Source organism: Struthio camelus, chromosome 6 (genome assembly GCF_040807025.1).
Source record: "Struthio camelus isolate bStrCam1 chromosome 6, bStrCam1.hap1, whole genome shotgun sequence".
NCBI lineage: Eukaryota > Metazoa > Chordata > Aves > Struthioniformes > Struthionidae > Struthio > Struthio camelus.
Genome location: NC_090947.1, coordinates 38,764,315 through 39,764,720, shown reverse-complemented (window position 1 = coordinate 39,764,720; position 1,000,406 = coordinate 38,764,315). Strand labels below are relative to the sequence as shown.

The following is a 1,000,406-nucleotide window of genomic DNA, read 5'->3' as shown; positions in this document are numbered from 1 at the left end:
CGGTGCTGCTCCTGGCACCAGCTGTGAGCACCCTGAGTGCTTCTAACATGGGAGGTCAAGCTCTGAGCATCTGTCCAGAGACGTGGCAACAGCAGCGTTACCTGCTATAGTGAGCTGCATAACAACCACTACTTATTTTCTTGCAAGCTGTTAAAAAAAAAAAAAAAAAGCTTTCTAAGTTTTTCAAGCTGATTTTAACATTTGAGAACATGAGGCCACCTGTTTCAGCATAGTATGAGAACCAAACAGTGAGGAGCTTTCGCTCTATTTTAAGTCAATACTACCTGCACTGTTCTACCAACACTTCTTTGTTTCTGGGGCACTTGCAGCAGTGGAAGGTGATGCCGAGCAGTCCTACACTGCTAACCTAGGATTCCACTGCAGAGTATTTAATGCAGATTTCTTCAGAAGTAAACTAAAGGATTAAAATATTTCAAGATGCTACATTTAAGATGATAAGCAAACCTGTTTAATATAGTACTTGAGAGGTGGATTGGAATTAAATATATCTGACATAAGACTACTTAACGGTAGCATTTCTGACTTCAATCATTAAAGATTTGGATTAGCCAAAGTACTCCGAGAAAACGTGGTGGCTGCTCACCTGAGCTTCCTAGAGGCGATGCCATACAGGCGAATGCTCTGTTCTCAGGGAATGCCTTCTCTTTCACTTTATTCTCCTGTTCGTAAAGCAAATATACCATAAATACAAGACTCGCTGTGTTTTGCCAGAGCCAAGCACAACCTGACTGCTCAAAGTAAAAGCAGCACCACAGATGAATAGTGTGCAGGGCAGTCCAGACTGATTAGGTCAGCCAAGCTCAGTGTGTCAAGACATAAGGGATAGTTGTCATTTTATTTGGCAAAAGGGGTGGAAATAAAAATATATTTGGTATGTAACACATCTTCAAAATAAGCAGAGACCTTTATTTAACACACAAGTATCAAATCGTGTTGCCAGAAGCAGATTAACTGAAGCTTCCAGGAAAAACGGAGTTTGTTTCACTTTGACTTTTATTCCCACTTGAATTAAGCTGCTAATGTTACACCAGCTCATTTGAATTTTTTGAATTGGTTTTGCATAGTATCATTTACTGATGTACTATCTTTAATTACATAACACACACACACACACACTCTCCAACTGTATTATTAATGAAAGTGTTTTTAATTAAATGGCTCTCAGCATAATATTCAGTCATTAATTTCACATGTTCAGGATGTGGAGAGATTCTATTCTTATGGTCTGGGGAAACTTTGTACTTTAGATGAGGGATACATCCAAAGTGATAGTTTTAGAGTGAAGCTGAAAATCATTATGAGCATTGGATTACCCTCTCAGCAGCTGGCACCGCAGTTCTGCTCTAGTGGGTATTAGCTATTCTTCAGCTGGAAGCACTCCTTTCACTCTGCCATGCTTCACTGTTGATAGTTTTCAAATGCCTCTCGCTGGATTCATGTATATTCCACAGCGAATAATATAATCGGTTATCTTTCAGGAACAATTTATATTGGACACTAAGGCTACACCTTCCACAATAAGAAACTCTGCATTCTCCTTTCTTATTATATGATGCCTACCTGCCTCCACTCTTAAACATTCGGCGTGCCTAGAATTGACAAACAGTATCCCTGTTTTTAGAGTTTGGGATTTTTCTGCTCATCCACCAGATGAAGACAGAGATGGACACTAGTACATCATGCAGCCTTTGCTGTAGGCATTCTTATCGTTCACCTGATGCAAAGATCATTAATTATGGCAAAGAGAATAGAGAACATCATTTAAACAACTCAACTTTCAAACTAGAACAAATTTAACATTACCTTATTCAAGGATGGCAAGTAGACCTCTTCTCCATCCCAATCTGGGAAAGATAGCCCACCCAAGGTGTCACAGAATCACAGAATCGTTTAGGTCCTGTACAAGCCTTTCCGTTCTGCAGTATCTGCTGAAGGAATTCATTTTCACCTCGGTGTATGCCCTCTATTTATCAATTAAAAAGAAATCTCTGGTTTTTAAAAGGAGATTCTACAACACCAGGAGGACTTCTAACCTTGGAACTCATTTTTCTGTTTTTCTACAAGGGCTAAAGGAACTTAGGAGTAACTAGGTTGCAAGCTACTACGTGTGTTTGACTTGTGAATTTTGTTGCAAGTGTAGCTATTTTCCCCAAAGGCAAAATAATATGAAACAGTATTCTGGTAGGACTACTTCTAGGACTCACACCCTCCAGTTAGTCTCTTAGTTTCAAGGCATTAAAGTCCTAGCAACACAGTCCCAGACCTTTGTTTTTGAGCACTGAAGTCCTTCCCAAGAAACTGTCCTCCAGTTTCTTAGGCTTAACAGCTTTTCCCCACTGCTAAGTCACATGGCGAGAGGAGAGGGCCCTGCCCTTCCCATTCTCCTGATAGAGTGATGTCCTGGTTTACATCTTACCTGATGCTTCAGCTCCCCCTGTGCCTCAGCTCAACTCCCTGCTGTAATTCCAAAGCTTCCCCACTCTTCTGGGTTTGTTTTTCTGCCATGCTGCTCTATGGCCGCAATCCTCTTTGACCTCAAGGTGCTGCAGCAGGCCCTTCAGGATCTGCTCTTGCAGCCTAACTGGAGCAAGACACCTGCCACAAGCTCTTGCAGCTTCTTTCTCAGCACAGCCAAGCAAAGAAAACCTTCTGAAGGAGAACGAGAGAGACTGAGAACAGTATGAATTAGGATAAATGCTCAAACCCTTCTGTCAGGGAGATGGAATTGGTCTCTGCCTTGAAAACTGAAAGGCCATTAGCTAATAAGGTCACAAATCCTCACCAAAAGTTACATTGAGATTCATCCCAGAATCTAGCGTACTAACTGAGAGAAAAGGCACAGAGGCAGACCACAGCTAACTACGGGCTAACAGCAACAGCACCCAGATTTACAATAGCCTTAGCATCACGTTAAGGACAATTGCCTCTCATGGTTTTTAAAGGGAAGAGGAAAGGAAGAGTGAACATAGCAATGTTTAATGAATTCTGCCGTGCCATAAAGATACTGTACATGGACCTCCAGAGCATTTAAAAATGGGTTTCAGAGAAAAATAACTTGTTTTTCACATGACAAGACTAATTATAATGTGTGCCCACATTCCAAGCATTTCATGTCTACACTAAACATTGCACCATAATGAAGATAATTGAAAGTATGACTTTCATCAATATTTAATTAGCATTTGATGCTAACTCATTATTTTGGTACAATTAATTTGACATCTTGCTGTATGGCCTGCACAGATTTCCTTCCAGAGGGTTGTATTATCAGTGGGACAGTAACACTAGACATGTATACCCTCCCTGAGGCTTCTAGAGGACTATGAAATATGGATAATATGATTGATATTTTAATCTACTTTAGGATATGAAAGCCTAATATTGAAGCTCAAATTAAGCACGTGTATTTGGTTAATGCATTTTGTAATGACAGAAATATTCTACTAAACTAACATTTTCAGAAAATGAATTGTGCCATCATCACACCTGCCTTTTCTCACCGATTCTCCCAGCTTCTGTACACAGTGATAATTCAGTAAACTGAACTAGCAGTGCCTTATTTTAGCAATTGAAAGCTTTAGTAAATAACAATTTTATGATCATTCCCTATAACCATATAGGCTGTTCTACAGAAAAATGGATCTTCAGATGATCCAGAATACTAGATCATTCCTAATGACCTGGAGATATTCTACAAAAGAGTAGATGGATAAAGGATAGTGGATGCAGTGAATGCGTTACAAAGACACTTCCAGTCATTTTGCCAATCAGACCTTTAGAAAGGTCTTTTAGTAGACATAATTCAAAGCACACACATTTCTACACCCTTAGAAAGGTGTTCCTTATCCAGAGGATTCTGTGCACATCAGCAAATGTGGTATTACAATTATGAAGGAAGAGAGGCAAAGAAAGTAGGCTAATAAAGTCTTGACAGAAAAAAGTTGAAAATGCATTGCTTATATTCCCAGATGTTAAATGAAGTGCTTGAATAGATCCAGGAAGTGTTCCATATAAGGATTTTCTGAACTATAAGACTTCCTTGAGGCAATACTGAGCCCATTTCCAGAAATGGAAAAAACCCACTGCCATAGGAGATGCCACTCTTGATAGAGGACAGTAGATAATAGATAGATAGTAGGTAATAGAAGATGGGTGGTAAACAGGATCCTGTGGCAATTTTGTCAGCACTCATGGGGTTTTATTTCAACGTTTTGATTTGTACAGTGATGAGATCTTAATGGATAAAGTTTCAAATCTATATTCCTCTTTAGCCCTGACATTACATGGCTGCGCAGCGTTGCCTCTACTGAGTAGATCATAGCAATTTAGCAAGACTAGCAGTATTTCAACCACCATTGTTAATATTGGAGCTTGCAGGTGAACTTAGCTTATTCTTATAATACGTGGAATAGTTTTGGTTTTGTAGTCAATTAAAAGACAATACCATAGACACATTAAATATTTCAGGACCCCTAGTCCGTACTTTTCATAGAAGGTATAAAGCACTTCACACTCAGCGCTCCACCAATCTGCAAAAGTCAAAGTGTTTTACCATTTTAATTGCAGCAAATTTCAAAAGCCTGCAGGAAACATGGAGACTCTTCAGGCAACACAGTAACTTAGGTATCTGCAGTTTAAAGAAACATCCAGTGTATGCACTTTGATACACATGTGTAGTTGCATATAATCTACCATTTTCAGAAGACAAGGGACAACAGTTGGTGAAAACTGCTGAAAGCGACTGGATTTTCAAAACTGCTGTGCACATTCAAAATTGTTGTTCATTTTAAGTTTGACTAGTTTAAGCATCTTAAAAGTTGGCATTACCCCCAAAGTTTGATATGCTTAACAAAGCTTTAATGAGTGTTGCAAATCATGAACTGGTACTAACAGCTCTAAGTGGGAAGTTTTAAGATCTGCTTTTAAAGCTGTTTTCCTTCACTTTGCACAAGCTCACATAATCCCCTCCAGCTGATTGATTTTCATAATTTTCCTCACTTCTAGGGATATTTTCAATCACTCACTACTAGCATTTTTTAAGGAAAAAATGGTTGTTTCTTTAATGATTTCCAAGTGAAGCCAAATCTAATGAACAGATCCTGTAAGTTCATACTTTTGAAAGCTAGTAAGACAATAAAATTCATGTCTAGCATGCTAATGCAGCAGCATATCTAAAGAAAAACAGGAAAGTAACCACTGTTTAACCAACTGAAAAACTGTTGCTCCACCAGCTTGGCCAATGTTGTTTTTAACATGCAGGCTCTCGCATGTGTTTTGGTTCAAATCCCATTACAGGGCTCCAAAAGGACAAACATCATACTGAAACACAGTTCCTGGGCAAGGACCAAAGAAAAGTTCTTCTTCCTCTCTGAATTCTTCCTTCTGATCTCTAAATGCAGTTAGGATAAATCTGCCCTACACAAAGGCAGAAACAGGCTATTGACCATTGTGCTCGTAACAGAGCCAGAACCTACTTCCTAGTGTCAGTCCTCTTTGCCTTCTTCCTTTCCTGCTGTCACCCAGGAGACTGGCCACAGGGGTAGGAGAAAGAATAAGCAGGAAGGAATATTTGGCCTGAAATAGGAAAAATGTCACATCGCGTTACTTCCAACTCAAACTTGCTGGAAATACTCACCACCCTTGTGCATTCTTGCTTATCAATTAAGTGATGTCTCCTCTGTTTTTAACACTTGCCAAGACAGACAAGAAAAATTCCACAAACCAGCAAGAACAACAAACTCGTAACCACATCATCTTTTCCTGGTTTGCAGGAGACATTCTCACCTATTTATGCACTCTTATGCAAGAATTAAGTGTGAACAACCTCATAATAAATCCTAGACAGACTTCTTTTTTTGTTTACTGTATGCATGCAGTAAGTGTACTTCAGGGAAATTAATTCTAAATGCACAGAGCTAGTGATCAAACCAGTAGCAGCTACAAAATCCAATTATATAGCATGCTGAAGCAGGTTTATATTATGCATTTAGAGAACTGGCTAGAAAAAACAAGCATTTCTACTGGTAGAGAAAAGTACTGACACAAAAGCTGAAGAAGCTGAAGTCTAGAGATACATGATGCATGCTTACCATGAAAACAGCTGTAGTGATCAGTGCTCCAAGACATTTTTTACTACCCCTCTGCTAATTCCTGCTGCCCTGCTGAAGAGCACTGGTGAGGACAGAACATGAATGTCCTTCTTCACTCCACCCTCTGCTTAGCCATTCTACCTTAAACTGCTGACTAAATAGCTTTGACAACCATTTGTGAGGACATTGAACTTCAGCAGATGAGCAGTGAAGCTGCAGCTCTATCCAGACAGCAGGCAGCTCTAGGGGAAATGGCGTTTCCATTATAGATATTTAACCCTGCAGTTATCTGCAGGAATAGAAGGCAGCTCTGTCACTGAGATAAAAGTTTAGCCTTATGAGAGCCATATAATGATTACAAAATTATGCCAGCAGTTATCAATGGTTCTGCGATAGGAATCTCTACATACAACTAAACAAGCAACTTATTTTTATTACTGGTGTGATCTCAGTGACACTGAATGTTTTTGAATCAGCCCAGTTTCTTGGGTTTGTTTGTTTTTAAAGAGTAAAATTAGAAGAAAAACATTCGTGTCAGGAAAATTTCTTTCCATTTTTGTAATTTATGTTAAAACAGAATTAAGGATTATTGTTAGTCTCAGTGGACCACCACCTTCCTCTGAACACTTTTATCAGAGGAATCAGTATGTGCTTAGTTTGCATGCTGAGTCTGTTTAATTCAGTGCAATCAACAAGTCCATAGCCTTCCCTCTCTGCTTGCTTGTGGAATGCAAAGATGATTATTTTTGATTTACGCAGAATAAGACCAACTTGGAAATGCACTTGTTCTTATACAAGGTGGAACATCTTCAACAGATGATTATTCGACAGGAACCTTTTCCTAACTGGACCTTTACCATACCTTGACATTAAACTGAGACTTCCTCTTAATAGAAATCATAAGAAACCATAATTAGACAATCCTACTTCTTACCTCTTCATTTCTTTTTCTAACTGTTTAGACTATCATCTGGCAGCCAGCAAGGGATGGTCACCATTGCACAAAAGTGATATTAAGCATTTACTGGGTAGGTAACTCACCTGGAACTATGCTTTCAGTTCTCACAACTACGCTATTCAGGACTAAAGAATATTTTTACCCCAACACATTTTAAATAGCCTCTATTGCCAATGGTTGTACCATAAGGAAAAAAAAAAAAATCTGTATCTGTATGGAATTCTAAACAAAGAAACTTGCATGAAAGAAAGTGTATTAAAATCCAAGCCAGAAAAACACTGCCTAAGATTCTTCCCCCGCCACCCACACCAAACAGGTCCGCCCACCTGAGATTTCTGGAAAACTGAAAAAGTGAGTTTTTGTGTTATTTGGTGCCTTTACCTCTTCCATGGCATTCAGATCAGTTTATTGGAAAAGTGCAGCCACGTGCTCAGTGTATAATTTGGTTGCTTGGAACCCATCTCAACCCTTCCTAAGATCCATACTAACATTTTTCAGGTCAACTCTTTCAGAAAGCAAGTTTCAATATTCTTCTGGAGTACTTAGATTAACATTTGCATACAATAGTCACAGAAGTAATTGCACGCTGTCCCAGTAGACATCCCATCTACCCAAACAAGTGGCCAGGAAGACTAACATGAAATATTTGTAGATAAAAAAATTAGCTGAGAGTGCAAGCACTCCTTTCTTTGATTAAGTATATGTCTAAATAATTACGCTTTTTTGTAGCCATCCAAAGAGACACTAATTTCAGACATGCAGACTTGCAGTTCTTACAAGCTCCCACACCTCTGACAGATTGATTTCTGCAATTTTCTTAATTCCTGTGGTCATCTCAATCAGCAGCACAGAAATCTCACTGGTTTAGGAGTCCTGAGTCAGTTATAGGCAGGATCCAGCCTTGGTAAAAACCTATAAAAGCTGAAAATATACCACTACCAGTTGACCTAATATAGGTCTGAAACATCTGTCCCTCAGGCTGGAGGTGGGAAAGCTGTGGAGTAGAAGCCACTTTCTTACGAGAAGGTAGGGCAGCTTTATCATCAGCTTCTGATAACGGAACAGAACCAACCCCAGAACAGGATCTAACGTTACCAGTCATTGGTTTGCCTTCTGCAGAGCTGTGTTGCAGGTCCTTTATTACCACAACAATTTCCTTTGCCATTTTAAAGGAAAAATAGGAAACTGCAGAAACATCTATAAGCTTATAATGGACCTGCACTTAGGTATCCAATGTGCCCAGCTTTAACACTATCTGAGGGGAGGGTCTGAAGTATCTGAAGGGAGGGTGCTGAGATGATAGGGCCAGACTCTTCTCCGTGGTGCCCAGCAACAGGACAAGAGGCAACGGGCACAAACTGAAACACAGGAAGGTCCATCTGAACATGAGGAAAAAAAACAAACTTATTTCCTGTGAGGAAACAGGTTGCCCAGAGAGGTGGTGAAGTCTCCTTCCCTGGAGATATTCAAAACCCATCTAGACGCGATCCTGGGAAATACGTTCTAGAGGACCCTGCTTGAGCAGGGGGGTGGGACTGGATGATCTCCAGAGGTGCCTTCCAACCTCAACCATTCTGTGATTCTATCTAGCACTCCACTCCCTAAGACACTTAAATGAAGCGTGTTGAGACAGCCCTTTGTTTAACTATTATCTTCTGGTGCTGAGCTTCTTGATAGCTTAAATGTGACAAGTTGCAACTCTGTGAAAGACGACAAACATTCTGCAGAGGATGCATCATCATTTTTACCTCATGGATCTTAATCTTGTTTTCCTCTATGTTTCCCAGATGCAGAAAAACTCTGGTGATGAAACGGTCTGGAACCAAACAGCAATTTTGGCAATATTAAAAGCTGCATATGAACACATAGTATCACTTCTCAGACTGTAGCACAATACCTTAGCTTCTACAATTTGGTCATGCTCACATCTTTTTTGTTTTTGCAAGGTCCCATCTTGCATGCTATTCGTTATAGCCTGTAGGTGTTTTTCTGCTTTAGTAACTTTAAAGCATCTCCTTTGCACAAAATCCATATTCAGTTGATTGTTCTGCCAAATATTACGCTCTATTTTCTTGAAATTGAATCTTTATTTCCTGCCAATCTATTGTGAAGTTTTATCTTGCTACCCTTTTTCTCATTACTGAGAAAATACTTCTGTCTGAGCTCGGTTCTTTCCGTTGGATGAGCATTTGTATCAGAAGAGGTAAGACCAATTAGGCAGAAACCAAAACTGTTCTTCGGAGTCAAAGGTTAGACATCTTGCAGAGCAGCGTGGAAAGCTTGGGCTCCTAGGCAGACAAGATACAGTAAAAGGAACAGCTTTCAGAATCTCCTGCTACCAAATTTAAACATGAAATTCACACGACATATTTGGGTAACTCTCTCCACCCATGTGCCTCATAAGAGTAGGATAATACTGAATGATAACATCAAGGATGCATACAGAGGCCCTAAAAGTGTCTCTGAAGAACAGAAGCAACCCTACATCAGGATTTATACATATACGTATTATGTCCAATTTATTTCTTACAGAAAAATCGTTATTAAACTCATTCTATCTAGTCTCCCTGCCAACTGATAATACACAATTGAAAATCTGAACTACTCCAACAACCCAAAGAAAAAAAAACAAACCTGGCTTGCCCTCATACACAAATCTGTTTTTCAGAAAGACTGAAGGCTGAATATGCAAATTATAAGAATGTATTAATTATCATTAGTCATTCCTTCACAAACACTAGAACTAATTGAAGAAATAATTTGAGAAAATGGAAGTACATGGCAGAAAGCATTCAGATTCATTAAGTTTCAATTCTCTGGTCTGTCAGCTTGTCAAACATAGATGTTTGCTATTCCAGCATTTGGTAAAACACTTCATATTCTCCTAACAGCAGTTTAACCCTTCTTATAGTTTGCTCTGAAATTAACTAAATCTGACATGATATATTTTCTATTTAAAGGAAGTGTTAAGAGAAAATAAAAGTTGTATCTCCCTTCTTTTAATCAGAGAAACTGAACTTGCCAAAATTCTATTCTGCATCTACCTTTCGTAACTTGACCTTACCCAGAAAAGCCAGTAAACATGCAACAGCTCCAGGTATTGTTTCCTTAACAGCTAAGAACACTTCAGCGTTAACACAGTACCAAAGAGATAGCTCAGAAGCTATTTTATAGGTAAAGGACATCATTACACCTGTGATCAGAATCAAATTCCTAAATCAAATAGCATCGGTCAACTCCAGCTGCCCTTTTTAGCAGCTATGAGGCAGCCCTAGTGACCATACTCTGGGCCTGCTTCTCCACATCCCAGCGCTTACAACAGCTACAGGCAAAAGCGGCAACGAAATTTTAAGTCCACCTATTTATTGCCCTGCGATTCCCTTCCAGGAACAACACATCTGGAAGATATAACAGGAACATAACGCAAAAAAAAATAGCATTTAATTTAAAAAAAAGTAGTGTGGGCTCTACGGAGAAGATCACAACTCTTAATTTGGGGACGTTATAACAATCCTAGCAAGTCTTTGCCAACCACAGGGAGGAGACATTTTAGCTGCACGCTTCAGTAGCGGGTAGTTTGAGAATATCAAGGCCTCAAACTTAACCTAGTTAGGTTATAAAGTTATGCATACATAATACATAAAAATTATTTTTAAATGTTATAGAAAGTTACCAACATAAAACTGAAACATTTAAATATTTTCTTGCCAGTTAGGTCAAAATACTGGATTTGAGACTTCCATGCTTCATGAAAGTCAAACTATTAGAATTTTTTGCATATGCTTCAAAATTTACCTTTAATCAACTGTAACGACTCAGTTATTTACACAGTGAGAGATGTGGGAAGTCAAAAACTAGAACCACTTAAAATGCGGCATAAACTGCCTCCATTCTGATCAGTGGTGCTAAGTTTGATATAGCACAATTTATTTTCTACATGACTATCACTGCCAAACACATGAAACATGCATAAGCTTGGGAAATCACAGATTTTCACTTATAATATACATTCCCTTGATTGAAATACAGTACCTGTATAAAAATATTGTTATGCTCCACAGTCTACTAAGACTGCAAGACAAAAATAGTGTCAGGTAATGCTTTCAAGGAAAGTCAGACCCTCTCTACCTTTACAAGATCACCACATATTGCTACTGCCATTAGTCTCCTTCAAAATACTTTCAGAACTCAAATCTTAGTAGTTACTCTAGAAGACAAGGCCAAGCGAACTCTGCAGAATTATGCCCTCCTCCTCCTCCCCCCACCCCCAAATCACAAGCCGATTTCTGCCATTTACACTTGATTTACGAGTAACCCAATTTTACATATAAAGCATCAATTTCATATACTGTTTTGTAGTTGAAAAAGGATGTCCTTTGCACCATAGATCTAAAATGCTTCATTCAACTGCCGCACTCATTTCTTCCAGCTTCCTCTGAGAGGACAAAGAGCAAGACTTCAAATTAGACAATACAATATGATACTCTAGGCAGGCAGTGTACGATCACTAAAGTTTGGAGACAGAACAGTTAAAAATGGTACAATTTTAACAATAATTTAACAGCAATTAACACTATCTCCTGTATTACCATACAATCACCATGATAAGTGCAAAATAGTTTATGTATAATGCAAATAGTTGTACCACTAGTATAATTTACTTAATAAACATGGCAAGTAAAATTTGCAGTGGAATATAATCGTGTAATACTCTCACTTAAACAATACTTGTAGTAGTAGCCATCTAAAACACCAAAAAATGCCAATATTAAAGGAAACTTTCTTCTGTATAAAACATAGCTAACCTTACTGAAATCTCAATTAAATAAAAACAGTCGTCATTTAGGCAGCATCCCAAAACAAACTGCATTTCTTACTTACATTGCATGACTTCAGAAAGACTAGAGGACAAAAATATATCCTTAAAAAGGAAGAAAAAAAACTTAAGCTTAATATCCCCTTTACATAAAAGTTGGGGCTCATTTCAAGAATTGGGACTTGCATAAATAAAACCAAACCATTCACCGTGCTAACCAATCAAGTTCCCTTCGTTACTGGCACTACTTGTGAAGATGCCCTATGCAGTTTTTGACATAAGCTCCAGGAGGAACTTTAGCTAATTAAGCTGAATTGTTGTGGAATAACTGTACAGGAATATGTTCTGGGCAAACACAGAATTTTGTGTGTCCCTACACATCAAATGGTGAAATTCTATGCTAAGACACCCAAGATAGCGCTGGTAACAGCGGCCGTGTAGCTATGCTTGTTACCCGAGCCACCTTAGGAACAATCGCGGTAGTCAATGGTGCCATATTCTAGCAGAAGCCTGGACATAAGACAGGCATTTGTGTCTGTTCAAACAGCCTGCGCCACTTTTTATACAGGGACTTACCTCGACGTTATCCTTTTCTGGAGTTCTGCTTCCCAAAGTGTCTGCCTCCAAATCCAAGTAGACAGAATAGCATATGAACAGTTCTATGCATTGTCGCAAAATATCTATTAACATATTAAATTCCATGAGCTACCCATACAGATTATTCTCAAACAGCATTTCCCCCATAACAAATGCAAGATTCCCATTGTACGTGGGCACTACAACCTGCACTCACTGACAGGAAAAAAGGAGTTTCCCATGGCAGAGAAAGAAGAGGCATCTCTTGGAAACAGTGAGACCCATGGACAAAGCCTTCATTACCACAGGTCCACCTCCCCTTCCTACGCAGTCCATGCAGGCAGGCGTTTCTCAGGTAGAGAGGTTCTAAGCTATTCACAGCTCTTTATTTAAGAGTGTAAAAACAGAAAAATAACTAAGCTAGTGGAGATCAAAGCAGGACTGCAATTTGATGCTACCCAACAAGATTCCCAAAAGGATAGCAGTATGTTTTACCCTTGGCTGATACACAGTGTTGTTAAAATACCTCTTCCTCAAAAGAGAGCAGTAAAGCCATTTTAAACACATATAGGGGAAAAAAAAAATATACAAGCCACAGGCACATTCTGTATAAGTAACAACTTTATTGTAACTTGATGTGCTGAAACGCAAAAATATTTTCAGCAACAAGGTACAAAAAGTATTTCACCATTAACATCAGCTGATAAAAAAAGGCTGGATGGTTTGATACAACTGTTTACACATCTGAACTCTCTTAATCATTTCCACCCCAAAACAGGTCTAAGTCATTTCACTGGTTTAATTTCTAAAATAGGACTCATTTATGTTAAGCCTTCAAAAACCAGATTACAAATAGGATGAAGTTCATTGCAAAACACTTAAAATGTGAATTCCCTTTAGAAATGTAGTCCATTTACTGTGAGCAGAAGCCAAGATATAAGACTAAGTCAGTGTCTTGCTAGCTAACAGGCTAAGCTTTCTACTAAATATGCTATCAATACCAAACAGAGAGAACAGCTAATAACACTCCATTTGAAAATTACAAAAAAAATTAAAAAAATTAAGATTAGGAATTTCAACCAACTGTAAAAATCTAACAAAATTCAACATCAGTTCAGGCAGCTATATTTCACTTTTCCAATCTACTGTCTTTCATAAAACACAATTTCAAATACTGCACAATGCTTTATTCTCCCAAAAGGGAAACCCTTCAATGAGGATTCAAAAGGAACATCATATCCACATGGGGCTTCTATTGACACTGTGCAGGGGCGAAACAATATTTTAAAAGCATCAGGACCAGAGTAACTTGTACAACTAACTTTCTGTTCATGATTAGTGCATTTTGATGTACACTCAGCTTTTAACAGCAAATATTTTCACATTTTTCACAAGAGATACCATTATTCAACTTATATCTGTGAAGTTCTCCCACATTTCGTTTCGTTTCTACTGCAGTGAAACGGAATTTAGGACGAAAGAATTAACATATGACAGAGCTCAAATCAATATTCCATAACTTTTCTGCCTCAACTGTGCATCAGATAGCATTCTCCTTCAACTTTAAAAACACTTTTAAAAAAAGATCTTATATCCTCTTAAATCTTCCCTTCATTGCAATAGTATCCTAAAAAAGGCACAATGTGTTCATACTTCTGCATGCAGTAAATGGACTAGTAAATAAGGATTATTCCTTGAAGCATCTCCTTAGGAGAGGTTCAAATGGAGGTTCAAACAAATACATAAAAGGCAATAGCGTTTAACAGCAAACTGAGTCCTTATTTTTAGAAAGTCATTCTTAACAAAAAACACTGCACAGTCATACACACGCACGCACACACAGTACACATGCAGGGTTCTCCCCAGAAAAGCCTGGAAGCGGTGGTTCACATGTATCCGAGGGAGTAGTGTTGGCAAGCCAAAACATGGCACCTTCATACATTGTATTCCTATCTTTATATAAAACTAAGAAAAGCCCCCTACGATTTCAGCCTGAAAGAACTGTCCATTGTATTAGATGGTTTCATATTCGCTGCACTTACAACCGACAACTGAGGTTTTGAAGGGCAAGCTCTTGAGATGTGGGCAAGAAAAACAAGCTACTGAATCTGAAGGAGAGGGTTATTACCAGCTATCCCATTCCAGTGAGAACACTGCATGTAGTTAATTAAAGAATAAAGAGGTGAATAATTAGTGCACTCACTTAAGAATACAGCAACTGTTTTACCTTTTTCTTAAGAGCTGATAAAACTTAAAAATATACATAATAAATAAACCCAAATCTAAACAGATCAATTATCATGATTTTCTGTTAGCGTAACATATGGTATACACTGCCTGACTTGAAAAGTGGACACTCTACAACGTAGATAATATTACAGCACAGTGTTTGACATTTTTTGGTACAAAGTGTGCTATTTAAGCTTCTTAAAAAAAAAAAACTTCATAAAATCCTTAAGCTTTCCATTAGATTACTGTATGTTGTCACTTTAGAACAAGCTGAACTGGACAATTATTACAGTATTAAATATTCAAGTCACTTCATAGGTTAGCGCTGCAAGTTTTAACAGTGATGGGTATGAGGATATATAGTCCTAACGCATTACACAGTGCAGCAAAAACATCACTATTTCGGAGGGAACAATTACCTTTATGTCTTATTATGAAGAAAGTTTATGAGACCTTATTTTAGATAAATATTTAAAAATTGATAAAAGGATAAATCTCTGTAAATATATAATTTGATGCCTTATGTACTATTAAAGTTTCTGATTTTACACTTTATCCATAAAGATTTAGTTAGAACGTAAGAAGAAAATGCATTTAGAGGTTATTTTATTCTTAGAAATCGGAGTGGGCATTTTTTCCAATTTGCCTTTGCTAATGGATGACTAGATGCCAAGGTATAAAACTATATTCTCTTTCCTCTAAAAACGTCGTTAGGAGTAATTCAGATGAATTTTAACGAAATGAGGATGGAGAGAGGTTTTAAGATAGTAAACAATCTGAGACTTCTCCTCTCTCCTCCCTGTATAACTTTTTTTTTTCTTAAATAGGTAAACTAAAAATCTTTTTCCAAATATGTTTATAAATTAGGTGAGATCGCCTCCCATTCCCCACTGTTAAACCCAAGTCTTCCCAAAGAACAAACATAGCATATTATCACCATTACAGTAAATTCAATGTAATAACTCAGGAAACATTTAGAGTGTGTACTACTGCAGACTTTTCTTCCCAATCGTAAACAAAGCTATCAAACACTGAGGATGTTGGTATTAAAGCTAAGATTCATATAATAAAGAACTGGCCCATGACAAGCAGTTTACAAATGTTTCATCCTTTTCACATTATGCAGAATTTCAATACCATCCACAATGCTAGTACAATAACCGAAATGCAAGATTGAGCAAGTCTCTGCTTGCAAGTATCATCTGACATTTCAGGGAAATATTCTTCTTGATGTGTAAGTAACTTCCTCAGATGTGAATGGAAGCTGTACACATCGAGATGAGAAAAATCCCCCTCCAAAGTCTTTACCATTCACATGTCTTTTCCAAATAAGCAAAAATATTCCGTTACTTAAATAGGAAAGCTTGCAATAGTCACCTTCAACTGAGTCTTAAAAGACATGCCTTTCTTTTTTGTTATAACAAAACTAAATCCCATGTGGCTGTGGGTATCTTAAAATGTATCTAAAAAGTTAAGCCACAATTACCTGTACCTCATTAATTCATCAAAAGCAAAATATATATGTACCACACAACATACAAAAGTTACACATTAAAAGTGCATATTCAGAATCCATTTGGCCCATTTCTTCAATTTACATTTGGTCATTCTATGCATCCTTTACTTTTCTATGTAACCATACATGTGGGATATATTTTTTCCATCTACAATACTATTATGTCTTCACATTGAACACTTTACTTCTCGTTCAGTTCTGCATTAAATGTAAACTAGTGATGGACCATAAAGAAACACAAGCAAGAGGTTTATTCTGTGTTTCTTTTTACCGTTTGGACAGCTTTGACACACACACAATAAGCATTACAAACTGTAATGAAAATACACTTCTGGGCCAAACCATTGCATATTTGCCCCCGCAATGAAAAATAAATTATGTTCAAAGCAGTATATTGCCATAAATAGCCTGTAGGCATTCTCTGAAGGTAAACAGGCTCTCCCTATATTTAGCACTTGTCTAGGAAACAGTACGTGCCTCCAGTTCAAGTGCTCTCATTGAGAGGCTAGTTAAAACCTTCCAGTTAGCACAGGACCAAACTACAATATTTTTTTTTGAAAATAATGGAAGATCCCTTTCAAAAATTAATCTTCAGTTATCAACTTTACTGCATTATGGAGCTAGTGCAATCCTGCAGAGCCCAGTCAAAAAGACAAGGCACATTAAAAAAAATAATTAAAAAAAAGATACATTAGACTATATGGACTAGAGAGTCATTGCAGATAATTTAAGGCCTTTCAGTGAATTAATCAGTCTAATTTAAAGCTGAGGATTAAACCATAAATTATCCATCTGAAAAGCAAACAATAGGCTTTTTCAGCTTCGGTTCTGTGGACAACGATAACAAAAACTCTTGTTATGGTTTGTGAAAACACCTCTGGGCATGGAGGAGTAGAGTCAATTCAATTTCTCTAAAGTTCATGGAAGATTTCATGACTGTTTTAGCCGTTTGCGTGGAATGCCAAACTGTGGACACTGTGCAGATGCTAGTGCACGAAAGGCCTCTGCTACTAAGTGAGGGTGAGAGTGGATCATGGACTTCCAGCCTGCTGTTTCCATTATGTCTGTTGCTTGGCTGAAAACAGAAGCATTAAGAGTAGTCACACAACTTCATAAATCAAATGCACAAAGCGGAGAAGAGCAGGTAAGGCAGAACAGCAGCTGAGCAACATAAAAGACAACAAGCTTTATAAATGCCAGTAACATGATGCCATTGGAAAAAAGTGGCAAATCTCATTTTGGATATGTTAACATCATCATATGCAGGACAAAACGCACTTATTCTTTTCTTCTTGATACCAGCAAGACCTCAGCTGGAGAATGGAGTTCAATTCTGGGCACCACATAAGACTACCACCAGGAACAAGTGGAAAGAGGAGACTAGAAAACATGATTACAAGAAAACTAGAAGAAAACTGGGGTTACCGTAGTCAAGGGAAAACCAAAGCAAGACATGACAATCTGCATGCACACAGATTTTGTTATAAAGAATATCATGCTCAGTTTGGGGAGAAGGAAGGATGACAAGACAAATCAGCTGAATCTGCAGGAAAAAGTGTTTTAATTTTTATACTAGGAAGAGTTATGAAGGCAGATTAGCTACGCATACTGCGGAACCCTTCCCTAAGAGCTTGCAGTTTAAAGAGTATCAGTGAAGGATACTTTGGGGATATTTGCTCTTGTTTCAGTACAAGATCATGAACTATATTCAGAATAGATGTTAATGGCTTTTCTGGATGTGAACCACTAAAATTTAACTGATATAGAAGCAACAACAGATTTTAGTGAGTATCACACCAACATTCAGCAGGTAAAAATGAGGCATTTTCTCTCTGTCTGTCTCTATATATATGTATTTACTTTTTGTAGAATAACGTAAAATAAAAAGCACAAAAGTCACTGTGCACAAGAATAGTATACCATGTGGGAATGCATACCAGATAGAAAATTAGCATAAAATTATTGTTTGGAACCAACAGTTTTCACATTGATCCCAAACGTCAATTGCCCTGTATTTGCAAGAGCCTTTTATGACAGTCTTATTGTTTCAGGAGCACAGTCAAGCTTATAAGTTAGCAACTGACCCCTAGACTAAATGATCTCTCAAAAAATCCATCCCCAGATTTCTAACAGAAGCCTTTACGATACAAGTCGGTAAGCGTAAGCACCTTGAGAAACAGAATTAAGCCAGGCCCTCTCAAATTGCTTCAGGTAAAGCACCTATAATAAATCAGGGAAATCAAGATGACCAGCATCTTTATTTCCAATTATCCAAGACAGACGTCAACTCAGTAAGTTCCAAATTACTTGAGAAGGACTGCATCAACTAGTCTAAATTGGTATGTACTCTCACTTACTTTTATTACCTATTTTATTGCTTTTTTCTATTCCTCTGCCATCACCCTTCCTTTTCAAGGCATACTCATTAATTAGGCCTGTCAAGACCTCAGATTGTTTAGGGAAAGTACTCTATTTTTAAAGTGCCCGGTATAATACAGACTAACTTTTCTGGAGATTCTGATGGCAAAAAGCAAACACTCTTCCATCTTTTTACCATGTTTCAGACTACCATTCAGACTACTATTGCATGATTCGCACAAGCTGTCCTAAGTACCTGCTGCAGTCGAGACGGGCAGTTTTGCCCTCAGTCTACAGGCTCAGCCACATATTCTCAACCTATTTCTAGTATCAGCATTAGCATTTATACAGCCAGCCAGATCAGAGAGACCTGCCTGACTAGTTGTGTGGCCACAAGAGCACCAGTGCTGGCATGCGGGAAGGTGCACAAGTGTCACCACAGGTGAAAAGAGCAACTGCCCTCCTCTTTGGCAATACTGCAGGCTCAGAACAATCTAAGCAAGTCTTGAAACCACACCTAGGTTGCCACTTCTCCAAACACGCACCTGATTACTGAAGAGAATTGTTTTCTTTATAAAATCTGCTGCCACCTACTCACAGCACTGATATGTCCTCAGATGGGGAACAAAACTAGCTACCATTATCTCACAGCAGAGGGCAGATAACTCCTCATATCCTCTAAAGGAAAAGTCACAATCATAACTAGGGAAGTATCTGCTGAATTTTACTTCACTTACAATCAGCGACTTGACTCAATACTGTGGAAACAGTAATACCTCTTCAAAGTAACACTTCTTAAGATCTGTAATCGATTTATGAGTGTTTGTAGATAATGCAGTGAGGTAGGAAAACTTACTTGCTATTCCAGTTTTTCCCATCTTTACACCCAAGTTGTCTAAGAACACTGCACCTGCAATAGAGAGAACTGTGCAAATATTGAGAAGGTATGCAAAGCATAGACATCAAATATATTTATAGTCTCACAGATGCTACTTGCCTGTTAATAAAATCTATTGCTTGTGCTTTTAACTGTTCAGCGCTGTGCAAATCTGCGAGGATAAGAATGTCAGCAACATTTTCTACCGAGAGGTTACTACAGAGTGCTTCCTCACACATGACCTTCAGCCGTTCCAGTGCATACTGACAAAAGAAAAAACTACACTAATCATTCTTCAAACTTATTCTTTCTACTGTTATCTCTACAGACAGTATTAAAGACAGTTCTAGTCATGAAAACGCCCAGTGTTTCTCAAGCTCAGGACCACTGTTCTTCCAAACAGGTAATTCGAAATACAATGCATTGCATCTAAGAACCCTCAGATAATAAAAAAATGCATTATGTTAGACACAAACTGATTAAGTGTGTTACTGGGAGAACTTTTAATAAAACAAAAACAACTCATTTGGATGTTTTTACTTCTCCCTTACCAAACTGAAGGAATGCTAAGAAAAGGCACAGGTACTTTAGTCAAAGCCCTATCAGATGGACTGATACCTCAAAGCAAGAAGGGGCAAGAAGTTGCACAATGGAAAGTTTCATGAAACTGTACAAGGCAAAATTTATTAGTCTGTTTGAAATCAACTTGTTCTAGGTTCTTTTCCATCTCTGAATATTAGTTTCTCTCATACCCTGACACAGCCTAATAAAAAAAGAGGCAGAATAATTATATCCCCATGATACTATATTTTGCAGAAATAAGCAGTGCTTTTTTGAAAGATGTCATACATTGAACAGTTTCTGTTCAGCTGTATATATTTCTACTGAGATCTTCTCAATCCCATTTAGTTTAGCATTCTTCAGACAGTTTTTAAGTCTGAAAAGAATTCTAGAAGCATAAGTGGCACGCATATATACACACATATATATTTTCTCAAATGGTCACACATACATTTGTATTAGTAACTGTTCCACACAATAAAAAACACCATTGAAAAAAGTCAAATTCTTGGGCCAATTTTTATGTTTCTAGACCTATGCATCTTTACTTCCTTTTTATCATTACATCGCCTCAGGATGCTTCCATTTAGAGTACATAAATATCAGTCAGATCTGTACCTACCAGGTAATAGTGTAATTCCTTTGGTAATATGCAGAATACTCTTTTCTAGATAATTATTTCACATTTAGAAGGAATAGCACAAAGTTTCTAGCAGTTCTTCATTGTCACAATAAGCTACAGGGATCTCCTAGCTCACCACCTTTATTACCTGCTACTGCAGATAATCATACACCTCATATTACTCTCTACATTTATCAATTATTCCCTAAATGAAAGCTAGTATTACTAAAATAACACCATATCTCTCTCCTTCCCACTTGAGTATGCTGAAAATTGTCAAAATGCAATCAGTTTTGGCAATGAAGCAAGGAAAGAACAACAGTGGTAAAGTCACCAAAGTGAGGATATGGACAGTTCAGGAGATTTAAAAAACAAAATAAAGAGAAGCAACAGCAAAAAATCAAAAAAGCAACCCACCATTAAATTGCCAAAAAAAACCCCAAACATTTAATCACTTCTTGAAATTAGCTATTGAGAAGATTTTCATCACTGTGATAGGACTGATTGGGGCCAGCCTCTTCTCACTGGTGCCCAGCAACAGGACGAGAGGCAACGGGCACAAACTGAAACACAGGAAGGTCCGTCTGAACATGAGGAAAAACTTCTTGATTGTGAGGGTGACAGAGCACTGGAACAGGTTGCCCAGAGAGGTGGTGAAGTCTCCCTCCCTGGAGGTACTCAAAACCCACCTGGACGTTATCCTAGGCACCTGCTCTAGAGGACCTTGCTTGAGTAGAGGGGTTGGACTAGATGATCTCCAGAGATTCCTTCCAACCTCAACCATTCTGTGATTCTGAGAACACGCAGTTTCACTACCAGTATTTTAAGGAAACAGTGGCAAGAAATTGCCATACTTTCAGCTAAAGATTCTTAGCCTCCCTTCAGTAGAGTTTTCTTAAGCTACTTTCAGTACTAGAAAAAATAAGCTGGCAACTGCACATAAAGTCTATGAACATTTTTTTATTTTTATTTTTTTAAATAGAAAGGGTTGGCTGCAGAACCAGTGATGGACAGCTATAGAGATGGTAACACCTAAGAACGTTGCTATGGCAGCTTATGTCTTGATTTGGCCATGCCCTAAAGTATAAAGCAAGGTGATAGTAGAAATGTCATAGCTTCTGTAAAGTAAAATCCCAGAAACAACTGAAATATTTCAAGAAAAATTAGATTAAAAAAAAAATCTACAACATTAGGCTATGTGACAAAATTGGAGTGGAAAAGTTTATGATTACACACACTAGAAGAAACATTTTCTGGGCTCTAAGCTACTTAAACATCCTCAGGAAAGGACAACTAAGTGCTCTCTGAGGACGGTCAACTAAAATTTCAACTCAAGCTCTAAAGCAGTGGAGACAGAAAATGGTACTAGGTCAAGTTTAAAAAAAGTTAGAAAAAGTTACAGTATGAAAGGGAATAATCTCACCTTGATGAAGTGCAGTCCACTCATCTCAATAATCAGAGTAGGAAAAACAATGATTTAAAGAGCAGTAAAGATCCCAATACAGAAGAAATGAATGATTACAACTATTCAGTTTGTAGGGAAGACAAAAAAAAAAAGTTTTGAAGTAGCAGTACTTTAGGGAAGTCAGTTATTCGAGTAGTTGTATTAATCCTCTTCAAGAATATAAAGATGTAGGAGACATTTTATTCAAAGACTGATTTTTCAAGCTATATTAGCAGTACTCAATTTCGAAAAAAATTGTATAGTAAATGTAATTAATAGCTCAAATGTTTCTGGTCAAAGAAGATTGACAGACATTTTTTAGCAGGAGAAGGTTTAGAAATCTTTCTATCCTTTCCCATTATTCTGCAATTCTCATGAGCCCCCTGTTTTTCTTTTCATTTAAAGAAATCAAAATATACAGCAATTTTGCAAAAATTTAAGCATGTTCTATAAACAAACAGCAATTCTGAGAATTTAGGAGCTAATTACTTACTTTGTCTGCAGCTGCCAATAAGTTGTCAGCCATTTTTTCAAGGTTTGGTGCTTTTCCTGTGTAAATGAATCTCATCATTTCTTTAAAAACTTCAGGGTCTACATCATTTATTTCTACACGATTCTGATAAAGAAGAAGAATAACCAAAAACCTCTGTAATTTAGCTATAACTTTGAAGTGAAGATATCAGATATCATCTATGTGCACACTACAACTTTTCATTTGCCACCCATCAGACAGAATTCCTTACAAATTTAAGCTAACATTCAACAATATTAAGTAGAAAGCAATCCAGCTCAGTAGTTCTTAAAGTCAGGTAGCAATAAGTTGGAAAAGCTTTGGCAACAAAAACTAACCTGCACATTTTTTTCTAGAAATGTCTGGCTCTGTGTGGAATTTATGGCACAGACTGTACACTAAAAGAATATATATATATGTATATCAAGGCACAGTTTCAGGAATATTTAAAAATGCTGTTAAGTTTTCAATTTGACAGTGATGTGCTTGGAATATTAGACGTCAGAGCACCAGACAGAACAGAGTGAGACATTTTTGGGTCAATTTAGGTTGAATCCACACAGCCTAAGTTTTATTCTTGAAATTCAGAAATATTCTTGAAATCTAGAAAGCAAAGAAACATCTCAATTATGTCATATAGCTGAAGGCGACCTTAATAAAACTGTGGTCTTGCATGTTTGACCCCATGCCCTAACAGTATCCCTACAAGCAAGTAATGCAGTAGGCTATCCAGCACACCGAGACATACATGCTCTGCTTTCCTATGCAGGCACAGTATTTAGGAGCAGGGCTGCACTGGAGATTCATGGCTAACATGACAGCCACCAGCATGGCACATTTCTGAAGGTGTTCCGACCTTTAACTGAGCAACTGTGAAGCTGCTCAGGAACAACAGACATGTCTGGGTTCCTTTAGCTCTAGAAATCCCAAGCAAATGCCTCTAATATTCCAATTCTGCAGAGAGGAAGCGCAGAGAGGAAAAATTCCATGTTTGAAAGAAGTCAGGTGTATTGCAGCCCCATACTCCTCTGATGAATTCATTCAGGCAAGTAACATCACTGCAACCTGCAAGACTTCCAAGCGATGAATATCCATTACAACCCTTTGTGAGCTGACCAATCCCTTGCCTTTCACTCACAGTCATGGATTCTGCCTATAACCCATTTTAGATGTTATTTTTCATGACAGACACGAACAGCGCTGCGGGAGATATCAAGTGTGTAAAAGGAGAAGCAGCTCTCTGGGCTGATTAAATAACTATCCATCCAGAACACTTCTACAAATAAAGTGTTTGAAGAAACTGAATAAAAAGGAGTTCTCCACTTCAGTGCTTAATTTGAGTTATAATTCACATATAGTTTTCTTATTTGCCCCCTAGTTACCATATAAACTTTTCAATACAGGTATAGCAACACCTAAGTAGAATTAATTGGCCTATGCAGGGGCTTAAACTAAAGCAAAAAGGGACATTGTTAGCTACTAACGCCACTGATCTAGCATGTTAGCATAACTGATCTAGGGTACAAAAAAGTTAATCGAAAGAAAAGGCTCTCACAAATCCTCCAGAATCTTTCCCCGTCAGCCCTATCTATCCTTTCTGCACGAGTAAATTCCCACACAATTCACTGGGAAAGAGTTCAGGGAGTAGTACCTCCACTCATTCACCAGACAGTACTCACCTTTATCAATTTACAACGTATCAGGTTTTCTGCAACTCTTCTGCTTCCTCACACTGCATAAATAATTACATGTTAAGTTTTTAGGAAGGCTTACCTTCTTGCTTTCCTCCATTTCATGTTCAAACATTGCATTAAAAACTGGAGATCGTGCTGTAGCAAGAGAATTAAATATTAAATATAATCAAATTTCAAGTTTTTAAGCAATTTTAACAACAAAAATAGCAATATAAAAGTAGAAAGTACCTGCAAGGACAGATTTATGAGCTTTGAATTCTTGTCCTCCTACATAAAAACTGCAATCTGTAAATCTTGTTGTTTCCCAGAGATTCCCTAAATCTTCTGCTAGTCGACATTCAGGTACCTTCAAAGTGTTTGTATTAGACTGTCCTGATATATTTACTGAGTCTTGGACCACGCTTACCTAACAGAAAATCACAGCAAGACAACTCCTTCATAACTGAATGCCAATAAATAATTAAATTACAGCATCTATGGCTAGAAGTTCAACAATTCCTAAGCAAAGCAAAAACGACTGTTTCTGGTATTAGGCCAGAACCCTAAACCAGCGGTTTCAAAAACTAGAATTAGAGTCTGTTTTTTTTTTTTTTTTTTTTTTTTTTTTTTTTACAAAACAAGAGAAAAATCCCTTAAGTAGCATAGAACAAATCAGGTTCTACTTAGAGTGTCAAACATTGTGAATTTACCCAACCCAAACAAAAAGGAAGAGCACAGTACTACATGCCACATGATAAAAAAGCCCAAGTCAGTCTGTCAAGGACAGATATGGTTCTTAGCATACCAACAGGATCCCTAAATAAAAGTTAACGCTATTTCACAGATAAACAAACAGTTCAACACTTCACACGCTTAAGTAAAATAAACTTCTAAATAGACCATCAGAACCATAAGAACACAGGAAAAAATAGTTTCATAGAAGTGAACTACATTTTAGATAGCATGTTATTCTTAACTGTAGGACAAGGTCATATTTAAATCGCAAGATGACAATGCAAGCTAAGTGTAAGTAACATTGCTCATTCATCGTTCCATTTTACTTTGTCCAGATAAGGCAGAAATCATAAGTGATTGCTTCCCAACCAAGATAAAAACCCTTAAGAAATACAAGTCAATGGAATATAAAACATAATAGGTAAGTAACTTTAATAATGAAACGCATGTTCGCAAGATGCAATTTTATAAAAAAAACTAGTTTTAAGGTAACTGTGAATGACGTGCATCTGAAGTGAATATATTGCCGTTATTCCTCACATTCAACTCTTATTACATAATAAGGACAAGTGAACAGAAGAGTAGCATTCTTACTTGCTTTTTTCAGATATCTTTACACATCCTTTTAATTAGTCTGTTGGGGAAAAAGAATAGCTCAGCAGGTTTTATTTTTGTTGTCTGAGAGCACAGGCCTGAGAATAAAAGCTTCCTAAAGAAGAACAGAGAAGAACTACAAGATCTTGATTACTGCACCTCCCAAATACACAAATTAGGATTATATATTGGAAGAAAATACCAAAACTGTTGAGACAGTCTTTTCTTTGATTTCCAGAGGCATAGAATCTGGCATAAAGCAAAAATAGCAAGGCTAAGCTTCACAGATAGTCAGAATAATGCAAACCAAATGCCAGATCAGAAGAGGATGATGATCCAATTAAGACAGCAGCTTGGGGATTTGAATCATTGACTAATTCTGTGTTTCATCCCATGCTACAAAAATTCCAGGTTACAAAAATTCCCTTATATACTTCCACCTTTTAAGAGGAAACAAAAACAAAAAACATACCCGAAAGCACTGCAAAATTTCACTTTCACATTAAGACTACATTTATTACACTTAAAGATCTATAGGGCTACTATGTACTCAGTGACACAGTTTTCACTTAAGCAGAGTGATTTTAGGGAATAACACACAAATGGAGCTTTAGCTTAGCAGAGCTCGTCTTCTCAGATCTGTTCTGCTGCCAATGGAGAGAGTTTCGCTTCTCCACAGACTTCACTTGAGGTTAAGCTCCTGCCCCAAGCTGTCTGCACAGATCCTCTTTCTTTGTTAACTACAGTCAGCACCCAGGAAAGTAACTTGCATATCCTTCACATTTACTTAAGCTGATCTCAGGTGTTCCAAGCTTCTATTACTTTACAGAGACTTCTAATACATAATTGATGGTTGTAAAACCAGAAAAGTTTGCTTTGAGCTATCCTTTTAAGATGTAACCTGAGCAAAATTTTAATTCACATCTTGTATGCCTGAGTGGCCAGTGTGTATTGTCTTACCAGGCAGCTGCCTAGGTAATAACAACTTTTAAAGATTCTAACTGCAAACACTTACAGGGATCTGATATTTCATATCTCACTTGTCCAGATGGGATGCTTAAAATCAAGTTCATTCATTTTTTTTAATTAAATGAATTATTTATTTAAATCAGGTTGAAATTCAATAAAGTTAATCCCACAGAGCTACTGAAAACTCACCTTATGCTAACAATTATAAAACAGTCACTTTTTGCAACATCTAATGCCAAATCCTTACTACTTTAGGCACTTCAGAGTAAACGCCTGTAAAAATTACTCACAAGAATGTGGGTATTTCTTTACTAAATTGCAGGATGATGAGGAGAGGTTAAAACCAATGGCAAAAAACTTAGCTTAAAAAGGAGTAGCAACCTAGCTAGGACTTCGAGGTACTCCACAAGGTCTGATTTACTTTGCTTCTTAGGAAGCTATCCTACGCACAGCTTTGCACTGCATGCATACTTTAGGTGAACAGATCTCGTTTACCTTGTTTACCCTCCTGCTTAAGGGTATATAAGGATGCATAAGCTATGATTTTAACAAATTCAGTGTGTTAAGCAACAGTTAACACTGATAACATAACATTTTCTTGTTTTTGAGTCTGTAGTACTATAACAGTAAAAGATGGTGTAAGTGATACTCCAGACTACTCACTCAGCATAAGTCAACTGAGACCTGTGAAAGCATTCAGTAAGAAAAAAGTCTCTATAAAGAATTTACAATTCTATTAGCGAATAGAAATACTTGCAAGATTTTGGTAATTTAAGATTATATGCAAAGGGAGAACTGGGACCAGAGATCAGTTTGCTTAAAAAAAATAAAATTATGAAGTTGCATTTAATCAAAGGTCACTTGTTAGTGGCAATACTAGACTTTGCAAAGTATTTAACTTAATCCTTCAATTTCCAATCCAAGGTCATACCCAACTGATCTTAAGAGCATTCTGCAATGCAGAAGAAACATCTTTGTATATACTGCCAAGGAAGAACAAACAATCCTCCTGCAGCCCAAGAGGGTAGGAGACCCACCAGCACAGCTGGTGCTCAAGTGACATTTCCTAAATACCTGCTATATATGCTAAAGTTCTTTCAAGTCAAGTCTAATGTTAAAAGTTGTAAGTCAGTCTTCAAACTAGGATATAAGCAGTAAGACAATCACAGGAATTAATGCTCAAATTTAAAAAGGACAAAAACCTTCAGATGCCTGCAGAAATAGATCCTTCAAATAAAATCTGTTATTTCTAATGACAGCTTAATAGCTAGAAAAGCACATCAAAATAAATGAGTTAAAAAGACTGGAGATCCAAATCTTTTTTTAGCTTTAGTCTGAACCAAGCCAGAAGTTACTTTAACATGCACAACTAAACACTGTGCTTCCTTCAACATTTATAGTCAGGGTAGCTCAAACATTTTACATAAGCCACTCACTTAAAACATCAAGAAATTCTTTAGGGAAACAATTTTGTTCAAAGATTAGTGCTGGATTTTAAATAACGATATTTCTCTGTGGAAAAGTCACTATATGCTCAAATTGTACAAACTTGATCTTTAAAGTCATATAAAGCAACATATTTCCAAAACCAAACAATATTTTGAAGGGCTGTTTATTTACATCAATCTACTCAAAAAGGGTAAATTAAAAAAAAACTCATGAGTATCTTCGCAGAACCATAAAACACTTGTTACATCTGATTTTAATCACCTAAACAGTTGTATTCATAACAATTTTATCATGCAGCTACTGGAACTTGTCTAAGTGAAAAATAGATGCACTATATATTTGCACCATCTATTCTCAGGGGCCACATTTCAGTTATTCTTCCTACACAGTATAATGACATAGAATTAAGTTATTATCTTGCCAAGACAATTTTGCACATTTCCTGTAAATACACAGATCAAAGCAAACTTATTAGCAGTTAAAGCATCTATCATCCTCCTAAGCCACTAATCACTCTATAGCAGCAGTGATAACTTGCAAACGTATATCTAACATACACTGTACTTACATTGCATCTTCCTCTGGTTTCCATTTTTAACATGTAGTAAGCATTTTATTGAATTTTAATATGACAATTCATGCTACCAGCAAAACTTATATCAATATAAAGTGACCCATAATACTCCACGAATTGAAATTTATTGCATATTTCTCAATACAAGTTCTCAACCCTAACCAGTCCTTCTACAGAAGATTTGCATTTGTTCAGAAAATGAAGTGCAATATTTACTATGAAAAGAGTGTCCTCAAATATAATGCCATTAAAAGAATACTTTACAGTAGTCTGCTTAAAAATATGCTTGTAAGTATTTTAGAAGTAAAATTCACAAGAATCTTACGGAGATACAAAATTAGGACAGCTGCACAAATTAAAAACTGTTTACTTGAAAAATTTTAAAACCCATAAATTATGATATTACTGCAATACTGATTCTTCCTGATGACTTTTTCCCAATGCAAACAACTTCCTTTTGCTTAGGCAGCGGAGAACAATCCTCTGCTTCCAAATGAAACTTCTTTAAATAAAAGTGACCTTCGTAAAACGGTATTTGTATAGACAGCATGTATCAGCCACCTTTTGCATAAGCAACTTTATAGATGATTCTAATGTAATCCTAGGTGATTCATGGAGAAATCCAACAGTTTACAAGCGATAAACTCAGGCCTGCTTTGCGCTTCTAAACACATGTATCAAAAAAAGGAAATAAAATGCAATGCAAATAATGAGTAAATCTGTATCTTACTATATTTACGGCTTATAGAAAACATAACTTTTACCATACAGTAATGTTTTCAATCAATAAACATCTATATTAGACCAGAAAATATTTTATCTAAAAACTTACCACTTAAAAGCCTATACTCACCTCACAAAACAACGTAAGCTTGTCATCTGGTAAAAGACCATTAGCTTCATCTAGTAAAAAATCTCTTCGAATAAATTTTTTAAAACCCCAGTCCTTGCCTTGCACAAATCTATACGCTCTTTGGCTTTCTGAAAATAATAAAAATAATGAAAAAGATTATGTACAAAGGAAGTTAAATTAAAAAAATTAGCAAATAATAATATCTAAAGAATCTGTACTAAGAAAGCTTAAGCATTAATTCACTAATGAATTAAACATTTAGGTCTTGTGTCTCACATTTTTAGGAAATCCATCACTGATCATGTCCTACTTTTATGTTGTAATAATGTAATTTTATAAAAAAAGACTCAGATCTTAGTGGAGCACAATTTGCAATTCAACCACATGATCTCCTTAGATCTTATATTAGGCACCATTCAGCAAGAGAAAAATTTGTCAATAAACACTTCAAAATGCCACTGTGTCAGAACAGAAACTGTTCACAGGAAAGTACCATTACAATGAATTTCTCATCACAAGCACATTCTGAGAAGACTTCTGCAGTTGTTGGACTATTCTGTTTTGACTTCTTCCTGAAATGGAAAATCCTGTTTCACAGGTTGAAATTATTTTCAAATACAGTGAAAAAGGTAAAACAGAAATAAATGGTTTCAATTAACTAAACTATTTCTTTGACCATAAATAGATATACTTCAGTCGGCTTTTTAGCCATTTGTTGTAATATTTTGGATATCGATCAGATTTGCTATGACCACACAACTGTTTTTCCCCAGTTCTAATGTTCTAAAGCCCACAAAAGGATTCCCAAGGTCATGCTGAAAGAGAGCTACCTTGAGCCCATGTTTTTAAAGAGCTAACAGGATGAAATCTATCTTTTCAAATATCCTTCAATCCTAATAATCAACAACCAATCAATCACTCTTCAAGCTCTATTCTGAACAGTTACACACTTATACATCAGCTTACGTAAGTTTTAAAGTTACTTTACGTGGTATGTCCCCTACAATTTGGTCACTTTTGTTCCACAAGCAGAATCACAGGAAAAAGCATTGCATATTTTTATTTTGAACAAAAATATGGGAAATATCTTCACAAAACTGTCTCCACATAACCCATGTAGAATCAACCACATTTTAAATTATATTTAGGAAAACTGTTTAACAGGAAAAGAGCAAGAATACTTCTTAAATATAATACCAGAGCCTCAGAAAAATTAAGAGCCCTCCAAGACAGGGCTTTTCTTTAATTCCAAAAAAGTAGGTCAAGAAATATATTATGATTATGGATAGGTATTTTAGCCTTCTGGAGAGCAATTCAAAAGTTAACTCAGAAGTTTATAATAAAGTAAAATATTTTTCATGGCATAATCGGTTTGAAAAAGCATTCCTTCTAGAAGTTCTAGAATAAAAAGTATCAAAGTTTAATTTCTCTCCTCTACAGTTAGCCTGGTAGCATCACTGAAATAGCCTTGTCTGCATAACATATTGTTCTGTATAAAATAGATAGTTTTCACTTCCAGCAGCTGGAGAAATGATATTCACCACAGTTTTCCACCAGAAATAGATGATGCAAAATATGTCCTACTGGTTGCGATTACATTTGATGAATACAATGAAGAACAAGTCAGGAACTGACAATGCAGGAGGTCTTTCTATCCCTGTCACCTTATCACATCTTATTCACATTCACAAACACAAAAACCCCAAATCACCTAACAAACACTCATCCCCCACCCCAAAACCACAAACAAGCTACCAAGGCAGGGTACAGAAGTAGAGGCCAACTGAACACCAACTGAATGGCAATATGGGCTTTGAAGGGTGGCAGAACAAAAAGAGAATACTGCTTACGTTCTTAAATCTTAACATCGGGAAAGAAAAATACCACCAGTCATTTTTAAAGATGCTGGGGTTTTTTTTTGGTTTTTTTTGGAATCTGGATTCGCGCATTCCCCTTTTTTTTTTTTTTTAAATCAACTTGTTAAAAACTTGCAACAAATCCCATGACATTGCAAAAGTGAAACTACAAGTTCACATTCAAAAATGTCTTTTCTAGATTCAGCCTAATTCTTAATTCCGCCTTCGGTTGCTACTATCAGTATTAGTCCTCTGAAATCACATGAACAGTAGCAATTTGTAACTGCATACAATTACAGAAATAGAGTAGCATAAAACTGTATATATATTTTTCTTGTTTCTAATAAAATAAGAATGTCAGCTCTTTACTCATTCTATACACGGCTCCTTCATTTGAGACAGCAGTCTACGCACGAATTGCAAGTTAACAAAGGACACCTAGAGTTGGGCATCATTGTAAGGCATAAATGAAAATAGACCATCTCCTGAATCAGAGAGTAAATGGCTGGAAAGCCCAAGAAATAACACTTCTGTTGGTAATGCCCCAAAATTGAAGAGCGTTTATACATCCTGTAGTGCTAAATGCAGGACAGTTGCTGTTGCAGAAACTGAATCCACAATATCTACTCATAGAATTTATGCTTTTTAGCACTTGAAGTACCACTTGGCAAATAATCTTCGCATTCTCAAAAATCAACATCAAATCTATCCTTCACTCAGAACAGCATTATATTCTGAATGGGGAAAGCTCTCGTATCTGTCCTGGGAAATCAGCGTGACTGGGTGCCTCTATGAAGTGCCTTTACATTAACATGCACAGCACCGGGAACAAAGAGGGGGGAATTAGAAGTGTGCATGCAGTTGCAGTGCTACAAACTCATTGGGATCACGGAGATGTGGTGGGATAGCTCACATGACTAGAGCGCCAGATTGGATGGATGAAGACTCTTTAGCAAGGACAAGCCAGGAAGATAAGGAAGGGGAATTGCAGCTCATGTGAGAAAGCAGCTAGAATACAGGGGGTCTGCCCTGGGATAGGCGACGAGCTATTGAGAGCTTATGGGTCAGGATTAGAGGGCAACGATGTCCATGTCAGTCTGTGGTGGGTGTCTGCTACACACTGTCTGATCAAGAAAAAGTAGAGGAGGCCGTCTTCAGACAACTGGAAGACACTTCAGATGTTCATAGGCCCCAGTTCTCACGCGGGACTTTAACCGTGCTGATATCTGCTGGAGAGACAACACGGCACTGTACAAGCAATCTGGGAGACTTCTGGAGGGCATTGATGATAGCTTCCTGATGAGTGACTGAGGAGCCTATGACGAGAGATGTTCAGCTAGATCTCATGCTTACAAAAAAGAACGAACTGGTCAGGGGTTGGGGGCAGCCTTGGCTGCAGTAACCATGAGGTGGTGGGGTTGAGGATCACCTCAATCATTCTGTGATCCTATGATTATTTCAAAACATTCTTTGATTGCATATCACACTTAACTGCATAAATATACATTACTGGACAGGAATATTGTCTCAGGCTAAAAATCAATGATCCACCAAATATGTAAAGGTAGTTTTATTCATGTAAGCTCCAGAACTAGGAGACTTACAAGGACTGAAGGAGTCAACTCCATCAGCAGAAGTGGATGAATACAAAGCAAAGTAAGTATACATATCTGCTTCTCTTCCAAAAGTCTATCCATTTAACTTCTTAAAAATCTTACAATATTTAGATTTACACTCCATTTTGTGGATTTACTTTAAAGACTACAGACAGGCCTAGCTATGCAAGGAGACGGTAGCACAGAAGGATATCTCAAACAAAAATGTTGAGACCCAGTATGCAGACAGAGCAGAGAGAAGTTAGAGACTGGAGGAAAAAAAAAAAAAAAAAAACACACACACACACACTTAAGACAGCTACTCCAAAAAAACAGAACAAAACCCCCTGAAGACTTTAGGCACAGACACTGGAGAACTACAGATTTTCCAACAGATTCTGAACTTGTAACAGAGCAGAACCAGCAAGATCTCAGAAGTCCAAAGAGGAGGAGGGAAGAAAAGCAGACAGATTCTTCTTGTACAGAACTAACAACAGCACAACCTCAACAATGTAATGCTGGTCTGTGAGGTAAATTAGGTTCTCAAATCAGATTGGAGATGCCAGAGTTTAGCATTACGTGCTACCTTGCACTTTGGCAAGCAGACTAAAAACTGCTTCTACGTTCAGCCACTACTCAATGTGCCCACGGAATCTATTACTTTTTTTTCCCCCTCTAATTTCATGTAAAAATGACTCTGCTTCGGGAAATAAGCACCTTTTAAAAAAAGGTATTCACAAATGCCTAAATACCTGAAAGGTGACTATGGATTTATATGTTTATTTTTGAGACTCATAGAAAAGCATACTCGCTCAAGTACAGTTTTAATAAAAGTAAAACCAAACTTACTGAGCCTGAGCCTTTTTGACATCCCACACCTGGCTGAAGGGCACCCTGCATAGGAAGCTTCTTTTCCAAACACACATGCATGGGTAGAGTCATACTTCTATTAGATTATTTCATTTGAATGATTACAATTAGTACTTACATCGTCTGTTTTACTTCAAGGGTCCTCAAAATATTTAGTATTGAAAGAACGTCAGCTGCGAATTACACATTTTCTTGGGAATTTCAGCCTTTCCAAAAAATGTTTCTTATCAAGGCCGTGCTCATAAGATTGAAAATAAGAGCCTTGCTTTTCCAAATCAAGAAGGCAATTAAATTGAATCATCAATTATTTCAGAGTCCTCTAATTCCTTGGGGACATGGTTCATGTTTTAAACTGACTACGTGCAAATCAGACTAAATAAACCAAAACATTGCAAAGGAGTGTCTAAATAAAACATGCATGTTTAACCTGATTAACTATGGAAATCAAATACTTCCTTCAACTGTACTTACCAGAAAGCAAATACATCCCTACTAACAGGGAGCAAGAATAATCTGCTAGAGAAGCCAGGTGGCAAGAATCTGGAGTGATGGCAGTTAGCAATACATTTTGATTTACACTGTTTCAGATAAAATTAACATAGCTCAATGACTAGAAAGGTGTGAAAAATGAATAAGATTTCTTTAATTAAGTTTCCAGAAGGACCCTTAAAACATGCTTTAAGCTTGCCTCAGTGTTAAACTCTGTCCTCGTTTGAGGAAAATTTCAGCACTAGCTTTCTTTGTGTTATTCTTACAAAGCCGCATGCGCTATACTATTTTCAAGTTTCCCTTACCCATTGCTTTTGTTTCTTCTCTTTTAGCATTCAGCAGGGAAAACTTGAATTTTGCTCTGACTTCACTTTTTGGACAACTGACTAAAAGTAAATATAATGACAGGTAGTCTTTGCTTTCATCGTCTAATCCCTTTGGGTTCACTCTCAGGCACCTGAAAAAAACAAAGAAAGCATACATTTTAAAATTGAACTCAGAATAAATTTTGAAATATTTTTATAGGACATGATGACACAAGCTACCAAAATGAATGCTTCCCTGTGACTCTTGAAACTATAAAACTAGAAACACTCATTACTTTAACAAAATCTCAATAAATGCCATCTAATTTTAATATTTGTTCCTCATTTAACTTCACAACTCCGTGAGTCAAAAATAGAATTCCCCCCAAAAACAAAAGCAATTGTGAAAATAAAGACCTTACCACTTCATTTTGTCATTTGGCCCTGATGAAAAGGTAGAACTCTTTAGAACTTCACCCATTTCTTCTCGGCAAAAACTGAAGTTATTAATGGTCCACATGTAGGAAAACTTTACTACTTTAACCTGAACAAGAGACGTACAAAACTTCAATAAAGTTCAACTTACTTGTCAAGCATTAACTATGAGAACTAGTTAGACTGTCAGCACAACTCAAAAGCGTTACAGGAAAAGTTGTTGTTGTTTGTTTTTTAAACGATCACTATGACAAGAAAACAAAGCCACTGGAATTCATGCAAATTACCTGTGTGTAACACCAGCTTTCAGCCACAGGTCCACTGGACATCTCTCCAGGGGGAGGTGGGGTGGGGACCCTGGACATTGCCACTTACTGCAGGTTTATAGTATCAAGATAGCAATCCAGACTTCAGTAATTTTCCTAAAAAAGTAATTCATATGTTCCTTTGGTCACCCTCTTTATGTGCAGAAAAAACAGTTATAATATGATATTCAAATTTCTCTTTATTAAAGGATGTTTTGGAATACTGAAGTTGAAAGGACGCTTGTTTAGACAAGCCAGGAGTCAGACAGTCATTAATAACCACTTGTACTCAAACCACGAGCTGAATCCTCATGCAGTACTTCATAAAAGCAAACGTCTTCAGTAACATTAATTACATTATTTGAATGCTTCCTTTGTCAATTACTACTTTGAACACTCTAGTCATGTCATAACTTTTTTCAGGAACTTTTCCTGAAGTTTTCGAGGGTACCTAGGACCTTGTGAGACTAAAATATTAGTAACAAGTAATTAGTTGTCCACAGAGGTATACTTCAGTTCTGAAGGAACACCCAGCCTTCTGGGAGCAGAAGTTCAAGTAACTCTGGGATTTTGGCAGGGGGAGGGGGGAAGGAAAAGAAATTAAGCTTTATGTACAAGTAGTATTTTCTTCATACATTTTTCACAGTTGCCTTGTATCTTTAATACTGATAGATTTAAATGAAGGGCTATAATAATCACAACCATGTGGTGATTGTCTATTGCAACACGGAGCTGAAAAACAGTTGAAGTGAACTCATCAACTCTGAAGCACTTCCCCATAGTAAACAAATAAGCAATTTTTTTCTAGTTTATCACTTAAGAGATCATTGCAATTTCTCCTATCCATCAGGATTGGAACCACAGGCCCAGATTCGTCACATCTAACTACAGACACATAATTGGTCGGTCTACTTGCACTAGCCCTTGTACCTAACTAACAGAAGAACACCGGCACTTCAGAGGGTGACTCTAAGATTACTGGGCTGACTCTCCTTTACGTATGCTTCGCTGTCTCCTTTAGGGAGTTACCTGACAGAAGCATAGCTTTTCACTTAAGCAGCTCCATTACGTTGCTGAAAAGAAGTGCAATGAACAAGATGAAAGTAACAACTGTTTCTACCATGAATCATTTTCTCTCTGGTACGCAAAGTTTCTTTAAACATATCCTGCTCTCAGTAAAGCAAGATCAGAAGACCACAATCTTCTTGAGTATTGCTTTCTTCACTAAGTAGGCATTTTTGCCTGTGATAAAATAACATTCATTGTATTACTGAAAGCAATTTGATTGCACATCGCTCTAATCATGTCAGATGTCGAGACTCTTCCTCTAGTGACAGACAATACACATAGCACCTTGCTTATATGTATACACTGGTGAGAACACACTAAGACTGCATACAACTCACTCACAACTCGAACAAGTTTATTATTCCTATTGAAAGAAGAATTCTGAGAATCACTATGATCCTCAGTGGATGCTTTTCCTCCTGCCTTTCTGGTACCTTTTCTCATTCACCTGGAATACAAATTAGCTCTTGCACATTAAAGACAGCTGACACAGGAATCACTCTGAATCATGAATATACAGAACCTTAAAAAGTCACATTCTCAGCTTTTATATCAGATGAGGAAGTAGATGCTATGCAATCAAATCTCTACTAACATATCTATTATGACAAGAATGCGGGTTGGGGGGGAAATCATTGAATAGGTCTCCTGCAAGATCTGGATCACCAAGACATTCAAACATAATCAGAAATACATTTCAGCTACCTCTCACAAAAGCAGACTTTTCTTTCTAAATACAATTTATGTCTCTACATAGCAATCTTCAGTACCTAATTAGCTTTTTCAATAGATGGTAACTGGTAACAAAGTAATAATAAATTTAAGATAAAGGAACTTGCTTGCCCTAAACTATTTTTGCTTTTTTTAATTGAATTGCACGTATTGCACAAGCTGTATTACTTTGTTTCAAATCTCTGCACAGAGCCACCAGGAGAAAAACCCAGGGAAGGATAAATGTGAACATCCTTATTTCATAAAGCAAATACACATACTTATGTTACCATGATTTTTGGAAGCACGTCATATTCAGTGGTAACAGCTGAAGCTACAACCCAAATATACGATGGATTTTCTACAGAACCATAACCTGAAAGCATTAAAACAGCTTACCTCAGCCTTACTGAACCCGTCTGCTTTTCCTGAATTCTAAAAACAGAGCAAGGAATGTGCTATATTTCTTCTTGTCACTTCCTTGAGATGCATAGTATCATCTCATTTCTAATCTGTTCCTTCCTCAATTCTTTCAGTCCCTTAGATCAGTGAACTCCTAGGAGCAGTCCAGTAATCCTGAAGGGGCTGCAAGTCTGAGTCATTTACTCTGAAGGGGTTTCTAAACAGAAGGCAGCTGAGATTAACTGCTCTATAGTATTCTCTTTAGGGAGTTTCCAGTGACCGCATGCCACCTACAGATAGTTACCTGCCTCCCCCCGTCTGGCAACTAAATCAGCACAATAAACTGAGAACTTAAGTCTAAGTAAAGGTGGTTAACTGTCACTTACTTATTTTATGGCCAGTAATGACTCAGTTGCCTTGTGTCTGCACCTGTTCTACCTACAGCTTACAGAAAGGTATTTGTACTTCAGAGTGCTTTGACCTGTCACATGGCCTTTATTATTTATTACAGTATCTGACAGAAGCCATGATTGTAAGTACACTTTTCAAATCACTCTGAATAGCTTCAGCTTTTTGTAAAGTTTCTCAGGAGCAGACAACTGACTTACAAATCTGCTTCCCAAAGATTTTGGGAGCTCAGGAATCTCACTTTTCTTTGGTATGGATTTACTAAGCCAATCAGATTCTTAGGTTGAAAATAAACTGGGAGAAGGCAAGAGTTTTGAATAGTTTGGTATCATACTGGGAGCCTGAGCTGAGGAACTTTCTTTTATTATGTATCAAGGCATGTTGATAAAGTAAGGAAGAAATCAACAAGAATCTGAAAAACAGATAATGGTCAAACAGAAGATAAGATACCCTGTTAAGACATACTAAAAGACTGTCATAAAATAGCAGGGAAATAATTTAGAAATACTGCTTACCTTCCCCTTGCTTTACTTAGTCCAGTTAATCAGGATTTGGGAAGGGTGGTAATAGGGTATATTTACCAAAGCTACAAGGTTAATGAAAATGCCTAAACTTCAAAGATACTAAAGTGCACAGGGACTTGGGGAAGGGAAGGATTTTTAGTCAACAGGCTGACACTCAGACCCATAAGCACACTAAATAGGCCACTGTGTGCCTTATCCACTTCTTGCAGCTACGGACAGTTACCAGGGCAAAGGGGAACATGCAAGGAAAAATTAAAGTGCAGGTGAGAAGAAAGATGCATGTGTATGTTAACCCTTTGTTCTATGTGCTATGCTTTGGGGAAAAGACGAAACACTACTTTGAAGAATCTGCTTATGAATCATTGATTAGCCACTGTCATCAGCTCAGACAAAAAGGTTTTCAAGTACCAAACCTTCCCTGCAGCCTGTTAGATCAAACGGTAGGGAACAGCTGGAGCTGCAGTTCACAGACCCAGGCAGAGAATAACTGGGTGGAATTAAATCGATAAAGTGCAGGAAGACTCTTATCTGAAGGATGAAACAACCTACCGTGAAAGGGACAATTTTCATGCTAGTACCTGCACTTATTCCTCTGCATGCTATCAGGAACAAAGCATCGAAGGAGCCAGGACATTATCATATGATACCTCCAAGAGTTTTCAAGGCAGAGTCCTGCCTGTCTGGACTTGGCTTAACAAACCAGTCTACGCGGCCAGTTCGTCAGGTGAAAGTCTCCCTCCAAGTACAAAGTCTCCGACCATCAGAGGAAAAACACATTTACATTCACTGGGAACACTAAGACAAGTTTTAATGGAAGAGGACAAGGAAGTTTCTGGCTTTATAAAGTGGAAGTTTGTGGAGCATTTTGCAAAACAGCATGCCACCTAGCTCCTCACACACTGCTGAGGTTTCCACATCTGGGCTGCCAAATAAGCAAGGTATACAGATAGACACAACAATTGCTATTGAAACTGTAAATAGGACTTGGATATTAAATTTGTGCCTCAAAAGAGCAGCTGAAAGTTACAGTCCAAAGACAGGGCAAGCAGCAGTGCCAGTTAGTAACAATATTTGCCTTGAATAATTTCAGATATCAGAATATCCCTAACTCAACAGTACATGTACGTTTATGGTTTGCATGGGGTGTTTTGTTTTTTGTTTCATTTTAAGTAAATGGATATACCACACTGAATGCCATGGAGCAGTAAGTGATGATTCTATTTCCTTTCTGAGCATTTGTTTTTGTTATACACCACTTTAACATGAATTTCATCAGATGAGTATATATAATCTTGTTTCCTTTCCCAGAAATCATACTCATGAATTATATATGTATTAAAATTATTGCAAAAAAAACCTTTTCAACCTCTTAGGTTTACATAAGAGCATATTTCTACTAAAACGTTCTCACTCTTACGCCTCATATTGCAATTATTTTAAGAGCTTTTTTCACCAAAAAGGTAAAACACATTAACAAAGTACCACATAAATGTAAATACATTAAAGAGGAATTTTCCACTGTCCCAATAATAGATTTTGAAGTTTGAGGGTTTATTTGAAGAATAGTCCTAAGTGTTAACAGGAGCTTCTGCCAGCTCTCACCTCTATGAATAAAAACTCAATACAACAATGACATGCTAGTGTTTCTTTCGTCAGAGTAATAGTCTGATGTCCATATAAGCACGTGTGCATGCTAACGATCACCATGATGCTTTAATCTTTGGATTTCAGTACAGTATCATGGTCACCAGATCAGCAACAGCACTGGCCAAGTAAGTTGCCTTCTACAACATTCCTACATGGTACACCCCCGAAAGACAAATGCAGTCTGCCAGAGCCTAACCCATAGACCAATTCACCATGCAAATAAATGGCTCCTTCCCGCTCCCTCAAAAGCGGAAGGCAAGCATGCTGTGAATGGGCTATGGAGTTCCTGCAGACTCTCTTCTCTCTGCAACTACTTCTTTCAAGGGCTTCAGACTCCAGGATGAAAGCGCTTCCCTCTCAGGCTGGCTGTATTTTGGCCATAGGACTTGCACATCTCATCACACGATGTAACTGAACATGAGCGGGTTGTGCATGGTGTAGGTTTATTCTCAAGTCCTGTCCAGTAACTGAATAATAAAGAAACATTTAACAGCCATGTCAAAGCATACTTCCAAAGCATTAGGGCACAGTTTCCTCAGAAAGTCGCTATGGAGCCTGCCCTATCTGAAACACTGAACCTCTCTAACCAAGAGCAAGTCACTTTAAAAATTTAAGAACTAATGTAAAAGTTGGACAGTAACTTACTGTCTAAGAACAACCAATATTAATATCATTTAGTAGACTCTAAAGGAAAGCCTAATAACACGACTGTTAACAAATCACACATATATGCTTTGTATATTCTGTTTGAATGGTTAACACTCTTTTCCTAAAGGGACTGAACATTTCAAGAAATGCAAAACTTCTATAATTTTTTTTGAAATATCAATCCTTTATCTTTGCCTGAAATTATGTATTTACTAGAAATAAAAAAATTAACCTTCAGGAAGTAATACTTTAATTTAGAAATCAGTGTCTCTACTTGCACAGACAAAAATGTGCTTTTTTTAATCTAAAGTGAAGGAGCCTTCCATATAATAAAAGCAGCTTCTGAAACCCTATTCAAAATAAACAAGTTCCAGCTACAAAGCGATACCAATTTCATTGCCTCTAATTAAACTACCATCAGTGGATATTAACTTTTATTAAGGTTTGTTATTCAAATAATTTTTTCATTTATTGGAGGGGTAAATTGTTGGGAAAAAATATTGATTCGCTTTCAGGGTTATAGTCTACCAGGTCTTCGGTGAGATATAGTACGGATATGGAGCTAAAGACAGAGGAAACAAGTGAACTAAATCAAAACAGTAAGCCTGATGTGAGAGGTGTTTTAAGACCCAAGACTGAGTTACTTTTGCAACAACGCTGCAGTTGAGTCACGAAGCTCTAAGTAACATCAGCTTACGAAAACAAAAGGGTTTTACCCTGAAATACCTGTCTACTGGGCTAAAGATAGTCATGTCACTTCCTCTTTAGCCACAGAACTACTATAACATAGTCTGCGTGTACATATACATTTACATAATGTATACAGATGTGTATACATACACACACAATGTATATAGAGAACTACTATAACAGCCATATATCAGCTGAGTCACACTAGCATGAAACTCCTGTAGCCGATTAAACTGGCTTGAACACTTCTCCAATACACACCAGAGCCATTATCTTTCTTTCTGAATCTTAGAGACTTAAAATATATATATATATAAAAGAAAATGTATATACAAATCTAACTGAAGAGAGAGGTTTACCAATTTCTTCTGATTAAGAGTTTGTCTTGTAAGCCGATTACACTTACAAAAGATTCATAAGATGTTACTAGTCAAAAAAATCTGAACTTGTAAAAGTATGATTGTTTCTTAATTGGAAGGATTTGCATCTCTTCACAACTGATCGTTATGAAAGAACTGCTGCACGTTTCCCATAGTTAAACTAAACTTTCTGCTGGATGACACTCAGCATAACAGACACTTGTAAAAATCTATTAAGCTTAGACAGTTTTCCAGTTTGTTTAGTATATTTGCTTCTCTGAAAATAAACTCAAGGCATTTCTAGATAGTTATTTAAATATTGTTTAATATTTACTGGACTTATCCTTATCTATCACTGAAACATCTAAGTGCACAGAACTACTACACTTAAACCATTGCAGGTTAAACTCCTCCTGAAAAGTTATAAAAACTGTAGGTTGAGCATATGCTACTTTTTAAATTATTTGTAGTACTTCTAATATGCAGTCTTTCCTTTTTTGGACACATGGAAAAGAATAGCAGCCTGGTTATACACGAAAAACCCTATAAAGTCTTACTGAAGTGAGAAAAAAATTTTTTAAACAATATGATATAAAAAAAATGCTTATTTAAATACATGTTTGCACTAGAACCACACAATAGCAACCATAAGCAGAAATACACACAATTCAGCACCTCAACTGTGAGCCAGTTCATAACCCTTTCCATAGTTCCCCCATGAGAAAGACGAATACGCTGGACTGGACTGTGACAGCTGCGGAGCTGCATATACATATCTCTGCCATCCGTGCTCCGGGAACACTAAACTCTAGCAAAGAGACAGGGCAGACAGCTGGGGTCAGAAACCTCTTGAAATAGCTGCAACTAAGACATCAGAGTTTGCATGAGCATCCTCAAGGTAATTCTAACAGAACTCCTACAAGACGCAACTGAGCAAGCACTAAATGCATAACTTCCTGGGAAGATGGAGCTGTAGCTATAACTGCTAACATGGCAGTTAGCAGCTCTAAATTAGCTAGATATAGCCTACCTCATTGCAGGCTAGGACTGAATATTCAATACACCAGTTGTAAAAACTATAGAAGTGAACACTTGTAACTTTCAGGTTTTCCTCCAAATTGTCTTTTCTATCTTAAAATTCAGCTTTATTTTTCAAAGCCTTATCATAGCTGAAAGAGAATTCTGTGCCTAGCAGAACACTGTAACTGTCTAGTTTACAACAGCCAAGCTTATTAATAAAAAAACCCCATAGCATTAGCCTTGCATTATTGTTCTCTAACATAGGAGACTGATAGAGCTCCTTATTAGATAATCTAAGCCATTCCCTGCAGGAGTCATCTAGTTCGTCTCCCTGGAGATGCAATGCAAGACTATTTCTTATAGCGTATTTTGATTTCATTGCCCAGTCTAGTTTTACGGGACCCAAAAGATGGGTATTTCTGCCACTATTCCTCTCAGGAAGCTTTTCTATTCTAATAATCTACTGCTGTTGGATTTTTTTCCCGGTATACAGTCAAAGTGATCTTTCGCCCTCCTTAGCTTCCACTCCATTACTCTTGCTCAAACAAACCACTGGCATGTGAAACTATTAAATGAAGAAAAATATTCTTCAGATACTTAAAGTTACACACAACCAGGAGTTCACCAGATTTGATATGCTAACCTTGACTTTTTTTGCACATAAAACAGAAATATCCAAATTAACCAACAGAAGAAAAGTCTAACAAACGCCCATCTTCAGCAGATTAATAGCAGGCGGCGTTTTGGGGTGAAGTTTTTTTTTTTTTTTTAGGATTTATGAAAAGCATGGATTTATGAAATTTTAGGATTTATGAAAAGCATGGGACTATACCCCCCGAATAGGTGCTTTGGTTTGCTACAGACAAGTTACACAGTGCAACAGCAGTGTAATACTCTCCTCACTGACCCTTGCCAGCTACCTCTTCCAAGTAATTGTTATTGCCTGGAAAATTCGCACCAAAACAGTAACAATTAGTTTCAGCAGCCAAAAGCTTATATTCACAGGTGTTATCAGATGGGGGAATGTTGGGGTTTTTTTGATCACTAATCTGTTTCTTTGTTACCTATTGCAACAAACAGTGGACAAGTTTGTGCACATAGCTGCATTTTCACAGAAAGCTTTGTAAGTAGTACAGTTTATCTAAGACCTATTCCATATCGCTTATCAAATCAGTCACAAAGAACGTCACCCTGCAGAAAATACAACAACTGATATTTATATGCTAGGAAACTGAGTGAAGAAACCTATAGGAAACTTTCAAATTACAAAAGTCAGTTTGTATCAGGGAATCAAACTACACTTGATGCCAGTACAATCAGCCAAATACTCCTGAAACTGAATTAATTTCACAGGACAGGATATTAAATTCAATTCATGACAGCTGATTAGGAGATATCATAGGAAAGATAGGTAGGTCAAAAGGTAGAGTTGCATGTTTACTTGCTATAGATGAATATGGAGTAGGAATTTCTGAAAGCCACAGCAATACAAACGTCTGGTGAAAACCATCAAGACATGCAGAACTTGGCATCTCAGTCTTGGATTGTGGCTAAACAGGTTCACACACACAAAGGGCTAAGAAATAGGAAAAATATTCTATAAGTTCTTACCCTATAGAAACCAGTTTCTAAAGTTCTAAAGTTCCTGTTCTGCTGTTTTAAAGATATCCAGATATTACTTGATTTGTTTACACTTTTGGATTTAACAACAATTCCAAAATAAACCGTTTGAGTCCCATTTTCCACTAGAAAAATAATTCAAACCTTTATAGCTTCTTGCTACTTTTCATCCATACAGCACATAGTCAAATCTGCTCAAGACAGAAGAAATTTTCAATGCATCTCTTTTCTCTTTATAGAGAGACAAGCTAAGTGAACACAGAAGTTATAACCTTTTAAAACAATGGATTGAAGTGACCTATAGTAGGATTCACATCCTCCCTAAGCTTATTTGTTAAAAATTAGTTTATTTGTTAAAAAAAAAGTCTATGGCTTTCACTTCCTGTGGAATCATTTGATGCCTCACAACAAAGACTAATTAGCAAGAACCACTTCTTGCTTTCTTTATGACACTAGGCTCTTCTGGTTTTGTGACTGCTGAAACCGTAGGACTCACTGCTCTTATTTTTAACCTCAAATTGCTTAGCTGAGGGGGAGGGAAGACAATGGAACAAAGAACAGTGCAGCTTATTCCACACTAGGCTTCCCTGCTAGAGATCGATCCTAAAAGAAGGAATTCACCACCTTCTGACTCTTAAAAAAAAAAAAAAAAAAAAACTGTGCAAACTCCTTGAGGTTTAGAATTGATGTCTAAAACTATATTCAAAACAGCAGGAAAAACGTTGTCTTACAAAGTGCCCTCATTATGAAGATGGAAGGGTATAAGGTCTTACAAGGTGCTAAACAGGATAACATGTTTGTCCACCTTTTTTCCAAGAATGGTCTCTTTGCACCATCAGTTCACTCTGCAGGTAGATCATTCTACTGAAGTCTGAAAAATACCAACAAGGCAAACTGTACAAACAGGCTGGTGTCAGCCTATCAGTGGTGGCCTGGCCAATCTGGGCTTGGCTAAGCAGACTATTTTTGCAAGAGCAACAGGGCTGATAAAAGAATGTAAGTTGTATCAAGCTAAATCTGTGCATTTTTTGTGAGCCTCTTCAGCTGCCTTCGAGAGGCTCTTGCTGGTAATATCTTCCACGAAATACTACGTTGTAAGCTACTACTGCAACCAGCTGCCTTACTATCCAAAGTCATGTTTTCAGAAAGCATGCTGCGCAGCCTGAAGAACACACAAACAAGAGCCAGGAACACCTACGTTTGAAGGAGCCAAATACCCCTCCCTGGTTTCTTGTTCTGGAACAGCTGGCCCTACAAAGCCCTCCAATGGCTATGGCAGGTAAACAGGTTTGGTTTAATCTTCAGCAATGTCCAACAAAGCAGACTAAAAGCATTTCCAAGTTTGCCTCAGATGCTGCACCCACTGTAGCAGCTCAATGGATTATCCTTGCAACAAGGAACGTCCACATCAGACATAACCACACCGCAAACCACCCCAAGGAAGCAGTCTCATTAAACATTGAGCAGCATAATGCCTGCAGTGCAGTTACAGAAAGCTGTTTTCAAGAGGAAAAAAGAAAAAAGTAATTTAATATCAGGAAATCAAGAGGAGAGCTAACACTAAGAGATGAACCAGTTCTTTGCATACAAGTCCAAAAACCCTTGTGAAGGCTTAGATACTGTAATTAATCAGTAAATCAGATAAAACACACCTGACAACTGTGATACATTTTTCCTCTTACCACTCAGTGAGCATAACCTCACAGTTGTTAGAGGATATGGCAGATTTCCAAACATGACTTTTGTTTAAATTAGAAATGATGCCCAGCCTGTAAAATAATATTCAGAATTAATGACTACAGAATAAAAGCCTATCCTGTTTGATAAACCTATATAACCAATCATAGCATCTAACTCTGGAGACAAAGTTTGCCATCCGCAAAAATTTGAGCATGCTATTGCGTATGCAGTGTTCCTGCTACTCATATCATGCATGGGGTTTTTTTTGTTTGTTTGTTTTTTAAAGACAGTAACTGCACTTTAGGAGAGAGTTTTTGAGAACGAGGCACCTTTCACCACAAGCAATACAGGCGCCCAGAGAAGCAGAAGCCTCTTATGAAATTTAGTAATATAAATTCAAGTCCTCAAAATTTGTTTACCTTTTGTTTGTCAAAAAATGTGTTCTTTTTTCCTCAGGTCAACTATGCTACCAGTATATCTTTGAAAGTTTTCCAAAACATAACTGCATATTTTCAGTTTCTTATAAACTCTATCACATACTTCTCAACACAATCATACTTCCACTACCGTTTTGAACTTTAGAATTTTATTTGCACATCGGTAACAAAACCAAACTTACTTTAATAGATCTGCAGGGAGATTAAAAACAATCAAAATCAGATTCCATCCATTCTATTCCTTTGGATCCACATGACAAATGCAGTGGCAGACTTAACAATAAGGTTGCATCAACTTACTATAGTGAGTGCAGCAGTACCTTACATTAACCTACAACTACTCAAAGCTGCTACCTAGAGATTTCAGACAATTTGGTTTCTAGGGTAATATTTCCAGAACTACAGCAGTTTGACTCAAGTATTTTTAAAAGTTCTTAAAAAGAATATACGTGGAACTTTCCAAATGCATTTAAAAAAATCTGAAAGAGAAGTACAAGTCTAACTAGGCAAATAATTGCTGCAATTAACTTCACACATATCACAAATATGATACATTTTTAGTTGAAATGGTTAAATTTTGGCCTCTGTTACAAGAGCAGTTCGGTATTTAAATATCAGTGTGACCAGCACATATTACGCTCATAAAAAGGAGGTAAAAAAGTTGAATATTACCATTAAGTTTTGTTCTCAGAAGTTGGAATAAATTGTAGTAAGCATTTGTTCACTAAATTCATTACAAAACAGTTCTACTGATTTTATCTTTAAGAGTTTCTATCACAAACAAACAAGTGACTCTGAAAATGAACTCAGTTACCAAGGATCCCATCTGTTTTAAGATTAAAAAAGCTGCTACTAAAGAATGCCATTTTCTTACTGAGGTATTGCCTACCGATTAAGTAATTCAGAGTCCTGCTGTGATAGATGGTGCAGACAGTAAACAAGTCCCTGCTCTAAAGAACTTTCAGAAGTTATCAGCTAACTAATACAAATCGTTACATCAACACAGTAAGGGCTCAAAGCAAAAAGAGACTTGTATTTAGACTGTATTTCAACTTAAAGCAGTGACTTTTACTTCAACTCTTTCCATTGAAAATGGCCATCCCTCACAAGCTACAGGCAATGCTGATGAAGAACAGATCCATCAACTGGAAACTGATAGGAATAAAGAAAGCCAGGAAAATCATGACTTTGGGGAAAAGTAGTTTTCCAAAGGAAAAAGTCAAAAACGGAACAGCGAACTACAAAGTATGACACCAGAGGAGAAAGTTATATCAGCTATTCCTCAGGCCAGAATGACAGTGTTCTGCATCTGCATGCAATTTCAGTTGTTCAGGAAGCAACAGCTGATGTAACTAACTTCAAACCCTTTTAGACATCGAACTCTAACTCTCCGAACATTTCATATGCAACAAAACAAGCCATTTGAAATAAATCAAGTGCAAGTCATCTCTCTCCATTCCCTTCATCTCAATTCTTAACTCTACTTATGAACTGATTTTGCAAGTCTTCAGCTAGTGACTTCACCAACTGGAGGCGAGCTCTTCTGAGGGAATAAACATTAAACAGTCAGGAAGAAGGAAAAGAAAAAGCTGGGCTCCCGAGTTTCATCAGTGATCCTCTCTTTCCAAAGCACAAGGCAGGCAGGTACAGCAATAAGGGGATCCCCACCCTATGAACTTTGGAAGTTTCCCAACTGCTGGAGACTTTTACCCTACGAGCTCTGCCTATTTCAGGAGCTACCCTGTTACATTCTCCCTGGCACACAGTTATTTTTTCTTCCTATAAAGCTGCAAGTTAAATTACATGAAAGGAGCAAATGTCACATGAATGGAGGTGGATGGAACCGACAGGCTGGTCGGTATTCAATTGATATAGTGCCACTAATTAAAGGCTAAGCAACTCTCTATTCCAAAGCAATCATACAGCAGGAATATAAATCAAACTAGAGCTTTAACTAATGCTGATCAGCTGAGTGTGCAAAGATCTAAAATATACTTGTACTAAACATTTGCAAAGCAAATGCAAATTACCATCTTGGAAGTGTTCACAAAACCCATCCTCTTCATTCTCTATATTCAGCAATAAATCAAGGAAGAGTAAACTAGACATTTCCAATGAGGAAAACAAAGCAAAAAAAAAAGCCAACTCCATTCACTGACAGAAAACCCTCCTAATCACCCATCATTTAACTTTACATGAAGCCCTCGTATAAAAATCACTTAGTCTATCTTTAACCACTGAACAAACATCATGGAAAAGAAACTAGTTTTATTCACTAAAATAAAGGTCAAATTCTCAAAACTGTGAAGCTGGATAACATTTGTGTTACATCCCATATCTTTGATGACTGCTACAGGGGAAAAAAAGTAACCTAATTCAGTAAGTTTGTAGGTGTGCTCTCTCTAGATTTTTCCATGCCAACGAGTTTCTGAATCAGTAGAAGGAGTATCTCACTTCCCATTACATTTCCTAAACGCTATATGCGAACACTGATCAAAAGAACACTGACAGGTATAAGGAATCACTTTGCAAGCATAAGTATAAAGAACACTTAACGCATCTTTATAGCTGACAAAAAAAAATTTTTAAACCAGGTTGCCAAAAACCACATAGGAAAGCTATCAAATGCAGGTTAAAAGGCATGATGAAAGCTGAAGGTTTGTTATTTAAGGTTACTCCAACACTGAACACGCTCAGTCCCTAAGGATCAGGCACACCAGTTAGGAACAGCTAAATTACCAAAAAATGAAATATTTATGCAACATAATACACACACTAGTAACATAGTATACACACTTCTTAAGAAGCCCACTGAACTATGGCAAGCGTCCATCTTCTCTCAGTAAGAACTACTACGGAATCTAAGTTTCCCTTAGGAAAATACCTCCAGTTCTTACACAGTTGCAACAATTCTCTGCTAAGTACAAACTAAAGCAGTGATTTCCTGCTTGAAGTGACAGTTCCAGTATGAGTCCTTTCAAAATGGGTGGGACGAGCGGAAATAGAAACAAGGTGCCATAAGGAGATAAATCTGGAATTTTCCCTCAAGAAAAAAAGCAAGGAAGTACTGTGAATGTGCAGGTATTTTGCAGAGGGAGGAAAGGGAACAATGAGCCAAGGTACGAAAGCCTGTTGGAGAGGACAAGCTAAGAGCTCACTGCACTGGGGCATTACAAAGCCACCGATACAAGGGCCTCCTCTTTTATCCTAAAAACGCAGCACCCAAAACACATATGACAGGAGGCTGACACTTTCCACACCATTCACGTTTTGATCTAGGGTGCAACATTTTGAAGATCAGAGGATTTTATGATTACAAGTGTCAGGTTTTTGCTTTTAATTAGCCTAATGGCCTAATTTAGATTTCCTTATTCTTAAGAACGTTTCATCAAATAAATGGGAAGCAAAATGGGCAAGATGTTGCAGACTTCTGGACAAAAAGAGATAGAAATGTCTATAATGAGCATATAAGCCTGTCATAGAATACTGTCAGAAAAAGAGATCACAAACATCTACTTCTCATCAGTAGAGGAAAAAAAAAAACAAAACAAAAACAGAACGTGATGGGGTAGTTTTTTTAAATTCAAGACACACAGAAGTCCACTTATGAGGACATCCAAGAAACAAGTTCAACAGGACAAACTTCAAACTATAATTGTTCCTAAAGGGGCATAAGATGTAAAGAGAAAAAAGTGAACAGTTATAAGTTAGAGACGTGAAGAGACAGTATGTGAAAGAATGGAAAATCCACATGTGCAGAGAGAAAAACAAAAAAGAATCAGTAAAAAGGGAAGTCAATGAGATCTACGTTCAAATATTCATATTACTGCCCTACCCTCCACTATTTCTCTTCCACTTTAACTTGCGCTGTTAGTAACAAGTGCTGTCATTCTCTCTCCTACATGCTCATTTTTAGATGCTTGTAAAGGCACAAGAATTAGCAGAGAAATAGTGCGGTTAAAAAAAAAAAGGAAGTGAACTAGAGAGAGACAGAGAGAAGTAGTTTTTGTAAGATGTGATTTCAACTGACTGTCCAAAAAAACTGCAATGACTATATTGACAATTAAAGCCTAGTAGCGTTTAAAACGGGAAAAATAGACTGCAAACCACTGAAGTTCAGGTTTGGCAGAAAGCTGCTTCAAGGCAATATAACACCCAAGGATATTTCTGGATATTTCAAATCTCAGGTTTCCAAGAGAGAGCTAGGAGTAGCTTTTGGTGTTGTACCAAACGCTGCCATGTTTGTGTCTCTATATACAAAAGGCATATCATTTAAAAGTGCTTTTCCCTTTCCCAAGCAAATACCCACTTACAGAGAGGAAAAAAACATACTACGCAGCAGAAGCACACCGCAAATCCCTCACAAATGCCTATATTTGTCCTAGTCATATCCCTGAGGAACTAGTTAGAGGAAATCAGGTAAGAAACTTCTAGTTTTGACTGTGACTGCCAAGTTAACTGCATCCCTTTAATAAGTTACTTTTATTACCAGAAATAATTAGCAAAAACAAAAAAATTGATTTTGCCCAAAACAAAATACCTTGATAGTTATGCAAATAGCTCATCTTCAGTACCACTATGATACAAATTATTCTAACCATATGGAATACCTATCAAAATAACTCATCCTGCAAAACCAGTAAGAAAAATAAGGAACGACTAAACTTGATTCTCACATATTGCACTTCATGGCAGAAGGCCATCTTTTTTGTTCAAATACTATTTTAAAAATTCTTAACACCTTTTTTAAAAGGATAATATCTTCACAAAGCAAAGCTGCATTTCTAAGTAAACAGATGTTCTTAGTATACTGCAGTTAGAGAATCATTAAGTCCGCAACACTGCTCATGTTGCTTTGTTTCATTTTTGCTTCTTTCCATTTCTTATGTTTCTTCTCAACTACGATTAGTCTCTAAACAGTCTTAAGATGATGCAAATTTCACTAGACTCCAGGAGATGACATCATCAGGTGAAAAACAGCGTTAGTCAACTTCACTTCCTGACCATGTATAAAATGGTGAACACCGCACAGATGAATCAAACAGTCTTGTAAATGTTATTCACTCACCGCTACAGTTTCACAAGTTTTCCACAACCCAGAAAAGGAAGCCAAAAACAGCTTTTCGCTATGTTAACTTGTTACAGGAGGTTATCGCATCACAGCTTAGAGTCAGAACGGGAGCACAGAAGCAGAAGAAATTCTTTTAAGAGCGCGTTAGCGTCTGTCTCAGCCTTACAACGTAAAGCACACATGCCAGGGCCTGCACCGGCTTGCTCCGTATGAACAGCTCAAGGTATAGATTGCATACGTGGAAATAAAGATCAGTCACGCGGCGTCTCCTGCGTCGCAGGGCTGGGGGAGCGGTTACTCTGGCGACCAGAGACTGCAAGGCCCCAGGAAGGCGCAGACTTCGCTGCTCAGGGGGAATTTTCTAAGAGGGGGCCCACCCTTGCGCAGCTGCGCCCGTCCGCAGCACGAGGCGCGGCCGAGGTCCAAGCCCAGCCCGGAGCCAGCAGCCAACCCCCCTCCCCGGCCACCCGGACCCGCTTCCCCAACGCATCCCCGCGCCGGCGGCCGCGCAGGCCGGGGGCAGCGGGCCCAGCGGGCGGCCCGGCCCGGCCCCGGCGCCGCGGCACGGCCGGGAGGGCGCACAACAAAGGCCTCCCCGCTCTCCGCCCCCCGCCCGGCCCTCACCGGCCGCCGGGCGCGGCCCGCGGGCCCCGGCGCTGCGGGCAGTACGTACCGGAGCGCGGCGCTGGCTGGGCGGCGCGGCAGGGCTCATAGCGCCGCGGCGCAGGGGAGGCGCGGCGCGGCGGATCACCGGTGCCCGGCGGCTGGCGGAAGCGGCGAGGCCGGGCCGCGGCGGAGCCGCATCGCCGCCCGCGCCCCGGGGGGCCGCGCCGAGAGCCCCTGCCGCCCCTCCCCCGCAGCAGGCACCTCCCGGCTCCCGTACCGACCCGCTGCCCGCCGCTCCCGCCGCCGCCGCCGCCGCACTTCCGGGCAGGCAGGGCTCACGCTGCGTCGCGCAGCGCCGCTTCCATCCGGGACCTCGCCCTCGGCCCCGCCCCCTCCGCGGCGCCCGGGGGCGGGGCGCGCGGCCGGCCGTTGGTGGGGGGCGGGGCGGGGCGGGGCGCGCGGCCGGCCGTTGGTGGGGGCGGGGCGGGGCGGGGCGCGCGGCGGGCTGAGGTGGCGGAGGGGTCGGGGAGTTTCGCCTTCGCCCTCAGCTCTCGCCTGGTTCCGGTCGCTCCTGGCGGCGCGGGAGGAGCTTTGTGGGGGGTGGGGGAAGGAGGGGACAAGCGGGTCGGGGCAGGCACTTGGTGTCAAGGGGATGCAGGAGTGAGGGAGTGGCGGGGAAGCGGCTGGGGGGAGGTTGCTGAGGTGCTCCCGGGAAGGCTTGAGGTGAGGACGGGCAGGCAGCGCCGGAGAGGAGGGAGCGCAGAAGGCCTTTGTCGTGTGAGCTTTTAGTGGGGCCGTGAGTGCTTCCGTGAAGCATGTGCCCAGTCATCACCCTTACTTACCAGGCTGGTTCACGTGGAGCTTCTGAGTTTTTCTTGAGATGAAGCTAAACCTGAAAAATACACTCATAAGCTCCAACCGCTAAAAGGCATTCAGACCTCGCTAGAACTTGGCCTGTGTAACTGCCCTGTCCACGCATAGTGTTGAGGTTGGGTACTCGGCATCCTAGCTGATACCACGGATGAACTGCTACTGCACCGCACTGCATGGCATCCGCTGCATGTCTGTCACTGCACAGCTCCCTGACCTGTGTACTTCCATTCCATCCCAAATACATTCAGCATCCAACAGTTTTGAAAGTCATTCTTCTGATGTTTCCCCTAGCACAGGTGGAATTAATTTCTCCCGGTCGTTGACATAGCTTTCTAATCTGTTTCTAGAAATGTGTGGTTGTAAATTTTGTGCACAGTACTGCAGACTTCTTTGTAGAGGGTTGTACATAAAGCTTAAGCAATGTATATTATAATTTTTTCCTAGGGGCCAGGGCTTTAAGGAAAATACCAGCTATGGAGAGAATTAAGAATCTTGCTGACACCTTAATTACCTCCCTCGAGAATGAGCGCTAGGAATACGTATACACAGCATATGCTGTGTAAGGACACCTAAGCTAGCAAAGGTCTCAAAATCAATACAACTGCATTAGTGAGGCATGTTGCCTTGGATAATTCATCCTGCAGGGGAAAAAATGCACTAACAGGTCCATACTGCTCTTTGTTCACTCAAAACTATTTCAAGAACCTGCCTACTGTGCTTTTGGATGACCTAGCATTTTCTGTTTGTTTGGGGTTTTTTTCATACCAGTGCTTGTAGGAAAAAGCTTTAGAGCCACAGGTAGGACTTACTGCATTTAGCTGAAGAGGATGCTTGGAGGAGGACTTGGCTATCACCTTTCATATGACCCATCACTTAAAAGAAAACACAGCATACCTTTGTCAGTTCTATGAGAGATTAGTAGTACATAAGCTGTCAGGATTCTTGATATTGTGAGCTGAATAGTTCAATGCTTAGAGAAGCTACTACAAATAGGAAGTAAAATTTTCCGCTCTTCCAGAAGACAAAACTAAACCTCCTCCAGTGGAAATCAGCCGCGCGTTCCAAGTTGTAACTGACGAATGGGGAGCGGGAATCTTAAGATTTAGATTGATTAATTTAGCACACAGTAAAAGCAGTGGCATAAGTTAAACTCAGTATATTAACTAACTGCCATCTCCTTTAAATCCCATTCTAGAGAATGTCTGCAAGGATAGGTCAATAATAGCAGTTGAGAAGAACACCTACGTATTTGTTAGCAGACAAAGGGTGAGATTACAGCTCAAGAGGTTTTTGGCTGCCAGCAATGTATGCATTCCTTAGGCTACAAAGTTTTAACTCCCTCTCTGATATATAATACTCTTGACATGAGGGCAAATGCAACAGAAGGGCATATAAATGATTGCCAAGTAAACCAGCTAGCACTTTCCAGATCTGGAGTCTCCAGTTGGTTTTAATAGAAGTTGTCTTTATTTTCCTGTCCTTTTCATCCATTGCCCATTCCTATTCTTTGCTATTCCCCTTTAGATTCCTATTTTCAGGTCCTGAGTTTGTTTCTCCTCTCAGAGCTAAATTAAAGTGCACCATATAATACCAGCCTCTTGTGTCACATTAAGGTGATATACTGTCAAGTCAGGATGCCTCAGTATTATTTGCATTAAAGTAGCACTTAGCAGGTCAATTGAGATAAGTGGCCTTTAATGCCAAGCATTTTACAACACATAAGAGACAAACACTGCTCTGAGTTTATAATCTAATTAGACAGGACAGAAAATGGTAGAGAAAAACAAGACAGGGTGAAATGATTAACTGCACTTACAGAACAAAGATTCTGGCAGAGACAACAAGAGAACCAAAGTTTCCTGAATCCCGGGTCAGTGCCCTAGATCATACTTTCCCAAACCGGGCAGCAAGCCACAGGAATATGCATGTGCAAAATACGCTGCTTTCTGGCAGAAACCTATTTTTTTCTACTCTTATTTCTATTTCTCAAAGCTTTTCGTGGAAAGCTGCTATGTTACTTTACCTTCTGAAACGAGATTAAAAAAAAAAAAAAAACACTGCTCCAGACTTCTGTTCCTTGCAGCTTCTGCTGGGAAAGAGCAGTGCTTCCATTGTACTGCACTGGTGCCATCCGTCACTGGAAAGTCCTCATACTCCTCTGTTACAGTCAAATTGGATCACCTCTTGAGGATGGACTTTTTTAAAATCACCGTACCAAATAATTCTTAAGGGTTTCTTTATAGAATAATTTTAATTTGAGAAATGGTTCCAGAAATAATAAAGACTATTAACATACGGTTATAAAAGGATTAATATTCGGGAGGTTTAAAGGGCTCCAATCTGATCAGGCAGTACAGTCCTCTTTCCAGGGTGATCACGTTTCAGGCTTTTGGGGACTTTCGCCCTTAGATAAACCCTTAGGGAAAAAAATGCTGTTTGCCCTATGTTAACTATCAGATTTCTTGTGCTACCATTTGAAAGAGAGGATGTGTTTTAGGGTATGAACCAGATTTCCTCACCTCACCTTACATGGCGTGAGGTGTACTGTCTGAATGCAGCTGCTGTAGTGATGATCTTTACTCTCAGAGCCTTTAAAATAGATTCTTGTCAATATCAGGCATATGAGCGATACCACAGACTTAAGGGGAGTGGTTGTGTATATAGACATACGCTTAAGTTATTTGCAAGATGAAGTTATAAGTGGAGTGAAGTGAAGTTATAAGTATATATTCTCCACCCAATGGGGAACTGCATTTCAAAGGCAAAATTATATATCCTAATTACAGATTCAAACTCTTTGAGAACTTTTTGGTGGAAGCTAGCGTTACACACACGCACACATTGCTGTAATACATTTTCAAGATTCACGAGTAGATTAAATCGTGAAAATCAGCTTTTTAGAAGAAAGTCAAGATGAGAATAATAATTTGATCTCACTTGTTAAGCAAGTTAATATTAATCATTTTTATTAAGTAACTGATGTTAGAAAAATCAACAGCAAACCACCTATGACACTGATAGTATCACATGCTTTCTATTTTCCTGTCTTGTCTGTTGTTCAAAGGAAAGTACTTCCTGGAGAAACTGTGATAACTCCACAGTATCTTATTTTATTTCTACCCAATCTACTTTTAAGAGAGCAAGCAGACAACATTGCAAAAGTACAGTCAAGATGTATGGGTGATTTTGCATTAAGTAAGTGCGAAGCCTGATCTAGCTGAAATGAGTCCCAATTTTATGGACAGTTTTAAAAGTGTACAAAATTTCAGCAGAGAAGTTTTTTAGTCTGTATATAATGTGGCTTGGCAGTAGAAGTAAAAGGAATTTAAAATTCAAGGGTATTAAGGGATTACCCAACTTAGATTGACTTTGCCACCTTAACTTTTTTTATGTTTTGCTTCTAGGTTTTCTTCCCGAAAAGGAAAAAATAAATCATGTTAAGCTGCAACAAACAACTCATTTATTACAAGTTAGTGATACATCTCTAAAATTATTCGGTAATGTCTCAATAGAATAACTCTTCACTTGTAACTTTCAGTATTGAAACCGTCACTCTTCAGTGGAAAATATGTACTAGTTTTGCAGAAAGGTTTTAGCAAACATGGAATTTCTTCTTGGAAAGAAGGGTGAGATTCTGTAAAGAGCCAGTATTGCAGTGGCTATAGCTAAGAGCCTACCAGTGGTGGAAGAGTCAGATTCAAGCCGGTGCTTTGCCTGAGTTTTGATCTCCTTTCCATTAGAGTTTTGATCTCCTGTTGTTCACATCACAGATGAAACCTGAACCACAGAGGTACTGGCTGTTGTGCAGTAGGATTCTTCCCTGTTCAGACTGTTCTGCTTGGTATAAACAAACATTAATTTTAGCAGAGACTTGAACCTGGGTTTTCCAGTCTTTTGCTTAGCTGGGCAGCTGTTCTGTGTGAGCTTCCATTTCTTGTTTCATTAAAAATAAAGAAACATTGTGAAGATTTTCATGCAAAATGTGAAATGGGAAAACTTTTGAGTTTTCTAACTTTCACAAGATGGGCAAATTTTTCCTACACAGTTTTAATCAGCTTTGCAACACATTTTAGTTCAAGGGCAGCTTATACTGTAACAGCATCTGAACTTATTCTCTCTAAGAGAAAGCCTGATGCTTTACAAAAGAAAGTTTAATAAATGGAAGTTATTTTCTCTTATCACGTTCCACTCCCTATGTTTTTCTTTTTGTGTTTGTTATATTCACTGATACATCTTATCTTAAACTAGATAGTAAGGACTTCAAATAGGGTATCATGTCTTCATATAGATATTTCGTCAATGCATGATGGAAGGGATCTCACTGGACACTGCTGCAGCAGTACATGACATTAATTTTTCTGCAGAAGCACCTGCTACAAATCACTGACCGTCTTTTGTTAGCTTCTTAGTATTCTCTAACACATACATTATCACCAATTTCTTATCCAAAAAAATCCCATATTCCTTTCAGTCATCCACCCTTACAAATCTTCCACTTTTCCCCTGCTTTTTCTCCATGCAAATATGTATTGTTGAATTCATTCCTGTTTGCCAGAACTGCACAACTATGACTGAATAACTGTCCCAGGTTCTTTCTACTTTATACTGTCTTCACTGTGGCCTCTCAGAGCCATTGCAATGTCGTTGAGATCACAAATAAGATGGCAAACCTGTGTTATTATTTGGTATGTTCAATAAGACACATCTGTGACAGCTACCACTGCTGCCAAGTTCCTGTTCCCTGCTGCAAATCATGAAATGTTTACAGCTTTTTCAAAGTAAACAACTCTTTCCCCCCAAGCACACGAGTACAATGAAGTTTTTTTTTCACAATGACAAGGGATAGTTAGTTTAAATACAGGAGCTGGTACTGCTGGCTCTGTATATAATTAAGAACAAGAATTAAAACAGCCATTTTGCTTTGTTCAGATTTCTTTAGAAGTTGAGTTTCCTAGGCTATAACTTGAAGCTAAAAACATTCCTGAATGTGGTAGAATTTTTGTAAGATTCTCTAGTGGGAAAGATGATTTTTCTTGTGAGTTTAATATATTCTCTTCAGGTCTTGCTAAAGGGTGAGAAAGCCTCTTTTTAAGTTCTTTGCAAATCAGCATTCCTCTCCTCTCCCAAAGAAAAGGAAAATCAAACTCTGATATTTTTAAATGTGATACTGAGTCTTTTCTCTATTCTCTCCTGCTCCCAAAAAAGCAAACACAACAGGGCCTACCCTTCTAGATGCTTTTTGTTTCAGAAAGCGTGGAGGTTTCTTTTATATACCAGAAAGCAACAACAAAGGACAAATTTTGCTTTGCGGTGGATATTCATAAATTTGATAATGAATCCAAACGTATAGTCTTCATCCTCATTTCAATACATTAGCAAGCAACTTCTAAAACCCCTTTAAAAGTCACTTTCAGATAAGCAAGCACAACCATGAACTTCTGAATTTTATATGGGCTTCAGACATCATAATTTATAAATTCAGATAACAACATCCCAACATCTGAACATAATTCAGCTGGCTCAGAGAGGGTACAAATAGAGTCACAGTAAACTTGATCATTTCATTTGGGGTCATTAAATGAAGATCAGGTTGCTAAGTCACATTTTAAGGGGAAAATCCACATCTCAATCCAAAATGTAAGGAAGACTTAGTATTTTAGAAGTTTTTTGTTTCTGAGATTTCTGTTGTGCTGCTTCTTGAAATGGCCTTTACCCTAGCTGATAAACAAAACCCTTAATTGTACTAGTCATGAGAATAATTCTCAGCATCAATATTCCCAAAATTCTTTTGAGTTTTATAGCAGGACTTAGCTCAGTTTTCTCTTCAGCTAGTAAGAGCCCGAAATTTCTCTGAACTCAGCATTTTACTGGACCAAGCCTTTCTGTGACACTTGCAAACCAAACATTTTTTGCAAAGGTGTTAAATGTGGAGCACTGAATATATAACTTCTAATAGTGACCAAAATAAACCAGCAGTATCATTTTAATATATATCGTTCTATGCCTGTCAAATATACGGGACAGGTAATGGCATATGCATTGATTTTTGTGCAGCTGATATAATTAACGTGGATTTATGAGGTACACATGCAATTGCCTATTTTGTTCAGTTCTGCAGATTTTATAGAAAAAATATACCATTTTCTTGTATTTTGCTCTTTTTTCTTGTGCAAATTTTTGTGTGAAATAATGCATAAAAAAATGGAATTGGGGAGAAATAGGTTATTGTTAAATGGACAGCTCATGTTTTCACTTTTTATGCCAAAATTGACCTCTGTTCATTCAGAAGGTTATGTAACCCTAAAATGAATTGTGTTTTTACCGTGTGTCAAAGAGAACATTTTCGTTTGACCCTAAATTACTTTTTCTTCATCGTTTTTCCTAAAATACAAACTTTCTGCTGGCTGTTTTTTATTCTAACATTTCAGTTTCATCAGCCCCCCCAAAATCTTAATTTACACAGTTTTATTCACCACTGTTAGCTATAATTGATCTGCTCTTTGCACAGTTTCTGAAGTAGTTAAAATGTCAGGGTGAAAGTATCCTCAAAAGAAAGACCATTTAAATGTGTGCGGTACTATTTATGCTAGATAGTAAGCAATATATATAAAAATAGTAATCAAAACAATGTAACCCATGCAGTAAGTATGAATTTTAATTGGAAAATCTTCTACTAACTAGAATGCTTACTGAGTTTTGTAGACAAGATGTGGACTCACTCTATTTCATCTCCAGAAATATTGAAGATTTGTATAACAAGTGAATCACTGTTCAAAATGAGTGCTTATGAAATAAGGGTACATAACATATCCTGACTACCAAAAAAAAATTCAAATACCTTTCAGGATTATCTGAAGGATGCCAATGCAAACCTAAATACAAGCTGAAAGTCCTGGACAGCCCCATTGTGTTTTCTGATAAAATTATGCTTGATATTTGAAATTTTTAGGTGGCTAGCTCTTCTATTTTAAGACAATACAGAGTTCTGTTAAACTGAGATGTCCAGACTTACTGATCTGCATGCTTGAGGAATGACTACTCATAGGCTGAAATTATTATTTTAAAGTGCTACACCTGAAAATGTTGGGTATATGTTTTTAGGAACCTTAAGTTTAAAAAAGTACTTTTGAAAGTTTTAGTAAAGGAGAGTATTTTGAGCCTAAGTTTGCAAGTGACTATTTTATTCCCACATAAACTCTCAAAATAGATAACCTGTACAGATGTAGATGTTATACTAAAGACATATCTTTTAGATGTGAAATGTTTTCCTACAATAAATTGATGGATTTAATTCTCACAGAGATCAAGACTTTGATTTCAAGGAGATTGAATTGAAGCAGAGAATGTTGCTTGATGGAGTTGCATGGAGTTTGATATTTTCAGTACTATGTTCATCTGTTTAGATTTAAGGTATTTTACATAACTGCTTTAAGTTCTGCAGTTCTCAGCACAGATCTTGCACTGTTGATGTATTCTTCTAGGTGTGTTCTCCTTGTTGACAAGCATTTTGTGTCTTAAGACATATTATGATTCATAAGCTGAAGAGCTTCCTCTTAACTGAGATTTGAGAGATCCTATTCCTAAAGCAAGAGCTCAGATGAATAATGGGATATGAGTAGAGTGTATCAGTCAGTGATGGAGATATTCCACCTATGTAGATAGCTTAAAACTATTGGTCAGGAGAAGGTAGATTAAAGCAGACAGTGGATTCCTGAGTTAGATTTTTGCCTGACATAAGAGTTATGTAGTGATAAGATAGTGTTTGTTAGCCTCTGAATCATTTTTAAACACTATAATTGGATGCAAACTTCATTTGAGATTTTAGCTCTCAGCTACTTTACCAAATTTACATAACACAAATGCTGAATGGTGAAGAAAATTGTACAGTAAGCTCTCATTGGCATTATGCTCAGAGAAGGTCAATCAAAATTACACTTTTACCAAAAGGTGGAAGTAGCAATTTTTTTCTGAAACATTCTGTTGACACCATTGCTTTGCAGGGGTATGAGACTTGCAATAATTACGCAACATGACACAGCATATTTGCCTGCAGGTTTCATTGTGTGTTTATTTTTATTAATTAAAAAAGAGTAAATTTTCCATAGTTTTTCTATACACATACTAAAAGCCCAGCTTTTTGCTACTCAGAGTTGAGTTGCTTAATATCTTTTGATATTATATACTCTTTTGATATATACTCTTTCTTGTATACTCAGGCTACTTTACATTGAATACTTCAAGTTTAGAATCTGATCTTCTCATATGGCTGTTTTACACCTGAGTAACTCTACTAATTTCAACAGAATTATTCGCAGTAGTATAACAGCTGGTTCTGGAATAGGCATAGTCAAAAAATAGCAACTGACTGTGGAACAATTGCTACATATTGTATTGAAATTAATAACATGTAAATAATAGTTCCATAATAAGTCTTGGTGATGACGACCAGATAGATATGAGATCCATTTCAGTAATTGCATAATTAAGAACTGGAATGTTATATATCCTTTAAGTTTCAGTATTTCAAGGTATTTTTACAGACACAGAAGGTAGATAACTAAAAAAAACAAAGCAGCAAACTATGTTCATCTGGCATGGCTACCTTGAATTGCCTTCTGAGTGCCAATACAAAACTTAAGATGAAGTACGTTACCTTGAATTCATTGGCACTTCTGGATGAAACTCTAAAAAATGTCTTCAAAGTACACCATGAAAGATCAGATTTGTCATCTGAAACATATGTTTGGTCTCGTGAGTTTTAAGATAATAGAAGACAACAGTAGCAGGTTAAAATGAAGAGATTCAAAGGAAGCCATGATCTCATAAACATAGAATAGCTTGAGGCTATCCAAGGTTCTCTAAGTCATGTCTCACTAATGATAACTTTGAGGTCGTTGATGATTAGTTTATTTTGAGAAGCAAGAAATAAATCAGCAGCAATCCCTGGCCAGAAGGAAACAGAGATCAACTGGCACAATAGATAACTCCAGTTCAATTAATCAAAGTGTCTTTTGAAATACTTTTGATTTGTGGCTTTGGTATCCTGTTGTTCTAGAAATCCGTTGTAATTTTTCAACCAGTACTCTGTGAAGGTGTCTGTGAATTCCATGATATCTGGGAAGAGAATCATTTAGTTTTGGTACTTCAAGCAGTCTGTGCTGGCAGAGTAAGTTTGATCAACCATTAATTTTTTCTACATATTATACTCAGTCTGGCTTCTCTGAAATCTCTTTTGAGGACCTGTGTGTAGGTGGTTAGTTTGCATCAATAGGAGAAAAAGAACATCCCAAAACTTGTTGGAGAAAAATGTCACCTCTACCATTTAAAAGAAAGCATGTCTGTGAAGTATGCTGAAAAGAATTTATGGTGGTATGTTTTGATGGATATAAGGAAACCCTTAAAAGTAGATGCTTTCCTAGGTGTTATTTCGGGTCCTGAGAAAGTTACGTATCATTCCAAGTTAAGAAAAGAAAAAATAAATAGGATCAACTTGCAGAATGCAGGCCAAAGAATTTCATGAGATAGTTCTTGTGTCAAGCTCCATAACTGGTGGCCAAAATCATCTATTGCTAATAAACACAATTTTTGATTCAAAGGTTTCATACAAGGACAAAAACTTTCACATATGCCCATACCTCAGGATTATAGTTTAAGTCAGAGCCTGGAAGAGTGGGGGAAATTTTGTGTTAGTATAACAGTGTTCATCTTTGTCAGAGTATCTGCACAGATGCTGAGGGAAAATAAATCTTTTATCTATAGAAATAAGTTCCCTAAATTTGTCTGAGAAAGTAGAAAGCCTAAAGAAAAACTAAGCTAATGACAAGACTTTTTCAGCAAGTGTACTATACATGCACACACATGCAGATAAAGAACATTTTTAGGCAATAATGGCAAACCATTAATACAGGTGGAAGTTTAGTATCAAGTGAAATTGAAGCTGGTGTCAAAGAATTATAATGTGTTTTATAATGCTTTAATAAAGGTTTGCCCACATTGTTTTAAGGATTGTACACACTGACCTGCAAAAGGCCAACTCTCTAGGATGCAGTTCTATTATAAAGAATCTGTTTCTACCTTTTTTGGAAATATGTAAATCCTCACCTTTCTGATATGGAACAGAAGGAGACATGTAGTCCTATCTGAAGTCGCTATATGGTATCCCTAGCTCCTACCTCGTGAGCTCGGAATTGGCTTCTTTCCGTTCAAGGAAAGACTGTTAGCACTGAGCCCTGCAGTTAATACAGAAGCAACTGTTCTTTTATTCCATCCATACTATCCATTTGTGGTACATTGGCCTTCAAAATACCTCACATGAAATCTCATTCTAGGCAAACTTTAAATAATCATCCTTTCCAAGACTAGTTTTTTTAGCTAATCCCAACTATTAACAGCATGATCTCTTTTCCAATGAAGGGAAAGAATTCTTTGGTACTTGGGGTTATCTCAGTTAACATGCTTTTCACTTGCTTCCCGTAATTCCTTGACTGCTCACATGTACAGAGATAAGTAGTCCTTATCTCATAACTATGTGCACCTTGTCTCAAATCCTTTTACCCAGGCTTGGGGATTTGGCTCTTTTCTACCTAAATGAACAATCACAAGAGGAACTTAAAAAGCAACTAGATTATGAGAGTTCCTCATCAATGGCAAATACCTTTAACTCTTAAAACTGTGAATCGGAGACATTGTATTGCTTTTGGCTTTTTCAAAAAGATAAGTCTCAATACTTTTCCTTGAAATAAATAATATTGACAATAGTGTTTTGCACTTGATTAGCCTCTTTATCAGAGTATATCAACTAAGGAATAAGGATATGCAACATGACCCTCAGAAAAGGTACATGGGAAGAGCGGAAGTGCAAACCCATTTGTGCAAATAAGGGATGTCCCAGAGGACTTGACTCCTGGACTTTGAAGTGTAGAACTGCCAGAAGGGTTTCTGGGATGTTAAAAGAGAAAATTAAACCTGTGCTCTTGATAGGTCACTTTAGTTTATAGCAAAATTGCGGTTATATAATATGACCTGTGGGTTAGTAAGGCCATACTTAGCTCTCCTTAGACCCAGGGCAATCTTAAAACATGTAGAGCAGGCTTCTATACTACTGCTGATCTTTGTGTCTTACCTAAAATAAAGCAATAAGAACAATTTGATTGTAAAGCTTGAGCTGTTACTATTCATCACTCACTAGATGAAATTTGACATCGGTGAGCGGATCATGATACTCACAGTATGGAAGGAGATGTAATTAACAAGACAATAAAGCAACACCTATGAACAGAGACTTAGGCCATCTGGTAACCTGGATTTCCAGACCAAAAAGACCATGCACAGGACCAGAAGCAAGAATGAAATCTTACAGTAAACAGACCTGACCATGAAAATAATGATGCAAAAATGAAGATAAAGTTGGGATTTGGGTTTTTTTTTTTTTCTTTTTACACATTAAGAAACAAGGACATAAAATGAGTGATACTGTTGCTAGGAATAACTCCGGAAATACTGGAACGGGTAATAAAAGTGTCTGATGAGACCTGTGACCTGAGGCAGAATGAGGCTGTAGAGCGGAAAAGATCAAAACATTAATAGCCATTAGTGCAGAAGAAAAACAAAAGTTCAAGGGAAAGGAACCAGGAAACTGAAGAGGCAGACCATCTGAGAAAGCGGACATTGCAGTTCAATGTGTCTGCTAGAGAAAACAGACAAAAGTCAGGAAGAAAAATGCCTAGCCTGCAACTATGACTGAAAGTTGTGTGGACAAAAAAAGCATCCTAGTGCTTGTTCCCTAAAGGAAATGGGAGTTGAAGCATATACAGGCATGTACAGAGGCTTCTAAGCAAGAGAAGAACGTAGTGACAAGATTCTCTCCAAGGTTCTCCATATGCACATATTATCCAGAGCTGGCTGCTATATTTGCTATATTTACTTCTGTTAAACCAGTGACCAGCTGGGCTCTCTCTGGTTTTTGGAGCCATGATCTTATTCCAGCAACACTGATAAGCAACCATCTTACAAAGGAGATATGTGACCAAGAGAACAACTGCAGCGTTTTGAGAGCAGTGGACAACAAACATTCCTCACAGGAAGATATTATTATTGCCTGGATTTTTAACATCTGGCACAGAAAATGCCCTCCCCTCCAAGAAAACTGCCTTCCGAAACAGATGAACAAGCAATCCCGGATGATCCATCAGGCCGACCCACAATAAAAATGTTTCACTTTTTTTCTGAAAGAAAATTACATTATTTCATCTTTTTTTCCAACTTTTCTGTTTCATTTTATGGCAACTTTTTTGTTGTCTAATAAAAAGCCAAAACTAAACAGTTGTATAACATAGAAACAAAATGGTTCGGCTCTTCCAAAATGTGTTGACTCCTCACATTTCCTACTATTGTTTAGACAAACCTAGATAAAATTTGACCTGCAATCACAAATAACTTTGGTTCTATTTAACGCTTTGGCAAATGTGTAAGTATTTGGCCAAGGGAATCAAGAACCATGTGCCACAATAATGAAAAAGCGTGCCTTGATACTGAGTAGGGGGCAGAACTCACTGGTCTGGAATAGGGAACAGATTCCACTTTCCACGTGAGAGAGCTAGGACAAAGTCAGAGTTACAAACCCTCCACAAGAACTGCGGTTGGCAAGTCCTCTGTTTTGGAATGTTTATGAAAACAAAGCCCTGTGCGTGTTACTTTCTCACCTTACAGTTTTACAAACCCCAGTCTCTGTTCTAACAACATCTCACAAGCGACATAATTATAAAAGTAGACTGACAAACATTAATCCTGACAGATTATAAAATGTTCTCGGTTCTATAACGTGGATATAAACTGAATGCTAAGAAGACAGCACACGTTTCTGCACTTGAAAAACTTCCCCCAGAATTTTCTTTCAGGGACAGCTTGAAAAGACAAATTGTACTGGAGTTTTTCAATCTGTCACAGTAGAGAACAGCTTCTGAACTGTAGAGAGATGCTTTCAAATGAATCATATATCATTTTATCTGAGAATTTATAAACCTTTCTAATTTGGTTGGGTTTTTTTTCTCTGTCTTCGCATATCAGAAAAACACCATGCAACTCTAATCCAGTATGTAATAGCAAAACAACTGTACAGATACAAATGAAACGTTGGAGTACCTCATTAGTTCAGTTATGAGTGTTTTTTCATCTTCAAAATTAAAATGTTATTATAGAAGAAGGGAAAAAACATCTATGCTTTAATGGTAACTCTAGGCTGAACATGATGGCCCATAGTATATCAACTTGGAATCAAGGCTCAGTGGATTTCATTAGCTCCAAACTACAGTACAACTGGGCATTTGTTGTCTCTCTTGAGAAGAGAATATGTATAAGACCCTACACAAAAGGTTAGTTTTAATTAAGGCTAAAGAAAATACTACCAACCTCTGACTTAAAATATGTGGGTTTAACCTGGGAGTATTCACTGTTTATGGGAAATCTACCTCAGTGCTCAAGAACTGATAAAATCTAGTCATGCTCTGGCGTGATATGGATGAAATTCAAAGAGAACTCCTTGTTTTCTGAGCTAATGATACAGTATAAACATATCTTCCTTGGTGGCTGCCTGTTCAGTAGTCATCTGTGACCATCTGTAGGGTAGAGCTGTTCTTTCATGTCAGCTACGTTCTAATGTGCTTTCATGGGTGATAGCATTTTCATTTTGGCAGGGTCCTTAAAAATGACCATTTTACAACTCATTTATTTTGTGCTGTGATTCCTCTTGTTGGTAATTACGCTAGCTGTTGTTTTTATTTTCTTTTCCCAGAGGAAGATCCATATATATTATTTTTCAGTTAAGTCCCTCAAAGCATTTTCATTAACTGACTCAGTAAGACTTCCTGTGAGGTAAGTGAATAGCAATATTCTTGTTTTATAAATGAGGAAGCAGAAGAATAAAGGAGGTAAGTGATTCTTCCATGGGAGTGGTGTAGTCAGTGAATAGAAACTAAAGATCTTTCCTGCCAGTTCCGCTGTAACTGATGGAGACCATTGTTCCGCAGGTGACAACCCCACACGCCCACACGAAGCTACCCAAAAGGAGCTTCAGCAGAGAAAAATCAAGCATTCACAAGATATGAAATGGCAAACTAAGACTGCTTATGTAACTTTCAGTTCCAGTTTCTGGGTGCCTGTTCTAGTCTTTATCTTTCCTAACACCCTGTTTTTCCTTCCTACTCGAGTCAGTGTTGAGCATCTTCTTCTTCCACAAGCACAGAGTACTATATTGTTGCCTGATAGCAGTTCAGCTGCAGGAGCCCATCCTATGCCAGAGAGCTACAGCCCACTCACACTAGGTTGTAGTAGGAAAATCTAAACAAATTTGCCTAAAAACTCTGGTTGATGTGAGGTCCTATCATAACCCTTCCCTACTATTCCTTATTTTTCAGCAAATTTCTGAATTGGGTCACTATCCTTGTGGTTTTGCACAGTTAGATAGTATAAATAGTTAGATATGCAATGTATTGAGCCACTTGCAATAGTTTCCTGCAATTTTGTTTCAAAATAGTAGAAGACGATATTTTTGTAATGTTTTGAAAAAGAACAGAATGTAATCTTCTTTCTGTTTCTATTGAAATTTCCAAAAAACATGAGAGAGTTCAAGAAATGGACACATTCCTATAATTCAGCAAATTATAAAAAATACTAAAATGAATTTCTGTTAAAACGAGAGGGGAGAAAGCTTGTAGGGACTTGAGGTAAAAGAAGTGTAGTGAAGTTGTTATGATGGTGTATAACAAAGGAACCTCCCTTTGGGGTGATGTTTTGACAATGCAGTAAATTAGGCTTTTGGACTCCTGATGCCACCTACAAAAATGTCTTGTGCTGCAGTTGCAAATCACCAGTCTTGCATAATCTATGTTCGCTAGTTAAGATACTGTCTGTTTTCAGGCAGCTGGTAGAAAACCACCACAAACATTATCACTGGTCTAGACAATTTAACAGAAGTGTAGACTGCATCCATGACTGATCTGGATCAAATCTGTGTGGCAAAGTGATTTGATAGTGTGCAGATCTGGTGTTAAATGTTTGTGGAGTCACAGCTTGAGTCAGAATGAATAATAATGACAAATCTGAAAAGTTTTCCAATGTTATCATTTCTTTTACCGCGGTAAAAGTCTTATCCAAACTCAGTTCTGGTTCCATTTCCGTTCTGACTCATTCTTTTGGCCTGTCACTGAACAGTTTGTGCAATGTGGCCTTAAGAGATCCTTTAGGCCATCTGGATGGCTGATACCAGGTCTGTTCCCAGTTAGTCTGTTCTTCCTCTTCTGTTCTTGGTCTCGTTCTCACTGTATGTGCTACGCTTGTTCCTTCTGTCTCCAGTCTACAAATCAGACCGTTCCATCTCAAAAACCTGTGTGCCCATTGGCTCCTTATACAAGGGGGTAGGGAGAATCAAATTCCTCATATTGGAAATGGGCAAATAATAAGCCAATACATTGGTAGAGGCATTCTCTGATGGTGTTAGATATTGCTGAGACTTTTTCATCTTCCTGTACTGTTTTGGGGCAGGAGGTGTGCTGCGTCGTGCAGAAAAGCTGCATGAAATGAGTGATTTAAATGCTGACCACATAAACCGGCAAATGGCCTCAGGAGCATGGGAAATGAGTAGACAGTGAAGAAATAACAGGGTTAAAAATATTGCAGGAGGGAATTAGAAGAATTCAGCCCCACCACCTGAACTCAGGTTTCATTTGTGTCCCTCCTGCAGAGTAAATTGGGTAGTCTGCATCTTAAAGCAGAATTGGGGTAAGTAAATCTGAGTTTGGTGTAGATAATGAAAATACTTAAGTTGCCTAAGTATTCTGAATTTGGATAAAGAATTAGTTGTCCTGACACTTAAGAGCAAGCCCAAAAAAGACAGTGCCATACTTAATGGGGTATTGCTATCTAGTACAATCGGAATTCCACTGCCAGTTATTATAAACTGATCTGCTTAACTTATGTCCCCATCCCTTTTTTGATTTTTTTTAATAATATATATTAAAAAAGGCAGTAGAGTCATCAAAGGAGATAAAATTCTGGAAGTCTTTGATATCCAGTTCCACAGTTACTCATACCAGTGTGACTGATGGTTTTACCAATGCCTTTGGCGTGCTGAATACCCTGCCAGTTGGGCAGCCATAAATGTCAATGAATCCTTCTTTACTCCTCCTAATTTCGGGTAACTTTGTTAGATGGCTTGTTTTGCCCTTTTGTGTTTAGCAACAATTTTCCTACTGTCTTATAACTGATTTCTCAGGAACATAAACAGTTCTTGTCAACTATATGTTCACTCACTTTCTCTCTAAAACCCCTTGATAGCTTCATCTTACACAAGCGAGCATTGACACATATTGTCTTCCTATCCCATGACCACAATGTTTATGCTATTTTAGATCTCTCTCAGCAGCTGTCTTCCCTCCTCCTTAACTCTAGCTTTCAGAAGCAGGATGACTTGTTCAAGAACATGTGGAGTGAAGATGTGGAGTATGGTAATTTATAGTCCATATTCAGTTTCAATCTTGTCACTTATTTTCTCTCTCCAGATGTGCTCAGAAGATGGAACGTATATATCTGTGTTTCGTTTTGGAGGAGATTTATAAATTCCAGAGGGTGACCTAACGTACAGTGACATGAAATAAGCTGTGGCAGTTTGAACAAAGGATTTTTTTTAATAAACTAAGCCTATAATTGAAAATTATAATAGAATTATTTGTCACAGGAGGCTCATCAGCATAAAGAATGTCTAGCAAAACTATTGATTAGAAAGGAGAGTTGCTCCAACTCCTATCTAAGACTTCAAGGTCCATTTCCAAGTATCTCAGAAATGTACAGGGACTCACTGTGGCCTCACTGTTGTTCCTGCGGGCTGTGTTCCTCTAGGAGCCCAAAACATTAACTACATGTGCTGTCAAGGAAAAGGACATTCTCAGGGCAGAAAAGCAGACTACCATGACCAAAATCAGAGTTTTAACCCTTCACTAGAATTGTTTTCTGAGATAACATTAAGCAATATATTTAGTAATCTTAGTATCAGTGAAAAGTCCCAGAATAATAAATACTATGGAGAAAAAAAAGGCTTTCTGCAGTATGCCTTCTCTATGTAGAGAGTTAGTGTACTTCATGTCAGGAAAATTTAGTTTGTCATGATAGACAGTCTCCCTCCAGACAGAAAAGACCTATACTGGGGGAAGGATAAGTGGGATAATGCATCTGGGACACCCTCATTCAGTTGCAGATTCCTCAGCCGTATGGAGCCCTTGAAGAGGAAATTTAGGGCAAACAGCCATCTCCAGGGTTGACCTCATGACATTAGCTGTCTTTTGGGTGATTCAGAAAAATGATCCATCCAAAGACAGGGAGTCCAAATCTAAACTCAAACTTTTTACCCTGTTGTATTGTCTAATTGTCCTATATTGTCTAGAACAAAAGGCATATTTTTGCTTTACTTATGTGTTTATACATTTGTATGGGGAAAAAAATGGAGGAAAAGAGTTCTCCGTACTGGCACAGGCACAGAAGCACCAGTGTGCACCTGGTAACAGTGGGATCTACCTCTTGGGTCCTTAACATTATGTCTTAATCTTTATCATCAGGTTGCCATTCAGATTGACATAAAAAGCATTTTCCTGCCAATAGGAACGATTGTATTCACGTGTTTTTTGTATATCTAGAAATATCTGGGCATGTCACTGCAAGCTAGCTATTTCTAAAAAGCCTTCTTTAAAATGTAAGAAGGGAGAGAAATACAGGAGTTGAGATTTTCCCCCACAAAACTGGAGGTATAAATGCATGCAGCTAAGCATTAATAAGTGCCTCTGAATCCACTTTAACCTTTTTAATTTCTTGTTTTCAGCCAGATTAGAATAAGAAGGATGTACATGGAAATAAGAAATTCCCTAGAACTGCACGTCAGCTACAGATCAGACAAAGATTTTAGGAAGCCAGAGGCAGAGTGGAGCCCATAACAGCAGTATAACTTTGGTGGCGTTAGGAACTTACTGCTTTCTGAGCCTTGCCAGAGGTGAGTGACTCCAATATGGGAGCTCTTAAAACAGCATACATGTTTATTGAAAATACACCTAAGAAAAATTCAGTTCCAATGAAGTTGATAAAAGGAACAGAAGTTGCTTAGTGTATGCCTTATTCATCGTAATGTATTGGCACTGCTGCAATAGCAGTTTTCCTTGCATTTTCTATTACAGAAGGTTTGTAATTCAGGCATAAAATTTTACTCTGGGCTGGAACTTGTGTTTTAAAGTCTTAGCCTAAAAGCCTTTCCTTTCATAAAAAAATTTCCATCAGTAAACACACAGCTGACTGGTCTCACCTTTAAGATTTTTAAGGGCATAGACTTCTGAAAATGAATCTCAATAGTCCTGAAGCCTCCTGTCTGTTTTAGAAAATGGTAGAGCTGAGCTGGTCATGGTATTTTGTTAAGCTGACAGCATTGTTTTTGAGAAGTGATGAAACTTTTTTGAGAGAGGCAATTTCAGTTGCTCTTCTTCTACAATGCTTTCCTTGAAATCCAACCCAGACAGGGGGAATCAATCCAGTGTAGTCCATGGCATGGTGGGTCTGTCACATTGTGAGGGAAGCAAGTTGGTTCAAGTTCTTCCTTTGCCTGGTTCAGATCAAGGATTTGAGTCCCTGTCTCAAACGAGACTCTTTGTTATGTTGTTACAGCACTCAATTCATCTGGTCCAACGGTTTTTAAAGTAGAACAATTCCAATAAAAGACACTGAGGAAAGGAAATGAGGATTGACTTTTAACCTAGTTAAAAAAATTCTTTAAGTGGGAACTCTCTTATGCAGCTCTATTTCTGCAGGAATAGTCTGAGTGAAGTTCACAATACGCAGTTTTGATACACATAAATGCTATCAAAAATCAGGGCAGAAACCAGAAGAAATTTAACCCAAAGTGATGTTCCTTACCACCTTTACAACGGACACACTGCAGAATTCTAAACTATAATAAAAACTGTGTCCATGAACGTTATTCTTTTTGTTGGAAAAAGCATAAATCAATTTCCATGAGAAATCATCCGGATTAGGTTCTTTCTAGCCAAGTATGAGGGGACAGGGTTGCTTTATTCCATCACTGATTGTCCTGTGTTCTCCCTATGTCAAGCCTCTGAATATGGCTCTGTTAACAGAATTTTTAATTACATGACTGTAGAAGTGCTTGCCATTGTATTTCCTGCTCCTTAGGTGTATTTGGGAACAGACACTTCTGCCAGAAACAACGGAATAAAAAAATATGTATATATCAGTATGAATGGTTCGTATTTTTCCTGCATATTCATATTGTCATGGGAACTATTTTCCCAGGCTTCCTTTAAGGAAAGCAGTGCTGGAAAACCTAGACAGACAGAAAAATTTTCCTCTGGCTAAACATCCCTAAATCATTAAACATCATCTTAAGAACACACAAAAAGTACATGAAGTAATTCATTTGACTTGTTCCATAAAATAATGCTTCTGCTAACTCTTCTTTCCTTAGCTTCTCTAAAAAAAGATGCTTCCATTTGGAGGCAGAAAAACAAAAGAATCCAGTGAATGGAATAAAAATAAATATCAGCTTTTTAACAGGCAAAAGTAGAGTAACACAAAAGGAAGAAAAACATTTCTCTTTTGTGTTTGTGAGTATTTCATTGTATATTGCTATTAAGGTGAATCCACAACAGTGCTTACTTCTCTCTGTCCAGGAGCCTATACAGGACAGTAGCTGCTCAGTATTTCCAGCTGCTAGGTAGTAACTGCACCCTGTTTAGCACTTTAAGTTCCAGGTGTTCTTTCTCAAGAGACTGCAGGACTGAAAATAAAAACTGTTTGTGCTTTAGAGCTACTGGGCCACCGGTAGTCAGTCAGTGAAGATATGCTAATCTATGCAAGCTGCAAATCTGGCCTGTAAGAGACAGAGGCGTCCATCAATGCAAGAGCACTGTTAAGGAGGTATTTGTACGGGCACCAGATACATTACCTCTGCTTTGTTCCTTGCTCTTTTTCTCTGCATTGAATTCATGGAGCCTTTTTCTTAACTGTTATTCATTACAGCAATCTCCTGAAAAAATACCAGTAATTTAAAGGTTAATAGAGTGCTGATATCACTGTAATTAGAGCAGAGGAAAAACATTTCTTCAATTACTGTTAATGCTTTCTTACTCTTCACCAATAAGATATGGCCCCATCCAAGATGGAAGGTGGGTGTCTAGATCTGTGTGAGCAAGAACTTGTGACAGGGTGATCGGACTAGTGCAGAAGCGATGCCTGAGACACTTGGGAGCATGTTGGAAATTGGTCAGTTTTTCCCCACCTGGGAAAAATAGAAGCCAAAATATCAAGGATGAGTATGTCATAAAAATGTAGTTTATGGAACTGGCTGTCCTGAAAAAATTCATAATACGCAGTTAATCAGAATTCATCTTTGATTTTCACTGCACTACATTATAGATAAACCCTTTATTTTAGGAAGTTTAAATTTTCAGAAACAGAGGGTGATATTGCCACAGCTGTACATACAAAGGGGCCATCTCAGAGACTCCAGCAACAGGGCTGGAAATCAGTCACACCCACACAGTTATTCCTAAAGTGGTTGGTTGGTTGGTGCTACATCTGGTCACATGCACCAGCAGCTTCTACAGGAGTGAGCTAGTACACTGAGGTGCACAAAGAGGTCTCTGTTCTGCTCCATTAAGTGAGCAGTCATATTTTAAAGCTCAGTGGATTAGCTGCAAACAAATGGAGTAGCTGAGCCTGGGAAGCATTCTGTCCTGAGGCTGGGACCCTCTGCCTAAATGATTGGAGAAGGCCCCAGCTGCACCCCTGGGTACCCTGAAGCAGTAAATACCAGTCTTTCCCACTGATTACTATTCCTTCCAGATAATGGGTACAGCTATTTGTATGTGTCCCGCTCAGTAACAGTTCATCAAGAAAAACACATCCTTGCTGCCCTTATTATTTGAAGGGATATAAGGATATGTGAGTTTTCATACACATAGATATCCTGGGCTGTCCTGTGCCCTGCAGGAGGTGGCTGGCCTCCCTCACAGAGCTGAGAGAACAGAGCGTGGTCAGACCTCAGCTGTCTTGCTTTAGGTGCCTAGATTCACTCCCAGTTTAAACTGGAATACTAGGCTGTGTGCCAAATCAGAGGGTTTGCTGGGAGACGGCGGGTGGAGTTTTGTGGTAAAGTGTTAACAGGTTAGATGACCACCGCTGTGTTTGATATATGAATGTATATCAAATCCTTTAATATCTGTAATGACTTTATCTTTCTTAGCTGCACTCTTTTGTACTCTGATAGTTCTGTTTTCTTTCTTTCTTTGGTATACTTTAAAAGAGTCTGGTAAATTGTACGTTTTGACTTCAGGTGCTTTCTTAGGTTTTCTGAGTTTTCACTTTGCATTTTGCTGTCTGCAGTTTGTCTTGTATGGCTGACTTGATTATGATGGAGAGTTCTATATTTTGAATAACTTATATTTTTATACTGATCTTGTTAATCAGTTATACTGTTTTAGTCTAGTCTATTTTTTTCCTTTCTGGATTACAGGTGCTTCTTGTTAGTCAATTGTAATACAGTGAAGTGGTCTCTAAGCTGGGCCTAAAGACTTCAGTATACCTATTCTTGTTTTCTTGTTACTTTTAATGGCTTCCTTCACCTTATTCTTAATTTTTTTTTCTATTCTGCTAATTTTAGAGCATTGTCTTAGTTATAGATCATGGTCTGCAAGATTTATTGTCTAAGGCCTGTGCTCTTGAACAGCTTCCTTGCATCCTGTGGTTCTCTCTGTATTGTTTGTACAAAGCCATAATGTGGACTTCTATTCATTCGCATAAAGTAAAATTTGCACAGTATAGTGTAATTCTGAAATGTACAGAAATACTTTTTTTGATAATTTTTTAATGTAGATGGAACTTAAATTTTATAGCTATACAAATTTCTGCATTTAAAAGAACCTAAACAGAGGTCTTTCTGTCGTAGAAATTGTTTCAAGAAATGTCTTAATGTACAGAAATTGCTTTCCATGTCTGCCCAAATGACTGTTTTAGACACAGGCACCTGAAGTCACCCACTTCTGGGTGACTTACCACTTTGATTTCTCTCAGCACTCAATATATTTTCTTTTCATGCACATGCAAACAAACTATTTTTTTTAGATGTGTGTGTGTGTGTGTGCGTGTGGGCACACAGACAAAAGTTCAAAATAGGAATTTTTTACAACAAAGAAGTGTGTATTCACACACACTTAAGACCTTAAGAAAAAGCTAACCTACAAATAAGTCTTGTTAAGAGATTTTGCTGACTTTAGGGGAGATGCATTTACACAATTTCTAACAAAATCTACATTCTGACAGATACAGAAATCATCAGGCTATCTGGTGCAGTTGTAGGGCACAGTGCAGCATTGTGAAGACATGCTAACATGGTTCTTTAAAGCAATGTAACGCTGTTAGCATTGCACTGTTGTTAGGCTAATTAGCTCTGTCCCGTTTCGCTGGCTTATTCAGTAAGTAGCTCAGGTACCTCTGTGTCATGCAATATTGTACAGCGCAGACATCCCCTAAGAAACTAATCAATGAAGAGTAGAAAAGAAGAATAAAATGTAAAAGAAGCCATTGCTATTTTTATTGTCAAATATTTCCTAAATTCCCTTTGGTAGATCTGTTACGACTTACCTCATAACTTGTATGTGTCACAGTAGAAGTGGATTTTTAAAGAAGAGTTTGCAAAGCAATAGCTGTATATTTCAGTTCAGTGCTGGCATTCCCTAGGGGAGCTTGGAATGAGAGATGGAGCAAGTGGAGGTGAAGGTCAGAAACACTAGAGAGGGCTTAGATGATGTGATAATAGACAGGAGCAGATAACAGTAAGAGCTTCATTGCAAAGGGAACAAGCATGTTAGATTAGGACAAAGATAAATAAGTCTTTGAAACTTCAAATCTTCTCCTTTCCAATTTAACATATGAAAGTGAATTATATCTGAATGCTTATGGGGATCTAAAACTGAAAAATAGCCAAGGTTTTTGCCTGACTTTTTTTCGTTGTTCCTGTAACTCAGTTTTCACTTTGAACCACAAGTGGCAAGCAAAATTTTCATTATGCGATTTGTACATGTTAGAAAGACAAGTTCTCCAGAGATGCCTGTTATGACAGCAAAAAATGGCTTCTTTGTATCGTTGCAGTGAACAGGACTCTCATATGGACTCTTAAAATGTTGTACCAAACTTGTCATAGATGATTTTAATTATTTGGAATTTATTTGCAGATAAAGACTTCTAAGTCAAACATAATACTGAAATTGCATCTTTGAGTGTATATTGCTATAGTGCTTTTAAATAGACTAAAATATTGGGTTTTTTTCTTGATGTCATATCTGTAGTCTGCATGCAATTGTGATGAGAGGTAAAAAATAAGTATCCAGACCTTCATGAGAAAGTCAGACTTAATATAGGCAAAATGGATTAAGAAGAATATAATATCTGAGGACTTAGCATGAGTTTATTATTTCTCATTCTTCTGAGTCTTTGCTTTGCCTGAGCGTGACATGGAGCATGGACCAAATAGGATACACATTTCAAACAGAAATAGGAATTGGAGGAGCCGTATCCCTTTTTCAGATCCAACAGTTTTGGACAATTCAGGTAGTAATTGCACTGGAAAATGAAGGATATTCTGTACATCCGAAACTAACTTGAATCTTCAGAAATCAGATAACTATAATTACTGTAATTTAATGCAAATAATTAATCTAGTACAGTGGAAAGATCACTGCTCAAAAGGTAGTCTCATTCCTCCACTTTTTGGTTCAGTTTCCAGCTTTTATAGCTATCACTTCTGCTTAGACCTCATTAGGCTAAATTAACACTAATAAGCATGTAATGTGGCAAATCTGCTTGACCAGAAATTACTACTCTTCTTCATTCCCTGTTTTCATAGGTGCAGGTCCTAACACTGTGCCTGTTCAACTACACTTTTCCTCAGATCAACCGGGTAACGATCCTGACCTTAGTGGTTTTCTCTTTCTCCGGGGCAAGGCATAGCATAGCAATCAGGTAGGTCAAGTGTGGAGTAGGCTATACCAGAAACTGGAACTGTGTCTTGTTAGACAAGCAGCAGTATTCAGATTGCTATAAACCTGCTATAAAAATTCCCAGCCTTCTCCAAGAGTCTGTATGCATACCTCTGAGGGATGGCTTGCCAGTTAATTGGAGGCTACAGTATTAGTGCCTTAGTGCTCTTATGCCTTGTTGAATCTTTCCTTAACATTCATTTTCCCTCCACTTTTTATTTCTGTTGTCCTCTGCTGCTTGTTTCTCTTACTCCTCTAACCTTACCCTTGTGAAAATGCCGTGACGATATGTAGCTGGGCTTTTCTGTCAAATCCTTGCAAAAAAACACATTCATATCTCTTTCTGATTATGAAATGAAATTTCATTTTAGTTTGGTACAGTATGGAAAACACTGAGCCACTACTGACTGACATGAACTTCTTAGAGGAAAATTTGATATAGATGTAATGCACGTGCTGATTAAAAAACAGCATTTCCTTTTCTGAAATTCACAGCTGATGGCATGGAACTCTCAATGCCATTTAAAACACACTGAAATAGTTCCATAAAAGAAACTGCATGAGCCACCAGATAGCTTTAAAACCAAGAAATGCTCATTATTGCTTCTCTTCTGAACCTGTAAATAACATTTTAACTTCATTTTAAAAGACTATACTGCAAGATTATTTGAGCACAGCTTCATGTTCAGTCTTTATCTACCAGCAAGAGAGAAAATTTGGCCACACAATCTTTGCAGTTTCATGGTGAGTAAGAATAGTAATAGGATAATAGGATTGCTACTGCAATTAAAGGTGACAATTATTTCTTTTAAATTTGCAAATATTTTCAGTAGATACTGGGCATAAACTTACAGCACTGCTATATAATCACTTCAAGAATCTATACTAGTTTTCAAAGGTCAAAGTACTAGCGTAAAACAGGAAAATGAGAGGTAATTACATAGTTTCTGGAATACCTACTGCTATCAACAGCTCTAGTATTATGAGAGGAAAATTGTCAAAATAGGCATAAAGATTCTATGCCTTTTATTGTAATCTGCTATTTATCTTCATAAGCATCTTTTATATGCACATTTATTAAATGCAATAGTCACTACATCTGAAATGATTGTTCTTCCTTTACCTGACACCATATATCCAAGCGCCTAATAAAAAGAACTGTTTTCATTTGTGTCTTTGCACAATAGTTACATAATATTTTTCATGCCTAAAGCTCTTAATAATTTATTAATAATTGTATTAATAATGTACTAAAATACAGGAACATAGTACAAAGGAAAGGAAAATTTAGCAGAAAAACACTAAATAAAATCCTGTTAATAATGCTTCTGCTAAGAAGTGATGCCTTCTATACATTTAAATTGGCACTATTTCCCTTGCAAAAGGACTGCTCTGTTTGGAAGGCTTAGTTTGCTACATTTTGCCTCTTTAGATAGAAAATACTGCTGTGGTAGTATTAATAGTGCAACCGAATGGTTTAATTTCAAGAAGGGACAAGAAGCTTTTTTTGTAATTGGATAAGAGTGTCTTTCCCTGGCTGAAAGTTTAGCTTGTGGCCACTTATAGCCTTTTCTATTTTCAGTTGAAATCTGAATCCTTGTTCTGTATAGGGTGATTGCTTCTTTTTGTTAATATTTCCATAAAATTGAGAGATCAGTTGTTGAATTTGTACTTATGGATCAATGTTAGGCCTTTAAGTTTCTCAGGGATAATAATTCACTTGTATCAAATTCTTAACTGAAAATACCAAAGATGTTCAATAGCTCTACAGGCCCCTTTACATAACTTAGCAGACTAACAGTGATCCATAGACAGCAGTTTGGGGAACTACTGCCTGAAACCATAAAACTATATGAAATGCAAACATCCTTAGTAGGAATTTATATTGCAGCTATGTTATGTTGTTCAGTACGGTAGTATCATGCTGTTTCTTGATCCCGGTTTGAGAGAATTTTCATATCTATAAAATATCAGTAGAAATAGCAAGTACACCCACTGTATTTGAAATAGAATATTTTACTCCACAGCATGACTGTTATACTAAGAAAAAGAGCGAAGAGCTATTTCATATTTTTCTGGGCACCAGTGGATATTTATTTCCATACTTTTCACTACAGGGAAATGATTCTTTCCTACTAGATATGAACTTGTATCTGATTATAACAAAACGTCTATGACTTTTTGTTCCTCGTGTGCTTAGTTATTACACGACCAAGGTTCAGTATATGTCATGAAATCACAGCCTCCTCCTCTCCTCACTTATAATATAGTTAAGAGGGGGCAATTAAGCTGAAGAAATGAATGTGGGTTTCACAAGAAACTGCAGTATCAGTTCATAATCTGATCTCTTATAATTGAAAAATATTTTTATTCAGTGAGCCCAAAAGGTTGCATTAGGTGCGCAGCATGAGTCTATATCTTACTAGAGACTCCTTTTTGGTAGAGATAGCTGCTGTGTAACCATCCATCAGCTTTAAAACAAGGAGAAAAGTGTAAGCCCAGGATCAAAATCCTAGTCAGCAATGTGAATAGCTTCACATTGTTTTTTTAAGGCATGAGGGTTGTAGTTGGTTACATATTTCGTGGATGCAGTGCATAGCTGTATTTTGTCTACAGCACAGCATGAAGTAAGAGAGCTTACTAAAGGAGATAAGTATTATATACATGGACCTGGCTGGACCTTTATTTTAGTAGCAATTATGTGATTAATTTTCCTAGGCAAAAATGTGCAATTTCCCCCAAATGAATTTTAACTTCAGTTTAAGCAATTTCTCAGGTACAGGTTTCCTTTAACCATCAGTTTCATTCTCTTCTTGCGTATGTGGTGGGATGTGTGTGGTTTTTTTCTTCTTCTTCTTCTTTTTTTTTTTTTTAGACACTTGGCTATGTCTGCATTTAACCTTTCTCGAAAATAGATGTGCGAGAAGGCCTTCAGTGAGCTAGCAGAGCTTGCTTTCAAAGCTCAGTGAGTTCCCAGTCTTACAAGCCCTCTGTAAGAATAATTCAAGTCAATAGGGGATTTAAAAGTGAAAGGGGAGAAAAATCAGGTCAGCAAGAAATATGAATAGAATGATTAAATCAGTTGGAAGTGCTATGGTAAAAGACAGAGGATTCCAATTCCAGTTATTATAGATTGGAAGGCTGAGATTCTTAATAGCAAGGAAGTAGAGTATTGCTTGAGAATGGGATTGAATTGGCAAAGTACATCCAATCAGTCCTTCTAATAGAGTGGCTGAATGTGTAATATAACGTGATTAAAGTGTTTGGTCCCTTCACTGCTGTGAATATAGTCCTGTAGAAAAGGTTCATACTACGTTTCCCCTTGTCCAGGGATGATATAGTTAAGTAGAGCAGCATGCATTTGATACTGTGTATTTTTGTGGTTTCTGTTTTAAGTCAATGCTGACAAATAAAATCTGAGCATACCTAGTTCATCATGTCCTGTTTAGGAAGGTCAAGATTTGTTTGCAAATAACACTCTGATATCATGAATTAATATTGATTGTCCACGGTCTTGGTCTGATGGTCAGTGCCAGAGTCCAAATCACCAGTATCTTCCAGGTGAAACTTTGTTATCTTTTAAGTTCTAGCTCTTACGATAGTAATGAGCTGCACTAAAAATGGATACAAACAGGAAGAAAGGCAATTTAGGTATTCTAAGAACAGCTGAAATGAAAATTATAGCTTGTCTTAAAACTTGCATGTAAGAGGAACATTCAGTCTCGCTAAATTATGCTATCATTTGGGTTGTGGCTCATGAGAGGTAGATATTCTTTGGGGGTTTGTCATCTTCTGAGCAGATAAATGTCTTACAGCTGGGATTTTCTTCCTCCAGGCATGTACAAAATTACGAACACAACAGAACCCCAAACTTCACTGGGAAGTGTGGTCGCTACATCAATATAAATATTCAGCAGTAGGAAATGAGACATTTTTTCTCTCTATTGCATTACAGATGCACCCAGCATGATGGCATTTTAATTCTGTTCTTAGGTGGTACAGTATTGTCACCTGTAGAACCTAAATATTAATATGGGAATGTCAGTCTGTAGAATCCCCTTGTTACATGGAGGAAAAGCTGTCTGAAGCAACTGAGGGCACAGAAGCAGCAGAAAAAGCCTGGATTAAAGTTTGATGACAAAGATACGCATATCCTGAAGATCTGACTTGTATCACTGCCATCTGAGACTTCAGAGTGCTGTTCTGCAGAGTGTGAATCTATGACATGCTTGTTACTCCTTCTCATGCCAACTCCCTGTGTGAGCGTGATTTGTGTGTGTGTGCGTATACATACACATATATATATAAATACAAATATAAATATATATATATATATATATATATACATGGACTAAGCTATTTCATCACTACAAGGGGAATGAGTGCAGAGCATCCAGAGATCCAGAAATCTGTAGCCCAGCTTATTGTACGTTAACTTCCTTATGTCAATAGACCCTAGTCAAAATCAAATTAAAGCCTCTATAATTAAGAATGAATGTCTATGGAGAGGTTTAATGCAGTTAAATAAAACTGAGTAAAACATGTTAATTTTCCCATATGTCTCGCTGTAGATGAGCCCTAGATATCCTTGCCACTTTCTTTAACAGCCCTCACAAATACTTAATGAGTCCAGTTTCCTGATTTCTGAGCCGGAACTGGACTCTGCAACCCACGTCAAAGTTTACTGTGGGATTTCTTATTGCTTTGCTTTTTGTAGTTACGGATACTAAGCTTCAAAAATGTGCTTAGCACTGTAAGAAGCCATAAAAATGACACTTCCTATCCCAAGGAGTGTGTAGTCTAACAACAGACAGACAGCGCAAACTGTACTGAGAAACCTGGGGAAGGTACTTCTTAGAGATATTTTTTTTTTTTTAATAATGGTTGGGTGCCTGACAACATTTACATTGACATTGGTTAGTATTCATAGCCTCAAAAAAGATGAGAGTTCATAGAAGGGATTTGGCTTCTCTTTTGCAGATTTTCTTCTACCACATGCAGAGGGATCAGATCATTTTACCACTGATATTATAGCTATACAGGCTGCTCCCTTCCTTTTTTTGGCATATGGTATTTGAGCTTGGTTGTTGATCTGTGCTCCTTACATTTTACACAGTGACTAACAGGCTGCTCACATATGCAGGGGAGTTTACCTACTGCCAAATGTGTTATTATTGTGTAATTACGTGCCAATGCATGTAATTAGTATAGTACTTTGGGCACTTTGTTGCATACTAAGGAAGCTTCCCTGGCCTTACAATGATGTCAGATATTGACAGATATATTATTGTACAAATATGTTATTGTACTAAAAAAACCTTCTCCAAGAAAAATAAGCTGCTTTAGTCTTATGATGTTTAGTAAGTCCTTCAAAGTAAAATTGATATATTTAGGCTCTTGCTTCTTTCTTAGTTATATGGATATGTGTAGGATTAGCAGAGTCGTTAACTACTTCTTTCTCTATTAGTGATCTTCCATCTTTTGGTTAAATGAGTATCCTTTTCTGAAGGGACAATTCTATTATTAGCAAAACTGTCCAAAGTCAAAAGTGAAGAATCCAAGTTTCAAGTGCTGTAACAGTGAAAATTGATAAGGTGTTGATGGGCTCAGTTTGAGACAGGATCCTCATGAGGAAATAATTTGATGTTAGCTTTTAGTGGGAATGAATTTAAGGATGTAGTATCTCAAATTTGTGTCATGCAGTTAAAGTGAACAAGTTTGACTCGAGGCCCAAGATAATTTCCAATGAAGCTGATGAAATCCCTTCATTAGGAATTGGAAGAGGCCTAAGATAAAACAGGAGCGTCTTTGGGCTAAAGCTGATGACTATAACACACTGCCCATTGCTCTAATTCTTCTACCTTGCTTGATGCTTTTGGTTCAGGCGCTTGCCCTTATGTTAGGCTTGATTGATTATTTTAGGCTGGAAGCTGCTGAAAGCTCATTGTTTCACATTGCACACCTGTGAGATAACCGTTCTCAGCACACAGGAGCTGGCTTTTCTAGTTTGATTACTCTAAAGAAAATGGATCTCCCAGTTGGAGTAAAGATGCAGTCTTTTACTAAACTTGATGGGACACATCCAGTCCAGACTCCAGCAAAGGAATATGTTGCTTTTATTATGGTGTCAAATTACAAGATCTATAGCTTTACTCAAATGACAGTAATTAACGGCAGTCATGGTTAGCTCATTATTAGTCTGAGAATATTAACTATCAATTTCTTGTCAGCCTATTTACTGTGAAATAGGCACTAAACACAGATAATGACCAGTTCCTCATGGCCTGATTTGCTTTGCCATTCTCTGCTATGTTATTGCCGTTGCCTTAGGCCTCACCTACACTGGGTGGCTTCCGCTAGAAACACTCTTGCTGTTTTGCAAGAACATCAGTAACTCGGCTGCTTTTGGTTCAGAGAGTCCTCACAGAGACTGATTTTACCTGCAGATGTTATGCCGGGTTGTAAAAGAGTTTTTTGTTGTCTCCTCTATAGTGGCTGAGTAGGAGTTCATTTACAGTGTGCTGTGGGATGCCTCTTTGGGACTGCAAAATCCTTAGGATCAGTTCAATTGGTTCTCTGCACACCACCAAACTTTGTTTCAAAAAGCTGGTATTTATTTTAGACTTTATCAGCTGCTCTTTAAAAGAAGAAAAAAGGTGCCTGTACAGTTACATTTTTTTTGTAGTATGTTCAACCGCACTTGTAATTTCTGACTTAGCTCTTTTTCAGCAGAAATGGCAATTCCTGGAAGGCCTTGTTTCTAGCTACTGAGGTTTAGAAGCAGTCAATTGAAGTTAATTAAAGATGAATGTGTTGTGATGATAAGACATACGGGCAGGGCATTGCCCAGCTCCACTGGTAGCACACCCGTTGCCACAGCTCCACACCCGCTTTGTCTGAAGCAGGGTGGACTACAGGCCAGAGCACTCTTTTTGACCAGACCGTGGCTCCAGCGACAAGTCTCAGCTTGATGTGTTTCATCTCAATGTGCCTGTGAGTATCTCAGCAGAGGTTTGCAGGCTTTGACTTGTTGATTGCTAAAGCTATACCTCTGTTGTTAAGCAGCGCAGACTACATGTCAGATCTGAGCTGGCTGCATTCGTTCCATGGGTTGCACGCTGCTGTACACGTTTGAGCCAAACATTATGAGCCCATTCTCATGAGCGGGTGGCAAAGCTTTGTCAACACCAGCCAAAGAGAAAATACTAATATAATATGGGAACAGAGCTCGTGGCTCAGCTGTACTAGAATGAATCACCAATTCAAGTTCAGTTCTTCATTTTCAAGCTGGCAGGGGCTGTGCGTGCTGATAAGGCAACATATTCAGCTGGTGCAGAAAGTGTCTCCTTTCACCGTATCTCAGCTGGCCTCCAGTGTGAGGGACATGCAACTTCCCATGACTAAACTGATGATTCAGTATGAGAGTTTTGTGGGTTATGATGAAAGGGGAAGTCCAAGACTGTGAGAAAACGCGTTGGCTGCATTGGCTATTGGACAGCTAGCCTCTGAAATTGTTGGTGGCCAAGTGCTGAGATAGACCCAGTGACCATAAAGCAGCTTCTGTGCCCAGAGGAGCAGCCAAACTTTCTGTGTCTGAAACATGTCCATCTTCACCAATAAGTTCCTGTAGTGATTTGCAGAGTCCAAAACTAATTCAGACCCTCTGCTGAATAACTGCCTCCATTAAAAATCTACTTGATAATACGGAGTATGTATGTTTGTGCGTGTGGACTATGCACATGAAAGATACGTGTTTATATGAGAGGAAGTTGTAAGAGTTGCCCTTTTTTAAAGCATTTGCCACTATCAGGATGGAAAAATGAAGAGTGCCGGTTTTACAACATTAAGCTATCAAGCTATTTGCAGGGAAAGAAATTGTGGCATGAATCTATGAAAAGCTGGGAAGTTTAGAAAGGAACGATCCCACGGCTAGCAACAGCAGCTGTGCTGTGACATGCAGAGTGATATGCCAGTTGTCTGATCAATAGGTTTTACTTCTAGGATTATTATTTCTTGGCAGCCGACCTAATATAATTACGTATGTTTTCCCGCAACAAGCAAACACTTTATGTGGTTGAGGAAACAGCTGCACTATACTTAAGAGCTTATTTGCATAAATATGAAAGTATAGTTGTAGAATTCCAAAACTGCATATTGTGCAGGGTTACATGTTAAAGGTGAGGATTATAAATACCTATAATGCCCATTCATTTAAAATGGACAAGTATTTAGCCATCTTGAACATTGAAAGACAGTATGTCATCTGGTTATTTGGAAGTGTGACTGTTTAGTCTAAAAATAACGACTAACATGGCTCTGAAGTAGAGTTGTTTGCATCTTTGCTTATTTTCTATTTTGAGCAGCTCTTTGGAGCTGGAGCAGCATAGGGAAACTTTTAGAAAGGGATACTAAGCCAGATACAATTTACCTAATTTCTTTCAAACTTAAACCAGGCTCTTTGCTTTTAAATTCACAAATAAGCTTCTGAAGTAAGCCTGGTAAAGCTTCTCATGTATGAATTGTATTACTGTTTATCCACAGAAACTAAATCCCAGGTTGCAAGTAATCTGTAGTCTGTTAATACATGACCAGGGTTATTTACCAAGTAGTTCTGCAAGCTGCCTCCAGAAGAGACCAGCGTTTATGCAGCTGTGTGTCAAAAAGAGCAGATAGATTGAAATATGGTGCAGCAAAACTTAAAAGATTTTTTTCAGTTCCCCCATCTGTTTTGCTTGGTGACTACACAAGTGTTTGTGCCACACAAGAGAGAAGGCAATGCAAGGCAGAAATGGAAGGCTGAAAATGAGGAGAAAATGGAGGCCACGTCAGCTTATACTACCCTAAATTATGTGTAGAATTATAGCATCACATTGGGATGGCTGTTGTGAGTTCCTGCCCCATGCAGGGAGAGCTTGGCGGCTCATGTGGAAGCTGTAGCTTTAGTGGTTTTTAGTCCAGTGTTTTAATAGAAGTTTGGCACCAGTGTTGGGTCACCATAAGACAGGAAGGCTGTAAACTGCACACACACCTGCAGTGGGGATAGAAGTCTTTCAGAACGGAGCATCATAGACTACCGGGGCCAGGAATAGAGATTCACGTTGTCACGAGATCAGTGGCCCTGTGTGTTGAAAGTGCGGTCCATACAGTACGGTGCTGACATAGGGAAATGGATCTAACTGAAGCTTTTGGGTGCTATCCCAATAGTAACATGCTATTTTGCTTTCTTATGTGGTTTTGTGCAGATTTGATTGACGTGGTTGGTTTCAGCTGACAGATTCAGTTGTGCAATTTGTTCAACTCTTCATGAAGTAAGAACAGAAGAATGCTCTGAGTGTCCTGACAGCATGATGAGATGAGCGCTAGCTCATCTACTTATGACATTTTAAAATACGTTGCCAGATTTTCCTCCAGTCGTTCATTCTGCCCATCTGCTGGAGGGTATGGTTCTTTCCGGCAGCAGAAAAATCTGCCTTAGAGCCCAGAGGCTGATTTTTTTTTTCCTAAGTCTGTTTTTGTTGACAATTTTAACTTGTATTTGAACTTGGTGCTGAAGCAGCTCAGGAGCATGTACATGATCTGTTAAATGATACTACAGTTATGAGAGGCTGCTGATCTCAAAGGGGAAGTCTTACTCCTGCCCCTTCCTCTTGGATTTCACCCCTCTCTTTCACTAGTCTTTGGAAACAGATTTAACTGTTACCAGGAAAAAAATTACCAGTGATTTTTGCCAAATCAGTGTAAGGTCAGTGGCTGGAGAGCACAATAAGAAGTAGAATAGAAGGAAGAGGAAAAGGGCCCTCTCATTTCAGCAGGGGCAAGCTGTCAAATTAGCGTGTTCAAGGTTCTGAAACGGCGACATGACCCTGCTGTTACCTCCAGCAAGATGGTAACCGAAAGCTGGAGGAAGGAAATATCTAAAGCTCTCAGAGCCATCTTTAACTTTTCTGTCAGTAGCTACTGAATGATTAGCTTGCACTGGCACTTTGGGCCTTGAGAAGATACATTCTTGTCAGCCAGCTAACACGTTCCTGTCACATTGTGAAGAAGGTGTTGGACCTCACGAGAGTACACACTCAGTTTTAAGCAGAGCAAAATGGATCACAGGAATTCTGCATCTGGATGGAGAGTACTATAGTGATAAAATGGCAAGCTCTGGAGGCTAAGGCTGTTTAGTCTGTGTTTCCACAGTGGCTAACACGCTGGAGTCCTGACGTGTGACTGAGGATAAGCTGCAAGCAGGCACAGGTGAGCTCTGCCTGCCCTGTGAACTGCTGGGATACACACTGCTCTGATCTGGAAGCTGTTTAGATGTGCTGAAGTGGACCTGTAAGACTCTCTGAGAAAACTGAGTCTAACTTCTTTGTGTGGAGGCCTAAAAATGGTTGATGAAGCCCATACTGTGTGCAGTGTTTAAGAAGCTTGTAAGTAATCTCCATAAAGTGTTATAAATAATTTCCATAAAAGACAATGTGAAAATGTGGTATATTCATGGTCATGAGACCCAGCTGAAAGGAGAAAATAGAACCTGCTTCATGCGAGCTGCCATTTGCCCTAAGGAAAGGGCAAGGTATATGAGTATAGATTTGGTGGTAAAGCACTCTATGTTATAAAGATAGCTCCCCCTTTCTTTTTCAGAACAGCTAAAGAGATACTTCTGGTTGCGTGCTTGAACCTGAGCAAACAATGTTGTTCTGTTAACAAAAAGTTTAATACTTTGGTGGGTTGTTTTTTTGTTTGTTTTTGTTTGAGAACTTTAACTGTTTGATCACACAACTCATTTTCTTATGACACTGCAAATAAAGGGATTACAGTTGTGGAGGATGGGTTGGTACTTAATCCCACTGAAGTAAATGAATTTTTAATACTGAGATTTAATGGGAGTAGAGTCAGACTTCTAGAGCAATCCAAAGTAAGACTAAAATGCTAGCAGTGTTTTAAAAAGTAGTTGGATGAGGCCATTCTTTCTGCTGAGAGAGCTTATGAGAGGCTGAGTGGTATAGCAAGAGCTGATAGGAAGACTGTAAACTAGTCATTAGGGCAATAAAGAAAATAATATTTCAATATAATGCTTACTGATCATAAATTTTGAGCAGTGAAAATGCTTCACGTTGTCATGCTAATTTTTCCAAGTTTAGTTTGGCAGTTACAATTTGAGATGAGTCATATAGGTATTGCCTTATATTTATTAACTCTGTGATTTATTTTTATTTTAAAAGCTTGAACATGGAATATGCTTTCTTTGGAGGCAAAAGTGGCTTAGGACATTCATAGCCTGCCTGTTACTTCTAAGCACAGCAACCAGAGAGTTGCAACAAGGGAGGAAATGCATGAGATGGAGGGTATTAGGAGCTTTTAAAACTATCTGTGCTACTAAAAATGAGAAAACCGATGTGGATCTGCATCCTTACTCTCATCAGTTCTGAGGCATGCCCTCCCACCCAGGTGTTTTTTACTGCCTTCTTTGTGCCAGAAGTGATGCTCAGAAAGACAATTCATCTAAAATTTACCCTGGCAAAAAAAAAAAAAAAGCTTCAGGTGCGATGGAGATGGTCCCTTGGCATGCAAGTGCATGATGAGCAAACTTGTTTGCTCAAAACACTGGTGATGCCTCGGAAACTGCAGTCTGATGAGATAATAAATCTGGAGTCTCTAACTCCTTCCTTGGATCCAAAGTGACCCTCACTCATAATGCAAATCACTTATCCTGTGTGAACTTGCTCTTCTGGTACAAATTTGTTAAAGAAAACATTGACCTGTCAACTCTCTACCAGCAGGCTTCAGGCTAGATCAGATGTCGTCTCTTACCCAACGCTGCGTGAAGCTGGCCTAAAAGATTAAAGCTAACATAAACTCTCTAATGTATCAATTTGGCAGAAATACAGCCGTGTGCCTACATGTGATCCAGAGCAGACTTGTCCCGCTGGGTGATGAGGGAGAGCTCAGAGCTGATGCTAATTTATGATGGAAAAAAGACCCAGGCTGCTCTTTGCATGGACAAAAGCCTCATCCTCTGTAGCTATGTCAGCAGAGCCTCCTAGTGGAGATGCAGCATATACCAGCAGCAGGAGTTTCTCTGCCATCTGCGTGGCTCACACAGATTAAAATAAAAATGCTTGCTCTCAACTTATCTGTATCCACAACGGCCCACACAGTCATGCTTGGAAAGGGAAGGTGGGGCAGAGGGTTTATCGTTGTGTCCTTAACATTGTGGGAAGCATATACAAAGCTTCCTGATCCTTATTTGCGTGGCTTGATATTTATATACCTTCAGGACCTGATATAATTTCAGAATGAAAAGGATTCCTTGAACTTAGCTGTATTTTGCTTGGATGCTTGTCTGGGAGCAATACTTCCTGCACGTCTCAGTGAGGTGGCATGTTGATTTCCAGTGTTGAGGAGGTAGGTTGGTGAATGCTGAAAAATCCCTGGTTTAGAAATTACAGAGATGAGTTGGAAACCTGCAAAAGGGTCCAGGCTTGGTTTTGGAGGGCATTTTGTAGCAGATAAACTGAAACCAGTGGGAAGTGATACTGAACTAAAACAAGACCTACTCTAGGAAGGTGAAAGACTAATAAGAAAGATGGAAAGAGATAGGGAATTAAAGGAAAGAGAGCAAATGGTAAATATGAATTGAAATCATATGTATGAAGGTATGTGTATGAAATGGCATTACTTAATATAAAGCCTGTAAGTAATGTAGACAAATGTGCATATAACAAGGAAAGATGAGTGAAGTAGTAGCAATTCTCTTGTTGCTCAGGAAGGGGAGCAGAAATCTGTATGTGTATTCAAAAGGCGTTAATCTATTCAATATGCCTCCTGGGTACTCTTACAGCTCTTACAAGCTGCAAGAAAGTGTAGCTGGCTTCAGAAGAGGATGCTTGTGCTTTTCAGATGATCTTGCTGAGACGAATAAACAAATAGGACTGGGAGTATGGAAATGATAGGTGAGGAGGGTTTTTTGAAATTTAAACAAGTGTATTACTCAGTATGGAAAGATTGTTTCTGAGAATTGATAGAACCCTGCAGACTTGCTATAAAGATTGGTTATATATGAAAGAATGATGCCTTGTGTGAGAACTGAAGCTGAAAAGAGGCACACTGGGTTAAAGTGAGGTTGAGAATGCAACAGGATTGTGTCTTGTTCTCCAACTTATTTGAAACTTTCAAGCATAAGCTTCTTACTGGAAGCCACTTACTGGAAGAAGACATGCTAAAGATTACCAGCCTGAAGGTATTAGGGTATGCAAGGAATTAGGAATGGTAATTAGCATGACCTCATACATAAATAATCATTTAATCATATAGCTGATTTCTGAAGCCCTAACGGTGTGCTGTCAGTATAGAAAATACAAGAAGAAAATCTCTTAAAGTGGGCAATGTCTTTAATCTAAGAACCTATAATGGAAGGAAAGCTTTAAAAAAAAAAAAAAGGCAAACATTATCAGATTCCATAAGAAGACAGCAGAGTTGAAGAAGAGATGTGAGCCTGTAGGCTGGTTCCAGATTTTGCAATTGTGGGTTTTTAATGGCAAACTCCTAAGTAGAATAGACCTGTGTTTTGGTGGTGCTGGAAAATATCAGCTCCCACTAGACCAGTATATTTTTGGTACCTTTCCAGGTCAGGTGATTTCTAATTACGTTCCAAAATATGAATGTAAAATGCTAAAGTTTAGATATATTTCTGTTTGAAAAGTTGAGTTGTATCTATACAAATTATTTAAAGTGTCTGTTTTCTAGTATTCTTGTTTGTTACTCTGTTTGCTGAAATGTCATCAATTTTCTGGTTAGCCTCAGTTCTGGCAGTGTTTCCGCAGCCAAATATAAACTGCATAACATCTCTGTGGTGTAAGATGTGTAATAACTGGCAATTCACTATGCATTTTCACAATAACTATTCATAGCTCTAGCATTTGCAACTTGATAGCCTATTTTAACAATATTGTTAAAAAGGTTCTCAAATAAAGAAATCTAACTGAGCAATCATAGTGAATTTACATAATGTATGACAAGTACATTTAATTTTTAATTTAAATGTAACTCCAATTGATGTATCTCTGAAATCATTAATGGAAAAACAATGAAAAGTCATGCATACAATTAATTGTGAACAGGAAACTATTTTTAGTCTCTGTTTGCTATTATCATGAGAGTCTTGCAGAAAACATAATTTTGTTTCTCTATAGGATTGGGTCCTAAGTTCTTGGTGTAGGTTTCTGCAGAGAGAGATATTTCTAAAAGGGCAGTGCATATCCAGTGAAGACAAGAATTTCGTGAAAAACTGTAACACTTGATTAAAAATTTAGATTTTGCTTTTTAATGTCTAAATTGCCTCAATTACACAGGATGCAGTTGACAGTAGAAGAGTTAAGCTACGAAGTACTGAGTAAAACACAGAAATTTTTAAAGTGTTAGGAAATAATTTAGTGGAGGCATAAAAAGTGTTTTCTTTTTTCTTTCTTTTTCTTTTCTCCCTTTTTTTTTTTTTTTTTTTTTTTGAGGGTGATAGTAAGCGAAGTGGCTTTGGATTTTTTAAATAAAAAACAAGGCATGCCCAAACACATTCTCACACTACCCTGTGGGCAGTCATAATTAAATGAATGAAGTTAGCTAGAAATAAAATGATATATTTTGGGCCAAATCTAGCAATAATAATTTCAGAATTTGTTTCCATAAGGTTTTTGCTATCTTCTAATGCTTGCTTATTACTGGGAGGCCACCAGGAGGTTTTGTAACAATTCAATACATTTTGTTTCAGAACTCAAACCATTAAGGTCTGCTTAACACTGTACGTGAATTCCCCTGAGTTTCCCTGCAGGATAGTAAGCTATTTGAAGAGTGTACACTGAGCTTCTGTTCTATAGAGGTCTTTTTTTCTCAGGACATTATTTGTGTGTTGAAATGTGACTTCTTTATAGTTCTCCATTGTTTGCTGAATTTTCCAGTTAGTGTCCACATTAGCTGAAGGCTGTGAGAATTCTCTGTGAATTACAATATCATATTGAACTGCAGCAGTTATGAAGGTGCAGTGTCAGAAGTTCCAAAGTGCTTTTCCCAAATACACATCTGCTATTGCATTAATTTTAAGATTTGATATAAAACTTGAAACAGATGTTTTCTCTGAGTTTTTCTAATCCGTGTTTTTCACTCTCCTCTCTTTTTATTTGAGGATCAATAAAATATATGGTGCCCTGAGGGTACATTTGTTTGTGTTACAGAACATCTCATGAACTGTCATTTCCAAGCTGCTGGACTGTAAAGCCAAACTGAGTAGATTCTCTAGTTTTCTTTCTAAATGTCACTGATTTAATTTCTTCCCCCTCCCTTTTTTTTAATATCTTGACAACTAGACTTCTCTTTGTAAGTGTCTCTTCATTCATTTGGTATTTCAGCGTAGCTTATAATTTTCTACATAAAGACTGAAAAACTGTACTCCTCTCCCTCCTCCCGGAAAGAGAAATCTTATAATATGATTTAGGATATTAGAAGGCGGGCTATTGAAATAAATGAACAAAGGTGTTGGATTACCTTGAATGTGATCAGTGACCTGTGAATGACTCCAAAAACAATCACATCTGCTCACTGATCACTGCTTTGACTCAGTGGGCACTGGGGTCAGAGTCTGCATAATGTAGCAGGAAAAAGTCTCTGCATTCCTTTGGGATGTGACAGGACCACCACTCTAATAACCCAGTAGAAGCTGGATGATTGTATAGTCCTCACTACCCAAAAAACAGCTGGAAGAGACTGAGGTGAGGGACACTCAGCTCTGTCTGATCGCATGGAAGCTTTCTCCTCCAGGATAACTGAAGCACCTAAATGGACAGTGGAGGGATCCTTAAAAGAGGCCATCAGCAGTAAGTCTCTGGTAATTCTGCAGCCCAGTTTAGACAAGTCACTCAAAAGGATTCCTAAAGCAGATATTTAAAGATGTCCCACCTTCCTCTTCAGAAGCATATCATGATCATGCAAGTGGTCTTTGTCCTCTATGGCCTTCTCAGGTTGAGGTTTCCATTTGTTTAAGGTTAGTCCTCTGGGCTGGTCATGACTTTTGCTGGAAAGCCGCTTCTCTATGAACAGGGTGATTGTGGAAACAGTTGATATACTCTTTTCCTGTAGTACCTGGACTTGAATACATAGCGTATTCAAAGATAGCCGTCTTTGACTCTGAAGTTTGCTGCTGAGTTCGATGCAGCTGGGTCTTGGACTGTAATGTTAACCCTATACATAGAAAGCTGTAGACAACCTTTGATATTGCAGTTTTAAATGTAATTTGATATTCAGCTTTAAATTTAAAAAGCTGAAATTATTATTACAATTAAATTATTTGCATTTTGTACTCGGACTTAACCAGTACTGTTTTATAATATCTAAAAATCATATATTTGCTATATTCATAATACTTATCTATCACTGAACTTGAAACCCCAAATAGTTCTGGGGTTCTGTAAGTTCAGAAATTATCTGAGATATTGAAACAAACAGAATTAACTCTGAACTCAAAGTAATTTCTGTGTAAATGAGATAAAACTACTTTAGGATATGCAATTTTTAAAAGAATTCTAAGTCTTGCAGCAATGTTAAAAATGCAGCCAGTTTCATGTTCCTGCTGGCAAGTTTTTGACCTCAATGTTTTAATCAGATGGAGAAACTTTTCTGAGACATGGTGTCTGAAACAGTCTTCTTTCACATGTTTGTTGCAGTGTAACAACCCAAGACTGTGTATGAAGGGAGCAAGGTGAGCCAGAAAATTGCCTTGAGGAAAAGACGTAGAACAACCAAATTAATAAGCTAGATGGAAAATCAGCTATTGATTTGAGTGGGTCTGGCTTTGGACATAGGTAAATAGCTGCCTGGGGCAGCAAAATCACAGCTGTAACCTGGAGAAATGGATCTTGCTCCAGGCCTTCCTTGGATTGGCTAAACAGTGGTGGTAGAACAAGTCCTCTGGGCAAATTCCTCCTTGACTAGCTCTGGATACTAAAATTGAATGACCTTTTTAGTCCCGAAACCAGGCAGCCAATGAGCTACTGTGACTGAGATCTGCATTTCTTTACAGTAGTCTCCTCTGCTGGAGGGAGACTGGGAAGGGAAGGAGCCCTGGAGCAGGAATGTTCACTCATCTTCACCTGCTCTTCTAAGAATCCCACAGCAAGCTTACAAAGGCTAGCTTGTGTATTGATTTTGAACCTACTTAGAGAAGTTATAAACTGGGAAACAACCTTGTTCCAAAACAAACTATGTATGCTACCTCCTGTCTTATCTTTGTCTTTTACAGTCTGATTACTTGTTCTAGCTAAGACCTGAAAGAAATGCCTGTTCTTTACAATTTTCAGTGTTAAGGAAAGACTTGATACTACACAGAAACCTTACCGAAGATAAATATCTTACGATATGAAAACATAAAACTCTTGGCAACTGTTAGTAAGCATCCTATTTTGCAATGACTTCGAAAAGGATTTTTAGCCAGGATCTGTATTGTTGCAGACTTATTTTTTGCAGCTAGGCAGAGAACTTTTTCCAATAAACTGCTTCTCTCTGTTAATGTCTCTAGTCTCATCCTGTGACTGAATCCAATGGTAGTACAAGTCATAATTTAAAATTGCTTTTTCTTTAAGTGAGGAATGTAATAAGCTCACATCAAAGTTGTTCTTTCCTCTATCTATTTTGACTCTCAGAGATGAGTCAGAGGACACCCACACATATACTTAAATCAGATCCTCTGTTGTGAATGGTTTTGGACCATCTATTAGAAACAAAGACTCCACAAAGGAGGCTGACAGACTAGCCAGATATCTGATTAGGCATGAAATAATTTCAATGGCTAATCAAAGAAGTGAATCCTTACTTGATTACATTACAGTTTTGTATCAGCTAATCATGAAACCAGAAAATACACTAATTGATGCTGGTTTCTTACAGCACCTGTTCACAGGTACAATTGCTGTAATTTAGGAAGAAGGAGGGAGAGGGCAGCACTAATTTCCTAATCAAGAGCTGAGACATGTAGCAAGCTCTAATATTCTTAATGCAATAAGTTGTCTTTCTCTAGAAGGAAATGGGATTCTTTTCCAGTTCTTGGGGGTAAGTTAGCAGTTGGGATCACTCCCCAGCATCCCAGAGGGCACGTTTTTCACACTTGTTTGTTGTTCTCCAGGAAACCCTCAATAGCAGACTGAAATAAAAGACAGGCCCTGATCCTGAAAGGCAGATTCTATGCTAACAGGAAGATAACCTTCTGTTACTGTATATCCGCATAGTTTCACTAGCATCAGAGGAGCTACACTGAGTTTAGGCTTTAGTATGCATTGGGCTGAAACTGTTGCAAACAGAGCACAATACTTATAGAAATGGCTTTAAAACATCTGCCAATCAGTACTGTCCAGTTCTTTGAAGAACTCTTAGTTTGTTGCTGCTTACCTACACAGGATCTCCAAAGTCTAAGTAGAGAAAATAGAGAGACCAAGGGCAGCTGGATTGGTGGTATTAAGGCACATTCAATCAACTGCATGCATTTTAATAGCTCTTGCAAAAGTGGAGCAGGAGATTCTGTGCTGTGTAAATCAGTGTAAAGCCATTGAAATTGGTGGAACTGTGCTGTTTTATACAGACTGAAGATAGTCCCCAAGTTCTTCAGCAACTGCTGTTTTAAATAGTTGCTTTTGATCTCTCTTTTAAAACACTAAGTCACCAGATAGACTGCGTTTGAATTATCAGTACTGATCAATATATGAAATATAAGAAAAATCTCATTCCTAAACACCACTCAGCTATATGTCCCTTATTGGCTTAAAATGCATTCATCTTGAATCTTTCTTTAACTTTTCATACAAACTCATAAGTTGTAGCAAAATAAATAGTCTTTGAAAAGGTAAACACAGATAAACACTTCATTAAAAAGATGGGGTGTTGCTATGTGTCATTTCACTGCTCATATAATATGTGTGGGTCTAAAAATAAAAAATATAAAGGCACCATCTGAAGTGCCTAAAGTTATCTGAGGTTAAAAACTGCGTTGTTAGAATCGCATCTGGTGTTGTGCTTATCCTACCTCCAGGCTTAAAAGAAGGGAGTAAAGGGCCCTTCCTGCAGAACACTGAGCGCTTTATCAGAGGTGCTACGTAAACTTCTGACTTATTTTAGTGGCATTAGAGGATGTCTGGTATCTCAAAGCAGGTGCTTGGCATTTCTTAGGATATCTGCGTTAGTGAGTAGAATAGCTGTGTTCATAATCACAAGCATTTTTTGGTCATTTGTGATGTGAGATAGAGGTTAGGAATGTATGGTAAATTTTTACTTTAAAAGATGTAATGCTGTTCTGTAAAAATTTCGGCAGTCTAAAAAGGAAGGTATTTTTTTTCATGTAATCAACTCATGACCTTGCCTTCATTATTCCCTGCCTACTTTAAACTTTTTCAGTTTGGTCTTTTCCCTCTTTTTCTTGCCTGTGTACCTGAGGTACTGCCTGCTGTGCTGTGCAATTCACTGGTTCTCACAGTCATGCTTCTAGTCTTGCATGCCATGCTCCTTCACAGCTCTTCTCCCTGTCAGTTTGTTTCTGGATGTCTCTTATCATGATGATCTGACCATCATGCTAGTACTAATCATTTCATTTCTTCCAGAACTGCTTTTCCGTCATCTATACCAGCATTCGCTCTGTTCAAATTCCTCTCCTCCACTTCTTTTGTGAGGAAGTGAAGAAATCATTTCCGAGCTTGCTTTCATAGAGATTGTTAAAAAAGCAGAGAAAGGAAAGGAATAGGGAGACTGGCAGATATCGCTAGCTTGTCTATCTTCTCTCTGCTTTATCTTTTCACACGTTAACAGAAAAACAAGAAGCAACAGGAGAAGGAAATGATTGCTAGTTACAGGTTCAAAAGGACATGATGTCCATGAGCACCCTCAGCTGCATACTTGCTCCTTGCAGAGAATATAATCCACTGGCATGATGACTGAGTAATTTGTTTTACATAGTACCTAGCAAATGCAGTCATGGACCAGAACCCCCTGTGCTAGCTGCTATGTGAACTAAAAATAAAAAAATAAAGAAAAACTAAAAGACTATCACCACTCTCAGAGCTTACATTCAAAGTATAAGACAGGAAACAACAGATGGAGATGGACAGATGGTGATGTGCAAAGAAACTACTGAACAGTTGATAGGCATGAAGGCAAATGGTATCAGCATACCAGCTGCCTAACATTTGTCCATTGTAGATGTCAAGCCAAGGAGTATAATTTTAAGAATAGTTTTAAGGATAATGGCATTGCTCTACTATGGATGGTTAGGGAAAAACCACCCCAAGTGGAGGTGGCTTGCCTAGACAGTGAAGGCAGGAGTTGTCATTTCCAGTGAGAGATAGGCCATGAAGGGCATGAAAATGAGAACAAGTATCTTACAATGAATGAGGCCAAGAAGTGAGACTTGCAAAGGGATGAAAAAGTGGGGGATTCCAGCATGAGAGCAAGAAGCAGGAAGACTTATGTAGATACAAAAGCGGCAAGACTTATGTTTGCAGGACCAAGAAATTGTTGAAATAATTGCTGCAAGCTAAAATTCTGCATGAGTTTTAGCATGTTAGAAAGAAAAAGCTGTTTTGCAGTTCTTATACAGAAAGAATCAGCAAGACTTTGACATATCTTAGGCTTCCCTTCCCAGCTCAGGGCTGATATTTCCTGCATTTCAGTGACAGGCAAAAAAAAATCACGGGGGTCAAGAAAAGGAGTAGCAGAGTCATGTCTAGTGGAGTAAGGAGGCTATTAGAAAGATTTTAGTCATACTTAGTGTAAGATAATAGCTATACATTTGTGAGGAGATATCAGAAAGGCCAAGATATTGTTGTGAGCTGGAAGAGACACGTATGAGCTAGGGAGATGGATTTCTGTGCTACCTGGATATAAAAGAAATATAAAGATATGAAGTTCATGTATAGAAATGATTTTAATTTGGGCTCACATATGTAATTATCCAGAGAAAAGAAAAAGGGACCAAGATTAGGGAGAGTTAGGGGAACTCTTACAGGGAGTTGGAGTCCTCAGGAGAAGGATCCTTTAAAGGACATATTGAGGGGACAGAAGACAGTGAAGGATGTTGGTAGAGGACAAGATTTCATGAAATGTGATACAGACAGCTATGCCGCAGACAGCTAAGAAGTCAGGAAGTTCTCTTGATAGTTAAATGACTCCATTGGGAGAACTTGCTCTTACACAGATGATGTGGGTTGGTTTTTTCTTTTTTTTATTCTCTGTGATATTTTTCTTTTTTTATGAGAGAGACTGAGTAGTGACTAGTCCATTTAACTGCAGCTGCTCACCCTTCTCAGAGGTGTTTTGAGACTGGAATAGATTAAGGATTTAAACACAGGTGATAGCAACTTTGCTTAGAATAAGAAGAAATGTAATATTTATAACACAAGCCTGTTGGCCTTTGGGTGGTTAAGTGTTCATAAAATTCAGTGCTGCATAATGTGAAGTAATGTAGCCAATTACCAAAAGAATAAGCATAAAGATTACAGTCTAAATAGGAAGACAACATGGAATTCATATTAAGAAATGAACCTAGAAGGGACTGTAGATAATAGAGGAAACCATTAGCACTATTTCCTGGCAACAGTAACAGAAAGGAAAAAACAAACATGTTTCTGAAATATAGCTCTAGTACTGTGGAGTATAAAGCTGCAGAAATTATTCTGGCATGCTACTAATCTCATTAGAAAACAGTGCTCAGTTTTAGCCACTTCATTACAGGAAGGCATTGAAAAGGTGCAGCAGAGGGTAATCCAAAATGATTTTTTTAACTAAGACGCAATTTATGAGGAAAGTTTGATCATATTTGTCCTCTATGGCTAACAAAAGGAAGATTAAGGGGAATTCTTGTGCAAGCATGCCAGATCCTGAACAAATGGGTGTGGATCAAAGCTAAAATACAGTAGCCATGTTATAAGTAAATTTAAAACAAAAAGTCTTGGATTAATGTTAAGAAAGAAGCAAACCTATCAGGTATTCAAGCAGATTTTCAAGTAGAGAGCGCCAGAGCTTTACACAAATGGTAGAAATGGAAATAACTTTAAATCAGCCCACCTGAAAAATAGAAATGGTTAAGGAATTGATTATAAATATGTGGAAGAGATTATTAAAATTCTTCATCTTATTTTTTTTGAGAGGAATAAATACTGAACAAAGTCTTAATTCTTAAACTCACTACATATTGATGAAGAACCTCCCATAAAACAGGCAAATACAAACAGATCTCTGTCAGCTGAGCACTTCAGATTGCAATTGCTTGGAGGCAGAGTTTTGCTTTGAGCTACCAGCCACCTAAAAAACTGATCAGTCTCTCAAACGAGAGAATAATACATAAAACCTCCAACAAAACATCAGGCTATATGTACATTTCAGCTGTGGGGAGGTTTCCAGTATAAGCAGCTGGATTTCCTTGTGTGGATTGGTCTTTTAAAAATAAATCCGATTAGAGCCTAGAAGAAAAGCTCCAATAGGGAAAACCATCCAGAATACTGAACCTGAAGACCAAAATCAATTTAAGTATACATGGCGCTTTTGATCACCTAGCTGTCATTTCTTCAGTTTTTCCCCTCAGATAATACTGCACTTTTAGGCCTGTACAAATACCTTCAGCAGACTAGAGGTATTAGGTTTTGTTTGTTCCTAGCCCTGCACTTTTCTCAGTTTACGTTCTCTGTTGATTTACAGTGAGCCTGAGCATGCTCCCATGACAACAAGGGGAGAGAACCTGTATGCATGAGCACTTCTTCGACAGAGAAGAACGACGCAGCTGCATCCACACCGCTGTTTTGCCTTTTCCCTCAATCCCGTTCAGAGCTTTGTTTCTGATTAAGTGATTTTGGTGGTGGAGAGGGAAAGGGGGTATGAGAAGGTGTAGAAGAATGGCAGAGGCAGTGATGTATACCACCTCAGAGTTTCTAAGGAAATGCAGTCAGCCAGACTTCTCTCTCTTCCTTCAGCAAATGGGAAAGTTAGTTCTCTTTTCTTCTTGCCAAAGGTATTGTTAGGTAAATCTAGTAATATACTGGAGACCCTAGGATGCTACTGTGCAACGATGACAGAAAAGCCTATCATACTAACTAATGTTAGGAGAGATGACAAAAGAATGTTTTGAGTAAAATTTGTAAAGAAGATTTTTAAAGGACAGATGATGTTTGGGTAGAAGAGCCTCAGAGTATTCTAGGTCTCAATATAGTGAGCTGGTATCAAAGGTCTACATTCTGATGTACCTTCACTAAGGTAAGTTTAGAGTAACTGTAAGGAAATCAAAAGAATTACCCTGTCCTGAATTCATGTGAGAAGAGTTCTCACATGAGAACTACTCGCACTAATTTTGTTAACTCTTACTGACATGATTTATCCCGTTCATTCGATGGGACAGATAAGCCTCATGAATAGAGACTTAGGCCAATAGACTTCCTTAAATGCTTTCAAGCTTTTCCTCTCAAGTCAGTGACAGTTTTGTTTGAATTACTGACCCTATTATTTAGTCTGTTGGTTTAATTACACCTAAAAAACCCAGATTTTGGCACTCATATTAAAAACATAGTAGAATGTGCAGTTGTTACTCAGTCCCTGGACACTGAAACATTGAACTGTACCGCATGCAGTCAGCATTTTGCAGTCAGCCACAAATGAAGTGAAACTGAGTGGACAAGAATGTTTGAAGTGCTTACATAAAGGTCTTCATAGCAATCTCATGGACATGGACGCCTGTTGCCATTTATTTTATTGGTAATAGGAAAGACGATTTGTTCTGAAAAACAGGATAGAGTTGTTTAAGATTAAAAGTGTCAATTTCTCTTCATGGAAAAAAAATATTGTGTAGGTATTTGGAGCTTCATGTCTGGGTTTTTTCCTGGTTGTCTGGATTTAGACAGTAAGCTTTCCAGAACAAGGACAGATCAACTGCTAGGAGGGAATCCAGAGCTCATATCCACAAAGTATGAATTTAAATGAAACTAGAGGTGTCAATACTTTTGTAGCTCTAGATTCTAGTGCATGGTGGACACAACTGTGAATATTGTTTTTGTAAAAAAATTTTAAAAACTATAAACTTGTTTATAACTTATTTACTGCTGTTGGTAGCTGTGAAGACTAGAGTCTTTTATAGATGCCTACTTGCAAATGAAATACAATATTCCAGCATTTGTCTTCCACTCAGCCCTGAAGGGCTGCCTTCCTTTCTTCTCTTCTTTGTTGACACTGCCAAGAATTGGACCATTTACACTGATGCTTTTATTTACTCAAAGTGGCTGTATTTCCCAGCCAAATTCTGTCAACAAGCAGACAAATTAGAATCCTGCTACGTAGTCAAGCTTCTTTCTCTTCTTGGCAGACATTTTGTCTGGAGGAAGATCCAAGGTGCAAGCATGTAAGCTATACATCCTCTGTGTCCCAGAGATCCACCAGTGAATCAGCCCGTTGTACCTGAGGGTTACAAGGACTAGGCTACCGCAGTTTGCCTTCTGCTTGGGATTGCAATCTTGACAGAAAGTTTTAGCTCAGCACTGATACAGTCTTTGTGATGTTGGGCAAGTTGTGTGAACTATTCAGTGTGGTTATCTATCAGATGCGTGTAGTGACAATACCTACATCACATATTTTTCTTAAGCATACTCTATTTTTTTGCTTGCAATCTGAGTTACAGGAAAACATCTTTGATGTATTAGGGGGAGCTTGTTACAAAATAATTGTAATGCACTTTGTACTCTTAATGTTATAACATTTTTATGTTTTCCATGTCCCATAGCAGCCTTAGGTAGGATATAGGCTGCTTAATGAAATGTGAAATATACACTAAAACTATTTTTTCCCACACGGTAATGTAATAAGATGTTACATTACTCACAGGTCCAATTTTAAATTTAAATATTACTTCATTTAATTTTACTTTACAATCAGGTAATTTAACGAGAGAGAATCAAAACAATATGCTGTAATTACATTTAGAAATTATTTCTTCTGTCCTTCAGGAGTGTTCCTTCTATTTAAGATATTGAAATGTGGTATCTAAATATAAAGCGCAGTAACATCTGGTTCTAATTGCTAGTTTAAATACTATAGACATCTTCAGGTTTTCATCCTTTAGAAAGGAGGTTTTTAGTAGGATGTTCTGAGTCAAAGGTTATAAGAAAATTCATACCTCTAAAAATAACTAGTATCCCACATGTATTCTAGAGCTGAACAATTTCTTACATAAAAGGTTTCGCTTACTGAAGTATAGTTGCTTTAACTTATTTTATTCGGAAATAAGAACCAGTCTGAAAGCCTGTCAGATGATGTGCTGTTCATTAGTGCACACAAGCATAGTATAGGTTAGTTGATATCAAGACCCCAAAATTGTTACTTCCTCCTCAAGATCTCACAGATTTTCAGCACAAAACCATTGTGTTTCCAGAATGATGTATTGGCAGGTTTCTATTTAATTGCACTTTGTTAATTATTTTCCCAACAAAAGAAGCCTGTCAAATATATTAGCACTGATGCTAGAGTGACTTTTCATAAAAACAACAGGTACAGCTGAGGACAAGAATCAGTTGTCCTACTGCTTCTCGCTTTTGTGTATTTTCTTACTGAAATTTCTTCATATGTTTTACAATAAACTGTGTAGAAAGAACTGTATGAAACTGCTTCACCCCTTGTGTGAACAGTATCATATGAGAAAAGCGTATGTTAATTGTTACTGGGTCACAATAGTGTTACTTTGTCTAGTGCAGTGAATTGTACAAGCTTGTCATTCTCAATTAATTAGGATTCCTCAAAGATCACAGGTAAGCAGACAAGAAACCTCTACTGCCACCCATTTTGTGTGTTGTCAAGGCCCTGAGTGTACTAACAGACTTCAATGGCCCTAACCAGCTTCACCAGGGGCCTCCACCCAGCCTCTGCCCATGGCCCAGGAGTCTGTTTCAAAGCAGTCCGGGGCTGCCAGTCCCTGCCCAAGCCATGCTGTAGATGTGCCTGCCTCCAGCCCTGCCTCTGGCCTTGCTTCCTGGATGGCCATTGGACCTATGCTTCATCCTAGCTCGTTTCCTAGATGTACATGTCAGATGTACTTTATAGCTTGTCCCTAGCCCTGTCTTTGGCCCTATCTCCTGGATGGACTTTGGACCCATGTCATAGCCTTATCTCCAGTCCTGTTCCTAGCTCTGTGTCCTTTTATCCCCAACGGGGCTCCTTGGATGGACCCTTGACATGGTTCATGGCTTTCTTTGCCTGGGACCGTTGATGGACTTTAATACCAGCACCTGGCTCTCCCACTGTGTTATGGCCTGGTGGGACTCCTCCTGGGTGGGTGAGGGCACTGCCTGTGCTGGAGTTGCCCTCCAAGCTGTCCTTCCCTTAGGCAGCAGGTGTCCCTTGCTGCTCCATGACAACTGTAGCAAATCCAGAGGATTGTGTCACTGATATCTGAACCACTAAGACTACAAGAACGGCTATCTTCAACAGGAAAAAAGGTCCAGCCAACTCCATATCTAGTCATTAACCACTGCTGATAATGGATACTAATGAAAGAACATAGCAATGGGGCAAGACTAAATTGACATTTATTATGGTCTACAGCTAAGGTGATGACTAGGAGCCGCTAATTTTGTCTATCTATCCCTCAACCCAAGTAATCTATCTAATCCCTTTTTTAACATGGAGGTCCACAGATTAACTTCATTGTGGTAGCATCTTCAGTTTTATGAATCTGGTAACTGCTAGTTTCATCTGATGTCCACTAGATCTTATGCTGGAAGACAAATGTGGCAATCATTCCTTTCTCAGTTGAAACTGCTCCTTTTTTTTCTCCTCGCTCTTCTGGAGCAGAACCTAGTTGCCCTGTCTCTTCTTTTATACTAGATTCATACTGCCTAATCACACTGACTACAAAGGTGCTTCAGATTTGGATTTTAATCCAAAAAAGAATAGAAGCAAATGCTTCTAGAAGGATTACCCCTCCCTCCTCATTTTGGGAATTCTTAAAATAGAATGAATCCCATGTATGTAATGACTTTCCCTCCTTTTATTGTAAGAAGACTTGGTTTTATAAAGTGGGTTTATGTTTTGCTCTGAAGGAATTAAGTTTCATGGTCATCCTGACCTTTCCAAGGAATGAGTTAGCTTGCTTCTCATCTGTTTAGCCACCTGTATAAAAGAACTATGAATTCAATCTCTTTGAGCCCACATGACCTAAAAAGGATTCATTGTTCCAGTCAGTAATGTTTATTAGTATTCCTGAAAAAATCTCCTCCCTCTCCATCCCACTGACCCCAGGCCACCTTCATGCAAACCTGCATTTCATTTATTGTCAAAAATTCTGAGAAACAAATCTAAGAAAAACAAGTCCTATCCGGATCTGTCTCTGGTCTGTTCCATGCTTTTTCCACACTTAGGTACAAAGTTGAATTTGGAAACTACAGGGAATCATCAAATGCAGTTGTAGTACCTCTCGCACCAAAGAGTCATCAGCTGATCAAGGGCCAGAAAATACTTCAGCCCTGGTGAGAAAATGTATGCAGTGATCCAGATTCTACATGCATTTTGGCTCATTGGTCTTAGACACTGTGAGATTTACTCCTCTTCTACTATGGAAAACCATTCCAAGCATATCTGGCAGTAGCTGTGTTTAAGCTTTTTTCCTTTTCATAGCCAAGATGCACCATCTGACATCTACAGATTGATCATTCAGGAGAAAAGCTTGTCCTATCCAACATGAAAATTCTGACAAGAGGTATTATTTGTGATTAAAAAAAAACGAAAACAAAACTCAGCCTCCTACACAGTGGAGGGGGTAGTACCTTCAGCCTTCTAACAGCAAATCGCTCTCTTAGAAACTAACCAACCAACACAAATTAGTTCCTGTGCTGTACTGATAGCTACATGATCAGTCTGAATCATGGAAGAGCAGCAGACGTTTAATCATCTATACCTACAGTCAAACGTCTGCAGTCAAAAGAAATAGGCCTGCTGTCATACCTCCTTTAGAGATCCCTTGCACTGGGAATGAAGAGTCCGACCAATTACTATGGACCGTCTTTCGTGCTTTCACTTTTATTTTAGAAAGAGAGATGAGTCTTAGCTACATACAGGATCTTTGTGTTTTACCACAGTTCAGAAGGAGAAGCAGAGGAGAGGATGTAAATTTGGGATGAAATCTTAGCTCTGAAGTCAGGGGGAGTTTAGCTGTTAGCTTCAAGAGAGCAAAAGGTATTTTAGCACTGACTCCATGTTTGTACCCAGAGCACTAAAGCAGCAAGGGAACACTTTGCAGGTTGGAATTTTTAAAGAGATCTAGGTGTGTCTAATCCATGAGAAATCAGACTCATTTTCCCAAATGGAGGGTGGTGGGGTCCAAGGCAGGGTTGTCCTTTTTTTGTTTCATTAGACTCGACAAGACTTTCCTAAGGCAGTCTGTTATGAATGAAGCCCCCTGTTTTTGAATGGCAGAGTAGGTGTGTTCACTTATGAAGGCCTCATGGGATTTGCCCAGGCATGTTTGATGGCTCTTGCTAGACAACTGCAAATGCTGAGCTTGAAATATTCCCTACTAATCTCTAATCAGATGGCCAAGTGTAACTGTGGAGTCTTCATTCAAATTCAGGTACCTGAAGCTTGCCATTGCTAGGTACCTAACAGACTGGCCTGCTGGAGATGTTGAATTTTGTGGAGATGAAGTATGCGCTATGCCTCATGCCCAGCTCATGTTCCATTTTGGGACAAATGGCTTTAAGATGATGCACAGATCCTAAGTGCAGGTGAAGGTCAAGCTCAGCAGTGTGTTAGCACAGCAAGGCTGAAGGCTTGGAAGCAGCAAATTCATCTTAGCCAATGTGCAAACTGAGAAACAGAGCAGTTCTTAGGTAAACTGCCTATGTAAGGTTCGCCTGGAATGTCATTTGGGAAACATCTGATCTTTTCCTACTGTCTGCAAGAGGGGCTTGCAGATGGTTATAGCTTTGTAATGATGTCTGCAGATCGACTGGTTGTAGTGGCATTGCTGCTGATTATTAGGAAGTCTCTGTAGGAGTCTGTAATTTTACTGAGCTTTAATATAACAGCAGATAAACTACAGACATCCAAGGAGAGAGCTTATAAGGGAATGAGAGGAATTTGCATGTCTTATGTAGCCACTGTTCAGTGGTTCATATTAGAAGTTTCCAAAGGCTGTTACTTTTGAGCCTAAGTACCTTAGGAAAACTTCAATGCTGGTGAGGATCCTTTCTGTTTTCAGGCTTCAGAGTAAAACCTGGTTTGTCAAACAAGTTAGAAAAAACTTCTTTTGCTTCCACTCATAATCTAATAAGACATAAAAAGGTGTATGATAGGTAGTTTTACATCTCCATCTGAAATGCACAATTACGGCCATAGTCAGAAGCAGGGCTGAGATGCATAGATAAACCTTCTGTTCCAGTAGAGTGAGCCATTTCTCTTGTGTGGTCATCTAAATTCAGAGAGAGATGATGACTGTTTTTTAGGAGATACGAATATGTTATGCTTTCTGCCTCGCTAAATTTCATGGGGAAGCTGATAAATGATACATTTTTCTTGCCATGCTATTTCTAATAAGATAAAAGACTACTTTGAAGAACAACTAAGAAAATAAATTACAGGTAGCAATTAATAACTCAAAAATCACATCACTCCAGTTTTCAACTGTTCAGCCACCTGTTCCTATGTTTATTTTTAAATGCATATTAATTTTAAATGTAATTATTTAGACAGTAGTACTCCCATGATTATTAATTATCTAACAATCATTCACACTAAATGTGCGTCTCTTCTTTTTTAATTTTAATGCGTGATGTGTTATGGTCTGCTGATACTATACTGCTTCAATCATGTTTTTTACTACCTCTGCACAGGGAATATAGATCATTGCTTCATTGGATCCTGGAAAGGTCTGTCTGTTACGATTGCTGAAAATTGGTATACAGAGTGGAAAATAGGACTGTGTATTTCAAAACAGTAATTTTAGTCACCAAGGCTATAGTAATGAATGCTGGTAGTTTGAATGCTCTGATAAAGATAGCATCACTGCTGAAGGATACACAAATCATCAGGTATTCCTGATTCCATGCAGTGGAAGGAAGGAAGCAGCAAGCTTAGCTGAGAAAAGTGGAGAAAATCCTGAACTGAAGGCCTAGGTGGATTTAGAACACTAAAAACTCGACACCAATAAAATTAAATAGTTAAACCCCATTAAAGCCCCTGAAATCTAAGCCTACACATAACTTTTAAGTGTACAAATATTTTCTTGGATTGGTTTCTTTGTGCATAAATGACGTTAGAATCCAACTGAAAAGTCTTAAATTTACACTTAATTGCTCATTTTCTTCCTGCTGTCTTGCCTGCCTTTGTGTGCTATTATTTCAGTTCTTTATATGATCCACTGTGTGTTCTTGACACCCAGGTCTCTGTGAAGACCTACATAGCCACCATTCGGGAAGCTATTTCAGCATGTTTTGAAGTGCATTCTCTCAACAGTCACTCAAGCACTCAAGTGTAATTTTTAGCAAATGCTTCTGTCTCGTTGAACTCAGTGCAACTTTAAGCACAAGATTAAGTTAAGCAATATTGGTTAATATTTTCTTGAAATGGTGTCTTAGGTTGTGGGTACCTGTATTCTGGAAGTTACAGTTTTGTGGTTTACCACTTCTGGTGCCTGGTGGTTTCCCATCCCATTTGCTGCTCTTTACTATCATCCCTAACAAAGCTGTTTGTGTGCATTTTCTTGATCTAGTTTAAGTCCAAAGGACCTGAGCTTGCTAAACACTTTAAATGCTCATTAATTCACTTGCTTTGATTGAAATTAAGGCAGTAAAGTTTTTTTAAAGTGTTTAAATGTACATATTTGAAATGAGAAATTGGTTTATATTGCTCAAATTAGAAGCTGATGAATAGTTTTTCTCAATTTTTTTCAATTGTATTTCTGCATCAGGAAGGATGTTCTAGCAATGAATATGTTCTATATTTTCAAGCAAGAGGCTCAGAAGAAGGTGACCTCTGACAGGAAGGCTGGGATCAGTAACCTGCACAGCCTCACCTGGAGAAGATTGTAGGTTCACAACTTCAGAGTGTTCTGCCTTGCAAAGAGTGACAAGACACTTTAATATTTACTCAAAGAGTAGGTCGGTGTATTTTGGAACTGCAAGTGGATCTATATTTTATATTTCAAAAAGGTTGGGAGACTTTTGTCTGGCTAATTTCCAGAGAGCTGTGGCACGTGCAGGTCCAGATGTGGCTTTTGCAAGCTTCCCTACAAACAGAAGACATGCTTGGATATAAAGACTTCAATATAATTAAGATTTGAGTACCACGTGACCTTTTTTGCTGTGAGGAGGTTTGTTCAGCTCCTTTGAATAGGTCAAGATTTAAATAAAGCTTTTCATGTTATTTCATATATTTGACTTCCCACAACTTGTGTTCCAAAGAAAAATCTTTCAAACTGAATTGTTCAAGTGTAGTATCTTCTGTATCAAATTCATTTGAAGCTTCTGTTACCCTGGAAGCTGACTGAAATGTGGGTCAAGTCTGACATCAAGTGGTCAGATGCATTGTATTCCCAATGGGACTATTAATGTAGTGCAATTCTTTGTATCTTAAGAAGAAGAACCTCCCCCTCCACATTTTCTCTCCATGTCTTTTCTTCTATTAACATTATTTCTTAACACACTTCCTACTTCAGTTTCCAGGAAGATTATGGATTGTCATTGTTGACAGATACATGAAGAATCACATTAGTCCTGCATTAGCTGTTGCAGCTGCTGAATCTGTCAACAGAATGATGGGATCATGTAAATAAAGTCTTCATGACATGGCAGTGCAGACAAGACCTTTACACACTCTGCTTTGTTTTCCAATAAACTCTAACATGATCTATGTCTTTTTACAAACACTCCTAGCTCTTGAGACACCAAGTCCACCATCTGTGCGCAGATTTTAAGGCTTATCAATAACAGCAAGAGTACTTAACACTTGTGCAGTGCTTCCTGTCATTGAAACACTTTGCAAACACTAATTCATTCATTTTGGTTGTTGCACTCTGAAGAAATTTAGTGGGATTATTAATTCCATGTTACAGGAGAGGGAGTGGGGAGAGAGAGAGAGACAGAGTTTAAATGTTTGATCTAAACTCAGTGACAAACCTGAGACCTGAGGTTTTCCTAGCTGTGTGTCTCAGGCTCAGTCCTCCGGCATACAGAGATGCTAACTTCATGTTCTAATAGCATTTGTACCCATGTTGACCTCAGGAGTAGGTGGGGAATACCAGGGTCATGACTGGATCCCTGGAGCTGCCTTCCTCCAGGGTGGGGAGTTATCCTTCAGCAGCTAGAGGGAATCATTTCATTTCCCTTCACAGTGACCAGGAGACTTTAGCCTGTTCAGACAACAAATTATGGGTCATAAGCTTTATAAGATAATCTTTTTATCAGCACAAATGATCCATTTTTTCGCTGTAACGCTTGTGTATTTACATACCCTCTGCTTAAAAAAAAACAGTACAAAGATCAGCATTTATGCATACCTTATAACTGATGGAGTCAGCAATGCAAACATAAATTTCTCCCATAAATGCCACAGCTTGATAAGGTAAGACATCATGTTTGTACTTCCAGGCCTCTGAGCTAGCTATTAACAGATGGATACCATTGTTTAAATTTATCTCAGGGGTGAAGCCGTTCACTTCAGTATCTTCCCTTCTGAGGCAAATTTGGCTTTTTAGTCTGGAGCAGTAGTTTCACAAAGACCTTAAGCTGGCATAAACCAGTAGTGTTGCCAAATAATATATAGTCCTTCCTCTGATTCAGCATGACTGTTTTTGCAGCTCCACGGTGAACTGGATTGGGGAATTGTTACGACAAAAATAATAACCATGATCTCTGCACGTCTAATTCATAATCTCAGCTGTTTTCTAGAGATACATGCTAATTTAACTCAGTGGGTAACGTTCTTATCCTCTATAAGCAGAGCTCCTTTGCTTGAGCTGTGTTTTTTATGATAAACGATACTCTTTCTGTGAGGTAAATGATCATGGTTCATGTTCCCAATACCTTGTCTGTTTGAGCAGCCCAGATCATTGAGGAGAACAAAAACACAGGATTAAAAATCCTCTAACTGGCTTACTTGGAAATAGTTCAGAGATAAAGTGAGCTACATGATTTGGCTCTATGTTTAAAAAACAAAAATGATCTTGACTGGAAAGTTCAACGCTGTAACTTTTAACTGTTAACTGTTAACTTTTAACTCCTGTAACTGTTTAAACAGGCTCTGTTTTAATGTATTTGGATATGTTTTAACTGCCATCAGTCTAATTTTGAGTTCACTGTCTTTAGTCTTCTATAATTTCAGTGCCTAGATAAAATAGTGGTGAACCTACTAAGTAGTTGCATGCCTACTTCTGCATATATTATAATGGATTGTTCCTACTAAAAATTAAATTACTACAATAACTGTTATAATTTAAGAATAGTTTCTCTTTAAGTATTTAGTGTGTAATTTGTACTAAATCATGCTATAATTGAAGGGGAAATGTGGGTCTGCTGCTGAATGGGGCGGGTGCCCTGGTAACAAAGGATATAGAGAAGGCAGAGTTATTGAATGCCTTCTTTGCTTCAGTCTTCACTGCTAAGGCCAGTCCTCAGGAATTCCAGACCTTGGAGACAAGAGAGGAAGGCTGGAGAAAGGAAGACTCTCCCTTGGTGGAGGAGGTTCAGGTTAGAGATCTTTTGTCCAAACTTGACATCCATAAATCCATGGGCCCCGATGGGATGCACCCACGAGTGCTGAGGGAGCTGGCGGATGTTATCGCTAGGCCACTCTCCATCATCTTGGAAAGGGCCTGGAGATCAGGAGAGGTGCCTGAGGACTGGAAGAAAGCCAATGTCACCCCAGTCTTCCAAAAGGGCAAGAAGGAGGAGCCAGGGAACTACAGGCCTGTCAGCCTCACCTCCATCCCGGGAAAGGTGATGGAACAGCTCCTCCTGGAGGTCCTCACTAAGCATCTGGAGGACAAGAAGGTGATCAGGAGTAGTCAGCATGGATTCACCAAAGGGGAATCGTGCTTGACCAACCTGACAGCCTTCTATGATGCAATGACTGGCTGGGTAGATGAGGGCAGAGCAGTGGATGTTGTCTACCTGGACTTCTCCAAGGCTTTTGACACTGTCTCCCATCACATCCTCGTAGGTAACCTCAGGAAGTGTGGGCTGGATGAGTGGACGGTGAGGTGGATTGAGAACTGGCTGGATGGCCGAGCTCAGAGGGTTGTGGTGAATGGCACAGAGTCAAGTTGGAGGCCTGTGGCTAGTGGTGTCCCCCAGGGCTCAGTCCTGGGTCCAGTCTTGTTCAATGTATTCATCAGTGACCTGGAGGAAGGGACAGAGTGCACCCTCAGCAAGTTTGCTGATGATACTAAACTGGGGGGAGAGGCTAACACACCAGAAGACTGTGCTGCCATTCAGAGGGACCTGGACAGGCTGGAGAGGTGGGCGGAGAGGAACCTCATGAAGTTCAACAAAGGCAAGTGCAAGGTCCTGCCCCTGGGGAGGAATAACCCCATGCAGCAGGACAGGCTGGGGGTTGACCTGCTGGAAAGTAGCTCTGCAGAGAAGGACCTGGGAGTGCTGGTGGACAACAAGTTAAGCATGAGTCAGCAATGTGCCCCTTGTGGCCAAGAAGGCCAATGGGATCCTGGGGTGCATTAGGCAGAGTGTTGCCAGCAGGTGGAGGGAGGTGATCCTGCCCCTCTCCTCAGCCCTGGTGAGGCCTCCCCTGGAGTACTGTGTCCAGTTCTGGGCTCCCCAGTACAAGAGAGACATGGCCCTACTGGAGAGAGTCCAGCGGAGGGCTACCAAGATGATTAGAGGGCTGGAGCACCTCTCCTATGAAGAAAGACTGCAAGAGCTGGGCCTGTTCAGCCTGGAGAAGAGAAGACTGAGAGGCGATCTCATCAATGTGTACAAGTATCTGAAGGGGGAGTGTCAAGAGGATGAGGCCAGCCTCTTCTCCGTGGTGCCCAGCAACAGGACAAGAGGCAATGGGCACAAACTGAACCACAGGAAGTTCCATCTGAACCTGAGAAAAAACTTCTTCACTGTGAGGGTGACAGAGCATTGGAACAGGTTGCCCAGAGAGGTGGTGGAGTCTCCTTCCTTGGAGATATTCAAAACCCGTCTGGATGTGATCCTGGGCAATATGCTTTAGAGGTCCCTGCTTGAGCAGGGAGGTTGGACTAGATGATCTCCAGAGGTCCCTTCCAACCTAAACGATTCTGTGATTCTGTGATTCTGCGATTCTGCGATTCTGCGATTCTGTGAAGTCCCAAATCATGCTATCACTTGTCACAATGCCAGTTCAGGGATCCATTGTATAAGATCCATATAACACTAAGAAGATGGCAGTCTTTGCTCCAAGGAACCTGCATTTTAAAAAAGATATGAAGGAAAGAGGATTCAAGCAAATGACTACAGAAGACGGATGTCAAACAACTCTTGAAACATATTTGCAGATCACTCTCCAAGTTATAAGCCACATGGGGCATGAAATATCATGGCTGCAGATTCAGTTCTTGCTAAAAATAAGCCTATTATCTTTGTTTTAGGTGTTTATTATGGCCATCTATTTCTAATAAAATATTTCTACTGAGTCATGCAGTAGGCGTTGTTAACCAGATACGGAATTCTTCTATGCAGAAAAGCTTAGCCACTCTATTGAACTGTACTGTGGAGCATTTTTAAAGAACATTTTTGGAAAGCAGCTATTGATCTAGACTGATGGGTGCACTGAGGTTCACCAAAGAAAATAAATTCAGTGGCCAAATGGCAGAGTTGTGTGGCTCAAGCTGCATCTTGCAGGCTTTGAAAGGAGTTTTGGCCAGAGTTCACAACTGTAGAGTTTACTGTAGCTCATACAAAATGTGCAGTAATTTTAGACAAATCTGGGTATTTTTATACTGAACAGACTATTCAGCATAAGTGTATGCATTTTTTAGCAAAACAAATCATTCTCTTGTTTAAAAACAAAAACTCCACGACATATGTTGCATAACTATACTTACCATTCTTTATTTTGAAGTCATACACAAATGGTTTGTTCTGCTCTGATTAGCTTATTAGTTGATGCTGGATCTGAAAGGCAGTTTTGGGGCATTGTCTGTCAACTTAGTGGAAATTAGGACAGTGAGTACCTTCAATAGTCTTTGCTCATTAAACCATATCTCTGCAGATGTTCAGTGTTTTAGCAGTTCCTTAGTTGTTCTGAAGCATTCTTGCTTTTTCAGCTAATGAGAAATGTGTGACTTTGTATACTGTTTACAGAGTCATTTATTAAAGATGCAAAAGAGGTAGGCTTGTTGCTCAAAAGACTGACACCTTTCATCTGAATATATTATACCCATCAGTGCTAATATACATTTACATGTCCTCCGAGAGAAAGATGAGTGTATTAAAGCTATCTATAGAAATTTTTGCCTTCAGGAGAGCCCTATGAGCATGTTCTTCCAAACTAAGAAATCGTTACTCCCATGGGGGATTAGCCAACTGTGCTTCTGATGTGAATAAGGGTTCATATGTTCCCACTGCCAGCTTTTAACTTAAATTTCTGTAGGTATTTACTAAAGTTAGTGTATCCTGTATCTGCAGACAACTACTGAAAGGGTGGGTTATGGCTCCTGGCTTAAACCACTGATATTTTTGAGTCAGAACTTCTAACTGAATGGCAAACTACATGCTATTGAAAATGAAAATCTTTCTGTTAGTGGTGAAGTCAACAGATATTTATCACTGACACTGTGCTGTTGTCACTAACAGACACTGTATTTAATTAGATGCTGTATTTAATACAGATGCTGTATTTAAGTAGAAATGAATGCAAAGGCAGTTCTGTGTGTTTGGAGTACTGATTGGAGTAAAGGACTAGACTGGGGAAGACAAATGAGTGCTTTAATTAATTAGCTAGGGAAATGTACTATATTTGGGGTTTTTTTGGCGAGCTTTTTGTTGACTTGATCAGCAAGGTGCTAGTGCTCAGTCCTTAAGAATAGTTTCTTCTTCACATCATACCCATCATTAGCCAACAGGATGGATAGCAAAGTGATGGTGTAGTTGATATCCCCTTGTTTTGCTTGTGCTTCTAACTAGATATTCATTATGCGTCTAACAGTATTTTACTGGGATTCTTGATCTCATTCTAAGCTCCAGCTTGGTGGGTTTTGCTTTAGTGACTTCCAGTTTGATTAGAAATTTGCATATTTGTAGGAAGTGTTGTCCTTGCTGGATGATTTAATGTGAAAATGCTTTTGAAATTCGGAAGTCCGATTTTCGTCAGCATTGTCCATTTTGACCCTCTGTTATTATGAAAGTATAGCTAATAACCAAAAAGAGAAGGGAAAAAAAGAATTCCTTTGAAATGCATAAAATTAGCCGTTTATAAAAGGAAAGGTCATTTTATCTTGCTGCATACTGTTGTGTGTTCTCTGTACTTACATATAACAGAATGCAATGAAAATTAAGATAATGCCACAATGAGTAAAAGTGTTAGCTGATGGTAATAAAATTAATCATTGGGACAATATATGCTTTATGGAATCATAAAATAGACATAGGTTGATAGTACAAAGAAAGGGGGCAGCTTCAGAAGTTCAGTATATTAAAAATGATAGTATCTCAGATATGGCAATTACACTAGCCATCAATCTTCAATAGTTTGTGAAGAATACAGCTAAAATGCAGTGAAGCTTTATAAGATTTGTGATCACAGAGTGTAAAATATAACAGATGCTACAATATTTAGATGCCTGCTGGCATTTACTTTTACCCTACACAGCTCATTTCAGTTATATGAAAATTTTATGTGCTCTGTAACCTCACTGAAATAGAAACATATTTGTAACAAAACAACAACCGAACAGAACATTTTCAAGATATACACTGATCTGTTTAATAAGATAAAAATGGAGAAAATTGACAGTTAGATTAAATTATTATTCATTTATTATTAAATTACTACTAATACAGGAACTTTAATACATGTGATTGCTTCTAATCTGTACTCTTTATCAGATATGTATCTCTTAGAGAAACCATGACACTTCTTGTTCCATAGATGGAGAAGTCTTATGGGACATGATCACTGGAAATCAGAGCTAATGAGATGAGACAAGGCAAGAAAGTTGTTATAGTTTACTGTTCCTTTCAACTGGGAGGCACAAGGGACAGCTTTCTTTGTAAAAAAGTGAATCTTATATAATAGCTGTCAAGGTTGTTGCATCTCTTGCGAATCTAAAGATTACTGAAGAATTGTGAAATCATGGCCTAGATATACTTGCTAATTGATATTATCTTTTGGAAGGATGCCCAGAAGCACTTCTCAGTATCAAACTAAGTCGCCATGCTTTTGCTCTTGTAGACCACTGTGTTTCATTGCATCATGTCTTGAAGTTATTTGCCTTTTACTGGTTTCCCTTGGGACTACTCTATTGCAAACATTTAATACTTGAGTATATCCAAGGTAATTCTGGTAATCACTGGACTTGTTATACTAAAAAGGAAGTGAATTAATGTCAAAGACATTCTTTCTAACTTGAAAAATACTTTCAAGGCTTGACCTTGTAGATATCTGACACGGTATTTGATCAGGAGGAAGAATTCACTCAACCCAGGCTTTCCAAATGGACACCAAGATTTGTTAAAGCATTTCAAGTGGCAATTTGTCCATATGGCTGTTGGCGTGGTTCCTTTTCAGTTTTAGGTTTCATGAACTGGTTTCCCATGTGGTTACCTGGCAAGTCTACAAGTGTTGGACTTGTAGGAAACCACAAGACTCCGGCTGTTTTTCAGGGAGGAAATATAACGCTTAGAGCCCTTTTCAAAAAGGCACAGTAACTCCTATGTAACTGTAAGTTACTTCTTTTTATTATCATACATTAATATTGGAAAAGTCTGACTCTGACTAAGGTTTGTGTCTGACATTTTTCTTGTTCCGAAAATTTTATCTTTCACCACCTCTGGTCACAAAATTCAGGCTATATGTATTTTATCTTTTATAGCAGCATACCATTTCTGCTCCCTGTTTACGGATCAGACCCCTTGACAAACATGGAACTAAACTATTTTTCTTCCTCTAATAGCCCATAATTTTTTATTATAGAAGGAAGCATGTCACTTTGAGCTAGACAATTGGAAAGAAGAGACACTTGGTCCTTGGAAGATATTTCTCCCGTAAGCTTGAGTTCCTTGAGCTTTAAATAACCACTTCAAACGCTCTTCCCCATAATTCTCCTCATGTGCAAGTTTAGGGTAGTTTGCTGAGGGCCTTGACTCTTGATAATACCTATAAAAACTGAGCTACACTACTGCTACAGTCATCCAAGCTGGGTGTTCTGTGACTCAAAACTGTATATTGAGGTGATGTTGCAGAAGTGGTTAAAAGCAATTTTGTAATCAAACTTACTGTCTCACCTGCTGTATATATGCAAAGAGCACAAGCATTTAGCCACAGCATAGCATCTGACTGTTTTGACGCAAAGCAAACAAACAGCTATTTTCTAGCCTCAACAAACGCGCTGGGAAGTTAGCAAGCAGTAGCATTTTGTGCTCTGCAAAATAAAGCAAATTATATCCAGACTAAGGACATAAGATATATCAGTTTGCCTTGGACGTGACTTAATTAAGTTGGTTCTGTAAATGTGGGACAATATTGGACAGCCTATTCATCACAGTAATTTTGAAATATAATCTCAGTTTATTTGGAAATTCAAGTAATTAACAGTTGTTTTTGGTTATTATATTTTTATCATCGTCTTGTCATTGAAATTGATGAAATCTTTGATGTAAATAAGCAAACACTAAAGAAAGCAAATCAGTTCAGGGAACCTTGATTTGTAATATTTCTTGCTGAATTAAAAGTATTTTCAAAGTTCAGACCGTTATATTAACTATAGCAGTTACATAAAAATATTATTTACAACAGCCAGAGAATCAAAGTCAATATCTGAACTCATGCTATCTCATCTAGAGTATGAAAAACACAATTATGCACAGAGATATAACCTATGTCAGGGTTGTCAAATGTCACTCACTCATCTCTGGTGACTGCATTATGTTTGACGGCTGCGGTACACCTGGTAAGAGCAGGAACAGTTTTACTCGCAGTTTCTAGAGGCCACCATGGCTTCAGGCTGATGAGATGTCATCTCTGCCCTTCCTTTGGTTGCTGTTCCATCCAAGTGGTGATTTGCCCAGGTGGTCCTGGCAGCAGCAGCAGATGGCATGGCAGGTGGTGGTCAGAGGAGCTGGAGAAGCATTTTGATATTCTTCCCACGTGCCCCAATTCCTTCATGAGAGCCTTGTCCTGTGAAGGTGAAGAAGAACTTGACTACTTCCCTTCAAAATGATCCCAGCTCTGGCAGAGCATTGCCTTCCAGAAAGCAAGTAGTGCCCCTGTTATCTCAACTCATCTACCTCCTGCCTTCTTAAGTGCCTAACAGCACTTAACTCAGTCAACATATCAGCTTCCTTACTGCAACAAGCTATGACTATGGGTCTCATTGCCACCTGTTTTTAGGATTTCTCAGGCTGATAAGTCTTGTGTCCATCTCTCTAGTCCTTGGGCATCTCCCAGTTCCCCACTCCAGCCCCAAAGCCTCAGGAGATCTCTTCACCTAGCCATTTGCCTAATCTCTGCAAACCACTTGTTAATGAATTAGGTGACGCGTTGCGTTTGCTTGAGGAAGAGGTGAGTGACTGTTTTTAGTGTGCGAGTCATCCCTAATAATCCCCTACATGTCAGCAATGGAGCTGCATAGTGCGAGGTAACTACTCCAGGAAAGTTTCAGCTGTGGGGGAGCTAACAGTTTGTAGCATCCTGATTCTACATCCATCAGTTTGATTTACTGTGCATCTTTCCATTGACTTCAGTGGTTTTATATGAGGCCTTTTTTCAGATAATATGCTGGAGTAAATCTGTTACTCAGAGATCACGTCCCAAGAGGCAAAGCTTGCCCTGCTTCACATTCCATGTCAAATCTGTTCTGAATCCGTTCATTATTAATAATAAACTTCAAATTCTGATCACAGGGTTCCTGAGGTAAAATCAGTGGTATCTGCGTGATTTAAATCAAACCTTCTCTTGCAGGTTTGAGTTCTAAAGATTTTATCAGTGCAATTTCCCTGTTCAGCTGGGCAAGCTATTGCATAATTAGAGGTAAGAGCCAAGAACTTTAGAAGCACATGAGGTCTAACTAACCTTTGCTAATGAAGAGTATCATACAAACAGTGTTTGATTTTTATGTGTATCTGATGCTATGACTGAGCATGATATAGTTGCTGAGTGTTTCACGGTGACTTCTGTGGTGGTATAAGCCGTTTTTACTGAGTGTGGCTATGAAAAATATTGCACAGGTGCAGGGGAAAACAGGTTCTCTTTGCTGAATAGCAACAATCCTGCCTTCTCTTTAAATTGACTCAAGCTTTCCCACTAGGAAAACTACGAAAATGAAAAATACTTCCTGTGCAAAGCAGCAGCATCACGGAGATTGTTGCTTCTAGTCTGTTCCTTGTGAGGTTGCCTATGTCCTGCCAAGTGCAAGGCAATGGAACTGGTCAATGGAAGTTACCAATCATTCCTCAAAGTCAATTTTATCCCAAAGTCTCTGAGAAAAATTATGAACCTCCTGTGTTTGCCATTGCTCAAAACCAGCTCTCTGCTGATTCTATTCCAATAATTTTTAAACTTTATAACCTGCATTATTTTTGTATAATTCTTTTTAAAGCTTTTCAAAGAAGGCATAAGGACTAATGCAACTCTCTGCCTTCAGTGGCATTCCTCTGGACTTGGTCTGATGTGAAAGCGCAGCCTTTGCCTCTTGTCTGCTTCTTTCAGTGTAGTTTGCACTGTAAGACTATTCTTTGTTTCTTCATCAAATGTCTAGTATTTTTGGTCACCCCGACAATTTTCATTCTGCATTTAGCAGGCAGTTAAGGGATCACCCAGAGTTGAAAATTTGTTTTTAAGAATTCCATAGATGTTGAGGGATGAAGCGAGGGTCCATCTGCTAATAACCCTACTTGTATTTCTTATTTAATTTATTTTTTTCTGTATTACTTCACTTGAATTCTTGCTAGGGATGTACATTTTTTGTCCACGTTTTAATTCCCTTACCCTTTCCATATGTGGGTGTATGTTTTCTCTCATGTGTTTTCACACAAATGAACAAACTAAATTTTATTTTGGCCTATCTCATGTTTTCTTCCCGGGATTTTTCTATCAAATAAACTCGCTGGGAAAGGTGACTGTAGAAACAATACATTTTACATCTTGTCTACACATGAAATACGGACTGCTTTGGTTGTCCAAAATGAATAAAGGACTATAACTTTTCCTACAAGTTTACCTGTAGTTATACTAGTCTAAATGTATGTGCATAAACAGCTGTAAGTTTAATTGTCTTTGAAAAAGGAAATAGGTTTTGGTTAATAATCAATCCCTTTCAAGTTTTGCTTCAAATAAAGAGGCTTTTGCCCTGACCTGTCTGTCCTACTGTTTGTGGGAGCTGGGGTTTATTTGTTTCAACTTTTATGTTTTTATCAGCTTGACCACTAGTGAATCAATACAGTTTCGTTGGTATTAACAGCCTCTAACAACAGTAATATAGTAGACAGTGTGCCCGCTTCTCAGCGCCTGCAGTTCGTTGCTAGATACATTAAGTTAAACAGTTTTTCAGATGACAGTGTGCTGGGCAATTGCTTTGCATATTGACCATTCAAAGATTTTCGGTAGTGGATTTAAATAGAAAAGAGTCCCTAAGTGTTTAGTACTTTACTGGTGAATATAAGAAGAGGAAGGCTGTTACTTTTCATTAGTTGCATAAAGGGCAGTGAAGTCCTGAGAGGTTTTAATCTGTTGGAATGGAATGTGCTTAGAAGGCATGAGGAGATTTTGATACTGGGAGGCAAGTTAAGATGCTTGTAAGGTTGGGCTGTGTTAATGCCAATGATTTTGATAAGATTGCAAAGAGTATCCCCATGAGTCCAAAGGTGTTCGTAAAATCATTGTTACTCTGATATTGCAGATATACATGAGTTAATGTGTAAACTGAAAGTATAAGGTATGCCAAGCATATTGCACATATACATCAGTGTGATGGCTTGAATTATCAGAAAGCTCTGAGGCTTTCCCCAGGATGATATCTTTCAGCGTTTGTTGGTAAGATGGTATTGACACAGGCCAAGGAAACTATAGTAATAGAGTTGCTGGCAAGGTGTTTTTTTGTTTGACTGTTTCAGAAGATTGTGAAGTGATTCAGGTTGGAAGGGGTCTCAGGAGACCTCCAGTCCAACTTCCTGCTCAAAGTAAGGTCAGCTCTGAGATCAGACAAGGCTGCTCATGGCTCTTCGCGGTTGGATAAAGCCCTTTCTCCAGGCAGAGCCAGCTCTGCTCCCTCAGTCTCCCCTCACAGGCCAGGTGCTCCAACTCCTGACAGTCTTGGGGGCTCTTCAATAAGCTTGCTCCAGTTTACTGTACTGGGAGTCCAAAACTGGTCACTGTATTTCGATGTGGTCTAACAAGCGCTGAGCAGAGGATAATGATCATTTCTGTTGATCTCCTGGCTGTGCTTCTGCTGGTATGGCCCAGGGTGCTGTTGGCCTTCTTTGCTGCCCGTGTTCATTTTGCTGTTGACCACAAACCCTGGAGCATTTTCTGCAGTGCTGCTTCCCAGCTGGGCATTTTTCTGTTGAAAAAAATGTCTTCCCTGTGGAGTATAAGCTCTTTTGTAGAAGAAAAATCTCTATATTAAAATCTGTTAGAATGTCTAATACAGTGGGTCCTAGTCTACTAGAAATGATAATCTGAGTTTAGGGAAAAGAAAGTGAATTAACAGCCAAGCACTAACTGTGAGAGGTATATTTCCTTTGCTCTGAGAGATCTGCCAGAGACGAGCAGTTGTGGAGATTTGAGAGTAATCAGTGTAGGTGCTCTACAAAACATACTTTTTGTTTTCATCAGTGTAGCACCATCTAGGTTATACAGAGGAACCCACTCCCCTTGCTGTCAGTCACAGTATATCATTGCCTGTCCTGTGCAACAGTGTCAAATGTTGTGATATGCAGCAATGGTATGAGCAGCTAAGGCTGGCTGATATTTTATTAGCCATCAGTAAGAAGTTGTTTTGTTTGTGAAATCAGAAGACAAAATACAAGAAGACTTAAAAACTATTTGACTGATTTAGAACTGAGTGCTAAAAAAGGAGGGCCATTGTTGCTGTACACAACAAACAGAACTAATAAATGTGGGGAAATAGATTCATTATCTGCACTAGGCAGTCTCCAAACTCAAGGTTCTTGCTGAAATGCTGAGTCAACACTAGGAAGCTTTATTTCTTTGCATGAGATGTTTTCTTTGTAGCTTGAGATGTAGACAGTAGCCAGAACTGGTCTTCAGATGAGGTTCTGGAGAAGTATCTGGTCTGTAAGAGTGGCTAGCCTCCGGCCACACACTGAAAATTGACCTTGTGTGGGAGGATAGCTACATCTACAGATGTGCTCCTTGGACATGTTCTAAGCTTTTCTGATTGCTGATAGAAAAATAAGTTTCAATTCAGGCCCAGGTATTAATGAACAAGCAGATAAGGAGAAATGACAGAGTTTCTAACAAATATCATTATTCAGCCAGCTATAGTATGATTCTTTTTTCAATTTTCAGGAGAGAATCCATTTAGTTAAAGAAGACTGGTTAGATTAGTTCTGCTTGTTGTGCATCATCAGTGGAACTGTTGAAGGAGAGCCACCTACTGAGCAGTCCACTTTATGCGTGGAGATACATAACCCTCAATCACCCCACACAACTGTCCCTACAGCAGTGCTATAGGCAGGGCAGTTTGTCACGACTAAGTAACGAACAGTCAGAAGACCTCACTCTGACTTGCTCAACCATAGGTATATGTGTAATATCAGCAGGCTGAAGAATCCAGTCAGATTTAATTATATTAATGTATTTTATTAAACCTTTCCAGTGGTCCTAAAATGGCTTGATATTTTTCCTGATGACTTGAAATGCAAAACATGCTTGCTTGAAATTTGAGGAAGTTTATGTATATATTCATATATATACATAAGTTTATGTAAGGACCTAGATATGCCTTCTATGTTTCAATTTAGGTCTTGGAAAATAGCAGAAAAACATTTCTTTTGGTTTTAATTAAAATTTATATTCCTTTTCTAGCTACTTCTGAGGAAAATAGTAATTTTATGTTAATTGGGCTTGTTCATGGAAACAGTAGTCTAAAAATCTTGGAGAAAGAAGAACTTTAAGCTCTAACTGTAAAAATGTATGTTGGCATTCCAGACAGGACAGTGCTGCAGATAGGTGGAAATGTAAGAACCGCCAGGGACCTGTGTGCCCTCAGCCATGTTAGGAGACCTGTGCTACAGCCTCAACATGCAAAGCAGCCTGGCCAAACCAATTATTACATACAAAGTTTTTTCTTCAGCCTCTCTTTTGTGTAAGAGAATGCATTTCTGTACTGTCTCATAGCGTCTTTGTGCTCAAAAGAAACAATCCAGCCAAGAAAAGAAGAGGCCAAAGTAAGTGTATACATTTGCTATGAATGCCTTAATCTTGCTTTATGAATCTTTTGTTCACATTTGGAGTATTTTCTCAGTTCTAATAGACCTAAGTAGTTCTGAAAGCTGTACTCTCACATGCTGCCTAGGTAGTAGTTCAGTAGCAGACTTGTGTGCTGCTGAGAAAATAGTTGTTAAGAAATCATATAGCAACCACTGCTGATCCCCAAAGGGGATTGCTTCTCCCACTAGCTATTATCTAAATTGGATATTTTCTGGAAAGATGACCTGAATGAATAAAATAATGCTAGCAACACTGGTGTGCTCAGGGTTCAAAGATTCTGATTCCTCTATTTTAATGCTAGTATAAAGCCACTGAACTCAGTAGGGTTATTCTGGGTTTAAATGTAAGCCCCGGAGCCTAAAGCACTAGGGGGAAAAGAAGCTGTCTGCTCCCATTTGAACTAGGAGGAAGGCCATGGAGCTATTTTATTTACATAAGCTGTCCACCAGATGGAGAGAAAACCTGGAGGGTACAAGGAAAGGACTAGGAAAGCCCCCATCTCCTCCTGAAATGTAGAGCTCTGAAAAGTCTCCATTTCATAAAAGTGTTTACCTCACTTCTTCCCGTAGCACCTTAGGAGTCACTATGCACATTTCAGAATTGTTTGCTTAGTGGGAATAAACTGTGAAAGACAGGAATGGCATTTGAGACCAAATGCACTGAATCCTCTTGATGTGGATTTTATTCAATGGAAACCATGCACCACTGGGACTGTGAGAGGACTGTTTTGAATTAGAAGGTCTTATTGACTGGAAAGAGCAGCAGCAGAGTTAGGCCCTACCATTTAGCTAATACATACCTTGAAATCATTAGAGATTTCAGCTTCGTTATAGTGTGGAGGGTGAGAGCAGGCCTAGATTGGGAGAAGCTCCCCAAGGAGGGGTTACATCAGACCCTGCACTGGGAGGTAGCAGATGGCAGAGGGTGGAGGAAGGGATGTTTGTCTATTGGATATTGTCATTTCAGAGGATGGTATGGGGTCAACATATTCCTTACAGCACCAGTTTTTATTCATGTAGATATAGTCTTTCTGTGTATGCCAAAGCTGATTTTTTCCACCTTTTCTAAATATAGTTTCCCCTGTTTCATATTACCAGTCTTGGTATTTGTGTGGGGTTATGCTGCCTCTGGAGGGCACCAAGGACAGCTAATCAGTGATCTTGGCTATTTTGAGTGAGTTTGAACCTGCCACATTTGTTGGCTTTAAGAAGGACCTGTGGCTTTTTCCTACCACACACCTGGCAGAGGAGTCCTAAAATCATGAAGAAGGTGGAAGGTCAGTGCCCTCTGCTGCCTGGTACAAGGCTGCTGGAGGGGTGCAGTCACTGCTATTAAAATCAAAGAACTATGCTGGGGAAGAAAAGGCGGAGTTCAGACCGGTGAGCTTAAAAGGCTTTGTGGAAGTTTTGCACGTCATCCCTGGAGACTGCGCAAGGCTAAGTTAGCAGTGGAAGCAAAACTGGATTTTGCCTTCCTGAGAATGTGGCCAGTATCACAACATCCACTCTAAGGAGTTCTTCTTGCCTTCCCAGGACAAAGTGATGCGAAGGGCAGGGATCTCCTTTTCTCCAGCCAGTGAGTTCAGCAGGGACCCTGCTAATTACTGCTGCTAAGAAGCCAAATACTGCAAAAGCCACCCCCCTCTCACTGCCCCCGGCTCTTAAGGCAGAAAGTTCAGGCATATTTGGGGATGCTTTTCCCCCGACAATGTGGACAAATTGTTGTGGAACGTAGCTAGGGAGATGCAGAGATTGCCCCCCGCCTTGATGAGTCAAGGCTCATCATTCAGACAAGCTGGGGAGGATGAAGGCACCTGAACTAGATGCCTGCAGAGCTCCAGTTCTGATGCTTCAGTCTCATGGTACAGAGGCTGTGAGTTTAGGACTCAGGGTAACAGCTGCCTGACCACATTTTCCTCGCTCTTGCTCCTGTGGTGACTTCAGCAGAGGTCAGCAGAGAATTTGGTATGTGATACAAATGCGGGTGTTTATAAAATTCTGATTCTTAAACATTAGGGATTTTTTAATTTATATTCTTTTTTATTTTCATCAAGTCATCTGTCTGGGATCTCTCTTGCTGGAAATAAGTAAGATGAAGAATTTCATCTAATACACCATTTAAATTCCATAAACAAGACAGAAATCTAGTAGCAGGCAAGGAATATATATTGCAGCTATAAAGCTTCTCTGAAAGAATTGCAGCAGCAGCTAGGGAAAGCAGCTAAGTGTTACAAAGTAACATTTACAGGCCTAGGTTTTCTTGGTTTTCATTTAATAATGACACTACATTAATATGATTATATTGTGAAGAGGAAACACTACGGAAACTTTTTGTTCTCAGTTGTTACTCTTTCTCTCTAGCAGTACTGTTACATTGAAGAGACAGAAGGAAGGAGGGCAACTGATACTGCATCTGGTTTTTAAAGGAACAGGGAAAAGTCAGGAAGTTCCTTGGTAGAAAACAGAATAAAGCATGTGTTGGGAGGTCATGGTGCTAATGTAAAATAATTCAATGTTGTGTTCAAACTCTACAACCCTTTTCCGAAGCAGAAGCAGATAGGAAAAAAATACTAAAAATATAATAATTGTAAAGAAATTAACGTTTAATTGAATCACAAAATATGAGTCTGATACTGATTTTAAATGCCTTGCTCCAAGCGAAGTCACACTTTAGCAGTAGCTACCAGAAGGATTTGACTTTTTTTCAAGGTCTTGGTGCATATTGTATTAATTGTTGTATGCTAGCAGAGAGAAACAAGAGAAGGAGGTGAAGCTAATCCGTGTGAAAGGACTTCTTCCCTGTGATTCCCTGCTTGCCTGCCTGCCTACTGGCGGTTTCATGCTTAATCCATTGATTCCTTTTTTACTTCTCCATAGTTTGCAGTACAGAGTTGGAGGCGAGGGCTGCTGCTTTATCTGAGAAGCAATATTTCATCCTCTGTATCACTTCCCAATGTACAGAGCTTGGAAAAGTGGTGATTTCTCATTTCATTTCCAGCATAATTTACTATGCTGGAGGAATTGTTCTGTCAACTTCCGCTGAAAGCAGTATGTGCATACCACTTTGTTTCGGGATTAGACTTTCATGTTTCACATCTAGGCTTGTCTTGATCCTATGTCCTCTCTCAAATAAGGTAAATGCACATTAAATTTCCAAAATAATTGTAGCTCCTGGTCACCTCATTTTGTAGATTTCCAAAGGTGCTATGACTTACTATTTTCCAGAAAATAATTTAATTATAGTGTGACATAACAGGTATCTGTGCAAATCCACAGGTGTACCTATGTTGGAAATCACTGGAATATATCACCTACACAACAGTTTCTCACTTTCCCCCTACAACAAATACAGTACTCCTTCTTAAAAATACTGATTGCTAAAGATAATAGTAACTGGTATGATACATGTATTGATGCTATATAACATGTATCTGTGTTAAAGTAAGATAAATGTAGACTGCATTAAGGTGGCATGCTTCGTAGTTGGTAGGAGGATGTATCTCAGAAAGACTTGTACAATAAGTGGTTAAAGAAACTCTGAGTTCCAAGATTGCTGTGGGTTTGTAGTAGTGGCTGATGGATGGAATGGTGTTGAAATCTTGCAAATTTATCATTTAATTGCCTGAAGACCAGCTAAACAGAAGTCCTTTAAGAATCAGAAATGATGCTCATCAAAACTTTCCTGTATAAGCAACGTACCGAAACCTGTGTGTGTGTACTGTGTATATGATGTATTTGTCAGCGCCTCTCTTTAGCTACTGATATCCTCTATTTAAAGGAAGAGCAGTGCTTTGGTGCCAGGAGTCTATTTTATTTTTAACTGGTTTTAGTCCCCTTTCATTTCCCCCCACCTCCCTTCCAGCAGCTGGATGTTTATACGAAGATATGTAATTGTTTTGGCTTAAACCAGGTTTTGTGTAATAAGCTGGGCTTAGGATCCTTGTTAAAACCAAGTAAACTGCCAAATTATATATATTTATGATAATAAGATTTTCATCCGCAAGCCCCCTTACCGCAAACTGAACACTTAAGAATCAAGTCGGCAGTACTGCAAAGTGTGACATTCAGTGAAGCCCTGTGCATGCTATATTCAAGGCAGCAAGTGGTAGCTGTTAAATCTAGGATCAGTATTTCAGATCATTTGAATCATTCTTTACGGCTAAGAAGGCAGAGTTACATAATAAACATAAAATAGCAGAATAAGAAGAAAATAGTTCAACAAAGGGGTATTTTATTACTGCTGCAGCTTATATACCAGCAAATACTATAGAATATGGCTCAAGTAATCACTTGGCTCAGAGTATAGCTGTTGAACACTGACCGCGTCTTTGAAACTTGATTTAGTACCTACATTGACACCCCACATGCCCCTAAAGGGGAAGATGTGCATTTCTTCAGTGCCTGATAGTTGACATATTTCAGTGGATTTTGTGATGTTTTCCCGTCCATGGAAGCCCAGTCCTTATGCCAGAATATGTCCTTTTCAGCCCAAGCACTCCAAGCCTCCAGGAGTCTGCTCCCTGTCCATCCTCTTCAGGAAAGCTTTCCAGGTAAGAGTGGGAGTGAGGGCTGGGAACCCGCCATCAGAATTGTTTTCCAGGAGACAATTCTCTTTCCATAAAATAAAAACATCCCAGCTGAAAGTAAAAGAGAGTGTTCCTGATCCATCCTCTCTGTTGGACGGGTAGCACATGCAGGCTTCATGATTTCTTGGCACTGTCAGAGCCTGTCGGGAAATTTCTGTTACTGGGGCACAGGGGACTAACCCAGGACTAACGTGTTCCCTGACCTTAGAGTATTCTGGGAAGCTTAGACTTTCTGGTTCATTGCGGGGGTTTCAAAGCGTTTACAGGCTCTTGAGAATGCTTAGTAACGCTGAAACGTAATGGGGTTTTGACGGTTGCAAAATGAAAGTGTAATATCTTCATTTCTTGTATTTTTTCCCCCAAATTTATTTAGAAAGAAATGTTCTCAATTTCCAGTCTCTGGCTATCTGTAATCTAGACCATCACTATTCTCCCATCTGTTTTATATAGACACCATAACCTTCTGTCATTATACCTTTAACACCTGGAAGTGGTTGTTCAAGCCCAGATACGAGAAGTTGTACCTTTAAAAAATCTGGCTTTCTGTGCCCTAGTCACTTCCGAAGACAGGACAGAGCCATTTAGCACAACAGGGCTCCCAAAAGTGAGGAAGATTATCTTTAAAAATCTATCTCAAATCCCAACTTGATCAAACCACTTTTCTGTTAGCGCTACATCTCTTCTGGGTCAATTATCCTGTGCAGACGGGTATGAACCTAATCTTTAGATTTTCACATGAAAATAAAACAAATACTTTCAAGTCACCTATTGCCTAGAGACCTCAGTCTTAGGGATAATCTCACTATAGAAACTGCCTGATGAACCGCTATTGATTTTATAATGTCTGTGGCAGAGGGGCTAATCTTTAACTACTTGGAAATCACTTGGCTCGATCTCTCAGGATTTTGGTAGCTGTTAGGGTCTCCTGTGGTGGGATTTGTGTGTCAGGATGTAGGGGACACACACTAAGGCTTCCACATAGCCTGGTGTCACCCATTTTGCAATGAGGGTGAGTCAGATATCTGTGTGGAGGAAGATGTGCGGTGCCTCTCACTTCTCTGCCTCACACAAAATGAGTTGATGCTTGTCCCTCCCGGAGCCTCTGGAGGCAGGTTCATGGCAGAGAAATTTCTCATGCGTTGCCAAAGTCGTAGTAATGTGTTTTCTGCAACGGTCCCATCTGCTTGAGCCTTAATTAACATATTGCCTTTCTGTTAGTGCTTGCGTTGTTTGTACCGAAATGGCTGTTGATTTTAAGCATGTATAGTACTTGTCTACTCATCTAAGACTTTGTGAGGATTCTCCCAGTTCTGCTATATAATAAATACCACACCTGAGGGGCACTGAAGACAGCGTTCAGCTTTCTTCTCCCAGTTATGTATGGGTAACCACTACCACGAGCATGGCAAATACTCTGACCCATCTGTCTCAAGTACAGACACACAACAGCAGAAGACACACTGAATACCCGGAGCATTACAGGCTTCTTGATGTCCCTGTTTGTTGCATGGGAACACTAGTCCCTCTTTAGCCATTACAGAAGCCTGATAAAGCAATTTAAAATTAGATATTCTTACAAGGATGAAGTAAGTTTGTAGTAAGCACAGCGTCACCCCGTTTGGTATGCCAGCAGTTTGTTGTAACATTGTCCTTTTCGCTTTCCTTGTAAACTGGTGTAATGTAGCCTACATTATTACAAGGAATGTCTGTTTGCTTGATGACACATAATTAAGAACAGGATTCATTGCTGGTGGGCTTTGGCCTTTTCTATCACTGGCTGTGATTTGTAAAAGATGTCCCAGTCCAATGCAAAACTGCCATTTGTAACATTTAGAAAACCGGATTGGAACCTGTGTTTCCTATATGTGAAAAAACAAAATAACACACACATTGCTTTTTATTTGCAGAAGATGGAGGAATGGCCACATAAACGGCGTATCTTAACAGCCAGAAACCTCCTGTTTGTGCATGTGCATTGGGGAGGCATAGAGTTTGGTTTGAGAGGGAGCATTCCCTTCCTAAGCTACGTGGTTTTGCACTTCTAGATGTATGCTGCTGCTACTCTCTGTGTGGTTTTTGTGTGGTCAGTGTGGTTTATGAGTCCCAAACGGGGCTATGAAGTCAGCCCTTGACCAAGCGACATCACCCTGCCCACATGGCATTCCCTGGGCCCTGGCCTGTGAGCTGTTCAGATGCTGTTGCAGTAAATACATTGAGGGCACTTTGGTAAATGGATCATGAGGCAGTAACCAATTTGCTGTAGTAATACATATACTATTTAAACAACATTTTGAGTGGTCTATTAGCTGTAAAATTAAATTGAAGAGTGCAATTAAAAGCATAAACCTATAAAAAAAAAAGTTATACTTTATTGCTTTAAAACTAGAACTGACCGCTTGGAACAGTATGTGTCGGCCACATCTCTTGCTTTTTATTGAGCCTGGAGTAATTTTAAAAATATTTAATTAGGATTAAACGTGATAGACTCTTGCCATTAAATAAAGTGAAACAAATATGATGCAACATGGTTACTAGCTTTGCACTGGTGTGAATGCTGAAATATGTAAGAAGTTTCACCTGGGATACTGTTGTGCCAGGTATTCATATTTTGAAAAGGTTTTGAAGCACCTCCTTAAAAATAATGCAAGTTGTCAGGTGCCCAGCAGCTCATGAAATAAAGGACTGAGTCCAAATTATTTCAGCTATATTTTTTTAATAGATTGCTGTTGTCTTTTACACAGATTTTCAGTGACTAAACTAATACTTGTTAACCAGACTGTTATTATGAACCATTTGGCTGAATAAACTCAAAGATACTTTGAATAATACATTAAATATGAATATATTTACCACGACTATGCTATAATTTATGCAGAGTAGAAGTAAGATCTTTTAAGTTTACTGGATGAGAACTACTTTTATCTCTGCATTAACTACTCTTAAACGTAATTTCATCTGAACGCTTAATCTAAATTGACTGTCTTCTGAGGTGATTATATTGCTTAGGTTTTTTTTTTTCCCCAATTGGACCATGCATTTCCCAGCAGCTTATTTTGCTGATATTTGATCTGTGGTGATACAGATCATATACAAGCTGGCTTGTTGTTTTTAATGAACTGGATGTGTTGTATAATAGAATTGCTAGGTTTGTGTTAAATTACAGCTTTGGGACTCATTATTGTGAAATGTTATCTGCTTTGAACTGGCTTATTTTATCACAAAGAAAGAAATTGAATTTGCTTAAGATGGCAAATGCAGCAATGGATGGGTTCGTAGGTAGGTGTTTTGGGGCACCCTGTTGAGCTGATATATATTTTATCTGATCTAATTCACATTCTGCCCAGAAGATGCCTACACGCACACATACGTCAGAGTCCATCTAAAAAAGCCTGAAGCAAACAACAACAACAATAAGTTGTTAAATGGTTAATTGCTGGGATAGCTACAGGTCTTTAGCCATAGGTCTTTGACCATCTCAACTGTAAATTCATGAGATCCTTTCCTTAGGACATTTTGTTCCAGTTTTCAGTAATGTTCATGAAGAAGCTAATGATGCATCTCTTTTTGAGCATATTTAGCTTTTGCATGCAAATTTTTTCAGCACATAGACAGAGTCAGTTATTAGGCATTAAAGTGTTTGCATCATGGTCCAAGTGCATGTATCAGGATAAATTGTGTAAAAGCCAAAAAATTATATTTCCTTTGACAAGTGCAGTCTTAGAAGAGGAAGCCTCTTTGTGCCATTTTTCGTGATTTTTTTTTGCTTTGAAAAACATGATGAGCTTTCAGGCCTATTGCAATGATAATGTATGGTGTATGCGAAAATTAAATAATACTATTTACTGAAAAAATTTCAGCTACTTTGGTTGACAATGTATGAAAACACTGCTGTGCATTGACAGAAGCTATAGACAAATGATGAACATTTCTTCTACCTGAATGATTTAAATTAGTGAAAAGGGGGTTCAATTTAGAAAGGATTATAGGAAAGTGCTGAAGGAATGTAAATTGGTTATAAATTGGTGGCATGCACTTTCATTTGGCTTCTCCTTAGCTGCCTGTTGCAACAACACCAGCTTCTATAAATGTATTAGACTCAAAGGAACAAATTCTGCGGCGATGTAAGTTAGTAAGAGAGTAACTTAGATGTATTTACACCCACTCTTTCAGCCTGTAGCAGAGTCTAAAGCAGTTTATGGAGTGGTGCCCAAAAAGGGAGGAAACCGTATCATAAAGCAGGGGGGAGGCTGGCTCTCTTCACTGATATAGCTTCCAGTCTTGAGACCGCACCAGCTTGCACGAAGAGCGATTCAGCCTCAGGGGCTATCACTCCTGTGCTTTTCACAGGCAACAAATTCACGTCCTTAAGGGCAGAAACTTGAGGCCCTCTACAAAGCCAGAGTAAAGGGTAATGGTGCAGGGAAAGTGCCTGGAGCTGAAAGGCATGGAGCCAGCAGCAGCCACGACCTGGAGACGGAGCCCTGCCAGCAGTCGCCACAACCATGGTGCTCACTCTGCCCACATGAGCTTTGGCCCTTGAAATGCCGGGTGGAGAAAGGTCCCCCTGAGAGCGCCTTGGTGGTTTTTTGCTGCCCAGCAGGGACGGCCATCCCCCAGGGCTCGCGTGTGTACATGAACCCTGCCGAGGTGTCCCCTTGGCCACCCAGCGCACAGTTTAGGGCACCAGCGCTTTGCAGGGACATCGTGCTGTGCAGGGAACGATGTGCACTCCCTGGCTTACTTGGTGCTGTACATACACACCTACCCACAGCACGTGTCCTGGCCTCTATTAGCACTGCCTCTGCTATTTCAACTTTTACACAGAGGCATTTGAATCACTGTGGTTAAAGTCATAGTATCTTAATAAATTATGTTTTTGTGGTAGCTGTGGCGACTGAGATCTAAAATATAACGCTTAGATGGTTCTTCGCAATGCGGTAGAATACCCTCCCTACAAAATAAAGCAAATATGCAACAATATATATTTTTCATTCAGCTTAGCAACCCTTTTTAAATGGGTTTCAAAACCCTTTCTAAACTTTCTGTGATCCAGCATCACCTGCAGTAGAAGAGGCAGAAACACTAGCTATTTGCTGCCTGCGTATCTTAATACTTAGGGTGGATTGTAATGCTGAAGCTGACACTGGATGTAGTTAGTTTGCTTTTCTTGAAATAACCTTTAAATTATCCATCCCTTAAAGAGATTTTTATTTTTTGCATGCTGATGAGTACTCTGTGCCATTCATATCCAGTATGCTGTTTTACATCTTCTCTCACCTCTTCTTGGCCACCATTATTCAATAGCCAGTATATACCATGCAATCTGAATTTTTTTACTTACTTTGCTTTCCTTTCTTAAGGAAGTTCCAATTTTTGCATGACCTTGCTTCTAGAGGCCTTGATTTACATTACATTAACAGCTTTATAGAGTGACTTTATAGTTTAGTTTGCTTTATTGCTGAAAAACAGAACAGTTTTACTGATAGAATTTACTATTCATTTTTTCCCAATTGTTTTTGGCATATGTTCATGTTTTGGATTTCACATCACTGTTACTAGCAATTAGCTTGCTTCCTTTATTTTTCTTTAATAGAAGATGAGCATGTGGTATTTTTATTTAGCAGAGACTGAGTAGATATGAGGTATCTCTTACAATGGGGAGAATACTGTAGGCGTGATTAATAGCATCATCAGTGTAACGTAATTTAGTTAGCAGGACTTATACAACTGATAAAGTGTCATGCACTTCCACTAAACTGAAATCTAAGTGAACTGTATTTCAGGTTTTATATCCTAATTTCTGTCTTCTGTAAAGATATTACTGTAAGATTCATACAAGTGTCTTTATAGTCTCACACGGTAAGCAGTGAAAGTTAAATCAATTTTTTTTTCATGAAGCATAGTTTGTCTGCATAAAAAATAAGTAATTATAATTCTGATAAAGGAGTAAATTAGTTCACCAAATACATTCATTGCAGACTGAAATTGTGCCTAGAATGGATCTTTTCTAGAATGAAAAGAAGTTTACTTTAAAGTAAAGAAGTCTGCCCAGACACGAAGCCTTCAGACGGAGTTGTTTTGCCCAGTGTGTAGCACTGTGGGGCCTCAGCCTTAGTGCGAGCCTTTACCAGCTACAGAAGTAGAACAGCAAGTAAAAAGAGCCTCCACTAAATTACTCATTCTCATTACAGGGCACATCTTAGCCCTCCAAGCAGGGTGCAGGTCCTGAAATATTTCTGCTGCATATTAATTAGGGAAGAGTGAACTGAAACGTAAAATACAACAACCGTCGCTTCAGCACTTCTTTGTAACTTGCCTCTCTGACCTGCTTTGGTTCAACTGAATAAACTGACTGCTCCCTCGTTTCTGGGTTTGGACTGAGGGGCCCCCTGTACAGCGGTGGAGGCGGACCTGGCTCCTCACTTCGTGCAATCAAGCCGCACAGGCAGAAATACCGGTGCTTCATTTATTCTTGCTGCTGTTTATGTCCTTTGGGCAGTGTCACTGGCTTTAGGCTAAGTCCTTGTACTCTTTTATTTCCTGTACTACTAAGGTAGAGAACAGGCTAAGTAGCTAGCTGGTAAGTACCTAGTTTTGACTTAAGAGATTGATTCACAGAAGTAACACTACATAGACCCAAGTACTAATGTAGGATATTATCTAATCATTTTTGTACAGAAAAAGCTCTGTAAAATCTATGGTTCATACTATTTCATCAGCCTTCTACTGAGAAATGGAATGGGCTTAAAATTAAGATCCCCTTACATACAGGAAGTCATAATGAAGGGTATGGCTCATAAATTCCAATTGTTAAATTGTCTCAGTGGGGAAGGTGACTTGGCATTCCCATATATTAAGTATTTAAAATCCACATTCAACAATAATGGTAGAGAGTTTAATTATCAGCTTATTTTAAGACTCAGATACATGAGGGACATTTCCACTCATCTTTATGTGAGCCGTAAGCCTTTGACCGAAGATTTCTTCTGCCTCCCAAGACTCAAATTCTAAATATATTTTTTTTATTGGGTGCCTATTTGTAAAAAGTACACCGTATGGATGCACTTAGTCTAAAAAAATTGAACCAAGCCACATAAAAAGAAGGCAAGTAACCCTGGTTTAATAATTTTTAAAACGTTCACATTTACATAGAATTTCTTCACAAAATATGAGCACGGTACATATAAGGCCTTTTGAGAGAATTAATGGAGGCCACTCAATGACCATGAGGCAAAGCAGACAGTAGTTTTGCTCCCTCAGAGGAGGAAATAGCACAAGGTGGGTGTGAAAGAAGGGAATGTTTGCCTTTCCACTCTGACATACAGCAACTTTTGGTGGTGCCTCAAAGCTCAGCAGATTAAAGATGGCAACATCCATAACTGAGCAAATGTTGCAGTTGCCTGTTATTCACCACAAAACTGATGTCTTTGATATTTATCTGTGCTGTCCAGGACTGAAAGTCCTACATAAAACAGAAAGTCTGTGGCTTTCTCTAGGTTTGGAAAGCACCTATCACATCGTGGGTGCTGGTGTAATATAAATAAATAGTAATGACAATAATAATAGCATAGCATTGCAGAAAGTGATATTGTGTTTGTAACCACTCCTGAAACAGAGGTAGTGAGTGATGACCCTGTTTAGCCAGACTGCTGATGCAGGAATACAGAAACTGGAAAGATATCAACCAGCCTGATTTAAGACTTGGAGAGAGTACAGAGCTGTGAGATTGATAGTACAGAAAGGAATCTTTTGGTTGAGGTCCATGGCCCGCATCAGAGCTTTTGGGATTGATAGCACGCAGCACTATCAATCTCACAGCTGCAAATGGGGCGACTATTCTCCATGAAGAATGGGCCGTATTAAATACCCTGACATCCACTAGATTGAGAACTGCAAAATGACTAAGGAAGAGTACATGTTTGTAGAGATAATACAGTGCTGATTCTTCATATAGTTTGTTGTTCAGCAGAACAGCCTGAGTGGCTATTCGAAGCTCTGCTCCTAGAAGCTGCAAGTCATGCTGGAAACAATAATAAGGACAATAAAAAATGCACAGAAGGTAGGGAATACATAAGGGAGAGTGGCTACTTTAAAAAAAAAAAAAGAAAATATTTGTATAGAAAAGAAGCAGTGCAGCTTCTTGTGATCTGCTGACTTTTTTTCTTTTTCACTGGATATTTTGAATACTATGTCCTGGCCATTTTCATGCTGCATCTTCTTCTCAGAAACTGGTGCTTCTAACTCCCTACGTTTTTGTATCTTGTGCTCTGATTCTCCTGGTGTCATGAGGCTCATGCACCTAAAAGCTACGTCTGATTTAGGTAGACATGTTTTCCTGCAGGTGAATGAAATTATCTGCACAAATTTGCTTACATTTATTATTAATGGATTTATTTAATGTAGCCGTATATTGTCCTTCGGCGAGCCTATGTGTTCCTACTATCGCATGAGAAAAGTATACTTTACTTATCCTAACGTTTCAAGGGATGTGGAAATCTCTTTCTTTCCTGTGTGCATGCAATTGCCTAAGCAAACACTGCTGCTCACAGTACTACCAGTTATATTGCTAAATGATTGTAAGTACCTCATGTGTGAAACGATCCACGTAGTAGTGATGCACAGACAAAGCCGTTAAAGGACATAGCCTGAGCAATAAGGACTGTTGTTGCCTTCCAATACTGGAGACATGTACGCATAGCAGAGAGCCACCCCTGAAATTTGGTGGCGATTTGCTCCTGTAAAAGTTTACAATTTACCACTGTTTAGTAGCTCAGCATAAAATTAGGGAGGAAGTATCAAATTCTTGTCAAACAAATTGTTTTTTTCTAAAAGTTTTTTCAGAGCCCTGTGAAAACCTGACTTCTAGCTAAATGTATCTTCTGAAGTGTCTGAAGGCACATAGAAATGTTTATACTATGCAAGGTGTAGCCAGCTGACCTTGCTGGAGGCAATTCCCAACTTTGAATAATGTGTTACCTGATCTCAAGGCTGGTGTGTAAGACTATTTCATTTCACCCATTTTAATACTTTTTAGCTTATCTGCCTAGTTTTGGCCAGTTTCTTGAATCTTGTTTTAGAAATCTATGGAAACATTTATAATCTAGATTTGTTGAGCTCAACTTTAATGTCATGACTCTTCTCTTAAACCCTTATGGTAGATCTGATGGCCTTAAACATCATGGTGCAACTCACTCGGGGAAACTTTTCATTTCCAGGGGTTCAGGGCAGCACTACAACAAAAGGATGATAAGCTATAAAGACTATATTTTTTTCTGCCAAATCAGTATTTCCAGCATCAGTGATAAGAATTCTAGATCACACTAAATAAATTGGTTAGGTTTGTTTATTGTGTTTGTTATTGTTTAGGTTTGCTGTACATAAGCTGAATTTTGTTAGGAAAAATATTATTACAAGTAATCAATGTTAAATGTGTGTTTTTTGTGAAGGAAACTGAATGGTCGTTATAGGCTTGCTTACTGTAATATACTGCCAAAAAACAAAGTACAATCAAATGTAATTTTGAGAGTGCAAGAGTCCCTGAAATACTCATGACTGTCGCTGGCAATAAGGCCAAAGTATCTGGGGATGGCTAAGCGCTGACCTACCAGTTCAATAAGAAATATAAACTGTTGATTTCCTGGTCATTAATAAAGGCATAGAAATAATAGTTTAAAATTATTAGAAAACATTTCCTAATAGCCCAAAAGGTACTTTGAAGCCAAAGGTGAACAATGAAGTCAGCTGCAGTACTCTTGGTGATTGTGTGTCACAAATTCAGACTTTATAATGAATATTGGAGTGAGCCTTGTGCTGAAATACAAATGTTATATTAGTGTCGGATTGTGACAGATTGAAATAACAGACCCATGCAGAGGAAAGCTGTAGTTAGCATCAGCAGAATATGCCCCTTAATTATAAGCTGAATCTCCAAGTAGTCATGCTAACATCAACTGAGTGCATAAAGGAAAAGCCCACTGTGTACAGTATAGCTCATTTGGGAAGACATCTATATTATGGGACCTGCCAGTGACAAATGAACTTCAGTCCAGGTAAATGAATAAAGCATAAAAACAAAAGCTATTCATAAGCTGGAAAATGTGCTGATATCTAGACAAATAAAGCAATCTGGGAATTTATTCATTAAAATAATCCCTAAAGTATTCATCCCAGTGTGTACTGGCAGTGAAAAACAAATCAAGTAGTGGAATGAATTGAATTACTAGTCCTACACAGTATAAATCAAAAGGTGATCAAGGCATTTTTATTGCTCCATTTGGTAGAGTTGGCCGTTATCGAGACCACTGTTTATAATACCATTCACATCAAAGTAGGAAAGCTATAATTGCTAGAGAAAGTAGATCACAAAACAACCTGAAACAAGGAGAGGGTTAATCTTATCTTCATTAGCAGAGAAGAATAGAATAATCATTCAAGTTAACTACAGGAAAAGGGAAAAGATTAAAAAAAAGAATTGAGTTTATTCTATCATCTTCTGATTCAGGGAATGAAATTTGCTATTGAAAGCAGATGAGGAAAATGAAAAGCCAAGAGGAAGTTCAGACAAAATTCCACACCTAAATGCACACTTAATAATATGTGTTATCCCAATCAGTTTTCATGTGTGTCCACAAAATATCAAAGAAAGGGATACCCACTGGAGGAACCTATATTGGTAGCTAGGCAGCGATGTACAAGTATAGCTTTGACTCCAATGTGACTATTATTAAACAGCTCATTTTCTTCACATCTCAGACACCAACAACGATACTGCAAGAGTTATGAATGAAAGAAACTAGGACAGAATAACTTGTGAATGTAATGCTGATCATATCTTTAATTCAAAATTCTGCTTTTGCCTTTTGGGTTTCCTTATAGCAGTACCCAACTTTGAACCATGTGCTTGCACAGACCTAGAAATTAGAGGTGGTTGAGCGTGGTTCTGCCCATGGGGACTAACGGGTGCTAAGCTTCCCTGGTGGACATGCTCTCTGCTGCAGTTTTCACTACTTATAACTCTGGAGGTCACACGATAATAAAAAAAAAGAAGGCGGCTCAGTAAATAGCTGAGAAGGCCAGCACAGAAAGGGTTAAGGACAAAGCAAGTCACCTCGCTAAATATCACCTGGTAGGGACAAATCCGGATAGCTCCTGGAGAGGTTAATTGCAGCTGTCAAGCTGGCTGAGGATCTTACAGCATCAGCAGCACAGTGGATAACAGGAATCTGGTGCTCCCTCGCAAGGTCAATTAGGTACACAGCGACCCTATCTGTACCACCATCAAACCTCGTTATCTGAAATGGTCTCGGTAGAAGGGTGCTCACACAGCTGGCCAGCGAGAGAGGGGGAGACTGTGCTGGAATGAGAGGAAGCCTACAGAAGGATTTAAGAGACTTTGCGGTATAATTATTCTGCAACGTGTTTTTATAAGCCTAACTTTACAGGCACAGCCCCTGTCTTTGCATTCATGTCACTGGTTTGCTATTCCTTGGTTGTAGACAATGTAGACTATAATACTTCAAGACCCATTCACTTTTTTGTTTATTTGTAAACTGGTTCTTTGGCTCTTCCTTAAATCAGTCTTAAGGCATCCCCTTTTTTGTTTTTTTCCTGTTTTGCCCTTGCACGCATGGGAGGACTGGCTGTATAGTTAACTGGTTGTAACTTGCCTCAGGACTGCTGCGTTTGCACTTCCTTAAGTTATAATCTCAGGTTTAGGAACCTGTGGAATAAAATAGCTCATCAAAATGTACAAACGGAAAATAGAAAATTACCCTCCTTTCCACTTCATCGAGTGAATTGAAATCTGTGGAGTTTCCAGTTATCGAGTTTTCTCTTTTAAGTAAACATTTGGCTTACAGAGGTCTGTTAGCATTGGAATGAATTTTAAAGATGTTTCCACTGAGTATAGTTAAATATGCTAGAAACTCAATGAATTGTATTGTCCTATGCCAGGCATGGAATAAAAGGAAAGAGTGTCAGAGTGAAGAGACCTCCTTAAAGATCAGCAATAAAATTTGTTGTTCCTCACTGTATTTAGCCATGTTCAGGAGATGTAAAATGAAAGGTCTGATTGTTGGTTAAAATTAAAACGTTGAAGCGCTACTAGAAGATTTCAGGTAATATAGCTACACAAGAATATATCACAATTCTGGCAGCAACCTGATAATTAAAGTTTTGTCTCAAGTGTGAAACCTCTTGCATATAATAGGATACTGGGACTTCTGTAGTTGAAATGATAAATGGAAGCAAACATTGTCATTCCTTATCTGTAGACACGTAGGTAAAGGAACCAGCATTAAAGCTCAATTCAGTGTATTGCTTTGTATTCTCAGAACTAACATCTGGGTTTTTTTGCATCGATAAACACATTAATCAGAAGGAGGAATATAAAAAACATTATTCAATGATCCAATACAATGGTATGTTATGAAGCTGGTAATGAACAAAAATTGATAGATGAATGAGAACAGTGGTATCAGATAAAAAACATAGCCGTGCAATACACTGGTTAAGGGGTTTGAATGAGTTTCAGAGTTTAAGTATGACTCATTACAGATTCTAGGGATACTTTTATAGCACAAAATAAGACAAATTATCACATTTAAATGTTATTTCTCATTGTAAAGGTGTTACTGTCCTCTTTTTACGTACTTAGCTCACTTTATTTCATACCTATTCTTCCTATGAATCTTCATTCCACATAAACTGGTAAGTTGTTGTCAGAAGTTTTTGATTTTTTTTCCTAATATTTATCAAAATTCTTGTTTACCTAATTTTAAAAATAATTCAAATTTTAGTGAAAATAGAATGGCATCAAGAAACCAGAATGCTTTTGATTAAAATGAAGAAATATTTCGTTTCCAATTTGCATTTTTTTTCCCACAGAAATGTCCATGCTAAATGCATGTGGTCAAGCTGTGCAGCAGGCTTGGATGATATTGTGCTAGGAAATGTATGTGTTCTTAGTCAGACTTGGATCTTGGTGGTTTTCCGTGTGTTCATCTGCCTGCTGTTAAACAGCGATGTTTTAGTCTGCTCCTCTGGAAACCAAGGCCTATGCAACCACACTGTTTCTGTGCTAACCTGCTAAAAATTTTTGAACACGTTGGCCAGCCAAAGTTGACAAAAGAATAAGTGATTATTCCTAGACATTTCATGAAAATAGGGAGACCCAATCAGTCTGAAAAAGCACTTGTCTGTGGGACACTGGAACGCTTAAAGAGGATCATAAAATTTTCACAGTCGTAAAAAGAGTTTCTGATTAACCACGATATGAAAATCCACACACAACCAGACTTCCTGAGCTCTGATGATTATGGCGCATTTGGTGTACACAAAGTACTATATTAGCTTTTTCTTTGTATTTATCTATATGCATATCTAACAGTGTATTTGCATTCAAACATACAAAAAAGACAGTGGTGTGCTAGGGGGGATAAAATATGTCCCACAAAGATATACTCCTATTCTAAAATCTTCCTTGTTAGCGTGGAAGGGTACTTCAGCACCACCAGCCCTGCATTTTCTAATTTGTTTTCCATGATCTGAGTTAAAATATCAACAAAACCCTGTTTAAATCAGACTATCTCACTTTGATTTAAACTAAAGACACTGATCTAGTTTCTCCAGTTTCTATAAAATCTGAAAAAGCATTTAAATACATAATTTTAAATTATGACAAGTGTTTGTTAAAGATGAATTATTAGACTACCGGAACATAAGCTCTCTTGGTAAATTTTGTTAACAACACATTTCCCTAGCACTATACTTCTGAAAAGCTGATGCAATGCATTTGTGTTTCCTAGAAAAATCAAATGGAAAGTTTCTATTTTCATTGCAACTCCATTGATGTCAATGGACTTTCTTTTGATTTATTTGAGCATAAGTGAAATCAGAGAGGACCCTGTAGAGTATGTTATAGTTTATACAAAAAGGATTTATTGCAAGGACTCATCAAAAGAATTTTTCAAAATTTATAGAACTGTTTACTGACTATAGCTGACCTTCAGAATTGCTACTCAATATTCACTCTGAGGACTGCTCTGTATATTTAACCAAAACCTCAGTTTAGAAAGGCTGTCCAGTACATTTTTACCTGGTGTCTATGTTTTTCTCCCAGTTTCAATAAAAGACAGAAATTAATAGCTAGAGAATATGCAGCTTTTCCAATTAGAAATGACAATAAGAAGTCCAGCAGTTCTTGATGAATAGTCTTATTTTATGCCTTTAAATGTCCACCAGACCCAACAGACTGCATTGGGCAGTATTTTACTCCTTCCTGTTTCCGTGATGTGTCTTCATGGTCATCATGTTTCCAAGGGTTTGTTCTGACTAGGTTTATTACAGTATATTAGATAATGTTAGTTTATGTACCAGTTGTGTGATTAAGGTCTACACCTCCTTGTATGTGCAGGAAAATACTTGTTTTTATTAGGAAAAAAGTTCCCTTTAGCCACATGCTTGTCAGGTTATGGTACTGCCATGCTTTTGTAGGGTAGAAACGTGCTTTGAAAAAATGTCAGAACGCTAACGCTAATCCTTTTCAACGATGCATTTTTACAGCCTAATCAAGATAAACCCCGGGAGGGAAGGAGAGGTTTGTGAGATGGATCTGTGCCCCGTGTGGTTTTTCAAATGGATTAGAAGTCCATTTTATTAACAGTGTGCAGTGTAGTATGAAATAAACCTGAAAGCATATGGTTTTGCCCTGCCTGGGAGCCATAGGCTGAAGTTCTGCTGCGATTTTCACACTCCCAAACTCCCTCTGCCAGGAAGCGTCAATGGTGCATGGTTTCCCAGGGCCAGGCACCTTGCTCTCGCCTCTGCCGCCAAAGCGTTGGGCAGACACAGCCTTACATGTCCATGGGTGAAGAGCACCAGCGCTTCCCAAAGGCAGGTCCTGTGCCATTTCCAGATGTGGCTATAGGTAGCAGGACTTGCGGCCGCACATGGACCTCTGAGGTGTTTAGTTTTCAGGCAGCATTTTCAGCTCGAATAGCTATTACCGATCTCTTTTGGAAAAAAACAACAGGCTCACTTGGCTACCTGTCATTCTACAAGTCTGCCTCAGTGACTACTGTGGATAGTCCTTAGGTGAGGTGTGCTATTTATTTGTAAATTAAATTTTATTACAGGAAAATTTTCATGCACTTTCTTCCCCATTATCAGAATAGCTTTCTCTCTTGAAGGAAAAACAGAGCTTGATCCCAAGACCTGCAAGTGAATCTGCAAGATAAAGGTAAGTTGTGGTTGATCTGCCAGAGTCCTGGGACAATTTCCAGTATTCATCCTTTTTTGTGAACCCCTGCTGTCTGGAATAGGACGGATAGGTTTTGCTCTCTTTAAAGTGAAGCGCCCTAGTTTGGCTCTTCACAATGGGCAGCCAACACCAAGGGGCAAGGGGAACACGAACGGGGGTATCCATTCAGGCAGGTTATGCAGAACGTTCTTACCGGTGTCACAAAACGAGCACGCGAGTTCCTCAGGCGCATCATGTGAAAGATCCCACACAGTTCCCTGGAATTCGGTTACATTTCTTAACACTTTTTCCAAGCGCTTCAAAATGTTTAAAGTTAAATCAGTTTCAGCTGCTCTGTCAGGAATTCAGTAAGCACTGCAACCACTGAAGCAATTAAAAAAATTGCACAGAAGGTAATTAAAAGCCTTACTGGTTCTTGCTATTAGACTGACATTTTAAATGCCTCTGGATGTTTTATTGTGCCAATAACCTATTTCCCTAGTCTCAAAGAGAAATACAACTGACATCAGTAAATTACTAAAATATTCTACAGGTATGGTAACGTTCCAGCTAGAAATCTATATTCAATCACCATGGTTTTTTGTTCTGTGCAGTCCTTGTTGCATACCTTAATGAAACAGTGGTTATGTGTTAATGGGTGCTAGAGCTTAGTCTCCTATTCTCGTTCCCTATAGTCAGCTCTGTAATATTTGTGTTACTTGCACACAAAGAGATGTATTCTGGTTTTCATGAGCGTGCAGGACGGAGGGAGTTAGGCACAGATTTTCTTCTTCAGTGTGCAAATGAATTACTGTTACTCACCACCAAAAGGAAGTTGTGGGGAATTTGCATGACACAGAAGAGAACGGGAGGCTGCCTGAAGTTATTCAGCAAATTAGTTTGGGTAAGGTGAATAAAATCCAGCTCTCCTGACCTGTTTTTCCCCCCGCTTTTAAACTTGTTTTATTTAGTAGATCCTACTGGAACATAAAATCAAATCAGGTTTCAAGTATTCTACATTTAGCTGTAAAGCATACAGAAGACTATAGCAAACTGCATTGCGTTATAGATGGCATAATGTCTTAATGATAAAGATTGACAGGAATTATTCCGACACACAAGCATCAGGAGCAGAATTATGGATGAGCTTTCAACTCTTACTGTATTTCTTCTCTTCTGGGTGGTTGATTCCTTAGCCTGAATGTAATGTAAACAGGAGTATTTCAGAAGGAATTTCAGCAATAAACAAATACACGTCTGTTTCTGTGATCTGTGAGAAAGCGTGCATAGGCTAGCTTACATTGGCCTCTGCGGTGTCTTTTGATTCAGGTCTTGCTGATCAATGCTACATGTCCATACAGTTTGCATCAACGAGAATGTAAAACAGCAAAACTCTCTTGGCACTAATCTCTGAAGCCAAATCTAATTCTCTTTTTTAATGAGGCATTGGATTATTCCATACAGTGAGATCCCTGTCAGTTTGCAGCATAGCACTGTGCATGCTGTTATGCCACTAGAGATAAACAATCAGTAAGACTGATCAGGCAGGCAATTAGTTAAATGAATCTTAGCAGAAAAAAAAAATGCACTGCTGAAGATGAAATAGACATTTTCATAAAGTTACATAATGAAAGTATATATTGTGTAAATACAGTGACTGATGCTTTAATTACTGGAGAGTTAGCTTTTGCTTACATGATTTATTTTCTAGAGCTGCAATGGGAGGAAGGTCTAGGGATCAGAAGATACGTGGTCAGTTCCCCCACTTTGCCACAGATTTGACCTTGAGCCATTTAGGTTTTCCTCCTTGTCTCAGCCCCTTTCCCTTATTATAGAAGCAGAAATAATGGTGTTATCCAACATTATGCTGCTCCATTGAGATGTTCTGAGAATAGCTACATTTAGAAAATACTTTTTAAATATTATGGTTATTGGGGACCTTATTAGTAAATAAAATTAGATAAAGTTACAAATATTTACTAATAAAATACTACACAAGAGAAACAATAGTACTGAAATTATGGTAGGAATGTATTTTTACCAGATCTATAAGATTTTTAAAAGTAATTATCTCAGGCTCAAGGCATTACTGATAGCTCTTTAAAAGCCCAGTCTAGGTGCAAAGGCAAATCCTCTGCACACTTCACCGTGCATAGGTCATAATTCACTAATCCTGCAACATCTCTATTCTGCCAGGGGCACCTCCTCAAGGCAAGGGATGGTCCTTCTTCTCAAGGGAACAGGCACGGAGCTAGTTACTCCTGTGAGAAACATGGGGCAGGCAGCTACTGTGGTGGCCATCCTCTCCAAGGAAAGATCCAGGCTAGATGTCTGTGAGAGCTGTCCCTGTAGATGTAAGCAAGAGGCAGCAGGCAGGTCACTGTGGGTATATAACACTCCTTAATTGGCTGTGTAGTGTATACAAATTTCAGGGAACAATGGTGTCCATGTAGTAAACAGTCTTAAAAGAAGACATGCCAAAACCCAACCACATCCTCCCTACCCTTACCCATCCTACCCGCACCTACCATCATCTTCATGAGCACCTTAACAAAATACTCAGGAACTGCTTGCTCTTACACCTTGGAAATGGTTCATGTACTGCTGATATATGTACCACTGTTTAATAATCCCCATCAAGATCTTATACCAAGAAGACAGCAGCAATCCAAGCACTTTGGTCAATTAGACTCGGTCTGTTGTTCTTTAAGCCAGTGGGTGCCTATTGAGTTTAAAGGACATCAGATCAGGCATTTGATCACCAGGTTCCTATGTCCTGGTTTAACTTTCATTGCTTAAGGCTATGGGATGAGATATATTGATTTCTGCATTTGCTTATGTTCTGACCAACACATTGTTTTCTCTGGGTTTATTTATACTCAAAGTAGTTCACAGCTGCTTTACAGAACCACTTTTAAAAATCCGTTTGTCACAAAAATCTCACCAACTATCAAGATTTCTTTAAAAAAAACTATCCTTGCCCTCTACTCAGATTAGATGTGTATTGAGTTGGAGACAGTGAGAAGTCTGAACTCTCAGTCCATCAATGAACCTGTGGAGTTTGAAGCTGATAGTAGCCAAACTGAAAAAAAAAGTAGTGACTTTGCTCCCATCTTTTTAACGAGACAGAGAGAAGTCCCTCTAGCAAAATCCTTGAAAATGGACTTCCAAGCTCTGTCGTCTTTTCATATAGAAAAGATGACTTTGAAAAATAGGGGTTTCTTTTGAGCTTTGTACCAAGGAAGAGTAGCATATCTGAAGAAGTCACTGCCCAGCTGCTGGTAACAGCTCGTGTTGCCAGAAGTTATTTTCCCTTCAGCCTGCTGGCTGAGCTGCTCGTGTGATTGCTCCAAATGAATCATTTAGCATGGGCAGCTTCAATAATAAGGGATTCTCATCAAGCAGGTGGGACAGCACAGTTGGATCCAGAAGAGAACATGTGTCTGCAGCTTAAAGGACTATGGTTTTACAGGGAGCAGAATCCAAAGCTCTAAAATAGGTTTGTCTGTCAAATGTGTAACATGAAAGTCTGATGTAATTTCAGATTTTTGTTATCACTCATTAAGTCAGCCTGCAAAACTACCTCATGGCTTTACAAGTCAACTCTTTCTAGCTGCTGCTGCTGAAACCTTTTATACTATCACACCATGAGTTAGTCCCATTAAACTGATATGATACTTATCCACTGCTGGCAAAGGGATTCCTTGATAAGGCTATGCAATAATCACTAGGAAGAAGTAGATACTGCTGCAGGCATTTTTCTCTTCTTTTCAATTAAGAAATCTTCCTTTGGCTGCCCTGCTGACACCCTGAAGGTGCTGTGTGTTTCCCTGTGATTTCTGTTCCTCTGCAATCTTAGGAATCCACGGAAACAAACAGCAAGATTCTGGCAGTCTCAGGAACCTTGAAAGAATTGCTCTAAAATTTAAAGAACATTTTAATTAGGAAACAAACGTAGAGATGGTTAACTTTAATTGAGTAATGGTCTAAAAGTGTGTGAATTAAAAACTCAGCTGTTTAGGTAGAATTGTGAAGTTGTGAGCTAATTTACTGACATGCAATGTAATTTGTGGTTAAGGTTATCTGTAATATCTAACCTTTTAGTAAATGCCAGCTGCATAATGACTGTCAGTTTTCTCTCCTCAGATATTACATTGCAGAAGGTTCTGTCTGACCATTAGAATCTATTTAATAAGACTCTAATGGGAAATGACCAGTATCTGAATATTACAGATTAAAAGTGACAATGCTAATTGACTGCAGAGGTATCTACATGAAGAGAGACCAGAAAAATCATTTAAGTAGAAATGAAATTGGACTGATTTGATATTTGAAGAAGCATTACATTCCTCTTATGTTCGGCAGCGGAAATTAATTGCTTCGTGTGTCATAGAGAATAGGTTTCTACCTATTTCTACATCGGTGGGTGAAGATTGGTGGGGAATGAAGAACACTAACTTGGGAGGTTTAGAAGTACATATCAGCTTACTAAAATTACAAGTATATGGGAAGGTTTGCATTTTATATATATAATTTTTATGGTGAGGAATTAAATAGCATTTTGTATATGCAGTAGAAATCAAACTGTACAAAACGATAATTTGTGCGTATTTGGGTTTGTAAGCAAAACAAATGGGGAGCACAACCACATTTTTGCTCTGAAGATGTGAAAAGTATTCAGTTTTGTCTTAGATAGCTTTTCAAAAAGCATTTTACAAATAAATGAAATGAGAAAATAGTCAATCACAATTATATTTTATGAAGACTAATTGTTAAGAATCATAACTTAATAGGAAAATGATCATATATGGCATATACTTAGCTCTAAAATGGTTCAAAATCATTTGGTATCAAATAAATGCACGTACTTCATTTCTGTGTAGTTCACTGTGCACAAATCTTGATTTTAGGTTCAGTCAAATGGGTTGAAGAAAGAAGTGATTCTATATGATTTTTTACAGGTTTAAGAAGGGAATCAGGCACATCATTGCACTGTTTTCTAACAACCTGTTATATGCACAGAGGAAGCAACATTTTCCTATTTAGACGCATGAAAAAGTCATGCTAAAATTTTTTTGGAAAGTGAGTATTAGGTATCTTTTAAAAATCTCAAGCTACTGAGATAAATGTTCTTCCAGCATGATTCTATGCTCTTCAAAATACTGTGTGCAAATAACTTCAAAGATATGGAAGAGGCTTAGGGGTTCCTTATAAGACCCCCTTAACCGAATTCACCTTAGGAAAAGAGAAAGGTTTTGTGTATTACAGCAGCAAGTGAGTCACCTTGCCAGTTTTTATTTTACTTCATATAAAAAGAGTGTTTCAATTCTCTCTGTTTTTAAAACTTACATGAACAAAACGAAAATTGCCAATGAATTCAATACAAAGTCCGTTGAGATAATACAGAATACAGTTATGTGCGTGCTTAACCTCAGCATGTGAGTAATTCTGTTGAAGTCAGAGGAACATGTGGCATAGTTCAAATTAAATGGAGCTATGTGTCTTTGAAAAATTTGTGCTGAAATATGCGCTGCCTTTTACTACCGTATCCCCAGCTCATATCTAAGAACGTATGCAATTTACTCTGTGAAACGTTCTGCCAATTTGAGGAAGGAAATAAATGCGGGAAACAGAAAATAATAATACTAAATTCTTTAAAATACTGTGATTGTGTGTTATTGTACAATTTTCAGATTAAGTTTCAGGTAATGTATTTTTAAGGTAACAGTTATTGTGTTCTGCTTATAGAATGCACAGGATTAGGGATAAATGAATAAAACTGGTTTTACAGTTCAGAATACAAACTACATTTACGTTCATACAAGAATTGATAGATCATTCATATAGTTGTTGCAATGTAAAATAAGAATGCACAATTACTTGCACAGCATGGAGTTGGGAAACATACCAAAATAATCAACATGAAAGTGAGCTGCAAATGTGTTGCACTTAATATATGGCCTAATTCTTCCTTCATGTTAGCTTTAGGCCAATATAGCTATTGCAATATAAATAAAACTACAAAAACAGTTTTACTGAATTCAGTGCAGCTGGTCCTTAGATAAGTGAAAATGTTTAGGCTTTCGTTCTGTTGTTTTCAGTTTGAAATAAAATATACACTGTATTCCCTGCCTTTGATTTTCTGTAATTAAAATGAATCTGTGGAGCGCTGAAGAAAACAGTGTGTGAATATTTACATAAATACTGTAACTTTGGTTAAATTTGATCATAATGGCCTTTGAGGTCTTACTGTTCCACAAACTCAAAGGTTTTTGAAGCTGGTCTGCATAACTCAGTCAAACATAGATATCATATAACTGCATATTTATATTTGTTATTCAACATCCATATTTGAACTCATGTCTTTGCATTCAGCTCACTAGTAACTTGGCTTAGTGCTCTTAAGGCTTAAATACCAAACACCAGTGTTGGACTTTTCATAACTAATCTATAAACTGCCACTTGCTCATTTTTGATATTGGGATGATTATTTTTGGAACCTGGCTAGATTAACAAGTAATTGGATTGATTTGTGTTCTGAAATGTTCATGTCATGAAATGTTCTGCAAAGGTCAAAATTGACGATGTTTTATAGTCAAGTAAAGTACCAATTTCCTAGTAGCTAACTTAGTGAATGAAGTACTTTCATTTTCTCTCTGCAAGTACTGTATGGATATTATATAGCTACTTTACCATCTCCTTTAATTCTGGCATGAATTAGGGGTGACTGGCATGCATCGGGTGACAGGACCATCTGCTTCACATATGATTTGGAGACGACATTTATTTCCTGCTCCTGTGGGCTGGGATAGCTCTGTGAGGTCTGGCTTATTGGAGCAACATCAGGACCCTGATGCTTTTAGTCAGGTAAGCTTTTCCCCCGCTGTACAAGCTCACCAGCTCTTTGGTGGGCTAGTTCAGCTGTGCTGATGCCAAGGGCTCCTCATAGCCTGGTCCTCTGGAGAGCACTGTCACTGATTCTGGGTCACTCTGAACAGGTCTCTCAAATAGTCCGGTGGGGCCATCCTTTGATCTTCCTTCTTAGAAATGACCCCCATAGCACTATTGCCTGCCACCAGATCACTGGTCGGGACAAACTCCAATTTACTATCTGAGACCAGATGATGAGGCACAATAGACCCAATCCTGTTGCCTGCTGGAATCACATACATCTTCTTGTGCATCTGGGTATCAGCTGGGAAAGACAACCATCCTCTGCCCAAAACACACCTATAGACAAACCAGTAGTTGATTACTGGAGATGACCTCCTTCTCTTTCTCAGTTAAAGCAGAGATACGGCTTTTTATGTTTTCTCCTTGATAATGGAGCAGAAGGGAGAGAAGAGGATGAATCCCAAAGTAAGAAAAGCTACTATTTCTAAGGATTACCACTATGTAGAGGAATATGTGGTGGCACAGACCTGCACAGATAGCCCCAGCAGACAGCATGCAGTCATTTTTAATACCAAAGGATACAAAAATGAAAATAGTTCTGTTATTTTTTTTTCTTTTGTACTTTATTTTTCTCAGTTTATATAGAAAAAAATACATGTATCCGTTAAAACATGCTTTACTTTTTACTTTTTGAAATGTCAATATTGTGCCAGAATCATTTTTAACCTAACTGCAGAATCAGTCATTGTCAATAGATATAAAAATGGCTTCCATTTTTTTTTTCTTTCCAACAACTTACCATTTTGACATGTAAAGAAGAGTCATTTTGTAAATTTCTAAACTTTTACAAAGGTAAGAAATGGCAAAATAATAACAACATTTGTCTTCTGTCAGGAAATATTGACACGGTATTACTATAGCAAAATTGGTTTGTGTTGTGAAGTGTGTCTTGTAGATAAATCAGATCTGAGACTTTAAGCTAACTGAATTGTACTTTAGTAGTGATGTATATAAAAATATCAAAACACATGGTACTGAATTTTTTTTTAAACGAGAGCTAGATAAGAGCACTTCAGTTTGCAAAAAGCATTTCCTGCTCTTCATCTGCCTTCACCTTTTTTTACATTTTACTCTAATGTATTTCAGTATGTCATAAGCAGATAGTGCTCATCTCAGCCTCATATACAAACAAGCAGTGGTGAGCTAACTTACATACAAGTTTACAGAAATATGCCTTTTCTTAGTCAGATTAAATAGATATCATCTAGCATTTTAGGATAAACAAGTTTATTTTTCAATATAATTAAAACATGGGTGAGACACAGGTAGCTAAAATGACTTTGTGACCAAAAAAATCTTAATAGGTTTATATTGACTAAGACATGCTCTTAATCAAACTCTGCAGTGAATACTTCTGCCTTATTTCTACGATTTTGTGAGGACTTACAGAAGATTTGGAAAGTGCTACTCCTTGTGGTCATGCCTTACTAATAGTTGTTAAGATGACATCTGGCTGAACATCTTCTTGCCTCAGGGTGTCTTCAGTACCATCATAGGAGGTGCTAGGCCACTTTGCCAAACGCACGGTTTGAACTGGTTTCTTCATGCCTTGCTCTGCAGAACACCAGTGGTTTTCCCCCATGAACTTGAGAGAAACAGCAGCAAACAATTAGCAGTTCTTTAATACTAGAAAATATCCATCTGCTGCTGGCACAACTGTTTGTCAACATATAAATAGCTACACCACCAACAAATGAAGCAATTTTCTGCATCTGGCCTCTGCTTCCTTTCCTCCCTGTGCAAGTGGCATTTACAGTTGGGTAAAAGCAATTAATCTAGTTGCAAAAATGTCAGTTCTTGCCACATTATCTTAAAAGGAATAATTTCAGCCACCAAATGGAAACATGGAGATTCTTTGAAATTGTTTGCCCTTTTTTTGGCATTGGACTATACTTCCACACTCAAATGGGGGTAAAGGACACATCTGATGGGCTGTGCTTAATTTTGCATTGTGTAATTAGTTACCCGCTGGAGTTTCTCACAGCTTTTCTATTCATTTGTAAAAGGGCTAATCCTAACTAAGAGACAAACTAGTCATTCTGTGACCAGTGGAACTTATGAAGCTTCGTTTCCTGTGGCTCTCTCCCATGCGGTTTCTCTAGTGTCTAACAGCTTGGCTGAGTTCACGCTGCAGGTTCTCCCACAGCAAGATATCCAAATTAGTTCTCTTTCATTCGGCTTTCTGCTTTCACAGACCATGTAGGAATATAATTTAGATTTAATATAATGTGGGAATAGAAATTTCATTTCTTTTAAAAAAAACACATTAAAACATGGGTGTTTTCAGGGCAGCCATGAAACTGAATTTTACTTTTTTTCCAACTAGCTAATGATTGTAAGTGCTATCATCTGTGTAATGGACAAAGTGGTAAGTTCGTGCTTGCTCTTATTTGTTAAATTTGGCTTCCTGAAACACTGCAATATCTTTGAGAATTTGGAAAAGAAAGGACTTTATCATCATTTCTCAGATATCAACATACGGTAATGTGAAAATTTTCACTTTTTTCTAGGACAACCGTTGTTAAGAAGAGAGAAGATGATGTGATATTTTAAGTGTTTTCTGTAGAGCACACTTGGAATTTCTAAATAAAACCACTCTCAAGACTTGGAATTGTTCACATCTTAAGCAGGTAAGGCAGACATCAAAGCCAGATCCCCTCCCCAGAAGTTCAGATTGGCTTGTGTTCCTATCAGGGAAGGCATGAGCTGACTTATTTATTTTCATCTGTCATCAGCCCTTCCTTCCATAATTCTGTTTAATTGCATTAGCATGGAAGTAACAACTGTTCTGAGTGTTTGCAGAATGCCAAATCAATGAACTTCAGCCGTGAGGCCTATAATCTAATCAATATACAAGATAGTAAATGACTGGTAAGTCTGGTTTAGTAAGTTCAGTATTTGCTCCATTTTCCTCTCTTGGAAAATTTGAGTTGGTGGTTTTTAATCCTCTGCAGTAGAATTGTGAGTCTAATTTCAGTTAGTTTTATCCAGAGAAACTTCATGGTTCCTTTTTTCTCTGTGATCACAATGAGTTTGGGGGAATAGGCAGAGTGAGTGCCTTTGTTATGACTCATCTTTTAATGTACTTATTAAACATACCCATACCAGTGATATATTGATGAAAACTTACAGATGTAAAAATGAAAAGCCTCCAAGGCTTTTCTCAGATACCACTCCAGTTTGAGCTTAAAATATGACAGCTGTTATTGCATAAATGTTGACAGATCCTAGGTGGCCTAACTCTGATCTTGTACTAATTTTATTCAGTTTCAAATCCTCTGATTAAGGTGGTTTCTGCATTTTAAATTGGTGCTCCTAAGACTTGTTCTGCTCTTAAGAATTCAATGCTCGCATAAGGCAATTTGGTAACTGAACATGTTTTGCAAGTTGCTTTCTTATGTGATGGTAACAGAAATGCTTAGGACTGTGAAGAAAGTGTTAAGATTGGACAGAAGGGATACAGGTTCTTGTCTTTTACAAATGGACCTTGTCATCGTTACTAGATCTTCGCAGGCATCTATGTTCATTAGCAAACTCTTTGATAATACAAGAAAGTAAACATGATCTCTGGGGCTGGATGCTTTCTCCTATAGCTTGCAAGCAAGCTGGGCTCCTGCTGTTTGCAGAGGGACTGTGTGCTCCTAACCCAGCCTCTTCGCAGGTCACCGTTCCCTACTGAGGACATGAGTAGCTGGGAGAGAAGGGAGGAAAAAGCCATTGCTTGCTCCTGCTGAGCCAGGCCTGCCAGCTGGACAGGTCGAATGCCCATGCAAGCCGTCTGAAATCCACAGGAGGGAACACCCAGGGCTTGGGGGGGTCATTTAAATAAAATGACTATTTACCAGTGCTGCTGGGGAATAAAGACTATCATGTGCCCTTAGCAAGAAACAGAAAGTCCTAGCAACTGCCTGTCTGCACACGTTCCCAGCCTACCTCCAGGACTGCGTGGCCTGTTACGTTTGCTGTTGTAGCAGTTTGGTCCTTTTCACCAAAAGAAAGGTGACCAGCCACAGTGCAGACACGCTGCTGGCAAGTATGATTTAAGCTCCCTGCACAGCTCTCCTCCTTGACCTGCAGATCTGCTGCTGGTCTGTTCCTAGGCCTCTGGCAGAGAGGCTGCCGGCCACATGAGTTGCAAGCTAACATTTGGGGACGCGTCCACAAATGGCAAGACGGAGACTTCTGAATGAACTTCCACGTGGCCTGAGAATGAGAGTCTCCAAAGGTGAAATTCCTAGCGTGCAGGCCTGCGATGCCTTGGCTCTCAAAGTTGGCAGGTAGTCTCTGTAATCAGTATAAATTTGTCAGGAACTATAATGCTAGCTTGGGATCCCTTAAATTAAGGAAGTGTTTGGATCCAGTTTGACTCATTATTAAAAGAAGGACTACAATCTAAAAATTTTAGATCCAGATCATGTTTGTATACCAGAGTTCAAATATGTTGGCTTTCTCCTAATCATAAATTCGTCACGTCATGCAGGTTACTTCTTAATTTATGGCAATTCGCTTCAGAAGACAGGTGCTTGTCACACCCTTAGCATAACAGCAGTTCAGGAGCTTTTACCTGCTTAAATAGTGTATTGAAAAAATATTTGTCTGTTCATATTTACCTACTAGACTAGATATTAATGCAGAAGATTTTATCAGGAAATCTTAATTTTTGGTCTCATAACTTCAGTGATAGTTGAAAGGTATTAACAGCAATACATCTACATACATACAGCAGTAAATCACCAAACATTCCTCAGTAAGCTATTAGCAATTGTTGCTTTAAGCCTGAACAAGAAGAAATGAAGACAATTCACTTTATTTTCATCTTGTAGGCAAGCAGGTGTTAGCATTCATGTTGCCAGGTTTGTGCTCCTTCTATCTACAGTGTCACTTACAGAGTTTGGAGAACCAAAAGATGTTTCATCCTCCTAGAGTATGATGCCATGAAAATTTCTCTGAGAAAGATTTGAAATGAAAGTTTTCTCTCATGTGCAGAGGATACCAGGTTTGGCTGTCGGAGTAAACACATTGTTAGAATGTAAAACCAGAATGGTCATCTCTCTAGGTTCCTTAGAAAAAGGAAGAATTTGAAGTGATTTTTCACTACATTTTTCTGAAATAAGTGTTGCTCTTCCATTAAGATATCTATTAAGACTTATCAGAGAAGAGGTCATGCACAGACTCACAAGCATGTGAGGACAAACTTTTGGATTAAGAAACATGCATTTGATACATCCAGGTGCAAGAGCAGACAAGAACTCAGATAGGAAGTTCAAGCTACATCTTTAGAGAATTTCTTCCCATACTTGCAGCCCTTCCTGCTACCTGGTAGATGCATCAGTGAATCTAGAAGGCAGTCAGGTACTACAAGATTGGTTGAAATTTTCCAGTTGTTTCAGATGAGCTGGTATGAAACGGAAAACCTTTTGTGTTCTTTTAAATAGAAGAAATCTAATTTGGCACGCAAACAATTACAGAAGAAATGCAAACTCTGTGGAGCTTAGTTACACAGTAGGTTTAAATTCGGTGTGAGTGAGAAGTTTGAGAATTATGAACTACTCAAGACTAGATAGATTCAAAGCAGCTGCAGCAGACTAAAGAAAGCCACAAGAGCTTATGATCACAGTGTGATATGCTGCAGCCCATCAGAGGGGCTGGGAGCCCCTGCTCCGAGAGCCTGTCCTCCGGCCAGCTCCAGCACAGTCGCTGCCTCCTTTGGGCTGGTGCAATGACGTTATGGTGTTCGTTCCAGGAGCTTGTAATTTAAACATCACAACATGGTGATAGCATGGATATTTTTGGTTTTTCAGTGGGCCTGATTCTAAAGCGGTAGCCGTTTCCACCAGAGTAAAGTGGGAGCAATCACATTACTCCTCGTCATTCACTGTGCAGTTAAACTTGAATCTCATTCATCAGAGTGAAAGGTCCCTGATCCTTTGAATAATCCATATAACACTGTGGAGTTTTAGTTCTCTTTACCCACAAGAGAAACTTGGAGTCAGGTCCACATAATGGGAGATTCAGGGTTTAATCCCACTGGAGAGATCAGGTGTTGAATGAGATAAGTACAAGATGTGAGATGAATGAGTTAAACTGCTGGAAAGGCTTTCCTTACCAGGAAGGCAGGCTGGGACTCTTCAGCTTGGAAATAAAATGAGGGCGGGGGGGGGGGGGGGGGATATGACAGAAACTTATAAAATCAAGAGTGGCAGGGAAAGTGTGAGCACGGCGGACTTTCCATTCCCTTTTCCAAAACAAGAGGTGGGGAGTATTAAACAAAGCTACATGGCAGCAGGTTTAAAACAAAAGGAGGTTTTTCATCAGTCATATTATTAAATTATGGCGCTGCATGGCGGAGGAGGCTGTGGATGCGAAGTGTTCACATGTTTCCAAAGGGAGACTAGACAAACTCATGGCAGAGACATCTGTTGAGGGCTAGGGAACGCACAGAGATCCCTTTTTTGCATAGGAAGTCCGTGAACTGCAAATCGTTGCAGGCTGCAAGCATGTTCAAGGGGAATATACTGATATTCCTGTCTGTACAATAAGCTTCACAGAGGATGCCTGCAGTTTCCCCAGGCTGCTGCCAGAGACAGAGTAATGAGCTATAATGGACGTTTGATCTGAGCAGCGCAGCTGTCTTTGTATGGATGAGGGACTGAGGAGGGTGTTATCTCCTCCCCTTTTCCGTGCGGATCTGGAGCTGGACCATGAGGCTTGTGCTGAGTCCTCCTCTGGGACCAGGTTTCTGCAGGGGAATACTGAAGCCAAAAATCCTTTGGGAAATACCCTGGGGAGAGGTGCCGCGCTCTGGGGCAGTGTGAAGACTCATTTGCTTTTATAGTGCTCACAAGTAAAACTTGCACATGTTTGCACATCTCACGTCAGCAGCAGAAGTGCTTGCGGACCTAGGAAACCTTCAGTGCTAGGCAACAAGTTTAGACTCGGATACCTAAATCTTTTTATAGATATAACCCTAAGCAACTCTTCAAGATCACCCTAAAATGCCATAGTAAAAGATGATGACTGAAATCTTTCTTCCCTCTGGGACCATTGTACTCTTACGATTATTGGTATACGGTTTCAATTTTTAAAAGTTTCAACAGCATTTAGAAAATTAGGTTTATCTTTTGGCAATGCTTGTTTTTTTTTATTTTTGAAATTACTAGCATATATAAAGTCTGGTTACTGTAAACCTAAAAAACACAAGGCTTGAAAGACATTCTTTGTCAGATCATGGTAAGAACAACCTTGATGTGGTTTGCCAAGCTCTGAATTATAATGTATGTCATCAGTAATGTAAGCTGTTGTAATTTACTTCTGACATTAAGATCTTGCTTTTGGGCATATAGTTGCAAATGTATCCTATTCACTTTCTTACTTTCTAAATGCCCTTCATGTTTCAGTAAGACAATCCAATCAAAACTAAAGACCAAATGCACTGTAAAACAAACCAAGCATACAAACAATTCTTAAGCATTCCTGTTATACTTAGTTTGCTTGCCCAAGGCTTCTAAACTTCTTAAGCTATATAATCGCGAAGCATACAAAACTTTTCAAAGAAAACATTTGTACCATATATTTTCTATGTTGCTCAGATAGGAGTTTGTAAAAAGAGAATCAGGTATATAAGAATTTATCATAAATCTAACTGGCATAGTGTAAAACTCACCAGTACCGAATATCCTCTTTCAAAAACGTTTCTTTCTGATTTGTCTATGCTAAAATTTAGAGTAAAAAGTCTTATGATGACTGCACATCAGAGGGCACCAGTTGTGCTAAGTGATATGCAACCTCTGATGAAAAAAGTCCCCCATGTGTAGAAATACTTTAATTTAATGATAGCCATAAAGCTGATTTTTACAACTGTAAAAGTCACTGGTTCTCAGTCTTTAGCCATAGGCTGAAACACGTATTCTGCATATGTTTTCCATCAGAATTCTTCATGTTCTGTCCATAAGGGTAAAATTTGTGTTTTCTTGTCTTTACTCACCCCTTAGTACGTAGCATACAATTTTTTTTTTTTGGTCAACGATCCAGGAGGGGCAGTTACAACCCTGTAGCAGGTGTTTGATCTTAACAAAAATTTGACCATTAAGCCACCGCCCAGCGATGCTGGGGCTGTAGCTCCTTTGAGGTGTTGTGGTAATGTTGATGCACTGTCCCTGGTTTGGAGCTGCCTGTCTGAGTTTGCAGAGTATGTGAAGCAATTGAATTGCTCCATTCATTTAATCTGGCAACCGAAGCTACCACTGGGGATGTTTGTAGCCCTAATATTAATGACCTCCTAGCTGAGCATGGGGGGCAGTAGAAGGAGCAGCGCCGCCTGCCCCCTCGCCTAGGTGGAGCCCCCCGATTTCCACGGGAGCTTCTGTGACACGGCAGAAGCAGCTCTGGAAACCCGGGGGGGCCTCAGGGATATTCTGAATATATCTCGTCCCTGATGAGAACTACCCTGGAGGTGCTCACGCCACCGTAGCCGTGATTAATCTGCTGTGCGCCGTGCTGTCTCGCTCCAGCATCTCCAGGACTAGCCTGGAGGAGGGCCTTCAAGGGAGACGTGGACATGTGCTTGTAAAACCTCTCTAAACCTAAAAAACAGCTGAAAGAAAAGGGTCATGTACTAACAGTCTTATTACCAGTGGATGGGGACTGAAGCAAGTACAGGCATCCTAACCGACTTCCCCGGTTTGGGGTTTAAAGTGATAAAGAAGTGGATTAGATTTTCACTGTGTGATAGCTATCTTCCTGCCTTCCTCAGCTGCAAATAATTAAATGAGTTTCAGTAAGCATGACATAAGATCAGATCCCAAGAGCTTGTGCCAAAGAGCACTTATAAGGCATGAATTAAATAAAGGTTGAAGTACTTTTAACCAATCAGCTGATTTCTTGCAGAGAGACAGGAGCTTCTTCATTTAGGAACGTGACATTTTGTTCGAGTTCTGCTGAACAGAATAGATCACACCAGTTAGCTCGGTAATGAAGAAGTGATGGTGGTATTTGCACTTGACTCAAACGTCAGCATAAATTCTGTTCTTCATGCAGATCAGTGTGACTTCCCCGAAATAAAGCATATTTCAGCTTCATTAACCAATTTAAGATCTAAAACGAAATGAGATAAATTTAGTTTAAATCCATCGCAACTGGGCTGACTTTAAGAATTAGCTTCTCTCGGCTCGTAAGGATACCGCCAGTAGCCGTTCCTGGAAGGTGATCTGTTCTGAGCTTTTTAATGTGCCTGGCTAGCCACAAATTTTAATTGTAAATATTCAGACCAGATACATGGACTGCTGCCTTCTGAATATTACTGGCACCACTGAAGGACCTCGTAGTATTCCTGCCTTAGATTTTCAGGCAATAATTAAAGTTTAATGTAATAAAAGGTTACATTTACCACTTAGTCAACAGAACAAGAATAATAAGCACATTTTTAAAATAGTTACTGGCCTTTAGAATATTCTTTATTTCAAACTGTAAATTCCAGTTGTGTTCATACTGAAAAAGTAAAATTGTGTTAAAATAGTATCACTTTTCAACACGATGGCCACCCAAAATGGATGACTGAGAAATAAAAGTTGTAATTAAAACCTTGAAAGGAGGTTCTGTCTCCTGTTATTTGTTGTGAGAGCTGCATCATAGTTCTCAAGGCTCAGCCTGTTGGGATTAGCAAAATAGGTGTAGTTTCTTTATAAATTAATTAATTTTCTCTCAGTATGAGTATAGCCGAGGGTAATACTCAAAATAACCTGCTTCTAAGGGGTCACCTCTATGTGACACCCCTGTATTGGTGTCATCAAAATTAATAGGAAAACTTGCCTTAAGCTTAATTGGTATTTTAATGCCTACATTTTTAAATTACTTGAACACTTTCTTAATTAAACTGGAACATTAAAAATCAAACTGCTTTTTATTTTATGCCGTTTTCTTAATATTAAAATATTTCAAAGATAATTGCAATCCATACAGAAGGTTTCTTTTTTTAAAAAAAATCTTGTGCTCAATACTAGATGTTAATTATAAGAAAGAAACAACTTGGAAAAAAAAAATTTGTAATGGGTAGTACAAAGGCCAGCAGTGATTTCACCAGAATGATCGAGCATAGCAATTGCTTCCCAGCTGTTTAGATCATAATCTCATTGCGGATTGGTATTGGTTTCACTGACTATATCTTTAATATCTACATGGACAGATGTTGTTGTGGTTGTTAAGACATTTTAGGAAACTTGCATCTTCCATCACCATTGTCACAAGCTAAAGGTCCAGAGACCTTAAGCTGATGGTTCAAACTCATCTTGCCAAAGAAACAGAGCAAAGAAATATATCTGTTTGTCTTACTGGTCGTTTTAAAGAAAATGAAGTGAATTATGATATTTTTCAATGTCAATAAAGTTATTTTTCCCTCAGCCTGAAATGTTTGTAGGGCTTTATTTAATGGATAACTTCTGGCATCTTTCTCATCTATGGACCATTTATTGTTGAGATATATTTTAACATCTAGCCTGTTCTCGCCTCCTCGCTCACCATCCTGAAACAAACCATATTCGGCAAATAAACCATATACTTTTGTTCCCTGAACAGTATTACCGCTAAGGATGGAAATGTGTTATTGAGTTTAAATTAGTGTTCCGATTCATTAAACGTTTTCAAGCTGTTTGTCCATGTTTGTTAGAAACAAAATCCTAACCAACTGCAGTAAAAAGACCTTTGACCCTCCCATATAAGCGCGCCTAAGACACCTCAGATTTCACCTCGCCTTACCCGGAGGAGCTGCAGGAGCTCAAAGGAGAACTGGGAAGTGGAAGAAAAGCTGTTTGGAAGCAGCAGCTTCGGAAGGGGGACCTGCACCCACAAGCAACCAGAGGAGAGGAGGTCCGGCGGGCCGTGCTGTTAACCCCACCGATCCTCGTCCTGCTGATGTCCAGCCCAGCACGGGGGCCCTGGTGGGTCCAGGCTGCAGGACCCTCAGCAGTCCCAATGGTCAAAAGCTTCTCAATAACTTCGCCACCAGAGGGAAAGGATGCTCAGGTATGCTCACATGCTAGTCAAACACACAGCGAAACTATTATAACTAGAAGTGATTTAGTGTCTCCTGGTTGTTTTAAATTGGAACGCTTTTTTTTTTCAGTTACACCGGGTGCAGAGTGACTCTGCTTAAATATGTGGTTTACCAGTTTTATATCAGCCTAAGCGTCACCAGAAACAGGTCCTGGTTTTTCCCTACTGCTCTGAGCAGCGCACTGGCACCTGTATTATCCATCCTCACCTCCTCCCTCATGGTCTGCAGCCACCTACGGCTGGTGGTGAGGGGTTGATTCCCTTCAGCTAAGGGATGTCACCAGCTATATTTTTTCACTGCTGGTGACAGAGAAGATCGGTTGGATTGGGTGCCTTCCTGGGAACAGCACTCCTATATACAAAGGGATTGTGCCGGCATTTTGGGGAATAGGCACTTATTCAGCATTATGGACTCCTGTGGGCTGCAGATGCCCATGGCCACCCCATGGGTAGTGGAAGAAGAGGTCACAAGGCATCGTTAAGTCTCAGCTAGTTTCACCTAAAAGCAGCTGTACGCAGCGGAGCAGATCTCAGCATAGCGCAGCTCTTTGTACCACTAGTGGCATCCGCTGGGCTGGTCCCACAGCTGCATCTGTACGCGTGGGGGCGAGAGCGGCAATAAGATCAGCCGGGTGACGGCTACGGTGCTGCGCTGCAAGCTCGCCTGCGTGTCTTGGGGTCCCTCACTGAGGCACCACAAACACCACAGGGGCTTGCAGTAGAGTACTGGCCCCTGTGAGGTTTGCCAGTCTTTTCTTCTGAGCATGTTATATTTAAACTTAGTAATTGCTTAAAGAAAAATATGTTGTTAATGTGAATTAAATAACTGGAGCATTCCTTTTTGCATTATGAGTTTCTTTTTTATTTTTTTTAATTTTCAGTTCTAAGGTCCCAACATCAGAAGTACAAGAGAGGACTTCAAATTAAGTCGGCTGTTTGGGAGATGATTGAGCACTGAAACCATACACGCTCGTTGTGTTTCCAGGTAAGGAACACTCTTCGGAGAAATTTGCAATATTCCGTTTTTAAAATGGATACAAAATGAGATTTCCTGCATCTGTCTAGTTCAGATCTATGTGCATCTTTTCACTTCTAAACCTGCTTTTTTGCATCATTGCTAAGACAGCCGCCCTCATGAACCTTTTCCTGGGAAAAGCAGCAAAAAAGGCAGAACGGAAGGAGAGACAGGGCAAAGGTAGTTCTTTAGCGCTTGCCCAGGCTTTGACTTCTGAGCAGCGCTGATGCTTTCCCCAGGAGAAACTCGAGCAGTTGATTACATGCTCTGCAGCCCACGTAACTCACAGGCCCTCTCACCGCAACCAAAACGCTGCCTCCGTGGTGGCCATCACCCTGCTAACGTGCAGCCTCCTCCCATTACGCGCACCCCTGCCGCGACGGAGCAGTGCGATGTCTGCTGCACCGATCCCCGCTGGAGAAATCCTCGTGGCGTCTCCTCCGGGCCCAAAGGCCCCCGAGCGGGGCCGCTGGTCTGCCCCGGCGAGGTTACGTCTGCCGCGGCGCCTTGCTCCTCCTCCATGGGTGGAAATGGAGGAAATTCTGCTGCATCTGCTACACTGGTTGAGGCAGCGATGTTTCACTCGCTGGTTCTTACTGCTGCTTTTTTCCTGTTCTTTACCCAGCAAAATAACACTGGCAGCTGGAGTGCTCCAAACTGGCCTCTCTTTTCCTCCCAATTAATTATGCAGCTGAGTCTGTGGTCTTTGATGTTGTTGCTGTGAACACTGATAAAACTTGAGGAGCTTTAGAGCATGAAAATTGCTGCAACCATTTCTTCTAGTTGTTTGTGTGTCAATACCCTATTGAGGCAGCAATTATCTTAAGCATTTCTTGCAAGTCATTGCAAAATAAAAGAAAAACTTCTTCTTACCAATCTCCTTTATAAGAGAGTTTCACAGGATCCCCCTTCAGATGCACATTCAGATTTATTTCCCGGCTTTTACGGCATTCCTGGAATTACAACTCAGAATGCTTTTACCTTTGTTTCAAGTGCTGGTGAGATACCCTACTAACTTTACTATGTAGGAGAGAAGGGAATGTCTGCCTCAAAACGTTTCTGACCAAGCATAGCGTGGTGTTACTGACAGCCTTGAGCATTTTGCATGATATTGTGCCTTTTTGCATTTGTAATAACATGGCTCCTTAACGCCGAGAACAGGAAAATAAGCTTCTGAGTTTGAAAAAGCCTCAAGAGTGAACCCAGAGGAAGAAAGCAAAAGAAGTATAAAATCGAGGAGGGGAGGCAGAATTAACATTCTCCTCACACGCTCACTTCCTTCGCTAATCACAATGCAGGCATTATCAGTGAACACTGCATCTTTGCATTATTTCCAAGTTTCCCCTATTGTCAGTCATTGTGACAAAGTGCAGGACAATCTGACACAATGATGAATCACTCCAGACATTGAGTTTTCACATAGCTGTCAGATGATCTCAGTAGGCTGTGTCACCTGAAAATGCCACCAGACTAAAACCGTGTTGTACTTTAGAACAAAAGCAGAGTTTGGTATAAACTCCATTCATTCAAGACATAAATATGGGAGTATAGGAGCCTGATTTAGATTTCTCTTACCAGTAAATCTCTGGCTTTTCAGCGGTGTGAGTGAAATCAGAGTTAGGGTGCCAGATTTATTAAAATATCTTGCATGCAAAACAGGAAGATGTGTTCGTCTAGTTTTCAAATTCCTGCATCTAAGAATTTGTACTATACCTGTTTCTTAAAATACTCGGTTCAAGGTGCAATGCCTAGAAAGTTATAGAGCATTTTAACCTAACAGTTTCAGTTACGTATATAAGAATAGTTTCTTTCAGTTTCTTTTTCCTGCATGCCAAAGATATCTAGCAGGCTTTTTATTTTCTCTCTGAATCAGGTAAGATTTAACAGTACTGATAACTGATTGATATATAGTCAAATGCAAATATGCTTATTTAAGTGCATGACTTGCCTTCATGTGTGTTTGCTTCTTGGTGCTGTTTTTAAGTCCAGCCCATAAGAACACTGCTCTCTCCCACATTATTATTCACAAAGGCAGCTTTCTGGGTTATTTCTGTTCCTGCACAATATTCATGATAGCAATTTGATACCTTAGCAGTTTCAAGGTTATCAAGTGATTGAAAATCCTACTGCTTACTTCAAGGTGTAACATATAAACTGTACTGCCATCCATTCTGGTAATATAATAGTTTTTCTTAATGCCTTTCATGAGCTGCTGATTTAAAGTGTAAGCTAACTTCAGAAAGGGCTTATCAGTTCCAGACTTTGGCAGTACTGCTCAGCTGTGGACTGCAGTCCCCTGAGTTTGTGTCGCTGTATGTACCACTTAAACAAGCAATATTTAATCTCTTTCAGAGATATTGATACAGCAGCTCCAGAATAAAGACTTTAAACTACAGTGGTAATGAGAAACAAAGAAGTCATATTTATCTCCCGCGTTGAAGTGCAAATGCCCATTTGATATGAATCTCGTGAGCAAGAATTGCATATCGTAGATCCTGGGGGTTGACTTTATACGAAGGAGCAGCTACCGAGGCATACGATACAGTACGGTTTGCTAACGATGAACAAATAAACGTCACAGAATGCTTAACGAGGACACTGAAGAAAGGCCCATCATTTCTCAACCTGTTTTTGAGGCTCCCAGTCACCCACTGAATTTTGGCTTTGGATGCAGTTTGGTGGTTTCTGATTGGTGGATAGCATTGCCTGACTGAGTTTACGTGGTGGCATCTGGTTAAGTAACAGATGTCTGTGCCACTAAGGTGCTATGTTCTCACTTTTTATATAGAGAGAAATTGCTTCTAAAAGAGTTTTTATTGTCTTTATGCAAATTAAAATACAAAATTCCTCTCCTTAAAGGATCCTCATTATAACAAGAATCTTAAGTAATCATAAATACATATGCAGCCTCATAAAACCTTTTGCTCTTTGTATATCAAGGAAGTTCCTTATGCACTGCCAATTGTGCATGAAATTAGTTCTTATTTTAACTACCGGTATGAAGATACTAGCTTTTATTCAGTGAAGCCCCACCGGATTTCTAAACAAATAGTGCAGAATAGTTGTTTGTGCCAAAGTATTTCAAGGAGGAAATTTTGCATTCTGTTTCTTACACAGTGTTGAAGAGGAAAATAGAGCTCTATTTATTCCCTAGAAGCCCAGTAAAAGAAATACATATTTTTTTATCTTTCCTTTGCCAGTCTGCTTTGGTAGGCAGATGTGTGACATCTTCAAGGATTCATTTTTTTTTCAAACAAGGAATGAAATCTATGAGGGAACCATGCCTAGAATATGATACTTACCCAGAGATGCCAACCCATGTAGGGCTGAGCGTTAGGGTACCTGAGTCCTTAGGTGCCTGGTTTGTCTCATGTAATGTTGCATGTGATGTGACTCACCCTGCACTAGCTTGCCAGGCTCTTTTATCTGTTTACAGTGGCAGAGAGGGACAAAGAACTTTTTCCCTTTGTGTTACCTACATGTGGACTAAGGCAGATGACGAATACTGTGCTTTGTAGCACAGCACCTTAAGAAAGGAAAAAAAGAAGGAAGGCAAAGATAGGCTGTGGCCCCAACCCATTTTGCATTACCCTAGGGAGTGAGACCAGATCCTGAGGCAGGAGAGACTGTAGCGTGACAGGATGTATTGGCATTTTCTCTTAGGGGCTGCATAGTTGAGGGGAACAGCCCTGGAGCTGGGCAGAGTAAGCTACCCCTGATGAATCAGGGAAGAAAACTAGGCTAATTAATAGCAGCCTAGTGCCATTTCAGCAACTGGGCTCAAAGTCTTCGCTTACGCCTGAGCTTCTACCTTTTCTTCCTAGCCCTTTGCAGAAAAATGGGTGGGATTCGATGGACAGCAAAAGAAAAGCTACCCGTCGCCTCACCACCACCCAGGCGGAACAAGTTGCCCCACAAGGACCTGTAAGGTCGACAGCAGCCACTGGTCTTGCCACCCCTTGGCGCAGCACGGTCAACAGCAACCACCGACCTTGTCGCCCCTCGGCGCGACACCGCCTGAGCGCCCAGCCCAGCCCAGCCCAGCAGACCCAGCCCTGCTGGCCACTGGCCTGCTACTGGAGCAAACTGGGCCTGTGGATGGGGCGTAGGTGGGTCAAGCTTGGGGCAAGGGTCTTCTCGAGCTTCCTAACTACTGCTAAGGACAGGGGGAGGTTGGCTTCATCCTTCATCTGTTACTTAGTTCCTTACGAGCAAATCCACACAACCCCTTGTGCGCTTTATATTTCTTACAAGCTTTTCTTAAGTAAAGGGAACACTTGTCTTTCATGCAGCCGAAATGTGAATCCTTATGTCCATGGAAAAGTTTTCCCCAAAGATTCTTGATTAAAAGGTTATGCTTTAGTATCACTTTAAACAGCATCCATAGAATTAAAGACCATTTATAGTTTCAACTCTTTTCCAGAGAAGGTCCCTGCAAATATTATTACAATGCTCTGTAACAATGAGCAGCTTGAAGACTGGGACCATGGCCACAGCAGGGGAAATGTGTGTATCCATGTACCCTCTATTCGGTTCTTTGTGTTTAATGCTCACTGAAGTTAAGGAAAACTTGAAAGAAATGGCTAAATTCTTGCAGCCTAGATCAAGTCAGGTCTCTTCATTTAGGCTATGGTTGTTTTTGTCCTCTTAGAGTATTTTGTAATGAGGAAAAATAAATCCAAACAAGAAGAGGAAAACAGAAATGTGGTTCTCAATTTTTCCCACTTTTGGGATAAGATACTTTAGAAATCAGAAGCCAAAAACTGTTCAGTGTATCAATGGGCAAACCCAATTTTAGACAGATATTTCTGATATGACCTTTTCTAACAGTATTTCTTAACATATCTGCCTAGTAGCCTAAGAAAGGAGGTAGTGGATGTGCAGTGTATTATTAACCTGGTGGCAACAACATTAATAATACAGAAAGTGCTTTATCCTACCACTAGCACTCACATCTGTTTCACAAACGTTACCAAGATAATCACACTCTTCCTGCATCTGCTTTGCTTTAGCTCACACAGAAAATTCAAGGGCAATGCACCCCCTAAGTTAATTCTAAAAACATGCCTCAAACACAACAAAAAGTGCTTGGTGTGTATTTTGACTCAATGTACTACATCAAAACAACCAAATAAGCTATAAATATTTTGGATTAAGTCATCGTGCAGATGATTTTTGAAAGTTGAGTCAAACAGAGCAAAGACAATAAACATAACATAGGATTTTCTTAATAAAAATAGAATGTCTGTTGTTCGTGAAAAACCAACAAGAGGTCACACGTCTGAAGGAAGCCTTGAATAGTCACTGAAGCTACGCTTGTTGCGTGCTGCGTACATCGAGTCCTGGTTTTGCCTTTGAATGAGTAAGGGACCATTCGTATCAGCAGCTTCTGTAAGGTATTTTGATCAAAAGCAATATAAAATATAAAAGAGGAGCAAATAAAAATGATGATAATTTGACCAACTCCTTAAGTTCTTCAGACAGAAGAGACGACTCTGAATCCCTTCTGAAGTAAAACCAGTTTGTGTGTAGCAGGTGAACGTTTATACATTCAGAAACTCAAGCTGGCAGACGGGCAGTTTTTTCTCATCTCGCAAAGCTGAAATACAGAACTAGGTGTTTGAAAGTGAAGGCAACAGAAAAGAAACAGTGAAAACGTGTAAGTTTGTCTTCAGTAGGAAATTTATTTAGGACTATGTAAAGTGATCTGTGTGTTACCTTCTCTTTAAACTAGTAAATACACCCAAACCTACAGCACCAAACTGGCTTAAAGAGAGTCCTTGCTTTATCTTAGGAAATCACGTCAAGTGAAGGGTATTTGTCCCAAGGTTAAGAATTACTTAAAAAATAAAAACACATGTTGCGTTTGATCGCTCTCTCCTGCCCACATTGTACCACAACAATACCACTGACTTTGGGGGAGTGATTTCTAATTTAGCCCAGGATAAGTGTGAGTCGATTCATGCCTGTTTCATTTTTCGTCTGCTCCTGCTTGTTCAAGGCACTGATACTCTGCTTTCCTGTCCTTCTGTCTCTATCAGTGTCCTTTTGCTTTGTTATCTTCCTATATATTTTTTAACTAAAGATTTTTATAACATTACAGTTACTGTAATTCCTCACAGAAAGGCAATAGAATTCCACCGGTAATTAATCATTTAAATTAAATGAGATATGTGACAGGAAAACTTTGAGCATGCTTAGTGGTATTTAGGTGTTAGCCAACCGTAATCAGGTCTGGGGCTGTCAGTGTCACTCGCGCAAGTTCTCCAGGCCCGACTTGACCAAGGAGCGTGGCCAGGACAAAAGGATCAAGTTTTCTGCAGTTTATAGGAAAAAAGATTTTAAAATGTCTTGCTGAAACATGCACACGAAACACTGCCCTGTCATTGGGAATAATAGGGAACAAATTGATACAGTCATTAGGGAACTGAAAATGAGAAGTGCAGGAAACAGCAATTAAGCAATTTCAAGCCTAAATCATAACAGCGTGAGAGAAAATCCCCAGGTGCCTTCACAGCCTTTCAAATAATCACTGGTTAATTTTTGCCAGGAAAAAAAAAACAGAAAGAAAAAAAAAAGCAAAATCAATGAGTATATTCAGGAAAACACAGTACTACAAAATCAAATTAAGCAAGAAGAAATTCCCGGCGGAGAAAAGAGGAAAGGACATACGAGAGCAGCACCGTCCTGCTGTGCCACGCCGCGCCGTGCCACGCCGTGCCGAGGAAACGGGGTTTGCTGGGAGGAGCAGGGCAGCAGCCCGAGGGCATCCCGCCTGCGCCTGTGCAGCCCGGGGGCCCGCTTGCACCGCCCCGCCTCGACGTCCTCCCCGGGGACGTGCTCCCTTTTAGATGGTGCGTGTCTGTAAGTGCTACTGCGGTGGTGGAGGCTCTTCTCCAGCAGGAGAAGTTGGGGAAGCAGAGGAGACCCACCTGCAAGGGGGCTGCGGTGTGCCGCTGGCCCCGGCCAGCTCACAGCAGGGTTAAGCCCCAGGGACTTGATTCCCTGATCTTGAAACTTGCTCGCCACCCTCAAAAGGCAGCTGGAGAGCCCGAGCAGCCTGAGCCGCCCGCGCTCACCCAGCCACAACAGCTTGGAAGCCCAGGAAGGTGTCCCAAGCTGAAACCTCGTCAGTACTGCCACCACTCGCACCGAACTTGTGTGTGTGACTTCACATTTCAGTTGTCATAAGCAATATTCTTTGACTGTCTGGTCCCCTAAATCCATGCTGTTGCCTGGATTTACTCTTGTAAGCAGTTGTGTGAGGGAGATTGCCTAGTTGCCTTTGCTAAATTCTCCAGGATAGTTTAGCATGGAAGCTCTGTCTCCCTGATGACAAAACAGTACCGTGGTTGAACAGGCTTGACTGATTTTGCTTTTTTTTCCTTTTGCTTTTTTTGTTTTGTGAGTAGAACTCATAACGCATAACATATGTTTAAGCTTTCCTGAGCATATCCTCAGTCACTGCCAACCCACGTTGTCCGTGTGTATATTGAGGGTTTTGTTCTGATATCTTGAATGTGTTTCCAAACCAACACCGTGATTTTCCAAAGCATGAGTCTGACTGGGGGTTAGGCTCCACAAATACCTGATATCGGTTGACACAAATTCCAGCACATCCACAGAATAACAGTTATCCCTTTCAAGAGCTTTGTGTATTCCCACAACGCATCATGTTTCTGGGAAAAGCTGGGTCTGCAGACATGTGCAGACCATCTGGGCAGCATACATGCAGGAGGGCCCACGCTTTCTGAAGGCACCAAGCCCATTACACATGTGTGTGCTTTTCTGCATCTAATGTGAGATATGCCTTGCCAGAAATGTGTCATCTCAGGACCAGTAAAACCTTGACGCAGAGCACGTCTGGAGCACATGTTTATCTTTAACAGCATAAGCAGAAAGTCATGGGAATCATTAAAAAAGATTGAACTAAACAAGGAACAACAAACTATTTGAAGTCCCACATCTTAGCTCCAGGTAGTGCAATCATCTGAATATCTGTTTCTTCCCATTTGCATGATTAATTGACATCTTGTTAATTGCTCATTAGGGACACTGCAAATCAGTGCAGAACAAAATAAACAGCAGAGAAGACGGTCTCTAACTGTGAATGATACTGGAAGCAAAATGGGGTTAAAAAAAAAACATTTAAGAAGTCAATCTGTGTTGTGGGCAAGGTAAACTAGAAAATGAAAACCTTATAAACCGCTGCTGGTAAGTGTATGCAGCAGCTTGTGCAATACTCACGGTACTGCTCTGACGTTGATGAATTCCAGCCTGTGTATTGTGTCTGACCAGTGATCTGAATCCCAAGAAGTATTTACAAAAAAAGTATTTCCTTAAAAAGGTATTCATGCTTTCTTATTATTAGTCCAATGGAGTGTACTTCTTCCTTACTTTATACAGTTTTTTGAATACTCAGGTTTATATATGAATAAGATTTCAAGTTATGTTGGGAAATGCCCTATCCTAGTGACGATGACTCTGCTGTACAGTTCTTACATGTAGGTGTAAATGATCCGTACAGAGCAGGTATACGTAATCTATAAAGTGTGCAGGTAGCCGTGATGCAGGCAGAAAGCCAGCAGTGATTCGGCATACAGAAACCCCAGACTACAGCCTCTTCTAAAAGGTCCCCAGTCCCCTCCTCCCTGAGTCCATCAGCAGATGCCCGTGACTTCAGAAGGGGTGCTCACCCGATGGAGAGGGAAGTACCTGAGGAAGGGGCTTTTGCTGGACTATGGTTGCTAAACAAATCATTAAACTGATATTGTTGATTCTGCAGCTAATTGCCACGGGCAAACCAGCCTGAGATACTCAGCTGGAAGGAACTGGCGATGGACCAGGGTTACTTCACTTCGCGATGCTGCTGTGGCTCCCAGATGCTATGGCAGTAGAAGTGGAATAGAAATATAGAAGTAGTAAATAATAATAATAAGGAAGGAAGGGATATCACTAACACACTCTGTTCGTACAATAGGCCTAAAACTGTGTTACTATTATTGCCAAAGTAAGAGCACCAAAGATGTTAGCATAAACCCCGTGCAATGCTTTGAGCACGTGTGTGTAAAAGACTGCAACTGAGGAGCCGATAACTGCAGCTCTTCCTAACTGTGCCTCGGAAGAGTTTAATGACCTGCGGGCGCTCGTAAAAAATACAAGGGGCCCACAGCTCCTGGCACAAAGGCCTGGCAGGGTTGCGCTCTGAGTCGGTCTGTGGAGAAGACAACGGTGTTGCGCTTGCAGACTGCGGTGTTCCCCTCGGGCACGGGGGGCCGTCGGAGGTGCTCAGCGCTTTGCAGCCTCCTGGAGGAGTTTTCTCCCCGCGGGAGCGCGGCTCCCACAGCCCTCGCAAAGGGGTCGGGCTCAGAAGGGGTCGGCGACGCTTGCGCCTTCCTGCCTGCAGCACCTGGCCAGGAGAGGTAACGCCACGTGATGCTTTCTTGCATTGAGCAGCAGTGATGTTACTAGCTTTTTTTTCTCTGTTGCAGCCTAGCAATTCCAGTGGGAATTCTGGGCTAAATGGCATTTTCTTTCCATGCACCACAGAGTAATTTAATTTGTTTTCCTTCCTGCTTGCTTTGTATTGCTGCAGCAGAAGGGACAACGGCTGATAGAGGGAGAAAGCAGGAGAGCTGCAGAAGTGATTTTTTTTGTTTTATTTATGGCGACACTGTGTAGCAAAATATAAAAATAGATCTCAGTGCTGACAGTTTTGTTGCTTCTTGATCTCAGGCTGGCACTTCGGAGCTTGTTTCCCCACCGCCTGTGAGGTGCTGTGCCTGAGCGGGGAGAGACGGTGAAGGGTCAAATCCGACGAACAGGACGACTCTCAGGAAAGCCAAGATAAAAACAAAGCACCCAACAATTTACAGTTTATTTCTCTTGGAGGAGAAACCTAGGGCTAAATCTTGCTCTCCTGTGACTGAAGTCAAAGGAACAAGTCCTGTGAATGACGAGAGAGAAGACTGGGAAAGAAACATAGCCAAATCCTCCCAAAGGAGAATATTGAGAAATATCATTGTAGTTGCAAACAAAAATGTCTGGCTTCCGTTATGTCTGTTCCCACATAATAGCCTATTTGCCAGCGAGGTGAGCAAGAAATCATGTATGTGACTTTTTGTTCAGATAAAAACTTTCTAAGAAGACAATGAACTTGGCCTGAACAACCAGGAAAGTATCAGTGCTGGTGACCAGCCATGTGAAAACACAAAGCCAAAGTAGTTGAATGCAAACTAAGCAAGCATTGACGTTGCTTTGTCCATGTTCCTCTTCTCCCCAAGCACAGAGTCAGTGATATCAGTAACCTTCCTTTTAAAATCCTCTCTTAAAAATGCACCTCTTATTGACTCTACTGCTTAGCTATACATCTTATTCATTAGAAGAGAAAAAAATTTTTTTAGGAAGGTAAGCAAACATTTCCAAACACCTTGTGGAGGAGGAATGGTAGAAGGAGAGTGAGAACAATCAAATGACAAAGAAGACAGAGGACAGTCATTACTTCTTTCTGAACTCAGGGGAGGTGCTCACGAGCCACAGAAAGCAAGAACATATAGGTTTCTCTTCAAACAGGGTCAACAATATTTAACTGCAGTAATATGTCAGCCTTGCATTTATTTTTTTATTGCGCACTGCTGCAGCAAGCAGCTTCAACACCCATTTTCATTAATACTGCAGGTGCAATGCAAGTATTGCCACACTTGGCTAAACTTTTGATGTCCTCGAGGGACTGCACAGGAAATGACTTTGATGGATCACAGTTGCACTTGAAACAGAGCTAGGAAAGATTAGCGTGTCTTGGGCACAGAGATTCCACACACCTGATTTCTTTCTTCTGATGAGATAATTTTTCTAATTAACCTCGGTAACATTTCTCAGATACACCAGCCTATCCACACATAGATGGCAATATACTTTCAAATGGACTTTTCTTTTACTTGTGTTTGCTAGTTTTGAATACAGAATTTTAACACTTTAATTGCTGACTGAATCATTTAAGAATGTAAGGATGAACCTCTTTAATACATGCAGAAATTGCTCCAAAGAGCCTTTGACAGATATTCGTACTTTGCTAGGTAACACTTGTTAGTCCATGTTGACTAAAAAAGGAAAGCAGTAAGAACTTTCTAAAGCAACCTTACTGGACCAGGTGCAAATTTCTCTTTATTAGTCTGTGATGCTTATCAAGGACACTAGGACAAGTCAATGACACTGTCCTTTTCTGAACATGAAAGTCAACAAATGTTTTCCAAACCATGGCAGTATTTGAAGAATACGTCTCCATTTAAGGATCAGCTGTGCCACTAACATAAAAAGATGCCCTGAATCATCTTGAAGAACATTTTCGCCACTGAGCAGATTGCATAGAAGTAGGTATCTTCACATCCACACACTTAGGTTTTATGCCTGTATACGGGCTATAACTTACCACCCATACGTACTTAGCCAAGCTCCAGAAATATGTTAACACAGCTAAAATCCACGCATGAAATCTCCTGGCAATTGTATACATTTAAGTTCTTGGGCCTGAGCTCTGCTTCTTTGGAAATGTTCAGTGCATGACCTTGGTCCTTCACATCTTCCTATTTAGGAATAGGAAGGAGAGTCTCGTAATCATGCTGAATGCACTTGAAGGTCATTCTAGAAGCAAAATGAGCTGTTCCCCCAGCTCTTACCCACTCTATTCAGTCTGGGGATTATTTAAGTTCCTGGTGCTGCCTCCAGAAGTTTTTCAAGGTTCTGCTGAGTTCCACCATCCCTTGCCTGGTGTTACATCAACAAATGATTTTCTGCTACTTAGAGTCAAATCTGAAAAAGCAGTTCTCCACTTCCCAAATGGAACCGTAACCTTGGACAAAGGACCAATAACTCCTTGGTGATCCTGTTACAACGGCCTTTGGACCTGTCGAGGGCGAGCAGAGGACTGAGGTGAATGCTGCTCTGAAAGGCTTTCCCAGGGTGCTGGCTGGAGGTCATGTTTTTCTCTGATACGTGAATGATGCTAAAGCTTGCTGAGGGTGTAGTACAAAAATAATCTCACACAGTATCTAGACTTATATGCAATAAATGTGAATTTATTCCTAACTGTTGATCATATTTAGGAGTCTCCGACTATAGTGTTTCCTAGGAAGCTGTGTTTGAAAGGAGTCATGGCATCGTTTCATAAACCTCCATAGAAGCAGAGTAACTCAGAAACTGAAATATATGCAAAAGCCTGCAACTGTTTTCCTCAAGAGCTAGCATTTTAGATATAGGGAGAAGACCTACCAGAATATTTGGCACCAACTAGACAGAATTTAAGGAGGGGGCAAGGGTATACATGACTTTTCTGCTCACTGATATCAGATTTCTAAGATCTTATAAGTTTTCCAGATATACTTTGGTGGGTGTTTTGGTTCATTTTGTTTATTTCTGAAGCATGCAGTCTTTCTACCTCGTCAGCCTTTGCCATAACTTTTAAAGGACACAGGCAGAGAAAGAACAGATGGAAATAATGATAATTGCTTACAGTGAACATTGCAAGAAATACACAATGCCTGTAAGGTCTCATCCAAAGTTAATGGAAAGACTATCAATCTATTGTACTTATATTGCTTCCATTACCATAGGATCTGAGCACCTCAGCATCTTTTAGGTATTTATCCTCAGAAGTGTATGAGGTAGGGAGCATATTTATCCCCATTTAATTGAAGCAGAGAAAGACTTTTTGTGCTCCCCAAGGTCACACACTGATGGAGCAGGAATTTGAGGGTAGGTGCTTCAAGTCATTTGGTTACCTAGATCATAACCAAATCCCCAGCCCACGTGACCTGAATTTGATGGGGTCTGGTCCAGCTCACCCCAGCAGGCATCAGTCATTTTTAATTCCTAACACTTCAAGCTACGTGTGGAATATATTATAAAGTGTGATGACCAAGTGAAATGTGACAGCTCTTTAACCATCTCACGTGCTTCAGTATATCAAAAGTTGGTTCTAAGGAAGTTAATATCAAAAAATTATAAAGGTAGTATGAATCGTACCAAAATCATACAAAGGAATCGTAGCTCACCTAAAAAAGTCGTGCCAACCTACCTCTCAAATTAAATACCTGTTAATTACTGAACAGGATTTGAACAGAAAACTACTGACAAAGAGGCTTTACTAACCATCAGTAACATCACCTGTGCCAATAATCAGCACTGATCTAAAGAAATGGGACCTGAGAGATCATCTCAGGGATATCTCAGGCCCTGTTTCACGGCCCCAAGCACCTGGTCCTACCGAATCTGTCTCATCTCTTTTGATCCACCCACCGCGTTGCTGCTTTAGCTTGCTCTTGCCTTTAGCCAGGACACTCCTAAGGACTGTTCTTCCCATTCTGCACATTTAAGCATGCATAAAATCTTGTGCCTTGACCTCCTCGACACCGTTGCCCTACTGCTCCCCACTACGATGCTCCGCTGCAAAGGGTGACATGCAGTCGGCTTTCCCCCGGGCATGCGTGGGGCAGGATCCCCCCAAGCACTGAGCAGCCAGGGAACTCCTCCACCACCCGCACTGCACACCCTGCTCTCAAATACACAGGTGCCTGCTATAACATTCCCTGATAAAGGCAACTGTGCACAGCAACTTAGGATACAGGGGCCTGGGCCGTGATGAGGACCGCAGTGTTTCAAACAATGTGTTTGGGCTCATCATAGCCGAAGGTCTCATTCTCTTAGTGCAATCAATAGTTTATTCATGCGCTAAGTGGTAGCTCTCACCTGCTATGTTTTGCTTCTGGATGGGGAAGAAAGCGGTGTATAGTTTCTGTGACAAGCAAGCCTGCAGCAAATTGAGTGTCACTTGTGCCCGTGAAAGCGATTATTTCTGAAATAGGGGGAAAAGAGCATTGGGTCTAAAAAGAAACACAGTATTTCAAATAATATAGGGGAAGGAAACTTGATTTGGGGGCTAAAAACTTGGGCGATTGTTTTATTTTTGAAGAAATAAAACCAGGAATAGCATAGGGAGCATTCATCAAATGTCTATCTGCTCATCTAGTATGTGCTTAGTATACGAACACTGTGGTTTTGGGGCATCACATACATAGACATTAAGTTAAAGTAAATGTGTACTATATACAATACTCACGTAATTTCCAAGAACTATATGAAGACAGTATGAAAGACTTAGCTGTAAGGACTGAAATAGTAAGGAGAATTAAGAAAGCATAGTTAAAGAACATAAAAAGAACATCCGAGAAGATGAACCTTCTGATAGGATTTTAACTGCCTATGGGATTCAAGGGCTTTAATCAACAAAAGCAGCTTATTCCATCAATGCTGTGAGCAATAACAGAAAAGGCACCATCAGAGTACAACATTGTAGAAACCAATTTATTTAGTTTAGAAAAAACGTTAAGAGAAGTCTGAGACTCCTCCCTCGATCTGGTGACCATCTGGATGGATTTTGCCTGGAAAGCTTGTCTTGAACTTGCAGCAGACAAACATTTATTCATATGGTGGGAAACAAAAAATAGAAGCAATGCACCAGAACTGGAATAGCTGCCCCTGCATATATTTACCTAGTGCATGAAAAATGTGCCCTTCGTTTCTGAGACATTATCTTTAGCTCTCTTGCAAAGGACTCTTTAACCATCCTACACAGCATTATGTTGGTGAAAAGACGTTTATCTTTTCCATGCAGAACATTTCATTTCTATAACATACATTTTCATTCAAGGTCCATTACCGGAGGACCAGCGCAGCATTAGAGGCACTGAGGGTTAGTTTTATGCCACCTAATCAGATATTAGTCACCCCAAAAGACTTTCAGCTAAAGGTAGCTGCTATATCTCCAGGAGCCTGGCATCGCCTGCAGCCCGACACTGCCTGCCCTGGCACATGGCTGGGGGATTTCTGGTGCATTTTGCTGTAGCCGTAGCCCTGGCAGCCGGCAGAGCCTCCCCGCCACCGGCCCTTGGCCGAGGCCAGAGCCCGACCCCTTCCAAGCTGGCTGCCGCGCTGACCAACCAAAACCCATTAGCTGGGTTTGGGGCACTCTCCAAGACCTATTAAGAGGGATAGACATTAAAATCCATAATGGGGAGAATTAATGCAAAGAGGCAGAAATGTTTATTTTCCTTCACCTTTATGATTAGCTGTTAAGGACTCGGGTAGCACTATTTTGGATGGACCCTGGACAACTCTGTGTTGCAATATATTAACTCACACACTCATTTGAAGAGTGGGCAGTTAAGGAGATGAATGCTCCCTGTTTCGAGCAATTTAACGTCAGTGGCTATTTCTTTGCTAACTGAAATATCTGATATCCTTCAATAAAAAAAAAACAGTGACTGCTAAAATTATCTATCAAACCCAGACAGCAACTAAACTTTTGTGCTCTTCAGAATTGATAGTTAGGATTTACCAGACCTCTGAACCTGTTTTTCCCCCCAAACAGCCACTTCCCATATCACCTAATGCACAAAGGTAGGAGAAACATTGTACTTCACATTTCATGTTTTCACAGCTCGAATAAAGTGTAAATGACATTTTCCATAAGGTTAGTTAACACGATCCTCTGTCTCACAGGTTTATAATTTACAGACATAAGGGGAATGGGTCAGCACATTTATGTGAATCAGCATTTGGGGTGAAATGTTAGAATATTTCAGAAGTAGGTGTTACATGCTGTGCACAGCGGACACCGAAGAATTCTACGGTGGTTCTTGCCTGTTTGTGCACATCAGTATTCGTACAAGCACATTGCCTTACTCACATCAAGTAGTCCAAAATTATTCTGCAAGTGTACATTTTGACAGCGTAACATGCACTTTCACAAGCTTAGGTACAGGTATAAGCAAAATTACGGCAGCAGGTTTTAATTCCAAGATGAAACACTTTTTCCTCATGCCAATTTCAATATTTTATTTGAAATTTACCTTGAAACAAACAACAAAGAATCCAGAGTTAAAATGAATGGCAGAGGTTCCAAAAAAAAAGTATATGTTTTAAAATCCTTTTAATTCCAGCAAAATCTTTCTGAAAATTTTAAAGCAGATTGAGGGCACCTATGCAGTCACATATCACCTTCTCGCCAGCACTGCAGAGCCTGAGAGCTGAATTATTAGGAAAGCTCTTTTGCTGGATCTCAGACAAATTACTTTAATGTGCCAAAATTGATTTGGCATGAAATCATCAATAGACCCTCCAGAATACTAACAGCATTAAAGGCAGAGGCCAGGATTGTCAAACTTGCTTGGCTAAAGTTAGGCTTATAAATTAGTAGTTAGGCATCCAAATTAAAGTCTTCTACTTCCCAGCGCTCTGAGTGTTGGCTGATTTGACTGAAGAGACTTTCAGCGAGCGACATGACTATAGGTGGGTCTTGGGGATCCTAGCAGAAGAGGTAGACTTTACCTAATGGTTTTGTTTCTGAGCTCAAATCTTTATCTACAGGCCTCAGATGGTCTAGGTAAGCACTCCAGGTAGTGGTCCAGTCATGGTATGTGGTCAGTGGCGCAGAGTCAAGTTGGAGGCCTGTAGCTAGTGGTGTCCCCCAGGGGTCAGTCTTGGGTCCAGTCTTGTTCAATGTATTCATCAGTGACCTGGAGGAAGGGACAGAGTGCACCCTCAGCAAGTTTGCTGATGATACTAAACTGGGGGGAGTGGCTGACACAGCAGAAGACTGTGCTGCCATTGAGAGGGACCTGGACAGGCTGGAGAGGTGGGCGGAGAGGAACCTCATGAAGTTCAACAAAGGCAAGTGCAAGGTCCTGCCCCTGGGGAGGAATAATCCCATGCAGCAGGACAGGCTGGGGGTTGACCTGCTGGAAAGTAGCTCTGCAGAGAAGGACCTGGGAGTGCTGGTGGACAAGTTAAACATGAGCCAGCAGTGTGCCCTTGTGGCCAAGAAGGCCAATGGTCTCCTGGGGTGCATTAGGCAGAGTGTTGCCAGCAGGTCGAGGGAGGTGATCCTGCCTCTCTACTCAGCCCTGCTGAGGCCTCCCCTGGAGTACTGTGTCCAATTCTGGGCTCCCCAGTACAGGAGAGACATGGCCCTACTGGAGAGAGTCCAGCGGAGGGACTGGAGCATCTCTCCTCTGAAGAAAGGGTAAGAGAGCTGGGCCTGTTTAGCCTGGAGAAGAGAAGACTGAGAGGGGACCTCATCAATGTGTACAAGTATCTGAAGGGGAGGGGGTGTCAAGAGGATGAGGCCAATCTCTTCTCATTGGTGCCCAGCAACAGGACAAGAGGCAATGGGCACAAACTGAAACACAGGAAGATCCGTCTGAACATGAGGAAAAACTTCTTCACTGTGAGGGTGACAGAGCATTGGAACTGGTTGCCCAGAGAGGTAGTGGAGTCTCCTTCACTGGAGATATTCAAAACCCGCCTGGATGCGATCCTGAGAAATATGCTTTAGAGGTCCCTGCTTGAGCAGGGGGGTTGGACTAGACGACCTCCAGAGGTCCCTTCCAACCTAAACCATCCTGTGATTCTGTGGTATATTTTTAGAGTGTTTCTGTTTAACAAAGCCACAGATCTTGACTTTGAACCACACCTCTTTCTTTTCTGGCCCCGTCCAGTTCTCTGAGTGGGGAACTGGGAAGGGAGATCACCAATCTCTTCTCCTAGCTCAAGTTTTAATCCCATCATGGCCTTGGGTGAAACCATCTCTCGGCTTCTGCTTTCTCATCGGTAAGACAGCAATGGCAGTGCTCAGTGTCCATGTACGCTGTAGACATCTCTGATTTTATTCAGCTACTTTCTGTCCTGATTTGCTGTAGGAACTTCGGTATGAAAATGTAGAGCAATTTTCTCCTATAGGCTAGTTCATAAAATAGTAGGGAATTTAAGAGTGCAAATCAGCACTTGGGCCAGGTGCTCAGGCAAAAACGCACATACATGCTATCTCTGCAACGTTTAGGGACTGGTGTTTGGGTGACATATATCTGCTTTCCTTAACTTCAAACAATTCAAAAGAATTTCCATCAGTGGAAATATGTTAGTTCACTCCAGCTGAAGTCCAGGCAGTAGCAACATTTCCTAAAATGATAGGGAAAAGTACAGTACAGGAGGAGATTTGCAGCCAAGCAACAACTCAAGGGAACTAAAACTGTCTTAGCTGATTAACAGAAATGAAAGCTGTTCAGAAACAAATCTGAGTATGAATTTGGAGCACAAGAATTAATTGAGAGGGGGATTCTCTTTGTACTCCTTTTAGTAGGTCAGACAGTTTATCCACTAAGATGCCTTTGAAGCTACCAGCAAAAAAAGGCATCACTGGAAAGATGAAACGTACCAGAGAGTCAAGACATCTGTTTGTCCTAAAACCTGCTATTCTGAGTGAATTAGTTGTGAAGTGGATACTACAAGCCTAAGCAAAAGAAGCTCCCTTAACCTTATCAAGGAGAGGGTAGAGAAAGGGTTATCTGTGGCAAGCAGTCACCTGAGGGTAATATGGAGACCTCGTTAGTGCAAGAACACAGGTGTAATTCGGGGAGGCCGAAGCAGCAAGCCTGAATTTCTGCTTCATTCATGCAGTTGGGCTACGTTGCTACACTGACTGCAGAAGACTCCAAAGGAAGGAAGGCAAACTCTGAGCAAGGTATTTTTTAACAGTACAAATTTAATGGTTTTGTGGGGTAAGTGAAAGTTAAAGTAAGATCATGAAGTCTTAATAGATGTCTATTCACATAAATGTGTATTCAGTGGGAGGGTTATCATCGATTTTAATGGGCTTTGGATAACAAGAAAAGAAACAAATATCAGTGCAGGAATTGATCAGTGGCATATAGGAAAAAAGGCTGCAGGTCCTACTTAACTCCCTGGGAGGAAGAGATTTCACTGAAAAAACACACAAAAAAGCATTTGGAAAAAAAGAAGCTCAGATTCAGAGCAAAGTAAATGAAGTGTTTGTTTTTTCTAGCCTTTGGCTGCCTGAAGATATTGACAGTATAAAAAAAATTCACATCTTACAGCAGCCTGTTTTCAATGCAGAAAGACAACATGGGATGCTGGTGCTGGAGAGAATAGGAATGAAAGAGGTATTAAGATCTCACAGTCTTGCTCCCCTTCACTGGAGGAGAGTTGTGGCAGATTATGCCACTGTCAGCCTGCAGCAGGCAGCCTCTCAGCTAAGGAATTGCTCATCCTCCACTGGTGACAAACAAGCTATTAGAAACAGAAAAAAAAAAAAAGGAAGCAGTTGCAAAATATGGCATGTTTGGGGAAGTAAGCTGTGAAAACAATACTTGCTTTGCCCATATTTTTCTGTACCTATAGCTCCAAAACCAATAAAAGAGGCATTTTGTCATGACGCCGTATTATGTTGTATTTATTATTTTTTCCAACCTAAAGTGCTTTGTGTGTGAGATTAAAAAGCTGCAAGTCTCAGGCCATCTGGCCAACCAAATGGATTTAGTGTACAGGATCACTGCCAGATGTATGCCAGTTGTAAGTTTAATTTTGAACATATAAAGTGCCTGGGGCTCTGTGTCTGTTATTCAGAGGAAATCATGTTCCAGTTTTCCAAATGAATCTAGATAGAGTTTGAAACTAGGTGTATGGTCTTCTCTCCTTCACATGGTTTAAGGGCATAATTTTTGCTTTGCATAAGCAAAAAATGGTTATGAGAGGCTTTCACATATATCTGACATGTTATGTATGTTTGGTCACCTCTGCCCGATCTTAAGGAGCAGTAGGAAGCACAGTGATAAGTTTTTTTTTTTAAGGGACTTCAATGAAATTGTTTAATTGAAAGATAAAACTTCAAGAGTACTTCAAAGACGTACATGTGCACTTATATTTATTTATGATCAACTTAGAGAATAAATGTTTTCAAGTATATAATAACGTATAAGCTGTTAAGAGTGATATTTCATTGATTTGATTTAATTTAAATGACGAACTAATGGAAGATGTGATATATTTTTAGCTTTTCATACTGCAAGAAAGATAAAGTGCATTTAGTTTTTTATTTTGCAAATCTTCTCATGTAAGGAGGTCTGCAGCACACCTGAGATAGATACCGTGAAAATGAGGAAGCGTATGAGCATGGGTAGCTCTGGGCAGTGTAAATTGGTCAAGAGCATTTTGTTCAAAAGGCACCAGTTGAAATCTAGAATAGTGCAGGATTTGGGTGAAACTGCTGCTGTGGAAAACAGGGAAAGCATGAGATAATCATAGCTGTGGATTAGATGGAGGATCCCAGCAGAAGGATTTTCTTCTCATGAGGCTTGTCAGCCCCTGGAGTTATGTCCCGGAGCTCGACAGGAACAATGGGAAGTTGTCACCACCCAGGGAAGGAAAATCCACACCAGGTCATCGCGGGCACCCACTGCTGCCGCAGTCTTCCCCCTTGACTCATGAAGAGTGCCAAGTGGTGATTTGGGGTCTGGCCCTCCTGCCCAATGAACTGGTGCCCACATCAGAGTCATCAACATATTTCTCTGCAAAGGCTGAATGACTTTCTCCTAACCTGCTTGGAGGCCCCATGAGTCAGAGATGAATGGTTTGGAAAGGAAAGAAACACTCGTTTGTCAGGGCTGAGCCTGCCTAGGAGAAGAGTGAGGAAGGAGGTGGTAAGAGCAAGCTGTACAGCCACAGCCAAGGGTTCCTGAAGCATCGCTCAGTGCCCCTGGACAGGCAACAGCGTGTGGGACTAGCCTTTGATTGGATTTGGCAATCTCTGTTGCAGTCAAGCTGAAGTATATGTAGCCTAAATATTTGGAGAGTGGTGGTAATTGCTAATGCTACCGCCATGAAGCAGAGCCTCCGATAGGAATTTCTTTGAAAAATGTCTCTAGAAAACGAATCTCAGTCTTCCAAAACAAAGGCTGTATTAGCCTTGAAGTCAGTAGATCTGACTGCATTCTTGCTCCAGTAGTTATAGCAGAAGCTTTTCTTGGCAGCTCAGAGAAAGCCGCGTCTGTGGGAGGGCGAGGGTGGTGAGCAGCGGGCTGCAAGGCCCCGCAAGATTTACCGAGCTTCCAAGAGCACCAATGCCCTGTTTCCAAGTGACCGAGGGCTGATGTACGGTTCCTCACTGTAGCCGCGTATGTCCTTGAGTTTTGTTGTTTGACAGAAAGCTGTACAACGCTCGTGGTTTCCGCTAGTCTTTTGGAGCAAACTGCAAAGTAGTGACCCAAAAGGATCAAAACCAACACAGATGTTTGTATAAACCCTTGTGAACTAAAACTCCAGTGCTTGATGCAGCTTGCTATCTGCCTTTCTGAAATCCAGGAGTGAAGGGAAGAGGGAGAGCACTGAGTTGGTGAACTGACTCAGAGGGAGAGCCCGGAGAACAGGCAACAGTGTTAAGCAGGGAAGAGAAATTAAAACAGGAGAAAAAGTGAGGCCACAGCGCTGGGCTGGACTGCCTCACACGTAGAAGTGAACGGTACGGGGCAAGTGAAATAAGATGAGAACAAGTTTCACAGCAAGTAACTCCAGCATACAGCTGTCCAACAAGGACCAGGGCAAGGGTCAGGAGACGCTGCCTGCTGTAGCTACCCCAATCTTCTTACAATAGGAAATTTTACAGCTCAGATAGGACGTACACAAGGTGTCTGCACCCCTGGCTCATTGAGGAAACCGTAAGGGTGTTAATGACTCCAGTTAAAACTGTGACAGCCTGCAGGAGCACAAATCTTAGGACTTGTAGAAATTCACTGCAGTGGCTTTTTTCTGCTGTCTTGGGCTCGTTTTTCCGGTAGAAAGCCATGGAGTGGCAACTTTTTAAAACAAATACCCTGTTTGCATTGATGTATAAAGACATTTTAAAGTGACATCTGCTCTTCTCCCTCACCCTCCTGCAAAACCAGAGTTCACACAATAAATCCATTCCCATTGCAAGCTGCAGCATTGCCCGACTGCCAGGTGGTCTCACGCCTCCAGAAGAAGGTGCAGTAGAGCTGCAGAGGGGAAACCGCTCTGAAAAATAGCTTCTCGCTATGCATGTCTGCAGCAGAGGGCAAATGTTGGTATTTGACAGTTTTGAGACAGAGGCCTGGCGGATACTTTTTCCTCATTTGAATTCACTTCACTTGTTGTCTGCTTCTGTTGGGTAGGTGCACAGTACTGTTGTTCGTGTGTAAGGAAAATACCATGAGAATAGGAAGAGACCAGTGAAAAGGGCTCAAGTAGTTTTGGGTGCACCTTTCCAATGAAGAGACATAAAAGAAAAGCTAGCACTATAATTCGGAATTTACTGTACTCTTGACATTCATTTTTTCCTGTGATATTAGCCATTTTTTTTCCTTCTGCAAATTCATTCGGGGGTGGAAATCAGGGAAATTAAACGAATAGTGGATTTCATATAAGTAAGGAACAGCAAATTGAGCAAAAGGAGGATTATGAAGACTAAATCTTTTGTTCAAAGAGTGATTAAAAAGCATTAAGTTGGATGAAGTCAATCTAGAGCTTAACTGCATGAACCTTCTGCCCCGTTTTTCTTCCATTTGGTTTTACACATATTAAGAATTGCAGGGAGTGGGAAAGATCGCTTTAGGACCTCTGAGGCTGGGGCTTTTTAAAAACCATAGTTGAGCAAAATCAGTCAGACAGAAGCTGTGCAGCAATGTGAATCAGCCCAGTTGGCTATGTCCAATAATATTTCCTGATACAGCGCTCAAGCAATTCATACTGTAATGTATATGCCAGGGGGATTCCACCAGGCAAGGAAATTCTAGTTTTTGTGGCCTGTGCTCCCTATGGCTTCACTGAAAACACTTGCACTGTCCAAGGACAAATACAGCTACAGTTCACTGCTGATATAAAGAGGTATCAGGGTAACTGCTATTTGCTTTGCATTCAGAAAGTATTTTTCTTTTTCTTCCCTGGCCTTAGATTAACTCTGCACGAGTTGAGGGCATCCAGTTCTCTTTCTTAAAGAAAACTAAACTATGTTTAGATGAGCGCACCTCATTTGCAGCAAAGAGCCATAGAATGAAGTAGGAGTTATCAACGGATGTTATATCGTAGACTTGTACATACACCAAAAGGGATTAAAAACAAAAAATAGACAAGTTTCTGCACTCTGTTTGTGCCCAGTGCTTGAAAAGCTCTCCGCTTTTTTCCAGACTGTGATTACATAGACAGATCGAGGTTGGAGGACAGAGTGCAGCTTTAAACATATATGAAGTTGGAATATTGATTTTTTCAGAACTTTTCTGTATGTACTGAATTTACTGTCTTCCTCTGTTTAGATTGTGATTTCAAATGAAATTCTAGTTTAGGTTAGAACTAATTGTTAATGTTAAAATCACCTTTCTCCAGCTGTTTCCCATCATGGTCTCTCTGGTTGTACGTTTTCTAATCCTGCTACTTCCTCCCGCCTTGGTTTGATGGCATTGCCTTGATCTCAAACTTCTTTTTCTTTCAGTCAGAAATATATTTGATTTCATTATGAAAATGGTAATTTCAGTCTTTACTTCCCAGGAATACTGTCCTTCGACAGCAGTTGACGTCCTGGAGGTCTGTGTGGAATGAAAGCTGATAAGGGAGCAACACAGAACTCCACCACATTACACCAGCTGTAGGAGCACTGAATACTTGATACTGAGTTGTACCAAACAAAAAAAAATTGCTCTCAAGCCTTTTATTCTCCTTGGATCTTATCTTCCCACTTAATTCGCATTTCTCTTTGTAACAAAGACCAAAAGGAGGAGCTTTGCCCGAAAGCACTTGAACAGAGATTGGAGAAAAGCAGTTTTCCTTCTAACAGTTGTCTTTGACATTTCATCATTTTTTTTCCTCATTCTGTGACAGGGTGAAAGTGGGATTTTTGGAAAACAGGAGACTTCCTTCTCACCTAGAGATAGTTAATAAATAGCCCACTGGCTAGGGCACTTATCTAGGGTAGAAGACACTGAGTACCTGCTCTGTCTCACCAGAGACTGAGCTCAGCTCTTGTACCATGCCAAAAGCCCTCCAGTACAGGTCCTGGGTGTGTGTTCTCCTTCATCACCCCTCTTCTTTCTGTTTGACTTTTCTCACCTCTACCAGAAATCACTAATGTTGCCATGAAAATTTGTCATTTTGCTTGCTCAGCCTCCTAACACAAAGCTCCGACTGTTCTAGGCAGGAAGGAAAACTGGAAACTGAACCAAGGCTTGAGCTGAAGAGTTCTAATAATTTGGCTAGCTCCAACCATCAAGCTCCAACCATTTTTATTTATATGGGCATTTTTTTCTTGTACACTGACTTATTATAAAGTCATAATGTCCTCTCGGAACTGCTTTTCCAAAGGGTGACGCTATATAAATCACGAAAACCAGACATGGAAAATATCTAGTAGGTCTCCAGGTCTAACCTTCTGCCCAGAGAAGATTGTTCCCTGCAGAATATTCCCTAGTGGTCTGCTGTAGCAAAACAGCAAAGAGATGCTTCATCTACAAAACAGCTCTACACCTACATATAGTCCTGCAGAACTCATTATCTTTAGTTATGGAGAAAAGACTTTACACCTCTGTTACACAATAAGGTCTCCTGTCTACAGTGTCCCAGATGAGTTTGTCAGCAGCATACGTGCCCCCAAAGCCACAGGGTTGAAAGCTGATATGCATTTGCAGCTTGATAATTAAACTGGAAACCTACCATATTCACCTCTTCCAGAATATATTGATAACCAAACAGCAACCACTTCGTTACTCCCTAACGAATTAGCAGTACAGGAAAATGCTCCTGTGCATTTAAAGCAGAGAAGGAGCATTTCATTACCAAATCCTCTCCCTTTTTGCCGGGAGCTACCAAACAATAAAACGGAATGGAAAGATACAGCTTGTGGCATCTGTCGGTGCAAATAGCCTTTGGTTCAACCTGGGCTGTTATAAATATTATATTAGAAGTATTAGCGAGACCAGATTGGATTGCAGCAGGTCCAGGATGATGCAGCCCTAAGGCTGGTAATAAAGCTAGAAGGATTGAAACGGTTTGGCATAGGAGCCTTCTGCTTTGCATAGCGCAAGAAGTGAAGGGGAAAGAGAGAAATCTTTCGCCTTTTATTCAGCCCTCGCGTGGAGCGCATCTCTTTAGAAAAACAGCTTCTGCTGCCTTTCCACAGGCTAGCTATTTATAAATCCTACAGGCAGGGAGCGCACCTGGACCGATGCAGTAACGCGGACAGTACCAGCGACACTGCACTCTCAAAATCTATTTAATTATCCTAGTCAATTTTTTTAGTGTTTTTTCTGGTCTTGTTTCTCCACATTTAACAATGTTTTCCTCACTATTGAATGAGGGCTCAGTCAGCTCTTTGGGCTCAGCCAGGTTCAACCTGCTGCAGGCGTCATGGACAAACCTGGTACATCAGCGAGGGCCAGATTTTAAAGGCGTTTAGGTAGCGAAAGATGAAAAAATAGGCATCTATCTCCTCTTGGTTTCTCACAGCTAACAGCTCCTGAAACTGCCATTTTGTGCTCTCAGCCTTAGACACCTAAACCATTTTAAAAATCTGGTTCAAGTTGCTGTGTCTTGGTTTCCCATCTGCACCTTGTAGAGAAAATTACTGCTCTAACTGGAGCTTTTGTGAGGAGCTAAAAAACTTCTGATGGAGGCCATATGAATGCCTTAGATAAAGAGGGAAAATTAATTACGGAGGTTTAGATTCTGACACCTTCAAGCGAACAAAGTCAGGGAGTGCGAATATAGTTCATTTTCCTTCCCGTTACTGCAATTTTAAGTGTTACTTGTAAACAAAAGTTATTCAGAAGAAAGTCTGATTTTTAAGTTCACACTGTTACTTAAAAAACAAAACAAAAACCAAACCAGAAAACTTCTAACATTCTTCCTCCAGCAAAAAGAAAATAAAGCAAGTAAAAATCATTGAAGAGGTGGACATTTCCAAACCATTAAATAAATCCTCTACCTTGGTGTGCACAGGAGATTAGAGAAGACAGATGCCAAAAAGAGGCCTAGAATATATTTCCCTAGAGGCACAAGAAGATATTGAGGGAAATCACAATCATTCTATGACATGTGATTAAGAAATTAGGATTTTTTTTCCATTTTAAGAATGCAACAGATTGGATGGGAACCACCTGAGAAAGCTGAAGGCAAGAGGAGCAGAGAGAAATCATTCTAATCAATACTTTTGAAGTATAGGCTTGTATCATTTGCTCTACAGCATTTTTAGCACAGCAGAAACACTCATACAGAGGAGAATAGCTTTGATCGTGTTGTGCAGAAGGCTATTATATAACGAGATATGTATTTAATTGCACTGTGTTTGCTCTCTGGAAGGACTTTCCTTCAGTCTTGAACTGGAGATAGATCTGAATTCTCGTGCACTCAACACAAAAAGGCACTTGCAGTTTTCTGCTTAAGGATGCGCACAGCCTCTTTGCACAATTTTGAAACAGGGGCTGTGAATGGGAAGTCAAGGAGCCGCATTATTATTAGTTTCCACCTGAGGGTAAAAAGAAATGTGCTGCCTGACCTTAGATGGATCAGAAACATGGGCTATCAAGCAAACGGCAGTAAAATATCCCTGACTGCTCTGCCGCTGTTAACCACTTCTGCCATTGAGACTGCCTTACAAAATACACCAGGGTTAAACTCCAGTTTCAACACTATAACCTCCACGTGACAGGACAAGACAACCATTCACCCTACGCTTTGCTGCCAACACCACCCCGAGGCTGTCCACCTTTTCCATCTCCATTGCTGACCCTGCTGGGATGGTCAGTCTACTGGCCTAAAGCGGCCGGCTGCAGCTCTCTTAATTGCAACCCGTCTTGGTGCCTGCAAATCAGCAGCTCCAGATGCACTGACTTGCACATCTGTAAGAGCAGACAGGGTCCTGTCTTCTGAGGGGACATGAATTTACTGCTCTGTACCTGGAGATACCTACTACACTTACCTGCTGAGAGCGCTGCTGGCCTGCACCCTACACAGCTGTCACCTCCCAAGCAAGGCTGTGGATAAAGTGCCCAGGACCTCAGCACCATCCTCCTGGGTGATGTGCAGTGCCAGGCCAACAGGTCCGGCTGTGCGGCCTCTTGTCAGCCCCTCACCGCAGATAGCTGCAATTTGGGGCAGTACTTGTGCTCCTCACACGGTGTGAAGCACAGACATTCCCATCCCTTCTCTGACTTTTTTTCACGCTAGACCGTAATTTCTGCTTTGGCTCTCTTCCTAATGACTGTATTATTAGCTCTATTTTCATCTGTTCTCAGCTGTTTAGTTTGTATAGACTTATTTTGGCTGCTCTACATGCAACAAATTAAGTAGCTGAATCAAGTCCATAAATGCTAAAAGAGAAAGCACGTCTAGTAGCAGTCTGTCTGACCAACACCATTTTAACCCTCGCGTGCACCGTTGCTCTCTGCCCACGCCAGGCATCTCAACCACTGTCCTGCTCCGTTTTCGAGCATACAGTGGCTCAGCTATGAGCAGAGTGGCCATATGGCTTGAGGCAGCTGGGCCAGACGAGTCTCCATTCGTAAAACCTGCTCTGCACTTTCTGAGACACAGAAGGTGTTTAATACGTTATGTGTCACTTTATAGGCTATTGCAGTCTTAATTACAAAATCGAAAATGGTGCACAAAAGCTATTCTCCTGAATGTGCTCACCACAGGAGCAGAATTTTCTGTTTTCCTCCATCAGAGTATTTTTCCATTTGCATTCAAGACATTTGAGCGAAGCGGCTGACAGTGTCCGCCGTTCAAGGTGGTTTGTCCCACCATTCGTGATCTAGCTGTTGACCCCCCTACCAGTGCTGTAGCTTTTAAGTGTAAGGGGCCCCAGTTAATGGCAATGTGAATAGCAAAGGGGTATGAGAGGTCTGTGGGTTTATAGAGGGGAGAAGGTCCTGCGTGACTCTGTCTGTCATTTAGATTATGACAGGGAGGGAGTCATCTTCAGTTCACTTCTCATGGACCTATCTGGATTACGGTAAGGCCTCAGCTACGTATACTTATGCCCAAAATATTGACCTTGAGAGCTCTCGCTGTGAGCAATGGCAGGAGTGAGCCCTGCTGTCTGAAACCGCGAAGGAGCTCTGCTTCCCCCCAGCCAGAGAACAGCTAAAACAGGCGTTTCTGCCTGCGCAGTGCAACTTTGCTCCAAATTGCTTGTACGGAGGGAAGGAACTGAGAAACAGGAACGGGCCACTCACCTCCTGCTTTTCTGGGAGTAAAGACTTCTCAAAGACCCTGTTTCCGTCTACCTCAATGGAAATGCGTGGGGAAGCAGGCAGGGGGAAGAAGGTTATTAGGAGCATTCCCTAACAGCAAACAAAACAGAAGCACCTCCTCGACTAGAGAAATGCAGAGAGCGGCCACGTGGACAGAAGCAGAAATGCATGATCTGCATTCAGGCCTTTTTCTCGTCCCGCTAAATAAAACTGAAATCTGAAAGCTGAAATAGAGCTGTTGTAAATGGTGGTGGCTCAGGGCAAGGCGAGGGAGCGTTTCCCAGGGAGCTGGAGGTTTGGGAACAGGAAGGGGCCTGGGTTATGGGAGGGACAATAAAATCTTTGCTAGGGAAGAGTCTTTTAACAATTTTTCAATCACAGTTCTCCCCTAACAGCCAATCTGTCATTGTAGCGAGCAATAACCCACTTCTTGGCATAAAGAAGTCTATGGAAACTGCACGCTGTTTTTAATGTTGAACAGCACAAAATCAGTCAGAAGTGGCTGGTCCAGATCAATTTTAGAAGACCTCTACAAAAAAAAAGGAGAAAGTAGGACTGTTTCCATTAGCCTTAGAAACCTCATCAAAAACAGGTCAGTGTTTGTAAACAACCATATATTCCAATGAACTTATTAACAATCCTATCCTCACTCATTCCTCCTCCCTCGGTAAGAGCACACTGTTTTGTCGCAGTTAGGGGTGTATGTTGAGCTTTATTCCGTCCTTTCTTTTCACCGACGGGCAAGCGCACGCCGTATGTCCTCTGGGGATCACCTGGGCAGAGCAAGCTCTGCGCTGTGGCAGCCCCGTCACTTCCCACCCGGAGCCGAGCTGTCCCCGGGGCGGGAATTTCCAGGAGGGGCAGAAACCGCAACACGGCCCAATTCACCCAAACGATCCCAAAAGGCCACGTTCAAGGGCTGCCCGGTAGATGAGAAAGTGCCGGCTGATTTTGATGGGCTTTATGCCATTTGCCGAGGTTAACGCAGCACGGCGTGAAGTGCCCTTGTTTTGCCCTTGTTTTGCTCAGATAGGGGGAAGCGTGGCACTTTCTGCAAGTTGGGATCTGCCAACAAGTTATTCTTTTACGTCTTAAAAAGCAAAACTAAATCGAGCAAAGTTAGGACCAGCTCTGACGGCAGCTCGGTGTGAGTCAAGAGGCTTTTTTCAAATTTTGCAGGTTCCCTCCAGGACTCCAGCTAAATGAAGTCAAGGCAGGGTTTGTAATGCACAATTTAATCAGTGAATTTGTAGATCTTAAAAGATGTGCTTAATTTAATATTGTTTCTAATGGCTATTGTCTTCATGCTTGCCTGTTTCCCTGGTGTTTTTCCCTTTTGTAATTACCTGAATGGGCATTTCCAGGTGCACTGCATACATTAGCAAGCACTTTCATTTTACTAACAGATTAGGTACTTTTTGTCTTTAGTTCTTCATTGCTCTCATATTTACTTTATAAAGGGTCCTGATTCTTCTAAGGGAAAGGAATTAACATTTCCCACACATTTCTGCCTCATTTTTCTCTTCTACCTCATGCTGACCGTTGAAAACAGAAGAGTTAAAAAGCTTGCTGATCAGAGTTCAGCAAGACCACACTTAAATCATCTGAGCAAAGCAAAAGTGCAAGCGGCCACTTAGGGGTGGGGGGGTGTTGGATATGGTCCTCGAAGCCTATCCTCATCCCTTGCTGGGATGGTTAGCGCTTGTTGAACATAAAACCACTCCCCTAGCCATCAGGGTATTTTTAACTCTGTGTTGCCCATTTCCTACACCCTATTACTGTCCCTTGGCTTTAACATGTGCTTTTCCACTCCTTGGCCCCTGCAGCGCGCAGCCGGGGGAGGCCAGGGAGGTAGGAGATCACCCTGGTCCGGCAGCCCCTGGCTGACACACCAACGCCGTGGCAGGGTTTCGGCTGGAGCTGACACCCTCTCATCCCACAGCTCAGCAGGACTCATTACGGACGCACAACATCCCTCTACGGCATGCTCGTCCAACTTTCAGATTAGCTGTTTATTAGCGTTATTGCAAATACTGCTCTTCATCTCCCATTAAATGGTACTGCCGCCACTGCAGTCTTACACGAAGCCTGTAAGGAAGCGCTCGTTTCACTAAATTGCGCAGCAAATGTCAAACTTCCTCTGTATTATTGGCTGTACATCTTACCTCCTCTTTATTAGGACTTCATATCTTGAGGGTGCCCTAAGACTATGGTGTGTAGATTTTTTTTTTAAAACCAGTGTCATTTCTCTGTTTAAAGGAACATTTAATTAAACTGGATTCATTGCTTTCATGGGGCAAGTTAAATGAAAACTAAATAGATGGCATATGATTACATATTATTAGGAAGAGTGACTGCTCTAGAGACCAAACGCTTTTAACACAGCATTAGGCTGAATTCATTTCATATGCACAGGTTAGCTCTGGCCTATAAGGAGAACATATTTTGAGAAGATCAGCAGAATGGTTATGGGCACTAAACAGCTTTTAACAAAATGCGTGTTTCAGAAAAGAAACCATTTCTAAGCTAGATTTAAATATGCTAATGCAAGCAATCAAAGTTTTGCACTGATCCTAGGTAACCTTTTTAAAATCAGCACTTTTATAGTATCAGATGAATGCAAATGGTAAGATCGGCTTTATTTATTGTTTGACTAGCTATAAATGAACAGAGGGCTACAATAAGTATAAAAATAAAATTGGAAGTAATTTGTAGGCTTGAGTCATTGGATCACATCGTGACTTTTTTATGGTTTCTAGGAATGTAAAGGATGAATCATAATTAAAAACTCGGTTACTCACATTCTGGGAGCCGGGACAGGTTTGGTTATACGTCCCTGCGCGGCACTGGGACGCTCTCCGGGACGCTCTCCAGGACCTGGCGTTTGCCCAGGGCAGCACAGTGGTCTGCAAGACCAAAAAGCATCGCACCCCCTCCCCTGGCCCTCCCATGCAGCTTCCCGGTCTGTTGGTTTACATATTATTTCTATTACAACCACAGCAGTGACAAGCTCCAGCTCAAGCTTTCTTCCAAAACCACACAAGGACACTGCATCGCCCTTCCCTGCCTTCCAAGCAAGTGTGCACTGCTAGACCTCGCCCTTCGGAGGTTTAGCGCTCAGCCTTAGGGTCATGCTTGAAAAGCATGAGAGGCTTGAAACTTTACATCTAAACCTGGAATTACCTGTTTCTTTCTGTAAAGTAACTTAACTCTGCCGGGCAGGTTTGAACTGCAAAGCGCTGCCGTGCTACACCTCCCGGTATCAATAATTAGGATAGCATTTGGCAGATATGCAACAATATTTGCCAGGATAACAAGGCCAGATACGGCTTTGCACCTCTATTTAGGTCAGTGAGAGCCCTGGGAGTATAAAGAGTTCAGAAATATGCGCCGACAAAAAAAGAGGAAGAGACATTCCTATTTTAAGGTTATTTTAATTGGTTTTCATAACATTTGAAAGGAAATTCTTCCCTGGGAGTGCCGCTTCCCCCGCTACTGCTTCTTCTAGGAAGGCCTCAGGATCTCAGCCTTTCCTGTACCGCAGCACAGATGCAGCACCACTTTTCGCCTCTTGTAGGTCCCCTTTCTGACCGATTTCTCTTATTTTTCTCAGCATGTCTGATATTCTTTCTGCCTTTTTCAATTGCAAAAGAAACCGGATACTCTTATGCATTGCTAGCACAAGCATGCAGCCGTATATATGTCAGCAACCAAATCGCAGTGCCTCTTCTTTTTTTATCTAAAAACCAAACAGAAAGAAAGAACTCTGTCTTGGAGAAATGCTGCCTTCCAAATGGAAGGGCAGTTGCCCAGAGATCGAGTAGTAATTGCTGGGCTTTGAAACAGGCTCCTAAGCCGAGACCACTAATGTGCCGGGACGTAATTAGCCAGCGCTGGAAGGGCTGGTGGGGGCAGATGGGAACGGAGAAGGCAGCGCTTGTCGTGATCCTGGCTTTTGTACTCGCTGGCCCGGGAATCCAGAGCGATGCCTGACGAGCGAGCTTCCACCTCAAAAAGCCGCTTGAGCAGCAAGCCGTGACATCTGCCTTCCCTGGTTTTGTTACGAGGTGGCTTGACTCTATAAATCACGCCAGAATGAGATTTCCCTTAATAATGTGTGTGATAAATTTGTCCGCTCCGACCTGGGTGGGGTGAGGGGGTGGTGAAGAGCCTCGTGACCACGGCGAAGCCTTCAGTGACCCACGCGGGCTGCCAGGCCGTGGCCGGATGGCTCCCGGAGGGCTGGCCCCGAGGGCGAGCAGCTCAGCCTGGCCACCCCAGGTCCAGCTGCAAGATGGGAAACCTGCATTTCTCCAGCCAGGGGCTCCTGCCTCGCGGCCAACCTGCAGCTCCTACCCGAGCGCGAGTGCTGCCTGCAAGCACGGCCTCCGAACCGCCGCGGCTGAGGGAAAGGAGTAGCTGGGAACCAGCTTTCAGGAACCAGAAACACTGAAAAATGTTACAGTGCATTTGTGGCATAACCGCAGAGGAAATCACAACTTCTGTACTGCTTCCCAGCCTCTTTGTGCTGCAAAACCTTGTCAAACTACAAGCTTTTCCTGCATTTTTTTTAAGCCTCGTGCCCTGACGTCCCTCTGCCGTCCCATATTATCACCTGGCGCCAGCCATGCAGCGCTATGGAGAAGTGTTAACAACAGCCCGGCAGGCAATATTTGCATATTTACGACAGTAATTTGCCTTCTGCTATGACAGTGACTAACGTCTGTCCGAGCAGCAGTTCACTTGCCTCATTTCGGGAAAGATTTCAAACCTGGTAATAGCTTCCGATGGAAATACTTTGTGACTTCTGACTCTCAAGCCTCCTTGCAGTTCATTTGCCAGAAAGCTGTAATTTCAAGCAGTCTTAACATCCATCCTCACATCACAGAGCCCGAGAGAGCCTGTTGCATATACATGAAAAACAAAAAGCCTTTTACTCAGAATTTGCTTGGAAGTGTCGTACTAACGCACCGCTGTTCGTCTCTGCCCCGTGACTAAATATGGGACGTCACAGGTCTCGCGCCCGTGGACTATGCAAGCCTAATGCTTGCCAATCATTATTAGGAATGATGAATGAAATTAAGGTAGAAGAAGTTTAGATCATAAAATGGAAAACAATTTGCTGGGATGTGTTATATACTATCTCTAGTCATTTCAGCCTGGCCTAAAACAAGCTTTAAATGGTTGGACTATCATGACTGTTTATTTACTGACAAGGCAGGAAGAGACCAAATTTGTGGAAACAGCTCTTTCTGATTGCTATTAAAGTGCTTTGAGGACAAGCAGTGACCAAGGCTGCTCTGCAGCTGAGGGCTCCCACGCCAGGGGGACTGCAGCTCGAGGTCTAGCAGGTAGCAAGAGGTCCTGACAGACCTCAGCACTGTGCTCAGGTAGCTTCCTGCACCTCTTTTGCTATGGCGTTCTCCACCTCACCCAAGTTTGCTGGAAGGGGCGGTTGGAGGCTTAACGGCCTCGTTAAAACCGTGGCCCTACTTTGTACGTTCAGTCCTTATAAATTCATAGGAAGAGCTCTGCTGGGTTAGAGCAAGGATCCATTTAACTCAGCAGTCTTTCTCCAGCTGTGGTCACAGCTGGGGACTTAGGGATGAGCATCTAACAGACACAGGGTGAGCATGTGTGATAGCTTGTACGAGGCAAGTGTGTGTGATAGCCTGCCCAAATATTCATCCGAGTGTTTCAGCCCAGGGACTTCCCGCACTGGATGAGGTGCTGAATGTGGCTCTTAAGGCACATTTGAAATCAGAGGCTTGGATTCTTCAGCACACAATCTGCAATCACTGCTCCAAATTGCTTGTGGTCCTCTTCTCAATAATGATCATTCCTCCATATAAATAAAAAAAAAGAGCCTATTTACTTATTTGTTTAGGTGTGCCTAAAAACAACCAACCAAGACAAGGGTTCAATTGCGCTCGATGCTACAAAAGCAACCAGCAATTCCCAAAGAGCTTTTAAAGTAAGGAAGTGATAATTTAGTTCTTCTAGGACAACTAGTCACTGTGAATCTTCACAACTTATTTCTATGCAGACCTGAGATGTTTGTTCTGCTTTTATTCTGTTTTGTTTGCTAAGTGTCGCTTTGTAACTTCAATCCCAGCTAGAGTAGATGTGCAAATACCTCCGGATTCATCCATGCACTCCTAACCAGCAATTTCTTTTTGAACTGGGAATATGACAAGCCAGGCACTGCTCATTATTTAAAATATCAGCTCCACAGTGGCCGGGATGGCAGCGGCACCTTTCCTATTAGAAAGCACCAATGCAAACCCTTAACATAAAGGCATATTACCGACGTCCTCTTATTACACGGTGCTCATAGGCATGCCCAAACCCATCATTTTTGGAGCAGTTCCACTGCCGAGCTTCGTTTGGTGCACTCCGAAGCAGTTTGTTCACAGCAAGTCATGCTCGCTATTTGAATGTGACATGAAGCCTGATAGAAAAATCCCTGATCGATTATAGCAGCAGGACAGAGAGATATGAGAGGGAAGGGGTGCAGGAGAACAGATATCCATCACTGTGCTGCGACAAGCCTGAAGGTAGCTAGTGATATGACCGAATTTGAAGGCAGCGTAGCACGTCTTTCTGCTGTGTGCAGGTAAACGCTCTGAGCAGCAGCCAGTTTGTCTTACAGACAGACCGATTTGGTATGAAAAGTGGATTTTGAAGTATGGATTTTGTTGGAAGTGGACAAAATAAACTATAGTATTGTTACCTTGAAAACAGTGTAGCATGTAATGATTGTTTGTACCTGTTTCACAGCTGCTTGCTACAGTTATTTTTTAGCTCCCACAGTTTTTTTATATTAACGATTTTAAAATGATTGAATATGAAACGTATGGCAGCACTTTATATTGAGTAATGAAATACCAGAGATGATCAACAAACTCTTTAATGTCAAGTTAGCTTTTTCCTCGTTGTTGGACAAGATCAGGCTTCAAAGCAAATTAAAAATGTGAGGCCAAATTCCGACTGCAAGGCAGGCAGTAGAAGGCCTCCTGTCAGACTCGATAAAAATAGGAGTAAATTTTCAATGCTAGTTCAGTCCATCCAATTCACTTATCTATCTGTCTTTATCTAATCTAATATATAGTCATGAGACAAATTACAGAAGCGTATGATAAATTGCGTTGCTATTCATTTTTGGCAAGATCACCTATATGCTGGCCACTAATTCATCTCCGCCAGGATTCATGCTAACGTTCCTTGAAACAGGCTCCAAAATGGTTTTTTGTTTTTTTTTTCTAAGAAAACAAAGAAATGAAATCTGCTGGCAAATATTCTCTTCACCCTCACCAAAAGGCAAGACAAGATTGCCACCTCTGTGGAATCACGCTGATATAAAACCATCAAAATGTATTTCGAGCATTAATAGTCTCAAAGATACCAGGTCCTTACATTGTATTTAGGTGGTAAACTATGATACAGATATGTTTAGGGATTTCAAAGAGTGGTTAATTTGGTTCTTTTGGCCTTGCTGATGCAGGGAAAGCTTTGCCATTGATTTCAGTGGGCTCAGGCTTCACCCTGCAATATTTAGAAATAGTTGAGGCATAAATGGTTACGTCCATCTAATTAGATGCACTGCTACAGGCACTTGAGAAATATGATAGACAGATGCATTCAGCTAGATAGATATCCCCTGGTGTAGCAAGCCGAAGTTAATTATGGAGTTAAACTGTGAAAGATTTGACCTGATGTCATTTATATCTTGAATCATAATTAACACTTAAAGTTCAACTCTATGGCAATTTTCTTTTAATAACACTTAAAACCTATACAGAGCTCAAAGAATTGCATAGAAGTGATGAAGGATGACTTGAGTGGATACCAGAATTTCAGCTTTAGTAATTAAGCTTCAAAACACCTTTGCAAGGCATATGGGTAACATCATCACGCTTTAGTTTCTCCTCTGAAGAGAGGCAGAGTTTGCCCAATGCCTCACTGACGTCCATGGCACCGGGAGATAAGGAGTCAGGATTTTTCGACTGCTAAACCAGTGAGCACTCGGCTCATCCCTGCTCCCATCTTTTTGTCTCATTATAGTTTTAAATTCTACCAAAATCTTTAGAAAAATTACAGACAAATTGCTTGTCAAATGGCCTGCTTTTTCCAATTAGAAGCTATGGAAGTGCAGAAGAAAATATCTGCCATGAGTTTAGCTTCTGCTTCTAAGGTTTTAATGTGGATGAAATATGAATCGCATTGGGGGAGGAAACACACTCTCGGACTGAGACCTTGTAAGTCGAGCTTCAGCTCATTGCAGGTTTTTATGGTCACGTTGTAACTCCCTGAAAATGGGGGTTTAAAATGGAAGTGCTGACAAAACTTTTAAACTACAACAGTGGAAATGGCGCCGCAATAATTTATAATCTCCAGGCAGCTCTTGGATTTATTATCACAGTGACAAATGCACTGTCATTGTTAATAGGATATTTCCCAGCAAGGACTTCTTGTTATGCAAGCCAGGTTCACTATGTCATGCAGCATGATAGCAATAAAGTCTACAAGAATTTGTAATGAACTTCAATTACTAATAGATTATGGTTAATGGGAAATATGTGCAGTAAAGATATGGGTTTTTATATGCGCCTTCTGGTACTCTACAAGGCAATGATTTATGCTACAATTTATGTTAACATTCTCCTCGACAAAAAAAGCTGAAATTGGTGGAAAGCCACTTCATCCATAACAAATATTTAAAATAATTTTGCACATCATGTAAATGAAGATGTAAAATTAGATATTAATCCATTTCATTTTAGCGTTTATATTTTTATTAAAACTGAAGACTTTGCCCTACCGTGTAATGACATTAAAAAAAAAAAATCATAGGCTGCGAGCGTGAATTACGTCGATGCAGGAGCAGCGACGGCACCTGAGACGTAAGTGCACTTTGTTCAATTTGCGGCTGTAATTAGCAGAGCAGTGAGAATATTTTTATATGTATGATTTCAAGCAGCAGTCCTGAAGCTGCTCTGGACGAGCACATTTATTGCGGCAGGGAGGCGTGTGAAGACGGGGTCCTACCACGAGGGGGTGTTGGGTGGAAGCAACCTCTCCCTTCCCCGCTATTGCTCCCTCAAATGCCACCCCTCCAAAGCCAGCCGCATCCACAGCCACTCGGCTATTCCCGTCCCCGTGTAGCAAACCCCCTGTGGGATTTACCTCCGGAAACAACCACCTGACGCAGCAGCAGAGCCGGGAGCTCGTGCTGATATATCACAGAGAGCCGGGCCTGGGTATTTGTCGCATATTTTGCAAGAGTTTCTCCTTCTCCTCCCTTCCTCTGGGCTTTTTCCCCTGCACTTGTAGTATAGTCCATTTATTCCGGGTTTATGAACCTGTGAAATGAACAAAAAAGGATGCCTACCAATTTAAACAAAATCCCTGTTTAGGACCATCTCTGATGAGCGGGGCATATAGAGGCAACGCTAAGTATTGCATCTACGCACGGTTACGCTCCCGTGAAATGTTTGCACCTCACTTCTGAAGCACATACTTAGCAAGAAAGGGACATCCATGCACAAAATACCCATGAGATTGCTCTTGGTATGTTTTTCACCCCGCTAGCCCAACACCCGTATTGTTTGGATCGGTTTTATGCCAGTTAGAAACCCAGGGACCTCCTCGCACGCTCCACACGGCCGGAGGAAAACTCTGCTGGTCAAGGTAAGATGGACTTTTTCAGAGGAAAGCAATTAATGCGGCGCGGGAAGAGCACAGGTCAGCTGGGAATCGCTGCGGACACCCGGGTCCCCAGGCGGGCTGGGCTAGGCAAACCCGCTCTGAACGGTGGCACCTTGCTGGGTGACTCAGGGCCACATGCGCATGAGACTCTGTTTCTCCAGGCTGCTAGGAAGTTTTTAGAGAGATTTACAAAACACTCCTTCAGTTTTTATGGCCAAATGAGCATAAAATTGTCCTTCCTCCACACTCATTTCCTGCTAAATGATATTCACAGGACTTACTTCTTGGAAATGTGTGTTACCAATTTAAAATTAAAAGTAATCTTTCCCCTAACAGTGCTCATCTGACATAGTTTTCCCCCAGCCCCTAACAGAAGTAGCTACATAGAATGGAGTTTACCAGATTTCTTTCCCATTTTTTTCAGTGAAATTCTCCTCAGAACTCAACCCAACGGCAGAGAACGGCCTGCATGGCTCTGGTTTCGGGTAAGGTGTTTCCTCCTCCAGCCTGGGGTGGAAGCGCCTCTTCCGCAGTGAATTCTGCTTTTCCGTGCAGCTCCGTGCAGCACCACCACCTGCCCAGCAAGCACCCCCTCTCCCCGGGGCCTCTTCCACTTTCTGATTAAATAGGGTATTTCTTATGGCATTTCTGCGACTCTCAAGGATATATCACTTTCAACAAGGTTGATGTGACAACATGCAGAGATCCCTTCCTTCCCAAGTGCCATTTGGGGGGGGGGGGGGGGGTTGCCGACAGCGCAGAAGATCTATGAAAATAGTTGTGCCTTTAATTCATTTTTCATTAGAAGCGCATGCAACAAGCTGTCCGAACGAAAGATTTTCTCTCTTTCCCTCTTTGGCATGTCAGAAAATATTGAGGTCTTCTAATGCAGGACTCCGTACATGGCACTTTATAAAAGTGGCAATAGATTTCACTCTGCTCAGCAGCTGAGAAATATTGTGGAAATGTCCTAAAGTACACTGGGATTAATATTTGATCACTACGAGAAGTACGTGTTTCAAATAATTCACCTTAAAATGAATATAAACAGCTGTTAGTGCCCCTCTCATCTCAAATCTTTAATAATCTAAATGTATACACAAAAATAAAACATTATTTCTTGCAGCTGAAGCATTACATAAAGTAAAATATTTCAACGCTGAATCAAATTCTTTCAATGGTAGAAATCACACCTGTCTCCCTGGATAAACTGAGTATTCAGCCTATTAAATTCACTCAAGCAACTATATTGTATTCCACTAAGCACTGTGCCTTGCATACAGCGTAACAGTTCTTAAAAGCATAAAATCATTTAGCAAAACAAATGCATCAACTGCTCAACTGGAGACAGTTGCACAGGGAGAGGAGATTTAGGAGAAAGATCATGAGGCTCCTTCGGCCGGGAATCACAGTGAAGCATGAAGACGTGCTCCAGAGCAGGAACGTCTCCCTGGCCACAGAAAACAAGGTTCAAAGTAGTTTTCTCTTGCTGAAGGTCTCTTACTATACATAGGACAGATTTACCTGATGCTACTCCACTGAAAATGAAATAAATCCCACTGAAAACCATCAGTTTGGTTCCTGAATTTATTTTAACATCTTTCACATTACAAAGTTGACAAGCCGTATGTGGCCCTTGCTACAAGGCTATTTAGAGGCCGGCACCAGAATTTTGCATGTTTAATTAAAAATACAAGATAAGCCCTGGGTAACAGCAATAACTCGTTCCTAATAATGGTTTGTAGCAGGATCTGTTAGCAAAGTCCACCTCGCCAATGCAGCTGGTGCCACTCCTGCACCATGACCATCTCAGAGCACCTCCCTTCTGCAGCCCCGGGACACTGCAGATGCAATGCCATAAAAATAAAGTGAAAACACCGGACCAGGGAAGCAGTGCTGTTAAATGGCATTAACTGCAGAGACAGACGCAGGCAACTGCCACGCTTTCTCAAGACGTGCGGCTACTTTCACAGTAGCTAGAGGTACGATATTTCAAAATCACCACAAGTTGAAGAAATCTAGTTGAGCAACCATCCAAACAGTTGGCTGTTCGGAGCCCCAGGTTTTGCAAGCTGCACTGAGAAACTGTAAATTGCATATTTGCTCTGCGGAGAGTTTTTAACTGATGACGATAACATTGCATGCAGGCCATTATTATTTCTTATGCATCAGTCACAGGATATGGACTGGTTTCTGCACTGCTTTAGTCGATGGTCCAAGTTATACCTATCTTGATTATCCGTACAATAAAGCACTGTTTAGTAAGTTCTGCATGCATAGATTAGTACAGAATTAATCACGTATTAAAAGCTCACCTATAACAGCAGACATTAATACTGATTTCTTAACAGGCTCCAGAAGGTATTCATCCATCCTGAAGTAAACTAAATCATTCATAAAGCAAGAAAATTTCTGACTTATTTCAGCTGTTAGCAGTTTGTGTCTGACTTTGCTTTTGGATGAAGAAAAGAGATAAAGTTAATTCATGGCTCTATCACTATTACACTCAGATTGTTGTTAAAAAGCACCTTTCCATCTCTTTCTTCGCTGCATTCAGGCTTTCTTAATTCTTCCATTATTTGCTGTTTCAGTTCAGGAGGAGCAGTTTTAGAAAACTCACAAGTTTCTGTCAAAAAATCCAGCAACAGCTCCCCATCTGTGTTCCCCTCCGTGAAACAGCTGGTTATATCCATGTGGGACGGGAGCTCGTAAAGCTGGTGCTTCAGCCCTGCTGAGTTGAGGATCGCTTCGATGTCAGCAGAGGTAATGTAAAAGCAAAGATCGTTTAGAGGTAAGTGAGACCCATACTTCTTCCACAGTGTTTCCCAGCCACTGGCTCCTAACGGAGAAATTGTAAGGAAAACGTTCAGGAATAAGGACAAAAACCTGTTTGAAGAAACTGTTAGTCATCTATTTCTTAAAGCGATTGTGGTCCTCACTGTGAGCTGAGCCTCCCTAAAGTTCGGATACATGTTCGGGAGAAGGGACCAAAGATGTCTGCCTTGCTGCCTTCCCGTCTTGGGGTGGGGAGTGCTGGAGCAGACAGACATGCTCCCTTCCCCTGAGCTCCCATCAAGCCCCCAGCAGAGGCCAGGGCAGCTCAGGGCATTCACTCCTCACCCCTTCCAGTCCCAACACGGCCCACCCCTCTTCCTCATGCAAAAAGTGATGGCAAAGGCCTATATTGCTTGAAGACGTCCACCTATAGCTATTCAATAGCTATTCAATGGCATCTTCTGTATTTAAGTTGTTCCTTGGGCTTCGGCTGAGAATTTGGAAGACCAAACCCTCTCTTATTCTTTCATCTAGGTATTTTGTGGTGAATTAGCATGTTCACTTCATTGAAATACTTATTACCTCTCTGCTACATGAAACATATAGGGGGCTATAGAGCTCCTCGTGACTCCGGGACGTGAGGTGGGACCTTGCCCTGACTTCAAGGCTCAGGGAGAAGACAGCGAGCTTTACTCACCCATCCCCGATAGCGAATGTGACACTCGCCCACGTCGGACCGAAGCTGAGGGTGGTCACACACCACCACCCCACAATGCGGGGCTGTGACTCAGCGCTGCTGCTGTAAATCACTTATAAAAGGATGGCCCAGAATGACTGGATGGGTTGAAAATAACTTCAAGCCTAATGAGCATCTACTGAGGGTTGTGACTATAAATCTCCATAACTGCTAAAACCAGTTGCTCGTCGGTTTTGCAAATGGTTTATCTGCAGACAGTTATTTATGGTCAAATAAGCAGTTTGGTGTTCAGAAAAGGGACTACAGTATTTTCTTTCGCCTGGTGGAAACCAAACGCAGAGCACTAATTGCAGGAAATGTGCTGGTGTCAGTGTTGTGTGACTCTGTGCCATTTCTGAGCTGAGCAATTATACACTACCTGAACGAAGCATTATTATAATAGCTCTCAATAGGCTCAGCATATGGCGCTACTTTTGTTTTCAAGATGATCTAAACAGATTTTTTTTTAATGTGTTAGAAACAACACTGCGTAGCTCTTGCAACTTTCCCGGTCCCGTGACAGGTACGGAGCAGGAGGAATCGCAGCCAACAATGACTGACCAAGTGCTTTCCTATTAATCCTGTTCCCAGACTGATTTTTCATTAACACATCCTAATGTGTTTGTGTTGGCGATGACATTACCTTCATTTTTTTGAAATGAGCTTTGTTTGGCTTATCTTTCAGGACCTCTTTTTGTTTCAGCACTCATTTTCACATCAGCTGCTTCTCTTCTCCCTTCTCTGCACTCTTCTTCCCCTCAAGGTTTTTCCCCTTCCTTTGCTCTCTACTATTCTGAGCTCTGCTTCTCTTTTCCACTTTCTCGTTGGCCCCAGAGGCCAGATTTGCAAAATCTGCACCCATTGCCACGCACTGGTGTTTCCATCAGTCCTAGGTCTAAACGTCGAAGAGTTAAACATGGTCGCACAAGCGTGGCAAACTGCATGTTGCAGCGCTCGAGAGAAGAAAGAGAAGGAATGGGAAAACACAGCCCCACCTGGCCCAGAGAGAACTTCAGGTATTTTTCTGAAGTTCAAAATTTTAATCAAAAGAAATTTGAATAGATGTGTGTCCCTTCTGTATTTAAACTTCATGAACATCCAACAGTTAAGGAATTGGAGGAGCTTCCACTACCTATACTCGGGTTATCAGCAATAGCCTGATATTATGATCCATGCTTACGCAGCCAAAGAGCAAGAACTGTAACTCAGATCATTTAAAATATGGATTTTTTGTAGTTAACTGCTTGCAAACACTTTCAAACAAGACCATTGTGTAAAAAAATATTTAGTATGAATTCAGTGTAGAGAAAAGTTGCTTCTCTGCAGACAGCTCACGAACACAAAAAAAGGAACATCGTCAAATACATTATATTTTGCAGATATGGCCAAATTCAATAAAAACTTAGCATAAACCTCTGAACAAATAACACTTACTATCTCCCCCAAAACTATCAGATGTGACTGTTTACTAAAATTCCCATGGCTGAAGTGAGGCAAATTAAAGGCTTTCTAGAGTCACACTAGATTCCACCACTACAGTATCTTTAGCATATCTTGCCTAGAGTGTTAAAAGATCTCAGTTTGTTCTGCTCCTACAGCTCCCTGCTGCATTGACCATACAGCATCTCTTGCAGCTCTGAAACAGCCTAAGAATGGGGTTTTCCACATAAAAGGATGATATTAAGGAAACGGGCAGTTCGTGAAGAAAATGAACCATATGTGCTGCAACACCTGCTGTATGGCACGACTGAGCCCCAGCGTAGCCGTTTGCTTAATGCTGCAAGTCTCCAGGAGCTGCGTAATGTGGTGCTGGCTTCTGTAAACGCTTTTAGATAAACTAGCTTTAGCAGAGGCTAAAGGACCTCCTGCGAGCGCCATCAGCAGGACGAAGCCTCTCGGCAGATTTAAACGGGTATAGATGAACAGACACCATTTGTTACCCAGCCAGTTCACATAACCTCTCTCTATGATGAAGTAACTCAGGATATTTTAAATAAAAATAAATGCTAGCTTACAGCTGGCCTGCGTTGAAATGATGTACGCTCATGGGAACCTCCAAAATCTTCATCAGCTCTTGCCAGACTGAATGGCATGCATGGCCTTACCTGACACCAGGATGATGAGGAGCTTCGCCTGTGCCTCCAAGAGCCGGTGGAAATACCGGATGGTAGCCGGGATGTCTTTCACATAGTACAGCATCTGGAAAGAGCAGAAACGCTTGCAGATACATGATCCCAGGCAGCGGGTTTCTCTGAGGATTCGATGCAAACCCAGGGGAGACCACCGCCACAGGGTGGCCATGGGGTGCATGTGGTCTACAGAGCAAGCTCACATTCCTTTCTTAATCTGAGATGAAAAAACATGCCTTTCTTAGCCGTGAGTAGAAGGCTTGTAATGGCTTCAGTAAACTTAGCAATGCAAAGGAGAGGACAAGGAGCTTTGAGAACACTAGTTAAAATGTATTTTTAGTTGACTGCCACCCACAGCCTGGTTAATAGGACTACTGTGCTCAAAGCTGCTTTACTGTAACTCGTCTTTCATTTTTGCAGATCACTTAAACTGAAGTGCTTTAAATTACAGAAATAAATGCACCTTTCTTCCCCTGAAAGTGGATAATGAGGTCACATACTTCACGCATATTTTTAAGAGCCAAATCTTTGACAACATTTACTTTGCAGAGGCTTTTACCTGAACCATATGAATGAAGTCCCATTTTTTAGAGTCTTTTTCTGCATTCATTCGACTTTCATATTCATAAGCTGTCTCCTTGTGCCAGGTAAACTTTATGTTCTCGAGGTTTGATGTCTTCGCTACACGCTCTAAAATATGGGAGAAGACAGTGCAGAGTTATCTCAATTGCAAATATGAGATCCATTTCCATTCAGAATTGTAATATGTCCAAAAGTTATATATAAATCGGAAGTTTTGGTATCACTTCAATGTAGCAATAGAAAATTTAAAATATCGAGCCTGTATTTCACTAGGTGGCTGTCCAGATTGTTGTAGGATGAAGACTTAAGAGGGCATGATGGTGCTTACATCAGGATTTGAGTTTGGCAGTGAGCATAAAATTCCCCATTCCTCTCCACGACCATGAGATCCTCAAAGCCTGGGCATCTGAGGCCAAGGCCCGGCTTATTAGCGCGAGCAGACAGTTAGACCCAGGGCCAAGCAGTCTCCAATTGCACGTGTGCTTGCATCGCAGTTGCGATTTCCGAAAAGAAAGGCCATGGCAGCAACGGCAGTGTAAGGGCCTTCTGCCACCTCTCGAGTCTTTGGCTCTTCCTGGGGCTGCCACTAAAGCTGCACTGCAAATGAACCCAGGCCATTAGTTTGCAAGCAGGTTATTAACAAGCCGGTGGGGTCAATGGTCTGGCCCCACAGGGAGCTGCAGGGGTCATTGGAGGGACTGGTGCCCCACAGCTGGGTGTGCAAGGACCAGCTGGTAGCAGGACTCAGCAGGCTGACATCCCCGTTTCTGCCCTAATTTAGGCTCCTCAATGGGAGAAGGGTTGATGGCCTCTTTGCTTAGGACTTGCCAAAGCAATGTAGGCTGCTGTGCAAAATCTACAGAGCTGAGCAGAAGCTCAGCCACAGCAATGGGTTTTCTGCAGACAGGCAGAATAAATATGAAAGCTGCAGTGTGGGTCAAAGGGGCTGCGTTTTGGAGAGAAGAACAATTAGAAACCCGAGAAGGGCTGGGAGAGCAAACAGCTCCTTCTGGGAGCACATCTCTGGGCAGGTGGGAGAGGAAAGGAGCTTCATGCGGTGAGTGCAGACCCCGTCCCTTGACATTTGGTTTCCACTGTGTTCAGTTAAGTGAGGTTCTTCAAAACTCCGCAGTTCTGGCCAACTGCTTCTGGTAAAAGGGATAATAGTGTGAATAGACTGAAGACTGCCACAGGGAGTAGGGCACAGCATGTTTTCAAACGTCAGTACAATGCACATCCAGCACTTGAGTGTGAGGAGATGGAAAGACTGGAGAAGAAGATTTCAAGAACAAGATATACTGAGGGTCCTGATTCATCCTGGCATTTCTTCACTTTTGTGGGAGTGAAAGTGAGGGATAATTTTGTATTTAAGGGCATGCTGCATGCTAATGTCCATCTGCTGGCATATGGAGCTCATCTCAGCGCGCTCTTGCTCACCGCTCTGGATTGCTCCAGGACAAAGCTAGCCCTGATGTGATTCCTCTGCTTCAGTGGAGTTACATAAATTTAAAACTTAAATGGCCCAAAGGCAGCCTGAGTCTTAGCTACAGAACACATGTTCAAAAAAACATGATTTGCTGAGACCAGTGCCTTTATACCACTAATCACAACGTTTCTCTCTTTAGGCTCTGATTATGATATATTCCTATAGGATAGATGAGGAATAGCCCATCAGTGCTTATCTCCTTTATTTTACAGCTGGAAATGGGCTACCACTTCTGGCTATTGCTGCTGTTACTCTGTTTGCTTCCAATCATCAGTCACTGGCCCCTGTGCTTGCAGTTCAGATTTAATGGCTATTTTAAACTCAGGCTTCATTCAGCTGCAGATCATATCCTCATCACAAATAAGATGCCACAATCTGGGTCCATCTAATTGCTCAGCAGCGTGCAAAGAGACGCGAGGAAGAGAACCAAACCACTCACCAGCATGGGCTTTTAAAGTCGAACACACCTTAACAGATGTGAAAAGTTCCCCTTAATTTTACCCTCAATTCCAGGCAGATTTTTGCCTGGGGGAAGAGCCACTCCTGTGGCCTTGACTTGCAGCGCAGTTTGACCAAACGTAATCGTGCTGTGCCATGCAGGCAACTGCAGAGCTGCTCATCTGCCATGCAGCCGAAATACAGGCCATGGCCATCAAGAGACATGTTCATCTGGACACACACCAGGAATCAAGGAAACTCAAAGCTTGGCCACAGGACTTACGGCTGTGGAGAGCCTCTGTCATAACAGACATCCTAAGAGAAAGCTCCAATTGTCGTCATGGCAAAGCCCCAGAAAAAACGCTTTGCTAGTAAGCTTGGCTTACCCTAGCCAAGGAGAAAATAGCTGGTTAGGCAGAAAATTTAACTACCAAGTCCTCAGAGGCACAGCTAATGTTTCCAACTCTCCCAGGAAAATCTTAGGGCTCAAAAACCTCATTAATGATACCCACTGGGGACATGATTAATTACCAAATAAGAAGGTTTAAAGAAGGAAATGTAGAAGAGTATTTCATCTTTATTTTAAGGACATAATAAGGACAACATTTTACACTTTCTCTAACTTTCTACTGGGGAAAAAAAAAATCACCAAAATAGGATAGTGCAGCCAACAAATTGGCAGTAGACTGTGAAACCACTGGGAACTTTCAGCAGAAATCCAGTCTCACATAGCACACGGTCCGCAGCACAGACAGGATGGAAAAGGTAGTTGGAAGTGCCCGAGCTGCCAGGACAAACCTAACACACGCTCCATGGCTCATCCTCTGCCGTCTGCGGCTGGAGCAGCGTAAAAGCAGGGCAGCTCACACCGGGGATCTGTGACAGGGCCGCTGGGATGGCAGTGGTTGCTCGTGAACGCCCTTTGGGCTCCCCTCTCTGTTTGGCTTGTTAAGAGATCGGAACCACATAACACAGAGGCAGTTAGCAAAAAACACCTGAGAGTTCATAGTGTGGTGGTATTTCCTATGGTCGGGGCCATTTCCAGTGCTGCTGAAGACATTCATCCATGACTGGCACATTTTTCCAGCAGATATCTCTATACAAGGCTATAACTACCTGCTGGGTAATGCCTAGTGGATGCGAAACCCATCCTAAACCAGCAAAGTAATCAAACTGGGGATAGATATTATTTAATGCTCACTTTGTGAGGCAACTTGACCAAAGCACTAATGCTAACTGCTGCTCCTCCTTGGAAAATCCTATCATTTTCTTAATGAATGTCACTCAGAGCATCAGGCTTGTGGAAGGAAACACGGTCTAAGCCACGGAGCACAGGAACAGAGCAAAAGTCTTTTCAAACCATATTGCAATCTTTTTCATGTTTTCTAATTCTAAGGATGGTAACTAGCTTAGTGTAACACCGTGTATTACATTTACTTATGTAATATTTGGAAACAATTTTTAAAATAGGCAGATGAGAATTACTGTGAAACACTAAATTTGCAGCTTTCCCTTTAACCGTGTTCCAGGATCCTGATTCAGGGCAACTTAAAGGAGAAAAACAGTTTGCAGTGTGGAGAGTTTACTTTATTACCATAAAACCACACATCAGTTCCCACGTTGCTTAGCTTTCAAAATCTAACCGCGTAGCGATTTAGGGTGGCATGCCTGCACAGGACAAGACAGACTCCTCTGCCCAGACTGTTAAAGTCTTTTGTCAAACCATATTTTGCATATTTAGACATCGCAAAAAAATCTGTCTAGTCCCAAGTGTTCCCAGGCAGAGGTCTCTGCAGAGCAAGGGACCACGATTTTAATGAGAAAGTGAATATTGTTGAAAAGTCAGCAACAGCCAAAAAAGATAAATTACACAGAATGACTTTTTCAATTTTTTAGAGCGAATTCAGACAAGAAAGCCTTTGAATGGCAGATCATCCAGTATTTAGCTCTTTATAATGTATTTAATGCATTTAATGCAAACGCAATGTATCTAGCATAAAAATACCTTTGTAGCTGAAGATTTGCTCAGCACTTGGCTCTATCACCTCGTTGTTGATGGTGACCCCTGGGTACCTGGCTTGCACTTTTGAGAGCATCAGCAGGTCAATCTCACCTGGGGAGAAAGGCAGCATCACGCACAAGAGCAAAGCAAAGTGCAGGCAGTTATACCCAGCAGCAGGTCCCAGGCTTGAAGATTGATGCTTGCCATTTATGTATAGAAAACGTACCACACGGGGAATGGCGTTGCCACTAGGGATATAGCTCTAGCGTTTGAGAAAATAAATATCGGTCCCAGCAATCTTCATTCTTTGGACACGGCCTAACCTCTTGGGTTACACGCGCAATTTGTGGTTATTTAATCCCCTGTTATAGAATACCCCACAACGGACTGTATTTTCTGCCTATGCTTCTCTCCATTTACCACCAGGAGGCTTGGGGAGACGATGCTCCTTGGGCACCAGTCCAGGGACAATATCTGAGAGGCTTCACTAGCTTTCTCAGGGCTCGCTTCTGCTCAATGCGCTTGAATAAATACGCGCGGTGAGCGCTTTTGTACCCGTGGGAGCTGCACTGAGGCAGGCGAGGGTCTGACAACAGCTGGAGGACCCCTCTGGGGTGAGGAAACATCGCTATGGTGCTCGGGCTCATCTTCTTCCCCTCCCACAGCCTTGCTGCCGGATTTTGGAGTGAGCCTTCACTGCGTCTGCACCACCCCTGCTGTCGCTCATGATCCTTCCTGCACCTGGGCTCCCACTAGCAGAAGGTACGTCCACTTTACAGGAGATTTGAGGCACGAAAGGACTCATTCAAGACAATATTGGTGATTAAAGCCATAAGGTGAGTACTGCAGCTCAACCCACCAAATGTCTCAACCCACCCTCCCCTCCGTGGCTCCTTTTTGGTGTGATAAGGTCTCTGTCTGCTTCTGACCCTATGTGGGCCACCACAACTCGAAAGCCCAATGGATTCACCTTTTCCTAAATGCCTCTGTGCCAACAGGCCCTAAGAAGGAAACAGGAAAAGTGAGGATGGGTTTGATCTCCTCGGACTCACGTGTCTTTTTTTTTAAGCCACTGGTAAGACCAAAGTTTACACGGCAGCTGTCTAAGCATGCTCTTTCAAGGAAGGGAAACTGCACCTCTGAAGTAGCATGAATAGCCCTGGTTTTGCTGTCACTACTAACCTTGCATTTTATTGAAACTCAGAGCAAAGCATGTTGTTAGTAGGCTGCCACGGTGAAATCTGGGAACACAGAATTTTTAATTAACTACTACTACAATAATTTTGTTTTTTTTTTTTTAACCAACTTTCTGTAAAATGTATTAGTCCTTTGAAAAGGTCCCAATTAAAAAACATTTTGAAATTCACATTTCCTTATGCTGATAGGTCAATTTATTCCATTCCCTTCTTCTGTGGCCAAACCACTCTTGTATTGTTTTTAACCAAAAGAAAAACTTTGATTCATAATTTAATCCACAGCCTTAATTGACTTCAGATAGCTCTTTTATATGCAAACAAGTGTCCTGAGGCATTTTACAGTCAAATCTGTGGCAGCTTGCATTATCAACAATTTGGCAATTAGGCTATTGGAATTATTTAAACTTTCCAACACAATTACCTTTTAAAGGCTACCACTATGTTCACCATTAAGTTTCTAATTAAACATTTTACGTAACGGGATGGTTTATAGCACAGTTGCTACTTTATAGCAGCGTTGATGACTTTTATGGCTTTTAAAGGTACAGAAAGTGGTGCGCCGGAGCGTGAACTTAATCAGGCGCAGGCTGTAGGCGAAGGCAGCCTCCTCGGATGGGCTGGGGTAATGGGACACAAATGCGCCAGTAAACGATTATCTCCTGCTGCGGAAAAAGTGCAGAAGAGGTGGACGAGGGAAAAAGCAGCCCTTTCTTTCGGTGCTGCCTCCCCGTACGGAGGCGCGCGGATGAGCTTTATGTGGCCTCCGAAAAGCTAAGGGTTCCCACCCGCCTTTGAATGAGAAATTTTTCAGTGACTTTGCTCTCATCCCCCACCAAGGCCTCGCAGCGGTGACTTGCAGAGGTCGGGAGCAGCTCCAGACGGGCCTGCGTGCTCCCTGTGCACCGTGCTCTAGAGGGCCCTGCTTGAGCAGGGGGGTTGGGCTAGATGATCTCCAGAGGTGCCTGCCAACCTCGGCCGTTCTGTGATTCTTAGCGCTCTCCAAGCTGAGGAGGAGCTGTTGTGGCTTGTTTTCTTTTCATTTCCATGGCAAAATGAGCTTTGTTACTTTATTGATTCAATATCCATCACGCTAAGCTGGAGCGTCTCTGATTAGAGAGTTGAATACCTCACTAATAGAGTAAAATATTCCTGTTAAAAACAATATTTTTTTTCTGGCAGAAGAATGGTTTCCCTTGTTTGGAAAGAAATGTTCCCACTGTGGCGCACTGTCTATTTTATAACCAATACTCTGCATTTACATACAGCTATTTTTACTTATAAGGAAAGATCGACAAAGCTGAGATTAGTCTTCAGAGATGGCATGACTACTGCATTTAAATTAAATTAACTCTTCATATAAAATTGAAGTTCAATGACTTAATGGGCAGAGCAGAATTAGAAAACAGAGTTTTTAATTAAGGGGGAACTTAGCAAGAATCTCCTGGAAAGAAGCCACTTTTCAGGGTATCAGTGTTGTTTTTCACCTAGCTGACTTCAGATAAGAGACTCAGTGCATCTCTCCCGCCAATATAGATGCCAGTGGGATCTGGTCAGGAGACAGACGTCTAGTTGGAAAATACGTGGACTACCAACCCTGGACAACCCCGACACAGCTCCACCACCACAGCCACATGCCAGCGGTGAGAAATCAGGGGAAATTACATGCAGGCAAGGTTGGAGGTGTCCCCGTCTCTGATATAGCCCCCTCTTGGCAAGTGACACGTTGGAAATGTCCGTGTGCGTACGCCTGGAGCGTTATCACAGACACTGGTGCATTGGGAACGGCAGCTGCAGAAGGGGCCTGTGCAGCGACCGCGGTCAGTGATGGCTCCCAGGCAAAACCAAGGTCAGCAGCGGCTGCCATACAGCAGCGGGCAAGGGCTATCAGTGAAGGGAATCTGCCAAATCAGCAAGTAGTTATGGGGACAGTAATTGGAATAAAAGTAAAAATTAATTTACTATTCTGAGGAACCTAAGACATAATGACTTTTTGCATAGAAACACAATGGACCTGTTCAAGAAAGACTGAAGCTGACTTTTCAGAAAAGGTGTATTGCTCACCCCAATCCTTTCTGTGACTTGGAATCCTCTACTCTTTGAAAAAAGGTAAAAGTATGTCAATATTGAAGTTCATAGCATACCTGCACCACCACCGACACTTAGAATATTGATTGTAGACTTCCCATTTCCAATACTGCAAAATATTATTTATAAATTTTAGGATAGCTACCCAGGAGACAGGGTTACATACATTGGGGGAAGTATCAGAGATCCTACAGAGATTAAAACCGACAGGACAAAATTAAATCCAATATGTATATGTGGATGTAGATCTACGCTTGTGAGCTGGCAGGCAGCATCAGATGCAGGACTCTGCTGTTCAGAGATTTCTGATCTCCAGTGATTATTTTGGCAACTCATAGAGGAGACCTTCTTTTATTAAAAGTACACACAAGCAGAAGCAACTACATTTTCTTCATTGCAGTGCTTAGAGGTGCACATATCTCCATGTACACAAATATATAGGTGTTTTATCATGTGCATTTGCACCTGGATTGCATTTGGCTTAGTTTTAACTTTAAATTGTGGGGAACTGAAGGTGCATATACCCAGGGTGATGGAAGCAAGCAAAGCACAGGGGAAAAAGGCAGCGTTACAGGGCAACGGTCAGGAGAAAAGCAAACACTCAGCCAAAGGACAAGTGGTGACTGACACAAGCTGCTGCAAGGGAAATTCCACTGGGTTTAAGGAAAATATTATTTACAGTGAGGGTGGTCGAGCCCTTGCACCAGGGCCTGGTGAGGCTGTAGCACCTCCATCCTTGGAGACATTCAAAACTCAACCATATGCAGCCAATCAGCCTGCTTTCTGCCCAAATCAGCAGCATTGCTCCAGACGCATCTCCAAAAATTTGCAAAGAAAAACCCCTTTGTCAGAACAATTGCAGTCATCTGCACTCAGTCTGTGGAGATGACCAGTGGCTTAACAATTATTATTTCACCCCAGCTGCCTGCTGTCCTTGTCAGTCTGCAAAGGGAGTGGTTCGGTGCAAAACGTACAAGGCACATAAAGCAATAGCGGTATTCAAACACAAAACACAATGGAAAACTAGAGGGAGCCTAAATATCACCTGAAATACTACTTTTAAAAAAAGATGGCTTGAATCAAGTTTAATGATAAAATGTGATATTGCTTACTGCATTTTTCATATGTTTGAGTTTATCCAGGATAAGCAACATTTGCATGCAAAGAAACAATTAAATCTTATCTGCTCCCTGCTAGCAGCCTCCATCACCAATAGCCAGCACTTTTCGGCAGCAAAACGTGATCTCCGAGCAGGGCACTGTCAGTGCTCGGCAGCGGGGAGGACAGCGGGGAAAGCAATCTGCAAGCCCAGGCAAAGCGATCTGCCAGCCCAGGCGTGAGCTCTATCCATCACTCCTGCAGCAGCACATCACCGGTTTGGCTTTTTGGACAAAACGCCCGAGGTGGTTACCTGGATATTACACCGGGCAGCTGCTGCTCGATGAATTCCTGCATGCACTGGTGCTCGGTTGAGTTCTTCAGGAAGATGCGGAAAGACTCAACATATCTGCCGTGGTTGGTGATCAAGCTCTTCATGGCAGACGCCATCGCAGGTGCATGGAAGAAGAGGACTGCTCAGCTCTTCCCTTATCGCTGCTTTGAGACCTAGCAAAGAAATAACAAATAACAGGCGGAGAAGTGCTAAAGGTTTCAAACGTCTTGTAAACGACATGCCTGCCTTGAATTCGGCGTTGGCTGGACGCCAACAAAGGGGTTGTAAAAGTCACCGGTAAGCGGTCGCCCTGGATTTTGCTCCCCGTCCTTGGCCTGCCGCTTCATGTTGGAAAGCGTTACACAACTCCGTGACAGAAGCCGCAGATGAGGTTTGAGTAGCAAACAGCAATATAGCATCTTTAATCTCCACGGAGGATGTACCAGCTTTTTTTAACTATGATGACACAGGGTTCTGTTAAAATCCAGGAAAGAGTCTTCAGATGGTTCTTAAATAGAAAGAAATCTGCCCTGTTCCCTGAAGGCGTAGAGAGGTTTGAAAGACTTGGCCTGGATGAGAAGGCAGCGCGATACACATCTCCAGAGACACTCGCAGGTGTCTCCACCCAGCTTTCAGTCTTTTGATGTTCTGAAAGGGGATTCTGATAGTGGGGTGAAAACAATAAAAACCTTGTAAATACACTCTTTATTTTGCTGGTTCTTCTGAAGATAATGGTATGATTCCCATGGGCAAAGCACGTAAACGACTGGAACCGATGTAGTTTTAAGCCCGGCTTACACATAGAGGAACAGGAACAGGGGAGACAACATATGACATGGAAATATCGGCCAGTTTTCAGCAGGAAGGACTGCAGTGGCATCCAAGACACATCTACCACACATTCACTAGGTTTCTATTCTTGGGTCGATGTTGGTTAGAAAAAAAGAAAAGCCTTTTTAAAGAGTTAATGTCCCGTGACACAGAAGAAAAGGCACAAGCAAAAGAATCTTGAGAAGTCACATGGTCCATCAACCCCCTCCAAACTTATTTCTGACAGATGTTTATCTAACTAGTTCTTTAAAACCTCCAGTAACGGAGAGGGTGCAATTTCTGCAACCAATTCATTCCAATGACTCACATTGCAAAATTTTCTGATATTAGGCCTAAATTCCCCTCACTGCAATTTAACTCCATTACTTCTTGTCCTCAATGACAGGAAAAACGGAGGAATCCTCCGTCTCCTCACAGGTCCCCCTGTTTGAAGACCATACCAGTTCTCCCCACTGACTTCTTCTACCGGCTCACCGTCTCCTCTGGTTCTCCCTCAGAAGTTATGGTCTGTGGACTTCTGACTGTTATTATTGCTCTCTCTGGACTTTCTCAAACCCCTTCTGCTCCAAGCGCAGAAGCTGAGGACCAGCGACTCCATCCAGGCAAGGCGGCGCCAGCTCGGAGCACGGCAGGCGGATAGCTTCACCCGCCCTGCCAGGACTACATGCTCCTACGAGGCTCGCCTGTGCTCTCCAGGGTGACTCTGATCAGTGCCTTCAGCTCGTGATCCCATAACCCCTAGGTCCTTTCAAAGATCTACTGCCTAACTAGTCATTTCCCATGTCATGTTTGTATGATTGATTATTCTTTCCGGAGAGTAGAGTTTGGCTTTTGTCCTGATTGAATTACAAGCCACGGGTTTTTGGGCTGGATTTTTTTCAGGCTATTTATCTAATCTTTCGCAATCCCTTTGAACTACAGTTCTGTCCTCCAGACTCCTTCCAGTCCCTCCCACCCTGGTGCCAGCTGCACATTTAATAATAAAAGTCTGTTCCACTACACAAACCATGAATGGGGACACAAAACAGTACTAGGCTCAGGTTCGTGCCTGTCATGGCCTTCCTTTGTGATAGCAAACTATTGGTAACTTCTTTCTGACTACCATTTGCAACCAGTTTTCCACCCATCCAACAGTGGTTGCATCAAGGTCTTCCTTGCTTGTTTAGGACAACGTCATACGAGACTGTGCTGAAGAGTCTCCATATATGATTTAACGTCTCTACCGAATATTACATCCCCGGGTGCTGCTCGGCCTCGGAGCAACAACAGCTCCTTGCCCAGATCGCCTCTGTGGAAGCCCGTCCACCTCCACTTTCCTTGCAGCCACTAAATAAACTTGGAGAAGGCTGAAGAAATCGGAGGGCAAGACCTGGACCGTCTCCCCCCAGGCACCGCCGAGGCGGACGTCCCGGGAGCTGCCTGACGCGGGGAGACAACACGGCTCCAGTTGTTGCTGCACGGCGCTGCTTTAACGAGCCTGGTTTCGTTAGATAAGAGGGGTAATCTCACCTGCGCATTAGCAAGACAGACTAACAAATTGCAGCTAAATCGACTCTATTATGCAGACGAGCATCCCTCAGGCTGGCGGCGCAGTATCTGTTTCGTGCACCCCACTGAAATTTGCAGCTAATGTGCACGGGGGAAAACAAAAAACAAACAAAAAAATGAAACCCAAAGTCCAGCGCTGGGCATCACAAAAGCCGCGCGAGCTGCATACCTGGCCGCGCGGGCGGACGCCAGCCCTCGGACCGACACACTGACAGCTGCTTTCTCGGTTCGGGTGGCCAGCCTTCACGTCCCGAGCGAAGTCCCAGTTAATCTAGGGGAACCAGAAATAGTGTTTTTTTCGGAGACAGCCAGAAGGTGAACCCCCAGGGAACGAAGGGCGTCCGGCGAACCCACCCGGCAAAGCGAGTGGTATAGCCCGTGTTTGCCCATTCCCCCGCTCCCTGCAACACCTTGCTCTCTAAGTGGATAAAGAGGCGTTGTCGTTTGCCGTTAAAATAGCTCGCCGCCTTCAGTCTTTAAGGAATATTTTATGGTTAATATGAGGAGATTTAGCTAATCAAGCTTTTTATGGAACGCCTTCCGCTTCCTGTGAATTAATTTGCCCATACCCCGCGCTTGGCTTTCTCTAATAAAGAACAGCTGAAATTCATTTTCGCGTTAGGTGCAGTTCAAGGGATTGGACTCATTTATTTCATTACACTTTTGGCTGTTCGAATTTGTCTCATTTATTTCACGACGCGTTTTGCTGTTGGAACGGCAGCCAGCGCTCTTGAGAAGGCAGGAAATCATTTTCCGAGGGCGGCTGCCGCTCCTGGCTCACCGCTGAAACTTTCGGGTAACGGCCCTGGCGGGAGCCCGCTGCCTGCCGCGCTCGTCCAAAATCGGCGCCTAACTCCCCGAGCCGATTTCGGACTTTCTGGAGCCCGATTCTTCTCTGCTTACGCTCCCGTTGCTCGCACCCCTCCCGGTTTAGACCGCCGCGCTAGCCGAATTTAAACCTGGGGCAAACACGATTTGAAAACCGGCTCCGGCTCTGTGCAAACTATTTGTGCCAACCTGCCCCGTGAGCGAGCTGCGAAAACGAAGCGAGCATGCCTTCAGCTGTGAGCGCCCTGCAGCCGGCAGCCTTCCTTTGCGAGGGTTTTCCCGAAATCTCGTCTGCTGCTGCCGCTGCTGCTGCCGCTGCTGCCGCTGCCGCTCTCGTACTCACGCGGGTGAGCCTGCGGCCGGCCGGGTCCCCCGTCCCGCGAGCATCCGCGCGTGGGCGCCGGGCCAGCGGCGGCTGCTCCGATCCCACCCCCGGGGCGGGCGGCAGGCGGACGGGGAGTTTTCGGGTGCGAGAAAGAAGGCGGCAGGAGCAAGCTCGAACGGCAGCGCTGCACCTCGCCGCCGGGAAAAAGGAGAGCGGCCGCCCCGGAGAGGCAGCAGCGCCCTCCCCGCACGTCCTCCCTAGCCCACAGGCATTTCTAGGCGTTGCAACGCTGTTTCTGCGCCCCGAGGCGCACGTGACCCCCGGCGCCGACGTGCCGCTGGCCCTTACCCAGCGCGAAATAAAACCCTGCCGGCGGTGCGTAAGAAACGTGACTCCTGACAAAGCGAAAATAGTCGGCTCGGCGTGTGGCACGCAGCAGTTTGCGGTATTATTTAGTTTCCCTGCAGAAACCTATTGTCACAGATTAGTTCTTTTGTTGGCGGTAGCAGCGATTTTGCTTATCCCTGGCTCCCAAGGGCTTAAGCAAGGGGAGGCGTTTTCCAAATCGCTTGTGCCCTTCACAGCCTTGTTGTTACTAGTTTCACCGCAGGGAAGACACAAATGCAGGAAAAAAGTATTGACCAATGTCTGTTATCGCACTGTGCTTTGGCGTTCGTTGCACCCATAAAGTAACAATTCATTGTCCCTTCATGTTTAGTGAAAGATTAAAAGTCAAGTTAATTTTTTTCCCTGCACTGCTGACTTTCAGGAGCAGAGAGGAACGCACAGTTCACACTGTGAAAACCATATACAACAATACCGGTAATTTTTAACAATCATACTTTAAAAGACACAGTTGCAGCAAAAAGGGCTGTAATTTAACATTTAGCCTGGTTACCAAAATAAAGACTGCACGTGAGCTACCAAAATTGTTCAGCAAGAGCGGCTACGGTGGTGTGGAAAGACAACACCCGCTGCAGTTTTCCCCCACACGGACAACATCGTCTTCAAAATGCTTTCACTGAACGCGCTGCAGGAAAGGGCTGTGCACGAGCGAGCGGAAAAATGCCGCGGTGGGAGCGTTCGTGCATCTCCTGCTGCGCCCTGGTCGAAGAGGGAAGCAAAGAGCCACCCGGGAGAGCAGAGCCGGTCCAGACCCGTTTGACAAGTCCGGATAGACAACGGGAACTTGATTCGCCGCAGACGTCGGCGCCAGGTCTGGAAACTCAAATAATTACTAGCAGAGCTGTGCAAGCCTGTTTTGGGGGGGGAAAAAAAAAAAGCATCTGGCCCTTAGTTTTCTCCCCCCGCAACCTGCTAAAAATGAAAGTTTTCCAAGCGCCAGTTGCTGTTTAATAGACAAGCCTAAGTTTAGAGAGCCAAAAATAAAACAATACGGGCATCTGGTGCTTTGTGTGTGTGATGCAAGCAAAGGAAGCTGCTTTTTTCCCGCAATTCCCTCCGCGCCAGCCCTGCGAGGCCGAAGCCGTCACCGCTGCCAGGGCGCTGCCGGCCGGCCAGGCCCACCACCCCGCGCGGGACCTCAGCATCACCCTGCCTTTTTCCACCTCCCTGCGCTACTTCAGCCTGAGCACGAGTCCGGAGTCACTTGGCCGACAGGGACATGCCGCGGTTTTGGGAGCAGGACACGTGAGTACCAGGGAGGTCCACCTCCAGGTCTGGCAAGGAGCCGAGTTAGCTAGCACCTCGGGCCCCTCGGGCTGGGAACAGTCAACATCTGCCAGTGCCGTGGCCTGGGCTTTGCAAGAGCGACCGCAACTCGAGCCCGGCCCCGGGCTTCAAAGCGCTCGTGGACGGACCAAACATCGGTGGCCGGAGCTCGGCGAGTTTCTCGGGCTTACCTCTGGAGCTGATGTGATCTCCTTCAGCTGGTGCGATGCAAGCTGGACGTTGCTTAATGTCGAAAGACTTATTTCTGCCGTCTTCTACTAAAGCACGCTGATGTGAGCTGAAGTTGATAACGAGATGGCCGTGTTAAGCTAGTATAAAAAAAAAAAAAATCTCATTTTACGGCACAACTGAACTGTCAGTGCCACAGAGCAGACAGGTTATTGCTCGCGCTCCGCCGAGGTTGCTTTTTATTAAAATGGAAATGGCCATTTCCGCTGTCGTCTCCCCGCTGCGGTCCATTCGTGCGGGAAGTCCGGCGCCAGGCTTGGCCAGTAGCTGCTGGGCCAAGCAACTGCTAAAAATTACTAAATAAAGCCATTGGTTAGGCAAAGCAGGCAGCAACCCTGGCTGGCGCCGCGGTAGGGGAGCAGCGCTTGGCGCGCGGCCGAGGGGGAAGGCAGGGGTGAAGTCTTGGTCGGCGGCCGCCCGCGCGGCGTTGGGGTGCACCACGACGTTGGGGTGGGTTCTGCAGAAGGGGCTCTGGGCTCGGCCGGCCTGGCCCCGACGTCGGGCGACGCGCTGCCCGCGGCTGCGCCCAGGGAATTGCACGCGCCAGTTTTCGCGTGGATTTTTTTTTTTAAATTATTTTTTTCTCCTCAAACCCAACGCGGCGTTGGACCTCTCCCTGCTTGCTAGGCGGGCAGACGTGCAGGCCTGTTGTCGCGAGGAACGGATCACGATTTCTACAAACGCGCGCCTTAGTTGAAGTAATTTCGCCTTTTTTTTTTTTCCTTTTCTTTATTTTTTGGAACTTAATAGAGTCAAAGATTGTTTGCGAAATACCTCCTTGTGGAGCACTCTGAACTTCTGGCTGGTAATTAGTGAAACAAATCAGGGCTCAGTTCCCAGCCTGAAAGTCATAATTTTTATGGAGTAGTTCAATTAGCAATTTGAAACTGCAATTCTTAATTAAATTAATTGCAGAAGGAAATTCAAGTTTGAAAATGTCGGTAAGGGAGGTCATGGGTGCGTTCGTGTTTGGAGGCGCTAAAGGAGTACACCTACCGACCCTGAGGAACGCGCTTTATCAAAAAGCCGGTAGAAAGCGATGGGGCTGGAAACGAGCCCAAGCAGCCAGCTCCTGCTGGGCAAAGCCCCGAGGATCAGACGCGGGAGCCCCGACCTCCTGCTGCAGCTGAACTGTAAGCAGCACGCTCCCCCCGCTCCCCGGGACGTTGATCTCTGCCAGGAAACTCGTTTCGGCGCTGGAGCGCGTGAAGGGCTCGGCAGAGACCTGGCTCACGTTCCCTGTGTCGCAGAGGAGCCGAATTACACCAGGGAAGAGCAACCGGCATTTTGCAATGCAAAAACCATTCGTTATAGGAGAGTCCTTTTCGGGGCGTGTTACCCGCACACGGGAATACATCTCCCTTTCCAAGGTGCAGCGACAGGAGGGCAGCTGTTTCGAACCAACACGCGCCACACAAGCTATAAATGGGAAAGACCATCTTCAACAGATTTTTCCAGAGCCTGTCACAGGAGACAACGCACGGTACCACGTAACTCAGTGGAGCTTCAGACCCGCGTTGCCTGGGAGCAACACGATGATGATGGCACAAAGTGCTTGAGACAGAGAAGTCATGGAGCTCTTAATACTTGCTTATACTTTAAATCATTTTCGTTTGTAACAGCTGTGGTCTATTATTTATTCCGAAGCAGCTTTCCGGTCAGAAGAACATTGCCTTCCCAATATCTATCCAACATCGACTTGCAGTCTGCACTTCATTATTAATTTCCCCTTATCTCCTCACCTAATTGTTCCCTAATGAGCTTGTGCAGCGAATGGGGCATTTCAAACCATCACCGGAGAGGAGCATTGCTTTCTCCTAGCCCGTATTTCGGGAGTTGTCAGCCGTCCGCGGGAGCGTTGCACTGACGTCGGCTGTCACTTTGAGGCTGACATTTTAATGCAGGAAGTACAGCTGCGCCGGTTTAACAGCGCTGCTTCCTTCGCGGCATTATTTTGACAACTGAATACTCCGCTTGTGTCTCCTCGGCGTGTTTTACATTCCTCCTAGATCTCCCTGCTTGAAGTGTTAATATTTTCATGCCATTCATCTCTCTTCCAGTGGGAACTTATGATAAGCTTTGGAAATGGCTTATATGCACGTCCTTCTGATTATAGTAGCCTTCTGATTATAGAGCCACTCCTCTCATAGGCAAAATCGTGGCATTAAGATCACTATAAAATCATGTCTTAGGAACATTTCAGATATTTATAAGCCTTCACTTGGGCTGAAATGTAACTGACCTAGTAAAGAATATCCTTTTCACAAAATTTGTTGAATTATTTAAGTTTATGGGATACTGAGTCCGGGTAGCAGCTCTGCCAGTACCAGATACAGGGGCAGCACAGCCACGGGCTATCACCACGGTCTAGAGCACACTCGCTGTTTTGGACAGTAACTTACTGTGGCAGCCTGTGCATGGACTATCATCTCACATGATCCATATGTCTTAAGAGAGTTTTTGCTTCCTGGGACAGAAGATGGCATCGGGCAAGTGGGACTGCCTGCTTGGCTCTTACCCAGGAAGCCGACCCATATCAACAACCTTTTTTTTTTAAAAAAAACAAGAAGAGCTGGTATTTGTCCCATCTGCCAACTTTAGTGCTTAATCTTTCTTACTTAATCAACGTTAGTGCTTAAAATCTTAAGTTTTCTCATAGCTTACCAAGAAAAACAGATTTGACAGCGGCGGGCCACGCGCTGGTGTTTACCCAGGCTGCCCGCGCGGGAAGCCTGGTCTAACAAGAGCAGACTTTCCCAGGGGAACCCGACGGCCCCCCGACCTCCCTCCGCCTTGGGACACAGACGCAAGGAGAAGTTCAGCCTTGCTGTTGCTGTTTCAGTCGCTCTTCTTTCAGGCCTGACAATGGGTCAAAAGTGGAGGGAAAATTAAAAAAAAACCGATCGAAAGCCTCCCCTGCCAGGAGCGCCGTGCTGCAAGCAGCAGCTCTGCGTTTCAGCCCCCGCCTTGGCCGCAGCGCGCCTTGCCGCTGTTGCACGGTGGTGGCAACGGAGCGCAAAACCAGCTCGTGGTTTTTTAGTGAGTAACCGCACGCACGGAGTTGGAAAGAAGAAGAGACGATGCAAGCACTGACGGGAGGAGGTGCCAGGGCCACCGACGCCGTGCCAGCCCCGTCCCCGCGGCCCGCCACGAGATTAACAGTGATCTCATACTTCCCCCCTCCACGCTGTAACTTGGTTTTTAGAATGGCCACGCTCTACTTTCTACTACATTTTACCCTACAATTTAAGCATATTAATATCAGAACTCAGCTTAACCACCTAGTGCCATAAAAGAACTTGCAAATGTGGGATTTCTCAGCGAAATATCACCACGAAAACATCGCTTCCTTTCTACCGCTTGCCAGTGCTAGGCACCTGAATCATCCCAGAGCCCTCAAAATAGTACTATAACATTGCTAAAGTGAAGATGAGGCAGAGCTTTTCATGGATAGTGCCCTATATATTTTTTTTTAATTAAGTTACACTCAAATTGGAGCCAACAGGAGCTTTATTTTGCAAGCTCCTCCTTGCAAAGTTCATTCACCTTTGAGCAATGTATGCAGAAAGGGCAGTCTTAAAACTTTCCTTGAGGGAAAAAAACTGTTGATTCCTTTCCCCCCGCCATGAAAGGTCATTCCCAAAGAAATGACTGTAATTTCCTCAAACCCGCCGGTCCCCACCATGCATTTTTTGAATCCCTTCCCCTGCCAAAGCCTAGGTAATTGGCATTCTCCGGATGTGATGGGTCTCCCATCCTTTTCACTCGCCTTTGTTATCTATCGCAAGGTTTCCTGCTCTCTCTTCCCTTTCTGCCCTGGAGGCAGACAACTGTTGCTTGTAATAAATTTTTTTTTCACACCATTTCTATCTCTCCCCTCAATCTGGGCTGTGCCATTGTAGGCAGTTTCCATGTGAGACAGCTTCTTTCAAGCCTCATATCCTCCTGCAAGAGCCTGACGCATCTGTCTCGGCCGGCTCAGTCTCCTTTGTGCACACTTGATATTGCAAGTTATTTAAACTCATAGCTATTTTCCTGATTAAATAAGCTGAGGACCAGTTCCTTGAAAGGTATCATGTTTTTATTGGAAAGCTACATTGCAGGCTTGTTATTTTGATTCCTATTCACCTCTCATCCTCTCACAGACAAAGGCGTCTAAGTTTCTTTATATACATGTATTCACTCTTCTATGCAGCAGGAATCCTCTTTGCGATCTCTGCTCTTAAGTAACGCTCCCCTGTGGATCATATTCATCGTGTCCTACTCATTTTTGATTTTGTCTCTGCTCTGACAAGCAAAAGTGAAGTCAATGAGGACAGAAGAAAAAGTGAGTAAAAGGCTTCCCTGCCTCAGGTACCAGATCTTCCCAGCTCTGATGACCCGGCTCGTAGGGCACAGCAGACTTCTCCTTTCTTATAGACTGATTTTTACCTTGGGTAAAATTAATGGTATTTTGAAACCACCTTAAAGTTCCCTCATATTTCAGTCAACTCAATTATGACTGTCACTGCGATATAGTATTAGAAAGGCAAATTCTTCAGTGGGAATAGAGTTCTAGCTCTGTCTTTCAGACTCTGTGGGGGCCTGGAGGAAGGGCATTGGGGAACATCTTTCAATTAGGGAAGACTCCAGAAGTTATGTAAGGATAGGTATGATGGATGAAAATGCAAGGAAAACCAAAACTCAGAAGTACAGGAGTTATGTCATAGATAGCTGAAAAATACAGCGTTCTGCTGTTATCAACGGATTTCACTAGCTGCCTGGTTCACAGGCCAGAAGAGGGAGATCTGGATCCTGTTGGCTTTTCCTAATTATAGGACGGTTTCTTAAGTTACGCAGAGGGGTTAAAGCTTCAGTCTCCTGCCTCCATGCCTGCAAATGCACAGCTGTCCATCTCCACACTTTCCAGAGACAAACGCCTGCACATCCACAGAATAAGTCAATGGCCACGTGCAAAATCATCAAGACAGCTGGGAATTTGTTTTAATTATTACTTTAACCCGCAAACAGCATGCTCTGATCTGACATCCCGCTACAGTCGTTTTCTGTTAAGGCGCAATGCCTTGTCTGCACTGGATACGCACCAGTTCTCCGGTAAGAACTCCACAAAGGACACCATTACTTTGGGGGTGTCTACACTGGCAGGTACAATCATGCCTATCAATTAACAAATTAAAGCAGAGCATGAAGTGTAAACTAGACTGATCCCCAGTGTCTACAAAAAAAATACATGGCATCACGTTACAACAAGTTACAACTTGACAGGAGGAGCTGGTGCATTCATCATCAGCGGATGCTTCAGCTTCTCCCACGCTCCTTCCCCACGCTATTTCCTATCCTTGGAAATGCAATATCAGGAAAGTTCTCCTAGATCTCTTCACTTCTGACAATATATAGGTAGCAAGTTTTATAAGAATGTGTCTGATTCAGCTAGGCACAGATTTTATCCCTCCTCTGCCTAAATTTTCCAAAGAGCACATTAAGCACAGGGGGAGAGCACTCTGGGCAAAAGAGAAAGAATATCAGTGTACATGGCTAGCACAGTAAAGGAAAACATAGGGAAAAATGTACGGAAATGTTTTGTAAAAAGGAGCACCAGAACACAATCACAACCATGCACTCCACTCTACAATGTCTGGGACTGGACTCAAACTGGTTGAGACTGAGTCAAAACTCAAAATTCCCCCAGAATAGTTGAAAACAAATCACCACCACACAGTGCACAGCAGAAGAGCAACAGGGCAGATAACAGCTAAGGTAAAAGCAAGGGGACTTCCAGGCCTTACTGCAGCACCACACGGTCACCTGGAGCAAACTCTTTTGATTTTCTTGCATTTCTGTTTACCCGCCCGGACAATGGGACACAATGTGCCTTTTGTCTTCACACTTGGCAGTTTAGGCAGCAGCAGAAGTGCCAAGACTTTGTGGGGGCTTCAGGTGTCCCTGTAATCACAGCTGAGAGACCCCTGCATAGCGTACAACTTCTACAGACAGTATTTTCCCAGCTCCTGTCTTTGGGATGTATAGGTAAAATACTTCCGTTGGCTCTAACTGGTTGTAGAACAGGCCCTCATTTCCAGGTTACAGTGGCCTATTCTGGGCAGAATGAGTTGTCTAAGAGTTATCCCCTTTGTATCATCAGGAAGAAAAAAGCAAGCTGAACAACAGCAGTAAAAGTAGAGGAAGATAGGAGTCAAATGTAGGGGCAGGGTGTACACATAAATACTTTTAAAAGTTACTAGATAAATTCATAGATAAAGGTCCATCAGGGCTAGGAATACACCAATACCTATAGATGCAGGCTGTGGCTCAGAGGAGTCCCTAAATTACTGGTAGCTGGGAGGGTGTGTGAAAGAAACAGCCCAAACATTTGTCCTGTTAGTACAAACTTTGGCTAGCTGTTAGCTTCTCACATGCTTTTTGTTGCTGTTGTTTCTCAGCAATTAGGAGAAAAGCTGCAACTGCAGCACAAATAGTTCCCTGTAGGGTAAAACACTAATTCAGACAGAAAATAACAACAGCAATTGGCAGCTTTGGAAGATTTGGCTCTTCACCGAGTTGCGTTTCTTCTAAAACCGGCCCTTACCACAGTGCCAAGAGCAGACGGCCCCCGCGGGTGCAAAGCCTGCGCTGACTGGGTGCCAGGAGAACTGGCTGCTGCCTCCAGCTCCCCATTCCCAACTATTCCCTTGGTAACTGCTATTTTCTCCTTCCACTCTCCTTGCTCTACTTCTCTCCTCGCCTGTGAGTTAGTTTTCACAAAGGAAGACATAGGGTCATAATCTACAGAAGGGTATCTAGATAGTTTAGGTGGGCCTTCAGTAGGACTTGAATACCCAATTGCCACCTAGGGGCCCTGTTGCCGTAGTCCAGGACCCCAGGGCCCACAGGAGTTAAGATGAAGTTAAATCGCTATTGACCTAAATGTGTTTTGGAGTCATCTCTATTCGAAGACAAAACTTTCACCGAGCTCCTCCAAGTCCTAACGTGTAGGAGATGTTTTCAGTTGCCCACTCAAGATGAAAGAGCCAGTTTTGATGGAGGCCAGCCTCAGCCAGTAACAAAGCCCAGTCATGACCATCCTCTTTCACCATATTTTTCTCAGTGGCTCAAAGCTGAGGGATTTGGGGGGAGGAGGAGGAGGAGTTACAGACCACCCAGGCATCTCCTGCTCAGTGGCAAAACCGCCAGGTGTCTCCTGGAAGTTCTTTCTGAAATATATAATTCAAGTACTTTGTTCTATTTTAGTAGCTTTTCTTTGGCTGGAATGAAGGCTTGATGCCCAGGTTATAAATACATGTAGCACAACAGACATCTGGGATCCTTTTGTTAAGTTATAAGCTCGTTCTGAAAAACAGCAGAAACAATTTCCTCTATTGCATATTAGTGCCTGAAGATGGCCTGTTGAAGAACACCTAGTAACGGAGCAGGCAAAAGCGAGGCCCTGCTCTGCATTTCTTAACCAAAGGGTCCTTCCTTGCAAGCTGGTGCTGGGGGCCCTTCTCCTCCCTGGCCAGCCCTGCTGCTGGCACGAGCTCTGCACCCGCCGCCGCCGGCTGTGCTCACGTGTGGTCTTGCTGTCGACTGAAGCATAACACCCTCCTCCCAGAGGAAACGACCGCCAGCCTGGCCAGAAAACAAGAATTCCATTTTGTGAAACGTTCGGGTTCATCCCACTGTGGCTTAATGGCCTTTTGTTTTGCATTTTTTGTGCAAAAATGAGGGAGTGTTAGGCAGAAAGAAATGCACTGCAGATAAGCATATAAACCAAGGATTAAGTCATCCGCTGGGGAAACAAGAACCTCTACATCAAATCTCTGATTTATTCTAGGAATGGGGCTTCTGTTAATCACCTATTTTTTGGTTCATTGGCCTAGTTGTATTTTGGGATGAATACACCATTTTGTCACATCAGAAATGGAACATTAATAGCAATGTACTGTTAATTTGGAGGATGCTTATACCCACTGAAAAGAAATAAATGATGCTATAATTAATGTTGAAAAATAATTCAGTCAAACCTTGGAAGATTTACAGAAGGCAGAAATGCAATGCAAATTTCCTTGCTTGAAATATTCATAAGTGATTTCATGAGTCATTACAGTTACTCTGTAAACAGTGTTTTAAGTAGCCAGTGCTTTGCTCTCCATTTCTTGCTCTTTCTCCTATGGGCTGGTAAGTTTTATAGTCTTCTGCCATGTCTGCTAGGTCCACAGCCATGCCTGGCTGCAGTCCAAACCCAGCTCTCCCTGTGTCTAAGGCAAGGTTCATGATTTTGCTTTGGGGACCACCACCACAACATGCGCGCGCAGCATCCTTATTTACTGCAGCAAAATCCTTCTTTGGACCAAACCCTACAGCAGCTGCTTGGCCAGTATCACCAGGTGCTGTTGCAAGAGACTGTGTCCTAGAAAATGCTTTTCACACAAAAGGGGTGAGCTGCAAATCAGACCGCAGAGCAAGTCCCACCTCTCTGCTGATTGCCCGTCAGAGAGGGCCGGCAGCTCCAGTTAGAAGAGCAAATAAAGCCTGGAGCGCAAGAGCAACACACAGCCCCACAGGGCTATCACAGGCCTTGCAGAGGCCCCAGCAGCCCCAGCTCACCTGGAGATGCTCTCATGTCTCCTGGAGCAGTGACACCTACAGGGACAAGCAGCAAAGGGGTAGAAACACAGACGGACTTGTTGAAGGTCATCTCACTGGCCAGACCGGCAGCAACCCCTGACTCCCACATCAACCCCTCTAGCTTCTGCATAGGCCTCCCTTTTTTAGAGACATGAAATCACCTGCAGGTCTTTGTTAAAGGGGAATTACAAGCTTAAAGAGCTTCATCTTGGCTCCACACAGAGGCAAAAAGGGGGTCTGGGCAGCCCAGGGTGGCAGGGAGCAAATTCCTGTTGACAGCAGTAAGTGAAGGGCTCTTTCCTAACTCCGCGGATTACGTTGGTCTGCTTTTGTGCATGGATGGCCAAGGCTTTCACACGCAGTTTTAGCTACTGCCTTTCTGCTGTTGTGACCAGAATGTCCCCCGCTGTGCTGGGGGGGAACACAGCACCCTCTGAAGATACAGCCTCTTCAAAGAACCCTTCAAAAACCATACACCAAAGCCCCAGCACTTTTACAGTGCATATACGGACCCTAAAAGTGGCTTCATATAAAACTTTGGAGCTATTTTTTTCAAGATAGAGATTCTGATAGCCTGTGAACAAGACATAAAAGCTGGGAAGCTGAATTTTCTTTGTTGTTGCTTTTGGCCTTGGTTTTATGCTTTATTCTTTCTTTGATCTTTGATTCACCCTGCCAGGTTTACCGATAGAAGAAACCTATCAGATGTCATAGCGGTGACTGCTTAATTTTCCTGAAGTTAATGGAGAGAAAGTCCCTAATCACACGTGTCCTTCTGTAACTTTTTAGCTTTCATGATGAAGTAGGAGAAAGCATTATGGCACTTATGGGTATTGATTATTTAAACTAATGGACTGTGACTGATTGAATCTATTGCCACAGCGAGGGGGTTCTGCGTTGTTTTCCTTTTATGAGCTCAATAGGAAATATCTCCCAAACTCCAGGGCAAAGAGGCTGGGTGAATTAGAGTGCACCCAATTCCCGGCTGCTCCGGTGATGCCAGGAGGAGTCTCTTCATCCCTAGGCTGCATGGCAATGGGCAGCAGAAAGAAACCTTCAATGTGTAATGTTGGCTTCTTGGCACATTTACTGGAGTTTCTTATCTTAACAGATCTGCCTGCAATGATGCTGCGTGCCAATGAGACAAGGGGACCTCTGTATAGAAGTATCACCCAAGTGCCCCAGTTAAAGCCTGTGAGATTGCCCAGTGCCTGAGCAGAACGGGGTGAAGATCCCTACAGTCCTGCCAACCGCAGCTTTGGACAAGGCTTTCCTTAACTCTCATGGGTTGCAGGGAATTTTGCATTATTTTGGGAGGGCTGGGGAGGGGAGGGAAGCGAATCTGACTCTGGGAGAAATGGAGGAGTCACAGCCCTGGCCCCAGCAATGTGTCCTCACAGCCCTCGCGGCTCCCTCCGAACACACCGCTCCGCACCCGGCCCTGCCTCTGCGGCCACGGGCTTCTCCCAGACACCCGCCACCCACAGCAAACTGGGCGTCTGTTCTGTGCTGTGGATGGGTATCCCCTGGAGACGAAGATAAGGCAGTCGGATGTAGTCAGGATACGAAAGCCAAATGTCTGGACGCAAAAGGTTGCTGTGTTAATCCTCTGTCTAGCTCCTATACTTTTAATTTGTGGTCTCATGAGGGTTTTTAAAGGGAATGTCTTGCCAAATTGCATTAAAATTTAAGAAGTCGGAAGCGTTAGCAAACACAGAAATATGTGAGACATTGCAAATGTCTGAGAGGTCATTCAGCAGGAGCTTGTTCATCAAACGAACTTCCGCGCTGGGTTCCCTTAGACCAGTAGACCAGCTACCTTAGACCAGTCCAACAAAGATATCTTTTGTGCAATTTCAGATTCAGACACAACTGGGTAGCTGGTGCTTAAGGCCAAGCTGACCAGGCTTACCGTTACACCTAAATTCTCTTGCCGTTACCAGGATACGCCAAGTTCAACGTTCAAATTACTTGCTCTTCTCTGTAAGATTCCTATCTTGGCATTGTAAGAAATAACACGTAGCAGAAATATGGCTAAGATAAAGATGCAGCCAGAATTTAGCTTCTTTTGAACCTCCTCGAGGGCAAGGGGGGAGAGGTGTGACACTCCTGAGATTTGACATCAGGACAAGAGGCAATGGGCAGAAACTGAAACACAGGAAGTTCCATCTAAACCTGAGAAAAAACTTCTTTCCTGTGAGGGTGAGAGATATTCAAAACCTGTCTGGAGGTGATCCTGGGAAATATGCTCTAGAGGACCCTACTTGAGCAGGGATGTTGGACTAGATGATCTCCAGAGGTCCCTTCCAACCTAAACCATTCTGTGTGATTCTGTGTGATTTCCCTCAACCCAAATCAAAGACAGCCAAAGACAGTTTTTTGGTTCCAGTGAGCAAAAGAGATTTTTTTCCAATGGACTGGATTCACAAACCAGGTAAAAGTAAACATCAGGCAAGAAATGGCTGTATAAACTGTTGAGGAATAGTATTTATGCACATGGAGTGCTAGCCCTGATATGCCAGAAGAGCTGTTTGGGAAAGCTAAAGATTATTGAAAAAATGTTTCAGAATTTTGGAAGACACATTGTAAGCTGTAATAAGGAAAAAAGGCTAACATCCTAGTGAACAGTTGTGATATGCAGTTTATATTGATACCTTGCAAATCTTATAGGTCTTCTGGTGTATTTGACCAGACACAATTTTAATGGCTGACAACCATAAACACTGACTTCCCGCACTAAAAACCCCAAATGACTCTAGTGTTTCAAAATCTATTTAGAAATGGCACATTCAGACAAGAAAAGTCACCATCACTTACCTGCCTAACGTTGGTGTGATTTGAAGCATCAGAAACGTGAATGATCCTCCCCCTTTTCTCCCCCATGCTGGTAGCCTCCCTACAAGGTGGCACGTGCCCTCCTGCCCCAGGTGACACGTTGAGAGCCATGCAGCTCCTCTGCGATCTCTTCTCCATCACTGAGATCCGGGCTCGTCTGCCCACCAGCACAGTCCCAGACAGGAGGACTCGCTCACCTCCTCTTCGGCATGGCCAGTCCCGTTCCTTCGCAGCTGACTCCAGTTATATGAGGTGCCCAGAGAGGTTGTGGAGTCTCCATCCTTGGAGATATTCAAAACTTATCTGGACAGGGTCCTGGGTAACCTGCTCTAGGTGATCCTGCCTAGGCAGGGGGGGTTGAACTAGATCTCCAGAGGTCCCTTCCAATCCCAACTGTTCTGTGAGTCTGTGAAGGACACAAGTCTCCCGCAGGGCTGGAGTCAGGCCAGCACCCTGCAGACATCCCAGCTATCCTCAGGATACCCGTGGGGGTACAGTTAGGAGGGACATGCAGCAAAGAAAGCCAGGGCAGAGCGCAGCCTAGGAGAAGGCCACGTGCCCCATCTCCTGGCAGGCACGTGGCAGGTCGCAAGCTCGACTCTGAAGGAGATGCTGTAGCACAGAGACACAATTTACGGTCCTTTCTTTGTGATAAAACATGAGAGAGAGTCAAAAACAGTCTTTACAACATTTTTGCCATTCTTTTTCAGTGGGAAACGAACTGTGGTTTTCCATCAGTAGGGCAACGCTGACCTCTGCTGCCTAAAAGTAAAAACGACAAAGGAAATGACTAGCTGCTCGCTTTGGACGAGCACATGTAAAGCCAAGGAAGTGTAATATTACTTCCTTGTAAACCGGGACTCCCGCACTAGCCCCAATGCGAGTTCTTGGACAGGGGTGCTCAGTCCCCGAGCTAACGTGAGAGAAAAACGCTCCTTACAGGAGTGCTGTTGAGCGGCTGGTAGTCAGGGAAGCGCCTATGAACCTGTTCTAAGTTTTGCTCCACTGGTTGGGAAAGTGGCTGAGAGAAAGTGTCACAGAGTCACAGAGAAGTGGCATTTCAACTTGTTCAAGCAGAAACGTGATTTTCTGGACCCTGTACTCCAGGATGTCAGACAAAGATCACTAAGATGCCTTGTTGTGACAACTTTAACATAGTTCGTATTTAGAAAAGGTCAGCACTTCAAAATCAGTGTCAAATGTAATTATAAAAATACAGGTTATTCTTCTTAAAAATGCTTCACATCAAGCAATAAATAGCCTAGAAAGGAGAAGTATCAGGCTAGGAGGAATTTCTTAGGGCAGTTCCTCAAGGGTCAGGCATATTGTTGAATATTTCCATTAAAGCTCTTGGCATAAAAATGAAGAGTATGGCAATAAAAAAGTGCTAATGACACAAACCTGGGGGGCACCTTCAATACAGAGCAGCGCTGGGTTATGACATTTAAAGTATTGGGAGAGCTGAAAACATTAGCGAGAGATCAATTGGAGAAAGCGTAAGGTGGTGAACGAGGAAGCTCCTTGGCTGGAGACCGGATCCTGAGATCCAGACCCCTACTCAGGTTATTCCTGCTGCAGTCCTACAGGTTTCCCTGAGTTCACTGCTAAGGTTGCAACACACTTCACCCGACAGTGTCATGCCTGTTGCGCTTGTGCTATTCTCTGCCTTCTGCTGCTACAGATGCTTTGCTGAAGCTGCCATGCACGGACTGACTGCATGTGCTTCCGCCAAGGGCTCAGGGGCAAAAGTGAACAGCAGCAGCATGCTCCTGGTCTCCTTGAGGGGTTAGCAGAGCTCCAGTGATGCTCTGTTGATTCCCAGGCACTCGGCTCCCCCATGGTCTCAGTTCCCATCCTGCAGCCCTCAGCTACAGACACTTTTCTGGTTTGAAAATAGAGTAACATGGGTTAGATGTTCCTCCTAGTTCCATCCACATTCAGATTCACAGATTTTGACATCTCTTGGAGGAGGAAGAGAAGAGCGAAAGGTTCAGTGGGACTGAAACTGGAGCAATTGCATTTACAAACCAATTGCTTCTGGTATCCACACAGAGTATGTTATTGCTGCTATTCTGCAGCTGTGCAAACAGCAACAGAGACAAGTAATACGACCGACGCACATATGGAAAAGGGACTCACAAAAAGCTCCCGACTCCTGTTCTCTGCACGCTGGCAAAACCAGCCGCGCTTCCCCCAAAGTGCACCATGGCTGAAGCCTGTGCTGCTGCTAATCAGGGAGAGAATTACGTGTGTTTGTGGTCAAGGTGGCCTATTCTGGGACATATATTTTCTAGTCATTGTCACGAGGGCTAATTTATCTTTGGTAATTAGTTTCAGTGCCTTAGAGCAGTGAGGCGCAAATAAGCACTTAACACTGATGTATCACAGCACTTGCCTTGATGAATGAATAGCACTGGTGTTGGCTGGTGCTGATGCATCAGTGTCTTCTACAGTCAGGGGAATCGCTCAGACATTAGCCCAGTCATGAGCCAAAAAACACGTTTAAGCTTTTAAAGTCAAACTCAGGGAATAAGTCTTCTCTGACTTGCTTGTGCTCTGGAAGATGGCGACAGCATTTCCCTCCTCCTGCTCCAAGACACACATCCAAAGTGCTCCCCAAGGGGAAATAACTCTTTGCTGAGAGACCCTTTTTCAGGATGAGAAGCCCATTTTCAGCCCACAGCGCACTCTTTCAGGTGAGCACGTTAGCGCCAACAGTCAGTGCAAAGCTCCTGTTACCCCAACGCTTTGCTGCTCGGCTTTCATCTGTCCCGTGGAGGCATTGCTGCCTGGTGCTGGGGACAGGCCAGCCTCGGCGCTGGTGCTGCTCTGAGGGGTTGTGCCTCCCAGCCCGGATGCCGACAGCTTTGCAGATCGCCAGCAGCACCCCTAGATTTAGTCACGGATTAGCACAAGCTGCCTGATGCAGATTTGCCATCACTGATGCCTCTCCCATTGAGAATCACTTCATCTCCAGTTCTTCAATCTCTTCAGCCTGCCCTATGCAGTGTCAACATGCAACATCCTCTTTCTTCATCAGATACATTTGTTCCCCTCGGTCATGTTTTGTTGCTACTCACAAGCTTCATCCTAATCCAAAATACTAGGGACCCATGCCTTAACCAGGGCAAATGTCCATATCCCGAAACATCGGCACTGATTTACACTAGCGGAAGAGATAGTGCCCTGAGATTAGCTTTTCTGATGACTTTTTGTCATGTCAAAGAGAAATGCAGAAGCTTAAAGATGAGGGAAACCGGAAATGTCCTTTGCTCTTTTGAACATCGTGATTACTGAGGCTCGGGTTTTAGATGGAAGCCTGGAGAGGTCAGAAGTGAGGAACTGCTATCACTCTTTACTGTGGTTTGTATGGACGCTGACACCAGGAGTCCCATCCTTCAGCGACATCTGAAGAAGGCCATGGTCTTCCCAAAACCATGTAGAAACCCCTGACAGGAGGTCTCCTTCACAACTTTCAGGGCCATAGCTTGCCCTAATTAACCAGTTGCCAGGTATGATTTCGTGGCAAAACCAAACCAAACTTGAGGTGCTAAAATGTAGTGTGCTAAGAGAAATGATCCAGGGATAAGAAAACAGTCAGCCTCAAAGAAATTGCATTTAACTCTATGCATCTCTCTTCACACACCTGAAAACTGGGTATACGGACAGTCACAAGTGTGTAATTGGCATTGAAAAAGTACCCTGAGCCGTAATATGCTGCAGCACAACCTAAGCACTAGTTTTCAAGCAATTACATGTGACTACATGTTTTCTTTTCAGATGCAAGAACTCAGTACCAAAAAGAGCAGGTCTTGTTCCTAGTGAAGGCAAGAGCAGAATGGTTGCTGGAGACAGAAACTGGCACAGCCAGCCCCAAGTCCTGGAAGAACTGGCACGTAATATCACACACACAGGAGGAAGGACCTGCAATAAATCTGTCAGTTCAGGAGTACTGCTATGGGATTGCAGGCTAAAAAAATGTGACCCAGGAAACATAAGGCCTGATAGTCTGACCTCAATTGCGTGGCTGGCCTCAGAGCAAATTCTACAGGAAACTTTAATGGCAGAGGCAGAAGTGGAAAACAGGGAGTAATGACCCATGGGATTCCCAGGTGTGACACAGGCCATGTCACACAAGCTCTTCTTTGGGAAGATTATTCATCTATTTATTTATTTAGAGGGAAAAAGATGCCACAGTCCTAATCTTTCCTGTCTTTAAATAAGCACTGGATAAGGTGCCACATGGGGATTAATTTTTTCAACAGGAGAACGTCTGAAGACTACGATGCAGTTGAGCAAATGGTGAAAGGGAAGATACTAGCTGTTTTTTTGAAAAGGGAACCGTCAGACTGGAGAAAATCTGTTAGGAGAATATCTTTGGACAGAACACCTATAATGATTTGATTTCTGTCCAAACAGGACAGAAACATGAAAGCTGTTGACGACCAAAAGCTGGGGACTATTGCCCGTGCCCACAGGCATAGCAATGCCATACCAAAGGAAACAGATGATTTTGAAGACTTTAGTAGCAGAATCCACTGACAATTCATTGCAACGCCTGCAAAGGCCACTAATGGAAGTACGCGCTCTAACCTGGAAGTCATCAGATGGAAACGCCATGGGAGAAAAGACACGGTGTTTTACCCCAGAGTAACTAAGGATGCAGAACTGAGGTAGGGTGGTGATGTCTGGCAAAAATGAGCAGGATAAATATATTTCTGTTACAGGGAGAACTATATTAAAATGCTTACTGAAAAGAATAGACTTGATAGTTGCTAACCTACATAGAACAGAAGCAGAAATTAAAAAAAAATATGTTATTCTGCACACTACAGTGGACTTCAAAATACCTGTTAGTCTAGTAATGAATTACAGACAGCAAAATCTGTTATACTTAGTATAGTTTTTTACTTGATTAAATATGTTATTACTATTTGGTAGGAAAGTGCTTTAGTCTATGCTACCTAATTATTTCTTTTCAAAAGCTGTGCGTTAATCTTTATAACTGTGAAATTAAAAACAGGCATAAAGTCTCTGATTGAGAGAGTCTTCCAGAGTGCAGTAAGAAATTTGACCTCAAGGCCCCTCACCTGGATACAGTGGCTCTTGTGCAACCATAACTAGCAACATGCAATTTAAAAACCTCTCCATCCTGCACAGGGGCTGGGAAGGATCAGCTGCTTGCAGTGTTCAAAAATGATCCCAGCTCTTGGGTGGAGGTAGGAAAGTGGGCTGCACAAATTCAAAGTGACTGATCTGACCATGACCTCAAAAATGTGCAGCTAGTGGGAAAGTAGTTTCTCCCCAGCCATTAGCTCCTTTGTCCTCATTAAATATTTTTTCTTTTGCTGGTTAGACTGCAGATTTAGAAGACTCATAGTTTCTATTCACGATCGTGTTACTGGAGTGCTTTATAGCAGTGGACAAGTTGCAAAGGCCCACATTTTAAATGTGGATATTTCATGTTATCAACTTCAGTCCAAATTTTCAGGGTTTTTTCTTTTTCTGGCTGCAAAATAACTCTGTGAAAATCTGACCACTAGTACAAGTTCCTAACATAGATGTTGGAGTTAGGTAGCTAATTTTAGGTACCCTCATTTGAAGATGTTCTTACGCTTTTGGCTACCTAGAGCCAATTCTAACTGCAGTTAAAGAGTAGCTCCCAGTTTTACAAAAGATCAGGTTTGTATCTCTAGCTGACACATCCTCTATGACTGAAAAAAATTTCTTGTCGTTCCTACTGACCTTTCTCCTCCCTCTGGATTTGTTTGAATCTGCCATACTCTGCCTCATTTGAGCTTCCACACTTTTTTTTTTCTCTCCGGCACTTTCTTTCTCGGGCCTTCCAGCGCACAGTGCTGTAATACAAAATGCCACAGTTGGACTTCCAAGACTAGGTCAGAAATTCACAATTAGACAAAGTCAGTGGAGGGTCTAGTGAACCGATGAATAAAACATGCTTCAATAAGAGAATCTTTGTACGCATGAAGGATGATTATAACGTAGTTTGGCTGGGAAAAGGCTTCTTTCCTCAGCTGAAATTTCTCAGAGCCAGAAGAGCATTTTTGCACTACTATTACCAAAATAACCATCAAGGTCTTCAGCAAAGTAGCTATCCACCTAGGATGTACGGGTTATCAAATAAAACTGCATTTCCAAGGATTGCAAACATGGAATTTTTTCAGCTGCAAATTCAAAGAGAAACTTATGCCTAGGAGCCTCATTATCTTTCAGAGTTATCAAAGAACAGAAAGCATCAAGAGATAGTATGATAGCGGATCTGGTTAAACAACGTAAATCACTTTTTTCTGACAAGTCAAATATCAAAACAAATTCACTTCAGGAACTTTCACATCCGTTTTCACCAGATTTCTCACAAGACTTTTATTGGCATGAATGATCACAGGATGCAAACTTCACGCTGAAAGTGCTCTGCCCACCTCCAAAGAGTAAGTTTATGAGGAAGAACTAATTGGGAGAAGAAATTCTTTTCTTCGAGAGGTCTTTTTCTTGTTAACATTTAATAATGTCCGCTCCGTTCAAACTGACTCTGGAGCGCAACTTTCCACTGTCACTCTGAACAGGCTAAACAGCAGCCTCTCGTGTCAACTATTTTTATGTCCATTGTAGAGAAACAACTGCCCTTTACTCAGTGATCAAAGGGAAACATATGCCACAGCAGAGGACAGAAAATGAGGTACGAGGGGTTCAAAGGACACATTATTCCTGCTGACGTGACCTGCTTTTGCTCGGTGAACTTATCTGCAGGAGCATCTTAGCTCGGCCACGTGGGGTAGGACTGAGCCGCATGCGGGGCTTTGTGCCGGGGCTCTGCGGCAGCTGAGGCGAGCGGCTGCCTTTAACAAAGAGCTTGAGTCACTTTGGGGGCAATGTAAAGGCCCTCTGCACATCCATCACCGAATAATAGCCTGGAGGAGATGCATGAAATCACTTTTATTTTTTAGAAGCATTTAAAAGCATTGCATCCTGTTGATGTCATCCGACACCATCTGCATTTAGGATCGGGAAGATTTAGAGCATTTGCATTTATTGTTAGAGGAAAAAACCATAGAAACTTTGCAGCTCTTTGCAGCAAAAAAGGAAGGATTTGGTGCCAGCGCTGTATTTCTGCTTGTTGGACAACTGGTCCTGTGAAATTCAGAACCGGTTGAGGGTTGGGTCTGACAAGTTTTTGCATGATTGACATTGCTAAGTCCTTGTTCTGTATTTGTCTAAGCATTTTAAAGGGTGGTTCACCTGCATCATGACGGCAGCATCACCTAAGGGTTTGTAGAAATTATAATTTCCTTTTCTTACAGCTAAAGAGACGATTGAAATGAGAAATACTTTAGGAAGAAAATATAACAATTTTAAATAACTCAAGATTTTCTATTGCTGTTTAGGATGCTGCATTTTGTATGAGCTTTGAACTGTGTAATTAGAACAGGAGAAACTGCTTTCTTTAAGGTTTTCTCATTGTTTTTTTTCTAAATCTTGTTTTTCCATCTTTAATAACTCGCCCCAAATTCTTGCCTCTCGATAGGCGGCGACAGTGAGCCCACGCCGTGGCACGTCTGGGGACGAGTTGTGCCTCCTGCCCAAAAAGGGGGATGTGTGCCATGCTCCCATACGGGCTCTTTTGAGAATCATCTCTCCATGCCACATGGAAATATTAGCAGCAGGGTATGTTTCCATTTTTACATGATGAAAGTCTGAAGTGGATATTGTAGGAAAAGAGGAAGCAATTCTGGAAGTAAACCACTGAAAAAGCTTGCAGGATGGATGGAGCAGTGTCTCCCCTGCCTCTCTGAGGTGCATCCCTCAACCTCAGCACCCGAGAAGGTTCATCCCAGCCTGAGTTTGAGTTATGTGCGAATTGCGAAGGTGACGGGGTTCTTGCTGGGTGGATGAGCTGAGGAAATTTCAGCTTGAGAAAGACCATTTCTTTGCAAAGTGAGAGACCGTGAGCAGGAGAAGAGCCGTCAGCCTGCTCTGCATTCTGCCCCAGGCGCTGCGAGAGCTCAAGAAGCAATTAATAACGTCAGACCCTTTTACACTTTTAGAGAAGTTATTTATTATTACTATTGTATTGGCACGACACTTATCACCTCAGTAATATAGCCTCTCACTTACAGTAATGGATCTAGCCTCATAACCTGCCTGCAAGGCAAGGAAGATTTTAAAGGTGGAAAATTTAGGCCCAGCAAGATTAAGTGATTATGGCATGACTGGGGGAGCTTGCGGTAGGGCTGCATGCAAAATGCAAGCCTCTCGGGAGCAGGTACAGCACTTAATTACAAAAATGAACTGCCCTTTGCACACTCAGATTTAAATGCTTCTCTGTCAGTGAGAAAAAAAGACATCCAGCTGGGAAGTTTTAATTTAAGAGCAGGTACTTTCTGATATTATTTCTAGCCTGATTTTGGAAACAGAAGATGACAGACCCCCGGGAGTCAGGACGCAGGTGAACGTTAATGGCATAAAGGTCCCCTGACCAAACCCAAATCCCTTGGAGGCAACTCTACGAACAGCAGCACCGGCACTGCCGAGCCGGCTCTCCCTTTTGTACCCTTTTGCTCCAGAGCAACTTCACTCTGATATAAAATTATGGTGCATTCTGGAAAAATGTTATGAGCAGCCATTTCTTGACAGCAGACAACACAACGATCCTGTCTTGCCAACTGTTAACTGTCAGCTGAAAACATCCTTGGTGTCACAGTGATGGGCACACAGGTTTCTCCCCAGAGGATTAAAAAGTGTAAAGACATAATCTTTTTCTCTCTCTATTCCCACGTCATGCATTAGGGACCATGTCTGCCACGCTGGTGGATGCTGTGGCCAATGCAGGTTTTATTTCTCCTCCTTGCTGATTTAGTTACTCCTCCTGCTCTTACCATCCAGGGGCACCAAGCGAGTGACTAACCTGTGGCAAAGCAGGTGTCACCTGCTTCGCAGCAGCCCGAAGCCAAGTATGCCAAGCGGGGTCGAAAGAGTTGTCATGTCTGAGGAGGCCAGATGGCTCTCAGGTCAGAAGAAATGAAAAGAAGATATTTTTCCACCAAGATGGACAGAGATTGTCGAGAGGCACTCGAAAATGAATGCGTTAGTTACCCACCTTTGCAGAGCGTGCCTGGAGCCAGGCGGTGCAGGTGAGGGGTTGCCCCAGTGGTGGTTTAGCACCCGTCATCAGGGTGGAGGTGTGCTCCTGGCCCCTTAGCCGTGCTGGGAGGATACGGCAGGCGTCAGCACCGGGGAGGGTGAGCACGGCTTGGTCCCCATGTCCCACAGGAAAGGGATATTGGGCGTCCGATGGCATTGCTGCAGCGGTTACAAAATGCAGCGAAGGACAGGAACTTATAACAGCACATCTAACTGAACAGCGGAGCTCACTGCTGAAAGATGATACCTGATACAAACAGATGCAGAGGGTAATGAGATAAATTAGTGGGGAAAGGCAAGTGTTGAACATAATTATCTGGACGCTGGCTTTGGTGCAGGAGATCCCTAGCCAGCAGGTTGCCAGCAGGCAGGGATAAACAGGGGAAGAATGAGAGAGAAATGTGCTAGGAGAAAGACTATTTTCCGTAGTCTCTATTTCTTTCCTTATTTCCCTAGCCAAGTGGGCTAGATGGACTTTTTCTGGACAAAGTAGACTTTTTGGCCAAGCCAGTGTAAAATCTCATATATTCTTACATTTTTTCAAAGACTGTAGCGACATACATAAACATGACTCCAGTACCAGTATAAATGCTAATTATGTTCAAAAGCAATTAGTTGCCGGATGATGAAAGTGCTAGATCTATTTAAATTCCCACCTGAACCTGCACAAATCTGGGAAGCGCATTTGCTAAAGGGAGGCTGCTCCCCTCGTGTGACCCGAAGCGCAGCTCACCCATATTCAGGAGAAAGCAAGAAGTTTAGTCTCCCTTTAATTCCCTTACATGGTTTACATTACTACACGCTATATTAGTGTCCTTAGTTAACATTTCAAAAGCATCAAGGACATTAATAAACATTACGTACTGGCTCAGGAATAATTTATAGAAAATGCAGTGAAGGTACGTTCTGGCAGTGCTTGCTGTTTTAAGGCATTTGTAATCGGGTGACGCACTCCCAGTAAAACACCTACACGACCACAGGTCATTTGTTTCGTGTCACCTGAGGCCCTGAAGCAAAAATGCTGCGTTACATTTGGCGGTAATTCCTGGGGAGCCCGCTCTGGCCGAGGTGCAAGCCCCCCACCCTGTCCACCAAGCCTGGCAGGAAGGTGGTTATCCCAACTCCAGCAGCCTTGGGATAACACCGTAGAGGGGGAGGGATGCACTGCTGGAAAAGTGAGTTGGGAAGGATGAGACCTCAGAGGGAAAGCCTAAGAATCAAAAAAAGCTTAGGAAGGACATGTAGGCTGAAATTTATATTTTTGTCATTACTATTTTTAATCATATAGGAAAACAAGTCCCATCCCTTGGGGGTAAGTTTGAGTGAATAATTTTTACACTGAGGGTTATTCACAGTTCAATTGTTTCATTCTCCAGCGGTAATTATTTCTGCTTTGAGTTAGATCATATGAGTCACATGAGGATTTCTTTTCCTTCCAAAATGGTTAACTGATATTTAAAATCGGAGAATAACCCACAGTCAATAGTGAAGAAGGTCTACATGCTAAATATGCTCAATCTGTAGAATTTTTGTCTGATATTTTCCCCAAACACCTGCCGATTTTTCCAAATAACAAATGACATGCCCTGCCAAAGTGTGACAAACCAAAGTCAACCTTTATCTGTATGAAAACATCTGCAAATGAAGTTTCTTAGACTGTTCATCACTATAAAGTATATTAGCACTTCTTCCAGAAATAATAAAATCAAAACATTTACCCTCTGGATGATCACTTAGCTACCTTATAAATTAAAACCACTCTGAGTTATGAAAGCATTACAAAGTGCTCATAAAAGCAAGGGGCTCAGTCTTGTCATATTGAAGTCAGTGGCAAAATGCCCATTGGGTTGAAACATAAAGCAAACACTGCCACCAGAGCAATGAGCTGTAATCTCTTCTTTAATCCATAGTATCAGCTGTTGACAGATACACACCGAGTGATTAATAGGATGCTAAAAAATGTTAACAAAGCAGTAGGGACTTAGAGGCTGTTATGGAAATTTCTTTATCCTGTTTCTGCATTCACCAGAGATACCCTCATTACAACGTATGACAAAACATACGTTTTCTCTCCAAACTTGCTAGCAGGTCTAAGTGACGGTGTCATCAGACTATCGGGAACCGACGAGTGGAAATGAAGCTACGGCTATGCTTTTTCCTGCTCCTTCCCATAGAGTAGCAAAACGCTCCACTGGGATCCAACCATCTTACATTTTCTACAAACACTCTTCACAACCGAAAGCTTTCCAGCCATAGCTTGTACTCTTCAAACATTTTTCTTAGACGGATTTTTTTGCTGCTGCTCAAACAAGAAATTAAAGGAGACCAGGGGCTGAACAATACATTTCCTGCATCTTGCAGCAGCTGCTGCCTTAGCTAAAACCAGTGGCCTTAAATAATTCAGGATCTCTCTTCTGAGTGCCTCGGCTGTAACCCCAAGTCCCAGACCAGGCTGAGTATACGAACGCATTCATATTAGTAGGCTGAGCTGTGAGTTTATTTTTATTATTATCATTATTATTATTGAACGTATTGCAAGGATTATTTGCAGTGATAAGAGCTTTTTAAGTGACAGGAAAGTACTTAATATTGGTGGCAGAAGAAGGAAAGACATTTGCTTGCGTTGAGCCGTAATAGCTGAGGGAGGAGGCGTGTGACTTTTAGGCACTTCCCAGAAGAATCAGAGCGGCTGGCAGACGAGCTAGAAGCAGAGGGAGTCACCGTTTTTCACCTGTCCGGACCTCTAGGGTGCTTGCTCTCCTGCCAGCACATTTATCAGTTCCACCCCACTGGCGTCATACCAAAAGAGTGTGATTTCCAGGCTTTTACTTGCTTGTCTCCAGCCAGCTTGGCCACAGGGCAGAGTGAACAAGCCATGGTCCACAGATATCTTTGGAGACCTAACAAGAACTCTTACAACCTTGTGAGATTTTAGTAGGTAGCTGTCAATGCTTGAGTAACTGCAAGGAGGGATGGCTAATGATAAAAGTAGTTCTAGCCTCCAATAAGGTTGTTCTCAGTCTGCAGGATCAGACAAATAATCTTAAAAAAAAAAACCCTGTTATTTAAAAAGAAGGACGATAACTACCTTTTTCGAGTTACAACCAGAGACAGAAGGTTACTCTTCCTATGAAGGTCTTTACAAGCTTCAGGAAGGTCAGTGTGACCCTACTGCCAACACACAGAGGTACAACTGGCAGCTTCAGGGAGCTGGTCTTCACTGACAACTCTGCTGGATGCAAAGCGCATGGTCAAGGTTCATGTTTTGGGTCGTCAGACCAACTCCATCAAAAGACACTACATGTCACGCTCACCGTTACTCCCATGCTTGCCACCACAAGGACCCCTGAGAAAGATTAGTCCCACAGGAAATGCAAGTTTGCACCCAGCAAGGCCTCTCCCAACTTAGTATTTCTGAGGAAGAAATTCTAACACACAGATAGTTTCAGGGCAGCTGGAAGGCTATTCGGGGGGCATAAGCACGCCCTTAATTTTCCTGGGAAATCCTCTGGGATTTCCTAAGTATAAGCCTGTGGGAACTGTGCTGCCACATCTAGCTCCTGCCTGACATTTCTTTACCAGAGTGAGTGGGAGAGACAGCTCTGCAGGGCTTTATCACCCAACAGGCCTCCAGAGCTAGCACCACAAATCCAAAGACTGCAGGCAAAGCTTAGTGTTTTAAAGAACACTACTTAATAGGGCTCCTATATGGCTCATGACCTTTGAAGATTTCACCTGAGCGCCATGCATTTATTTGACGCGTTTATCCAAAGCTTTTCTACATCCCGGATACAAGCCTTGACAGATTTCTGCAGGCAAAGATCTAAGAAAATAAAATGTTCAGCGTCTATATGTTTATGTTTTGCTCCCTGATTGAGGTTAGCTTTAATCTTTTCAGTACACACTGCAGTATTTTACTGAGCTTGTTACTTCATGGGATTATCCAGAAATAAGCTAGGACATTTTCCAGTGCCTACTCCACCTTCCTCCCTGGTAATGTTCACGGGCAGGGAAGGCCTAACATTTATTGTAGCGGCAAAGCGTTTAGCCCCGTCGATTGAATACCGGCCCAATAAAAAGCAAACTATCCTTCCCCCATATGATAAAGAAAGAGCAGCTTTCTGTAAGTCCTTTAAGAGGGCTGTAATACTCAATCAAGAGTAACGCCATGCCATTGGAAGGGATGAACTACTAACTTGAAATAAGGGTAAAATCTGCAACTATTTGATTTAAAAATACTGCAGTTTGGGTTTTGTAGCCTCCAAGGCATTATTTCTATTCCATCATAAACAAGAGAGGTTACCACATGGTTATTCACAAATGTGTTCACTTCAGGCTGTGTGGGAACAGGCTGTCACGCTAATGGGCACGGTCCTGGAGATCACCTCCGGGCGCCAAGGACCTGCTCCTTGCTACCAGCAGTGTGAGAAACAGCCAAGAAACTCATAGCTCAACAGGTCTCATCCTGCCCTGACACCGGGAAGGCTAATTCAACGCTGAAGCCAAAGCACCCCATGCTCCTGAGCCTCCTCTTCCTCGCCTTCCTCGCCCCACTCGGCCCCGGCTCCATGTCAGCAGGCTGCAAACGGGCATTTGAGGAGCAGCTGAAGTGCAGCACTTCAGCCTTTGAGAGAAGAAACACTCTGGAGTGGATTATAGGTGGCCCTTGTTGGCATCCGTGTGGTGCAGTCGTGACTTTTTACGCACGGGAGCCCAGCACCAGCCTGAGCCGAGGAGGTAACGCCACGGTGGAAGAAAGCCTGGCTTCCCAGCAGCTGAAATCAAGCTGCTATGACCCAGCACAGACAGCTGAATAAAGGCAGCACGGCGTAAGCCTGCCCGGCTACGTGCCTGTTTTCCTTCTGCTCAGCCTCCGAGTGTTTGCAGAGGCAGATGGGATCTGCTGGCCGCTGCAGCCCTCTCGTGGCCGCCCAAACCCGACTGCGCTCCCGCACGCCGGACCCGGCGGCAGAGGAGGCGCGCTGCCCGCACCCGAATTCTGTGGGGGACGACAGCGTGTTTTAAAAAAAGCACATCCGAGAGTTAATAAATAACATACTAATGCAAGAATAAATGTATAAATAAATATAATGGACAAAGTAACACTTAGAATACCATTTCTTCCAGGTGTGCACATACAGTCTCTGTTAAATGACCTGCTTTCCGAGAATCGAAAATAAAATTACAGCTCAAGCATTAAACACTGGGTTTTTTAATGGGGTGCACTGTTTCATCTCCCTCGGTTGCCACTGACCAGGATGTCAAGTGTCACTCACTGGGTTGGCTGCTTTGAAGTGCTCCTTTTCCTTTGAGCGCACATGCATTGATTTGCAGCGGCGTGGGTAAATTATGTGATCGCTAATTCTGTTAAATAGCTGCTTCCTGGAAGCGTGTCTCTCCGGCCAGGAAACTCCGAAGTGGGGGTGAAAACCTGCTGGCTGTTTTGGTTGGAGGAGATGTTAGGGAACTTGGACTGTACCCAGCGTCTGTAAAGACTAACAGGTGGAACATTATTGTGAGGTCCTTTGGAGCTTGAAAACTGAGCCTGATGTTTGATATATTTTGGGTTTCCTTTCAATCTACAAGAGAAAGGGGGATAGAGAGAGAGCAAGATCGAGAGATCACTAATGTATTGAAATAAATCATGGGAATTATTCATGGCAGAAGAGGGCTCCATGGGAGTAGCAATGAGAGACCTTCCTCTAGCCCAGCCTTATATTCCCTTCCTAGGGCTGGGAGTAAGTGTATAGAATAACAAATAATATGGATTGTGTATAGTTATAGGGTGCTCTGAAAAAGGTTGTCAAGTTTTGATTTATGTTTCTTAGATTGGTAGCAAAGAAAAAGCCAAACCAATAGTACTTGCAGGTGAGGCTGCTGCAGTCCTTCCAGAGAAAAGATGCTACGCTACAGTTTTCCCTCTGCTTTCCCCTTTCTTAATGCTACAGTTTCAGGGAAAGTTCTGCAGGAAATAAGGCTGCATTTCAAAAGGATGCAAGATGAAAAAAAAAAAAACAAACCCCAAACCCAAAGCCCAGGGTTGAGCCACCACAACTCTGTGAGCTGCCGTTACCTTTTTGGGTGACATCATTTCACCCTCCAGCAATAACTTCACACAGACAGACGGACGGACGTGGAGAGGGCTGGTTTTAACAGGACCGCCTGGACTTCAAGCAATGGTGACATTCCATTTTTTGAAAGAAAACGTGGTGAGTTCATGATGCTGGAACAAATTTAAGGTTTAAGGGTGCACAAGGCTGCTCCGGCACCTCATCCCCTCGAGTGGGGCAGGAATTGCGGACAGACGGACGGCCGTAGCAGCATGGCACTGCCTGCAGGTAGCAGTAGCATCTTTTTTCCCCGGCAAATAGCCACACTGCTGCTGCTGAGCTGCATAAGCAGGTTAATACAGAGCGGGTCGCAGGGCCCGAACTTGTTAGCATTTTACCCTAATTTGGAAAGAGGAACCTCAGCCAAGCGCCGTGTGGCTGAACCAGCCAGTGATCAAGCAGCAGAGGGGAAAAAAAAAAAATCCCTTTTGTGCCCTCCAGCTGGCACTGGGTAGTAACGCGTGTTGCTTTAAAGGTTAAGGCTGGTCTGCTTGCTTGTAAATTAGCAAGCTTGATGTGCAGTTATTAAAAAATTCAGCCTGAAATGTTTGGTCTTAGTGTTGACTGCAACCTCCTTCCTAGATGAGCAGGTGAAAACCATTGTAGCACAGGCTGGTTCCTTTAGGATATCCATTCTCATTAGCCATGTTCTGTATTAAATTTTCAGTTAATTCTAGTTCTTCCGAGGCCAAAACCTTGTCTTTCTCACTTAAAATAAATTCCTAGTATTTCCATAAAAGGATATTTTGCATTTCTCTATTTTTAAATAAATAACCTTTTCACTCTTTCCCTTTCCCCACAGTTACAGAACAAGCTGGGAATTTCTTGGTTTAAAACTGCTTTTATTTTATATGGAGAAAACCAGTAGTAAGAAAGTAACAAAATTAATACCTGCCTGAAAGAGCACAGGGTAAGCATCGCCCTGGAGCCTCCTAATTCTGCAGACAGAAGGGGGGGGTCTGCAGCCCCCTCCCAGGCCTTTCTGCCTCCCCCAGGACTAGCTGCAAAGCGACCGTAGGCACCAAGCCATAGAGACATGCCTTTGGAAATGTAAACATGCTGTATACAGAGAGAGAATTGGAAATCCCAGTGTCAAAACCACCAACAGTACCTATACCATTAAAAAGATCTCCCTGTAGGCTTTTAGTTAAGCGTAGCTCTTTCTTCTGAGAAGCTACACTACTCCCTGGACAGCCATGTGGTGGACCAAGACTTCCCCAGTCAGTATGTAGCGTTTGCCTATGATACACAGTTGGGTGGTGCAAGCTCATGTCATGGGCTCCTGCAGGAAACGCTCAAGGCTAGCCCAGACCTTGCCGATCTCCTGAGACCAGACTAAATATCTGGGGTGAAGTCTTGGCTCCATTGGCCTCACTGGGGCAAAGAGCTCATCCACAGCATTGAGCCTGGTTGCGTCAATCCCAGCTGTGAGTAGGAGGCTGAAAGCTGAACCCATTTTTCTCGCTGCCCCCCTTCTCAAATTTTGTGAGTTGCTTCCTTTCTACACTACTCCCCGCTAGGGCAGAGCACTGACCCTACACCCACCCCTGTGTGTCCTCTGCAGCTGGCCCAGGCATTAGGACTCAACTACGATCATACTCAGGTTGTTGTTGAAGATGATCCTCCCGTCCTTCCTGCTGCTGCATTCGGGCTGGCAGAGGGCCTCTTGGAGACCCTTCTTCAGGTCCAGGGGTGCAGTGCCCAAGAAGTTTTTTGTCCCTGTTAGGAAATCCATCATGAGGCCTCCAACCGGATCCCCCTCAATAAAGCACTCTGTGATGTCCCAGCCAGACGAGAACTCATAAACTTGGTATTCAACCCCAATTCTCTTCAAAATATCTTCGATGTCCTTGGAGGTAATGTAGTGGCCGCTGTCCGTTAAAGGCAAGCAGTGTCTGTACTTCTTCCACAAGGTGGCCCATCCACTACCATCTGTCAGACATGGCACGAGGAAAGGTTAGTTTTGCAAAGCCAAGCCAATCAAATACCAGCTAATGCAAGTACTGCATTAGTTTGAAATGCTCCTGCAAATGCTCCACTGGCACAGACCTTGCCAGGAGTAGGAGAAGAGCTTTCCCCTCACTTAGATCCACTTGTACACGGCACTGCCTGGACAGGAATAAAATTGGGATGTCTCTCAACACTCCTCCCAGACTTCTCCCAGCTATTTAAATGTGGCTGCTCGGAAGGGAAGACGCACCAATACAGGCTGTCACGGCACTCAGCTTGTCTTTGGACATTGCTTACATCACCATGAACACGTCCCGACTCTCTTTTTTGGCATCTAACAGGAGCATGCGCAGAGGCAAGCAGGAGAGTGCCCCAGTAGACACTGAAACGTAACAGCAATTCAAGTGACAACTGCTCGGTTGTCCTGGGGTCCTGCTGCTTGCCGCAGGGGCCCAGCAGTGGCTGACTCCTGCTGCCATTGAAGTCAGTGATAAAATCTTTGTTGTCTTCAAAAAGAGCAGGATTAAGCCTCACTCATTAATAATCACACTTCTTTCTAGCCATTAATTTCACAATAGGAGGCCACTGTGAGGTAAGTGGCAATACGACCACGTCATATCCAGGAAAGCAAGAACACACAGGTTATGCATACGTAGTCCCATCAGACACTGGTATCCAAGAGATTAAGCACAAGATTGCATGTTCCCTACAAAATACAGTGTGTATTTTGTTTGATTACTATAGAATAAGTGCTACTTAAATCCCAAGACAAAATATTTGCGGTTCTTATCCTTGAAAACTCTTTAAAAAAAAAAAACAACAATGAAGCAAAAATCTTACCTGATAAAATTATGATCAGGAGTTTACCATGATGGTCTAGGCAACTGTGGAAAAACTTGATTGTATTAGGAATATTTTCCACACGGTACAGCATCTGGAAGCGACAGGGTTACATGTAGCCATTATTCCACCTCTAGACAGCGACAGGCCTTCAAAGGCCTTCTTTCTCTACCTATCTGTGTTGTTTTAAAATACTTCCCCTAACCCAAACAAAAAGATTAACTCATATTAACAAAGCCTTAACTCATATGGAGAAACCAAAGAACTCGGAGAAGAAAAGTGAAAGACTAAGAGAAGGTGTTATCAAACTGACGACCAGCAACAGAAAGCTGCAGTTGAACTCAGTGAAGTATCTTTCTTCTGTCTGGAAAAGACACTTTCTGTATACACAGAGATGCTGTATCAACATCTAAGTGTTGATAAACAGGCAGCGGGGGGTGGGGAGGAGGCATGTCTAGCATAGTGTCCACCATACCCACTGGGTCCTTTACAGCAGAGCTGCTACCCAGGAGCCACTTCCCGGTCAGTCCTGAGGCATGGGCTTATTCCACCCACAGGAAGACAAACTCTTCACTTTTCCATATCAAACCTTGGGAGGTTCTTGTTGGCTTAGTGCACGGGTTGAGAGGTCCCCCTGGATTGAGCACTGTCAGGTCTCAGCGAGACCATCAGCTCCAGCATCACCTGCCCATCTGCTGTGTCACCCTGCCGATGGAGGGCACCCAATGACATGGATCCCAGTGTCAGCCTCTGGGCTACTCTGCTAATCATCAGCCCCAAGCTGGATGTTGAGCTATTGATTGCTACCCTCTCAGTCCAGCAAACTTTGCAGTTACAAGACACGTACATCCTTTCAACTCAGCAGTGTTTTTAAGGCAAGATCTTCACTATGTTTGCTGACTTCCCTGCTAACCTTATTCATGGTGCGTGGAAAAGGCCTGATGGTTTGTAACTGCCCTGATGTATCAAAGAGAATTATCAAAATGAGTTCCTAATGAATTGTAAGTTCATATTCTCCCGGCATCTCTTCAGAAAGCAGCAGTAATTTGCCATTTGTTCTTACACTGATGGCACCCAAATGCCTACAAGATATACGGGAAGCCCTGAGGTCCCTGCTTGAGAAGGTGAGTCCAGCGGTCCTGCTAAGCCATTTCTCCATTAAGAGGCAACTACAGCGTGAGAAATGGTGTCTGGATGGGCAGGTTCAGAGCTAAGCACTGGCCCTGGCAGGCAAAGAGCTTATCACCCAGACCTTCGGCACCGGCTCTTTGATGAGGCCGCTCTGGCTTAGCATGGAGACAGGAGCGTCCTCTGGCATCTGCCTGCTTCCCTTTGATGCTCTTTCGTGTGCGTACAGTGACGACCTGATGATAGGCTCTTGCTGAAGATAATTTTTCCCTGCTCCTTTGTCTTTGCAGACAGGGACAAAAGCAGGGCTCCAGCAAAGGTCCAGGTGCGCAACCACAAGGGAAGGCAGAAGTGCTAAAAGTCAAGGATGCACTAAAAACCAGTTCTGGAGAGCTCCCAGAGAGTTAAGTTGTAATCCAGCTAAACACAGTCTGCAGTTCTGGTTTTCCCCCTGCATGTGTCTTTGCAGCCTGCAGGGCACAAGTTGCTGCCTCTGAATGAGGAGGGTTCATATAAGAGGGGACGCCTTTGGTTTCTGCCTCATTTCTGTAACTGGTCTTTATCACCACAAGCATTTCTAAGCTGTGCCTGGGCCATGGACAGGTCAGATTACTTCTAGACCTTGGAGAAGTCGCACAGGGACAAAGCAGGGCTTTGGGACTGCCCTTGGGACTTGCAAGTTAGTCCTTGACCGAGTGGCCAAACCCCTTAAATATTTTCCAGTTTTGAAAATCAGCTGTTATGAAATGAAAGCAAGATAAAATAATTGCCACTTAAGGAAGTGAATAACAGACTTTTAAAAAACATAACAGACACATACAACATTAGCTTCATCAGGGACACAGCAGCATAATTTCTGACCCCAAAATGGATACAAATTTCACTAACCTTTCCCATTAGTGCTATCCAAACTAGTCCAATTAAAACAAAAACTCTGAGTTTTTTGCAAAGGCAAAGGATGGTTGTCGGCCCCTGCGTGGCCTAGGGCTGCCTGGTGTCACCAGGCAATCTGTGCTCCTGGCCGGCTGCCGGATCTGGGCTCCCCTGGTGCTGCAGCAAGGTCAGCCTCGCTGCCACATTGTGGAAACAGCCATGACTTCCACACTCACCTCTCCGCCCGGCCTCAGCCCCACTGAGTTTGGTGCTTGCACAGCTGCGAGAGCAATAACCACTCACTGCAGAGCTGCGTGCAGCTCTGGTCTCTCCAGCTTGAAGCACGTAGCAGAAACAAAGGGAATGTTTAAAGCTAATCCTGCCATATTACTAATGTTAGTAAAATATTACTGTTGCTAAAGGTAGTCCTGCATTACCTGAATCATATGGATGAAGTCAAACTTCTTATGTGCGCTCTTCTCTTTCACCTGTTGTTCGTACTCAGAGGAAGTGAGCTGGTGCCAAATAAAAGAGACATTCTGGAGATCGGGAGCTTGATTAACCAACTCTGTTTGAAAAGCAGAAGAAGAACAGGAATTTCACAAACCAACAAGAAAACCTCTTCATTCAGATTGGCAGTCCTCACTGTATTCCAGGCACACGTGGGTGCCCCAGGGTGCCTCACCTTTGTACACTGCCACGTGCTGTGGGTTGGGCTCTATGATTTCTGTGTTAATGAAGACCCCCGGGTGTTCAGCCTGCAGGATCCGGATCATTTTCAAATCCTGTTCACCTGTTCAATAAACATAAATTCACTACTTTAAAAACTACTGGAATGGAGTTAGGAGGACACACATGGTAGCACATCTTCCATTTCTGCTGCTAGGAGATCCTCAGAGCAGAAGTGATACCCTTTGTACCTTGAGACTTGTATGGTGGCATCTAAGACAGAAATAGTCTTATCATCATATCTTGCTGCTCAGCCTAACATAACATGGAAAATATGTTTACAGATAAGACTAAGAACAAGGAGGAGATAAGCAACAGCGTGGAAAACTCATAGTGCCAATACTCATTTGAGTGGTAAGGCAAACAGATCCAAATAATCAAAGATTAATCTGGTTTTAACCAGAAAGCGTTAGTCTTCTCATTACTTCTGATTAAATTGGAAGAACTTTATTCATCCTACAGTTGGAGGCTCCCTAAGGTGTTTGTAACCAGGTCTGGGGATTTGATGGGTGGGAATCATTGCGTGGTATGTGGTCTTTCTTCCTTGGGGCTATGATCCACATCATAGTCTCAGCTCTCAGCATCTACTAACCAGTAGTTACGGTGGGGTCTAAAAATAGTCCTACCCTGGAAAATATCACTTAGAGATACTGAAGCTTCTATATCCTTTCAGCTGACGTAATAGCTATGAGAAAAGTAGACTTCGTTGGCCAGTGTTGCAATAAATAGATTCAAGGAGGAAAATATCAGCTGGGGCAGTGCTCCACCAAAGTCCAAGGACGGACAGGGCTTTGAAATTGGAGAAAAACTCACAGGACCATTCAGGATTGCAGCTGCCTCAGGGCAGGGGGCAAACTGCCCCGGGCTGGTGAAAGGCACAAGGAAAGAGGTTGCAGCAACCTCAATTGAAGGCTAGCAGACAGACTGACATGGGAATTGTTCAGGGAGAGATGGCCAGCTAGAAAATACCTTCCTTTTGCATCCAGGAGAGCCTATGAGTTCCTGCTCTGAAACATGGGATTTTACCATGTGCTTTTGCTAACACTCTGGTGAGGATCATGCCAGGGCCAGGTGGCCGGGGGCTGCTGGTGCAGTGGTAGCATGGCACAAAAGAAAAAAAGGCCTAGGAGATACAGTAAAAAGGACCTGCCCATGACCCTCTCTGGGGCTGGCCGTGATCCTAGCAGGCTGCTGCGCTGGCCCAACCCCGCTGCACGCTGGCAGACAGGGTGCCAGGGTGCCTGGGGAAATCCCATCTGCTCCTCAGCAGCACAGCAGCCGGCTGCTGTTGACGCTTCAAAACCCCTTTAGAAATGTCGGCGAGCAGCCAGCTGTGACCCATCAGCGCTACCCGATACATCAAGGCGCGCAGGAAACAAGAGTGAAACTCCACCGCAAATAGCAGCCCTGTATTTACATGAATTTGCAGCTGAGAAACTTGTGCCAACTGCGGGAAAGCATCGGGCGAATGAGAAAAGGTGAGCTGGATGTGAGGCAGGTCACTAGTCCCCATTGATATTTTAGTTCACTAAACTCATTTTGGGGTGGGGCTCTATGAAATCAGATTCCAAGCATGAAAAGGTCAGGAATCATATATAACTTTTCACTCAACACCCAACTAATTCACTCCTGCCCCTGACTGCAGAAGTTCAGCTATTCCCATCTTGGGCACCGCTGGGGCAGTGGGGGCTGACTAGCTACCTGGGAAAGGGAAAGCTTAACTTTTTTACCTTTCCTCCAAAGCCTTTCTGAAGGGGATGCCAGAAAAAATGGGGACGACATAAAAAGTTCTATTTTCTTAGATCAGACAGAATTTCTGGTTTTTATTACTTATTTCTGGTTTATATTAGTTAATGCAAATGGGGTATAAATTGAGAACCGAAAGATTTTTTTTTCCTCCTCCTTTTCTCAGATGCTCCAATGTATTCCCAGCTGGAGAAAACAATTCAGTGCTATTTTTCTTTTACTTGGGAAAGCAAGGAAACAAGTGAGAAACATATTACTTTCACTTGAAAATATTAACACTCATAATTCAGTTGAAAATACTTTTAAAACCAAAAGCCTACTCTGACAAATCAAACCACTGCTTCTTTTTTCTGCTTTTTATTTTCTCCCTCCCAATGTCCTAGGAGAAAAGTTGGATGTTTCACTACATTTTTTTTTAACAAATGCATTGAAAGCAGCTTTAAAATCATTGCTTCCAAGAGATTGTCTCTCTCTGGAGGAAAATATCATTTGCAATTAAACCCCACTGATCACTGGAGAAAAAAAAAAAAAGGCAGTTAAAAAGAAGCACATCTTGCAAAAGCTGCCCAGGCCCCATGCGAGTGTTTCTGGCCTCCTCACCACATTTTGCTTGCCTGGAGCTCAAGAGCATAGCCCAGCCTTGGCCTCTAGGATGGCAATGAAAACAAGAGGTACCTTCAGGTGGGATAGTCCAGGATAGGACCTTTGGGTGGAACAAATCTTACTTCCCCTGGCGCAGGCGCCTGCTTTTGGGCATATAAAGTTAGGTGAGAGTCATCAAGAGACAGAGCCTAAGCTAAGATCATCAGATTGACCTCGCTTGGACCCACGCTGACCCACGCCGGAGAAGCGGGTGTGGCAGGGAAGGGACCATCGCTCTCGCCCTGGCTCGGCACCCCTGCTTGGCATTTCTCGGCTCCAGCAGGAATTTCGGTTGTTAACACCCAAATAGTTCTCGCCATTGCTCAAAACCTCAGCAGTGCCTGCTGCTAAACTGGAGCCACCTCAGTGTTGTCACGCTCTTACCTGTGCCGCTGCCAACTCCCAGGACATTTAATGTGGACTTCCCATCACCCAGGCTGAAATTACAAGTAGACACAATGTGTTACTTAACTGTACTATTTCATACAATTTTACACTTTAATTCTATTATCTGTGATGTCATATATACCTAGAGATCTAACTGAGATTTGTCGCGTATATCAGGTTAGAAATTTGAGCCTCTCTTCAGAGCTATAACAGTGTGGCGTGGCCAGGCCTGACACTAGTAGAGTCATATTTCAAAGTACAGTCCTACAGGGAAGTACAGTATGCATCCGAATATAGTATTGCCCTTGCCCTGCCAGATAACTTTCTCCAAGCTATGGCTGGTGCGTGCTGGCCTCGTGTTATTCTCGGGGACACTGCAGCAGTGATTCGATAAGAGGGAAGAAGGTGATAAATCCTGGAAGGAGTGAGCTACTCAGGGAAGGAGCCTTGGCCCCGATGCTGATCAGAGGCTAGAGTTTCCTGGCTCCATTTTTTCCTCTGTGGAAAATACATTAACATGAAAAATTACTCAGGCTTGAAAGGGCTTTCCTGTGGCTTTGAATTTAGAGTGTTTTAAAACTATCTGGAGCCATCCAGGCCTAATGTATTACATCTGTACTTCCCAAACGTGGTTTATCATTTGATACTTAAGCAATGCAAATCAACTTAGAATAGAAATAAGGAGGCCTTAAGGGACTGAGAAAGCTAAGAATTAGTCACTAGAAGAGAATTAGAGATGTGTTACTGATGTGTGATGAAGTCCCAAAAGCAGGAAGAGAGCACAAGAGAGAGATTTCTTTTGAAAAAGCTTTAACCCTTGGAAAATCAGCTAATGAAGGGAGATGGACATGAAAATGAGGTCTTGATTCTTTCCCTAATAACAGCTGAGAAGCAGCACAGTGTATTAATTGAAATGTATTCCGAAGTCGTTAAACAGAACTTCTCTTAAGGGATGTTCCCTTAAGTCCCCTTAAGGGACTTAAAACTGAAACGCATTAAAAGTTTATTCATTCCCCTAGAAATCCTTAAACAGGCTCTCTGATCCTTACACGCGAGTTTCCCGCTCAGCATCACGCTGGCTTTTCCACTTTTGCGGAGGTGCTCCTTACCCAGCCATGATGTGGGGCATTTCTTGCTTATTGAACTCCTCCATGCACTGGTGCTCCGTAGAATGATCCAAAAACGACTTGAAGGCCTCCACATACTCCTCGGCCGTTAGACTTCTCATGGAAGGGACCACGTATAGCTCTTGAGAAATAAATACAAATTGTGCATTGGCAGCTCCAAGGCAAATGCAGAGTTCAAGCACTTATTGCATGTAAGAAACCCACCTCAGGAAGACGTGTGTCCCCGGAGCCTCATGTGTCCTGCGAATACCCCACAGCCTCTTCACACCACACAGTTGGAAAATTGTTCTTAAATGCACTTTGACATCAGCGTATTTGTCAAGGTACATAGCTGACTACTTTCTACAAGTCCCCTCGTGGAAAATGGCACCCAAATTTCCTGAAGTGGCCGTGCTGAGGGCACTTGGTTTGCAGAAAGGCCAAGGGGGAGCCAGAACATTTCAGCTGGAGGGGGAGGCTCCTTCGGGACAAAGCGCTGTGCTGAGTCTCCCTGCCTCCAGGTTCAGCCCTGGCTCAGCTGTGGGCTCCCTGCCCTTCTGCAAATGAATATATGAGCCATTTCAGGGCAAACGGAATTTGATGCCAAAAGAGCCTGGTGTGGTCCAGGATGCTCCTCTCCCACGAGAGTTGAGCCAACGTCACGCAGACGCTGCGAGAAGCAGGCTTTTAGTAGGAAAGTAGAAGTAGTGCCAGCCTGGACACGTGTGATTGACATTGAACAGGAACTGTCCAGAAGGAAAAGAAATCAGCTTTTACTCCTAAACGAAACGAGGATGAAGGACAGAACTCAGCAGAACATCTTCATCCTCCTTTTTATTTTATTAGGAGCTGCTTATTTAACATCTGCATTTACCTTGCTGTAGCTCATAAGAAAATTTTGTATTAGGACGCCAAAAAAAAAGTATGCCTCACACAGGATTGTGCAATCTTAAACGGATGCATGCCTAAGGTCTCTCCAAAACCACAAGTCATAAACAACTGTGTTTTCTGCTACATGTGAATGGAGATCCTTCATCCAGCCTTCAGGGTCCTCACAGGAGCCTGAAACAGTCTCCACTTCCATGGATACGGAGGTAAATATTTCAAAATCTATCCTCAACACTTTGAAGGTATACCCTAAAATAAACCTGAAATCACCTGGATTGCCATTAATGTAGCATGCTGTTTCATCCTTTTTTTTTTTTTTTAACACAACCTGTAACTCTTATTCCAACAGAATTAAGACATATTTATAGTGATAGCGAGCTGAGTGGACACTTTATTTTAATCTCTCTCTTTTTTTAATTTCTCCCAAATACCTGAATTATCGTGAGGAGCCGTCAGAATCTCTGCTTCAAAGTTCATGCTGTGGAATCTATTCCTGTAAGGAAAGCATAGCGCTTCAGTTATCCGAAGAACCCGTAGGCTTTTTGAAGTGGCACTGAGAATGGAGAATAAAAGGAAGATACTCCAGGACAAATTTTCCTCACTCAATAATCAATATTATTTGTGTTCTTTTACTATAAGAAAATCAAAACTTCTGGGTTAGCTGATCGTCCATAAACGTCAACAGAGGACTTTCCACCTGCACCAATATTTGCCTGAGGTGCATCATGGAAGCTTTTTCCCCCTCTGAGGAATCCTTAACTGGTCAATAGTAGTGAAAGGCATCAGACTAAATGACATTACATACTTTGCGAAACCTTCACTCATGAGTGGAGCAGAAGAAATAGCAGAGAGGTTAGGAAAAGGCTAGAGTGAGCTTCAGCACTTGAATTGCTAAAAGATCTGCTTGGCCCAGCGTCCCAGGGTCCATTTGCTTTATTTTGTTTTAACGTCAGTTTTCCCTGGCTGAAAATAATCATGTCGGGTAATTTATAAAACTCACAGGACTGAAAGGGCAATAGGTAAAAAAGTCAGTTGCCCAAGAATGAAATGTTTTAATTCTTAGTTTAGGTCTTTTTGTAAAGACTTCCAGCAATGAATTCACATCTTCATTTTAATTTGACAACGTATCTCATGTGTAAAATACGGATAAGGAGCCACTAGCAAAAGGAAGGTATGAAATGAAATAGGAGCAAGAGCCTCATCTCTGTAAAGTAAAGGTTGGGGTGAGGCTACCTATATAGGGGAACTAGTCATCTTCTACAAAACTGCATTTCAACATCTACAGGCACAGCAAGACTTACAGGTGATGTTCCTGTATTACCTAAGTACCAACGAGTTGCTGGTCCTAAGCCCTGACGTGAGAAACTGCTTCGTGACAAGCAGCACGGCACAGCAGCTCGCGGCCCCGTTTTCCCCCTGCCAGGGAACAAATTTCTGGTGGGAGCAAGAAACAAGCCAAGAAGCGGAAAGGAAAAAGGCAGGTCTTGTCCCAGGGCTTTGAGCTATACTCATCACGACTGTGATAACAGGCAGCAGGGAAGCGGCCACAGGTTCAAATAACACATTACTTAGGTTAGTAATGGCAAGAGAAGACTAAGGTGCCCCAGAAGTACTCGGAGGAGCTAGGGTGCTGCCAGAAGCCTGCACGAACAAGTGACTCATCTGAAACCCCTGCAAAAATCAGATCAGAAGAGCTTTTCTGACTCTCAAGAGGTATATCAGCGATTTCGGTTCCACCATCTTGACCTCAAATCTCTGGGAAAATGCTGAATTTCAGCAGCACTAAGCCTGAACTCAGCCTCTTGTTATGAGCTCCAATTTGGCTGCAGACCAAGCCCTCAAATTTCCACTCGGCTCTCTGACCTCTTCCTTCTCTGAATGTCAAAACAGAGGACTATTTCATGCTCTCGGTTGGGCAAACTGAGCAAGGTGGTTTTCGGAATAAATCTTCCACGTAAATGCTGCGAGGCAGCGCCGTTGTCCCTGCTCAGAGCAACAGTCTCATCAGCAGGGAGTCCGAGGGATGCGGACTCCATTTCTGACCGGTCAAATGCTTCCAGCTGTCCCAGGAGAGTTGCCAGGCGGCCTGGACAGCCTGTACAGCGCAAGCATTCGCCAGCGTGAAGGAGGCCAAGTTAACTCTTCCACCGAGACTCGTGGCATTTCTCCCCCGGCAGGGTTTCTAAGATTAACTCTGGTTGCTAGGAAGGTGGGACAGGCTTCCTTATCACTGGGGATAAATGGTCATGCTCTAAAATCTGGCTGAAAATCTAGCCCAGATCTGAAAATCAGCTTTAACTCTTCCATTGTCTTTGGGCTGGTATTGTTTGTCCCCAACCTGGGGCTGGGCCACCCACACCAAAACGGAGCATTGGAGCCACCTTGCTCTCTTGGGCAGCAGCACAATTCGGATCATAAAGGTGCAAGTTGCCTCCTAGCCCTGCCTTGTCAGAGGCTGAACCGAGCCCTGACACGTAAGTCTGGTATCTCTTTTCTTAGCTGCGCTTCCCGCCGTGACCAGGACGCCACGTCCTGCGCGCCGGTGGTCAACCCGGCTGCGCGATGCCGCTTCCCGCGGCAGTGCGCGGCTCCGAACTCCATCCCCGCGCAGGGGCGACAGCGGGAGGCGCGAGACCTTGCACCAGCCAAGCGCTTACGAGGAAAACTCCTCGTCCCTCCCACGCGCCCTCCGCAGACACCATTTCCAAGCCCAGCCCTGCCCGCCTCCAGCTGTTTGGACAACTCCACGCACGAAGCGAAACCTCTGCCCGCTCCTAACCCGAGCAAGTCGCGGGTTTAGGGGGACAGAGGCAAGTCACTGCGCCGCCTCAAGTGACACAACGCCTTTAAGACTGTTGGGAAAAAGCCGCTAAATTGGAGGTGTGCTAAATTGGACGTAAAATCAGGCTTCTAATTTTTTGAAGCCGGCGGGGAAACGCTGCCGAGGTCGGCTCACCTTTTGCTGCCGGGGGCCGGCTCCATGCTGGAGGCGGCGCCGCGCTCGCTCCCGCTGCCGGGGCCGGGCTGGGGGCTCCCTCGCGGGCTCGCGGCCGCCCCGGGGGCTCGGCGGCGCCCGGGGACAGCATACCCCGGGCTCGGCGCCGCTGACCGCTAGCCACCCGCCGGGCGCTTAAGTTAGCGTTCCCACCTGTTCTCCTACCGTACGTCAGCTCTTTAGCCTACTGGCGCGCTTTCGGTGACCTCCCGCGTTTGAGCAGGGTTTTACGAGCACCTGTCACGACCGCCCGGGTTGCTCGAGCGATGGAAAGAAACCTGAGCCGCGCTGGCGAAGGGCGCTGGTAATAAAATAGGGGGAAAAAAAAGAAAAAAGGCTCACCGTAAAGCTCGCCCGGGCGGAGGCGGGCTTGCTTCATCACGCAAGCGACCTTACTTCAGTCAGATCTGACTTTCAGATGGATTTAAGTTATCTTCACCGCAAGACAGAGCTGGGGCAGCGCGTTAAGTTAGCGAGGACCCCGCCGCGGATCTTAACCGAAACGTTCAAACCGCAGATGAGGAAAGAGCAGAGCTCCTTTGCCAGCTGTAAAACACAGGTCCGGACCCCCGGGTCCTGTTTGACCACCTGGGCGGTGCTTTAGGGCCCCAGGGACCCAGGGAAAGCCGCGGCCTACGAGCCAGCAGGCGCCCGCAGGGGTAGATGAAGGAGAAACCCCGGCAGGAGCCGCCTCCCCCCTCCCGTCGAGCAGCGTTTCGGCGGGGAGCCGGGGCGCCGCGCTCCCGGAGGGGAAGCCGTACCTTCCTGGCGCGACGGGAGCGAGAGTCGTGGCGGCCGACGGCACGGGGCCGAAGCGGCGGCGCTCGCCTCCCCGCGGCCCGGCCGGCTCCCTGCTGCCCCGCGGCGCCCGGGTCTCCTTTTATCGACGGCAGAAATCGCCCGGCGGCCCCGGGGAAACCTCCCCGCGCGTCCACGGGAGGCCGACGCGCTGCCCCCCGCCTTCCCCGGCTCCGCTGAGGAGCGCGCCGCGACGGACGGAGCCCCTTTATCCCGCAACAAGGGCGTTTGTTCTCGCGGCCCGGAGAACAATAGCGCATTGTACGGCGGGGATTTGAGAGGTGGTGGCTTTGGGGGATGTACCCTTTGCACGCTGTGCTTTTGGCGCTGCTGGCAAGCTCCCGACTAAATCCTTGCTAAACCGTACTTTTCCCGCAAATGCAACAGGCCGGCGTCCGAGCTCAGCCGCACCGCTATGAGGCCTGCAGGAAGAGGATGGATAAAGCCGGAGCAGGTATGGCAGCGCTGCAAAGCAAAACAGCTGTGGTCTTCTGCAAACGCTGGAGCCGCAGCAGTCGGGTTTGGCGGGGCCCCGTCCTGCAGAAATAGGTCGCTCGCTTTTCCCACGGGCGAGCCCGCCTGCTGCTGGGTATCAACGCCCCCCTCTCCACGGCCTGCGCGAACGAGTCCTGCGCCTGCACCTCCGGGCGTGAACGTCAGGTTATTGGGAAACATATAAACGGCGTGCCCGAACATTTCGATCTGCATCACCACAATTTTTCACGCAACCAGGCCTGTAAAATTTCATCGCTTATCTGCACCTTCAGGCACAAAGAAGCGATGTCTGCTGCTAGCTGCTGCTCCTGTTTTGATTTTTTTTTTTTTGAGTTGTATTGAGTTAAAAAATAATAATTTGGCCATTTCACTTGGGCATGAACACAGAATTTCAATGAATTTATCTTCTAACGTACTCCACCGATCAGCATTGTTATTAAGAACATCCTAGCCCTAATTAGCACAACTGGTCAAGGTTCATGTAATCTAACTTTGATTCTGTCTTGAGTAGAGTTCATTTCTTCTGTACCAGCATCCGTTTTTAATGAATCATTTAGTCATCTTTTACTTAGTTAGTCATTTAGTTAATCGTTTAGTCACTCTCACTTTTCTAGACAAAACTTTTACCAAATAAACGGCAGTTTCTGTATTCTCCTGAGGGAAATACTTGGTGCAAAACCATCCATCTGCATTAGGGAAGTTCTGATAGACAGGCAGGTCACCAGCAATTTTGCAGCATTCATTTTCCTGATAGTTAAAGACAAGAATATTTCTCATCAAGGAATAAATTTTGTTTCGCATTAATCCTATTAAAAGTACAGCAGATCCCGGGGAGCACTAGATCTCAGTGCTTAAGCAATTGCATTTGTTTTTTATATGTGTATACATGATTTTTACTATAAGAAAAACAATGTGATTTCTGGTAAATGCTGAAAAGCAAAAACCGGTGTATAAGTGGTGAGAGGCAATTCTCAAAATCCGGCTGGTTTGAGGAGCACAGACCTGGAGCACCAAATCATCTCAATCACGCGTTTCAGGCAGCTCCCCGAACACGACCTAAAACTGTCCCATGTAGTAGGTTATATCTACCGTGTCCCCGGGAAAGTGTCCCTGCCCTTTATTACCCCCATGGCAAAGGGCTGCCCCGAGCCGACAACAGCCGCATCTCCAAACAGTCAGAAAAGAGGCAACAGCAGTAAAATCAGTTACGGGGGCGGCCGGCGGCGTGAGGGCGCTCAGGGCTATAGGTGCCCTTGGAGAGGCCACAGCTCTTGAACCAGGACAACTACGACCAGTATTTGGATTTATGCTGCCAGAAGCAGGTGCCCACGAGCTCCTCGCTGGCCCATGACACCGGCGGGCATGCAGCGCCCAGGTGCCACGGTCCTGCTGGTTATGGAGGCAAAAACTGCATGTTTTCAGGACAGAGATCATTGCAAGTATACACAAGCAGCATATAGTCATTAATGTTGCCAATTAGATGTCCTTCCTGAAGCGAAGGACCAGAAGTGAAATTCTGCGTGCTAACCTGCACTTAAATCGAGCTGTAAAACCCTCCGCTTTGCCCCTAGACAGCATATGCTTAGCTAAACTAAAATTTCTTCTAAAATTGGTGGATTGTTTCCTTTCCATTTGCTGGGTGCTCTGCCGGCTCTTCACGCACAGCGTTTGTACCGCGTGGACAGCATGCAGGTTGCTCTCCAGCGCCGTGGGAGGTGGTCCTGCTGGACCGCAGCAGCTGTTGGCCGTCCGGCGCGCCCGGCCCTTCGCACCGCAGACCGAGCGGAGCAGGGAAGTGACTCCGAAAGCCCGAAAACTTTCCAAGTAACGTTTCTAAAAAGCTGAATCCTTTGCAGCTCTTCGGCGGAAACGCAGCAAATCGAGGCGCTCTGACTCAGCCCGGCGTTTCTAAGCCAGGGGCGTGAAACGCGGGTTCAGCCCCGTGCCCGTCCGAGCCCAGCGGCGGAGTAGCGAGCGTTGCCCAAACTGAAGAGCCCACAGACGCTGGCTATATTTAACTAAATGTGAACTAGCTTTTACGCGGTCTGCGCACTAGATGGTGTTGCAAGGACGCGTTTGTGCTGCTGCCCTTCCGCCTGGATCCCCGCTCAGTCCCGCTGGAGCTGGCCCTTGCTGCTAACCTGGGCTGCTGCCCTCGTTGCTTTTTCGGGGCTGGCAGAGGTCGCTCTGAAACGGACCGCTCGCTGCCTTTTCCTCCCCTCAGCAGCAGACCTGGGGCAGCAGCTACGGTGTGATCGCGGCGTGCCAAATATCGTTGTCCGCCCCGGGACTCATCACGCGGCCGGGCGAGGGACATGGCTCTCCGTTTGCAGATTAGCTTTCCTTATGGGCTGCAGAAAGGAAAAGTACTTTATGTTGAACAGCACGGGGGAAAAAAGGTATTGAGCAAAGCGGTCATCCCTGGGAACGGCCGTACTTCGGAACAATAACCGGGGAAAAAAAGCCAGGAGGTTTCCCTCAGGCTCAGCAGTTAAATCTCCCGGCAATTTTTTTTCTTCCCGCTGCAAAATCAGTATTTCTCCTAGGAATAAGAAAAGAAAATAAATCAGAAAGACCGGTTCGGCAGAGGAGCAGGCAGGGTCAGCCCCGAGCCGTAGGGTGCAAGCAGCGCGGCGATGCACGTGAGACGGCGGCGGTGGCGTGGGAAGGCGCACGGAGGCGGCCGTGCTCGGGGAGCAGGGTGCCAGGGGGGTCTCCACGCATGCTCCGGTTTCCCGGCCCCTCTCCTAGCATATTTTTAAAGGTAAATTTCTGGCTTTTGGAGGTCCCTGGAGTTCTGGAGGGCCCAGCATGTGCCCCAGGCAGAAGATCCTTTGAAAGAAGTCCAAAAATGGGTTTATTTAAGAGCAATTTCATGAAAGTTTTCCATGATAGGCAGGGGAAGTGAGGGAGGAAACTCAGGGTGTCTCAGCCAGGATAACTAATACCTTAGGAGTAGCTGGTGCCTCTGAGATGTCGGAGAAATAAAGGCTTGGATAAAGCCTGAAAGCAAAATGATCTTATATCACAAGGATAAATCCAGAAAACTGGGAGAACCATTCAATATTTAGGTGGTGAAACATCTTTCTTAAGCTATAAGCTTTAAGCATTTTGCTAATGCCATCAGTTCATGGAAATCCACTTTTTAAGAACAGGGCGGGGGGACAATCGTTTCGTATTTTAAATTGCACCTCCAAGAATTGCTAGAAATTGATAATTAGATTTCATTAAAGATAAACAGAAGTGCCTTTTTTTTTTCCTGAGCGAGATGGTTGAAGGGCTACAGAGGAGAAAAATAAACAAGCACTGAGATGGCAATAATTTCCATTTTCCCTGTGCTCTTTTGAATGCCAGATACTGCAAGCAGCTCTCCTTTAGAGGCTGCATACAATTCCCACCCAAGGTGTCTGCGGTATCTAGAGCACTGCAGGCTCAGTGAGTTTTTTCTTCTATTTTTTCCCCGCTGCTTAGTAGTCTCCTCATGGTGACAACAAAACGTCTGTTTTCCAGGAAACCATTTGAGCTTTATGGATTAGCCACGGTAGGCACTTGCAGACTTCCATAAAGCACGCTGACACGCTCCCTGGTGTATTACTAACTTGACTGAAAAATTGATCAAAACTGATAGAGTTACAGGGCCCGGAGTCCCTTTGCAATCTGCCTTTGCGCTGCTCCGCTCCAATGGAGCCAGCAGAGCTGCGACGAGCAAAAACACTTGCTTGGAGATCAAAAACAACACCTTAATATTGCTTTTGGTTTTGCACCTTTTGCCCAACTAGCGCCTGCGCCAGGCTACTTCAAGGGTCGTGCAGGTGCTCCCCCGTCCTGCGTCTACCCTGAGCCTGGTTTGGCCATGGGTGAAAATCCAGCAGGGTTAGCCCAACGATTTCCTAGTCTTTGGGAAGGCAGCCAGGCACTGCATGTGTCGCCCCTCTGCAAACAGTAGTCAGTGTCCTTCAGCATCGCCTCCTCCTTCTGCTTCTTATTTACGCTGTGGTTTTTGCTGGAATTCCAAGCGAAGGCTGCATCGGGGAATAGCAAAGCCAGTACCTCATTTAAAGAGTTTCCAAATGAGCTGGCAGGTGACATACAAAAGGTATTAAGAGAATCGACAAGGGACCCGGAGTGGAAGAGCTAACAGAGAGGATGCAGCGCTCCCTGCCTGTCCCAACGCTAAACACGCTATCACATCCCGAATCCTTTCTACCACGCATTAAAGCAGCAGCTGCTCCTGTGCAAAGTAGTAACGCTGCCCTGGCTGTCCAAACCAGTTCAATAACGCTGATCAATAAACATGCAAAGATTAAAGCAATGGCATGTTACTGCATGCAGGAAAAGACACACTATGATAAAAAGTAATATTAAAAAAAAAAAAGCCTATACCCAGCAAGTTTCTTTGTGCTGCCTTCCTTGAATTGCACACTGCCAAGGGGAAAATGACAGCTATGGAAAGCCGCACTGAGGCGCTAACGGCCTGTTTCTCAGCTCTTCACATTGATGATACAGTTTATAGCCTCCCACAATGTTATTTAAACATGCCTTTGAAATGAGTTCAAAATGTTATTATCATATATTTTTATTAGCCCCCAAAAGGTACGACGATGACAAGCGTCAGGACAGGGAGCAAATGGAGTTAATTTTAGGATGTTATATTGCATGTGGATGGATAGTGCCATACAGGCTATTGGAGAAAGCATAACAAATGGGATTATTTTTACCACAAACACCCAGCACAAGCCATCTGCCGTCACCTCAGAAAACGCTGCACGTTTTCCAGTTCCGTCGGCTACGTGCCATTTTAACACATCAAAGTTTTCTTTATTTTACCTGAACGCATACGATAATAAGAAGATGACCTACAGGCTCCGGACACCTGCCTTTTCCCCCAGCTACAAACCATTTCTGCCAGGCTCGTCCCCAGATCCAGCACCCCAGACCTTCACAACAGCCCCGGCCAGTGGAGGGGCAGGATCAGCCCCAGCGCAGAGAAGAGGTGCTGCCCCAGAGACTTATCCTTCCAGATACAGCCGCTGTTGAAACCTTCACTGCAGAAACCCTAATTATTACTGTAGGTAAGTCCTCTGGGGCCATCCAGGTAGCGACAGGACCTGATGGTCCACCATCTCCTTCCTTGCTCTTCCACGTGGCCACAGAAGCTCACTGCCTTCCCCCGACCACTTCTTCTAACGACTTACCCCAGAAATATAAGGGTCAGGCCCTCTGAGCTGGTGACGTGATCCATAGCCCCACACAGGCTCCAGGGGTCACAAAGCACCCAGCCTTGAAAGAATCTCCGTAAACTGGGTGCAGCAAGGCTGTTTACAGCCTACTTCAAAAAACGCTGCAAATTTAAAAAATTAAAGCAGCTCCAGTATGACTCCACCACGTCATCGCTCTAAGGTTAGCCCAGTGCTCAGCGGGGCGTGCTGCTGAGGCTCGCCTCGTCTCCAACAAGCCCGGCGCACGGCGCACTCACCTTGGCTGGTGTCACCACCCTTGTTTTCCCATCCACACTGTCATCTTCCCATCCATACAGTCCCTGTCCGTGCAGTCCCCATCCACGCTGTCATCTTCCCATCCATGCAGTCCCCATCCATGCTGTCGATCCCTGATTTACTCCTCCATAGCGGCCCTGTGTTTTAAAGCCAATGCCAGTTACCAATTACATGGACAGCTTTTCCAAGAGATGCATCCTAAATGTAAGTAACATCTTGGGCTCTGCTGGAAGTACCACCTACATTTCAACGCTTCCAGCCGTGCACTGGAGTAAAGTGCCCTGTTCAGCTCCCACATGCACGGACGGGGCCAAAACTTATCCCAAAGTTCATAGCAGACCAAACCCAATGCCTTATTTTTCATCTCGTTAGCTTATTAAATAACAAATTCATGATGAGCTTTCCCAAAGCAGTGAAAACACTTTTGATCTTGATTCCTAGCATCAGCTATAGAAAGGGAATTAAAATTCAGGCTTCATTACCAACACTTTAATTATTCAGTGTTACCAAGTTGTCACCGGGCCTTTAATTATTTTTCAGTTTATACCTAATTTCCTGCACTATGAGTGTTCTGGTGATGTTAAGATAGATCTGCAACTGTAATGGGAAATGCCCAAGTCCTTTATGATGCTGAGCATTGGAAGCGACAACTTTAATAAAATCCACTAGGCTCCCAGGCCATGAACTGTCATCAATATAGTGCTCATCTGCAGTTGGCACACTACTTAATTATGTTCTTTTGGTACCAATAAAAACTTAATAATGTATTCAAAATGAGTAAACAGGATATAGCAGTGCTTGTGCTTTTGCCTCCACTGAAAGACTGGGATAAGACCGTGAAATTCATCTGTCAGGCCTTCTTAGCAGTGGACTTGGCCTTTCAGACAACAGCATGACACAGTCAAAGCTGTTTATCTATAAGATATGAGTGCTCACGGTATTGCTAGTATTCTGGAGACGTAGCAAAGCTTTCGCATGTGATAAGTACCATCTACCCATACAGTTTCCACTGCTTACATACGTCATTTCTTTTAACACACTAGGCAATTTTGACTGAGCAAAATGTTACACAAAGATGATACCTTGAAGCCGATAGAGAAACCCTGGCAATCCTCACCAGGCCTTGGTCTGGGGAGATTTGCAAAGTTTCAAGCAATTTGCGATGGGATTGCTACGCACACTGCTGCTTTGCAGCACTGGGGAGCCCTGAGGAGCTCTTCCGGCTGGTGTGAACTGACCAACCAAGGACCTGTGCAGAAAGACATGAAGACGTTTTCTCCTCTTTTGCCCTCAGAAGACTGCTCTTCAGCAGAGCCTGGTCTCTGATGTGCAGGCAATGTTGACCAGACCCCTGAGACAGTTCGTCCCAGACTTCCCAGGGCCACTTCCAGCCACAGCTCCTGTCTGTCCCATGCCCAGACAGGGCAAACTGGTTTGAAGTGGAACAGGCACCCAAGAGGACCATATATCATGTCCAAGCTTCATGCACAGATGCCACCAACGCTGTGCGAGTCAACTGCCCTAGAGGCAAGCTGAGTGGAGGTTTTCGTGCCTTGCTCTTTGATACTGCTCATGGTGAAAACCCACTTAACTAGGGAAAAAAGAACTGAGTGGAAGACCTGCCAAAATACCCTCACTACCATGATCTGAGAGCGACCAGGAAGAACCAGCATTTTTTCAGCACGATTCCTGTGGCGGGCTGCGTGCAGAGGTCCCAAATAACATGAAGCACGTGCCAAGCTCGACCTGGGATGGCAGCATTGTCTTCCCACCGCATGGTCACGTGGCAAACAAACAGCTGCATAACAGTGCCTGCCTTTAACTCTGACAGGTATCCTAGGAGCCAGGAGGGCCTCTAGGCCCCCTTTGAGGGTTTTTTAGGGGTAACTTTTTAAATTAGTAACAGTGCAATTGCAAGGGGTTGAAATCTCAGCTCTCTTGAGGGCAGAGGTAGCTTTGCCATTGATTTGAAGGACATTAGGGTTGGCCCCAGTGAGTCTGGACATGTCGCAATAAAAGCTGCTGCCATTTTCTGTAATTTCTATATTTCTGGCACTGAGGTATGGCATCAGAAAAGCAGGGAACTCCTGTGAGCTGAAAGGCAATGGCAATGCTGCATATTGATTTTTTGATGATCGTTTCCAGGACTCCACAGTGTCTCACACACAACGTGCTTTGGGAAGCTGAGCCGTAGCAGTAGTAAAGATCAAATGTCTTGGCAAGGGTATTGTAAACGGCAGAGCCCGGCGACAGCTCCGGGAAGCAGAGGGTGCGTGTTCCCGCTGGGGAAGCCCATGCTATTGGCAGGGCAAAGGGAAAGTGTCTTTCTTGCTCGGATAATCAATGCGGTGAAGAAAGCAGGAAAGCAAACAGACGTAGAAGAGGGACACACCAGTACTACTCGTCGTAGCACAAGCTACCAGCAGGAGCTAGCCCGGACACTGCAGGGTTCATCGCTTCATTTCCATGGTCTAAAAGCCCTCTGATGTATCTCATGACTTTCTGTCTGAAAAACCTCCAAGCCTTGAACCCTTCCAGGCTGCTTTGCACAACGCGCCTTCCCCTGCTGCCCTGCCCTTGCCTCCCTCCAAGGCTGCTCGGAAACCCCCATCTCAGTCATTTCTCTAGACAAAACGCAGAGAAGGGGGAAAAGCCCATCGTCCACCGCACATAAACTTGGTCCTGACTTCTGCCTCCCGCTGCTGTGAAGTAGCCGGAGCCGCTGGGCGCGTTGCAGCAAGAAGCGCAAGGTGAGCCTTGAGGAGCCAGCGGCTGCGGACAGATGCCTCCCCGTCCCGCAGACATTTCCTGCTGCAGCGAGGCCACAAGCCTGCGCAACGCTCCTGGCGGCCACCTACCCTCTGTCTGCCAGCTGACGCTGAAACACGTTGTCTGGTTACCACCGTGAATTTTTTTTTTTCTTACAATATAATGATGCTCCTTGCCCAGAATTAATTAGAGGAGGTATGAAATAACCTTTCTTGCCAGCACCTTTTGCAAGCAATTTTTTTCATGTTTAAGATTCATACCCGTGTTAAATTATTAGTCCTGATCTGCCGGAGAGGCGGAAGCAAGGTTTGCTAACACTTTAGGGAAGTGCTGAACATCGTTGCCTGTTTCATACGGATCTTTCTGCTAATTGACTTACTACCGCACATACTTGGGAGTATATTTGCTTCCCTGCGAGGACTGCGGTATTATGGAGATGTGCCTTTTTCCATGCCAATCTACAGCTCTGCCTGGCAGCTTGACTCACAACTCGTTTCCTAGGAAAAAAAAAAAAGAAAAAAGAAAAAAGAAAAAAGAAAAAAATAACCACGCCACCCAGATGTGGATGATTAGTGACTGAGCCAGAACTAACTTCTCAGAAAATTGTACTTATTGCAGGACAAATTGAGTCAGCTATGGCAGAAGCTAGAATAATTGCCTGGGGGACCACAGGGCTTGCGCAGCGGTTAACGCGTTATTTGTGGCGTCTTGGCGCCAGGCTGGAAACAGCAGGCGAAGTGGCAGCGAGCAAGGTGCAAAGCCCCGCATGGCAGCAGCAATTTGTGCAGGTAAAGACTTACTGCCATCGCGGCAAGGTTGCAAAACACCCCTACAGACGCTTGCAGGTGGGATAGTAAGGGGAAGGAAGTGTTTTACCACAGTGCTTTAGTCTTACGGCGAGATGCATGAATTCCCTGTTCCTACAGTCGCCGGTTTGAGTGCAATCCATGCTCCACGGCACGGGGATAAACCTTTTTACTGCTCTAAATGCCCACAGCCGGAAGGGATGGAGGTTTTTTTTGCACACCCGCTCAGGGGGACCACACTTTAGCTCCCCGCCCCACGCCGTTTTCCACCCGTCACGCCGACCTGCGCAATTGAATTTGTGCATAAACCCCCCAGGGGAGGCAGCGTCCGCCCAGCACCTGCGAGGAGCGGTCGCCCCTGAGGCGCGAGCTGGCACACGCTGCATGCATGGTGCGTCCCTACCATTTCATTTAAGTCCTGGCAGGTCCGGGGAAATCAGCAAAGCGCGAACCTTCTTTTTTTTTTTTTTTTTTTTTTGTTAACACTAAAAATGTTGTTGTGGTTAATATGCACATAGGTCTTGATATTTCCATTAGCTCAGTCAGATCTAGAGCTGGTTAATACTTGCATGGAGACGTGTGCTTCCCTAGAGGCGGCGTGGGGCCGCGGCAGCCGGGGCAGCCACGCTTGCTGCCAACGCTGGTTGGGCACCTCTTGTCCCCAGGAAAGGCTGGGGACAGATATTTTTTACTTCTGCTGAGAACATGTGTTAGTTAAAATAATCGCCAAGTAGATTTATGCTAGTTGTGCCGTGCCATTATTCAGTTATTTTTGCCTAGGCAAGCGATACTTAATCTGGTCGCCCAGCTCGTACTTATAGGTAAAGTCCAGATGTAATCATTTTTCTGTTCTCTGTTAAGAGAGACACGGCACTCCTGGAGAGAGTCCAGCGGAGGGCTACCAAGATGATTAGAGGGCTGGAGCACCTCTCCTATGAAGAAAGACTGCAAGAGCTGGGCCTGTTCAGCCTGGAGAAGAGAAGATTGAGAGGCGATCTCATCAACGTGTACAAGTATCTGAAGGGGGAGTGTCAAGAGGATGAGGCCAGCCTCTTCTCCGTGGTGCCCAGCGACAGGACAAGAGGCAATGGGCAGAAACTGAACCACAGGAAGGTCCATCTGAAGCTGAGGAAAAACTTCTTCACTGTGAGGGTGACAGAGCATTGGAACAGGTTGCCCAGAGAGGTGGTGGAGTCTCCTTCGCTGGAGATATTCAAAAGCCGTCTGGATGTGATCCTGAGCAATGTGCTCTAGAGGCCCCTGCTTGAGCAGGGGGTTGGACTAGACGACCTCCAGAGGTCCCTTCCAACCTCAACCATTCTGTGATTCTGTGATTCTCTGAAAATAAGTATTCTGCGCATGAAAAAAGGGGTCCTCCTACAGGAAGGGGGTCTGACTCAGCAGAGGCGGCCCGCGTTGGCCTTGCGCCCCGCGAGCACTGCCGCTTGCAGCAGCGCCAGGCAGCACATGGCCCAGAAACAAACACAGCGTGACATCAGGGACTACCACCTTCAGGCAAACACCCATCGTCGAAAAATATCATGAATCCAGTCTGCCTCACACCACACAAATACCTACACATTCGTAGGCCTGGCACGGCGAGGCCACCGCGGCCGGCCGCTGTCCCCGCGGAAGGGCAGCCCCGTCTTCAGTGACGCAGCGGCACCGACCTGCCTTTCCCCTTTGGGGGGGGGAATGCAAAATGCGGCGAAAGGAGTGCAAATGACGTGAGGAAACGCGTCTATGAGGCGAGCGCCAAGACGGCTCCAGGAGCCAGCGCGAGGCAGCAAGCAGCCACAGCAAGAGCCTCGCTGCACCTTCTCCTCCCGCAAACCCTCAGGGGCATCGGCTGGACGTCCGAGCTTGCGGCGCAGCTCAACGCCTTCAGCCTGCGCAGCGCCGCTGAGTCTTACGCCGGATTTATTTCGTTTTAGCCTGGAAGGCAAAACGTGAAAAGTTTCACATGTTCGGGGCGGGGGGGGGAAGAGAGCGGTGGGAGACGAAGTGAATATGAAACGCAGCGCTCGGGTCAGCCGTAACGCTAAGCGCTGCCGCGCGCCCTAGCCGGCTCTTCCTGCTGCAGGCGGCCGCAGGGAGGGCAGCTGAAGGTGCCCCCAAGGACGGGAAAGCCTGCGTCTCAGCGAGGGCGCCGGGCGGGACGAGCGACCGGACGGATCAAAGCTGAGCGAAGGTGACGCTCCCCGGACTGTCCGCTGCGCGCCAGCCTAAGGAAGGAATTGATTTCACCTCCCGCGAACGATTCCTGTAAAGGTCCCTCAGCCGGGACGCCCTCGGCCCTAAAGAGCTCTCGGGGCCATTCGCAAAATTGGTCCTTTGAGGAAGCAAATTCAGCAACCAGCCCCGCAGCCCTGGTTGGACGCGGCCGCCGCTGTGGTTTTCTCCTCGCGCGGAGTGGAGCCGTCGGGTCACAGCGCCCTGCTTCGTTTCCATTCAAGCAGCTATTTAATATTCATCATGTTATAGGGGGACATTTTTATGTCGGGGAAAACACAAGTGCTCTCATAAAATGACTCAAGGGCGATAAAGCATAAATTGTCTTTAAACCCGTCAAAAGGGCTCTGAAGTCACAAACAAGGCATAAAATAATATGGAGCCAGAAAGTGCTTTTCCCTTATTAGGTTTATCAAAGTAAAGCTAGTCTGGCAAGCCGGTTCTATCAAGCAAATGGATGCGGGGAAAAAAAGGAAATGAAAATTCTGATTCGTATTCATTGTCTCAGTGTCAGCAAGGGAAGAAAAAAGCTTCACCCTAAATTCTTTACTTTGGAAAGCTGAGCTGAAGTTTTACAGACAAAGTAATCAAAGCTGATGAAGAAGCAAAAGAAAATCAAAGATAATTAATAGAAACAAAGAAAGCCAGAGAAGAGGCCAAAGTGTCTACTATTCAAAAATAAAAAGTAAAAAAAGGGCAGCACAGAACATGCTTGACTGCACCAAGCAACGGCTTTAGGCATGGTCAGAATTTCAATAGGGAGATTTTTTTTTCCTAAAGCTCCCAGCACTGCCCCAGCTATCGCTGTTTCTGTCCCTGGCCCGCTGCTAATACACACAGGACCCACCTCGTCCCCGATGGTGTCATCGGCCAAGGAGCCTGTCTTGAAACAGGCTACAGATTTTTTTTTAGCATCTGTCTATATTAGGCATTAACAGTCCTACCTGCAGCGCCAGAGAAGTGACACCCACGACCTCCCGGCACCTTGAGACAGAGCTGGGCTATTACCCCTAGTGCAGGGGTAACGCACAGGGGTGAACCGGGTGCTGAGATTCGTGCCTCGCGCAGCAGAAGCCTACGGCAGAAGACAACATATACGTGTCACTAAGTTGGGGAGGATCTTACGGTCCACGCGGGTGGGGATGCGTGTGTTTAGCATCCCTGCCACCTTAATATTCTTCTTTGTAAGACCGCAGAAGCACAAACGAGTCCTGAGCATGTCACACGTGCCTTGGGCGAGACCTGGCAGGGAGCTTGTGCTAGCGAGAGCTCCGGGTCCCTGCTCCGTGCCGCGCTCGGCGCGTCTGCTCCCTCTAGGGTTACCAGCGCTCTTGATTTCATTCCACATGTCACACCGTCGGGGCTTTTCCCACTAACATCCTGGGTTCATATGATCACGCAGCTTTCCGGCTTTTGAAGTTGCATTCCTCCTGGTTGTCAAAGCTATAGAAATAGGATGATGAAGAGTAAAAGCTCTACTATTGTATGGAAAAATACTCAAAATTGTATTATTTGGGAGACTTGCCCCTAATGATTTGGGAGTAGGATTACTCACAAGTCTTTTCGATTTCTGCGATATGAAATCAAGGCTATGAGAAGTGGGAACGGCGAAGGGGATCCATCGGTCTCACCTTAGAGAGGGTCGATTCATTTCTTGACAGTGCTCTTCCATTATATTAAAAATACTACATAACTTTGCAAAAATCAAAGGTTTTTTGTTTTTTGACAGAAATAATGCACATTGTCTATACAGGAGTGACACAGGCAGAGGAATTCATCCTATCAGCCTCTCTGCAGCCTGGTCAGTGCCATGGACAGATCTGCGCTTCTCTCCGTCACGTCTGGCTTGGGTCCCGTGAGCTCATCAATACAGATTTTGTGGACAAAACTGGATAGAGAGTGGAAAATTATGCCAGCCACTATTCCTGAAGAAAACACAGGATTACTGAAGAGCATTTCCTGTAAACATACTCTCTTTTCTCAGAAGAGGACAACGGTTTCAACAACAAATTGAGTAAAAAAACTGATTTGGCATGAAGTGAATAAAACAGGAAATATTTCCAGTTACTACTTTGCAGTAATAGAGACTACATTTACAAATAATAGATGCGGACCTGCCGTATCACAGAAAGCAACAGAGTGACAAACAACTGTGATGCCACACATCTGCATTATGGCTTTTGGTCTTAATTCAGATTTTAACAGGCTCCGTTAGCTGATTGCATTAAGTGCATGAATCTGGTATTTGCTGTCAGTCTCTAGCGCAGAAGAGCTAGCACACTCATAGCGCTGCACAGCCATGAGAAACCAGGGCAAACTTCATTGCTGTGGTCAAGAGAGAGCATGGGATGGAGCCGCCCCATCCCGTACAGCTAAAGGAGAGGCATGGGGCCCTTAAGGAGAAAGACAAACGGCTCAGGTTGCTCTGATACAACTTGTTTCTGCTCTGACATTTTCTAGGTCTGGCAGTGGGAGCAACGCAGAGACGGTTCACCAGTTCAGACCCACAGGCCGCGTTTTAGCAAATCGCTCTCTTACACCTCAGAACAAACTGCTGAACGACAGCAAGGAGAACCCAGGTAGCCACTGGTGTTTTAGCTACGCAACAACTTCCACAAGCTCTGCTTATTACAGAAGCAATAAAACCTGTCATAGAAGAGCTTCTTCTCCAAAAATCCTACTTTGGATTAGATGACAAGGCTTTTGAGTCATCAGAGGAAACAATTAGAAAGATCCACTTTCCAGAGGAAAACCATCGATGTCTCTTTGGACTGTCTGCATGATATTTTCTCAAAGCATGAAAGATGATAGATTAGTTTTAAGCCTCTACTGCGTCCAGTCATTGAAATGATCTGCTATTTCTGCCCTCAGGTAGACCCCAACTACTCCACCTAAATGAATTTGGATATGCTTGGTCTACCCAACACATGCAAGCCAACAAGCTTAACGCTGCTGCGGAGCACACTTCTTATGGCACGCGCAGGATCTCTCACAGGTCTGCGTTATCACAGCAATTGACGTGTTCTTCTCCAATTCCATCACTGAATTACTTTGACTGGGAATGCGAAAACCAAAACCAAATTGTGTGATTGAATCACTTTGTTACATGAGGTGTGTCGAGATTAATGAATTCGTATCTGCAAAGTGTGCTCAAGTTGGGCAGCTCTAAGGAAGCAACAGATAAAAAGCTACAAAGGATCTGATCATCTCCAAGTGAAGTCAATAGGTATGGACTTTGGATCAGACATATCCCCTCTTCAAGCAGGGTTTTGCCTGATGCTACAGTAGTGTCAGATGAGAGACATTGTCTGCAATTTAATGCCTGCTAAATGCAAGGTTCAGAACTGGGTTAACAAAAAGCTAGTTGCACTGGAGAAGAAAAGTCACATCGTTCCTAGCTCTAATCCTGCCGATGCGCAGATACTTGCACACCACTATCACGCGACTGCAATCCCAGGGCAATGGCAGCTGCATGTAAAAAGAGTCACTAGGCTGCATCCATTCCTGATAACTCCTGCAGAAAAGCTCCTTGAAGTCTGGTCACATAGGGCATTTTGTAGAAGCCAGACCACCCCCCCCCCCCAAAAAAAAAAAAAAAACCCACTGCCTCAGCCTCAAAATTAATGCTTGGTGTTCCACTTCATTTGCTTACTGCTGAAAGATTCTTCACTGTCATTACGTTTGAAGAGCTTTTGTCCAAATGTCATATTGGCATCAAACAACGACAATATTCATAACATGCAGGTGAACTTTCATAAAGCAGAGGAGAAAATTAACATTCTTCTGTATCAGAGGAAATTGAATCTGATTTTTCATTCTATCAAAACATCTCTTCACAGATAGGATAAATCCCATGAATTGCTTTAACCCACGTATCTGTCTAGAGTCCGTTCTATACACTATTATAACAAAGCATATAATCAAAGCAAATGAACATAATTACCAGTGAGTGCAAATATGGGGTTTGGGGATTCTTTTCTGAGACATTTCATATGTGACCAATGAATGTTGTTTACATTTAAAAATAAAAACTAACTATATTAGACTGGAAGATAAAAGGGTATATATTAAAAATTCATGCAGAAAGCATCCTGCAGCTATGATTACCATTATAACTATTCATGCAAATCTATTATTTTCTCCCCAAGTGTAAATGTAACCAGATTACAAAGTGTGGCCAAATAATAAAGCATTTCAAGGGACAGTGGAGTCCTGTGCTATTAGATTTTGCAGCGAGATTTTTCTTTCATTTACCCCTGCCAAGAAGGAACAAGCAAAGACTACAGGCAGTTCCATTTATTTAATAATAGTTTGGGCAAATTCCTTCCGTTTTGTTTACTGCATGAAGTTCAGTGAGCAAATGCTTTAAGACACGCTTTACCCGTTTGTATAATTGAAGCAGGACAGACCCTTGGTTATACCAGCATATGTACAATTACTCTCGTTGTTCTAGTCTTAGTTATCCACAGGGGTTAGACAGACTTCTTAAAGACAACTTCACAGCCATAAAACCTTCCAGACCAGTAAAAATGCCCAAACACATCACATCGCCCATCAATACAGTTACAACGGGGCAGGGTGACTACTGCGAGCTGGGCGATTTCCCTCTCTGGCTGACAGAGCAGATTAGGCAAAACCAGAATGAATTACATGAGACTTCTTCACTTTTCATGCCTGACCAAAGCAGGCGGCCTGACCCATCGTACGTGTTGCAAGTCAAGTCAGATCACATCACAACAGCCTAACGGCAGGGCCCATTGCACAAGTAGTGCCAGCAGCTAAATGACAGTAACAGAGCCACTCGTCAGCTGGTGGCTCGAGGAATCAAATAATACGTGCATATTGATGGCAGATAAACCTTCATACAGATAATATAAATCAAGTGCCTGTCCAGGACAGGTATGCATCACAGCTGTAAAATTTGGCACTTAATTCTTTTAAATTACATTTTAAACCAGCCAGAATCTTAATCTGTCTTGAGGCAAGTTAATATATCAGGTATCCTGATCCATGCTTTCACGGATCATGTTATATTGTTTCCTTTCTGCATTACTACTTCCCAATTGAAAACAACCCCTGACATTGCATTTAAACTACATTTCTCCTTCCATTCATAAGGGAAAATTAAGCTACACGTTAGAAAAAACAATTATTTCAAGAAACCAGCTATGCTATGTTAGCAGCAAATGAGCTGACCTCTAACGACAACTTCACACTTACCAGGACTAACCCAAGATGGAAGTGCTCAGCCAATTTTTTTTTTTACAAGAAAGAGAACGTTTTCTTCATGAAACTGGCCAGGAATGAAGGTGCACTTGAGCAAAGAGAATTATGCCATTAGGCTATCCTTGCAGACATACCAGTACGGGCACAAACGACTTCACAGGTCTTTATCTCCCTTGTCTCGTAGGAAGTTTCACAGCAGTCTGTTACCAGGGCAAAGAAAACTACAGTCCTTGCTCTAGACTGTAGTGTCCAGAGTTAAACTGCTCAGTGACGCTTCTTGACTAACCACGGAGGAAGGGAGAGGAGTACGGCTGGAGTCCTGTCCTACTAACCTCAACGGCAAGCTCCCCACCACTTCAGACGATTTCTCCAGGAGAAACGGAGTTTGATTGTACATGCCTCATATAAAAGCCCAGATGTTCCAAGCGTTTAGTCGCAAAGATATGCATAGACGTGGTACCTGTGCATGCAAATACCCTATTTAAGAGCATAATTGAAATAACTGCAGGAATTACGAAGGCACGCAACACTTCAGTACTCCTTGGTAATTTGCTTTCCAGCATCCTACTTCAGCTGGTGCTATTCTGCTTCACTGTTGTGTGCTATGGAAGTCTTTAAATGGAGGAGAGAGAATCCCGCAGAGGACAGATCTCAAAGGCTTTCAAAGAGTTGCATGTTTCACAGCTATAATATAGAAGCAGGAAACATCTGGCAGTGGACTTTGAAATCAATAGTGTTGATGCTAAACAATGTGACACGGTTAAGTATCACCACATTTTGTTTGGTTATTAACTACCAAAACAGATTGCCAGGACATTTATCAAACTCTTCACCATTAGATGCTTTTAAACACACTCAGATAAACATCTTAACAGGATGGCCTAGTTAGGGGTGTAGGAATTACCTTGCTGAATCAGACCAAGATCTCCTTCCTAACTTCAGCAGCGGTCACCACTAGCTACTTGGGCATAAAGTTTAGGAAGCACTGAGTAGGCAAGATTAGGGATTAATCCTTCTTTCATGTCATGACTCATTCCAGATTCTGAAAGGCAGGAATCCACTCTGTGCTTTAACAAAGTGCTTTAAGGGCTGTGTATCCTTTCAGCACGTTTATCCGGGGCTCTTACAAGTAGCAATATTCTCGGTACCTGTCTAAATATCCAATTCCTTTTTCTGAATTATGTTACATTCTCAGCCTCATTGATCCTGCGGGGCCACAAGCTCCTCAGTTCAATTTCGCAGCTTAATTCAATCCCACGTTATTGAATATCTGCAATTACATTGTGAAATTTTCATGAACGAGCATTTCTGGTTCTAAATTATGAAGTTTTGCAGTACTCTGTTACATATTAACATTCTCATATAAATAATTATCTATCCCACCTCATGTAAAACACAGTGTATATTATATGTACATACAAAGGTGTTACATATATATATATCTATATACATGAAGCTCTTCAATATTATCAGCAACAATTGCCCCCTGCAGAAATTGCCATTTTGCAAGCAGTGACTTGAGCCATGTCTCTCAAACAACCATCAGGTCTTCATTTGAAACATACCCCCTGAATACATATTGGGGCTATCCCTACTCAGGACAGAGCAACATTTCAGACTGAAACACTCCCACCGATACTGCTCAGTCAGGATTAAAAATAAGGTAATGCAGCAACCTTGTATAAATCAGTGCACTTCAGTGGTTCTCTGAGACGAGCGATGCTGTCAGTTTTGGGAAGAGGAAAGTGTCGCAGTTTGGACTGTAACTTACACCGGTATCGAGGGCAACGACCACAGGTTGCAACTGTCATTTGTTATTATTATTACACCAACTTTCCCATGCCAATGCCTTTTGGAACAGCTTACAATTGAGTTTATTTCTTCATTATTCATAGAGAAATTCTCCTCACATCATATCCCACAGAAGAAAAAAAATATAGTAAGATCTGGCAATAGTCTTAATAACACTGGGCTGTTATTCCCCTTGCACCTCTTAGTCTATGGGCATTACTCAAAGGTTCAGCACAGGGCACTGTTAAAAACGAGATTTAGGTCCCCAGCGTTACTGAGAAACACTGGCTCCTGCTTTTAACCCCATAAGCAGTTCTGGCTCGAAGGGAGAAAGTCGGGCTAGCAGAATATTTGCAATGGGAAAGCGGGTTCGCAACGATTTTCCCTCTCAGGTGTATCGATGTGGGAAGAGGAAAGCGCATGCTCCCCTCCCGGCCTGGCCTCGCTGCCGCGGGAGGAGCTCTGGGCCGCCCGGGAGAAAGGAGTCTTCCCTACCACACCATCCTTCTTCACGGAAACGCCACCATTCCAGTACCTTTACAGAGTTTGGAAGAGCAACGTTAACAACACAGACAGGGCGTTTTCTGGCCCGAGCGTAGTCTTCTCTCATCGGGATCCGCTCCGGAGAAACTGCAAATGGAGAGAGACTACACAGACCGCTTTGCTTGGGAATAATCCTTTTCCTTCCTTCTTTCTAACTACTGGAATAAGAAGTAATATTGAGCTAAAAATAAGACCCAACATTCTCCAGATCTGCAATTATTTTCTCAACTTCTGCTTGCCTACAGTATTTCTTTTACTAATCACTACAGCACAACATACCCCAGAACTGCTTGAGAACAGGGTCCAACTTCAGACACAGTAAAACACTAATAATTAATATTGTTTACACACATTTAATTCAATATACCAGAAGCAATATTCTCACTCTCCTTAGCATTTTATTTGCTTATAAATACAAGTCAATACCACAAGATGGCACTTTCTTACTTGCAACACATACTATTATAAACACTTATCCTCTTCAAATATTGCCAGATGTTTATAATACGTAGCTTTTCAGTGGTTCTGAACCATTTAAAAAAGCAAGACCTTCTACAAACAGTATTTGTGTTAGATGTATATTAAATGAGGTCAGGTAATTAAATTTGAAAAAAGAATTTATAAATATTTCAGATAAGAAAATTTAAATACAAAAGCAGACTTTGTATTAATTGAACTGAATAACAATTTAAACTGGTCATAATGTATCTACATGGTTTAATTTAATTTAAAATACTTTTTAAACAATCAAGTCCCCTAGCCATTCATCAAAACACCTATCTATCTACTCAACTCTTTAAAAAATATTTTCAGTTAAGAAACCACCTACGCTTTTCCACAACAATCCTTATTCTGTCTTATAGGTGGAAATGAGGCAAAATTATATTCCAGACTAGAAAAGAGGATAAGAAGCAACAAACTTTAAAAAAAACAGATAATTTCAGACACTTCAACTCATTCTTCTTTGCGTTTCTCAAAATGCACGATCCAGTTTTAAAGTCCTTTGAACAAAATGTAAACACTAGAAAACTCATTGTTGAAATATGTGAAGAATACAGAACCCTGCACTAATATAGTGCATAATGATGCTGTGTCAAACTTGTCATTTACAGTAAATGTCACATTTTCCTCAGGATTGTCATGCCTTTAATTTTTTTCTTTTTAGTAACGCCTTTTCACGTCTCTAGATTTTCTTATTTTGTTATTCCCGTTGCTCTACGGGAAGGGATATGTTTTCCCGTCCGTTCAGAAAAGTTTCACAGGATCCAAATCCTTCAAGTCCTTGACTCTCTCTTCTTCTTTTTTTTTTTTTTTTTTTTAAAGAGGTGGCAAAGTTCGACGCTTGCAATATTTCTGTTCTGCCCGGTATATTACACATCAGGAGATTCCTCAAAAAAACTGAGAAGTCTGAGAGTTACAAAAAGGAAAGCAGTTAAGGCAGGAGATGTCTACATTTGGACTTCTTTTCTTCTGTTACATGTCAACGTCTCCGTCGTAGGCTAAGGTGAGAGGCTTCTGTTGTGGAGGAGGGCTTTGATGCTGTTTTGTTTTTTTGCTGCAAGGAAAATAAAAGCACTTCAGGAAATAAAAAAAAATGCAAACTGTAATAGCGTGTGAAGCTTAAAAACATCAAAAAAAAGGTAACTCCCCATGCTGGCTATTTCATTTTGCAGTTTTGTGACACTGCTGAAGACTGGACCCTTGGGAGCACTATACAGCAGCACAGAGCTACGCCTGTGCTGCTAAATGTGCAGGATGGGTGCACTGCCTGCCCAGAAAGGGCAGGTCAGCCTACAGCCAGCTGCGCTCTTAATCTGCAAGATGAAATAAAGCACAAATCTCCAGTTTGCCATCTCAGATGACAAAGCAAGCAACATCTCATGTACAAATGGAGACACCAACCATCTGCAACTGGGATATGCTCATTTCATCCTCGCCACTGCACTGAAGCAGCAATCACGAAACGGTTGCGACTCTCCAGTTTTCAGCTCATATTTGGTAGAGGTTTGAACAGTCTAGACTGTTGTAATTTCTGGAGCTCATACCAGCTCCATGGGCTTCAGGGACAGTTGGGGGCACTGCAGGACACACAGATGCTCATGCTTCGTATCTTCCAAGACAGAGCTTCTTCAATAGTTAAACCAGAAAAGTGCGATGTCAGCTGTACGAAACCACAGCCCTACCCCTCCCTAGTGGTGACTGCTGCTCTGGAGGAAGGCCAACATCTCTCCCAGCAGTAAAACACACAGGCATGTGGGTTTAGACCAGGGGTCCAGGACATCCAGTTTCCTACTGCTAATTATGGCTAGAAAGAGAAGCTTTAGAAAGATGGCATGTTTCCTCCTAACAGTCTTACAGCAAAAAACTACCTAGGGATTTCTTGAGCTGGAGCCTACATCCAGGAAATCACAGCTAACATCAGCGCCCTCATCTCCTGGGACCTGCTACGCCATCTGTGAATCCAGTTCTCTTTCTGGCCTTCCCAGTACCTGACAGCGGTATATATTTTTTCAATTTTACTTTATCTTTTTTGAAGTGGCTACAATAAAAAGCCCTTTCTAATCCTAGTAGAAGTCTGAATAAATGTAAGTTCCTGTTGATAACCAAAAAAATAATTCTTTCCTAAATAGACACAAATGTAGCCTATACCGCCACCGTACTTCTTCAAGATCATGTCAGTTAGCATTTACAATTTTGAGAGTTTTAAATTATTCTGAGGTAGGGGCTAAACGATGGTAGTTAAATCATCCAAGTTCAATTCTTCCTTAAGACCTCAAAGATTAAATCTCTGCAACAGAGGGCTTTGACTGTGCTATGTCTTGGATCATCTAGATAAAATCAAACAAAGGGCGAAATACATGCAGAACTCACCACATAAGGTAGGATGTAAAAATCATGAAAACGATGATGAGGAAACCACCAGCTGATACTCCATATACCCAGATCTTCGGTCTACCATCTGTTGGAGGATGAGAAAAAAGGATAGAGGGAGAAAAGGAAAGATAAGCTTTATGTTAAAATACACGAATTCTTAAGAGGATAAATAAAGAAAAAGCACACAAGCAAAACTGATGCTACTGTTGATGGGAAACACAGCAAGGACTGCCTGCAAATAATCCATAAAGAGTATGTTTTTGATAGAAAATATTTCCCTGCAATCTTTTTCAAGACAGAATTTTAACTTTGGTAAAGTTTCTAGACTTTCCTCATGAAAACTCAGAAGGGACTCTGCAGGCCAGTGCTCCAAAACAGAATTCCTCCATAACCTCCCCTCTGGCCGAGCTCCCGCAGCTCAGGACAGGGAGCCCGCGCTTGCCACGCAGTGCAGCCAGGTTGTTCACCCCGGAAAAGAGCAGGGCGCAAGGCAACGGCAGCGCATCTGCTCGCGGGTCACGAAAGCTGCTCTGGCAAATGCGTGTCAGCGGTGAGCTGACCCAGACGGAAACGCCGGTACACCTAATAGGCTCAGCCTAAAGAAAGGGAGACTGGGAAGGGACGTGATTGTTCCCTGCAAATGCCTGCGGGTCACTAGGGGTAAACGCCAGAGCGAACAAGCTACTTAGAGCTGAAAAAAACACTTGGACAAGTACAAATGGAAATGAATTCGGCTTAGAATAAAAACAAAAATATGCTTTGTAATAATAAGAGGGATGAAGTTGTGCAACAGTTTTCTAGTCAGACCGCGGGAGCAGGAAACACTAAGTTTTAAGAGGGCGTCAGATAAGGCTCTTGACAGGGCTGCTGGATTTGTCTGCAGGGGCAGGAGGACGGACCTGCGACCCGTGCAAGAACCCTCCCACACACATGGTTCAGCTTGAGCGTGTTGGCACTTTCCTTCTGAGAGGCAAGTTTTGAAATATATTGTGTTGACAGTTTTTGAATTAAAAGCTTTGCGTTAATAATCGTTTAAAAAAATCAGCATTTCTGCTTCTTGTCCAAATCTGGATGTATAGAATCCCTTGTAGATAGAAACTATGATTTATTTTTTTCCATGCGGTGTTATTCATGTCAACAAAGTCATTAATACCTCCTGGGGGCAGAAACATGAACCCACTCTGGGCCCACGGAAAGGATTCTGACAGAAGCCGTACCAGACTCACCCCCGCGCGTGTGGAGCTGTTGCACAAGACAGTCACCGAGCCTACTTCACATTTTATGTTTGAGTGATGAGGGAAACAAATCTAACCAGATCCTATCCCTACTGTTTTTTTCCAGGCTCTGTGGAAAGGCTGAGCATCTCTCACAGAGTTTCTCCTCTCCTCAGGACACCAGCAGCAAGTGAGATGAGCTCAGTGTGTTATATCTGGTTTTGGTGCTAACATCGGGGTACGAATTTTGTGGCTTTCTCACCCAGAGATGGCCACAAAACACCTAGCAGTCCTGCAAAGGGCATTTCCCAGCAAGAAAAAGGTATCCCTCCATGTCTCCAAGGCAGAGATGCTCTCCATCCCCAATATAAAGGCATTGGACCATGCCATCCTACATTTTAGCAATACTGTTTAAATTGCCTCTCAACTTGAGAAAGTGTTTGTACCTGAACTCTGGCCCCTCAGAGCACGGTACAGAGAGGAAAAACACAGCCTGATTTGAAATCAGTTCTGTGCACTCCTGCAGAACATTTAAAAGAACAAAAACATCAGCCTCATTAAATTGGTATAAAATCTGCATTCCAATCTGTAACTAGGAAGGGAAATCACAAATTAAGTGGACAAAGGTATATATACTTTCCCCGACAGATGTAAGTCCTTACAAGTACACAGGTGTCAATGTGTACCACACACTGACCACAGTGTGTCACCTATCATACCGAAGGGTGTTATAAATGCCATCTATACAGGAAGGTTCACCATAGACTAGCTATCAAGACCATAATTGGTGGCTCCCTGGCTCTGCTAGCGATAAGTATTGCAACTCCCCAAATTAGCAAGCCTGAGGGCCTTGTTTTAGGGGAGCAACTACAAATTTTGTCATAAAGCTAGACAAAGAAGGGGAACAATCTTCTGAAGCGCGCTAGCCTTGAGCTGCGGTCTGAAGGACACATATAGGAGCAGACTGAAGAGCTATCTACAGGGCTCCATGGGGTTGCTTAGCAGACACATACCTTGTTTATTGCTTTGCCATGTATTGTTTCTGCAACATTTCTGCCCTAAAATGAAATCATACTGTGCTTTGTAAAAGCTCCTTAGTCCCTCTTTCTCTCTCCTTGCCCTGAGGGAGAACCTGCTCTGAGACGCTGCACCGAAGCCAAGCTTTCAGGGCTGCAGCCTCGAACGCTGATTTGAAGAGAGAGGGATGTAGCATCCACCTACTCCTCTCTCCCTTTTTCTAACCCCGCAAAGGTATCAGCTGAAGACGGGACACCTAAGTTAGACAGTCTACAGACACTGACAAAAAGGCAATTAACCCCAAACCTGTGACCCGAGCTGCTGGTGAACTACGCAGGCTTTTAGATGATGAGTTTGATCTAAACTCAGCCAACTTTAAAAGCCTTTGGACCAAGCTCTATTAGCTCTGCGACTGTCAACGCAAAGGGTAACTACCGTATGCAAATCAAATATGTAAATGTAACATTCAAAGCGTGATCACATATATTAGGCAGAATTCTGGCCCCCTGAATACCGTAGCGGAATTTTTCATTACATGTTTTCTAAAATCCCATGTTCATTATAAACTAATAGGAAACAACCACAATGTCACATTGTACAGTACAGGGAAGGTGGCACTGGGAGGACTTTAGAACATGGGGAGAATTAATGCATTTTGACATACCCGACCCTTTTGTTTACCATTTTGAAGTTCCATTCCTATTTTAGACATTTATTTTGAATAAATTAATGTTGCAAAGATGGTTTCAAAATGAGAACAACTCACATAAAAATAACAAAACTGCAAGCGTGTGAAAAGTGGGGAAGAAAAATACAGTGAGAGCAGAAGATCAAACAGGTATGTTTGCTTCTGTAGATTTCTCTTCCCCAAGTTTTACCCAACCTCACTCAACTGGTTAGGTTATTGTTCAAGATTACTTGGCTACGTTACCCGAGTAGAAAGTAACTAACTGGTAATCAGATACTATAGCTATGGCTCCAGTGCAGTATGCCAGTTTAGGCACATCCAGTACACCAATTCAAACTGGGAAGCGTTTTATGACACTAGAGTAAAAGAGATCAGTTTAAGACTCGCTGTTTGGGTACCGTAGCTTGTCTGTTTCGGGGAAGGGTGGATGGCTTTTTTTTTTCTTTTTAATGTCTAACTTCAACACTTTAACCTCTTCAACTGTCTATGCATTTTTTACCCTATTTTTTCATATACTTTTGAAATACAGTAAGAAAAAAAAAAACATTTCTTCTTTTATGAAATCTTAACATGCACTTTTGCTCTGAGTCTTCTGAAGTGCTAGCGATCAATGTCTTTCCTGGTCCAAACACAACGTTCGTAGAAACATCATCAGATAATAATAGTAAGTATCCCCCCCAAAATCACATGCAAGAATGCTTTTGCAAAATATTCTTGCTTCATTTTGTCTCTGCTGTCTTTCAAGTTAAGAGATTATGATTATTCTATATAGCCACAAAGGAAAGAAAGATGACACACCAGTTAGCAATTGTGAGACTGCTCTGCAGCTCCCAGACACAATCTCTGATGTTATGATCTACAAAGCATGTATCTTTCTTCTACAGAAATGTTGTAAAGAAAATTTATTCCATTCATATTTAAGTTTTTCACCTGGATTAAAAGGTTGAATAGACCATCCTTTGAAAATGTCATGCATTTTTGAGTTGACAGGTTTATTTTTTCCAGCAATGGTCTTAACATCAGCTTTCTTATCTTCTAAACCTGGTACCTTCATGCAGTAATCCAGGAAACCATTTGATCTCATTATTTCTGTATATCCTCGCTCACAACCGCAGACTCCTCTCTAGAGGACAAAAGGGAATTCAACATTAAACTAAATATTATCCTCTTGCAGAACAGTGCAAATTGCAGGTAAACTATGAAGTAACTGCAAGCTACATTCTGCATACATAATCAGCAACTTAACCTCCACCAAACCAAACAAGCCAGAAACCGGTCCCTGCAACTCCATTTCAGACCAAAAGGACTGAAGGTATATAGTGCATTAGTTGAGAGAAAGTCAGTAGTTACAGAGAAGACCAACATGGAACCATTTTCATGCATTTTCATCCTAGCAGGCTTAATAACAGGCATCTGTGGCTTGAGCCACAACCACTCTTGTCAATAAGAATTTTACCATTGACCATGCTAGGCATTAGATAAAATTAAGAAAGAAATAGTCTGACTCCAGACCCAAAACCTCTGTTCCAAAGTGTTTCCATTCCAGTATTTCAGAGGACTACCTGAAACGAAGCACTGTCTTTATGATCAAATACCCATTGCCCAGTATCAGACTAGGCAGTTTTTTTCTAGAGGTTTCTTAGAAGTCTGTGGCTCACTAAGTAGATACTCGATTTTCTGGATGTCAGCCTTAATAGAGCTTTCTTAGGTTGTCTTTCTTTGCCAATTATCTTAGAATTACAACACCTGTCTGAGGGCCTGATACCTTTTGTTATGATCCAAAAAAGCGATTGATTTACATTATCTGTGATCAGAAGTTAACGCCTGACCTCAGCATTTTGCCACAACCTCCTCAGTTTGTTGGTAGATGATCCTGAGCTTTTGAGAGGCTTTGAGCAGAAGATGGAATCTCAGGAGGCTTTACAGATAATAAATGCCGGTTTATCCATCACTTCTATATCCCTGCAGGCTCTCAGCACTCTCACAGCAACCCTCACAGCCATACTCAATTGCCCATGAGCTCGCTTCCAACGTGTACTTCCTCCCACGAGATATCCAGTTGACGCCGAGAGCCGTGGAAGTTATTTTCAGAAGCAAGCAACTACTCCCCAATGGCAACCTGGCTAGCCGAAGGGGTTTGAGTTTTATACTCTGTCACAGTAATGACACAGAGACTAGCAATAAGCCGTTTTGAGAAGTTTTTGCTCTGGCGTGCAGTACTGTAGGAAGTGCCCTTTGTGAACATCTGTGCCTTGTGTTTGCTTGGCGGCAAGGCAGAGACAACAGCTTAAGGCTTCAGCACGTTTTGCAGATGCTCAACATTTCAGCAAACGAGGTCTCTTCCAGTTTTACTTTAGGAGGTAGCGTGGGGATGGTGGGATCATGCTACCACAGCTTCCTCATGGGCACTGGGGCTTTCTGTGTCCGTGGAGGAGAGAGAAGGGAAATATGCTTTTATCTTTTCTCACACCTCACTTGATGTGTGACAGAACAATAGATCTGAATGAAAATTAAACTAAGAGGTTCCAAAACCCCTCTACAAAAACAAAACTAAACTCACAACACCATATAGATACACCATCACTTCTTTGTGCAGGTTTGTGAAGGTCTCCTTTCAGACTGAAATTCCTGCAACTTCCTCAAGGTGGTGTCGTGCACACACTAAACTATCTTCTGAAGTCCTAAAAACGCACTTACGATACAGAAGATAATTCAACAGATTTTGCAGTGTTAATTCCTCAAGCATATTCTGCAGCAACAATTTACCTGTGTGCAATAGGAGAATGGTTTCCTACACGCTGGACTGCAATGCTGAATTTCAGCTGGTTTGGTCTGAAGAGAACACCCTCCTGTAAAAGAAATTACTGAGCACTTTAAAGGGTATGTTTTATAATGTTTCTGACTTGGATTGCTATAGTGTATTACTTGTTTGCTTGTTTCATATAGTTAAACACTAGTCTATTGAGCTCACTAGCATAATATCTGTAGGCATGACGTTAATTAATTTGCCTTAACAAGGCAGGGAATTATTATCATATCCATCTTACAGGCAGGGAATTATTATCATATCCATCTTACTAATGGAGAATGGAGATACCCAGAATTAGGAAATTTGCCACAGGCGACATAGGAAGTTGAGGACAGAATCAGGAATTAGATGCAGATCATCTGCATCTCCACTAATGTCTTATTTACATCAGAAGACATAATCCACACTAACACCTTAGCTTGTCCTCATTTGAGGAAGTCTGTGCTTCTATAGGCATAAAAAAAACGTTAATACATTCTTAATTATTCAGCAACCCTTGCACAAGAATTTGTACGTTACTGTAACAAGTCATTATAAATAGAAGTAGCATGTGCAAGCCCTATTGCCTTTGCCAAGAAGTCACGGAGCTTCAAAGTGCTGACCATGAATTTCACTTTTCATTGTGTACAGGAAGACTTTGTAGGTCACAGGAACAGCAGGAATCTCACAGTTTGAACTTCGAGTGATTTGAGATTCCTGTGCATGGAATAGAAGAAGAGTTAAAGAACCTGTGCTTTCCACCCTGCATGCGATTTTCTCCTCCTGTCTCTATAGCTCCAGAAAGGTTGCACTATCAACTGTACAAGCCAGCCCAGGCAGGCCTTTTAGTATGTGCGCACCCGCTTTTCCCTGTGACCAACCAAACAATAGGGGTAACTCCCCCCCCAACTGCTCTCATTTAACGACATGTGCGACACTGACCTGATAAGAAGGTTGGTGAATTCCTACTTGTCTTTCCTACATACAAATCTAAACTGATATTCTGAAAGGCCCCAGGAAAGCACTCCAACTGTCCTTCGAGCAACTGATTCCAAGAAAAAAATAAAATAGGATGAAGACGTTTTATTCAGAATTGTGCGTGGCAGTTTTTGGCTATACCTGTGACGTTTATCCCATCTGAGCGCTGACACCACACTGTGCGTTCATTTCCTCGCCAAAGGCTGGTTTTCCACAGATAGCTATAACACTTCCCTCCTACAATGTAAAGACATCAGGACCAGTTAGTCTTCGCATTGCAACACAATCAAAACAAATTCTCAAATGGGAGAGAGCGGAAGTGTGGCAACGCTACCTGAGCAAGGCCGCGTTTCCATGACTTGCCCAGAGCAGCTCTCTCGGTTCTCAAAAGCCTGAACTATGAACGCCCTTGATCGAGACTGGCGACCCGTTGTCTCAAAGCTCCTGCCACCAATGCACGTGAGCTCACATGAGCTCCACTCTGACCACTCCGTCAGGTGGCAATCACCTACACATTGAATGAACGGGTTATGAGAAGGAACCAGCCATAAAGGATAAAAGGACAGTCTAAACATATATCAGCTTTAACAGTGAAATACCACCAGTTTATCACCCGATGATAGCCATTATTCAGATTTTCTGCTTCATACAGTATCTTATCTTCCCAAGAAAGAAAGACTTTTTCAAGCAATCCAGAAGCATCAGACAGAACATTAGCTGGTCTGCTAAATTACATGCTCTTAGCGCTGTCTCTGATAGTGCTGAGAGCTGGGAGCGCTCCCTAAACCGAGACTGCAGCACAATTCTCCATATCGTCTGACCGCAGCCTTACGCAGGCTATGAGTTTGAACAACAGAGGCCTGAGCATAACTCTGACTTTTGTAACTTAACGTAAAACAAACAGTAAATAACAGCTGGTCAACCAGTATGAGCTACAATTCTTGAGCTAGAGAGGCATCTGTGTCTCAAAAAGCCATCCCAGGCAGGAATCTGCTGCGACTTCCCAAAGACTTTACCTGGGCAAGGCACAGAACAGGGTAATTGCAGCACACTCTCTTCCGATGGTAGCTCACCGCAGAAAGCATTTTCCACTGGTTTGGAAGTAACAGAAACAGACGCATCATGCGCTACACACGTGAGGCTGCGGACTTGGAAGCCCTCTCCACACTGTCCACCCTATAAAACGACAGAAGGGAACAGAGACACGCGCTGCTGACAAAGGCCCATCACAGAAGGAAACATGGTTGATTTCACCTGAAAATACTTCAAAGACATAAGTCTGGTCCCTGGGCTGGACAGTCCTCCAGGTATGCCAGGTCACTGGAGGACAGACGCAGATCTCTGGGCACGCCTCTACTGAAGCAGAGACCCAGGGGCACTGCCAGGTTCCTCTCCCTGTGCCAGCAGAGCTGTCCTAACCAAAGCAGGAGGACAGCACACAAGTGTTTTCCTTTCTCTGCCTAGGAGGTCCAGGAAGAACTGAGTAGCTGAGGAGATGAGGCAGAGCTCTGGCAGGAGCTTTCTGTGCAGCGGTGCTGTTCCACATGGTCTTGGCTACTGGCTTTGCCTCAGGGAGCTGATCAGACGCTATACGTGGATGAGAATTACTGTACTTAGCTCTAACACACTTGTGCTCCGCGGTTCAAAGTGGAACAGGTCATAGCTCTGAGGCAGCATAAGAACCGTTTGGAATAGGTAACGAAAGAAAACATAATACTGAAATGAACTAGCTGGAACGATTCAAATATGCAGGACTTGAAGCCTGCGCCTAGCACATGGCATGGATGGAAAGGACAAGGGAAGAGCATTGCTTCAGGACAGCTGTTCCTTTCCCATATGGCAAAGCTTGGAAGCTCCTAGGAGAAGCGGAGGGTACAAAAAATGATGAATATCTTGGAGGAGATCACTGTCTTGGGGGTTGGCCCTTCACACCTTTGATTAGAGGTAATGAATTTACTGATTCTTAAGATGCGCCCAGCTAACTGAAAACAGAAATTCTCAGCTACTCCAAAGAAGCCAAGGGCAGAGCCTGGCCACAAAGAATGGACATTTCCAATCACCTCCTTTGATGGTACAGCCCAGTATAAGTGTTTGAACGGTGTAAATGTGCAACAGCAAAAATTCTTCAGCGCTTTTAATTCGACTGCAAGGACTGCCATCCGCTAGGGTGTACGTGTAATTTCTTAATTGTGCAGACAGTTATTGATTCTGAAGCGGACAGAGATCACCAATTCATTGCACATACTCTACTGAATTGTCTTCCAACATTAGCCACGGTCTGTTAGCACTGAATCAACTTTGAACAGGCAATAGAAGGCCACTCTTCAGCACAGTCTTGAAAGGTTTACTGCTATACCAAAATACTTGCTAAAAAAAGACTTCCTTTACTGGAAAACCAATATCGTTTGGCTAAACCGATGATCAAGGACTTGAGGATGCTGTAAGAACTGAAGGACCAAGGCTATCTTTAAAGGCTGGAACTGTTTCATCCAATTCTGAAAAATCGAGTTGCAATGATGGTTGAGGTGCACACCTCAAACCTGTGTAACACTTCATGCTCGTGCATCCTAAGCTTTGTGGAAATGGCACTTTACAAAATTCAGTAAATAAAACTCAAGAAGAAAGGTGAAACACTGCCTTTATATTACTGAGGGAAGTGCTACTTGGATCGCTTGGCAGTAGATTTCTTTAAAATAATGGACTTCATCTGCAGAGCTGAATGGCTCCCTACCAAGCACATTTATTCACCAGTATGTTTGATAGCAGAAAGCTCAAGAATGGTTCTCCTATATATATATGGTACCTTTTTCATTTTCTGCATTCCTCCTTTTGCTGCCACACAATGAAATGGAAACAGGAGCCTAACTAGTTGTATTCAAAGCTGTTGCTAATCAAAAGTGTCTAAGAGAAGTATTAGTGCAGATTTACTATAGGCAGCTAGATTTTCAAGTTTTCAACGCCATGTTTCACTTTAGTCAGTACGTAACTTACAGTTCTAAATTACTGTTTCACAGCCGAAACCTCTATTGCAGGCTCAGATTAATGGTGTGTGAATAACTCATGCAGCTGTCAATTGGGTTAGAGTTCTTAGAAATTGCTGGTGGAAACAGAATATGATGTGGAGAAAATTCTCAGGGGAAATGGGCACTAATCAAACTGTAATGTATTTCTGACTCAAATAAACGGCTCATAGAATGACTGAAGATTACCAGAAAGGACAAAAAAAGTCTTTAAAAATACATGTATTCTTTTACAAATAACATATATAGCTATACATATCTATAAACTTACATAAATATGTAAATAGTTATAAAATATATAAATACAAGTAGTAGTTACAAACAAAACATTTTATTTTGGTATGGTAGTCTCCACTACAAAAAGCCATGCAATGATGCTTCAAGGCATCACTCTCCATTCTTCTACCATGCAATACTGGAAATACACTCATATTTTCCTATGTTTAGAATAAGAAATAAATAGAAACCGTGGCATCTCAATTACAATTCAAAAGGTAAACGTTAGCTTTTGAACGGTGCCTTCCATTTACTCGCTTTCATTCAAGACCAACAACGTGTTTTTGCAATTAACAGAACCCAATGATACACTTAAAAGATGCAACGTCGTCCTGTCATTTACAGATGAATACGACACTGGCTTTTTCAGTACATCTGGCAAGGTCATAAGCAATGCAGGAGCACTGTATTAACTTTCATATCTTAAAAATTATTCATGTCCCCAAAATTATACATTTGAGGATCTAATTAATAGGTGTGGAATCAGTGGAAGTTTCCTACAGTAATGACACAACGAGGATGCAGTGAATAGCTCCTAATCAGAGGAGAACGGCCAAGTGGATTAGCAAATATACAGAACTCTGGGGATCAAATCTGTATTGTAAATGTCCTTCCTTGGTAGATGTGATGATCTGAGGTTTGCACGGAACCAGGATTTTTCTCTCGCGTCATGAGCTCCTTGCAGGAAATCTGCGGGGCTCTGACTTCCAGCAGGCAGGCACGACTTCCCTCCCTTCAGCTGCACAAATTCCTGCACTAACCCTTTCGAGCTGCTAGAGAGTCTGGGGATCCTGCGCATGTTTGGGGTACCCTCCAGTCTACCCACACGCAGCCTCCCTCTGCAAGCTCCCCTGGCTCCACAGGGCCACCAGGAAAGCAAGAAGGTTGAGCCAGCAACACTCAGGGCTTTTAGTTGTTAGTGTGGAGACAGAAGAGATGCAATTAAACAAATACAAGTGTAAACTGGCATGGTGTTTTGACAACCAGAAATGTATTTAATTTGCTAACATGCTGATATATGACAGCATCTACATGAACCCTCTCTTACTTCGCCCTCTCCAATGCATTACCAGCCACATATAATACGCTAATAACAGAACAGATAACAGTCCTAATGAGATGCTTTGCCCGGACACGCCTGTAAGAAGAGTCTTCTCTTTTCAGCTTTTACTGGGTTTTGTGCATGCTCACAGTCATTTTACATAAGGAGTCTATTGGGCAATGCCAGTCTCATCACATACTGATTCTCATGGTGATGAGTACTGAATTACACAAAAATTATTAATGAGAAGGCATTACATGATCATATTTAGGGGACAGCTTTTAAAACACTTCAGAAAGGAAGTGTTCGTAGCCTGGGAATTGTAGGTAGCTAGTGCTTGGTAATGTCTAGCTACTTGGCTTATATTCCTTTAACAGAAAGATTATGAACACATACTGCTAATTTTAACTGCTTTTTTTTTTTTTTCCTCCTAACCAGGGGAAAACACATAAACTCCGGTGGGAAAATGATTCACGTAATGTATCCCTTTAAGATTAGCTGTCTTCCAAGTTCTGTATCCCCTTGAATGAAGCACAGATGCAGCACCCTCCGCTGAAGGTGTGCCCGTGATATGTGCAATTTCATGGATAGCTGCGCACTGATTTACATACTGCGAAAATCAGCAATACAAAACACTTAGCAAGCTCTATTCCTAAACATACAAACACCTCTAATTATTCACGTGAAGTCAACTTAACATAAAATGGTCCTTCTACAATTAAGAAATACATTCTCAGTTATCTCATAATACAAGGAAGAAATATTTCAGCCTTATAATTAGGTGTCCTGTATAATATATTACTATAGGAGGACATTTTCATAATATGTATTTTGGTTCTACCATGGGATGCATTTATTTTATTTAAGAAATTACCCTTGAAAACAGGACTTCTGAGAGCTTTCTTTAGAAAGTAAGCTTAAGCTTCTTTCCCAGAAAAGCACAGGAATAAATCACCCTATATTTATGAACTGCATTTAATTCCTAAGTACCTCATTAAAGAGAGCTGGACATGAAAAAAATGGCTCCTCTCCAAAAAACAAAGCCAAGGGTAGAGAAACTACAACACAGTAATTTAAGAGGAGAAGCAAGCTGTATCACACAGAGCGTGCAGGATGAGATCCGGGTTAGAGCAGGCTATGATTACTTGCTTTGGGTTGAAATTTAGCCGGCTTCTGGACGTACACATTTTTATTATGCAAGATGCGTTATTCAGCTAGAATATGCTAGAGTGTTAAAAGAATTACTATGGAAGCTGAATTATCGGCTATGTTATTTCATACAGTTGAAGGTCTTCTCCCTACTGTCTAGCAGAATTTGCTTGCCTTAGCTGGACAAAATGCCAGTTGAGGATGTTCTACATAAATAAATAACGTATGCAGTACATACACAGATCATATTCACATCCTCAGTTGTTATTCAGCATAGGAACAGAGAAAGAAAGGTGGCTTTAATTGCTTCTCTGATCTTGGACTGTCCAAAGATCATAGCAGTCCAGATTTCATTTATAAACACCCAAAAGACATTCTAGGTATCTATGATGCCACCAGCAGCATTCTGTGCAGGTTTAAGACGATCTCCTGCATCTACTACCTTGCCTCCATCGAGGAGCTGAGTAGGTACTCAAGAGGCCACACCATGCTAGAGGGCAGGCCACAAAAGACAAGGGATGTTTCTTTATGTGCATTATCGGCCTTGATTTTCCATACTCTGCAACGTGGAGAAGCAGCCACAGATCCCCACGGAGGTTTCGTACCCTGGGATCAGAGAGGGAATTTTTCCACTAAGCCACATTTCTCTCACCTGCATCTCTGCAAAGATGGCTTTATGCAGACCGAGTGGATTTCAGTCTGCCCAAGAAACTTCAGTGTAAGAGATTCATGTCCCCTTAATCTGGCTTACTAATATATTTGAACATATGAAACACAACCTAACAGATAAGGAGAGGAGAAAAATTGTAAAAGAAAAAAAAAAATCAATTAAAGCTTGATGCAACTCAAGGGTAGTGAGAAAATGAAGACTCCAGCGCTGACAAAGCAGAGGTGTAGAGAGTGTGTGCAGCACATGGCAATTTATTCTAGCCATTTTTAGATCATTAAAAAGATAGCCACACTTAGGAGAAAGTAGAAATCAGCATTTCATACCATAACTTACACTATTGTACTTAACACCTTGTAGGGAGAGACCTGCTATAGAGCACTTTAAAAAAAAAAAAAGGAAGAGGAAAAAAAAAACCACAAAATTCTCCTGAAAACTAGCCTATCTATTTTTGTGTTAGAGTTATTTTATATAATTAAATTATAGGTCGCCATGGCTATGCTCACTCAAGCACATTTACTCCGTAAATCTCCTTTAATACCTCTATAACCTCACAGTACTAGAGCCCATATTGTTATAAATAGTTTTTGATGGCTGGAAGATTATGTGAACAGGTTTGCCATTCTTGAACTTTCCCTGCTTTAACATGGATCTTATCAGCGCTTTCAATGACCAAAAAAAAATCCAGCTCAAACCTCCAAACAGCAGCCTAAATCATTTCTCTCATATTACCACGGTTTTTATTGTTAACATCAACTCCCAGCATTGCTGGGAGCACTAAGCGAGCGTTAGAGAAAGCCGTACCTCCACCTTGCACGGAGACCACTCTCCCAGAGCCCAGCGGTAGCACGGCTTGACGGGACAGTGTCGGTACTGGGAGAGCTGAGCAGGACACGGTCTTCCTCCGCCCTGCGCCTGCAGCACAACGGCGCGCGAACGGACCGCTTGGCCTGTGCCGAGAGAGAAGACACGAGAAGATGAGCAAGGTGATGCTTTTCTTTTTATTTCCTCTCCTTTCCCTGACGCATCTCTGCAGCTTCCCCACCGGCGCTCTCCTCCCTCGCCATTCTCTGCGGCTCCATCTCCTCTGTAATCTTCTTTCCCCTCTGGTGTTTTTTTTACAGCCCTGCTCTCTCTTCGGCCTCAAACTCCCCTCCTCCGGACCGTCAACCTCCCAACAGAGGACAAGCAGTTGGGGCTGGCGCTCAGCTAAGGTCCCAGTCCTCGGAAAGACCTGTCTGTGCAGACCCCAGCGCGCGCCGGCACCGTGGCCGGCCCACGAAACGCCAGCAGGCTCTCGGACAGAAGTGAGGCAGCTGTTTTTAACGGAGACTCTGATTTGTGACACAGCATGATCGTAGCTGTGGTGCACTCCCCTGCTGAACGCGCTGGGTGCCCCCCCTCCCCCCCCTTTTTTTTTTTTTAAATACTGGCAGCTGTGGAAAGATTTTTATGGGCAGAAGCTTGTCGTTTTATGTCTGTGAATTAGCAACAGTTTACAAAAAAGCAGTTAAAAGTAGTTTGGCTTTTCTTTAATTAACACCATATATAAGTTCCATCTCTTTTTATAGAGACTTGCTGCATTGCTGACAAATCTATAGTGCTGCTACAATATCCCATACATGAAGCTTATCAACAGAAATAAAGGCAGATTTTGTGATGAGTAGTTACGTGGGCTTATCGTTATTACTAGTTCATTTTTTCCACCAGTAAAAAGCTGTTCAGAAAGTAATTTTTCAGGAAAGCTATTTGGATAATATGGATGCAATTGCTAAATCTCCCATCCTGTGGTTCAGTCATTGATATTTTTTAAACAGTTTTGTGTATTTTCCAAATATAAGCTATTTGTTTATGCAACACATTTAAATACTTGACTAAATCCTGATTATTAAATATGACAAGAAAATAACAGCATCATTTCTAACATTATACATTCAATATGTTTCCACAGATTTTTAACAAATGAAATTTTCTTTTTATGACCAATTATGTGCATCTAATTTGAAAATTGCAAGTACTCTAATGGCTATTACCGTCCATAACCACTTCTACAATTTCCATTAAAATCCTATTTATTATTCGTGAAAACTTCTTCAGCTACTGAATGGAAAAAGCAATTATGTTGCTACTTCTGAAATAATAAAGCTGAATACATTCATTAAAGTTACAGCAATTCCATTTTCTTCTCCTTTGCTGTCCATTTAAGTCCAGGAATGTTTTCTCTCAAAATGTTTCAATTAGTATCCCAACTACAATTAAAAAGAAGAGCAGAAAAAAAGCCTTATGCAGTGCGATGCGCAAGATCGTGCTAGGGATAAAATTTCTGCTTTGACTTTCAACAGACACGGACGTGAGGGGCAGTTAAAAAAAATAAATAAAGTTAAATTGAAAAAAGGGTCTCAGTCGTAGAGCAGGCACGTGCAACAAGACCGATGCAAGCCCTAATTGCCAGCTCCCTGGAAGGGAAAGCGATGACGTACGGCGCCGAAGTGCTGCCGTTTGCACCGCGCTCGCTTAGCCAGTCTTGAGCGGAGGCGAGTCAGTCCAAGCGCTGGGAGCAAACCCTCCGCGAACACGCCGAGACCCTCCTGACGGCTGTTTATGTAGGCACTTTTTAAACACAGCTACAGTACAGCTGATTTAAGGTACTTTTCTAGCAACCGCCCTCACAGATGGCTACATAACGTGACTCCAAAAAAAAAAACACTCTGGCACATAAAAGTTACGAGCAGACTCACCTGAAAAAGCTACTGATAGCTAACTTGGCATGGCCTCTTACCTTCGCAACGCTATTCTCTCACTCTGACCCACTTAATTCTATTTTTAAACCCATTTAAACCCATTGGAAGACTTCTTTCTCTCCCGACTGTAATCCCCCGGACCTGGGGAGTTGGCAACAGAAGCGAGGATAAAAGCTCGTGCCCACGCCACGGCGCGCTCAGCCGTCACAGAACCGGATGCCTTACGGGGCCGAGAAGATCCTACCGGCTGCGAGCAAAGGAAAAGCAGCAGCTCCCGCGGTCGGCCAGGAGCCAGCGCAAGGGAGAGCTCCTACCCCGCTGCCGCCAGCCGCGGCGATCCCGTCGCGCGGCACCCCGTGGGAAAGCGGGCACGCTCCCGGCCTCTGCTGCTGCGCGCAGCCGGGCGCCTCACCGCTCTCGGGTCTGCTGGGGAGAGCAACGCGAGGAGCAACTTCAATTTGCCGTGCCAAAAAAAAAAAAAAAAAACACCACAGGTTAGGTATTCACATATAGCTTTCTAAATTCTAAGGAAGGATGAGCGATGGAAGAGGCACCTTGAAAAACTGCGCAAAGCCTGCAGCTGTGGGCGTTAGAGACCCTGCAGGGATGGCAGGGGAGGTCCTGGCACCCCCAGTTCACCTCCGAGCCGGGCAGGGGGCCGAGCGCCCCCAATGTCCCTTCCAGGCTGCTGCAGGAAAGGAAATCTTTTTCATTTAAAAGGTTTTATTTCATTAGGAGAGACTTAAAACCCTTAGGTGTTCATCAAGCTACCTAAACTAGAGAAATCGTTTCCCTTTTATTCATCCTGTTTAACATCTTTCTAGCAAAGCATAAATGCAAAGGTCATTGCTTGGAAAACACTATTTTCCTTTTCGGAGGAATTAACAACTGTGTTTTCCTTCATGTTTTATTTTCCAACAGTTAGTTATCCAAACCATTTAAATTCACTGCATTTACGATGGAAAGCTGGTGTTTGACCCATTTTTCTAGCACCCCTCTTGCTACGCTGTGAATAAATCATTAAAGTAGGAAGGGCAGTGCAAGAGATTTCACTGAAAAGGCCGTTTTCCTTGGGTACAATCACTGCAGTGCATCGCTTAAAGCTCCAGTTTTTTCCCCCTCATACCTTAATTGTTATCTTGGTGCTCCGTCATGACTCAAGTAGCCGAAAAACTCCACTTCTCTCTATTTATTATTAATATCTATGAAGGCTAGAATTTCACTACGTCTGAAATTTCAGCTTGCTTCCTTTACCAACTCTGGAATAGATAAAGCATTTCTTAACGAACCAGCCACATTTCTGTTTCATCCACTCTGCAGAGTTAAATGATATGAAAATTAAGACGGAAAGCATGCTGAAAATTGAGAGTGTGAAGTTTTCCTTCGTATCCTCAATTTTCTCAGTACTTTCAAAGGAGAAAAAGACACTGGACTTGTTAATGCTGTTAACGGTCACTGAAAACCTGTTTGGGATCAGAAGCTAAAATTTCATCTCAAAAGCACAGGGTCATATTTTCAGATCAGAAAGACAGTATTTTTAACTGAAAAATTTCCTGCCATTCTTTGTATTTTATCCTCGCAAAGCAATGCTACACAGCTGAAACCAAGACGATTAAAATTTCTGCTAGGGTTAATCCCAGTCTAAATTACCGACGTGTTTAATCTGTTTAATGAGCGCGATCAGAGCCTATAAAATGCAAACCGACTACGCAAACACGAGACCAGAGCAGAGACCACGTTCCTTAAACGCAACGTAGATCAGGCTAGGTCAGGTCAAAAGCAACAGGGACTGGCAAACGCTGTTTGCCAGAGACAATCCTTAACAAGCGCCGTTCCAGTAAATTTGATTCAGGCCTTTAGAGCATCATCCATTAAGATGGTATTATAAATCTCTTCATAACGGTACAGCAGCAACTATGAGGAACTCTAATATATAAAGCAATGCCAGCCTCGAGCACTAAGTAGCATCCAGAACAGGCACTGCCCATAGCTACAAGCTACACACCTCCGTAGGCTCAGGAAAGAGAGATCTACTTGACTCATCATCAGTTATAAAAAAATCAATATGTTCCCCTTTGGCTGCTGTGTACCAGAACCATATTAGATGTCAGCGCCGCATACACAGTAGCACCACATCATGTTTTGATGCAGCGTTCCATAAAATAAAACCTGAGCAAAAAAAAAAAAAATGATACCAGCCATTAAAATATATCATAGCAAACCAAGTTACTGGAAGCGATGGCCAGAATAAAAACGTTAAGAAACTCAGAAATAAAAGTGTTAGCTATGTTGCTCAAGAAACAGATGAAAGCATAAATCGAGCAACAGTAAATTTTGATCTCAATGATATTTAAATTACGTTTCTCTTTGAAGTCATTTACGGCACTTCAGCAGGCCCTCCACACACTCTCCAGGAAAAGCCTGAGAAGCAGAATCTTATTTTGAGTGAAGAGGGAAAAGAGTGGAGCCAGTAGCAGCACATGCAAATGATTCACTGTGAATTATTCCTGAGGACTGAGCATTTATGTCCTACATTTTAGCTTTATCAAGCAGTGTGCAATTATTTATTTGGCAAAGGAAAGCAGAATCAGTGTTTAACTACAGCCTATTCCCACAGCTTCCTTATTGTCATCCTTTGTTTTTCTATCTCTAATTTGAGGCTTAATCCTATTCTCACAAATGACAATGAAAAACTTGTGTTGATTTTCTAGGCATTGCAAGCGCTGAAGATGCGGGCAGGGAACCCTCACTGTATTTAACTGTGAAATATCACCTGTGGATGCATATATAATGTCTTCTTTATTAATATTATCATTAAGTGGCATTTTTAACCAAGTGGAACACCATAACGAAACTAAATTGAAAGTGTCTCCATTTCTGCGGTGGGAAAGGCACAAAGGCCACGGCTGCACGACAGGGTAGGTAGGTGCCTCAGTCAGCGGTGTTTGAAATCAATGCAACTCCACGCTTGATGCTTGCCGCAGCAAAACTCAGCTCAGCATCGGGGCTGCAGTAACATAAACCACATTCAGAATAACGTGGGGAACAAACTGACACAAAGTACTTTTTGTATCACTGATATTCCTAACTATTCCTACTCTGGGATGAGATTCGGAAGACTCTTGGTTAAGCTACTCAGATGACTGAGAAGAACCTAACAAAGTTCAGCTTCCTCACGACCCGGTGTCTAAGTCAGCTCTTGCAGGTTCTTAGCTGACGCAGGTTCATCAACTGGTGTCTCCAGCTTTTGAAATGACGCAAAGTTATGGCTTGAATCATACAAGCCTGTTCGCTAACTGGTAGCGTAACAGCTTTGTGCTCTTGGTGGACCAGAAGGTGACTCAAACTGAGCTGTGTTTGGGCTCGACTATGCGGTTCGAGTAGCCTTAACAAGTTTTGGGACCTACAACAAGGACGTTCACAGAAAAGCTGAGGTCTGCTCTGGCAGAGCGCTTTTTGTTTTCAGTCGGCTCTGGACTCTGCAGAAATCCGACTCTGACTTAGGAGACCAAGTTAGTGTTTACTCCTGAAATTACTCCTGAAATGGGGAACCATCAGCTCTTCAATCAGTTTTTAGGATTTGCATGAACATTTTGAGGGTTGGGAGCAGAAAGTGAGGCATGCCTTGACTTAAGTAGTAGTACATCGCTTTGCAGACTATACGGTGTAAGAGCTCAGGATGGAAAAACCTTCAGCCATTACATAGCATGAGCTAGTCACTGCTCCACTGGATAACCCGCTAGCACGCTAAAAGCCACCAAGAAGCCACAACCTGCTTTTGCAGGTGTAGATCGAGCAAATGACTTAACTCTTCGAAAAGTAATACGAGTCCATTTAGCAACATGAATATATTTTTCCTTCAAAATCTCTTCTGAAGTGTCTAATATTTGGAATTAATCGTATTCTTAGTGTATTGTTGGTAAAACAGTGCTATGAATTACTCATTTATGTCACTGGAAGCTATTTTAATAAGAGTGCTAAAAACTCATCAGAAAAAAGAACCCCACTAATCCAAATATTAAGCTTTTTCTGTAACACGCTTTGATCTCCGAAATCCATCTGAAGGGATTGCACTGTAGAAGTTAAGAACTTTTTTTCTTTTTGACCTTAAGTGAATTTGATTAAGATTCAAGAGCCACAATATGTACTCCAAAGATTAGCTTATGTCTAAATCACATCAGAAACTTGGGAAATAATGTCACAGGCCTATTTTGAATAAAATCTACAATGCATTTCCTTGTTTCTAAACTCAGGGGTCTTTTAAAATCACATCAAATTAAATAGGGTCCTTTTTGTATGCTGGTAAGCATTACTGACTATAAAAAGCCTTGCTGAAGTTACTGGAATAATACAAACACTCAGCGAGCTGTGGTTACAAGATGAAGACAGAGGCATACACTCATACAATGAACAATATTCTTAACTTTTTTTCTTCAACATAATTATCTTACTAAAAGTAACTCTGCATAAAGGATCTTTAGTTATTATCTATTTACTTTTAAGTATCCTGTAACTCTCATCAGCTTTTCTGATAAATCAGTACAAATTCTCCCCATATCTCAGGGTTAATTTTTCCTGTGACTGAATTCTCCAACTTTGAAGTTTATTAATAAAGTAATACTTCAGGCCTTTGTCTACTTGTTTCCTAAACTGCATTCTTCATTTTGAGGTAATTTGAAAAATAGCCTGTTTTGTTAAAAAAGGAAAAAAAAAAAAAGACCCCACCCAACACTTCAGAAAAACCTCTTGGACTGCTGAAATACTTGACTTTCCAAAGATCATTTTTGAAGGGTTTACCATATATCAAAGCAACACTTCCGCTTTTTAAATGTGCTCAGAAAGGTATGCTGCTCTTCCACCTTTTTTTTTGTTAGGATTTGCGTAAGTACGTGTAGGATGGGAACTAAGGTGGGAGCGCCTGTTTGGGGGGCCACGTCCAAGGCACAGAGCGAAAGGGTGGCCAGAGGCGAGGTGCGGACTCACCGCCAGCGCCGCAGGTGTGCGAGCACTGCGACCAGGCGGACCACGGCGAGAGCCGGCAGTCCACGACGCATGCCACGAGGCACTCGGCGCTCATCTTCACGGGCTTTTCCAAGTTGAGCTACGAGAAAACAAAAAATTTAAATACAAGTAGCAACTCCGGCAAGACTCCAGTGTTGCCACTTGCAGGGAATTTTCCACAGGATATAATCAGTAAAATGGTTGATCGTTTTGAAGATTTTTACATCTAAAAGTCCCCTCAGTGTTCGGGTCTCACCTTGAGAGCACTATTCATAAACTTCTGATGGGTCAAAATCTCCCGGCACTGGCTTTGCCGGTGCCACTTGGACAACAGAGGACCTGTAAGCACCACGTGCCAGGTGCCTTACCCTCATACTAAAAATCACCGCTTTGAGTAGGGGAGCACTGGGGCACGTTAATATGCTGGAGCTCTTTTTGTTCCTTTAAGTGACCCGATTCCTGCAATTCCAGTAATAAAGACAATTTGTCTGCGACTCATAGTGTCTTGATGCTCTTCAGAAGACATCAGTTTTCTAGAAATGAAAGTATTCTTTAAACCTTTCCCTGCCGTATTTCTCGGCTTCACCTGCTCACAGTGATGCGTATGCACTGGTTTCCCATCGCTGCGCACACAGCTCAAAAGGCGCCTCCTAACTCCTTGCCCACAGGTCGCGTTCGCACTGAGCTGGCACGTACTCCAGTCTGGAAACGCAAAGCAAAAGGATTTAGTCCAACAGGTCATAGCTAGAACTCAGTTTCACATCTATCCTCAGCGTGCTAGTTATCTCTTCCTTACGTGGCACTTCACCACGTAAGCTTGCATCAAACCTGCGAACAAAACACACAAAAGCAAGTTACTTTAAAAAAATAAATAAATAAAAAAGAGCAGGTCTCAGATAAGAAATTCATGGCTTCGCACTCAGATATCCTGTAACGAAACTAACACATCAGACTGCGTAGAAAACTGTTAAACGCTGATAAAGTGTATCAGTTAAATCCAGTTGGCGCATGTACAAGACTGCATTGTCTGAAAAAAAAAATTTCACTTTGATTAAGTAGCTATGGAAGTTTCTGAAGAGTAACACTATTTTAATCTTGTTCTTGTCTCAAAGTAAAGCTTTCAATTATTTCAAACTAAGCTTTAACACTTACAAAAGTAGTATTTCTAGTAGAAAAAAAAAGTGTCTTATTACTTGTCCAAAATTAGGATGTTCAGAATACAACTAAAAAAAATGCCTGGAAACCATTAAAATGAACAAAAATCCTATCAAAAACAGCTAAAATTCCTAGATACCACCAACAAATAGGAAGTTTATGAAAGGAAAACAATACTTTGTGTCTTCTACCTCTGTCAGACACGAACACATAAACTTCATTTCTGAAACACGATGAAAAAAAAGAGACATCATGATGCTATTTGAAATAAAAGTCCAAGAAACAGACTGACTCCGTTTCTATGCAGACACATATGTTAATACTTTCTCCTGCTCTGGTCTCCCTTTCCCACTCATCCCCACATTCATCTTAGATCTTAGTTTCTGTTTTGCTCATTTATCTGAACTAGTTAAAGAAAAAATGGTTTTCCCTGTTTTTTCTGGTTTGTTTGAAACAGAGCTAATTGTTTTTAATTAAGGTTCTGAAGAACGTGCTCTCAAAATATCCATGGCCATCCACACAACTTATGTTGCCTGCAAATCACACTTTTGTTGGCAATATTCACTGCACTGGAATCATATGGAACTTTTAACTGGAACTTATAAGTGTAACTATATAACAACAACATAATGGAGTAAATAATTCTGCTGATAAGCCACTGAAAATAATAGAGTGGAAATAAAATAAATTAAGTTGGGGGTCTATCTGTAATGACAACTTTAATAAAGTCGCGCATTTATCTACAAATCTGTAAAAACGTAGGCCTGTAATTAACTTCAGCGAAATCACTGATGTTTCAACGTAACTCTTCAAACATCAAGGCTGCAACAAACACCATAAGCAAATAAAACTCAATATGTAACTGGTGAAAGTCAGCGTCTTTTATACATAGGTATTTGGAAAAGTAAAAGTAAATTTGCAATTTAATATCACTTAGCAAGAAGTGCCACTTTGGAAGTCTTCCTGCTAAGTCCATATAGGACAGTTATACCTACCTGTTAGGTTATATTGATATTGGAAGCAATTTTGATTCAGAATACACGGCTTCATTTGTGACTCTTCAGGGCAGGGTTTTGTCGTGACCGAAGACCGTAGCACTCGTCGGGTTCGTAACTGCATAACGCTCGGGTCACAGACCTAGAAAAGCGACGGACTGTATGAGAGACCTTAGTGAATAATACAGACGTGGACGGGCTGGGGGTGTTACGTTCACATCTACTGTGAGGATTATATTTCTGTTCTAAAGCTATTTAGAACGTACGAAGGACGTACGTCTTGCGAGGTGGGACAGAGCAGACGATTAGTATTTGCGCACACGTTCTCCCGAGTCAAAAATAAAATCTCTACCCACATACCAGTACCAGCCTAAGTACCTTGGTTTAAATATTTAGTATCACGTGGGAAAAAAATCTTTAATAGCAGGACCATCTGAATCATTATAAAGCAATAACGATAGGACCATTATTCACAAGCTGAAAACGTTCTGAAGATTCTGGGCACTACTAACGTGTTCCTAAGCAGTAGCGGATCTTATAGCAAATCTTCCATTTACAGGACGGACGTTTGCTGTCCAGCTACGATGCTGTCGACAGGACAGCGGCACTCTTCAAAGCGCGTGCTACAGTACGTGCCGAGGTCAGACCGCGCACGGAAACCAGGATTTGCTTGTTCGCGTTTTCACGTGAAAGCGAACCAACGGAGGGAGGCCCCTCCGCCTTCCCTCCAGAGCTCTAAAGATTAAATGCTCGTGACACAGGACAGGGCTAATTGGGGGTGAAGAGCATGAAAGATAGCTGTTGTGTCTCATTAAACGCAATCACAGAAAAGCCTAAATAAGCTTATTCTGAAGCCGACGTCATCAAGCGAGTACAGAACAGCTGCTGAAGCCGCAAGGCTGGGCTAGGAAGAGGGGTCCAAGGGGACCCACGGAAACGCAGCGCGGTTCCCGCAGCCCAGGCCAGCGGGAACGCACGAGCGGTCCCAGAAAACCTGATGGAAAAAAACCCTTACTCAGAGTAGTTTACTGAACAAAACGACCCGTTTAACTCCTAACGGTTTCTCATTAGGACCGAAGATTTCTCAAGAACAGCAGGAGAGCCCAGAATACACTGCAAGCAGAGATAAGTTATTTTCATAAATGCTTGGAAATTTAAAATGTGGTTTTTCTATAGAGCATTTTAATGTAAAAGTTAACTAACAATTTAAAAAAGCAGATGCACTAACATGCAACTGCTTGCAAACATTAAACTCTGCATGGGCGAAAGTATGGATAATTCCTTTACTGTGAATATTAAAAAGAAATGTCATGGCATTACAGCATAAATCTAGATCTCAGACTGCTGTAAACCGGATTAGTTGCACAGATAATAGTATAACTAAACAGAATAAATATCAGTACAAGCAGGAAGAGATCTGGTCCAGTCTTAAAACTAAGCTGGCAAGGCCTATTTTCCTTAGGCTTATGCTACGTGTCGGGCATTCTGTTATGTTCTTATTGCCGATACATCGCTTGTCAAATCGTTTTAAATGGCAATCTTATTCAAATTGCCATGGTCAGCTAAAATAACCAATTATTCTTAATCATCTGAAATTTACACCTATGCTAAGTGTTTACCAATAGTTTACTACCTTTTTGGCCACTAATCTGATTGCTCATCCTCACAATGAAGATTAATAACTTAAATGATTTGCTAATTAAAAAAAAAAAAAAAAAAAAAAGTATCTCAGTAGCTACTCCTTACTCCTAATTACTGTTTTTCTACATTATGTTACCAAAGGGGGGAGGAAAAAAAAAAAATCAATACAATAAATGCTGTGAAAGAAGTAGCTCTGAAATATCTGCTCTTGCTTCCTTCAAAATAAGGACCTGTAGCCAGAAAATACGCATCATTTGTAGATAAGCGACTTCTTTTAATAGAACAGTATGCCCCCCCCCGCCTAACACGCACCCTGCTGTGCTCGATTACAGGGTATTGATGCAACTCTGCGCAGCACACGTACACCCTGTCCTGCAGCCACCCAGATCTACTGGGCAGCAGCACTATTTTCCCTCTCTGATGTCTTCCTAGTGGGGAGCAGAACAGCGAAAGGGCCGTGATTCAAACGTGTCAAAGCATATCTCATGCTCACCAGTGAGCAAATGAATGACGGGTCTACCGCCAAGTCTGAAGCTGCCGTTCAGACCGCGCTGATGAGCCATGTTGTTCAGAAGTCAGTTTATACCATAAGCAACCCACTTTTCCTGGGTTTGAATAATAAAGACTCTCTGTAGGAAAAGTGTTCATTTAATCAAGCTGAGGACGGGGGGAACACACAAGAATTCAAAGTCTGCAAACTGTAACTAATATCCTGTAATGTTATTTGTTGAATTTCTCTTTACGTCAATTGAGAAGTCAATTTAGTTTTATAATTGATTTTCTGGCCTTACTCTTTCAAGTTAACTATGTAAAAAATTGAGCCAAATATATATGGAACTGAATAAGCAGCAGGAGGGAATGACTTGCAAAGCAAAAGATGAAAGCTAGGATTTTCAAAGGAGCAAGAGGGAGCCGAGGATCCAACTGCCATGGCATCTCGATGGGCTTGGGTGCACAATTCCTGTAGGATCCTTCAAAAACTTCAGCCCAGAAGAATTAAATATTTGCTCTGTGGTAAAAATGAGGAATGGCTTAACAGACTTTAAATAGCTGGGAGATGTGAACAGCAGAAGTTAAAAAAAGGAGGATTATTTCCAGTGGGGGGTTACAGAGTGTATTAGCAAGGAATACAGAAGAAAAGGGTGCAAGATGCATGTCAGTCAGAAGATACCACGTCACCATTATCATCACTGCTATCACTAATAACTGTATGGATCCAGTCCTGAATTTGGATCTTAAAAAAAAAATAATCAACACTGATGGTAAGTTACATTTTTTAGGAGGTAGGACAGAAACAACGTTATCAGCAATACTACAGAAAAGGAAGCAAAAGAAAGGAAAAGAGGATGATCTGAGTAAAGTAAGCAATTAGCACAGAACTAACTAAGATCTGGACAAGACTACAGAAGCTGCAGGTTCTGAATATTCTTGCAAATGAAGAAAGTGATATAAAGCTGTCACCTACTGCTGATCTTCCAAGAGAACTGAAGTTCTGTTCAAGTAATTCTTGCTTAACTTGGAGATTATGAGAGTTTACTACCTGCTTAGCAAGTGGAAAACCTTTGTCTAACTTCCGCCTCTAATCAGGATAACTGGAACCCACCTCCTACACCATCCAGGCTATAAACAGATCTCAGACGTACAGATGAAAGAAGGGAGATGGATATGGATTCTGACTGGTCACAGACACAAGAGAGAGAGCAACACCTGAGAGACGGGGGGTAACCGATGCACAGAAGTAGAAGTTCAGAGGCCTGGAGAACTTTAAGCGAAGCCTTAACTTTCAAGGTTAGACACAAACTAAATTTGACGTTTAAGTTTTAAAGTCTAAGCTGCTGGCTGGATTTAGCCCAAGATTCTTGCTCGATAATTGTAATCAACGGAGCGTATAATTTAGGCACAAGCTTCCTCTGATATCGGTGATAAAGATGGGATTAATTTCTATCTTGAAAGAATAACAAGGACCCAACTCAGGACCCAAACTAATATCCTACAGCATAAAGATATCACACATAGACACAATAAGATTCTTCCCAAGTATAACTATACTGTTGCAGCCTACTTTGTTATATTAAGCCTCACTATTTCTATTATCCTTTTCCATCGAGTGTGAAAAAAGTTGAGCTAGAGCCAGGAATCTATAGACTAAATTATATAAACCACTACAGAAAAAGATATTCTGAAGCAACAAGAGGTACACAGCATGTTCAGAGAGGAATGAATCAAAGGTTTTCCCAAAGGGCCATTCACTTCAGATGTTACTAAAGCTATCATCTCGTTTCTATGGAGGAATTCTTGGCACTGTAACTACCGCATCTTTAATGTTTTTTTTAGCCAATCATTTAGCCACTACTTGTCACTATTTTAAGTGAACACAAAAGTGAGGGATATAAACATACACAAAGAACGTACCCAGCTTTTTCTCCAGACAGTAAGAGAACAGACAAAGCACAGAAAGTTTGCTCTGGAATAGAAGGGTATTAAGTAAAACAAAATTGTAAAGGTTATAAATGCTAAGTTCCTGAATAACAGTCATTAACATATTACACACTAATATATACTATTCGACCTTCTTTATGATTGACTTAAAATGTTACCCATTGATCGAGGCTTTCATATGCATCATAATTGTACAGCACAAAAGTCACAATCCATTAGACAGCCCTTTAAGCTGTCTAATTTATCAAATAGCTCCTATAATGCATACCGCACTATAAATAGCTAGCCACATCACACTTAACAGGCCATTCATAATGAAGCATACCACCTTAAACTAAGGTAAATGCATCTGCAGTAACAGGTTTAAGTAGTTTTAACAGTGCAATGAACCATTATAATATTATTCATGCAGATGTAAGCGTTTTGTAACAAATGCAAGCAGTCTTTTAAAATGAAAATGCATTTGCCTACATTTTCTTTTTGAGAGGCATCAAAGTTCTGAAACCTTACCTGCATCCACTGTAACAGTTATTTTTCTAAAATTATCATTAATGAAGACAAATAAAAATAGAACCAGGAATCTAAGAAATACAGCAGATACTAACTTTTTGATAAGGCCACACCAAAAAAAAAAAAAAAAAATCAAGTCACAAATATGTGAAAGCAGCAGTGTACATTTTTCTAAAAACATCCTGGACCAGTCTCATGTTTCACTTGAGCAAGTTATTCCTTGGGCTAGAAATATAACTCCGTACCAGTTTAATTCTTTAATCTAGTCTCTACGCTACAGGTCCCATGCCAAACCTATGTATAGCATGACGAAGACTTCAGTAACGCATGCAGGGAGCCACAAAGTCCACAAACGAGCACACAACTTCTTTCCCAGATGGCTGCAGAGAGGAAAGCATTTCCAAACACTAACAACTCAGGCTCACGCCTAAGACAAAAGGCGCAACCAGAAACCTCCAAGTCACCTGCGTTGCCTAGTCCCGCTTTGAACACAATCAGTTATTTACATCCTACGCGCACACAGCAGGTTCAAGAGCATAACAACTCAACTGCTGCAACTCCTCAGTGGTGCATGTTGCTATTGATCCATGTGGAAAATGCTCCCTGCAACAGGGACAGCTGTTCTCACTCATTGGATATGTAACTCTGAATAATTAACTAATTTCAGACCTCTTACAATTAGCTACTAGAAATGCCAGCAGCTGAGGCAAACACGGAGGCCACTCAGATCTGATACCAAGGCTATGACTGTTACCCACACGATAGCAAGAGAGCTAACAAAATAAATTTGAGATAATTATTTCAGGGACTTGTAGCACAACTTGCATATTAACTCATTTTAAGCATGCTTTGATGAATTCAATTGAAGTCAATTAATTACATTTCCAAGTCAGATGAATACAAAGTCAAGACACTGCAGGTAGTGCATGTTATTCGATCGCTGAATATTTAACAGAGATGACAGGATTTCAGTTTCCAGGTTGTTTAGTTGGTTCTTTGAGCAATCAAGTGATGATGTCTGGCTAAACACACTACTGTAGCTGGAACGCATATGAAATCTCTGAAGTAAAATGCAAGTTGATCTAATTTTCTCATGATTTTTTCTCTAACTAGCAAGCTTAAAACAGTTATTTCAAATAGCTTTAAAGCCTGGATACTTAAGCTACATGGATGTTACTTAGCTACAAAGAAGAAAACTTTATGAGCCAAAAAATCATCTGCAATCAGAGGAAAACCATTTGAATTTACTTCTTACAACAGAGACTGAGAGAATAATAGGGAAGCTTTAAGTCAGTAATTATGAGCTTCTTGAATGCAATAAAGAGACAGAACCTCAAAAAGTAACCTTCAGGTATTACACTTCAGGCAGATGCATGTCTCGATCACAATAAAGTACATTTAGAGAAAATATTAAAATTCATCTTTATGCAATTTTGTATTAAAATATATCTTTGTGTGTATCTCCCTATAATCAAAATGCAAAAACTGCAATTCAGTTGGAAAATATATAGAAAGGAATTCTGAAAGTATCTGAAACTTAAAAAGAAGACTCTGGAAAGACGAATTTGTTTAAAAGCAAAAGGGAAACGCAGCCAAAAACAGTAAAAGAAACATTATAAATGATGCATATTTGTGCAGAAAGAAGTATTGAAGAAAATATTTCCTATTGACAAAGCACTGGCCACCCCTTATGACTTATTGATTTCAGTAAGATTCCAGATCATTTACAATCCTGAATGTTGAATATTCAATTGGAAAGAGCATTGTTACAAGATAAAATTGAATAATACCCTAAAAAGCATCCAAAATGCAATGACATATCGACAAAGGGTAAACTGAATAATCTGAAAGGCTTTTTTATGTTTGGCTGCTAAGACTTTGGTTTTCTGCTATCAGGATGTATTTATTATGAACGCTATCAAATACAAACAGAACACCAAAGCGCCTGGAAAGGAACCCTCATATGACCAAAATCCTAGGCAAATATATCAAATGAAAGAGCTACTTAGTCAAAGATGATGCTGAAATTGTGGTTGCTTGTTTCTTATGAACAAGAATTTATCAAGTTTTGTAAATCCTCTTTATGTCAAGTAAGCCAGAAGCGACTAGAGATAGGGGAAGATTTCCCAGAACGTTCTCTGCTGGTCTGCCTTACAAGAGGGCTGTCACTAAGAGAGTGACAACTATTTTGATATGATATGTAAATGTGCTTGAAAGAGAGCAATCGGGAGGAAGGGTTTTCTTTTTTCTTCTTGGTATAATGTGACCCTTCCAAATTTTCAGGTTACTTGGGGAAGTGACAGGAGTCATATTTACAAAATGGACATTTTGTTCCAGTTTGCCTATACGGAGGAGTATAGCAGCTACTGCACAAAATTCCCTCAAACAAAATTAAACAGGCAGTCCTACTGAACGAGAGGGTCTACGAATGCAAACTGATCGCTGCGCTTTTGGATAATTGACTTCATCGACTCTGCTCACTCCACTGACTCGTCGGATTAGTTGGCGGCCATTCTCCGTGACCACCTTTCCCAGCAGCCACTCAGGAGGCTGAGGGTGGCATTAATTGTCCTAGTGGGCGTAATTGCTCACTCCTGGCCACCATCCTTTCTCTCAATCCCTGCTCCATCACATCGGGACACACGCACAGAACAAACACAGTCCGCCTTTGTGGTAGGGTCGCTCTGCTCCTCCAGCAAATCCAGCGCTCACGCTAGATTTAGTACGTGCGTGCAGCCTGGGAGGGACGGTGCCCCGTGCTCCTCTCTTAAAACTGAAGGAACACAAACAGCCCAGCCCATGTAGCTGTAAAAGCCAGACAGCACTGCTGTCAACTCTTCAAAGAGGGGCTTTTATTTTCTATTAAACCTAAAGCTGTTTATTGTTTAGTGTTGGGACAGAACTATTTAAACACATGCTCTAGCAGCACACAGCCATCTCAGTTTCCCAACAAAGTGCTGTAGAACAGCTTGTGAAAACATATTGTTCAGTTAATTGCATTGGCATGCAGACGCCCTAACATTTATGAATTAACAACTACGGTGGCAAAAAGGATGCGCAAGGAAGCACAGGGACTGTGGCACTCGGCACTGCAACCGCCAAGAGTCTAACGGAGCGCCGCCCACAACATTTTAGACATCCCTTTTGTGCATCTGTGGGCCCTGGAGATCTCACCACAGCCAAAAAGGAGTCTTCTGGCAAAAACTCAGGATGTCTTAGGGATACCAGGATGCTTAAAGGGTTAGGCAGTGCTTCCTGACCAGCTGACTGCCGCTAAGGCACCTGAAAAACACCTGGTGGCCTTGAGGGTATCAGCATTAGCTTGCTGCATGCAAAATGAAGAAAATCTATTTCTGAAAAAGAGTTAGTGGCAAAGAAACAGTCCTAACCGTCCTACTGCTGTGGGACTCTGAAAGGTATCCAAGCATTCATACTGGTTTCAGGAGTGTTATACTTCATCAAAACTAGGCTGCTCAGGAGGAGGTAAATACAGGAAATGAAATGCGAGATTTTATTTGACATGTTCTTACTGAATATATTGATATGCTGCACAAAATATTATGGAAGGAAATTATCTGTGTCAGCAATAGTATAAATTCCTGTCCAAGAGCCATTCAGATTTCTGACAATGGGCTTTTAACATAGAGGCAATGAATATATGTTCATCACTTAAATACATCAAGCTAGTGTATTATAAAACCCCTTACATTAAACCTGGCAACTATTTCAACAGTGATCAGAGAGAAACAATAGACTTTAAATTACACGCTTTGAGGCCTGAGAATTTTCACCAGACAGAATCTGCAGCTTCTCTCCATCTTGAACACTTAGAAAAATACTGGGCATTTGGCAGTGGCTTGCATCCCTGCATAATTCACAGTGTTTTGAGTATTTTTTGACAGGAGAAATTGTTTGAGTAATTTGCTGCCATGTCCTTCTGTTGTTGTTGCCCCAAATCTGCCTTCAAGGTTTTTAGGAGGAGATGCTGGACAAAAATACTGTCTTTTGAGAAGGGAGAGCAGTCATTCTCTCAGGCCTGAGACCCATCTAAAAGAGTGACAACACCATGGTTTACCAGGAGGTTGTTATAGGAGTTGTGCGTCCTTGACAGAGCACTCCCTTGGGAGTATTCCTTAACACGGACATCCTTTACCGTAACTAAAATACCGATGCTTTCATCCGTTGTACTACCTTGGGTTCTTTCTTGCAGACTACATGGAAGGATGAGTAAAATCAACTGTCACAGTAATAGCAATGTGTATTACTAATTAATTTTTTATAGCTCATTCTTTGGAGCTGTTGAAAGATCAAACTCTCCAGATTCAACCATGCTGGCCGTAGAATCCATTAAGCTTGAATTCCCTTGGAAAATCATTTACTTTGTTGTTTGAATATACCTGTATTATAAAGTGGTTCGAGGGCAGCAAGAAGAAAGAAGCATGAGAAACATCCCCCCAGGAAATGCAAGGTGAGCTCACCTGTGGACACTTGCTCCACTGTCCCCAGTCAGACACTGCACACTCGCTGGGGCAATACAAGCTACACTTCTGAATTTCTTCTGGGATTTCAGATCGGTTACACAGGGCACTGGGTACAGTCTCGCCTTCAGGTTCCTCGGTGATGCTTACGCACCTATGCAGAAAACAGAATTTTTCACGTGATGGTCATCAGCTTATTATAGAAGTGATGAAGACCAACAGGTCTGCCCAACTCCAAGTCAGACACTACATATAAAACATTAGTTCTATGCAGTACAACCGGTCAAAATACGGAATTAATCACGTTAAAAATGCAAACGATTATACATACGATGTACACTTTTGTTACTCAGTTATTCAAGAAATATTTAAACAAATTCTTCAAGCTTTATACCGCATGCTTTTTGTCTCAACTGGATAGCAGCAGATGAGTGAACAGCAAATGGCAACCAGCAGGAAGAACATTCGTGTTCCTGCTAGCAACATCACAACATTTGGAAATAACTCAGTATTTCCTTATGCCTGGCAAATGAATACTTACTAATAATGTCACTCCAGTGAATGCAGTGCAAGTATCTGCGGGAACACTAGCAAATCAGAGGGCGAGGGTTGCTGCGCAGGAGGCTTTTTGTGTAACATGGCATTTAGGTGGAAGAATTCTAATTTAGACATCATGCCTTCTTCCTCAAAGAAGTCTCGATCATAACACAAGGCTGCATCTCCGAGCTGCTTTTCCTGTAAACCTTTTCACATAAAGGCATTCCTCTTTTCGTTTGAAATACATCGGACTCAACAACATACTGTCACTTGGCCAGTTACTTCTTCTTTACATAAACACGTTTTAGCTCTTTTTAATTTGAAGTAACTGTGCTTTTGTCTTCACGTACCTGACTTTTCTCGTTTGTATTCCTTCTCCACAGTGGAGGGAATTTTGTTCGCTGTTGATTTTGCACGGAGACCACGCTTCTACTACCCAAGCATACTGATTGCACTCGCTGTAACATGGGACTGCTTCATACACCTGCCAGGGAAAAGAATCAAAACTATTCATTTGAACGACCCAGGTTAGCATCTCCACAGAAACGCCTCACACAAACCAGAAAAGAGTACAGTGAAAAACAGCCTGGCTTATGTTCCTTATGCTAAGAGCGCTGTAATATCTTCAAGTTCATTTATGCATTATTGACTTGCCAAGGATTTTCTAAGTGTATAATAAACAGTGGTATGCATGCAGCATCTCTGGAAACAGAATAAATAACAGCTATTTTTTAAAGGCAGAACAAAATTCCATTACAATTTCATTTGCTCAGACTGCTCACACAATAATCTATCACGTACCCTTCGCCAGGATTGGATGTATTGAATCCTTTGATGTTCCGGAAGGTACAAACTTAAAATTAGTAGTCATTTACCTTTGCTTTTAACATATTCATTTAAGTCATTTACTGTAAAGGAAGGGAATTTTATGCATCCTACAAATTTCACTTTTATATCCAAAACCTATAAATGCTTTTTCCCTGGAAGTGACTTATCTCTAACCTATCTCCCAGGCAAACAGCATTGTATATTCACCTGAACTATAGTATCTATGTAGAGAGAAAAACATAGCCCAAAGCTCGCTAAGCATTTTTAAAAGGTGACAGATATTGAAGCCGTTAGAAGCAACACCCTGCGAAATGTTACATTAGCAAATTTTTATGCTTAAACTAATGAATCCATTGGTAGCTTTGTTGCAGAAATGAGTAAGTTTTCTATTTTGAATCCAGTTTATTATCTGCAGAAGCCGATTTGAAGATACAATGCTCTCTACTGCTTTTTACCAAGCGCAATGGCGCTGCACTGAAAAAAATACGCAGGGCACCTCGGAGAGCGCTCGTCCGCACACCAACATCTTCCTGGCCTCGGCAGCGGCTCTGCTGGGGGCAGAGGGACGGCAGCGTGGGCGAAGGGGACAAGCCATTATCAATAAAGCACACGATTAAAACCAGGAGCCAGCTGAAGAAGCAAAAAACCCCAGACCCTTACGCTGCCGATCAAGGGCGGCAGAACACAAAAGCGGCATCGCGGTTGGACGGCCGGGACAGTTATGGTTTTCCCAGGAGTAAGCTCTTCTCAGGCACAAACCCTTTCTCGGGGCCTGCGCACCAAGACCGTGAGAACATGCGGAACTTCTCAGGACTAACGCGGCAGGGAGGAAAGCCGCGCAGCCCTAACCCGCGATGCGGGAATCCCCCCGCACAACGCCGGCGGCGTCGCACCGCCGCGGAGAGGGGCGAGCCTGGCTTCCGGCCTTCGCTGCGCCCGCCAAGACCCTACTGCCCATCACGGGGTCAACACGACCTGGATGATTTCTGCACACCGAGGCACCGGGCTGTGCGCCTAACTGTACGATGCGCAGGTATCTACATAATATATAAATAGGGCCTAAGTTTCCCCGATCGAGTGGCCCCACTCAGGAGCTGTGCAGCCAAGCTCACTAGTATTACACAGGGGCAAAGAGAGAAAGGACCTTCTTTTTTAGCTAATGGTCCCTAAACACACCCAGAGGATGGACTGAAATACACATTTGTTAGTGTTTCCTTGCTCTGCAGCAAAAAAAAAAAAAAAAAAAAAAACCCTACTCTGCCTCTACTCCCCAACAAAATACAGTGCCCTGTATAGGAGACACTTAGTTCAGGGCGCTCGGGGGGTGGGAAACGGCTGCTTTGGAGCTGATCGGATCCTCCCTTGTCCCTTAATCTAACTAGCAACCCTTCCTCGGGGTTAGAAGAAATAGCTGCGAAGCATGCAATGTCACGAGCACCCGCTGCACCGGCTCCAGGACTCCCGCTGCAGGCAGGAGCCAGTAATGTTGGCTCCGTGCTTGCGTAAGCCCAAGAAGCTGGAAATCCTGGCTCGTTTCCTAATGATCTCCCATTGCTCTTTGCTAAAATCTGGGCAATCTGTAGACCCACACCGTAGGGAGGCACGCGTCCAGGTGCAGAGAGCACTAATATCAGGCATTTACCACCACTGAGTTTCGGTGGTCAAAGCATTGTGCGGGGTCTACTTAGCGGGATACCTTTCCGCGCCAGAAAGCAGGCAGGATTTGGGGAGGGATACAGTGCCAACGAACTAAAATCTAGCAGAGAAAATGTGCGAGGGCAAAACAGAGACCATGTCCACAAGCAATTACACAAATGCAAGTGAAGTGGAGTAACACCTCAAACGCTCTCTGTCTGAGGCAGGCAGGGTAGCAATAATACAGCTCCTCATATAGCATTCATATTCCACTGCCTAATCGTGCAAAGCCAGTATTACATGGGGAACTTCACTAGCTGACCTACCTGCTGCCTTAGGCAAGGTGTAGAGGGCATGCCAGCCTGGAAGATGGCACGCAGCAGCAGCAGCAGCGCGACTTTCGTGGTACTTTACTAACAGGCTCAAACCCTGCCGTTCCTGCTCAGTGTGCCTTCCACTGTGAGCGTACCAGAGCAATATTATACTACTAGCTTGGTCATCATTTAGAAATTGGTCATGATTCCCCGGTTATACTAGCAGTCAAAAAAACAGAAAGATAATTGTTACGAATGAGCCTGTTTTGCAAAGCTATTCTGCTGGCATCACTCACTACACATCGTTTTTCTGGACAACCTCTCACCTCTGCCCAGTTTTAAGACCAAGCAATGCCACCTCTGCCACTACTTTCAAGACACCAGAATAGTGTCAATAACTACCACGTGTCACTAGGACGGGCAGTTTCCTCTAGCGCAAATACTGGTAAGCTCTGCCTGAAAAGGGAGTCTGACACAGATGCAGAATTTCCATCAGGGAAAGCCTATGTGGATGTGCATTTTTCATCTGTTTAGAAGCGGTGAATATAATTTGTGACTCTGTTTTTGCCTTTAAAAAATCTGGTGATCTGGCACACGTTCCTCTCTTCCACTGCACAGCGTTTGCCTCCCACTTCTCTCTCCTGGCTAGCCATCGTTTGTTTCCAATGAGTTCTTGTTCCTCTTTTTTATAAAGCCTTCAAGCCTTTCATTCCTATCTTTTGCCAACAGCTGTGTTGTTTAAGAAGGTCAAACAGATGATGTTCTTGGTTTGGCATTTTCAATGGATTTTAGCTCAGCCTTGCTGTTCTTTGGGTACCTCTGAGCAGGGGGAGCTGGGAGTGCTTCCCCTCTCCTAGGTCCGCAGCAGTGCCCTGGCCGGACGTGGATACGTGCTGGAGCATGCCGTGGTGTCTGCACTCCTCACCCAAGCCAGGGAACCGCAGGTCTGAGACGGGAGAGGGCTGCGATGGACGCCCTGCCCTGATGGGCAAAGTGGAAAGTCCTAAGCCGCAGGTCAGACCCTCACCCCGTATCCTCCCGGCGCAGTCCCCGCTGCACGCCGCCTGCCCGCTCCCCGCAGCAGAGACCGAAGCCTCTCATCCAGCTTTGCCAGTTCTCATCCCAAGCACAAACTACACAAAGACAATAGCTCCTTTGAAAGTAACCTGCTTGATGCTCAGCACTCCCTAAACGTCTTCATTGACAGCGTATTTACAAAATCCTTCAGATCACGCCATCCAACGCAAGCTAAAGATGATGATGGCTGGTTAGCAGGCCCTGGTACAGTGCCTCTGCACTGTGCAGGAGGGAGGAATGTGCTGTAAACTCATGATGCCTGATCTCTGTGGAGCTGCAGACCTTCATGCCTCAGGAGGCCAGCCTGGCCCTACTCCTTGCTCGACTTAGCGCCTCATCTGTAATACTTTCAAGAAATAAACACAATCAAGATATTTTAGCATCTCAGAAAATCAGCTGCTTTCCTTAATTTTCATGTACATTCACATGCTGTTTCTTGGGCTAGATGATGCAAGATACCATGAATACGCCAAAGGGGTGACATCCTGCCTGACTTAACCATTGGGAGTTTTACCACTGACTTCCACGAGACCACTGTATCACTCCTGGTCTTTGTAGCTCACATGGAAAGACTGCAAATTTTCCGAAAATACTAATAATATTTTGAAGAATGAAGAAAGGACAAAGAATTAACTTTAGACTGGAACAAAAAGTGCTTTTTTGAACTGAGATGAAAATATCCTGAATTCGAACCACAATTAATCTGGAGTATATTCATGTCTGAATCCTAAAATCAGGTTGAAGGGTCCAGTCCTAAATAAAAGAAAGAAAGACAAAAGCTGTTTTTTAAGAGACAAACCTGCTACAGGTTTGTCCTAAAAAAGCAGCCAGTGCACTCCGATGCCGATCACTCCAATGCAAACCCGGAGTCCTTGCTAAAGTACCTTCATGTTAACAGGTACTTAAACAAGATATGCAAACTGTAATCCACTTATTTTCTCTTTAATAGCCAACACTTACATTTTAGTGAAACTGTCCAAGAACTAGAAAGCTTTCATGCAATTTACAATATTCTGTAATTTATTTATTTACATGTAGCTCAGGAACAACACTAACCTTCCAGAAGACATGTAACAAGTGCACTTGCTCAACCGATCTGACTCATTAGAAGAAATTCATAGCTATGCTCCAGGTAAGTCTGGGTTTTCTGAGGAGCACCTGCACTTAAACTAGAACTGCGGGTGTTCAACACTTCTGAAAATCACAGTGACTTCATATTTCAGTGAACATCAAGATTTATTGTCCCTCAAGGTAAATATTGACTCTAGCTTCCCCTCAGTCGATATTTTAGCTTTCAAGTCAGTAAATCTTGGTGTTCACCTCAACTAAAGTCAATATCTGCTTATTATTTTAGAAGAACCAAACAGATCACTGTAGCAGTTGACTGAGACCCTGAGGACAACCTCTGTGCTATTCATTTCTAATAAAAATGGGCTAAATTCATTCCTAACATAAGTTCATTTCACATCTCTGCTCTTATACTAAGGTTATATTAGACTGAATACTTTGAAACAACCAGAACCAAAGAAATCACAACCTATTTTTAAACTATGGAGACCACCACAAATAACTCAAAAACACTGTATATGCCAAAAAGAGAGCTGTTTTGCCCTGATTTGCAAAGATGCTTGTTGGAAAAGAGATTCAAGCTTAGATACTAAACACTCCTACTGAGACTTGCCCGCAGTTTGTTCACTTCTAATGCTTCTGCACACCTACTTTCATCCTTCTTGCACATCTGGACTTCAAGAGGGGGCAGCGGTGTGATCTCACTGTGCAAAAATAGCCCTCTCCTCCTCTCACAGCTTACGTCCGTGACTTTTTGAAAGCTGGACTACAGCCAGCATTTCCCTTGTAAGCAGGCTGATACGACTGGATCTAGAGCACACCACGAAATACAGCTGCACTCATGTTTGTCCATCGCAGGTGTGGGAGATGCACAGTGAGGATCTGGTTACACCATGACTACCTGCAGGTTTGCCTTCTATGCTGACTCCATCCAGCTAGTCCAAATCTCTTTCTCGGTTGATAGGTGCTGTTCTACTCGTCTATTAGTTGAATAATTCTTGTAATGCTCTACCTAATACTGCATTTGCATTCCATTTAATCCAACACATGTATTTTCTGATACTAAGTTTCTTGCATTTAATTCTTTAAAACTGCATTCAAAATGGAGTACTTACTTTGGTAATTACGTAAGCACATGTTTAATTGATTTGGTGGAACTAAGCACGCATTTAAAAGCTTCACAAAATTTACTATGTATCTGAAGGACAAGTACTTCTATACGAAAAAATACTGCATCACAGAAATAACCTCATTAAAATTTCAACATTAAATAACGCTCTTTAAAATAAACTTGATTTTATTTCATTGTAGTTTATGTATTGATCACAATTGCTAGAGAAAGGCTAACTGCTCATCAGTGTTAAAACTGATTGAATAATTAATTTTCAGGCAATTTGGGTTTTGCAAGCACTTGTTTCAGTGACGAATACTTTTTTTTTTTTTTTAAGGTATTTGGACTCTAGTCACCAAAGTTATAAGATACTGTTTTAGAATGATTTACGGTACAAAATTCTGAACAGATCAGCCTGTGATAGATTTGTGAAAATACTGGAACTCCTGGATTTTTTCATGCCTCTAGCAGCTAATATAATTGCACAAATCTTACTGAAACAAACTCAGCACTTTTAGTTTCCGTTTATACCTGAATCAAAAGAGGTTACTATTTTTGACCTCCTTTGTGTTAAGGGAAAAAGAAAATCAATTACAACTTTGATAAGGTTATGAAAGCCTGATTCACTGGTTCAGAGAAAACCTACAACAGGCTAAAACCTCCCAGCTGAGAAAAAGATGGGATCAATTTTATTCTAATGTCTAAGTACGAAATATGTATTGAGAGTCAGGGCAACAATTGTTCCTACCGTAACACAGAAGGGCACAAATATCCCTGCCCAATCTCTGCCCGCTGGGCTGTACGGAAGCCCAGAAACGCAGAACAAGACACTTCCTAATCACTCTGAATGACTAGCCATGGTGGCAGCTTTCAAAAACATTGCCAAAAAAGAAAGCTCTTCTGTGAGTAGGAAGGGTAAAAACAACTACAAATCCTCTGAAGTTTCCCCAGCTCTTCATTATCTATTTATAACCCAACCCTCAAAACAGTTCAACTTTCATTCTAATTTACACATGAGAAAATTTAAAGACAAAGAATTAAGCAATTTATTAAAGGCTGGAGAGGGAGCCCTCAGGGAGCAGGGTACTGAATGAGGAAATACCCTCTATTTCTCGCACTAACGCAATGACATCTCAGCTTAAAATCAGATACTGAAAAGTTTAGACAAAGACATTTCAGGATGATGCCATCAGAAAAGAAAGCAGATCTACTGCTGCAGTATAAAATTTTGGTGTCACAATGCGAAAACAGAGAAGAGGAGAAATTAGGAAAGCAACAGTATATCCTTGATACAAAGACACCAGGACGCTCAACATCGCCTCACCACGTTCTTTAGATGCTTTTACCATAGCTAGTCTTTTTGTTGGACTTTAAAAGCACTGGTCTCCTAGTAAATCTCTTATTTTCTTCTAATGGATAGTTAAACATGCAAAGACAGATACCTGTGTTTTTCACATTCATATACGCAATGAATGGAAAATGTCTTGTTTAAAAAGTTAATTGAAGTGAGCTCTGCAGAACCACAGCCATTCCAGCCAACACTTACAGAGCTAACGTGCTGCTCAGTACGGTTTATTAATTCACGTTTACTAGTGCTGCATCCCTTCATTTTCTGTAAATTTGGTGCAGGCATTAAAAATACCGAGTTGTAATATGGTAAAGCGCGAGCACTCTTTCCTGGAGATTAAAGTAAGTAGTCAGTGTGATTAAATATGAAAAAACACGGTGAAAATATTCTCTAAGTGATTGTTCATTTCAGTAACTTCCACCTCCCTAACTAGGGGCAGAAGCTAGAGGCCTTAAGGTGCGTTGGCCGCCGCGGGAAGGAGCGGTGCAGGCTCCCGCGGGACGCGGCAGCAGAGCCGGCACCTCCGCACCCGCCTCCCAAAGGTCTGCCCGGTCCGGCCAGCACGCCGCAGCCCCGTGGCACATCAGCGCAGAGCTTCTGGGCTGATGCCGCTGATGCCGTTTGACCTTACTGTAGGATACAGGCAGGTCTGAAAATAGCATTGGGTTTGGTACTTATTGCATGACTACAAAGACAGTAAATGAGAAGACTGGTAAACAAAAACCTGCACCCGAGGGTTTATCCTAACTATATTCCTCAACCTTTCAGGACTTGAGCACAGATATCTCCCAGATACCAGGTATTCCCATCTGAAATATTTAAGCAGGACAATTTTAGAATTATACTAAGAAATGGAAATTTTAAAGTGTGAATCAGGGAGATGCTCATAAAATTACAAATCAACAGTTCCTATGGCTTGGTTTGTTGTTTTCTTTTTCCAATTATGTTGCTTCGCTATCAGGAAAATATCGACTCTAGACCACAGATATGTTCAAATACCATTTTACTGTGTTGTCAAATATGCAGGTCTAAACGAAGGCAGCACGTCATTAGCGAGAGCTCTGGTGAGCTGATTCCAGAAGCTCTAGATACTGTAGCTGCTGCTTTCTCCCCGACACAGAGCAAAGCAAGCATAGCAAATTTAAGCTGATATAAATAAATCAATGTCCTGTTTTTGAAACAGTACATTTTGCTGAAGCTGAAGGATAGTTCAGGAGTAACAAATGAATGTAGCACCTCTCTGGATGCATCTGTTATGCAGTAATAATGTTGGATCTAGTTTTAAGGAGAGGAGGGGGGAAAAAGCTGATTGATGAACATCGAAGTCCTTTTTTACTAAATGAGAACAATAAGATGAAGACAGATTGCAACACCAACCTGAGCCTTTGTAGATGTCCATGTTAGCAGGGCATGACAAGCAGAAAGGAAAGAAAATTATATATTCATTAGTTGAGCTGCTGTACGATAATATTGAGAAGAAAGCAGAAACTCTGCCTAAAATAAAATTGCTACAATGTAAGGCTGTATTCAGCTCCTGGATTTCCCCATCTTTCAGAAGAAGAAGCCCTCTGAGTAGAAACCAGACATATATTCATGAGTGAATGAAAAGCATGACTATGCTGAAGAATGAAGCGGAGTTCATTCAGCTATCCTCTGGATTTCATGAGAGTATCTCAAGATCAAAGCCTTAAGAGAAAAAAAAAATCTATGAAGCTTAACTTGAAATCTGGTAAGAAACCCCACAATTATGGAATATCAATCACAACAGATATTAAAGGCTTTTAGACACTTAAATCTTAATTGGGTGGCAGTATCTTTTGAGAAGCCTGTAGATTAAGTGCAGCATATATGTCAGGCAGAACAGAGCCAGCTGTGCTTTGTCAGGGGGAACCCCATCTCCATGAATACTAATCAATAACGCAAAATAGATTTCATTAAGGAGAAATAATTAAATGATAAAAATTCAGTAACGTGGGCATATAGTCCATGCACGTCCTACAGAAAAGCAGCGGAGGCAGTTTACACCAGAAATCTCCCAGGGTCCATCAGCGGTGCAGTAGCCGCACTAGTTAAGTCTGTATCACACTGCCCTACAGCCTGGAGGAAGTCTCCCTGAAACAGCAGGCCAAAGTGAACAATACAAAATCACCTTTTGTTAACCCAGCCTGGGCGGCCCGTTGTCCCCACTTCACTCATCCGAATGATGCTCAAAATGAAACATGCGTGCAGATATACCCTCACGGCTCAGAGCTGACTGAGCCCCTGAGAAACACGAGCGACCCACCGGCGCGTCCCTCGGTGACCTGGCCACCGCGTCATCCCGCTGCGCAGCAAGCCTATTCTCCTAAACCAAATAATAGCTTTTGGGGAGGTCAAAACTCTGCTCCACTGGGATATGAGCAAGTGATTACTCGATCCAAAAGCCAAGGCATCTGTCACATGAAATGAAATAAATGCTGGTACTAAACGCAAACAGTCCCAAGGAAGCACTTTCTTTGTAGACATCTATACAATAGGCAATCTAAAGAAAAGACAATCACAGCTTACTGCTAAGTTAAAAATGATGCCTCAGAGACACAGTTTTAGCCTTAGTCTTTCTTTTAAAAGAGATTTTAAACTGTCTCAAGGTCTAAAAAGTAAAAATTAATATTTTGCCAGGTTATTTTCACGCCTTTAATGAGAACGAATTACAGTGTTGCAGAACAGTCATACTTTTGTCCTTATATAGTGTGATCTTTGACTGACACAATGTTTCCATATGAGATTTAAAACTGGTTTGCTGAAAGGAATAATTTGATTGATAGCACTAAAGTTGAGAAACAGAATAGACTGGTAAGTGACAGACAGTTGAAGTTAGATGCTTTTGGAAATACACGTCCATGTGACTATGTCAAAGGCTTGAAGCCAAGAGAGCTGCAAACTGCTCTTGGGGCTTCCTGCATTCACAGCAAGAAACGCTCAGCAAGAAACGCTCCTGTTTTAGGTTGCAAAAGCAGGAATAGAAATGGAAGCCAACTTGCAGCCTTAATTGTTACATTAGTAGGGGATTGTCATTCACCCCGAAACGCACTTAGCAGCAGGTCTGATTCCTCCTCAGCCACGAGAGAGAGACGGAAAGCTGCAACCTCGCTCATGCCGAGAGCAGGCCAGACGCCAATCAAGGCGTGATAGCGCGTACAGCTCTGGAGCCAGGAATCATCAGCCACAGCCTGATTATTAACTGGAGTTGCAAAATCTCTCTTAGAAGAGCCGGTTACTCCAGAAGCCAGCATATTTGACAGTCTGTTGCATAGTGTATTTATGATAACTGTCTTACTGCCAAGACAGGCAGATGTTCATACTGCATTTGGCAGTGACTTAAGCAATTTCCTTTTCATAATTACAGGTAATGCAGACCTCCTAGCATCACTGGTGAGAAGCCACCCTCCTGACAAGCTAACTGAATTCAGGTTTCTGAACAGACCGACTCAGACCAAACAGATTTGCAGGTAGCTGTAATCTCACTGCTGCAGTTTTAGAAATTCTGAAGCTTTGATTGATTGCTCTTGTAGGTAGATTCAGACAGAGAAGATTGAAGCCCAAGAGCCCAGTTTTCTTTATGAAACGCATACGTTCTAGAAAAGCAACGCGCTACAGAGAGAAACTCTGCTTCTATGCGAGACTGCTCCCTAGCAAGCATGCTCGTAATTAATAAATGGAGAGCTCCCTTGCGCCAAAGGTTAAGTTCTACTGGGAATCAATGGAAAGGCTTCTGCTGACTTCTACTCTTCTGGACCATCCTCTAGCAAGCAAGGAATATCTGAAAATTTAGAAGTATATCTGAAGTTTAAAAAGAAAAAAACTTCAAGTATCATTCTTGTTGAACTTTTGCTGCAGTAGCTATTTATTTAAAATGTACATCAATGGTGTCTGTAAATATTGCTGGTCATTCAGAAGCAATATAAATAACAAATAGATCTTTTTGGATTAAATCTAACCAGGAAAGACTGCCTAACTGCAAATATACATAAGCCCATGCTCTGGGAACACCAGCCACCACAGCATATTTATGTTTACCTTGTGATCTTGAGGAGTTTTTGAACGTCTGAATATGGGGACCCTACTAGAATACAAAATTCCCTATTTGTTGGTGTACCTGTGGGTTATGTATCCAGTAATGATATAGCCACCAGCCTGCCAAAGCCCTGCTCTGTAATGATGGAAATTTAGGGAGGCTACGTCAGGGCACGAGTGATGCAGCACTTCTTACACCTCTGCTGCTCCCCCAAGCACTATTTTTGCACATTTGTGCTTCTGGAAGTAACATAGAGAAGAAGGCTATCTCCCAAAACAGGACGTAAAAGGAGAAAGTAGAAGGTAAATGCATATCAAAATTATACAACAATACCGCGCTTGGCAGCGTGTCTTCCACGCAAATCCCTCCACTTAAACCTTTTAGAGAATTAAATAATGCAACAGAGCAAATAGGACGTGGTATAAATAAGAGGAAACAGCAGTTTAAGGACAATGCAAACTGTCTAAAGGAAAGCATTCACTCAGAAAGCCAGTAGCAGAGGGAGAGGAAAAAAATTAAAAGGCAGAGACCAGAAAGAGAAGTTTCAAGGGAGATCTGAAAGAAACCACAGAGCCAAAGAAATAAGGGAAACACTGTTGCTTGCCACAGGAACTACACAGAAAAGGCCTCACACTAAAAGTAGTCAACTTACAGAACGGTACGAAATGAAAGATCGCCAAAGCAGTGAAGGGAAAGAAAGGCAAGACAAAATCTGTATGATGGGCAGCACCGGCTTGCAAAGTTTGGCCAACAAGGAGGGCAAATTTGGACAGAATCTTGAAATAACTACTGGGTAAAGGGCGCTATTTAAAAACGATGGCGAGAGTATCGTGTGGGAAGACGATGTGCATCCTTCAAACGATGCACTGTAAGAGAGCTGGGACTTACGGAGAACACGTTCAGAGGAAAGGGGAGAAAGTATCCACTGAACTGCAAAGCAGTCAGATAAAATTTCATTCTTTGAAAAAATATTTTAATATAGAAATTATCTATAAGCAGTTGAAAAATAATAAGGAGACCAGTAACAGGCCATACGGATTTTTCAAGAGCAAACTGTGTCAAAACATTCTGACGTTCTTCTATAACAGGATAACAGATGCTGTGGATAGGGATGAAATGGTAGGTATTACGTTGACTTGAGTAAGTTTTTTGACACTAACTCTCAGGCTAACGAAATATGGTCTGGATAAATCTAATATGTGGTGAGTGCAAAATACGTTGGGTGAGTACAAAGTCATACTCAGAAAGTAGTTAAAAGCGTAAAACGGGCAAGTAACCTCATGCATGGCTCTACAGAGCTTAAATTTCTGAATCCAGTCATATGCCATATTTTTGTTAATATTAGGCTGACGGATGGAAAATGATTCACACTGAATCTGCAGCTGCTACCAAGGTAGGAGGGACAGTGAGGCAACTGGAGAACAGGAAGATAATTCAATATGATTTTTACAAATTGGAGAAATGTACTGAAAAAAATGGACTGAAATTTAATACAGAGAAGAACAGAACCAACAGTGCAAACAAAGGGTGGGAGACAACTGGCTTCTCAGCAGTTCCAGCGCCCAGCATCTAGAAACTGTAAAGAATCATAAAGTAGACATGACTCAGGAATATCATGATGTTGTAAAAAAAGACAAACCTACAGTTTGTAAAACACTGAAATCGCACGTCAGCTATGGGTACCAGGTTCAGATATAGGCTCTGAGCTTTAAAAAAAAAATCTGAAGGATTTGAACCCGCTGAGAGTCAACAGACGACAGGAAGATTAGGAAGATGGGAAGCAAAGTGCCTCAGTGAGTCGTGGAATTCCCACTGTTGCTTTCTCAGAAAGGAAAGCATCAGCTGCTCAGGAGCAGCCGCTGCGATGGGCAAAAAGCCGATCGTGGCCTGAGGCACTCCTACCCAGGCTTCTGATCTCATGACACCAGCAATTTACTGCAGCCCCAAGCAAAATCATGAAAAAGCTGGTGAGGGATGCAATCAGTAAACATTTAAAACATCAGAATAATTACCAACAATCTATACGATGGCAGGTCTGTCAACGAAGCACGGTATCACTGTCAGATAAAACAGCAACTCTGCCATATCACTCCAGATGCAGAGTAGCAGAAAAATACCTCAGCTAGCTCTAAAGAGATCTTCCCAGGCCTTGAAACAATCTATCATCTGCAGCATCACTGAGCTCTGCGCTGGCTAATTGACTCCTTCCTTGAATAAACCACAGGCTGCAGGGCTGCACTGTGAAATCTGTGCCTCTCTCCTACCTGACACAGAAGCAGGGCAGTGGGATTAACATTACATTAAATATTAATAGCACTATTATAACTCTGTCTACAGGTCTTGTTCCTCATTTAAAAAATAACAGTGATAATGACAGAGTGGTTAAAGGAAACTCAGAAAAATATTTCAAGGCATGAAAAACTGGTCTTACAATAGCAAACTAAAAAGCCTTACCTTTTTAGTTCGGATGAGAGGTGCTGAAGAGGAGACTCAATCACTTTTGGGAATGTATAGAGAAAATTTCTCTTACATGTCTCTTTAAGCTATCAGCTGAAGACACATGTTCCCAATGCTGGAAGCCGTAGTTAGACAATTTTTTATTACAGATATCTAAAAATAGGTATATTTTAATCATGAAGGCAATTATTTACTGGATAAGCTCATATAGGGTAAATTCTCCATCAGCTTAAGTGTAGAGGTGGGGTGCCTTTCTACAAATCTCCTCCAACTCAACAGGTAGCTAGAGATTTGACTACAAAGTCAGTAGCTTACATTATACAAGAGGTCAAAGCAGATTATTGTCACGGTCTGCTTCTGGTCTTGGAAACCATGAATCCCTAACTCCACAGAAGACTCCTAAATCAGGTATTAATCATTAAGGGAGCACCACATTTATTAACCCATGCTACCTATCTTGAATATAAACTGTACATTAAAGTCAAAAGGAGGAACTATGTCTGTGTGGATTTTACATGCATTTTAAGAGGTTGTCAACAAACCACTTCTACATTATAGATCAGCAGTGTATTGGAGTTCTGCCACTCCATATATCACCTCATAAACCCCGAGTCCGCAAAGAAGACGGTACTTTCTCTGCTGCGTTATCTCCAGCTACTAAATTGTGACCAAGACAGGAGCTGGAATTGAGCAGACATGATAAACTTTCTAGCTAGATCAGGATGTTACCAGTAGCATGCAGGCTGGAGAAAGAAAACAGATAAGCAATGATAAAAGTAAAACAAATGCTCTCTCAGCTGCATCTGTTTACCAATGACTACTTCCATTTCTCTGATGTAACTTTGGAGCGGGTAAAATGGACAGCATGCTTGGAAAACATTAAGTTGGACCTCCCTGCGCCTGGATAAAGGTTTCCAGGTCTTTTCTTTGCCTCTCACCGAGCCACGTGCTCCCGCTGTCCTTCACTGTTACCACCACCTCCTCACCCAGCCAGGCATCACTGTTCATCCTGAGGGTCAGACACCTGCCATAGGTTTGCAATATATGAACATATGGAAATTACTAAGCATAAACACGGGTTGATTTATAGAAAAGACAAAAGAGAGGAAAACAGAGAAGAACTGTACCTGAGTTTGAGAAAAGAAGGGCAAGTATTCACTGTGCAGAAAAACATTTCATGTGAAAACCAGAGAAAGGAGAAAGGCGCTAACAAGGAATACTGCCAGTGAAACAGAAAGCGGTAAAGGAAAGGAAAACACAAAGAAAAACCGTAGCAGAAGAGGCTTACTGTGTTTTACAAATGCTTGACAAGGCATGATACAAAGCCCACTATGGATGAGGCCGGGCAGAAGCACGCCAAGAGCCGGCGCTGCAGTTGCTCTGCGGTAGAAGACACGCGGCGCCCCGCTGGGCTCCACCCCAGCCTTTCCTTTGTGGCTTTGGTAAGTCCGGGAAGAGCTTCCCAACCACACGAGACAATTCCTACCTGCGATGAGATTGTGAAACAGATCACAACACGCCGAAAATAGGAACTATGAAAAAGGCGAACGTTTTTATACTTACCTCCTGTCAGCTTAATACTGACTTTAGCACCGTCTTTCGCGCTAAGCGTGAGCAACAGGCGACACTCCCACAGTTACTTTAAGCTTACTATACAGAGTCATTTTTGGAAATCATTTGCTTTCAACGAACTACACAGGCACTGGAGTCAAGCTTCATCAGCTTTATATCCCTACCTCTCGCAGGGCAGCCGCGTGCGAGCTCCAGCCACGTGCACTTCCACGTTGCTTTTGGCCCGACGACAACAGCAGACTGCTATGCAAACAAACCATCCATTTCAGTGTATGCCGAATGGGAAACAATCTGCGGCATTTCACTGCCTTTTCATTTAGGCTGATAAATAACCAGGAGATGAAGACCTGACAGCAAGTTAAGTAATTGCTCACTGCAAGTTTCATTTAAAAATACTTAAGTGTGGCATTAAATCCCTTTCAGTGTTTATCATATAGGCATCAGACAGTTTGCAAATAACATTTTTAATGGCCAGATGTTGACATAGCTAGGCTGTGGAGAAGGATAGACTTATACCACATTTTTTAAGATGGGTATGGAGAAACAGCCGTGTTAGAGAACTGAAAAATCCACTGCATTTGGTAGGAATAATAATTTAAAAAAAATTTCTAATTATCTCAGTTGGTATGATAGAATAATCACGCTACCTTCCGTTACCTTCTCTTATATCAACAAAAATCATCAGAGAGGAAAAGTGCCAAACAAACTCCCTCTTGTGCACTGCAGAGATGGGGGGAAAAAAAAAAAACAAACCCAAATGATCAACACTGATATATGTGCTTGTATCTATTTAGATACAGAAACGTTACTCTTCATAAAATCAAAAGACATTACAAACAGGAGGAAAATGCAAGCCTGAGGCAATGCATTTTCCTTTTTAAACACTGTGAATAACGCCTATCGAGGACAACGCCTGACTTTTTAGCTCTGGTGAACACTGGACGCCAATGAACCTAAATCAGTTCAGACTTATCCCAGTGACAGCAGGATCAGATCCAGACCCCCAGACTCCCCTGCTGACTCCCTACACCGGAGCCTTGACTAGTCCATGCGGGCGCATGGCAGCCACGGGATGCGAGCTTGCAGATGAAGACGCTGCCTTATTTGGGGCAATCGCAGCAGTCTATTTCTCAGGGACATTTTCTTTCATCCTCATGAGAAATGTCTCTTAGGGGACTTTTCCGCCTTCCTCTCGTATTTCAGAAAACATATGGCAGTGCTGAACAAAACCTCTTTTGTTTTATGGTTTCATTACACGGTACTACATGAGTGGGAAAGGGAGGTCAGCAAAATCAGGCTCCGGATATTTATAATACACAAACCGCCAGCAGTCTTCCAAACCACGCAATTTATGCATCACTGCTCCTGCCGGGTGTCCCTGTGCACAGGGACGGATGGCAGCGGAGCCGGCCGTGGCCGTGCACTGCCATCCGGGCAGGCCTGAATGAGCGTCCCCGAGCGTAGCTTTGCCATACAAAAGGAAAGGGGATTTTCCTTCTTCGGCTCACACAAAGAAAATGATTAAGGCTGCACCTGAATGCCGCGGCGTGACAACAAAGCAACTAAAGAAAGCCCCTTATCAGGCGGCAGGGAGGAAGGAGAGGGTTTTGCACAGCGCGCGGAGGACAATGGCGGCTTCCCTACCGCTGGCACCCAAGCTTTCCTCCTCATCAGCCGGGCAGAGAAGCCACCCGCAAAATACGCTGCTGGGGTAAAGCTTTCAGGGTTGTCTCAGCAGCTCAGGAGCCTAAGTCCCTTTCACAGCGTGCTTGAACCAGGCTCTTCACGTCATTCTGGCATCTAAAAGGCTTTACAAAGCACCCAACGCTGGCCCGCTGCCGGCTGCTGCGGTGCGTGCAATCGCTTCAGCCCTCGCTCTGCCGAGAGACGGCACCTTCGCCCACGAGGTGGCAATCCGAGTTTAAGGCCAGAAGTAACTCGAAGGCCTCAGCGCGGATGAGAGAGCATGAGGAACCAAGGCACCAAAGAGCCAGCCTGAGAGAAAGCACCTCCATTCTCCTGAGCGCCTCTCCAAAAATGCTTCTTCGCCCCTACTAAAAAATTACCATCTTAAGTTTTTTTCTGCTCCCAGCATCAGCAAGAGGTGTCGCCAGTGGGAGAACCGGGGCGGCGAAGATGCCAACAGGTGCCGCTAGGCTAATGGCTACGCTTGTAAGTCCTCCTGAGAACGAGATTAGGTGCCACAGTGGGTAAATACCCCTCTCCTTGGGGAAGGATTATGGGAGACTTGAAGAAAAGCAGGTTAGAGCAGATACTGAAAGACCACCCCTGTGGTCTCTAGCAAAGGCGTATGTAATGGGAGCTCTGAAACAGGGAGAACAAACCAGGACAGAGCGAGATAAGCTTATCTGTGCTGTGCGCAGTAATACACACAGTCAGACTTATTTACAGCATACCTACTTGTAACAACTGACATTTTTAACAATTCTAATGATAAGAATGCATGTTTTTGTGGGGAATTAGCCCCCCCGGACTGAATGCTTACACGAGGTTATCCTTCTCATTCCTCTCAAAGCAGTCTGAGAGCTAAACATTCTGACTTTCTCTGCTGTATTTTCATTTCTGGATTGTTTTCTTCTTAAAATTCCATTTAAATCCGCTGTGGGTGAAGCTATCTCCACCGCGGGCAGCCAGGCAGAACAAACACGTACCCGGGGATAAGTTACGGGACATTAGCCTGTACTCGGAGTAGCTGAGAAGTGAAAGCAGCAGAGCTGAGTCCACGCCACGCAGCACGGCAGCCGAGACGCAGAGGGCTTCACCGACGCGGCCCGGCCGCCTCCACGGCCCGGCCGAAGCTCTGCAGATGGCATTGCATTACGCCGCAAACGTGCCAACTTGCTCAGAGATAGTTTAACGATCTCTGCAGGAAGCCACGTTGCAAAGCCCAGATGCAGCCATAGTGGGTGGAGGTAAACACATTTTCGCTCAGACTCACGGTCTCACTCAGGCTGGCATGTAAGAGACACCGAGACACTCTTAAGGGGGAATTAGTCTATGCCTGTTTCAATAGCTCTTTTAGTCTGGAAAGGGCACTGGTGCGTAGGTTGATTAGCTAGGAAGATATTTCCTTATAGTCAGGCTACATCTTCCCGTTTTTAATTCCACCCCATAACTCCTAGCTACCCCCTGGGTCCCATCCCATCCCATCACCACTGTCTTTCTTTGATATTTACACCCTTTCTGTGTTCGTGAACCATCATGAGCCCCCACAGACGCTGCTTAGCCACAGAAGCCTTTTCACACCAGGGCTTAGCTCTTTCTACTCCCCTCGCAGGAGGCGCAGAGCAGCTGGACAATACCGCTAGCATTAAACACAGCACGTGTTGCCGTTCGGCACAGATTGGCTGCGTAACAGCACTCCACTCAAGCTTGTGAAGCTTAACGTGGGGACACAAAAGATTACCCAGACTTTGATGGAGAATGGGAACATGCCATCAAGCCAGAACATTACTTTCTCTCTGAACTGCATGTTCATTTGACAATTCAGTTTTATATCCACATACTGAACTTGTTTACACTTAGCTCTGCCCAGGAGCCTAGGATAGTTCTATAGATTAGAAACTGCAAAGAACCCCTGAACCGATTCACGAGATTAAGTTCACTATTTCCCTTCCATTGGACTGGCACCTGTTTCTAGGATGTTCCCCTTTCCTTTTAACTCGCTCTTTACCCATTCTTTTAGTCCACTGTAGCTCCTCAAAGCTAAGAGAGAAACTGGCAACATAAAATGTTTACATTTTCCCACAAACTCTAAGCATGTATCTCAATATCAGGTAGCTGTTTTTTATTCTATTCTCAAATAAACCTAAGAAGATTAGACCAGTCGGCTTCACTCAGAACCTTGCAGGTTATCACCCGCAACGTAACGGCCACCTTGTACACGTCCCTTATCTCCCTCCAACTTTTCCTGGTTTTGAATGTTCCTGATTACATGATAAGAGTCTGAAAAATAGCCAGGGTCTTCCAATATTTTTTGCTGTTTCACAAAAATACACTCCTTTTCTTCTCCCTCATCTTCTTCAATGCACTACTTGGCACAATGACATGAAAACATGCATTGCAATTGGGTTTGACATACATGGGCTGATTCTCCAGCAGCATTTGATCCGTCAGCACACAATTCGTGGTGGTGGAATTCAGCAGCGTGGAGACAGGGACACTGCCAAGGGTTCCTGGGAGCCCGAAGACAGGCAGAGATTAACCTTTATCATCTGGCCTAACTCTCTGCAGACTGCAGTACATTTCTCTGTACAGATAAGATTATGAAATATGCACATTAAGAATAATTTTAGGCTAAAATGCTAGTGCCTCAAGGCACCTCAAGAACTTTAATTCTACTTTCAGAGGCGACTAGATAGTGGGACTGAACGTCAGTAGGACTTAACCCCTGCAGATATCTTCGTGCCATGAACACTGCTACCCTCACTGCGTTATCACATCTTTTTTCTTCATCAGGAAGGTCAGCTTGCTGCTAGATATTTTATTAGTGGCCAAATCTTTATTCAAAGCTTACAACTTTGTAGGTATACAGCACAAAAGTCCTTACAAGAGAAATATGTCAAACAGTTGGCCTTTAGTTCAGTGGGAGGTAACATCTGAAAGCTGGTACAATGACAGGAGGCAGGGAAATTATGACTGCCTCCGGCCAACGAAACCCAACATGTAGACTGCTGAGATCAGCCCGCGGAGGCCCCAATCGCCTTCTCAGGGGCAGCAGAGCTGTCAGATATTGATCCACATCAGTAGACAAGGAGCCAGAGAGCTGAATCGCCAATTCAGCCCAGGATCTCTGGGGACTGAATTACTTAGTTGGTTCAACAGGTAAGCTTCAGTCTTTAGATTGTCTGATTCCACTCAGCCACTTCCCATAATATGTATGTATTTCTTTCTATAATTGTGCCATCTTTACCCCACTTTCCCAGTGAAACTGAATACTCTCTCTTATGCTTTATTCCAACGGTCATATGCTGGATTTTGGATGACTGTTCTGTCTTAGAGAAATATACAGTTTTCCATTCTTCCCAACAGGAAAATCTAATAAATACACAGTTTAGAATCACAAATACTAGAGTAATACATTCTTGGGCAACACCTATCTAACTATCCAATCAGTTTAATACAGTATTAGTTTCCGTATAATACAGTCTTATTTTCAGTTACTTACAGGGCTTTCATCAGGTTACTTGGGATATTATTTCAGTGTGTGTAGATATTCTTCCTGAATAGTCAGCCTAGAATACCTCTGAAAGCAGAGCTGAAAAACTTCTTGGTTTATCTGATGTTTTAAACGTCAGTACAATTTCCGAAAAGTACAAGAATAACACAGATGAAAAGAATCACTCCAATTTACACTTCAGTGTTCATTCTGAATGAGTTTTAAGATATCCTTTGAGGGCAAAAATTTTTAGGCCTACGTTTCAAGAAATGTAGTTTTGAGTTTGGGTGCTTGAGCTCCTGTAGGAATAGTTTAAGATATGACCATCTATAAGCTACTCGATGCTGCTCTCTCAGGTTCAGCTGATTGCCTTTAGCTCCTAGTCGTGGGGCTCAAGGTGGTTTGCAGAAACCCTTTCTTAGTTTGTGTTGCATGTAGCAGCGTATATACGGTTAGCTGCTATATCCCACAGAAGAGCAGAGCTAGCAGCTGAGGGATGGCGGATCTATAAACCCTAGCCCATGGCAGCAAGAGTTGCCCAAGTACACACACGGATAAACATGGGGAATACTTACTGACAGAAAATATTTCGTAAGCTTCTGTCTCCTCATGGAGTTAATCCTACGTACAGCTGAGATGCTCCGTATGCTTGGGTAACTGGGGTTCAAAACGCAAACATCATGAAAGACCAAAAGTGTCAGGTGACTGAAAACTAGACAGTCATGTCAGATATGTCACTAAAATGCTGCAAGTCATATAACTTTGGAGGCAGAAGGAAAAGGATCAAAGCTAAACCTGGCACAAGGGCTAAGCCCTTTCTTCTCGATTTTCACTGTGGGAACCGAAATCTTGGAGGAGCTAGCAATCACTAATTAGACTGAGACATTATTTGTTTGCAACTGATAATTTACCATCTTGAGTGGACTTTTGCCTATACAGTCCTTGAAGAGACACCTACACTAAGCTCTGCTAATTGGTCAGAGATAAGTACTGCCATCAGAAATGTGCTCAAGTAGGCATTTCCTTATCAAGCCTATCAGAATGCCAGCTAGAAGTTTAGCCCTTAGAGATTTAAAAAAAAAAAAAAAAGGGAAAAAAAGTGAAAGGCATTTATGAGTTTGACAGGATTTTACTGTAAAGGTTAAGGAAAAAGATGATGGTGCAGGGGAGACGCACAAGAGAACAACTGATTGCTGCAAATTCCATACAATTATATTGGGGTCAGCTACCGGTGAGCCACTTGGCTAAGATTTAGCACTGAACTAAAGTAAGGCACGGATTTCCCAGACATAACTCTGACATATTTTAACATAGAAGAGAATGGTAGAACTATATTTGGATGCCTCTACGAGGAGTCTTCCCAGAATGCAATTTCCTGCAGATTTTCTGTGAAGAATGCATTCAGACGTATTCAAATGAAGTTAAGTCTTCATTTGCAAAGTTTTTTAAGATAACCATACTGACAGCTGCATTTGAGTGTGAAAACTTTTCTGCCACAAAAATCTCTCAAAAATATTCCAGACCCACTAATATAAAAGATAAGAAAATACAGCTGCTCCTATTAACAGTAAGACATTTGGCCAGCAAAGGCAGCACTATACATGCTCAAAAAAGCCTAATTTAAATGGTTTGAAAAAATATATTTTTGGCCACAAATATGGCCAAAACCTTTAATCTAGTGATCCACTGATCTCTTTGTGAATGACAATTTAAGGTGAGTCCTCTCCCAGATGAAATTTAAAATAACTCTGATAGGAGTAAAGATATCTGTCATCTCAGCACCTTGAATTCTCAGATGATCCAACCTCATAAAGGAAACTATGGTATGTTCACTCTGGGGTATTTAGATACATAGATTTTCCACCACAGCAAACGGAAAACACAATCTGTTCTTAGCATCCCGCTTTTCTAGTTTGTCACCATTAGGAAACTTGCATATTTCTTTGCACAGCAAACATTTTGCACACAGAAGGCGTGCAATTACTCTTAATAGTACTCAGTCACGCATGCAGTCAAGGCATAAAGGTGTTTCACAAAAAATAATGTTCATTGGGACATCTAGACACAGTAGACTCTTTAAAAGCTTTCTTCTGAGCAATAAGGTATTAATTGATTTTTCCACAAAAATTCACCGAAACTATTCTGTAACTCTCCCGGACTTTAGTAATACCTACTCATTCCGGTTTTAACCATCTGAGACACTGATGGAGGACATATCCTTATGGAAGTGTTCACTGCATTTCAAAACAGTAATAAACATATATAAAAGGTTCATGCATTAATGCAAGAAATTGCATTGCAGAGATCAAGCCACCTTTGCAAGAGAAGGAGCATGCAGTCCAAGTTCTTCACAAAATCAGTTTAATGCTGAGCTGCAATTTCATTTTCCTGAAAATAATGAAACGGGGTGAAAAAAACACCCCGAATCATGATTAAAAAGAACAGAAAAGAATATTTACCAGATGTTCAGGCTTTTCACCTACCCTTTACTCTTCCTGATGTCTGACACTTTCTTTCACTTTAAAAGTGCATTAATAAGGTCACGGATCATAACAAGAAAACATGGGGAATTAAACCCCTCCAATTCAGGCTTCTAATTAGGGTCTGCTATAGGCATCTCCCTTGCTTCCATTGCCGGCAAAGGGATATTAGCCTTCCAACTATAAAGTGCTGAGTTAGTCGTTTCAGTTAGAAGGCTAATGGGAATAATTGTTTAATTAGAGGTGGGGTCTCTAGGTTCCTGACAAAATGGGAAACACCACGCCAGCAGGCTGAGGAGGGTCATCAATCATCTCTATTTAGCTTTATTTATGGTCAATGAAGGAGGAGGGGAGCAGAAAGAAGGAATGATGGCTGAAGAAGAACCTACTGACTGGAGGAAAGGAACGCTTACTACTCGCGGCATATCAAAACAGGGACGTGATCAGCTAAAACCATTAGTAAAAATGACATTAAAAGGACAGTAACTATTAACTAACACTCCTACAGATGTGCAACAATGGCAAGAGTGCAACTGCTGGAAAAGGCTGGGAGGACAACATACTGAACAGAATATAACGAAAAGAGCTTACCAAAATCAGGACTCTCATGAAATGTTAGACTAATGTCCACTGGCAGCAAGCACAGCAAAGGGATGGTGTGCACCACCAAAGGGAAGGTTGCACCTTAAGATGGTGTTCGAGAGAAGATAAGGTAATGCTTTAAGGAACGTCAAGGGGAAATTTCTTCCTCGCACAGGAGGTAGCGTGGGCTACCGTGCAAGGCGGAGGAGAAGCAAGTAATTGGGTGGCTTCGGCTGAGCTGACAGGTGGCCCACGGAGGAGATGCGGTGTCTTAGCAACCTGGCGGACCCACGAGCAACACCAGGGCGGGCAGAGAAGGTAGGCAAGGACAAGCTCAGTGATCTGCTACAGCCGAGATGAGGCAGAGCTGGTGGGGCTGGGTGGGAGAGCGATCATTCCTGCGAGAGGCTGTCACATACGAAAAATGCTTTTAGACAAATTGCCAAGCCCCTCACCATGAGTTCAGCGAGTACAGCGACTGCAGAGACGCTTCCCTGCGCCTTACGGCAGCCCTGCACAACATCTGGGGGAATGCTTTCCAAGGAAAGGTTTTCGGTCAAGCTCTTTCAACTCTTACATAGCGTACAAAATCACAATGGACTATTTTTTTCCCTTATATGATGAAGAGGAAAGCAACAGAATTACAAGCTGAGCAGAAGAAACTAACTACTGCATACAAGGTTGTCACTCGCAAGGCAGAAGAAGGGGAAAAAATATGCAAACATTTTTTGCTTCTGCTGAGCATCAGCCAAATTTGCAGAGCTGGTGCCTGCTCTCATTTTTATTGGTTTTCTGTAATTCCACTAGAAAATCAGTCCTGACTTTCAACAGTGTGAGATATTGCAGAATCAGAGCTAAAATATTTTAATGTCATGAGGATAACGATTAGAAATCTTTGAGGAACTTTGTACGCTGCACAGGTACATCTCAGATTACAGACTTGAATTTGGACTTGTTTTCTGATTTTGAGGCTCTTATTTACTTATTTTGGTACATATTCTACTGTACCTTTTACTGCAGGTATTGAACTACTCCTCAAATGATCCCTAGTCTTTCAGCTTTGAATTATTTATGGAAGGCTTTTTTTTTTTTTTAAATTAAAGTTCCTAAAACTTGCTGCCAAGGACTTTGAAAGTTAAGGATTTGATTTTAAGCTACCAAAAAAAAAAAAAAAGTGTTCAAAACTATGTTGGGATCCTGTTTTTTTCTCTTCAATACCAAAGTGCAATTATATCTTTGTAATAGTTATATTGAATAATAAAGACAGCGATTATCATGGGGCATTTGAAATATCTGAACGTTAAAAAAACCTAAATGCACTAATCGTAATTCCTCTGCCACATTAAAATATCACACGAGAGGAGCAGGAGCTACATTACAGCAAAAAGCAATAGTCGTTAATCAGTATTTAAAATAAGACTGTTGCCAAATTATCTCTTAGGCTTAATTTCCTTGAGCAGTACCATCTCACAGAAAGAAATCTGGAGTATAACCTGATATATTACTGTTCTTCAAGAGATTATTCCAGCACTGGCAATCGTTCACCTGCACTAGCTGGCCCCCCTAACAGTGCTAGAACCTCTCCTCCAGCTTACAGGGGAGAACTGCAGATGTACCAATGTCAAATTAAATACCCATCTGCCTTCAGAGCCAGCCCAAGGCTGTTCAGTAATGTAGGCAAAACTGAATGAGTTATTTTGCCCTCCCTCTACAGGCTGCAAAATTAAATTTGGTGGCAGTAGCAGAGCTGGATCAGAGAGGGCACAGAGGACTGACAGCAGTCAGCACGACCTTCACAAGGCAAGGGTGAAAGGAGGGGCAAGAAGTGTATTTTAGAGGCCACAGATTTGGGGCAGCTGAAGGGAGGGAGCTTAGGTGCCTCTATGCCCAGGGGATCCCTATTCTGACTCCTTCTTGAGCCTCTACTCCCTGACCCTCCCGCAATACCTTCTTGGTCTCCTGGCTGCTGGCACGTCATTGATGAAAAGAAGAGGTGGAGTTTTCCACCTACTGGTGGTGATGACTTTCTTTACTCCTTCCTCCTTGCAGCCACAAAAATTTCTCTGCAGAAATATTTCCATCTGCAAAGGCAGAAGATGTGGGTGTCTCCCTGCTAGAGCACACTCCAGCATGGGGACATCACCAGTGGACAGAAGCTGCCATCCAGAATTGCTGTCCCAGGCTGGTCAGACAGGCAAGAGTATGTGTCCTATAATGGTCCGTGCCAATGCCGTCCAGCCGGATAGTATTAGTGGGATGAATGTGATCCATAGGCTGCTAGTTGAAGAACGCTGCACTACGTATCGTCAAAATGCATTACTTCTGTCAGAGAGCGTTACTGATCACGCTTGATGTTCAAAGAAGGAACAAATACATGGTCTCTAATCCAAAGGTGTTACATACTATATTAATATTACGCATACGGCCAAAGAACGAATATGAAGGAATAAGAGGTAGCTGTCTCTTTGCTATGCCTTTCACAAGTTTGCTTCCTTCCCTTATCCTCCTTTCTATGGGGCACCAGAGAGCTCTCTCTTCACTGCTCTGCTTTTCTTTCTTCCTATTTTGTCTGTAGTTAATTTTATCTTCCCCATGGCTTCAACTTCCCTTTAAAATGAGCACTTACACTGTCATGTCTAAAGTGTTCCTCTCCACCTAACACGTTATTTCAGTCCATCTCTCGCTTCAGTTGTCCCCACTTCGTCCTGTCCGTGATACCAATGTGGAGCGTTCACGTCTGAACTTCTCTCATACTTTCTCCTCTAGGCTGCCCCCCTGGAATACTTAACTGAGATGAACATGAAAAATCATTCCCCTTCCTAGCTTTTCGAACTTTCTCATGATCTACTTTTGCTGTAACCCTCGCCTCTCTCTCCTAAAATCAGCCAGCCGTGATGCCTAGGTTGTATCACTCTTGCTAATAGTGGCTGCTATTTGTTTTACTTGCTCTTTTAAAAAACGACCTTGCTAAAAGATAGTCATTATGCATACTGTTAACATTTATGACCAAACGATCTCATTACTACTACCCTATTCATTGCTCTTTGATCCTCTCCTATTGTCTTTACATTTGGTTTGATACTGTTAGGCAACCGCTTCTGGGGGTGGGGAGGGAATTCTGTCTTGTATGTATATGCAGCAACTAGCTCAGTGAAGGCATTACCATAAAACTGATAAGAAATAATGCTAAGAGCTAGTTCCCCTACTTTAATCCATTTACCCTACTGTGCCTTCCAGTAGTCAAAATGAAGATATGTCTGTGAGAACCAGCAAAGAATCAAATTTACATACTGCAATAAGACATGAAATAGCTACAACTGCAATTGCTTAAGGATAATTTAGCCTATTATCCCCTCCGTGTTATGTTGATGGTTTAGTGACAAGTAAAAATGTGTCTGGGCGATTGGTAATAGTTGATACATTAAAAAAATGTATTTTATGTGACAAAGAGAAGAAAGCCTCAGTAATTTAGAAGAGGCATGAGGAGTAAAAGGAATTGCAAATTAAAAAGAAAAAAAAAATGCAGTTGTTTAGGGGTTTTGGATACTTGTGATATTTGTATTGAGACCAAAACAACGTTTCTTTTAATAAAGCTGTCACCATCACATATCATATAAACGGCCACTTTTCATCCCAAAGCACCACACAAACAGTGAACCGGATCCGGCAGTCTTTAGTCTTCATGCTCATTAGTCCCTTACCTAAATGGATCTGATCTGATCAGATCGTCTCATCTGTTGCTTAGGTGGAGATCTGAACGCATTTTATCAAGGTCTGGATAAATCTCTTAGCTTTACAGAATAATTTGGTGCCTCTGGAATACTCAGTACAAGCACTATTACAATATGTAGGTTCCTCCTTGTAACTGATGGGACATATTCCTCTAAACTACACTTCCACCTGCTCAGAGCTGCCCATAGCAATGGTATGCTATTTTATTTCTTTAGTAACAATTAAAGAAGAAATAAGACTTACGGAGCACCTTTAAGGTGAGGAACAAAAGAAACATAACCTTTAGGCAACACATCTATAGCTTATAAAGCACCTTCATTTCACGGGCTCGCCTACTGCAAACCAGTTATCCAGTCGGGAATACTCTCTTTAGGAATGCTACCGCTATTTAGAAGTAAAGCCCTTACTAAATGGCATAGATAGTATTTAGCATGAGTGTCCTTACTGCAGCCCATCACCACACCAAATCACCAGCTTTTGTAATGCACGTCTGAGGGAAGAGACCCAGGGAGAAACGGATGTGCAGGTTGGACCACCACCACTTCAGCAGCAGCTAATTTGTCCTTGGAGCGCACTCAGGACACGCAGATGGGGCAGGCAGAACAGAGACACTTCCACTGATGTTGGCCAGTTTGTACTACTCGGTGGTCACACACTCCCAAACGAGGCTGTCGAGCTTGACCTTTCCAGGTTCAGCAGTTTGGGGGATAAAGGGGCAGGGTGGGAGTAGGGGAAAAGACAATGGTATTTTACAACAGAAAAAAGGATTGTTCCTAGATTGGCACTATTTATAAATGAAGACATTTTAGCAAACTGTTTTGTCTTTTTTTTTTTTTCTGAAATATCTTTGAATTCACAGCTAGCATCCCCAAAGCAGAAAATTTTCAGAGAACAAATAGGAAAAAATAACGGCTGATAGTTCTTATCAAACTTTTATATGATATGTGTTATAAAGCTTTATATATTTGTATTTACTTGCTATAAACTGTAGTCAGTAATAACACCAATGCCATTAACTTGTAAAGTTTATGTTTCCATAGTACCTACAATAAATTTTTTCTTTTATTCTCTTTATCTATGACTTCCTGGCCAGTATCATGCCAGTATCATCTTATGTATTTTTCATGTGAACTGACATTCATAGATTTCATTTAATTACAAGATGTGAAAACATCACTCATCAAACACCAATTGCTAATATCTTTGCCCTTACACACAATGATATATGCAGCTGAATTCTCAAACGTGTGTTTAATTTAAGGTTAAATAGTGGCAAGGTTGAATGCAGTAAACAGATCCCTCTGCAAATGAATGCCTGACAGAGAAGACAGACACGAGGATATATAGAGAGGTGTTAACGTTTTACTGGTGGAAATTTTGGATGATGCCATTAACTCTGCAGGTCATCCCAATGAACACCAGCAAATCATACAAAGCCCAAGCCTCTTCTCTTGATCTCTGCCAAAAAAGAGGGGGAAGGAAGGGAAAGGCTGTGACTGCTCCGGGATTCTTTTCGTCACCTCACAGAAATTGCAGCGCACCTGACTCTTGAGGAGTCCGTCTCAACAGGCCTTCGAGGAAGCAAAAGACTCCTCCAAAATGACTGAAAAGTAAAATGATAGCTGATTTCCAGCTGCTGCAGAGGTGGCAGTTCCTTGGCCAAAGGGCAACACCAAACACCAGGAAGACGACGACACCTTCAGCTGCTGCAAAGTGAACCCAAATCTACATTTGAATGGTATTTAAGTCATTTGAGTATCTGATATGGATGTTTCCTTCAAACTGACTATGGGAGCTTCCTTCTGAATTTATGAGGCTTGTAACAAGAGTGTTTAGGACAATCGTAGTAAGTAGTATATTTTATACTTTCAGTCTGGGGCGTCCTTTCATTTTCTTCTCTGATATTTCTCTGTGTATATCCATGTACATCATACACATCCTAATTTAAGATTGATATTAAAATACTGCTTTGTTGTTTTACTGAAAAATCTAAACTCTCCGTGCAAGTTACAATTCATGTACTAGGAAATAAATACAAACATTTGTATTTATTGAAGAACAGCACAAACACAGCCTGTAAGGCTTTAAATAAAGATGACGCTTAGCTGGCTTGAGTTTCTTCTTTCAGAGACATAAATCAGGAGGGACTTACCTGAAGTAAAGGAGCTTCACCAGAGTGAGAGGTAAACAATACTCAGTAAATTAAACTGTGGATGAAGATTATCAAAATTAGGCTGAAATTATCTGGGGACCAGATATTAACATCGGTTCCATTGTGACGATGCTGGCTGGCAACACGCTGTAGACCTCCAGAGTTGAATTTTAATAGGAATGAAGATCTCTGTAGGGCTATTAGAGCGAAATTTGCTTACTAACAAGACTTTAATTTCCCTTTGATAGGTTAGAGAGCAAACGCTGCAACTAATAATGTTAGATCCAGACGTTCCTAAAAACAATAGCTAATAGGTTAATTCAACAGCTGAAGCAAGAAGGTGGTGCTATTCTAGAATTTTTTGATAAATAAGAGGAACAAATGGACTGCTTCTAAAAATAAACTTAGAGTATGCAATTACATGCTGATTTTTTCTAACTTAAACACAAGTATTAAGAGAAGTTCATATAATCCTTAGAAAAGGCAGGCTGGCATTTTCCATCACAGCTCTTGGTTTCAGAAGGGCAACTTCTATAAAGTGAGGGAACTAGTTAGGGAAGGCAACTACCAGAGATGTTGAAGGATGTGGCTAAGGATGAAGAGTGAAGTCAAAGATGGCAATACTTACAGTGACCCTATCTTAAGTAAGAACAAGAAACTGAGTGGTGGTGCATCCAGGCCTCACTAATCAAAGAGACAAACAGAAAGAAAAGGTCTAGCAAGGATAGCACAAGAGTTCACATGGGATAGGAGAAAGGCCTGAGCACCAAAGAAAAGCTCCTTCTCAAAGCTTAGGAAGGTAACTGAGGAGGAAAGCAGAGGAGGCGGAGCAACAGCTACTGAAACCAAGTAAAGTGAGTGGCTTCAGAAGATGTAAAAACAAGCAACAAAAGACTCTTCAGCTACATAAAGAGATAATCTGCAAAGCAGTGAAGCTATTTCACAGAGGCTGGAGTACAGATTAAAAACAGTACATAACCCCGAATTCCATGAATACACGGCTCAATTTTCATTACAGTCAATGATATTAACCACATAGAAACTATCACAATTGAGAGGAACACATATCTCGAGAAACAAATTGTTAGAAAGTCAAGAAACAAATCATTTCCATCCCAAATAGTGAGAAGAACTGAAATAGGAAAACTCAAGTGGCGCAGCAAATTTAAATAAATCTAGCTAGACAAGAATGACATCCTACAATCAGAAATAATAGGTGTCTTATCTATATTTAAAGAAAGAAAAAATTATCAGAGCAACCAAAAGTCCTTTCTTCTAACCTCACCAGTAGCAACACTTTAGAAAAATTTTAAGGAAAGAATAACCAAAGTCAGAGAAGCTAAGTGAATATGGGGAAAATACAACAAGGGTTTAATACAGGTAAGGCATAGAGGACTCATCTGACATCTTGTTTAGAGAAGAAAACTGATTTTCTGGACAAAGGAAGTGAAACAGATCTCAGTTGTCTGATTTCAGTAAAGCCTTAATACAGTGTCACCTGGGAAGTCTGTTAAATTGAAGAAGATGGGGATTAGTAAAAAAATTTAAACTGGCATGGAACTGTTAGAGACAGGACAGTAAGAGTAATATTAAAGGCTGGGGGAGCTTAGCATCACTTCTGAAGGACTGGTCTTAGAACTAGTCTTGTTTAATATTTCATCAAACATACTGGCAAACAATTGTCCTGTTTCAGTTTACTGAAGACAAACAGCTAAATGACATCTTTATATGGAGAGGAGTGGGACAGTAGGAAGACAGAACTGGAGATTTGCAGACTGGAGTAACAGAAGGAGGTTGCAACTCGCCAATACAGAATGCAGGTCACCTGTCTGGGGACTGCAAACAAAACAAAGCTGCCATGCTCCGCAAGGGCAGCCGGGGGAAGCTGCGGAGAGGAATCGCAAGATGAAAGAGTATGTGATGTGGCTGCTGAATACAGGAAGACGCAATCCAAGAAGGTATCAGGTGTTAGCAATTCCACAGAAGATAGGACGGAGCTATCGTTGTTTTACCAAGCCCTGCAATGACCTCCCTGGCGTACTGTGTACAGATCTGGCCGCAAGCCACTCTGGAAACCAGAAACAAATACAGAAGACACTAACTAGGAGGGCTGCAAGAACAAAGATCCCATCTTGCACGGAGAGGCTAAAAGGCTTTGATACATCTAGCAATCTGCCAGCTGAGGGATGGCTCTCCCGTGATTAGAGAATAGAGCTGTTTTCTCCCTATAAAGTCTGCAGGGCAGCAAAACAGCAGGCAGCAGAGCTTTTGGTACTAATGGAAACTCAGCAAACACAAGACGGAAAAAAACTGCCCGTCGAGTCTGGAAATGACAAGGTTTCTAAACAAGAGAGGTTGAAACTGCTTTTTCAGTGAAATAACGCAGACAATCTGCCTAATGTCAAAGTAGAGTTTAATAAATTTTTAACTGACCAGAACAGTTGCATGCACTTTCTGTGGACTACGCCTGAGAACTCAGTTCAGTGCCCTATGAAAGCACCCCAAGCATTTCGCAGGCGAACCTGGAATACTCGAATGTAATATTTTAATATAACCCCCCTGCACTTAACTCCCTCCCATGGGTGATCATACGTCAGTTTTCTTGCAAACCTGCAACTAGAGGAGTGAACCAAACAGACAATTATCTTGATGAAAACTTGAATTAAATGCAAATTAAATCCAAGACCACTGAAAATCTGATCTTTGCTTGGAAGTATGTACTGAGTAACCCTATATCTTAGTAACTGCTTCTAGCTCAAAACTGCTTCTTCCTTTCTGGTCAGCGCTGCTTACAGTCCTGAGTGCTGAGCTAAGACAGCTTCAGTTACCCAGATTGCCATGGGCAGACAGAGGGAAATATCGCAAAATTTGTCTGTTCTGGTTCCCATACAAGGCATGAGGAATTTTAATCAATTGAATTTAATGGAAGCAGGGAAAACACTGTTATTTAATGGAAGAATTTCCCTTCACTTCCCTTACAAATATTTTTAAATGATTAAAAATCATCAGCTAGCAAATTAATAAAGAGCAGGTAACTCTTCATATCCTCATTACCCTTAGACGCTTGAAATGTAACAATAAAAACAATAAATGCCAGCAACTGTTATACCTAGTAAAACTAAAAACGTGGAGGTCTTCCCTAAGCAAGTCTAAGTACTTACACACTACAACTTAGACAACATACATAAAAATGAGTTGAAAAGGAATATTTTTTGCCATGGAACTTAGCAGTACTGTAACTGAAGCTACAATTTAAACAAACTGATGAAACACAAAGCATGGACCTTCGACGTTAATTGTACATCAGTTTAAATAGAATTGCATTATCTCTGGTTATTCTGGCCCTACTTGGTTTTGCTGTAGCTCCTTCTTCTGAACCATATTCCTGCCCCGAGACGCTGACCGTACGCTCCAGGCAGCGCTTTAATTGTGCGTGACTTGGACGCACGCGCTGAGCTTCTGTACTTTTCTCTCACAACAGACAAAACCTTTTTAAGAAAGAAATGTTCCCTGTTTCATCATCTAAAATATGCGGCAATAAAATGCTGCAAATACTCTTGGGCAGTTTTCAGGAAAGCAAATGGAGACTGCTCGTTTCTTTCTCCTCAAGCTCCACTGATTGACACCTATTCAAGCCAAAAAATCATCTTTCAGTTTAAATTTAGAGTCAAACCTCATCTGTTATGCAGCCTGCGAATCAGATCACAATCCAGCAAAAACATGAGAACTTCCAGTATATGAAACAATTGACTATTCTACAGAGATGCCTCTTTATTTGCCTTAAGTATGACGTGGATCAAAGGTCTCACCTTCACTGTATGCACAGAAAAAAGTGAAATACTGTGTAAATGAATGCTGCTTTCTAAAAAAAGCAGAGCCAGTTCTGAGACTCTTCAAAGTTAATTGGAATTTGCCTTCATTTAATTAAATGATGAGAGTTTGGCCAGAAAACTATAGGGATAGCATTTGGATAGAATAACACAGCAGTTAGAAAAACTCTAGCTGGAAAACTTCGTATAAAGCCGGTGTTTGCATCTGCTATCACACAACGTGCAACAGATTTATCGGTCCACTCTAAAAGCGAAGAGCAGCCATAAACGTCATTGAGTGAGCATCCTCCTGGCCACTAACGAAGCACGAAGCACCGCTTCAGGCACGGATGATTTATTGTCGGGGGAAACGGGCCATATAGTGCCTGGATCCATGCAAAAACCTCTCACAAGTGAGTTGCAAGCGGAGCCTTGTGAGATGGAGTGCTACAAGAATAACTGCATAACGAACCAGACTGCCTGGCTCCGTTCTGTGCAGCCTGACACCAGACTGAAGTAACTCCCTTAACATTATTAAAAACGCAACCGTTAGAAAAGATCAGCACCCTTGGTTTTAAACACAGGGCAATCACAAAAGTCAATTATCTGTCAGGTACTGACTCTTCTTGCTTTCATTAGATTAAGAACGAATTTTCATTCGGGTATAGAGAAAGCAGGTACAGGACTTCAATTAACAGCACATTCCAATAGCACCACAAAGGGAACATGCTCTTTTGTATTCTCTGAGCTATGCAAATTATAAATGGCAACGCTGATTTGCACAGCTATTTTATTTTACTGTTATGTATATTCTAAAGAGCTTTGTAAGGACTCTGTGTAGTCTAACAGGCAGTGACCTGTTAGAAAAGATTTTTTTTTTTTTTTGGAAAAAGCTAAAACATACACAGTAAAAGAAATCTGTATAAAATTAACATTTTTCTCTCTCCTCCAAAATAAGCCTTTTAGTGCTCTCCAAAGGATGTAAAAAAGGTCTATGCTGTCTTCCCTTGCTAAACCACACTGTGGTATGCTACAGTACTAAGATGGGTGAAAACAAGGAAATGAAGTTAAAAATGAATTTATTCTGTCTAAAGGTGGGATTAATGCATGAGGTTAGCACGCAGATATGACCTAACTACAACTTGCACTTAGAATTTCCTATGTGATATGTAACTACACTGAAAATGCTGCTGTTTGCATACAACCCCGGAGAGTACACTTATTATGCAAAAATGAAGACATGAGAATGCTGATGAAAATCTATGAGTCATTTATCAAACACTGACCTGAAATGAATATATAAAAAAAACTCTTTTATATGCAAATGTTTAATCTGTTTGAGTTTAATCATCACTTTTTTTCCTCAGGACTGACGCGTGTGTAGGTACTGTATTCCACAGAATATAACCTTCCGCATCTTATTCTCAAAAAATACCTGTTTTGTCAATGGTTACTGAGGGAACATGAGGAACAGAAAATTAATCTCTTTATTTTACTCACATGTGAGACTATCCATAAAGCCTATTTTGTCTGCCCAGCCGCTGATTACTGCAGTAATATCGGTTTGCACGGGCCGAGTACTCGCCCTCTCTCAACAAGACAAACTCCAAGTATAATTGATTTCTCTGATGGATTCTCTAATGAATATCTATTGCTTCTCTAGTTGCTCAAGCGCTCACTTACTGATGTTTGTGTCCCAACAAATATAAATCCTGTTCATTTACTAGCCAACTTTACAACCAGCTATTAGCTGGGAGAAAACAACATGAAAGAAAAACATCAATGTCCCCACACTCAGAAACGTTACGCAGCGGACCAGCAGCCTGCCCCAGCGCAGCCTTGCATCTGCCTGCCTATCACTATTCAGAGGAGCAAAATACTCTGCCCTGTAGCAAGCACGAGCAAGATCTGAGCCTTAGTAAGAAGTACCGTGATGACATGCTGCAAATCAAACTCTTAACTAAATTCTAGGCTGAGCCAAAACAAAAGCGAAAGTGCTTTTTTTCCAGTAATTGCAGTACTATCAAAAATATAATTACTTTAATGAGAATTAACATCCACTGGGCCTGGCTTACAGATGCAGATTTAGACTAAAACTTAGATTTTAAAATTTGTATTCAAAGCTAGGGTTTCCCATCTCATAGAGCAGCTCATAGATGAGATGCACAAACATTTGGCAGGCATATTTTGAGCCAGATCTGGATCCCTAGTTGCAGAGAAATTATCCATTAATAGCTACATTAATAGCAGCAAAGCTAATACTACTTAGCTGTCAAAAGAATGATGTACATATACAAATATATGTTCCAGATGGCCTCTTATGAGTAGGTTGAATTTGAACTCAAGGAACAGATTGGATTTATTTTAAAGAATTTGAAAATTTGTGTAAAGGGCCATATTGTCAGAATTACTGACCACAAAGCACACCCAGGAAAACCAAACTCAACTTAGGGAGGTGCCTCGGGGAAGTCTGGCCACTTCCTCGAAGCGCCTGCAGCGTGTGGTGACCGGGGCCCAGGAGCCCTGGGCTCGTGCGGGCCGAGCGCTCTCCTGAAATTGCGAGGCACCCCGAGACCCCCCGGAGCAAGGGGAGCCACAGGTGTTTCACACTTCGGCGGTCTGAGCCTCAGCTCAACACTGCAGAGCAATCACCAAAAAATCAAAATTCCACGTACTACGTACCTATACAAGAGCGTTCATAAATATACATGAATTTCCACCAGTTAAATGCATATATAATATGATATTTTTAGGAAAGTATACTGATTAGGTTGTCATTACTTTCTAGAGTCTTAGAAGAGACCGTTAAACCCAACCGTTTTTCAACAGTACTCTTTTTAGTCAGGCTCTTCAGAACACTAATGAAAATATACTTATGCCTGACAGTTAATTACAAAGCTCTTGAACCATGTATCGCTTAATTCAAAAAAGGAAAAATTCTCTTCTTTATTTAACAGAGTCGTAAGTTAAGCCTAACTTATAAAAGAATAAAGGACACCTAAACTTAACAAGTTAGAATAAGCTCTTGACTGTAGATAGACCATGAGAGCTGACAGACATTAAATCACATTTATTGGGTTTAGCATTCTAATTGGCAAAGTTAATAGTAATTAATAAGAATCGTCTAACTGTCAAACCCCTGCAGAAGACCACGGACAAAATCTTTCTGACTACTTCAAAGATATCTACAGTTTTTATCTAAAAGAAGACACGGGACATTTTCTGCATGCTTTTGTAGCAAAACAATACCATTTTTATCAAGCAAAAAAAGAGTTTCAAGGGTCTTCCTAAAGATTCCCAATTATAATTTTAAAATACAAAGGTTTTATAAAATCCAGAAAGAAATTTTTGTTTCAGGAGCGGATAAGATTGTTCAGTGACAAAAGTGCAATTACATATAAAGTTATTTAGAAAATTCAAAACTAGCCCGACTAATGGAAGCTGAGCATTTCATACAGCAGAAGAGCGCTCCAGCACGGGCTCCAGGGACTTGCTGGCACGGAGCACTCAGGGAAGGTTTTTCCCATACTTCCCACGAGGGAGCAACAAGAAACACAACTGAAATCAGAAAAAAAGTTTAACAAACCAAGAGAGGACTGTATGAAATTCCTATTCCCGCAACTCAACACGCAACTCAAAACAGTCTGCTTAAAATTCTTCAAATTTTGCCAAAATTCACAACCTAACCCTCTCTGCTATCAAAAGAAAAACTGAAATTTTCATATTCTGTGAATTCTTTAATATGAAGTCACACGGAGAAAAAATATTTTTATAACACATGCTGATTATTAAAGGGGAAAACAGTGCAACAGCCTATCAACTTAAAGAAAGTTAATGTGGTGACCAAACTAAACCAAAACACTGCAACTGGCTGTCCTGTTGTTCCACATGGGCCAATCCCAGAAGCAATACAATCCTCCGTTAAACTGCAAATAACCATTTTAAGCATGCTTTTAAAACTATGGAAGTGTAGCTGAAATTTGTCCGTTGTGAAACCGCAAAATGATTCTCTTCTCCTTCAGAGCTAATTCATAATTCTGACAAGCGTACAGACCACATTTGTCATAAAACTATAATCAATACTAGCTACACTTTACTAGGTGCACTAATATGCAATTACCATTTGTTCTGAATTTGAATATTGGCTTTATATACTTGGTAGATTTTTTTTAGTTTAAAGAGAGATCGTCCTGACAGTAAATTTGTTTTTAATTGTAACTATCTGCCTAATATACTTACGTATCATTGCATTTACTCTACTTACTACAGGAACAGTCCATTTGGTTCTATGCCATCAGAAAAAAAGCTCTATGAAAAAATGATAGATACAATTCAACATACAGACGGTCCATTTGTGGTGGAAAGCTCCCACTTTTCTAGCAGAAAGGATGTGAAACACTGAAAATACTTCTTGTCCTTCTCATATCCCAAAATTAAATTTTAACACCTGAGACACTCTCTTGTGTCACATCCGCTAGCGAACATAGGGATTCGAGCAACGCCGCCTTCATAAAATAGTGCATGTTTCCTGGTTACGTTACAATATGGGAAAGAGTTGACTCAAAAATAACATGAATTATATAAGGATTAGAAGTCCTCATAACTTTTAATTGGCCAAAAAATCACAAGCGACTACAGAGGACTGCTGATTTATGCACTCCTCAAGTGAAAAGCAGTAAATAAAATTCGACAAGACAGGATATACATCTTATTACAGGAGAGGAATCTATCCATTCACGTTGCATTAACACATAAAAAGCCGCTTGTCTTTAGTTTTCCTACTGGTGGCTATGGCCTACAAACACGCTCATTTATAACACATAGATATCACGTAAGTATATACAGACGCAAGGAAGGATTAGCCCCATTTGTACGCGAAGCCCCTGACTGCAACCCTTATCCGTTAACGTTACAGGGCCCCAGAGGCTTGCCCAGACCCGCCGGGAGCCAACCCACTGCCCCGGCGCATCAGCACATCGCTGTGCCTCAATCACTGCATTCGCACTCAGCGTACGACTGGCGCAGTAACGCCCGTTCCCAGAAGCGCTGCCTGATCTTCGTGCCGGAGAGCTCTCTCATCGCTGCAGTTGTGCACCCTTCCCCTCGCACAGCGCGATGCCACCTCTCTTCGTGGCGCCTAAAGCCAGGCGGGCACCGGAGGCCATCCCACCTGGGCGGCCGAGGCCGGGCTGCACGAAGCCAGCAACCCCCCAGGGAGCCCCAGCCCCGTGACCGCCGCAGGAAGCAAAACACAAGCATCTTCTCAGCATGCCTCTGTTTGCCATTTTTTTTCTTTTTTTCTTATAGAAGAATAAGCCTTGCAGATTTTCTTGAATGAAAATTCAAGAACAATAGGAAATAAAAAATGCCTTTACTGGAACTATTAATGAGGTGAGCTCCTTATCTTACTTGCTCTCTATATCACACTCTCCCAGAGAGAGATATTTGCAGCTGTTTTCTTGGTGTGCCTGCTAAAATAGACATTTCAGGAGGCAGGGAGAGCCCTACACAGCTGTACGGTGGAGATAGATTTAATTTCCTCTTTCTTTTCCAAAACCCACCTGTATGTGACTAGAATGAATTTCAACGTCTGGAAAACAGCCCTTGCATACAACAGACCTCCCTGTATTATATTTGGCAATCACTCAGAAAGCTGTAATTGGGCCTTGATTTCCAAAATCACAAAGCGGTTTATATTCCAACTAGCAATGCTGATGATTCCGATGCTGTCACCTAAAAAAGATGTAAAATTCATGCATTCAGCTCGTAGTTCAAACACACACACTGAGCTGATGGCAAGCCCAGCGCAATCCACGTAGTCACGTGCTGAGATATCAAGAGGAGTGCAGAAGGTCATTTTCACTTTTATTCTGCTGTCTTGGGGGAGGAAACCAATTAAACAACATAAAAAGAAAATAAAATCCACTCCTGAATCTATCAATCAGCTATATTGCATAAAACAAAGCAAATAGAACAAACGATATGAGCGTAATTTCTGGGAAATGGCCAGAAGAAATGTCTGCACCAGCAAAAATATTAACACTTGTTAAGTATTAATCAATGATAACTGCTGTACATGGAACAGCACAGCAATATTAAATACTTAAAAAAGGCAAGACTGGGGTTATTTTAAGGACCCTAACGCAAGAGGTGTCTGAGCGCTGCTAAGCTTCTCGGCAGCCTCGACAGATGAATTAACAAGCCATGCATCTTCACGTCCATTCTCCCTGTTCGAACGACAACTTCATTACAAATTATTGTCACCTATTCATAAAGGAGAGTCAGAAACTGCAAAATCATACACTTAGGGCAGAAGTTGGAACTTTCTCCTCTGAACACTCAGGATATATTTAAAGCAAGCAGGCATCTTTAAGAAACTACTTCTCTAAGAAGTATTCTCTAAGAATCAAACCATCCAACCAAATTTAGTAGACTTTACACCGAGGACACACACCATCTGCTAAATATGAGAAACTGCCATGTCCTCTTCCTTCTCAAAGACTCTCTCCAGTGGAGAGGAGAAAGAGAGGTCAAAATCTCATTTACCAACCAAGACGAAATGCCCCCGTAGCAGGGCGAACACACACGACCTCAGTATAGAGGTCTGCACGAGACACTCACATTTTGCTGAACAAAGGCTATTCGGGATATTCTACCCAGCCGAGAGGAAATTCATGTCACATCCTTTGATTTTCCCAGCATGCCAGCATCAGAGTTGGGGGCAGACTGCCCTGAGGTCCCTTTTTTTACAGTTTCCTCCTCGAACAGGCTCTCGCTGGATCCTGACGGCAGCACACGATACAGCGGGCAGCGCCCACCCCACGCCTCGGTGCTCTGCACGGTTTGGGATGGGGACTCAGGTTACACACACAGGCTCCCGAAATCAGACACGGAGCCGAGCTGCCTTCGGCTTAATCTGCTCCTTGTTTAATATCTTGCCAGTATCTTGCTGGGTTCATACTGCAAAAAGTCCTGAAATCGTTATGTGGCAGGTTCCACAGAACAGCAAATTATTATAATTAATTTTATTACTTGGCTTAGAATCTATTGCAGAAGAAATTTCCACATTCATGTCTTCTCTCAGAGCAAACTTTGCAATATACTCATCAAGATAATATACTGGAAACTAATTTCGTACACACAAAAATAATAAAAGAGAGTGAAGAAAAGGAAAACACATTAAAATCTTCATCTAACTTGCCAAAAGCAAGAAAAGCGATAGCTCTCTGTGTAACTCATTGTTTCTGAAGACTGAGTCACATATGACAAGATGGATAAAAAGCCAAGTCCCTGTATTTTTCACATCTTACCATATGAAAAGGTAAAGACACATCAACATTTTTTATTTTGAATATTCTCGGTTTTGTTCAAATTGGAACACAACCTATGCACTTTAATAACTGCTATGCAATATTTCCCTTCAATAATGACTGTGATTCTAAAACTGAGTACTGCAAAAACTCTACGGAGAAAAAACAGAAAACTTCTTAAAAGGAGGAAGGGGGGTAGAAAGCCCACAAAGGAATCTGCTGCCAAGGAATAGCTGAGGCATCAATCCTTTGTGCTCTTTTGCTCCCACCAAGACAGGCAAGAGTGAGTTCAGTCTCAGCGTTAGACACTGTCACGCTGATTTATGACGCACGGTGGATGGTGGTCCTCCGACGTGACATATCGTCCGCATGAGATTCAGCACAAATCAAACTTCTTTCCTTAAAAAATATTGTCCAAACCAATTTAACTTCAGTTCCTAAGGTGAAATGACAACACTCTGTTCAGGGCAACCTGACCTCCTATAGCTGATTTTCCATGTAACCCCATTTCTGCTGCACAGAAATAAATAAGACAAAGCACTTTTGGTATACTTCCCGTCTTTTACTATATTTTCCGGTATGCTACCATAGAAATGTTAATTATATTCTTCAGCAACCAAAGCAGGAACCTCATATTTGAGTCAGAAATGATTACCAGGACTTTTCAATTCAAGAGAGAGATTTAAATATATCACTTTCTTGTACAACAAAAAATCCTGTTTGGATATGTGCTTTATTAAGAACTCAATATGGACTTTAGGAGGCAGAAAAATGTAGTTTAACCAGTAAAGCTCAAGGCTGCTAAATTTTGTGCATTTTATTGTAGAATTTTTCACATTCATTCCTGAGAAGTAGATTGGCACAGTGTATTTAACTTCTGTAAGCGCAAGGCTATTCTCAGAATCACAGAAAACAGCTTGACATCACATGCTAATGTGATTATTACAGGGAAGTGTGAAAGAGCTCTTCAGAGTACAAAGTCAAGTAAGAATACTTTCCAAGATGATGTTGATCTCTCTAATTTTTGCAAGGATAGAGCTTTTCATAAATGGTAACTCTTAAAATATGTCCATATTAACATCTTTGCTCAATAGAAAACTTGCAGGAGAAATGAAAATCAAGTGTGGATAGCTAATGAAGCCGAATACGGAATTAACATATGCTGGCAATTACAGTGCACGATACAGATTATTGTCCTGAAGGACAACATAGGATACGGCTGTATCTATCTACCTGTAAACTGAAGCAGCTATAGAGATTGGGCTTTAGTACTTTTGCCCATTTAATACTCTTTTTCTGGAATTTTGTATTAAATTACTGTATGGTTTCAAAACTTTCAGTCATAGTAAGGAAACACTAAGAAAATTAGATTTTTTTTCAATATATTTTGAGACTTAAAATTCTCCCATCCTACTGTAGTGGGCAAAAAACATTTAACATTTTTACGATAGTGTAAAAATGCACTAAAATTAGAGGACAAATATGTTCTATACTGCAGTTCTTTACTTTTACTCTGAGTGGGAGGAAAACAGATCTTCTGAAGGTAAAGCTGAAATTAAGGATGGGATTTCTGTTTCCAGAAGTTAAATGGCAATAGAGAGAGCTAGAGGAACATATAGGTCATCCGTGCCCTTGCATGCTATCTAAAGGGATCTCTCAGAGTTCATGTTACTGATACAGTAGCATATGACTGGGCTCAAAAATAAATTACTGGCATTTCAAATTGGTGAAAGCGAAAGATTTCATGAGTACCTTCAAAAAAGCTTAGTGACTTTTTTGACCATCGGAATTCTATATTATAAAAAGAATTGATTTAAGCAGGAGCTATTTATAGCTAATATTTTATTAATGACGTTCTTGAAGAACAACTTCTGATATTGAAAGGGAAGAGGCATACATGCAAAGACATTCAGGAACTGTATGTGAGCCTATGATGGCAATGAAGGACACAGGATTCACACTTCTAACACAGGAGCCTAACAGTTTCAAAGATGCGTCATATACACATACACGCACATACGTGTGTGTGTGTGTGTGTGCGTGTGTCTGTGTGTGTCTGTGTGTGTCTACAGAAGATGTATTTGTGCAAAGGAAAAGCATCACTGAGTATTACACCAAAATGAAACATGAAAATAAAGCCTTTTACAGTCAGACACACTCAAAATTAAGAGAATAAATGCTATTTTAATAAATTCACTGTCAGATGGGAGACAGAAAGGTACATGAAAGAGGTTGCAAATGTTTTGCCTCAGCCGGTAAGGACTGGAATACAAGCTGAAGGAAGAAAAATGGGCGAGTTAGCTGTTGATTCTCCAGAAACTTTATTGCATATGAAATTATTGCTCTTTCTGAGGGCACTTACCTACCTAAATAAAAATGGACCCGTTTCACTGCCGTGCCTTGTGATAAGCTATGCGACACTGCCCTGCTTCAGACAGAGTTCTGACGCAACCTAAGGCTCGCAGGTTTGGTGTCAAGATATTCGGGGATCACAGAAACTAGACTTGTGAGAGGTGAGCCAAGAATTGCCTGGCGAAACTGCCGCTGAATGCGAGTAAGTCTACATCATACCATGCTATTGACCTTACCTTTTTTAAGCAATCAAAGTGTGCAAAGCATCTTAATAAAAGGCTTTTCCTGAGCAGACCTTTCCTAATATAACATATTGGAAAAGGAGAAAAACAATCCACACCCCTTCTCCTGACCCCTAGCCCAAGCCTGGTTTTGCTTGGCAATAGACAGCAATTTCTACAATTAGTATTAGCATTCAAGCCCATCCAATCTTTTACTTTCTAACAGCAAGCTTTCAAAGCCTGCAATTTTGTCTGATTTTTCACTTTTGAAATGGAATTTGACACATTTTGTGCTAATCAAAAAAACCTGTTTTCTCTGAAGCATGACTAGAACTCAACCAGTCGTTTTCTATGAAAAGACTGCCAGAAATTCACACATCTTCACACTCTCTTCCAAAAGACCTGCTTTGTAAACGTACTACTCTCCTCCTTTTCCCTTTTTTAAAATTCTGTATGAGATTTCAGGAAAAGGACTTTCAATTGCAACATGTGAGGGGTCTGTATTTCTTACATTTTGATGTGTGCCGTCATTTTTAGAGTGAGCAGCTGAAAATGTCATTAAGAATGTTTATTTTAAAGGAGGCAGTAAGTCTAAATTTCAAATACCTTAGATTTTCTCCTGCTATGCCAGGATTTACAAAGACTCTCAAAATATATGCTTAAATTTATACAGTATATATGAAGGGAATAAACTATTTACTGTGATATTTGTCCTTTATCAGGACTGGGTTACAGAGAGAGGGGGAGGGAGGAGAAGGAGGGAAGATCTTGACAAGAATATATATTAGAGCAATCAATAAAAAGATAATCCTTGGAATTCATGAGTCTTTAAAATAAGATGCATTCTCTTGTAGTAATCCTAAAAACCTATAAAAGAATATTCACGCAATAAAACCCCTATAACTCATATTTAACCTTTCATCATGTAGAATTACATATTAAATAGCTTAGCAACTGCATACTGTGTTAAGTGCATTTAAAAAAGCAGAGAGAGAACAAAGTAAATGCTACCCATCTTTTAACAGGCACTGCACAGCCAAGAGCATCTGCCAGCTGACCCCATAATCCAATCGGCTGCTCAGAAGCAATCACACCCTTAGAAAAACGCTACTCAACTTCTACATACAATGCCCGTTTTCTTTAAAAGACATGGCAAAAATGTAGGTAGCTAATGCTAACTCTTTAGCAATCTTCACACAGAGGTACGACACAAAAGTAATTCAACATGTTACGTGGATTTGGGGTTAAAATATTATATTTTCCCCCCAAATAATGTAATTCCTCTTTTGTGAGGAAATAACACAGAGAAAGGTAAAGGCTAACACGATTGTATTAGAATACCACATGCACACCACCCTCGGAAACTGTTCCTACAACTAAAAATTGTAATGAAAATCTGGCATGGCCCAACATACTCCACCGACATTATAATGAGAAGAAGAACTGTACCACAGCAGAGTTAATTCTTCTAATTCAGAGTTTACGTCTCGCATCTACCGCAAAACGGTTGGACTCTTGGGGCTGGATGGCATCAAGGCATGTAAAAGGGCGGCTTCAAAGCTCGCCACCCCTTAGGGAAAGACGAGCCCTTGGCTCAACCCATGGGTCCTGGGCAATTCCTCCCTCCCCATCTTGCTCAGTGATTACAGGAGTGGTCTCGGGGTGCAGCTCAGAGCTGACATCCGTGTTTTAAATAGCTAAAGGTCAGTGAAAATAATTCCAACGAGAGCAACAGCAAATGACCAGAGATTAGGCAACAGTTTCAATTACTGGCAATAGCTGGTGTCCAACATGAAAATGTGCCGCGTGCTTCCCAAAAAAACGCGTACTGTTAGCAGCAGCTGAATTTACTGCCAGAAGAGCCAGAAATTTGACTCTCAGAGTCTCACAGAGTCAGATTCTGGATCTCCTTTTTGCACCAAAAGCTTTGGGAACATCCAAATGCTCCCCTAGGTCTGGAGTGTGAAAGCCTGTCTGAAAGAGCTGGCACAAAATCTATGGAATATCGTGCAGTAATAGGCCGTGTTATTATCACAGCACAAAATTAAATTTATGCTAAAAAGCTCTGTCCTAAATACACAAGCAAACCGCGCAGCACTGATTAAACTAATTCTAGGAAGAGAGTCTTTTACAATACAGCTTGTGTGATTCAAATTATTTATACTGGTCAAATAAATGGATTTGCGCATACAAATTGCATCCCTCTCCGAAGCAGCAGCTCTAGTAAAGTACCTGTACCGGAAATGGCCCTGGAAATGGTGGGAAGCGGTAAGAGAGAACTGTGCTGGGATACTGCTTCAAGTTCTGCCCTTGGCCCCTAAATTTATGTCAAATATCTGAAAGGCTTTTGAAAAAGAGATAAAGGAGCTTAGAAAACACTCTTCAAAAAAAGAGTTAAAAGATGATTTGACTTAATGAGAAAAAGACACAAAATGATTGCAGGCTCTAATTATAATGACTGGATAATGGACTGTTCTCCAAAGCAATTGTTTAAGTTATAACAGGACCCAAGTTACAACAAGATTGAGTTATACAAGTATTGGAGAAGTAATATGGAAATAATAATGTATACCTACTGGGTCCTAGGAGTTCATTCTTGGCTCTAAGTTACCTAACGTCTTTACCAACTACATAAAACACAAAATAACACAGAAGCCAGCAAAAGATAATCTCAGCACCAAGGTGATTTAGCTATCTCATATCTGATATCAAACAAAAGTATTAACCTAGATTATATGACCATGAAAAGAATAATTAGGATGTCATATATTAATATATAATGAATTCCATACAGTTTTGCTCAAGGATTTAAACACTGCCCACAGCAGAGGAAAAAAAAAAAAGACCATCTGCCTTGCAGTGGGTTAATGGTATGTGTCCAGCTTAGCTAACACCAGAGAGATCAGCTAATTTAGCTTACCATTCGGGTAGGCAACTTTTGGACCTTGCAAAGCCCAAGGACCTCAGTGTTTCTAAACCACTACTGGAAGTCGAAGCCATGCGGGCGCAGAGCAAAACTCCTCCCGAACTGCACATGGGATTAAAAAAGGTGGGCAGAAGCAAAGAAGAGAAACACACACCAACGTATACGTCAATATATAATAGGGTCAAATCCCTATTAACGTCAATGGGCACGGGTTTCTTTCCGAGGTTTTCCTTTTATGTGGACAAAAAGGGATGGGGGAACAGGAGGGGAGCAGGGAACAGGACATGTTTGAAGACCTGCTCCTGCTCCCCGCAAGCGTCTCGATCTCTTCCTGGAATTACTGCGTGAAGTCCAGTGTGAGAGGAACACAGTAAATTAGCACCACGGTTTCCTCTTATCCTAAAAGCTCTGAAATACACTAATCCAATCCTATAAATCTAAATTGGAAAAAGGTAATCTATTTTGTGATAAAATAGCTAGAAATAGCTTCTATCCTTAAAAAAAAAAAAAATCCCCTAAACCAGACCTTAATGCAATTCTAGGGTGTCACTACCAAATCACACAATAGGAAGCCCTCTAATGAATTCAGTAGGCTTTAGATCAAGCCTTGTGTTCCTGAAAAAGAGGTAAAAAGCACCAAGCACATTTATATTAATAACAGCCATGGTGTTTTGCGAGGACTCTGCACCGACAAACCTTGCAAAGATGTAATTTCCAGTATTAAACAATTTCTTCCCTTTAATATCTTCTGAAAGGGTTTTGAAATTAGCAAATATAATGTGTGTGGGAATAGGCAACACTTCATAGCACTAAGTTTACTTTTAATAGAAGCAGTCTGCTGTGTCTATAGGTAACAAACCCCAGTATCTTTTCATTACAAAGGAGCTTATTGTTACCATACGACTTACTGTGGGACTTCATTTGGCTTCTTTGGTGATCTGCCTGATCTATTAGGAAAAGCACTGAGGTATGGACAATACATATTTTATTGCAGTTTTATATTTTCTTGGTCCCTGCTGCTTCTAAGTTAGGCTACTGCCTACGAATTTCAAATAGTAACAAGCAACAAAAAGAATTTAACAAAACAGGAAAAAAATAAACTGCGAGGAAAATCAAGCAAGTTCAGAATCAGGTGCTGGAAGTGGTCCTGCATCCCAGGACGCGACTGCTGCGTAACGGTTGCAAGGTAAATAACTGGTGCTGCCAGCTCGAACACCTGCAAGCCATTTCACTGCTGTGAAAGACCTTCTATATACATTATACAACATATTCTAATATATATATTCAATATATATGTATGAGATCCCTTGTGCATGACATTTGCTGTCCTATCATCAACCAATTTCAACAGCTGAATCTGCAAAAAAGAATAGGCAAAACTAAACAGTACTTCACCAATGTTAATTAGTGTGTAGAACTAATCAGTAAACGTAGGAAATCACTGTTAGTTTTGCAGAAATACAGAGAGGATTATCTAAACAGATGTTGATTTTTTTTTATTTAGAGTAACAGTTTAGAGACTATTTTCCTCTGACGGGATACTTCAATAATGAATATACAGCAACTAGCGTTGGAGGGAATATGCATGCCAGTGCATATTTAATGAGTGTTCCTGCAGCAACCACAGTCTCAGAGAGAGATAAAGATTTTTAAAATGTCCCAAGACATCTGAGTTTTCAGATGTTTCTACTCCATCAAGGGGGGGATCATTCGTCTGGGGTTCCTGCGCTCCAGGACAGAAAAAAAATCTCTCTTTGATAAGAAATAGTGTATTTCAGGTCAAATTTTGCTGTTACACAGGCATCTTCCTCTCACTCCTCAAGAAGTTCTAGGACTGCCTACACAATACTTTCCTACAAAGGGAGGTCCCAGAGATCACTTGTGCTGAAGAATAAAACAGACAGTTAAATCCTGCGAACCCAGTTTGCCAAAAAAATATATTCTAACTCCAGCCTCCAACGCTCAAATTTGGATCATGCAAACAATGGATGAGTCAAAAAGAAACATCATGGTCAAAACAGGGCACTTAAGCAGTACTCGGATGATAAATGCTCTGAATCAATGCCCTTTTAGCGTAGCTTTGTATAATACACGGGCCACTAACATCTAGTCAGGACAGGCTTGCGATTTTGTACCGCAATAATAAAAACAGCCAGGATGGCTCATAAGAAGGACTGATTTAAGTAACAGGGGAAGTATGGTCTGTGGACGTTATACTGAAGGCATACAGCACTCAGAGGAGCAACGGATGTGCTTCACTTCCACTTCAGGCTGTCATGCAGACACAGGTTTCTGGTGCAATTTATAAGCAGTTTGTGTGGGCCACACCGATAACTGCACCCGTCAGGGACTGACCCTGATACTAACGGAGACACAGAACAATGTCATAGCAATACTGAATGACTTTGGTATCATTTTCTCTGGAACAAATGAAAAGAGGTGTTGCTATTATATTCTGGTGATATGTTATACAGAAAATATCCTTTCTTTGTACAACATTACCAAATTTTCTGGAAAAATGCTTTACTCTCTATTTGCTGTTAGGGGAATTTCTATCCGAAACAGGTTAATTTCATATTCACATGCATTTGTATTAACATACATTGAGAAACTATCTTGTAGGCATGCAATGGTAACTCTGAACAGTTATCAAGACTTTGAAAAATTTCAAACAGTATGATCTAATTGCATCTTTTAAAACACTCATGAAAATTTAAAGGACACCAGATCTTATAAAGTATCAAAACAGATATAATCAAAACATTTAAATCGGATCATACTAAGGTACATGAACATACACAGAAGAGTTCAAATAATAACTGCAATTTCTCTTGGAAGAATATCAAAATTAAACCTGATGAGCTACTTTCATTATTATTCTTGTATTTTTAATTTCTTCACCAGCACAGGACCTTTCATTATGACTAAAAATACAATAACCACTGTGAGATTTCTCCTGGCTATTTAACACAGCTCACCTGATTCCTGATGTCAAGTTTTGGGCAGGGACGACCTCCATTGTAGGGCTTCTCTTTGAGCCACCTGGAGCGGATTTTCACTCCCATTCCACAGGACGAGCTGCAAGGGGCCCAGCTAGACCAGTCACTCAACTTGCAATCAAATGGGCAAGGAACCGTGCAAGATTCTTCAATGTAACCTACACCAAAAGTTTAAGAAAGATGTTTTAATCAAAGCAACTTCTCTCCTCTAATGTCTCACTGCAATCTGTATAAGCAATACACAAGGATAACATTTTCCAGAGGAAAAAAACTTGCGGACTTACAATGCTTTCCTAGCACAAGATCATGATGTTATTTGTAAAGAATAGCAGTGACTGAAACCAATTTCTTTCCTGGTTGAGTTCAATGGTCTTTACGAAGGGCATGATAAAACTAATGTAAAGGACACACTGACAAAAAGCAACTGCTGCGAAACTGGTAGTGGCCACTAAGTGGTAATTATTGTCCCTCCAAGAACTTGTCCATAATAAATTCTGTTGGCAAGTTGCACTGACGGTCTCAGCAGGGAACGGAGGAGCCCGGCCGCGGCAAGGGCCCTCGCTTCCTGGAGGAGCGTGAGCTGCTCGAAGCGCACGGAAAGGCACGCCAGACTCGTGCCCTTTACCTGAGTTGGAGAAAAAGGCACCTGGAAGGAGGAAAGATTTGAATGGAAATAACTCCCAGCCGTGCCCAGGTGCAGGCTGGGAACGAAGGCTTGCACGGGCTGCTAGTCCGAGGATCTCGTCACTGCAAACCCAGCCTGGGGAGGATAGACACGCAGGAGCTCGGCTCCCTCTTAGCTGGATGCAGTAAATGAAGCATCATTGCCACTCTTCTCTGGCACTTCTCGTTATACCTCTTTGCAACTGTTTTGCTTATTCTGGGTTTTAAAAATAACTTTGTAAAAACTTGCCTTAAAATCAGACTAGCAGACAACCTCATGGGCCAACACCCTCCTGGATTAACATCCAACAGGGCATCCCAGGGATAAAAAAAGCATTCCTCCATACAGGCACCTCCACACCAGCAAGTTTGGGAACTGGCATGTGGAAGAGAGATCTCCCATTAAGCTCCCTACATGCAGAAAGGTAATGGAGAGGGTACTTGAATCCTCCAGGTCTCAAGAGAATCACTAATATGGTCAACAGCGTGCAATAGTTCCTATATGTTCCTACTTACTATGCTCCGTTCATTCCCCTTGAGTTTCTATTACCTGCTTGTCACCTCTGCATTTACTGTTCTGATTTAAACAAAAAAGATTTCATGTTTGACCATGAAAGTCACTGGCTGCTAAGATCAGACTTTATCACAAAAGGCTTAGGCCCTCTGAGAGCTCTGGTAATTATGATCATGGAAATAACTGCATTTCATCCCTACCAAATTTCTGATATTTCTCATTTTTATGCCTTTTCTTTCCAGTTGGTTTTCATCCCACTTACACTCCCCTCTATATTCTTTACCTACCGAATACCAAATTAGCTAATTCCGTTATGCTTTTAAGAAGGATCTCCCCACAATCTGTTAAGATGACAGTCACAGCAGCCAGGAAAGACAGAAGCAGCTTCCTTCCCAAATGCACTAACAATAGCCATGAACGGCCGGGAAGCACCAAAGCCGAGGCACGGAAATTATTCTGGCCTGCAGCTGATGTTCCTAACTCTGCAGTGTCCTAACTGGCTGCCTATGCAGCACCAGGACTGTGTTACATCCCAACTACTGAGTCGATGCAGCAGCACGCCGCCTCCTTCTCGGGCTGCACGCTGAAGGCATTTTCAGGAAAGCTTTCAGACTTATTTAGGCATTCTCCCCCAGAAACTATCCTCCTCCTGCAAGTATAACAAATGATGAAGCTGTTTTTGTTAACAGTGACTTTAAAAATGGGAAAAACAACAGCAGTTCCTCCTTCAGTTGTATGATGCTCTTTTTCTTCTCCTTCTTTGCTTTGTGCCAGGATTCGGTTACCTTTTCTTTTACAGCAGCCACCCGGTAGTCTGACAGCTGCAATAATTTTTCCACAGTAACGCATGTTGTAACTCTTCCCTAAAGTTGTATAACTAACCCTGTACAGTGTGCTCTGCTTTACTTTGCTACCTCATATTTCTCTGGGTTGAGCTGCCTTTTCATCTGCAGCTCTAAAGCCACTGGAATTAGGTATCTTAGTTATTTTCTACTCAATCCACTACAGTGGTGTTTACACTTCTTGAGATATTTCAACTTTGTGTCTTTAGTATTCTTATCTAAATGAGATTATACATGTGCACACCCATATTCCCCTGTTTCCAAAACTGACTCTCATCTTCCAAAATGAAACTTTCAATATCCAACTAATACTCTATTCCAACTGCTTAGGTTGCCACTCAAAGCAATTCACAATACATTATGATAAGTAAAAGAAATTTTCTCATGATAGATTTATGAGAAGCATTTCTCAGGCAGTTCTCCAAAGAGTTCTGTTCCACCATCATATGAAATATCATTTTTCCTTGGGCTGTATGACAGCCTAGGTAATTAACTCTCAACAGAAACAAAGAAAGTGCCTTGTTTCAAAGTAGGATTAGACAGAGGGGTTATCAACTTATCAGCAAAGGCAAAACGGGCTAAGCCTTTTGGCAGTTCAAGACCTACATCTATAATAAAAAAAGAAATATAAGAAAGAAGAAATGTAAGAAAGAGGAAGGAACAGTTATAATAAACAAAACTAAAGAGAGCTGTTCTACTTCATCCCAGGGAAGTGCTGTGGAGATCCCTCAGCAAACCGCAGAATTTCTAAAGACTTCCTGGTGCTAAGAGGCCAACTTACTATATTTTGAATTTCCTCACCCATATTTATAAATTATATTATTTATAAATAAATAATGGTCAGCTAATAGAACAATAAATTACCATACTGTCCAAAAGAAACTAATTCTCTATAGTGAACAATGCTACAGAATCAAAATGGGAAGATAACCTGCTTTCAAGCTCTTCTTGCAAGTTGCCATTATTTGTTCCATTAACCACTTGAGGTTAATCCTGCGCTGAGGACCCCACGATCAAAGATTTCATTCAATAAAAAATTTCCTGCAAAAAAATCTTTGTGTGACAAATCATCCCTGCTCAGATATATAACATCTTCATGGATATCTTTCTAGGAGAATCTAGTAAATAACGTCGTACTCAGCTGGTTCCCAGCCCTTCCACTGCTTATAAGAACAAGACATTTGCTTTTCTGTGCAGGAGCCAAACAATGGCTTGTCAGCATCAGTCAGTGAGCTGAAAAGAGTCTAGTTTGGATATCTACAATATTCGTAGTAGTAGCGTTCCTATGAAACTTTTAACGCTGGCAAGTTGCATAATACAAAAGAAAAAAATAACAAGGAAGAGATGCTACCAAAACCAGCTATTAAAAAAGAATCCTACATTCAGGCTATTATCAGGTCCCTCGGAATGGCAGCACAGTCTTCTGGTGTGTCAGCCACTCCTCCCAGTTTCGTATCATCAGCAAACTTGCTGAGAGTGCACTCTGTGCCTTCCTCCAGGTCATGGATGAATAGACTGAACAAGACTGGAGCCTGTACTGACCCCTGGGGGACACCGCTAGCTACAGGCCCCCAACCAGACTCTGCGCCACTGACCACAACCCTTGAGGTCACTGAGCCAGAGTTGTGAATACAGATGCTGTGTAAGGTAACAACAGGAACACCAATGCATGGGATATTTAAGCTGGCACTTTGTCTCATACTACAGGGAAGAGTCCTGAACTGGCAGCAAAAATCTTTCGATGATCAAATAAGACTTTTGCATGTATAAGTGCTATTGTTTTATGACTGAGACATTGCCAACATAATGGGATGAACAAATGCATTTACTTAGGCTGTACAGCTCATTTTACTATTATTTATTCATTAAGAGCAGATAATATGCCTGTTGCTCTACAAGCCACAAATGGAGTCTCTTCCCTATGGCGTCTATAATGAACGAAGGACCCACAGAATATACCGGATGTACTGCGAAGGCTCATATACATGATGTAACAACTCTTACTCCTGTCGCATTTCTTTCTGTGCAAGGAGGCTTTAGAAGGCAGCTGAAGAACGTGAGGATGGCTGTTTAGTAGGTGTCCGAGGTGCAGGGATCAGGGGCCGGTAGCAGGGAGCAGAAGAAACATCCCTACAGGCCGAGGACTGCGCTGCAGTGCTGGTGGGGATTTCTGCAGTAGCCCAGTTCGTTTGCCATCTACAGGAGGTGTAGCATGCAGCACACCTGGCAAAGCCAGCGAGGGGCTACAATGTCCTTCTGCGTCCCCCTGCACATTCACCAACGGATCGTGGTGGGAGAAGCAGGCAATTAAAATACTTACGACCTAACGTAAGACATTGACACCTGCACTGCACTTCTAAATGACAAATCAGTGAGGGTACAAGGTCTGCACAGCGTTAAAAAAACATGCCGAAAGGATTCCAAGAGGCTGACTTAAAAGCAATCTGAAAATAAACAATACGTCTTCAGCAGCTCTGGAAACAGATGCACTTCTAATTGAACTGGCTTTAAACTCATTTGTATCCACTCTGGCATATTTCATCATTTCAATTAACCAACTTCTAGCAGTTCTACCCTTGTCTGTAAACCTTGAGGTGCTTCATAAAATTCAAGGTCATAACTAAGAAAGGGACAATTCTGCGTGTCACTCCAATTGCCACTGGTAATAACACAACCAATTTCCCTTGGAGTCCACAGGATAAAAGAGATCCCCTTCTAACAAACAAATGAGGGAGCACCAGAGCTGACACCACCATCCAAGAACTGTTTCTAATTACACAAATCAAAGGTAGGGGAAAAATGATTGATTCATTTTAAAATTTATATTCACATTCATTTGGTAACTGAACGTGACATATGTAGAGTAATACCAGTAAATCTCCGCAGTCCCGGAAGATCTAACCGCTCAGACTTCATTGCCGAGCCCTGGTGGACGTCACCGCGCGGGGACCACACAGTGCCCTGCTGCCAGCTCTGGGATCTCCTACAAAACAAACCTCACAGTTACCTCTGGCACCTCGGCATCGCGTGCACACCGAGTATGCCTCCAGCAAACGAACTGCTTCCACCAGTGGGCCACAGCGCTGCCGTTAGCATTACAAGGTGGGTGGGCACCTCCTTCTAAGGTCTTCTGAGGCTGTTCCAAGGGTGCACACTATGAATTGAAGCAACCTAAGCAAAGACTGGGAGTCTTAAAGTTGCTAACAACATCAGGCACATCTGAAAAGAATCCAGTATTACCACAAAATAAATGTTTACACTTTTTTTTTCTAATACGCAGTGATTTGAGCTGCTTTATGCATTATTAGTTTGCCAGCTAGGAAATTTAAGAGATAATATAATGAATATACTTAATAAACATCAACCAAAAAACCCAACCAAAATACCTTTTACATCAAATATTTTGCAAAGCTCAAATAATGGACCACCTTAGCTAATCTATTCCTGCCTGCTTTTGGCCCCCTTCTGTTGTAGGAGACTGATTAGAGATTCTAAATAGACCAGAGAGTACTTGTAAAAAATGCTGGTAAGTTTAACTCATCGCTATTGTTAATGAAATTCATCCAAAGGTTGCTTTTATTGTTCAATTCCACAGCCTTCATAAATCCTGACAAGGCAGTTGGGTTGATGCTGACTTTGCATTATGATTCCTAATTTCTTTTGATTTCACATCACGGTTTTCTTCCTTAAAGAAATTGCAAGCTTACACCTAATGTTGGCTTAAATGCAAAGCATGATAGTTGATAGATTTAATCTCTTAACTAAACACTTAAATCTCTGTTAATTAGCACATTCCATGTAATATATTGCGAAACAAACTGAGAACTTTTCTGGGGAAGAGAGACTCTTCTGAGAGGAAATAAATAGGACTTTATATACTGCGCTTTTGTCTCATCTGGAACCTCTCATGTGAACAACAAGAGATCCACCAAATGGATCTGCCCGAGCTCCGAATCACAAAAGCAGCTGTGGAAATCATTCCCCTTCTCTGGGAGGTCCTTCTCCATGCCAATGGATGGCCCAGCTGCTTGCGAGGCCTGATGTATTAAGAAACTCTGTGCCAGCTTTAATTTACCAGGCTAAAATTTTAGGGCATTGTCCTGGTAGATGGTCTTCACGGGACCTGCCAGCCACAAGTGACCACCTCTACTCTACAGAACAAAACCATGGTGAAACCACAGCAGCTCCTCCACGGAACATTTTTAAGTAACTCTTCCTTACTCAAATACAAAAATCATCCGCTGGGATTAATGTCAGTTAGGATAGGAGCTCAGCTGTGTTTTCCTGTATGTTTTGCTGCTCATCAGCCTACAACTGAGAAAATCATCCCTTTTGTCCAAACAAAATTGAGTACTAGTGTTTTCTCTATCAGTATCTTCATCCTCTGAACATTAGGAAAGAAACTCATCCCACCGCACTTTATTATGGTTGCACTCTATCTATTTATAAATTGTTTAGTATAAACGCTCTTACAGGCTACTCAACTCCCAGCAAAGCAGATATTCAAAAAAAAAAAAAAAAGAGATCATCTTTGTTTATTATTATTATATTGATATAATAAAATAAGGCTTCTGCAATATATCCTGAGAACAAAATTAAATTATTCACAGAACGTCAAACTACCCTCTTTCTCACATATCTGACTTCTCTCAAAGGCCCAGTTCTACAGTAGCTGCAAAAACAGATGTACTTTGCAGTGTGTTCTGAGCATCACCACGGATTAGGGCTATTTGGACCATAAAGGAAGTAACTTCCAGAGCCAAGGGTCCGTCATTGGGAAAAAAGTGCCACTAAATGGCAACCAAAAATACCTCCCCCCCACCAGTAAATCATAAATGGCTTGAAGGTCAATGGTTTCAGGCTCTGCTGGAGCACGCTAAGAAACTCAGTTTCAGAGTTTGGGGCCTCCACCGAGGATATCTTTCTGCCAGCTTCCAAGCATACCAAGCTAGGCACTGTCAACACAATATGCCAGCTCATTTCAGCTGCCAAGTTATGACCCTGAGACATGGACGACCCTCATTTGGACGACTTAACTCCAACGATAACGCTATGGTTTCCTTCTCGCAGAATGGGATGCGCTGATGCAGTCCTTTGTATCCTGGTAATTAGCAAATACTTTGGACTATGATACTGCTACTGTATCAGACAAAAGCTACCTCATGACTTTGCAAAAGAAAAGGAACGCAATCAAAGCAATTAGATCAACGTGCAGTAAATACAAGCACGGAGGTTCATAACAATGTGAACAAAAGCTCGCTGTTTTTAAAATAGAAAAAAATGACTGTGAGGAAGAATACCCTGCTGGACTGGCTGTCATAAATGCTTCAGGTACTTCACTAGTCTTCAGTTCTCGGGCTTAATCTCAAAGACTAGCATAAAACACCTCAGGTGTTTTTACACTTTATGAACTTCATATTTCACTCTTGTTAAGATTTTAAACAGTCTCAGTGCACTAAAGCAGCAGAAATGGCACAGGCTTGATGGCTCAAAATCAGGCGAAAGAACTGAATTCTTTCTCCCTGGGTTGTCTTCATGTTGCTAGGACTTTAATTTACAAACATCAGATGTATTAACAAGCCTAAGGTCCTCTGTTTAAGAACAGGTCACCCAACCACTGAAAAAGCACTGCGAAGCTTCAGTGGCGGCACGGCCTTCTGCAGCTTCCTCTTCCCCCTTTCACAGGGGGCAAATACCCTCCTGTGACACGGTGACCTCCCAGATCAATACATTTAAATCAATGCACTTAAGTCTTAATTCCTTCTTGCCTCGTTGATACTAAATGAGAAACCCAAGTACATACTTTAATTATACTCACACTGTTTTAAGATGCCACTAATCATTAACAACATTAGGAAAATTCACAAGCGCTTTTCTGAGTGCCACAGATAGCTACCGAGGGGCCCAGCGCTGAGGTTGATTTGATGGAGGGTGTTTTAGCATGATGTCTAGTGCGCACTGACAAGGAGTCCCTAGGTCACCTTGCTACAGAGCAGGCACATAAAGGTATGTGACTTCCTTAAATAAACATGCACTTCAAAGGACATCCAATAGCAACACACTGTTTTAAGTACGGGAACAGTCCTCCCGATCTTCCACACCTCGGACACTGGGCACTGGGAGAACTGCAGAGCACATCTGGATGATGAAAAACACTTGCACAGACACAGGACATTTCTGTGATGTAAGCAGGCCCCAGCAGAGAGCGTCGATGACTTCCTTACAGGTTTTTGTTTCAGTTTTGCAGCATGACTTTGAGCACCGGGGTTGTGCAGTTCAATTTCTTCTGCTGGAGACTTTCCTGGCCAAGAAATTCAGACTGAGGCTGAAAGAGTTGCAATCGCGTCAACTGCTATGATTTTTGATGGTTAATGCTACCAAACATTAATGAGATCCAAGATTTCACAGAGGGAATCCCTGTCTCTAGCGAGGAAGATGGGAAGTCTTGCAGGCTAAACTCTTAGGGATCTCATTTCCATCCTCCTCATTTACAAAATAGGGAGAAGAGGGAGATTTCCAAGTACATCTCAGACCCAGGAACAGACTAAGGAAGGATAAATTCTCACTCCTCAGTATGATTTTGAGAATCCTTAAAGCAAATTGGGCTGAAGTTCAATTGTGTCTATTTTTCCTAATTCAGACTCATTTCTTCAGTCCTTCCAAATTCAGATGCTGTTCTGTTTCTGAGTTGGTTGCTCATATTCCCTGATTAAGCAGACTATATTGAGCATCTTAAAAGATATCCTCTATTTATACATCTCTTCCTTTCATGCTAATTTTGTTGTTTTATGTAGTGTGCCAGCAAACTCCTTACTGCTCAAGCAGGTTAGCTCTTTCTATTCAGACACTGGCCCACATGCAAAAAGTTGAATTCTTATTTTTGTAGGACTCTTGTTTCATACATGCAGAAACAGATGACTTTGCTTCTAAAGATCTTCAGCATATGTCAAACACAAAAGCCCTTAACACTACGTGGAACCAACCAAAATGCCTGCTAGTCCAGCTGGCACAGGGCTCCCCAGCAGTGCCGAAGACACAGAACTGTGACTTTTCACTTAAAAAACATTGATTTGCTATTCATTTATTTGCATGAAAATCTTGCTTATTACAGTCATACAGAAGGCAATCACAGCAAAAAAACCTCAAGAAATCATGCCATGAAATATGTCATTTTCTACTACAGTTGCATATCTCTCAAAGCGATGATAAAGTTCGCCACCAGCAGAAAAACCAGACACCTTAACTGCTGCATACCCAACTCATTAAAAGAAAAAAAAGGGATTTCCTCATCGTTCCAGTATAACATACTAAATGGAATGGCACATAGGAGAGAGAAATGCTAATTCTGAATCTATCTCAGTATGATAATATTCTATTAGAACATTGCTTTATATTAGGCCATATTTGTGATAAATGAGTTAGTAAGGATTAAGAGAATGACCAGATTTCAAAAAGATACTCTTCTTGTAGCCTGCTGCAGGAATCGGAGTGGTAGACCGCCCAGCACGTTAACTTGCTATCAAAGCTCTCCTAAACCTCTGATAGACTATTTCCACCCTGAGTTACTATTTCTACGCCAAAAAAGTTCCTGACTCTCACTGAAGAGCTTAAATCGACCTGTCAAAAACAAAGAAAAACTGACCGAGTCTAATAAGAGAAACAAAGGGCACAGACACGAGCAAAGGTGGTTTGGTAAACAAAGGCTCACAGTGTATTGGCTGTTTCGCAGTAACTGCTCGCTCGCACGCGTGCCCCCATGAGGGTCTCGTTCCCCCCATCTCTGTCAAATAGGCAGCACACACCAGGGGATATTCTGAAAGTTTGCAGCCTCATTCACCTTACAGCAATCTGTCATGCCAAGCAGTAGCAATCAGAATTCAGGATCCTAGAAAACATCATATTAACACATAAAAAAGCTAATTTTGAGCTTAGTAAAAAGTCATTCCTTCTCATAGTCTGGTTTTGCCGCCTGTACAAAAGGGTCTTTTTACGGAATGCAGCAAAACGCATGCAAGGAAGACAGAAAAAAAGAAACGCTATGAAGATTTATATTTAGAGTCAAGGAACACCAACATACATCATTACGACTAAATGTAGCACCTACAGAGGATGTTGCTCACATAGCTAATCCTTTAAATAATTTCTCGAAAGTGCATGCTTGCGCTCTACAAGAAGATAAAGATCTAGTGAATGTGCATTCCTGTGTATTAAAGCCTCAAGGGAAGTTTTATCTTGTTTTAAATAAGCTTTTTTGATAATTAGTTTGACCCATTTAGAAATTAGGCTTTTTGAGGGCTTTTTACCTTTGATTGTTTTGCCAGGGAAGACACAGAGAACAGCAATGTCTGAACAGTCGTATTCTGATCCAATTTCATTTCAGAATTCCTTTAACATCCACAAAATAAGAACTATAGCCAAATTTTCATACAGTGAGTAGATTTTGGAAGAAAGGAAAGGAAAAGGTAGGAAAAAAAGGTTCTTCAAGCACTGTTAGGAGAGCAATATGTAAAAACTCTGCAGCTGAGCAAGAAAGAGAGAGAAGATCCTTTAAAAGCTCTGGGACTGCTTGTAACTTCATGGCAAGGGCAGCCGTAATTAAGAGTGTCACTCTGCACTCAAGGAAATGCATAGAAATGTCTGAGAGGTCCAGAGGAGAACCCAAGTGGGACTTCAGGGCTAAACTTAGAAGTTACTTAGCTATGAGAGAGCAGACAAGTGGTCACCGGTGACAGTGGCTCTGAGGAATCCTAAAGTGGGGACACAAGCGCCAAACAGGGCTGTCCTGCATCTGGAAAGGTGATCCAGCGAGCCTGCGATCCAAAGCCTGCCTTGATTCCCTTCCAGAGTGAGCACACTGGCAGAAAAGAGCCCTGGGACACAACAAGGTGAATTTTCAGCTGGAACCTTTTCCTCCAAAAGTCTTGTAAAGGTTTTGTTCTCATAAATAATACAGTCATTCATATTTATATGTGTAGATGTGCATGGGGAGATGCTAGCAATAACAGCTCGGTATATTTTTAATTGGAGTTTTGTCTCATAATGCTCCAATAGCATATTTATAATAAACAGGCCACTGAGAGAAATACCAGAGGAATACACAGGAGGAACCGCAGAGAAAAACAGAAGTATCATAATATTTAAATAAGCGCAAATGCCAAGTCAAGGAGGCGCAGCAGAGGCTCCACAGTGGGCCCTACACGTAATCTCTAAATCATGGTGCTGCGACCACCCTTTACTCCCACGCTTTTAGGGAAGAAGCAGCATGCTGAGGCTACTACGTGTAAGGTCTAGAGATGGGAAGAGGACAGCACAGGCAGCGCTGTTGATTTTTGTTATAAAAGAAAGAAGGCAGTGAACTGCCTCATTTGTAAGTTGTCTGTAGGATAGCGTTTATGACCTTTTTGGGGATTAGTGGTTTGTAGGGGGAAAAAATGAAATTCCAACATCCAATTCCATTTCGTTTAAGAATAAAATTCAGCGCTCGAAAATATTTTCAAAAACACAGGTGAAACGGGATTGAAAAAAAAAAACCCTGCTCAGAAAATTTTCTATTTCAGAAAACTTTCAAAACAAAATGAGAGAATTCTGCAACAACTTCATTTTTCAAAATAACATTGACTATATATGAAAAAACCTATACCACAACAAATGCCAAAATACATACACTTTCAAAAATATGCAGGCATTTACTCAATGTAGCTTTTCCATCTTTTTTTCCAAACCTGTTACCTTGTATAAAAGGTAAGTATGCTATCAGTCCAGGACAGACTTGGATCACATTTCTTCAATATATCAAGCTCTGCTTATAGATTTTTGAGCTACATTAATATTAGCTCTGCGAAACGATAGTTAAGTACGGTGATTAAAAGCTACCTGAAAATGTCTCACAGTCTCCTAAAATAACTCTTCCTCTTTTAACTCACATGCTTTTAGCATCCTCCTCCTTCGAGCTGGAAAAAAGTAATTTTGCTAGCTACTAGAATTACAGGTATTGCTTTAGAATTGAAGGAAAGATTGCTTTCATATAACTGAAAAGATACAAGACTGAGAGTCAGGGAGCGCAGGGATTCAAACACCACGGAGTTTTAGAGTGAGTTCTTATGTTAACTCACAGGTAGGGCAGGCAATTTTGATTAAGCTAGTGGCCAGGATTTTCAAGTAAGGGAGCAGAAGGCCCACAGGAATGCCCTGGATAGAAATACAATACTACTGTGTGCTGACCTTTCAGAAAATCAAGCTTCATGAGACTTGATACTACATGGTTTTAAGCAGTAGGAGTTGAAGTTCCTGATCCATGACCTTTGCATACTGCCCTAAATCTCTCAACGTTAGGGACATGGTTAATCAGGAAGGAAGAAGCACTCTCGCTAGTGGTGACTGCTGGTCCACTGTGCTTCACAGGGGTGGACATTCTTGCTGCAACATCAAAAACTCTGTTTTTACATCATTAAAGCTCTTAAGTCCTCCTGGTGCACCTGCCTGTTAATCCCACCCATTCCAAGTCCATCGATCAGACTGGGAAGAAGCGAGTGACGTTCCCAAATCAGCAGAGATGCTGGGGAGCCTTCGGAGCAACCTCCTTCCTCTTTGATTTGCACAGCTGCAAACAACCTCATAACAACATAACATTTTGCTATCGTGAATAAGGAGGTATATTCCCATCCCTGCCGTGCCCTTCATAAATTTAGGGACAATTAAAGCCTTTTAAGGTGACTGTTAGTTGCAGCTAACTGCTCTGTGATTCAAAGCCAAGGTCTATGTCTGTTGTGCCTTTCTTCCAGGTTCCTGTTTGCAAATGAAGCAAAGTTTGAATAGTATAAGCACACTTCCTAAGTTCTTGCTTTCCATGAATTCATCATCAGATCAAAAGCAGAACCTCTGTGTAAGAGCTTGGAAATCTCCAGCCTTTGATTTGGAACAGATGAGGCGCCCTATGTTCTTTTAAGATTATGAAATACCCTGTTGGTGTAGCACAAAAAATGAGAGGCAAAGGAACCGCATGAAATAATTTAAAACAAAGGAAGTGGAAATTCAAAAATAGTACCAGAAACTGAGATGACAGATTGAGAGAACTGAACGAACTGCAACTCACAGGAAAATTGTCACATCCAAAGAGGATGCTCCACCTGCCAATGAGCAAATAGAAAATTTCCCTGGCCCTCTGGACCAGTGGAGAGCTGAACACAAGATAATTCAATCTTCTAATGGGAAAACTAATTGAGGCAAAGCACATTTGGCTGGAGACAGATACCTCTATCCATAATTTCATAATTGCATTTTCAAATTAAAGGAAAGAAAAGGAGTGTGAAACAACTCCATGAAAAAAACAGCCCAGTTTTGAAATGACAGGTCACTCATTTCTTCAGCTTACTAAATGGACCATCAATGAGCATGAAGACCACTCAAATAAACTAGTACAATCATCACAAAAGCCAACCATAGGAAAAAGGCTACTTTGTTTTTTCTGGACATCAGAGAGGAGTTTCGATGCAGAGAGCAACACAACTCAGAAAAATACAGGATTTTTATTTTTAAACTTATCATACCTAAGGATCACGAGCTACCCCAAGAGAAAATCACTATGAGGATAGGTAAATTGGACAAAGTGTGACCTGTGCATCTACCTACCTTAGAGTTGACCCTAATCATTTACAAAAGATGTGCTCAGCTGTGCTGAGTCAGGCCAAAGGTCTGTCCCACCCCGTATTCAGGTTCTGAGAGTGGCCAACAGCAGAAACAGGTACGCTGACAGCAAATGTTCATTAAGGCAAAGCTGAAATGCTTTTGTCTTCAGTACCTTTGAACCTCTGCATGTAGTAATTACACCTACACATACTAGTCCTCATATTATGGGAAAAATGCTTTCTGAGGTGTGCTTAAAGGACTAATACAGTTACAGATAATAGGCTGAGGAGAACCTGAGTCTAGACTGCTGACAAGCACAGATGAACAGGCTTTGTAGGCTCTTTTTTTTTTTTGCAAGTTGCAAATGCGCAATTTCCCATAAAACTCACTGTAAGATCAGAGCTTTAGGCTCTGAACCCCTTCTGAGCAGTGATTAATTTTTACATTAGACTCAAACTCATAATACATTCACTTGGTAACTATGATACCTTCACATAATAGATCGTTGATATGGGTGAATTAAATCCTACTGAAGCTAGTACGTTTAACAGCCAGCTTTCAGTCAGGGTAAGTAAAAATCATTGCTGAGGGAAGGTAAGAGACCAAAGTTTGCTCTCTGGAAAAGCTACAAACTGACTGTTTTTACTGCCACGTACTTTGTGCTCATAGCATTATCAAGTCTGGGACAAACCTAAATCTAATATTTAAGGCAAGGTTTGTAGCACTGAAGTCTGTCTTTCTACATTTTAAAAAAAGTCTTCAAAAGGACTCAGCAAAGAACTGAGTCGTAAGTCTTAGAATTTCTCACTTTTGTCCTGGTTCAAGAGAAAGAAAGGAAGAGCCCTGTCCTGCAAAAGGAAGAGGGCAGGAAACAAAGAGAGGTCGGGAGACCTGAAAGAAAGACAAGAGGAACATGCTTATCTGCCATACTCACAAAGCAAGAACAATGCCTAAATATCAGAGTGACTGGCATTCAATAAAAAAGGTGATGGCTTAATTAGATATAGTCAGCTAGCAAATGTCAAAATGTCATTTGATATTAATTGTGAACAGGACAAACAGAGTTACTTAAGAAACCTTGTCATGAATAATTTCTCAGGGCTTAGCAATTTTGCATGCTTCTGTGATATGCTCTTCTCTATTATGGTTGAATAACATTCTGCTAATTATTAATTGGATAATGATTTGTTTCTATCACTAATTGAATAATGTGTTCAGAAATGCCTTTTGAAAGCTCCCAGCTCTAGTGACCGTAAATATTGGTTGTATCTTCACTTAAATGATCTGGTTTGAAGGCAGGTACAAAGCAATGGAAAGGGAACCTATGTCCCTCTGCTCAGTAGGCCCAGAGCTATAGAAAAACCCATGCGCTCTGGAGAGCAAGGCAAGGCTGCTTCCTCGCTCACCTTGCAGAGAATAGAAGGTGCCCAACAGTGGGTAGCAACTAGGAGAAACGACAGACCTCAGTCACCTGTGGAGGCTCAGGGTTCAAATCAGGGAAGGTTTCAGTGGATCCCTGCTAGGGGCTGTTCTATAGGATGCTCTGGCTTTGCAAGACTCCATGTCTTAGTGCTCTCCTCCCCAGACTAGGCTGAAGTCAGATTGTTTCTTATTATGACAAGATTGTCCTTTATTATTATTAAATCAGATTCTCCATTTTGGGAGAGCAAGCTCCTGAACAACCTGAAAATGAAACTCTGGTTGGCTGGAGATTAATAGTTCACCCTTGGAGGAATGTTCCACAGGTAGCCAGAAGGTGCAAACACCTCAACCCTCCTTGCCCTTCCATCTCCAAACCTAAGGGGCTTAGGAGTACTCTGGAAATAGACTGTAAGAGGGAGTGCATATGAAAGGGCTCTGCTATACAGTATTGACCACCCCTGTAACCTCCACTGAGGACCCTGTGCCAGGGCCATGTTGCAATCACTGCTACTCAGGTAAGAAGGTGAAGACAAGAAAGCTGACAATAATCTCCTTGAGCTACCGCTCTCTTCTACTTCCCTAAGAGAAGCCTGGCCGTTAAAAACGCCAGACAGAAAACAGGCTTCAACGTTATTCAGAGAAGCCCCCCCATAGAGACTAGCTCCTCTTTTTAATAGTTATAAAAAGCCTTGAGTTTTTCAAAAGAGCAAGTCACCGCACAGACAAACCCACCTTTCAAAACCTAGCAGCTCCCTTTCTGCAGAAGAAAAGGTACATTGCAGGGGAAAGGTATGGTATTCCTCCTTCATGGGACACGGAGGCATAATCAATTGGTACAACAGCACATTGTTGAAGCACAAACCACGGAAAGCTGCTTTATGAATCGGTGCAGCCAGCTGGAACAGTAATAAACAGCTGCATGTCGAATTCACTCTAGGGTTGAATCATTTCATTAGGTTTTTTTTTTTTCTTTTACCACATGCAGCTCAGGCGGCTGATCTTCATCCTGAAGACCCTCCACAGAGCAGCTCCACTTCTTTCTCTGCTCCCTTTTCCTCAGGAACTGTAATGGTTCCTGCTTTACTTATTAATCTCCTTCTGAAACTTCATTTCCCTTCTCTCATCATATAGCTCACCAACAGCCTGCCAACCCATTATATGACATTGCGTAGCGTCCTAGGCTTTCTGACTGGAAGTTTCAGAGAGCATTAGTGTTTTCAGTGGGCTGCAGGAAAGGTACACATTTGCCACTTCAGAAGCCAAGGTAAAATAAGGGCTTTTGTCTGTGAACCAAATTAGAGCAATGATTTTGATGAACTGCAAATTACGGAGACTAGGAGAGAATATCCCAATGAAATGACATTTCCTGCTTGTCCCACTGCGATTCCTGCTCTGTCTCCGAGGCATCTGCTTTTGTTTGACATAGGCTACTTGATATATAAGAATATAAGAATTGTAAGATATAATTGATATAAGAATTCCAGCAGCTACAAGGACAGAACCACAGCCTAAAGCCCCAGCACGTCGTGAAACCAGAATATATGCTGTGTGTCATTCTAAGCTGGAGCTTGCTACAAAATCGCAAGGAGGAGACCACTGACTGCTGAAATCATGTGTATGTGGCAGGTGAGACAGAAGGGGACATCACAGGCCCTGGTAACAACTGCAAGGACTGCAAATTTAGTGAGAAGGAATAAAAATATATCAACAATTAAAAAGTGAAGTAGGAGATACGTTCAAACAAAATGCTGATCGACATACAGCTTCTCCTTCTAATTTAGCTTGTACTTTTATGGCATTTTAATACAAGTAAAAGAAATCCATCTGGTATCCTGACTTTGTACAGCCATGTTCAGCGTTGTTCTGTTTAATTCCAACTGCAGGAATGTCACAAGATCCTTATACTAAAATGAAGAAAATCTTAGTACTAAGAGCTGCAAGAAGATATTAGAGGAACCACATTCACCGTTTATGGCAACTTTGTGAAAGTTGCTCCAGTCCAGCAAGGACGTAGGTACACACATACGATAGGGCCCAATATGAACTGTTTAACAGATAATTCTGCTCAGCATCAGGGTTATGTACATGTGTTGCGCACTTCTTTATCTCCTTACCAGAACTGCTACAGTAAGACGGTTCCACAAGCCTGCCAGTCTTATCGTAACAGGCGATAGCTCGGAATCGAACACCTTCTCCACATTCCTCGGTGTCTCCATGGAGTCTCAGTCCTAACTGCAGCTCGGGTTTACCTCCTTCAATAATGCAATCTGACCAGTTTCCATGGGGCTCAGAGGTAAATGTCTCACAGGGGCACAGCTCGGTTTCAACTTGAGGATAAACTTCTGTATTCTGGCATTTGTCTCGCTTTCTGCTTCTCCCTGTTCCAACCAGAGAAATCCGCTCATTAGCTTAACATCTGCTGCTTTTGATAACAACACGTCATATTATTTATACTTGCAGGAATTCAACACATTAGAACCAACACAATCTGAATGCTAATATACAGCAACACTTCCAAAGCATCCATTAGCTCTTGCCAGTGCTTTGGAGTGCAAGGACAATGTATTTATCTCCAGAGGCAACCACAGAACTTGGAAATACTGTTGTGAGGGATAGGGCACTGAGTAAAATGCAAAGTCTTACTGTAGTAATGGTCTGCCGAGAAAATTCTTTGTAGTTTTATATAATATCATTTTTCCCTAATTATCTGATGCAAACATATTGATTTGTCTTGTCTCTATTCCCTTTGCAATCAATGGTTGCTAGGGCAACTTGCAAAGGAGACCACATTAGCCAAAACTTCTTTGAGGCTACTTTACAAATTAGTTAAACATGCACTTTGCACACAAACTGTACTGTGAAGAAATCAGAAAAGATAATCCTTAGTAAGTTATTAGGTCTAGAAAGCACTTCAATGGTTACATTTGGTTTAATGTTTTCTTTTGCTCTACTCCTTAACAGATTTTAAAATAAGGCTGTTTAAAGACCTTTCCTCTTCAGGAGCTTCAGGAAGCAGAAGCACTTAAATAAAACTGCAACCAGACTCTGCAGACCTGACTCTTGGAGGACATCTACATCTCCTGCAGGTCCCAGCTACCAGAGGAGATAAGGTAAAGAGCAGAATTCCTGCTCCGTGAATCCCTACGACTGCTCAAGGGAAAAAGGGTCTGTGCACAGCCTCGGAAAGATAAAATCAGTGCTGTTCTTGCCATCGGTTAGCCACGGGAGCAATCTTCATGCTGCCTGAACTCAGGGATGTCTTTTTATTTGGCATCCACACAGATGGGGAGAATACATCTTCAGTAACAAACCATATCTGTATCACAGCCTCAAAGTGCTCCTTTGAGTTTCCGGACAGTCTAAAAATAGTTTTGCCAAAAGTTTTTAAAGCTGTGAGGTCAAAGAAGTGTTTTCCCTTTGCTATTGTACACAGTAAGATATTAAAAACAAACAACTAATATACCCAAACAGCCCTCTTTCTAGTCCTGTACCAATAAAATCATTCCATCACATGTCAGGAGGAGCAGGAGCTTGCCTGTCATCAATGCAAACCTTTCTGTGTATACACATATATGTTCAAAGAGAAGGGCACATACTGTAGATCATTAATATTATTGTCCTTCAAGTCCCACAGTTCTTTCAAAATTTTATTTTCAGACTTCCAAGAAAAGAGAAGTTTGCAAGCACAAAGGGATAACAAAAACAAAGAAACCCAAACAGCGTAGACATTTTTTTTCAGCTAGCAGTGCAACGACAGTCAAATTCTAAAGGCATTTACACAGCCAAATGTTAGGCCCATAGCTTACCGTGCCTAAATCTGCAACAGCAGCAGAAGGTGCTTGAGAGCACTGAGGCAGGTCCCGGGGAAACCTGCCTCGGGGGCTCGGGGCAGCCCATGCAGCTTATTCAGATTATCATCTCTAATACCCAAATTACAGCAAATATTTATGAACAAATTCATGTAAGGTGCAAGAGGTGCAAGTCTGCATACTTCAAGGAAAGTTCCTTTAAGAGACTTTAAATAGACTGAGAGCTCTCTAGTGGCATTTGAAGTATTTTACGTTTGACAAACTGACGGAAATCAAAAACTCCAGTGGTGTGTACGAAGAGAGGCCTTGCGTGTTTTGCATTGTACTAGTAAACAGGGGATCTGGGACTTAGCTATGTCTGCATGGTTTCTAAGTTTTGCCATTACTATCTGAAGCACATCAGATACAAGTAAGGATGCTAATAATCTCACACTTACATGACACTTCTTTTCCAATTTGTCCTGCCATCTGTTGTGTAGGAATCTTCCCTCTAATGAAGTTCCTATTAAAGCCCTATTTTGAGGGCAAAAGTGACATTCATTCCATACTTGTTACAAAGAAGTAGTTTTAGAATTCGTGATGGAGATACTGTTACCTTCATGGAGTGCTTTAAAAATTTTTAGTAAAAATACCATCACCAAAATTTTCAAGGACACAAACCCTTCAAAGAAATAGTATTTTCTTTTCCAAATTGAATGAATGTCTGTACACTAATAAATATTATATACATGACATGTTATCAGATAGCACATACTACAGGTTAAAATCACAGGAAATATTAAAAATGTATTTGGCTACAGAAAATGCAGTTGTATGCATAGTACAGTGAATATTCGACTGTATTATTAATTAACCAAAGACTTGCCTAAAAAAGTCGCTTTTTCACTATAATGAATTTGAATTTTCTTGTGTTTTGCATAAGTCTTGCTTCTTTAGCAATTACCAATTTCATATGTAGAGTCTATGATTACTTACAAAGTAAAATGAATAGTACTATCAAAAAACTGAGTGGGAGGCAAGCAAACACTTAGCAAACAATTAGGAGATTCCCACTAAATGGCATTGTTAGTGAACTCTTATAACGAGTCAAAGCATTCATTTGAGCGTAGATATATATGGGGTTGAATAGGGTACAGTTTATACAATCTTATGGAAAAGGTGAAATACAAATGGAGAGAGGACTCTCAGCACCATGAAGTATTTCCCAAACAGCACTTTCTTTATATGCTTGGCCTGAGTCCATGTGGATGAGATTTTTTCAGGACTGTTGGTCTCCAGCTACATGATGAGGGCCAGCTTCAACTTTCATATTTTATGCAAAGACAGATCAGCAGTAGTCTCATCCAGTCCCCCTTTCGAGCTACGGTCAAAGCAAAACCATTGCCAATTTCCTCCGGGCCTTGCTGTGCTCTGTATTTCTCTGCTGCCTCTCAGCACCACTTGGGATACCCAGTTCATTGTCATCACTTGCTTTGCAGAAAGCCGTGGCCGGAAGAGAGCTGAGCAGGAGCTCCTTCCTATCCTGAGGAAGGGAACCCGATAAGAGTCGTATCTCTCTCTCCTACAGAGCAGAGCTGGGCGGCTTTCGCTCACAAATACAGCACAAGTGAGGAGTTAAGCTATCAAAACCTGAAGATCAGAGAACGTTTCTGGTCCACTTATTTGAATGGGCCTATGTCTGATTCAAAATGGAGCAAGGAAGGGGTATTAAGGACCTTAATTTTATGTAACTTGCACACAAGTTTGCAAAGAAAATTCAGATTTAAAACTACCAAGAAGTAACTACTCATTTAATTTCCTGCAGTATCACATTTTCTATAAGATCAAGCACATATTTCTCTGATAGGAATGGAGCACTTCTATTTATTTAAAAATACAGGCATTGACAAAGAGAATATTTCAGAATAAATTATTTGACAGAAACAATAGAATGCTTTATAATAATGGCTTTCATGTAAAAGAGAAATCTTTATCCTTTAATGAGCCATATTTATCAATAATACAGTTTGAGTCCATCATGTTTGTATAATGTGATTGTAAGTTACTCAAAACTTGGATAATTCCAATAGTAATGAATTGAATAACCAAACAATTGCGCATAGTAGATACTTTTACACTTAATTTTTTTACTCAGTGGTAGAAGACTTTGATGTTTCACATCTAGTAACGGAGCAAACTAAACCCAGCTAAACCATAGTACTTAAATGCAAAACACATATATGTGAAGCTGGAATTGCACAGGATAGCAATAACAGCAAATTTCTGAGAAACCTTCTAAAAATAGCATAATTCGCTTGGATTTGATTTAGCCAAGTGTGGAGAGGGGAAAGACAACTCCTAATAAAACAAGTGGCCCTGAACTATTAATGTTCTGCAGTTTTAAAGCTTTTCAGTTTGGCCAGCATTCAAGTAGCATAATTACAAAATACAACAGTAAGTATGCGAAAATGTACCATGAAATGGCGTGAACTAGAGTGCTTTATTAATATACATAAAAGATCAAACAAAACAGTTTAATGATACTGGGTTTTCTTCGTTCATGGTATTAATTTATAGCGTTGAACTACTGGAGACTGCTGAAAACAAAACTCTCAGCCTTAAACTTCTTCATTCAGATTTCACCTTAACAGTCTTAAAGAGAAGAATACATTGGTTTTTATTCTTGTATACACATTTGCTTCATGCTTCCCAGATTAATTGGTCAAAAATATTCGCGTGCTGCATAGTCACTGTTTTCTTTATTTGGTTTATGCCTAAAAATAGCTTGTATTTAATTTACTGTGCATATGAAACACTTTGTCTTTTGACCACTGAGTTTTCTGTGCTGTTCCCCCACTGCAACGTGCATGCTTAAAAAAGGCAATGATCAGTATCAGATCAAAAATCAATTCACCAACATCTGAGAAACACTATTCACAAGTATTGCCATGAGATAAATATTATAAGAGATTAACTATACCTGTGAGTGACCGTCTTCTACTCTTTGTTGCTTCACAGTCAAAAGAGCACGCTGTAAATTTCGACCAAGGGGTAAATGTGCAGTCATCTTTGCAGGGAACGAGACACTCTTGCACAAGAGGAGGCATAGGCCCTGTCCACTTCATACATTCAGTGACATCTGCAGAATCGTTGTTCTCCGAGAGGCATGTAATAGCTGAAGGGTACAAGTACAGAAATACATCTTTATATTGCTTCATATATATTGGATTATACTCTATTCAGTTGGTACTTGTGCTCAACATGAGATTCAGTGTTCTGGATTAATAGTACAAAGATGATTTATTTTTAGGTCATTATTCATGTATCACTCAAATATGTGCTAGAAGCTTTGCAAAACCATAAGGACATATTGTTGTTTCAAAAGTTTGTTATCTACATCATGATGTAAAGGCAGTATTCTCAAGGAGCTCGTCATTTTGTGCACTGGGACGACAATTTAACAAATGATACGCTGTATGTACAAACCAGAGAAGATATAATACTGCAGCTATGTGCTACAAAGCATATTTGGTCAAGGCCAGAATTCCCAAACTGTGATGCAGACACCATCCACAGAACTGAAGTTACTACGTTACTTCACCCCCACAACTGAAAAGACAAGAAAACCTGCCATCTTTCCCATGTAAGATGACGGGAACAGCAGTTTGAGGAGCAGATGCTACTTACACAGCCAAATGCTTCTTGTGGTGAGGCGCGAGCATCTGGTCTCCCACCAGATCGAGCGCTCTAGGTGTCAACACTACGGAGTGAGGCTCCCGCTCCTGCTCTCCCTCTCCAGTCATATGAACCTTTAAGTCTCTTTCGTATTAACGAAGATAGTTAGGAGGAAGGGCAAGGGCGCTGAGGCTGCAGCCTAGCAGCCAAGCTCCTTGGCTGGGCGAAGGGAGGAACATAGCTCCGCCAGGGGAGGTCCTGGGCAACCCTTGCAGAAAGGGGACGTCAGCAGCTCCTGCAGCCGTCGCAGTTTATTAGAGGCCTGATCCTATGGTGTGCAACAGGCTTGCTCTACAAGCCCTGCTGAATAGAGCCATTAAAAGAAAAAAAACCACCTACTTTGAGAGTCTCAGCAGAGGAGAGCGCCACCCCACCAGGCCCTTGCAGACCCGCAGTGCTCTCAGAGCTTGGCAATGCGTGCAGCTCTCTACCTCCCCACCCACCACTGCTTATCCAGGCTGCAGCCCAGATTCAGAGCGGATGCAGGTCACATGGGAGAGATCCCGCTCGGTCCCTGCCGAAAGCTCTCCAGGGAGCAGCAGGCACATGGCCGGGGTGGAGCTGAGGCCGTACAAATGCAGACTTGGATGCCTTCATGGCCAGGCAACACTGAATGGGGTTTGCAGGAGCCCAGCCCAGGATTCAGACATACTAATTTCCCCTGAGTTTCGTTTTTGGCCCTTAACCTCTTCCCTGAACCGCCCTGTTCTCTTCTGCAGCTAGCCTACAATCAGTAATTTTGACAGGTGGAGGACTGTAAAGGCACTGCAGAGCCATGACGAGAGGACAAAAGTATTAATGTATAAATCTCAGTCACAGGAAGCCTATAATAAAACTTGCTAAAGTTTCAGTGACTTAATAATAAGTAATTAGAATAAATAAAAATAGCCTCGAAATCATGGAGTCTTTCATTTCATTAATAATAATTAATTCTCACATCTCCAAGATTATAGGCTATTTATATCCTATACTGTGGGTTAACCGAGGCAAAGATAGGTCGTGACCTCATTAAAGTAATAAAGTCAGGGACAGAGTCAGGAATTGAATCTGGCCCCAAGAGTTTAGTCGTGTCAGACTCTGATTTCATGCAAGTCCACGCATTGTATCATAAAGCTACAGAAGATGAAATGATTTAATCCAGGTTTTACTATTTAAACATCTGCAATGCTATTTTATGGAGATTCCTAAATAATTCAGCTTTTTGAGGTTCCGTATATTTTTTTCTTGTTGCTAGCAGGAGCACATGAAGAAAAAAAGAAATATGACTCACTGTTTTCTTACAGTTAAAAGATTTACTGGGGTGTAACTTTGCAAAAAGTCGCATGCATTTTGTTTTTTACAAAACAACTACGGTATTGTATGGGAGAAAGGGATGAGGTGGCAACCACCTGGAAATAAAAAATAATTTATTAAAATGTACTTAGATTTCTAGAGAAAAATCAGCATTTTAAAGAGCATGCAAAAGGCAAGCAATTGCTAAAGTTTCTTTAGACTCTAGTGACAGTAAATCAGCATATTAATAACTACCTTTAAATTGCTGATCCTTGCCTTTCACTTCCAATCTTTTTGACCTGTCCTATCTCTCAGCACTGGCAGCCAGAAGCTCGGAGAGATTCCCACTCTCAATTATGAAAGCATGAGGACAGAGGTCACCAGGCTGTAGGAGAAAGCATGGTAATTGCCCTCTCCAGGAGGGTTAAACAAGTAATAGACTCGTTACCCTCATCAAGGACACTGAAGATAAGGCAACACAAAGCTGTCCACACAAAACACGGCTGAATGGATGTAAACAGCCCTCTCAACGCTGCCACAACAGCTGGCGTCTGCCGGAAATGACCGATATCCTACGCTGTGGGACCTAGAGAGTAAAGTTTGCAACTGCATAATAAAAAAATCGCGTTGCAATATCTGCTCTACCTGATAGAAGACCACAACTCACTCATGACATTAATTAACGGCGACACAAGTGATGGAACTGTTAAATATCAGTGGCAAAACAGACACGCCACGCTGCAATGAGTTATTATCGACTGCCCAGATCCTCTGCACGGATGTCCTTAGTTCTAAGCATACAAATAATTGAGTTCAGTGAAGGCTGTTTACATGCTAAAAGTAATGAATATACAGGAACGCATGAGATCAGGCAAATATTTGACAGAGATTAGGGAGCTTAAGGAAATTAGTGGCAATAGGAACCAAGGGTAAAGGAAAGTTAAATTAAAGCAACGAACAATATAATGGTAGCGAGCGGCTCCTGAGATGCCCCACTGATAGCTGAGTTGCCCTGACAGGCCCTCCTTGCTTTACGCACACAAAACAAGAGGCCAGCCCTGGCACAGCAGGGATTTCATTTCCATTCAGCGTTTGCTAAGGTCTTCCAAGATGATGCCAATGCATGACTTCTTCAATCTGGTGATGTGATTTCTTTTATGCGCTGACTTACACAGATGCTGTCTGAAGTGAGCAGCACGAATTGCGAAAATAAATTAAATAATAAAACAAACGCCTACTAGCGCATTTCAGTGGACTCTTAAGTACCAGACAGGAAGCAGCACAGCTGTAAGTTTGTTCTTGAAAATATTCACCTCCTCCTTGACTGTTGCAAACTTGTTTCCCAGTTAGTTACCTTTATCTTTTAAGAGAAAAATATTTTCAAATACAGGCACTTCTAGAAACAGAATGAGAAATATTTGTTTTTGGTGGACCTCTAGGAAAGTTAATAAAATTATTTCTCCTCGGTGCTTTTGAACTGCTGATTGGTTTGGCTCATAAGTGTTTTCTGCTACACAAAAAATATTTCCTCATAATCCTCTATCCCAACGCTTTTAAATAAACCTATACCACAAAGCGTCTTCTGCTATGTCAACGTCCCAATTTTTTTTTAAGCAGGATACCACTGAAGGGCAAATGCAGTCCATTTTTTGCCCTACGCACTGACAAAAAAAGAAGTCACATCATTACTGTAAATCCCTCCTGGACATAACGTGTGATTTCTACCATCTCTGCAGCATTTTAAATCAACACAAATGTATGAATAGAAACAGGTAATAACAGGACACTGCCAGATAAAGGGTTTCAAATTATAATCTTGATTCCCACAAAGAGGAGAAATGCAGGATTTCCTTCTCAACTTTGGCTATTTTTTCTTATTATTACCAGTAAACATCACCAAACGGGAACTAAACAGTTGGGGCCAAGCTTGAGGATGACAATTTAATGTCATTCTATTGATACAAATATAAAGCAATGGTTGGACCACGATAAGTACATCTTCTTCCATAACAATAAAAAGGAGAAGAGAGTGAATTCAACCGAAAGGTAACCAAGCTGAAAATGTTAAAAAGGAAGTATCTTTTTGTAAAGAAAAGAGTTGACGGTTAAGCTGGAAGTGCTTGGAGGGTGCACGCCTGCCATGCCCGCGCCTCTGCGGCATGCTGCCTGGCCGCGAAGCAAAGCTCGTTTTCAGGGCAGAGCTGGAGATGTTGAACAGACAGCTGGATACACCCATCAAGATGCCAACACAAATTAGTGACTAATATTAGCAACATAAGTCGCTGCAGATGCAACCCCTTCGATTCAAGACAAAAATCAGTTGCCAACCGAATGGTTTGGGGAGGACGTTTCCCTTGTTCCCGGCACTAGGTCCCGTCCGGATGCTGATCTATGACTGCTAACAGGTTCTTTCAGTATGACAGTCTCTGTTTTCATGTTTTATATTTACACACGCAACTACATTTGTTCGCTGTCATCTTATGAGCATATGGCATCTGGAAGCAATATTCTTTAACTACATTTTTCTTTAATTAAAACCAATAGCAGACATTTATTCTATAAACTTTTACACAGTGAAATCAAATGTTTTTATGCTGTCAAATTGCAGAGATGCTGAATATGTCTTTAGAGGACTTTCTATCACTCCTGAAAAAAAACATGAGCATCAAACTGGTGGAATAAGATGATGGACTAATCTTTCGTGGCTTCAAATTTTATGAATCTTGTGAAAAATCAAAGCCAGCACGTAAAGTCAAAGTAATTAATGTAACTTTTATCTTCGTATTGGTCAGAAAAATTCTTATTACATATTGCATAATTATCCTTATTATCCCTCAATATAACACTAACTAGGTAACATCACTTGTTACACATATCACTAATCACATGTGAAAAAGGAGCTCAGGGATAATGCAACATTTAAAAATAATAACAACTTTAAGGATCCAGACTTGCTGACTCGAAGAATGGTCTCATAAATCATGATGATAACATTTATTTTCTATATTGACGCTCCTTCATACTTCAACTAGTTTCTCCAAAATCCCACGTGGAGCATTGTCGTTACTCTCGGTGTGTTGCACAACCCCAAATTACAGAAGGCTTTTCAGAGGCCATAAGCCGTGCTGCTCGCACAACAGAAAGAGCAGACGCTCTGCTGAGACGCAGATTCAAGTTTAAGACCCTGATCACACAAGGATATGTGTATGTGCTTAACTTCACTGCTGGGAACACTGCCCTGGGACGGAGCGGAGCTCACTGCAGGGAAGTCAAGGGTGTCCGAGACCTGGGCTTACAAAAGAATACCACAATAAAAAAATAAGTCTGAAGAAAAGAGCAAATAATGCTGGGAAGGACATCACAGGCAGAAATCTAGTAAAAACTACTGAAGTAGATTTGGAATAAGTAGTTATGCAGCAAGGAAGCTGACTCCGAGATCACCAGTTTTCCCGTTTTGTAATTATTAATGATATTTGCAGTAGTGCTAAAGGGACAACAAATTCCTCCAAACAAATGAAACATTGAATAAACACAGACCCCAAAGGTTGCGTCCTCTAAACAAGCAGAGGCTCTGGATGTGGATTAGGAAGCAATAAAGGTGGAAAATGTCAACAGAAAAGATAAAGAAAGCAACGCAACGGGAATGATTTGAATGAAATGGGCCGGGAAGAAGAGGGTAGGAGGAAGGTCATGTGTACAGTGTTATGGTGGAGAAGGGACCGTAACAACAGAAAAGGGAGGAGGGTTGGGACAAACAATCAGGAGAAAAGACAAAAAGCTGGCAAAACAAGAAATCCTTTGCAAGGTGAAAGGTCCACGTTTTAGCTGCAATTTGGGCTGGTTTCTCACTGCAGTCTTCCCACAAATACATAGGTATCTGGGCAAAAGACTGGCAGATCTAGGTGCACTCTCCTGCAGCTCCACGTCATTGGCATTCACCAGAGGGAAAGGACTAAATCTTCCTGCACGCTCTTAGCTGGTCCGTGGGTTGCAGTTAACACCAAACAGCAAACACGAGAACACGCTGGTTTGTCTTGCCAGGGACTGAACGCCTCCGAGGCTGCCTACTGAAACCAGCACAAGCAGTGCAGGCTGACCTCGGCAATTTAATGCCTGAGGCTGGATACGCTACCACGCCATTTTCAAGTAAGTTGTTAAGAGTACAAATTTTTCTTTGGTACTTATGGATGAGGTTATTGATTATTTGGTTAGGAATAGGTGATCATGGACAGAATTTAAATGTAGATGTCAATTTTACCAACCTACATGACTTGATGTTTTAATTTGTACTCATCACTGAATCAGTAGTGTCCACTGTTTAAGAAGAAATAGCATAAAGAGAAATATATGGCTATGAACCCCATTTCTCCTCCCGCTCAAACACTGAATACAAAATACGGGATTGACACATCAACGTCTAGTACCATTTTCATTTTAATATGAGTGTTTTCTTATTACAGTGGTTCATACTCTGCATGGCTAGAGAGACAATATAATATGATTTTTTAATGTTTCAAATTTATTTTGGCCAATGAATAACTGCAATCTGAGTGCTTCCACATTATGCTATCAATCTAAGGAAACTTTCACAATTTTTCCCCTTTTTCTGATTTATTGTAGGTTTTGAATTGCCTTTACTTTCATTTTCTATTAAAAAGAAAATCAATGAAAGTGCATTAGATGATTTATGAGATAAATTATGCTTCTGCTCCTTTCAGGGAACAAAATAAAACACAAAAATATGCTTTTTTTCTTCTCTTTCTCTGGCCCATAGTCAGTAAGAGAACTAGAGTTCAATTTATTTGTAATACCAATCATGAGGTTACATTCAAGATGAATTATTTTTGGAAAATTTGAAAATAAAAGTAAGATGCCCTGTTATATACACACACATGGAGAATGCAGTAAGTGAAGAGAATTAAGCATGCCAAATTAGACAAGAGATACAAAACGGAAATCAAACACAACATTTACAGTATTTCTAGTAACTCAAATCAGAAAATCACTTAGCTGAACACTTGGAAAGCACACATGGTGCTTGGCCTGAGCTCTGCTGTCACTTGCCACTGTATTTAGTGAGAGCTGGATAAGCTCAAAAACACGAGAAATCTAATCCAGCTTGTTTTATTTCAGACAGGTCCAGTTTTTAGTAGCACCATATGGCCATCTTTCATGACAGGAGCAGAGAGCTTAAGGCTGTAGCCAACTAACATGGCAAACCCAGGCTTAGAATGGTCTTGGAAGACATCCAACACCTCAGTACAACCATAAACTTCTCAGGCGAAATGGACATTTCAATTTGAACTCTGGGTATGAGGTTTGACAAAATTATCTGTTCATATCATATTTCAGATAACAGGACATCAGAAAATATTGCATTATATGGATTTAGGAAGATATATTGGAAAATCTTGTACTGAAAGGCAGGCGGTCTGCCATTTCACTCCACCTAGTCCTTTACAGCAAAGTCCAGATATTAAATCCAGAGCATAACACTAACACACCAGCATACATTACATCTCCCTCAACGTTACGTTAAAAAACACTGTGGTCCAAGTTAACATTTCCAGACTTCCACCCTTCCTTCTCAGCTCCCCACTCCCCTGCTCCAGCCCAGCACTGGCTCTTGCCATTGTGGCATTCAAAATGACTTGCTCTTGTCTGCTAATCCCAGACTGACAACTCACCACTGGGAACACAGGATATACGGCCCCTTCAACAACATTTCAATTAATCCTGTTCCCTCCCACTCCCACTTGCCTGTTCTCCCTCCCGCCCTGGGTTAATTCAGTTCTCAATGCCCAACTCTGGTCCTATCAGCTATGCTCCCAGCCTCACATAAATCTGTCCTCCAGGCATTTTGCCTTCAGCCTAACCCTACCTATTCTGCCTCTCAGCACCAAGACATCACAGTCCTCCTAGACGCTTGATCGTTTCTGCCTGCTCTTCTTTCCCTCTCATCAGAGGTTAGAGGCTGTAAAGGTTCTCAGGGTGACTTCCCTGGTGACTTCCAGATGTTTCAGAGGTTTTACAGGCCTAGTCATGAGAGATGAAAGTTGAAAAACCTCAACTACTGTCAGCCATACTAAATGCTATATTGTGGAAGAAACTCAGAGAAGGGCCTCTAAGGAATTACCTAGGATCCTCTGGAGCAAAAGAAGTAAAGTCCTAACCGGTGCCCCAAATCTTGTCTGTGACTGTACATTCTCACCTGGAGGAGATGGGAAACTGCTGCTGCTCCACTCTGAGGGGTTACTCCAGGGTATGGAGAGAGTTGGCACCCAAAAGTTTCCATTATTGCTAGTTGTCATCTTCAATTTTGATGCCAAGACTTCTGAATAAGCGCATATGCTTTCACTGTTTTCTCACATGGATTTAAGAGAGGCTTTTGAACTTGACAGGTATTTTATTGAAGAAAACGGGAAGTCCTTACATTCAACAAGAAAGGTCTCTGACTTTGAAGAAGCTTACTTTCTAGAATAGCTGAGAGTCATTAACCTTTGAATAACTATCCAAAAATACAGGCCAAGGTTTCATAAAAACAAGAAAAGATACAGGTCCTGCTCAGCAGCCTTTACAGCTTAGATGGGGCAGGCACGATAATCAAGGCTTCAGGACTCAAAAAACAAGGAAGAGCAAGTATCACAACGAAGGCTCACACAATACCTGGGGTTTTTTGTCTCTCTCAAGCAGAGAGGCAGTATACAGAGGGGCACTTACCCTCCCTCTGGGACAAACCACCAGGCACAGTCTTGCTCACATGAGACAGGGCACATCGAGGAGGGGATAAAGACAGCACAAATTAGTCTGAAGTTGCACAGGTCTTCTCATTACAAAAAGGGTTGCGCTGCTGCCTGTTGTCCTTTGAGGTGGATTCATTCCATTCACTCCACAATTCACATTTGCCCACTGCCTGGCCACACAGCAAGCATTTAAGCAAAGATAAAGAGATCGGTCTGAAACTCTCAATTGCCTCCTGGTACTACCGCGCACATAATGTTGTTTATACCATTAAGCCTCAGTAAAGATATTCAGATTTGCACTGCTGTAAAACAAGACTAGAATATGGTCTATTCTACTTTTGTTTTATTATCCACGCATCTGCAGAATTCAGATAATCAAGGATTTTTACAGCATATAGACGTGTCATCTTTATCAAAATGCAAAACTGGAGTTCAAGTACTAACTTGGAAATTTGGAAGCCTCCTTACTACATCTATTTTCCAGTCCTGGAAACGTCTGTTAAATTTTGCTGGAGTACCAAAGCATATTGCATATAAGGTCTTGCATATAACTTTCTATTTCAACCACCACTTTCCTACAGTAAAGAACAGATAAGAACGTTAAATGCTTTGACGTCTGAAGTCTGGCTACTCACCTCCAGTCCAAAACTGATAAACAACTAAATCTACTTTGACTGAAGCTAATAAAAATGCATACTCACATAATTTATACTATCTAAATTAAGTATCTCTCAGCTAGTCTAGAATATTGTTCACCTTCTGAGCCAAAACAAAGATACTGCGCTTGAGGCTGGAAGGTCAGCCTGTACTTAGAAAGGGATTAAAGGGGAGATGCACCGAGAGGGACTGTGAAAAGGTTCGCAAGCCGAACCCTGAGAAAATAAACGCGTTGGGCCTTTTGGCACATTTGCTCGACGGGATACCTACGTATGCTGATTTGAAGTCACAATCTGATGTTTGGGACTTTCACAACTATATATAATGTATAAATTACACATATAGAATTTTTTTTTTTTTTACACATCTTTTTAAATAGGTTTAGAGGGGGGAAGTGTTTTACAGAAACCCTACCTCAGGGCATACTTTCTTTCTTAAGCAGGAAAAAAAAAGAAAAAGAAAAGCAAAAAAATGACTCATCAGCAGAGACTGAACAGTCCAGTCCAAGGTGCTGAAGAACAAATTTCTATATAGTGTGTTTAAAACTCTCATTACCGTAAGTATAAAATTCATGTATTTTCTAGATCATGTTAAGTGAACTTTTTAATGTGAGCCAAGGAGTTCCAATAGGTTTGCCTCTTAAAGGAAAGATGAGTATAATATTTTTATGTTTGTTGTTAAGATCATTGTCACTGGTAGTTCATTTTTACAGTTCTTTTGAAGCTAACAGATCTGAAGGGACTATTTGCTTTCTCTTTCAATTCTCTTAAAAACAAGGTAGAAGATCACAGGCAAAGTGCATAGTTCATTATGTTTTTCACATGATGGTTTTCTCGTCCTTTCTTACAGATAGAAAAAAGGAAAACATATTTCTTATTGAGCTCCTGTAACTCATCTCACGTTTCTACCTGATCATTATAGTTGAGTGGGGATTATAAGGCAGATCGTATTTGTAATGAAACAAATTGCAAAACTCACATTCATTTCAGCAGGAAAAGAATAGGTCCTATTAAAATTTCTTTCAAGTACGTATGAACGAAGCATTTGTTTCTAAAGCAAATTACACAATCAAAACATGACTGATCACTATAGGACTGCTCATGTGTAACAGATACAATATTCAGCCACAGAAAGTTCTCTCTTCACGATGTCTTTACCATTGGTTCAGATAGCGTAATTATAAATAATGGATCCATAATTTGCTGGTTTATTTAACAGCAAAAACAATCAAATGCAATAAAAACAAATTAATACAACAGAAAGTAAATTGCATCAGAACTAACAATATTTCCCACCTTGCTGAAGGTTATTAATATTTTTAGATTTTCTTTCTGTGTTTCATTCTAGCTAACCTCAGGGTAAAGTTGAGTGTGATACCACTATACGTTTTGTTATATTATACTCTTTTTAGCACAGACCACTAATCTTGGCTATAATAAATCACTATTTGAGTCTCAACTTATTCCCTCTTTTCACCTGTGAAGTTCTGCTCATCTTTGCTAAAGCTCAGAGCAGCTTCTGCCACAAAATTGCTGTGTGCATGAATCCTTCTTGATGCAAAAAGTTTTTGTCGACTGTCTTTACAACAAGATCAGACGTTTCAGGCTTAATGTGAGGAGCACTTAAAGCAGAGGAAGGTTGATTTGGGAAAGTAACATGGAGTAAAATAAATTTTACAAAAATGTTCTAAGTTTTTCTTTGACTACTTCTTCAAAAAAAATTGCTCTTTATAGAAAAATAAAATAAAATTTGGAAAAACAATAGCCCACAAAAACATAAAGAAGAGACTAACCTGATAGCAACTCTGGGAGAGGCTCTATTCATCTGCTGCCAGTACCACAACAGTGGACCCACCCTTCATAAACGCTTAGGACACCTTTATCGGCGCATTCGAAAGAGGCTGAGCCACAATTAGGCACCTTCAGCTCCCACTCCCCTTAAGAGAGGGAATATCCTCAGCAGCTCTGGGAAGTCTCTGAGCATCAGCTCCCCAAGCCAGGACCTACGACCAGCTCAGAGGAGGCAGCTCCACTCCAGCCATGCAGGAGATCACTAAGGAGCATGTCACTGCCTTACACCTGATGTTGCCTCTGTGAAATTAAGCCTGGAGGAACATCTGGCCCTAGCAGCCTTACCAGCTGATGTTAAGAACAAAAACACACATAGCTAGGGGAAAGGGAACAAAGACTACAGCCTGTTTTACCAGTGCCATCTTTTTTTTTTTTTTTTTTTTTTTTTTTTTTTTTTAAGACCAAGGAAATGTAATAAGGACTTCCAAAATTTCCCAAAGTGCTAATTCTCCCTTCCATTTTAGGATATGTTACTTAGGAAATAAAATTCAATGCAGAACCAACTCAATACTCTGAAAACCCATTAAGATTCACCTCACATTTCCTTTACAGAAGAGAGAACTGATGTTCGAAATGTTAAGAGAGTATTTCAAAGATACAGTAAATAGCTGCTGTTAAATTCTTTTTATTTCATCAGAAGCACAAAAGGACAGAGACTTTCAAAAAAACGTGTTATACTTGGGAAACTAACTCTTGCTCTAAAGAAAATCTAAATACTTGCAACTCACCATGAATTCACAGTAGTTTGTTTCTATGAGTAAGTTTGACATAGCACAGCCAAACAAATTAAGATTTGTTTGGCTATGCAGAACTGAGAGATTCGTGAAACTGTTATAACTATATTTTGCCTTTTCTAAATTATCTTCACTGTTTCAGTCCCAAATTCTCTTTAAACATTTGTCTTGTCCTATTCTAAGACCCAGGCTCTAGGGTTATTCACTAATATACCTTAATAATAATCTTCATAAAATCTTTGCAGTTAATTAGCTTCTTTTAGAAGGGAAACATAGCAAATATTACTATAACTCCTGTTCACGTGCATCAAAGCCAACGTCAACCAACGCAGCTCCTGTGCAGCTAATCCAAGAGACCTGTAATAAAATCTCATCTTCCATTTATAACCTGAGGCAAAAGTAAGCCTTGCAAAGAGATGTGTGAAGTGATGACAGTAAGTAGAATAGCAACACTGCCACGGAGTTTAAACACTGGCCTAGCTAAACTTTATGCCACGAAGTTCTGGTATTACATTATTAAATACCAAGATCTCATGCACTGTTTTTAGGCTTACTCAGAATAATGCGAAATTTATTTCAGCAAGAAAATTGCAAGAAAGTGTCTTGTTAAAAAAAAACTAAAGCTAACATTACTCTTCAGTAGAGCAAGGCAACACTAATAGTGTGGGTACATGTGGTGGAATATATCAGATCCCTCACTGTCAACTAATGAACAGCTTAGCAACAGAATACCAGAGGCAAAGAAAACCAACGATTTAATTCAAGCTCTACAAGGTCACAGGCAACAAGAAATAAAGCAGAAACAAACTAAGTTGGAAAATTTGGATCAACAAATGAGGAACAGGAGGATTCTCAGAAACAACTTTGATTTTTATTTTTCTGGCTCTCCACCCGACATCAATAGACCTTACTGATGTGTATAAAAAAAGATCCAGGTAAAAGGGAATTGAACAAGAGCCAGGGTTTGGAAATGGTTTTGCCCAAGGTTCAAACTGACAATGAAAGACACAGGAGTGAAAAGGATAAAACAACAAAAAGGACAAAAATTTCAATAGGAATAAGAGCTGAGGAGGATTATACTTGTACTAGGAGCAGGACCCCCAGCACCCCTGCTCTCCCAGATGGATCAGGCCCTAGGGCTACTAATTCCTGTCATTTCAGGAGGGCTGTGTGACCAGCACCACTAAAACAAACATTGTGACCAGTATAGTCAAACTGAGACATGACTGGGCCCAAAGCACAGGCTACGGCCAACACAGGGAAAGGCGACAGCAGTAACAGGAAAGAAATGAGAAAGTTTGTGAGAGGATAGTTCAGAGAGCTCAGCTACAAGCAACTGAGTGAAAAAACTTTCTTGGGAGAAGTGTTCTTTGAAAGGAGTTCCCCTGAAGGGATGAAGGTCAAGTATGTTACTTTATTTTTCATCTTCAAAAGTAGGATAACAATGTTTGCCAGTAATAAAGTAGAGGGGAAAAATCTATATGTATCACCTAAGTGCAACATCAGTCATCCTTATTAAAGGGTTCAGTAAAAACTAATGTGTCCTCCAGGTGAAACATTCCACAAAGGATTTCTGCTGCTGAATGTACGCACCAGCCTCGGTAGGCAACAAGCAAATAGAAGTTTAAACCATGTCAGGAATTAAGGCAGAGAAGTGGGATCCCAATCCCAGTTCCTGTAGACAAGCGCTGTAAGAACAGCTCAGAGGTCTGAACCTGCAGCTCCTCCAAGCCCCAAAAATGAGCCGGTGGGAGAGCTGAGCAGTGCCGGGCGGCAGGCTCTGAGCTCCCTCTCATCCCAAGAGCTCCACACAGCTCCAGAGGAGCTTAAGAAAATTCCCCTGGAAGATGATGCTACCAACATATGGGACTTTTTCTCCAACTTTACTACATCTTTATGCAGCCTTATGCAGCAGATCATCTTCTGCTCATGGGAAAGAGCATCCCCAGGGTGCACATGATTCTGTACTACACATCATTTATACGATAATATAAAAGCACTTATTGGATTCTGAGCACAGCGCTGGCTCTTCTTTGAATGGTGGCCCAAACACGTAGATATTTCTGCTCTTCAGCCTTTTTTATTCCCTTTGAGGAGCAGGAGGACGCAAGGTATATTTATTGCTAGGCATGAGAAACGTGTTTGTTAGATTGTGCGGGCGATGCGGGGGAGAAGGGGAAGACGGCATGAATTTGAATCGTTTCCAGTTGATCAAAAGGTGTACACAAAGGGTGTATTACCGTGCCACACAGTTATTCTCTGCACTCTCTGCATGTCCAAGAATTGTTCATTAAAATGTCAAAAAGCAATGCAAATAACTTAACCATCCCTGCAGAAACTTTCCTAAAACTGTATCTGCTGCAGGAGCGAATGGTCTGTGGTTCACTTGGCAACACAGAAGTACTAACAAGGCCTTAATAACCTGTGTCAGAAATAGCCTTTAAAGTTTGGAACAGGAATTTTATAAGGCACGGAATGAATTCTTGCCGCAGGTCAAAAGTTAAATAAAGACTTTTGTTCAAAAGTGCAGAAAAATTAACAATGCTCATCACTGACAACAGCATAATGTCAAATTATAAGCACAAGCTGAACTTACTGGAAACATTAAAAGGTTAGAAAGACTGTAACTTCTAGCAGCACTCCATAAAACAATCAGAAGCTCATGCATTCTGAAGATTTTTTTTAATATCTAATGCAAGGCATATGGCCAAATCAAATCAAATTTAGTTCATAAATTGAAATGGATTTCCAGAAAAATTCTTTCATGCATATTAGCTACAGTTTCCAAAATCAAAAGCAAGGTTGTTTTCCAACCTTCTTTAACTGAATGGAACCAAATGGAATCAGTTTTACACGTTAAGTGCATTTCATGACATTTGTTCTATGAGAAAACTAGAAACACAGGGAAAAATGTGGACTGCTGACTGAAAGTTCTTCACTCTCCTCCCCCTCAAATGGACCCCATAGAAAACAAAAGGTATTTGTTTTCTTTCAGAAAACTCAGATATTTCTGCTCAGTTAATTTAAATAGACATCCCACTTACACCTAACTACATGCATAAAACCCATTTCCACCACATAAAAAATACCTGTTATAATTTACTGCCATTCCTGAAATTTTATTTTCTTGTAAGGGCAGTTATAAGAAACCTTCTCAAGGAAGTTTTATTAAAGAGAACAGTTTTAAAAGGCCAATAAAACTTGGTATACTTTTGTTTCAATAAAATGCGAGAGAACATACTGCAGATGTAGATTACCATATCAGTACTTTTGACTTACTCATATATTTAAGTAGGAGACAGGCAATTCCCATTTATAACTTTACTCCAAAGCTGTGATCTTGACTTTTACTAAAAGTTCAGTTGCAGGGATATTGCTTTTGAGGGGAGACGAAGGAAGAAAGGAGTTCTTACAGATAAGATAACAAACTGTCAAATGCAGCTTATGAAATACTACTGTTTCACGCAGATGCGCTGATTTAATGTGTGTTGACAGCCAATCCAAAAAATTATGACTAGGTCATTATATGGCACATAGAAACTACAAAGCTCAAATTACCTATCTGGTTATCTCACAAAGCACTAGGCGTGTGTAACAAAGACATCCCCACAGGTTTCCATGTGGAGATCCTAAGTAACACAGTTAAAATAATAAAAGGCCAGAACACTACATTAAATGCCATATATTGAAGGTGTATGATTAGCAATGCACTTAAAGATGTAATTTGTCAAAAGGTATAGAAAAAAGTACTGGTAAGCACTACTGGTAAAGTTATTGATTATGCTGGGATAAAAATAAATTGTTCTCTAGCTATTGAAAATAATAAAGGAAAGCATTAAAAGTCTATTGTAATGGTTAACCCACGGTGCTAAGTACACATACAACTGCAAACATACAATGAAGCGTAAAAAAAACTCAAAACCGTTTTAAAATATGGCAGCAGCCTCTGTATTTTTGAAATTTAACACAAAGTTTAATATATTTTCCATGATGCTCACTATGGTGGGACCCTTACGTGTGAAGTAATGACTTCACACAAAGAAATTATGTGATCCCTTTCCAAACCACTCTTCATCAATACCAAAATCTACAAAAACACTAAATAAATAGCAAACCACAGTCAACAGCTACCACTAATAAACTATTGGGTTTTTTCAAAGTATCTTACAGAAAGGAATATCAAAAGGGGACCTGATTTTTTCCTCTCCGTAAAAAGGCTGCCTAATGCATCTTATCTGAGCACTGCCGGAGGGAGCATCCCTGCAGAAACGACGGTCCCGTCTCACGACACGACTGACGGCTGCCCTGGACATTCGGCTCTTTCTGTGCTCCGCTGGCTCCTCTCCGGACAGCCAGCTGGAACCACCAAGGGCCATTACAGCTCAGTCTCACTACTTCCCCGCTCCCTGCCCGGCACAAACATACAGGGACATAAGCGGTCCTTAACTGCTGGCAGATAATTAAGCCCATATTTATTTTTATTAGCTTTGCAGAATGGGTGTGTAATTTAGACTATGGTAGTACTGCAATGAGATACATGCTGGTAGAAAGGCAGTATCAGAAATAAGGTTCTTCAAGGGTGCTTTTAAGGAATACCATTCTTCCATCCCGTAACAGCCTTTTCCAAGACGTGTATTCATTCGTTTTTTTTCTTCTTCAACAGAAGATACTTACTGAAGAAAAGGTTGTATCTTTACATTACACTTCAGTAAAGGTATTTATCTGAGTTTTCAAAATAAAACTACATTTACACAACAAAGCCTTAAAAAAAAACAGACTGAAGATTTTTATACAGTTATCCCATTAACATACGCTTCTGAGTGAAACACTGATGTAGTCAAGATTTCACTGGCGAATGCACGTGACCGGAACAGTAAGACAAAGGAGGGCAGCTCTTCTGGCAGGACACGCAGGCAACAGTGATACCTGTTTCATCTCATCTACAAATCGCACACCCTGCCACTGTCAGGGACTCACGGATGTCAGGGTGGTAGTTGGGGGCTGCTCTGGGACCAGGAGCTCAGGCAAGGCGAGACTTGCTGCAAGCAGGCAGCAGGACACCTCCCCACCGCCGCAGCTGGTGCTAGAGGAACGCCTGATGGTGCCCCAACTCGTCTGCTGAATTTGTCAAAGTCGGCGCTTGGCAGGGGGGGAAGAACAACAGAGTAAACATCCTGCTTAACTCCAGTCTAACCAGTGGGGTGGAACAAGGGAGAACACGGAGGTGGAGGCGAGCCTGAACGAGAACGGCCGTAAAACGATGGAGGTGACAACAGCTAGGATGGGCAGGAGGACTAAGACGTTCATATAACTACATTTGCATAAAAGCCAAGTAAGGTGTCCTGGATGGCTGGGCTGGCAGGACGAAGGAATTGAAGAAAGTTGCAGTTCATACCGAAAAGATAAACAACAGAAGCGAGAGTTGCCCTATTACAGAGGAAACACAACCACGGTAGGGATAAGCAGCAGTGTAAGGGATCAGCTAAGCTAAACCAAAAGCTCTTCACTGACCTCAAACAAAAAAGGTGGCAGCTAGGTTGAGTTCCTGAGGATTTACACAGTATTACAGCCCAAGCATGCAAAAATCAGCAAGGCACAAAGTGAGACGCAGCCAGCCAAGGACACAGAAGGTAAGAAAGGATCATTGCGTGACCGAAGTAAGGTGAGGCGCCAGCCGCCCCTCCCAAAATAACGGGCCCAAGTAAAGTTTGTGTGGCCCTTCCCAAAGCAGATCCGCTGCAGCCCAGGGAGTATTACAATTAATAACTAAAATAAAGAGTTTTAAAACAAAGATCGCAGGCCTCTGAAGGGGAAAGGACTGTCGAGGGTAAGCCAGCTATTTGAAATTGGTTATCCCAAGAAATCCTCATTTTGGATGCTTAAAGAACTGGGTGATGAATTGTCAGAAATGAGCATCTCTGAGAGCTCTCAGAGGGCATGCAAGTTTTCAGAAGACTAGGAAAAGAAAAACACTGCTTATCTTTATAACAATCCTTTTTCCTTTTAAGGCGATGGGCATGGAAATACAAGTCCATCAGCTTAACTTTGATTTGTGCAAAAATCCTGGAAGAAACAATTATTCAGCAGGTAACATGAACAGCAACAACAGGCAACAGAAAACGTTAAACCCATCAACTTGCTTTCTGCAATAAATAAACGGGCTCTGGGAAAAAAAACAAAGAATGGGTGCTACATAACTTCACCTCAGAATGGCTTTTGACAGTCACAATTTTGTCGTACTCGGGCTGTATCTTATCAAAATACGTACACAGTGGAAGAAAAACTGACAGGAGGGCTGTATTGAGACAGTAGTTCTTAATGGTTCACAGTTACAATGGAATAATTAGTGAGTCAGATTCTACAGGGTGTCTGACCCACGTCCAGGCCATAGTTTCATTAACGGACCTGATGACACACTTTCAGGACACTCCAAAAGCAGCAGAACTGCTGCCCTTGCACTCTAAAGGAAGTTAGGACCACACAGTTTGGGACTGCATCTACTACAGAATTGAACTTGCAACAGGAAATACCTTGTCTCCTCGAGGACAAAATCCTAAAAACGTTCAGTACCGTGAAGCCTAAATGACATCCAAACGCCTTTTTTAATAATTAAATTATACTGCATCAAAAAGCACACGCCTTCAGCAGTCTGATTCTCTTATGCATGCACTCTTAACAACGAATAACTGGGTAAGCAAAGATCGGGTGGAGTTGCCGTAAAAAAACACAGTATGCTTAGCGCTAAGAAAGCTCTGAAACGGATTGCAGCTTTTTGCTTTATGATTCTCTCTGGGCCTGATTCACTGCTGCTTTATTACTGACTTTTGTCATTGTATGTGAACACAATTTCATTTTATGAGATCTTAAATATTACCTTTATAAACATTTCATGGAATGTTGACTCTATCTGCAAATTGCTTATTTGCTTATGGTATCTGCTCGTTTAAGCCATTGCAGCAGCTTATTTTTACATTAACTTCTTTGTTCAGTCTAGATGATCTTCTGAGAAAATCCTGGCACTGAATTTTTAATAAGAAATTCATAAAAAAAAAAAAAAAAAAAGGATAAAACTACAACTGTTGAAGACATTTGTCCTTACAATACTCTGTCTGCTGTATAATTCAATCAAGGTGTTTATGCTAGTCACAGTGAGATTTCAAGAAAGCATTTGTTTATTAGTTAGTCAATGTTTTCAGCAACTTTGAAAGTTTTTTTAAAATAGTAGGCTAAATTTTCTTCCTATCAACCCACAAGTTCACCTAATTTCTTAGACTTTCGCTCAATAAATGCTCTCCACATATTATTTCTTTTGCTTCCGCCACTCTTACTCTACAAACTCAGCACCTGTGAAAGACTACGGCTGACCTCCATCTTTATCTCCACAGGAGGAGGAAAAAAAAGTAGGTCAGCCACAGGTATCTGAGGGCTTTGGTTTTTTGCACTTGCTCCCCTTCCCGCACCACGCTCTAGGCTTCTTCACGTCACGCAGTGCATCGGCACACTGCGTTTGCAGGGCTGACAGATTAATTCTGCACCTTGATGCTCTCTTCAGTAGTCGTTATTTGCTGGTGGTAACACATTTGCTGGTGGATGAAAGCTAAAGGGGGAGTTTCTGTTGGAGGAAGTACCGTGATTTTTACTGCCGGTTGCAGAGATGCAGTGTGTGAAGGTATTATTACTTATCCATAGCATTGCACTGGCAAGTGCTGAATCACCTTGTAAAAATGAAAGAAAAAAAGGAGTAGAGAAGAGACTTCCAAACACAGTAATAATGGAGTAAGAGCGGGAATAATCTATATAACAAATATTAACTTGTTTTCAAGTAATGGAATAAGATGACAATTGCACTGGCAGAAAATACAACAGCACAATAGCATCATTTGGCTCCCGTGGTGAAATTACTTGACAGGCTAAGCTCTAATTGAGAGCTATACTCGCATACCCAACGCTTTCATTCTGTCACCAACCTGAAAGCTTACATTCCACAAAGCACACACTCCAATTTGACTAATATACCAGGCATTAAGTATATTTAATTTCTGGAAACGCATTAGGTTATTATTTCTCTCACAGTAAATATTTAATACTTGCAAAGCCACAGGACCACCTGCAAACTGCTAATATGTTCATTATTAATGTTACTCCTTTGGAAATACTGGTCCTGAGACTCAAAAAGAACTCTGTAATCCCTCTCAATTTCTTTCATGGTTACTTTAATATTTAGGAAGGACAGGCATCCTTCAAAGTTTCCAGATAAGACAATTTAATCAGAGACGTCTTTTGTCCAGTTTCATCAAAGCGCTTAAAATTGGTAAGTTTATGCTCTCATACCGGATTTGCAAGGTATTTACATTTAAATAAGCTAAAGGAAAAGGCAAGACGCATGATCTAAAAACAAAAAGGAGCCATTTTCATATAAATGCAACAATTAATCACTGTGATGAACAGATACAAAGCTATACATCTCAGCACACTGTACAGCTGATGTAGCTTTTCCACGGAAGTTAATTATTATGAACAGATGTGCTTAGATTACATGAAGATTTATATTGCATGAAACTAAGCACTGAAGATAGCTATTTATTTTAAAGCACAAAGTATTTCCTTTTTGTTTGGAGGTCTATTCACATGTAACCTCACCAGCAACCAAGCCCCTCTGCAAAATCAATCCATCCTGCAGACAATGATTTTTATGCGCTCCATTAACCGATCGTTTCAGAGCTGTATCGGAAAAGCACCTGCCGGTCAAACTGACGTCTCGCAAACACTGTACGTCTGATTTGCCGCTACCACGAGGCAAGCGCCCCGGTGTGGATCACGCAGAGCTGCTTTCTGCCCTAACTGCCAGCTCCTTCAGTTTAAATAAGTAAAAGCAGAACCGTTAGGAAGAGATCTCTATGTTTTTCCTTTCCTCTGTCACTCGGGTAGTCTCTGAAGACGAGCAACACGTGCCCATGGCCAAATCACATGCTCTGGGGTTAAATGCAACAGTAGAGTTACATCCCTAAATCTCTCTCAAGAGTTCAGGTCTGCATGTACCTGCTTGGTTCTGCAGACTAATTTCTCCTTGATTTTACTCGAGCATTGTTAATAAGTACCTACTATTAAGATGCGCTCCCAGGGCATAAGGAATACAATAAGCCAGCAGTGTAGGCCCCTGGTCGGCAAGCTACGGCGTCCCACATATTCTTATCGCACAGCAGTGGTTCGGTGTGCTGCCCTGTCACGTAACACATCCCTTGAGGACACGCTGATCTTCACTCTGGATTAAACAAATGCTGAGGTAGATGGCCTTCGACAAGCCTATTACATTTTAATAGGTCAGTTATTTTCCCCCTTATAGCACGCCTCCAGCTCAGGCGTTTCCTTTGCCAACACGAAGACTGGGATAAAAACAAAGATGCAAAAAATTAATATCCAAGAGACAGTACAAAAGAGATAATAAGAAGAAATTTCCATCACCTGGGGCACATACCAAACAAAATAAATACGATTGCAGTACTGAAATTTCTGTGAACTGTCAAGAAAGAGCAATAGTACTGATGCTGGAATTGGCCAAGAAAGAGGTAAGAAGCCACATTTTGCATGAGGCTTCACATCCAAGATTCAAATTTGACATTACAAAATACCCTATATACTTTGTGAAAAACCTGTCAAATATCCGAATATATAATTCTTAATTTCCCTTATTTCACAAAACCAATACGAGCAATTCCTTTAACAAATGCTGCATGCACAAGGCAAATCAGTGGCTGCCAGAAAAAAAAAAAGACTTTAGAAAAATCTTTGTTAGAAGACGACATTTTTTTCATGACTATCGCCATCAAAATACAGAGATGGCTTTTTCTTGTGTAGTAATTTTATTCCTGTGGAATTCCCATTTTTTGGATGACGTTTCTCTTGATTTATTATAATAAAAAGAAGATGGAATCTTTTTCTGAGTCTTTTGAGAAACAAATCAGTGAGAACACTGTTAATGAAAGAGGAGAAGGGAGTTTTTTCCAACAGGAAGAGTGCTCCAAGTATTAATGTGACAATAATTAGACTGTTTCAGAAAATGGTAAACACACCATTCAGATTTTTTAATGTTTTTGAACATTAAGGAGAACTTCTTTCCCATAACTAAAAATCCTCGATGTATTAGGAACCACCATTTGTCATCCTCCTAATACATGTAAGTTTCTTAATATATATATATATAAAATATATTTTATATATGTATTTTATATATTTTTATATATTTATAAAATATAAATATATATTTTATACATTATTATTGTGTGTGTGTGTATATATGTGTGTGTGTATATATGTGTGTGTGTATATATGTGTATACACATAAATATATATATAAAGATTCTCTTTCCAGGTCAGTCAGAACATAGTGACATAAACATTTTCAGAAACAGTGCAAACAGAAAAGAGCACCACTGGACACGTAAATCAACTGTAGGTAATATTGACCATTTCACAGGTACTCAAAGTAGTCTTGCAAGCACAAGCACCTCATGAGTTGCCTCATCACCTCCAGTCGCTATACTGTCACTGTAGCGCACCCCTTCTAAAGTAAGATTGTGGGATTTTTGAAAGGCACTTTGAGCCAAGGTTATTCATTCAATCTACAATCGAAAACTCTTGTTTAAAACTTCAGTTGCAGACATGAAGCTGTTGGAATAACATAATATACAAGTTCAGATTTAATGAACGTGATGTCCAGATTCATTTTGCACCTTTGTAACATGTCCCATATCAGGCACAATCTTGTTGTTTAGATTACAGTAACCCTCAGAGATGAGTTCTGTTATTTCGAATGCTAACATTCATGTGGAACAGTAGTATCTACTTAAGAAACTTAACTCAATAACACCCAACAAAAACAAGCGTTTTCTAACTAATGTAGAACAAGGGAAAGCGCAAAATGCAATTTTTACCAAGCTTCTCCAAAGGCAGGCCAAAGCTCGGCAATGCGTCAACGAACAGAATCTGTTATGAATCAAATTCTGCATTTCCTTACAATGCCCTTGTTTTTCATTTCACCACGGTTTCATGTTCTTTTTTCTCCAAGAACCGAGTCCTCTAATATTTCCGTGGTTTAAACAGGACCAGCATTTCAAAACCAGGACCGTTCATTTCTTCTGCTGCTATTGCTCAGCTAAAACAAGCATCAAACTAAATCTCTTTGGTACTATCATACTGAAAGAATAAACTCCCTGTCTTCATCGCCTCCGGAATTTCTCAGAATTTGGTATTTCAATTGACTGGGCTATTATGGACCAAAAAGAGGTGATTCTGTTAATGGCTTGGACAAGAACATCTCTAACGTTTTTCAGACAACTAAGAGTTTAAAAGCTTTGTAATAAACTTGCTCATTGTTGGTCATGCTTCAAAGTCTCCAGTTTAGAGTGGCTATTTTGAAGAAAAGTTCTCCTTGAAGCCATTTTCCAGAGAACCTCAGATCTCCTGCCCAGCTCTGATGAATTTTTAACGATTTTCTCATAAACCGGAACAGCTTTGGCATGAATTATCTTTGGATTTGTAAGCAACAAAACCGTAACAAGAAGTAAATTAAAACTTCATAAAAGCAAAAGTGAATCTGTATCAGTACTGAATGGAAATGTTCGCAATTCAGAAAGGTGAATAGGAGGGACATGACAGAGAGATAAAATAACAAACAGAAAAGGAGATCAAATTAGACTCAAAGGTCTCAAGAGCAAAGGAGAATTCAATTAAATTGAAAAGCATAAAGAAACTAAAGCAGTTTACACACAGCACAGTTAACCCATGGAACGCAGGGATATCAGATACAACAGAGGGTGAGAGATTAGGAAGAATATGAAGAAAACCGCATATTTTTATAGATAGTTACACTGACAGTTACATGAGTTCATATAAAATATTAAGGGTTATAAACCCTCGTTATAAGACAACAAAACACAGAGTTTTAGAAAGAAATGGCTCCCATATTTATGATTAAGAGCACACAAGGCTGCATGAGTGGGTCTACTTACAATCCCTCAGTGCTCCCATAAAGACTTTGCTGCACAAAACATGGATCATGCCCCCCATGCCTACTCTTCATACCATATGAGTTTCTTGGATTTTGACGAAAAGTCCAAATCAACTGTTTTTAACTAGGATTTTAAATCTCTGGAAGCTGGTGCTATAAGGAGTCATAATTGGAAGGGCCTATCTTCAGTTTGAGGGGGAGACTGCTCTTCATTACGTCCCTCATTATGTCTTTCATCTGCCTGAGTAAGTCTCAGCACAGTTTGGTTCTCCCTGGACCTCTTTCATCTACTATACTCTCTGTTTAATGACAATCCATCATTTAAAAAAGGACCCCAAAAATGACTTTCACCACACATAGCTGCTTAGATCATACAGACTACACATTAGATGAAAGAAATCTTAGGAGGACCAAAGAGAGCTGAACTTAATCAGAGGATGAAAGACAAAATGAAAATCTATCTACCCCTACATTTAAAGAGGAGTTTCCTTCAGATAAAATGAACTTGAGGCTCTCTGTGTATCTGTTAAATATGGTGTGAGTACTGTCAGATCATTTGGGACTTTTATGATGGAGACGCCCTAGCAATTCTTGTAAATTGTGCACATTTGGATGGTAAAGCTCTGCTGCCTTTGACTTTGAGGTGATAGGGCCATTTCCTACTGATCTGAAGCCTTCTTCCCTCCCTCTCCTCCCTCCTCCTAATCAAGGCAGAAAAACATAGCCTGGAAAGCTTTGATGTTCCTTTGCTTTACTTCTCATTATTTTGATCTTTTAACAATCACTCTAGTTGTGCATGCTTGTAATATACATTTTCAGTGTTTATGCCTTCTGGCTTCAAAAGACTTTTCTACTTGATCAAGACCTTTTCTTTTTTCTTTTTTTTTTTTTTTAAACAGAAAATAAATGCTGTGTGTGGTACTAAGATGCAGATATTCCTGTTTTGCTTATCAGACAGGAGTAGTATATAGCCAAGCTAGAAAACTTGCTTATTTCCTTGTGTAGAGTAGAATATATTGTCCTGTTTTTGAAGGAAATCAAATATAGGTAATTTATCTGACATAGTCTTCATCTTCTTTATCTTATAGAAAGGCTACAGATTATTGAATTGCCTTTGGATAAAACGTTGCACTGTATAGAGAGCACTGTTAGGACAAACTCTCTTAAGAGTCTCCTCAATTATTATGTTGCTGCCATAAGGCTACCGCGACAGAAATGAGTTGGACTCTCTCCTGCTCTTAGTTAGCAGCTATAAAGTAGGGTCATGTTGATTCTCTTACTGCTTACGAAACACTCTTACAGCTGATATGCTTGAGATGGAAGTTGCTCTGGACCCAGACTGGAATACAGCAGCACTGTTTTAAGTGTCTGGCTTGTGATGTCTGCTGACATTTCCCAGGAAAAAAAACGAGTAGTCCACTATCATTCTTTCAGGAACAACCTGTCTCTGGAAATTAGTATCAATCTTTCTTCCCCTTGTCCAATCAACTAAGACCCAAGCAAAGAAAAATTGGTCTACAGGAATACGTTACGTGGAGATCAGTGGGATGCAATACAATATGAAGACTATTTCCAACCCCCAAACCATTACCTAGCTTCATATTCCAGTACTGCGATGCCCATACTTACATACACATGCTATGCCATCAGGTTTCAGGAAATTGCCCTGGGATGACTTCTATAGGAGGAGATGACTTCAATTCTCATAAATTAAACTGCATGAATCTCAAAGGCACCCATGAAACCCTCAGAATGATTTATCTGCAATATTTCACATAGCCTCCTCTGCCTGTTACCCTCCTCTCCTGCTCTGATCAGTTGTAGCTTTTCGAAACTTGAATAAACCCCACTGAAAGTCTGCCAGAGGATGCCCTCCTCCTTCCATGAATGCTGGAAAGACTTGGCACATATGGCTTTTCTAACAGGAGACTCTGTATTCTTTTCCTCCTCCTCCTCAATTTTTCCTCATTTTCCCTCTTTGTAAAACATTACCATATACTTTTGCATGAAACTAATCTATTATCAAACACAAAATTAAACCTAGGCTTTAGGAAATAATTTAAAGATCAAAGCCTACATGTAAACTAATATAAACTAGAGCCAAAAAAATCCAAACCCCTATAATACAACATCCATACTCTAGTGATGAATCTCTCAACACACAAATTCCTGCGTACAGACATACATATCTCATCAAGATCGAAAACAAGTTTTACATGTAAAATCAAGGGTGCATTTTCATTAGGTTCAAAAGTGATTTTAAATCAGTCACTGACATTCACCAGAGCTTAGACTCCTAAACAGCTAATTTGTTTTCATGAATGAAGTTTGTGTATTTTGAAAATGTTTTCTAATATATTCTGAATCTGTTGGTAAACAAGGAATTGGAATTACTCAAGACAAAGTTTTGAAGCTAAATTGTTTGTCTTTATTTACAGTAACGAAAAGCATCAAGGAACAAAAATAAAAAGGAAGATTACCTTTCTAAAAATATTCTAGTGCAGGAAACAGAAGAATCTGTTTCAGGAATTAGGAGGTCAGAAAGAAGATTTAAGAAATATATGATTCTATCATTTTCATTTTTTAATAGAATAATGCTACCGACTTGCAGTCCATAATTCCTAAAATTCCCTCCTAATTGGATGAAAGGAGACTAGAAAAACATGAACAAATAATGCTCCTTCTTTTGCTTACTAATGTCTATTCATATGGGCACAGAACTCCATCGAGAGGGTATCCGAGTCACTTACAAACATAAATTTATTTTTTCTTAAATATCATTTCAAATTAGCGACAATGCAGAGTCTTTATATTTTATGAAAAAGAGTCTTTATGCTTTATGAAAATATTATCAAATCACCAATACTGGCACTTTTGGAAATGGATTTGTCAGTATTTCAGATGTGCCTGAACAGCCTTTCATTATAATTTCAGATCGTTGCAACCACAGCATAAGAACAAGATTAGTCATATTTTGTTAAACATGAAACTATAAAAAATCGTAACCCGTTATTCAAACAAGTTTCTGTTCCTAAATGTACTCTACTGGAATACTACATTAGTCCTCTCAGCTCATTAAGCCCAACATATACAAGAGGTTCTACTTAAATTTCATGAACAAATCAATAACCACGAGGCTGTGCTTAAAGGAAAACGTACAGTTTCCTAACTGGAATCAGTAGGGACATACATAACCATGCAGCTCATCAGGATAACTACATGACATGATACCATGACCTTCCGTTCTTGGTTTATATGGTTACTTAGGTTTTGTATCCCATATTGGCTTAAGCTGTATAATTAGGCTTGCCACTATTAATGAATTATTGTGCACCAAAACAGATACATCTGTACTTATTTATGTTATATTTGCAGCCTTTTACTGTTGAAGTTTCACTAATATTTTTCCTGCCAGTGGCTAACTTGCTTTATTTACATGCATAGGTGAATCTCAAGGTACAAGGCATTATATATGAGGACTTATTCACCGTGATTTCACTAAGGAGAAGAAAATTAAATATTGAAGGGAAAGGAAGATCGATCTACTGTGATAGCTGGGATGATATTTTTAAAAAATAGCAATTAAAGGTAGAGAAATCCAGACATTCTGATAGTGAAGACAGACAGATAAGGTTGGAAAGAAAATGTAAGAAACCACATGATTTCATGATTTGCATTTTTGCAACAGTGTAACACTGCTAACTCATAATCCATAATTCTTAATTCTAGACTCAGCTCTGCAGTACTGCTGCCCACTTTTGTACACAGTGTGAATGCCACACATTTTTTATTACAGTCTTTAATGAAAATTTCACTTCCATGATTTCAGAGCATTCTCTAATTTATCCAACTTGAATCTTTATCCTGTGCAAGGATATAGATATCCTTTCCAAGTATTCGCAATCTGCAGTTGCCCAGATGTGTTACAGATGTGCTATTTCATGACGCACATTGTTAGTGAAAACACTGAAGGGAACCAAGGGAATGTGCCCTGTGGGAAGCCATCTGAGATGGCCTTCCAGCTTGACAGCAAACGACTGATAACAGGGCTTTGCATGTGTTTTTTCTACAGCTCCAGGACATCCTTTCCCATTACACATGGGAGACTTTAACGTGGGACAGGATTCCATTTCTTCCTAAGGTCAAAGGAATATCATCTGTACTGCTTGCCAGGTACCTTGTTGCCTACCCTCCGGTCCCCTGACTTGTCGTAGAGAGAAATTAGATTATCAAGAGCAAATAATATCGATTATGTTTTAGTTGTTTCTTATCACCACATTTCTCTCCATGTGTTTATAAGCTAAAAATTGCATTTTCAGTGACAAGAACACAAAAATACAGGTAACACCAAGCTCACAAATTTACAAATATACTCTAGAACGGCTGCATCAGTAAAAGCGTCTGCTAAGTCACAGACATACGTGACTACTCTAACGGCAACAGAAAAGAAACGTTACGTCACACGCACAAGCGCATTTGGACTAAGGCTCTCAGTCTTGAAAAGGCCACCCTCAAAATGCCCATTCACATAACAGGCAGACTTCACCTCACAAATCTTCCTGTCGGACACGACACAAACAAGATTCTCCTCCTGTCCTTATTCTAACAATTATTTTTTCCCTCAGCTACTATTTTTTTGTCTTTGCTATCACAGTCAGCATCTGACAGGCAAGTCTCTTGTAGGCAGCCATACTGTAACTTACGCCGTATGATCAGGGCTTCACAAAATCCACACAGCAGAAAAAAAGCTGTTCATAACTCAAGGCAACGGTGATGCCTGGAGCCTCCACGACTACGCCAGTGGCAGGGACCATCCAAGTTCAGCTCGTTGAGCTTCCCGATCCCAGTGTCACTCGTGTCCCCACCGCCTCCGATTCAGAGCTGGTCCCCAGGCCAGCGTAACCAGGACACTTCCAGCAGGAAGCACTGACAAACCCAGGGAATCCTCAGCATCGCTCAGAATAAGACTCAAGGTCCTATCAAAGACGCAAGGTCCTATCAAATTAACGCTGATATTAGAAGGAGCTACTGATGACAGCTAAGCTACTGTCAGCTGGACAGATTTACACACGGGATTGTAGTATGAAATACTGCTCCTAAAATACCACCATCTAACTGAACGAGGCTGTGTTTTTGCCACATTTACTATCATATACGTATTCAAAATAAACTTTAGGTTATCACATTGCCTCCAACCTGTAAATTATAAAGCGATTTCAGTAGGCAACTCCTGAAATTGGCATTTCTGTGCAAAAGCTTTCTGTAGTACCTCACAACTGAAATTACAATAAATGTATCTCCTTATTTAGCTAATCAGCAATTATATTAACCACATAAATAACAGGCAATAAGTAGTGCTGGGTAACTATTTTACAATGATACTTTTTTGATGGCACATTTCATTACAAGTAGGTTACCATAAAATAATTTCAGTAGAAACAATAGTAATGTATATGGCCATTACTGTGTTACAGCTTGATAACACATCTAAAGGATGCCTGAGTGAAATATATTTGTAAATGCAGTGTTCACAGACAACACCAGAATTCATTCTTTCATCTTTTTTAGTATGGAACAAACATTAACATATATCATTAATTTATTAAAAATTATGCTTGCAAGAGCAGTTCTGTTTATACTTTGGATTACTCGAACAAACCTTGCGTTTAAACACTCAGAAAACGTGCATGGCAGACAGGTAGGATTTTTTTTCTTACAACGGTAAGTGTCTGCTCTGGATCTCAGTTCAAAACCAGGCTTGTCTGCACTATTCCTGCAGCTATCACAAAAGCTCCAAGCTAGAGCCAGAAAGCTGTAATGAAAGATACAGGAGTCTTAAATTCCCTGAATTTGGTGCTGCCTGGATCCTACTATTTTACTGCCAATTCATATATCAACTTTTTCACTGAAAGGCATTATATTTAAACTCAACTATCTTAGCAAATTCCATGTGGTATGAATTTACAACCCGGTTAAAGAAGAAAAGGAATAGAGCATACATGCCCTGATCCTACAGCATACAAGCCAAAACATACTGAGACGCACAGCAATGCTATTCAGTATTGATCCACCCTATTATGCCCTCAGGTGAGCAAGGGGGAGTGCACTTCTCCCAGGCAGAGGAAGCAGTTTCTCATTACTGCATTGGTGGCTTTATTGTTGTTTTCCTGTACATAAATCAATAAATTATTCTCTAAGAATATCTGCTGCTTTGTGTCACAGAGCTTCCACATAATCGCGATAGAGAGTTAGAGGTCTGAGACGGACACAAGGTCTATGTTAATGGAGGGAAACACAGTCAAGATGTGGCAGGAGCAGAAGAAATAAGACATGATGGGTTCCACTGCCGCAGCTTCTCCTGCTTTTCGAAAGTAACTACTGTTTCATAACTATGTTGTCAGTGTATTTCCAAGACTACTTTTTAAAGTGGAGCCTCATTACATCAGTCTGGTCTTTAAAACATCTCTATTTATTTTATCCCACAGCTTTTGAAGCAGTCTTCAAAGACACTTGCTTAAAACAGGCTTTCCATCCACTAATTAAATGTTAACAATCCCTTGTAATGAGCAACGCATTTTCCCCCCAAAATGTAAATGTCTAAGGTGGCTGATCATGTCGGCACTGAAGCGACAGGTCATTTCTAGAGGATCCTCCATCACAAACATCAGTGAATACTAAAGTCACTGAAGGGCATCTGAAGCAGAAGCAATTTTCTCACAGTCTTGACACCTCCTAGTAAATTAGTCACTTGTTGAGGAAAATGACAGTTATGTAGCAATAGAAAAGCCTGTAGAGCTCTTCATTTATTCTTAGAAATGTTGTCTATGTCGCTGTCAAGCAACAGTAATATCCCCATCCTGTTTTATTCTGGAGTGCCCTATCTGGGGGGCTTTTTGTAAATCATTTCTTAATGAAGTTTAAATAACAAGCTCTAAATGCTACTTTTCCCTTACCTGCACGATTGTTCTCTGCATAAGTTAGTCCATTGAAACGGATGCACAAAATGAAAGGCTGCTGTAATTAGTATTATCATGTAATGTCATTCCAAGATAATGCCATGAAAACTGCAGCTTCAGAGGGCTGTCATCTATTTGGCTATTCTGCTTATTATTCACAGACAAATTCTGGTATCTTCAGCATGTTACACAGTACCTCTTTATGCAATTTCAGTGAAAATACTGATGGAGCAAGGTACCGTAAGTAAGGTCTCAGAATCTATCCTAGAGAAAGAATAAAGCTTGAAAATCATTTCAGACTTGTTTTCCCTCAACCGAATCATAGTTCTAAATATATGCACACATATGCACGCACACACACACACACACACACACTTTAGAAATAACTGGTATGAATTAAATGCCCACATAATCGGCCAGACATGACAGTAATTGAAAACTAAAATCCTCTTATTTACATGACATGGTACGTACAGCAAATGAAAACAAAAATCTAAAAATGGATGCTCTAACATATAGTAAGACTGATTATCGCTGTGGTAAAAGGGTAATTGCTGTTACATGAAAACAAAGAAATTGGGCAAATTCATACAAATGCTCTTTGGAGAATAAGCTGTTAGTGGCTAAACAGCCTGACACACTGTGCACACCAATTACTGTGCAAGCCAATTACTGTCTGGAGTGGTGGTGGTATCTGGAATGGAAACTCACGCATAGGAAGCCTGAACATCACAAGAAAATATGTATTTGTGGCTCTATAACATCTGGAGTTCCTACACTGACGGCACAATGTCCCCCTAAAGGACTTCCACAGACCCAGAGAATTATACACTATAACTTCGGCTGGAAGGGATCTCTGGAGGTCCGATGTCTCCTCAAAGCAGAACTGATTTCAAAGGTAAAAAGGTTGCTCAGGACCCTATTCAGTTGAATTGTGAGTATCTCCAAGGAATCTACAGTCGCTAGGGGCAATCTGGGAATTTACCTCACTACAGCTGTGATCAACCGTTATATTTTGTCATTTCACTGTGCACCTCTGAGAAAAGTCTGGCTCCATCTTCTCTATGAACAGCTCCACCTTCCAGCCCCCATCAGACACTTGAGGACAGCAAGATCCCCCTTAGCCTTCTCTTCTCCAGGCTGAACAAATCCAGCTCCCTCAGCCTCAGGGATATTAGTTCAACTATCTCCAAAGACCCCTTTCATGGTGAAGAATGACAGGATCACAAGTCCAGTGTCAATGTCTACAAACAAGAAAGCTTCTCCAAGGTGTGCAAACAAACGACATCCTTGGCTGAATGGCTGCTCACTGACAATATGGTAGCACGTTTCCCTTCTCACATGCTAGCTGCTCTTGAAGACTTCACCTAGTAGCAAGGGGAAGCAGAAGCAGCAGCTTTCTAAAAGTTTCCCTTACTGATCACTTTTATTGATAAGATACAGACTCACTGCAAATCTAGCAGTTTGTTTTTCAGAAGCAGCATGATCAGAGCCAGCAGCTTGGTTTCAGCTGCCTTCTTCATAGAGATCGGTCCCCTAGTTTGCAGGAATCATCTTGAAAATCTTCTGACATTGATTTCACCTGAGAATTTTCATGAAACTTCACTCATCCTTAATAATAACCAGCAGATTGGTTCTATCGTATCATATAATTATGAAAAATAGAGCTATTATGAAAACCACAGTTAAATATAAAAAGTGAACCTGGTGCTGAAATAAATTGTGCTTAAACCCACCATGCTACCAGATTACTTTCCCATGTTTATCCCCAAAACAGCAAATACCTTTCTATCTGAAGAGTTGAGAGCTGAAGAGCTCTTCACAGAGAAGTGTATCATGCTTATTTTTGCTGTCACTCTTAAAATTCTGTCAGAGTTATATTAATACAAAGTTCATGCACCTACTGGAGCATAAATATTATCTTCATATGCAGAAGCAGGAATAAATTTGAGGACAATTTAGAGAGCTCCCTTTGAAAACCCTGTGGAAAGGCCTGTGGTCAAAACCTAGTTAAACATATTATCTCTTTTGAGCATTAGTTTGAAACGTTTTCTCTTTCAGATACAGCCCACATACTGTCAGGGCTTTTCTTTCTTTTCCTTTGTTTCCAGATTATGTAACAAATTCAGTTCATCTTTAAAGAACAGGTTCTAACCTTGTGAAGGAGTAAATTATTATGTCAAGTTTCTTTAGCTAATATATCTGGATAGTTGTTTTTTTTTTAATAAAAATAACCTTTTGTTAAGGGTTTTATTGGATTTCCCAGCTGACTGACACCAGTCAGATCTCTAAGCCATCTGCTGGAATCACCACAGACTCTGATCTCATACTCTCAATAGTGAAATTCTTCTTAACGCTTTTGTTCAGACAATTGGATCACTATTTTCTATATTAAGCACTTTGTGCTTAATCTCACAAAGGGCAGGAGCCCAAAACCTTTACCCACACTGAACTTCTCAAATAGTCTTAATGCAAACTTGGCCTCAGGCAAATTGCTAGCAAAATTTAAAATCGCGAGAAAATTTCCCTTTTCATTTTTTAGCAGCAATGACGGATTACTTCATAGTGGCCTATAGGCAGTTCTTTCAAAACCCACGTATTTCATCTTCAGTCAGGAACAACAGGTTACTGTAATGATAACTGAGTATCAAGCACGTATCTCTTCCTATAGTCCAAGCATAACGTCATGGTATTGGACCTTTAACTTCCTGAACAGCAGCAAAACGGTACAATGGGACCACTTCCCAGAACATTTCACGCTATAGTTGAAGTACTTCGGTCACTTTACTTCCAAATCAGCTGCTGTGAAAGAGTAAAGATCCTATGTAAATGTCACCCGTCATCACCTGAAACATATGGAGAGGCTGCATGGAGAATTCTTACCCCTTGATTGTAAACCGTGTCCGCAGGCCTCATTATGTCCCAGCATACCCTGTCTCACTGAATCCGGCACCAATACACAGTGACTCCATCGATGGATCTTCCACCTGTTAGAAGAAAAAGGTTAATAATTAAGTGGTGAAAACTGGCAGACAGCTAATATGTGCAAGCAAAAACTTCAGAAAGCTGAGCTCCAAAAGATGAGGCACGGCAGAAACTTAAGGAAAAATAGTTTTAAAAAGTTATAATTACCCCTGAAATAAGCACTGCCAACTGAAATTTGGATTCAAGGTTTAACCTTCACAAAACCACATCCATCCTCCAACCGTAGTGTCTTTTCTCATTTCTGTAGGGCATACTTCAAAGTCACACAAAATAAAGAAGAAACAGCTTCAGTGGGCTTTGCAATCAGGCTCTCCTGCAAGTCCTTTCTCATACAACTGAAGCTGTACATAATCTGCCTTCTACATTATGGCATGTGGCATTCAAGAACAGAGGAAAGCAGTTTTCCATAGTGCTATGCAGTACAGAGCTATGCAGAGCAGAATGATATTAAGACTGCTGTTTTGTCACCACATCCAATTTTCTGCTGTGCTTTGAGACCACGTCCCAGAGGATGTCTGGGCTGAAGGTTTATACAGAAAGATATAACACATTTCTATTTACTAACACTGTATATCAGATGGGTCATAGAGTTTTAATGAAGAGTGGTGAGAAATTGCCCTATTGTACTATTTGTCTAATCAGAAATTTTTAAAGTGCACATTATTCACTGGAATGAGAGAGCCTGGAGAAAAAACGAGGTTTCTGCAATATGCATGCAATTATGATAAAGGCAGTTTAGTGCCTGTGGTCCCAAAATAGAACACATTGATTTTTACATATATTCAGGGAGGAGTTCCCTGTAATACCTACCTCAAACACTTCAAATCCAGAGGTTACTGTTTTTAGGAGGTGTGTTTATTGGTGTTTGTTTTGATGATGCCAGATCTACTGAAATCTCCAATTTAAACTGTACTTTTATGCATTTTACAAGGGGTTTGTCATTCACACACAGTCACTTGTTTCTAGCCTTGCATTTTCCACTTACGTGTTATCTTCTGGTAAAAACTATGCAGGATGATCCCATAAGATTAATTTCTAGAGAATCAGAAAACCAATGGCAAGAAATGGTTTTGAAATTTTTTTTATTTTTTTATTTTTATTTTTACCTGTACACTGGACAGACTGGAATATCTTCACATTCTCTTTCTTCATACAAGGTGTCCGGACAGGCTTGTCCCCCATTGGCAGCATTCTGAATGATTATCCTGTATCGAGACTGCTTTATTGTCATGGCATTGTCTGTAAAACAAGCAGAAGTTTGCCTATCACACAGTTGGCACCCTGAGTTAGTTATCTAGCTGCCTTGGTTAAAAAATGCCTTGCATCACATTTATATTTTGAAATTATGAGCCCTCTGATACTACCCAAAGACGCACGGGGAATAGTGCTTTGCACCAAAAGATACCACTGCCTGCTTTAGAATTAAAAATAGTTCAGTAGAAGTGCACCTGGAAGGTTTATAAATCAACAGTCTCAGAGAAAAAAATAAAAATAAAAAAATCAAAAAATGGCATTTTTACAGAACACCAAATCAGACAAGAAAGTAAGTATGAGCAAAGACTTAAAGAACTATCTATAATGAATAGGAAAAAAGAACTTATCATGAAAGATTTTGTTCTTCGGAACATATTCTGGTGGTCTCAGGCTGCTGCCAGTAACCCATCTGTTAGAGAGTCTAGAAATTATAAATGGTAACTTCCTCATAAAGAGGAGCACTGAACCAACAGAAGGTAATTCTAAACTTAACGTCAGCCTAATGCAAGGTCAATCCATCTAGAAACACAGTTCACATAGCCTACAACAGAGCACGCAGCAGGCTGGAAAGCAGCAGGAGTGACGAGGAAAAAATGTACCACCAGCATCATCCCATAGCTAAAACAAATAGGATCCCTGGCTGAGTAAGGGGTAAGAAGCAGGGACCGAGAGTTGGTATAACTGCTAAATATGGCAGTAGTACTCTTACTGCCACTGTATTCACACTTCAAAAACAGATGCTAGAAAACTGGAAGAGGATCTTGACAGAACCACATAAATAATTCCAGATCAGGAAAACATGCCTTATAATAGCTGATATCATCAAATCTACTTTGTCCAAGAGAGGAAAATGATGTGTAAAATAGCCCACTTGTATGAACATTACTTTCCTAGCGCAAGATAATGCCAAAGCTGCAGTAGCAAGATTGCAGTGTGTTACAGTAGAAGGAAAACCTAGGAAAATTCACATTGTGAACAGAAGGTACAAGGTCAAGTCCCAATAAAGGTCGTCAGCTCCAAAAACGTCAGCTAAGCAAGCCTTCGTTCACACAAGTGCTACGTCTGAGATCATTGTAAAGGAACTTGAGACCTGGGAGGTAACTCAGCCGGAGGCTGTCCACACCAGATCCTCCCCAGCAGTAGGATCAGCAAACCCAAGGCAATCCCCCTCCTGGTTCTTCAACAGCCATAGGCTGAGGCTATGCTACAGCTTCCTAAAATCTCCCTTTGGATGCCTATTCTAGTGCTTGTAAAGCCTGGCAGAGAACTTTTTCCTGAAATCTAACCCAAATCATCACTCCAGTAAATTTAGCCAATCCTTTTTTTTATCTTACTTTCCATCCAGACATGGAAAAATGCACCATCACTATCTACTACTGAATAGCCTCTATAAAAAGTGAAGGGCTTAGATCTATCCTAACTCTCCTCTTTTCTAGACTAAGCAAAACCAGTTCTTCATAGGTCCTACTTCAATCATCTTCCTCTGATGACTGTCTTAAAATACAGTGCCCAAGGAATCCCACCTATGGCCCCACCAGCGCAAAGTACAGTAAGACCTTCAATGGCTTATTTGAAAACCATATGAGTTTTACTATTTCAAATTGTTGACTTTCTTTCATTTTATAGCCCACTTGATCTCCAGAGGTCCCTGAGACAGTACTGATGTCTTTACTTCCTATTCTGTGCAACTGATTTTTCCTTCCCAAGACATATTTTGAGCAATTTCTCAAAGATTTCAACATCATTTACTATATCATCTACTACGTCTGCTACCTTTTTCAGCTTTGTATCATGCTCAAATGTTATTATTCAAGCACTGAAGTTGTTAAGACAAATATCAAATAGAATTGGGCCAAGAACAGTTTTCTACACAACCCTCCTTTGCGCGTGTTCCAGTTTCATGTGTCAAAAATCTACCACTTCCCTCATACTCATTAGACCACCTACGCTGTCAAAAGAAGAGATTGGGCTGAACTCACTGGGCAGTTTTTTTGTTCTCAACAAATCCCTGTCACTAGTTTATCATCATCTTATTCTTAGGATGTTTATAACTTGACTAATGTTTTCTTGTGTTTTTCTGTATAATGAAGTTAAGACCTCTAATCTATAATTTCCTTTGTCTTTCTTTTTTCTGTTTTTTTTAATATTACTGGGGTTTGTTTAGCCCTTTAGGACCTATCAATTTCTTTCCCAAAAGACAGTCATTAAATGCTCTAGCACTACTTTATTACTTCTTTCTCTATTATGCAGATCTACTGACATAGAAACACCTTATTTATTAAAATACATATTCTTTACTCCACTCCTTTCCTTGCTGCAGACTGAAATGATGGCAGCATTCTCCATGTCGTGTTCTCCTCATTTCTCATTATGTAGTGGGCATATCTTTTGTTTAGCTTCCTCTTCCTTCTGCTCTGTTTATGCAATTCTTCTTGTCATCTAATATCCTCCTAAACTTATTTTGCATTCTTGATTTTTACCCAAAATTTTTAGGCATTCCTGTAAACCCATCTTTAGTTACGTATTTATTTCCAATTTTTGTGAAATGACTTGAAAATCAAAAAGGAATCAGGACTCTGACCAATTCTGATGATGATAAAAAACAGGGCTATGCTAGCTGTGTTTGATTTTCTTCTCTTCACAGTTTGAAGCCTGGACGTGCAAATCCTGTACAGGCCTACAAACATTTGTTCACATGTGTTACGGGCCCCACCTAGTATAGTTTCAGGATGGGAAGCAGTGTAATTGTGCAGTCAGGCTTCAGACCTTAGAATAGTCTTTCTTGATAGCTCCTAGATTTTCTATACACCCTTTTGCATAGAGCATATTTCCAGGAGGCATAGCTACCAATTCTCTGAGTTTGCTGAAGTCTGTCTTTTTTAAATATGCCTTGATGATATTGCCATTCTTTCCTTCTCCTAAGAATCGTGAACTCTATCACTCTGAGATGATTTTCATTCAAATTATCTTCCACCATTGAAATCTCAGCCATTTCCTTCCTATTAATCAGCACCAAATCTAAATGAGCTTCCCATAGCAATTTTCTCCACCTCAAGAAACTAAATTACCCTCAACATCTACTGCACTTTACTCAAACCTCATTTTCAAAACTGAATTTCCTCACTGGCTTTCCTACAGCCTTCATCACAAATGTTAATGAATATAGTTTTTATATCTCATTTGCGATTGTTATAGTCTGATTTTCCAGAGTATTAGCATTATGTAGTACTGTACATTTAAAGCTCAACCTCAGCTGATTTAAAGTATGGCTATGACTGCATGCCCTCCCAAAAGATCAAACTCCAGGATCTCAAGATAACCTTAACTCCTATGTCCTTGACTTTGCAACTTTGATAATGCCACTTGAGAATGTTTGGGGCACAAGCTATTTTCTACGATTTCAAAAGTCATCTTCCTTCCTTTCTTCAAAGAAATGCCAATATGTCATCACAGGGACAGGAGGACAAAGACATTTTGACTACACAGGCCGATGCCATTTAAGTCCGCAGGGCTACTGACAGTATTCATCACTCATTGTACTAGCTGCTGCAACTGAATACGTTTGTCATATCTGTATCAGTTAGGGACTCTGAGATCACTGTGATAGGAGTGTTTAGAAAACTTGTGAATCAGGCCAGTTTTACACTTTAAAACTAAGCTTTACTTAAGTCATTGACTAAGAGCACACTTTCTGCTGATGTTTAAATCTTCTACAGTATTAATCACCACTGCATACACAAAACTGTAGTCTTCAACTCTTACATCCTAAATCAGCTGGGAGGACACAACACCATGGAGCCAATGCCGTATTTTCTGCACTGAGGGCTACAGTCGTGCCCTTGCCTTCTTTCTCCACTGACTTTCCTCCTTTGCACCTGATGTTCTGATGCTATCACTCCTCTCTTAATAAGGGAGGCCTCCTCTTCTCCTCTTACCGCTTATCTTGTTTTCGGTTTTGCCAGTCATCTTTCTTACGTATCCGGTAAGATGTCCTACCTATTTGCAGCCCCTTGTGCTTAGCTTCTCTGCCTCGCAACTTTTGTTACTTGAATCCCTCCCATATGCAACTACACCTCTCTTTGTCTGCTTTTGGTGGGCACATTGTTCACATTAACTTATGTAACATGCTTAAACACTGTGTCCGGCTATGCCATCACAGCGCTACAAAATACTTGCATAACGCTGCTAGTTACATTATTTTAGTAGGCTTTACACTCAGGTTCAAGGCAAGCTAATATTAGCTCCATTCTGATCAGAATGTTTATAATTTATAGGTGTCACGGGCCTCTGTTTTGGCTGCAGTCATCATTAGTAGGCCATTCTCTAACTGAGCTGAAGGAGTATGAAGAGGTTTTGTCAGAAACTTGTGCAGATACTTGCCAAGAGGGACTGAACAGGGCAATTCAATGCTCTGGAGCACGTAGACTCTTCCTCCTGGCACCTGTACACCAGGGGAACAGAAAACATCATCCATCCATTCTTCCATTCCCCCAGCTTCTACATACAGAGTCACGTGAGTCCTTCTGTCAACCTATTCTCTTTATTCCTCCTTTGCTCTTGCATTTTGGCTTCCTCTGCATTTAACTCCCACAGCTTGCCCCAGGGTAGGCTGCCCAGGGCTCTGAAAGGTGAATCGCCATTGCCAGAAGAGGGACAAATTTCTTGTTCACTACTGTAAAATCTGCCTTTGTCTCGACAGAATAGCTGGGGCAGCTCTGACAGGCAGCATTCAGCCTTTTGGTCTTGACTGGAGGGGACATGCCTAGGCCACTGGCAGCACTGGATGTGAGAGCACACGCATGATCTGGGTCAACTCTGAAGATTTTAGGCACCAAAATCAAAGCCATCTCCAGTACTTTTGTGCAGACAGAGCTTTCAAAGGCATGAGTCTAAGTCTAGCCAACTCTAGGAGAGTTTTTATGAGAACAGAAAGCGGCAGATACTTGAGAGAAACTGTCCGACGCAGAGTTAAGGTCAACTAGAATTTTTTATTATGACTATGCCATAAATTGTATCTACTTCTGCCCCATCTCATTTCAAAACTGATTTAAGTCATGGGGGAAATAAATTGGATAGTTACAGTCTAACATTTCATGTAAACTTGTCTACAGAATTAAGTGACGCTGAAATCGCTGGCCCGCACTGCAGACCAGCGGTGCCTGGAAGAGGAGAGGTGCTGCAGGAGCACTAACGCGGCACGGAGAAAGGGAGTTTGCACGCATCCCGGACACATAGCTCCGTCCACCACTTCATACAGCCTCCAGCTTCCCCAAATATTCAGCTGCAGAAAATCAGAACCCGATGGGTTTCTAAATAATCTTCACGTATTTTCTTACGTATCTCACGTATTTTCTTCTTTTCGTGTTTAACATATACACACCCTTTCTTACTAATAAAAGTCAGCTGAAAAATATATGCATTGATATTCCCAGCTTTAGATAAGAGTGATCCATACAGATACTGTCAGTTTACTCAAAACTTAAAGGATCAATCTATTTTCAGGAGGGAGATGAAAAACGGTATTCACTGCGATTTGTTTAGGCTGGTGACTTCTTCTAAAGCTCCCCATTTTATATCTATGCTGATAAATCAGAGAGCACATGACCCACGCCGAAAGCAGTTACCGCCCCAGCACACCTCCGCCATCAGGTTTGCAGGTGACAGAGAGAACCTGCCTGCTGCACACTCACACCACTTCATATTCTGAAACCTGCATTTTGATTCTTTGATTGTCTCAGTTCATCCTCAAAGACCAATTAAAACAGATATATTACAGGAGAGCGTGGTAGACAGTTGTCACCTTTAAGTACCTGAAATGGCAGAGAATCAATAACTTGTAACAACCTCCCTGTTCCTGACTCACCAACAGGTGTTTGAATCAATTGCACTTCTTTTGTGAATTATGTTGTCCATCCAGCTGTTACTGCCCTGAGTTCACTGCTGTCTACACTTCTGAGGTGTGAGATAATCCTTTGCCAGAAGACAGTCTGTTGTTTGATGACATTTAAATGTAGGGAAAATGTCAGCTTTTTTACTGTTAGATAGTAAAGTTGGATGCATTTTCTCAGATAAACCACAAACAGCTTAACTGGTAAAGTTCTATGTAAACTTGATTTAGCAGCTGTATGTTTGCCTAAGCTCTGATCTTATGCTGGTACACATTTAATTTTACATTTGCCATGCAATACCTGCTCCTGCTTGATCTGCTTAGTAATTCACCATCTGTGTATTGTTTTCATTAAATACAACTTTTCTAGCAACTCACATATGCATAGTGTTTTCACAATTTCATTATCATGCTGAGGTTTTTTTTAATTGTGCAATGCAAATTAAAACAAAAAAAACTTAAGAATGCAGCCGTATCAATAACAGATCTAGCAAAAAGCAAACTCCTCCATCTAAGAAGCTTTAATTTAGAATTATATTAAAATGATAACACTGCCAAGGAGGTTAAATAATTAATTTCTTCTCATTTTAATTGTAGACTATTATTTAATAAACAAAGTAATTTACCAGGTAATTTATTCTACTTCTTCATAGACAGCTCATTTAAAGTCTAAAAATAAATTGCTAATTAAAATAGGATTCACTGTTTTAGAAAGCAACTCATTTTCCCGTAAAATCTAACAAGGACTCTGCTAGAGCATCCACTGAGAGTCTTTGAAGAGCAAGCAAACTGCCAACAAAAGGGAAGTATTCTGATAACTAGGAGGACTTTTTTTATCTGAACAATTACCGAAACACACAAAATTGTCACAAAAAAACACCACTAGATCATTATAAAGAAGCTTTGCTAAACATCCACTGTACAAAAGCTTACCAGCTAGATGAAGGAAACACTGTAAAGCAGAAGAACAATTTGCCCAACCCCATATGTGTATATATATAATCTAAGTTTGTCAAGAGAAATGCATTTCACATAACATAGCAATTTCATATATCAGTACAACGCTGGGGACTCAGACTTCAGACTTTGCAGGCAGAAGCACAGAAGGAATTGCAAACAAGGAATTGCAAACAAAAGAGAATTTACATGTCCGAGAATTTACATGTCCAGATCTGTTCATAAGGACCCAAACCCGCCTTAAACAACACATCAGTGTCAATACTGTTCAAGTTCAGAAATCATGCAAATGGATGCACTAACAATTATTAGATTCTCTCATTTTGCAAAGAAATACCTCTGTGTGTGCATATGCACATGGGTTTGACCACGAGTATATGATGAGCACGTGCCCTGGAGAACTTGGTTAGAAAAATATATATATTAAAAAAAAAAACAGTAGCGCAGAAATATGCTAGATAAGGAAGCCCAGCTGTTACTACCTACTCTTATCCACACGGGCAGGGTTTTCTATGCATCACTCTACTTCCACCTGAGGGATTTTTAGCTGCCAAAGTTGCTTCCTTCGATCTTTGTCTCTTGCTCAGCCCTTCGTTTCAGCGGAAATCCTCTATCTTGCTCTGCCTTCCCCGCACAAAGGAATCCTCCCGGACCACCCAGCGCATTACGCTTACATCCCTCGTGCCCTTTTGCAGGCACCCCGGGGAAGCGCACTGTGAGTAAAGGAGGGACTCTCACATTTGTGGATACTTTCCTCTCTGTTCACTAACGTGGCATCGCTGCTCACTTACGTTTGCTCTGGTGCAGGCATTTCCCATTTCAGCATTTCATGCATTGGCAGCTGCCCAAGTCTGTGCATGAAATCTCCAAGACCTGTTATAGCAGCTTCTGCTGCCAGGAAACAGAACTAGAAAGGAACCCTGGAGAACAGGGAACTGCTAAAGCCCTAGCAATAACTTCAAAGCAAAGGCAGTAGTAGTGCACTCAAGATGCCCGGGAGTCTAGGAAATCCTCAGGGGCCTGCAGGCACCCCTCCGCTCCCGGTGTTACCTGGTTCCCCTCGTTTCCCTCTTTGCTATCAAGACATGGATTAAATACACCAAACGGGGAGAAATCTTTCAGGTTTCACCTCAGAGCTCTTCGCCCAGTTCTTCCCTTCTCATGTGAAAACATGAAGTATCTGCCTTTCAGATGTAGCTGGAAGACTTGGCAACAAAAATTCAAAAACTGCAATTTAGAGTGGCAATTCCTTCCATGTTAATGCAGTGCCATACATTTCTAAAGAATCTCAGAGCCTGGGGTAATGATTAAGAGTATGAGCAAACCAGAACGATATCCAGAATCATCATCACTTGGATTTTGTGTACTGGAAACCCATGGATACACATGAAAATTTCTTTCTCTAATAGCCCAGAGCCAAAGTATCTGAAGACGATGTGCATCTGCGAGATGAACGGCTGCGGGTGGAGGGACAGCTCCCAGGTCAGGAGGAGAGGGTCACCTCATGACAGAAACTTAGATGACTGACAGCTCTAGCAACGCACAGTTTGAAACCAGGGGAAACACAGACAATTGTAGGTAAACATGGTTTACCCAAATTTAAAATAAGCTAAGATCTCCTCTAAGTGGTCTTTCGATTTAAAAAATAGTTAGAACATGAATGAGTTGCTTGAGGAAAAACATGGATAGGAGTGGGTAAAAACCTTGATTCTCTAATAAAATAGATATTTTCCTCAAGATAATTGTTATTTATCTGAGCACAAACTCAGGCAACAGGAAAACCCATTTGCTCACCCATGGGTTCATTATTTAACACATACTGATGAATATTCACATGAATATTCCTGAAAACGTGATTTGAAAACACCAAGAATAACCTTATGGTTTTAACAGCTTGCCTACAATTTCCTTCTCATTTTAAAGGCTTACCAGGTTGGCAGGTTGTTGGGCAGCGAGTCCACTCACTGAAAGGCGTGACAATACAATCTTTCTTGCAGAGGAGAAGACACGGTCGCACCGCTTCAGGTCTAATGGAATCTGGACATCTATCAATACGAACGCAAAGACACCACATTATCAGCTGGAAATCAAACGGTGGGGAAACGTTTCACTCCCAAGACCCTCATAGGGCTGGGAGCGTACGGCCATAACAAAGATCTCACTTCTGCTCACAGCAAGCCTCATTTTTCTTCTCTTTTGCACTCGTGTAACCAAACTCAATTTAGTACACGTGCACAGATTTAAAAAAAATGGGGAGTTTGGCCTGATGACTACAGACTAAACGTAACTCTCTATCTGATGCCTAAAACATGATGCTCGCTGAAGCAAAAGAGATATATTTATTACTGAAGAAAATAGTTGTGTTTATCAAATAGTCCTGCTGGTTTTTAACACAGCGCACAAAAGCACCTTCAAACCACTCAAAGGTGTATATAAGGACTGATATGATATTCCTCCGCTGTCAACCATTCGGAAATACCAAGCAGCTTAAAGTGATTCTCTTCTTCCTGAGGTGTGATAGGAATCTACAGGCACAGCTCAGGACTGAGGCCTAGATTTTTATCTGAAACGTTATACAATATAATATAGTAAAAAGACCCTTGTGATTTTTTTATTCATTTTTAACTCCTAAATGAAGAAAATGTCATGCATATTCTAATAGAAATTTCAGACACAGACAGTTAATAATTTAAAACTGGAAGGGTGGCAAAGAGGTAATATTCTGGGATTTGGCACATCATGCATTTCAAGTAGGGGAACATAAAGAGAATTAGCCTACTCTAATTTTTATTAATTTCTTGTAGACAGAGCACCTGAAAATACCTAGGAATGCATGCAACCAAATGAGCACATTTACAAAAGAAATATGCCACTAAGCCATGCTAGGAAAAAAAATAAACAAATCTTAAAGTCATGATTCCATGACCGAGATGGTAATAAGATACTTAGAGGTATAATTTAAAAGACAATAAATACAAAGAGACATTTCTTCTCATTAAGCGTCATTATTCTAGAAGGCAGCATTCTGTTCTCTAAGCAGGAGGATGTGGAAATGCTTTTCTGCAAATTCTTGATTTTATTCAGCTTTCTTTGGCTTGCACCTTCCTAACATACTATGCAATTCTTCTTCATGAAATCAGGAAAACCACGATAGGAAAAAATCAGTGGGCCAACATGCAAAGGTTACTTATTTACATAACATAACCTGTTCCTGAAGCCGCACCACTAATATACTATAGCTGCAGCAGTTTTAAACCCAACGCTACTTTGGATCAGTTTTCATAAACTCTAATACAAAATACATGCACAAAATATCTTATTCTGCTGCAGCATTCGCAAATTGGTGCTTTAGCCCAAAGGGCGCCTCTGCTGCATGGCGTTGCAGGAGGGGAAGGGGGCTCGGGCCGGAGCGCTGCTGCGGAGGGGCCCCGACAGGCATCGCTGCCTTGCACCAGCCCCCTCTCCTGCCGGCTGCACGCTAACCAGCCCCTGCGGGAATTCACAAATAGCGACTCTTTTCATTCCTTGGTTTAGAATCGTCTTTCTAAAGAATGCAAAGATGTCTAAAGTTTTATTTTTTAAGACTTTTAGCGCCACAAGGATAACCTGCGCAGCAGCACCAAAAGCAGCAAAAACTTCCGTAAGAAGCCCCTCTGACGCCCTAACGTCCTTTCTGATACAGCCACTTCCACTACACCACCAAAATACCTGAAACTGCCTCACCAAAGCCAAGGGGAGCCCCCTTTCTGCAGTCTCCAACGCACCAAATTTTTTTCTGTAATGCAGGCTTTTGTCACCACTGAAACTCTATTTTCCCTTCTCATAGCAGTACTTCCTGTGGATATTTACCTTCCCCTTGCAACTCCATTTCCCCTTGGACTATCTCAAAAGTGAAGGGGACAAACAGCTACTTTAAGCATTACACAGAACTATAAACAATATGTTTAAGTAGGCAAAGTTACAGCATATCAATGGATGCTAGCTATAAATGATTACTGGATTTCTTTCCTTTTATTTAATTAATCTCATTAACCTCAAGAATTTTAATTAACTTCACTGAAATCAACACAGTCTGCTTATGGGAACAGGATTGTTTTGAGAGCTACAATAAGAAATGAAACTCAGCTGTAAGTCTCTAGACTCATTAACAGTGCAAAAATAATTAGCAGTACCTTAATTTTTTATATTAGGGAAAACATCTGTGCTACTCTTTTTTCCTAGTTTAGTAAGGCAAAGCAAAATGCAGAATATATTTACTGCAGAGTACATAATTCTATTGTGCTGCTACCACAATACAGAAGCCATATAAATCGACAGAATGACAGATATCACACATATTGTTTTGCATTATTATGGTGTAAATACAACGGAAACTCTATTTATTTTTCTATTTTATTAGACCATTGTTAGTAACGTATTGACGAAGGTTATGTTCAGATGTAGTTTATATTTTCCTCACAACTTGTTTTCCAGGAAAAACATTCGCAAAAATTGTGAACAAGAACATTAGAAGAGCTACAGCAAAAATTCTGTGCCACTAAAAAGTGTTTTTCCTTGTTTTTACATATAGAATTAAAAAGGGGCTAGCTATTTATTTGTGTTAGATATTAGTATCTTGTTCACAGAAGTGCGGGAATAGTGGAGAATTCGTCCAGAAATAAAACTGTTTTCAAAGCTGCAGTTTGCCCACACTACTCGAAAACGCTTTCACGTTTTACCTATTTCAACTCTTAAATAACCACACAAGCTATACAAACCTGTAGTAACCTAAACACCACCTCGCGGGAATAACCTCCGGCTAAGAACCTAAACTTTCTTAAATACCTTTTGCTTGTAACCTGGCCAGAACCGCTCTTCACGCAGGAGACCCTCCTCGTCTGAACGCCCACCCCGCAGGCAGCTTCTCCGCTCCAGGGGCTCGTGGTGTTGGGCGCCGTTGCCAGCCCGGCTTCGGAACAGGCGCTCCAGGGAGACGTTTCCCAGAAATAAGGTGCGCACGGGTGCTCGTTACAGAAACGGTGCTCCTGCAGGGCTCGCGCAGGGGGACAGGCTTTCCCACCTGGGAATAGTCAAGGGAATACGATATTTTACCTTGTGACACGTGGCAAAAGGAAGGCATGGATTCCTTAACACTTTTCTTTCCCCCCCCCACCCCCGTTACAAATAAATAAATAAATAAAGCTTATATAAAGCTGTTGACCTTTATGGCTGCAATAACAACCTTCTAAAATATTGTTTCCCCATTAAACTAGCCTTGCATAAAATTGTATTCCAACATATAATGAAAATAGAAACAGTTAAAGTATATTTCCGAGTTACCTTACTGGTACTCCTACGTATAGCCAAGCTGACTCCATTTAAATGCCAAGCTCACGCAGCAACCACGCAGTTAGGCTTAAAGACAAATTAAGCATTAATTTTATGCTCGTTCTCCCTACTAATTCCCCAAGGAGGAGCATTCCTTTCCAATATACAGATTCTCTTCATGCATTGACCAAAAGAGCTGAGTTGTGTGCGATTCTGAACCACAGTCCAGGAGGGTTTATACATGTATCATTTGATACCCTCATCTGCAAATCAAGGCAGAAAATCCTGAAAGACAGATTTTGAGTTTGAAGCCACACTTTTCTGAGGCAGCCTCTTTTGGACTGGGGTCCAAAGATTTTGCTAAACTACTGTAATTCCAACCAGCAACCTGAATTTAATCCGTAAAAGAATCAAACGTTCATAGCTCAAAAGCTAGGAAGTAATGTAGTGAAATCATAACAGTAAGTATAGTCATTTTCAGAAGAAAGAACTAAAAACTACTAAAATCAAAATCATTCTCCTCCAAGGGGGAAAAATCCAGCAACTTGCGACATGGCAAAAGTGCATCAAAATTAAAGGTACAGGTTTTGTAAGAACTCAAGTGTTGGGGCCAGAATCCACAAGGCGCAGGGCATCTTTATGCCCCACTAAAATCAACAGGAGGTGAAGGCATATTGCTCCTCAAAAGGACGCTTACCACCTTGCAGGACTGCACCTTTTCACATAATGTGTGACCCCAAATGGCCCCAATCAGTAACACTGAGAAAAGAGAAAGAAGGGTAGTAATTTCTTACACAGCACAATGATTTGGATAATCAAGTCCATTACTGTCCTACTTCTCTTCTTTTCATGAGAATGCTCTGTTCCACATTGTGCTCAGTCTCTGAAAGGTTTAATACCATGATGGAGTGGAAAATGGGGAGATAAACTAGCCTACCCCAGCTGGCTTACTTTCCTGAAAACACCTCCTTGGCAGGAAAACTGCAGACCAGTTATTGCTCTTGCATGTTTGAGCAAACGTAAACAAAAATGTACAAAGCAAATGGCAAAGTGTCTAGCATCCATCAGACAGAAGAAAAAACAGATGAGTAAGCAAAAGTTTGCAAATATGCCTCTCTATAATGCAGAGCATATTATGGCTTCCCAGGGAAAAGGCGAGGCTTTTTTTTTTTTTTTTTTTTAAAGGAATGCCAATGGTAAGGAAGCTCTCCTAAGTAATGGAGAGTAATCATGAGGCAGTTTTAAGTTAAGAATGTAAGAGAAGGTATGGTCCATTCAGCCTAATAGTCCATCTCCAAAACTGAGAGCAGAAGATGCTGCTTAGGGAGAGCACAAGAGCCTGGTCACTTTCCGCTGCAAGAAAAGTGAGGCTTTTTTTTTTTTTTTTTTTTTTTAAGGAATGCCAATGGTAAGGAAGCTCTCCTAAGTAATGGGAGAGTAATCATGAGGCAGTTTAACTTAAGAATGTAAGAGAAATGTAAGAGAAGGTATGGTCCATCCAGCCTAATAGGCCCTCTCCAAAACTGGCAGTAGGAGATTGCTGCTTATGGAGAGCACAAGAGCCCGGGCACTTTCTGCAGCTCACTCCCAAGGGTTGTATTAGAAATACTGGAGAGTACGTCCCTGCCAAGCCCTTTCAGTAGCCATTTATGGACCTGTTGTCCACAAACTGGTCTAATCCATTTCGAACCTGCTGATACTGTCTGCCTCCACAATCTCCTTTGGCACTGAGTTTCAGAAGTTTGCTACCCAGTGTGTGAAGAAATATATTTTTAATCTAATTTAAACCAACGTCCTCTAGTTTCATCAGCTGCCCCCTACTCTTCATACTATGGGATTTGGTGAACAACTTGGAGAAAACGCCCCCAGGGTTTGAACTAGAGTCAGTCCGTGAGGTGGGATCCAGAAGACCTTCAGGGACGAGAGCCAAGGCTAGTCCTGTTGCAGTTGGTAGAGAACAAATGAAATGGGAACTGCAGTGGTACCAGAGCTCTGCAGAAGTTGGTGGCTCACCTGTGAGCTGGGTATGAAAGAGTCAGGGACACAGTAACTAAGGTTCACACAGTACCAAGCTAACCTTAGTAACGCAGTGATAAAAATAATAAATCCATTTTGGTTTCAGTCCCCATTCACTCGCAAATTGTGATCAACTAGTAAGTATCTCTATGCAGCTGGGTGACACTGCATAGGAAGCTGTTACATTCATTGCTTACGACGTTCAGAAAAGATTAGGGTTTTGTGGTTTTATTAGTTAATTCTTCCTTTTTGAGGAATTTGAAGTATTCGGTTCAAAGCATGCCATTTTTAGTTTACTGTTTTCAGGCTACATATTTTTAAGATCTCAGTACTTCTGGTCTTCATTTCTTAGCTCTAACAATTATTCAGACTTTCCTTTACTTTTCTAATTCCATGTTTATCTATTATTTGCATTTTGTCCCCTCCATGGAAAATACGAAAAAAAATTATTTTTCATTTGAATTATTCTCTAGCTCAGACACTTTTTTAGTTGTTATTATCAATCTCCAGTTATATAGCAGTTTTCATCCTGAAGGATCCCAATTTTCTGTACAAGTGCATAAGGATGCTTATATGAATAAAGTCCATTTGCATGAGTAAGGGTTTGCAAGATCAAGTCCTTATACTGCCCCAGAAACAGCAGGTGGTTTTAATGATAATTTCCAAAATATCACTGAACAGTGCTTGTCCCAGACTAGATTTGCATCTAAAGTGTTTTGCTGCTGGATTAGCTGCACATAGCACTGACGATAATAGATGTTTTCTGTTGTGTCAACAAGGCTTTAGTCTGTTGGACCTGTTACTGTTTTAAGAATTTCTATGCACTCAGTGTAGTATCACTCAAATCCTGTGTGATAAACCAACACACTCACTGAATTACCATATGTGCAACTACAGTTGGAAGACTGTAATTCTGTTACGAAATAGTTTATGTAAAAAACTATCACTGTAATGTTGAAATGGTTAAATCCACATAGAGGGTGTGTCAGTGACGATCCAGAGGAAATTATATAAATTCATCAAAAGCAATTTACTTCCTCCAACAGAAAAACAAGACCAACATATTTTAGGTTTGTAATAATAATATTAAAGGTCCTTTTCTATATCCTCATTTTTCACAGCTTCCTCTCTTCAAAATCGGTAATAACATGTTCCTATATAAAAACACTTGTATAAGGAGTTTAGGTCATTCAATAATTTCATTAGTATAGGATGCAGCTGAAGTAAATTCAGCCCAGACTAGGCCTTTAATATTCAATAATTTATAGGCTAAAGTAAATAATTTTGAACTGTGGCAGAATTTCTCCAAGTAACACATGCATTTATTCAAGCCTCTAAAGATCTTTTAGTTGCTAGGCACAAAGTACAGACCAAGTACAGACAAGTACTATTATTTCTCATCGCTACAGTACTGGGATTAGCTCTGATCCAAATACAGTTTGGCAGAGGAATGCAAGCCAATTCCTTGAACCAACAAGCAGTGACCAATCTGAAATATTTAGCACTCACCCTCTGCTGGAAGGGCCAAGATAGATCTACTTCTGCTCTGATTCCCCTCGGCGTTTTTACTGGAACATGACTGGGAACACGGAGACCACTGCGACCATTCGCTGACAACACAATCTGTGGCACAAGGTACTTCACAAGCCACTCTTTCAGGACGGAGAAGCTCTGGGCAAAGGTTTTGCGATACTTCTTCACCTGGAACAAACAAGAGAAAATTAAATAAAAACATAGAGGAAGTTTAGCCTTGGTTCAATATCCATGGTCTGTGTCACACAGGCAGACTTTATGTTAAATGTATGCCTGTCAATGGAAGAATGTACTAGAAAAGAAGTTTGGTTAGGCTTGCAGGCTTGCAAGTAAAGCACTCAAACAACTGACTGAAATATTTCTTCAGAAAACCAACAAAGAAAAATGTGCTTTGAGGTATGACATCTTGGCTCCAGTCTGCTTCATAAAGAAGGCAAACATGAGGGAACAAGTTGACTCAACCTGTAAAAAATTACAAAATCAATTACCACCACAAGCTCCATATTTTCCAGGTATCGGCATCTACAAAATTTATTTTCCACAATGCAAACGGGACAGGTCGCCACAGCAGACGTTTTTCTCCCTCATGCCGGCCACAGAAGCGTGACAGACATTTTGGTCATTCCTCTACGACGTCACAGAATTAGCCATGCACCATTTCCAAGCGTGCTTCCCACTCAAATGCCAGGAAGTTCAGAATAACGCATCTGTTGGACCACCCCCACCCCAAAAGGAAATATTTTCTATTGGAGATGAACCAAGCGAGTGAGAACATCACCATGCTTCCTGACGAGAAGCATCTCTCTAAAACTGAGAGCAGAGATGGGAACAGCTTAGTAGCGCCCCGGCCATACCTCCTCATCTCCAGCCAGGGGAAAGGAATATACCAGTGAATCCACAAGTTTCCCACAGTGGGAGGGGAATAAAACTGCCCATCAGTCCCGTAGCAAAAAAGAGATGAGGCAGAGGAGACCCCAGGTACGTATAAGTGTGGCTCTCCCTTGCTGAGTATGATCCAAATGTACAGACTACTCAGAAACCCAGACAAGCAGTGGCTCAGATACACCTTTCAATACCTGTGGCCTAAAAAGCAAAGTAAAATATAATTTTATTTTTCAAGTAACAACGGAAACGTCCCTAATTTTAACAATTACATGGAATTTACAACAAAAGCAGAATTGATCACATTCCATAAAAATTCATAAATCATGATTCTTTTGGCTGAAATTACTGAATTACACCTAATGCTTTGCAGATATAATTTAAACGATAACAGAAACTAACGTTACAAACTACGGACAGAGGTGATCGATTTTGTTACACTGCTCTCTTGCTTGGTGCTGCTGGTCCCTCATGAACTTTCAGTTTCAAGTCCGAACCTTCGGGAAGCTCAAATCTAGCTGTTTAGAAGCAACAAGCTCACTCTGAACGTTCTCTCTTTCGCCCTTATAATAGTTACGACGCTCTCCTTTGAGGTTTCTTTAATTATGAATCTAGAAGAAAAATTAATGACTATTCGGACTTGTTTACATGTAGAAAAAAATTAAAATTCATTATGGCAACAAGAGAATGACGCTGGTTCTTTCACCTCACACACTACAGGAACGGAGGTCTGTAACGAGGCAGCCCAGGGTGCAATTATAACTAAGAAGGTAGAAATCTGTATGGCTTTTGCAAGCCAACACATGTACCAGTGAGTAAATAAGAGAGGGAAGCAGGCTGCTAGCAAGACTGCATAAAGCTGTCAACAGCACAGTGGTATTATCTGCAGTTGCATCCCTAAATGAAGACGGGCTTATTGCCCCTGAGGCACAAATAAAACTTTTCAAGCGTATTATGAGAAGTAACGGAGAATCTAGCAGGCAATCAGACTGCAAGATACATTTTAAAATACATATTTTCCTACACTCTTTTTTTCCTTGCACTTGCCTATGCTCATCAGGAAACGCTCAACACACCCAGGCATTGTTGTGCTACTTTAAATCTGCTGAATAACAAAATTGAGACCAAAACCCTCCTGAGAGATAGCCTTCCGTCCTGAGGAGCACAGGTCTACATCTCTACAGCAGCTGGCAATCCCTGCAAATCGTGCTTACTCATTCACTCGGGCTTGCCCATTTTCACCACTGCTGCTTTGGATGCCCACGTAATGCTCAGAACTATCTTTAGAGAAAAATAATGTAAACAAATAAATAAGAAAACCTGTAAGCCTCATTCCAACTGTCTCCTTGAGTTATTTCAGTGTCAAAATCCCTGCTAAGATTTTGACAGCTTGTCTGTAGAGCAGCAGATAACACGAGGGCACTCTGGTCAGGCTTGATTTCAGGAATCATTGGTACAGTAACATTAGGATATTATATGCTTTGGCGAAATGAACAGTAAAACATCCGTCCTCCTTCCCCATCATTTATATTCCCAGGAAAGCAGCAAAGGAGGCATTCACGCACTCAACAACAGGCTGCTGAGCAACAAGGCATGAGATGGGTCACAGGCCTGAGGTGCTACCACAGACACTGGCCACAGCAAGCATGCATCCCTCCTCCCCATGCATGCAGGAACCTACCTTCATTACATACGGACTTTAGGGCAAGGGAATGCTATGCAGTTAAGTGAATTTTGGACTTAGCCCAATTTTGCAAGCAATGAGATTGTATCACAGCATTAAAGAGAATCGTGTTTGTTGAAAGCCATGGGAGCCTTTCCACTGATCTAACCCGACTTTATAAAAGACCTTCTCTAAGCACACAGCACTCAGAAGAGAGCGTGAAACACTCCTTGGGGGTGGCTTTTTCCACCTGTGAGCATAGGCTAAAAGGAGGCTCTTGTACTCCCCCATTCTGATTCCACAGATTTTAAAGTAACAACACCACGGGGAAGGGAGGCAAAGGAGCAAAATCCTCTTTCCACTTACTTCTTCCCCCAGTGATTTCTTTTCATATTGGATTCATAGCAAATAACAGCAACAACAGTAGCACTGCAAATAAAGGCTGTAATTCACGGTTCCTCAGCAAAGAAGGGAAGGTTTGAGTTTTGTTTTAAAGAGTTTACCACCAAGTGCATGAACGTGCAATTCTACGCTCACTTCTGTGATTTACTTTATAGTTCTGTTCACTGTGTTCAGGTTTAATTACTAGCTTGTATTAATACAGAAGTGTTACATTCTTCTGCACCAGCTGCCTAGCAGAGAATTCTCAGAAAACTACTATATATTAGAAAAGCAGGCAATAATCTTTCATTTTCCATGAAAAATACTAAAGTAAGATACATCTGAAACGTGCTTTATGCATTGTCACAGGTTTAGCAGGGATATTACATTCTCCAGAGCTTTCGAACTGTTCACCCAGCACCTCAGAGGTATAATTCTTACCTCAGATATTCTGAATAATCTTTCTAGAGGCTTGTTCTCTCTGCTAAATAACACTAATACCTTTAAGCACCTAAATAACGCATCTAAACACAATATGCATTCCCCTCCAAGTACATGTTTAGGTCTCAAGATGAACCATTTCAAACCAGCCATGGAGAGCAGTGGGATGGCAGATCACACCACAAGGATCCTAGTTTTGATGAAAGTCGCTCTTCTTTTTTGCCTGAGAACTGACAACGTTGCTCCAAAGTTCATCTTGGGCTACCCAGGAAATACACTTAGTGGCAGTTCAGAGCAGAGCAGTACTTCTTCTGATCACTGGTCTTTCCTACACAGAGCCCAAACCAGATCTCCTCCTGGGAAACTGCATATCGTGTGCGAACTGCAGTGGCAGAATAAACTTTGAAGACTGTTCACTAGTACATAGAGTAGTCAAAGACAAAAGGAAAAGAAAAAAAAGACTTAGGTTTTTGTGGGCTCCTCTAGTTAGCTTGGACTGGATCCTGCCCATCAAATCTAACCTACCATCAGTGATGGCCACTGTCTTCACTGGCTCCCTGCAGGTATTTGTTACTTGCTCACTTCACCTTCTAATTGATGATTAAAACGAAATACATAAGACACATTCAACAGATAATGTTTTTAAAAGCGGAAGGATTCAATCCTGTTTCTTCTAAGGTCAGGGTGTCATAGTTGTAGAAGAAAAAGACAAGTATGGCATTACTGCAAATACATTTGCAAACCAAGCTGCGTTATTACGTGGTCCCTCATTTGAATTCTGGGAAAAGGTAACAAAGAAAGTGAACAAGCAACCACCAAGATATATGGAAAAGTACAATTCTGGATGGAATTTTTCGTTCATCTTAAATATGAATGAAATTCTTCTCAGAAAAGAAGGAGCAATACAGAGCCCTCTTTGAAACAGTGAGCTTATTTTTCCAGAAACCTTAATTATTTTCCTATCACTTTTTGAATTCTGAAAAGACAAGCCACTTCCACGGTCCTGCCATTGTGAGGCATTAAATCAACAGGAGCCATTTCAACACTAAACGGCATCTGCTTATTTTACATAATGCCTCCCAGAATCCACAGCTCCAGCATATTATTTTCATTCTTCCCAGTGACCTGAGTGCTCGGCTCCCATGACACACTTTAATTACACCTGCCACTGACGTGCCTCATGGCTCAGGCAGAAGGTACTGCAACATGGGAAATGAAGACTGGGAAAGAAGCCAAGTCAACTGGACAGGATAAGACCAAAGTAGCAAAAAATCAAGTCCCATCAGGCAGTAGGAACTGAAAGACGATCAACTTAATGAACTGAATATCCTCTTTTTGCCATTCACCACTATACCCTGCTCATTTTTTTCCAAAGGAAAATTCAAAATATTACTTGGAAAAATCTCAGTTTTGCATATGTGTGTGGAGCCCTGGCCTTTGCAGTGGGGAAAGGCCCAAGAGGAAGCAATTGCATTTCAGATGGTTTTGCATTGCTACCAAGTACCAAAAATTTATTTTTTGCACAAATGACTGCTGCAAAAATGCTGCATGTTTAATGGCAATTACCCGTTTGACATCAATATTTTTCCTTGTAGCATTTGAAATTATTCTCTGGAAATAATAAAGCCGTCATCTAAAATACTATACATATCATAAAATTTTATGTCCCATTTAAATCTCAGAAAAGAATGACAATAAACTTTGATTAAATACTTGCCTGTAACAGAATAAGATGTCAACAGACAGTAGTAAATTCAGAAAAATTCATATTGACTGCATGCCAGTTTGCTGATGGCAACTGCATATCTCCTTCAGAGGAAGCAGTCTGATGACAAAATCTTGGCCTAGACATTCAATCAGCTTACAGAAATGTTACATTTAAAATCAATAACAATCAAACTATAACAATAGGAGCCATTTTGGATATACTCAGGTTTTAGCAACATCACTGATTTTTCTTCCATGTTGCACTACCAGTTTTAGAGATACCTTGAAACATCCACAGACTGCTGCGTTCAGTCTTCCTGCACACATTGACTTTTAGACCGGAAGACCACCGTCACACTTGACTGAAATTCTTGGCTCCTGGTTGCCTTTTGTTAATGCTAGTCAACAGGTAAGAACATCTGTGACAAGCAGTGTCAGTTTGTCAAGGAAAGCAGTGGCGTATGGAATAAATTTAATTGCAGCGGTCCATCACTATTATCAGAACCTTGTAACAGAAAAGAAGGATGAAGTAACAAAGAAGAATGGAGGTAAAGATCTATTATGAAAAAAGATGAAACAGAGAGGAAGAGGAGTCATTCACATGGGAAAAGAGGAAACAAGCCCAAATATAGCCAGGATCATCCTCAGGGGCAAAAAGGGAAGAAAAGAGAATAGATGGCACAATCCTTAAGGGTTTGAGTTGAAAAACTTAGTTAAAATGCAATTATGAAAAAAAGGCAGCAAATAAAACCTTCTAGACAAAAAGAAAAGACAGACAATGAACAGAAAGAAAAAAAAGTGGATGCAATAAAAGAGTAAGAACACAGCATTAGAGTAAAAACTATCTTCAACTGTGTAATTCAGTGAAAAATAAGGAATACAGAAGAAAGTTTCAGGAGAATAAGGAAATAGGAAAGTAAAAAATTAAAGAGAAGTATGAAAAAACAGACATAGGGCAGAGAGTAAGTTAGGAGAAGAAATAATATGTCTGGAAATACGTCTGGAATACACTGTAAAACATGAAGTAGTTCTGCCCTAATCCCTGCATCACCGGCCACGAGCATGTCCTTTAGCTATTTGGAAATGGGCATCTTGTGATCGCTTTGGTGATTATGAGAGAAAAGACTTTGAAGAGTATGGAAAGAAGTGATACTTGTTTTTCTTTCTTTTACAACCCCTACTGCAATGCGAGTTGTTTATCCTTTTTTACTTATGTAAATTTACGTAATAAAATTGATTTGTGACTCCGAGGGATGTTCAGAGAAGGGATCACTGCGGGGCATTTCAGCGAGCAGCTAGCAAGTCCACAGAGAGCATCCCAGCTGTACGGCTCTGCCATATTACACAGCAGCCACCAGCCTAAAGGTTAAAAAACGATACAGCTTATTAGGCATGCTACCGACATAACACGCTGCCTGCCACGTATTTCCTGTCTCATGCAGAAACACAACTAGTCATTTAAAGGAATTTCCCACACATACACCTGCTGGGCTGGGGAGTGAAAGCAAAAGAATGAATTCTAACTTGTGGATGTGTGCACAACTCCTCCCGAAATAAGAGAAATTGCTCACGTGCATCTGACAGTAAAATTGCATTCATTGTGTTCTTGGAGAAGAGCATGTAAATTCAAGTAGCTGTTCCTAATAATTAGCATAGCACAGCAATCTGGAAGCATAAAGTGCAAGAACTAAATATAATCCTTCTTAATGTTCTGGGGGGGTTTTCTTCTCTCGTCCTTTTTTTTTTTTTTCCCCTTTTTCTCCACTACCTCCTATTACATACAAACAGAGGAATCTGTGCAGGTGGGTTGATCAAGACTGATTACAATTAGGATTTATTGTTGAAAATGGTGCTGTAGTATAACTACGAAACAGGTGCCCCTCTATTTCCTTCTCTGTATTGCATTGTTAAAAACATCAATCAACACAAAATATTGCAGGAGCCAATTACATGAACAAGTCAAAATTAAAATATTATGTGCTACTAAAATATTCGTTTATTTCTAAAAATTTAAGATAAAACAATCATTAGGAGTAAGCTTATTTATTCCAATAGCACATACAGTCCACTTCACCTTATATATTTGTACAGTGGGGCAGTACAATTTTAGTGGAGCTATTTTGGCATTTTAGTTTAGAATGAAGAAGGTGGTATTTTATTCCCGATGCATCACAGCTGTAAATTCTAAACACTTTATTTTTGCACAATTCAGGCGCCAACTTTGTTCTCAAAACTCAGTAGAAAACTGAAGGACAAACAATGGCAAAGCTACTCTCCCACAAGATTTTTATGCTTTAATAAGGCGTCCAAAAAAAAAGAGAAGTTCTGTATGTGCACATGCTACAAGTGCAATGCTTTTATACCCACTGTTCTGATTACTACAATTTTTGGTCTGATTATGCTGCTCTTAATGATGTACCTTGATGGCTTGTTCATGATATCATTCAAAATCCAAATTACATTCCCAAAATAAGTGTTAGCAATTTGTCATACATTGTGGGAAAACGGGATCTTTTTTTTTTTTCTTGCCACAAAAGTTGCCCCAAGAGTGAGTTGCAATTAACTCTAGACACTGAAATATTGTAAACAATAGTAGAGTGGAAATGGTTTATCTAAGTTGGCAAAAGTCCTGTTCTCAGATATGGTGGATGCTAATGATAATAAATAATTGCAAATACCATCTGGACTCTTTGAGAAAACATCTTTCTCCAAGTCTGCAACTGAATCTCTACAAAGAAGATCAATGCAAATAACAGGAAAAGAGTAAATTAAAATTAGATTCATGCCAACTATTTAAATATAAGTGCTCATTTAGAAGCAGTTAACACAAAAATGTGTTCTAGTCAGTCTCCGAGTGAGGTCTAATCCTGGAAAGCAATTCCGAGAGCTTCTGAAATCTCTCAGGAAACTGCGTTCAGAACTTCGAGGACTGAACACTAGGCTATTCCTAGGTTACTTGCATTTTTATCAGAACTACTAACAGCAGTATTTCATTTTACAATTTTGTCTCTAATTGATCCACAAAACTCAGAATGGAGTGATATTAAGCTATGCTGTTAGACTGCTTTAAAAAGACTAAAATAAAGACGAAAATACACACAATAACACAGAATGATCATCAGTTGAGGATCTAAGTGAATGACTAATCTATTGTTGACAGAAGTGATAAAAAACACAAACCATGCTCATCAGTTACACAGATTTTTGTCAAGTATCAAACTCTGCACCTGAGCCAGGGTGGTAAGCCAGCTCTCAGATGGGTTAAGTTACACTCAGCTAATATACCCTAATCTAGCCTCAGACCATTTTTATAATAAAAAGTTATGATTTTAGAAGTGTTCAGTTCCTACTGTATCTTGGGTAGATCATTTAGTACTCCAGATGAGGAGAAATCAAACAGCATCAGCAACCCAAAATAAATATTGTATTTTCAGTCTTTCCACTTTGCCCAGGCAGGTGGAACTTTAATTACATCACTAATAACTATGCCTACACTTGGAGTCAGTGGTGCATCATTCCTTTAGTGCCGTTTAAAGTGCATCAGCTCTCTAAACTGCTCCACCTTCTATATCCAGTTCACTGATTATACTGCAACGACAGCCTAATCCTACTTACAATTCCGCTAGGATGGCATCAATAAAAGAATTTAAGGGCGGGTATCATTTATGATCACCTAAAACGTGCAAGGCTTATTTTAAAAAGTTTCTCTTTATTTTACTACTCCAGAAAGTTTACACAGATTTAAAGCTGACTACCATTCTTTGGAAAAAAAGCTACCATTTCCTCCCTTTATCCACACGGTCCAAAACGTTTCAAAGTGATCAAAAAAATTCTAAGAGCTGGAATTTGTGATTACTCCTCTCACTCAGACAAAATCCCATTGTTTCCAGGATGAAATCTTTCCTAGTAAGCAGTACACGTGAAGACCTTGCATTTGGATAGTGTAATTAAAAGGTGACAGATAACAGATACGCTTGTGCATCAGAGAAAAATGATGCATATTACTCCCAGCAGCCTTGAGACAAAGCCTTGCCTGAAGCTTGCTCCAGATTTTTTGGTCTAGATAAGGCAGCACGCTCCTTTTCCTTCTTTTCTGGCTGGTGAAACTATCTCCCAGGAAATTTTTCATTCTTTCTCTCTGCTTTGATGAAGATGAATACTGTCATTTGAACGTCCACACAGCAAAATGACATATATTCACAGCACTGGCTGGCATTACTATGCTAACCTGGGAAAGGTGCGTAGCCACCAGATCAGCAGCTACCGGAATATGAACCCCGAGAGCTTGAGAGGCTATGCTGAAGCTCCACCACCACATCTTCTCAAATGAGTGGAAGTCCCTTGGTCCCTACCCCATTAGGCAGGGGTAAAGTCTGAGCTGGACCGTGGCCATTAAATCAACTGCTCACCCCATGAGCTGCTGACTCATTTCTCATCAAGCAGTGAAGCCAAAACCTGAAGACTGTGTTCAAAGACTTCTACAAAAGGCCATTGCCCCCGATACAGTAACCTCCTCAGAGTGCCCCTCTGTGCACAGACAGAGGAATGAGGAAGATGATAGGGGATCAAGCAAACGGACAGTAACTGGAGAAAATGGAAGAGAAGGAATTATCCTTGATGTCAAAATTTCATCAACCCAGGGTTTTCTCAAACATGCTAAAGTTGAGATATGTGCTGAGCTAGTGTTTCGGCTAAACGTAGTTCACTGAGTTGAGAGGCACCCACGCCAACAACTGCCCTTCCGATAAATCTTTCATGCTGACCTATTACTTGATTTGTGCTGCTCCAAAGCAGAAACAAAGATGCATGAACATAAATAAAGGGCCTTGCAGAGATACTAACTAGTCATTCTTCAAGACTTTTTCACCTACTGTTGGAGAACCACTATTTTAACTTCACTACTAGATTAAAGGAAAATACAGAATCAGTAAATAAAATTAAATGAAAATCCCTCTGTTTTTAAACACCCTGAAGTGTCAAGACTGTCAGGAGGCATTTGGAGACGCTGTTCAAAAACAAGAACTGAAACAGGAAAACTGGAGAATATCTGATAACATTTGGTTTCCAACCACTAAAGATTCTTCATACAAAAAAAGCAATAACCTCTCTGCAGCTTAGAAAATATTTCTGTTCTGATTATTCAGCTATTAAAATGGGAATGTGTCATTTTATGACAATGGCTTTCAGCAGGAGATACTTCACGCTTATATTCTCAAGGACTATGTATGTAAGGGAGAACAATATTAAAACCTTCAGAGTTAATATGTATTTTCAAACACAGCCATCTTTTGCCAAACTTTCTAATAGACAGTGTTCAAAATTCGTAACATATATGAGCATGATCACATTACTCTAACCTATCCTTTTCTCTTCTCATGCACAGCAATAAAATTTTACCTTTGAACTTTTATTTATTACAACTTTTACTCAACAGAATGCACGCACACACAGAAATATAATAAAGCTCTGCTAATTCCATACGTTACTGAAAATCCTAACACTGCAAATGGTATTTTACTGTCTTCACACATACTCAAAATTTCAATTCAAAACCCAGTTCATTAAAAGGGCTGGTTAAGCTACAACATATGCTTATTTGAAGTTTGTGCATTAACGTAGGTGAATTACATTTTATATATTTAACGTAGGTGAATTACATTTTATATATTTGGAAAAAAAATGGTGTTTGTTTAGAAGCTGAAACCCAAAGTGTTGATCAATGCTAAATAATTGAGTGCTCCACTCCTAAGCACTATAAAAACGTAGAGTAGCAAAGTATTAGAGAGTAGCCTCTGCTTACCAATAGGCTGTTGTAAACTGGTCTAATTCCACAGGCAATGAAATCAGCAGTAAAAATCCTATTGACTTCACTCAACTGGGAAGCATTCATCCTGTATAGTGGTGTAGGAAGAGCTCCAAACTAAGCTAAGCACAAAAAAATCTGACAGCACAGAAAGAATTTAGCTTGCTCATTGATATTTAAGTGCAACCCAATGAATCCCAGTGGGGTGGCGGAAATAAGGCTGAGTATTTTCAGCATCGACAGAGATATCTGCTGTCAGATGGAAAATAAAATTTGAGGAACCACGAAGATCCTGTGGAATCAAACCTTAAAACGAAGAAGGGTCACCATATAAGACTAATGATACCTGGCCAATTAAAATATCACAACTGGCAACCAAAACAAATTTTAGAAATCACTTAACTTGGTTGATATAATATAAAACGATACGGCAGTACAAGTCAATAAGGTAAGAGCTTATGCAACCAGCTACATGATAAAGCGCAAAACCTGACTCAAACTGCAAGTGTAATATTGGCACAACCTCCTTTTTCTTCTGAAAGGTCACTTAGCACATTAGTTTCAGCTTCATTGATTAGAAGCCGAGATAACTGCCACTTAGAGGGACCTCAGAATCATTTAGAAAAAAGGCAATGGCATGACATTCTGCATACAGTGCTCTCATCCCATTTCTGGTAATTGTTCAATCATAGATAAGGTAGAAATAGGAAAAAAAAATCAGAACAGACTATTCTGAAAATATAACAGAAATAACTTAGCAATCTTTATATTTGGCACTGAGACATCAAAAATGATAGCTATTTTACTATTACGGCTGTAATTAAAGGGCTGGGACTCTGAAGAATTGCATTTGGCTTCTCCGGAAGCGCGGCCACATAATGTTTCACACCTCCTACAGCCTGGACTGAACAGATCTCCCAATTGCGGTCAGTCATTTCAATACTCACGGTTGCAAACTCCTGAACTCTCTGCCTTCAGGGGAAGTCACACTGTCAGAAATGGTTCAAGTAGTGTTCCCAAATTCATGGAGTCCCCAGTTGCTATTCTCCAGGAGACAGACCATGCTAGCATGACTGTGACACGCACTGATAGAACCACACTGGTGGAACCTTAAATTCTACTTAAACTCCAGAACTGCGGCCAAATCCTGAGTTTAATTTGTCCAATCGCACACCTCTGAGATGCACCAACATTTTCATCCTTGCAGAGCGTTACTCAGCTGCTCAACACACCTCTGTAGCTGCACAGGCTTACAGGTCATCACTGAGGACTAAGCCTGAGACTTTCACCACTAAAACATTCTCAGCTAAACTACAGAAAAAAATCCCCTGTCTATGAGTAAACAGCAGTCACATACAGCCTCCTGAGCCAGATACTAGAGAGATCAGCCACTGAATATATTGAGCCAATAAAGCCTTTTAACCATGAAATACTAGAACAGGGTGGAGGAAGTAGGTGAGGGTTGTATTTTAACAGAGAGAAATCAAAGTGCACCCTAGCCAGAAACTCCAGGGCATTCATGCTGGATTTAAATGTGTGGTATCTCCAGGAGTTACTAGAGCCTGGAGTAGAGACTGGAGTATAAGAAAAAGAAAGCTGTAGGGTGGAAGTCTGTAAACAAGCTGAAAGAATTCACACCTGCCTTTCTTTGTGTTCAACGGCAAGGGTTAATACTTGAAGAGTGGTAGCTCCCAGTGAAGACAGAGGCCAAATTAACACCAAAGGACGTGACTGAGGGATCCAAAGGAGCATCATCCAAGAAAATTAAGTCCCGGATTTTGTCTGGTCAACTAAGAGAATGAGCTAACCTACGTAAGTCACACATGAATCTCAGAAGAGAGTATTAAAAATAGTCATTCAAAACTTAGAATCAAATTGCACAGATAGCCATTAATTAGCTTACCATTAAAAATATCCATTCCAGCTCCGCAGTACACACAGGGTTGAAAGAACTGCAGGTGCCCGGACTGACGTCGTCAATATTGATCACAGCGCAGGTTCCACTTCATTAGGAACGAAGTGAGCGATATTCCTCATGGGAGAGGAAAAAGCTGATCCAATTTTAATCAAACTGCTGTACTAAAATGCAAACCTCGTGGAATATTATTTTAATTATTGCTCTTTACTCATGCCAATTTCAGTCCACAAAAAAAAGAGATGTTTCTAGACAGAAAGCCAAAACTCTATAAACTGCCAGGAAGGTGTACGTGCACCACGCTGTGCAACGATACCCAGGCCAGCTCTGGAGCCAGTAACAGTAGTTTTCAAGTACACTACTTCACCCTGGGCTAAGTAGCCCAGCAAAGAGCTGAGAATGAGAGTTCATTAACCCAGCTAAAACTCTGTGCTATCACAGCACTACTGTTTCCAAGACACAAACCAGTCTCTTGCAATGAAGTGGGCCATACAGACTTAATAGCTTACTCCGACCTACCCACGTACTATAGTATATAAATCCTAAAGCATTTAACCTTCAAAACGCGTGCCTGGGAATACTCCCAGCGAATATTTGAAAGTAATTACAGAAAATGTATCCATTGCCACTGAAAATGAAAATATGGATCTCAACAGAAACTCCACGTAAGGGGGATTTTTTTCCCCCAAACCCATTAGTCCAGCAACCATGCTGAACACAGCAAAGGCTGTATCACCCGTTCAAGACAACACAGGGCAAGCCCATGTTTTTAAAAAGCTACATTTTATCTACTGAAATTAAACATTTTACTTTTTTTTTTTTTTTTACTTTAATCATAATATAACCCCATTAAACGACAGTGTGAGAAAAGAATATATAAACCAGAAAGAGAAAAAAATAAAAACTTTCTGAATAAATTAATGTTTATTGCTTTTAGACTTTGATATTCTGGTCTTTTCTACTTAGATGCAGTTTAAATGTATTACTTGCCACGGCCTTTACATTAAACTCAATAAGTCTGGCAATTTGTGATAAAATTCCTTATCTCTCTCTCTCTCTGAACTTACCCAAAGATCCAAGGTTAATTTGCAGATAATATTACTTCATGAAATAATTATCTTAGTCTATGGTACTTAAAATAGCTAAATTTGAAAAGAGATATTAAAGAAAATGAAGCTGTCATGGCTACAGGATGACAAGGCTGCCTCTGCTCGGAGCTTGTCCCTGCGCCGCCCCGATCTCAGTGCTGCCCCCAGCACCCCAGGTCGGCACCGCTGGTGCCCAGCGCTGATGCCCTGGGAACGGGAGGGCACCCAACCCGAAAACCTCACCTTCCAAGCCGGGACACACCAAGAGAAGCAAACACTCTTCCTAGCAGGAAGGCCCTGCTGGAGACAGCCTGCTCCCCGATGGGAGTTTTGGGTGGCGCGAGGGCCACGGGTGCCGGGAGCTCCTGGCAGCCCGGTGAGCACGAACCCTGTGCCGCAGCCAATGGCACAGAGACCCTGCTTCCCCGAGTGATCTCGGTGCGCGCAGGCAGCCGTGGTGCCTTCTTTTCAGCAGTCTCATCGGCGATGAGAGGAAAAAGGACGTTTTGAGACCCACCAGTTACGTGCGCGCATTGCTGACAGGGTCTCCTCACCTCTGAGCTGAACAGGCCCAACATCCTTCTCACGTTCTTTCCATCGTGTCTTAACTCGCAGTTTACTCCCTCTTTCCTGAGGAAAATTTAATCTGCCAAAGATGCTTTTTCCTTTTGCATCCCTTAGCCTTTTCCAAACGTGGCACCGTCTCTTTCTAGCTCCAGTACAACTTGTTGCAAAACTAGTATCCTGAGCCGTTCTTTCCCATCCTGCTAATTTTTCCAAACATCTTCCTATTAAACTATACAAATATATTCACTGAGTAAACATACCATTAACCAGGTCGCCTTACGGTGTTCACAACTTATTATAGAGCAGATCCAAATCAGTCATAGAAGCAATTATGCACTCGTATTGCAGACAACTCACTTTAATCTTATAACATGGCTGAAGATGTACATGTCAATACTCATTTGTAGGACTCATTCATTTCTGAGTATTGTGCACCATTTGTTTTACCCTCGCTTACACAGCCCTCTCATGTATTTTCATTTGTAAGCTTTGTGAGCTGTCAGAAAATATGAGCTCAGTATTTCACCCTTCATCTAAGTACATTTTGCACAAAAAGAGTAAAGAATTGAAGATCCTTTCAGAACTATTAAAAGTAGGCAGCTGTAGAGAAGAGCAAAAGGCTGCAGGATGCGATACTTCCAACAGGAAAAGAATAGGCTTTTTAAATCAGTTTTATTTCAAGACATTCATTTATTTAAGCATCTTGGGAGAACAGGTTGCCATATACTATTAACATACAAAAATATGCTCTGTCAACCACATGCAGTACCGCAGACATTTTGAAGACCTAAATAAATAACGTATGAGAAGACGTAGCCTAGTCTGAATTAATGCAGACTACTATGATATAAATGAGCAGCAGCAGTAGAATTATTTTCCTGGGATTCAAGTTGTACATAGCATTAAAAGTAAAGGTCTTAAGATATTTACTTATCGATAGGCAAGAAACTATTACCTTTAGATCTATGCATGCCCAGGGAGCTCTCTGCTAAATTTACAGCCTCAGAGAGATTCCAAGACAGTCAGCTTTATTTGTAAACAACAAGAAAAAGAACAAAATGCCCTCTCGGCTCTAGTCTCCTTTGACACAGTACTAAACACACAACGGAGCAGAGCTGACTCTGTATTAAATGGGAAATCTGGCAAAACCAGGTGGGATTCTTGCCTCATTAAATTCAATGGGAATTTTGCAGCTGATAACAAAAAAAGAATTCCAGCTTACGGGATCATCTTGGTTTCTACCATGCATTACAGGCAGCAAGGAACTCTGTCCCTCATTTGCTTTAAGCATTTATGTAGCCACTTTAAAAGAACTGCTTAAGAGCATACTCTACAATTTATGAGGACTTACCAGTCCTACCAGGGCATCGGCTTTTCTCTGCAAAAAAGACTTGATATTTTATAGTTATTTTATAATATGAAAGGAAAAAGCACCGCTTTTCAGCTGCACACATGTTGACCCAGCATGCATGGGTGTTTTAACTCGTTTTTTTTGTTTCTCGTTTTTTCTAGCTCCGAGCTTGGTGATCGCTGTATTAATATAAGGGTACGTACGGCAACACCGCCACCAGACAACTGATGGTAAAACGCAGACCACAGCTCCCAGGACAGAACTGAACACATCAGTGCTTGCAGTCCAATTCCCACACCTCGGGAGGAATTTTTGAAAAAACGCACCGTTTCTCAGAACCACAGTAAAAGGATACATTAAAATTGCACCATATGGGAGGAACCGGCTTCAAAACTGGAAAAGGCATCCCACCAACATGGGATGATTCAGTTTCTAAAGAAACACTCTCTCTTATATGTGTTCCCTTTGCCAACTGCCTAAAGATACAAACTGAATAGGCTGTTTATTTAAAAAGGAACTATGAAAAACCTTATCCTGTTACTTGTTTAACGCTTTTAAACAAAGGCAGTACGCAGTTTTAGATAATTTCAGATATGCTTCCTACAGACAAAAAACAAGAACAACACTGAACAATGGCATTTAAATTGTTCTCAGTCTTCTCAGAGAGCTAATCTTTCTCAATTCACTAATTCACTTTCACTCCAGTACTTTATAAAAGCTCCCTTTTATTAAATATGAGATTCAATATAGAGATAAATACATGTAGTAAGTGTAATCTATACTTAACATAATAGTTTGGCTTCCAAGTTTCGGCAGATTTAGGGGTTCTCCCTTTTTCTGGCTCTTCTTAGTCCATTGCTTCATGTCACAACTTAAGAACTCAGTCCTGTAACCTAGGTCCCCCAACCCAAACTCTTGTGCTTCTGCACAATCCACGATCTACACGAGGATCTGACTCTGCTGCCACAGAGAGCACTGAATTCAGTGGGAATTTTGCCAACCAGTATTAATGACCTTCAGGAACCATATCCCATGGCCATTTTCTCTGCACCGCAATTTCTCTACCATGTCAGCAGATTTTTTTTTTCTTTCCATTAGGACCACCTGACAAATTGCAAATTGCTGCCTAGCAGTGTGTCCTGGCTTTATAATATTCAATTAGAATTAAGAGGAAGATCTACTTTGAAAATGAGAGAACAATACTCTCCAAAGCCAATCCCTTCCGTGCCAAACTAGTCTAAAGTTTCCATTTATTGAATTCCCAATGAAAAGTCTGACAAAACGTCTTATTTGAAGGGAAGAGCCTTTACTTCTGGCACCCAATACAACCTCAAAACAAGTAACTAAATTTGTTTCAATCAGCCTACTTCATAAACAGCTTCTTAAGAAGAAATTCAAAGAAAGTGCAATACTTTAACTTTCACTCAACAGCATTCAGGACTATTAGATAAAGGCAGCTCAAAGAATCATTTCTGTCCAGTACACTTGGTGCAGCACAGAAGGAATTTCAGCTACAGAAAAAAACCTTCTGTAGGGCCACCCAGCAGCACAGGATTAAATCACGCAAAAAGCTCTCCTGTTTCCGCTACAAAAAGGACTGTGGTCAGAGATCGATGTGAGAAGTTGTCTATTGAAGTTATCCTTGAAGGATTTCCTTATATAAACTTGGAAAGAAACTGACTGCTGGTGGCTATAGCATTAACTCCCCAGGATGCACTGAGATCTCCTTCCCGAGCCGAGAGTGCGGCGCACGCAACGAAATACCAGGGCGTCCCTCCTTCGCGCTGTCCAAGGAACAGCAAACTGAGAGCATCTCAGCCCTGCAGGCTACCTACAGCTCCTTATTCTGCCCTGAGCCCTCCGCCTCTTCCCTCGCCCATCCCCGCACACACCAAACCCTTCTGCAGATGGAAATGCAAAGGCTACCAGCACTGCTGTCTGTTGCCATAAATATTCACTAATAAACTTGATCTTAATCCCGAAAATGCATTAAATTGTTTGCAGAATCAGGTTTAGTTTATTCCCTTCCATATCACCAGGGGAGGACTAAATTCCTAGAATTTGAATAATTCTACCTCATGCAAAATGCAATTAACTTACTTTAAAACATGTTTTTCTTTCATTAGTTATTTTGTAACTTGGATTCTAGCCTACTCGCTCTCACGTATGGAATGCAATAAAATATAGCCAGACATTTGTTTAGCCTAATGATCTTCTGTTGACTTTAAACCTTTTATAATATTTTGAGCATTTCTCCTGGAAAAAAATTCTTGATTAAAATAACTTTCATTACAAATTCATCAAAGCATTCTCACTGAACCAGGAATTGGACAATTTTCCATCTATTAAGAATAAAAAAATGTCTTTCAGCTTGTTTTAGCTTGTCCTCCTAGGGTAATGAGGACAGGCCACCATGCTGTTTATCAATCTGCCAAACCCCAGAAACTTCTGGAATGGCTTACTAATTTAAACCAAATTGGACAGATCGGTCAGTCCCTCAAAGATTTTCATCCCTACTTGCACTAGCAGCTGAACAGTGGAGAAAGTCTCACGTTTTCTTAGGGGAAAGTGATCCACTATGCTTTGTCTGCTGGATGGACAGCGGCTAGTGGAGCACTGGTGCCCCCCAAGCTGCCTGACCAGCACGCGGGAAGGAAAGGCTACGAGATACAGAGAGGAGCAGTACAGCTGGGCAGGGGAGCAAGGGCAGGGTGGGGAAATCTGCATCATCACAGGGGAGGACAGCTGCCACGTGCATGTAGAACCTCAACCTTTCTTAGCTCACTCATTTTTTCTTAAAAGTAAATATTTTGTGAACCTTTCTGCAAACCGTTACCTGTCCCTTCAATATAGACAGCTCAGAACAGCTGCCTGAATGAAAGGTTTGTGCCTGCACAACCTGAAAGCGTTGTATCCATGTATCTCAAAGGGATATTACAGACAGGGGACTAAAGCCTGAGGAAGTTTTGTGATTTGTCCCACGTCACAATTGTCTAAAGAGGCTCTATCAAAGCTCTACCACATCAAAACCAGATGAAAACACCCTTGAGGTGAACATCATGCAGCGCTACTGGTTATTTTTAGAGGACCTCCCTCATGATATTGCACATATCCAAACCATGGATGGGACTAGAGCACATAATGCCTTGGAGAGTCTGCTCTGCTCTCTGTCCTAGGGCTGATTGTAGAGCCTGCCCTCTCCCACACCCAAAGGACAGCTCGGGATCAGAAGGAAAAAAACATGTCTTAAACCAACCCTACTTCTTACTGCGAGCACTGCACTGGGTCTCTGAGAAACTCAACACAAACGTTATCAACTGACATGCAAGTAGGAAGGAAAACGTCACTGTATGTTCCATGCTCTGTTCGTTAGAAGAAAGGCAGTGAAATTCTTAACTTGTTTAGTCCCAAAAACCATAACCTTTATGGATGTAATTCACCCTTCCCATGTGCGCCTCCTGGTAACTTCAGTCATCGCCAGGTCACAGCTCTAGAAGAATCTGGCCCCTAATACTGCGTTTCCAAATGATGCTTCCAGTCTCCTTCCTCTTCTGTACGCAAATTCATTGCGTACAGAATTCATTTCAGTAGTTGTCCTCTACCTACCATTTTAACATTTTCAAACAGAGTTCACAAAGGATCCTGTCTTGCTCATTTACATCTCCCCTTTGATTGATCAGTATTCCCTAAGCAATACAGTAAATTTCTAAAAAGAAAATGAACTCAACATACATGCGAGGCTAATGCTTAGTTCAAAGAAAATAGCCAAAAAGTTTTCCCTGAGAAAACAAGGACTGCTGCTTGCACTTATAGGTATTTTTCTTGTTTCTCGTTTAAGCAATATGGGATTTTTTATGCAATATATTGTGAGGGGCAAAAAAAAATCTCTTTTAAGGTTTGTTTTCCAGATTAAAGCAAATTAACTATAAATATATGCACTGTTATAAAATTCAACAAACATTACTTTCATCTTGCAATTGGGAAATTAAGAAGGGAGTCAGATTGAAAAAAAGATTCCCTTGACATGAAAAAAATGGTTTAGAAACACTTTTTGAATAAATAGTTTAAAATTATACATTTCGAGCTAGCCTAGTATACAAATACTAATCCTTCTGTACAGTGGATTCAAACCCACTGCATCAGTGTAACAGAGCTACAGGTCGCTCACACACCATGCTCTTTAGGTAACCTTCATCACAAACTCAGAACAACTTATGTCAAACTTATTCCATAACATTTAAAACACAAAAGGGCAATACAGATCTTGCAGCAATGAGTGATGTTTATACTTTTCTTAATGTTATAATTCCCATTTCTTTATCTTGAACCAAGTGTTCCAAATCTACAAGTGTTTTAAGTTTGGTTTCATAAAAATCAGCACCTGCTGCTCCCTCCCACTAATGCTAGTGGGAGCTGGATCTTTGAAAATATCATCTCCTCTCTTCTGAAATACCCACAAGGAAGAAATGGCCTTTGCCTTCCCCTTTTTAACACTTAAATAACACCTTCTGCACACACTAGGTACTAAAAAGGAGCACTAGACACTGAAAAGGATCCTGGTTTTGCATTGAAATTAATATAAGTGAATTCTGAGGCACTTCACACCACAAGCTCACACTTAACTGGCATAAATAAAAAACTTCACAAGCAGATCTAATACCTTCTATTGATAAGCACAGAGAGGATGAAAACTGGCTCTATGCCTAATCAACTCAACCTGTTTCCGTTAGCATCAACTATCTCCACTTGTATCCCTGTCCGCCAGCTACACAGAGCAAAACTCACTCCCGGCTACTGAGTACACCGGCTGTCTGGATCACTGACCATGCTTACCGCCAGGACTTGGAAAAGTATAGCCACAGTGCAGCTGGAAGTCATGCAACCTACTTGCTTTTAAAGATAAAGGTAACTAATCAAAGCACTTTTGAGTTTATCCTCAAGATTTAGGCCCATCACCCTTTCAGTTTTCCACCATTACATGTTTCAACCTGTATTTTGACACAATATGCCTGACTCTAAGACACAGATATTTATGCAAGTATCTATGCTACTACAAGAACTGCTTACAGACTTTTTTGAGTTTCTGCCCTCCTCGGCTTGTGGGCCATACGTCTGCTACAATCTTCAATGAACTACACTATTAAAAGGTGACTGAGCAAAGAAAGCGTATGATCTGTATGCCTCTGCTCTTATTTTTCAGCAACGTACTGATCCTAAAATTAACCAAAAGCTCACCTGTTTCTTCTGCAGACACCAGTTTCAGTAGAGCATGCAAAGACAGTAAATTCACTTGAATTCATGATGGCGCCTGTCCTCCAAACGTTCGTGCACCATGCCGAGAACAGGTCACAATCTGCGTGTTGTCTTTTTAAATGTCTCCAGCAGGAGATATCAAATATCTGTCACAGTACCAGCTGCTGGGAGTTAACGCTTGATGGACGTAATTATATCCAGTCCTCCTGAGTTGTAGCAATCCTAAACAGCCAGTTTGCTCAAAGAGCAGGTCAGTTTTCCTGACTACAAAAAAAATGGGTCTCAGATCTACTGAACAAATCACATATTGCTCCTCAGGATTTCTGAAGCACTCAGCAACCTTGCTATACATTGCGATATATTACTTCCATCACTGTTGCAAATTGATCAAAAGCCTTCAGTCCACTAGCCACCTCCTCCTAGTCTCTATATGCAAAACGTATGAAGGCTTTTGAGTTGCTTCTGTTCTCTGCTTGATGATCTTGTTCTAAATCATTACCTAGGATGATTTAACAAATTAGATGCAACAGTCGTTTAAAGAGACTTCTAATTTAGCATAGTCATCCTGGTTCTTTGTTAGGTAAAATTACTCCAAAAAGCACCCACAAAACTGTTCTCTAAAATGTAAAGCTAAAGGACATTTTGAACTGAAGTGACTAAAGCTTCCTGAGCTTATTAATTAGAAAGACTAGGTCTTCCAAAATATAAATAAATAAAAATAGAGGCCAATTTTACATACTTCAGAAGACAAAAAGCCTGACGAGTGAGAAGCAAGGATTCTATCCAATTGCTAGAAGGCTATGAACATTGCCCTTCAGGATTTGTGTTTCCAGCAGTTAATAAAATACGATGTTTTGGGAGCTCCAATGGCTAGGGTGGGGGGAAAGAATCAGCAATTTGATGCAGGAGGCCGAGTCCTACAACAGTAATTGCAGACTTAGAATATCTGGTCCCTGTTTTATTTTATTGGTTATGTTGCAAGTGTTTTGGGTAACTGGATAATTTTACCTTTCCCTACGAAATAATTACAAGTTTCACAGCCTGAAGTTGTCAAGTCTCCAGTCTGCATTTACATGAATAGTCCATATTGTAGAGTATGTGTATTAATCAGACCTTATTCAGGCAAAACTCCCATCATGAGTTCTGTCATGCTAATGCGGACAACATATAAAGTTTATCCAAAAACTGTACAGTTCATTGTAAAGTCCTTCTGAATCACAGTGATTTAGGACGCAAAGACAAACAGTTCCTAATCCAGTGGCTGAGTCATGTAACTTTGATCTATTGACACTGTTCTCTGCATCATTCCTTATCACCAGAAGTGCGTTCTTCACTTGTCCTCCTCAGCAAGTTAAAGCCCTCCCAGGTATGCTCAGTGTATAGGCAGATCGGGAAAAATAACATTACTTAAGAAAGACATGTTTTTTCTTACTCCAGGTATTAAAGTCGGATTGCAGACAGGTAGATTTCCATGTTAACTTGAAAGTAGTTAATCTAATCTTACAAACAAAATTGCTTATTTGGTTTCTAAAAGTTTTAGTTTCTGAAATAAAGAATAATCACAATCTAAATTTATGCTGCTCTTGCTCACAGGATAAACAGAAATCTAGATGTACTACTGGATGTGGTATATTGTGACATGTCACTGCACATTATGTATCACTGGAGATGTAAAAATGTATTCTGACATGGCAAAAACATATTTAAAACTTTTTTTCAGTGAATTTAACACAGGAAATCATTCCTCTGAGAAATTAAATAGACTGCAAATTTATTCTGCATCATTAACCCATTATGACATTAAAAATCAAGAGTTTAACTCAAATATGGACACGCACTTTTCTGATTTATATTAAATCTCTGCACTTTTTGGAAAGCTGCTGGCCTCATGCATTGAATCAGGAACAAAAACAACCAGGTTTTGTACTTATAGCATCTTCTTTCTGAAGAACTCAGAGCACTTTTACAGACTTTATAAATGCTTGTCTTATATTTTCTATTTCCAAAATGCCAAATACAAGCTTTTCACATAATGACTTTAGGCTGGTGACAAGACCAAAAGCAAAGTTGTCGTGAACAGTCGTGCCTCTTGCAATACTCTGTATTGAGCAGCATACACCTTGCAAGCTCTCTCTGTAGAGGACCATTTTTTGGGACCAAAAGATACAATGTGATTGAAATGGAAGTATAGACAGGTAGCTAAACACACCACTATTAATATTCTACCCCCAAAGAGTCTGCAGCCTCCTCTAAGCGCAGAGTTTCACTGTCAAGCTCTGGCAGAACACAATATTGGATCTTAAAATAACACTGCTTTGATTACCTTGCTTCCCTTTACTCTTTGCTTGAATTCCAACAGGATTTTAGTGTCTGCTCTGACAAGAGAATTGGGTGAATAATGGGTTTCTGTTTGGGCACTGAATCAAAAGAAGAAAAGAAAGAAAAAGCAGCAGAAGGAAAAAAGTAGACTGGAAAGAGACTGGGAAAGGATTTAGGAAAAAAGGTAATTTCAGGATAAAGCTAAATGTTTGTTTCAATCTAAAAAGAATGTTTTGCTTTTCTGTCTTCTTTTAAACATATTTTGATTTTAGTTTGTTTCAAAATTGGTCTCTTTCATTTACAAAAAGTAAACATGAAATGTTTAATCCCAAAAAACCTGAAAGAAAACGTTTTGACTCGTTGCAATATTTTCTCCAGTTCTAGAGAGAAAACTGTCAAACTGAATTGAAATTTTGGAATAGGTGTATTTCATCCCAAATACGTACTTTTTTCAGTGAACTGACTAACGCTTAAAAAAAAAAAAAAACACAGCTGTCTCCTTGGCAAGTGCCATGTTCTAGATACTGACTGCCTAGATCCAAAGAATTTACACACATGAATAAAAGGAAAAATAATTAACTGAATTTAAAATATATATATTAAATACCTTCTTCAACAGGAAGACAACTCAGAAATTTGAATTCGCACAAAAATAACATAACCCAGGTGCCCAGGCTGACAGTGCGGAAAGGAACGGCAATCACTCAGCAGCTTCGGAGAGCCAGATTCTTGTTTAATTGCTAATTACATTTATTAACTAGAAGGCAAGTAAAACAACCTTAATCCAGTAAAACCAGAGTATCTTTGAATCAAACCCTGTTGCTGATCTACTGACTCAAAAAATAGCAGCCGCTTTTGATATAAATTTATATTTTTGATTATTTGGATGCTAGGTTACTCACTATCACAGATAACCTGACTTTGTTCCTAACACCTCCTCTGCTGGGTATCAGAACAGCCAGAAGCAAATTAATCAACGATCGCATGGGAATTACACCAAAATAGATTGATGACTTGTGGATATGATTCTGAATAATAACATTTTACAATCTAAGAACATTGCTGATAGCTGCGATTTCGTTTAGAGTCTTGTAAGAAACACTTACAAAATGCTTGAAAAATGACTTACTTGTTTGAGTCGTATTTGTTATTTCAGGAATTCATTGTTCTATTTCTTTTACGTATTTTAAGCATGAACCCTAAGTGAGCCCAGGTTGGACTGTTCACCATAAACACTGCTCTGCCCACAAGCTGCATGGCTATAGTGTGCAGTTTTAAAAATCAGTTTGCTTCAACATTTACCTTGTTTCGGGCAATTCACGTATTTTTAATACAGCCTAATACAGATGTGAAAATAGTAATAACGAGGGTTCCCTATACTCTTCTATCAGACTGAACCCAAACAGCATGTATATGCTGATTCCAGTAGTCTTTCTTAGCATCAAAATGAAAAGATTGGGAACTGCCTAAGAAAGTATACCAATTCCTGTTTGGACTGACATCTTACCTGCTGACCCTGAGCCAGTCCCTACTCTGTTATAATCTTCTGTTTTCTTCAGACTACTACACCGTTGCATTCTTTTTATCTCACTTTACTCAAGATGCCTACAGCCGCCACAAGGGCACGAGGGCACAGCACACAAAAGATGATCACGGTCTTTAGTTTCAAAAAAATGAAACAAAATGTATTTTTGCCACTGTCCAATTGCATTTTAAAATGAGGTTTTGACTGTGTTTGCGGTTTTGTATTTACTGAGCAACAATATTTATGGAAAGCAAGTGAACTGGAAGTTTTCAGAGAGTGATTTTCATCCATTCAATGCACAGTAATGTTTTTCGGTTCTAATCAGAACTGCCCAAATTTCAAATGTCAAATACTTGCAACGATCTGATTAAGAATACATTACAAGCAGGAGATTATTCAATTCCTTGTTGAACAAGCCACTCTGAGGAAAATCGCAAACAACTCTTGGGTTGTTCCTGAATACAAAAAAGGAGTTTTCAAATACGTTCTTTGATCTGAACTATACATCCATGCACCTCCTGATACAGTCACATAATCTAACCGTCAGCACCATCATCCACCTTTCTCACGCTAGTCTTTGGGCTTTAGAGATTTCCTCAAAGTATCCTTTGTTCATTACATTTTAGTAACTAATTAATGAACAATTTGATGAAAAATATTATTTGGAAGCAGCATCTGATACAGCTCCCTTCCCATTCTACCCATTATTTCACTGCAACCTTTTCATTATGCTTTTGCCTTTGGGCCCTACAGAAGAGGTGCACTCGAGGAACATGGACCCACCACCAAGAGCTTCTCACAACCATCGCACGAGTCCCAACAACTTATCAGCAGAGACTGCAGACACTACAAGATGGACACAGGCAGAGCCGGCAGTCGCAGATAGACTCCAGCTTCGCCATGAAAAAAAAGGCTGTACATCCCACGTGCACTAAGGAGGTCTTTTCATTATGGACCCAAATTCTGCCTACAGTAACACACTCAAGAAACAAAAAACACGTCTACATCTCTAGACTAAGCAGAAGTAAAAGAGGGCGCTATGCCGCTGAAATCCATACGAACCCTTGCAAAAAGCTACTGCTTTGACAGAGAAGGCTTCGGAGAAAAAGCCTTTAGGAACGAAAAGGAGGAGGGCTCTTTAAAGAGGGCTCTCAAGGTGCAGTTTTCAGCTGGGGAAAGCGGTTACCCCGTCCCCTGCTCCCCTCGTCCCCCTTATCAGGGCAGGCGCTTTGGGAGCCCAGCGCAGGGCTGGCACTGCCGGTCGTTCCAGTGACGTGGCATGGGAGGAGGAGACCGGGGCTACTACGAGGTGGGCAGGGAAGGGCTAATGCCTTGCTAACTTCCCCCGCTGTAAATCAACTTATAAGAGAGAGCACCATACACCTCCTGGTTTGCTGGAGGAAAGTTTAGGCCAACAGGAGCCAGCAGGCAGTGTCAGGGCCACGCTCCAGCAGCAAAGCCTCCAGCATGGCAGACAGCAGGAGAAAACCATGGCCGGTTCCCTCCCACTGCAGGAAACGTAATTAAAGCTCATTTCCAGCATGGGAGAAAGCAGTCTCCTCACCAAGCAGGTCGGAGGCCTCTGAGCAGCAGCAGAGCATCGGGCAGCAGCAGCGAGGGCCAGGGAAACACGGCCTTCCAGCCGCACTGGGAACGGAGCGGGAGGAGGAGACGGCGAAGGGCGGCAAGCCGCCGCGCGTGGCTGCTCTGCAGCCTACCTGCCACGAACAGGGCGGACAGATTAGCTCCTTCCAGCTTCTGCAGGCAACTGACCTCAGGGACCACAACAGGAGGAGAGCGCCATACCAACAAGTCCGGCACTACCAGGAAAAGGAAGACGCCTTGCAGGCAGGCATATACAGAAGCCTCAATCACCATACTCCAGCCCCAAATGAACTCTGCTGTTAAGAAGAGGATATATAGGATTTTGTCATTTAACAGGGTCCAAGAAACTTTTTTTTCTTTTAATCTCTTCAGGCAGCCAGTGGGAACACTGAGCAACCACACTAGGCGTGGGCTACAGAAATGACTGGATTTTACGATACGCAACAAAAGACACTGAGGTAAATGAAAATAGCACATAAAGCAGCTACCCTAAATGCTTCCAACAGGGCAGTTACTTGCACAGAGTATTCTGTATAAATGCTAAGCGCTACCATAGCCCTTATGCTGTTCTACCCATAGCTGATTTGTCTTGCCGTTTCTCACCATTTCCTACCAGCTTCCAGCTACCAACTAATCAACTATCCCAGCCAAAACACTTTATGCAGTTCTGCTGCTTACTCCACTTTTTATCTCAGAAAATATACCAATTATTTCAGTGGGAATCTTGTTACGAGAACACAGGTTATAAACAAAGCAATTAGTATTACTGGATTGACAGAAGGATAAACAAATTGACATTTTCAACTTTGACTTTAAGGATTTTGACAGTCCTATTCTACTGGATCATAGATTCAGAGAAGCTTAAAAGTAGTATTAACTAATGCTTCTAATCTAGTGATCTGGATATTTCTTTGTGAAATCTCCTAAAACAGAAGGGGACAATGTTTGAGTATAGTGACAATACTTGCCCTGGGAAGGGGAGAGCGGGGGGAGCATGTTCCAATGTTGCTCACTGTAACTAGAATATGCACAGAGAAATGATAGTAAAAGGGTACTGTGAGACTTAAAGTATCTTGTTGAACAATTGCTTAAAGAAAATGCACTTCAAAAGCATGGCACCTCAAGGCACCTAACCAGAGAGAACAGTTTGAGCAAAGATCAGGAAGCATTTGCCATGTTATCTGCTTTCCTTCAGGATCTCAAGCTGGCGCACAGAAACGGATGTTGGCACAATGCTGCAGAGCAAAGTACATGGTGCTCCTTAGCAATACCAGGATCCACCCGCACACACCACTGCACACTGCAGAACTGGACCTACAATTGCAATCACGTCTCTGAGGAGACCACTCACACAAAATTCAGCAACTACTCTCTACTCAATGTTCGCTATGTCATTTCGTAACAATTGAAGATATTGCTCCATTTCCACAAACTCACAAGAAATTACATGTAGTTCTTAATGCATTTCAAAAGACCCTTCGCTCTTCAGGCAAAGCAGCTGTTGTTTAATTCTGTCAGCTACTAATGTCTCACAAATGACAAACTATTTTTAAACACCTGCCAATTAATGCATGTTGTCATCAGCTTGGAACTACTTCTTGTGATCAATTTAAGCACCATGTAATAGAAGAATTCTCCATCTCAAATATATTAGGCTCTAAAGTTCCACAATTTTGCCACTTTTGAGATGATAGTATAGTCTCAGTGTGACTAAGGACTGCAAAATCATGCTCGACGTAATTGAATCTAAAGATCTGACAACACTGACCTTATCAAGGAACGAAACTTTTGGCTGAAGTTCAAACCATGTACGAGCAATAAGCTCTTGCTGGTTGTTTGTAAGCATCATATAAAAATGTACTTATTCATTATTAACAAGTTGTAAACTGAACATGCTGCAGGTCTCAAACTGCTGCCAAGTTAGTAAAATGTAACTGAGTACAATCATCTCATTTATTTAACATTCTTGAATTAATTTTGGCAGCACGAATAAGCATTCCTTAGCAAGATTTTGTAAGTGGGTTGTTAAAACGAGATAAGCATTCGAAACGCATTCTAAAAATTCAGACTAGAAGAAATGCAAAGGTCCAGATTAATCTGGTTAATGGTTATATATAGCGCTTCTGGCCTCACTGGAAGCCCTACTCCAGTACAAGGCGTGCAAAAAAAAAGAATAAAATAAAATAAAATTCTAGGGTGACTCAGGCGATTAGTATCACACTGTTTTCATGTGTGAAAGCAGAAAGGGGTACCCTGCACGCCATCCTGACAATAGGTAACTTGCACTGGTGAGTCATCTCATTTAGCATAAAATAAGACCAGAAGGCTCCAAGCGATTTCCAGGTAGTATTAGCACTAGACTTTGGTGAACATCACAGTTTCGCAGCTGTGGGAGTTTCATAAAAGTCCAGTAAGGACCCATTATAAATAACTGCAATTGCTCTTCAACAGAAAAACATTTTGAAAGAAAGCACAACAAATATGGGGCTTTTAAGACGATACAGTTACATACCTCGACTGTTCTTGCATACAGCTTTCAAGATGCGGTTTCCAAGCCCACATTTTCCATGGTCAGTCAAACATATTCCTTCTGAAATGATCCACTCATAGCACACTGGGTCTTCACAAGGAATAGATTCAATTAAATGCGGACAGCCTGCCAGAGCGCCCACAGCATCTACAATCACATGCCTTTGTCTCATTCTAAAGCCTGAAAAAAGAGAAACCGGATTAACTTAAAAACTGCACAAAAACATTTACACCAGTGATTTGTTGGCAAAAGGACTATATCGGGCATGGAGAACTAGGTGATATAAACACAAATGAGAGTACAATACTTGCAACTACTGAATTGATTGGGACAGTATTTGGCTGTATGTGCCCACAGTCTGGGCACATAAAATCTAGTGTTGGGTAAAGAGTTCCAGGGGCATAAATTTTCCACATTTCTTTTTCCTTTTCACTGACTTTACAAATTTTCAAAAACAGGAAATGGCAACAAAGCCAAATATTAAGGTAACAATAACATTAAGAGGAAAAAAAAAAGAGAGAAAGAGAAAGATATAAGAAATTGAAGATATAAAAGGTATCTACACTCTGCCAGAGAATGAAAAGACTCATTTTGAGATACAGCAGAGCAGTTTACTAAGAAATTAGTATTCCGCCTTACGAAGATGTAAGGATTTGTGATACATAATACATATCAGACCTCTTTGAAACAACATCCTATTAAATTGGTAGATTCAATGTAAAGTGGAAGAAAAACGTTACAAAAATAATGAAAGAAATGATTACATAATCTACCTCTTTCTGAATAAAACCGAAAGTCATACTGCTATACAAAATGCAGAACTAACATGCAAGTGTCTTTCAGCAAGTTTTGTTATGTAAATGACAGGAAACTGTAAGAAAGACAGAAGAAAATATGTCGTGTTTTTCCCTACAACGGGGTCTCAGACAAGGGGCAGATACACATATTAATGGAGGCTACATGGAAACACCCTGGCCATGAAACAGGAAATAAAATAAAAAATTAAATATTCCAGAGAATACAACAGACTGAACTTCATCGTTCTCCAACAAGTAAAAAGAAATCACTCAAAACAATTTAAAAATGAAACGGTTTTGCAAACCTTTGCATTTAAAAAAATAATAATATTTTAATCTTTTTTAATTTGAAAAACTATGACCAGTTCTAATCACTTGGGAAACTTGCATTATTTTCTGAAAACATCGTAATTTCCTCATTCCCTGACACACACTCCAACAATCTATTTTCAGCATATTTTTTTAACCAAAGAAAAGGGTCTGTAATGAAGCTCCAAGTGTTGCAAGCCAAGAACAGATACTCTGGGCAATTAAGATCCAGAAGGTATGAAATAACATTTGCACGCTCTTATTCTAAGAATTTAATCAAAACGCAGAACAAGAATAATCTCTCAGGTCAGTCTGAGCTACACCCTGGCAATGCTACACAATATATCTCGGGTCCAGTTCTGACAGTCTCCTCCTTCCCTCCTACTTCTCTTGCATGTTCCCCATAGATGTCCAAGTGTTCGGCGAGACTCGAAGGGGACCACAGAGGAACAGCCAGGCGGTTCTGAGCTTTGCAGTCGCTACTTCAGGAATCCCTCCCTTTGTACAAGTTCAGTGTAGGATAAAAGGACCTACATCGGGCTGAAAATCTTGCCCAATTTTTTCAAGAATAACTGCACAAACCTTAAAGGTAATGTTCCACTCCGGTATGCACATCTAAGAGTTTCATTCTATAGATTAATTTAAAAAGAAATACATTGAGCTCCTCGCGCAGAATCTGGCACCGTAGCTTTTGCGATCTTATCATCATGCTCCACTACTCGTTGCAGATCACGCAGTGCTATAAGAGAAATCCTCACCTCGTCTGCCCTGGCGATCCTGGCAGTTTTCGGGAGCGCAGGGGCCCCAGGCCGACCAGGAGGAGACGGTGCACTCCGAGGGACATGGGACGCTGCACAGCTGGGAGGCAGCAGGGACAGGGCCCTGGCACAGCTTCCCATCAACAGGTCTAGTAACTGAGAAAAAACAAAAAAACAAAAAAAAAAAAAAACCACAAACTGATTTTGTTCTGACCAAGGCACAGAGCTCCACGTTTTCCTCCTGGCATGAGTTTCCAGCAACGCACCGTAATCCAATGCTTCTTTAGGGCCTTACCTCCCAGCTGAAAAAAGTTAACCCTCCCTTCAGCAAGGCATTTAAACTTTTGTCTAGGTCATCCATATTGAACAGGGCAATTAAGGCCAGGTGTAGTGGTAACCAGGTGCTTTAATGATAAATTCAGCACCTATTTTCCACCATGGCCGAGTAACAGCATGAAATCTAATCCCTACGTGCCCGAGGACCTCGTCCCATTACACTGGAGAGTGGGAGGCATCGGAAGGGAAACCCCAAAGCTCACGCTGCTACGGGGAACCAGGCTGAGGTCACTGCCAGATCCCCAGCTTTGCCAAGTGCCAATTGTGTCAGTACGAACTATAAAATTGGAACGCCAATTCCCTTTGTATAGCCATTTATCATAAGAGATTTCTGCTTTCAATTTATTTCTCTTGCCTTTTAACTTTTTTTTTGGAGGGGGGTGGGACAGGAAGAGAAGGAAGAAGACTCTTAAATCTGTCTTCTGAGTCATTACATGATATTGCATTTTAATTACATTATGGACTGAATTTGGCTGTCTCTTTAGATAAATCAGTATCAAAGCAGTCTTTCAAAAGGCAAAGGCTTGTTTGAGTTTACTCTGCCATGGTATTACCACGACTTCATTAATTTTTATAGCGACTGAATTTGCTTTATCCTCATTTTTAATGTCTATTTTTCTTTGCTCCCATGCATGGAACTGACTCGAAAAGGATTTAAAAAAATATGTGCAACATATTAGCAATCTTTTCTCTTTCTTATATTTTTACCAACTTCCTTAAAATGGATCATTTAAAGAAAAACATTTCTTTTGAACACAGGATCTCAGTGCTCAAAATCCCAATAAATTTTGATCTGCAAGTACTGAAGCTGAGACATAAGACCAGTATCAATGCCTATGATTCTGACTCCTCAGAATAACTGGATTAAATATTAACCGCGGAAATTTAATTCTAACCTGAAAGAGTACACCGGAGAGTAAAAACAGCACTTTCCAAATGATTTTTGAGACACCTTATGGCCTTTGACATGATCATTCAGAGATTACAACACGTCGGCATAAATTCAATTCACCTGAACGCTAACGTAAACAGACTTTTTCTAGAGACTGTGTAAGTAAAGTGATGGACAGAATGAGATAAATATTAGAGTTTTAAAGATAAGAGTATTTATTTTACCAAGAAGCCTCATGCATCACTTAACCTGCCCTTCAGCGTTAAGCTCTGCAAAACTGTGTAATGTTTTTAGAGAGCTCACTTGCAGAAATGAAAGAAAATAAATCTGAGAACATACAGTCAACTCAAAGAATTAAGTCCAGTCCCCTTCTGCCCTAACTCAAGGTTTCATTGTTAGCAATGTCCCTTTTCTCTTTATTAATTTAATAAATAAAATTTAATTAATTATCACTAGATAAAGCAGGCTGGTTCTCCAGCCCTGGTTACGGAACGGCTACAACCAATGGTGCCTAGAGTGTTTTCAATGAATTTTAGTTTGAGTAAAAGAAAAAAAAGGAAAGTCAACAACAAATAAGTTGAAGGGATGTGTTACTTTTGGCAGGCCAGGGAAGACTCCTCCTTATTTTGGAGGAAATCCCTACTTTCCTTTCTCTGCTGGCCAGATTCCTGCTCCTCTTTCTCCTTTGAGCTGACTCCTATTACAAGCTTTTACTGGGAGCTCTTTTCCTCTTATGATTTCCCAGGACCAACAGCACATTTGTCACTAGAGTAAGACTGCTTGTCTTCTCACTTCCCTCCGTAATCCTATACAGTCTATAAAAAAGTAGATTAGAAAATACATGGATTATTTTAATGAAATATCATACATATTCTAGGCCTGTGCCCGTTTATACTCCCACTGCGCTGACTACAGCCCTCCGGTGAAAGTCTTCAGAAATAAGAAACGAACACAAAGGAACAGGCTGCATTAATAAGCACGCATACAATACCATCATTTAAAAGAAACAGGTTGCTATAAAGAGCTGCTATTCGCAACAAGAAACAGCGACCGTACGGAGCACTGGGGCTCTCCAGAAAAGGGTTTCATCGCTTTGTCAGCCATTTGATAGGCAATTGCTATTTCCATCAGTAGATTTCCATCGGTTCTGTTTAAAAGCTTGATGTGAATTTTGTCAGAGCGCCTGCTTAAACCTAGCTGCTTCCAGCCCCGTGACCACGCATTCCCTTTTTGCTATAAAGCTATAGCGAGGAGGAAAGCAGGAGAGATTTTGAAGCCGAGAGGAAGAACCAGGGCAGAGGAGTGCTGCCTTCTTACTCCTCTTTGGACGCCCCGAGCGTTCCCGTGCGGGGACGCCTCTCCTGCTGGCACGAGCCGCTAGGACGACCTCCTGGCTCAGCACGCCCAACATCGTGCCGACACCGTCATGTCTTTCCACAAACGCCTGCGAATTTCTCCAGCGCAGCGCCTGAGCCTGGGATCAGCCGACCATCCCTAACGCCGCATGCTTCGCTATGAGCCGGGCCACACGCTACCATTCACTCTCTTTCGACCTCTGGCCATCAGCAGGATTTCTCAAGCTTTACCTTCTCTGTGACATGGTTTTGTTTCTTTTTAGCTTCATCTTAACACCTCAGTTTAATTTAACTCCTTGTAATAATGCATGAGTCCTATAATGTTCTTAGGAAGCAACATTCACTCCCCGCAGAAACTTCCCGAATATCGCTTAAATACCTTTTTTCAATTAACTATACTGTGTCTTTTTCCACGAAACTTTTCGATGCCAAAACTCTCAGAGATTGCAGCCTCCAGAGAGGCACAGAGAGCCTGGCCAGGGACGCCCTGCTGCAAAGGTTCAGGAAACATGACTCAGGGTATGTGCGTGGTAACAGAGCTGCTAGACCCCTCTTTAAATACCAGACAGCCTTCTGATTTTGCTCAATAATTGACTTCGCAAAGGCATTTTCCTATATTCACACAGGAAGAGTGCTTTTCGTGAAATTATTTTCCTGAGAAAAATATTAGTCTCTTTTTGGGGAGCAAGGAGGAAGGCAGAAGCGAGAGCCAGGGAAGGGAAGAGTGGGAAGGGGAGGCAATCTCTCGTTTCAAGTAGCAGCGTATTTATTTCGCTTGTTCGTATGTTTTAAAATCCTTTCTTCCCAATCTATAGACGAAATTTGAAAAAGCAATCAAGTACTAATCTAGGAGCCTCTGAAACATTGCACATTTCTATAGCTGTTATATTGAATCTATCTTTTATAAACGTGACTACAGCTGTTCCCAGCACCAGTGTCTGCCTGAAGTTTGAATTTTACTATTTGCTGTTATTTTCAGGTTATTGCTACCAGCAGGAGATAATAAATTGGTTCTAAAGTATCTTGTTTCCCTGTATATTTTTACTGTGGTCCTGGGTACTGATTTTGGGGGAGACTGGAAGAAGAAATCAGCTCTGATGATACAATTATTTGCATAATGTATTTTTAAGCCAATAAATAAACTACCTGTAAATATCTACCCATACTTGTAATATGTACAGTCATATGTACCCGTACTTGCAGGCACACACACCAATATTAGGTTACAAAGCGATGACGGTCAGTCAGAGAGGGGATGTAAAGGACTGCATTTCGGTTGCAGTGATTCCTTTCGAATTTATTTTTTCAGTCCCCAGGAGGTAAATAACACTTTTTCCTGGACCTTAACTTCACTTCCCCTTTAGAACAAAAAAAAGCAAATACTTCTGATATTAACAGCCATATGAGACATTTCTAAAAATCTCTAACGTATCTGGAATACAAGGGAAGAACATCAGGACTCTCTCTTTTACAGGGAGGCAGGCTTTGTTTTAGTTAACATTCGATTCGCAAGGTAACAAATCCAGAAATTTACCGTATCTTTTGGCAAAACTATGCCAAATTAATTATTCCCACGGTTCAAGAAAGCAATGGCGTATCTTTACAAATGTTCTTACTGCCAGCGCCAGGACTTATGAATCAAAGACCCCTGGATCAATACGAAGTGAAATTACTTGAGAAAATCACAAGGGAGTGAATTGCATTATAAAAACACCTACCTGTGTATAACATAATAGGGATTAACCAGTACAACATTTGTAAGTAATTTCTTTAACCTGAAAGACTTGGTTTTAGAGTGAAAACAGAAGATTAGACAAAGGAGAAGTAGCGAATGCAATTTAGATAGCCTGCAAACGGCAGCAGCCCTAGCTCATTGCCTCACTCCATTAAAAAAGCCTAATGCACCCCATACCTGATGGAAAGGGGGCTTTATGCTCCTAAAAAGAATCAATTAGTTTGGAAGCCACAAGGCACAAAGTTAAAGTCCTATTATCAATTAAAATCTCTTTAATAGACAGGAAACAAAGTATGAATAGAAGGCTAACCACAGCATGAAAGAAGGTTAACAGCAGCTTGCCAAGAGCGACAACGGTTTAATGTATTTCAGAACATTAACGACGCCTGCAACTTTAATAAAGTGACACGGATTATTAGTACTTCACTGAATAGGAAGTTTCCCTGTGTCCACACACCCTGTTGTGCAGCGGGACCCTGATCCCAGCCGGGCTCTCCTCTCGTTTCACTGTGGCAGAAATCGTACGGGTTATCAACGGAAAGAGCCAATCTGGCAAGCTTTCATACCGAACGCAGCGCTTCCCGGGCACTCACCCGACCGACCAGACCACGGGTGGTAAGAGAAGTTAAGAGCGTCCAGGAAAAAAAGCGAAGGCAACAAGGATGCTGGGGCGGCCAGTAAAGGCAACGGCGAGAAGGGAAAAGGGAACCTGCACGATGCTCAACACCTTGCCGGCCGCTGCCTGGAAAAGCCCCCCAGACGCTGGAAATCCCTGGAGGTAGCAACAGACCGCCAGAGACGGTGAGCGAAGGCCCAGAATAAAAAGGGAAGAAAAGCCGAAAGGTGGGGATATACCCCACGAAAGCCTCGTACGAGGTCGACCTTCGTCCCTCGCTACGTCGAGATTTCATTCAAGAGCGAGAACCATCAGGACGTGACGGCAGGGACACGTCCACGACGCGCAGCGAGCGGCACGGCCGGCCCAGAGGCGGCTCGCACGGGGCGAGGGCACGCTCAGGGTACGGCGGCACTCGCTCGCCCGCGGAAAGCGGCAGAGCTGGACCCGCGCACCGCTGCCCCCAAGTTTCTAAGGTTGATGTAGCTCTAACGCGTCCTGCTCCAGAAGCAGCCCACCCGGCACCGGCTTCGGTACCTCCGCGCCGTGCCCCAGCCCGCGGGGCGGCCGCGTACCAACCCGCGCAGCTGAAAACTGTGCCGTTCGAGCACGGCGCGGCTCACCTTCCTCCTAATAACAGCAGGCGAAGATACTCCAAACTAATCATCCCGGTTTCGAATTAAATTAATCCAATTCCTGTGGCAGGAAATAACCACAAATCGCAAATGCTTTCAACTTTTTAGATTTCAAAGATAAGACCTGAACTAAAACCTAGTACCTCATGTGAACCGACTGGGCCACATATTAGTTGCTGCATCCCAAAGCTAGCTATATAAATAGATGTATCTTTGATGAGATGAATATTTCATGGCCATCAAATAGCTCGTTGACAAAAAAAAAAAAAAAAAAGGTATTCTTTTAAAGGTACTTTTAGAAGGTACATTTTTTCACTGTCAGTCTTTTGTATGTATTCTTTTCATTTCATTTTAATTAGTTTCTAGACATGAAAGAATTGAAAATATTATACCTCTAATATACACAGGTTGCATTTCCCTAATGGATTTAAATTCAAGTTTTTGAAATGCACATTTAAACAATACCATCAAGCACCCCCAAGATCAGAATAAAATTATTTGCTGTCTTGCTTCTAAAGGGTTCCTGCGAATAAGCCAGCTGTTACATATTTATTTTTCCATTAAGCGATTTTAATCTTGTAAATTCTGCTCAGTGTTTGGTGAGCTTACAGATCAATAACTCGGCATCCCAGCAATATAAATCTGATGCAGGCTTGCCTGAATATATTTTGCACTTTAGAGGTATATTTTTCATTTTTTCTAGCTAGTTAGGTCATACTGAAAATAACCAAATAGGCTAAGGGGGGATTCTTGGGCATTTCAGTTTAGTTTGGGGAAGGGGAGGGGGGGGTTCCACCTGAGAACTCGGTTTCGGTGAATTTGATCAACTAATTTACACGCTGGATTATCCTGTTTCTGTATCATCAGCCAGCCAAACAAAACTTTTCTTATGCCATTGCTGACCCTCAGTTATCCTTCCCCTATGGTCCCAGCCAAGTTTTCTTATGACTAGCATATTCTAACCCATTCCTTTTCCATTTTTATAAACCAGACAAGGACATCAGGATCTAAACAGCAAAGTCTCTAAATTCTCATTTCCTTAGAGTAAATCAATCTTTTCATTCCTGCAGCTTCACCAGCACAGAGGCATAAATTTGACAAACAGTACGCATCTAACATAGGGCAGGGCTCGCGCTCAGGCACGTAGCGCACACCCGGCAGCCAACTGCTACAGACAGCTTATCTGTACCAACCCAGTCTTTTCCCAAAAGATATGCAAGACGGTAACAGTCTTAAATGTTAACAATCTGCACAACCAACTTACTGTTTCTAAGGAGTCGGAACTGGTGGTTCGCACGACAGCCAGCGCTCCAAGGACACGATGGTGCCTTGTGCAACCAGCGCTCTTCCCTGACATCTTTCACTTCCTGAAACTACCTCCACAGTTTATCGAACACATGCCACATTACCAGCTTGACACATTAATCCCCCAGAAGGCATGCACTGGGAAATCATGATTCAGAGCAGAATAAAGAATTTTTTAAAAAAGAAAAAAAAAAGGGGGGGCATCCTCATCAGGAAATGGAACATACCCAATAGAGAAGGTAAAAACGCATACTTTAAGGCTAAAAAAAACAAAAGGGCAAAAAGAAAGGGATGAGAATAAATCCATAACAATATAGGAAGTGAAAGCGAAGAGTCCTCAAATATATCTCGGAGCAACTCTTAAGAGGCATTGAATTCCGGAAAATAAAACGCGTTGCCAAAACATCTCCTATATGGGAATTAAGGATACTTCAAAAAGTTTGCTCACCCAGGTAAGAAGGGATTAGACGTTTCTGTCTATCAGAAGCAGAGAGAAAGTTCAACATTTTGTGGAAAAGAGGAAAGATCAAGGGAACCGATATCCTTGGTGACCCATAGAAAGAGGACTTGGTAATCACTGAGGTTGGAAGGAGAGGGGAGAGGAATGCTTTCTGACTGTTTTGGGATACCACTAATGAAGTGACTTGTAAGACAAAATTATACAAGGGAATACACGAGGATGGATCAAAAAGTAACATTATTGATACTGTAAAGCTACGTGAACTTTTATTCAGTCTTGAACCTTAAAGAGACTACAGGAGTTTTAACCAACACGTTTTGTTGTTACAGTCGGTGGCACGCTACAGTTTATGAAAAATCAGATCAAAGATGAACTGGATGGAACCCTAAGATCGAAACAAATAAAAACAAAAGACTATAGCCTGGTGATCTATGGTGGAATGAGTGAGCCAAGAAATTAAGTCTATCAACAGCTGACAGGCTGCATAACTCTTACAGAAAAGAGGAATTAAAATGTAATAAAAAAGACTTTTGCAAGAAACACTTTTGCCAGCTAACAATAAAAGGTATCTAAGAATAAATAAGGCACAATTACTCCATTGCTCCCCAACAGGGCAAAAGTCAAAGAGATTACTAATTAGCTAAATCTATTTCTTTTTTTTTTTAAAAATACACTATGATGAATAGTGAAAGAAGATATACTCATATCAAAAATCACCTAAAGGGAAGTTAGCAGCATTTATCCCTACAGATTTTAAGCAGGGTCAAGCCTCTTTTCAGTGCTTTACTAGGAATTTTAATATGTTATGTTATGGAAAAGTAAGGTATCTTGTTGGAGGATTTCAATAAAATCATAATTAAGCCTGTGATGGGTGAAGAGAGATGAGAATCACATAAGGAGGAACATTTGAAGAGCTATTAACTTTTAGGAAAAAAAGGATCGGAGTAATATTCGGATGAGGAATGGCCTATGTTAACAGATTAGGCTTATTACTCTAGAATGACATTTTTCATGTTTTTAATATTAAGGGAAGTGGAGTTACCTCAGTACCTGGAGAAGCGATCAGCTACTTCGATCATTTACTGATGTATCTGGTATTAAAATCCAAGAACAAACAAATATTACAGAGACAAATATTAAGCAAACAAATATTAAGCAAATTTCTAGAATTTCTTACAGGTATGAGAATTAAATGTGGATTTTCAGATGGAAAATAACAAAGATCAAGCAGATAGGAAAATGCAATGAGTTGTGGGCAAGGTGGTAACACGAGATAAATTTTATTATGAAACTTTGCTGTGCTAGGAATACAATAAAGAAGTCTCAAGGAAGAACAGCATTTCACAAAGGTCTTTTCAGTCCTGTAATTAAAACTTCAGCAGACAGGCTCCAATAACTTTATAAGAAAATTCTGAAAGTGAGAGGTAAATTGGAGCTCATTCAAACAAGTAAAAAAGGAAAAAACGTCAAGATATATAAAGCACAAATCTTACGAAAGAATGACAGGGCAGGCAGATCTCTAGTTAGAAAGCTACAGAAAAGACGGAGAAAATGGCAATCCTAGTCACTAGGGACAGCAAAGGACGACCGGAAACCAGTTCAGATAAGAAAGACGACACTTCTGGAGAATTGCATAAAGGATGCTATCCCCTAGACCACAGATAAAGAGTTCTAATCTCCAGAAATATCCCAAAAGCAAAATTTAATTAGAAAACAAAAGGATATTCTCTGGCTTCCAGAACAGAAGGCAAAAATTCCTGAAGATTACATGTAGGCACTTCATATGTTTATTAACAATTTGAACATAAATACAGACACAATCCCCAGACTCTAAAAGAATTTTAATTCTTGTATTATTGGACTTAATTAATGTGATTGAGGAAACAAGGAACGCTGTATCTCCAAACGAGGAGAGAAACTACATAAACTGATGATTCTATAATGTTCTTCCATACTTCTATCAAATGTTTTTTTTTGGTTTTTTTTTGGCACACTGGGGATTCTGAGTTAGTGAGGTTCACCCACATTACACAAATTTATTGTGGGAAAATTATTTGAATAATTATCTGAAATTATGACATTTCAGATCATATTTAGAAAATCAACTCTCTCAAATCTCTTCTCTCCAGAAAAGCCCCCTTACAGAAGGGGGAGGAAACATATGTAATTCTACGTTAGCAGTATCCAGCTTTGAAGATCTGCATTTCTGCTTTTTTTTGAAGCGCTAGAGCTTCTATGTAAGTGAACAGATTTACATTTAAAGAGAGATACTAACAAGGATAACCACCACCATTTATTTCTACAGTTTTCTCTAGGTTTGAGACTTCTGGGCCCAGCAATCAGGGAGTATCCTCAGATGACGGGAAGAATGGACCGACTGGGGCTGCGGTAGCTCACTGCGTATATTCTATGCTGCTTTTTGTGCAAAACTTGTTTCCTCCTTAAAAGCAACATCATTTCAAACATGTAGATTTGCTGCGTTAGATGACTACTTTTCTGTGAAAATTAAGCCTTACAAATTTAAGTGGTTTAAAAATTCAATGAGATGCTTAAAGAAAAAACACAAGGATCTTTTTAAAGCTAATTATGTAAAATTAAGAAAAGTCTCACAGTTGCATAGCAATGTAGATTCCTTGGACGGACAGAATAGTTAACATGAAAGACAGTGTAGTCTCAAAACCCAGGTTTCTATACTTAGGGTTATCCATTTATATACAGATATAGATATCTGAATCACGCAACACCTTAAACACTTATCAAGCATTCCCTGTCAGCTTAATCCAGAGATATGCAAGAGTCTCTAAATGCAACAATATTATAAAGGACTTCAAAGACTGGAAGATAACGATTCACAGATTTGGAGGCAGAAAGCCTCCAAACAGTAGATCACAAACTCAGCTGAAGCTGCCATGGGAAAATTATTTCAAATTATTTGTTGATATGAAACAAGAATAGCACAAAATGGTTTCTTAGGTGAATGCTGAATAGAAAAACAACTTAAAATACTTTTTTAAATTCACTTGGTCATTCAGACCACCTTGCACTCTTTTCGGTAAGTATGAAAAGTTCCTCCCATTTGTCATCCCTGTTATAAGTATGAAATTCCTCCCTAATGCCTAAGCAATAACTAACTGGACTTGGGTCACAGCAGGGAGGTCTTAGGTCACCTCTTTGCCAGGAGAAAGATATGAAATCTTATCGATACATTTCTGAAATAATACCATGATGAAAATTGTTCATTTCCAGTATCTTCCATTCAGAATTGTATAATCAAAAAACAGGAAGATTTCAAGTAGACAAGCTTCTGAATAACTGATAATAAGGACTCCAGAAAATAAGGGCTCACTTAATATACACATTTTAATAAAAGAAGAAATAGGTGAGAAGACTGATCAAATGAAAGAATGGGAGAGATATCCTGCAGGGATAAAAGAGATTGGAGCAACATATATAAATACTTCACAGATGGCACCTGTCTCCAAGAACAATTCAATATGTATTATTTAAGAATGCTGCTGCAGAGACCATGGGACAAAAATCTTCTTTTACATATGTCACTGTGCTTAGGTCCAAATTCTCAATGGAAGTATAAACACTGTGATGGACACTAATATCCTGTTAGACTCACTTGTTTGCCTACTGAATGATCCCTTTAAGGACACTGAGACGAAGAAAGAGATACTACTGTATTTTCATTAGTAGCTCTTAGACTCCACATTAGCTTAAACACAGAAGGATTAACTTCCCCCTCTTCTCCCCAGCACTGAAAAAACAGTATGCTAAAACATGAGATACCCCAGTGATAAATAAAACTGTTGTATCTGTTCAGACTACCAAAAAAGAGGCAAGAGAAGCCCATCAATTCCTTATTTAATCAAAGAACAAAAACCAATCAGCCAGGAAGTGAGAGACATCGAATATTACTGGACAGTAGGGAAGGACACTAGGTTTTCCCTCTTTGTATTTGTTTCTCACTTCCTAAGGCCTACTGCAAATTAGCAGTATTGCCTTGGTACGGTGGAAATAATTTATACCTTGTGCAATTGCTGTGCATGCTTGGTTTTTTTAGTTGCTAATAATTTTTATTTGTTCTGAAAAAAGAAACCGTTAGAATTGTAAGAACGAGGGAGAGGTACCCTGATGTTTTTTCTTTCTGGTGAGTAAAGACTTGCAATTTTTAAAGTGCACTGAACATTGAATAAAATAAACATCTACAGGTGACCAGACACTGGAGATACAACACAAATTCTATTACCAATTACGTATCTAAGGGTTTCAGATATTGGTCCTCTAGACCAATTCACAAAACTAAAGAATAAAAAAAAGGGAATGAAGTCAGACAGTTAAAGCTTACCACTCACTGACCTGCCCCATAGCGGTTGCACGGATCAGAGAATTGGTTAGAAGGATGAAGACGGTCAAGAAACGTTAGGCTCCTGTCACCAAGACTTTTCTTACTTGGAAAGACACGTGCATCGCTTGCTTATGCACAACAATGGAGTCTCTCTCATGTCAGGAGAGCAAGATAGCGCCAGATGTTTGGAACAGGTGAAGTAGCAACTATGTATGGACTGAACAGAGATTAAAACAGGTCTCGTTTTCTATAATCCTAGTGTCTGTGCAGGATGCAAAGACACACAGGGTGCCCAAGGAAACATTTGCTTTGGCTTTGTAAGCAAGTAAATCTAAGGCATGATGTTGTGTTCTTATTATCTTACCACCTCTGCTCAAAAGCATATTCTGCAGGAGCACTACATACAGTAAATAAAATAGACTAAGATGAATTATTCATCATGCATCTGTATCTACTCATTATTCTTCTAAAAGGAAAATAACTCACTTCCAGACTCCAAAAACTGTCTGTCTGCTCAGAAGTTGTGACAATATTATTTTGGCTTTCCCCTTCAAATCACAAGAAAGATTGTGTATCAATGCGAAGCAGAGGCTAAAGCCATATCCAGAATGGAGTGTGACATCTTATTTTATACTCTAAACCAGGACTAAAAATACAGATAAATGGATCCAGCTACCAGGGGGCTGGGCTACCTGATATACGAGACAGGAAGAAAACTCAATTGCAAGGACTGGTAAACAAAATCTAGCTCCTTCTCCATCCTCCAAAAAACCCCTCTATGAATATGCCTACATAACTGCCAGGGGCTCACCCCTAGAAAGCTTTGGCTCCTGGGGGTCCCAGGGCAAAAAAGGAACCTGCGCAGAACCATGCGGCCCTCCTGCTCCCTCGGGCACCCAGAAACACCCTCATCGGCGACCACCGCTACAACGATGGCATCAGCTAGCCTAAGCCCTAAGCCCGACTCATGAATGCATGCTACAGTATTTTTTTGCTTCTCTTAAGACACAGCTGCTTGCAGCAGACATTTCAGAATGACTCTGAGCACATACCTTCCTTCAGTTTGTGCATCCCAAATTCTAAGGTGATCTGGACACAGTATACCTCCCGCATCTGTATGCCACCTCCACAAAGGGCTACGTGCTTGCGGCGTCGAGGGTCTTGCTGGTCAAGGAGGAGAGAAACTTGGCAAGTTTTCCATTCTGAAGTCCTCCACGAAAACCTTGGGAAGTGAAAGAAAGCCAGTAAAACAAGAGTTTTTGAAAAGACAACGGGTGAGGTAGTGGCAGTTTGTGAGACGACAAAACTGGAAATCTGCAGAACACAAATTGCTTTATCCATTGCAGTAAGACTTCCCTGTTTGAAACACAGACCGTTTGGAAACATATTAAATGTTAATTTTATGACTGTTAAATATTTGTCATTTGTTAGTAATATTCGCAGAACTTTTCGCATAGTGCTAATCTGCAAAGCATCCTAAAGCACTAAATCATCCTGACAACTGGAGGGTGCAGAAAAAGGAACAAAGATTAAGAGGTTTGATTAAGTGTGAAAACTAATTCTCTACCCTGTGCTCAAACCACTAAACCGCCTCTCTTGGCCAATAACTAAACATCTCATTCTGAAGTGCACTTAATAGCTAAAACCCAACATACATTAATGGAGTTCCAAGCACTGGGCAGTTTTTCTATAGGTGACAGCTTTATAAAGACCCAGGGTATTGCTAATTCTTTCAAGGAATTGACTAATGTAACTTAGTTCTCAACTTTTTCTTCCTAGAATTTGTGATACATAGCAAGATCTAGCAAAAAATATTTTTGTTCTATATTCAGGTCACCCCAAAGAACATAAATGGCTTTCAAGAAAGGATAACGTTTTGGGACACACATAGTGAATACTATATAAACAGTCATCACTAGCATATCCTAGCTTAAATGCCAGGAAAAACATATTAAAACTATAAGGAAAATAGTGTGGTGCGTCAAGGAAAGGGAAAACTGTCATGTCTCGAAATGGAGGGCATACTTCTAATACAGCAGTTTTCACAGACATAATTCGTTTTGATTAACAGGTCACAATACCCATCCAGGAAATAAGAGCATGAAGTCTTCCTTCAACTTCCTGACTTCAAATCTTTGGAACTATTTTTTTGTTAACCAAGCTCTTTAACATTTCTGCTGCCTAATATATTTGCTTCTCTATAGTCCATAGTTCATTCTTTCCATACAGCTTTCGCTGCTTTAATATGTGCAAAATAATTGCCTTCTTTCCTCAAAATTAACGCTCTGCCCTCTTACATCAGTTCCACAGGTTGTTTAAATGCCATATGTTTGCTGGCCTGACGACTGATCGATGTAAGCTCAAGCACAACTAGATATCTCTAAGGAAAAAGACTTCCATCTTGTAATGCTGTGCATTCTCCATAGCAAATATGTTGCCTGACTACAGCTACTGTAAAGAAACATGCATCTCAAAATTATATGAAAAATAAACACATTAGTTTGCCTGAGCACACATGAGTGTTCGCATAACATCTTATGCTGCAAATATGGGCATAAGAATGATTTCTAGCCACAAAACACTTTTTTTGTAACGTACTCACAGAAAATGTTTGTGAATACTGCCAATTACTTTTAATTTACAGGTACTTTTCAGATGAGCTGTCATGCTCTCTTAAATAATACACACCACCATGTGCAAATTTGGATACACTCAACAGGGTTTATTACCAGCAGAGAAAATACACTTTTTACATGACAAGCACGAAATAATTGAACTCCCATAACATATAAAGCGCAGGAACGAATTATTTCTTCTGGGGGAACTCCTTACTGCATGTTTTGAGCGTGCAGAGTTAACGTAGCCTTCCTGCTCGCAGGAAGGGAAAGAAAGCCGCTCCTCCTCGAGCATTAGGTGAACAAAATTCCTCCTCCACAGCCCTTTAGGACATCAAATTTTTCAGGTCTATATTTTCAAAACTAAAAGTCTAAATATAGAGCACATACATCTTTCCTCAGTCATGGAATTACTTGTTTCAGGGAAGTATTTCTTAAAACAATAACTAAGTGACTAAGGAAAAATTCATTACCAATATCGAGCTCAGGTGCTCAGCTGTGAATTCTGGACCCTAAAGACTTTCTTTCAAAGGTGTGAGCACCTGCTTCTTCTATTCGGCATGAACTGTGGGAGTTAACACCTATGAAAATTAGGCCATCAGTGATTAAAATTATGCAAAGTAACTAAATCCGAGCTCAGAGATAATTAAACCTCATCAGCCTCTGAATCTAAAAAAATCCCTTTAGATTTCTTTACAGAGTAAGTGGATACTCTGCTACACCGCTGCAGAGCGATACTTAATGAACAGCTCTCAGGTGCCAGAGTTGGTGCCTGCTCTTCTGCGGGCAGCTCTACAGCCTAAATCTGTATCAACCCATCCTGCTTGTTCCCAGCTGCACATGCCCTCCACTGCGTGGAGTTTCAAAGAAACAAATTCTGGTCATAAGTATTAGCTTAAAGAATACACATTTTCATGGTCTTTAACAAGTCAACTACATTGGAAACATATCTGACATCCTGTTATCCCACTGAGTGCAGAACCTAAGGTAAGATCGTTGCCGGAGGTAACAGTGATCCTCAGACACTGTTTTGCAGCAGAATCTTTGTAGGCTTTCAGGCAGAGCAGCTGATACTTCCTGTGACTTTGCCCATCCCTGGGCTATCATACAGACAATTAACATTACTAACACTGACTGCATAATCTCTGTTTAAATTTAATCAGAAGCTTATCAATAGTAATTAGTGAAGAACAGAGATCAGTGGCTGGCAAACGTCTGTTTCTTTGCAACTTCAGTGGCTTTGAGTGAGTATCCACAAATGATTAGCAATATCCACAGTGGTTTTACCACCTGACTGTAATTTCTGCAATTGCATGAAGATGACCTAAGCCACCAATGCAACTTTGGATAGTCTGCACGCAAGGACATCACCCATCTGGCCGGATCACGGGGAAGGTGTGGAACCACAAGCCTTGGAGATAGGGGACTACAAAGCCATATCCCTGAGGAAGAGGTCGATCGAACAGGAACTGAAGGAAAAACCTGAAAACCACTGACCTCACTGGAGATGTACTACATCAGCATTAAGACGGGGGGCCATGTCATTCAGAAACCTCACTCACTTCCCCTAGAGGATGATGAGCACAATAATTCAGGAAGTGAAAGGGGAATTACACATTTGGATCATCAAAGATGGTCACAGTCAGTGCACACTTGCAATCCCTATGCCAAAAACGTGTGGCTGTGACAATTTTCATGCCAACAGATTTATCATCTCATTTTAATACTTACCAACATTAGATTACCTGATTACCAAGATTAGATTATTTGACACAAACTCAATATACTTATAGTCCTAGATGTGGCCCAGTTTATCTACAGAATGCCTTCTAGAGCTAAAACATCACCATCTTTGCCTTTGGCTTCCCAATAGGCCTGTTCCACTTTCTGACAATACCAGTTACAGGAACTACTACCTTCCCAAGGTTGACAGACCCCATTGCCACTCATTAGAGAGCTAGTTCGACAACGTTGTCCAAAATGGGAACCTCTGGAATCCACACGCAGTTTTATGCCTCTGCTTAAGGCAATATGCAAACAATCCGCACAGTGGCCGCATGAAAAACGTCCAGCCTTGGGCTGAAGAGGTAAAGCTTCACTGTGGCTGTTTCCTTGTCTGAGGGGAGGGGAAGGAGGCTCCCCAGCCCTGATTCACATTAATGCCCTATCTTTAATTAGGGCACATACTAGGGCTCATATACAAAGTGATACCATCACATTCATATCTCAGCAGTAACTGTAAGCTTTCTGTAAAAAAATCACATCTTGAAAACTTTCCCTTTTTTCATCATTTAACTTCTGAAAAGCTTTGAATTTCCAGCAAAGCAAAGAGGTTTTTCTCTAAATCCCTGTCTCGTAACATAGCAACCACAACCAAAATGAAAGACTTAAACACATAATCATAATTCTGGAAAAATCTATCCATTCCAGGTGAATGTGAAAGCGGCACATCAAGGATAAAATGGCATAATACATTGTTTTTAAAATGATGACCCAGTGACAGCGATGCAACAAATAAGTGCTTAGCATCTCTCCAATTCATAGTAACCTCTTGATCTCTTCAGTCTATAGGACTTAGAGCAACTTCCTGGGAATTGGGAAAGTAAATAAGACACCTACCTTAAAGACTTTCAGACTAACCTGATTAGGCAAATTCAAGGCAGAAAGAAAGAAAGATAGGCTTGTGTTGAGGCCTCACAAATGAAAGAGAAATCCTTTAATTTCTGATACTGAGTTTCCTTAAATTCATTTTCTTCTTGTAAGGGGAAAAAAGAAAACCGTCTGGTAAACCTCAGCAAAGCAACAAACGAGGTATGTACAATTCAAGGGGAGAAAAGTATAATGTTTCCAGGTACTACACCGCAAACAGAATAAGCTCAAATCAGAACAGGAGCATCAAAGGCTTCCTGTGCTAAGTCACAAGGATTAACACTACATTCTCCCGCAGCTGAAAGCTACCGCTTTCCAGGCTGCAGTACTTCCATTATCTGAGTCACCAGTTCCCAGGCACCAGGCTGTAGCCTGTAATATGCACAGATAACATCCTTTACTGGCTGCTGATACATAAATAACATATTCAGAAATGTTTGCCTTCCATTCATTAATATAAAATCCCTCCGGCCCACAGAGCATGAGATCCGGTACAGGCACTAAACACACCGTAACATTATAGCCTTTCACCTCCTGCATCTTTCTGCAGCCTTCAGTGGCTAAATTAAAGTTCACTTGCTAGGCAACTACTGTAAAATTCTCTTTAAAAGCCACCTGGTGAGAAAAGTTCCTAGTTTATCATCTGCATTTTCAAATAGTAAAACCCTACAAATAACTAAATACCAGAGATTGTTTGAAATATTTTTGGTTCAATGGCTATGTTTAACCTGAACATCTAACGTTATTGTTCTGAGCTAGTTCATTAGACAGTTTATCCCAGTTCAGACAGATACCTTGCTGGAGATGTCCCCTGAAAGACTGAAAGCGTACAGGCATGGCAGGATGAGAAAGGTTTAAGAGTTTGTACACTCATGAAAACTGTGGCATAGCACTGCTATACTGACGGAATAACAGGTTTCCGTCCATACCAAGCGTGGCACCACGACAAAACTATCAGCCGTATGCAGACTCTCACCTGCGGGGCTCTGCTGGCTCGACACCAAGCCCTTAATGCTCATTCACACCTTAATTCACTGCAGGATCAAAAAACAGAAAAGCTGAGAAACTAGGGAGAGACATTTGTCTGCTCGCGGCCTGATTACCCATGAGCCGGCATACCCCAATCAGGTGTCACCTGCAGCCAGGCTCCCATCCAGGGGACAAAATCAGCGAGACAATCTCGCAGTCTATTGTCTTTGAAATTGATATGCATTTGGGCAGGAGCAAAAATCACGCCATAAGAGCTTTTTCATAGGAACTAATCAAGCAATAGAATTTTTTTTTTTTATACTTCCTCTCTTCTGCTAGCAGGGTGCACAAAAATGATCAGCGTTTGATTCTGAATGAACTCAACAGGATGGGGACACTTGTACAGGTTATGCCTTTCTAAGAAATGTATCTTGCAAGGGCTTTATCAAAGGTTTTGGCAATACCTAGCAAAGACCCAAAAATTCACGACTTGATCATTGAACAGACAGACCTTCTATTAAACACATGCATTCACAGACAGTAAGATTCATCTACATGTATATAAATTTTTATCAGTCTTGAAGCATTTTACAGTCAGTCCCAGAACATTTCACATGAAAAATTAAGCAAAGTTTTATCTTCTTTGCAAAGCAAATTAGGCCCTCTCTACACTAGCCTGACCAAGCATAATAGCATGGGTTTGCAGATAGAAAGGAAATTAGATCCTCACCTTCCACCAGAGCCAAGATTGCCGTAAATCAAGCAAGCACTCAGGAATTGCAAAGTTTTCTTCATTTTAAGAAGTGTCTGGAAGGGAGCTGCATAAAGACTGGTCTGTTACCTCTGATCAGCTCCCATTTTCCTCAAGGAGGACTGAATTTTTTTTTTATGGGAAGATGAAGGGGAAACATTAAGTAAAGATTATGTTTTCAAAGCCAGTGAAAGCACAGCTATGGAGACCTGCCCAGTCTCTGCACAGCCGAGGAAATTCTGTTGAACAGCAAACAATGTGAAAGCTCTTTCAAAAAAACAGAGTATCTGCCCTCAACTTCTAAAACAGGAAAACATAAACTTCTTAGTAGCATCTCTAATTAAAACTTATTTCTATTTAAAACTGTAACCACTGTTGCAGCAAGAATGATAATAGCAAAAATCACAAGAATATTAATAAGTAATACCACTAATAATAGTTAACAATTGCCAAATCAACGATTTTATAGACATAAAGAATTAAATGTGACACAGGAACATACACACATAGCCAATCAGCTGTGCTTGACACAAGGCAATAATCAAACAAGAGCTGCTCTGCTGCAGAAGACTTTATTAAAAAGCCCTTACGCTACCTGGGACAAGGCTGCAGTTGTTCTCCTCCTAAGCTGCACGCTTCCTTCTCTTCTAGCTCGGGGCAGCCCTTGCCGGCCCCCAGGGCAATGCTCTTCACGCTGCGGTGCCTGCTCCGGAAACCCGGGGAGAGGTCTCCTGCACGACAGGTCCTCGAGCAGGCACTCCACGCAGACCACGCCGACGTCTCGCAGTCCTTTGCGACGACACACGACTTCAAGGTCACAGGGATGGTTTCTTGCACACAAAGGCTGCGATAAGAAAACAGCAGAACAGCTGAGGAGGTCTTGCTTACCAAATTTTAGTTTTTCAACCCAAACCCAAAAATATTATACAACCTGTCAGGGTCTGGTCTCACTCACACTAGAGGAAATCCAGAGTCATTTAGGGTATGTCAGAAGAACTGCATCAACATCAATACAATGAAAGTAAGGGGAGCTGTAATACGAGAATATATTGCATTTTCAGAAAGTTTTGGGTGCAATTTTACATGCTGAGTACTTTCCACATAACATGGCTGATTCACTTCAAGTTAAAAGAGATGTAAAAGGCACTACGTTTGCACCCGCACATGAGAAGAATAAGATTTTCATAGTTTATCCGAACAGAACGAGAGCCCAGAAGAACTGCTGTCAGTGGCGCCGGTTCTCATCGCCCTACGCATCGGGCTATATAGCCACAGGCCCACGAGGCCAGATGTCCCAGTGCTGCCTGCTGAGCAGCTCCACTCCACTGAAAAAGGAGGAATTCAACATCTCCCCAACCAAGGCCCGCTGCGGCTTGTTTGTCCAAAAAGAAATGGAGTCACATACCAACAAAAAATGTGTTAGTAGAAGGCTTTGCTTTCTGTTATCAAACCAACGCAATCAAAGGAGGTCGCAATGTTTTCAGACCTAACAAACCATGGAAGACCCTGGAAGGCTGAAACCATGCTCGTATTTTTGGCCTCAGCTCCCCCTGCTTACACCAGGACACAGCCCTCGTTCATTCTGTACAAGATCAAAACGCTGCACAAGGCTCAGCGCAGCAGAAAACCAGCCTCTAAGAGCTCACAACTGTAGAGGTCAGTTTGATATCAAGACACAATGGAACAAAGTTCCTGAATAAAATGGAAAAAAGCGTCCCAAATAGCTTTTCAAAATATACAAAAGTAGCTGTGGGTGGCAAATACTTCTGGGAGGAGACAAACTCTCGGCTGAGGCCACCGTCCTTCCTTGATCCTTCATCGCAGTATCCAGCAGAGCTGTGCAGGTCTGAAAGCGCTCCCTTTTGCCCACACGCACTGAAAACGAACAAGCAGAAACGCGGCTGCCTTGCTCCACTTCTTCACAACCGATCACCAATCACACAGTCATCAATAACCTCCCCAAACTGGAGAAAAACCTTTCTTTGTCTTGCAAATCTTTGCAAATCTTTGCAAACTGAGGTAACAGAGAGCTGGGAAGGACAGACTGGAAGAGGAATGGGATGCGTACAAGCAGAGACATCACTGCAGCGCCACGAGGGAAGGCCAGAAAAAAGGAACTACTGGGAGAAAAGGATCTAAGACCTCTTGATTTCAGCCCGGTCTTAAACCGATGATGCAATTCAGTCTCAGAAATTAGAATCAACACATGAACTCACTGTGAACTTTTTTAAAAAATCATCTCCAGCCCCCAGATGCTCACAGTCAGGCTTTTACCAACTTAAGGAATAAATATATCTACACAATATATCACACAAAAGGTGTGAAATGTAGCACTGGTGCCAAAGAACCAGTTGTTTAGCTCACTTTAACATTACTTATAACACAGACAAACCAAACTCTCGCTAAAGAAAAAATGCTGGGGCACATCTATTCACTAAGCTTTATTTGCTTCAGAATTAGTCTTTTGTACAGAATTTCAAAGGAATTACTTATCATTGAGCAACGTTACCTCCAGAGGGTAGAGGCTGGATGCCTGGCAAGAGATCGGGCTCCTGCCCTGGATAACCAGCAGTCCAATGCAAAGCTGGCAGGCCAGAGGAGAAGAGCGCAGAAGGAAGGGACAGGGTAATAAGGACTCCATAAATATCTTTTCGGACTATAGTCTGCTCAGGGAAGACTGTCTCTTTGGGCAAGGTCTGAGGCACGAGGAGTATTTATTAATGCAAAGAAATCCTTGCAGAAGTATGGAGAGGAACAGTTTCTAAGCATAAACGTAATCCTTTTTTAAGTCCTGAAAAAGGAATTCTGGGGAGGAACTTCAATACTCCAAAGGTGGTAGACTCTGTAGACCAGCTCTGGTCACAAGAAAAAAAAAAAATCACCAGCCAGAGCATAAAAAGTAGAAAGCTGTAGAAGAAGAAGCTAAACCTAAAGTGAAGGGGCCTACTTTTTAAAAAGGAGTGTTTTTCTCAGCACATTTAAGAGTGCTGTAGCACAGGTTGTTAACACTTCAGGAGCCAGTCACCTGGCAACCTCCTACGGGGAGCAGAGGAGACACAGGATATTCGCTCGCTTCTCCTCCAATTTACAGATTGATCCAGTTCTCATGCAGGTCAACAGGAATATTCCCATTGACACCTGATCAAGTTTGATTAGGCCCTCAATTACTGGCAAAATACAGCACTTATGGCCTAAATCTATACCCCCAAACAGAAAGTTTAACTCTATACTTCTTGTCTGTTTCTTCACCTAGAAAATAACTCACGTTGTCTCACAGGTGCTGTGAAGGTGAAGTTGCTTGTTTTTTGCTAATTAACAACTTCATAAAGTAGAAACAACCTGTGATATAGACGCCTCAGAACCAAATTATTCTTCTTCAGATCTGAAAAAGACTTCTCATGACTCTATTACATATCAAATGCAACTGATTCTTTATCGCAAAACTTGCTTCTGGTACAAAATGTCAATACTATTGAACCAAGGGCTGCACAGTAACAATCACTACAGCTGAACTTGTACTAACCCAGTAATTTTGAATCTTCTGCTCGTAAGATGAGGTTAGGTAGAGACACATATGAATTGTAACCTTTTTTCCCTTTACTACTACTTCAGTAGGGATATCAAGAGAGCTGCCTGTGCCAACACCTTAACAAAAAACAAGAATTACTGAGTAGATAAAATACAAATGCAAATCATAGGCCTGATTATGCTAGAAGACCAGATAGAGCCCATCTAAGAACATAGCGCAGAGGGTAACCAATGCCACATTTTAGAGAGTCATCTAAACTTCATCTTCAGATACCACTATGAGGAGCCACTTCCATTTTAGGGGCCTGCAGTGCTTGTAAATGGGACTGAAGTCTGGCCTGATCTTTACTGAAATACTGAGGAAAATGAGGTCTTTAAAAATCTGCTTTGGGGTCTTCTATTAAACTCATATTGCTAGCCCCAATTCTTAGCGGGACAATACCTCTCCATGTATACATGGCTCCATACATATGCCAACACTGGCCACAAAAGACATCTCTGCCCAACAATTCTTCTTGCTATCTGCAAAACCCTCGGAAGCACGAGAAGGCTGAAAACCATTTCCTTCCCTAAGAAAACCCCACACTGCTCCTGCCACAATAGGTGAAAGAGATAACTTTGTTGGCTTTATGGTGAACGAGACGTGGAGCTGGCAATTTCCATCCTGCTTCTCTTCTGCTCGAGTAGATGTTTTTGAGAGAGCATTACAGGAAACAGCCTAACAGAATGGGAATCTAATTAAATTGCATCTATTCATTCAGAGCCCAGAAGTCAAATTAATTGTGAAACTGAGCAACACAAAGAGCAAAGGTAAAAAGCACGCTGCTTCCTTCTGTACTAAGTTCAGACACAGTCTTTCACGTCATAGATGTACTAAGGACAACCTAACACAGATAAAGCTTAGGCATGCAAGACAGTCCTTACACTCTCTGCTCCGAGGCCGCCAACCGTATGCGTATTTGCACTGCTATGCCAGTTTCCAAACTAGCAGGGAATACAGGAGAGGACGAAGGAAGTCTTGGGGAGGCGAACTACTACATAAGCCCCGCCCGTAGATTAACTTTCTGCTTATTAACATATCAGGTTAGATCTCCCTTTTCAGGTCAATCTGATGACTGTAATATAAGTTACTTACACAATTGATACTTTTTACCTCGCATGGTTGGACTGACACTGTAAAACTATAACAATTTTTTCATAACGTATGTCACGTTGCCTGCGCTTTAAGAGGGATCAGTTAGCGGACAGCAGAGCTATGAAGTCGAAGTTACCTAAGTGCCAGAGAGCCCTCTGACTGCCTGTGCATTGAAAGAGCAATAAGCCACATAACAAAAAAACCCATTAAACCAAAGGAAACCTAATCAGTTATCTAACATTTCAGGCTACTAGGGTAACTGCTTGCTCTACTTGGCTAATAATATTACCATCTAATAATGAAAGCAGTCCTGCAGCATCTAATAGGATCCAAACCTGTTTTTCCCTTAGGAAACCGGCAATCAATGTAACAGGCATATTTTCAAGGATTCAGAATGTATTTTAGGGCCCTCAAGAGCTGCAAGGGCCGTTCTGGAGACTGATGATGTCCTATATTAAATTTATACAGCTGAGGTTTCCTTGGCAGAAAAAACACACATCCCTTCTGCAAGGGTAAGAAAGACCAGGAGTATTTGCCTGCTACACAACGGAGCAAGGCAAACAGGAGTTGGGAGATCCCAGGGCTTCGGTATCAGAGATGAATCAGTCTCCAAAGCTTAATGCGCCATATCCTGGTTCAATTAAGAATACGTACAGACTTATATTTGTGTTACCTAGGCAGACATTTAAATCTCACAGCTACAGAAGCGGTTGGCTTTCAGTACAATTTGAAAACAGAAGAAAAAAGCCCAGTTCTTACTGGGCAATATTTTTAAAATGTTACCACTACTGAAATGAAAAAAAAAAGCAGTAATTGTTCATTTGTTTTGTGTGCATTTAATAAAAGCAAAGGAAATAAGAGGCAAAAAAAAAAATCTAGCAAATAAAATCCCCTTCTGATCCCATAGCTCAGGGACTGGTTTTCAAAACTGAGTACCTAGGCTCATTTCTGCTTCTGCTGGGGAGAATTTGAACAATTCTCTCCCAGAGCAGAATCATAACCACCAAATAGCATATTACTGTGCAGCATTCCCACCTTTGTACTGTGAAATTTTAAACCCATCAAGAGAACAGAATAGTGTCAACAGCAGAAACTGCAAATAATTTGTCCTAAAAATGTACGCTAGCACAACGGTTAAGTGCAATCCCCTAGGAAATGGATAATGTGAGTTTGAATTACACAAGCAAACAGAAGACATGAATGCTATCCTTGATGGACGGTCTATCCCTTGACTGAATTTGATCTCACGCATAAGGGCAAAGAAAGTAGAACCCCAAATCTAACTCTATTTATATCATCATCATCCTCCTACACATGGAATTAGAAGTTTAAAAAAAATACACACCTAAAAAAGACTCTTAATCCAAAGGCAAAAACAATCCCTAAAACCATTGCTCCTGACTTCAACTTCTTAGTATGCTTAGTAGTGTACCCTCATCACTTGTGCAAACCAAGATAAACTTAATTAGGATTTAAGTGCCTAGCTATAGGCAGTCATTGCACTAAATCATGATTTAGGTGTCTAATCTAAATAGAAAAAAAAAGAATACAAATGCCTTTGTCTCTATACTCAGTAGGTTTTCACAACTGTGCCATGATAGAAAGGCACAGAGAAAAGTTTCAACATGTACATTTCTTGGGACTTTTCAGGGACTTTTTAAATGTATGCAATAAAAATTTCAAACTTTTTTCCCACAAAATGAGAGTCTCAAAAAGCTTGAAATCATATCTATGAAATCATTTTATTCTAATGTTATTCTTTTTAGTCTTACAAACACAAAACCTCTACACCAAAATTACTTCCAAGCAAAAATGGAACCCGTTTCAAGTTCAATTGTGGTTCAGTTATTTTAAAGCGTTTTTCAAAGCACAGAGATGCATCTCTGCCTCTCCTCTTCCTTTCTCTCTTTTTCGTTCATTTTGACACATGCAGGACATCCAGACTGAAATGCATTTCCTCAAAACATTCCCACTTCTACCTACCTGACCTAATAGGTAGGTCTAACCTCCCATGTACTTGTACGCCTCTCAAAGCGATTACAATTCACAATTTTTACCTTTAAAACGCCAGTGATTTTGCCTTGTACCTTTAAGGCCGATATAGACACAGAGATCTTCATACAATCAATTATTTAAATGAAAACAATGTTTTCCCTGTCACGCAAAGGATTCTTCAGCCTCCACCTAGAAGTCACTTTAGAGCCAATGGATTCTCTTAGTTGGGCTGAACTGGGTAAAGCAGCAAGAATCCATGAAAACCTGAAAACCAATTTCAGGCACGTCTCCTGCGTCTGCTAGCTATTTCACAAGAAGAAGGCATGAAGCACAGTCATTTGCGATTCACAGGAATCGCAAACTTTTCAGCAAAGGAGCCAAAATGAATTTCCTGCCAGTGATCCTGCATCTAGAAGAAAGCATTCAATCTTCTAGCCTTTTAAAACAGCTTGTGCCCTTTCCACCGAACTACAGCTTTTGGCAAAAGAAATCTCTTTGGCACTCGGGACCGTCCCAGGCGTCCCTCTCCGTCGCACGCACCCAGGGCTCTGCTCACCAGCACAACTGCCCGATCCACAACGGTGCTGCTATTTGAGATCAGCAAGTTAAAAACTGTGATAATAAAGAATCAACTGGACAACAGACACCACCTGTTAACGCTGCGGGGTCATCTTTGCCTTTCCGTTATAAAATCCGCAACGAGCTTAGGCTACGTTTACTTCCCTCGCGTGGCCGTTGACAGTTTCCTGACCGCTCGCCTCACTGCCGCTTTTCGTTAAGAATTAGGCAGCAGCAGAACAAACGAGCGTGGGAGAAGCCAGACAGATCCTCGCAATCACGCAGCTCAGAGACTTCAGTTAAAACACATCCTGAGATATTTCTCTCTCTTGCCCCAGTTTTCCAGAAATTTAATGTGTATCTGTCGCTGGTACTTACTCAACAGTGTTGGTCTTGCTCTAAACTTGAAGCCTCAGCCAGAAAAAAAAGCAGCAGCACAAATAACACATCTCTTGCCCAGTTTGCCAGCAGATTTTTGGCTACCTGCCAAACTCTGCTTCAGGGTTATGCAAATGCATTTACTCTTCCTTATCAGTAGCCAAAATATCATCACTCTTGTAAAGAGACATCTGCAAGATGTGGTCCATTCTTCAAAAGAATACTAGCAAATATGTTGCACAACAAAATGAGGGTGACATTGATAGGTGAGGCTTTAAGGGAGTTGCTGTCACAGGTATTTTGTATCGGTGACACTCTAGGTCTGGCACTAAACATGCAGCACAACTTGAATTTTAGGTTTCCAAGTTCAAGCTGCACGATGACCATCAATAACCAGTTTAAAAAGAAGAAACACAAAAAAGAGAAAGAAGGACAGAGAAAGAAGAAAAGCATGTGACAACCTGGGCTTTTTAAAATAACATGGCCTTCTGTCCCATACAAAATCAATAAAGTTTCCAGCTATCTTTGGGCGCAGTAATAGCAAATAATGGGTTAGCGTCAGCTCTCTGCTGCCGCAAGCCCGAAACAGAGCCCCAGCCTTAAAGCTCTGCCAGCGGAGGCCAGCGGGGCTGCGCACGGCCACAGAACGGGGCTGGTTCGGCCAAAAAGCAGGCAGGAGCGGGGAAGACGCCAGCTTGACCGCAGGCAGAGTCACTAAAACGAAAGCTCCTGGGACCCTCTGCGCTGTCCTCCAGAAACCCAACGCGCGGCTCCGCCACGACAGCAAACCGCAGGGCGAAGACAGGATCTCCCGTCCTGCCCTCCCCGGGGAAACACACGGTCCGCAGGGAACGGCGGAGCCAGTGAAATTTAAATCAACTCCGTTTTCTCTCTCCACAGCATCTGGTAGGGAATGAGATACAAGAGTTGGCAAAACAGCTAACAACTGTTAACTGTACATAAACCTGACTCTGATCGCACACCGGCATAAATCACAAGCAACTCCATTAAAGTCAAGCAGCTACATGAACATAAAATCCGTATACTTCGAATCAGCATATATTTAGAGCTGTGCAATAAAGTAAAGATGTCAGAAACTGCTGGAACAGTTCAGAAATCTTGACTTTCTTCCAACCAACAAAGATAAAACTGTACCTTGCTACAGGTAGAATAGGAGGAGGTAAGAAAAAGGCTAGAACGCATATTTTTTCGCCTCAGTAGGTGTGCAAAACCACTGCCGACATTAACAGGAGTAGAGCATTGGACAAAAAATAACCCCTTCTCTCTCCAATTTGAATTCGAGCAGGTGCCAGGAGCTGTAGATTACTGAGAAGTTGATTTAGGTCTGAGAAATTCAGGAGCCAGGATTTTTGAAGAACTTTTAATGTTCTATTTTTCAATAACATTAAAAGTTCTTCAAAAGTCCTGGCTCCTAAATTTCTCAGACCTAAATCAACTTCTCAGTAATCTACAGCTCCTGGCACCTGCTCGAATTCCATCTGGAAGTCAAATGGCAGCGCGTAGAGAGTTTGAATTTAAATACGAGAAATGGAGAGAATAAATCTTTCAATTTTTTTTGGCTGTGGATTATTGTAACCTTCACATTTACATTACAGTAAATCATCCTGCATAGACTAAGAGAAATTATCAGATAGAACACATAAGAACAGATATCAACAACCATTATCAAAGAAAGAAATACAAGGCGCATATCTGCATATCTAGTGTCAGCACCCATGAGAGATGCATAGAGATGTGAAGGCCCCTCCACAGGCAGGAAGATAACCATGCTTTTCCTCTCTGATCTAAATTTTAAGAACTATTTTCTAGTCAATTTGTGAGGCCAATTGTTTCACCGACACGCTTAGTTTATTCAGTTTTGATTTGTAAGAATAAAGGAGTTTAAGTTGGTGCAATTTTAGCCTCTTCAGCCAAACATAAGCAGTACAACACTGAAAAAAACCCTTTTCGTGCTTGGCACCTCCCCGTCCCACAGCCAGGGCCCAGGAAGAGTGGAAAGTAAGTTTCATATACTTCCATTTCCTTAGTGTTTCCTCCAAACAACAAAAATTAGAAGAGAAATACTGAAAATACAAAATGAATTAAACTAACAATCGCAGAAATAGGCAAAATCTTCAGCAAACACTACCTTTACAAGAAGGGAATTAAATCAACAAAGATCATAAAGCACTGACATTAAAATTTGCATTTAAAACTCAAAAACGTGAATGCTTCTGCTGTTAACGTCACCATGCACAACAAGCTACCTGTAGAACAAACCTGTTTGGGATGAAATAAGACGTGAATGTAAAAGCACCCTTACCTCAGCAGAGCACTTTCCCCATCGCTCCTTATACACCTGACCTGCCTGGTTTGGTACCCGATCTCGACATCCCCCGGGCTGGGATGGGGGTGCGGTTTGTAACCTTGAAGTTTGCCTGTACTTTGCTCTCCAGGCTCTGACCCGAAACCCAGCACCGTCCTTCCAACCAGGCTGACTTCTTTGCGCTGAGGCAGGCTACATTTGCCCCAAGGCCCGACTCTGAGGCTGTAGGTATACTCCTCTTCCCCCAGGGCACACGTAGCGGGGGCGCAGCTCCTCGATTCGGTGAGATTGGGGCAGCGCGAGCCCCCGTAGAGGGGAGGGGAGAGGACGGAGCGAGTCCTGTGCTGCAGGCTCTCGGCACAGCGCGCGCCGCACTCGGACCACCTGGAGAACTCCGACACCACGCAGTCCCGGGGACACGGTATCAGACAGGCTTGCTCTGTGGGCGGCTGCGGCGCGAAATGCTCACAGATCTCATTGGCGACAAGCGTCCTGTTCGGCTTCTGAACGCAGCGGACGCTCCTGCGCTGCAGCCCGTGCTGCGCGGTGACGCAAGCCGAAGGCCGGGCTCCGGCCTCGCCGTCAGCCGAGGGGACGAGCGCGCAGATGTTCCACTCGGAAACTTCCCACGCAAACAGCTCAAGGTGCCAGTCGCACACTTTAAAACACCTGCGCTGGCTGTCGGGTTTGTCCTTCGGCTCGCAGTTTGCGTGCTGCGTCGCCCAGCCTTCGGCATGGACGCACCACACCGCCCGGCTCCGAACGCCGCCTGAGCCGCAGTCACCTACGCACCGGCCCCAGTGACCTGCAAAAGAGAGAGCGTGGAGCGATAATCACGGGTTGCCCATCTCCGAGGCTAACCGGCGACGTAATACTCCCGCCGTGGATCTGTCCTAGGACCAAGCTCCAGATCAATATATTCTGGCGTATATCAAAAAGTAAATAATTGTCAGCTGGTCCCGAGTACTGGCCACGCTCAGAGACTTGGAGAAAAAGACCTGGCACTTCCCAATGTCCCGTAAAATCCCAAATTATAGGCAGGCCAGTGACATTTCTGAAGCAGTAAAACGCATCCCAAAGCCTGGGGAAATATGAATATTTAATTGCACTTGCACAAATGAATATAAAAGTGATCATAAAGGAACAATAATCTAATAGGAAAAGAAAGTCAAGTTAGATAAGAGGAAAACATTCTTAATAGAGCAATTAGTCAAAGGAATAAACTGCCCTGGGAAGCAGCTGAATCATCAGCTGAGGTGATAAAACAGTGCAGATAAATACTATGGAAATAAGAGCATACTCTTAATAGGAGTTCGAAATGGAGGAACTGACTCTATATTATAGTATACGTACCACAGAAATAGGTCCCGCAGGGTGCTGCTTTGTGAACAGCGCACCTAATAGCAGAAAAGGCACCTAATAGCCCAAAAGGCACCTCATGCGCATCAAGTGCTAAATGACTCTGGGAAGTACACTCAGCAAGTAGTTTCCATTTGCAGCACAAGGTACTACAGGCAGTAGCATAGCTCGTCATTCGGGAACAGCACAAAAATCAAAATTAAACCCAACAGCGCTGGTTTTTTGTTTTGGAGGATATGAACCTATACCTGTAATTGTATCAATCTTATTTAAGCACCTGCAAGTGAATCTAAAACAGATAAACCTAAATAGCAGGATTTTTTCCATTTTTCTAAAAATCTGTCAAGTCCGCAAAACAATCTAGGTGCTATAAAGTGTAAAACTGCTTGCAAAGTAATAAGAGAAGGTAGAGAAAAGCACTCAGACTGCATCTTAACGTGAAGGGATTGTGGCGCTCAAGAGGGTCTCATCTTGCTCCTAAGCTTAAAAATTACCCAATATCTCATAACAGAACCATTTCACTTGCTAAGAGCACTGCACGTATAATACTTGCTTGCAAATACACTACAGTTTCCCTATCTTTAGTATTTTTTCAAGCCAGACAGCGAACTTTCTGACCTTTGATGCCTACATTTCATTGTGTTTTTAATAAAATGTAATTATATTATTATTCGCATTCCGCTGAGATGTTTCTTTTAATTGACCTCAGATCTATTTCAAGGAAGGCATAAATTTAACATGATTCCTCTTAAAAATAATTAAATACTAATTACAAGGCACACTATTGACCAAGAAGTATTTACATCCTTATACTCAGTTAAGCTACTGAACAGGAAATTTAGCTAAGCAATGAAACATTGTGTTTATTGCTGTGTCCAGAAGAAGTTACCAGGAAGTGAAAAAAAAATGTATAGTAATGGGATCCGCACCTGATTTTTAGCCTCGTATTTTACGCTTATTTTTTGGTATACGACAAACAGACTAACAGGCTACATGTTAGGCATGTTTGCCACAGAACAGTTGCAAATTGTGGTTGTGTCTATTGATAGTGTACTTACTTACGCATCCTTGCTTTCTTTTTTTTAAATATTTTTTTGTCATTCTAAACTCACATTTAACACCAAACTATGGCCACTTCTCATTCAGGCTTCTTCTGCATCTGTCTCTATCGTATTAATGTAGGAATGTATAAATCTGCAGCCATTACAGAGAACATTTGACGAGCAAAATCCAGAAAAGTACGAAACATACTGAAGAAAAAGAGTTCTTTGCAATAGTGAAAGAACAATGGTAGGTTTAGTAAGTGTAACTGGCCAGCTGGCTTCTATGACTGCTTCGTATTTCTCCACGGGATTTTTTTATGCTGCGTTGATGTAGAGGAATAATGGATCTAAAATCCTGCTGTCCTAAGAAATAACGTGTTAGGAAGGGGTTATCAAGAAGATGGAGCCAGACTCTTCATAGCAGGGCACAGTAGGAGAAAGGTAGACTGTACCATAAACTGAAACAGGGGAGCTTCCACCCGGATATAAAAAGGTATCAGTACGAGAAAAATCAAACTTTGGAACAGGCTGTCCTGAAGGAACCACAGAATCTCCATCCTTGGAGGTTTCCAAGATCTGACTGAACAAAGCCTTGAATTCATTGATGACCCCGCTCTGGGCAGGAGGGTCAACTAGATGACCACCCACGGCCCTTTCTAACCTGAATTATTCTAATATTCTATGAATAAGCATCTAAAAATAAGGATTTGCCCAGTAGGATTTACTATTACGTTGAAAAAAGGCATTTTTACAGGGAAACACTACAGCATACCACTGAGATGTGAAAAATACCTAAGGAAGTATTTGTGCAGTAGCACAAATAAATTACTTAGTCAACCAAACAAAAGAGGAATTCAATCAAATCACTATTCCTGAAAATGAGAAAGTTAAACAATGGATAAATGCAAACAAAGACATCCCACTGTCTCTTACAAGACATCTGTAACACTACAGGGTAATAATGACATAAAAGAAATTAATAAATTAAGTTATTCTAACAAAGAAAAACTACACACTGTTTTGTCATCTTTTATCTGACAGAAAGAACACCGTATGATCCGTACTGCTTCTCTAATCCAGTTACAACCAAGCAACATAACACTGCAATTGTCGTTTATTTGATGCAGCGTGCACTGACTTGCTATTCCCACCTGCAAGACCTACAATTATGCAATGATTATGCCTGAAAGGATGCAATGACATTTGGCCTTTGACACACAGGTCAGAAAAGCATAAAACAAGCAGGCTATTCATACAGTGATTATATACTACAGATAAACCGATATACCACGAAATAGCAAATCTAAAATATGTATCCCAGGAACAGTTGCAAAATAAGTATATTACTGCTTAGTAGGGATTGCTACAATGCTTATGCTTTATTAGCCTATTTTTAACATTTTAATCCTTAACTTTAACTTTTTATTTTTAGTTTTTTAATTTTATTTACATTTAGCTTAACTGCAATCATTTTACCATCTCAGAATTCATTCAACATTAGTACCTTCCATAATTATTCTGTCCCTGTGACTACGTGCTGATTTGTAATCTTGGGACACGATTAGCTACCAGTTAAATAGAGGATTGTGTCAGTAATTTATTTCAAGCAGGTAGTAGATGCTGTCCAAGCAATATCTGATATATAAAATAGTAAAAGAATTCTGAAAAATTAACGGATAATTACTGGAACATGGATTTTCTAGATATTTTTCCTCGTCTTTCAGTTGTACTAACAAAAGAGCAATCAAATTTAGGAGCAATTATTCTAGACCTCAACAATTTGTGTTTAAACATAAAGCACTAACTCTTAAAGTGTAGACAAAGTTCCCCAAATATCAAACCAACAAATCGTGACTTCATTGATGGCTGGCTGAAGAACGACTCCACCGATGTAATGATAACTCTGGAAGCTCCCCACAGTGTACTTTAATTGAATACTTGCGCCTGAAATCCCATACAGCCACTTTGGATGTCGTTCCAACTCCCTCCCGTCAGATCATGTTTAGGCCCAACAAAATAGAAAGCTCCTACTTACTTGGTGATTTCTGGGAACAAATAACAACTGTTGCAAACAACACAAGAGCTTTATCCCTACTGGTATTACAACCAATTTATCCTAATTGGTGGCAAAAAATAAATTCCACTGGACTGGTTTCCTCAGAATTGTTTATTAGCAATACTCTACCTCATGTGAATAGTATGAAAAAAGTATGTAAAACAGCATCCGTGTTAATTTTTATGAGTTTGGGACTTTCTTAATATGAAGCAAATTTTTGAGTATCATATGAACTATCATGTATTTTCTCATCACTGAATTCATTTTTGCTATAATGCAAAGATATTTGAAGCAATGCAAAGCAAAATCTTTTGAACAGTTTGGACAAAAACCTTATCAAGCTGATCAAAGCCATATAATCCACATATCGTGCTCTTCATGTCAGTGTATTGAGTTCACTCACACCTCTTCTCACAGAAGGAAATCTTTGGGGCAAGTACCAGCTCTGTACAGAGTCTACTATACCAGACCTGATACGTTTAGGCATCTCATATTACAAAGTAATGTAACTGCTTTCTCCTTTGTCTTCTGGAAGAGCTTTACTGTATGCCTTCCCTGCATCTAATTGCCATTCTATTTCATATTGCAGCCAAAATACAGCTTTTCTTCCTTGTCTGTCTTTGTCTCGATTATTTTGCTACTTTTTATTAACAGCAATTCAGTAAAAACACCTTCAACTATAATTTGTATGAAAGATGCTAAACAAAATAAGAGTATATTGCACGATTCACAATGTTTCACAAAGGGCATACCAAATTCCTCTGATTCCTGTGATTAATTTTAAATATCTGCAGCACTTCTTAAAACTTTCGTAACCTACACTAACGAATAATTCAGAAGCCCAGTTATTCATCTTACTTTAGAACTGAATAAAAGTGAAGTTCAGTGACTTATAGCCACGCAGCAGCTTGTTCAAATTTTACACTTCAAGTTTTTGCATTACTATCCACGTGCGGTAACACTCACGACACACTCCAGCAAGTAAGACACTGCAGTAAAACGGAACGAACACTGTTGTTTATGAAAAGTCAGTGATCTACTAACCCCTTGGCATTTGAAGGCAGGACTTTTCAGCATTAAGCACTAATGTAAACTGCATTAGCTTCGCTACTCAATCACGTGCCCACATCACAGAGACAGTCCAGGAAAAAAATCTTCTTTTCTTTCAACTCCCAGTTAAAAAAAATCAGCAACCCACACATTCCACTTCTGTATTGCCCACACAACATATTCTGAGGGTTAGTGAGAACAGATTTCTTGTCTTGATAGCAACTGACATTAGGAGATGAGGCCGCAATTTATATAGATTTATGTATATTATAAAAACAAAAAGTAGAAAGATGTTGCTAGCAGATTACAACTGTTAAGTACTACACTGCATAAAGGACTAAAAATATATCAGTACTAGATTATGGACAGTCATAATCAAACTTTGACCTCTTTACAGTTCTAAACACCTGCAAAAACTCATTCTGTTTTAGACATTATAGCTTTTAGAAGGTATTTGTAAATGTAACCTTAATACAAAATGCAACTGAAAAATGTTTCTTCACTCACTCTACCTTGAATTAGGGGCTTACACTCCGCAGCAGGAACCGCCATCTCCCGGTGACAAACGTGAAGAACCAGTAAAACACTGGTTACGCAGCATCTCCTGCAATCAAACTGCCTGGCCAACACGGGTTTCCCCTGGGAAGGAGGGAGCGCGCTCTCCAGAATGGCCTAAACGGTCTCTCTAGGGCCTGTGCAGCTACAGGTGGTCAGGAAAACTGGTACCAAGGCATTGCTGTGCAAATGGATCACTGGCATCTACCCAAACTATCACATGAGTTTCCGCCAGGAGCAGCCTATGCCTCCCTGGTGTATCAGCAGGGATCCAGAGGAAGACCATGACTATTACTTGACAGCCACCCCAAAGATACCTACTTCTCATCCCCCTTATTCTCTATGATTATAATACAATTTTCTTTCCAGTCCATAGAAAAGGCCAAACCTCTTCAAGCACAATCATCTAAGAGGTCTAAGTGGCCTATTCTGTTGGTTGCAGGGAAGCAGAAGGTAGCTTGACATTTTTATGAATCAGATGATTACTTCATATTTGTCTGTAAGAACTGGAGCCTGAACTGCATGACTCAAAAGGCCTATTCCAGGTTTATACAGGTTCTTATGCTGTATCACAGTCTCTGGCCAAGACTTTAACACTAGCAGCCTCTGCACAAGGCTTTTTCTGCTGCTCCATACATGGGATTTCCCTTGTTGCCCTTCATACACACAGCCACTCCGATTCATTCTCCTGGCAAGCAAAGCCCCGATCTCATCCCAGGTTCAGCTTCCTGGAATCATTGCAGAGGCAGCATGCTCCACTCTGGATGAGGGACCCATCCAAATCTCAGAAAGGAACTTTGCCAAATGATTTAAAGATTAGCACTAATGGATCCCTGAAGGAACCATACCAGGCCATTTCTGTCAAAAGTTTATTGCTCTGACACAGGGCCTCAGTGGGAAAGTTAAGAGTGAAACATTGGCAGTGGTTCAACATCTTTTTGAAACTCAAGCTCCAAAACGTGGGGAGGATTCTTATACTGATTCCATAAGAATGCATTACTTGGCAAGCACCAAAAAATACTTTCAGCAATGTATTTTAGATTCAGGAATTTTATTTGTGTGTTCATAAAAATATAAATGTTACTAAGATATAGGCCTACATGATATTATTCAGTACTTGCTCAAAGAAAAAACTCATTGATTTTAATAGGAACATCCAACATAAGGAACGTAAGACGAGACCTTTATTCTGAAAACGGCAGTTTTTCATTTTCATTTTCATTAAGCTTTCATTAAGCTTAAATTATGTTTGCCCACTGTAATATTTTCAAAGTTTGTTTTCCAATTTTTTTTAATTAAAAAATGTTTTTTCCACAAAAATAATTATGCTTCACAGAAAAAAAACAAGAAAACTCTAACAGTCCAATAAACAAATTGCATACCTGCAAAACCTTTCTGATGCTCTGCCTAAATGTCAGAAGTTACTTCAGATGCGCATAACTGCAGAAACTTCCAGTACCCATCTCCTGACATCATTTTAAGGGAGAACTATATTTTTTTCTCCTCGGCTTCATGCCATTCTCAACTTACATATTTTATGACAACTACTGCAGTATTCAAGCCAGTGTATTTTTCAGATACTATAGCAATCAATAAACCATGTGAAACGAATCGAAACACAGAAATGCAGGCTGAGGCACTATACTGGGTCAGCCTGCACGTGGAAGGCTAAAGGTATGAAAATGCCTGTGTAACTCTGTTCTGCACTGCACAATACGCCCAAGGATGTCTTCTCCTTGGATGCTCACGATGCCCAAGGACTGCTGGCAATGCCTCAGCAGTCTCCGGGATTAGCTGAGCGGGAGTAGCCTTTATATAAGTTTCTTTTCTCTTTGCCCTTCTGCTCGTCGAGACCTAGTTACAAGCTGGAGACCAAACAGGAGTTAGCCCACCCTCTCTGTATTTTCTCCCACCACGTTCTGGTTAGAGAGGACATGGAATGCTGGAAGCACATTAAATCCCTGTCATCGGCACTGCCGCAGTTTGGCAAAAACAGAAAGAAGTTCTCAAAGTACTGAAGGAGCTTTGCTGCAAAACACAGCTCCACAGATTCCTGCGAGATTAAGAACTGCACTCAAAATCCAGATAGCTAGACTACGTAGCTATCTATTTCACAGAGCTTTTAGATACTGCCCTAAGTCAAAGCTGATTTTGTACACCCACACAGGTATGTTATAGGGGAAGAGTTTCCAGCTGGGGCCTCTGATCTCCAATTAGTGCTTAATGGGCGGTGCATCTAGCCTTGGGTATTCACCTTGTTGAACTTGACCGTTAAATCAAGTTCACTAACTTTGGTTTTTTCCTGTGACAAAAAATTCAACTGTGATTTTCTTGCAGCGTGAAAATAGTTATTATACCAAGATGAGAACATACTTCAGTTACATACTGGAAATTTGCAAAAAATATAGACGCTCAAGGCAAAAGATCTCTTATACAGGAGTATCTTCTCAAACGTACAGGCCAGTCTGGAGTTATTAAGCATTACAGAAGAGCTATAGTATGGGCAGGATTTCCCACGGTGCCCAAACTGCTACTTAGTAATACTAATTAGTATTTCTGCATAGATGACTGAAACTCGAGAACAGATAGCACAGCTAATTAATGTAAAAAGAGGTTTTCAAATATGTGCACAATCAATTTTATAAAATCTGAACACAATTCGTTGTACATTATACATATTGCTTTTACTGTATACTTTCTCATTTTTTATTTACAGTTCACATTTAATTAACCATAATCAAATTTCTTTTTCTCTAGATACTCTTCTTAAAGGCTCCAAATTCTAGAAGAAAACCTATGGAAAAGGAGAGGTTCCTGCAAGACTTGGAAAATGCTGTGCAGAAATAAACAATACAAATAGCTGTGCCATAGTTTTAGAATGGCAAGTATTCTGCAACAGTAAATCAATCTGTTTCTCTAGCTGATCTTCAGAGAAAAGGCAGAATGACAGGAAGAATGGCTGAACTTTGAGTAGAGTCCAATCAATCTAAGAGGGACAAAGAGCTTAAGTTTCTAGACAGCGTAAACCAGGATGATGGGTTTTAAGATCTAAATGTGTTTTACTTCCAAGAGTTACAGGCGTATAAATAATTTAAAAAAATAATTTAAATAATAATAATTTAAAAAAATAATAATTTAAAATAAAAAAATAAGCAAATAATTTAAAAAAAAAGGGGGGGGGAAGGATTAAAAAAAAGGAGAAGCAAGGGAACGAAAAAGCCATTAAGTCATTAATTTCCAAGATTAAATCTCCAATCACATCATAAATTTAACTTGATTACGACATCCAGAAGAATAAAATAATTAAAATATTTGAGTTTGCACTCAGAAAGCACGACCACATTATTTCCTTCAGATTCACAGATGTTAAGTTCAGAAGGATCTTAGGCATTCCTGTGTCAGGAATTACAGAATATAAACACATTATCTAGATAGATATGTGAAGAAAAAAAAAAATCTCCATCACATTAGAAGCTGATTTTTTCAGGTTTCGTTCAAAATTACCGTAGAGACAGGTAGGAAAGTAAAATATTGTCATATTGAGATCTTTGCAACATGTCATCCCGAGATCTGAAGATCTTACAAAGAGGTGTATTATCCTGTGATGCTTTTGAATCAGTTTTCTAAACAAGCACTTTATGCACATGTATTTCATAGAGAGCCAGACATTAGATATAAACACATCCAATATAGAGAAACAGAGCCTCGGCTTTAGCGTTTCTCTGCAAACACACCTCCCAAATGAGGGCAACAAAACCTAGAGCTATATGGAGCAATAAAGCATTACAATATAAAGAACAATTTTCTACTTGATTGTTATTTTTTTATATTCTTCTTTTTTTTCTTTTTACTGTTGAGTTAGATTCCTCGGGGCAAAAGCAAGTCTGTAAGTATAAAATGGAGAAGAGCGTCCCACAGTCTTGCTCATAAATCTGTGTCAGGAAATCAACAAGAGCACGAGTTTTGGGACGGCTGCAGCGGACAGAACGTTACCCGACAGGGTGGGAATAAGCACTATCAGGAGAAGGGGCAGTTTTTTGTTTTTCCACAGCTATTCTGTTGAAATAAAGACAACTGAAAATAGGACTTTGGTTTCAAGGTGGCAGGTTTCAAACATTAAACCATGCCCTAAAATTATTCAGGGGACAGCCTTATAATATTGTTAAAATGTTGCTGCCTCTTTGACAGCTGTATTCTTCACTTTATCCTGAACTCATAGTGGTTACATATTTCTGAACAGTCCTCACTGAAAGTTTACCAGAAGTGCACCTCTGCACACATTGTCACAAACCTCAGCACTGCGGTTAAAACTGTGTATTTCTCGCTGTTAAAAAAAGCTGACAATATCTTTGCTTAGCATAGATCCATGTTTCCCAAAGAACACCAGAGATCTAGCATGGTGCATAGAGCATTCAGGTATTCTGCTGGAGCTGTGTGCTGAAGAGACACGAACAATTTTTAATTTGGGTGAAAGTGAGGATGTAAGCATATAAATCTGGCCACTGTTGCTACAAAAGACATCCTGGTTAATGAATTTTTTAAAGTAAAAGAATGGTAAGTTGGAAAAATAGCAATTACGGGTGCACATGTTCTATACACATATTTTATATCCAAACTTAAACATCTGCTTTGAAAATTTTAGCCTACACTGCAACTGAAGATGCTTAGAAACAAATGTACTGATACTTAAGTAATCATTTAACAAGGCCTTAGAAAATGTAGCCCTTAATAGACTTAATTAACAGGTTAATGATGTGCATAGTATGCATGTTCTCAAAAGCAAGGATTTTCACATTAAGCTTGTTTCTCTTTCACAGAAGTAGCTTTCTGTAGAATATCTGTGCAAATGTAATTACACATCTGGTACCTCTGTTGCTTTAAATTGCAGAGATATTTATACATAGTGCTACCAATTTACACAAGATTCCCTAAATGTTCTAATTTTTACACTACAAAAAGATATTTGCATGAAATTCAAAAACAAAGGTTTTTTTTGTAGCCCTAAGTAATCCTAGTGAATACATAAAATGATCATTTATCTAAGCGAATCTAAGACTCATACTACTGTAATGATTACCTGTTAAACCTCCATAAAGTAACTATGCCTTCATTTCAAAACCAGACTTCTTACAAAAGGGTCAAACACAAATTTTTAGATAGCTTTAAACTCAACACCAGCAATGGTACCCTTCCTGTTACATAGTTGTTCCACTGTGTCACCAATATAGCAAATCTAACATTTTAAAATATCATTTCTTGCTGATGTTCATTTACCATCCTTGTAACTGGAAATTATCAAAAGCTAGGTCAGAATATCAAAAATCCCATATTATCTTTAGCAGTATTGTCAAGAAAACGTCATAGCTATTAATTTAGAAATGCTTACTAGAACTATCACAACTATTCAGGTTGGTTCATCGTTAGGTTCATCATGATAAGACATAACTTACTAAGTATTACTACTGTAAGTGTTTAATCAAAGGAGCATATGAGTTCCAAGCACTGGTGGGAGGTTACCGAAAGGAGATGGCTATCCTAAAATAACCTTTAAACACCTGCATGCTCAAACTCAGGGTGGAGAAAAAGAGAAGCCAAGGCAGATGTTCCTTAATATTTTCATGCATGTCTGATAAAGCAAAATAATAAATTATTAATTTAATAAAATGAAAAGGATATATGCATCTATATGCCGTTACAGATATATAATCCATACGCACCCACACATGTACATACTGTTAGAGATGTATATCCAAATTATATATATATTATATAATTATATATCCACATTTTGGAACCAATTCGTGTTCTTCCACTCCTTTGCTACCACCTAATCTATAACCGATGCAACAGAGGCATATGCAAAAAGTCACGATTGCCATATCATGGATTCAGAAATACTGCAGCCAGTTTCTACTCTTTCCTAGCAAAGATAATTCTAATGTCTCTGAGGTCATGATAGAAACTTTAGATATATGTGACCATTAGATGATGATAGGTAATGGACGAAGCACTGTAATCTGTTTATCTAGTTACTCCAAATCCTCTGACAGTAATCCAGAGGGGCAGAAAGAGGAGTAAATTTTTTGGTTTTTTAAAGGCTTAGGTAATACCTTGTGAACCACAGATTTTAAAGGGCTTTTGGTGTTGCTGCTTTTACATGTACATGCTGTTGCCATATGAACCAGCTCATCAGCATGTCCCAGCTGGTTCATTAACCAGCAGATGAAGATTCAATACAACCCTAACAAAACAATAAACAGCACCAGAAACAACTTTCGGAACAAACAGAGGGGGCTACCCGATGCGTTCTGGTAGGAAATCCAACTCTCCGTCTTCTCCCCAGAGAGATTTACAAAACTGCAACTTCACAGCAAAGTTGGCACATCCATCCACAAACTACAGCGCTAAAAAAAACTGTCAATATCCTCAACTGATAGACAACACGTAACTGTATATAAATCAGACTGGCAGTTCAGTTCAATGAGAAAGATAGGTTGCGTCCAGTAAAGATACTGAAATAACCGCTGTTAGTTAAGTTTTCATTCCACTGGGCCCTCCTTAATTCAATCAAGCCACTTGAAAACATTTGTCTATTAGAAACGTCTGATCCTTTCTCATGATTCCCACAATAAACATTACTCACAATATTCTGAAATAAATAAGCCAATCTGATCTCAGATCCTTTTAACTGTAAGTCATATATTTTACATAGACAAATAGAAAACTAATTGAAGAATCAGTGAAGAAAAGGGAGCTAAGAAAACATAAACTGTATTAACTGCACATTAAAAACATTTACAGTTTGTCCTATCGGAAGTTTAGAAATTTAAGATAGTCACCAACTTTGAAAATCGGTCTTTCTCAGATGATCAAGAATAATTTTTAGTTTCAATTTTAGTTAGACCTTGATATTACTGGGGCTATGAACAGTGGGTTCCAGAGGCCAACGACTCACTGTTATGCCCACCAACACTCAGGCCCACAGGAGCAGGGGAAGCACATGCATAAAACTAGAAAAAGGGGTAGAAACTAAGTGTGTGTATAACAGCTTTAACTGCATCACTAGGCTTTCTTTTTCTGTAACAATTAGATCCGGACTAATAATGATTAGACTCCTAAGACTTCAGTTACAGTAACAATAAATTCTTGGCTTTACTAAGACATAAGGTGTGCTACCTCCTTGCCCATGAGCAAGACTTTTGGCATAACAAAGCCTTCATGGACCTCCTCGTTTTGCTGAGGCAGTTTGTGACACACATCTGCCACAGTGCTGCTAGATGTCCTCCCCTCTGATCGTGACCCATAAGCTCTTGGCAGGCCTGTCACCCATCCCATAGCAGAGCTCCCCACGGAGAATTTTTAACAAGCTGTGTTGTAAGTTAAGATGGAGATTAGGCAACAATGAAGAGAACGTGATTATAAAAAGCAAAAGGGAGGCAGCTGGGAGCAAAGGATGAGACTCCTCAGGCAGAGGACAAACTCCTCCATGCTGAGATGCAGGAGCACGACTGGCTGACCCTGTGATTGAAGCTCTGAAAGTTTTAAGCAAATCTTTCCCTCTGTGCCCCTGCAGAAAAGATATCCCAAAGAAAGCATCTGCTCAAGAAGCGGTGAGCAGCAGAGGCAATGGGGAGCCACTTGAAAAAATACTCTATAGAAATAAAGACACCAGATATCTCTGTATTGTGAAGAACTCCTCCAGTTACTGATAGTCTATCTAAAGTCAAGTTACATAACAAAAGGACAAGCACTGTGAAGGCAAGGAAGTGTGAATTTGCTTTAAGATAGACCCACTTAAATTTCTGAGAGAGGTACCCTTTTTCTTGGTGAACACAGTTTTATGGATTTTCATTCCTAAAACTATGGCCCCAAGGCCTATCACCGCTACCACTAAATGAGACACAGGAGCATGGTCTCACAAGCCGGACTGAGCAGAGCTCTCGGACAAAGTGCTCATAAAAACACAAGTGCCCACTGCACTGCAGGACAGTGGAATAACTTATTCTCAGAATAAATCAGCTTCAGACATTTGCATAAATAGAAATATAGATGTAAATGAAAGATATTTTACAAAATTTTGCATAAATCCTATTAGAAAGATAATTCCCATTTACTAGGTGCGGCAGTGCCTTAGAAAAACAAGTTCATTAAGGCTATCTCTGACTGCAAAGTTCAAAATTTGGGTGTTACAGCATATTCTAATGTAGAAGACAAATCTTTTCAAAGAATTTAATTTCATGTGTAATAATTGAAAAAATTATGCATGACAAAGATGCTTATGATAGCAGTTGGTTTTAATTTTTTTAAATACCAAATGATGAGAGCGTTTTATAAACTCTTCCTTAGATTAAGGCTATACTAAAGCCCTCCTCAAGTTTCATAAGTGAATAAGCCCACCCGTAACTGTAAGTCTGCAGTTTCTTTACATCCATAATTTATGGGCAAACAGATTTTCCCCATCAAAACTTCAGCGAGGCTTTTAAGTACCATTTTATGGCCATCTTAAAAAACTCCTAAATCATGCAACTATAATACAACTGCTTATACAATCAACATTAAAATATTAATTCAGCATCAAGTATATGCATAAACGGCATGTAGCAGTAACAACAGCATATGTCATCTGACCCTCAAAGAAGACAATATATAACAGCTGGACTGCTATGACAAGTCACTGGGTGCCAATCACATTGGTAAGAGATAGGTGGTTTTACTGATCATGATGCATATCCTTCGCCCCAGGGAAGAAGAACAGCTGCTATTTCCTGTAAACTCTTCCAGATTTCCTTCCTTCAGGGATTCAAGCCCCAGACAACTGAAATGGTTGAGCAAGCAGGAGAATTTGTTAATTTTTCCCATCTCCCAGCACTTGCTGGCTCCAGGAGAAAAAAGGCTTTTTCAACAAGAAAAAACAAATGTTTTCCTCACTAGATACATGCTCTCAGCTCAAGGGGTTAACAGCGTCAGTACTTCCAACCTGCAGTCACTCGACACAAGCACTCGTGGCACTCTGTCCCAAAGGAGAAGAAGAGGGACAAATTCTGTTCTCGTTTAGTCCAAACGCATACTGTTCCCCCTCTCCCTCTCCATTTTGGATGTCAAGCCAATTGTTGAATTTCACTGATGAATCTCACTTTGGTGAGAAACCTTTTAAGGAATGCCTATGAATTTCTAAATGGGTATCAGACAGTGAAATAATTTAAGATATCACAGGAAGAAAGACAGTATCGACTTGGACTCGCATCCAGCTGATGCCTAATCCATATTACAATAATAATGTAAATTATCACTCAGGAGTGATTAGCCGTTGTGGTCAGATCGCATGGCAGCCTGGCTAGCTAAACCAGTAAGTAAACCGTGAGGGGAGAATGGCAAATGTGCTGATTATGTAAATGTAACTGTTTGAAGTCAAAGATGTGGGCCTGTATTTCACTGATAAAAATGAATAAATAGAAAGAGACACTGCGTAAGCAATTAAATTTAACTTTCTAATCAATGAAAGGAAACGGGGACCTAAATCCACTTTATAGGATTTAGAAAATCAAAGTCTTCATGCAATTTGAAGAAAACTGTGATGCCCATTTAACTAGAGGGGGACTTATCGTAAGACAAAAATGTCACATTCTATCTTGATACTGCGCATGAGACAGTCATCTATCATTAGATCAAGGAAACCGGGTGCTCCTGATGCTCGGGACCTTTAGCTTTGCATTCTTTGTAAACAAAACTGTGCTTGCAACAGTTTTGATGGCAGGCTCTCGCACAAGTTTGACCGATGAGCCTACCTGCCCTTCTTAACGCTTTGGATTGGCCTTTCTTAGATCTGCTACTTCTTCAAGAATCCCAGAAATAAGAAGACTATTATGCCTTTCCTCTTGCACTTCATTTTAAAAATTGCCAGGTTGGTGGAAGTCAGGCTGGTACCAAGGTGTTCACAGCTGCAATGCATCAACTCTCCCATCCCATTCTGGAGGAAGAGGCAATCTGAACTCTCAGATGGCCAAAGATGGCCGTCTGCCACAAAACATCAACTTCTCTTCTTCACAAAACCTCTCCAAAAAGTCAGTGGTATCTACAAATGCTGCTTATGTCAAACTCCCTTCCATTGCCCCTAGTCACAACTTATCAACTGTTTTCTAATACTTTACCTTTTATCTGTGTTTTACTCAAAGCATTCAATGGCAGCAGCCCTTGAAAGCACTTGTACTTGTGAAATACTTCTACTAGAAACACTTGTACAGTGTTCTAGTTTTATTAGAAGAACTAGTAATATCTTTACTGATGATACTTTAATATATGAAAAGAAACTCACAATATATACATGTAGTAGGTACGACATGTATATAAATACACATTCAGATGCATTTACTGAAGCAAGAGTAACTGAAAAATATATTCACTACATAAATATTCTAGGCTGCAATGGTCAGGGTCTGTCCTAAAACACAGAAAATGACTACCATCTGCAATGATGCCTTTGACAGTTCACTAATTAACGATCAAAAATACATTTGCTTCAGCATAATTTTATGCTTTTATATCTTACTTGATCATAATTATCACAGACTGTAGAAGTTTATTAGGGCCAATCATTTCTTAACGCAATTAAAATCCTAAGAGAACAATAAAAACTAATTTTTATTGGTTAAAATTACGAGGGTTTGTCACCAAAAGGGAGCTTACTATTCTACAGCAACTCTTCCAATATATAAAATTAAAAACAAACTGCATGAATTTTTCAACAGATTTTTGTGAATACCTCAGCTAAGAGAATCAGTAGGTTTTACAGCTGCAGAATAACTGCTCTGAAGACCTTTTTTTAGTTCTTCCCCATCTCTTTGGGGAACGGATTATGCAGCCTTTTCCCCTTCCTGGATGAAATTACCCATTCTCAAAACAGCTCTCTGGGCTTTCGCCTCGGCTTTCCAACCATGTTAACACAACACCTCTAATTCTTCTTCTTTCACAACACTGTGACAATTCCTATTAAAATGAGTCTAAAAACCATTTTGTTTCAACACAAATAATTATTTGTTCTTTCACCCAAAGGTATTAACATGAAGATTGGAGAGTAAAAATAATAAGGAGTCTATATGAGCGGACTCTATGTACATACGTTTTATCCTGTTCTTTCATCAATGTTTAGAACGCCTCTTACCTCCACTGCTGAGCTGGTGAAACAAATTATTCTCTTTCCAATCCTGTCATTCCCTCTATTGTCATCCTGAAGCAGACTTTTTTCCTTTTTCTGCCCAGACAAGAGCCTTTCAGGTTTCAGTATGCTCTTTACCTCAAGACCTGCTTAAGAAAAGTAATACATAACTGGCTGATGGGTGCCAGAACGTGATTTATTTCCCATTTCGGAGTTTCCCTCCAGTTTCCCCTGAGAACCTTAGTAAACGTTATGAGAATTCGTTATCGTTGCCACAGTTTTAGTCTCAGTTGCTCCCCTTTAGAGTGTCTTTTGATTTAGCAACTTGCATTTAACCAGGATAATATTACAGTGCTCCAAAAATATTGAATTTTGAGAAATAAATCCGTAGTGAACCAGTCCATACCGAACGGCTGTTTACACAACTGCTTCAAAACTATACAGACAAAATTATGCTATTGTTTACACCATTTCGTTATCTAGAAACGGACATTTCCTTAATATCAACAACAGAAAAAAAGCAGACCTAAGAAAATTGTTTGTTCAGGAAGAAAAAGTGGATTAGGAAGACACACCAGATGGCACTAGCTAAAGTGAATGGCCTCTTTCTCTAGACATCTACACCAAGCTAAGGGCCCCAAGTGAATAAAGCAGCAAGCTTCTGCTTTACTGTTTACCCTGGGAAGATTTTACCCCAGCGACTGAAGAGAGCAAGGCACAGACAGAGGACACGGGCGGTCTCGCAGCCTTGACTTGACAGACGGGACTAAAGGAGGAGAATCGACACAAGCGGAAAAGGAAAAAAGTTGACTTAAACACAAATCAGTTTCTTCAGATTGTTCCTATGAATTACATACAAGAAATTTTCTAACAGTAAATGGTGACTGACAGCAAACTACTTCCCTAGGTATGCTTAATAGCGCAAAAGATACGCATTTCCGTTCATGTCAATACTCCACGGTGATAGCTTTTCTCCTGAGGCTTACGGGAGAAATCCTTCCTCCTCTAATCCTGTTCTCTAGTGACAATTCATAATCTGAAACGGCAACAAACAGATTTCCTGTAGAAATTCACAAATTGTCAAGATCTTTTTTTCCCACTGCTCTGTTTGCACAACGCTCAGGATTTTCCTGGAGCATCGGTTTGAGCTATAAAGCCCAGAGGCTTGTGGTGCCAAATAGGAGGTCGCGCAGATGGGCTACAGGAGGAGGTGGAAGCGTTTCTTTTTACACTACACGTTTGCTGATTTTTTTGTTCTTTAAAAAAACGCTAGGCTCATCTCAGATCAAGGGCACCTTAACAATTAATTCGTGCAAGTGTGTCTGCCAACTGAGATGCAGCAGTTACTCTAAGCCAGGGCTGCTTAGCCTCTGCAGCCAGGCTGGACACCCAAGGTTGGCCACCTGACTTTTACAGAGTAACAGCTTACCACAGATTGCAATATACAGAATAACCATAAACTTCAAAGACTTCTGCTTGTCATAAAAAAGACTAAGAAGCAAACTTTCTACAAAAAATCAGCATGGCCTCAGGCAATTTGATACAGCTGGTAACCACAGCAAACCTGGGCGTTCATAAAAGCATCTGCAACAACTTCCGTTGTGCTGTTACCCCCAACATTTGCCAGTTATGAACAGCATCAAATTATAACGCAATTTAACGTTTAAAATATTTCAGCACTGATAAATTAGCACCTTGGCCATCTGAAGAGATCGAGGAACAGCGTAACTTTAGACTTCACATATCAGACGACGCGTGCGAGATTTGACCCAGGTCAGCCGTGCTTTTGGCTTTGTAAGGCAGGCACGTTTTAATGGCAGATAAGGTACTTTTTCTCGTTTGTTTGTTTTAAATGAATGGAGCGAGTTCCAAAAGGGAACGCTATTTCATCCCAAACTAGAACACTCTACAGCCCGATTCAATGCCTGTCAAAGTCCCTGGAACGCTTAGTTATATTTGTTCTGTATTTTTAGGATTTAAAAAAAAACAAAAAAGAAAAGGAAATTCTACACCAGCGGTATGACTCAATGCCAATTAAACATTAACACCTCAGGCATTTTCCTTCTGGCTTGATATCCAATTCCACAAATGTAAGTTCAAAGTAAAGAGTTTCTTCAAGCCCACGTCTGGGCAAATCATGTGTTTCCTGTGAAATGGAAATCACTTTATCATCTCATATTACTGGCCAGTGTACAAACCAAAGTGTTTTCAAAAGGCAGAATATTATGTCTAAATGTCCTAAATAGATATTGAGGAATTTTCATCCTACAATTGCCCTATGATTTCATAGTATTTATTTTACTTATTTTCCGTCAACTGGCTTATATAACTAATTGTTATTAGCAAAGTGCAGAGATCTAAAGTCAAGTCTATACAGTTCTCCAACATTTGAGAAAGTGAAGCCATGTTTATGGTATTTCTTTAACAGCAAAACACTAAAACACTAAAACGGCACAGCTTACTTTGTTCATCAAAAGAGAGAAAATAAAAATAACCTTTCAGTAGCAAAGTAATTTTAGGAGTAACCTTAATATCTGTTATTCTGAGAGATATTTCTGCAGGATCAGTTGCTTCAGCCCATATAGAAAACACAGTTGGGAGTGGGGGGGAGGGGGGCAGCACTGAAACTCCATGGAAGAGAGAGAGAGAGAGAGGTGGAAAATAACTTTGGGGAAAAAACAGGCTTCGTTTGCCTGGAACGAAACACTAGGTAACCTACCACGATGCTCACCAGGCCACCTCCTCTGCAGACTCCAGTGCCCGGGCACTGCTGAGGAAGGACCCCGCGCTGTGCCCAGGCAGCAGAGAGCAGTCAGCTCCTCCGGGAGGAAATTCAGAGCGCTCACAGCAGGCCCATGTGCCACGCTCCTCTCCGGAGCAGCTTCCCATCCGTCACCCAGATCGACAGAGGCCAGGGTAAAGCTGCCTTCTGAACACCCCTGAATTTTCCAGCTGTTTCCACAGAAATCTGTAACTTTAAGTCACTCCCAAACTACAGGCAGCAGGAGTATAACTTCTGTGCGTTTAATAAGGCAAGCACCACTAATCACCTGAGACAATTTTAAGCCCTTAACTATCCCTGAGAAGTAGGCAATAAAACTGCCTATTGAGCCACAAGATGCTGAATATTGGGAAGGTTCATGGGGCTAGATGGGAAGAGGTTTCATTCAGTCCAGGACAGGAAAACACGCTAAAAGAAACAGCATGAACGCTCCTTCGCTTACCGTCTTCTTTGGTCTTCCACTGGGAATACTCTTCTCAGCAGAAACCTAAGCATAAGCTCACTGTGACTCAGGGTTTCAAACGTGATTTTCACACCTCTGCAATCCCTCTGTCCTCCATTCACACCAAATATTACGCTCCTAAGCAAAAAGTACAAGTTTCAGCTCCAGTCCTTCCACGGCAGTGCTAATCTCAACTTCTCTTTGCCCTTCAAAGAAGGGCACTAAAATTCAAATGTCTTCTAAATATCACTTTCCCAATCCTAGCAGAAATATTACACCAACTGAAATCAACCGGATGCACCACAAGAACAAAGTCCTCGACCCACTGGCTTAAACTGATTCTTTCTCCTTCAAACACATAACCCGTACTAAGCCATATGGTCATCATTTTTGCCCACCCGATCAGGTGTTCATAAGGCACACCCAGTAACTCGTAATTCCTTCTTTGCTCTTCACAATGAGGTGTGCTTCCATACAGTGCAAAAAATACCAAATTTTAACTGAAAACATAGGGGGAAAACGATCCTGCATGTTCAGGTCTGCAAATGACTTTGCCTGAAATTAAAGACTTCCCTGCTTGTGTCAAAATAAACTTCAGCAATCCAAAGCTGTCAAACTTCTACGCCCACAGCCCTTAGCTGAAAGGAGCATGTAACGTTATGCTTTCCACCCAGCACATTTATTTTCCCTTGCCTCTTACAAAGGCTGCGCACACGCCTGGCTCCCTTTGAGGACACGACTGCAGTCCCCACGACAGCCCTGTGCAAAGCTGAGCCCCGACTCGGCTGGAATTCAGTGCAGGCAAAGGTTCAGTTCTCCCCAACTCCAGCAAAGAACAAAGGTATTAGGTTTGCCTTGCCTCACCAACGTAACAAATTTCTAGAAGACAAAACTTTGCCCTCGGCTATAGGGATGCAGTTCCCAAAAGATCAGACTCTGAATGTGGTTTGCAATGTATGCCATTCCTCCAACCTAAAAGAGGCAGAAATTCCTTAAAGATATTTAGGACAAAATAATGGTTCGGTTGCTTAACTAAATTTACAGTTACAATAAATCAACAGATCAGACAACATTTAGTGACTAGCTAATTTTGATTGCTGCCGAACCTTTTATGACTGTAAAAAATGACGGCTAATGTACCTTTTAACAAAAAAAGAAAAAGTAGTAAAACTAACATTATGCAGCAGGAAATAACTCCATCCCCACAAGGGGCTGATACACTTTTTTGTTTTCACTTTCTTCTAATTTCACTTGACTCCAAATTCTCTTACAATGACACGTGTCGCATGAAAAATAAAAAGTTTTATTTTTTTAATTGGTCTTCTTATACTAGGAGCAATTTTCAAAGTGCAGGGAGTTTTATCAGACAGCATTTTTATGTCATGTACTTTCATCATTTAAGAAGGTCTTGAAATGTTGTGAGGATCATTATTAGATGACGAAGACTGCTAGGTAAAGCTTTTTATCTTGGTTGCTATTAACTGTCCCTTTAATGCTCTATCAATCAACTAGATCATTTTCAAAGTCTGGTGTAAAACAGCATATTGGTAGAGTGGGTAAGGCACACAGTGGGTAAAATTTTAATCTGTTTACATCTTTGGACTTGATGGCTTACATTGCTGTTGAGACATTTTCTAAAATTCATTATTGTAGCGGCTACAAGACAAAAAGAAAAGGAATACAAGAGAATGACTAATGTACGTATCGCTTGAGTATTTTGAAAATCAAACTGCTACCGTGCAAAAGGAGGGCCTATAAAAAGAGGGTGCTAGAGAACCTTTACCTATTTTAACTGCAGATATGGGGAAGAGGTATAGATCAAAACAATGGAGGAACTGAGTGGGAAAGAAATTATGTTGATGGTTGTGTGACAAAAAAAGAAGATAGAAGGAAAATGGAAGAATGAGAATCTCCACGCGTTCCTAGTAAATTACCTGAGAAAAAAGTAGATCTTGAGTTAACTCCTTCAGATCTTAAATTCAATACAATTATGGCTTTTTCAATCTAACACCACAGCCCAATATTGCTTCCTTTGAAGTAGTTAGGAACCTCTGTCATTGACTTCAAATTGAAGTGTGGTCAGCCTATTTGACATGGTTGCTTTCTTTCCCAAAAGATGAATTATTAGTAAAAAGTAACCAAATGCCATCTATTAACACACTCCATGATACATTAAAGTACAGGAAAAAAAAGTCAGAGGTATTTATTTAACAAATTTAATTATGTAAAATGCTGAATTTTTAAGTGTATTAGCAAAGCAACAATTTGAAGCAGATGGGTCACCATTTTTACAAAACTTTGCTACAGATGGAAAACTAGCACTGGAAAACTTTGCCAGTTTATCTTCTGATCACAACTTTGCATAAAATAAAAATAATTTTCTATTGCTAAATTGCTCAGTTCATAAAAAAGACATTTTTGCAAGTATTTTGCAATGCTAGAGAGTTTTACTTCTCTAAAGAAAAGCCTATACTAAAAAACATACTGCTTTGTCTGAAGTTTCCTTTTCCATGCAGGGAACAACCTCCTCATTATACTGACCAGGATCCTCCCACGCTCTCCCACTGTGTCCAGACATTTTTTCCCAGGACAGTAAAATCTCGAGGGGTTCAGGCCATGTACTGCGTGTACGAAACTCCTCGCACTTTCCTGTGTCCTTGGACGATAGCTTAGGCTCAAATTAGTCACGCCGGCCTTGGGCCTCCTACATTTAAGATCAACTAGCTTTTTAAAAACTGTTGAAGGAACCCGGATTACGTACCTTAAGAGGTCCCAGTTGCACATATATTTATACACACGCATACACACATAAATAAAAGATCACATATCTGCCACCATACCTATACAAGTGCAAGCCCTCCCATAAAGCAAGAGTTTATAGTAGCTTAAACCAGCTGCTAGAGCAGCAAGGCTATATTATTATTATTATTATTTGTGCTTTGTAACTAAGCCCTCAGGCTTTGCTTGCATAGCTATGTCATAAAAGCATAAAAGTACAACTTTTACGTGTAGGCAAGGCCAATTAAGCTCCTGAAATATTGGGATCTATTTGGGCAAGCTCTGCAAATGTAGCATGCCCTTACTGCATGCAGAGCTGTTGACAGCACTCAGCCTTCAAAACTCAGCGGAAAGAGAAGGAAGGGAGTAGTAGTATTATTAGGCAACTACAGACTTTCCCATCATAGCAGACACTATTAGTAGAAACACTGGCACTTACCACCTTCCTCCTGGAGATCCTGGAGACAAATACCCCGTAGCTGGAGGCCCAGGGCAGTCCTGCAACTAGTAACGCAGAGGCAGCTGCTTGCCATGGCAGCAGCCACACAGAGATTTGCTGATTTCGGTGACACAGGTTGTCAGCTCCACGACTGCGGCCACGTCTCCTTTTTAGGCTATTCCAGTCTGGGGGACTGCCCTAGGACATCGCAGTTACGAACCCGGGTCCCTCCAAACACCGTTCTCTTCTCTAAAGTCCTGAGTACCAGGACATGCAGCCCTAAAGTGCCCAATGCCCAGCTGTTTCTCACTATGCAGAAAAAGCCTTCTTTAGACTATTTTACAAGCTGAGGTTATTTTTCCCTCTTTCTTCCTCTCATATATGTCAGGTATTTTGCTTTTCATCATGCCAGGTGCTTTTATGAAGCCTACCACCACTTTTATCAGTAAATTTTACTGTATATGAAAAGCTCCCATTCACTGTACAGTTATTTTGTATTTGGTTTTATCTTCGGCCTGACAGGTTGTCAAAAAAAATTCAGATAGGGTACCTGCTTTATAAACGAATTAGCAAATAGCTATGAAAGATCATAGGTGAAACTGTGAAATACATGAGTCAGAGGTCTACAATTATTTTTCTCCTACTGAAGGCATCTCATATTTTTCCCGCACATAAAGTTAGTGGTTCGACAGATTGCTCTTTCATCTCTGAAGTACTGAGGATTAAATGACCTTCTTTATTTCATGGGATTAAATGTCATGAGAACAAAGACAGAAATGATAGTGTGTGTTTTCATTATAAAACTCTTGCAAGGTCTCTGAATTACAGGTTACGCTAAAAATTGTACCTGAGTGATAATTTCCTGTCAGCATAACTCAGGAGGTATCAGTCAAGTTTTTACTAAGTGCCTCACAATGCAAGTACGGCAAAATAGTGAGGTGTCTGTAGAAATGCAGGGTTTTTAAGTTCTTCAAACATTATGCACAGAACACACTGGCCTGCAGGTATAAGGAAACGTCACCTGCTGCACGAATAGCTCACGTGCAGGAACCAGAATTTTGCAAGGTTTCTTCTCGGGATGTCTCCAGCGCAGTCTAAGCTGGGATTACACCCTGTAGAGGCGGCCCTAAACTATATTTTTGTGCACTGCCCTCCAACCACTCCAACAGAAGCTCCTCCACAAAAGGACTCCTCGCTCGACTCAACTTAAAAAGACTCCAAGAGTCTGAAAATAGCATGAGCTCCTAAAGCACACACCAGTGCAGCTCGGATAAACACACCCCAAATGCGCTGCCGCACACCCGCAGTGAGGCGGGAGGTGTGACATGTCCCTAGACTTACAACAAAGGCTCAAACAATAAACATGAGAAAAATCACTGTTTTTTCAGCGCGATATATGAATGTGTAACACTATAGTGGAACAGCAGATGCAGGAGATCAGTAAATATTATTTAGATCGCCAAGCTCTAACTACTTTCATCTCCTAAAAATGTACTTCAACTTCTCAACATTTCCCGATCGCATAAGTTAGCAAGGGCAGGGATATGATGATCCATCAGTGAACCTGAACTGCTATAAGTAAACACGGTGAAAAGAAGCTACAATTGAAAATTCATTCTACAGCACTATTTGAATGACAAGCTAATTAGGACTGTGGATTTTTTAAAACATCCTGTCAAACTTTTGGCTCGCGTTAATATACAATCTTGGCACTGGTTAAAATGATATACTCACCGCATTTTTAGTTGGCAATGAAAAGGATTCAGTAGAATTTCTGCCTAATAAATGACTTGCAATTTTGAATACTGCATATATAATATCAGTATTTAGCACTATAATCAGTGGGAAACTGGAAGCATTAATTCAAGGATACAAAAGGAATGATACAAGACAGACTAAGGCTGGTGTCTCAGAGCTACTCCTAGAGACTACTGAATACTGCTGATCACACGAACATTTTAGTTTAGCCAGAGCAGTGTACCTGAAAAGGCACTACGCCGCTGGTTGAGAACTGGATTCACTCGTGCAATCGAAACGGAGTAAGAGCTACTTGTTTTGATGGAGAAGAAATTGCTCAGTCTGTCATTTGCTAACAGGGTAATGACGATCTGCTGCGCTCAGATATTGGCGTGAAATGCTTCTTGACTGATACTGTGGCCAGCCTTGTACTTGCGTAGCTGCATGAAGTGACAGGTGAGCCTCTTAAAATAAATTTGTGAGAGCAGCCTGTTCCGGAACTAGGAATTCAATAAAATGTTGTTAAAGTCAATGTTTCAAAAGATTATGTTAATCTGTGACATAAGTCCAAATTATGTTTGTTTTATGGAAGACAGGCAGCACAGATATATCGTGCAATACATTACTGCACAGTATTCAATTAACAGGGAAGTGAAACGCTTTGGGTCAGAAAAGGCACATCTGAGAAACGCTACTGCTGGCTTCCCCCAGTCAACGCTTTTATCACCCACTGGTCATCTTGTTCTGCCTGGCAAAGGAAGTTTCAAGTATAAAACAGACAGCAGATGGTAATGTTTTGCTTTATAAGACTGAATCTGATTCCAGTAATAAATGTAAATTTTGCCTCAACTTCCGCTGATGCAAATCCATTAAAATCATGTTATCAAAACCAACCCCCAAAAAACTTCTTGTAGCAAGTTAAGTGTGACAGCTCAAAGTTTGACATGGAAAAAAACAAGTGTTATTTGGTTTTTATCTAATCCCAATCACGTTTGCTCAAACAATTAACAATACTTTAAGTCATTTTGCTACTCTGCTTTAAATAAAACCATATAAGACTCGGGGAAGAGAATATCTTCATTCCATATTTATATTATCCTCCATGAAGAATATACAAACTGCTGTGAGGGTAAAAAAACATTTGTTAATCAGTAAACACACGGGTGAGCGTAGTATCGTACCTTTTTTTTTTTTTTTTAAATATACGTGCTATAAATACATAGTAACTTTACATTTATATGTGTATTCAGTGACATCCAATAAACTGAAGATTATTTTTTTTTTATTACAGTAATGCTTAATATCAGTCAGTATTTATTAAGTACTATTCTGTGACAATTCATTCAAGTCAATTTTAATTATTTATTATTCTAGGTAAAAGAGATGCTTCTCACTTTTCTCTGAGATCATATTTTTCCCCTGTCTTGTCATATCTTCCTATTCAATTTAAATAACATGCAGACTCCTCTGAATCATCAAAATAAGATGAAGTAGTAGAGAAGTGACTGAACATGAATATCAGCTACTCCTATTTTTCGCTCTGGGTGGTATCTGTATGGAAGCCAGGATATGCCCAAAGAATTGAAAAAGAGTATCAAAAAGGACAGAGTAAGAAAGGTAAAAAGACAGACAGCGTCTCAGGAGTAAAATCTGGCAGTTCGCAACACAGGTTCACAAAACGCTAACTAACACAATGTTGGATTTTTCCCAGCGCGTGGACGGATACATACGCTGCACACATGGACGCTGCCCCTCACTGCTATTGTACTTAGCCAGCAGGTTTCTCAAACGCAATTTAGTTTGGACTAACGTGCATCTTGGTTGATGAGCAAAGGAACAAGTTTCCATGTCTCAGCAGCTATAAAGAAGGATGAACCTCTACAGCCACAGCGCTTGCAAAAAAAGAGCTTAAAATTCAGCTTGGCACGTGGCCATGAGCTGTACCTGGCAGCAACCCTGCTGCAAACGGGCAGCTTGAAGGAGGATGGCGGGAGCAGCGCAAAACAAAGCACATACCCTCACAACACTGTAAGGGAGAGAGAAAATCCTGAGGACTTGCTCCATCCATTTTTAAAGAGGAGACTCTTTACAGCATGTTCATCTGCTATTTCATCCCCTAACCTACCCCCTTCCACCTAGTGTCACATATGCAACAGCTGAACCAGATGATTAGGACAGTCTGAAGAGATATAACTTAAATCATCACTAGCACCCCTCTAAAATTATGCCAGTGATCGCTAGAGTAAAAGTCAAGGAAGTAAGACTTCAACTTCTTCTTGAACTACTTCTCTGAATGATATGCTGAACCTTGTAATTCTTGCCCCAAATTTTGTTTTTCCTAAAGATAAGATGCATGTCTTGGGCACAGAAGAGAAAAAGCCTGTTAAATCTTTCTGGCGGGAAAGAAAGTATTTTATGTCTCTCCAAATTTACTGGGAAATAATTTCTTTGAATAATGATAAAATAGTAAATTCACCCATGTTTAAGTGTAAGATAGTGGAACACGCTCTTATTTCCCATAAAGACACGTTTATGTTTTGCATTAAGAGCGTGTTCCACTATTCTGCACAACCCCTTAGTGACAATATCTAAACAAAGTCTTTATAATGTTACGTTTCTCATTTCATGAATTTTTACAGATAATGTGTTCTCAGTCAAGAATAATGCAGTGATTAGAAGAGAGCTCAATAAGAATATGTGACAATGTAACACGCAAACCATTTAACGAATTTCTCTCTGACTAGAAGACAATCATTGATCATCAATTTTATGCAGCTTTAGATCATTTTTTACAGCATTTAGAATAAAAAGTTTCTAAAATGAATTCATGACAAGATACAGATAACAACCTTTGAAGATAACAAGACATTGATTTCTTCAAGTTTCTGAGCTAACTTCAGGATTTGATCACAGCTCATTTAATTAGACTAGTGCTTTTCTTTTAAAATGCATACAACATAACTTGTAGATGAAGATTCTCTTTGATAAGAAAATCTGGGGTCTTCACCAAGAAATAAAATTGGGAGAACTAGATTTCTGTCCTCACTTGTGCACCTATACTTGGGTTTCGTCACTAAATCAATATTTTTGTCACTAAACAAGCTAACTGGAATACTTTGAAAAGAAATGAAGCAACAAATGTTTCAGTGAGTAGCTGATTTTCCATTAAGAGTCTCCACTTAAAAGTATAATTTGAAAACTCAAACAGTAGAAGATTTGATGTTACTTTGGTAGTGTTTAACAGTATCTCATTTTCCAAGAGTTGAATCATTTTGTGTATTAAGCATATTAAGCATTTTGTGCCAAATTAATGAAATTTCAACATTTAAATAGCCTGAGCAGTCACTTTACTTATTTGACGATTCACATCCTTTGGCACTACTAATCTATTTACTAGGAAGCTTCAGCGCGGGACTAGATTCTTGGACAGGGATTTGTTAAAGACATACTTCCTGACTTAGGGTATTAAGTGTTTGGCAGCTAAATTAAATAAACTCTAGAAACCATCTGTTTTAGAAACTTAAATGATTAATTTTAGGAAGAGGTTCTAAAAATGAGGTTATTTTTGGCATAGCATTGATTTAGAAGACGTATCGCTAGCAATCCAGCCTTTTTCATACCAGGGTTATAACTACATTTTCCAGTTATCCATCTGGGTCCTTTTCAATTCAGTGGTTTAATTAAAACTCAATGGTATTATCAATCTGTTGCATTTTTCATTTTGATGGTTATTACATTTACAGTACAGCAGGAGTACAAATTAAAGGGAGAAGATAAATCTCATCAAAAAAGTCGCTTCTGTATCTTTAGTAACTTACGTTGTCATAATATTTTCTAGCTCATTTATGTTTATAAAAGAGTTTTAATGATCTATTTTTTTTTTATGATTACAATAAAGGAAAACAGGAAAAAATTATTTTTCAATGGCTTTACACATCTCATAGGACATCTCTCATCATTCATTCCACCAGTCTGGTCAACAGATGGGTATTACTCAGCAAGGCTGTGATAAGAACTATGACGTAACTGATATTAGAATTTTCTTTCCACCTCTTGTACATGGAACAATTCCAGCAAGGAGCAAAGTACACCTCTATGGCAGAAAAGCACAGGAAGAGATCTGGATTTCTCAAAACACCGGGCTTCTCGTTCTCATATCAGCTACCTGTTGCAAGCACATAGTAGTGACATATAATTGAGCTGGATAATACAGGTGTCCAATGTGCCACTTTAAAGGCATTCAAAGTTTCACATTGCTCACAGCATTTTCAGAAAAAGAAAAACAAAAGCGAGTTTGGCATAGGCATTGCCTGTTTTTCTAGGAGTTTCTTCTTTCGTCTGTTCATAGCAGGAAACGCCCTAGAATTCTAATTATAATCAAGAAGAGACATATCTGTAAGACATCAGAAATTACAAAGACACTAAGTCTTCTGGTCTGCGACCAAGATGTTATGGAGTTGTTATTTACAGTTATCTTTCCGAGAGCTTTGTCCAGGATTCCCAATGCGCTCCCCATTTCCCCAGGGAAACTGTTCCTCTTTTCATTTCACAGTTCCAGGTCTCTTAACAGAGCTGCTAGTAACTTGTTTGGCTGTGAAAATGGCAGAGCGTTCAGAGGGACACAGTTAAAAGACTCATTAAACCAAGTTTTAGAGCTGTTCTTGCTGCTTTTGTTTGCAAACCCAGGTAAACAAAAGGACAAAAAAACCTCTCTGGGTCACACATTCAGTCCCACTAAATACTTCAGGTTTTCAGGAACAAACATTTCAAACTCCCTACAGAAGTAAGAAAACAAGGTTACCTCCAGCAGACATTAACAAAAGTAGAGAAAAACCTTAGTTATTTCAATAAAAAGGTAAGCAGAACTGTTCACAATGCTATTTTCTTTCAAAATCAGAAAAAGAGACAGAATTAATAGCACTGGGCATAACAGAGAAGAACGGACGTATAAGGCCAGCTCCCTATAAAAGGTTTTGTTAGGGCATGCTGTATGGGAATGAAGAGTGTTATGGACTTGTGCTGTCCAAAAGGAGAGAGAAGACATACTTGCCTGCCTTCTCTTCTCCCTTTTTCTTCCTCTCTTCTATTTTCTTGAGGTTTGAAGAAATCCATTACCATGGAGGTAATGAAGAAATCCATTTTTAGTTTGAAGAAATCCATTGCCATCATCAGTTCATTGCGAAGCCAGGAGAACCATAACTTAATGAAAAATTTAAACTAGTAAAAACTACACCAATGGAATAAATAGATATACAAATATAATGGGGAACGGTTAACACAAGTTTTATAAAAGAAAGCCAAACTTCAAGAAATAGAGTCTTTTGAAGGAATCAACAAGCTTGCAGGTAAAAGTGTCCTGGTTCATGTTCAGTATCTACACTGCAAATATCAGCTGGAGAATTTGGTACTCAGCAGCAGTCTAACTTCTCGCACTTGAGAAGACAAAATCTTAACTATACATACACAGTAACACAGTAATGTGTTCTGAAAATAGCTATTACCATTTAGAAGAGACATCTTGGAGTCATTCTGAGTAGCAGTATGAAAACACCAGCCCCACAGTTCTGATGAAAAAGACAGACAGATCATCAGGAAAAACTGAAGCTCAAAGCATCCCCAGGCAGGCCATGGTACACAGAGCAGTGCATGGTTCACATTTGGGAGACTCCTCATTTCAGAGGGGGGAGAGTAAAAACTAGGACAAGTCCAGAGAAGTGCAACAAGGATTATTAAAGGCTTTCTTTCAAAAGAGGGACTACATAGAAGAAAAACAGTTAAGGCATATATGATGAATATACGTAATATCAAAATGGGCAAGAGGAGAGGGGGAAAAGGAACGATTATTCACTAATCTTCACACCATTAACCGACAGGCAGCAATCTTAAAACTCGCAGAATGTATAATTCAATTGTAAAGCAAGACCTGTAAAGAAGGGGACTATCACTTATTAGACCAATGTATATAGTTATAAAACCAAACTAGCTTTCAGCATAAGCCATAGCAAGTCTATGAAGAAATAAGTTTTGGACCTTGTTGCTTTAGGATGCTTGGATGCCAGAAGTACAAACTGTTTCAGAAAGTAATTTACATGGATTCACGGAGAAAAGTCTGTCAGGGCTATTAAGGCTATTACCCCTAAGGTGCAGGTAGCATCTCCAGCTCAAGACTTCCTAAAGCTTCAGACTGCCAGAAACGGAAGGGGAAGCAAGACAGTCACGTCTCTACATTCCCCCTTTCTTTCTTTCTTATAATTTCCCTAAGCAGCCACCACAGCCAATATCTGAGACTAGGCTAGGCTAAAACCACAAGGAGGTTTACCAACTGCAGTTGTTCCTACGGTCTTATTTGAAGTAGAAGTGGGAAAGTAAGGTTTCCAGAACGTCGGTAAAATACGCACATTTATTCTCATACACACCATCTTCTGACTTTGCACCAAAAAAAAACTACTAAGAAGAATTTATCTGATTAATGAGTATGTTTTCAAGCACCCAACCTGTCCATTGGGACAGCATTCTTTAAAATTTGTGTCTGGATTTGTGGTGTTCATCTTTCTTATTTTTGCAGACCTCACACAAAGTCAGTGCAAATTCCTGCTGACTCAACTGTTGGATCCAATCTAGTGCTTCCACAAAAGAAGTGGTTATATTCCTTCAGAGGGGAAAATTATTTAACTGCTTGGACAAATGAGATCACCAGCTTGCACGCTAACTTTAAATACAAAAGGAGAATAAAGAAGAAAACAGTAAACAGTGATAGGCATCAGGAGGGAAAGCGGGAAATCCAGACAGTAAAGTCTCCATCATGACAGCAGTGTCACCAACGACAGCTTTATATCTAAGGCTTAACATCTGACTTTTCCTTTTACTGTCAGTAGGGTTCCTTTGGCTCAGTAATTACGAGAACAGAGTTTATTTGAAACAAACGTCCAGATAACACTCTTTTCAAAAATCCATATGCAAATACTAAGTTTGCAGTTGATCAGTTCCATCACATCCAGCTACCAAAAAGTCAAGTCTTCCTTGAAAAGACTGTAGCAAGCTGAGAGGGGTATACCAAGAGTATCCATTTAGTTGACATTCCTAGCAATGATTAAAAAAGGAGCTACGCAGTACTTCTGACACAGATCATCCACAGTCAATACCCAAGTGTGAGAGGCATCCTACTCCCCAAAAGAAAAAAGTCGCTCACTCCAGTCTGGTTCTTGGCGCTCCAGATCACTCATATTCAACTTTGAAAAAATGCTAATAAAACAAAATAGAAATTAATATGAAACATACACATAACTGGATCTGGTACTAGTGGGAGTTCAACTAGTTAGCTTCCTAAAGGAAGATTTTGAAGGCAGGAAAAGCGCTTGGCACTCAGCTTGCATTAACTTTGGATATGAGTCAGACACCTAATTATCTTCTGTGCTGCTGAAAAATCCACCTTCGTCTCCAATTTTTCGACTTTCGTAAGAGTTGACATCTATAACAACATCATTAGGTATGTAGTCAAAATAACATAACACTTCAAAAAAAATTACTGGTAGTCATAGTTAATTGTCTGCAAACCTTTTCTTACATAGCTGAATAATTAGAGTCAATATTTCAGATATCTCTTCTGTTATTTTGTTTTTGGATATTTTTGGGGAGAGCTTTGGCTACTGGCATGCACAACAAAAAGAATGAAAGGAAACTGGAACACTGTAGTAGTCTGTTTTACAAGTAATTCTGATTTAATTATATAAATTTTAATTAAAAGGACTAAAGTCCCTTCCAGTTTGTAATATATATACACATTCTGTTCTTTAAAAGAGTGATGGCCATACTCTTAAAACAGTTCTGAACCCAAATCATAGAGAAAAAAGAATATATACAAGAAATGTAAGTGATCATTGGGGACTACTTAAGAAAACATGAAAAACTAATCTAGAAAAAAGCACAGACTCGTTAAAAAAAAGTCCATAGAAATGAAAAATTGTTAAACATAAAATAATGGAAAAAGGAAAAAATGATAAAAATGAATACAGATTAGGTTTTATCACAAAATATAAGGAAAGAAAAAATATGAGGGATGGTTAGCATGAATGCTAGGAATAACATGAGCGTTTCAAGACCCTTAAGAACCAAAGGAATCACAATAGCAACACAATTAACTGCAACCTGAGTCCTATTAAAGTCTTTACTAGATAACCTTAACTTATCCATCTTAGACATTGAGTGATACATTCCTGGACCTGAACTGATAGCTTTAGTTTTACTGCACACCTGAAGGACACCTGTAGAGACGGCACACGTACTGGAAGTACTACTCAGAAGTACAAATCTGCTGCACATGCCCAAGACAACACATGCACACATATTTCTGTCCCGGAAACCTCAAACAGCCCTACACCAAACGCTCTTTTAAAGTGTATTTTCTTTTCCCTCCGTTGTGATACCACAGAGGTTCCTGACCACAAGGAAAGGTCCAGTTTGTGCTCAGCCACACTTCAGGCGTGTTACGCGGTCTCGCTAGCACACGATCTGCAGCACGTGCAGTGGTGACAAGATCTTCAGAGAACTTAGGTACCACACAGCTCATCGGCAATGACTCCAAACACACAGAAAGCATGCCACATCTTGGATGTGAAGAATAAAAAGAAAGGAAACAGAAGGGATTTTTTCTTTACATCAGAAAGAAATACTTTTTTCTATATACCAGAAATATAAACTGCTATCCAGAATAATACTTTGCCTTGAAACTGAACGAGAAATCAGAGATTTGGCCTGTCAGATCACATCGGGCCAGCTGAACCTAATAAAATACCAAAATTTATCTATGTGATCTGTCAGTCTGAAATTACTGCAGGAAAAATGCTTATTTATCCAGCTAAAGCAGCTATAGCTATGAATTAATATTTCTTTTTTGTTAAAAAGATAATGATATTTCCTCTCTTAGGCAAGGTATTAAAATTAAAAAAAAAACACAACAAAACTACAAGGATTTTCTTATCTACTCCCATATCCCATTTCAAATGGAAAGGTCAATTCTTAAATAACAGGAAGGAATGCAGCTGTGTTTATAAATTTATAGTGTCTTGTACTGCAGTGCATCTGCTGTAATGCTGATATTGGTCCTCAATGTATAGTTCTGCTTAACTATGTGTCGTTAATAAATCAATGAGCCCCTTCGATCCCGATTTGATTTAAACTACATGACTTGAGCAGTCTTTTACCTGCAGCAAGGAGATATCATCATTTTCCCTGCCTGCCTCTCTGAAAAAACTAAGAGAGAAATTTAACATTGTCAACAAAATTCAGATCTCAGAAACATTTTACCACTAAACTGGCAACTTGAAGGAAATTAATGAGGGGCGTTTAAGAACTGACCAGGGAGAAAAGGATCTCCCATGGTTTTAAAGGGAGTTGAACACATTTGTATACTTGAAAAAAAATACCACGTTGACTTTAATTAAGCCTGACCACTCTAAAAATGCATGGAAGGCTATTATGATTATGGGCAGCTAATGCATTTTAATAAAGTTTATTACATTTTTGGTTAAAATCTTACATCATAAAAAACATCAGAGGTCTGACAAAACCGTTAAACTACAGATATTCTCAACTGGGTCAGTCTATTCGTTCAGTTATTTTTACTCAATGTTGAAAGGTACTCAATACCGCTACAGAGCGGGATGCTTGCTACAACAGCAGTGATCCATGTTGCCAACTTCCTTTATCCTATTGGATTTTACTCTTATTGCTCTCGTACAAATTCTTTATTTCTGCAGTTCCCCTCAAATTATGTAAACTATGTCATGGACTAAAAATTAACTCCCTATTAACTACTCCCAATAATGCCATTTGTTGCCAAAGCTACGCGCTTTGAGAAAGGGGGACAAAAAATCTACAGAAAAAGAGAGTGATAATTAGGTTCCTTGTTACCAACCAACCCTGGACCCAGTAACATGCTGACAGGATCACCACGCTCTGACGAGCGTCCGTCTTCCCACACTATCGTGCCCCTCAGCGCACCACGTCAAGCACAACCGTCAAGCTTCGTTTTTCATTTTCTCTCTTTTCCTGACATTTCCGACGCGCCAGGTGGACTGGAGCAAGCCCGGCCCCACAGTGTCCCCGTCCTCTCCTTCCCACCGCTCACACGCTTGCACCCTGCAGCAGCGAGCAGGGCCAAGCTGGTGGTGGTGCTGGCAGGGAGCTGTGCCAAAAAAGGGTATCTCACAGGCAGCCTCCACCACGGGGGGATGTTGCCAGCAAGAGGGGGAGGAAATGGTAGGGTGCAGGGTTGTGGTTGGCAGTCAAAGGGCAAAGGAGAGAGCGAGAGATCACAGCTCTTAACTTAGCTCCACTAATTCTTTGTTTAATGGTATCATGGTACTAGGTCACTTCATTAAATTCAAGAAAAATTCAAGTGCCACCCGTCCTTGCTAGTTAGTGACATCTTTTGCAGGGGACGCTAAAGCCGTTTGGGAGCAATCTCTTTCTGGAAACAGGATTCACAAATGACTTTGTATGCCTGAGACAGCGGAGCCCAATCTGCACGGAGAGAAGTCGACTGGCAGAAGATATTCCCTGAAAGGTAAATGTATTTATTCATTCTATGGCCTTTCTGCCTTATGTTAAATTTATGAGCTTTTATGTTCTGTTATATTTTCAGCTTTCAGCTCAGAAAACCACAGTAGTGGCACAGAAGGAAAAATCCCATAAAGTCAAAAAGCATAAAGGGAGATTTAACTGTCTCCTCTTAATTTCTTTTTTCTCTCTGGGATAAATCTTTGATTCAGGCACACCGGCTGAACTGCTCAGCTCCTCTGTATATTTTTTTGTGGGGGCAGGGACCATACACACCTCACAAAACTGCTGCACAGCTCCACAGCTCTTGCCGCAGTCCGAACCAAACGTATCTCAATCGCAAGGGTCAGAGGCAAGAGGATACGTACTCGGTCCCGACCTTCCTCCAAGGCATCGCACCAGCGGTGGGTGGCAGCAGAGCAGCAAGAACACTGCTGCCTTCCACCTATGCCCGCACCAGTTCTGTGCCGAAAGCCCATTCGTCTTCCAGAGCTGCAAAGCACTCGGCTCTAATATACGACAGGACGGCAGTCAACACTATTCTTCTGAGCTATCACAAAGAAAGTTTTTGATGGGCCAAGAAGGCCTGCCAAACAAAATCTCTCTCTAAAAACTTCTCAAATCACAAAAATATTTTATTTAGCTTTGCTTGTTCCTTTTCTCTCCAAAAGCTCTGAGTAATAAATCTCTCCAAAATAGAGACCATTAGCGAAATCTCTAACAACCTGTAACATCAGTGGTACTATGCAGCTGTCACTACACTGCCTATTCAGGCTGTTATTCATTGTTCTTGGAAAAAGAGTAGGAATATGGTGCTTCTGTTTTGTTTTTGTATCAGGAAGAATGCAAGACGAGAACATAATTATTATATTTACAAAAGTATACAAGAGCTACACAGCAGATATTTTAGCTACCATACTGCCAAGTTCCTAACTGAAGGGAAATCAGCCAGACTTAAGAAAAAGACTCAAAGATGGGCTACAATAAGCCAAACAGGAAAAACTGAAGCTCCAAAAATAAGCTTTAAAAATTCGTAATTTTCATCTATGAGACTAATTTTGATCTATGAGGATGATCTATCTTCATCCTTACTAACTCTCAGTTTTATCCTAAGTGCTCAAAATTTTACCCTAAGTTTAGAGGCTCCTTAAGTCTCTACATCTGAAGCCATGCAAATTTTATTAAAATGTATTTCTATGTATTTCATGCACACACACGTATATATAATACTGCATATACAGAGCATATATTTCACCTGGTTTTGAGGACACGCCGCAAGACAGTGCAATGGTTAATTCTCACATCACAGAGCAGGTGGGCAAAGAACAAAAAACTCTTGTCAGTTTAGCAGCTGGGCTGGTGCTCTCCGAGATGAGGAGGCGAGCTATGCTGAAATTTGCAGAGTTGCATCTTGGGGAAAAGGAGTTTTAAGCTCTGTTCTCATCATCACCTGTACATACAGAATCATTTCACTTTTTCTGGTTACACAATCAAGTTAAGCTGCTCTCCTCACTTCTGGGTAGAAGCTCTGAAATACTGATTAACAGTAAGATTTTTAATTGAAAACTTAATTTAAACAAGCATGTGCAACATAAAGCTAAACGGGTTGGGTTTCTCCCCCCCCACCTCCTCCTCCTCTCTCTTTTTTTTTTTTTTTTTTTTTTTTTTTAATTCCTTGCTTTTCTCCTCTTGTACAAGAGCCTCTCAGATGTATGTTTTCTCTCTCTGCTACATCCAGTCCTGTTCAGGCTAAACGTGCTGCCAGTCATGCGCGGGGTAGAACTGAACTAGTGTGAATGAAGTTAGGCCAAGGGCATCTCTGGGGCGCTGTGCTAATGCAGTCAGGCCTTCACTACCGTGAAACAAATGTGAAGCAACAGTTTGGGGCATATTTGAATTTTCTTGACTCTAATGATGTCATTCAGCAACACGGCTTGCTTCCTTGAAGTGAACAGTCCTTGAGGTTGACAGAACAGATGGAGCCTTAACCTTTACTAGAGGCTCTGGTTACACAGATTCTGCATCTTAAATAATTTATATGATCTGATCACATGGGAGCTTCAGCTGTGAAAACAGGCGATGCTGAAAAGAGATCTGATCCAATCTGTTCACTAGTTACTGTTCAAAAACTAGGAAAGGTGAATAGGTCATTAGGCAGGCCAAGGGCTTTAGGGGCCTGGTACTTTAATAAACATCTGTTCAGGGCTTACTGTTTGGAAATACCTAATACAACCCAGCACAGGTTTATGGTGCACCATACAGACTTCAGCTAATCAACTCAAATGCAGTTTTGCTCTAAAACCATACAAAAAACTTCTCCAAATTACAGTTCAGATCCTCTGCAGAAGAAAATATGGCAATCACTGTATATGATATCATAGCAATATCTGAGTAACAAAGTGCGTGCTTTCAAAAGAAGAGGTAAACAAAAATGTACAAGTCAAAAGCAATGCTTCTGCGGGACTGGAATGCTGAACAAGCACAAACCTGCCGAGAAGAAACTTTGGGTTTCGAGGAACATTTATGCTAACTGCTGGGGCTGGCTCGTCTGTGAAAGGAAGCAAGGAGCAAAGGCATTCAAAGACGTGGAGACACTGTTAGTCTCCAAACCAGAACAGAGCAACCACTTAATGCTGCCCCGTTACATACACAGAGCAGTCGTGTAAGAAGATACAAGCAAGAAAGCAGCATAACCGCATTACTTCAGGCAGCCTTTGTAATACAAACAATGTGCCATGGTGGACTAAAATCAGCTCCCCCAGAACAGCTTTAGAGAAGTGTGATGAAGTGAATCAGCCCTAGTTCAGCTTACTTGAATAGTCCAGGCTAAAAACTGTGTTATAAAAGGTGATTTATGAACAAATTGGCTATTGCTGCTTTGGGATCCACAACAAAGAGCAGGGCAGATGGTATGGGGTGGTAGCAGCATCCGTGATCCGATTTTAATCCATCACCACAACTCTGTCAGAGCCCTAGGTCACTTGCATTTCACTTAGTCGCTTGTTTCGTTCGTATAAGGCAGCCAAAAAAAGCCTGCTGAACAAGACGCCCAGCTCATAGTTACTCTCATAGTTATTATTCAATCATGCCAAGATTCCTGTTTTTTAAACAGGCTCGGAGAAGTAAATTCGCTCTTGGCTGACAGTACCTCTGCTAGGTTTTCCATTTTAAGTGTGTTTTAATCAGATGGCTACTAAACTTTTTAAAAAACAAAAAAACAAACAAAAGAAAACCACTCGGTGTTTAATGGAAACAGACAGATACATAACCGCCAAAGGTCTTTATAAGGTTATTAACACGCACCATCACCAAGTTTTAGTAGGAAATTTAAAAAAAAAAAACCCTAAAAAAGTAGAATTATGACACAAATATAATTGCCATGTCAGTCCACAAAAATGCTATCTTCCACAGAGATATGAGCTCCTGCGCACACGTTGACCCACGTAAGTCCCACTCACCTGTTGCATACTTGTGGCTGTGTCATTTCCCTTCCCTTCTATCAAATGTACAGAGATTCACCCCACTGTTGTCTTCTCGCCCTCCCATCACTTAACCTCATTCTCACTGAACAGATGTGTCACATTTCAGCTAGCTCATTCAACAGAAAACCCTTAAATATATATTTTTATTTTCCATTATATCCCCTAACTGAATTGACCCACCCAGCGTGGTTACTGATGCTGACCCGGTGCAGGAATAAGGCTAAGGATGGGAAGGAGGACACCTGTATCTAGGCAAGAATATAGCTCCTTTTGACAGCAGGCTGGTGTACCTCTGTGAAAATTTGATTGCTCCAGAGTTATGTGTTGGTTTTGCAAGATGTACTTCAGCACAAAAATGCTTCATCAGAAAAAAAATCTGTACAGCTCTAAACTGAGAAACTTATAGTAAGGTAAGTTACAGTAGGGGCTGGATAGCTCATCACCTCATCACTGACAGCAGGAAGCAAGAGTTACTTGGGGCACATTTGACCACCCAAACGTTTTACACCTGGAGAAACACTAATGAGTTAGGACCTGGCAGGAGGAAAGTAGGCAGTCTAGACCTTTTCATCTTAACACTTCCACTTCTGGCTTTGATTCTCTCATTTCCCTTTAGGTAACAGCTCTACATACTTAAAACAAGGGGAAGTTCATCAGTATACAGGAGATCTGCTGCCTAGTCAGAATAAGAATAAACAAGTAAATTAACACTGTTCAACGTTTTTTTTTGACACTGTCTCCCGTAACATCCTCAGAGACAAACTGATGATGTACGGAGAGTGACACAGACTGAAAAACTGGCAGATCTGACAGGCTCAAGGATTGTCATCAGCAGCCCCAAGTCCAGCTGGAGGCCAGTCACTAGTGGCATCCCCCAGGGATCCATACAGCAGCCAGTACTACTTAACGTGTTCATGAACAACCTGGATGAAGCGAGAGAGTGCACACTCAGCAAGTTTGCAGATGATACAGAACTAGGAGAAGAGGCAGATACACCAGAAACCTGAAATGAGAAAGAGCTAAGGGAAACCCTCTATACGGAAAATTTCTTGCACTGTCATGTCTCTGTGTATTCATTCAGCTTCAGTGCAAATTTTCAGTGTACCACTGCCTCAAAATTCTCTCTGCGTGCGCGTGCTCACAAACACACACTCACAATTTTAATGCATTTTAAGAGATGGTGTCTCCCATCCCACCATGGAAGACCCTACCCACACGCATACCGGGAGTGTGCGTGTAGCGGCTGGTGTTCGGTACATCCACGCTGTTACTTACTAAGGCAGGTTCTTCAGAGGATACTTCTACTTACAGTAGGTGCTGCTCATACAAATGCGAAGGAGGACATGAAAAAGAATCTGGAAAGATGCACTGGGGATATAACAAAAGAGATTCCAGGTGCCAAATTCTTTCACCCAACCACATTCATGCTTCAGAACACCTGCATCAGCGCTCTGACTCCTATTTCTAAGAACAGGAGAATAAAATGATCAGTGATTTCTCCCTCTACTTTCCACAGAAAAGAAAAGCAAAGAGCCTGTCTAAACTTCCCTTCTTTCCTTAATGAAACTCTTATTGATTTTTCATCCTTGTGAATCATTGCCTTGGAGCAATTTCTTTTAGCTGCAGGTTCTCACATTTAATTTGTATGTATGCTTAAGGGAAAGTTTATCAATAGAGGCTTCAGACAGACAGAAACAGGGTTTTATGGGGAAGTTATGAAATTTTACGTATTAAAAAAGTTAAGCCTGCAATTATTCATGGTATACAGTCATGTTTTTCTACGTCATCTCAGTACAGCTGTCATTGTATAAAGACAACAGCCATCAGAATGAATACATTTATGTCGATAAAAAGTAAAAATTAAAGTTAAAACTAAAAAAAAAACACACCTGGAACTCCTTCACATAAATACGGATCTTCCATATGCTAATACCTACCCTAAGACAAGTAGGCCAAAGCATGTGTGCATGACTATAGGATACCAGAACAGACTAACGGCCACTAAAATGCATAACCACCCAGGCCAGGCATGAATAAGTTGTTAGGAGAAAGGCAGGGGGGAAGCCATCAGCAACAAATTTACATAGACAGCTTTGGCAAGAAACTTCAAAAGATGTAAAAAGAAAAAATCCCTGATAATTTATTCCCAAGCATTAATATGTTATTCATAGTTATACTCCAAAGTTACATTTAGTCAAGATTTCCCAGTTCCTTCAACTGCTATTTACATGAAAAAAACTCTGCTAACAGCCTTTTCATTCTCATTCATATAAAATATGCTAAGTTTGCTAGTCAATGCATGAAGCAAATTTATAGGCCAATGGGCAGCATCCAGGATACAGTGATTCACTTAATAGTAACCCAGGTTTGTATCCAAGAAAAGGAGATATCCTTTTGCTTAAAGGTCAGTATTTCAAATAGTGATTAATATTGTCCAAACGGCACCTTCCAAAATTAAAAAGGATTGCTGAGAACTAGCTCCAGAAGTCCCGAAAACAAGATCTTTCTCAAAATATCTATGTTTCTCCTAAAAAATCAGTCCCTATAAAACTTACACTTTAAGACAAAAATTTGAATTAAGTCTGTCTTTTTATTAATCAATCACCCAGTATACTTGTTCACCTTGAGAGGTGAAGCGGGAAGAAAGCTTGATAGCAATTTTCTTTTTTCCATTTTCTCATATGTCCTTCTTTCTGTTAAAAGTATCAACTGCCTAGTGCTAACCTAATAGTGAAAATTCAATTGTCTAAACGGTTCCTTTACCATTTCCCAAACTCCTTCATTAAGGAAGGAATCTGATAGGGTTCAGTTAACTAGCTGGCATCAATTAATACCCACCAGCAATAACTTTTAACAGAAGTTTGCACTGCACTCCCAGCACGGCTCAGAATGAAGCATATGAGAGAGAAGGAAAAGATGACACGACTGTGAAAGGTTGCATACTGTTCTGAGGTGTGCCAAAGGAAGAAAAATCCTTATACAGAGCAGGAACAAATGCTAGATGAACACATTCAGTGACAAAAGAAGTGGCGACAGTTGCACAAGTAGAAAAAAGGAGGTGTTACAAAGATTCACATGTGAAAAAAAAAAAAAAAACCCCTCATCTCTTGCTTGTGACAATTAGGGCTTCCACTCCAAAATATTTAAGAATAAGAAACGATATTGGGACAAGAAAAGCTCTGGGAAATTAAAAGATTATTGCAGAATAGCTAATACCAAAACACTGAGATTAAAAGAAAGAACATTTGTAATATCCTATATGAAGCAAATATGAAAAGGTTGTTCAATTGCAAGATAACTGAGTAACGTAACCTTTCAAAGCAGCAACGACAAAAAACTATTAGACCATGCTTTGGATTGAAAATGATTGATTACTTCTGCTAATATTGGAAAGGAAGTTGAATATAATGCTTTTCATGCAACTGCTTTACTGAATGCTACATAGTTTTATTCTATAATGTATTCGGAACACTGTGAGTTTACCATTTCTTTAGCTCCTGTTGCACCAGGACACACACATGCGCGCACACGTGTACACACACAGAGTTCCAACACACCTATCCGAAAGATAACGCAATAAACAGGTAAAACAGGTAAAACTATTAAACTAAGGTTAGCTCCTGACCTTTAAGTTAAGGTCTATGGGGAATCTCCTACCTGCAGGATAATCCAGTAGAATCGAGCAGGAGCAGCTTGGCATCCTTTGCATCCGTTCACTGGTTTATTCCATACACTGTATCAAAATGCTTTTAAATCTGATTTGGGGCCCTGTGTGCTGTAATAATTAAATCATTTTGAGGACTTACGAAAGCAGGCTCAACTACTTAAAAAAAAAAAAAAAAAGACAAGTAAATTGGAGTGAAAAAGATGAATTAAAAAAAATTTTTTCATGTATCTTTGCTTCATTTTTTTGCCAACTGTAGAGATTAACCACTTTAAAAATAACAATAATATTTCAAGTTCAGGTATTTCTGAAAATATTTTGTAACTGTAACATAGATTTCATGGATGGATGAAGGATACATTCCAGATGTTACTTTTGGGAAAACATGTCTTTGAAATACATAGATATTTTAAAAATATCTAAAAGGAATGCAAAGAACTTTGTTTTCCACCTTTTAGTTCCCAAAACAGTCTAATATTTCAAAGGTAATTGTATAGAATTAAGCTTTCTCATCTACTTTTCAACTTCTTTGATTTGTTATCCCCAAGTGCCATTCACTCATGCTGCCTGCTTTTTTGAAGAGAGTTCTAGCAAAGGTCAGTAGTCAATTAGCCACCCATAAATACCAAATGCAAGACTGAAAATTTTGGGGCTGCCTGAAATCCCACTATTAAACCAAGCAACATATTTGAAAGGTTGTAACAAAAAACAAAATACTTCATAGTGTTTTGAACGTAATGTTACCTTTAAAGCAATAAGTATGAAAAATATCAAAGAAGGTGTGCAAAACCAAGCTTTATCATCTATTGCACATGTATATTGACTTAACTGAGACATGCTCACCTAGCTACAAAGCAAAAATTGTTTTTTAAGTACTGTACTTTGCAAGACCCTTAAGGCACAATAGCATTACTGTCATCATTTACTGTGGTTCTCTGACTCTCATTTGATTCTTCTTTGGTCTTTTCAAAATACTGCAGCTAAGTTTCTATTTCTGCCACTTTACCAGCGTCATTGCCTATACGGTTAATACAGTTATACATGATCTATATATAAATACATGTAAAAAATATGCATGGATAAATATACATAGACACTAGCACACACAGATATACTGCATACTATATACTTAACACACAGATACGCTGGATGACTTTCATTTTAGTGCTATTTGTACAAGAACGTAATGGATATTTTTGTTTCTTTTGCGTTTTCATGTTTGGGGCAAATTCTAGAAGTCAGGCTTTCTTTGTACTTTGCAAAGGGATATGAAACGTAGAGGATTTATATCTCCTTAACAGAAAAAGCACAATCAATAATAGTTAAAAGTTCGAATAGACACTCAAGATCAAATTTCTAGAGCTTGGAAATGAACACATGCATGTTGACTGCCAGTCACGGGCACGACGGCATGACTTCACACACTGCAAGCAGACTGCTGACAGTGAATGAACTTATATTCAAGAATATGCAATCTGCAGAATCAAGAATCTTTACAACAATAATGATTTAAATTAAGATATAGATATATTTGGCCTAAGAAATATTTAATTCCACTAAAAAAATTAAAGGACTGAATTAGTTTAATTGAAAATATTGAAAACTTGGGTAAGTTGGTTATTCTTGCCTTAGAGTATATACATTTAACACACAGAGTGGTAAATATTTTATTGTAATTAATTTTTATTCCAGTTTTAATTCAGCATTATTACTTTACTAATATGAGCAAGAATATTGAAGTGATTTTATAAGGGAATGGCAATGAAAATTTTACACAAACACTATCTTATGTGCAACATATTTAACAAAAGAGTTTTTGAAGAGTGTCTAGTGTTCTATGATTACAACATCCTTTTGCTGCTTGCCTGTAAAATACCTCCCTTCTAGGCAGCCGCTTCAAAAATATGCGGTTAATACACACCAGATTTTATTAAAAATATACAGAAATAATTTTCCTATATATCAGTACCTCCTCTGTGCAGTTTGGTAAGTAAGATTTTCAACAGCTAGAAACAAGTGCTTGTTCTAGTTAAAAGCAACTGATTGAGTGATATAAAGGAACTTAACTAATGGGTCAAAAGATCTTAAGTATGTCACAAGCACAGAATTTGTTTTTGTCTTCAACAGCTTCAAACCTGTAAAAATTTATATTCATAAATGTCACTACAGAAAAGTAAAACATGTTTCACACACAGGTGGATTTTTTTAAACTATTGGTATTTGAAGGTCTTTGGATGTCTGGGGCGAAAGAATAAACCCCACAGGACACACATCAGTGAAAAAGTTCAGATAACATAATAAACATCAGATATCATATAGCCCTGTATTTAGTCGTGTGGCAATCACCACTGGTCATATTTTTATGCTTGCATTGACCTATTCAATAGGTCAATAAAGACCTAATAAAGACTTACTAAAATATCTAGCTTACACATCAAAATGTTTTAATATTTTGAAAATTTAATACTTCAAATGTCAAGATTTTTCAGTGCATCGTATGGTTTGAACTCTTATTGCAAACAAAGCACAAGAGCATTCTGGAAGTTGCTGCTGACTAGGGCAGGGGAACAGGAACCGTTTCATTATCGCTCCCTCTCTACGGAGCAGAAGCACAGCTCTGCACTTGGCTGCCGTTACTTGGACTATGTTGGCATCAGCCCCCTCTCTAAGGCTTCAGCAGAAAGTTAGTTTTATGACCCTGCTTTAAGAAGAGATACAAACAGCTTCCAAAAGCAAGATACTGTGGAACAGCGAGAGCAAAAAATTTCATCAGTGTATGGGGAAAAACTAAGCAACAACCATACTGGCTAGATGAATACCGAGAGACGAGTGGTACCTTCCCGAGGAACGGCTGGGTACCAGGCCAGGCGGGCTCCAGGGCCGCAGCGCTCCGACCGCCTTCCCTTTGAACATATGTCCTTTCAAGTGAAATTAATCAATCGCTTTATCACTGCTGCAGCATCTGGAGCCATAATCATTACCCAACTGCTGAGAAAGAAATGAAACCACTAATCGCACAGGGAGTAAGGCTTAGCCTTCAGAGCAGGAAAGTTTTTATTAAGTTCTAATTTGGAAAGTGATTTTTCATGGCTAGCCTTCCAGGACACGCCACACAAAAGCGGGATATACTTCAGCAACTGTCTACAACTTATCCCCCAGCATATACAACCTATACATTTAGAACTTCAATACTGAAGTTTTAACTTGCTTTTCCAAATTCAGCTCCATAATCCTAAATCACTGTTATTCTCAAGTATGACACTGACATAATTTTAACCATAAATTTTGAAAGGTCTCTAGAAGAAACTGCAGAAGTCTACAAAGTGGTAGACAACAGGCAAAGTCACCAACAGCGAGCCCTATTCTGCCTCTAGATTCACACATAATGCTCCTATTGATCTCTGCTGGAACTTTCTGTGCAAACTGAAGCTCCTAGACATTTGAATCTATTATATTAAGAATTTCATCATATCTATCAACCAGCCGAAGGGAAATAAAACAAGCCATACCACCACTACATCAATAATCTGGATTATCCCGAAATGTGCCTCGTTCCTTCTAACTTCTCCATTGCCACTTCCAGGCTTATACTGTTCAAAGTTTTCAAAAAGAAAAAAAGAATAAAAAGAGACTACATTCATGACAGCAGAACTATTCCCATACATAGCAGGAAAAAGGGGTCCTTGGAATTCTAGGACTCAGGGTCCTAGAAACTGTCACCTGTATTACCTACATACTAAGAGCTACAGTATGCATCTGCACGTTCATGCACAATAGTTTTGTTATCTAATAGATGATAGCTGAATGAGGGCATGGTTACTCTATATATTGAAATTGTTCAATTAAGTGACTAAGTGAAACCCACATTCAAACTAACTGAAGGCACAGTTATTTGGGGAAAAAAAAAAAAGATGGGGGTACTGAACAAAAGAAGTACAACAATTAACTCTAGTGTAGCACTTAAAATAGGTTGAAAACGTGACCATCCCTTTTTAATACTCTGCCTATATATAACAGAAATCTTCCCAACAGGTGCATTCAATTAAAAAAATTAACCCCCAAGGAAAAAGTACAAAAACATCTCCATCTGTTTTTCTTGCCACTCACTGTGTTTCTTTTATGAGCAAAATATGTACAACAATACAATCTAACAAAGTTGAATGAAAACTACTACAATTCCAATAATAAGCTATCTTTTTTAAAAATATATATATATGAACAATTTAAAAGAAATCACTTTTGCAGATTTCCCCCTATGACCCACAGTTCTGTTCCCATAGTAACTATTGAGAAAAGAAAAGGATAATATGGCTAACTGGTACTTTTCCCAGTACCAACATAAAAAAAGAAAAAAAAAGGAAAAAAAAGAAAAGAGCACCTTATTCTCAAAACCTATTATTCTCAGGAAGGGAAGAGGGACATTAAAAGATTAGTGTGAATCTCCTGTGTAATCTAGTTTAAACCACCACCTACTGAACACTTGATGTTGGTTAGACAAAGATATTTGTTCAAGTGTGTAGTCTTTGTGTAAAAGAACCACTGAAAGAGTTTTGCAAGCCCAACAATAACAAAATTACCAGACACATGCTGTAAGGACTTCCATCCAAACTCAGCAAGCATGGTCTGCAGCCTACCTGCCATGCTAGTGCTTAGTACTTGTCTCTACTGATGAACTAATATTCCTGCATGTTTTCCTTCAAGCATATAAAGTGTTAATGTTAACATATATTTCCATTTAATTTCAGTTTCTCCTCAGCTTACCTTTTTTCTTTGACCGATACGCAACATTTCCAATATTGCTTGCTACAAGACACTTTTCTAAAAAAAAAAAAAAAAAAAAAAAAAAAAACCCACCACAGAAGCCAGCAATTCTTTCTGTAATAATACCACAAAGAAGAATGTTTTGTTTTGCATCTTAGAGCCCCTACAGAAAACTGGAGCTAATCAAAACATACTAAGTTTTAAAGATAAGGTGAAAGGGCACCAGTTTACACATTTCCGCTCCTTGGACTCTGCACAACTTCCTGATGATGGAAACGTTCTTCAGATACGCTGAGCTCTTCTCACATACCTTTGTTCAGTACCCTGACAAACGCACCAGAATTTAGTGTCTGAGGACCCAGTGTATCCACTAGTTTTGAAATGTCTTACAGACATTAAAAAAAACCTCTTTGTTCCACCCTTACCAAGGGTTAGAAAAAAAAGCAACATCTCCATGACATCAAGCTTGGTTTATATACTAAAAAAGTAATACCGGAGGAGGATACAGTATCAGCAGAACTGAAATGATAAAGGTGAGGTGAAGTAGTATAAGCATATATAATAAAATTTACAGGTGTGCGGAAGAGAAAGATAAAAATGGGGTAGGAAAGGGTCAAGAATCCTAAGGAGAGAAAGCAAGCTAATTTACTATCTGAGACAACTGCTCTCCTTTCTAAGCAAATATGAGATCAGCTTTGAGGCCACCCTCAAATCTTTTCCAATATCAATGATTGATATGAGCCAGCAAGGGAGAAAAAACTACAGGAAAAGTATAAGAATACAGAGAGAATGAAGGGAGCTGGGAGCAGAGCAAGCAGGCTTCAGCTCTGGGAAACAGAGAAAGACAAGGAGAAACAAAAACGGAGAAAAGAAATGATAGGAAGATAATAGTTAAAGGATTTTATCAACGATGATCAAAAATGATATTCTAAAAAAATTTAGAAAACTGAAGGTGTTATTTACATCTTTTTCTTCTCCCAAACACCCTGATGGCTTTAAGACTTTTATTTACCCTCTTGCTGGAGCCGCTTTAAATTTGCCCTTGGATATTATCAACCATGTTATATGCTGACCAGAGAAAAGTCTGCTCTGCATTTTGCCAATGTTACACATTATTTTCCTGACTTTTTTTCTCTTATATACCTTGCACTAAGCAAACTGAAGACTTCAATTCCTTTTATTTCCCCACTGCAAAAAGACACTTGGATTATTTAAGTTGGCTGCTGAATTATTCCCTAAGAATTTTTTAACTGATACTTTACTCTTCACAATATTCATAAAAGAATATTTTGTCACTTATTTTTAAAATTTTTTCATAAATCCACCACAGATTTTCTTTCAAATAACCAGAAATTTGAATTTCATAAAATTCATTTGAACTTCATTTTCTGCTTATTAAGTTTTGCTGCAAGTAAAATTCTGCATAAGAACTCCTGTTACAAAGTTTCAAGCACCAGTGACTTAAAAAAAATTCGCAGAAATAAAAATATAATTTATATTGTGCCATAACAAATGTTCTTTGTAAAGAATGCTTATAGAACAACTTAGCACTAATTTTAAAAGTAACTGTTTGTATTTAAAGCCTCTTTGGAAGGGCTATTTTAAATGAAAATATGCTAACAGATTAAAGATATCAGAACTACTTCAGATTAAACTGTTTACAAAATGTTCCAAAAGAGCGGCACCGATGTGATCCTGCAACGCATCAAGCAAGACATCTAGTGAAGACTGCAAAACATCATTGGGTGAAATCTCACCTGATACCTTTGCCAGAATTCTGAAGACCCACGTTTAGAAAAGATTTAGTTTGACAAACTGTATTGAAGAGGTTATTTTTAACAACAGGAGACTTGAAGAGTTTGGTGTCTTTACTTTGCCAATAAATAAACTATCAGGGAAAGAAGATTTAGTTAAACCAAAGAACAGTGTGACATAGGAACAAAGGTATAAACTGGTCATGAATAAAATTAAAAGCAAAAATAGGAAAGCAGGTCTAGAATTATAAGGTTTCTTGTTATCAAGTTTATCGCAACAATCTGACCAATTATAGAATGTAACTTAACACTTTTTTTTAAAACAATTAATTGCTGCTGCTATCAATATGATGCGATTGCAATCTATGACCCCAGAGAACCACTCCAGTCCTGAATTCTTAATATAGCAAAGAACTTTAGGATCATTCATAATTTGATTAAATCAAGACTGAGGTTTAATTCTAAAAACACTGAAAATTCCACCCATCAAGGCAACATAAAAATAACCTACAACTAAAAAGAACGTTTGCTACAACAGTAGCAGTTTGTAAGTGTGAGGTAGTCTGAGAAATATCACAGAGCTTCCACTTACCTACAACATAAAGATCACTAAAAAGATACTTGCATTTCAGTCTTGCTTTGTTTTCCTAGCTAATAAAAAAACACTTAATCTGACATAGATTATCATCCTTAATCTTGTAGAAATTTTGGAAAGATATTACTTATCCAGCAGTGTTATCTTCAAATGAACCTCTCTTCAAAGGACAGTACATCTCAAACCTACTGAAGCTAAAGATGTGATGTCCTTTTCACATTGGGGGTATTTCAGTAAGTTAGTCTTTTAACATGTAAGGTCAAAGGCACCTCCAAACTAGCACTTGGCATTCCTGAAATTAAGATCCTGAGAAAGGGTACTTTAGAGCAGTATTATCTGAGAAGAGAGAACAAAAGATCTTTTTCATCTTACTCGTAACAGGCTCACCCACATTCACTAGTAGTTCAAAGGTTCCTCAATGTTAGAAGATTGTTCTCTAAAAACTTGATTTCATACCCTTTCCATTATGGATTGTGCCTGAAGAAAGACTAATGATCAATGGCTAACTTTTCTTTTTTTTTTTTTTTTTTTTTTTAAAAAGAATCCCTTTCAGATAGCGGTAATAACTCTGATGAAAGTTTTATGTGCTCACTTGTGGCAATAAAACTTCTGGGAGACAAGTTTGGTGAGCCATAAGTCCACAAACACCAAAAGATTAGTGGTTTATTCTCCAAGTAAAATCTCTCCTACTGTGATCAGATGCGTTACAAGTTCATTTCCCAGTATGATATCTTACTTTCAGTGTTCCTCCCACTCACGAGAGTGATCGTGTCCCTTCCTGGCTTACAGTCCCGTTGGGATCTATTTCATGGACTGCATTACAGATGAAGGAGTCACTGGGACAGGACATTTGGATTTTTAATTGACCTCTTCTTCCCTTCTGTACTATACAGAATATTATTTCCATGCAAAATAGCATTTTTACCAGATTTAGAGAACTTTTCCCCAAAAATCAAAACAGCTTCATGATACAAAAGCATTTTAATAATATTCCCTGTATTTAAAAAGCTACATTCACAACTGTAGCTCTGATAGTCACCTTTATTGCATGCATCTCTTATCCTCTTCAATGTTGATAATATTTTGGGGAAACAGCACACGCGCTGTTACTGCTGCGTGCTTTATGGAGGCGCTAAAGACATCAGAAGTGATAGTGAGAATGCAGCTTGCCAATATAACTACAAGTGCCTCTGGGAAGGGTTGTTTTTTCTGCCAACAGTGATTTATGGACCTCTTCAAAGCATTTTGTAATCCTAATTAACAGTTCCTTTGCTGTGGGACACCTGAAGGATTTCCTGTGTTGCACGTATTTTAGGCTGAATAACTTAATTTCAGAATTTCTCCACAAAATAAAAACTAGTATTACATTGTGCGGTAATATTCTGTATAAAGTTTTAAAAGTTTAAGTGGCCATTATTGTAACATTGTCATATCTGCAGTAAAGAAATCCCAAGCGCTTTTAGGACCATTCAAGAGATGAAGAAAATTACCATGGTGAAATATGCACGTCACTAATTGGATATCACATTAAATAATATTAATTTACAAGGGTTTAAAACCAATTAAATTTTCTCAAGATTATATCACTAAAATTGCTTTGCTAGTTAGCAAGTGTTGGAGAATTATTCAGCTACTTAAGGTCGCTGAGCAATTTAATTGGTACAATTATTGCTTTCATGTTTGGCTGGTGGTCACAAAATAAGTATCTGACAAGAAAGGTCTTGAAATCAAAAGATACACTATACAGATATTTAGACATTAATATATTAATACATCCCCTCTAGAAAACCAGGTGCTAAAAATATCTGATTAAAAAAAAGCCACAAGTAAACAAGTAAAATCCAAGTGCTAACTCTTGGAATAGCTGAGGAAAAAGTATGTACAATCTATTCCAAAGTCACTCTGCCAAGCTCTTAAATTTTAGAAATACAGAGCCAATTTTGTTTGCAGATTCAGTGACTTCAATACAACTGCTCTCATCTACACCAAGACCACCACGCCCAGGGTGAAAATGAACGAGTCTTCGTTAGATACAGCCAAGAATTTAGGCCAAAAAAATCCCTGCTTTATACATCAGAGCGCTGACATAGCACTTTTTTTTTTTTTTTTTTTTTTTTGGCATCGCTGTGAAGAACATGCATCTTTGAACTCCCAGGTGCTAGGAAACATCACTAGAGTACCTATAAATTCATTGTCTTAAAGTCACAGCTTCCAATAACACATCACAATCTTCTCATTTGATTACAAAGCATGGAGCATATTAATAAGTCAAATTTCTCTAAAGCAAATAAGTAACTTGCCATGCTTGCAAAAGGCCGTTCAAGATTCAACAACAAGAGAGATTTATCTTTTTTCCCCATTAGGAATTGCTCATTTATCCTAAAAGATTGTTTCAGGAGAAGATGGCAGTAAATGCAGGTTTTGTTTCTATCAGAATGGGTCTGCTCAGTTCTGACATTAAAAACTACGTAATATTAGATTCAGTATGCTCTGTATTTATTTTCGGTATTGGACACACTGGTTCTCAAAGTGTAGCATGAATTCTACTATATATGCCATAAACCTCATTAGGCTTTAAATTTCAAGGTTATTTTTACTAATATCCTACTGCAACAGGCTAACATCTTGGCTCTCCGGATCCACCTGTTCCATCCGAGTTCTCATCCCTGTCTTCCAAAACATCTTACTGAAATCTCTTGCAAGAGAAGTACACCATTGTGATTAATTCTTCCTGAAAAACTAAGTAAAGCTAACTTTAAAAAATAAATAAATAAATAAACGAAAAGCAGCCCTGATGGCAGAGTTATGTAATTATCTATTGACATTCTTTTGTAATTAACTTCAAGGCCACTGCACTTTATTTTAATACACATGCTTCTAAACGCCTCAGAAATGAAATCTGCAAATTTGCAGAACATACATAATGCCAGAATTATCCCATGAAAGTCAGATTATTTTCTATATCATGACACCGTAAAAGACGCTTACCACCGCTTTGCCAAGATTTTTCCCAAACAAATATCCATTCAGGCAGTAAAGAGAAATTTCAGCCAGTTGGGTTATTTCTTAGAATAATTCTAACAGACTGAGAGAGTTAGAAATGCCTTTTTCACTTCTACTGCAGAGCTACTTTGTTAACTTCATAAATAATGCTTTGTTCTATTAGCAAAACATGAAATGCCTTGGGTGAACGTACTATTCTTTTCAAAAAAACAAACAAGAAAAACCTAAATGTTTTGGTTTCAAATTTATTAAGTTTTGTCAAGTTTTCAAGAAAATATTCCTAAACAAAAATGGAAATTTTGTTTACAAATATAAAAGGAGTCAGCCTTAACATGAAGAAACCCTTTCTTTTTGTCAAAAGAGACAATCGACGTGGCTCAAAATTCACAAATTTTTTTCATTCAGAAATAAAGTTTCACACAGCATTGTTTTCTACCTCTCATCATTACATATGTAGAGAAAGAGCACAAAAATATTGTTAGGATTTAATCTTTTTAAAATTAGTCCTGAGATCTCAGATATTTTTTGTGCACTGTGGGAGACACAAGAACCAATACCTTTTTTTTCTTGCATTGGGAACACATAACTTTATAAGAGCTCCATGATGGGACACATCACTGGACTTTCAGAGCACAGAATCACATATCCGTGGAAGCTTGTGAGCATCTTTTCTTAGTTCTAAATATATCTGCATCAGTCTTTGAAGCATCAGTAGTTCTTTACTGTCAGCTAGAATCATGAAGTCAAATTAAAATTTTATGTATTCCAACGAACACCTCTGAAGACTGATGGTACAATACATTTCAGATCTGAAGAGAAGTATAATAGAACTGACAGGTCCAATTTGTCCTTAAGAAAACAACTCTACCTTTCAACGCTTGTTCAAAAATCAAGTATATAACAGTGAACTGGAGAAAGACAGTTTGTCAGTTTATGCGGCTATTTACTGTCTCTTCATTTTACACGTACGATTTTGTGAAAAATTTGTTCAGAAGTACTTCTTCAGATCCTACCCAACCAGCACTCTGCTCCTTTGCAGTGGCTAAGACGAGAAACTTGCAGTAACCCTAGCAGAAGGGCAGGAACCCTCGCAGGACAACCGTTTCATTGTTCAGCTACTTCAGCCTCCTACCTTCTCTTGCACTATGATTAAAAAAAGAAATAAACAAAAAACAACAAAAAAGTAAAATCTCCCCAAAAAGGGGGGAGATTATGCTTCTTTCAAATTTAACCACTATGCTGCTTGGTCATAAATGGACAAGTTATGTTCATCTTGGTCTGTCTTTGGCCTCAGTGGTACTCCTAAGCAATGAATCCCCCAGCCCAACTGCATGTTTCTGACAAAGTACTTTCTTTCAGTAAACATTTCCTGAATTTGCCAATCTTTCCATATCACTGAACAGTCTTTGTTCTTGTGTTATGCTACAAAATAAGCATCTGATTTATGTACCACCTATCAAGCTTGGTTTTATCCATTTTCATCATGTCATCTCTCATATTTATCTCCTTCCTAGAATTAAGAATCTCAGGGTTATCAATATGACTTCAAGAAAAAGTTTTCAAACGTTGTGTGCATCCAATTTTGAACATTCAAACACTGCATGCAACCAATCTGATTGACAGACAAGAGAAATTCATTAAATATATCAATGAAATGCTAAATATGAGTAGATGAACCAAGAATATGTAATTTTGAGTCAATTCATTCTGAAAGATGTTAGAGTGATGTTTTCATTCACATGTGAAAAGAAAATGATTAAATATTTCAAAGGAAACAATATTCAGATGATATCAGTATCTGATAATTTTTTTACTCTTAGATTAAAAGCACTAAGGAATCCAAAGTTCTAACCTAAAGTCACTTTGGTGCATAACACTGCAATAAATATGATGATTACTAATTAAAATAAAAAATAAAACATCCACTCCTCAGTTAAAAAAGAATTATAAACAGAAGACATTATCAGACTTTTTTACTGTGCCAAATTGTAATTGTAATTGACTTTTTACTGTGCCAAAACAGAATGGAGAAAGAACGTTCCATCCTTAAATGCAGAAAATGTATAGTAAGTAAGTCAAAGTATCTTTTCCCTACCTGTTTTCCAGATAAATCGATGATCTTTCCTGGCTTCCAGATGAGCTGCTTGTAACATTAAGAATACAAATAAAAGGAAGGACTTCCCCAGACCTTGCCATGCCCAATGAGGAGAAACCCAGTTCTGTTGTAGAAGCATAATTCAGATAATATCGTCTCTTGTCTTCTTCAGTCCTATAATTAATTAAAAGAAAGTTTCTTAAAAGACTTACAACGCCAAGGCAACAGGCTCCCTGTGGGCCTGATACACTGAGGACGATGCTGCTATAGAGGCTCAACTTGGAGGTGGGGGCGGGGGGCGGTGAGAGAGAGAGGGAAAGACTGGTAGATCCCAGAGGGCCTGCAGTCCCATCCTACAAAGACAGCCGTTGTAAAAGCTTTTAGCAAGTTCCTAAAAAAGGATCTGCCAGTGCAAATAAATGACAAGGGATCTGATAACAGTGAGTCATGTGTCCCTTCTTTTCGGTATTTAATTTTTCTTTAGCATGAATATTATCACGTTATAGGCAGATTAAACCAAAGCTGGGAACGGATTCAAGGTGCAAACTCCAGCTTTGAATACAGATCCCATGTCTTACATTTTAAGATCACTGACAACTGAAATACCAGATCTGGCAATATTTTAGCTCCATGCAATGTACTAACATGGTATAGACAAATGCAACATGAGAAATACAGCGGGAAATTCAGGGAAGCAAGAGATTGCTTATCAGTACACGATGTGTCAAAAATCAGAGAACACTTGAGTTTTTCCCACAAGCACACCGACTACCCACTTACTTAGGTAGATTTTTTGGTTTTACAGGAGTTTCAAGATACTTTTCCGGAATCCGAACAGTTTTGAAATATCATTCATGGTACATGTCACATTAAATAAACAAGAGCTACTTTCTGATCTAAATTCACATATTAAATTTTTCTTATGTAATACCTTTTGTATTTATATCATGTTAATATTCTCAGCATGTCTCTACTTGCTGTTAATGGTTAATCCTACTTGGATAGGTAAAAATGTCACATGCGTATTGGAGTAAGCAGAGAGGTAAGATGCGTCTTTGACATTTGTCTTCACTTGCATAATCTCGGTGATTTTCATTAAAATTTATCAGTTACTAAAAGTTTAGTCCAGAAAATTCCATTACACTTCCAACCTTATGAAACACATAATACACAGTATAGTTCTTGATAAGAAATTGAAGATAAACTTGAAAATAGTATGTAGTGAATATACAGTAAAACTTTTAATTTCAAACTGTATTTAAATTACTTTGAAGCATTTACTATCATGATCAAGTCATGTAATTATATTTAATCAGATACTGACTAACTGCAGTGGCATATACAATGTTATATCTGCTATCTGGTTTAGTTCATTCTTATGTTTTATATGAACAGCAAATGGTAAGATCTGAAAAATCTGCCAAATTGAACAAATACAGTAACGCAGGCTACGTAACAGGTTTATCGCATTTCTCATGCTTTCTGGGTTAATTTAGGATTTAGAATTTCACATTTAATTTAGAATACAGTCTGCAGAGTCCCAACGCTTTGACGGTGCAATGCAGACCATCAGGGGCCTTGTAAGAAGCCCAAGCGAAGTTCAGAAACTTTTGAGCGTTCTTCAGCAATGAGCTGCCGAGGGCCCCGTTCCTTGGCAGAAAAGATGTTACCCCAACACAAGTACAGGAGATAAGACCTTAAGAGAGAGAGAGAGAGAGCAGCTCTCAGCCATCCGGCAATTCAGTGTTTTTTGTTTTCTTGTTTTTTTGTTTTTTAATTATCACTCCTCAAAAACAGTGCTCACCTCACCAAGAAGAGCTGCGGATGAGCGACTCCCCTAGTACCTTCAGCATTACAATTATCATGTATGACAGTCAGAAAACGGAGTCACCAACTTTCTGTCAAGGGAAAGAGAAGGGATTAGTGGCAATGGCTCCAACACCGTTCACGCTCAAAAGTGCAATGCAAGCAAAGAAATTATTCAGATGCTCCCAGTTCAGTACTGGCTCAAGGCCAGCATGCCCAGCCCTGTGCACACAACACCCGTGAACTGCAGGGCAGCTCTCCAGATCTGGAAGAGTGCAGTAAACGCAACACGTCCTGAACAGCTCGAGGCACGGAAAGGGCAAATCCAAGGAAAACTCAGCAACAGCTGATAAAGATGCTGAGATTTTTAATGAAGCACAAGTAGCATTCATCAGCTTCTTTCTAAATGTACTTCTTCCATCTCAGCACTAAAAGGGTCAGCAAACAGCAGTAAATCCCTGAGGGCAGCAGACTCCTGCCCAAAACAAGAAGTTTCACATATGTTCATTCTTTGGGCAAGCTGACAAAGATAACAGACTGCTACTCCCTGTGGAGCAAGAACAGAGATTACATTAAGTCAGAAAAACTAGAAATAAATTAGACACCATGAGACTGATTCTAATCTCACCTACACCAGCAAAACTCAGTAGAGTCCGCTGACTTTCACCACAGTAAGCACAATAAAAATTTGTCTGTGTATCTCAGTTTGTATAACACAATTTGGAACAGAAGCGGTTTTGTCCTGATACGATAAAAAAAATTATTGCACAAGTAACACACGCTATCTACAGAAACGTGAATAAATTACATTATGAAGGCCGCCAACACTTCACATCAAATTTAGTTACAGCATATCTCAGCTTCCAAATGTGTCAGCATGGCTAGCTGTAAACTGGCAAAAACAGAGGAAAAAACGGAAATAAAGAAAAAAACAGAAATTCCTATTTTTACAACTGACTTCACTGAGAGTACTCATGATTAAATCCATGTAACTGCTTAAATTTGTTCAAGATACGTGCTTTACCTGAAAATTATCTTGCTTTTCCAAAACTGATTACCTGGATTTATTCAGTATCCTTTAGAACACGCACCTAGCCAAGTAAACTTCTAGATTCGCATGAAACTAAAATAACGAGGTCATCCACTGGTTTTTTTCGTTACATTTGAAGCACCGGACACAAACATCCTCTTTGTTGTATTCCATTTGTATGGCATCTTGGTCAGAAAAACAAGGGTATCCTCACATACTAGTTACAAGACAGTTTTGAAAATGATGTGCAAGTTTTCTGATTATCTTAACCCAGCATTATCTTATTCACTGCTAATTCTATTAATGATAGAATTGAAGAAAGCTAGTTTTAAAGAACAGACTTTCATTTAGAAACTTAAATTTCTACTGAAAACAACGTATTCGAGTATAACGTCAATGTTATAAATGAATAAATATGCATAGAGTTTACAAATACCTTATTTTTCTAAAAAGTTCAAAATTTAATTTAATTTTGAACCTCAATGAAATTTCCAGCAGACAAATCCTTGTCTACTCTCTGCTTATCTGGGTGAAGAAAGAAAGAGCATCTGTGAAACTTTTCCTGTTTTCCAGCCCACCACTCTGACAACAAGACACAGCTGAGCATTTGGCAGCAGATGTTTCCAAGTAACAGTCACTGGGCTAATCCAAGAAACATTACAGTCCTCAGAAGCATCCAACACTGAAAGACAAAAGATTGATGGTCCAATTTTTACTCCCCAGTCTACACGTATTGCACTGCTGGAGAAGGGACCAGTTGCTGCTTCTGCAAGTATCCGCAGGACGTGATATTTCTCTAGACTTTCTGCACCGTTTCAATGGTTTATGAAAATTCTGGCTCTATTCCAACATGTATTCAGTATTTATTAGTGAACTTAGAAAAAGATCAACTTAAACAGATGTGAACGTGAATCTAAGATATGATTTTAGCCATGTTATACAACTAAATTCCTCTCAAGTTCACTGGGAGTTCTGACCTTCCACGTCACAGGTAAATCTGACCTACTTTTTCTTTTTGCATGAGAAGAGAATGCTTACAAGGACACCTGGATAGTGCTCTTCATTTAAAATACATGATGCAATTAGAATAATCCCAAACAATTTAAATAGCAACCAAAAAAAGCAACTGCAGATCTTATATCTGGCTATAAATCATTTGGCAGATGTCTAGTACAGAGATAAGCATCATCAGTCATGAATAAATTTTCTTAACATAACAGTAAATAGCACTTACGTAACTGCAGGCCTACCACATACAGCACAAACCCACTACTTGTGATATTCTAAGACAATTTGGTCCTTTACAGTATACTCTCTGTCCCCAGGTAGCAGTAAAATCTGCCTCGCTTTCTCAAAAAACTGTATTCCAAAAAGCTCATTCTATTCTGTTCCAAAACAGCAGAATGCCTGGACCATAACCATAAAGGTTGATCACCACCCACAGACACTGTAGACCATCATTGGGGCACACATCTTCCAAAAACAACAACAACAAAAAACCCACCACACACACACACACACACACACACGCACACAAACAAACAAACAAAACAAAAAGACAACACAAAAAAACCCCACTACTAGTAACTTCATGCCAAGTTTAAAAAAATGAAAATGTTTGCATACCCATCAGACTAGGAACAGATCCTACAAGTGCACATGGGCATATGACATGGGTGTACCTGCATACTGCCCAACTTTTTAATGTAATAATAAATGCAGTCAGACTAAACTGCCTTTACTTCCATATGGAAGAACACACTAAAGAGTCTTCCGATTGCACATTTGGAGAAAGATTTGTCTTCTGATTAAAGAATTTAGGGTGTCTGAACTATTTTCAGCTGTGTCAAACTGAAAAACTACTCAAGGTCACATGCTGACACTAATACTTTATTCTACAAGTACTCCCATTGACTTCAGCGGAGTGACTCTGCATATATGAGAATGGTAGCTTGATTTTCTATACCCCTACGTCTTTATCTGTAAACTTCAGTTAAGGACATTTATTCTTCTTCCAGAAGCATTTTAAAATCCTTAAAAATATACTGTGTGAATGAGCCAGACTTATAGATCTATAGATTTATAGGTTGACAATTGCCTGTGGCTATGTTTGTCATAAGTGGTCACTCATATGGAATCAAAATATTAAGCTGCATAATTCTTTGGTAATTTCCTACAACAACTGTGAGGGTAAATAATGCCTAAGAGAACATCTGGTGTTAATACATCTGTATATGGAAGATAATTGCAGACAATTAGTAGATACTCTAAAACAGCCTGCTTTGGACTAGGAGTAAGCTTGCATACTGCTCGCTGTGTTGATGCTCCAGTTTGTGCCCATGCTTCCATACTGGTAACCAGTCCAGAAGGGGGAAAAGCAGCAGGAAGCAGCGCCGACGTGTCAGCAATCATCTTCCTTCTGGCCTCTTCCTCCTGAAGGACCCAGCCCCTCGAGGCAGGGAAAAAAAACTTAACTTATATCCAGCCCGGCTCCTTTTCATGTTTAAACAACTTTTCTCAATATGTAGTTGCTGAAAAATCTAGTAGGTATTCACTGCCTTTATCAGTTACATTTGCAAATTCAGCTTTTTGGTGATTCCTATAGTCTAATCATAAGAACCTATTAATTACTCCATGGGTTTTTTTTTTTCCCCCCCTATTCAATAGTAACTATTTCTCCCCCCAAAGCTATGGAGAATCATGAGGATTAAAAGCTAGAACATGAAGTTATTGTATTGCCAATGAAGTGTTTCTTAATTTACATTCATTTATTTGAGATAAAAAACATGAAACCTAAGTTTTCCTGCTTTACTTTTTGTGCATCCTAAAATGTAACAAAGGCAGGTTTAAATTCAGAAATTTAATTATAAACTTAGTTAAGTGGATTACAATGAAAGATGTTCTAAAGATGCAGCTCAAACTGATGCATTACGACTACATTAAAGAAAACACCAGAGAATACACTTTCCATCAGCAGAATGACTTTAATTAAAACAACGATAGAATAGAACTCTTCTCGGGAATGATACTGTTGCTCCCTCTTAAGTACTTCCAACGTATTATATGGAAACACACTTGACTTTCAGTAATAAAAAGTGTAGGTTATTTCAAATTTTTCTGAGGAACTCGGTTCAGAAGATCAGCTAAACACACATAGTTGAGGCAAAATTGGTTGCATTTTTATATGAATATGTATGACTTGCACTCTGCCAAAAGAGCAGAGAGATTTCAAAAGCAAGATTTCAAAAGTCTGCGAAAGAAAGGCACAGTCCTCACTATTCCTCAATTGCGCAACCACACACTTTTCTCCAGCAGCTCTGCCAGTTGAACGATGCTGGTGAACGATGCTCAGCAACTGAGCAGCACCCCAGCACTTCCTTCTGTGCAATCATTCAAAACTATGAGTACCTGCAGGCTATCCCAGCCCTGGCTTTTTCAATTGTATTCAACTGCCATGGACTTTTGGTGCTCTCAACACTGTGTCTTCATTTCCCAAGTAAACTAATTTACCTTCATTAATACCCTTCGAGATATTATCATACTCTTCACACCAGGAACAGGCACAGAGAAATTAAGACCATAACGCTCAAGACTGCCAATAGGTTTCTGCCTGTGAACTTCAGCACTGACATTTCTTGAGTAGCAGAACACAGAAAGGGTCCAATAACTTTAAGTAATCTTTCCACACTGCTTGTGCACCTTCATATATTTACGTAAATATCTATAACATGTACATGTAACAAATCAAACCAAGTATCTGTGTAGTCCTACGTCCTGCCTCTGACAAGAGGCCAACACCAAACGCCTAAAGTACAGCTAAGAATAGAGCATGCATAAATATTTCTCCTTATACTTTCCCAGCTTTTGCACTTCCAAGTCAAGATGAAGGAGATCTTTGTACCTGATAGCCCTCAACGGAGTTCACTCCTATAAACTTACGGAGTCTACCTCCGAACCTGTATAAGCTTTCTGCAGCCACCCATGGATGCCTCTTCGTGTTGAGCTTGTTAGGCAACACAGCACGACACAATACGGGAAAAAGCTCAGTGATGTTTTCATGCTATGGCATGTACTGTAAGGTCACATCAAAACTTTATTGCCTTGAAAATAAAACAAAGTTTCTTCATTCATTTATCACTGGTTAGAGAGATGTCTGAGTCCGTTATCAATTTGCTATTCTGCTGTATCTTTTAGCACTGGCACTGGATGAGTTAAAGGTCCTTTCAAACTCAGCTATATCTAAGAACTGCACTCACAGTTACATAGATCTTGGATTACTGTTAAATTGCAATTAACACAAAGGGAAAGAGAGCTGGCACTGGTTCCAATGCTGTTTCAGTAAGTGTTATTGCAAGTTGTTGCTCAAAGAGGGTTACTCTCTCTTTAGTGGCAAAACATCGCATATAATGCTCATTCAGCAATATAATACCATTTGAAACTTTTTTTTTTAATTATTTTCCCTTAACCAGCAAACGTGGAAATCAGACTCAGCACAGAGCAAACTCCCTACTTTAGCACCTTGACCGTTCACACTGAAAACGGAAAGCTTTGAAGTCACAAATTACAAGGCAACACAGTTAAAGAAAAAAAACAACCCACCTCATAACCTTTCCTGCAGGAACAATGGCAGATTTTCCTCACATCCCCATTAAAGTGCTTTCAGTTCACAGAAATTAAATTGTTTTACTGCAGTGATTTTCTTTTGCATTCTGATATGACTTTATGTTATTTAACATGAATATGGCATTACAGGTTTTAGGTCAGGTCTTTTATCTTCCTCAGTGGAACATGGCCACCACACAGGATTTATCAATCTTAAACATAAGGTCATAATAATACGATAGAGTATCACAAAGCATACGAACTCAGCAAAGATTTCAGCTCTGTTTCGTAGGAGAAAGGCCATCCGCCTCCTCCTCAGCTCTGGTCTTTCCGAGCGCTGCAGGACTCGGCGGAGCTCCTGTGATCAGAGAATTCTTCGCGTTGCTGTTCAGAGAGGGAGACACAATAAGATGCTCACCTCCATCTCCACGATATTTCCGACAGCTGATGTCAGGCACAGTGATAAGGCTCACATGGCTTTCTGGCAAAAAAAAATAAGCTGTCTTTTGCTAACGTGTAGCCTGCCACAGGAGTGGCGTAACTGAAGCTTCTCTCTCACTTAAATTCTATGTTCTACACTTTCACGCAACAACCAGAGCAACGGAGTGCATGTCCACACCTAAGCATCTGACCAAACAAATTAGCTAGAGATATGCAGGAAAACACTACAACTTTAACTTGATATTCAGTTCTGGAGAGAGTACTGAGGAGTTCAAAACTGAACCCCACAAGTTGGTGACTCTGGCTAAAATAAACCTGATCCACAACCTGCTGTTGTATGGCTGTACAAAAATGCAGAGGTCAAGTCCAGTATTTCCTGAAGGCAAAGAGTTTTATTCTTAATGTAGGCATTACAGCAGAAGAATATCTTTTCAATAGTACTTGTATCTATATTTTTGTCCTTACTGTTTTGCAGCTTATGCTACCTATCCTCTGGTCTATGCACAAATGTATTAATATGAACAGACACACACATATCCACAAGACAAATTCCATTTCAAAAACTCATTTTCAAAGTGCTGAAATAAACATCTATTCCAATGCATCCTCTGCCATCAGCTGTTTAGTTCAATGCAAAGTATGAACTCACAGGAAAGGAGAAAACCCGGAGCGCAATGCCACGCTCTAACACTGTACAGAGGAGCACTGTTAATCAAATACAGAAACAGTAGTTCATTTCCTATCAAAGATCAACAGTGAAGCGTTGCAATGAGATCTCATACAAGCAAGGCTCCATTACTTTTAACAGAATATACCCTGTATAAGTAAGGTCTTATGTGAGAACATGTACTTTAAGTAATTAAAGCTACAGTTCTCAAAATAAGTTAAATACATTTTGTGATGCCTTGCTATTGATCATTCATTTTCCTCCCACTCTGATTTGCAACAGATTTCCTTGTCATCAGTGCACATTAGCCTGTATATACTATGTATTAAAAAAAAAAGTGTTACATGAAAAAAAAAAAAAAAGGACAAAGCTGAAAACACATGAAAAAAAACTTAGAAAGACTGGCACAGATGTAAAGAATTCTGTTTCTAAAAACTGCTTCTAAAAATGAGGCGCAAATGCCAATATGCAAACTATGCTCTGAATCCAACTTACAGAAGTTACCATGCAAACTCACCGCAACGTGCTAGTAGTAACACAATATGGCTTGTAACATAGGTAGCATTTGGCCCCCAGACTTTATTTTTGTGTGGAATTTATTTCCAGACATACGTGAATCATTGCTTTTACCAAACCTCCTCTTACACCATTGTGAGAGGGTCTTCAGAGAAAGGCTTCATAGACCTCATGTCACCAGCTGCAGTGCCCAGGAGATGCACGAACCAGTCGCAAGTTCCCATCCCATCACTTCCTCTGGAGTGGAAGGAATACCCACTAGATTTTTCTAGCTTTAACATGGCATTAGGATACATGCTTGAAGCTCAGGCATTCCCAGGAAATTTGTAAGTCATCAAAACAGATTCAGGAACAAGCTTCTCATGTGAAAAGCTATTAATAACAACTCCTACACATTTATTCAAAGATGGACATGCTTTCATCCTGAGATCAGCCGTGCATGATGACAACAAAAACATCAAGTTATTATAAAGGCAGTCAGAAAGAAAGACACTACTCCTTACATCAGTTGAAGCAATCAGCTGGGTAAAACTATATATCTATTTAAAAATTGTCTTTATTACCTTTTCCATCCATATTTCTTTTCTCCTGCAGTTCGTTATAGTCTCTCACTGTATTATTACCACATTGGAAAGCCTAATCTCTTTAGGGTGCGAAAAATATTTGTCCTGAACAAAATATAATATGATCCACACAGGGGTCCCAGACACGATCACAGTATTAATATGAAAAAATAATCATAATGATATCAACTGATAAAAACCCTTAGTATAATATTATTTAAGCAAGGTCAATTGCCTCTGCAGCTTGTTCCTACCAGAGTTCACGTTACATCACTGGTCCTATCATCCTGACCTTCCCTGCTGTCACCCCCATTACAGTTCAATTAACAGAGGAGTCCTGCCGTGGCTTGATGAGCATCTGCTGCATCTACCTGGCAGTAATTCAATAAGGATACGCCATGGAAAGAGATAATGAGAAGTCAGCCCAGTTGTTCCATCTCCCCCTGGGAGAGCAGATGAGTTTGGTTTATGGGAAAGAGCGTGACCTATGAAAATTAGCAGTTAATTTCATATTTCAGAACTTCAACATGCTACTGGTAACTTAAAGTGCTCTCCGGTTTCTCTGACTGTGGAGCCCACAAGGCTACAGACTCAGCTTTCCTGACAGGTCTGTGATTAACAACCCTTCCCACACTGAAAGGAAACACCTAGCTGAAAATATTTTCTCTTTGCCAGCTCTACCAGAGGAAAAGATTTTACTCAGGCATTGGACAGTTGTGGGTCTGAATTCAAAAATTAAACCCCTTAACAGAGAAAATGGACCACAACTACTACCAAAATGAATCAGAATGAAACTTGCACCCATGGCAAATCTTGCTGAAACAGTTTCACAAAACTAAAATCTCTTAGGTTTTCCTAAGTTGCAGATAAGGATTAGCCTGTTATTTTTCTTTCCCCGCCCTACAGAACATGGCTATCAAAATTATCCATGTAAAGCATCCATCACCTTCTCACTGTTACCTGCCCAAATTCTAGCTCTCCCTCTACCTCCTTCTATACCTTTCGTATAGAGTTACCCCATAGCTTACACCTCATCCCCTCCCTCCCACAGTGACTATTTGAGGGATATGTTTCTGTAGCATCTTCATTAGATCTCTCTCTCTCTGAGACTGCTACGGATCAAACAGGGTTGGAACGGCTGAACTTCTCTACCTCCATTCCTGAGGCTTCCAATTTCTTCTACTACTTCCCGCTGCTTCTCCTCCTCTGAGTGCTGTAGTCAGCTCCATTCTTCTTTCTACATTGCTTTCATTCACGTTAAAATTTTTGACCAACACTGCTGTTACCCAGCTTCCTTCCGTTTCCTCCTCCTAATCCCCACATTTATTCTCAATGACTTCAATTTCCAGGGGGAAGACCTTTTTTATTTTGCCTTGTGGTTGCAGCGTTCTCACCATTCAATGGATTTGTAGCCCTGTTTCAACATTCACTCAAACAGTTCTGTGGCAGCACTTCTCTGCAACCACTATCACTTAGTTTCTTTAAGGCAAAGATTTACTGAAGAGGAGGACAGGCAAGAGAAGGAAAAGCAGAAGCTACGTTTCCCTCCATAAGATCTGCTTCTATCACGTGGTCAGTCAATCACGGTGAATTGACAAGTTGTATAGGCCCATCCCTCCACATTCACAGCCCAGCTGCACCCAGCCCTGGCTTCTCTCAACGGTAGCGCTTCATACTCATCTCCTCCCAGCATATAATTATTTGGCATTGCACTGATGACTCCTTCCTTGCTCTCACCCCTCTTGTCTGTGAGTACAGCCACCAGGTCCGTTCATGCCTCATTCACAGGTTCACAGGATAATTCAGGTTGGCAACTCTCTACCTAAGGAGGTCTCTCTAGTTTAACCTTCTGCTTGAAGCAGGATCAACTATGAGATCAGACAGGATATCTGATATTGTTCTCGACCTTCTTTGTTTCCACTTCCCCCTACAAAGCTAGTCTATCAAGCTCAGCCCAAAACCGTTTCCTAAATATCAATTTTCAAGTTGTGGTGCATCTCCACAAAACCTACAACCAGGCTCGTTTCCTCCGTTTCAAATTAATTCTCTTTTCTGTTTTCAGTTCTGCCATCTCTTTCAGCTCTCCAGTTTAACTGCCTGCTGCATGACTAGTCCTGGCTATTTCCTCTGCAGTTCTCAAACCCTTTCTTTCACTCTGGATCTAATTCTTTTCCATACTAAATTAGTTGATTGCTTCCAAGGGATAACCAATACGATTTTATGAAACTTGACATCTTTTCTCAGTTTGGTATCCCTTCTCTTCTCTCACTTTTCAGCATTCTGCTACTCACCAGCCCTTTGTCCACTTGCACATCCCCTCTCATATTTTTCTGATTCTCTGCATTCAGCTTCACGACTCCATATTTTTGTTTGTTTTCTGCTTCCCTCCCTTCTGGAAAAGCTTATAAAGGAAGCAGCACGTAGATACACTGCACTCCATCCAAAACAGTACACTAGAACAATTTTAGAGTTCAGAATTTAAGAAATGCTAGAATTAAAGTTGCCTTGTGGTTATACATTACAATAGTCAGGTTTCATGATTATACCTATTGTTATCATATTTCTAAAATATATATTAAAAGCAATTTAAATCCATCTGACTTCTTTTGCTTTTATCTATTCACTACACTTGCTTTTAACCCTCTTATGGATTTACTTGTACTCCTTCTTTCCAAAAGAAGTAAACAGTACTAAATACCCAAATATTTACTGTAATTAAAATTGCATTTGCTTCATTTATAATACTTATGCTTACCATTAGAAATAGACACACTTACTTAGCTATATTAGAATAAATAACTTAAAATATCTTTAATCTAGCTACAGATTAGTTCCCATTTGGCTGAAGAAAGAACAATGTAGAGTCTATATAACAAATGCTACCCAATCAGTTTGTGACTTTTGCCAGATAGTTTTGTTTTAAAGTTCCATTTCATTATTAATAGCAAAGTAAAATATATCTGTTCAGACATATTGGGCACAAATCTAAGTAGCGAGCAAAGAGTATAAAGCGATAAAGCACTGCTTAAGGGGAAGGACTGAGAACACCTCAGAGGGTGTCATGACTAGGTACCAAGGTCTATTTTAAGAACACATTATTCAACAGGAGGAAACCCAGATTTTCCAATTCCAAATGCCAACAAATATTACATTTGCTTTTTCTCAACTACAGTTTATGGTGGTTAGAATATGCTAAAACTTTATTTTTTAAAGAGACATAGAAAAACATGTTTTCATAGCCAAGATAAACTCCTAAGACTTTTGCAGCACAATCGATATTATTGCATGTTTTGTCCACAAACGACACTTTTCCAAATTAGGTCGATTAAGGAATAAGCTGATTGTTGTACAAAGATTTATTTTATAAAAGCATAAACAGACAGGTGTGTACCAGACTTTAGCCTTTATTTTCCATGTTTCAGAATCTAAATGAAAGTTAAGTAAACGACCAGGAAAAAAAAAACAAACAAACAAACAGCGCGGACACAAGTTCTCTTTGTAGATTTATGCTTAGCGCGATTACCAGCTTCCTCTGTGAGGGCGCTGTACTTCAAATTACATAAAATTTCATTTGTTGATAGCTTCCCAAGTTACATACGTTCTTGCTTGCCTGAAGTATCTGGGACTGCTCCTACAAACACTTTCAATGTTAAAATCCGCATCCATTCTCAGGCTTGTCTTCCACACTACTTGGACTATTTTACCCTCCTTCAGGATTCTCGTCCATCAGAGAGATAGGAAACTGAATTAAATACATGACTTGATAGTAGCAGTAATCTAATATACTTGATTACACAAACAAATCTAAAATAAAATTGCAATTTAAATGGCAGAAGTTGCCACGTGCAAACATGCTGCAAGCCCTGGGCATTTCTTTAAAAATTGATCTACCAGACAATATTTGGCACAGGCAGCACAAGAGTTGTGCAGTAATTTTGCCCATATAATTTTTTTCCCTTACATTTTAAAAGTAGCAGGGAATTGGGTTACTACAAGAGTCAGAACTCCATTTACTATGTAATTTTTCTTCAGTACATGAGTCTTTTTTAAAGGACTGCAATTGCTCTGATACAAAAAGATTGATCTGTAGAAAGTGGAAAACGTCTTCTGTCCTACTTTCAAGATTGGGATTTTGTCGTGCCAGCAACTGTTCCATATGAACACTCTATATGGCAGATAAAGGAGAAACTACAGAACTTCTTGTCCTGTGGGAAGAATTTCCCCTGACTTACAGAAAAATACATATTTTCAAATATAAATAGGATAAAATTAGATACACAGGCTCTACTTTTCTCGATTTATCACTTTTCTTGGTAGACAACATTATCAGTGACTTGGACTCAGTCTTAATGAATGCCAAAACCAACTAACTTGGTATTCTCTTGCCAAGGACCTCAGTTTACTGCCGTTCAGCAAAGTAAGACAATCTTCTAATCACACGTAAAAGCTCAAGTCAGTCATCGTTTTAGTGTAATCCTACTTAGTAGCTCTCACTTCTTATATCCTGATACTAGTGTTGCTAATGTCCTGAAACACATAACAATCAAGTAAAAACAAAGAGGTAGAGGGGAAGAATAGGAGACAGGAAAATACTGTTTCATTGCAGACCACCTGATGAAGAAAAAAAAAAAAAAACAGAGAAAAAAGGCACACAGAAACATGGAAACAGCTTACAGCAGAACATAAAACCCAATCAGTTTTTCCTGAACCTCTGCCCATTCTGGCAAACATGATATGAATTGTATTTTGAATTTTGAGAAAGATTGCTTGACACTGTAGGCTTGTTTCTAACCAGAGTTTCAAGCAAATTTCAAGTTTGCCTGCTTCCAACTTTCTAACAGCCTTTCTAAAGAAATCAATTACTATTATGAGAAACAAAACAAAACTAGAAGGCTACATGAGCACCCTTCAAATATGCATAGTTCTTTTTATACAAAGAATTTATCTCCCAAAATACTATGCAAATTGACTAAGCCTAAAAGTTACATTTAAAATTATCCTCAGTATCCATTACAAAAATATTAGCAATTTTAATAGGGGACTGTGAAAATTGGAGGTAAATTGATATGTTGCACCTAATTTTCCCTTTATTTGAATCCAAAACTTCTCCAAACTGTAAGAAAAAAAGGACAGGCAATAGGATGAGCAAGATCGTGACTGTCTTGTAAAACATCTAAAAATTGTATTTCAGAATATTTCCATACACTGAAAGTAGTACTGAACATCACCTGTATAAAACTATTCCTAATAGAGATTTTCAGCAGCATCCAAGAATTGAGAATCAACTGTAACATTTGTATTTCAGAACAATTAATAAGAAAAAGGATAGGGAAACAAACGCTTATGCAACATGCAGCTTTTAACAGGAAGCTATAGCCATGCGCCATCTTCTGCCCCATCTCATACAAAATACATACAAACATACCTTATGAAAGGCTTAAAATACATATTTTATTGTAATAGTTTTGTTAGCGACGTTAAACAGCGCAAAGCAGGTCCTTAAGCGTATGGGACCGCCAGCTTCAGAACGCATCCTATCGACCCAACTAGTTGCAAGGCCTCCACGGGCACAGACAAACCCTATATGCATATAAGGGAGGGTATACGTGGGACACTAACGTGATGTGCTTGGGCTTCCGAAGGAAAAATGCCATCTTGAAATTTCAGTGTGTAGCCTATCTTCAGGCGAAGGAGCTGTCCGAATGAGCAGAGAAAGTCAGGTTCACAACTACACTGGCTCATTCAGAAAAAGCCATACTCACCTTTGCCAAGGTCGTCCTGCCCAAACCGTGAGCTATGCTGTTAGTACTCACAGATGTGCTTGCCACAGTTTCCACACTCGATAGCCTTTGGACCCCATGGGAAGGTGGCGACCGAGAGGGCCTCCCCAGAGCGAAGAGATGACAGCATATACTCCAGACAGCAATACTGGAATCGCTCGGGTGAGAAGAACCAAGGGCAAACGCAGAAAGTAAGCTCAATACCAAGTGCATCAATTAGAAAAAAGCATTTAAAACCATGAGTGAACATTATAGACAGACGCTGATCAACTATCCCATACCAAGAAAAAGGGAAAAAAGTTTGAGCATTTCTGGGTCTGGCCAATCACTATCAGTGATTCTAAGAAGCGATCGTATCTCTGACGAGACTTAGAGACTTACACCAGCAGCAGAAGCAGACTGAGCGATACGGTCTTATTCTAACGCCAGTTTGCCTTCCAGATAATCAAAGCCGCACAGCATTTAGCCAGCAACCTTCCTAAACAATTCGTGTTGCAAACTGGTGCACTGAGAAAGGCCGTGAGACCCAAATTGCTGCACCACCACAAAGAAGGCGAATATGAGGGGAAATATGAGCAGGGAGCTGAATGTGTCATCTTTTGTTGTGGCAATTATTTAAAGTGCTTATCTAAGAAGCTCACCGCAGAGAGTTGATATAACACAGAATCCCTTTAAATTAGTGACAGACCCTGATTAAACAAGAAGGGAAATAATAATTAGAGATTGCTGAAATGGTACCTCCCCCTCCAAGTCTCTTTTTGAGGAAGTGAATGGAAGAGTCACCTTGCCTTAATACATCTCCTGGTTGGAGCTTTGGGCCTCGTGTGCTCTGGGGACACGCAGGAGCGCCACATCCCCGGGGCGGCCGCTATGGCATGCCAGGCAAGGGCACAGGTCTCCGTTAGAGGCGGCAGGATGAGGTGGCCCCTCTATGAACCGGCCTGGGGGGAGAGGCCAGGAGAAACCTGCGCTGACTCTTCTCAGGGACCGCAAGATGTTAAACCTTGGGCAGAGTTTTTCGATATGCTAGTGTAACAGAGTAGACATCTGGCTTTTCTAATTTCACCCCTGGGGGAGGTCTGGGTAAGGCAAATCCTCACCTAGCTGTCAACATAAGCTACGTAACTCGACAAGAAACCTCCCCAGGCCCTCGGACACACAAGCGCCCAGTAAACAGCAGCATACCAGCTCCAGTGAATCTATTCTACGTTTATGAGTACAGTTTTTGTCCGTTTCTTCGCATCCTAATGCACATTAGACATAGCATAAACACTGTAAACACTTCACTGGAAAACACTGAACCTTAACATTACCAGTGATTTCATACGTAACTTTCAAAGGTTTTAATTTCAGAGGCATCTCAATGAATGCTTTAAGCACCCAAAAGGACATACAGGTAATGAAATGGAAAGAACACTCAATTTACTGGTTTTCCTCACTTTAAATATTTGTTGAATTGAATTTCATTGCTTATGACTACAAAACAACCTGTAGTGCGAAATAAGTCAAAAACACCCATTTTCCTTTTTCTCCCCTCTTCCCGTTAGCTGCCAGCTTTTTTTTCCCGTCACAGAGCAGCTCTGAGCAGCGGAAAATTAAGAATTCCTACCAGAGCTAAAAATGAATATATCACTCTAAGAACGTGTCTTCATTCGGTACGGAGTTATGATACAGCAACGTAATTCCTTCCTCTTGCTTTTGTGTATATACACCTTTTTTCAAGTGCATTTTGGAGTACCCTCAATCAAGTCCATCCCTTACCATCTCTTCAGCCAGATAACCTACCAGAAGTGTTTTGTACCACTCTACTGCTTAATATGTTTAATATATTACTTCATTATAAAGAGATTTCTGTAAATTCATAACCCGTTCAAAATGTTTACAAATGTTTTATTAATTTCTGAACAAAAGAACATATACCTATGTTCATGAAAACTTTGTAAATTTTGTTTTCTCTAATAAAGTCTTACACTGTTTAAAAAGGTCACTATGCACATCCAAACTAATTTCCCGCAAAAATAGTACAAAGAACCAAACCGAAAATACCTGCATCAAGGCTGTAACTTCTACTTGAGCTAAGATATGTACTTTAAAGATAGATGTGATCTTGATTTGAAAGTGTCAAGAGCTGAAAAAGCAGTTTCATCTTCAGGCAAGTTGCTCTTGCAGGTAGCCATCATTTAAGGCTACAAACTTCAGTCCTAAAGTATTAAACAAAATCATACGAGGTATGCAAACATTGAAACACATCCTATCTACCTTTCCATTTCAATGCAACAAGAGTCTGAGTGGAAAAGAAAAAAAGTGCCCCCCCAACACACACATCCCCCCAAAAAAAACCCACACTTTTTTTCTTTTTTTTTTTTTTAGCAATACTTTCAAAGCTGAACAATAATTTCAGATGCCCCGTACAGGACACAATAAACGAGCTGGGATTGCAGAGAGCAGGTGATCACAGCCTCTGGAGGCCAGCTTCCTTTAAAGGCATCTCAGAGAAATGAAAAATAAACGCACTCAAAACTGTTCACATTAAATGTACTACCACAACTTCTCTTCCAATTGCCTCAGTGAGTTAAAACAGCAGCCTGTGAAAAACAACGTCCATTCGGCTCATTGTGATTTCCGGACACACTCAAAAGAGCTTATGCTTACGTATAATCCTGATTTGTCTAAGTGTTATTTTAGGATTAAAAAAAGACCTTGCAAGTCCCAATAAAAGCCATTATCTATTTCTATAGAATATCAGAAACACCAAAAAAGATTTAAAATGTTAAAAAACATTCAAAGGCCTTAGCTTCTGTAAAGGGGTAACTTCATTCTGAAAGGATCCAGTTCAAAAAGATTGTATTAGGGGAGGAGATAGTGTTAACAGAGAGGAAGAGAGTAAAGAGAAACCGTGAAAAAAATACGTTTAGATAAATTCCGAGGTATACTTTTTTTAATTAGTGAAATATATTAATTTTTCATGAAGAAAGTTTCCTTTGCTTTCAAAAAAAATCAGTTAAAAAAATAAAAATAAAAGTAAAAGCTCTCCCTAAATCTCTCTTTTGAAGGCTATAAGCAGTGCTCAACAAATCTTATATAAGGAAAATTAACCCCAGGACATGAAGTATTATAATCTTGGACCCGATTCTGCTCTCACAGAACTCAAATGAACTTCGTCATTACTATAATCAACGTGAAAAAGTCAACTTCCTTGGTTACATTTTTTTTAGCTTATTTCCAGAAGGAAAAATGGATTTCTGGATGAATTCTCAGAACATGCAATGTATACAGATGTGCAGTCCAATACGTAAAATATATTCATAAATATATTCATTAAACATGTTCATTAATCATATTCCATCTGACACAGCCTCTTAGGAACACCACAGTGCAGAAAACTTGCATCTTGAACCAAAGTGCAAAGTAGCAGTTAAAAAAAAAAAAAAAACTGATATTGAAATTATTTACAAACCTCAGGGAAAAGACAGGTTTTTCTGAGAACTGTAGTTGCAAAGAGCAACCAGCAGAGACGCACGCAATCCAAACTCTACAACAGAGATAATAAATTTGGCTCTACCCCAAAACTGCATGTAGCTACCATACATATCTTCCTATTGTTAAGAAAGAAAAGTGGTTATTATATGAAGCACTCTGTCCTCATGTACACTCTCTTCTTAAATCACGTCTCAGTTGCTTAGCATGACTCCTCAGTACTTCATTGTCTTTAACAAGAGAGCAGCCTTTTAGACTTCTCATGTTGGTTTCTAATGGAAAACACAATATTACGAAAATTATCTAAATGGAATCTAAACAGTACATACCCATTCTCCTTGCTAACCTATCATCACCCCACTCTATACTATTCGATATGAAATTGATTGCCTGCAACTGGCATGCTAAGAGATCACCAATTAAAAATAAGCACTCTAATAGGAAAAACGTCTCTATAAGCATTCCTGTTATAGTCTACCACTAGTTTCTTTTTTTTCCTTAAGGTCCAGAGCTACACATCATGCTAATATGACACTCCTCATTCATCTCAGAAGAGCAAGTTCCCTGTGTTTCAAGGCCGCAACGTAAAATCTGCAAACATCCTCTTGAATGCACTCCAAGGGCTCAAAAACCCAACAGAAAACTAAAAGGATCTCAACATATTGCATTGTTTTAAATTGCATGATTCAGGTGAAAAAATTGATCTAAAAAAAAAAAAACAAACCACACCTGTGACAAGGTACCAAATGCAAACAGAGGACTATTAAAGATGCAGACTGCAAGCTCCCTCCGAGGACTGACGCTGCAACAGAAAGGTCAGCAGAGCCAGGAGCTGCCTGGTAAAAGCCAGCCTTCAGGCCTAGCCTGACAGACCTGTACGATGGCCGATGGGTTCAGACAAAGCCCCCTTCTTTATCTGTCGCTTGTCATGAATCAGGGTACATCAAGTGAAGCAGACTGGCTGCTTCAGGGAGGCAGAGTAAGCGCCCTCTGCGCTGGATGCCTACCGGCACGGCGCAACAAAGGGCAGGGCTCTCCCTGCCGCACACAACCACCTTGCTAGCTGGGCAGCCTCAGCAAACACTGCACCGATGCTGCTGCCATCCCAAACCAGGGGCTCCACAAGGAGCATCCAGACTTAATCCAGGGCTTTTCACACTGTGGAAAAAAAAAAAAAAACAAAACACAAAAAAACACAGCACTTTTCATGCATGACTGGCGCAGGGCCTGGGCACATCTGTGTGCACGACCTGCTCTGTGACAGCAGCTGTCCTGGGCTGCCTTGCAAAATCCCATTTCCTTTCTCCTCACAGCAGTTAAGGAGTACATAGAAAATTGAATCATAAGGGTAGACAAATAATACAGCGCAGATCGGTGTGCTAGGAAATCGTCCTGTCTTCTGAAAGAAACTTAAAGCCAAAGCCTTAATTTGTGGGAATTGAAAGCCTCATAGCAATTTAGGTTGGATTAAGGATCCTGCCCAGTTAAATGCCAGTACTGACAGCCCTAGATGAGTTCCCATCTTATGAACAATCATCAGCCACATGCTTACAGGCAATAAGCCTGCCTTTTCCCTCACCGCAGGTCCTACTCCTCCAGGGATGTAAGATCTCACAAAGCAACTACTCTTATAGCTGGGAACAGTGCTCAATCTCCCACAGCTCTCCTATCGTTTAGGGGTGTCTCCATACCTCAAACCTATACACACTCTGCTTTGTTCTTCAACATGCTAGTGACATGCACGGAAAAAAAAATAAACTCTCTCCGAAGTCACTTTTGACATATACTAAGAGGCAGCCGTCGCCCCATGAACTGCTAGCTCTTTCAAGGGCATCAGCTGACTTCAGCCACAGCAGGCATCCTTCAGCGGTGTCATTCGTCTCCACAAGGCTGTAGAAATCTTGGTTCAGTTCCTGAGAGTCCAAAAGCATGTCTGGAGCTGTGACTCTTGGCGAGTAAACCATGCTCCCACAGGCAGGCTCACCACTGCCCAAGTAATGAGACGTCCCCTGCTGTAGGATCACCTCATTGCTTCTCTTATGACTAGCCTCAGATAAGGAAAGAAACGTCAGGTTTACCCTAGCAAACCTTAGGTGTTTCATTACCAAATTGGAAACAAGCTACAGAAGGGGAGGGGGGGAAAAAAAAGCGTACCTGAAGTTTTACTCTGCCTTTAGCTGCTGATTCCTTCTACAGCGTGTTTGAGCCACCAGCCGCAAAAACGAATTCAGCAGCGCTTCTGTCCTGCAGCGCTATGTTACAGAACCGACCCTTTCCTACCACTGTCTTCTCACGTACCAAGTCTCAGTTAGAGACCAGGGTGTTAGGCAGCTTCAAGGGAAGGTGAGCTAACTTTCTTTCCTGCCGTTGGAGCTGCTCAGAATGATTTTTTTTTCTTTCATCTACAGTCCCTCTCGCTCTCTCTCAAAGATAGGCTGCTCAGACTTTATCTGAATTTGCTTTGCTTGCTGCAGCTGTGAAGTTTCTTAATTCCTCCTCTCTCCAGTTCTCAGAGCTGGATTGTAAGAATGCAAATACAATACTGAGACTATATCCACTTCTCATTTACTCTCACAAACACAGGTATCTCTCCTTTCACTTAATACTTTTTTCAATTTCCATTTCACTTTTTAATTTAACCTAGCTGGTTTTAGCCTATTTACAACACTATAAATGATTTATAAAGTTTAACAGTAATCATGTATCATCTTTAACGTATATATGTTTTACTCCACTCACAGTGTATAGCTTGTTTTAGCTACACAAAAACATTATCCATGATATAATAATATAAATGTTTGACTTGATATCAGAGATTCTGGCAACGTACTTTTTGGATTGAGCGCAAGGAATCACAAGACAAATCTGGAATAAGATTCAAAAGCTTTCAGTGACCATTCAGTGCTTAACATTCTTGCAAAAGTCCTGCTTTATGCTGTGTCCAGTCTCAGTGGGTTGTGCCTAACAAGAAGTCAGCAACATCTCTCCGACATCGCCCCTGAGAAAGCCATGAAGGGCAACCTCCTCAGCGTGCCCTCCTTTTCAATTCAAAGCTGAATAAGGATCCTCAGTAACTAAACAATATGAACATCCAAACTGATACAGCCAAACTGTGAACCAAATTTGCCAATAACATGCAGTTAGCCCTGGAGGCGACTCATGTTTCTAAGTCACCACTTGGAACATCAGCATCACTGGGAAACCAATTCATTTGTCTAGGTTGTGCCATGTCCTAAAGCCATAAACTCTTTCATTTCAAGCTGTCACAGCTGTGGACTGCCTGAGACCTTAAGAAAAAACAAGACTCATCACCTGTACTATTGCAATCCACATGTGTTATCACCTAGTACTTCACAGTATGGAGAAACAATCTCCTACGTCCTTGAAGTTACTTCTTGTGAGAGACAAACAGCATCATTTTCATAAAATGAAGGCAACTGCTAGAACTCCAAATCATATCGATTTTTTCGATGCTTTACCTTGTCCTTCTCTTTATACATCTGTAAACCCCAATGACTCCAACATCAATATCAGGCAGTATAAGCATTCTTCTTTCAGTTTTCTGTTGAGCAAAACGTCAGCAGTTGACAATCCATGCTTCACTGGCATCACTCTGCAATTTAACAGTACTAAACAGAATCCGATTCTGAAGCCTTGTTCCGTCGGCATTTTATTATTTTGACACCTTTTTCATCAGTTTATTGAATTAAGGATAATGTTGACTACCAATGACATGTCCAAGCTTACACTTCCCTGCAAAGTCCTTAAACTCATCTCTAAAATCGTGGCTTACTGCTAGATGTCGCTATTTTTCCCTTACAATCACCTGTTTTGCTGTAGCACAGCTAAGCAAAGCTGTCTCAGGGAAATGAGGGGAACAGCAGAAAACAAGTACAAAGGTTTTCCAGCCAACTGAACAAACCATGACTAGTTTGCTTGAGGGTACCGGTTTCTTCAGTATCATTAACAGGACACTTGGCATTACAAAACTGGTATTTTGTAACACACAGATTTTGATAGAAGAAAACAAACCCAAGCCTAGAACCTCCTTTGTACAAAGAGAGCATTAAACATCTGCCTCAACAGGTAGTAGTAGATCCCTAAGTATGAGGGTGAAAAATCAGTTTGCAACAGGAAAAAACTGATCATTGTACAAGAGCCCCGGACAAAAGCAAAAAGAGGAGATAATACATCTATTTTGTTCTCTTGTTTAACTGCTGGAGTACTTCCCTCATTTACTATTCTTCCAATTCCATTTGTATAAATTTTGCTACACAGCTTTTTTCCCCTCAGTATATGTATTATAGTTCACTCAGTATCTCCTTCTCTCTTTCTCACTAATTTCTTCACAAAATTATTAGCAAATTTTCAGGGAACAGGAATAACTGTCAAAATTAGAGTGTAAGCTGACACATTCTTACCTATTAGAATTAACCTATGTTTGACCCTCATGTGATGGGGTTGATGTGGCTAAGATTAATGAGTCAATTATTTCTAGACAAGGTACAAGGCACCCAATTGTTTCACTAACTACCAAGCTTTCTGCAGCGTTTGATACCCATAAAATAACTATGAACGATTTTTCAGTACAACATGATGAGTACCAGACCTATTTTAAAAATAGAAAAATACAAAATACAAAAATCACTGAGGTGAAAAGAATGGAGGACCGAACGCTTATCCCCCTAAACCAGTGGCCTTAAAGCTTTTGGTTTGGCAAATTTAAGTTCACATAAGATTCTGTGCAATATAGAGTAATGAACTGTTCACAGTTCTACTGACTTCCCAAGAGGGCCTGGACCTACCGTTCTTAAGACCATCACATAAGGCACTGACAGTGCCCACAAACCTGACAGACAAGAGAAGACCAGTACACAAACGTGCACTTGTAAACAATTAACTTTTCCAAATTGTGTGGTCCATTGATTTTCAATAGATTGAAAATCTATTGAAATAGGAGCAGGAGACCTGCATGGATGAGCAAGGAACTCCTGGCAAAGCTCCAGCAGAAGAAGGAAGTACACAGAATGTGGAAAAGGGGACAGGCCACTTGGGAGGAATACAGGGACGTTGTCAGAGCGTGCAGGGATGTGACAAGGAAGGCTAAGGCCCATTTGAAATTAAATCTGGCAAGGGATGTCAAGGACAACAAGAAGGGCTTCTTCAATAGCAAAAGGAAGACTAGGGAAAACGTGGGCCCGCTGCTGAATGGGGCGGGTGCCCTGGTGACAAAGGATACAGAGAAGGCAGAGTTATTGAATGCTGCCTTTGCTTTAGTCTTCACTGCTAAGGCCAGTCCTCAGGAATTCCAGACCTTGGAGACAAGAGAGGAAGGCTGGAGAAAGGAAGACTCTCCCTTGGTGGAGGAGGTTCAGGTTAGAGATCTTTTGTCCAAACTTGACATCCATAAATCCATGGGCCCCGATGGGATGCACCCACGAGTGCTGAGGGAGCTGGCGGATGTTATCGCTAGGCCACTCTCCATCATCTTGGAAAGGTCATGGCAATTAGAAGAGGTGCCTGAGGACTGGAAGAAAGCCAATGTCACCCCAGTCTTCAAAAAGGGCAAGAAGGAGGAGCCAGGAAACTACAGGCCTGTCAGCCTCACCTCCATCCCGGGAAAGGTGATGGAACAGCTCCTCCTGAAGGTCATCACTAAGCATGTGGAGGACAAGAAGGTGATCAGGAGTAGTCAGCATGGATTCACCAAAGGGAAATCATGCCTGACCAACCTGATAGCCTTCTAGGATGGAGTGGCTGGCTGGGTAGATGAGGGCAGAGCAGTGGATGTTGTCTACCTGGACTTCTCCAAGGCTTTTGACACTGTCTCCCATCACATCCTCCTAGGTAAGCTCAGGAAGTGTGGGCTGGATGAGTGGACAGTGAGGTGGATGGAGAACCGGCTGGATGGCCGAGCTCAGAGGGTTGTGGTGAATGGCGCAGAGTCAAGTTGGAGGCCTGTGGCTAGTGGTGTCCCCCAGGGGTCAGTCCTGGGTCCAGTCTTGTTCAATGTATTCATCCATGACCTGGAGGAAGGGACAGAGTGCACCCTCAGCAAGTTTGCTGATGATACTAAACTGGGGGGAGAGGCTAACACACCAGAAGACTGTGCTGCCATTCCGAGGGACCTGGACAGGCTGGAGAGCTGGGTGGAGAGGAACCTCATGAAGTTCAACAAAGGCAAGTGCAAGGTCCTGCACCTAGGCAGGAATAACCCCATGCAGCAGGACAGGCTGGGGGTTGACCTGTTGGAAAGTAGCTCTGCAGAGAAGGACCTGGGAGTACTGGTGGACAAGTTAAACATGAGCCAGCAGTGTGCCCTTGTGGCCAAGAAGGCCAATGGGATCCTGGGGTGCATTAGGCAGAGTGTTGCCAGCAGGTCGAGGGAGGTGATCCTGCCCCTCTACTCAGCCCTGGTGAGGCCTCCCCTGGAGTACTGTGTCCAGTTCTGGGCTCCCCAGTACAAGAGAGACATGGCGCTCCTGGAGAGAGTCCAGCGGAGGGCTACCAAGATGATTAGAGGGCTGGAGCACCTCTCCTATGAAGAAAGGCTGCAAGAGCTGGGCCTGTTCAGCCTGGCGAAGAGAAGACTGAGAGGCGATCTCATCAACGTGTACAAGTATCTGAAGGGGGAGTGTCAAGAGGATGAGGCCAGCCTCTTCTCCGTGGTGCCCAGCAACAGGACAAGAGGCAACGGGCACAAACTGAACCACAGGAAGTTCCGTCTGAACCTGAGAAAAAACTTCTTCACTGTGAGGGTGACAGAGCATTGGAACAGGTTGCCCAGAGAGGTGGTGGAGTCTCCTTCGCTGGAGATATTCAAAACCCGTCTGGATGTGATCCTGGGCAATATGCTCTAGGTGACCCTGCTTGAACAGGGAGGTTGGACTAGATGATCTCCAGAGGTCCCATCCAACCTAAATGATTCTGTGATTCTGTGATTTCTCATAGCACGGTATGATATTTCTTAATATTCTGTAAAGACTTCTCAGGATTTCAGTGCAGTCTGAAATATCTGAATACATCATTTTTATAATTCACTAACACTAATTAGTTATAGTTAATCTATCAATAAAAGCACTACTTTAGAGCCAGTTCTGCCTCACAGAAGGATAAGGTGAGAAATAAGAAAGTGAGGCTACAGCAATGTTCTCTTTCAATCTTGACAAGCGCTTAACAACCTGTTAACTAGACACGCACGTTCCGTAACACCCGTACGCAGCAGAGAAATTAAGGAATGCACAGTTAGCAGTAAAGTCCAATTACAGGAATTCATCTGTTCCTTTTGGGTTAAACCACATTTAACAAAAAAACAAAAAAGCTCATTCCAAAGAGGAGGCACTATCGTGTTTCTCAGAGTAGTGAGTCTAGGAAATTCTATGTGAAACCCCTCCAAATGTTTTGGGGCAGAAGGAGGGTCTATACCTTGCAATACTTCGCACTCCTGTACTCCTTGGGAGTTGTTTAAAGGACAGGACTTAGTCGTCTGGCCTCCATAACCATCTGCAGCCATGGGAAGGCTGCAGAGGGATTTACTTTCAGGATCTCCACCTCCTAAAGACCAGCAATACAACCTGGCTTTTACAGTTGGTCTAAATTTCTGTTGAAAATATCTTTAGGTTCTCAAATGAAACTGCCTCCATTGGAGCTATAACACATCTGTGAATCCAACAACTTTTCCTCATCCCAGATATCGATGATGCCTAATAATGGCACAGGAACAAACAAAAAACTACTTGGCACAAAACCCTCCATGGTGTTTAATCATCAAGTTTACCATTTCACTGAATTAGATGGATAATTGAAGTGCTAATCTCTCAGGCGACTATCATATGAATGTCAACCCCAAGAACGTTTATCTTTCCTGTACAAGCCTCTATTTTTATAAACATACACAAAATAGTCTCTCATCCTACAGGAATACATATAACAGGCATGTTTTCCCCATTTTTAATCCATTATTTTAGTCATTCCCTATGTTGTTAAAAAAAGAGCTTATTTCATAAATGTAAAATTGATTTTCAATGACGAGCGTGAGAATTGTTTGGCCTTCAGTGTCAAAGAAGTCTGAACATAGGAATCCTTTTTATATAAGCTAGGCTTTAAATCAGCAGCTTCTAAAATGTGAGCTTGAATACACCAGAGGAAACCAGTGAAGTAAGATACTTCTAACAAAGTTCATTACAAATCTCTTTAAACCTGACCTATATTTGAACTTTCCATAACTCACATGGCAGGGATCCACTTCAATTATTTTCTTAATCCAAAAAAAGAAAATGGATAAATCGTAAAACTCTCCAAAACAGGTAATCAAAAAGAGTTTCTTAAAACAAAGTAGACCTGCAAAACTTAACCATAAGGCTTTGGTCTCATTTGATCATTTATCACATTTTTCCACTTCATGGTTTTTGGGGTGTTTTTTTTTTTTTTTAAAAACAAGCCATGGAAGGTTGTACAATGATGTACATAAACCTGCTAAGTCTCAAGGTGAAGTTTCCATTAACAGTGTTTTAACCTGAAGTGAAAAGGAAGAGAAAGAAGAAATATATGCTGCGGTGGGTATGCAGAAGAGGCACTGGCACACCACAGTGCAGCTACAGCCAGCTGTTGCAGGCTTAGGTACAAGAACTAGGTGCGGAGATCCTCTTTATTCATTAAAACAATATATGCGGACATTTTATTTTTTGAGTCGGACATTTGCTCATCATAAAGTCATAACCACATACACAAAGTTATGTCATAGAAGACTTTTTTTTAAAAAGTCCTCCTGTTTTATGAACTCCAGTTTGTCATTGTAAAAGTCTTCCTTACACCATCTATGATTGTCCAGTCTAGTCTACTATTAAGAATCAGAAAGTCTAAGAGGTAGCTATCTCTTGATAATCTATTTCATAGCCTAATAATTTATTCTTACTTTTTCACATTTTATTTCATTATACTCTCCATTTCTGGACTCCAAATTGGTCTCTCTACTTGGTCACCTGATTTTATCATAAATAAAGAGAGCCACTGTTGGTTCAAATGTGCTTATTGTGTAATATCCTTGTTTAACATGCTTGCAACTTAAAGTACATTTTTTACACTCCACTATTCTTTAAAAGAAAGCACAAAGGATTTAACATGCTAAGTCTCATAGCTAAATATCTTCAGTCTCATCATGGGCCTTATATCCATAATGGAAGGTTCTATTTTTCTTCATTTATTAACTTTATAAATTCGGTGTCCAGTTTTTTCTTGCAAAACCAAGCTCTAGAAAACTTTAGCACGCCTGTAAAAAGCATCATTGAAAAATATTAGTGTAACAAACAAGCACTTCATATTTTCCTGCTGGGATCACATTTTTCTTTCAAGCCTAATTCAGCCCCTGAAAGAACGAGAAAGCTGGTTTTGATGTTATTTTCTCTTACAACTGAAAACCTAAAAAGCAAAAGTAGGGCTTGCTCTAGTTCTCATTACTAGCTGGAGACAAATACGCTAGCTTTACCCCACAAGCACCACTCAGAGGAGTCGCAGGGTGCTGGGAGCCTTCGTCAGGGTGAGCGTGCCTCAGGAGCAACGGGTCCTTGCAGGCCCACCGCCACGTCCCTCGGCTCTCAGCCGAGTCTGGGAAGCAAGGTGCCGGGGAGGGCTTCGTGCGCGAAGCACGAGGCTCGTGGCAGCGGTACACCAGCAGTTCTGACAGGCTGAGCTAGGCTGTGAAGTTTGCAGCACATCAGACACTCGCTCCTCAGTAATGCCCTGAGTGCATGCTCCTACAGCTGTGGGAAGCAAAAGGAAGCCTAACGCCCTACAGACTATGGGCGACATCCGCCACGACCAAAGCAACTAACTGTAATTACAATGACAGAGCTCCTCTCTGGAAAAAGGAGAGGATTCAGAAGAGCTACAGGCTGCTTTGGTCCTGTGGGCACGACTGTGTGAAGAGGGAAGAAAACTCAAATTCAACACCTTCCTCTCCCAGGCCCCTCTCGTGCTTTTGGGAGGGGGGAGGCCTCAGTTCCTAACAGAGCAGCAACCAAGGCCAGTACCGGAATGAATGGGTTCAGGGATAGTTTTGCTGCTGTCTTCAACAGAAGCAGGATCGAACCCATCAGGTGTTAACTCCTCAGAAAATTCCTAACCATGAGACGAGACCCCTAATTTAAATTTCACAAAGCACTTTCCATATCCAATAATCATAAACTATGAAAGTGAAAACAAATAAGAATACAAAAACTTTTTAATTAAAAGTGGATTAAAAAAACAGTCAACCATCTCCAAAACTACTTTCAATTTTTAAACATTAAAAGCCAATCAAATACATACTACAAGAAGAAAAATTCTGGCTCTAGTCACAGTCAGATTTCCTTGCTGGAAAGGGTTTTTAGAGGGGGTCGTTTTTATTGTGTGGGATTCTTTTTTTTTTTTTTTTTTAAATGAATTTATCTCTTGCTTTTACCACTGAATTCAGAATTCAATCAAACGGAAAACAAACTGCAAGCTCCCTATTATTTGCATGGAACCTTTGGTTAAAAGAAATAACCTTTAACATTTAACAGAATATAAAACTAACTAAGTTACACAGACACATATCTTGTCCACTGCTGTAGCAAGTGGAAGTTTCCCTGGGTAAAGTGCAGTAATGACACATTTGTTAGGTCTGTATGCCTACCACTAACCATGTGGCAAGTTAATGAGATGCTTTTCCAAGGAGTCAGCCTGCGTGTGCAGCACTGCCTCTGCATATGAAACACAGCTGATTCTGATCTCATCACCTTATCCATTTTTGCAGAAGTATCTATCAGGGAAACAGAAAGGACAACGTATTAAAACTTTCCACAGCCACCTCTAGCTATCAGGAACAAGATAGGAGACAGCACAGTATAGCTTGCAAATTTAATAACATATTCTGCAGGTAGTATATTTAATCAGTCAGAAAATGATTGTATTTGGCATGACTAGGAGATTGAAGGCTGTCTATAAAAAAAATTGTATACAAAATATTGTAAGTCCTTCCTCCTTGCTTAGGGTAAATAAAAATGAATTTTCATATGTACTTTTGGCTCAAAGGCAAAGGAGTAAACAGAAACAAAATACCAAGAAATAAAACAAAATACCAACAGGTAAAACCAAACACCTCTGGCCTTCGGCATGACTCCAGCCCCTGTTTTCACTGAATATGACTTGAAGTTTTAGTTCCTCTCCGTTCCTGTCCTCTTTCCCCACCTCCCTTTGCAATTCCTCCAGCTCCTTCCTGCATGTCCCAAACACTCCTCTCTCGCCCTGGCTGCACCCCACTCCTCCCACCGCAGCACCTGAGCCTTCCCTGAACCCTCTGGTTCCCACCGCCATCCTTGGCTCTGAATAATTATCGAACACCAATGAGATGGCAAGGAACAAGTGGAATTAAAATTGATATGTCAAAGAAAGTTTAACTATCTATGTTTGCATCCATTCATACCTGCAAATCAAGTGATCTATAGCTAATATTTAAACTTATGCTGCTATTTATACCGCCAATTAATTAAGCCCCCAGGGTCACTTTTAATTTAATTTACACCAAATGAATCCTAAATCACCCGAGCTCAAGCTCATTCAGATTTACTCCAGTGTAAACACGATGAGAAGCTGCACAAAACGCCTAACAAACATTTATGTTTTCTGTATTTGGAGTTGCCAAAACATGCCGAGAATTTCTAAAAAAACAAAACACAAGAAAACCCACACACACCACACTCTCTACAGGCTCTTGCTTCGACACTGTAGAGGGCAGTCTGTAACCTGCCCATTTAACTTGAAAAAACTGCCAGTAGAAGATTCTGCTCCTCTGCAATCACAGAACTACTGAAAAGAGGGAAAAATTAACCCATGATGAGTTTCACACTGCTGCAGCTGGACTGCTAATAGTTTAAAGCTACCTTCAATACCTCTACAATTTCTGTAGTTGCGTCTTCTTTTCCATTGAAGTCTCCAGCGTCCCCAGCACTCCTGACGGGAAGGACAGGGACTCCCGCCTGCCATGTTTTCCATCCAAGAAAAACCCTTGGCTGCTCTAGTCTCGCTGTTGGCATTGCTCCCAAGTGCACAGTTGCAAGGGAGATCAGAGTTTGACTTCTTTGTTTGCATTTCACTTACAGCAGATAAGCACCATCAGGAAAAACACGAGGGTCCCCCAGCTCCCTTCACATCTTAACGCGCTTCTCCGCAACAGAGCTACGCTGTCGTCCTCAGGCCGGCTCACACCAAGCAGCTGAACAGACAATAGGAGGCGTTTGACATATCCTTTTCCTGAACTCGAGAGAAATGTATAATCTGTCCAAAAATCTTGCTTATCTATTGACCTGACAACCTACAGTCCCGGGAGTCTCCTCAAAATCACAGAGCTAACATACCACATGTTGTATTATACAACAATCTGCAGTTTGTCCTTTTATTCAAAATAACTCTTCACAGGAGACAAATGAAAAGCTGAAAAAATAGAATCTCTGATGGCTTATAGCATCTATTATTTCCAGTAAAACTTATTTCAGTAACAGTGGAGGACAACCGAGATAGTTCAAGTCTGCAGGCACAAATTAGGAATATGTTACTTCACACTGCCCCTTCTCACACATGGTCAGGGAAGCAAACTGAACCTGCATGCTGGGAGACAAACTGGATAACGCCTAACAGCACTTTCAGCCCTACCCTCAGCAAGTAACAATGGCCAATTTTGTTGTTAACGACTGTGCCTATCAAAATCCATGCTTTCTCACCAAATTTCTCAATGCCTACACAATTAAATATAAAGCAGCGGTTCACTTTATAGCAATGTAGCCCTGGAGTTCCACATTTTTCAACAAGTTCTCTCTGAAACACACCTCTTTGAGATTTTTCCCATTATCGTTTTTCAAAGCTTGCCTTTGGGCTTGGGTTGGGGGGGGGGGTTGTCTCTAATATCTATGCTGAAATGTTGAGAGGTACAATAAGGAATAGGTGCACACTTAATACTCCAAATTCTCTGAGGACTTATCTGAAAACAGTAGAAAGCCTAAAACGAGTAGAGACTGTAGTTTTCATTAAGTCTCTCCTCACCCATGCATAAACACCTAATTCTCTACTGAGCTTCTCGGAGTATTAAAAATCATTTGAGAAGCAAGTCCACATAGCATCTTACTTAAACTTTGTTGTATAAAAGCATCATTATGTTTCTGCAGTAGGACAGCAGCAGAAATAGAAACTCCTATTACGCTACTTGGGTTACTCACCTGTTAACTTCAGCAAAGGCACTGCCAGCAGCAAAGCAAGAGGACTAATAACCTTCCCCCCAACAATCTTAACACCACGTTTGCATCCACACGCGCACACACACAAACCCCCCCCCAAAAAAAAAAAAAACAAAACAACGCAACACACAACCACACACACACACACCACACACAGCAGGCCAAGAAAGTAAGCTAACAAAGCCTAGTTTTTCTGCCTTTTATTTCATAGACAGCAGCACCAAATGCCGGCGGGAAGAGCCCCTTGTGGTTGGCGGGCACATTTACAGGCGGTGGCTCGGCCTGTGACGCGGAGGACAGAGGCAAGGTCGTGCCCGCAGCCCTGGTGAACGACTCCCTGGGGGACCAGGACACCCCAGAGAGCTCACGAGTCCAACCAGAACCTCCTGCCAGGGCCAAGAGCAGCCATCCTAGCAAGGAGCATGCAGATCAGCAGCAACAACTGTGTAATACAACACCCCCACTCATATTTACGAATTCCACAGAAATCACCATTAATGAACTCTCATATAATTTTCACTTGCTTTGTTCTCTCTGGGTTATATTTGGTTCTGAACTTTGCTATTCTGAATTTGTCTTTACATCTGTTTATACTGCGGAAAAGCACTGAGGATCTTCAGTTCTGAATCATGAACCCATCCTAATAGGCGTTATATACTGCAAAAAAGCAAGTGAGGCTGACTCCAAACTGAACAGAAGTTGTTTATGAATGTCAATGCTAGAGTATAAGCTTCAATTTTTAAGTTTATTTTTTAAGCCTCCAATTTAGTCAATTTTTCAAGGATCTCCTGTGAAATTTTCCTCTGTTTCACCAATGAGGAACTGCAGAACTACAGAAACTGAAACTGCTTTTACTTCACTGTGGAACCCACATACTACTGAGATCACACAGCCATTTCAAGTGCAACTTTTTGTATTTACGATGTATCCCTGGATTTAAAATTTTATTTAGAAAAACATCACAAAAGCCTACTACTCACCAGCTCGGATCTAATTCACTGACCCCTTAATTCAAAGTTGACTGTACAAAGAGGAGATGAGCACATGGTTATGGGGGGAAAAAACGCACGGAATGATTATACATTGAACAATACTTGAAAAGATAATACTTATTATTTTTTAAAATTACATTAAAACTAGTTATATTGATTATATGATCACACTTTTTTCTAACCAAATATAAAAAGATACATTAAAAAATTAAAGCATTAGGTACGTTTTTCAATTGCTTCCTCGTAACATCAGCCACAGTTGTCCTATAACAATGTTTTGAATGGAAACAATAGTCAGGGCACTTACCAATCATCTGCCCAAAGGTCTTATAGCCTTGTGACTACTCAATTAAAAGTATTCATACGATTATGTTAAACAGGCCATAATTTAAGATAAGCTAACAAAAGAAAAAAATTAAAACTAAGGCTACACACATGGTTTATATAAGGAATATCTTTGATAGCAACAAATAGCTACAAGCTGTTGGATTTAACAGTTAACAGTTTTCATGCTTTACTAAGATAATGACACAAACTCACACAAACAAATGTAATTCACGGAGAAAGGTGCCATCATCGCTGTTAGCGGTTCAACCAACAAACTGCTGCTCTACTCTGAAACGAATCACTGCCCAGCTCAGGTGGGGCTGGGGAATCAAGACATGCAGAATAAGGTCCCTGCCTGGTTCCAGGCAGCTCTGGCCACCCATCTGCAAGAGGACCTACACGCTTCCTACACCCTGTCTGCATCACGAGCTCCCGCCTTCCCTTGTTCAAAATCTGGGAGATGAGAGTGAAGTCTAAAGGGCAACACAACATAACAGAGCGATAGCCCAGAGCAGTGCACAGTCCAGGTTTAGAGTCTTCGTAAAATATAAAATAAGTATCAGCCAGCATATTTTGAATTATGGGGCTACAATCCCATCTCAGGGTGCCAGTAACTACATCAACTACTCATGCTTTGCTTTTACAGCTAATGATATCCCCATGTTGTTTGGACAGAAGTGTAGCTCTGTAATTCAGAGTTGTCTGTTAATGTAACTTTAATAATTTCCGTGGAGATTCTGTAATCTAAGTTCTGCTGAGTTTTAGACCAAAAGTTAAAAGCAATGAAATTCAGTCTCAGAGCTTGCATTTGGATCTATATTTAAATAATGGGAGATCAATTTCTCCCCGCCCCTGAGGATCAGTCATTAACCTTCTCATCAACAGTTCAGCATTCGCTCAGCATGGCTAACATACAAGATACTAACAGCTAGGGTTGCTTTTGCATTAAAGGTTAATCACTTCATTTAAAAAAAAAAAAAAAAAAAACAAAAAGGGGGGGGACAGAGAGGGACAGATCTACTGGACTGCTCATTGCACCTCTCTCTCAAAACAGAGGTGAAATCACTGAGAAAAACCTTTGTTAATCACCAGAAGGAATGAAGAAGCAGCCAACTTTGCATTATTAATGAAAATCTAGGTAATTAGATAAGCAATAGCCTCATTCCATTGCATAATACAGTTAATGTTGCTTATAATACTTCCTGGTAGACCACATTTCAAGCCAAATTAAAGCAATTTCCCAATTATGAATAGTCTTGTCTTGTGCACATGGGAGTTGCAGAGTTCTTCTATGACTGTTATTAAAACTGAAAAGAAATAGTTTATTTCATCTTGCAGCTTTTTAATGTTCTGCCCCATTGTGAACGCTATCTTTCTCACATATATTTCACATCAAAACCACGAGACAGACAGGGAGACCTCACTGTAGCTTCACATTCAAAATATTCGCCTTCATTCCAGAATATTAATCCAAGTCCTAGTTCTGAATGAAGACAAGCAGTGTTGATTTGAACCTAAGTATCCCTCATCCTAGGTAAATCCCTCACCTCCATCCTACTGTGAACCAGAAAAAAAAATTTCTGAAGAACTTCAGTCAAGCCCAGAATATTTCATCAAGCAGTGTTACAATCAGAGTTTTCTGATAAGTCATATTTTGCATGAGGATGTTGGAAAAAGCATTAGACATTCAAACAATGGAATCTGCTTCTATAAATGCATATATTTAATTCAGAAAACTGTAAAAAGGATACACCAGAAATCTGATGTAAATTCAAAGAAAGAACTGCAACTCGTATTGCAATACAACATTAAAAAGCTTCAAAGTTACACACTTCTCAATATACTATTATGAAAATAAATAAGGATCTCCAGTAATCTTTCCCACTTAGTGGACTTCAGTTTCCTTTATCAGGACTGAGTATATCAAGTTTCAATTCAGTGTCTTAACTGAAGCATATTCCTTTCTCTCATGCATACCACTGTCTTCACCAATCAAAAGCAGGTCTCTCCTGTTCTGTAGGCCCCATGTGACAATCAAAGGTTATCCCAAGTGATAAAACTGAGCCAAGCTACAGATATATTTGATATCAAACTTCAAACCGCAAAACTGTACACGGCTAAATACCAGTTAGGTTATGAATCCAGTTAAGCCTTATTCATATGGTAATTCAACAAAAGTTGTATGTCCCCATAAGTTAGATGCCTTCAAAAAGTGGCATTTGCGCACTGATAATATTCACAAAAAAAGGAAAATACTTGATGCCCAGTTGGAAAATAGTCACAGAACGTGCAAAAGCAACATGCAAAGAACACTTAAAGTCACCGGTCTTTAGGATGCAGCATTTTATGTAGCTCTCATTGAGATTTTTTGCTCAGAGAAGACCAAGAAATGGAATATTAAAGCTATTAAATGTCAAGATCTGGTCCACTGGCAGTATAGTATAGTATGCCAGCAAGCTTGTACAGAATAATGAGCATTTTTCACTACGCCCTGTTTTATAAAAGTTCATGCCTTTTACAAGGTGCAGCTTTATGACATTCCAATGAAATCAGGCATTCTTCTTGCATTTGTGAATTCAATCACGAAATTTACTACAATAGTAATAAGAAATAGCTCCGTATTTGAAAAAACTTGTCTAATATATTCAGAGAACATAATAAAGGAAGAACGACCTGCATTGCCAAGTTCAGCTTCCCACAACCACAGAGAGGTGCAACAGATGTTTAATCCAGAACTCCATTAAACATCTAGTCCGTATGTCTCCACGTACACTGCAATCAACTTTAAACACCCAGTAACAAACTTAAAAATCTAGAGTAAAAGACAAGAGTAAGGACTGTCACATTGTACAGACAGAGAGAGAAAACATCCTGGGCGTTGCCATCTGTTATGTCAAACACCCAGATGATCTTAGAAAGTGAACTACTCATGTACTATAAAAGAAAGCCAACAATCTCAACTTTCTCCAATCAGGACGAACATGCTTTCCAGTCTTTAAATCCAGTAATTTGACTAACCCAAGCATATGGACAAGTTAGATCTCCAAAGCATTCAGGAGAGACACCAGCACATCTTAGCAATGACAGAGCTATAATACATTGATGAAAACAAAACAAAAACCCATTGAAAGCCATAGCATCAAGGTGTCAAGTTACAGAGTGAAACTTCCTTGGATATTAGGGCAAATACAAAGACTCCAGATACATAATCCCTCCAGACCAAGATGCTGCCCCAGGAATTCTCTCATTTGTGGTTTATATCCTCTCTCGATTTTCAGGCTAAAATTCTTCAGGACAAATCCAGGCCATCCAACACAAAATTATCTTTCATCACAAAATCTGAGGCTAATCTTCTCCTTGCCTTGTAATTTATTTATGGAGGGGTGGGAGGAAGAGAGGATGAGCAAACAGAGCAAAGAGCCATCACGTCACCTCTCACCAGTAACTGGAACAACACTTGACACAGTTTCTCAGAGCACATGTTTCTCATAGCATCTTGGAAACTTGGATCACTGGGACTCATGACAAACTTTTTATCCCCGTATTACAGGTGTACTGAGGCATAGAGTTTAAGCAATCTACCCAAGTAATGCTGGACCAACTGCTTGTGTGTCTCATAATACACTTTTTTTTTTTTTTTTTTAAAAAGGTGTTACGGACCCATAATGACTTTACAGTATACTACAGTATTTCAGTGTCTAAAACTCTATCTTCACATCCCTTATCCTTGGTTACCTGTTTCTAAGCTAAACGTTAGAACTCAAAATCAACAAGTAAAAAGACCAAGTCCTAAACTCTTTTCTAATCAACAACTCTGTGAATTTGAGCATCGATGTAGTGTGCTATTTTCCTTTTTCCTTCACACTTTCTCCTCAAAGTACAAGGACCACTTCATGCACTGTGGAAAAAGCATATTTGCTTTTTCCTTCTTAACTATCTGCTTCAAAGTCCGTAAAACTGACCAAAATTAAATCACTCTGAATCATTCCACTTTGCATTGTTTTAATGCCAGCTTTGATACAAACCTCAGGCATAACAAAAAGACTTTGAACAGTATGCTTTCTGCTTTCCCCAACATGTGCCTTGCCAAACTTCCTAGACACTCGCTTCAAAAAGCCAAAAGTCACAAATAGGCCTTCAGAGAGCCTGTGGATAAAGTGGCTCAGAAGAGCGCTGGTATAACCACATGATTAACAAGTGTCACCTCTCAAAGAGATCAGCAGCATTACTGGTGGTAACACACTGAATTGTTTGTATTTAAACAACTTCCCTCTTTCCAATTCATTTAAGAACAGGTCACTCATCTGCCCCAGATATAGTCTTTAAGTGAAAACGCAGGGTTTTATCATTTCTCCGCAACTCGATTGCAGTACAGCTGGCCAATTAAATATTTAACACAGACGTCCTCAATATTTAATTAGGAACAAATAGCATTCTTTAGCACTTTCCCTCAATTTGAAAGCAGCTTTTATCCCATTCTACCTGTACCTGAACATTTAATACAACAAAGTTCTAAAAGTATTTATAGTTTCTATTATATTTCAATTGATGCCTTGTGAGTGACTCCTGCAAATGACAGTCTTATTACTGTACCCAAGAAATGGAATAAGATTATGTTGCTGAATCAAGAATAAGGAAAATACTTTTTTTAAAATAGTCAAGCTTAAGTGTTACACATAGGGATTTTTAAAATAGAATATTAAAAATGTATTTTTACCTGTAATGGTACATTTATAGTCAAGAATAACATTAGTAATAGTAGTCTCCACCATACAAACTGTACACATTACATATTAAAGCTATTATTCTCAATTCTTTGCTAAAATGCAAACAGCCTCCAAAAATTACGATTATGCCTCTACCGTGAGCAGTTAGGAATATATCATATTTCCACCCTGAATCAAAGCATGCAAAGCCATTTCAGGGCTGCTTGACCACCCTAAAACTGATTTTTGAAGATAAGCTCCAGAAACTCCACCATCTTCAGTAAAAAATAAAATAAAATAAAATAAACCCATCTCACAAAAGGTAAAATTTCTAGAGATAACACTTTCTTGATTCTAGAGCAATACCAATAAACATTGAAACAAACAATAAAAAAATTATCTAGTACTAGCCACATACATAACTTTTTTCTATCTACATTTTAATAAACTTGCATTTGAATTTAATACATTTACACTTCAAATAAATTAGGCAGGCCTAAATGAAAAAGATGATCCAGACATGCCTGCAGCTTTAAGAAAATCTGAGATTTTTAGTTTTAAGGCAAAAAAATTGCAAACCACTCAGGTTTTGCATTTTTTGCAGGTAGAAATGTCCAAGGAACGCTTCCAGTTTCGATCACTGATCTACCTCGCTACCCTAGCAAAGGGAGGAAAGAGCAGGTACGACAGCAACACCTCACAGCCAGCAGGGAACACATGAACCTCCTTCTGCATTTCCCACCAGCCACTGCACAGGTCCGTCAGCATCGGCTGCGCAAGGGGTACACGTGATGCTGCTGCTGGACCTGAGCCCCTGCTCCCTCTCACCCAGCAAAACACTCGTTTGTGACATTGCATGTGGACTCTCAACACACCAGCTTTTTAGAACAAATGGTTTTCTTTTTTTCCTGTTTCTCTTTGCATCATTTCAGACGAGAATAAATCTGAAATAACTGTTTGTAAAAACAAACAGCTTAAACGCGATCAAGTGAAACTGGATGCACGCTAGAGTAAATGCAAACACAAGTCATATGCCTCAAATTGACAGAGGTCAGATGGACTAAGTGCTCTGACTCGGGTATTTTATCACACACCTGTGTCACTGTTTCATAAACAGTGTTTTTATATATATGAACTAGAAAATGTTATCAAAATTACAGCTTAATGATTTTGAATAAAAATAAGAACAGAAATGATTGCCTTATAAACCAGTATATTGTTTATATTTGATTAACCTTTTCTTCCCCCTTCTGCTCTTAACATGTTGAAACTACAGAAAGAAAATATTGATTTTAATAAGTGTTAACATTTACACAGGGATTTCTGGCTTCTGCCTATAAGCACCTGCCTTAGTGGATTTAAAGCCCAATCTTCTATATTGCTGAGTAGCTCTCAATTTCTTCTACATAATTGCAAAATATTATCTCAAAAAAAAAAAAAATCTACATAGATTTCTACGTCATACTTATCACACAACCATTGCTGCTTCTATTAAAGACGGCAAGGCGAAACAAATATTCCCAATGCAGCAGCTTCCAATAATCCTGAGCTCCTCAAGGGAGCTATTCTAGGGGTACCTCATTAAAAAATTGTCTCCCACACAGGTGAGCCTTTTTAGAAGATTCTCAGATTCTCAAGTTCAAAATCATATGCACTTTTTAAAAATTTTGTTACTACCCTGGAGTTCCCTCTAAACAATTTTATAACCTGCTTAAAAAAAAATGCTAAGAACCCAGATGCCATTTATTTCATTTCGTACTTTTAAAGCTATTTTCCACTTAACCAGAATAACATTATCTCTACCTACAACGTAGCGTGCAACTCTTGTTGCCAAGTACTTGTACGTGCAATTGCTTCTGCAGAGCTGAAATTTCTTTCCTGTAAATACATTATACATTATTTAATAGTATATATTGATATCAAAGTACTATATATAGCATCCTCATAAATATATTAACAACTCACTGCTTTACAAGTTCTGGCTTCAGTTCATTCTCATCTTTACAGCTACTGCCACTTTACTGTTTCGCGGTCAATCTCTTTCCGAATTCTTGCAGGAAGCAACGAGAAAGGAAAAGTTAGGGGGAGACATCAGTAGACAAACGCTTGACTCAGTCAACTAATTTCTGTATAATGTCACGTAAGCCTCTGTGGAAGAATAAGAATTTACAAGATCAGATCTTTAACTTGCAAATTTTATCTCTTTATATGAAGTCATACGCTGGTTCCTTAGCTTGGTATAAAGCCGAACCCTACCACAATCTTTCTGCATGCAAAACAGTAATAAAGCAGGGCAAACGAGGGCAAGTTAAATCAAACACGGTAATGATCTGTATTTACTAAGCATAGTATTCAAATTCAGTCATGTATAGTGATATCTAAACTAAAACTATCTAACTAAAACTCATTTGTTTTAGTTTCTTCAAATATTTAAGTTTTAATGGAATAATTGCTCAGAAATTGTGGAATATTTACAGGCATATATTTATAGAAGCTAAGCATGCAAGGAAATAAATTTTTTTGGACAAATCTTCAGCTCTTGCAACTTGCCATAGCTCCCATTTATGTCCATTGACAAGAGCTCAGGCCGTAGCTGTATGCGACTCACTGTGCACTTGTCAACTCGGCTCAAAGAACAACCAAACTCCGTCAAAGAGCACCGATTCATAGCATCAGTTACTTACGACACTGGCAGAAAAACTCAACACAAAATGCTACTGTTTTTCCAGATAATACAGTGTATCGAGATATAAAAATGCTAAATAAGTTAGAGACACTCTGTTGAACATTATGCACTGAGAACAGTTTCCCTTGCAGGATCCTTATCTTTTCAATATCCAGAGCAACCCTAGCTTCATTGAAATTGTTTCAAATATATTCTACAGATCAGAGAGAAAATTTCCTTTTTTTCAAATCTGACAAACAGAAATATTTCATTGTTATTTAAACAGAACGGATTTCAGAGTCAGTTTGATAAGCAAAATATACAGAACAGTCAAAAAAGTTCTTCTTTGATTTCCTTACTTGTTTACAGTATGATGCTTGCTTAGTATTTTTCAAGGCTAGTCAGATGAAATATATTTCTAATGTAAAAACATTTTTCTCATAGTAACAATAACTTCAGACTAACCTAACTGGGGCAATCAAAGCATGCAGGAGAGTCCCACGGCTGAAGACCCACAAAGAGTGAATGGGGGAAAAAAGGATGAAAGTCCATCCTTACTTTCCTTTGATTTGCTATCAGTTATCTTTGTAGTTTCACCTGCCTCAGAAAAATAGATATTAATTTATCACTTATAAAGTATATGTAATGTAGAAATAATTATAGAAGTCTGAACTTTGTTCCATTTTTTAAAAGTAGATGTTTTTAAAGGGATTTGTCTTATTTAGTAGTAAACAGAAATACTTTGGATCTTCACACTAACAGTGCTTTGTCATTCATTCAAATTATTCAAACGTTACACAACATTCACATGAGCTAACTTTGAAATTCACGCAGACACATAAGCCTTCCCTTCATGGAAATACCAATACGTGAGTGAGCGACGCAAGGGAAGCTCTCAAGTTCTCTTCTAGAGTCTGAGGCACAAAGATCATAACTGCACAGAGGGCATCCTCAGTCCTAGGTGCTTTATAATACTAACATACGGAGTTCAACACCAGTCCCATCACAACGCACCCGCTAAGCTATCTAAGTAGTGTTCAATAGTGCAAAGCATTTGACTGCTTCCCAGGTATGGGTTACGGCACAGATATGACATGGCATGGGCCAGCGGTTTTCCATACCTTCAGAAGAAAAGAAAAAAAAAAAAAAAAGAAAAAAAAATCAACACTCTACCAAACTTCTTAACAAGGAGATGTTAAAGGTCCTGTCAGCTCTTACTTTTTTATTATTCTGTAGAGGTTTCAGAGGTCTTTGCAAACATACAAAAGATACATAATAATAGGTTTTCCTTTTTTTACATCTCTGTTAGCATTTATATCTCCATCTGAGACACCTGCCAGGGTACCTGATTTTCAGCCTCCAAGTACTTCCATATACGTTATATGACACTGGATGCGAAGTCAGATATTACATCCTTAAAAAACTCAAACTGAACACAGAATTAATTAAAAAGTGAGAAAGACCCAAGTTCAGCAAGTACTTCTGCACTGCAAGTGTAAAATTATTTGCCCAAGCCTACACTGCAAGCCGGTAATACTTGTCTCGGCTCTAGGACTCACAAGCTCCTAGCTGTGTGCTCAATCCTTTTAAACCACATTAACTCAGTTTTAAACAAGAAGAGACTGCCTTCAAGTGCTGCAAAATTGAATCAATTACTGATTGACTAGTAAGAAGGTACTGATTTATAGTGCACCTGAACTGACCTGAAGGAAGTGACAGCTCTGACTGGAACAGAGGATCAGTGAATCCAAAGATTAAGCTTCGCTTCAACAGAAACAACCTACCATACACGTTCTACAAGCAAGTATACATTTTAAAAGCTAAGGCTAAATTTTATGAATTACCTATGGAAAAAAAAAATATGAAAACCAGTAGAGTATTTGGAAACACAGACTCCATTTAAGCTTCTTTCATTTTTACTAAAATTCCTCCAAGGTATATTGATTTTCAGACTTTATATTGCTATGTTACTAGAGGAATAAGAAAGTATCCAAAATACAGTTTGTTTCCAGACTATGCTTCTGTACAGTGGGAGATTTATTTGAAGCCAAATGCTAGATCACTAGTTCTCTTATTCCCATTTATGGCAACAGGAAGACTCACACCTACTTCAGGATGGTTTAAACATTTACCCGTCTCGCATTTCCTTATCCTGGGTTCATGAGAAGAGGCAAAGAGGGGAGGAAAGGGGCACAGGGATTAAGAATGGAGAAGCTGTTAGCTCAAACAGTGAGAAATTGGCAGTATTTCTTAGACATTTGTCTTATATAAGCTTTGTTACTATCATTTGTCATTTACATAAGAACATCTATGTATTTCAATATTCTTAAAGATGATTATAATACTCCTAGAAATGAACCAGATGGTTGGAGTCAGTCACACCAAACCAGTTAGCTGTTGTTATGCCATGGTCTCAAGCAAGAGCTGGTAATGAGCAATATATATTTTGGGTATCGTATCTAGTATCCTAGTTACTATATAGGATGATATAAGATTCAGTAGAGGAGACATTTCATACTGAATTAGTCAATGAGGCACCAAAGAGACGGAGGAGAATGGTTTCACACTTCACTGAGGCAAGGAGTGATTAAGTAGTCAATTAAATTATATACATTTGCATCTCCAAAGAAATAAAGCAATGACTATTTTAATTAAGATGACTGATCACACTAACCCCTGGATAAGAACAGAATAAGCTAGATTTTGGTTAAAAGGGTAAACCTGTCTACATCTCTTGTGGGACTTCAAAAGAGAGAGCGACTATAAAAACTAACGTAGTTACAAAAACTCACATTAACGCCACAGGAATATAAGGAGCAGAAAAAGAGGGAATACTTGACCATCATCATGTCAGGAAAGGCTGCAGGACATTATGTAGATAAAGGGAGAGAGAAACCTTTCCAGTTTAACCTTGTAAATTTAGAAATAAATGAATGTTTACTCTCATTCCTCCATCTGTGACTTTATAACTCTACTGCTGCTATTCTGGATTTTGCAGACAAATGACTATCTGCATTTTACCTTAACTGCATTGAGTTAAGCATGGCTTTGAGTTACCTGGATAAAAACAAGTCTTTCTCTTTCAGAAGTATGGCAAATCTATATGACAGGTCACTGGTGGTCTGGTACTAAGTGCCCTAGCTCCCCCACAGGTTTTCCAGGGCATCTACAGGATAAGAGCTGCCTAGGTCAGGGCAACTAACTGCTCACAATCAAAGGATCAGCATGAATAGGAAACCAGGGGTAACCAGGCAGGTTCTCCATTATATGGAACAAAATATCAGAGAGAACATTTGAATCCTGAGAGTCCCCCCAGGGAATTTATTATGCATCCAGCATCTCACTGACAATTATCAACCATGATTTCCAGAAAAAAAAAAAAAAAAAAAAAAAGGACCTTTAATTGCAGCCTCCTAGACATTTCTGCACTCTTTCATTCTCTCTCTCTCTTCCCTACCGGAAACCTCACTTATAACGTGAGGCATAAAGCCACCATCTTCCCTCATTCAGCTATCTTCAAACTGTGCTACTCTCATGGTATCTATCGAGCACACCACTATGATTACGAGGAGACTGAGGTTATCTTTTGGTCTTAAGTAGGTAGTTTGTCATCCAAACTTTACAATATCCGACCATAGCCAAATGTTATCTGAACTCTACAGTTTTCTAATTTACATCCTTTTGTCTCTCCACCTTCTCTATGCGTGGTTTTCTGCCAGAAAAAGGCAAGCTCTTACAGCTTAGGCTTGTCTTTTTAAAGCTAAACACAATATATTATACTCAGGATATTGCTGAAACGCATAGAAAATATTGAACATTTTGCCTTGCAGATAAAGGCAGTTAAATTCAAATATTTCACTTTCTCCATAAAGTGGTTGCTATAAGCTGGAAACTAGTAATTGCTGAATTTTTAAGTTTGTGCCCAATATCTAGCAATCTATCTCAATTCAAGGTTTCCTAATAATAGCTGGTTTTAAGAATTAAGAATTACTTCTGCTGGTTAGACATGGTCTTCCATACAAGGAAAAAAATTGAAATTATAAACCCCACACATCTTAAACTGCCTTTTATAAGTCAATTTTTCTTAGTCATAACTGACAGCATTTTGGAGGTTCCTCATCACCCACCCTCAACTTTACAGAAAAAGCATAATACAAAAAAAAACACACACTTCCATTCACATATGTTAAGAAATCATGGTCTACACTCTCTATGAAACTTCAACATAACACTGATGTTATAACAAATACTTTCTAGTTTCCTCTTTTTCATTTTTCTTTTCTAAACTTTCAAGTTTCACCACCACATTTATCACAGAACAAAGATTCTTAGTTGCAGTAAGTCACAAAACTCCACAGAGCCAAACTTTAAGCTAGTACGGACTTGGTGCACAGAGTTCAAACTCAGCTCCAGCCTTTCAAGAACTCAAGGTATAGTCTCCTCCATTGTTTCACAATCTGCATTTCTGACTCAACACCAAATGTAGAAAGAAGCCAAATTCATAATTTCTTGCAAAAGTAGATGCCATGTTACTTCAAAGTACTCAGAATTACATCAAATATATGATTCTCCAGTGAACAGCATGTGCACAGACTTCTCAAAATATTCTGATCAAGGTTTTAGGCAACTCAGAAGCAACTGTGAGGATGGGAAGAAACCAAAAAAATCCCTAATACCTCTCTTTTCAGTTCTGGTAGCCCAGTATTTTTTTCTTGACCATATACAGTCTCTTTTAATTATTCTTTGTGATTAAAAAATGAGAATCTATTGAAAACTTGCATAAAACTATGCAAAGCATACAAAGCATTATATAAAAATACAAAAACAGCATAACAAATACAAACAAATAGGTACAGAATAGTCAGTTCAAGTCCAACTAAGTTAACCTTTGCCGTTATATACCTCATGCAAATATTCCATCTGGAGAAGTCTGGATTCTCACTCTGCTCTGACGGCACATGGATTGCTGTGAAATATGCAGGATATAATGAATTATAATACATGTCACCTGGAACAGAAGTTAATTTTAAAAAGTTACCTGAAGTGCAATTGACTTTATACACGTGCTCAAGTACTATTAAGTGCTTTGCTGAACTTGATATAAAGCAAACCCATATTCCAAAATAATGAAAATCAAGCTCAAGGATTTAGATTATGGGAGCCAGAAATAAGTATTTTCAGTCTAAGCAGTATGAGCAGACACATTTTTATAAGCATTTACCAGCCAACCAGCTAATGACTGGAGATTATTGCTTAGTTTCTACTTCCCCAGAAAGTTTAAGGGATCTTAAGAATGTAAGTTAGGTTTTACTCATTACTCTAAAATATCACTTGGAAGGGAAACTGAAGTCTGTTCTCTAGAGAGCCTTTTCTTGATCTCAGAACGGCTCATAAATCTGGCTTTCCTAGAAGAATTTTGTTTTTAACCTGTCACTAAATAAAAGCTCTCTCACAAAAATATTCATACAATTTTATCAAATAAGCACAAGAGAAAAAAGGATGGTCAAATTTAGGGCACCTAAAAGAATGCTGTCACAGCAAAAATAAGAAACTCACAATGAACTGCAAAGACCTATTGCGGCACTCAGTGCTTAAACCCGGAAGGACTTTTTCATTTATTAACACCCTGTCCTTATTCAATGGCAAACTCATGAAGTTAATCTAAAGGCTAAATTTCAATTATGAATCACAGAACCGCATCTCTGCTCCCTGCTTGCTCAATCTGCATCAAGCTCTCTCCTATATAAAGCACCATGGTTGACTGCACATAAGAGTTCCTGAAACGTCAGAAATATTCAATCCAGGAGGTAAAAACTGACAAACACCTGTTTTTACATCCATTCAATAACTCTGAGGCAAAGTAATGATTTCTAATAAGTTGACAGACTGCTTGCTCACTCAAAATATGCTACACAGGTTTCAACAATAGAAGGAAAAGCAAACATTCAAATCTCTCGGGCTTGCAGCCAAGACAAACCCTTCAGCCACAGTAAGAAAGGGTTTCCTTTTGCTAAAATAATTTAGAAGAAAATGTTTTCCTTTCAAGTACTTACCATGCATTTGTCCTGGAACAAAAGCTGAAGGAACTACCAAAGGAAAGATAACTGAGAATCAGTGCATCACTTGACAATTAATATGCATAACTACAGACAGAAATGTGTTATTTCATGATGTGACAGTACAGCTCAAATAAGAAACTCGAGCAGCAGTACTGAAAAGAATGTGCAATATGAGTAACAACAACAACGACCTGGATCATTTGCTCTGAATTGTTTCTGCAAACAGAAGAGTGATGGATGCTCACATGAACACCAAGCCATGTTCCTATCTCATCTAAAAAACAGATATGAAAGAAACATTGCATCTACTTTTTAACAACGAGGAGGAAAAAAAAAAAAAAAAGAAGAGGAGAAACTGAACAAACTTTAATTTTTAGCTGAGGGAATAAGGCATCCCTGATGAGAACTAAGGGAGCAGATGAAAACCAGAACAGTGAAAAAATATGAGTTTCAACTCATCAAAAACCTGGGGCAAAGTCATAGAAACCAGACAGAACTGCTCTCTCAGAAGTGTTTTCACTATATACTGTATATGATTTCTGGAAAAATTATACTCTAGGGGCAATTCCTCCATTTCTCTTGGGGAAGGAAATCCAGAAAAGTAGATGCACTGTATCAAACCACTTTATCTGATCACCTATAGGACTGAAAACCGAGGAGGAAGTGCTCTACTTCCAAATCAAGGAGACAACAGTGACAAATTTCTCCTTTACGCATGTCTGTCAGCTCTCATGTGGATTCTGGGAGACGAGCTCACGGCTAAAGAGGAAAGACTCTCAACACTTGCTACCACCCCACAGCATTCAAACATAGGTCAGCTATATTCCACTACCTCTTCACTGAGCAGTAAGCCTTTGTCTAACTTCAGAGAGAGAAAAAAAGGAAGACAAATATATACCCCACCCCTTCTCAGCAGCCATTGGAAAATTCAAGTTTTCTATTGTCCTCAGCACAAATACTCATCCCTATAATTCTTCATGTGTTATTTTTCAGGATTTGGGCACAAAGCATGAACTTTCCACCTGCAGCCTCAGTACACTGAGGTTACCCTTTTCACTGCCTTTAACCTGCAGGTATACGTCCAGAAATGAAAGTTGCCAGTATCTAGACAACCTTCGGGCTTTTTGATCAGCATTTTTTTTTCCTCCAAATCCAGAAATAAATCCTCAAAATTAAAAGAAAAAATTAGAAACTTGCCAAGATTTTCATTACCTTATCTGGTTTGGCAATATCGAGTATTACACCACCTATATACATGCAAAATGGTTCAGCAATTATATCCTTCCAAAGCTCTAAACCTTCTCATTGTCAAACACCAAAATGGGTACCTCACTTTTGTGTCTGACTGGATGCAATGCAAGTCTTCTTCCATGCATTAGTTTTTAAGTAAGTTGTTTCACAGCAACATGCTCAGATTTGTTGGACCTAGCAACAGGTAAATATGTCCATGCTTAGCAATATGCTTTGTGGAAGAGGGCCAGTTGTCTTTCAGAAGTTTTACAGAAATACATCTTAACTGACTAGTAGCACTAAACCACAAACGAGTCAGGAAAAAAAAAAAAGGCCAACAAAAACAACAGACCAGTAGAAATAATTTGCTGTCTTCTGGGTAAATTGTTCAATGCTAAAACTTATTATCTATAAAAGCCCCTTTTGAATCACTTTTGTTTTGCCCTGTGGAATACCTTAATGTTTCTACTGGTAATATGATTTTTGGCTTGCAACACTGTCCTTCTCTAGAAGACTGCAAGAAAAGGGAAGGGAAAAGATGAAAGCAGGGAAACAGAACTGTTGTTATTATTAAATCTTTAAGTTACAAACTTAATTCCAGCTAAATATATTTCTTTCCATTGCACTGTTCATATGAAGTTGACTTTTTCTAGAAAGGAAATCTAATTGTTGCACCCGGAAACCTTGGTTTTCTGTATCTGCAATGACTGTACATCTACTACAAGTAACCTGTTAGGCAGCACATCCCCAGCTAGGGTCCGTAATTAGGGTGAAAACTGCCATACAATCCCCTTGCCAGATTGATGAAGGAGACCTCTTACAAGGTGATCCAGAAGGCAGCGTTGAGACCATTAATCATTTATCTGTTGAGGAGAATACAAAAAGCTCTGCCACAGAGTATTACGCTAGAAAACATCTTGACAAAACTAATACCTAGAAAATTAATCAAGTTTTAAATAAAAGGTCAGACATTAGTTACTCTCTTACTTTAAAGACTTAGGTAAGTTCACATGAAGCGCTCCCATCACATGATTATGATTTTAGATAGGATGTGACACTTAGGCTTCTGCTACTCCTTTTCAAAATCTAGCTAATGATCAGCTCAGGGTTTTTTTAGCTCTGCTAGCAGCATTTCCAGATAGCAAACAAACGTAACAGTAATCCACGGAGCAAGTTTAAATACATTGCCAGCGTTTCAACCTGCGACTATTTGTTTGGGGGAACCAGCTCCACTGAAAACGTAAATATTTTCTACAACATGCTATGACAGAAATTGTTAGTATAAAAATTCAGTCTACAGTAACACCACCAACTCTCAAACACCTGCCTCCTGCACACTTCACTGTACATCTTGGGCACAGAAATCTTGATGCTGTCCAACAAGCATCAGCTAAAATTTTAAAATATACTTACTCTAATGAAACTGCTTACTCAAGCACATCAAGTTGAATTTGTGCTTAAGTGCTTTCCCTTTTCATTCTGATCTGATCCAATAAGCAAGCCCACACCGTGATTACAGAATTCATGACACTACTGTAACACAAGCATAAAAGTGCAAAAAACAAGATTGCTTGTTCAGTCTAAGTGTATTGCTACACTTTGGAATATTTTTCTTGAGAAACAAGTTTTTAACCTTCTTTAGTATGGAACCTCATGTTTTACTTACAAACACAATCCAGCAAAGTATGCAGCATCAAAACCTCCTTAGCTCTACCTATCTGCTTCATATATATTTACCCTGAGCATAGTCTGCGGAGGAAGCTGTTTGGGCAGGGGAAGGGAGAGTATGCCATGTACTGGGGAGATGCGCTTCATCTGCTTAAATTCCACATAATTCAAGGAAGGTAACAGAACTGCCTAGGAGTCATCCTTGTTTCAAAAGGGAACAAAGTCTATCCTACCCGACTAAAAGAAAAAACATTTCCCTGTAGAACGTGCAATAGGAATGAAGCTTAGTCCAAACGCATCATTACATAGTACAGCAGCATTTGTTTACAAACCAAAAACTCTTCCAGTGAAGGCAAAAATCCTAATAACTTAGCCTAAAAAGCAGTTGGCAGGCAAGTGCTTTTTAAAATAACTGCAATAGCCAAATCTAAATCATTTTCTACAGGTCATCAGCCAGCGTATCTGAAATGAAGGAGAGAAAAAGCAAATTTGCCACCTGTTGCTACAGTCAGAGTATTTAAAGACATTCTTGCTTTCAAGTTATTGTATTTCCCCCACAACTCTTTTTTTTTTTTTTTTTTAAAAGGATATAGCTAGGGAGGCACAGAGTAGTGAAACCATCGCAGGAGCGAAGAAAGCTTGACAAAATTTTTTTTAGCATTGGCTGCATTTACAGCGAAGGTTCTGCAAACAAAACAATAGACATGATGAGCGTTTTTATTTGTTTCTGCAACACAGGGAAATTTCAGATTTCTGAAACCCTTGCATGGGGTAACGCCCATGCAAGGTAATCTACCAAATACGCTAGCGAAGCAGGAATGCAGAAATAGCTTCAGTGTCATTATACAAAATCATATAGGCAGCTGTGAAAATCTAGGTTTCTTAAGAATTATTGCCACAATGAAACACCATAACCCATCTCAATGGCAAGTTCTATCATATATCACTGACTTGCTAAGTATTCACATTTTTCCAATATAGCCTGAACTAATGAGAAGAGCTCAACAACACAGTAGGAGCATACACAAAATAATTCACATACTCAAGCCACCATATCCAAGAGTCAATAACCTAACAAGATCAATACAGAGGACAGAGCACAGCTTAGTAACACAAAGATGCAAACCTGAAGATGACAAGAAAACTGTGGCATCATTTCCTAACAGGCTGTGATAACATTTTGGAGAGATTTCCTAGTGAAATTTAAAAAAAGTAATCAAGGGGGAAAAAACCCTACACAGGATTTCCCGAGGCACTGAAGGTATGTACAATATCCAGATTTTACTGTTTATGTTTCTTGAAGCTTGAGACTGCACCAACCTAGCATGGCAATGAAATAAAGTATTGAACACAGGCCACAATACTTCAGACACTTGGTTAACACCACCTACATTACTAGAACGTTGGTCTTTTTCAGAATAATAAGAAAAAGAAATGGCCTCACTTTTTAAATTGTTCTTCAGATACACCTACTCAGTCTCTTGTTGTGTCATCACTTACTGGCATCAACATTGCTGTCTTATACTTAAACAAGCCCTTAATATTCTATCCCTTAAAGGGAACAATTAATGCTGCTATTCAAAGTTTCTAACCTTTAGCTCTCAGTCCCAGAAGAGTAATTCAGATTTTACTTTTCAAGTTTAGCAGAAAATAATAACTACTTCTGTCTTCTTAAAGGCAGAGAGACATTAATCCTAACCACAAACAGAAGTCAATTTGGGAAAAATAATTCTCATAATTCCCAAAGCTTTCATCTCCAAATATACTCTTCTCTCCAGGATCAGAGGCTTTACAAATTCAGCTAGCCCTTCCAAAAAGCTTTAATTTAGATGTTCTGCCTTTCAAGGTAATTTAGCAAATAACTTTGAAAATGCTTTCATAGCCTCATGAAGTTTTGCATCCCATACCGCATTCCTGCTCATCTTCCTCTGCAGAGGATGACTATTGCTATGATTACTTTCAGTGAAGCTGCAGTGGCTAAGTTCAGTTTGACTACTCCCTCATTTTGAGCTTCTCTGTATTCCTACCATCACCATTCCCCCCTCAGTTTTCCTGCCCACCTTTCTTTTCCTCCAAATTATACGCTCAGCTTCACTATTGGTTCTTTTAGGAATACCCATTAAGGAGCATCTCAGACTCAAAATAATGTACTTATTATTCTTAATCTAATTTTTATTTATAAAATGCCAAACATGGAGGCTGATACCTGAAATTTCAACTGAGAAAGCGTGCCATTTTCAGCACTGCCCACAAAGGCAACTTCCACTTTCTTTTCAAAGTGTAATTAGTGTATATTGTCCTTAAAAGGTGCCAGCTATCTCTCCCCCTCAAAAAAAAAAAAAAAAAAACACACACATGTATCCTATCCCTCCCCATCTCTCAAAAATCAAATCGTATCACTCTATCCCATCAACACCTTTCTGCATTAAACATCTCTGATGTGAAAGTCATTATAGCTCATCTGGAAGACTGACAAGTTCAAATTTCTCTGGACTCAGAGGAAGAATGCTCCACAGCTGAGGATCTTCCAAGTACCTACAGAAAAAGTTACACCTACTTCCCAGGGAAAAAGTTACACTTACTTAAACGAAGAGGGTGTTGGGCTCAGCTAGCATGGCACAATAGAAGAAGCAATCAACTTGACAGTAGATGTAATTAGTGTTATATTTCCTGCCAAAATGAGACATCCTATAAGTGAATGTATCAAAGGCATTTGACATGATATATTACCATTGATGTGCCTAAGTATATAAAATGAAGGGGTTTTTTGATGGTTTGGCTTTTGGAAGCATGGAAGTTTTGTGGGGTTTTTTGGTTTTGTTTTGTTTTGTTTTTTTCAAGAAAACATTTCTCGGCACGCCATTTCTGTGTTCATCTTGCTTGCTTGTTCATTAAAGCTTCCCCTCTCCTTTCTAGCTCTTATTTCCATCATGATCAGTGACATAAAGCATCCTCTTCTTGTCGCAGCTCACTGAAACAAAAGCTGCATCATGTCTCTTTTTCATGTTTTCTTCCCTTCTTGTCATTCAGTGATTTCAGTCCATTGGCTTTCCAAACACATTTACAGTCTGAATCAGTTTCTGTATACCAGCCTGCTTGTTTGCCTCTTCTCTTCCCTTTTTTCTTTCCACAAAACTCTTTCCAGTCATATCCCATCTTAGTCCCAAATTGCCACCATCTTCTGGCTGTCACTCGCATCCCCTTTTCCTGTCCACAATGCCAGATTTCCATTATCTTTGCACAAACAATTTTCTGTTATTTTAAACACATTCTACTGTTTTCCTTTCTACGAACCACACACTTGTCTCACTGCTCTCTGTCAACATTTAAAGCTTCTCTGTATTTGCTCATTCTTCCACCAGGTTAGCTCAAGTGCAATGGATTGTCCCAGAACATATTTTGCTTGATCGTTTCAGTACGCTGACGAAACATTTCGGACTCATTTCATAACTGTATGTGTTTAGCAAAACAAGTCAAAATAATAAGGTACATGCAGATTCCGCAGCAACCTCTACAAATACATCTTTCTGTACCAAATTCCAACCCCAAGCTCCACAGAAAAAGAAAATGGGGCATAGTATGATCTAGAGATGAGTTTTAACAAAGGCTTCAAAAACCCTATTTGAGAGTTGTTCTATGAAATGTATGCTTCCAATATCTAACTTAACCTGATACTGAAAAAGAAATAGAATCATTCCCAGCTCAACATTGAAGCAGAAACACCACTATGATAACAATCCTCGACACTCCCAGAGTTGCACCCTGGAGATTAACGGGGTTTTGTATTCAGTGGACAAACTACAAAAAACAAACATGCACCCCCTCTGCCCCAAACCCCCCCAAAAACTGAACTAGAACTGAATGTTTCTTTTCATTCTAGTTTTTGCTAGAAAGCAAATTAAAGCTTTCACTTACTTTTACTCCAAAAAAAGAGACTGTTTCAGTTAGGGGAAATTTAATCTTCTGCCTCTTTTTTTTTTTTTTCAATTCTGTTTTGAATCAAAGTTTCAATTTAAAGTATTAAAATGAAGTCTCGCAACTTCTTGACAAAACTATTTAACACATTTCCAAATGATTTTAGTTTTTCTACCATGCTGATGTTTCATTAACAATGCATTCTCAGTGAACAAAATTTTGTCTTCATCTGCTTGAAACTCAGGGCCCCATAGCTGGGGCTTGCCACTGAAATACTTGAGATGGAAAGAACTAGGCCAGGCATAGGTATTCATAATTTTGGAATGTTTAAACGACTTTACCCCAAAAGGTAAGTCTTTAACTGGACTTTTCTTTGCTACTCTAGTAAACATAGAGCATATTGCTGTTCATTCCCTGACAAGTTACTCTCCAAGAGAATACAAATCATCTGTGCTGAACTTCAGAGATGCTTTGAACAGTGCATTGTTTCCATCCACTAGAGACAAAGAGCAAGCCACAAAACAGACTCCACTAGGAAGTGGAGAGCCTCCCTCACTCATAAGCATGACTTTTAATCCCACTCATTAATGGCTGAATTGTACTCACCTTCATTGTATTATATCTTCAGAAAACTTTTCCATCCATTACATTCTTCTGCTGTGGGCAATGGTCTCTATTTTATTAATAATAGTAATATCATTCAATATATATCCTTAAACACGACAGGTTATTTTCCTGACTCTGTTTTAGAACATTTCATAAGACATAGCAAAATGAGAAGAAAAAAAATTAAAAAGAAAGAAAACTCAACAAGAAATCTTAGTGCATGTTTTTCTTAGGACACTTTTGTAGAAAAACAATTTACCATATCTGTCAAGCCTTCCTCACCCCTCCAAGTTTTCTTCCATGAATGCCATATACTGAAAACTCATGCTACATGAACTCTACATGATTGCAAGAGGTAGTTGCAATCGCAGATTCCAGCACACTCACAAATACTAAAACTATATACTATGTTTATATATATATATATATATATATATATCTCTGAAATGAATTAAAAAATCTTGAATATTTGCAGCTCAAGTATCTTAGATAGCATATGTTAATGCCCAGGAATTATTACCCCCATATTACAGTACTCTCAGTCTCACTATTCTGGTCTCTCTAGTGTCTGAGAATAGAACAGGTAGGAAGTCAATTTTATGTGTCCCAGTGAAAACCCAATAGTTCAGTGAGAATAAGTATCTGAGCAAAGACAAAAACTTCTATCTAAAGACCAAATACCACTCTCCTGATACACAGGTATAAATATATATATTATATACATATGTATGTATCCTACAAGCCCTGCTATGGTTAGTTCTGCTCTCCATGACTGCCTGCTCAAAACACAACAGACAGAAATCCACGCTGCTCTCATAATGTGCTAAAACAAAGTCAATATGAATTATTAGCTACTGTGGGAGACTGATTAGGAACTGCCACAATTATATCTAATAACTAAAGAGATTGAGCTATTTGATCTTTCTTTTGGAAGGCTGCAACAGTCAGAAAGAGAGCCAAACGGCATCGATATCTTTCTGTTCATTCTAGGCAACCTGAAGATAGAGTCTCTTTTTCCACGGACAGGGAGAATTTCCTCCCTCCAAGCAATGGCGGAAACAGGTCTGCCATATTACTTTAGGTCATCTCCATCATTTCAAAAATACCCACTCTTCACTATTAGAATATTCCTTTTCTGGAGGAGATTTTATGTTTTCTATTTAAGGGAGAGAGTGAGGAGGGAGACTATTTCTGTACTTTTAAGTAGCTTTTAAACAGTTTTAAATGCCTATTTCATTTTTTAGAACGATTCATTTCCTTTTGTCCTTGTTCATACCATCCTTTCAGGTCACGTCATCTGAGCTGAAATAGTTTTCATACCTTACTGCACTGTAACTTTGCCTGCATGCTCTGCCTTTATCAGCGGGTACGCCGCACGCAGGGAGCGACGTTGAGGCTGTACCATGTGTTATCCAGTCTCCAGCAGCCGCCTTCACAGCACGCGCACAAGCCCAACGCTTGCTGAGCGGAGGCAGCAAAGCCCCTGTGCACCAGGGCGGCAGGTCCAGCACTTCCCAGAAGCGCCCGGATATAGGGGGCAGACGCTGTCCAGCACGCACACACGTTCTCCCCAGGATCCCCCACGCAGCAACTCAGCAGCCTTACGCAGGGCTGATTTCTGAGCTGAAGCAAATTGGACAGGGCCATTACATACAGGCAAGTACAGGATCTTTTGGAGGCAGAAGCCATTGGATACTACAAAGTGAATTTAGGCCAGTAGAATTTACTGCACCATTAACACATACTTTTTTCTTTGCTTCCTTGGCAGCCCTTGAACATCTCTTCCCTCACCCCATTTCATACACTTCCTCAAAATAGCTGCCAGCTATGTGAGTGCAGGGAAAAAAAAAAAAATCCTTTAAAGTAGCTGCTTTATTTTCGGACACAAAATATGAGCGTTAGCTAGATGAGTAGGTCTCAACAGAAAAAAAATGAAGCAACCAAAAAGCTTTCCCAAATAAATTAGCAGAAAGTTATTTCAATCAAAATAAAAGCTTAACAAATAGCAATCATAATAGAAAGGAAGCATAACTAAAAGCATTCCAAACAGAAATGCAACATCCTTAATTCTCAAGGGTTTAAACAAAATACAGTAGAAATACACAACAATGCCTAAAGATACCTCAGTAAGGAGGTATGCACAACAGAAAAAGCATCGTCAGTATATTTATGGAAAGCTTTCTAGTCCAAAGCACAATATTTTTTGGTTCTCACGTCCAAAACCAGCCTATACATTAAACGCAGGCACTTAAGTGCCTGCGCTTAAAGACTCAGAAGTAAGGTAGAACGATTTGTTAGTCATTCAAATGTTTGACTTCCACATGCTGACAGAAAGCAAGAAATTGTTCTCCCTAGCAGAGCTTCTGGCTTAGCTTGATCCAGACAACTTTATTTTTACCTTATTTTTGCCTGTGGTGCTTTATTAAGAAAGATCTGTTTGTCCTACCACAGTACCCACTTCACCACCACCCTGGAATTAATTGTGGACGTGATATTTGGCTCCCAGTATGACCATGGCAGGTAATGGAAGCATCCAGTACACCCTCAACGCCTCCCATTTCCCAACCCCCTATTTACCCTTGTTCTTGGGGTAAATAATAGAAAAGGTAACATTACTAATATTTGGAAGGATATCTCAGGAAAAAAATTAAAATTTCCAAAGCTTAGAAGAAATGGAGTGGCACGCAGGCAAAAGATCATAGTATAGAAGGAACAAGAAAGTCCTGAGTTGCACATCGCTGCAGCAGAGAGCTTTCTGGTCAAGAAGTCAGGTTCTGTAGTATTACGAAACTCAATTATAATGAGACAAGACAGCCCTTCAGTGGCTTCTACACTTCTGTGCTTTACAGGCAAACCACATAACCTCTAACATAGCATTCCCAGTGGCATTCCTGTTCCTCAGCCGCAGCGGTAACACACGAGCCTGCAAACTGCGGCCAGAACAATGAAATTTTCATTTTCTGTCTAGATTACTCTGTTAATAAGCAATAAAGTTACATTTTGTAAGAACAATACTTTTGTCTCACAATACTGAAATATAAACCCCTGAGATTCAAGAAAACTCCTAACAATTGATAACTCAGACACATACTTTTTAAGTCAGTCTGGTAGGATAAACAGTTTCCCTCTGTCACAAGATGTCTCAGGAAGTTCTCAGAACTATCTTTGCAACAGGCAGCTCGAGCAGACGGTTTTCCATTTTTCCCCTCATCAAGCCTATGGATAACGTTAACCTCCAGCACAGCATATACCGGTAAAACACAGAGCATGCCTATACTGGAGAATTTCACCGAGCAGCAGCCTAGCCAGAAGACATTTCCATCGCCTCTTTAATCTGCCAAATACACCCCCTCCACACACAGTAGCTTTCTCACTGCTGCAGCCCAGGTGCTGGGCATGCGGTCTGCGTGCCAGCAAGTGAGCTCGAGGCTGGGTCTCAGGCCGTCCGCACTGCAGCATCCACACTCTCAACATGCCTGTGCATGACATGCCCAAGACTTTTAAACTTCTGCCTTCCCATAAATGCGAGTATCGTACACCATCCCTTACAATACAGCATTAAGGCTCTCACCAATATCCATGCTGCTCAGCTTTCGCAATCCCTTTTTGCTAGAGTATTTGGGTGCAAGAAGCATTATGGGGCAGGGAAACAGAACAGACGCTGCCACTCACGGTGCTGGCACAGCACTGTCATCTTGCAGCATTTCTTCATGTTTTCTTATCCCACTCTTTGCCTACAGCCTGCAAAGCTAGACAAGCTTTGCTGCCTTGGACATTGGTAAGACCATTCATATCACAGATCTTCCACCATCAAACCCCCTGCCCACCTACCAACAGCAACCTGGAATCAAAAGCTTCCAAAGTGCAGTCACCGTCTCTTTTTTCACTACTAAAGATACTCTTGTGTTGCTACCTTTCAACAGCAAGCTTGGCACACAGTGCCTGCAGCATCTGGCATACCTCACCTACTACAACTCAGTTTTCTCATGTGCTTTCCTCTATTATGAACTGCTGTGATAGTTGCTGTTGTTCCACAAATACAGAAGCCTGACTAAAACAGGCAAGAGAGCTCTGCTGAGCTGCTCAGTGGCCATGTTTATGAGAGTAAAAACTGATGTAGGAAAAAATAGCAAGTTATACCCAAGTGCAAGGACCACTGTGGGAATCCCCAGAAACCCACACTTTTTACTAGCAAAACCTAGAACTTGTGTTATCAAGAGCAGCTAAAAGCAGCAGTATGAATGCACTCTACCAAAGCGGCGCGTCAGCAAACACGTCAGTTCAATTCTTATCAGCAAAACTTTCTCGTGAACGTACATCCCTAGAAAGCAGTCACTACAAACATAGTTTTCCTGAATATTATTACTGAAGCAGAAGTAATGAAACGGCAGATAATATGACCCCAGGGTACAAATCAACTGCCTACCCTTATGCATACAGATGGAGCTCAACAGCTCTTCTGGTCTTCCACTACAGCAGAGTGAAACATGATCTCTGCAACACGTTCATTTTGGAACAAAACTAAAGCTTGCTAATGAGCGTTGTTTATTTTCAGTTCTTCAGAGAATGCTTTTAAATGCTGCAATCACACAAGATTCTGTGTCTTCATTTGATTTTATGAAGATAACTAGATGCAGTCATCCCTTCACAGAACCAAAACAGAAATCATACTAATCTCATACTCTTTCCAGATTCTACAGGAAAAGATTTCCCGAGAAAAATGTCTAAGTACTTTTTATAACAACCAACCATTAAACTTTATCTAACCCCACTAAAGACAACTTGCAGCAAAGCTATCATTGCCTTACGGCAGGATCAGGCTCCTCTTGCCGATATTCACAGCAGTTGAAGCAGTAGGTTCTACAGTACTCTAAAACTGACTTGGCAAATGTGCAAGAGAGAGGCAGGCACAGAACTTCTCTACTTCCATCCTCAGGAAAATAGCACATAATACCAAGAGTCTATTCCTAAAAAGAAGTTGTATTATGCATTCTGAGCTGCTCTTATTTACAGGAACAAGCCAACCCAACACGTAGCACCACACACACATCGTGGTTCCAAGAAAAGCAGTAATCATATTTAATATAATACTTAGACTAGGTAAGTACTTAGGTATAAGTACTAATACTTAGGTATAATACCTAAGGTATGATAAGGTATAATACTGAGGCAGGTAAGACTTCAACTTCAGCTGCTATTGCAGTATTAAGCATTCCTTTAAGGACAAAGCCTGGCTCCAAACACAACCTGGGTTGTGTGAAAAACACACAGGGAAAATGAGCAAGTTGTGCATTACACAGCAAACTGGAAACCTGTCTGGAACTGGCAATCTAGTATATGGCTTCTGAAAAAAAGAATGTCTTTAAGTGACTTATAATATACTTAGAAATAATAGAAAAATAATTATAAATATGTGTAAGACTTGCACTAAAAGTAGATTTCTTTAAAACTACATGCTTTTCTACTCATACTTTTAAAACCTTCTTTGGAAGTTCTTACTCTTAGTAGACTAAAGTAACTTATCTATGTCTTTGAGAAGTATCACCTGGACTTTACTATGTTAATCTAATGCCATCTCTTTCAGCTTTGATGGGATGTTACTTAAACTGCATTTAAATCTTGTCAGGTGCTAAAAAGTTCAGCACTTTTATCAGTTTTTTTAGAAGTCTGAAGATGGCTTTTTACAGAAGTTCAACACTTACACAAGGCACAGGAAACCGAAGTTTGGCACATCACCATGTCCTTTCCCACTGACTTCCAGTGATCCCTATTTCTATCAGATGCATTGTCCTACTAGTCCTCATACAAAATAAAGTCATCCTCTGCACAGCTTCTTCCAAAAAATTTCTGCGGGTCTGTTTTCAGGAAATCAACTCTTTAAGCTGTTTTTTTGTTTTGTTTTTATTAGACAAATTAAACACTATATTCAAATTATAAAAAGTGCTGGAGGCAGTGGTCAACAAGTACTTTTACGACCTCCAGCTACTCTTTTAAAAGCATTCTCCAGAAACAGCGAGGCAACCACATGAGTGGGAGGAAGGGAGCAGAGGGGGAGAAAAGGCGCCGGTTTTACAGCTTCAGTCAAAAACTGAACACGAAAAAGTCCAAATTCGGTGCAGCCTGACCTTGCATGAATAGCAAGGCACAAAATGAATGAAAACGCCAGCGCGACAGCTCTAAGAACAAACGTCCGAAGTAACTAACGGTTAAGGACGACGCATGCTAGACTCCCCTATTCAAAACCACTGACTGAAGAAGCAACGGAGCCGAAAAGACAACTAAAACACACCTCAACAGCGTGACTCAGGGCGCGAGCCGCCAAGTACGGTTTCACGAGCCGTCCAGCGCGACGCAGACGACGGAGAGCAGAGGGAAACCAACCGCACCCCGCGCCGAACTGACGGCCGGGGCGAGCAGGAGCCGCGCTCCTCTCCGACGGCTTCGCCCGGGCGCCCAGGGAAGCGGCGGGCGAAGTTTGCCGCGGCGAGCGCGGGGCGCAGCGCGACGGGGCGGCTCTGCCCGCCGGCGGCGGAGAGCGCCGCCCGCAGCGGAGCGGAGCGGTGGGGACGGCGCGACCCGGCCAACGTCCCGGCAACAACGGCCGCAAGTTGCCCCGCGGGGCGCCCCGGCGTTACCTACCTGCGGCGTTACCTGCGCCTCGCTTCTCGGCGCGCCTTCGTGGCTCCGCTCGGCTCCGCTCCGCTCCCCCGGCTGCGCAGCCCGGGCCGCCTCAGCCGCGCCTGGCCACCACCCCGCGCCGGCCCGTGGCGGCGGGAGGTCTGCGGGGCGGGGCGGGCGGCGCCGGCCGGCCGCGCTGCGCTGCGCGCAGGGGCGCGCGCTCACCGCCGCCTCGGCCCCCTCAGCGCCGAGGGGCGCTGCCGCGGGCGGAGCGAAGATGGTGGCTCGGCGGCCGACCGCCCATCGCCGCGCGCCTCACGCAGCCGAGAGGTGCTCAGCTCCGCCAGGAGGAACAGGCGCCGTCTGACGCCCTCTGCCGTGCGGCTCCGCTCCGCTTCGCTGCCGGGCGGCGCGGACTGACTGCCGCCCGCCCGTCCGTCCGGGGCCGGCAGGGCGCTTCCCGCTGGCCGCCCCTCGGCGGGGATCGGGGGTGAGGGCGGCTGAAGCGCGGGCTCGCGCCCGGCCCGCCTCGCGCCGCCGGCCGTTATTAACGGTCCCAACGGCCGCCGGAACGCCCCGGCAGCCGCGCCCGCCGCTGCGAGAGGAACGCTGGTGAGCGGGTCGCGCCGTGGTGTAAAGGCTGCCTGTAGAGGGACTTGAGAGGGATTGCCTTCGCTTGACGTGCACCCTGATTTGGGGCGAGGAGTTGTCGAGCCTCACTTCCTAGCCTCTGGCTCTTCTGATTCTGTTCATCGTTCAGGATTCTTCCGTGACTACCCAAGATAACCACCAATGCCCTCTGTAAAAACTTGGCCCGAGGAACACTAGTCCCATTGCCGTCAAAGTCATCCTATATTCTCATGAATTTAATTAGTACACGAGATCACCAGACTGGCTGAAGTTCTCAGTTAAGAAGGGAATGTTTATTGGCTGCAGGAAGAGGAGGAAGGGTGGATAGGGAATCCATCACTTATAACATGAAGTGAGCTGCCCCTCTTTAGCGTACCTGCAGTCAACTGTTTAGAAATGTGAGCAGGTGTTATCAATGGAACTAACTTTTTTTCCTCTGAGTAAATTAAGAGGCTATACAGGAAAAAATAACACATGTATCCAGCTTACCAGGTACCAAATGCCTATATGCACAATGAAATAACTATAATATTTATTCCACCATTTCATATAGTTCTTATTTCTGCATTATTACAGAAGATTCATGCTCACACTCTGTGGCGTTTGTAACTAATTATGACCACTGAGAATGAGAAATAACTCCACCGACACGAAACTGGTATGAATGAAAAACAATCAGGCCCTGTTAGACTAATATATGACCTTTGTGATAACGCCCCACCCCAGGGATAACCTATTCAGGCTCCAGAAACTTGCTTTCCATTCAACAAGAACACCACATATCATTTGTTAACAGATACAATTGTGTCACTCATATGGTTTTTTTTATTTATAGAAATTTTAAATACCAGAAAATGCTTATGCAAGGATTATTCCTATTACCATAGCATCTACAAATTCTAAATGAAACCACAACTTCATTGTGCTAGGTACTGTAGAATACACCAAATAAATGAGTGTTCTTGCCTCAGAGAGCCTGTATCTTACACAGGCAAGAAACAGCAGGATAGAAATGATGGCAAAGAGATGCAGTGCTATTTATCGTAGGGCATGCAGTCAGTACCAGAGATTGAAACACAAGTTTCCCGTCCCCAGGTCCATTGAGAAAGGTATTTTCTCTCGTGAATTAGGCATCTTCCTGAAAGTTTACATGGAGAGGAAAGTCCACCAGAGAATACACTAGAGCTGGTCAGGAATGTTCCAAAATAATTTTTGTGAGACAAGTTACATTTGTCAAAATGGAAATAGTTCCTCAAAAGCTCTCATGTATTTAAAAGATTTTTCTATAGAAGGCTTCTCAGGTTAGAAAAACCTTACCCACAAACACCCGGTAGGGAGTGCCAGAGGGCACTCAGCTGGGCTGCATGAGTCCCAGTTACACATCTCTGCTGTCTACTTCTTTTTCCACTGGAAAGTTTTGAAAGGTCTCATTTTTTGTCTGATACAGAATGGAAAACAGCTCTTCAAATGTCAAGAGCTGTTCACAAGTGACACCGCTTTTTTTGCTGACTGTCCCTAGAATATAGGCAGTTAAAGTATGTTTACCTTGTCCCAGCCTCTGTGTTGTTGTCTGCCAAGAACAGTTAATTCTGAGTTGAAGCAGCTGGGAAGCTGCGCTGCTGCAAGTCTTGGCTTAGTTTGCCAATGCCCAGTTTGCATTAACGCAGCTAATCTAGTGTCTGGATGCTGAAGCCTGAAAGCCCCACTGCAAACCCAGTAATATCACTGATTAAAAGAGGAGGCAGCACAAGAGGGGAAAACAAGAGGTCCTATGACCTGAGTTCCATCTCGCTTCAGAGCACACGTTTTGGCTTAGATTCTCTTCTTCAGGAGTCCAGTTTTCCTCAAAACCCTTATAGAGGAATATATGTACCTGAAAGATATGTAGGAAATAAACATGGAGGAAACATGTACAAAATACACAAAACAAACCTGCTCTACTTAATTTGAGCAGAAAAGCGGAAGTACAAGTACAAAACGCAGTGACAGGAAAATAAAAACACAAGTGTACAGTGTGAAGGAACTTGGAACTCCAGGCAACCTCTTGGGGATTTTTCAGCCCAGGCCACTTGTTTCTTGTTGTTACTGCTATTTCTGATCCTCTTGTTACATGGATCTTGCCTTCTTTGTGGGGCTCAAGGAAAGAAAACAGTACTTAAGTACTGCGAGTACTCGAAACATAAAGCCAATTCTCACTTATGGATGACTGGCTCAGACTAAGAAGGGAATAACAAAGCCACCTGAATGACAGCTTGGATCAAGTTCATAATGACCTGGTTTGTACAGGCCAGGTGTTATGTAGATTGGAGCTTGTTATTGTGCAAAATTTTGGCAAGCCTTGCAATGCAACAGCCAGTTCCAGCAGAGCTGGGCATAAAGCCACATACTACAGGCAGGTCTTTCTTCAGCAAGATGGGCAAAGAAGGCTTCTTTTTCTGTACTCGGTACCGTGGGGATGTGAATCAACCTGCCTGTAAAGCATCTGGAATAGAGCTTATAAAGGAATAGAAAAGAGTTTCAAAAGATGGGCTTCCAAACTTAAAGAAGAAGCTTTATAAAACCACATCTCCAAGTTTATTAGCTTTTTCTCAGGGAGCAAAAATTCAGAGCAAAACTGTGCAAGAAACAAGCCTTCCCTAACAGAGTGAGTTGAAAGTGATCTATGTTACAAAATGTCTTTATCAATATCTTCTTCACTTGTTAGAAAGACTTTCATAACACTATACGGCTATTCATGTATTATCTAAAAGTAGTTACTTGAATAACACTGATAAAGAGCTGTCAAAATTAGGGCTCACTTAACGATTGGTTTTCTCGCTTTTTGCTATTAAAACGCACATAATTGGTTTGTCACTTAAGCTACTTGGTCTTAAACTTTACTCCTTCTTCAGATGGCCACATTTTTTTTAAAAAGGAAGATAGCAGAACACAAATCAAGAAAATAGGGTCTTAGGTGCAATTTTTGTAAAAATAATTAATAATTCATTTTGCGCTTTCAGAATATCTGATTTTCACCGATACCCAGCATTTGTTCGTTCGTATACCTACAGTTAACAAAAGGGACTATACAAATCAGATCAAGTTAGGTTAATGAATCAGTTTTCTATTTTTTGTTACAGTGAACACTTTACAAATGTGGTGGTAATGCTGTTTTTACACTCTACCACAAAAGCTAGTCCAAATCACAAAAACAGCACAGAATAGATTTCCGAACTATATAATTTCTACCCAGATATTATAATTGCAAATAAATGACAGCTTTTTCCATATACGAAGTAGTACATTTTTACTGTAGTAGTATTAGCTTTTATATTGAAGTCAATGGCACCAAAAGAAGAAAGCCAAGCAGATAATGAATGCCTGCCACAGTGGATTTCAGTCTAAAGGCACAGCTTTCAACAAGTGTTAACATACAGGATGGCCACAAAGCAGGTGCTTTAATGCTTCCTGGAAAGGTGGGTTATGATGAGTCCCTTGAATCTCTTATTGTTGTTCCAGAACTTACACCAAAGTTTAGAAGTTATTTTTAATAGTCTGTTACGACCTGAGATCATGAGAATCTGAAAAAAGAAATTATCCTCTCATCCTTAGGGGCAGTGCCTCAGAAATCAATGCTAATGAACAGACTGCAGCATAAGGAAGCTTGCATTTCCCCTGCTGCACCAATTCTGTGCATTCACAAGGGACACTGCAAGTGCCATCATGTGTAATTAGAAACAGGGAGGGGGGAGAAAACGGATATCATTCATTCATGCTTCTTGTGGTGTCATTTCTTTGTGGCAGATTTAACAGAGATTAAACAGACATTCAGTTTAATAATGTTCCTATTTAAGGACTAAACAATTTATTTTTAACTATGGAAAGATTTATCAAGACACTAGCCATAACCGATGGCAGTCCTGGTGTGAACATGACCTTAGATGATGACTTCTTTAGTAATACAGAAGAAATGCATATAAGCAGGATATTTATCATTACTAATATTCTGGTTAGAGTGTACCTCTGAATAGTTATGGTCACTTTTAATGTTGTTTTAAGTCCAAACCCTCCACCCATTTAGCAAGTACAATACCTCAGATCCCAACGCGCATCCCTGCTTAAACCTCAAATAACTGCTGAACCAGGATTTGAAATCAGTCCTCCCTGCAGCACTGAGCTCATCTGAACTTGATCAGCAAATCAGCTCTAATCCACAAGTCATCTGTCCCTTCCTATTCTTCTCCACCCTAGTTCTGCTCTGCGTGTCCCACAAACGGTGGCAATTCCTAAAGGACACACATGAATTCTCTCTACATGGCTTTATCATACAGTACAGTTCAGGGTACAGGTAGCAGAGTGTGGTTCTGCTGGCTACCTGGGGTAAACTGCAAGTCAAACTGAAATATCAGTGAAGATTTAACCCACATTGGCTCACATAGTGGCTGCCTAACCACCTTATGGAGACTTTCACTCATCCCTCCCGTTTCTGCTTCCTGCTATGTACCACTACCACAACGGATTACAAATGTTGCATGTTACGCCACCATACTGGAGAAAAAAAAATAAAACAAAGAACCTTTTTGGTAATGGGCATGAAAGTAGAACATTTCCTCCAGGACTGACTGGTCTTGGCCAGTTTCTTCTTTTGCGGATATGCCAACAACTGAGCTGTTTGAGCAAGACTGGAGTCTGCTTTTTGTACCTAGCAAGAACCTTGGCAAAAAACAGTCCTGTGGCCAGAGCTCTCCCTTAATATTTTGCGCATTGAAAATCTTTCCAAGTGCAAGTTACCTTTCACGAACGGGAGGAAAATATTTGAACGTGTACATTATGAGCTCTCCAGATGGAGTTAGGAACAGTTGTTTTGTGTAGAAGAGTATCAATTGTCATAAAATAATATAATTTAGACTTAAGAACCTAGGTTCTACGTTCCTCCCATCAGAAGAGGGCATTAACTATTTGCCCACTAGATCCTTTTGGGACATATCCTCTGTCTGCACTTCCACTAATAGTTATATATCAGCACTCGTATGTGAAGGTCAGAAAGCACTACCTGCCCTCCTACAGACTCTGTCTGTGCTAGAACTTTTTTCATTGCCACCAACCATGGAATCATTTGTCCTGTTCAAATTTCAAGATCATCTCAAGTGTTATTTTTGAGAACGCAGGGTCAGACCTTCTGATACCAATAACGAGTTGAAGAAGGAAGAATATTTATCAATAATATAATTACAAGTTATAGCACATACCACATCTTCCTGAAGAAGACGAATTATCTTCTTGGCTAGAGTCCCTGGAATGGAAAAATGTGATAGCCCTGTTAACATTCAAGGAAAAATGGTACTTATACTGGTGTGTGGGAGACAGTCCTTTCTAAGTTATCACAGCGTACTAGTTAAAAACATGAGTAAGGTGCAGCACAAAGCAATGTATCTGCCACCTATTCAACAGCCACGACAAGGCAAGAATTCTGCCTGCCATGCAAAACAAGAAAAGCTTCAATGGAGGTACTTCGCAAGCTTTTAACCTTCCTGACTGGAGTCTTGTTTTACAGAAAGAGAAGCAAGTCTCCTAGAAAGGAAGGCTTCCCTGCAGAATAGTACCTGGCAATAATTTAATTCCTGGGGGGGACCTATGAAGCATTAAAATTTTTGTGTTCTGAGACGTTACTTATTCACTAACAAAAGGGGTACAAAGAGAGAAAGAGGGCTCAGGCAAGCAACTATTATTAGATCTGAAGTCTGTCAACGACTATGAAGTAAAAAAAATAAAATTCAGGAGATTTTCTTGTAATTTTGTTTCAGCTTTTGTCTTTTGCCCTTTTTCAGTGTTTCTGTTCCACTAGTTTAATTAAGTGTTGAATACAAGGTAGGGACTTGCTCAACAATCAATAATGGAATTCTAATGCTAACGTTAAATTGACTTGCTATTTTTAACATGCTTCTTATTTATTGCCCATCATCCTTAGTCAAGCCTTAGGGCTCTGCAGATAGGCACCCTCTTATGAGATTCCCAAAAGAAGGGCTTGGCCTCAAGGAGATTCAATCCTATCACATACTTCTGAGCATCCACTCAAGAGATTAAAGTCTTGACTTCTATGGCAAATCATCAAGCTGTAATCACACAGAAATTTTTACCTTGAAGTTGTACTTCAGTTCAGTGTTGGGGTACATTGGTTGCTCTGTGTCCCTACTAGCTGGACTGTGGCTTACAAAAACCTGTTTTGAAGGCAAAAAAGTAAGCGTCAGACAAGGACAGTCACTACACAGGTATGTTCAACCAGTGGACATTTTAATGAGCCCACCTCCAAATGTGTCAGTGGTGGTAAGCAGCTTTTGGATAGAGACAGCTGCTTGCAGAAATCTGGTTTGACCCAATCTCTTTCATAATAAACAGTTTTCACTCACTACCATACTGAACTGGATTTGGCAGTCTTTATCTTGTGAATATTTTACACAGCCAATTGCTTTATACATAAGTATTGCTAACATTATTTCATATAATATTCTGCCATTATACTACATAACACCTTGCTACAAATTATTATTTAAATTAACTGTTGTTAAATTCCCTGTCAACATGAAATAGAAAAGTGTTTTGACTATAGATGGCAGCAATTTGTAAGACAAAATATTAATGGAATTTAAAATTTCACAACAGAAGTAGGAAGAAAGAATGAGTAGAAATTCAGTCAACAGCTTAATATTCAATCACATGTTCCAGAAGATATGTATGGTACTTGCACTAAAAAGCAGTCAACACCTTTTGTTTAAAGAACCAAAGAAGGGAGGGATATTCTACTGAATATTCAAAACCTTTGCCTTTATAACAGTTCTTTCTCCTTTTTAGGGACTTCCTCTTTGCTACCTGAACATTATAGCACTCTTCAGAATTTTTACACATCTTGTATATCTTGACAAGTTATTTATGAATGTCAGAGTATGTGTCCTATCTATCTGTACACAAAAATACAATAAATGCATTATATACAATTTTACATCAACTTAAGCTTTTCATAAGTTTCTAAAATTGCCCTTGTCCAATTTTTGGAATATGAAATATCCTATTAAACTTAACCAGTTCCCAATAGTAAGGAGTGAAGTATATGTCATATATATGTGCATATCTATATTTCCTTTTCTCTCTTTAAGTTTGTGAATGTGTCCTATACGTCCAGTCAAGCCAGGTTTTTAGGTTCATTTCTGTTGAAGGCACATTTACTGTGCAGATCACTTACTACCTAGGCTGTCATTCCAGAGAAACATATTGCAGCCCATGCACTTCTATTGGAAGCTTTCTAACATTTAGAAATTAGTTCAGCTTATCTGTTCCTCCGTTCTTCACCACATATTTTTCCTGTTAAGCCCCAAAATCAGTGTCATTTCACAAATCAGGTAATCTGAAGCACATAATTGACACATTCTCACACTTTAATAATTCACAAAGCCATCATGTGTAAAGCATTCAGGAACAACAGCAGTCCAGGGAGACTCAAACCTTTGTAAAGGTAATGATCTTGTGCTGAAGTGTGCCTTAATATAACTAAGTGATTAAGGCAACAGTAAATAACTTTAAAAATGTTTTCCTCCCTCCATAATCCTTATCTGGTTATTTCCATCTCTGATCTGCGGTGATTTATTTTCCGTCTCTGGATGCATATATAATAGGCTCAAATAGTTTACATGAACCATGGTCTTGCTAACTGCTACATTTCATGTTTGAATGACATTTCTATACTTTCTTTATTTCTAAAAGGGGCTTTGTAATCCTAAAACCTACATATGCTGAAGCTCATCATTTCTTTCGCTATAGCCTTCATGTTCAGTACCATATCAAATGTATTTACTAAACAATATTTTTTTTCAGATGCCAAAAAACAACTGAACTGCTTTAAGCAAAGACTCATTGCTTCCCAAGGATATAACTAACTGCTGGCAGAGCTCTCTCTGAACTTATTAGTCTACGTTGAAGTGTTGCAGGATTAGTTATAATGACAGTTAACTGTCATTATGTCATTTTTCCCCTGATCATTCAGATTAAAAAAAAAAAAAATTAACAGCACCACGATTAAATGTCTCCATATTTCCTACACCAAACTTTTCACCCACAGAGTTCTCAAGTGCTTCTCCACTCTTCACCCTGGATTTCAGATATTTGCTCTTTCTCCATCACACAAAAATAAGCATTTTTAACAACAACTAAAAAGTTAGTTATACAGAGCATGCAAGAAACTTAACACAAATGTTCAATATTAAGTAAGTGTTTCCTTACTAAACTGTTTGCACTCCCTAGTGTAATAGTTTGGAGGCTACCTATTGTTGAGTTATTCATTTTTATTACTTCAAGGAGCCTGTTACAGCCTTTAGGCACACATTCAAAAGTAATTAAGAAGGACATATGAATTCATCAGTGAGCCAATGACAGCTAATAGTTATTCACTAGTTGAAACAGTGCCAACTAAAAATAACACAAAACTACCTACAGCTCAGGATTCTCCTGGTTTAGGATAGAACTATTAAGCTCCGCAACATTATCTCGACAGTCAACAGAACTCATATCTCCCACCAATATTGTAGGTAGCTTTCAGAACACACAGCCCCCCTTGAGAACAGTTAATGCAAAGATATACTTAAATCATGCAACTGAGAAAGATCACTAACTTTGAATGTTAGTATAGACAAAAAGTTGTCACTTTGCAAAGGTTGTCCCAAACCCTTAATACTTTGAATTTTCATCTGAATAGATTTTATTTAATTTGTGGGAGAAATGGATGGGGCTGCAAAAAATAATGCAATATGAAAGTAAGCCTGATTTATCCTTTTCCACTGCTTAAAGTATTTCAGCATAATATACTCTAATTTAAAAATTATGCGCTAACATTCCTAATTCAATTATCTTGGATTCTAGGGAATTAGGAGGGGAATGGGCACATAGAAGGGCAGGGCTTGCATGCTCTCCCTAAATAGCATCCCCATTGTTACCATCAAAGACAGAACACTAGGCAGACAGACCACTGGTCTGATCCAGTAAGGCATGTTTTACGTTGTCATGTTAAGAAACAGGAAATGCATCTCATACTATTCTAAGTGAAAAAGATTTTTACTTCTTTCAAAGGTACAAACAGATAGGAGATTTTTCTCCCATTACCTCTTTGCTCCTCCCTCCGATATTCCAAAAAAAGGCTTTCTAATAAAGGTTGTGGTATATTTAGTCATTCATTTTCTTGATCTATGACTAGAGTAGGAGGGTGCCATACCTCATGGTAGCAACTGTTGTTTTTTATGGAAATGGTGGGCCAAATTAGTGGAAATGGCAGGAGAGTCCTAACATACTAGTCCAATATCTCTCTTGAATGTAGCTGATAATTGAAATACTCTGTGTAAGGTGTAAGGATTTCACTGTCTCAGATGAATCTTCTGCTTTGGCTAAGATTTCATTTTGGGGAAAAAAAAAAGACACAGGTAAGCCACACACAAGAAACCTACTTCCACACGATCAGCTCTGGAAAATGGCTTAATTCCATGTCCGATGTACTCATCACAGTCCTTTCTTCACCAGTCTGAAGAGCAAAATAATAGCTTTCTGCAGTCTTTCTACAGCCTTCTCAAATTCATTGCTAAGACAACTTACTCAACTAAAAGATGATTCAAACAAACACAAGATTTAATATAAGATTCAGTACAGAAGTATTTTAACTAGATGGAAAGGAATGGGGAAACAAGATACATTTATTCACCTTTGTGCTATACTTCTGCATTTATCATTATTGAGTGAATGAGATAGTATACAGCATTGACTGGTAATCTGCTGATACACATCTAAATGACATTTGCAACACACATTAAGTTAGAGTTTGAACAATGACCAGCCAGAACAAAGTACAGCTGCATGGACTAGTCAATGCAATTGAAGAGATTAAGCAATTCTACTGGTGCCAGTCTGCTTTAGACAAAACAGATAAATGCATTTAGATCTGTATGCGCTTCTGGGATATGAAAAGGCATAGCACATAATAAGGTGTTAAGTATAATACTAAGGTATTATTCACTTTGGGTAGATTGTCAGCAGTGGATCTGAATCCAGTATTTTAAAGGAGGAGCATCTAGAACCTTTCTTTCATGCTCAAACCAAAGCTAAAAAAAGTCCGTTCACAGAAAGAGTACAACAGGGTCAATACTGCAATTCACTCAAATATGAACACGGAAAACTCTACCATATTATTAAATCTCAGGAGCAACTGAAAAAGAATTTCACCAACTTTTAGCTTCTTTACTCCACTTTAAATTATTTTTGGATGTAATACAAGGGTCGGTAATTAATTACAGACTTTTTTCTTTTTATTTTTGCATCTAGAATTATATGAGCCCAAATGAAAATAAATAAGAGGAAACCCAGTACTTCCTAAAAAGGGCATTCTGACTTAAATGGATTGAAATTTTTGTGAAAATCTGAGTCATGTGAAGATTTCATTCTGTCATTCATAAGGGAAAGTAAAGTGGGGAGAAAGAGGATGGGAAGAGGATCTCACAAGCTCTTCAGTTTAACATGGATCCCAGATGCTAGCAGAGTTTTGTTTGCAGAGTACCAAAAGTATCTTTCTCTCGGCCATTAAATGTTCATCTAAATTCATTCACGCTCCTCTTAGCAGCCAGATCAAGTCCATATGATTGCCAGCAAGCACCCATAATTTGACTGATGTGTTCCCATCCATCTAGAAATCTTAAAAGAATCCTTGTAAATGATTAAATATTTAATTTCTAGCAACAAAAGGAGTGAAAAAAATATACAGATGTAGAAATGGCAAGCTGCCTGGATTAGGGCCTGAGGTAGCTGGAACTCTACTGCCTTTGCTGAGAAAAGTAGAACAAAGGTGTTTTAAAGTTACATTTGCATTCACAGCCATGGCAGCAGTGGGACACCATTTTGGCCCCAGGCACAGTAAGTTATTTCCAGATCTGACAAGCACCAGAGAACGTTTCACAGTGTGGGATCGCTGCAGTACTGGATGCAGAGGCTGGCATACAAGCTAGCATCTCTGTACACCCACCAAGGAACTCCTCAGATACCCAGAGAGGCAGAAAGGGACCATAGTATGGGGCAGAAACTGATCTCTAGACTGGAAAACACAGTGAAAGCTAAATTATTAAAAACAGCAGTGGCCAGACAATGGTCATGCACCCCTTTTGAGGAGTTAGTTACACCCATGAATTTGAACAGAAGCACAAAAACTATTTAACACATAGTCTCTTTAAAAAAAAAAAATCAAGAAAAAAAGAAAAAAACAAAGAATAATGAAAACAACTCCCAAAGAGCACTTTCCCTATAAATGATTTATTAGAAATGAAATAACTTGGAAATCAGGATTCACAAAATCCCAACCAATCATCCATTTCACATAAAGTTGCTGTCTTAACCTGCCAGAAGAAATCAAGTGTAAAAATGTAATGAAAGAAATGGCACCTTCTCCTTGGACTTAAAGATAGTTTAGCTTTAAAAGTATAATCTAAAAATAAGCACTGCTGTTCACTAGTATCATTGTCTACTCAGATTCCTTCTTCTTCATATAATGGGAAGTAGATCTAATACCCATTTGGTATCTAGTAAGTCTATTATCCAATGCAAACACATTTTAATGTTTATAAAAATATTTATTTGTGATAAGGAAGCAAAAGGCATCTGGCAATTAACTGACACGCACAATCCACAATCTTCTTAGACTGGGCTTATTTCTAGACCCTCAGCACAGCATATGTCAAACAACCCTGTCCTTAACCTGAAACTAGCAAATAATGTTTGCTTATAGGACCAGGTGATTTCAACTTCTGTGGCAAAAAGATGACAATTAGTGGTCTAATTATAGTAGATTTTATAAACCTTGCACCAAGTTGTATTTCCTTATGACCTTTGAAGTCAGCATGACTCAGCTACCTACTCTGTGAGTAATGGCTGCACAAGCTTTTCAGTTACAAAATACCTGGAGGGTAAAGGGAGACGACCCTCTCAAATGCTAAGTGCCAAACATTCATTGGTCTGAACAGATAATTCTGAAAACTTCTCTTCCTAGAACTGTAGTCAACAGTATCTGAGGACTTCTCCATAATGGATAATAGCTACTATAGATTCAACGCAGCCATAACATTCAGCAACCTTCCTTCCTTCCGTGAGATGAGTTCAGTGCACACGCTTCCTCCAGAGTTTAAAGTCAAACTGCTAAGCTTTTAAAGACTTGATGCTCAAGAAGCTTGCATAGTGTGCTGGTTGAGTTATATGCCTACAAGAATTTAAGTAAAAGAAAATACATGCTACTAGAAATTTGTAGATTAAAGGGAAAAAAATAACTTTGTGATATTATTACTACGCCACAGTTAGTAGCTCAGAGCTGAACATGGATCCTCAGAGAAGTATCCCATGGCGTTCAACTAATAAGTAACAATGCAGAACAATCAAGCAGATCTTGTCCTATAAAAATACAAAGATGAGTCTTCAATGTAGCTCTGTCCAGGCAGTAAGGAAAGGAGAGAGTAAACCTCAGTTTAACAGTGTCCCTGCTACTCCTGACTTAGGCATGCATCGCATCTTTGAAACATGTAGGGATACAAACAGGAGGTATGGGTAAAAATGGACACAGTGTCCTTGTTCCCCAGGAAACCCTCTTCACAAAAATCCAAAATCTGTACTAAGTTCTCTCCATACTCTCCTCGGGGGGGGGGGGGGGCGGGGGGGGGGGAATCCCCCCATGCTCTTCAGACTCTTCTGAAAATGGTCATGAGCCATGAAAGAGTCAGACTTGTCAGTTCTGTCCAAGCGTACCAGTTCAGCTGCTGCCTCCCTCCGGGGAAGAAAGAGAAGGAGATAATGCCACAGCAGGACATTCTTGAAGTAATTTCTCTTTTTCCCTTATACTTTTCCTCCAGTATATCTCATGATTGTACAGATTCTACTTCTGCAAACTGTTGGCTCACAAAAACAAGTTAGTTGACAGAAAAAAATGGAGTTACACCTCAGATTTCCTATTACTCTAGTTATCAATAAGAGCTAATAATTAATCAAGGACTATCATCCTGAAAGCAGATTCTCACTTAGTAAAAAGGTTAACTGGAAAATATAGAGCACACTGTGGCCAAAAATTCTTTACAGGTGATCAGTTTGGTACATTTCAGATTGTACCATGACACTGCACAAATCCAGTGAAGGCCAAGGAGGCTAAAACTCATTCCGATCTAATTGCAGAGTTCAGCAGTGGCAAAAATTCAAGAAATCACATCCCACTATAACAAAAGCAGGATTTGCCAGAAAAGTACTTTATCCGCTTGGAGCTTGTCTTATGATCACATGCGAGAGAAAAACATTAGAACACTAGCAGAAATAAATTATCACTATTTCTAAAGAGAGTTTTCACTTCAGCATTTTACTTACACGTATTGCTTGCACTGGGAGCAATAACATTTTTGTCTCAAGCTTTTCTCTCTTTTAAAGTGAGTTTATTAGTTCTGATACTAAACATTTGCCTACAGGAAAGAAAGGCTTTCCACCATAACAGACCTACCATATGATACCATATTAATTCATTAAAGGCATATTAGAAAAACAGTATTTAATGTTCTGGTAGCAAGTTGATTTTTTGGCATCACAGCTAGAAATAAACTGGAAAAATATTTTGCATTGGATTAAATAAAATACAAAGAATCTGTGTACCTACTTGAAAGATGGAGTTTAAATATCATTTAAAGTTTTTTTTTTTTTTTTTTTTTAAAAAAAGCATTGTTGAGACATGTTTAAGCTCTACCCAAATGAATCACGGTGTGCCCAGAACTCCCACTTAATCTCTTCATCCATCCAAAGAGCTGCATGGGTAAAACTGACAGAAAAATACGCTGCTAAAACTGATCACATCACTTGTTTCCCCACACTGATCACTCTTCCTCACACCACTCGCTGCATCCTGAAGACATATTTTTGACCACTAAATTCCTCTTGAACACTTGCCTTCAAGTACCTATTCTACTTCGGAACTGACTGAATGTCATTCTGAAATCAATTAAAAGAATATTTTAAGACAGAATTCTGTCTAATTCAGTAAATTCTCTGTGGAGTTTATCAGGAACGCTGAAAACTTGAATCCTCAGGCCCAGGATGGGTTACATCATCAAAATTTTAGCTCAGCTTCATGCCAGAGCAATGAACAGCCTGGTGGCCAGCCCCCTCACTCGGGTGACCGCAGGGCAGCTGTGCAGGAGCAAGGGCTTAGCCCTGGTGAGCGCCCCGGCCACTGGGAGCTCACTGCTCTGGGCAAGGGGTTTCAGTGTGAGGCCAAAACCAGAAAACAAATATCCTCTGAGGTCATAACATTTTGCAAAGTAGATTTATTTATTCTATCTGTCAGCTAATTTAAGGGCAGAGTGACTGGGGAAGGAATATATAAAGATGAAAATAAGGACTTCTGGATATTGTCCAGCTTCTATTGTCATACTGGGTTATGAGCACAATCTATATGCCTATATCAGAGCACACTGTAACCCTAAGTGCAATTAATGATATTGGGTTTTATTCATTCAAGAATAGACATATAAAATAGGGTGTACCAGATTTGCCCATTGATTGTAGCAGAAAGCTTCCAAGGTGAGAGGGGGGATCATTCCTTGCGGTGCACCAAGGAAGAGAATTAATCTTGCCCACACGGCCTTACCTTTGACATCATTTGAACTTTGAGCAGTTCATTTTTCATTCATCTAAGTGTTCTTTCATCCCAATTTTCTAGAATGAGATTTTATAATTGTTACCAATTACTGTCTATAATATATGTAACTTTCTGCACTGCAGTCGTATTTTATCACTGAACTTTAAAACAAGCAATTTAAAATTAAACTCTGCCAACTGTATGACACAGCTACTCTGAGATAGCTGTTAGAAAAATCAAGCATAAATATTTATCTCATTAGTGAAAATAAAAAGATTGTAGTTAGGTAGGCACAATAAAATTATCTTGAATTCTGTCAATGCCTATTTTCTCCCCAAAAAATCAGTCATCCAATAGAGCTATATGTAAAAATAAATGGAGTTTAACTTAATGCAGAATAATTTTCCTTTTCTGCACAATACTGCAACAGCACTCCAGTATTTGTAGCAATCAGTGAAAGGCATTTAAGAAGCATTGCTTGCCAAAAGTATGTTTATTTGCCCTTGGACAGCTGAAAATGTTAGGTCTGCCATGGACCTGTTTACTCAAGCTGTGCAGTGTGTTATAATTATGATCATCAGCCCAAAGGACTGCTAAATTAGCACAGCCAATAAAATCAATAAGATCAGGGGTACAAAGAGACTCAGAAAAGAAAAAATCTGCGAAGAAAACTATTTAGTATGACCCAGCTGCCCTGTGCTCTATACTTTGTTGACTCAGCAGCTGTAGTGGACATCTGCTGATTGAGTATCTGATATACACCTTCAACACAAAGCAATGTACAATATTAAATGGAATAGCTCTTGTCTTAGAACAGTGCAAGCCTTGGAAAACCTTGCAAGATTTAAAGAATTTCCTGTTCTTTTCTGCTTTGTTTTTCATGGCCTTGAATATCCATGGAATCAACTATGGGATTTCACTGAGGGTAACAATGGCACAGATTATATAGTGCAGGGCAGAACAGTGGCCCAAGCCATAATGCTTAAATCTGGTAACTAAAACTAGGCCACTTAAGCCCATGAGTTAAGCCATCTCTATAGCCTCAAGTTTCTTGGAATTGCAAGCAAAGATGAATTTTCTGCACATGGCTGACTGTTCATGCCCTGGAGGGCAGGTCTCCGCTGCCACAAGAAAGGGCCGGGGCAACAGCGAGCGCCCCAACGCAGGCAGAGGGCTGCTCCTGTCGCAGCGCGGCTGCTCCCAGCACCCTCTCGCAGCAGCACACTAAGCCTGGCTCCAGCACAAGTACAGGGGGCAGCAAAAGCATTCCCATTTGGCCATCCCTGGATACCTGCTGTCCTGAACGAGCGCTTATTTGCCCATGCCGAGTGGCGGCCTACCTTTGGCTACCTTTATTTGGCTACCTTTATTTGGCTACCTTTATTTGGCTACCTTTATTTGGCAAGAATGTTTTAAGTTACTAACTGAAAAGCTCTGTGTAAAACACAGCTCTTAAAAGTGCCAGGAAGGAAAAGGAGACAGAAGGGATTCTGGATCGCCCAGACCAGACGACATAGTCACTAAAATGCCTTTTTCGGGATTCACAGTTTTTAGATACAGCGTTCCCAGGCACATTGAAAGCAATTTCTGTCAACTTTCCAGGGCAATTGAGCAAGAAAAAGGGGGGAAAAGAAATCAATGTTTGGATTTCTCATTATTCTGCTCCCTTCCTGCTTTTAACTTTACACCCTAAAGGTTTCATAAGCTTGTATATTTTGATCATAGGGAATGTGATTTAATACTTTTCTTTCTTCCTCTCTTTCTTTCTTGAATCAGAAGGGAAGAAAAAAAGAAAGTAGGAGTTGACAGAAAATTCCTTGCCCAGGAGGGAACGAGAAGAGAACGACTGCTTTGCTCTTCTTTTCTGTAGCTCTGGTGAGCTTCTTGCCACCTTGCAACATCAAGGAGATATGGCAGCATGTTTCCAAGAAAAGGGCACTAGGGTTTCTCACCTTGATATAACTCATTAACTCTGATTTCCAACTCTCCAGGAAGTAGAAGACCAGGCTATCGTTAAAGAAACTTTTCTGTCAAAGGTCAATGAAAATTTAATTCCAATTAAATGGTGTAAAAACCCCTTACCAGTCTCCAATTCTACTATTGTCACTTTTATATGAGGGACAGAAATGTTTGGGGTTGCAGAGACAGAATTTAGATATTTCTTCCACAGCACAACTGCTACAATGTGGTGAATTTCTGCCATTTAAAATATTAGAATTATAATACAGAGTGGAGTTATTATGCCCTTTCCATCTAGCAGAAATCAGTGACCCATATGTACCTGTACATGGCTCCTTATAGGTTCAACATGGGTATCTTTACACTCCTTTGCTTTGTATTCTGCACTTGCTTAAAAACACTACCTACATGCTGGATCCAAGAAAAATGGCTTGGTGGAACACAGACTGAAATCAGTCTACAGATTTTAAATACTGAAATTTATCTGTTATTAAATTAATCGCTCCATTTGGACACCTTTGAGGAAATCAAGCACAGTTAACTACAGTGATGAAAACCAGCAAAGGTAGGTATTCAGAAAAAATGTCAATAAATAAGTCCCTCCCACCACTATGCTGAAATCATAAGCAATCTTCCTGGTACTATTTCAGCTCCCATCAGGAAGTGGCTGGAGGCTGGTAACTAGATAATGCTGACTTTCAGTTGTGCCTTGGTTTACCTGGATTTGCATAGTTATTAGCTAGAACCTTAAAAAAACAAAGAGGAATCAATACAAGGTCAAAATAAGTGTAACATATTGCTTTGACCATTCCAAAAAGGTGGCGTCTGTCATCAAGAGTTACTGTAGGAATTGACAGAATGCTCCAAGGGCTACTGCTGAGGGCTTTCCTTTGGGCGCCTTCCCCAAACAACACCCAGAAGCCATTTCTCAGACGTATTTCATGCCTAGCAGTGGCATCTGGGTTACATGAAGAGGCAGCTCAGATTGATCAACAGAGTGAAAAAGCTGGCAGAAAAAGAAAAAAAAATCCAGCAGAGCAAGGAACAGAGGTGGTAAGAGTGGAAAGTTTCGTGATGGAGTTTAAACCTTGGATACTCTGCTCATTCACCCCAGCAGCTCATCCTCGCTCTGACCAGTGTAAGTAAAGCCACAGACAGGATAAGCCCAAGGTTTCAGCCATATGGTGATGTGCATCTCAAGTAGTTTATTCATTTACCAAGGCTCCCTTATAAACAATGCACTCTGATACAAAGCCTCTGCAAAAGTGCTCTAATAGTAGACAAGAAGTAGATAATACACCTTCCAGATAAAACTGCCAGAACAATTGAGATAAGTATAATGATTCACAATGGATTTTTTTGTCAAGTCACAGGGATCATCACTCTTATACTTGTTCTATAAAGCCTTTTTAGGAGCCTAAATGATCTTGTGCTAGCTACTTGCAGGGCTGGGGTAAGAGTCAACATATGAGCTCCAGTTGTTACCCGGGGCTCCAGCCCCGTGTGGAAGGGGAACCTCACGCCACAGAGCTCACATCTGGGAGGTGTAAGCCTTTGTAGCACACACAAGTTCAGAGCAGGCTGTGAGCACTGAGGACCTTACGTACCACATAGAAGCATACTGCCAAAGATGGCCTGCAGGTACCAATAGCATTCAGACTTGAAATTTAAACTCACCCTGGAATGTTCCCAAGAGGACATCCAAGACATTCAGAAAGCATATTTGGATGTTGGGCCACATCTGTTTAGTACAGAACCATTATGCAGATAAGGATTCAGTATGAACTTGATTGCTTTGGGGAAGGTCAATCTCAGACTTAGTTCTTAGTATTCTCCATGAGGGGTTGTAGGGAGGTATTCATACACAGAAGACAGACAACTGCAATCTTAGTCTATGTCCTGCTCCAGCTTCTTACTTCGGACATTTAATAGACAACAGGAGCTTTATCTAGTCTGCAATTTGTATAAACAGAGATAAGCTCTGCCCATTTGGTAAAATATTTTATAAATGAAGAATCAGTCTATGAGATTCTGCTCTCAAAATATTTCATAAAGTCCTTGGTTTTCATTTCTGTCATGGGGCAGGTAGGGAAGAATATGCTAATTAAAGACCCTAGAACTACAGCTTCTATATTTGGCAGCGCAGAATTCTCCTGTTAGGTCACTGTAGCCTTAATTTATGCATACTATTAAAAGGTTACAATTGGTCACAGATCTCTTGTGACTGTCATCTGTGAAATAATGCTGTTGGAAATGCAGGTTTGGCTCTACCTCATTCCCGCCTGCAAATAAAATCACACATATTCTGCACATCTTTCCCCCTGAACACTGACACTTCTAGCAACATAAAATCCAGCAAGCAAAGTGACAGCTGCCAAGGTCAATAAGAGTTATGCTGAACTGCTGAGTAAGTGCTGGTCCCACAAATCAAAGCTGTGTAAGGGCAGCTTAACATACACAAATATGCAACTTATTCAAACTGCTTTTCAAACTGAGACAAAACTGTGTGAGTGCAATGATTTGAAGAAGAAAATAGAAATAACGTAGTAGGAAATTTTAAAGACACATTGGGCAACACTAATTATGACCTAGACTGAGCAGTTCAGATGAACTGCTAAACAAGGAATTCTGGGCTGGACATATTCACAAGTACTCTAAGCCTTCTGTCATTGCTGTACTTGTCGGAAGTGGTTTGGTATTCACTGCCAGCTGCATGTTAACTTTTAATTATCAAAACACTAGCATTTGCCAAGATGTTACCAATTGTTTGGTAGAGATAATAATGTATTGCTGGCAGCCCTAAGCATTATATTGGGATTTATGTCTGAATCCTCATTCAGATTCATAGACATACAAACTGGTATATTAGATCAAGAAAACCTATATTTTTGTTGTGCATTCACAAAATACAGAGATTTAGAACAATTGCACAGAAAAATCATTTTGAAGTTTGCTCCTTGAGTAAGGCCTTCTGTGCCAAACTTTAACTGTTAGCAGGTATTTACAGCCAGGCTGAAAAGCCCTGGAAATAGAACTTGTTAATAGAAATGCTGATGCAACTGTAACTGAATTGCTGCGAACAGTAACAGTACAATAATTACAGTGACATAAGTGTTAAAAGGAGGATGTGGACAGAAAGCTCTCTGTCATCTGTCAGATGCTTACTCCTGGATTTTTCTCCGAGTAGGAAAGCTACTAGCAGAAGGACTCTGCAAGGGCTTCTGCCTTCCTTGTTTCTATTTTAAAGTTGCTAATTGATCCTCTGAGAGAAGGTTTAGTCCTTTTAATGCAGCCTCTCCGTTAATCGGGAGCCTGTACAACAGTGGTTGAAGGTGCGTGGGTGTAGGAGCCACGCAACCTTTCCTGCCAGTCTTCTCCAGGATGACTCACAAGGCAGGGAAGTTTGAGCACTTCCCTCACACAACAAGGAATAGAGTGCTGTTCCCTGCTAGTACCATGGGGGGTTGTTAGTGAAACATGCTGCTCCGTTATTTTGCCTGAAATGAGGCTGGCTGACTTTAAATCCAGCTGTAGGTATGATAGCAGGAGTAAGGGGATATTGAGACAAAAAGATGAGATTGTGTTGAAGCAGTCATCTTGAATGACGCATTCCTGAATGTGGCAAAAACATTGCTGATGGTTCCTTTGCTTAGCACTAACATATTTTGCTTCAGAGAAGAAACATAAATATCATGAGAAGCAACTGTTTTTGGGAAATTAGCTTTGCACTAGCATAAAAATAACTTTGCAGTTCCTAACTTTCTCTTGCAATATAGAATAATGAAACAAAAGAAGTGATCAGCCTAATACTGTCAACAGGTCCTGCAACGCTAGTCACTACATAGAAGACTTTCTCATCTAATGTGTTAATTTTATTGAAGTACTACAGAATACTTAACAAGTGTTTCCCATTCCAAAGAAGGCAATTTGCCAAGCAAAAAAGGCCCATGGTAAGAAAGAAGCGTTTCATTTTACTCATTCCCAGAGCGGAGAATGGTTTAATTTAGGTCTAAGCTACTATCTAAATACATTTCCATTCTTCTTACTAAAATACATTGCAGTTATATCTTCAAACACTGTTATCTAGTGCATTGGAAGGAAGCTTTCTTCCTCTTTCCATTCATAACACTTTTTTTTTTTTTTTTTTTGCTTATCTGTTCTTTCTGCTACCAGCCAGAAAACAATGCAAAGGTACCTCCAGAACCCTTCGACCATGTGTCCGTTCCAACAGAAACCAGAGGAAAGATTTCTCCTCTATTGCAGTTGAAGGCAGACCTTCAATCTGAGTTGAGCAAGGCTCTTGATAGGGACCTGCATATAATGTTTTGACATCATATTCTATATCTAGATTTTTAAGTATGCAATCTTCATTTTGTTAATAATTTCATGTAGGACTTCCTATCACGGCTTATTACCATGTCTTAGTACCTTTTTGTGACTTGATGCAAAGACCACTTATGGCTGGAAGAAGACTGAATACAACAAGCTTTCACTTGGTCCTACAGCATTACCATCTGTATTTAATAATGAAAAAAGGTGGTTTCAAGCATTAATTTCAGAATCTTACAGAGACATGTCTAATCAAGAGTCTTTAGCTTTATTTTGATCATTTGCATTTTCCAGTGGGAAAAAAAGTAAATTCGTGAATGCCACCGTTTAAAGAAACCGCCCATTGCTCCACTGTACTCTGCTATTCAATACTTCCTATGTGAAACCCGTATGAAGGATACCCTAGTAAGTTCTTCAGTAGAAGAACCACTCAAAATTAACAAAAATTCTCCAATCTCTGGCTATGCTATTAACTTCCTTTTTTACTATAAGCTAAAACACAAATAAATGCCCATTTTTGCACTGATTGTATGCAGAGTGCTGATAAACCCAGTCATTACATTGTTCTCACATTCAGCATACATTCAGTTTTCATTCAGTATAGAAGACTAACTTTCAAATGGAACATTCATGAAATGTATGAAGTAGATGACAAATGCCAGGGTGAAGTTGAAGTGAAACATTAAGTTATTCATATTTTCTGCCATTGACTTCAAATACTGTACGCAGTCCAGCACCAACATATTAAGACTCTGTGCACAAACACAAGAAATATGGACCCTAGAAACAAATTCAAATGCTACTAAAATGGGTCATATGACTGAATGCAGAAATTCTCGATTTCTGATCTACAGAACCCCAATGATCAGCACAATAATTGCAACGGGGCAGACCGTGTTGAGCCTCTCCTCTATCTCCAGGCATTTTTGTAGGTCTCCATGCCTGCAAGGTGCAACTCCCTCAAAGGACCACTAGTACAAAAATGAAGGCCAGGAAACAGGACCCAGCCCTAGACTGTGAGCACAATCAGTGAGATTAGCTCACTCTGTGTTTCTAAATCAACAAGTGGTTACAAGCCAGATCTTTATCATTTGTATATCAGTTTACAGATACCACAGCTATTTACAGTGATAGCGAATCATATTCGTGAAACCAGACTTGAGATGTTCTGCAGTGGGTTAACAAAAACGCACAACATACAGAATATACTGGAGGAAAATGTTATGAAAAAAACATTTTCCCTCCCACTTCTAAAACAGAAGCAAAAAAGAAAACTTTTGCAGCACTTGAAAACAAGAACATACCCCTCCACATTAGTGCTACAGATACTTCACACCTTTCCTAGTCCCAAACCACCAGGTCGTCAGTCAGAAGCTACTGCAAATGAGCAGAGGTGTCCAATAACTCCACTTTTCTCAATCAATAACTGGTTACAGGCCAAGTCTTGACTGTGTTCACATCACTTCACCACACTCTGATAGTGAATCGTATCTTTGGGGCACGGAGTGGAGACAGTTTTGCAGTTCCAGTAGACTGTGCCTGCAGACACCTTTCTCACCTTCCTAAAGAGGGCTCAAGTGATCAATTGTTGCAGACTAAATCCACCTCACCTTCTGCAATTATATCAGCAACCTCCACAACAAAAGCAAGTGCTCTTTAGCAGGACCAAGCACCCTGCTTTTCTAGATGTGCTACCAGCATTTTTGCTTCATACAGAACATGAGTCATATCATCCCAACTCACTAATTCATTATTGGAAGACTTATTCAATGCAGAATTGGAAGTCAGACTTAGTGGTCAAAGTTCTCAGCAGGCCTAAGTTGGGGTAATTACACAGAAAACAATGGACTTAGACAATTCGTAGAAGTAGAGAAACTACCATGTTAAGTGATTCATGTTTTCTAGACATTCCCAATAACTGCTGTCTCTCTTTCTCGTTCTCTTAATGGTCTTTGGCATGGCTTTGTTTGAAAAGAGATTTTGCCCCGAATTTTCTTTATCAGACAAATCTGAGTGGCAGAGATAGCTTAGTGCTTAGCTACTGCAGAACAAAATTTAAAGAGAAGCTTTTAGACACAAAGTAGTAATCAAGTGTCTTTAGATTGGATCTTTTTAAACATTCTCCCTGACTTTTTGAAATTGTTTTGATTTTGAATGAAAGTTCAGCAATTTCCCTGAATGAGACAGATCCAAAAGAGCTTATTCTTGACCCTTTTCATCTAGTTCTCTGGGATTTTATTGATAAATGACCTTGCAAACAAAGTAAACACACTTTTATGCTTGCAGCATGAGCCAGACAAGAGTTATTGGCCAGGGGGCTGGGGGCTGCCTCAGGCTATATGAGCAATTGTGTTTTTAGGTTTTGGCTGCTATATTCAGGCACACATAATAAAATAGAGCTTTTATTTTCAAATCAATAACATGACTGATCTTAAGTCAAAAAAGGGTTTTGTTTTACTTTTACCGCCATTTTTTTTTATTGTATCTCACATTGTTATTTCCATGTCTTTTTCCTGCCAGACGGTCAGTCTAGACTCCTTTCGAGATTCACCTTTCTGTACTTCGCTGTCTGAGGAAGTTCCTCCCCTTTCATCAGTGCAGCTGGTTTTGTACCTTTCTCACCCAAGTTTTCCTACTATTTCTCCATCAGGCTGTTAAAGGTAACTCCCAGTACATAACCAAGTTAAACAATGCTGGCATTTGGAGACAGAGTGCTAATTTTTCTTTTCACTCTGGACTACACAGACCAATGAGATAGGTGAAGCCACGAAAGACAAGTTACACAGCTAGTTCCTGTACTTCTAATTACTAATGCCAGGCTTGAACATGCCGGGACTGGGCCAAAAGTAATATAAGAAGATCCTACTCTTCCACTGCGCTCTCAGCCTTTCATTCCCACTTCCCTCTCCATCTGCCACCTCTTAGGTACGTCAACACGTTGTGGTGCCACACTGCAGATCACTAAAGTTACTCAGACAAAAAATAACTTCACATAGATCATTCTTTCACTCCGATTCATGCTGCAGACTCGCAAACAATTGCATGAACCACCACAGCATAGGTGGGAATTCACAGACTGAGAAGAGGGAAGGAGACTGGGTGCTTCTTAAGCTGGCATCGCTGTTGAAGTTGAAATTTCATGCAAAGCTAGTGCAAATAACTGTTCTCATTTGTGTGGCTTCTTTCCCCATAGTTCATTAGTAGAGTGCTCTAAATAACTCAACAGAAAGGGCAAAAGTCTTTCCAACTTTCTTGATATTACCCCTCAAAATTATTTTTTATACGACCTTAAGATTTCCAAGAAGAAAAAAAAAAAAAAATCATTCAGGCCAATTACATTCCTTACCTCTTTGATATCTTGCAGAAATGGAGACTCTCGCTATTTATTACACTACCTTGTTAATAGTAATAAATGTTAAAGATACAAACATCAGTTCTGGTATAAATCTTGGTTCAAGGATGATGTGCAGGCAGCTAGAAAACACTTCTTCGGTCTTTTCCCGCTAATGTGAAACTCTCAGTACAAAAATGAAAAGGATAAATGGCACCTATCTAACTGATTCCATTATACAAGCTGGTGTGTCTGCGACAGGTGATTCACTATTTATAGTGTCTGTAGTGCGTGTCTCACTGTACTCTCACAGTCAATCTCAAAAGATATGTTATTTAGGCAGGGTAATGTACTCATCTTCTGTGAAAGAGAGAAACTTCTGCAGACAAAGAAAAAACATCTTAGGGGACAAAATCTTCTGTATTGACACCCATTCAAAACCTGTGTTGGATTTGAGTACAATAGACCTAGAACACCAATTTAAATCCAGAATAACCCTTCTGACTTTGGGGAACGCTGCGATGCTCCAAGGTGCAAGAGGAGCATTTAGCACAACTGTCATTTCCTTCCAGAAACATTTAGAGATTTCCAGCTGGGACAAAACCCAGCAAAACTGATGATAATTTCTCCCAGCACAAAGGGCTTCAGCTGAACTGCCAGCTCTGACATACATCAAATAACAAGGCGAGAAAATACACCTCTTGTTTCATGACAGGCAGCTGTACCGTAGACACTACCAGACTGCAGCATGTAACAGTCATTTCCAAGCTAGCTTCAAGCACCAAGTCTTAGCCAAAGCGGTACAAATCCCCAGACAGGCTGACAAAAAAAATCTATTTAAGAAGCTAGTAAGCACAGAGGAAATACCAACAGTCGTCTTCAGTACAGCAATATCAAGAACAAGATAGCGTAACTGTAGCTCAAGTAAATCTACAGAATTGCAGGGTAAACTCTGGAAATGCAGGTGTATTAGCATAGCCTGGGTGTGTAACAGCTGAAAAACAGCTACAGAATCTATTTCAGTGATATATGTATACAACTAATATTTAAGTTGCCCTGTGTAGTATTGCCCTTTTCACTGTAAATCCTGAGAATGACTGTTTCTTCTTCCCCATTCCAAAAGGCAAATATGATGTGAAGATTGCAAACAGTCTGAAAATAAAGCAAGTCTCTGGCCTCTGCAAGAAGTGTTTTGTTTTTGTTTTTTTTCCAAACATTGTTATTATACTACATAAACTGTAAAAACTGGAACAATGAAATATTTTTAAAAGCAGTTTGGATAATGAAAAAATAAGTGTTTTATCTGGAAAAGAATTAGAACAGGAGTTGTCACTATCAGAACATTTGTCAATAAAATACACACAAATATCACAGAATAATGCAACCCTTTTATTTTTCTCGTTGACTATTTCCCATTCACCATCCTCAACCACTGCAAATAGAGAGGTTGCAATGCTTTGCCTTTTTTTCAGCTTTCACACGATGACATCTCTCCTCAAAATATTGAGATAAACAATCATGACGAAATGTCTAAATCTGCCTCTGTGGCCTCATTTTCCAGAGAACACAAAAGCATTTTAAAACATATTATGCAGAATACTTCGGATCAGGAGACAACCCAATTTACATTTAATAATCGTATGCATGATACACTGAAAAACTACATACCTGATGCCTGAGAGTCAAATGCAGTTTTTTAGCAGCACAGTTACAGAAACTGTATGAAAAGTTATAGACTGAAATCTACATTACAGGTGAGAAAAGAGTCAGCTGGATTGGCACAGCATCTGCAAACCCTACTAACAGTGGGTTTTAGCAGTTATTATCAAAGGGCAGTCAGAATTCCCCAAAGGACACTGACATTTTTTCCAGCTATAAGTGCAAAATCTTCCCTTGTTGATTCTTACCGACGCCTCGGTTCCCAGACAACCTCAGTTAATAGTTCTGGTGGTCTCATGTGTCTGCTGTTCATCACGGGTTAGCTTTCATTGGTATCTTTCTGCAATAAGCTATTTCCTGTGAGCAATTCATTGGAAATACCGCTTCTCACATCATTTCTTCCTACCGCTTCCTCAAGGTAAAGAGGGGTCATGACAGTTTTCACTTCGGTTCCTTTCAAATAATATTAGAGGTACAAGGATGGGGATGGTTTTGCATATGAAAGCTAATGTAATGGGCTAACACCTGACTGAGCCAGAGGTCAAGCAGTTACCAATCCTGGGACTTCACTGTCAGTCAGGCAGCGGATCATTAAACCTTTCCATCCTATCAAGGGTCCCCACATAGAGGCTTTGCTTAGGCTCCAGACATCTGGACTATTCACTTTCTCTTTTTATTCTTACCTTGGCATCTGCCTCTAAGCCCATAAAACCAGCCACCAAAGTTTTACCTACAAAGTGAACAAAAGCCTCCCATATTCTCCTTTCATTCTAGTTAGGGGGTGGGAGTTGCTTTTTGCTCTTCCCTGAACATTTTAAAGTCTGCCTTCTCCCAAAGCATCAGTTTGGGTTCACTCCTACTGATGCTCCCTTTTAGGAAAGGACACTAGCTTGTCCCTAACAAAACTAAGTGCCTTTTCGGCCTGGGCCCCCCCTCCCCCCACATGCACAAAGGGTAGAAGAAAAGACTTGGTGAAAAGTCAAATATTCCCATGAAACGTCAAATGAAAAAAGCAAGGAACGAAGAGGACAAAGAGTCAAAAGGGAGAAGGAAGGAATCCATGGCAAGGAGAGCACCTGGCTCTTAGGGTCATTAGCTTGACAGAAGTGCCAGCAGCAGTGGTGGCACTGTGTCTATAGTAGCACTCTCCTTCTCCAGGCAGGGAGGGAGGAGGATGCGGGAACTCTTCCAAAGAGCAGGAGCTCGGGCAGCGCCCACACCGGCAGCAGCAGTGAGTGCTGAGCCAGCTCTGCCCACCCTCCCTGCACTGGCCACAGCATCTGGGGGAAAAGGACTTTTCGCCTGACCCAGTCAAACCACGGACATTTTTATCCGAATTGAGCAAAGGATCCATATCCACTGTGCGGCCCTGTAGTAGAGACTGCCTTTTCCTTCTGGGTCTAGTGAGGCAGGGCTCCAAGGCTTCTTAACTAATCACAGTTGCTATGAGTTTTATGATACTTTTATCCTTCATAACTCACCCTGCCTGCTACCTTCCTCTAGATACTTTGGACTATATTTTGTTCAATGACGTGTGAAATGCAGATCAGTGCCATTCACTGCAACAATTAGTCAGGGTTTACACTGGTGCCATCAAAAGCAGAATTTGGCTATTATCTTCATACTCAATGCAGTAACAAAATGTCAAACTGAATGAACCAGATGAACTAGGCAGACAATCATTAATTTTGTATCTGTTTGATATGAGGATCTTTTACCAATAAAAACATTTTAATACAAAAACTTTCACAATTCCCGACAAGAGTTTTCTAATAAGCAATGAATCCTCAAGTGAATTTTTATAGATCAGTTAACATCTAGAGGAGTTAAGCGTGAAAGCTAAGCGTGACATTAAATGCTTAGTAAAGAGTGACAGAGTATTCATCACTGCTATGAAAGGGATATTGAGGTGAAACTACACTACCTTTTCCCTTTTTAGAAAAATAAAAGGTTTATAAGAACATTATCTATCTTTGGAGTCTGAGGAAAATAGTGCAAACTCTATGCACCTGACGCTAATACCATTAAAATAGGTTAGAAAGAAAACTTAAAGCCCTGCATTTGAACCGATTTACAATTTCGTTATCCTATTGCCCGTCCCATACCATCTCCCCATACAAGATTCAGGTTTCTCATATCCTTAATAAAGAACACTACTAATAGTAATTAAAAATAAAAGCATATTAGTTTCTTCGAGCAGAATGTCAGTTTTCCAAAATACACAACTGTTATTTTGGCTTTAGTTACTTAGCAGTATCCCGTAATCTTAGAGGAAAATGCCAAGTAAGGTAAACTATACAGAGCAGGATATCAACAAGTCTTAATGAACCATACCCTAAGATTTAGTCTTGTACAGAGCAAATTCCCTTGACCTCTGAGCACACCAGAAACTAAAAGGAGACATATCCAGTCACACATAGATGTCTTTCCTGCTTTCAGTTCGAGAGGAAAGCCACTTATAGCATTATTTCAGCTCTTTGCAATAACGATAGGCAACAAACCAAAGTCACAAGTCAGGCTGTCCTTCACACCACAAGAACTGAACTTTCAGGGAGGGTTATTTGCCTTCTGTGTGCCTATGTGCCTTCTCCGGACTTTGAGCCTTAGGCTTTACATTTTCAAATGTGTCCATGCAATGTTCACTGCTAGAAACTCATCTCTGAAGAGTTACATATCATTTCACTTACACAAGCACTCACCAACGTAGCTGTAAAAGAGTTTTCACACCGCAAAAGACTTTTTCCTCCTTCATAGTATCACTGCCACATTAGAAAAGTTGATCCAACAGACCAGAATTAGTATGTGGACAAATCCTATCGTGCAACTAAAATCATTTGATAATAAAGGATGAGTGACACATCAGTATTGTCACAGACTGGGGAAAAGAGAAATTCTGAGGCAAGAGAAAAGAGGTGTTAATTGAAAGCAACAATTTTAGAGCTACAGAAAACATAGAAGACACTATTAAATGCCTTTAGAGGACTAAAAAACCTCACTGTCAGAGCACAAAGTGCAATATGACAGATCTTGCCTATGAAATATGGACTATGTAACACCAAAGAGGTTATAAACAAGAGAAGTAATTTTAGACATCAGGATGCAAACCGCACCCATCAAGTGCATATTTAATCATACCTTAGAGCTACAAGATTATGCTCATATGATTAAAATATTTAGTATAGCACCAATATCAGAAATTAATAAAAATGTGACAGTAGGAGAATGAAATACAATCCCATTATAATATAGAGCAACATCAATGTCTAATTCAGAAACATATGAGAAATGCTGTAAAGACTACAAAACAGAATAGTTATTATTTAGATGTCATATTGAGGCCCTTATATCTATGCTCATGGAAATTTTAATAAGGCAACAGAAGTACAATAGGAGGATTTGGGGAACAGAAAGAACCTGGTCAGCTTATAAACCCTAAACCCTTTGCTACTGAAGAAAACGAAAAGGAGAAAGCTCATTTACAGATTGCTTGTTAAGGGAACACACTATACAATACACTAACCTGCCATTTCTGGGCACTCATTTTGCTTTCTTCTCTTAAAAAAGAAGTTATTTGGCCCAAAGATGGATCAAGCGAACAAAGGCTGTGGGCTTTGATCTTCAGCAGGTGAACCACCATATGGCTCTGGGATAAATATTAAATTAAGTCAAAACAGCTGGGGCTTCCCCCACTCTGCCCCTTGTTCTTCTGGGGAAAAAAAAAAAATTACTGTGAGGGTGTGTGAGCACTGGAACAAGTTGCCCAGAGAGGCTGTGGAGTCTCCTTCCTTGGAGATATTCAAAAGCCGTCTGGACAGGGTCCTGGGCAACCTGCTCTAGGTGACCCTGCTTGAGCAGGGGGGTTGAACTAGATCCCTTCCAGAGATCCCTTCCAACCTCAACCATTCTGTGATTTTGTGAACTAAGTAGTTCTCTACTCATCAATAATTTCTAAGTTAAAATGATAATTTTTAGTAAGACAAGAAGAAACACACCCTTTTTTCAGCTAAAATCTCAGCTTAAAGTGACGAGTGATTTGTGGGTGCTTCACTTGAGATACCAGTGACACTGTTTGCAACAGCACCAAGCACTGCTCTCCTATGACACAGGACGGAGGAGGCTGGGCACAGAAGGAGACTCTGGACTCTCAGAAATTCAGCTGCTCCTTTCTAAAATATAAAGAGGCACTTTTTTTTTTCTAATGACTAGCCAGCAAAGATGTCTATCAATGACCACAGACAGCTCCCCCAGCAGTGCCATCTGTTGATCCTTCTATCTATCACAACCCTCCCAGTCTGTCTAAGCGAATAGCTTGTCCTTCTCAGGCAAGCGGGAAGTCCCCAGTGACACGCAGGAGTTCACAGACTCCACCCTGAGCCCGGCCAGGAGGTCTCTGGGCCCCTGCTCCCTTTGGGTCAGAGCCACCACATCTCCATCTCCTCTCCAGCCCAGGAGTGCCCCTTATTAGCAAAAGATGATGGCATCTTTCTAACCTCCAGTATTTACTGCTTCTCCTCACTTCTTCTGCCTACCACCATCGCTTCAGCACTCCCAGAGCAGTTTCCCTCCCCTTTTGCAGGCTGAAGTTCCTTCAGAAGAGATACTTTTAATCAGCCTTACTCCCAGGAGGAGATGGTAAAAGCAGCCCTTCACTAACCCTTCCCAGGCCGCTGTCGTCAGGGTGCCCACAGCCTGCCCACAAGCCTATCCAACCAACAGTTTCCATTTAAATAAATTTAAGTCAAAGCTGTCTTTGCTCAGTCGTTCTCCTTTTGCTGCTAGATTGCATTCTATCCAGAAGCAGAGAAGTTCAGGGTATTTTCTCTCCGCACTGCTAGTTAATATTCTGTGCAGCAATCCCTGCTCCACCGACCAGCATAAACCATTATCTACATAGCAGCTTCAGCACCCTCCAGAAGAGAGGAAACAACTCTGCTTGACCTTTCCTTACAGACATCATCTGCAGCATGAGGAATGTTTTGCTGGCTGTTTTCTTATCTGCATAATAAACCTCAATTTGGTTGTAACTTTGCATCCAAAATGCCTAGCCTCTGCAGTATTTCCTTCTCAGTGAAAGCCAAAACACTGCATGCAGTGGTAATCTTCATTTAGTTACAGGAGGTTATGGCAAAACTAAGGATGGCCACTACAAAAAAATTTTAAGAATCAGAATTAATGCATTGAATTAACATTCCCTTCATTTGTAGCAACAGACTTCACTACTTCCAAGACTTGGAAGCTTTTCAAAGCAGACCTGTGAGCCTTAATATGCAAACGGTTCCTGATCTGAAACTTTTTGCCAAAAGGCAAACTCAGAAGAGCAATAAAGGGAACAAATCTAGACTGTCTTTGGAGATCAGCCAATTCTTCATGAATGGCACCACTTGCAAAGACAAGCAAGTGAAGCATCAATAAACCAGTAAACCAATAAACACTGAAATCTCTCTCTGTTCTATTCATTATATATTCACAGCTCTTTCTAAACTTCGATAAGAACCAATAATAATCCATTCGATACCCTGAATCTGATGCCTGGCAATATATATATATATATATATTTATTTATTTATATATAAACAGATTGCTTCTGTTCTTGTTGTATAAACTTTTCCCTCTAACATGATTTAAAAATCAAATCAATTCTGCTGTTCATTTCTTTTTGAAGAGTTTAAATTTTTCTTAAATGATATGGCTCCAAATTTCAAATCATATCTTTATCCCAGAGGTGTGCTTGGAGAGCCTCACTCCACAACTGTCAAAAAAACTGGAGAAAGCCCAGACTGCATGTTTTGATATACTAGCTAAGAATCTAGAGGTGAACCTAAACGGAAGTGCTCTACAAAAACACAAAACACTGATTGTAAGTATATATGCAGTATAGTCAAATGCGTGATAGCAGCTGGAGCAGGCATACTTGAAATAGCTTTAAAAAAAAGCAATTTCAGGTGCAAAACCAGTGAATCTGCAGCAGCAGCTTGCAGAGGCAAGGAGGAATAACCAGGCAGCTCACGGCATGGCTAAAATGCCATGGGAAATAAAAAAATTTGGCTCAGAGCTGTCGACCCAAGTTAGTCATAGGCTGTAGCATAAAATGTCTTTAACGTGTGTGACTGTCTCTCCCTAGTGACCGGATTAGAGACTAATGTCTCGCTGCCCAGAAGAGCCAGCACAAGATTTTGGGTCCGTTTCCCTTCACAGCATCTGGCACACCCCATTTCTAACTCAGTGCTCTCAGGATACGCTGAAATTCTACTTTCAGTTTTTAGCTCATGGTTGCAGAGAAAAGTCTGAATGCAATCTCCCACAAAGGTTTCGGGAGAATACAAGTCATGCACTTGACAACCTAAAATACAACGCAATGGTGAGTGAGAACAAGGAGTCAGTCTTTAGTTCAAACAGTGCCAGCAGACCAGTGCTGAAAATGCCTGCTCCAATCCTGCTAACTCAGAGAGAGCGTGAGCTCCAAGGAAGACTTAACCCAGTAACTAGGAGTGAGCCAAGGGGGCTCCACCAGCAGCCAGCAAGCGCACGCGCGGCCGTGCCCACCCTGCACCTTCGCTTGTCTTCCCCGAGCGCTCTCCCCCTTCCCTGCAACGTTTCCTCCCTCCCGCTGCACCAGTGCAAACGCTCAGCGCAGCTTTTGCCAGGCACATTTAACACGCTCTGCTTTTCCAATGCGTTAAGCCTTTCCGTGGCAAACTCTGATACGCCCCCGAGACGGAGCAAGGTAAGGAACAGGAGGCTGGGACCGGTCTTATGGAACCAGATCTCAAGGATTTACACCCCAGCCCCAGGGAGAACCAGCCCAGGCTCAAATTGGCCAACTTTAGACTTGCAGATGCTCAGCTCAATATTGTTTCTGAAAACAGTGAGAGCATAGTGCGCTGAGCAGGAATGCGATACGTGGTACTATCAAGATAGATGGTACTGTCTTTGTCATATGAGCAGAATACTGCAATTCAATCCTGATCATAGTCAGTGAAGAAGCAGGCAAGAGTTTGGGGTTTTTTTAGATTAATATCAAATTTTGTATTCACATATTTCAGTTTGAGCAGCAGAAAAATACAGGAAGACTCATTAATAATTTAGATGAAAATCTTTCTCCAAGCTATTTTTCATTGTTTTTAAATACGTCACAATCTGAAAATGATCAGAGTTTGTTTTTTTAATCTAAACACGAAAAGAACGTCCACTCTTAGCTCCGAGTACATCATTACACTTATTTTCAGTATATAAGACATGAGAACGTACACTGAGATTTTTCATTTCCCTTGCACAACGCACAAGATCACCTCAGAACTGAAGATTCCTGATAGCATTTCATCTAATAACGGCTATCAAAAAGCCAATACATTTTTAACTCTATCATCACTTCAGCTATGGAAAATCGCACCAAGAAATATATTTTTGTTTCCTTTTAGCAATAGTTTAAGATGAATTGATCGCACTATTTCCAGACCAGCTACGCTCAAAAATTTCACCTTACTAGCTCTAATGATTTTTTTTGTATTATCAGAAATTTCTCTGAACTCTGCAAAGAACTCTGTCCTTGCACAGAGTTGTTCTGAGCAGACGCTACCTCAGTGCAAGGCCAGTGGCCATTACTGTTAGGAGAATATTTCACTTGAGCAGTAACTGGATTGCACTTTATATGCTTGAGCAGCACTTTGCAACGTGTGCTCTGTCATTTTGGTTTACTCAGAATATTACTTTTCATTTCCACCACGGTGTCTCTCTGAGCCAATGCAAGCGACAGAAGTTAACATACTTTACATCTCGCCTCTGTTTTGATTTCTAGGACTTTATAACCCGTTAGAAAGCTGTGCTGGCTACTGTAATGGCATAGGTCCCGTGGACTCTCGATAACGTTGGGCAAACATGCCCATTTAAACCTGGTGTTCTGCTTTCACTTTTGGATTCTCTTTCTTGAAAAATGCATAGACTGACTAGTGCATGAACTTTCTCTTTACTTAAACATGACAGCTGCATTATTTTTTCTTTTAAAAACAATATTCATATAAATAATGTTCATATTAACATAAAATACTTAGAAATATTACAGAAATTTAATATTTTAAGTGGCATTTAATTCAGCCATTATTGTCCAGAGCGAGCTGCATTTGTTAAAACCAGTCCTAGGAAGAACTGAGGTCAGTTAAATGTCATTCATAAATGCTCCAGTTCATTGGTGGAACTGCGTGTATAAACATTTTATGTGCACAGATTGTATATGAAGAATGAGGCTTTATACAGTACACCTATGCAAAAGAAAATTAATGCTGTGGGCATAATATTATGCTTGAAGCATCAAGTCTAACACTGCCTGCAGCTTCAGGATCTGTTCTGCTGTTGCATGTTTTAAAATTTAATTCAGAAACGGATTATATTTTCTATCTTGGTGCAGTCATACAATATAAAAGTTTTGCTTCTGCATTAGGAGTCTACAAATTGTACTGTAGACTCGCAACACCATAGACTATTTTAGAACTCTTCTAGGTTTACGGTAAGAAGCGAAAGTTATTTTTCAGTACAAATTTTCCTGGAAGCACACAGAAAAAAAGCTATTAATCCAGCAGCAGCCCTAGTGATTCAGTCTGAAGCACCCGGCAGTCTGAATTCAACATGAAGCACCTATTCAACTGTGCTCATTGTATGCCCTCCCTCTGCCTGAAAAAATGCAGAAAAACAATTATGTGACAAATCAGAGGATGCCAGAATGACAATGGATCCTGGCTTGGAAATTTTCCTTCCTTTTTCTTTTTTTTTTTTTTAAATCCTTCCCTCAAGTTCAGTGTATTTTGGGGAAGACAAAGAACTGCTCATGGAATGAGGAAAAATAGATAGAAAACCGTCTTAAGGTAACACTGTTCATTTCATGCTTTATTAGCACAATCCTATTATGTTTGTTCCCCACTCATTTTAATTAACAGAACTGCAATATAATGGAGCCATGCTGAAGGCCCCATAGTTAAAGCTGCAATTTCTATTATAAACTCTATTTTTAGCTGTATACAATTTTGACTAGGGAACAAAAAAACAGCTTACACTGAAAATTGTCAGGTTTATTTTGAAAACAAAACACAAAAGAGTTTGGGGGCTACAATCTGAAGACAATTGTCATGCTGGTTTTGAGTTTCAGGTCACTAACATTGCCTTAATTTTAAATGTTAACCCTGTTACACAAAATCTCCTATCTGAACACTGTAGTACTTCATTTCTTTGTAGACATGGTACACAGAGCTTGCATAAAGTGTTGCAGACAAAGTTAAAACTTTTGCATCCAGGTATGTATATAGTTCGCACTTGTGTGTATATGTCCACATTGATAAACGTGGACCTCTGTAGGGGGTAGTAGGAGGTGAAGGAATATGAGAACTCAGGGTAATTTCACTGTCTGCCAGCCCAAAGGGAGGTCTCTTTCAGGCTCAACTCCTACAGAAAAGCAAAAGGAAGAGGTTGCCCAGCCCACTGTGCAAAGAGGAGAAACTGTGGTCCTTGGGGAGCTAACAGCCCTCAGCATGGGTCTAGGGAACCCAGCATCCAAAAGATCTCAGCTCCTTTAAGATTCCTGGTCCTCTCTGCAGGACCATGCTACTGCACCCATGGCCATCTCTCAGCTGCACCCCATTTTCACCTCCATCCGCTGGGAATCATGCCATGGGGCTGATTCCTCGCATCTGTGTCTTTTGGCACACACCAGGATCCTTTTTTTTCCTCCCAGTGTCCTTGGAGACTCAAATGCTTATATAATTTACATTTCCCAGCTAATAAAGAACTCAAATAAGTTCGAATCATAGAAAGCATGCTTGGTTTGGAAGAACCAGGGATCTTTTGCTTCAAGACACAACTGTTTCCACACAGACACAAGCATATGGCACATAAGGCGCACAGTCTGAGTTAGAAGGGACCGGGGTGTTAAACAGGCCCAACCAGTGAGCGCTGTACCAATGAGAAACCCCCTGCATCTGGTAAAATACAACCTGTATTCCTAGCTCTGAATCTGGAAATAAACTTCTCAGGATCACAGTCTTGTTTAACGTTCAAGACAAGACTATATTCCACTCTTCCTAGATACCATGCACTGTCCAAGAAGTCCATAACATCTCCCAGTCACTGCAGTAATCTAACTCAGAGCTCCACCTATTTTAAAGCATTATGGTTTCTATCCAAACTCTTTGAGACTAATGAGAAACAAGAAACACTTATCTAACAGCAAATGCCTTAACACCACTCATATTACTCCTCAAAAAAAAAAAAAAACACATACAATGGTACAGATATTTCCAAAAAGTTATGGGACTTTCTCCGAAGGAAAATAAGAGTCTGCATCACAAGGATAGACTTAAATGCTCAACAAAGCAAAACTTATTTTGTATGAATCTGATAATTACTTTTTATGAGCAAAGAGAGGCAGTTAGCATGGATGGGATGGAGAAATGATCACAGGGTTGCCTCAGGACAGCGTGGCAAGATATTGAATTGGATATAATGAGGAAATTACTAGATAAGCAGATCCACTTTCTGGCTGGCATATAGATGAAGTTGCATTTTCTGGAGTACTCAATGGAGAACAAACCAAAAAAGCAGGTTGTTCTCTTCACTACAGTGGTATCTGTCAAAAAGGTAAACACAACCCTGGCCTCCCTAGATGGCAGGGAGCAGGTGAGATGATATCTCTAGCCCATAATCCACAATGCTGATTTTTGAGCTATAAAAGATGGGAAGAGAATAGCTCATATGAGAAATCTCCATTTTGAAAACTAGGTTTAAGAGAACTTGTTTCATTTTCCAAAACCGGTAATAGAAAAGATAGGATAGAATTGCTCAAGAACTTTTTTAAGGCGTTGAACCATCACTCACTGAAAAAGTATGGATTTTTTTTTGTCACTGACTTCAGTAGTAGAGGATCATATCTTAATTTAAAAATGGACTATTTTGGCCTTGTAAGTTCTGTGTGTGCATGCGTGAGGTGAGTTTAGGAGCAATTTACTTTTCCTTCACCATTATTTCCTACTGTTAAACATTTCTGCTTCTTTTAACTGTAACATTCTCCTCATGTATATACATACACATATTTTATATAAAAATATATATGTATCTTCACTTCACACTTTTATTAAATACTAAATTTAAACTTCTAACTTCATATCAAAAGTTCTTTTTTTTTTTTTTTTTTTTTTTTACATGATACAATGCATGTGTGCCCTACCATAAAATGTGAATCCCCATAAAATTCTTATAGCCAACATAGGAAAACTTACTGGAGGAATTTTGTCTGAGAAACACACTTACAGAAACAGTAACATAGGTTACTGGGGGAGGCTTTTGTGTGGTAATCAGTCCAAGGACCACTTTACCCAGGTGTACATCCCCGCAAATCAGCATCATTGCATAACGCACAGGACACCGGGGCTAACAAGTAAAGCAGTGCCAGAACTTGTGGAATCATCTATAAAATATAACTGGCTTTTTTCATACCAAACAAGGTATGAAACTTCAAGGAGAGTGAGAAAAACTGGTAATCTCGAAATAATATCCTAAGAACAAGCATCAGGACAGTGACACAGTGAAACTACCAAAAAGATGCAACACTGAAGCAGGTTCATCACACATCCCATTTCTTGCACACAGTCCATCTGAGATTTACAAGTGTTTCCTCTCTCACCATCAATGAATCAATGGAATTACAAGCTTATTATGTACAGTCAGGCTTGGATTAAGGCACATATTAAGATACAATATATGAGGCTTTTTAATACAGAAACAATGTTTCGATTGTTTAATTTTTTAACAACAGTTATTATTTTATCAGAGCAAAACTTAAACAGTTTTTTATCAGCTTTTTAGTGACTACCTCAAGGTCATCTTCAACAGAATTTACCATTATGTGACCAATTTCAAAAAGCTGTCTTTGGAAGGGTTTTATATATTTAAAGATTACAAGATTGGACTCTAAATCAGTCAAGTTACTTGATTCTGATGCAAAACTGGGGAAAAAAGGTATGAATTAATTTCAGCAGAGATGAAAATTACTCACCAGTATCTCTATTCAGAGAAGCACGGTAATCCATTGTGGTAGTATTGGCAGCAGGACAAGACACATTACTCTTGCAATGAATTGGAGGGGGCAAAGGAAGCGTACTTGCCCATGAGGGATAGCAAAGCTAAGCTGTCAGACTTCGCCATCCTGCAAGAGGCTGTGGATGACAACACATTTTTGTTTATTATTTGGTCAGCCCTACTTGGTGCTTGATCCTCTACAAAAGAGGAAAGACAAAGAAAGCAAACAATAAAGCAGGGCATGAAAAGGAAAGAAGCCATGGTAGATTTAATCCAGACCATTATGAAAGAAATACAGACATAAAGCTTCAGAAGTTGAGCATCTTCCATGGTGTTTTCAGACTGGCAGGCTCTGTTGCCTCCTTATCAATATTCAATATACAGGAAGGAGGTGTCCCTCCTCTTTCAGGAGCTAATGAGTGGTTAATGACCCTAATCTAGTGTATAGCAGATTGTTAATAGCAGCACAAAAAGAGCCCTAGTGAGACAAGCAGTTGCTGGCAGCTAGTAGAACAGGAGAGCGAAAGAGTCATTTTAGTTAAACCAGCCACAAGCTGTACTTCTATCAGAGAAGTTGTGACAATTATTTGTTATGAAGCCCTGCCTTATGCAAGCAGAACTAAAATTTTAAGGTGTTGTAACTTTTTAATATTACATTTATGAAGATGATTACGTAGCTACTGTTTTAAGTTTCTGTGTTCTGTTGCATTTATACCATTAGTGCCACACTGTGGTTAGACACAGGCTTATATTTGAAAAAAAGTTGTGGCGGGCAATTAGCATTTAACTTGGTGCAGTAGTAACAAATAGGATTTTCTACACACAGGGTTACCTATAAGTTACAAAGATTGCTTTCTTTTTGCTGGCTTTGCAAACGCAGGCAAGAAACAGAAAGAAAGCCTCATGCAAAATCCAGCAGTTCTCTGCCACATTGACAGAAGTTGCCTCCATGGCGCATTTGCAAAGCTGTAACCCATATACGCTAAATAAAGTCCTTCCCAGCAGGTAATATGTAGTATTCTTTATATTAGAAAGATATTGCAATACATCTTATATCCAGTTGCCACCTCCTTTTTTTTTTTTTTTTAATAGCTTATTTACATAGAATCCCTACACTCACGCACAACAGAGCTGGTCTTAATCTGTCTGCTATCTTGTCCCAATAAAAAAACCTCATCCTTCCTACATGGCAAATTAAATTTTGTTTAGCAGTCAGTTATAAAATAAGGCTTTACGTATCCTACTCCCACAGTGGTTTGGAAGGGAATAGGAGTGCTCTGCCACCTTGAACTCTGATGTAGCATCTTGGGTCTTGAACAGGGCAGCAATTTGCTTCTAGAAAGATTCTTAGGTTGTCCCCAGATAGTCTCCTATTTCCTCAGGGAAAAGCAAAATGGGGTCTGTAACCTACTACACAGCAGAAGCTGGGGGTCCCTCTCCTTTCTCCAGCATCCTGCGAGTGCACCCTGCAAAAGAGGAAGGTGATTTGCTGCACCTCCCCAGGACTGCAGAGTCCCACCACTTTCTAGCTGGCTCTCTAGGCTGCGTTAACAGAAGTCCCAAAGGAGTCTGAGACCAGGAAGCCCTTCTCAGAGAGCCAACTGGGATTAAAAATGGCTGAAAATTGTTAAAACCAAAGATTAGATATTAGTTACCCATCACGTAGGCTGCAAGACAGAGCTCACAGACCAGTGCTTTCACTTCCCTCATCCTGCTGACCACCATTTCCTCATTTGAGAAGCACAGCATTGTGCCCACAGCACATTTTCTTAGTCACTTGCATATATACACTCTACTCTGATCACTCCTACTATTTCCTTAGGTCCGCAGATCTACAATTTTATATCCCTTATGATCCTGGATATTGATTTGGAAAGACTACAGTCGATCCAGGTTGTTTTGACCCAAGCAGGAGGTATCTCCCTATCAGAGCACTGTTTTTACCACTGTTTCAACCACTGTTTCACTCCCTGTGAAAACCTCTCAGAAGCCTCCTTTGATTTTATTGTGAGGTGGGGTAATATCATACAGGCAACCCAAAAGCAGAAAACTTTTTTTTTTTAATGCTATTATTACCTCTTTTTGACAACAGGCTAGTCATAGACTTAAACTCCACCAAAGTTATTATCACAGCATTTCTTGAAGAGAAGCAGGAATCACCCCCTCTAATATTGCTCCTCTTCCTTATAAATAAGTGTACCAGGCTGATTTTTCTAGAATGAGCCCCAGCTGTTTTCAGATTGTCACTTAACCCCTACCTTTTCGGCCTGAAATCAAGCAGCTCTTTTCCTCCCACATGCAGCGCCTCTGACTGGGAATTTTCCTCGTCATTGCTCATTCTCCACATTTAAAAGTGCTATAAATTGTAAAAACAGTGGTGAACTGGTCTTGTTTTGTGAAAAATAAAGAAGAATTGAGGGAGTTCTTTTTCTCTATCTTTGATCTTGAGCTCTGTTTCTTGATCTCTTCATTTTAAAAGGAAAATCCCACACACTTCTTTTATTGGGCAATGATTCTCAGAGATGCTGACATTTTCTATTGATTACAACATTAGTTTTGGGTGTCCCTTGAATACAAAAATCAGGCCTATTACCTGAATGCATACATTGTAAAAACACATTGCTCCAAACAAAGACTTTGTGCTGTCTCAGGCAACTATCCATAAATCTCTTCAAGTGCTAAAACTCAAGGACCTGTGCCCATCAAGAAACAGTTATCTTTACCCATATATCAAGTAAGCTTTCAGGTGTGACAAATACATAATAATTCATACTTCTAATGGAGACCCATATTCTGTTCCAATTCATCATGGGAAATGCGGAGCAACTACACAGTTCTTAAACTTTGGCAAAGCGTGTTTGGTCACTTACTTACGAGAAAAAGGATTGTTAGAGTGCTCCCATTCTCTTTGTATGCTTTGGACTTCTCCTTCTATGGAAAATAAGGAAAATGCAATATAGATTAAATAGACAAAATATACATTTATTATATCACTCCATCAACAGTCAAAAAACGGCAAAATCATACAGCTGTGAGAACAAAAAAGACACCACTGAGGACATTAGGCTCCTAACACATATTTTTGCCTTTGAAAATCTCCTCTTTAGTTAATTAAAGGATGTATTACCCTGAACTGATAATAAACTATTCTCACAGGTTTCAAACGCATAGTACCTTCTTCCTTCCAACCAAATATAATTTTTTCTGAGATAACTTCCCTTTTCCAAAGGAATAGAAAAGATGCAACAGCAAACCTATCTTAGAAATAATAACTTACCTATTATATTGGAATAGTATTTAACTGACAGCAAGGCAATCAACAAAAGAGCAACATTATTTGCTCAGTCAATCTCTTTTAGAGTGACAAAACAATCCAAAAAAAGGCCATTAAAAAGGCTGATTGAAAAAGGAAGAGGGAGAAAGCTGGGCAGAAAGAAGCATGGCAATATAAAATATTCAGAGTACTTACACATGATATAGTTTCAGAGGCAGTGGCCACAAAATAGGAAAACAATTGCTGTGTTTGAAAACTAGAACTGGGTAAATCAATGATTGCTTGTCCTCAACCATGTCTCAAACACATCACTTATTAAATCAGAATCTTTGCTTCATCCTCCTGGACAGAAACAATAAAAAACTACTCCATGCAGTTAAGCCTCAATCTGTATATCTGCAGAAGACAGAAATCAGATAAATTCATTTTAAGGAGGAAACTCTTTTTCTGATTTTCCTCGTAGGTAGCGGTTTTTCAGCCCTCCATAGAGTTCCACCGCATGATTCTCAGTCACAATTACTGCAGAAGCACTTACACAGAAATAGCGGTGATCTCAGTTGGATTCAGGGGCCCCTTCTGCCACGTGAAATCAAAAAGCATTCAGTATTGATGACCCTAGAGGTCATCATCTAAACGGGAAGGAAGAGCGAGCGTTATTGATATCATATTTACCAAGAAATACATGACCAAAATACAAGGAAAAGCTGATCCTGAATATCAGTTTTTCATATATTTTTACCATTCGCATTAGCATAGTGTTTAGAAGCCTTTGTCCCAGGAGCTAAACACATTCTAATAAATCCTTTACAAACAAATAGCAAAAAGATGGCCTCGACCCCAAAACCAGATCTAACATGGGGGAAGGGAGAGAGGGAGCAAGGAGACAGCATCAGGCAAGACGACAGGTCGTGGTCGCACCACATGAGGAGCCGAAATCTTAGTTACTTTCTGTAGGCAGCAGGAGTCTTAAGGAGCAACGTGAAGGGGAGCAACAAACATTTTGGAGATGTGTCCCCAAGCTGTGAAGGCACCTTGAGGGAAGGCACCGTGTTTGCAAATGTAGCAAAGTCAGCTGGTGTCCGGGGCTGCTCTGGGCCGGAGCTGATCTGTCACCTCTCACTGGGAGACGACACCCATGGGAGAGGCTGTGACCGGGGCGGCGGGGAAAACAGTCCGCCTTCTGCATGGCTACAGTGAGACAAAGCTTCACGGTCAAACGCAGAGAAAAGGATGCTGCAGTAACCAAGGCACAAATAATTAAAGCCTGGACCCGATCATTAGGGACCTTGTGTCTGGGATGTGTCTATATCACGCAGTCATTAGTGATGATGGCCTTTCTCTCTTCTCCTTCATCCCATTTGCCTTTTCTTGTGCTAAGTCATTTCCAGCTCTTCAGCCTCTTGCCCTCTCTCCTGTTTTTCTCAGTTAAACCAAGCTAAAAACAACGTGCAAAGCAGCTTCTGTCATAACCGGCATCACACACTAAGCACCGTATTAGCTAATTCATTAAATAGGCACAGAAAAAACAGAGAAAGGGATAAATTATACCCTTGTCTGTTTGTTCAGCTGCTGTAGCCTGTCAGATGCGTGTTGTGCTGTTTGTTTATTAAACCTTCCTTGCAAAGAGCAGCACTCGGAGCGCTTCGGGGCTGACAGTGCCGAGGGCACGCTTCTCCCTGCCCCAGCGTCCCTTCGAAAGGCTCTGTCACCGGCACCTCGCAGAAGCCCCTTCTGCTTCTGTACTTTAGGAGAACATTTTAATCTCATGGTATCCGGTGTATTGATTTGGAGCAAGCACAGAATGAAGATGATGAAAAAATGGAGCCACATTTAGGTAAAATTGAAAAATACACAAAGAAATCAGGCAAATAGCTATCCTAAAGGTGTATGAAAATGAAACTGATAGGTTAGTTTTAACTATTAGGAAAACCATCTTTTACCCCTTTTCCATCCTAAGGAGAGATCTGGGGAGCAATACAGGGCTTGAACTAGTATTGCTGAAGAAAATCAAACCTTTTTGCCACTGCTTTTTGCAACAGATTGAGGCACTCGTGGCAAGTTCATAGATCACAAATGCCAAGGGCCAAACTATCCTGCTCCACAAAATCAGTTACAAAGCATTCTGGCTAATCACCTACAAAGTCCTAAAGAGGTTCCTTGATATTTTGCTGCACCTCCTCATTTATATCTGTTGAGTCCTAACAAGTCTATAAGGACAGATGTGCAAAAAGGCGGCTGGAGGTAGAGAAAAAAGAGAAAAAAATTAACCAATGAATTTTCATAAATTACGTTAGAGATTCTTAGGGACTTAAAAGGGAAAAATAGTTATTTTACCTAACAGATGTAATGGTAATCACAATCATGCAGGCCTAGAGTCACGCACGCAAGAATGAATACCAGAATGGACACTGGCCGAATTCTGCTTAACTCATTCAATTGATTCTTGTGGCTGGGTCTAGCTAAAAAGTTCATTTATTCAGGGAAACCTGCCAGGATGTACTAAACTTAAGGATTACACAAACGTTTAAGCTCATTAGGGTTGTACAGCACTCTTTACAACTGTACTTGGATATTCAGGTTTTTCACAAACCACTTGCCTAAAACAATCTGGGGTGAGGGATTCTCGTACCAGCAGCATTGCAAATAAGAATCCAGGGAGTCATCTTGACTCGCTTTTCTCCTAAAACAGCAGGAAGTTCCTGGGATACAAAACATCTGAGAACATTTGGCCTAAGCTATGGCACGAAGGCCTAACTAATGGGACTCTAGGGAACGAATGACAGCCGCTGACCCTGCCTTCTGAGCACTCTTGTTGTTGCAGTGTAATTCTGCCCTTTCTAAAGGTAAACAACACAGCCCTACAAATCAACACTCTGGTAGACTTCAAAGCCACAGGCACATCCCTACCAATATAGCACTCAGGTTACAAATTAGCCTTAACACACCATCTGACCAGTAAATAGTCAATGAGCAGTCAGACAGCAAAGGAGTGTTGATGGGTGTAGTCAATTATTATTTTCCTGATAAAATAATAGCTTTCCCAGCTCCCTGAAGCTAAGGTAGGGTCATGCTTTAAACCATCACCCTCAGAGGCTGTGAATTTCGTGGATCTGTCCCTTCTCTTTACCACAACGCTCACTCACTTTAGACACGTAGAACTGTAAAGCTTCCAAGGGGATAGAACAAACATTGGTTCAAGGCATCCAAATGAACATCTGCACCTATACGAACCACATGTGGAGGCAAACAGCTTGAGCTATTCTCTCCAGCTGGGCTAAAGTGGCCTTAGCTTAAATCTTCCTGAATTGCGACTAATGACCCAGAACATCCTTTGCAACAATTAAAACAAATAAACAAACACTCTGACATCTTCTGACAGCATCCGAATCTTCTCTTTCTCTTTGCTTAGTATCTTTCCAGATCGTCTTGATGCTACCCGTGAAAAACAACTGTCAGGATCTGTTAGAGAAGAGCTCTTCTACTACTGGGCTAGGGACCTTAGCTCTGCACAAGGCCACCTTAGCTCCAGAGCGAGGGTGATAGCTGGAAAGGAGAGCAATTGAATACAAAGTGCAGAGAGTCACATACATAATTTCAGATCAATCACACTGGCTAGCTCTTTCCCTTGGATGAAGGAAATGCTGAAACTGTCGCACTGATCAAAACAGGAATTTGCTCTGATGAATCAGGATTTGCTTCAGACGGGGAGGGGAGAGGCAGTAGTATTTTATCCCCTGAGCCAAGCCTTTTTTACCCGGTGTTTTCCTCATGTGACTGTGATCAGGAAAGCGCAGGCTAATACCAGAGCCCAACAAAATCCTTGCACCTAATACGGTTTCTTTCACGTCCCTTATGACAGAAGCCCATAAATCTCCTAGAATGCGACATGAGAGTCCTGCAGTACATTTCGGAAGATTTAAGCCTAACAAGCGTGCAAATGATATAGTAGCTCCTCCCCGAACAGAGACGAGGAGGCTCCAAATCAGCCGCAAAAGCTGGCACCCATGCACCAACCTGAGAGAGGGAACCTGCTGCTCAGATCCAATCCTGTCTAGGAGGAACTGAGGCACAATGCCCCCCCTGATTCACAGTACTACCACCGTAAAGGCCAGCTCCTCACAGGCAGGCTTAGAGGAGGAGGAGGAGGCAGCAGCTGCCACCTTTTGCATCCTTGAGATTATCCTCCAGGGAGTGGGTGAGCGGTCCCTGGTCTGGCACAGGCAGGGTCCCAATGAGGCTTGCTTCCTCCCTGCTCATGAAACTTGCCCGCTATTCCAAGAATATACACGGCCAGACAGCAAACGCTTGGCAGCCCAGTGAGAAGGGGATTCAGGCAGGAAGACAGTGTCCTGGAGTCTGGTCCCTGCTGCCTATGGTCACTCTGCATTTTGCTGCAAAGAATCATTGGATAAAGGGCATCAACTGTGCGATGCTTGACTCAAAGCCTGCACAGCACAGCAAGGACATGACTTTGTCTGTGCCCTGACTATTCCTCCACTTCAAATTGTCCATACCAGTTTTGTGTTCAGCTTGAACATTCTTTTAGTGAAGCTGCATTTCTGTTAATTTCCTGTAAAAACTGCATTTAGTTACGATGTTCTGATGTAATTATTATAATCAAATTTAACAATGACTAAGCTCTGTGTAAGCGAACTAGTTCAGGTAAACACAAATAGTCAGATTGCCGCTGCCAGAATATAAAATGTTGGTCTTTGATGCTGTAACTGTGAGTAATGATGGCATAACAGTACAAGGCAATTATAATATGGCTTGTTTGAAGCAGACTTTTCTTCTGAAAAATCATTCTTTAGAACCATTAGAAGTGTTTGCAGATGCATTGTAGTTGCAGTTGCATTTCAGAACCTTCCTGATTAGACAGACGTAGAAAACAGGAAGCTATTCGTCTTCCCAGCACAGTCTTGCAAATTCAGACCAGAATGAAAAGACTGCTTTGGGTTGTCTCCCAGTGCCCCTCCTCTCTCCAAGCCTTTTCTTTTCTGTGGTGGCTCTATCCTCTGTCTCAAAACCTCTGCTTTCATTTATAAAAAAGTCTCTAGCCGCTTTGATCACAAAGAAAACCTTTGAAATGTGAAATGAGTTTAAACCAATGCATCAATGTGTGCTCAAGTCTTTAGACACCTGTAATAACAGTAGTTGGATGTGTGAACTGTCCTATTCACTTCTGCAGAGTGCAAATTCTAAAGCCAAGTTAAATAGGAGACACATGGTCCAGTGATTAGATCATTATTTTGGCATTTGTGATACTCAGGTTTAGTTTTCTGCTGATCCACAGAGTTATGGGAATTTGCGCAAGTCACTTGGCAGAAGGTTTATACTGGGCCTGTCTCCCCTGGGGGCCTGGGGTCTGGGTTGCGCCAGAGTGGAACGGCTCTGCCTCCTGCTCTCCGTTGTTTTTGTTTCCACTCACTGTTAGATTTGCACAGGATCACAGGATTTGGCCCCGAGACTGCAAATCAGTTAACAAAATGTGCAAATTACCATATCGCACTCTTTGAACAGATCATGCTCTCAGAGTTCATTTACTCCAGAAATGATGATAGGATGCAACGCTGCCTTTATAAAGAAAACATACAGTAAATTAAAGGTCAGGACAACAACAGATGTGAAGAGTGAAAGGAAGAAAGACTCATCTTGTAACCAGAGCACTTCAACTTGGGCTCTGACACAGCGTTTCTGTATAGTATCTTAAAAGAGGAATTTAATGAAGTTTAAACATCTTTTTTTTCTGATAGCAGAAGAAACAATAAGTTAATGGAGTAACTACTGTCAAAGATCAGCAGTGAAAGGACCGGCTCTCCTAAAAAATAGAGTAACATAATAGGGAGGGGTGTTTGTGCGTGCGAGTGTGCGTGTATGTGTGTGTAAAACTGATGTAGTTGTATGCATTGTTTCCCACTTAATTGCATGCAGATTTGGATCAGCAGCCCTACAGACGCAAACATAGAGGAATTCACTATGTTTTCTTTATCCACAATATGACAAATTCACCATACCAGTGATACTTTGTCAGACTACTCACTGAAATAGCTCTGGCTGTAATTTATTTTTTTCATAAAAAAATCTCGCCATGTTACAGTACAGCAAATCCATAATTTTACTGACACAGACAATTCCACTGACTTCAAGAGGACTCTGAGGAGGAAGAAAAGTCTTCACCTAGGTATGCTTTTGAGTAACTTGGCCCTACATCACATCTATTCTGGCCAAATGAAAATGATCTGGAATATCTTTTTTTATGGAGCATCCATAATTTAAAAATGTATAAAATGCTACCATTAAAAAACACTGCAGGGATCAAAGCTGGAACAGAATAAAAATAGTGTACACAAAATAAATTTTTCTTTCCATTCCCTAATCCATTGATGCAAGCAAGAAGGGAATTTTTCCCTCCAAACTGGCCTTTCACAGGAAGTGAGGCCATCTTGTTTTCTGCCAAGCTTCAGGTAGCTTACAAGGATGAGGGCATATCTTAAAAAATTAAAAAGGAAGATCGCCTGTCACACCCAGAGAGCTAAGCTGATGATGAAGGCTAAAGTCTGCTCAGATTTTCATTCCTGGGCCTAGACTCTAAGGTTAGCTTATTTATTTATTTTCATGCACCTTGAGCGCTGCTTAAAATACAAAACCTACCAAGTATTTGCTTTCTTGCAAAGATGATAAAAACCAGACTTTCAATGTGCTGTATACATACAACCCCTCCTTTCAGGTGATCTGGAAGGGTCTCGAGTAATTTTACCTTTTTGATGGCATGTAATCTTGAGTGCTAGAATGAGACACATTTTCCCTCTGTTTTCCCTTCACCATCTAACTGGTAGCTGAGCTGATGATGCCAGGACTGATGTGCGCAGGAAGAGATACTTGCTATTTTTTGTTGCTTATATGTTATCTTTTAGTTTTACTATTATTTTTTCTGCACACACTGGTTGGAGAGCAGTAGACCTATCATACTGCATCTCTTTCCAAGTGTCAGCTTACTCGTTCAAGCAAGGACCTTACTTTACTTCCACAAGCCTCAAGACGTGTTTGTTAAAACAGGCCATTGGACACATTAAGATAGCCTGCAGGGCCTTATAACTTTGTGCATATGAAAGATGCTGCAGAAGCTGATGCATTTTAAAGCATCCCTCTGCTTGGATATCTTATAGTTGACTCTTGCACTGTAGCTTCTGTTTTACTGATATATGTCAGGGAAAATTTTTAAGCCTTCAAAATATAAAGATAAAGGGTACATTAAAGTAACCATAGGAGTCTATTTTAAACCAACAGCAGCAAACAACCTTGTTGCTTCATCCCCATAAGAAATGCATCCACTCATGCCTTGGCGTAACAGACCTTGAGGGTCATTTCTGCTGGAGAGGCACAGACGTTACGGTTCTGTTAAGAAGAAGAAGAAGAAAAGAAGAAGAAAATGATGTTATAACACCCTCAGATTGCCTTCCAGTTTCATTCTGTGAGCCATATAAGGCTATTAATTCAACAGAGAGATGCTTTGCCTGCCAGGTAAGGCCAGCTTATTTGGTATTGCAGCCTGCACAGCACACAATCCAGAGCCACCCTTGAAACCGGGCAGGCACACCACAGCAGGAGTCTGAGGGCATCGTGTTATCTCTGGAGGTAGCCAGGGGCTTGTCAGTCCTGAACACCAAAGATTTAAATTGAATTCTCCTGGAAAAACACAGGAGAAAAACAGTCACCTTCATAACTTCAAAAGCAAGGCAAGATTTGCAAGTGGTTTTATTACACCAACTAGTGGTCTTGGAAAAATTAGACAAGCTTAGGGCAGATGAGCTACACTCACATGACAGCAAAATACCACGTAAGTTCAAAACCAAAAACACTCTTCCTCCCTGCCCTCATCACTCATACAACATATCCTTTGTCCTCTGTGGAGTCTCTAGCTGTTCCAGTCTCAGCAGTTTTGCAGTCTACCTTCGAGAGGCTGTTGCTCCTCCCCAGAGTACGTCCAGCAACTGAGCCCGCTCCCTCCAAGACACTACTGATCATAGTCATTACAGAAAGGAACTGCATTCAAAATCTGGGTCTATCTCACAAAACCAATGACTATTCACTGACTTTTAAGAAGGTCTTTGTTAATAACATTTGAGTTAATATATAGGGAAAGGGAAAGGAGTCAGTGAATGACAAGCTCATGAGAACTGAGCAAGAACAGAAGAATCAAGTGGCAAGTTTCACCGTTACCACATCGTGCTTCATTACCGGACACATACAAAGGTTGCTGGTGGCTAAAACATCTTCCAGGAAAAGACTATGGCACTAAACCCCATCCTGTGGCCAGTCTGTCAAGTATACAGACGCTCTACAGGACACAATAAAGTAACTGCTTGATGCAAAACCACAAGTTCCACAAAGAAAATAGAAATGCAGGTATATGCAGCAAACTTGAAACCTATAGATGTTGCAGGAAACAAATGCTCAGCAGATTTACGTCTTTAGGCCATTTCCTCTCCCCCTTCTACCATTCAATATAGTTCTGGCTTTTGCAAAAACAAACAAAGGAGACTTACTGTGACAGCGACCCCTGCTTTCGTTTTTCTTAAGATTATCATTGAATGTATACAGTGTTTAATTTACAGACTAAAACAATCAACAATATGGAAATAGTATTTATCAATAAATTCAGGTTTTATTCATAAGTACAGTATACCCGTATGCATAAAACATGATGTGAAGCATAGCTTTATGTATTTTTACTAGGCAAACTTAAACTTTGATTTACATCCATTTCACTAAAACTTTATTGCTTCCTCGTCAGATAGTACAGATTCCTTTCTGTATCTTAGATGGTAAATATAGTTAATGTGCTGAGGCTGCAATGGATCAGCAGTGAAGCTGTTTAATAGTGACATAAATTATTTCAGTGACTTTTCCTGCAAGTAAGAGATGACTCCATGTGCCATAAACTAATACCAAAGGAATGATGCTATTTCATCCTAGCAAAGTGCCTGAGCTATATTGTTTTTGTATCCTGTTGGGGATGCTACAAATGTAGCATGTATTACAACTATATGCACTTAGGCCATTTTTCTTTGCTGTTTTTAATGCTCTCTTGCACTGAAAATTGAGCTTCAGTGTCTGAATGACGGCAAAGCCAATTACTTTCTTTGAAACCCTTCTTCAAAGTCTGCAAACCCCAACAGATTTTAAAAAATCATTCAATTAGCTTAAAAATATATTTAAAAATAATTATGCCTGTCAAAATTGAGAAGTACAAGGCATGAACGAGCTGGATGGCTGCAGAGACACATGTGCATGTGGCATGCCCTGTTCCATCCCCATTAGTCCACCCTTGTCTCCAGAGATCATTTCATAGTTTCCACAGCGTTTTGTTCTGCTTGCAGTTCAAGTGCACTTCTACTAGGAAACTAGTTTCTATTTGTCCTCAGATCGGTCACTTATAAAAGACCTTTCATGTGCATTGTGGTGCATTGATAGGAATCACAGGAACGCAGGGGAATAGAGCAGACATTTATTACAGAAAAAATCTGCCATCAGACTGTCAGCTGATGCTGAAGTCCATCCTGCAAGTGGTTTTCACCTATTCAAAGCTGCTGCATTGTGTGTTCACCTTTGTCCTTGACCTCGTAGAAATTCATCCTCTTCCCTCCCTTGTACGAGTCCTTATACACTTAATTGCAGTTTCCCCTTCTCTGTGCCCCTCCCAGAGGTAACTTTGGCAGTCCCACAGAAGTTTCCTTTGCTGCTTGTTTTTATCCCTCCACTAGCATGAGGGACCTCATAAGGGACTTCTTGACCTCGCTCCCCGTTTTTCTTCAGACCCCAAGCGTTCTTTCCCTCTTTATTTCTCCCTCCTCTCCATCTCTTTGCATGAACGTAAAATGACCTCCTTCTTTATGTTGTCCTTTATCTATCTCTCTTTGAACCAAGGCTAACCTCTTTTTCCCTGTATCCCCAAATGCAAATACACGATCTACAGCTGCTTTCTCAGCTTCTTTCCCCAGCACCATCCTTCTCCAGCTCCATCAGTCTCTGCTCCACAGAACGGACTCATACTGAGGTAGTTACCCATTCCTCTTACGACTGGCATTACTGTCTCTTGCTGCTGCCCTCCCATATTTCTATAGCACCTTCTCCTGCACGCACTCCTCCTGACTGCAGCGATGCTCCTTCCCCAGGGTTCTCTACAATCCCCAGCAACGCCTTTGCCTCCGCTCCATCCTAATGCAGCTTCAGGCACATCACCTCCTCGGTCTGCCTCTCGCATGCAGCTCTCGAGGTTTATCCACTCAGGACAAATTTTTTCATCATAAAAAGATAAAACAATATATTTCTTAAGTGTACGGGAAAAAGTTATTTGCTCAGTCATCTATGTTCAAAATTCTTCTTGGGGCTGTTTACCTGTTTTCACGCAGAATGTAAAATAGGAGCAAATTAAGCATTTTCACTGTGATAGGTAAAAGTAGCATATAACCTCTCTCTTCTGTCCTGTGCTGCGTGCGACATCCCTCTTTCCTGCACCCATGCCATCCGTCAGCGTCACTCCCTCTGCCGGTAACAGGAATGGCCCTGTCAGATCTTCCATCTGACCTCTTCTAACCTTTTTTTTTTTTTTGAGGGGGAAGGAGACCGGAGCAGTCCCTTGTGGCTAACTTCTCATTTAACATAAAGCTAATAAAAGCACCAATGTAACAGTTAATTTCCCATAGTTCTTCCCCCTTTCCAATTCCAGAAATAGGCAAGCACTGAACAAAAAGCACAAAATTGTGCTGGTAATATTATAACTGAAGTATAATCAAAAGGAACCTAAATTATATAAAATTTAATTACAGTGATAAAAGCATTGCACTTTGGGGTATTTCTTTCCACATTTCCTCCACAAGGTCTTAAATTATGTTTCAGAGTCTAAACTGGCTTGCACAGGGGAGAAACTCTGGGAGTTATCAATCTGTTCTGTAGGGGCTAAAGATTACCTTAAGACACAATAGATGGTACTTAATCTGAAAGATTTCCATCACTTTCAATATTATTTTATCTAACCCTATGAAACTCAAGTTATCTCCACAGAAATCTCCAGGATGTTCTCAGTCTAGCTCTTCCTGGTCTATCTAAAGTAGGTACATTTATTAAGGGAATCTTCAAAGCGTACCGTAATATAACGGCATCAGAAGGTTCACGTTTTTTTCTCTCAGGTTCTGAGAGAATTAACACATTAATTTCCATTATTGATAGGGTTTCCATTTCTCTCAAAGAAAGATAAGAATCTTTTTATCACAAGCTTTTTAAAGTCTTTCCTAGACTTTGGACCATCACCTAGTGCATGTCTTGCATTATAAAGCTGAAAACAGCCACTATCTTTCTTGTCCTGCTGTCCCAGCCCCTTCCAGAAGATTAAATTCCCAGTGAGCTCATAAATGTCTCACTTGCAAGTCATCTGCGCCTTGTCGCCCGAGTCTGTAGAACTATAAGAACTCTAAGGTGGTGCTCGCAATTTTCAGCAATTCAACGATCGTTTTAATTAGATCGCCCGCATGCTATAACATTCACCCTTTTCCACTTGAATGTATCATCCTTTCAGTTTACTAACTTTCATTACACTTTATCATCCTTCTCTTCCCCCTTTTCAAAGCACACAAACCATCATTCTGATGGTCCCTGTCTTCCAGAAACTCCAGCACATGAAACATGCCACAGACAACACCTCTGGATTCACAGACATGCTTCGATTACAAAGATTATTGCTATGATTTTCTTTTCACATGAACCAATTAAATCAAGCTGTTTCCACAGAAATCAATTGAATCACATCTGTTTGGATTTCCTACAGCTGAGAATGAAGTCATCAGTGTGTTTCTAGCTTTTTTTAGGATGACAGCACTCAGTTTAGGTGGCTGGTATTAATGGATGCAGTGTTGTGTACCTGCACTCGGAAACACCAGCTCTAGGAAGTCTTGACTACTCCATCCTCTCCTCCCTTTAAAGTTTTCCTATTGCCATACAGGCTTCAAATCCTACTGCTTCTCATGTAAAAGCAATGTCAAGGTGGAGAAGGCAGCTGGAAACTCCACTTTAAACATTAACATTAGTGAATATTTTCCTGATGCTTATTTCACTTGAAATGGTCCAGAAATACACACTGTTATTTACAGTGACTTATTACTTCCATTATTAGATATGATAACCACACAGAAGAGACTGACATAATTCAAAATCCACAGAAAATTACAACAGAAATCTCTGTGATGCCAGGCTGGCTTTTGCCTTATTAGAAGGGCCCTTTCCCATCCTGGAAGCCTTTGCTTTTCTATGTATATTATGGCAGGGCTGTAGGCCCAGGGTAAGTAAAACTAACTTTGGGAGAAAAATAAGGAATTTCTTAGCAATAAAGTCTTGTTCTAAAAATGCCAGTTTATGAAGAGGAGATTAAAGTTGTCACCTAAATTACTGACATAATCCAAATGTTTTCTGAAGTCTAAACTCACAAACATTTTATTTGTCAGCTCTTCGTCCCCTATTATTATTTCTTCTCTTTTTGCTTGAGGACTCCTTCAGAGAATCAACATTCATAAAAGTGTAGGAGAAGGACAAGAACAGATACATGGGGTTTTTTTCTGACACAGGCAGTTTTAAGTACAGTTGAAACTGAGAGATCAGCCAGTCAGAGGTCTGTAGTTCATCTTGTCTTTCATTTTCTCCTGTTTTTTTTGATTATCAACAAAATCAATAAAGTTATATCCAGTGTCTGGGACTTGTCTATCCGCTCTGTATGCATGAAAAATGATCAATTTCAATCATACTACAGAAAAAATAGACTGCCATCATTTTTACAGCCAAAGTACTATATTTGAACTTCACTGAACTTATCAGTCTATAATCAAACGCTTACTGTGTCTTTCAGACTTTAAAACTAGTAGATCTCATTTCAGTGATGTCTCGATTCTCTTCACAGAATTGAAACCAACCGGTTTATCAGTTTTGAAAAAGCCATTTCACTAATTCAGTTGATTTAGTTGAAAGTTAAATGAAAAAGTGTTCTCTGTACCAGTGCCAAAAGCTCCAGGCCCACACAGTTAACCAATGGCTTCCCACTCTTCTGTGATCTGGCTCCCTTTACCACTTCACTTGTGTACTATTTTACTTCTTAAATTTAAGCTTATTTCCATACCTATAAATAGCTTGGGAATTGATATAAATTGTCACAGTTTCAAATACAATATTGAATGGCTTTATTATTAAAAAGGAAACATAAACTGAAAGTATATAAAAATCCTATTTCAACTTTAGAAATGCAATTTTTCTATCAATTTTACCCAGTCTCATATCACTACATTTCCATCTGTGTAGACAGACACACATCAAACAATCTTACTCAATACTAAGACTCTAGAAAGATTGGTACAAGTTAAGGGGAATCACTGTTGCTGGACAACAGGCTGAAAAATGTCACAGAACTATTGACCACTGTTTTATTTCTAGCTGAGTCCCAGATTACTGTGGATGAAAAACTTCCAGAGAGTGAACTACTGCAGTTCTTGGAAGTGACATAACAAAACAGCCTGTTTTTCAGCTACCACATTTTCAACCCAATTGTTTTTTCCATTGTTCATATCTGCACCACTTTGAAAGAAAGCACTTCACCTACATCCAACTCAGGGTGGTCTTACGTTTCTGTCGTATCTTACATCCATACAGAAACCATCTGGCCTATAGTACTTCATCTCCTTTTAGGTTGTGTACGTTCAGCTTCAAATGGCATCACTAATTTGTTTAAATGACACATCTTTCTCCAGTCATTACTGCACCTTTAGATTTGAATATGCACCTTTACATTGCCAAAAAGATCCCAAAATAGCACATCCTTACTAGAAATAGGGAGCTCATTCCCTTCTGCATTGCAGTCCTGTCAGTCATTCATACCTGTGCAAAATAAGTGCAGCATAAACAAAATGCCAGGTTTCATTTGACAACTGTGCAATGCATAAATAAGGTGCAAAGCAGTGAATGACCAACTACAGAAACCTGACAGTGGGTTACTGGGTAGGTACAGTAATTGTAGGTGCCAATAATTCTGTAAACAGAAATACAGGACTGTATTTCCTATACAGGTACAGTATTTCATGTATACGTCACAGTTTCCTTAATATAATATCTCTCAGAACATATGAAATTGATGGCTTTTGCACCATCTGTACCCAGAAGATGTATAGCATAACAGAAGCCACAGTGACTGGTATAAAAATAAAAGTATTGAAAAAAGAAACCATTTCTTGCAATCCAGTAAAAGGTGGTTTCTAGCAGAGATGGTAAAGGAATTTCTCAAAATATTAACTCTTGCAAATAATCTTCCCGGAGAGAGTGACTTAGTTAACCCCCTAAGTTAACATCTATACACCCTTCAGAGCAACCTCTGCAACAATACCGGCAACAGTAACACTCTCCAGCTGTGTTCATATCTGCACTCCATCTACTCACGTGGTCTATGTCTAAGGAAAGCCATTCTTTGATTGGTTTCATTTCATTTTCATACTCTATTTCTGGAGTAAAATATACACTTCCTAAGGGAAGCAGCACGTTCCAGTGGGATCAGTACCAGCGTAGCAGCAAGGAGATGAAGATTCCGGTTTTAAATTTGCGGCTGACTTGTTGCACGGTCTTGTTACTTAACTTCTGTTTATCAATTTGCCACTATATAAAAGGGCAAGACATAATGGCATGCATATTAGTAGAATGCTTTGAGATCCTTTGAGTATCGAGCATTACTATAAAATTTAAGAAATTTATAAAGGCACACAGGAAACAGAATGCAGTTTTACTGAACATCTAACTGTTTCATTGAACTGTGTCGCTTCTGTGCCATCCAGGCACATGAAGCATCGTCTATTCCTAAGTAAGTCTGGTTTTGGGCGCTGTTAGCTCAGACTCATATTCTGCCTGGCCAGGTGAGCTTTTCTAATCTCTTAACTAACCCGTACGCCCTGGCTGGAACCTCCCCACTTACAGGAGAAGGTTGTGCCCCTCACTGAACAGCAAGAAAAGATAAAATGGATACTAATCCATTAAGTTAAGACGAAATGAAAAAACGGAGAAGTGCCAACAAGTTCCCTTTCCCCATACTAAACTGTCCTTCAGCTCCGATGACTTCTCACTACACCAGATAACACGAGGGCTGCTCAGAGCCATCCCACGGGCGAGCCATGGGCTATTGCCGTCCGCCTGAACAAACCTGCCTGCTCTGCTTTACGTGGACTGCCTCTTCCCCTTCTCCATGCTACTTCTACTGAGTATTTAAGATATAAAGACGATGTTGAGCTCTGGGGGACACAAAATGCTCCTGAAAGGACTACAGAGAGAAGAAATAGCAATATCCAACAAGAGAAACATCCGTTCAGTGTACTAGCCCGCAATTGCACCTGTACAAACAAGAAAGAAGCTGAGACAGTAATGGGGTGCAAAAAGGAAGTGCAGGTGGAAATGTCTGCATTAAAGGGAACATAAAGCTTTCCTGAACGCAACTTTCTTTAGAATGTAAGTACTGAACAAATTAATGTATCTGGCAGAAATAAAGTCACAGGTGAATGGGAATATTACAGGGTCTAAAAGACAAAACATGAGTGAATATTGTCTGTTTTAGGTAATCACTTCCATACATATGCACAGACAATAGTTTTAAATACTGAACACTGATTTCAGTAAGAGCCAATTTATGTCTAAGGAAAAATAGTTTGTTAGATCCACCTGCATTATGGATTTGTTCTGTTCTGGAACCAGCATACCAAATTCTGCCTAGACTTGCATCTTAATGGAGCTTACTGAGCAAAAGCATTTATAAGAAGTTTTCATCCATCATCTTTCTGACATGCAAGCTACAGTCACTTTTAATCTCTGCATAATAAATGGGATTAAGTATTCATTGAATGTGGTCTTATCATGCCAGTTAACAAGAGCCTAGTGCACAAAATTCTCCTGAACCACAACCTGTTTTTTTCATTCTTCTTACATGAGGTATTAGATTTAGTTAGCTTCCTCTCTTGCACTGAGTCAGCTACTTGACAATCTACACTACAGAGATACTCTCTGATGAGGCCCACAGACTATCATTACTTTTTTTTTTCCACCTATAATTTAGTGGTCCAAGTTCCCAAATCAAAAAAAATTGAAAATATAGGCAAAGAGACATATCTGGCATAATGTCTTCATCTGCCTTTGAAACTGTAAAGACAGAACTGGTACTTTGAAAGTGATTAGAGTCTCGCTGCAAGCAGGTACGAGCCCCAAAGCTCAGACCATGACAAACTCTCCTAATGCGCAGAAGTGCTGGACATTGGCCTATTGCTATATAAAGGATTACAAGAAACAGCCTGATTTTTCAAAGGCCTTGGGCAAAGTTCTTCATTCATATCTTTTTTTTTTTATTTTAATAAGGAAGGGTGATGATTCTTACTTAACTCAGTATAACATGTTGAGATCACTAGATGAAAAGGTTGATACGTGCCCTTGGAAACATTACTGAGTACTTTGCAGCAAACAGCAGCGCCTCTGTAAGCATGCCAAAGGCCCCATTTCTTATTCCACAATTTAGAATGAGCCAGTGAATGCTGCAGGATCATGATGAAACTTTTAAATGTCACATCCACTAAACAGTATCAGTCAGTCATTGAAACAGTGTTATATTAACTTAGCTCACATCAGTGAATAAATTATACAACTCTTTTCCCCCAATTTGTTTCAATAGGATATGTACACCTCATAGCTAGAGTCAATCACTGTGTCCCTTATTTAAGGAAAGTGGAAAATAAAGTCTTCAGTCGGTAAAAAAAACACATATATTTTATACACTGAGCAGCACAGAGTATTATCTCTCTATACATCAGCTCCTTGGGATTTCAGGCCTATAAAAATCAATAACAATGATGCCAGATTGAGTCTTGACCTATCGACGCCCCAGGTTCTTCTCCTACGACTCTATACAAGGTCAAGAAATGATGAGCCGTTAACTCTCACACAAAGATAAGTGATGCAAGACTATTTTGTTATCTTCTAACTTTTTCTTTTGTTTTTTTTACTTTGTTATAAATCTGTTAATCTAGTTGAAAGGCCTCTCTTCTTATACAGTACTTGTATTCAGATTTAGACAGGAAACACTGTATGGTGGAGTTCATAACATTTTCTGCAGTATCACAGGGATTGTAAATATCAAAAATCAATCAAAACAAAGGTCAAATAGCTTGATGTGTTTAGTCACAGATCAGAACCTTTGTCTGATCTATGGAAGCAGCCACAAAAATCTGTTTTAGAGAAAAGAAAAAGGCATTGTTTAGCTTTCTAGACTTATCCACAGCACAATAAACCAGAGATGGGCATGTTTCTACAATTATGCTCACTGAAGAGTACCTGTAGTTGGAGACAAACAATCTGATAGAATTTCAGTTCAAATTGTTCTGAATTAATTCACCTTTATTGTACCCCCGCTCTGCCTTTCTCTGGCCATCGTTGCTCATTCCCAGGCAGCGCTAACCAGCTACAAGTCTTTCCTCAGGAGAGCTTGTCTTTGCTCCTGCCACTACAGCCTACCTCCAGAGAGCCTGCTTTTTTGCCTTACCACTGATGAATGAAGAAATATCCGACAGATAAATCAAATCCCCAAAGGGTTGGTTCTCCTTACGGAAAGGCTGTACTTTAAATACCTGCTGACTCTTTGAAAAAATGAAATTCTTTTTTAAATGGGAAAAATACAGAGGCATCTCAACGCTTTAAGCAACTTTTCCAAAGACTTAAATTTTGAATCACAAAATGATGAAACACATCAGGAAAGCTCTAGCCAGCTGAAACAGCATATACCCCCTTCTGAACAACCTTCAAGAAGTGAAAATAAAATATATTTGTTTTGTCTGAAACCACAGCAAATTGTCTTCTTTCTTTTAAGTTCATTTGGTGAAAATAACAAGCCTCCCCTGGCTTCTGGTGAGACCTTCCTTGGGTAAAATCCACACACCAGTGTATTCAAAGCTACTGAGCAACCGAGCAGGAACAGAAAAGATTTCTCCTAGTGTCTTCCGGAAGTCACATTCAGGCTTTGATTTGGGGCAGGTGCATTTACATGTCAGGAATAATTCTCCCTTCAGTACATAAGATGAGCAGCAAGGAAAGCCTTAGAAGTTCAGACAAAAAAACCTGCCTGACCATGAGTGATAAAGGTCGCTCACCCTCAGCTGGGCTGCAAAGCTTTAATCTTCCTCTAAGGAGGGCCACGAATGGAAGACAGAGTCAAAATCTGTTCTCAGCCACTGTAAGGCTTGAGTCAGTCCTTTGACTTCTCAGTGTAAAGGCAAGATTTGGAGCAGTGACCTTCAGCAGCTCCCCTCTCCAGCCGCACACCATACGCCCTGCTTGAGCGTGCCTCTCTGGAGCACTATCAGCACTGCAGGACGCAGAGCAGCCGGAGGCTTCTTCAGGTTTCACTCCCTTCCCTGCTCTGCCTCTGTTCCGTAACTGCAGTTTTAACAGAAAGACGCTAGCTGATAGAATGTTTTTGGTAAAAGGCGTAAATGCCTTTAAACTGCTCTCAGATTTGTCTCCTCTTGTATTTTTAAGCCATTGCATGAAGGGTTAAAATGCATAGACCTCATTAATAATTGGAGCTATATGAGCACATTTCTGTGCTTGTTCCCAAGTAGTAGTTTTTATCTGACTGACAGGGTCCTTCTCTCTCTGAGTAGAAGGGTCACAGAAGCCATCAGTCAATTACCCTCTACCAGTCCAATGACTGCCTTTTCACCTCGCTGACTGAAAGGACTTAACAGTGTTATTCACACTTCCACGAGTGTAAAGCTCTTCACGACATTTATGGATAGGAGCTATTCTGCAGATAACAGACAGAATCCTTGCGAGGGACTGCTTTCCTTTTGGCACGCTTACACTGCTCTATCTTAGCACAGGTAAAATTACAAAGTTGCCAGACGTACATTTATTCTTATTTCTTCCGCACCATCTTTTATTTCCCTCTTCTGCAGCGGTCTCATAGACTTGAATAATGGTGAGAAGGAAAAAACACTTAGTGCTAAATGCATGCCTGGCTCCATTCTGCTTAATGGAATTACACCAGGGATGAATTTAGACATAAACACTTTTCATTAGTTGCACAGTAAACAGAGATGCCAAGCAATGCTGTTCCAGAGATACTCAATTTACAAGCCACAGCTCATCACAGTAGCACTGTACATAGTTACATTACATCTATAAAGAGTGGAACTACAAACAAAATAGTTGGATGCATGAAGCCAAAGCCCTTAAAAAAGAGGGCATTGTGGTAAGAGCTGAGTTATGACTCATGGTTATTGAATTACAGTCTTTATTCTAAAACTGGTTCTGTGCACTCCATTAAGTTATTCAAGGTTGTATCTTCAAAGAAAACTTTTGATCACGTCAGCTAATGAAATCCCAGTCAGGCTTCCTGTACAGGAATTACAGACCGAGTGTTTGACGGTGGAAGAGTGCGCTGTATTTAGCTGTGGCTGCAAGCACACTGCCAGCAGAGCCAAATTGCTCACAGAAACTTGACAGTTCTCCTAAGCGTCATGAAGGTAAAATGTCCATGACTTGTTCATTTGGGAAGGTAACTCTTGCTTTGCATAATAATTTTCCTCTTTGTGGCAAGAACATTGTTCTGGCAGCGCTAGAAAGCGCCCTGAGATGCAGCCAATATTTTAAATTGCTCTATACACACGGTTTCAATGATGTGCAGTGGCTATCTCACTTACACAAAGGTCAAAAGTAGGGGTGTGCAAAGTGCTGCAGATAAAGAGACTACTGGGCTCTCTGTTTCTATTTCCTTGGAAAAGGAAGATTCTTCCCAGGCAGAATCAAGGCTGGGCACTTACTTGCTCTATGTGGAATTACTAAGTTCTTCAGTGAGACTGGACCAAGTTAATCACAGCTACAAGAAGTCCGTTGCCACCAGCAGAATTACCCCAACACTGACTTTAACTCATTGTGTTCACAGATTTGCATGCCTGCATAAAGATATGAGTAACCACTTGATATCTAAGTCTTACAGAACACTTATTATATTCAAATATTCAATTCAGATTGTCTGCAAGAGGGATAAGGAAAAAAAACAGCCAGTGATGAAAGAGAGAATATCCCAGAGTGTAAAGGAAACAGGGAGAACATTTATATGCACTCGTAAAGACATCCTTTGACCAAATTTTGCCCTGAAGCTGTGTTTGACTTGGTATCAGTCAACTTAAATTGTGTTTTTTTGGAGATTTATATGCATGAAGTGCATGAAAATAGACTGGTAAAATTAAAACTAATGCATTGTTCACTCTCCCTAGTCTAAACTTTGAAAAGCAATCTAACTTAAAGTATTCACCATGACTCATTCCTCTTCTGGGGCTTTTTATTAATCTATAAACATGCCTACTAGCATATCCATAAGCAAAAATTTAAAAATAAATAAATAGAGGCATACAAGACTGATAAGATCTCAGTTCACACAACTCACTTCTACAGATGGTAAGACAACGTAGAGTCCTGATGCTGAGTGCATCGGGTTGCTCAAAACTGAGAAGACTATTTTATCTGTTTTTTTAATCTTCAAGTGGTTTTGGTGTGTGTTATGTAAAACACATAGTGGATTGCAGGAGACAGTGAACTGATCACATGTAGAATAGGGTCTGAAAGGACTTGAAGTGGCACCAAATGTGGTATCTGTTGAGCTGATATACAACATGATTTTTTTCAAAGTAAAATGTTCAAAGACATGACAGACCTCTCGGATTCTGTTCCTCAGCAAATGAGGACAGCATATGCCATATCACGCCTCAACATAGAGCAGGCACTAAGTTAAACACTCAGGCTTTCCTGCACAATTAAAAACTAGGCAGAAAAAGAGTATTAAACATAGTTTGATCTTGTGGAGAAGTCAGGAAATCTGACCATGACTAATTCTCACTCTGAAGTCAGTCCAGGCAGTAGAGAAAGTGAATAGATTCTAGAAGTTTTCACTAGAGATTTTTAACATCCTTGAGCCTACTCTGAAACCAGATAAACATGTCACATGACAGTCAGGAACTGAGAAGAGAAGGGCCTCGCCAGGTCAAGGGCATGGAGCAAACCTATCATGAAGGCAGTAACTACAGACTGGTAACATTTGCTACCCTGAACGCTACGAGTCTTCACTGCAGGTACCTTCCTAGTGATATTCCGCTGACTGCATATTCAAAGCTTTCATTTTTACTGTTCATCATAATCCAGTTCCTCTTCTCTCCATAAAGGAGTGTATGTGCATGAAGATGCAGCTTCGTCTTGTCGATCCTGGGGTCACTCCCAAACTGTGCTAGACACTCTCCCAAGAGCAAGTCTCACTGCTCCTTGGAACAGTGGCACAAAGGTAGAATAAAAGTGGGGAAGGACGAAAACAGATGTGCTCAGAGCCAGGTATACAAAGTGATAAGCTCTCTGGCATTGACCCAGGAGAGTACTTGTGTCCAGCTTAACTCTAAGCTGGTAAGCAGTGCTGTCAGTGTCAATAGGTAATCAATCCTCAGGCTATGGAAGAGTCATGTACCCCATAGCCAGACTGATGAATGCTTTAGTGGTCACATTACTATCGACCGTATTGCACTTCCATGACAAGAGTAGAATGAAACAGAATGGAGAGTTCTTATGGCTCCAGCTAAGGAGGAGAGTGAGAATATTGCTAACCAAAGCCACAAAAACACTCTAATTCCTGCCCGATATTAGTCAACCTGCAGACAGTCACTTCAATGAAATGTGACTTCCTCCATATCAGTGAGAAGCTCAGTCCTTACACAGGAGAAGGAGATTAGCAGGGAACCTAGCTACTGCTGTTCTGGTAAGCCTGGAGAGTTTATGCACATTGCAGGTGACCTATTCCTCATCACAGGCATGCAAATGCCAGACATCAAAGAACACTTCTAACTCAATTCTCAGGATAATTAATTTTCACCAGAAAGTGTTTTAACCTTTTAATCCATCTAAGGTAATAGATAGTAATGGCCTTCATTATTGCAACATCAGAACAGTTACTTATCTTTTAATACATGAAAGTTTGTCACTGCTTTTTGTGAGGTAAGGAAGTACTATCTGCCCTCTAGCACACAGGGGAAGTACCAGGCAAATACAGATTAAATAAACTTTTCAACCTGAGGGATGAAATTGGGCCTGAAAAGGCCACTCTTCATCTCTTGTAGGGCCTGGATACCTTTATCGCCCTGGAGAATGATTTCATGTGTCTGAGGGTAAAGCCCCACTGCTTGTACTAGTTGTCCTGCCAGCAAGCCCCCCATCATCCATGGAAGAACAGCATTTCTCCCAGCTCTGCAAGCAGCATTACAGCTTCAGTCTGCTCAGCTGTCATACTAATTCCGTCATTACATGGGGAGTGAAATGTCCTGTTTCTTCTCAACAGATATGCTTTTTTCCGTATAAATAAATTTAGGAAGTTTAAAACTGCCATTTCCCACAAAACGCTTCCGATCTTTTCTCCACCTGTGAACAATCCTGAATACACAGTGACCTCTCACTCCAGTTCCAGGAAGTTTACAAAGCCAGAAAGGACCATTAATTCCACAAATAGATTACCCGGTTCACCCAATGTTAAATGTTCATCGCAGTCGAGCAGCTTCCTCACTGCTCAAAAGGGGCTGGAAGCATTTTGAACTCCAGATTTGAACAGCCTGAATTTTGCTTGGCTTGATGAGCTAAGGTCTGGAATTCAAAACGGAATTTGAATCAGAGTTGAACAGTCTGCTAGCTGATGTAACGAACTAAACCTGAATGCCCTGAGAACCCACACTCCAAACGCTCAGCTGAGCTGGGCAGTTCTGGAGAGCATGGATTTTGCAGGCTATACTCAATCCTCGTTGTCAGAAGTAGGCAAAATAGTGTCCACAACACGGGGTGGCTCTTGGCACTAATCTGTATCACACCTCTAATTTCTTCAGTGATTCACAATGCATGAGGGGATTTCTGTTGTCTTCAAAGTCTGACAGCAGAGATTGGATTTATGCAAATTATAAGGTTAAAATAATTAGAGATAGGTCAAAGGTATAAATCAAACAACCAAAGCTGACATGTCTAAAATTCCGAATGCTAATCAAGGTGTTTAAAGCCAAAACACTTACCGGTGCTTATTTATACAGAGTAAAATTTAAAGAAGGGTCTGCTCAACTCCCTACTTGTTGAAACAGTTTTTTGTCTGTAGTTTTTACAGATCTCAAAGGGAAGACAAAGTCCTGCTCTCTGCAAAACAATTAAAGGCTATGGAGTTGCGGGTGAATAACTTTTAGAAAAATGTAGCTGCCTTCCCCATCTCTAATTTAAACGTAGTAATGTGCGTGAGCCAAGCTTTGTAAATATCAGCATTCTGTTTGGAATCAACTATCCTAAGCACTTTTGGTCATTTGGGGTGCTATTTTATAATCAGAACCCCTATTTCAAGGTAGGGAAGGTCCACTTAAAAAGAAAATATTTCAAGAATATACAGAGATTCTCAATAAAAAATTGTTATCAGATAGTTAAATTCAATTACACCCTGGAAAAAAAAAACATTACTGATGAGGTAGGGGCACACAAGTTTATAAACTATTTTTTTGTTTTCCAGCTAAAGGAAGACAGTTGAAAAGAAATATAAGAGACTTCAGGGATGCCATTCCTAACGAAATTAAAGGTTCTTTACTACAGCAACATTCTTAGCAGCACTATAATAAAAGCTCTGTCTGTGTTTCCATTCTTTACCCTATCTTCAAAATTTTTATGTGCAGCACTCATAAAAATGTACTAGAATTTAAAATTTAGCATGAAAATGAAACCAAAGAGAGGGAAAAGTTGCTTACAGAAATATGAGCAGACTATTTAGGTACTAAAGGACAGTTACTCAGAAAATACTTGCAGATGTTTAGCGACAGCTTGCAGGCACATAGTGCATCCCCCTCTTGGAAAGAAAGGCCATTTTTGGTTTTTTTGTTTCCTTCGATCAGCAGTGTCTCACTGTTCTCTGAAGCCTATGTTGTTAAACACATGTCTCAAAAGGCATGAGTCAGACCCCTCCAAAATAGGTTTGCTTTTATTTTAAAAAGTAGAGCGTTGAATCCTTGAAGATTCTCAAATTTCGACCGGGCAAAGTCCTGAGCAACCCTTGATCTGAAGTTAGCCTGCTTGGAGCAGGAGACTAAATTAGAAGATCTCCAAGGCCCAAGACCACCTTACAGGTTACAGTTTTCTGAGATTGTAAATCTACAATTTCCATAGGAAGGATTTTGATTTGGAAAGTGCTGAAGCCTTTACTCTAAAGTTAAGCTGCTGTGTTTTTTGTTTTTTGTTTGTTGTTGTTGTTGTTGTTGCTAATCAAAGTATTATCTCTTTCCTGAGAGAACTTTGCTACCATTCTTCTTCTCAAAAAGTGCAATTTTGGAGGCAAGGTTTCTGGTCCTTCCATAATATAAAGACTTGTTTTGCACTTAAATAGGCTTTTGACTACCAGTTTACACAAGAACTAAAAGCTTCAAGTAGTCGGATAGAAAGAATTAGTAACTGTTATCTCCTGAACAGAGACATTACATTCTGAACACTTGTAGCATACTTTGCTTTTCTGAGTCACCTAAAATCCAAGACTCTAAAAGTCTTTGCTGACATTTATTTTTCTCTTGAAATACTCCTGTGGAAGGGTCAGAAGAGAGGTTAAGAGAGACTCAAAACACACCAGGGAAGAGTCCATGACATTTCCAATCTCCTTTTCGTCTGCTCTAGCCACTAGAATTCTTCCACACTCAAGTTCAGCACCTGCACTAGTATGATAAACCTTTGGAGCTATTGTAGCCTATCGAGTTAATGATACGTATTTTAGACAATCCCGTTAACTAAACCACTAACACTATCAAAGAGCAGTTAGTCTACAGATTCAACAGTTCAGCAGCTTTGGAAGGTCCCTAAATGTGTATTTACATGATAAACAGTAACAGACTCATCACACACCCATCATGTGCACAGAATAGTGGCGCATCAGCCAGTGTTCAGCCGCACTAGTTGCAGATGAGCCGTTTTTGCCATTAAGCCAACCTTGATGCTCATTCTGTGCCAATAAATCAGATCACTCTTAATGTTGTTCTACATTAGCATTGGTTCTCAGCCAACTCTGTTTCCCAGGTAGATTAGATCAGATCACTCTTAATGTCACTCTACATTATCACCGATTGCCCACAGCTTTGCTGAAGAACTGTCAAGGCACAGATAAAACCCAGGCAAACAGGCTAACAGGTAAGATAAGGTGAAACAGTGGCATAGGAACTGTTTTTGTACCAAAAGGAAATTCTCCTATTTCACTTGACTATTTAGTTAATCTGTTAGCAGACTCTCACTGAGATGTGAGACTGAGTTCCTCAGCTATGCAATATATGTTCAGCTGAGGAAAAAGCTAGATTCTTTACCAAGCTGTTTCCTGAAAATTTCCATGTGCCTATAGAAGTCTTCTAGGGAGAATTAACCAAGTCTAGAGGCAATATGAAGGATGAGAGTTTGCTCTCACTTTGGTTTCAAGAAGGTCTTTAACTGGAAAAGCTGCTATAACAGTCTCAAGCCTCAAAGTGTTTCCATACCATTAGGAAATTCATTTTAAAACACCCAAACAAACCTGGAATGACCAAATTACAGAATTTCAGCTCAAGCTTCCCTATTTTCTTCCTTCCTTGACTTCCTACTATGTATTTGCCTTCCTAATGGCCTCAGACATTTCACACATTGAGGATCCTGGACATCCGAACTCTGTTTGCAATTCTCTCATGTGCAGTTCTTTTTTGATACTTTCATTGCTTCTTTCTTATCTAGTTGAAAGGCATGTCAACGTTGTTCACTGTAACGTCATCTGAGAGATCTCTGAGCTACTCAGAGCAAGGTAATACCTCTATAAAACAGTAATGTGTCTTGTAGAGATTCTGCAGGCAACACAGCCATGTCAGCATGCCTATATAGTTGTCAGTGCAAGAGCTAACTTGTTCAAGGCCCACATAAAAGTCTCTTCCAGACATCACCAAAACATGCTCACAAAGTGTATTACATACGATGATTTAAAGATGGCAACAGTGGGCAAAAAATAATATTTTTCATCTGTATCAATGAGAATCTGAAGCAGAATGCATTTACTGCACATGAATTTCTCAAGGTAAGACTAAAGCCAAATGTCCTGTATTCTGGAATACCAAACTTTTCCTGTCTTCTCTGGTCAAAAATGGTGACTATGGAAACAAAACGAAAAATAAGGATTCTCCCCCTGATATGAGTCAGCAAGGAGTGACTGTCAAGTCACAACAAAGGGTAACAAGGAAAAATAAATTATGAAAGCATGCATAAGGACCCTGTTCTCTTTTCAGAACGATGCCCAATCTAATAAAAGTATCCTTACACACCAGCTTACAATGCCATCTGACTAGCTACATCCAGCCTAATGATTCAAAGACTAATTAGAACATTTATTTTATGGCCCATTTGCCGCAGTAACAATGAAACAAATCCAGATACAATTCTTCCTGCATGGGCCAGGAACAATATATTGTGAACAGAATTTTAAATTAAAGGAAAAATGAAACTCCCATTATACCTTCTCATAAGCAGGAGATCAGCTTACATTCATTCCTGTAAAGGCTCAGTACTCTAGCCCTGAACCAGCAAAATATTAAGCACATTCTAAAGATTAAGTGTAAGTGGTCTCAGCATTTGCAGTATTTACAGTGTTCACATTTTTAAAGTTAAGCACATACTTAAATCATTTCAGACCAAAGCCTTGTACCACTAGCTGTGACTCAAGCAGTCTGAATGGTATCCATTAGTATGTGTATTCAGAGAAGACAGAAGAAAGAAGCTAATTACACTGCAATTTATTCTTCTTGTTTCCTGTTGCATTATTGACATTATTCCTTATCACTTCTAATTACCCGGAGAAAGGCGTAAAACTTGAGACTTTAAGCTGCCTGAAATAAACCTGTCAGTTCCTGTCATACCTAAATTTCATAAATGTTACAGTTACGCAAACAGACTCACTCTAATATTCAATAGATGTTGGATTATATATATTTTAATATTGCTTTTTTAACTGAATGATCAGCCTTAATAGTATTTTCTCTCTGACTACTCTCTCCCTGAATGATTTACGGTACTAAAGGAGAGATTTGGCACTCACAAACAGGCCCTGACTCTGCATCTATCATTCTCTAATCGCTGCTTTTATTGGTCTTAGGTGAGGTACACTCACTACACTCTCCATATCTTCATTTCTCTTATTCTAAGTTACCACTGTGGAATAAGCACAGAGCACTGGCTGTGGTGTTTCTCCACATTTGGTTAGCCAAATGGTCCCACCACCAGTTGTGTTGGCACAGCTGTAGAGGTACTATGGAAGGAGGAATGAGCAGCTGGAGGGTAGAAGCCAGCATCTCCTGAAATCAGAGCTGCTGCTAGGGAAGAAAGTGCACAAAATCTTAGTGCTAACCTTTACAAAATGGGCAGATTGCAAACAAGAATAATTTTTATGGGCCAAACCCTGCTGGTGTTACTCATGCCAGAAGTCCTATTGCCATTAAATGTAACTACATGTGTGAATTAAGAAAGCAGCATTTTGACTTTTTTTTTATGTAATATCCTGTGCAATAACCCTGAATGAAAATGCATTGGCTTATCTTGAAACGCACTTCAAGTTTTGCCATTACAGCAGTGATATTGCCTTCATGCTGCTCTCTGTAAGATGAGTACACTGTCACTCATTTCAAATTCTCATTAATAAATCTTCAGATTTTTAATCTAAATCATTCTAAAACTAAATCATTTAGATTAATCCAAATCTAATCATTATACTCTATGCTTCTATACACTTCTGAGCTTTATTTAAAGTAGACAGACAGTTGTCTGGAGAATACATTAGTTTTAGATGTTCTAAATAGATTTTTAGTGTAGATACTCATTCTGACTCCATTATTTCTCCTTTCACCCAAAATAAAGTTTTCCCAGATCACTGCTGCTACTGTGGAGAAATACATTTTCTATCTTGCCTTGAAAGGAACGTGAAAAAGGAAAATGCTGACGGCACAAGAAACAATTTGAATCCCATGATAGAAAACATAGCCTTAGCAGACAATACACAGCAATAAGTAATAGTATAGGAATATTTTTTTTTTTGGTTATCAGAAGAGGAGTGCGAGGTACACATTTTTAAACAAATAAACGTTTCCTTTTGCCCTTTTCTTTGCAGCAAATGAAAGGTGGGAGGCAAGAGAATAGATTTGAAAAATACATACCTGTCTATCACTCAGTAGCTACAGAATTGGTTTTGTTTTTTAATAATGTGTATTGGTTCCACTTCTGTTCTGGCAACGTATAAAGGACGAACAACAGATAGAGGTCAGGCACTATTACAACAAGTCATTTTCCTCAAGGTGTTTTGGTACCCTTTACTGTTATTTTCATTGTCATTATCCTGTGTGTAGAATAGCAAAGGAAGTTTTATATCTTAGTAGTGTGAATGTGTTGGGCTGTTTGTTTTAGGCTTTGCTACAAGTAAATCAGATTTAGTAGGAGTGATTCACCAGGTACATATTCTTCTTTGTTTTAAGTCTAACAGCACTATAGAAGACTGTGCAGTTCCAGGGATGACAAAGCATACATTTAAGTGTCATCCAAGTGGATACCTTGTGTCCTGTGTGTCTACAGGAGCTTATTACATTGCTCTTGATGTAACAGGATGAATTTAAGCACTTGTGAAGTGCTGCTTTGTGACTGGCAAACTACTTCTGACATGAAGCTGAAAGTTGATGCTATTTAATGGCTCTTTGGTGACCTTTTGTAAGAGGAAGGCTGGCCTTGGTCCAGGCTACAGCAGACAGACATCCATATCATTACCTTGAGCAGCCTTTACTCTGCAGCAGAATGAATCCAATCATTTTTGTGGGTCGGAATTTCCCAATCAGATCCCAACTTTCAGATCCACTAACCACAGCCCAGCTGTATTTTCTCGTTCTCTCTCTTGGTGTTACACACTCAGACTGTAAGCTCTGCTGCTAATGATGATTAGATGCACAGACAATGAGGATACACAGATCACTGGACAATATTGCTTTCCTTATCTAACTTATGCAAATGATCATAGACAAAATCAACCATTACTTCTTATGAGCGCTATTGCCATCAAAATACAACAAAAAGTGAAGATAAAAATAAACAGACTCCTTGAAACAGAGTCACAATTCAGCTTAATCAGGCCTTTTGAAAAGGTTCACATTACTGAAGTGACTTCATTACGAGTTGATTTTTACCCATAAGTCACACCATTTTTTGTGCTACAGATAGGCCAGCTAAATGTCAATAGGAGAGGAATATTAAAAGAAGTTTACACCACTTGAGTTACGAAGACCAGATGTCTTGCTTGGTTGTCATTGACTGTCCTATGTGAAATCAGCTTTGTAGGCCAGAAGGCAGGATTCACTGCGCCTTTATCCATGTAAACCCACAGACTAGAGAGAATGTCCAGTCTCTGCCTGCACCACTCTCAGTTTCTAACCCCCATGTCCCTAGTTCTTCCGTCTGAACATCCAACTGATCTGAAAAGTTTGTTGTATCTTTCAGCTGAAACTGTAAGAAAATTTTCTGTTTCTTTCGAACTGCTGTGTCACTCGTTGTGGACATTTTCGCACAAGTCACTAGCACACTCTACACTGTTTGATCGTTACCCTCCCGAGGTGAGGCTACATTTCAACAGCACATTAGGTGGGGATTGCAAAGCAGCCCAGCGTTCTGTATAATAGAAGCTATTATTTCTATTAGTACTTTTAATGCATAGTTAACTTCAGAATGCCAGAATATGCTGCCAGCTCGTGTCTAATCACCACTTCTGCCACAAAATATGCCTTATTTTACAGTGTATATACACATAAGCTATTTCGTTTCTAGTTATCACCAACTATTTGCAGCATGAGAAAGAAAGAGGCGATTTGAAAGAGAAAATTTATAACTGACAGAAATCATTTCTCTTACAGCTGAGTTTATTTCTCTGAGCATGAACAACAGGGAATGTGTAGGAGTGACACAACAGAAGAAGAGTTTATACAGTCTTTTTTAAAAGGAATCAGTCTCCAGTGTACGTAGACCAGAAAATATACAAGGGCATACAGTGGTGAAAATGGTGAACACTCTGCTTACAAATCACTGGCCAGCAGTCAGCTAATAAGATGAAGAATGACTTAGCTTAGAAATAAATTCCAGTTGCATCCTATTTAATAACTTGATGATGTTGCAGTAACATAGAAGCAAAATACAAAAGCCAAGGTACCACTATAAATACATAAGGAAACAGTGACACAAAAATATCTGCTGAGTACACTAGTAGTAAGGAGAAAGAGTTAGTCCAGGAAAAGAAATCAAGTAATGGCAATTTTTGTGCTATTTTCGTTCAAATCTAGATCCATTGGTAATTTACCTTTGAAATCACAGTAGACAGGCAAGTGTCCAACAAGCGGAAAAAGCAAACATAGTGCCAACCTCTAAAGGGGAAGACAAGGAAATCCCAGGCTTTTTGAAGTTAGGATGACTGGTCTATAACTATGATAAAAATTGAAAACAATAAACACCTATAAAGTAACAAGCTTATTAAGAGTCAATCTGATTTCCTTCTAGGACAGGCTAATAGGCTGTGTAAATCAAGATTCATTTTACTTTAACCTCAGGAAAGCTTTTGACATATTGTCAAAAAATGAGCTAGGAAGTACAGCGTAGATAAAGTTACTACAATTACATCTGGATGAAGTTATTGTAAAACTACTACAAAAGTTGTTGCAAGACTGTATTCAAGGAGTAGCTGTCAATGGTTTACTGCCAAAATGAAACGACGTATTGAATAAAGCTCCTGCAAGAGGAGCTAACTTGAGCTCAGTCCTATTCAGTATTTTTATGAATGACTTGAATGGTAGAATTGAAAGCAGAGTAATTAAATTTGCAGATAATATCAAGCTGGAAGGACGCATGAGCACTGTGGAGGACAGCATTAAAATTCAAAATTTATCTTAATACATTGAAGAAACTGTGTGATAAATAAGATATAGAATTCAGCGAAGACAAATGCAATGTACTGCACTTATGTAGAAATAATCGGCTGCACAAATTTAAGATGGGGAGCAACTAATTACAGAACAATTAGTTCTGTAGAACAATTAATTAGTAAAAACATCTAGAGGCTAAAGGATTACACACAGCACAAGCCAGTATTTCTTTCTAATAAAATTGCCCTCATGCTACGATGAGCAATGAAGATGTCACATATAGGACACATGAAGTAGCCCTCAGCAGGCTATAGCCTGAGGCTGAAGCACTGTATATAGTTTAATACACCAAACATCAAGAAAGATATGAGTCAGCTGGACAGCTGAGAGCAGCAAGAGTGATCGAAGGTTTAGAAAACACATTCTGGGAGGAAACACTGAAAAATTGGGTTTATTTAGCTTAGCCAAAACTCAAGGAAGCAAAGCAAGAGTCTTCAAATAATAAAGAAGTTTTGCAAGAAAGAAGTTACTCTTCTGATCCACTCTGGTAATATATCCAAATTGCAACCAGAAGTATTTAGGAACAAATCAGGAACGATTTGGCACAATTAATCCTGCCTTGAGTAAGCTGAGGGATCTCTCAGAGTCCCTTCCAATCCTATCTTCTACCCTTGTCCTCTCAATGTTGTTTTAAAATCTTCCATTAAAAATATGCTTGTTCTGCACATGTAAAGAATATTCTGTCCCTGTCTTCCCACTCTAGAGCTAAAATTTGTTGATGTTCCAGCCAAAATTCTGATATATCCACATTGTCCAACAAGCCAGAGGAGGATTTGACATGGCAAGGCCTGTATATGCATAGCCCACGATGGTGTGCATGTTTTGTATCTTCCGATGGAAAAGCAGCCATGCTACTGAGCACCCCTGCCCCAGCGTAACTATATCTGGCCCTGTGTGCACACTAAGCAGACCGTATTTAATCTGAAAACTTCTCTGGGGTTTTGAGAGGGGGTCTTTAGGACAATGGAAAGCTGTGGGAAGAAAAACACAGGCAGAGAGATGAGATGATCTGGCTAAAGCCAGGAAATATTAAAGCAAGGACAGAATCCAGCTCTCCAGAAATCTTGCCTTGCTTCTCTACAGCAGCATGGATGCTCCTCTGTCACAGGATGTGGAGCACATTCAGCATCTGTACACCTGCACCCATTCTTCAGAACCAACTGTGGATCCTGATACTTGAGGAAAATCTAAGAAAAATTAGATTAGAGTCAATGTTTTTACTAACAAAAAGATCATCATAATTATTAATCTTTAAATTTATATTAAAGGGAACAACCTTCCAGAATTATTCTGAATGAACTTCAGATTATACAATCAATTGCTCTTTAAGAAAGATCAGACACCTCTGTTACCCAAAATCAATAGGCACTCTCTTAGGCTAAGCAATGCTTCACATGCCTAAAAAGTGAAAGTTAATTATTGCAATTATTGAAGTAGTGCAACTGAAGCAATGACGAGCTTGAGGGAGTGAATGACAGATTCTAAATATTCTGATCATTTCGTTATCGTCTATCTGCCCATTTAAAAGGTCTACACAAAATATCAAAGTTACTTTATGGAGGGAACCTAGACCTGAGCTTTGTCAAGATAAAGCAGTTAGTTAAAACAGATGGCACTTGTAATGATGCTTGATAATGACAGTGCTTAGCACATGGTAATTAACCCATTACAGTGTTCATGACAGGATACATGATACAACATATAAGGACCTGATTAAATGTACATACAAAGGCGCCGCAGTTTGAATTCTTTGGATCTTGGCTGCTAGAAAGCTGGGTGCTATCACGAACTGTTTGGTCACCTGTACAAACAGTGTTGCATTCAGAAGAACCCTCAGGACAAAAGCCGGCTTCATTCAGTCAAGGTCAGCAGCTGGACAGGATACCATTTTAAGTCTGGTCTTGAAAGACAGGATTAGAAACAGATTCTGGTTTACCAGAAACAGATTCTGGTCACCCAATAGCCACTGCTATTGATGGATAGCAGTGGCTATTGGGTGACCAGCTGCACCTTGGAGTGCCAGCAGTCCCCGGGAAGCTGAGAGGGGCCAAGGGCCAGTAAGAGCGGCAGTCACTGGAAGCAGCCAACAACTCCGAAAATCTTACTCTAAGAATATTTGCCTCAGCAGAATGTTAAGAATGAAATCATTGCTTGAGTGTAGAGGATGCTCGCTTTCAACATTTCTCTAAGTTGCTGCCTTTTAACTTCACTTAAGTGAACTTAACTGAAGTGTCCTTTTCTCTTCGTGTTATTGTAGAGCAAATAGGAAGACTCACCTCACTATCATTCATCTATTATGTTGTCCCTTACTAATTTCCTCTTAGCACTGCCTTAAATCTCCTTATCTTTACTTCACCAGAAATTGTTTTGTATTTCCTCATCAATTTAGTTACTCTCTTTAGGACCTTTTCTATTATTTCATATGCCTTTTGAGATGGAATGGCTGAAATTGAACACCTCAATATATGTGAAGGGGTACTCTAAATTTCTGTAATGATACTCATTTTGCCTTAATATAATCTAACATCTCAATTTGTTTCTAGACTGTGCAGAACTGCAGCCTTCTCTGCACTGTTCCCTGCAATGACCAAGTATTTTTCTCAGAGTTGTTACAAACTAATTTAGAATCTATCAAATAGTATGATCAGTGCCAATTGTTCCTTCAGAATCAGTTACTATCACCTGTCTACTCTGAAGCTCACCTGTCATTTATTACTGAATGGTCTATCACCACCTAATCTTTCTGCATTCTTTGTATCTCCCTGTAGCTAACCAGTCCCACGTAATTTCACCTTCCTCCCCACCCCAAAAGGCCTATTTATTCCCCTTCCAAACCATTTTCACAAGTTCTAGGACAAGTCCTTACATAACTCAACTATTAATCTTTTTCTCAATTCCTTCTTTTTTTTTAAATCTTCTTAGAGTTCCCAAATCCATAACATAACTTTTTTCTTATGCTGAGGCCATTTTTTTTTTTGGAGTGGCTTTATCCACATAAACTCTGTTTACTGTTGTAGCTACAGGGTTTCCTGTCTTCAAGTAATGAAAGAATTCTAATAGGCTGTGAAGATAGTGTTTTCCTTTATAGGGACTATTTTGATTCATTCCTTGATAACAGTTTTATCTAAATGTTTCATAAAACTCTGCATCAGCATGATCTCCACGTTTCTTTAAGGTATTAGTCCCAATGCTGAGATTCACTCACTCAAACCATTTGTACTCCTTACATCTTTCCTTTTTCTCGTCATCTATTTGCTTTATCTTTACATTTGCCTTTCACTTAGATTTTCAGCTATTTGAGGCTAGCTTTTATTCTTTTTTGTATTTGGACAGTGTATAGCACTTGAAGCCCACACATACAAGGAATACCTCATAAAAAAGCAACAGCGACCTATCGCATGGGAAATATTTCAAAATAAAGTGATTTACTGCTTATCAAACGCACACAGGCATTTCTATCTCTTCTGCTCAGGTCCTTCCCTGCTTAGTCTTGCAACTAATAAAGTTCTTTTCTCTCTTAGTGGTGTTTTCTGTCTAACATCAACTCTGCACTGATCCAAAAGAATGCTGTTCTTAGATTAACTTTACAGGATATACAAGACATGAATCTGGAGACTTCAGCCTGGGCAGTTAGCATCCTTAGACTTAAGATGGTATCAGTTTAGATGATGATTTTTCTTATCAATGCTTTGGAGCAAGTTTTTTCCCTTTCCAAGATATAATTCAGTATAAAAAGCTAGAAGATTCAGTCACCTTGGTACATGTCTTTCTGCTGTTAAACAAGTGAGTTGCTTGTTTGCAGAGGTAGATGATGCTTTAATATTTCTACAGAATAAAGTGCTATTTACACATATTAGCAAACAACACTAGCTGATCAATTATTGACGCTTAACACTATTAGTGATTGCATCTGGCCACAAAGCTCAGACCACTCTGTTGCGCATGAGGAACCACCAGGATAATTAGTTCACAAAATTACTAATTTTTTAGGAAATAAATAACCAGCTATGGCGTATTATTAAAATTTCTTGTGTGACTATACTGATTGACCAACATAAGGTAGTAGGAAAAGTGAAAAGGAATGCAATAGAGTAGATGAAGAGAACAATTGTCCAGGTCACGCTTAGAAGATGACAGGGAAATGAGTCGCAGTCAAGGATTCCCATTTTCCACAGGTTGATTTGTCAAAGGCAGGAGTATGAAATCAAAGAACAGAGAGATAAGGATGACATCTAACAGGAAGAGGGGATGGAGGGCAGCCTGCTGGAAGCAACCTAGAGAGACAGGCTGGCAGAGGAGAGATTCCAGGAGAGTTTCCAAAGAAGTTCTACCTTTCTCAGGTTCAAGAAAGACTACGGGAAAAGCCAAAACAGGCTACTTATGTTGGCACTTATTGTAAAGACGCTTTTGTTTAAATGAACACCACGCTTTAAAGAAACTGTGCTCTCATTGTCTTCTGAGTGGGCAGAACTGCAGGGTTTGAGATTAAGACAAAGTAACTGCCTGCAATGCAGAAGAGAGAGAGGGGAAACTGTACGATTCTGCCTGAAGAGAAACGGTAGATAGAGGCACAAATTTGTAGAAACCATGTAACTATGCATAGTCATTTTGCCTGTGTTTGACTTTTCACATAAGTGCATACTGAGCCCTCTTGTTCAATCATGCTTGCCCATCATCTACATAATCAGTTGCTTACTTCAGCATAAAACTCAGGAACAGTTTAGGAGAAGGCAGCCTAAATATCCTCTCTGCCTTAGCAGAAGGTCTGAGTTCACATTTATGTGAGCAGCGCGAAACAGGCCTGGAAAGGGCAATGCACTCTACAGACCAAGCTAACAGCTATCCAAGCTTTCCTCTTCCTAAAAACTTTCTGGATTCATTAAGAATGTCTGGAAATATTCTTAGCTCTGTATTAAGGCTACACTGGAAATGGGAACAGCACATCTAAGTCATAAAACTCAATTAGCTTAAAACTCCTTACTTCCTAGTGTAGACATAGCTTTAGTTTTGTTTTTTTTTTATGGTTCTGTGAACAAAACAGCCAGAGTCAGAACTAGCAGCCAGCCTCCCTCATGAGAGGGTTTGGAGGCTTGTAGTCACAGAGTCACAGAATCGTTTAGGTTGGATGGGACCTCTGGAGATCATCTAGTCCAACCTCCCTGCTCAAGCAGGGTCACCTAGAGCAGATTGCCCAGGATCACATCCAGACGGGTTTTGAATATCTCCAGCGAAGGAGACTCCACTACCTCTCTGGGCAACCTGTTCCAATGCTCTGTCACCCTCACAGTGAAGAAGCAGACAAAGGAACTCCATTAAGCAGTGACAGTTATGAAATCTGTTGTTCAGCCTACAGTATGGATCAGCGGTAAGATGCATCACTCCACTTTTCATCTCTTAGTGACTGCAGAACTCTTAAGTTTCATATATTGAGCTACTGTGAAAAAATAGCAGTGAAACAGAGATGAAATAACATCTAATAAAATGAGACCATACTGAGAGATTCCAGTAAGTACAATATTTAGCATCAGCTTTGGCTCTAGAACACTCCTACCACCAGACATGTAATAAAATATGGGAATGAGAGGGTTCGAATAAAGGGATCCCTCAGGGCCGCAGGTAAGTGAACTTTACCAAAGATCCCTAATAGCTCTGAACACAAAGGTTTCTTTTAAAAGCAAGTCAGTATTAAATGAATTTTAAAAAAATTAACCCAAGCAAGCAAAAAGCAAAGCTGAAAATACACATCATTAAATCAACAGATGTATGACCAATAGCTAAACAGAATACAGTCATACAACAAACAACAGCATCTGGCTCTGGAAAGGACCCTTCTAGCCACATCTACTCCTAACCAGTATCAGTGCCTAATGCTGAGTTTTAAAAGGTTCAGAAAAAACAAGTCATTGTTTATGAAAATGCAACTTTTCGCAAAAGTATCTCATATACTTTTCAGAATATCTTATACAATGTCTGATGAAACATCATTTCATTCTTATGCACACAAAACAACTGGAAAATTGGCAATAACAGTTTAACAGGGTAAAAGTTTATGAAGTCTTCACTAAGTAAAGCTTACAAGTTATAATCCATGTAAAACCATAAAGCTTTTTACTATAATTTCAATACAGTCTTTATTTTAAATGAAGGATAAATGCATGCCAGCTCTGTTTTCATGTGTATTTTCTTTGTTTCATAAAAAGGTAAGTTAAAACAGATCTGAAAGTGCTGATGAGATGCCAGCGTCAAAACTGATGTGGCATTTTCTTTCTAAGCCTGTTTTCGGAAACAGCAGCTTTGAACTTCACCTTCTAGGGGAAATTGCTCATGCTTATTCTCAACATAGAGATAAATGATTCTTGAGGGAAAACTGCAAGAAAAGCCATGACCGTATATTTTAGTTAGCAAGTGTAGAAAGTATCTCAGGCACTTAACAGTGTATTTCTATGCATTCATTAGACCAGTGGCAGAAATTCCTGCAGCAGCCCTTCCTATCTCATATATTCCTATACCCAGGGCAGGAAGGCAGCCACATATGCAGTCACAAACCCCTCTCAAAACGAGATGCTAGATTTTAAGGCAATGGTATAACCTTGCAATTATGTCCACACAATGTGTATTACCAATAAATTTGAAGCAGAGCTTAGATTCGGGTCTGCACTTGATACACAGCATACATGTACTTTGTCTAAGCTGGACAGAGAAAAATCTTACATTAAAGTTCTGAAAAGAGATACGTATAGCACACTTCATTCTTAGTAGTATTGCTCACTGGAAGAGCAATAATATTTATCTTATATAGAGAGTTTTTATCAGCAGATTTCAGAACATTTTACAAAGCACAACAGCAATATTATCTCCATTTTACAGTTGTGAAATCTGAAGTAAAGGAAGGTAAAGTGCTTTGTCAAGAGTCACCCAAAGGCCAATGGACTGAAGGAAAGGTGCATTAAGTCTAGCACACTGATGTTGTGAAGAAAAGGACAGAACACTACAAAGGCAGCTTGTAGAAAAAAAGGTGCTACAGGAGCACAGGAGCCAGAAAGAGGAAAGGAAAGAGAAAAATAAATGTAGAGACAAGGATCATATATATAAGTAGAAGCGGAGCAGGGGGAACAAGAGCAGTGCGGTAGATGTGAGTACATGCAAAAGGCATTATCAAGAGCCAGTGAAAAGCAAGGTGGCTAGAGGGGGTATGAGAAAGTAGAATGTAGAAGGGAGCTCTTTGATGTGGACCAGAAAGGGTCCTGAAAGGCCAGAAAAGAAGAGGCTGTAGCAGTCCAGATAAAACCAATGACATGTGTCAGCAAAGCAGGGGTGAAGTTGTGCCCAGCTGCCTTCTGACCTGGGTGACTCAAGGTTTCTTTGTTTTAAAGCTTCAAGCCTGACCCTGATGCTGCAGTTCACACTGAGGCTTTGCTAAGTGTGAAACAAAGGAGTCGATTTGCTTTTCATGTTTCTCTTCTGCTCTAGTTAGATTTTCTCCAGGGCAGTTTTCTCTTTTGGTCTGATTTATTCTCTCTCCCATCACGTTTTCTTCTCCTATGCGGCTCTTTAGTATCAAGCTCAATGTTCCTTTTCAGATCTTGTGAAAGTCCCTCCCTCTCTGGATAGTACAAGGTTTTTTCATTTAAATTGATTTAAGCTTTAGTTTTGCAATAAGGGATTTTTCTTCTTTTCTGCACCTTATGACCAGCGCCTCTGCCCTTTACCTCAATCAACATGATGATGGTAGTTGTGCTGCTATGCGCAAACCACCTAGCCTTTACGTCAGAATATTTTGTGGAGAAAAACAGAGTGACAGAGAATTCATCCATTTTAAATGCAAAAATATCAGGAAATTTTCTCACTCTTCCTATCACTGAACATGCCTGTGCATTTCATATACTGATCTATATCAGCTTAGCCATGAACACAAAATGAGAGTAATGCCCTTGCATGGAAGCAGTTACATTCATATATGGGCACTTCTTCACTGCTAAAAAGCAATACATACGTGTAAGATCCTGTCATTGCAACCGTGGACTGCAGCAATTTACGCATGTAAGTTTGCGAGTGTCTGTGCGCCTATGTGTACGTACCTCTAATCAGTACATGGATTTCAGACCTTAAAACTATGTATAAAAACAAGTCCAAAACTCTATATCATCTATAAGTCAGAATCATCAAAGTCCCGTCCTCCTTGCTTGAAACTATAATCATGCATCTGCTTTATCGTCTTCGCCTACAGATGATATGAACTATGAGCTTCATCTTTTTGCCCTTCTTCTCCCTCCAGTCCTGCATGTATCCCCGCGAAAAGCGGACCAGATCTCTCACAGTTTATGGCTGGCGCTAAGCACATTTAATGCACATGGCACATTTAATGTGTTGATTTATATGGAGGGGTCCCCGACTGCCAATGCTGTGTGTCCCAGAACAAGGATTTGTTACCTGTTAGTTTAAGGTGCTTTTGAAAACAGCTTTTCTACTAAGCCATTGATCTCTGGGCTTTTTTCCACGTACCCTTTAGAAATCAGGAGCCAAAATTAATTAAGATGCTATATTTATTTTCAGTGTTTTTAACAGTTCAGATCTATCCCACTTTTAGAAGCTCAGGCTGACTGGAATCTAGATGTACATTCAAAACAGTTGAGTAAAGCTAGATTGTGTAAAACAGCCAAGTCCTGGAGAACATGCTGTTTCTTCTAATGTTTGTTAAGCATCGCTGATACTTCTCTGATATTAGTCTCCTCAGACCTCCTTAATATCTCTAAAACTGTTTTCCATCTTACACATATATAAGCATTAAGCCATTCATTTCACCACTTCCTTTTTGGTGTCACCGAGTACTTTTTCTGATACTTAGCCACACGTACTGTACTTTTTCATTTATATTGGTCACAAATGACTTAAAGTTATTGTAAATTGATACTGCTAGCCCTTTGCAATGCAATTTAGCAAATAGAATTTCTTCAGAAATAAATTATAAAAGGAAAATCTCTGTGCCCTTCCACAACAGCTTTATGGATGAAGAGTCACTGAGAACTTTATTAAATATGTCTGTCACCAGACAGAGGAATAGTTGAGAAATATAGACACAAGAAGATTTTTGCACATAATTCCTTGCATAAGCGCTTGATGCACAGTGCCTCCTCATCAAGCTCCTCTTGGAAAAGGCTGGGCTGAGCTGTGTGATTAAGCTTCCTGACTGGAAGAAAAGCAAAGCAGGGTTCTGTTACTCCCTCCGTAAGTCACCTAAGGACTCGGGGCAAGTTACATACAACCAAATTTTCAGCCAACTGAGTAAATATGCACTAAGATTTTTATACTTAACTTTAGACTTCCTGTATCTGTTTTTCACATTACTGATAAACTGGCATTCCCTCTAAGCTCCTGTAAGAGCTCTTGCCCTGCCACAGTGCATCTCAGGTTAGGCGCTTCACTAGCAAAACCTCCAAAAATCTTTCTGTATCACCTTCTTCATGACCTTCCTTACTTCTCTCACCAAGTGATGACTTGAGAAGTCAGTATTTAATGTCGGTGAAATATAGAGGTCTTTGGGTGGAGTTTGCTCTAGAAAGGGAAAACATTTTTTTCTTATCCTGGGAAAATTATTAAAAGATAGGCTAATAAAGCACAGCATAAAAACAATCTAACAAAATTATTCAAGAACTAGTAGGTAAAGCCTAGGGCAGTTTTGCTTAGACGTTGTCTGTATCTCCTAGGATTGTTCCACATCCTAGGAGGCGTAGGAGGCGTTCCACATCCACTGTAGGCGTTTTGAGGAGTTTGCTCTGAATAGCCACCTTCTTTCTTTTGGAGTAATCTACATCCACGAGGTATGCACTTTAACTAGAGAAAAATATCCGTTCTCACATAGCTCCTGCTATCCAACTCCTTTCGGAATAAATGATAAAGCAATCAGGAGTGCTTGTAAAATGTAAAAGTGAAGTAGAATATCAAGAGAGAGGAAATACATCCTCAGCAATGTAATAGTTAAAAATGATATTAATACAGCTAACTGGTTAGAGGGGAACACAAAATAACAAATTCCTACATAAGACATTTTGAATTGCAAAGAATCACAACATCAAAATCAAATCTTGCTTAACTTGCCTGTTAAAATGGCCTGCTGTAGTTTTTTGTTCTCAGGAGTCCTTGGGCTCTGCTCTTCATATGAGGTGATTTGCATCAAATAAAAAGATTAAGACTCAGACAAATCTTCTGAGCTCCCCAAGAATCAAATGAAATTAAACAAAACCCAGCATAATTTGCACTCAGACAACAAAACCAAATATTTGAGTTATACAGTGAGAAAAGACCAATACTTTTTGCCAGCACAACAAAGCTGAGAACATTCCCAAATTTATATGAAGGTAACAATATTAAAGCATCGCCAAAAAGTGTCACTTGCAATTCCTTATATCGAGTCATCAGCAATGGGGCATCTAAACAACATATATGCCTAAATGTAATGAGCAGGAATGATTCATTAACAAAAGTTTAAAATACTGCTATGCCTTTCCAATTGTTCATGTATTCTCTTTTCACCAGCACTACACATTTCTGACACACAACACATAAATAGCCATTAAAGGAGCATAATAAATGGCGCAGCGTGGGCTTCTTTCTTTTGTGCTTATTTCACTACCAATTCACCAAAGGTAGATAAGAAATTAAGTTTTACTTATATATCACTTAAGAGCAAGTTATGGAAGATTGCCAGTTACATCTGCTCAATTAACAAGCCGAAATACCCTCTGTTGGGTATCATTTCCTTTTCTTTCAAGAAATCTCAGGAGGTAATTCTGAGTGTGTTTGCTATTTTACTTCCTTTGTATGCCTCCTTCCAGTACAAAACCATTGTGCAATATGCACAATGCTTTATATTATTACCAGTATTTCCAGACCTTGTTTTCCAACTTACTAAAGTAATCAGTGAATTGCAAAATAATCTACCAAAGAATATACTGTTTCAACTGTCCAGTTCTAAAAAACAGGAAAAAAGTTGCATTTAAAAGAAACCTTGTCAGTGAAGGATTATCTGCCTAGGACTGTGAGGATCAACAAAAAAAAGCATTATTTTAATAGTGAAAACTGTATTTTTAATGAAAGACCTCATATGCAGCTCTAAAAATGAACCTATAGAGAGGACCTACAGCAAGGATCTGTCTCACTGAACCTGCAGATTCAATTTCTCACCGAGGCACGTACCAAAGTGAGAATGTGGAGAATGCTGTATATCTTACTGATGTGCAAACCCAAGAAACTCCAAATCACTCCATTATTGAATCAGTTCAACTAATAAACACATTCTAAAATAACTCATATTTTAAAATAATGATTTATTTCTTTTTTTTAACTTTTACCTTTAGTTTCACTCTTTAGATATAAAGATCCCATATTTAATTAACAGTTAAATTAGTTAATGCTCATTAACATAATTAATTATACATAAAACCTGAAACTGAAAAGATCTCAGGAATTATGCTTGTGTTTCCCATCCAGGAAATCCAAGATACATGCTGAAAACAAAAAAATGATTGCAACAATTTCTCTTTTATATATAAAGAATAGAAACAAGAAAGGAAGATATTCATTCAGCTTTATTGTTAACTCCTCTAAGCCTGAAAGTATTCACATTAAGTCTGTCAAAATCCTGAAAATTATTTTTTTCAGTTCTTCAAATACTGTGCAGTGGGTTTAAATCCGTTATAGAGGAAGATTTCACTCCAGATCCACAGCATTATATTCAAGCCATCCAGGCCCATTTGAAAATTTAAGTCCCTAGCACTTTCAAAACTGATGATTTTAATGGCATTTTAAATAATGCACATCAACAGTTTGGAATCACCCGTCTACATGAGAGTCACATCAAACTATTCTTCCTTCCTACCTCAAGATTTTGCGGCCCTAAATGGGAATGACTGGGTGATTTACATCATTCTCACTTTTAGTACTGTGCTGTTTTTCATCATTTAATCTAATGAACAAATAACAGGCATCTTCCCTATTTTTGTCAAATTAAACTTTACTTCCGTTGGTCCCTGGCTGTTCTTTCAGTTCCACTGAGAGGGACAGAGATGCACAAGTGGGTATATTTTCCTGAATTTAAACAGCAATAAGTCTATGACTCTTCCTAAACAAACAAGTTTGTTATGCCAACAGCAGCAGTACCTGCAGACAAAGGCAGAGGCTGTTTGACTTCTCTGTAAGAACCTTCTAGTCCCAATCTGAGTACATTTTAAGGCTACAAAGGAAATATTTAGGTCTGAAGGATCAGAGAGACACTCTGAGAAGCCAGAATCCCACAAGTGCCGAATACATGGCAACTTTTCAGGGAAGAATAAACAAAATCTCTGAAAGGCTGCAAACTCTCTTGCCTCAGGACATATGCCAGCTCCCCACCGGAAGAGATAAGAAAGGAACACACTTCAAAATGATGTATTATACAGCACCTTCTTGTGAAGTATCTGTCACTAGTCACTCTCAGACAGGAGACCAGACTAGCTGGACTGCTCCTCTACCACGTCTGGCAGTCTCCATACCCCCAGGCTTCCCAAAGCCCCGCAGAGGTTGGTAGCTTCATTCTCTCCAGCCCGCCAAGAAGGAGCCTGATGCAGGGCTGCCTGTGTTTTTGCTTCCCCGGCCCACTGGAGATAGCAGACCTCACATCTGCGTGCTCTGGAGCTGACGTGTAAATGGGAGGTAGAAGGAGAGAAATACTGTTATGGAACCATAAGATGATTTTTCTTCCACAGCAGGAAAAGTGGATGACCAAAGGAACAGCTTTGTACCCTTTAGTGAGCTCTGCTCATCTAATAGGAACGAGTCGGCTCCCTGCCCCAACCTGCCCAACACTGTTATGCACCTGATGAGAAACATGAAACCAAGATGTATGTTGTTACATCACTACTACAGGAAGAGCGTTAAAAACTATTAAGTTGTTTTAAAAATAGTGGGTATGAATGAAGTAACAGCAGCAGAGAGAACATGAAGAGTATGGTTAGCAGAGAAGGCTTTTTGTAAACCAAGAAGCATCAGAGTAAATTTACATACTGCCTCATGAATCGGGACAGACTGACATGACAAACTGGAAATACCAGAGATGGGAGGGAAAGGTGTCCCTTCAGAGTGCTGCATCCTCTTAGCTGACAAGCTTAGTAGTACCAGTCAGCCAGGGTGACTGAAAAAAGGAGGGTCATCGTCAGAGAATTTCCTCGTCCCAGAAATGTAACTTCATTACTTTATCAACACTTCCACCATCAACACCTTGCTTTCTTTAAACTGTCATTTAAATCTCATCACAATGAAACCTCAGTTACAGTAGGTCACCTATTTACAGATTTTCTAAGTGACAGGTTAGATCTGCTGTTCCTGAGGAGGCAAGATAGTCCTCTGGGCCCTTCTGACTAAACAGGCACAGGCCCACAAAGAAAGCGGACCACATACTGTGTTACTCAGGGCATGCTTTGTTCACTTCTTGTAAAACTAATTTGTTAGGTCATTTTTCCTACTTGTACAAAGGTCTAAAACTACCCAAATTTATCAAAACCTGTGCAATCCCTTTTCCCATGTAAATAGACACTAAACAGAATGATATTCATCCAAGGCACTTACACAAGCATGGCATTCTCCCATTTTTATATATAGGAACTCCCTGTCCAGAGTACATTCTTTTCAAAGGCTTCTTAGGAAGACCCCTTCACCAATCCAAGCAAGAGCTATCTGTATCTTGCATCAGCAATCAAATGCCTGATAAATCTCTATTTCCTTTTATAGCAAATCCCTGTGATTGCTGGAAAAAATCTTCAAACGGGATAGACAGAACCAATCAGAAACAGCCAAAACCATCATCAGAGTGGGAAAAGATCACTGGAAAAAAATCCTTTGCCCGTAGTCTGCTAGAGCGAACTGCCTCCTTGTTTGCCTCGGGTAGCATAACTTATACAGCTATGACTTTATCCAACATTAATCACACAATTTTGTATTACATCTATATTCTACGATTAGATATATACCAAGAGACAGAGAGAGAGAGAGAGAGAGAGAGAGAGAGAGAGAGAGAAAGATGCTCAATACTATCTCAACCTTTCTTCTATGAAATCAGCTATAAGCATCACGTTGACTTCAAAGGGTGCAGAGTTAGTGGCTACTGTAGCCGAAGCACTTACAGCTGAGCACTGCGAGAAGCCCAGCCTGAGGCTGTAAATCGCTTGATGCTATTTTAACCATGTCCAGTCTTCCATTTTTAAAAAGGATTATGATGACGGTTATGACAAGATGGCTTTGTCGTCTAGGAGTTTACAGAGCTCCTTCTTGCCTTTCCATCTGGCTTTTGGGTTGGTGTGTAGAATATCCAAGCAGTGTAATGTCTTTGCTGCTTCTGTATAGCAATGAACAAGGGAAATGCCTGTTCATCTTATCAGTACCCTGTACTGGTGGCGATACTCAACTATTTTGTACAGTACTGATCATTTTTAAATTTGCCTTGAACACCTTATGACTAAGTCTTAATACTTATACTTCATACGACACTTCCAGGTCATAAAATAACTTACAATGTAAGTACCTACTGCAAATTTTTCTTATATACTCCTAGTTTAAATAGCTATGCATAGACACTAAAGACAGACAAAAGGAAAATTTATACAAGTCCTTTATCTATGCTTGGAACATAACTTAATTTAAGCTACTGAGTAACTTTTTGGACTTCACAGAAAATGTATGAGGTGTTATAATCTAAATGACTACTAACAAATTATAAAGGCGCCTAGGAAACCCATGAGATGATCACAACAAATGTTAAGATACTTTGCATCTACATTCATCCTAGGATTTAAGTTCTAGGTGGGGATCTCGAATTATAAAGGCTGTTACCCAGCATAAATAGAAATGTGTCCTTTTCCTGGATCTGCCAGCCTCACAAGACTTGTAATATTTAGGGCAAAAATCCTGTGAGAAGACCATATTAGTATTAGACTTCATTCATGCCAAGTCACACACTTTATGTGGTTCATCCTCAAATTTGATGTTCTGCTCCTAACTCTAATCTGAATCTAAATACTCACAAAAGATATTAAGGAATAGGCTGCTCTATCCCTTTTGAATATTGTATCTTTGAATACTTTGAAGGATTTTATTTTAGTCTTCCAGTTACAGAAATCACAATAGCCTGCACGTTTGACTACTTTTACAGCTGTATCCTCTACAAAGTGTTATTCAGTACAGCAAAGATCAGACAAAACACACCTAAGGGAGATCATAAAGCATTTTCATAGAAGGTCATCCTTTGACACCTTCCTGAATTGTCATGAAATCAACTTCTCTTTGTTGTTTTCACCGAACGTGTCACATGATTAGCTTTGTCCTAAAGCAGTTCACAGACGGATGATTTGATCAGCTGCTATTTTCATGCGTTAGAGAGATTTACCTCCTCTCTTCATTCTGCGTTACAGCGCAAGCTGCAGAAGTGGAACCCGTGCTGCCTCTCACCCGCACCCCACTCCCTCCAGATCAGAGGAGGGCTGGCAGTCGTGGGCGTCAGTAGAACTGTTGGCCGGGAGCAAAGCCTGGCACTGGGAGAACGTCATCTAGAAACCAAGCCGTTTTCTCAGGAACTGATCACAGCAAGAAATGCTTAAAACACCAGAAACTGAGTGAGTGGTCTCTTTAGTATAAGGCAATAATTTTTTCTTAGAATGGATTTTTTTGCTCCTCTGAACGGATTTTATTTACCTCCTTCTGCTTATTTAGTGAAATTGTTTCTTAGATGTATAAAGGTATAGTCACAAAGATGTGTGTGTGACAAACAGTTCAAAGGCAGAAGAGTGACAGAAAATAAGTATTAGTGTTTTTAGAGGCTTTCAGGGGTTTTTTTGCTTTGACATTTCTGTGTAATCTGGGGTGTTACCACATCTGCCATTACACATTTGGGTATAATGCCAAACACTAGGGAGTTCTTAGTTTCCCCTCTACTCTCTTTCTCTCAGCTTTAGCACTACACTTACTTTTCAACAGCAGTGTTCTTCTCTTCACCTATATGCACCATAGGAATGCAACTGTTTGTTTGTTCATAAAAGCGCTGTTATTACCAACTGCAGAATAACGGGGACATACCCATAATTCTCTATTATTTTGAGAAAAACAGTAGGATTAAGAATTTACATTTTCCCTAAAGTGAGACATACAGCAGTTCACTGAAAGTAAATGAGATCTGTTCTCATTCCCTAACGTACGTTGACTGCAGCTTTGCTCTTGCAGTACCTTGGACAGATTTTAAGGGTATCAAATGGGAATTTTAATGGAAGAAACAGTGGCCTTTCATCCATAGGATGGCTGAAGATTAACCTGTTTTCTAAATAAAAAGCAGTATGGAGATTTCAGATAAAATAACTGATTTCTCCAATCAGAGAACAGAGTCACCCCAATGCTAGCCGACTTTAGGAAGAGCATCCCCACTTCTTCTGAGGCATAGCGTGAGGCCCTGTTGACGATGGAAACGGAAACAACCCTTGTGAGCTCTCTGTCTTCGACTTGCTCCTATCTCAGAGCTGCCAGGACCAGAGGGCACAACTACCAGCTTCTGCTCAGAACTGCAAAAGGCCGTCAATCGCTTCAGCTTCTGCAAGGCTCCACGTCTGCGCTCGGCTGCGGGCTGCGCACGGGGCGCCCCCGAGCCCCGGCCCCGGCCCCGATCCCGGCCCGCGGGGCAGCGGCGGCAGCGCCGGCCCCGGCCCCGATCCCGGCCCGCGGGGCAGCGGCGGCAGCGCCGGCCCCGGCCCCGATCCCGGCCCGCGGGGCAGCGGCGGCAGCGCCGGCCCCGGCCCCGATCCCGGCCCGCGGGGCAGCGGCGGCAGCGCCGGCCCCGGCCCCGATCCCGGCCCGCGGGGCAGCGGCGGCAGCGCCGGCCCCGGCCCCGATCCCGGCCCGCGGGGCAGCGGCGGCAGCGCCGGCCCCGGCCCCGATCCCGGCCCGCGGGGCAGCGGCGGCAGCGCCGGCCCCGGCCCCGATCCCGGCCCGCGGGGCAGCGGCGGGGCGCGGCGGGGCGCAGGCGCCCCCTGGCGGCGGGCGGCGGGACGCCCCCGGGCCCCTGCCCCGGCCCCACTCGGCTTGTTCCTCGCAGCGCAGAAATAGAGCCGTTCGGAGAACACGAGCACCTAAAGAAAAGCGGGCAGGAAAGCAGTCAGGACAAACTGCCTGTGAACCAAGCGGGCTCCTAACCATCCCTCTCCCCACCCCCACCCCCCGTCATATCTCTCTGCTCTTTGGTTATTCAGTCTTTAAATATGCCTCCTGCTCTAGCGAGCAAAAAAAAAAAAAAAAAAAAAGAGAAAGGATAATATATTCTTTGTCATGTCTTATAATCAGTTGCCATCAGTTTTGAAATCAGAATCTAAACTGCAATAAGACAGCTTGCTGCTCTAAGTGTGCGTATCATTTATCACAGCACTTTTATGTTCTGTGTCTCCAGGAAGAACTTTATGGGGTATGCCTCGGTGCTGGCATTTTTAGCTAACATCTTCATACCTTTGCATGATTTCTCAGGGGACCTGTTCTAGGCTGTTTGGTCACTATTAGGAAGGAAGTAATAATTGTGTTTGGCTTCCACAGACTACAAAAAATTGCTTCCTTTAGTTATTACACCAAGATAGACAGGAAAAGTAGTTCATGTTTATTTTCAGAAGAGACAGTTACTATTAGACTTGCCTCAGCTGCAACAAACAGTGTTTACAGAAGAAATCTAAGTGCCATTATCAAAAGTTACTGAAGTGGTCTCATCTGTTTCCCTTTAGTTTTGAATGCCCCTTCAAAAAATAGAGTGGACTGTCAGTAATTTGTCACTTCATATTCAACAAACAAAACCAGCTGCACTTCAGAAAGGCCACACCTGGGATAGCGGCTGGCAGACCGGGATGGCATATGTTTGTCCCTGCCCTTGCTCAACCCACTCAGCTCACCAGAACGAGACTTTGATCACCTGGAATCAAGGATCGCTCCCTCCTGGCGATGATCTGAAGTTCTGCATAAACATGTGCCTAGATGTATGTAAACATATGGCTTAGCTCAGTCACAGCTCTCCTTCTTGACTGACTGTACAGACGCAGTCAAAGTCTGCAACAAAAGGTGAGCAATCTGTGAATGGGCAAGAGGACAACACATCTTACTTTCGTTTTTCTTTGCCATTAAGAAGTAACTTAAGTAACCTAAGATAAAAGAGAGCTAGTTCCAATCTGGATCCTACCATAGAAAAGGTCCATTAAGAAAGCAGAGAGGACATCTGGATGGAATAAGCATGGGAGATTATTTCACCGTCATGTGAAAGATAGGGTTTAAGGGCAAATGGAACTGGGATAGACCTTCAACAAAAAGAAGGAAGGAAAGCAAAACTAAGAAGGTGCTATGCAAAACCTTCAGCATAACTGAAGAGAGAGCAGCAGCAAGCTTGCTGTAGTGATACTTCTATTTTTGATCCCTGTGAGGATAAGCACTCAGGTCATTAGATGGTAAAAATGAAGCCGAAAGTCTGGAAAATGCAATGTAAGCCCAATAAGGGACTCTGGTTTTAGATGCTATAAATTTACTTCCAGAGTAAATTCACTGTCTTCTTTAGAGTCTCTAAAACTCTCTCCTCTTCCAGCACCAAACTGATGTCTGAACTTGAGCAGGAGGCTGCTTTTTGAGGGGCAGGTGGTGGGGACAAGCTCCATAACCTGGAAACCTGTAGGAGGACAGAACAAGCCATCCACCTTGCAGCAGCGCTCCTGACATCTAAGGCAGCATGTAATTAAAGAGTAGGGACTAGAAATCTGTCTGTTGTTAATGAGGTCATCTCCTCTGTTTTGTCAGTGGCCTTGACATTTCACAGAACTTGTAACCTTGCAAGTTACAAGACAAGAGGGCTCTGTGATTCATTTTCCTCATCTGGACACTAGCTGAAAAATACAGCTTCTTTACCTAGAATGGCTAAGGGTTGGGAATTCTTCCCTAAAAAAGGAGGAGAAAGTTTATTTATTGGAGGTGGCAGCTGCAGAAAGAAACAAAGCAGTTGATGTATTTTGGGGGAAAAGAAAACAGAGTCATTGGCTGACACTTGACAAGTGCCTGTCATTGCAGTTAACTTTGACTGCACAGGATACCAGGGCTTATCACAGCAAAAAATCTCATAATAATACAAGCAGGCAAGTTGGAATAGATTTTTGAAACATGAGTTTCATGATAGGCTCTTATGAAATATGCAGGTTGGAAGCAGTGACGCACTAAACTTGCAACAAACAACAGGGTAGATCCAGGCTCGGCCAGTTTGTGACAGAATGGTATAATATAATTTGCTCAATTATCCTACGTCTGTGCCAAGTGGGAGAGAAAGTGTGCCCTGCACAGTATTGCTATCGGCAAAAAACATCCTGCAAAAGGGATGTGAATAGGAATACGGCCAATCACACAGAGCAGAACTCTTGTACGAGGTCACTTTTCAACAGCACTGCAAACCTAGTGGCAAACGCTCCAAGCACTACCTTAAGCAACTACCACAAAGAGTTTGAAATGAATCATGGGGTGTTTAACAATTAGGTTATTAGATCAGATATAACCTAACTAGAAATCTGGTTGGGGTTTAGAACAGTAAGATTAAAAACTTCTCTTGCTGGAGATTTTTTTTTTTTTAATGAAGAGCTTGTAACTGAATGGTAAATAAGACCTGTTAGAAGATTAAGTGTTCTGCTCTGTCCCTAAGCTTATACTTAAGGCAATTAATAGCTCTCTAGGTCTGAGGGGTAGGGTTATACATGAATTTCCTTAACTCCACCTGCTGAAAGAAGTTTGGATGACTTTTGCCTTATGGTGTCACACACACACTGGTACAGCTTGAGGGGAGGATATCAGTAATAGTACAAGATTATCCATCGGCAATTCATTAGAAGCGTAACACATCATCATGTATTACAGCACCTCATTTCAGAAGTCAGCTTTAACAGAGCCTAGTGTCAAGTTGGTGCTCTTGCTGTGCGACACAGATGTGCTTCAGGGACGAGCAATGGGTCACATAGCATAGCTGAGCCTAGTTTACGAGGTTCTGGATTACATGGTGCTACCATCTCTTTTTGTGTCCCAAATGGGTTAACCAGAAAACAACAGCAAATACGGAAAGTGATCATTACAAAGTGGCCTAATTGTGCATGCAGTCTACTTGCTTACAGTGCTATGAATCACTTCATCAATAGGCATTAGATTTTTATATAAAGTTCCTACACAAAATCTTTGTGTAGTAATTGTAGTCTGAAACTTCTATACATTCTATTCACCTCAAGCAAGATAAATAATGACATCATACTGTTAGCTTTGTAGCTTGAATTGTAATCCTTAAATTTTACCACACAGAGAATATACACCCTCTGGTGAGACAGTGTTCTAGGTCTAAATCTTAAAGACCCACAGACAACAAACTACCTGCAGCCAAATTAAGGATTTTCTTGATAATGTTTCACCTTTTTAGTTTTTATAGTAAGTCATGATCTAACTTCCTAATCACATGAAATAGTGCAATGAATACCACTAGTTTCTGCAAACACATTTCAGTCTGTGTTGCCTCTTGCCTGGTTGCTATTTACTGTTCACATGAAAGCTCTATTAGTCACTTTGCTGTTGTCTCTGAATGATCTACACAAGGGGATTTGTTTTTAGTTGCATTATACTCAGATGTATAATATTTACAATTTCTTGGTAACTCTGTTCTGCAAGCTTCTCAAATGAGCATGAAAGCCACTTCATTGTGACGGTATATTTTCATTGCTCTTCAAAATACTTGTTCCTTCAGAAGCATTCCTATGGCCACAGATTTCTTTCGTGAATTGCTCACATGTAAGGAAAAAAATGGATATCAGTAAAGTATCCAGCAGTTTTTCTTCTCAGGAATGTATTAGTGAATATCTTTCATTGGTAGCTTTACAGTTGTGCCCCATACTAGCAGGAGATTCTGATTAAATTCTTGTAATTATAGGCATTACAGAAAAGGTGCTTCAACACTTCAAATGGGTTTTAAGTTTCATTATGACTTGTGTACCCAGTCTGACTGAACTATTATTCACATATAAAGAGATATAAGAGCTTTTAAAAAAAAAGAAGTAGGGTGTTGCAGCCCTCACTGTAGAACTTCTTGGTATATAATTTGATCTCCCCATGAGTTACGTAAGGAAAAATATACAGTAATATGTCAAGGCAGGTTTCTCAGTTCACCGAAAGAACAGTCCACAAATCCAATCATATTACCATAGAAGGCAACCACATTGGTTAGGCATTATTTGACCTTGCTAAATCCATGCTGACTGTTTCCAGTCTCCTTCTTCATATGCCCAGAAATCTTTTCCAAGAGGATTCACTCCATGATTTTCCCAGGGACCAAAGTGAGGCTGACCTCACTGTACTACTCACTGTAGTTCCCCTGAACTAGTCAGCCTCACCTCCATCCCTGGAAAGGTGATGGAGCAGCTTTTTCTGGATGCCATCTCTAAGCATATGCAGGATAAGAAGGTGATCAGGAGTAGTCAGCATGGATTGGCCTTTTTTGAAGATGCGCGCAGCATTTGCTTTTCTCTGGTCATTAGGGATCTCCCTCACTCTCTGTGATCTTTCAAAGATTACAGGAAGTGGCCTTGCAAGGACATCAGCCAATTCTCACAGCAGTCTTGGATGCAGCCATCTGGTCCTGAGGACTTGTATGCCAAGTTCTCAAGCAATCCCTGACTCAATCTTTGTGCGCTGCTGGAAGTTCTTTTCCTCCTTGAACCCCTTCATCCCTTTCACTGATTACAGAGGCTTGGGAGACCTTGTTGGTGAAGACTGAGGCCAAGAGGGGATTAAGTACCTCATCTGTGTCCCTGTCATTAAATCATCTGCCCCATTCAGTAACAGTGCCACATTTTCCTTTTTCAGCCTTTTACTACTAATGTGGTGGTAGAAACTCTTCTTGTTGACCTTGATATCCCATGCAAGTCAACTCCAGTGAACTTTGTCTTTCCTAACACCACTCCTACATGCCCAGCAACATTTCTAAATTTCTCCATTGTAGCCTGTCCCTGCTTCCACTCCCTGTACACCGCCTTTCTGCATAGGAGCTCCATCATGAGTCCCTTGCTCAGCCAAGCCAGTCTCCTGGTCTTCCCGAGTATTGGGATGGACCATTCCTGCACTTGGAGGATGCTGTCCTTAAAGACCTGTCAGATTTCCTGAGCTCTTTTGCCCTTCAGAGCTGACTTCCATGGAACCCTACCTAGAAGTTTCCTGAATAAGCTGAAGGCTGCTCACCTGAAGTCCAGGGTCTCTATTCTGTTACTCTCCATCTTCAACCCTTTCAGGATCTTGAACTCCACTGTTTCATGTAATAAACTGCTACTACTATGTCACCCTTACTGGCCTCTCCTCTGATCCTGACCCAGAAGCTCTCAACCAGACTGTCATCTGTCGTATAGAAAAACTTCAAACACATGGAGTCTTTCTATACACCACCTCCCACTCCTCCTTTCCCAGCCCTGCAAAGATTCTTTACCTCATTTTCACCTGCTCTCTAGAGATCAGGGAACAGTTAAAAGAAAGAAGGAAACCTGCCCCTGGGGAAGCCAAACTACAGGACAGTTCTCTCACTTCCAAAAATAATTGACTCCTCCTCCTCCTCCTGTATTTTAATCTACTTACATCACTGCCTTCTATTACTCTTCCCCCTGCCTGAGATAGCCTTTATTTCTTCTGTTCAAAGCATATTTCATTCACATTCAAATCCTATCTCAAATTCTCTTTCTACTAGGACTCCTTTTTACTTACTTTTACTGTTTGCCTACCTCTCCTGCATAGGCCTATGGTTAAATAGCTTGTCTGCCCTAAGACTGACTCCAACCATATTCACAGAATCACAGAATCACAGAACGGTTGAGGTTGGAAGGGACCTCTGGAGATCATCTAGTCCAACCCCCCTGCTCAAGCAGGGTCCTCTAGAGCACATTGCACAGGTTCACGTCCAGGTGGGTTTTGAATATCTCCAGGGAAGGAGACTCCACTACCTCTCTGGGCAACCTGTTCCAATGCTCTGTCACCCTCACAGGAAAGAAGTTTCACTTTATGTTCAGATGGAACTTCCTGTGTTTCAGTTTGTGCCCATTGCCTCTTGTCCTGTCGCTGGGCACCAATGAGAAGAGTCTGGCCCCATCCTCTTGTCACCTTCCCTTCACATGCTCGTACACATTGATGAGCTTGCCTCTCAGACTTCTCCTCTCCAGGCTGAACAGGCCCAGCTCTCTCAGCCTTTCTTCATAGGAGAGATGCTCCAGTCCCCTCGTCATCTTAGTAGCCCTCCGCTGGACTCTCTCCAGTAGCTCCATTTCTCTCTTGTACTGGGGAGCCCACAACTAGACACAGTACTCCAGGGGAGGCCTCAGCAGGGCTGAGTAGAGGGGCAGGATCACCTCCCTCCACCTGCTGGCAACACTCTGCCTAATGCACCCCAGGATACCATTGGCCTTCTTGGCCACAGGGGCACATGGCTGGCTCATGCTCAACTTGTTGTCCAGCAGCACTCCCAGGTCCTTCTCTGCAAAGCTGCTTTCCAGCAGGTCAGCCCCCAACCTGTACTTGTCCATGGGGTTATTTCTGCCTAGATGCAGGACCCTGCACTTGCTTTTGTGGAACTTCAGGAGGTTCCTCTCCACCCAGCTCTCCAGCCTGTCCAGGTCTCTCTAAATGGCAGCAGAGACTTCTGGTGTATCAGCCACTCCTTCCAGTTTTGTTTCATCAGCAGACTTGCTGAGGATACACCTTCATCCAGGTCGCTGATGAATACATTGAACAAGACTGGACCCAGGACTGACCCTTGCGGGACACTGCTAGCTACAGGCCTCCAACTAGACTTTGCACCTCTGATCACAACCCTCTGAGCTCTGCCGTCCAGGCAGTCCTCAATCCACCTCACCGTCCTCTCATCCAGCCCACATTTCCTGAGCTTGCTTGTGAGGATGTGACGGGAAGGAAAGCCTTGCTGAAGTCCAGGTAGACAACATCCACTGCTCTGCCCTCATCTACCCAGCCAGCCACTCCATCCTAGAAGGCTATCAGGTTGGTCAGGCATGATTTCCCTTTGGTGAATCCATGCTGACTACTCCTGATCACCTTCTTGTCCTCCACATGCCTGGAGATGGCATCCAGGATGAGTTGCTCCATCACCTTTCCAGGGATGGAGGTGAGGCTGACTAGCCTATAGCTCCCTGGCTCCTCCTTCTTGCCCTTTTTGAAGACTGCAGTGACACTGGCATTCTTCCAGTCCTCAGGCATCTCTCCTGTTCTCCATGTCCTTTCCAAGATGATGGAGAGTGGCCTAGCAATGGCATCCACCAGCTCCCTCAACATTCAGAGGTTTATCCCATTGGGACCCATGGATTTATGGATGTCGAGTTTGTCTAAATGATCTCTAACCCGATCCTCCTCGACCAAGGGAGAGTCTTCCTTTCTCCAGACTTTCTCCCTGCTCTCCAGGGTCTGGGATTCCTATGAGGTATATTCTTTCACATTTTCTCCTGGAAGAAGTTCTGTGCTATATCTAGTAATAACTTTTGCTATAAAAGGCCTTTCCACCGGACAGGGAACATAGGCAACATATATATCTTGAAATTTCTAGGATCATTTTTAAAGAAATGTTATTACTAACAAATCTTACTGGCTTTGTGTGATATTTTACTGTCTTGCTCAGAGTTTTATTTTCTTCTTTCTTGAGCAAAATGTCCTTATATTCCTTGGGAAATTAGAAAGAGTACTTTAAAATTTCATTCCTGATTACTCTATTTACTTTATATAACCTTTGTTGAAAAGGGTAAAAGATAGCAGTCTTATTTTCTGAATGCCTACCAACAATATTATCATCTCATGTTTTAGGCTACGTGACCCACAGCCAAAGACTCAGGATGCATCAGGATGACAGATGCATAATATGAAATGCTTATTCACCTGCATACAAAAAAATGAACTATCTAATCAGTTTCACTGCAGATTTCAGAATGAGAATGTAATTGGAAGCACTTTTTCTCCTGGGTCTCCTGATGGTTCAGGAGAACAAACTTGCAAAGAACACGGATAGTATAAATTACAGCACATGCACACTACTTCCTTAATAATACTATTCTTTTCTTAAATATAGTGTAAAAATAGAATGACTTCTAATTTATTTCCTGAATGCAAAAATGTTGCACACCTATGGCAAAAATTTAACTGTCTCTACAGTACTTTAATTTTATGCTGGAGTTTGTTCTTCTAGAACAGCTTGGTAAGTTGATTGACTGAGTCATAAAAAACTGATAACTTGCCACATATCAATCTCTCTGTAACATAAAGACATAACCAAAGATGTTGAGTTTTAAATGTCTCTACATGTCAGGAAAATCTTAATAACCAGTATTAGTCATATTATTTAAAAATGTCCTTAAAAATGATTCATCCACACAGTTCTTTTCTTTTATTGAACATGTTAAAAAAAGGCTGCATATGATTTTTTCAAATCAATATTAAACTTTTTTTCTTAAGCTATGAAAAATGTAATCCATTTCTCTTTGGGAATTATTACCAGGCAAGCTGATGGTCTGCTGGACGCTGGTAAAGCTCTTCAGTGCAGTAAATATTGTTGATATAATTTCACTGACATACAGATCAGAAAAATACAGATAGTTCATAGCCAATTGTTTGAAATACATTTGAGCATGAGCATTTAAGAGGAGCGGGAAATAAAAAAAGAGCTTGTAAAACTTCCTGCCAGTGTCTAGCTCCGTAAAGGAAGGGTGATTGAAAACATACAACAAAGTTTTACACCAGGGAAAGGATTGCTATCTTATACAAGGTCAAATGCGCAAAATAAAATTTATCATTCTTTATTTGAATGAAGTATAAATATTGATTAGATTTAATATAACAGCCTGTAAATAAAATCATTTCTAAAATTATAAGGTTGTATCATCTATTAAACATTCACCCAAGACTCAGAATAATAAGGTGACCAAAAGGTGGCCTTGTATATAAATTGGAACAAACAGAGAATTACAAGCAGCCTCCTCGCAGTGTAATCAATCAAAGACCGTTGCACTTAAAGTTATGTGTGTGGATGAGTACTGACAGGATTCATTACTAGCACAGATACAAAAAATGAAATAGCCATTTCCCAATAAAGTGCCCATTTTTGCAGCTGATTACTACCTTCTTGAAGGAGAGCTGGATCACTCACTCTTGCATTCTAACCCTCTAACATTTCTAAATCTCGAGATCTTAGAGAAGGAAGCAGAACCTTAGTCACCAACAACTCTCTCAGTTTGCATATTATTACCGTTACATCCAAGAAGTTATTTTTGTCCACCTAATCTTAATATCAGTTAACCACTCCATTTTGGTGTATGGTGTTCTCCGAAGGCCAGTGACTGATAAAGACAATTCATGACCAGCAAAAAGAAGAGTCAAAAGCTAAGAGTTGAATTTTGCAAGAGGTGAAAGCAGGAATAATTTGTTACCACCACTGATCAAACTAGTACGTATATTTTTAGGGTCAGGCATTTTGCAAACTGCATGATGTGTCCCTTCATGGGTCAAAGAAGCACAAGAGTTATCCTCATATAAGTGGATAATATGAGAAAAAACAAGAATATGCCATTCATATACACATTAATTGCAGTCGAGACAAAAGGAGCCGTCATGAAAACTACAGCTCGCTTGGCAGGGTGGAACTAAGTAAAAACACTTCCCTGAGAGATCACGTAATCAACACTGAAGGTAGTTTTTATCCTAGGGACATCATAAGATACCCATCAAAATTAACATAAAACATATCTCTTTCAATAACCATTAAATAAGGCCACAAATGAGGCACAATTTTGCTCCTTGATTACCACCAGCTTTTCTAATTTAGCCACACCAACTTATCTGATATCCCATTTTGCCTATTATTTCTTGCAGCAGGGAAGCACATTTCTCATCAAGTGTTGTAGCTGGTAACTTGAAACACTAACATAATGCAAACATAGCTAACCTAACTCCAAAATGTTTCGCTCAGATAAACAGTGCTTCAAAAGAAACAACCATCACAAAGATTCTGGTATACAGTGAAGAGTTACACTGTTGCACCTGGCAAAACAGGAACAGATACTCATTTTGGAAGGAAATCTGGAATGCAGGAATTCCAAAATCAAACAGTAGTTTTAGGCTTGCTTCCATGAAAAGGGGTGAAAATAATACTTAATTTCCTAGCACTGCTCTTTGAAATGTGGTGTCCCAGTTGACTGTCTAAATATACAGAAGACCAAAAATGGAAAAACACTGTCCTTACCTTTCTAATGAAAAATATGAATTTGGAAGCTCCTTCCACCCCTTCACATTCTTTAAGCTACTGGAGGTTGTTTCTTGCTTTTGGATCTTGTTTTCCTGTAGGGTTGCTGAAATGGAAAGGGAGGGGAAAGGATTTTCAATGTAGATCTCAAATGTACAGATTACTGTTCTGGTAAACTTTTTCCAAGTTTTACAAGATGTGTTCTTAGGCAATAGTTTCAAAACCTCCTTAGTCATCTGGAATTTTTAAGTCTAGTGGAAATGCTTAAGTTCTTCCATGAATATTTGATCCTTACCCAGACAAAACAGGAAAGTAGGAAGAGTTTTGCTTTCTTTAATTCTTTGTCACCTACTTAACATAGAATTTGGTAAGGATGATGTTGCTATTAGAGACTAAATCAACCAATTAATGAGGCTATTTATCTCATGCTTCTAGCGAAGAAGTAACATGGGAGCATGCAAATCGTCAGGGTGTTTTGGAGACCGCAGCAGCCTTGGAGACAGAGCACAAGAATTAAAAAAAAAACATTTAGTTATTTCCTCTCCTGTCATTGCTGTCACCTTCTATGGATATAAACAACTGAGTAAAGAAAGATGAACTAGGAAAAGTAAACTAAAGCTTAATTATGAAGGTCTTTTTCTTTTTTTCTTCTGAGTTGGCCTATGCATGTATCTTGTCTCTAGGATACAGCAGCCATGCTATTCCCTTACTCTGCTAATTAGAGACGGCAAATTCCCTGAATAGAGTGTTGGAGGTATTTTCTCTAGCATTTCCTTTTAAAACAGATTAACAGTCATGTTTAAACCTAGAAGTAACAAGTATTCATGTAAACACAGCCTATTTGCACATAGCCACGTTAATCACATTGACATTTCACACCTTTTCAAAACTAGAACTGTTCCAAAAGAGATCAAAAACTGAAAGTCTTGGGTATGGCACCAAAAAGTTGGAGCTAAGACAGCAATATTTTTAGGCTACCACTGAAAGCTTATGAAGGCCTGAAAGATATGAAATCTAATTATTGTATCTGAATACAACTGAAATAATGGAAAACTTGAAAGTGTGACTGATAAGCAGACAGATAATAGACTACCCAAGCAGGATGTCTGTAAACCATCAAAGGACTAATAAAAATCTACCAAAGATATCTGTGGTATGATATGAGGAGGATGTACAGACCCAGAAAAATCTAAGTTTAGTATCTAAAGATGCTTATCACAAACTGAATAAATAGTGATACTAATGATTGGAATTTTCTGCACACTTAGTGCATGGATAAATAACCAATTTAAAATTGCTTAATAGAAGATAATAACCAGTAGGAGAATTCAAAATACAATGTATAAAGAGCTGCCATATAAAGGGGATGCATAGCTTTCCTCCTTTGGATTTGGGCTGCTGGACTGTTAGAGCTGATTGTGTGTCATTTAATCTGTACCTAGTGTTATGTTCACCTACCACATGGCTCTCACAAAGAAACCTGCATGACAAATTCATTATCCAGTAGAGCTTTGTAGCTTTATAAGGCTGAGTCAGACTTGGAGTAGCCAATAGTTGCCAGTAGGAGGGCAGCTGCGTGTTGAAATACCCTCAGTGGGTTGAGTCCCTGGAGTATTTGGAGTACCAGCAGCTACCACAGGGACAAATGTGCATGAAATGTGCCTGTGGAAGAACCTCAGCAGATCTCTCAGATGTGCTGCTACCTACTGCGCATCTACACCTGATCCCAGTACTGTCTAATCCACCCTCTCGCAGTGACTCTACTCATAAAACAGAAGTTTGCATAAATACTGCTTGCAGTATCACAGTACTTGATCCTAGAAAGAGCCACAAATGTAGATGAAAGCAAGTCTTTTCTGGCTTCAGCTCCATCTCACCCAACAATATAAAAATATGAGGAAGACTAAGCATGTAATATTAATTAGGTGTTATGTGGAAGATGGGGAGAAATTGCAACACATGTTCATGATTCCTTTCTCATCTTCTATCTAACTGCTGGCAAATAGTAAAGGGGATCATAGGATTTAGCATAGAATGAAAAGAAAGGGAAAATTCAAATCTTTTTCACCTTATCTGGGGAGGACTTAAAGAATGGCTTACTTGTCCTTGATCACCACACCAGATCTCAGAATAATTTGAAGACTGACAAGTTCAAACTGACACAGTTCTTAGCCAAACAGAAGCAGAAACATGCATGCAGCTGAGTATCGCTTACATCTAACAAAAGCATTGTGACTAATACCAAACAGGCCCAAAGAAAATAGTCAAAAAATCCTAAAAAATAGCAGAAAAATATTTCAAGCAACATAGGAAAAAATTACTCCTACTGAAGGCATAATTTCCTCAGGGTCACACCTCCATTTGCTGTTGCCTTAGCCTAACAAGTAGAAGCCACCTTTTGTACTCAAGACCTCTGCAGATCCACAATGAAATATAGCAACAAGAATTACATCGGTGTAACATCTATGCTTGTGTGACTGCCATTAAGAATGAAGAGGTTAGTGGGTGCAGAAAAACAGATGAATTAGGTACTAACGAGGCAAAGGGAGGTTTCTCTCAAGGGGAGCAAAGGCAACTAAGACAGTCTGCAGTAATCTAGTGACACCACGAACTGCAGGTTTCATTGCCAGCTACAACAGGAGCCCCTGCAGCAATAGTTTTGCCTTCTGGAAGCCTATCTGCTCATGTTATTCCAGTCAGTAGTTGTTCACAGTAAACCTTACATTACACTGGAATACTTTCCTCAAATGGCCCACCAAAAATCCTATCAGCAGTGTGAGTGACTGAAATGGTAATAGGAGTGTTTCATCTTACATACTCACGACAGAGGACGGTATGAGTGCACTCTCACAGACGCTACAAGAGCAAATAATTACTTCCCTCTGAGTAAGGTAGTTTAAATATACCTGTGGTGTGAATGCATATGAGAACTGGCACTCAAAGGCAGAAAATAGCTTGATAGCTCCTTATCATCAGATGGTAATGCTGTGGACAAGATAAATATGCATGAAGGTTACTTCCAATTTTCAATTTGTTCTTCTCAAAACTTTTAGTCACAGAAATCCAAATGGAAGCAGCATAAGGGCCATGCCCAGTCACACTGCCTGGGTAAATGTAGCCAATAGGCAAAGCCTATTACTATAGGGGCTGGGAGAACTGCAGAGTCAGCAAAGGTATACAGGTCTTGGAATACCAGTAAACATGAATTGTCTCCCTGTGCTATTTCATAGGCTTTTTGTCCATTGCTAACAGGCTTTTTGAGCACACCTACCAAAAGGAATATATAGTAAGTTAAGATAAACACAAAAGCAAATCAAACATTTCACTGTAATTAGAAAACTAAGTCTGTGTGCTTTGATCAACGGCAATAATGCCAATTAGTACGCTAATACTTGTTTATAAACAGGTCTTGCTCAAAATAAAAACACTGAAAGGTAAGAGTACTCAGTGAGTCTATGGACTAGAATAGACTCACTGAGTACTCTTACCTTGGTAAAGGGCCTGAGCCCTGGTGCCACAACCCATTTTCAGTCAATTATCTTTGTGTAGAATATGCTGTCTCTGCTACAAGTTCTGAGCATGATATGGGAATTGGGTAAAAAATTATAGACCTTATTATGCAGGGTAAACTACAGAATTGTAATAGGCCTTTTAAGTTGCATTTTGTGAAAGCCATACCAATTCCGAAGTTTTATTTTTATAAAAGTTATAGGTAAGGAGGAAGATCATATAGGATCAGGTACATACTTTAGAAAGAAAGGAAAAAAACCCTAAAGCAGAGTGGCCATTTTTTGCCAAAGCAAACAAGAAAGAAAAGTATTATCAATTTGTTGCATCCAAATTACAGAGTAGGTTGCCTCCATTCTCCACCGATTTGTTACACCTCTGCAGTTTATATGGGCCAAAGGAACATGCCCTGTATAAGAAGGTAAGAATTTATAGTCAAACTCATTACAGTGTAAACAGACTAATCAAAGAATAATTATTAGTCTAGCTAAAATGATATGGACACTTAGAGCTTAAATTACATACGATTAAGGCCGCTACACACAAACTTTCTATTATCTATTGCTTTCTCTGGTGTTACGTGTACTCTTCCCCTCTCCCTCTGGCTTCTAAGATCAATAGCTTCAGTCTCGGGCAGGCAGGGTGGCTACAGCAAGTCATCAGCATCCCAAGATCTTCATCAGGATAAGCATGACGTTGAAGTGGTGGTTTCTTTCTCCTCACTCCAGGATCTTCCTGCAGTCATCTTTTATATGTTTGCTACTGCACTCTACACCTTGTTCTTTTTCATTGGTCTACTATTCCACGTTACATCCAAATTTGCTATATATGGTGCATTGTATATATGTTGGACACCTGTTCTTTGTTCTCTGTTTACCCCCTAAAACTATTTTTACCTATCTCCCAAGGTTGCATTCCTCTCATCACCAGTAACTGTCCATAGGCTGGCTCTTTATAGTCCTGGGGCCTCTTGTATCATCCTGTGCCCGCGCTTTCGCGGCCTCTGTTACCATTCCCTGCCTGTACCTCTCTATGCTGTGTTTTATTCTAGGGTCAGAAAGGGCCTAGTGTCATAGCCTGGGGTTCACTCTACACTGAGGGCTATTTGTTATTACTATCTATTAGCAAGAGTGTATCAATGAGCTTTAGCATACAATTATACAAAGCTAAACAAAAGCTTAAACAAATTATGTACAGACACCTGGTTGTTAGATAGATAATGCTGTTACAGCCCAGCAAATTAAAACCAAGCTTCAGGCAGGCCAAGTCAAGTCCAGACACGGCCTGACAAGCCCTGAGGCCAGTGCTGTTAGCTTTTAACACCAAGCCTGTGGCCTGCTATGAGCAGGGACAACACTGTATTTACTGGGCCACCAGGCTGCACGTGCATGGCGTCTCCTTGACACTGCTAGCTACACCACACCGGTCCACGCGCTTAGCTGTCTGAACAACATTTTAATGCTTTTGCCATGACTGAACCACTTTCTCGACAGCAGCCAACTTCCGTCTTTAGTAGGAAGCGCAAACTCAGTGATGTCTCCCAAATATCATTAATAGCCTTGCTGGACACGTTATATGGAAAATGTCCATAAATATGTTGAATATTAAACCTGAATAGTATCACCCTTCACATCATAACAGAGTAAAGCTATCTGAGATCAGCACTTCCATCTAAGAAAACAGCCCAGGAACTCTTTTGCAACATATAATTTGCATAACCAAGAGATGGCAGCACTCCATCAACCATTTGCCTGAAGCATTTCTTGGAAAACGATTTTGTGTCTGTAAGCGCGTACCTCGGCGTATGAACGACACTACAAGATTAAAAACAATAGAATAACATAGCTAATGGAACAAAGTCAAAGATTATTCTTCTATAGCTTTACAACAGTGAGTAAAGATGAAATTCATTTACCAGTAATTTCAATTATTTTTTATCCAGTTTATCTTAAGGATAGGACACAGCAAGTAGTGTTTTGAATTTGTGTGTCTTACAGATATGTCTTCTCAAAGTATGTTTCCTAAGATAATAATATGCCCTAACTCCACTTTTGCAAAGACATAAGAAATATATATCAAATAACCACATTTGCATTCTTTCAGATCTTTCTAAGCAGCTGGAAAAGTTAATCTTTCTCTCACTAACTTCATTGATGTTACACTTTAATCCAGTATACAAGGAGAATAAGTTTGCTTTCACAGAAAATACTGGACATAAGCTTTTTTTTTTTAATGTGATTTTGTTCTTCCAGCAGGTTTTCTAGTTTTTCTATTGCTCCTGCAATAATAGTATCTCTGTCTCTACTGGAAATGTACACTCACTATTGCATTTATTCCTAATGATACAAATGATCTTTCTCAGAAGACCAGCAGGTGGATTCAGTTCCTTCTTACACAGCTGAAGAAATGCTACGCAGCAGAAGTATTTCTGAAAAAACTATTCAGTATTTCAACAAAAAATAGTAAGTGGTGATGATAATCTAGCAACTGGAATAGCAAACAATTTTTTATTCTATCCTGTTTAAAAAATAACATGATATGTATATCTTAAATTGCAGCGATCAGACTACACCAGACTACAGCTGTCACGAGAACAAGATTCTAACTCATCATCTCTTTTTGTTTTTTTCCTAAAGCATAAGGCTTTAGTATCCTTTTTCACCTCTTTCTCATAGAAATTAATTTTGCTGCCTGTAATGAGTGCCACTGTCACCGGAGGAATGCCAGTGGCATTGTATATATTAGCAAGATCAAAATACTCCAAGTAACCGAACAATTTATCCAAAACACAGATAGGTAGCTAAGTTTTTCTGACTCTATTTTTCTCCAAGGGATTGGAGTGCCTGTTCATGATTAGTTCAATACAGTTTCTGAGGGTGACGAATGAAATATCAAGAACCTATATTGCAAAGAACTTGTAACAGTAGATTTCTTGAATTAGGATTAACTGAACAGAAATACTGTCTTACATACACATGTGCTCAAAGACCAGACAAAACTAAGGCTCATTCCCAGGAGTGAAAATAATCTTTTTCTTTTCTCTCTGAGATGATGAGTTCTTCCGGAGCTCATCTTCCACCCACATTGTGATATGGTTGTATCAAAATCAAAAATCTATTTATTGTTAAAGGACAGTTTTTCTTCAACAGTAGATTTCTACTGCTTTCAGTCATATTTAGTATTCCTTTTAAGTTTTTCTTCTCCAGATAGAAAACTTCAGATAATACTTGGAAGATAATTCCCATACCATGCTGAAGATAATTCCCATATCAAGCTGAAAGCACAACAGATGATAACTAAAATACAAAACGTTTTAAGTTCTGACTTAGGGAAGATAGGACAGCTCACTTCTTCCATTTGTTCTCAACACAGTGACCTCAAGACTGTTCTAAAATATGTCCTTTTCTCTAGCTCATTTTCTTCCTTTAGCTTTGTACTTTCTCCACCCTGTAATTCTGCTTTGGACTTCTCACCTGGTTCATACCTACAAGCTGTCCCACCAGTCTGTTCACCAATAACTGGTTATATATTTTTTTTCATTTCTGTGACAGAGACTTAATGAATTTACCCTGATATATCTGTTTATAATATGTTCCTATAAGGAGCATTCTAAATATTCTATCACTTACATGACTTAGGTATTGATTTCATGAATGTTTATAAAAGGATATAGGAAAATAAGTTGAGGGTTTCTCTGTAGCTACATGTTGGACTGAAATTTAGTACGTCCCTTTTACAAATAAATTGATCGCGCCTCATAAGTTGTATTCCAACAGTTTCATTCAAAAGAGCAAAAAACTCTTACATGTATTGTTTGTAAGTGATACCTATTATTGTATCTACTTGTCTTTCCACCAGTTTGGCTGCATCCTGAATTTATTCCTGAGGTTCAAGAGATTTGGCTTCCTGTTCATACATGTTTTACAATATTTCTGAGAAAAATATACGTAAAATAGGGACTAATTTTTCCTTTTTAGTGAATCTAATCTTTGATTGTGTTTCAATTCTACCACACATTATTTCCTAAATGAAACATTAAAAAAGCTTAGGGGCAAAGGGCAGGACCACATCAGACAGCTGAGACACAAATTTTCCAGAGCTATTAGTTCAGACTTAAATTTTAACTTGAACCCTCTGAAGCACTTCTGTCACATCTCATTTTATTCACTCTACTTACTAGTGTCCTTTGATGTCTCTGAAGTTATTTTGATTTAGGACAGTTTAAAGGCCATCATGAGTTTCAGAGCATTATGTGATGAAACTCAGAGCATTATGTGATGAAACTGAAGACCAGCGTAACCTCAAATCAGTAGGAATACACATGTGCTTACGGCTAAGTACAGGTGCAGACTTTTGCTTGGTCAAGAATTAAGTGAACAGATAAGAAGTATTTATCTTGATTGTGTTTCATGTGGAGATGGTTCATGATTCTTATCCATGCTAAGGAAAATGCTTTCCTGAAAGATATTCCAGTACAAATTCCAAATTTTGGACTCATTCACTGAAAAGCAAATATACACGATATGTCTAGAGTATAACTGGATGATATTTTAAGTGAGTGCAAGCCTATTAATAGTCTCGTTGAAATCTTAAACTGCAATGGTTTTGATGATAACCTGGGGGGCAGAACTTAGCTGCTGTGGCTTGTTTCACATCTAAACTAAACTGTAGGAAATTTAGGCAAGCCCAAGTAATATTTGTCAAATTATTTTGAACAACAATTTTACTCCCATCCTGCTTTTATCATAATAACTATGATACTATGCCATGGGAGAGACCCATGGTTGGTTCAATTCCTAAACCAGGCCTAACTGAAAGAAATACAGTCCTGCAAAGTTTCTCTGATTAGTTGCAAAGTGATTTCTTAGCTCAGAAGTGATTAACCGTAACAGAAGATAACCATGTTTAGAAATATATATTTCCACACTAGCACCTATATCTCATCTCCTCTGTCACTATTTGACTAGGAACTGTAAATTTGCGCTACTGACTGCTGCTTAAATACTGCATTTTGTTATCCACTAATGCAACATTTACCTTAACTTTCAAAAGCTGGAGCTACCTACTGGCAGACACCCCCACAAGCAAGTTCTATCAATGAAAAACACAGCTTTTTTCAAGAGGAATACACTTTTTTTTTCAAAGCAAATACACTAGTTTCAGTATCTGCGTACAGGAAACTACTGCACACAAGCCACTTACAGTACATCCTTGCACTTGTCTGGTGTACGAGACTGTCAGACCACAGCGCAACCCACTGCTGCTACCCGCTACTGAAAAAGAGCACAGTGGGATATATCTTTGTGAACGCTCACACGACAGTTATTGTTGATCATCATAAACAATTCTCTTCTGTTAACAAAGCACACACCAAGTCCTATGGCTCACTTTCTGCATGATTTAACATTTCAGAGAGAAACGCAACAGCCCACTCTACCCTGAGTAATGAATGAGTCAGATCTTCCTAAACACTTTGTTGAAGTTTGTTTACAGCAGTGTCACTTGCTACATCAGGGGCAGGAGGTGTCTGCGTTTCCTTTTTTATATTTTTTGAGCAAACGCAACTGACAAAACTGTCAACTCTTTTTATTGTTTTCAACTTATATAAACAGAATTAAGCTGCAGGGAGTCTATTAATAAAGGCCTATACAACAAAACCACTGACAATCTCCAAGGCATGTTTTAATCTCCCAGAAAAATCAATTTTATTTAGAATAAACTAGCAGAGAATGGAAATTACTCCCGGGAATTAGTCTTTAAAGTATGATGGAGAAATATAGATTTTTTTCTCTACAGGATTATGATGCTGCAGTGCATATAAAATGTGCCCTAACAATTACTCAGAGACTTCTTTAAAAAACTCCAGGCTTATTAACCCTACAGCCTCCCAGAAATAAGTATTTCTGATGAAAACAAGATAAGCAAAATTAGAGAGACAAATACCTGGAAGAAAAACCTTAGAGCCTTAAAAAAGTTCCACTGCATTAATGAATCACTCCACAAAATCCCAGGAGGTCAAAATATATTAAGTGTGTACACTCCAGTGCAGCAGAACCAACCTTCTGCCCTTGCTTTCCATATCTATGCCATCTCCAAACTGTCACAAAGGCATGAACACAGAAGGTGAAGTTATAGTAATACAAGTTAAATGACCTCCTGGAATACAGCTGCTAAAACCATCACTCACAGATGGAAAGGCTTTGTATCGGAGGCTGAACCTTTACAAACAACCCAAAGAACACAAATTCTGCTTTTGGCTATACCTGTACCCGTCTGCAGCTTAGCTTGTCTTCCCTCAGCTGCCACAGAGAAAATGAAGCTGTTGTTATGGAGTAGAGAATTTGAGGCATTTTCACCCAAGTGTAGATGCTGCTGTTTTTTTAACTTTTATATCTTAACATTTATAGCTTGGAGAAAACAGAATGACTCCAAGTCCTGACGCTTCATATTCAGTTGTTAACAGGATCACTATTTCACTTTTTATCCTTGGCTTATGTTTCTCTTAGCTAGAGAAGTGAAACCTGAAATCTGTGCATTTTATTCGTACCGCAAAATTGTTAAGATCCTTTTGATTCACTGAGAAACAAATTGCATGACGGCACCCAATTTTTGTATCTTCCTGCAAAGTCACCCCTCAACCCTTTACACTTTTTAACTTTTTATGTTCCATGATCTTTATCAAAATCAGTTAAGGCATTCTCCTAACGCTTCATTAAGGAATACTGTAATTTGTATTTTGCAGTTGGGGAAACTACAGAACCACAAATCAGGTGACAGCTTAAGGCCAGAAAGAACCCATACCTGGTTAGAAGGAATATATAGTAGCTATGCCAGTCCACTCATTCCTTCAATAGACATTTATCTTGCTTTCTTTAAACAAAGACAGAACCTAAAAACCCAGGCCCGAATACCTCATGAGTCTAAGCGATTTCTTTTTAGCAGTCCCAGCCACTCGGGGCAGAACAAAATCTCATGTCTGAACAAACAGAAAAGTTCAGATCCAGAGCTGACCTGAACTTTATAACTTTCTTGTCTCCATTAAATTCACAAACATTCAGGAATATTTAACAGTTAAAATTTTACTAATACTGCATAAACATTTTTACTCCCTAAAAACTGTTATATTTTGCCTTTGTTTATACTTGATTTTGATTTTGCTCCAAAGTAGACATTTTGTTTTTTGCAGAGAAAGTCAGTTTTCTAGTGGTACTAACTTTTCCCACATCTATAGAAAATAACTGTTGGCCTTACTGGTACAATAGCTTTTGCATCAATGCTGCATTACTAACAGAATGACATGAGAGCCCGTCTTGGTGCAAATGACCTCCACTAGACTACAGTGACACTGACGTAGATGTGGCTTACACGGCTTGAAATCCACTTCACACAGGTGCAGCAAATCTGCATGGGAGGGTTTGATCTGGTGTTACTATCACTGTGTGGGGGGAAAAAGCATGCATAGTTTTCATCAAAAGATACTGCGACATTGAGCTTGTGGGTATGGATGCAGACATACAGAGCTGGGTGGCAGTTAATGCTTCTTCCGCACACCTACACTTCTGAAAGAAGTTGGTAGCTACGTAACAGCTCCACTCTTACCGCGCATCAGGGTTTCTGCTTACATTGTCCCCATAGCGTTTCAGCACCGGCTGCCTTCCTTCCCCCTCCCTCATCCCAACTCCCCTATTCTTTGTTGTAGGAAATAACAACCCAGACAACGGCGATGTCTCTTTTCCTTATTGGTAAACATTCGCAGGGCACATCTGCTGTGATGATGATAAGGCAGAGGTCTGCTCTCAAATGGCAAAAACAGAATGTCAGTTTACATAATGGCCAGAACACAAGAAAAAGGACCTACACACTAGAGCAGCAAGCCTGTTTCTTTCTTGCTTCATTGTCTTAACAGGATTCTTATTGTGTTTATATTTAGAGACATGGGAAACTCTGCTAAGCATGCTACCCATTGTTTCTTAACCTCAAACAACCTATATAGTATGCTGTCCATTAAGAAGCCTGAATATAGACTCTAACCAAGGTGGCTAAACAAGATACAGGAAAATAAAGCTCAGTGTTTCCTCCTTGTTTGGGAAAAAACAAACAGGATGGCTCCCTCTTCGACTCACCTCTCTGCAGAAAAGAGTGTTACTTTTTGTTACATTTTTTTCTTACAGGCATACAGATAATGTTGGCTCTTTGTGGTGTACCTGTTTGGTTTTTTCATCATTCATGCTGCCAGTAAATGGATATAAAAACCTCAGCAACTTGTTTCCCAACTGGGAAACATCTTCTCTTTTTTTACCTTCTGGAAATAAGCCTTTGCTAGAAAACTGCGTTTAAAAATGACTGTGAAACCTGCCATAACTGGGACAGCACTCACTCACTGGCTGATCATCAGCAAGGTGCTTTTGGTAACATGTTAGTGGGTTGTGACTGAACTGGCTTGCTTGAACACTATGTAACCAACAAATCATTATCAAATGACTTGAATTCACATAACTGGTCTTAAATTGAATACGTTTCTAGTGAAAACAAACCCTTGATTGTTAAGAGTTTACAATTCCAACTCACAGACATGAGTGTTGCAGAGCCCTAGCTGTGGGAGTAGGGCCTGAAACTCTGAATTCAAAAAAGTTTCACATGCAGAAAATATTTATAAGGGCTCCTGGCTAAAAATGTGGTCAATTTATTTATACTGCATGTTTCAGTCTTACTTCGTCTTCATGAGCTGCAACATATGGACTTTTCACACCAGCTAAGAATGACAGTTTCAAATTGACAAGTTTACATGGACCATTTTTGCCTCTTTCTCTGGTGATCTGTCTTGTGCCATGTCATCATAGTATCCAAGATTCTTTAACAACTCGTGGGTTTTCCTGTAGAAATTGTACACCTAGTCAAACTTTGGACATTTAATCTAAACCAAAGTAGTAACACTCCCTGCTACACAGTAAAGAGAGAGAGGCTGCCATCAGAAAGCAGTACAGTTCTTGTTCTTTGAATTACTTGGCCCAGATGGATGTAAAGGCTGTGAAGATGACCAGTCAGGCATGCCACAGGCTATGGGACCTCACACCAGAAAAGTCTCTCTTTTAATAGACAAAAGATGAAGACTATGTTGTCCGTTGCTATCCTTTGCAAGCACGTTTCCTTAGTGAGTGTACTTCTTAGTACCTTCTCTTGTCACCCAGTCATCAAACCACCTGAAATTCATGCAAAGATATGTAACCATTAAACTGAGAGAAGAAAATAATGCATCTCTGCCAACACCTAGCAAGCAAAAATGAAAAAGCTGTAGTTCTTTCTTACCTCTTCTTTCACTTTCCAATACCTCTAGCATCCCTTTGTACAAAGATTAACATAAAAGTGGGAGGATTCAAAAGGAACATCAGTCTCCAGGAGGATCTCATGGAAAAAGTGGTCCTACATTACACCTTCCTACCCCAGATGCAATGAGAGCTCCCTTTCCTGTTACGGTTTCCTTTCTCCATCACTCATGTATGATATGCATATCACAACATCAATGTCTTGTACTTAGCACTGGAGATGAAAACAAACCAATTTCTGGGAGAAAGGCCAAAGGCTGGCCTCACTTGGAATGGCTGCTGCTTGACAGAGCAGTAGTATTCAGTTAGATTTTAAAATCAGACCTTTACTACAACTTAATTTTATTTTAATTCTCCTCACTGCTTTCTCCCCTCCCCTGTTTCTATTTCTTTCAGGTGGTGGCACTGCTGCACCATTTGTGATACTCAGTACAGATCCCTTTGCCAGTGTATCTTAACGAGTAATTAGAACAGTTTTCACCAGCTCATGCTGTCTGCTTTCCAGCTCCTGCATGATCCAAATGGCTCTCAGGGGATGTTACATTATGGTTGATTTGTTATTGTTTGTTCCAGGCCAGTACCACTAGACAAAAGCGTTATAAAACTGGTGAATGGTATTAATCACAATTGCTTAGGTGTCTATGCCTGCAGTGTCCCTATTCTCACTTTCTCATTTTTCGCTTAGTTTTCACTTCTTCCTCAAAGAACAGTAGGGATGTAATGGACAGAATACTTTGCTATATCAAAAGTTTGAGAGAGAAATAGGTATTGCAGTTCAGGACTACATCGCCTTGTTAGGAAAGAATGGATTATTATCTGTGAGCTTCCTTGCAAACAGCAACACTCCCACCAGCTTTAGGTATTTCAAGCCCCTAAATTCAACTGAAGCTTAAGCACTTCCCCATTGTATGTCTCTGTATCTAACCTGACTTCAGCATACAATGCAGAATGTCCCCTGCTGTGCATCCCCAAAACAACCCCCTTTGAAAATGCAGTGTTTATATTCATTCAGTTAGCGCTTATCATTTCTGAACTCACATGGTTTGGAAATTCACTGAGATGTACCCCAATCCCTGTGTTAAAAGATAGGTACTCATTCATATATGGAGAGGAAAATAAACAGAGTAAATATAAAGCTAATTTATTCCATTTTAATCCTATTGATTCCAGGCCCACTGTGCTTTTAAACCCAGTAAGTGAGGCAATAATAAGTTATCCTACAAAATAAATAGAACTTTAGCCTCTCTTCCTCCTGGGACACTTCAGTACAATGAAGAGGTGATTTAGTATTCCTGAAAAAGAAACCCTACAACTGAAAATCCACCATCTTGGGGAAAAACAACTGAAGGTCCTCTTAAAAAATATGAAAATGAGGGAAGAAACATCTCCTTTTGCAGGATGGCTAAAAGCAACCCGATAATTGTTAAATATGTTTTACAAAGAGGACTATGAGCCTAGTAGATTATTGACTGATCTAATAATAATAATAACAACTCTGCATTTGCATAGCGCTTTACAACTTCAAAGCACTATGTAAGCATTAACTAATTGATCTAGTCAGAAAAACAACACTTCCAGTGTACTATCAAGTATGTATTCACAAGAGAACAAACTATTAACTAAAGGAAGCAATTTATTTGAAAATCTATTATCATAAATTATATTGAGCTTTTCTCTCCTTTTTTAAGTTATTCCCTCTGCAATCTGATTAATGCTTGGATTAATTCGCTCATGATTTCTGGAAACTTAATCTTAATAAGTGCAAACTTAATAGAAGGCTGATAGAAATGTCAGAAATAATTGATGCTTTAACGGGCATGAAATCTGGAAAAGTCCCCAGTCGGAACAGATTCACAATGGCCTTTGTTAAAGTGCTAAGGTATAGGCTCACCGTATTCGGCTCTCTTCTTTAGACAAGTCGAGTGAATTGTATAACCTGTGAATATCCTCTGCCTCCTACACTTTGAGAGGGACAAAAGTGATGCTAACTCATCAAACCAACATAGCACTTCCCCCCTTAAGTCCAGACACTATATTATTACATACCTCTTTTTTATCAACGTTTTTAAATTATAGAATTTTTGATTGAATAGTCACCCAGAAGACTTTTTTTTTAATGATAAGTAGCTTGTACCATGTCTCATCAGCATAAAGGTATTACAGCCATTGTAGTTATCTCGATACTTTTTTTCCTCCTACTTGAATACACGGACCAATACAAAAAAGTTTCTGTCCCGATTCTCGGTTTGTCCGTTCTTTTAAACAAGGACTGATCTCTGTATCAGGTAAATCCTATTATTCTGTTTCAGGCATGAATACAAAGAAAACATTGCATAATCTTTCCAGAAGAATCTAATCCAGTTCTCTTCCTTAATGGAAGATACACAGCGATAAGGCATATATTGTGTGTTATCAGGAGGCAAAAATACCTTCATTCGTGAAAGCTGCTAGGTGTAAATACTCTATTTATCACTTCACTACTTGAAAGCCTTTATTGTGTGGAGAAATAAAGTCGGAAAAAACAATGAATCTCAGTTTATCACAACAGACTGTAACCATCTTGTCTGCAAAATTCCTGCCATGTATTCAAAGTCAGCTCTTCGGCTCCTTTCCCTTTCTCTGTTAACACCATGAAGTTCTGGCTGCTGCACTCACACCACCCATCTTCACATTAGCTCTTGTACTAGCCAGTAAGTAGAAACCATTGTAACGCTGTCTGGCTTGTAAATGAGAAGAACAATAATGAAAGCCTGAGCCTGACAGCCAGCAGTCCATGGTGATTACAGAGAAAAGGGACTGCATTTTTTACTCTCTTTTTGTTATTGTTATTAAGGTCAGTGTCATCCATCAAGATGTGGAGTTATTTCTGACACAGTTTCAAAGGTCAATTGGTCATGTGCAACGACAAAAGAGATTCGTGGAATAATGTACCCCAAAACTGGGAACGCTCCTTTCCACTTTCTATTGTCATGCCCCGGCTCATATTTCAACGCCAGAAATCATCAAAGAAAGAGAGACATTTGAAATACCAGTTGAAGTAAACAACAAGAATAAACTGCAAGCAACTCATTTACGTCTAGTTTGAAAGCCATGGAAATTCTCCTTCTAGGCTACCCTCTCCTTTATTCCAAATATTCAGTCAGCTTTTAGCCAGGAGAAATATTTCATTAGCCTCCCTGTGCTTCAGACTGGCAGATGGGCTCCTGTTCCCGCCCCAGTGAAAGTTTAGCAGCAAAACTCAGAGTATAACCTCTCATACTATGATTTGCTTGGCTGGCATGCTGCTGTCTTTGTCCTTCATTCTTGGAGTCTGCAGGAAAATCTTTCCCTGACTTTAGGGGAAAACTTAGGCAAAACCTGCAGAGGTTCATCACCATACCTGCCACATCTCCACAGCAAGAAGTCCTGAAATTGGTAATAAATGGGTGAAGACTGAATCCAACAACCAGCAGGATGCTGAATGAGAAATTCCATTTTCACCCTCTACTGTGCAATGGCTGCACAAACACAAAGCTACTCTACCTTCTGCCACCCTCATCCATCTCTTCTCTGATAGGGGAGAGCAGGAATATCAGTGCTTCCCCTGGAGTAGAGCCATGCAGAAGTGAATTCTCTACCACGCATGTGAGGCTTATACAAGACATCTCTAAATCTTCTATTCTACTCCTTTGTGACAAAGAAACTCACTGGCTGTTTGTTTCTAAATGAATAACTTACTTATAAAAAATATGGACTCCTTTTCCCAGTGAGGTCCGAAGTTGAATTTGCTGGAAACATAAACAGCATAATGGAGAGCTCCAATCTGGTCCTCTGCTGAACTCATCTGATCTATGTATATATTATATGGGCTTTCCCGAATGTGGGCCCATGCACTTCTGAGAAATGAAACAGTAGCGTGTATCTCGCCAAATTATTAGGCGGAGATAAGCATGCAGTCAGGCTGTACAATGACTGTGCTACCTATCTATAGTGTGGATGGGAACCTTCTTTATTTCCTATCCATTTTGGCTCATTTCATTTGATAACAGTTTATTTTACAGGCCATAAACTTAATGCAAGTGCTCCTGGCACGAATAGTTACTATTGATCATTCAATTGTAATATAATACCATAGAATGGCATGGAAATTACATGGTAAATAATTACAAAGCAAATGGTTGCATTTGTCTCATTTAACTGCATAGCTTCCTAAAATTTGTCATATGATAGTTCATAACTTAGGCCCAAACAGGTCCCATGAATGAATTGAAAGTATTTACTACAAAAAACTGGATGGATTTCTTCTCACTTCTAAAAATGTTTGCTATATAAAAAGAGAAAGCATACAGTGAAGGATGTATTCTGCTACTAAGTTTGGAGAACGGCAGCCAAGGACAGAAATAAGTTTTTACAGAAGGATTTACTTGGAAGTGGATTTAGGAGGTACAAGAGAGTTGGTTTTCTCCCCATTTGTGTAACACTGGGTAGCATGGATTCTCCAGGTCACATGAGAAGCAAACACTTGTGCTGCTGCTCACCCTTCTTATCCATATCGTGCCTTCACCTAGGCCCTGATTTAGTAGCCTAGAAAAAACAGAAAACTTATATTTTAAATAGATAATATTCAGTTGGACACATTCACTCCAACAGGAATCAGTGATGCACACATTTGGTCAGCTGTTAAATAGCCTATTTAGTCCCACTTTGGAGTCTATTGTAAGTGATATATACTGACAAAAGAGCTCCTGAAAGCTAAAACAGTCATTATTTAGCTGCAGAAACAAATCATTAAAGAAAATGTGATTCTGAAAAGAGGGACACTTGTTTCTGTCTTATCTTTGTCAAAGACTCAGTCCATTACCATTAGGAAGGGCAAGCCTAACCTTTTCAAACATTACACATCTCAGTCTATCATCTCCCCCACTAAAACACTAACCTCTCTTTTGAGGAAGAATCCCATTTTAAGTACTCAGAGTCACAAGGAGTTTACTCTTTTGCATTCCCAGGGTTTGCCCTTCCTAGATAAAACCAGTACTGTAAACTCAGCAAGAGATTAAGACAAAGTTCTCAAAACCAATGGCTCAACTATTGTCCTCTGATAGCTCTCAAGTGTTAGCTCAAGATAAGGCACTTCTCAGCAATAATTTCTTTTTTCCTGCTTCTTTGTCATCTCATTGCCTTTTAAAAAACACAATAGATTAATGCTTTCAGTATCCCAATAACATACAGGTTAATATACAGTAGTTGTAAATCACCACAGAGCATTTCCAAACCCTGACACCTACTTTCAGAGCCTGGTAGTGAACATAGATTAAAAGTACAACATTTTGAAATACATTTATAGGCTTTCCAGTTATTTTCTCAACTTCCCTGTTACATTGTGATTCCTTCTGTGAAAAACGTTTAAACTACTATTTGATGACTTAATTTTGGCTCTGCCAAGACAGAGATAACCTGTACTACTAAGTCACATTGAGAAGCTGAGGTACACAGGTTTTTGTTTTAACTCCCCCTGTTTGTCTTTTTTAGACAAAGCTCTTCACAGAAAGGACTATCTTTTCTAAAACGTCAGGGCCCTGAGTGCGCTAACAGGCCCTAACGGCTCTGAACTGCCCCCACCTGGGGCCTTTGTCTACAACCCCTGCCCATAGGCCCAGAAGCTTAATCTAAGCTCAGGCTTTTGTCTCTAGCCTTGCCTCCACTGTGGACTGATGCTGTAAGGTAGCTTATCTCCCTTCGATGTACTTTACAGGTTGTCTATCACCCTATCTCCTGGAAGGACTTTTGACCCATGCTGTAGCCTTGCCTCCAGTCCAGCCCCTGGCCCCCTCTCCTTTTGTCCATGACTGGGCTCCCAGGATAGATCCTGGACCTGGTCCATGGCTTGCCTTGTCTGGGACCATCGACGGACCCTGTTACCAGCACCTGACTCTCCTGCTGAGTTTATTCCTGGTGGGACTGCTCCTGGGTGGATGACGTCACTGCCTCGATGCTCTCACCTGGATGGGTGAGCGGTGCTGGGGTCATCCTTGGCTCCAAGCTTGTCTTTTCTTAGGCAGTAGCTGGGCCTTGCTGCTCCACGACATCAAATAATATTTTATGAACATGCCCTAATACTAATAACAACTGATTTTCTACCTCGGAGAAAATAAACCAGAAACATGTGGAACTTGCTTGCCTTTCCCATTTATAAAAATGAAAGTGAAATAATTTATTTTGAAGTCACACTCAATCCTCTCAACAAAGTGTCTTCTGTTACAACGGATCAAGACAGATTAGCTCCCATAAATGCAATTTCCTATGATGTGCTGTAATTATCATCAGTCATAGGTTTAACATTCATTTATTTCTGAAAAATGACACCAGTCAGTTACAACCTTAAAGCTGAAATCTGCAGTTAAAACTCCTTCAGATGAAAACATAGAGCTGGAAATCTTCATAAAAGCTTTCATCAAATCCAGAAATCCTTTGAAAAACCACTGTGAAAACCAGTCAGGTTTTCAGGATGAAATTCTGCTATGTGCTGTATACCTCTTGTTAACACAGGGTCCTTCATTATTCTGTATTTGCAGAGGTTGAGAATGCGCAGACTGGCAGTCATATTCGAAGTTTCTTTAGTTTAGAAAGACAGCTTAAACATTTTAAAATATAACTCAGTTAAACACACGAATTTCCTTCAAAGTTGATTCTATTGATATGATTAGGCAAGTAGATATATTACTAAGGGCACAACTGAATGTACATGATTAGAAAAAGTTAATTTTACCTACTTAAAATATGCTGACCATTACATGACAGCACAATGCTTACAGAAGACAAATATTCATCCGAGGATTTGCTTTTCTAGCAAAGAGCATATTTATGCTGCATGGAGCACCCCAGTAACATGACAATTTTCAACGTCACATGCAGTTTGGGGGGAATCATTTAGAGGAGAAAAATGAGTCAGATGTCAAATTTTTACTAAGTAGTATTTTATAGAACATAATTTTTAACATAGATTAGCATAATGATTACTTACGAACTCAACAGATCAGTATATATAATCAGCATAGATACGTTTTGACATGTGGATATGCTGGCCAGACTTTTCTGTGAGCAACAATAGCATGCCTCTACCCACTAGTGAAAATCTAAACTCCACTTGTGTGATTATGCCTTGTGTCTAACTGCTCAATTCCTAGGTAAAAAGCCCCATTACATGTTGCTGTAAAGTTAGTCACCCCATTGATTTTAATGGTGTTATTTTTTCATTACACTATCAGCTGAGAGCAGAATTTGCCACTATATGACCTCACTATGTCATCTCGTTTTGATAGAGCTACATTGATGGCTTGCCAAACACCATATTGATTTTTAAATTTGTTTTAAAGTCTCATAAGGTAGTGCACAATTTTGTAACTTGTCTATTAAACTGAAATGCCACTAACATCATCTGGTTCTAATCCATTGATCACACAAAAAATACAGGCTAAAAGTGTGTTTAACATTCGCTAAAAATTTTCTGTATACCAGACAAAATGCACTGCTGGTTAAGGTTATGAATGCTGAATGAACACACTTGTTTCAGTCTAATCTTTATCCTCATAGGCAAAGAAAAATTATGCATCACAGAAACACAGCTATATTTTAGTTTATTAGAAAGCACTTCAGAATGCACTTGTATAAGTGAGCCCTTGTACATCTAACTATGCTGGATTACACTGCACTGATAAATTTGCTTTGCACATTTTAGCATAGCTTTTGGACTGATACCAATTTAAGTAAAAAAAAAAAAAAAAAAAAAAAGCCCGCTGAATTCCTGAACTTCAGCCCAAAACAGAGAAGAGAGATATTTGGAAATATAATATGATAATCCCCTCAGTATTTTGCTATCATTTTGTTAACAAAATACATATATGGTAAATATGATCATATATTCACCTTGACACACTGCATTAAATATTATTTTACAATGCTTTGCATTGTTCTGTGACTCAGTGATCTCAAGTGGTATTACAGCATTTGAGACCAGCATAGAATTCACTGAAATTACAGAAAAGATTAGCAGAACAAACACGTTTCCACAGCCTTTCCAGTCTCTCTCGGTAAGTTCGTTTAAATTAGAGAGAAGACGGACGCATTGAAAACAAATGGAGATGTCACAAGCCTGGCAGAACTCCTTTTACCGGATACTAACTAGGCTCTCCCAAAGTGCACTCAAATTTGCCTAAATAGTAGTAGATGTCACTTGTTTGGCTGATCTTTTGGACTGTAGGTTCTCTGTTTACCAATCCTTAAAAGGAGTAAGCCTAGCAATCTGAAGACTGTTTTTTTCAGGTAAGTTTTTCTTGCACAGACTCCCAAAGTTCATTGTCCTTCGCAGTTCGAGATAAAATAATACATTATTACTCCCAAATCCATGCTCAGTTTTTAACTTCTCCAGCCTTCCTCAGATTTAGCTCAGAATCCTTAAGGAATCCTCATTGCTTCCCTCTAACTTGTGACGTCTGATCAATGAGGTCTCAAGCCCGTGCCTACTCTCAGTGGTCATCCATTCTCTTCATCTCTCTGTGAATATCCGAATTCAATAACTCCCCAATAAATCTCAATAGGTGATTTGTGCTCCCCATCTAGTAAGCCATGCTCAGTTGCCTCCCTGATCAAATTCAGATTTCTAAAATCAATTTTACTTTGCCAGTAGCCATCCTTTGCGCTAAGCCTCCTCCATCTGAACGCCTGATTACTGGGGTTTAATGGATCTTCAGAAGTACAGTGAAGGCACAGCAGAGTTTACTGGCATCACTGTAAATTTTAGCTCAATTTGGAAGGGAAACAGACATCATAGAAGAAAAGAAAGCCCAATATTTGAAATGGAATTTTCAATTCAGCACAAATACATAGGAAGTCCCAGGGTTAGATGGAATTACAGAATCACAGAATCACAGAATCGTTTAGGTTGGAAGGGACCTCTGGAGATCATCTAGTCCAACCTCCCTGCTCAAGCAGGGTCACCTAGAGCATATTGCCCAGGATCACGTCCAGACGGCTTTTGAATATCTCCAGCGAAGGAGACTCCACCACCTCTCTGGGCAACCTGTTCCAATGCTCTGTCACCCTCACAGTGAAGAAGTTTTTTCTCAGGTTCAGATGGAACTTCCTGTGGTTCAGTTTCTGCCCATTGCCTCTTGTCCTGTTGCTGGGCACCACGGAGAAGAGGCTGGCCTCATCCTCTTGACACTCCCCCTTCAGATACTTGTACACGTTGATGAGATCCCCTCTCAATCTTCTCTTCTCCAGGCTGAACAGGCCCAGCTCTTGCAGTCTTTCTTCATAGGAGAGATGCATGGGAATTCATAAACTATGCAAAATCCTCAAGCCATCCCAGAACATAAATCAGATGTGTTTGTTTAATTTCCTTCATTCTACAAGAATAAGATGTTCAATGAAAAGGAAAGCTTTTTAATGAATTAGTTACACAACTTTTTAAAGCAAGGAACACCTTGCCACAAGATAAGAGTTTAAGCTTAAAATCCAGGGAAGATTTGAAAAAATACCCACATTTACATTAACCAAAGAACATAAGGGATACTAAGGGATATATCTTTAGCTTTGGTACAAACATTCCACTGTAACTATTTGAGCTTGGGAAATATTTTCATCTTTGCTCATTATTTGGGTTCCTGCAGCTAGTCGTTAGCAGAGATGGATCACCGCTCTGGTCTCTCCTATCACCACACGTCTTTTATCACACAGCGCAACCCTGCAGTATCGGATCCGCAGTACTGGATCCAACTCGTGCCAGCCCTCAGCCAGCAATCACAGCCCAGAACTGTGCAGGGTAGTGAGCAGGCAGCGCCTCCCCTCTCTGTGCATAATATGTCAAAGCCTGGAGAACAGCCAGGTCCAAACCAGCCAAAATAGGGACAGTGAAGTAGGCAGAAAGAACTTCTTATATCCCTACTGACTGTTTTCATACACTGATTAATTCTTTCCTCTCATCTCCCTCACCTTCTCTTCACCTCTGCTTCATTCCCAACCTGTACCTCTTAACATACTCTTTCTTCTTCTCTTTGGTACCATTCCTTTCCCTTTGCTTTCCACTGTGCAAATCCAGTCCTAACGAAACCCACCTACACCTTCCCTCTCAAAAAACTCCCGGCTTTTTTTTGTGTTGCCATCAAATTGTTCTTTCCACTCATGTAACCCCTACCTTATGTCTATCTTATCTACTCACTTTGCATGGTCCTTGGAGCATACATATTGTGGTTATGAGCATGTTTATAATAATAAAAAGCATTTTAAAAAGCTGTTTTTAATTGTTTACAATAAACAGTTATTCCGACATACTGAATGAAATGTTACCATGCCATGGTATGTGTTTTACTCATAAAGAAGACCAGAGCTTGTACAATGTGGATAAATGCAGACCCAGCTTGCAATTTAAAAAAAAGCTGTCAATAACACTTTACAACTGTCACTTTTATTACCCAACACCCCCTCCCATAACACTATCTTATTTGTAGCCATGGTAAGATGCCAAATTGCTTTATTTCCAAAGTGTATGACTACATTTTAAAAAAGCCTTTGTGTGCAATATATTCCACAGTGTTTAGCCTCATTAGTATTGCCCCAGCATGCATACATTCATGACCAGCATCCTTATTTCATATGGAGGCGTCCTTTAAAGAAATTGAATGCTACAAGGTCTATACATCAACGTTATGATGCTGTATATTTCATGAAATCTGTATATAAGGTCAATAGGATAGGGATATTCCATATGACAGAATCCTTAATAGTTTTTGAGGAGCAGCCTGTTTCCCTCTAAAAAGTCAATTTGCTTTTGACTCATGCCTATTACAAAGTCTACTTTGTAGAGCAGAGGCAAAGCACAATTCCAACAGTTTTCATGGCTTTCGGTGAATATTAGGATGATGTATGCAAGACTAGCTGTCCATAGCTAAAGAAGGAAAGTAATGAGGACTCTGGATCATTGTCAGCGGCACTGTTTGACACTCCATTTTAGGGTCTAAAACATGATGAATTCATAACTAAGATAGTATGACAACAGAGAATAAACAGCAGTGCTGGCCTTGTGAAAGATATCATTTAGGGAGTCGAGAATGCCGTTTCTGTTGCTACAAATGAAAACTTAAATAGCTCGAGCCTCTCTCAAGACTTTGGACCCAATCCTGATTCCCTGGGAATCACTGACTTCAATGAATGAAAGGTCAGACTCCATTTCACAATAGAAGGATTTGTAGTTTCTCTTCCATGCCCCTGTCAGCAGCTAATCAGAGCCATTACAGCAACAGCTATTGAGCTTAGGTCAAAGGTAGGAATGGTATCCAGGTCACTAGTGACTGCAAGTCATTACAACTGGGCAACTGAGAAATAAACTGGGGGACTGAAACTGTTCCTGCTGGACAGCTGTCCACTGTACAGAAATCACCACCGTAATGAGAGCAGCAAAAAGGGGAGAAATAAAAACTAATTGAAAAAGAAAACAGAAGTTTGAAATAGAGAAATACAGAGAAATCAGACGAGGCACACAAAACCAGAGCATAAAGAATGAAACAATTATTTTTAGTTTATGACTGAGTATGATTATTTTTTCCATTTCTCATTCCAATCTCCAGCAGCAAACAAATACTCAGGCTGATATCGTTCTTTGTCTTAACTAGAATATAGAGAAGGAGAAGAGGAAAACTGAATTAACATGAACCAAAGTGAACAGAACTAAAATGACTGGAAGAAGCTAAACAAATGACATCAGACTGTATAACAAGGACACCGTTCCACAGTCCATGACACACTTGCTTTCCTTCCCACTCTTAAAAAGTTCCCTCCCATCTCTCACTGATCTCACATTCTGCAACTGTCCCCTAAAGGACAGGACACTGGAACAGTAGGTCAACAGAAAATAGGTTAGAATTAATGACAATAAGGGGTTGGGTATCAGTTAACGAATTTTCATTGTACTGATCAGTTGGTGCAAGGAACTTGAGAAGTGGTTTCTTTTAAGAGAGAAATGACTGGCCACTGGACGCTGAATCTTTAAGTTATCTTAATCTCCTCTACTTACAGTTATTTTTGAGGACTCTCTGTTTTCCTTCTTTCCATCCTAGTCCAGAAACTCTCCCTCCCTAAAACTCAGCTTACATTTCTTTCTTTCAAGATTTTATCTCATGCTTCATATGCTGTTTGTGACCCCATCTAAGACTGTTACCACTCCTTTTGTTCTCCTGTACAGCCACATGCTCCAAGGATCATTCAGGTGGGGAACCCACCTGCTGGGCCTTGGAGCCAGTTTGACTAGCATTTCCTTTCAACACCAAAGAGGCCACATAATCACTTTGTCACTTTCATGGCACCTACTTTACTGCGAAGGACTCTCCCTTTTAGAGAAAACCCCTAATTCCTTAATTGCTGTCTACTAAAGATCACTTGTTGTGATCTGATTAGCTTTGGGGTTTATACAACCCTTTGGCAGAAGATTTATATGAAATGGGCAGTACTTGTTTTATAAGGTAAACTTCTCCCCTGTAACGTTGGCAGCAGTATTTCATGTCTGTCGGTAAAGCCTGCTGAGTCTACTACCATCAACATAAGCCAATGAAGATGGTAGCCTAAGCATGAACTCCAGTACACCATAGTGGAGAAAGGCCAAGAGAAAATAGTTAACCTATAGAAAAACTATTGGTGACAGTAGCAGAAGGTGGACACGTTTGTGGCACCATTAAATCCCCTCTGTTTCCAGTGGAAATTTAGAACTCCCACTGTGACTTGACTGTTCATCCATCCCTTGCTCCTAAGAATCATGCATTTTGCTCAGCTTTTCATCCACACTTACCATATACTAATAAAGCCATAATCTTACCCAGTTTGCACAGCATTTTTGAAAAAGGGATGGCAACTTTAAGTAGGGCCTGAAGATACGGCTCCACTCGCATTATTATATGATCAGGGCTGCTGGTACACCAGAGTGAAGTAAAAAATTGACCTTTCCCTTTTCCTATATAACCATTCCACTGTGTGGGATACAACATAGCTTCAAATTGAAGAAGGCCATAAAAGTGCCATTCCATGTCTGAGACTGGAGCTCACTTCCCTTGACACTTTTTGCATTTTAGCACTATCATGCACTATCATCTCCTTCACTACACTGTAGTTTATGCTCATTAGAGGAATACAGATATCTGCCTTCATGTAGGATATTGCTGTCTGTACAGTCAAACAAGTGACAAGCTGTTTTCTGGCAGTTCCTCCAACTTTCATCACCTTCTGGGAGAGGCCAACCATAGTGACAATGAAGAAGATTCTGTAACTTGCTTTTGTTTTTTTCATCCATAGGTATCAATATCAAAGGAATGCTGGCAAATACAAGTTTACTCTTGTAAGTAAGAGTACTCAAGTTAATATGATTCCCACGGAGTACGTGAAAAAGGAAGAAGCATCTTCCAAAGTGATGGTGTGGTGCTGGACAAAGTCAAGAGATCTGAATTCTATTGTCAGCACCTCTGTCATTTTTTGGGATAATTTCTCAAAAAAAAAATCACTTCCTCAATGAATGTTTAGCAACGTCTCAATGTGTGTTTAACAATCCTTCATCACTTTTTAAAGCTCATGGATATGTACAGTTAAGGAATACTACCTACTTCTATTACAAGCTGTTTGGAACAAACACATCCGGGTGTCAAACTCCCCAGCTTTATTTCAAATAAGACCTTGGATACAAAGCATTATATGACAACTGAAGTCAAAGGAATTATTTCAAACAGCTTAAAGTATGATTGAGATGAATGGGAATTCAGCATTTTATCTGTAACGCAGTCTAATAAAAAAGTCTCTAGTATGTGTGCACATTTTTATGTTCTAACAGCAAATTATCAAAAAGTCTTATCCTAATAGTAGTTCAGTCTTTGTTGGCATTTACATTAGATTTCCTAATGTATCTCTTGGATACCTTCCAAAAAGAAAAGAAAGAAAAAAAGAATAATTGGTGTACGTTACTTTTTTTTGTTTTAATCACTTCTCTCTAAAATAACACACAATGGGCTACATAGGTTTCAGTGGTAAATGCTGAAATATTATAAGCAGCCCAAATGGCTGTAGATTCTTCCCATCTGTCATGGCCTGCAATGGAGCACTATAACAGAAAAGTGATATTAGTTTCAAACTAAAAATAAATCATCAGGCCAAGTCTGTATCTCTAATCCTACATACACTGCCCTACCAGTGACCTTCCCAGGGCCAGGACAAATCATATTCTACAGGGAATTCATAGAAATGCATTCTTCATGCTGGCTCATTTCTGGTCTCCTTGCGGAAAAAAAAAATCTCCCAGATACTTCATACTAAACCAACCACAGTAATGTTTTAGACTTTTGTAACGTTAAGCTTCTCTCCATTACAGTCGAGCCAGACTACTTTCATATTTAAGATCTGTGAACTTGTCTACTAGGAGTTTATAAGGCTTAAGACATTGGGAGTTAATGGCTGACCCTGGTGCATTAGTGTAAATAGAGGGAAAAATAAAAGGAAGGCCATTCCAGACAGGGGAAAGAAACAAGGCAATAGCCTCTCACAGGTAGAAGAATAGGAAATAAAAGTTCTGCATACGTTTAGCGTCCTATTCCGAAGCCTAAGTGAGTGTACACAGCGGAATAGCAAAATTCATTCCATCAGGTCTCCTCAGCAATCCCACTGAATACAGCTATGTGAGGCAAGATCAGAGCTGCTTCTCTTTTCCTCCCTACTGATTCGGGCAAAGTTAGATCTATCTTTAAAGTCGGATTCATCTTAAAAGCTAGATTTACCTTCCTATAATCTTTCCGTCAAATGATATCTGTTACGTATAACGGGAATCTTCATTCATTAATGATAATGGTCTTATTAGTTCATACTTTACTTGTTTGAAATAGACTGAATTAAACAAACCTAGTAATTGGAACCTATTAGTAGCAAAAAACAACAACTTCCTTTTTGTTTTAAGAAAATCTCATCAATGGCTCAGAAAAAGGAAGTGAAAAAATGTTCTATGTGATGGGCTGCTACATGAAAATAAAGTATTAATGCTATTTCACCTTATACCACAAAAATATTAACTTATTTTTACTTAAGATACAATTTTTTGGAGTTGGAAACAACCAAAGTTTCTCACAGGCTACAACTAAAATCACAGATAAACAGACTATCTCAAGAAAACAGGCTTAAAGTACCTATTGTGCCTGAAAACAGAAGTTCCCAAAAGTACAGGCCTTTCAAAAAAAATTCTTTATGTGACAAGGTCCAAGGCCAGACAAGATGTTTGTGTTTGAAGCTGGGAAAGAACTCCGGCTTCCCAGATCCACATCTTAAACAAATGATTTGCCTTTGTTTGCTTCTTCGGAAAATGCTAATTTGCACATACAAATTACTAGTGTGCACCTATGTCCCTAAGTACTTGTGAGAGCAAATTTAGAGATTGTTTTCCCAAAGCTCTCACGAACCAAAATGTATCAAAAAGTCTGCACACAAAAGATATGTCTTTGAATGTGAAGAATCACAATTTCTAATCAGTTTCATAGATGTTCAGTGTTTATGGTAACCATAGTAACAGGTGCACATAGTAAATGGTGTTTTGTTTAATCAGTCATGAGAAAGAAGTCTGGGCATGATGAATCAGACTGAATCAGAAACAGTTCCCTTCAGTACCCTAATCAAAATAACTTCAGTGTAACTATAGGACAATTCAAATCAGCAAGACAGGATCAACCTATGAAATCAAGATCTGAGTCCTGTTTTCAAATACCCACATCGCTCAGAAGCTCAGATTAAAGTTTTACTTCCATTTCAAAGACAAGGGTTTATGTAGGAGAGGTTTTAGTTCTAGGCTCAGATTTCACCTCACCTATGCTGTAGGTAGTTCGAATCAGGCTGAAGCCTGCCCGAGACATTATAGATGTTCAGAGACAAAAAAATCAAAATAATTTCAGGCTCACATACTAACTGGAAAGAACACATGGCAAAATTACTTCTTTGATGCTAAATAATGTGCCAGTTTCAGTAACATTAGAAATAAAACTCCCTTATTCCCAGTTAAAATATTTTAGAAGATATTAATGGCCAGAGTTTGCTGTGCACCAGTGGAAAAGAAATATAATTAATAGATAGTCAAACATTTTTAAACAGAAAAAGAAAAAATCATGTTAAGCAAAGAGCATTGTGGAAGATGAGGTTTTCTGACATAGCCATTCTTGGAAAACAAATATAAAAGTGACATTTATGTGGCAGGCCCTAAACCATTTGCAGACTTGAAAAGGATTACCTTTGAAGTATAAAGATCAAAAAAATCCAATTTTTTCAGGTAATAAGATCTCTCTCAGATGGATTTCAGTAATACAAACATGTTTTTCCATAGCATGGTAATAAAAATAAAACAGAATGCAATAAAACTACAACGGGGACTAAGTCAGTCACACTTGAATTCCTAACGTAAGGTCAAACAAACTTGTGATTGGTGTTTACAATTTTTCATGAAACATTTATGCGTAATGAAAAATTATAAAAGCAATGTGAATTATGAGACTTGAAATAATTTGGAGACTATAGTGATGACATAACAAATTTGACCAAGTTGCCTGTGAGGTAACCAGAACTGTAACAGTTTTTTCCAGAATGTCAGTTTTTAAGGGAGCTTTGGGGACATGGGTGGAGAAGGCATATAAATAAAATCTTTTCTTTTTTCTGTTTTCAGTTCCTACTCAGGCTCTACTTTATTCCCCTCTCCTCTTTTCAATTTTACCCTTTCTTGCTCTGATCTTCCCTCCTAAAAGCATTAAAAAATATTATCTGAATATTATCATGGTCTGAATATTATCATGGCTATTATTTCCATCACAGATTTACAAGTAACCCCTTCCTGTCCCCCCTGCCCAATTCTCTTTCTATCAGGTATTCGGTCTTAAGATCTCCAAGTACTCCTAACTTCACTACATTAGACAATGTCTCATTGCAAACATTCTATAGACAGGTAAGACAAAAATAGAGACCCAGTGTTTAATAGTGGCAGAACTAGGAATAACACCCTGAGACTGACAATCAGAGCCCTTTTCTACCCATTTAACATCATCTTCTGTTGCGCTTAATTAACTTCCAAGGCTCTTCAAGTGCCATCAAATGCTATGTCAAACTGAGGGACCAAGGAGAAGTATAAAAGTAGAAAAAAAGACTGTGACTATAAGTGTCACACTCATGGACAGCACCTTGGTAATTGCAGCACACTTAAATGCTTTATTTTAATGTATTTGTAACAGGGTGTTTCCACTGAAACACTGCTTATTAGGAAAGACTATACCCAGCTAGAAAAAACACTCAACATTTGCTGTTTTCTGTCATTCATTTGAATTCTCCTATTGCTCCCACTGGTATCAACAGTGTAAGTGTAGGCAAACACCTGTAGGTTTTCTCATTTCATTTCATCTATCTATTTCAGTTACAGAAACAAGCTTTCACTGCAGTCTTTGCTTTTTACCTAATTTTCCAGCTGAGCTGGCAGAAGCTCAAGAAGGTCAAGTGATTTGCTCAGGGTCACGTAATGAGTCAGAATCTTGAGCCCAGATTAAACCCGGGATACTCCCTGGCTCCAGCACTAGGGACTTGCCTACTCAGTAAACGACACAAGTTCCAGCTGCTTTCCCTCCTCACATGAACTGAATATGAGGAAGTTTGTACAGACTCTGTCTTAAGCGCAAATTCAGCTGGCAGCAAGCCTTCTGCAGTCAGCTGAATTTAAAGTGATTTTGAATCAATATCCAGAACTGAGTGCTACCTAGTGTTGGTCTTTTTGTTTGTTTTCACCTTTAAACATGTCTCTTCTTTTTCTTGTGGTTATCCCAGACATAAGGAAAGGTTTTTCAAAATCTTTGTTTTCATACATAATCTCTGAAGACAAACAAACAAAAAAAAACTAACCACAGAACATTCCCTACAGCTACTGGAGCCCATGTTCGTACTCTGTACATGGAGAAGCTGCATCACTGTTAGCATAGGAGCATAGCATAGGAGAAGCCTAGTCTAGATAAATTACAAACAAGACTCAGTATTTCAAATAATCACCACAGATATAAATGAAACTTCAAGGAGGAGTTGTGGAGCTCATTCAGGTTCCTGAGGATTCCTGAAGGCAAGCAGATTAATCGTATATATATAATTTCTAGTGTAGCACGGCAGAAGCATGAGCAAATTGTCACTGCACTTAAAGATCCCAGTTTCTTGAACATCTTTTCTAAGCTAACAAAGTTGAGCTTTAACTGAGACCTAACTTGCATGGGAGATTACTATGAATTCAAAATAAAGGCAAGACAGGGAATTCAATGCTACCTTTACTGTCAACCCAAGTTCTGCAATGGCTAGAGAACTAAGGTATAGTTTATGTACTTAATTAATTATAACATTAATTTAAATTAAAGGCACTAATGTCATGAAGACCTTTGAAGAAAATCATATATGTTCTAAAAGCACAGATGAGGAGCTCTTCATCTGTTCCTCAGTGGGGTCTGCCTAGGTAACTATCTGAATGTTATACAGATCATACCTCTATCAGTATTTAATGTCTTACAAGGCAATAGTAATCACCTGGCAAGAGGATCACAGAGAGGTTACAGACATTGCTACTTGAGAACAAGCATTTCTGTTATGGGACACAATACTTAGGTATATCCCGTAACAGAGTGTAAGTCTCACTAAGTCCTATCCAATAAAAATATGCAGATGTTTTGGCCAGTCCATCTCTTATTACTTTGACTTTCAGTGCCTCCGTCAAACTCTCACTGTTGATGCTGGCAGGAGTTTACTGAATTCAGAAAACTTCACAAACAGTCCTCCAAAGACGAACACCTAGGAACACTTCAGCACCTACCTATAAAGCACTGGCTGGACTGTAGTCTGCTCTGAATGCATCAGTCCCATCACCATGACGATCTTCTGGTTGCTACCAAAATCCCATACGTGTAGAAAGCAAACTGCCGGAAGACCTCCCTCAGAAAAGACGCGCTTTCCTCTTGAGGGAGGTACCTTGCATCCACACTGCATGTGGAGCGCTCTGTGTGGTGCTTGCTGTGTAACTTTAACCTTGGTTTCCACCAGGCAAGAAACTTGCTTCCACACCAGTGGTATGCCGGACTGTAGTTGCATCATTCCAACTGTAGACACACAGAAAACTCACAGCTAGGAAGAACACCTCCAGTGCACTAACTGTAGATACACTCCACATGATCCTCCTCTAGGCTCAGACCAGAGAGGCTGTTCTTTGTCACCTACCAACTAAATTACAACAATGCAGTATCCCTGCGCACAAAGGTGTTAACCCTCAGGAAACAATAAAAATTCAAAATTCAGCAACCTATGTTCTCTGAATCGGAGACTCTCATGAATGTATTAAACATGTTCTATCCTGACATCCAGTAGATCGATGAATAATTAATTCATTCATTTTAATCATATGGTGCTCCACAGTCTGCTAGCAAGATATATGAATTGTTTTACACGTCTTCAGCTGTGGTTGACAGCTTCATTGCTTAGAAGTCTCAGAACTTTATCATAACAATGTTACTTATTCATCTGTTCTGGAAAAAGAATATTCTCAATTGCTGATACAGGCCTGAAGAATGAATTCCCTCAAGAATGAAAATGTGCTATCTTTTCCATGTTTAAAATGTGCTTTTCTCACTGCATTTGCTCTAGCACCAAGAAAGATCACTGTGCACACCTATGTGTGTCTGTATCTCTCTCTCTGTATATATGTGTTTGTTTGTGGGTGGGTGGGTGGGTGGGTGCATGTGCATGTGGGTGTATGGGTGTATCTATATATTTACATATTAAAAGCCTGACACATGAGCACACTGTGCGCACTGTTTCTCCCAGGGAGCATGGTGAGAGTCAAAATGAGCCTCGTGTGACAGACATAAAACACATGCTTTAATGCATGTTAGGAAGGGCCTCCACTGATGAGGGCAATACAAGCGTGTCTCTAAAGCAGACCACCAGCACTTTCCCCCATAGAGAATTCTAACACGGCGCTGTCCTATACCTGCCTACAACAAACTCTTTTAACAGTTACAAGATAAATTTCAGCTTTGCAATTTCTTCTAAGTTCATACAAACAAAATGAACTCATAGGAAAGCTGATAAAAGCAAAAAGCTATGAATATAAAAACCTAAAACCTATATTCAGGACTTACAATGTTTGGCCAGCTCAAAGACGCACAAACCTCTGATTCATATTAAATGAATATCAATTAAAAGAAGATGTAATAAATAAAGTTTTGTCTAGTAAAAACTTTTCATACAGGTGTTCCAATACTTTTTCTTTAGGATTTTTGTTTTTCGCTAGTGTCTGGCAAGCAGTTTGGATGGTACAGTCCTATAATCAGGGTAGATTTTTGCTTGTTCCTGTAGTTTGATAACTTTATTTTAAAATGATTCTCCTCAAGGTCATCTGTCATCCAGTTATTTCCATTAGTATTACACTCTGAGGACAACATTTGCTTTGAGAATCTAAATTTGTCTGAGCTGAAACTCAAGACATATTATTAGCTATCAGATAAACGCATTTAAAAAAAGGAAAACCTAATAGAGACAAGTACACTGATTAGGAGATACTTCGTATTGTCAAAGAATATTTCAGATACAAGGAAGGTATACACATTTTATTCAGGCAAAATAGTTGGCCTGTTTGTCAAGTACAGGTCACCCCGTAGCTGTGATCAGAAAACCTAAATGAACAGAAAATTCAGTGGAAATTATTCTTAATACATTGCCCTAGCCTAAATGTAATTTCAATGCACTTAGGGGCCCTTTTACATTCTTGGAGCTTTGCAAAGGTTCCTTAATTATAAACAAAAACAACACTTGAACGTCCCAAACACTTTTTCTTTCGTGCTGAATGAGAAAAGGAAGAGTAAGCCAGTTCTGAGTGTACGCCATCTGCTAGAGTGTTGCTAACTCTCACGATTCTATTGCATGTAATACATTGCTTTATATCTTTCTTCAAGCAGAAGCTGATGTAATTCTGGGTCAGCATGTGACCTTTTTGGAGGAATATTTGCCAGCGTGACTTGCATGTATCCTGAAGATGCAAAAACAAGAAGTAAAATAAAAAGAACTTCAAATATATGGCAGCTTCAAATTCTCATGATCTAAGTTAATCTCATGATTCTTTGAAGACTGACTTATGGGCAAGAGAGGGGAAGCTTAACACTTGTGGTCAGTAATGCTGCTATTATTTTAGAAATAATAGCTTCAGAAAGCTACTTGGAGAAATTGTAATACAACTGACACAGAGAGACGGTATGTTGCCTTCCAGAATTCTCAGCATAGGAAAAAGTGAGAAAATCTCCAGCAGAGTTACCTATGAAAATTCTTCCTTTAAAATGCCATCTGAACTGGCATTTCCACTCTTGCAGAAATGGATCTGGAGAACTCAGAGCGGCTCATGAGAGTTATCCTTACAGAAACCATTACGGAGCTTCCTTTCAGAGCCAGGCCACATCATTTCCTGTTTCCTAAAACAAAATAACATCTCTCTTGGAAGGTCTAGCTTTGAGGGAGGTGTGGTGTATCTTCCAAAAACATATACCTCGATGGCAATCCTCACTTGTATATGCAGAGTATGCAACTGGACCCAAATGATCACTATTTCACACAAGATTTTACCTACAGAGAACACCCTCTGCTTCCAAATGAAATTTTCATAGCTACTGATTTTTTAATATCTGGCCCACTAAAATCAATGGGAGTTTTGTCTGAATTACGTTTTCAGTTATCCCCTAAGGTAAATAATTTAAGTATTTTTAAGTGGCTGAGCTGCGCATCAAGAAACAAGATTTGTAAATACGGAAGTGCTTTGACTACCGCAGAAGATTGATATAGCACCTGACAGCTTTCATTACGTAAATCTAATTTATTTCAGCAAACAAGTGACTGGAATCATGCATCATTTCTGAACGAGCTGACCCTCAGGTTTACATGGTTGGCTGATACGGGTTTGAAAACAGGAAGCTCCAGCTGTAACATGAGTGACCCAGACAGCAGAAAGCTAGACACTAATCTAAATTGGAAGGCAGGAAGTCAAAGTTCATGCTCATACCACAACAATACAAAAATAATAAAGTTCCTCTGAGATACTTTTGGCAACGCCAAACATCACTGTGAGGTATAAAATATAAATGAACCGATAATATAAATGTTTGCAGAAAAACAGAGAGAAAAACTGTTGATGAGTTAGCAACAGTATTCCAAAGCCACACACATTTTCATAAACAGCATACGCACACTATAAAGTGAAAGCAAACTCTAACACAGTGTTTAACCTGCCTTAGGCTCTTTTACCTGGTCCATTCAAAGACCCTGGGTTTTGATCATCCTTATTCTTTGGTTTCTTTAAACCTTGATTTTAGTTCCCTCTTAGCTGCAGGACACTGCTATAGTCCCTACTGTGCTAGCCACTCTTTTCTGGTGCTCTGATACTATCTCTTAAAAGAAGCTTTACATTTCTGGTGACCTGCTTCTCAGTGGAGCTGATCTCTAGATTCTTCCACACACTCATAGCGGGCCTTCACTGCCCACATCCAGAAATATATCATATCCTGTTTGCATCAGAGCTCCCCAGCCATTTCCCCAATAACTACGCTCAGTTTTTGCTGTTACCTTCTGGGGATCGTGTTTCTACGCTAACCATATATAGGCAAGTACATTTGCCTACAGCTGAATGAAGTTTTCATGTTAGGGACAGAATAAGCCATTAGATAAAAAAGGGTGAAACCCTAGTATGGATGCCAGCCCTGTAAATCAGGAATGATGGTACTGAAGCTAATTGAGCCCTGCGAGATTTACATCTGAGCAACTAAAACAAAATGTGACCCTTTACCTCAGTACTACACAGAATAAACAGTTCAGATCCATTCTCTCTTAAACTGCAACCTTTCCAAACCTGTTCAGGACAGGTTTAATCTCAAACTCACAGCAAGAGCTGTGTGTGATCTATGCAGATGCCTAAAAGCAGGAGCTGGATACTGCACTAGGGATACAGCAGTTATCCTACAGTTGTTCCAGTTCTCACCTGCAGGAAATAATGGAAGTTATTCATTTTCATTTAATTTCTCTTGGAAAATAATTTGTCCTCAGACTTCTACTGAGGTAATCTGGGTATTGTCTATTCACCAGATATGTATTCCAGCTTGGTTTAATGAACCCTCTGCAGCCATGTGTCTTATAGCTGACTTTCATTTGCTATGATCTGTCCCATAGCCTCGTGCTCAGAAAACTGAAGGATAGTTTCTGCCTATCTCTCCAGGAATAGTCAGTCACTGATCATTCTAGCCATTGTGCTGGGAGAGTTTGCAAGAACCAGAGGACTCAGGTCCAGGAAGCTCAGGAGTTCAAGGAACCAGTATGTGAGACCCAAACTCAAGGTCCTGGACAGGACTAACAGTGCTTGCAACACCTGGAAATGTCAGTAGTAACACCAATTCTGCATTAACGAAATGGAAATTTGCACCTTGAGAGCTCACTAGTCCACTAGACAGCAAGAAAGCCAATAAGCAGCCATTTTCACAGTGTGTTACAAGATTCATAATATATCAAGCTACTCCATCATAAAGGAGAGCAAAGGACCTCATTTTTTATAACACTGCATACAGTGCAATGATTTAAAGTAAAAGGTGAGTACAAAATGCTAGTAAATCATAATATGCAAATAATTACAAAATCTAAAAATCTCTGGAGAATTAAAATCAAAGAAGAAGGCCCTTTTATGGAAAATGGTAAGAAACTTAGAAAAGCTCCTGAAATTGGGAGAGGTGAGGAGCAGAATTTATTATAAACATAGTCTAAAATTAATGTTTCAGATTTTAAGCACAGCAATAATATGCAACACAAAATACCTTACAAATTTTAGGATGCAAAGAAACACAGTGTTTTGTCTTCTAACACTAGCTGACTCATGTGGAAGGGAGAAAATGAAGGGAAGCCTTTGGGTTCTCCTGCAACAGTTTCAACTCAAATATCCTACTGATCTTGAGAACAAGAACTGAAATAGGCTAATTTTCAAGTCCAAAGTCGGCACACAGAATCAATGCTGAAAAACAAGTGAGATCTTAAAAAAAATTTTTACATTAATAATTTCAGGTATCACCAACTATAAAATAATTAAAGTATTTTTATTGTCAAATCTTTAAAATCCCTTCAGCTTCCTGAAGCAACCACTCAATTTTATGAAAACAACAATGCATTCGGAAAGAAAAATATGCTTTGACATTATTACTATATGAGATTACATAATACTTAAGCAAAGCAAAATAAAACAAGAAAAAGACACTTATATCCAGATTTGCACACGTAACCTAGCAGTTTTTTACTAGCAGAAAACCACAGAACACTTTATTGCTATTGATGTTGCTGTTGCTGTTTTCCTGTAGGGCCCAGAATCCCTGCTGAAATCCCTGGCATGAAAATTAAATAAAACAAAGCAAAGCAATGGTCTCTGTTCAGAGGGAGTTACAGTCTAAGTACTCATATAATGTTTTGCATCATAATACCTGGAAACCTTTCCTCAGAGACACAGAACCTAATTTTTTTCCAGTTATACCAGAACTTGCCATCATTCGAACATGTATAGAGCTAAACTAGTGAAATGAGAGGAATTTGGCCCTCTGTGTAATCTTCAGAAAGTCTTCAAGTATCACTTATGCATATAGCAATATTAATCACAGCAACTACTACAGAGATTTGTAACTAATTATAAGACAATCTGAGTTTTCTAGGAACATTTTAAAGTGATGATTATGCCTCTTAATGTGATTCTGCTACACAATATTATGTAATGAGATAGGTACTTAAACCTGCTTAGAAAGTCACTGAATAACCACATGAATAACATTGATATTTTCCACAGATCTTGTTTGGAAGACTTTCTCTTTGAAGTTCCTTTTCATTTTGTTTGTTTGCCTTTTCTTCATTCCAGCTCCTCCTGTTTGCTCCCTTGCCTTCTTTATAACGAATGAATCTCCAAAGATAATACACCACGTTAGAAGAGCGGCTACCCTTTCCAGAATTCTGAATCAAGTCAACGCTCAGCTTAAACATGCGTTAATAACCTACTGAAGTAAATGGGGCTTAAGCATATACATACATGATATGTCTCATTGAATTAATTTCTATTTAAGCATGTGGATAAGTTCTTTTAAGCGGCAACATAAGAGAAAAGGAAAACTTAAACAGAAAAGTTTGAATTAAAATACAGGATTTTAAAAAGCTTCCTCTGTATTGAATACCTCTTTTCATCTTAATTTTGACAATTTCTGTATGAAAAAAGGTATTAGGATTTGAAACCCTAGAAAAGTACTGCTAAATCATCTGACAGCTACTCACACTGCAAACCACATGAATCCAGAAGTTTTCCAAAAGCTTTCTTTCTGCTAATAGTTTCTATATTCCACAGAGGCCATTATCACATGCCACCATCATTACTAACAATTTTATTAACTATACATTTCCAAGAACTTAAAGGAAATGCAAAAACGACAGGAATAATGAAGTTACCATGGTCACCAGTATTTTGTAAATGAAAACCTAAGGAGCTCACAGGATAAAGTCTGCCTTGTCAAGATTATCTAGCACTCTTCATGCTGAGTTTTACGTGCCAGTCTTAAGATGATGGGCCTGCTTTTCAGAGGCAATTTTACTGCCGCTATTTACTATTTATTTTGTCAGGGCAACTACAACATTGCTTTATTTCACGATATGATAGCATGGCAGGGAAACACAAGGCAGTTAAGTGCGTGATGAAGTTGTACCTGCATTTACATCGATCTCTAGTGAAACTGTTGATGCGCAGACCTCTGAAAACCAAACACAATAGTCCTAAACAGGATATTCATACCCCAGCAATCATTTTTAAGCTTGGGTGCAAGTGTTCAGGCTGAGGTTCAAATATAAAACAAACTGAAGATCTAGGGACAGAATTTGTTCTCCCAGGCTATCACTCTCTCTGTTGCACAGTATTAAGCTAAATGAACATACTGGAAAACATCTCAGTAATGTATTCAGTCAATTTAGTATTTCCCAGTTAAATGTCTACCTTTGCATTCTTCAGTAAATGCAATTAGTATAGTTTCTATAGTCTCTGTAAAACTTTTCTGATATATTCTGATAAATTACTTAAAACCTTTCTTCCACACAATTCTGCTTAAGCTAAAGAAGTCTACAGTTTTGGGGGAGAAAAAGAGAATTGGCAAAATGGATGAATGGATTTAATGCTAGCTTTATTTTAAAAATGTTTGGTGTTTTTCTATTTTGCAACCTGCATTGTGACACAGCTTCAATTTGTTTCCTCACTCAAGTAATTTAAGTTGCAATACTGTTTCCTGAATTTGCAACTTCAATTTGCTCATTCTTCTCCCCAAACTTATCTCTTCTTTCCTTTTCACAGTAAAGGTTTACAAAATTGATCAGATATGTCTTTTATGTGTTCCAGATTATATCAGTGAGAATTAACATAGGATGTTCTGTATCTTACATGACTTGGCATAAAGAGATTAGAAAAATTTAGGAAGAGAAAATTATTATTACTGGGGAGAGACCTCATCCTCTGCGTTTAATTGCAATGATAGGCTACTAAACATCACTTCAGAAAAAAAAAAAAAAAAAAAGCTTGTCACTAGATAAATTAGGAAGGCTAATTCTATTTTTCTATTATTTTCAGCATTTTCTAATCATGCATTTGTAATTCTAGAGATCTGTACACAGGAAGTGTGTAGGACATATAACTCAAAGGTAACTGTTAGATCATAGACGACTGCAAAGGGTCCTCGTTCAGTACTGATAGGTACACAAGTAGTACATCCCAGAGGTTATTTGATATTAAAGTTGTTTTAGAGGTCTGCAGTCATTTCATATGTTATTATACGTGAATATACAAGTCTGATTTGCTGTCATACACTATTAGGATGGCTTAAATATAATTCATTATTACTATACAGTTAAGTACAGGCTTTTGCACATATACATACACACAGAGATGCTACCTACAGATGTACCTCATAAACATGATATATTTACTTTCAAATCGGCCCATATACACACACTTGTATGTATGTATGTATGTACACACATGTATTTTTTACACTTGAGACCACTGGTGGCTGTCCGTTTTCGTCATATTTAAAATAAACTAATAAAATATTATTTTACTATATCTCACCTACACATTATCAAAGCAACCCCTACCTTAATAGAAAGTTCAGATTTAAAACCATAAAGTCAGCAGGAGCAGCAGACAACTCTGTCAGGCCACTTACAGTCCCTGCTAACTCAGGCCTTCAGTTGCTGCGTGGCAACAGAATTTCACCTGCACTGCGTCCCGCCACCCCAACGCCCACTGCCTGGCATCTGAAAACCCTCGTAAGAAAGCTCTCCAAAACCTATGCTTCATAGTTTGCAGATGAAACCAAGGACTCTCCAGGATCAAACACAGCCCTTTTGCAGTTGCATTGCTGTGATCACTACACTTCCCATGCTGGACAGTGCTAATGGGGTAGATACAGCCCCTTTTGAGATGCTTCAGGAAATTCACAACTGTTACTTCTAAGAGCCAGCAGGATTTGAGCCCAGAACCTTCAAACTATAAAAACACGCCTATCCACCACTTGACCAAATGGAGCCTTTCAATAACTAGCAGACACTGAAACCCTCCCTTAGTGCATTTACTAACATGTTCCCCAATCTCTCAAAATGCTGCTCCCCATAAGAGGATCACAGCAGCCCTGCTACATGTAGCTTGAAAAATAAGAGTCTCAGGGAAAATGTGAATCTTTACAGTAGAAAAAAGTGATTTGAAAGAGACAAGCTATGGACTTGCCTACTCAGAATAACAGTAGTAGCTGCTTTTCCATGCACTGAACAACAACAGTAAAAGTTTTAAGCATGCATCTATACAAATCTTGAAGAAAATAAAATCTGATGTCATTTTCTAATGAATTGTGCAGCTTTGTCCAACTTTTTCCCCTCCATAAAATGAACGAACCCCCAACTGCATGTAAGCACTGTTGAATTTTCCAATGTCAAATATTCTTCCTTATTTTCTCTCTACATCCTTCCTCATAAGGAAATGCTTACACATTCATAAACTAAATGTATTTTTTTTTAAACTAGGGAAACAGCAAAGCTCTTGCTTGTGCTGTTGTATCTGAAATGGCATAATTTGCCCCGTACTATTGCTAGGCATATTTATAGCATAAAGCACCCTTCACAGCTGGTTTCAAATCCCAGTGTAAACCACTCAGAAAGCCGAGAGAATGAGTACGAATGTGAGATACTAAGTATTGAACAGCAGTGCTTAGAAAACAGCAGCAGCATGTGATTTTCGTCTAATTTGAGATTGAAATGCTTTCCACAGACAGAGGTTGGAGCTCCTCTTTTTCAGAGGTAGGGAGAATAATTGTTATGAGTTATTAAATCAAAAGACCTAAACTCCCCAGGAATATAGGACACAATTAGACATGTCCAGCAACCCCTTTTCTCACATGTTCTATCCATCAAAGGAAGCGGAGGCCTAAACTGCCGAGCAAATGTTTTATATTGAGCCGGAGGATTCCAAATGTCTCACAAAGGTGTCAGATAAACAAAAGAAGATGTGAGAAGGTGACAGGGAAGCTCTCACTGAAGTGTTGCTTCTCTTTCCAAGACAAGAAGTCTCAGACTACTCAAGCTAGATGTGTATGCAAAATATCAATTTTGTACAAAATCTTTTCTAAAATATACAAATATATTTAAGAGGTAAAGAAAAGCCTGATTAAAAGAGCATAAATCATGCTTCCAACAGTAAGTTTTAATAAGAAAGCCAATATTGCAGTGAGAATAATTCAATAACTTAATTAAATATTCAGCTTTACTGTCCTAAGAGATCATCCATTTATCAAATTAATTTCTTTTCCCCTAGAAACAGTTGTATCAGATAACTATTGACAGGCCAAAAGCAATTTGGGGCCCATTTAATAGTTGCAATTAATATGCATTTAGTTTTAGGCAAAATTGCTATGAAAACAGACCTCCCTCAAAGAGATATGAGATGACAAAATTAAAAAACAAGAGGGAGCTAGCAAAATATCCAATTGCTCTGTGATCCAAACTGATTTTAAGATACATTCGAATAGCTGAAATGACCATCTTCTTTACAATAGCTAAAATTACTTTTAAAATAGCATTTGAGCAGAGATTAACCATAGCAGTCATTCCAGGGGATAAAGAAAACAACACCATCTAACTACTGCCTGGGATTAAAACACCTAACAACCAGAGCAGCACGTTCACATCACAAGTATGCAAGCTAAGTTAGCAGTGGTAATTCAGACTGAGAACACAGTACAGCAAAGATTCAAAGCTAAAACGCTATTCAAGGATGATGGTGCCGGGGGCTGCGAGGGCTGGCTGCTCTCCAAGGGGGAACCCGGGGCCGGCAGGGCAGGGGCCTCACCAGCCAGGCCTGTCCCACCAGCCCCAAGGGAGGTGAACAGGGTGGCCCAGATCACCGGGCAAGTCAGTGGTGATGAGGAAGGGCTGAGGTCAAGCCAAGAAGTCAATCTGCAGGTGAGGGTCAGGATCGGGTCTGGTGAGGGTAACCAGAGTCAGATACAGCTCAGTGATCCCTGGGCAGGTCCGTGGTGACGAGACAAGTCTGAGGTCAGGCTGCGAAGTCAGACTACAGGTCAGGGCCCAGATTAGCAGGATCCACAGCCAGGCCCAGGCAGGGCTCTGGTGGAGCTGCAGCCCAGCAGCCCTCTGACACGGCTCAGGCAGGTTGAAGAGCCAGGGCTGAGCTGACATGGGGCTCCTCAGCCCTTGAGCAGAGCATGTAGAGGGAGGCTGCAGGTGAGGCTGATCCCCTGATCAGCCTTTAAGGCCTCTTGGTGCCCTCAGGGCCCTGACAGATGGAAAGTCAGTGAAACCTAAATATTGAAATAAAAAAATACAGTAATGTTCACTTCCAATAGAAAATTTCTACAGGGAAGAGGCGTCAGCAGAGGACGGACATAATCATTGTGAGAATACACCTTTTTGACAGATCTAGAGATTGGCACTGGGAAAGCTTCTACACACAATTCAGTTTCTCTTCTGCTTTTTTAAAAGTAAACTAATTAAGTGAGAAATTAGCCCGGGCAGAACTCAGAGCTCTACCAGAAATGATTTGCAGCAGAACATTGTTAGTTATATAGTAATGTCCACATGCATTTCCTTCTGCTAGAAATTTAGTTTAAGATTCAAAGCCAGAAATCTCTGCCAGATTTGTTTTTCTTCAGGTAGATATTGCCCATAGCATGTTTTGCAATTACAATTTTTAAAATGTTCATAAACTTAACAAATTCTTAAAGCACTGAGAGCATTGGACGGGCTATGGAGAAACAGTACACTTGGCCATCAGCATTGTTTCCTGCAACACAATCCCACAGGAAGCTTTCTCTTGACCGTAACCTTCTGAACTATTGAAGAAAGCAGAGCAGAAGAACAACACAGGCTAGGATTGCTCTTACAGTAAAAGAATAGCCTGGACCAGACGAGAGTGAATCACTCAGGCTACCTCCTCAGCCTCTAGTGAGGACATCTAAGGAACTCCGTGCTCCTCAGCTGCTGTCAAACATTTGCATGTCAGCAAACTTTTAAAAGACTACAAATAAAGTTCCTAGAGGATAAAGAAATGAAGTTTTTGAGGATGGAAGAATATCTAACAGAACTTGAGACGCAGCTTTGTAGTTAAAGAACTAAGCCATTACAGAATCATGTGACATACACCAAGGGAACGTTAGCAGGCTTTCTCAGTCAGGTACCAAAGATCAAAGATAGTCATATTTACACAGAACTGCTCCTCTTCAGACAGCTCTGTACAACTTGGGCTAGATGCTCAGCTATCAGAAAACAGCTTAGCTTTGTTTAAATCAGTGGAGCTTCAACAGTCTGATTCTTCTGTGGAAGCTGATACAAGATTAAGCGCTATTATTCTTATAAATGAAGAAACTAAAGTAGAAGCTATAGTAGTAGTTTACCCCTCAGCCTTGATAACAACATGAATGCTCTAGATACCCAGGCCCTTCTTAAGCCTTGCTCCACACTTTGTGCTTCCAAGTAATAGCAAGGTACTGAGAATCATCAGAGAAATCCACCCTGCTTGTGTCACCCTGTGCATAGACACCAGCAAGTTGTGGAAATACCATGAGCAAAGCTAAGTAAGAATATTGTGTGCTCTGGGAACAGATGTAATTTTCAGCCTGGGCATAAACAGAAAGCCTATAAAGACTGAGATGAAAGAATCAAAAAGCTGTTTAGTATATTACTGAACAAATTAACTTGTTTCTTACAATGGGTATAACAATTTTCCTAATTTTTTAAATATTCCTAGCACTTCCCTACTCTTCTGAATCTACTCGCTTCAATAAAAGTACTCTAAATTTATACCTGTGTAAGGCAGAAATCAGACACTAGTGCAAATGTTCTTGCTCTGTAAATCAGCAAATCCCTCTCTATACTAAAAGTGAGATTTCACAGTCAATTTAAACTGATCTAAGACTGCATTGCTCCTGAAAAAGCCAATCCAACCTTCCTTTTATCTTCAGCTGTGTGTTCCCACCACTTCCCTTGTGTGGGCTCTAGCAATCATACAGCCAAAGGATAAACAAGATCAGCTCACTGATCCTATTGAAAACTAACACTAAAAATACTTAGTTTTCAGCTAGTTTCTACAGGGTTGCAAACACCCCTCTCAGTGACAATCTGCAGTTAATCCTCATATAAATTGACTGTGAAATCTCAGGGTGAATTGAAAAAACAAAATGTATTAATAACTGAGTAAGTCACATTTTAAAAGTGCAATTTTTACCCTAGTTCAGAAAAACAGATCTGTCTAAACAGATCCTTAAGTACAAAAAGTGAACTGTTAATTTAAAGTGAAACAAGCTATCGCTTGTTATATCCATTTTAAGAAATGGATTTAGAATCCACAAATATTTAGTTTATATGAGAAATATAATCCAAGGGAAGAAATCATAATTAAAATGCTGTTAATTTTTCCTGTGATTTTTCTTTATTTTTCTTACTTGATTGCTTTAAATTCTTATGCATTTTTAATCTTGCATTGGGATTTTCTGTTTTTTAATTTCTTGATCAGGTATTTTTCACTAATTCTATTTATAAAGCAATTAGGAAGATCTTCTCTTCCCTTTTCCCGTCCTTCTTGTTTGTTAGATTTTATCTGGGAAGTACGGTGATACTAAGCACACCGTTCCTTTCTGATGTTTATTTCCTGCTAGTTCTGATTTTATCTCCTTAATGTGTGTAGTAACAAGAAAAAGTGTGCTTTCTGTGGCAGCTAAAGATACAACAATACAATAATGTGGGAAAAAATAGGTTTCTCTAATTAACTTTTAACATCATCATGAGGTTTAATGTTTACATTAGAGACCTAACAGGTAATATGATTTGAAACCACTGCATTCACAAATTAAGTTTGTTTTCAAATATGTTAAAAATTGTAAAAAATAACTCAGCTGAGACAAATTTGCTGCAGCTGCATTCTTGTAATTTCATAAAATCTATAGGCATTACTTTGGTTGTAATTTAGGCCATGGTTCCGCAGTCATTAATACCAGATCTGTCTGTTACCAGACCACCCAGCAGAACCAGTATGATATGGATCAGACTTGGGCACACAATCATATTTCTATTGGTTTAACCAGAGTACACAGCATAGAGTTCTTTTTTGCCTAACAGTTTTATCATGGTTTTATACCAGATGCAGGAAAGCAGATAATACCTAATCCAGCTGCGAGCCTACTGGCACAAAGTTGGACTTTTTGAATAGTTTTGAACAAGAAAAATTAGTTTATTTTCAAACTTATCAATGTTTTGTGTCATGTGGACAGAGCACTCTTAATCTTCTACTAGAAGCCTACCACAACCTGACCCTGCATAAAAATTTTAACGTACATGCCTTGCAAGAGTTGTTTCACAAGGAATACACTCCAAGCAGAAGCAATAGATACCAAAGGTGCAATTCACTCTAGCATCTGTGACCTAGCTAATGACTGATCTGAAAGAATAACAGACAAGTTCAGATAGTATCTATGAAAGCAGTCGTCAGGAAAAAAAAGAAAAAGAAGTGTTTACATGTGACAATTACAAAGACGCTTGTAATAAAGTGTATAAATCCTACCATGATCATCAGAGGAAAGTGTTTAAGGTGTGGATAAAAAGAGAGAGATAGGTGAAGGCCTGTTCTCTTTAACCGTTAGCAAATTTCTGAAAAGCAGCTGAACAGTTTGTACTAGAGTGTGCCAGGATCATAATTTATACAAGCCCTGAAGGGCTACATATCCCTACACGGGGAAAATGCATATGCAAACAGTATTAAGAGTAGATAATTAGCATTATCCTACATACATAAATTAATAATATCAAAATACCTCATTGATTTCTCAATTTCCAAAAACCACCATGCTCAGAAGTGTAAACACTGTACTTTGTTGACCCCGTTCTGACAATTACACTTTATAAACACACAGGTTTATCATCGAAATGAGGTACTTCTAAGAATGTTAAGAATGCAGGTAGAATCCCCCCAAAAGTGCTATCAGAGTTTCCAGGTCCCCACATCCAGTCATCAGTCAATCGATGGCATCCAGGCTGCTAATAGAATTTTTATTGCAGTCATAGTTTTCATGAGACCAGCATACAAATTAAGACAAGTAAATATCTTTAATATAGGACTTGTTAAAAAAATCAAATGTTAACATTTGGTTGATGCTGATCTGAACTCAATTGATTTGGGGACTTAAAGGCTTGTAATATTTGTGATTTCTTAATGTATTAATCTTTTGTAGTTTTATTATGACTTGGATTATTAGTTTATAATCTACTTGTATGTGTAGTTTTACCTCTATGCACTGATTTGTATTTTTTAATACATTAGCATCCATTCACACTTTTAAAACATCATCCAAAACCTAAACTCGATTTGGTTGGTTTTGCATGTTCTTCTCCCAAAACAACAGCTAGTGTGAAAACCGGCTTTCTTAGGAATGGGCTACAGTTACCTGCACAAAAAGACGTTAAATTATTAAAAATGGGTTGAGCCTTCTTTTAGGTTGATTATGAATCTAGGTTCTTGGAGATTACTCAGGGACTTAATAAACTCAATAAATGTGACAAGATGTTAAAACACTAATGTTTTCTATTTTGACCTTTTCTACTCTTTATCTTTTTGTCTGTTTTTTTATCATGTAACTTCTTAAGGAAGGAAATGTTGCCTTCTTTTATGTTGGGAAATTGCCCAGAACATTGCAGACACTACCCAAACAAAGAGTAATTATAATAATGACAAAATAGGAGGAGGAGGTTTACTTGACCCCATGCCAACAACCCCCTAAAGACTCCTATCAAACTCAATGGAATTATATACAGGCTTATTGCTTAGTTAATTGTTAATTGTACTAATAGTTATAGTACTAATAGTTAATTGTACCAATATAATTAGTACAATCAAAATGAACAAGAGAAAAGATATATTGCTACGCAAGTAAGACATCACTGAACTTATTTTTTGAGAGTTACGTATGACACTTAATATAACCACTTAAAATATATAAATATGTACCTTTTCTTTACTCTTGTCCTGAGCTGGAGTTTAAGAGAGCTAGAGCTTCCTCTCAGTTCTGCTCCTGACTTCATATTCTTCAATATAACACTGTTAGGTAACTCTCTATGCCTCCATCTCACAATCTATGAAACAGATATAATGATTTTCTTCTCAGAGGACTCTGAGATATACAAACAAAATGACACATAAGAGTTCAATACTATTAATATACTCTTTCTCCATTGAATGAGGTCTCAAAGCAGAACCTTTTCCTTTAATCTTGTTTGCTGAAACATGCCCTATGCCAGACTTCAACAACACATTTAAGTAGTGTATGATAAAAAGAAGGTCAATATAATGAGATAAGCTCTGCAAATATCTCATTTTCTCTAGATTTAATTATGATGAATCTTATCTACTGTGATAACTTTTTTTAACCTTTTTAATTTTACAGAGCGCTTGTACCAGCTTCTATCAGTCCCTCATATTTCATGCTGTGTAGTCCCATTCATCTCCTGTGTGTGAAACATATAGCCAGCATGACATTTCATATTCTAGAAACTTGCACTACTAAGCAAGGAATATAGCCTTCCTGTATCATTAATGCCAACATTATGATTCAAACTTATGGCTTCTAAGTCATTCTTTTAGGTTAATTTATTGCCATAATAAAGCAATTTCTTTGCTTGCTTCTAGCATTTTATATGACAATGTCAAGATTTGAATATATTTTCTGAAAAGCATAATATCAAGACTTCAGTTGTCCTTAAAATTCTGTTAATACTTCCGAAGCCTTATTTACGTGATTACACCTTCAACTACGAAAACCTCAGCCTTGTTACTACCGGTGGGGCATCCCACTGAGATTTGCTTAATTTTTATTAAGCCTCATAGATACTTTGTATTACAGATAGTAAAAAACTAAACAAAAAAAAAACCCAAACACTATTTTATATGATTATCAGAGTATCTCCTTTTTAATTTAGGGAGCTTGCTATACGTTACACATAAAACACCTATTACATAACATAGCGTCTACAGGAAAAAAAAAAGCTATAAATATATATAGACAGGGAGTATGTATTAAAAGCAACTGTCATTGAATACACTGCCATAAACTAGCAAGTGGATGCAATGGTATCCATGGCCAAGACTGTATTTACAGTTCTATCAATGGTCTGCGGGTCTCTCTTACCTACCTCTGCTATCCATAGAACTTTTATTGGGGAAAACTATCTCAGCAATTCAGCAGTTCAGCACTTAAATGTGTTTTTGATTTGGGTCCTGTGAAAAAGAGACTTGACTCCACATGACTTTCTCCCATGAACCAGCTTTCAGTTTTACATCTGACTCTGTGGACACTACTGATAACTGAATTAAAAAACGTGACATAAACCAAGTGAAAGTTCACTTGTTATATTTGACAGTTTTCCAATGAAATGCTAACATTTAAAAAATGTCTCAAATAATATAACACTAGCATCTTTTTTCTTGTTCATTTCAATTGTATTATATTAGTACAGTTAACTGTGGAAGATTTTACTAAAGCAATAAGCCGGGCTACAGTTTCACCGGGTTTAATAGAAGTCTTTAGGGGGCTGCTGGCATAATAGAGAATAAAATATAATTTTTAATATTAGAAATTTTAAATGCCCATATGCAAAAAATTTCACAACAAGGCTCTCGCATCAGACTTAAAATCAGTGGAAGCTTTTCCACTTCAGTTTAGACTGTGACATTCGTGGATTTCAGCTTTGAAATACCTTTTCTTGTTACAAATTGTGACCTGACAGGACAATCAAGACTGGTAGCGTTAATGTTAATAATAAATGCAACTTTGGAGCCTTTAGGTAAGGAAAACTGAGTGCATTAGAATCTAGAATTGTGCAGTCTGTACTGAGAATGTGCAGTGGCAATTTTGCCTGAGTAAAGCTATCAGAAGAGGCTTAAAAATCTGATTTAAAAAATCTGATTTAAAAATGAGTGGATTTTTTTCACCTAAGTAAAAAACAGTTAATGGCTGAAAAAAAAATCTTTGATGAAAATACTGAGTCTATAATGAAAGAACTGGCAAGACCCTGAGAAATTTAACCTGTGGAAATCTCAAGCAAAGAACCATGGATAGATGCATCAAAAATGTGTTAAAAATAATTTTGACAAGCCGTGCATTCAAAATTTACAAAAGGCTAGAAGAAAAAAAGTAGAACCCTAAGATTTCCTCTCATACTGGATTTGTTTCTAATCCCATCCTCTGACCCATTCCGTATAATTTCTATCTATAAAAAGCAAACTAACTTAAGGTCACCACACAGAAATGCCATTATGTAGAACTATTTTAAAATGTTATCTCTTTCACATATTAGTATTATCTCTCCTGTACTATATAGCTGGCATTTCAGCCTGGCCCTTATGCAAAAGTTACAATAATAAAATTTTGAAATTTAAATCTTTTTAGGGTCGTTCTAAATAAAAACACTGGCAATTTCCTATAAATAAAACCTGTGCCTTCATGGTCTGCAAATAATTCTGCCTAGATTTCAGTGAAGACCGATTGCATGCTTACATAGGATATTTTTGAGAATAGACTTATCCTGTACAGACTTTAAATAGATTAGACATAAATAAGGCTGCTTCTTACAGGTTCTGCTACATCTTAGCACATTGCAGAGACAAAACATTACAACTTTTTGCAAAACAAGCAGTATGAAGTTTTGCCTTATCTTTCCTAAGAAAGAATTTTCATTTCTGCTGTTAGAAAAGATTTACCCCAATATAAGAAAATATACATGGGTCCTGTAATGTGGTAACAATTTCCAACCTACTAAATTGCTGATCTGTACACCCTTCATATCCCTTTAAAATTGCAGCACATTCAGATTATAAGCTATTCATACAGCCAGAGGAGGAATTCACAGTTTCTCATGGCATGTGTGGCCTACTGGTCTGTTCCCAGGCAGACTTTTTCACTCTCTCCTTCTCCTCCACATATGTAAGCTGAATTCATATTTATTTGAACGTTTCTGACACAGCCAGCTATATAAAGGTGGAGATATTTGTAACTGATGTCCATTTTAGGATCTCTTTAGGATCTTGTCTTTGTTAGACAGATGTACAGAAGCCTCAGTGAAAATATGCCTGTGTTCTACGAGTTCTATGATGATCTGCATCCTACAAACATATTGTATGAAGGCAACTTTCAACTTGCAGGAATCTTGCACCCCCCATCAAATCAATGGGAGCCGGGCCATTAGCTTCAAAAAGACCAGGATTTCATCTATAGGGTCTGTATTTTTTCAAGTCTAAGCTGCAGTTGGCTGGATCTTGCTTCAGAATCAGTTCTATATTAGCACTCGTTCTTGAACCACCTTGCTCCTCTACTTAGTAGTTTGGTGAACTAAGGAAGTGAAGCCTATTTTCCCACTACAGCAACATGGGCTTGTTTAAGATACAATTTCAAGTTAAAATAAATGTTAAAGAAAAACTTCCCTGGGAGAGAAAAGATATTGTTTTCTATTCTTTGCTGTCAAGGAAAAAAGCTGCTTTTTCATCCCTTTCTAAAAGCTTACAATATGATTGGCAAAGTATCAGGAATAATAAGACAACTGGTGACGTAAACCCCAGGAGGAACAGAGCAGCTTTTGTTCTGAACTCTCATCAAAATCTTGGAAATCTTACAATGGGAAATGTTGCTGGACTGGGGGTTCTTATTCTGAATTCTTACACATTAGACTTGCGACTTCTGAAATCTCTAACTTGCTTCAGTAATTATAATATACCGTCACATTTTCTATCTGTAGCCAAAATAGCTGTACAGTTAAATATTTAAAATGCTCTTGATTCAAAATAAGTCATTCTCTATGAATGTAGCATTATTCTTGTTGACTTGCTGGAGTTACTACCTATTTTGATTTTTAATGCAATAACCTCTATAAAGTATGCAATAAAAGACGCAACTATGAATGCTATAGAACAAATAACTAAAAACAAAAGCATAGCTTAAAGCACTATAAACATGAAGATCATACTTCCTAGAATGTGTGTTAACTGTAACGTTAAATGTAAAAAGCCTTGTATAGATTACAAAACTAAGATTGTATAGTCAACATTATGAAGTCAGAAAAAGCAAAACTTACGGTTCAAAAAGCAATATTATATGTACCATTTAGATAAGCTATATGAGTTGTCTTAAGCATTTTAAAAATGTATAGTAATGACTTTATAATAAAGGAAACAGAAATAGAAAACAGTACTATTGGTCCAAACCCTCCAAGCACTTGATGCAAACAGAAGGCTTTGCTAACCATGCAGATGCTTTGGCAAAACTCTCAGTTCTACAAAAGAGTTCAGTTATGTAAGCATCAGTGTAGTCTTTTGAATTTAATCTCCTTTTTAAATGAGAAAGAAAAAAAGAAAGATTTGCCTGTGGAGTTTGTATTAGTTGAATACTTCACTGTGCAAGTCCTCTCCTCAAATCTGTCTTTAAGTGTGCATTGTCAGGTAATTCAAGTTTTCTGGACTTAAGTTACTTCCTTTTAATTAGTCTAGTAGCTTAAAGGAGAGCAGCCACTCCATAAAGACTACTTGAACTGCTGTGTTCTCATTCACATGGCATCCACTCATGAACGACCCAAAGATTTCTGGGGACATATGTCACAGTCAGCTATGAAGTAAGGTGGACTGTGTGAGAATGTATATCCTCTATGACCTCGCTGAAGGAACTGTAACTAAAAGTAGCAACCCGGTCAGGTTGCAAACCAAATTAAGGAACGTACTAGTTGTTATTCGAGTGAGCTTTGCAATAAAAGCACACTTATTACTGAAAAGGAATCTAAACAAATGGATCAGTTAAATCGTTCACATCTGTAGTCTCCACCAAAGTGAAAAAGAAGAGGCCAAAGCTCAAAATATCTATTACATCCATATAGACTTGTAGTGTGGTCCAGCGCAGTCCTAGGTAGGAGTGTGACAAGAAGGCGTTATATAGTGAGAAGACTTGAGTTCAATGTGTTCCCATAAGATGGGATGTCTACTGCATTTTCTAAAAACAGAGGCAAAAAAAAAAAAAAGTAGCATTTAGGGAAGAGGAAATACTATAACAAAAATTTCTCTGATGGTGAGCTGTTTGCATGAAATTTGCTTCTACCATTGTTCAGAGAAACAAGACTTCTGTATATTTCAAATATAAATGTCACCAAGAAATACTCACCTCAACAAGTAAGCCCAAAGCAATTTTAATAGAAAATTAAAATCAAACACAGTAAAGCCTGGTGATAAGAAGCAGAAAACACACCAGAGTAGCATTCAGGAGCCTTGGGACCAATTGATGTCACCACTTGCCTTTTGAAGCCAAAGAACAAAAGATACCCGCCATAAACCACAGAAACAGCGGTGCCACCCGTGGCAGGTTGATGGCATTCTCTCTTCTCCTCTAATACCATGTTAAGACTTTATTATTAGAGATAAGCAAGGTCTGTGGGTCTGGAATTGTTAAGGACAGGAAACTACTAATGTGGAAACTACTCACTGCAGTTTTCTCTCCCTTTCAAATCCATACCCTCACAATGGAATAGACCTCCTCCTAGATAATAGATTCAAGTTATTTAAAAGTCAGAATGATTAGCTTATATGTTTATAAAATCCAATTAATTCCAGGTTCGTTTTATATTACCTAGGTTCTTGTAAAACTTTACTCAGATCTTTCCACTATAACTCTGTTCTCTTACGTCCTATTTGCATTACAATCTCTTAAGTCAGAAATGCAAGATATGAGACACATCTCCCAGTTGGTCATTTGCTATATTCAAGTAGCAGCATGTTCATAAAACGACCACTGGTCGTATGTAATACAAGCTTTCAAACAAAGCGACTCTCCATTACAAAGTATGCTTATGAATTCCACACACCAGAGGGTTCTTACAGACTTGTGAGAAATGCAAACAACAAAAAGGGCCATGCATTACATTAGAAGAGCCACATGGGAACATCACAACTAAAAGAACGCTTTGGTGGGCCCTTGTTGTATGTAAAATCCATTTAACAATATAGATATATTTACTACTTGCTAGAAGTTAAAAAAACCCAATTAGTCTAATATGTATACTTCCTTCTGCTTTCAGAATGAAATGTAAGTTGGAAGTTTTGTTTCAGGATGGAGGATTCAGGCAGTAGGAACAGGGGGGCTGAGGTGTTGTGGGGCTGAAGTGTTGAGTAGTTCGTAGTAAGGAGATACTACTTTGCAGAGTAATCATGTCGACTATAGCAAGAGAAAAAGGAAAACTACTCAAAATCTTGATTTCACTTCTTTGTTTTCATTCTATTCAGCCATACTTATAACACTGATTCACTGATTTCAGCTTTCTAGTTATTTTAGAAATGCTACAGTGATGCCAGCTGGTATAGCTAAAAGTTTTCAGTTAAGTATGTATAGAGTAACATCATTGTAGAAATAAGAGTCAGTTAAACAGTCCCTCAAATCAACTGCTGCAGTTTAGCCCAAGGCGATAAAAAATCTTGACTGGGCCAGCAAACTTTCAAGTCCACATCCTGCCTGTCTTCCTGCCCTAGGGAGCCTTTGTATAAGGCTCATTGTTACACAAAGCAGCTACTTCAGCCGAGGAACCACTTCAAGAATTTAAGCGTTATTTGAGGGTATTATTAGGAGTCATTGTTTGGATGTTTCTTAATTTTCAGAGTTTAAGAGATGCTAACCCAGATTATGGTCCAGTTCATTAAATCCAACGCTGAATGTGTTACTGTCCCCAGTCAAGACAATTTACCCTAAACTGAAAAATGGACTTTTGCAGAGTGTGCATTAATTCAGGCACTGAACATTTCACAAGCTCGCGTACCCTCTGTTTAAAAATAATCTCTTTTCTTCTGCATCTAATAGTCATGAAGCTTTCTAAATATCACCATAAATACATAAGATTTGAATATTATTTGATATAAAATATTTATTAAAAACAATTAATGAAGAGAGTATTTTTGTTACTCTGTATATTATTAACCACAGCATACCAGAACTGGTTACATTTTTCACATGTAAGTGAACTAGAAGTCAAGAACACTTCTTACTACTTTCCCTGATTGCTTACTGCTCCTGGAAAACCAGTGGTTAAAAAAGCACTTAGCCTAGACTGACATACAGTTCTAAATTTCTATGTCAACTTAATGCTAGTTGCAAATCTTCATTCTATAGAACCTTATTTTTGAATAAGGTCCTTGCTATTTTTGAATTCATTTATATATTTGAGGGAATATTCCATGTTTCTTTGTGATGAGGATCCCCAGAATTTTTCCCTAATCAACTGATAGGTAATTCCCTTTGCAGACAACTGTAGAAGGGCACTATTAATACTGAAGTCATTTAGTTTGGATGTATAATGCAAAAAAGGTGAGCTTCTGCCTAAGCTCTACACTTGCTCCCTCTAGCTTGTTAACTTATTCTAGGTACCTTCTAAATTCCAAATACTTTCCTGCTTGGATTATAGGGATTCTATACTCAAACCAAAATATAAACCAAGCAGAGTAGGCAGTATAGTCCTATCTATGAATTCATGGCTAGTAAAGCCTTTTCTACCTTAACCACTAAGAGAATTATTCTTCATCAATGGGTTAGAAGTTTACCATAGAAATCCACACACTTTTCGACTTGAGGATTCTAATTTTCTGGACCTACATATGTAATTAATGCTCAGAAGTCTATTTCATTGAATCTTCAAACCATGTAAACCACTGGAACACCATCGTCTACATGTTTAGTTCTCTTCCTGTGTATATTCAGGGACATTCAGTCAGGTTACCTAATTTGTTCCCCATGTCCAAAACTTTCCTTCAGCGTTTTTTGAACGACAGACCGTTTCATCCTGTGTGATCTCAACTTCCTTTGATGACAACCCTATCCTACTGGAACTATGAAAGTGTCAACACCAAGAGCAAAATTTAGGTGTGCAGAAGATGAAAATAGCTCAGCAGCTATCGCACAAACTCTCTCAGTAGAGGTCAACAGCCTCAGCATTTTTGGAGTAACTGCAAACCCCCTATTTCCATCAACCTGCCCAAAATAACACCACCAAAAAGGTCTTGCTGGCTGGAAGGAAAGGAAAAATACTGTGTATCTATTATAGTTTCAGAAAATAAGTAGATAGTACCATGACAAACATCAAATAAAACAACAGATTGCCTTGATTTAGTAGAGGCAAAAGGTGCACACGGTCAGTCTTTGGGGAGCGATGCCTTGTAGTAAATGTGAGATAGTTAATACAAGGCAGCTTTGCCTCTGTGAAAGGGGGGCAAGCAGCTCACACTAACAGTTTCTCCGTTGCACATGGGCACAGTATTGTCACAGTCAATGTAAGGTAATTTGAGGTCATCTTTATCAGCAGATCAAAACCAGAAAGTTTTTAAAAATAAAACTAATTTAGGAAACATTAACTTATCATATATATGTCCTAATTCTTCTTGTATAATATAAGATTATTGAATATTCAAGGTAATCTTGGATTCAAGTACACACATTGTCATCTTCTTTTTAAAAAGCATTAACCTGATGCAGTGGCTGTTAAAGATGTGCCTAAAGTCATCCAGCACATGATGGAGAGTCAGGTATAAAGACCTGACCTGGTAAAGTCAGGTATAAAGCCCTGGAGTCCCAACTGACAAGCTATATGTAACAAGGATTAGAGCACAGTTCTTCATTCTGTAAGTTAACATGTCGTCTTTTACGAAAAAAAAAAAAAGAAATCTGGGAATTGCCACACTGTGTTAGACCCTAGCACATATTACCCAGTAACCTTCCTTGAACAGTGGTCAGAATTAAACAGGTGAAACCATTACGGGGAAAAATATTTTCATGCACTAGTTCTGAACTTCCTACACTTTATGTCAGAGATGCTTAACCTCTAGTCCACAGGCCATCCACCAGGACAGTTCAATGATCTATGGGCAACTCTGCAGCCTTCTTACTTGAAGATCACTCAAGAGTATACAGTGAGCAGATTAGAGACAAGATGAGTTCTTCCAGCAGTGGCAGCCTTCTCCTGGATACCAATTTATACTTCATTTTCTCCCTTCTTACCCTGAAGACCTCTAATATGACTTGCTGATATTGTTGGGAAGCTAAGGAAAAGAAGGCAGCCAGGAGCAGCTCTACACTATATAGCATATCTGCAGCAAAACCAAAGGCTTTCCAGAAGCATGGAGCCTACCAAACACAAGCAGTATAGCTGCTATACACATCCACAGGAAATTGGGCAGATCCAATGAGACTGTGCATGCGCAATACATCTAGTCACACAGTGGCTTCCATGGTACTGGTACTAAGGCATACTGGCTATGTGAGTTGCTCAGCCAAAAGAGCAATAAGGCACCACTATTTTCATTTCATTGTTCTTGTTTTGTAAAACTAGAAGAAACTGAGCTTCTGCTCTGTTTTCTCTAGATCATTCATTATTTTATACATTTAGTTCCCCATAATTCATGTTCATTCAAAAACTTAACTTTTTTGCTCAGGTACTTGCCCTGAAACTGCCCCATTACCCTGCTCTGGATATCTCCCCTGATAGGGACTATCAAAGATATATTTTGCTGATTTCAAAATGTACTTTATTTACTGTATTTTCACTCATTTTCATAAATGCAAATGTGCACTCAAAAGAGTTTGATTCTGTATCACCTTACTGTTCATAAATTAATTTAGTGCAAAGTTGGCATAAAGCATTACTATTCTTAGGAAATAGTATTTTATATTCATTCTTTACTGATATAAATGGTGGTATCAAGTAAATGGAAAAAGAGAATCAGACCTGGAAAAATGTGAGCATATTAATTAAAACATACTGACTGTCCCTTACTAAATTATACATTTCTAAATCTTTCAGAAGCATGCCTTTTAAAATAGCTCGGGGGATTTGCAGTTGCCTACAGAGCTTTTCATTTCTAGGTCACTTGTTAAATCTACCCCAGGTCAGCACTGACTGAAAATTATTACTGTCTGGCAGTTGTTTTGTAGTCTACATAAAATGTATTAGTGGTTTCACTCTACTTCCTAATGGACAAGTGGCCCCATCTTACACTTCGACCTAAACAGGACCCTGTTGACTACTGCAGGAGAGAGAACTAAACTCTTTCTATCTCTGTAGGTAGGTCCTCCTGGTAAGGAATTAGCCTGACTGGTGGGACACTCAGAGCTATTACAGCACTACTCTATGAAAAATAAAGCCCTGCTGGTCTGCAATTCCTGTAATCAGAATAGATAAAATGCTATTTCGGTGAGCTATTGCAGTGATTATTTTGTTCCTCTGTGGATCTTCACCATGTGATAAGGAAGTGAGTGGGGTAAATGCTACATGTTGCCCACTGTTACTACTCAAAAGAGAGCCCCCTCCAAGCACCATTTCACAGTTAAAAGTGTGTGTGTGTGTATGTGTGTGTGTATGGATATATATATATATGTGAGAAATCAGAGGAATAATAAGCAAAGATTTCTTGTTTAACAGTAATAGAAGGAAAATTGTTATATGAGATAAAACTATATCAAAGGTGTTTTAATAATAACATGCTGGACAAACATGTAAAGATTTAACAGCTAGAAACAGCTAGATCCTGTTTAACAGCTAGAGACAGAAATTATAATGTGATCCATATTTGACTTCTCCTCATTATTTTCTGTTTGCACTGGAAATAGAAAATATTTTTCTCTCTTAGGAGTCACAGTCTCACATTTTCACAAGCATTATATTATTTTCTTTTTAGAGCTGACACAAGCACGAATGCATCAATATATATTATTAAACAATTCGGGACCTGTCTTAGTATTTATAACTGTTTCTCACAGAAATAAAGTCCAGCATTTTCTCTGCTTTCCCTTGACTTTTTCCCTTGAATGACAGGTAAGTCCCTGTGAAACCAGTACTATCCCTGTCCTTATTGAGCTGCGACAAATTTCCCCTAAGGTCTCCATTTCTCTCTGTGTTCTCATTTGTCTCATTCAGCTCAGCCTTCAACAATTCAAAGCAGATCTGCTCCTTTACTGAGAAATCTTCACCTCTTCCTACCCATCAGGATGAGGCTGCTTTTCTATGGGTTTTGTAACAACCAGAAATAAAAAAAAGCATGACTGACTATCTACTTCATCTGTCACCATCTTTTCATGCCCTTGCCCCTCAATGTCCCTACTGCCTCTCTTCCTGTTTGCTGCTTCTCAACTTCTTATTGTTCATTTTTTCTTCTTTGCTACCCCTTGTTCTCTTCACTGTTTAACCATACTTACCCCAGTGCAGCCCTTCTTCCACAAAAAACCCGGTTAGCTTCAAGCTGAGTTTACCAAGCAGAACGATGTCAGGATCCAGGTTTTGCTCTGTTTCATGCTCCCTTCACAACTTTTCTGAAAAGCCAAATGCATGAGTTCAACAGGTTCTTAGGGAGATCACAGATGTGTCACATTATTTACTTCAAGTAAATAATTAAGCTGATATTGATCTTTCTTGTATCTCATGTATGATATTTTATCTTTGACAAGCTATTCTGAGATCATTGTATATAGGATTTTATTACATTATTATATGTACAAGCATTGTAAATATCATTTATCTTTTTTTTACATTCTCTGTATCCCTTTTATACCTTATCAATAATTTAACTGCCTTTTTAGTTTTACTCTATGGATTCTGCTCACAAGCTAAAGAAAAGGATGCAAACAATCTTCTGAATTAAATAAAAATGCAAAGCATAAAAGTTATAGAAATGCATAGACTTTGGGATCAGTTACAATGCACATTTTAACTCTCATAGACTTTGCGGCTATCAAGGGAATGGAATTTCAGATCAGAACCTAGGATAATAGAACTGGACCAGCGAACAAGTCCAAACAATCTGTCATAGCAGACAACTGTATCATAAGCTCCATCTTAAAATTCTCTTCTGTTGGGAAAATGATCCCAAAGTTTGTCCCTCTGCTAGTTAAAACTTATTCATCTTTATACAAAATGTAGTCACCATGCTATTACATCCATTCATTTGTGTGCTGATACCGGCTAAAGTATTTCTCTTCCTTTTCCTTCCCGCTCCTTTCCTCCTTTCAACATTCATTTTGTGAACTAAGGAAAAAAAGCTCTTTCAGTTTCCTCTTGCAAGAGCAGCTCTCCATTCCACACTTACCCCAATAGTCTTTGTTTGCACCTATCCCACTTGAATTCATTGTTCTTATTAAGAATTGTAAAAAGAATTTCAGAAAACACTTTTCCGGGTCCTCAGCAATAGTACTTCCTTCTCTCTTCTGGAATACCCTACTTGATATTCAAGAATCAAGGACATCTTTTTCTCAGTTGTATGGAGTGGTGGTTCCAAGTGACCTGCAACTAATATCTCTCTGTTTTTCTCCCTTCTGTCGTGTTTGAGGATATCCTAATTTTTAATAGTGACACCTAATTTGGCACTATCAGCAAATTTCAGCAGCTTGCTAATTTTGTCCCAAAGTTAATGGAAAATACTAAATGCAACTGGTTCCAACACTGAACCTTGAAGAGCTCTACTGATTACCTTCTTGCAACCTACTATTTCCCTTTCAGTGTCAACATAGTAATTTCCCCTTTATAAACTTCCTCATTCACATCAAAAATATTGTCTTAATCCTACAGACTATAGCTTAACAAACTTAACTATTAAACACCCCAATGGCACTGTATCAAATGCTTTACTTGTTCAGACAAATGGAATCTACCGCATTTGTTTTGCCTAGAAAATGAGTTAGCAAATGAAGCTATTAATTAGTCTGCAATACTACAATATACCTTCAGTAAATTCAACTTCCCTTTTGTTTCATTTTCCATGTACATCCACACCTTTAAACATGCTTCCCTCCAAATGATGTTCTAAAGCTTCACATGCCAGGGGGACAACTAATGCAACAATAGCCCATAGTATTCTTTTTAAATGCAGGCCCTGCATTTGCTATTCAACAGCCATATGACTTTGCCCTGATTTCGACAGATTTATTAAAGCTACCCGTTACATGACTTCTCACTTAACATAGTTCTTTCAGAACTTGATGGCACTGATGTGGCCCTTCTGACTTGATCACATTGTGCTTCTTGAGCTTTCCTTCCACATCTGATAATAGCAGTTTCTATTTCTATGGCGTCATCTTCATCTTATGTACCCTTATGTGCCTTTGTCCCCTTGCTTAATACCTCCATCCATTTTGAATAGTGATAAAAACGTGTATTTAACTTTTTCCCTCAGCTGTATTATCCTACTGCTTCGGCCAGACTTGGATCCTTTGTAGATCTATAACCAAACAGCACAGGAGGATTGACGGACTACTTCATGGAAGTGTTACACATTTCACTAAAATAAATTCACAAATCTTTCTAAGAGTGACTCTTAAGATGTTTGTTAAAAACACAAATTAAGTATTTTCTAATTCCTAAGTGCATTTTGATCAAATTGCAGGAACTGAAAAATCTCTTTCCGAATTCCATAAAATGCTATATATTCGCATTGAACACGCAAACTATAGACGATATAGTAAAGCGGTTTCTTAGTTTGGTTTCAGTTTTAAACCACACAACAGTCAATCCTTCCCAAGAGACTTTATTTTGGTGGAATAATTGTTATCAGGCAACTTTGCTTTAACATCTTCTTTGCTTAGAAAAGAAGAGGGAATAAAAAACACAGCTTTCAAACCACAGAGCAACCGTTGAAAACTTAAAACCACAATACTCAAGAACAGACTGAGCCTATGATTACCTAACACAAAATGTGGTTTAAACTGGGCATCATACCAAGTTTTTCAGAGAAACCCAAGTGGAAAAAGGAGTAAAAGTATCCATGGTTACAGTGACCCTTGCTTGGCACCTGAAGAGATCTTTCTAGAAAAAGACAGGTAGAAACATTTATCAGGGTCCTCAGAAGTAGCAAGACTTCTTCCTGTTTTTATAAGTTAAAAAAAAAGATAAAATAGCACTTAGTACAGACTGTCTTGAACACAGACTGTAACCTAGAAATATTTTTAGAATTCCCCTCTTGTATGTTTTTCACAATTTCACTCAGTACTGAAAAATAACCTCAGAAATAAAGATCTGTCTATTTAAAATAATGGCAAATTCCGAGAATAACAAATTGATTTATAAAATGACTATTTCAAGACTGGACTCATGAGTGAAGGAGCAGGATCTTAGGCTGCAATTTTTTTTTTTTTAATGGAGAAGGTTTGAAGAGTAAGTTAAGCTAAACGGGAGCCATCTCTGCAAAGTATTGAAGCTCCTGCACTCCCCGTAATTCTGTTCAGGTACACCTCGCAAGGCAGTGAGGCAGCTAAACACAGATCACAGTTGGCTTCGGTGGCATTTTTTCTCACTTCTCCACTGAAACTTACTCACCTGTTTTCTGTTTATACATGTGTTCGGGGAAGATTTTTTTTTAAACTGTGCTAAAATACTTACGCATAACAAAGCATGAACAGCCATGCACACATGGACAAATATTCATGACAAATAATTTTCTAGTTGCTTCTTCTATGTGTTCAACAATTTGACGAGACAGTAACAATAGAGCCGAACAGAGAGTTCTGACAATAAATTCCTCTCTCCCTGGCAGGGAGGAGCGCAGCTATTTCCCGTTAAGATGATGTACAAACCAAACGCAGTTCTCCTTCTCGTGAAAAAGGAAAAGACAGGAAGAGATTTTTAATGCCCTGTAATCTTCTATGATGTTCACCTTCTATTTTGTATTTTCCTTAAGGATTCTACCCCATCTTCTGTTGCAGAGGTGATTGCTCCACAGATATTAATAACAGATCTATGTTGCTGAATCACCCAACTGGACAGATTTGATCTGGATCAGGCATTGCACACTATCACATTCCTGTCAAATCAGCCAGAGCACACACGATGATGTTTGTAACGGCTTCGTTCCAGCCATTACGGAATTACATGGATGATGCCTGGCTTGGCATAAAGTTTGCCCAGACAAAGTTGCCTCATCCACCTTTTTTAAATGAGTTGAACCAGCAGGCTGAAAATTTAGCAAACTCAGTTATAAGAGATTAGCTCTTTCTATAATGTGGCTGGACCATTCTTGATGTGGTAAGATATACCTGAAAACTGTATTTACTTCCTCTTTAAACCAAAGAAAAGAGGTTCAACACCCCAATCATTTCTTCAAGCAGCAATCCTGCTTTTGTAGTAGTTGGTCACCCAAGGACTGAGAAGAAGTCATACCCTGTGACCCTGGTGATTATTTACAAAGAGTAGTCCCCAAATCCTACCTATGAAATTTTGAAAATAGTATTTACATCAGGGTCAAAAATCTCCAAGAGTCCCATTACAATTGTACAACTTTCGCTTTCTGCAAAGAGCAAACTCACAGCTCATCAGCTCTAAGTAATAATAGTGCTTAAGTATCGTGCTCAGTGCGTGGTTAACTAATGAATGGAAAAAAGAACATAGCTGCCATAAATGCTTCTGCAACTCTGTATCAGCATCCTTGTATTTGATTATAAATGATTGGATATGGCAGACCCTACATGTGTATTTACTCACTGTATTTCAGCAAGCACTGCACGTAGAGGGTCCTTGAGTTTTCAGCACTGAAAATCTGGCAACATTTAAAGGGGACTTTTTTGGTGTTTTAGAAATGTTAAGTCATGTTTTCAACAGATATAATATCGATGAACAGTTACTGAGTAAGGGGTACAGATTATACTACCTATGGAGGAAACACTGACTCAAAAATGTAAACCAGGCCTTAGGCCTGCACCTCCTGCAAGAAGAAAAGGCCATATCTCAAAGCCTATCCAATGATGGCATATGCCAGTCCTGGCTTCCAGTAATACAAAAATGTTTGGAATTCTACAGTGATTTTTCAGGAAAATTGTGGGAGGACAGATCCGAAAGAAAGAAACACTTGAAACACACCCATGAAGTTGGTTGAGCTCCCTGTACTAGCTGCACAACAGATTTAATCACCAACTTTGAGAGGAAGCAAAGACAGGAGCAGGCCTTGCCATTCAGATCCAAGAATAAGTATCCAAACTGAGGTTCAGTACCCATACACACAGACTTTCCTTCGAGATTGCTGGAACAAAATTAAATCATTTGTGAGCTTCAGACGGCCGAACTGAACTAAATAGGAAGAATTGTTATTTCTAACTCTGCTTTCAGCGCCTCTTTTCAGACACAAAACAAGAGGGAAAACAAGAAATAAATTATGTCAGCCAGTTCAGAACATGTGAAAAATCAATACCTACTACTGCATCCAAAGAAAGGAATTAAAAGAAATGTGTGAAAATTATATTAAAAAAAAATATGGCACACGCTAGCATACTTTGCTATACTTTAAGCCCAGAATTCCAGAGACACTGTTTCAACAAAAGATCAATCAAAAACTGTCAGGCTGAAACATAACATCAAAATGCTATTTCCATTGTGTAGAGCAAATGGAAATGTATGCAAACGTACGTGGATATACTTTGATCCAGGTAACTCAGGGCACTGCTAGTAGTAGAGATATGAGGACATGGTCTGATGGACCGACTTAGAGTCATAGAATAGTCCAGGTTGGAAAGGCCTCTGGATTCCAAGCTCCATCAGGTTACTCAGGGCCCCATCCAGCCTATTCGTCTCCAAGTAGCTGTGTTCTACTTATACCGGTAGGAGAAGCAACGCACAGTCTCAGGTATAACTATATTTTACAGTCTAAAAAACTGTGTACTAAGAAACCCTGATGTTATGCTACTACACACATGTAAACGTGCATACAATGAACTATATTTTCTAACTATATCCATGTGCTTTGAAAACAGAGATTTAGCATGTTTTTAGTATACATCCACACAGGCATATACTGTCCTTTACTAACCCAGACAAAGCTGCAAACAAGTTTCTAATGGAATTTTGCAGGACAGAAGAACGTCATAAGAAACACACCTCCTAGCTAAACAGAAATATATCTGAATGCTAGGGAAGCCGAAATACTACCTGATTATAGCAAAGAAATGACTTATGATGCAGTTAGGCAGGTTTTACTTTGTTTTCGTAATTCTGATCTGACCACAATTCTGGAAAAAACTTTAACATGTCTCCTGAAGTGTTCTGCTATATAGTCATCAAAGATAAACCCTTCCGCTTCAATGATATGCAAATGAAGACATGTTTGTTAAAAGGATTAACAAAGTTGTTCAAAGCATCTTTTCAGAGTCAGTCTAGTCTGCTTCCAAACAAACAATAAACTATCCACATGCAGTGAGATTTTCTAACCCATAAACATCACCAAATGGAGGAAGAAGATCAGAACCTTAATGAGTTTGGTCCTTTGACTTTTAGCTGATCAGTGTCACCAATAATTTCAACAGGCTCTAAAATAAGCACTTTCTATCTTCAAAGTGCCTTCCAAGCATCAACCAATTAATCCCTACAACTCTCCTCTGAGGTAGGTAAGTAGGTATTGTTATCCCCATTTTACAGTCGGATGAACACAGTCAGAAGGGTTAAGTGATTTGCCGGAGGCCACAGATGGAGGTGGGATTAAAACACAAGAGTGACTATGATTCCTTTTAGAGGATAGCATTTTTTTTTCTGCTGAGATTTTTCTGTCCTGACATTAGACATCTTGGCTTGTGGCAATATTTGAAGTAAACAGAATAAATTCTGCCTTGTTAAAAGCAGGAAGCCAGAAAGGAATCTGTCTTGTATGCCAGTGTACATCACACTTTTTTTACCTTATATTGATGTAAGGCTTTTACTTTAATTTTGTTCTAATATTCAAGTATCACTCCTTCCATGCAAGGACTTCTCCCTGTGGTAATGTAAAATGCTACCAGTTGAAAGATATGTCCTGCTCTTTTGCAGATTTTATTTTGCCTTTTTGCTTCCAAATCAGTAAGTCTGGGTGACACATTGCCCACCCTTGGACAGCCCACGCTGTCCTTCCAGAATCGGGGTAGCTAATTAACTGGCTGGCTCCATGGCGGCACAGGCAGGAGTACTTAAAGAAATGGAGACATGGAGCTTTGCGAGTCAAGAGCAGAGAAAGCCATTAGCTGAAATCCAACTCTAATGAATTGTTTGCAGCCATTCTAACAGCCATAAGATTGATACCTTTCCCATTTCAGCAGAAGGATCAGGTGGAAAAAGCAGTGTATATCCTTTTCCTTTTCCTCAATATGTATACAACTTAAGGCCACTTGAAGACCCATTTGTCATGAAGTCAATCCAGTGTATAGTAATAATAATTTGAGTTTCATAAGGAAATCACCATCCTTTTCACCCAGCACCCAGCTAGTCCACGGTACCAGTTCCATAGGGTATTTTTGAGAATAAAACAATCCACCACTCGAACCTAATGTCTCATGAATCGTGAGTACAGCTTCTATTACTCTTTCAAAAGAAATTTCCCCTTTCTATCTCAAAGCTCACTTTCAGAAGCCTTCCAATACGGGAGTTGGCATGTACAGGGAAAAACTGAATATTTGAAAATTAATCACTCCCTACTATATAGTACAGTACCTTCTGCCAGATTGCTAGTTACATATTTTTAAGAGACAGTTATCCATCTGTTTTAAAAGGATAGCACCATTAATGTTACAAAGTAAGGAACAGTTTATTGATATAACGTGGTAATTATTATACTCTGGTGGCATTGATATATTACATAAATCAGGGCTCATATCTCCTTTAGGTGCCACCCATAGACAATGGTGCCATCAACGTTTTATTAGCTGGAAGTTTGCTTTGTTAAAGACACACATGAAGCCTTCAAAGTAAGTAAGTAAATTTAATTAGATAAATAAAATTCAATTTGTTTTCTACTTCTGTGGACACCGAATCTATAGGCTATTTCCCTTGAAAGGGAAAATACTTACACCAGAAGTAAGTATTAGAGACAATTTTGCTCTTGCATGACCAGCACTTATGTCCCTTTTTAGAAGACAAAAAATAGGTTAATAATTCACAACCTGAGGAATTGTATTGTTAGCATAACAGTGTAAGAACACGCAGGATTTTGTATCTCAGAACGCACATTTTCAGAAACAAAAACATATATAACATGGGTTAGGAAGGGTCTGGTTTTCACAGCAATTTTGTCACCAGAAAAACACGTAATGCAAAACATAAGCTTGAAAATTCCTATTTGCTAGCTCTGTCTTAAGAAGATTTGTAGCTAACTCTCTGAATTACATGCTCTGCAGAAACAGCCCCCTTCTTTTATCACTTTGGAAATCATTAACTTGCACTCTACAGTCCTTTGTGCAACAAAGGAAGTTTTCACATGAGCTTTCTGTTAGGAGAGACAAAAGGGATTGTAGATACAAAATAGCAGTGTGAATGGTAGTTTTGGAGGGTCTTCAGCCCAACACAGTTCAGTGACATCTCATCAGGTAGAATACCAGTCTCCAAATTTCCCACGGCTCAGCACTACTGTGCTTCAGGGCCAATCCATAGAATTAGATTATTTCGCAGTTCGCAGATCCACATTTCTTATGCTACCTATGAATATAAATAACTGTCTGAGTCACTGCCCCCATCCCATTAATTAAAAACATCAACTTCCGCATAATACTCCTTGCTATCGCAGGTTTCTTCACACCATAAAACGGAGGTGTGAGGGTAACACTTGCCTGCTTGTGCTGTAATTATACCTTCAGGTCTGTGTCGATACTCCACGTCAATGCACTCCATGCTGTCCACCCCAGTAAACGGCCAACCATTCTACAGCTTTGTGAAATAGCTCTAGACTGTTGGCCACAACTCATCTGCATTACAGGCATGTTTTAATGTCCCGCACTGCACAGACAGAGGAGGAGCAGTGTTTAATCTTCCATGCCCCTCCCAGACCAGAATGCATTCCCCATAAAAATACATCTGTCACCCATATGAATTTCTGGCAAGGTAGGATCTAATTTTTCCCAAAAGTCCATCTCCTCTGCATGCAGCTACACGCACTGATCAGCTCTTTAGTACCTGCTCAACATGAATATTTCTGAAAATCTGGTCCATATTTCTGCAAGTTCAGTAGACTGGAGAGCCTCTCAAAAAGTGTACCTTTGCTGAAAACTGCATAGCAATTCCCAGCACCATCAGCTTGGCATCCTCCATATGTGAAAAGGTGAAAGATGATTATACAAAGTTATCGTACCGATCTCTGTATAAAAATCCCTCATCTCATTTTACTGCCCATCTGTCTGCCTGGCCATCTAACCCTGGGTTGCAAATTACTTTGAGCATGTATTTTCCCTTATTTATGTCTAGAAAGTAATGAGCAGATCACAGTTCTAGAGCAAATATGGAATGCATAGCAATAATTATAATTTTGTCATATTTGTTTTTAAAGAAGTTCAGCTAAGTAGAATTATAGTAACATAAGGCTATGATTAGTATGTTAAAATGGAGACTTAGTAGAGTACTTTTTATTTCTCTTTCTGTATTTTTAACATGGTATCTCTCCCAAATTTTCAAGATATAAACTCAAAGTAGCTAATGAATTTTCTGAAGGCTGTTAATTTTAATTCCTGAATTCTAATCAATTAAAATTTGCCTTCGAAGCAACTTATATGTGATATTATAGGCTTTCTAACAATATATGAGTAAGACTATCAAATTATGATGTAGTTAAAGTGCCTAATGACATTATAGGCCTCTACCTTGTACAGCACATTTTTAAATGAAAATAAAGATAAGCTGTGATATTAATCATAACCAAACTCACACTCACTGTAGTTAGTTGATGGGGACCATGATTTACATCATCTACATTTCTTCTCAGATGCAAAATTTAAAGAAGTTCTAGACCTATTAGAGGATCAGTAAGAGAGTGACTCTTGTCAAATACCTAGAAATAATCTTTACATCTAAAACTGGTAGCTAACTCAGAGAATGTAAAGTGAGCTTTGCTGGTAAAGGGGCATTTAAGAACAAAGTTTTTTACAAACTTCATCCCTTGAGGCTGCCAGGGCAATTTGAGCATACTGCTATTACATAAAGAATGCTCTTTTCCCTTCTCGTTTCCAGTCCAAATTCCAACTGTAAAGAATAAATCCATATAACTGAATCAATTATCCCCAAATATAATTACTCACTATGGTACGAGTTGTGAAATCATGGGTAAAAGCTATTCTAATGAAAACCAGTGAAACCTTTGCTTCACATTAGTTTACCTGCATGAATATCAAGAAGACTGAGCCTCTTCAGAGATAACTGTAAAGGAAGTTTATGATTCTTTTTTATTCTCTCTTTATATTAGGTTTATGGTCAAGTAAAGACTTAATGTTTATTATTTTTAGATTTCATGGTAGTCTACTCCATCAATTCAGTCCACAGTCATAAGCCATCGAGCATGCTAATCCATGGTTTTTAATGAAGTTGGTAGCACTATTATTTTGCCAATGTTTTATTCTCTGCCTGTTTTCTGTTGTTTTCTTAACACTTCCACTTCTCGTGACGTTCCAAAGCTCTTTGGAGTAATGAACCATCATCACATCTCACACAAGCTCACAAAGCCCCTGCAGCTCCTCATCCAAAACCACAGCCACCAGAGTTCAGTGGGCTACCTGCAACCCCCTCACCGTGCAGACCACGAGAGGTCTGCTCAACTTCTCATCTCTCCACAAGGATCATCACCTTACTTCCCGCCTCTCCCAATATGCTCAGCAGGGATGAGCAACAGCTATGGGGACTGAGTTGAGTACATTTTGAAGGGTACGCGAGGCCTCTCCTCTGCCTCCTCCATCATGGGTCGTGGACCATACAGCAAAGCGATGGCGCTCCAAAGCTTGCCTGTGGTACCCACCGCAGCACCGCAGGGCTCGGCAGTACAGTTCAAAGAGATTTCCTGAGGGTTTCCCGAGCGGCCTGGAGGAGCACATTAACAAGAGGGCGGTAAATCCCCCCCACCCGCAGGGAGCAAAGCCCTTCTGGGCACCTGGGGCAAGTGCAGCTCCCGCGGCCCGGAGGGGCAGACAAAGAGCGGGCCGAGGCGGCGGCCCGGAGCCCGGCGGTCGGGCGACACCCGCCGGGGAGGAGCCAGGCGCGGGCTGCCCCCGGGGGCGGGGGGCAGCAGGGGAACTTATAAGAGCGGCGGCGTCCCGCCACAAGAGCCGGAGCGTGCGCTTGGTGCAGCTGCGAGCCACAGCGCTCGGGGAGGCGCGGCGGCAACTCGAGAGCCCGGGACCGTTAGATGGCTCAGAGCATGGACAGCCTGGACAGCCTGGATGTAAGTGCCCCCGCGAGCAGCCGCGCCGCGGCCGCCCCGCACCTCGGGGCGCGGGCCCGGGCCGCTGCTGGCTGCTGGGCGCCGCCGCCTCGCCGACGGGGCGGCGGCGCGGCAGCTCTCGCTCCCCGCCGCACTGGCCCATGTGCGCGCTGTTTGCAAACAAACGTGCCCTCAGCGGAGGCGGCGGGTAGCGGCGGCCAGGGTGGCCGCCGGAGCGGGCGCCGCCCGCCTGGGACCCGAGCCGCGGCGAAGGGGCTGCGCATCCGGGCGCCGCGCTGCGCCCCAGTCCGGGCGCCCCTCGGCGCTGCCTGCTGCCCTGCTGCTGCCCAGCCCGCCTAACTGCTAGCGGTCCGCAGGGCGCAAAAGGGCAGGGTTTGGCCCCGGCCTCTTGCTGCTGCTCGGTCCTGCTGCAGCGTTTCAGACGTTGTTACAGCTGCAGTCACTACTGGATTGCAACCCCTTTCCTCCCGCTTTGCCCTCGGCTACAGTGACATGCGATGTCTTTGTGGGCTTGAATACACCAGTTTGAGCCAAGGGAGTGATGGGCGGGGGGGAGGGGGGGACAGGCGAGGAAACTGGAGCGACCTGAATGCAGGGAATAGCTGTACCCCCGCCCCCGAGCGCGAACTAGCGTCGGGGCTCGCGGGGCGCCGGAGCCGCCGCCCGCCGCGCCGCCCCCGCGCGCGGTTGGGGCCGGGGCGCGGAAAGCGGCGGGAGCGCGCGGCCGCCCCTCTGACCCGAAAGGCGGCGGGATCCGACCTCCCCCGGGCTGTCTTCTGCCGCGGGGTTTTGAGAGTAGTTATGACCAATACTGAGATCTCCGGCAAGTCCCGGCTCCCGCGGCAGTTCGCCGAAATGCCTGTGTAGACCTGGGTGCGTGTGAGCGCTTGTGAAATGCGTTGGGATGCGCCGGGCGCATCCTGCACGACGGTTTCGGGTTCATGATATAAAAGGCATGAAAACTAAAATCTCAAAACCTGAGGAATTGTACATAGCCAGGTGGCACTCGTCAGCCTGCACTGCTTTTCAGCGCGGTGCCCAAAACCGTTGGTGGTTTCCTGATGTGCTTTCATGCCCTCACCAGAATTTCGCTTCCTTTTTCCACCGCTGTACTTAGTTGAGCCGCCTGGCTGTGTCCCAGCGCCAGCAGCCGGACCAGCACCCGTCCCCACAACCGCAAAGGGTGGGGAACAAAGGGAGGGGAACGTGTCTGCTCATGATGACCCCAACGTGTCTGCTCATGATGACCCCTCTGGGGTTGGAATTCCCCTGCTTATGGTCACCTCTTTTTTCCTTTTCTTCAGTGTTTGTGTGTGTGTGTGTGTGTGTGGAGCTGTCAATTGCTTCTCAGCAGGGAATTCTTGCTATTACATATCCTTTATTACATCAGCTAAGGGTACCATCTCTGTTTCGCCTTGACCCCATCCCCTTAATGAGAAAGGGGGTTTGGAGCAGCAGAATTGTCTAAACATGATTTATTTATAGCTCTCCATACTTCCGTTGCAAGAATTGAATGTCGTGAGCAATATTCTGTGCAGACTAACCTGCTCCCAGGACTACTGGCCTTTTCCATATGTAGTATGCATCTGATGACAGCACTAAGTGTCCTGAACCAACGATGACATTCCTGGGAGTAGCCATTATCATTCTTCTCTCCCCTATCCCCATCCTCAGTTTCAAGATCTTACTCCTTAGAGAAAGAAGAATAAAGTGTTTATTTTTTTAGAAAAAAACCAAAAACTAATCCTCATTTTTTATTGTTCATTTTATAAATATAACTGTATGTTTCTGCTTGGTTTTCAAGAAGTTTGCCTATTCATGATCATGGAGACTGCTTAGGGGATTCTTAAGATTCGATCATATACCATATAGTGAGCTGTTGTAGAAGAGCTAACATCTAATATTTTTCTTTTTCTTTTTTTTTTTTAGCTGTCTTCTGGGTTAATCATCGAGTTTTCTGATAATGGCACAGATGAGATTGGTTCAGGTGACTATGGAGACTATGAAGAGCCATGCTTTCAGCATGAAAATGCTGACTTCAACCGGATCTTTTTGCCAACAATCTACTCCATCATCTTCCTGACAGGAATAATCGGCAATGGATTGGTTATTCTTGTTATGGGCTACCAGAAGAAACAAAGAAGCATGACTGACAAATACAGGCTGCACCTTTCTGTGGCTGACCTCCTTTTTGTCATCACCTTGCCATTCTGGTCTGTGGATGCTGCCATAAGCTGGTACTTTGGGAATGTTCTGTGTAAGGCAGTTCATGTCATTTACACGGTCAACCTCTATAGCAGTGTTTTGATTTTGGCCTTTATAAGTTTAGATCGTTACCTGGCGATAGTCCACGCTACCAACAGCCAGCGACCAAGAAAGCTGTTAGCTGAAAAGGTGGTGTATGTAGGTGTATGGCTACCAGCTGTGCTTTTGACAGTGCCTGATATAATTTTTGCCAGTACTAGTGAAGTAGAAGGAAAGTACCTATGTGATCGCATATACCCTCATGGAAACTGGCTGATTTCTTTCAGATTTCAGCATATCTTGGTAGGACTTGTCTTGCCTGGCCTAATAATCCTGACTTGTTACTGCATTATAATTTCTAAGCTGTCACATTCAAAAGGCCACCAGAAGCGCAAAGCCTTGAAGACTACAGTCATTCTCATCCTTGCCTTCTTTGCCTGCTGGCTGCCATATTATATTGGCATCAGCATAGACACATTCCTCTTGCTAGGAGTCATCAGACATCGCTGCAGCTTGGAAACAGTAGTGCATAAATGGATCTCCATTACAGAAGCCCTAGCATTCTTCCATTGTTGCCTGAATCCAATTCTTTATGCCTTCCTGGGTGCCAAATTCAAAACATCAGCACAAAATGCCTTGACTTCAGTTAGCAGAGGATCAAGCCTCAAGATTCTTTCAAAAAGCAAACGTGGGGGACATTCTTCTGTTTCTACAGAATCAGAGTCTTCAAGTTTCCATTCCAGCTAACACTGCCCTTTGCCATCATTTTATAAATAGACACTTTTTAAAAGTTGTGCAACATTTCAGAAAAATGAGACTGACCATAATGTACAGTTTTATTTACAGTTGTAATTTTATATTGTTTCTTTTAGTGTCTGTGAAGTTTAATTGACTTATTTATAAAAAAAAAACCTTTCATATTGATGACAAACTGTCTAGGCAGGACCTGTGGACAAGTGATTAGTTCACAAAAGTTTTAGTGCTTGTCTGGTTGTATAGATATGTGAACTAAACACTTCTGGATTGTAGCAAGTGACTGTTAAAAGTTTAGAAAATACTTCTGTTGTTTATATGTAAATGTTTTCAGTGTTGCTGTTAAAAGTTCTTAAACTTTGGCTGGAGATTTTTTCCTTACTACAAGATGTTCGGTTTACAATAGTTTTAACTCTGCTGTAAAAATGGCACTTATAACCAAAGCCTCCTCTGTTATATGCTAGGGTTTTTTTCAGTTCTCAGCAATTCACGGTTTGCAAAATTTTCTGCTCAAGCTAAATAAAAGTATACGATAAAAAGTTATTTTGAGTGGTATTTTCATTTCTGGAAGACAATACAGCTCTCTGATATGAACTGGGGGAAAACAAGTTTCAGTGTGTATTGATTATCCAGTGATAAGACAAACTAAACTCATAAGTTGACACCTGTAAGGTCTAGATTTTTTCATCAGAACACATTTACTCCAGTGAACATTATCTTTAGAATGACTTAAACTAAACTATCACTTTAAACAGAGAAATATTTGAGTGCAAAAAAACTCCACAAATGAAAACTAACCTATGTGAGCAGTCAATCCCGCATTCCTTCTGCCTTGCACTGTTCTTCTAAATTTAGTTTCATATGCTAATAGTAGTCAAAAGTAGTTGAAACTAAACCATTTTTATATTTGGCAATTGTGTTTAGACTAGAAACAAAGATGTTGGGATGTCTCCTCTGGAAGGTAAGTGGGTTTTCCTCTACAGATTTTTCCCCATCCAGTCTACATCCAGATTTTATTAAGATAATATAGGTCAAAAAATATTTTTTTTTTTAAAGGACAGTAACTACTTTCATCCCTATAATATTTAATTTTCCAAAAAACAATCATGTTTATTGGTAATAACCTTAACCCAAAGGCTAAATACTGTATAGTCTTGTTAATATTCTTTTTAGGAATCCAAAATATGTAGTCAAGCAGCTTTTTAGAGAGTTTTTTTTTTAAACTAGGTACCAGTCAGGCAATACAGAATTTCCAATAATTAACAGTGAAATCATATTACAGTAAGTTAGTTACATCTTCATTGTAATAGAGCTAATTCAAAGAGAAGAGCATTGAGAATATTTGTATGTCTCTACTTAAAAAAAGACAAAAAACTATTGTTACTGATTTATAGTTAACAAATGTTTAGAAGTTTTCTGAAAAAGAAAAAATAAAATACCTGTTAATCATACAGAACTTAAATGAAGTAAACAACATGGATATTTCAATGAAATTACCCACTGTGCGTCTTTACAAGTATGGCACAAGATTAGTTCTGTGGAAATGACAGAAAGTGGGAACAGAATATGTCCCATGTTAAACATTAAATTATATGTTTTACTTTATTTTAGACATTTGCATAAATGAAAAACCTTTCTGTTTTCACCTCCCCTCTTTCTCTGCAATCAGAAGACTGCACCACCTTGGCTGCATCCTGCACCCTTTTTCCTTGAAATGACCACAGTAGCCATTTGATTCTACGTTGAGCTGATTCAATATGCTGAACCAGCACAAAACCAACCTGGCAGAAAAAAAATGATTAATTTTCCTGAAGTTTAGTGAATTGAATCAGCTCAACAAGGAGTCCAACAAGTACCAGAGCTGGTGCAAAGAAGAGGACAGGAATCTACTATGACCTGGAGCCAAGTACAGGGAAAGAAAAGTGAGGGAAGAGGAAGAAGCAGCAGATTCCCCCTGTTCAGTAACAGTAAACTTTTAGATTAATTCAGCTATAATGTACAACTTCACTCAGCATGACATAAATTAACAACAGAAAAAGATGAGTTCTCAAAAAACAAAAGATCCTGCTTTCAGCAAATTGTTCTTCATAAACGGAATTGAGAAATGAGGAAACATAATATGGGAACAGAACTTCTTAAATGGTTTATTTTGGTTGTTTGTGTGTTTTCTTAATTTATAGAGGGTTTCCTTGTGAAGAATCTGTTGTTCTGAATGATTCTGATTTCCACCCCAGCCTAAGCAATCACTATGATTTAATTACACTTATAAAATACTTATTAGCTATGAACACACTGCTGCTTATTTGCTGAGGAAATGTTCACAGCCCTCTAGCATTAATTCAGGTTATCCCCATTATACTTCACAGTCAGCCAACTGTTACCTCAAGTAGAGAGTTAGTAGGAAAGAAGGTGCAAGACAGAATAAACCCAATAGTTTGTTACTGCCAAAGATCACTGAAAGGACACTTTCAAACAAACTACAGAAAGCATTTGTGTAGAAAATAACTTAGCAAAATTAAAACCTAACCCATGCCCACAGGGATGAGACCTACATAGTTGTATAAAACTGCCACTGTTCTCTGTAGAATTAGTGAAACTATGGACAAAAGGGTGTCTTTAAAAAAGAGTTTTGTCTCCAGCAAATAAAATGAGTCAAAAGCCACACACATTTATTTATAAATAGCTTTATGTATCTGTAACTATATGAATATAATATACATTTGTAGTGCTTATGAAGAAAATATTTGCAAATTGAATGACATTGTCATGTGGAAACATAGTAAGAAATTATGAATCCAGTTCTGCTCTTTCACCTCTGTATGTATCAGGCAAATTTCACTCAAAGCCATTGAGCTATTCCAGACATAATACCTTGGTAAAAAATATGGATTTTTTTCTTTTTAAAACAAAGTCACCTTTAAGCTGATTTTTTTGAGGCCCTGACTTTTTTCGCACCTTTGTAAATCAAAAGTAGTTCCACTAAATGTATTTGTTAGAGTGTAAACTGAGTGAAAAAGTCAATAGGCCAAAATTTGTAATTTATACATTGGATAAGTCCACATATGGCAACAAGAATTCAGTCTCTTTCCAAATCATTCCTGTTTAGTGTACAGAACAATCAGTTAATGACTTATTCTTCAAGAATACACAACGCAGAGTCTCAGCAGTTTATATGATGTTATAAAACAATAGCTGTCGCTAACATTTGAAATACACAACTCAAGATACAGCAAATAAATGCTGTGCACAGAGGAGTACTGGTTGCAAACTGGTTAAAATGCTTTTACATCCATTAAAAAATTACATAAGAATTTAAAAGTTTCATAATGTTTTTACAAAGACATTAAGGTACTCTTTCCATAGAACGCTTGCACTACAAGTTGTTTGCCAGGGTTGACACGTGCTAACAGTAATGTCTGGACTAAAACATGGATATTCACCTAATACTACAATGCAAGCTTTTTAAGTGCTAGAGATTAGTTAGAAATCCTTTGGATCATGCAAGGCTAAACGGAGAACAGAACACGTACACGAACTTAATTTTGCTTCGTCTGAAATGCTGTTCCAAGGTAAAGTTAGAATACTTAACACAGTGGAGATAAAATTACACTATAATCCATTATTTGTATAGTATATTTTTACTCCGTTCTAATCAGATTGTACAGACTGTGCATTTGAGGAGCTTGTATAAGCATGAGTGGTAGCGAGGGTATCAGAGCTAATGTATGCAGCCTACAGAAAGAGGGTAGTGAGTAGGTGGAGTTTCTTGTTTTTTTCTTGGCTAGTCTTACGACACAATCATTATATGGTGGGTTCAACTTCTGTGCATAAATCAAAACAAATTCACCATGAAAATAAAAAGGAAGTAGCAGAAATAACATGTAGCCATTCACACAAATGAATGGTTTATCTTATGATGGCTGAGCTCTTGTTGGACAATGTACAAAGTGACCACCTCTAGAAGTTTGGCTGAAAAGGCCATTTTTTATATTGTTTGGGAAAGGAAACAGCATGATGAGGAAGTACTTCCTTGATCCAGGCATGCCTCCAATATCCCCTAACAATGGAGTATTCTCATATTCTCAAAGTGCTGAAACCTAGGAAACACTTAAGCAGATAGGGCACCAGAGTTTTTGCTCAAAGGATGCCACTCCCTCACTTTATGTTTTGAAAGAGCTATACAGTCTCCTTTTCACAGCCATAAATCACATGTCAATTGAAATTACAAGAGCACAGGGATTATTTCTTATAAAGGAAACACAAATTTTTAAAAATCTTTTCTCTTTATTCTACAAATTTTCTGTCACTGTTTTAATTTCCCTGAAAGTATTTCATCCTTAACAGAATGAGTTTTAAAGATCACTTGTTTTAACATCAACTCTATTACAGTAAAGACACTCTAACTCTCCACCATTCTAGTACTAACAGGACATAGCAGACACCAATGTTGTGCTTATTGTTTCTGAAAACAAATAAAATTTGAATAGTAGTTGATCAATGTAGATTATTAGCAGCATTTTCAAGTGGTGAATGTGAAAATTCAGGCTCCAGTAAAGCTATTACTGACTTCAGAGGAGTCAGGATTCATTCCAGATGTAGTAAACACTGATTCAAATGACCACTTTCTCAAAAGGACGGCAGGCTTCAGTGAAAAACTCCTGCTGAATTCAGAGAACAGGGCATCTAAAGAGTGATGCCTCTTAAAGCTTACGTCCTTATAGCCCAAAACAATTACACTGAAGATTCTGAATTCTGAAGATTCTGAATTCTTCTGATGTCAGCTGTAGTTAGAGAGGACCTACAAGAAATTAAAACTTCCTAATATGGAGCAGGTGGGATTGTTCTGCTGAATTTAAATCAGAAATAAATCTGTAAATAACTTTGTTTTCAGCAAAAAAGGTTTTATCTTACTGAATACATGCAAGCTTTGCATACCCAGCTAGCAGCAGCCTGACAGTGATTTGTCTTCAGTAGCACAGTATTTGAAAGAAATAGGTCAACATTTTAAATATCCTTATCTTTTGGAATATGCACCAAGAACATATTGTCACCATGCAAGCATGTCAAATTGAGTAGAAATTATGAGGGTTTTTTGAAGAATTACATTGTGAAGGGTTCTTTGGTGTTTTTGAGAGGTTTTGGTTTTTTGCTGCTGATACTCTCTTTTGTTTCTACTATCCTCTTCTCAAAGCTTCTATTCTACTTGTTTTTTCCATTAAAAATACACCTTTGCAGATTTTTTAATGTCTCTGTTCTGTTAAAACTACACAAAACAACCTGGATGAGTAAGAAAAGATAAAGAGAGGCTGTTCAAAGAACAAATACAACCTACACCACAGTTTCTATGTCATCTTATGCACGTTTACTTTCCAACATCTGCTTTTCTGTAGACAAGAGATAAATTACTTCTACATCATATGAAAAGATTCAACTCAAAGGTGGGATTTATTCTCAAGTTTCTTAAAGTGCAAATACAGGATATGTTTGTTTACTTTCTTGGTACCTACTCAGCACCCCCTAATCAGGCAGATCTCCCAATGAGAGGTCAGGATAAGAAGAGGCTGACTAGACCCTTTATCTGCTTGTCAGTGTCATCAGTGAAGCCAATATGCTTCAAGATTGCTCATTAATTTGCTCTCACTACCAATGAGTTCTGCAAGGCTATAATAAGGCTGGACAGCAATAATTTTCATCAGTGAGACTCCTAAGGTATCAGCTTTCCAAAGGTGAACATGACACTCCTCAACAGGCACAACATAGAACATCTTTCCTTATCTCTTCCCTCCTAATTATTCAACCCTTTACTGGACACTGTATTTGTCACCTTTCTTACACTTATTTTCTTTCACTTTCTTGGGGAAAATACCTAATATTTAAAATATATTTACAAATTCTCATTCTGCCAAGTCAGTCAACATAAGTCCACCAAAGACAGAAATGTTGGTATGCTTAACAGCAGAAAACTAAACTGGGACCTCAGTTTCCCCAGACCAACTTCATGTCTAAAATCTGCAGAAAGTAAGAGGATAATTGTGGGTTTTTTATATACATGTTCTAATGTGACAGCACTAAGGAAATGCGTCTTATCAAAATTAGGTTCATTACAAGCCTGAAATCTATTATGCAGTTAGCTCTTTGGGGCAGAAATTACATCTCATACAAGTGTAAGTGCACTGTTGAAACTCAATACATGAATGCATTGGTAAAAGAAGCTAGGGTATCTAACATGAATAAAAGGGGAAAAAGGATTGTTGTACCAGGCCATGGTTTCATGTCAGTTTTATTTGACATCAAAGTAGATTTAATGAGTTCCTGCCCTGTTTTTCCCCATACTATTTACTGCTTTCCTCTCTATCCGCTTTCCTTTCAGTTCAGTCCTGCCCTCCCTTCTTGCTTGCTCTTTCTCCCAAACCCCGTTATGGTGATTCAACTAGTTAAATTTTCTTTAATCATGCTGTATTACATGGAACTGGGCCCTAATGGCGTCCTTACAAAAGACAGCTGAGCTGATCTAATAGTCCCCAGGGCCAGAAAGGATAGCCTCACACCTCACAACCCCTGTCCTTCTCTCCTTTACTCTGGACTATGCAAGCTTCCGAGCTCTGCTGCTCTTGCATCTCCTTGGTGAGCCAATTCAACTCTCAAAGACTGGAGTTTCACAGGAATTTGAGGCAATCTAATAGTTTGCTCTGCTGGGAAAGGTCTCCCGCCTGCTTGCCTCCCTCCTTCCTTCCCTCTTCTAATCCTTTCATTTCATATCCTCAGTCCTCACCAATTCTTAGTCCTGTGATCCTGTCTTCTGCTTTGTATTTGCTCTGGAATCAGTCAGACCTTCCTTTGAATAATTTAACTGTCGACATAGGTAGACAGTATCTTTTTTTGTGATTTATTTTATGCCATTTTAATGAAGTCAATCAGCTCACAAAACGGGCCGACAATAGCCAGCCAAGAACAAAAAAGTAAACAGGCACATGTTTCAGAGAGGAAAGAAAAGTAGTAATAGAACTTTTTCTTTCAGCAGCAACGAGCTGTTACTTTTGACTCACTGTGTCTTGTGAAGCCCTCCAATCACAGTAAATAACCCTGCAAAATAAAGTGAACAGACTTCAGCCAGCTTAGTGAACTGAACTGGCTCCCTAGGAAGTCAAATGAGAACCTGAGTAATTGCAAGAGACAGCATGGAAGCATGCACCTGGAGGCTGCGGGGGAAGGAGGGTACTGCGACCCTGCCTTTTGGGAGCAGCAAGGTGTTAGACCGGTTTAGCTCTCTTGTCAAAACTTCCCTAAGTAAACAGTCAAACTGTTGAACAAACATGAAGTAGTTCTCGGCAGAGGGTGAGAGGCTGATAAGGTGTGGAGAGAGTGAGAAGCCCCACTTAGAGGGAAGCGAGCCCTGCTTCCTTCATAACCAAACCATGATTACCTGTTGACTACTGGACAGTGGCCCTAGAGAGGACTTTTCCTCAAAACAAGATTCAGGAAAGAAGTCTTGAATAATAGGATTTTAAACTAAAGATATCTGAAATAGAGTGATTACTTTAAACTACAAAGAGAAAATCAGAAGGGATAATCTTATTCCTGATTATAACTTCTGCTGCTCATCAGATACAATATATCTATTTGTTAATACACACTTCAAATCTACGTTCGCATTTGGTCCACAGGTCTTCTTCAATGCATGTTTTTTAAAAGCAGACTCCTTTAAAAGTAGAGCAGCTTTTCTCCCATTTAGCAACCATTAAACTTTAGCAGGGCTTCCTATTAAAAAAAAAAAAAAGTAAAGCATTTAGTTTAAGTATTACTCTGTGATTCGCTCTTTCCTATAATTAATCTACCCATAAAGGAGAAAAGAAATTGGCTCTTAGGATGAAATTAGCTTAGGAAAAAACATTAAGTCTCTGCCTCAAACCCAGACTTAGCTCCACAGAAGAAATGTAATCAGCACAATTATGCTGAAGCCAGACTAAATACCCTCGGACTGTACAGTCTGAATGCATGGAACGGTATGTTTCTCCTAACATTCTGTAAAGAAGGGGAGAGCCTGGCAACTGCATGAATATTCAGAGTAGTGTATATCAATCAAACAGGCTACTCCTGTGCCTTGAATCTACTCACTCTATCTTCTTCCTACAAGCTAATATGAAGGGAGTATTAGGAAAATTTGCCCTCATCGAGCACTTTGTGGATAGTTCCTAATAAAAACTGTGACAGATGAGGGATACAAGATCCTTCATCTCTGATATTTAAGAACCACTCCACTACCCAGGTGTTTGAGAAAGATCCTGTTCATTCATTTAGCAGCTTCAGTAACAAAAAAGAGAACACAGATTTTTGCATCTCTCTAAAATACTTCCAGCTTCTGAAGCTAATCCATTTTAAAATTCTCATTTCTTAGTAATGTACATTATCCTATACACATTCTTTCGGTTCTTTGCCAAAATGGGGCCCTTTATGCCCTCCAAAAGCCACCAATCTGATCTGTCTTCCTACATAAATCTACTTAAACCCTTCATCAAAAAGCATTAAATTAAATAAGTGTTTTTCCCAACTCCTCCCTCCTATTTATCAATATTCACCATTAGCTCTGTCCCAGTAAGGAACTGGTATATGATTTGGGACATGCTCACCAACTAGTAATGATCACTATCGGGCAACATTTACATAGAAAATTGATGTAGGCAGCCAGTTATCCTTTCTATTGTTAAATCTTCAGTGGTAACAGTTAACTGTATGCAGGATTTTAAATGCTATAATCTGTTTTTCCAGAAGAAAATATGTGGTCGTATTTCACTTGCTCAGTCACAGTCTTTAGCTGCAAATAACAGAATTATTAGAAAGTCTGTTAACATACCAGTATCACGTACAGACATCAGTTTCCCTATACACCTACTACCATATACAAGCATAAAAAACCACTCATATAAATCAACTCACTTACTGAAAAAATGGCAGTTAATTCCACCTAAAGAAACTGAACCTGTTTCAGTGCTTTGCAATTGTTAAGGACATTTGCTGTTGTACAACAGGAGAGTCAGCCACCATCAAATCACTTAGCATCTCCAACCACTGGCAACACGTGTAACAGACTCCGGTAAAATCAGGCTATCAGAACTCAGGTCCTCACATCACCCTTTCTAAAAATACATGGAACAGTTAGACACATAGAAATGGGATTTACAAAAGCTATTGTGCAGAGAGGAGCACTGCCTAAACTTGCCAGTGGGAAAAGCTGAAGGAAATAACAAGGCATAAGTCATACCCTGCAAGGAAAAATAGGGTGCATCCACATGAAGTAGTGTATGTTATTGAAATGCTTGAGCTGATGCTGACTGAGCTGACAAGTGCTACTCTTTGGTGATACGAATTCATTCAGAAATCAATAGAGCCACAGGAGCAGCTGGGATTACCTGTCTCTGATACATCCTGAGTATACTGATCATTGGGCTACAGAATCAGTCTCTCTCTGCTTCAGTGAATAGTTATTTATGCAAAGCTAAACAATTTCAACATGAGTGACAAGACAGAAGCACCCCATCAAATACAACAGCATGGTGGTTAAGCACCCACCCAGGGAGGACTGCACTCTCTCAGATTGCAAGGAAACCCGAGTTTATGCCCCAAAGTCCCTTGACAACAAGAGACATTGTTCTTGCAAAGGGACACCTCCTCCTCCTCTTGAATATACTTTGTATGGGATTAAGTGTTTGTTTTAAAAAGCACCTATAGGAGCAAGGACTGTCTTTGAAAAAAGCTGGGAAATGCTTTGTTTATGACTTCTGCTGGGGGTTAGAGAGATCACATTTTGTCATTCAGTACTATCAAGGCTTAAATGGCTCTGTACATAACCAGCAGCAGATATTTAGGTACTTATATCTGCTAGGATTAGGCAATAAATTTTTAAGCTTTCTGTTCAGATTTAAATGTTAAGATCACTGGCAGAAGTCTAAATTTCTCTTGTAAATCTAGCTGAAAGTAAATGAAGTCTAAAACACTACAGAACTCTGTCCCACATTAGAAAAACAGGCTGCAGAAGACATTCATTCTCCAGTAATTCAAGCTGTACACCAGAAATAATATAACTATAGCAGGTTTTCCCTCTTTCTCTTTCCATAAAACTCTGTAAATGAACGGACAGTTCATCCTAATGGGCTCTTCAGCCACTGAGGTGCACTTAATCCTGAATCAGCAAAACCTGATAATAACTGTCAGCTGCCTAAAATGAAATTATTTTCTGAAGACTAGACTTAATCCAACCAAAGCTCAGTAGAAATAAAAAACACTGTCAGCTCAGGACTTAATGATAGATTCCTACCTCTGTAGGCCTATAATTTATTTAGGTACCTAAGAGATCATGTCAATCCTAATGTCTCCCAGTTTTATGAAAGCAACCATAAGCCCCTTTTAAATTAGATTACAAATGATTATTACAACTCTAAATCAAGGGAAAGGCCCACCATTTTCTCTAATTGGAAAGGCTAATTTAATTATAATTCTTTTATTTCCAGATGCTTTGTATTTCTTTCATTATATTACAATAGACGTTCAGGGTTTGTGGAAAAGAAACAGTTAATTGTTTATGACTTAGAATGGATGAGAAATTAGTTCACATACTTTGGGGTATCCATACTTCAACAATACTTTTACTGCTGATTTGGCATTGCAGGTATCTTCATATACACTACATTATGGCTTCAATTGTACTTTAAAGTAGCCAAGAAGACTGCATAACCTGATAGCTTATGTCGTTCTACATTTTCGAAAGATCTTATTCCTTCTCAAATAGGCAATTAATAACATCAGCTGAAGTAAAAAGCTAATATGCAAGATTTACAAGTCAGTAAGCATAAATTAGAAAATGGTCAATGTATTCAATACCCCACTATGATTTTGCACTGAATTAACATACACTGAAGTGAATCTTACCAACAAACTCATCTTGTCTTATTAAAATGATTGCTATATCTAAATTATTTTTCTTTGTCAAAAAGAAGCAGCTTGTCAAATATTAAATGGGCCAAATCCAAATTTTGTGTAGCTTTACTGAATCCAGTTTTTAATTATTTATTAGATATCAAATGTATAACATTTATGTAAGAAGGCTGACATATGCTAGGACCTTTGACTCTGATATACAAAAACTGCCTGCTGAGTTACGATCTATCTATAAATTCATTAGATAAATATAAATGAATACCATAAGTATTCTTTTAAGTCTTTGCTTCCCTAGAGATGAGAATAGTGTTTATAGAAAGAATACAACACTGGATGTATGAATGGAATCCGCCTGTCTTTGAATTAGTAAAATTACACTTTATGTCTTCTAAACTTTTTAGTGGGTGGCTTTCACAGTTTAAGGATCTCACAGTTTAATTCTTCATTCTTCTCTTAAGCTGTTTCTGAGACTCTGTCAATATTACAGAAAATTATAGTGGTATAACTACCTCTACTTTATTTCATCAGTATAAATTCTGTAGGCAAGGTCTCAAGTAAGAATATTCTTCTGGAAAGATATGACTGTCTTCCTCATTCATACACACAAGCACACATGCATACACATACAAATCCAACTGATTACACTTTAGGTTGTAATCTTATACTTTGGTAAGAAAACTTCAACCTCATTTATCTCGTCTGTACTCCTAACTTGGAACTCTTTTAAAATTTCCTTCTCCAGCTGCTTAGCATTCTACTCTATAATAAAAAATCATCTGCCTTAACCCTCCCTAGAAAGTAGAGCCTGTTGCCTATATAAAATATTTCTATTTCTCAGCTAGATACTAAAGGTAGTATTTAGCAAGATAAAGTCAAGGATCAGCGTAGTAATCTGATTCCGTAGTGAAACTACAGAGCCTGGCCCCACAACAGTTCTTGTTTCTCTAGATATCCTTTAGTAAAAACAGTTTTGATTCACCGGTGAGGATACAGGTTACAACTTTGCAATAGAAAAGAAGTAGTTCATAGGCAAGTATGCCAGGTCTTAACTCGTGCCCATTCTCACTACTGACATGGTATAATCTTCCAAATAAGACTGCATATACAGCAGTATATCTGAAGAAACTAGAGAAGCAGACATGTGCCAAGTGCATCAAATAGTGCTCTTTGCCTGAGTAGGTCCCATAGTGACATGCATGCAAAAGAACTCTTGCTTTTTCAAAAAGCAATCCTGAATAAAAACTCTTCTCATTCAAGATAGAGGCCTTAAGGAACATCCTGCATGTTAACAAACATCTTCAGATAATGCCCAGTTTGATGCTCATTTCCTAGTTATTCACAGACTCTCTTAAATGGAGCTCTTTCACTTCTGCAGCTTAGCCTAAGGAAATCCTGCAAGAACAATGTGTGACTGAAATACACACAGGTTTCCCAAATGGTGGCAAGACCCATTGATGCTGCTTCAGATAGTACCAAGACAGCAAACTATAATACAAGCTTACCAAGAAAGGGACTTGTTTGTATAGGACTGATTTGGATCCAAGCTTTTTTCCTTTCAACCAGTAGTACATTATGTAAGTGTCCTTCAGTGAAGAAGACATCTACATTACCTTTCCTCAAGTACATCAGTAGCTGGATTTTCAAACCCACCTATGCAATTGTTTACTCCCCAAATAAGTATTCCCGTAACAGCCACTGTCTTTAGTAACTTAGCCTGAAATCTTTCAGCTGCTGAAGGTCTGGTAACAGAAAGAGAGGCCTTAAATACTCTGTTTCTAAAATCAGGTCACCTTGCACCATGGCAACAATACAGTTTTGCTAATTAGGGTTAATTTACTGCTGTAGAAGATGCCTGGTTTGATGCTCCTGGAGCCTGTACAACCTGTACACATTTACAGAACAAGCGCAGCACTGAGGGTGTACCAATTTCCTAGGACTATCTCCATAAACAAGGAGAAAACCCTAGAACCTCTAGATTATCCAGCTTTCCTGCTTAGGTTATCAACACAGTATAACTGCTTCCAGCGTACAAATACTTTTCCTTTGTAAAATAGATTTAGACCATTAACTCACTTCAAGAAGGTTAACACTAGATGGATGGCTTTCAATTATTTCCAAGATAGACTACTTCTGGATCTCAAAGAGAAATAGCTCTGTATCCAATCACAACATTTCTGAGCTAATCAATCTTCCTCCTTTTTCTTCTTTACTTCTACAGGTTTATGTACCCTCTTCTCTAGTTATAGTCTCGTAAAAAGCTGTTGCTAGTACTTTTTCTAATCAGAGCATCCCTAATGAGTTCTTCACGCTATTGCTTTTCTTATCTTCTAACCTAACTGTGTTTACTGCACAGTGTTTCCTCAATAAAAAAAAGTGTACACAGTATTTTTGTATTCACAGCCGGCATTATGCACCACATAGCACTGGATATGTATTAATGGAGATACCTGATTATCAGTCTTCTCCAGAAGCAATCATATTGACCAGCCAAACAACTCTTAAAATATTTCAAAATCTAGACTTCTTTTTCCATTTTTATTTGTGAAAATACATTATTTCTCTGTTGAGATGTCTACATCACACGGTTACAGGAAAGTTGCATTTTGACTGAAACAAAGATAGGAAGTGGAGCATTCCTAATATCTATGATAAAGAGACATAATACAATAAAATAAATTTTTCAGTAAAAAATAAATTATTTTTAAAATGAAAGTATTTATGACACATCATCTCTAGCCATGAAGAAATGAAAAACAGCAGTCCGTCCAGTAACTGATTTCAGGGGTTTCACATACAGGTAAATATTGTTCTCAATTCAGATAACGATAAACCATTTAGAAGTAAAAGCACAGTATAGTAAAGATTATATGCATTAAATAGATATAATATTATAGTTATAATATTATAACTTTTGTCACTAAAATCATTAATAATAAACAAACAAACCAGAATGGTCCAATGAAAGCACTACTTTCCTCCCATTTTATAAAAAAGGCAGAACTGAGGTACAATATTTCTCTGTAGCAAATCTCAAAAAACTCAACCATCCCAGTCACCGTAACCTCACTCATATTCTTAAACAGAAATGAAGAATGCTAGACTAGAACTTTATCCAAACACCTGCTAAAATCAGTGGAGACTATCACTAGATTGACAGGCTTTGGGTCAGGACAGTAATGCGGGGCTCTAGCCCACTGGCTTTTTTACTGCCATCACAGCTACCTGAATAATTCTAATTAACTGTTTTTTCAGACGGCTGGGGCTTTTCAGAGGAGTCACTACAATGTGTGCCCTGTGTGATTTAAGTGCTGTGCCGAGTAAGAGTGATGTATTTTAAAATGAAGTATCAGGCTGGAAAACTAAAACCATGAGTTACTAAGAAAATAGTGGGTATACACCATGTTTGTCCTTTGTCTTTTTATGCATAAAAGATATGCTTTTGAGCATATTTGTTCAAACTTTAAAATGTATTCAACTATAAACTTGACTTCAGAATCTTACATTTTCAGTTATAACCCAGCTCTATTTACAAAAAGCAATGATGTGCCTCATTTATCCATCAGGCACTATTAAGCGCATCTTTGGATGTTGTTGCTGTAGTTTTTTTACATAGCTGAGCTATTTGTCTTAAGCAAAAAAAAGTGGCATCTGTATGTAATTTCCATGCTCACTTGGCACCACTACCTCCTTTTGATGACAGTCTGCACTGTTTCCCTTTTTTCTTCTAGTCACTCCAGCTGCAGGATCCAGATGTCAAACTCAGGAATGTATTTTTTCCTGGCAGTGATATCTGAATCTGTTGTTGGCACCTCTGCTGGTAGCTGCTCTGAAGCTGCTTCTGTGGTACAAGCTTAAACTGCATATAGCCTTTTTTATCTATATGCTAAGATCTTTTCAGTTGCCTTAATAATGGGAACTGAATATTGCAATTTATCCCATTAAAGATTCCATTATTTATTATATCAATTGTGCATTAATTTTATGACAGCTCTCATGCTTCTGTAACCAGAAACTGTTTAGGACACAGGAGGAAGGCTTCCAAAAGTGCTAATGAGACATTAGAGGTAGTTGCTTAGTTTTAATAACTGATCCAAAAGAAGAAATTATAAGTATAAAGCAATCAAAGGATAAATGATGAAATGAAAGAAGAATGGTAGAAAGAAAAAAGTGAAGAAATAAATTAATTAAAAAGAAACAAATACCAAAGAGGCAGGGGAATAAAATATGTTAGAATTCTCTTAAAACCTTCTGCCACTTGTCTCTAAACTGTGATTAAGTTCTTTAAAAAAGAACCAAGGGAAGACGTTCTGTCCAGTTAATACTTTTCTTTAATTTTCTCTCTTTCTCTCAGCTTCATTTTTTCCTTCTGGGATCTTTTGCTGCAATATTTGATTCTCCATCACACAGGCAAAGTTTTTGTCTCCTAGGGGCTGTGCTGTAGCTTACGCACATATGATGACTGGTCTGGAGTACTGAATGAGTCAAGCAGCTTACATCCTCCCAGAAGCACAGGATAGCACCTGTGTGCTTACTCTGCTTTAGTCTACATGACAAATCCATTTTCCTGTTAATAGATTCCCTAAAGAAAGTACAATAGGTCCTCCTTGCCCTCAATGGAAATATTAATTCTCCTGTGCAATAAACATAATTTTGAGATAGCTTCTATCTTATATAAATACTACACTTGCTTTAGAGTAAGATGCACATAGAGTGACTACAACTTATAACGACAAAAGAAGAGATGGCATATTAATTAACAGACTGTGTAGTCAAGAAGCTAGCCAGTGATATTAAAGGAGCTAACTCACAGGCTGAAAGAAGAAAGGATAATGGCTGAATTCATTAATGAGATAAAGTAATGGCAAGTGGTGTATAACACCAGTGAGGTAGGTAAACAGACTGGAAAGTTTAGAAATAAGACAATATTAATACTTAGCATTTGTATTATCTTGAGAGCCAAGTTAATCTCTCCATCTGTTATAATTAGATCATCCCAATATATCTGTTTGATTTTGAACATTGAAGCAATAAAGCATACATAATGCATGTTTTACAAATGAAAGAACTATGACCAAAAGTTTAAACCTTCAAATCTTAAAAAGTCATCTCTGATTGGGATCCAGAGTTTAAGTACCAAGTCTGAGATATACACATCACCTGTTCTCTAACAATATTTAGCATTTATTAACATAGAATAAACAAGAGCAGCAAGGGCTGCAGGTTGGCCCTGCAGTTTTCTGAGGCCTACAGTGTCTCAGATTCGCATGAAAAAGGTAAAAATAACATTTTGAAAACTTAAATTTTTGATAATGCTCTTGGCAAAAAAGAGAATCAACTTGTTATCCAGGATTATAACTTTTTACCAGAATTCAGCCATTTGCTGAAATGAATAATTGTATTTAATTTGGTATTCAGTTCAGCAAGATGCCAACTTCATGATTCTTATTCATCTCTTATGCATGATTGTGCACATCTCAGGTATGGAATGGCTTCTGTATGAAGAATAATAAAATATAAAGGAGTCTACAGCATCTACAGAGATAGATAGACCGATCAATATTTGCAGCATTAAGAGGGTAAATAGAGGAGAGGGACTGTACAATCATGTCAGCGTAAAAGCTGACACGGCATCGGGTTAAAAATCAACACAGGGAGGTATTGCTTCATACTATACAGTTAATCTGTAAAATTAAAATATGCAAAAAGTTTATATGTATATAAAAAGTGATATGACAAACTAACGGAAGAAAATCCAGCAAGGACAATTAAATGCAAAGAGGCTATGTTTGGCTGAAGAAATTCCTAAACCGAAAATCACTGGACGCTGGGACAGCATGTCAGAGAAGTATCAGTAAATATTTATTCTCTTCCTATAGTCTTTTTTTGTATTCTGATGCTGGTCAGTGCCAAGGAGACAAGACACTGGTCTAGACGAACCTTTGGTCTGACCCAGTGTTCTAATGTTCAGCTTTTGACATTTTAAAAGTCCTACTGAAATCAGCAGGATGTTTAAATTCTTATACATTACAGGTCTGAACATCTAGCATTCTGTAGGAACAATGAAGAGAAAAAGTGACTCACTGGAAGAGCAAAAGATATGGGAAGTGAAGAGAAACTCAAAAAGCAAAGAGCTTCATGAAACCATACAGACCAAAACAAACAAAAACAGTAAAAAAAAAAAAAGAACAGCTTAGAGAATGAGTTTGAGAGTTCTCTGAGAGAGGATAGAACAATTATTTCATGAAAAAAGCATAGAAAGCAGGGAGACTGTTCTGCCTCAGATTTTGCACTAAATGGAAAGCTAACAAAGCTAAGGGACTGATGGTAAAACTGCATTCCTGTAGTGAGACTGTGGCATGATTGCTGCCTTCCTACTTTGGACAACAGGACTCGGTTTTTTTCTCAATTACTGCTTATTTGGAGTGTCCAGCTTCAGCAACTACGTTTGACTTCTAGCACCAATAATCTGTATCTCCAAAAGGAATGTCCAGATATGTACCCTCAACCACTAGCCATTTCTGAATATGTATTCTTAACGATTTAGGAACTTAGAAAAGCCACAGGTATCACAGCTGAGACTAATACATAGCTACAGACTGTGGGAGCATGCAGTGTCCATAGTTAAAAGCATAGGGACAGTGACAACCACGCTAGTCAATAAGAGAGGGAACTGAGTGTGAGAAGACTAAGAAAGATTCCAGCATTTTGGTCCTGAAGATGAAAATAAAGGACACTGTAATAGTGGCAAGGCCAGAGATACAGAGAAAGACGACATTTTACATTTTCCAGGAGAAAATGTACGATAGACTTCCACCGCAACAAATACATTCTACTTACCTCAAAAATAGTTTATTTCAGCAGTGTAGAAATTTCCAAGAAATTATTCTTACAGTTCATCCTACAAATCAACTTATGGAAATTAGGTGCTCTTTGGAGTTTGTGATCAAAGTGTTAGAAACAATCAGTCACACTGATCAGTTTTAGTGTGAAAACTTAAAATGTCAGCATGCAAATAGAAAAAGGAAAGCATGTCTTTAATTACCTACTTTGCATGTAAAAGTCAGAACTGTGACACCTTATCACAAGTGAGATTAGAACCAGCACACAAAGTAAAGGCAATGGGTTTGGAAGTGCTAAACACATTATCACGTTCTTCCATTTACAACCATTGTTTGAATACAGCAGGATTTCATACAAATGGGGCAAAGTAAAAAGTACTTAAGCAAGCCAAGCTGTCTAAGAACTTGGCCTCCAGCATCTCTGCTCCCTTAAGCAGAATTTCTCTCCTTCTAAGTCTACTGTCCAACTACATACTCACATTGTTTGCCTAAAGACCGAGTGTTCAAAACAGTAGTGGCCTTGTTGCCTCCATAACGCCAGGAGGACCTAATCACAGCTTTATGCACTCACAGGCAAAAATAGGTACACTGTACTTTCCATCCTTCAGTTGCTTTCAGCTTCAATATTTACAGGGGCTCCAAGAGATCACAAGTTTTTGTCTGTTTAAAGAAAAAAATGGCATTCAAAGTCCACAGCAGGAAGTAGTGCCTCAGCTTTTCAGGAATACGCCTTTGGAAGAAACTCAGTCAAAGTAATCTCCTGACTTAATTGAAAATAATAATTTACCTTTCGACAAAAAATAAAGAAGGAATTCTAAGAGATTCTGCCACAAAAAAAAGGGCTGAATAGGGAGAAACAGGGCTTAAATCTCTACCATTACTTCTGGAAGAAGTGAAGAAAATAATGAGTATTGTTCATCCAAATCAAAATTCAACATATAGGTCGCAGCTCAAACAGCTCTCCCAATGAAGAACGTAAATCCATCTTATTTTCTCAATGGGAATCCATAACCAGAATATTAAGAACCTCAGCATTACAGGAAGGGATAACACAGACTACTCATCTTTAGGAAGAAACAGAGTAGAAAAAGCTGTCTAGCTAACTAAGCTAATGGAGATTCTTGCATTTTTCAAATTCAGCAAATCATCCATAATTATGTCAAGGAGTGTCTTTGGGTGAGAATTGACACCTGGCTAAACTCCATAGCGTCAATACAGTCTTCTGGGTTATAGATATACATCAGATACCCTTTTTAACAGCTGAAAGGAGCCTAGCTCCTACCAGAAAAGAGCAAGTATGTACTAAAACTAAGATCCATTGGCTTCCCGCACTCAGGTGCAGATAGAGATGATGTGAAAGCAAGTCTGGAAACTAAGGCTAGTTTTTACATGCCTCCTCTAAGAGCTGAAACAGATTCAGGAAGAAAACAGCTTTGGCCAACTGTGGATAATTGAGATAACCTTGTTTGCATCCTGCTTTATCTTCCAGAGGACCATCAGGCAGAGTTGAAAGAAATACATAAAAAACTCCCCCCCTCAGTGGCTGGAATGTACATGACAGGAACCAAGGACAGAGACTGGCTCTCTCACAGAAGGCAAGGAGATCATTTTTCAGGTACCCCCAAATTCTAAAAGAGGACTCTGAGGACTGGTCCACAACTCCCATTTGTAATTCATCAAACCTCAATAGCACAAGTTGTATGGTAATGAGCCTAGGATTCTTGGGAGGTAAAGTAATAGACAAGGCAACCTGATATTGAATGATCCAGTTCCACAAACAGAACAGTTACAGGCAGAGAAGAGTGGAACACACTAATTTGTATGTTGATGTAAAACACAGCAGTGGTATTACATGTCATTAATACGGTAAACTCTGGTAAATAGAAAAATGCTGCATATCTCATACACCTAAATGTAGACTGCTCTCCTCAGGGGATCTGAGGTTCTCTGTTATAGTCGGTCCAAGCAAATGTCACAGCCAAGAGAAGTGTCCACAACTGTTCACCCAGACACTGACTGAAGTTAAAGGAAGATTCCCTCACTAACACTATGTGAGTTCTTCCACTACCTAACCAAAAAAAAGACTCCTAGAGACTTAGTGATCATTATGTTCACTGGCAGTGTACAGTTCAAAGTCTTATTTGTATGCTTGGAATGAAAACTTTCAACGGAAGGGAATGGTTCCCAAAGCTAAGCAGGTTGTTCAGTGACATGATAGGGCAAGCATCCACCCTCTGAAGGTAACATGTGGAATTGATTCCAGGCATGCAAGAAATAAAATCAAGAAATGGGCAGTTACATACACATCATGGACTGCACTTTAGAGGAGACTGTTACATATTTACCATGAGTCTCAAAGAGTTGAAGAAGTGCAAAACAGACCGTGGAGTCTGTGAAACACTTCAACTGTCAGCTATAAAGATAAGGACAGAAAATAACTGTGTATGAGATGAGCAACTACCACTACAAGAACCTTTGATATTGACCCTCAGGGTACTAGAAAGATTGAATTGCAAGATCCCATACAAATAGTGATACTGGGCTGCAACAAACCAAAGAGCTTCCCTATGAGATAGATCATAATGTGGAAGTAAATTAAGATTAAGAGAGACAAGTGAACTTACCCTTTGAAACAATGCTGTTATTGCGGCCAACATCATCCTCCTGAACTCTAATTTGAAAATAAAAGCATTCAGCTAAAGTCTAAGATAGCTCCCTAGCTTCTTTTCTTCACTTGATACTGGAAAATAAATACTGTAAAACTCCTTTTCTCTGATGGAAAGGAGAAGATATTCTGTGGCTCGTACATTATATGCGTAGCTGCTTTTTTTTTTTTGGAAGGTCTATTGTGAGGGTAACAGCTATAGAGTATACAGATTCAAGTAAACGCAGAGAAAAAGGGAGTTAATGTTTTGAGTATGTTACATGAGAGAGTGGAAGGAAGCAACAATATCTCAGGAGCAGACAACAAATGTATCCTTTCAAAATTCTATAAAGGTATTTGTTAGAATTTGAACTGTCATGGTAAAAGTAGCTAGATACGGGAAAAACTGGGTGGGTAGAGCAAAACGGAGAAGGAAGATAGAAGATTAAGTTATTTAGCACAAAGCTCCACCAAAAATGGATACAAATGAAAGTGCATAAAAGGGCAATATCACTATCACAACAAACAGCATAGGGACAAAAAACAAAACAAAACAAAACAAAACAGTACTGATTTTTTTCCTTTACTTTTTATTATGATCCCAGAAAGGACTACCCAAGCACTTTTTCTGCTGACAGTCAAACAAGATATAATTAGACACAGTCAAGTAAATTTGATACGTGAAAATACAATGAGATTTTCTTCCTCTTTCAGCAACTTCTTCCAGTCAACTGAATACCCACATTAAGGAAGAAATACAGCATATGGCTAATATGCACAGAGTTCATGCCTGAGTGTCTAAATCATTTGGTGGTTTAGTAAAAAGATTTACACTTCTCTAATGCCAAAACTGGGTTTGCTGAATGTAATTCATAACATAGGTTATTTGATTTTTTGCAGTAGATAGATAGAAAAAGGAATCACTTTAAATAAATGTAGAATACATTGATAATTTGTTTCACACAGCTTTCATATTAATTAGTATACTAGCATTTAACAGAATAGAATTACTCAATTGTTACAGAAAGAAACATCAGCTGGTCAATGTCCAGCAAATGAAGGAATATGCTTTACCACCAGTATTCAGAATTGAAGTCTTCTTGTAACATATTCATGACAATGGCCTTTTGCCAATGCTGGAGAAATGCTGGTTCTTGTTGTTTCACAGTATCTTTAGGACACTATGACTTAGTGATGAGTTGGACCGGCTAAATATACGAGCGATACAGAATTAAGAAAAATGAGCTGTTCTCAGCTTGAGAAAGTCTTACTGAAAATGAGGCAATTTATAGTTTTTACTAAGTTAGCAGGTCAAATTGCCACCTCTATGCAATTTGTCTTTAACATAACCAGCTAAAAATAATGTGGAAGCCATAAACTGGTTTATGTTCACTGATATTTTATGAATAATCCATTATCTAGCTCAGACTAATTCAGGTTAAGAATTCACTTTTTTGGCAATGAAAACAATGCCTGTAGGGCAGATGTCTGGTGGAAATGGAGACAAAAGCAATAGGATAGAAGTAATTATACCAGATGTCCAGAGCAAGCACTCATTCAAAATAAAAATTAATTGATAGAAGATCTAAGTCTTAAGGCATTGGTCACTTTGCTACTTTTTCTCTAGTAATACTGACATAGGTGAGATTAGTATGAATTTTTAAACTGAAACCTACTAGTTAGGTCAGTAGCTTTCAGCTCATAAAAAATATTTTACGGTAATCACTCCAAATGTTGCTACTATTAAACAGCAGCTGATTAAAACAAATTGGTACATAAGAAAATATCAGATTTTTCCTCAAAAGACCAAAATCTTCCACAAAAGGAGAAACCCCATGGTAAAAGTAATTTTAGCTGCAAATCCAGTATTATTTAAAACCAGTTTAGGAAAAATAAATTCATCGTTCCTTACAGAAAGATGCAGAGTTCAGAATTGTCAATTTCTTGAGTATACTTCTATGGGTACAAATTTTAATATAGGAAATTCCATTTAAATATAAGAAAGAATTTCTTTACTCTGAGGATGGTCAAACACTGGAAAAAGTTGCCTAGAGAGGCTGTGGAGTGTCCATCCTTGGAGATACTCAAAACTCGACTGGACACAGTCCTGAGCAATCTGCTCTAGCTGACCCTGCCTTGAGCAGGGCGGGTGGAGTAGATGAAGTCATAAGTTAGATTAAATATACAATCCTTTTATTTTCACATTTCCCACAGAAATGCCTAATGAATTCATGCCACAGTCCTTACTGCCCTAAATTCCTGCTGATATTAGAAGTACTGAGCTACATGAGGAAATGTCCTTTCTAACTATCTACTTGAGTATTTACATATTAAACCTATGTTTACAGGAGCACATATTTGCACATATAAATTTGTATTTCTGCATATTGCAAGCATGTTCTGTGCAAATGCTTGCATTCACAAATGATTACAAATGCCACTTTAAAAACCAGTTTAGGCACTTGGGTCTTTGTTATGATATAAATGCATAAATTAAACCAGCATTCGTCATTCTATCCATTCCATGATAAAAACATAAGAGTATATGTAATATGAGATATAGCTCCTTAGAAGTAGGTTTGCAGTAACTTTTTGGTATTCACAAGTGACCAATGCTAATTGTAAGTCTTGTTCACTGCTTCACAGTAGAACTATACTATACTTCGGTAGGGCAAAGTAGAGATTATATTTCAGTAGGACAAGGAGAGAAGCTTCATTAACATTTACATTCATCATGACTAAAAATAAAATGTATCCACTAACAAAGGCATATGATAATCAACACTTCTTTGAGAAGTATATTGTTAAAGGAAACCCTTCAATAGGACTCCAAGTATGTCAGCTTTTGAAATTTTATAAGACGTCTTCCTTTGAAAATATTTCAGACAAATTTTGTTATGACAGAAGAAGCATTGATATTACCAAACACTTCTAAAAAGTTCAAATAATTGAGCCCTAAAAAAATAGATCATGTACTTTCCATATGGTATGAGATACACAGAATTTTCTAGATGATGCTGTAAATGCAATCAAAGCATGTTTAGTTTCATTTTGGTTTTTTAGAACTACAAAAGAAAAAGGAAGAAAGAGTAGCTATTTGTAAGCAGATAGAAAACAAGGCAATATAAATAGAAAAAAATACACTTAATGAGATTTGTTTTCTTTGGAACTGCTGCTGGGTTTCAGTTTCAAACCAGAGTTATCTACTTTCATTTGATTAGGGACAATGCTATGCAATCTGTCTGAGCTGCTTTGATTTTCTCACCAAATAAAAGAATAAGTGAGTCACACTTAAAGAGAGAAAATATTCAATTTAAGGAAATGCAAGAACAAAGAAAAAGCCTAGTTACTTTAAATACAAATGTGAAGACAATTACATTAAAGATAGTAAATCTCAATCTGGCAAAGACGCTAGTGGAGAAATTCTGTCCTGACACATACCCACAGGCACAACTAAAATTCATAGGAGTAATTTTGGAGGAGCATAGCTGGGTCTTTGTTTATACTAAACTCTTTATTTCAGTGGATTAGTTTTCTTTTCTGTAGCAATTGTTTCTGAACTTTCCCTTCACTGTAGTTTTCAACCAGCATCCTTCAGTCTCCCAGGGGCTAACAACTTTTCCTTCTCTCACTATCTCCTTGTGTTGCACTAGTGTTTCCACCCTTTTTCTTAAACTGTTCAATCGACTAGCACAATTAAGTAACTTAAATTATCAGAGCAATCACTCCCAAACCGTATTAATTTTGACATTTGCTGCTTCTATTTCATGTCTTTTTCTGGCTTGCATTCTCAAAAGCTCATCCATTTCTCAAGCTGAGAGAGAACTGATATAACAAAAAACTTGGCCCCTTCCTAGAAAGCTTGCCTTGCTTGCACTTTTAGACCATCACAGCTACAATACTACCACTAGCTATGCATGTGCTTGTGCCATCCCTATGTTGCATTAATCTACTACATCCTTAAATGTTCATCCCTCCAATACCTTAGAAGAATTTTCTCTTCCCATTCAAGTGTAAGTCATATATATGAATTATTGTAAAAGAATAAATGTATTTATACTACAGAAGTTACATTGAACCATCCTAGTAAGCAATGACTTAAACTAAAATATCCCTGAGAAATACAACAGTCCACAAAACAAATTGGAAAAGAAATACAAGATTTAAAATTCTCAAGCTCTTGTTCAATTTCAAATATACCCATTTCAAGGACAATTTCAACCATTTAAGGAGAGCTCAGTAAGAACCAAAGCCTAGAGCTTCTTTTTCCCATGGAGAATGCATAGGAAGCTGAAATATGGAGGGAGAATGCATGAACTGCACGTAATGGAACGTAATTGCATGTTAGAACAAGCGAGAACAAAATGTACTGCAGTTCTTCCCCTAAAGTCAGAAAAGCCATCCTGGTAAGGAGCAAGAGCAACTCTGACAGGGAAAGTCCTCCGTTGCCTAGACTGCTATCACATTTTCCAATGATCTGTGCAGGTAGGAGGATAATATAAATTACAGAGGTACAACTTGGTCCTAAGAAGTCACCCAGGCTGTTAGCCAGAACACAAAAACTTTGGTACAAAGACCAAAGCCTATCTAGACCTCATGAAGGCTTAGAGTATTTGGTGTGTTGATTCAACCTAAATGGGGGGGGTCAGTCCTCAGTCAGTCTATCTATCTGAAAAGATTTCCAGCGTACACCATCAATCTTACCACATATCTTAGAAAGGAACAAAAACAAAATTGAAACACTTATTAAGGATTTCAGAATGGGGTTCAAAAGACCAAATATTAATTGCAATTGGTGTTTTCCCTTTGTAAAGACTACAAAATGTGACCTAAAACTAGATCAGGTTATCAAGGATTCAGTTTTGGAGAATAAATAGAAAACAGCTATAGAAAACAGAAGAAGAGTCTCCAGGCAAGGTCTCCAGCAAACCCTGTGGCTACAAATTTGAAACATCTCTAATGGAATCTGAAGGCAATTCCATGCAAGCTGCATTTAAGGATTTCTGCCTCAAAGCATACCACTTCTAAGTGGGATCATACAGTAAGCAACACTACTATTAGCTCTGTGCTCTTTGTACTGTATCAGAAAGCATAGGAACCGCTTTGCGGAGCTTAACTGGGAAAAAAAAAAACAAGTTCTTCTCAAAAATATACTATGTTTGTAGTAGCAGTGATGTTGTAACTATGATATTCTATGCATAGAAATGATCTAAGCTATGTTACTAGGCAAAAAATATATTTGGTGGTTGTTTTTATCTCAGACCTAAAGAAGAAAGAACATCTATTATTTCAGTTAAGTCAGTTTGACTGGTAAAAGATACTTCCTCATACAAACGTTGCCTTACTTTATGTGTTCTTATTTGCTGTTTCCAACTATTTTAAATGAAGAGAATTCACACGGTAAGTGCATGATTACTTATAATGCACTAAAAGATAAGTTGTTGACCTCATCTTTTACTTCACTCATAAATATGTTATTTTCTATACGCTAGAACGGTACCTTCCAATTTCTAAAGACTTCTAATACTTGAACACTTCAAGCTCCTTCCTTCGCTAGCAAACTAAGCCTACTATCAGTAGTAATATGTTAATTCAAGAATATATTCTAACAGGATTCCCAGGCCCTGATAACCATTACTTCCTGCCTTTGTCATACAAACAGTGTGAGATGGCTATGTTCTCACATATCAAACAAACGGCCCAGTTAAATGATTTGCCAAAAGACAATTTGATACAGCACTAGCAATTTTCTAACTCTTTCTCAGTTATCCATATAGTTTGTTCAGGACATAACAGGGTAAATGCTAATTAGAATTACAAAATTTGTACTCTGTTTAAATAACTAGTTTTGTGTTTTGAGATAACTTTGCGAATCCTAAAATAAAACTTTGAATGATACAAAGTATTTTTTTAAACTGTTTGCCAAACCTTAATGTGTTTCTCTACAACAACATATGGTATAGTCATTATTTAAAGGCTGGTTCTCAGCAGTACACATCTTTCACTACAGCCAAGCACAGGGTTTGAAACTGGGGACCCATCTGCTCATATCTCTTAACTACTCAATATAATTTCAAACATTCGTTTAACTGATGACACTTTCAAATATGGTAGGATTTTTATAACACAGGTGAACAACAGGAACATGATTTCACTTTAGCCAAACTCATCTTAAATTGTTGTCAGAGAAAAGAACAAAAGGGAATAAACAGCTGCAGTACTGAATCACATAAACACAGTGACAGGACTGTGTAATAAAGGCTCCATGTTATAAAGCTTTCTTTTTTCTTTTAAACTAAGGAATGTAGAAACGGTAATCACACTAGCTCAACAGAAAAGCATATTACAGCACACCCAAGAACGTGGAGGTGATCCCTTTTATTTGGGCAACTAAAAATATAAATAAAAGGTATTTGAGAAATTTTATTTTAATTTGCTTTATCAGAGCATGTGAGCAGTAAAATAAAAATCAAAGGGTTGCCCTGTGTGGTGCCTCTTGGTAAAATAATCAGCTTTTAAGTTATCCTTTGGATAACACACAAGATATTGTGTTAAGAAAGAGGCACCTCCTTAGGTTTTACTCCCATTTGACATGGCACAGCCCAACATATGCAATTATATACCTAAATAAATGTGAAAACATGTATTAAATTAAGCATCTCTATATACAGTATGATTGTTCCCTAAGTAACCACACAGCTGAGAAAAAAGATAGAGGAAAATATAGGGGAATAAAATCAAAGAAATTCTAGGAAAAAAATTAGAAAGTGAAAAAAAACCCTGAACCATTGATCCACTAATATTCTTACACTGGCCACTCCACAGCTGGAGCAATGTATCACAGTTCAATCAGTTATCAGCTATGACAACTTAGACAGTAAAGGATCTGTACCTGTATATAGAATAAGTGAAAGTAGATTTGCTCTATAATCTGATAGCCATCATATTTTGACAGTACATTATGTTCATTCAGAGAAACATATCCCAAAACATGATAACCAAAATGTTCCCTAAGACTGAAAATCTCATCATCTTTTATCTCATACGGGCTTTTCTGTTAATTCAGTGATTTTACTGTCTAGCATTAGGAGGAAAAGACAAAAAAGGGCGGAGGAGGAGAAGTACAGACAAGAAGCGGACAAAAAGATTAATGATAAAATGAGGAAAAAATGCAGAGCTCCTCACAGCAGCGGTATTTTGAGTATAGGATTACAAAACCACAAGCTCAGTCTTTTTTACAGAATTTTTAAACTGTATACATTCTACCTTGTATCATAGCTTCCAATAGCAACTTACAATATAAAGCTACATATACTGGAACAGTATCTTGATGAAAGTTAAGGGCTTGCCTAAACTTGCTCATTCAAACAAAGTACAGTATCAGTTTGAAGTAGAACAGTCACTTAAAAAAGACTCCATACATGGACATTCTTATTCCAAAATAAAAACCTCAAAGAGTGATTTACAGTAACAAGAGTATCCTCTGAAGTTGTTTTAATACATTTAATAGCTTGTCCCTTGTTAATAAATGCAATTAAATCTTACAACTAAACATACAATACGTTTCTGAAGTTGTTACCTCTCCTGACCTAGGACTTTTTATTAACTATCTGTGCACAAAAAATTGGACATTAATCATTCCTGGAACCAAAAAATTGATTTAAATCTGGGATTACTCTGGTTAGTTACTTTATACAGAAATCATGTTGCAAAAATTCCAGGAACAAGACAACTAGAAAGTATCAGAATTGGTCTTCTGGTTTACAGTGAGATCAGAACTCCAGCAGCAACCCTAGCAGGGTCCTGAGCCCCACAGTGCTCCTACCTGATCCTCTGTTAACACTCTCATCTTCTGTGGTACATGCAAACCTTCCGAAACACTGATCACAGCTCCTCCTCTACTCTTCAGATCTCTCCATTTACACAAAAATTTTTTGTTCATTGCTCATTGGAAGGCACAGAACATTTGCAAAAGGTGTGACTTCTTGATGCTGGTCATTACAGTTTCCTCCTGGTACTGCTATACAACCTCATTATCAGAATTAGCAAACTGTAGCTTCTGCTTGACATATATTTATTACTAGTCAATTCTATTTTCTGCGTGCAATATAATTACTGGAAGGTTATATTAGCTTATTTGAAAAATTCTGTTTCTGGATAGCAAATACCACAAGAAAAAGCCTATTGAGAATGATGACTTACATTTCTGATAATATTTTGCCATTGGAACATGCTATAACAGTTCAAATAGAGTGTGGCTTTCCAGTAATCTCAGATAAAACAGCATGAAATTCCTCAAATTATTCTAGGTGAATACTAAATGATCACTGAAAGTTTTAGGGATGGTACCATGCCACAATGAAAGGTAAACATAAGTGGGAGTCAATAAAGAAAGAAAACTAAGTGTCAAGTCATATTTGTAGAAATCTACGGAACGTGGAATTCCATGTCCAAGTAAATTAGATTTGTATCAAAGGTATTTGTAGTGATATCCAAATGAAACTGAGCAAATGTGCTTAGAAATGTTTGCCTGGACAAACCAAATAGCTCAATGTGAGCCTGTAAAACTTAGACTATGAATTGACAATTACTAATGCATACAGAAAATCCAGCCTTCAAATGAGGTATTCAGGTTGGCATCTCAGAGCTTAAAACGTATAGGGATGATCAGAGGAGGTTTGTAAAAGGTGGAGAATTTCGGAATTGAAATTCTCAGGCTCTCAGGTTTGAGTGTCTCTAGACATCAAAGAAATAAACCACTGAATTAAAAAAAATGTCCAGAAGTAAGTATTGCAACTAACCTACTGCAATACTTTTTATTTGTTTTGACAGTGGATGGGATTATCAACTTGGAAAAGATGACTAAAGAATCATCTTATACAATAAAGATCATAGTAGACTAGTAGAAAATTTAGGATTCTTTTAGTCTTTCTCAGCCACAGATCCTTGATCTTTTGATACCATTCTGCTTTTTGAGTGAAAGTTTTAATGAGAATAGTAATTTAGAACTTCCTTCCTTTGTGAGTATATGTCCTCACCTTAACCTTAACATTATTTTAACATTGTTTTTGTGTGGGCATTTACTGTATTGCAAAGTATGGCAAATCTGATAAGAGAAAAGGAAAGTCTGAGCACAGTCTTTTTGTATCAGGAATGGCTGAAATATTCACATATCCTGGAAAACCTGGGAATTTCTGATCCTGCTTTCAGACATAGAACAGATACACATTTTTTTGATTAAAAAATTATCTTCCAGTCAAACACAAAGCTAAACTGCAGTTGTATTCTCTGCTGAACAATCCACACGGCTCATTTCCTGGGCATTGGGAGAAAAACTGTTTTTTACACAACCCACTGAACTGAGAATAATAGGAATGAAATGCCTGATGACAGCAGCAACATAGAATCTAAAATATACCCCAGAAGTATGCATTTCTGAATAAAAGTATATTGTATATCACATAGGATGTTAGATCCCAAACAATCTGCTTCCTTCAGTGACCTACCAGCTACAACTGTAACTGTCACAACCACCCATCATCTGGGGAGTTAATTCTCCCCAGACATTTTAAGTTGTTCCTAGAAAAATAAACAAGAGCCACCGTTACAAAAAAGACAACAACAAATTAGTAAACCTAACTGTACTTTCAACCAGAAAATTATCTCCTTTATCTACAATTTATTACAGTTTCTCTGCATGTCTCCTGGTGTGAGAAAGTTTAATTGTTTGTGTTTGTTATCTCATAGGATGGAATTTTTCAGATTTAATAGAAAAACTATTCCCAGTTCTTTGGGTATTTTTTCCAACAAGACTGTTTTTCCTAATCTCTGACTTGACTACAAAATATCAACCAGTTATCTAACTGAGAAAAGATGCATGCTGCTTCTACCTGAGTCTGTTAGTATCATTCCTGAAATATTCAAAAGTGATTGGTTGCTGCAAAACAGTGACCTTCACACAATAGGACAGTATGACCACACATCCACATGCTTAGAGGGTACACTCAGTCCTAAGCATCACATCAGGCAATAATGATTGTCCAGTCTCTTTCTTAATTTGAATATATTAAGCATAGTCCTACTACTATACAGGATTCTTTTATACACCTAGAGGAAAATCAAAGTAGATAGAACAACTTAGTGTGAACAGAGCTCCTTGCAGCATGCACCACAGAAATTCTTCACTGTAGAAAAATAATTCAGATTTATAATAGAGGTATTTATCTAGTAGGGATTTTACAGCTTTTCTAGAGTTCTTGGAATTACCAGTTACATTAATACATATTTTCTTTAAGCTTTACATTTAAAGACATGATACTACCACCAACGGATGACTGTTTGAAAGACATCCCCTTTAGAGGCCATCCTTTTCAAAACTATTCATAATGTGCTTTCCTATGCTACTGGTAATAGCTGAAAACTGGCTTCATATCATATGGAATGTCGGTCTAATTTAATACAGCATTTCCTGTTTGGATATTTAACTAACTCCAATATTTTCTCCAGTGCTTGAGCTTTCACTACTGCATTAGATTGCACTGAAGGCTGATTTAGAGCTCATTTCCTGTATCCGATCTTGACGTCTAAGAGAACTAACCCATTCAGTTCAGTGAGCTGCTAACTCTTAAAGATGACAATCTTCACAACTATTTATTTTAGATCTCTGACAGCGGAACTTAGTTGGGATCATTTGAAAGTTTGTTCCATAAGAGCAAGGACTCCAAATTTCAAAACTGTTAATAACCAAAATTTCTGATAAATATTTTTGTGTGTAAAAATGAATACTCAATAACTATAAATGAGGAGGAAAATATGATCAGGCAACAAACAATACATTGAGGCTCCTTTGAAAACAGCAAGGGTTCTTTGGACTCAGCTCATTAATTTTTCCCAGGAGAAATGCAACTGAAATTCAGTGAGAGTTAAACACTTAACTCCCTTAGGTTCTTAAAAAAACCCAGATGAAGTGATATTTAACTAATACCCACACTAACAGAAATTAGTCACTTGTGGCACAATGATGCTATCTAATTGTTGGTCACAATAATAGATTCAGTTCCCAGCATAGCGTCTAATGACGTCGTCATAGGAGCTCACATGTCTTGTCCTGCTGAGCTAATACCAGTTGAGTTTATTGGCCTGAAAGCCCACTCACCCAGACTGCAATAAAAGGGAAGTAGTTGCATTGGAGGATGACTCTTGTTACCTACAGTGAAGTTGTGTATGTGTATTCAACTTTCCACAGCACTTTCTGATTTTCAGAAGCATGCATATTCTATACCTAAGAAGTAATATAGTCTTTGGGTGCAATCATACTTTCATTTTCTATAAAATCAGTGAAATTATATCCCTCTTTGACTTGCACAAAATAAAATTAGACCTCTCTGGAGAAATTTACTCTTGAATAGCAAGAGTTTTTTGCTTTTTCCTAGTTTGTTTTCCTTCTTTCATTCTTAGTGTCCTTGCTTTGCTGCCAGAAATTTCTGAATTGGTGAGCTCACTTCTCCCCCCCTTTCCTTTTCTCCTTTCTCTCCTTCTCTCTTTGCCCGTCTGTGTGTTTCAATGGGCTCCTGCAGTTACTCAGGCGGACAGCATTCCGTTGCCAGGCAACTCACTGAAAAGAAGCACATGCTGCTGCTGCACAGACAGAGCCTGCCCGTCTGCTCCAGTGATGCTGTGGCCTAATTTCTACCTCTGTTGTATTAAATACAAAAGGGAACATCTTCAGAGTAGAGGGTTAGGGAGTACTGAATTATTTGCACTTTTTTTTTTGTTTGTTTTATCTCCATTCCCCTGATCGGGTGCATCCTCTTCCATCTCAGGGCCCCCAGAAGTCATGCATGTCTAATCTGCTTGCATGAATTTGGGACTGTTCACTGTGCTTTGTAAAAGACTGACAATTTGCTGTTAGCTTTTGGCTGAGTTACTAGTACTTAGGGAGATTTGTTAAGTTTTCCAGTATCTCTCAGTTAAGGGCAGTTTTGCACATAAATTCTCAAGGCAATTTTGCATTTAAATTCTCACCTTATCCTACCTGACTCTTCATCTCCTGTTTGTTAGGGTTTTTTTTTTTTAATAAAAGCCTCTTTAGGAATGCAAGCATAGCCTTTCTTATTTTCCCTCCTTTCACTGTGTCTTCCTGAGAAGAAAGAAGAGCAAACTAAGAAATTCCTTGTTTTTTTTCCACAGTCTGAAGAAAGATCACTGTTTTATCCATGGATTTAGATTTGGTTTGCCCAATCTTCTCAAAAGGCAGAGGTATATGGATTCAGATTTTCTGATTTGAACTCAGCTCTGCTCTTGCAATTCTTCACTGTCTGTTAGAGACAGTATTATCATTAGGTAAAGAACAGTAGACAGAATAAGAAGCAAGTTTCCTTATCTTTATTGTCAGCTTCCTTACATTTATTGTTAGCATGATTTTAATATGAAGGTTGCTTATATTAGTCACCTTTTGTCAGTTCTGGTACAAACACAGCAACTCACTAAATCTGCAAGTAAACGTGAACCTGAGAGAGAAGCTGCACTGTACTGAACCAGACACAGTCTAACATTGCTCTGATGCTCTGAGTATTCCACTGATTCACCTTTCACTTTTGGACCATGAGATGGTGGAGTTTAGGATCCTGCGAGGAGGAAGCAGGGCAATAAGTAGGACCGCAACCTTGGACTTCAGGAGAGCAAACTTTGGCCTCTTCAGGGACCTACTTGGAGGAATCCCATGGGTTGGGGCCCTAGAAGGAAGGGGGGTACAGGAGAGCTGGTTAATACTCAAGCATCACCTCCTCCAGGCTCAAGAGCAGTGCATCCCTATGATTAAGAAGTCCAGCAAAGTGGGCAGGAGACCTGCATGGATGAGCAATGAACTCCTGACAAAACCCAAACAGAAGAAGGAAGTATACAGAATGAGGAAAGTGGGACAGACTACTTGGACGGAACATAGGGACGTTGTCAGAGTGTGCAGGGATGCGACGAGGAAGGCTAAGGCCCATTTGAAATTAAATCTGGCAAGGGATGTCAAGGACAACAAGAAGGGCTTCTTCAAATACATCAATAGCAAAAGGAAGACTAGGGAAAATGTGCGCCCGCTGCTGAATGGGGCGGGTGCCCTGGTGACAAAGGATACAGAGAAGGCAGGGTTACTGAATGTCTTCTTTGCTTCAGTCTTCATTGCTAAGGCCAGCCCTCAGGAATTCCAGACCCTGGAGAGCAGGGAGAAAGTCTGGAGAAAGGAAGACTCTCCCTTGGTCGAGGAGGATCGGGTTAGAGATCATTTGTCCAAACCCGACATCCACAAATCCATGGGTCCCAATGGGATGCACCTACAAGTGCTGAGGGAGCTGGCGGATGCCATTGCTAGGCCACTCTCCATCATCTTGGAAAGGACATGGAGAACAGGAGAGATGCCTGAGGACTGGAAGAATGCCAACGTCACTGCAGTCTTCAAAAAGGGCAAGAAGGAGGAGCCAGGGAGCTATAGGCTAGTCAGCCTCACCTCCATCCCTGGAAAGGTGATGGAGCAACTCATCCTGGATGCCATCTCCAGGCATGTGGAGGACAAGAAGGTGATCGGGAGTAGTCAGCATGGATTCACCAAAGGGAAATCATGCCTGACCAACCTGATAGCCTTCTAGGATGGAGTGGCTGGCTGGGTAGATGAGGGCAGAGCAGTGGATGTTGTCTACCTGGACTTCAGCAAGGCTTTCCTTCCCGTCACATCCTCACAAGCAAGCTCAGGAAATGTGGGCTGGATGAGAGGACGGTGAGGTGGATTGAGGACTGCCTGGACGGCAGAGCTCAGAGGGTTGTGATCAGAGATGCAAAGTCTAGTTGGAGGCCTGTAGCTAGCAGTGTCCCGCAAGGGTCAGTCCTGGGTCCAGTCTTGTTCAATGTATTCATCAGCGACCTGGATGAAGGTGTATCCTCAGCAAGTCTGCTGATGAAACAAAACTGGGAGGAGTGGCTGATACACCAGAAGTCTCTGCTGCCATTTAGAGAGACCTGGACAGGCTGGAGAGCTGGGCGGAGAGGAACCTCCTGAAGTTCCACAAAAGCAAGTGCAGGGTCCTGCATCTAGGCAGAAATAACCCCATGGACAAGTACAGGTTGGGGGCTGACCTGCTGGAAAGCAGCTTTGCGGAGAAGGACCTGGGAGTGCTGCTGGACAACAAGTTGAGCATGAGCCAGCCATGTGCCCCTGTGGCCAAGAAGGCCAATAGTATCCTGGGGTGCATTAGGCAGAGTGTTGCCAGCAGGTCAACAGAGTCGTCTGCCAGCACTGCAGAGAGTCCAGTGGAGGGCTACTAAAATGATAAAGGGCCTGGAGCTCCTCTCATATGAGGAAAGGGTGAGGGAGCTGGGACTCTTCAGCCTGGAGAAGAGTAGACTGAGAGGCGATCTCATCAGTGCATACAAATATCTGAAGGGAGGGTGTCAAGAGGACAGGGCCAGACTCTTCTCATTGGTGCCCAGGGACAGGACAAGAGGCAATGGGCACAAACAAACACAGGAAGTTCCATCTGAACATGGGGAAAAACTTTCCTGTGAGGGTGACAGAGCACTGGAACAGGTTTGCCCAGAGAAGCTGTGGAGTCTCCTTCGCTAGAGATATTCAAAACCCACCTGGACGTGATCCTGTGCAATGTGCTCTAGACCTGCTTGAGCAGGGGGGTTGGACTAGATGATCTCCAGAGGTCCCTTCCAACCTTCGCCACTATGTGATTCTGTGATTCTATGACCAAGTTTGACGTTCCAGGCCTAGTCTACAGATCTACTTTAAGGGCAGCCAAGAATCTTCATCCACTAATCCCTATGGTCAGCACTACACTATAAATTTCTACCAGCATAGCTACATCAACACAAACCGTGAAAAATGTATTACCTCCATCTGACACTGCCATACCAGTAAATGCCTGGTCCAGACTCATTTATGCCATCAGGGCAAAGCATTTATTGGCTTAGTTTGTGCCTTTCAGCAATGGGCTGTATAACTAAACAGACAAAAACCACAGTGGCATGAAAAAACACTGAAATGGCAGATGCTCTGTAATGTAGACAAGTCCAAACAAAACAGTGGTCTGTGGACACATTACAATTAAGAGAGTCTCTACAAGGACACAAAATCCAGCAGACCTGTAGAAGAAGGGTCCCAGCCCAAATGTTCCAATTCTTCCCTTTATGACCATGTTATATCATGTATGAGACTGCAGCCATTTTTCAGTCTGGCATACTTTGTGTATATTGCTGTGAATAAGCCACTGCCTATCTTTCCCTTATCTTTTATTTATCTACTACACAGAGGATCAGAACTGTTCAACTGTATGCTAGCCACTGTGACACTAAGAAAAGCAACTGGAGTGGCAAGGTCTTGTCCGTCTGGAACAGAAGGACATTTAGATCCATGATACTTGGTATGATGGTAACAACTATCAAATCACCATATTATTTGCAATTATTATTATTATGTGCGATGCTTTCAGCATTATACAAATCCTCAAAAATTCTTCCTCCCTAAGCATACACTGTATAAGATGAAATCTGGGACTCTTCTCTCTCAAGAATATAGCTTTATAGCACTACAGTAACAACAAAATGTCTTAACACTACAATAAAAATTCACACTCCCATTTGAAGTCAATCTAAAACAGAAAATAAGGCCCCAGAACTGTTTATGGTCATGGCAAACCTAATGAACAAAACTGAGATGGTCCCCTGCCAAATAGAGGTAAAAAACTGAATAACAATGCAAACTAATTTACCATTTGGATATCAATTTCTTACTCACTGTCCAGAGGCAGTTTATGTGTGTATATTTTGGGCTCTCACATCAGTTCAAGACGATACTACAGTTTGGCCCACAGCCCGAAAGAGGCAAGTGAAATAATATTCCAATACTTGCACTGTGAACACACAGCTGGCTTCAAAGGGAAATGGACTAATCCTACTTCATTTCCCTTCTTCAGTTATATGTTTAAAGAGCTTTGGTGTGCTAAAGGAAATCAACTAGAATTCATTAGTTTCCTTCTGATTCAGCTCATTGCTGCTGTAAAGGGAAACAGGTCAGGATTGCAGGATCCTACACAATTTCCTTTTGAAGTAGACTCTAAGCCAATTCTGCTCTTACTTGTACACACACAGATCCTCAGTCTTCAGTAACAATGCCTGTATTTAAATGTAATACCTCTCCAAGTGGCTAAAGCATATAAAGACTATACAGGGAAGAAGAAATATTAAATAAAAAAAACAAACAAACACTAGTCTATTTGACTTCATTCCTTTGAGAACTTTTGCCAATTGCTAAAAACAAAGCATTCCTGACAACAAGCTCAGAAAATCAAGAAAGGAACTTCTAGAAAAGGAGTAAGAAGAAAAGAGAGAAAGAAAAATAGCAGACTGGGAAAAGATCACAATGATAAAGAAGAGAAAAGAATCATTTCTTGAGCATATAAACTTTTTGCTATTCAATGGAAATTTACAACAAACTAAAACTCTAACTATAATAGCTAAACTAAATCCTATGTATGATTTTGATCTTGTTTGGAGAAGATATTGGAAAGAGGAGGCATGAAGTTTAATCACTTATTTTGGACAGAAAGCTTCTCCAGTTTGTAACGAGACCTCTCCATCTCTCTCTTCAGAGCTCCTGTCATGCTTTTATGAGTCTTCTCAAGGTTTTGGGAAGCAATAGGATTTCAAGTGATTTCAGGCTGTACTCTATTCAGTTTGAGGCTACTGCTCTTGAGACACTAAACCAGAACCCACAGTCTTTTACAGTAATATCTCACAATTAACCACCTAAGCAGAAAGTGGCTTTTGACAAACAAAGCAGAAAGGAAAAAAGCTAGAGGGTTCATGATGGGAGCATGTCTTGAGTTGAATCAAGTGGGAACAACATGTAAAAGTTACTATTTTTTGTATTTCATTACTGTAGTGAAGACGAGGAAGTATTGCTATACTGAAATATCTCATAAGTCTGAACTAGGATACTACAAATGATGAACAGCCCTATGAATTTGTTTCTCCTTGCTAGTTACGGCGCTACCAGCTTCTTGTAGTTTACACAGTATATTTCACAGAAAATCTGTCTGGAACTTGTAATTGACCAAAAAGCCTTTACAGTAGCAAAGGCATATCTGAGGAGAGATGGGATGCACCTAAACTTCAGGTTCTGAAAGGTTTTATTCTCTGAAATTCTAGAGGGGTCTGAGAAGCTCTGTGCAACAATTTAAAAATCTAACTCAAGCCCAGGTAGCTGCAGAAATATAGTACAGGCATGACTTTTATCCTGCAGTAAAAGCTTCTCAGCAGAGGAAAATGAAGGACAGTTAGAGAGCAAGTAATGGCTCTCTGATTCTGTAGAAGAGCTCGTACCACCTACAGAGAGAGTTAAAACAAGATTATTTTCCTTTGCTATTCTATGCCAATCTTAGTTTACAGCCTTAACTTTGACTATTGAACCATAACTTGAAGTGCTATTCAACCTGCTCTAGAAAAGGTATTTTACACTTCTGACTTAAAAAGGCTGAGAGCTTGATAGAGAAGCCCAGGAATAGCCACAGCAATAGCATAGGTAACCTGTTCTCTTTGAATGTACAAATCACTTCCTCATTCCCAAGACAAAGATTGAATGTCCCATCCCTCTCTTTAGTTGTAGCGAACGGATATTGTACAGGAAGAAATCAGTCACCACCTCTAGATAACATCACAGACAAATACATAAAACAAAGGCGTTTCACAGCTCAAACATCCAAAGTCAAAACTAGTTTATTAGGCATTTTCTCTCTTTTTTTTTTGTTTACTGTATTTTGAATCAATTTCAAAGTGCAAGGGACTAGATGATATAAAGACAATTCTAGCTTTATCGGCTCAGTGAGTATAACTAATTACACTTTCTTAATCCTTTTGTTTGCTGCATTTATTTCTCTGTTGTTATTATTCTTGTTTGCTGCTCTTATATAAAATATGTACTTTTTGTATTCCCTTTGCAAAACCTACATTCTCCCTCCTTCCCAGCTGCTTAATTTTGCTTTCTCTCACACAGAACCTTTTCTTTTCATTCCTGATGTGCATGCCTATGACCTATACCTCAGCTGGTGTCACCTCAGAATTCAAATTTCCCTCCAATCTGAGGCAAATTACTCTGAATAAAATCACTTTATAAATTTATCCAACCTTCACCAGAGGTTAAAATTTCTTTTTTATGGTCAGAAACATTTCAGCTTGCCAGACATATTCCAGCAAAACCTTCTCTTGATTCCTAATGTAAAGAGCCATAGGTCATTTTTTCTGAAAGTAAAAATGAAGTACGGAATAAGAAACATAGTTCACTAATCTAACCAACCATGGAGACAGCTTCCACACTAGATACGGTTCCTATTTACACTTAGGAGTTAGTGTATACAAGAAGAATTGGGCTCTTGAAGACGTAACAGGAAAAGAAAACATCCTTCCATTTACATCAGAGATGTCTCTTAGACTCCAAACGGGAGGTAGATACTCAGGGAAAGAGATTGAATACTATGGTAATGGGCAGAACAGTAACAGAGGAACACCTACCCCTACAGCCATTCTTTAAAAGGTACCATATGAGCATGTCAGCCTGTGAGCAGAACCTAACACACGGTGGAGTGCTGCGTGGTGGAGGAATGAAAGGAGCAGACTATCCATCAGAGAGCCAGGAAATAATCTTGTCTTCCCACTATGTTACTACTGATAGTACAAACACCTGTGCAGGCCATCCTGGACAACAAAGTTATTCCATGTGGTTTGAGTAACTCCTCCTTCCACTCATGCAAAATTCAGAGAAGAGGGAAAGGGATCCCGGATGCCACATAACCTTATGGTGACCTTAGTAATAGGTACTCTGAAAATACACTATGGTTTAACATGAAATTACAGACTTAATCTATCACTTGCATTCATCAGCCATACTACCTAGTTCCAACACCTTTTTTAGATCTCACAAACTAAGAAGTGTTATAGTGCATTAGAAGTCTACAAACTTACTCTCAAACAGAGATATAACCTACAACTTGCCATCTCCTTGGTTCTTCGGCTCTAAAATAACACAGACTACTAATGATTCAACATTTCCTCTCAACGGTACAGCCTCTCAAGCATGAGGTTCAGAATTTTGATATTATATAAAAAAACACATTTCCAAATTCACTGAGAAAAGTGAATTATAGTAGTGAATTACTACTTGCTCTAGTAATCATGCCCAAGCCAAGAAAAACGAGTGTCTCTTTGAACAGAAGGCCCAGTAGCTAAACAGTAAGTGAAAAAAAGGATATATTAAAATCTTGCTCTCCTGTTCAACCTTGGGTTAAGCAGCTGTCCATATACCAGAGATTTTATGACACATACAAACAGAACCCCGCCTATTATTATGCATTAGAAAGTGAGCTTTCAATATGAGATGCCCTCACTTGCTTCACTGTACCTGTTCAAAATATATGAATTGCAGCTACTGAGAAATGCAGAGAAATTATTCCACAGTAAATGCTTTTATTATTTTAGTATCCATATATTTTGAACAGCAAGTCTTCTTATACATCTTTCTTAATGTTAACTTTGTGATCATGCATTAGTGTTTTCCTTTATCAAAGTAGAAAGAGAGAAATGGACAAGAAGGAAAGTAAGTTGCATTTCCATTTTCCTATTGTTGGTAACAATCATTATTGCATGAATTTAAATGCCTTTCTCATATCCTCTTAAAAAAATCAATATAGATTGCTTTAAAATAATTGTTCTTTTAAATGCTCTGTTAAAAATCCACAACTAAAGGTTTAAGGGTTTTTTTTTCAGATTAACTATGGAAATCAGAATAGCTTGATCTCACATGTCATTATGGAAATGTTATATCACAAAACAAATCCAACTGGATGCAAGAATTTGTTCGCAAGAGTGACTCAAATTCACAGTTTGTAGTGCCACAAATAAATGCAGTAACTGTGAAAAGATGACTAAACTGCAGTAGATGGCAGACAACTACCCACTTTGCTTTCTGGTTCTTCTATAGTATTCTTCATCATCTCCTTTTAGAGGCAAATTGATCTAAACCTCACTCTTTAAAGAACACAGTATCTTGAATCTCTTTCAAGAACTTTTGAGATGATCGTTTTTGACGAACTTTTGAGAAGAGTTCATTCTTGACAGCCTTTGGTCAAGGCTGGTGGTTTTGAAAAACAAGACTGTTTATCACGTTTTTCTCTTAGTTTAGGACAGTGGTTGATATTTACCATATGGACAAGCATTACGATGTAGGTCGTCAGTATTGACATCATGCTTCCAATAAAAAAGTTTCAGGTAAAAATAAATTCTCTGAATTTAAACAATCTCTTCAAATTTAAGTAATTAAAAAAAGAAAATAAGTGTTTAGAGTGCAATAATTATACCTCTCAACACCGAAACTTTGGGGTGAATACACTAGTGCATCTGAATTCAACATACCTGCTACAGTCAGAAGCATTCTGGTACATCAGCCATTGTCTGCAGGCAGAAAACTGAGGGAGTCATTAACCCTCCTTTTGCTACATGGCAATTGAGAAAGTTTCAGAACGAAAAAAAAATCTGATCTAAATAGAGTTTGATCTTCTCTTCAGAAACAAATAGTATGAGTGAAAACTTGCCTCACTGTTCTTATTTAGGCCATTGCATGATACTTCATTCCTGATAGACATGCTGTAAAGCATGTCATTGCTTATTTCGCTTACTGATCTAGGACTTAGGGCTTTTATATAAGATAAATATAACAGTTCATGGAAGACAACCAGAGCTCTTTTCTCACCTCCAAAGCTGAAAGTAAAAAATCATAATTACAAGTCCAAAAAATCGACTTAATCCCACAACTGTGGAAAGGTGAACCCTCATTAGATCTCTAGGTCTTTCTAAGAGAATTTAAATAGATAATGTTCAAGAAACCTGAAGGTTAAAGATTCCAAATACTGCAGACAAAGGAAGAGAGTAAAGCCCCTCACAAAGAATGCCTTTCTAGTAACTGAACTAACTCATGCTTGTGTTCTGCTGGTACTGTTACTCACATATGCACTAAGGAAAAGGCAATTTTCTAAATAGGCAAGGATCAAATCATACAGAGGTTCATACATTTTTTTAAAGAAATACCTCCAAAAACATACAGAAACCAGGAAGAAATCAACATGGGGAAGGCTGTTTTTCCCAGACTAGGTAAGAACTGTTGCATTCTCCACAAATTACAGTTTCTGAGAAGTTTTAACAAATAACGCACTAGCAAAGCCCAGTCATTTGCTTTCTTGTATTTACAGAAGTATTTTGAAACAAAAAGATTAAAAGTGCTTTACAAATGTAATATATAATTATTATACTATTGGCAGACAGAAGTGCATTTTTCACATGCAGGAGAAAGAACTCCTAAAACATGCACTTTCACGCAGAAATTTTCAAACACTTGCTTAAAGAATAAACCAACATACTTTCACTTGCTGTTAATAATTTCGACTAGATTTGGTACAGTTGCCAACTGGATGGATGCATACAACATTTCTAATGTAACTGCTGTTTGTGTAACATCTGAAAAACAGGAATTCAGGACAAGATGTCCCTCTTATAAATGAAAAAGATGTAAGAGAGAGGGAAAAATAAATTTCCCTCTTCGAGGTTCTGCATCACAATACAACTATGAGACAATGTTGCGTTTAACACTAACCCGTCCAGCTGGCTTCTTTGCTTTCTCAATAGCCTCCATAGCTTCCTTGTGTTGTTTTCTAAGGTCTTCCTTTGGCTTGCCATGTTTATAGCACTAGGAGAGGAAGAAACAAAGCAATTGTAAAGCTTGTTAAGAAGCAGTTCACATGCTATTAAAGGTGACCTTCCCACTTCCAGTTCTATTTGTTCTCCTTCTTTTCCAAAGTGGGTCAAATCTTTCTAAATCTGAGCTCTCTCAACAGCAAGGTCTCTGAGAAGAGCATTCACAGCTAAGTCCTGAGCTGTCCTAAGCTTCTGAAAAGATTATATCCACATTCAAACATACAGAGAAACAATCATATGATAGTAAGTTGGAATCTACAGGTATATTAAAGTACAACACAACTCTAAGCAGACTTCATATTGGATGGAAAGACTGTTAGAGTATTGTTAGGTTCAGCAGTGCAGTCAGCACAGTGGTAGTCTCCAAATGAAGAAAACTCAAGATGCAAATTTTAGAATTATGCACTCTATAGATGAATACGCATTTGCAAACTGCTGTACGCTATAAGCTACTGCCCACTGGCACCTTTTCAATTGCTCATCACACTAAACATTAATGGAGGTTACTAATCTTTTCTCTGCTGTCTGTTCATGATAGGATTTCCCATTCTGTTTCAGGTAAGGTCAGCCAGTTTAGCTTAAACAGCAGTGCTTTGCTAATCTGGATGATTTTGTCTGAAATGGACAGTTGTACATTTGTGTGAGTAGTTCAGCCAGATGGTCTAGAGGTGTGATTTCACATTATACTTAATATGGTGTAAATGCAGGTTACCACAGAGGCTAACCTTTAAGAGAGTAGTGTGGGCAGACTCTTTCTGACCTAGGTGAACCGGTAGGAAAGGCTACTGTCACTGGCCTGCTGTTAGATGTTCATTAGGGAGCATATGCAGTTTTTCATATTTTTCATCCACATCATCTTCTCTGAAAAATTTTCTGCAGCTTGATCCTTCAAGTGATGAAAACTTGCATCAAGTTACTGAACCTAACGGTGGTCAGCTTTGTTAACCGTTTCTCCTCAAAGAAGGCAGTTGAGGCTTTGGCGTTTTGCTAGTGTCTCTCTTAAGTTGACACTCAAGGCAAAACCAGGGCAAATGTAGCTATCTGATATAACAAATTGTAAGATATATGTTTTAAGTATATTTCACCAGGTGTAACTTAGTATCTTCCATTATCTTATTTTCCAGTCAGTGGGGTTCAAGCATACAGATCATGGAATCTGAAATCCAAGTATAAGAGTATGAATAACCACCAGATAGAGCATCACAGTCATATAGTTAAATCATATACAGCAGCCAAACACAAATTAACAGGAATGTCCTCAACAATCCAAAAATGGAGTCATCTGTCAAGGTCTGGAAAACAGAAGCTTCTGCAAGGAACCCTGCTGTCAGGTAAAGTATTTAGTCATTCTGAACGAGGGACAGTTAAAAGAGAAACATATTAGGATTTGTATTTTTGCTTTTAAAAATGACAGGGAATATGATGGGTTAATCACCCTGTTTATCTGTTTCTCTGTTACGGACTGTGAACCATATACTCATCATTTTTATGAGCTATAACAAGGAGGAGAAGGTGGGGGAAGCCCTCACAGTAGAATAAACTAATGAAATAGTAGTTCTGCATGCACTCCCCACAATCCTAAACACCATAAAGTTTACAAATGTCTACAAGTTTTGCTCAGCAGAAAGAGGAGAGAGGAAGTACAGCGATGAAAAGTAGTTGCAGTTTGTATAGTATACAGTTCATATTAGTATCCCCAGACTTGTACTATGCTGCAGATATGCGTATTATTTAATCACACTGTTTGCTCAGAGTGGAAAATTGATATTGAATATGGCATCATATTCTCCTGCTCACTCTATAAGAAACTAACAAAGCACATTTCTAGAACTCAGAAATGTATCACATTAAAACATGACATACACTAGGCTTGCACAGTGAGGTGTTCAAAATGAAGGCCCAAGCCTCGCAAAGATGTGATAAACTTTGCATTCTATGTAATCCCACTATCTGAAATTTAGAGGAACCTGAGTATCTAGGTATCCAGGTCGTTCTGAAAACATCATTTCAACTCCCTGCAAACTAATTAACTTCAAGTCAACACACAACATTTGTCAATCTATTCTGATCAAATTTAAGATCTATACTATTTCTAACCGACATGTGGGAGCTATCCATAAAGGACCACCAGTACAGAAATTTAAATGATAAAAGTGTGTCTACATTTTTTCCCCAACATGAAAATGACTATCCTTTCTTTGTCTGAAGTTCAAGAAAAAAAAAAAAGCCAATAAACTGAGAACAAATATAAACAAAAAAGAAATCTCCCCAAATAAAATGCTAATAACTATAAGAAATTTAGACTAAAAGATTGTAACCTTTACAACAGAATTTGTTGAATCTTTTTTCAAATCCCGTATCAAATAAAATTTATTTTTCTTATGGAGGCAAAGGCTGAATTCATACCTAATTCAAATGGCATCACCCTAGTGAGATGGAATTATCTCAGTTTACAGAAGGAGAGGTTTGACCCCAACTGTGCTTGCCTGAAGAGCAAGCTTTTCTCTGGTAGAGAAAAGCTTGAGCTATAATAACAGAGTCTGCAGAATGACCCATATTACCTTTTGGCTGAGTACTACTTTTAGCAAGCTTTAGCAGTTTATCTTCACTATATGGTAATGATGACTTTTCTCAGACACAAAGAATTATGGTTTTTATCAATGGTTCATGCCAAATCCAAGTCCTTAAAAGAAATCAGCCCAAAGCAGGTGCACAGAGCTGTCAGACCTTGAAATTTGTTTTGAAACCAACCACCTGTTAGTGTAATTGTGTAGCTGTTTTTCCTGGCTTATGGGATTTTAGTTCAGCTGTTGTTCTCATGCTAACGTTTATTTCCTCTAGGAATCAGTCTGTCCACTTACACTAACCTACAAATTTCTATGTGACTATCTTCACAGAGTCTGATTCAGTGTGTACATGCAAAATGTCTGTTGTAGCACCCTTAATCAACAGTATACTTTGTTTGCAAAATAGCTCATAATTGCTGTAGGAAAATGTCTGAAAAATAGTATTTAACATCCTCTGTCTCATATCACGTTTAATCATTTAGATGATTCGTCTCTGATCCTTGTTTGTTTTAAACTGCAACAAAGAGCACTTAATCTTAATGGATGATCTCAAAGATCAGATTTAATGTTGGTGCCTGACTCACGTTTTACTGATAACAGAGCACTGTTCCTGCCACTGAAAGAAAGTCTGAGTCAGGATTCCAATTAAAACCTTCTGTTTCTAAAGGTTTATAACTTCACCAGAAGTTTACTCTGCATTACAAGTTAGCAAAGAGACTCTCAGTGCAAAGGCACACTTACTTGGAAAAAAAAAAAAAAAAAGAAAGCAAAAATCTGCTTATATGTGAGATGTAAGGGTAAAAATTATTACCAGAAAGATAATGACTTAAGATGCTTTTTGTAAGAAAGAATTGGCATTTAATAAATAACAATGGGCTTGTACTTAAGGGGCCAGTCAGAATTGCAGTTCCTTTATTCTCCAGATTGCTGTTTTCAGCACCCTTTGGACATAAGCCACCCCAGAAAAGGAGTTGGACACTTGGATCAGAACAATAGCTCAGCTGTTCATGAAATGAATGTCTCCTTGAACAGTCAGTCCCAGTCATCCTGCAGCTCCACACTGCCCTCCAGGGAGGACTGTCCACAAAGTCACAATGTATCCCTCAGTTTACCCCTGTCAGAGGATGATTCCTTGGGAGTAAATATATAAAGCAAGTATGAAAAAGTATAGCTGACATGAACATAAAAATATTCATAAAATATCTCATGACACAAAACAGTAAAAGCTAAATTATGAAGACTAAATATTCCGTGTGTTCTTATACATGCACAGATAACTGCTTCCCAAATGCCTTTTTCAAGCATCATATAAAGGAAACAATAAACAATTTATGGGTAACAGATCATAAATATATGCAGTGCTGTATGTCCAATGGGCATAGATATTTCATCTTGTAAGACATGATTACTTGGTTTATGCATGGCATGAAACGTGAGTTGTTTGCAGCTACTTAAAACCATTTGGGACACAATAAACTGTTGTCGAGATTTATCCTATTTAAATGTATTGCCCATCCCTGACCATAGAGCATGTTGTCTTGTATTTATCAGAAGGAACACTTCTAAAACGGACTGAGAAACTCGATTGTTATCATTGTCTTAACTTAAAAAGACTACACCTTTGTATAGAGTTCTGTTAAAAGAAATCCTGCTGCTTATCATAAGCACGTACTTCCCCAAAGTTCCTGTTTTTTTAGAAGTCTTATTAATTGCAAATGTTGTTTACTAGAGGAAAACCATGATTGAAGCTGTAAAACAAAGAGAATAGTGGTAACTTTAATCCTTTCAATAAGCCTTTGTTTCCCATTGACTAAAAACTTCCTAAAGGAAGTAGAGCTGCGAAAATCCAGGAAGGAATTAGATTTGCCAAATTCTGCTCCTACTTGGATTTAGATGCAAAGCCTTTGTTATTCGTTGTACAAATGTTTGAGTAAAAAAAGAATGATCAAATAAAAAAATGCATTTTTACCAAGGTTGAAAATTATAAATAGAAGAGCTTTCCCTATCACAGAATACATAACTTAAAAATAAATATTACATTCATTTTTTAGCTGCTGCTGCATTTTTTCAGTATTTTTTTTTCTTCTGGTTATCTAAGGAGAACTCAGATACTGGTCTGATAAGGATCATACAAGAACCTAGATAAGTAAATGAACATGGGAAGAAAAATAAAAATGCAACTTCTTACTTAAATTAAGCATGATTTGCAGCATGTAAAAGAAGAGAAATCTTTAAAATCCCTTTCCATGACAACGAGTAATTGCATACTGGAAAGTGTACTACTGTGGCAATAAAGCTGAATTCCCTGAAGGCCTTTCAGAGACACTACCAATTTGTTGTGTATCTTTTTTCCACATGCTCATTTTAACACTGTACCAGCTCATGCTCTCCAGGATTTAACTAGCCAAACATGTAGAGTCTAGGTGAGCATTCTCACTTATTCCATAGGCCAGAGGCCCTTTTAATTTCTTATCCTAAAATAACTTAAATGCAATTCCTACCTCCTTCCCACAAAAGCACTGTATATTTAAATGCCCATTTCTTGTTCAAGAGTACACTGGAATATTAGAGAATATTTGAGCTACCATTCTTGTAAAGAAATGCTAAGAATAGACCATGAAAGGTGCTGACTACTTTGTCATGATTTCGGTGGAAGTGTTGCTTAGCATATTCTAACACTCAGCTCTTAAGTACCAACAGCTCTACAGTTTAACAAAGGTGTGTCAGAGGTTTGGCCACGCTTAGCTGGATCATTGACTCAGAAACATTAAGCTATGCAAGATCCAGCAGCCAAGAGCAGGCAAAGAAACGTTGTATTTCACATCATGTCCAGCTCTATCTACTGCTAGCTCAAACCATCAAGTACAGAGACGCCAACTGGGTGTGATCTTCAGCCTAAGCAGAAACAAATACCTCTGTATCCCTAATGAGATGCACTAACAATTCTGCTATGGAAATACCCATCTAACCTTTGTAACACTGTTACACATTTGACCCAATTTTTGGAGTAGCTTCAGTTTAGGCTTTGGCGGTTGCTAATGTTTAAATATCTAGGACACATTAAATGACACCATTTATGCTGACTTAAAACTTGCTTTAAGATGTTCCTGTATGTTAATAGATATGTGGAGAATATTTTCAGTATTCATTGACAGACCCTAAAATCACAAAAAAATGTTTTAGTGGGATAAAATCATAACAGGTCAATGAAGAGGAGAGAGTAGAGAGGGGAGAGGAGAGCAGAGGAGAGCAGAGGAGAGCAGAGGAGAGGGGAGGAGAGGGGAGAAAAGAGAAGAGAAGATGATTTCTGCATTCTACTTTTAATCACAACACTTGACAACTCTCTCCCTTTAAGATGGAAAAGCCAGTTTTAATTTAAACTACAAACTGTTGACCAGGCCTCAGCTTGCCTTTGCAATTCACTGTATGCCTGAGGGATGAATTATTTAGCATTAGCACATGGTATGTCATGTCTTGTTACTTAAGTGTAATATGGCTCCCATCCAGCTATCCCCGCAGGGCTGCCCGATTGGCTGTGGGTGATGTCATTTCCATTTGGTAATCCTCAGCAGAGCCCCTGGAGACGACGCTGGCCTCCCAGCCCCTCTGCCTCCAACCTGGGCCCAGCAGCGGGTTTACTCCTACTTATCGCTCTAAGGTTCACTGCAGGTACTGCTCCAATTAAATGATTTTCAATAACAGTGCAATGAAACAGAAGGTGCAGCAGATAAGCTACATCACTTTTACATAGTATCGTTTTCTTTATAGAAAACTTGTAACAATTTTTGTGAGATGCATATAGCAGAACACCAGACTAAATTTCTGCCAAAGCTTCAAATCAGTTCACAAATTGTGAAGGGTTTATTTAACCAAAATATAAAAATAAATATTGGCAGTAAAGCTTTTCTTTCTAAAATTAATTTGTTTTCTATTTGCAGCGTATTGTAGATTTTTTTCTCTAAAAAAAGTGCTCCTACATTGCAAGAGAAAGGGATTCTGGAGAAATTACCTTAGAGCACAACTCTGGAAAATGCTTCTTCTAAAAGACTGGCAACTAAATAGTTAACTACAGTGCCTTTACATGGTCATCTTTTGTTTTTAGTCAATACCCTCATTATTTTAAAAGGATACTTCCTACAAAACCACCTTCAGATTATTTGCCCATATAGGTAATAGTCATTATGCCATTCACTATTGGAAGGCTTCCAGCATAAAAATAAGAGTTACAGGGTTGTTTCGCTTTTAATGAATTTTAGAGCAAAGTCAGTGCAATGCCGAGAATTACAGGGCAGTTTCAGTGTGGTACAGATGGTACTGTCTACTCAGTGGTGAGGCACAAGCTTTGCATTTGCCTGACAGTTAAGGTTCAGCAGCGGTTCTGCTCAGCCTTGTATTCTAGATGACAGGTAACAAAAATACAAGTGACAAGCCCTGAGAAAACTAAGTGTTTTGTTACTGTTAGATTCTTGTTTAAATAGACTACATGATACTCTCAGAACTTCGTTTCTTGTGGTGAGGAGGTATGTAAACTGACTGTGATTTGTCTTTTCTGCTGCTGGATCTCAACTTCTTGCAATATAGTGTTCTGCATTAGAAGAAAGGATTTTGTGAAAATAATGTGGTCTTGTAGCAGTGAAGTGCGTAATTCTACGAGACAGAGACAGTAGGGGAACTTTGCAAGGGGAATCCCACAAGAAGAGACACTGAACCAAGGTAGTACAAACTGCTCTACAATAAACAACTGTAAGGCAGGAAACGAAGAACACCAATCGATACTGCAAGAGGGATTGTTAGTCAAATGTGAAAATTCAAAACTGCAATTTAAATCAAGACTGCTAACTCCCTCTTCTCGTATTGCAAAAAATAAGCACACTATGGCCATACGATTCAACAGCTGCTCAGAACTTTGATTTTAGACATTTGAAAGTTGGCACCTGCAGCAAGTCCTAGCCTCATACTGCAGCATTGATTTAAGCACCCAGCCAAAGGGAAACACCTGGATTTGCTCTTACGTACATTCTCTACAAATTACTCGACCTACTTGGGTTTCTAGCTAACTGATAAGTAGCAGGATTAGGAGGCAGATAGGAGAGTAAAGTGCTGCCAGGGTGAGCACTGGCAAATAGATATTACGTGCAAGACGGGACAAAATTGGACTTTGGTTTGCCCACTCAGTTCAACCAAGTACGTCAGCACAAGCTTGCCCCTGTCGCCGTAGCTGACAAATCTAACACGTTACCTCACACCCTAATGTGTCACATTGCAAAGTAGGGCAACTGAGGACCAAACCCATCCGCTGCGCTCCATCCTGGCTCCAGAGTCAAGGCCTAGACGAGCACAACCGCTGCCAGCCTCGGCCAGCTGCGCTGCGCGTGACAGCCTTCGGCTCAGTATCACGGTGCCTGGCTGGAGGCCCTGAGCCCTGTCACGCAGGTAGCCGCCGCTTTGTGAAAATAATAAGGGTAACTTCGACGGCCGCTAGCCTTGTGAAGCGAGCGGGGGGGCTGCCACACAAAAGCCTTCGTTGTCCCTACCTGCCATAAGGGAGGCAAGCTAGAGCCCCCCGCGGGGCCGCGGCGGGGACCGGTAAGCGCGCGCCCCTGCCCGGGCGGCCGTTAGCCGGGTGGGGGAGGGGGGAGCCGTTAGGCGCCTCCGCGCGGCGGCGGCGGCGGCGGCAGCGGCAGCGGCAGCAGCAGCAGCTCTCGCGATAGGACGCTGCGCCCCGCCCCGCCCCGCCGCCGCGCTCTCGCGAGAGGGGCGCGTGCAGCAGCGGCGCGGCGTGGCGGCGGGTGGGGGCTGGGCCGGGCCGTGAGGGGCCGGGAGAGCTGCAGCGAGATGCCGAGCGCGGCGGGCCGCGGCCAGGGCCAGGACCGCCGCCCGGACAGCGCCGAGCCGCCGGCGGCCGATGTGGGTCTGCCGGAAGGAGGGGGCGAGCGCGGGGTCGGGAGCTCCCGGCCCGAGGCGGGGAAGGGGCTGAGGCCGAGGCCGAGGCCGAGGCGGGGGGGGGGGGAGCGGAGCAGGGCCGGGCCCGGCGGCTGGGCCAACTCCGGCTTTTGCCCTGCCTGCCCTTGCCCTTCCCGTCGTCGGGTACGTGCTTGGGCGAGGGACTCTGCCCTCTGCGGTCCCCTGGGCGCCTCCGGCGTCGGAGCTCCGCGTGTGCCGGGGGAGGAGGCCCCGCTGGAGCCCGTCCCTGCGCCCCTGCCCCCCAGTCGTCACCTGCGGAACCGGGCCGCTGCCGTGGGGCCTGGCAGGCGTTTGGGTCCCATACTCGGAGAGGGCGGGTAGGCGTGGAAAGTCGTAGGCCGGTGTTGTTTCGGAAGGGAAATGTTAATCATGGGCCTTCAGTGCGTTTTGTTGTAAGGTCGAGGTTGCTTTGTGCTGAAAGGTGAAAAATGCACCGCTAGTAAGGAACTCTGCGCTTCCCTAAAGATGACACGTGGGTCACTGCTCATCCAAAGCACAGGAACCCAGACTCTCAAATAAAATATGTAAAATGACCTTCTGTTCATATATTGAACAGAATAAAAAGGAATAAATATTTTTTTTCTAAGAAATGAGTGAACTTTTGAGGGGCATTATATTTAGATTTGTGATCCATTTCCCAAAAAGGCTCTGTCCCCCTGCATATTGCCTAATAGATTTTGTTAGCTGCCTGTGAGGCTTGCTTTGGCTGTGACACCAGCATGTGATCCGCCTGGTTTCTCAGTGCAGCCAAATACAGAAAAGGTATATTTAGCAATGGATCTTCTTCTGTAGGATTTAAATACATTTTCAGGAGTAGGTGCTTTATAAGTATTCATACTAACTTCTATGTAGAAGTCACATATATTTATCAGCATATGTTATAAATAACCAAGGAATGATCCTAATGTATGTACTTCATTATTTTGCATTACCCCAGTTAATTCTGTAATGATTTTATTCATGCTTTTGTGTGCATTTCTTTGATATGTGATTCTTGTATGTTTCTCACCTCCATTTTAGGATTATGCTAAGGAAAGATATGGAGTGTCATCAATGATACAATCCCAAGAGAAACCAGGTCAGTTAAAAAAACTTTTTTTAAAAGTTTAAAAAAAGAGGAAAAGAAGAAGTTATGTATTAGGCATCTTCATTACTTATTTGAAAAATCATTTACCGAACTGTTTTTCATTCATTGAAATCCTGTTGGCATTCTTTCCCTTTATTTTAATACATTTGGCGTTCGCGAAACTGCATCTGAAGAGCTGTGTCAGTTTTGGACTCTCCAGTGCAAGAAAGGCAGTGACGTTCTGGAGCAAGTCTAGTGGAGGGCTACCAAAAAGGTCAGGAGACTGGAGCACAGGATCTCTGAGGAGAAGCTGAGTAAGCTCAGCTTGTTCAGCCTGGAGAAGAGAAGGCTGCGGGATGGCATTGGGTGGTCAGATATTGGAACTGGGCCCGGAGAGGTTATGGAATCTCCATCTTTGTCCTTGCCTGGACAAGGCCCTGAGCAACCTGCTTCCAGCACGGAGCCGAACACGGAGCACGAGAGACCTCCATAGGTCTTTTCCAATATATGTGATTTTAAGATATATTATAGGGCAGGGGAAAAACTGAAGCCAAAAGCAGTAGATGTATGTACTAAATAGCTTACTAGGTATTAGCATTGACCTCTAAGGTCATAAATCGAAACACTGCTCTGTATCCTAGTATTGAATCTTCATACACCACCACAATGAAGATGAAAAATAATTTGTCAGCTTAAAATAAGCTTGAAGTAAGCGTAGATCTCTTCTTTTGAAATTACTGGCAATTTTTGTCTGTGTCCACCACTGCAGGCTTGACTTCCTTGGATTAAATTATTTTTTATGAAGTACCATACCATTCCAGTAAGACTGATTAACACTAAAAGTACTGAATCCTGGGATGTCAGGGTTTTTATTTTTTTGGAGCAAGTTCTTCTATGGCTTGCTGCAACAATACTCTCTCTGAGTAAGATATCTGTCTGCTTCTGTGGCCTTCGTTACATATGAGCATCAAATCAATTTTATATATGTATATATGTGTGTGTGTGTGCATTTATGTGTGTAAGTATATCTTATATAAATGTTTATGAGTGGATTTTATCATTATTCACATCATTGTAAATTCAGGAAATAGTAATTTTATAGGGATTGGGGAATTGGAATTTGGGAAAGACTTGTCAGCTAGAGAATTACATCCCAGGCCAACATGCTAAGAAGTACTAATCTGTTCTTCGTATTCTTTAAAGCATGAAATAGTAAAATTGTGGAATGAGAGAAGGTAATACAATGGCTTCTTGTATCTTCTTCATAATGGAATGTTAAAAAAAAAAAAAAGGCACATCGTCTGTTATCATACACACTTTTTTTCCCCTAAATGATTGTTTTGGTTGACCTCTCTTAAGGAGGGAATATAGGAAGAGGAGCAGCCACAAAAGCAATCATAAGTTGAAACCAATTCAAGGGGATCATCATGTCAAGAATATAGCAGGATGAGAAAGTCACTAGATACTGTATTAGGAATCATTATTGAGTAAAATATGTATTGGCTATGAAGAAAGGGAACTGAAGATGAAGTTCTATTACAACGTAAGTCTGTTCAACTGCTGGCTTCTGCCTCATGCTGGGTCTTCTGCTGATCCATTTCAGCATGCTTCAGAACTGCTAATAATGACTTGTTTAGCCAGCTTAGCAATATGAAAAAAAGTTGTCTAGAGGCCTGAGGAGTGCTGGAGGAGGCAGGAACACAGCTGTCCATAAGTTATGTTGGCTTAGGTTGCTGTGGAATCGTAACCTAGAAGGTAAAATAACGAGAAGCAGCTAACTTCTTGAAGTTAGCATCTGACCAGTTAAATTTCAGTATTGATTGTTGTGTGAAGGATTGCCCTGTTTCATCTCCTCTCCCTGCACACTTCTGCGATGGCACTTCCCTCACTATGGTTTTCTGCAAGCTATAACCCCTGTGCCAGTTTCACACCCTATAGCAAGCCGCTCTGTGAGAGCCCCAAACTGCGCTCACATGGTAGACCTATTCCTACTCTTTTGGGGGAAGCCAACCCTGCCATCTGTCTCATATTCAAAAGAAACACTCAAAAATACTGGAAGGGGGGGAACATATATGCAGAAAGCAAATGGTGAAAGCTATAGGAAGTGATAGGAAAAGGGCTGAGTGTTCTGTTGTCCCCTTTACCATCAGTCCTCATAAAAATAAATTTTCAGGCAATATATGGACAAGGTTGAGCAGTTTTTCCATTGGGCTTAAGACAGGACCTACTTCTATTCCTGCTGTTTAGTTTTTTAGGAGATGGTTACCCAGAACACCAAAATTAGGTAACAATAAAAAAAAAAAGCCTATAATAAAAAGAAAACCAAGATCAGCCTAGTCCCTTCCTCAAGGTAGATAGATACCCTCTTTTTTAAGGATTCAGTACTTACTGCCAGGGAGAGCTCTTACCAAAGGACTCACAGGGGAGTGAAATCATCAGTTAGCATCAGCAGGATATATGTGCTGTTCCCCAGAGTATTCTGCTTGGATTGACTGTCTTGGAGAAACTGCTGTTGAGGGTGGGGGGGGCCAAATGTGGGTGCTCCCATCTGTTTGTAGTGTGTTAATTTTGTTTGTTTCTGGAGTTCATGTGAGTATGTGCCATTTCTAGGTAAGAATAATGAATTGTAAGATATGCGCAGATCCCCATACAATCTGGTAATTGGAGCCAACAGGCAGTACAGGCAGCACAGTTGTGGGTAGGAGCAGGATTGACGTCCTCAACACTGTTGCTCTTAGGTTTGCTGTGGTACTTGAACTGTACTGAGGACACTAGCCAGACATGGGAGGGAAGCTCAGACTGATCAGGACAAATTGTTCTCCCTTTCCAAGGGGTAGAGTTGTTGTCATTCCTCTGTGCTCATAGATTCTCGTTCCTCTCCAGGCCAAATAAAACTTCATTTGTTCACAAAATTTTTTCATAGGTACTCCACCCTGCTATACTGATCTCACACACACCTGTGCCTTCATTCTTGGCCCACTGAAGTCTTTTTTTTTTTCTGCTAATATTGGCTGCCCTGCCTATCTGGTGTGCTCACTTCCCCTTACATCATGTCTTTACAGTCCTTTCTGCCTGCTTTAGACTATGACTGCTAGTAAAACTCCATTTGCCATTCCCTTTTCCTCCGTTCAGTCCCATTACTTTCATCTCCCCTCCCTGGAAGCTACTTTAATCTTATACTGCTTTTGGCTTTCAGATTTTTTTATTCAGCTTAGCTTCTACTTCTTCTCTTTTTCAAATTTATCTAGCATGGTGATGATGCTGGCACTTTACAAGAACAACAGAAATATTGCTCATACCTTTTGAAACGCTGTGATCTAAGTTAGACGAAGTTAGCAAACAAGCTAATATGACAGACAGGGATTCGGCACGGGGATAAAAATGTGATTTTTGACTTGTACTGCCCGCATGGGTTTTGAAGTTTTTGTTCTCTCCCCTCATGTTTAGAAAGGGTTAGGGTTCTGAAAGAAAGGTAAGGATAGAAGACGTTGTGTTGTATGCAAAGGAAACAAAAGAAAAAATGTAGCATCAGTTTTCCCTAGAATGTCATTCAAAATGGCAATGAAGATGAGATAACATGGATATTGAATTGGGGCTGAAAATGTAAATTCAGACTTAGGGAGTGCTTGGTTTGAACTCAAGCTGCTAATCTTTGTATAAAATCCATGTTACCTTGTCTTCACTGCAACTGTAGTATAATTTAAAACATCTTTTATTTTTGCAGTATCCAAATGTCTGTAGGTATTTATGTGGAAGGAAGAGAAAAGAAAACAGAAGATGTAAGTACAGCTTGCATTTGTGGAGCAACAAGTAGATAGTCTGAAAATTATGCAGGAGAACCTTGTAAGGTGAGAACAGGAAGCTTCATTTTTGTCATGGGAAAGACAGAAATGAACCAAAAGGATTTCTAGGTGAAATGGCATGTGAGAATACAGAGGGAAGATTCTAGCTACAAAATGTTGCATGGACAAGAGAACGAGTGACAAAGGATTGCTTATACTAGCAAGCGTAGGTAATACCAGGAACCACTGGCATTTGAGAGGAAGGAAAACTGGATTTGGGAAGTGTTAAAAGAGGGAGATAAAGTGATACAAAAATTGCTGTGTCTGCTTGTGGAAAAAAATCACTTCATTGTGCCTCTTTCCAGAGACTTGTTTTGTTACCCTTCTTGCGGAAGGTGAAATAGATTTTAATAACTCATACCATATACAAATTTTTGCAATGAGAATTTTTTGTTTCATCTTGATGAAACATGGACCGTTATCTAGAAGATTTTTTTTTAAATGTTTATCTAATACAGATGGTGCCTGAAACACTAGGCATACATAAAAAGGGTAACACCTCGTTCTGCCTTTATGCTTGTGCCTGGAAAATGTTTTAGGTTTGTAATAATACAGTTTAAAGTTGATTGAGGTAATTTTAACTGTCTAAATAACAGATTCTTAGAAGTACTAAAGCTTACGGTTTGTGCTGGTTGTATGTTTGCTTAGAACTGATGAAGTCTGAACATCAGAAGTTGCTGTCAAGTGGTAACATCTTTACTCCCCTTTCTTCCCTCCCCTAACGCATGCACACACATTCACACGCTGTCATACACGTGCGCACACACATATGCTCTCTTACTCTTAATTATGAATATATTTGAGGCGATTTCCTATCACATTTCTCTGTGCGCTTTCATTCTGTTCTGATTTTGATGTGTGCCTGTGAGGGAGATGCTAATTCTCTGTGGAGAAAACGTACAAACTGTAGGTCAGCTATGGAGTTCGTGCTAGCAGAATTTCATATGAGATATGATTAGAGATCTGTATTTAAAAAAATAGCTACATTGCTCTGAGCATAAAATAAAGTGAATTAAAAAAAAAAAATCTAGAAATTGAATTAAATCCCAGTACAGAATAATAGGATTTCAGGGCAAGCTGTGAGTGGTATTCAGTGACAGAGGGATGGAGTCCAGGATAGCAGATGGTAAGCTGGAGTGGGCAAAGTTTGGGAAAGTTCTGACCAGAGGAGAGATCTAGAGTGGAAGTGGTGGCGTTTCTTAGTAAATTAAATGTTATATTGAAACGAGGGATAAGTCTTCTATGAAGGACAGAGACAGTGAATTTGTTTATATTACATTATCTCCCTTGAAGATTTTTTTTTTTTTCTTACAATGAGCGCAATGGTTTTAACCACATATGAAGTCTGAATGAGTAAGTATAGCTATTAGAACTGTGGAGTTTTTAAAAACTCCTGATTTATTAAAAAAAAAAAAAAATTCTCCTTGGTAGTTACCATTAGTTCCTTTACTATCCAAATTCCTGCCCTTTCCTGACCATGCAATTCCCTTTGATATCTAAAAGATCCCAGCTTTCTTTGGTACATAGAATTTGAAAGATTCTTTGTAACGAATCCTGTCTCCCGCCATTGCAGGCAACCACAGTAGTGCTTGATCAGGTTATTAAAGAGATTCTCTCTACAAAGTAAGTTTTACTGGTTTTAGACACTAATATTCCTTCTGAGATGTTGCTCCAAAATGTCATTGCTTCGGTCAAAATGAATTCTTCTTTTAATTTCTAATGCTTATCTATGCATAATTTCTTTCTCTTCTTTATTTAAATAATAATTATTCTACTCTGATGTTCTCCCTACTGATGTATATACAGAGAACAGACTAAGGCCTTTGTTTTGCTGTTTTCAACGTGCCAACTTCCACACCAGCCAGTGGAGTGGTGCATACATCCCTGAGCTAGCAAAAATCCAGACCGATAGGCACAGATGATGCAGTGCAGCACTGTGAAGTCCTATCAGAAATAGTGTAGTCATGTTGGGCTCTGCCGTCCGTGAACTACAGTAAGTCTTGCTTTTGTTTTAGTGCAGTTTGACCCTGCAATATAAGTCAAAGAGTAAGCCTGAAACAATTTAAAATTACTTGATCAAGTACAATTCACTGAGAGAGGAAATGTGATCTTCTATGTTTTCAGTGTTAACATCCACCGTACGGTAGATACACAAAATAATGCCTTGGATTTATTATAAATTTTAGCAATAATAGAAAATGTAGTATGTGAGTTTAAAGTGAAAAATGTTTTTGGTTACTTCAAAAAAAACAAAAGCGTTCTTAAATACATTTTATTTCTGTGATGCAGATCGAGTTTTGATTCGAATAAAAGACTTAACAGTGGAGAGAGCCGATGAATTGGTTTGGGTTCGTGGCAGAATTCATACAAGCAGAGCTAAAGGTGAGATACCTCCGGCATTTTGATTTTTATTTTCTCATTTTGTTGATATAAATGAACGTGTATTTTTAGTAAGAAGAAGCAAAGCAATTACTTTCCATTAATTCCATCTTGCATACAAGAAAACTTTGTCATCTAGTTACTCAAAGCGCTCACTTGAACTGGTTATTTTCTCTATCTTCCACCCCTCTTTTCTAAACAGGGGAAAAGGAAATTTTGTGTTCAGCTGAGCAGGAGATCAGGTATTACTGTTACGTTCCACTATAAGTGACTTCCATTGTTATCGCATTGCTAAATAGTGTGTGGACACTTGTAAATAATAGTAATTAAAAAATTCTGGTCATTCTGCTTTGGATTTTACAGGCATGAGATAAAATGTAGTTCTAAGATTAAGTGAGCTTCTAAGGAAAACATACATTTATTGTAAATGTATCGGTTGTTGGACAGGCCCTATTTATTCTCCTACATAGGAATAGTTTCATTATATCTTCTTTTCTATAGGAGACAACAATCTGTGTTAAAATTTTAGAGCATTTTACTTTCAGTCGTCAGTATTTGATTATTTCATTTGAACTTAAAATAAGAAACATCATCTTAAACGAAACAAAGCAAAAAGCCTTTTATAGTTTCTGAATATTGTGGACTGTCATACTTGGCTCCCTGACAGCCTTATTTCTTCACTGGAATCAGAAGTTCTCTCTGGAGATCAGTTTTCCATATGCAAACCTAAATAGGCTTTGGCCTTTTCAGTTGACATCAGATGCTGACAACCGTTGTACTGATTTCCAGTTATGTTTAGCTGTTCTGTAGTGCGACATAAGTACATTGTCTTCCCAAGACTTGAAAGAAAAGAGCATAAAGAAATGATCTTTACAAATGAAGCTTAACAGTAATCTTAGAAATGTGAATAATGCAAATTGCGGCTGAAAATCCAGTACAGAATATTTTCATAGATAGCCTCAAAAGGAGAAATAAATCTGTTTTATTTTTATATGAAAGTCCTTCTTTAATGGATATCTGTAGTCCTTCTTAATGAATGTCTGTACTGCTGTCAATTAAAAAAGGAGCTGGATCTAAATATTTACATATAATACATATTTCAATTTCTGTTAGAATTTTTTAAATTTAGGGAGATGTGTGATTTTTCTACCTCGTTCTGTAGTGTGTTTCTTACATGGTAGTCATTCTTTTTTCCTGTATACAGGAATTGTTCAAACCCAAAAGCTGTGAAAGCCTCAGTCATTATTAACAACTTTGAGCTGCTCAAACAGGTGACACTGTATTTAATGTAACTGCTACTATTAGTACATAAATAAGAGAATCCTTATATCGTTTTCTTTTTTTTACAGTTGTAAAAGTAAATTCAGACTATAGATAGAATTTAGTAGGTTAAACATTAAAATGGAAGAGAGGTATCTTACTGCAGACCGTTAAAACAAAACGCAAAGTTCAATGGTTGTTTATTATTGCCTCTTTATTGCATTTATGTAAAACCTCCTGCATGATATATGCATGTACTTCCATCAGAATAACATAAATAACATGGCAATATTAAGCACTTAACCATAAGCTACTATTTCTCACCCTTCACTTTGACCTCAGGAGAGACCATTATTTTTAATGAAATAACAATGGTTATTTTCAAAACTCTTAATATATAACCTGAAGAATAAAAGAACAGGAATTGATTATAGGTTTCTCCTGAAGTGTTCTCAATTTACTGATTGCGCCTCTTGTCCCTTCTTGGTCTGACAAAGCAAAATCTGACAGTCAGGGACTGCTGTAAGTTTTGTATGCTTGTTTACTTAAGCTTTGGGGGGAAGAATCTAATACGAAAAGCAAATGTTTGAGAGTAAGATGTAATATTAGTCTTTCCCACACACATTGTGGCGCTGTTCCTACCGTTATGGAAAGGAAAGTCTTGCAGGAAAGAGGAAAATCTTGCAAAAAAGTAGCTTTATTTTTTCTCATATTTGCTTCTAAATAACCAACATATCCTTTATTTAACCCTATCTGATTCTGACCAATAAACCAGAAAAATGAATGGGAGCAACTGCAGAATCCAGCTGTCTCATATAGTAAGCCACTCATGAAGCCTGATGGAAATTAACTGAAGGATGTGTAAAGAATGGGGTGTTGGGAATTTCTGGGAGTTCTACTTAAAACTAAAGTGCTTGGGGCCCTGTGTTTTTTATCATAGATTAAATAAATGCTATTTCTGGCCTCATTTTAAAGCCAGCCTAAGCAACTGATCAGGTCCATCGTTGAACAGCAGTTGGGAGATCAGTCTGGGTTCTGCCAGGCGGTTAGGTCCTAGGCAGTATATTAGGCCTGAATTTGTTTTTATTTCATGGGTGCAAATTTTTTGGTTTAAAAAAAAAAAAATTATATGACCAAAACTTCTCACTGTCTGTGGGAATTCCTTCTCTACATCTTTTTCTCTCATAAGATCTTGTGTCATTTGGTACTTCTATCCAGGAACAGATATATATTCCTATTTGATTCTTTCCTTACTTTTGAAAGAATCGCATGTGTGGTGTATTCTCTTATTTATTCAGTGACTAAAAGTCCCTTGCATTAGACAGAATCAGGCTTTTTTAACCATATTTCTTTTAAAGCTTTTAATCTTTTTAGGACTTCTTATAGGATACAATGTTTATTTGTTTTATGGAAACTTAGAATAGTTTGCTTTTGTTGAATATAGGTAATTGAAGTTGGTCTTAACACTTTTAACTTTAAAAAAATGCATCTGAAAAGATCTCAAAACAGGCGGAGAACAGTAATCCTGTTTGTTTTTTTTTTTTCCTTTTTTTCCTCTCACTGTGATGTTTCCTTTTTTCCATTGCTTCATCTGGAAAAGCATCTAATCGTGAACTAGATTTGATTATGGGTTGCCTTTTTGATAGCTTATTTCACATACATTGGGCTTCCTTGGGAAAAGTTCCGTTTCCTCCTACAGTCTTTGTAACTGTGTAACTTTGTGTAACTGTAACTGTTTTAACTATTCCCTATCAGTAAGGTTTGTTTGATCACTTATCTTCTGTGTGATTAGAAATGGTTTTTATGTTCTACAAAACAGCCTCTTTCCTCATAAATACGACTAGTGTTACTCATGACAAAAATATTTTGAGTCCTTTTATAATGCAGATATTGATCAGACTTCTAACGTTTTGGTTTAAGTAAAACTTTACTTTGCAGAGTTTTGCTTCTAATTTGCGTGATAGCAAGTCCTTCCATTTCTTTCACTCTCCTCTCCTTAAATATTTACTAATTCAGTGACATTCCGGATGTCTTCAACTGTTATTTTTCATTTGAATCCCTAATACAACACTGTGGACCCTCTATCATATTTTGTTACAGTGTTTGTAACGGAAATCGTAGGGGAAAAATATTGTATTTAGGAAACACTTATCTTGTAAATAAGAAACACTGCGATTTGAAAGGTGTGAGAAAGGCCTCACTTACCCAAAGAAACTTACCATATTGTGTCCCATGGAAAAAATGTACTTTATTTTTATGTATCGTTAGTTTGTGGACTGTAAACCTGAAACACAGGTATTTATGGTTACAGGCTCTATTTAATTTCTGAAGCCTGCTCTTTTCTCATTTAAATCTGTAGCTTTCGTGCCATATGTAGTTTCTTTACTTCGATTCTGTAATCCCTGGAATATGGAAATAGTTGTGGTCTGTTTTCTGAAAATTGTGTAGCATTTCTGAAACCAAGGTCATAGGACAAGAAGTCAGTCACTTCCAACCATTATAATGTTTTTTTTTAACAGTATTGTGTGCTGGTTTTATGTTTGCCTTGATTTCCAACAGATTGTATGTCAAACGATCTACAGCTATCTTCTGATGCTATTTAAATTATCTGCAGTTGTGTCAGGAATTGTAACCTACATGACTGCAGATGAAAAGTGCAACTGGCGTTTTGGTTTCGCTGTGCAAGTTAGAGATATGTTGGTTTTAATGTTCTGCAGCATAAGTCAGCAATAACTGGGAAATGGCTACTTTGTAACAAAGCTTCTGGCTTCTCCCTGTTCTCACTGTTTTAATTGACATATTATTATAACAATATGAGTCAAAACTTGGAATGTAAAGGGTATTGATGCGTTTTGTCAGATACTAGTTCAACAGTGGAGTGTTTGTTTATGTTTCCTCTTTGAGGAAGAGGCAGTTTTCTTAAATTTAAGCTAAGAAATTTGTGTTAGAGATGTGAGGAGAACTATAAAAGGGTTGTAACTGTCATTACACAGATACATCTTTCCAAGTCAACAAAGCTCATTTTAGTCTGTTTAAAGTATTTTAAAACTCAGACTGCATCATACTCTTTGCAAATTGCTATTAACTTATTTTTCCCTAAGCTGTTCGGGAATAAATTGCTCTTGCAGGAATTTTTACTTGAGTCTTTCAGGTTCTTGCCATTTACCAGAATCAATACTTCTTTTGCTCCCCTTCATTCAGAATGTATGGTGTATTATAGAATGAACATTGTTGGTTTAGTCCCTGTGGTGCAAAATCAAGCCTATTTCACTCAGAGTAGCTTTATCAAATCAACCCTACAGCTTTAATTGTAGTAGTGCATTTTGGAAGAGGAAAAAACCCTTCTTTTAAAGTAATATAGAGCTGAGAAGCCTGTTTGTCTTCCTTGTAGTATGAAAGTGAGCAAAGCAGCAAGGGAAAATGTGAATTATATATGCACTTCTGGCATTGAAGAAGAGCTGAATCAATTCTAGTTATCAGTCCTGTCTAGATATTACTTCTCTTATAAGGCATATTGTTACTTATAGAAAATGTATGTTCACCCACATATAGATGTAAGCCAAAATCATTTTATTTATCTCAAGGTTTGATGCGTATGTGTACAGACAGAGCTGAATCTAGTTAGACGTAACTATTTACACATACACACACACACACACACACACACGCACACGCAGAGTCAGCTTAATATGAAAGTAGTAAAGCATTTTTCTCATTCACAAAGACCTCGAGTAACTTGTCCTTAATACACCTGCGTTGTTTTTCTTTGTATTCAGGGAAGCAGTGTTTCTTAGTCCTGCGTCAGCAGCAGTTTAATGTCCAGGCTCTTGTGGCTGTGGGACAGCATGCAAGCAAGCAGATGGTAAAGTTTGCTGCCAAGTAAGTAAGCAATTATATCCTGTTGTCAGAGTAAACAATGGTGGGAACCAGGACTCCCAGGGGTTGGGACCATTTTCACACATTAACATCAATGCTTCGTTTGTTTTAAAATGTAGTTATTTAAATTGTCAGTTCACTATTGCGTTGAATACATTACACTTACAAAAGATAAAATAGAGAACAGGCTTGAAATTCATTCTGAACTGCTGAAGCAGCATTCTGTTGCCACTGACATGGCTTACTTTCAAACTGTAACAAAAAGTCTGGCAAGCTAAGCATAGTGGGACACTTTATGTTGTGTGTGATGTCTGTGTGTGTGTGTGCACGCGCATGTTTAGGGTTTTTCTCACTATAAAACATATTACCACACCACAAATCTATTCATAGAAGAACTGGTGTGAAGAAGCTACATATATGGCAAATGGCTTACTGAGTTGAAGAAATTGAAGAGTTGCTTCTATGCACCAAGTTAATCTTATTTACATCTTATGTTTGGCACTACAATTTGGGGGATTTTAAGCTGCTTTTAAAGATTTTTTTTTAATTGGGGGTAATAGTTAGACCTACCAATTAAGGAAAATGTTTCTTGCAGCAATTTAAATTTAATTATTTGGGTTTTTTTATTCTCAAAGCTAAAAAGATACCTTCCCCTGCCTTCTTACCTCAGAAATGATTGTGCTTTTCGTTTGTCCAGTACTAAATATGCTTGCGTAACAAAGGTGTTTTTATAATAGAGGTTTTTAATCACGTAGGGTTTTTAACTATTGTTGTTCACAAACAGAAATGTGGGTCAATTCAGCGCAAGAATATGGTTAACATGTGGCACTTCACTTGCTTCTGTGTAGTTCTTGGCACTGCTCTCGTGCCTGGGAAGGGAGCCCCTCCTAATTAGCTGTAAAAGTGCTAGGGCCTTCAACCTTCAATATGTCAGGGAAAGGAGGAATTCATTAAAGTATAGACTTCCAGAAGCCAAGTTACGAAGGTTAGGATAATGCTGCTGCTGATGGGGTTCAAGGCAATGGGAGAACAGAACCAGCAGTGTTTGTTGTTTGGCGGTGCTTAGTGTTGGCAGTGCCAGTGTGAGGCATGTTGTTTACAGGTGTTTATGAGCCAAAATGAAGTGTTCTGTTTCTTTGTGAAATAGTTTGTTCTCTCCAGCACTTAAAGGGTATCTTTGAAAAGAATTAAGTACACTATCTCTTTTTTCCCTACTTCCTCTCCTTCTACCCTACTAACAGTCTACCTCCACTCTCTTGACTTAATTCATGCTAAAGAACCGTGAATCAACTCTTCTGGTTGTGATGCCCAGTCTCCTATTCACCAGATCTCTCAAACATCTCGCTTTTTCGGTATTGCTTCGTATTTGCTCCCCCCATAACTAAGTGTCTTATGTTTCTGTTTCATGAGCAGCTGAGCTCCATGGTGTCATGAGAGGGAAGCTGATCCTGCTCTTTTCTTCCGTGTGCTGACTCTGGCACTTGTAAGAGTTCATCTCCTTTTCTCAACTCATCTTTTTTTTTTTTTTTTTGCTGGGTTAGTTCTCTGTCAGGTTAGTGATTTAAACTAAATCATGCAGTTCCAGAGATAGCAGAAAGTGGTAAAAGGTGGGAAAAGATATCTGGAAAGAGGAGAGGGCAAAGCTCCTTTCTGTTCTGGTAGCAGTCAGTTGTTAAATCAGATGCAACCTCATCCTTAGTTTCTTTCCACTTTGCTTTCATCTCCCCTGCTTTTTTTGATATCACAGATCTGCTTTCCTGTGAGTAACGACGTTCACAATGTTTATACTACATTTTGATTTTTCATTCTGTTCTTTTTTGCAGGAGTATTTTCAGGGTAATTCTTGATGCTACAGCCTCTCATTTATAGCATGTATGTTTGACTCATTATTTGTGCTTCTGAAAAGGATACTGACCATTGTGAGCTTTGAATGATAGAACTTTTCCTGTTACGGCCTTTTTTTTTTTTTTTTTTTTTTTAAAAACACCAGGTTTGAGATTTGAGTTACAATCTTGTAGTGCAATCATCTTCTCACAATTTCTTCCCACCCACAAACCTATTTTAACAATTTCCTCCCGTGTTGTCACTGTTTTCCATTATTTTGTTTTATCTTTTTCTACAATTCAGTTTCATGCCTTCATTGCAGCTGCCTCTTGTCCCTCAGAGGCTGCTGTTCCTAACTTCCAAGCGCGTTTGTGGTCACCACCTGAGTAACATCTGAAGCACAACAGCAGACGTGCCTTGTCTTTAGTCACTTTCCTGCTAGTTTTCATGTGCTGTGGAATGATGCCACTATTGTTACTAGCAGATCAGGCTGGTCATAGATGTCCAAAAATAACTATACTGTTTCTCTGCCTTTCTGAATGTCTTTTCTTATCATCTCCTCTTTTTTTCCTACACATTAAGTGAGGAAATCACATTATTGAGGAACATAGTTGAGTTAAATACCTTACATGTCAATTAAATGTATAAACTAAACTCTTTTGCTGGCAGTAGTATAAACTTCAGTGTTTGTGTGCTACTTTCACATATTTTGATACTGAAATCTCTTCTCAGGACCTGGATCCAGAACTTTTTTTTAAATAGCTTGTGAAATGCTGAAACTTCATTTTTGAAGGAGAGCTTAAGGTAGTGTAAGGGCTGGTTAAATCATGAGCATTTTTTGGTACAAATTTTCATAAATAATGAAAAGACCAGTTCCTCTTCTTGATATTGTCACATGGAAACTGAGAACTTTCATAACCTTGTGGTCTAGCAACATTAACCTACTGTGAATGTATTCCTAGGCTGATTATCTCTATAATCATAAGAATGGTGACTTGTTTTTAGTGAGAGATACTTGTCACTAGCTTATTTCACTTTAAAAAAAAAAAAAAAAGAGAGAGATTTCTGTAACTTTAACTATGAAAGTTCTGGTTGAACTATGAAAAGCAACACAGTGCCATAGTGCCATTGGCAGTTACAGAGTTCTTCTCATGTCTTTCATCAAAAAAATTTTCAGATGAGTCCTGCAAGGGGTGCAGGGAAAGGTGTTAATTGTCTCTTTAACGCAAAAAAAAAAGTGCCAAGCGGTGAAATTAGTAACTTATTGACCTATTTTTTTTTCAGAAAGGATTGGGTTTGGTCAGCTCTGGTTTTCTTTCTTTCTCTCTCTTTCTCTCTTTTTTTTTTTCGCACCAGGGTTGGGCCTTTCCCTGCTACTGAGTTTGTTCCACAAATAGTGATGTAATATGATTTTGGAGGAGCGCGTTGCCAAATTTTAATTTAGCTACTCAAACAATGTCCTCTCAGTCAGGAAGTAACTTTGTTGCTCTCTAGGCAGGAGAATTAAAAATTCTGAAAACAGATAAACCATACAAAATGATGGATAAACCTGTATGAAAGTACATTACAATGTAGAAAAAGATGCAGTAGTTAATCAGCTAAATAAATGAGTAATCTTATAAAAACTCAAGAGGCATGATCAAAGCTCTGTGTAGAACTTTAATTTTCCATCTTCTTATTTTTGTCTGCTTAAGCAGAAAATGTTTGAGATTTTCTTTGTTATATTCGGTACTTTCTTTCACAAGGCTTCTTACAATAACAAAGCGCATTAAAAGTATTAAAAATGATCTAGCGCTTCTTGAAAATGGGGAATACTTGTCTGCTGAAGCTGTTGCTGTGGGATATTGCAGAAATATTTTCTTGACCCACTTCTGTTTAATTTTTAATTTTTATTTTGGTCATCTGGAAGAAAATGTCAAATCACAGCTGTTATGTTTGCAGATGACACAGATATTGGTATGGTAAACTGTTTAGCCAGATTACTGTCCCACGGTGCGTAATAACAGGACTCATTTGGAATGATCACTTTGATGCTCTTCAATGTGAACTTGTACCTTTGTGACCATTAGTACAGGTCTTATGTAGGTTCAGCATTACTATCCAGGAAAGTAGTAATTAGAAATTTGAGATCATGATACATAACCAATTTAGGATTTCATGCAGTTCTCTTACGTGCTGTGCTAAGAGCTCTCTTGAGCTTTGAAAAAGAGTAAGAAAATGCCATTAGTATAATATAAGCCGGTGATGAGACCATTTCCAGAATGTTTTCTCCCCTTCTGTTGTCTTGGTATCAAAATATGTATTTTCAAGTTGACAAAAAGTCGATGATGAAGTTACAAGATTAAACGACATGCTGTCAGGATCTTCCTGTAAAACTAAAGACATCTGTCTTATTTTATTCGAGAGAAATTAGTAAGTGATTTAATCTGATAGCACTTATGCAAGAAGGCATTCTGTCAGTGGCGGGTTCTTTATTTAGCAGATACAGAAGTATGACACGATGCAATGAACAGATGGTGAAGCTGGATAAATTCAGAAGGGAAAAAATAAATTTTTTTACAATGAAAATGCTTAAAGGTAGGTAGTGGATCTGGTTATTTGAACTCTGAAGGAAGACAGGATTTTTCTCCCAGAAGATATTCTAGCTCTTCCAGGTTGTTAGAAGGTTGCTACAGGAAACAGATGATTTTTACCTTGAAGAGAATAAGATTAGGTGTTTCTCTGGCCTTTGTGTATATGAATGTCAGTTAACTTTCCTGCTAAATTTGGATCAGAGGGCTTAATGGATACATATTGTATTTGTGCAGACAATAATATTACAATTTTTGTTACTGAGTTAGAATAAACAATGTTTATACGTTCAACTATTTACAAAGTGAATCATTTTTTCCAAAGTAAACTGTATTGCCTTGAGTTTTTACTAACGTTCAGATAAAGGATCATTGGTTCTTATGTTTTATGGCAATTATTTAATATTTTTATAATTTAATAAGGAAGCATTAATATTCTAATTTATGCAGTCTCCTTACAGAAGACAGCCTTGAGGAAAAAACAAAGAAAATATTGTTTGAATGAGTAGGGGTGCTTCCATTAGTTAAAACATTTTCTGTTTAAAGTAAATAATCTTTTTTTTTTCAGTTCTTCATACTTTTGATCAAGGAAATATTGATTGTGATTCACTTAGAGAGGCCCATGTGGGGTTCAGCTTGCAACATGAAGCTGCTGATGAAAGATGTTGTCATACAGACTGCAATAATGCAATCCTGTGGTTAAAGGAGAACATCTTGGCTAACAGACAGAGAGATAATTAAGAGGGACATAAGGCATCTGATGGACATTTTAGTAATTATAGTCTTGATTTTTTTGGAAGGAATGTTACAATATAATGGAGCAGTCTGCTATAAAAAAGAAATTTTTAAATGGTTGAGCTTTATGAATCTGTTACTAAAATAGCTTTTTTTCTTAAAATTGATCATTTTTATTCAAAAATTCTATTGGGTAACTTAAATCTGAACTCAGCTTTATAACATAAACAGTCTGTGCTAGGTTAGACCAAAGGTCTGTCTAGCTTCTCATAGGGCTGGTATGGATGCTTCAAGGAGAGTGGAAAAGCAGAGCGAGCAAGTAGTTATACTCTGCAATGTTTAATGGATTGTATCTCAGCTTCTGGATCACACCAGACACGCTTTCTTAGAGATGAGTATACATTTCCCCATCAACTAAAAAGATAAATGTCATTATTTAGCCGGAGAAGTCTGACATACAAAATGTGAGAGAATGTTTAATTCCAAACATAGGTGTTTCTGAAGAGAAGCTTCTCAATCCTAATGAGTTTCTCCTGTGGTTTTACTGTACCAAAAGACCTGGAGCTAGACTATCCAGATTTTGTTCCCAGCTCTTATACTGGTTTATACTGGGCAACACTAGGTGAACTAACGCAGATGTAACTGATCAGGCCTAGAGTTGCCAGCAGCAGCAGCAGCTTGTGCTCTGTTTGCACACTGTCTTTTCTTCCCCTCACTTAAGGGTTACTGCCCCTCAGTCCTCTGCATTTAAATATTTATCTCACTGCCCTTTAACTGAGGTCTATGGAAAGAGTTTGAGTTTTGCTCGTTTGGGGCTGGGGGAGCTGTCTCATACAAAGAAGCTAACCTTGTAAACATGAAGAAACTAATTGCTTTATCAAGATCAGTAGTGGCCAGCTTGTCTGTCTAAATCTTTGGTCACCTCTTTCTTTTTGCAGTTGAGTTGTGAGCCTGCTGCTTTCCTGTTTTCTAAGGGGTTTTGTGGTCAAGGGATAGACGTAAAGTTCTTTCAGATCTTTTAAAGAATGCCTGAGAAGTGCAAAATAAAGTTAATTGTAATAGCTACTTTTTATAAAGAGGAAAAAATCTTTTCTGATATCTTTCCTTTTGCAAGGCGGCAAAGCTACAATACTGATATTGAAATCACAAATCACAAAGTGAAAATATATTTTCAGTGGAGATGAAATTATCTGTATGGAATTACTACTTTAAAGTCAATACCTAAACAGAAACCGTTCATACAAATTATTTTCTCACCTGTCAGTCTTGAGGCTTTTGTTATTGTTTGCTTATAACAATCATGCTTTATTGTTTGCTTGTAAACACGTATGCTTTATATCATATTGTTGGAAGACATTCAAGAGATTATAGGGTTTTAATGTACTATTAATGACTGTTAGCGGAGAGCAATTAAGATGTCCTCTGTCATAGAGAAATGACTTAAAAGCATCTTGCATCTTTCAGTAACAAGTCATGTAGTTTAAACAAGCTCAATCAGTTTTGATATTCCCCTCCAGCTCTAGGACTTCCCTTCAGTTTGTTGTTCTGCTGCTGAAGGCACATCTTTCAGATAACTGCATCAGCTGACACATACATGAGTGTATATGGTCTAGGAAAAGAAGTATGCAACTTGTCAATTCACGTATACACATGCAGTGAGTGAGTGGGCACTAAGCTTTATAATTCTTTCCCTCTCTTGTCGTCCCCTCCAGTTTCAATTTATTGCAGCTGGGAATATTTTAGCAAAGTCCTTTATTAACTCAGTCATTATATATAATAAATAACAACTTTACCTAAATCCTTAACACTGTTTTATTATTCCAGCAGTCCATACAGTACTTGTACTTCCTAGTACTAGATACTCAGCCTGGTGCAGCGTGCAATGAAATTTAGTAAGCTGACTATCTTTATTGACAGCATCAACAAAGAGAGCATTGTGGACGTAGAAGGCGTTGTGAGGAAAGCATATCAGAAAATTGGAGGCTGTACTCAGCAAGATGTTGAGCTGCATGTTCAAAGGGTAATTTTTTGAGCAAATGGATCACTGGGTTAATTGTTTGAGAGACTTTCTATCTTTTCCATCTATCTGTATAAAGTTTGTCAAATACTTGATCAGTAAGCGATCCAAAACCAGAGAAATAAACTGCTTTAAACTACCAATTTCAGTGTGTGATACATAAGCATAAAACAATCCTGTTTAAGAGATTTTATTTTATTTTTTTTTAATTTCCAATTTCTATCTGCCATTTGAAATGTAATAACAAGTAAAATAGTATCTCACTAGAATAACTTGGCTATGAATGCTTGTAATTCTAGTTCTGATTCTTACCTCCAGCAGATACTGTCATAAAAAAAATCTGTCTCTTACATATAAGTCAGAAGTTTCTTTATCACAAAGGTACAATCTTCCCCTTAGTACAATGGAACGGAATACATCACACTCAGCAAAAATAAAGCACTGACTTAACGCTGTGGAAGCTCTTGAAATCTAAAATCCCCATAGCTTGTACTGTAAGGCTGGAGGAAGTGCAACTTTATAATTTGTTTAAGTAGAATGCATATTTAAACCTTTAGGTAATATCCTTTGCTTTGGAAGGTTTTCAGCCACTTCACAAACTGCGGGCCTACAATACTGGTGAAACACGGTCATTTCGATAGTAGAGCACAATGGCCAGATGTAGCCATTGAAGCTGTTGTAGTAAGGTAAATTTTAGCTAACAATGTTGGGGAAAGTCTGCAGGTTTCAAATAAATATGTTTTAATATATGGGCAGATATGTCATATCCTTGATTTTTCTGAAAGGACACAAAATTGACTGCACATATTATACTGTAAGGCAAGGTGTCTTTGACGGTATTTTAGCGCTCTCATAAATTTTCAGTCTGAAATGATTCTTTCAGACATAATCACAGGATAAGTATAACTGTACAGTAACAGCAGGAAGACTGAGATGATCCCGCTGGAATCAGAATCTAAGATTGTGAAATCTAGTAGTTTCCGACCTGGCAATCATGACGATAGGCTTGTCCCTCAGGCAGTGCGTCCTTTAATGTGCTTGCTCAACTCAATGCTACTCCACTTCTCAAAAAAAAAAATAGAAAAACAAAAACATTTTTTAATCTTTCAAAAGGAAAATCAGAACTAAGCACTTCCAGCATTGTCATGACACTGCAACCACAGATCTTGACTATTTGAATAAAATCACAGTCTTCCAGCTAACAGTCTATGCAAAACATTGCTTCATGTCTATGCCAGAAATATCCTTTTGTAAATCACACCTCCTTTTGAGCTGAGTGTCATGCTATTTCTGTTCCTATCTCACTTTCAGATCTATGTGATCAGTTTGGCTGAACCCCGACTGCCCTTACAGCTGGATGATGCTGTTCGGCCAGAAGTGGAAGGAGAGGAGGTGAAAATTTTGCATCCTCAAATACCTTTTATTGTATTTCTAATTGAATAAAAGCATGAAATATTGGCAACTTCCTTACTGCAGTGGTTTTGGCTTGTTGGTAGGCTTACATTTTACTTTTTGTCTAGCATTTGTTAAAAACTTCTATGTGCTTGTTGAACTGCAGTAGAAAGTCAGAACCAAGTAATTTGCAGACTCTGAAACATGCTTGTGTGTATGTCAGCTCTTCTGGATCCTCGTAGCTGGTTTGTGCCTCTGACCACTGGGAAAAGTTATGTATCTTAAACTTTGCTCATACTGGTAATTTGCTATATGTTCTTCAGGCCGTTCTAGAAATTCTCTAAATTTGGAAGTAACTCTTCATTTTAACCAAAGGGTATATTTCTCTATTGATTTTTTTTTTTTTAGTCGTATATATTAATTCTGTATTTTTGAACAATTGTTCAGGATGGAAGAGCTACTGTAAACCAAGATACAAGACTGGACAACAGAGTCATTGATCTGAGGGTAAGGAATGTGCTGTGTTGCCTGCTTATTTATTGCTCAGATACCTAACCCATAAGGCAATAGAAGTAGATTTAATGGAAGCTGTATTCTTGGCCAGAGGAAAAATGAACAACGTATTTCTCAATTGTAAGAGCGACATTGTGAAAACACAGCTTCATCTACATATACGTGTACAAACAGCAGAAAAAAATTAGAAACCCGTCCTGAAATTCATCAAAGAGTATATATTAGTAGTTTAGCAGTGTATGCTTAGGATTTGTCACGTGACCGTGTGCATCTGGAGTTTTTTATTAGCAAAATTCAAATGTGACTGAACACAAACAGCTTACAGACTAAGAAACAACACGTAGTGGTGTAGTAAAAGTGCAGTTTTGAAATCTGAGGTGAAATTTTGAATTTAACATACAGTTGAGGCATTGCAATGCGTATGTTACAAGTGAAATTGTACCAGGTGATGATGCCAGTCTCAGTACCAGTTTGTTTGTTTTGAAGCCTAAACTTTAATGCTACCTTTTACGGAAGCTATTTTTCTCCCCAGTTCCAACAGCTATGGTGAACTATGCTAAACAGATATTTCGTGAGCGCTATTCAAAGGCTAATAAAATTCAGAAAGATAATTTCACTCTTTACTACATTGATAGAAGGGCGAAGTGTCAGATTCCAGTGCCTTCTCTCTCATCCTCTGCATGCACTCATGGCAGGATCTAACCTGGCCACAGCTTTCCCTTGACTAGGGAAAAGACTGTCTTGCCGTTTCCTACGTATGGGAAAAGTTTCTGTCTCTGACCGCATCACATTTCTGTGCAGCTCTTCTGTTGCCCACTTCATTCTTTATTTCAGAACCAAAGCAGCTATTCATAACTTTGCTTTCTTTGTTCTGCAGGAGCCTTTGCTTGTGCAAAGGAGGATTCTAAATAGTTACGTGTTACTCTGGCCTTGGGTGTTTTTTTCTTTTTTCACGGGAAAGCTGAATAAGCAGAAAAAGTATTAAATGGAGAAAGGGAAAATCCCAGGGAGAATATGTGTTTGTAGATATATGCATATTCTAAGCACTGTATGCAGTGGAATCGCAGGAGCAGGGACACCAAGATAGTTTGTCCTTCAAAATAAAAAAACTAGTTATTGATTTTCAGTGATGTGGTTGCATAGATTGGATCTGTAGTACAAATATGACTTCAGAGAGGCCCTAGAGCTTCAAATGCATTGCTTAAGTAGGTATCTGCTAATCAGGATTAGAAGAGATGCTGTATTAAAAGCTCACAAGGCCACCTGAAACCACTGTTAGCTGCTTGCTCTCCCATACTGTTCCTTCTGGTAAAACCCAATCATTTGTGGCAGTGAATAAAATGTTAACAAAATAGTTCAACTAGAGATGCTGTGATGATCTATTCTCACAACTGTGGGAGGAAGTCAAACTAGAAGTGTGTGTACCATCTAGTTCTGGTTTCTTCAGTGCTGCATTTTTAAGGAAGGAGGGAGGTTACTGAATACCAAAAATAAACTAATTTTTGGAGAAAGTTCTGAAGAAATAAATGCATATACTTGTCTAGACTCAGACTAAAAAAAAATCCTTGCTATGGGCCTAGAATTATGTTTGACCATTTAAAGGCAATCTTAGAAGTAGTTTAGTACTTTAACTAATTTTAATTAGTGATTGACCAGTGAGTTCATTGGTTAGGGCCAAAGTATGAAAAAGCAGAGTTCTTGCATGAATGAAAGGGGTCAGGTTTCCAAAAATAGCATAGCTCCATCCAACAAGATTCTCCGGTTGCATTTACCTGGCTGCAGGTGACCATGAGGAAACCGCTGATGCCCTAAGTATCTTATTTTTCACGATAGTTTAATAAGAATCAAAGCACTTTTTTCTGGACATGCTTGATTTACTACCCCTCTGTTGGAGCAATTCAGAAAGGCAAATTGGAGCACTGCTTGTGTTTCCAAAGCTCTACTTTTCTCCTGTGCTTAGGTTTAACTGAAATATTCAGTGACATGTGACTTTTCATATCTGTAAAAACTACAGAAACTGTTAAAAGACCATATTTCATGAAGATCTGTGGTAGAGGAAAAACAGGAAAGAAAAGACAGCAAGCAAGTATAACATTTTTGATTTCTGCTTCTTGATGTGTCTTCGTCCTAAGAAAATAAAATCATTCAGGTTTATCAAGTTTTAATGATGGTCCTGACTCTGATGTCCTTGCTCTGGCTTATTTTTGATGTCCAGAAGAATTTTTATCTTAGCACTATCTGTCCAAATTTGACTTGAATTATGTGCATTTAGCAGTCCTGATGCAGTCATTGTGTCTGCTCATGTAGAGCTTGTTGAGTCCAAAGCGCAGTCCTTTTAGGGCCAAGATTATCTTGTTCAGACTGCTCGGAATAGTGTATACAAATTAAACTGTACCTTTAGTAGTTTATGGATGTCAGACCATGTTATGTGACAATCCAACTGTAATGCAATTTTTTTCAAAATACTTGGTTACTTCAAGCTTGATTTTGTTGTGTTGAATTCAATTTCCTCATTGCAAAAGCTATATTTTTTTCTGACTGATTTGAGCAGTAATGAACAAGCAGACGTACAGTTCATTGTGTGTAGTGAATTAGGAGAGAAGACGTAATGCAGTCTTCTGCATTAATGCATTTAGACAATAAAATTAATGTTTGTATCTTCTCGTTGCACTATAAATCAGTACTGACATTTGAATAAATCAGTTGATTGTAGTTGTTTTGGGGTTAAATTGTTAATTAAAACAAATAATATTTCCTGACGAAAAGTTCTGTTCTTATATAATATAGAAGTTGCAAAATTATCTACAGTAAAAATTACATTACTTTCCCCTTTTTAGTTAGCCTACTTTATGTATTTAGTGATCCTTCATAGTGGAGGACAGGGAGTTAAAGCAGAGAAACAAAAAAGCAAAACTGAGATGACAGCAAAACAAATTCTACGGCTGATGTGAGAGTGAAATGAAAAGTTCCCAGCTTTGCACATCTGCACTTCAGTCGCACCTCTTTGAGATGTGATCGCTAAGGTGTTAACTGCCCTCAGTTTGTCTGTCTCTGGCAACTTACATGGCAATGATTATTCTAACACTGTAGATGGTGCTGACTAAAATGTGATAATTGTTAATATGATCTTAATTATAGTGTTAAAACATGCTCTGTTCTATTATTATTATTTTCCTTAGCAGTATTTAAATAATAAACATATAGTAGGTAAAACTAGAGTGAGGTTATGACCAAAACTCATACTTAAGCATCGTTAGCTGTATGTTTTTCTGCTTTAACGAATGTGATCATTAAAAATAATGAATTTTCTTGTAAAACCAGCTCTACAGACCAAGTTAAAATATTAACAGTGTTAACAACGTGTAACTGGCATGAGTTTGTTCCAGATTCTGCTCAAGTCTGGGAGGAGTATTTGCTGTCTTTGACATGGTCTCAGATAAGACAGTTTGCCAATATGTATGGGTCAGAGTTCATATTAGAATAAGCACTGCAGGAAAAGAATGCCATGGTGAATCTTTTTAAAGGCAAAGGTAAAAAAAAATTATTCCTTGTGACAGCTGTTTGTCTTCAGTTTGCTGTGCCACACCTAAGTGTGGTAGGTAATACGGTAACCGTATTGCCTACCATTGTAACCACACATGGTAATATGCACACCACCAGGTCAGTTAAAGACAGGATGACAGCTTGAATTGTTTTCTTCAGTTAGATTCAATGTCTTTATCTTTTTCTCCTAAGCACTATATTTAGGCAAGGAACACAAATTAAGTCTGGAAAGCTTTTCATCATGTATATACAGTATCATCTTTAAAATCTTTGGAAAGTTATAATGTTGTAATCATACACAACACTTCTGAGGTCGTCTGTTTGACTCCACTGCGCGTTGCAAGTAATAGTTCTTTAGGAGTCCATACCTCAAATATCTTGTTAGCCTGTTTAATTATTATGAGGAAATTGCAGTATCACAAATTCTCAACAGTTGTTATTGGCAATCTCTGAATGAATGGGTGTTGGAACTCGGCTGACTGTGGTAGCTAGAAGAATGCTTTTGTCAGGTTTCATCTGAGGTACAGAAATTTATTGTTTATTCTTTCCTTGGCCTGTAATTCAAAGAAAGCTTCGGCATCCAGTCGGTGAATTTGGCTGCTTTCATATATACTGTTTTTAAAGATAATTTAACATAGATGACATTAAGAAGATTCTTTGGTTTGCATCCTCACTAAAGGAAGGAGTTACTACATTGCAAGTTATTTTTAATGGAGATTTGTGTTAGTTATGGAAAGGCTGTGTTTCTGTGTATGGTTTTAGGCTTCAGAGCAAGTAATTGCTTTCAAATGGGGTTTAGCAAAATACTATTTTTCTTTTTCCTAGGAATGTATAGCCTAGGACTACATTCTCACCTCCTTTGGCATGAAACTGGCGTTGGTTCATCAAAAAGCGGAGGAGCCAATTGCTAGCTACTATCCCACTTTAAATGAATATGTTGGACATTTTGTCTTTAAATATTTTGAGAAACTGTAGTTCACCAAGAATTGTATTGTTAAACCCAAATGTGACTGTTTGGGTTGTCATCTCCCTGAAGATGTTTTTCAGATTTTAAGTAGGAGATGGTTTAAAAAAAAAAAATCCCTTTGAATCAGTCCAGTGCTTTGCTAAAACACTCTGCAAAGTTGTGTACAAGACTTGGGCTAAGTTTCTTGTCTTAACATCTGTCTGACTCTTGAGACCAGTGGAAAAAGGGTGAAAATGTTTGAGGGTACTTTTGTAACTGTTGCTCAAAACCTCATTTCCTTCATTTTGAAAGTAGAGGGAGTAGCGACTATGGTTCACGCTATCAGACAGTGAGAGCCACTAGCAATTAGTTACTACAGTCTCAGCCGATTACACCGCTGCGATGTTTTATCAGGCTGCTAAAACTGCGAATATCTCCGAATTATTATGAATCCGCAGTATTATTGCAGCTTTCTCTTTCGAATTTTCAGTTGAGTGGTATCTTTATCTTCCAGAGATGATGGATGTAGTTTTATTTTGACGTATCCAGTGTTCTGACAGTCTAAATTTGGTGGTTATATAATTTGTTTTGATTGGGGTTTTTTGTTTTGTGGTTTGGTAGGAGTCATGTGAAAAAGCCCACAAGGCTCCTTACCCTAACTGAAAAGTTGGGTACCTTTCAGAAAGGAGAAGTAAACAGTGCTGTGACGCAGATTGTCATAAAGAAACGTTCTGTCAGTTGTTTGTAAGGATTCGTTGATGTTTTTATATACGCTTGTAGGTTGCTAACTGTCAGGGCTCAAACACTGCAAGCACAAAATCAGATATGGGTTCAGTGTTGACGTATTGCAGTGTTTGTAGCGTTCACTAAGTTTGTGGGGTGTTTTGTTTTGTTTTTCACACTAAAGCCCAAGTGTATTAAAGGAACATTGAGTGTATTTGTTAAGCAGATAAATAGCTTAACTGTGTCATATACATAAACAAATAGAAGATGATCCATTCATGTTTTCATCTAGATGCAGACAGCTTTTGGAGTAAATTTTGGAAAGACAGAATAATTGCTGTTCACATATCAGGTATATGTAGACTGTTTTCAGTGCTGCTAGGAGCTTAAATCTCCTTTTGGGGATGTTTTTGTGATTGTATCTCACATGGTTTACATGTGGCTATGTTTTACATGAAAAACATCATATTCAGTAGTCTTTAATAGAACCAAACCAACATTTCTACCGTATATAATTTAGGAGTGTTGCTTTTGTCATGCATTATAGATTTCTGCAGCTGTTCTAGTTTAGTGTGTTAAAAGCTTTTTAATCAGTTTAATGTTTTTATTTAATTTCTTACTATAAAATCTTTACTTGCAGAAGCACAACTCAATAAATCAGTGATTCTTTAAATGAAGAATTGATCATATTGCTTGCTTTATAACTGAACGTTCTATAAATTTAAAAGAGGTGTTTCTTTTGTTTCCTTTGCTATATTCTTTTTGTATAATAAATAATTATCAATTTACACTTTTCTCTATTTAGGCAAATACAACAAAAATAGATGTTCTTAAGAGATTCATCTTTCTAGCTGTCTGGAAGACTTGGAAGAGTCTGGAAAATTAAACTAACTTGGCATTCCATTATTTTATCTTCTCCTTATAGACTTCAACTAGTCAGGCAGTCTTTCGCCTTCAGTCTGGTATTTGTCAGCTTTTCCGAGAAACTCTCATTCACAGGGGATTTGTGGAAATTCAGACTCCCAAAATCATTTCAGGTACTGTATATTTGATTCAGCAGCTACAGATCTGCTTCCTTTACAGTTGCTCAATGTAGGTATCTGCCAAAAATTAGGCAACTTTTTCTTTTTTTTTTTTTTTTTTTTAAAATGTGTTTCTGATTTAGATATAATACAGCAAACTTCTAGCAGGTAATAAAGTTATTCTTCTGACTTCAGATGCTAAAACAATGACAACACACACACACACACACACACACACATATATATATATATATACATATATATATACCTGATTTATGTACTCTGCAATGTCTACGAGTTTTGATTTGGTTAACAAAGATGCAACACACAACATACAAGGATGTGTGATCGCATGCGTTGTCCTTCACGCCAGCGTTCTGAACGTTAAGCACTGTCAGTCTAAAATCCCATTCCCAGTATCAGAACAAAAAACGTTCTAATTTAAGTTAAAAGCAGCTTCGATCATGAAGAAGTTACAGCCACCATTTCATGGTATAAAGGATGATGCCATTATAGAAAATATTAGCTGTTACTTCTGTAGCAATGAGCATATATGATTGAATGGGAGATGCTAGCATAATTTTTCTGAAAGTATGGCCTAACAGCTTCAGCCCAACTAAAAGTTTGGAAAGGTAGATTTAGCTTCTGGTTCTGTTGTTCATCTGCTATATTTTCTTCAAAAGTCAAATTCTTTGATTTACAGGTAGATGTTTTTCTTCCATCTTTTGGTTTGCTGTGAGGTTTTGTTGATGTCACCAGGACATATGGCATGGAAAATGCTACTGTAGGGCAGAATATTTGTATTATTCTCATTATATGTGTTTATTATATGCATACGTTTTGCCTACTGAGTTTAATACTCTCCCATTTATATTTTGAAGATAGCTCTTGACTGAGATGAAACCAGTATTTTTTAACAAAATCCGTGTAAGCAACTACTCTTACTACGTGGAAAGTACTCCTGAGCTATATGATTCACTACCTTTGTTTCAACTATCTCTGTACAAAAAGCATGAAGCATTTAAAAACTCCCAAGTAGTTTATTTACACAGGACCTTTCAGGAAGTGTGCTGTTCTTTCTGTGCAGTGTACCATTGAAAGCAAGCAAGCATCCTACTGTTTGGATGAGATAATGTTTCGTAAAAATAACTAAGTTAAATAGATACACTCCTTAATAAACTTCACATTTAAATATCTTACCTGTTTTAAGATTTGAGATTTTAAAAGTTATTGACCTGTATTCAAAAATAACTATGTAAATATTCACCTAAACCATTTTTGTGGGAGTATAAGTAACGAAAGACAAGAAAAATTAATCTCAGTGGAATAGTTAATAACAGTAACAGTATTTAGCACTTTACCCAGTGTTATCATAAGAATTTTTAAAGACTACTAACTGACACTTTACTCTGGCATATTTTTGTTATCAAGGTAGGCAACTATAACTCTCATATCACACATTGAGAGAAGTAAGGTAAAGTGACTCAGCTGATGGTTTAAGCAGTTTACAATGAGGAATTCAACTGCATGGGTTCTTGGCTCCTTTTTTTCCTCGAGGTGACTTGCTGTGCTAATTGCCTCATACTGAGAGAAGGGTTTAGACCTTTGGAGGATGCTGTCTGGTAAATCTAGTCTTGCATCTCGGCCTCTGCAGTTAACTCTCTGGCTTTGTAAATGAAGGGAATAGCTGGGAATAGCAACATCTTAAACTACCCTAATTTATTTTGCAAGGCAATGTCTGACAGTCTTGCCCACAAAACTTCCCTTAACACTAATGGATGCCACTATATCTTTTTCATCTAATACGCTTTGAAGAAAAATCTCATTCTTGTCTTTAAATATAAGCCCAATGGTACTTGAACCCGTCTATTTCTGATTATTTTTTCATTTTTATCTTCATAACTACTGTAAGCATTTGCATTTCAGCTGCCAGCGAAGGAGGAGCCAATGTTTTTACTGTATCTTACTTCAAAAGCAGTGCCTACCTGGCTCAGTCTCCACAGCTGTACAAGCAGATGTGTATATGTGCTGACTTTGAAAAGGTTTTCTGCATTGGGCCAGGTAAGAAGAGCACTGGCTTATCCAAATTGTGAAGTGTGCAGTGATGCCTTTTATAGTAGTGGTGGAACAAATAAGATAACGTGTACATTGAAAGCTTGAATAGTTTCACTGTATATGGTTTCACTTACCAAACACAAATTTCAGTTGGGGTAGTCACCCCAATGAGGTTGAGTAAGGTTGACTGAGTAGTTGCTGGAACAAAACTGAAATGCTGAAGTATAAGGGTGGAATACTCTTCTCTAGTGCCTACTTTTCTCCAGTGCCTGTTCTTCCAGAAGGAGAAAGAATTGTTGCATTGGAAATCAATAATGTGATGAAGTTAGTAAAACATCTAACAACACTGTGATTGCTGAAGCTTGAAGTTTCCTTTTAAACATGCTTTATTTGCCCAATAGCAAGCAGTTAAAAATAGGCAATCTAGGTTTTGTGTACCTCAGATCGCATATTAAAATATACTTATCCTTTGTATATGTGCCAAACAGCTTTATTTAGAAAACACACACATTTAAGTGGGCTGTCAGTAAATAATCCAAATTTAATAATTTCCAATCTCATGCTCTCTCAAAAGCTGTGGTAAAATAAGACATTCCCTCTTTAAGCAGTAATATAGTGCCCTTTTCTAAGACCTCAAAGACAGGTTTAAAGACATCTAAGCTGGAAATGCTGGAAAACAAGTCAGTAATAACTTACAAAATAAAAAAGGTGCAAGGATTTCAGAAGATCTTAAATGTCTTGCCATGTTAGTTTGTAAATCACGACTCGTGGTTTGTAGGAAGACATGTTTATTTAGACTCATATACTTGAAAATAACCGAACGCGCGCACACACGTGCAGAAACCCTTTTCCTCTGAAATAGGCAGCTTTTCAAATATGAAAGTTCTTCTGTGCCTGAAAACTTGTCTGTTTCTCCACTCCTGTCAGTCTAATACGAGGTACTACTGCCTTTTTACAAATCTTGTCTCTCTTACGTCCTTTTAACTATCACAGCTACAATAATGCTGTCAATGTTATAAATGCTGCTTTGCAGCAGTCAATTTTCTCTTTGGTTTTAGGTAAGACTTGTCATGTCTAAAGGCAGCGTTGTCTGCCTGGTCCATAAGCTGATCTGATTGATTATCTGGGTTGTTTTTCAAACAGGAAATACAAATTCAGGTAAATAGAATTTCTGTTGTTTAATTTTACAGTATTTAGAGCTGAGGACTCCAATACACACAGACACCTGACTGAGTTTGTTGGTCTGGATATGGAAATGGCTTTTAATTATCACTATCATGAAGTGGTAGATGAGATTGCAGATACCTTGGTGCAGATATTCAAGGGACTTCAGGAAAGGTAACTAGAGCATTTTCCATTTCATAGGCAACTTCATTTGTAGGAGATCTCTGATACTATCGTATGAAACGGGCAGGCGTTTTATCCTCAGCCTGACAGATAATCATTAGTAATATGATTTACAGGAGAGCTTAAAAACTAACACTCTTGCTTTGCGCTTAACTGTTTCTCTCTGCCTAACTTTTAGAGGTCAGTAAAGCCATAGGCCACTAAATTGTATGTTTTTAGCTTGATTTGCACCTCCTAGAGCATGCCAGGTTGCACTAAGAAAACCTGCTGTTCACTGGTGAATGAGCTTCGTAACAGAAATGATCCATCATTACTGTAAACTGTCCTTCCTTTTATGCCATCATGGGTAGACTGATTGATCTATTAATCTTAATATTTATTGTTTAAGAAAGCTTTCCTGAAACAAATAGGTTGTAATAGCCTGCATCTCCGCCATGAAAGCAGTGAAGACTATTTTCCATTATTTGCAGTCTAACTCATTAAAAAGGCAAGCCAGCAGTTTAAGGAGTGGTTTTCATTTTCTTATGCATTACAGTATCTTGACAACAGATATGGAAATCTTTTCAGCTGACTAGGTGTAAATTTTTCTTTTGTACTTGAAATTGTACACATCAAAGGAGAGCCCAACTAAATATTACAGATCAAAAGGATGATTTAGTGTCTTTATTTTGAAGAATTTGACCTAGTCAGTAATTCCTTACAAAAGGAATAAAGCAGAAGTAATAGTAAAGTACTGATATGTTTATCATTTAAGTAGATCGCATTAACTTGCAGGAAATATTTCATTAGGATTATACGGAACTTTTCCAGAAGCTGCTTTAAAAAAATTTTGTATGTTGCAAGAGGGACCTCTTGTGGCAAAAATGTATTGCCATTGCAAAACCGTTATTAGATACAAGAGTTACGTTTCTTGATTGTTTTGCGTTTTGCTTCTGTTCTTTTTGTTTTCTTGCATATAGATTTCAAAGTGAAATTCAGACAGTGAATAAACAGTTCCCGTGTGAGCCATTTAAGTTTTTGGAGCCAACTCTGAGGCTGGAATACTGTGAAGCTGTGGCCATGCTTAGGGAGGCTGGTGTTGAGATGGGTGATGAAGAAGATCTGAGGTATTTTGGCAATGCTGAAATGAAGCGTGTCAGACTTGTGATAGTGAAGTATCAGTTTTGTATTATGCAACTAACAGGGCTCGAAATTAATAAACTGTTCTCATATCCAGATCTCCTGACAAATAAATGGATGGATATGAAAATAGGCCTTTCTTTCACCACTGACTATGCATAAAAACTTTGAGATCCAAAAGAAAACAACTTAAAATATGAAATGAGAGGAACTTTGAACCTTCTAAGCATAAAAGCTTTTGTTTGCCTAATAATAAAAGCATTTGTTTGCCTAATAATTACAGTCCTTCATATGAATTGCCACATTTCTTTGAATAGGATTAAATTAAAAGATTCTTCAGTCGGAAAGTCTTTCTTTTCAGTAACACCTCCCCATTTCCTCCTTCCCACCTCTCAGGAAAACTGTTAAGCGGTCGTGATCTCATTACCATCGACTTACTCAAAGATGGGTTTAATTAACAGATACATAAATGCTTCTAAAGACACTTACTAAATTAAAGCATTTCTCTCCTTTCTTTCTACTGGAGAGAAAACATTATGATAACATACTATTTTACAGTTAAAGGATCCATGCATCAAAGAAGTTGCAATCTTAGGAGTCTGATATAGCAAAATGATTCCTTCAGTAACTGTTCCTGGTGTCATGCTGTTCATAGGTCTCGCTTATTGTGCATAAGAAAAATGGCTGCATGAGGTACGTGCCAATAGGAAATTTAGTGCACAAATTCTCAGTGATCTAAATACAGTGACTTGGAAGTAGGTATAGTAAGAGCAAGAATACCTTTAGGTGTCAGTTAATTTAAGGAATTTCTAGGACCAATTACAAAATATTTAGGAAGAGAAACAAATACACTTGAGTTTTGAAACTGCTGTCTGCGCAGTCCAAAACACTCAGAAACAAGTAATGTATTTTCTAAGAGTGGGATGCAGCAAATGGCTTCTAAACTTTTCAGCTTTATGAAGTATATAATCACAAAAGTTTAAATCACTTAATTTTAATGGTGAGAATCTTTTTCAGCACACCTAATGAAAAGCTGCTGGGACGCCTGGTGAAGGAAAAGGTAGCTATTATTTTAGAATAAATTAATTTGTTATTGAAACTGAAGCCTCATGGAAACTCATGGAATCACTGGGTATAATTGCCTGCTTCATATTAAACAATTTTTATGTACTAATAAAAAAGATAACATCTCAGAACATGCATAAGTTAGAACAGTTTGTGATTGGCATACACATGTTCTTGACTGTTCTCACTGCATTCCCGTGTTGCTGTTATTTAATCTATTGTCAGTTTTTTCTTTATCGTTAGTAAGTTGTTTCAAACCATTTTCGATCTGTTTTATATTTGTTTTATTTTTATCATCTGTTATATTAAATATGCCAACAGGTAGTTCTTTCCAACAATGTTTCTTAGGATAACTAAAACCATAGATTCTAATTAATTCTTTCAGAGAAGACAAGTCTTTGGCAAACAGTAAATACACCAGTTATTATGGCAAGGCATTTTACTCTTAAACATCCTGAAGTTCACAACAGAAGAAATATTGGAAAACTGAAAAATAACACAATATTTGTATTTATAACAATTGTTTTTGAAGATAGTACTGTCAAATTTTGCAAAATTATTGGGAAAAACTTTTTTTTTTTAAGATTTCCGAGATTCGCTGGTTGTGTCTTCCTCTTGTAATTTGTTTTTACATCAATTTATCTTGTACTAACTGTTTAAAATTATCTTTTCTGTCAGTATGACACAGACTTCTATATTCTTGACAAATACCCTCTTGCTGTGAGGCCTTTCTATACAATGCCAGACCCAGTAAACCCTGTAAGTAAAATCCTTTGTTGTTGTCAGTGTGGGGGGTTTGTTGTTTTTTTTTTTTTTTTGAAGTTGCAATTGTTCTGTGTAGGGATAACCTGACAAAATAGATAAACAAAAGTACTTTTCTATGATCTGCTGTTGTACGTGAGATTCTGATAACAAGAGTAGATCAGTGTTATGTGGCTCATAAAATGTTTACAGTTACTCTTTACTGGTGAAAGTGTCCCAGAAGGAAACAAATAAAGCTACAAATTGGGGTAGCTCTATGAAGAGATTTCCATGGTCAGACCATTGGTGCTTCTGCCGCAATCTCTGAAAAGAGACAACTATATCCTTCCAGTGCAATGGGCGCTTTAACAGAAAATATGCTTTTTTACATTGCTAGAAATTCCCCAGTTTATTACTAAATCCAGAGTAAATATCTTTATACCATCTTTGCTACAATAACCGTCTACATGCAAGTATAATGGTTTTTCAAAGGGTATGTGGATGAAGTTCAGTTTTTAAAATCTAATCCAGTCTAATGCGAAGAGCCAAATTACTGTAATTTAAGGGTGGTCTCCAAGTACATTGCACTCCTACTACACAACTTTGGATATCATAAGCAAAGTTATTGACAGTTGCATATCTGCCACCTTAGGATAGAGTTAACTGTAGGTGGGAAATAAACTCATCTTTCTCTTTCCAGAAAAACTCCAACTCTTACGATATGTTCATGAGAGGGGAAGAAATTTTGTCCGGAGCTCAGAGAATTCATGATCCTCAGCTGCTGACAGAACGAGCCCTACATCATGGCATTGGTAACAAGTTAAACAATATGAAGCTAAACTTAAAAGTTTGTACATCATGATAGGATTTGTTTCCTTTAGGAAAAAAAAAATATTTGGGGGACAGAATTTGATTCTATCTCGTTCTGTTTAACCATTTTAATCTAGAGTGGTGGTATTAAGAAACTAGTTAGTTTCCCAAAAACACCTTGATGAAAATAGATTACTTTTGAAGGCTTTAGAGAGATCATAGCACAGGAAGTACCTGCAGCGGAATGAGGGCAGAGAAGCAAGTCTCATCCTGCCAGTGCCTCTGTGCACTCTCACAAACCTCTTACAGAGTAGACTCCAGCAGAGTCCTGTGTGGTTAGTGGTCCCTTTTAAGCCTTGAACTTGTGGATCAACAAGAAAAAGAAAGAACCATTCAAAAAGGCTCTGTTGGTGAAATTAGAAGGACTCAACAGGGACAAGGCTGGCTAATAGTAAAAGGGTGAAAGTAAATTAGGTGGCCATCAGGAGTGCAAGGTGTAGATTAAAATCATGGTTTCAGCAGACAGAGTGAGGTTGCAGAAAGGAAGTAGCAACAAAGTAGCAGCTCTCATTGTAGCAAGATGGAGAATAGTTGCTGAATCTTCACTTTCTCACTGCAGTGTATTCAAAAAGTCAGCTTTCCATAAATTACACGTAGTAGTTGGGCCTACCTCTAACTTGGTTCTGAAATGCCTTCCCCCATTAAGTTATTAACAAAATTATAAAATAAAATGGCTATAGTCAGAACCTCTAGACAGCGTTAGATCAGAGTAGAACCCCACTGTTAGTTTGTACATTACATTGGTAATTTTGTTGTTTTGTTTGCAATCCTCTAGACACTTGTATGTGTTTGACTTGGGGTTCATTAAGTAGGTGAGAAATGAATGGAAGTAAAGATATCTTTTCCCTCTCTAGATTTAGAGAAAATAAAGGCCTACATTGATTCCTTTCGTTTCGGTGCACCTCCACATGCAGGTGGTGGAATAGGTATGTATCTCCATTTTATTTTACTTTGTATTAGCCTGAGCTTAACTTAAACTGCTTGATCTCAAGCAGGGTTCAATATCAAATTCAAAATAGTAATCTTGTTAGGTAACTGTGTAAGCTGTTTATGCTGCTGTATTTAAGGAGAGAAGCTAATATGTAAGAGTCCTTATAAAATAAATAGGCAAAGTTCAACAAATTTCAAAAGCAGATGATCACAAGAAAAAATGCTGACTTGTTAGACAGGTGGGTCACCTTCAAATTTGACCAATGAGGAAATCTTTAGGAAGAAACAAAATACTGTATTATTCATGATTTTTCATAGCCTACTTACACTGGAGGCTACTGGTCCCTTAGCGCATTTGATGAAGCTGTTCTGCTGTGAGGAGAAGAGTGATTGCTATACTGTCTTATTCACAGTGGACTGACTGAATGTCACTGATCAGCTTTGGCTGATGCTAATTGTTTCAGCAAAGGTATTGTATCTGGAGGCCTCCCTTCTTGGGTGTGAACATTTTACATCCTAAAATTTTCAGTTGTGATCCTACTGTTTATATATCCCACTATTTATATATCCTACACATATCAGCATAGAAAGTAGTGTATGTAAAATTCAGTTTTTGGTTCCAGCTCCTTTCTGAAGTCAAGCAGTCTTTGGTCACGCCACTATATGTGAGGTTGGCTGTAGTTATAAAGCGTGTTTGACTTCTTAAACATTTAGGACTTAGAACTATACTGATATTTTTTCATTTGTTCTAGGGCTGGAAAGAGTAACTATGCTGTACCTGGGGCTGCACAATGTTCGTCAGACCTCGATGTTCCCACGGGATCCCAAACGACTGACACCCTAACATGACCTGCTTTTGAAAGTTTCTCATATCCCCTGCTACTGATGAACGTGTATTGATCTGAGCATTGTAATATGCAATAAAACAAGAAAGTCCAATTTACTAAAGTGCCACAATAATTTTTTTTATTCCTTAGCAATTTATTTAAAAGAAAGTATTTTAACAGATCAGGACTCTGTATTAGGAACTGGGTGCACATTTTTTATGAAAATATGATACTTGAGTTAGTTATTCCAGTGTTACTTTCAGTTGTGTCACGTTTTTAAACATTTTAATAAATTATACAGTAAAAAAACTTCATTTTTAACTTATGTCAGCAAGATTAATATTCTTAAGTACAGTTTTGGATTAAAGCTAAAATAACTGGATGCTTGCAATTCAAAAAGCAGGAGGAAAAGAGCAAATTGCTAATTTACATGAGTACCAGTTAGAGAAGCAGGTGAAAAGTAGAACACTTGGGAAAAAAGTCTTCATATGAAATTGTGAAAAATAGATTGCAATAAATCTCTCAAAGTAAATGAGATGCAATATGTCTTTCTGGTTTTTGCTTTGTGTCCTTACAAGATAATCATGAATAGATATAAGGTTTTTGGAAAACTAATGCTATAACTGCCTGAAGTTTAAGTGTATTTGCTTCCTTCTTACCTTTCTAACTTTCTTTGAAAGCTGTTTACAAGCAGTAGGTCAATTCTGTCTTATGTTACTATTTGAGAAGGGATAGAAGATTGCATACACTCATGGGATAACATGAGGGATATATTATATTTTCAGAAGATAAATGGATGGTGAGTTTGAGAGCAAGTCATGAATTTTTCTGCCTGATCCAGCCTCTTGGATGACTAACAAAACACATCAGTGAGGTTGTTATTCATCTGTTGCCAATGAAAGAAAAGCAAATAGTGGAAGTCACCTATTTCAGTTTTTTCATTTGTAAATGCTGTGAACAGCACATCAGTGTTGTACATTTTGGGAAAGTGGGTGTTTTGGTAAGTTGGAAAGAGTACTTAAATTTTTTTTAGACATTCCTTCTCTCAAATGAATTACCTACTTGAACCTCCTCCTTAATTAACCATGATACATAAAGCCACTTCACTTCCTCCACCCAACCTGAAGGATATGTCCTGCATTTTGGGAGGAACCAGTGTATTTAAAACTTCCTTTTATTTACTATGCCAGATAGTTTTTCAAATTTAAAATATTTTTTAAGTTTGGATGCCTAAAAGCGAAGGATTAAATTCCTTAGTTCAGCACTGCAATTCAATTAGCCTAATTTTCAGATGTATTGTAACTCCAGACTTAGAATTTTGGCCTTAACATTTTACATGCTTAAGGAGCTTTTAATAGGAGCTATTCTTTAGGTGGTCGATCTTATTGTTGCTGCCTCAATTTTCAAATGTCAGAGAAGTCAGATATTGGTTATGCTACAAAAAGGTCAGAGAGGCTGTGTGTAGTTCTGTAGGATTTCACAAAAGGGCAAATCCTCTTTTGCAGCTGCCGTTGAACAAGACTTGATTTTAATGTTTCGTGATAGAGGTTCTCCATTATAAAACATAATCATTTTAGGAATACTAAAAGTCATTAAGTAAAATACTGGAAATGGGAAACTTGAGCGTTGTTTAGAAGTCACATGATTCAAAGAATAATATACCATGTAGTTTCACTCACAAGTCTGCTGAATTATTTACCATGGAATCTTCCCAAAATTATTAACTTCTATTTAAAATGTTACAATGTACCTCGTTGTACTTTACAAAGCTAAATGGATTAGAAATGCAGCTTATCATCACAGACTTATTAGCAATGAATCCAAGTTTCAAAACAGTTGGTAATTCAGCTTAGCCAACCAGAATGAATTTAATTACTTTTGTTCATACAGAGCTGTAATGTATTCCACATTGGAAGCGCTTTCTTCTGTTAATAAAATTACTGAGTTACATTTTGTGCCAAAAAAAATGCTAAGAACTATGTTCGTTGCTCTAGATTTGGCAGCAAGTTTTGGGCATGCACTCCTGTAACAACTGTGCTCATGCTGATTTGGTTAGTTATTCCAGCTCAGGTTTTAGTTTGATTTATTTGCCCTGAATGTCATTTTAATAGGATACTTCAATGTGAGCTCGCATTATTAGACCTCAGTTTAAAACTTTGCAAATAGTAATTTCAGAACTTTATTTACATTGCTTATAAGTAGCAATTCTGCTCTGATAACTCTGCAAAAGTCAAATGGGTATTCCTTTATTTCCACTAGCTTTTGCAGGGATTTTAGCATTTTACATGGAGTCCACATTGCTGCCGCTTCTCTACCTATTTTATATTTTGAATATTGTATGATATACAGATATAGGTAATTACAGTCATTTGCAATTTCTTAAATACCAAAGAACTCAAAAGGGCATTATTAGTAAGGAACAGCCAAGGAGTCATCTGTTAACTAAGGTTGTGTGTTACTTGTTTTCAAACTGCAGATGAAAACTGAAATATTTTCGTATGAAAACCCATCTGTGTTCAATGAGTTGTCTGAATCTGCCCAGCAGGAAAGAGGATTGAGAACTATTGTTCTGGAAGCCAAGTGCAGGACTGATTTCCCCATGGCTGTATATTCCCTAAGATCCCACCTCTAGCAGCTGGGAGATAGACCTACATATTACCATCTTTCCTGGCAAGACACTTCTGAGTATCATTTAAATCTGTAAAACAGGTGCAGAGCAGACATGGGAAGATTATCAGGCATATTATTTTATGGAATCCAAGAAGACAAGCTGGACTGCAAAATTAAGGAATAAAAACCAAAATACTGAATGTTCTCTTAAAACTATAAGAAGAAAGATGCTGGATTACATTAATAAATTGTAACTGCTTTTGAGATTCCTATTTTCCCTTCCCTGAGGCTACTAGCTTTACGGCTAGACCAAGCTCTCCACGGTTACAGCTCTCTGACTTTGTTTCCTTTTCTTTACTTCGCCCAGCCTCTAGCCAGGAATGAACAAGCATAAACTAGAGCTCCAGAAGTCACCTAAGAACAATGTATTTCAATCAACTTCCTTTAAACTCACTATTAGAAACCTGAGAAAGTCAGGCCACATCCTGTTCAACTTCAATCTCCCTTTTCACACTATCCCACCTTCTATTCATGGGTCCACAGGGATTTGCTCTGCTACTTAGGAGAATCTGTCAGTGTTCCTAGTCGCTTTAATTTCTCTGTTAACCTTAAACATGTGTTTTTGGTCTTTTTTCTCTCCCTGAACAATCAGTTGATGCTCAGAATCTGGCCAACACATCAGTTTTAACCAGAGTGTGGCATTGCAGGCAAGAGTGTAGGAGAGAGCATGCAATCTCCATTAATCTCCCTAAGATTTTAAAAAGAAGGTTCAAAGCTTTCTACAGAGAAGAAACAGAACGTGACATGGTTTTTAGCCTCCATAGTATGAACATAACACAAATTATTATGCTTAGTGGGTATATGACAAATGCAGTACAGTTGCTGTGTATTTTTTCTTACTGTACTTGGGTCAAAAGTGCACTCTAGGAGAATATCATTTCCTCAAGTGTTGAAGGAAGGGGCATTTAACATGCATGTAAATGTTAGAAATGAACCTTGCATATTCAGGAAAGACAGCAGACACAGGAAAGATAACAGGCTTGTAGTAGGGCTAAGAAAGTCACTCCACAGGTTTACTCTTTTTGCATAGTATGCCAAGATATTGATTTCACTTCACATTAATGCGTGGGATCAATGCTTACATTACTAACAGACAATTTCTACAGCATTAATCTATCATCATTCTCCATCATAAGTGAGGATTTCCATCATTTTTTATTTCAGTACTTAGAAAGTAAGTATTGATTTGTTTTCACCCATGATGACAAAGTTCAAAACTTGTTCTTTTATGGTCTCATACTAATGAAAATTTCAGTTACCTAGGAAAATAATCACTGAAGCATAACTTACAAGGAAAAGAATTTTTTTTTTCAAATATACAGAATTTGATGCCTGCATTGTGGTGAATGGCGCAGAGTCAAGTTGGAGGCCTGTAGCTAGTGGTGTCCCCCAGGGGTCAGTCCTGGGTCCAGTCTTGTTCCATGTATTCATCAGTGACCTGGAGGAAGGGACAGAGTGCACCCTCAGCAAGTTTGCTGATGATACTAAACTGGGGGGAGAGGCTAACACACCAGAAGACTGTGCTGCCATTCTGAGGGACCTGGACAGGCTGGAGAGGTGGGCGGAGAGGAACCTCCTGAAGTTCCACAAAGGCAAGTGCAGGGTCCTGCACCTAGGCAGGAATAATCCCATGCACCAGGACAGGCTGGGGGTTGACCTGCTGGAAAGTAGCTCTGCAGAGAAGGACCTGGGAGTGCTGGTGGACAACAAGTTAAACATGAGCCAGCAGTGTGCCCTTGTGGCCAAGAAGGCCAGTGGGATCCTGGGGTGCATTAGACAGAGTGTTGCCAGCAGGTGGAGGGAGGTGATCCTGCCCCTCTCCTCAGCCCTGGGGAGGCCTCACCTGGAGTACTGTGTCCAGTTCTGGGCTCCCCAGTACAAGAGAGACATGGCGCTCCTGGAGAGAGTCCAGCGGAGGGCTACCAAGATGATTAGAGGGCTGGAGCACCTCTCCTATGAAGAAAGACTGCAAGAGCTGGGCCTGTTCGGCCTGGAGAAGAGAAGACGGGGGGGGGGAATCTGATCAATGTGTACAAGTGTCTGAAGGGAGGGGGGTGTCAAGAGGATGAGGCCAGCCTCTTCTCCGTGGTGCCAAGTGACAGGACGAGAGGCACCGGGCACAAACTGAACCACAGGGAGTTCCATCTGAACACAAGGAGAAACTTCTTTCCTGTGAGGGTGACAGAGCACTGGCACGGGTTGCCCAGAGAGGTTGTGGAGTCTCCTTCCCTGGAGATGTTCAGAAGCCGTCTAGACACGATCCTGAGTAACGTGCTCTAGAGGCCCCTGCTTGAGCAGGGGGGTTGGACTAGATGGTCTCCAGAGGTTCCTTCCAACCTAAACGATTCTGTGATTCTGTGATTCATATTATTTATATTTCCAAGGGTCTGTGTCTACAGCTAGATATAGAAAATACTGTTAATGACCTAGAGATTAAAAGCAAGCAAAAATGATGAACAAACGTCATGGTCTCTTCTTCTATTTTCTTTTAGCAGCATTCCCCAAATCCACAATTACCTGTGAAAGGGAAGCTCTAAACAGGTTAATTCCGCTAGACAGCAATGGTCTCTTCTGATATGATACTAAACTATAAGGTGTTAAAAGAGTTCACTTACTTGTCTTTAATCTTACTAACTCAAAAGTCTTGCATGCTTTCATTGCAATGACTACAAGGTTATAGTTGTTTCATGTTCTGTGTACTTCCAAAAAACCCTGATATTCTTGCAGATTTGTCTCCTGAAGCTTGAAATGATTTGTTTTTTTAACTCATTCATAAGGTAATTGCATAAGTTTAATCAGCTTTTACTTTATGTAGAAGGAAAAGTGTTTCAGTCACACACTGTGCTCCTAACTTTGTATTCTCATCCTTTATCCCTTACGGTTTTCCCGATAATAATAAAATGAAGATTAAACAACTCTGAAAGACTTCTCTTGTAGGAAGACCTTTCTCAGAGAAAATACCAAGCTCCATCTGTTTCAGTTTCCAAACAAAATTTGTAGAGTCTTTCAGAGTCTTTTCTCAGCTGTGGGTTATGTGTGATTTCCCCCACCCCATCCCTTACTGTGCTGCTTTTACTAATACAGTGACCAAGAACTAAAAGAGAACAGACGGGCTGGGAGCATGTCAGCTGGATTCTACTGCTGCTGCTATCCTGTTACCAACTGATGGCAAGATACACAGCCTCCTCTCACTTCAGTTCTCACAACCTGGGCATGTTGCTTCCCACTGCTATATCTGAATGGTGAGCTTATCTTTATCAGACGCTTTAGAAGCACTAGAGATGTTTGCATAGAAGTACTTTTTAATTACTTTTAATTGCTCTTTCCACAACCCAGACCTGTTGTGCTCATGCATGATCAGGTCAGACTCATTACAGCTGTGGGACAAAGTAGAATCCAAACAAATAACTTCCCTGGACTAGGACAGCTTCACGCAAGGCCAGCTCAGGTTTATCTGTATTTTAATCTAAATACTGAGAACACAGTGCAAACACACTTAAGTGTTTCTAGGTAGAGACAGCCGGCTTCGCTCAGACTTATTAGCTCTGTCTCAACAGTAGAACTCTAAGCAGGAGCAAGATGGTGGGAAGCAACTGGATCCTGTGCAACAAAGAGCCAATTTCCTCATATAAGGCTTGAGCATGAAAATGTTGGCTACTGCTAGGAAACTACAACAAAGAGCAGTTAAGTTTCAGCTAAAGTGACTCATCTGCAGAGGGATAAATATAATCACCTATGTATGTCACTTGTGCAGCGTCCCTTAGGGCAATCTCTGGAGAAATGTCTGCATTAATCATTGACTTTAGTTCTTCAGCTGTTCAAATCAACAGCCTCAATCAGCAGCCATGCCTCAGATACCTAAGCAGAAATCGCAACTTTGAGTCCTCTAACATAGAGAAAGCAAAATGATACACAGGAAATCCTGTGAATGTCAAGGGCCACTGGGTTTGTTTGTTTTTTCAATGCAACAATGATTTCTTAAGGGCTTTGGATTACAACAAGTTTTACAGCAGTGATAAACCCTTCAAAAAGCTGATAAGGGAGAGAACAAGAGCTTAACTAAACAACAAGCAGGAGGGCCTCATGAGGGGTCACCTGGCCCCAGCTGATTGTTTACAAATATGTGTCATGTAGAGGCAGCTGTCAACACACCACCGTCTCTGAAATGAGGCTCATGAGGATGACAGGAAAAAACTTTCAGACTGTAGGCAGTAAGGTAAGTACTTCAGCCTTTTAGCTCTTGTGTGGCTACAAGAACAAATCTGTATTCTTTCCAAGGCAAGCCTTCCTCTCTACGGCTATAATGGAAACAAATTCTCCCTACAGTGCACTGAGTTAGCTGTTACCCAACCCTGCAAAGCTTGAGGAAGGAGTTCTGCTCTCTGAAAAAAAGATGTGTTTTCTTGACAGTCATAACTTGAGTATGACTTACACAAACAGATTAAGTATTTGCTATTCCTTGTTTGGGTATTATCAGGGTATGCTTGGGGGATGGGGGAGAAATCATTCAAGATTGTCCCTGGTTAGGGTTTTTTTTGGTAGAGAAAAATGATGAAGAACAGCACAAATGATTGTTCTAGGGTGAATTATGATTTGTTTTAAAAACAAACAAGCGTCAGAATTAACACGCTGTTGTGCACACTTTTGCTAATACAAACAAGAATGGAACTTACTCACTACAAATCTTTTAGGAAGTAGTTAGTTCTAATATTTTCTTGTTTTCTTTGAATATAACAACACTACTGCAGGAAGTTTGTGCTGCTGGTACATTTTTAAGTATCTCAGAAACAAAAACAAAAAAAAAATTCAGTCCTCAGCTGCCTTAATCACAGCAGAAGTACCATCCAGTGTAGGTGGAGAAATTAATGTCTTTCCAGGTAGCAGAGCAATTCCAAGCAATTCTTCATTAAAATAGTTGCTGCTGGCACCTATTGCCAGCATCAGCCACCAGCAGTCGCTCAGGGGCAGCTGTCAGTCATGGCATCACTTGACAAACATTACATTATACTATCACACAGTTAAGCGCTGCATTACAAATGGAGCTAAGTAACTCCAAACCAAGGCCTGATTCTCACCTGGTTTAAAGCAGGCTCTTTTCACATGAGGCTAGTCTTTCACAAGCAGAAGGTGTTGTTGAAACACTGCAGCCCATCTTTGCCGGCGAGAAGGGCCCACAGCTGCCCGAGCAGTCACCCTCACACAGTGCAGGGCACACAGCACCCTGATTCTTCACCACTGCCCTGGATGTACCAGCAGAGTTTTAACCGCAATTATTCTAACTTTTTTCCTTCTCTAGGAAACCAGCAAACTGTAAAAGTCAGACCAGCCTAACGCTGTGCTAATTTGATCCAGATGAGGCTAACACACACCAGCCCACCAAGCTGCAAAGCCACGAGTAGTTACTATAATCACACATGGCAGGCACCTCCTTGCTCAGAGAATACATTTTTCTGTCACAGATTTAAGTCTTCAACTGCATTTACAAGTTCATTGAGCAGAAGCACAGCACCACGGCAGGGGTAACCGCTGTTGTGGGGCACAGGGCGCTGACGACAGCGGTCAGGGTCAGTTCCCCAAACCCCGAGCAGCCGCCAGCCCTGTAACACCCGGGCAGTTACCTAGAGCCCTACCGCAGCCTACATCCAGCCTCTTTAAGCCTTTCCCCTTGGGGGGGGGGGGGGAGGGGGCAGAAATTCACCTTTCCACACAAGGCGTCCCGCCCCCGCGGCGGACTAACGGCCGACCAACGGCCGCCGCCGCGCGCACGCGCGCAGCGTGACCCCGCCTCGCGCCAGCCCTGACGCCATCGCGTTTGGCGCGAAAGCGTCCGCGCGGGAGAGGGTGTGGGGGGGGTGGTGTGTGGAGGGCCGGCGGGGCGGGGCGGGGCTCTGCGGGTCGGCGGCCGCCGATTGGCCGGCGCGGCGGAGCACGTGGGTCCCGCTGTGGCGCGAACCGTTGCCGGGTGCGTGTGGCGGCGGCGGCGGCAGCGGCAGCGGCAGCGGCAGCGGCAGCAGCAGCAGCAGCAGCAGCAGCAGCAGCGATGGACCTGGCGGCCGTGGCGGGGGGCGACGCGGGCGCGGCGCAGTCGCAGCCACAGCTCCGCGATGAGGTGGCCGAGAAGTGCCAGAAGTTGTTCCAGGACTTCTTGGAGGAGTGAGTGCGGCCGGGCGGCGGCGGGCCGCGGGGTGCAGGCGCCTCAGGGAGGAGGCCGCCATTTGGCGAGGGCCGGAGCGCGGCGGGCCCCCCCCGCCCTCAGGCGGGAGCGCCCCTCCCCGGCCGCTTGGGCTCACCGCTGAGGGCCCTCTCTGTTGCGCTGCGGGTTGTCAGCCTCGGAAGGGGCGCCGGGAGGCAGCGGGCGGCTCTCCCTCCATTTGCAAAACCCCTGCGAGCTCGCTTCTGCTGCAGCTCTTCTTTCAGGCCTCTTCGCTTGGTCGCTTTTCGCAAAGTTTGGTGGCTGCCAGCTTCAAAATCCCCCTCGCGCCTTGCTTCCGGCAAGTTAATACGTTGGACTTCCGAGGCTTCGCTTTCCAGGGGGTCCTTTAGCACAAACAAGGAACCTGGGAGCGCGATCGGCCCCAAGGAAGCCAAACCCGTTCGCTTCGGTAGAGTCATCCTTAAACCATAAATAAAATCCCGGGTGATAAACCAGCTATGTGAAATGCAGACCCGGTTCTTTCTGTCTGGGGCCTTTATAGAAGAAAGGGGACAGGAGGAAAGAGGCTGTTGGGAAAGACATTTGCAAGGGAATGTGGGATGCTGTGTTTTTCCGGGATGCCCCGCGGCATATCCTTTCCTTCTTCTCCTCTGTGGCGTTCAGAAGCGTTCAACTGCTGCCCCATGTATAACTGCGAATGTTTTCTTGAACCATACTCGCTTTCAGGTTCCAGAACAGCGACGGGGAGGTCAAATACTTGCGTGATGCTGAAGAACTGATTCGGCCAGAGCGGAACACGCTGATCGTAAGCTTTGTGGATTTGGAGCAGTTCAATCAGCAGCTTTCTACCACTGTTCAGGAGGAGTTTTACAGGTAAAACGTAGAGATTACCTGAGAGCCGAGCAATGCAGTCTCAGGCCCATAAGGTCTTAACAAATATTCATCTGCTTTCACTAGGGTGAAAACTCTTACCATTTAAAACATGTTTTTTATTGGATCAAAACTTTTTTTTTTCTTACCGGACTGATACTTATTACTTCTGTCTCTTTAAGAAGCACGACTTAACTAGGCAATTGCATTTACTCTGGTAAATAGGTGATCAGTATGGAAACATAGTGTAAACTTTAGCACTTCTTACTCTGAAAATGTTTTATTGATCCAATGACTGATTTTCAGGCTCTACCACTTATTATATGGGTAAACTGGCATAAAATAAGCCTCCTTGGATAATAAAGCAAATGGTAATATGCAGTAGTCTCACATTTAGCATATTTAGACTAGCTTTGGTGTGTTCTTATATAGTGTGGCAGTATAAGACAGAACCTGCAAATGGATGGTACAAGCCTTTGACACAGGCTAAAGTGAAAAAGACATTGTGATAGTTTCTGTAAAATTTGAGCTTATTTTCTGTCTTTCAGAGTTTATCCTTATCTCTGCCGAGCAGTAAAGACTTTTGCCAGAGACCATGGAAATGTTCCTTCAAACAAGGACTTTTATGTCGCATTCCAAGATCTACCTACCAGACACAAGTAAGATGGTTACTGATTCCAAAAACTGGTGTACTTATGTGTGGGGAAAGAAATGTTCAAGCATACTGAAAATGTTTTGACTGTGTAGCAAGAAATTTCCAGTTTATCAGTGCAATTGTGAAGAAATTGCCTAATCTTGTGCAGAGTATGTTCTGAAACACTTCATCTTCTATGAATCATGCAGACACTGGGCTAGATGGGAAGGGACTATATCACTAACGTTCACTATGTCTCTAATATATCACTCTCACTAATATCACTATGTTCATCATATTCGGCAGACACATGTAGCTTGTCTTTTTGAAAAAGGATTTAGGTTAAGTTATTTTTTGAAGCACAACTGAAGTAACTTTTAGATGAATATTTAAGCTCAAACCAATATTAAAAGTTTCTGTACAGTCATAAAATGAGAAAACATTGTAGCTGTTCTTTAATCACAGACTGCTGAAACTACCTAGTGTCTTAGTACTTGAATACTACACTGGGCATAAAAATGCCAATTCAACTAAGAACTCAATCCCTATCAATTTCGTGTTTTAAACAGAATTCGAGAATTGACATCAGCAAAAATTGGCTCACTGATGCGTATCAGTGGACAGGTGGTACGTACCCACCCAGTTCATCCCGAACTTGTGAGTGGAACCTTCCTATGCCTAGACTGTCAGACAGTGATTAAAGACGTGGAACAGCAATTTAAGTACACGCAACCAAATATCTGCAGAAACCCAGTCTGTGCCAACAGAAGGAGATTCCTGCTGGACACAAACAAATCAAGATTTGTTGACTTCCAAAAGGTATATTGGTGGGGGGTGTGGGGAGGGACTAATAAAGACTTTCCTGTGCTAGTTGAAAGGGTATTGTTTGCACTGCTACACATTGATGGTAGTTAATTTTAGTTCTGTCAGCATCAAGAAAAGGCCTCAAGAAAATGCATGGGAGTTTCTACTAACAGTTTCTTTCTGTCTATGGAAGACTTATTTTTAAGCCTTGGGAAGTTATAAATAGAATCAAAGCAGCTTTATCACATGACATTTATTTTCTAAGTAAGCCAGAAAAAGCCCACATATTTAGGTCACTGTCAGTCTCCTCTGGCAGGTTCATCAAGTATAATTATTTTATACAAGTATAAAAAGAAGTGTCTCTAGTCTCTTCAGTGTTTCACTCCTTTAGATTGTTTTACTTTGCCAAATCCTCCATGCATCAAATCTTACAATAATATTTTGCATTTGTCCCATTAATTGGAATGTTTTAAGTGTCTGGAGTGCTTTTCTCAGTCCTCAGAACTGAGCTCTCCTGAGTGTTCCCTTTGGTTTCTCCAAGACTGTAGATAGTGATTAGTAACGGGGTGTTTTGTTTGTATCATTTTAAGAGGACTTTCATAAGATTGACATAGATGGCAGTGAGCAAATGCCACTTACTTTATTTGCTAGCAGCTTTGATTTTAAAATGGTTTCGAACTTGGTTGTGTCTGCTGAGCGCTCTAATATTTTTCTAATCCTCAGGTTCGCATTCAGGAAACGCAGGCCGAGCTGCCGCGTGGTAGCATTCCTCGTAGCGTAGAAGTGATCTTGCGTGCAGAAGCAGTAGAGTCTGCTCAGGCTGGTGACAAATGTGACTTCACAGGATCACTGATTGTCGTGCCTGATGTGGCTCAACTCTCAACACCAGGTTTGTTGCTACTGCTTATACTGTTCATTGCACTCTCAATGGGATGTCCCCTCCCCTGCTTGTTCTGGGAACTGTTGTTCTGACTCTTTGTTCTAATGGCAGGGGTGCGTGCAGAGACTGGCTCCCGGGTAAGCGGGACGGAGGGCTATGAAACCGAAGGAATCCGAGGACTTCGTGCCCTGGGAGTCAGAGAGCTGTCATATAAACTAGTCTTCCTAGCTTGTTATGTTGCACCAACAAATCCACGGGTGAGTGTGGAAAGAAAATAGATTTAAAAATGTTGATGATTTCTGTTCTGTTCTTTTACTTCAAGTTGAGGGGGGCTAAAGCTTTAATTTTATATATGTACCACATTACTCTACATTTGACTCTATATTCTGATTGGATTTATATAGCAAGTTCTTTCCTTGGCAGATAACACATCTGTGAAGACTGCTATGAACTGTAAAGACAATTTTATCAACTTATTCTAAGGAGATAAATGATCCCCTTGTCTGCATTCAGCCTTCACCCATTTCTCCAGCATTTCTTCCTTCTCCAGGGAATCCTCATAGCTTTTTCCCCCCCACTGTGACAAAATAAAGCATCCTTCTTGTTCCCTCTATTTTATCTTATGAAGCCATTGGATGTTACTACAGCATTAATAAATAATATTGATTGTGGCTGGATTTTAGCCATGGTTATATTATTGTTATGATCTCACTAGCCGTTATGATATTTTAATCCATAATTCTGCTAGCAGCTTGACCATCACGTACAACAAAAGCAGTGTTTGTTATTTCCTGGGTGTAGAAGTTTCCTGTCTCATTCTAGAGTAATAAAGGGCCTTGTAATTCCCCTGGGGAATTGTCTTTCTCTGAGGGTTTTTTGGTGTGTGATTTTTTTTTTTTTTTTAAGGTCTAAGGTGATGTGCTTCCTTAACCTGAGGTCAGCCTTTTTGGATGTGTTCCTCCTACTCAGCTTACACAGCAAACTTGTATAACCTCTTGTCTGCAGTGTTTTCATTCAGTAATGGCCATATTTTTCATTGGTATAACATTTATATTTTGAATATCCTTTGTTTAGTTTGGTGGAAAAGAGCTCCGAGATGAAGAACAGACTGCGGAAAGCATTAAGAACCAAATGTCTGTGAAAGAATGGGAAAAGGTGTTTGAAATGAGCCAGGATAAAAACCTCTATCACAATCTGTGTACCAGCCTCTTCCCCACTATCCACGGTAAGAGTCCACTTGTTGCATCAAAGCGGGGACATCTCACTTGTGAAAATATCAGTTCTTTCTGATGTCTTTTTAGTGCCATTTTGTAGCCCTGTGCCAACTGTCTCGAGCTGTCCCCTCCATCACTGATTTTGCTAGGAGGGGAGAACCTGTGTTCAAACATTAACGCCTAAGTCAAAATGGTTGGTTTTGCTATTGGATCATCTACAGCTAAACTCAACAACTCATAGTCGGATAGATGCTTTATTTTGCATGGGCATCCTTCAAAAGATGTAAGAGTCCCAAATATTTGCATATTCTTATGCACGCACGTCTAAGAGTGTGTTTGAAGTTCTTGCTTCTGGCTCTGAACTAGTTGGCTTGCTTACTTTCTTTATGTCTGAAAAGCTACCGGCTGAATTTTATCCATATTGTGAGCTACTGCCGCGTTAAGGAATTCACCTGCCATCTGAGTCATTCTTCCTTGATTTTGTGCTTGAGCACATAAATGTAGTTTTTAGTGGATATTTAGCAAGCAAGTGGATTCTGAGGGGATGAGCCAAGATGCTCTAAAATTCTAAAATCAGAATATTTTTTAAATAGGAAAAACAGGGAGCTGTGTTTTGGATTTTTTTTTTGAGTATCTTTTCTGGGACAGGTAATGATGAAGTGAAACGTGGAGTTCTGCTGATGCTTTTCGGAGGAGTTCCAAAGACCACTTCAGAAGGCACTTCACTGCGTGGGGACATCAATGTTTGTGTTGTTGGTGATCCAAGTACAGCCAAGAGCCAATTTCTAAAGTAAGCATCTCTTTAAAACTCAATATTGAAATGTTAACCAGTGTGACTAGAGCTGTAAGTGTTTACTGTGCTTTTTTTTTTTTTTTTAACCTTAAACAGAGGAAAGGGAAGTACCATATTGAAGAATATTTTCCAGAAATTGCTTGGGTGTGGCTGAGTTACTTGAATAGGGCTGAAGCAAATTTAACAAGCCCCTGTGGCAGCAACAGCAAGGAATGAATTAAGATTTTGGTGGTTGTTGTTTAGGCAGTTAGGAAAATACATATTTCCAAATCTTTTTGAAAGGCATTGAATATCAAAGCTACAGAGTTTATTGCGTATCTTAATGATTTTTTCTGTTTCATTCATTTTTAGCTCAGTCTAAATTGGAGGGTCCCAAACACTTCAGACAAATAGACAGCTGTTACCTCTGAATAACAATTGTTGACTACTCAGTCTTATGCTTTTTTTTTTTTTTAATTGAAATACTATTTCGTATTTTATTATGTTCCTTGCATACCGCTTTCTGTGGCAGACCAGTTTGGGGACTACTGTTCTGGAGGACTGACTTGATGTGTTGGTTGGCACAGGAAGCACAGGGTTGCTAACACTGCGTTCACTTACCTCTGCATCTTTCTCCGCGAGGCCGAGATACTTGCAGCATACACCATATCTCAGAAGTGTGGAGGCGCCACAGAGGCTGCTTTAGGCTGCCTGAGGCCAGTCTAGCTGCTTCCTGCTATGAAGCTATTTGTTTCTTTGTGCTGACTTTCACCTGACCTGTGAGGAGCTGTGTTAGCCTGTGAAGTCAGCAGAAACCCTTTAGGAGGAGGTCTGGGTTATTTTTTCTGGCAGTGTAGCCAGAGGTGAATAACAGACCTTTGACAGCCTGCAGTTAGATGGTTATTATTTCCCAAGGACGCTCTTGAACATCGATATCGATGGGAGGGCCTACCTAAATATTAATAGTAAGTCCTTGCTGTCTGAAAGAAGGAATGAGTTTTGGCTTTAGAGTTTGAAAGCAGTGCTGTGTTAAAGCTGTCTTGTTTCTGCAGGTTTTAATGTTTTGTTTCTTTTTTTTTTTTTTTTAAGTTCACGCAACTCAATTCCTCACTGTTACTTCTCTCAATAGGCATGTGGAAGAGTTCAGTCCTCGTGCCGTGTACACCAGCGGAAAGGCCTCCAGTGCCGCCGGTCTAACGGCGGCTGTTGTAAAAGATGAAGAGTCTCACGAATTTGTTATTGAAGCTGGAGCACTGATGTTGGCAGATAATGTAAGTCCACTAGCTAGAGAGTTCCTCCATCTGTGGAATGATTATGATTAGTGACAAAAAGCCCAAAACTGTCTTTAAGATGGTTTTTCTCCAAAAGTGATCAAATTTGGGTAACTTGCTATTTTTAATTCTTCTGCTGTAGGGGGTTTGTTGCATTGATGAATTTGACAAAATGGACATGCGGGATCAAGTAGCCATTCATGAAGCAATGGAGCAGCAAACTATATCCATTACTAAAGCAGGAGTAAAGGTAGCTTGTGCTATTCCTCTGATCGTCCAGTCCGCATGATCACCTAAGTGCTTGTTCCATGTACTGCTCTGGTGTCATCCTCTGTCATGTTTCCATTTCAGCTCTGTAACTGCCTCAGTGTAACAGCAGAGATACCACTTAGCTGCTAAGTTGTTGTGCCACATACCCAGAAAAAAATAAGAAATTTTACTGAAAGGAAGAAAGAGAGAGTAGTTAGTAGGAAATAGAAAGTGGGAACCAAGATGGGAAAATCCTGACCCTGAAGTATCCCCAGAAGAGAATGTAGACTTGTACTTATTTGTAGAAGTAAATTGTGTATTGTGAAAGGGGATTTTAAGTGCTTGTGAAAAGGAGTTTTAAGTGCTAGCTTCAATACTGTAGGCAGGAGTCTAACAGTGTTGAACTACTGATTATGCAAACTCTGGATCAGGGCAGATTGCTGGTTAGAAAGTACTAGTCGGAAGAGTTTTGGCTTTTTTAAGGAGCCATTGTTGTAATACCTCCACTGTATCTCTGTATGAAAGACGGGTAACCTTGTGGAGATGTTACAGGGTAGCTTACTGATGCTATGCTGACCCACTGGAATTGCAGTGAGTTGATTCCTTTAGCGAGTGGTCACCTTTTTTTTTTTTTCTTCTCCTTTTTTCCATTGTCAGGCTACCCTGAATGCCAGGACCTCCATTTTGGCTGCAGCAAACCCAGTTGGTGGGCGTTATGACAGATCCAAGTCACTGAAACAGAATATAAACCTGTCAGCTCCCATCATGTCTCGGTTTGATCTCTTCTTCATTCTTGTGGATGAATGTAATGAGGTAATTTTAAGGAACTGTAGAGTAATTTACATCAGAAACGATTTCTGGAGGTCTCTAGTCCAACCCCAAGCTCAAAGGAGACCACTAATAATAAGTTGGCAGGGCCTTGACCTGATGAGTTTTGATTTTTTTCTCCAAGGATGGAGATTCTGCCACCTCTCTGGGCCCTTGCTCCGATGTTTGGCAACTCTAATATATTTGGGGGAAAAAAAAATAATTTATAGCTGATGAGAGTTCCTCGTGGTCCAATTTACATCCTTTGCCTCTTGTTTTGTCGGTCAGTACTTCCAGGAACAGTTTGGAGTCCGTCACCTCTGTACCCTCCAATTAGGCAGTTGATTTCTCTTATGGCTGAAGAGACCCAGCTCTCTCAGCTGGTGCTCATACATCACGTGCTCCTGTCCCATGACCATCTCTGTCAGCCACCGCTGGGCAATTTTAGGTGAAATCGATCTCCTGAGAGCCTGCCTGCTCCTTGTACCTTTCTTCTCTGTCTAGAAAGCTATGAGCTGGCAGTACACATTTGAAAATTCTCTGCTGAATACAAAGATGTTGCCCTTTCATCTTGTAGTGATTTAGCAAACTTAACACCGTCAGTCAATTTTTAAAGGGCTAGTTACTAAAGTTAAGATCGCTACCACCAGTCTGTGTGGTGTTGGCCTTAGGAACACAGGAGATACTGAGATTAATGTTGGTTCAGTACTTTTCTCTTCACTCTTTTGCTGAGAGTGATGATCTAATTGAAAAGGGACTATTGAAAGAGACAAAGTAGGCTGAAAAGAGAGAAAACAGTTCCCACCCTGTAAAGTGTTGCTTTCTGCTGTTTCTTTGGCTATCTTATAACCCAGGAGAGTTGAAACTGCCTTTCGTCCCTTCTCTGGTGTTTTTCCTTTTATTAAAAACACTCCAGGACATTCTCCTGGTTCTTCTGGCAGAGAATCTTGCTTCTGGGAAAGCTAGCTCTGCCATGAAGAGTGCAGGTAAGGGAGCGGGATGGGAAGGAAGACTATAACTATTGTTTTGTTATGTGGCTGGTGTTGTGAAAGTGATCTAATAGAGCAATAATATCCCAGGTTACAGATTATGCCATTGCCAGACGCATAGTGGATCTGCATTCCAGAATAGAAGAATCTGTTGATCGGGTCTATTCATTAGATGATATCAGAAGGTATCTGCTGTTTGCAAGACAGTTTAAACCAAAGGTAATTCTATTTGTCATCTATTAATACAGTATACTGCATGAAAAAGTCCAAAGGACTAGTCATTGTCCAGCTTGCTTTTTTTAGGCAAATGCAAAGACACTTACTGAGATTTCTCACTAGAAGGCAGCAGTGATCTCGGTTATTATCTAGCAACACAGTATATTTTGGAGCCATGTAGTCTTCTGAACTCTGGAGACCCAGTGAGCCCAGCTGAGACTGTTTTATAATTAGCAATGTTAATTGCTTCAGTGGCAGTTTTTAACCTCTGTGTATCGTAACTGACAGGTGGTGTCGTAGCGCTCTCTTATCTCAAGGTCATGGGGTATTTAATGTAGCTGCCATAGAGATTTTTGTATTTTATTGACATATTGCTTAATAGCTGGTTTGTCTTTGTTTTAAAAGGATGTTGTTCCTCAGTATCTCTTTGCCTTCTTTGTGGTAAAATGCAGAATATGGGAAACTGCTCTCAGCACAGATTTTTGTGGTGTGTCCAAATTGCAGCTTGCATGGGTGGTATCAGATCTTTCCGAAGTTCTTCTAATGTAGCGCTTCTCAAATGACAGGAGAGAGGACACCCTCCCTTACCCTCCCTTACATAGAACAGTCTGTATCCCAGAGAAGGCCAAAGGAATCCCTAGAATAATTCCATATCTGTCCAGCTGTAGTGAGAGGACAGAGGCTGTCAGGGCTAGTCAGTATATGGCCTCCTCTGATTTTTCAGTCTGGAAAGTAGAATATACTGCTTTGCAAGAGTTTTGCAAACTCCCATTTCATTTCCGCGTGGGGATGAGTGGTTTTTGCCAGCTGGATCTGTGCGTGTGCAGATAGGCTTGGGTTACAAAGTGTGTACGCAAAGCTGTGGACAGTGTATGTTGAGTGTGCGTCCTTGTGTGTGTTCTTGAAATGAATGGAGGGTGAATAAATGTAGAACAATCTAGTAGAGATGAGCAGTGAGTTATGCCTGGAAGCAAGTGGGTGGAACAGAAAATTCAAATGATCAGAGATCTTTTGTGAAATAATTGGTGTGTTAATGCTATTATGTTTATTACAATGTCATTGTTATTACAATAGAGCTGTAATATTATTGTAAAATAGTTTTTATTATGTGTAGCATGTGGGACAGTAGACTAAAACCAGTAGCTAGTATAGAAAAGTCTGGGAACCACTGATCTCACAGGAGAAGCATGAACTTAATGTTTTTAACATGGCAAGTTGTTATACCGTCTTATGTCAAACAGATATCTAAGGAATCCGAGGACTTTATAGTGGAGCAGTATAAACGACTGCGTCAGCGTGATGGTTCTGGAGTGACAAAGTCATCCTGGAGAATCACAGTGCGACAGCTGGAAAGCATGATTCGACTGTCTGAAGCTATGGCCCGTATGCACTGCTGTGATGAGGTATTAAGTCTATATTAACGCTGTGGGAGTTAATTGACTGTGGTATTGTGCGTATTTAAATCCTATGGGTGAGCAGGAGAACTTGGATGTTTTCACTTTTGAAACCAATCATAGTCGGTCTGAATTTATATGCCAGAGACGCTTGCTTTTAAGCTGTGTCCTGTCAAAAGTGAGGTCAGTTGGTCTAAACTGAGAACATGCATGTTTTTGCATGATAGATGTGTCAGCACTCTCAGCCAGTCAAATTATACAAGATAGGAGGAGCAATCTTCTGTATTACTATCGGCCAGGGCTGCTGGCAGTGTCTCTCCTAATCTCACATAGTTTGTAATCATGCGTGGCTCTTTTTCCTCTGTAATGTAAAAAGCCAAAGTCCATCAAGGAAACTGAACTTCCTTGAGAGAGAACACAAGGGGATAGCGTCAAGCACGTGTTTGTGATCTGAGCTCCTCCTCACATCAACCAGTGTTGAGATGTAAGTTGTGTTATAGCTGGAAAACGTAGTTTGACCATTATCCATCTAGTCCCTGCTTTAAAACACAGCAGGTTTTTTTAAGTGTTGGTTAGGGGTCTCAAATGACATATGCAGTGATGCTAAACTGCTCGCTGGTTATGTGAGAAGGACACCCACTGGGTTCATTTTAATTAAGTTTAGCTTATAAGGAAACAGACAGCTTTTCGCTTATGGCTCAACTACAGGAGACTTTTCTAATTTTTTCTTTTCAAATCCAGAGGAGACTAATTGCGAACTTTTTTTCACATTTTATTTCTATTCAGACCCATTCTTTTCCATATTTCTTACCCCACTGATCCTTCTTCAAGATGGTCTTGTTTAAGTAAAAATATTGTCAACTCTTCATGATAGTTAAGGCCTGAAAGGTTCATATTCCCTCCATAATCTTGTGTGAATGCAAAGTCACACCTGTAGCAGGATATAATTTGGCTTGCAGAGACTTCACAGCTTATGCTTAATTGGGTGAGATGGGTAGAAAGCCAGTTTATCAGACTCTGGGGGTGAGTTTCTGGAGCTAGCAGGGAAACAACCTTTAATACTAGAACAGCCACCATGCATATTTAATGCATGTTTTTTCAAATCTTTCCCAGGTTCATCCAAAACACGTGAAGGAAGCTTTCAGGCTTTTAAATAAATCTATCATTAGAGTTGAGACTCCTGACATCAATTTAGACCAAGACGAAGAACAGCAAATGGAGGATCAAGAGGACCAAGATGGAGTCAATGGTAGAGAGCTTTTGAAAGGCGAAAAAGACTTCCAGCCCTTTATAGCTTACGCTGTTTGAGTATATACTTCTCTTCATTTCTCACCTTTTTCTCCTCTCTCTGTATCTCTCTAACCAGTAATGGCGGGACTAAGAATCTAGGATCTTTACTCCTGTTCTTAACTCTCCTACTTTTTCCCTTACTTTTCCCTTGTGGGCTTCACTCACTTTGTTGGACAAGTCAAGATGTTCCTATGACTCACAGAGAGTATTATACAGTTAAGACACATTGCGGAGTTAAACCTGGGCATGTGTTCAAACAGGTGAGGCAGAAGCTCCAGCTGGGGTCACTGGTCTTGTGAATGGGATCAATGGCCATCCTGAGGACGTGAGCAAGGATGCTGTACCCAAAGCTTCTCTTAGACTGGGCTTCTCTGAGTATCGACGGATTTCTAATCTCCTTGTGCTGCACCTCAGGAAAGCAGAGGAAGGTAAGAATTTGTTTATTAAAAAGATGACACGCTTTGAGTTGTGTCATCGTGTGTGGATCAGCTCTTTTCTGAATTAGTTTCATCTAAAACTCACGGAGTTTCTTAGCTCTGAAGAAACCTTTAGTCTTCCAGTCACTTTAGAGAAAAATGGCTTGTGCTTGTCTTGTGTTTTAAAAAGTTAGGGTAGAAGTGATTGCTATGGATCTTTGAGCAGGAGTTGCCACTTCTTCCTATGCAGCTTTCAGTGGAACTTGATAAACATCACTGTGTAAGTAGAGTCTTTGCTCTTTCGTACCTTGAGGTACTTGAGACATGTTAAGAGAGCAACCTTAACCTCTGCAGGGGTTCACACGCCTGCTGCTCTGAGTGAACTAATCCCACTGTGCCAAGATTCAGCACAGGTAGCTCCATTAGTTCAGGAAGCCAGTGGTACTGCATTTCATGCTACTACACTTGAGACTTTTGCTCCTGCTGAGACACCAGGCTTGTTAGGTCAACTGTGACCCCGTGCACATGTGGATGTATGACATCTGCTGCTGTGAATACATCTTTACAGACTTTTTAGCTCTGACATCTTAGTCATTTGTCATAGACCAGCAAGCCAAGGAATATGGCTGCAGAGCAGGGAAAAGGGTTTGTAGCATATGCCGGTTTAACATAGCTAAAACGGTCAGCAGCAATGAAAACGTTGTGGCAAGAGCTTTAATGTATGCCAGCAACCGTAGCCCAAAGTATACCCTGAGCCGGTATGTACTGAACGCCAAGTGGCTGCATCCTCCTTGGGGGAGATGAAATATTCCCGTTGCAATAAGGTTACTCTTGTGGTGAAAAGCAGCAGCTATCTGAAAGTATGTAACAATACTACAAAGTTTTTGGATGACTATGGAAACCAGTATCCATTCAAAATACTGAGTATTTGTAGAAGGATGATTTCTTCAGTTTTGTGTGACCGTGACTTTCTTTTGCCTTTACTTAGAGGAAAGTGGTACCACTCCTTACAGCTGCTGCTTCTTGAAGCTGAAGGCCAAGGTGTTTGCTAGGCTGCTGGTTTAGTTAGTGAGCCATATAAATGCGTGGAATCAAAAGCCTCAATTTTGAATCTAAATATTTAGTCTCCAATAAAACTACAATACAAGAGCCTTCCATACTAAACATCTTGATTTAAGAAAAAGAAGAAAAGCTGACAGGCTGTTGTGTATTTCTCTTTCCAGCAGCGTATATGTTAAATAGAAATCCTTTTCTCTAACAGTTTGGTGTATTATGCTGCTGCGTTTATGCAGATTGTGTCAATTGGCATTGTGTCATTAGATTTCTATCTTATTTGCAGAAGAGGACGATTCATCGTTAAAGAAGAGTGAACTTATTAATTGGTATCTAAAGGAAATTGAATCTGAAATAGAGTCTGAAGAAGAGCTTATAAACAAAAAGAAGATCATAGAGAGAGTCATTCATCGACTTACACATTATGTATGTACAGAGATGTGTGGATACTGAAAGGGGTTTTTAAGTTATGATTCACTGTTAGTATAGTATATTTCTAATTGGAGAAATATGTCTTGTGCTTCCATGTCACTGTGTTCCAGTGTAAATGCTTTATTTGTTTAAATCTCTGTTAAAAATAGCTACAGAGAAAACACTGAAATAAGTTAGAATCAAAAAAAAAAAAAAAGTTGAGTAGTTGAGTACTGTATTGTGTCCCTGGAGAAGTATAAGTAGTGTTTTTCTGTACTTCTGTAGCATTAGTCCTATATTAGGACACAGAAACGCACAGAAACACAAATTCAGTGATTAGCTTTAAGCCTTATTTATTGTGCCTTATTTAAAATGCTTCTCTGAGGTAAAAATGATTATTTCCCGAGATCACAGTGTTTACAGCCACAGAAGTTACTGATTTCAGATTTTGGATTCAAAGCTTGGGATACTGGGGCTGTTTGGAGGAAAAAATATCAAGATATAAAATGGGCAAAATACCCTTTGTTTTAAAGGTGCAGATCAGCTGGACTGAGATGTTCCCAGAAAGTGTATTAGGTATAAGAGATTTCCACTGAAGATAATTGCTAAGATTAGGAACTTATTAAAAAGGGAGCTCACAGTTAAAAGGGCTAAATAATTCATCAATAGGAGGTGCTACCAGTAGGAAAAACGAGATGGCTTTCAAAAAGTACAGTTGTTTTCTCTTTTTGTCTGAATGCAGATTTTTGTCTGTTGCAGGATCACATTCTTATAGAACTGTCCCAGTCGGGCCTGAGAGGCTCCAGAGAAGAGGAGACTTTCGATGAAGACCCATACCTGGTTGTCAACCCTAACTACCTGCTGGAAGACTAAGGGCTGAGAACTGGATTATGGACCTGACTAGTTATGTGTTGGAAAATGCATTCTCTCTGAATTCTTACAATAGTTCCTATATAGCTAACATCTTCAATTTATATGAATGCTTGACTGTCGAATGGACCAACACGCGGTTAGTAATACATGACTGAACATATACACTGAACGTACTTGGGATGTTTTTAAACAAATGACACGTTAACGTATTGGTTCGTTACTCGTTCTGGGTTTCACTGCCATTGTCCAGATGCAGAGGAAAGTCATCCAATAGCTCTTTTCAGCATCAAGCTGTGTACATGCTTCTGTTTTAAATGAGAGGAATTTTGCATTATTCTTCTATTGTATTTAGTAAACTTGTTATGCTATAGATTTTCACTGTTTTTCTTATAAATAAAAGATCATTACATGTCTGTAGATGTCTGGGGGTGGCTTTGTTGTCACTGGTATGTGGGGTTGCTGTTTTCATTGCGTGTGCTTTGATGCTGAAAAATTAGTGATCTGAATACATAGTGTTTTAAGAAATACTTAACCTTCTAGATGACTGATGCTGGTTTTTAGGAAAACTTTTAAACTTCTAAGGGATAGTGACAGCATCTGATTGTATCTCTCTGTTCTTGGATGGACTTTTTGTACACGCTCCTGGTGCACTTTTAAAATAGAACATTCAAAATAGCCAAGGCCAAAGCAAAGTTTTAATCCAGGAGGGCAAAACCCCCTATCTTTAGTGAATGCCTTGACTCGTAAGTGAAGTGAAAGGTGGCATGATTTGTGAAGGGCTTTTTGAGTGTATTTGCAAACTTGTTCTTAGTCTTTATTTAGAAGAAAATATTTTATTTAAATTTCTATTGATCTCAATTATGTGCTCTTATGCTATGTGGTTATTAAATAATCTATTAAGAATTAAAATACGTGAATGTTTTTTTTTTTCTTTTTATCAACCTGATACTAGTACCTAAGAAACATTTTTAAGCATGTGAAATATACCAAGACTATTTACTTTAAGTGCAAATAGTATGAAATAACTGTTTCTGAAGGAAGTGCAGAGATGGAGCTGGTATATAAGACAGTCTTTTCTTTTTTCCTGTTAGCCTCTCCCAGCTTTGGGCTAGACAGAGGATTAGCTCAGAATTTTATTGCCATTGCTGGACCACTACCCAGGGAGCTAGTAAATAGTTTGCATCCGCAGAACCAAGTCCTACCCAAAGAAGCTCAGGACCCTGGTGGGAGCGAGGCCCAGGAGTACCTGTGCCAACAAGATCCTGTGCCTTCTGAGCTGCCCCTGCATCTCTCCCACCTTCGTGAAGCCGGGGTGACGCACTACAAAATCTTCCTGCCATGGGCGTGCATCCTTCCGGAGGGGGACGCTAGGAGGCCGGATGAAGCCCGAGTGCGGTGGTACCGGGAGCTGCTCGAGACCCTGGCTGCCGCGAGCCTCCGGCCAGTGGTGGTTCTGCATGAGCGGCGTGTGCCCAGCACTGTGGCCGCGCGGGCTGTGCGCGGGGAGGCCGGCGGTTTTGCCGACCTGTTTGTGGAATACGCAGAGTTCAGCTTCCGCTCTTTTGGGGACCTGGTTGACGTGTGGCTCACCTTCAGCGCCGTGCCGGAGGTCCTGAAGAGCCTGCCTTACGACGACCACCAGTCCCGCGTGCAGGCCCTAGCTGACGCTCATGACAGAGCTTATCAAGTCTACCATGAGAAATACTCGCCAGCAGGTAAAGGGAACCGGGGAGGGACTTGTCTGTATGACCTTTTCACAAATAATTTGCGATGGGATTAAATTATCGTTTACTTGGAGGAAGAGTTTACATTTGTATTTGGCCAGCACGGGAAAAAATGCCTGTGTAAATACCTGAATTTCCAGTTTATCTGATTTTATGCATTCTAAAAAAAACAATCAGCGTATCTTATTTGAAAACTGACCTTTTTAGCTAGACCATAAAAGCAGCCAAATTTATCAGAGATCCTATATTTTAATAGGGCTTTTTTCCTTTTCTGTTCCTTTTTAGCACATTAAAACGGCATTGAGGGCTGTTTAAGTGTTATCGTAAAGCCATACCTCATGCCTTAAAGCCCTAGGGATTTGTTAATGGTTTAGTTTGATATCAAATGAAAACAAAACTTGAGCTGATACAGAAGTGTCCGAGTTGTGTTTGTGATCACTGACTCTATCTCCGCTTCAAAGTATGCTGCGTTAGGTAATAACCAGCTCCAATCTGAGCTTTAGTAGCATTTCAGACTAGTGCTATCATTTCAAGGGAACACCATACTCTCCCGAATGTGCTTATTAGGGGGAACATGCTTCTCTCTCTCTCTCTTTTTGTTTTTATTAACACGTAACGTCTTATATACCCCTCGGGATTACTGCTTTGTTCTGTTTTCCAGCACAACATCCTGCATCTGCTTAGACAGCTGTGTTGGTAAGGCTGGGAATGATGTACTTCCTTCTCTCCACGTGTCCAGTTAGCAGCCTGCCTTTCACGTGGAGAACTGTTTGTGATCTTAGGCCTGGATGACATCTCTGAGAGTGTTTGATCAGAAGTTTTTTCAGCTGCACTTAAGGTGATCCTTGCGTATGTTTTTTTGGAATTCCTTTCGTTAACTTGCGTTTGATTAGTAATTTATTTTCTTTATTTACAGGTGTAAGTAACTTCTTATTGCAGTTTGAACTCAATCTAACTGAACTGAGTGCTGATTTACTTTAATAGATTAATCCCATGAACCTGAACTAATTTTAGCTGGTGAGTAAATTGGCCTCCTTGGTTAGCATTAATTAAAGCATATAGAGGCTATATTGTTGTCTAGCTAAGTAATATTTGCAGGTTATTTATACTACTCTTTCTGCTGTCAGATCTGTCAGATCCATCCTCTTTTGAGCTTTAAAAGGCTTCTTGGAGACTGAGGAGATGTTTGTACTTCATTATGTGTGGGTCTCTGTCCCCTCAGTCTTTGATAATAAACGTTTTTCACGTGGGAAAAGAAATAATTTTTCTACTTTGTCTTTCCCACCAGTACTATATGTGTCTTTGGGTAGGAGGGGCGTTCTTTCTGGAGTTAACACTGCTCTAGTCGGGGGGGGGGGTGGGAAGGTGGAAAGCAGCAGGTGGTGCTGTAAATTTTCTATTTAAGCACTTATTGCATCCATCAGAAAAAAAAAAAAGTTCTTAGCCAGGCGCTCAGAACAGCAAGCACAATATTTCAACAAGGTTTTTAAGGCTCCCTTTAAAAAAAAAAAAAAAAAGTCATCTTGGAATCGGATGGAACGGAATGTAAAAGTGCACAAATCGCAATCCCTGCGTAAGCAAAACGATGAAATGTGGGCTCTCCTGAAAAAAGAGCAAGTGTTCAGTGGCAGTTTCTACTGTAACATAAATAATAAAGATGATGTTTGACAGAGCAGTAAATTAACTAGCTGCTTCCAGCTGTGTTTCAGACAAGAACTGGTTGTTCAAAGAAATAGTTGATTTAAACATGCTGTACGTTAAGGCAACGCAGAGAGCAGGTTCAGGCAAATGCTCTCAGCTCTCCAATTCTGCTGTATTTGAATGTAGCAAGGTAGGGTTTTCTCCTCCTCACTGCAGTTCAGGTGCTCTGTGTATTCACTCTACTTGAGAGAGCATGCGTTCTCAAGGCTAGAGGAAGGAGTACTTTGGAAAGCAATAAATTATAGCATTTGGACTCCCTGATGTTATCAGGTCTGGGGTTAGCTCCACAAAACACGCACGTTGCTGCTGCTGCCTGAATTCACATAACAACCACTTTTCCTTCCAAATAGGTAAGATGCCACGTCACGCATTTCCTTTATGTGCCCAAGTATCGTAGCACAAGCACACCTCCTTCCTGTGCTGCCCACCCTGAGCCCTGGAGGCTCCCAGCCCTTGCAGCAAAGGTAACTCTGCTCCTGTTTTTTTTTTTTTTTTTTTTTTTTTTGGCGTGCTGGGATTCCTCTTAAGGCAAAAAAAGCCAAGAGGAGGAGATGAAAAGTATTATCTGCTTTTTGTTTTATCTTCCTCTGAAATACAGGCAGTATTAGCAGATGTCCATTTATGTTCAAGTGTAAAGGGGAACCTGAGCATCTCAGAAAATGTTAATCCGGTGTTTCCACATGACCTTTCTCCAACTAGTTGTTTGGTGTTTTTTGGCTCGGTCGGTCTGCTTATCTATCTATTGAAAGTCCTGATAGGTTATCATTCTAGTGCCAGTTAGTTCTGGGAACATTTATCTGTGCAATAGATAATTTCAGTTAAATATTATTTCTGCTATAGTATAAATAATATGAAATAATTCTGAAGGAGGTGCAGAGATGGAGCTGGTATATAAGACAGTCTTTTCTTTTTTCCTGTTAGCCTCTCCCAGCTTTGGGCTAGACAGAGGATTAGCTCAGAATTTTATTGCCATTGCTGGACCACTACCCAGGGAGCTAGTAAATAGTTTGCATCCGCAGAACCAAGTCCTACCCAAAGAAGCTCAGGACCCTGGTGGGAGCGAGGCCCAGGAGTACCTGTGCCAACAAGATCCTGTGCCTTCTGAGCTGCCCCTGCATCTCTCCCACCTTCGTGAAGCCGGGGTGACGCACTACAAAATCTTCCTGCCATGGGCGTGCATCCTTCCGGAGGGGGACGCTAGGAGGCCGGATGAAGCCCGAGTGCGGTGGTACCGGGAGCTGCTCGAGACCCTGGCTGCCGCGAGCCTCCGGCCAGTGGTGGTTCTGCATGAGCGGCGTGTGCCCAGCACTGTGGCCGCGCGGGCTGTGCGCGGGGAGGCCGGCGGCTTTGCCGACCTGTTTGTGGAATACGCAGAGTTCAGCTTCCGTTCTTTTGGGGACCTGGTTGACGTGTGGCTCACCTTCAGCGCCGTGCCGGAGGTCCTGAAGAGCCTGCCTTACGACGACCACCAGTCCCGCGTGCAGGCCCTAGCTGACGCTCATGACAGAGCTTATCAAGTCTACCATGAGAAATACTCGCCAGCAGGTAAAGGGAACCGGGGAGGGACTTGTCTGTACGACCTTTTCACAAATAATTTGCGATGGGATTAAATGGCAACTGCTACATGCAATCTCTGTGTGTGAATATGTGTGAATCTCTGGTCTTGGAGTTGCATAGAAATATTTGAGTAGCAGGTTCCTTCAAATCCATCATTTTGATAATTGTTTATAACTTACTGGTAATTGCATGTTACTTGGAATGATAGCCAAACAGTTGAGAAAAAATATATAACATTTTGCAGTTTTGTATGCTTTTCTTAAAAATCATCTGGCTCAGCATTAACTTGAAAAAAATTAAACCACCATAGAGGAACTGCCGAAGTCATGAAAATTAAAGATCTTGCTTATAAGCATAGAGTGGAAGGGACCCCACTGGACAGTTGCATTCAGATCCTCCTTCTTCCAAGCAACAGCGTTATCGTTACCGCTCATATAAAAATCACAGCGGGTAATCTCTAATCAGATACTCGGGGCACTGTCTCTAATGATCAACGTCTTCAAAAATTTCCAACTGATTTTAAAATAGTTACAATGAACTGTAGTCTTTCATTTGCCCTTCTGAATGCACTAATAGGCTGCCTCTTTTCTTTCAAGATGGAAAACTGTCCATTGCTTTAGGAATGGATCACATCTTGGATAGCACTTCATCAGAACTGCTGTCAGTTTCTCTGCAGGTAACACCTTGATAGAAACGACTTCCAAAAGGGAATAATTTCATCAGGTTAACACTTTTATGTACAGGATCAAGCAAGCTATTGCAACTTAAATAAAGTTTATCTATTGGTCTGTTTTATTTATTTGATTAGTTTGATTGTGTGAAGCTCACTGATTTTAAAAAACTACTTGATCATCCTTTTTTTGGCTAGTAAGTATTGGTTAAAGTATATAGAGACATACTTCCTCTCATAATTGGCAGTTGTAGCAATACACGTGCTTACCTGACAAGGTGTCTGCAAAAAATGTATCCATTTTTATCTTCTGTGCAAGTCAACTAAATGCACCGTGAAATAAAAAACATATTTTAAATAACCATTATTTTTAAAAATCCACTAAATCTGTTCTGTTAAAGCACTTCCTGAGCTTTAGGTCGTCTAGGTGTACAGGGACAGCACAGCACGAGGAGAATCTAATCTCTACAAAGATGATGACATCCTTTCTGTAAGGACCAAACCTTCCATTACTAGTTTGTTCATGCAGAGGATGCTGATGTGGGATGCAGTGCAGGTTTTGGACTTGCATTCACAATCTTTTAAAATTTAATAGTAAGTAATGTTGCAGACATGAAATTTTAAGGACATAAGCAAGGCATGGTTTGTAAGGAGGGGAAGGATCTTTTATTAGATGAGCTGACTAAACTAGAACAAAAATTGCATACTGAAAACATTACTGAAAGCTTACTGTTTTTTTTTTTTTTTTCCCAACTTTATTAGCTGGTTTAATAAAAGAATACTGCCTATGCTGTTGAACCTTGCTGACTTAAATGGGATAACACTTGTAGTTTGGAATGATCGAAGATATCTGAAGCGGACTTTCCCCAAAAGTTTATTGATAAGGCCTTCCTGAACCACTTCATTAGTTGCCAAGGTTTCTCCACCTGATTAAACATAGACTCCTTCAGTCTTACTAATTTAAGATGCGGTTGTAAATAGCGAATATTAAAGTACTCTTATAATTCAATTCAACTCTAATGCTTCTAAGATTTTTCATTGTGGTTCAGAAAAAGAGACCAAAAAAAAAAAACTTCTCACATGCTATCCAGTTAGTACCTGTTATATTGTGCAGGCCTCCATTATAGCTGTATGACTTCTTATTTGAACAACATATTTATATCAACCTTGTCAGCTATTTTATTTTTTGCAGGTATTATGTTAAAAATATATATGTTTTTCTCCAGGATAATTTTTTTATTTTGCTGTTTCCAGGATTCATTAGACTTTCTGTCTCTCAACCTCCATTACAATTGTGGAAGTGAAGCAGATTTCTATGTGAAATTGGGTGAATTCCAGGTAATTTTATGTACAATGTTAAAATGAACATTGCATTTCCTGAATTTTTATATTGCTTTAGACTGATGAAGTTCAAATTTGCTTTCAGTTTATCCAGCTCCAAATACTTCTGGTATTTTCACCCCTCTAGCTGAGGGCAAGATCATATCTTTAATATTTTTAAGTTACTTTCTTTTTTTCTGGAAAACCTCAATAATGTGTTTTAGTATACTATGTATGTTAAAGATGCACACATCTAGATGTTCCATTTCAAGCGCTCCCAAAGGAGTAGAGTAGATCAATATATTCCTGAGATGAAATATTAGTAGCAGAGCAGATGGGGCAAATCCATCATCACCCTTGTAAGTCTGTTGTACTTCAGAAAACATCTGTAACAACTTTCTTTGCAATGAAGTTCCACTATAGCAATTCTCACGTTATGAGTTCAAGGAAATTCCTAATTTGCTCTCTCAGATCCTCCAGAACCTAGGCCTGCGTGATCCATGCTTCTGCAGAGAAGAGCACAGAGATTGTATGCCATGGTCAGGGTCATATAGCAAAGTGAAGAGCAGCCAGAAGAGAATATGCAAGGCTCTTAGTTAACTCTCTCTGTTCTGTGTACCAGTAGCAAGATAGTTATTCCCTATAAACAGAAGAGCGATTACCAGGCCACAAATGAAGAACAAGAAGCGGAAACTCTCTACATGTCATCCTTGGAAGAGCCTTAAAAATATTTAAAATGCTTAAGATTGTGATAGAATTGCAGAGGTGGAAAACAGACCATAAATAGAAGGGGAACTCCATGTTCCTTGATGCGTTTCTACACAGTTCTGATTTCATACAGCAGCTAGGAAACAGCTGCATGCTGCTCACTGTTATTTTGACTTAAAAACAGGTGTCTGAAAGCTCTGGAAACGATCAATTTGGTCAGTGCTCACTGATTCACTAAGTAGCTGGAATGGCTAATTCTTTTGTCCAGGACTGACAATTGCTCTGTCTCACATCCTAAGTGTTTGATAAGCTGTTAGGCTAGTAGCCTTACATAAAAAAAGATACCATTTTATTCTAGAGTTGGTTCTGCAGCTGTACTTCCAAACGTTTCAACTCCTCAACCTCTCCTCAACGGTAGAGTCAGTGCTAGAAATGTTAATGAGGACGAGTTTGAAGAAGGATTGCATCACGTGGCAGCGACGATGTCAGTGATGTTATAGGCTAGCAGCTGATAGTAAAACCTCTGGTAGTGAGTTGCATTCTTAAAAAGTGTGAAGCGAGAGTCACCCAGCAACTGCGTGGCAAGGAGCCACCCAGTAGACTTCTTCTCTTTAAGGTCCCAGCATGGTGTAATTACTCCAAAAATCTGAAGTGGGCCAAACATTTATGGCAATGGATTCTTACCAAGTAAGCGTTCTGAAAAGAACGTGCTTCCCTGTGCCTTCTCAATGAAAAGTCAAACACCAAAAGCTTCTGGGGTGTATGCTTTGATTTGCATGGGGGTTTTGGAGGGGTCAAAGAAAAGTAATTGGCGGTATTTAATGCTTGCTTTGATTTATGAATTTAGCTCTGAAAAACTTTATCCTTGATGCTCGGTCTTGTAGATGTTTCATATTCTCTGTTAAAAGCAACAAATGCCAAGAGCATGGTTTCACTAGCTGGCCTGTATTTATTTCCATACAACTCTGTTTGACTTTGGTTTTTGTAGAATATCTGGAAGGACACGGAGATTTTGCTTTTTAGTCTGAAATTCCTTGATTGTAGTTCCATGGAAGAGAATCCATTCATACCAGTGGCTTCTATTGTCACAGGTGAGTGAAGTGTTTCAAGAGGGAGGAGGTTTTGTAGCTAGGCACTGAATGGGAAATTACGGAGGGAGTTCAAAGTTGTCCAGGCCAGACACTTCCTATTTGTTGAAATAATTATATGGTTTCTTTATAACTTTGGAAAATTGAAGGCAGATGGTGAATGTAGAGGACAGGGAAGCAGGAAATCCCCTCCTCCCCAATCTTATCTTTTTTTTTTCTTTTTTTAATAAGAAATTGCAAATACAGAATAAAAACCCAATGTATTGGGCCTGAGAAAAATAGCCGTGATTTATGCAAAGTACTTTGTTTCAAAAGGTGTAGTTGCATGCTTATCTAGTGTCGTGCAATCTGTGGGATCTAAGTTGTGACCAAGTCCATCGCTTCTTGTTTGTTTGGTTTTTTTTTCAGCCATTAATAAAGAAAAGGCACGTACGATTGGGTATGATGTTAATGAATTCTTGGACTTCTCATCAAATCATGTTTTAAGGTACAGTTTTCCTCCCTTAAATCAGATACTATAGGAAAGTGGTATCCTCTAGAAACAAATATGCTAGACGGACATAAGACATGTTTAGTGGAAAAGTCTGCTGCTAGTTGCTGAAAGACCTGGAAAGGAGTGCCTTTCTGCTGAGTCTAGTCTCTTGCTATTACGGGTAAATATGTCATGTAATCCTCTCTCACCGCACCTCTGGGTCACCCAGATTGCACCTTTAAGTCTCTAGTAAAAGGTAGTTCTCCAAGCCTTTTGCTTTTCAAGAGTAAAATAGCGTTTTAAAAAAAAAAAAAAGTGGTGCCTTTTCTAGGTCAAAAGATAATCAGGCCTACAGATACGTATCACTGTGCAAGGGGAGGTTAAGGATTACATAAGCAGTGTTGCTTGGTTTTAGTTTATCTAAAAACCCCTGCGGTAGTTGAAGCATGTGAAATTACCACATGCTGCGAGGATTTTGTTTGCATCTTTCACCTAGGTATAGTGAATTATGCGAGTCTACCTGCAAAGAAACGCTTTAGATACAGCGCTCTTGAGCAGCTCTGTGGTTAGCTCGTTGCACGTCCGCTTTATCTGCCAGCTGAATGGCAGTAAGTTGGATTGATCAGATGAAAGAGGAACTATACCCTGCATGGCATGTGTGAGCTGAATGGAAAGCAAATAATCCTTTTATCCTCCTTGGAGACTGTAATATCTTTTTATTCTTCTGCTTCCAGCATAACAAATACTCTACAGGAGAAGCCAGTTGCTGTTCTTGCCCCCGGCTCCTCCTATCAAACCGTCTGGGAAATGTTTGCTAACCAGTCTGAACTGGAGAGGGATTCTTTTCTGCAGGATGTTTTCCCAAGTGGTTTCCTCTGGGGCACATCCACAGGTGCCTTTAACATTGAAGGAGCTTGGGCAGAGGATGGGAAAGGAGAGAGCATTTGGGATCAGTTTGGGCATGAAGGCCATGTCTACATGAATCAAACAACAGATGTGGCATGTGACAGCTACTATAAAACCAGCTATGATGTTTATCTGCTCAGGGCTCTTCAGCCCCAACTATATAAATTTTCTGTATCCTGGCCCAGAATTTTCCCTGCTGGCACCAATGAGAGCATCAGCTCCAAGGGTGTGGATTATTATAACCAATTAATTAACAGCTTGCTAGACTCTAACATTGAGCCCATGGTGACTCTGTTCCACTGGGACCTCCCGCAAGCTCTGCAGGTTCTCGGTGGCTGGCAGAACGAAAGCATCATAGAAGCTTTTGCAAACTATGCAGATTTCTGCTTTGCAACCTTTGGGGATCGGGTCAAGTTCTGGATTACTTTTCATGAGCCTTGGGTTATCAGCTATGCTGGCTATGGCACCGGAGAGCATCCCCCAGGAATTACTGACCCTGGAGTAGCATCTTACAAGGTAAGGACATAGCAATAGTTAGGATCTCACAGCTGCTGCTGTTGTGTTGTTCTCCTTTGCCAGTTCTGTACTTTAGCTGTGTTAGAGCTTCATGTGGCCTCTGAGACAATTATTTGCTTGTTGAATTTGGGATATTTGAAAGAAAATGGGGTAGTTAATGGATGCTGGACATCTTTTTTTAATCTCTCCTTTCTAAAAGCTGGTGTTGACCCCTGGAGCTCAGATAGCCAGGTTCTTTCCCTCCTTAATTCAAAACAGTTTCTCTGCTGCACTCTCTGGTCGTGATTATTTGTTTTGTCAGGGTTTCTTGTTTCAGAAGGAGGCGTCGTTCTCGCACAGCAATAATCTCGAGTTCTAGGAGTTCTTGTGCAAAGCTATGTGATGCACTTCCTCTGCTTTCTGCCCCCAGGTGGCTCACACGATTCTCAAGGCTCATGCCAAGGTCTGGCACCTGTATAATGACAGATACCGTTCTCAGCAGCTGGGAAAGGTAGGGCTGGTGCTGAATTCAGACTGGGCTGAACCCCAGACTCCAACCAACTCTGAGGATGTGAGAGCATCTGAGAGGTACCTGCAGTTCATGCTTGGCTGGTTTGCTCACCCTATATTTGTTAACGGTGATTACCCAGATATCCTGAAAGCTCAGATCCAGGAAGTAAACCAGCAGTGCTCCGCGACAGTTGCCCAGCTGCCTCTGTTTACTGAGGAGGAGAAGTCCTGGGTGAAAGGGACTGCAGACTTCTTTGGTCTTTCTCATTACACTTCCCGCCTGGTTAGTGCCGTGACTAACAGCACCTGCACTCCAGGCTACGAGAGCATTGGGAACTTCTCCCTGCATGTAGATCCTTCGTGGCCACAGACTGCCTCCCCTTGGATCCATGTGGTCCCTTGGGGATTAAGAAGGCTGCTGAAGTTTGTGTCGCAGGAGTACACAGGGACGAAGATCCCGATTTACATAGCAGGAAACGGTATGCCAACGCAGGACGGAGGGGATGTTATTAATGACACTCTGCGAGTGGACTATTTCCGCCGGTACATCAATGAGGCTCTAAAAGGTATGGAGAACAGGGGAGGGAAGGGGTAGTCGTTTTGTTTTTTGTTTTATTTTGTTTTCATGATGGCAACTAGTGTGTGTGTGTGTGTTTGTTTGTTTGTTTGTTTTTTTGCTTCCACCAAGGTTAGCTTTAAAATATCACCATTTGTGTAGTGATGTGAAGTCAGCTGCCTCACTGAAGCCAGCAGTGTGACCTTATAAACTCGAGGCTATCTGGTGCCCAGATGTGGGATTTTCCATTCTATTTAGATATGGGAATAGGATTTTCATATATGCAGATAAATAGGGCTGGACCCTGAGGTCAGTTTCTCTATGGGATGACTGTTTATATACTTCAGCTTCCCTGAAGATAATTTGACTGCTGGCAAGTTTTTACCTGTACAGGTCTTATAGATTAGGATGGAACTATGTCTTCGTTGATTAAGTGGATCTAACTGACAGCATCCTATACCGTTTCAGTCTAGAATTTATAGGGAGATATTTATATCTCGATTTTGAGCAAGAGATTCAAGGTACGCCTGTACCTTGTCAACTTATGTATGTATTGACAAAAATAATATTAATGACTGCAGTTCTAAGCAGGTCAGGAAACGACAAATACAGATTTTACTCATCCTCTCCTAAGAGGTGATCAGTAAATAGCATTTGATCTTCTTGAGCTAGTTCTCAACGTACTGATATTTGTGTGAAAAGAGCTGCAGAAAACAAAACAGCATAGCAGTTATGGCTGAGCAGAAGTACAGAAGACAGACCGTATCTGGGACACGAACCCTCTGGAATGAGAGATCTAGTACTTTTCTTTTTTGTAGGCAACGTGAGGAAGGAAGCTGGACTTGCCTCTGCTAGTATTGGATACGTTGCCCTGCAAAAAGAAAGTCTTCTGTACCCAGGGAAGATAGACAAGCACTAAATATACATGTTTCAGTTTAACTACAGTGGTAAATCTAGAAGTGATCCATATATTTAAACTGAGCAATTGTGCTTGAAAACAAGAATATAGGGAATGAGATACCAGTGGCAGCAGAGTCCTGTACTGACATATCTCTTGACTAATATTTCTTTTTTGATCCATTTTTGTCACTAAGCATTTAATGAGCTCCCATTACAGTACTGACTGCTGCTCTTGTCAGATACTTTAGTTGTTTTGGTTTTGTGCCTAAAAGCTCGTTTGTAGATATTTAGCTACTTGGCTGTTACCCTCAGTTGTGTTTGTACTTGCGTTCAGAAAACGTTCAAATAACTAACAGGGTCTTGTACTGTTTCTGTGACAGCGGTAAAACTAGATACAGTTGATGTTCAGTCATACATTACTCGATCCCTGGTTGATGGCTTTGAAGGCCCAATGGGGTACAGCCTAAAATTTGGGCTACATTATGTGAATTTTGAAGATAGCAACAGACCAAGGACCCCTAAGGCATCTGCTTATTTCTACTCCAGTGTTATTGAAAAGAATGGTTTCCCATCCGAAGTCTTGGACAAACTTTCTACCCCGGTGGCATTTGAGCTACCCATGTCATCGAGACTGCCGAATTTACCAGCCTCTGAAGTTCCCTCAAAGGCAAAGGTTGTCTGGGAGAAGTTTTCATCCCAAACAAAGTTTGAAAGGGATATGTACTTCTATGGCACCTTCCCAGAGGGCTTTATGTGGGGTGTGTCTACTTCTGCCTACCAGATAGAAGGAGGTTGGGATGCTGATGGCAAAGGACCCAGCATTTGGGATACTTTCACCCATGTCCCAGGGAACATAAATAATAATGATACTGGAGATATAGCTTGCGATAGCTACAACAAAGTGGAGGAAGATCTTTACCTGCTGAGAGCCTTGGGGGTAAAGAGCTACCGTTTCTCTCTGTCGTGGCCTCGGATTTTCCCTAGCGGAAGGAACAATTCAATAAACAGCCATGGAGTTGACTACTATAACCGCCTCATTAATGGACTGGTTGCAAACAACATCACTCCGATGGTCACACTGTACCACTGGGACCTGCCACAAGCTCTGCAGGACATTGGTGGCTGGGAGAACAGTGCACTGATTGAACTGTTTGATAGTTTTGCAGACTTCTGTTTCCAGACCTTTGGGGACAGGGTGAAGTTCTGGCTGACATTCAATGAACCCCAAGTCGTTGCCTGGGTTGGCTACGGCACTGAGAAATTTCCACCCGGCGTCAATGACCCTGGCAACGCTCCCTACAGGGTTGCGCACACCCTACTGAAAGCTCACGCCAGGGTCTACCACACATATGATCGCAAATATAGAGCAAGTCAGGGAGGGATCATTTCTCTGAGCCTTAACGTCGAGTGGACTGAGCCGAAGACACCAAGCGACCCCAGGGACATAGAAGCTGCAGACAGGTACATGCAGTTTTTGTTGGGGTGGTTTGCACACCCGATCTTCAAAAATGGGGACTATCCTGACGTCATGAAATGGACAGTTGGGAACAGGAGCGAGCTCCAGAACCTACCATCGTCCCGCCTACCGGTTTTCACAGCTGAGGAGCGTGAATACATCAGGGGCACGGCAGACGTTTTCTGTTTCAACACCTACACCTCCAAAATTGTAACCCACGCAACAACCCGACTGAAGCCCTTCTCTTATGAGTATGACCAGGAAATGTCAGTAGAGGTTGACAGCTCCTGGCCTTCCTCAGCAGTTGCTGGACTTCGGGCTGTGGCGTGGGGGATGAGGAGGCTGCTGAACTGGATCAAAGAGGAATATGGAGATCCCCCAATGTACGTCACTGAGAACGGGGTGGGGATAAAGACCAAGTCAGATGTTGATGACAATGCCAGGATATTTTACTACAAAACGTACATTGACGAAGCTCTAAAAGGTACCAGTATTTGCTTTTATTCTGTCGTTGTGTTTTGTATCTGTGCCTCTCCCCTCTGAACTTCTGCTTGATTTCTTCTACTGAGGAGTAGCTTTTATAAGCAATTGGTATCGGTCTTTAAATATTCTGAACACAATACAAAGATACAGTTTCTTTTTATGCCCTCCTTTCTGTGGCTATTTGTCTTTTAGTTACCTAATGCCAGCTTTATGAAGGTGTGTACGTGTCTGCATGTGAATTGCTTGCCGTTCGCTTAATGTGTGATGCAGTACTGATGCTCTTCCACCGGTTTTGGTCTAACATCTCTTAACATATATGCTTGCAGCTTACAAGCTGGATGGTGTTAATCTGCGAGGATACGTCGCTTGGTCTTTCATGGATAGCTTTGAATGGTTGAATGGGTATGATCCAAGGTTTGGATTGCACCAGGTTGATTTTGATAATCCCAACAGGCCAAGAACCCCAAAGCGCTCTGCTGTGTACTATTCAGAAATCATCCGCAATAACGGTATCCTGTTGCCCAAAGAAGATGAATTTTTATACGGGGAGTTTCCAAAGAACTTTTGTTGGAGCGTAGCAACTGCAGCATATCAGGTTAGGAGACGAAAACTGACTCTTAAAGTACTGGTGGACAGCTGATTCATTTTGGATGAGACACCTAGAGCTTTTGTAACATCAGGTGTTAGCATAATGGAGGAGTACTCTAACAACCGCCACAAAAGTGCAGAACTTGAGGATGTTTAAGGGCATGGCTGTGCCATGGGACCTGGGACAGCAGCACTGGCTTCACCAGTGCCAGCTGGCACTGAGCAGCAGCGGAATTGAAACGATATCTGTTTCTGTGATACTGTACTTACAACAGATATCGCTGATATCTGTGATCCTGCTTTGAGGCCCAAGAGGTCTTGCTGCTTTGGTGTAGCAAAAACATTACCGTTTTTAATCTTAAACGGGTAAGTCAAAATACTGGGTGGTGGTGCCACTAAGACTAACAAGGCTGAATTATTTGCTAGGCCAACTCTGAAGTTTGGGGTTTACTAACAATTTTTTTTTCCTCCCAATCTATAATTAAAGATTGAGGGAGCATGGAGAGCAGATGGGAAAGGACTTAGCATTTGGGACCAGTATTCTCACACTCCCTTGAAAATCAGCAATGATGATAACGGAGACATAGCTTGTGACAGCTACCACAAGATTGAGGAGGACGTGGAAATGCTGAAGAGCCTCAAGGTGTCCCACTATCGCTTTTCGATCTCCTGGTCACGCATTCTCCCGGATGGGACCACCAGCTACGTCAATGAAGCGGGACTGAACTACTATGAAAGGTTTATTGATGCTCTTCTGGCAGCTAACATTACGCCTCAGGTAATAGTAAAAACGGTCTGGAAATCTGACAAAATGCAGGAGTTGAGAATTCTCCCGATGTCAGAGATTAAACCCTGACTCTTGGATTTCCCTGCCTGATTCCTGTGCTCTGATGCCTACGTAGAGGAAACCCTCAGTCCCTTCAGACTTCCCAGGCTGTTCAAGACAGCTCAGGATGGGGTGATATGTAGGCTAGTAGCAGAACCCATGTCTGACGCTCAAAGCGCATGTGTGTGTTTCAGTCTACTCCCTCCTTCATAGGGAAATTGCTTTTCACTGTATTCCACAAGGAAATGTGTTTTTTGGCATAAACAAATGAATTGGGGTTATAGCGATAGATTAGAAATTACCTCACTCCCTAGAAAGGTCACAGTAACTTTACTGTTGGCTGTTTCCAATCGCCTTCTTGTTCCTCGTGTGTTCGGAAGTGGATTCCACAAGGACCTGCTCAGTGATTTTTCCAGGGACTAAGGTGAGGCCAGCTCCCCCTTGCCTTTCGTGGCAGAGCGGGTAACCTTATTCTTTTCCCAGGAGTCGGCAATCTCTGGTCACCGTGATTTTCTCAGATACCGGACAGTGATCTCACAGCTGCATCAGCCAGCCCTTTCGACCCCCTCAGGGTAGTCTGACCTGTCCCCATACAAGCAGTCCCTGTTGCCTTCGCTTTTTACATGCTTACTTTTTTGTATTTTAGCTCATTAAGACACTCTTTGCTTAGCCAAGTAGGTTTTCGGTCAGGTCGGTCGGATTCTGACAGGTTGGAATATTTGGATTCCTCGCTGGGAATGTTTTGGATGATAAATCACCTGCTAAGCTCAGCAGTAGGTGTAGCATAACTGTAATAGGACAGTCCATCCTAATGCGAATTTAATTCAAAACTTAATGACTTGCATAAGAAGTACAGATAATTGTGTGGGGTTTTTTTTGTCTGGGGTTGTTTCCCTTATTTGTCCAAAGCTTTGCTCTGTAGCTACTGTATCCGTTATTGAAACGATACAGCGGGGTGGCTGGAAAAAAACAGCCTTTTCCTCCTTTGTTTTGGCCTCTGCGCTCTGACAGATAAGCTCGCCAGGAGGGAAGGTGGCCAACGCTTCTGCCTTGGTAGCTGCTGAGCACCAGTGAGAGCTCCCAGCCGCCCGGGTGGGTGGTGGCTGCACCACACGCCGCATGCGTGCAAGCATCAGCTCGTGCCTGAGCCGAGCTGTGTCTTTGTGGTCTTGCTCTAGAGTGGTCAGATAGGTGCAGCAAACCAAATAGGTATTTTACCGGGCTGTTCTCTCGTCTGAGAGTCGGTGCAGGCACAGCAACTCTTGACTGGCTTGAGTTCTTGCTATTACAAGGTGGTTGTGGGTTTTTTTTGGTAAGGCTGGAGGTAAAGGCTTGACCGTCACAATCAGGCATGCCCCTCGAGTTAGTCATTTCCCCACATCCTAAAAAACTGAAACGCTGGCAGGGAGGTACTTTGAGCGTACGCAGGATCGCTATGAACTTGAACACCGCGTGTTAGAGGGCACTTAGTGTACTATAAATCAGTACGTGCCCGTTAGCAACCGTAACTGTGCAAATCAAAGCAGGTTTATATTTGTAGATGAGGCTGTTTTATTGTCCTCGTTTCTGAAAGTGGATTGGATGCCTGGTTGAATCGTTTCTCTCGCTCCCTTTCCCCACAGGTAACTCTCTATCACTGGGACCTGCCGCAGGCGCTGCAGAACATCGGGGGCTGGGAGAACGACACTATAGTTCAGAGGTTCAAAGAGTATGCTGAGCTCCTTTTCCAGAGACTGGGAGATAAAGTGAAGTTTTGGATAACCATCAATGAACCCTACAACGTGGCACAGTATGGCTATGGCACAGGCACAGCCGCTCCAGGTAAGTCTGCTGGGCATAACCTCGGAGCCTTCTCAGCGCTGCAGGCCCAGTGCTGTCGTCTGCTGCAGCAGAGTAGGTGCCAGGGGCTTGCAGAGGTGGAGGAAGGAAGGCAGTACGGTGGGGATAAGTGGGGCTTGGACTGCTGTGGGGGTAATGAAGGGGACCTCCTTTTGCTCTGCAAAACCGTATGCCTCCAAGACCCGTCCTTCTACCGCTCCTCTATCCCCCCCCACCCTCCACAACCTCCAAATTCATCTGTTGTGTGGAGCAGACCCTGTTACCAGAGCAGCAACTTTTAAAGCTCTTGAACCTTCAGAGGAGGAAGAAGGATTAGGGCTGGAGCAGGGCCAGCCTCACTTGTAGGGTAGGCGCAAGGGAAGGGGAGGGACGCGGACAGGCAGCTGCCAGAGCGCACAGCCTTCTGCTCTCCGTGCTGGCAGCAGAGCCCGTAGCCGGAGGGGGTTCCCTGTGCCGCGTGGCGCGCCTGCAGCCGCTGCACGGGCGGAGGGCTAAGCCGGCTCGCGTCCCTCAGCAGAGGGAGGCAGGGGCAATGCAGAGCCCCACGCACCTTGCCCGCTGCAGCCCTCTCTGCTGAAGCAGGGCTCTCGGCCGCTGGCCGGGCCCGCGGGCACCAGGTGCTGCTCTGTTTATTCACTTACTAGTGGGGCAGTTGTGGACATCCTGCGCCTTGTGGTGCCCTCGGAAGAGGCGGATGAAAAATTTCGTCAGAAATAGTTGCTCTGTTGCCTCTGCCATCGCTGTCTCTGTGCTGCAGGTATCTCCCTTAGGCCAGGGCGAGCCCCCTACGTTGTGGGGCACAACCTAATAAAGGCTCATGCCGAAGCCTGGCACGTGTACAATGAGACCTACCGTGCAAAACAAGGAGGATTAATCTCTATTACCATCAACTCTGACTGGGCAGAGCCAAGGAACCCGTACAAGCAGGAAGACCGTGATGCTGCCAGACGATACGTGCAGGTACGGTGAGGCGTGCGGCCGCAGCTCTCCCTGCTGCTCGCCGTTTTGTCTGTCTCCCTGCCCGCCTCTCTGTGTGCTGGAGACGCCCAGAACGCAGGTCACCATCTCACTGCACCAGCAGGAGAGAAAAAGGTGAGCCCCACTTGCCAGAGGTGTCATTGCAAGGAACCTATCACCCTCCTCTGGTGTTGGCTGGTCAACTTTGCAGCGGAAATGTGACAAAACAGTATGGCGCTGTGGAAAGCTCATTAAATTTGCTGCTATTATACAGGCATCTCTTTGCCTCCACGTGCTTGTTCATTATAAATTCAGATGCTATATATAAAGCAGCACGTGGAGAGGATTAGTTAAACCATTTGCTCTGATACGTAGTTTATCCCTCTGCCTTTTTTTCCTGGCTTAGTTTCTTGCAGGTTGGTTTGCTCATCCTATTTTCAAAAATGGCGATTATAACGAAGTGATGAAAACAAGGATTCGGGAACGCAGTCTGGCTCAAGGCCTGAGCAAGTCACGGTAAGAGCCCAGGCGCATGGTTGCTCGTTTCATTTGTTGAGCTAAAACTTGCTTTTCTGTTAGAGCTGCTAACTTGGAATCACTCTGTTGCAGAGTTACTATGAAAATCTTGCCGTATCTTCACAGAAGAACTCCAAACTTCTTCCTTCGGGGTAGTAAGTTTGCAGCTCAGGGTAATAGGATAAATGATCTGCATCAAACTCCATGCTTTTCCTGACAACGTAAATGTGTTTTAACTGTTCTTAAAATGATGTAGTTAACGTGAGCACCAAAAGCTTATTGGTGCCTCTGAATTACTTGTATTATTTGCCACTCCTGCTAATTATTCTTACTCCTATTGTGCTATCGGGGCTCCATCATGAATGTTTTTCCTTCTCTCTCCCCTTCTAGGCACATACAGGGCAAATGCTTTTTTTCCCTATTCACTTTAATAGCAGTTTGGTGGGGTATATTAGATCTGGGGGTATTCTTGATCATTCATCTCTGAAAAGGTGAAAGATCACTTGTTTTTGAAATGAGGGAGCTATTGGAAGAGTTGGGGTGTGCTTTGCAGCAAGGCAGGTCTCTTCAAGGCTTGAGTTATGCTTTCATGTGTGCCTCAAGCACGTGAATTTTTGAGCACATATTTTTACAGTCTATTTCTTTTCTGGTGGTTGCTGCTGCTAATAAGATAACAAAGTCTCTGTGCTTTGCTTTATGAGAAGGTGCCCTCCAGCCTCTGGGGAAGAAATCTTGTCCTCGATCTCAGGCCGCCAACTCTCAGGCGTCGCCAACTTGCTCGGAGTACTGCACGCGTTTTCAGCAGTGGTTGCCCATGGACCAAATTCCCAAGGGGTCTTTCTCTCTCCTCTTGCTGAGAGAGAGCTGGGGACTCACACCTTGCTCCAGGGTACCCTTGATGTCCCTGACTCCGGTTCTTGCTCTATCATCATGGTGGTGATAATGCGTTGGGCTTCAGTTGCAGGGCTCAGATCCCAAAGGTGGCCTCCCCTTGGAAGGGAGCCAAGCATTTCAGGGCTTAAATGGTAGAGCCCCAACCCCCAGGCTAGTTCTCAGCCTCTTCTGGGTTTTCCCATGTTGTTCCAGAAAGAGCATGGTTCCTTCCTTTGTGCTTCTAGTCCTGGTACCACTGAACGCACACGGCGCGTGTTCAAAGTGTGGATCTCGGGGAGAAAATTCAGAAGTTTTGATTGATGCCCATGCAGAGGCCAGAGTTGGAGGCATCCCTGCGTTAGCGTCTGCCATGACCAAGCAAGTACCGTTACTTCCACGCAGAAAAGAGCTCTTGTAGCCGATGCCTATTGCTCTGCTGCTGTGAAGCCCTTTCTAGCCACCTTAGCCCAGCCAGCAGGCCGCACCTTTGGCGCTTGCAGGCAGGAATGCAGAGCGTGCAGTCTCCAACGAGCCTGCTAGCGACAGCTCCCTCCGAGCAGGGACAGGGATCCCCTTGATGTTGATGCATGCTAGGAGACACCGTTTCACTCTTCCCTCCGTCGGAATTAGTCACGCTCTTGCAGGATGCTGAGCTGAGACAGGCTGCTGCTGAGCACAGCATCCCTGGATCTCCGTATGGTTGCGCTAAAGCAGGTGATAACCAAAATGCTTGTGAGGGCTTCTTCCCCCATATGGCACGTCACTGCCATCATGCCTGGGGAGTGCATTGCTTTCTGTCTTAAGAAACAGGATCATGCAAGAGGTAACATCATCTCTCTAAGGCAAGGACCTCTGTGAGGAGCATCCACAGCCAGGAGAGCTCTCTGTAGCATACCTCCTGGGCTCTTCAAATCCCATCATGGATGGGTGGTCTTAGCCACGTTGTTCCTGCTCCCTCCTTTGGGATCCAGCTGAAGGGGCAGCTCTGTGAGTCCCCATTCCCTAAGTGCCTCACATTCAGTTTAGTTTTCTTTTTTCCTGTTCCAGAGCTGGTCAGCGTCCAGGATTTCTTTTTGGTGCTGTCCTGATTCCTGCTTAGAGACACCTTCAATCTTTGCTTCAAAGCCTCCTCCCCCGCGTGAATACACTTCTGAACAAGCACTGGAAGTAAAGCGGGGGGGGTTACGTCTTAGTAGTTAGAGATTGTCAAGTTGTACTTTTTTTGCCCATTCATTACCCATCTTCCTTCCCCGTTCCTTCGGGCTTTTAGATCTCTTGACGTTATATTTAGCAAACTGCAGCAGTGAAGAGAGACTGTGTGAGCTGTACCCTCTTGGGTCCCGTAGCTGGGAAGAAACCCGTGTTTAAAGGGATGACGGTCGCTCGTCAGTTTTGCAGATGCTCTTAGAGAAAAAAAGTTTCTGACTTTTCTAACTCAAAAGTACTTTTGAGCTCAAGGAAGACCTGGTAGAACTGGTAGAACTGGTAAATAACATTTGTGTCTTTAGGTAAAAGGATTGAAGAGGGGGAGGATAGAAACAGAAGGGGAAATCCTCGAAAGACTTGTATTTTGAGGGGTTTATGCTTTTCTCTGTTTCTGTTGCAGCCTGCCAGAATTTACTGAAAGTGAAAAGCAGAGAATTAAAGGCACATATGACTTCTTTGGTCTAAATCATTATACTACAGTTTTAGCATACAACTTAAACTATCCTGCTGCTCTTGCGTCCTATGACTCTGATAGGTAAGATGTGAATGTAAATTATTGATCAAACGAAATGTGCACTTCTGGAGCCTGAGCCAACTGAGCGATGTAAACTAACAGCAAACAAAGCTATGAGCCAAATATATTAAGCTGTTATAACCAACATTAAGAGAAAATGTCCACAGAAAGTAACTGTGATACTATTGTTTTTCGCTCTGCGGTGATGGCCTTTTTTACAGACTTGATTATAAAAGTGAATGGTTAAACCAGCACCAAAAAAAAAAAAAAGGCACCTTCTAAACGAAAGGAGTCAACACTTCTGAATCTCCTCATGGTCTGGTATCAGCTTTAAATAGCATTTATCATTTTTTCTGGCCAAAATGCAATTTGACATGCTGGACTATCCTCACTTCTGGATACTGCTCTGTTTGCTAGGCAGCAGTAGTTGGTTCCCTCATCACACTGTGTAAACTAAGTTAAAAGCCTAAACAGCTAAATCACTTCATGTTTAAATATACAGAAGTCAAGATTTATATTTAGAGATATTGATTTCCTTCCCCTGTTTCAAATGATGATAAGTCCCTCCTGTTTAAGGAAATCTTGGAACCACCCGTGGGAGAACACAAGCTGTTTTCAGAAATACTTTCACAGATAGATAATATATGGAATTGAGTGCAACTTCCCCGGTGAAACTTTTTCCCTTGATCTTTGCTGCTCCATCCCTGCCCCTGTGGTTTAGAGTGTTAGCGGCGCACTGGGCTCAGTCTTGCATTCCTGTACGTAGGAGTAAATAGCAATTTGGGGTGCGCAATCACTGCATTGTAGATTATAGGTTGAAAAGTAGAAACGGTTTCAAAGTACAAAGACATGGCAGGCTTGTGATTGGAACTAAAATCACATCTTCAGCTTGAGGTGATTTGAGCAGAAGATAATTTTAAAGCATACACATATGAGAAATGCTTTTTGGAGGCATGTGAGCACCAGCAGTTCTTCACCACCTCAGACCTCTGTGCTTTCACCTGCTTCCCACGGCTTCGTCTATGCTTCAGCTCGCTGCAGAGCTCAGCGCAGCAGTTCTCGGACGGAGCTGGCTGCGGTGCCATGGGTAGGAGGTGCCGGTCACGCTGTGGGTGCTGGAGGGTTGTCAGTGATCAGCGTGTCCCCCTCCACAGGGGCGTCGCCTCAGTAACAGACCGCAGCTGGCTGGGCTCTGGTTCCTTCTGGTTAAACGTGACGCCCTTTGGCTTCCGAAAGCTCTTGAGATGGCTAAAGGAAGAGTATGACAACCCTCCAATTTACGTGACTGAAAATGGGATTTCAGAAAGGGGAGCTGTAAACTTCAATGATACTTGGCGAATGCATTACCATCGGCATTATATTAACGAAGCCCTAAAAGGTAAGAATGCTTTTTTAAAATGTGATCATCGAAAGCTCTAGCAAGCAGCAGCGTTTCCAAACAGGACTGACCTGCATGTGACGCAAGTGGTGAAGAACAAAAGAGCGACCACTTGTAGTGCATTTGCTAATCGGACATCCATATGCGTTTATGCTGCATCCGCTTTTGAGAGCCTTTGGATTTAGCACACGCTGGTCATGGATATCCCAAGACCTTTGACAGGGAAGGATGATGAGCTTAAAGCAGGAAGACCAAACTATGGGTTTAATAGGGTAACTACAGCTTCCTTGTATAGCTGCCTTTGCCAAGGGAAGGGTCTGCTACTTGCCAATGTAATTGTTATGGAAACCTTTTTTCACTTGCATTCTGATTGTTGCTGTTTCTGAAGCTGAACTGCTTTTTAAAAAGAAATGGTTTTAGTTAAAGCAGTGGTCAAGCAGCATGGGGTAAATGCCCCCTCCCCAAAGTTTGGTCCTCTGAGATAACTGGCAGCTGTTCAGGAAGTACTTGTTGCATCTTGAAGGCTTTTATTTTCTGTTCTTAAATCTTTATTCAATAATAGCTTTGGATTTTTTTTTTAATCTTTTTTTTTTAATCTTTTTTTTTTTTTTTTTTTTTTTTTTTTTTTTAGCAAAGACAAACAGTCTCCAGTCCTGGCTGACTGAGCTACCCTGGTAGAGCATTAGCTGTAGCTTGGCAGTAGACCAGAACTTCCACAAAGCAACTGAGCTGAGGCAACCTTTGAGAGCCAACTGGCTGGGGGTGGGGGGTGGGGGAGGATAGGGACACCTAGGATAACATGGCAAAAACCTCACCTGCACTCAGCAAGCTGCTTTGCTGTAGCACCCGGGAATACCTGTGTACCACCAGCGTGCCTAGCTGTAACTCTGCCTGTTGCCTGCCCACACCCCCCCCCCCTAACCTTTTACATTTGGTCCTGGTAACAGCTGTTGTGCTTGATGGCGTTGACCTGCGAGGCTACACCGCCTGGACGTTGATGGACAACTTTGAGTGGGCGGTGGGCTTTGCTGAAAGGTTTGGGCTCTATCATGTGAATCGCACAGACCCCAACTTGCCGCGACTCCCCAAGGCTTCTGCCAGGTTTTACTCGCAGATCATAAGCTGCAATGGCTTTCCAGACCCAGCAACTGGCCCCCATCCCTGTCTGGAACCAGAGCCTGACGGTAAGTAAGTAAGTGACACAGCGGAACTAGTATGTGGGTAGGTGTGGGCATTTCTTACCGTAATCCCATAAGATTCCCATAATCTGTGGTCTTGAAGGAAATGAACATTTTAAGGGCTCTGGTTTTAAGGGCACTGATTAATCATCAGGCTTTATTATCACTGAGGATTTTTAATGCAGAATTAGGTCACTTACTTACTTCTGTATGAGACTCTAGACCAGTTTGAAAATATTTTGTGTGGTAACATACCTAGCTGCATGCCTAGTCCCCCAAAGGCAGTAAAAAGCTCATCAAAGAGAAGCAAAACTGAGTAACAGCACTGCTGGGTGTACCTAAGTTGCTTTCTGAAACACAGAAATGCAGTACTCCCCAAATTTTGGTTTTAAAAAAAAAAAAAAGAATTGTGACTACTTGTACAGACTCAGTGTTTTGGCTAAGCCTTTGGAAATACTCTTTTATCATTGAAGTTCGCTGAAGCAGAGGAGTATACTAATTATGTAATCACCATTGCTGGTTTTGTTTTGTTTTTAAAATGACCATGTGTATCAAGCTTTGGGATGACTATAGCTGCTAGAGGCTACTTGCCTCTCCCAGTCTCAAGAGCTCTACTGTGAGCCTCAGTTGTGCTTTTACTCTGAACTACCAGCAAGTGTCAAAAGAATTAACAGCTATTGCCAGAGTACTACCCAGCAACTCTGAAAGCCTTGTAGAGGGAGGAAGAGGCAAGACACATGTACATGAAGGAGTCCATGAGATGCTATGTACTAATATGTTCTTGTTGTTTTCCTACAACACAGTGACACCAACAGGCACCACACCGGGGCTGGCTGACAGCGTTCGCTTTTTGGGATTAGATTTAACATCACAAAACGCAGAAATTGCATTGTATGTGCTTTTTGCTCTTTCTGGCATTGGAGCGCTCGTTCTGGTCCTTATCGCATATATGTACGGAAAGCTATCCAAAAGATCCCACAAAAGATCACATGTGGAACTCAGTAAAATGTAAGGGTTCATTTTGCTTTTTAAATGTGGCACAGAGGTACTCGTTTCTTTGCAAAGAAACACCTCCTTGTTGCTGCACATGCCACCAGAAGAAGATAGGCTAATGCTTTTACTACTGCAACTTAGCATCTTGTTTTAGATATAGCTTCCCACCATTCTTTGGTTGCTTAAGGTAGAAAAATTTTCCTTTGTATTTTAAAGTTGTTAACTGATCTGTTTTTCATACATGACTGATTTAATTTCTTAAAGACAAAGTCTCATATTGCTTGTCTGGGGTTGTATAAAGATTCTTGAACTCCTTGGAGTCCTGATCCTTGGATCCTGTTGGTCTCTCCAGGGGCTTTGAGAGAGACTCAGTAAAGCTCTACAGCTTTCTCATGTTCTTAAAACAAAAATTATTTTTAATACAGGAGCAAACTGGCCTAGGACAATGTGGTGTTTAGTATACTACTACTGTCTAGATAACTTGTTTGTCCATTTTTGTGTAGATACTATATCCTTTATTTGATTTAAATAGTATTTGCAGTATTTCTTTGAACTGTATATTATGAAATAAATTGTTAAAAATCACTATGCCTTTACACTTGAACAGTGTGTGAAGTAGCAAGAACACCTGTAATGTTCAGGTCCATAAAAGTAAGATGCACAATAACTGGGGGGGAGGTAGTAGGGGGAGAGAGGTTGAGCTTTTTCACAGAGGAAGAGTGTTATTATCCCCCTCATAACAGCATCATAACAGCATTTTTTTGAGAGAGAAACAAGGATTTTTTTCCCACTGTATCATATTCCAGACCCAAAACACTACTTTATGGGCATTTTGCCAGATTACAGTAAGAAGTCGTCCTGAGTAAGGTCATTTAAAGTAGAACAAAAGATTTGTCCACTCTATTTTAAACTGCAGTGTATAAGCATAGTTTTACAGTCTTACTGCTTGCTTCCTTGTTACACAGAAGTACTTCAGTGGAAGTTTACAAGAGAAGCCAATACTGTTTTCTGAAAAACATTTTATTGAGTGCTTGGGGAATTAAAAACTACAAGGTTTTGCTGGCAGCTGCAGAAGCAAGAAAAAGTTAAACATAAATTAGTTATCTGATTTGCTGCTACTTATAGTGCTTCTGAAACCCTCATCTTAATCAGTCATTGCCTACCCCAACCTTTATATTATTATCTGGCTCTTAAGTTTACATAGCAGAATATTTATAGATTAAAAAGTACCTTCCTACACCAGTAGGGCTAATGATTATGAAAGCCAATGGAGATTTTTAAATCTTTTTAATTCTTTGAACTTCTAGGCCTCAGCTACGTCCACTTGATTTTTCTGACTTAGGCAACTTTATTCCATGCTCCACTGCAAGAATAAGAATTTTGCAATTCAGTCAGTGTAAGATAAGCCCCACTTGTCCAGAAGCTTTAGTTGACTTAGATCAAATAAGGAAAGAAAAAAAAAAAAAACCCACCAGACAGCAATTACTGCAGTTACTTAAAACTACATTTGTTGTGTAGAATTTCCGTTCCAGGTATTGTTTTCATCTTCGCCATCATCTTGAGTCCTCAGTCTATATATTTTGCCTTCTTTTTTGAAGTCTTCCCCCCGCTTTTCCATCACTCGTTTCCTTACTGCTTGCCTAGGGTACAAATGACAGTGAAATCTGAGGGTTTCCTCTCGTAGTAAGTGCATTTATTGTATTCACTCCCCTTGTATAAATCATACATCCTTCCTGTACTTATCGCCAACGACAATTTTTTTCAGCCCTTTCAGTTTCATTGGGAAGCAATAGCTATCTGAAAAGACATCATTTAGAAGTCAAACTGAAAGAATCTCATTTTCCCTAGAAAACACCTGTTACTGAAGTGATACAAGGCTGCTTCGTGTGAAACTGCCTAAGCAGTTCTCCCAGTACACGGAATCTCTCAAACGGTGCAAAACCTTAACAAGCAAAGTCAAAATAAAGCTGCTCGAGTTTCTTGTACAACCACACTGTAACAGCTAGACATTTCATTTTGAAAGTTTTTATCTTCTAAAGAGCATGGGCTCAAGTGAGGCCTGCATTTGTAGGTATAACTGAATTCCCTATTCCTAACTGACAGCAGAACCATGTACTTCTGGCCTGTAGCTGGAAAGTGAAGCAATTCAGTAAGGAGTCTGGTTACTCACACATGCAAAAAACACAGATTCCTAGCCAGAGTTGCAGTGGAGTTTACCAGCTACCAGGTTAATCCCTTTTAACCACAGGGAAGGGTCGTTCGTGGCCAGAAACTGCAAGGACGGGGCAGGAGTTAAAAAGGGGCAGATATGGTCCGATTCCCCACTACAAGACACAAACAATTCTAGCAAGTAGTTTGAGAAAGAGCCACCTTACACAGTTGTGATTACCTGCTTTGCTCAATGCTGCTAGATGCTGAAGGATTTGAATGTTCTTGCTGGTGTGCTGTTCTCGCAGTAGATTGTGAGGGGGGTGGACTGGTAAATAGGAAGTTGCTAATAAACCTCCAAACTGCTAAGAGGGGATAAAGTATTGTGCCCAAGAACTTCCACAGATCGCCACCTGAGGCCTGAACAACAGAAGTAGCAGGTCTTCCCGCCTATCGATGAACACACAAAACAAACAGTAAGATATCAAAGCCATATATAGATAGAGTATTATTTCATGCATAATTTAGAAGCAGCTCAGTAGCCATTGCAAAAGAATCTCCCTGGTTACACATTAGACAAAAATATCTATACCTCCATAGAGCCACAGAAAAATCCTTCTCCAAATTAGTCTTGTCAAAAATTGTAATAATTTTGCAATCTGTCTTAGACACAGTAAAGACCAAAATTCAAAGAGAATATTATAATGGCCTACTTAAAGCAGCTATACAGCTAGAGCATTGCTGTTTCCAGGGGAATAAAAACAGAAAGCAACACCTACCGGCAGCAACACTACTGAAGCACTGGGTGCTAACTCTAGCTCCAATAATTTCTTTCCATAATCTTCTTTGGTAAACTCCCTTCTGGGAAACATTGTTGCCAGTGAAAAATTGCCATAAGCATTACCAACTGTCTGTGAAAATGTAAAGAAAACATTTTATTTATAACTGGTCACTTTCAAACAACCACTTCAGATTTGCCACCTTGCCATATGGACCCAAGAGTTCTACATCAAAATAACAAGCATCTTCATGGGGAGAAAGGAGTATTTTTTCCCATTATCTTACTCTCCTTTCTCCTATCAGTCATATGCTGTTGTAGCACACAGGCAGTTGGTGGCAGTGGAAAAGGCTGCTCTCAAAATTCACTTCGAATAAACACGAAGGAAAGCAGTTTACCACAATTCCACAATAATCAACCACCAGGTGATTCTACACCTAGCTGTAGCCAGCAGGTAGCTGACAAAATGAAACATCGATTTACCTGTGCAGCAAACTGCCTTGCTTCTTCCAGCCGTGCTTCAGATGGAAACTGGTTAGTAAAGGAAGAGCCATCTGGGAGGCGGAACTGAATCCTGGCTATTGCACTGTGGGAGACGTATCACAGTCAGTAAGCATGTTGAACAGTTACAGATAAATGCTCCCAGGGCTTCAGCTTGGTAGTATTCAAATGTGGAAAAGAAGGACAGTCACCCTATTTATGGCAGTTTAGGTTGGTTATCAATTTGGACCTACAGTTGATAACCATCTGCTTATGTATGAGAACGTATCTCCTCTGGATTTGATCAGAGCCCAAGACCCATGACCACTCAAACCAGATGTTTAAAAGAAATAATCCTGCAAAAATGAATAAGTAAATGAATGAAATGTAAGCCATACACCTTTTCTGTAGCCTGTATCACTATTTGTTGCTTTTTCAAGAACTCATACTATGAGGGCACAGACATTTAAGCTGCCTTTGCATATAAGGTGAGGGAGGTGATGCTGCCTGCAGGCTCAGCGTAATTCTGCATTCAGCTAGCTAAGGTCCAGCACTACCGTTTGAGTGTCAGGGCTGACACAGTCCGTTAATCAGTCACACCTGTGCTGCGCCCTCTGTTTAGGGGCACTGCTAAACTCTCAGTGGCTCCATATCTCCACATAAGGCCTCTCTACAGGGTCAGAATATTTCTTAAAACTAGTGTTGGACAAAGCAGGAACCAACTCGCCCCACGTGGCTGCTGAGCCCAAGCGAGCCTTGCTGTATCCAAGCCAATTGCCCACGCTCCGTAACACGCTCCCCAGCGTAGCTCTGACATAACCACATTATCTCATTCCCTACCCAGCCGCCTCTATGCATGATATTCGAATCAAAGAACAGACAAGAAAAGCTCTTCTCTAACTAAAATTAAGTATCAGACAAGGAAAGGAGGTTAGTGTTTCATAATCAGGAATGTCCAAAAGATGCAAGTTATCAAAGAACATCAATGAATAACATTCATGTAAATAGCTATGTTATTTTATTTAAAAAGTCACTTAGTATGTAAAGCTGCTTTTTCCCTCTCCCCCAAAATGCACGCTGCTGCTTTGTCTAAAGCAACTCACCTTCTCTCTTTTTGAGATGCTTCTTTTCTGGCCTCTATTTCAGCCTGTTTAGCCTGAAGAGCTGCAGCTTTTGCAGCTTCTGCTTCTTCTTTGGATTTTGCAAAGCGAGCTGCTCTCTCAGCACGGTCCTTTAAAAGCATCAAACACACACCTTAATTTTTACCATAAATTGTAGCTTAATGTTCATTAAAACAGAAGGCCACAACCTGTAGTCAGCATCCAGTTACACTGATAAAAGCACAACATATGGAGGAAAGAGTAATGTTGCAAAACAGTATTCACTGCCAAAATACACAACCTCTTGTCATTAACCAAGATGGCATTCACTTTTCAGTGAGTTGTTTCATCCAAATAATTATTAAAAGATGGTCTTCCAATGAAAGTTTAACATTGAGTTAAACATAAGTTTAACATTTCCAGTGAAGAGAATGGGAAAAATCTTATGAAAAGTTACATTGCTGCAGTTCTAAGTGTTCGAGGAGGGATTTCAATTGTTAAGTATTGTTTATATGCATATAAATATGTATAAATATACTTACAAAAATAATTCCCCCCCCCCCATTTTTGGGATTACTATTCTTCTGCATGTTCCACAATTAAATATTATCCCTGTACTTTTGTTCCCAAGCTACGTTTAAATTGCAATTATTTTTTATGTTTAATGATAACTCTCCACTGGGCTCAAGCGGCATGCAAAAAAAAGTTGACGCGTTCATTCAGATAGAAAAGAACATCATCAATGTGAAGGAGGAGCTTCATTTTATACATAGCAAATGCTATCAACAGAAACAAATGCATAAATTATTACAATACAAGCCTATAGGATTCCAAATGGAAAAATGGAAGATCCTTGAATATTTCACTGAACGAGGAAAATTTCTGGGTTTTGTGCACTGGTGGCCCTTGTGAGAAAGAACTGAAGCAGTCTATTTTCAGAAATAAAAGCAATTACCAATGCAATCTGCTGTCTTATACGCTCTCTAGCTGCTTTCTCTTCTGCCTTTTCTCTGTTCCTTTCCTCTAACATTCGTTTTGTCAATTCTTCTTCCTGTCGTCGTTTGTACTCCAACATTTCTTTACCAGTTTTTCTCCGTTCAATTTCTTTCTTGATTTCTTTCTGAATAAACAGACACATCAAAAACTGGACCACTAAAGTGCCTTGGACAAGGGTAAGGCAAGACTGAAATATATTTGTTTAAGAAAACAAAGTGTTTAGTCAAATAAGTGTATCTAAATAAAATACTGCAAGCTGTTTTACATTTATGCGTTACCTGTTCTTCTTCTTTTCTTTTCTCTTCTCGTCTTTCTTCAAGCTTTTTTGTTATTCTAAATTTAAAAGTGAAATGAATCATCTTAAATTTGTGCTATCAATTATTAACATTTTAAAATTTTGCTAAGCATTTGCAAACACAGAACAAAGGAACATATGAAAGTGAACTTTAATACGCTGCTACTACCTGCTGTAACAGTAATGACTCATTCACATGGGGCTCTACCATACATAGGAACACCGTCTGGGTGGTGATTCACCACCTAGATTCCAACTTTTAGTGATAGTTTTAACATATTCCTTCTCTCCTTTTCAGCTCAGTAAATGCAGAATCATACATATTCTTGCGGTTGAATCAACTTGTAAGTCACACAGAACCAGTACCGTTTATGAACCACAGTAACAGAAACACTACGTCTCAATCTGCTCGTAGTTATTTGAGCCATCTGCTACTGAAAACTAGTTTCTTCTGTACATCATCTCCTAAGAACTAGTTTCTTCTGTACATCATCTCCTAAAACGGAGAGCAAATAACATATAGCACTGACACGGATGCATGTAAATCAGTCTCATTTATCTGTAACGATGCCTAAGAATAAGGACTGATTTAAAAACACTGATTTACGACAGATTTTGAGTTTGGGTTGGGCAGAAAGGGCAGGCGTTATGGAATAACATAAGTCAGATAATGGAAAAAAAAACCCCAAAACTTTGTTGTATGGTGGCTATTTTGCCTTTTTAAAAGAAAATGATGATTCTCACAGAGCTTTGCTTCTTTTTTCCGGAAAGAGATGCTGTAGATATATGCAAATATGGTACAATTTAAGATCAACGTATTTTTTTTAATTCTCAGTATTTATGATAAAATAATGACCGCAATTTCTTATGTAAGTAAAAAAAAATAAGTTTCCTTGTGTAAGGAAAAACTACACTTATTGTTCAATGTCTTTGGAAGAAAGCTGAAATTAAATGTGAAAAAATATGTTTTAGTAGGATAAATAATCCCATTCACTAAGCACGTGGTGCTGCCTGCGTACGATATTATAAATTATATCAGTCTTTCACATGCTAAAAAACAGATTTTTATAACTAAATCTTGTATTTAAAAACAATCAATTTAATGAATGAACTACATACTGAACCAGATGCTTCTGGTCACCATAATTTAAATTACTGCAACTAGCATCCCTCATCAGACATCATTACTGTTCACTGATCAAAACAAAAGCAAAGGAGCCTCACAATACAATTCTTCCTGCTTTTTCTCTATATCTAAACTATAATAGTCATCAAATAGATGCGACCAAAAATGGAGGCAAGATGACATCTCTGTAGAGAACCTAGGTTAGCACTTCATTACCCTAATTTCAAGTCCTTCCAGTTCAGTGTTTTAACTCCTTCAAAATTTCTGCAGCAAACATATTGTTTGAATTCAAGTTATACCAAAGTGATGAGAGCGAATCTTTTTTAATTTTCCAGATTACATCTTTCTTTCAATGTACATGAAAAATTAGATCGACTTAAAAGCTGTTTTTGGATCAGCCCTAGTATTATCATGAACACCCAAACAAAAAGACTACATAAATCTTTGCCAGATGACAACAGATTGAGCACCAAAACCCTGTAATGCATCCTGTCTGTTCCAAAAAACAAACAAACAAAAGAAAAACCCTGTCTCTTTAGAAGCTGATACAGTACATGAGAAAGCCTACATAAGAAGGCTTACCTTTCTACTCTGACTGTAAGATCATTCACAGGCTGAACATCACTCACTCGCTCATCTGAAGAACTCGTTGCTTCCTGAGACTGGCTCGCTCGATCTGAATTTACTCCATCTTCAAGTGATTTATGAGAAAGTTATGCACAAAAGAAAAACATAAGGTATATCTCTTATTGCAAAAAATTATTAAATGCTCATTAGTAATAATTGGCAAGAACAGCAGAAAGGATATCTCAGAGATACAGGGTTCTGCTAATTAAATATTTATACACAAACACACACACACACTTCTAACAATTCAGTTTCAGCTTACTAACCAATAAGACTTTTAAAAATTGAATTCAATGTAAATAAAGCGTATATAATTTTTATTGTATTATAAACCACATATTTCTCTTGCATTACAAGAACGCAGAATGACAAGTTATTCTTCCCTCTAGACTGCAAGAGGCATTCCGGGATACCCAAGCTTTTCCTCAACAAGCCCACTCAATATATTTACCTTCTATATAACAAGACAATGAAAAGGATTTCACAAGCAAATTAGCTAGCATTTATGTAAAAATATTAACCATTACCAGCAGAAGGTCTTATCGTCTCAGATCTAACAGACTCGTGAGAATCACTCAACTCTACTGCTGTGGACTGTGCGTTTTCTGGTGCACTGTCAGACTGAAAGGAAGGACATGGAGCAGATGACTGACCTCCATTTTCCAGAGGTTCTCCTTTTACTGTGTGCATCTAAAAGTGGTTAAGAGAGAGAGAGAAAAGAGAGAGAGAGACTGAAATTTAAAATTTTTCCCTCAGATTCAAAGGTCAAGGCTACTAAATTATTTTTGGAGAACCAGTTAGTCCTATTTAAAATAAAAGACCAAAATAATTATCACACATTTTGGGGCGTGACCCAATCACACAGCACTTAATGTTTTTTCCTGATTTCAGACCTACACTTAAAAACAGTGATGAAACTATCTATATTTATATTATGTTCCTTAGCACAATTTTGTACATCCACTTTAAAAAACAGTATTACAAAACTACATATGAAATATACTTATGGAGCAATTGGTACGTCAGCTACAGTTCTAGGCATATTTCCTCACCTCTGCAGGCGTTACCTAGATGATCTAAAGACCAAAAAAAAAATTCATATAGCACTTTTACATAGTGCTTTCAAACTTTCAAAATCTGTTCAAGCTGTGTACTGCATTTAAGTTTGCAGATTTTGTTGCAGGGAGGATACAGAACCAATAATTCATACTTCCTCTAGGCACATGCTAAGAGCCAGGGACATCTCCAGTCCTGCGCATGTGAACATACCATCTCAACCTGAAAGTTGCAGTTTGTCAGCAGGCATTACCTGTTTTACTTTATGGATTCTGGTAACAAGCTCTTCAACAGAAACACTGCCAGCAATTACTTCCAAAGGGATCCCATTGTCTCCTATAAAGAAACTGGATGGAATGCACACTACAGGATCTGCACAGGAACAGTAAAGGCTAACAAACGATGTAGTTTATAAAGTAAGCTTAAAAGGAGAAGCTTAAGTACTGTCAGACTAAACCATCTAGTCCAACATTCTATTCTCCACCTAGTTGCCAGTAGTAAGTGGCAAAGGAAGAAAAAAAACAAAGCTACCAAATACACTGGAAAGCCATTACATACAACTGATTGGTATTTCTTTTGTTCTTTGAAATGGCTTAAGTCTAAATATTTTTCATCAACACACACCAAATCAAAGCGTAATCAGTTGTCCAGTATTTAAGGACTCTGTTTTAGTATAAGAAAACATATTCCATAAATAATAATGAAGAAAATCCAAGTTAAGGTACTAAATTCCTTTCCCAGAATCAGGCAGAATTCCCGAGTTATAAGCAGTAACCCGCTTAAGAGAGAGAACCCAAACCCGGTTCTTGTTCTTCCTCCTCTGTAGATTATTAGCTGGAGTTCAGAGCTAAGTCTTCGGGGTATTTTTTGCTTATGAATGCTAGTTAGTAATACCAATTCATATCAGCAAACATCAAGGATCAAAGTAATAGATAATTCTATTTACATAAAGAACCGGGTAATCTTCTATTTGGAGGATTACATAGGATTAGCATTCAACAAACTTGTTCAGCTTTCGCTAACAACAGACAGTAAGCTGAATACATGTACACACTTGGTACCTTTTAACCACATCATTTACTACATATTTTTGTGCCATAAGAAGTATTTTCAACAATGTTGCTTGTAAGTATCCCTCTTAAGAGCAGGATTAGGGTATAAAGAACAAATATCTGTAACCATAACGTAGCATCTGAACCGCTTTCAAAAGGATACAAATTTGAGAAAACTGCAGGCATGCTTCACTGTTTAAAATAAAAGATGTATTTGTTTAGCAGGAGTAATCACTGTGCAACAGCTCTGGATTAAGTCTTTCAACAGAAAAATAACTGTCCTACTACCACGCACAAAACTATTTAAGCACTTGAGAGAACACTAAAAGCAAATTTGCATTGCATTGTCCCATTAGCATTTTTCAAAGTGTTGACATGGTGACAATTCCTGGTTATCACAGCTGACTACAGATTATTTAAGAAAACAATGCTAAGCAGCAATTCAGGAAAAAACATCTAGTCTACTGAATGCAAATAATAGCAGGTCTTTTGAAATATCTATAGAGCATTCAAAAATAATACCTTTGGAAACACCAATGCACTCGGACTGAAATACCTATACATAGCAAGAGAGTCTTATCTGAGTAAGGAACCTCAGTGTTCCTGTATTCTCGGTGTTAAAATACAGAGAAGCAAATTTTTGGTGAGGCCTTAAAGATTTTTATCTTTCTGAATTCACTCAAGCTTTTGAATTCAAGCTATGTACCTTGACAAATCAAGAACTGTCTTAAGGATGTGGTTTGCTTCCAGTTTTTTTACTTGTCCTTTTTGCATCTTTTCCATGTTGAAAAAGAACAACCTCAACCACTCTTTTACCGGTACTGAAACGCAGCAGGAAGTAAGTAATGAATATCCTGCAGAAAGCGACAGGAAATTTCTCTAAAACTCGGATTTTTCTCAGCCTCCAGGGGCTTCAGAAATATTGAATTTACTTGTACTCTGAACACTGTAATACCTCCAGATCAGGGTGATGACTTCAAAAGCCCTATATTTTCATCATCATAAACAAAAGATTGCATACGAGAGAGAATTAGGATAGGATCAAACCTTTTGGTGTCAATTTTAATAGCAACAAAACCCTCTGAAGCAGCTTCAGTCACCTTCTCATCTTCCCACCTTGCAGCCATCTCAGTGGATTGTTCATCCTCACCTGCAAGATGTAGTACACATGTGAAACTAAACATACCACAGATGACCATCTCTGGCCTGATTTTAGCTTTGCTTCAATTGCCTGAAATCAGCTTTGAAAGAGACTGCAGTATTCTATAAATACAATTAACGTTCTGAAAAAACAGACTTTTGCATAGAAGACTAGGATCAAGTAATAAAACAAACAGATAAAAAACAGGAAATCTCCAAATGTATAATGATCTATTTTGCTAACATATAAGATTTCATAACATATAAGCCACCAGTCTGAGTGTTGGTGCCTTAACTGAAGCACAGAGAGTTTTTATTTCAACACTAGAATACTTTTCGTAATACCACAGTTTTTAACTTTTCATTCTAATGTTCTAAACAACCATTTTCACTTTTTTAAAGGAAAGTTAGCAAATTTTTGGCGAGTTCTGGCAGCTTGAGGAAGTGTTTCTTAGTACAGCAGTCTTCTCCTTTCCCCTCCCGTCCTTAAACGTGTTGTATGTATTTTAGAACACCATGCTGAATTTTTTTCTTATTACTAAACATTTCTGTAAAAACTGTTTGATATCCATAAAACTTTACATACACAGCTATTGAAACACAAAATTAATACTTAACACATCAATGTATCGCTCTCATTTAACATATTTTAAATATTTTCAGAGTATCTGTAAAACAAATAATACCTGTATTTATTAGAACAGCCTGAATTATTAAATACATATTTACAGAAAATCATAAAGTTCCATCTCTCAACATACTTTTTTTTTCCTTTTCTTTTTTTTTTTTTTTTTTAAAAAGGCTGCCCTTATGATTTTTGTCAAATCAGTTAACCATTTTTTGATAATGTGCAGATAATTCACTCCAGCTCATTCACCTTGGTAACATGGCAGAAATTCATCAGACTTCCAATAAACCATCCAATAAACCTAACAGACCACAAAGACAGCGATTGGGTAGCTTTTGCACTCATTCAATTGCACTGTGAGTTGGTCCAACGCAGCAGAAGGGGTTGACCCACAATGACCGAAGCAAGAGACAGAGGAACTGGACCATCCACCAAGGTGGCAACAGCATGTCAGGAGATGGGTCTCATTTTCATGTTACAGGGAGCATGCTTATGCTTTAGTATTCTGCTTCAGCATATTCCCATAATACACAAGGAATTCCTTTAGCAAAGTCAGCAGAGTGAACCACTGCTTCTCCCTAACATTAAGTTTGACGTGCTAACATGCTAAAACTATTCACTACTTTATTTTCATTATAAATTTAATTACATATTGGTACAGCAGCTCCTGTGTGTAAAAATACACTTCTCACCCCTTATGAATACATAATTCAGAAGACAAGATTTTACAGTCTGATGCGGTTAAAAAAACATTTATTTGTAGGATTATTTGTAACTTAGTTGTGTACTGCAGCGCCCTGTGTGAACCAGTAAGTAATGGTCACAGTGGGAGGGGAGAAAAAGGAGTGAGGAACACATGGGAACAAGAATCACAGTGGAAGAGAGGCTACTTAAGTGGGGGAAGTCACTGGAAAAAGTGTTCTAGTGCCACAGAATGTATTTTAAATTATTCAAATCCGATGCCACAATGTTAATCTTCCAAAGCACTAGTTTAGCGAGGATTTGGGTAATAAATACGTTCAGATGAATATTAACCATTTTTAAGGTGATCACCTAGAATTAGCCTACAACCATTTATGCATTTTTAATTTCTATTACTTCCTATCAGCTTGGAACCAACTGTTCTCTTTCAACTATGACCTTTGCTCGTAAGTTGGCTTTCTAAAGTATAAAAGTCCATTATTCAGTAGCAACAACAAACCATTTGTTTCTTTCATCCCAATTGCTTTTTCATGCAATACGTTTTACTTTTTAAAGATCAGGAGTTATACATGCAATCATTTCATGAAGCATTGCTGCCTTAAGGCTATGACTGTCTGGCCGCAATGCTTCTCAAAGAAGTGCATCAAAAATATACTGATTTTGAAAAAGTCTTCTCCAGCCACGTGTATTGATTCTTCCCTGGAAATATTGCAGCAAGTCAGAAAGTATTCCTCTCTAGTATTACAATTCTACATAGCTCAAGTAAATACTAAGGATATTTTATCCAGGAATCTTTTCTTTCCCTTTAACTGCAGGGCTTCCAAGTGTGGTTAATGGGTGCAGCTGTTCTGCCAAGAGTGGTTCAACTACAGCTATTCTGTCTCCTCCCTCCATTTCCAAAACCTCAGAGATAGCCTCTTCACCACACACACTTTTTTAAAAAAGACACGTGTTTATCCAGTTAGACTACTAAAAATACCTAAATGCTTGCCTAGTATTAACTTTTCCATTCAGACAACTGCTGTAGTTGGCAAAAGAATGCTGAAAGACACAAATAGGTTGGCGATTGTTCACAATGCTCTCTCTCTCTCTCTCTAGCAGATGTGATCTATGAATGACAATGCTGTATACCCACATTTTCTAAAACTGTGCATCAAGAACCACAGTTCAACATTGTGACTACCCGTGCAGTAGTCCCCTATTCTCATACCTGGTTTTGTTTCGATAACTTGCCCTTTCTCCTTTTTGGGTTAAACTTCATTTATTACAGTTTCATAATAGCTGTCAATATATCCTGAAATTAAAATAATCAAACTAAGTTCTAAGAATCCAGACCACAGGAAAAACATCAGCAAAAATGAAGAAGCCAAGCTGAACGGGACTTGATAGTTCAATATTTAGCACAGTTATGAATTATATCATATCTGGCTCAGAATTCTAGGTCCCAGGACTCTCAGAATTTTTAGATTTCTCGAATAAAAGCATCAGTTTAGTTCATCTAGCACAGAATCAAAGCAACTGCTAATCTCTTCTACTTCGTTAGGTAAATTTAGATATCTACATAGGGAAATGTATCCATGACTTCTCAAATGATTCCAATAACTGGAAGAGACTCTCTATCAGCAGTGATTTTGTTCCTCTATGAGGCATAAACTTACTCAAACCATCACAGGTTGTCAAGAGGCTTTAACTCCCCTCTTGCTCAGTTCTATAATAATACTGACAACCCAAAACTTTACAGCTTGCTTTGCAGAGTCATCAGGGGAAAATGTTTCCCTTTTTCAGAAGGGGAAGATAGAAACTCTTTCAGAAGAAGACAGATAAGGTGTCTAGTTGACTTCTCACATAAGTTAAATATTTCATATCTATTCAATAAGGGTGAGGACTTCCCATTCCGAAAACTACAGAAAGATGTGAGCTGATGGCCGCCTCCTTCTCTGGGTCACTTCACATATTTAAGTTGAAGAGTGCTTTGATATTGCATGAAATAGAAGGTACTAATAAATAGCTTGTCAACTGCAAATCAGTGTCTTGCAAAAACATTACGTAAAAAATAAAAGTTAAGAAGGAAGGAGTGTTTCTACAAGTGTTGCTAGAAAGAAATAGAAACATTTAGCTTGAAGTTTATTCTTTTCTCCTCCTTTACCTTTTCACTTCTGAAAAAGCACTTTTTATGGGTGGCCTGGCATTTTCTGAGAAGGTTTCTTATCAAATTGAAAGATAAGCTTCAGTTTAAATAACTCAAAACGTGAAAAGAGTTTTCTAACTCCACAGGCTAGAAAGCCACCTACAAAACATCTACCAACGAGGTATCTGAAACACTAACGCAATCTATTTCATTATTAGGAATACCATATTTTTCCTGCGCAGCAGAAGAACCTGCTAGCAATTATTTGACACCACAAAGTAACCCTTCAGTTTTGCAAAGACACCTTCCTAGACTGTTTGTTTTTGGGGGGGAAATTGTACAGAAATGAGAGGGAAGTGGTACAAGGGCAATGACGGACTCCTTGCCGACCTTGCCTCATGAAGAAGGTAGCGAGGCTCTTCTCACAAAGGGCTCTCCCATCTTCTGTAGATACTCTGCACATGTTTACTAGAAAAGGTAAGATGATGCAATCTTAATTCGTCAACGTGATCTATGTGACCTCATCACAAAGTCCTTCTGCGGAAGACAACAGCAAAATTCTTCAGGCAGACGACATGAGCTCGCTCTGTCTTCTGAGCTGCTTTTGCCCAGCTCCCAGGTGGTTGACCTGTTTATTTTGGGACGTGAGATCTCGTCCCCATATGACTCACTATTGTGACACGGGCAGACAGGCCACCTACCAAATTCACCTCGGAAAAGGTGCCACATAATTCTATGGTTCGTTAAATAACATCCAGCTCTACTTAATATTTGAAATCAGTTGTGTAAGACACGCTTCACCTCATGCTATCTGGAGAACATAGATCAATCCCTTTTACTGCAACTTCACTTGAACGTCAACATTTATGCAACTGCATTATCAGAACCATATCATGAAGGATTTAAAATTAAACTGAAAAATTTTAGGAGTATAGCGGTAAAAGAAAATATTAAAGAAAACAAAGGTCAAACAATATGCATTTATAGACACAAACATCACCTCACTATAAAGAAAAATAGCTACATTATTCCTTACTCGACTAGAAAATATTCCGGAATCAGAAAGAATAATCCAGTTCTTTATTTTCTAGTGCTTGTTTAGAGGAATGCAGTGGACAGGGAGAGAGGGACAGACAGATGGGAGCAGAAAGCACGCAAAATAAAAATAAAATGGACCTACCATAATTCAATAATTTCTGCCAAGACTGCATTTAATCTAGTTATCCTTTGCAATGACCATCCTGAAATTAAGCTGTTAATTTATACTTCCAACTCCTTTGCTAATTTTTTCCCTTTCTTAACTTTTGATCCCTATGTAAGTTACTAGAGAAAGAATACAAAACAAAATAAAAGAACCCTAAAGATTTCTGAAATCATGTTTTCCTGCTAGGAGTGCTGTTTTCGAATGCTCGTCCCTAATGACAAGTGGGCAAGCACTTAGTCTGAAGACTCAAAGCTACCATCACCAGCAACTGTGTGGTTCTGGACACAGATCTACCTAACAACAAACCCAATCACAGCTAGCAGAAAAACAAACGATTATTTCAGCACTAAACATCCTTCGAGCACACCCGTTTCCAATCATGGTGAAAAAGGTTGTTCTTGAGCTTCCCCACTCTCTTTTCTGGCAGACACTGCTTCTTAATCAACCCAGTCCCAGAGCAGCTCCCTAATCCTATTATGTCTAGGGTATATCAGAGTTTAGCAGGACTCTAACTCTTTCACTCTGGTGATACCGCCTCCGTAAGTAACAACCCTCCCTTTTTCTCCACAGCTTATAAGAACAAACATTCAAATCCTTGCAGAATGTTGTGATCTCAAAACTAGGGTTAAATCCCTGCAGTTATAGATTTATCACCCCTACCTATATCTACATATTCCTACATCCACCTAGCAAACATTTACACCTAAGAAAAAGATGCGTTTGTGTAAAATTTTAATTTCATCAAAAATACTTCAAACAAGTTACAACATAGACTTCTCAAACTCAGATGCATACGTATCAGGTTCAAAAGTTGTAAAGTCATAGGTACTGAATTACTATTAAAAGTTATTTGAGCATTTAAAATATCCAAGAAATTTAGTAGAAAATTTTCAACCCTGACTAGGTGGGAGGGGTGGGAAAGCAACCTTCACACAAGCAGCAGCATATTATGTTTCAGAGCTAAAGATGTCATGTGCTGCAAAACGCCTGTGCCAGGAGGTTTGCTGTTGTTTACCAATGGACTTTCCATTTAATTTTACATGGCACGCTGTGACCATCTCATCACTGACTACAGAGGCTGATATCAGGCAGGCTCCATAGGTAAACACACTGAAGCACACTTATGTTAAAAAAAAAAAAAAATTTCAGCACAGCACCCACCTGCCATCACGATCAGGGAGTTTTAACACACCATCTTAAAAGGCTGATAAGATCCTTCTAGCATTATGTTCACTACCAACTAGAAAACGCTGTTCTCCAAATATAAGGACAGCTGTAACAAAGAAGCCCAAAGGCAATTTAGTTCTCTGTTTACCTTCCCTCTAGAAGTGAACTTCTTTTAGAAGCTAAATGAATCCCATGTTTCAATAATTCTTAAGGGAACAAGACTAGTTACATTTGGTTGAGCGTGGATGACCTTCTGTAAGGTGCCTGAAGAACTTCAAGCTATGAGCATTTAAAGCATTAGTAAAAAAACAAGGAACAACCTACATGCATACACACAAACCTACAAGAAGAAAGTTTGAAAAGTCTATTGTTCTCCTTTTCTTTTACCCAGTCTCATGCTTTTCAGAAAGGAATGCAACGTACGTAAACGTGACATAAGTTTCTTTGCGTTTCTCTAACCGCCAGTTACAAAACACGCAGCATAGGGAACTCAAAGGAACGAGATGCCCCACAAAACCCATTAAAAAGTTACAGCAGTGAGAACTGAGCGCACCCTTACGCAAGCAAACGATATCGCGAAGGGAGAAACGAATCGCATAACTTCACTGCTTCAGAGCCCGGCAGTAAGTCACGACATGCCGTGACGAGGGTGAAGCTCCGGGGCTGGGGCGCCTGTGCAGGTGGCCCAGCACCACCGGGCCGGGCAGGAGGGAGCCGGACTGACACAGCAGAAATGGGCACTCGCCGACAGAGGGAGCGGGGAGGGGGCAGCGCCGTTGCGGACGGAGCCTGGGGCAGGCGCCGCCCTGAAGACGGCAACGGGCGGGACCGGAGCTGCCCCTAAGGCCCAGCCGATGTGGCGACGGCTCCCGCTCCCTCACGGAGGGGGGACGCGGCCCCAGGGTGGCGCAGGCCGCGGGGGGGGAGGGGGGAAGCCCAGCGCCCCCCCCCCGCCAACCCCCGGGCCGCGGCGGGCCGTACCTGACACGAAGACGACGAAGACCGAGCTCCGCTGCTTGGCGGCGGCGATAGCAGCCGGGATGGAGCCGCCGAACCACATCATGGTGCCGCCGGCCTGAGGCGCCGCCAGCCACCGCCGCCGCCGCGCGCATGCGCCGCAACCGCCGCGGGCGGGGGCCGCCCCCAACGGCTCTCCCGGCGCGTGCGCCCACCGCAGCTTCGCCTTCCGATTCGCGTCCGCAGATTATCCTCGCCCTCCTCCACCCACTCACCCACCCTCTAGCCCAGCCGCGTGTTTGGCGGCGGCAGATTCGCCGCGGCCGCCATGTCGGGCCTGCGGGGTCGCACGTCGCGCCGCCGCCCCTGCCCCCGCGCTGCGGCCGCCCCTCTGCCCCCGCCACAAAATGGCCGCCCGAGCCGTGGCGCGGCCCGCGGCCCCGGTGCCGGCCCGAAACGGCGCCCCCGCCTCGGCCCCCCGCAGCAAGGCCCGAGCGAGAGGACACAGCTGGCGACGTGGCCTCGCGGATGGACTTGCCCCGGTGACAGGAAAACCGCTCTTTCTTCCACGTACCCCCAGGTTAACGTTTTAGGAAGAATGCCACGCATAAGATTTTCAGGAAAACTGCCACCAAGAAAGGGCTGTGGATATGTGTTCCTGGGTAACTGTAAAACATTTAACAAGCAGAAAAAGTACAGGCTCCCAGCCTGGAAGGTTTTTGACAGGTGTACTTCGCCTCACCAGGAGCTTAGTTAGAAAAATCAATAGGTAACGACAACAAGGAAAGATAAGAAGCTGTAGTGAAATGGGGTGAATCACTATTAGCAACAGCATACCAAACACGTGGTATTTTTCAAGATGCAGCACATGGCAAACAAGTTGCACAGAAGTGCTGCTCACTGGGTAAGTTGCTGTACCTGCGTGCAAGACTGGGGCAGGACGCTTGGAGGGGGGAGCAGCTGTCACCGCGCAGCGCTTCTGGTGTCAGGGCCGTTCTTGTGATTTCTTTCATCATGGCACCAAATAGATTAAAGAGCAGTGCTAAAGGTCTCGTTTCATAGTCTGGATGGTATGAATTTAAACAACATATCTTTTGCAGAGATGAACAAAAAGTCATCCCTGTTACGTGTATATGCCTATAAAGGGGATACATAAATCCCTGGAAAAAAGGGAAATTGCACATGGATCAAGGTAAATTCCTGATTTTTTTTTTTTAAGCAAGTTTGAAAGGCCTCTCCCACATCCACCTGGCTTACACAATGTTGCTATTACAAGCAATCTGGGAACACCAGAAGAAACCTCACAATCCACCTCCAGAGCATCCACTATTGCAAGTCTAAGACTCTTCAGAACATGTCGAGCCAAGTTTGACTGAAATTACATGCCTTGCTCCTGTAAAATTTCAGCTAGTTTGTTAAGATGGACAAATTTGAATTCTGTAGCGAGTTTGGAAAAAAATGCAAGAGACCCATTTACATTTTAAGAGACTTTTCCCTCCCCCCCCAAAAAAAAGTTTAGAACTACTTGGATTATTAGGGAATTACTGTTTTTTAATTGCACTGTTACTTGGCACTAAACAACGGTCCATTAACAAATCCAGGTATCAGTTTAAGTCAAGCGAAAATGGTAAAGAATTTGAGGTAACACATGAAGACAAGTCATCCAGTACCTGTAAATCAGGGTGGTAGATTAATATAGCATACTTAATAGTGCTATTCCTCAGGATAACCAATTTAGAAACCATGAGAAGGGCAAGGCTATGCTGCATACTAGTCTCTCTAATTAATCCTTGTGGTTTTGGTCTAATGCAGATTCTCAGTTACCTGAGGCACAGGAACTGAATTAAGAATAAACTCCAATATTAAGCATTATACCCAGCAGCACATTTTATTTTTATACTTTGGACCAGTTTGGAAACCATACAACTATCAGAAACACAGATTTTCCTATATAGCTCTTTGGTTTACAGCACTAGTCTTCATCTGACATCCAGACTTCTCTTCAGAAGTGCAAAAACAATTCATTACAGTTGCATGCATCCTATATAGTGACTGAGCTTATGTGCATTACCAGTAAGACTGATACATAAATTAAAAAAAAAAAACAAAAACACATACACAAAAAAACACCCAGGAAAAGTTAAAGTTTTTGGGTCCTAGACCAAATTTTAACGCTCCTTAAACATCTCTAAGCAAGATCCAGTCTCAACCTGACCAATTTTGACAATGAGCAAACATAACAAAAAGTCAAGGAGTTACAAGCAGGATAAAAAAAAAAAAAACAAAAACCTTGTTAATAAGGGCTGCCAAAGAGAGTCAGGTCCAAACTCCAGTCCTACAAGCTTAAACACACCAGATAGCCTTTGTACTAAAAGAAGGCTCCTGCTCGTTACGATAGGAACATAATTGCTTACATTCACAAGTCAGCCAAAAGGCAACTTCATTTACAGTAGACCTTGTATCTGAAGTTTTCAAATTTGAATAGCGACTTTGCCCTGAAGTTGCAAAATAAGAGGAGTTAAAGGGACTGAATTTTCAGAAAGTTTTGGAAATTAGGCCCTTTTATGGGTTCTGGTCTACACCTGAGAATTAAGGCTTCCAAAATGAAGTAACATTAACATTCTGCACTTCAGCAGTTTTTTATACCTGTTGATGTCACTGGCCAAAAATACTCTAAATCCAAACATTTTAAATGTGAGTAGGTTCAGGATTTCAGTGAGTGCTCACCTGATCACTGAAAACTAGACTAATTATTTTAAATAGAGGCAGAATATCAATCCTCAGGAAGACTGAGCAGTAGAAACATTGAAGGGATTGGAATAAGTCCTTCTGAGCTAGAAATAAAGACTAAAATAAAAATTCTAGCTAGAATAATTTTTCATGACTCACGTAAAAGTAGTTCACTTTTCTCCAAAGCTTTTTATCAACATTCTTTGCCTCAGGGCTAAATAGAGGAAATTACAGCCCACACCAATTTTTTAAGGAAAAAAAAATACATGATCAAGCTAAAAATATCTTTGCAAAAGTTAGTTGTAATTTTAATTCTGACTTCCTCCTGGACATCTAAACAAGTTAGTACAAGATTAACTCAAACAACAGAACATCGAGATTGCTCAAAACAACCAGCACATCAAATACAAAGTTTTAAGGCACGAGTAAGTGTCAAAGCATGAAAATACGGCTATTTACTCCACCTTGAGAGAGACATGGCTTGCATCAGTAGAGAGGGAAAAGGATACGGAGGTATTTGTATAGTGCAAGAGAAAAAAAAATTGTCTTACTGTGAAAGGCATGTTGGGTACGCATGTACCTTTTTTGATTCCTCAAGCTAAACAATTTTTCTCATACTTTGATAAAATTAAATTCCCATCTATGTGCCACTATGCCCATCTGGGTCTTGAAACACAACATAGAGGCCTCTGTCTTTTAAAAGCCCAGCAAGATTAGAGATGTTTACAGGTAGAAACACCTACGTGCTATAGATTCTTCAGTCTCCACCACAGTGCTAGATTTCCTTCTTTGTAGATGTTGCACTGAAATCATAACCAGTGCTCTCCTTTTTATGGTCATCTTCCTCCAAGTTTGCATGCATGGGTGAGAGAGAAGGATTTCAACATTAAAATAGAATAAATTTGCACAGTGAGAAGCTTCAGGTAAGAGGCAAGATGCACATTATCTACGTTTCACTTTTTATCAATCCAGTCTTACCGGACGTGAGGCTTACAAAGAACGTGAGGCTTTAGTGCGGCAGCAGTGAGGAGAGAGAGTAGATTGTTCAGCTGTGCTGTTATGATTTGCCTGAACGCAACCTCATGTGCATGTCTTTGAGTGCTTCCAGAAACAAGGCTATTTTTCTTAATTTTGAACAATCATTTTCAGTTTACCATCACAAATAATATTAAATCCGTTCACAAGTTCAGGAAGGCATTTTATACAGAAAAAATACTGCATTAATTAACAAGTTAAAATCAAGAAGTAGTAGCCTTCTTTGTACAAGGCAATTACCAATTTTGTTTGTGTTTTCTGTTTCTTCCATTGTTTTTCCTTCAGCTTTTAAAAGTCATAAGAAATGCTTCTAGTCAAATGAAATGTGTATTGCTGCAATATAAGGTAAATCCTCACTTAATTCCTTCTGTCATTATTTAAAAATGGCTACAGTGTTAAGTAACAGACAGGAAACTCAAGTACACTAGTACCAGAACACTAGTTGAGAACACCTGAGAACCCAAGTTTTACATACAACGTCTATTTCATGCCATGAAGTACACTTACTTGCTTTCTAGAACGTGATTCAAATCTACGGAACAAATCTAGTTCCACGGTTTTTGTATGTAATCCCTGGGCTTGTGTGTTTTGATGAACCAAAAGGGGGAAAAGCAGTAAGAAAGACTAGTAAAATCCAGGAAAGTACTGTTGGTCTTGGTTAGATGAGTTTGCAAGCTAACGTCTCATGAACCCTGCTCAGTTACCACAGACAGGACCAAATGCCACAAAAAATTAGGAACGAACAAAAGAATATAAAACAAAAATGTATGAGTTTTTGCGCTTGCTTTTGACACTGGTGGCGTTTGGCGCTTCTAAAATCCTGTGAATATCTGCCCGTCTCACAGCAATACGTCCAGGTCAAAAACGTAACTGCCCCTATTTAACGGAAAGAAAAACAGATGCTCAGAAATGGTAACTTGCCGGTAGTAATAGTAGGCGGGTATCAGATTCAAGATTAGAATACAAATAACCTATTAAGGGATATAATTTTTTTTCCTAGGACAACTTTCACTCCACTTTACAACTTAACTTGGTAAGAATTAAATATTTCCTGGGAGTTGTTCATAATCACTGCATTCATTCCCTCCTTTTGCTTGGATTGTTTCCATTTTCTCCATGCTTACCTCTTTCCTCATTACATTTTCTTCTTTGGTTATGACAGGAAAGTCAGTCAAGCAGCATCGTCTGGAAATACTTGGCTTTGTTGTTCTCTCTTCTTAGGTCATTCAAAATAGATAGAAACTGTCCGATATCTATTCCATTTTCTATAACAAATCTTGTCATGGAGTTTGTTAGTGACAGGAGGCAGCTGTCTCTATGGGTTGTGAGCAACTGTTATTATAGACCTTTAGTCTGTTAAATCTCTTACAGGATTAAAACTATAATCTTGGGCTAGTGCTGGAATTTGGCAAGAGGGAATGATGGAGCCTGTGGATTGGTAGTGATGTTCTCTCTCTCTCTTTATAATATTCCCCTCTGCATACCATAATCTGCAGAGCCCAGGGTTTGGATCATCTTTGGTCATGGACACAGTGAGCTACAGCAGTCCAATCTGAGGCAGAACTATATCTATCCCTCAGGTAGGATTCTTCATTTAAGGAGCAGCAAGTGAACTTGAATTGGCAAGATGGACAAGGATAAATAGATTTGTCTTTTGACTGAGGGCTTGACGCTGAACATTTTACCTCTGCTTCAGCAGAGCATCTAAGCGCAAGTTTAGCTTTAGTCACGTGGATACTTGCCACTACAGCATTTTGCAGAATCAAGTCTCATCTGCCTAATCCATTAGGCTACAGTGTTCCCATGCAAATCCGTTTTCTTCTGAGTATTTTGATTCTGCTTACATCATGTTAAGCATGAAGGAATTAAATATGCATTGGACAGTTCTTGCCACTTCACATGTTTATGTTTGGTTGTTCAGTGTCAGAATTTTTGGTACACAAGATTAAAATTAATGCTAGTTTGGGCAACTGAATTCATATTTTCCCATCTAAGATACGTTTTAAAACATAACTTACACCTTGAGTTTCTGGCTTACAAAAGTTACAAAATTTACCTTTTACAAAACTACAGCTGCAAGTGAACAGAGCACATCACTCACTGATGCACAGCACGTGAGTGCCTGTGATAAAAATAAGAAACAGGAGCAGTCCCTTACAGTCTCTGATCAATTTCTTTCTCTTTTTACTTATATAGGGAAACATTTAAAAATGTCAAAGGAGAGGATAACTTAAATACTTCAGTAAAAGGACCAGAAACAGTGGTTCTTGAAAACACTGTAAATATTCAAACTTTTCAAAGTTTCCCTTTTCTCAAATTTAAAGGGTTCCTAACTCTTCAGTATATGTTCATCCAGGTTTCAGGAGACTCCTAAAGGTTTAAACAAGTGCACTGAAAAAGTTTGTGTTTGTAAACATTTATTTTCTTGAACTGAAAAAGGCTTGCATCAGCACACATTGTACAGCCTTGCAAATTACACAGAAATTGAAAAAAGGTTTCTTGTCTCATTTGTATGTGCAATGAGTCCTTTGATGTCCAGTGATCCTCTGCAAATGATGAAAACTTAAACCATTAAAGAGGGTTCCAGCACTTATCAAACACAATTATCTTAGCGTGAAAAAGAAGAGGAAGATCCATACTGGTGGGAACACAATTAAAGTGCAAACGTTTTGTCACTTCTGAAGATACATTTTAGTCTCTTCACACTTTTGCTAAAAAGAAGAAATATTAAAATGTGATTCTGTGAACATTCTTTCTAATCTATTCATACTCCCCTTTATATACCTATGAAACTTGTTGAATCAGAAGCAAATCCTTCAAGGGTACACACAAATTTGTAATTTCTTTTGACGTTGCTTGAATGAATCTCAAAAGAAAAGAGACACCTAAGGATTTAACTAGTTACTAAAATTACACTGTTTTAAAAAAAAAAAAAAACACACACACACAAGGGAAGAGGAACAGGTCAACTTGAAGACTTGGAGTAGTTTCCTAGAAAACAGAGTGTAATTCCTTGAAAACGTTCTCTTCCTCCCCCCCCGCCCCGCCCCGCTCCCCCAGGTTCCTCCCTTGGAGCGGATAGCTGTGTGCTGGCTGTGAAAAGGGATTATAAAATACAAATCCGAACATGGGAATTTGTTATGAACGTTTGCTGTACAATAGAACTTTGGATCCGATACAAGAATTTAGAAATATAAAACAAAACTACTATAAAAGTAGGGGGCATTTTAACAGCATTCCTTATAGAAAGCTGCCTTTCTGTCTCAAAGATGATTGCTTGCTATTGTCTGGGATTAACTCTGTATTTTTTTTTTTCTTCATCTTGCTGGATCACTGGGTTATTCTTCAACAGCTAATGTCATATGACAAAACATCCCAGGAGTCTCTATGAAGAGAGCAGAAACCCCATAACATCAAGCCAATCAAGGAGAGAAGGACATGGAAGTAGTAAAGGCTGAGTGTCCACTGATGTAACTACTACTGAGAACTAGCCCTTTCCAGAATGTGAAAGTCGTAGTGCTTCTTGCTTGTTCTCAGCCTGAACTTGTTAACTGAGGTACTACTTTGTTTCTTCAATGCATTTTGAGCAGCCGTCATCGTAGGAAACGTAGCTAGAACCGTGTAAGTGGAGGCCAAGTCACTAGGTTTGGATGGCTCAGTGTTCGCATTACTATCTCCGCTGCCACAGTGACGACGATGGTGCTGCTGCTGTGTTTGTAGACACGGGGAATCCCTTAGCCACCGAATCTTGGCACCAACTTTAAAAAGTTCTCCAAATAGTTTTTCTGCTTCCATACGAGTTATTCCTTCTGGCAGTTCAGTAATCTCTAAAACTTTTCCCACAACTGAAACAAGAGCATTAAATTAAAATTGTTCATTGTACTTAAGATACATAAAACACAACAGAAAATGAGTAAATGCAGTCTCCCATCTCCAGTTAACTGATGTCAAATACACAAGCATTCAATTTCTGGTGTTTTAGAGAGCCTTTTGCCTTCACGCTTAGCACTGCTTACAGTTACAAGGGTACAAATAAAAGCTGAGAACACCAACTAGAAAAACACCCCTCAAAAGAAAAAAAAAAGGGGGGGGGGAGAAAATCTGGACACTAAGTTTTGCAGCAGGTTTGAGAACTGATACTACCATCTGTTTCACTTGCCCGTTAACATTCACACATCACTGGCAGACTACTCTTATCTTCTCTCACAGTCTTGCCCAATAAATTGTTAGAAAAAGCTGATTTATTCTTAACATTCTGCAAAAAGTTACCAATAGGTAGCACTGGGAACAAAATTTATTTCCAGTAAAGATCTGAAGATAGCACATGTCAAGTTTAATTTGCATGACATTTCTACCATCTCCAAAGAGCTAAATTGTAGGTGCTCTAGTCGGAGAAACTACAACAAAGCTCAGCATTTTGCATCCTGGACAAACATTTCCTTACTGGGTAGTATGCCTTGTGACGTCACCAGTAGACGTACTGGCTCCCCAAAATCCATGTGCTTATTTATATCAGAAGGGGGAGCACAAGCTGTGTATGATTTCAGGTTTCACATAAGTAAAAGGAAGTGAGGGATCTGTATATTTAATATAAGAATAGAAAAAGGTTTTGGTATTGACCTTTGGTATTATGTCCAGTAAACTGGAGGACCTTTTTCCTTTCAGTCCTGTCCAATCCTTATCTTTTCTAGTCCTTCCCCCAGCCCTCAGAACAACACTTTTCTCCATTAAATACCCTCTTTCCCTCTCTCTCCTGATCAAGTCTTCTTCCTCTCCATCCTTATCTTTCCAGGGTTTGCCTTGTCCGTTTCTGTCCAGTCATTCTTCATTCTTGCCTCTTTTTCACCTATGCTCTTCTTGTTACATCCCCAGCCCATCACCATAATTCACCACATGAGATAATAACAACAGTAATAATTAAAAGGACACTACCACACCCTACATACATGTCCGCTGTCTCTGCTCTGTTCTGATTAATCCATTCTGTTGGAGGACTGGGTCAATCAGCAATTCTATACCTGGTTCTCCAGCACCAAGATCTGCTGAAGCAGCCTTCTTTGCTGGCTTCTTTCCCCTGTTTCCATGTCTGTTTCCAGGCTGACACTGGACAGATAGATATAAATCATGTACTTTAATGACAATGCATCAGTATTTAAAATTTCAAGATTAGCTCAGTTAGAGATGGTGCAGAAAAGCGTCTGGAAAGTAAACTGCACAGCAATGGTACAGAGAAGATTTTCTGGTCTGCTATTAGTCATGGCTTCATAAGGAAAAAACAGGATGAAAAATCATCCTGTTTAAAAAAAGTTTAAAAAACCCTCCCACGCTCTTTCTTTAGAGATATCCATTTTTTTTTTATTTTAAGTTGTGACACAAATAAAACTGAAAGAAAACCCTTTATTTTAGCACATGTTCTTTCTGTGATTTTTTTTGGAACTGCTGGCAGACCCCTTACAAAAAAATTCATAGTCTACACTGTGCGTTGTATCTTCTTTTGCAGGTTGACATTTAGGTTAAGAAAAGATAAATTTCAGAATAATGTTTTTCACTGTTTTTAAAAAAACAAACAAAAACAATGGGAAGAATCAATACAGAGTAAAACTGTATTGAAAAGCAGCCATCTTCCAGTTAATTACATTTCTAGTGCAATAATGTATTCCCCTGTTTCTGGTTATTACAGTGGCAGTCCTCAATTTTTCTCTTCAGTGTTGCCAGGAGATCGTTCTCTTTCATACCTGTTGGCTTGTTACTTGTCCACGTAATAAAGATGGTGGATTGTATTGCAGGGGCTGGCCAAGCAATGGGTATCTGGCATCTCCTTAAAGAGAGAGGTATTTAGAATTTTTTTTTCTTGTAATATGAAAACTTCCTCAAAATTCTCTTAAGGTATGTATCTTACACAGAAGAGAAAGCAGAATGATTACATATAAAGTAGCAAATTTGGCTAGACTAAGAGATTAAGATTTGGCGTGATTAAATAAGAGCGCTTCAAAAATTAACAGTAAGCATGGACCCATCACGTAAGATGAAAAGGTACAAGCTTCAGGCTTCTTATATTTAGAAGTTAAACTGAAAAAATGGAAATTTTCCTTCTCTGCAGTCTTATCTATGTTCCTGTTATTTCAAAATGAGCTTAATAAGGCTAAAGCTCCTCTTGGTGTACTATTTTAACCATTTGCATGGTTATATCCTTGATGAGTGCGACGTTTATCTTTACATTCCCGCTTGCTCCAAGGATCCACAAGGCAATTGAATAGAAATTTGTAATTATAACAAAAGATTAAGAAAGTTGAGAAAGAAATTCTGAAATTGAAAGGAACTTTATAACAGGCGATCTGGAATTTTTGCAATAAAAATGGAACACAGGGCAATTATGTAAAGACTATGCAGGAAAAAAAACAAAGACAAAAATAAGGTTTTATCAGTAAGGAAGATATACAAAATTCTTTTCCTGTAATTTGCTTTACTTTCTTTCGCTTAGACCTTTCTGTAAAATAAGACTCATTAGTTTTGAGCTTAGCAACTATATCGAGACATCTTTGGTCAGTGACATGGTTTTTTTTTTTTTAAAGTTTTTTTTTTTTTTTAAATAACTAATTTTCACATCTCTGATAATTTTATCTACTGTTCTTCTATTATTGTGGCAGCAGAGGACAGAAATTCTTCCACAAGGAATTTCTTACATATTTGGGTGAGAGAAGCCAGAGATGGATAACAGAACTATTTATTACTATTTGAAATAGCAGCAGTATTGGCTAGAGGTTCCAGCCCTACCATGAGGGTGTTACTAGAAAGGAATGAATGCACACCTAAGCAGTGGTTTGATTGAGCACATCATCAACAAATAAAGAGTTTGGCAGAGCATTTATCTTAACATCACAATTCCTGTATCCTTTCCCTCAAGAAATAACATCCACCTGATTAAGATCAGCTTGTCCTACATTATTTATCTTTGTAGCTCTAAAATTGCCTCCTTTGTAACTGTGTATGTGGAGTTCTTGAATTATGGTTAAAACTTAAAGCAAAATTATAGCAAACATTTTATTAAGATTTACAGTGCTGAAGTGGGGAATTCTGCATGTGAGAGAGCTAGTGGGTTACAAAAGCTCTCCCAATAACAGGGGGATCACAGCTCTGGAGAATATGGTATCAGTGCAGAAAGATGAGGGTAAATTTGTACATGGTGAAGAGTACCTAATTCTCATCCTTCTTCAAAAGGACTACCACTTAAAAGTGAACTTGTTTATCAGAAAGTCCTCATGTAAATTAATAAAAGAAACTCAAATAGAAAGCACACATTTTAGTTAACTGAAAATATACCTTGTCCAGGGACAAAAGGTCTAGAAAACTGGGGCACAATAGAAAGAGGTGTTAAAGTGGGACGGATGTTCTTCATATTCGACAGCTGAGCTGGTGCTGGTGACTGGGTCGGTGAGGTGACAGGACTACCTAGTTGAGGACTATGCTGCAACTACAATAAAGATAATGCCAACAAGTTAGTGTTTAAACACTATATATATTTTTGTTGAATGAGCTAAACAATACCTTCACCATTCCAACACAGGAAGCCAAGTTAAAATAGCTATAGTAAGCACTATCAGAAAAGATTTACTTCCCCAAAAAGAACTTAAAAGACATGCAAAGACGCAATTTATGCAAATCATAAGCCATCCTAGGAAGCAAAACAAAAGCCTCATACCTGTGTGGCACCGTCTAAAGTGCTAAATTCTGTGGACTTCTGCCCCCTTTGATGATCACAATAATATTTATTCTGTTTCCACTGTGGAGGTGAATGGTTCCGAGGCTGGGGATTGTTAGGTATATTTAGTTGCATCATTACTACTCCTCCACCTGGTGGTGGTGCTACTGCTACAACACAAGAAACGGGTAGGAAACTGTTAGCTCAACAGACATTTCAATTTTCATTTCAGCAGAACAGAGGTGAATTAAAAAATACATACATACATATATATTTATGTATATATATGTAAAATGAAAATTTTGCAAAATGAACTGCTAAATACTAGACAATTACAGCAGTATCTTCTACACAGTTACACTTCTACTATCAGATAAATCTTTGATGGATAGCACAGAAGGCTTTCCAGAACTTAAAAATTTTTTTTTAAGTGGAACCACTGAAGCTCATTATTGAGAATATTTTTGAAACAAATCATTCCACCATTTAACTGTAGTTGAAAGTAATTAGCATTTACAATCGTTATAGTCAGAGCAATGTCTCCAAGAATAGGTCATAATCAGTAAAAATAAGCAGTATTTAAAAATACAAATTATGTAACATGTTTCATGATAAACAGCAATATAGACTCAGACTGTCTTCTCCAACATGATGCCACACATCAGAAAGACCTAGAATGTGTCTTTACAGTAAAATGAGGCTAATTTAGCCCCATTTACAAATTGTTTTTATATGCGATCATTTTTCTGGGCAAAGACTGCAAATTGATCCCTCATCTTGTACTACTTTGTTAGTGTGGTAGCTACAAGAGTTCCCCAGTTAGGGGAGAAGAGCTGAACAGCCAACGTTGTTCCGTAAGGTTTTGTGTGAGGAGCTACGACGAGAGGCTGCGTGCAAGAGAAGCTGCTTCCCCCTTTTGGCTTGACTCACCCTAGGTGATTTATATAATGGCAAACAACCATTTGCAAGTAAACAGGACATTTCCTCTCTCTGGTCCAGCCACTGTTTACATCATTTCTCAGAAACCATGATTAAAATGTGGTTTAAACATCATTTAATCATCTACCTTTAAAGAGGGATGAGCCTACAAACGTCTCATTTCACTGCCTAGTACATCTTTCAATGTAAGTCAAATACAAGATGAACACATTTTTAAATTTTTTTTTTTTTTTAAATAGGCTGTTTTCACTATCCCTACACTCCACAAAAAAACAATTTGACTGCTTAGAAAAGCAAATCGAACAACAAAAGCATAGAATAATGAATGTTCATTCTGTTAAAACGTTAACCTCTGTAAATTGTATTCCGAAATATTTACCATATTGGTGTTTATTTATCAAAATAAATGAAATAATAATAGTAATGCTTTCACATCTAGGTTTCCTTTGTGATCAAGTATCAGAAAAATATTTTCAAAGGCAAGAAAGTACTACCAGTGTGTTATGTATAGAAATGAAAGCATTAGGTATCTGGCTAACTTTAGCAGGGAATATAAACTAAAGAGTCCCTGTTCTGTCCCCACAAGAGCTAGGTTGTGAATGTTTCTGTTTTGTTGCACACCAAAATGAAAGCGTTCTATGGGTACATACTACATAATCAGAATATCATCTATAATGGTTTCCAAATGGCAAAGCCATAAATTAGCATAATACATATATGTAAACCTGAGATGTGCCTGGTAAACATCTATATATACACACATTATGTTTTGCACAAGAAAATTGATTTCATTTTTAATATTTTATAATATTCATTTTATTAAAATATGTATTTATATCTGTTTTATAATATTTTAATATTTTATTCCACAACACGCAGCATACTACTGTTTTGGGCTTTTTTCTTCCTCCATTCTGTGACATCTAAACACCCCAAACAAACAACGCTCACCTTTCAAAATCACCTACAATATCATTTCTTAACAAATAAAACATCGTCACAACCTGAAAACCTATTTAAGCTGCAAAAAGAGAAGTTTGTACATCTGAAAAGATTAGTTTGTTTTATTCTTATTAGTTCCACAGCATTTCAATAAATGGAAATAAATGGAATTCTTAAGCATGCTGATGAAGTGAAGTGTCATAGAAGGCATAAGTCAGTTTGCAGATGCTTTATCACCCGTCAAAATGCATGAGAAAGGAAACTCGGAAGAAATCTTTGGAAGGTTCCCAGAGTAAGTCCTCTAGAATCAAAAAAATTACCACTAGCTGCTTGTCTGCATATGTCCTCATCTAACTTTGATTCATCACCTCAATACTACTGCAGAAGTGCACCCCCCCTCCCCCTTTTAAAATTCTCTCAATATTTGTTCTATGTTACAGAAGGCTTCCCTTTCTACAAACTTCTTCAAATCATTTAGCTTACCAGATTTGAATCAAGCATCCAAAACTGCCTAAAACCATAATTATCAGGACAAATTATGACAGGGTGGAAGAACAAACTATGGCAAGACCGATTTTAGACATCCTGAAATGACAAAGTCTTCAAGAACTGCAGCCGAAGAAACTTCAACCAAAATGGAAACAAAACCAAGCCTGTACATCCACTAAAATATACTGCTAAGAACCTTGCTATTTAACTGCATGTTATATATTTAGTAATAAACAGGCTATGAAAAAAATCCGTAAGAGATAAATGTTCATAAGAAAAAAAAAAAAAAAAGACATTTATAGCAGAATCTAGGTCATTGACACAGGGTTGTTTAATCTACTGGTTGCTTGCAAAATGCAAAGATAGAAATATTTGAGATTACAGCTTTTTTGGCAGCCCAGCCTCTAATGCATCAGATTTGCTCTCAGTAAAAGGAGGACAGAACCAATATGATTATAGGATTGTTCTATAACCTCCTTGGTTACAGTCTAGCCCTAACGCCCCGAATTTCCTGAGCAGTCTGTCAATTACATGAAAGTTGTAGCTGGTAATTCAGAGGATGCAGGTGTTCAGTTATTAACATTTATAAACATTTGGGGGATATAACAAGCTGTTTCAAAATCAATGCTGTTTTCAAACCCCACTGAGGCTCCTATTTATACACCTTCTAAAAATCACCTTCTAAAAAATTTTGTAGATTGAAACATTCTGAACCTGGCAAAAGCGGTTCTGTGTAAGTGACATTCTTATCCATTGAGGAAAGCTGTCTCTGAGCTGCCCCCAGGAAGCTGGCTATTCTTTCACTTACATTTCAAGTTCCTGGTTTATAAGCTACATCAGTAGTGCCAATTCAGAAGAATTTAAAAAAAAAAAAACACAAGTATTCATACAGATGGCACTCAAGTCACAATTCTATTATCCAGGAAATCAATCCAATAATTTACAATAGATTTCTAGACAGAATAGCTTACATGAAAATCCTAGTAAAATATACCTTTTATTGGCTGCATGATGGAAAGACCAGTGGGCGAACTTTTACAGGATGAGGGTGAAGACACTATGCTGTAGTGCACAATGGAAGCAGCCTGTTGTGGCTTTGATTTTGATGAAGGTGGTAATAATGTAGGAGGTGATGGCTTCTGACTTGAATGGTTGCTATAAACTATGAAAGTAAAAGCAGTAAATAAGGCTACTATTTAAAAACAAACAAACAAACCAACCAACCCAAAGCACTTAACAGTATTTCACTTTCCCTTCCAGCAGGTCCAAAAAATCTACCTATCCTCTCTATCCCTACTAAAGAATACTTAAAATTGTCACCCTCTTCTCCCCAGGAACTCTTGGGAAAAAAATTTGTTACTCCTAGTTTATTCATATGAATAATCCTGAATGCTTTTTAAGCAGAGGAGCCAAGTATACTGCTTCCACAACGAAATTGCTCTTGCTATCAAACGCAATCCCAAATCTCAAATTTTTCAGAACTGTGCCGCTGTTTAGGAAAAGATGCAAGTCATTCTCATGAGTCTATATTTATTCCCATATCTTTTTTTTCCCCTCAACTCATAAGCATACAAGGAAGGTATTACAATGTATATTACTGAATTTTAAGTAATTTGACAGCTTTCAATGATAAACAAATCAATTGAGAAGTCAAGTTAACCTGCCTCCAGTATAACTTAAAAAAAAAATTACAAAAGGAATATAATAGTTAATTCTAAATCACACCCCTAATAGCAAACATCCAACTACCCAGCATAATAATAGCTAGAAAATTTTTAAGTCATTCAAAAAACTGTTTATTCCCCAACCTGCACATTGCTGTCCTTGAAGCTGCTGTGAGTTGCATGGTGATGATGTTCTAGGAAACTGTATCTGCTCTGATCCAGGAGGCTGCAAATATCCTACTGAGGAACTGTAATAATAATAAAAATATGACTAACAGAAGACAGTTTATGCAACACTTCTTTAAATCATGGCTGCTGCATTAGTCATCTGCACATACTGCAAGGAATAGAGATTTTGATAACTTTAAATCAATAATCTCCTCCCTCCTGCTCCTCCCAGAATCTACTTTTTCTTCAGAAGAGAAGTTTAAGAAAAAAAAAAAACATGCTCTTCATATGCTATAACTTATACCCTGTATATATTAAGAAGCTGTACTACTTCACCTATTTTGATATTTTTGTGTAGAGAGAGCTATATTAGTATAAAGATATGTAGAATAAAACAAAAAAAAAAAAGACAGTTTGTTGACTTGTCCAATTAACCAGAATTAGGTCTCAGTCAGATGATCCCTACAGAACTCGCCATGAGGGTTTCAGCTGCTGTCTCGCAGCTGGAGGCTAGCCCCACGCAGCTGCGCCAGAGTGGACTGCATGAACACGCTCAGCTGCTCCAGCGCAGAACACCACAGCTTAAGCAGAAGTCTGCAGTGACTGCCTTACTCTGACTTTAGTTATTTTTCCTTTTCCCACCACCTATTCAGTAGTCACAGGAGAAGGCTCAAGGATATGGAACCTTCATATGTTTGTAGCACCTACAAGGATAACTTTAAAAATTCATTTATGCCAGATAATTTTCAGGCATTCAGTGGAGAGACAGATAAATGACAGACACGCACAAGTTCTATCATACTATTTTTTCTTGCTTTGTAGAAATACACAAGCTCAAGCCAACTCTTACACAGGAAAGAAGTGAGATGCATAATAAACTTTAGGCATGTGCTTAAAATATTTTGCTGTACGGGACAATTTAAATGAAATTTCATGTTTTTAGCTGCTGCACTGGTGTTTCAGTTTTGCAGTTATACAACTGCCTAGATGCACAGTGCATGCACATTTGTGCACCAAGTGGGAACTCTGAAGGCAAGTCTTTCTTCTGAAACATCGTACTACCAGGGTCAGAATATGAGGTTGACGGACTGCAGTCAGAACGGCGCCTATAGTACCAAAATGAAGTACAGGATTCTAACACATAAAATAAACATCCTGCCGGAATGAGAAAGATATTTTTATAACAGCAAGCTGTGGGGGGAAAAAAAAAAAGTAGGCGTAATCCTGTCGGTCACATCATTTTTACTCGTCTTCAAGGGCAGTTTGTCCTGTCCTTTTTCCCACAGTTCAAGTATATGATTTTAATTATAGTGCCCTATTTAAGCAGGCAAAACTCAGTGAAAACTAAAACAGATGATTTGATATCTGCATGCAACATGTGCAGTCTCACATATTTTCTCATGTGCCTACAGATTATAGTTTTCTTTTCAACAGTGACTGAAGGGCTTGAGAATATCCAGTTCCTGCAGAACAGTATTCTACTTTCCTTGTCAAAGTGCTCCAACATACCTATCTTGGAAGAACAAGATGCTGTCATTAGCTGTTAGGCTGCTCTGAATTCCAAACAAATATTTCCTTCTTTGAAAGAGGGAGACATTCCAAATGGAACAAAAAAGTAAGCAATAAAACTTACGGAAAAAAAAAAAAGCCTGAGTTTATGTCTGCTGACTCCACTGAATCTCAAAAATAACTACAAAAGAAAAGGTTAAGAAAAGATCTACACGTACAAAGAACAAGAACTGAGATTCATTTAAGCAGATGAAGCCATGTAGAAACAACACAAGTACTAGTTAAATCTCTACACTCACAAGAGGAAGCAGGCTTCATACTGTTGCTGCTTGTTTAAAAATATCTTGCTTGTAGCTTTTGAAAGAGACATGTTTGTAAGTCCAAAAAGAGACTAAGTAAAGGAAAAATTGTGACAAATATTAATCCTGGTCAAGTCTTACAAATATCTACCCGTTCTCTCATCAATACTCATGTCATTAGGACACACAGGGAGGTCTGTACACATAGACCAACGTGCTGTTATCACGGTAGATTAAAAAAAAAAAAAAGCTATTTTTCATACAAAACATGAGCACACAAAAAATTCCTACCCTCATTTCATAGAGAGGTTTGTGCAAGCAGGCTTGATTAGCTACACGGACAAAGAAAGCTAAGCTCCTTCCAGGAGACAATCCTCCGAAAGAGCAAGAAATTAACAGCCTATTTTGTGGGCTCAAATCTCTTTTCTCTATCCCTTCTTAAAGTAGCATCTTTGACAAAACCAGTGAATAAAGACAGTCATCTTAAACGTCATTGCAAAAAGGAACTATATTCACAATGGTGTTTCATATAAGGATGTGTAAGAAAGGTATACACAAAACTAAGTCTTAGAAGTATATTACAAGAAGCTACTGCTGAACGTGAAATAGAAATACTGTTTTTGCAGTAAACAAGTCAGTCCCAATTAAAGCAGTATTTATTACTTTAGTTAACTGTAAAAAAGGAAATATAAATAGATAATAAAGTGTTTGTAGGTCTACCTTTAAAATACATTCTAATACTTGCAATGCTACAGCAAATTCTGTCAGTTACTACAAGGCAATCAATCCCCATTGCTGAAAATTAAGTAATGGAGTTAAACTCACCTTAAATTATTCTGCTGACTTGATGGAATGACGCTGTAGTAAACTGGCATTCCTGTTGCTGGCAATCCTTGATTTGACTGACTGGGAATTAAAAGAGGCTGCTGATATGTCTGCTGGGGCACTGCTTTGGAACCTTGAGGCATCGAAACCTAAAATTGAGAGCACATCAAGACTTCCTTCTGCAGATAAAGTTTTCTTCTGCCTCCTGACCGTTACCCAGTTATATAAGAATTTTTTTAAAAACATGGCTAAGGTTAAGACACTGAAATACACACTAAATTCATTCCTTCTTACCACCAAGACAACAATCTATCCTAGAACATTACTTACTTGCTAATCTAACTACATGTTCTATTTTCATTAATTTACAGAGTGTAACAGGTGGAAACTACAAGAGATGTAAAATTTATTTAGTCTTATTCAACAAGGCTTCAGGCTAAGTCCACAATTTGAAGCAATTAAAAACAAATCTCAGGGGAGGAGAAAGAAAACAGCATATGCTTTACTACTAGCAAGAGTGACTGAGGGTGGGGTTGAGGTAGGGGAATTATAATTTGGCACATGTTTCCAAGTCTACACATTATACCAATCACATTTAAGAAGCACACATGATGCTATTTTGCTGAAAATATCAAGCAGAAATCCTTAGCCAAGTGGCATAATTTTTTCCACTATCAGATAATTACTTTTTTTCCCCCCCTCAATGAAAAAGGCAATGGAATTTTCTTGCCTTTGTGATTTGCTATGTGAGCTGGTTGCTTTAAGTGCCTAAAAAATACAGACAACGAGCAGGTAAAGATGCAGATGAACGTTAAGAATAAAATACTAGAAAAACAAAAGGGAAAGTTTTCAGTAATTATATAACTCTCATAATTAACCAGCCAGTTCTGAAAAAATAAGATGAATTCCTTAAAGGAATCAGAATAGATGAGAGAGACCCAGAAAATCTACTTTGAAAAATCCCCAGAGCAATGAACTATGACTCGCCTACAAAAACTCTAGTTCTTTGAATGTGTCGCCCATATGCGTGGTTTTTTTTTTTTTTAATTTTTTTTTTCCAGAAAAAGTTGTGTGCATTGGGGCAATACCCCTACCCCACATTTCTTTTGCGTGGGATCCGGAGCATTTGAACATGCATGGGAAAAACAGGCACAGTTGTTCCTCAGTGCCATACTTGCAGACTGAAGTCTGAGACCAGGTAAGAGGATTGTGCAAAGCAAATGAATAGCACTTTCTGAATAATAAGTGCTGCAAAGCAAGTAACTTTTTAATTTTTTAAGGGATTGTTCACATGAACTATATTCTTGGTGACTACAGACATTCATCTATTCATCAAGAAACAGGAGGTTGGCGTTCAAGCTAACAGCGGACTAAGGGACAGGTTTTCCAAAAACAGACATTTCACACACATAAGGACCCAGTTCCACAGAGATAGCTTTACAGATCTGAAAAATAAAGACATTCTTCAATAATGTCAATAATGCTATAGTGACTGACAGAGCTCTTATGATTAGTTCACTCTAGCTTTCTCAATTAATGTAGTTAAAAGGTCCCATCAAATAACTTTGGGGACAATTTACAAGATCTATAACCCTTCTCCTAGAAGGATCAAGCTTTTTTTTTTTTTTTTTTTTTTTTAAAAAGGTAGAAAAGAAGGTCAAAGATAACATTCTTATTTCTCTGGATTTGTGAAATTTAGTTGTCCTTCTGGAGCGTGGAGGGAAAAACGGGAGGGCTGAGATTGACTAAGGCATGAAAACTGATTTGCACTGAATTTGTTCACTGCAATCCACGAGATGCTGTTTTATAAAGATATTGCACAGCAGGAGCTGGCCCTAGGACAAGTCTTATACCCTTCAAAGTTTAGTAAAGGTCAAATGAAAAAGGCAGTCTTTATAGGTAAGTACTCCAAGAAACAACTTTGCTGACAGCTGAAAAGTATAAACTGTCAAATCTGGTATTGCTACAGTGAAATCGCAGGAAGGGAGTAGGTCTTCATAACAGGGAAAAAGAATGCAATTGCTACTTTATCATGGCAAGAAGGGAAAAAAAAAAAAAAGAGGTCTCCATTAATGGCAGACATGCAGTTATTAACAATAGAGAGATCTTTCTGGGGCAAACTGAAAACTCGGACAAGATTAGCAGTGTTCAGTATCACTGATGTGACCGAAGAGACGGACAAGGATGAGAGGTCAAAACAGAAAGCTCCTGCCTGTGTGTGTTTGCCAGACCAAGGTTGTCTTGCTATACAGCAAAACAGTTGGAAGCGCAGCTCAAGAACAGCTTCTTTATGGGAGTATCGTCCAGTCAGCAAAGTTAGGTACGAAGAAGTAGTCTCTGAGCTATTTCTTTCCATCCTCCAAATGTGAAGTACATTCAACAGGAAATTAAACATTTGCACTTTTCACTTTTGACAGACTCGCTTCTCACTTCAAGTCTATTTTTTATTTTTAAATTTTCTCCTCAAAGTCTTTGGCACCTGCTTGCAGCTCTCTGCAGTTTACAAAGCAATGCAGTTAAAATAAATAAATAAAATCACTCTGAAACCTGCAGAAGAGTGATCGGAAAGTTATGCATTAATTACCCACCTGATAAGATGGCACTGAAGGATATGGAACAATCACACCTTGAATTTGATTCCCAATGTTGCTGTGTTGGCCACTGACTAGATTTTGATTCTGAGACTGCTGAACTCCAACTAAACCCTGGTAGTTTTGTTGCTGGTTAGGCAAAATTTGGTAACCTGAAATTATATATTTAAATCTTATTTTGAAATAGTTATATCTGAACTCATTTTATACACAGTTGCCTATATGAAAAGGTGCGGGAGGCATTTTCAAAAGGCTTTTTCACATCTGCCAACTTTATAAAGGGTTGAACTTACCACATATACAAAAAAAGCCAACATCAAAAATTAGCAGAGTTACTCATTTGGATCCATCTGACTCCAGTATGAAAAACAGTAGGTACCATTTGCAATGCTGCTATCATATGTTTGCAATATTTATTTACACTGAAGTGAGTTACATGTATTAACACCTTGATTTGACTGGTGAAAGCTGAAAGCAGATGAACAAAAACATGCTAATGGCAAAAGCAATTAATTGTCCATTATTAGGAACGAGGCCATTTTAGGTCTGTTAGTTTTGAAATTCTGGTTATGCTGAATTCTACTAGTGTATTTGGTGCCCTAGGGATGAAAATATCTTGACTGTGATTCAAGACCCAAGCACGCTTCACAAAAGTTTGTGCAAAGCATACGTGTAAGTCCTTTTAAAAACGGTAATTTCTACTGGAGTCCATAATGCTAAAAAACCTTCAGCTAAAAGTCATGCTCATATGCAGCTGAAGGCAATTTATATTCAAGGTTATCTTGAAAAAAGCTATTAAAGATTCTCATGTTCAGCCCTTTACAGTGTCCTCTATAACAAGTTATTATTGCTTAAACTGGTATCCAAATGCTTTCAAAAACGGCCTAAATAAACAAACAGTCAAGCACGGGAGCCAAACAGGAAAAGGCATCTGTGCGTTTACTGTAGCCTTGCCAGTCCCACCTCGCTTTTTGAGCGTCTAATAGCTAGACTCAGCATGGTCAAAACCACATGCAGATCACAAGTAAAATTCTTTTTGTTATCGCACATGTATGAGCTTAACTACTCATCACTTCAGCAAAACCAGTGAATATCTGTGTTTCTGAGACAAAGCCAGTCATCGCTCGGGGATAACAGAACTGGCCTTGTCAAAACGGCGAGGCACAGACACAGGAGGAAGAGTCTGTATTTAACTTGGACACGTTCACATTCTATTGAGCTTAACATCGCCCATGCTCTCTGCCCATGGTATTGAACTATAGTTAATACAACAAATACAGCTGCAAGAACTCTGATTTTTTGAAAAAACTACATTTAAAAACCACTTTCTCTATTTCCCAAATTATTATTAACAAAAATCTTTTTTCCTTTAAAAATGTTCACTGGGTACAATGAGCATTGTGGATTAAAGTCTTAGCTGTTTAACAGAAGTCTAACAGACCACTAATATAGTCAAATATTGGCTTCAGAAAATTAAAGGGAAAAAGATTCAGTTTATTAAGAGATCTATTCATTAGAAATATACAACACTGCAGAGAAATATTTTCAAAGGATTACACATTCAGAACAACGCATACTTGAATCAGGATTAGTAATTAGATTCTTGTTAACAACTTTCTAAGTTTGAACTATGTAAAAAAAAAACCCTCCGTCTCTCAGACACATATAATAAACAAAACGCTTAAAAATACTTTGTTACAAAATGATCTATAGCACCTAAAAAGCAGCCTAACATAAAGCTGCAGTATATGATAGGTTCAATCAACAGACCTGCAATCTAAAACCGTCATTTCTCAGAAATCACAGTGTAGCTGTGAATATTTTTGAGCTTCTTCTGGCACTTTCAAATACAGACATAATCAATTTTGTAAGCAGAGAGAATTGGGACTATATAAATTGACCAAGAAGGTGGCCCACAGAATTCCAGAGAAAGCTCTTTTTCTAGCTTCACAACTTCACCTCTCCATAGAGAGCGGTATGACAGAAATGCAGCACTCAGCCGAAAAAAAATGCACCTGCCATAGGAGACTGGCTCATTACACAGAAATACCCTGAAACAGCACCTACAAAAAGGAACATTTTTCTTAATTTTTACATAGCACAAAACTCTAAATAAATCATTTAACATAACAAAAGTTAACCTAGGAATACAGAAATACATTTTATGAATAACACATTAAAACAACTTTTATTCAAGAAAGGAAAAACAAGTTCAACAACTTGGTTAAGAAGCTTATACATCTCTCAGTAATATTTGGCAGTTACGTAGCAGAAGCTAGTTTAACTTCAGCTGGTATTCCTAGAGTAACTGTAGTTCAGAGAAGATTTTTTTTTTAATTTGGCCTACAGCTGGGTCTCACGGTAAGTGGGCCCTCAGTATCATGAGCTGAAATGCCATTTTCTAAAGGAGACTTTCCTTCTCCCATCATCTCTCGGGCAAGCAAAGCATTTTATTAAAAGTTAATCCACAGAATCACAGAATCGTTTAGGTTGGAAGGGACCTCTGGAGATCATTTAGTCCAACCTCCCTGCTCAAGCAGGGTCACCTAGAGCATATTGCCCAGGATCACATCCAGACGGGTTTTGAATATCTCCAGGGAAGGAGACTCCACTACCTCTCTGGGCAACCTGTTCCAATGCTCTGTCACCCTCACAGTGAAAATCCCTCAAATATCACACCTGAAACCCCTTTAAAAAGGATGCCAGAAAGCAGCTGAAAAAGAGACCGGTTCACTGTGAGAAATGTACACCTCTCAGACAGTGTTACGGCCCCGAATCCAACAGCTCATACATAAAGCCAAGCCATTCCACCAAACATGGCTTCATTTGCCACATTTTCAGACGTTGTCATCTTTTATCTGAATTTCTGTTTTGAAAGTTATTTCATTGTTACTAAGCACTTTATCAGATGAGTAAAATCCACAGCTTTTAAGTAATACAAAATGTGTTAAAAGTCTCTTTTTTGACCAGACACATTAGCCAAGCAACATGCTGCCTTTTGTTTCAAAAACAGCTGTTGTTAATAAGCATCAACCATTTTAGATACAGCTTTGTGTCAGCTTAACACAAATATTCAAGGTTTAAAGTGAATCTAGAGGAGAGATCATTTTAAATTCTGCATTCTCATGAACAGTCCACAGACCTGAAAACATGACATGGAACCTTCCATCTCTAGGAGTTTGAATTGATTCAAACTTGCCTATAAAGCAATGAATGAGATCCAGCAGCATATGGGTAGCAATTTGGCGATTTCAGATTAAATACTAATTATGCAGTTATCAGTAGAGTATCCGTCTCTCCAATTGGTACTAGCTACATACCAAGTAATCAGTCAGGAATGAAATGGATTTACTGGCTGGACCACCTTTTCACTAGTTAAACATAGTCCCTTGATGCCAGGGTTACACATACAAGGTATTACCATCAAAGTAATAAACACTGTCACAGCTGTCTTTCTCTCTTTACTGTCTTATTTTATTGCTTCTAGGACATAGATGGAGGTTTTAAGTGCTGATGCTTTATGTCACCCTGTCCATGTTACAGACAATGGAATTCAAGGAAAATGGAAAGAGCTAAAAACATATAAAAAGAAACTTACTTACCGAATAGTAACTGACTCCTCCCTTCGCATCTTAGCATCGATGCGCCTCCACCCCATGCTTTCCAATTCAGAATTCAAATTCTTTTGGTTAGCTACATATATACATGGGGATGCCTCTGAGTCAGAGAGTCCATGTGCTATCTACATAGGGTGTCCCCATAAGTGGCAAAGTAACCCCAGCTATGCCTCAACTCTTTGCCATTAAGTAGTCTAGCTATTAAAAACTCTGAGGAAGGACAGCAGGTTGTGCAACACAGATGGATGGCACATCTTTAACACAATTGGATAAAACAACTAGTAAAACAACTAGCAATTTGTTTTCCTTTGAGCAACTGTCAATACACTTCCACTTCTGAAGACTGAGAAGCGGCGACCTATATTGCAGGTAGTAACAGTATTTTTACTGAACTGACGACGACAACCCTGTCGTAACAGGCATCACATCTTGATGATTCCACAGTGAAATAACCCTGCATAAGTTAGTAACCTGAGCCCTAAATAACCCATCCAAGTGTTGCTGCTATTGGAGCAGTATCGTAAAAGAGCTACAGAAGAGGGAGCCGGCCCTTCTGAACACTAATCGGTTACTTCATAGGACAGATATAAAGAAATCCAGTTAACATTTATAAACGTTCATCTTCCATCCTGTGGCTGGAAAACATCACATAGTCTGGGGGCAAGTTAAAGAATCCTTCTTCCTAAAGGAAGCTCCAGAGGACACCTTAATCCTGACATACTCAACTGTCAAAAGTCTGGGGTTTTTTTTGGTTTTTTTTTGTTTTGTTTTTAAAAAGGATCTCTGCCAAGATGTCCCCCAAGCATCACTTGCTACTTCTGAAAGCTTTTACTGCAAGTCAAGACATTACTCAGAAGTAAATTTGCTTCAGGAACACACGTCTTGTAGAAAAAGTCTAACAATACTTTTAACTGCACAGACTATCAGAATAATGGCAGCTACCGCTAAAATGTGTAAGGAAAAAAGCAACAGGAAAGAAAGGAGATAAAGCTTTGGTGGCATTCACACAGATCATTCAGAAACTGTAGAAAAGTCTACTAAAAATGGGAGGAGCAGAAAACTAATTATTTAAAATCTCATTATATACTGTTCAATACCCAGATTTCTTCAATCACAAAGGACAGGAAGACAATTTATTCCATGTTATTTTCAATTGCAGTCTTAAATAGAATAAAAGACTACTATATAGATATTGCTGATATTTTCATGTCACAACATCTAAAAATCGGTACTCTTTGTTTAGAACTTTCAGTTAAGGTACATCTCTGAAATATTACTTCATTTAAATTTATTAATTTATCCTATTTTGTGAGTTCCTAAGTTCTAATTTTTAAAGTTATTCAGCTCTGCACTAAATATAGATTATCCTGTAACTTCATGAGCCATTCACACTAACGACTCAAAGCTCAAGTTTCATAAACAACTAATTTGAATTTTTCCACTTAAGGAAGTATTTTACATAACATACAGCAAAATAAATTTAAAAATCAGGAACAGGAAAAAACGTGCATAAGATGTGTTCTAATGAAATGCTGAAAAAAGTTCAAACAAACCTGTCTGCTGTCCAGGCTGTGCCAATGGTTGGCTTTGCTGGGCATTAAAATGGACAGAAGTAACAGGTCGATATTGTTGACTGGAGTGTGAATACTGACTGGGGGTACAATAACAAGCTGGCACCTAAAAAAAATAAAAATAAAATTACAAGACTCAGTACCTGCAACTTTATAGAAGGCAGACATCACAACACTGAGGCTGAAAAAGAACCAAACAGTAAAAGACAGACTTAAAACTAATTAAAAAGTGCAACTAATGCCAAACGCCTACAGCAATCAGAAGTTTTTATTCCACACAAACTCCCCTTTAAAAACTACTTTTCTTCTGTTTTCACTGTAGAAGAAAAAGGTTCCAACTTACTACATAAAGACTGGCAGTATGTTCATGAACTGCTTTTAGCAGGCTTTGATGACAATGCTTGTCATTTAGCCATTGCCATAACCATTGCAATGGAAAATCAGAGGACAGTAACCACTGATCACTAAAGACTGCTGTTAAAAACTGTAAACCAAGTAGCTACTGCAAACTGGAACCACACAGGAGAGAGACTAGAGGGAGAGGAGGAAAATAAATAAGTAGAGACATACATTTAGGAACTTTGGACCAGTTTTCTGCAAAGAAACATTTTAAACACCAGAAAGCCGTAAACACATGAAAAATATGAGTATGTACAAAATTGACATGTCGCAGCTTTAAAATTTCACTACTAGTAGCAAAGCGCTCTGAATTTGCATGATTTTACCAGCTACAGGTAAATAGTCAAGCCTGGGTGATTATTCCTCCCCAAGTAAATTGAAATCATTCATTTCAAAGCACAGAAACAAAAAAACAACACCCCACCCTGTTTAACAGGGAGCCCTATACTGTGTAACAAGCTCATTAATGGAACAGCATGATCATTTTTTAAATATAGCTTTAGGGGAAGGGAAACAGTCATTCTACCTGTGGCACAGGTTGCTGCATATATCCCTGCTGCTGGAGTACCTGCTGGTTGACAGGGTGGCTAGGTGTAGAGTAGCCTGGAGTAGAAACTGGCTGGCCAGAAGGTGGGGGAGCCGCTGCAATGACATAAGCGGACTGCTGCGGGGGCTGGAGGACTACAGTGGACTGGAACATAGTGGTGTGAGGTTCAGCTGGATCAGCAGATGGCTGGCAGGAAAGACTCATATGGCTAAATTGTGATCCTAGGTTGTCTTGCTATAATAGTTTAAAAAAAAAAAAAAGTTTTAGATCTGCATGTCGCAACCTACCGAATTAGCAACAAAGAACAGGAAAGCTTCAGAGCACAATGCAACACAGCAGTAAACTGTCAGGGCTGACTAGGGGAACACACACCCACATTCAGACTCTTCTCTTCTAGCTTCAATTCTTCTTATTATTACATTTGTCTCTACTTATTGTAAGAATTAAATTGTCAAAATGAGGTCATAATTTATGTCACTAATATTTTCTGATTGAAAATTAGAGTGAAAATATCTAACCCCAATTTAAACATCAGAAGGCATTAGTATTGTTAAAGTAATTTTTGATTTTAAGAGTTTTAGGCTCTAATCCTGAATAACAAGGTTCATTAGTCTAAATTAGTATTCTACTACATAACTGATTTCAGGATAAAAGGGAATCTATTCTAGTGGTTATCTATTATCTGTATTTTATTAACAACTACAACTATGATGGTGATGGCACTGAGCACTGCAGGTGTCCGGTGAAATTTCAAACTTCTATTATTGTAACTGCAAGGGCTTGCTTATTTATTTTACAAACAATCCAACATCAAATAGATTATCAACATCCTGGAAATTAAGAATGATCACTAGTATTATATCTCCGCCTATCTGGAAGATTTGGTTAACATTTTGAAAGCAGACTCTTCAAACATTGAGAAATACTAACTATTTTAAGACTACCTGATCCTCTCTCGCCTGAAGAAGACAGAGGGACTGAAATGCAACCTCTTTGCTGTTCCAGGAAAGTAATGATTTGGAGGTAAGGGGAGGAAGGAGTGATGTGAAAATGAAAAAGTGCAACTTCCATCTTTTACTGATTTTGTGAAAACTTTAGTTCCAAGTCTGAAAACATTAATTACCACTAGAAATATGAATTTTCCCTAAAGACTTTATTTAGAATATATTTACAGCTTAAAAAAAAAAATAACCTCTTTATTCCTATTAGATCAATAATTTCACTTCAATTTTGGCATTTCAAACTTAAATGAGGCCTATTAACGTGACCATAAAAACTTTCCCACATTGATTTCACATTCTGCTTTACATAATATCCAGTCTACAGAGTAAATATCTTTCATATAGACATCTAATTATGATTTACTATTACCTGCAAAAACGTCCAAAGGATAAACCCAAGCAATATATAACCATTTCTATTACATGACCAATATCAGTAAATTCAGATATGATATAGTACAAGCATGATGAACCACAAACATGGTATTACCAAATGGATAAACCAGACTTCCCTGTTACCAACTATGTATGTGTCTCATCTAGGTTATGAACCAAGACCCTCAACCTTTTTCCTTATATTACAGATGTTGCCATCAGTAATAATAATTTTCTGGAACTGCCAACACAGATTTTATTTGAACACATTTCCTGGATGTGAAATGATCTGACACTATTATAAATCCACAAGGAGCTTCATTTTCTGTTTTTATATATGTGTGTGTGTGTGTGCGTATACACACACACACACCTTACAGTGATTACAAATCATAGCTACATGCTAAATTTGCATAGTAATTTAGCCTATATAAGCTTCCTATTTTGAGAATGATAAATTATACTGACTGCCGTTCCTATGTATTCAAACTAACATGAGAAAATTCAAAATAACATGAGAAACAATGCTAAAAACAAAACACTTTCCACAAAGTGCAATTCCTTTTAGAACTGTATACCTAAGTAAAGGAAACTAATAAAATAATTTTAATTATATGCAGGCTATTGAATTTAGATAAATCTGTATCCATTTCATTAGAAGGTATTTCTGATTAATGTTGAAAGCTGTAATAAAATAAAATACTCTAAATACATAATAAAACACTATCGTTATCACTTGTTCATCAGCAGGTCAGAGCAAAGGTTTGGGAGTCACAAAGCCTCAATTTTTTTACCTGAATGCTAGTTCAGATTCTGCCTTAGATAACTGGTTTCTCATTTATGAGATTTCAGTTTCTTTTCTGTATTAAGATGACTCTTAAGTCTGGTTTGTTTTAATGTTTACAAAACACTTTAACAGATTTCACTTCCAGCTCCTTTGTTTATGACACAAAGGATGCTGGTGAACTGGGAGTGTCAGCATTCTGGCAGTTTTAGTGTTCTGGCAGAGACTAGGAAAACGCAATCTCAGAAATACACCCAGGCTGATCCTTGAAAAGAGATTTGGGGCCAGCAGAAGAAAGAACAGACACACAAAGAAACAACAAGATAAGATGGGGAGAGGTTAATCCAGAGACATAACAATAGGTACTGACTGGTTAACAAGACAAGAGTATTGAAAAGGCTGTTCCCTTACAATGAGAAAGAAAATATTGCTCAAGTTGGATGCATTCCCACTGAACTTGAAACAAACACGTTAAGATCTCAGGAACTATTTTTTCCCCACTCAGGTAATGTCTCACTGTGATTGAAACTAGCCAGTCACTACACTGGTATCGCACACCGCTTACAAACAATTAAGCAAAGATCAGCATCCACTAAAGAGTAATGCAGGCAGAGAAGAGATGAACAGAAGATGTAGTACCACAGAATATTGCTGGGCAGAGGAGACTGGCAGGAGCGGGGGTGGATAAGAGACTGCAGAGTAGTGAACAGGCTGCGAAGAAGGCTGCAGAGGCTGGATAGGCTGAAGAAGTAACAGGTTTATAAATATGGTTAGAACTAAAGTAAAAGAGAAATGAAAACAAAGTCAAAGTCTTTTGTAATAGAATAAAACAATTACATTCCAAACATTACCAGAAAGGGAAGGGATTCTTCTTTTTTAAGCTGAAAGACTGCACAGAATTAAAACAAAAGCCATTTGCTATATCTCTGTCTCCCAGAAGAAAGGCATTTGCTTTATGCAGTTGTTTTAGGTTAATCATAAAAATCAGGCAGTAAATTAGCGCTATTTAACATTCACTGTTTCTTTTAGAGAGAGGTCTTTCTGAAGTCACAAAACATACCTATTCTAAATACAAGCTCTTTCCAAATATCTAGAAACAATCTACTACTAACCACAGATCAAAACATACTACTTTTACTTATTCAACAATATAAAATATTTTATAGGAACTGCAGGTACTTGAACATCAAAGAGCTATTGTTGCTAATAATGTCTGGAACAGGTACAACTCCAGCGTTTATTGAGAAGGTAATCTCAGAAGCTGTGAAGGATTTGTGAAGAAATCTGCAAATACTATACACTTGTAAACCAGATATTGACAGAGGGTACAAATGAGCCTTCTTCAAAAACAGACCACCACCACAGCGGCATATGCAGGAGATAACCTGAACAGAAGATTTCAGCCAGGGAAAATAAACAAGGATAAAGGTGTAGCTCAAGCTCTCCAAGTAATTTTGTGACAAAATTTGAAGCTAATTGGAAAATATGGGAGACTATAACCAATAGCTTGGTGCCTAATAGCTGCTATAAGAAGAGGTAGAACCCCTCCTCTTCCCACCCCATATGCATTTCCTTTTTTCTTCAGCGGTTGAGGTCATCCTTGATCTGACCTATTTTACTGAATCCCTCTAGTACAAGACAAGAGCAGGATACATTTTATCCTTCAATATACAGTCTTGTGAGCAAGGTAAACCAAAGTGCTACTAAAGAAGCATTCATGCCCTACCAGTCCTAAGAGATATCTCTTTTGTGCCACCAGCACTTCTTGTATAGCCCAAGAATTCACGTGGCTGAAAAATAAGCCGGGGCGGGAAGGAATGGGGGGGATTTCAATTGGATTAATTCCCTGCCTAGTTCCCTGACCACAGCATTGTTGATATCAGGGCTTACCAGGCAGTGTGACTAAGGACGATGGTAGAATCCATTTTCCAGAGCAATCTAGGTTTAGACTGGCTTAAATTGCTCATGAAATCACACAATTAGTGCTAATATCGTTTGCCTGAGACACACAAGTTGCACGATTTAAACGTCTTATGAGGTCAACTCCTAACTTTAACTGAGATAGGAAAAGACAACAGGATAGCAGCCAACAACGCAACCAAGTTAACCAGAACAGGAGAGGACAGAAAAGCTGTCCATCAGTTAAACGTGCCCGTCCTGGTTTTTTACTTTCATCCTGCAAAGAAGTGACAGTAATATTGTGATGCTTGCTACATTCCTGACACTAAAACATCTTGAGAACATCCTTTATTTTCTACATTCTTAAGGAAAGCCTGCCTACCCTGTGCAGTTATGAGGACTGACTAGTTCTGACAATAGTGGGGCGGGGAGGATCCAGTTACCCATATCTGGGTAGCTATTGCTTCTTTTAACACACGCTTCAACAGAACAAACCTACTGAGGCCTTATTAGCAGACAGGGATATGAAAATACTGATCGTCAGTACAACCACCATGTATTGGACATGTGCACCTGTGACAGGATGTGATTAGCTGCTGGCTGCTGCTGAGGTGGGAGGGGAAGAGGTGGCTGCTGCAGAGGTCCAGGCACTTGGGTCCTAACAGGTTGTTGAGGCATTGGAGGATTATACACAACTGGAGTGCCATCTGGGTTAAGGAACGGCTGACCTGAAAAGTTAGAGAACAAACACAATCAAAAGACAGACAGCTGCATTATTTAAGTTTGGAGACAATAAAGGCAAATGTATTTACAGCAGGCAAAATAAAGTCACAAAATTTGAACATAAATGAAATCATAACTACTGTTTCACATGCCAAACCCCCACAATTACCTTTAGAATCGCAGTGACCAAATCGGTCTCATTTAACTGCATGCAGTTAAAAAACATGAGCAGTCAGGTAAACAGAGGAAGAAAAATCTTTACTGAGTGAATTTAAACAGAGGGCAAATATCTATTTTGCCAATCTTGAAAGCTTGTTTTAAATTAAGTGGACTGAAAAAGGCAAGAGTTATAAAGGAAAATGCTACTAAAAATATTATTTTAGGGAACAATTAAATGAATCTCCTTCAATCAGTCTAAACATCAATCATTGACAGCTGGACAGCTTCAAGGCAAATAATTTTTCTTTTAATCTATACAAAACAGTAGTTACAACTATACTCCCATAACTGCTAATAAGATTACTGTTAAAGGACTCTCTTCCCCTACCCATAAATGACCTGGCTTTTAGCTTTCAAGTCAAATAATGCAGTATTATTCCTCCTATTCATTAATTTGCAACTTCAATATTACATTAGTATTGGACTAATGCAAAAGAACTAGAAAAAAGTAAAACTGCTTAACGTGGATTATAAAAGAATAGTGATTCATTTCAATTGAGAAAAATGCAAAAGAAAAGAACCAAAGGAACAAGAAATTAAGACTGTGAGGACCTGTATTTAATTAAGGCTAGCTGCTTGGGCAGGTGTCTTGTGTTGATTGATGGTGATGTTTAGGAAGGTCCCAGCGCTGATATAAATTAAATTCTTCCCTTCTCCAATATAAAGATTTTCTTGTGTATAATTCCTTCTAGAAAGGCCTAAGCTGAGACTGAAGTCTTGGCATCCCAGGCAGGGCCCTTTTACAGTGGACTGCAATGCTCCTACAGACTTTTTCTACCTTATTTAAACGCAATTGGCCAGCCAGCGGGGACACTGAGGCAACTGATGCAACAGAAAGACACGAAGCATGAGCACACTTTAAAATCATTACCTACACATTATGCAACTGAACTGCAGGTGGTCAAGCTATGTTCAGTTTAACTTAAGTGATTTCTCAGGAATAGGGAGTATTCACATAAACAGGAAATCGCAGATTTTCTTCTTTCTTCTCATCACGTTCTGGTGTTCACTGAAGCCTAACTTGTTTCCCACAGTGACTGAGTTAAGAACCATCTTTTCTCAATTACTGTCTTCAGCTACTGAGACGACTGACTCTGTTGACCTAAGATCATTAGATTCTCTGTCAGAAACGCTGAAAAACTACTTATGCTTTTTGAACTCTGACTGGCACTTGGAACAATAAAGATAGAAGAACAATTACAGAATATAATCACTCAAGTATATTAGTTATAATTCAGAAGTTTATCTGAACCTAGATAGTCTCTGCTCTGGAAGGGCACTTTATCTTCTATTAGACACTAATTAGGTATAAGATAATCTTCTATTATGAAAGAGTATTAATGACTAGTTTAAGTACATAATGACTAAAAACACTTCACAGTTTGAAATCAAGCTAATTTTAACAAATAAGCTAAACGGTGCCAAATCTAAATTCTGCTACCTTTTCTGAGGCGGAGGGAGGGGTGCGTGTGGGTGCAAGTTCTTAAAGACTAACAACAAAAAGCTGTCTCATGATCACATTTGTTTCTCTGCCCTTCCCTGTGGCTATGTGGAAGTCCTATCAATGCACCAGGGAAAATGACCAACAGTACATGAGGGAGAAAGGGAAACTAATCACACACAGAACATTGACAAGCACATAGCTGAGTGAAAGATGACATAAAAACCCTTATTTAAACGAAAAACTGTACTATGTTTTAAATGAAGCCACTGTCAAGCTGATGGTATCCCTTCTGCTGTCCGCAGTATCTGTTTTGTTGTGCAATAACTCTAAAGACTTTAGCATGAACATGCTATAAACGCCAATAATATGAAAAACGATAGCCAATATTCTTCATATGGGAGGTATTCAAAGGACTCTAGTGTAGGCAGACCCTAGAAATTCTGATTCATCTAACAAAAGGTCTTCACTAATCAATTACTACATTTGTCATGAGATGTTTCACATGCACACAGCAGAAAATTCATGTATAACATGCACAACTACCACTTTATGACTAAGAAAGCTAAGCCTACAGAGCTATCTCCAGAACCTAATTCTAGAATTAGCGTATGGTCGCTTCAGAATATAATGACTATCTATGAAAATTAGATGCTACAGCTAATCAGCTGTTAACCAACTTTTAGCAGGGCCAGCTTTAACTATTTGCTTTTAAGGCATTTAAGAGAAACATCAGGCTGCATAACTAACCTAAAACATTCTCTAAATTCAGTGTAAACCAGCAGCTATTGACTTATGTTAATGAAAGAGAAGATTATCTGTTTCAGTATAAAACTATATAGTTGCCAAAATGAAATAATTCAGTAAAAGACCCTTTTAACAACACCGATGAGAAACATTTAGTAGGAAAAAAATCAGATGCCATATAGTCAAATATAATAAAGTCCATCTATAGAACAATGGGAAATAGATTCTAAAATACTTCCTATTCTACAATCCTTTATACTGAAATTAAAGCAAAAATCTTTTCCCAAAGATTAAAATGTGTTGCGTATAACAGGTTAAATTTAAGCTTTCAAGATTTCTGAACTTCTACAATAGAGTAAACGTTTGCTCAGAGAACACTAACTTGTCTTTTAGTCCAGAGGATTAGCTACACATCTTCACATCCACCTTATTATGAAGTAATCTTTTTCCTGCTACTTACTAAAATTGGAGTATTGGCTAAATATGCTAACATATAATCCTCTTAGAGATTGACAAACAAAAGTTCAGAAACAGCATGTAATCTTGCGTCTCCTTCTCTTGCATTAACACAGCAGTGTCACAAGTGTACAATAAAAACGTAAGTTGAGACACAAGCGAAATGAAAGATGATAAATTATTTCAAATCAATATTAGCATTTGTTCATAGTCTTTCTCATCTCACTGAAATTCTAATATTAGTACTGTGAAAGGCTTAACCCCCCCACCGAAAACCCCAAATCACAGATGCTTGTTCTGCTTTCTTGATAATAATCATAGTATTCTATTTTGCGCAAGTCACCTACTGAAATATCACACAGACATTAAAACGCCACTAGAGAAAAACAAGCGAGTCTACTTATCCCTGTTTATGCTAGTCATGCTTTCTTTTTGAATTAAGTGCATTGAACAAACGTAAACACCGCAAAAACTTAGGAGGAAAAGGCAATACTGAAATTCAATCTCATGTAAACGATTCACACATTTTTCTCTAAGTTCTCATCTGTAATAAAAACATCCACAAGCAGATACCAACCTGTTTGAGGGTTGATCAGAATACTGCCAGGCGGTATGCCTGCCGCTTCCAAGGGAAGCAAAAAGAAGCTAGTGCTAGTAGGTGCCACTTGCCCACTTATGCCACCATCAAAGGAAAGAGAGTTACTAGTGCTGACAGTTGGATAGACGGCAGGCGTGCCATGAGAAGGCTGGCTTAGAGCTGGCACCGGAAGAGGCTGCTGGGTGTGAGAAAGAGAACCCGTGGATGACCCTACACTACTAGAAGACTCTGAACCTAGGAAAGGAGTAACGAGAAATTGTTTTTACCTAGTGATAGAAACAGCATGCTCACTTAAAATATATATCTGTAAATGCTTACCGTTAAAGTTCAGCATATAAGAACATTATTAAACAACAGCCTTTTCAATGAACTTCCCCTTCACCTCCCCTGAAATACCATTACAAACTTCCTTCTGTCAAACCAAGGGTCAATTCAGTACTGCTTTGCACTGTGAAGTGAGGCTTTCATATCTATATCTGAGTTTTTGGACAGAAAATATATACCAGTACACACACAACGTCCTACAGTCCAGTTCATCCATAACTCAGATGACTGTTGACATATTCCAACATGACCCATGCATACATATCAATGTACCCAGTGGTCTGAATATGCTGGATTCACTATACACACACAGACTAGAACTATTCCATATGTGCAGACCATTGGGTAATGCAGATGTGTGGGTTCAGTGGCTCTTCAGACACACTAGCTAAGTTTACATGCTCTGTAGACCTAGATAACTTGCACAAAACCAACCCTCCCTTGCCCCAACTACACTTTTTCTGCCCCGACAATTTTCAGATTGAAATCAAGAATACATCTGGAAAAAAATCCAGCAGTATGGTAGCTTTAGGCTAAGTAGTCTTATGCAACAATTCAAAGTCGAAAGGACTATGAAACAGCTAAATGAAAATAGTATTGATTTTACAGATATGAATGACTACAAACATTGCAAGGCAGTGGAGAATCAGACCCTGAGCTTTCTGAAAGCCAATGCATGCAAGTCAATGCAATTTTCCAAAGTCCAACATGGAGAGGTCTATAGAACTGCACTGTTCCTAGAGATCTCTATGTGTACAATTTATCACGCCTTTTTATTAGGTCTTTGCAGGATTGGGGACAGAAAATAATTGTTCAAATGTAAGATTTCTTCATCAACAGCCTCTATACAATCTAGAAGAGAAAGCAAGTGCTATAATGAAATTTATCTACTGTTTGAAATCACTTTGCAGTCCTTCGCAGAAATTTACAATTGTGACCCTTTTACTTGTGTGGCTGAAAAGTTAATACAGCTCAAAGCCCTTAAAGGTGCTGATTATTGATCTTTTTTTCTATTGAAAGATGGACTGAAATACAAAGCTATGAATTATAAACGGGGCAGAAAAGCGTAACCCAGCTCTATAACACAATCCTCACTTGACCAGAGCTACTTCAATTACAATTTTTTTTTTTTTTTTTTTTTTTTTTTTTTTTTTTTACAAACGTATCCACTTCTAGATTATGTAGAGAAGTTAGGCTGAAACTGTCATAATTTAAGCCAATTACATCTTTGACTAAAATGAACAAACGAAAACAACCCCAACACATGCAAAATCACTGTAACCTGTAACTGCAGTGAAGCAGTTTAACCACCAAAACAGGCATTCTGAACTTCAGATGCTAACTCTCAGAAGGCCGAAATAAAGTTTCCAGTGAAATTAAGAATCAGTTTATGTTCTCACAATTTAGAATACAAAACCCTTTAAGAATATACTTTATGTATACTGTTGTCAGGTTGTAATTGCTTTTCAGGTTATGACAAATAATATTTTTACTTTGCTAAATGAAATAACTCAATATGAGGACATAAATTCAAAGCATATGCAGAAGTATTAGAGAATTTTTTTGTAATAAAATTCATATAAGTATACAAGAGACACAGAATTGCTATTGCTATATAGCTAGAGAGCTATTTTACTGTATTAAGGCAGAAAAGTGTGATGATGTAATTATGAGGTAGTGGTGGTTTAAAGGGGAAGCAAAAAATTTAAAAAGATTCTCATTAGAAACAAGTGTTATAAGTAAGAGCAAAGCCAAGCACAATACAGGCAAGCAATTGTTTTGTTTTGTTTTTTTTTTTTAAAAAAACAAAACAGATACACTTCATATTCTCAAGTAGCACCACCATAATCCACCCATCTATTTCAAGCCTCAAAACTCACCACAACCAAGATCTATTGTATCAAATCACTTTAGCATTTGGAATAGTTATTTACTAAATTTCTTTCAGTTTGACCCACTGAGGATTTACATCCAATTTTCTAAGATTTTGTTTTGACATCAGTTATAAGTTAGCACACCTTTGAAGCCCAGAATCTTATAAAATGAGCATTTTTCAACTTTTCTGAATCTTACAATAAAACAGTACACTTTGCTTCACTGATCCGAATTTTCAGCAATCTAAAAATTAAATAAAAACTTTTTAGCCACATTCATTGAAGTTCTCACAATGGCACTGAGAGATATCATAACAAATATAACTAACCGTTCACAGAATTTATGGCTGATTTTTCCTAGCTAGCACGGCAGTAGCACAGTTTCCTTAGACAGCACAATGCAACTTTACCACACTGAAACTACAGAGTTGAACTCAGTGCAATTTGAACTCTTAAATATATTTTTGTTTCGTGTAAAGTACTTATGTTGACAAGTGTTTTCAAATGCCTTGCATGAGATGAAACGCATTTAACTTAAGTCATCTGTAATTCAGTTTTCAATTCTATTTATGAAGTCAAAAGTCTTGATTTAATTTGCAATCTGAATTCAAGTTCTCCAAGGCAGTAACATACCGTACACCTAAGCCCGTAGTCTTTCTACGCATGCAGCACCCACCACATTCAGTGGGAGTGTACGCATGGAGCATCTACAAGACTGAAGCCTCTGATTATGTACACACCTGCAACATGCATTAAGTACCAAACCCATCTTGTACTTCACTGCTATCTATGTATTAGTACAGATTTTATCATACCTGTCTTAGACAGCCTGCCTGTGCTTTTGCTGCTTCCAGAGCTATCGCCTCTTGTCAGAACTGATATCCCACTGAAGCTGCTGGCTTTTGTTACAGCTGGCTTCAGATTGCGGATGGAGCTATCAGAGTCGGTGCTGCTCCAGGGACGGGGTTCACAATACTTCAGCTCATTCTCAGTACTGCTCTGATGGCTGTTGGCTGATCTCCCTGATGCTTCCTTATTGATTCTGTAAGTTATATTTTAGCACAAGCATCAATTGAAAAATAAGGGGAAAAGAAAAGAAAAGGTGAAATGCATGCAGAATACCTTTTTTTTTTTTTTTTTTTTAAAAAGAATGCATCAAATACCTAAATATCTGCCGCCTTTGTTGTGTACTATTAGTTTCTTCCTCCTGGATTCTGTTGACATTTTAATAAGATAGCTTAATATTTATTAATAAAATAAAGAAAGGAAATTAAAATGAAACTGCAAGTTTTCTTACCTTTTATCAATAAGATAATTATCTTGGGAACAAAGGGACTGAGGAGCAAAAAAAATAAATGAAATTATTAATGGCATTTAAAAGCCTTACTATAGTGTAGTAACAAAACAAAATGCAACTTAGTCTTATACATTATATACGGACTTTCTAAGCATCCTCTGTTTATTAAACTGCCTGAAAAGTTTGCCTCTTCAGTGAAGAATTTCCACATTAAAAAAAAGTCCATCTACAGGAAATAAAATTTAGCATTAGAATATTACAATGCTGATCCCATTTTATTTATAACAATAATTTTCTGAAGTTCTGTTTCCTTGCACTGGGCCTTCCCTGCCTTATGTAGCTTCCCACTGATGTGTGACTGGACAAGTCTATTGCCTTGTATTCCTCTTGAAACTATGAAGTGGAAGATAACACTAGCTACTGCAATAACTGTATTCTGAATTCTTTGTGAACAAGCACACAAATACTAAAAGGCTGAGAGAATGTATAATCAAAAAGGCTATTTTTAACTCTATCTTTTTAACTACAACTTCTGACATTTGGTACAAATCTTTCTAGGGATACAATACCAAGATAAATGAGTATGAAAAAGGAGAAGGTAATTTTATATGTAAAAGTCCATCCTTTTTTTTTTTTTTGGGTAGCTGAAGCAAACAAATATAATGGCTTTGGAAAATGTTTGGATGTAGCAACTTAATTCTCAGAGTTCATTATCCCTTCCTCAGAACAAGGACCTGGTTTAGGTGTGTACAAGCTACAAATACTGTCAGAAAAAGTAGAGTAATACACGTTTTTGAAAACATACCTGTTCTGCTTTAGTCAATATTACTAAATTACAAAATATGTAAGATTGAACTACAGTTTACACTGTGGCATTAAGTGATTCCCTGGGACAGGATTAAGATATTTTTATGGCTCACAAATTATCAGCAACATCACAGACCCATTAACTAAGTTACAGTTGCAGAATTTTCATCTTGCTTGATGACACAAGTCAAGAGAGACTTAATTCCAGATTTCTGACTGAATTTTCAAGTATGGGAATTCAAATCACTTTATTGTGACTAGTCATTAAATGCATTTGACGGAGACAGAAACCACAATGTCATTTTTAGTTATCGCTCTGAGTAACTCTTGAAAGGATTGCAGTGCTAAAATTCCCTAACTAAAATTTCAGTAAGGGGCAAAAAATACATTGAAATAGGTAATGCTAGAGAATGCATCAAAATACTACTTTAAGATTGTCTGAGTTTGATGTAGTAATGATTGGAAAAAAAAATGCTAGTAATTTCAGTATTATTTCAAAATCATTAAGCCACACCAATGATTTTTATTTGCTTAGCTCCCTTCATACACAGAAAACTAAATGGAAAGAAAAATCATACATGAATGTATGTTTGAAGCAATCAGACAAAACACAATAAGATTTTGTGTGATACATACATCTTGTGCAAATATTCTCTCTCTAGCTCTCTGATATTCTTCTTCACGTTCTTCTATGGATTTACTTCTTCTGTCATCTTTTAATCGTATTCTCATCTAAATTAAGTGACACAGTGTCAACTTCTAGAGGAAAATAATATAAGTATACACTCAAACATATCCAGCTGAAGGGGAATATAATCCACATGTATTTACCTGGTTGTCATCTTTGTCTAAACTAGAGTTATCTCTTTTAAGGATGTACCGTTTCTGAAAATCATCACTCTTCTCATCCTTTATATGCTCACAAAACTTTTGGTCAGGTCTACAAAAAGTCATTAGAAAGAAAAGACTTATGGATTTACGAATGTATACTACACACAGTGGAACCAAATGATGCATGTTTGATTAGCGTTGTGTATATTCAGTATTCTAACTGACATGACAGATTTTGGCAATAGTCTGTTGCCCAGGCAATAGAAAAGGTACCAAAAACATTAACATGTTCTGTGCAGCTGACCATTCCTATTCCTGAAGCATAACAAACCTGCTTTTAAAAATCTCTTCCTTCAAGATTTGTGCCTCAATTTTCAAGTAAGGTGGCAAGCAATCACATGCCTTTGGGGAACCAGAAGTGCTCTTGAATCCAGACTTGTGCCATGCAAGAGACATTGGCCATGCATGGCAGTGAAGAGAGGTGCCTTCTGCTAGAGCTGCAATAACTCAGAATTCATTTCAAAGGAGAACAGAAGATAAGGAGACACATGTAGGAGAAAGTGTTCAAACTTACAAAAACAAAATTAAAATAGAAATAAGCAAGAGAAGAATGACGACACAGTGATGCTGGCAAGCAAGAACTTCAGATCACCACAGAGAAAGGATGAAGGCAACAGATTATACACAGTCTTGGTATTTTATCTACTTTGTGAAAGAGTAATGAGATATTTTGCAAAATATTGTTATCAAAACTAGATATCAGCTACCTAGACAATAAAATTACTAGTGTAGTAGGAAATGTTTTCAGAAAACCAGGAAGAATTTGCCTACTAAAAAAAACCATAACATATGTAGACTTCTTCTGTTCATTTAGTACTCAGGGCATTTATATAAAATCAGGAGATCATCTTCTGTTGAAGAGCCAAACCTATTAGTTACTGGATGCCCAAACATAATTAGCAGGCATTTCAGAGAACCTTTAGACTCTCTTACCTCTTTCTTTTAAAGGTCCCTGAATTTACTGCCCTGCAATCACCAACTTCCCACTCCATTGAGGCGTCCCAGTATGCACTGGGTTGTTGATGTCAGTAACATCACTGATTGGCGCTGGAGCCGGGAATCTGCCTATGAGGAAAAGGTAAGTTTGGTTTTATTCAACATGGAGCAGATCTCCAAGGTTTTCTTTCCAAATTCTTATTTTATATCCAAAGTGATTTAAAATAAGAATACTGAAAACATTAAGAATTCTAATGTCTACAGGTTAGATGAAATGCCTGCTAATTAGCAACTACAACTATAGGGGGCTTCCAGAGGCCATAAGATTTTAACTATATGCGTATGGTTTAAAAAAAAATATTATAGAAGTTAAGAAGTCATGCTTTAATAATTCTTATTCCCCATCTGTAGTGACTGACTGAAATCTTCAATCTAGGGATGCTATAGATAGAGTCAACAGGTTTGAGATGTATGCCTTTATAAGTAAATTCAGGGAATTTACAGTCAAAGTAAAAAGAAACACATGTAGTATTTAATATACATTCAAACTCCACATATTTTCTGAAATATATTTTTTTTGGAAGAAGAAAGTATTTAAGAGAATTCTCAGTGTGACATTGCAGTTCTATCGACTCCAAAATTAGGGCAGATAAGATTTTGTTCCCCAAATTTAAGGGGAGTCTATATAGGGACAGTGATTAGGATGCAGGAGCTGTGAACTATTTCCATGCTCAAACTATAGAGTACTTAAAGAATGGTGTCATGCAAGTGTTTTTAGTTAAAACTAGAAACTAGGTGCTAAACACTTAAATATGCCAACACATTAGTCCTTCATCTTTCTGAAAGAGAAACAGAGGAGGAGAGTGCAAGAGGACACTCAGCAGAGGACAGAGAGAGCAGGTAGATCCTGTAAATGAAACATGTCAGCTGTGTGCGCACATTTTGGAGATGCCATGAATCCAACGGTACTTTTTGTAACAGGGATTTTCCTAGTGGTTTCACCAAGGACTCTTCAGCCCTCACAGTAAAGTAGCATGCAGTAAAGTAGCACTCCAGCCCTCACAGTAAAGTAGCACTTGTTAACCTGGTGGATACTTCCACTGGTGAGATATCTGTCGTTCCTGCTACATTTATTTTGTATAAGGAAGCGGTGAGATATATAAGCAACATTATTCTATCAACAGATTTCAGTGCCTAAATTTTCCCAATATATTCTTACAGTGCAAAAGCCAATGTTCTATGAGTTTCATCCCTTCCCCTCACCCTATCATAAACTGCCCTGTTCTAGGTTAGGGGCTGACAATACTTTGGTACTGTTTTCCGAAGGAATTGAAGAATGCACTTAAAGCTGGTATAAATCTTGAAAAAGATAAAATATGAATTTTTATAATTTACTTATGAGAACACAGTTTGTAATGCATCTCTGCAAGAAAAGCAACAATAACAAAACCTCAGTTTACAGATAACTCCCCCCCTCCCCCAATACTTTAAACGTGGACAGATCACATCATTACACGGCGCTGGAACTTAAGCAGTGAAGATCTTGCAGTCACCTCTCCTTGCTGCCTGGTTCCCAATGAGCAAATATATTCCTACTGCTACAGATGCAGCATCAATGCTTAATATATCCCAGATGTTAACTCGGCGCACCAAAAAGAATTCTTTTCAAGATTTTTTTACACTTACATTCTTGTATTGCTAGTTTTGTTTACTATGACTGACTTCCCACTCTGGTCCACGTTGTGCTCTAATCCAAAGTAAGCAGCTACCCTGTGCAACAGCATTCTATGGTAAGATGTCATTGGGGGAAACTTTTTTCTTGGAACTCTGGAAGAAAGGAATAGTAGCTTTATTAAACAACAGGAACACTCTCAAATCTTTTTTCCTATAGGAGTACAGTACTTACTCATTATTACCAATGAAATCTAAAATTTCCTGTTCTAATTTCAGCAGCATCATTCTGTCCCTGAAAATAAAAACACAGCAACTCACATATGAGACACTCCAATAACTGCGGCTGTATTCATCTTAAGAATACACAGATAACATCTGTGATCAACGGATGATGGCAGACTAAACAGAACCACCAAGTATAAAATTCAATTTTTTGTTTGTTCATTTTCTAGGGAGAAAAAGTATTCATTTTTCACTGAGCTATACTTTATTGAACGTGCCTAGTGAAATAACTGTTGTCACCTCAGAAATCAGAGTACAAAGATCCTCCACACCATCTCTGCCGAACAAGCTCAGCAGCAAGTACAAGTCATTGAGAAGATGGCATCAAGAAGAAACGAAACCAGTGACTAAGGTGCCTCAACTGGCCCTTCAACTGTGAATTGGATCATGGGACTTAGAGATCAAGAGTGACTAGACTACAGATAACGGAAAGGGATGCACATGTCTACAACCAGGAAGAGGTTGAAGTTGGCACATGTTGCAATGTGACAAGACGTTAAAACAATAGGAAAAAGCTAAAATTGAAGGTAATTGAAACAAATATAAGCTGAAACACCATATGATAAAAATCCTAAAAATGCTTATGCCAGTTTCAGTAGACTGTTAACATGTAATGAAATTCAATATCCCACACTTCATAATTCATACACGTCTGATAACTAAGCTTCCCTGTTACTGGGCATGTAAAACCACAGTAGACTTTCATCTGCAATTTCTTATTTTCACTGGAATGCTTTATGACTTCAAACAGGACCAAAGTAAGAGTCTAATAGTGATCTGTGCTTTTGTAGGTTCTCTCTGTAGGACAAAATACTGTGGGCCCCTTATGACAGCCTCTTCTATGTTTTTTTTTGCCAACGAAGTGGAATCCCAATACGTTATCACACTGGAAATCATAACTATAATATGAATGAATAATAAATAGCAGTGGAATAGCCTTTGCAACAGCAGCACAGTTCCACAGAGTTCTTGCCTTGTATGTATATCCACAGTCCTAGTATTAATTCCTACTGAGGCAAAGGGTAAACAAGATAGACAGCAGCGTACTGCAAATCCCAAAGCAACAGAACCACATCAGCTATGTTGCTAAAAAAATAATAGACTTGAATTAGGTCAAATTTGGTTCCTGCTGTGCAGAGTAAAGAGGTATATCTCCAAGTACAGTTATATGGTACAGCTTAAAAGAAGCTCCCGTGTCTGTAAATTTAGTGCAAGGCAGATTAAAATAAAAGACAGTTTGATCTCTAATAAGCAGATCCTAAAAAAGAGCAAGTTTTAGAGAGGCAATATTATTAGCATCCCCTGATTCAGGCTACTGCACACAGACAGAACTTACTGTTTGCTTATTAAACATGAAAAGCATTCAAACCATTTCAATGTACTGAATCTCTGCTCCTGTAACACACACATACCAATAGATTGGTGTTTCAGAGAGCCTGCTCAACAAAAAGTCATCCTAAATAACTGACATGTAGTGCTACACGTTTAATGGCGGGGGGGGGAGGAGGAGGGGGGGCAGGAGGTGGTGTTATACTTCCGCTAACAAGGAAGAAAAATAGGAAATTAAATTCTTTCATGCTTACCTGGGATTGTTTTTTAATGTATTTACTAAAAATTCATGAAGATCTATGCCCGTGGAATCTGTGTATTCTTGGCTGGAATCTAAGTGTGTGGGCGGAAGAGCACAATTAAATTTTGAAAAAATATTAATACTCCCCCCCCAACACACACACACACTTATTGCTGAAAATCATATTTATGAATCAACACTGCCCAAATATTAGGCATGTGGTTCCCAATAGTAAATACTTTCAGTTTCCAGAGAAAAGGCTCAAGGAAAAATCCAAACAAAAACCCAATGCCACAATTGCTCCCTCGAATCTCCCAGCTCAACACGTAACACAGAACAAAGACTTCAATAACATTGCCAATCTATTAACAAATAGCTACATATTTTCAAGCAGTACATCACATTGAGACACCTGATTTCCATCAATCCTACAAGTTTTCTCCAGTATCCTACACCGCACTGTTGCATGTACTTCTGTGGAACCAGCAACTGATCTACAGTTACAACATTCCTTCGGGCAATATCCGGTAATTTAGAAAGCAATAGTTTAAACCTTCACAATTCCTATTTCGTACTGTTATAAACCCTTGTTACACTGGGCTTGGTTTCAGTGAAACCAGAAACAAGGCAAAAAGCTATGGGACTTCTCTCTAAATACTTCAAGATAATTTTTATAAATTTTCAAAGTTATCTTTTATAGTTTACAATCTGTCACAAAAAGAAACAATGTTTTAAAACGGTGTCCTAACACTAGTTCTTCCCTTACATGAACATCTTTGACAGTTCCAGATCTTAGCACTAAAACTCAGATAGGTTTGAATAATTTTTTGGAATTAAAACTTCTTCCAAGAACTACTTAAGCGCCAACCTCTTCTCAAGTTCGGCACGGCTCAAACTCATGCCTAGATCCTAGCCTCTCCAGCCCTTTTGGTGGTCAGTCTGGGGTGCCTTTATTCCAAATAAGTTCTTATTAGCTATGGGAGGACTATACTTTTCAAAGAAGGGTAGGAGTTGGTGGACATCTAATCCATGTAGGCTTTTTAATTAGAAGCAGAAGCAGCAGTGCCAGGAGAGCTGTGTCTTGGCATAGCAGGAAGCTGGATGACCAAAGTGTTCAATCTCCATACATGAGACCTGTGTTTTTCTGGGAGAGACTCCCAGTTGACCCAAAGACGGGAATCCCTAGTTCCCTGAAGGACAACAGTGAGTTCCTGTATTGGCAGAGCTAGTCATGCCATCAATCCTGCCTTAGTAATCATCAGCCAAGTAGAAATGAAACCAAGCAGGTCTGAGCATTCAAGGGTCTGGATTACCTTTGGTTCTGAGGAGGGAAAATGTGCATTTCTAGTAAAGACAACTCTAAGGTTGAATAATTATATACTTAAAATTGGCAAATTAAAAAAAATTGAAGTGCATAATAATTTAGTGATAGTTATTAGATTGACGCTTAAGTTTCATCATTTTCTATTTCAGCACATTTCAAATTGGAAAGCAATCATCCTGCACAGGAGATATTATGTGAATTTAAAACAGCTACCTACTTCAGGCTTTTTTCCAGCCTGTTTTCAGTTCCTCACCATTGCCTAAAGTTATTGTTGCTTTTTAATTTAAAAAGGTGAGTGGGTACTTTAAAATTTCAGAATTAGCTTTGTTTCCAGGTTGAAAAGCCAATCCAACTAACACTACCAATCATGCTGCATTTCACATTTCTTATGGATAGGTGTTTGCAACCTATGAGGAAAACGTTAATCAAAGCACTACAGGGTATTCAGGGTAGTCAACTAAGGTATTTGAACACTAGGGTGCTACATTTCATGAATGCCTGGCAATTTTAGGGACCCAATCAAACACCAATGACTTTGAGAGAGTCAGGGAGAGAGTTTTGCTCTAGGCAAAAAAGCAAAGATTTTCAGCAGACAGAACAGATCTTCAATTCATACTGCAACAATATTAAAATGAAAACATAACACTCACTGTTTTTACTAAATTAGTGTCATCCTTACTCCAAAAATCTTAAAAAACAAACAAAAACAACCTAGACACTAGCAAAAGTAATGAAAAACGAAATAAGAATATTGATTTCTGCTGAATAAAGATTAGGGGGAGAAAAAAAAAGTATAAATGTAGCTGTCATGCTCACTTGTGTTTCACAAAACCTGTAACAATGAAGTCTTGGGAGTAAGATAATAAACTCTAACGGCTTTAGTAAAATCAGTTTTCCAAAGGATACTTGGACAAGACTAAAAAAACTGAGATGTGCTTGCTGAAATCTAGTTATGGGACTGATTCCCTCTCCAGCTCAAAAGCATCCCATCTGTTTGCTACACTTGTTAAAAGATGATTAAAGTTTATACAAGACCTCCTGGAAGCAAATTGCCTTTTCTCTGGATATTCTTTATATATGCATGCAATACATAACCTACCACCTGATTAGCATTACGATATAGCCTATAGGTGACATTTCAGTATTTGTTTCAAGATGCAAAAAATTCGTTTTACAAACAGATACAATGAAAATAAAGATAAGATTTGAGCTTTTTCAAATCTTGACAAGTGATAAGTGCATAAAATACACTTTCTCTATTTCTGAATTAAAAAATAAAAACACTAATAGAGGAAAGGGAACCTGACTTTTCATAGCCGAAAAGTCCATCTGTACCTATAAATTCCCACCTCCATCCATGCAGTATAAAACTCCATCTACGTATACACTGCTTTGATTGTACTAACATAAGCAAAGCCCAGATCCACAACTGATCTTCTGTTTACAAGCTCAGACTATCATATATTCACAAACACAACACACAGACGTTAATAATTGCTATGCAGAAAACCTCTTGCAGTTAACGTGCACAAAGTGTACACATACAGTCAACAGATTTTTGAAGAAACGAACTTTCAATCTTGAGAAAAATGATGCATTTTTTACTTATATAGTAATTCACATGAGTTTCCCACAGCCAAAGCTACTCAAGGTTATTAATAGGGAATTCTAGATAGAAATGTAAAAATAGAACGTAAAAGCAGAATAACAGATAGCAAACCTCTTGATAACATTTTTCTGGGCAGTTTATCATTTGACTTTTCCTTTTCTGTTTCATCTTTTGCAGGCTTTTCTTCTTTTTCAAAAGACTGTGATAACTGGATCTGGATTTTCTCCTGTCAAAAAGTAAAAATTAGTCATAACGGAAATTATTTTAAACAATATATACCTGCATGAGAACTGTTTTGTACTCTGTCTGCATAATGAAGAACTAACAATGAAAAAAACTGTCTTCATATTCTTTGTAATCATGCACGCACTTTGTGCAAACACAAAACGAATCTATTTATCAGTGAATCAAAAACTATAAAGACAGCTAACATATGTGGCATTTCAGAACTTGCACATGCTACCAGGCCATGAATGCTATTTTAAAATGAATCTAAAATATCCTGACGCACATATGAACGCATTCCAGTTATTTAGCCCGATAAATCACACACATCATCCAATTTTTTTTTTTTTTTTTTTTTTTTTTTTTTTTTTTACACAAAGCTCATAATCCATGATGATTTTTTTCCCAATTTTTCATTGTTCTCTACTATAAAAACTTGTTTAAGTTTTTATTTGGTTGATACCAAGAAAAAAAATATTAAAACAAAAGTTTTAAATCTATTTAAGACAGACCAGCGATCCAAGTTTCACAAAACCCCAGAATTTACAGTTCTATATAGAAAGACAAAATTTGCAAACCATGTTGTCATCAAGGCTTAGATTCTTCACTTATTGCATATTTCAACAAAGTAGCTGTATGTGTAATTATCTCAAAATACATGTTTTTATAAAACTAGACAAACTTTAATGGAACTTGTTTCTCACGCACAACAAAAAAGAGTTTCCCTTTTAATTAAAATGATAGAGTGGGTCCCCTAATTATGGGAAAACGGTTAGTTTGTTCTTCCATGTCAGTCAGTGAAGGACACCCACGTTTCAGATAACAAAACCAGATGAGGTAGAGAGTAATCTGAGAAGTGCCAAGAGGAGTGGGAAAGTGGCAATCCTGTAGGGGACTCGTCCCATTCCTTCCACCTTGAAGCCCCTCAAATGTCTATTCTGCTCCCCTAGAAGCCACCAACTGAGTTTATGCTACCATCCATGCTACCCGAGAGCATCCAGCTCTTACCAATCCAACCCAGAGACCCATGCAACCTGCCCTACATCCATTTTTCCCTACAACCCCTCTTCTATCCTGCATCAAATCCTTTCCCGTTCCAAGTCCTTGTTCATCTCTCAAGCCCATTCTTCCGTGTTTCTGCTGTTCTAAAGCCCTCTCGTTCACATATCCAACTGCCCGCTATAAACTATTCCTAAGCTCTCACACCACAGAATTGGTCTTACTCATAAAAGTCATCCAGATTTAAATGTGATCAGGATTCACAAAGGCCAAGGAATGTTTCATGTGCAAACATATCCTTGCACAGACCGTAGTCAGGCTCCTCCCTGCCCTAGCACACCACATTGCTCTCCACCTTGGTCCAGTCTGAACTGGGCAATGGAAATCCTATACTTATGAGGCTACAGCAAAAACCAGTTTCAAAATTTATTTTTGGACAGATAATCATTTTCAGATTATTTTAAAATGAATGCACAAATTGGGTGCTAGTTTTACCAACTCTCATTTTTATTACTGCTTATTAAAATTTCTAATTAGATATTTTAAACTTAATACATATATACCCTGCAAACCAGCATTAGCAATAAAAGCTGAGCAGTCTTTTATGAGGTTATCTATACCTAAGTCTGACAGAAACGGTTATCAATCACTAATAATTACCTCATCTGTAATATTAATTTCCTAAGCATGACAATTCACTTGGTTAAAAACCTCAGTTTCCAAAGTAAAACTTGGTATTTCTCACCTTACTTTACATCTGAATATAATTCAAATGAGCAATCTACTTGTGACTAGTAACTGCATTACACTTCAACTGTTCACCCAGTAGCAACATAATTGTTTGTTATTTGGAAAAAGAAAAACAAAAATATACCATGGCTTATGTCTTTAGAAATTATTTCCGACTCAGATACACCAATATGACAAGCTATTCTCTGTTTTACAGTAATACTCTATACAACATCATGAGTAATCACAAAGACAGTTTGCATACTGTGACTATTTTTCTTCACTAGAAAATTGATCTACTAACTGCTCTAAGCTCACCCAAAGTAAAAGCACGCAGCAATACTTAAGTCAGAGGATTACAACAAACGATCATTTTTATATTTTTCCCCCAGAATAGAAAAAAAAATAGCCATCTGAAACATCAGTTCCTCTACTACCACCAATTCCGTTTCAAAGTGTGATATGGGATTGTATAACAAAGTGCTTTTTCTTATGATTTCATGGTATAAAACCTGTAGCATCTAATTAGATTTTTCTGTAGCTTTCTAGTCAAGTAGGTTGTATTTTTTAGTTCCTATTCCCTCCAATTCTTTTAATTCCTCCCTAGCGGTAGCTAGTCTCTACTAGCATACTGATTTAACAGAATCTTCACAACCACCTTCCTACCCAAAATCCTCACTCCTTTGCCTTTTAATACAGGCCTTAAAAACATTGTCTTCACTGCTAAGAAATCTTGGTTTCCTAGCCTACAGAGCATCGTAATACTCATCATCACTTTTTGCTTCCTACTATTGGTCTCTTACTTAGCTTTGGACATGGATATATCTCTAAAGATTACTCTTGTAAAATGGCCAGTTATTTTAGTCAACAGATCGTAGCAGTAGGAATTGTCACCAAATCCTGATACTAAAAACAAATGAACAGCAACAACAAAACCCGATACACAACCCCCCAAACAAAAACCATCAAACCCTGAAAAATCTCTGCAGCTTAAAACACTTGAGGAGACAGAGTGCGAGTGTGAGGAAGCATTACAAAATTTTACTCAAAGGACCTACATCCTGGTCTTGGCTTTTACCAGTGATCTCTAAAACTATCTACAAATGGGAATTCACACAAGTCCGTGTAAACTAACAGCGTTATGGACACTGGTCTTTGTTTTTCCTTTGGGCTGTTTTATTTTGCTTAAGAAAAAAATTAAATATTTCCAAGATTTATGTTCTTGCGATCCATAATAATGATGTCATTCATGTGAAACCAGTCTTTCCTTAAAAAAAAAAAAAAAAAAAAAAAGGAGAGAAAAGAGAAACGAGAGCATCTCAGCACCTAATATTTAGACAAATAATGCCAAAAAAAATACTTAGCATGTTTACAACGATAACAGATCAAATTAATCAGTTACAGTCTTCCTCATGCAATAAATCAATAAGCTCATACTTCTATAACACTTTTATCTAACAGATTGCCAGTGCTTGTAACCATTAAAACTTAAAATCTGCAAGATCTTACCCGGATTCCTCAGTAATTGAGTGTATTTGTTCCCATTTTGCAAATAATTGTTCAAGAAAATACAGAAGAATATTTCAGAAAATAAACTGATTTGCCCGAGAACTCGTCTGGCTAACACCTTTTTCATTATAGCCTTCTCCTAGAAACGAGGAGAAATAGCCAGCAGTGATGCACTGACATCTGCACCTCTGTATGCTTGGGAGTTTCACTGCTAAGACCTGCTGTACTAGTGTGGAAGGGGTGACTGATAAACAGTTGTAGACAAGACTAAAGAGGTATTCCAAAACAAGTACCAGTTCGTAGTGAGTAAGGATATCTTTGATCCTATCAAAGCTAATGTTTTCTAATCATTAAAAAGTAGGGTTCTTCAGAATTCAAATGTTACCAGCAACTTCATCCTGAATTTTATTCTTCTTAACTCTTAAAACCCACTTTTAGTGTGGACACAAAACTAGAAATCATTTTTCAGGGACGCTCTCATTGATATTACAGAGCAGTCATATCAACTTTTTCAGTAAGGGAAAGTTTATTTTAATGCCAGGGAGGACCATACAAGACAGCCTCTCACTTCACCTAGCCACTGGACTTCCCACGCATGAAAAGGATAATTAATGCAAACATATCATGCTTGACATTCTTTCGAAGTGCAGCCATGAGCAGATTGCTGCTTACAAAAGAACTTGTCCATGCCATTCCCAAGAAATCCTTGGGAAAGGAAGCAAACTGGATGAGGAAGCCGCCTGTATGAGTTGTTCTAGGAGGTCACGTAAGACCTATGACTCCTGGGTTAGGGACTCCAGCATCAAAAACTGCAACAACAAATTCCTACCTCCAGTTCTCCTCTTCAACATGTATTACTCTCTGCTCTTCAAGACACCAGAACTTACAGTTGTAAGTTCTCTAAACTTAAAGAGCTGGTAAGTTATGCTACATATTTAAATCACAAATTTGTTCTTTACTTTAACTGTCTTAATGCTGGCTCATCACAGCATTTAGGCAGTCTGAAACCACCTCAGGTTCACCGTGACATTAGAAAGTTAAAACGACCAACAAAATCCCTCTTCCTGTCCCCCAGATATCACCCCAATAGTATTTCAGAAAAACAAAGTAGTAGATTCTTTGCCCAATATTACTAACTCTGTGAAAGTTGTATTAAAAAACAACAACAGTGGTGCCTACATGGTTAAAGAGTACCCAAAAAGAGTTTTTCAACAATCGGTTACTTCAAATCATTTCAGAAACTTCAGTAACATCATTTTTACCTGGAGGTCCTGTGATATTTCAGCTGTGGGAGGTGGTGGATATTCTTCACATACAGCAAGGCTCCGAACTAACTTTAACTTTGTGTTTGACTAAAGGAAAGTACGTATAATTAAAAACTCTGGCTTTAAAATAAATACCTTAAGCTACTACTATATGTAAAACAAACAGGCTGAAAACTGAATTTTAATATTTTAAATAGTATAAGGAATTTTCTGTATGAAGAAAAAAACCCAAACAATTGCAGCTTTTGAAGGCACTGTCAGCACAATAGAGCACAGCTAATGAAAAGTAAATAAACTCTCTGGAAAAAAGTGTTTCTCTCCAGAACAATAAAAAGCCACCAAAAATATAAAGGCAAGCCACAAAAGCAGACAACTAAACAAGACAAAAATCCAACAGAACAAAACAAAGCTGCATTGCCAAAAATAAAAGATAAAACTACAGGCACTTTTCACAAAGTAACAAGGCTTCAACAAGCTTGAAGGACTTCCTTAGCATGCCAGCACACAAGTCTACTGTACCTTCGACCTTTTTGCTGTCTGTCCAAAAGACTGCACTGGCCACTGAATGATAGGCACAATAAAAAAAGGTTTATATAAAGCTTCATAGCTCAACTTGATTAATGCAAAATCTATATAACAGAGAAAGTTGTAATAACTACTACCAATATGATTGTCATATCTGCGAAACGAGCAACAGGTGCTTTTGGCTGAAGGATTACGTGTTTTCCCATTTTCACCGGGTGAAATCCTTGATCTCTCCTCTTCATTTATCAACAACAGATATTACAGGAATTTAAACAGGAAGCAAACACTCTTGTTCAGTTTTGCTTAGTGAGATCTAAACAGCTGACTCTCTTAGCTAGCTCCTATATTTCAAATTCTCATGTCCTAATTTCCTTGGCAACACGACACTGTTTTATAGATTTGCTTCCAATTCCTGAAAACTACCTGCAAAGATGGTCATATGAAAACAAGTACTCTTTTGACAAGCAGAGCAAATAATGGCCTAGCATAATCAGGGAAAAAAAAAAAAAAAAGGCACTTCTTTTTCCCTCTGGAGCTATAAACACTGACTTTAAAAAGGGCTAGTTAATGGTCAAAACTTTTTGGCCCCCTAAATACTTGACAAAAATATCACCCTATGGCATTTACCTTCCTGCTTCCAAAAATGCAAAAAGAAAGTCGAGGAAAGATGATCTTTTCCCTATTTCTACCTCTATACTACTTTATTAATTTTCTTTAACCTTGTTTCCCCTCCCCCTCCTCGTTTCAATCAAAATTTTACACACCTCTACTCACCCACTATACGCTTGCTGGCTGGCTATACCAGCCAGCTCCACTACCTCTCTGTTCAGGCAGCTGCCAATCGTCCAACCTAAAGCAAAGGGTTCTAGCACGTCGAGGCAGAAGAATAGCTATTGCTCTCATTTTCCTCAAGTCTCAAATGTATTTTTTGGTTGTTGCTCCAGCTAAGCTGAAGAACAGCAGAAGGAAAGCTCATTTAAATACTATCTATTTCACTACTGAACAGGATTTTAACTAGCAGAAGTGAAAACTAACAGAACCGATCATCAGTTTTCTAAAGGAAGCTTGCTGAAGTTTTGAGCAGCAAAGACACTCCAACTGTTCTCATATTTGGAGCAAGACAGAGCATTTGTGTTTTGCTGGCATCAGCGAAACATTTTTTCTCTTCAATCGTCTATGCCAGAAGCATACATTGTATACTGAAAACTGGCAATTTGCATACCCTTGGCAAAGTTTCTGTTATACCAAGATATTGAACATTCAAGAACTGGACCATTTCCCAGCCTCTGTCAATTATTCCAGTACCAATCGTCTTAGGTGGGTTCAAACTAAGCAGCTTACACTTAAACAAAATCAATGGGGACTGCCAGTGCAGTCCTCAGTTCACCATTTAAACAACAGGCAGGAGTGCCTACGTTAAGGCAACTGTTAATAATCAATATTTCATTTACTTTTAGATGAATGATGACAAAAAAGTAGTATAGCACATATCTCCTCCTCATCTTTCTTCAGTAAAGTCTCTTGAACCTATGGCAGTCAAAAATCAAAGTGTATTTTATTTTGCCAGATAAAGTGAAACATGTGCCTCAAAATTTAATTGATACATTAAAACTGAAGTGCATCTAGTTTCTAACCTGAATTCTTTGCCAGAATGTTTAAGATAAATGAAGTTTTCAGATTTCAATCATAACAGCACTAGCTTGGCTATAGCCCTTCAAAATGTTTTATCTATGCTTTATCCCATCTTCCATTTTGCATACACAATTATACTTTTGTTTCCAGGTTGAAAAGCCAACCCAATTGACACTACCAATCACGCTGCATTTCACGTTTCTTATGGATAGGTGTTTGCAACCTATGAGGAAAAGGTTAAAGCACTACAAGGTATTCAGGGCAGTCAGCTAAGGTATTTGAACACTAGGGTGCAACGTTTCATGAGTGCCTGGCAATTTTTAGGGACCCAACACAACAGCAGTGGCCATGGGGAGGGTCAAGGGGTAGAGCATGGTAGGAGGGAGATTCTCCCCATGATTGAAATGGACCAAATCTCAGAGTTACACACAAGATAAATACCATCCCAATCATTTTAACTAGCAAGGAACTTCAACTTTCTTATGCCCTGTAAAACAATAAATATTAATCCTTTGACACGCCCGAGTTCCTCGTTTTCCTACCAACTGGATGACTTTAAGGACATCAAAATTGAAAACTTAATCCCTTGCAACCAGCTGTAACTTGGGCGATAAGCCCCAGCATACCTTACTGAGAGGTAAGCAGCACTGGACCAAACCCAGTACAGCTGGGTATAGCTAAAAAGTTGACAAAAACAGGTCACGCACACCAGAGCAAACTCAGCAGTGGGAAAGGTTTTGTGAGAAGGTACTGTATATAGTTCTGAAACATTACTTGGACGTTTCAGAGCATAGATACGACAGACCTGAACAAATAATGTTGTAAGGACTTTTAGTTTTTCAACTCCTCTGCTAAATTAGGTCTCAATTTTAAATCCAATTAACAGGCAGAATCCGAAGCACCATAGCTTTATAACACTGAAGCAGACAACTGCTGTTAGGAACTGAGGAATACAAAAAGCAAACAAAGGTTTGCCAATATGGAGAAGAAAAAAATGCATAGAGACATCTAGTCACTGGGAAAAAGTCAGAAGTTTAATTTAATTCCTCCAAAGGAGTAGGATATCTGCTTAATCTTCATAAATCCAAAACAGAATTACACCCACTCAGTACAATATTTGCTTTGCCCATATCATGCTACAGGTATGCCAAGTCTTGTGTTCATGCATGACACCGCCTCTGTCATCCTGTGACACTTTTTTCTCTTCTGCTCTCCACAGCTTGCTAGTGCTTTTCCCAATATGCACCCTTCTTTCTTATTATCTTTTTACTGCTTTAACAATTATTATCCCATCAAGCATCTCATATCCGCTTAGTAGTAGTAGTAGTAGTTGTTGTTTTGTTTTTTTGTTCTTTTTTGTTTGTTTGTTTTACAGCAGAGATGACTTGAGTACTCCTCCCTCAATGTAACCATAGATTATAGCATAAGGACAAAGTTGCCTTTTCTGGAACAAATATACCATGAACTGTTAAGGGTTTTTTTTTTTTTTTGGGTTGGTTGGTTAAAATGGTGGCCAATAGTGAAATTAGATTTAAAACTACAGAAAGCTAATAATGTTGAACCAGGGAAACATCCGGCAGTTACAAACACACTTTTTTTTTCCAGCTAGAAAGGTAATAAATATTATGTTTATTATAGCATTAAGAAAAATGAAATATAAATTAATTATCTTACTACTCTGAAATGGGTTACCAGTATTTTTGATCCAATATAGAATTCTTAAAATAGTTTTGAACTAAAAACATCCTCACTGCAAATATCTGTATTTATGCAAGCAATGATCAGACTGAGTAAATCCATCTTTAGTATTCTTAATATTGAATAAAAAGCACAATCACGCAATTTAAATCCAGGCTGTTGATTTATTTTTAATTTTTCTTGACATGCTAACACCGTAACAGTAGGCCTTACAGTAGATGAGGCATTGCCTATCCTGTCTTCAGGTGATAAAGTCAAACAACCTTAGACTTGGGGCTCTGGCTAATTCAAAATTAGTATGCCATCATATGATCTGGATGAGCTTAACAGGAGGGTGATCTTGAAGCGCACAGATCAGGCCATAGCGACTGATGAATCAAACCCATTTTGATGACAAAACCTACCAGAGTGAGGGGCATACACATCTGTAAAAGTATTTTTCATGTTAGTGCCTCTCATTTCCAATCCCATTTAAATACTATTTGATGGTCACTTCAAGACATGATAATTCAAAAAATTTCCTTAATGATCTTCTCTGTATCAGTTATATTACACTCACGCTACTTAGAGACAAAGATTGCTATCCATCTGCTATAATGAGTCATTTTTCTCATTTACATAATACCTCCAAAAACATATAAAACAGCAAACAGGCTACTAATGTACAACATCAAAATAATCTGGAATTTAGGTTTCAAGAAATACTCCAAAATATCATGACCAGGTTCTGAAACTGAGAACATCCTGACATACCTGAGTCAATCAATAACAGGTTTAGATAGAGGAATGATCATAGCCAGTTTCTTACTAGGCTGTAAAGTTAAGTTGCAACTTGCAAGACAAGTGATAACTGTATTCAGAATTGCCAATGTGGTTTGTCTATAGGTATGAAACCTATAGAGCAGTTATGTCAGCCACTAGCTAGAAAAAAAAATAAAACTCCACATAACACCAACTCCCCCGCTGTCTGAAATGAGCTTTTGTTAGCAAATTACTGTCCTCCTATCACTTGGGAAATCAAGGTCTTCAGACTATAAAGTTAGTTTTTAATTGTACTACTCACATAACAGCAATGCTCTGGTTATGACGGGGGCTTCAGGACACTACCTTTATATCAACTTTGCATGAAAAAGACAGTAAAGCTATGTGAATCAGAAAAACTTATTACACAGTTGTACAACTTGTAGTGCATACAGCAGATAATTATTTCAGCCACCAGCTGTTACACCTGTACAAGAACAAAACCAATTAACACCCCCCCACCCCCCGGGCAAACAAACCAAAGCCCCACAACCACTGACAACAGCAGAAGTACTGCTCTTTCATTTCTCTGGACTAGGCCTGAGCACACAAAACTATTTTTAGGAAGGCAAAAATCTACTGCTTGAGTTTCAAAAGTTTCTACACTACAGTTCTTTTCTTTTCCACCTTCAGTGAAAAAAGAGAAAGCAGATGAGATTTTTTCAAGTTAATGAATTGTGGAATCAATCCTTTTTTTTTTTTTTTAAACTGACTTCTGTGATATCAGTGGTAGTTATTTCTCATGAATTACAGGAAAAGTATTTCAATTTTAAGGATTTTTTTTCATAAAATTATTTTTTTACACTGATGTCAGCCTTAATAAGGCCAGTAGATATTAAAGTGTAAAACTATTGTTTTTAGTGTTCTACAAGATTGATTGGGAAGCATTTTATCCTAGAAAATAAAGCTTTCTTCACTCAGCAGAATACTGCATTCTCAGTAATGAACAAAACTACTCTTAAAAGAGCTTTTCACTCAGTTCTCAGTGACAAGAATCCAGCAAGCTACTGTCCTGTTTTTACAGCTCACAAGAGAATACTGTTATACCCAATACTGGATCAGGATTTTTAATCAAAAAATCATTATTAACCCACACACACACAAAAGTTTATATAAAAAGCTAATTTCTTGACAAACACAAGCTACTGCGCCTTCTTTTAGGTAACTCTTTTTCTAGGTTGCACCAGGAAAATTCAGTTGCTTGCTTTAACTCAACTTAGCTAAGCCACTGAGACGCCTGTCTTTAATTACCAAGCAGACAGCCTCAGCTAGGATGTAGCCAGTCCGTCCCACATGAAATAGCCTTAAAAAAAAAAAAAAAACCACCTATGCTTTAGAACTCCTGAGCACAAACACCAGCTTTGTAGCTAAGTCTCTGAGATATTAAACATGCTGCTAGAAGCACTTAACCCATCCATACGGGTGCATTCTCCTTTAACACAAGATGTTTTGATACATTATCCTTTTTTCCCCTCTTTCACTTAAGAGTTGATGCCACAATTGCTTTGTGATACTTTTTTTCCCTTCCACCTTACAAAGGCCTAGGCACCTACTCTTCAAACTGTCCCGTGTATGAGGCCAGCCTAAGCTTTCTGACCTGATAAACCACGTACCAAAATTGTTAAATAGCAGAGAACTGAGGAAAATGGAAGCTATAGGAGTACTAGCTCACAACCAAGACACACTGATAGCTCACTGGCTCACTCCACCATCAAGCAGGGGGGTGAAGGCTGAACCTCCTACTGGTAGCTGGGGCAGGACCCAGACCTAGCAGCCTCAAGAGCTCTGCTGAGACTTGACTCCTCTGGCACCTGGGGATTTGGATAACCTATATCTGATTACTTAAGCCTTATGTGATATAGTCCTGCCATAAAAGCTATACCAAATCACCTGTAAGCGTACAGAGCCCAAGAGCCCTATATTGGTCACCCTTACTCAAGGCAGAAGTGCTGAGCTGTGCTGTAGCACTTTGTTCATACAAGCAACACTCAACACTCCAGTGTTTTAACCAAATCATACTGTTACTACACAGTGTAATTCTTAACACAGTCAACTCTCTGAAACTCAGTCATGATTCAGCAACAACAAAGAAAACTTGAGATACCGAGTTTTTTTTCCTTATTCTGCTACTCAGCACACACACCCAAAAAAAACACAAATAAGGGCAAATAGCCTTGTTCCTGTGGAAACTGCTCATCTATCTCAAATAACTTAAAAAGAAAACCATCTGACTCTCACATTTATATATGAATAAAAACAGTAAAGTAGGGTAGAAGAGGAAGCAATAATCACCCTACTTGCTTCCCAAACACTGGTCAAGTTTTCTAGGCCTGTATCAAAGAAACATGTAAGAAGGTCACGAGAAAGAGGAGAAGCACAAGACACAGATTAATTTAACAAGATATATTAGTGAAAAATAAGAGAAAAGCTTCTTACCGGCATATCGTTTTTGCTGTCAGGACAATTTTCATCCTTATCTGCTTGAATTTGCTCCTGACTTTCTGATTTCATAAGGTTTTCAACTGGGTCTGTATCTTTAAATTCAGCTTCTGGACCTTTCATTGCATCAGTTTCAACTTTTACCGTAACAATATCAGACATCCTCATTAGAAAAAATTATTTTAAAATTCTACAAGAAATATGGAGCCTTTAGGAGGACAAAGAAAAAAAAAGGTATAACTGAATAGTTTTAAATTCATTCAAAAGTATTCATACATACACAACTACCCATAATAAACGCGATTTTGCTGCCACAGAGATTCCTGTTCCTCTTACAGTACTTTTTGCTGTCTTGTATCACAGTGGGTGGTCATTCTCTCTTTAACCATGTTTATCAAGGGGTTTGAGGGCTATACAAGAGAACTAAAAGCTACACTATTGGTAACGCTTGCAGATCTTTCCTTCTGTATTAAAAAACACTGGACATTCAGATATGCCAATCAAACTAGGTTCCAGCAAAATCTGGGGAAGGTTTTCTCATTTTAAAAGGTAGACGGAATTACATGTAAGTTTATTCTAAAAGGCTTGAGAGTAAATAGATGGATCACAATGCACTAAATGTGCAAACATTTATGAATTCAATCAAATCTTTTAAGTCTCCTAATTCCCAGGTAACAACTTGACAAGTTAATGAATGCAGGGACCACCTTACATATTGAATGTAATGAAACCAATCCCAGTAAAACTAAGCACTCTAGTAAAGCAATGAAGACAAACAGACAGCTTTGGCAATTTTGGTAACATAAAACAAACAAAAAAGTAAAGCTGCAACAGACCCATCTAGAGTTTCCCTAATAAGTAAATAAATATATAATTTATTATAGATAATAAATATATAAACATATAATTATATTAAATTATTATAACATAATAAAATAAATTTTGTAAGCATCTTATAATGAATTATATATGATAAAATATAATATAATTATTATATTATATAATTAAATTTTAATATATAAATAAATATATAATTTATTATGTAATTATTTACTATTTATTAATAATATAATTTATTATCATTACTTAGCTGCAGTGCAAGATGTGAAAACAAGAACTTCCAAATTCTTAGAAAAAATAAAGATGATAAAGCATTCAAGTTTTAGTTAACTCCTTCATCAATAAAAAAAGATCAAATAACTTTACCTGATCTGTTCTACAGTTTGGGGATTGTGGTCTCCCACAAAAATAAAATAAAATAATCCAAAGTTTCTTTTCACAGTTGTTAACCAAGATGTCAGTTGTAATGAACCATCTGGAATCTGGCAGGAGGAGTCCCATGTCCTTATCCCTGGTGTAGAGTCCTGGACAGAACTATATTGTCTTGAATAGTCAATAACATCCCTTTCAAATACCTAAAAAAAATAAAAAATAAAAAGGAAAAAAAAAGGAAATGCATGACAGTTTTCTCAGAGGGGAAGGGGAGAAGGCTTGAATAGACTTTTAAAGGAAAAAGAAGCACAGACTAAATCAGCACTTACAGCATTTGTAATACTTATTCACTGCTTTTTGTTCTTTCATTCTCTCTGCTTTAACTAGCAGCGGTAGTAATATTTTTCAGACTTTCTGCAACATTTTCTTCATTACAAAGTTAAC

At 40.0% G+C, this 1,000,406-nt stretch overlaps 11 protein-coding genes and 1 long non-coding RNA gene across 61 annotated transcripts; 6 read left to right on the top strand and 6 right to left on the bottom strand.

Annotated features, from left to right (window-relative positions):
- Positions 1–11,366: 11,366 nt before the first annotated feature.
- SPOPL (speckle type BTB/POZ protein like) lies at positions 11,367–52,552 on the bottom strand. Of its 8 annotated transcripts, none has more exons than XM_068949271.1 (12): positions 52,239–52,493; positions 35,263–35,397; positions 34,963–35,084; positions 34,541–34,692; positions 29,426–29,553; positions 24,501–24,678; positions 24,352–24,407; positions 22,561–22,683; positions 19,561–19,703; positions 19,420–19,488; positions 12,461–12,564; positions 11,367–11,503 (listed from the first exon to the last, which is right to left on the bottom strand). In XM_068949271.1, exons 2-11 carry the CDS (start codon positions 35,338–35,340, stop codon positions 12,468–12,470), a joined length of 1,146 nt encoding a protein of 381 aa, XP_068805372.1. In that variant the 5' UTR covers positions 35,341–35,397; positions 52,239–52,493; the 3' UTR covers positions 11,367–11,503; positions 12,461–12,467. The 8 variants fall into 8 exon arrangements, with proteins under 8 accessions (XP_068805372.1, XP_068805371.1, XP_068805373.1 ...); XM_068949270.1 differs by lacking the exon at positions 11,367–11,503 and adding an exon at positions 11,971–11,989; XM_068949272.1 differs by lacking the exon at positions 11,367–11,503 and adding an exon at positions 11,974–11,989 and having other exon boundaries at positions 19,420–19,473.
- Positions 52,553–200,979: 148,427 nt separating this feature from the next.
- Positions 200,980–218,393, bottom strand: LOC104145709 (histamine N-methyltransferase). Of its 4 annotated transcripts, none has more exons than XM_009677364.2 (8): positions 217,664–218,393; positions 216,816–216,917; positions 214,247–214,440; positions 212,892–212,944; positions 209,558–209,665; positions 205,606–205,736; positions 205,023–205,116; positions 200,980–202,245 (listed from the first exon to the last, which is right to left on the bottom strand). In XM_009677364.2, exons 3-8 carry the CDS (start codon positions 214,381–214,383, stop codon positions 201,890–201,892), a joined length of 879 nt encoding a protein of 292 aa, XP_009675659.1. In that variant the 5' UTR covers positions 214,384–214,440; positions 216,816–216,917; positions 217,664–218,393; the 3' UTR covers positions 200,980–201,889. The 4 variants fall into 4 exon arrangements, with proteins under 4 accessions (XP_009675659.1, XP_009675660.1, XP_068805364.1 ...); XM_009677365.2 differs by having other exon boundaries at positions 217,703–218,149; XM_068949263.1 differs by lacking the exons at positions 216,816–216,917; positions 217,664–218,393 and adding an exon at positions 215,573–215,836.
- LOC138067673 (uncharacterized) lies at positions 209,673–214,234 on the top strand. Its single transcript, XR_011141985.1, has 3 exons — positions 209,673–210,390; positions 212,284–212,856; positions 214,036–214,234. It is a non-coding gene; the product is annotated as an uncharacterized lncRNA (long non-coding RNA).
- A 28,882-nt stretch (positions 218,394–247,275) lies between the features above and the next one.
- Positions 247,276–266,657, bottom strand: LOC104145710 (carnosine N-methyltransferase 2). Its single transcript, XM_009677366.2, has 8 exons — positions 266,502–266,657; positions 257,169–257,230; positions 255,853–255,991; positions 254,741–254,793; positions 251,925–252,032; positions 251,677–251,807; positions 249,239–249,332; positions 247,276–248,380 (listed from the first exon to the last, which is right to left on the bottom strand). Exons 2-8 carry the CDS (start codon positions 257,212–257,214, stop codon positions 248,025–248,027), a joined length of 927 nt encoding a protein of 308 aa, XP_009675661.2. The 5' UTR covers positions 257,215–257,230; positions 266,502–266,657; the 3' UTR covers positions 247,276–248,024.
- Positions 266,658–280,021: 13,364 nt separating this feature from the next.
- On the bottom strand, positions 280,022–837,453 carry THSD7B (thrombospondin type 1 domain containing 7B). 2 transcript variants are annotated; one of them, XM_068949257.1, is made up of 40 exons: positions 836,699–837,453; positions 827,815–827,907; positions 760,530–760,654; positions 713,061–713,166; positions 655,183–655,276; positions 654,843–655,043; positions 654,244–654,304; positions 653,632–653,729; positions 651,351–651,510; positions 619,499–619,579; positions 618,611–618,654; positions 614,928–615,255; positions 553,645–553,738; positions 551,841–552,014; positions 496,534–497,341; positions 487,212–487,460; positions 480,685–480,854; positions 467,945–468,100; positions 466,063–466,260; positions 437,027–437,218; positions 433,019–433,253; positions 430,124–430,239; positions 421,203–421,335; positions 419,995–420,098; positions 386,138–386,332; positions 381,484–381,747; positions 364,283–364,461; positions 315,448–315,581; positions 314,561–314,714; positions 305,493–305,634; positions 303,929–304,044; positions 303,325–303,442; positions 296,405–296,550; positions 290,463–290,622; positions 289,781–289,954; positions 289,588–289,683; positions 288,447–288,529; positions 286,611–286,803; positions 282,759–282,846; positions 280,022–281,442 (listed from the first exon to the last, which is right to left on the bottom strand). In XM_068949257.1, exons 14-40 carry the CDS (start codon positions 551,977–551,979, stop codon positions 281,361–281,363), a joined length of 4,824 nt encoding a protein of 1,607 aa, XP_068805358.1. In that variant the 5' UTR covers positions 551,980–552,014; positions 553,645–553,738; positions 614,928–615,255; positions 618,611–618,654; positions 619,499–619,579; positions 651,351–651,510; positions 653,632–653,729; positions 654,244–654,304; positions 654,843–655,043; positions 655,183–655,276; positions 713,061–713,166; positions 760,530–760,654; positions 827,815–827,907; positions 836,699–837,453; the 3' UTR covers positions 280,022–281,360. The 2 variants fall into 2 exon arrangements, with proteins under 2 accessions (XP_068805358.1, XP_068805359.1); XM_068949258.1 differs by lacking the exons at positions 614,928–615,255; positions 618,611–618,654; positions 619,499–619,579; ... (7 more) ...; positions 827,815–827,907; positions 836,699–837,453 and adding an exon at positions 612,774–612,874.
- CXCR4 (C-X-C motif chemokine receptor 4) lies at positions 782,567–786,257 on the top strand. Its single transcript, XM_068949221.1, has 2 exons — positions 782,567–782,717; positions 784,647–786,257. The coding sequence occupies exons 1-2, from the start codon at positions 782,682–782,684 to the stop codon at positions 785,706–785,708; spliced, it is 1,098 nt and encodes a 365-aa protein (XP_068805322.1). The 5' UTR covers positions 782,567–782,681; the 3' UTR covers positions 785,709–786,257.
- DARS1 (aspartyl-tRNA synthetase 1) lies at positions 836,220–873,643 on the top strand. The gene is made up of 16 exons (XM_068949259.1): positions 836,220–836,389; positions 837,467–837,524; positions 843,644–843,736; positions 848,770–848,872; positions 855,916–856,018; positions 857,327–857,407; positions 857,855–857,914; positions 864,058–864,169; positions 866,081–866,215; positions 867,400–867,547; positions 868,516–868,662; positions 869,693–869,735; positions 870,419–870,499; positions 871,182–871,293; positions 872,206–872,277; positions 873,034–873,643. Exons 1-16 carry the CDS (start codon positions 836,318–836,320, stop codon positions 873,123–873,125), a joined length of 1,512 nt encoding a protein of 503 aa, XP_068805360.1. The 5' UTR covers positions 836,220–836,317; the 3' UTR covers positions 873,126–873,643.
- Positions 873,644–881,631: 7,988 nt separating this feature from the next.
- On the top strand, positions 881,632–896,486 carry MCM6 (minichromosome maintenance complex component 6). The gene is made up of 17 exons (XM_068949245.1): positions 881,632–881,931; positions 882,659–882,805; positions 883,351–883,461; positions 884,006–884,255; positions 884,964–885,129; positions 885,232–885,377; positions 886,195–886,345; positions 886,983–887,124; positions 888,236–888,377; positions 888,520–888,627; positions 889,284–889,439; positions 890,513–890,641; positions 891,880–892,041; positions 893,146–893,281; positions 893,583–893,750; positions 895,078–895,217; positions 895,962–896,486. Exons 1-17 carry the CDS (start codon positions 881,819–881,821, stop codon positions 896,073–896,075), a joined length of 2,481 nt encoding a protein of 826 aa, XP_068805346.1. The 5' UTR covers positions 881,632–881,818; the 3' UTR covers positions 896,076–896,486.
- A 593-nt stretch (positions 896,487–897,079) lies between these two features.
- LOC138067672 (lactase/phlorizin hydrolase-like) lies at positions 897,080–898,607 on the top strand. Its single transcript, XM_068949256.1, has 2 exons — positions 897,080–897,790; positions 898,461–898,607. Exons 1-2 carry the CDS (start codon positions 897,124–897,126, stop codon positions 898,481–898,483), a joined length of 690 nt encoding a protein of 229 aa, XP_068805357.1. The 5' UTR covers positions 897,080–897,123; the 3' UTR covers positions 898,484–898,607.
- Positions 898,608–900,324: 1,717 nt separating this feature from the next.
- On the top strand, positions 900,325–922,074 carry LCT (lactase). Of its 3 annotated transcripts, XR_011141981.1 has the most exons (18): positions 900,326–901,045; positions 901,654–901,733; positions 902,982–903,065; positions 904,744–904,846; positions 905,252–905,330; positions 906,050–906,737; positions 907,147–907,792; positions 909,063–910,622; positions 910,948–911,216; positions 911,697–911,987; positions 913,658–913,856; positions 914,632–914,834; positions 915,238–915,347; positions 915,441–915,502; positions 917,827–917,961; positions 919,095–919,318; positions 920,266–920,502; positions 921,300–922,074. XR_011141981.1 is itself a non-coding variant. In XM_009677370.2 (17 exons), the coding sequence occupies exons 1-17, from the start codon at positions 900,379–900,381 to the stop codon at positions 921,506–921,508; spliced, it is 5,784 nt and encodes a 1,927-aa protein (XP_009675665.2). In that variant the 5' UTR covers positions 900,332–900,378; the 3' UTR covers positions 921,509–922,074. The 3 variants fall into 3 exon arrangements, 2 of the variants coding, with proteins under 2 accessions (XP_068805345.1, XP_009675665.2); XM_009677370.2 differs by lacking the exon at positions 915,441–915,502 and having other exon boundaries at positions 900,332–901,045; XM_068949244.1 differs by lacking the exons at positions 919,095–919,318; positions 920,266–920,502; positions 921,300–922,074 and having other exon boundaries at positions 900,325–901,045; positions 917,827–918,039.
- Positions 919,191–939,440, bottom strand: UBXN4 (UBX domain protein 4). Of its 14 annotated transcripts, none has more exons than XM_068949250.1 (14): positions 939,098–939,440; positions 932,195–932,297; positions 931,311–931,339; positions 930,349–930,467; positions 929,567–929,729; positions 928,995–929,103; positions 927,270–927,324; positions 926,951–927,115; positions 925,999–926,126; positions 924,899–925,001; positions 924,417–924,548; positions 923,879–924,087; positions 922,962–923,129; positions 919,191–919,311 (listed from the first exon to the last, which is right to left on the bottom strand). In XM_068949250.1, the coding sequence occupies exons 1-13, from the start codon at positions 939,177–939,179 to the stop codon at positions 922,991–922,993; spliced, it is 1,536 nt and encodes a 511-aa protein (XP_068805351.1). In that variant the 5' UTR covers positions 939,180–939,440; the 3' UTR covers positions 919,191–919,311; positions 922,962–922,990. The 14 variants fall into 14 exon arrangements, with proteins under 14 accessions (XP_068805351.1, XP_068805350.1, XP_068805348.1 ...); XM_068949249.1 differs by lacking the exon at positions 919,191–919,311 and adding an exon at positions 922,489–922,852; XM_068949247.1 differs by lacking the exon at positions 919,191–919,311 and adding an exon at positions 922,489–922,852 and having other exon boundaries at positions 929,561–929,729; positions 939,098–939,427.
- Positions 939,441–942,085: 2,645 nt separating this feature from the next.
- Positions 942,086–1,000,095, bottom strand: R3HDM1 (R3H domain containing 1). 24 transcript variants are annotated; one of them, XM_009677378.2, is made up of 27 exons: positions 999,957–1,000,095; positions 998,748–998,958; positions 992,175–992,216; positions 991,653–991,742; positions 987,040–987,154; positions 984,009–984,087; positions 982,376–982,435; positions 982,156–982,296; positions 979,474–979,582; positions 979,279–979,374; positions 977,836–977,873; positions 977,702–977,752; positions 977,354–977,580; positions 974,320–974,574; positions 970,730–970,884; positions 968,897–968,998; positions 966,077–966,331; positions 965,134–965,257; positions 959,961–960,115; positions 957,373–957,521; positions 954,716–954,819; positions 953,902–954,069; positions 950,538–950,707; positions 950,159–950,309; positions 948,574–948,656; positions 947,785–947,941; positions 942,086–946,683 (listed from the first exon to the last, which is right to left on the bottom strand). In XM_009677378.2, exons 2-27 carry the CDS (start codon positions 998,916–998,918, stop codon positions 946,316–946,318), a joined length of 3,615 nt encoding a protein of 1,204 aa, XP_009675673.1. In that variant the 5' UTR covers positions 998,919–998,958; positions 999,957–1,000,095; the 3' UTR covers positions 942,086–946,315. The 24 variants fall into 24 exon arrangements, with proteins under 24 accessions (XP_009675673.1, XP_009675679.1, XP_009675675.1 ...); XM_009677384.2 differs by having other exon boundaries at positions 947,857–947,941; XM_009677380.2 differs by having other exon boundaries at positions 948,574–948,653.
- Between the last annotated feature and the right edge of the window lie 311 nt (positions 1,000,096–1,000,406).

Bases quoted from the DNA above. Each gene is read 5' to 3' on its own strand.
- SPOPL (XM_068949265.1), bottom strand. From the start codon at position 35,340: ATGTCCAGGGTCCCCACCCCACCTCCCCCTGGAGAGATGTCCAGTGGA. The intron at 35,085-35,262 runs GTAATTTGCATG...TCTCTTGTTCAG, and splicing joins AAAGCTGGTGTTACACACAG to GTTAAAGTAGTAAAGTTTTC. The intron at 34,693-34,962 runs GTAAGGTCTTTA...TGTTTTTTTCAG, and splicing joins CCAAATGACAAAATGAAGTG to GTGCCTGAGAGTGAACCCAA.
- LOC104145709 (XM_009677364.2), bottom strand. From the start codon at position 214,383: ATGGCGTCTGCCATGAAGAGCTTGATCACCAACCACGGCAGATATGTT. The intron at 209,666-212,891 runs GTATGCTATGAA...CTTTCTCCCCAG, and splicing joins AAGTGTCGGTGGTGGTGCAG to GTGAGATTGACCTGCTGATG. The intron at 205,737-209,557 runs GTATTTTTATGC...CCCATATTTTAG, and splicing joins GCAAATCTTCAGCTACAAAG to AGCGTGTAGCGAAGACATCA.
- LOC104145710 (XM_009677366.2), bottom strand. From the start codon at position 257,214: ATGAACTTTGAAGCAGAGATTCTGACGGCTCCTCACGATAATTCAG. The intron at 255,992-257,168 runs GTATTTGGGAGA...TTATTTCTCAAG, and splicing joins GGCTCCTCACGATAATTCAG to AGCTATACGTGGTCCCTTCC. The intron at 249,333-251,676 runs GTAATGCAGGAC...TGTCGCTTCCAG, and splicing joins ACTTCATCCATATGATTCAG to ATGCTGTACCGTGTGGAAAA.
- THSD7B (XM_068949257.1), bottom strand. From the start codon at position 551,979: ATGCTTCTACAACAGAACTGGGTTTCTCCTCATTGGGCATGGCAAGGT. The intron at 381,748-386,137 runs GTATAGTTAATC...TGGTTGGAACAG, and splicing joins TAGAAGACGGTCACTCACAG to GGAGAAGCAGAAAGCGAGAC. The intron at 286,804-288,446 runs GTAAATTGTTGC...TTTGTCCTCTAG, and splicing joins CATTCTCCTATTGCACACAG to AGAGGAGTCTGCGGTTGTGA.
- CXCR4 (XM_068949221.1), top strand. From the start codon at position 782,682: ATGGCTCAGAGCATGGACAGCCTGGACAGCCTGGAT. The intron at 782,718-784,646 runs GTAAGTGCCCCC...TTTTTTTTTTAG, and splicing joins ACAGCCTGGACAGCCTGGAT to CTGTCTTCTGGGTTAATCAT.
- DARS1 (XM_068949259.1), top strand. From the start codon at position 836,318: ATGCCGAGCGCGGCGGGCCGCGGCCAGGGCCAGGACCGCCGCCCGGAC. The intron at 848,873-855,915 runs GTAAGTAAGCAA...CTTTATTGACAG, and splicing joins ATGGTAAAGTTTGCTGCCAA to CATCAACAAAGAGAGCATTG. The intron at 867,548-868,515 runs GTAACTAGAGCA...TCTTGCATATAG, and splicing joins TTCAAGGGACTTCAGGAAAG to ATTTCAAAGTGAAATTCAGA.
- MCM6 (XM_068949245.1), top strand. From the start codon at position 881,819: ATGGACCTGGCGGCCGTGGCGGGGGGCGACGCGGGCGCGGCGCAGTCG. The intron at 887,125-888,235 runs GTAAGCATCTCT...TTCTCTCAATAG, and splicing joins GCCAAGAGCCAATTTCTAAA to GCATGTGGAAGAGTTCAGTC. The intron at 892,042-893,145 runs GTATTAAGTCTA...AATCTTTCCCAG, and splicing joins GTATGCACTGCTGTGATGAG to GTTCATCCAAAACACGTGAA.
- LOC138067672 (XM_068949256.1), top strand. From the start codon at position 897,124: ATGGAGCTGGTATATAAGACAGTCTTTTCTTTTTTCCTGTTAGCCTCT. The intron at 897,791-898,460 runs GTAAAGGGAACC...TCTGTTTTCCAG, and splicing joins TGAGAAATACTCGCCAGCAG to CACAACATCCTGCATCTGCT.
- LCT (XM_009677370.2), top strand. From the start codon at position 900,379: ATGGAGCTGGTATATAAGACAGTCTTTTCTTTTTTCCTGTTAGCCTCT. The intron at 907,793-909,062 runs GTATGGAGAACA...TTTCTGTGACAG, and splicing joins CATCAATGAGGCTCTAAAAG to CGGTAAAACTAGATACAGTT. The intron at 914,835-915,237 runs GTACGGTGAGGC...TTCCTGGCTTAG, and splicing joins CTGCCAGACGATACGTGCAG to TTTCTTGCAGGTTGGTTTGC.
- UBXN4 (XM_068949246.1), bottom strand. From the start codon at position 939,179: ATGATGTGGTTCGGCGGCTCCATCCCGGCTGCTATCGCCGCCGCCAAG. The intron at 931,340-932,194 runs GTTTGATCCTAT...TATTTTAAACAG, and splicing joins ATTAAAATTGACACCAAAAG to TGAAGCATGCCTGCAGTTTT. The intron at 929,104-929,560 runs GTTAATATTTTT...AATCACTTGAAG, and splicing joins AAGACCTTCTGCTGGTAATG to ATGGAGTAAATTCAGATCGA.
- R3HDM1 (XM_009677378.2), bottom strand. From the start codon at position 998,918: ATGAGGATGTCTGATATTGTTACGGTAAAAGTTGAAACTGATGCAATG. The intron at 965,258-966,076 runs GTAGAATGACTG...TATTTTTTTTAG, and splicing joins TGCAGCAACCTGTGCCACAG to GTGCCAGCTTGTTATTGTAC. The intron at 954,070-954,715 runs GTTGGGGAATAA...TTACTTTCATAG, and splicing joins TCAAGGACAGCAATGTGCAG to TTTATAGCAACCATTCAAGT.